We start from the raw sequence: 1,144,333 nt of genomic DNA, 5'->3' as shown, positions 1-1,144,333 counted from the left end.
TATGGGCACCCTGGGATATCAATATTTTAATAAATGTAAGTGAGTGAAATGTTTTGGTTAAAAGAAGATTATTACTAGACTAGATGAGCGAATAAATTTAGTTATAAGCTGTTAATGCTATCTCTCTTTTTTTTAAAGATTCATTTATTTTTTTAAAAGATTTATTCATTTTTATTACAAAGTCAGATATACAGAGAGGAGGAGAGACAGAGAGGAAGATCTTCCATCCAATGATTCACTCCCCAAGTGACCGCAATGGCCGGTGCTGTGCCAACCCGGAGCCAGGACCAAGGAACCTCCTCCAGGTCTCCCACATGGGTGCAGGGTCCCAAAGCATTGGGCCATCCTCGACCGCTTTCCCAGGCCACAAGCAGGGAGCTGGATGGGAAGTGGAGCTGCCGGGATTAGAACTGGCACCCATATGGGATCCTGGCGCGTTCAAGGCGAGGACTTTAGCTGCTAGGCCATGCCACTGGGCCCAAGATTCATTTATTTTTATAGGCAAGGCAGAGATGCAGAGAGGAGGAGACACAGAAAGATTTTCCGCTCACTGGCTCACTCCCCGGGTGACCGTAATGGCCAGAGCTGAGCTGATCTGAAGCCAGGAGCCAGGAACCTCCTACGGATCTCCCACATGGGTGCAAGGTCCCAAGGCCTTGGACTATCTTTGATTACTTTCTCAGGTCACAAGCAGGGAGCTGGATGGGAAGTGGAGCAGCCGGGATCAGAACCAGCAGCCACATGGGATCCTGGTGCATGCAAGGTGAGGAATTTAGATACTGGGCTACAATGCTGGGCCCTGCTATCTCTTTTTCTTTTAAAAATTTATTTTACTTTTTTGAAATGCAGAGTTACATAGAATAAAAGACAGAGAAAGAGCTCTTCTATCTGCTGGTTCACTCCCTGAATGGCTCAGACAGCTAGATCGGGGCTGTCCTGAAGCCAGGGGCCTGGAACACCATCCAGGCCTCCTATGTGAGCTGCAGGGGCATAAGCACTTGGGCCATCTTCTGCTGCTTTCCCAGGTGCATTAGCAAGGAGCTGGATCAGAAGCACATCAGCCAGGTGCTCTGATTTGGGATGACTGCACTATCCGCAACAGCTTAACTGACTGTGCCACAACACTGGCTCCTATCTTATGAGAGGTGTATCTAAAACAAGAACATCTCTCTTATCTTTCCTGCTTCCCCCCACCTACCTCTTCCTTCCCTTTTTTCCCACTGATCTCCCACCACCTCCATCCTACTCCTGCCCCATTGGAATAAACCTCCTAAGATTCCTTGTTGTGTCTTATGTTTTTGGCTCATGAAAGCTTGTGGCTAACTTTGAGCAGCATCCAAGGATGACCATAACCACATCCTTACGATCATGTATCTTTGAACACATTCACTAACTGTGATAAACACCAGAAAGCTGCAGACACAATGATGAGGTGTTGCAGTAACTGATACTCCAGCGGCATTCAGCAAGCCACTATCTAAACTCCACTGGCAACCGGAACTCCATCAGCAACAGGGTGGGAAGGGACATTTACTGGGAGCTCAGGAGCTAAACTCGGACAAAGAACTGCCTGTCCTGCTGGTCTGTTTGGTTTGACCAAGAACAGAGACAGAGCAGCAGGTCCCAGATGGGCAGTGCAGGGAACAAGGTGAATTTCACAACCCAGTCCACCCCCTAGAGCCAAATCTGGTGCCATTTTATATGGTGAGAAAAACTTTAAGACTGCGGGGACAACAGTGCTACACATGTGCTGAGCTGGGAGCAAACTCACTGAGCTCAGTGCATTGCACTGGTGCCCCACAGGAAAATAATACTGACTTTGGCATTGTACAGGTCAAAATGGGTCCATGTGGCCCTCAGACCTAATGGCCAACAGGTTCTGGCAAGATCAGTACCAACAACAACTTAGCTATATAGGACACCTGGTGTCTCCCTAATCTTGGGACCTGCTCCAACTGGAAGTAGGAGAAAGGTTGTACAGACAACGGTGCAGCCTCAGTGCAACATCACAGGAGGTGGAGAGTGGTGAGTCAGGATTTGGGGCTGTGGAGATCATGGTGGAAGTCTAACATAAGAAGAACCCAGACCTGGAACTTGCTGGAGGGAGTGGCACAAGTGACTGCAAAGAAAGTACCAGGTACCAATTGCAATAAGTAAAACTGAACTGTAGACCTGTGGGTGACAGAGCTTAGAAGCCTGTCCCAAGGAGAAGAATCTGATGACCAAGAGCAAAAGAGACAGTGGCACAAAGAATATTACTGAAGACTCCCCTGCAAAGGAGCAAAACCCTTTGCCAACCTCAGAGTTAATTAAGGAAGACATTGAGAAAATGGGGGATACAGAATTCAAAATATTTGTTATAGAGCTTCTTATCAACAATGAGAAGTACATGAAGCAGGCATTCAAGGAATATGTTACACAGGATAACAGCAGTGAATCAAATGAAAGCTGATATATCAGAAATGAAGAATACAGTGGAGCAAACTGATAGCACAGTGGAGAGTCTCCAAAATAGAATGAAGGAGGCAGAAGAGAGAATCTCCGAATTAGAAGATATTTCCTGTCACCAGGAGGAAACAAAGAAAAAACTGGAAGCAGAGCTGAATCAGGCCAAAAATAGTATTCAAGAATTGATACTATTATAAGGCCAAATATAAGAGTTATGGGAGTCCAGAAGGTGCAGAAAGAGAAACTGGGATTAAAGGTGTATTCAATGAAATAATAGGGGAAAATTTCCCTAATCTAGAGAAAGAATTGGGAAACCACCTCCAGGAGGGGTACAGAACTCCCAACAAGCTTAACAAAAAGCGATCTTCACCATGCACATGATCATCAAGCTCTCTTCAACCGAACATAAGGAAAAGATCCTTAAATGTGCTCATGAAAAAAATCAATTGACATATAAAGGATTGCCAATTAACTTACAGTAAACTTCTCACAGAAAACTCTACAGGCCAGAAAAGAAAGGAGTGACATATTTCAGATTCTAAAAGCAAAAAAGTGTCGGCCTGGGATAACGTACTCAGCAAAACTTTCCTTTGTCTTTGAAAATAAAATAAAATTCTCCCAGAGTAAAAAAAGTTAAAAGAATATGCCTCTTCCAGACCTGCCCTACAAATGGTACTTAAAGATATTCTCCACAGAGAAAAGGCAAATGTGAAGAACATCCCAGTAAAATAACAACAGAAGACTAAATCAATGAACAACCCATTGCTAAAATGACAGGACAAAATTACTACCCATTCATATTAACCCTGAATGTAAATGGCTTAAACTCATCAATCAAATGTCATCGATTAGTGAACTGGGTTCAAAAAAACAAAACGAAACAAAACAAAAAACCCAAACCCAAAACCCATCTATTTGTTGTCTACAGGAGACATATCTCACCAACAAAGATCAGCAGAAACTCTATCTCATGGATTTTGATTTTTTTTAAGTTTAATCTCTTCAAATAGATCATACAGTAGTATCATTTTCTTCAAGAAGGTTCTTGATTTTCTTTTTCATTTCTTCAGTGATGCATTAGTCATTCAGCAGCATGTTATTTAACTTCATGGCATTGTTAATTTCTTTTTTCTTCCTGTTGTCGATTTTGTTTTGTGGCTGTTCATTTAAGGGGATATATAGTAAATGTGTAATGGAGACTGTCATATCCAGATGTGAGGATACAATGCAGTATGCATCTCTACTTCCAGACCAAAGATGAACTCTCAATAAAACTGTTTATTATATATATATTTTAAAGATTTATTTATTTATTGGAAAGTCAGATTTACAGAGAGGAGGAGAGACAGAGAGGAAGATCTTCCATCCGATGATTCACTCCCCAAGTGACCGCAATGGCCGGTGCTGTGCCAATCCGAAGCCAGGATCCAGGAACTTCTTCCTGGTATCCCACATGGGTGCAGGGTTCCAAGGCTTTGGGCTGTCCTTGACTGCTTTCCCAGGCCACAAGCAGGGAGCTGGATGGGATGTGGAGCTGCCAGAATTAGAACCGGCGCCCATATGGGATCCTGGCGCGTTCAAGGCGAGGACTTTAGCTGCTAGACTACGCCGCTGGGCCCTGTTTATTATATCTTGACAATAGGAAGCTGGACTCTGCCACTATCCATGCCTGCAATGATGGACATAGGACTATTCATGAAGAACTATAGTATAGTAGTAATATAAGGGAACTCAGTGGGGGCGGGGAGGGAGTTGGGGAGGAGGTGTGGGAAATCCCAGGGCCTATGGAACTGTATCATAAAATAATAATAATAATAATAATAATAATAATGAAGGCTATGAAATAAAATAAAATAAGAACATAACAATGCTAAAAGAGTGGGGGGAAAATCAATCAAACACTAGCCAAAGAAAACTGATGTATCCATGTCAATTTTAGTCAAAAACTTGATGGCAAAAAACATTGTGACAAAAGGATCACTTCATGATGAGAAAATATCTAACTCACTAGAAAGATGGAACAATACTGCATTTACATACACTCCACAACATGGATTCCAAACACATAATGCAAAAGGAAAAACCAAGGAAAGCAAAGCAAAATATAGATAAATTCACAACTCACTGGCAAGTGCTGACGCAGCTCTCCTAGTGACTGAAAGATGAAACAAACGATCAGGAAGGAGTGGGAAACTGAGGTCCCTGAAGGGAAGTGACTCACTGTCCTTCACCCTTCTGCAAATACCTGCCACACCCCAGGTACCTCTCCTGTGCTTAGTCATTTCATCTGTGGAGAGAAAAGCACTCTGATTTGTATGTAGAAGGCTGAGCCTTGGGGAGAAGAAACAATTTGAAGAAGGCACTTTTCTGTAGGAATCTCACATATCAAGCCTCTGTTTTAAACACTATTGTCTATTCTTCTATATGGGTTATCTTTATTATTATTATTATTATTATTATTATTACTGGAAAGTCAGACATATAGAGAGGAAGAGAGACACAGAGGAAAATCTTCCATCCACTGATTCACACCTCAAGTGGTCACAATGGCCAGAGCTGACCCAATCTGAAGCCAGGAGCCCGGAGCCTCTTCTGGGTCTCCCACGCAAGTGCAGAGGCCCAAAGCTTTGGGCCATCCTCTCTATTGCTTTCCCAGGTCACAAGCAGGGAGCTGGATGGAAAGTGGAGTAGCTGAATCATGAACTAGTGCCCATGTGAGATGCTGGTATTGGCAAGCAAAGAATTAGCCTTTTGAGCCGCTGCATTGGCCCCTGGTCCATTTCTTTCTGGTCTAATTTCCTTCTTATGGCTTGGGACAGCAGTGGAGGCTGACCCAAGTCCTTGGACCCTTGCACCCATGTGGGAGACCCATAAGAAGCACCTGGTTCCTTTGACTTGGCCCGGCTCCTACCATTGTCCCTCCTCTCTCTGTAACTCTACTTTTCCAATAAAAAAATAAAATCTTAAAGCAAAAAAGAATAAAGACTTGTAAAGTGACTTTTTTTCTAACTTTTTTTAGAAGATTAATTGATTTGAAAAGCAGAGTGATGAAAAGGGGTAGATAGAAAAATCATCCATTCACTGCTCATTTCCCAAATGGCACAAGAGCCAGAACCGCTCCAGGCCAAAGGCAGTAGTTTGAAACTCCATCTGAATCTCCCAAGAAGGTGGGAGGGACCAAAGCACCTGGCTCATCCTCTTCTGCTTTCCAAGCACATTTACAGGAGGCTGGATCAGAAGCTGAGTAGCCATGACTCAGACTGGTGCTCCGATATAGGATGTCAACATTGCAGGCGGCAGCTTAGCTCACTGGGCCACAACGCTGGCCCCTACAAGGTGACATCTTAATTGCTTAGCTACCCGTCAGCTGCATCTCCTCTCTGCCCAGCCTTGTTCAGGCACCTGTTGTCTTCTGACTGGCTGTATCCTTAGAGAAAATATCCAGCTCTAACTCTGAGAAATAGGTCGCCTTCAGTCTACTGTCATCAAAGTAGTACCAATTCCCCTGCTACATGTTGTTTTAAGCTTGGAGTTCCTACTATGTAATTTCTGCATGCTAAAAAACTGAAGCTCAAGGTCACCAGGTTCAAACAACAGCTTCAAGGTCAAAGCTCATTTCACGGCTCAGCTATTCTGTTTGGATCCTAGCTTTTGCTTCTTTTTGGCCTGATTTTCCCTCACTTCATTGCCAGCTAATCAGTGCAGTTAAAATTTGTCCTTCTATTTAGCATTTGCATTTGTCTTCAGAAGGAGGGTAAATAATTACATCCAGACCATGATTCTATCAGGAGCACTCCACAGAGCAGAGTGGTTGGTCTAGATAAGTGATCCCTGACTCTTTTTGGAACATAAACCTATTGGACACTTTGGTCTCCCCTCGAATTACTTTTGCTACCTTATTTTGTAATGCTTTATTTGTTTTATTGAAAAGTTATATTTACAGACAGAAGGAGAAATAGAGAGAGAGGCATCTTCCATCTGCTGGTTTACTCCCAGATGACTGTAACAGCCAGAGATGAGCAGATCTGAAGCTAGGAGCCAGGAGCCTCTTCCAGGTCTCCCACACGAGTGCAGGGGATCAAGGAGTTTGGTTATCCTTATCCACCGCTGCTTTTCTAGGCCACAGTAGGGAGCTGGAAGGGAACTGGAGCAACTGGGTTATGACCATATGAGTACCAAAACTTGAAAGGAGAGGATTTAACCTGTTGAGCCACAGTGCCAGTGTCTTAAATTTGTTTAAAATTAGCTTACTTAATTTGAAAGGGAAAGAGAAGCCTTCCATCTGGCTAACAGTTTACTCTTCAAGTGTCCATAACAGATGGGGCAGGGCAGGCCAAGGCCAGGAGCAGGAACACCATCCTCCCAGAGGGTGTCAGGGATCCAAGCACTTGGGTGGTCACCTGCTGCTTCCCAGGGTGCGTGTGAAGCAGGAAGCTGGGATTGGAGGTGCAGCTGGAACTTGAATCTGGGCACTCCCATCTCAGTCATTTCACTAAATGCCCGCTCCTCATTTCACCAGCCTTGTGCACTCATTCTTTCATTATCTTTTGACCTCAGGTGCTGGAGCCCTGCTGTCCCTTAGAGAAGGTAGAAATGTCTGGGAATTTGTGCTTCATGTCAATCTGCAGGGTACCTGGTCCATGACCAATACTAGGCTGCTGTAGGGGTCAAAGTTCTAGTTGCTGTATCTGGAGAAGGGACAGCTCTGAGGACAGCTTATGTTCCTGGGCTCCCTTGAGGATTGGCTGAGTATGAGATTTTGCATCAATTGCATCCTTTCCTGATCAATCTCTTTTCTCTATGCTACCTTCCCTGGAACTGTCCTTTAAGGAACTTATCCTGCACCTGCACCTCCGGGGTTGCCCACCAGAGGATTAGCTACTACATGGATTCTGTTGCAAATCTGATGAAAGTGACAGACTCTATCCCAGAAGCATACACAAACAGATATTCAAACTGCGGCATTTCTGGGGCTGGCGATATGGCACAGAGTGTTAAGAAACTGCTTGTGAGCCCGGCGTGATAGCATAGTGGTTAACGTCCTTGTCTTGCATGCCAGGATCCCATATGGTCGCCAGTTCTAATCCTGGCAGGCCCTGCTTTCCATCCAGCTCCCTGCTTGTGGCCTGGGAAAGCAGTCGAGGATGGCCCAAAGCCTTGGGTCCCTGCACCCATGTGGGAGACCTGGAAAAGCTCCTGGCTCCTGGCTCCGGGTCGGCACAGCACTGGCCGTTGCGGTCACTTGGGGAGTGAATCATCGGATGGAAGATCTTCCTCTGTGTCTCTTCCTCTCTGTATATCTGCCTTTCCAATAAAAATAAATAAATAAATCTTAAAAAAAAAAAAAGACACTGCTTGTGACAGCAGCATCCAATATGGGTGCTAGTTTGAGTCCCAGCTGCTCTGCTTCCAATCCAGCTCCCTGAGAACTGGAGAGAAGTGGGGGATGGTTCAACTAGTTGGGCCCTTGCCAACCTTGGACCCGGATGAAGTTCCAGGGTCCTTGCTTTGGCCTGGCGCATTCCCAGCCTTTGCAGCCATTGGGGGAGTGAATGAGCAGATGTAGATTCCTTTCTCTGTAACTCTGCCTTTCAAGTTAATAAACACATCTAAAAAAATTGGATTTATGTTTATGTTCTGAAAGCCTTTCATAGACTCAAGATTGAGAAGTCCAGATAAAATAACCTCTGGGATCCACCACAGCTAATTTGCCATGAGTTGAGAGTTTCTGTGTGGCTTCCTTTGATGGTGTTTGAGTTTAGCTCCAAGGTTCTGAACTGGGATTTTCCAGAGTCTGAGATCCAGGATCCATTTAGTAAATTCCTTTTCTGTGTAAACCAGGCAGTGCTGGGGATAGGCATCTGACTTCATTGTTAAGATGAATCTTGGGGGCCCGGCGTGGTGGCGCCCGGAATCCCATATGGTTGCCAGTTCTATCCCGGCAGCCCCGCTTCCCTTCCAGCTCCCTGTCTGTGGCCCGGGAAAGCAGTCGAGGATGGCCCAAGGCTTTGGGACCCTGCACCCACGTGGGAGACCTGGAAGAGCTCCTGGCTTCGGATCGGCGTAGTATCGGCCGTTGCGGTCACTTGGGGAGTGAATAATCGGACGGAAGATCTTCCTCTCTGTCTCTCCTCTCTGTATATCCGCCTTTCCAATGAGAAAATAATAAAAATAAATCTAAAAAAAAAAAAGATGTTTCTTGGGGCTGGTACTGTGGCACAGTGGGTAAAGCCTGTGACCCTGACATCCTATAGGAGTACCAATTCAACTCCTGACTGCTTAACTTCCAATCCAAGTCCCTGTTAATGTGTCCAGGAAACCAGGGGAAGATGGTGTAAGTACTTGGGTCCCTGGGAGTTGGGGATGTGATTGTAAGCTCCTGGCTTTGGCCTGGCCCGTGCTTGCTGTTGTGGTCATTTAGAGAGTGAACTAGTAGATGGATGCTCTTTCTCTCTGTGTCCTCCTTTCTTTCTGTAAATCTGTCTTTCAAATAAAATAAGCATTAAAAAAAGAAAAAGATATTGTTTAGATACCCACATTCCACATCAGAGAGCTTGCGGTCAACTCCCAGCTCCAGCTTGCACCTCCTGCTCTCCGCCAGTGCAGATGCTCGGAAGGCAGCAGAGACATGGCAGAGCTGCACTGAGTCCCCAGCTCTTGCCTTCTGTTTGGTCTGGTCTCGGTATTGGCCATTGTGAGCTTTGGGAGAGGGAACCAGCAGACAAGAGCTCGCTTCTCCTCTCTCTCTCTTGCTCCCCAAAACAAAAGCAAACAAACAAACAAAAAAACAAACCAAACCAAACAAAAACACTATCCAACCAATCAACCAACCAAGCAAAATCCAGGCATGGTTGGCTTTTGTTGCTTTCAACTGACAATCTTGACAGAGATGTGGCCATGCACTTCCTCTTCTAGCAGTTCCCAAATGCTGCTGCCCTGCCTTTGCTGCTCTTGCTCAGCTGGCCTCATTGCCATTTCTGCCCTGGAGTTCCCTTCTTCTTTGCATCTATCTGTCATTCATTTTTAAAGTACTGTTTATTTAACTTCAAAAACATTCAAGCTTTGTAAACATGCAAAAACAACAACAGAACATGGCAAAGTGTAAGTACAGAAGGTCCTTGCCTTTCCATGGATGGCAGTGGTTCTTGGCTTTGCTGACACTGAAGAGTTCTACAGTTTGTTTAAAAAGCAAACAGTTTAGAAACTACTGCACTTCAATAAAAAAACAAAAAATAAAGCATAAAAATCCCAAAACACTTGAACCCTTCTCATGCCAGCTGCTCTCACCATCCCCTGCCTTTTTCCACAGCTTGAGTGACAGCAGAATGCTACGTCACCATACACAAAAATAAGACAACCGTAAGTGAAATGGGTACCCACTGTCATGTCAACAAATCCAACCTCGCAGCGCACGCCCTGAGCTTGGGCCCTTGCACAGGACCTTTCCCCGTAGTCTCCATACCAGACAAGGAGCATTAGTAGTTTGTCTCCGTTGTTTCGCTCTGTTTACACAGCTATAGACAGGCACAGTTGGTAACTCAGGAGCTAGAGTGCACAACACAGAATTAATACCATCTTGCATATTGAATGAGAATGCCAGGAACATCTGAAATGCCTTGTCACATCAAGAGCAATGTGCACAGAGTAATGAAAACAGGAGCGTGCCTTTTCCTTTTAAAGACCTCTGGAAATATGTACAATGTCACTATGGTTTCAGGGGTGCTCAGGAACTCAAGACACGTTGGGTAAACCACCATTGATTTCTAAAGTACTTTGAGAAACTATAGCAATTAAAGCTGGTATGGTGACTCAACAGGCTAATCTTCTGCCTGCAAGTGCTAGTATTTCATATGGACATGGGTTCATGTCCTGACTGCTCTGCTTTTGATCCAGCTTTCTGATTCTAGCCTGGGAAAGCAGTGGAGGATGGCTCAAGACCTTGGGTCCCTGAACCCCTATAGAAGTGGGCCTTTTGGAGTGAAGGAATAGATGGAAGATATTTGTTTCTCCTTCTCTCTGTAAATCTACCTTTCCCGAAACAAACAAACAAAACAACCTTAAAAGAAAAAAGAAATTATAGTGATCCATATTGGATTTTCATAATTAGACCCAATAAGGGCAACAGACACCTCTCAGAGAAGAGACATGCCGGTCTCAGCGCTCCCTTAAGTTGAGGTATTCATGGAGAGAGAGAACAGAATAGTTTTTTGTTCATCTTCTTCCTCCTTCCCTTCTTCATCTGTCTCTTAGCTTTTTCCAGCCAACCTTGGCAGGACCCTTTGGGCCATCCAGCCTGCCTTTAGGCTTAGAGTCAGCAGCGTCCTTGGTGATGTGCGGCTGCTTGTCACTGTCATCACGTTATCCCACATCTTGCCCAGCTTTTTGACCTCTTCAATGGAGATTCCAGCATTTGTGGATTTGTTCTTGGGGCTGAATTCCAAACGGAACAGGAAGAATCCAGACGGTGGTCTTTCGGAGGCATTCGGGTCCATTTTTTCTGGTCCACAAGCCTTTATTTCCTGCTCAAAATGAACCGTATCCACTTTCACCATTCATCCAATTTATAGTTCTCTCTCCCAGACGTGGTCTTCCACCTCTCGAGCACTTTTTGGAAAACCCTGCAACATTCACAGGGATTTCTGGGAGTGTGTGTGTGTGTGTGTGTGTGTGTGTGTGTGTGTGTGTGTGTGTGTGTTCTTGTCTGCACAAAGAGGGAGCAAGCAGACATCTTACCCTTCAGTGTCTCTGGTCACTGTTAGTCACCCTGACTGTATTGTTCACTAGCCTGGGAAGTGCATGGCAGGATATGTGGCTCAGTGCTCCCTTACATCCCACTGCTGCCTCCTGTCATTTATGTGTGTGTGTTTTAATGATTTATTTGTTTTTATTTGAAAGGCAGATTTTACAGAGAAAGAGGTCTTCGATCAGTTAGTTCACTCCTCAAATGGCTGTGATGGCAAGAGCTGAGCTGACATGAAGCCAGGAGCTTATTCTGAGTTTCTCATCTGGGTGCAGAGGTCCAACCATTTGGACCAATACTGCGCTGTTTTCCTAGGCACATCAGCAGGGAGCTGGATGGGAAGTGGAACAACTGGGACTCCAACCCATACAGGATACTGTTGGTGGCTTAACTGGTACACCACAATCCAGGCCCTAAATTTATCATTTTTAGTAATATCTTCTGCAGGAAGTTTTCCCTAAGAGCTGCTCTCAGATGATGCTCTGAAGGAACTGCCAGAACAGATACTGTATCTCTCACCATAAACTCAGGCATGTGATTGTTACTGTGCTGTCTGTGAGCTCCATGTGAGTCCACACCCTCCTCCCCAGTCCCCACACAGGGAAATCTCTCCAAGCTAGGCACCATGTTCTGTACTTCTCTGCACTCCCAGTCCATAGCTTAGGACCTGGAATGCATGTGATGCTGAAAATACTTGTAGCCTGGGTAAGCAAAATGCAGCTAAAGTGTGATGGAGGCGATCTGTTACCCTCAGAATGTCTGGCTGCACAGCCTGTGCCTTTTCCAGCTCTGAGACTGTGGAGCGAAGGGCAGATTTGTAGAGATTGAAGTTTTCTTCTGGCTTGGTGGTTTCCTCTCCCCTCTGGGCTTGCTGAGGTTGTAGACGTTGTCTCAGAGGCTGCACTCCAGCTAGGGACTTTCCTTGCATTTGCACCTGCTAATGTGTCTTTAGCTGCAAAAAAGTATGTAGGTGGCAGTGGACAGGCCATAGTGCCGGGTCCTGGCATGGCCTTCTCTCTTCCAGACACACCCTCTGCTGTCCTGCCTCCTGCCTGCCTGCCATGCTGCTATATCCTTGAAGCCTATCTCCCTGGGGGGCTCCCTCCTTCACCTTTCCTTCCTCACACAGTGCTGGGAGGGAATCTCAGAAGAATGGAGCCTCGTCCGCAGCTCCCCAGAGGAAGACATCATTTCCTGCTATGGCTGCCACCTTGTGTGGTGTCTCTAGCCCAGGCCCTGTTGGAGAAGCTTGACCCAGGAGATTGAGGCACAGGTCTTCAGGCAGGAGCTGGACTTCCTCCCTGAGGAGGGCTGCTCTCTGCCCCTCCATCCAGGACCGTTCTGGGACAATGAAGCTGGGTACTGCAGGAAGCTTGGCACCTTGAGCCCTGTCCCTGCCCTGGGCTGTGGAGCCATGTGCAGATGCTCTCTCCTTAGGTGGAGGCTGGCAGGTGTCAGCTGTGCCCTGCAGGCCTCCAGGGAGGGATGACATGGAAGCAGGTGACCCCACACTCTGTCGTCTTGTCAGGGGTAGGTAGCAGGTGAGCCACCAATGGAGTGTCTTTTGGGGAGGACCTTATCTGCCCAGAAAATGGGGTAACTGGGCAGTTGTATGGGGACAAGGTTACTTGTGGGCAGGGTTGTATAAGGTTGCTTGTGGCAGCTCTACATCACAGAGCTTAGCTGTGATCACCCCACCTTCCTTCCCACCTCTTGAAGCAATGGAGCTTCAGGCATGGTTGGGGTTGTATTTAGGGGAAATGGGTGGCATGGCACCTGGATCATCAAAGCAATACCAGTATGTATGAAGTCACTTCAGAAAGAGGCCAGCTGTGTGTGTGAGAATCACACAGACAGCTTCAAAAACATCCATGGTCCAGGCCCAGCCCCAGCTGGGCACAGGCTTGGTAAATGCTAACCGGAGGCCCCCAGGGCGTAGCCTTGGAGCCAGCACTGCTGTCCTCCCCCCCGTACAAGCAGCCCTTGGGTTTCCAGAGAAGAAAAAGTCACAGGCTGGGGCTGGGGTCTCAGATGGGCCAGAACAGGTCACCCCTTGCCTTGTGGCCATAGATCCAGAATTCCTGTGGGACCCCAAGATGTCAGAGCTGGCCTGGAAGTTTCCTCTATGTGTCAGGAAGACACATCTGTCACTTCCTTCTGCAGAGCTATGCTGTGGGCGGCCCTATCCCAGCCTTGGTTCCTCTCGCTGGAAAGATGCACCCGTGGGTGAGGAGGCGGAAGCATTTTTGAGGTGAAATATTGTAAAATGGCCAGGAAACTATGAAAAGCCCACTGGCGCCAACAAGGTTCACGTCAGGGCCAGAAAGTACAGAGAAGAGAAGGGACGCTCTGCCGTGGGGCCCCGGGCACAGTGGGGTCAGCCAGGAGCCGCCCACGCCCTGTATCCCAGTCTTCCTCCCTCAGCAGGGTAACAGCAAGCCCCTCCCAGGCCACGGGAAGGACCCAGGGTGGTGACCTCAAAGGGAAAGCCCTGTGGGTGGATTTGGTTTACCCCTACTCCTGAGAGGGTCGTAGGCATATAGTATGGGGCCATTGTGGCTATATGACATCTTCCTGGGGAACATGAGAAGCCAGGCCAGCCCAGGCCACACACAGCTTCAAAACATTCTGGATGCTGGGATGCAAACAGGAGGGAGATAAAGCAAGAAAATAATGTCACTAGCATGGGCCAAATGCTCTGTTGGAGGAATCAACAGTGGTGTGGACTACCCAAGAAGGACGGTTGGCTCAGCTGGGACTGGCAAGGAAGGATGCCTAGAATAGGTGGTAGCTGGACTAATAGTTTAAGTATTTGCATGAAACTGGTGTCGGGGCACACACTCTGGGGACTTAACTATGTATGGGCAAGAGACCCTTTCAGAGACTCAGGCAAATGGGCTGACTCCCCTTTGCCACCGCCCCCATCACATGCATGCCTGTTCCAGGCACACACACAAGGTACTTGAACAGATTTAAGTTTCAAGCATCCATAGGAGCCAGGTCTTGGTGGACGCTTGGGACCCCTGGGGCTGGGTGCTTTCTCTCTTTATGACCAGGCTCAGGTTGAATGAGCAGGCTCTGGCTAAAATGAACTTTTAAGGTAAAGAGCAGAAAGGGGTAGGCCTTCTCCCTTTGTCTGTTGGAGGCTCATGGGTTGAGTGTAGGATTCAAACCTCCCTGGGCGGCAGGGGCAGGGGGAAGTCAACAGGGTGGGGAGGGGTGGTATACTTGACAATGTACTGGACATTCCTGGCAGTTTGTTGGTGTAGACCTCAGGAGACTCATGGCTGAGTCATGAGGTGCCTTGAGGGTGTGGAGTGGGGCTGAAAGTGAAAGCCCAAAGGGCTTTGTGTGCCATCTGGCCATTGTCAGTCCTGTCTGAGGCTCATGAAAGAAAGACATTTTCCCCCACTACTGACATTTGTGCACGGAGAAGGCTTTAAGGTGGTCAGATCAAGGTCACAGAAAACCATTGTGCTAAATATATATTTGTATATAGATGTGTGTGTGTGTGTATGAAGAGTTGGTCAAAGGAAAAAGTACAGTCTTTTCAACAAACAGTAGCAGAACCATTGGACAATTCCATGGCAAAAACCAAAAAACAACAACAAAACCTTGATCCGTACTTCACACTATATACAAAAAGTAGTTCCAAAAGAATTGTTGGGAGCTAGCATCATGGCTCAACAGGGTAATCCTCCACCTTTAAGTGCCAGCATCCTGTAAGAGTGTCAGTTCATGCCCCTGTTGCCTCATTTCTCATATAGTTTCCTACTTATGGCCTGGGAAAACAATGGAGTATGGCCCAAGTACTTGGGATCCTGCACCACCCTGGGAGACCTGGAAGAAGTTCCTGGCTCCTGGCTTTGGATCAGCTCAACTCCAGCCATTGTGGCCTTTTAGGGAGTGAACCAGCAAATGGACGATCTTTCTCTCTCTGTCTTTCCTTCTCCCTGTGAATCTCTCTTTCAAATAAAAATAAATAAGTAAATCTTAAAACCAAGCAAAATGAATCATGGATCTAAAGGTAAATAAAAACTTGCAGAGAATACAGAGAAATTCTTTGCAACTGTGACTTAGGCAGTGAATTTCTCAGTTCCAGCAGCAAAATAGTGTTCAGAAAATAAAAGATTAATGGCAGGCCTGGTGCAGTAGCCTAGCAGCAGAAGTCCTCACCTTGCATGTGCCAGGAACCCACATGGGCACCGGTTTGTATACTGGAGGCCCCACTTCCCATCCAGCTCTCTGCTTGTGGCCTGGGAAAGCAGTCAAGGATGGACCAAGGCCTTGGGACCCTGCGCCCACATGGGAGACCCAGAGAAGGCTCCAGGCTACAAATCGGCTTCAAATTGGCACAGCTCTGGCCATTGCGGTCACTTAGGGAGTGAGTCAATGGGTGGAGAATATTCCTCTCTGTTTCCTCTCCTGTCTGTATATCTGACTTTCAAATAAAAAATAACCTTTAAAAAAAAGATTGATGGACAAAGAAAATCCATAAACTGGGAAAGATATTTCAGAATAAATTTGTGTATAGATGATAAAGGACTCATATGTAGAATACAAGTGTTATGAAGTATACAAAAACTCAATCAGAAGAAAATAAGGAACCATTACACAATGGGCAAAATACTTGAAGAAAAAAATTACTAAATAAGATACATGAATAGGGATGAGCATTTGAAACTGGGGTTGTAATTCCAGCTCTGCTCCCAATTCCATCTTCCCGTTAAGTCCCTCCCTGGGAGGCAGCAAGTGATGGCTCAATTGACGGGGCTCCTGCTACTGACATGGGAGATCCAGATTAAGCTCTCAGCTCCGGTGTAGCTATTGCTGGTGTTTGGGGACTGGACTGGTGGGCAGGGTCTCTGTCTGAATGTCTCTCTGTGTCTCTTTGCCTCTCAAACAAATAAGTAAATAGATTTCTAAGAAAGATGTATGAATGGTAAATAACATGCTCAACATCGCTGGCTGCTAGGGAAATACAAATTAAACCACCGTGAGATCATGCTGCACAGCTAATAGAATGGTTGAAAAAAATCTACTCAGAAACAAAACCTTGCCAAGATCAGGTGTTGATAAGAATGCTGAGAAACTAGACCTCTTGTGCCCACTGGGAATGTCAAATGGTCAGTTACTCTGGAAAAGAGCTTAGCAATTTCTGGAGAAGTTAAACATATACTTGCCACAGAAAAACCACACTTTTAGGCATCCACCCCAAATAAATGAAAACCATGTTTACACAAAAACATGTATGTAAATATTTATAGCTAAAATATAACTGCTAGGGCTGGCATGATAGCTCAGCTGGCTGATCCTCTACTTGTAAATATCCCTTACGGGTGTCAATTCATGTCCTGACTGCTTCACTTCCCATCCAGCTCCCTGCTGTGGTCTGGGAAAGAATAAGAGCATGGCCTAAAGCCTTGGGACCCTGCACCCATGTGGGAGACCTGGAAGAGGCTCCTAGCTCTTAGCTTCAGATAAGCTCAGCTCCAGCTATTGTGGCCATTTGGGGAGTGAACCAGTGGATGGAAGATCTTTCTCTCTGTCTTTCCTCTCAATAAGTCTACTTTTCCAGTAACAATAAAATAAAGTACAACTGCTAAAACTTGGAGGTAAACTTCATATCCTTCCACTGGTAAAAGGTCAAAGAGGGGTGCAAACACAATACAATATCACTGAGCTGTAAAAGTAACACACACAGCAACATGGATGCTTCTGCTAAGAGCAGACTCAAAGGGCTCATACTGTGTGGATCCCAGGAACGCATGTCAATGGTTGCTGGCAGCTGGGCATGCAGAGCACCATTAATCACACAGGATATCTCCAAAGTGAAGTGAATCAAGAAATATTTTATATCTTTTGTGAGGTTTATTTCATTTATTTGAAAAGCAGAGTTACAACGAGAGAGAGTGAAAAGAGAGCTTTCTACCTCTGATTCACTCCCTAAATGGGTGCAACGGCAAGGGGGCTGGGCCAGATGGAAGCCAGGAACCTGGAATACTATCCAGATCTGCCACATGGGTGCAGGGACTCAATCACTCAAGCCATCCTCTGCTGCCTTCCCAGGTGCATTAGCAGGGAGCTGAACTGGAAGTGGAATAGCCAGGGCTCAAATGCTCTATGGTATGCTGGAGTTGGAGGTGCCAGCTTACTTAACCCACTGCACCATAACTGGGGTAACCGCCCTAATATTTTATATTTTCAGTGTGAATGAGCTTACATGAGTCTTTGGGTTTGTCAAACATTTTAGGACTATTCAGTCAGTAGAGAATTATAACTTTAATTTTGCCAATTGGGCTTGGGATTCAGATTACTTCTCCCTCTCTCACTGCCCAACAATTTGCCCTCAAAGCTGTTGCTCTTGTGGGGATGGATAATGTTCTAGTTTCTGAACATAGTGCTTAGTTTGTGGGAACAAAGAGGGAATCCAGTAAGAATGGTCTCTAAGGGTTTCCATGTCTCACTAACCCTCTGTCCTGCACTGTCACCAAGGGCCAGCCCAGCCCTTCTATTTTCCAGCTCGCCTTTCCTGCTATAGGGCTGATAGTAAACTTGGAAAGGAACCAAGTCATACAACCCAGATGTTGTGTGGGAAAACACTCTGCTCCTCACTCTCAGCTTTCTTCAGCTCTAGCCAATAACAGACACATGAAGAACACACAGCTAAGGAGAGCACACACCAGCATCCACCTCCCCTCATCCCCACACAACACTGCCCAGAACTCCCAACATTGTCATGGTCAGAGCTGAAGCCATCCCATACTCAGAGCCGTGGAGGCCCTGTCTAGGGGTCATGGGAAGAGATCTGGGGTTATGGGAAGCCTAGTAGTACAATCTGGCTGATGCACAGTGAGATTGTTGAACATGCTAGCAAACCCCTGGAGAGAGTGGCCAGGAAGACTGGGAGGCAAATCCTCCTTTCACCCTTTTTTTTCATGATTTACTTATTTGATGGGCCCAGCATGGTAGGCTAGTGACTAAGGTCCTCACCTTTCATGCGCTGGGATCCCATATGGGCATCAGTTCATATCCTGGCTGCTTCAATTCCCTTCCAGCTTTCTGCTTGTGGCCTGGGAAAGCAATAGAGGACAGCCTAAAGCCTTGGGACCTTGCACCCATATGGGAGACCCAGAAGAAGCTCCTGGCTACTGGTTTCAGATCAGCTCAGCTCCAGCCATTGCAGCCACTTGGGGAGTAAATGAGTGGATGGAAGATATTCCTCTCTGTCTCTCCTCTCTATAAATCTGACTTTATATATATTAAGATGTGTTTATTTGAAAGTCAGAGTTATAGAAAAAGAGGGAAGAACAGAGGAAAGAGAAAACAGGAGGGAGAGAAAGAAAGAGAGAAAACTCTTCCATCCATGGTTTACGCCCCTGATGACCACAATGGCCAGGGTTGAGCCAAGTCGAAGCCAGGGGAGAGCAGATTCTTAGCGCATGGGCCACAGCACCTCCCCCTCAACATACCCCGGAGAACTCTCCTTCCTCTGCTTAATGTGGTTACCACAGAATGCTCCTCGGACTTAAAACAGGGTTACCTCTGCATCCCTATGGTGTTCATACACAGCACCTTGTTTTCAGCAGGGAACTGGATTCAAAATGGAACAACTGACTTGAACTGGCACCCACAGGGGATGTGGAAATCTCAGGTGGAAGCTTTACCCGCTATGCCATAGTGCCAGACCTAGCTCCTGACTGTTGATATCAAGGTCAATAAACCAGACATTCTAGGAAGAAGGCACTTGGTTTGTGGCTGTGGATTCAGTACAAATGCATTATTATTCACCTCGCAGAATCTATTCTTTTTATTTCTGGTAGCTATATCACAGTTTTCTTTTGAGGAAAAAAAAAATCAGTTCACATGATCCCAATGGGTTCTAATCTACCCTTGGCTCCAGAAATGGGTTGATCAGAGCTTTCCTTCTCCAAGTTTAAAGGGGCTAGGTCAACAATGAGCCAATGAGAACTTTCCCAAGGAAATTTTGCTGAAACAACTGAGAAAGAGACATTCTCTCCATTGGGGACACTAGTCAAGGAGTATGCATGGAGCTAATGGAATGCACTACACAGGAATGGCCTCTGGTTCAGTTACCAGTGACCTGTAACAGAGCACGTTACATCTTAGTGGCTTGCATGACACTAGTTTGTTACACCCCACAGATTCAATCACTTGCAACTGAAAGAGACTTAGTGTGTGTATCAGTTATCTGCTGCAGCATAAAACTGCGCTGACACCATGTGACTCACAATAATGATTAGCTGTTTCTGAATATTCTGTGGTTTGGCTGGGCTATTCCTTGGCTGTTCCCACTTGGGCCCAGTCAACTGGGACAGAGAGGAGAGCAACCTAGACAAAGGGTGCTCCCCCCGCATCAAACTACCCGGAATCTCAGCCCATGAGGGTCACCTTAACCTGCTCTGGAAAGTTCACTTTCCCTGCTCTGGGAAAGAGTTCAGTGTAGGTGTGTTGAAAGAGTTTACCTGCTGTGGACAGCCACAGGAACAGGCCTCCATCTCTCAGTGCTGGTATGAGGCAGGAAGCCCAGCCCAAGCTGGATGAGCCAAAGAATATACAGCAGAGCCTGAAGAGCTCCCTCTGTGCTCCCCAAAACCCTCCTACCTCATCTTCTGCTTCCAGCTGGGCTCTGTCCTAGTGATCAGCAACTCTGAGAAAGTTGTCTAAGTCGCAGCAGCAGCAGCAGATTATCCTAGGCAATCTCACCTAGGGTAGAGAGTGGGGCTGATGGAGCCCCAAGACACAGGCAGCTGCTTACACCACCTGTAAGTTCAGCTGGCCACAGGCTGGGGGACACCCAGACAGGAGGTCAGACACGTACGCACATATATGCGTATATGTGTGAAGGGACCTCAAAAAGTTCATGGAGAATGCGTTAAAAGTTAAGGTTATCTTGGTGCCAAAAAATTTGGAATCCCTGCCTAGGTTTTCTGAAATACACATTTTCTGTTAACTTTTGGAAGATGCTTCAGGTAGGACAAGAGTGTCTGGCAAGTCAGAGGGGTCCACTTGCTGGAGCTCTGGTGTTCCCATGTGTACAGGCAGGTGCCAGGAAGAGGTAAGAAAGAACTGTTCTCACCAGGTGTCTTCCTGTGCCCCCACCACTCCTCTGCCCCTCTTCCCTTCAGAAGTTCACTGAGTGCTTGCCTCAGAGACCCAAGGTGCCCAGCAGTGGCCCAACTCTGGTTGCTGATGTCCAGCTGAGTGGCTAAGGCCGCTTGTGGATCTGTTTGGGGGCTGTGCTAAGACTGGCCATGTGCCAGGGCTAAGGAAGTTTGGGGGCGGGTGGTCAGTGAGAGTCCCAAAATAACTGCCCAGATGTGGAATTCCCTTTGGTTCTTTCCCAGCACCCACTGTACCTCCCGACCACCTCTCTGTCTCTGGACTCTGGCCCCAGGAGCCCCAGGCAGCAGCCCACCTGGCCCCTCACCAGGCTTTGCGGCATCTCCCCATAATGCTATGGATGTGAAATCCTGGCCTCTGAGAACTGCAGGGGATGTGGCAAGGGGAGGGGAGGCCCAGGCTCAGATCTGGTTTCGCTGCTGCTCCCCATGGCTGGCTGCCACACAGCCTGAGCCACCAGCTGTGCTATATAAGGGCCTGAGGCAGGACGGCTGCGGAGGCGAATACTCGGACCCCCAGCTGCCAAGTCCTGTTCCAGACCCGGTGAGCTGCATCTCCTTTCCTCTCAGCCCCTTGCTTGCACTCAGCTTTCTGGCTCTGCTGTTCCTCCTACCTTCCGCTGAGCCCCCCATCCCCTCACTTCTGGCTGATCCATTATCTCCCACAGAGAAGACACCCCTTCTTACTTGCATCTCTTCCATCACCTCCCAGTCTTCTCCCTCCCTCCCCCAAGTGAGGCCAGGAGCACCCAGCACCCCAAATGGTTTCACCGAGGGTCTCTCTACCTGTGGGCACCCAGCTTTGTCCTGCGTTCAGCCAGTCTGCTTTTTCCAGGACTTCTGAAGAGCGTGGGCCGGGAGACCTAGCCATCGTGGAAAATGCCAAGGAAATGGGGGAAGGTGGGGAACTGAGCAACCTCTGTGGGTTGCCAGATGGGAAATGGCTTTTCCACAAGGTACTGTCGGCCATCCTGGCCTCTCAGATGGCCCCGGAGCAGGCTCAGGCTGAATGATATTGCAGGGTCTCAGGAGCTCAGATAAAACTTGAAGGCATTAATTAAGACCTCGGAACCCATTCCTATCTGAGCAGCAGGTGGGGTGGGAAGTGGAGCGGGTTTTCTAACTAGGAGATCTGTTACATAGAATTGCTTTTCTCTTCCCCTGGGACATCCATGTACTTTTGGATTTTTCTTCTGGAGGGGAAGAATCTTCCTTTTCCTACCACGCCCTGAGCTTTGGAGATTGAAGGAACCACTTTGGAATCCCCTGGAATTTGTCTAGCTTTGGATTCGTCCAGAGCTCTGCCGAAACAGAAACATGTTCTGCTGAGTCTGGGCCATGTGTGCCCCTCAGTTCCTCACCCTCATTGCCAGGCCTGTCTTCCTCTGTCCATTCTTGCAGCCCCTCACCCCTAAACTGTACTCACAGTTACTGGGGAGCTCTGGATCCTCAACAGTGCACCCCCTTCCACTCTTCCTCAGCTGGTTCCTAGCTGCATGACTCCCAACCAGGCCCCAAACAAGCAGCCCCGCAATGTGTTCCAGCTGCAACATGCACATCTGGGAATGTGTTCATGGAGGTGCTGTGTCTGAGCCAGTGGGCCCTCTAGACTGCCTCCTCTATCAGGGTGGGGTCTAGGGCTACAAAGAATCAGTATGATCCTTTGTAAGGGTAGAAGGTGAGCCCCACCAAAGGGAGATGGAACAGATGCACCTCAGGGTGCGTCATTTTGAAGCTCTCTCTCTCACTTCTGCTCTCCCCTGTGCCTGATGTTATTGTGGAGTCCTGGAGCCAGGACTCAGGACCAGAACCAAGCTCTGTCTCAGTTAAACTTGGAGTCTGAGGCTCTGCCCCTCCGAAGCCACCCATCATCACAACTTGGGCCAGTGCCACTCCTGAGGACTTCCTTCTGTCCATGCTTCCAACGATCTTTCTTTGACAGGTCAAGTAATAGTTCTGCTTGATGCATAAGAGGTGACAACTCAGAAATGGGGAACCTGAAGCTGTTTTTCTTTGCAGGTCACTGGATCTGAGAACCTGCCCAGGGGACCACATTTCTATGAAGCACTGTCCTTGTCTCCTGTTCTATTCCTGAGAAGACCTGGGGAAAAGATGGCAGGGACCAAGGCCTGGATATTCTCCTTCCTGCTCCTGGAAATCACCTCCGTGCTGGGTACCGGCTAAGTATCTGCCAGCTCCTAGGTCTCCCACTTGCTATAGTGAAGTCGTAGCGGGTCTGGGGTCCAATCATGCATCTACCTTAGCATATAATGATGGCCCTAGGAATTGAGGCCATTTTATGGATTTACTAATAACACACACCCTGCCTGCTTCTCCTAAAAATAAACAAACAAAAACAAAAGCAAAAAAACAGAAACAGTTCCCAATATTAAAACTCACCATGGAAAACCTCTTGAATGACAAGAGTGATGAGCAGGGGAGGAGGCAAGGAAGAGGGTGGATGGCCCTGAACACTAAATTTAGCTCTGACATTCTTGGCAGCCAAAGCTAGAGGGAATCGCAGGGGCTGGCTGGGTTCTCCAAAGCAAGGTTTGGGTGTTGGTCTGTTTTTAGTTTCATGGAAATGTTTCTGGCCTAAAGCTTCGTGTCCTTTGGATCATGCAGCCAAATTTCACAGACTCCTCGCCCACACTCCTGCTGATCTCCTTGCCCTCTGATCTGTCCCTGTTTGGTGTTCCTGAGCTCTGAAAGGGACATCCAGGTAGAGAGACTCAGCCTAGTGCACCTGCTCACCCTCCAGACAAAGCTCTCAGCCCTGCCCTAGACGCCCCCTCCCACCTCCGCTTCCCTGCTGATTTCTAACCACACACTCGGTTAGAGCTTTAATTGCCTGTCCCCATGAGCTTTGTGACCACAGATGCAGAATAGAGGCTGTGTAAGCCACCAGCTGCTCAGCCCCCTGCCTGGCTCTTTCCATTGTGCCAGCTGCTGTGTGTGGAGATGATTAGCATGCAACCAAATGAGAGGCAATCAGATTAGGTTGATGAAAAAGTACTCCCATCATTCCAATCAAGCAGCATAATGAATTGGTTCCTGCCACGAGAGTTCATCTCTCCCAGCTTTCGCAGCTCTCTGCTTTCCCTCCCCCCACCACTTCCATTCTGCAGCTCCCAAGCCAGCCTTGGGTGAGACAGGAGGGGGACCTCCTGCAGCCTGAGGATCTTGTACCCATCCCTAGGTAGACCCAGTCAAGCTAGGGTCAGAAAATTGAGGACACTCTCTCAATGAGGCCATTCCCATCCTTCATGGGAGGGTGGAGTCACAAAGCTGGACTTTGCCAAAGGAAGGGAATTGGTACAGCTCTGTGCACAGCACTGGGCTAAAAGGAGTTACTAACATGTCACTCGGCGTCCACGTCATGTAAGGTGTTGCTCTAAGTGAACTTTGTGAACAGTCCTCCATGGTAGGAACTGTTCTCATCCTCATGGCTGGATAGAAAACACGAGGTCAGCTGGGCTAAGTCACTTGTTCCAGGTCACACGGTTAGGGAGGGATGGGGCTTCTAGAGACCATACTTTCAATCTTCATGTATTTCAGAGAGGTTTTCCTTTGATTTCCTTGAGGCCTCATGGCAATCCCCAGGAAAAGGGAATCAAGAACAGAATGAGGCCCCATTTTGCCAAGAAGGACAGGTCCAGACACGGACATGGGAGCCACAGCCTGAGGGTGCTCAACAGTGCCAGCAACAGTGCCAGTATCTGTGATGGGTTTTCTGGACCAAGTGGAAGGCAATGTTCTTTCTCTGAGCATGTGCCACATACCAGGTCCCTTTACATTCACAATAACTTGTAAATGCATCTTTATGTTACCAGGAAATGAGCTCTGAAGACTAAAAGTCTTTTAAGGTTGTACAGCAGTAAGTGGTGGAGGAAGGATTTGAATCCCAGTAGGAACCTCCCCTGCCGGATGAGGCCCCTGTATCTTTCTTTTCATCCTGGTCCCCACTAATGGTTCAACTTCTTCTCCTTCTGCCCTCAGGGAGGCAGATGATGCTCACCCAGTCTGTGAGAAGAGTCCAGCCTGGGAAGAGGACACCCAGTGTCTTGGCCAAGCCTGCTAACCCTCCAGACAGTGAGTGGTGGGGCAATGAGGAGAGCACAACGAGCAGAATACAGGGTGGGGGATGGGGGAGAAGGTCATTCTTAAGACAATTCAGGGTTTTCTGCAATCCCACTGCAAAAGATTGTGTGTGTGTTTAATTAAAAAAAAAAAAATATATATATATATTTACTAATTGGAGAGATAGTTGTTTTATCCATTGCTTAATTCTTAAATGCCCACAATACCTGAGGTTGGGCAAGGCTCAAATCAGAAGCCTGGAGCTTGAACTGGCAGCCATCCCTTGAGCCTTCCCAGCTGCATCCCTGGATGTGCAGGAAGCTGGGGTGGAGGCGGAGCCCAGGGCACTCCGATACTGGATGAGGGCATCCCAAATGGTGTCTCTTCTGTGGTGCCAAGTGCTTGTCCATTTTTACATGACATTTGGCCTATATATCTGCCCAGGAAGAGAGACCTAGTGTATTAGACATCTCAGAATCATGAAGCTGCCTAATCCATTGCAGGCGTCATACCCAGCTGCCTGGGGCCAGGGCACAGCCTGGCAGGGAGGGAGCAGGGGAGATGAGGATGGCATGGTGACAGTAGCTAGCTGAAGAGTGGTGTGGCCCAATCCATGGAGCAAGCTCACCCTGACAACTGTGCCGGGAAGGGGCATCACTGGGGTACAGGGCGACCCTTGAAGCACAGAGATCAGATCAGACAGGAAGCTACTGACTGGTTCACCCAGGCCCATGAGAACTTGAATAGAAATCTTGGCAGTGGGGATATAGAGAAGCCAGGAGGGGGGAATCCCAGGGTGAGGGGTGTAAGAGGTCCCAGGGATGATGCCCAGGGGCTGAGCAGGAAGTGGCTGGAAGTCGCATGGGGCACTAAGAGATGGCTCCTGCTAATCTGTCTCTGTCACAGGTCCCAGTGGCGAGTGGACCACATGGTTCAACATTGATCATCCAGGTGGGCTGGGCGACTATGAGCGGCTAGATGCCATTCGTTTCTACTACGGTGATCGTGTGTGTGCCCGTCCCTTGAGGCTAGAGGCTCGGACCACTGACTGGATGCCCGCGGGCAGCAATGGCCAGGTGGTCCATGGCAGCCCCCACGAAGGCTTTTGGTGCCTGAACAAGGAACAGCGGCAGGGCCGTAACTGCTCCAATTACACTGTGCGCTTCCTCTGCCCACCAGGTGAGCCTAGGTGGTCCCCAACCATTTCTTCCTATCAGCCATGGCACAGGGAGAGGCCAGAGGCTGCCTCTGGTGGCAGGAACTCAGGACAATGAGTCATGCCATGCTGTTAGTGCTGGAAGTTTTCCCATAGAGTTCCACATTTTTAGGTGTTCTCTGAGCAACCTGTCATGTTGAGTTTGAGTGACACTGTGGTGAAGACCCCTGGCTCTGGAGTCAGGCTGCTTGGGACTAAATCCTATACCTACCATGTGGACCATGTTCCATCCAGAAACTTCCTGACATTCTCTTAGGCTCAGGTTCCTCATGTGCAGAATAAGGAATCACGCATCTCTTTAGAAGTTTTTATAAGGATTAAATGAGATAATTGATGCAAAGGGCTTGATCTGAGCAAATGCTGATGGAATGTTAAGTTTCTACACTGTCCTGATATGACAGATCCACCTGAGTTATCCATATTATTCAGCCTTTACAATTGGCTTCTCAGAAATCTGAAATTTCAATTAAAAATTAATTTATTTTATTTGAAAGGCAGAGTTACACACACATAGACACACAAACACACACAGGGAGAGAGAGAGAGAGAGAGAGAATCTCCCACCTGCTGCTTCACTCCCCAAATGACTGCAACAGCTGGGGCTAGGCCACACCAAAGCCAGAGCTTCATCTGGGTCTCTCACCGAGGTAACAGGGGCCCAACACTTAGGCCATCTTCTGCTGCTTTCCCAGGCACATTAGCAAGGAGCTGGAATTAAAGTGAAGTCTAGTACTGGAACCTGTGTTCTTATGGTATGCTGGCATTGCAGGTGGAGGTTTAATTTGCTGTGTCACGATGCTGGCCTCAGGCATCTCCATCTTGACAAGTTAAATGAAGCTAAGAAAGGTTGAGTAACTTTTTGTGATTGCAGGCTGAGAGTTGCAGAGCTGGGATGTGGGTCCTTTGTGCTTTCAGAGATCATGTTCTTCTCATCCTTTTCTCCCTCCCATACACACTGGATAATACAGACATGGAGTGGGGGCAGGTGAGCTTAGATGGGCACCCTCCCATCTGGGGTCCTGCCCGTCTACACAGCCTGACTTGGTAGGCCAAGTGCCAGTGGTGGTCACACGGAGGGAATACTCAGGCTGGTCTTCTGGATGAGGTCTGGGACGATAGACTGGAGGTGAGCAGGTGAGCAAAGGATGTTAGATGTCCAAGTCCCCACAGATCCTAGGCCCTGACTTCTGCAGGAATATGTGGCAATTCCCCCACAGATGGAGAAGTAATGTGGGGATCGTGTATACACCCTCGGGTAGCAAGCCAAAGTTCATGTGCTTGGCTGCCAGCCCTGTGTAGGCCTCCACTAACCCTTGAGTGCCAGAACTGTGACTCCTGTCTGTTGAAAAAAAGTCATTGCAGCAAATGCAAACATCCATGACATCGATGACCCAACCCCATCAGAAGGAGCCTCAGGATCAGTTTCCTAACAGGGCCCTTGTGGGAGGAAGGTCAGACTGTCTGTGACTGTGTTTTGCAGGGTCCCTGCGCCGGGACTCAGAGAGCATCTGGAGCTCCTGGTCTGCCTGGAGCAAGTGCTCAGCTGCTTGTGGCCAGACTGGCGTGCAGACCCGCACACGTGCCTGCTTGGCAGAGACAATGTCACTGTGCACCGAGGCCACTGAGGAAGGCCGGCTCTGTGTGTCCCAGGCTTGTACAGGTACTGTCCTCTGCTGGCACAGCCTAGATGGATGGGTTAGAAGGCTTGTCAGGGATGGATTTTATCAGTCACTCATTGAATGTTAACTGAGCATCTGTTACATGCTCTGATGGGAATATATGATATAATTTAGGAACACAGCGCAGGGTCAAGTATCAAAGCTTGAGGAAATAGGGAAAGCTTTCTATTTATTTTTAAAACTATTTATCTAACGAAGTGGATGAGAGAGAATCTTCCACCTGCTAGTTTACTCCCGAAATGGCTGTAACAACCAGGGTAGGATCAGGAACTCCATTCAGATCTGCCATTTGAGTAGAAAGGGTTCAAGTACTTGATCCATCTGTCTGTGACATCCCAGACCATTAGCAGAGAGCTGGATAAGAAGCAGAGCCGGTGACACAAGAAGTGTCTTATCCACTGGGCCACAACACCAGTCTCTCCAGGGGCACTTTCTAGAAGGGGTAGCCTGGGTTAAGTCTTGAAGGATGAGTAAGAGGTAGTGATGCAGGTGGAGAAGGAAGAGTAGCAAAGGCATAAAGTGTAAGGGGAAGCACATTTGAACCTGCAGGTCGGACTGTGGTTGCAGAAGAGCTGGGATCTACGTGAGTCCTGCTGATGTGGTCCCTTGTTCTGCAGCATGTGACCTGACCTGCTCCATGGGGAAAGTGAATGCTGACTGCGATGCCTGCATGTGCCAGGACTTCACACTTCATGGAGTTGTCTCCCTCCCTGGCGGTGCCCCAGCCCCAGGGGCTACCGTCTACCTACTGACCAAGAAGCCTAAGTTGCTGACTCAGACCGACAGCAATGGGAGGTTTCGTGTCCCTGGTTTGTGCCCTGATGGTCAAAGTGTCTTGAAGATTACAAAGACCAAGTTTGCTCCCATTATGCTCACAATGCCTAAGACTAGACTGAAAGCAGCTACCGTCAATGCTGAGTTCGTGAGAGCAGGTAACCACATGCTCTGGGGTAGGGCTGGTGAGGAGGGTAAGAGTATCCAATAAGAGGGTCATGGTGCCAAAAGTTGGCTTCCCCACCTTTTCTACAGTAAAACTCCAAATCCTTATGATGGTTGCAAGCCATGATTCCAGATCCCCCACCACCCGAGCCATTACCTCTCTTTTCTCCTTTAATACACTCTCCACACTGGGTTACTCTCCTTCAGCCATCATGTCTTCCCAACTGTCACTCAAACACACTAACTCTCACCCAGGGCCTTTGCACTTATGCCATGGACTCTGCTTTCTATTTTGGTCCATCAGATACCTGCATAATTTGCCCTATCCAATGCATGAGGTCTTCCCTGAGCACCTTGGTGTGAGGTTTGTAGGTCACAGAGAGAAGCACACTATTGGTGGCAGGGGTGGGGGTGGGGAAAGCAAATCGCCAAAAATTTCTGCTGTTGGCAGCAGAACATGACTACTGCATTATCACAAACAGCCAGTCCTGTTCCAGTGGGAGTGCTTGGGAATCTTGGTGGGTACAAAATCCCCTTGGTTCCCTCTTGGGTGTTGCTTGGGAGGCTGAGGATGAAGAGGAGGTAGCCTCCAGTCTGAAACCTGCTTGCTTAGGTATCAGGGCTGGTGGTGGACAGGGTGGAGGTGGGGACAGCCATACGATGTAAAAGCCATCCAAGACCCTGAGGAAGCAAGGCACTCTGAAACCTGTCACACAGAACAAGTAGAACATTCTTCTTTATCTTCTGCTACAGAGACTCCATACATGGTGACAAGTCCCCAGACAAAAGCACGGAGAGCTGGCCAGAGTGTGTCCTTGTGCTGTAAGGCCACGGGGAAGCCCAATCCAGAGAAGTATTTCTGGTACGTCTTCAGCTGGATACCTGGCCCAGCTTCCCTCTCAGAGACCAGAGCTTTCTTGTGTTGGGTCTGGATTTATGAATAGTAATAGTCATACTAGTCAGTAGGATCAAGTTGCAAGTAAGACACCATATGGAGTCTGGCTGGTACTTACAGGTGGAAGCCAATGTGATGGAGGCTGCTCAGACAGTCAGTAAGACCCCTGAAAGCAGGGGTCTCCCAGAGCGTCTCTGGTCTTGGAGTCTTGATTGGTATCTCCCCAGAAAGCAGACCAAGCTTCCTTCACTGTATTTCCCCAATGGTTGTGGGTCCTTCACTCTTTACCAACATTTTACAGCCACTATCATGTTTCTGAGATCAAATTATTGCTCCCACTTTATGGTCCAGCAGGCTGAGGCTCAGGGATCAGAGGGGGTGGTGAAATGATTTGTCCAAGGATCTATTGCCAGTTATGTACTGGGGCTGGGCTTTGAACTTAACCCTTTAAGCCAATTAGTGCTCTCGAATGAGCTGAATCCAAGGTGGCACTGGCAACTATAAGAACATTTCTTGTCAAGCCGCCTGTCCCTGGCTGCTTACTCCTGGCACCATCATTTGAGATGCCCGCTCCCCCATTGCCCATTCAGGCTCTACCTCTTCTTTACTGGCAGGTACCACAACAACACTTTGCTGGATCCCTCCCTCTACAAGCATGAGAGTAAGCTGGTGATGAGGAACCTGCAGCAGGACCAGGCTGGGGAGTACTTCTGTAAGGCTCAGAGCGATGCTGGGGCTGTGAAATCCCGGGTTGCCCAGCTGATGGTCATAGGTAAGTCTGTCTGAGTTCCTAGGGGTCCTGACTCTGCAGTGGGGCTCACAGCCCAATGGACACAATTGAGCAGTAAGAACTTAGGTTTGTCTGCTGTGCATTCCAGCACACATAGGTGGAACCTGATTCTTGCCATCACAGTCATCTTTTGAGGAGGGGGTGAAGTAATATAAATAAAGATGGAAAAATGCAGCTAAAACAGGAGATAAAGTACCATAAACTTTTAACTGCATGAGAGAATGATACCTACCAGAAAGGAGTGCCCATAGATGGCTGTGCTAAGGGGTAGTTTTTCTACTAGGCCTTAAATAATGGTTCTCAGCCAGGGGTGCCTATTAGCACTATTGATTGAGTGGGGTTTTTTTGTTTGTTTGTTTTTAAATATAGATGCCTCCATCTGGCCTCCTGGAGAGCCTGATGTAATTGGCCTGCATGGGATATGGTTTGAGCCTGCATGGTTTAAAATTGCCCACGAGGTTCTGATTTGTAGCCATGGACTGATGTGAGCAAAAGAACAGGAGTGGGGAAAGCAGGGAAGCCTTATAAAGAAAGAGTGACTTGATTGAAATTTAAAGTTGGAGGTAGGGGAAGCTTGAGACTGAAAACCAACTAAGAACTTGTTCTTAGAAAGCAAGGGGATGTGGCCAGGCATGGTAGCCTAGTGGCTAAAGTCCTTGCCTTGCATGCACCAAGATCCCATGTGGGCACCAGTTCGTATCCCAGCTGCTCCACTTCCTTTCCAGCTCCCTGTTTGTGGCCTGGGGAGGCTGTGGGGGATGGCCCAATGCCTTGGCACCCTGCATTCGCATGGGAGACTTGGGGAGGCTCCTGGTTCCTGGCTTCAGATTGATACAGCTCTGGCTGTTGTGGGTACTTGGGGAGTTCACTTGGTTCACTTGGGGAGCTCGCATCCTTTCAAAAATTAGTGTGTAATTAAAGCCATGTAAAATATGCTAGGCTCCGATCATCTTAAACAGGCTCTAAATATCTTCCCACATAAATGGGAAGGCCATGCAGGTGACAGGAAAACTCTTCTGGCAGGACAGTGCCTGGTGTTGTAGGACCTGAACCATCCACGGCCCCAGTCCATACCAGCAGCACCCCTCATTAAAACACCCCCAAATTTTCTCAAGACCATGTCATTGAGAACCACTCTAGTGGTCTTAGCAAACCAGTGTTGTTTCCATAAGTACTCAATAGGCTTAGCAGGAACTGCTCCATCTCCCTTTCTTGAGAGCTCTGTGAGCATCCATAGTCTCTGAAAAGCAGAGAGGTGATTCTAGAGTAGGCGCCCTTTGAGTAGAACATGAACTTACATCTTAGTACACATTCCATTTCCCTCCACAGCGCCTGATGCGGCTCCTTGCAACCCAGTCCCTGAGAGCTATCTAATCAGGCTGCCCCATGACTGCTTCCAGAATGCCACCAACTCCTTCTACTATGACGTGGGCCGCTGCCCAGTCAAGACCTGTGCCGGACAGCAGGATCACGGCCTCAGGTGCCAGGATGCTGTGGAGAACTGCTGTGGCATTTCCAAGACTGAGGAGAGGGAAATCCAATGCAATGGGTACACGCTGCCCACCAAGGTGGCTGCGGAGTGCAGCTGCCAGCGATGCACGGAGACAAGGAGCATTGTGCGGGGCCGCGTCAGTGCAGCGGACACCGGGGAGCCCATGCGCTTTGGCCATGTATACCTGGGGGGCCACCGTGTAAGCATGACTGGCTACAAGGGCACTTTCACACTGCACGTACCTCAGGATACAGAGAGGCTGGTACTCACGTTTGTGGACCGACTGCAGAAGTTTGTCAACACCACCAAAGTGTTGCCCTTTAACAGGAAGGGGAGTGCTGTGTTCCATGAGATTAAGATGCTTCGCCGGAAAGAGCCCATCATCCTGGAAGCCACGGAGACCAACGTCATCCCCCTGGGGGAAGTGGATGGCGAAGATCCCATGGCCGAATTGGAGATCCCATCCAACAGCTTCTTCCAGCAGAACGGGGAGCCCTATGCTGGTAAAGTGAAGGCCAGTGTTACCTTCCTGGATCCACGTGATGTTTCCACAGCCACAGCCGCTCAGAGTGACCTGAACTTTGTCAATGATGAGGGAGATACCTTGCCCCTTCGGACATACGGTATGTTCTCAGTGGACTTCACAGAGGAGGCCACGGCAAAGCCACTTAATGCTGGCAAGGTGAAAGTCCGACTTGACTCGACCCAGGTCAAGATGCCAGAGCATCTGTCTGCCATGAAACTCTGGTCACTCAACCCTGACACGGGGCTATGGGAGGAGGAAGGTGATTTCCTGTTGGAGAGCCCAGGGAGGAACAAAAGGGAGCAGAGAACGTTCTTGGTGGGTAACCTGGAGATCCGGGAGAGGAGGCTGTTTAACCTGGATGTCCCTGAAAGCCGGAGGTGCTTTGTTAAGGTGAGGGCCTATCGGAGTGAGAGGTTCCTGCCCAGCGAGCAGATCCAGGGGGTCGTGGTCTCTGTGATCAACCTGGAGCCAAGAACTGGCTTCTCATCCAACCCTAGGGCTTGGGGCCGCTTCGACAGTGTCATTACAGGCCCCAATGGAGCCTGCCTGCCTGCCTTCTGTGACGACCAGTCCCCTGATGCCTATTCCGCCTACGTCTTGGCCAGTCTGGCTGGGGAGGAATTGGAAGCAGTAGAGTCCTTTCCCAAATTTAATCCAAATGCAATTGGCGTGCCCCAGCCCTACCTCAACAAGCTCAAGTATCGTCGGACAGACCACGAGGACCCACGCGTTAAAAAGACAGCGTTCCAGATCAGCATGGCCAAGCCAAGGCCCAACTCAGCTGAGGAGAGCAATGGGCCCATCTATGCCTTTGAGAATCTTAGGGCCTGTGAGGAGGCACCTCCCAGTGCAGCCCACTTCCGGTTCTACCAGGTTGAGGGAGATCGGTATGACTACAACACGGTCCCCTTCAATGAAGATGACCCCATGGGTTGGACTGAAGATTACTTAGCGTGGTGGCCCAAGCCAATGGAGTTCAGGGCCTGCTACATTAAGGTGAAGATTGTGGGACCGCTGGAGGTGAATGTGCGATCTCGCAACATGGGGGGTACCCACAGACAGACAGTGGGGAAGCTGTACGGGATCCGAGATGTGAAGAGCACTCGAGATAGGGACCAGCCTAATGTCTCATCAGCATGTCTGGAGTTCAAGTGCAGTGGGATGCTCTACGACCAGGACCGCGTGGACCGCACCCTGGTCAAAGTCATCCCCCAGGGCAGCTGCCAGCGAGTCAGCGTGAACTCCATGCTGCACGAGTACCTGGTCAACCACCTACCCTTGGCGGTCAACAACGACAGCAGCGAGTACACTATGCTGGCACCCCTGGACCCGCTAGGCCACAATTATGGTATCTACACAGTCACTGACCAGGATCCCCGCACAGCCAAGGAGATAGCGCTTGGCAGGTGCTTTGATGGCACGTCTGACGGCTCTTCCAGAATCATGAAGAGCAATGTGGGCGTGGCGCTCACCTTTAACTGTGTGGAGAGGCAGGTGGGCCGTCAGAGTGCTTTCCAGTACCTCCAGAGCACCCCAGCCAGGACCCCTGCTGCAGGCACTGGCCGAGGAAGAGTGTCCTTGAGGAGGCAGCAGCGGGCCAGGAGGGGTGGCCAGCGCCAGCCTGAGGGAGCAGCCCCCTGGAGGTTCTCTGGGGCTGCTCAGCAACCCCTGAGCAACTAAATGTTACGGTGCTTCCTACCCCACCTCGTGTGACAGTCGTTCTGACACTGAGGCACAAACTGTCACTTGGTTAATTTAAACACATCTGGTTTGGTACAATTGGCTTGTTTATTTGCTCATGCCTTTGACTTATTCTCCTCATCCCATGATACTGATATGCCCCTACATAGCAAAATAAAGCCTATTTGTGCTATTTATTTTATTTTCATTTTTTTTAAAGAACACAGAAATTGGCCACTGGTAAACCTCTACAGCTTGGCCTGTCTTTTATGTAGTGTCATTAATGCAGAAGTACTTCCTGGTTGTTCTGCATGGTTTTGCCCATCTTTGCAATAAGGCTAATCTGGTGCTGAGGATCAGATAATGAATTGAAAATGTATCTCTCTCTTTTTTTAAGATTTTATTTATTTTTTTACAAAATCAGATATACAGAGGGGAGGAGAAACAGAGAGGAAGATCTTCCATTTGATGATTCACTCCCCAAGTGACCGCAACGGCCTAAGCTGTCCCTGTCCGAAGCCAGGATCCAGGAACTCCCTCCAGGTCTCCCACACGGGTGCAGGGTCCCAAGGCTTTGGGCCGTCCTTGACTGCTTTCCCAGGCCACAAGCAGGGAGCTGGATGGGAAGTGGAGCATCTGGGATTAGAACCGGCACCCATATGGGATCCTGGCGCGTTCAAGGTGAGGACTTTGGCCGCTAGGCCACACCACCAGGCCCGAAAATGTTTCTCTTGCCATTGGTCTGCATGATATAAGCAAGCCCTCTATTCACAGTTCAATCATAAAGAAATAAGTCACAATATTTCTACTCAAAACTTAAATAGCTTTAAAAAAACTTTAAAAAAATCTTAGATAACCTATAGGGTATCTTCAAAGTCAAGGTGTCCAGTGGAGAGGATAACCATAGTTCCCCTACCAAGTTTAGAAAGAACACCCAGCATCTACAATTACACTGGGATGCTGATTTCTTAATGTTTACTTTTATCCTTACTTGAAGTCCAAGGTAAAGATGCCAATAGGTAGACATTCTGTATACTTGGATTCTAAGGCTACAGTCCTGTCTGTGTTTGCCAGTAAAGTGATCCAGGTGCTCAGAGGAGCAGAGGGGGTGTTGGGAAGCAGTCACAAGGTGGTGTGGAGCCAGGTCTCCGAAGTTACAGGGCTGGGCATCTAGGCACACCCCACATCAGTCAAGTTTGTTGTCAAGGATCATAGTTTCCATTTGCAGAGATTCCTGGAGTGGTGAGCATGTTCTGGACTCCTGAGCAAGACTACAATCATGCCCCAGTTTTCCTTCCTTCTTTTTTTCCAATACTGTAGCACTTATACAATTGTTTGGTCCAGGGTCTGGCAAACTGGCCAATATGTCCTCTGGCTTGGGAAGTCTGCCTGCCTTCTCCAGCAGGGCCAGCTGAGCTCTCTCAGAGGTGATGGGTCTTTTTCTTACTCTGCAAAACTCTTCATATGACACCTCGCCTTTCCAGACCCCAACTCTCTGCTGCGTAACAGCCCCCTGTCCCTGGGGGTAAAGACAGCTGGACCAAATGGACAGGGTTTTGCTTTGGGAACAGAGATCTGGTTTAAAACAATCAGAGGACAGGGGGTGGTGCCAGAGGAACCTTGGCAACATCGACAGTCCCATTGGTGGGGTGTGGAGCCGGGTATCATGCATTCACTACCCCCTCCCAGTCACTCCAGCATCTGTTGGGCAGAGACTGAGGGGGTTGGAGGAGAAGAGGGTATTGTTTACAATCAGAACTGAAAGCTTCCTCTGAGCCCCTGGCCAGCCCAGGACAGTTCCTTTTGGCCTCCTCTGGCCAGGGCTGGATTTGTATTCTTGGATCAGCATATGCCTGGCTCCCAGGAATATTCAGTGTGAAATCAATTAAGAATCTCTCTGGCTGAGCACCCCATCCCCATGACTGCTGAGAGAATGAGCAAAGGCAGGGCTGAGACCTAGTGGCCTTTCCGTTGCAACTTGACCCACTTCCAGACTTAACTTTTGTCTCCCTGTTTCCAGAGAACAGTTCTCTTTGACAGCTGGCCCAGGGCACCTGGGACAGGGTTGGGGGAGGTTGGCTACCCCCCCCCCCGTGAGGGGGTCAGGATAGAGTCATCTGCAACACAGACACCCAGCTGCTTCAGAATCCGTCATGCAAGCTGCTACATCCTGACCACCAGCTCTCTCGCACATAGGGCCCCCACCCCAGACCCTTCCGTTGCTGCTCTCATGAATAAACACACTCTAGCAGGCAACAGCTGGCACCTGATTCTTCCTCACTGACCAAATATTCACCGACAGCTAACTTTATGCTGGGTCATGTGTTGCCCACAGACAGGCCTTTATGAAAGAGTAGCAAATATACTACATGTGGTGGCCCCCAGCTTAGAGCAGGTTGTGGCCAGGGGAGATTCCCTAGAGGATAGGGAATCTAATTTGAGGTTGGCAGGATGATGAGGAGCTGGCTTGCTGCTGGTGTGGCAGTCATGAATAAGGGGCCCAAGTCTGTGCAGAACTAGGCAGGCAGATGCCTTCCACTGCTGCAGACAAGTGAAGTGGAGTGCAAGACACCTAGCTCCTCAGTGCCTCACCTCCAAAGCCAGACAGGCTCCTTGCTAGCTGGATGACTTTCTCCTGTGCCCGTTTCCTTGCTAACCAATGAAGGAGTCGACATTTTTTTCTTTTTAACTTATTTTTAATTTTAGATGTTGTTAACATAATTGATCAGAGTGGGATGGATCAGGGTTAGGGAAAAGTGGGTGTGATCCTTGTTTCCAAATTTTCTGTTTCTCCTTCTTGTTTCTGGGGTGATGGAGTGGGGAGGAATAAGGGGAGAAGCCATACCCAGTCTCCCAGCTGCTCCAGTATCCAGGGATGAAGAATGGCCACATGATATCAAGCCAGGGTCCCAATGTGGCATATACTCCAAGGGTTCTATCCAGGTGGTTTCGATAGTTCTGAATTGTTGTCGATCTCGCTGATCCAAGGTTGATGGAACCTGTTCAATGTACATTGGCTGACACAGTTGACCTCAGAGCCTCCATTTGCTCAGATATTTGCTGTCATTGTTTGACTGGGGTAGTTGTCTAATTTGTTGTGTCCTTCTTCCTCTGGGTTGGTATAGATGTCCCCTGAAAGGCTCAATGGGCTGCCACATCTTCCATGTGGATCTGGGCCAGTTGTCCACTATTCCATCTTTTCCACTGAGGAGGACCAGATCTCGCAGGTGGGCAAAGGATCCGTGCCTGGTGACCTGGACCCTGGTGGACTCGCCACCCTCAAGGCTCAAGGACCAGCACTCACCATGCAGGCAGGCTAGGGACCCGGGCCAGGAGACCAGAGTCCCACTGGACCCCCCACCCTTGAGGCTCACAGGCCCAGTACCCACCATGTAGGTAGGCCATGGACCCAGGCCAGGCAACCCAGGCCCTGCTGGACCTCCTGCTCCCAGGGATCCCAGACCCAGCACCCATCTCACAGGTGGGCCAAAGACCCAGGCTAAGCAACCTGCGCCCTGCCAGATGTGCCAACACCTGGGCTCATGACCCAGCACCCTCCTTCCCTGACTGTCATAACTTGCCTCACCTCGGTATCCACCAGCGGGTGCTGCAGCCTGGCTTGATCCAACCAGTAATGTGGATAGGGAGAGGATCTGGGGATGAAGCACCAGCAGGAGACCAGGGATGGTAGATGTCTATGAAGTCTCTATTTCTGCTTCACCTCTCCTTATATACTCTTCCACTCACATCCTAATTTAGCCAGGATATTGGATACAGAGGAGTCCAATCAGTCTAAGTGTTTTTAGCCACAAGCCCAGTTCCTGTTCCTGCCCAGCCCAACGAGGGCTAATCAACTCCTTAGCCTGGAATCCTTGGTTTCTCATAGCAGCATAGCTTACCCCATTCCTCTAAATTCAGCAAGAAAATGGCATCCAATTTACAGCCCTTGTGTGAGTCCCATCTCAAAGCCTGAATCTGATCGGCCCAGTTTGAACTGGGGCTCTGTCGCTAGTTTGATCAACTGTGATCATGGTGGAGCTGAAGTGTAAAGGGAAGGTCCAGTATACAGTCGTGGCCGTTTCAGGAGAGTCTTTATGAGTAGAGGAGCTGCCCTAATAGTTGAATGCTTCAGTGGGTAGTGAGGGGTTACTGAGAATTTAGGATTTTCATTTCCAAATTTACAGAGATTTAAAGTATATCAAATGAGATCTCTAGGACACCCACTCTTTGAAATCTGTTTTGTTTCATGACTTGGTACTTGTTTTTTTTTTTTGTTTGTTTGTTTTGTTTTGTTATTTCCACTTGTTATTACATTACACACACACACACACACACAAAGCTTATTGGGAATAGATGTTGGACACAGAAGGTAACACTTCATTTGAGATGGTAATATTCCTCACTGGAGTACCTGGGTTCAAGTTGCTGCTCAGTTCCTGATTCCAACATCCTAAGTACCTGCTACACAATGGGAGACTAAATTGAGTTACCGGTTCCCAGCTTTAACTTGGCCCAGCCCTGACTGTTATTAACATTTAGGGGGAATGAGCCAGGATGGAGTTTCGTGTTTCTGACTTTGGTTGTGTAGGGAGCTGGCTGTGGAGGCCATTTGAAGAATGAGCCAGCAGCTGGATGATCGCCGTTTCTTTAATGTTCTCCGCCTTTCAAGAAAGTAAAACTTAAAAAAAAAAAAGAGTAAATTTTGAAAAGTATATTGGAGGGCCTGGCGTGATGGCTAAGTGACCTCAAGGACCTTGCCTTTGCATGTGCTAGGATCCCATGTGGGTGCCAGTTTGTGTCTTGGCTACTCCACTTGCCAGCCAGTTTCCTGTCTGTGGCCTGAGAGAGCAGTGGAGGATAGCCCGAAGCCACCTGTGTGGCAGACCTAGAAGAGGCTCCTGGCATCAGATTGGATCAACTCAGCTCTGGGCATTGTGGCCACTTGCAGAGTGAACAAGCAGACAGAGGGTCTTTCTTTCTGTATCTCCTTCTTTTTGAGAATCTGTTTTTCCAATGGAAGTAAAATAAATCTTTTTTTTTAAGTATATTGGGGTAGTTGTTTGGTCTGCCAGTTAAAAATTAGCATCCCATGTCAGTGTCTGGGCTCGATTCCCAGCTCTAACTCCTGACTCCAGATTCCAAAGGCACAGACCCTGACGGCAATTATGATGCTCCAGTAGTTTTGTTCCTGCTGGCCATGTGGGAGACTGGCAGTGAATCCCTAACTTCTGGTTTCAGCTCCCCAGTTATTGAGAGCATTTGGGAAGGTAGCCAGCAGATGGAGTTCTCTATGTCTGCCTCTCAAATAAAGAAAACAACAAGACTTTAAAATTAAGAAGAAAAACATTTTTTTTAAAGATTTATTATTCTTATTACAAACTCAGATATACAGAGAGGAGAGACAGAGAGGAAGATCTTCCACCTGATGACTTACTCCCCAAGTGACCACAGTGGCCCATGCTGCACAGATCCAAAGCCGGGAACCAGGAACCTCTTCCGGGTCTCCCACGTGGGTGCAGAGTCCCAAAGCTTTGGGCCATTCTCATCTGCTTTCCCAGGCTGCAGGCAGGGGGCTGGGTGGGAAGTGGAACTGCCAGGATTAGAACCGGTGCCCATATGGGATCCCAGGGCGTTCAAGGCGAGGACTTTAGCGGCCAGGCCATGGCGCCAGGCCCCCTTTTGTGTTTTTTAAAAGAGGGGTTTCTGGTAAACAGCATTACAGTGGGAATTTAGCTATTTTGTCAGATCTAGCAATCTGTCTTTCAACCATTAACTTCAAGTAAATACATTTGGTGATTATACACATATTTGAAAATGTTTTTACCATTATACTTTGTATTCTCCATTTTTTCTTTTTGTTTCTTCTTGCCAACTTTCAGATTGCATAATATTTTTCTTTTACCAGTTTTTTTTTTCTTGTATTGACTTGGAGGTTTTACATTTTTCCTTTTAGAGTTTTCACTTGAGTTTTATTGTCTTATGTATATTGACAGAATCTAGTTAGGGTTTTAGCTTTTTTAAAAAAAAAAGATTTATTTTTATTATTTTTTTATTGGAAAGTCAGATATACAGAGAGGAGAGACAGAGAGGAAGATCCTCCGTCCGATGATTCACTCCCCAAGTGAGCGCAACGACTGATGCTATGCCGATCCGAAGCCAGGAGACTCTTCCGGGACTCCCACGTGGGTGCAGGGTCCCAAAGCTTTGGGCCGTCCTCGACTGCTTTCCCGGGCCACAAGCAGGGAGCTGGAAGGGAAACGGGGCTGCCGGGATTAGAACTGGCACCCATATGGGATCCCGGGCGTGCAAGGTGAAGGACCTTAACCACTTGCGCCACCGTGCCGGGCCCGGTTTTAGCTTTTTAAAAAGTATTTATTTTTACTGGAAAAGCAGTGGAGGATCCCCAGTCCTTGGGACCCTGAACCTACATGGAGACCTGGAAGAAGCTCCTGGCTTCTGGTTTCGGATCAGCTCAGCTTCAGCTGTAGTGAAGTTGAAGCAACAAATGGGAGATCTTTCCCTCTGTCTCTTCATCTTTCTGTATATCTTCCTTTCTAATAAAAGTAAATCTTCAAATTAATAAATAAATAAAATCATTACTCTGTCTCAATGTTTGCTTCCATTTATTTACGAGTTTACATCTCAGATTTTGACTTTAAGGTTGTTTTTCTGCTTCCTAAAGGCAGTATTTAGAAATTATTTTATGAAAGCTCTATTGTTGACAGAACTGCTAGATTTTGAAAAGTGAGATGGAGAATTGTGCAGTTTGTGTTGTGGCAGACAACAGTAAATAGACCCACAGCTCATGTCAAGGACATGGGTTCAATACTTGTATCTGGACCCTGATTCCAGATTCTACTGGTGTTGACCTGGCGGGTGGATGTGAGCATGGCAGTAACTGTGTTCCTTCCACCAACATGGGCGACCTGGACTGAGTTCCCAGCTCTGGCATGGCTCTTGTTGTGCTGAGATTTTGAGATCCCCAGAAATCACCAGGAGTCTGAAATCAACCCAAGTGCACAAGGATGGTTTATTTAAACTCAGGACATCCGAGCCTGGGTTCTTGGTTGAAAGCAGGCAGCTTTCTGACCGACTGGCCAGCTGGCAGGCTGGGACCAACAGCCCTCACCAGGGTTGTGGCCCCAAACAGCACATTCATAGGGTTTTTATAGCGGCAGTCCACAATAGCTTGAAAAGGGGAAATGCGCAATAGTCTGCAAGGTGAGGGGAAACAGCACACATTCCCTACCTATCTCGGCTGGACGGCCCATGCCTCCAGCAACTAAGGGCAGCACCCACTTGATTACTTGGAGCCACCTGTGAGATAACCAGGCTTAGGTGAGCCTGGATTCATAAGAATTGGGACCCATCAGTACTAAAGGTCACATAGGCCTTATGGCCTGCAAGCTCATACAGTTTCTTAGTAGCAATGAGCCATGAGCAAATGCTTGGGATTTTGAAACTGAGGTTCTTCAGCCCTGCCCAGCCATTATGGACATTTGAGGAATAAACCTATGAGTGATATTGTGCTCTCTTTCTCTCTCTTAAAATAAAATAATAAATTGATATATAATTCACATGACTATTTGAAGTGTATTTTAAAATTCACAATGTTGTGTTTCCCATATCACTTTCTCATTCCAGACATTTTCACCGCAGAAGGTGACCCTACACTCATCAGCAGTCACTGCTTATGCCTCTTGTCCCGAGTCCCTAGCAACTCCTCTGTTTGTACAGATTTGCCTCTTCTGGACGTTTCAGTTTAAGATTTATTTACTTTCGTTGGAAAATCAGGTATACAGAGAGGAGAGACAGAGAGGAATATCTTCCATCCAACGATTCATTCCTCAAGCAGCCGCAGTGACTGGAGCTGCGCAGATCCGATGCCAGGAGCCTGCAGCTTCTTCTAGGTCTCCCATGTGGGTGCAGGATCCCAGGGCTTTGGGCCGTCCTCAACTGATTTCCCAAGCCACAAGCAGGGAGCTGGATGGGAAGTGGGGTTGCCAGGATTAGAACTGGTGCCCAATATGGCATCCCAGTGCATGCAAGGCAAGGACTTTAGCCACTAGGCTACCGCGCCGGGCCCAGCATTCCCTGTTTGTCTTTCTGGAGCTTCATTTCTGTTTTTTCAAAAATATTTTGAGGGGCCTGGCGGCTGTGGCCTAGTGGCCAAAGTCCTCACCTTGAACGCATCGGGATCCCATATGGGCGCCGGTTCTAATTCTGGCAGCTCCACGTCCCATCCAGCTCCCTGCTTGTGGCCTGGGAAAGCAGTCAAGGATGGCCCAAAGACTTGAGACCCTGCACCCGTGTGGGATACCCAGGGGAGGTTCCTGGATCCTGGCTTTGGATTGGCATAGCATCGGCCATTGCAGTCACTTGGGGAGTGAATCATCGGATGGAAGATCTTCCTCTCTGTCTCTCCTCCTCTCTGTATATCTGACTTTCCAATAAATAAATAAATGTTTAAAAAAATATTTTGACATTTTTTTTTATCTGAAAGGCAGATTTACATAATGAGAGACAGGGAGAAAGATCTTCCACCCACTTTTTCACTCCTCAAATGGCCACATAATGGCTGGAGCTGAGCCAGTCTGAAGTCAGGAGCATGGAGCATCTTCTGGATCTTCCACATGGGTTATAGGGACCCAAGGACTTGAGTCATCCTCTACTGATCTCTCAGGCATATTAGCAGGAGCTGGATTGGAAGTGGAACAACCAGGACTAAATTGGCACCCATATGAGATATAAGCATCGCAGATGGAGGCTTAACTTACTATGCCACAGCATGGGCCACGCTTCTTTTCAAAAACGCATGGTTCCCCTGGCATCTGACACTTGCCATACTTGTGTCTTGTAAACCTGAATCTTACTCAGATCATTCTAGGTTTATGTTTAAATGATAGTGCCTCAATAAGAGAGAGAAAAATTGTGCTGTATTTTTCCTCTTTTTACCTGAAAACATAATGGATGTGCATATATTAAATAGCTCCTCATAAATACCCAGGTCACATATCCAGCTGGAATTCCTCACTGAAAGTATGGGTATTTTGTACTGTTTTATTTAATCCATACATTACTGTGAGCAGAATGTTGATTTAACACAAGCTTGAGATCTGCCGAACTTAATTGTGTTTTGTCCTTCTGGTGGGGCCGTGGCAGCTTCATATTTTCACCATTAGCTATTTTAACTCTGGAAGTGCAACTTTAATGCAGTGTATATTTTACCATTTCACTAATACTGGTGTGCTCAATGCACCTGCCATTCCACTGGAACTATCTATTCCATTCATAGTAATTTTCTAAAATATTAATTTATTTTTATTCAAAAGATTTACAGGGAGGAGAGAGAGAATCTTTCATCTGCTGGTTCACTCCCCAAATGGTCACAATAGCCAGAGCTGAGTCAATCTGAAACCAGGAGCCAGGAGCCTCTTCTGGGTCTCCCATATAGATGCAGGGTCCCAAGGCTTTGGGACCATCCTTTGTTGCTTTCCCAGGCCACAAGCAGGGAGCTGGTTCACAAGTGCAGCAATGAGGACATGCATGTTTCCAGAAATGCCCGGTGGGTTCTTGCCTCAGCTTAGTGTAGAAATAAAAAGCCGGGAATCTGTTGCAGAGAGAAAAGTTTATTTGTGAAGGGACCAGGGGAGCAGGGAAGGGGAAAGCACCTCCAGAGTGAAAGCCAGAAGGTGGGATGCTTCTTGAAAGGGAGAGGGAGACACACCAAAGGTTTGAGGAAGGGTCTTGGAATTTTAAGCATTTCCTGACCTCTCCTTGTTGGGCAGGGAACCTACAGGCAAGATGTTCCCCATTGATGGTCTCTCAATTAGTTAGAAAATGGGTGGGCAAAGCTGGTGCTGCCCACCTGAAGATGTGGTCAAGACCTCAGCAGGCCTGGATGGTCTCAATTAATCAGTGCCCATGTAGGATGGCGTTGTTGCAGGTGGAGGATTAGGCTCAATTAGAATTGAGCTAAAGTGCTGGCTCCCATGACATTTTTTGTTATAACTCCACTGATGGGGGGTGGATAATTAGGTCCCCATTCCACTTTCAGACTGTGTATGCTGTTCTCTTAATTTATCCCTGGTGGCCCAACAATCCCAGCAGGCAAAAAATTACAAGCAACTGCTGCGGACACCACCACCTTCTGCAGCCTGGCTTGTATGAACAAGTTATCACGGCTGGAAGCCTTTTCCCCTTATTTTAAACTTATTGCCCAAGTTTACCTAGGTACTATTTCACATCCACAGCCCTGTTGGTGGTTGAGTATCAATAAACATTGCTTGCAAGAAACAAATAATTACTAACGTTACGCAAATAGCACTACTATTATTATTTGGTGCAGTCGTTAGTGCACCACTTGGGGCATCCACATTCTCTATCAGACTGCCTAGGTTCTTCAAGTCCCAGCGTCACTCCTCTTTCCTGTTTCCTGCTGATGCACACCACGGGACAGGTGCACCCCCACTATTCTGGTGATGGAGACCCTGGTTTAGTTCTGGCTCCTCCCTAAAGCCTGGCCCAGCAGTCATTGTTTGGTAGCTTCTGGGATGTGAACCAGAGAATGGAGTATCTCCATCTCTCTCCTTCAGTTACTCTGCCTTTCAAATAAATACTTTAAAAAGGGAGGTGGGGTAGGGAAGGAAGAAGGCCGAAGAGTAGACTTCTGGAACATGGCAGGAGTTAACACAGCTGAAAAGCAACTCAGCTGGTAGCCATACAATCATGCTCTCTTTGGCATCTATGCCCTTAGAGAATATCAGCAAGTATTCTCTGGCTCTTGCTGGAAGATGTGAAAGAAACAGCGCGAGTCCCATCAGTTGAGTTTCTAAAACCATTTCACAACCCCACCCCCGTCCCGGCTCAGACTCCAAGGATTCAGAGGGATGTCACGGTGAGGCACTGCCACCTGCTGTTCATCTGGTAAATGTCAAGGTGAAGAACAAGACAGAAACAAATGCAAAATTCACTGGCCAGCTCCTAGGACAGGACAAGAAGCTGGTGGGAACCTCCTGGCAGTCCTCTCCGTCTTGTCACAATACCAAGATTTGTGAGAAACTACCAGAGGGAGAAAATGATGGTAATTGGAGGTAATTCAAAGAGACCTCAAGAAACAAAGCCAGAGGCTTCCGTCCCCATAGTTGGACCAAATCTTCCATTTCTGTTCATTAGTATTGGCACCTCCTGGTTCCAGCATCCTAATAAGAAAAATAGATCCGGGGTCCTGACACAATAGCATAGTGGTTAAAAGTCCTCACCTTGCATGTGCTGGGATCCCATATGGACGCTGGTTCTAATCTCAGTAGCCTTGCTTCCCATCCAGCTCCCTGCTTGTGGCCTGGGAAAGCAGTAGAGAATGATCCAGAGCCTTGGGATCCTGCACTTGCATGGGAGACCCAGAAGAAGCTCCTGGCTCTTGGTTTTGAATCAGCTCAGCATTGGCCATTGTAGCCACTTAGGGAATGAACCCTTGGATGAAGATCTTCCTGTCTCTTCTCTCTGTATATCTGCCTTTCCAATAAAAATAAATAAATTTTTAAAAAATCATAGAAAACAGAATAAATCTTTAAAGAAAGACTCAATGATTTTCAGCAGAAGATGGCTCACTGAGAATCTTACCAGAATTTCTGGTGAAGGAGGAGGATGAGACTGTGTGTGTGTGTGTGTGTGTGTGATTTTCAAGGAACTGATTAAATGAGACTTTCAGAGGGCTCTAAAACATCTGCATATTTCACAAGAATCACACATGATTCTAGGTTTTAATTGTAAGGCTAGTTTTGAGAAAATAATTTTAACATTCATTTTGTGTCAGATTACATAAACAATAAAATTAACATTCATGTATTTCCTTATATTAAAAGATACCTAAATACAATACGGTTTTAGAAGGGAAATCACATGTAGTTCAAAAAGACAAGTATGCTACATCAGAAGCTATACAACAGTGAGAAGGAAAAATTAACAGCAAAACCAAGTACAAATAAGAATATTTCTCTGAATTGGCATGTTTCATCGAGCATCAAAAACCATCCATCTTTTTGTTGTCTTCTTGTACGCCATTCTATACCGATATTCTGTGCTTCTGATTGTATCCTTGTACTTTATCTCATTTTCAGTGTGACATTCCCCACAAATATAAATCAAAGGCTGCTGCTTGGGAGGCTGAACATCCTTCTGGGGGTCCATTGTTAGTCCCTGTGGAGCACAGTCGAGACTTTCATTTTTTTTTTAAGACTTTTTTTTTTTTTAATTGGGAAAGAGAAGAGACAGAGAGAAAGATCTTTTGTCTGGTGATTCACTCCCCAAGCGTCCACAACGGCTGAAGCTGAGCCAATCCGAAGCCAGGAGCACTTCTGAGTCTCCCATGCAGGTGCAGGGTCCCAAGGCTTTGGGCCGTCCTTGTCTGCTTTCCCAGGCCACAAGCAGGGAGCTGGATGGGAAGCAGGGCTGCCAAATTAGAACCAGCACCCATATGGGATCCCAGCAAATGCAAGACAAGGACTCTAGCCGCTAGGCTAAGGAAAAGGATCCTTTGTCCATTGGTTCACTCTCCCAGTAGCTGCAGTGGCTGGAACTGAGCCAACCTGAAGCCAGGTGCTTCTTCTGTGTCTCCCACACAGGTGCAGGGTCCCAAGGTTTTGAGCCGTCCTCAACTGCTTTCTCAGGCCACAAGCAAGGAGCTGATGGGAGATGGAGCAGCCAGGACACCAATCAATGCACATATGGCATCCAAGCTCTTGGAGGTGGAGTATTAACCAGTTGAGCTGATAAGAAATCCTAAGTGGGCCTCTGGAGCTCCCCACTCTATTCATACCCCAAGTTCTGCTCGACCTCATAGGTACTCGGCCACATCCTGAAACAGGGATTGTTCTAACTTGTGAATTTCAAATCAGGGTAGGGACATCCATAAAATGAAATATGTTCTGGTTGCCAAACAGCCAAGTTAAAAAAAATAATAAAATCAGCGTTACTATCTGAAACATTCCTAACATTGATGTTATTTAAACTTGGGAGGTCTTGTTTCATCCCTGCCCCCACAACTGAAGTTCTCCACTTTGACCCCTAGTATAAGGCTTACATGGTATCAGAAAGAGCCTAGCACACAGCTGAGTGCTTCAATCCATGCTTGTTGGGTGTTGGTCCCATTTTTCCAGGTAGATTCTGACCCACAGAATGTAGTTTCAGAGGGGATTGACTTGAAAATAGTCAATTTGTGTTGCTGTTATGATGAAATTAGGCCTGATGCCAAAGCCACATGACCTTTGTTCACATGGCTGAGGGAAAGTTAACCCGAGTTGTGTACAACTCCCTCTGTTTTGGATTTTCTAGGGCAAAGTCTATACTCTGCTAGTCAGACAACTCCCAGGAATTCTTCCCTAGACATGTGGCAAGTTGTATTTACCAGTGGATAAATTTGTAGGATTCATGTCATTATGGCAAACCGTCATTTGTTCCACTCATGTATAAGATCTTATGAATACATCATTCCAGATTTCTACCAAGCAGAAGGACTGCTGAAAGACAAGCATTTATAATCAAATGTTCACAGAATTTCTACTATGGATTCAGCCCAAACACAAATTGGAAAGGCAGATATATAGATAGGAGGAAAAACAGAGAGGAAGATATTCCATCTGATGATTCACTGCCCAAGTGGCTGCAACAGCCAGAGCTGAGCCTATCGGAAGCCAGGAGCCTGTTCCAGGTCTCCCATGTGGGTGCAGGGTCCCAAAGCTTTGGTCCATCCTTGACTGCTTTCCCAGGCCACAAGCAGGAAGCTGGATGGGAAACAGAGATGCCACTGGGATTAGAACCAGCACCCATATGGGATCCCAGCATGTGCAGGGAGAGGACTTTAGCCGCTAGGAAGCATTATAGAACAATATAGTGATATTTCCATGCCATCATATAGCTGGCAAATATTTTTATTTTGCTTATTTTATGGTCTCCAGAATGGGTGCTCCATAAGAGGACGGACTTCTTGAGGTCGTTGCTGCTTCCTCAGTACTTGGCAAGTAACTGGAACTCAGTAAATATTTGTTGAGTGTATGAATGAGGAGTCTAGTCCTTTGCATAGACAGGCTTCCTGGAGTGTGCTCCAAGCTGAGCCATGACTACACTTTTCATTCAGCTTGCTTTACATCCATCTACAGATTTTAGCAAAGAAACCAGAAGAAAAAAACATGAATGTAATTGAAAAAAGACAGGAGTGAGATAAAAAGAATTAAAATTGGCTTTTAGGTCCTGTGACCTTAGTTCATTTCTAAAAAGAGAGATTTGTTTCTGAATCAATAAATTCCATTATCTTCAAAGAAAAAACCCAATAAAAGATAAATAAAAGATAAAAGTAGGGCTGCTGTGTTTGACCTTGGAGTGGCTTGGGAGAGGAGGTTGGGAGATGTGTTTGTTCCTGCACCCTAACTATGGGTCTATAGTTTCTCAGATTCTAAAGGTATAATTTGAAAATATTGAATAACTTCTCCCCCACTCCGCAAATTCTCCTGATGGAGGCAGATAAGGGAGGCCCTGGTTTTCTTCTGGTTTCTGCCATTTTAAGCTGAGGGAGTCCCAAGAAAAGGCCGAGGGTGGGAGGCTGCAAGAACTACCTGACTCATCTGACTAGGTCTCCAACCAGGTTTACTGCCCTCCTTGAGTCCCTGGAAGCTTAGAAGCCAGTCAAGCTCAGCGAGCAACTTGTCCAGGGCTCAGAGTTGCTAAGGACTTTAAACAAGAGAAACACCCAGCCTGGTCCCAGGCCAAATGGACCAAAGTTCTGATTCATCACCAGACTCCTCCCTTTTCTGCAGCTGGTCTGTCGGCTTGAGGTGACAAGAGGCAAACAGGTCCAGCAAGAAGCGCACGAACTCTAAAGAAAGGACTTTAAAGACTGAGGCGTGATTAAATCTAGAGGACCACTCAAAAGACAGCATTCAGGCACAGCCAAAAACTTTATCGCCACCAGGCTGGAAGGAACAAGCAAAGTTGTCATCACTCAACAGTGGGTGTTTGGTGGACTGTGTGAAAAAAAAATACCACTTCCACGTTACAAGAGGGAAGGAACAGGCTGCCAAGTCATTATAGGCACTCGCAGGAGCCAGTTAAACCACCAGTCCCACCTTTCAGACCAGTCACTGACAATCATGTAGAAACTACAACTCCCGGCATGCATCTCTCCGCGAGTTTCCTTACACCCCAGGTCCCTTCCCCCGCCCCCCCAAAACTTTTCCAGGCTGGGCTAGAGGAACTTCCGGAAAAAACTGCTCGTCCGGCCCTGCAGTCCCGCCACTTGGGGCTAGCCGCTTGCCATAGTGCGCTCATTGGTGCCCAGGTCACCGCCCCCTCGCCCTCGCTCCACGTTGGTGTCTCACGCACGTACAGGCGACGCCTGCCCACGCCCCCAGCCTGGGCCTAGGACGCAGGCGCGCGCACGCTCCCCGGGCCCGGTAGGCGGGGGAGGGAGGGGAGGAGGGAGGGGAGGAGGAGAGGGGGAAGGGAGGAAGAGTAGGTGTCTTTCGGGTGAGACGGTGGTGGAGCATCAAGTGCGCGAGGCTGCCAGGAGGGTGAACTCTACACCGACTCTAGGACCGGAGAGGGGGCGGCTCGGCACCGGGGAAGGGCACGCGGCGAGTAGGAGTCGGGCCGCTGAGCCCCGGCCTAGGCCCCGCGATGTCCAGCTGCGGCGCTTGTACTTGCGGCGCGGTGGCGGCCCGGCTCTTCACCTCCTCGCTCGCCTCGGCGCAGAGAGGTAACCAAGCAGTCCTCCCCGCGCCTGACCCCTTCGGCCCTGGCGGGAGTGAAGCGGCCGACGACGTGAGGGCTGGGGGCGCGACCCCGGGGAGGGCACGAGGCCTGCACCCCTTCCCAGGAGTTGTGAGGGGATGCATGGCGCTTCGTCCGGCACCCTTCTCCTTCGCCCCGGCCGCGACTGGAGAGGCTGTCGGATTTGAAGGCAGAGCCCTGGTGCTGGTTCGGCCGCACACTGACTTTTAGGAACCTGAGGCCACTTGGCAGAAACCTTTCAAGGTGCAAAATGCGACTTTTAAGAAGATTCCTCTTTTCCCCCTTCCCCAGACAGCACTCCGGGAGCCTGGTCCAGGGGCTCCCTGGGGCTGTCACTTTAGGGCCTGGTGGTGGGTGCCCGTCCAGCTGGCCAGTTCTGGTGCTGGCCGCCTGGAGCACCAGGTGTCACTGTCATTGTGAGACACCCCTCGACGTGGAGACCTAAAAGCAGGGTAGGGGGTGCGCAGGATGCCGGCGCCAGGAGAGGCTCGGGGCGCGCCGGACAGCCGCCCGGGACCTTGGGGAAACGCTGGCAGGGATTGTTGTCGAAGCTGTTAGGGCTGTCAACAGTCCGCTAGTTCGTTGGCGTTCCCAACTTGGCATCGAAGACCGTTTTCTTCCTGAGAGGTGGCGCGTGTTTACCGTTCCTCTCTGTTTATCAGGAACTGTGAAAGAGTGGCACTGCAGCCAAGAGATTCCGGAAAAGAAAGCCATTTCTTTTTTCCCTACTCTCTTTCCCCAAACCTAGGAGTTGTTAGGCTGTGAGGCAAAATCCTGTTAGAATCCACCAGCTTGTTAACAAATGTGTTTTTCGGGGGGGGCATGGGGGGTGTACCAGTTTAGGACCGCTGAATTCTAATTTTTAGGTTACTTACTAATCCTTGTCGGTTACTAGATGTATATGCTACCAGTTTGTGTTGACCACACAGGAAGGATTAAAGAGAGTAGATAAATGTAAGGGAGAATGTAAGTGAGTGAGTGAAACCTCGTTGAACTTCAACAAGTAGCAGTACCAGTTTCGGAAAGGTGATCTGCAAAGCCTTGAAGATGACCTGTTTAGTCTATGTATTTGGTATTTATTTGGTGAGGGGTACAAGTGGTGAATACTAACCCTGATGTTTAAGTTCAGTGGTGTAGACAGTGCCCTAGAGGAGGACCAAGTGTGTGTGTGATCTCTTTGGCAAGCAGATGTTCTTCGAGAAAGTTCTTTCTTGCCAAGAGTCCCTGAAAGCTGCATGTGTGAGTCATACGGATAAGCAATTTTTTTCCTTTCAAGCCACCATTGTTTTAAAATTTAAATGTAGCTACACAAATGAATGCCTTATTTAACAGTTACTACTTACTTATTTATTAAATCATTTGTCGGCCAGTTTGCTGGAGATTTTCAGAAATACAGAACCATTGCTTTTCCTATAAAGGAATCAACTAAGCTTCAAATATGACAATTTTCAGTATCATTCTGTAATTACCTTTTTACATTACAATGAAACAGCTAAGTTTTGTACTCAGCACTTTCCTAAGCCTTATTTATGTAAGTGTTTTCTACATGGAAGACTAATGTTACTTGAGCCTACAAGAAGATAAGGATTTAAAGAATGTTAGGGGGGTTGTTTTTAAGATTCTTGGGGAGAGGAAGGAGAAAAGTCAAAATTGAAGATTGGCTAGTTTATTATTTTTGCAAACAGTAGAGTTAAGAATCCCATCAAAATATGTATGATCTAGCAAGAAGTTGTGGGGAAGGTGTACAGTTATGAACAGAGGGGAAATTTTCACTGTTCTGAAATACAGTGCTAGTTTTTAAAACTGTTATTCCTCAAGATTTTAAATATGTATTTGAAAGTTATTTTGTCATGCTGATTCTGGCTCTGTGTTCCTTCTGATCAATTGTAAATTCAATTTAATTTTCCTCACTGTTTTCTTTGACCACGAAACCTACAGTAAAACAGACATTAAAAATGTCCTTTTTCTTCTAACCACATTGCTACTGTTCTCCACCCACTAGTTTACTCCCCAAATACTAGAGTAGGGCCAAGCAGGGAGCCAGGATCCCAGCCCAGGTCTCCTGTGTGGGCAGCAGGGCACTAGCTACTGTAGCCATGACCAGCAGGGTCCTTTCTCATCAGCGGGAAGCTTGTTCTGAGGTGGAAGTCAACTCCAACCACTTCAAAATGGGATTCAGGTATCTTAGGCCACAGCTTAGCATTGGCCAAATACACACTCCTGCTGCATATTTTTAAATGTATTTTGCATATATGAAGTTACTGAATGATAGTACTTGGTCTGAATTTGGCTGGAAGTTTTTAACTCCCTTATTCTCTCGCTGCCTTCAGTTATTGTGTATTCCAATGGTGTCACCTCATAAAGGAAGATGGAAAGATGCGCGGACATGTTGGCACCCATAATTACCACAGCATTATGTAATGTGCTTACCTTAACAGTTTTCAGCTAGATTTTACTTTTTTTTTTTTTTCCCAAAGATGCATTTATTTCAGGGGGAGGTTTAATGGCTCAATTGCTTAATCATCCACCTGCAGGCACTGGGATCCCAGAAGGGCACTGGTTTGTGTCCCAGATGCTCCACTTCCCATCCAGCTCTCTGCTTGTGGCCTGGGAAAGCAGTAGAGGATGGTCTAAAGCCTTAGGACCATGTATTTTTGTTGAAGATTGAAGAAGCTCCTGGCTTCAGATCGGCTCAGCTTTGGCCATTGTGGCCGTTTGTGGAGTGAACCAGTGGATAGAAGATTTTTCTCTTTGTATCTCCTCTCTGTAAATCTGCCTTTCCAAGAAAAATACAGCTTAAACATGAAAGGCAGCGTGATACAAATCTTCATCATTCAGTGATTCACTCTAAATGTTGCAGCAGCTGAAAGCTTGGCCAGCCTGAAGCCAGGGGGCAGGAGCTCCATTTGGGTCTCATGGTGGCAGGAGACCAAAGACTTGAGCCACCATCCAGTACCTTTTAAAGAAAGAAAAGATTTTTTTTTTTATGGGAAAGGCATATTTACAGAGAAAGTAAAGTTGAAAAAGATCTTCCATCCTCTGGGCCACTCTCCCAAACCCACTGTGGCCTGAACTGAGCTGATCTAAAGCCAGAATCAGGAGCTTCTTCCTGGTCTCCCACATGGGTGCAGGGTCCCAAGGCTTTAGGCAATCCTTCACTGATCTCCCAGGCCACTAGAAGAGAGCAGAATCGGAAGTGGAGCAGCTGAGACACGAACCAGTGCCTGTATGGGATGCTGGCACTTGCAGGTGGAGGATTAGCTAGGTGAGCTATTGTGCTGGTCTTGATCCACTGCTTTCTTAGCCTTGTTAACAAGAAGCTGAGTTGGAAGCAGGGCAGTTGGGACTGAAATCAGCACTCGAATAGATGTGGGATGTGGGATGCCAGTGTTGTTGGCAGCAGATTAGCTGATTTACTACATTCTGGCCCCTTTAGTTGCATTTTAATTCTCCCTCTTTTTGATGGTCAGATATAGCATAAATTAAATAAGGCAAAGTAAATAAGCAATGAATCATTTTTATTTGCAGAACATTTCTTAATCAGCATTTCACTTTTCCTGACATGTTCCTCTTCAGACAAGCAGACTAGTCTTAATAAATGCTCATCAAACATTTTAAAACATTTTTGGAATGATGTTGCTTTCATTAAGAAGTATTCAGAATTCATGAAGCCCTTGAAATTACATTTAAAGATCAATAAAAGTAATATCTATTGGGGTACTGGTGTTATTGGTGAGGTTTTGGCAGTTTTTTTTTTCCCCCAATTTGTCAGGTGCTTAAGTGAGCCTTTAATTTGAGTAGCTGATTCATCACTTAAATATTGTCACTGCATTTGATAATGGTTTTAAATTTTTTCCAATAATTTCATTATACTCCTAAAATATAGGTTGGCTTATCTGTTAAGTTGAATCAGTTGTACATGTATACAACATTCTTGGAAGATACTTAGTTCAAGATTGGGTATAGAAAGTTAAATATAGTTAAGTAATTTTCCTGTTCTTAGCCCTAAAATATACTTATTCTAATATTTCTAAGAGCTTTTTGAACCCAGTAGTTACAGATGTTGTCCTAACATAACCAAAGAGATAAACAGGAATGAACTGTCAGGTGGTTATTCTCATTGATAGAGGTAGCATAAGACAAATAATAGGACATAAATAACCTTTTTCAGAACCTTACAGGTGAACAGGTGTTAAACTCCTCAAACTTTGAGAGAACCACACATTGTTATGATGTATTCCAAAGGATAGAAAGAATTTTTTTTTAAGTCATATCTAAAGAGGAAAGGAGACACAGAGGGAAAGATCTTCCATCTATTGGTTTATTCCCCCAAATGGCCACAATGGCCAGAGCTGAGCTGATCTGAAACCAGGAGTTCCATCTGGGTCCCATACATGGGTGTAGGGTCCCAAGGCTTTCTGCCATCTTTTAGTGCTTTTTCAAGCCACAGGCAGGGAGGTAGATGGGGAGTAGAGCAACCGGGACATGAACCAGTGCTCATATAGGATGCCAGCACCCAAAAGTGGAGGATTAACCTGTGGCACTGGCCCCAAGAAATAAATACCTTTAATTATGTAGAATCTTCCAGAGGTTTGGGCTCGGCTTGCTTTTGAGAGGACTTTGCCTCTGATGCTTGCCACTATTTTCTCAGCTAGTTTATGTTACTGCTGTGAAAACTGGCTGTCTTCACCCTCCTGTGTGCTAAAGTTTTGTCTCCAGAGGAATTTTTGACCTGTGTTAATATTTTATGTGTAGGCTGATAGATTTTGCTTTGTTTGCAGGCATTTCTTGCGGTCGCATTCATGTGCCAGTTTTAGGAAGGCTTGGGACCTTTGAGACTCAGATCCTGCGCAGGGCCCCTCTTAGGACCTTCTCTGAAACACCCACGTACTTTGCCTCGAAAGATGGGACAAATAAAGATGGCTCTGGAGATGGAAACAAGGTAAGGCTTTTCACTGGTACTTACATGTGTTAGAGTTCCCTGCTGTGAGCAGTTAAATGAGGTATTGTGTTTATGTTTTTGTAGGAAGTATGAGATGTATAAAATGATCTGAAGAATAGAACAACTTTATTTTATATTTCAGTTTGAACCATAAAATGCTTTTATAAGCATTGCACTTGGTAAGCCCTAATTAAGATTCCCAAAGTAGTAGAGAACTGCCAAAAAATCTAGGTTGTCAGTCAATAAACTTGAGTTAGGAATAGTTATCATTTTCTGCTTTCATACAACTCAGGATAAACTATTTCCTTCTTTAAAAATCTTGGATTTCTGTTACTGCTTTGTGTTGAGCTGCACTCTAGGTGGCAAGTATATGATTGGTAACTATGTTGGGGGTCGATGAATTGTCAATTTTTTGCATTATGAGAATTTAATTGATGCTTGAGTTAATATTATAAGAGACAAAAGGGTAGGAACTTCTATATCCATACATTGTTCTAACAACAACTCTGATGTAGGTGAAATTATTCCTGATTTAGAGAGAAAAAATTTAGTTACAAAACTGTTAAAGAGTTATTACCTGCCATGATAATAACTCCTAATTTAATTTCACCGAAATTAAATGCATGTTTTTTGGTTTTTGTTTTTTTTTTTTACTTAAAATAACTTTTTTCGTAGTACTCAATGAGCCATTGAAAGCAAGCTGTTTATTCCACATGGTGGCATATATCTTGTAAGGGACTACAGACAAATACAACTGTATGTAAGAATTGACGAAAGAATTGATTTGACTTTTGTGGTAAATACGTCTTGATGCTGTTGATAGTAGAGATGTAAACTGCACTAATTTCATTCTAAAAATCATTAAAATTGTAAAAGTACAAATTACATAGTTTACATTTAAGTTACAAATAAAATGGCTGTTTAAATTGACACTTTTTTTTTTTTCTTCTTCCACAAACGTTAGAAATCAGTCAGTGAGGGAAGCAGTAAAAAATCAAGCTCTGGGAATTCTGGGAAAGGCGGCAACCAGCTGCGCTGTCCTAAATGTGGAGACTTGTGCACACATGTGGAGACCTTCGTGTGTAAGTGTTACTTCTAGAGTTCTTCTCTTTTCTACAAATGTTTGATGTATAGAAATATGTATTATAAAAGTCAAAGGTGGTCTTCCTGAGCATACATGATTCCTGTCAAGTGTTCATTAGAAATTGAAAGATCCAAAAACACAAAAAATTAAAAAAAAAAAAAGAAGAAAAAAGAAATTGAAAGTTCCTAGGACTGATAATACTTTTACACTATGGTGTAAGACATAATTTAAGAAAAAATTTTGCTTCCTTGTCTTTGCTTATATGCTTTCTTTCAAATTTGGATTTTTTTGAGTTTTTAAAATTATTTGGAAGGCAGAGAAAGAGAGAAGGAATCTTCAAAAGTTCATACAGCTTATTTTTTTTATAGATTTATTTATTTTTATTACAAAGTCATATATACAGAGAGGAGGAGTGATAGAGAGGAAGATCCTCCGTCCGATGATTCACTCCCCAAGTGAGTGCAACGGCCGGCGCTGTGCCAGTCCGAAGCCAGGAGCCAGGAACTTCTACCAGGTCTCCCACACAGGTGCAGAGTCCCAAAGCATTGGGCTGTCCTCAGCTGTTTTCCCAGGCCACAAGCAGGGGGCTGGATGGGAAGTGGAGCTGCTGGGATTAGAACTGGCACCCATATGGGATCCCGGGTGTTCAAGGCGAGGACTTTAGCCGCTAGGCCACAGCGCCAGGCCCATATCCATGAACTTTAGAAAAACCCTTGTGTGAGTGAGGGGATTGGCATTGAATTCTTTGCTCCTGGCTAACCTCCTACTTCCTAACCATAGCTGGCATTTGGAGAGGGAATCAGTGGATTGGAGTTATCTCTCTGCAAAATTAAAATAATAGTTTTCTATGAATTTCTTAGAGACCCCTCCTCACTTTTAAAATATTTATCTTTATTTTTAATTTTTTAAAGATTTATTTTTATTTTCATTACAAAGTCAGATATACAGAGAAGAGGAAAGACAGAGAGGAAGATCATTCATCCAATGATTTAACCCCAAGTGAGCGCCACAGCTGGTGCTGTGCTGATCTGAAGGCAGGAGCCAGGAGCCTCTTCCAGGTCTCCCATGAGGGTGCAGGGTCCCAAGGCTCTGCTAAATGGTATGCTGGTGCGTGAACGTGGAGAATTAGCCAGTTGCACTGGCTCCACAAGCATGTATTTTATGTAAAGTGATGCAGAAGACTAACAGTAACTTTTTTTTTTTAAAGATTTATTTATTTTTATTGGAAAGGCAGCTTGAAGGAGACAGAGGGAAAGATCTTTCATCTATTGGTTCATGAGCCTATCCAAAGCCATTGCACTGGCTCCACAAGCATGTATTTTATGTAAAGTGATGCAGAAGACTAACAGTAACTTTTTTTTTTTAAAGATTTATTTATTTTTATTGGAAAGGCAGCTTGAAGGAGACAGAGGGAAAGATCTTTCATCTATTGGTTCATGAGCCTATCCAAAGCCAGGAGCCAGGAGCTTCTCTGGGTCTCTTATGTGGGTGCAGGGTTCCAAGGCTTTGGGGCGTTCTCTGCTGCTTTTCTCAGGCCACAAGCAGGAAGCTGAATGGGAAGAAGAGCATCTGGGACACTGGTGCCCAATCCCAGTGTGTGCAAGGAGAGGATTTAGCCAATTGAGCTATTGCATCGGGCCCTACAGTTAACCTTTTTTTTTTTAAAGAGGCTTGCTTATCCTGGTAGTATAAGAAAATTAAATTTTTCCTTTGGTTTTTGAGAGTGAAAAAAATATATTACAATGCTTTTGTGTTTGGTGCCACCCAGACCCTGTCTAGAACAACATTTGTTAGAATCTATTTTCTTGAACTTGAATATATACTGGACGTGTCAGCATGAAATTGTATTGCAAATATAGTGTGAAATAGGCAAATTTAATCAGCCCTTCAGTAGTAAGCAAAGAGGGATGTGATATGTTAGTGTTTAATCTCTTTTCCTTTGACCTAATTTCCTAAGGGAAATATTTTGTTCTTGTGTTCTCAAGCTGGATTTTCCTGTCATACAGCCCAGACTGGATCGGAGAGGCTTCTCTGCTCTTTAATCCTTGCCCTGTTAAACTGGTGCCTCAGTTTAAAATAAACTGTGTTTCTCATTGAAGGGAAAGAATGATTATATATTTGGATATTTGTTAATTGCAGGTTTTTGGAATAGCTTGGTCTTTAGGTAAGCATTTATAGGTGATCAGTAAATAAAAGAAGTGATGGGCTTCTCTTGGAGCTTAAATTTTTGCTATTAGAGTTTACCCAGATAGCATTTTTAATTGGTCTTGTGCTCATCAACTTAGATATTAGACTAATTGTGTTACTGATGAAATTTACTTTTTGATGTGGAATTGTCTTTTTCTTGTTTTCTATTTAGATTGTTTTTGGAAGATGTAGGTTTATGTTCTAGCCTTTCTGGTAATCTGTGAATAGATGTATTTGTAATTTTCCCAAAAAGAAATTCTTATTTTTATATATATTATTTTTCTCTGAAGTTCTGTTTATCTAATTATTTTATACATAAATAATATAAAAATGTATTACTTGATCATCCAGCTTTGTATCTGCTGATTATGTTTCTATGAAATGCTCTATCCTGCTGCTTTCTTAGGTCTCTGGCTACTACTAGTAAGGTTAAGTTTGAGAAAGTTAAAAGGATTTATCCATGCCCATATTCTTCAGCCCCATTAAAAGGAAGAGAGGTGAAAGGGGAAAACAATCATCTTAACATAAGATACTCTGTAATTGATGCTTTAGAATTGAGAAACTGCTCCTGTCTTCACTTTTAACTGGCCTTTTGTTACTTTCTTGAAATTAATTAATTAATTTGAAGGACAGAGTTAGAGGGAGAAGCAGAGAGGTCTTTCTGCTAGTTTTTTTTCCACATGGCCACAACAGCCAGGGTTGAGCCCAGACCAATGCCAAGAACCAAGAAGTCTGCCCAGATCTCCTGTATGGGTGCGGAGGTCCAAGCACTGGTGGTGGATTAACCGTTTGGATCGCAGTATTAACTCCTTCTTGTGTTACTTTTTTAAGACTTATTTATTTTTATTGGAAAATGAGATTTGCAGAGAGAATGAAAAACAAAAAGATCTGTCTGTCGGTTCACTCCCCAAGTGGCCTTCAACGGCCAAAATTGAACTGATCCGAAGCCAGGAGCCAGGAGCTTCTTCTGAGTCTCCCTCGTGGGTACAGCGTCCCAAGGCTTTTGGCCTTCCTCTACTGCTTGCTGGGCTACAAGCAGGAAGCTGGAAGGCAAGTCGAGCAGCTGGAATACTCACCGGAGTCCATATGGTGCATGCAAGGCGACGACTTTAGCCACAGGGCTACCCCTAATGGCCCCTTGTGTTACTTTTATGCATGTTTATGAATTCGATGTCTGAGAATGGTATTTTGTTGGTTATTAGGCACATTAGTAGGAAGTTGAATTGGAAGCAGAATAGCCAGGACTTGATCCTAGGCACTTTGTTACACAGTGCTGGCATTTCAACCCACCACCTAATATCCGCCACTAAAGTAGATCTATCTTTCAGCTTTTGTATATGTTTGAAATTTTTAATGATAAAATATTGGAAAAATAGATTAATGTGCTTACAATCTGCTTTTCCATGTAGTTAGAATAAGACAGTGTTTTATTCAGTATTTTCAAAGTGGATTTTTTTTTTTAAGATTTATTTATTTATTGGAAAGTCATATATACAGAGAGGAGGAGAGACAGAGAGGAAGATTTTCCATCCGATGATTCACTCCCCAAGTGAGCACAACGGCCAGTGCTGTGCCGGTCCGAAGCCAGGATCCAGGAACCTGTTCCGGGTATCCCACACAGGTGCAGGGTCCCAAGTCTTTGGGCCGTCCTCAACTGCTTTCCCAGGCCACAAGCAGGGAGCTGGATGGGAAGTGGAGCTGCCAGAATTAGAATCGGCACCCAATATGGGATCCCGGTGCGTTCAAGGCGAGGACTTTAGCCACTAGGCCACAGCCGCTGGGCCCTCAAAGTGGATTTTGTTTTATTTTTACTAATTTATTTGAAAGCTAGAGTGGTAGAAAGGAAGAGACAGCTTTCATCCATTGGTTCATTCCTAAAATGGTCATAAAAGCAAGTGCTGGACCCGGTTGAAGCCAGGAGTCTGAAACCCTAGCCTGGTCTCTCACGTGCATGGCAGGGGTCTAAGTACTTGGGGCATCTTCCACTGCCTTTCCAGGTGCATTAGCAGGGGGCTGGATCTTAAGCGGATTGAACTGATACTTTGATATAGGATGCTGGTGTTGCAAGTGACAGATTAACTTGCTGCACCACAAAGCCAACGTTTTCTCATAGTGGCCTTTAGAGAAGAAAACCGAAAGAATCTCAAGTATTCTCTTAATGAAGTATATGATGAAATGAAAGAATATCATGGAAATTAACTAAAGGTAGTTACTGAACTCATCTAAAGTTACTGGACACCCTCTACCTTTGTAAAAAGTTGACATGAATGAGGCTTCTTGTGTGGCTCTTGTTTTGTTCAGTGCATAGCTTTCTTTCCTTTACTGTGAGCCTTAAACACTATTGGAATTATTTATTAATATTCCCTACTCTCTTCTGTTTTCTTTTACAGCATCCACCCGTTTTGTCAAGTGTGAAAAATGTCATCATTTTTTTGTTGTGCTATCTGAAGCTGACTCAAAGAAAAGCATAATCAAAGAGCCGGAATCAGCAGCAGAAGCTGTTAAATTGGCATTCCAACAGAAACCACCTCCTCCTCCCAAGAAGGTATTCAGCTAAGCTCAGTGTTATAAGCATTTCATGTTGAAAATATGTGTTAACATTCCGCTAGTTTATACTGAATCCCAATACTAGTATCTAAACAAGTTTTTTAGGTGCCAGTATGCATTGTAGGTGGCTAGATAGCTATTGATATTGCTTTTTGAATGTATTTAAGAAAGGAGTCTATTGCTTTTTCCTCTGTCATCACTATTATATTAACTTTGAAATATAGTTGTATAATTATTAAATTAGTGTAAATGTCAAGTTAATCTGAAATAATATCCTTCAATAGAGCAACTTTTGATTTATTTGTGTTTATTTGGGTCCCTAAATAGTACTGGTCTGAAGTGATGTCCTTTAAATGTGTCTGTGGTAAAGCAGCTGTAAACAAGTAATTTTCTCACAGACAACAGTGTGCCAGGACTGCCCTGTACAGACTGGCTTTTGTAGTGTGGTCTGTTTGGCAGAATCCCAGGCAGAGTATGATTTGATCCTGTGAAACACGGCAGAGGGTGCTATCGGCTGCACTGGATTCATGGGTGGTACTTTTTGAGAACTAGGAGCCCTTGTCTTTTTACTCTTAGATTTTTTTATTTTTTATTTTATTTGAAAAGTAGGGAGACAGGGAGGATAGGAAAGACAAAATGATCTTCCATCCCTTAGTTCACTCCCCGATTATCCGCAACAGCTAGGTCTGAGCCAGGCTAAAGATTAGATCCAGGAACTTAACCTGAGTCTCCCACTTGAGGGGCAGGGACTGAATACTTGAGTCATCATCTGCTGATTCCCAGGATACACATTAACAGGAAGTTGGATTGGAAGCAAGGTGGCTATGGCACCAGCCAGACATTCCACATGCTAACTGCCATGCCACATTCCATCCTTGTGTCTCAGAGTTGTGAACATTTGTGTTATTTATCACCCTCAGTGTATCTTTCTTAGGCTGTGTTTAGATATTGTTGCACTTGTGTCTATTTCCAAATGTACTGTAGCAGATTTTAAAAATCAAGGGTATAATATGTGAGGACTTAAGAAGATTTAAAAGACTTATACATTAAAAGACTATGTGTTATATATTCAACAATAAAAGAATCTCATATAGAAATAAATTGTAAGGGCCAATGCAGTGATGTAGCAGGTTACTTTGTCCTGAGGCACCAGTATCCCATATGGGCATGGTTTGTGCCATGGTTACTCTGCTTTTGCCCCAGCTCTGCTCTGGCCTGGAAAAGCAGGAAAGAGTGAACCAAGTCTTTGGGACCCTGTAACCATGAGGGAGACCCAAAAGAAGCTCCTGCTACCAGATTTGGATCAGCTCAGCTCAGCTGCAGCCACTGTGGCCATTTGGGGAGTGAACCAGAGGATGGGAGACTTGGCTCTGTCTCTCCTCTCTGTTACTCTGCGTTTCAAATAAAAAATAAAATAAGCCTTTAAAAAAAGAAATTATAGAAAATAGAGCTGTAAGCTGTGTATATCCTTAATTTGTGTAGATGTTAGACATCTGAGTCAGTGTTCTGGAAAAATAGAAAGTTTGTTAAGTATACATATATAATATATATATATATATTATATACATTTAATTTTTGAGAATCAGTTCTCTATTGATTGATACCCAAACGCCTACAGTGGGCAGGGCGGGGACAAGGGCTGCATAGGTAGAAAGCCAGGAGCTGGGAACTCAATCCAGGTCTCCCAGAGTGACGGCAGGGACACAACTTTTTGCAGCATCATCAGCTGCCTCCCAAAACCAAGTTAACAGGGAGTTTGGAATCAGAAATGAACTGGGCCTTGAGCTCAGGCTGTCTGATATGGAATATAGACATCTTAACTGGTGTTTTAACCACTATGCCAAATTATTAGTGAGTGATTTTTATTCACTAAAATTTTAAGAAATTTACCTTAGGTTCTAGTTGTTGGCAATACCCCAGTGTAGAACAGAGCTTGATTTTCAATTAAGAATGTTAAGAACATTGTGGTTCTGTGGGTGAAGCCACCACTGCATTCCTCATCAGAGCACCAGTTTGAGCTCTGGCTGCTCCTAGCTGCTCTGCTTCCCATCCAGCTTGTTGCTAACATACCTGGAAAGGCATCTGTGATGGCCTATCTTTGCAGCCCTGCTTTTCAAATAAATTAAAAAAAATTAGCTTGCCAGGTTGATAAAATGTGAGTAGTTTAAAGTTGGTATCTATGAAAAAGATGCTTTGTATTAAGACACAGATAGTGGTACACTATCTTTTGGTTATATAAAAATGGTTTCTGAATGGGGTAGCTTTATAATATACTATCTGTGTAAAGAGTTCATATTTTATTAAAGTGGCTTTTTGTTTTTTAAGTACTTGGGGCATCTGCTGCTTTCCTAGGCACTTTTAGCAGGGAGTTGGAACAGCAATGCAGCAGCCAAGACCCAAACTGTTATTTTTGGGATACAGGAGCCACAGGTGGCAGCTTAATCTGTGCCCTCTTACTGATCTGTGTAAGTGACTTTAATGTTGTGCTGTTTTTAAAATTTAGGATTGAGGCAAATTTTTATCTAGCAGTTAAATGCTAATTAAGACATCCATGTCCTATACTAGAGTACATGGGTTCAATACATAGCTCTGGCTTTTGAATCAAGTTACCTTCTAATAGATTGCCTCTAATAGGAAGCATTGGTGATGGCTCAAGTAATTAAGATTCTGCCACTTGTGAGAGACTTGGGATTTAGTTCCTGGCCCCCAGGTTAGCCTGGCCATAGTGAATATTTAGTAAATGATTGGAGTCTCTGTTATGTCTTTCTACTTCTCAAATTAAAGCAAACAAACAAACAAAAAACAAACCCAAATGGTTAGAATCAATCACATTGTTTATATAGAAACTGGGATAACATTGGTGGAAAGCTGGAGAACAAATGAATTGTGGTTTTGTGCATTTAAGAAATAGGCATCTGAATCCTACATGCCAATACATCATGCCTTTTGTATTTTGGTTTTTTAAGTGGAAGTCTTTGTTCAAATTTAAGGCAGGAGAGGGTGTTTACCCTGATGGTTATGGTACTTGTGTCCCATATCAGAGTACCTGGGTTCAGTTTCCTGGATCTGGTTCAGCTTCTTGCTAAATGATGACCCTGAGAGATAGTGATGATGGCTCAAGTAATTGGGTTCCTGCCATTCACTTAAGAGACAGAGATTGTATTCCTGGCTCCAGTTCAGCCTTGGACATAGAGGCATTTAGGGAGTGAACTAGTGGATGGCAGCTTTCTCTTTTCTCTGCTTTTGGGATACATTTAAAAAAGAATTGGGTGGAGAAGGGCGGTGTAATTCAATGGCTAAATCCTTACCTTGTAAGCACCAGGATCTCATATGGACTTCAGTTCATCTCCTGGCCGCTTTACTTCCCATCTTGCTCCCTGCTTGTAGCCTGGGAAAGCAGTAGAGGATGACCTTGGGACGCCTTAGGACCTTGCACCCACGTGGGAGATGCAGAAGAAGTTCCTGGCTCCTAACTTCAGATAGGCTCAGCTCTGGCTGTTGTGGCCACTTGGGGAGTGAAACAGTGGATGGAACATCTTTCTCTCTCTCCTCCTATCTGTAAATCTGATCTGCCTTTTCAATACAAATAAAAAAAAATTTTTTTAAGATTTGTTTATTTAAAAGGCAGAGTGACAGAAACAGGGAGATATAGAGCGAGAGAGTTCTTCTGTGTATTGCTCACTTCCATAAATGGCCATAACAGCTGGGGTTGGGCCTGGCCAAAGCTAGAGTTCATCTATGTCTCCCACATGGGTGGCAGAGACCCAAGTACTTGGGCCATCATCCACTACTTTTCTAGATGTGATAACAGGAAGCTGGGTCAGAATCAGCAGTCAGGACTTAAATTGGCACTTCAATATGGGATGCAGGTGTCCCAAGAAGTGACTTAATCTGTTGCATCACAACACCTGCTCCTAAATAACAATTAAAAAAAAAAACTTTAAGCAAATATTCCCATTACATAACTTTTTATTGAAACATGTGTCTTTATTGTGGCTCATGGCAAATTATTCACACCTAATCATTTTCCAGATTTATAACTACCTCGACAAGTATGTTGTTGGTCAGTCTTTTGCAAAGAAGGTGCTTTCAGTTGCTGTGTATAATCATTACAAGAGGATATATAATAATATCCCAGCCAATCTGAGACAGCAGGCGGAGGTTGAGAAGCAGACATCCTTAACACCTAGAGGTTAGTGTTTCCAATACGGATCACAATAGAGATTTCCATGCCTAGAAGTTGTCTTTGTAACTCTTTGCTCTAATTTTAAGATTTTTTTTTTCAAAGTACAGGTTGATTCCCATTAGTGGATAATGAAATCATTTCAGTAGGTTCTCCATTGTAGAATTTTTATTTTCTTTTTTAGGTTAATAGATGAATAGAAAATACTGGACTACAATAACTTGTAGTTAAGATTTGTTTCTGAAAATTATACATGGATCTCAAGTCATAAAAATAAAATGTGTTTCTTATTGAGGGTCTCTAAAAAATATTTAAAAGCCAGTGGGTAGAGACTAAGACACTATCTTTGAATTGTAGACTTCACCACAACTAGTTCCCTTGAGCATAGCATTGTAATAATCTAAATGACTCTGAGGTCTTGTCTTTCGGGTTCAGTATATGGAATTTTATTTGCCTAATTTAAGAGATAAGTGGAGGGCCCAGTGTGATGGCTCAGTGGCTAAATACTCGCCTTGCACACACTGGAATCCCATGTGGGTGCAGGCTTGTGTCCCAGCTGTTCCATTTCCCTTCCAGCTCTCTACTTGTGGCCTAGGAAAGTAATAGAGGATGACCTAATTCCCTGGGACCCTGCACCCCTGTGGGAGACCCTAAGAAAGCTCACTGCTCCTGGCTACAGGATGATCAGCTCCAGCCATTGCATCCACTTGGGGAGTGAACCAGCAGATGAAAGATCTTTCTCCTCTATCTCTCCTTCTCTCTGTAAATTTGCCTTTCTAATAAATCTTAAAAAAAAAAGATAAGTGAAGATGATAACTGTTAATATGTATACAGCATATCTCACCTTCTTTTTTTTTTTTTGGACCCCAGCTCCAGAGTGCAAATTTAGGATAAAATTGTGATTCTAATTAAAATTTTAAATGATTAATTTAAAGTGCTATCTTTTTATTGATGATAGTTTTTTTTTTTAATTTATTTATTCTAATTGTAAGTCAGAGTTATAAGAGTAAGAGTAAGAGGGAGAGATAGAGACCTCTTCCATCTGCTGGTTCACTCCCCAAAATGGCTGCAGTGGCCAGAGGTGACCTAGTCCAAAACTGGAAGCCAAGAGCTTCTTCTGGGTCTTTAGGAGGATGCAGGGGCCCACGGTTTTGGGCCATCCTGTGTTGCTTTTCCAGGGCAGGGAGCTGGATGGGAAGTAGAACAACTGGGATTAGAACTGATGCTCATATGGGATGTTGTTACCACAGGCAGAGGACTGGTGTGCTATAACACTGTGCCAGCCCCTACCGATAGGCTTTAATACACCAATATACTATGTAATCTCAAATTATGTAGATACATTATCTGTTTGAAGATTTTATTAAAACATTATGAGAGCCTGGTGCGATAGTCCTGAATGGCCTGAGATTCCATATGGGCGCCGGTTCTGATCTCGGCAGCTCCATTTCCCATCCAGCTTCCCTGCTTGTGACCTGGGAAAGCAGTCGAGGACGGCCCAAAGCCTTGGGACCCTGCACCTGCGTGGGAAACCTAGAGGATGTTCCTGGCTCCTGGCTTCGGATCAGAGCAGCACCGGCCGTTGCAGCTGCTTGGGGAGTGAATCATCGGATGGAAGATCTTCCTCTTTGTCTTTCCTCCCCTCTGTATATCTGCCTTTCCAATAAAATAATAAATAAATCTTTTAAAAATATGAATAGAATAAAACATAATTTTGAAAATTATTTTGCTATGTCTTGCCAGAGAACACTAATTTCTGATATATTCAATGTTTTAGATTCTTATGGTCATCATTGTACAATCTGAGGACGTTCTTCATAATTACAACCTATAGTCTCATCTGAGTACCTTTAGTAGCTGCTAAATATATAACTGAATTTAAAAAATATTTATTTATTTGAAAGGCAGAGTTAGATTGAAGAAAGAAGGGAGGAGGGAGAGGAAAAGAGAGATATCCTGTATCCATTAGTTCACTCTCCAGATAATCTCAGTGGCAGGAGCTGGACTAATCCTGATGCCAGGAGTCAGGGGCTTCTTCCTGATCTCCCATGTGAGTGCAGGGACCCAAGCGCTTGATCCAACCGCTGCTATTTTCTCCTACGCAATAGAAAGGTGCTGGATTAGAAGTGGAGTAGCTGGAACCATTAGCTGGAACTAGAACTGGTATCCACATGGGATGCTGGCAGTGCAGCTGGCAGCTTTACTCTCTGTGCCATAGTGCCAGACCCTGGAACTAATTTCAGTACAGAAATCTGTTAACTTGCTGAATGTACTGCAAAGAAATTATGTGGTAATATCAGTTATTTTATTTTTAGAAAGCTTAAGGCATAACTGGTGGAAGACTTGTATTGTTCTTTTTCGTAAGGCCCAAATAGTCCTGCCTAGTTAGGCAACAAAATTTTTTCTGTTTTTTTCGGTCATTAATATGTAAACTGTTCTAGGTGGTAGGAGAACAAGTGGGTATGTTATTTGTTAATGTGAGGGATTTTATCTCTTACTAAAGACTTATATAATTGTGCTCTTAAAATAGGTATCAATTTTTATTTGAAAATGTGAATATTAGCAACTGGATAATAATCATTAATACTAAAGAGTAAATCCTTTAGAATTATTTGGAAGAGTACTAGGGAGTGGAATACTCATTGTTTTACCAAGCTGAACAAATAGGTAATATTTTCTTGTTGCCGTTTTCATCCTTTCTCAGAGTTAGAAATCCGAAGACGGGAGGATGAATACAGATTTACAAGTAAGTGGCCTTGCCTCAGTTTCTCCTGTAATTGTTCTTTTAGGGATTTACCTCAATGAAGTGTCTCAGTAATAGTAATGTCAGCATGTTAGTGAGAAACATCCAAGTGATTTTATTATAGATATCACAATTTTGAAGGCTTTTCATAATTTGTATAGTTTGTGTATGTTCAGTTATTTCAGGTATTTAAGATTTGATTTTATCTTTTCTGTTATGACACTTTTTTTAAAAAAAGACTTATTTGTCTTTGGGCCTGGCAAGTTGGCTCAATGGCTAAATCCTCACCTTGCGTGCACCGGGAACCTGTATGGGCACCGGTCTGTATCCCAGCTGCTCCACTTACCATCCAGCTTCCTATTTAAGGCCTAGGAAAGCAGTACAGGATGGCCTAAAGTCTTGGGACCCTGCACACATGTGAGAGACCTGGAAGAGGCTCCTGGCTTCAGATGGGCTCAGCTCCGGCTGTTGGCGGCCATTTGGGGAGTGAACCAGTGGACGGAAGATCTTTCCTTCTCTCCTTCTCTCTGTAAATCTGTTGTTTCAACAAAAACAAAATCTTTTTTTCTTAAGTTTATTTTTATTGGAAAGGCAGATGTGCAATGAAAAGGTGATAACAAAGAAAGATCTTCCACATCTTCCACATATATGCTCTACCATTCCAGGTGCATTAGCAGGGAGCTGGATTGGAAGTGGAGCAGCCAGAACTTGAACCAGTATACATGTGGAATGCTGGCACTGTAAGCAGTGGCTTAGCTTGATGTGCCATGGTGCTCATCTGGTGATACTTCTTAAAGCAAAACTTAGGAAATACAAAACACTTTATATAGCTTTTCTTTATAAATATGGACATATGATCAAGAATCATGTTTTTAAATATCTGTAATTTATGAGGCTTGGCACAGTGATATAGCAAGTTGAGCCTCTGCCTTCAGTGCCGGCATCCCATATGGGCACTGGTTTAATTCTTGGCTGTTCTACCTCCCATCCAGCTCCCTGTTAGCCTACCGGGGAAGGCTTTGGATAATGTCCCATGTACCTGGGCTCTGTACCCATATGGGAGACCAGGAAAAAGCTCCAGGCTCCTGGTTTTGACCTGGCACAGGCCTAACCAATGTAACCATTTGGGGAATGATCCATTGGATGGAAGATCTCTCATTGTTTGTCTCTCCTTCTCTCTGTCTTTAACTTTGTTTTTCAAATACATAAGTAAATATTTGTAAAAATTTACTATTTTACATATTTTTTGTCAGACTACAACCAGTTGGCTTATTGTGATAGGAACTTACATGGAGATGGATTATGTTCTAACTATTCTTTGCTACAAATTATTCTCTTTTTTGGTGTTTATAAAACACTGTAGTCTTACAAATTATGAATTAGCTCTCGTTCATTGTTCCAGCCCTGGATTGCCCCTGTAAGCATCAGGTGGTTCCTGGAGGGTTTGGAATGATCTAATACATCAAAGAAGAATAACCATTCTGGTGGCTTACACCTATTCCTCTAGAGGTGAATCTAGAAAAGATTTATTTATTTTCATGGCAGAGCCAGAGAGAGAGAGGAAGAAAGACAGAGATATCCTCAGATGGCTGCAATGGCTGAGACTGGTCCTGGCAGGAGTCAGGAGATTTTTCTAGGTCTCCGACATGTATGCAGGGGCCCAAGTACCTGAGCCACATCCCATTGCTTTTCCAGGCACATTAGCAGAGTGGATTAGAAATGGGGTAGACAGGATTTGAACTGTTTACCCGTATGGCAGCATTGCAGGCAGTGGCTTAATTTAGTGTGCCACAGCACTAGCCCCCAGTGTTTGGTTTTAGATGTAGGATTTCATTGAGGTGCTTTTAGAAACGAATTCCATTGATTCTCTGGTAATTGTTTTGGCCTTATTTCAGAATTGCTGCAGATTGCTGGAATCAGCCCACATGGTAATGCTTTGGGAGCATCAATGCAGCAACAGGTGAATCAACAAATACCTCAGGAAAAACGAGGAGGTGAAGTATTGGATTCTTCTCATGATGACATAAAGCTTGAAAAAAGTAACATTCTGCTGCTTGGACCAACTGGGTCAGGTAAATAGCTTCTTGCAAACATTTATGACTGATTTTAAGCAATAGACTGATTCTATGACCTCTTTCTTGTGATTGAGGAATTCTGAGTTATCAGTCTTTATGATTTTATTTATTTATTTTTAGATGATATTTACAAAGTTGATCATGGTGGGAAGTATCTAGGATTAGGGACAATTGGGTATGATCACTGTTTCCAAACTTTCTATTTCTACTTCCCATTTCTGGGGGAAGGAGGGAGATGAGGGAATAGGCCCTCTCCAGCCTCTCCACTATCCCCGTACCAGAGGATGAGGAAAAGCAACCTGGGGCCCGGCACGGTAGTGTAGTAGTTAAAGTCCTCACCTTGCACGCCTGGGATGCCATATGGTTGCCGGTTCTAATCCCAGCAGCCCTGCTTCCCATCCAGCTCCCTGCTTGTGGCCTGGGAAAGCAGTTGAGGATGGCCCAGAGCCTTGGGACCCTGCACCCATGCAGGAGATCTGGAAGAAGCTCGTGGCTTCTGGCTTCGGATTGGCTCAGCTCCAGCGGTTGCAAACCATCAGATGGGAGTGAACCATCAGATGGGAGATCTTATTCTCTGTCTCTCCTCCTGTCTGTATATCTGCCTTTCCAATAAAAATAAACAAATCTTTAAAAGAAAAGCAACCTGGTATCAACCCAGGGTCACAATGTGGCGCATGCTCCGAGGGTTCTGCCCAGGTGAGTGTGATAGTTCCAAAGTGCTGTGTATCTCGTCATTCTGTGGATGAGGAATTCCTTCCAGTGTCCGCTAACTGCCTACATATTTGCTGGCATCATTTGACTGGGGTAGGTAGTAGTAGTCTATATATTCTATTCTTCATTCTCTGCTATGGTACCAGATGTCCTCTGCAGACCCCAGTGAGCTACCACATCCTCTATGTACACCATGGTCTGCCATCCAATATTCCATCCTTTATACCTAGGAGGACCAGTTCTCATAGGTGGGCTCATGGACCTGGGCCAGAAAACCCAGGCCCCACAAGAACACCCACACCTAGGGCTCATGGCTCTGGCACCCTCAATGCAGGCAAACCCAAGGCCCTGAGCCATGTGACCCAGAACCTGCCAAACCCTCCACCCCTGGGGTTCATGGGTATCTCCACCCACTAAGCAGGCGGGCCCAAGGCCCTGGACCATGCAACTCAGAACCCACCGGATCCCCCACCCCTGGGCTTGTGGACCCGGCACTCACCATGCAGGTGGACCCAGTGACCTGGGTCAAGAGACCCAGTCCTCTCTAGACGCCCCCACCCCTGGGGCTCACAGATCCGGTACCTACCTTAGAGGTGGGTTGCGAATTCCTGACCATATGACCCAGGCCCCGCCAAAATATCTACTCCTAGGGCTCACATACTTGACACTCACCATGTGAGTTGGCCCCAGGACCTGGACCAGCTAATCCAGGTCCCACCAGACCCCCAACTCTTGGGGCTCATGGACCCAGCATATGAGCAGAAGGGCCCCTTCATACTTGGAGCTCACAGATCTGGCACCCACCATCTCCAGACTGGCATGGTTCATCTCACTTCGGCTTCCACCAATGGGTGCTTCAACCCTCTGTCCTGGCCCCAATGTGAACTGACTGGTGATGCGGCCCAACCCAGTCCCTCCTGCACTTCATCCTGATTCTCAAATCTGCCAGTAGATGTTATAAACTGGCCCAGCCTGGCCTGCCTCCGGACATGATCCATATGTATGTCGGTGAGAACTGTAACCTGGCCTTGTTTGTTCTGTTCCTTGCCTTGGTTCTTGCACTTACCTGCAGGGACTGCAACCTGACAAAGGAATTTACCAAACTCCTCTATCTGGTCTCCGCCCAATGGCAGATCTTTAGCATACTGATGGGTCCTTGGCCCAGGTTGACTTTGTCCACGTCTTATTCTGGCTGGAACAGTGTCCTTGCCCAACTGGCTCATACATACTCTTTCCAGTTCTTACTGTTGAGTGTTGCAGCCCAGCTACACCTGGTCCATGCCCAAACACAGTTCTCAAGTTGTTCAGCGGGAGCCTTGACCTAGCCCAGCCTGTTCTACACCTACCCTGACTCTCACGAGTACCAGTGGTTGCTGGAGTCTAGCCCAGTCTGGCGCACTCTAGACCCAGTCCACACCCATGCCAAGGGAGATTGCAGTCATGTCCAGCCTAGCACAATGCCCCAATTCTGACTCTCGTGCTCACGAGTAGGAATTCCAGCCCAGCCGGGGCATCCCATTAGTTCCCCAGCCATAGAGTTTGCAGTTCCACTTTGGTGAGCCCACATACTTCCCCACAGATTCTACTCCCAGACCTGATTCACTCATGTAACCTCACAGTATCTGTCTCCTTTTCTGACACTCTCTGGTGGGTTCCATGTTCTCACCCTTCATGTAGAGTAGCCTTGTCCATGGAAGCCCCAGAGAAGTCATTCCTCCCAGAGAAGTCTTTCCTCACATTTCCTACCTGTGCCATCCCCCAGACTCCAAGTAACTCCACACCCCCAAGTCCCCAGAGTGCACTACTGGGAGAGCTGAGGGCTATGCCCAGCACCATTGGCACATGGACTGCCTGGCTGAGTTCTCCCAGCTGCAGCCAGCCAGACTTGGGATCCACCCACAGCATGATGGCAGTGGGTGGAGCTGAGATCCTGAGCATGCCCAGACCCACTTAAGATCTGCCCACAGCATGATGGCCATGGATGGATCCCAAGCCTCCAGCCTGGCTTGGCCAGAGTTCCCCAGCTGTAACTACACAGTTGGGAGAGTAAACACTCATGCCTCCAGCCCAGACTTACTTGGGATCCACCCACAGCCTTGGGTTAGTCTTCTTGAGTCCATAATCAGGATTCCTGAACAACATGCTAAACAAGAGGCCTGGGCATGGCCCTCAGGCCAATTCCTAACATCTTCACAGGAATAATAAATAATATGCAGTGGGCACAGAATAACAGTGGAAATGAGATGTCACTTTCAACAGCTTTCCATTAAATACGGTTCAAATGTATTTTGTATTTTTGTAGAAAAATTATGTACCAGTAGATTTTTAATAAACTTTTAGTTACTATTTATTTTTGTAGGTAAAACCCTGCTGGCACAAACTCTAGCTAAATGCCTTGATGTTCCTTTTGCCATCTGTGACTGTACAACTTTGACTCAGGCTGGATATGTAGGTGAAGACATTGAATCTGTGATCGCCAAACTCCTCCAAGATGCCAATTATAATGTAGAAAAAGCACAACAAGGTATGTTTATAGCATAGTTTTTCTGTCCCCAGATAGTGTTTTTGGGAAGCAGTGTAAAATTAGGAGATAATTTCTTATTTTAAGTCAGTAACTAAAATTTTTATGATTTAGAAGTTAATATTGCATAGCTTTTAGCAACTGATTATAAAGACCACAAAGTTTGGTTTGCTTTGCTGTTACCAAGATGCCTAGTAGGTTGCAGACAGGGTAATGTTAGGTTGCAGACAGGTCAAGGTAGTAGTATATCCTTAGTCTCATCGTTAGATCAGACTCCTGCTGTTGGGATCAGGGCAGAGGTAGTGTCAGGGGCAAAGGCAGGAAAGTGCAGGATGCATCTAGAAACAGTTTAACCTATTGATCATACATGCTACATTTCTCCTTTCTGTTTTCTGTCCTTATTGACATGAAGAGCTTGACAGCATCTGCTGAAATTCCTTTCAGATAAGAATATAGGTGGGGAAAGGGTGAGCTAACAGTTTGCTCATGGTTTTCTCATGGTTCCACACTCTCAATTTCCCATTATAAAGACCATAAATACATAGTAGGAAGATGATTATTGTCAAAGACATTTAGTTATTGTACTCAAATAGTAGCCTGTTTAATCCCAAATAGTTGCACAAAATAGTAGAGGATGATAAAATAGTAGAGATGATAAAGTAGTAGAGAGATGGCAGTGCATTTTTATCATGAGAAGCCATTGAGTATGTTAAGGATAAAAGATTGAGTAACTTGCTCTCCAACTGTTTAGTCTTTTAAAACTGAGACTATTTTGTGTGTATTTTTTTATGTTAAGTGGAATCTTCTTTGAATTATAGGAATTGTCTTTCTGGATGAAGTAGATAAGATTGGCAGTGTGCCAGGCATTCATCAGTTACGGGATGTAGGTGGAGAAGGCGTTCAGCAAGTAAGCAGTTGAATATTTTGTTCAAGCCCACTAAAAGGAAGGGAACACATCAACCTCCCAAATATTGTACGTTTGGTTTCACGTTCGATTAGATTCTATTGTGTTTCTCTCTCCCACCCCAAACTCCACATATCACTTTCGGTAGTTCAGATCCAGACCTGAAAGAAAGTTGTTGTTGATGATTTTAAGTACCAAATTTTTTTTTCTTGGGAAATTAAACATATTTTGAAGAACTGAAAAGACAGAAGTTTGTTATTTTTATTCCTCAAAGGCTTAGTGGAAAGAACCATTTCTAGAAGACACTTGATGAGATTTCTAAACTATTTCCATGTTTCCTATTCCTTTTACTTAGTAGAAGATAGTTTTATATATGAAGTGGTGTTTAATTTCTCTGAATCATAATTGAGATCATGGTGATTTATTGGCTCCTTTGACCTTTTAATGTTAACTGGTTATGTGAGTGAGGGAAATTGCAGGTTTTTTGCTTTTTTTTTTTTTGACACAGATATAGGTAAAATCACAGTGATTATGCTAGATACTTTTAAAAAAAATATATGTAACAGTATCTCAAAATACAGGTATCCTCAAAGTTTAGCACTAGGAGTGAATAAAATTTCTATTTATTTGAAAGGCAGTTTTTCAACTATTTTCTAATTTAAGTTTCCCACCATGATTTGGAAGGAACTGTTTTATAGTCCAGGTTCTGTCTTTATGTCAATGTTATGTCTTTATCATCAAGAACAACCTCTTAGGTTGATGGTTCTTCAGTTATAATGCATCAGGAGTCGTGTAGCCATTTTGAATGAATTATTCATGTGATGTGCACATTATAGATTTCCATGTTAGCTGTAAAAGTGAGGAGTTTTCATTACTTATGCTCATTGACCATAAACATTAATTTTCCCTATCAAATCCCATTATATAAAATATAATAAAGGATATACTTACATGGTGATGGTATAAATCATTTGTTCTTTATTTAGGGCTTACTAAAACTACTAGAGGGCACAATAGTCAATGTTCCAGAAAAGAATTCCCGAAAGCTGCGTGGAGAAACAGTACAAGTTGATACAACAAACATCCTGTTTGTTGCATCTGGCGCTTTCAATGGTTTAGACAGAATTATCAGCAGGAGGAAAAATGAAAAGGTAAGTTTTCCTGAGGAGTTTCTAGAGGAACTGATAGCATTTAAAGTTAAAATATGTACTTGGTTTTTAACCTGTCTGTCGGTTATAAGGGATTTTTAGAAATTGGATTTTCTTAGCTTTTAAAATTTATGACTAGCACATTGAAGATTCCTAAATATCATCTCTATTGAGCATTTTGTTTTTTAATTTTTACTCACTTTTTTGAAAGGCAGAGTGCCATAGGAGATTTTCCAAACTCCTATTCCTCTCCCAAAGGGCCATAATGGCTGAAATGAGGAGTCCAGAATTCCTCCCAGGTCTCCCATGTGGATTGCAGTGACCCAAGAACATGAGCAGTCTTCTGGTGCCTTTCAAGGTACATTAGCAGGGAGCTGGATTGGAAGCTAAGAGCAGGCAGTTGAACCTGACTCCAGTATGGAATACCAGTGTTACAAGTGGCAGTCCAGCCTGTTGTACCAAAGTGCCATCTACCTCTATTGTTTATAAAATCTAAATAATTCTAACTTACAGGTTAATGTGTATAGCTCTTAATGGTAATTATAATAGAGTGCTTAATAGCGACTTAAGAGATTTGTTGATAATTATTTAAAATGCTTATTGTATAGGTACTACTCTAGTTTATAATATTGCAAAATTAGCTTTAGTTACAAAAGGCTACGATATACATTTTCTTAAATTTTTTTAAAGACCTATTTTTTCTTATTGGAATGTGAGATATACAGAGAGGAGAAGAAACAGAGAGGAAGATCTCCCATCTGATGATTCACTCCCTAAGCAGATAGAAGACTCTCCATATATACAACTCCAGCTTTCAAATAAAAAATTTAAATGAAAAAATTTATTATTTGAGAGTTGGTTATTTAATAAAGATTAGGTTCTCAGTTATGAAAACAGACAGATCTGAATTCAAATCCTGGGTTTAGGGCAGACATTGTGGTGCAGAGTGTGTCACTGCCAATGACAGTGGTATCCCTTAGGAGTGCTGGTTCAAGTCCCAGCTGTTCCACTTGCAGTGCAGCTCCCTGCTTAATACACCTGGGAAAACAGTGAAAGATGGCTCAAGTGCTTGGGCCCCTGCTACTCACTTGAGTGACCTTGATGGAGTTCCATTCCAGGCTGTTTGCTTTGGTTTGGCCCAACCCTGGCCATTGTGACCATTTGGGTATTAAACCAGCAGATGGGATCTAACTACCTCTATCTCTTTCTCCCTCCCCCTTTTTCTCTCCCTTTTCCTGGCTCTCCCTCTTTGTAACACCACTTTTCAATTAATAAATCTCTAAAGAAAAAAAATTTGTCAGCTTCAACATTTATAGTAACAAGACCTTGGACAAGTTATTTATTTGGTCTGTTTTTCCTTTGTGTGAATGATAATAGAACCTTCCTTGTAGAATTGTTGCAAAGATCATGTGAGATAGGCATCTTGATCCATATTAATAATATGTATAATTTCTTTGACAGTATCTTGGATTTGGAACACCATCTAACCTAGGAAAAGGCAGAAGAGCTGCAGCTGCTGCAGACCTTGCTAATCGAAGTGGGGAGTCAAATACTCACCAAGACATTGAAGAAAAAGACCGGCTCTTACGACATGTGGAAGCCAGGGATCTCATTGAATTTGGCATGATTCCTGAGTTTGTGGGACGCTTGCCTGTGGTGGTTCCTTTACACAGCCTAGATGAGAAAACACTTGTACAAATACTAACCGAGCCACGGAATGCTGTTATCCCTCAGTATCAGGCTCTATTCAGCATGGATAAGGTCAGATTTTAATTTTTCATCAATCTGATTTTCTTGCTATTGAAATTCTGTACAAACTGTTGCAGCAGATTAAAAATAAATCCTGCTCATCTGTGATAATCAGCCTATTCCTTACTGAATGTTGAATCTAAAAATGAAGGAAGATACATTGCTACATTAGATCTGTCATAGTTGGCCTCCTTTAAAAAAAATTAAAATCATCATTGTCGAATAAATCTCAAGGATATAGAAAGAAATGTCTTCAAGTCAGACACGTGGGATTGTTCTTTTGTCCTTGATATAATGAATATATTCTAAATTACATTACTGTATAAACTTTCATAGGAGCTTTTCTCAGAAATCTAGGGAAGAACTTGAATTTGACTTGAAGATATCATGGGGTCCGGCATTGTGGTAAAAGCTGCTATCTGCAACGTTAGCATCTGATATGGGTTCTTATTTGTGTCCCAGCTGCTCCACTTTAATTCAGGTCCCTGGTAGTGTGCCTGTGAAAAGCAGTGAAGGTCAGGCCATGTGTTAGGACCTCTGCTACCCACATGGGAGACCCTGATGAAGCTCCTGGCCTTGGCCTGCCTAAACCCTGTCGGGTACAGAGACGTCTGGGAAGTAAACCAGTGGATGAAAATCTCTTTCTGTGTGTGTTTCTGTAATTCTGACTTCTCAGTAAGTGAAGTCTTCAAAAAATATGTATTGTGAGGCCAGCATTGTGATGCTTGGGTTGTTGGACTGCTGCTTATGACATCATTATCCACTATCAGAGCATAAGTTTGAGTCCCAGCTGCTCTGATTTCCATCCAGCTTCCTGGTGATGGGAAGGCAGGGGAGATGGCAGCCCAAGAGCTTGAGCCCCTGACAACATGTGGAAGATAGGGTGGAGTTTCTGGCTGTGGCTGGGCCCAGACCTGGCTATTGCAGCCAAGGGAGTAGTGAATCAGCAGATGGAAAATGTTTGTCTCTCTTCTCTCTGATTCTCTTACAAATAACTTAATAAGGAAAAATAAACACCATAATCATGAGCTTTTCAAAGACCTCACACATACCTTTGTTATATAAAGTTTTACTTTGTTTTTAAAGTTTTACTTTGTTCTGAAAGGCAAAATGACAGGCAGAGAGAGATCTTGCATCTGCTTGTTCACTCCCCAAATGGCCTTAATGGCTGGGGTTAGCAACTGTATCCATGTTTCCCAACTGGCTGGCAGGAACCAAGCAGGCCATCTGCTGCTTTCCCAGGCACGCTAGAGAGTAGTTGGGTTAGAAGCAGTGGCTAAGACATGCTTTGACACAGAATGGATTTTTGAACTCTCTGAAAATAGCAGTCTCTTTTTGACTAACTCAAAGTTAAGCCCTTTTGTCATTTTTGCCTTTGATCCATGTTTGGATCAATTGTTTTCTACTCTGCTCCCAAGTGGATCGTATTTTCATTGAGCTCATTGCCCACCAAATATGTTTTTAAATATTTATTTTACTAGTTGGGCTAATAGTTTTACTCGCTTGCTTCAGATTCTTCAGTGGCCCCGTAGTCTGCGGTGCTTCCTTAGCACCATGTGCATTCAATGGTCTATAAATGTTAGAAGGGCCTGGTGCAAAAGCCTAGTGGCTAGAATCCTCACCTTGCACACACTGGGATCCCATATGGATGCTGATTCGTGTCCCAGCTGCTCCACTTTCCATCCAGCTCCCTGCTTGTAGCCTGAGAAAGCAGTAGAGAATTGTTCAAGGTCTTGGGACCCTGCACCCACATGGGAGACCCTGCGGAAGCTCTTGGCTCCTGGTTTCGGATCAGCTCAGCTCAGCCATTGTAGCCACATGTAGCTTCTGACTTTGAATTAATTTAGTTAACCTTCTGGAACTTGGCTATCTGTGAAGTAAGGGCTTTAGTTTCGTTTGGTTCTAAAATACTGTGATTCTAAGATTAACAAAAGTGGCAGGTAGTGACAGTTAATAGAACAAATGCTGTGTAATTAGGAAATGTTACAATAATTATTTAAATTCTGATTTATCTTTCATGTGTTTTTAGTGTGAACTCAATGTTACTGAGGATGCTTTGAAAGCCATAGCCAGATTGGCACTAGAACGAAAAACAGGTGCACGAGGCCTTCGGTCCATAATGGTAAGTCAAGTTATGCTACAAAAAAGATAGTTTCTCCCGGAGTCCAGCTCCAGCCAAGTTCGGAGCTCGGGAAGGGTGCATGGAGTCGGCGATAAAGAAAGACACAGACACTGTCACTTCATGCGCTCTCGCTGCAGCTCAAGAAGAAGCTGTCCTTTTTATTTACTCAGACACATTGCAAGCCTCTACACAACTAATTGTTCTATTTTTACTTCAAGACTAAGGGGGCATGTACAGACATTTGGTCATTCCGTCTGCGCTTCAGGGCTAAGCAGGTGACCCTAAAGATCATTCTGCAAAATACTGTCTCATTATTCTTCAAAGCAAGCCATTATTCATTCTTCAGCAGTAGCCATGGAGCGACAGCCAGGACTCCAAGGCCAACGCACATGTGATTACCTGTTAATCAGTATTACATTCCTACCACATTTCTATTTCTACAATTTACCCATTATTTAAAGGAAAAATAGGTTACAAGAGAAAAAACATAAAATCCAAGACAGAAGTTTCAAATATTAAATCCTCCTACAACTATAGTTTCTACAACCCCATAAACAATAAAACAACAAGAGCATATTTCCTTAATAAAAGCATCCTTAATTCCTCTAGCTAAAAATTATAAAAGCAGCTAAAATAATTACATTTTCTACGCTCCAAAAAAATTGCAAAGACAGACTAGCCTTTGAGATAACAATAATTATATTTATTGCCATAGCAGTTTCAGCTCTCACTCCCATCATTTGCATTAATATTTAGGATATATATCAAGCCCTGTCCCAGAAGTTGTGCTACATGTCTGGGCCAGATTCTGAGGCAATGGCAAAATTACACAATAAGGTATCCAGAAATGACATGGGCTTAATTGTGCTCCTGTGTGTAAATTGTCAAAGGCCCACTCACCAAGACATTATCAGTGACATTAACTCAAGCTCACATCGGTTACAAAAACTGTCTCACAGGGGCAAACAACAGTGCATCAATAGATTACAGAATTTTTAGTCAGGTGCTTGAGTGTCCATGCAACCAAGGGGCGAAACAGCATCAAGGTGGTCAGAGAGACTTCCGCCAGGCCTTGCCTAACAGCCGGAAGCTCCCCTGGGCCCTGCCAAACAGGGAGCTGTGCTCTTCACACCTTCGTGTCATCCACACCTACTGCACAGACCCCAGCAGTTTCTTGGTCTGAGTTTTGAGAGTATTAAACTTAACCTATTTTTCTTTTGGGAATATATCTAGAAGATTGAGTTTTTCTGTAATAAAAACAGCCGCGAAAGACTCAGTGGTCCGGAATGTATTTTGCTTTCTTTGCTTTTTCCTTTTTCCAAAAGAAACTAAGATGGTCAGAATAAAGCACATGTATATATTATGATTAATGAACAAAGGATTGTGGAAAGGAGAATTTCAGGACATTCTGCATGGGTCTTTTTTAATAAGCCCACAATCATTTTTTAAGCCTATTGAACATTTTTTTCACTTGTTTGTAAGATGTAGATACCATGACATTTTATCCTCAATTTCTTGATGATGGTATGAACTTATTTCTTGTTACAGATCCTAACAACACCCACTCTAATCCCTAGAGTTCTCTCACCTGCCCTCCATGTCTGGCTATATAATGGGCTACTATTTTGTTACATGTTTGCAAGAAAGCACCTATAGCTTTTAAAGATTTCACTGTTAACTCTCACTTCTCTCATCTCAGTAAGACTTGATTAGAACAGTGCCTTTGTCACAGATAAACCTGGAATTATACCCTCTGATAGAGGTCTGGACTTAAGTGTTAAAGACAGATTTATAACCATGAGATTACAAGAGTGGGTGATACAGTTCACATTTTTTAGGGAATTTAATATGCTCGCTCGACTCCCTTCCTTTGGAAGGAATATAATTTAGCCCTTAACTGTAGGTAAAGCTGGGTTCCTATAGTAAATAACTTTTATTTCTGCTACAACATTTGAGAAAAATGCTCATTTGAAGTCGCAGTTTCAAATTGAAGAGTTTAGTAGAGATGATTTAAGGTTGAACTATTTTCAAAGTAAAAATTACCAGTTGACTGTCTCTCTCCATCACGTAATGCCAGATAGGCTTCTGAGTAACAGCTGCATGTCCCTAAATAGGCAGAACTGCAGACAAGTAGCCCTGCCTTAGAGAATGAAAAAATTAAACTAGAAGCTGCTTTAACATAAAGAATATGAAAGCTTCTATGGTGACTTTAACATTGAATTTTGATGTATCATAGACATGCAATTGTATTTCTTCAGTGAGCAATATTCAATGTTTAGCTTATAGAATTTTGTATGCAATTGATCTGTTTTCCATGTGGTTTATTATTTTTTACCTCTCTAGGAAAAACTGTTACTAGAACCGATGTTTGAAGTCCCTAATTCTGATATTGTCTGTGTGGAAGTTGACAAAGAAGTAGTAGAAGGAAAAAAGGAACCAGGATACATTCGGTAAAGTGTATTTTCAAACCAGAACAGATCAAAAATTTAAGATTCTTATTGGTCCTTTGTGTTGTGATTTATTGTTCTTTCATATAGAATAACAGTGCTTATATTGATAAGAAAAGCAGTACTCGGATTTTCTGTAGAAGTTTTCAGTTTATAAAATATTATTTTTGAGTCTTTTAGAGATTTATTTTTTATTTACTTGAAATGCATAGTTACAGAGAAAAAAGGAAAGAGACAGAGAAAGGAGAATCTTTCATCCACTTTTTCATACCCCAATTTGCCATATTGGCCATGACTATGCCAAACCAAAGCAGTAGCCTGTAGCTTCTTCGCAGTTGGTAGGGCTCACGCACTTGAGCCATCTCTGCTGCTTTCCTGAACATGTTAGCAGAGAGCTGGACTGGAAGTGGAGCAGTAGGGACTCAAACCAGCTCCCACATGGGATGCTGCATTGCAGGTGGAGGCTTAACATGGAGTTATCATGATGCTGGCTCCTCATTTTGAAAGTTGATATAATTAACAAATGACCTTTTTTTCATATCTTTCTTAAGACCAAATTTTTTTTTCCATTTTTTAATTATATTTTTGACAATCATTACATAGTTAATTAGGGTAAAAACGTTCAAGGGTTACAGGAAAAGTGGGTAAGACTATCATTTCCACATTGTTTGCTTCACATCTCTGGGGTAAAGGGAGAGATAATGAGAGAAGCCCCACCCAGTTTCCCACCCACCCCAGGTCCCTGATGTGGGACATGCTCTGAGATACTTGCTCAAGTGGTTGTGATAGTTCACCAGTTATTAATTGCTGCCAGTCTTGCCATTCACGATGAGGTTGTTGAAGAATCCACTGATTGACATAGTCCATCATAGAGTCTCCGTTTGCCCAGTTTTTCACTGCCAACATATGGCTGGGGTGTTTGATTGACTTGTTCTGTCCTCTGTCTTTTCATGGTTAGGGCTCTGAGTCTGGCAGTTTGATTGAGGAGCTCCCCAAAGAGACTTTGTCTGAGATGTTCCTAGACCAGATTCCTGTATGTACTAGAAGTATAGGGCCTGGCACAGTCCATTGCCCCGATCAGCTGATGGATGGAACTGCTGGGTCAGCTCCGTTTCCAGCGCTGTCCTCCACGTGAACCGTTGGGTGTTGCAGTCCATCCTGGTTCTGCCCAGGACACACTTGGCCCTCACATAAACCAGTGGGAGCTGCAGCCCCGTCGGAGCAACCCAAAATAACCCCCACTAGGCTCGCCCCCTATCCTAGTTTGCCAGTATGTGCAGCAAACTAGTTCAGTCTGTCTCACATCCCATTCAGCTCTCATACATAATACCAAAATTTTTGTTTCATAATGTTTCTTCTCAGTAGTAACACCAGTTAACAGATTTGATCCACTGCTTGACATTCCCTGCTTTGTTTATGTCGGGGGCCAGCTGCCTTAAGTGCTGGATAAATACCTATGAGCTGTGTGCTCTGCAGGGACACTGCGCTCAGAGGGGGAAAGCAGCCAGTGTGTGAGGGGTGGAGCTTGTTTGAATTCCAGTACATCTGCCTTAACACAAGTAGACAAGGAGCTGAATTTGTCTTGTAAGCTATAGTGTATTGATCTCTAAATTATTCAGCATTTCTTTTCAGTGCTCAGCAAAGGTTAGTCTTCCAGTAAACTCAGTCACCAAGTATGTTAGTTTTACGGTTTAAGTTGATTGGTTTTGAACAACCTTAATTATTTTTCAATTTTTTAGTCATTTTTTTCCATGATATTTTTGTACAGACTTAGTTATTTAGCAGCAGTTTTTTATTTTTATTGTTTAATGGTATTGGTAGGTCATTTTAAATGAATTATGGTGGCTTATGTGTTAATTTTGACTAATTTGAAATAGTTTTGGTCAGAGGTAGTCAGTTTATTTACCATACACATATGCTTAAATGTAAGTTTTCACCTCTAAGTAACCAAAATGTTAAAAGTATTCTTGATGTTTTTTGATTTTGCAGATTTTTTTTTAAGCTAGGGAAACTAATCTATTTTGGGAATAACTCCTCTAATTTTTATCTCTGAAAAACAAACAGACATGGCTTTGTGTTGTAGGGCTCCAACAAAAGAATCCCCTGAAGAGGAGTACGACTCTGGAGTTGAAGAGGAAGGATGGCCTCGCCAAGCAGATGCTGCCAATAGCTAAACCGTCAGACCCTCCTGTATATCCAGCTCTTCCTTCCGTTGTTTAGGGCCGTAACTGTTTCTGCAGTCTGACATTAAAGGCATTGGATCTGTCTTGGATATCATACATGGTCAGAAGCCTTTAGGATAAGAATCAGATCATGTATATTATAGTAACATCACATTGATTTATACAGAGAACATTACGTGGACTCTAATAACACAGTGTTTAGAGATAAAATGTACATTATTTTGGTTCCATTTTTTAAAAAATATGCTTCAACAAAATTCTTTGGAGTTCTTTGAAGCAATGCAGGTATTGCAATAACTATGGATTTTACAATAATGATACTCTACAAATGGAAAAATAAATTCTTTAAAATTAAATATTGGCATACTATTCTTTAGTGTTACCTTTTTCTACTCACATTTACCTCCAGAAAATACAAGAATTTTAGTCATCATAAAGGTCAGATGTTTCCAAATAGTTAAAAATTTCATGGAAAAACACCCTAAGAAGCTATATTTCAGTGATTTTAGCTATAATCTTAGTCTAAACTGCTAATGCATGACACTTACTTCCCAGCTGGCACTTTTTAAAAGGTCATTTTGTTTTTGATCATTTGCCATCTTTGCTCCATATTAGCACTGTAGGTGAGTGGACAAACTGAAACCTGGCTTACATCTTCAGTAAAGAACGACCCATCTAATTCTGTCAATCACAGTGACAGCCAGGTGCTCAGCTAAATGAGTGAGTGTTCTGTTGTACACTCGGGTTTTGTTGTTGTTGTTGTTGTTGTTTGTGGGCTTTTTGTTTTTGTCTAGGTGGGGGTAGGGTGCAGGGCTGGTTTAACTTAATAGAACGTTGACGTCTTTGTTTTGCTATCAGCCAGTGTGAATGTGCTCACACTAAGCAGAAGTTACTAACTTTCATTACTTAGCAAAACTAAAACTGAGAGGGAGATTTTTGAATTTAAAAACATATCACTTAATTCCATAAATATTAATATATTTTAGTATCTTTTAAGCTTTTTTTCTACTATAATGATGCAAGCTTCTGCATTATTCATTCACTTGAATCTCATTTGATACTGTTCAAGTCAGCACACCCTTAAATACTTGTTTTCATGTTTCAGGAGTTCTGAGTTTTCCTTTTTTCTTTATGAGCCTTAAACTATGAATTGACTGTAAATCCTATTGATAAGATATTGCATTTTCTATAATGTAATAAAAGGGATGTGAGGTGCCTGTTTATGGTTGGAAAAACCAGAATTGCATTTTTGTAAGTGTTTAAGCCTGTCGGGTGTAGACTGGAATAGAAAACAGGAGTCCTTAGTGATGGTTCCAGATTCTTCTCAGGAAGTCTTTCAGGTGATAACTTTGCCCGCTCTCTTCTCATACAGCATCATTTTCCTTTTTGTAGAGTGGAAGTTGGGAGTAGTTTTTAAGTATATAACGGTGATTTTCCAGAAATGGGCTGGGAGACGTTTAGTCACAGCTGCTTACACTGAGTTTTGAAAGTTGTTGATCAAGCATAATCAATGTTTTTAACCCAAACACAGCTAAATATAATTACAGTTTGTATTTTGGAACTTAATGTTTTGGCATTTCAATAAAACAAAAGGACGAAATGAAAGCCCAAGTGGTGGTATGTCCATACTCTATAGCAGTGCAGGGGTACTTTCCATTGACTACAATTACAGTCTGGACAGCGCCGTTTTTAAAAGAGCAGGAATGACAAGTGCGTTGCTTCATTCTGCAAATTGGCTAATCCGTGGCTGTCCGGTATCCCTCTGGTCAGTTCTCATTGTAGCTTTGCACGAAGTTTCAGTGAAGATTACATTGAAAATTGGTGAAAATCCTTGCTCCAGTCTTTAACAAGCCCTGCACGGAACCGGCACTCTGCTTTTCAAGCTTACTGCCCTTGGAGGTTAGGCAAGCACAAACCTCAGTGATTTGTACTAGTGGAGGTGAGATAGGTGCCCGGTGTGATGGCACAGAAGATCGTAGCCATGCTGGGTCTGGAAGAACAAGCAGGAAGTTACCAGAGAAGGATAATGAGTATTTAAAAGTTCAGAGATAGGAAACAGCAACTAGAAAGGCTTAAAAAAGAAATAGGAGACAGCTATGACTTCTGTTACTATGTCCCCTCCCCTCTGCATCTAGCTGAAGACCACTTAGCTCTTGTGTTTGACAAACTGTCAGATGGGATTTTTCACCTCCCTCTATAAATCTGCCTGCAGTATATCATCCAGTCTGCCTAGATAAAACTAAAGGGTCCGTCTAACCAAAGCTCAGTCACCATGTATGTGCCTGAGTTCCTCATTCCTTCTGATTTCTTTAGGCCTTTAGCTTTTTTGTTATTGTCTCTACTTACATTATCCTTCCTCCTGGTTCATTCTCAGAGACATCTATTCACTGCCTTTTATTTCCTGTCCTGTATCGAATTGTCAGATTTTTATTCATTTTGTTTGCCTTTCCAGCTACACCTTAATTTCCACTGGTGTGAAGACCAATCCTGTTTTGTTAACGATAACAACACTTAAAAAAAAAAAAAAGAAAAACACTTACTGTGGTGCTTTTTAAAGTTGCTGGCTTATAATTTTTTTTAAAGATTTATTTATTTTTATCAGAAAGTAAGATATACAGAGAGAAGGAGATACAGAAAGATCTTCCATCTACTGGTTCGCTCCCCAAGTGGCCACAGTGGTTAGAGCTGAGAGCTTCTTCCAGGTCTCCCACGCAGGTGCAGGGTCCCGAGGCTTTGGGCCGTCCTGTACTGCTTTCCCAGGCCACAAGCAGGGAGCTGGATGGGAAGTGGAGCAGCAGGATATGACCTGGTGCCCATGTGGGATCCCGACACATGTAAGGCGGGGAACTTTAGCCAAGGCCCAGCTTATAAATGATTAAACACAGGATAATTTATATGCCAGTGTAGATTTTACATTTTTATAGAAGCATTGGGACATTATTAAAAGTTGGTTGCAGCCACTGGGGAGGGAATGATTACATGGGCAATTTTATTAACTTGAGGGACAGATACACAGAAGTTCCATCTGGTGGTTCACTCCTCAAATGCCTGCAATGGTCAATGTTGACCTGAACCAAAGTTAGGAACTCAATCTAGGTCTTTCCATGTCAGTCACAGGAATCCAGCTCACCCACCGCCTCCCAGGCAGGGAGTACATAAGCAGGGAAGTAGAATTGGAAGTGGAGCCATGATTCAATCCCAACTATTCAGATATGGAACATTGGCATCCTTACTGACGGCTAAACAAAACACCTGCCCCTGGATGTACATTTTAGATTGTTGGGAAAACAAGCCCTGCAGAAAATTAACGGAAGGAAACACGACTGAACATTTATCCAGTACTTCTTGATTTCATCAGTTTCCTCTTTTTCAAATCAGTTTTCATCAGTAAACAAGTCCACACCCCTGCCACAGCAGAACTAAAAATTGATCTTACTTTTTCCAGTTTTTTTCTCTTTGTCTCTCTCTCTCTCTGCCTCCCTCCCTTGCTTCTTTCCTTCCTTCCATTTATTTTTATTGGAAAGGCAGATTTACAGAGAGAAGGAGAAACAGAGATAGATCTTGCATCCGCTGGTTCAAGTGGCTACAACCACCGGAGCTGAACCAATTTGAGGCCAGGAGCCTTTTCTGGGTCTCCCACATGGGAGCAGGGTCCTCCCAAGGCATTGGGCCATCTAGCAGGGAACTGGATTGCAGTGGAGCAGCTGGGACACAAACTGGTGCCCATATGGGATCCCAGCACATGCAAGGCAAGGATTTAGCCACTGGGCCACCACACGGGGCCCTCCAGTTCATTTAAAATCTTTGATTCAGAGATGGAAGCTGTTGGGATGTCTGTTCAGCTTAGAGACAGAGACAACTCCCATTCATTTTCTCCCCAAATGCCTGCAGAGGCCAGGGCTGAGCTGGGATTAGAGTGGAGGCTAGGACATTCAAGTCTCCTACATGCATGGCGGGATCCCAGTTACTTGAGCCATCACTGCTGCCTCTCGGGATCTGCATTAGTAGCACACTGTCAGGAGCCAGGGCCTGTATCCAACCCAGTCACTGATGTGTAACACAGGTACCTTGTCCGCTATTTTAACCACTAGGCCAAATGCACAGTCCCAGTTGGTCTTCTAGTTAAGAAACTTTATGCTTGCTTACAAACTTGATTCTAAAGTCTATATGGAAACAAACAAGAAAAATGATAATTCACACTCAGATTGTGCTGCTGCTTCTGTTTTTATGTATATATATATATTTTTTTCTTTTTTTATGAATTACATTGTAATATATGACAGAGTTTTATAGGTACTAGGATTCTCCCCACCCTTCCCCTAGCCCTCCCCCCATGGTGGATTCCTCCACCTTGCTGCATTGCCACAGTTCAAGTTCAGTTGAGATTCTTTCATTGCAAGCATATACCAAGCATAGAGCCCAGCATCTTATTGTCCAGATAAGTTCAGTGGCTTGTTGAGGAGACCTTCCCTGGTCTGAAGGTAGAGCCAGCCAAGTATCATCCCGATTAATTAAAAGCCCCAACATAACATCAGCAACAATTTATAATGTTATGGAATTAATTTACATAGTATTGAGTAACCAATATGTTAACAAAAAAATACAAGTTCTTAACCACATCCTGTGACTACTTTATTGACATTTCAATTTTAGTTTACATACAACCGGGTTCTATACATCTTAAAATTGCTGGATCAGGACTAGAGCAGCTGGTAGATGAACCTGCACCCGCGTGGGAGACCCGGAAGAAGCTCCTGGCTTCGGATCAGCATAGCATCGGCCGTTGCACGCTCACTTGGGGAGTGAATCATCAGACGGAAGATCTTCCTCTCTGTCTCTCCTCTCTGTATAATCTGCCTTTCCAATAAAAAAATAATAAAAATAAATCTTTATTAAAAAAACACATGTATGTAACAGTGTAGAAGTGAACAGGGAAAACAATGGAAAATAAATCCAAATAAATTGAATAATACAGTGGTCTTTCAAGTTAGGAAAAGGTATACTATTCAACGGAACTGTTGACTGGCTAATCATTTGAAAAATACAGTTAAACCTTGCAAAGTAAGCCAGCCACTTAAGTCTTGAGAGAGCCTTGGCAAATGGAGTCAAGCTCTGGTTCTTATGATATGACCCAAAAAGCCGTTGCCCCTGAAGGTAAGCAGCTGCTCCCTTTTTTTTTTTTTTTTTTTAAAGATTTATTTTTTATTATTTTTTCATTGGAAAGGCGGATATACAGAGAGGAGAGACAGAGAGGAAGATCTTCCGTCCGATGATTCACTCCCCAAGTGAGCGCAACGGGCCGATACTATGCCGATCTGAAGCCAGGAGCCTCTTCCGGGTCTCCCACGCGGGTGCAGGTTCCCAAAGCTTTGGGCCGTCCTCGACTGCTTTCCCAGGCCACAGGCAGGGAGCTGGAAGGGAAGCGGGGCTGCCGGGATAGAACCGGCGCCCATATGGGATCCCGGGCGTGCGAGGTGAGGACCTTTAACCACTTGCGCCACCGCGCCGGGCCCGCTGCTCCCTTTTTAAAAATTTAGTGCACTACAGATCAAACCTCATTACTTCTTGGGGCCTAGTGTGGTGGTATATCTGGCCGATCATCTGCCTTTAGCGATGGCATCCCATATGGGTGCAGGTTCATCTACCGGCTGCTCTAGTCCTGATCCAGTTCCCTGCTTATGACCTGGGAAAGCAGGGGAGGATGGCTTAAGTCCTTGGGCCCCTACATCCACGTGGGAAATTTGGAAAAAGCTCCTGATTCCTAATCAGCTCAACTCTGGTCATCGTGGCTATTTGGGGAGTGAATCAGTGAATGAAAGATCCTCTCTTTGTCTCTCCTCTTCAAATAAAAACCTCTGAGAAACTTAATGTAACTTTTTAAAGGATTTATTATTATTTGAAAGGAATAAAGAACTTCAGTCTCCTAATTCACTCCCCAAATGGCTGCTATGGCCAAAGCTGGACCTAATCCAAAAACAGCAGCCAGAAGATTCTTCCAGGTCCCCCACATGGGTGCAGAGGCCCAAGCACTTGGATCATCTTCAGCTGCTTTCCCAGGCGCACTAGCAGGAAACTGGATTGGAAGTGGAGCAGCCAGGACTTAACTGATGCACTTATGCAATGCTGGTGTCACAGGTAGAGGCTTAATGTGCTGTGTCACAACACTGACCCAGAGAGCAAACTTCTAACTCATGTCTTTCTCATCAGCTCCTGTCATGGAAATTATATATAAATAAATGTTTTATGAAAATAAGGAGGCATCCATTATTTAGTTACTTTGCTCAGAGAAACATACTCTGAAATAGATTTAATCATGATGTTTAAGTAACTGGACCGTAGGCAAAAGGAAAAAGAATGTCCATTGGCCAAATCTCAAAAACTAATCAAAAGAGGGTATAGTAAGTGTGATTATAAAGCTTCGAAAAAAACACAAAAGAGAAATTCTTAAGAATCGAAGGCCCAGAGATGAGACTTGATGTGAAAAACACAGTTCTGGGAGAAAAAAAAATCTTAAGTTGAACTTCATCAAAATTAAGAGCACTAGTAGTGGGGGAAGGAAACAAACTTCTTAAGGACCAAAAATACATGGAAATAGACAACAGATGTCAGGGGTTGAGAAAGTGGGGGGAGAAACAGAAGAGGGTATGGTAAAGGTAAATACTGAATCCTCATCAATATTCCCATTGCGATACTGCACTATAGTTCTTCAAGAAGTTACCACCAGCATCAAAGCATGCACATATTTTGAGACAATCCACAATTATCTCTAAATAGTTTATACAACCATGTTGCATGACCTTTTTACCTTCTGTTTCAAGTCAGTGGTTTCCCATTATGTTTAAATTTTCCATAAGTGTCCAAACTAGACATATACTTGCCTGCTGCTGTTGTTGGAGACTATGCTCCCCCCCCCACCCCCCGTATATCTCCTATTTCTCCTTTAGATTGCAGATAAGGCCCAAGTCCTTGGAGCAAACTTCCCAAACGACTTCGATGGAGTCAAATTTCATTGCTGCTTGATCAAGGTGTTACTGTTACGTCCAGATCTCAAAGTTCCCAAAGACTACTAGGAGACTGAGTCCAGTGCAAGCACACAAGGGCAGTTTATTTAAGCTCAAGCCTGGGCACCAGTTGTCACCGACACAGTGGTTCAGGATTGTGAGCCCTGAGGCCGAACAGCACAGTGTTATTACAGCTCATATAGTCCAAGGGGAATTGCAGGTATTCACTTGTGATTGGTTGACATTTAAAAAAATACAAGTTGGCATTCACTCATTGGTGGGTCTGAAGCAAGTGGACCTTATCTCAGGCAGGGGAACTTGGGGAATTTCCTGTTGTTTTCTTATAGGCTATCATCTGCTGACCGGTTATTTGCGATGTTTTACAAATGAAACTTCAACTGACAAAATGGTGCCCCCATCCAAGACTGCAAGACTTATGCCAAGATTCTTCATTCTCCCCTTTTCTTGTGACTAGGGGATCCAGTCATGGCTCCCTCTTGTAGGGGGCAATATTGGGATATTCATACCATCAGTTGTACTCTGTTCTCTGATGAAGGAGACTAATCTATTGAGAATACAGGGGCCAAAAGTAAGCAACAATACCAAGATGAACAAGAGACTAATAGAGTGGAAATCAGGATAGTTAACCAGGGGGAAGTATTAAACCAGATACAAACCATCCTTCTGATGGTTCTCGCTTTCTCTTAGCGAGGCCTTTTCAAACTTTGGCCATAGATTCTTTTATACTCCTGAGTGATCTATATAAAAACAGCATTCTTCACCGAGTGCTGCATACGATCCTCTTTGTTGAAGATAAAGATCTAATCCTCTGTGGTTCTGAAGGACAACTTCTGCTAAGGATGTTAAGGATTCCTGTAGGTGAGATGTTGAGGTCTCTCATCTTTCTATGTCCACAGCAATGGCCTGTTGTAACCCATGACACGTTTGGTTCTGAAGGATCAAAGATGACTCTCCAGTTTCTGCCCCAGTCAAGCCTAATCCTAGGAGAACTGCAAATGTGATGGCTGTGAGGGGCTCTCTTGCTACTTATCATTTAGCTATCTAGTCTCTGAGAAATTTGTTGGTCTGGGTGATAATATATCCTAGGGACTTACTGATTATACTACTACACAGTATTCCTTGTTCTTGGCCAGGACTTGGCCACGAACACATGGGGAAAGCCCAGAGGAGCAGGCCCACTACCCATTTTCAGGGGGAATCAAGTAGTTAAAAGCAGAAATAATGGCACCTGGGGGGAATCCCCAGCGCCTATAAAACTGTACTACATAATACAATGTAAGCAACAATAAAAAAAAAAAAAAAGAAAGAAAGAATGGCACCTGTTTCGTTACAAAGCTGGCCATGGGGTTGGGACAATTGACCTAGGCATAATTCTTGTCCGGCCACAGATTTTAAGGTAAGTTTAACATTGTTTTTCTGTTGTCAGCTGTAGGCACTACTATCAGAAGAACTGTTATATTTCTCTTGTGTTGCTATTCTCTCATAATGGGGGGGAGGGGTCTAACATCATAGCACAACCAGCATGACTGTGTCAAGTTTGGATGGGAAGCATTAAGAACCGCCCAGGTACTCCGCATGAGTTCTCACAGAAAGTTTTGGGGGGCATTGCCAGATGGCATGGGCTTGGAAATTGGAGTCATGTCAGTAACTCCATCTGGCCTTGAGGAGTTGGAGAGTGTGTTAAAATCTAGGCCAGGTGCTATTGTCTGGTTTAGGCCCAAGGCTGAAGTAGGGGTGGCCAATACTGGGAATCTCTGGATGGTGAATAGTCCGCCTTGGTCGGGCCCCTCTTCATAGTATCTGAGGCCCCATACTTTTCCTACAGTCCACTTAGGATCCTTTGGGTCAGTGATGTTTATGTTGATTTGTTCACAGAAACTTCCCCCAGCTTCCGCAACTATTCCTCTATATGGGCGGCAGTTAGGGGGCCACCAATCGACTTTCACATCTTTGTCTTTGGCCTGTGGGTCTAGTTCCCATGAACTGGCCACTGTCTCACATCCCCAGTATGCACAGTAATAATGATTGGTATAATTACAATCACTGGGTCCCTCAGCAGGACACATATAAAACCCGATGGAATTGAGGCAAGGTTCGCGAGGTACAAGCTTACACAAGGTGGTTACAAAATGAGGAGTATCACTTTCCAGTGATCCCACAAATTCTCCTACTTTAGTCCAATCTTCCCACCGGACCAATTCCCACCTGTAAGTCTGATGAAGGTTCAGTGGCTCAGGGGACCCCAAACCCCTGCAAGCAGAAATCATAACAAATGTGAGGCATATGATTAGATGCACTGAAATCTTAGTTTGAGGGGGCTGTTGTCCTTGACGGCCTTCCATTCTGGCAGTTAGTCTTCTTGTGCAGGGAAGGGATCTGCGGGATGGACGTGTGTATTGTGGACCCACGTAGCAATTTCATCGACTTTGAGAGTGGTGGAAGTGGTCAGGATGACAACAAAAGGCCCTTTCCAACAAGGTTCAAGGTTTTTGTGTCTGTGGCGGCAGGCGAACACCCAACGGTCAATAGCCGTGAGGCTCGGGGGGTGGTCCAGTCTCATAAAAAGTCTTCAGTCTCTGCTAGACATGGGCCCACTGTAGAGCTTGGAGAGAGCAGAGGAAATTATGATCATCAAATCTAGTTATTACATCCACTCATAAATTGGGGATCATGGGGATGGTCTTCCAAACATAATTTCAAAGGGGGTTAATCCTAATATATAGGGTGAATTGTGTACCCTAGAAAGGTCATAGGGAAGGAGGGACACCCAGTTACCGCCAGTCTCTATGGTTAATTTCATTAGGGTCTCTTTTAGAGTACTATTCTTTCTTTCTACCTGTCCTGAGCTCTGGAGTCTAAATGCACAATGTAATTTCCAGTTTATCCCAAGAACAGATGTTAAGGATTGAATTACCTTGGATACAAATGCAGGCCCATTATCCGATCCTATCAGTACAGGAAATCCATACCTTGGCAAGATGTCTTCCAATAATTTCTTAGCCACAAGCTGGGCTGTCTCATGTGTAGTGGGGTAGGCCTCCACCCATCCTGAGAAAGTATCTACAAAAACTATTAAATATTTATATCCATATTTGCCAGGCTTGACCTCAGAAGTCTACCTCCCAATATGTCCCTGGCTTATCTCCTTGCAGTCTGGATTGGCTGGGCTCTTAAAAGCATTGGTCAGCTGGCAGGCCTTGGAATTGGCAACAATTTATTCAATTTTTGAGCATGCATCCCTGATTTTAATTTGGGCATGTCTCATCAAATCTTGAATTTTTTGGGTGCCCATGTGAGTGGTGTTATGCATTTTATGAGGAATTGCACTGCCCAATTTCTCTGGAAGAATAATCTTACAGTCCAAAAATCGATACCAATCATTTATGCATTGGACCGTGGGTAGGTTTTCTATCCAATCTATACCTTCCTGGGTACACTTAGGTTTCTCAGGCAAGCAAGTGCTCCCAGAATCTGGTAGACTGAAGACCAGTGTGGAGGAAGTTGTTGGTAAGGCTGCCCGCTTTGCCACCCTGTCAGCCACAGTATTCCCCCTGGCTATGGGGGTGTCAGGTTTTGATGTCTAGGGCAATGCCAGTTGCTAGCCTTAAGCTGTTTTTCTTCTGGGCTCTTCCCATTGTTAAAAACTTTCTCAGCGACTGCCATTAAATCCTGAATATTCTTTTTTTTCTATCCTTTCTACTCTCTGTAGCTTCCGTTTAATGTCTGGATCTGCTTGATTAACAAAAGTCATGACCACAGCTGCTTTGGTCTCTGGAGCCTCAGGGTCCATGGGTGTATACTGTCTGAAGGCCTCCATTATCCTTTCTAAAAACGCAGCTGGGCTCTCCTCTCTGCCCTGTTGTATATCGCCTACCTTGGCCAAATTAGTGGGCTTGCGAGCAGCCACTTTGAGACCCCCCCAACAGAGTCTGGCGAAAGACCAGGAGTCTCTCCTTACCTTCAGCCGTGTTGAAATCCCATGTCAGGTGAGAAAGAGGAAAAGATTCATTAATGACATCTGGTTAGCAGTGGGTTCTCCATTAGGCTGGACCAGTGTTCGAGCCTCTGCCTGGATCCTTTCACACACTCTGGTAGTAAGTAGTTTCTGTAGGAGCTGCTGACAGTCGTCCCAGGTTGGCAAATGGGTAAGCAAAAGAGAATCTAAAAGGTCAATCAATTCCCTAGGATTATCAGAAACTTGGCATTTTCCAATTGTGCAAGTCTCTGGTAGCAAAGGGCCAGCAGTAATGGAGCTAATTCCCTGCCCCATCAGGGGGTCCTAACGGTTTAATCAACCAGTCCTGGAGATGTCCATGCCGATTGCTGTGCCCTGCTCTAGGGGCTCACTGCCAGCCCCTCCACTCTACTGGCCAAATCTGAGTGCTGGGCTGGCTAGAGTAGAGAACTGATAGAGGGGAAGGAAAATCAATTCTTCATCTACCTTGCCCTTGGAGGATCGGGTAAGAGGGCGCTGAGGGTTTGGTTTAACTTTGTCACTTGGTGTTCTCCAACCGCTAGCACAGACTTTGGGAGTTATTTTTGTGGAGGCAAAAATGGCTTTACCGTTACGGGTGGATTCTTAACTAAATCTTCCCAGATGACTATGCAGGCCGCCTGATCAGGGTGTCCCGTTCGGGGGGCGAATAAGATCAGCTTGTACAGTAAACAAATCAAATGTGCCTTCGGTGGCCAGCCTACATTAAACGTGGGCCACGCTGTTGAACAAAAATTAACTTGCCTTTTTAATATCTAAACTCAAATTATGTGCCCTGGCCTTTACTTTCTTAAAATTATTGGTAAAAAAGGAAAAGGGGATTAGTCAATATCTGTCCCATATCGTCGTCAGGCAAGCACACACACTCAAAAACAAACACCAATTTTTCAAGAGAAAAACCAAAATGAAGAAAGGATCCTATTTCAGATCTTCTAATTCTCTCCAATACTCAGAGAGGACCCTATTTCAGGCCTTTAACTTCCCTTGTCAAAGAAGTGGAACCAGGACGGTTCCTGGGACCCCTGACTGATGAGCCCCCAGCGCATCCCCCTTGACCCTTAGTCTTTTAATTCCAAAAGCACAACAAACCAAAAACAAAAGGAAAGACTCACCACTGCTGCCCTTAGGGTTGGAGGTCCTGGAGACCTTGGGGATTCCAGACGAGCCCGTTAGATTCGCTGACCACCAGGGAAAGAATAACTCGGCCGAATTCGTAAAAGGAAGTTAGATGGCCTTTATTCCAAGGAACCGCGGTCACGGGCTTCCCTTCCCCGCGTAGCAGGAACGCGAGGGAGACGGCTACAGAGGAACAAGAGCCAGGGAGACACGTGCAGCACTTTTTCAACTCCCCTTGACACGGAAGCCGAGACGGGGGTCGCCTCGACCTCTATTTGGTGCGGGTGGGTTCGTGTCCCTCTTGGGTGCAACGGTGGTTTCACAGCACAAGCGGCCCGCCAGAATTCCGCCGTCAGTTCCGGGTTGGAAGCAAACTCCGCCCTCCTCCGGTTACCGTGGTAACCAGCATCCGCAAACGTTATGCCCAGATCTCAAAGTTCCCCAGACCAGCAGAGGAGGCCGAGTCCGATGCAAGCGCACGAGGGCAGTTTATTCAGGCGCGAGCCTGGGCCCCAGTCGTCCCCGACGAAGCGATCGGTTCAGGATTGTGAGCCCCGAGGCAGAACGGCGCAGGGTTTTTATTAATCGAAACAAATTCACGTAACTGACAAAATGGCGCCCCATCCAAGATGGAGGGACTTAACTAAGGTTCTTCATTACTAGTCCACAGAAGACGAACAGCTCGGTCTCACTGTGGGGAGCGCTTCTGGAACCACGCTCAATACCGACAGTAATTACAAACCAAAAGCTAGAAGGCGGAACGAAGACCACCCCCTTGCCAGACTTTCCGGGGGAACTCGGCGCGCCGGCGTCGCGCGTCCGAGGACGTCACTTCCGCCCGGAAGACTCACCCTGGAAACAACTCCTGTCACTTGAGCATCTCCGTGGCCAGCATGGCCCTGCCGCCCTTCTTCGCCCCGGGCCGCCCGGGCCCGCCTCCTCCGCAGCAGCCGCCTCCTGCGCCGTTCGGCTGCCCGCCACCGCCGCTGCCTTCCCCGGCTTTCCCGCCGCCTCTGCCCCAGCGGCCCGGCCCTTTTCCGGGAGCCTCTGCCCCTTTCCTCCAGCCTCCCCTGGCTTTGCAGCCCCGGGGTCCCGGGGACATCTCCCGCAGTGGCGGCGGCGGCAGCAGCAGCGGCGGCAGTGGTGCCTTCTACCCGGTGCCACCGCCGCCGCTCCCGCCGCCGCCGTCCCAGTGCCGGCCCTTCGCGGGCACCGAGGCCAGCGAGCGGCCGGGGCCACCGGCAGCAGGTCCGGGGCCGCCCTGGAGCCTGCGCTGGCCCGAGGCGCCGCCGCCGCCCGACGTGCTCGGGGACGTGGTGCTGCAGCGTCTGCGCGACCGGCAGTGGCTCGAGGCGGTGTTCGGGACCCCGCGGCGGACCAGCTGCCCGCTGCCCCAACGCTCGGCCCCCGGCCCCAGCCTCGGCGAAGTGCGCGGGAGGTTGCGCGGGGCTCTGCGCCTGGTGCGGCGGCTGCGGGAGCTGGGGCAAGCCCTGCGCGAGGCCGAAGCCGACGGCTCAGCCTGGGCCCTGCTGCACGTCCAGGCCGCGCCCCTGCGCGCCCAGCTAACCGAGCAGCTGCAACCGCTGACCCAGCCCGCCTACGTGGGTGAGGCGCTGCGGAGGCTGGAGAGGGTGAGGCGCCGCCGGCTGCGGCTTCGCGAGAAGACCCGGGAGCGCGAGGCCGAGCGGGAGGCCGAGGCCGCCCGAGCAGCGGAACGCGAGCAGGAGATTGATCGCTGGAGAGTCAAGTGCGTGCAGGAGGTGGAAGAGAAGAAGCGGGTGAGAGAGCTGCAGACACGCGCGGGGTTAACTGGGTGGTGAAACCTGAAGCAGCCTGAGGCTCAAAAGTTGCTGTTTTTCTTCGGCCTAAACCCTCATTCTTGAACCGTAAAGTAAAAGATAGTCCTCCCGCCTCATTCCACCTTATACATCTGTGTCCCTGATGTGTAGTACATAAAATTTACATAGTCCTGTGAACACAAGGTATGTGATGACACCGTGGTATCTCACCTGTCCCAAGCTCCAACTTCTCCACACTTGCTAGCGTTCAAGACCATGGGTCCGGGACTGTCCCTCGATGACTTGCAGGACAAATAAAATACAGAGAACTTGGGGCTTTACCGCAAGGCACATCCCGTCCTCATGGACCGCTGGGTCACTAATGACTTCCCCAAGTTTACAACTGGTAAATGGTATGTCACCAGGTTCACTGTGAGCATGTGTTTGTATGTTAGAAGACACCAGATCTTGACTCTCACAGCCCTGAGGGATAGGGGGAATTAACCCAGTTTTACAGGTAGGAATCCGAGGCAGAGAGAGGTTCACTTGTCAGCGGTCATGCAACGGGGTTATGACCATTTCTACCCCAGATCCGAGCCCAGGTGGCCTGATTACCAAGTCTGTTGCTCTGAAGACCTTAAACTGGAAATCAGTCAAATAGTTGCTTAGCATATTTCACAACCTTCAAGTGCCTTTGGGGTTCCCAGCTCCCATGCCTCCAGTCTTCACCTTCCGTGGGGTGAGCTCACTGTGAAATGCACCATGGGCAGTGACTGTTCGGCAGGCAGTGAAGGAGGGTCTGTGCTATGCCAGCTGCAGGACAGATGTCAATGTGAATAGGAATGGGACAGAACCCCCTTGAGGGAACATGTCAGTACAGCATGGTGAGGGATGCTGCAGGAGCCCAGGGTGTTTATTGCTTAGGGGAGGCTTTCTAGATAAGGTAATGAAATCTGAGATGATCCTGGAATGGAAGGTCAGAGCCAGATGAAAGCAACAGGTGCAGCTGCAGGCAAGGAGCAAAGTAGCCTGGTTGGAGTTGGCAGTGATTTGCTCAACAGGGCACTTGTTGACTGCAGGCAAGCACTAGGCCATTGTGTCCTTCCAGCTGTCCACTGTATATCAGAGCCTGAGGAATGGCTCAGGGAACTGGGGTGGTTTAACTCGCAGGGGAACCAATTTGGGAAGAATAGAATAGTGGTCTTTAGATGTTTGCAGTGGTGGTCGGGGTACGCTGTAGAGGGAAGTTGGATCAGGCCTAGGAAATGGTTCAGCAGTCTTGAGCCCGGGGACTGCGGGATCATGCCACATCTTACCTACTGGGATGTTCCTGGCCCTGGGTCTCATGGCACCATTCCTCCCACAGGAGCAGGAACTCAAAGCTGCTGCTGATGGCGTCTTATCTGAAGTGAGGAAGAAACAAGCAGACACCAAGAGGATGGTGGATATTCTCCGGGCTTTGGAAAAGCTGAGGAAACTGAGGAAGGAGGCCGCAGCCAGGAAAGGTAACCAGGACTTTGCTTTTTTTTTTTTTTTTTTTAACACTTCTGGCTTCTCACCCAAAATAGTTTTTGGAAGAGTCACTAGGCTTGTTAGCTATAGCTTCAGAACCTTGGGAGCAGAAAGCCTCACAGGCTCTTGAGCCCTGGGAAGCCAAGGTTGAAAACTGAGATGGGCGTGGCAATCCCATGACTCAGTCTTCCTACCCCAGGTATTGCTGGCTACACTTTTCAGAATGGGCTTGTCATGGCTGGGACGTGTCTGCCAAGATGAAAGCTGTCCTGCCCTTATTTGGTGCCCCAAAAGGTGTGTCTTTTGCCTCTGGAGGGAGTGCCAAGCAATCCAAGTACCTTCAGCAAAGGTTGTCCTAGGAATGCCGTCGGTGCCTTCCATTTGTGTGTCTGGATATGTGTTCTTACTGGCCCATTTGTCTACAAAGGCGTTGACCCCGTCTTCACCATTTGAAGATCTCCCTGTGCTTCAAAACCGAACACTGATGCGATAAGTACTGATGTGCCTGCCTTGACCGGGCTGCAGTGACCCCTGACTTCATGTGCACTTGGATTGGACCGGGCTGCCTTACTTAGTAGTTTGTAGGCCAGGGATATTTCAAAGTATACAGATTAGTAGGGACTGTTGTTGCAGATGGTTTCCTTTGTTAAAATGTGAGGGTACCTCAAAATGATAGTGGAAGAAAGGAATTAAGATAAGTTGTATTTTTTTTTAAGATTTATTTTTATCAAAAATAAATCTTTATTTAAATAAATAAATTTTTATCAAAGATATACAGAGAGGAGGAGAGACAGAGGGGAAGATCTTCCATCTTATGGTGGCCGCAACAGCTGGAGCTGAGCCAATCCGAAGCCAGGAGCTTCTTCCGGATCTCCCATATGTATGCAGGGTCCCAAGGCTTTGGGCCGTTATCAACTGCTTTCCCAGGTCACAAGCAGGGAGCTGGATGGGAAGCAGGGCCACAGGGATTAGAACCGGCACCCATATGGGATCCCGGCGCATTCAAGATAAGGACTTTAACCACTATGCTATAGTGTTGGGCCCAAGGTAAGTTTTATTTTATGCAGAAATTGAGATCAATACCTATTTTTAAATAATCATTCTCGTGAACATTTTGAAACCTCTTGTATATGTGAGTTTTTCAATTTTTTGTAGCAAAATTAACTTTCCAAGCTCTTTATTTATTTTCATTTTTGTTTGAGAGGCACAGGGGGAGAATGAGAAAGAAGCATGTGGAAAGAGTTCTTCCATGGCTGGCTCAGTCTTCAAATGCCTGTGACCCACGGGGCTAAGCCAGACTGAAGTCAGAAGGCAGGAACTCAGTCCTGGTCGCCCACCTCGATTTCAGGGTCTCAAGTTACTTCAACAGTCATCTGCTGCCCCCTTGGTTGCACATTAGCAGGAAGCTGAATCAGAAGCAAAGTAGCCAGGACTTGAACCAGGCACCCAGTACAGAATGTGGGCTTCCCAAGCAGCAATTTAATCACTGTGTTACGTACCTTCCCTCACAATAAACTGTGAAATTCATTTAGTGTAGGCATTTTGAAGTACCCTCATAGGAACAAAAACCACAGCTTCCTTAGACCCCAAGTAGGTTGTGTTGGGGTGGGACCCCTGTGCATCCAATGTGACTTGCTCACCGTCTAAGCGGTATGACAGCTTTCAGAGTGGTCAGTTCCCCTCTGGCTCTCGGAGTTAGATGATTCCTTTGTCTCCAGGAGACTTGGGGGTCAGAGGAAAGATAGCATCTGCCGTGTCACCCAACCATTTCTCTTCTTTGCTAGAAAGCAAAGCCTACAAGCTGCTGTTGAATATCTCCCTGCCCCAGATCTCCCATGAGGCGGGGACTCGGTAAACTCTAACCAAGCGAATTAACCAACAAAGTTTTTCAATATCTGCCTTTCTCACTTTGGTCCAGGAAGAAAGAATTATGAGCTATCAGAAGAATAGACCTCTGGGGAGTGAACAGACTCAAATAGGAAATGATTTGCTAACCAGCACTGTGTTCTTACAGTAGAGATGGAGCACTTTTCTAGCGCCTGTCCACACGATGTGCAGACCCCCTCGAGGAAATGCTGGTAGATGAAGCTGGTCCTCTGAGCAGGGCTGCCTCACGGCCTGGGATTCTAACCTGACTTAAACATGTGGTTAATTTTAAGTTTTATTCTAACTTTTTTTTTTATTGGAAATTCAGATTTACAGAGAGGAAAGACAATGATCCTCCATCTGTTGGTTCAGTCCCCAAATAGCCGCAGTGACCAGAGCTGAGCCAATCCAAAGCCAGGAGCTTATTTGAGGTCTCCCACAGGAGGGTGCAGGGTCCCAAGGTTCTGGGCCGTCCTCTACTGCTTTCCCAGGTCACAGGCAAGGAGCTGGATGGGAAGTGGAGGAGACTGGATATAAACCAACACCCATATGGGATTCTGGTGCATGCAAGGAGAGGACTTTAGCCACTAGGCTACGTAGGGCCCTACTCAAAGATCTTAAGACAGAGTTCAGTGCCAGAGCTGAGAGAGGTTGAAAACATCTAAGAGGGAAAGAGACAGGAAAAACTGTTGACTGGACAAAGGTGGATAGTATGGAAGTGAGTTGGAAGCAGTAAATAAATTTAAAAATAATAAAGGGCCAGCACTGTGGTATTGCAAGTAAAGCCACTGCCTGTGGCACTGGTTTGAGTCTTGGCTGTTCCACCAGTCCAGCCCCTTGCTAATGAACCTGGGAAAGCTGTGAAGGATGCCCAGGTGTTTGGACTCCTGCACACATGTGGGAGACCTGGAAGAAGCTCCAGGCTTCAAATCAGCACAGCTCTGGCCATTGTAGAATGAACCAGCAGATGGAAGATCTTCTTGTGTACCTCTGTCTTTCAAATAAAGAAATACATCTTTTAAATATATATTTTTAATTGTATGTAATTAAAATTAGATATATATATATATACAGATATATATATATAATGCGAATAAACAGAGTATGAGGGGCTGGTGCATCGACTCATCTGGCTAATCTTCCAGATTTACACAGAGAATGCAAGACAGTCCACTTCCCAAGTGGCTGCAGTGGCCAGAGCTTAGCTTATCTATGCCAGGAGCTTCTTCTGCTTCCCCTATTTGGGTACCTGGTCCCAAGGCAATCTCCACTAACCCCTAGGCCATAAGCCAGGAAACTAGATGGGAAGTGGAGTCACCAAGACATGATCTGGCACTTACATGGAACACCAGAACTGAAAGTAAAGGATTGGCTGGCTACACTACCATGCCAGCTCCAAAGCTTTTAACATTTAGTCTCTGACCTTTCAAGAAAAATTAAAGAAGCTATGAAATTATTGCAGAACATCATGGTGACAGCTTAAATTTCTCAGTGCATAGGATTTTAACTTGGGAAATATTATTCTGGCAACTTAGTAGATGAATTTGAACTCCACTTCTGATCCAACTCCCTGCTAATGCACCTGGGAAGGTGGCAGAACCCTGCCAACCACATGGAAGAGTAGATGGAGCTCTTGGCTTCTGGTTTCAGCCTGGACCAGCCTGACCCTGTAGCCACATGGGGAGTGAATCAGCAGATGGAAGACCTCTCTCTCTTTCTCTATATAACTCTGCTTTTCAAATAAACACATCTTTAGAATTTTTTTTTAAGTTCTGAGTAAATGGAATTAAGAGATTATAATAGTGAGCACACAACTTCGATCTACTCTAGGATTCTTAAAATTTGTTTCTTATGGAAAATTTTACACATGTGCATAGAACACCTAACTGCCTGTCATCAACTATGATGACTTTATAATGCTAAAAGTATTGCTAGTAATTCTTTAATGTCACCTAGTATCCAGTCTGTAACCATAAGTCCCTGGTTGTGGCATTAGCTGTATTGACTGCACTGATCCCGTAGTTATGTCCGGTTGACAATGATCCCAGTTGTTACTGGAGGAGAGGTTTTCCGGGATGTGAGGTTTTCAGCACTAACAGCAGGTAAACCCAAACAGCTGGTCACTCCATAGTTGGCACAGACCATGAGATCAGTTAGGTGTGCCTTTTTTCTCACCTTTTAAATGTGCTCTCAACAGATAGAATTGAGAGTTGACAGTAAAAGAACCCCATGAACAATGAAGATTAAGACTTCTCATTATCCCAATTGGAAGGTCAAAACCGGTAGAAATAGTAAAAACCAAAAGTTAAGTGGCATGATCCAGAGGGAGGAATTGGAGAAAGTAATCAGGGTACAGTCAGAGCAATTGGAGACTGAAAAAGATGAAACTGAACCTTTGAAGATAGAACTTCGAAAAATCTTCAAATTCTAAGCAAATTTATATTGTAGATTGGAATTTGAGGCTGTTCATTAGTACATGGATTTGGGGACTAGAAAAAGTTGGCATCTAAAATGCTGTTTGAGGGGCAATGTCATGGTAGCATGGGTTAAGCTGCTGCTTGGAATGTATATACCATATTGAAGTGCCTGGTTCAGGCCCTACCTGCTCTGATGCAGCTTCCTGCTAATGTGCCTGGGACGCAACAGAGGATAATTCAGGTACTTGAGTTCCTGCCACCTAGATGGGAAACTGACTCCCAGACGAGACTCCAGCTCACAGAAGTTATTTCTGGCTCAGCCTCTGTCTCTGTGTCTTTCAAATAAATAAGAAATAAGTTTTTAAAAATAAATAGGGCCCAGTGCAATAGCCTGGTGGGTAAAGTCCTTGCCTTGCATGCACCAGGATCCCATATGGGTGCTGGTTTATATCCAGTCTGTTCCATTTCCCTTTCAACTTCCTACTTGTGGCCTGGGAAAGCAGTAGAGGACGACCCAAAGCCTCAGGAGACCTGGAAGAGGCTCCTGGCTCCTGGCTTTGGATCAGCTCAGCTGTGACCATTGTGGCCACTTGGGGACTGAACCAGTGGATTTTTGTGTCTGTCTTTCCTTCTCCCTGCCATATCTGTCTTTCCAATAAAAAATTTAAACAAGAAAGAATGTGTTTTTGTTCTTTTTGCCCAGGAGTGTGCCCGCCAGCCTCAGCAGATGAGGCTTTTGAACATCATCTTCAGCGCCTGAGAAAACTCATCAAGAAACGCTCTGAGCTCTATGAGGCTGAAGAGAGAGCCCTCAGAGTTATGCTGGAGGGAGAGCAAGAAGAAGAGAGGAAAAGAGAATTGGAAAAGAAACAAAGGAAAGAAAAAGAGAAGATTTTGCTTCAAAGACGTGAAATTGAGTCCAAGTTGTTTGGGGATCCGGGTAAGTTTCCCTTGTAGCCAGTGGAGAGAAGGAGACTAGGTTCACAGCTGTTTCATCGTTGGTGATTTCAAATTAGTGCAAAAGAAGTAGCGATAGGTGACACCTTCCGGACTTGAGCTTCTGGGCCCTGTTGTGGAATCAGAGGTACAGAAGAGATACACTGGATCACACCGTGACACTTGTAGGCCCCGTCAGCTCACCTTGAGAAGCAGACCCCAGAGGCGCCTTTTCTGATGATGATGCACTGTGCCTTTTTCCTTCCAGACGAGTTCCCGCTGGCTCACCTGCTGCAGCCTTTCCGACAATATTACCTCCAGGCTGAGCACTCCCTCCCGGCTCTCATCCGGATCAGGTCAGGGCAAGCTCCGCGGTGTCGTCCTCTGAGTTCTCAACTTGATAAAGCATTTGTGTCGGTGGGGTCCACCACTGTATCTTTTTCTTTTAGACTTTTTATTTACTTTTATTGGAAAGTCAGATATACAGAAAGAAAAGGAGAGACAGAGTGGAAGAGCTTCCATCCGATGATGTCCGATGATTCACTTCCTAAGTGGCTGCAACAGCCAGAGCTGAGCTGATCTGAAGCCAGGAGCCCGGAGCTTTTTCCGGGTCTCCCACAAGGGTGCAGGGTCCCAAGGCTTTGGGCCATCCTCAACTGCTTTTCTCGGCCACAAGCAGAGAGTTGGATGGGAGGCGGGGCCTCCTGGATTAGAACTGGTGCCCATATGGGATCCAGGCGCCTACAAGGAGAGGACTTTTACTAGGCCACCATGCCTGGCCCTACTGTGTCTTCTTGCTTATGGGTTTGTGGTTCCAATTTTCAAGAATGCCAGACCCATGTCTTTCTTTAGTCCTCATGTATCACTAGCAGTAATGCTCCTATTTTAACAGTTGAAGGACCTGAAATTCAAGTGGCAACTTGCCATTTTGTGTAGCTATTAATGCTGATTTAAAGCATGGGCTGGCTTTCCCAATTCTCTTCTGGTGCCTAACAGGAAGAAAGAGCCTGTGTTCTTGTTTGTAGAGACTGCTTAAGACCCAGGCGGGCATCGAGCTCCCAATAAGCCAAGGCCTAGAGAGCTAGGAGCCAGGTATCTTACTGAAATCTACAGCTACTGATGAGCTGGGTAAGGTCTTCAGGGTCTCACTTAGTTATGAAATGAAGGCAGTGAGCTAGAATATGGCCCTCAAACTCAGCTGTCTTTTGATAAATCGCCATGTAAGGTAAATGGATTGGCATTGCCAGGAAGCACTTTGTTGTTTTCAGACCTCCCCCAGAACATCTGCCTTGAGGCTTATGGTCTGAAAGTCACCGAACTAGGTGATCTCCGAGATCCCCTCTGAAAATCTGACAGTGTGTCATTCTCCTCCAATCAATGCCTTATTTTATGTGTGTTTCTGGTAAAGACATATAACGAATGCGTATTGTTGACTGATGAACATGGAACTTGTTAATGGCGCTACAACTCATGCCTGATTGAAACTTCCATAACAGTTTCTCCACAAGGCACATCACAGCCTTGTCCTAAGTGCTGAAAATAAGTGCAAATATGACCTTGTTGTGATCTCGGGTGGGACAGATTGCATGTTGATGACTCGGATTTGTTGCCACTGTGTGTGTATGTCTGCAGGTATCTATGAAAGAGCCTGGAGGGGTAATCTTGTGGGCACTAACACATTCCAGTGAGCAGGCAAAGCTGCAGAATCTAGCAATAGTGAGAGTCATGTTTATATTCATATTTGGTTATCCACAGTGCTAGCTAGCGGTTCTTTACATTTTTCTCCAGTTATATGAGTACAGTTAAGGAATAGTGCTCTTTTGCCTAATTCCTAGAAGCCAAGTTCTGTGACAGATTTGTGTATCAGTGATTTGAAAGCTAAGTCCCAGAAACAGAATTAATTGCTAAACACCTTGCTTGGTATGAGCCAGAAATAAACAGTTGTTGTACAATGTTCTTGTTCAGGCACGATTGGGATCAGTACTTGGTGCCGTCCGACCATCCCAAAGGCCACTCTGTTCCCCAAGGATGGGTCCTGCCCCCGCTCCCCAGCAACGACATCTGGGCAACAGCCGTTAAGCTGCCCTAGTCAAGATGCTCCAGGAGTGTGGTCCAGCCCTGGCTCATTCCAGCTCTGGATGCTTACTAAGCTTGCCATCTTCTTATGCCGTAGACTCAGCTGCAACTTCTGAATCCCACGTGGCATGGCCTTACATGAAGTTCAGTTTCCCCTCTGTGCTCTGTCCTTGCCAGAGGTGCCTCTTGAATCAGGAAATGGACATGGTTCTTCAGGAAAGGACCAGGTGAACCAAGGTCATGGCCTCAGCAGTGAGCTTGTCTCACCAAATTTGCCTCTGTTTTGAGGGGCTTGGTTCAGAGGGACTTGTTAATTTACTCGAACTTCCTTGTGTGGTGTTGGGTAAGTACACTCAGTTCACTCCAGCACTGAGCCCACGTGTCTGCCAGGTGGCAGCCCTTCCACCAACCCTGAGCGTGAACAAGAGCTTGATGCAAATCCTCCCACTCCCCAGCAACCATCTCACATCTAGGAGGAAAGGTCCGACATGCTGTGACTTTGGCTTTGCTAATCACAGTGTCGCCGCAGCTCAGGAGGCTACTTGTTAGGAAGATAGCAGTGACTGCAAGGCCAGGCTGCCAGAAGAGGCCTGAAGACTGCTCGTACTGGAGTTGGAATGTGTTTGAATGTGCGATGGCTGCACTGGCCGCATGTGACGATCCTAACGAGAGGTCCGAGGGTTCTAGTTGTTAAGAACTCCCAAGATTAGAAAATGTCTTTCCCCATGGGAATGGGCTGTAACCCTCATAGCTGTGAAATTTTCCTAGGACCTCAGGCTTCCAAAAACATTCCTGTAGTCAAAGCTGGAGAAAAGGCAAGTAAAAATGATAGAGTTTATTTTTTATATTAACAGTTAAATGTGCTTGGAAGTGGTTAATCACATAACACCAGTTTTTGTTTCAGTTTTCACAGTTATTTTGTTATTTATATATATATTTTTAAAAATCTAAATAAACCTCGTTTCATTTTTCACTTTGAGCCTTTGCCACCAATTTGTTGCCTCACAAATCACCTAACATATGCTTCTACCTTGCCAAAATTTTCACTGCAAAATTCAAAAATGTTAAATAGACATTTGCTGTAGGAAAGTGATTCTCAACATACTCAACTTCGTAAGATCCCAATTCTGGATAAGTTAGAAAGGACACTACCAGCCTTGGAAATGGTGCTATGTAGCTTGACGCTCTTAAGTGCAGGTTAGCAATGTGTTTGTCTCTTTTCTGTTGTTCAGTTTGCATTGTTCAGTTTATATATCGTGCATTACAGAGTTAACACATAGGCAGCAGCAACACACGTCCCCACATGCGATTTGCCTCGTGAATGCCCACGTGCCTGTGTGCCTTTGTACTGTTAGTTGCTCACCAGTGAGATGTGGAAATAGAAATGAAGGATGAATTGTGCAATGTATGTTTGGTGTCCGGACAGCCTTCTCACTGAGGATCTGTGATGATGGGGGCAGACAGTGGGGATGTGAGAAACTCAGAAAAACTTAGTGAGAAGGTGGCATTAAACCACAGATAGACAAAAAAAAAAAAAATCCCTCTTTCCTCATTTGGCTCATGCAATTTTTTTTTTAAAGATTTATTTATTTTTATTACAAAGTCAGATATACAGAGAGGAGGAGAGACAGAGAGGAAGATCTTCCGTCCGATGATTCACTCCCCAAGTGAGCACAACGGCTGGTGCTATGCCGATCCGAAGCTGGGAACCAGGAACCTTTTCCGGGTGTCCCGCGCAGGTGCAGGGTCCCAAAGCTTTGGGCTGTCCTCGACCACTTTCCCAGGCCACAATCAGGGAGCTGGATGGGAAGTGGAGCTGCTAGGATTAGAACCGGCGTCCATATGGGATCCCGGGTGTTCAAGGCAAGGACTTTAGCCACTAGGCCACTGCGCTGGGCCCCAGCTCATGCAATGTTTTAATGAAATGAACGTTATTTTTATTGTTTTGGTTTTTGTTTAATGGTCGTCCTCATTTAATACCTATGTATAGTGGTGTTCGCAGCAACCATTGGTCCTAGTACTTATTATTTTTTAAGATTGAATTTATTTTTATTTGAAAGGCAGAGTTAAGAGAGAAGGAAAGACAGAGAGAGAAGTCTTCCATCTGCTGGTCTACTCCCGAAATGGCTACAACAGCCAAGCTGAGCTGATTTGAATCTAGGAGCTGGGGGCCTCCAGGCCTCCCAACTGGATGCAGAGCTCAAGGACTTGGACCATTTTGCACTGCCTTTCCACACATTAGCAGAGAGCTGGATCAAAAGTGGAATAGCCAGGACACAAACTGATATCCATATGGGATACCAATGCCACAGGCAGAAACTTAGCCTATTATGCCACAGTGCTGGCCCCAGAAATTCTCAAATATATTTAAAAGTAGAGAATAGTATGATTATTTTTTCACATACCCATCATCTAACTTGAAATAATTATGCCTTCATGGCCAGCCCTGTTGACCCCCACCATTCACCCTGGATCCTGCCTGGTACGCGTTGCTGCTCACTGATGGGCATTTCTTGTCCTTTTCAGTCAGCAGAACAGGGAGTCATCATTTCTTTGAACCTTTAGCCTCTTTCCAAGTCATGTCTTTTTAAGTGTAAATAAAGTAATAGTCCACATTTTAAACATGAATGAATGAAAATTAGAGATCATATAGAAACTGACAAGGTAACTTGTTTTTTGTTACTTCATCATGCAGGACTATGCATGATGAAATTTATGCAAGAATATTTTATTTCCTGGAAAGGAAGCCCTGAATTTATGAAAAAAATGACAACATTTATTAATCAATTGATTTTTAAATTTGTACTTACTTGGAAACCATCGACTGGTGTACACCCCAGATACCCACAGTGACTGCGGCTGGGCCAGGCCAAGGCCAAAAAATTGAAATCAATTGGTAACCTTCCTTTTTCTTTCTTTTTTTTTTTAAGATTTATTTAAAAAATTTTTTTTACAGATTTATTTTATTTTTGATGGAAAGTCAGATATACAGAGAGGAGGAGTGACAGAGAGGAAGATCTTCCGTCAGATGATTCACTCCCAAAGTGACTGCAACGGCCAGTGCTATGCCGATCCGAAGCCAGGATCCAGGAACCTCTTCCAGGTCTCCCACGTGGTGCAGAGTCCCAAGGCCTTGGGCCGTCCTCGACTGTTTTCCCAGGCCACAAGCAGGGAGCTGGATGGGAGGTGGAGCTACCGGGACATGAACTGGTGCCCATATGGGATCCTGGTGCGTTCAAGGCGAGGACTTTAGCTGCTAGGCCATGCCGCCAGGCCCTAAATATTTATTTATTTATTTATTCATTTATTCATTTATTTATTTATTATTGGAAAGGCGGATATACAGAGAGGAGAGACAGAGAGGAAGATCTTCCATCCGATGATTCACTCCCCAAGTGAGCGCCACGGCCGATACTATGCCGATCCGAAGCCAGGAGCCTCTTCTGGGTCTCCCACGCGGGTGCAGGGTCCCAAAGCTTTGGGCCATCCTCGACTGCTCTCCCGGTGTGGTGAGCCGCTGTGAGCCTTGTACTTGACCTGTACTTGACCTGCCTTTGGCTCAAGTCCAGCGAGGCCTTAAGATGGCGCCTGGCGGGAGAGAGCACGTCAGCAGTAGTGACGTTAGTCACGCACCCCTGGCTGAATTGCGCAGACGCCTGCGCAGGCGCAGTAATACAGCACATGGGCAGGCCCGTGATCGGCGCGTGGACTAAGCCCTTGCCCTATCCGTAAGTCTCTCCAGAGGCATGATCAATACATCATCAGAAGGCTGGCCTATGAACAGCCGGTAGGGCGGAGCTGCCTTCTATAATAGTGAGAGCAAAAGGTGGGTCGGGGCTTCCTCTTTCTCAATCTTGGTGTGCACAATAAAGACTGCTGCGGAAGGCTTCAATCGTGTCTGCTCATCACTGCGGGTCGGTGGTCGGTGGGCGCGACAGTTGGTGCCGAAACCCGGGAATTCTTCGGACCCAGAGGAGCCTCCCGTCCTGGACGGGACGAAGTCAGAACCGCAGCCATAAAAAGTAAGGAGCTCTGAGAGGGAGGCGTTACTGGGCTTGAGAAATTTAACCCTGAGATATGGGAGCACAGACTTCCTTGATTAAGCCTTTACAGGCACTTTTGAAAGCACGTAAATTAAAGGTTAGTGAACGTACACTAGAGGGCTTTATCAAAGAAGTAGACCGTCATGCGCCCTGGTATGTGGTTTCCGGATCACTAACTCCGCGGTCCTGGGAGAAACTCGGTAAAGATTTACAGAGGGCTAAGGAGCGTGACCGTTTGAGTCCGGGAGTTATGCCACTATGGAGATTAATTCGTGCATGCTTAGAAGATGACCGGTGCAAAGAAGCTGTGACTCAGGGTCGAGATTGCCTTCAATTAGCCCAAGATAGCCTCTCAGAAACAGAGCGGGGAGAAAGAATTGGTACCAAAGTTAAAGAAAAAGGTGAGAGTCCAGAGAGAGTTAACTCAGAAGAAAAACGTTCCCTTTACCCAGCAGCGGAACTAGAGAAACTAAAAGTAGCCTCCTCCTCCTCCTCGGATTCTGAGACGTCAGACACCAAGAGAGGAAGTAAACTAGAAAGAAACAGGCAGAGAAGAAAGAAGGGGGAGAGGGTCACGGCGACGCTTTCCCCCCCATCCGTGGCGCCTTTAGTGACCGTCCCTCCGTCTACGGCGCCTTCAGCACCCCCCTGGGTTTTTAATAGCAGCCATTGGTATGCAGCTGCCCATACCGTAGAAAACAGTCGAACCGGTTTGGGTTCCCCAATGGCCGCTATCCTCTGAGAAATGCCAAGCTGCTCAACAATTAGTCCAGGAACAATTACATTTGGGACATTTAGAGCCCTCTGTTTCTCCTTGGAATACTCCTATTTTTGTTATTAAAAAGAAATCAGGAAAGTGGCGTCTTTTGCATGATTTAAGAGCTGTGAATGCACAGATGCAATGTTTTGGTCCCGTTCAACGGGGCCTCCCAGTTTTGTCGTCCCTCCCTAAATATTGGCCGTTATTAGTAATTGATTTAAAGGATTGCTTTTTTTCTATACCATTAGCATTGCAAGATAGGGAGAGGTTTGCTTTTACTATTCCTTCTGTTAATCATGAAGAGCCGGATAAGCGCTATCAATGGAAAGTATTGCCCCAGGGAATGGCTAATAGCCCCACCATGTGCCAACTTTATGTTGCCCAAGTGTTACAGCCGGTACGAGACCGGTTTCCAACAGCTCGTATTGTCCACTATATGGATGATATTCTAATTTGTGCCCAAAACCAAGACCAGTTATTACAAATTTATGTTGATTTGAAGCGGGCTCTACAGAATTATGGCCTTATAGTTTCAGCCGAGAAGGTTCAAATGCAACAGGTAAAAGCCTTCTTAGGATCTTTAATCACAGAAACATATGTCAGGCCTCAAAAGATAAGTCTTAAAATTTCTCATTTGCGAACACTGAATGATTTTCAAAAATTAGCGGGGGATATTAATTGGTTACGACCCTTTCTTAAGATTTCTTCTCAGGAATTAAAGCCCCTGTTCGCCTTACTTGAAGGCGATTCTGATCTTGCCTCCCGACGTACACTTACCCCTGAAGCACAACAGGTCTTAGTGAAAGTTCAAGAGGCCATAGAGAAGGCTCAATTAGTTCGGCTAGATCAAGATCAGCCTTTTGAATTATGTGTGTTAGCTACAGAGGTTTTTCCCACTGCTGTGCTATGGCAACAAGGCCCATTACTTTGGGTCCATTCTCAGGTTTCTCAGATTAAATCTATTCAATGGTATCCATCTGCGGTCGCGTCCATAGTACTTAAAGGGTTAAAGTTAGCTTTGTGTCATTTTGGGCGCTATCCAGACCGCGTAGTAGTTCCCTATACTGTTCAACAGTTACAAATTTTGAGTGCATGCAATAATGAGTGGTCCATTTTAATGTTTATTTATCAGGGAGTTTTTGATAATCATCTTCCAAGACACCCATTATTACAATTTTTACAGCGACATCCTATGGTTTTTCCAGAGAAAACCAGCTCTCATCCTCTCTCTGGTGCTTTGACAGTTTTTACTGACGGCTCCTCAACAGGAGCTGGAGCCCTGGTTGTCGAAGAGAGGGTAATAACTAAGTCCTTTCCAACGGCCTCTCCTCAGAGAGTGGAATGTCACATGGTGCTTTTTGCTTTACAAACCTTTTTAGAGCCTTTAAATATTGTTTCTGATTCCCTATATGTGGTGAATGCGGTGAATGTTTTGGAGGCCGCTGGCTCTATGCTCTATTTCAGGGTCCGGCCCGGTGGCAGATCTTTTTAAACAAATTCAACAGGCCATTTGGCATAGGAACCACCCCTTTTATATAACCCATATTCGAGCCCATTCAGGTCTACCGGGACCACTAACTAGAGGAAATGCTCTTGCAGACGCCGCCACCAGGACTCAGGTTATGATGATGCTCGTGTCTCCACCGTCCTCAGAGGAGAAGGCCCGCCAATTCCATTCACAGTTTCATGTTTCAGCCCAGACCCTTAGACTTCGATTTGGGATTACTAGAAAAGAGGCACGCCAGATTGTTCTTGATTGCCCTGCCTGCTGCGAATTTAGGCCTGTCCCGCATGAAGGGGTTAACCCCAGAGGATTGAGGCCTAATCAACTATGACAGATGGACGTGACTCACATCCCTTCCTTTGGGAAAAATCAATTTGTTCATGTATCTGTTGATTCCTTTTCAGGCATACTTTCTGCATCAGTACTACCTGGGGAAAAGGCTATTCATGTAATTCAACATTGCTTAGAAGCATGGGCCGCGTGGGGTAAACCTGAATGTCTCAAAACCGATAACGGCCCTGCCTATACTTCGGTGAAATTTCACGCCTTTTGCAAACAGATGGGTGTGAAATTAATTACTGGTATCCCATATAATCCACAAGGACAAGGAATAATTGAACGTGCTCATCGCACCATTAAAGAATACATACAAAAACAGAGAACCGCCTGGGACTCATTTGGCCTCACTAGCCATAGCCCTCGGGCCATTTTGGCCCTGGCCCTTTTTACCATTAATTTTTTACAGCTGGATGAGAAAGGCCTGAGCGCCGCCGATCGGCATTCCCTTCCCTCTACTAAAGAACAGTCATGGGTCAAATGGAAGGATGTATTAGAAACTAAATAGAAAGGTCCAGACCCGGTAATAAGACAAGCTCGAGGAGCTATTTGTGTGTTTCCACAGGATGCTCCAGTCCCGATTTGGGTTCCGTCACGATTGACCCGCAGCTGTCCAGGCCCGATTGAAGCAGCGCCTTCGCAAGAGGACGAAGAGGACGCTGCCAAGGATGAGAATCGTGAATCCCTTTCGGGGTAATACCCTGTTAGTGCCAGTTGGGGTGCTGCTTCTATCCAGCTTAGCCATGACTGAGCATCGTTGGGGCATTCTAACTGCCTTTCCACGGCCCCTGCCGGTCACCCATACAGCGGCTGTGTTTCCTCGCTTTTTTACCACAAATGAGACCCTTGATTTGCCATATTTGCCTATAGATTTAGAAGAGGCCAATGTTACAAGCTATAATTTGGATCTGAGTGGCTCCCTGTGTTTTCAGTTTTAGAGTGGCTCTGCCAGCGAGGATTATTCTTGTATTACTTTTCTCCACAGGCAACTACATGAATAGATCAGCCAGAATTAACCTGGACACAGAAGCTAGATCAATGGCTTAGGCAAACTTTGTTGTCCACACAGTCGCCATCTACTGAGGCCGCTCCTTTTGCCAATGCCACCATAATTTTCGGGGCTATGCCACTCCGCCATCTTAATAGAAATCTGACGATTCCATCACAGCCAAAATGGATGCCCCGTTGTTCCACGCCCTATTCATCAAAACTTTTGAAACCATGGACCTCCTGTCAGTCCCCCATGGTTATGTGGGCCAGACGAGGCCAATATACTTTTTCTCCTGCTATGGGTACCTGGCGCAATAACTCCTATAGTGGCCTTAATTATACATATCAAAATCCAGTACAATCTATTTTTGTGAATCCCTGGCATCAGTGGCTTCTTTGTGGAATTAATGGATCTTGTACAGATTTGCAACCATTTTCAATGTTGAGAGGAGGCAAGATAATGCTTGCCAATGTTACCTGGAATTTTACGGAACCTTTTGAGACCTCGTTAAATGTTACCAAAGAATTTAGGACAGAGAGTTTTGTTTCCACTCCAGTTTGTGTGATTCCTCCGTTTTTGTTTCTGCTGTTTAAATCTACGGGCCAACCAGTGTCGTCTTTGAATTGTTCTGAGAAATGATGCAAATTGGCACAATACTGGAATGCCACTGATGGCTGGGATGGAGCTGTTGTGATGCACATCCCGAGATGGCTTCCCTGGCCCGTGGACACCCCCACTGCTCTGACCCTATATCGTCAGAAGAGGGATTTTGGGATAACGGCTGCTCTGATAGCCGCTATTACCGTAGCTCTTGCAGCCTCCGCTACGGCGGCCGTGGCCCTTTCCACCACTGTACAGACAGCCACTGCCTTAAATAACATTTCTGCTGCTACAGCCCAAGCCTTACAAAATCAGGCCCACATTAATAGCCACCTAAAAGGGGGCCTGATGGTCTTGAATCAGAGAGTCGATCTGGTTCAAGACCAGGTCGACACCCTGTGGGAAGTAGCACAATTAGGCTGTCAATGGCGTCTTCCTGGCCTATGTGTGACATCGGTTCCTTTTGTTAATGGCTCACATGCTGCTAATTTGTCCAGACAACTGTCTAGTTATCTTTTAGGAAATTGGACCAAAGAGTTCGACGAGCTTCAACAAGATCTAAGGATCGCGATCGTGCAGATTAATTCCACCAGAGTCGATCCTTCAATAGCACACTCCATGACAGACTGGATCAAGACCATCGCAGCCCCTGTGAAGGAATGGGCGGGAGTGGGGGTTTTGCTCTCACTGTTGTGTGGAGGATTAGCTCTAGCCCTTTTTTGCCTTTGGCGTATGAGAAAGAGGGCTGCGCGAGATCGAGTCATCATCCACCAGGCGCTATTAGCCTTACAAGAGGGCGCGTCTCCTATGGCATGGTTGACCATGCTTTCGAAGGAAGACTAGCACTCAGCTTTAGCACCTCGAGCCCTTGTGGCATTGCACCGAGTTAAGTGGGTGTACTATGTCTCCTTCGAGGCCGGCCCTTGCACACTGTCGGGGTCTCTCCCATTGCACACAGTAGGGCGGCCGGCTGGTTAAACCAATGCTTTTGCCTTTATAATTGACAGCCAATGACGGGTAAGGGGACAGACAATCATCCGGCCTAAGACAGGAGGTCATTGGTGCGCAACAATGATCCTTCCGGACGGGCTTCGGAGTTGTCCTGTCACAACCTAAGACAGGCGTCTCTTATAAAGAAGAAAGGGGGAGATGTGGTGAGCCGCTGTGAGCCTTGTACTTGACCTGTACTTGACCTGCCTTTGGCTCAAGTCCAGCGAGGCCTTAAGATGGCGCCTGGCGGGAGAGAGCACGTCAGCAGTAGTGACGTTAGTCACGCACCCCTGGCTGAATTGCGCAGACGCCTGCGCAGGCGCAGTAATACAGCACATGGGCAGGCCCGTGATCGGCGCGTGGACTAAGCCCTTGCCCTATCCGTAAGTCTCTCCAGAGGCATGATCAATACATCATCAGAAGGCTGGCCTATGAACAGCCGGTAGGGCGGAGCTGCCTTCTATAATAGTGAGAGCAAAAGGTGGGTCGGGGCTTCCTCTTTCTCAATCTTGGTGTGCACAATAAAGACTGCTGCGGAAGGCTTCAATCGTGTCTGCTCATCACTGCGGGTCGGTGGTCGGTGGGCGCGACATCCCGGGCCACAGGCAGGGAGCTGGAAGGGAAGCGGGGCTGCCGGGATAGAACCGGCGCCGATATGGGATCCCGGGCGTTCAAGGCGAGGACCTTAACCATTGCGCCACCGCGCCGGGCCCTAAATATTTTTATTGCAAAGTCAGATTTACACAGAAAAGGAGAGACAGAGAAAGATTCTCCATCCTCTGGTTCAGTCCCTGAGTGGCTGCAACAGCCGAAGCCAGGAACCAGGAGCTTCTGGGCCTCCCACATGGATACAGGATCCCAAGGCTTTGGGCCATTCTCTATTGCTTTCCCAAGCCATGAGCAGGGAGCTGGATGGGAAGTGGAGCAGCTGGAACACGACCCAGTGCCCATATGAAATCCTGGCGCTTGCAAGGTGAGGACATTAGCCACTAGGCTGTCACACCAGACCCAGTTGATAACCTTTCACATGGGGTGGCAGAGACACAAGTGCTTGAGCCATTACCTGATGTTTCCTAGAGAGCATATTTGCAGGAAGCTGGAATCAGGAGGCGCTACAGGCCTCAAGCCCAGGTGCTCTGCTATGGGATACGGGCATCCCAACCTGCAGTTTAATAAGCTAAATGTTGCCTGCCCCCTTTAAAAAAAATTTAATATGTATTTTTTTCAAGAATTAGATAAGTACTGGAAAGATTGGGAGAGGGTGAGAAAAAGATTGGTTATATGTTAGTTCTGTGTATAGTCATTCCAAGTGACTTGAGTTTATCTTGTCAAAGGATTTGTGGCCACAACCCAACCAATTTCATCCCTCTAAAGCCATTCATGTTCCTAGGTGCATGTGACTTTCGTAGCAAGAAGCTTAGCAGGGATTCTACCATCTGTTCTAGCAGTTCACTTGTGTGTGTCCGGCCCCCCTAGGAAAGCTGGGGATTACAGGGTAAGTACAAAGTGAGTCTTGTTCCATTTCAGTAAGTCCTGAATGAAAGCTATGAAATACACGCAGAACAATTCATGTTCGTGAACCCAGACTGAGGCATTTCCAGCTAAATGTTTCAATACTTAGAGAAAATCTGATTATTCCCATACAGTGTTTACTATTGTGTGACTCCACACAGCAAGTCCTACCCTGTGACATCTGCCCACTCGAGAAGAATGTTTCTAATACAGATTCTATTTGCCAGTAGTGCTAAATTCTGAAGCAAAGATCTCAAATTTTTGAGGCAAGCGGTGTTTGAATGAGTTACTTTGCAGAGCAGCATTTTTCTCAGCTTGCTCCTGCTTGCTAAATTCGGAGCACCAGGATTTGAACTGTGTTCTTAGATGATTTTTTTTTTTTTCATTGGAAAGGTGGATATACAGAGAGGAGAGACAGAGAGGAAGATCTTCCATCCGATGATTCACTCCCCAAGTGAGCCGCAACGGGCCGATACTATGCCGATCCGAAGCCAGGAGCCTCTTCCGGGTCTCCCACGCGGGTGCAGGTTCCCAAAGCTTTGGGCTGTCCTCGACTGCTTTCCCAGGCCACAGGCAGGGAGCTGGAAGGGAAGCGGGGCTGCCGGGATTAGAACCGGCGCCCATATGGGATCCCGGGCGTGCAAGGCAAGGACCTTTAACCACTTGCGCCACTGCGCCGGGCCCTAGATGATTTTTTTAAATGCCATGTTTTAGGTGCCCTGTTAGAAATTTGTAAAAGAAACAAATAAGATTCCTGCCTTCTTTGTTTTTGAGTCTCAAGTAGAGAAATGTATACAAATAAAGTAATTAGTTAAAATTGTTATAACAAAGTATAACAATGATGTATAGTTTTTGTTGTCCAAATATTTATTAAATGTTTATTGAGGCTAAGCAGAATACTAAGTATTCTCTATGCATAGATCTATCAGCTTTTTTTTTTCTCCCCCAGACAGACTTCTATAGTACAGTAGGGGGAAATAAAAGGTGATATTTGTATCATGTAGTCATGGTGAAAATTATTCCATTTATATGTTTGTGCTAGGTCACAAAATATACTATGGGACACCATCAAAAACAATCTTAAAAGCTACTGTACTAGGTAAACCTAACCAAAGTTGGGGATCAAAGAAAACTTTTTTAAAAAGATTTATTTATTTTTTTATTGCAAAATCAGATATACAGAGAAGAGGAGAGACAGAAAGATCTTCTGTCCAATGATTCACTCGCCAAGTGACTGTAATGGCCAGTGTTGCTCTGATCCGAAGCCAGGAACTAGGAACTTCCTCCAGGTCTCCCACGTGGGTGCAGGGTCCCAAGGCTTTGGGCCATCCTTGACTGCTTTCCCAGGCCACAAGCAGGGAGCTGGATGGGAAGTAGAGCTGCAGAGATTAGAACCAGCACCCATATGGCATCCCGGCCCATTCAAGGCAAGGACTTTAGCCACTAGGCCACTGCACTGGGCCCCAAAGAAAACTTTTTAAAATATGTATGTATGGGTTTGAAAGAATTATAGAGTGATAGAAACAGAAAGATCTTTCATCCTCTAATTCACTCCATAGATGACTGTAACAATTGGAGCTGGGCCAGGCTGAGGCCAGAAGCTATTAGCTTCATCTAAGTCTCTCCCATGAGTGGCAGGAGTCCAAGTATTTGGATCACCTTCCACTGCACCGCCAGACCATTAGCAAGGAACTGAATCAGAAGTAGAGCAGCTGGGACTCAAACCAGCACCTATACAGGATGCCTGTTGTCACAGGCAACGGCGTTACTGGCTATGCGACAATGCCAGTCCCTAGTCAAGAAAAAACTTTTTTGAAGAAATGGCATTTCTGTTGAACTCTGAAAAAATAATAATAATATGAAACTTTTAATTAATTGTGGAGAGGAAATAAGGACGATGGCTTTCTGAATAGCAAGTGCTACGTTGAAAACGATCATGGCTAAAGTAAGGTGCAAGGAGATGGATCAGAGGCTAGACTTGACAAGGCTTTAGAGAGGCTTCCGTTCCACTTCTGAAAGCAGCTGGGAACACTGAAGAGTTTCAACACAAGACTGACTTTGGTATGTGTTTTGAAATGATAACTTTGGCCTCTGTATGTTATGGAGCAGAGTTACAGTAATAAAGCATGAGAGGCCATATGTGCAAGTGCAAGATATTGTGAGATGGATTCCCACTGGCTGGATCTCAGAGACTTGACCTGATGCGTGGGTAGGTTAGTGGTAGAAAGGAGGAAGACAGCTTCAGGACTGAGTCCTCGCGCCCTTGACTGGATATTGCTGTTTGAGCACTGAGAGGAGGAACCGGGGAAGAGGTGGGTCTAGGACAGAGAGAACCAGGAATTCACTTTGTTGCATTTGAAGTGTGTTTGAGAAATCTTGCAGGCAGCTGTGTGTATGAATTTGGTCTCATCTGAGACCTGGAAAATTGAATTCGTGATTCTTTGAATGGTGATTAGAGCTATGGGTAAGGATGAAGTCATTTAGAAGAGACAGTAGAGAGCTGTCAAAACAATGCTGTCCTTGTGTGGGCCCCACCCAGACCGATTTCTGCAACCTCTACCCACTCGACCCTATGAGCAGGCAGGTACAGCCAGTGACCACAGGGCCACGGACTGGTATTGAGAGGTGCTGGACTACAGTCCTGTCTTTTGCTAAAGCCTACCCAGTCTGGCCTTCCTGCAGTCTCCCCTCCTGGCTCCTCTGGGGATTTTTTTTTTTTCTCACCACCACCTGCATGGAGTCAGCACTCAGCCTGAAGTTCAAAAGCCTCCCAACTTTTACATCTTACTGTCCATTACATCTTATAGTGAAAGCTTTAGTCAGGCAGCTTGTGCATCCAACACTTGTTCCTCCTACCTCTGCTCATTTGTTTAAGGTTTATTCATTTATTTGAAAGGCAGTTATTCAGGGAACGAGAGAGACAGAGAGCTTTCATCCACTGGTTCGCTCCCCTGAATTGCCATAAGGATCAGGTCTGGGCCAGGTCAAAGCCAGAAGCCAAGGGCTTCATCTGGGTCTTCCACAGGAGTACCTGGGGCATCCAGAGTGCCTGCTGATTTCCCAGGCACATTAGTGGGGAGCAGGATCAGAAGTAGGATGCCCAGGACTTGAACCAGTGCCGTATGGAATACTGATGTCACAGACAGCAGCTTAGGCCACTGTGCCACAATGCTGGATTCCCTACCTCTGACTTGATCCAGCTGTTCCCTGGAATCTTGCTCTCCAGCAAACCCTTTCCCCACTCACAGGCTGTTCTCCCAGCCTCCAAGTTCTCAGTGAGGCCCCATCTGTTTTCAAAACACCAGAAGGAGCAGACCATTCTCTTTCCTCTGGGGAACATTATTACTGATCTGTACCTCTCATTTTGTACATAGCAAGGGAACCCCGAATTTAAGAGCTATTTTAAGCAGATCACATCTTACCCTGAAACACTTACCAATTGAGTCACAAAATTGTGTGTGTGCAAAATAGGCTATTGCGAGCTTAAATTCTCTGTGACTTAGTGTTTAATACAGTTTCAAATACATCTTAAAGACTTAAAGTGATTGGCAGAATCCTCAAACTGAAATTTCCCAAGAAGCAAGTGTCAGGCTGAGTATATAGCACCTTCAGGAGGTAGGTGCTGGGTTGAAGGTGGGATAGCAAGCAGTTCACACTCGAATCTAAGTGGAACTGTGACCTTCCCAAATAGCTCAAAATTCGAACAATGGCTGACAATGTAAGTAATGAGCCTGAGGCTATCAAAACTTGGTTAACACACCTCAGTCCTATAACTAAGTCTTAGGCTTCAAAAGTGCTTTGTAAGATTTCACTGAAGGGGCAATTTGTTGACCAGCTGCTGCCAGAGGCTGTATCCTGGGAGCTGCGTCAGAGCCACATCCTGACGTGCTGAGAGACAGGCTGCAGGCGCAGGGTGGAGAAGCCTGCTGAGTCCCACGGGGAAGATGCTGATGGGAGTGGACAGGTGGGGGAGGAGAGGAGGGAATTAAGGGATTTGCCTACTTGCCTTCATTTGACTGCTCTGCACTGAGATGACTCACCCTCCCTCTCTACATGACGTGCTCACAAATGGGGGCTCAGGGACACACGGCGGGAGGTTGACAACACAGTGACCCTAAGAAGCAAGGCTTCTGCATCATCCTGGCAGAACTGACAGCTTGTGTGGAGCCAGAGGTCTTCCTGATGCACACTCCCTTGGTAAGCTCTGCTTGTTTTGCAAAAATGCTGGACTCTGGTCAGGAGTCTAGATTTATATTGTAGGCAGTCATGAGTTTAAATTCTGTGTCACTCCATATTTAACAAGGTTTAAATGCATCAAAAATTCAAATCCTTGGCTGCTGTAAATGCTACATGAGGACAGATACTACGCTTGATCTTAGCCAAAGGCAAGCAGTGATATGTGAATGAGTTTATAGTTCTTCAATTCGAGCTATAGTAAATACTGTTAGTCAATGTTAATAGGCTTTCTTACCAACAGGACATAGGGATTCTGTATTCTCAACACTTGATGACATCAGGCTGTTTGATTTTAATCATTCATAGCTTTGTGTATGTGATACACAAAATCCCACTGATTCATTTAGCATTCTTATGGTGGTTAGCAAAGTTAGACAAGTTGGATGTTTATTGGCTATTTGGATATGCCCTTTTGTGTAGCTTCCATGGAAATTTCTCATTTATTACTGCTTGTGAAAGTTCTGTCAGATATGAATCCTTTATCAGATGGATGTGTGGCAAATACCTCTCCCGGTGTGACTTTTTACTTTTGCTTCCTTAATTGTGTATTGTGATGAATTGAAGTTCTTAACCATTCAAATTCATCAATATTTTCCACTATCAGTAGACTTTTTTGGGCAATTTGTTTAAGCAAGGTTTGTCCATTCCAAGACCATGAATATAGTCTCTTATTTTCAAGCTTTTGTATTTTACTTTTCACATTTAGATCTACAGTCTACTTGGAATTGATTTTTTGTGTATAAATGTTGTGATATCAATATTTATTTAAAATATTTAGTTGATTCAGAGGCTTTTTGAGGTCAATTTTGTCATAAATCAAGGATCCACATGGGTATAAATCTGTTTCTGGACTTTCTGTTCTATTGATCTCATGTCACTACCATACTGTTTGGAATTACTGTTATTTTGAAGGAAGTTTGTCCAAAATCCTGATGGCATAAATCTACCTTTTTACTAATTTAAGGTTCTCATGACTGTTATTGGCCCTTTTCATTTCATTTCATTTTAGATTATCATACCAGTTTTTCCCAGAAGATGTGACATAAATAAAGTGTAAAGAGATAGCTGATTTCTGCACATTGACCTTTTATCCAATGCCTCTGGTAAATTTGCTTACTAATCATAAGACTTTTATTCAAAGATTATTCAGTATTTTCCTCACATAATTATATTACCTACAAGCAATGGTTATTTTTCCATTTATTTCCTTCCCTCTTTCCTTCCTTCTTTCATCCTTCCTTGCTTGCTTGCTTATTTGCTTGCTTCCTTCCTTCCTTTCTTATTGTGGCACAGTGCATTAAGCTGCCTGTTGAAATCCTTATACTTGTATTATTTCCTTGTCTTTTTGCACAAGCTAGTACCTCCAGATGTTGACTCAAAGAAATGCTGGGGCTATTCTTGTCACATTGCCACTCTTGGGGGTATATTTAAATATTTGCCGTTAGGTGGGATATTTGCTACAGATGTTTGGGAGATATTCATTGTTGGGTTGAGGTTATTCTCTTGTTGTCAAAGGTTTGTTGCAATAGATGTTAATTTTATCAAGAATTTTTCCACATCTATGGAGATACAGAATTTTTCACATTTATTCTCATTTAGTGATTTTGAAACGTGAAGCCAATCTATCACTAATGGAATAAACTCAACTTGGTGGTATTGTATAAAGTTTTGCATCTATGGTTCATGAGAGATTGGCTTCTAGTTTTCTTATTGTTTGGTATCAAGGTTATGCTCGAATCAAAACAAGTTACAGGTATTTCATGCTTCTTCTAGGGAAGAGTTTGTGTAACTGATGTAATTTCTCCCTTAAACATTCGGGTTACAACTCTGAATGAAATGTTTTGGAGTTAAGTATTGTGGATCATTCTTTTGAAGAAAAACTAATATGGTTTGGAATATGAAATAGTCAGCCCTGCCCATGTGTATGCTCTTGCTTCCATTTACCTCCTCCTGTTGCAGAACTCATCACCTCGCCTCTTCCTTTCCAGTTGTGTGGGGCTCAGTCAAGCAACCACAGAGGGAAGTGGTGAAGCCGTCTGAGGCCTGTGCCTGGTCCTCAGGACTTGGAAGTCTCTGCCTGTCACCAGGAGGCGTGCCCCAGCCCTGCTAAGCCATCTCCACTCTTCTCAGACAGGATGAATGCCCTCGATGGTGTCCCCTTCAAGGTCCCCAGTGGCTTTGTGACAGACACAGAGCCTGTCCCTGGGCCAGAGCTCAGTGTCCCAGACTGCAGGGAGCTCCTGCTGGGTTCTATGGTAAGTGTGTGTCTCTGCCTGTCTCTCTACTCATCTCTGGGTCTGGGGCTCAGTCCAAAGGAGTCTTCTTCCTGGTTTGTAAGGGGCAGTTTGGGGGAAGGCCTTTAGCCTAGTGGTTAGGAGTGGATGGATTTGCTCTTTGGCTCCTGCTCCTAATTCCAGGCTAATTCAGATCCTGGGAGGCAGTAGTGAGAGCATAAATATTCCCACCCCTATGAGAAAGCCAGACTGAGTTCTTAGCACCTGGCTATAGTTTCCACTCAGTCCCAGCTGTTGGGAGCATTTGGGAAGTAAGACAGTACTTAGCCTCTCTCTGCCTAGCAAATGAATAGACAAATAGTTAAAAATAAGTAAAGGGGGCCAGGCACGATAGTGTAGTGGTTAAAGTCCTTGTCTTGCATGCACCGGGATCCCATATGGATGTCAGTTCTAATCCCAGCGGCCCTGCTTCCCATCCAGCTCCCTGCTTGTGGCCTGGGAAAGCAGTCAAGGACAGCTCAAAGCCTTGGGACCCTGCACCCAAGTGGGAGACCAGGAAGTCTTCAGGCTCCCGGCTTTGGATTGACTCATCTCCAGCCATTGAGGCCACTTGCGCGGAGTGAACCATAAGACAGAAGATCTTCCTGTCTGTCTCACCTCCTCTCTGTATATCCACTTTTCCAATAAAAATAAATAACTCTTAAAAATAAGTAAAGGGCAGCTTGGCTATTGTATAATCCAAGGAGTTTGAGAATAATCCAGCAGAGGAAAAGGCATGCTGGTGGCTGGGCATTGAAGATTACTTGAGCAAGTCTTGCTTTAAATTTTGGGGTAACTGGAGGCTGCCTGTGTGATGTGTATGAGAGTTACTGTCAGAATGCTCCAGTTCCTCTCTTCCCTGTCAGCCTACTGCAGCTGACATTCCATCATTGGAATCACTTGGTCAGGCTAAGATGCAGTTTTCAGAGTCCTCTGTGAAGGGGCAGTTATGTAGGACACACCAAGAGGCAGGGATGCGAACAGCACATATGACCACAGGTGACCTCGGAGTAACTCCATTATGTCCCATGGCTCGCTCTGCTGACAGGTGTGAGTGCTGATATTCCATGTAGCCTCAAGTGTCAACTTCCTGGAGAGTTAAGTTTACTTCAAGATCCGAGCAGGCCAAACTATTGCATTTTTTTTAAAGATGTATTTATTTTTATTGCAAAGTCAGATATACAGAGAGGAGGAGAGACAGAAAGATCTTCCATCCGATGATTCACTCCCCAAGTGAGCACAACGGCCAGTGCTATGCCGATCCGAAGCTGGGAACCAGGAACCTTTTCCGGGTGTCCCATACAGTTGCAGGGTCCCAAGGCTTTGGGCCATTCTCAACTGCTTTCCCAGGCCACAAGCAGGGAGCTGGATGGGGAGTGGAGCTGCTGGGATTAGAACCAGTACCCATATGGAATCCTGGTGCGTTCAAGGCGAGGACTTTAGCCACTAGGCCATGCCGCCAGGCCCCTGTTGCATTTTTAAATGGAACACAGCTATGTCAGGGATAGGTTGCAAAATTCTGTGAATTAAAAAAAAAAAAAATTAAAGCTAAGATTGCCAAGAATTATGAGGCTGGCCTTGTGTGTTCTAGGCCTTTTTGTGTTCCTGCTCCACCACCTGAGGGCACTTCATGGAGAAGTATGGGCATCTGGCTCTACTCTCACTCCTTTTGTATGCAAGGAATGTGGAATCCAGAGAAGGGAAAGGATTATATCCCATTTTAGTGTCAATGATAAGCCAGAAATTCAGGTCCTCAGTCTGGCCAGGTCATGTCAGAGCTAAGAATAGGACTGGAAGCTTTAAAGGCAGAAATGGAAGTGTGTGTGGCAAGGGGTGGGCTGGGGAAGTGAGGCGCAGAGCACACAATCAGAAAAGGAGGCATTTGCAAGGGTCAGGCAGGATCTTGAGTGGTTTGAGGGAACAGATCTGCTGCTACAGATCCCTGGCTACAGTGGGGACAGGGCTGAAGCCAGTAGCTGAGAACTTCATCTGAGTTTCTTATGTGGCTGCAGGATCCCAAGAACTTGGACCATCCTCCGCTGCTTTCCCAGACACATTATAGGAACCAGCACTCATATGGGATGCCAGCATTAATCCTTTATGCTTCAAAATCAGCCCTGTGGTCTACTCCCCAAATAGCCACATCAGCCAGGGCTAGACCAGACTGATGCCAGGAGCCAGGCTCTCCATCTTGGTCTCCCACATGCATGGCAGGGGCCCAAGTATTTAACCATCACATACTTCCTTCTAATTGCAAGAGAAGCCAGAACTTAAACCCAGGTCCTCTGATGTGTGGTGCAGGCATCCCAAATGGCATCTTAGCAACTGCTTCAAATGCCCACCCCTCTTTAATTCTTTTGGAGGACATTTTAGCAGATGAGTATTCCTGTACCATGGCACAGGAAAATAAATTTTCCACTCATGTGAGTGCCAAGCCACACAGCTTCCAAGGGACACAGCAATGTTTCTGACAAAGTCTGCCAGACCGCAAATCACATCCAATCCCTCCACCCTGCTGCCTTCCATGGAGACCTCTCTTCCACAGTGAGCGCCTCAACAAGGCAATTTTGATTTAGTTTTGCTTTAATTTCTTGCCCTTTTTAATTTTTAAAAAAAGATATATTTTGTTTTTATTGCAAAGTCAGATATATAGAGAGGAGGAGAGACAGAGAAGAATATCAGTCTGATGATTCATTCCCCAAGTGATCACAACAGCCAGAGCTGCGCCAATCTGAAGCCAGGAGCCCAGATCCTCTTCCGGGTCTCCCACACAGGTGCAGGGTCCCAAGGCTTTGGGTCATCCTTGACTGCTTTTCCAGGCCACAAGCAGGAAGCTGGATGGGAACTGGGGTTGCCGGGATTAGAACCTGTGCCCACATGGCATCCTGGCACGTTCTAGGCCACCATGCCAGGCCTGTTTTCCTGTCTTTTAAGAGAAAATACATTCATGTGGTTTTAAAATGAGTGGAGATATATTTTATGTATAATACATAGCTATATGATACAATGATATGGAAAAATCATCAGAAGGAATCATCGGACAGAAGATCTTCTCTGTCTCTCCTCTTCTCTGTATATCTGACTTTGCAATAAAAATAAATAAATCTTAAAAAAAAAAGAAAGATCCGAAGACAATATAACCATTAGACGTGACCTTAGTCGTGTTATAATCAAACTTAATTCATAAAAATAGACTCACAATCAGTCCACCTACCCTTAACATTTTTTTTTAAAGATTTATTTATTTTTGTTGGAAAGGCAGATCTACAGAGAGGAGAAACAGCCAGAGCTGAACTGATCTGGAACCAAGAGCCAGGAGCTTCTTCCGGGTCTCCCACTTGGGTGCAGGGTCCCAAGGCTTTGGGCTGTCTTCAACTTCTTTCCCAGGCCACAAGCAGGGAGCTGGATGGGAAGTGGAACAGCTGGAACACAAACCAGTGCCCATATGAAATCCCGTGTTTGCAAAGCGAGGACTTCAGCCACTAGGCTATTGTGTCAGGCCTGCCTCTGACACCTTTTTGTCTGCCCTATTCCCTCTCTGCCCCCTCATTGATAACTTCTATTATTCATTTTTAAAAAGAAAGATACATTTACTTATTTGAAAACAGAGTAATCTAGAAAGGGTGAGAGAGAGTGATTCACTCTGTAACAGACATGGCTGGGCTGAAAGCAAGGAGACCAGAATACCACCTTCCATATAGGCAGCAGGGACCCAAGTACGCAGATGGCCATTATCTGCCACTTTCTTGGAACATTAGCAGGAAGCTGAATCTGAAGTAAAGCAGCTGGGACTGGAGCTAGTGTTTCAGTATCGGATATGGACATAGCAAGTGGTGCTTTAACCCTGTATTCCATAATATCAGTCCCTGTTACTCGTTTTTAAATGTATTCTTCCTGAGAGTCTTTAGGTTTATATGCAAGAAAATACAATTTCCTCCTTGACAATTCCTCTTGGGCTTTTTTTTTTCTTCACTTAATTATATATTTAAGATCTTTCTGTATCAGTTTGTGGGAAACTCCTTCAACAGTGTCTTTATTGCACACCACATGGCTGTGTCACACTGTTGAGCCAGGCCCCCCTGAATGAACAGTTCGGGTGGTTCTCTCACCATTGCAAATAACGCTGGAGGGAATTACAAGCACATGTCCAAGAGTGTTTGATGTAAAGCCAGATTGCTCTCCCCTGAGCTATTGACCTACACTCCAGCCCACATTTTTGGCAAGTCTTTTTTTTTTTTTTTAAGATTTAGTTATTTTTATTGCAAAGTGAGATAGAGAGGAGGAAAGACAGAAAGATCTTCTGTCCGATGATTGACTGAAATGGCCGGTGTTACGCCCATCCAAAGCCAGAAGCCCAGATCCTCTTCTGGGTCTCCCACACAGGTACAGGGTCCCAAGGCTTTGTGTTGTCCTTGACTGCTTTCCCAGGCCACAAGCAGGGAGCTGGATGCGGGACAGGGCTGCTAGGACCAGAACCGGCGCCCATATGTGATCCTGGCGTGTTCAAGGCAAGGACTTCTGCCGCTAGGCCATGACGCTGGGCCCCATAGTTTGGCAAGTCTTTTCCTCCCAGTCTCCCCTGCCCAACTGGAATTGTCCAGGATCAGGCAGGTGACATATTGGCAGAGTTGTAATTTGTCTTTCTCTTACGAGCAGTGAGGGCCAACAGCTGTTCATATGCTTAACAGCCATTTGTGTTTTCTTGTTTGTGGATTACTTTTGCCCATTTTTCTGTTAGGTTTGTGGCCTTTCCTCATCCATTTCTAGGCATTCTCTGTCTGTGATATGAGAGCTGCCCCCCACCCCACCATCACTAAGTTTCTCATTGGTCTTTTAACTTTGTTTACAGGGCATATTGGCCTTGCAAAATTTCTGTGTTTGTGTGGTAGAATTATCTTTTGGACTTTTTAAAAGTTTCATGAGAAAGGGAAAAGGATCATCCATTCACTTGTTCATTTCCATATGAGTTGGGCTGGGGTAAGCTGAAATCAGGGACCTGGAGCTCCATCCAGATCCCTCCCATGGGTGACAGAGACCCGAGTCCTTGACCCATCACCCACTCTCTCCCAGGGTCCCATGACCAGGCAGCTGGAATCCAGAGCAGAGCCAGGACTTGAGGCCAGTCAGTCAGGATGTGACGACTCCGAGCAGTGTCTTAGCTGCCAAGGCACATGTCTGTCCTGGCTTCAGGATTTTGATCTAAGGCAAAAAAAAGGCTTTGTCTGCCCGAGATTGTGAAAAGGAATTCTCTCCTGTTTTTTTAGTACTTTGATAGGTTCATAGCATATATTTGAAGCTTTGATACTTTTGGAATTTTTAATTTAATTGAGAGGGCCCCACATGGTGGCCTAGCAGCTGAAGTCTTTTCCTTGTATGAATTGGATCCCATGTTGGCACTGGTTCTAATCCTGGCAGCCCCACTTCCCATCCAGCTCCCCGCTTGTGGCCTGGAAAAGCAGTAGAGAACGGCCCAAAGCCTTGGGTCCTGCACCTGTGTGGGAGACCCCGAAGAGCTCCTGACTCCTGGCTCCTGTCTTCTGATTGGTACAGCTCCAGCCGTTGTGGTCACTTGGAGAGTGAATCATCGGACGGAAGATCTTTGTCTCTGTCTCTCCTCTCTATATATATCTGACTTTGCAATAATAAATAAATAAATAAATAATTTAAAAAGTCTTCTTAAAAAATTAATTGAGAGACGGACAAAAAAAGGATGGATAGATAGGAAATATTCTCCCATCTTCTGATTCAATATCCAAATGCCCACAGTGGCCAGGCCTGGGCTATGCTGAAGCCAGGTCTCCCAGCATAGCAGGACTCAGTTTCCTGGGCTATCACCACAACCCCCAGGGTCTGCATGAGCAAAGCTGGAATCGGAAGCCAGATACACATATTGAACCCAGGCATTCTGATGTGGAATGTAGTCATCTCAGCCATAAAGCCAAGTGCATACCCCCTTGTTAATTTTAAAGGTAGGTGATGAGGATATTCAGTTGTAGTTCATTTATAAATTATTACATTGGATTTTTTACATGGGTTCCAGTTGAGTTTCTAAAATGGAAGAGGCAGGGAGACTGAGACACAGGGAGCTTCCATTGGCTGGTTCGCTCCTGGAGTAAACCAGGGCTGGAGCCAGGAATGCAATTCAGGTCTGCCATGAGGGTGGCAGGAACCTGATTATCTGAGCTATCACCACTAGTTTCCAAAGTCACGGATGCTGAAGCCAGAGTGGAGAACTGGAAAAGGGACCAGGTACATGGTGCCGGACTAAACTCCTGCTCCCTGGTTCTGTCTTTGGGAGAAAGCAGAGGACAGGGACAAACCAGCCCAGCCACCCACTGTGCCACCATCTGTCCCCATGAAATGCAATGATCCTTATTCATTATCTGGGACTAGGAGTTACACCAGAACCCACTAAGTAGAGTTCAGCTGAGATTAGCCATGACTACATTTCTGGGGACCGCTCAGAGGTGGTGGGGGCTGGGAGAGGGATCCCCCAGCAGGAGGAGGTACGTTTGCGGGGGGGGGGGTGGGCGCAGACACAGATCTCGGGGTAGTGGCAAAGGAGTGGCACTCAGGCAAAAGCCTCCTGGTTGGGAATAGACAGTCTGAGGAAGTTTTTGAACACTCATTGTTCAAGGACACATTGCGGGGGGCGGGGGGGCGGGATTGGGGAGCCAAGGGGCTTGGACATCCTGAAGTCCCGTTGTCTTTCATGGCAGAGTTTTGGTATCCAACTGTTATGGATATCTCTGGACCCCGGTATAGGTTACCTCCCAGGGTGAAGGTGTGCTATGATCAGTGTAGAGGGCAGGGGGGTTGTCTGGTGTCCCTGAAACCAGGAGTTGGAAACAGACCTCATGTTGCCTTCTCTCTGAAAAGCATAACTTCAGCCTGGAAAGGAAGGTCCTCTTTTGGGTGGAAGCCATCATCCCAGGACCCTGCCCGCCCCAGCATGAGGACCCAGGGACAGCATCGGCACCTCCGGCCTGGCTCTTGCTGTTGAGCCCGGAATACCTGCTGGAGCCTGCACCTGCTGCCGGCCAAAGCCAGGAGTGGCCGGAAGTGGAGGAGGAGGAAGAGGTGAAGGAAGAGAATGAAGAAGAGCTCTCCTCCGGCAGTGAGGAGGATCCAGGTCCACACGACCCTCACCAGGATTCGGTGGGCGTGCTGTGCAGCATGTGCTTGGAGCCGGCAGCAGGTATCTGCAGGCGGCTCTCGGAGGGCAGGCTAGCAGCCCGGCCCAGCACATCACTGCCCCGTCCCCGTGGCCACCGTGCTCTGAGCCTCTGCTGCTCGAGCCCCTTGCCACCCCGACCCTCCACGGCCGGCGCTGTGCCTCCGCTGCGCAGCCACAAGCCCACAGCCGCGGTAAGAACTCTGACCCGCTGGGGCTGCCAGCTCTGTCTTGTCTGCTCCTACCTACTCCCTTTGCCTGGACCCTAGGATGTCCCCTGCCCCAAGCCCTCCCAGGCCCTCAGCCCTCTCAGCCCTTCCTCCCGCACCCCTTTTCCCGCTGTGTTTGCTTTGCCTCTGCGGGGGCACTAAGTCCACTAATGGCCAAGACCCACCCCTTGTCCCTCTCCTATACGATGGTGAGTTCCCCAGGCAGGAACCAGGTGGTGTTTCTGTTTCCAGAGAGCCTCGCATTCGATTTGACCCATAGGGGATGCTCAGCAAATGTCCAAGTGAAAAATCTGGGGCTCTCCATGAGGCTGGCTTTGCAGAGGGTTTTATCCCTGCAGTGACTCCCTGTAGTACCCTCGCTGCATCTGCTCCCCCTGCCCCACCCCGGTGGAGAGAGAGAAAGCCAAGCCCAGCAGACAAGAAGGATTGGTCGAAGGGTAATGGGACCAGGCCCTAGCACCATATGGGGAGGGTCAGGTGTTGAAAGAGTAGGGCCAGGATGCTACAAGCTGCACAGGCTTCAGGATGGTGGTGATGACCCAGAGAGAACACCCAGCAGGAGTGAGTGTACAGTAAGGTTGGATAAAGTCGACTTCAGGCCTCCCACCTTATCCCTCCAGAGGCCTTGCACCTGAGGTTTTATCCACTGCTTTGTATCCCTTGCCTCTGAAAGGTCCCCTCTGGGTCAAGAAAGTTTCAGATTGCACACACAGATCTGCACTCAGAGCAGGTGGGCTGGGTCGGGACTGGCAGCCCCACACAGGCTGCAGAGTAAAGCTGAGAGAGTCGACCTGAAAGCCCAGCCTGAGACCTGCTCTCTGATGCGTGACCTTAGGCAAGTCACTAAGCTACTGGTCTTCATGCCCCTGGAGCAGGCCCAGTGACCCTGCACGTGGTGGCTTAGAGCAGACACAGAGGGGGAGCTGAGGGCCTGTGAGGCAGGTGGGCCATGCTCACCTTGGAGACCAGATGCCGATGCCAGGCTTGCTCTTTCTGATCTGTTCCAATAGTGCAGTGGGGCAGGTGGGGCAGGAGGCCAAGGCAGAGAGGAGCTGAGGACACCAGGGTAGACTCAACTCCTGCAACGTGGGTATTTTCCACCAGGAAAGTGAGGGGAGACCCTGGGGTGCAGTGATGGCGGGCACTCATCACCCTCCCAGAAGATGACAATGGGCAGGGAGTCATAGCTCTCCCCATCTCCTCACCCATACACCCACCCTCAGTCGCAGGGACCAGGATGCATCCCAGGCAGGCTGTCCTTGGGAGGAGAGGTAGAGTAGTTTCTTGGGACCAGTACTTCCTCATGAACTATGGGTAGGGGTGATGGCAGCCAAACCAGCTGAAATGCCCTCCTGCCAGACTCCTGGTCCAGGGTCTGTTTGGGGTCTTGCAGGACCATGGTACCCACCTGCTGCCTGCCCTGCCGAGCAGCAGCCCAGCCAATCACAAGAAGCTGGCCAAGAAACACCCCATCTCTATACTGCCCTCACTAAGGAGAGCTTTGAACGGAGGGGTTCAGGTCCCAAACATGTGTTGCTTTCAAGGTTATTACCATCTGGATTTTGGCTCAGACAAGAGGTTGCATTGCAGTTATCGTGATTCTAAGCAACAGGTGGAACTTTAGCATTAACTGAGTTCCTGTAAGTCAGGTCTTTTGCTGATTTGTGTTCTCACACCATCTCACACCTCATAACACCCCTGTGCGTTGGCTTCTTGGAGGAAACTCCGTGGGCAGCTAGGGTCTGCAGTTCTCTAAGCCCTCCACTCTCCCAACGCCGACACTCTAGCAAGGTAATGACACTGTGTGCAGTGACTGTCCTAGCCAGCTGTCACCTCCCATTACAGAAACTGACACGTCTAGCCTACCTGTATTTCAGTCTCTCAGCCCATACACCTGTCTGCCACCTCTTGGGGGGGCACCACAGCCTCTCCACCACCACAGGTCACAACCCGATTCTACGGCTGATCTGCTGTCCGCCCTGAGCCAGGAGGAGCAAGACCTCATTGGGCCAGTGGTCGCCCTGGGATACCCCCTGGGACGGGCCATCGTGGCTCTGCAGAAGACTGGGAGGCAGAGCCTGAGCCAGGTGAGTCAGCTCCAAAGCTGAGGAGCTGTAACCAGGTAGACTTGAACTTGGAAAAGCTTTGCTTCCTTCTCTTTAGAGAACCACAGAACCACAGAATGGTGGTGTGATTTTTGGCGGGGCGGTGGCGGGGGGGACTTTTGAGCAAGTTTCAGACCCTGCTGCCTCTTACCTCCTGTGTCAGATGTTATCAGGGACCTCTCCACTCCTACCCAACCCCACCCCTACCCTGCCATGCCCGTTTGAGGAGCCGCCATCCTCTGCTCCTGGATTGGTCACTGTCCCCAGTTGGTTCAGGGAGCTGCATTTTGGAGCAGTAAATGGCTATACAATATGACTTTCCGTGATGCAAGAGGAGCTTTGTGTTGTCCAATGCAGTAAATAGCCAGCAGGCACGAGAAGGTGCCGAGTGCTGAGCTGGACGTCACAGAGAAGACCTAAGTGGTACTCCCAGCTGGAGGGACAGGTTGGACTCAGGAGTGGAGACTGGAAGGAAGGATTGGGAAGGCTCTTAAGTGACCTGTCTTGGTGGAGGAGAAAGAGTATGAGGCAGGCTAGAGGGAGATAAAGACAGAAAAGGAACTTTGATCCCTGGGTTGACTGCTGGTCAGGTGACCCATTTGGCCAAAGGAAGCACAGAGGGACTACCACCGCCCACCTCCAATCTAGCGGACACTGTAATGGCAAAGCTGCAATTTCTGATAGTGGTTGAGTGCTGGGTTGCAGAGAAAGTCCAGTGAATAATCCTTGGACCAGAGCTGGAACTCAAACTTGCTGTCATGTTCTAGCCTGGAGGGTCTCCCCCCTTCCCTGTGCCTCTTCTGCTGCTTCTACTTTCCTCTGAATATGCCAGCCCCTTCCCTGTGCTGGAGGAAGCCTTCCCATGTGGTGCCTCCCCCAAAGAAGGGCGAGCTGCTAACGGTTACTACACATTTTGCCTGCACCAGCTCCTCAGTCCCGAATATTTCTGGTGAGCTTTTCTGATTTCCATTCAGCTGAGGCCTCCAAGCCCAGGGAGGCCCATGGGGACAGTCGCCAGTTGGTGGCAGCACTGCTGCTCTGAGCATCCCAGGTTCACTTGCAGTTGAAGCATACGTTGAAAGCCTCTCCCAGCCTGCAACTGCCACTGAAAAGCCAGGGCCTTGGCTAAGAATCTGGCCAGGAGAGCTGCGCAGGGCCAGAGCCACTGGCATTGCCATCCTGCCTCAGTCCCTCCAGGCCCTGAGCCTGACTGAGGCCTCAGGCCATTGCTGTGGGCTATCTGGAGTTGACCCAAGGCCAGTACTGAGCTCCTGACTCCTGGTGGGTGGGCTGTAGGAGAACCCATTACATTGGGAACGTTGCATCCTGAGACATCCACTGACCAGCTGCCTGGCCCCTGATGAGCTGGTGACCTTTTTCCCCAGCAGGAAGTTAGAGGCCAGGCCCTGGGGTTGGGGAAGGGCTTAGCATGGCTTCTGTCATCCTGCCACACTAAGTGTCCTCCCACTGTTTTGTGAAGTTCTGCCCTAAAACAAGCAATGCCTATGAGTTCAGATGGCATAAACCCCCACCCGCCCCCACAGAGATGCATGCTGCAGCCAGTCCTCGTCTGAGGTAAGACAGATGACCCAGGGCTGGGGTAGGGTGGAGGAGGACAACTGGTGAGAGACAGTCAGAGAGAAGAAAGGAGGCGCCGCAAGCCTTGTGCATCCTTCATTCCTACCACAAGGCTTGGTTTCTGCTGCGTGGCACATGGAAGGGCTCCTCAGCCAGGCTCTGTGTTTTTGGAAACAGTCATTTCTGGAGGCCCCAGCCTAAAGGGGCCATCATGTCTTCAACTGCCCTGTGGCTCGGAGCATGCCTGGTTGTTCCTGCAGTCCCACAGACCCAAAAGATGACAGGGCAGCTAACTCTTTACAAATGCAGATTCCCAGGCCCTGTTTAGAAGGGCCCTCCCCCACCCGTTATCATAACTGGTCTGCGGAAGGTTCCAGCATACAGCCTGAGCTGGCATGGATCAGAACCAACCATCCCTTGACCCAGTGATTCTCAATTTGACTACACATCAGAGCGCCCTAGGGAGCCATGAAAAGAAGTCCTATTGCCAAGGCCACATCCCAGGACTGTGATGTCAGAGCTTCCAGTTGAGGCCCAGGTACCAGTTGCTCTTTGAAGCTCTTGAGGACAGTGGTAATGAGCATCCTTGAGATCGTGAGCCATTGCAGGGGAGTTGGGGATGAACCACTGTGGACAAGTAGGTGTCGAGCCACAAGGTTAGGACAATATCTGCTTGCTGCCCTTGCCCTCCTCCTGTGTGCTGTAGAGCCAGCTCACGGTGCCCCCTGGCACCCTTGGGGAGGCAAAGCACTAATCCTGGGATGCTGAGTCACCTTCCCTGCCTACACTTCACTGTCCTCACCTGGGAGAGGAGGGCACAGTTGAGTGGTTTTCAAGATATATTCAGAGCAAAGCTGGGGGGTGCCAGGAAGATCTCCAAGCAGATCCCTGGCCTCACATGGGCCCCTCCCCAGTTTCCTCGGAACAGCTCCAAACTGAGCCTGTTTCTGCACTGAAACTGCTTGTGTTGGAAGCTGCGGTGTAGGAGCTAAATTATTTGGAAGACTGATAACCCAAATGGGCAGGTGCTTCCTACTCAGCCCCATCCACACAGACTCCTCGTTCTCCCAGACTAGAGGCTTAAATCCTGCTGTGATTTCCCTGGCACTATGACCCTGGATCTGTTTATCTCCCCAGCAAAGCCAGGTCATGCTTAATTCTTCCATAAACACAGGCATGCCTTCATTGAGTTCCTGCAGCCCACCACTGTGCTTCGGACACGGTGAGGCTGATGCAGCCCCTGCCTCTTGGAGTGGGAAGTTCGTGATTAAGAGATGAGAAGGATGAAGGGAGGTGATTCCCAAGCCATGTGTGTACTGTACCAGGGGAAGCATGGGGCTCCCAGAAGCCCAAGGCCCAGAACAGCTTCCTAGGAACAGGGAAAGGCTGGCTCAGGGCTGAGTTCTGGAACTGGGAGGTGCAGAGGGAGGCTTATCAGCCCCTGGGGAAAGTGATCACAAGCAGGAAGTGACTTGAATAGGGGCTCTTACCCATGGGAGCTTCCTGTGTGGCCCCCAGCACAATAGGGGCTCAAAAAAGACTGGGGTAGGGGTGTACTTTCCCATGACAACGTGGGCCCTCACCAGCGTGCAAGGAACTAACAGATACTGCCATATATGTAGGGTTGTCTGGGGCAAGCTGGAGAGACACTGGGGTGCATAGCCTGGTCAGCTCCCTGCCTGGGTTTTGCATACACTTTGATGGGGACTCACAGCCCTACTCCAGGCCTCCAGTCTCTGCCTGGGATAACTGGACCTACTGTCCACCTGCCCTCAGGTCTTCAGAGGAGGTCTCTGTTCCTCCTGGTTGGCCCTCAGTGCCACACCAATTTAATCAGAGGTTGTTCCGGCCACTTGTCCCTGAGCTCAGGCCTCAGTAAGGCCCTTGGGTACCTGCCACACCCACATTGTCTGTTGCCCCTGGCACCCCTCTTACCATCACCTTGCCCTGTCTGCTCACTTCTGTCCTAGTTTCTCAGCTACCTCAGCGCCTGTGACCGGCTGCTGCGCCAGGGCTACGAGGAGGGCCTGGTGGAGGAGGCCATGGAGATGTTCCAGTTCTCAGAGAGCCAGGTCAGCAGGGACCCTGGGCTCCAGGGAGGAGCGGGCCTGGAGAGGAGGAGCAGGTGTGGGATGGGATGGGGGGCAGAGGAGGAGTGAAATGGAGGAGGATATGGAGGAGCAGTGATGATGGGAGGGGAACCAGTAGAGGGAGGAAAGGGGAGACCCCCCCAGAGGTACCAGTGCCCAGGACCAAGTTCACCTGGCCTGGGGTGGAGGAGGCATGGTGGGCCTGGGCAGAGCCCCTAGTGCCCTTGCTGCTTCCTGTTCTCCAGGCGGGGGAGTTCCTGCGCCTTTGGGAGCAGTTCAGCGACATGGGCTTCCAGCATGACCGCATAAAGGAGGTGCTGCTGGTCCACGGCAACCATCGGGAGCAAGCTCTAGAGGAGCTGGTGGCTTGTGCCCCGTGACTGCGCCAACCTGCTTGCCTGGAACTGCTGAGGCCCCTGTAATGAGGCTAACCCAACTGAGTTATCCAAGTCAAGCTGGACTAACAAAGCAACTGACAACACAAAACCAACTGAGAGAGCGGGGCCCAGCTGTGAACCACCATCTTCTCCACAAGCCTTGTCAAAAGCACCTGCATCTGTCCCCTTCAGCTGTGTGAGGCAGTAACCTTGATCTTCAGGAAATGAAAACAAATAAATGACAAGATGCTCTCCCGAGTCCTGCTGTGGAAAGCTCACGTTCACTGTGGAGGCCTGGCGCCTGGTTTGGATTCTGTTGATGTCTAGCTCCAGGCCTCTGTGGGCTTCAGTCCTTCCAGAAAAAATATGGGGAGACTTGATGAGGTCACAGGTTCTCTTCAGGGGAGACGTTAAGATGACCACTACCTGGGATGAGCACTGTGGCTCCAGGGCTAAGCTGCTACTTAGGATGCTGCCTGTATCTCCAATCCAGTTTCCTGTAAAGTGCACCCTGGGAGGCAGCAAGCAGGTGATGGCTCAAGTGCTCGGGTCCCTGCTTCCCATGTGGGGGACCTAGATGGGGTTCCTGGCTCTGACCCAGCACTAGCTGTGGCAGGCATTTGAGGAGTAAATCAATAGATGGAAAATCTCTCTTCCTCTCTGCTCTACCTTTCAAATGAAAGTAAATAAAACAAGCAAACAGAAAGCACATGCCCACATCCCATATCAGTGAACTTGAATTCAAGTTTTGGCTTCCAATTTCCTATTACTGTGCACTCTAGGGGACAGTGGTAGGCCCCTACCACCTACGTGGGAGACCTGGATTGAGTTCCTGGTCCCTGGCTTCAGCCTTGCCTAGTCCCAACTGTCATGGGTATTTACAGAGTGAGTGGGAAGATGGAAAATCTTTCAACTGCATAAAATAGGATAATAAAATTTAAAAAAATAATAATTGTAAAATGTCAAGAATTTTCCAGACCTGGCTACTGTCCATACCAGCTCCAGTGTGTGGCTGCTCTGCTGTTGAAAGCACAGTTTGGCGGCACCCTTGGGAATCCTTGTTAAGGAGGAAGTTCCCTGGGGACTCTGTACAATGTCATAAGCTCATGGCCAGCGTGTCTCCCTCGGGAAACTGCCTGTCTGGACTCCCCTCTGCTCTGACAATCTAAGATTCTCCATTTCCAGGGATGGGGAGGTTAGGACCAGGTTGTCTTCCATTACCAGCCACCTTGCCTTTAGAAGCGCCCCTCAGGATTGAGCCTGTCCTTGCCCCCGACTCTGGGCAAAGACTTGGAGCAGTGATCACAGACATGGCTGACCCTGAGGCTGAGGCCTGGCAAAAACACAGACTGTCCATTCCTTGGAGCCTCAGCCACAGATTCCTTGCTTGAATGGGATGTGGGTTTCTGCAGGCCCAGGACAAATTTGGGGCTAGAACCTCAGTTTCCTGAGGCCCAGCTAGGCCCTTGGGACTTTCCTCTGAGCGTCGGTGCCTGCCAAGGTGAGATCACATTAAAAATATGGTTGGGCCTTGAAACTTGCCACAAAAAAGCTATTTGAGGAAACAATCAAAATGGCATAAAGTTAGTTATGTGTTGCCAAAAATGAAAGTATGCTTGAAAAAGACTGTTAATGTTAGAGCTCCATTTCTATCACCTCTTAGCCTTCTGGCTAAGGTCAAGTCCATTTCTAAGCTGCATCATTGGGTCTGAAACCATCTACATGTTCTGATAAGATCATCTGGCTTCCAGCTGCCACTCTGTTAAATTCCCTCACCAGAGGCTACTAACAGGTTCCCTACTCATTCTCCCCACCCCTGCCCTTCTTTCTCCTACCATCCCTCTCTCACCTTCCCCAAAATCTCTTCAGCTATAGAAAGCTGTTGCTTAATTTAAAAATGGTACCTCAAGGGGCAAACTGTTAGTTTGTAACATTTTTAGGACCAGCATAATGGCTAAACTGCCTGATCCTCTACCTGCAAACACTGTCATGCCATTGGGGGCCAATCCATGTCCCTGCTGCTCCACTTCCCTCCCAGCTCCCTGCCTATGGCAAGGCAAAGCAGTGGAGGATGGCCCAATGCTGTGAGAACCTGTATTTTCATGGGAGACCCAGAAAAAGCTCCCAGTTCCTGGCCCCTGGCTTTGGATCGGCTCAATTCCAGCCATTGCAGGCATTTGGGAAATAAGCCAGCAGATGGGAAAAAATCTTTTTGTCTCATTCTATCTGTGCATCTGCAAAGTCAGATATTCAGAGAGGAGGAGAGACAGAGAAGAGCTTCCTTCCGATGATTCACTCCCCCAAGTGAGCACAACGGCCGGTGCTATGCCAACCCGAAGCCAGAAGTCAGGAGTTTCTTCCAGGTCTTCCACACAGGTTCAGGGTCCCAAGGCTTTGGGCTGTCCTTGACTGCTTTCCCAGGCCACAAGCAGACACCTGGGTGGGAAGTGGGGTTGCCGGGATTAGAACCAGCGCCTATATGAGATCCCAGTGCTTTCAAGGTGAGGACTTAAGCCCCTGGGCCACAGTGCCGGACCCTGAAAATAAATAAATCTTACTACTACTACTGCTACTACTAATAATAATAATAAAAAAAACTGTATGGTAGTTAGAAACCCAGATGCTAAAGTCAGATCTAGAGCCTTGGCAGATCTGGTTTGCTTTTAGAAGTCACACAGCCTCTCTGAGCTTCAGTTTTTCATCTATAAAAGGTCAATCCTGACACTTGGCAGTGGTGAGAGTGGAGCAGAAGGTGCACAGAAAGCTTGTGGCAAGGTCACTGACAGCTGCTTACCTATCCACGGCAGCACCCTTTGTCCTCCCACAGGCACTACTGCCTGCACTCAGATCCTCCCGATCGCATTGCTATGGACAGCAGACCTCCAGCCTTCACAATCAGACTCGGAAACCTGGAAGAACCTTGTCCCCAGTGACAGCCTCACTGGGCGGAAGCACTTTTTTTTTTCTAAAAAGATTTATTTATTTGAAAGGCAGTGTCACAGACAGAGAGGGAATGAGAGAGAGAGAGAGAGAGAGAGATGTTCCATCTGCGGGTTTACTAACCAAATGGTCACAACAGCCAGGACTGGGCCAGGCCAAAGCCAGGAGCCCGGAATTCCCTTCCAGTCTCTCATGTGGATGACAGGGGCACAAGCACTTAGGCCATCTTTTGATGCTTTCCCAGGCACAAAATAGGAAACTGGATCACAAGTGGAAGAGCAGGGACTCGAACTAGCATTCACATGGGATGCCAGCACAATATCCCTGACTCCCACATGGAAGACTGGGGGGAAATTTTTGGCAACTGGCTTCAGCCTGGCCCAGCCCCAGCTGTTGTGGACATTTAGGGAGTGAACTAACAGATGGAAGAGCTCTGCCTCCTCTTCCAACTCATCTTTCAAATAAACATCAATCAATAAATAAGTGGTTGCTGCTGGACAAACGGCAGTCTGTATGTTAATGCTGAGGGTCAGGTGGCAGTGTTGGTGGCTCCTTGTAAGCCCTGGGAGCAGGGTCTCGGACAAGATGATTCTCTGGAGAGAAGGCTAGGGGAATAGCTGAGCCCAGGCTTTCAGTGTGCAGATGTAAGCAACTTCTGCACATTCTTGGTGTTCCCTGTCCCTCTGTGCTATGAGTTGCACTGCTGATAAGTTGGAGGGAACCTCCCTTTGACAGCAGCGAGAGTTCATCCACCATTTCTGGCTGTCAGCTCCAGGGAAATGTCCCCATTCTAGGGAAATATGCACACTGTCCCCCTAACCAATTGAACTCTTTCTTGCTGGGACCCTCAGGCCCCACCGCAGTAATCAAAGCTGACCAATCACACCAACTAGGTTTTTTTTTCTGCCGTAGGATTTAAAGATTTATTCATTTATTTTATTGCAAGATCAGATATATAATAAGATGAGGAGAGACAGAGAGGAAGATCTTCATCTGATGATTCATTCCCCAAGTGACCGCAATGGCTGGAGCTGAGCTGATCCGAAGCCAGGAGCCAGGAGCTCTTCTGGGTCTCCAATGCAGGTGCAGGCTTCCAAGGCTTTGGCCCGTCCTCAATTGCTTTCCCAGACTAGACACAGGGAGCTGGATGGGAAGTGGAGCTGCCAGGATTAGAACTGGTGCCCAAATGGGATCCTGGCATGCTTAAGGCTAGGACTTCAGCCACTAGACCACAGCAGCGGACCATGCTATAGAATTTAACTGGGCCTTTGCCACAGCTCAGCTTGGCACAGTTGGCCCTGTTCCTCCTCACCTCAGCCAGCTGCTTCTGCTCGTCTTGCCTCCATTTGTATCTGCTTTTGTGGCTGACAGCATGGACCCCCTGGCACCTGCAGCATCGCCAGCTGACCCCTGGGCTCTGATCCTTCTAGACTAGGGACAGCAAAGAGGATACACCCTAAGGTCACAGTCAGGACCCTTCCCCTGGGCTCTTCCAGGCCCCTCCTCCACTCTCAGCTCTTCCTTCCACACGCTGAGTCTCCCCACCAACCCCCAGGCTGGCTTCTTTCTGGCCTATCTTCTCTGGTGATGAGCGAATTCCTTTGTTGATCTGTGCAGGGAACACTCTGCCTTTGAAGTTGACCACAGTTGAATAATGGCCCCTGAGTGCTGGGGTTTTAGGCATAGCCACGGCTAGCAGCTGGAAGGGACAACCTCATAACCCTTTTCTCTTGGACCATCCCTGTGTCTTCATGTAGCATGCGCCACCGGGGTGACATGGGGTCTTGTGGGGTTTGGGAAAGAACATTTCCGTCTAGAGTCCCCCACCCCTGTGTGGAACCTCCAGGTATCCAGCTCTACTTACTCTTAGGTGCTAAGACTAGGGTTTGTTCCTGGACATGACAGGTCACAGGAAGGCTTGGACAACCAAGTATCTCCTAGTCTTACATATACATGCATACATATGCACACACACACACACACACACACACACACACACACATTTCTGTCCTAGCCCCCTTTTGGAGACAGTTCAGGATATGTCCCTCCCTACTGAGGACAAGGGTGATCCCAATTTGGGCGAGAACCAAGTCCTCGAGTCCAGGGCAGGGACCACTCAACACCCTACCCATCTGTGTGAGGAGCCTGCTCAGCTCTGTGCCACCTCCTCGCAGAAGAAAAGCCACAATCCCATGTCCCAGGCACACTGCGGCCCAGGCAATGAGCCCGGCAGCTGCCCAACAACCACTCATGGACAAGTCTTCTACCTGCAGCCTGTGCTGCTTCCCAGACCAGCTGGTGCCAGGTCTGCGGGGCCCACAAGGGGAAAGGGCCTCTGCCCCAAAGCAGGGGGCCCACGGGACTGGGCTGATCTCACAGGAGGCAACGATGACAGTGGCACAGGGGGACCACAGGCAGGCTCTGTCTCAGCTAGGGCCTCTGCCAGCTCCCCCTGTGGCGCCAGGCCCAGCACCATGCTGGTGCACCCAAGCTGGCTCAGCCTCCCAGTCTCCTGGCGGGGGGCCCCTTCCTACCCAGCCTCCTCCTAAACCTCCCCTTATAAGGCCACCCCGGCAGGAGACGTGTGTTCTCTGCCCTCTGGCAGCTACCCACACAACGTCATGTGCTGTTTGATTGCTCAAGATTTTTAACCTAAGGCTGATTTTCTCCTTTTTTTTTTTTCTTCGCATAAAGAAAGTCACCCCAGGTCATGCAGGGACATTCAGTGGATGCCAAGCAAGGGCATGAGGATACCAAGAACCGCAGCCAGACCAGCCCATGGTAGCTTGCATGGTGTGGTCCACCACTGCATGGTGGGGCCCATATACCTCCAGCAGTCAACATCTCTATCAACTCCAACAGGTGCTGGGCACATCACGTCCCATCATGCTTTCTTTTCTTTTTTTTTAATTTAAAGATTTATGCATATACATATGTATATGTATACACACATAATATATGTATATATATAGTATATTATATATATATATACACACACAATAACATATAGATTATTGGAAAGGCAGATATACAGAGAGAAGGAGATACAGAAAGAAAGATCTTCCGCCCGCTGGTTCACCACCCAAGCAGGCACAATAGCCGGAGCTAAGCTGATCCAAAGCCGGAAGCCAGGAGCTTCTTCTGGATCTCCCATGTAGGTGCAGGGTCTCAAGCTTTGGGTCATCCTTGACTGCTTTCCCAGGCCACAAGCAAGGAGCTGGAAGGGAAGTTTGGCCGCTGGGACATAAAACGACATCTGAATGGGCTCCCGGTGCATGCAAGGCAAGGACTTTAGCTGCTAGACTCTTAAGTGACACTCCACGTCCTTGAGAATAACTGCTTCCCCTGATGTGAGTCATCTTAGCCTGTTGCCAGAGTGCCCTGCCTACCCTGGAAAGGAGTAGGCATCTGTCGTCCACCTGCCACTCATCTGCCACCCAGCTATCATGCACCCAGGGCCTGAACCTTGTAATTTCAGACACTTAATTTCTCTAAGGCCCCTATTAAACTTGGCCCTTGTCTGGGACCCCTGAGCTCTTCACCCCCCATTTTCCCATAGATGCTATTCTCCTTGACTTAGCCACAGCTGTGTTTCCCTTGCAGACACCCACAGCTGCCTGCTGGATGCAGTGAGAACTGGCATGAAGGGAACACATCCTGTCCACCCGCCATGACCTCAGAGTGGGAAGCCGGATGAAGCACAGCTCAGCTGAGTCTGTATGCCAGCAGGAGGCCTGAAGTCCCCCCCCTCCCTGAAGAGGGATGCTTTCTGCCCAGGACACTTCCCTGGGGCTCCCGACAATGCTGGTGGAGCTGTTGCCTCCTCCACTATGACGCCTGGACCCAGAATGGACCTTTCACCAGGGCATGGCCACCCTGGTTAGGTGAGATGCCCAGGCGTCTATGCTGAATGAGGAGGAAGACAGGAGTGAGCCCTGGAGTGTGACCAGGGACTGAGACACCTGGGTTGGGGGCTACTGTCCCTGGGCAGGATGGAAGTAAATACCACACTGAGTGATGGAGCAGGCTGAGCGGCAGCCAGGCAAGGAAGACGTGGCTCCTGTCACTAGAACCAGAAGCCCTGCTTTGTCCCATGACCCCCAGGTCAGGAGAGGCAGGTGGCCTAGTGGCAGGACAGATCAGGGCAGGGCAGAGATATTTTGGGGTTTAATGTGGAAGGCAGAAGTGAAAATATCTTGAACACACGGGAGGTGCAGGATAAGCACCCACAGATCCCTTGGTTAATCTGGTGATGGTCATGACTGGCACGGGCAGCAGAGAGCCAGGCCCTACTTAGATGTAGGGCTACAGGTCCGTGTGTACCCACACTTGGGCAGGGCAGGGGCTGTGCACTCCAGGCACCTATGACTAATCCTGTGCTGTTCACAGCTACCCCTCAACTTCCGAAAGTCATTTTGCCCCTCAGTGTCAAGTGGCTTTGGAGGAGCCCCATTGTGCCTGTCAGTCATTTGCTTCATTCCCCAACACTGGGTAGCCAGGCCAAGGCATCAAGATGGATATTTCCATTTCCTATGGCTTTTATTTGCACCTAAGCTGAGCCTGTGCTTGAGGGCAGAAGCTCAGTGAGCTGCAGGTGGGAGGGCACACACAGGGGGTGCCAGAGGAAAGCTGGCCAGGCCAGGAGGTTCGCCTTCACCAGACAAAGGCCCCTGCAAGGGAGTGCAAGGCCACTCCCCAGAACCAGAGGAGGAAGAAAGCTTGGCCCAAGGCAGCCTGCAGGAAGTGTGTGTTTAGAGTCACGCTCCTCAATTCCCAGTTTCTGGAAGAAGCTAGAGTATGGTGACACCATGAGGACAAGGCAGCTAGCTGTCCTGGAACAGGGTGTGTGGAACCAACAGCCCAGGGGGCATCCTGTGTCTGTATAATGACAGGAGGTGGACTAGATGTTCGTCCCTGCCCTTCTTAGTTGCTGGGGTGACAGTGCACAGTCCCTTTTTTGTAACCCCCTCCAACCTCCACCTCCTGCTGGGCCAAAATTACTCCATTCCTCCATCACCAGGCGCAGAGGTGATGGCTGGCCACAGCTGTGTCTCCCGTAGCACAGTTCATTTGCCTGTTCCTGGCAAGTGGCAGCCACTTTGCTTCAAAGCATTGAGGGTGAAGAGGCCCAGCTGCTTGGGGCCAAAGGAAAATAAACAGTCGGGCCCTGTGTGTATTCCACGGCCAAGAGAAGCCATCCTTCATGAGACAATGAGTGTTTCCAACCCCAGCCTCCCCACCTTCCCCGCCTGGAAGGGAGTGCAGTGGCTCCTGGGCTGCAGCCGTCCCCAGACTGCTCTCTTCCCAGGGTGCATCCCAGACGCCATGGCTCATCACCTCCCCGTGGTCCCACCAGAAGTGACAGCCTCGCCTCTGAAACCCCAGGGCCCTTCTCTGGAGCTCTGCCCTGGGTTTCCCCAGGACTGGTTGATCCATGCATTCATTTGTCTGTCAATAGATAAGCATCATTCATTCATTCAATAAATGTTTATTGAAGAGGCCAGCATTGCTATTGGCACACTACATCATAGTGCTAGTTACAAATCTGGCTGCTCTGCACCCAATCCAGCATCCAGCTAATGTGCCTGGAAAGGCAGCAGATGATGGCTCAAGTACCTGGGCCCCTACCACCCAATGGTGGAGATCCGCATGGAGTTCCAGGTTCCTGGCTTCAGTGTGGCTCAGTCCTGGATATTGCAAGCATTTGGGAAGTCAATCAGTGGATGGAAGGTCTCTTTGGCACTCTGTGTTTCAAATAAATGAATTTATTTTTAAAACTGTCTATTAAATTCCTCTTGCATTCTAGACATGGTTCTAGGTGCTAAGGATTCTGCTGTGAAAACAGACAAAAACCTCTGTTATCATGGAGTTCAAATTTTAATGGATGCAATACAACATGGAAGGTGATACCAAATGTTATGGAAGGAAATAAGACAGGCGAGAGGAGTGAGACATACAGCGGAGGGGAAGGTAGATTTTACATATGTCAGGAAAGGCCTCTGAATGGAAGTGGCTTCTGGGCATGGGTCCCCAGGGGAGGGGAGTGATTCACAGACACCAGAGCCAAGCAGAGGGCTGGGGTTCAGAGCCCCTGAGCTGGGACAACTGGCATGTCTATGAACAGCAGTGATGCCTGGGGAATGTGGTCAGAGAGAGTCAGGGAGGAAATGGGCCAGAAGACCCGGAGAGGACTCAGGCTTTCCCTCGAGGAGGCAAGGAGCCCCTGTTGCTGCTGAGTGGAAGAGCAACGCATCAGTCTGACCGACTCGAGTTTCATTCACAGGACCCTGGTGAAGATGGTGAAGGCAGGAAAGTCAGAAACACAGCCCTGCTGGAGTGTGGGGGGCCCTGCTCCCCTTCTGCTGTGCTGGGAGAAGCATGACAGAGCCATCACCGTGAGGACCCTCAGGGCTAGCGTGGCTGGGTTGTGAATGCCTTCCCTCCTGTCCTGGGAGGCAGGGATTGTCTGTGAAAGTGCAAGTCCCTCAGCATCTTACTCTGTCCTTACCACCCAGGTGGCCAGGAGTCTATCCACTACAGCCTAAGAGGATTCGGGATAGTTAGTTCATTTTCCTATGGGTTCCAAGAGGCCTATGAATCCCTCCAACAAGTGAGGATGCAGAGGGCAGGGCAGAGGGAGGGGTCTGACACTGTCCCCACCTTGGACACCAGCCAAGCAGGAACTTGGCATAGAACACAAGCAAATGGTGGTGCCTTCAAAATCAGGTTCTGCCACTTCCTAGCTCTTCCAATTGTGTGATCTTGGGATGGTTTTGATTTTTGCTTTTCCTTAAGAGGAGGAAGGAGGAGTTCTACAATCCTTAAAAGCATAAATAAGCCAACAGCAGGAGAGTTGGCTGGGAGTGCTATGTTATTAGGCATCAAAGCTATTTCAGATCGGGCACTCAGGGTGAAGGAACAAGCACATAGCAGGAGCCAGCAGGCTCTGTCTGAGCAGCCCCAAGGACAGCCAAGCTCCAAGTTCCACCGACTACAAGATCCCGTGCTCAATGTCACGGATCTCTTGGCCATCAGGTACTCAGCACTGGTCAGGAAGGAGAGCCAGGAGGCAAGCCTTTGTGCTGGTAAGAACAAGTTATCCAGGACTCGCAAGTAAAGCAAAAGGAGGCTTCAGTGGCCTTGCAATGTCGTGCTATGGCGGCAGTGGACAGCGAGCAAAGACTTATTTTTCCAAGGGAATGTGCTGTGGCTATACAATCTGCTACCAATTGGGGCCCAGGCTTTGGGAACCTCTGGCCTCACTTGGAGATGTAGGCATAGATATACACATTCCCACATGTGAAGATGAGAAGGGCTTTTTTTTTCCCAGCAAGAGAACCACAAAATGTATGGTGTTATTGTCCAAGAAGACATGAACTGGCTTCACTTTTAACTTGGCCAACTTCGCTATCAGTATGTCCTTCCCAACTAAATAGTCAAATCTCTTTAAAAAAAATATTTATGTTTTTTAATTGGGAAAGTAGGTCAGATTTAAGAAGAGAGACAGAGAAGGATCTTCCATCTGATGGTTCACTCCCCAAATAACTTCAACAGCTAGAAATGAGTCAATAGAAGCCAGGAGCCAGGCGCTTCTTCCAGGTTTCCCACATGGGCACAGGGTCCCAAGGTTTTGAGCCATCCTCTACTGTTTTCCCAGGCCATACGCAGGGATCAGGATAGGAGGTGGAGCAACCAGAACATGAACTGGCACCCATAGGAGATCTCGGCACTTGAAAGGTGAGCAGGTAGCCAATGAGCCATTGCACTGCAGTCCAGTTTCTTGCAGATGCCGTTTTCCATAGGCTTTGTAACTAGCAAGTCATCACTGACACATGCTAAAGTCCTCACCTTGCACACTCCGGGACCCCATGTGGGCGCCGGTTCTAATCCCGGCGGCCCTGCTTTCCATCCAGCTCCCTGCTTGTGGCCTGGGAAAGTAATCGAGGATGGCCTAAAACCTGTTCCGAGGCTCTAGGCTCCTGGTTTTAATGCAGCTCCAGACATTGCAGCTGCTTGGGGAGTGAACCAGCAGATGGAAGATCTTTCTGTCTCTACTTCTCTCCCTAAATCTGACCTGCCTTTCCAATAAAAGTAAATCTTTAAAAAAAATTTACTCTTCAACAGAATCCCATGTGAAAACTCTGCCTTTCAACGGGGGGGGGGGGGTGTCTAGCTCCCAGGGACTGTGGCGGCCTATAGAGGCCAAGGGAAGTGAAAGTAGCATGCCCAGAATCAAGGATGTGAAAACCAGAGTTTATTGCTGGGACTCTTCTGCCTAGGCACCTCCAGAGCTGGAAGAGCTCAATCAAACCTTACAGTTAATTTTCCTTGTTTTATTCTCAGGACACAGGCCAGAAGGGGTAGCCTTGACACCCGTCTCCATGACCAGGAAGTGCCTTGTTTTGATGCTACATTCTCCACTTCTGCTGAGCTCCTGAAGGATGGCGACCACCCAGGACCATGGAAAGGCTGGGAGGTAGGGGGCCAGGGTCAGAGAACCTTACTGGAGGGAGTAGTTGCCCCATCCAGCAGCAGAGGTCTAGATGTGGGGGTTGAGCCCCCACAACTACTTGCAGAATTTCATCACTTTATCCTGCAGGTGGGGAAGTGTTCCTGCTTGGCTACCAGCACAGAAGCTCACTGTTACCACCTGCATACGTGCAAGGCCACACATGTGCACATGCTCCCACAAGCACATACACATTCATGGTGGTCACAGCCAATGGGCCGATGAGCAGTGCGGACGCTGAGGAACTGCATCAGTCTGTGCTGTGCCGAGGTGGGGACAGAGCAGCGTGGGAGCAGAGGCTAGGAGGGGGCAAAGATGAGGCAGCAGTGGGCAATTTCTTGAGTACCCTCAAGCCAGGTAGTCAGTCTACTTCCCTAGCCAAAGGGGAGATGAACAACTCTAGGTGCTCCCCTGAGGCTGCACATTCCTGGAGAAGTTGTGGGGACTCTTCCTCTCACCCTGGGATCTCACTCCGAGCTGACCTTGGATTTGTGCTATTTCAGCTGGCCACAGCCCTCTTGGAGTGTCTCCAGCCATGGCTGCTTTCCCTCCAGACTGGGCTCAGAGACCCTCTTCCACCTGTTCCCCCACTCCCAACACCCCCTGAGCCGTTAGTCTGTGAAGTCACAACCTGTGCTTCTAGAAGCTAAGTAGTTAACCGGGTCCTGCCTGTAGACACCTCATTCCCTAAAGTGACACAGTTTTCCTCTATTGTCCCATTGGCCTGATTTCTTCAGTACCTTCTTTAATAATAGCATAGATGGATTATTTTTAAAAGATTATTTTTATTAGAAAGACAGATTTACAGAGAGAGCAGAAGAGACAGAAATATCTTCCCTACACTGGTTCACTCCCCAAATAGTCTCAACGGTTGGAGCGGAGCCGATCTGAAGCCAAGAGCTTCATCTGCATCTCCTATGTGGTTGCCGGGGTCCAAGGACCTGGGGTCATCCTTTTCTGTTTTCCCAGGCCATGAGCAGGGAGCTGAATCAGAAACGGAACAGCATGGACTAGAACTGGAGCCCATATGTTATGCTGGCACCTGCAGGTGGAGGGTTAGTCTGTTGAGCCACAGTGCTGGCCCCCATAGATGGATTCTTATTATTTTTTAAAGACCTTGCATGTTGTCTTGAACCCTTTTGCATCAAGGAAGTGTGGGCAAACTGTCTTGTCCTGTAACTCTGGAGATCGAGAATCTAAGTCTCACAAAACTTTCTAGCAATAACTCTCTTTGGGCTCAGCACTGTGTCAGGTACACAGCAGATGCCTATTTTTTGCCTGCTGATTGGCAGTTGGGGCAGTTTTGTTTAACCTATGCCTGTTTGTGCTCCATGACCACTCAAGTACCAACCTGGGTTCTTCAAATACCAACACCCCCCTCACTCACTGACACTGAGACCCGTCCCACCCCACCATCCAGCCCCAGGGCCTCTTGTACCATTCACACCAGAAGGCTTGAGAGCCCAGGGTCTCAACAGGGAGCTAAGTTCCTGGAAGTCCCTAAGGCCGCCCTCATACTCTGTCACAGCTCAGGGAGAAATCAGACCAGCTCCTTGTAAAGTCTCCCACCCACCCCACTCCGCACCGCCAGAGGGATACAGAGGGAGGAGGGGGCGATCACAGCTCTGGTGTCGTGGAGGCCACAGGTCCAGCAGCGCCCAGGGGCAGCCTCAGGAGAAAGGTTTGCAAGGAGCCCGGCCGGGGGAAGCCGGCTTTCTCTCGGAGCAGCCGCCAGGTGCCGCCTTCGATTGCATAAAGCACGGTGAAGACTCGGTTCACGGTGTAGACCGTGTCTCCGCGCACCACGGCTGTGAAGAGCGCGCCCTTGCTGTTGACGAACTGGCCGGGCAGCGCAGTCCACTGACCCGTGGCCAAGTTGAGGCAGTCGATGGCACAGTGCAGGAAGTCGTCGGAAGGCCCGTTGCGCACAACGTAGAGGCTGTCGCGGTGGGCCACCATGCAGTGACCATAGCTCTGTGGTCGCCGCAGCTCGGCTACCGGCAGCCAAGTGTCTGCCCGCGCCGTGTACTCCACCACGGCCGTAGTGTCTGCCGGACGCCACAGGCACACGAAAAGGCGGCCGCGCGCCTGGGCGCAGGGCACTCCGGCGGCTGGCTGCGGCAGGTCGGCCACGAAGCTCCAGCAGCGCGCCGCCGGGTCATAGCGCTCCACGGAGCTCATGGCCGTCCTCTGGAACTCGCCGCCGATGGCGTAGAGGCAGCCGTCGAAGCCGGCCAGCGCCGTGTCATAGCGCGGCTGGTGCGGGCTGGGGAACTGGCGCCACGTGCCGCCGTCGGGATCGTAGCAGAAGCCCAGTTCTACCACTTCCTTGCTGGCCCCACGCACACCGCCTACGATGTACAACTTGTTGCCCAGCGTGGCTACACCTGCCAGCAGCGTGCTGGCCTCCAGGGGCAGCGCAGCCAGCGTGCGCCACGCGTCCTCCTCCTCATCTAGGTAGCAGAGCGTCCGCGATGCGTCCTCCAGGAAGCCGGGTGCAGGTGTGTGCGTGCTCACGGCCACATAGCTGCTGGGCCGCAGGGCAGCCACGTAGGCGCGGGCCTCGGGCAGCACCAGCTCGGCCGCCAGCTCGTGCGCGCCGTCGCGAATAAAGAGCGCGGCGCTGTGGAACACGTCGTGCAGGCCAAAGGCAGCGGCCGCATCGCACAGCAACGTGCAGTTGTCCGACGTGATGCTGTGCTCCAAGAAGCGTGCCAGCGCCGGCGCCTGCAGGAACGCGGCGCACTCCACGGCCTGCAGCAGCTCGTCGGGAGCCTCCAGCGCGGGCCTCTGGCCGCGCAGCACCTGCAGCGTTGTGCAGAAGCCGCCAGCGCTCAATACGCCCAGACGCACCTCGGCTGCGCGCGCCTCCCGCATGCCCGAGCGAAAGAGGCCGCGGAAAAAGTCACAGTGCTCTACCAGCAGGGCCTGCTCAGCCTCGAAGAGCTGGCCGCCCACCCAAATCTGCACTGCAGCCTCTGCACCCCGCGGCATGGTGAGCAAGAGGCGGGGGTGGAGGCCAATGCAGACGCTGGGGCCTCCCGGTTTGCGGAAAATGCTTCCCCCGGGGATATAAATATCGTCCCGGCTAAAGATAGTGCAGCTCATGTGATGTGGTCGCCCGCAGGCGGGGTGGCTGCGGGCCCATAGGCCACCTACAGACCTGTGTGTTCAACTGCTTTTCGTAGCTACTGCCACGTTGCAGGGTACTGCGAGGGGCTGCTCACAAGCAGGACCTGTAGAACGCACACCAACACCACCTGTGTGCCCTTGTGTGAGTACCCAAATTCCTCCCGGGACTCGGTCTTTGAAATGGGGCCCACAATAACACCTGTTTCACAGTATTGGGACAACGGCCGTAAAGCATTCCGACTGAAGTGCACAAGGCTTAGGGGATTTGTTAAAGTCATTCAGCTGGGAAATGAGCATTAGCTCTGAGCCGGTGACACCACGGCCAGAGAAGGAGGCAGAAGAGACTTCAGCCCACAGGCCTGGGCTAGCCCTGTCTCTCTGGGTCTCCACTTTCTCCTCTGTCACTTGGAGAAAGCAACATCCCTGCAGGGCGGATGAGTGGCCAATAAAAGCCCTGTAGGTGCCCATTTCCTCCATGCCTGGGGGTGGGGAAAAGCAGAGGGGCTGTTGAGGTGATCAGACCCCCGTGGAAGAGAAGAGGGGCTTCTTGCTGTAATAATAGTTAACTCTTGTATTGCATTAAGTGGAGACATCCCAGTAGTAAGCACTTGGCTACTATAGCTCTTGCCACAGTCTTACTAAGAAGCATCTTTAAAAACTTCTTGAGGAGCAGGCATTCAGTCGGCTAGTTCAGATGCCAGTGTCCCATATGGAAGTGTCTGGGGTTCTGTCGGGCCGCCCCTGACCCCAACCTTGTGCCAATGCAGACCCTGGAGGAAGCACAACTAACTGCTCTCCTGCCTCCTTACATCCTGATGGGAGACCTGAAGTCAGGCCTCAGCTGTTACATATTTTGGGGGAGTGGACAAGCAGATGGAAGTGTGTGCTTTTGTGTGTGTGTCTTTGAAATAAGTAAATTTTAAAAGTTCATGGACAATGCCTATTATGAGAGATCTATGCATAGTTTTCTCCTTTTTTAGTACCAAAACAAACTTTTAATTTCATTTCTACAAACTTTCTGAAGTATCCACATTCCCCCCATCTAATAAACACTCTCCATGGATTGCTTCTAGCAACACCATGCCTAGAATGGCCCCATTTCATAGATAAAGAGACAGACAGAGGCACCCAGAGGTCTAGTCATATGGCCAGAGAGTGGCAGAGCCACCACCTGCAAGCAGCGAGTCTGACCTGGGGCGTGTGCCCCTAACCGCTGTGCTCTGCTGCCTCTTGTGCTGCCAATGCTAGGCAGGCTCTGGTCAGGAGGTCCCAGTTGGAAGCAACATCAAGCACAGATGGTTCAGCACTTCCATGTACAGAGTGGACAACTGAGAGCAAAGAGGCGGCTAACCTAACAGAATGTCTTACAGCTTGAGACTGGGAGCCTCCAGGTCTCGTGCTGACCGCCCCAGGGCACTTTTTAACACTTCCAACTAGCCAGAATTTTCCTGGGTAGCCAACTACTACTTGTCGAATGGGAGGAAGTTTAATGAATCTCTTCTTTCTTCTCTGCTTCCTTACTCTGCAAGTGAGCAAACTGAGGCCCAGATTTGAGTGGGACTGTATTTGCCACTCAAGGAGAAGTTCAGGCACCTGTCCTCACCTACAAGACGACTTCTGGCATGTTCCCCAGCCAGTGACCAAGCAGGAAACAAGAGGAAGGCAGGGAAACTTTCATCCCATTAGGAAACATAGGTGCGAATCTGCAGAGCCACACAGAGGAGCCTGCTCTAGTAGGAAACATCCACCCAGTTTGCTTCCTCAAAGCCAGGCTTGGATGTGGGGACCACAGTGTGAGCCTGGGAAGCCAGCGGCCTGGGGGAGGCAGCCAGAAATACCTGCACTCAACCCCGGGGCAGTACCGGAAGGGGAGGAGGGGGAGGCAGAGTGGGTGAGTGAAAGTCCCCACAAATACTGTCCCAGGCATGGTGCCAGCTGCTCTGCTTGCCCGAAAGGTCCTGAAATGCCCAGGCAGCAGGCGTGTCAGTCCCTCTCTCTGCAATGCCAGCTCCTGACCATACCCTTCCTGGTGACCCAAGTGGTAGCAGGGGAGGGGATATTTGCCTTCACATTTCAGAGGTTAAAAAAAAAAAAAAAAAAGCAAGGCTTGGAAGTCTGATGGACTTGTCCTCACTCATGAACCAGGATGTGAGAATGGATTAAACCCTACCTGTTAACCCCAGGCCCTGCTCTTTGACACCAGCCTACCTGCCCCTCTCTTGCCCTGGCCTTGCCTCAGCTGTTTCCTCTGGGGCTCAGGTAAGGGCAAAGATGCTTAGGAGCTGAATTCCAGGATATGGGGCTACAGCACAAGTGTTGGAAACACAGGTGCCTCCCAAGCAGGGTGTCCCAGACACCTAGCAGCTAGCAGGCACATCCAGATGGAACCATTCCATAGCAAGAGGCACAAAGAATGTAAACCACTCCCCCACTGAAGCTCACTTGCTTATTGGTTCCTGAGCTCTCAGATTTTCCCCAAGTCCAGCCCTGGCCTGAGTTGGCTGGGGCTCGTGCACCGCCCACTTTCCATCTCCAGCAGCTGGGCGGTGGGGAAGGGTCCTCCGGTGGGACTGTGGTTCTGAGGCTAGGCTAAGTACCCCCAGGCCTAGCCGGAGGCTGCCTGCGGTGAGAGCTTCCTCTTCCTGGAGGCTGAGTGTCCCTCTGGGACTTGGAGAAGACAAGGAACTAGCCTGCCTGTGGGCAGCCCACAGAGTTTCCCAGGCCCTGGCCGACCCCACATCAGCCTCCCACTCCGTTCCGGGCTGGGAGTAGGAACCAGGGGAGGAGTCAGCTCAGACTGCAGCTCTCTGGAGCACCACCCCAGCCCAACCACAATGACAGGCAACAGCAGGAATCTGTCAAGTGTAAGAGTAAGACAAGTAAGTAAGTGTAAGAGTCCTAACATTGCCAGGAGAGACCCAGCCCTTGCCCTGGGAGACTGGTTGCTCTTTCCATCCTCAGTGGTGTTCCCACAGGCACTGATAGGCTGGACAGTCACTTGCGCTGCCTGGACCTGAGGAAGAGCACTGGGCTAGGAGTCCAGATGGCTGTGTGTGCTTTGAACGCCGGTACCACACTCACTTGCAAAAGTGAGCCAACCTTGCCAAACCTCGTTTGTTCACTTAGAAGGCTGTGGAGTTAGGTTCTGTTTCGCTTTGACATCTGCACTTCACATTGCAAGCCCACAGACATGATTTCACAATGGCTCTCTAGGGAAGCCATCAACTTAACTAAGACTTTCCAGAAACCTGGCTTCCTGTGGAGTGGCTCCTGGAGCACCTCATTGGCCCTCCATGTCTAGACTTGTACATGTCCCACCTGATCATTCCAGGACAGCTGTTGAGCACCTGCTGCATGCTCCCACTGTAGGGCTCAGTGCTGTGCCTCTGCCCTCATAAGAGCCTTGTGTTGAAGTCAGAAGAACTGAGCACTAGGGCCAGAAGCTCCTGGCTGCTGATTTTGGACCAGCCAGGCCTGGCCATTGTAGCCATTTGAGGAGTGAACCAGAGTAGATCTTTCTTTTGCTCATTCTCTTTATGTGATTCTGCCTTTATTTTTTTTTTTAACTTTTACTTTTCTTTTTAACTATTTAATTAAGTTTATTGGAAAGGCATTTTACAGAGAGAAGGAGAGGCAAAGATCTTTCATCCATTGGTTCATTCCCCAAGTGACCACAATGGCCAGAGCTGAACTGATCCAAAGCCAAGAGCCAGGAACTTCTTTGGGTTTCTCACATGGGTGCAAAGTCCCAAGACTTTGGGCCATCCTCTACTGCTTTCCCAGGCCACAGACAGGGAGCTGGGTGGGAAGTGGAGCATCCGGGGCAAGAATTGGCACCCGTATGTAATCCCAGTAGTTGCAAGGTGAAGATTTAGCCACTGGGCCATCACATCAAGCCCAATTTTCTTTTGAATATTGCCTATTTAATTGAGAGGAATGCACACCCATGGGAGCCTCTGATTAGGGTGAAGAGGGTCAGGTATAACAGAAGATGGTGGGACAGATGTTTGTTTGTTATTCTTGTTTTTCTCCTGTATCTGCAGGAGAGGAGAGGGAGAGAGCCACTCCTTGCTGTCAAACTACATCAGCACCTCGGGTTAGGAGACAGTCAATTGATGATGCCTTAGACACCCTAAAGTGGGAAAGAGTGTTAAAAAGTGTTCTGAGGGTGTTATTTGAGACATTGTTGACTTTGTTGCACCAGGATTGAGAAAATCTTTCCAAGGTCTATTGGTTGACAAAGTCCACCTCAGTGCATCCACAAACCTAGGAACCTATTGCAAAGCTTCGCTACAAAGAGTTGTCCAACCTGCTTTGCTTTCCATCCTCTAACTGCAGTACCAGTAGCCCAGTAGACAGTAGACAGTCCTTGCTGACCTACTTGAGCTGCCTGTCATGTCCCCCTGTGATTTTTCCCTGTAGCTGGGGTCTGAGTCCAGCGCTGCAGTAAAATAAAAAATAAATAATATTTTTAAAAAATTGAGCATGAGGGCCCAAATTCCTCTGTCAGGGTGTGTGGAGTATGTGCCATTCATGTCTGCAGGAGTGGGGGGCGAGCATTTGCTTTTTTGAGTTGTGGGACAATCTGCATGTGAGACAGTTTCATATCTAATCCTTAATAGTATGCCTATTTATTTATTTACTTTTAAAATTTATTTGAAAGGTGGAGAAAAAGAAAGAGGCACAGATCCTACTTCTGTTGGTTGACTCCCCAAATGCCTGCAGCAGCTGAGACTAGGCCAAAGAAACTTCATCTAAGGTAATCCCAGACCTGATTCTTGTGTGTGCCTGCCAATTCAAATAAAAATAAAGAAATTTTAAAATAAATAAATAAATAAAAAGCAGCAGCAGCCTGTGATACTGGCATCTCATACAACTTCCCATCCAGCTCCCTACTGATGGCCTGGGAAAAGCAGCAAAAGAAGGCCCAGATCCTTAGGCCTCTGCCACCCATATGAAAGGCCACGGTTCCACACTCTGGCCTGGTCCAGCTCCAGCTATTGTAGGCTCCTGGAGAGCAAACCACCAGATGACAGAGTCTCTCTGTATCTCCTCTCTATGTAACTCTGACAAATAAATCAATAATTTTTTTTCTTCCAGTCTGGTATCCCTATGTAGGTGGCCAGGATCCAAGCACTTGAGCCATCACCTGCTGCCCCCACCCCTGGGTTATGCATTAGCCGGAAGCAGGACTCAAACATCTGGATACGGGATGTGGGCTGTCCAAGAGGCATCTCACCCACCATGCTGAACACCGGCCTGGCCTGGGTTGGGAAGACGAGGACCCCGAGAACAAGCAGGTGCTGACAACCCCCTGTCCCCATCAGCACACACACCAGGATGTGGCCAGGTCAGATTTCCGCAGCTGAACCTGTGCAGGTCCCCGGCTCGCCCTCCCTCCAGCCGTACTCCAACAAGCTTTGTTCTTCTGCACACTCTGTCCAGACTCTCTTCCCAGGGCCAGCACCAGGAAGTGGCTAAAACTTGGCTCCCACTTTCTCTTAAAGAAAACCAGAGGCTGTTAGCTGTTGTGTGAGGGCTTCTGGCCTGAGGGCGCCATTTAAGCTTATCCCACCCCCGCCACCCCACCCCCCCACCCGGACCCAGAGTTTTCCTAAAACTGTGGTTTTATCATGCTCTCCCAGAAGCACCCACCCTGCTTCCCTTCTTGCTCAGTGGGACGATACTGTCCAGTCCTGACCCTGAACTTCTGCCTGCTGGGCTGAACTTCCTTGGCTTCTCTTGGGGATAAGTGGGTGGGAAAGAGGAGGGAAAGGATGCAAAGAGGGGTTCTGAGGCTCCCGTACCCCTCCCTGCTTGAGCCTGACATGCATTCCAAAAGTAAGGCGTGCTAGGTCCTAGAAGGTGGTGAGGCATGGGGCGAAGGGCTGATGCTGTCTTTCTACCAGGCCCGAGTCACATCATGGACTTTCACGTTTCCTTTTACCTTCTGTCCACATCAATCTTTTTGTACTTATTTGAAAGATAGAGGGGCTGGTGTGATGGCTCAACTGGCTTATTCTATAAGCACTGGCATCCCATATGGGCTATGGTTCATGTCCCAGCTAGCTCCGTGCTACTGGCCTGAGAAAGCAGTGGAAGATGGCCCAAAGCCTTAGGAACTTGTATCCATGTGGGAGATCTGGAAGAAGCTCCTGGCTCCTGGCTTCAGATCAGTTCAACTCTGGCCATTGCTGCCATTTGGGGAGCAAACCAACAGGTGCAAGATCTTTCTGCAAAAATCTATCTTTCCAATAAAAGCAAATAATTTTTTTTTTATAAAAAGATACATAATGATCTGTCTTCCACTGGTTCGGTTTCCACTTGCTTGTGACAACTGGGGCTGAGGCGGGCTAAAATCAGGAGCCCAGAACTCCATCCAGGTTTTCTACATGGGTGGCAGGGACCCAAGTACTTTTTCTGCTACCAACCAGGGTGTTCATTATCAGGGAGCTGGGTCCCAAGCAGCGACAAGACCCACCTGTCCTTCCTGTACACAAGCACACTGATACCTCAAGGAAGGTACCAGATCCTAGGAGACTGGGCAGCAGGAGGGGAGGCCCTTGCCCTGTCTCCGGCACAACTGTGTTCAACCCAAGGGATGTGAGTAGGTGAGTCCTGTCAGGCTTACAGGGAACACTTGTAGGCAAGCGGGGGTTGAGGGTGGGTGGGTTTCAAAATCAACACCCCATCTATACAACAAGCCACAAACATTTGCCACTAAGGGAACTCCCTCAGGAAGAAATGGCAGGCACCCCGCCAGCACGGGTTGGTCTAAAGTGAACCTGCGCTGGCTAGGAAATCCTAGTGAGGGGCCCTCCGCACAGTCCTCCAACAAGCTGAAGTTCTGCAGTGATACCCCACACCAGCGCCCAGAGAGGGCAAGGCAGAATATGAACCCTGGAAGCTTCCTGGAGGAGGAGGCAGGCTTGGTGGGAAAGCAGAGGGGTAAGTTTCCTGCTGGTGGGAAGAGATTGAGTGGATGTTCTTTGGTCAAGTCGGGAACGACTTCCCTCTACCTCCCACCGTTACCGCCCGGGACTCACAGTGTCTGGCTCTTCCCAGAGGGGCTGGAAGAGCCCAGCGTGGTGTGCGAGGCCCAGCCCCGAGGCGGGGACGCTGCTGGCCGGCAGGGCCCGGGAGGAGCATGCCGGCGCCGGGCGGCCCCCGCGGCCCTTACAAGGAGTTCTGCCGGCGGAGCCCCGCGCCGCCCCGCCCGCCGGCCGGCTGCTCCTCCTCCTCCCGCCGCTCGGCCGGGGCAGCGGGGGCGCGGCCGCCTGGGCGCTCGGCTCCTGGGGTCCGCCAGCGCAGGGGATCCCGCGTGCGTTTCTCGGGGGGCTGGGGACGCGGGTCGTTGCCGCCGCGTCGCTATGACCTCCGTGTTCGGGAAGCCCCGCGCGGGTAGCGCGGCGCACAGCGCGCCCCTTGAAGTCAACTTGGCCATCCTGGGGCGCCGAGGGGCCGGCAAGTCCGGTGAGTGGCACGGTCGGGGGTGAGAGGGGACTGAAGTCTGGGCACTGGGGCAGGGGACGGCGGGGATCGGGTCCTCTCCTGCACTTTTCACTAGATGGGTCTCGGGGGAGCCGTGGTTAGCTCCTCTGCCTCAGTTTCTCCATCATTGGGATCTCTTTTCTGCTCCCCCGACTGTCTGCTGCCCCTTGTGCCTGGGACCCCCGCACCTCTCTCCCCTTCTCTGTCCCCTTCACCCCCCAATTCTCTGCTCCTCTCTCCTGCCTCCACCACCTTCACCCCACCCCGCCTCCTGGCACCAACGACCCTGCTGGGAGCCTCTTGGAGCCTTGGAATTATATTCCCTGAGAATCCGGTGCAGGGATGAGAGGTGGGTGGGATGACTGATGAGAGGCCACAAATGTTTGGAATCAACCCCCCACCCAAAGGTGCAGCCCCACTCCTCCCACCTCTTGTCCCCACATCTCTTGGGACTCTGAGCACACCACCTAGCTTTAATCAGATGCTTCAAGGCACCCCCCCCTACACACACACACACACACTCTTTTTGCCATCCTGGATGCAGAGGTGGCTCCAACTTGTCCTTAGTGGATCAGACTCTCAGGGCTTCCAATGCTAAGATGCCTTCTGCCAACACTGACCGCTGCCTTCCCTGCTCCTGGCAGCTGTCACCCAGGGGTGGAGAAGGGACATTGTCCCTATAGGCAGAGAAGCCAGAAACAAGGGTCTGCCCACCCACCTGCCATGCAGGGTCTCTAACAGCTGGCGGACATAGGGGGTTCCTTTGGCTAGGGGTTTCCTGCAGTCCATCCTCCCCACCCCAGGCTGGGGGGAATACTTTGTGCCTCTCCCTGGGAAAGGTTGGAGGGTTCCCTTGTTTCAGAGGAGGGACTCTGCAATCCTGGATTTTCCTACCTAAAAGATTTGCCCCCTTCCCAGTGGAAATCAACTTGCACTTCGTAGCTCTGTGAAGCCAGCGACTACTTTAAATGGAGAAATTTCAGTTCTAAAATATGTATTCCCTGGGTGTTACTTTGCAAACCGACCTTGTTAGGAATCCTAGGAAAGAATTTTAAGGATTTGCCTGACTATGTTGCCTGACACGGAAAGAGTGCCGGGATGGTCAGCTAGCCCTTGCCCTCCTCTGCTCAAACCCTAGACCAAAAAAATCAGAGCATTCCACAGGAAGGACTTTGTTCTAAAGGCCAGCACTCTGCTGGGGCCCCATGGCCAGAGCAGAGGCCTCGGAGAACGCCAAGACTGGAGATGTGGAGCAGGGGGCCCAGGGCATGTTGCCCCGGGACACCGACCTATCTGGCTGGATCCTGCCCCTGCCCCCTCATCAGAATCCCACCAGGCTTGTCCAGGCTGGGTTTTTTTGTTTTGTTTTGTTTATTTGTTTTTGTTTGTTTGTTTGTTTGTTTGTTTTGCTGGACTCTTGCCAGGTTGATCCTAACTGGCTCCCTGAGTCTGGACTGACCCCCAAGTACAAGTTCACAGACACCCCTTAAGTTTATGTCTCACTGATTTTCTTGCCATGAGAAAAACAGAAACCAGTCAAACCAGAGTACACCTATAAGGACTCGGCTCTGCAGTCACCTGACGTCATTGGGGTCCTTCAAACCGACTTCTCAGCCACCCCACTTTATTTCCTCAAAGAGCTGAGCTTGGTGTCAGCTTTGGGAACCTGCAAACTAAGAAAGGCCTGGTAAACATGAGCGGGGCGGGTCCAGGGGCCAGCTGCCTGGGGTGCCCTGGAGAGACTCAGCCAACAGCTCTCTGTTTCTTGCAGCCTTGACAGTGAAGTTTCTGACCAAGAGGTTCATCAGCGAGTATGACCCCAACTTGGGTAAGTAACCACTTCTGGGACCTGCCTGGGCCCTACGTGGGGCACCTCAGGGCTAACCAGAAGGGAGCAGCAACCAGGGGTGACCTTGCCCATGGAGGGAAAAAAAATTTTTTTTAATGTATTTGTTGATAAGTGTATTTGAAAGGTAGAGAGGGAGAGAGATCTTTTATCTGGTGGTTCACTCCCCAAATGCCTGCAACAGTCGATCCAGGATTAAGCCAAGATCTGGAAGCTTGGTCCAAGTTTCCCATGTGGTTGACAGAGACCCAGATGCTTGGGCCGACACCAGGGCATCCATAGGAGCCTGGAATCAGGAACAGAGCCAAGACTTGAGCCCAGGCGCTGACATATAGGAGGCAGGGCTCCTGAGCGGTAATGCTCACTGTGGTACCAAATGCTTGCCCTGGGAAAATGTTTTAAGGGCTGTAAATACCCCTCCACAGGCTGCTCGAGATCACCTGGACGTGGCTCGATTCAGAGAATTGAGAGATGCATGTTGACCCAACACATAAGATGGATGAGATCTGATGGTGAAAATAGGAAAACCAGGCAAAGCTAGACGCCCACCTCCAAATAGGTGGTGTTCTGCATGCAGCCACTCAGCGTTCTTTTCCAGGAATGCTGGGCCAGACATTTGGGGAGGTCTCCAGTGTTGGCTTCTGTGTCCCATGTTTGAGACGTACAGGGGTTTTTTTTTTTTTCTTTTTGTTTTTTTAGCTGTATCATGGTCCTTTGGGAAACACGTGCTTTGGTGCTGATCAGAGCTGAATATAACTCTTAACTGTACCAAATATTGACTGTATAACTCTAATGCCACTCAGCTAACCTCTTTGAGCTATTTGTTAGCACCTGTGAAATGGCTAGAAGAGACTTCAGCCAATGACCATGAGGATGTAAGGAATTATCAGAGGCAGAAGGTTTGGTCACAGTAGACACTCAATGCATGTTGACTTTTCTTTCTCTCAGCTGGCTTCCGGTGTGTGGTGGCTGAAAACCCCTTAGATGAGCCAGATCAGTGTTTATAAAAATTATTCTTAAGCAGCAAGACCTTTTCCTTAAAAACCTCTGCCATGGAACCCTCACATTGAAAGTGAATAGAAGCAAAATTGGATGAGCACCTGTGGCTCATGCTGGAACCCAGCTTGGTTATGAGTAAGACCGAGGAAGGGGCCTCTGAATCAGCTTGCTCTTTGAATAAAAGATGTTGTACCCTTGGGTTCCTTTTTCCCTCAAATTCACAACAACTTTCTCCCAGTGACCCTCCAAGGAAACCCAGGACTCTGACCTGAGTCGGAGGCTGCCCCCACTGTGGCAGGCCCCAGGTGGAATGCCACCAGCACATCTGGAGGAAGGCGCCCCGTCACCTGTGGTGCCTGTTGGTCCCTCAGTTCTACTCAGAGTCAGATGTTGAACACTGTGTTGGGGCAGAGATCCCCAAAGATACTGAGGCTTGTGGTGTAAAAATGCTGCTTCTTGGGCGGGAGTTTAGTCTAGCATTTAAGATGCCCGTTAAGACCACTGTGTCCCACATTAGAATAACTGGGGTGGAGCTTCAGCTCTGTTAACCCTAGATTCCAGCTAATGCTGACTTGGGGAGGTAATGGTGATGACTTGAGGGATTGGGCCCCTGCTACCCATGTGGGAGGTCTAGCTGGAGTTCTGGGTTCCTGGCTTTGACATTGGCCATTGAAAGGTGTTTGGAAAATGAGCCCATGGGTGGGAGTAGGCTCTCTTCTCTCTAAGTGTCTGCTTCTCAAAGAAATAACTGATTTAGAGATAAAAGTAGCAAATCTTACAATGGAAATAGACCCTTAAAAATGCATTTCTTTCCTAAAGTAACAGAATCCCCTTCTCCAAGGCAACCTTAAATGAAATGCCAGGTACGGAGTGGGGAGGTGCCTAGCTAACAGCCCCCAAGTGGTTTGTTCCACACCTGCACCTTGGCTCTGTTCACCACCTGATGAGGCCTCTGGGCCAAGAGTGCACAGCGGTTTGAGGGGAGTCCCTGCGAGGAGCAGAGGCTGCCTCCCCAGATAGCAGGACACAGGATGCAGTAGTGTAAAGTCACAGTGGGTACCAGACTTGGAATGGAGGAGTTAAGGACAGGGGTGAGGTGGGTAGGCAGCTATGGGCTGGAATGTATGGGAAGGGACACGGACAGTGGCATCCAGTGTTGCACGGGCCAGGCGTGCACTGGAAAGGGTCCCTTGGTCCTCAAGTTTGGACCTGGCATCCTCTTGGCATCTCTTGGCTCCAGTTCCTTCTTCCCTGCACCCAGTGTCTCTCCTTGACACAGAGTCCCACCAGCTGAACCCATGCCATAGGTTGAGCTTCCTGATTGAGTCATTTTTGAATGGTGGCCTTGCCATGGAATGGGTGGGTGAGTGTTGTGGGGGAAGAGAACCACCCCTTGGGGGGCTTAGTCACCATGGCTGCTGATCTCTGATTCCACCCTGAGAGGATATGACCTAGGAAGTCCGCTAGACCCTTCCCTTGGATGCTTTGGGAGACTAGGTCATGTCTCAGAGGTTGCATCCCACCATCAGGGAGGGTTCCCCTCCCCACAGCAGTTGCAAGCTTCAGGGGGACTGGGGAAACAGAGCCGTTCATCTTTGTGCTATAAAATTCATTATAAAGACTGAGAGATCCATGCCTGGTCTGTGGGGCTTGGTCTGTGCTGAGCACCTGGGGAGAGGGTGGAGGCTCCCAGAGGATGCTGTCTTCTCGCACAAGGACTGGAAGCATCTCTCCTGGCGTGGCTGGGAGAAACTCCAGCTTTCACCTCTCTTGCCCTCATTCCTCTTAACTAAGGAGACAACATGTTTGAGGCATCACACTGTCAGAGCAGAGCTTCCTTGAAATAAACAAATGAAATGATTTCTTTGTTTACTTCCTTGAAAGTCAGAAAGGTTGTGGGGAAAGAGAGATACAGAGAGAGAGAGAGAGAGGGAGAGCTCTTCCATCTACTGAATTACTCCCCAAATGGCTGTAATAGCTGGGGCTGGGTCAGGCCAAAGTCATTAGCCAGGAACTTGTTCTAGGTCTCCCACATGGATGACAAGGGCCCAAGGATTTGGACTATCTTCCTCTACCTTCCCAGATGCATTAGCAGGGAGTTGGATTAAAAGTAGAGCAACCGGTACTTGAACCCAGCACTCTGATATGAGATGTTTGGTACCTTAAAACATTATTATTACCATAAAGAACATGGGAAGCCACTCTTTTCCCATGCAAGTGCACAGAGTATTAACTAGAAGGAGAAGTAAGGAAGCCCTTCAGCAGTACCGTGAGGTGGGGCCAGTGATGGGAAGCTGGGTCACTATTGTAATGGACAGGATGCCCTTAGCCCCAGACTCTGAAGCTTTGGTGTGGGAGGGGAGGCTGGCCAGGATGATCTCTGTGGCTCCTTCCAGCCTGTTGTCCGTATTCCAATCCCCAGGAGGAATGAGTGCTCCTGCCCTTCCCTCTCCCTCCATGCGGGGGAGTGGAGGAATCGGGAGACCCACTGATCTCACTGGGGCTCCTGCAGAAGGGAGTCCTCAGGGGGTATCAGCCTACCCAGGTGATCCTCTGCCTGGTAGGGTGCTGAGTGGCCTGGGATGGGTTCCCTTGTGCTCTGGGCCTTGCCTTGTTCTCTCGGCCAAGGAACCGATGGCAACAGAAGGGGCCATGGTGCCAGAAGATGTGGCAGGACCCTGGAGCCTGGCTGGCCAGGACCCTGCACCTCTGGAGGGAAGCAAGTATAAGGGAGCTCAGCCAGCCTTGGCAGGGAAACAAAGACAAATCTGAACAAGATGGAGACATCTAGGGGCAGCTCTTCTTGGACCAAATATAGTTCAACATTTGGGGCATACTTTCCATTAGGGTTTTTTTTTTTTTTTTTTGTCTTTGCATAAGAGCAGCTATTTATCCAAGTCCCCAAAGGGACTGGGGATGAGAGCCTGTCTGTGATTCATGCTGGAGGCTAGCGGATCTGGAGGGCATCCAGGGCCTGGCTTGGCGGCTAGTGGCCCTCGGAGGAGAGAGTTTGACTGTGAACTTGGCTGGCTGTGAGGCTGCTCCCATCCCAATGGGTGCTGCTGGGAAGGCAGAGAACATGCCCAGGTTTGCCCAGGAGGTGAGTAACATGGAATAGAGAGAACCTCAGAGAAAAGGCAAGGACCAAGTACCCTCATGCATGTGGGCACATGGCACAGGTGAAAGGTGGCAGCAGGGAGAATGGTTGTCAGGGTGCTGATGAGGTCCTCTTGGCCTGTCTCCTGGCCACCTCCTGCTTTCTCAGGTTGGATATCTTAAGATTTGGAAAAAACAACATAGCCATGGCTCACAAAGTCCAAATAAGGTCCCTCATTTAGCTCATGGTATGCTAGCCAGCTCCATTTCTGGCTTTGCTGATTGTACTGTGATTATATAGGACATCTGCTTTGGAGGAAGCCAAGTAAAAGTGCATAGCAAATCCTTTACTATTTTGCAGCTTCAATGTGTATCTAAAGGTATTCCAGAATAAAAAGTTGTAAAAAAAAAAAAATCATACAGGAGTTTGAAGCTGCCCTGTTGACTAGGAAGCACCAAACACATGGCAGACTTTTCCAGGCCTTGACAGTGGACTTGGCTATATGCCCAGGGCCCACCAGGTCTTCACACAGCCCTGAGAGCTGGACCTTCCAGTGAGTTAATTAATGTAGGAGCAAACATTCAGCACTCACCTGTCACAGGCCCATGTTGCCATCCTATTCGTGTTTTAAAACGAGGAAGTGGCCTCTCATAGCCCAGGCGACTTAGTCAAGCTATGCAGCTGATGAGTCGCTCAGCTGCTTGAATTCCACATCTCTGATATGCTGCACTGTCCCAAGGGCAAGAAGTGCTTGCAAAACCTTGGGGAAACTTGGGGACTGTCTGACTTCCCCTCCCATCATCATGTGGCACGTGCCCTTGGGGGGTGGGAGGTTCTGTGGTCCAGGGAGCAACAGGTGGAAGAGCCCTGGGCTTGGGGAGGCTGGGAGTGCAGCTCCTACACCTCCATGTGGCCCACCCCTGCTGGCATTATGTCCAGACCTGGGTTTGCCTGCTCACATGGGTGCTACCAGAAAAGGCAGAGAGTACCCCATTTCTGCTCAGTGAGGTGACCAGGGGCCAAGGGCCTCTGGGGAAGGCTGAGGGTCAGGTTTACTCAGAGGCCATTGCATAGGAGAGGGCTGGGGATAGAGTGATTGTCCCTGTGGTTCTGTATCCTGGGGCCATGCTGAGTGGCTCTGGTGCTCTGAGTCCTGCAGGTGGAAGGTCCTGCCGCATCCCCCATGAGGGTGAGAGCTGAAACCTCTGACCCAGCTGCCTGTTTGTGTTACAGAGGATACCTACAGCTCGGAGGAGACTGTGGACCACCAACCCATCCACCTGAGGGTCATGGATACTGCAGACCCGGTAACATCACCTGCTCCACACAGATGGCCGAGAGCCAGTGTAGCCCCCTGAGGAGTCCTAACCCAGGCCTGGGGTTGGGGGATGGAATTTGGATTCCCTTTAAGCTGCAATTTGTTGTGTGATCCTGAGGGGACGCTGTGCCCCCTTGGGCCTGAATCCTTCATTTGCCAAAGGAAAAGATTGTCTATGGGGCAGGGGGCTGGGGATATCTGGCGGTTTCTGGATCAGCTCTGAGATCCTGTGGGACGGGCTGATTCATACTTATGCACACGTGGGGACAGGTGTATATACCTGTCCTGGGACAAGCCCCTTCTCCTGAAAGCCTAGCACCCACATCTCCTTGCCATCCCCTGCCAAACGGAGGTGGTGGGCGGGGGCAGTGGCTGTGATTCTCAGAAGTCAAAGAGGGCAGCGTGAACTTGACCTGAAACCAGCAGTATCAGGGACAGCTACCAGGTCTCTGTGGCAGCAATGCCAGGAGCTCTGGCTCTGTGCGCAAGGGGTCAAGGTCTTCAAGGTTCTGGATGGATGGTGGGTGGGGGGGATGACTCATGAGACAAAGTCTCCTTTCATGCCAGTCCAGAGCCACAGTCAAGTGCTCCTTTGAGAAGGGCTCTGTGAGGACAATATACAAAGATCCTGGGGAAGCAAGCAGCTGGCAGACGTGGGAGTGGGAGGGTGGGAGTGCAGCTCAGGTGAAGGCCTTTACCCCCTTCCCTGCCCCTGCGAGGGGCTTCTCTTCTTCACCCAGGACACCCCCAGGAACTGCGAACGCTACCTGAACTGGGCTCATGCCTTCCTGGTGGTGTACAGCGTGGACAGCCGCCAGAGCTTCGAGGGCAGCAGCGGCTACCTGGAGCTGCTGGCCCTGCACGCCAAGGAGACACAGCGTGGCTTCCCCGCCCTGCTGCTGGGCAACAAGCTGGACATGGCCCAGTACCGGTGAGCATGCGATCTCTCAGGGGTCGGGGGACTGCAGGGACTGCCTCCTGCTCCAAACTAGAATGCCCTTGTAGGTAGGAGAGGAACATAGAGAGGAAGGAAAGGGAATTTGAGCTACCTGGGGGGCTGGATCTTGAAAGTCAAGAGCAAGATTACTCTGTGATCTCTCATGGCCTTGTACTTTCTGGCTTGGGTCTCCCTGACCTTCCAGGCCCACTAGGGACTCACTCCTCTCATGTTCAATTCTAATTCCAGAGAGAGGCTCTGATTGGCTCCTTGGGTCTGGTGTCTGTGCGAGTCCAATCAACACTCAAACTCTGCCCCCCAGCTCCCTCCCACCGCTGGCTGTGCTGAGTGAAGGGTTGGACTTGAGGCAGCAGTCACAGACTAGGCCAGAGGGGAGCTCAGAGAAGAGTGGCTGGATCACAGTGCCTGAAAAGATCTGAAACTAGAATGCTGTGAGGTAGGGCTTGCTTCTTCCAGCTGACCTCAGACCTTGCCTTGAAGGCCACTCCACTCCAGCCTGTCCATGCGTTCCAGTGGCCAGCCTGGTCCTCAGACATTTGAGACTGCTGTCTGCCCTTGGCAGACCCTGCAGCCCTGAACCCACTTTCTGGGCAGCCAGTCCACTTGCTTATGGCTTTCCCTGGCCCCTAAAGGCCTCTTGACTGGGATAGCCAAGACTCTTCCTTTGGTGGGATCCTTTATCTAGCAAGGGAGGGTGAGGTGGTCCCGTGAGAAAAGACCACAGGATGGGACCTCCCAAGCCATTGGGTGTGTAGACAAGCCATCTTTCAGCAAATGCGGGGAGCAGAATGGGGTTAAAGCCACGGGAGATGGGCTCTGAGGACATACTGAGCCTGGGTTGTGAGCAAGTCAACCTCAGAGACAGAGAGAAACCACAAACCCCTGTTCTAACCCAAGTCTTTCCAAAAGGGATCACTCCCAAGTGGTGTAGGGACAAATAGCTATGATGATGAGGGCTCAGACGAAACCACAGGAGCTGCCCAGTTGCCAGCTTCCTTCTGGGCAACATCCTGATTCCTGGGGTGGGATTTGAGGATACACACAGTGTATGTTTTAGCCAAGCACAGGCCATGACCTCCATGAGCACCTAGAGCTAAGAAGGCGAAAGGCAAGTGAGAGTAGTGGTTCCTAAGCCACAAGTCCGAGGCTCACTAGGCTGCAGCGAAATTAGGAGCGGGACAGTGTTACTGGCCCACGCACCCACTCTCACAGTGCCGGCATGCTCAGCTGCCTCACTGCTGAAAGATCACCACGTTCCCACCGTGACAGGGCTGCAGATTCAAACTGCTCTAACAGCAGATTGTGAGGTCCCTTTCCCCACATATCTGGCTCCCTCGGATACTCCCACCACCTCCATGCCCGCATCTCATTCCACCTGCATGGAGCAGTAGCCTGGGCAGCTAGCCCAACTCCAGCCTCCTGCACCTTTCCCACCCTTGGTGCCATTGTCCTAACTCACCAGCCGTGCCGTACCCGCCCCTCCCCAAAGAATGGTGGAGGGTGGTGATGAGGAAGATTCAACCAATGGAACTTCAAGACCCTGGCGACCTTCCTCTCCCTTCTAGAAGCTGCCATACCCGCAAGTCAACCTCCTCCTCCTTCTTCTCTTTCCTCTTCCTTCTCCTCCAAGGGCCAGGAACCCCCATATTCAATCCCGCATCCCAGGAGGCGGTGTGGACCTACCTGAAGCAGGTGTTGTTGGCTCCTTCCTCCTCAGTCACCCCACTCTGACCAGTCCATGCTGTTAGCCTGCCCATCCTGGCCCTCCCATGAGCACTCTGCCACCCACAAGCCTGAGGCACACACGATCTGTCACATCCCTGTCTTTCTCTATAGGGCTGATCCCACTAGCCAGGGTAAATCCGCATTGTCAGAGGAGGCATGGGCTAGCAAGGCATTCTTCCTTTAGCCACAGGGGCCTTTTGGAGTCAAGGACCACCTGCTGTGTTCTGCAGGTGCACAAATTGTCTTAATTCAGCCAATCCCAAGAGACAGGTGTCATTGTGCCATTGCTCTAATGAGAAAACTGGGATTCAGAGAGATGACCAGGGTGCCAGGCCACCCAGCTAGTGAGTGGGGAGTCAGGCGCAGGGCAGGATCCGCCAGGAGTGCGGACAGCTTAGCCCTGATGCTCTGCCTCCCCGCTCCACCCCACCCCAGGCAGGTCACCCAGGCGGAGGGCGCAGCCCTGGCCGGCAGGTTCGGATGCCTGTTTTTCGAGGTTTCCGCCTGCCTGGACTTCGAGCATGTGCAGCACGTCTTCCACGAAGCGGTACGGGAGGCAAGGAGGGAGCTGGAGAAGAACGCCCCAGCCCGGCCCCTCTTCATCTCGGAGGAGCGGGCGCTGCTCCCTCACCAGGCCCCGCTCACCGCCCGGCACGGGCTGGCCAGCTGCACGCTCAACACTCTGTCCACCGTCAGCCTGAAGGAGATGCCCGCCGTGGCCCAGGCCAAGCTGGTCACAGTCAAGTCGTCCCGCGCCCAGAGCAAGCGCAAGGCTCCCACCCTGACCCTCCTGAAGGGCTTTAAGATCTTCTGAACACTCCTCTCCAGGAGCTGGTGGGAACCTGCAAGGGACTGCAGGGCCGGGAGGCTGGCTCAGCGCCTGGCCTTTGGACGACAGCTGAGCCAGCCTCCAGCACCCAGCAGAGCCATCAGCAGCGTCCTACCCACAGGTCACTGTGTGAACCGCGGGGACAAACAGAGGCGCTGATCCCTCGCCCTTGGTCAGCGTGGGAACAGCTGCTCCCTCTGAAATTCTGCAGGGAAATAGCCCCTGCTGCAACCCAGAGAGCTGGGGTCAGCCTTGAGCGAAAGGAAGCGAAAGGCAGTGTCCTTCCTGCCGCTATGACCTCCTGCTGCTCCAGCTCCAGCCTGGTGGTTCCTCAGGGGCCCCAGCTCACGGTGGTCGAGACCTTCAGAGCCGCGTGCACTTGGGCTTGGCTCCTGAGCTCGGCCTTGGTGTCATAGCGCCACCGTTTGGACATGAAAGACAGGGCAGCTTGCAGATGGCAGTTTTTCTAAGGAAAATCTGCTTACAGTAACGTAACAGCCACCTGACTGCCGGATGGGTCTTATGTCCAGGGCAGGTGTAGTTCTGGAAGTTTGCCTCCTAGGAGAGAAGGAGGAGACTGTCCGTGGACCCTGAGGAGCTGCAGAAAAGCCTTGTTCTCTCTCCGGTGATGGTGACTCCGCTGTTGTGTGTACACTGAACCTGCCCACTTGTAGGCAGAAACACACCCTACCTGTTTGTGGTCTGACTGGGCAGGATGTAGTGCCCTTGGTCATAGGTTCCAGTGCTCAATACCTACTTTTGTAAGATCGAACCTAAAGCATTTGGGGCCAATACAGCACATTTTTTAATCACGGTTTATGTCCCAGCAGCCTGGCTCTAGGTTTGGGGCCAAGACACACCCCTACACTCTACCCTAGGAGCCCAATGTTGGCAGAAGGCTGCGACAGGCAGGGGAAGCCATAGTTTTCTAACTTTGTTTACTATGAACCTAGTCCACAGGAAATGTCTCATAGATTATGAGCAAATCAGCAGGTGCAGGAGAGAGCTCTGAGGGAAGATTCTGAGCTCAGAGTCTTACTCCTTTCCACCACCACCACCTCAGGAGCCTGCACTGAAAACATTTCTCACGTAGCCTTCCATCCCATTTTATAGATGGAAAGGCTGAGGTCAAAGGTGGGGGATCCTCACCACCTATGCTGAATGCCGACCAGGCTTTCTAACCCGCACAAGGCCAGGTCAGGAGGTTGTGCACTTGTGCGCCAAACCACGGGTGTGTGTGTGTGTGCACACGCGCATGCCACCACCAGTTGAACAAATTATGCAACTCGAACTGTGCACTGCCAGAAACATTTTAATAAAAGATTCTTTTTTTAAATAACAGAATTTTGTGTTAATTCCAGGCTGCTCACAGAAGCACTTGGGTGCTTGGGAAGGCTGTAAGGCCTGGGGAGTTAGGAGCCGCCAAGCTGAATTCACTCCTGATTGGGACCCGGATGTTCTCTGTACGCCCCTCAGCTGGCCGTTTCCACTGAGTCTCGAAGAAAGCCTGGTGGTTCAGTGCTGTCTTTAAATTCCATTTCCCCTGGGGCCCAGTTGAGGTTTTCTGAGAGCAGAGACTCTCTAAGGTTGTTCCTGTTCTTGCCATCTTTAGATTTGACCTCTTTTAAGTACAGGGCTTCCGGAGCTGCTTTTTCCAGCTGCTGCATCTTTCGGTTCCTGGGCAGGGTTGAGGGGAGCAGGGCAGGAGGGAGATCTTGTGGTTGGTGTGGGACCGGGTCTCCCCAGGGAGTTAGAGGGTTTCTTGGGGAGTCCTCCACAATCTGGGAGCCACGAGAGGAGCCACAGGGAGAGCTGGATGTTGCAACCACATGTGCAGTGGCTCATGCTATCCGTAGCACTGCTCTCCCCTGACAGGTGACCGAAGGGGGCTCAGGAAACCAAAGAAGCACAGACACTTAAATGGGACAGACACTTAAGTCTCCTGACTCTGAATCCTGGGTTCTTCTCACCAAACTACAATAATCTCTGGTCCCCAACACTGTCTCCACTACCTGCGATCTGTGTAGGAAACTCCTAACTAGCAATATGGCCTCCCCAGGCCAGCCTGCACACAACCCCAGCTTCGCCTCTCCAACCCTAACCTGCACGCATCACATCAGTGACCCCCACAGCCCACGTCCTCAGCTCGGCACTGCTTCTTGTTCCTCCCACATTGCCTATCCTCTTTCCACATTGGTTTTTCTCGAGGTACCTAGGGTACTCAGCTCAGGAAGAGCTGGCTGCTCAGAGGACCTGCATGGACCACAGAGGGAACAGATCAGTGTCTGCTGTGCCACAGGACAGCCACCTCATCCTTGAATTCACCTGCTGGAGGGGATATCTGCTGAACACTGTGAGGGGCAAGGACCATGTTTTCAACAGCTATACTCCAGCTTGCCAGCCAGGGCTGGATGGGTGGATGCCCAGTTGCTGCATTTTTAAACAGCTTTGGGATTCTGAAGCTGTATATTGCTGCCCCCAAAGAGTGGAGAGCCAAGTTCTTGAACAGCACCTCCCTATATTTCCTTCTGGGAAGGCAGGTCCCCCACCCCACTTACCCATTCGTACCCCGCCGCCAGGCCAGCTCCTTACCTGTTGCCCTGGATGTTTCTTATGAGGAGGAACATGCTTAGCCCCACCACCACCACTGTCAGGGCGAGGATGGAGTAATTCCAAGGGGTTGCTGGGGAGGGACATACAGAACAGGGCCTTGAGTCTGAGCCACTAGCCTCCTTCAGCTGTCCCCTGCTGTGAAGACCCCAAACAAGGTGGAGAGGAGCCCCTGGGCCTTGAGGAACTTCTAGATGGAAAGGGATGTTGGGGGTGGGAGAGGGGAAGACAGGATCTTGGCCCCGGAGAGGTCCTTATCTGACGGGGCAGTGGGGTAACCATGGGAAGAGAAGGCAGGAGTGGGAAGGGACAAGGCGGGTCAAGACAAAAGTCACAATCTTCAGTTTCAGAGCCAGCCACAGGGGTTGGAGAGAGAGGGAGGCTGGGAGGGAGGTGGCCGCTCCAAAGCTGGCTAAATAACTGCCCGAGTGAACGCAGGCGGTCTGGATTTGGCTCCTGAAGACTTGGCCACATCTCCCTGGATTGCAGCAGAGGCTGGCCGTGGGGCTTTGGCCTTGGCTGGCCCCTCTGCCACAAATGTTTGTCCCCCAGCTAATCTAGGAGACTTGCACCTTCACATCCTGCCAGTCTGTTAAAGGACATTTTCTCCCACCATCAGCCCTTGCTTCACACTTCCTCCTCCTCCTCTGGTGGATTTTTCTCCCTTACTTGGGATCACTCCCCATGTACTTCAGTCACTTATTTTGGTGCCTCTTCTCTCCTCTGGGAGGGCAGAAATGGGAGGGGGGGTTGTTGCTTTTTGTTTTGTTTTGTTTTTTGTTTTGAAATTTTATTCCCCCACGCAGAGAACACTGCCTGGTACATAGTAGAAGCTTAATAAGTAGCCACAATAATGATTGGGGGACTGAGTAAATGAGTGAGCATCCCATAGGTAAAAAGTGGCCGCAGTGTGAGCCCCTGCCGCCCAGTCTGTCCCTGCCTTGGGCGGGTGGGGGCGATGGGTATCCAGAGCAGAGGGGTTGTCCAGGGAATGCACTCCATCCCCACCGCAGCCCTCTGCCACTCACCATCTTCCATGCGGAAAAACCAAAGCATTTCAGCCAGCAGCTCCTGGGGCACTGCAGTGCCAGGTGGGGCTGTCAGAGCCACCTCGGTGGGGTCCATGACCTGCCTCCTGCTTGGGACCCCTTTCTGGCTTCTTGACTCAGCTACCCTCCAGGCCTGCAAGCTCCCAGTCCCTGGACAGCCAATCCCGGAAGATCCCTGGAAAGGAAGCCAAGAAGAGCAGGAGCTGCTGTGGCGCCCAGGACTGTGAGCTCCTCTGTTGCACTTAGGCGACGAAGCACAGCCCCAAACCCAGACGCAGTGGGGCCTGGAGAAGCTGACACTGCCTGTCAGAGTAGAAGGGCCTCAAGTCTTTATTTGGGAGTTTGGGGGGACATTGCTCTAGGAATCACCTGCAGAGGTCTCCCCCAGCCTGCTTGGCTTTGCTAAATGTCACACCCTATACCCTCGGGTTTCACGCAGTAGCCAATCACGAACCAGTGCCTCCTCTCACGTGATGGAGGCTGGGTCTCCCTGGCTCCTCGGTGCCGCCCCCAAGAATTCTTTGAGGACCCCCTTTTGTGAGGACTAGTTTCCTGAATTGCTGCCTGTGGCTTCTTAGGGAAGAACCAGAACTCATTTTACTTAGAGAAATCGCTTGCTGAGTCCCTACCTGACTCTCGTCCCCACAAAATGAAGCCAGTTAAGCAACCTGTGTCCCCCAAACCTCAGATCTCGTCGGTGCACACATCGGTGTGTGCGAGTACAGTCATTCTGCTACTGCGTATGACACCACTGGCCAGCCTCCATATTAAGAAAAGAATAAAGAAAGCTAAGGTAGACAGCATGTTCAGTGTAAGCCAGTGGGTCTAATAGTATCCTTTAATTTATCTGAAAATTTACTGAGCTTATAATTTGGGATACCAACCATTAAAATTACCTGTACATTTTAACTTATTGCATATCTCAATTCTGACAAGCCACATTTCAACGGCTGAATGGTCAAACTTGGCCGGTGGTCCTGGTTCATACTTCCTCTGCCCACAGCCAACAGGTGGCCGCAGGTGTCTGCTTTGCCTGGGCTCCTGGTCTAAGGGAGGCAGGACCGGAGAAGTGGCCCGAGTCTCAGACCTGAGGAGCCACCATGCTTCTACCCATCCTGCTTCTACCTCACAGAAGTTAGATGGATTTCTCCTCTTTGAGTCTTTCTAAAAACTAAAGAAGAAATAGTAAAGATTGGGTCCAGCACTGCGGCATAGTGAATAAATTCATTGCCTGCCTTACCAGCTTCTCATATGAGACAGGAGCCAGGAACTCCACCCTGGTCTTCCATGTGGGTACAGGGTCCACATATTTGGGCCATTCTCCACTGCTTTCCCCAGGCCATAAGCAGAGAGCTGGGTCAGAAATGGAGCAATCAGAACACAAACCAACCCATACAGAATGCCAGCATTGCAATACATTACATTAATCCTAGCTACACCGCTTCTGATCCAGCTCCCTGCTGGTGTGCCTAGAAAGAGAACAGAAGATGGCCTGAATGCTTGGTACCCACATGGAAAACTGGGATGGAGTTCCTGGCTCCAGTCCTGAGTAGCATGACCATTTGGGGAGTGAACCAACATGTGGAAGATCTTTCTGTGTTGCTCCTTTTTTTTTTTTCTTTTCTTAGAAGGTTTATTTATTTGTTTAAAGAAGTCATAGGGAAGGAGAGACTTTCAAATATAAAGCCCACATCTGATGACTTTAATCATGAGTTTTAATAAACTTTGCATAAGTACTTAATTTTGAAAAAGCTGTGTCCCAAATCAGACAAGGAGCACAAACGATACCTGAAAAGAAAGTAATAGCTCCATTCACTTATGAAAACAGACCCAAATCTCCTTTGTAAAGTACTAGTTGAGCAAACTCACCAAAAGTATTAAGAAAATGTCACATAATGGTCAAGTCAATTTGAGGCCAGAAATGAAATTTTGACATTAGAACTTACATATACATACATGTAAAAGAAATGACATCAGTGCACATTAATACACTAAAACAGAAAAAGCACATGTAAGATTTCAAAAGCTCCTAATAAATTAGAAGTAGAATGAAACTGCTTAAATATAATGAAGGCAATATATAAAAGCCCTACAGCAGGAGACAGGAGGGTGAAGAGTTACTGCTTACTGGGTATGGAGTTGAAATTTTGCCAGGCAAAAAGAGTTCAGTTGCACCAGAAGGTGAACATGCTCATTACCACAGAGCCGCATACTGGACTAAATTTGTTACGTGAGTTTGTCACAAGTAATTTAAAAAAGTGTCTTGGGGGCAGGTGTTCGGTGCAATGATTAAGTCACCCACAGCCCATGTTGGAAGCCTGGGTGTGAAGCTTCACTCTACTTCTGACCCGGCTGCCTGCTGCTATGCATCTTGGGAGACAGCAAGTGTTGGCTCAAGCAGTTGGATCCCTGTCACTCCCATGGACGACACAGACCAAGTTCTGGGCTTCTGGCATTGGCCCTGCCAGGTCCTGACTATTACAAGTATTTGGGAAGTGAACCAGCAGATGAATTGAAAAAATGACAGAGGGAGGTTAGGTCCACTGCCTGCAACGCTGGCATCTTGTATGGGCACTGGTTTGAGTTCTGGTGCTCCACTTCCCTTTCTGCTCCCTGCTAATGCAGCTGGAAAGGCAGCAGAAGGGGTCTTAGTGCTTGGGACTGAGTACTGGATTCAGCCTGGACCAGCCCTGGTCATTGTGGCCATTTGGGGAGAGAACCAGCAGATGAATAAATGTTCTCTCTCTTCTCTCTCTCTCTTTGTCTCCTTCCCTCCTTCCCTCCCTCTCTCCCTCAACTATTTTAAATGAATAAATCCCTAAAAAAAAAATAATAAGGATTGGGCTAAGATTCTCACAATGCTTAAAGCAAAAGCAAAAATAGTATCTAAAACATACAAAGAGCTCTGTCAAATGACCAAGAGAAAAGATCTCAATAGGTGAGTAGACAGAGGAGATAAATGAGCATTTTAAGAAGCATGAGACCCATGTCCAGTGTGGTAGCCTAGCGGCTTAAGTCCTCGCCTTGCACACACCAGGATCCCATATGGGCATTGGTTCTAATCCTGGCAGCCCTGTTTCCCATCCAGCTCCCTGCTTGTGGCCTAGGAAAGCAGTCAAGGATGGCCCAAAGCCTTGGAACCCTGCACCTGTGTGGAAGCCCCAGAAGAGACTCTGGGCTCTTGGCTTCGGATTGGCTCAGCTCCGGCCGTTGTGGTCACTTGGGGAATGAATTAGCGGATGGGAGATCTTCCTCTCTGTCTCTTCTCCTCTCTGTATATCTGACTTTACAATGAAAATAAATAAATCTTAACAAAGAAAAGAAAAAAGAAACATGAGACCTATAGGTGGACAAAAAGATTAAGCAATGCAACTCCTTGGTCATTGAAAAGATGAAAAGTAAAGCAAAAAACGAGACACCACCTAGTGTTTATTAGATTGGCTTTTTGTTGTTGTTGTTGTTTTCTTTTCTTCTTCTTTTTTTAATTTGGAAGCCAGATAGGCACTGGGTCCCTGCTCAAAATCCCCCCAAAAGTCAGGGGGGTCCCAAGCAATGACTACTGTCTGTGTCCAGTACCCACCCCAGATCGGTCTCCTCCTCTGAGAGTAGATGACTCAGCGCATGGGCCAGCGTCTGCAGCTGCCACCTCCTGGACTGAAAGACGGAGTGCAGGCGGAGGTGGCCGTCTAGAGGCCTGATCTGGCGTCAGATTGAGAGTGCGCGCCCCAGGACGCAGCAGCCCTCTCCTCAGACTACATCCTGAGGAAATCCTCCTGGCGGGTAGTGAGGGAAGCATGCCCCCGCCTTTATGAAAACCCAAACACGGGCACACAACGCAGCACGCATTTCACAAGAACACATCTTCTTTGAAAAGACATACAACAGACGCGAGATGATAGCAGTCTCTGCTGGAGGAGCAGTCAGGGGACCGGACTGGGGGGAAGGAAAGAGAGAGAGAGAGAGAGAGAGAGAGAGAGAGAGAACGAACCAAGAGACGAGTTCTGTCCGGAGCGTAGGGAAAATGTCTTGGGGCATCAGGAGGAACGCGAAAGGTCAAGCGAGAAGGAGGCGCCACGAGTGGGTGGAGGAGGAAGGCATGCTGAGATACAGCCCCAAGGAGACTTTGGCCGCCGGTCTAGGAACATCAGAAAATAACCGCGGAGACAATCCTGAAATTCTGGTTTTGTTTTCATTATGTTTGTTTTTTAAGGCTTTATTTGAAAGGCAGATTGACAGAGAGAGAGGCAGAGACAGAGGTCTCCATCCCCTGATTCACTCTGGGTCTCCTACGTGGAAGGACAGTCACATGAATGCTTCTGCAATGTGTAGATTCCCTATGGATACACACCCACTGCCTTCATGAAAACAGCATCTGTAATTATTTTTTTCACTATATGATTATTTCAGGATCATTGCCTTCATTTCAAATCATGCATACATTGTGATTTTATATGAGAAAACAACTCCAGAGCCAGTGTGATGGCTCAATTGACTAGATCTCCCACCTACAAGTGCTGTCATCCCCTGTGGGTGCTGGTTCATGTCTCAGCTGCTCCACTCTCCATCCAGCTCCCTGCTAACAGCCTGGCAAAGCAGTCAAGGATGGCTCAAAGCCTTGGGACCTTGTACCTACATGGGAGACCCAGAAGAAGCTCCTGGCTCCTGGCTTCAGTTTGGCTCAGCTCAGCTCTAGTCGTTGCGGCCATTTGGGGAGTGAACCAGTGGATGAAAGATCTTTCTATCTTCCCTTCTCTCTGTAAATCTGCTTTTAAAATAAAAATAAATAATTAAAAAGTACAACTCCAATTTGGGTTGTTTACTTGGCAGAGCTAATCAGATAAGTGTACAAAATGTCTGTGGGCTAATATTCACAGTGGAGCATGTATGTGTTTATTTATTTATTTATTTGAAAGGCAGAGAGAGAAATGAGAAATATCTTCCATCTGCTGGCTCACTTCCCAGATGGATGAAACCATCAGGGCTGGATCAAGCGGAAGCCAGGAGATTTTTCCGGGTCTCCCACATGAGTTCAGGGTCCCAAGCACTTGAGCCATCCTCCACTGCTTTGCCAGGCTGTTAGCAGGGAGCTGGAAGTGCAGCAGCTGGGACTCGAATAAGCACAGATATGGGATGCCTGCGTTGCAGGCAGAAGCTTTTACCTGCTATGCCACAATGTCAACTCCAAGTGTGTATCTTCGATACCTACATTATTATAATAAACACCAACCAACCAAATAAACCTAAAATGATGGAGCATGTGTTACGGTGCAGTGTGCTGAGCCACTGCTTAGGACACACACATCCTCTGAGACAGAGTCCTGTCTGCACTGGCTGCCCGGCTTTCTGCTCCTGTGCACCCTGGCAGGCAGCAGGTGATGGCTCCAGGACTTGAGCCACTGCCACCCACATGGGAGAGCAGAACGGAGATCCTGGCTATTGCAGGCAGTGGCGGAGTGGACCAACAGGTGGAAGATGTCACTCTCTGCCTTTCAAATAAAAGTAAAACGTGAAAGAATGACAAGACATCCACAAGCCCAGAGCCGAGAGGCAACCCCGCCTGCTGTGCTAGATGCCACAGACCCAGAGCACACCTGTCTGCCAGGGCACTTAGCCAGTGGGCTTCCGGACGGAGCACCCTATTACCATTTCAGTCTAAGAAAGCTAGAAATCATCATCTCTTTGGCTTTCCTCTGTGTCCTTTTCCTAGTCCAGGATCCCTCCCAGATGCCATTTGCCACCCGGTTGTCACATCTCCTTAAGCTCCCTCTCAGAAATCACCACAGCTTCCTGTGACTCGCACAGGAGCCCTGGAGCCACCCATCCCCCGGGGCCGGTGGTGGACACTCACGCTGGAGCTCGCCTTGATCCGCTGTGGGGAGCAGCACTGATTTCTGGCTGTTCCTCTTCCTCCTCTTCCCGGGAGCACAGTTGGTACACTTGAGCTGTCCTGGGCAGATGTAGCTGTCACCGTGGTCAGTGCCAGCACAGCCCGTGGCAGCCAGATCCTTGTAGTGGTTCTGCCCGCGGTACACGCTCTAACTGGCAGCCTTCTCTGCCTCACTGGGGTCAATGACCTCTTGAATGAGAGACCTCAGAGGGTAAGCAGGCGTCACCCGATTTCACAATCTGCAGGAACCGGGAGCTTAATGCTGTCCCTGTGTGCCAGCCCCCTCTTGCCAGCTCCAGGGCAGGGACTTACAGAGGACATGGGCAATATGGGTCTCCCCACTGCCCTGCCAAGGTATGTGTAGGAGGCTGGAATGCTCTCTCTGACCCTTGGTTTCTCCTTATTATCAATATTTAACCACAGAGTGAGAAAATCAAGGCTGACTTTTATAGCCCATGCTTTCTCATGGTGAAGGTCATGGCTTTGTGTGAATACCTCGCAAGGAGCTGTAAAATAAGCCTTGGCAGGGCAGGGCTGGGCTGGGGGGAGGTTACAGAGCACCAGTAAGCGGACAGGAGGAAGCAGGCTGAGTCAGGCACCTTGATGAGCAGGAAGACGGGAGGTGTTCCCCACCGACCCAACCAGATCAGTGCCATTCAGTTTGGATGTATTTTTACATGCTGACTCCTTGCAGCCTAGAAACCCCTAAAGTTGACTCAGCAAGGGGTGAGGCTCCCATTGGTGAGGATGAATATCAAGCCCACGTTCCTCTGGGAGTTGAGCCTTGGTGACCAGTGTGAATGACAGCACGGTACAGGGAGGGAGAGTTCTAGTAGGCAACCTGGGAGCTGCCTGGAAGTGCAGTTCCTTACCACGCTGTCAAGCATTCATTCGCTCATCCAATATCATCTTATGTGTAGGTGCGGAAAGAGCAGGACAAGTGAGGAGCCTGTCCTCCTTGGGAGGGAAGCAACAGAAAAGCATAAAAGCAATAAATAACCGGGGGATTGGCACAATAGGTGTGGTGTGGCTGGCAATGTTGCAGTCTGCAGTGCTGACATCACTTACAGGCGCAGGTTCATGTCCTGGATGCTGCACTTTCAATCTGACTCTTTGCTAATGCACTGGGGAAACAGCAGAGGATGGTTCAAGGACTTGGGCACCTGCTCCCACCTGGAAGACCCAGAAGCAGCTCCTGGTTCCTGGCTTCAGGGCAGCCCAGCTTTAGCCATTGCAGTTATTTGGGGATTGAAACAGTGGACAAGGTCTGGCACGGTAGCCTAGTGGTTAAAGTCCTCACCTTGCATGCTCCGGGATCCCATATGGGCACCAGTTCATGTCCTGGGGGCCCCGCGTCCTATCCATCTCCCTGCTTGTGGTCTGGGAAAGCAGTAGAGGATGTCCCAAAGCCTTGGGACCCTCCACCCCTGCAGGAGACCTGGAAGAAGCTCCTGGCTTCAGATCAGCTCAGCTCAGACCATTGTGGCCACTTAGGGAGTGAATCAGTGGATGGGAGATCTTCTTCTCTGTCTCTCCTTCTCTCTGTATATCTGACTTTGCAATAAGAATAAGTAAATCTTAAAAAAAAAAAAAAGAAGCAGTGGACAGAAGTTCTTTCTCTCTCTTTTTCTCTGTAACATTGCCTTTCAAATAAACAAATAAAAAACCAAATAACTGCACCTGACAGTCATTTCTGTGAACAGCTGAAACAACATGGTGATTAAGACTGCTGTGTCTCTGAACTAAAACATGAGCAGCGAGGCACCAGCTCTGAGAAGGCCTGAGACAGCAGCTACAACGAGGAGCTAAACGGCAGCCCATACGGTTGAAGCCTAGCAATGAGGGGAGCCGGCATGGAAGACGGGGGTGAGGGGGTGGGAAGCAGAGTAACGTGTGGCTATCTTGCCCTATGTGTCATGCAAAGCCACCGGCAGGTTTGAGGCCAGGAAGTGGCCAGAGACGATGTCTGTCCAAGGTCATTGGCCTGCCGGGTGGAGAGTACAATTTAGGGGAGCACGAGAGGAACAGAAAGATCCCTGGGAGGCTGTGGGCATTCCTCCAGGCAGGCAAGAGACGCGGGTGGCTGGAGCAGGCTGAAGGTGGTGGAGATGTGAGAGAGGCAGTCAGAGCCAGAACACGTTTTGGGGAGCAAGAGAAATGATAGACTTCATGAAAGAGGAATTCAATAGGAATCTTCTCAGCCACAGAAGACATTTGTGAGTTCTCAGGGTAGAATTAACCTTGGCTGGGGATGCTCAACCATGGCCTTGAAAATCTTCAGTGCGTTCTCTCTCTGGCTCTCTCCCAGCTTCTCCTTGGGTGTCCTCTCCCAGAAGCTGGCCCTGGCTGTGGGAAGTCCAAGCTCCCACTCATAGAAGCAGAAAGAAGGGAGTTATCTGGTCATTTGAATATTCCTGGGACAGGATTCTAGTGGACCTATCTTGAATCATGTTACTCACGTTTTGGGTCAATCATGATGGCTGGATGGGACACAGGGTTGCAGTGCTGTGGACATCCCGCGCACAGCCTCTGGGGAGGTAGTGCTGCGATCTGGAGAGCCACTCTCACCTTACCACAGTCCGCCCTGTCTGCCATGGAAGGGAGGTGCTCTGGGACCCTCCATACACAGGATCCTCTCCGCCTCCTCATTCTTGCTGTCCGCCATGGCTCATCCAGTCACCATCGCCCCATGGACATTCTGGGCCAGGTTTCTGCTGCTGAGGAGCAGCCCCAGGTCTGATCCCTGACACCATGGGGCCAGACTGTGCACCACAAGCGCCAATCATCAGGACAGCAGTGCCATGAGGGAAATGTACACAGAGAGAGGAACGCTCACCACCAAGCCTCCCTGCCTCGTTGCTTCAAATCTCACTTCTGGATCAATCGATCCTTCCTTCAGACCCACTTTCCTGACTTCTTCAGTCCCTAATTTCCCTGCCTAGCAAATGGAGAGGAGGACAGCCAGCAGGAGAGAGGAGTGTGAGGGGGCTTTTTATTCCCCACCCTGGTATTTGAGTATCTGCCTCCTCATAATACTTCTGGCTTCAGCTTAAATGCCCTCACCCAAGGGGGTCTCCTATATTATTTAAGAAGTGTGCTTTGGGGCTGGTATTATGGTGCAGTGGGTAAAACTGCTGCTTGGGAAGTCCACATTCCACATTGGAGTACCAGTTTGAGTCTAGGCTATTCTGCTTCCAATCCAGCTTCCTGCTAGTACTCCTGGGAAAGCAGTGAATGATGGCTCAAGTAGTGGCTCCACTGGCCAGATGTGGCTGCTGTGGCCACTTGGGGAGGAAAGCAGTGGGTGGAAGATGTCTCTATCTTATTTTTTGCTTTCTTTTGCTCTCTCTCCCTGTGTATCTCAAACAAGCAAAAACTTTAAAGAGAAATGGAACATTGCCAGAACCACCCATCTTGTTATGTCCCCTCTGGTCACCCTCTCCATAAGATAGTCTGACTTCCACCTGCGCAGTTTAGTTTTGAAAAAGACATCAATGGAAAAGGTGTTAGGGAGTAAGCAGACTTGTTAAAGGGCTGGCCCCTGGGCCTGGGCTAGCCTCTGATCTGTTCTTGGTAAATAAAAGCTTGAAAGGACACACTGTGCTGGTTCCATGTGATCTGTGGCTGCCGCAGCACAATGCAGGAGCGGTGACAATGGGTACATGGATCTCAAAGCCTCTTTGGTCCTTCACAGCAAATGTTTGCTAGTCCCAACCACAAGGTGCAAGGAATCGGGGACCCCCAATGGCCTCTCATGGACCGCCTTCCTGTCTGCTTCTGGAATGCTACGAGAAACACCGGGGCATCTGTTTATTACAGAAACAGAACTTGCGCTGTGACTGATGCTGGGTGACAAGTCATTGGATGGAAGTGAATAACCCAGCGGCAGAACCAGCTACTGGTCCTGCCCGTTCTTGCTGCTGCTCCAGTGTGTGCCCTTGAGCTTGAGACTTAAACTTCCTGTCAAGGCGCACAGGTTCTCAAAGGAGTCAAAAGGGAAAGCATTTTAGAAGTGATCATCTGGAGGGGCCGGTGTGTCATGACAAAGGCCAAGCCCTTCAAACGTGGTGGATTTTCATCTGTGGTCAGCCAGTCTTAGCTCTTCTACCAGATAAGGTTAAAGAGAGGAGAGAAGAGAGAGAGCTCTTTTCTGAAAGAAGTGGGGGTGATGAAAAGTAGAGAATACCCACCGAATGTCTGGGGTCCTGGCCCCTGACTTTAAGCTCTGAGTTCAGGGCTCAAGTAGGGTTCCTCCCTGAGCTTGGGGGCAACCAGCAAGACTCTTCCTGCTTCCCTATCTCCCCCCACCAACTCCACCCCCAGGCAGCAGATGCAGGCAAGCCAGGCAGTCAGCCAGCCAGGACCTCTAGAGAGAGCTGACTGCTCTGCATTTCCAAGACAAGCTGTTCCACCCCTGGGGACAGGCCATCCCTCCTCAGCTGACACCAGGACTGGTGGCCAAAATCATCAGTTTCTTCTAAGGGTTTTGTTATTATTATTATTATTATTATTATTTTTAACAAACTGGAGAGGCAAAAAAAAAAAAAAAGATGGAGAAAGCTTACACCTGCTGATTCACTCTCTAAATGCCCGCAGCAGTTGGGAACTGGGGCACTCGGTGCAGGTACTACTCTGGGTGGCAGGGTCCCAAACGCTTGAATTATCACTGCTGCCTCCCTGGGCGCACATCAGCAGGAAACTGGAACTGGCAAAGCAGCCAGGACTCAAGGTCAGATACTTCAATATGGGGTGCAGGTGTCCCAAAGGATATTTTATTTAGTGTTTATTATGATTACTATTATTTGAAAGGCAGATTTACATGAAAGAGAGAGATCTTACATCCACTAGTTCACTGCCCAAAGGGCTGCAATGGCTGGAGCTAAGCCAATCCAAAGCCAGGAGCCAGGAGTCTGTCTTCATGTGTCTCCCACTCAGGTGCAGGGTCCTAAGGCTTTGGACCATCCCTGCTGCTTCTCCAGGCCAGAAGCAGAGATCACAAGTGGCTCAGCCAGGACATGAACCAGTGCCCATTGGGATGCTGGTGCTTCAAAGCAGAGGATTAGCCCCATTGAGTCACTACAGCCCCCACCCTCCATCCCCCCACATGACATTTTATTTATTTATTTATTGGAAAGGCGGATATACAGAGAGGAGAGACAGAGAGGAAGATCTTCCGTCCGATGATTCACTCCCCAAGTGAGCGCAACGGGTCGATACTATGCCGATCCGAAGCCAGGAGCCTCTTCCGGGTTTCCCACGCGGGTGCAGGTTCCCAAAGTTTTGGGCCGTCCTCGACTGCTTTCCCAGGCCACAAGCAGGGAGCTGGAAGGGAAGCGGGGCTGCCAGGATTAGAACCGGCGCCCATATGGGATCCCAGGCGTGCAAGGCGAGGACCTTTAACCACTTGCGCCACCGCACCGGGCCCCCACATGACATTTTAACTGCTGCAATAAATGCCCAGCATTGGGGGCTTGCTTTTGTGTTAAAACCAGAGCAAGGAAACATAAGATGCTGGGACTAGGTAGGAAATTTTTTGAAAAAAAAAAAAAAAAGTAGGATAAGGGCCCAGCATGATGGCTCAGTGGGAAATCCTCACTTTGCAAGAGTCAGGATCCCATACGGGCACCGGTTGGAGTCCCAGCTATTCCACTTCACACCCAGCTCCCTGCTTGTGGCCTCTGAAAGCAGAGGATGGCCTAAGGCCTTGGGATCCTATGTCCATGTGGGAGACCCAGAAACAGCTGCTAGCTCCTGGCTTCAGATTGGTTCAGTTTCAGCCATTGCAGTCCCTTTGTGAGTGAACCAGTAGATGGAAGATCTTTCTGTGTCTCCTGCTCTCTGTAAATCTGCCTTTTCAATACAAAATAATAATTTTTAAAAAGTAGGGTAAGTAAGTAAAAAGTTATTGGCATTTCATTTCAGTAGGGCCTTGAGGTCTCTATCCTGTAGTAGTTTGGATGCCAGGCGTTCAAAGGGAGTCATTGTCACTCTCAGACACTTTCCAACAGACAGCTATTTTGCTGGAAACATATTAGTGTATTGACTTTGGGTGGGAAGTGATGTGACACAAGGCAAAGCAAGTAGTCTTTGCCAGAACTTTCTGCAGCCATTACCGGCATCGTCCGCCTTCTACCCTCAGCCCTGGAGACTTTTGATGTCATTGACCTTTATGTACAATCCTTAATTCTCTCAGTGTCTTTGACCCTTTGCTCCTGGTTACAGTGTAACTAAATATCTGCTTTAGTCACTCAACAAATCAGAGTCCAACAGTAGAATAAAATCAAAGTCTATGGCCTTTCCCTGCGGCTCTCTGAGCTGTTTGCAGCGTAGTCCTTTTCATAAATGTCACTCCCTGGAGTTTCATTCTCAGGATAAACTGCTCAGTGATGTGTCTGAGGAATGCCCAAGAATCTGGCAAGTCAGCATTGGGTGTTGAACTGTGCACACCTAATCCCAACCCGCACATTCTTGAGGGGTCAGAGTCAGGGGGACAGGACATGAGGCACAGCATTGGCCCCAGTAGTAATCAGGACATGTTGGATAACCCCATCATAACTTGGGAATTACTCCAAATTTCATTACAATCTAACTGTAAGGGGAAAGGCTACACAAGTAGTCTCACATTGGAAATTCATTTTTGATGAATGTTGTTAGCCTAGATTTTTTAAAAAGGTTTGTTTATTTTTATTGGAAAGGCAGATTTACAGAAAGAAGGAGAGACAGAAAACCCTTCCATCTGTTGGTTCACTCCTCAAGTGACTGCAATGTCAGAGCTGAGCCAGGACCTGAAGCCAGGGGCTAGGAGCATCTTCCAAGTCTTCCACGTGGGTGCAGGGTCCCAAGGCTTTGGGCCATCCTCTGTTGCTTTCCCAGGCCACAAGCAGGGAGCTGGATGGCAAGGGAGCAGCCAGGACACCAACCAGCAGCCATATGGGATCCTGGTGGCTGAAGGTGGAGAATTAGCCAGTTGAACCATTGCACTGGTCCCACAGCATTTTTTTTTTTAAACGTAAACCAATACAAGATACTTGCAGTAACATTTTTAAAGATTTATTTATTATTATTGGAAAGGCAGATTTACAGAGAGAAAGAGAGACAGAAAGATCTTCCATCCCCTGGTCTACTCGTCAAGTGGCCCAAAGCTTTGGAACCTTTGCCCATGTGGGTCACCTGGAAGAAGCTCCTGGCTGCAGAGCAGCTCGGCTCTGGATGCAGCCATTCGGGGAGTGAACCTGCAGGTGGAAGAGAGGGTCACCTGTGGCCACCCAGCCCAATGGTCATCCACTGAACCCGCACTGGGCGGTAACGCCTCGGACAGCAGAATTCATTCATTTATGCATGCATGTTTTTTTTTTTTTTTCCAAAAAGGCTGGTGCGCAGCGTCCTCTCGCGGACGGGCCCGGACTGGCACTCCCTGCAGTGGCGGGACCCCGGAAACAGCTTGCCCACAGCTTGCTCACAGCTGCCCCGGCCTCGGTCCTTGCCCCTGGCACGCGGCGCCGAGGCCTGGGTCTGGCCGACCTCCCCAGGTCGTCTGTGGCGCTGCCTCCCAGGCGACAAGCAGGAGTTCTTCCACTCTACAAGATGCGAATTTGTTTCACCAGCTGCAACACAGCGGGAACACGCCTCCGATCAGTCAGGCGGGCGACCCCCTCCCGCCCTGACGTGACTCCGCCCCCAATGGCCTCGGGCCCCGCCCTTCTCTTCCGGCGACTTCAAGCGGCGCAGCGCGCCTGCGCGGGGTGGGCCGTGGCCGGCCGCGGCCATGAGGGTCCTGGCGCGGAGCTGCTGGGGGCCCGGCCTGGCCAGCGGAGTGGCGAGCCGGAGGCCGCGGCCCCCGTGGCGAGCGCTGGCCGGGGTCGGCGGAGAAGACCGCCGGGAAGCTCGTGTCCGCGAGAAGCCGCCCTGGCGGGTGCTGTTCTTCGGCACAGACCACTTCGCCCGCGAGACGCTGCGGGCGCTGCACGCCGCCAGGTACCTGGGCCGGGCTGGCCGGGCTGGCCGGGCGCCGGGTCGGGTCCCCCGGCAGGTGCAGCGCAGGGCCGCGGGGCTGCACCCCGTGCCACCCCGCCCAAGGTCGTCAGCACAGCAGGGTGGGACCTCGCTTTCCTTTCCCTCCTGACTTCCGATCCTCCTCCAAGTTTGGACCCTTTGGGCTTTCGGTTCTGCACGGACGGTCGTGTCTCCTTCGTGTTGTCCACTGTGCGAGGTGGAAAGGACACGGTCGGCACCAGAGCTGTTTTCAAATAAATGAAGGTACACAGCAGACATCTTAGGTACACATTTAGTCGTTGCAGAACTGGTGTGGCGGATAGGGACTGATGTTGGCGGCAGCTTTGCCAGCAGGCCCATCCTGAATTGCATTTCTCCTAGCTCCTCAAAAGGTGTGTTGAATACTATGCAATTGTGGTTATAAAAAAAAGTAAGGTAGTTCTGTTTTTGCTTTTAAGAAGTGTTGTTAAAAACATTTTTATCGGAAAAGCAGATTTACAGAGAAAAGGAAAGACTGAGAGAAAGATCTTCCATCCGCTGGTTTGCTCCCCAAATGGCTGCAATGACCAGAGCTGAGCAAATCCAAAGCTAGGATCCAGGAACATTTTCTGAGTCTCCCACGCAGGTGCAGGGTCCCAAGGACCTGGGCTGTCTTCTTTCTGCTGCTTTCCCAGGCCATGAGGCGGGACATGAACTGTTGCCCATATGGGATAATGGCACCACAGAGAGAATTAGCCTATTGAGGCACTGTACCAGCCCTGTTTTGCCCATTTTTTAAGAAGTCTCCTGGGCCTGGCACGGTAGCCTTAAGGCTGAAGTCCTCTCTGCATGCACCAGGATCCCATATGGGCACCAGTTAGTGTCCCGGCAGCCCTGCTTCCCATCCAGCTCCCTGTTTGTGGCCTGGGAAAGCAGTCGAGGACCGAGGACGGCCCAAAACCTTGGGACCCTGCATTCACATGGGAGACCTGGAAGAGGCTCCGGGCTCCTGGTTACAGATCGGTGGCTGCTTGGGGAATAAATCAATGGACAGAAGATCTTCTCTGTCTCTCCTCCTCTCTGTATATCTGACTTTCTAATGAAAATAAATAAATCTTTTCAAAAAAAAGACTCCTGCAATAATATATGTAGCACTAATAGGTGGAAAGAAAAAAAAGCAAAATAGTATATGTACTATTCTTGTGTAAAATGTCCATGCCATTTGTGTTTCTAGAGTTCTCTAGAATGGTAGCCACTCGCCGCACCTGGCTTTTCAAGTTGGTTAAATAAGCTTCCACTTGTGTGTGTTTTCCATTGGCAATGAGAGAGGGACAGGAAAATTTCCCATCCACTGATTGCATCCTCAAATGCCTACAATGGCTGGGGCTGGGAACTCAATCCAGGCCTCCCACTTGGGTGGCAGCGTCCTAGCTCCTGGGACTGTCACCCTACCCTTGTGCACCTTAGCTGGAAACTGGAGTCAGGAGCCAAAAGTGTCCCTTGAATCCAGGTACTCTTGGCCTAAGATACAAATATCTTAACCACTAGCCCACATGGCCACCTCCATGTTTGTTGTAATCATTTGGTCCCAAATCCTTCATGAGTTCATCCCAAAGATAATTCAATAGTAGTGCGTAAAGTTGGGTCCTTGCCTTCATGCTGTTCCTCTTTTTTTTTTTTTCTCCTGATTTTTCTGACTTAGGGAGAACAAGGAGGAAGGCCTCATCGACAAGCTGGAGGTAGTCACGGTGCCCTCGCCGTCGCCCCGAGGCCTGCCAGTGAAGCAGTTTGCCCTGCAGACTCAGCTGCAGGTGCACGAGTGGCCGGACGTGGGCTCCGGGGACTACGATGTGGGAGTCGTCGCTTCATTTGGCCGACTTTTGAGTGAGGCTCTTATTCTTAAATTTCCCTAGTAAGTTTGCGTTCTGAGGAAATACAGATGGGTGACCTTGGGTTTTGATAAAGGAATCTGGCATTTACCATGTCATAATCTGAACCTGAGTGATCATTTTTTTTTTTAAAATAAAAGTGTGCCTTTGTGGCATGAATTGACGCAAGTTCCTGGTGGCTCTCTGTGGCCTGGTATTTAAATGCCATGGATGGGTTGTCCCTGCTGCCCACCTCCTCTGACTGCAGCTGCCTACCACCTGCTGCCCCCTCCTGGCTCTGCTGGGATGATTCCCTAGACCCCTTCTGTCCGAGGTACCCAAGACTATATTCTTGACCTCTGCCCAGCATCTGCTCCTCCTTCACTCCTTATCTCAAGAAGGGACACTTCATCCTTGCTTCTAGCTGCGTAGGCCCCAAACTCCAAACCCTAGATGCATCCCATGACCCAGCCAGCCCATCAGGAAATAACGATTGGCTCTGCCATCAGGACCTGCCTGGAACCTCTGGTGGTTTTCACTGCTGTCACCCCGACCTGTGTCCCTGCGATGGCCAGCTAACGCGTCTCGGCTTCTGTTCTCAGTCTTTTACCCAGCCCACCGGCAAAGCAGTCCCTCTCAGCCTAAGTTGGTCCCCACCCCTCCTCTTGGAAACCTCTGCTGCTTCATCTCACTTAGAAAAAGGCAAAGACCTTTGTTGTTGGCCTGCATGAACTTGGGGCTCTGGCCACACTTGGGCTGGGCCACATTGGCTACCTGTTCTACCTTAACCTTGCCTCCCACCTGTTATCCCCAGCCTGCTTCTCTGTCCACAGCCCCCTGCACACAGGGGGCTCCTGTGTTACACAGCTGATTTGCTTAGTTGTACTGGTGGAGAGACACTGTTAAACTAAGTACAGATTAGTATTTAAAACACTTAGAGAGGTGTGTTAGGAAAAGCAGCAAAGGTGAGTGGAGCTAGATGGGATTCTAGAAGCTTACTTTAAAAATGCTCTATGTGCACCTCAGACAAAGTTTCTTTGGAGATCTTCCTAATCTAAATGCCGGACTCAGAACCCTTACCAAGAAAAGAGAGAAGACAGAACAGGTCAACCAACCATCTCAGTTATGATGGACTATGTCGATCAATGGATTTTTGAAGACCTCATAGTGCGTGGAGTGGCAAGATTGGCAGCGATTCATAACTGTTGAAATATCAAAACCACTTGAGCAAGATCCTCAGAGCATGCCCTACATCCGGGACCTGGGGAGGGTGGGAAATTGGGTGGGCTTCTCCCTTAAATACCCCCCTTTAAACATGAAGGAAACAATATGGAAAAAATACTAGTCTTATCCACTGTCCTGTAGTCCTTGAACCTTTTTACCCTAATTAACTATGTAAAGATTGTCAAAATTAAAAAAAAATTAAATGCTAAAAAAAAAAAGAATGCTCTATGTGAGCTCAGTGAACTGAGGGTGATCATGTGGCCCTAAGCACGGTCTGCGTTTGTAAGGTGCATTGTAGAGTAAGAACCCCTGGAAGTCATGAGCTGTTGTGGAACAGCTTTTTCTAAGTTTCATTGGTTTCTTAGGATGAAAGAGTAGACCTTGAGCCGACCTTTGACTTTCTCCTTTTGGGTGATCTGGATTAGATTGAAGTGGTCAGTCCTTGGGCCATGTGGGGGAAAAGTCTAATGATGCAAAGCAGCTCGTTAGCTGAGGTGGCGGGGACTCAATGGGGAAGGCAGCTGGCTGACTAACCTCTGCATTTCCTCCCTCAGCGGCATGCTGAACGTGCACCCCAGCTGCCTGCCGAGGTGGCGGGGGCCAGCCCCTATCATCCACACGGTGCTTCACGGAGACGCACTCACCGGAGTCACCATCATGCAGATCAGACCCAAGAGGTACTGGGTGTCTTCTTGGGAATTTGGAGGAGGGAATTTTAAATGTTGATAGCAATCTCAGGAGAAAAGTGGGAGGGGTGCTTACTTCTGCAACTACATACTGCTTCGTGGCTTTTTGTAATGCATCCCCCCTAACCCCCCCCAACCCCTCCCACCCCGGTTTCTGACATAAGCCCCGTGTCTTGTGTTAGCAGGCGAGAGTCCAAGTAGCTGAGTTCCTGACACCCATATAGGCGACCCAGTCCCCTGGCTCCTGGCTTCGATCTGACCCAGCCCCGACTATTGCAAACATTTGAGGAATGAACCAGCAAATGGGAGATATCTCTCTCTCTTTCTCTCTTTCTGTTTTTCTCTCTCTTTCTCTGCCTTTCAGATAAGTAAAATTATATGAAAAGTTTTTTTACATGTGAAAAAGCCCTTGTGAAAATTTTAACTTGTTAATTGAAGTTATATTCACATCTGTATTTTTCTTAAAAATACTGCTTAAGTATGAGATGGTTTTATTTTTTTCTGTTTTGAAAGCCATAAAGGGAGAGAGAAGACACACAGAGAAAGCTCTAATCCACTAGTTCCCTCCCCGAATACCCATAATAGCTGCAGACTCAACACGGGTCTCCCACGTGGGTGAAAGGATCCAGCTTTTTGAGCCAACACCTGCATCTGTGGGAAGCTGGCCTCCAGGGCCAGAGGTAGGACTCAGGGCAAGGCTCTGATGTAATTCCCAAGTGTCTTCATCAGCATCTTAACTACTGGGCCAGATGCCGAACCAAGACAGGAATCTCTGTATTGGTTGTTGGGGATCTCAGTTCTGCTGGCCTTGGGCTCCAAGATTTACTTATTTATATTGGAAAGGCAGATTTACATAAAGCAAGAGAGACAGAGAAAGATCTTCCATTCGTTGGTTCACTCTCCAGATGGCCAAAATGGCCAGAGCTGAGCCCATCCAAAGCCAGGAGCCAGGGTCTCCCGCATAGATGCGGAATCCCAAGGACTTAGGCCATGCTCTGTTGCTTTCCCAGGCCGTAAGCAGGGCGCTAGAAAGTGGAGCAGGCAGGGCCCCTATGGGATGTCAGCAATTAGCCTGTTGAGCCATGGCACTGGCCCTTTGCCTTGGTTTTTAAATGATGGCCCCCAAAATTTGAAGGAATATATTTTGTGTCACTGGGTCATAAATTGTCTAAAACATTTTTTCTGCCATACCTATTGTTTTTTCTGTAAAGATTTATTTTTATTGGAAAGACAAATTTACGTAGAGGAGAGACAGAAAGATCTTCCATTTGCTGGTTGACTCCCCAAGTGGCCATAACAGTCGGAGCTGAGCCAAAGCCAGGTTCTTCCCGGTCTCCCATGTGGGTGCAGGATCCCAAGGCTTTAGGCCGTCCCTCCTGCTTTCCCAGGCCACAAGCAGGGAGCTGGGTGGGAAGCAGAGCATCTGGGACAGGAACCAGCATCTATATGGGATCTGGTATGTTCAAGGCAAGGACTTTAGCCACTAGGCTACTGTGCCTGGCCCAGAAAATATATTTTTTTCTGTGTACAAAGAGAGATTTTAAAAATAATACCTATTGGTAGAATTACTTGTAATTGTAATTAAACCTCTGATTGCAACCCTAGGAAAAAAAGTAATTTGAAATCTAAGTACAGGACATACTTTGCTCCTCTTTGACACATTTCTTGTTGCTAATGGCTAGCATCGCCACTAGTGGGCAGTACTGAACTGTCTTTATGGTGGGTAGACAGATACATCTGTCCTCAGAAACAGTGATCGTGCTATTACCCACATTTTGATTTCTTTGCCAGGTTTGACGTGGGCCCCATTATCAAGCAGGAAACTGTGCCTGTGCCCCCCAAAAGCACTGCGAAGGAGTTAGAAGTGGTGTTGTCAAGACTGGGTGCCAGCATGGTATGGTTCCGCCGCATCCCTCCTCTCTTCAGTTGCTTCATAGACCTCCCCAGAGTTTTGGCAAACAGTTCTAGGACTTAAATTTTAAGCTTCTTAAAAAAAAAAAATCTATGAGGAATGGAGTTTTCATCCCTGACTTCCTAAAACTTCAGCCACTGTCTGGAATTACATGTGCATTTGGGAGAGTTCTGGGCAGGGCAGGTTTCCCATCCGGCAGCTGTCACCTTTGGGGGTGAGGTGTGTTAGGTCACACCTCCGGGGCTCACTGGCTGCCCGTCAGACAGCACCACAGCTGGCTCCTGAGTGACTGTTAGCTTTCCCCTCCTCTCCATGCCTGGGTTCCAGCATTCGCATCTCTGTGTCCTGGAATTCTGCTAATGACCCCACCTTATAGATAATCTTTGTTCTCTCCATGGCTGTGTACAGCACACTGAATCTAACAGTGGGATCTGGACAAATACTTAATGACTAAAATAGTATGTTTCCCTATACACTAACTGATCTTATACACAGCAGAAAAACATTGTCTCAAATATTGTGTATGGCACTTTCTATTCTGACCATTCATCCTGGCAGCGGTCTTACAATAGTGTCCGCTCTTTATTGGGTATTGACTTGTGTGCCAACCCTGTTTATTTTGTTTTTTTGTTTGTTTGTTTGGTCTTCTCAGCTAGCCTTTGAGATGTTATTGCTAGCATCTGTTTCACAGATTTATGACACAGAAAGCCAAAGAGAAATTAAATAACTTTTCACAGTGACACAGCTGGTAGGTTGCAGACCTGGGATTTGAACCCCGAGCCCCAAGACTATATATAGAGTACAGTCTCCATCTGCAAAGCTTCATTGCCTACCTTCCTGCACGGAGGGGCTGTGGGAAGTGAGCAATCGAACCCAGGTCTTCCCAGCCAGGCGGAGCCCAGCATTCTCGGAAGGCATAGCGGTGACTCAAGGCTCACGCAGCAGGCCCAGGGTCTCTTACCTAGAGCCGATTTACTGCCCCCGGAATGTGCCCCACAGCTCTGTTTAAAGTTACAGGGCATCTCATAGTACAGACCTACAATGTATTTCTGCTCCTGTTGTTCGATTCGCCTTAAACGTATCTCGTTTTCCTGTAGCTCCTGTCAGTTCTGAGGACTCTGCCTGAGAGTCTGCAGCAGGGCCGGCAGCAGCCTGCTGAGGGGGTGACACACGGTGAGTGAAGGCCACAGACAGGCTGATGTCTCGGGGATGGGCCAAACAGCCGGGCCTTGGCTGTCCCTTCCCCTGCGTTTTGACTAAAGACAGAGCGCCCACTCGTATGTCCTTTCCCAGGGACTGACTGGTGAGTCATCCTCTCCCTCTTAACGTGTGCCCTGCAGAGCTTTAGACAGGCTAGTGTAGTAAATACCAGTTTCAGCCAAGTCAACAGTTAACAAAATTTGGCCCTGTTCTCTCTCTCTCTCTCTCTCTCTGTTTAGTGTTTGCAGTAAGCTTAACTTTCTCCTTTAGAGGAGATCACAGCCTCTCGCCTCTAAGTACATTAGCATGCATTTCTAAGAAAAATGAATTTCCTAATAGCGTTCAATATCTAGCTCCTATTTAAGTTTTCCTGTCAAAATCTGCTTTAGGGTTTGAAAAAAAGAATGGGGCTTGCACTGTTTAAGAGTTGTTTTATTTCTTCAGCCTCTTTAGCGTAATCCCTCCACTGTTTTTTTCCCTCTGTTGCTGACTTTTTGAAGAATCCAGGCCAGATACTTGGTTAGCTGATACTTTGCCAGTGTGGTTTAGCTTGGGTCTTAATTTCCATGGGTGTTTTAAATTTTTTTTCTTTATAATTTAACCTTGCTTTCAATTTTTCAAGATTTGTTTTTATTTGAAAGGCAGATTTACAGAGAGAAGGAAAGACAGGTGGAGAGAGATCTTCCATCACTTGTTCACTCCCCAGGTGGCTATCCACAGCCAGAGCTGGGCTGTTTGAGACTAGGAGCCAGGAGCTTCATCTGGATCTCCTGCAGAGAAGCAGGACCCCAAGGATTGGGCCACCTGCTGCTGCTATCCCAGGCACATGAGCAGGGAGCTGGACTGAAGGTGGAACAGCTAAAGCACGAACCAGCTGCCATTTCGGATGCCAGCACCACAGCTAGAGAGTGCCTATTTTATCACAGCATGGATCACTAATTTTGCTTCTTGAATAGATAAACTATATGATGATTCAAAAGCTAAAATTGTTTTAAAAGATATATTGAGAGAGCTCTCACCTCTATCCCCTCCGGTCTTAGGGTGACGTAATAGTAGACCACAATACCAGCTTGCACCAAAGCTAGTGAAGCTGAATTTGATCCCTTCGTTGAGATGGCGGTCACCATCTCATCCAGTATAAAGAGACCCGTTTTCTCTTTTGCAATTAGCAGGTAACCCATGAGGTAACACTTTGGCATTGTGCAGATATCCCTGTTTATTTGCTATGCATAAAATAGCTTCAATATTTTAGTTCTATACAGCATTATAATACTGTATTATAATACAGCACAAAAAAAAACCACCGAAAAGATTTAGAATTTCCTTGATGTTTTTTTGGTTGCTTGCTTATTGTTCTTTGGTTTTGGACCTTAAGATCTGTACTACCAAGGTCACACAGTAAGGTTACAATGTTTACAGTTTATAGCCATAATTATTGTTTCCTTGTAGCTCAGTTACCTAGTTTGATACAGAGTTAACTTTGTTTCAGTTTGTTTTCTGTTTTGATGATTGCTGTATTTCCTGATTGATTTTTTACTTTTTGACCGTATAAAGCGCATAAGTGTTTTGAAGTTCAAAGCATTTACAAAAGCCTGGAGGTCCTGCTTCCATCCCTGTCTCATCCAGTCCCACATCCCTGCATGTCATAGGACACCGTTTTTATTAGTTTTGCATTTAGTTTGCTGTGTTCACTTTTTCCAGAATAAGCAAAAATACATATATCTTTATTTTTCCTTTTTTTTTTTTTTTTTTTTTACAAAAGCTACCATACAATTTATTCTTCACCTTTTCCGCTACACTCAACAGTTTGTCTTGAAGGTCATGTCCAGTTCATGGAAAGAGTTTATTATTTCCTTCTTTTTTTTTTTTTTAAAGATTTATTTATTTTTATTGGAAAGGCAGATATACTGAGAGGAGAGACAGAGAGGAAGATCTACCGTCCAATGATTCACTCCCCAAGTGAGCGCAACGGTCGATGCTATGCCGATCCGAAGCCAGGAGCCTTTTCCGGGTCTCCCACGTGGGTGCAGGGTCCCAAAGCTTTGGGCCGTCCTCCACTGCTTTCCCGGGCCACAGGCAGGGAGCTGGAAGGGAAGCGGGGCTGCCGGGATTAGAACCGGCGCCCATATGGGATCCCGGGCGTGCAAGGCGAGGACCTTAACCACTGTGCCACCGCGCCGGGCCCTATTATTTCCTTCTAAAGAAAAAAAAAAAGATTTATTTATTTTATTGGAAAGACAGATCTACAGAGAAAAATATTCTCCACATGTTAGTTCATTCTCCAAATGTCCACAATAGCCGGAGTTGAGCCAATCTAAAGACAGGAACCAGAAGCTTCTTCCAGGTCTCTCTTGTGGTTATAGGATCTCAAGGACCTTGGCCATCCTCTACTGCTTTCCCAGGCCACAGCAGGGAGCTGGGTGGGAAGGGGAGCAGTTAGAACACAAATTGACACCCATACAGGATTTCAGTGCTTGCAAGGGGAGAATTGACTAATTTGAGCCATTGTGCCAGACCCTGTTCTTTCCTTTTTCGTGGTAGCACAGTTCTTAGTGATGTGGATGATATGGATTTGTTTAACAGGGCCTCTATTTCTTTCAAAAAGATTTATTTAATGTGGAAAGAAGAGTGATGGGAAGAGACAGAGATCTTTCATCCACCTGATCACTCCCCAATACCCACAAACTCAAGGCTGAGCCAGGCAGAAACTAGGCGTCAGGAACTGTGTCCCAGACTTGGGCAGCAGGGGCCTGAGTCCTTGGACAGTCATCCACTGCCCTCGAGGCACATTAGCAGGAAGTTGTATCAGAAGTGGAGCAGCAGGACTGGAACCAGCTCTGTTATGGGATGCTGGCACTGCAGGTGGCAGCCTAGCCAGCTGTGCCCCTGCAGGGCCCCACTGATAAGCATTGGGTTGTTTCCTATCTTTTGCTACTTCAGAAAATAATTCTAGAAATAATTTTTTGCATATGCTGTTTCCTAATTTGTAAGTAAGAGCTTGTATCTTTAGAGTAGTTCTAAAGAGTGCTACTCCTGTGGAGGATGTATAGGATCCTTTCCTGTGTTTAAAGACTATTTACATTTCTTTCTCTTCCAGAAGTGTGATATCTTTTGCCCGGTTTTCTGTTGGGTTTTGATCTTCTCAGTTTCTAGGATTAGTTTATATAGTAGAAAAATTAGCCTTCTGTGATACAAATTGAAATTTGAAATCTAACTTTCCTTTTGTCTTATTAAAAAGTATATTTGGGGGCCAGCATTGTGATTCTGTAGGTTAAGCTGCTGCCTGTGATGCCAGCATCCCAAGTGGGTGCCGCTTTGTATCCCAGCTGCTCCATTTCTGATCCGTCTCCCTGGTAATGTGCCTGGGAAAGCAGCAGAGCGTTGGGTCCTTGCCACCTGCTTGAGACCTGGATGGAGTATCAGACTCCTGGCCTTGGCCTGGCCCAGCTCTCCCCATTGTAGCCAGCAGAATGAACCAGCAGATGAAAGATCTCTCTGTCTCTCTAATTCTGCCTTTCAAACAAATGCATATATTCTTTTTAAGAAAGTTGATTTTTATGCTGTACAAAATATCCATCTTTAATTGTTTCTTGGCCTTCAGTCATAGTTAGAAGGGCAATTTCTACTCATGTTTTCTTTTAGTGCTTATTCGGTTTATTTTTATATTATGGAAAGTTTTGAACATATGTGTTCAATGGAAGAATATTAAATTCTCTTGAGTCTCTTACTGAGCATCAGTTTTTATCAGTTCATGGCATTGAACCTGATGGTCATCCTCACTCATGGCTTTGTCTTCTAGCTCCTAAGGTATCTGCTGGCACCAGCTGTGTCAAATGGGAAGAACAAACTTCAGCGCAAGTATTCAGACTTTACCGTGCCATTGGAAACATAGTAAGTTGGAAGATTCAGGTTATAGTTTTATCTTACTGGATTTTATTTGCATTTTATTTGCTTTTTGAATGTGTTTGGGGATGAATCTTGTGAATCAAACCTAGAAAACATCAAGGTTTTTTTTCTTTTACATATTGTCTAAACTTTAATTTTTATAGCAGCCTTTGAGTTCATATCTTCAGTTATATATAACCTCGTTTAATTATCCCATTTCATAGACCAGGGAAATAGAAATGAGGTTACTAACTTAGGAGTACCCAGTCACTAAGTAACAAATGTTAAGTTTCCCAACTCCTAATCCAAAGCTTTTTGCAGTATGTCTTTCTGCCTTTAGCCATTTTTTGGAAAAGATTTATTTCTTTTTCTTTGAAAGTCAGACTTACAGAGAGACAGAGAGGAAGATCTTCCATCCACTGGTTCACTCCCCAAGTGGCTGCACCAGCCGGAGATGAGCCAGGAGCCAGGAGCCTCTTCCAGATCTCCCACATGGGTGCAGGTCCCCCAAGTCTTTGGGCTGTCCTCCACCACCTTCCCAGGCCACAAGCAGGGAGCTGGAAGGGAAGGGAGGCTTCCAGGACACGAACTTGCACCCATATGGGATCCTGGCACATGCAAGGCAAGTACTTTTAGCCACTAGGCTACCGTGTCAGGCCCCTGGGCAATTTTTTATAGTCAGATTCCCAATTAATTGATATCCACATATGACACACAAAATAAACATAATAGCTGGTTAAAATATCAAAGATAAATTCTCGTTTCATTGATAAGTTTGTAGGAATTTTTCATTTTGGTAGCTTATGCTATTGACACTCTGGGTTTACTAAACGTGTTTTTTAATGCATAACTAACTTCTTACACTGATGTTGGGTAAAATAGGAGATTGCTTTGGGATATCCTCACCATACCAGATTCTTTAGTGCAGCCTCATGTTGTTGTTATTTTATTTTTTTTTTAAGATTTATTTACTTTTATTGGAAAGGCGGATATACAAAGAGGAGGAGAGACAGAGAGAAAGATCTTCCGTCCGATGATTCACTCCCCGAGTGACCTCAACAGCCGATAATTGCCAATCCGAAGCCAGGAGCCTCTTCCGGGTCTCCCACACGGGTGCAGGGTCCCAAGTCTTTGGGCCGTCCTCAACTGCTTTCCTAGGCCACAAGCAGGGAGCTGGATTGGAAACAGGGCTGTTGGGATTAGAACCGGCACCCATATGGGATCCCGGTGCGTGCAAGGCGAGGACTTTAACAACTACGCTGTCAGGCCAGGCACATGTTGTTGTTATCCAGTTTTAAAGTTGGATAAGTTGAGGCCTGACACAGATACTCCGTGAACTATTACCAAGTTGTGCTCAAGGTCCCATTGCTAGGTACTGAGTCAGAGTCAGCTTTGAACAAGACGTGTCTGAGAGCAAATGGTGTACTTTTCTGGCGACAGCCAAGTGGCATCAGGAAACAGGGACTTCCGAGGCAGACAGGGTGGGGTTCCCTCTTGTCTCTGCCCCTCTGGGGACTTTGTGACTTGGGGAACTCGGGCAAGGTACTTGACCCCTGAGCTTGAGTCTGTTGGTGGGAAGATAAGGGCTGGGGGAGTATGCCTGAAGCAGCTCCTGTGATATCTGGTGGAGCGCAAGCACGCATTCAGTGACAGCTGCTGTTTGTTATTCATCTTTTCAGAAGCAGAACTGGTGCTGACAGCCTGTTAATGTGTCAGCTAGTACAGTAGGGACTGCAGATAGAGGTGGTGTGGGAAGACAGACGACAAATAAGCCAATGAAGAAGAAAAAAAAGTGAACGTTCTTTGATGAAAATGAAAATAGAATAACACGATAGATAAACTGGAGGTTGTCTTAGGTGTGGGGACAGGCTGATGCTTAAGCTCATGGGATTTGAGCCATGTTGTGTTTGAGACACTTGGAAGACTTCCATGCGGAGATAGTGGGCAGCGTCCTGAGATGCAGTGCAGGCCACAGCTCAGGGGCCTCTCCACATCTCTGTCTTCTGCAGCTCCACTTTCCTGTTGGGCAAGAAGCACTCTGTGCTGTTGGAGACTGGGAGCGCTGCTCTGAGAGACAGGGTGGGGACTGATTCCCAGGGCTGCTCGGCAAGCCCTCCGTGTTCTCTGTATGTTCTCACACCTCTCCCGTGGGGTCACTAGCCGTGTTCTCGGCTGCCAGGATCAAAGGAGATATTTAAGTCCACGCAGGCATAGCAGTACTGATGGTGCACACTGACATTAAGTCCTTGCCATCATCTTCCTTTCTGAATGCTCTGATGAGCACGTGGGATCCCCACTCAAGCACGAGAGCTGCATGTTCTGAATGTGTGTTCTGCATACTTACTATTCTCAGTTAAAAATATGTGGCTTTTTTGGTCCACACCATTCCAGGATCTTTTGAAGGGGTTGGTATGTGGCACAGCAGGTTGAGGTACCAGTTGAGATGCCTATATTCCATATGGAAATGTCCATTCCAGTCCTAGCTGCTCCACTTTCAATCTAGCTTCCTGCTAACGCACTTGGGAAGCTAGTGGCTAATGGCCCAGGTACTTCAGTCACTGCCTCCTGTGTAGGAGACCATGACGGAGTACCTGGCTCCTAGCTTTGGCAGATCCTAGCTTTGGAATGAACCAGAGATGGAAGATCTCCCTCTCTGTGTTTATCTCTCATTCCCTCTGCCTCTTAAAGAACTAAATAAATATATCTTTTAAAAAAAAAGGAAAAAAATTTAAACATGGAAATGAATGACTGACACTAAAATTAAGTCAACAGATTAGGAAAAATATTCATAACACATACATGAGTTAAAAAGCTACTATCTTAAATATAAAAAGATCTTTGCAAATTATTAAGATATGAAAAAGTTGGTAAGATATATGCAAAGGGTGGGCCTGACACGATGGCTCATTGGCTAAATCCTTACCTTGCATGTGCCAGGATCCCATATAGGCACCAGTTCATGTCCCAGCTGCTAAACGTCCCATGCAGCTCCCTGCCTGTAGCCTGGGAAAGCAGTCAAAGATGGCCCAAAGCCTTGGGACCCTGCACTTGCAATGGGTGACCCGGAAGAAGCTCCTTGCTTCAGATTGGCTCAACTCTGGCTGTTGTAACCACTTGAGGAGTGAGCCACTGTTTGTTGAATCTTTCTCCCTGTCCCTCCTTCTCTCTGCAAATCTGCCTTTCCAATAAAAATAAATAACTCTTGGAGATGAGTTGGGGTGCTGACGATGGCAGCGGCAGCGGGGAGGCCACGGCGCGGGCTGGGGCACACAGTCCCACTGAGGATGGCTTCGGCCTGTCCGCTTTGGAGACCAGAGAGCATTGGGATGCTGTCTGAGAGAGAACTACAGACTTTCCGGGAATGTGGGGATACAGGAGAAATCTGCTTTGGAGAAGAGAGCATGACCGACTGCTAAGGTGGATGCAGAAACGGAAGGTTCTATTGGATGCTTCAGTGCTGGATGTTGGAACTGGAAATGGTGTCTTCCTGGTTGAACTTGCAAAATTTGGTTTCAGTAATATTACTGGAATTGATTACTCTCCCTTGGCAGTTCAGCTTTCTATAAATATCCTAGAGAAAGAAGGGTTATCTAACATCAAATTAAAGGTGGAAGACTTTTTGAATCTTTCCACAAAGCTGTCTGGATTTCAAATTTGTATCAACAAAGGGACTTTTGATGCCATAAGCCTTAATCCTGACAATGCAGTTGACAAGAGGAAGCAATTTGTGAACTTGTGAACTCCTTCTCCAGGGTGTTAGAAGCAAAAGGCTTTTTCCTAATAAACTCTGTAATTGGACCAAGGAATAGTTACGTAGTGAATTCAGCGAAGGATTTGAACTTGTTGAAGGACTGCCAACCCCTACCTTCAGCTTTGGTGGCAGATCTGGAAACACTGTAGCTGCGTTGGTTTTCCAAAAATCCTGATCCTTTTCTGAGAACAGATTCAGGTAACTTCTTAAGAAGCAACAAAGCAAAATGAACCCAACAGAACATGCAAGCATTGATAAGGTTTAGTAAGTACCAGTGATGCACATGTTGAATAGATATAATGAATTGGTTAAAAAAAAAGAAGGAAAGAAAGAAAAATTCATGATCATATAAGTCATTGATTTTTAGAGGCCAACAATTTTTGATTTTGTGCTTGAGATGTAAATATTTTCTCTTTGATTTGAAAGCTTTAAGATAGCAAATGAATTTACAGACAGCATGTCTTTTTAATTTTTGTGGTTGGTAAAAGTGAATTGACTGGCTAGTTATGAAAATGTGATCAGACTATTCCAGAGCTGGAATAATATGTACAAGAAACCTGTTAGTATTTACTAGACTGTTTATGAAACATGACAAGACATAGTGTTTTGGTTGAATAGAGGGGTTTTTTTAAGATTGCTTTATAACTAAGAAAACACCCTTGGTCTTCACGTATACAATTAAATAAAATCAAAGAAATATATCAGCTGATAAAGCAAAATAAATAAGTAAATCTTCAAGATATGTGACAAGTTGACTTGCCTCACTAATAGTCAGCAATAGATTCCTTATGTAAGTCTGTAACCCAGACATTCCACCTAAAACCACACACAAAAACTATTTTCCAGAAATGCATAGTGCTCAAAGATACATCTAAAAAACCGATCAGTAACACTTTATAATATCAAGAAATTGAAAAAAAAACTGGAATATGCATCTTAAAAAACTGAAATATATACTGCATATACAGAGTGAAATAGAAAGAAGTAATGAAAAATTGTCTGTGGCCAATGTAAAGTATAAGATCTTTGTAAAACTTTGTTATAGATTTTTGTAATAATATTCAAAATATTGGTTACAGAATATCACTTTCTAAGAGATGGTTTTTAACATCAGTGCTGTAGTGCTTGAATTTTTTATAAATATATATTTAAATTGGAAATATTAATAAAGTGTTTTTAAAACACTGTTTTAAAAATAATGTTTAAGGTCTTATAAACCCTGGAGAAACTGAGAGAGGACCATGCTTATGTTGTGTGTCGTAAGTTTAACGACCAAGTTCCCAGTTCCTCTGTAACTGGGAGAAAAGTCAGACCAGATTAACACAAAATAGCAAGACTTACAGATTGAAAATACTCCATTATGAACCCTTCGTGTATTTTATTTGCAGATTCCGTTGCAGACACTCTGGATGGAAAACACCATTAAACTTCTGGATTTGGTAGAAGTGGACAGTTCGGTCCTTGCTGGTACTAACTGAATAACTAACGTTGAAGATGTTCTCACTGCCATCTATTTAAAATTGTGTTCATTTTATACATTTACTTAAAAAAAAGATACGAATTATTTTTAATTCTGTTCAGTGATGATAATAGTTTACATTCACTTCTCTTGCTCCTTACAAAGTCTATTCACATGAACTGTCGTAATCATCATTGGAACCTAGGAGGCAGGCCGAATTCGCTTCTGTTTAAAGTCTGTGATGTGGTACAGTAATGTGTTCAGGGAGTAAAAACTGACTCGGTTAGTTTCTTTCTGATAAATATCACGATGAAAATGTTCAGGCAGCTCAGTGAGAATCTAGGCCAGGGAACTGCATGGCTCTCTGAATTCTGTGTTCCCAATGTTTTCATTGGAAAGGCGGGTTTGTAGAGAGAAGGAAAGATAGAAAGATCTTCTATCTGCTGGTTCACTCCATAAATGAGCACAATGGGTGGAGCTGAGCTGATCAGAAACCAGGGGCTTCTTCCAGGTCTCCCATGTGGCCACAGGGTCCCGAGGTCTTGGGTCATCTCTACTACTTTGCCAAGTCATAAGCAGAGAGCTGGATGGGAAGTGGAACAGTTGGGACTCAAAGCAGTACCCATAATAAGGTATCCCAGTTCTTGCAGAAGGAGGAGTAACCAGTTAAGTCAATGTGCTGGCCCCGGAAATAATTTTTTTTTTAAAGCATGATTATAAAGTAGGAGATCAGCAAATACATCCTTTCCAGTATGAACACACTGCTTCTCAAAATGTTACCTTTTTCTTTTTTGAGAAAATACCAAGAAATTGCATAATTATTATTTTTCATTCTCTCTCCCCGCGCCCTCATTCTTCAGATCCCAAACTAACAGAACAGACTGTTACTCCAGGTTCCGTTATATACCACAAGCAGTCACAGATGTTGCTGGTTTGTTGCAAGGTACATTTTCCTTTAGTTTGAAATTACCATACTGATTTTTACTGATTTTATCATTTTTTGTAAAGATTTGTTTTTATTGAAAACTCAGATTTACAGAGAGAAGGAGAGATAGAAACATCTTCCATCTGCTGGCTCACTCCCCAAGTTGCCAAAATGGCCCAAACTGAGCTGATCCAAAGCCAGGAGCTTCTTCTGGGTCTCCCATGTAGGTGCAGAGTCCCAAGGCTTTGAGCTGTCCTCTGCTGCTTTCCCAGGCCACATGAAGGGGGATGGAAGAGAAATGCAACAGGCAGGATATGAACTGGCACCTATATGGAATCCCGGTACATGCAAGGCTCCAAGGACTTTAGCTACTAGGCTACCATGCTGGACCCTGAATTTATCATTTGTATCATTATCTAGTTCAGGCTTCACGTAATTGCTGCTTGTCCTTCTGATTGGGCAGTAGACAGCTTACTTTTCTTAAGAAATACTGAAATCCTTAGCAAAGCTTTGTGAGATTCTCTTGCTATTGTGCCAAGGCCTTATTGTCACTTGGTCAGGGAAAGAAGATTGAGGAGGGCCCAGTGCAGTAGCCTAGAGGCTAAAGTCCTTGCCTTAAACACGCTAGGATCCCATATGGGTGCCAGTTCTAATTCTGGTGGCCCCGCTTCCCATCCAGCTTATGGCCTGGGAAAGCAGTGGAGGACGGCCCAAAGCCTTGGGACCCTGCACCCACGTGGGAGAAACCTGGAAGAGGCTCCTGGCTTCGCACTAGTGCAGCACCGGCCGTTGCGGTCACTTGAGGAGTGAATCAGCATGTAGAAGATCTTCCTCTCTGTCTCTCCTCCTCTGTGTATATCTCACTTTCCAATAAAAATAAATTTTTCAAAAATCTTAAAAAAAAAAAGATGGTTAAGGAACTTAAATCCTTTCTTAAAAGAAAATTTGTGTCTGTAAATTTGTTTCAGTAATGCAGTCTAGCTAACAGGCTGTTGTGTTTGGTAACATAAAAGATAGTCACATCCAGTGTCCTGCTGAATGACTACGGGGTAAAAGTCCTCCTGCTTTGGTTGCCCAGCAGTTCTTGGAGAGACATTGAACTGTGTGCAATGACTTGAGCTGTAACAAGACATATTCCTGAAAAATATTCTGCCTCCCCCGACTTGCTGTCTTGTAAATGTTCAAGAAGAGTGATGAGTTGACATGGCCTACACAGACTGTGGATGCAGAGCCCCTTCGCCCATCCGCCCCCAGCAGCCCCTCTTCATCTGCCCAGTGGGTTCTGGAGCATGGCTGGACGCCTCTGTCTGGTGATCGCACACCACGTGCCTGCAGTTTGCCCTCAGAGCTGGGACTGTGGGCACACGTGGGTTTGAGTCTCACCGGGTTGTGCTACTTTCAACAAATCACCCACCCTCTCTGGGCATCAGTTTTGCCTTCAGAGATGAAGAGGAAACTGGTTCTGCCTACCTGTTGATGATGTCACATTGTCCAGTCACAGCAGGGCAGGTGGACATACTCAGAAAGCCATGGAAGAACACCCCGCCAATGGCGCCCCCTTGTTCTGCCCCCGTTAGGTTAGATGGGTTAGGTTAGATGGGTTAGGTTAGATGGGTTTCGCTCTCCCTCTGGTAGTCAGCCTTCAGAGCCAAGGAATGGCGCATGCGACCTACCACAGTGCTTTTTGCAGCTTGGCATGTTGTAACGGTTTGCGTCCAAAATAAATAAGTCATGAGCTAAAGTGTAGTTAGTTTTTTTCAGTTCTGCCACCACTGCCTACTCACTGTTTGTCTCTTGCACTGTTTTAGGATGGCTGGATTGGTGTCCGATCAGTAATGCTTAAAAAAACTCTGACAGCCACTGACTTCTACAATGGATATTTACACCCTTGGTACCAAAAACATTCCCAAGCTCAACCAAGCCAGTGCAGATTTCAGACTCTCAGACTAACAGCTAAGAAGAAGCTGGAGAAAAAAATTGTTGCTATGCAACAGTGTATTAAGTAGGAAGAAGATGGACAGGAACCTATTACGTATTTGTCACTTACAAAAAGCCTTATTTATAAAGAATTGCCTTGATTTCTAAAGATGATACAGTTGGAGAAAGAGAAGATGGACTGCCGCCCTTTCTTCTGTTTGTGTCAAGAAAGTTGAAAGCAACCTTTTCTACTTGTATAACAAGACGTTTAAATAAAATTTGGATTTATGTCAAACTCAAGGAGATTGTATCTGGCCCTAAAAGCAAGGGCAACTGATTGGTATGTATATGGATTTTGAAAGGAGGGGTTAATTTGTTTGTTTGTTTGTTTGTTTGTTTTTAGAGGGGGAGAATGGAGACAGATCAGATTTTACAGAGAATGGGAGAGAAAGAAAAAGATCTTAAATCCTCTGCTTCATTCCCGAGATGGCCAAAGCTGAGCTGATCTGAAGTCAAGAGCCAGGAGCTTCTTCCAGGTCTCCCTCATGGGTGCAGGGTCCCAAGGCTTTGGGTCGGCCTCCACTGCTTTCCCAGGCCACAAGCAGGGAGCTGAATGAAAAATAGAGCAGCCAGGATATGAACTGATAACCATATGGGATCCCAACACTTGGCAAGGGGAGGATTAGCTAATTGAGCCATTGCACTGGGCTCAAAGTAATTTTATTTTTTTATTTTTATTTTTATTATTATTATAAGAAAGACATACAAAGAGGAGCAGAGACAGAGAGGAAGATCTTCCATCCATTGATTCACTCTCCAAGCAGCCACAATATCCAGAGCTGTGCCGATACGAAGCCAAGAGCCCGGAGCCTCCTCCGGGTCTCCCATGCAGGTGCAGGGTCTCAAGGCTTTGGGCTGTCCTCAACCACTTTTCCAGGCCACAAGCAGGGAGCTGGATAGGAAGCAGATCTGCTGGGATTAGAACTGGAGCCCATATGGGATCCTGGTGTGTGCAAGACGAGGACTTTAGCCTTTAGCCTCTAGGCTACCATGCCAGACCCGTGCTTTTGAATATCCTCGTGTACACAGCTAGCTGACTCTTTCTCTGGAGACTCCTGACTGATACACCACCATGATCCAGCTGCTCTCATCCCTCATCTGGGCCTGCAACTTCATCTGCTCCTCTGGGTGGCAGTAGCATCTGAAGGAGCTGCCTTAGAGCCACAGTAGGAAGAAAGTTTGAGGTCAGGAAGCAGATCTGTGTAATTCCAGATGTCAGTTTAGAAATAGAGAAACCGGGACCTGCTGCCTAGTGACAACTCCAGGATTAAGAACCTAAAGAGGACGATGGACTTCATGTGAGGGGAAAAAAGGGGGGTCTTATTCTGGTTTAGAGGACAATAAAAATGTTTGAGCATAAAATTAAATTCAAGAGAACAGCAGCCAGAAGGATGTTTATTGCTTTTATACTTGATCTTTACAGTCTATTTTCATCAAATAGCCTCTAGGCAAAAATACAGTTTTCCATTGACGGGCACTCAGAGAGTCCACAAACCCAGCCTGCACCCCACACCGCCGCTAACTGCAGCCCCAGGCTGCTCTGTGGCCGCCAAGTGACAACCTGCATCTCCTTTGCCAGGCATGTTATGAGGAACAGAAACAGCACAGCTAGCCAGCGCCTGGAACGCAGGTTCTCAATGTCATTAGTGTGGGCTCACACATGTGATGTGCCAGGCTCGGGTCTAAGGACTTTACCCGAACTACCTAATTTTATCTCTGCAATAGCATTATGAAATAGGTACTATTACTGGGTCTCATCTTTCCAGAAGGTTAAGTAACCGCTTCTAGGTTGAGCCAGAATCCACACTCCTGTCATCTGACTCCAAGTGTCTTATTTGCCAACATTTTTGCCCTTGATTAAAGAACATCGGCTATTAGGCCTTGGTGCTCAGAAATGAAGAAATGGAAGGACATGAACTGTTTCGTTTTTGTTTGTTTAAAGATTTTATTTGAAAGGCAGCGTTATAGAGAGGAGAGACAGAGAATCTTTTATCCAACTGTTCATTCCCCAGGTGGCTACAATGGCTGGAGCTGGGTCAGTCCAAAGCCAGGAGCTAGGAGCTTCTTCCAGGTTTCCCATAGCGGTGCAGGAGCCGAAGGCTTCAGGTCATTCTCTGCTGCTCGCCCAGGCCATTAGGGAGCTGGATTGGAAGTGAAACTGCAGAGACTCGAACCAGTGGCCACATGGGATGCCAGCACCATAGTCAAAGGATTAGCCTGCTACATTATGGCAGCCCCTGTGGCACTATGCCAGCCCAAGGACAGGGCATGTTAACTGAGGACCCACTATATCCAGATAGACTGTAGAACTCTACAGAAATAAACGGCTATTTGAGAGGATAAAATAATACAACTCTTTTTTTTTTCCCAAGTTTCAGTTACTGCTGTTCTTCCAGAAGGTCAATTCATCAGGGCAGGTATTCGGCACAGAGCTACTGTGCCGGCTGAGGCTCTCACACCCCATGTTGGAATACCTGAGGTTCATACTGAGTTCTGGCTTCTTGGCACCAGCTTCCCGCTGCTGCAGACTCGGAGACAGCAGAACAGGCTCAAGTCATTGGATTCTGCCACCCACGTGGAGACCTGGATCGAGTTCCCAGCCCCCAGCTTTAGCCAAGCCTATTCCTGGCTACTGCAGGCTTTTGACAGGTAAACTGGGGAGCTCACTATCCTTGATTGCTTACATTGGCAAATGATACACAAGATGGGGTATCTTTGCTTAGGAATTTTTGTTTTTAAAAGGTAGTAATGAGGGCCTGGAGTGATGGCTCAGTAGCTAAATCCTCACCTTACACGCATCATGATCCCATATAGATGCCAGTTCATGTCCTGCCTGCTCCACTTGGATTCAGCTCCTTGCTTGTGGCCTGCACCTGTGTGGGAGACCTGGAGGGGCTCCTGGCTTTGGATCAGCTCATCTCCAGCCGTTAGGGCCATTTGGGGAGTGAACCAGTGCATGGAAGATCTGTCTCCTTTCCACAAATCTGATCTGTCTTTCCAATAAAAATAAGTTTTTTTTAATTTACTTCCATTATTTAAATGGATCTTCTTAAAAAATATCATTGAGAGCAAGAAGAAGGGGAAATATGACCAGAGAAGAGTAGCTCTGGGCAAAGGCTATATGAAGTTTCAACTTGCATCTCGTATTTATAGAGTCCAAAATACCAAAATTGCCAAGAACTTATAGCTCATTTAGTCCAAAGTTGGACTTACATTTTAAAGAAGGAAACAACACGGAGCAGTGTCTTGCCCAAAGACAGAACTCAGGTTTGAGTCCCAGATGACAATAAACTATTAATCACAAGTAATCTATAATCTATTTGATAAAACTTTCGGATATCAAGCCACAGAACAGACACGTTGGCATCTTTCTCAGGCAGTTCCAGTCCCACTCTGCCTGATCTCTGTAATCCCCTGCAGTGTGCACTTGACACGAACTTGATCTGCCTATGGGTAGCAGCATTCATTTCCCGATCCTGGCTCCCAGCGTGATCTCATGTCCAACACTGCAGGGAGTTGTGCTCTGGGAAGCTCCAAAGGATGCTATTCCAAGCATTGGCACTGGTCTAAAAAGTCAAGTGCTTAGGTCCCTTTCACTTTGCTACACTTGCATAGTCCCTGGGGTGAAGAAGGGACATTCCCTCCAGTGGGAGGCCCCCAAGCACAGGGAAGAGCCTGTACCGAAGCCTGGAGGACTGAGGCATCATGGGGTTTGGGACGAGAGGCCTTTGGAGCAGTAGGGAGCACTTTGGTCTCACACAGAGTGGAAAGCCAGACCTGCTCTCAGCTGTGTAACTTGGAATTTGAGCTGCAAGGCAATGGGGAGTTAGTAAAGGATTCACAGCAAGGGGTCACATGGATGTAGCTGCTTTTAGTTTTTGTCAAATACTTGAATACATGCTTACATAAGCTCAAATACTAAATCCAAAGCCAAAGCTTTCCTTTACTGCCCCTGCTTCCTTCCATCCCCACTTCTCCAAGGTGGCCACTACGCTATTTGGCATGGGTCTTTATCCACATTCAGAAAGTACATTTTCTTTTTTAAAGATTTTTTAAAATTTTTATTGGAAAGGCAAATATACAGAGGAGAGACAGAGAGGAAGATCTTCCGTCCGATGATTCATTCCCCAGGCAGCCGCAATGGCGGGGGCTGACCCAATCCAAAGCCAGGAGCCAGGAGCTTCTTCCGGGTCTCCCACGCGGGTGCAGGGTCCCAAAGCCTTGGGCCATCCTCGATTGCTTTCCCAGGCCACAAGCAGGGAGCTGGATGGGAAGCGCAGCTGTGGGGATTAAAACCGGGACCCATATGGGATCCCAGAGTGTGCAAGGAGAGGACCTTAACCACTACGCTATCACGCCAGATCTGAACGTGCATTTTTATTATTCTTATTTTTATTTTGATAATCTTTACATAGTTGATTAGGGCAAAAAGGGTCAAGGGCTACAGCAAAGTGGGTAAGACCATTGTTTCCACATTCTCTTTTTTCCTTCCTATACCTGAGGAAAGGGGAGAGATAAGAGGAGAAACCCCCCCCCAGCCTCCCAACCATCCCAGGGTCTCCGATGTGGGGCATGCTCTGAGAGCACTGCTCAAGTGGTTTTGATAGTTCAACAGTTCTGAATTGCTGCCAATCTCACCATTCCAAGCACGATGAAATCTCCAGACTCCATTGGTTGACATAGTCCACCTTAGAGTCTCCATTTGCCCAGGTTTTCACTGCCAACTCTTGGCTGGGATAGTGGATCGATTTGTTCTGTCCTCCATCCTATGGTACAGGACCAGGTGTCCTCTGCAGGCTCCAATGGACTGCCATATTCTCCATGTGCACCTGGATATGTCGTCCACTGCTCCGTCTAAGCCACTGAGGCAGCTCATCAGCTTTGACACATGCACTCCATGGTCAAACCTTGAAACTTAAGAAGTGCATTGTTTTATTGTATATATGCACAATGATATATCTAGGGTTATGGTGAAGGTGAGTTCTAAAATACTATCCTGTCAAAAGATCAGTAAGAGGGACAGAGCGTGGGTCTGGGCAATTCTGAGAGCCTACTGGCCATCTGTTTACTTGATGTTCACAACCTGTTGCATGAGCATTCCAGTTTCTCGATGAGATCCTCACACAGGGAGTGGTACCGTGGGAACCATGGGGCCCGTGCCAGCCAGGACAGCTGCAAGTGCCTGCAGCCCATCCACCAGGCCTGCCTGCCCTGTCGCCAGTGGGGGTCAACAGTGTGCTGCCTACAGTTGTGCCTTACAGGACAGCTGGAATTCACAGATATTCAATGTTCCTTGTTGGGATTAAGGGGACTGACAATGTGCTTGCCATTTGTTACAGAACAACTGAGTGGGTTCTTTTCTAAGGGAAACAAAACCTTCCATTATGTTCACTTTTGATCTTTTACAAAATAATGAAAGTAGGTAGGTTGTGAACTATAGTTACATAAATTATAGGTTTTTCTATTATCAGCAGTCAAATTAAAAAATCTCACACACTAACAGAACAAGGGCTTCTAATATACACGGGGATACCCTCAAGCTTAGATCTCATTAAAGCTATTGCTAAAGTGAGGTTTAGGGATGTGGGAGAATTGCAGTTTGCTGAATACACACTGCTCGATTCATTCACGCATGAATACACTCAGTATATCCTTAGTGCCCAAGGATGACAGGCCAGATCACTATTACAGAAAACCGGTGAGATGAGTCCAGGTTCATGTCCTGGTCTCTGTGACAGTTTATGAGATCAGACACAAGGGTGAGAGTAGAAGTGAGCTTTCACTTTTAAGTGAGAGAAAGAGAAACTAAATGGTACAATCAGCGTGGCCAAGCTCCTGAGGTCTTGCAGTCTAGGGGGATCTATGTCTTACCGTGTTGCTGCCAAGGAACAAAGGTAGTAGCCCCGTGAAGGCTGGGGGCAGTCTTAGTGGATCCCTTTCTAGCTACTCCCACTGGAGAGCGTGAGCTGGGATCAGGACAGACCAGACTAAGCAGGGCTACAAACCTTTACGCCTCAGGTGGACTAGATCCGGGAAAAGCCAGACTGGGCTGATTATTCCTACTGGTGCAAACAAAATTAGAGTGGGTGAGGGTTGTTTTGGCTTAGCCACAGCATCAGCTGGCAGAAGGTGGCACTGGGGCCTAGTTCTGTCAAGTCAAATCACAGAACTACAGAGAGCACAATCCAGGAGTGGGAGAGGCCTGGGAGGGAAATAGTGGGCTCCTCCCTCTTGGGTTACCACTTCTACAGGAGGGCACGAAAACCAGGACAGGGGCTGGGGTGGAATGGGGTGTGGGACAGACTGGACTAGTCTGCTACACATACTGGCAATCCAGGGTAGGGGGAGGGCCTGGTGGGGTTATTGTGGGTCGCTCCAACTAGGCTGCAGCTCCCACTGGTTTATGAGAGGGCCAAGTATGTGCTGGGCAGAACCAGGCTGGACTGCAACACCCATTGGTTCCAGTGGAAGTTGGGGCTGAAAACAGAACCAACCCAGCAGTTGTAACCACCAGCTGATCAGGGCCATGGACTGTGCCGGGCCCTGTACTTGCTAGTACATTCAAGAATTTTATCTGAGAACACCTCAAAGTTTCTTTGGAGATCTCCCCAATTGAAATGCTGGACTCAGAACCCTAACCAAGAAAAGAGAACACAGAACAGGTCAATCAACCATCTCAGCTATTTGTTGGCAGCGAAATACAGGGCAAACAGAGACTCTATGATGGACTATGTCACTCAGTGGATTCTTCAAAGACCTCATAGTGCTTGGAGTGGCAAGATTGGCAGCGATTCATAACTGTTGAACTATCAAAACCACTTGAGCAAGAACCTCGGAGCATACCCTACATCCGGGACCTGGGGAGGGTGGGAAATTGGGTGGGCCTTCTCCCTTAATATCCCCCTATAAACATGAAGGAAACAACATGGAAATAATAGTCTTACCCACTTTCTTATAGTCCTTGAACCTTTTTACCCTAATTAACTATGTAAAGATTGTCAAAAATATAATAATTTTATATATATATGTAAATATATATATATATATATAAAGAAAAGAAACCCCAGATCCTGTTCTCTAAACTTAGGTCTTGTCATAGTGGACAAGTATTTGTTTTAAGAGGCTTCCCTGCGTGCTGGCAAGGAGCTGTTCGTGGAAGGCACTGGTTTCTCAGCTGCAGGCAGAGGTCCCAGTCCAGCAAGAGAAATGGAAACCAGTGCCCAGCATAAGTTGTCCATGCAGCTTGGGGCTTGCCACTTAGTCTCCTCATTAAACCATTCCAGAATTCTCAGGGAAGTCCCCCACGGTTTTGAAACCTTCTGTGGAAATATGCTGTACACACCAGTGTGAGGCTTACAGTAAATCATCAGTTCCTGTGGCTGGCCATTACCACCAACGAGGGGAGTTGGAAAGGCAGGAGGTGTGTCACCAGGTCTTGGGAAAGGCCAAGGGAGGCTGGCCAAAACCTGGCATGGAACCCAGGTTCCCAAGCCAGAGGACAGAGGTCGTTACTAAGAATGCACTTTAACTGGAGTCTTCCCTGACCTTAATGCCTGGGTAAGGACACAGACCACGGGCCACTAGGGAACAGGGTTTCCCTACAACTTATGAAAGAGGGACATGTTAGGACCTGATGGGAGAATCCCTTAAAAGCTGCCAGCAAGACCAACACGTTTATTCAACCTTGCCGTACACTACTCTGGTGCAAACCTGGAGATGTTTAACAGGAAAGGAGTCGGGCCGCCTGTGAACAATGATTGTAAACTCATCTTTATAAAGCCATCTTTCAAGGAAACTGCTGACGGGACGGCTGGATGAGGAGTTTGCTTCCAGAAATGCTCTCAAACAGGAGCACGAGGCTGGAGGCGTGGCTTGTAAAATAAACAAAACCTGCCAAGCTTGTGCACAGCCCAGTTCCCCAAAATTTGGAACCCAAACAAACGTCCTCAAAGCTTTACGAGAACGCACGCCCATCACACCCTAAGGCAGGGGCCAGGCGCCCCCTTCCTCCCACTTCCTCCCGGATGCCCACGTCACACAGATGACCCAGACCTGACCCAGGGGAAATTCGTGCCTCCACCCCCGCCCGCTGCACCGGTTCCTGGCTGCCCTACATCCTGAAGAACGGAACGCGCCGGCGGCCTCCCACGCCACGCCCCGTCGCCATGGTGACGGCCCGCCCTTCCCCGCGACGTGGCCCCGCCCACCCCGAACCCGGAAGCGGGAGGCCGGCGGAGCCCGGTTCCGGAGGAGGGGACGCGCCGGGCCGAGCTCGCCGGGCCGCACGCCCCGCCCCTGGGAGGCCGGCCTCCCGCGCGCCCCGACAGCCCGCGGCCCCCGGAGGACCTGAGCGCTCCGGCTTCCGGCCCGCGTCCCGGGCCCAGCCGCCTCCACGGCCCGGCCCGCCTCAGGACTGGAACCCAGCACTGCCGAGAGGAGGAGGGCCAGGGACGTGGGGGCGGCCACGGCAGGTGAGGGCGCGCAGGGCCCCGGGCAGGGGGCTGCGGCTTTGGGGGTATGTCGCATGGTGGGTGGCGTGCACTGCTGTTTCGGCCGGATGTGACTGTGTGAGTGTGGTCCTGGGTGGGCCGGTCCATGTGACCACGCACGTGATCGCAAACCCGTGTGTGGGGGACGGGGAAGAGGGAGGTGTCTGTGGGGTGGCCAAGGCTGGGGTGACCATGTCTGTGTGTGGCTGTCACCGGTCGGGGGGCTGTGGAGTGGGGAGGCACGGAGGAGCACAGAAAGCTATGATAGCCACCCGCAAGCCCATCCCGGGGCAATGCCGCTGAGCCCAGGAACATTAGTTTTTTAGGTTTTGTCTTTTCAGTCAACTTTTAGGAACTCTGAAACAAAGGACAGTTATTTTGTCCATTGCACGGCAGCCTGAAAGTGGCATTTGTGTCTTTGTCACTTCTGACAGGAGCCAGGTAGAGGGCGAGTGAGGAGTCACAGGGCCTTCGTCCTGTTCCTGAGGGGGTTACGAGGAAGACACTTCAGCGGCTGCTTTGTCTCCTGTAATGGTCCAGCTCCTGTTGGCTCACAGGGACGGTTTAACAGCTGTGTCTGAATGTCCCAAAGCTTTTAAGGCAAGAGCACCAGAAGTGTGACAGGAGAGATGTCCCAAAGGCAGTGTTTCCTCTCATGGGGCTTGGAGATAATGGAAGAGGCTCCTGAAGAAACGTATAGATCTGAGAAAATAATAGCCATAGCCGGGTGCTGATGAGGTGAGGGATGGAGATGTGTGTAAAAGGCCTCATCCCCCCTGTTAGAACTCTAGTTTGTAACTCTTGTTTTTTCTGGGCTTAGTAAGGACACGTGGCCCACGTATAGAGTAGCAGTAGACTGAGATAAAGGATCAGAAACCTCAGCCTGGTAGGTCTGGTTCTGTGATTTCAACATGTGTCAAGGCAGTGTCGTCGAGCGAAATCCACTGGCCGATGCTGTTGGAATCCTGAAAGACAGGCTCAAACCGAGGATGGGTCAGGGCCAGTGAGGATGGAGTGCCCCAGCACACCTAGAGAAGGGGTTCCCCTCAGTGCAGAGGAAGACTGGCCTCTCTGTGGCCCTTTTCCTGACAGCGAGAACAGCTGCTTTGGTTTTCGTGAGAATTTGGATCATGAGCGATTGCATCCCTGTTGGGTTCACCATCCACATTCTTTCTTGTTTAATCCTGGTCCACCTGGTCACAATCTCAGTTAACCTCCTTGGCCGTGTACACAATGTGTGTCTTGTGACTTGGGGGAAAAAAAAAGAAGTATGGCTGGAATGGGTGAAGGAGAGCCAGAGGAACAGGCCTGCCTTTTCTTCCTGCTCAGCTGCTGCGCACTTGCAACAGTCTGCTGTTTTTTTACTCAGATGGAGCCTTTGGTGTCACCTTTCATGTGCTGCCAAACTAGCGCAAGTGTTAAAGCCATTTGTCACTACAAACATTTAGTCCTAGCTAAGCGCAACCCCTGCATCTAACAAGATTAGTTATGCTGTGCTAGAGGACTGAGGTGGCTGTGAATGTTACTGAGGACTGTTGGCCAGGTACAGCTTTCTACCTATTATTGTGGGAAGGAGGTGTGTGAATAAAGCGGCAGGCCTCTGCATGAATTTATGTGTATCCATGAGGTGGTGTGGGTTGTGCAGTCACTGGCTCTGACACTTGGAATAATCTTGTATCCCTGGTTTCGTGATGAATGACCATCTTTCTGGTTTTAATTTCTAAGATGTAACTTACAAGTCTATTGCAGTTTGCTCCGTAAATTTTTTTATGTGCTGTCCTGTAGAATAGAACCATTCTTTCTAATAATGCGGTACTAAACAGTGAAGTGTTTAGGTGATGTGAGAATGCGACAGGCCTGCCCAAGCAGGAAAGTATCTGGCAGTGACTATCATGGGTTTGTTTTTCATTAAAAGTGATAACCAGCATCGAGGAAGGCAATAGTGAAAGTGGCTTAGATTTTGTCTGTCTGAGAGGCAGAGAGAGAGAGAGAGAGCTCGCATGCACTGGCTAACTTTCCAAATGCCGCCACATGGCTGGGGCTGGGCCAAGGTGAAGTCTGGAGCCACTCAATCCAGATCTCCCACATGGATGGCAGTAACCCAGTTCCTTGAGCCCTTACTGCTGCCCACCACCTCCCCGGATGTTCATTGGTGTGAGCTAGGAAATGAACTTGGGGACTATGATGGGGGGATGTGGGTGTCCTAACCACTAGCCCAAACACCCGCCCCTAGATTTTTTTTTAACATTTAAGATAGCATAAAATGATTTCCTTCATTTCAGTGTGAATAATTACATCTACACACTGACTTTCAGCATAAGACTGACAGTTTCCTGGTGGTTTAAGCAAATTTCCATTTTAACAGTTTTCTGCATGTGCCATGTTAGCTTTGATGAACAGACTGTTATTCTGGTGTCTAGGGTGTAACGTAGCTAGAGTATAAGGCCCGGTGCAGTAGCCTAATGGCTAAAGTCTTCACTTTGCATGTCCCAGGATCCCACATGAGCACCAGTTCATGTCCTGGTGGCCCCACTTCCCATCCAGCTCCCTTCTTGTGGCCTGGGAAAGCAGTCAAGGATGACCCAAAGCCTTGGGACCCTGCACCCACACGGGAGACACAGAAGCAGCTCCAGGCTCCTGGCTTCAGATCAGCTCAGTTCTAGAAGTTGCAGCCACTTGGGCAGTGAATCAGCAGTTGAAGATCTTTCTGTCTCTCCTCCTTTCTGTATATATGACTTTCCAATTAAAAAAATAGAGTATAATATTGGAATGTATGCTGTGTCCTTGGGGTTCACATTAGAAGCTCCCCAAGGTAATAAGAGAGACTGCAGATCTGGGGAGCTCCATGGACTTTAGGATGCCCATGCACCTTGCCATCCCAGATAATGCTCACTAAAGTGACAGCTCTGGTTGCCAAAGCTTGCGCCTGGGGTAGAGGAGATGGTGCAGAAGCAGGCATGTGAAGTCTTCGAAACAGATGAGCAACAGTCCCGCCCTTGGCAGTGAGAGTCTGCAGCAGGGAACTATCATCCCAGGTTCCTCTTCCAACATAACACAGACATTTGAGCAAGACTGAAGGTGCTTAGCCAGCCCGAAGGTCACAGGCACCAAAATTGGGAGGAACTCTAGGATGACCTCATTTGTTTTCCTTAGGGTGTAGCCATTCCCTTGCTTGGCAGACAATGCCTGCTCCATACCAAGCACTGTTCTAGGCTTTTGGGGAGTACCATGGTGAAGTAGAGAAAGCAGACTCAAAGACAGCCATGACTTAGCCCCCAGGTGGCAAAACCTTCTAAAACCTGGAGATGGGCCCAGCATGGTAGCCTAGTAGCTAAAGTCCTGCCTTCCACATGTGCTGGATTCCCATGTGGTCACCGGTGGTTCTAATCCTGGCATCCCCGCTTCCCATCCAGCTCCCTGCTTGTGGTCTGGGAAAGCAGTCGAGGATGATCCAAAGCCTTGGGACCTGCACCCATGTCGGAGACCCAGAAGAAACTCTGGGCTCCTGGCTTTGGATTTGCTCAGCTCAGGCCATTGCGGCCCCTTGGGGTGTGAATCAATGGACAGAAGATCTTCCTCTCTCTCTCTCCTCTCTGTATATCTGGCTTACTAATAATAATTTAAAAAATTTTAAAAAATAGACATAACTAAACTTAAAACAAAAGGCCACACTTCTTTCTTTCATGTGAATGGCAGGTTTGCCTGTGTTCCTGTGTTTTGCATTAAGAGTTTCATATGAGCTTCTGAAGTTGTGTGTGAATTTATTAACACTTACTTTTTCTAATATGGGCTGTTTCCTGTAATCAAACAGGAACATCTTTACTAAAATTCATTTTTTTTAAGATTTATTTATTTTTATTGGAGAATCAGATATACAGAGAAGAGGAGAGAGAAGATCTTCCGTCTGATGGTTCACTCCCCAAGTGGCCGCAACAGCCAGAGCTGAACTGATCCCAAGCCAGGATCCAGGAGCTTCTTCTAGATCTCCCACGTGGGTACAGGGTCCCAAGTCTTTAGGCTGTCCTCAGTGCTTTCCCAGGCCACAGGCAGGGAACTGGATGGAAAGCAGGGCACCAGGACATGAACCCATGTCCATATGAGATTCCAGCAAGTGCAAGGAGAGGACTTCAGCTACTAGGCACCGCGTTGGGCCCTAAAATGTATTCTTAAGATGCTGTCAGTGATAGGGGCTGCTGCTGTAGGGAAGCGTTACTTGATTGGCACAGGCAGATGTCTGCATCCAGCTGCACAGCATTGATGGGCATCTTGGAAAAGTGTTCAAAATTTTCTAGGCAAGGTTCCTCCTCTGGAGGGACTCAAGGGGTGCCTGTCTTGGTTCCCTCTCACCAAATTGCTTTCTGTCATTTTAAGTACATGCCAATAAGGAAAAGTGGCCTTCGTTTGAAAATGGTATAGGTATTGACTAGACCAGACTGTACAGTCAGTTCTGATATGCACATGGATTATTTTATTATTATTATTATTATTATTATTATTATTATTTTTACACTTGGATTCTTGACATGAAACATCACATGCTTTCATTTCAGGATTACCCACCATTTTAGCCAATCATGGGAGAGATTAAAATCTCTCCTGACTATAACTGGTTTAGAAGTACAGTTCCTCTGAAAAAGGTATGTATGGTTTTACTACTTTTTTTATTTGTCAAATATTGTATTGTTTCTGTGTATGACTTAGGTGATATGCTTTCATAATGTTTGAGAGGACAGGTTATTATCAGATATCGTGGCTGTGGGTCCTTTGTTGCATGCAGTGAACTGTGGAGACTCACCCGAGAATAAAAGTGGGTATAACTCCACTCACCGTTTACAACTGCTTTTAGATGTGCAAACAAGCAGGTATTTGTATTCTCTTCTTTGTCACTTAGTGGAAAGCTTAACTCCCATCTACCTGGCACTGTTGTGGGAACCCCCCAGACATTTAGTTCTTTCAACAGTTCCCCAAGGTGGATATTCTGTGCCCACTTCCTAGATGAGAAAAAGCACCGCAGCTCATGGAGTTAAAGGTCACACGTCACACAGCCTGGTAGAATCAGGTGAATCCTGCTTCTAAGCCAGGAGCCCTGGGGCTGTTTCCTGCAGCTGAGGAAATAGTTTCATTGATGGAATGTTCTACAGTGTCAGGTTAATTCAGTTCAAAGGTCCTGATAAGTGGTCACACAGAAACTATGTTTTCTGAAGGACAAAACTATCCTGCAGGGAACTCTGAAGAGTCACAGTGCTCAACACATTTCAATATTTACAGATTCTGTTGGAAGTATCCCCCGCTGAACTCTCCAGAGCGTATTTGTGTGGCTTTCTTCCACATGTGACCATTGATCCCGGAAAGTTTGAGAGAGAGGAATGTCTTACGTGATTTGCTTACAAGAGTCGGTAGTGTGAGATACACTGTCGAAGGTTGTGGAGAGGTTTTTTGAGTCATCGTCACAGTAAGAGAGGAATACAAAAAGCAAAAACGCAAATGGGCAAACTACAAAGGGCAGAAACAGAAGTTTATCATGACTGCGACCTCCGCCAGCCTGAAAGGGAATTGGAAATCTCTCTGGACTTTGCCTAGCTCCACTTGCTCCCGGTGATGCTAGTCACAGTGGTTGGCGTACTGCCAGCCCCAGAGTGATGCCGGAGAGTTCAGAGCCCTGCCAGCGGGGAGCACTCAGGAAAAAAGAACTTGGAGGCTTTGAAATTTTTCAGTAAAAAGTAGGGTAAATCCTGACTTGCATTGGCAAGTGTTCATGCAGAGAATAGTAATAATGGCCAGCACCTAGTGACCCCTGAATGTCTGCTGAGCTCTGTCAGCACTGGCCTCGCATCAGCTCATCCTTGTTCATCTTTTCTGTCTGTTGGCTTAAGGACAGGAAGGTTTCTGGTTACCTTCCTCCCTGTCCTACGTCTTCCACCGAAGCCAGGTGTTCCCTGCACTCCCTCCCTAGCCCTGACTGGGTTGAAGTAACCTGACTGACGGACACCTGCCTGGCCGGCCTCAGTAGTACATGTCCTCCTGCCTCCCGGGCCTGGGCTACGTCAGTTCCTGAAGCATCTCCTAGCTAGTGCCATCTCTACCTAGCTTCTCCCTGGAGCCAAGTCTCCCCTCGCCTCCCCTGTTCGTGCTCTGACCCTGCTGACCCCAGGCAGTCCACAGGGCCAGCACTGCACAGTCACTGCAAACCATCCTCCTTGTGTGTAACACACACACACACACACACACACACACACACACCACCTGAAGTATAGGGAAGAAATGCTGTGTGCAGAGTTTACTGTTTTGTGATAAAAAAAAAAAAATTGACTTATTCTTATTATAGATAGAAAAAAAAGTTAAAACAGAAAAAAACAGGTCTTTGAAGACTATAAAATGATTCTGTGGGATATGATTACATTGAAGAAAAGAGACCAAAGCTGTTTATTTTACCTGCTTACCTGGTGTGACCCTTTTGCCACTTTATATTAAAATTGTCAGTATGAAACTGTGATGTAAAATGACAACATCTGAACCAAATCCTAAAGGGCCTCCATGTTTTCCTTCTCGCTCTCCCTCCAGATTATAGTAGATGATGATGACAGTAAGATTTGGTCACTCTATGATGCGGGTCCTAGAAGCATCAGGTGTCCTCTCATCTTCCTTCCCCCTGTCAGCGGGACTGCCGATGTGTTTTTCCGGCAGATTTTGGCTTTGACCGGATGGGGCTACCGGGTTATAGCTGTAAGTATCATTATTTCAATATTAAAATTGAGATCCATATTTTGTGAATTTTTTCCTTTGCTTTAAATTTTTGATGTTTTATTTAAAAAACATGATTACAGAAGGAGAGAGATCTTTCATCTGCTGGTTCACTTCCTGATGACTACAAAGCCAGGATTGGGCCAGATTGAAGCCAGGAGCCAAAAGCTATTTCCAGTGTCCCACATAGATGGTAGGGACCCAGGGATTTAGGCCATTTTATGTTGCTTTCCCAGGCATATTAGCAGGAAGCTGACTGGGAGGTGGATCAGCCAGGACTTGAACTGACACCCACATGCCCACTTCCCAGATGAGAAAATGGAATGCTGCCGGCTTTGTAGTTGGCAGCTTCCCTGGCCAGAGTGCTGACCCTGCTTTTGTTTTTGATCAGCTGTAGTCATGGGATTTTTTTTTTTTTTTTGTAATTAAGATGAAGCCTTTGCAGAGCAGCTGCTGTGTGCTGTTCCGTCCTGCAGGACAGTCAACAAGGGTCACAACCAACCTAGGAGAGAATGGGGGCAAGAGACAAAAAGAATGGACAGCAAGACAGTATGTCTGATCAAGCTGACACTTTATTATTTTCAATTGAGGCTTTTTATATTTTCAGTAACTAAGGCTCTTGGAGGAAAGGAGAAACTGGGATGTAAGCCATGGTCTCAAGACCGATTGTTCTTGAGCAACCACCATATCAACAATATTGTAGGTAACAAGTAACAAGATGTTGGCAGGTACAGCATAAATCACATTCTGAAACAGCTGCTAGAAATAATTGAATCTAAGTGTGTGATCAGCTTCATAACCTCTTTCCCAAGCATCGAGCCAACCAGGGGTTCTCCACTGGCCTGTAGTTCTATATTCAAAATGGCTTCAGTGTGGCTATAGTACACGGCTCCTGACAGTGTGCACCCAGACATATGGGCACAGAGGCTTGCAGGGGCCAGGCCTGTGTCGGCAGTCTTCTCAGCACCTGCCTCCCACGTGCATTTTCTCCTGACCCTCTCCCCACAGCTCTGAATGATTGGAAGCATTTTTGTCTTTGTTTCTTGGTTCTAGCAGAACCAAGGTCGACTTTGTAGGTTAATTGCCATTTGTGGTTTGTGATGAGAGACATGAATTAGCTCCTATCCTTAACCCTTGGTTAGGAAGTTTTTTGTTTCCAATTCCATAGCTGAGTGTGGTCTAAATTTAGTTTCCCACTGGTCATCCTGGAATCTCCTTTAGGGAAAAAGGTGAACTGGGGGAAGGTGCTGATGTTTAAGATAAATGTCCTTGCTTGTCCCTGCTGTGTGACTTTGTATAGGTTGGTTTCCCATTTCCAAGGAAGGAGAGTCTAGCTGTGGAGCTGCCAAAACCTGACATGTTGACATGTAAACAGTATTCCCTGTGGGGTGTTGCTGCTAGACATTTTATTTACTGTCTAAAGGAGAGAAGTGGGTCAGGGCTCTTCTCTTGAAGAGATTCTACTGGGGTTACCACAAACAGTGGGCCATGCAAAACATCCAGTTTCCCCTCTTTCTGACTCACCAGCTTCTGAGAAATTGGTCTGCCCTGCTGCCTTCCCGCAGGTCTTCTGTGGCTTATGGCCTCTAGTTTCTTTATTCCTCTGTGACTTTGAATCTCTGCAGCATAAGTCTCTTGTCTTCTAGGTTTGCAGGTATTCTTGGACAGCATATTCTAGAAGAGCAGGCTTGTGCCTTTTCTTGTCCCAGGTCTCTGCAACCAGGAAGGGGACGTGCAGCCACCCTCAGGTTTAACTTCCTTCTGCAGAGCACTTTGGCTTGCAGAGAGGGTGTTGCTCACTCCTTGCTAGCACGTCTCAGGAGCTCTGGCTCTCTGCTGGGTATTTCTTCCTTATCCTAGGCTTCTTGATGTGAGCTTTTCTGGTTTCATTCACTGGATGCCCAGGAAAAGGTCAGAATCCAGAGGATCCTGTAAAGTTTGACCTGGGACCCACCCACCCCCGTGGAGTTTTTAAATTCACTAGATATTGGTTATGGATCTTTTCTTATTTAAAGTTGTGTTTGGTATTGTTGTAGAGTCACATGCATTTGTTCAGAATAATACATAGAACTATCTCCTATGTACTTTGCCCAGCTTCTTTAAATGAGAACAAGTTACAAAATTATATACAATGCACAATGAAGCCAACACCGTCTCAGAAAAATTGAGATTATTCAAGTAACACCATCAGGACATTCTCCCCCACTCCCACATTAGGGTCCCTGGGACAAAAATCAGGAGACCATCTCTGTCCCCTGGCGCTGATGTGGTCTTGGTAGCAAGAAGCAGGGCAACCTCTGTCCCGATCCCCCCACCTGTGGTCACAGAAGCATGGGAGAGATTTTTTTTTACTCACCTTCCTGTCTCCATCCCTTCCCATCCCCACCAGACCTGCATGAGTTAGTCCCCTCGCCTATGTAACAAACATTTAGAAATAAATTGAAACTTAAAATTATATATGGTGTAACAACCAGGATATGGATACTATTAAAATCTGCAGCCTTCTTCAGATTTTCCTAGTTTACTTGCATCCAGTTGTGTGTGTACATGTGTATGCACATGCATATGTATACCAAGCTGCATACATTTTACCACCTGTTTAGGGCATGGATATTTTTTAATTAAAGGCTTCATGAAAAACTCATTCCCTGGGGGTATGCATGTGGTGCAGCATAGTAACATATCACCTGTGAGGCTGGCATCTCATATGCTGTCATTTCAAGTCATGGCTGCTCCACTCCTGATCCTGCTCTATGCTGATACACCAAATCAGTGCAAGATCACCCAAGGCCTTAGGCACCTGCCACCATGTGAGAAAGCTGGATGGAGTTCTCGCTTCTGTCTTCAGCCTGGCCCAGCCCCAGCTGTTGTGCCCATTTGGGGAATAAACCAACAGATGGAGTGTGCATGTGTGTGTGTCACTATAGCTCCCTTTCAGGTAAAAAAAAAAAAAAAAAAAAAAAGAGAAAAATCTGTCTAAAAAGAAATAGGCTACGAAAGATCAAGAGCTATACTTCTGTGGGGGCACAGATAAAAGTACAAGAAGTCAAATCAAATGACTAAGTCAGTTAAAGGAAAAACAGCTCTGTTGAATACCTCCTTATAGCTGTGCTTCCAAAGAAAGAGCTCTCTAGTATAGATTTTATTTCTACTTTTCCTGAGCCATAATTCAATATGAAATTGGATTTAAAGGAAAAGCTATTTCTTCACTTGCATGAGTTGTGCTCTATTTACTCTTTTTTTTTTAAGATTTATTTTTATTATTATTTTTTTATTGGAAAGGCAGCTATACAGAGAGGAGAGACAGAGAGGAAGATCTTCTGTCTGATGATTCATTCCCCAAGTGAGCGCAACGGCCGATGCTATGCCGATCCGAAGCCAGGAGCCTCTTCCGGGTCTCCCACGTGGGTGCAGGGTCCCAAAGCTTTGGTCTTTCCTCGACTGCTTTCCTGGGCCACAGGCAGGGAGCTGGAAGGGAAGCGGGGCTGCCGGGATAGAACCGGCGCCCATATGGGATCCTGGGCGTGCAAGGCGAGGACCTTAACCACTTGCGCCACCGCGCCAGGCCCTCTATTTACTCTTGAACCTCAGACTTTTTCAGTTATTTGGAAAGGAAGTTGATACTAATTGAAATTATTATTCACATAATATTGCTAGGGTGTGCTTAACTTTTGGTCTTTTCTTAAATTTTCATCTGTTAGATAAAATGTGAATTATGAAGTTTGGTAGAAAGTGAGAGCTTATTTTAATATACTTGGAGTAAGGAACAGAGCATGAGCAAGTAAGAAATGCTATGTGCAAATCCTAAATTTTTCGTGTATATATGAATTGCATTGCACCTTTGCAGTTTTTACAATAAATTTGAAAACATTATTTCAGCTGCAGTATCCGGTGTATTGGGACCATCTTGAATTTTGTGATGGATTCAGGAAACTTTTGGATCATTTACAGTTGGATAAAGTGAGTACTCTGATATTAATTACTTACATGTGACTTTCAGTGTAGCAATTGTATTGTAAAACCTGTGGTTTGTAATAATTGAAACAGTTCCTTTTACATATTCATATTCAAGATTGATCAACATTTTAGGATCTGCCTAATATTTGTTTGTAATTAGGTTCATCTCTTTGGGGCTTCTTTGGGAGGTTTTTTGGCCCAGAAATTTGCTGAATATACCCACAAGTCTCCCAGAGTCCACTCCCTCATCCTCTGCAATGCCTTCAGTGATACCTCCATCTTTAACCAGACTTGGACCGCAAACAGGTGAGGAACTAAACATCAGGCCACAAATGCTTGTTGTTTCATCCAGTGGAACTTTGAAGATGTGAATTTCTGGGTACAGGAGAGAGGGAGAACTTTTTATCAACATGTGCCTTCTGAAACTTCTCTGGATTTTACAATGAGAAACAACCTCCTTTCAGAAAGAATACTGTGGGAATTCTAAATTCAGTTCTATCTGTTATTCTGAGGGATGGTTTAATACACACTCATCGCCTCTACCGTCTTTGGCTGTAAAACTGATGGGCGGTCTGCCTGTGCAGTTTACAATTTCTTGTGTAAACTGTTGTGTATTACCTGACACAATTTTCCATGCATGTGGCTTTTCCCAGTGTTTCATCATGTGCTGCCATAAATCTTGTACAAATTCTTGTTTCTGCTTTTTACCGGGTTATCTCTTTGAGATACTTTTTCCCAAACTAAAGGTAGAAGCACACTGTCCCTCAACTGTGCCATACGGCATGACGCTTGATGTCCGTCTGTGCTTCAGAAAGGTGCGGGTGCTGTGGGCGCAGCCAGAAGGGCTGCTCTTGCCTTGGCTTTAGCCTTTAAATCAGCTTCATGCATGTCAGCATGTACATTGAAGCTGATCCATTTCTGTGAGCTTCTTATGCTGCCACCAAGGCTCAGCTCCGCCTTTAAAAAGCCCAGTGTTACAATGCATCTGTGCGGGCTGGTTAATTTTAAAATAATGTTATAGGCAGACATTGCTTTCACATTTATACAGCATTGGAGTTTTAATATTTTTTATTTTTTTTAAGATTTATTTTTATTATTTTTTTTTATTGGAAAGGCAGCTATACAGAGAGGAGAGACAGAGAGGAAGATCTTCCGTGCGATGATTCACTCCCCAAGTGAGCGCAATGGCTGATGCTATGCCGATCTGAAGCCAGGAGCCTCTTCTGGGTCTCCCACGCGGGTGCAGGGTCCCAAAGCTTTGGGCCGTCCTCGACTGCTTTCCCAGGCCACAGGCAGGGAGCTGGAAGGGAAGCGGGGCTGCCGGGATAGAACCGGCGCCCATATGGGATCCTGGGCGTGCAAGGCGAGGATCTTAACCACTTGCGCCACCGCGCCGGGCCCAACTTTTATTTTTATTTTTAAGAAATTATTTAATCTAACAATTTGAGAAGCAAATAGAAAAAGACAGAGAAGCACGAATAGAGCTTCCAGTGGCTGATTCACTCCCTAAATGCTCACACAGTCCTGAAGCCAGAGCAAAGAACTGAAACAATCCAGGTCTCCCACATGCGCGGCAGGAGTTCAGCTGTCTGAACCATCACTACCAGCTACCAAAGTCTGCATGGGTAGGAAGCTTGAATTGGGAGGCAGAGCCCGGAATCAAACCCAGGAACTCCAGTGTGGGACATGGAGATTTTAATCAGCATCTTAATCATTAAGGCAAATGCCCACTCCACCCTGGTGTTTTTAGAACTTGTCCTGATGGTATCTTGGTAGTTGATTTTCTTAGCACTCTGCTGCCACATCTTTCTTTTCTTTTTTTTCTTTTCTTTTTTTTTTTTTTTTAAGATTTGTTTATTTTCATTTGAAAGACAGATAGAGAGGAGAGACAGAAAGATCTTCCATCCACTGGTTCACTCCATAAGTGGCCACAACAGCCAAAGCTTACACAATCCAAAGCCAAGAGTCAGGAGCTATTACCAGATCTTCCCTGCGGTTGCAGGATCCCAAGGCTTTGGGCCATCCTCTACTGCTTTCCCAGGCCACAGGCAGGGAAGTGGTGGGGGTGGAAGAGAACTTAACTGGAAGATGGCTCAACAATCTTTTGGAGGGAAGCTATACTTCCAACAAAGCAATTCTAATGAGAATAAGTATCAGAAATTGGTCTCTACCTTTTGCAAATAATTTCCAGCATAATTTAGGGAAATTAGCATTTGCCATCTATAATGCCTCTTAATTTTCAAAATTAGTAGAAGTACCAGTTAAAGATCATATATAGAAATTTATGAAGATGAAAATGCCTTGAATTAGACTCATTGAACACAGTGTTAGGTAGCAAAATTTGGGAGGCATGGTGATTTCCATTTTGGTATTTTGAAATCAAAAGATGTTATCAACCAGAAAGAAGAAATACTTGTTTTGATGCTGAGTTTTCCAAAGGAAATAGTTTAACCATTGAAAATAAGACAGAAAAAAAAAAATCTTAGGATCATGAGAATATCTATCTTGGTAAAGCCTCTGGAAATATTGCTGATAGTTATTCTAAATTCTTAAAATTTAATTACATGTTAACTCTTTGGGAAGCTTGATAAAGTGTAGAAGTGGATGCTGAGCTTCTTGTAGGAAGAACAGAGGTCTTTTCCTCTCTGGAATCCGAGCAGCTAGCTGTGACAGAGTAGCCATGTTGAATCTCTCACATGTTTAATCATAGAAGCTTAAATTATCAGGTCTTTGTTTTACAGCTTTTGGCTGATGCCAGCATTTATGCTCAAAAAAATAGTTCTTGGAAACTTCTCTTCTGGTCCAGTGGACCCTATGATGGCGAACGCAATTGACTTCATGGTGGACAGGGTAAGTGAAGACCACAGCTCACATAAGGTTTCATGGCCACTTAGTTCCTAAAGATCTGTCATCTCATTGAGTAGTGTTGGAGGTCATTGTTAAGCAGTTTTTCTTATTAACTCTTACTTCATCTGAACTGCTGTGGAGGGTTTGGCTGCATTGTTCCATGGGAAGATTTGAACTTGACAGCTTGCCCAAGTGCAGGCACTTAGCCCAATGGTAAAGATGCCATCACCCCACATCCCACAACCCACACTGAGCTATGTAAGTTCAGTATCTGACCCCAGATTCAACTTCCACTTCCTGTGAACGAAGACCCTGGGAGGCAGTGGTGGTGGCTCAAGGATTTGGGAGGCCTGGATTGTGTTCATGGCTCCCCGCTTCAGCCCTGACCCAGCCTACTGTTGCAGACAGTGGATAGTGAACCAGCAGACAGTTACTTACTCTCATGCTCTACCTTTATGTCCCTCAAAGAAGTAAATTAAAAGAGGGAAAGGATTCTGGGGAGGCCATTGAGGTACATTGAGTTAACTGCTGCTTGGGACACCTGCATCCCATATCAGAGTACCTGGTTCAAGCCCTGGCTCCTCCTGCACTTCTGAGGTAGCTTCCTCTTTGTGAACCTGGATAGTAGCAAATGCTGTCTCCAGTGCTGGGGCCACTGCCTGAGAGGCACATAGGGGTGGCAGATACTTTGTGTTTCCTTGTTGGTGACTTTTCCAGCCCCACAATTCATAATATCACTGTAAATATTATCTGCAGATTTAAAGTAAGTATGAGAAATAAAATGACTTCAAGTATATGACATGTGTTTCTTCTTGCAGCTGGAAAGTTTGGGCCAGAGTGAACTGGCTTCCAGACTTACCCTGAATTGTCAAAATTCTTATGTGGAACCTCATAAGATTCGGGACATCCCTGTGACCATCATGGATGTAAGCTCCTTGTAATGGTTGTATGCTTCCGGTGTGAGTCTTCAAGTGCCACACAGGCTTTTGTTGTTGTATCCCTCAGCTCTCCTGGTTTCCGTTATTGCTTGTCCTAAATTTTTCCTGGCTGGAAATCAAAATGTCAGTGGACATAAGGGATAGTTGATCTGTTTTGGGTATCTTTGCTTTCACATCAACAGGATCGCATACAAAACAGAAGGTGCCTACAAGAACAAAGATGTAAAGGATCCATAAATCCTCATTAGCACAAAAGTGTCCTTTTTTACTTTGATGAAATATACATAAGAAAATATAAACAGGGTTTTTTTTTTTAAGAGATTTTTTTTCTTTATTGGAAAGGCAGATATACAGAGCAGAGGAGAGGCAGAGAGGAAGATCTTCCATCTGTCTGATGGTTTATTCCTCAAGTGGCCGCAACAGCTGGTGCTGAGCCAATCCGAAGCCAGGAGCCAGGAGCTCTTCCTGGTCTCCCATGTGGGTGCAGGGTCCCAAAGCTTTGGGCAGTCCTCAACTGCTTTCCCAGACTACAAGCAGGGAGCTGGATGGGAAGCGGGGCTGCTGGGATTAGAACCAGCACCCATATGGGATCCCAGCGTGTGCAAGGCAGGGATTTTAACTACTACACTATCGCGCTGGGCCCAGAGAAGGTCAACAGTTTTTAAGGGCACAGTTCAGTGGCAGTAAGCACATTCAGTGTTGTAAATCATCACCACCATCCATTTTCAGAACTTTCTCAGCATCCCAAATAGAAACTCTATGCCCAGAAACCACTGATTCCTTACTTTCTTCTCCCCTAACCCGTGGCAACCAGCAATCTCCTTCCCATCTCTGTGACTTTGCAGACTCTAAGTACTCATGTAACTAAATTGATATGTTAGTTATCTTTTGTGTCTCACTTATTTTATGTAGTATGATATTTCCATGATTCATCCAAGGCTATCATATGCATCAGAATGTCATTCCTTTCTTTCTTTCTTTCTTTCTTTCTCTCTTTTTTTTTCCATGTAGACTGGGATTTCCCCCCCGTCATTCCTTTTTAAAGCTGGTTAATGTGTCATTTTCCCTATATACTACATCTTGTTTATCCGTTCATCTGTCAACACACATTTGGGCTGTTCCAACTTTACCTCTCCCTCTCTTCCATCACAGTGACTTTCAAATAAATAAGAAATCTTTAACAAAAAGTATGTGTAAATATCTTGTTCATTGAATTAGCCACGTCTGAGGGAGAAGGTAATTCACAGAATTTAGTGCCCCTTTTTCCTTCCCCGAAGGAGGCAGGAGGCACAAGCTACAGCTGATGTCTTTATTGGAGTTTGAAGTGCACTAGGCAGTGGCTCAAGGGTTCAGCGTTGTGTCATCGTTAGCATGGAGTGGTACTTTCCATATTGTGAAAAGAACGTGTTAAAATACCAGCAGGTTTCAGCCTTGGGTTTCTTTTAAAGGTGTTCGACCAGAGTGCACTTTCCACTGAAGCTAAGGAAGAAATGTACAAACTGTATCCTAATGCCCGGAGAGCTCACCTTAAAACCGGAGGCAATTTCCCATACCTGTGCCGAAGTGCCGAGGTGAACCTCTATGTGCAGGTAAGCTCCAGCATGGATTGCAAGCCCTTTGAACCCAAAAGGCAAGGTTTATAACATAAAATTTTATTTTATTTTATTTTGTTAGCAGGGGACAGAGAGCTAAAGAATTCCCCAAAGGAATGAGGCATTAACTTCAGACACAACAATTTAGGGGAAAATTCAGTGGGGTGCATAGGTGGCCCCTGGGTGACTCTGCCCACTATCCCTTTTCTAGAACAGCAAGCGTACATCCTCCTGTAGAGGTAGCCACTGGTAGGCTATGACCTAATCTATGTCCTTACTCATGGTCACAGTGCAGTCAGAGCAGGACACCAGACCCAAGTGGGGGCAGCCTGAGGTCCACGCTGTGCCTTTTGCCCTCTAACTTTAATGCATAAAACCCACTCCCCTGTCTCCACCCATGAGTCATAGCCTATTTCTTCATCTGATGGGTACAGCCACATGCTTGCATAATGACATTTTGGACTGCCTGTCTGATGGGGTCCCATATGATCACATCACATCTCCTAAATACACTAAGATGTTCACGCAGAAATGAGCTTACCTAATGATGTTTCTCAAAACATGTGCCCAGCCTTCTGCTCATGCTGGAATAGCAATTTGGCAAAAGACTTTTTTAAAAAACCCGCATGCCTAAATCCTGTCATCCTCTTGTGGAAATAGACCCTAAGGAAAGAATCCCAAACATGGGAAAGCTTGGTGTGCAGACATCTTCCTCACACCATTAATCCCAGAGCCAGAAGCCTGGAATGACGCAGCTCCCAGCCTTGGATGGGCCATGGGCATCTTCCCATAGGGCAGTGTGCGGCCATATCATAGGAGAGACCCAGCACAGGCCAAACCCTCTGGGAGTAAAGATTGCACCTCATGAAACCTTAAAAATCTCTCTTGACTAGTCTGTATTTGCCAGTTTTTGTCTAGTTAGTGTATGCTCATTAGCTCGTAATTTCCAACATGAAGCATGTGTTCACAGCAGGGGCATCTCCCTCCAGAGCTGTCTGAGGCAGTGTGCACGTTGCTCCGGGAGGCTCACAATGACCACCCTGTGTCCCTGCAGATACACCTGCTGCAGTTCCATGGCACCAAGTACTCAGCCATCGACCCAGCAATGGTCAGTGCCGAGGAGCTGGAGGTACAGAAGGGCAACCTCAGCATCACCCAGGAGGAGCAGTAGCGGTGGTCCTGGCTGTGGGAGACGAGGTGACCCAGCGTACCCCTGCACGATCGGCCTCTGGGTGCAGCCAGCTCACGGTTCTCACTGTGTTCAGAAAGCAGGACTGACTGTCACCACAGGACAGCAGTGCCACTAAGCCAGCACAACTGTTCCCCTTAGGGGTTTTTTGGTTTGTTTGTTTGTTTGTTTGTTGTTTTTGAGCTTTGGAATTTCAGGAAATACTTTTGAAGCCTCCCATTTGAAGAATTGTAATGACTTTGCTACCAAAAGTGAATGTTAATTCCTGGGATTGAGGATTTTGTGGATTTTTGTCGATCCTTTCCTTTTCTTTCTCCATCGTTGCTTTTTCTTGCTTTCTGTGTTGTTTCCAGTAAATACTGCACATCAGAATCTGTCAGAAGGACATTGGGTACTCTCGGGCTTTCTTGGGTATAACCATTGTCAGTATCACGGCTCACACCTCATGGCTTGCTCTCCTACAAATCAACTACTTTTATTTTACAGTTCAGCACATTGTTTTGAGTGTCAGCTATTGTCTTTCTAGACCATTACAGTCATTTGGAATAAAACTTCAATTTCAACCAGTGTCTTTTGTAATCATTGTTGGCACCCAGTTGGCCTGCTCAGATAGGATCTTTGAGAAACAGGTGATGTGGTTTTTGGTGGTTTCATACATTCTGTCACTGCACCAGCCTTGTGCATTAATTTTGAAAGATTCTGCAAAAGCATGGATTACAAATTTCTCTTTTTCTAGGATAAGTTCATCCTTTATTTATTTTTTTTTTAAGATTTATTTTTTTTTCTTGGAAAGGCAAATCACATCTACAGAGAGGAGAGACAGAGAAAAATATCTTGGTTCACTCCGTAAATGGCCACAACAACCAGAGCTGAGCTGATCCCAAGCCAGGAGCCTCTTCCAGGTCTTCCATGCAGGTAGATATAAGATCTCTCTTGCAGTCTCTTTTATTTATTTTATTTTAAGATTTATTTTATTTTTATTAGAAAGGTGGATATACAGAGAGCAAAGACAGAGAGGAAGATCTTCCATCCAGTGATTCATTTCCCAAGTGAGCACAACGGCCGATGCTATGCCGATCCAAAGCCAGGAACCTCTTCCGGGTCTCCCACGTGGATGCAAGGTCCCATGGCTTTGGGCCATCCTCAACTGCCTTCCCAGGCCACAGGCAGGGAGCTGGAAGGGAAGCGGGGCTGCTGGGATTAGAACCGGCGCCCATATGGGATCCCGGGCGTGCAAGGTGAGGCCTTTAGCCACTGTGCCATCGTGCTGGGCCCTTGCAGTTTCTTTTAGATCAACCTTTTATAAAAATAAAATACAAGTGAGTCACATACAGTGAGGTAAAGAATGCTACAGAAACAGAAACAGATTGCCCTTCCAAAAAGGGGCCCTGCTAGGGGCCGGCACCGTGGCATAGGAAGCTAATTGGCTGCCTGCAGGGAGCTGGTTTGTGTCCTGGCTGCTCCACTCCTGATCCAGCTATCTGCTTATGGCCTGGGAAAGCAGTAGAGGATGGCCTAAGCGCTTGGGCTCATACCCCCACAAGGGAGATCCAGAAGAAACTCCTGGCTCCTAGTATCAGATGGGCTCAGCTCCAGCCATTGTGGCCACTTGAGGAGTGAACCAGCAGATGGAAGGTCTCTTTCTCTCTCTGAATCTGTCTATCAAATAAAAGTAAATAAATCTTTAAGTTAAAAAAAGAGGGGCCCTGTTCTGTCCAGCAGTTACCCTGCAGTGTGGGCATCAAAGCCTGGATCGCAGCATGGACTGTGAGTTTCCCACATGCCCTTCACACTCCCTGTCCCTACCTCCCCCCAATTCTTCCTGCCTCTTACTGCAGTCTCTGCCCAGCCTGGCTGTGTCCATGTTTCCCATTCAGGTACTAACCAGTCGCAGCCCTGCTTAGCTTCCAAGATCAGACAAGACTAGACACATTTGGAGTGGTATGACCCTCTCCCCACACCTTCGTTGAGAAAGCAATCTTGTAGCTTAAAAAAAAAAAAAGTGGGATTAACTACAACTGTTTAAAAGGGTTTTTTAAAGATCTATTTCTTTTTATTGCAAAGTCAGATATACAGAGAGGAGGAGACAGAGAGGAAGTGAACCAAATGTGAATCAAAAGTGAATCTTCCATCCGATGATGCACTTCCCAAGCAGGCGCAACAGCAAGAGCTGAGCCAATCCGAAGCCTGGAGCCCAGAGCCTCTTCCAGGTCTCCCACACGGGTGCAGGGTCCCAAGGCTTTGGGCTGTCCTCGACTGCTTTCCCGGGCCACAGGCAGGGAACTGGATGGGAAGCAGAGCTGCTGGAATACGAACCGGTGCCCATAAGGGATCCCTGCATGTGCAAGGCAATGAGTTTAGCTGCTAAGCTACCACGCTGGACCCTACAACTGTTTAAAAGTTAAACACAATTTCCCACCCTCCTTCTCCCCCAAATGCCTGCAACAGCTAGGGCTAGGCCAGGTCAAAGTAGAAAGTTCAGAATCCAACCATCACCTACCTAATACAACAAAGCTAAAATCAGGAACAGAGCCAGTCCTCAAACCCAGGCACTTCAATATTAGATACTAAGCCAGACAGCTGCCCCAAATCCTACACTGTTTGCACCCCATGAGTTATAGCACCAACAGAATGATGTAACACTTGTGGGTGGCCACGCCTCTCTCCCCACCAGTCCCTAAGCCTCTCAGGGCAGGCATCTCATCCCCTCACCACCGCCGCTGACTGCCTGGCCCAGGAGACTCAGATAAACATTTCCCCCCTGTGCTTAGTGATGATGTTTACAGAGCTGACGTGTGACAGCTCATCCGACTTTGAAGTTTGGCTCAAGAATCCCTACATAAGAGAATCAAGTGTTGCCTTTTGAGATGTATATTTCAGTATTTCAGTTTTATTTAAGAACTTGCTTTGTCATCTCAGAAAACAGCACAATTTGTAAACACGCAGTGGTACAGAATACCTTTCCCAAAAGGCAAATAGATGGGTTGTCCTTCAAAGCATTTGGCTCTGAGGCTCACCTGCCACTCAAGGGCAACTGCATGGATCGGAGTGCCTGGTTTGAGGCCTGGTTCACTCCCAATTTCAGTTTCCTGCTAATGCAGACCCTGGGGGGCAGCAGGCAGTGGCTGCTCTTATGCTTGCCATCCACCTGGAAGAGCTGGGTTTTCCAGCTTCTGACTGCTGGCTTTGGCAGTGGCTGCTGCAGGTATTTGGAGAATGAATCAGTGATGGGAGATCTTTGGGGGTGTGTGTGTGTGTGTGTGTGTGTGTGTGTGTGTGTGTTAGCACAGTGAACTACCCGGCACTGTGAGTTTTATGAAATGAAAAGGTTAATTTAGCTCCCAAATTTATTTAGTCCATTGGTCCAGCCTCAAAGGAAGGATCACATGGGGAGGAAAGAGGATACACAGTGGCTAGGTCAGAGCCTGGGTTTTTAATAACCCTTTCCTTGGAGAACTGCCTCCCTAGGACACACCCCCAGGCATCTAAAGACCTTCTGAACCCCACAAATGAGCCAAATTTCCATGCTGTCAACATTAGCTGATGCCTCTGGGATCTAGGGGTACCAGGCCCTATGCACACTACAGCAACTGGTGAGGGTGGCAAGCGGTGGCCACCATGTGGGTAGTAGACCAGGCTTCCTGTCTCCAGACCCCTGGAGATGATCCCTGGGTTTGCTTCCAGTTGTTTCTTTTCCCAAAGGACATGGTAACAAATAGCATCATTTGGGCCCAGCACAGTGGCCTAGCGGCTAAAGTCCTCGCCTTGAATGCACTGGGATCCCGTATGGGTGACAGTTCTAATCCCAGCAGCCCCACTTCCCATCCAGCTCCCTGCTTATGTCCTGGGAAAGCAGTTGAGGACAGCCCAAAGCCTTGAGACCCTGCACCTGCGTAGGAGACCTAGAGGAAGTTACTGGCTCCTGGCTTCGGATCGGCACAGCACTGACCGTTGCAGCTGAAGATCTTCCTTTCTGTCTCTCTTCTTCTCTGTATATCTGCCTTTCCAATAAAAATAAATAAATCTTTTAAAATGTATATATATATAAACCATGTACCAGTGTTAATTTCCTGGTTTAAAAAGTTACCCCCAAATTATGTAAGATGTCAGTATTTGAGGAAGTCGTAGGAGGAACACTCAGAAACTCTTTGTATATTTCTGCAGCTACTTTTATAAAGGGAAGTGATTTTGAGAGTTTTAGAAGTTTTACTGACTGTAATACCAGAGGGAAAAATGAGGGCTATCAAACTGTACAAATAATCTGTAAGAGCTAACAGCTGTGGAGTGAGGCAGCAAAGGCAGGCTGGTGCAGTAGCTCAACAGGCTTGCAGTGCTGGCATCCCTTATGGACGCCGGTTCATATCCCAACTCCTCTACTTTTGATCCAAAAAAGGAAAAAAAAAAAAAATCCAGCGGAGAAGTCAAGGCAATCCATTCTGGAAGGGGTTTTAACAGCACTTGTGTCAAGGAAGAAGGATGGCTGGGTTTGGCACCTGACCCCAGCACCAGATGACGAGTGTGGCCTAGGAGACTTTTTTTTGCACCTTGGGCCATGCTGTACCCTGTGTACATGGCTCACTGCGCTTCCGGGAGGCTGCCGGACACCAGAGGTGAAGGTGCGCCCAGGACTCCTAGGACAACAGCCATGGGGAAGGATGACTTCCCGACCACCACGCAGGCTCTGGACCAAGCCTCGTGACAAACCGAGCATTGGCCATTTGCCTGCTGGACTCCTCCACAGCTGGACTCTGTTAACAGTGGCCACATAAAAGGCCTTACGTGGTGGCCCTCTTCTGTTTGGGCAGTTCCAGGCCTGGAAGTCTGGCTCCTCCAGTCACATGGTCGTGCACCCCCGGGGGCCACTGGGCTCTGCATTTGCTTTCTTCCTGATGCTTTCTGCAAAAAGAAAAGACTCCTGTGACCTCACAGTGTCTCGGCTCTGCCTCCTGGGGTCAGTACCATGCCTTCCTCACCTGCCAGAGTTTGTGCTAACTGAAGATACAGCGATTATATTTAAGAGCATTTTGACACATTAAAAACAAACAAACAAAAGTCCCTAATTCTTCCACCCAGAGATGCTTCCTTGCTCTTCTTCCACCTTGCCTGAGTGTAAGCAGTCAGGAGAGACACAGGGACCAGAGCTTGTTTCTGCTGCATCTTAGCTAACATGTTCTTCCCAACCACCTTCCCGATCCTGTGATTGCCCCACCTAGTGCACCTGCCAACACATATCAGTGTCAGGGTTGTTTATTTTGGGGGGGAAGGGATCATGAGCTGACTTTGCTTTTGATAGAATTAAGTTCTGGAACCTTTAGTTCTGCTTGCCTGATGGTTCCACAAGACACCCTTCCCTACCTGGAAATCAGGTTTTGGGATAGGCCACCAAACAGCTTGTGTTAAGCCAGTCTGGGTTTCTATATCTTAATATTTGATGGGACAAACAATCCCATTCTTACTATAAAGTGGAAAAAAAAAATGTAACTGCCAAGACTGAGATGATAGTGGCGGGTATAGCGTTCCTTTGGGCTAACACTTTAGTTGCACTGATGGGGAACCCCGGGCCCACTGAGAAGGGGAGGTCTGGGAAGACGGCATTGATGGGAGTAGCGATGCACCTTAGTGCCACAGGCCTGCGCAACTGGTTTGGGGCTCTGCCGCATCCCTCCCTGGTCCCATCTAGGGGTGTGTACCTGCCAGGTCTCTCCTGCCAATGGCCACAAGGCCCTCAAACAGCGCTCTGCCCAGGTTCTCGCCGGCGACAGCCACACCGTGCAGCCAGATGAGAAGCATTCGATGGCCATGCTCCTGGTAGCTCCTGGTGCCTGAAGAGGCAGTGAGGAGAGGGGAGGAGGAGTGTAGCCAATCAGGCCGCCCTAACCCCAGCCCTAGGATGAGACTCTCAATCCTGGCTCCTCCTCTCCAGGCCCTTTACTGCTCTGGCTGCACAGTTGGGTTGGTGTCTTGGGCCCCTAGACCTCACCTGATGCCCACAGATGGGCATTTGGAAGACATTGCGGTCAACCAGGATGCATGCTGGGGCACTTACCTTGCTGGTTGCTTTGCACGCAAAGGCCCACTTTAAGCAGCTCCCTGAATATTCCTAGGAAATCTCAGAATCCAGCGCCTCCACCCTGACACCCACAAAAGATTCTACCCTCTCCTGGGGCAGCCTGGGCATTGGGGTTGTCACAGCTGCCCAGGTGCCTCCTGTCTATAGCCAGATTTGGAGGTGGTGGGTGAGGACTATGCGTCATTTAACCCAGGGGATAGCTGTGAGTGTTCGGCCACAGTTCTGCTTGACGTGGCGCCACCTTTAACCCGTTAAGCAGTTCTTTTCGGTGTTTGGAAGACAGAGACAAATGACAGGAGATCTTCCATCCACCGGTTTTCCGTGTTATGATCCACCAGAAACCAGGGCTGGACCAGGCTGAGGCTAGGAGCCCAAAACTCCACCCTGATCTCCTGTGTGGGTGGCAGGAATCCAAGCACTTGAACTATCACCTGCTGTCTCCCAGGCTGCATTAGCAGGAACCTGGATCAGGGCTAAACCAGCACTCCGATATGGGGTGCAAGCATATGAAAGGCAACTTAGCTGCTTTCCACATGCCGGTTCCTGGTCAGTTGTCACTGTTTACTTGTGTCAATCATGTTTCTCTTTATCAAATGAGACACACACACTATTGTAAACAGAAGCCTGTTTTAGGGGCTGGCATTGTAGTGCAGCAGTTAAGCCAGTTGCCTTCATTATCAGAGTGCTGCTCCTGGATGTAGGTTCTGGCCTGGCCTTGGCCATTGCAGCAATTTGGGGAACAATCCTGTAAATGGAATGTCTCTCTGTGTCTTACCCTTTCTCTATGTTGCTTTGCCTTTCAAATAAATAAAATTAATCTTTTAAAAAAGATCAACTTTAAAAGGCCAATGCTGTGGCATAGTGCATTAGGCTGCTACCTGTGGTACCTGGTATCCCATATGAGCACCAGTTTAAACCCTGGCTGCTCCATCTCCTATCCAGCTTCCTGCTAATGCACCTAGGAGGGAAGCAAAGGATGGCCCAGGTGCTTGGGACCTTGTACTCACATGGAAGGGATAGAAGTTTGGTCAATCTCTGTCTGTCTGTCTGTCTGTCTGTCTCTCTCTCTCTCTCTCTCAGAGAGAGCGACAGAAAGAGAATGGAAAGAAAGAGAAAGGAAGAAAAATAAAGATGAAGAAAGAAAGGAAGGGAGGGAGGGAGAGAGGAAGGAAGGAAGGCAGTACTATGTACCTTCCCAACTGATGGTACACACCATGGTGTCTATTTTATCACATTCTTAGCTGTTTCATTGAATTACTTGGTTAATTCCAAATGTTTTTCAGTTTATAAGACTATGTTTCCTAGTTTCACACGCATCTGAAATGAACACTGCTGTCTTCCTTCCTGATATCTATACACCTTATTTTTATTTCCTTTTCATGTCTTAGTGCCAGGGTCAGTGTTTCCAAATAGAGGTTGAGCAGCTTCCACAGCAGGGACTCACTTCTTTCTACCAGGAGTGCTTGAGTTTAGCAGTTTAGATGGAGTAAATGGATCAGGTGGGTTGGTGGGCAGAGTGAAATTCACAGGTTCCCTGGGAGGCAGAGACCCAGCCTGTGCAGTGAGGCGGACAAATGGCAGCTGGAAGCAGTGTGGGGCTGGGCTATGGGTGGCACAGGCTCGGTTCCCAGAATCATACCCCAGACGTCCCCAGCACTCTGCCCGCCGATGTGGGCAGGGCGAGGTGGTACCTGTCCACTGTTGCTCAATGGCAGCCACGTGGGCCTCGGTGAACTCCCAGGAGTACGCCAGCCTCTTCCACTCATGGGGGCGCAGGTGCCTGGAGGCCAGGCGCCACAGAATGGAGCGGAGCTGCCGGGTCTCCTGCCGGTGGTCCTGCTTAAAGGTCAGGCTCTTTGTAGCATGGTCGTGGGAGTCCCTGCAGGAAAGGTGGTCCTGCGGAGATAGATCCCGAGAACAGAAGCTGAGCGGTCACACCCCACCAGGCTCTCCGTGCAGATGTGGGGGTTTTTTTGTTTTTGTTTCTTTTGCAATACTCAAATTCCATGGACTTTTCAAAAGATCCCTTAAATGCTTCATGAAGATTTCAGATTGTTTTGCACCAAAATAAACTTAGCTCTTGGGGACCTGGCACAGTGGTATAGCTGGCAAAGATGCCTGTAGCACTGGCATCCCTTATGGGCACCGGTTCATATCCAGGTTGTTCCATTTCCAAACCAGCTCCCTGCTTGTGGCCTGGAAAAGCAGCAAAGGCCAACCCAAGGCATTGGACCCCTGCACCCTCGTGGGAGGCCCAAAAGAAGCTCCTGGCTCCTGATTTCAGACTGGCTCAGCTCCAGCCAATGTGGCTATCTGGAGAGTGAACTAATAGAAGGGCAATCTATCTTTCCATCTCTCTCTCTGTAGTTCTGCATTTCCAATAAAAATAAAGAAAATCTAGGCAGGGCTTAGTAACCTAATAACTAAAGTTCTTGTCTTGCATGAGCTGGAATCCCATATGGGCACTGGTTCGTATCCCAGCTGCTCCACTTTCCACCCAGCTCCCTGCTTGTGGCCTGGGAAAGCAGTTGAGGGCAGCCTGCACCCACGTGGGGGACGCAGATGAAGCACCTGGATCCTGGCTTCAGATCAGCTTAGCTCTGGCTGTTGCGGCTACTTGGAAAGTGAAACAGCAAATGGAAAATATTTCTCTCTCTTTTTCCTTCTCTCTGTAAATCTGCCTTTCCAATAAAGATAAATAAATCTCTTTTAAAAAAAAGCAACTCTTCCAGTTTCCACAAGCTTTTCCAGGCACCCTCATCTATACAGCCTTCGTTCATTGACCAAAACACTGGTGTACATTATGTGCTTGGATTTTTTTGGTTTAATTTACTGGATTTACTGAGATAATTTTAAAGATCTTGGGAAGCAGTTGAAGCACTTCAAAAAGAAAGTCTATCCCACAAATTTTAGTTTAGAATATCTAAGGTTATTTAATTGACTCAGCTTAAACTTGGGTCCAGGTATTAATGAAAGGCTTCCTTAGAAGTGTTAAAACTTACTAGTGATATAAGCAAAATAAAAGGGTTTGTAAAATAAATGAAAGCATTTAAAGAAAACTAATTTTTGCAATATGCAACTTATATAGTATACTAATTGTGAAAACTGAAGAAAATGCAAAAAAAGATTTGTATCATAACTTTTTTTTTATAGCAAGGACAACAGAGCCTGTCTTAGTTTGTGTTGGGGATACCACAAGTCCCCTGCACTCTGCCATTCTCCTCTTCCAAGCCCACCGCAGAATCACTAATCCATCCCAGCACATTTTCCTCAGAGCTCAGAACACAACGTGTCCGAGTCCCTGGGGATGGCTGTGAGATGGTACCCGCACAGGCATGCATTTATGCACTTGTCAGCCAGGAGCTACAGCCAGGCCCCTCTACACCGGCACTGTCCCCTCTGTCCACTTGTGTGAGTCAGTGTGTCTGGAAGCTCATCCAGCTACTCGTAGTGGTGCCCGAGACCAGCATTAACACCCTCCAGTCAAAACTGGGATTGAAAGCCATCTCCAGCCGGAGCCATGACTGGCCCCTTTCCAACACAGAGAAAGCACGTGTGGGCCTCCATACCTTCTTCCACCTGTAGAAACGATCTGCTTTTATGATCATGTCCACCAAGCTGACATGGTTGCCACGGGCAGCCACAGCCAGGGCAGTCTTCCCCTGCTGTAAGGCAGAGGTGAATAGTAAGTTACAACTGAAAAATAATTTCAAAAATTAAGAAGAATTTTAAAGGCAATGGTAATAATTCCGGCAACTCTTGCATTTATTTAGAAAGCCTTGGACCTGATGAAACTCCTCTTCATCACAGGCAGGGACCACCACTCCTGTGGTCAGAGACAGGCCCACACGTGGTCAGAGGAGGGGATGTGGGCACATCCTGTGACATCTGCCTGTCTCCCACCAGACCCCAGGCCCTTGGCTCCAGCTGTGACACAGGAAGCGGCTCCTCCCATCCAGCCACTGGCCCTGGCCCAGCTCCAAACAGAGAGTCAGTCCCCTCCCACAGGTGCAACCTCAGGCAGCCTCGCCTTCCGCATCCCAGACTGGCCTTGCTGGGTTACATGCACAAGTGCCCATTCCTTCTTGAGCCTGTGACCTCCCAACCTTACCCCAGTCCCCCCGCCCACCCAGGCTCTTCTGAAGCCACCCCAAGAGGTAGCCACACAGAGCACAGTGAGAGCTGCGAGGTCCTCCCAAGTCTGGTCCCATGTAGAGGGTAGGAGGGCAGCAATGAGGCACTTATTCCACTCCTCCCACTCCCCACCAGGTGACTCGCAGTCTTATGGGGAGCACGAAAGAAGGAAAGGCAGCCACGGAACAGGGAGAAGGGGGTTGATGGACCAAGAGGAGAGAGGTGAAGGTAGCAGAAGGGTGGGAAGGCTGCCTGAAAGTGGCTGCTTTTGAACTGCTGTATTTTGAGGCTTGGACAGCCTGAAGGAGAATAAGGAGGAGGTGTTGGTAGCAAAGAGGGAGGCATGGACATCTTGAAAGGCAGATGGGTGGCAAGCACAGGTACCTTATCTGTCAGGTTTAAGTCGACCCCCATGACCAGGAGCAGCTCCGCCGCCTCCTGACAGGCGTGTTCGGCGGCGAGGTGCAGGGGCGTTTGCTGCCTCTGGGGAAAAAGCAAGTGGCCAGGAAGCCAAGCTGGAAAAAATCACCCAGGGACAGCAGGCTCCCAGACAGACCCAGACCAAGGGAAGACGCCCAAGGACAGCTGACTGTAGGGACATGTTTACTCCCGTACTGTGTGGCTCTGGACAAAACCTCTAAAGTACTCAACATGTGAACATGAAAATGATGCCATCTTCAACCTCTGGGACCTAAAACAACAGCCCTTCAACTCTGGGGTCATGCTAGGTGACCAGTGCCCGGCCCTGCCCCCCCCCCGGGAGGGGCCCGAGGTTTCCTGCAGTTACTTACATGGTCAGTGGCATCCAGGTCACTGTGGGCATCAATGAGGAGCTGGACCAGGGCGGGGCGGTTGTGTCTCACAGCCAGGTGCATTGGAGAGGTGCCCCGCTGTGGAAGGGGGCACATTTGTCAGTTAGGGGTCCTCCCCAGCTCTGGGTGGGACTCAGTGCTTGTGGGTTTGGAACCTTCTAGCTTCTCAAACATTCAGCCACCTAATAAGTATCAGGGGTGCTGTTCTCATCACATGGCTAAGAGGGCCCGTGGCTCTGGGCCTCTCCATCCACTGGCATGTAGGGAGCAGGTCAGTGCTTCTGTATGAGATGAAGGATCAGTGCTTACCCAAGGTCTCTCAAGGTTGCAGAATTCTATGCCCACCAGAGGGGGTCTGTGGCCCCATCTAAATGACAACGTGGATTTACTGCCACAGCATCGCACTCTGTAGATGATACAGTATCACAGACTGTGGATCAATGCCAAGCATTGATGGTATAAATTCACATTTGTTGTCAGAAAAACCCTCAGTTATTAATTACAAAAAGGTTATAATAGGGACCAGCAGTGTAGCATAGCAGGTTGAGCCTCCATCGGTGGCACTGGCATCCCAAAAGGGCACCAGTTTACATTCCAGCTGCTCTACTTCTGATCCAGCTACCTGCTGGTGGCTTGGGAGAGCAGTAGAGGACAGCCCAAGTGCTTGGACTCCTGCACCCATGTGGGAGACCTGGAAGAAACTCCTGGCTCCTGGCTTTAGACCAGCCAAGCTCTAGCCATTGTGGCCATTTTGAAGGTGTACCAGCCACAATAATATAGCTCTCTGTCTCTTCCTCTCTGTAAATCTGCCTTTCAAATACAAATAAGTAAATCTGCCTTTCTTCTCTGTCTTTTATGCAGTCATTGCAAATATAGAAGCTATTTTAGTTTCCTAATAAAGCTTCCTATTGAAACTATCTTCAACCTAATGAAGTTATCTCCTCATTGACAAAATGGAGTCCTAAGAAACTATAGACAGATGAGAAGACAGAGGACCAGGGAGGGTGAAGTAGCTCACCCCAAAGTTATTCAGTTTTTAAATGGTGGTACTGCCAGGCCTCAAAGCCAACCAAGGAAACACACACACACACACACACACACACACACACACACACACACACACACACACCAGCTAAGAAGCTACGGTCAGAAACGTGAAAGATTCTCACTTAGACGCAGTGCGCACATGGGGGGGAGAACAGCAGTAAATAGTTCAGGGCAAACTGGGTTTCTAACCCTGATCCCACCGGAACAAGATCTGGCTCCTCTAGTCCTGGCAGTCTCCAAGGGTCCAAAGTGCCCCCTTTCCACCTGCTGTGGCCACAGGTTGGGCCATGATGAGGACTCCCTCCAAACAGGCCCCACACTTACGTGATCTGCCACTTGGGTGCAGCCTCCTGCTCGGATGAGCGCCCTGGCCACGTCCTCGCAGCCCCTGAGGGCCGCATAGTGCAGGCAGCTCAGCTTTTTCTAGAAGAAAAGCAGAGTGACAGCAGCCCTCACAGCACCACTGACAACGCACTTTAGGCTTCATTGTTCCATTTAGGTCTCAACCCACCCTCCACCCCCCACAGGGGCCTCTTATCTCCATGAAACCTTGAGGCTGGCAAATTGAATGACTTGCCCAGGGATGGGGATCAGTAAAAGCTGCTTGTGGGGGGGTCTCTGCTTCTTCCTTACTCCCATCACAAACCCTGGCGGCGGCATAGAGCCAAGTCCATGCAATTCCTTGTCCGGCAAGAACAAGCAGGTGGCAGGCCCTGAGCAGGTGGCTACCTAGAGGAAGACTACAACACCAGCTCCAAATAATCTCTAAAGCAGACCATCTTAATTCCTCTATTTTCGAACAGTTTTATCATGTATTATTATTGTTACCATGTGTATTTTGATTTCTGATTGCACAACATGATTGAAATTTAGAACAGACAATTCCAGATCCTGAAGGAACTGAACCAGCTAAGAGAACAGATTTGGGGCCCAGCACAATAGTTTAGTGGCTAAATCCTCAGCTTGAAATGCCAAGATTCCATATGGGCGCCTGTTCATGTGCCTGGTACTCCACTTACATTCAGCTCCCTGTTTGTGGCCCAAGAAAGCAGTGGAGGCTGGCCCAAAGCCTTGGGACCCTACATCCAGGCAGGAGGACCCGGAAGAAGCTCCTGGCTCCTGGTTTCAGTTCTGGCCATTGCAGCCATTTGGGGAATTAATTAGAGGATGAAGGATCTTCTTCTCTGTCTCTCCTCCTTCACTCTGTAAACCTGCCTTTCCAATAAAAATAAATCTTAAAAAAAAAAAAAAAAATCGGGGCCTGGTGCTGTAGCCGAGCAGCTAAACTCCTCATCTTCTTGCAGGTACCAAGATCCCATATGGGTGCCAGTTCTAATTCCAGCAGCCCCATTTCTCATCCAGCTCCCTGTTTGTGGCCTGGGAAAGCAGTAAAGGATGGCCCAAAGCCTTAGGACCCTGCATCCAGAAGAGACTCAGGGATCCTGGCTTTGGATCAGCTCAGCTCCAGTCGTTGCAGCCACTTGGGGAATGAATCAACAGACAGAAGACCTTCCTCTCTGTATATCTGACTTTCCAATGAAAATAAAATAAAGACTTTTAAAAAGAATAATAAAATCAATTTGTCGCTGATCTAAACACAAAAAGCAAAACAAAACAAGAAACAAAACCACAAACTCCCTGTCTGGAGAGGGGCCATGCAGCTGCCTCTCCTAGTCAGAGAGAATTTTTCAGCGCAGACTTGTGTACAACAGAGAGTGAGGGAAAGAGGTGGCCTGGGCCAGGGTCATGCAGCAGGCTCCAGGACTGAGCTGGGAGGGCTCTAGCCCAGGTGGAGCTCCACAGCAGGGGGCACCCCCAACCATGCTGGGGAGCAATGGGCAAGCAGGCTGCTAAGCCTCAGCTTTGCTGCTGACAAAGTGACAGACCTCTCGGTAGCAGTTTAAATACAGTCTGTCCCCTCGGAAACTCAGGATGCTTAATCCCACTTGTGAGGTCTGCCTAGGACAGCAGCTTAATCCAAACCTGGTACGTAGTGATGAGGCCTTAGGGAGGTGACCAAGAGGAGAAGCAGTCACCGGGTGGAGACCCCCCCCCCGCCCCGTGACAGTCACAGTGGCTTTAAAAGAGAGAAGAGATCAACAGCCAGATGCACTCCTGTCTCCCACCATAGCATACCCTGCACTGCCTCAGGACTCTGCCCCTACCCAGGCAGCTGCAGCCCCCAGACCTCCAACCACAGCTGTAAAGGAAAGAACCTCTCTTCTTAACAACCTGCCCAGTCAGTGATGTCTGTTAGGTTGTCAGCAACAGAAAACCTACTTCTTGGAAGCAGGTGTTTAGCCTTGGGGCTAAGTCCCCGGGGACCCACCACAGGATGCTTGGGTTTGAGTCCTGGCTCCAGCCCCTGATCTCAGCTTCCTTGCTAATGCAGATCCCGGGAGACAATAGTGCTGGTGGACCAAGTTACCTGGGTACCTGCCACGCACACACGCGGAAGCCTGGATTGAGTTCTCAGCTCCTAGCTCTGCCCTCACCACCCACCCAGCTCCAACTGTTGTGGGCATTTGGGGACCCAACTAGTGGATGGAAGCTCCTTTCTCTCTCTCTCTCTCTCTCTCTCTCTCTCTCTCTCTCTCTCTCTCTCTCTCGCATCCCAGAGTACCTGGGGTTGAGCCATGCCTCCGCATCTGATCCAGCTGCCTGCTAACGCTGGGCTTCCGCCTGGTGTAGCCCTAGATGCCGCAGACATTTGGAAAGTAAACCAGCAGATGGAAGATATTCTCCCTCTGTCTCTCTCTGTCCTCTCGCCCCTCCCTTTTCCTGTTTTGCTTTGCCCTAAACATAAATAAAAATAGCCTAGCAAATATTAGAAAGAAAATGACAGGAATGGGAACATGACTGTGGGTACCATGGAGCTGTGCACCTAAATGAGGGGTCTGCAACACCTAAATGAGGGGTCTGCAACATACACCGCAACAAAGCAACTGAAGACAGGAGAGGAGAAAGAAAAAAAAGAAAAGAAAATGAACTAAGATAATCTGTAAGTCTCCATTTTCTTCTTTGTAAAATGGGTGATGTGCTTCTGAGGTAATCGTTATTATCACAGAGGCTTTGTAAGCTCCCAAGAAACCCAAACAACACTCCAAGGTGTTGGCATCGTGACCTAGTTGTGTATACCAGCATCCTACATGGGCGCTCGTTTGAATCTGAACTGCTCCTCTTGCGATCCAGCTGCCCAGCTAATGCACCTGGAAAACCAGCGGGAAATGGCTACCTGGGTGAGGGCGTTGGCGTCGCTGCCGGCGTCGAGGAGGAGCTGTACGCAGTCAGCATGGGCACCTTCCACAGCGGCGTGCAGGGCGGTCAGCCCCTCCTGAAACACAGGGCAAGGGGGTGCAGGTGGCAGTGGGGAAGGGGGGCGACAGGACCAAGCCCTTGGGCACTGCCAGACCCCTGTCCTTGGACGTGCTCGCTACGCCCTCTCAGTAGGAGTTGTTCTCAGCCTCCGTGCTAGTCCAGTGCCTCTGCCGCTGACCACCCTGCTGTGAGCCACAGCAGCTTTCCGGGGACGCACGCTAGGCTCATCACTTCCCGGCATGAGGGAACCACCAGAGCCCGTGCTCCTGCACGCCTGGGGGGCCGGACTCATCTCTGTGCCTTCCACAAGGGACAACTCACCGCGTTCCTCTCCTCCAGATCCAGCCCCAGGTGCACCAGCCGCTGCAGCACCGCCAAGTGGCCGCGGCCGGCAGCCAGGTGAAGCGCTGTGTTTCCCTCCTGCAGGGGAAGGACACGACCTCGCACACAGCCCCGCGCCCCGCTGAGGTCGCCCGCTTACTTTACCGCCCCGGAATCCTAGAGAGGGATTGTCACAAGTATGTGACAAGCTGCTGCTCTGTCAGCAGGGCCAAGGCCATGCAGAACCAAAACTCAAACTAAGTTCTCACTTCCCTTATATTTTCTTTTTTTATTTTTTTTAAAGATTTATTTTTATTATTTTTTTATTGGAAAGGCGGATATACAGAGAGGAGAGACAGAGAGGAAGATCTTCCGTCCATTGATTCACTCCCCAAGTGAGCGCAACGGGTCGATACTATGCCGATCCGAAGCCAGGAGCCTCTTCCGGGTCTCCCACGCGGGTGCAGGGTCCCAAGGCTTTGGGCTGTCCTCGACTGCTTTCCCAGGCCACAGGCAGGGAGCTGGAAGGGAAGCGGGGCTGCCGGGATTAGAACCGGCGCCCATATGGGATCCCGGGCGTGCAAGGCGAGGACCTTTAACCACTTGCGCCACCGCGCCGGGCCCTCCCTTATATTTTCAAAACAGACCCAATACTTGAAGAACTAGGTGGGAGGGGCGGGGCCCTGTGGTGTAGCAGGTATCCCCTATGAGTGCCAGTTCCAGTGCTGGCTGCTCCACTTCTGATCCAGCTCCCCGTTAACGTGCCTGGGAAAGCAGCAGAAGATGGCCCAAATGCTTGAACCCCTGCAGCCTATTGGGAAACCCAGACAGAACTCCTGGCTCCTGCCCAATGCAACTCCAACCATTTTTGAGAGTGAACAAGCAGGGTAAATAAAGCTCCATCCCTCCCCTCCACCCTCACCTCTGTAACTCTGTCTTTCAAATAAATAAATCGATCTTCCAGAAAGAACAACCAGAAACAAGAACATCCTTACTGAGGAAGCAGAGGGCTAGAAAAGGCAGGGACAAGCAATGGCCGCTCACCAGCGTGTAACGGAGTAGGCACTTGGACTTCAACTCAAAATGAGAAATGTCCACCACCCCTTGGTCAAGCTGCACACATATAAGTGGACAGTCACATTCACAAGGGATCAAGAGGAAACTCTTGGGCTTTCTTTATGAGCATTGGAATACCACATGAATGAATAGCAATCCCCCCATCCTTAGCTCCGCCCTGCTCCCTCTGCGTGCCCTCTGCCTGTGTAGGCACGCACACAGCCACTGCTGTGAGCCAGGGGCTATTAAGAAAGGCAGCCATGGTGGGGAGTGGCTGTGTCCAGGGGATCTTCAGGAAGCTGGAGGGCCTGACCCACATTCCTCACTAGCATGCAGTACACTACCCCTCCATCCTTAAGCAGAAAGCAGAGTTCAGGAGGGAGGTGCAAGCTTCAAAACTTCTCTCTCTTGACTTTCTGATGGCAAGACTCGCCTGCATACCACCCACATTTCTCTCCTCTGTGTTTGCTGCTCCCGCTCTCCTTGAGTTGCTAAGGGACGGTCATTTTTGTCCCCTTCCATCAGCCTGTCCTGGTGAGGGGCTGTCCTGGGTGTGTCACTCTTGGCACTCCCAGAACCTTCTCAGTCCATGTTTCCAGAAGGAAGGAGCTAGGGCTGCTCTGAGCTGTGGGGTCCTGTGAGGATGAGTGTGGACGGATTTGTTGCAGCCTTCACAGGGCTCAGTGCCCCTGGAGGGCAAGGAACTCAGGATTCAGCACCAGGAACCAGGGTTGTGCTGGTCCTGCACTCGGCCCTCCCTTTATCGTGTTGTGTGCCCTTAGCCAGAGTACCCCCATCTCTAGGCCTTATCTTCCCCAGCTAAGAGAAGACAGAACTAACGCTTGGTGACCACACTTCCTGGTCTGGCACTTGTGGTGCCTCTGTCTGGGGAGCTCACTGTCACCACCTCAGTCCCCGCCAATGCAAGGGTTAATGAGGGAGGCACTGCCTTGGTTAGAAGCATGGTCTAGAATGTGCTACCACACCTTTCATGATGCAGTCACCTGCAGGGCCATCTCCTCCACTCCCCCACCCTCACCCTTCCTCAGATGAGCAAAACCCTGAGCTTCAACTCTCTACCCTGAGAGTTGACACCCATCCACCTGTTACCATAGCATACAGCATAGCCAGTGGTAGGGATGAGGCTTTTCCCAACACCTCCACCAACAGACAGCCCCTGTCCCCAGAGATAGCCAAGCCATCAGGCCACCAGGCCACCTGACCACGGCTAATCACAGCTTCTTCCTGAGGGCTATGGCACGCATCTCCTGCAGCCAGAAACTGTAACTCAGGGCTCGCCCCGGGTGTAGGCTGCAATATGCCTGCAGGATGGGCAGGAGCCAGGCCCTGCTCCCTGGGCCCTTCCAAGAGTACAGGTAGAGTCAGGTGGGCACAGGTGAGGGGGCAGCACTTGCAAATGGGGTAGGGGCTCTGCAACCTGGCAGGGAGCCCAGAGGCTCACGGGCACTGTACCTTGTCCTTGACGCCTTGGTCACATCCAGAGCCCACGAGGAAGTCCAGAGCCTCCAGTTGCCCGTGCTCAGCAGCCCTGTGAAACGCTGTCCTGCCCAGCTGGCCAGAAAGACAGGAGCCAGGCTTCCTCAGCCTGCCCAAGTGGCTCTGCTTGCCAGCCACTCTGGGCCTGCAGCAGCTTGTCCTCGTGCCTCCCCTGGCCAAATGCACCTACCCTGGAAAGCCCAGATCCTATTTGCCACCCAATGCCTTTTTGTGGGGTCTCTCCCCACTGCCCATTGAGTAAACGACAGATCCCTGGGGCTGCAGCTGCAGGTTCCCCCTCCAGCCTGCCCACCCACGGTTCCAGCCCCCACAGGATTCACACACCGAGGGCCCTTGACGCCCTCTGAAGCTCAGTAGATGCTCCCTCCTCTGTTTGCTCGCACCCCAACACCCCTTTTTTCCCAATGGTACTCCCAAACCAGGTGAGTCAGCAAACACCACCTCTTCCAGGAAGCCAAGAGCAGGCGCTCCCTTCTCCCACCTGTCTGGTCCATGGTCAGGGTTGACAGCCACCTGAACATGTTCTGCCTGAGCCCTGCCCATTCGTGCCCAGCCCTCTTCCGGACCAACAGCTCCCCTGGTTGAGAGTCCAGTGGGTCCCTGTCTTAGAGGGGACCTTCAGGAAAGCAGGAAGCCTGGTGAGCACCAGGGGCCTCAGGGGCCAGCTAACGATGAGGTGGCTCTCACCTTATCTGCCTGGTCCAGGGCCACATCCTCCAGGTCCTCCATCATGTACACCAGCACTGGCACGTGGCCTTTCTGGGCAGCACAGTGCAGTAAGGTCAGGACGTCCTGCAAATAAGCCCAGGCGGCCCCGGTGATATGCGAAGGGAGGCCCCTGTCACACACTGCCTGTCTCCCAGACATAGCCACCCCTCCCCGCGAGGAACAACGCTGCCAACAACAAGTGGGCCCACAGGACAAGCCACTCAGATTTGGTTGTGTGGTCGGGGACCAATGATACCTGCCTCTCTGAGCTTGCATCGTCACAGGGGTCAGGAAGGTAACCCCTGAGCTTGGGGAGAAGAGGGCACTTACAGTAGAAACATCATAAGCTGCAAAATGACTCAAAGACAGACACTGAGGTCATTGATCACCAGCTGTCCCCAGAACATCCCCCACGGAACGGGCAAACAGGTCCCAGACATTACTTCTGATCCAGTCACTAACGAAGAAGCCAGGAACAGAGTGCTCTGTGCGTGTCACTGGCCGGAGCACGCCCTCACTCACTCCCTCCCTCCAACCAACCACACACAACCTGGGGAACAGATACCAGGTTCCCTGAGCTGCTGGTCCTCTTCTGACAGAGCTGTCCCCCTGCTCCAAGATGGGCCACTTCCCCATTCCCAGAGGAGAAAACCAAGGTTTACCCAAGGTGCCAAAACTGGTGAATGGATTTCTGTTCCTTCTACCCCATCACAGCCACCCCTGGGAGCTAGGACAGGCAGGGAGGGCAAGGGTGCCATCCCCCACCCCACCACCACCACATGCATATATCTGCCACCACATTCACACTCCCTGGCCACACTCAGACCTTCTCCCAAACCTCAATGAAAACAGCTGCGAGTCCCAGCATCACAGCACTGGTGTCAGCCTGGGCTTCCAGAAGGTTCTCAGGGGATGGGGTCTAGGGGTCAGGCAGAGGTAGGCAGCGGGCAGAGGGCAGTGGGAGCAGAGATGGAGAGACCTGTGTACCTTCAGGCTGAGAGGCAGAGGCCCCTAGCAAGGGGGGGACAGGGAAGACTCCAGCCAAAGCCTCACCTTGTTCTCACAGTGGACCTTCGCCCCGAAGCTGACCAGGATTTGCACGATCCGCAGGTGACGGAACCAGGCAGACAGGAGGAGTGCGTTCACCCCAAACTAGGGGAGAGGACACAGGGAGGTGAGGAGAACCAGGTGAGGGGGCGTGGCTGTGCACCTGGCCCCGTGTCCACTTGGCATTAGCAACCTTAAGAGCCTCCCAGGCCACAGAGCTCCCAGCTTTAGGAATTTAAAAAACAGGAGGTGTTTTTGTTTTGTTTTGTGGATATATTATTGCAAGCTTTTAGTCCCCTCTAAATGAAACCTAAAAATAAAACAGTTTCCATCTACCCCCATCATCAGTTCATAAGAGATAATTTTATTTTATTTTATTTTATTTTTGAAAGACAAAAAAAGATCTCCTGGGCCCAGCTCGATAGTGTAGCAGTTAAAGTCCTCGCCTCGAACGCACCAGGATCCCATATGGTTGCCGGTTCTAATCCTGGCAGCCCCACTTCCCATCCAGCTCCCTGCTTGTGGCCTGGAAAAGCAGGACGGTTTCAGATTGTCTCAGCCGCTTGGGGAGTGAATCATCGGATGGAAGATCTTCCTCTCTGTCCTCTCTGTCCTTTTCTCTGTATATCCGCCTTTCCAATAAAAAAGATCTCCCGTCTGTTGGTTCATTCCCCAGCAGCTAGAGCTAGAGTCAGGAGCTGGGGAAGAAATCCGAGTCTCACACATGCTGGCCGCGACCCAATTGCCTGAGCTCAGCGTTTGCACTGGCAGGAAGCTGCAGTCAGGACCTGGACCTGAGTTTCAAATTAGCCCATCCACACCCTAGATGTGGGGCAAGGGCTTCCTAACCATTTAAACTAAATGTCCACTACCCCCACCAAAAAAAAAAATTTTTTTTTTTGGCTTGGAAAATCAGAGTTACAGAGAGAAATCTGCTGGTTTACTCCCCAGCTGGCTGCAGCAGCCAGAGCTTGTCTGGTCTGAAACCAGGAGCAAGAAGATTTCTCTGGGTCTCCCACATGCATGCAGGGTCCCAAGCACTTGGGCCATCCTCTGTTGCTTTCCCAAGTCCTAAGCAGTATTGCTGGATGGGAAGTGGAGTAGCCAGGTCATGAACCAGTGCACAAATGGAATCCCAGCGTCAACAGGCAAGGATCAGCCTGTATCTCACACTCCTCAAAAACCCAATCTGGGCCCAGCGCGGTGGCCTAGCAGCTAAACTCCTCGCCTTGAATGCGCCAGGATCCCTTATGGGGGCTGCTTCCCATCCAGCTCCCTGCTTATGGCCTGGGAAAGCAGTCAAGGACAGCCCAAAGCTTTGGGACCCTGCATCCTCGTGGGAGATCAGGAGGAAGTTCCTGGCTCCTGGCTTCAGATTGGCACAGCTCAGACTGTTGCAGTCACTTGGGGAGTGAATCATCAGACAGAAGAGACTCCTCTCTGTCTTGCCTCATCTCTGTGTATCTGACTTTGCAATAAAAGTAAAACCAATCTTTAAAAAAAAAAAAAAAAGAAAGCAGTCTGAGAGATATTCATAATCACAGCTTCAAGAGGAAAATGCGCTCTACTTGCCTTCTGACTTGCTGTGATTAGAGACCTCAGCATCCTGCGCAGGCAGACGACTAGGACTGCACTGACAAGGCCTTGGGGGAGGGGAAGTATCAAACATCATGCCCAATGGGAAATTTACAATGATGTACCCAGACCTGCCGCCCTGCAGTTCCCACGCCAGCAGCCTCTGGGGCAGCCAGAACACCAGCCCCACATGGCACAGCTTCAGTTCTGCATCTGGGGAAGGCACTACGCTTGTGCCCCCAGAGTCTTTCACCCTTCACCCTCCCCCTGGACTCGGTCCCCTGTGGGGATGGGTATGACCCCACAAGGAGCCTTGTGTGTGAGAGGTGCCAAGAAAGGGGTCTTGGGGCGGGGAGGCACCAGAACTCCTCTTCTGGGGAAAGGGGAGCTGGATAGGTTGAGCACCTTGGCCATAGTGGGCATGGAAGTCCAGTGGCAGCTGAGCGAGCAGCAGACTCTAAGCTTCCCAAACAAGGGGCACTGCCCTACAGGAGTCTGGGGGAAGGGAGGTGCTGGTGCAGACACGTGGTAGTGGCAGAGGCTGGGCACAGCACATAGAAAGGTCTAGACAGATTGCAGACAGGGGCGTCTCGCTGCTCCTGACTCTGCTGTCCTGTGTGAGCAAAGCACCCTCCCTCTGCAGGTGGAAGCTCATCCCACACCCCAGTCCTCAGGTTCAGGGAGGCTCTATGGGAATCAGGGACAAGGACTGAGAGCCATGCTAGGTCAATGGCAGGTGGACGACTATTTGCAAACCTTCAAGAGAATGGCCAGCAGGAGCAGAAGCCACGAGAGCCAGCAGGGACCACAAGAATGTAAGCTTATCCTCTTGGAATCTTGCAGAAGGGACTGGCCCTGCCACAGAGGGGTTAGGGTTAGGTTCAGGGTTAGGATACTGGTCTGGGCTGAAGCTATTAAGAGAGCCAGCACTGGAAGGGTGTGCTCACACTGGGCGTGTTCCAGAGGGAAAAGCCCCTGGAGGCTGGGGAGTATGAGGTGTGAAGTGTCAGGAATGGGGCAGGGAGAGCCCTGGGAACAGGATGGGGGGGCACCAGGGACACTTCACTGTCTCACACCAGCATTGATCCCCAGGAGCTGTCCAGGACACAGCCCAGTGGCATATCACTAGACACCTAGCTTCCTCCCCAGTATTTTCCTGCTGAAATGTCTCCCCATTAAGCTTTGAGCATCTCCACCAAAACCCACATTAAAACATAATCTTCTTTGTGAACAAGGAAGAGAGTGCAGACTTAATCTGATTATAGTATTTGGAGGTGGGAATTTTGGGAGATATTAATGATTAAATGAGGCCATAAGGCTTGGGTCCTCATCCAAAGGACTGACTTTATTCATTCTTTTTAGATTTATTTATTTTTATTGAAAAGGGAGATTTACAGAGAGAAGAAAAGACAAAGATCTTCCATCCAGTGTTCACTCCCCAGATAGCTGCAATGGCCAAAGCTGAGCTGATCTGAACTCAGGAGCAAGAAGCTTCTTCCAGGTCTCCCACGCAAGTGCAGGATCCCAAGGCTTTGGGCTGTCCTCTGCTGCTTTCAAAGGCTACCAGCAGCAAGCTGGATGGGAAGTGGAGCAGGTGGGACACAAACTGGCATTCATATGGGATCCCAGTGTGTTCAAAGTAAGGATCTAGCCACTAAGCCATTGTACTGGGCCTGACTGTGGCTTTATAACAGGATACCATGTGCATGGACAGTCCCCACCAGCAAGGAGCTCACACTCACAGCTGCCAGACCTTGAACGTTCCAGCTTCCAAACTGTGGGACCAATAAGCTGCTTTTTCTTACAAATTACCCACCTGTGGTGTTCAGTTAGCTCAGAGGAAAACAGATAAGAGGGCAGGTGCTTGGCCTGATGGAGGCAATGCCAGTTAAGATGTCCACACTAGGCATTGGCACATAGCATATCAGGCTAAGCCTCTGCCTGCAGCACCAGCACTCCCTATGGGCACTGGTTCATTTCCCAGATGCTCCACGATTAATGGCCTGGGGAAGAAGCAGGGGATGGCCCAGGTGCTTGGGCCCCTGTACCTACGTGGTAAACCCGGAAGAAGCCCATCACTTCTGGTTTCAGACCAGCACAGCTCTGGCCATTGTGACCATTAGATGAGTGAACCAGCAGACAGATATCTCTCCCCACATGACTTTGCATTTCAAATAAAATGAATAAATCTTTAAAAAAATATATTCACTTTCCACATTGGGGCACCAGAGTTGGAGTCCTGGCTTCAACTTCCTGCTAATACAGACCCTGAGAGGAAGCGGGGATGGCTCAGGTACTTGGGTCTCTGTCACTTATATGTCTGAGTTCCCCAGCTCCATGCTTCAGCTTGGCCCAATGCCTATTGTTATGAACATTTGCTGATAGAAACTATTTCTCTCTTCAAATTAAAAAATGGGGGCCAGATAAATCCACCATCTGCAATGCTGCCATCCCATATGGGCACCAGTTCATGTCCCAGCTGTTCCATTTCCAATCCAGCTCCCTACCGATGGGCCTGGCAAAGCAACAAAGGATGGCTCAAGTGTTTGGGCTCTGGCACCTATATGAAGTCTTTGCTTTAGTCTGGTCTGGCCTACTCTAGCCATTGCAGATATTCAGAGAATAAAGTAACAGATGGAAGCTCTCTCTGTCTCACCCTCTGTCCGTGTAACTCTGCCTTTCAAATGAATAAATAAATATTTGTAAACAATAATAATAAAGAAAACTGACTGAGATACTTCCTCTACATGCCTATAACTGAAGTCTGCGTGCCCATCTGGTTACATCACAGGATGTATTCATTGCTGTCTGCACGGGGAGTAGGATTCCCCTCCCTGTTCTCCCTAGACCTTCTCTCACAAGGCTCAGGTCCTAGCAGAAGACCTGGTGGAAAAAGAGCCACGCAAGACGTTGCAAGGTTTCACCAACGCATCTGTACTAGGCACCCAAGACAACACTCCCCTCCCTGTTCCACCCTTAGCCTACCTCTAACGAAGGTCCAGGGAGCAGATGGGGTGAGACAGCAAGAGGAGGGGGTGAGGTTGCCCCCCTACAGGGATCCTGACCCCAACTCCTAATCAAGCCCCCTTCCTGGGAGCAGAGAAGCCAGGACAAAAAAAAAAAAGTGTGTTGGCACTGCAGGGAAGTTTCAAGTTTTGTGCTTTTTTAGATTCTAAGTGAATCCTTATGAAAAGTCATTGTTATTGTTGGTCATTGGGCATTCCTCCCAAACTTACAGAAAACCCCATAAGTTTTCCTCTCTCCCTGTCTCTCTCTCCTCTCTCTCTCTCCCTCTGTCTCAGCAGTGAATACCTGCCCTACAACTCAGCATGACTGTCAAACTTCATGCAATTCTTGGCTCAAGTGCTAGCAGTTTCTGCTGGAGCTCTTTGTCCTGGTGACCCTGCTGAGTGGGTTTTCATCCTGCCCTCCTGGCTGTGCCGGTGCAGCTGAAACACACGGACAGACCGAAAATGGGAACACAAAGTGCTCCCACCCACCTGTGCCAGTCTCAGCAACGAGAGCCAGCTCCCAGACCCAGAGGGATCATAACTGACCACCATCCCTGCCCCTGCTCCCCCACCAGACCCTGCCCCAACCCCGGAGACAGACAGACAAGCAGACACACACACCAACATGTCCCTGCGAGGGGCCCCGTACCACATCTGCATCGTCCACCAGCGCTTCATGCTCCAGGAGCAGCCTCACTGCCTGCTCGTGCCCCGTGCCTGCAGCCCAGTGCAGAGCCACTCTGCCCACCTGCCAGGAGAGGCAAGGATCCGGTCACTGCCACCAGGCCTGCCTCGCTGCCCTCCCCACTAGGACAGCTGGTCTGTAGGCCAGAGGGCCTTCTGCAGGCACTGGTGGCCAGCTGGCTGGGGACCCAGCCCCAGTCTAGCTCCCTCTTCTCATCCTACACATGGCAGCTGCAGAAGCAAATGCAGTGCAGACTGGCTCCATCTGTCCCCCACCAAGAGTTCTTGCCCGCTTCCCGCTGCTCTCGGCCGGCCTGCCAACCCCAGGCCCCCAACCACCTCCCTTATTACCCACCCTCACTCCACATTGCTTCTCAGAAAAGCCCTGAATTTTCCACCTCAAAGCCTTTGTGCTTGCTGTTCATTCCTGGAGGTGAGGGGCTGAAGGGTTTGACTGCCCACCACGGTGGAAGTACACTCCCTGGCATGCTGCCCCGAGCTCCTCGGAACAGACCTGGGGGCGGGCAGCCTCCCTTCTCTTGCTCACTCCTGTCCTCTGTCATTGTCAGCCTGCGATTGGCAAGGAAGGGGAGCGCTTGCTCTGAGGTCTCAGGCGAGCGATGGTGCCTTGCTGGACCCAACTGTTCTCCCTTTGTCAGGATTTCTGCCACATTTTTCACTCTGCCTGGGACACTGTTTCCTGCACACTCCATCTGTGCTCCTTACCTGGACACCTGAGCACAGATACCACTCCAGCTTTGGCTTGCTGACCTCCGACCTCTGACCCCTGCTCTCCTGGCTTTAAACTCTCCTTCCTGGGGGCCCTCTGAGATGGGCCATAGTGAGCATGGGAATGGAGGAACACTGAGATCTTACTCTGAGCAATTGGCAGGGACTAGCTCCATATCCCAGACTTCCCTGTACCCTTGGGCCAGACCCCAAACCCCTGCAGGTCTCAGAAACCCTAAGACAAAGGACAGAGCCTGAGTTCCCCTCCCCGGCCACCTGCGCTGGCCCCAGCTCCAGGAGTAGATCCCCCTGCATGGCCACATGGCACTGTGGTGCTGTCATGGTGCCCGGATGCGGAGGAGCCCAGCATGCACGTGGTTTCTGGCCCTGACGTTCACCCTCCTCCCCATCAGCTCCTTCATCCCCCCGACATGGTTCCTATACAAAATGCCAGGCCTGAGCATTTTGTATAGATTATCATGTTTGACTGCCCAATGAAACGGACACTGTGGGCACCAATTTATAGAGGAGGGTGTAAGGTCAGAGAGGGTCAGTAACTGTCCTTACCTCCTGCTGCTGACCCAGCAGGCTAAGGATCTAGCACAAACAGCCTAATTTGCTTTCCTATTTTTTTTTAAGATTTATTTATTTTTGGGCCCGGCGCAGTGGCGCAAGTGGTTAAAGGTCCTCGCCTTGCACGCCCGGGATCCCATATGGGCGCCAGTTCTAATCCCAGCAGCCCCGCTTCCCTTCCAGCTCCCTGCCTGTGGCCCGGGAAAGCAGTCGAGGACGGCCCAAAGCTTTGGGACCCTGCACCCGCGTGGGAGACCCGGAAGAGGCTCCTGGCTTCGGATTGGCATAGTATCGGCCCGTTGCGCTCACTTGGGGAGTGAATCATCGGACGGAAGGTCTTCCTCTCTGTCTCTCCTCTCTGTATATCCGCCTTTCCAATGAAAAAATAATAAAAATAAAAAAGATTTATTTATTTTTATTGGAAAGTCAGATATACATAGAGGAGGAGAGAGAGAGAGGAAGGTCTTCTGTCTGATGATTCACTCCCCAAGTGAGCACAACAGTCGGAGCTGAGCCAATCCGAAGCCAGGAGCTTCTTCCGGGTCTCCCACATAGGTGCAGGGTTCCAAGGTTTTGGGCCGTCCTTGAGTGCTTTCGCAGGCCAGAAGCAGGGAGCTGGATGGGAAGTGGAGCAGCCAGGACAAAAACCAGTGCCCATATGGGATCCCAGCAAACACAAGGGAAGCATTAGCCAATGGAGTCATCACTCCGGGTCCAGGTGGTCTGATTTTCAAGAACTCCTGCAGGAGCAGTGGCAGGTGGACAGGATGCTGATTGAGACCAGGTGAGCAGAGGATGGCACCACCCCAAAGGGCAAGAACGCAGGAGCCAGGGAGCAGCAGGCTGGCACAGCGGCCAGCTGCCACCTGGGACACAGGGCTGCTGCTTCACCACTGCCGTTTGTAGCTGCACACTCCTGTGACAGCCCGCATCCTCCACCCAGCCTCATTGCCCTTGTACTCCCAGGACCACGTCCATCGGCCCCACTGTCCACAGGGTATCTGCTCCTGAAGACTCCCACCTCAATATTGTTGAACTTCCCCCATGCTTGTGTACCTGCTTGCTGGCTATCCACCCCCTTTCCCTTTAAGCTCTTTTGTTCATCACGAGAGCCCCAGAGAAGGGGTGGGAGGAAGGGAGACTGAAAGGGGCCCAAACTCCCCAGGTTAAAGGGAGCCCTGGCTGTGGGGGTCTGAGGTCCTGAGGTTAAAGGGAGCTCTGGCTGTGTAGGTTTGGGGGATTCCAGGTTAGAGGGAGCCCCAGCCATGTAGGTCTGAGGTCCCAGGCACACAGGCATCGTTTGGAGGGGACCTGGGTGTTATTGTCAGGTACACACCTGCTGGAATCTGGGGCTGCTCCTTGCCAGGCCCCTGAGCCTGATGGGCTGTGAGACCCGTGGCCCGTGGGAGGGAGATTGAAAATCTTCTTCCCCAATGTTTCTTTCTCTCTTTTTTTTTAATATTTATTTTATTTTTATTGCAAAGTCAGATATACACAGAGGAGGAGAAACAGAGAGGAAGATCTTCCACCTGATGATTCACTCCCCAAGTGACCACAACGGCTGGTGCTGAGCCAATCCGAAGCCAGGAGCCAGGAGCTCTTCTGGGTCTCCCACTCGGATGCAGGGTCCCAAGGCTTTGGGCCGTCCTCCACTGCTTTCTCAGGTCACAAGCAGGGAGCTGGATGGGAAGTGGAGCTGCTGGGACTAGAACTGGCACCCATATGGGATCCCAGAGCATTCAAGGCAAGGACTTTAGCCGCTAGGCCACAGCGCTAGGTCCCACTGATGTTTCATTTAGAAAACTTTCAGATGTACAAAAGTTGAACCTTCCCACATATTTTGTCACATTTGATTGATCTAAGATACAGAAGTTTTGTTATGCTTTTTTTTTGTTATTTTTTTTATGCTTTACTAGCAGCTCCCTGCTAGTAACCTGGGAAAGCAATAGAACATGGCTCAAAGCCTTAGGACCCTGTACCTGTGTGGGAGACCTAGAAGTTCCTGGCTCCTGGCTTCGGATTGGTTCAGCCCCGGCCGTGTCGGCCGCTTGGGGAGTAAATCAGAGGATGAATCTGTCTGTCTCTCCTCTGTAAATCTGCCTTTCCAATAAAAAAAATAAGTACATCTTTAAAAAAAATGGAGGAGAATCTTAAAATAACTTTTCTAATATCTTGTCTTTTTAATTATGTTCACTACCAAAAGAACTACGCCATGACAAAGGAAAAAGTATCCACAATTCATCTACTGAATGATGTCACTCACTATGTATGTTCCATAACACACAGAAGTTGTGCATAGGGCCTGGCACGATAGCCTAGCGGCTAAAGTCCTCACCTTACACATGTCAGGATCCCATACGCGCTTCAGTTCTAATCCCGGCAGCTCTGCTTCCCATCCAGCTCCCTGCTTGTGACTTGGGAAAGCAGTCAAGGATGGCCCAAAGCTTTGGGACCCTGCACCCACGTGGGAAACCTGGAAGAGGTTACTGGCTTCGGATTGGCTCAGCTTCAGCCATTGAGACTGCTTAGGGAGTGAATCATTGGCTGGAAGATCTTCCTCTCTGTCTCTCCTCCTCTCTGTATATCTGACTTTCTAATAAAAATAAACATCTTTTTAAAAAAGTTGTTCATACACCGAGAAAGGGAAAATGTCTGCTGGTCTTGCACTTGCCCTTGGAAGTCCGTGCCCCACTGGTCTCTCTGTTTATGGCATCTGTTGGGCTGGAGGAGGGATTCCCCAAGGAGCGGCAGGCAACAGAAGGTTCCAGCCCGTTGAGGACAGTGGTGGCCAGCAGGGAGCCCCCTGGAGGGGTGCCAGGAGGGAAGTCATCAGTACAGAGCCTCCCACGCCCACCTGAGAACTGCTCACCCAAAGGCAGAGGAGGCCGCAGCATGAGCACCGGGCTCCCAGCCAGGTCCTCACCGCCCAGCTGTGTGGCCTGGACAAGTCTCTCCTGTTCTCTCCACAAAAGCCCTGGGTGTTCTTATGGGCTCCCTGCCCACTCGAGCAGGCCATCAGGAGGGATGAAGGCCCCATCAGAAGAGGTGACTTTTCAGGAAGGTCCCTGGACACCCCTTCCATCCACAGAGCCTGCACTGCACGCCCTGTCCTGAAGCACTTGTGAACCTGTGATCCCAAGGCCAGGCCTAGCTCTGCCCCTCCATCTGTGTGGTCCCATGCAAATCCCCCCTGGATGGCCCCAGCACATAGTGAGTGGGTGAAGACCTGTGCCATTCCAGCTCATCCTTTTGTTTTGTTGTTGTTGTTTTTTAAGAATTATTTTTATTTTTATTGGAAAGTCAGATTTTCAGAGAGAAGGAGAGACAGAGATCTTCCATCCACTGGTTCACTCCCCAAGTGGCTGCAATGGCCAGAACTGAACTAGTCCGAAGCCAGGAGCTTCTTCTGCATTTCCCACTTTTGGGTGCAAGGACCCAAGGCTTTGGTCCATCCTTGACTGCTTTCCCAGGTCACAAGCAGGGAGCTGGTTGGGAAGTGGAGCAGCTGGAACATGAACTGACACCCATGTAGGATCCCCGGTACATGCAAGGCGAGGATTTAGCCATTAGGCTATCGTGCCAGGCCCCCAGTTCATCATCTTAGGCAAACGCTAGTGGAGTAAAGTGAAGCTCAGAGAGGGTAATACTTCACCCAGGGACACACAGCAAGGCTTGGATTTGTCAGGGCGGTTCTGTGCGTGCCTGTCTTCCAAAATTAATTCAGTGGTGTCCAGGACCCGTGGCCACGGGAGACTCGAGCCACTGGGAGTCCAGGAGGCGACTCTGGCAGGAATGAAAAGTAATTTAAGGCAGGGCCTCGCTCCCCGGCTCCCCTCCAGGAGTGGGCGGAGCCCGCTGGGTTCCAACCCTCCCCCAAACGTTGCAATCCTCGCTGTGGACGCGCGGGGGAGCTAGAGCCAGCGAAGCGCCGCAGTCGGCGTTACCGTAATTCCTCCAGATGTGCGCACGCAGGTTGTTGATCCAAAGGCGGGCTCTGCGCGGACATCGCCAGGGTGGGGCGCCGGGGAGCGGCTGCGGGATGAGGGTTCAAATGTCAGCCCAAGTGGGCTGGACCTGCCGGTGGAGGAGACACGCGTGCCCTCCGAGCTTCTGGCTGCGCTGTCATCCGAAGTTTTCCCCAAACTTGCCAGTGAGAGGACTGGATGTGGACCTTGGAGGGAGCAGAGGGAAGGCGGGAGAGGCCCCTGCTCCCCGCCCCCTGCCCTCCGCGGCGGAGGCGGCGAGGATGTTGGCAAGTGTGGGATTCACTGCAGACTTCATGTGTTACCCTTCCTTCCCTGTCCTCCTCAGACCTCCCAGAGAGCCCGGAAAAATAATAACTTGATCCACACGGACAATTTGGGAATTACTGTGGCTTCTTGCCAGAGGAACGTGCGTCCTCAAAAGCTGCAGGAGAGGTGCAGTGCCTAACCCGAGTTAACCTGGAAAGGCCTGGTTTCCCAGTGGGTCAAGCAGGTGGAGGAGAAGGTGGGCTGAGCTGGAGGTCCGGGATGGTGGGGAGCGAGCTGCAGCGTCTGTTATCTGGATCCCGGAGCTGGGTCCGGGTCAGGATGCAGTGACCCAGGGCACGTGGGTTCCAGACCCCAGGCTTCTGTGAGAAGGTGGCACAGTGTGTGCAGCTTCCTCAGCCAGTGCCCAAGGAACAGCCAGCTCAGCCAATGCAACTCACAGTAGGGGACAAGAAGTTGGGGTTGGGGGGGGGGGTGATTCTGGGTAAGTAAAGCCAATGGCAAGGTGAGGAGGAGTTAAGAGCTGGGAGGTTGGATTTGGGCGAGGCCTTGGTCCTTCAGGCCCATCTGGAAGGTGGCGATGACAGCACTGCCGGATACCAAGGGCCGCTGTGAGAGTCGGATGAGTCACGGTTCCAGGAAGTACTCTGCAACTAGTACAAGCACCAGGAAACCCCCTTTTGGAGAAGTGATCGCTCCAAACCCAAAATGCAGTTCTGGTTACTGCCATCCCTGCCTCCCATACCCCATCTCGTCCAGGCCAGTCCCAGGCAGCCTGCGACCTCTATAAAGCAGACATGGTGGCTGACTCATCTGTGTATTCATTGAAACCCACAGCCTGGGTGATAAGACTTGGCAAAATATTAAAGTTAATCTAAAAACAGAAATAAACCTACAAGAAGAGATAGCAAAGAGTCTATCTAAAAATTTAAGTATCCTTAATGCCAATAGCTCCATTTCTAAGAACCCACACTGCAGGAAGAATACTAACTGAGCAGAGACAAGCGAATGTGCAAGGATGCTGGCATGCTTTTTGTAACTGTGAGTAAGGAACTGGAAGTGACTCAGGGGTCCACCACTAGGGGACAGGGGAAGAAATGTGCTGGGGTCGCACAACACAACGCTGAGCAGTTGTTGAAAAGGAATGATTGGTTCTGTAAGCGCTAAGGTAAGAAGAATTCCTAGGAGGTAGCAAGAGTCCAAAATGGGGCTCCGTCTCTCTTCAAAGCTGTGTTTGTCAGTCTCCCCTCTCTGTCCTACAACGCAAGCCTGGCGGACTAAATACTGAATGTGAGGCCCGGCACAGTAGCCTAAGGGCTAAAGTGCTCTCACTTCGCATGTGCCAGGATGCCATTTGGGCACTGGTTCGTATCCCAGCAGCTCTGCTTCCCATCCAGCTCCCTGCTTGTGGCCTGGGGAAGCAGTGGAGGACGGCTCAAAGCCTTGGGACCCTGCACCAGTGTGGGAGACCCGGAAGAAGCCCCTGACTTCGGATCAGCTCAGCTCCAGCTGTTGCCACCACTTGAGGAGTGAATCAGCAGATGGAAGATCTTTTTCTCTGTCTCTGTTCCTCTCTGTATAGCTGTCTTTCCAATAAAAAGAAGTTAATATTTTTAAAGAGGTATTAAATGTGAGCTAGATAGACATTGAATGATTTCCTTTAGTTGCATTCCTAATGTGGAATAGGTATTGTATACGTATTTTTAAAAATTCTGACTTTTTGTTTTCTGTGTATGAATTAAAAAAATAAACCAATGGAGTTAAAAAAAATGTGGGCTGGGCATTGTGGCCTAGCCAACCTCCACATTCCACATCAGCTCAGTGGTTGGAGTCCCACCTGCTCCACAGTCCTTTGCTGATAATGCCTCTTGGAGCAGCAGATGATGGGCCAAGTATTCCAGTCCCTGTCAGCCATGGGGGGGACTCAGACGGAGTTCCTGGCTCCTGGCTTTGCCCTGGTCCGGCCCCTGCTCTTGGCAGACATTTGGATAGTGAACCAGCAGATGGAAGATCTCTTTTTCTCTAGGTATTCCCCACTGTTACTCTGCCTTTCAAATAAGTAAATAAAATCTTTTTTAAAAAGATATAAAAGTGTGATCCAACCCAATCTAAAACCCAAAACTCTGCATCTTCAAAATACGCACAGCATAGACACATACCATGTGGTTGCAGGAACTTATTTACTTCTTACCACAGCCCTCGGAGGCAGGTACCCGGATTAACACCCCACTTTACAAATAAAGAAATTGTGGTATAGAAGCAGTTAAACAATTTTCTCAAAGTCACACAGATCACAAACAGCAGAGTCCATTCTCATAACCGTTCTTTCACATCCCCGATTTTCACAGGACCACCAGTGGGACAACTGTCTCGGAATGTTGGCCATTGTACCTCGTTAGCATTAACTGGATATACTGGAGTTATTTTAACCCATTTTCCCAACGACAGACATACAGATGATTCCCAGTCTGGTGCTGTTAGAAACAATACAGTAATCCACTTCTGTGCCGGGTTGGTTTGATGCATTCTGCAAGCATCCCAGCAGACTAGATTTATAGACGTGCAATCGCTGGGACAAGGAGTTCATTTCAGTTTGATGGCTGTGCCAGACACCTGTTATATGTACCAAGCCACCCCAGAGTGTTGTGTTTAAAGCTATCATTTTGTTCAGGATTTCAGGAAGGGCTCAGATGGTCGGTTCATTTTCTATTTTCTTCCAAGGTGTCTTTATCACCCACATGATGGGGCCTCCTTCTCCTTATCCTCTGACTCCACGTAATCACATCCACAGCATAAGATTGCTACATGAAAGCCCCATGTGGTAACCTAGTGACTAAAATTCTCACTTTTCTCACTTTGCCCATGCCAGAATCACATATGGCACCGGTTCGGGTCCTGTCTGCTCTACTTCCAGCTCTTTGCTTGTGGACTTGGAAAGCAGTCGAGGACGGCACAAAGTCTTGGGACCCTGTACCTGTGTGGGAGACCCAGAAGAGAATCCTGCCTCCTGGCCTCAGATCGGCTCAGCATCAGCTCAGGTCAGCTTAGTTCTGGCAATTGTGGCCACTTGGGGAATGAACCAGTAGATGGAAGATTTTTCTCTCTGTCTTTCTTTCATTTTGTAAATTTGACTTTCCAATAAAAATATAACAAATCTTAAAAAAAGAAATGTGCCAGATGATATAGGTAACCTGTAGTTGATATCTAAGAGGCAAGAGATAGAACCTACTGGGCAGCTTAAGGATCACACTTGAAACTAGGACAATGTGATTTTCGCTACATTTTATTAGCTAGGTAACACAGTGCAACACAAATTCAAAGGGAGGGTGTACAGACCTCAGCTCTCCACAGAAAAGGCATCAAAGAAGTGGCGGCTCTGGTACCCCTCCACAGCAGCTATTTCCAAACTGACCACGGTCATGTTTCCCGCCACACCCTCACCAACACTGCACACCATGACACATTTTCAGGGGTGTCGCTCTGATAGTTGGAAAGGGTGTTTCTTTGCTGTTTTCTTTTGCATTTCTTTAATTATGAATGCAGAGCATTTTTTTTTCATGCATCTGCTGTCCATTATTGAATTCCCTTTCCTTGTTTCTGTTTATACACTTTGCCCATTTTTTAATGTACTTACCCTTTTTATTTCCATATTGATCTATAAAATGTGTACGTTAAGATTAGCCTTTGTCTGGGCCCAGTACAATAGCCTAGAGGCTAGATGCTTGTCTTTCTTGCACCAGCATCCTATATGGGCATTGCTCATGTCCCAGCTGCTCCACTTCCCATCCAGCTCCCTGCTTGTGGTCTGGGAAAACAGGCCGTGGGATGAAGAGGATGGCCTTGGGACCCTGCACTGGTTTGGGAGACCCAGAAGAAAGTTCCGGCTCCTGGCTTCGGAGCAGCTCAGCTCCGACCATTGCAGCCACTTGGGAAGTAAACCAGCGGACAGAAGATCTTTTTCTCTATCTCTCCTTTTCTCTGTTTATCTGTCTTTCCAATTAAAAAGTAATAATAAAATAAATATTTTTAAGAAGATTAACCTTTGATAACTCATTGCAAGTACTTTTTTTTTTTTTTGCAGTGGGTGGTATGTGGTCATTTGACCTTTTTTTTTAACCTTTTCTTAATTTAGGTTTTTTACTTTTTGTATGTTGGAGTGATCAGTCTTTAAGACATTTGAGTTTTGTATAGTATGTTGTTTTGTTTTATTCATCATTAGCTGGTGGTCTCAAATACTGATTTTTTTCCAGATGAAAATGAATTTATTTTCCAGGGTTCTCACCCCAAATCTTGGTGTTACAATTGACATTGCTTTCAGCTTACAGACTCACAGGAGAAAGTGCACAAGCTGACGACTGGAGGATGAGGCTACGTCTTAGTGTGAGTATTCTCTCTCATAGGACATGGAAGTTTAGAGGGACAAAGCTGTCTCATGGAGAGCCAAGCATTCCGGGCACCTGTGGAGGAAGGAGCCCAAGAATGCACCAGTGGTAGCCCTGGGATCAGGCTGGTTCCAAGCAGCCCCTGCTGCTGCAAACTGGAGCGGCCCATGGAGGCCTGAAACCCTGTCTCCCTCCGCCAGCCTGCAGTTCCTGGGCTTCCGGCTGCACAGCGAGTCCTTGAAGAAAGCACTCTATGGAGCCCCGCGGAGGGGCACAGAAGGAGCTGATTCAGCAGGGAGATTTCACAGAGCCAGGCCCGGTGGCAGAGACCAAGTACATGGATGCCTTTGCCAAGTACATCCCTAAGTCGCAGCCTCGGGCAGAACGTGCTGCAGGAACTGCAGGGTCTGGAGGCTGCAGTGGCCTCAGTCCTGCAGGCTTCCTCCCTTCCCAGCCAGGGCTCTGCTGTCCTACCCCTGCTCCAACACCCCCAGACCACAGGAGCCATCCGCTCCTTCCCCAGGCAGGGGCCTAGTTGAGTCACAAAGGCTTTCTTTAAGGTACCCCAAGCGACTGAGTGGTATTCAGTTATTCAGCAATTATTTCTTTTTAAATTTATTTTTATTTTTTATAAGATTTATACAATTTTTTTTTTTTTTTTTTGGCAAGGCAGATTTACAGAAAGAATGAGAAACACAGAAAAAGATCTTCCATCTGCTGATTCACTCCCCAAGTGGCTGCAATGGCCAGAGCTGAGCCATCCGGAAGCCAGTTGCCAGGAACCTCTTCCAGGTCTCCCACGTAGGTGCAGGGTCCCAAGGCTTTGGGTCATTCTTGATTGCTTTCCCAGGCCACAAGCAGGGAGCTAGATGGAAAACGGAGCTGCCAGGACATGAACCGGCACCATTATGGGATCTTGATGCATTCAAGGCAAGGATTTAACCACTGAGCCATCACGCTGTGTCCAGCAATTATTTATTGAATGCCTACTGCAAGTGCCTAATCATGCCAGTGTTCTAAGTATTTGAGATGTAGGAAAAAACAAAAACATGAAAATTCTTGCCCTCCTGGTGCTTATAGTCAATATAGGTAGCAATCCTGAGGACGCAGAGATGCAGGAGGTGTAAATAGAGCAAGGGAAGAGGACTTTGGGATGGAGGTGGGAAGGCCACAGAACTGCAGGCAGAGAGGTCATCCTTCTGATGCCCTCCCAGCAGGTGGCCCTCTCACAGCTTTCTTCCTGGTTCCTGCTCCCCACCAGCCAAGCTTGGGAATACTGCAGGTGTCCCTTGCTGCGGGACCTGGACACTGCACAGTCTTGCAGGTCTTCTTCCATCCTGGAGATAACCCCAACTGGAGTGCTGTACTCTGCCAGAATGCCAGGAAAAGACAAGCTATTGGAGCAAGCTGGAAGGCAGTAAGGTGGGTCTGCCATCAGGTATCTAAGGGAAGAGCGTCGTGGACAGAGGAAGCGGATATGAAAGGAAATTGGGTTATAGGTGCGGGGTGAAGGGGAGAAGAAAACAGCATCAGCCTGTTTGGGGGCATGCATGTGACCCCGGCTCACCCGCATGCTCTCTCAGTGCCTGATTGCAATGCTGGCTCCTGGATTTCCAACCCAGCTTCCTGCTAACACACACCCTGGGAAGCAGCGGGCAATCATAGCTCAAGTACTGGCGACCCTGCCACCCACAGAGGACATCTAAATTAGTTGTGGGCACCTGGTTTTGACCTGGCCCAACTGTGGGTACCCCAGGCATCTGGGGTGTGAACTAGAGAATGAACAATCTCTGTTTCTCTATCATTCTGCCTTGCAAATAGATGAAAAGTACAAGAAATAAACATTTTGAAAGAAAGCAAGCATGCGGGCCCTGCTGCTGCTCAATGGGCAGGGTGGGTTGTCATTGCAGCCTTTGGGGCACTGGAAAGGGAGGCCCTAGCACATGGCCCGCTTTCACTCACTGACCCATGTCTTTCAGCCTGAGCCCTGTGGTTCAGCCAGATCTGACCGTGACTGGTTTCTTCTTGGGTGGTAGCCCTTAGTGGGGGCCTTGGCAGCTGCACATGAAGACAGAGCCTGCCAGGTGGGGAGAGGACAGTCCCTGCCCCACGGCCCCTCCTGCTGGATATGAGCTCCCAGAACCCCAGTGGGAAGAGCCTTTCTCCACGGCATCCTGTGTGGGAGGGTGGCTCTTTGGCTGTACTCTCACCACCCAAGGACTCCGAGTTTAGGTCAGAAGCTCTTTCCTGGCCAGCCAGGACTGACTTCCATTGAAAGCAGCACTGCCGGGCCCGGCGCGATAGCATAGTGGTTCAAGTCCTTGCCTTGCACACCCGGGATCCCATATGGGCACCGGTTCTGATCCTGGCAGCCCCACTTCCCACCCAGCTTCTTGTTCGTGGCCTGCGAAAGCACTCAAGGACAGCCCAAAGCCTTGGGACCCTGCACCTACGTGGGAGACCTGGAGGATGCTCCTGGCTCCTGGCTTCAGGATTGGCTCAGCTCTGGCCATTACAGCCACTTGGGGAGTGAATCATCAGACAGAGGATATTCCTCTCTGCATATCTGCCTTTCCAATAAAAATAAATATATCTTTAAGGAAAAAAAAAAATAAACAGCACTGCCGCAGAGTGCTTCCCTAGGCTGGCCTGTGCCAGAGTGCTGCCTCCAAGAGCCAGCTTACACTACGGCCTCACCAGGCCCCTGCATCTGACCTTGGCTTTCCTCAGTCTTCCTCACCTCACTTCCTCCAGGTCCATGTCCTCCTTTGACCTCACAGCGTCCCTAGCACACTGGAGCCCTTTATCCATACTTTTCTGAATAAACACACAGCAAGCCTCACACAACACCTGGCTGCAGGCCCAATACAAATCAGCTACATAAATCACCCCTTCCGCCGTGGAAGAAGACACAGGCTCAGGAATGCAACTTGTCCCCGGCCTGGAAACCAGTGCATGCCTGGTTGTCCCTATACTCAGATTCCACCCGAACCCACCCCGTACTTGCCCCACGTTTGCCAGCCTCGTTAGGCATCAGCCCAGGAATGGAGAAGCCAGGGGTGAACACTCTCTCTCAGCGTATCAAATGATCCCCAAGAACCCAGTGTTACCACACCCATCACACACTCAGGCGAGTTGTAAAATTCCAGTTTCCTCCATGTGTTCTGGGATTTAGTTGGGAACTAGGGTTTCCACCATCCTGGGCACACAGATGCCAGCTGCCCCGACCTCCCAGGTGTGTCATCTGTCCACACAGATACATGAGTCCGGACAAGCAGAAGTTTCTCTTTCAGAAACTGAAACCAAAAGTTTCATCTGGAGTTAGCGGGAAAGGCAGGCCCACACAAGGCCAGAGCTTGGCATCCGAGACGCTGAGGGGCAGTTCTGGGCAGATGCAACCATGGTGTTATCAAAACAAGATCCTGCTCTTCCTGCTGACCCAAACCATGTGAGCAAGCAGCAGCAGGGAGCGGAGCAGCTAAGACATGCCATGTCCCACCTCACAGGGCCTGGGTTCAATACCCACAACTGCTTTCTAACTCCAGACCCCAGCAGGCACTGGTGATTCAAGGACTTGGTCCCTGCCGCCCACACGGAAGACCTGGATGGAGTTTCTGGCCTTGACCAGACCAAGTCCCAGCCAGCACAGGCCTTTGAGGAGTGAACAGCACAGAACTGAGCGCTCTCTCACTCATTCTCTTTGCCTCTCAATAGCAGAAGTATAAAAAAAAGGTCTGTTTTTTCTGACAATCCAAAGGCCCCTCTTGTCCTTACAGACCCCATCACAGGTGCCAGGACCTGGGCCAGAAAGCAGAGGAGGAGGGAGTGCCCATTTGAGCCATCAAGCCACCTGCCATGGAATAAGGGCAAAAGCAACGCTTCCTGCTTCTCGGCCTTAGCCCTGCTCAGGGAATGACCAGGGATACCCTCCTTCCTTGAGAATAGAGGGAACCCTGAGGTCTGTACCCAGCTATAACCATTGGCCTCCCAGCACAGCAGGGTCCCTTAGAGACCGTGGTATCCACTCTGTGTGTTACAGTTGGGGAAACTGAGGCTTGGACAGAAAGACTGGCTTGGGGTCCGACCAAGGACCACAGAGGGGGCTCATCAGCCTCTCTTGCTTGCTGGAGTCCGTCCCTCAAAGAAGCCTCCCAAACTCCAGTTCAACTTAGGAAACTGTGTGCCACTGGCCAAGTGGGTTACAGAAAGGACTCAGCTCCTGCTCAGCTCAGCCTCCGGAAGAGGGAACAGCAGGAAGACGCCCCGGGTTTCCTCTGCGCCAGATGGGTCACCCTCTGCTCCCTACCCCCACCCCAGTTCTCCTCCCCATCCTATGACTGTACCTTGGGGAGGTTGCCCAGGGCCTGCACAGCTCTGGGAGACCCCAAAGAGCTCCCTGTGCCCATCCTGCCAGCCACCCTCAGTTACTTGGCACCCCCCAAGCTTGACCAGTCCCAGCCAGCCATGTTGGAGCCACTCCATGTCATGTGACCTAATTTCTCCTCAAGAACGCCAATCCTGTCCATCTGTGAGGGCCCTGCTCACACAGAGCTGTCTTTGGGAAGCCTTCTTTTGCCGTTCCAGTAAAGATCAGAATCTCTCGGCCCAGGACTGAGGAGCCCTGACAGGTTTTCTGTGGAGGCCACGCCATCACATCCCCTCAGCCAGTCCCAGTGTCCTCTGGGTAAAACGGACAGAGATCTTGTCTATCACGGGGGCTACCAGGCTTCAGTCAGCTGGGACAACTGCCCAACATCCAGTGTCGAGCACATGGACATGTCCCCAAGCCCTAAACTGACACCTAAACTCCTGTCGGCCAACACCGTACAGACCCAGAAGGCACCAGTCGCCTTTCCCAGCTATTTAGTATTCCAGTTCTTTCCAGAAGCCTGCTCACCACTCATTAGACAATCAAATGATTGACAGGCCCTAGGACCAATGTCTGACCTAGTTCTTCCTGGTGTGGATTATTCACCCCACCGCCTCCCAGGAGCCACTACAGGAGGAGGTAGTCGTTTTGCGGGCAAGCCCGCTTGCCACACACAGCCTTGCGGCAGCCTGTGCAACCTCACCGCCCCGCTGATGACTCAGGCCTCCGCTCGCCGCCCTTCCCTTTCAGGAAGAGGCCCCGTCATCATCATCGCAGTTGTACCGCGTAAAAATAGCTTCGGCTCGCAGATACACGAGCACAGCCTTGTCCCCTGAAGGGGACAGGAAGGCCACTTCCCCTCGTGCATGGCCTCGGGTCCCTCTCCAAAGGCCAGTCTTCGGGTGGGGTCTTTATCAACCTCTTCCTGGTTGGCTCTGGGGTTCAAGGCTTCTCGCAGCTGTGCAACCAGTTTCTCACTTGTTCTTCACACCACAAGCTCAGGGCAGCTAAGGTCGTCGGACCCACTCTGCAGGTGTGCAAACCGAGATGGAGGTGACTCGACTAAGCCCACGCAGCCAGCATATGTGAGAACCTCCCTGCAGGTCCCTGACTCCTTCCACAGCATGCTCCTGCCCCTCACAGGGCTCCTCCTTGAAAAACGCCATGGCCACGGGCAGGTCAGAAAAGAGTGACAAGAGCACAGATGTGAGGGGCAAGCCACTCGTGTCCCTTAGGAAACATGTCAAGCGCCTACGGTGGCATTGACCCTGGGGATACAGTGGAGAGCGAAAATCAGACCCACTTCCATGAGGAACTTACAGTTTGAGTGGAATGAAAGTTGATGGCTACTGAGCATTTTCTTTGCGGGAGGTGGGTGCCAAACACATTTAGAAAGACTCAGCCATTTTATTCTTACTAACATCCCCACAAGGTAATAGGGTAGGCATTTGTCCTTTGTATTGAAACCACACCCCTTCCCACTCAAGGCAATTTTCCACTCCTTGGGAAAAAAACAGCTTTCACTCAGACCCTCCCTCACCTAGCCTCCCTTGCAACTATGACCAGGCTAAGCCTATCAACACGATCGCAGTGACGGTTCAGGAAAAATTGCCTGTTTCATGTTGGGCCACTATGAGCAAGTCAGTTAACCCCTCTGAGCCCCACTGCTTCAGTGGTGAAAATTAGGGTTCCCAGTCTGGGTATTCTGAGGCTCCAACAAGGGGCCGGGAAGCACGAAGGTGTACAGGTGTCCCTTGTATGCCGAATGGCCCCCATGGCAGATGTGCAGTGTGTCTGTCAATTTGGCCCCTTGGACCAGGAGCAGCTCTTCCAGGCCCTAGAATGATGGCATCAGCCATGAGCCCAATCGATGTCGGCCACTGACCCGCTAGGGTGTGGCTCCAAGAATGCAGGCCCCTCCTGGTCTTCCCCATCACCCAACTCTTCCCTGTCTCAGCTCCATCGCTTCAAAGTTGCCTTCTGCTGTCAACATATAAGCCATGGGTGCAGCCCGATGGCTCAATGGCTAATCCTCCCCTTGCAAGTGGTAAGACCCCATATGAAAGCCAGTTCAAGTCCCAGCTGCTCTAATTCCCAAAGCCTCGGGACCCTGCACATGTAGGAGATCCAGAAGCTCCTGGCTCCTGGCTTCAGACTGGCCCAGCTCCGGCCGTTGTGCCACTGTGACCCTTTGGAAAGTAAATCAGTGGTTGGTAGATCTTTCTCTCTGTCTTTCCTTCTTTCCGTAAATCTTATCTTCCTTTCCAATTAAAATAAATAAATATTTAAAGAAAGAAACAAAGAAAAAAGGAGAGAAAGAAAATGCAAGGCATGCAGATAATGCAAAGTGGGAGCCTCAGACTGGATGGCATCCAGACTACAGACACAGAGTGCAAACAGATGGCTCTCTGTCAGTGCAGTAACTGAGTGCCAAGGTGTGTGTGTGTAGCAGCTGTGGTTGTCAGAACAAAAGTGCCCACACTTCCTGTTAAGAACGAATTAGAGGGGCCCAACAGAGTAGCCTAGTGGCTAAAGTCCTCCCCTTATACACACCAGGATCCTATCTGGGTGCCGGTTCTAATTCTGGCAGCTTCACTTCCTTTCCAGCTCCCTGCTTGTGGCCTGGAAAAGCAGTCAAGGACGGCCCAAAGCCTTAGGACCCTGTACCCATGTAGGAAACCTGGAGGAGGCTCTTGGCTCCTGGCTTTGGATTGACTCAGCTCTGGCCGTTGTAGCCACTTGGGGAGCGAATCAGTGGATGGAAGATCTTTCTGTCTCTCTTCCTCTCTGTATTTGACTTTCCAATAAGAAATAAATAAATCTTTAAACAAACAAAAAGAGTGAATTAGAGGGTCCAGCTTGGTGGCTCAGTGGCTAATTCCTCGCCTCACACACACCAGGATCCCATATGGGCAGTGGTTCATGTCTCAGCTGCTCCGTTTCCATCCAGCTCCCTGCCTGTGGCCTGGGAAAGAAACAGAGGATGGCCCCAATCCTTGGCACCCTGCATCCCTGTTGGAGATCCAGAAGAAGCTCCTGGCTTCGGATTGGCTCAGTTTCGGCCGTTGTGGCCACTTGGGAGGGAACCAGTGGGTGGAAGATCGTTCTCTCTGTCTCTCCTTTTTCTATAAATCTGATTTTCCAAAAATAAATTAATTAATTAATCTTCCAAAAAATGAATTGGAACTTTTTTTTCCACTTACTTGACAGATTTGATTTACTCCCCCAATGCTCTCAACAGCCAGGACAGCAGAGCACACGAAAGCCAGGAACCAGAACAGAAGCTCCATGTGGGTCTCCCACATAGGTAACTGGGACCCAAGTGCTTGGGCCATCACCTGCTGCCTGTCAGGGTGCACATTAATGGGATGGTACTGGAAGCAGAGCTGGCACTCAAACTCAGGCACTTTAGTAGCGGTGTGGCTACAGCATCTTCCAATTTGAACTTTTTTTTGCTAAGAGTCGCAGGAGCAGAGCTTAGGAGACCAAGGTCTTGTCTCATTCTGCTACCAAACCACTACATGACCCCTACCAGTCACCAAGCCTCGCTGGGCCTCAGTTCCCTTTCTGGGAAACCCAGAGGTGGGCGGGGCGGCTTTGTGATCTCTGTCCACACCCACTCCCCCTTGGAGCCCCAGGTCAGCATTCAGGATGAGGGTTCCAGAGGCAGGCACAGCCATAGCCCTGACCCGTGTCCTTGCGCAAACGTTTCCCATGGCTGACTGGAGGAGGGGCAGTGGAGGGGATTTCCCGTGGGGAGGGGCTTGGTGGCAGCCGCTCTCCCACCTCCCACCAGTAGCTTCCTCTCCACCCTCATCCTACCCTCCTGTTTCCCACATCCTCAACCAGAAGAGAAACAAAACTCAGTTGCTCAATAGAAAAGGCAGGAACGCCTCGTTGTTCCACCCACCTCCTCTGCACTCCCGGGAGGAAGTGGGAGAAAGAGCTGGGTTCACAGGCCGTGACTCTTCCTTTCGCAGCGAGAAGACTCATGCCCAGAGATGGTCAAGTGTTCGTTCATTCAAGGGCACACGGTGCAACAGTGAATGATCCTGGCTGTGCCAGGAACCAGCCTGACCCCGACAAACTTCTTCCCGTGGGCAGAGTGCCCGCCAGGAGGGAGGGTCTCAAGTCCTTGGGTCTCTACACCCATGGCTCAATGGCTAAATCTTCATCTTGCAAGTGCTGGGATCCCACACGGGCACCCAGTGCGTGTACCAGCTTCCACTGAGCCATCATGTGGATTCTGTGGGGGATATGTGGGCCCGTCTGGGAGACCTGGAGGAAGCTCCTGGCTCCTGGCTTCAGATCAGCTCAGCTCTGGCCTTTGTGATCTCTTGGGGAGTGAATCATCAGATGGAAGATCTCTATCTCTCGTCTTCTGTGTATATCTGACTTTTCAATAAAAATAAATAAATGTTTAAAAAAGAAATAAAGAAGGGAAGAAAGAAAGAAAGAAAGAAGACAGAAAGAAGGAAAGAATGAAAGAAAGAAAGAAAGAAAGAAAGAAAGAAAGAAAGAAAGAAAGAAAGAAAGAAAGAAAGAAAGAAAGAAAGAAAGAAAGAAAGAAAGAAAGAAAGAAACTGGGCCCAGTGCAATAGCCTAGCTGCTAAAGTCCTCACCTTGCATGTACGAGGATCCCATATGGGTGTCGATTCGTATCTCACCTGCTCTACTTCCTTCCCAGCTCCCTGATTATAGTCTGGGAAAGTATTAGAGTATGGTCCAAAGCCTTGGGACCCTGCACTCATGTAGGAGACCCAGAAGAAACTCCTGGCTTCAGGTCAGCTCAGTTTCGGCTGTTGGGGCTACTTGGAGAGTGAACCAGCAGATAGAAGATCCTCTCTGACTCTCTTTCTCTCTGTAAATCTGAATTTCCAATACAAATAAATTGAAAGTGGAGCAGCTGGGCCCAATAAATAAATCTTTTTTATTTCCTTCCCCCTCACCCTTTTTTTAAAAAATTGTATAAATTCCAGTTCTTACTGTTGGATGCTACAGCCCAGCCAAACCTGATCCATACCCAGACATAGCTCACGCATGGCTCAGCAGGTACAAAGACTTAGTCCAGCCCAGCCCAGCCAACACCCATCCTGGTTCTCGTGAGCTCCAATAGGTGCTAGGGTCTAGCCTAGTCTTGCACATCCCAGGCCCAGTCCACACCCATGCCGAGGGAGACGGCATCCATGTCCAGATCAGACTACAACCCCCATTCTGGCCCCCACACTCACCAGTGGGACCCACAACCCAGCAAGGACATCCCCTTAGCTTTTCAACCAGGCCTGATCCCAGCCACAGACTTCCCATGTGCCAGTGGTTGCTCTGACCCAGTTTGGCATAGCCCCTCCTCTCTCTTGACCTTTGCCTTCAGATGCTGCAACCTGGTACAACCCAGCCAGCCCCCAGTCCTAGCTCTCACTGACAGGTGCCACAACTTGGGCCCTGTTCAGTCTGCTCTCATCCCTGGCTCATGCAAAATCAGTAGGTGTGGCAGTCTAGCCCGACATGACCTGCACTCCATCCTGTTTTCTGCACTTGCCAGTGGGCTATGGTTTGCTTGGCCCTGCCTGGTTTGTCCCCTTCCAAATCCAACTCACACACTTGCCAACAGAGGGAGTTACCTTGTCCAGCCTGCCCAACCCCAAGGTCTGGACCATGTGTTCATCAGTGGGAGTTGTGACCCACTAGGAGAGTTTCCCAGGTTCCCCTGCTCAGGCCACTCCCAGACCTAGATCTCACCCACACCAGCAGGTGCTTGGCCCTTACTCAACATGGCCTGCCCCACCTGTCCCAGCCTTTGTATGAGATGGTGCAGCCCAGCTCACCCTTCACCCTGTTTTAGGGTGCTCATGTGGGTGGTGCAGCCTAGACCTGTCCACTTGTTCCCAGCCCCAGTACCGGTGAGTATCAGTGACTTCCATGGTCACGCCCAGCTCAGCCCATAACCCATCCCAACTCCCAAGCTAACACACAAGTGGGACTTGTAGTTCCTTAGAGTTGGGCCCACATATCTCCCACAGAATTCAATCCTGGACCTGGTTCTCTTGCTTGTTGGTTGATGTCATGGCCGAATCTAATGCGACCCATTCCCTGATCCAACACTCAGTGTCAGGTACTAGGATCTAGCCCTGCCAGACAGGCCCCTAGCCAGAGCTTGTGTGTTCACTGGCATGTGGTGGTCAGCAATGTTCCATGGTAACAAGCCCAACCCAGGACTCCCATATGAGCTGATACATCAGTCTGACCCATAAAGATCTTCAGGTCTCTTCCCTCCAAACCACCAGGTCTCAATCCCCTCACTTACCTCAAGTACAGTACCCTGTTGCTGGGTGTCCCTAAGGACTCAATCCTCACCTACATGTACAGTGGCATTACCCATGGATGTCCCTAGGCAGTAATTCCATATCCCCAAGACCCCAGAGCTCGCCGCCAAGTGGCCAGCGGTTGCAGCCCAGTGCCAGTTGGCACTCTGGCTGCCCACAAACCCAAGACCCTCCCAAACCCAGCAACTGTGGATGGGGAGCCAGAATCCCCAGCAGGAAACCTGGCCTGGCACAGGATCCCCCAGGCACAGCCATGTGGTTAGGGGATCCAGACACCTGTCCACTGCTTAGACGTACCTGGACTCCATCAATGAATAAATCTTAACAACAACAAAAGTAGAGCAGCTGGGATGTGAACTGACACTTCAGTATGGACTACCAGCATCTTAGGCAGCTGCCTTCCTTGCTATGCCACAACACCACAGACCCCAGAGTTGTTTGAAAAGGAGTTGATTTAAAGGAAAATATTAAGATGACAGATGAAAGAGCAAGGAAAACAGATCTGAAAAGTGAAGCTTGAATGGCTAAAGCTTTACTGTTGTTGTTGTTGTTCTTGGTTTATTTATTTATTTGACAGAGAGAGCAAAAGAGATCTTCCTCTGCTCATTCACTCCTCAGATGTCCAAAACCAGGCTATACCAGGCTGAAGCCAGCAGCCAGAAGTTTTATGCAGGTCTCCAGTGTGGGTGCAGGGGCCCAAGCACTTGAGCCACCTTCCACCATCTTCCCATTTGCATTAGAAGGAGCTGCATCAGAAGTAGAGCAGCTGGGACTCGAGCTGCCAATCCGATATGGGATATAAGTATTGCTAGCAGTAACTTAACCGACTGCACCCTAACACCAGTCCCTGCCTGAAGCTTTCCTAACATACTGGAACTTCCTGGTCAGAGACCAAACATATGAGCCTCTTTCTGGCCACCATGGCTGGCAAACACAGAGGGACTCCTGGATGGGCTCTGCCTGCATAATCCTCACACAGCCATAGCTGTGATGGGGGCCGTTTCATTTCTGCTAACCCCAGAGCTGGGAGCTGAACTGCTGGCATCTAGGGTGGAAAGGGGCAGGAAGAGGGAGGACAGACCCGTGGGTGCATGGGCCCAGCTCTGAAGAGGGCCAGAGTCCCACAGCTAGAAAGTAGCTGGCCTGGCTTCCCCTTCCCTTCTCAATTTTGACTTGGTGTTCTGAGTCCTGTTTCCTGTTCTCCATCTGGCTTGGTTTCAGCCTTGCTCATGGAGGAGCCATCAGCAGGAGGAAGCAGCTCCAGTCCTGGGTCTCCAGACTCACCCACAAAGCCAGTTCCATGCACTTGAGCAGTAGGCTTGGCAGCCTGCCCACCTACCAGACCCAGGGGACCAAGGGAGGCCGCAGAGCTCAAACAGGGCAAGGTCAACTCACCCTACAGTCTGGGGTCAGCCTCAGAGTTCAGGCCATCTGTTAAGGAGGTCAAGTGCACACCCACTCCAAGACCTGACACAAGAAGAGTCTCCTGGGGCTGGAGTTTGGCACAGCAGTTCAGAGGCTGCTTAGAATACTTATGTCCCATATCACAAGTGCCTGAGTTCAAATCCCAGCTCCGTTTCTGGCCAATGCATACCCTGAGTGCAGTGGTGGTTCAGGTGTTTGGACCCTTGTCACCTATATGGGAGACCTGGAGAGAGTTCTGGGTTCTTGCCTTTGTCTCTGGCCCAGAACTGGCAGTTGTGGCCATGAACCAGCACATAGAAGCTTAATTTATCTCTCTCTCTCCCTTCTTTCAAATAAAATGAAAATTTAGGGCCTCATGCATTGGCTCAATGACTAAATCCTCACCTTGCAAACTCTGGGACTCCATGTGGGCATGGGTTCATGTCCTGACTGTTTTGTTTCCCATCCAGCTCCCTGCTTGTGGCCTGGGAAAGTAGCAGAGGATGGCCCAAAGCCTTGGGACCTTGCACTCATGTGGGAGACCCAGAAGAAGCTCCTGGCTTCGGATCAGCTCAGCTCCTGCCATTGGGGCCACTTAAGGAGGGAACCAGCAAATGGAAGATCTTTTTCTCTGTCTCTCCTTCTCTCTGTAATTCAGACTTTCAAATAAAAATAAATCTTTTTTTTAAAAAAGGATTAAAATTTAAAAAAATAAAAACAAGCAAAGACCTTCAGGACATCATTCCACCAGTGGAAGCCCTGTTGGGGGCAGGAAACCAAGAAGGGCTCTGACTTCCCTTTGCCACCTGTGCCACTAGCCACTAGTGCCACTAGTCACTTCCCTTTGCCACTAGCCTGTGGCCATGCCTCTCCATCCACACCATCAGTCTCGCACTCTCAAGTTTTCTCCCAGAGCACATTTTTTAAAACTTCACATTACTAAGACAAAGCATCAGTTTTGTTAACTAGAGCAAGCTTGAAAATTGTATTTTAATTTTATTTGAAGGACAAAGTGACAGAGTGAGACAGAGAGATCTTCCTTCTGCTGATTCACTCTGTAAATGGCTACAACAGCTGGGGTTGGGCCAGGCTGAAGCCAGGAGCCCAGAGTTTCTTCTGGATCTCCTATGTGGGTGCAGCGGCTTAAGCACCATCCTCTGCTGATTTCCCAGGCACATTATGTAGGAGCTGGGTCAGAACTGGAGCAGACAGGACATGAACTGGTGCCCATATGAGATGCCGGCATCGCAGATGGACTGTTAAGTTAGACTCTGTGTATGCCTGTTTGGGAGACGGTTCAACTATTAGAAGCCACTCTCTCTTCATGAGGGCACTGTCCGTGAACTAATGACTGCTTTTTAAAGGTGCCCACCTCTGTCACTTTTTCCAGTGAGGCCCTCACTTTGGGATGGGCTTATAACCTAGCTGCTAGGTGAGATGCCATATCCTGCAGGGGAGTACCTGGGTTCCCTACTCAGCTCCAGACTCTAGCTTGCTGATGATGCAGATGTTTGCACACAGTGGCTCCAGTTCAGATGCTTTAGGTTCCTGGCATCCCTGTGGGAGACTCGGCTTGTATTCCTGACTCCTGAATTCAGCTCCTTGCCTGTGGCAAACACTGGGGCAATGAATTTCTCTGTCTCTCAAAGGTATGCATCATTCTTTTTAATCAGCAATTAAAATTCACCTGAGTTTTGGAGGGGATATTCAAATCAGAGCATTAGGCTCACAAAGAAAGTCAAGTATACCAAAATGTACTTGACAATTTTCAAAAAAGAAAAGAAAAAAGATTCATGTAGTAATAATGTTTTTTTCCAGAATTTATGAATAATTTCTTGATAAGTTCAGGTTTTTATATATTTTTTCTATATAGAGACAGACACAGAGGAAGACAGAGATCTTCCATCTGCTGGTTCACTCCCCAGATGGCCACAACAGCTGGAGCTAGGGCAGAACTCAACCAGAGTTGGGTCAGTCCGAAGCCAGGAGCCAAGATAGTCTTCTGGGTCTCCCACATGGCTGGCAAGAGCCCAAACAAAAGAGACATCTTTCATTTCTTTCCCAGGCCATAGGAATCTAGTTTGGAGCAGAGCCGGGACTTGAACCAGCACCCATATGGGATGCTGGTGCCACAGGTAGAGGCTTAACCTACTATACCACGGCACCAGTGCTTGTAATACTGGTTTATAATTAATGCATGAAACATCAAGATCCAGCAACAGTTGCAGTTGTGAAACAGCTATGAGCATAAACCACATTTTGAAATATCTCCAGAAACTGAAACATGATTTTAAAGTGACTACACCATCAAGTTCCTGCTAATACAGTTAAGGCTTGCTGCCAAAATTGGTCATTAAAAAGGAAAGCCAGGCGGAAGTTGGTGAAAATAATAATATATTTCTTTCTCTTCCAAATGTTTAGATTCTTTGAATTCTTTGGGGATTTTAAGATTAGTGATTCCTGATCTGGTTTTCTTTGATAGCACACTGATGTAATCGTATTGAATGCAATTTCCAGAATCTGAGTTTATAAAAGAGAAAAAAAAGGGGGGGGAGGGCGGTGACAGAGAAAGGTCTCTGTGATGGGGTGGGGAGGTATCTGGACCAGGACTGGCTCTTACTGTGGTTTCCATCACGTTCTTCTAGCAACTCCAGGGCCTGCTTGGCACTGGGCCAGGCCTCCTCGTGCCCTCAGTGACCTTGCTGGTGCCCCGCTATGGGGAGTAAGTCACATTCAGTTTGAGGACGTTTTGATCAGGTGGTCCCACAGCCCAGGTCGTTGGAGCCCCAGCCTCCAGGGTACCCAGAGGTCTCCCTCCCCCTAGGCCCTGAGCTGCCTGCAGCATCCAGAGACTCCCCAGAAACCCTTGGCGTCCGCTTCCTCTCCTGACTCATCAGAGGTTGCGCGAGGAACATGGTCACGGTCAGGAGCCTCGTGACTGGGTCAGCCCTGACAAGCTCACAAGATGTGCCGAGTGCCTGGCTGGTGTCTGGGAGGGAGCTGAGGAGGCAAAGCTGGGACGCCCTCAGAGACCAGAAAGCAAACACAGGAGAAATACCCTCCCCCACCCCCAGAGCTCCTCCCTCAGGTGGCCCTCTCCCACAAACCCCCCCCCCCACTCCCCACCCCTCCCAGGCATCTGCTCCAGGCCCATTCCCCTCCTCCAGTCAATGGGTTCCCTCCATCCCCGCCCATCCAGGCAACCCCCAGCAGGCTGGAATCTGGAGTGGAAAGATCTGTATCCAAGTGTGGGCTCTGCTTAGCTTGGAAGTCCTCTGCCTGCCCCGGGCCCTCTCCATGACCTCATCTATTCCGGAGACTCGTTTAAGTCCCTGCCCTGCACAGCTGTTAGCAAGATCCCAAACATGTTCACCCCTGGGAGGTATCATCTCACTCCATAGCTAAAATGTCATCAAAAAGAGAAAATGACCGCGGGCTTAGTGGCTCAGCAAGTTAGCATCACCAGCTGGCAGCTTGTGTCAGAGAACAGGTGTGTGTCCTGGCTGCTCTGTTTCCCACTCAGTCCCCTGCGAATGCATACAGGGCAGTAATACATGATGGCTCAAGTCGTCTACACTGGGAGACTTAGATGCTGAGCTCCAGGCTCTCAGCTTTGGGCTGGCCCAGCCACTGATAATACAGCTGTTTGAGGGAGTGAACCAGCAGACAGATCTTTCTGTCTCTCTGCCTCTCTGTACTTCTGCCTTTCAAATAAGTAAAATAAAATCTTAGGAGGAAAATGGAAAAAAAAAAAAAAAGCAGACACTGGCAGAAAAAGAGGAACTTTTCTACACTGTTGATAGGAACACAAATTAGTATATCCATGATGAAAAACAGCAAGGAGGTTCCTCAAAAAAAAAAAAAAAAAAACTAAAAATAGACCTACCATATAACCCAGCAATCTCAATACTGAGCATGTATCTAAAGAAATGGAGTTCAGTAGCCTGAGAAATACCTGCACTCCCACGTTTACCACAACACCATCGTCACTGCCAAGATGTGAAATCAACCTGGGTATCTATTGCTGGATGAATAGAAAATGAAAATGTAGTAAACACAATGGCAGTCATAAAAATTGCACTCTTGGGCCCGGCGCGATAGTGTAGAGTTAAGGTTCTCACCTTGAGCGCACCGGGATCCCATATGGTGCCGGTTCTAATCCAGGCAGCTCCACTTCCCATCCAGCTCCCTGCTTGTGGCCTGGGAAGGCAGTCGAGGATGGCCCAAAGCCTTGGGACCCTGCACCTTGAAGAAGCTCCTGGCTCCTGGCTTCGAATTGGCTCAGTTCCAGCCATTGCAGCCACTTGGGGAGTGAATCATTAGATGGAAGATCTTCCTCTCAACCTCTCCTCTCTGTATATCTGCCTTTCCAATAAAAATAAAATAAATCTTTTTTTTAAAAAAATGCACTGTTGAAGACCAGCTTGTGGTAAAGCAAGATAATCCTCCTCCTGCAAATGCTGACATCCCATATGGGTGCCAATTCACATCCTGGCTGTTCCATTTCCCTTCCAGCTCCCTGCTCATAGCCTGAGAAAGAGGTGAAGGATGGTCCAAAGCCTTGGGACCCTGCACCCAAGTGGGAGACCCAGAAGAAGCTCCTGGCTCCTGGCTTCAGATCAGCTCAGCTCCAGCCAGTGTAGCCATTTAGGGAGTGAACCAGTAAATTAAAGACCTCTCCTTTTTCCTGTAAAAAAAAAAATCTGCCTTTCAAATAAAAATAAATGAATCTTTTTAAAATGCACTGTTGCATGAAAATATGCGGTCCTCCCATTTGCAGCACCTTGTACAGAACTAGAAGACATCATGACGGCTGATATAAGCCAAGCACAGAGACCAGTCCTGCTTGTTCTCTCTCAATATGGAACCTAAAAATGTTGATAAAATGGGAACAGGAGTTGGGAAAGATTGGGAATCCAGAAGAATTGGTGGATAGGTACGAAAGTCCAGTTGCATGAGAGGATTAAATCATACTGTGCCTTAACGCAGAAAGGATAAGCACAGATAACCAAACACGAGCATGTGTTTTCAAACAGCCAGGAAGCCAGGAGTGATGTAGGACCCATGGTTTACATGTGCTCCAGTTCTCAGGACCCCTCTGTGGTGGCTTGAATGTTGATGTTTCAAGCAGGTGTAGTGATCCATCTACACAGAGGGTCTTACCTCCTGTCACCATCCTTCCCCAAAAACACACTCCTATAGGTAGCATCTCCTCTTGAATCTGGCTGGCAGTTGGAAACCTGCCATGAGTCCAACCTAGAAACCTGCCTGGCAAAGCCTTAGGTTGGTGCAGAATACCCAGAGGGCAGCCAAGGGGATCTCGGAGGAAGAAAGCTGTGGAGGTGGATGTGCCTCTGCAGGCAGGGCCCCCCCCCACCGGAGGTGAGCTTGGGGGCCCAGTGTGTGACCTGCCACATTCCTGCAGGAAGCCTGGATTCCACAGCCTGTTCTACCTCCCCCAGGCTTTATGCCCACACTTCTGTCTGTTGTAAAGCTGCACTAATCCCCAGCTCAGCTGGGTCTTAGGAGGACCTGTGGGTTCCAGATATGCCTGAGATGGGGTGAGGGGTCAGTGCCTGTGCTGCCATCCACCCAAGGAACCTGTCCCGGCCTCCTGTGTGCCTCTGTCACAGGGCTGACCCCTGCAAAGGACACAGTGCCTTCTCCCTGCACTCTCGCAGGACAGGGTCCCTGTGGGCCTTTGCAGGGCAGTAGTTGGTTTGGAGGGGAGGAGGATCATGCACCTGAATGATTATTCCAGAACTCACTCTGTGGCACAGAAGCCCAGGAAAATGTCTTTCTCCCTACAAGGTTGTGACTCTGTGTCTTTCTTTGTGCCACCTTCAAATATTCCTCTTAATTTTTATCTACGAAGTCCCAGAAAACTCCAGCCTCACCAGTGGTGGCCTCAGGTCTGGGACTCTGATCTGGGCCCTGTATCCTTCTTGGAGACCAGCAGTGCCATGCAACTCCAAGCCTTGAAGTTCACTAGCAGTAACCTTGGGCTGGTCCCTTCACCATCACTCTGTGCCTCTGTTTGCCCATTTTTAAATCAGCAATAATAATGCAACCAGAGAGTACTCTTGGCTCCACAAGGACATGCCCAACTGTTTTCTAACATGGTTGTGTCAATTTTTACTCTATGCTATGAGACATATGCAATTTTTACTCAAGCGCTATGAGACATCTCATGATCCGTATCTTTCACCTTGGTATTGTCAAACATTTTAACTTTGCCAGTTAAATGAATGTAAAATGATAGTCACTGTGTGGAGAATTTGCATTTGCCTCAAGGCAGAGGCGGCTGAGCTTGTCCTTAGCCTACCCCGTTCCTATCTTTTTATTATTTTTCTACTGCACTGCTTTTCTTCTTGTTAATTGATTTATACAAGTTTTCTCTGTGCATTTTTCTGTATATTCTTTTAAGAATATTCTTATTTTTATTTGAAAGGCAGAGTTACAGAGAGAAAAGGAAAGATTTAAAAAATAGAGGCAGAGAGAGATTTTCCACACACTTCCCAAGTGGCCTCAATGGCTAGAACTGAGCCTGTCAGAAACCAGGAGCCTAGACCTTCTTCTGGGTCTCCCGCATGGCAGCAGGGACCCAAGGACTTGAGCCGTTCTCCACTGCTTCCCAGGCCATAAGCAGGGAGCTGGATTAAAGTTGAGCCACCTGGACTTGAACTGGCATCAATATGGGATGCTGGTGCTGTAGGCAGGGGCTTAGCCTAATAAACCAAGGTACCAACCCTGGTATTCCCTAGTTTTAATGAGGAATATCAGTACAATATTAACCAGTTTTTCGAGTTATTGATCCATTTATACTTGAATTTTTAAAAATTATTTATTTCAGGGCCTGGCATGGTAGCTGAGTGGCTAAAGTCCTCACCTTGCACACGCTGTGATTCCATATGGACACCGGTTCTAATCCAGACAGCTTCACTTCGCATTCAGCTCCCTGCTTGTGGCCTGCGAAGGCACTCGAGGACGGCCCAAGGCCTTGGAATCCTGGCCCCATGAGGGAAACCTGGAGCAGGTTCCTGGCGCCTGGCTTCAAATTGGCGCAGCACTGGCTGTTGCAGTCACTTGGAGAGTAAATCATCGGACTGAAGATCTTCCTCTCTGTCTCTTCTCCTCTCTGTATATCTGACTTTGCAATAAAAATTAAAAATGAATCTTTAAAAAAATAAATTTTCAGCAATACTGATACACAGAAACATTTCTTTTTTTGTTTATTTAAGTTTAGCTCCCACTTACAAGAGAGAACATGCGATATTTGTGTTTGTGGGTCCAGCTTGTTTCACTCAACATCATGTCCTCCAGTTGCATTCATTTTGCTGCAAATGGTAGAATTCCATTCTTTATAGCTAAATAATATTCTATTGCATATAGAGGCCACATTGTCTTTATCCATTCATCTAATCATGGGCACCTTGGTTGAGTCCAAGTTTTGGCTATTCTGACCAGTGCTGCTGTAACATAGTGTAAAGTATCCCTTTGGTTCAGTGTGTTCAAGTCCTTTGAGCATACCCAGTAGTGAGATGGCTGGATCATATTGTCAGTGTATTTTAGTTTTTTGAGAAATCTCCACACTGTTTTCTGGTGCTGCACTAATTTATGTTCCCAACAAGGTATAAGTGTTTCCCTTTCTCCACATCTTTGCTAGCATTTGAAATTCTCTCTGTATTGGATTTTAGCCATTCTGACTGGGCTAAAGTTATATCTCATTGTAGTTACCCCCCCCCCCATTCTCATTGTTTTCTTCTAGGAATATTATAGTTTGGGTCTTCAATTCAAATTTCTAATTTATTCTGAATTAACCTACATAGTGGATTGTCTTTCCTTTTTTTAAGGTTCGTTTATTTATTGATTTATTATTTGAAAGGCAGAGTTACAGCAAGAGAGACAGAGAGAAAGATCTTCTACTCACTGGTTCACTCCCCAAATGGCCACAAGGGCTAGAGCTGAGCCGATCCAAAGCCAGGAGATTCCTCTGGTTCTCCCATGTGAATACATGGCCCCAAGGCTTTGGGTAATCCTCTACTGCTTTCCTAGGTCACAAGCAGGAAGCTGGAAGGGAAATGTAGCAGCCGGACACGAACTGGTGCCCATATGGGATCCATAACATGCAAGGCAAGGACTTAGGCTAGCAAGCTGGGCTCTGCTCTGCCTTTCAAAACCTGACCCTGATAGGCCCATCTCTTCTCCTGTCTCACCCTATTCCCAACAGATCTTTCTTTACTCAACGCTGAATATTCTGCCAAATCCTGAGAATGCTGCTTAGCTGTATTTCAGGAAGCCTGGCCTGAGAGGGCTCCCCCTCTACCTGACAAAGCATGAACTAGGTCCGTTCTTAGTACCCTACTTCCTGATTCCAGGAATCAACTCGGTAGAGGAAAGAAGGAAAACAGTGTTTCGGCATCTTGGTCTCTTCCCAGCAGTAGTACCAACATTGGGTCTGGGCCCAGTTCCTAAACAGTAAGAAGTGGGAGGTGCCAGAGGATTCAGGCTTCTGTGTGTATGTGTGTGGCTCCAGGGCCAGACCCTTCCCTGCCTCTCTGTATCTAAATTGCAGGTTCCCTAGGCTTCTCTGCTCTTTAGATTTTCTCTGATAAATTACAGAGGGGTGGCTCCAGGGAAGAAATTCTGGAAAGTTCCTGAGAGAGAAGGCCATGATGCAGCCATGACAACAGCAGCCACTGCTTGTCCAGGGACCTTCTGCAGGCCACATTGCCCAGCCTTGTCCACTGTTGCTCAGGCGTGGTCCTCTCCACCACTAATACTCAAGTGGACATGAATCTCCCCTTTCAGTTTATTGTTTTGCTAGAAATATAGACTCAATTCACTCATTCAAGCCAGACCCTGGTTAACAAAGCCCAATGTGGATGAAGGGCCATGTGAGTGAGCAGCAAGTCAGGAGTGGATCTCAAGCCAAGACAGAGGATGGGAAGGCATTCCCCTCCTGCCTCCACCCCACACTCTCCTCTGTAGGGCTGCCTCCACTGGCCCAGGGACTGTCAGGACCAGCCAATTGGCCCCCTGCAGCCCCATCCGGGGCTTTGAAGTAGGTCCCACACGGGTTTAACTCTCTTGCTCTAGACACTCCCTGGCAGGGTGAAGAGAGGACAAGAATTGTCCAGGGGCCCTTCTCTTCATGGGATCCCAAACACCCAAGCACAACTGGCTCTTCTCTGACATCCATATGGATGTGAGAAAGTATCCCAGCTGGCATCAACAGCTACCCTAGAGAGCACTGCTAGGTTGGGGGAGGACAGGGACTCACTGGCCAGAATTTGGTGCAGCCAGTTGGCAAGAGCAGGTAGTGCTGGCAGCTCTTTTCTTCCAACGGGCCAGGCTTCTGCTCAGTGCAGACAAGTGGGCACTGCATGGCCTTGCCCAGCCCATGTCCCTGTGCTGTTCCCTTGCCCTGGGGATGGAAGATGGTGCCAGTCCAAGTCTTTGTTCTCATTGTTACAGCTGCACCCCCAAGGCCTGGGTCTGGCTGGGCACTCAGGAGCCCTGCCAGTCACGTGACCCCTGGCTGCCACCCACTGGCAACCACATCCTTCCCTCCCTCACCTCCCATTCTGCTTGTTTAATAGATGAGGAAACCAAGAAGCAGATCATGGGGACTCAAGGTCAATGCCACCCTTACAAAGCCCTGTTGAAGAACTCAAATAGTTGAAAAGGACTGGAAAATGCCAGGATCCATCTGAACTCACACAGACAACCTGCATCCCAGATCCGCTACATCCAGGAGCTGAGCCCGGCCCAGGAAGAGCAGGTTTGGCTTGGGGAGACCTCCTGTAGCAATCCAGACAGCTTACTGTGGCTTGCAGGCTGCTCCCCTCATCCAGTCCCCAGGAACAGAGCTGTACACAGCAGGTTCAGCCAGCTCAGCCAGACCCATCCCAGAGACTCAGCATGGCCTGCTTCCCTTCAGACCCAGGCCACGGGGCAGGAAGGAAGCGCAGTGGGCAGGGCCAGGTTGCTGACTTGACTGGAAGGCTGCATAGGGAGGAAGCCCGGAGGACCCAGCCCAGCCTCTGGGTAGAGGCAGCCAAGAGGCCCTGGCATCTCTGCAGGCTCAGGGCCCCAAGGGCCTCACCTTGGCCACGCAGCACTGTCTGGCAGCCAAGAGGCTGGAGTGGGACAAGGCCGACCCTAGCCCCTTGTGCTCTTACCAGCAGCCACGGCCAAAGTAAAGCTTTATCTTTAGAGACAGGCATTTGGCACAGTGATTAAGATGTCTGCTTGGGGTGCCCGGGTTCTAATCTTGCTTTGGATCCCCATGCCAGTTTCCTGGTAATGCACACTTTGGAAAGCAATAAGTAGGTCTCCCTACTCCGGTAATGTTTTTGAGTCCTGGCTTTAGCCTGGCCCAGCCACGGTTGTTAGGACCATTTGAGGAGTGAACCAGTAAGTAGGTGGGAGATCGATCTCTCTCTATTTCTCCCTCTCTCTCTATTACTTTGTGTTTTAAATAAGTAAAAGTGCACGAATTGGCAGCTGGTGTTGTGACATAGCAGATAAAGCCACTACCTGTGACACCAGCATCCCATAGAGATGTTGGTTTATGTCCCAACTGCTTCTACTTCCAATTCAGCTCCCTGCTGATGTGCCTGGGAAAGCAGCAGAGGATGGCCCAATCCTTGGAGCCCTACACCCGTGTGGGCGTTCCAGAAAAAGCTCCTGGTTTCAGATTGACTCAGTTCCAGCTGTTTTGGCCATTTAAGGAGTTGAACCAGCAGATGGGACAGCTCACTCTGTCTCTTGCTATTTCTATAACTATGTCTTTCAAGTAAATAAAAATAAATCTTTAAAAAGAAAAAAGAGAGAGACAAAAATGTCTGGGGCTGTTAATAAACATTGGGTATTGACCATCAAAAAAACAAAAACAAAAAAGAGAAAGAGAAAGAAATAAAGAAAATAAACACAAGCATAGTGCCTCTGCTTTTGCGTGAGGCATGAGGGCAAGACCTAGGAAAAATCTTTTTTTTTTTTTTAAGATCTATTATTTATTTGAAAAGCAAAGTTACAGAGAGCAGAGATCTTCCACCCACTGGTTCATTCCCTAAATGGCCACATCAGTCAGGCCTGAGCCAGTCCAAAGCCAGGAGCTACTTCCAGTCTGCTATATGGGTGGCAGGGGCCTGAACATGTGGGTCCTCTTCAGCTAAAGATGAACGGTGGCCTGCGACATGGAATGACAGCTGAAGTTCACATACATGCTAAGCCAACGAAGTCAGTTTCAAAAGGATGCATACCGTGTCACTCCATTGAAGTAAAGCTCAAAATCGGCAAAAGAAACTGATGATGCTAGAATGATATTTATCCCCAGTCACTGGAAATAAAGAGAGAGGAGATTTGGGGAATGTAGAAGAGTTGTTTCTGTCTTCAAACAAAAAAAAAAAAAAAGAAAGAAAGAAAGAAAGAAAATATTTAATCAAAAGGCAGAATGAGAGGGAGAGATCTTGTATCTGCTGGTTTGCTTCGGAGATGTGCATGAACAGTGGCCCTGAAGACTGACACACAGCCTTAAACCCGGCACCACCCTAAATTCCTGCTTCCCTAGGTCTCAACCTCCTTAGGGCCTCACTTGTGTAAATTTTGTGCCCTTTTGGTTTGAACTGCGTTCTCCACCAATCCCTGTACTTTCTGACTCCCCACTCCACTGATCCTCGGAGGCATTTACTCCTGGTGTCCACTTTCAGCTGCTTCTGCCAGTCCCTGACCGCCCTCACCCCATGCCCACCTCTGGGCTATATAGGGGCCTTTCCCCTTGGTTCTCCTCTGCTCCACACTGTCTCTGCACTCTGCTCTGCTCTTTGCTCCCTCACCTCCTTTGTTTTTTCTCTCTCTTCCCCTCTCTGCACTCTTTCTGCTCCTACTTTTCTCTGCCCCATGGCTGCACTTCTTGCTGACATAAAGATCATCTCCTGTGGCTCGTTTGAAGTGCTTGGTGTCCTGGGTTTGTGGAGAAAAAAAGCTAACAGCTGTCATGACCAATGCTGAAGGCCAGGCTGGAGCTTCCTCCTTGTCTCCCACGTAGGTTGCAGGGGTCATTGCTGTTTTGTTCAGGAGCATTAGCAAGGGGCTGGGTTGGAAACGGAGCAGCAGAGAAACTGGCATTGAAGCAGCGGCTGAGGCCTCTAGGCCGCAATGCCAACCCTTGAATACTTTCTCTAAGTCGCCTCATTTCATCCTCCACTCCCCACCCCCACCTGCCAGAAGAGATTTTCTCCCTTTGGAGAGGAACTGAGACTCACAGAGGTTGAATGTCTGTTCCAGGTCACACCGCTTCTACACAGAGCATGAAACCCGCTTTCTCCCCGCCACATCTAGTGCTCCCTTAGGATTTGGACTCTTCTGGCTGCCAATCCCACATGTGGTCTCAGAACTAACCAGGCCCAGGTGTAGAGAAAGTCTTTTGGGCTTTTTATTCAGTGAACAAGTTAGCATTGCCTAAAGATTTACTCATTGCTATTAGAAAGGCAGACTCATAGCAAGAAGGGGAGACAGATCTTCCATCCACTGGTTCACTCCCCCAAAGTGGCCTGCAACAGCTGAAGCTGAGCTGATCCGAAGCCAGGAGCCTCCTCCAGGTCTCCCACACAGGTGCAGGGTCTCAAGTCTTTGTGCCATCCTTGACTGCCTTCCCAGGGCACGAACAGGCAGCTGGATGGGAAGTGGAGCAGCTGGGACATGAACCAGTGGCCATATGGGATCCCAGCACTTGCAATGGGAGAATTAGCCAATTGAGTTATACCCCCCCCACCACCCCCCCGCCCCGCCAAGTCAGGATTAAAGTTCCTTTTTAAAGGAACTTTAAAAGGAAACCAAACAAAACACACACATACACTATCCCCCCCCCCCCCCCAGTCTAAAACAGTTAAAGTCCCCTGTGAGTGTTCCTTCCTCCTCTCTAAAACCAACAGGCGACACTAGACGGGCTCAGAGATCCTGATCAGGCCCATCCACCGCCTGATGATTTCCCTGGTGGATTTCTCAGAGAGTGGGCGGCTGAACTTACTGGGGAGGCCAGTATCCCAGGGACCCAGGCCATTGCCAGTTCAGGACATGATGTCACTGCAGGCTGACCTGCCCCAGCCCCACCCTCTCTGACTTGTCCAAAGGAAGAAAGGGAACACTCCCCTGGACCCTCCAATAACCTGCCCGGCCAGGCGTGGGCTGCAGCCAGGCAGCCAGACCCAGTTGGAGGGATCCTGGCCCCCCTCGTGGCCTCGGTTTATGCATCCTCCCTTCCATGCGGCACCTCCTTTGGCCTCTCAGGCCCTGCCATCCCCTCCTGCTTCTACCAGTGGGACCCTCTGGGAAGCCCAGCTGAACTCTGCCAGAGGAAATGGAGAAGCACAGTGTCATAGGTTCCAGCTGTAGCCGCACAGCCGCTGCCGCTGCAGCCACTGCAGTCACTTCCCTTCCCCCATCCTCCCCGGCTGGCTGGGTCGTGTTGCTGAGTTATCCTTATAAGGGAAGGGCCCCTGCTGAGCCTCTCCCTGAGGCTAGGGCTAGCTGGCAGGGAGCAGGCCAGGGCCTCAGGGAGTCTTCTCAGCACCTGGGTGACAGGCAGGTGGATGTACCCTAGGTCCCCTGAGCTGAACATCCACCTAAAGTCACAGACCCTGCAAATAGCAGGAAGCACTCAGTCACAGCCCCAGCCAGCACTTCAGGGTATCCAAATTCTGACACTAACTTTCAGTCCCCCACCTTGCCCTGCCTGGGGACAATTTGCTTAAGTCTCAGTTTCCCAAGTGAGGCCACTGTGCTGACAATGAGAGATCCATGGGCAGAAAGCCAAGTTCCTTGAGCCTTTCCTATGAGGCAGGCCATGGGCTAAGTGCTCCGGGGCAACCCTATGAGGGAGAGCGGAAATAGTCCATTTCACAGACAGGGAAAAGAGAGGCCCAGTGCACCTGAGGCTATGCAGGTTGTGCATGACTCCAAGTCTAACATCATGTTTCCATTTCCTGCAGGAATATTTTTGAAAGAATTTTTAGGACAGCAGAGAGGAATGTCTGCCCTCCACCCTTCCGGGTCACTCAACCTGACAGCCCCGTTTGTCAGGGGTAGGGAAGACAGCAGACGGGACTTAAAGGAGGCACAAAGCCAGAGGCTCCAGACACATAGGACACAGGATGCCGCCAAGGGCCCAGCCTTGGGTGAGGACAGAGAAAGGGGTCACAGTCAGTCTCTCCCCACCAGGTCCTCTCTGTGGGTCCTGGGGCTGGTCTAAAGACAGCCACTGTGTGGTTTGCAAAACTCTTGTTCTGCAACCACCCACAAGAGTCTAGGCCCCTGAGCTGGTGCAGCCTGGGCTCCAAAGGCAGGCAGAGGGAAAGCGCCTTCTCACCACATCCTTCCTCGGCCCAGTGCTGGCCACCAACACCCTCCCCTTCTCTGCCACTGTTCCCTTCCACTGTTCCACACCTCTCTGTGACCTGCATAGGAGGAGGTGGGAGGGCCAAGGGGGTGATGGGATTCCCCTGAGGACCGCCCCCATCGGGTTCTGGCAGGCCACTGGCATGGGGTCACAGCCGAGCCAGCAGGGGAATTCTGGAGGGAGGCAAGGGTCGCAGCCACAGCTGGTCGGCCCGGGGTCAGGTGCTTCCTGTTATGTTGACCGCCAGGTCTGACCAGCAACTCTTGCAGAGGAGAAGGAAGGGAGTCAGCCCTGAGTGGGAGCACAAGGACACTGGGATTCCATTTCTCCTATGGGTGAGAAGACTGAGGCACCCGAGGTTAAGACTCACCCAGAATCTTAAGATGTGCCCATGAAGCCCTGAGGAACTGCTGAGCTACACGGGGTGGGGGAGGGGAGAGACACAGGCAGGGCCCAGCCTGAATGTAAAACACCAACTGGAATCATCATTTTGGACCCTTTTGGAACTATTACAGGAAGCACCATTTCAGCAAGCACGACCAAAGGACACCTACACTTGGGGAGTGTGTGGCGATTTGCCACGTTTATGCACAGCCCTAAGATGTCTCCCGCGAATCGTTTATGAGTTCCAAGACAAGAAAATAGTACAGACATAGTCAGACATCACCCCAAGTGATCAAAGTGAACATTCCCAGGTGCGCACGCTGTCCCCAGAAGTGATACGGAGAAGCCAGGATTCCCACCTCAGCATGAGAAAACCTCAGGCAACCTTCAGGTGAGGAAGGGCAAGTGGGGCAGTGAGCCCTGTGTCCTCCATACATGTGTCAGGATGGGGATCTGGAGCAGTGGCTTCAAACACCACTTGGGAAACCATATCCCATATTGGAGTGCCTGGTTTGAGTCCCAAGTTACCCAGCTTTCCAGCTAACGTGCACCCCGAGAGGCAGTAAGTGATGGCTCATAGAGCTTGGGTTCTTGCCACTCACATGGGAGACCTGGACTGCATTCCAGGCTCTCAGCTTCAGCCTGGCTTAGTCTACCCTAGCCCTGGCCGTTAGCTTGATTTGGGAAATAAATCAGCAGATGGAAAATTTCTTTTTCTACATCTCAAATAAAATAAAAACAAATAAAAGCAACTTTTAAAAAAGTGTCATGAAAGAGACTGTGCAAAGGTTGCAGACTAGAGACTAAACAAGGATGACAGTTGTGTGGGATTCCTGAGGAGGGTGGGGGGGAGGATGGAATGGGGTCAGATGGCAACACTGGAATAAAAACAATACACGGTTTGTATCGGTGTGAACTGTACTAATATGGCTGAATGCATCACGGTTCTAGGAGAGAACACGCCTTCTTTTTAGGAAATGACACCCTGAAGTATTTAGGGATCAAGGACCATGATAACTAACTTTCCAGTGATTCAGGAAAAAACTATGTGCACATGTAAAGGAGAGGAAATGCCCGGCAGAGCAAACCAATACTGTGTTCTTTGTGCTACTCCAATTCCTGAGACTTCACTCTAAGTTTGCAATTACTTCCAAATAAAACATTTAGAAAAACTGTCGAAAGCACCATTCTCTTTGACCCTGGCCCCAGCCTGTGGAAACAAGCAGAGGGAGGGAACTGGCCATGAAACCCAGCTCAGTCTGGCTGGCTGCATTTAGCCGCCTTACCCTTTGCTTCCTAGAGCTGACCCCCACTCCACAGACAGGCCTGGGGCAGAGGAGTTCCATAAAAAGAGATTTATTGCCAAACTTCAAGACAGGTTTGAGGCAGAAGACACTGGGTACCGCCCTCCTCCCTGGACAGCTCCCCTATAGATTCCTGCTCCTCCTCCCCCGCCCCAGGGCCCAGGCTGCCCAGCTCATAGGAACCAGGCAGTGTCGCCCACTAGTCACCTGACACAGGAGGAAATGCGGCCTCCACGTCCTGGAAGCAGGTGGCCTGGCTAAAGCTTCATCCAGCCTGGCTGCTCCCCATGGGGACAAGGCAATCACGTGACTGTGGGCACTTGATCAGTGCTAGAGACAGTAGAGAAGGGCGCAGACAGTGGAATGGAAACCACTTGGTCCAAGGACGGCTTGCTTCGACCCTGCCAAGGAGGGCCACAGGGTGGATTGTCTGTACCTCTTGATTGCTGCCCAATACCCCCAAGAACAAAGTGACAGATCAGCAACAAAGGCGCAGGCCTGCATGGGTGGGCCCCAGTGGGCACAAATGGTAGCCAGGGGAGGGCAGGCAGGCGGCAGTGGGCAGAAAGACCAGGGCATGGTTGCTGCGACCCTCCCTTCCCTTTCCGTAAACAAAAGTGCACAAGCAGGAATCTCCTGCCGGAAGCTGCTCCCACTCACTCCTCCACCCTGCCTCCACATCCCGAGCAGAATGGCAAGGCCTGGGGAACCAGGCACAGCCCCTCAGACCTACAGGACCTCTGCACCTACAAGCTCTGCCCTCGGACCGGCCGTGACAGCAGAATGAAGATGGGACATGGTCCTGCAGCACAGGTAGAGGGGGGATAATACGGAGCAGGGAGGAGCTGGGGGAGGAGCAGGTATCCAGAAGGACCAGGAAGGAAAGGAGAAAATACCTCTTCTGCCAAGGAGTAGCCCACGTGGTGCGGGAAGGGTGAACGGGATGTGGTTTCCTGCTCCAATGTGCTTATATCATTATGTGAAGAAACTACCAGGATCCTGGACCTGTTCAGGCTGAGGAGGTGCTTTGGGGACTCAAACAAATCCACCTGAGGGCAGACTCCTCGTGGCCACCTACCGGTTTTACTGAGGTTGGGCCACGCTAGGGCTCATTTGCAGGAATGTGCAAGGCTGCTACAAGCTGGGCCCAAGGCACAAATGAGACTAAGGGATGTTTCCGGGTGTGAGAGACTGCAGGGAAAACCCTTGCTTTGCAGAGAAGACCACAGGCTCAGAGAGGGATGAACCAACAAAGCCCAAGGCCGCCGTGGCTTCTCAGAACAGGGCCAGTTTCAAGGAACATCAACTACTGGGGCCGAGGCAAGGAGATGACACGACACCCAGGAACCCCTAACACTGTGCCCAAGGCCTAGGACAGGGCAGCCACACAGAGCTCAAAGGTTGGATGGCCAGAATGAGGCCCCCACCTCAGGTGGTGCCTGGCACCAGCGGCCAGGACAGTAAGAACATGAGGAGTCTCTTCCACCTGGCCTGAGGGCCCCTTGGCAGCCTAAGCAAAAGCCCATTCCCAGCAGGGCTGGGCCCAAATGGATGGAACAGGGCAGTTGGCAGGCCCTAAGGTGCACTTCTCCTGTAGAGGGTCACCAGCTCCTTCCGTTTCTCTTTCAGTCCTGCTGCTGGGGCCTCTTGGCCCAGTGCCCCCAAATCTCGCATCTCTTGCAGGACCTGGGTGGCCTGCCTCAGCTGCTCCACAGCCTGGCTGAGCAAGGCCTCGGCACTCGGGGGCGTCGGCTCGCTGCTCAGCATTTTGTTCAGCAGTTTCTCTGTCTCTTCTGAGGCCACCTTCACCTCCAGCTGGGCCCGGTACAGCCGCTCCCCAGGTTGCCTTGGACGCTGTGGGCCATCCCCGAGCAGGTCGCCGAGAGATGAGCAGCGCAGATGGGACTGAGGTGGTAGGTCCCAGGGGTGCGGTGCCGTGGATGCTGCTGTACCCTTTTGGAGAGTTCCGGTGGTGCCCAGGGCCTGGGAGGGGCTGGTAGGTTCAGGACCATCATCCACACCATTCACAGAGATCTTCTCTGGGCCCAAGGCAGGAGTCCCAGGACTGTGAACTGGCCCAGAAGCTGGGGACCTACTCATGCAGGCTTTCAGTTTCTCCGAAAGATTCTTGGGTGGGGGTGCTGGGGGTTCCCCACGCTCCTTGGGAAGGGCCTCAGAGGTTTCAGAGCAGGGCCCCTGGGCTGTCTGTGCACTCTCTGGGGTGGAGGGCTGCTCGGGGCTAGGGTTCTCCCAGCTCACAGTCAGTTTGTCAGGCAAGACGCTGCTGAGCAGCTGCTTAGGGCCTTCATCTTCAGATTTTGGGGTCTCTGGGTCCTGCTGGCTCTCAGGCTTGAACTCGGTGCTGGCTAAATTGGGGGTGGGGGCTCTCTCTGAGGCAGAAATCTCCACCGCATCCTCGAGGCTGCTGGTCTCGGGTGCTGAGGAAGGCTTGGTGGGAGGCATGGGGGGCCGGGGTTTCTCCCGGGGCTGGGTCGTGCTGACATCATTGCTTGGGGCAAATCCCGTAGGCCTGCTGTCCGGAACATCGAGGTCCAGGCGCAAAAGCCCATCAGAAGCTGCACTGGCGACCTAGGGGTGAGGACAGTGAGTGGGCACCACCTTCCTCAAGGAAGTGTCTCCCAGCCCTCCCATAGGTGTCCCAGCCCCAGCCCCACACCCTCTGCTTCTGCTTCCAAGGCTTAGTGATTAGAAGCTAAAATTATTTCCCCATAAATCCTCTCTTCTCTCCGAAGAATTCTCTGTTTGGGACGCACTGGGCAGGTAGGTGGTGCCAGGGTGTCCTCTCTCAGAGGCCTAGCCTGGTACCTGCCAGCCAGCATGACACCTCTAGTGGCAGGGGATGATCCTCTGCTGGGTCCCTTCTTTGCAGTCATTCTGCCCACCACCATGCCCAGCCAGCTGGTGAGGGACCAGGACTCAGTTATAGGACCCTCAATCACCTACACTCAGTCCCTTCTGCTCAGCCTTCCTGGAGACCCGTCCTATCTGCCAATGTAACTGCTCCCCGACCATCACCAACTGTCAGTGGAGAACATGGCACCAGCAAGCAGCTGCTTCCACCGGGCTCTGTGCAGCCAGCCCTGTGATCATGGAGACCCTCTCTCAGGGAGCCTCGGAGACCCTGCAGCAGAGCTGGGCAGCTGGGCAGCTGGCCTTTCCCCTGGTCTTTGAGATGGCAAGGGTCTTGGGTGGGACCTTGACTCCCCTTTAGGCCCATGTGTTCTGGCCCACACATGCTCTCAAGAACTGGGTACCACCACAGAGCCCCCCCCCCAGCACATGCACACACACATCTTCATACAAATACACACATATATGCACACAAATATATACATGCATAATCATCATGCAGACACTCATACATGCTCATGCTCGCACATACAAACATAAGTACACTCATGCAAGTTTATACAAAGCATACACTCACAAACTCACACATGTGTGTGCACATCACACATGTGTGCGTGTGCGCGCGCGCGCACACACACACACACACACACACACACACACACACACTGCTGTCTCCCTCCAAGGCTGCCATCTCTTGTCAGGCAGTCAGACCTCCCTCTTCTCTGGCTCCCTCAGCCACTCTGTGCAGGCTCCAGGAACAGGTTGCCATATCTCAGAAATATACTCTCCACTGCTCTGGGGTCTTCTTGCCCCATGCCTTCCCCCAGGGCACCCCCAACTCTGGACCCTACCTCAGCCTTAAGCTGACTTCAACTCTTAGAAAACAAGTTGCACTTGCAGTTAACTGCCTTTTCCAAAGCCCTGCACGGGGAATTTGCAGCTGCCAACCTGATTTATGACCTGCAAGTCCTGTACCTGTTTCTCTCTGAAGTGCCCTCTCTCCCTGGCTTCCTCTTCCGGAACTCCCCACTGGCTTCCTTCCAGCGCCCCCACCGCAGCACTTGCTGAGGCTCTTTTCTGGCCTCCAAAATCTCAGTTCTGTCATCAGGCCTCCTGTTCTTACCCCTTGCCCACATGGTCTCCCAAATTCTCTATTCCCAGGGCCTCCCGTTGTCTATTCCATAGACTTGAGAAGCTCCTGATGCATTTAACCAGCTGAGTGACTCCCTGGGGGGACCTCCCTTGCACTGCCTCCTGGGGCAGAGAAGGGCTACTTCTCCCCATTCCTTCATGGTCCTCCCACTAGGGTGGGAGGCCCTTAACCCTGCCACTCCAGCCAGAGCCACAAACTGATCCCTGGAATGCACCAACCCCAGCTCCTATACCACAAACTTCCACAACATCCTATCCTCCACCCACAGCTCCCAAGCAGACTCTCGGGCCACACAGCCTACTGGGCACTCCTTGAGCTGTCTCAGCCTCCCATCATCCCACGCGGGAGTCCCCTCGCTCCCAGTGTGCCCCCTGAAGTCCTCCTGCCCTTCCAGGTCAGCCCAGATGCCCGTGGCTCCATGGTCCCTCCTGCCCTGATAAGTCCTCCTCCATACAGAGATGCAGCACAGCATGGCCTGGAGCGGTCTGTGGGCAGGTCAATCAGCCAGCTGGAAGCTGAGCTCTGAAGGCCAGGGACCAGCCTTCTGGGCCTGCTTCCCTCTGGTACCAGCTCTGGCCAAGGGCAAAGCATCCAACACATGAGAAGGCTATGAGCTCAGGGACAGTGAAACCTGCACCTGCACTTCAAAAACATTATAGAAAATGCCTAATGTGAAAATAAGAGGGGGGAAAAAAAAAGAAAGCATGCATTTCAAAAAATGCTTGCAATAAAATAAGCTTTGATTTTTATTACATTTTCCATGAACTTTTTCATGTATCCTTGAAAAACATTTGTCTCCATCACACTTCCTAACTACCATTTAGAAAAACCCATCTCTGCATGGCCTCAGGAAAAAAAAAGTCGGGGGGTGGGTGGGGGAGGAGTCCCTGAGGCCAGTTGCCACCCTAAACAGCTGGGGTCCCTGGATGAACTAACCTCCCCCTATCCAAGCTGCATGGCCTCACCTCCTTTAGGTGGACTCTGGTTGGTGGCCGGCGCCTCTGGCCTCCTCGCACCCGGTCACGCGTCACATGTTCCAGGGCACAGCTCTTGTCTACTTTCACCTGGAAAGAGAGGGGCCAGGTCAGCACCCCCAGGCTTATGGGGGTAACACTCTGGCATTGAGCTGATACAGAAACAGGGTCATTGCCCCCACTGACTGCTGCAGTCTTCTGCATCCCCGCATGGTGCTCTGGGTCCCTATAGCCGCCCTGGTCACCTCAATTGGCCCACTAGCTTCCAATAGACCTGGGGACACTTTGGGGCTTAGCCATGGAAGGAAGGCAAGGCCATGAGCTTCTTCCTGGGACCTGGCCTCCTCTGCTACCCTTCTGTGTCCCCCTGGGACCATCCCAGGAAAAGGTAGCATCTGGCCCCTTGAACTTGGGCATTTGGTAGAATAAGTAGAAGGGGGCACGTATAACTGGGAATCCCTGGATGCTGAACCCTACAGGACCTATTTCCATGAGGCTATGTATGATCGGGGGTAGGTAGTTCCAGGGAGACACATCATCTGTTCCTCAGAGAAGGAGTAGGACTCTATTTCTGTGCCTTCACCCAATCATGTCACATAGAAGGGGACATAGTGTTAGGAGTCAGTGTCCCTGGATATTCAGAGGGCACTTGCTGGGACACACTGGTTGTCCTTGGGTGTCAGCATTCTACAATGCTGCCCCCGGGGTCCACTTTAGCCCAAACAGCTAAAAGTCTAAGCAATTAAGGACAAAATCCCCCTAGAAGATCCTAATCTCATGAGACACCTGCCTGCCCTGAGCCTCTCTGACCATCACCATGGGCACCAGCACAATGACACCAGCTATGGTGGTATGGCAACACACCTCATCAAAAGCCTTGTTCTTGCCCCGGTTGATCCCTTCATTGAGGGCTTTGATCCAGGATTCCTTCTCCTCCCCACTGGGGGCCTGGAATTTGATGTCGCTGACCTGCAGGAGAACCAGGTAAGGTGGAAAGCAGATGTTTAACAGCACTGGAGATCTTACAAAGCTTCCCCCCCAAGATCCCAAAGTTCAATCAAAATGACACCCATCGTTCCTCCACCCTCCACACCAGGGACTGAAGACAAAGGAGAAAGACCTGGCACAGGGAGACCTCCCTTTGCAGCAGCTCGCAGTGGCTCAGAGTGAACTTGGCCCCACCCTGTAGGAAGGGCCCAGATCCAGGCTCACCCTCACCTCAGGTCAGCTGCCTCCCTTCTGGGAAGTTCCCGGCTGACTGCAGCACAAGGCTGAGTTTAACAACAGAGGTCACAGGCACCAGGAGTGTCCACTGGGGAGGCCCACAGGGACAAGCTCATACCTAGCCCTAAGCAAGGCTGGAAAATAGGCCTGGATGCCTAATGTTCCATCATCCCCTCTCTGGCCTTGATTCACGCACTGGGCTCAGCTGCAATCCACCCCACCTTATATACAAAAATGGGAGGCTATTCGGTCAAGGTAGTCTAAGACAGAGCTTGCGACTCCTGACTCTCCACCCCTCCCACACCCACTCAGCTGGGGCTCTGAGCATGTGTGGGGGCCACCTGCAAGGCAGTCAGAGCAGTGAGGCCTCCACCTTGACCCGCTTAGAGCCAGGAAGATCATTTAAAAAAATAAATAAGCCTCTCACTCTTACAATCACCCTCACAGTGGCAATATTCACAGCAGCTAAATGACCCAAGTGTCCATTTATGGATGAACAGAGAAACAAGATGCAGACTCTCCATGTAACAGAGCCTAAAAAGGTTGGGAAATTCTGACCAATGTTACAACACAGACAAACTGAAAACAGCAGGCTGAGCAAAAAAAAAAAAGAACAAGCACAGAAAAATGAAGACCCTGTGATTCCACCTAGAGGTGGGACCTAGCAGTCAGAACTCACAGACTGGAAGCAGAACTGCTGGCTGCCATGGCCTCAGGGGAGAGGAAACGATGTATCATTTTTCAATGGGTACAGTTTCACTTTTATAAGACAGCAAGATCCGTGGAAATGGATGGTGGTACTAGTTGTACAGCCCTATGAAACAGCACTTAAAGACAATCACCATGGTGAATTTTATGCTACAAACATCTGCCTGTGATTTGTATTATTTATTTAATTCAAAGAGAGACAGACAGGCAGAGTTCCCATCTGCTGGTTTACTTCCAAAATGCCTGCAGCAGCCAAAACTGGGCCAGGCTGAGGCCAGGAGCTTGAACCTCTATGTGGATTTCCCATATGGACAGCAGGGACCCAACCCCTTGAACAATTACTGGCTGCACTCCCGGGGTGCGCATTAGCAAAAGAGCTAAGACTAGAAGCTAGGCAATCCTTGTAGGATGCAGGCACCTTGAACTGGTATCTTAACCACTAGGCCAAATATCTATTCCTGACCACAATTTGTAAAAATTGGGGTGAGGGCTGGTGTTGTGGTATAGCATGAAAAGCTGCCACCTGTAATGCAGGCATCCCATATGGGTGCTGGCTCTTCCACTTCCAATCACTTCCTTGGCTGTTCCACTTCCAATCAAACCCCTGCTAACGTGCCTGGGAAAAAACAATAGAGGACAGCTCAAGTGCTAGAGCTCTTGTCACCCACATGGGAGACCTGGAAGAAGCTTCTGGCTCCTGGCTTTAGCCTGGCCCAGTCTTTGCCATTGTGGTCATCTGGGAAGTGAATCAAGAGATGAAAGATCTCATTCTCTCTCTGTGTATGTGTGTGTGTGTCTCCATCTCTTTTTGTAACTCTTTTGAATAAGTAAATAAAATCTTTAAAATATATACTTAAATCAATAATATGAAGTAAAAATTGGGGAAAACAATAAGGTGTCTAGAGTGCTGCGTGGAGCTGGGCAGAGTGACACTAAGGAACAGGAATCCCAGAAACTTGCCTTTATGAAAACTGGTAAATCCACCTCCTACAAAGCAAGGCTGGGGAAGCACAACCATGCAATCCAGGGCCTAGCACACAGTAGGCACTCAAGAAACAGTCACTGAATGAATGAGCCAATGAATGAATGAACTGGTTCCCAAGTTCCCTGCCCCCCTCTCCTCACTTTCTTTGGGCTGGCTGCCTACTCTCTGACCTCAACATGCCCTAGTTCTTTGTCGGTGGTGGCCAGCCTGCCCAGCCCCCAGGCTGGTGTTAGATGGCGCCTTGCTCCCGCCACTCTCCCGGTTATGTAACACCCCTGGGTCAGCCTGGCCCCCTCAGCATCTTCATTATATAACTTCCTCCTGGCTGCCAGCCTCCTCCTCCAGGGCCCAGGGTCCCACCCACTCCCCCAGGCCGGGCCACAGCCAAGTGTTCATTTGCATGACCAGGGTAAACTCAATCCTGGCTGCAGATCCACAGTGAAGTCAGGAAACTCCAGGGTGCCGTGGCAACTGCCTCTAGGACCAGCCATTGGACCCACTGGGGGCTCTCAGGGAGGGGCCACACCACATCTGGGGGCTACCAAGGCTACCCAGCCATGTGACATGGGTCACAGGGCTGGTCCCTCTGACCCCAGCTGCTGCTCCTGCTCCAGGCTTTTGGCTTGCTGGGGCGCCTGTGTGGGGAAGGAACTGACATCCCAGAGAGCTTGAGAAGTACTGAGCAAGCTCAAGAGGGCAGCTCCCAATGGTCAGATGCACCAGTTCTCCTGTGAAGCCTCAAAGGGACAAAAATAGGATTACTGGATCCAACTGACAAGACCTGTCCCTTCTCCACAAGCCCAGCCCACCTGAGGGCAGTAACTGGGAAGGTGTGGGCTCCCGAACACCTACCCTGCCCTAGAAGACATAGTGTATAGCAAAGAGTCCCGGCAAGAAGAAAGGCAAGGCTGTAAGGGACCCAGCTCTAGTTGAGGGTGCCCTGTCATCCTGGGTTGAAGGAGTCTGACATCCCCATGGATGCTCAGAATAGGAACAACTGGGACATCAACAAGTTGTGTCCCATAGGTCCACAGGCCTCACAGATCCCTTCTAAGAGCTCCAGGGACATAGGCCCTGCGAGGAGCTGAGAGGCTCACAGGACTGGCCACAGAGCGAGCCTGGGAAAGGGAGAAGGACAAGATGCCAGGGAGGAAAAGGGGGGAGGGGAAGGAGACAGGAAAGGGCCAAGCTGGCCAAGACCAGCAGGACAGCAGGGCCCAGCAGCGGCCACCCTGCTTCCTGGCAGCGTCTGCCTGTGACCTCATGGCCAGGGGTGTGGGGATGGAGAGGCAGGGGGAGGAGGCAGGCAAGACACTGGAGTCTTTGTTTATTTGATTAGAAGTGGGGAGGAAAAAAAAGGCAGCCTTAGGAGCAGACAGTCAAGGTCACATGACCTCCACACTGGCCTGCCTCACTGAAGATGGGGAACACCCAGGCCGATGGGAAAGGCAGAGGACAGCAAGAGGCAGTGGGGGACGTGGGTCCCTGGGCCTGGTCCACATCTCCCTTCTGGGCCTCTCTCTTCCTGTGTGAGCTTCTGGGACTGTAACGGACAGACACCCAGCACCAGGGTCAGCTGTTCCACCGGAGGTCCCTACTACCTGCCTCCAGCCTCACTTCCCCACTGGTTGCTCCCAGCATCACCCCAGAGCCAGCCTGGACTCTCAGGAGAGTTAGGGGAAGGGGAGAGTGCTGGCTGACACTGCTGACAAGGAGCTGTTCCACCCTAGGCTGGCTCGGGCCACCTCCCCACCACCAGCTGATTCTCAGAGCGAGGGAAAGAGGTAATCATGCAGCAGCAAGGGCACCACTTACACACCCTGAGAGCCACACGCCCAGCCAGGCCCCGGCACCTGCACAGGCAGTACATACACAAGAGCCAGACCCCTGCGTAGAATCTCTCTCCCAAACACACATTCACACACTCAGCTTGCACTCAGAAAAGAAACAAGTCTCTGGGACCAGTTAGGGGCTCCAAGGCCTAGAAAATCAAATGGGGACCTGCCACAGCAGATCACAAGCAAAGCCTAGACCCCTGTTGGACCCTGGGACACATCCTCCAGCTCCCCATCACTGGCCTGGTACCTTGCTGGTCTCAACACACTGCAGAGCAGGACACAGGGTTCAAAACATTACAGTCTCTGTCATGCCGCCATCTTTTGGGGCCACATACTTACCTGGCGGAGATGGTGGCGCCTTAAAAAAAAAAATTAGGATCTCCAGGGCCCAGGAGCACAGGGACTACAGGACACTGAGGTCCTAGCTGTTAAAGCTGGGGAGAAGCGGAACAGCCTCCAACAGGCCCAGACCAGACCTGTTCCCCAGCCCCCAGCCTCTGTGACTCAGCCCCGCTCTGCTACGCTGCACATGACAGGCAGCGCTTGGGGTGAGGTGTGGCGACAGCTGGCGCGAGGTGCTATAGCCACTGGCCTCCAACCTGAAAGCCTTCTTGACATTTGTGAAGGCAACCGTGTGGTGACACCTACCAGACCCTGACCCAAGAAAGGCTGCACCTACTCATGAAGCCGGGCCTGAGGAAGATTCTCCCAACCTGGCTATGGCCACAAAAGAAAAATGCAAGGAGAGGGAAGTTGGGGTGCGCTTCCTAATGCTGAGCCCAGGGCAAAGGCAAACAGAGGCAGTCCATCCGGAAGGCTTGGGGTGGGAGAGGCCGCATCTTTCTCCTTTGGCCTAGACTCCATCAGACTGTCAGGAGCTGAGGAGGTGGAAACCACACACATATCTTTGTTAGCTTCAGTCCTGAGCCTCCTGCATCTGGGATGTGGGGAAGGCTAAAGGCCCAACTTCCCAAAGGCTATTGTCCAACCACAGCCCCAGAGGGGAGGGCCACATCTGGAAGGGAAAGGAGACAGGAACCCTCTTCTCACTCCCCACCAGCCAGTTCCTGGTGGAGTTTGGCAGAGGGATGTTTCCAAGGCAAAATGAATGAAAGGTCCGCCCTATGGCAACCACCCAGCCTCAGCTGCACTCCAACAGGCAGGTCCAGGGGTGTGACCTGGCTCTGCCTTCTGCGGGTAGGGTCATCTTCGCAAGGGGCCCAAGGCCTACAGAAAGGTCAGGCAGCAGCAGCAGGCACCTGCCTACCTTGTTCCCTGGCGATCGTAGCAGGATGAAGCGGTGCTTCCGCTTGAGAAGGGCACGGAGGTCCTGGCATTTCTCATAGCTGCCCAGCTCCACCGTCTCCACACACTTCTGCTCGTCCTGGGGAACAAGAGACAGGAAGGACTTGAACCAGTCACAACCAGACCCATCCAGACCCTTGAGCCCAGACCTGGATCCCATTTGGTGAGGACCTCTCAGTCAGAGGGAAGACCCCAGACTACCGATCCAGCAGCAAGAGGTTATATTCAGAGGCTGGAAGTGCAGAGTGTCCAGGAGGTACCCAGTGGAGGGCAGCCTGCAAGACTCCAGATGAGGCACCTGGCCTACCCAGTGGTCAGGACAGAACACAGCTTCCTCCCAGCCCTGAACCCTAGGCTCTGCCAAGCAGGGGCCTCTTCTGAAGCTGGCCGGGATGATGGTAGCCCACTGGGTCCTCTTCAGGGGAAATCTACAGGAGCGGGAACAACTTCCTGGCGTGGCTCAGACTTATCCATCCTGGGCAATGGGAGTGCAAGGAAGTGAAAACAGTAACAGCCCTGGAGACTGGTTAGCAGGTGTCCCACAGCAAGCAACCTATTGCTTGGATGGTCTTGATTTCTCCTGGAGAGCCTAGACCCTCAACCTCTACCTCCTTTTCTGGACAGAGAGAATGGGGTTCCTGGTGACGTGATCTGCTCTAGGGGCACAGACCTCAAGACAAGGGCCAGAGCCCAATTGATACTATCACCCACTGACTCCATGTGCTGGGCCCCTGCCCAGCCCATCACAGACACCCTCATCACGGGCTTGAGCACTGACTCCTCCACAGCTTGCTCTGTGCAGCCGTAGTCAGCAGCCAGCAGCACTAACAACAGCTGAGAAACCTGTTAACGACTGCAAATTCTTAGGGACGCAGCCGTAGTGTAGCAAGGTAAAGCCACTGCTTCAGATGACAGCATCCAATATGGGTGCTAGTTTATGTCCCAGCTGCTTCATTTCCAATCCAGCTTCCTGCTAACAGCCTGGGAAAAGCAATGGAAGAAGGAACAAGTGCTTGCATCCCTACCACCCATGTGGGAGACCCAGATGAAGCTCCTGGCTTCTGGCTTCAGCCTGGCCTAAGCCCTGAGCTGTTGCAGCCATTGGGGGGGGGGGTGAACCAGCAAATGGAAGCTCTTTATGTGTCTTTCTGTCTCTCTACAATTCTAACTTCCAAAGAAATAAATCTTAAAGTAATCGGAATCCCTGTGCCCAGCACGGTGGCCTAGCAGCTAAAGTTTTTACATTGAACGTGCCAAGATCCCATATGGGTGCTGGTTCTAATCCCAGCAGTTCCGATTACCATCCAGCTCCCTGCTTGTGGCCTGGGAAAGCAGTCAAGGACAGCTCGAAGCCTTAGGATCCTGCACCCATGGAGGAAGTTCCTGACTCCTGGCTTCAGATTGGCTCAGCACCAGCCATTGTGGTCACTTCGGGAGTGAATCATTAAACAGAATATCTTCCTCTCTGTCTCTCCTCCTCTCTGTATATATCTGACTTTCCAATAAAAATAAATAACTCTTAAAAAAAAAAAACAACTCCAAGACCTGGGCCCGGCATGGTAACCTAGTAGCAAAAGTCCTCACCTTGCATGCACACCACGATTTCATATGGGAGCCAGTTTTAATCCCAGCATCCAGCTCCCTGCTTGAGGCCTGGCAAAGCAGTCAAGGATGAGCCTTGGGACCCTACACCTGCATGGGAGACCTAGAAGAGGCTCCAGGTTCCTGGCTTCTGATCACCTCAGCTCCAACTGTTGCAGCCACTTGGGGAATCAATGGACAGAAGATCTTCCTCGTTCTCTCTCCTCTCTGTATATGTAACTTTCCAATAAATAAAAAAATTCCCCCCCAAAAAAAGCAAGATTTGAGCCCTGCATGTTGGTTCAATGGTTAAATCTTCTCTTTGAAGTGCTATAAATCTGTTCTGCCTCTCCAATAAAAATAAATAAATCTTAAAACAAATAAGGAAAAAAAAAAAAAACAAAAGCCTAGGCAACTTCAACTTCAACACCCATTACATCAGGCTCTCTAGAGTGGGAGGCCGATACTTTGTGGCCAAGGTGGGTAACCCCTGACGGACACTAGCCCCCGGTACAAAGGGCTCCGAAAACCAAAGCAGGCTCAGGTCTCCCATCCAGGTTCAATCACTTATCTTTTCAACCATTTTCACTTGTACGTGTCTTTTTCCAACCTTTAGCCTTCCAGCCCCTCTGGGTTCCTCCATTCAACACAACGGCTAGGAAAACCCATCCGTAGTAGGAAACTTTCCTGCATTCTGTGCCTGGACACTCTAACTTCTTCAGGCCCCCACTGTTCCCTGCTGGGGACAGACAAAAACTTCTAGAACACCTGCAGGATATAGACACCCACCAGGGTGCCAAGGGACACAGCCTGCGGGAAAAGCGCATCTCTCTCCACACACACACACACACACACACACACACACACACACACACACACACACACACAGTGAGAGCATCCAGGGCAGGTAGCTCACCTGCGTCAGGTCCATGGCCTACCCAACTAAACCAGCACTGGCCCCAGGGCACCACAGCCTGCCTAGCTCCCCATAGCTGCAGATCCCGGGTCATCATCTGCCGCCCCCCTAACTCTACCCGAAACGCTGAATCATCCTGGCGCTCCGGTAGTTCAGAGGCTGAGCCGGGGAAACATCTTGGGAACATCACAGTCCAGAACCTTCTCTCACTCACTCCGTACAGCAGAAAGAATTGTGCTAACAGAGGTTGCTCAACTCCGACTCCAGCCAGGCGCCCCACCACTGACAGCTGAGTTCTTGAAATGGCATTTAGGTTTCTCAGGATGACCTCTTTTTGTTTTTTTTGTCTTCTCAAGCCTGATCTGGACACACTGCTGCTTCCCAGCAGCAGCCAGATGTGGTGAGGCAGTCCAGCACACATCGGGCAGAGCCTGGCGAGCTGAAAGCTGATGGCCTGTCACTCAACTCTTGTGGCAGCTGGCACTGGGGGAAGCTGTGACAACCCCCCTTTATTGATAAAAATATCCTCCTCCTGCCACGTTTGCAGCTGTGGCATATCCTAATTTGGCCAGAGCAGCAGGATGAAGCATCTGGGGATAGTCTGTCTCCCCCACCCACATCCCTGGTACTCCTGCCATCGTTTCTCTGACCCCCCCCCCCCCAACTTGACAAGTTCCCCAAATCTAGCAGGAAAGATCAAGGTGCTTCAGAAAGGCAGCTCGGAATCTTTCCAAACTGCCCAATCTTTTTTGGCCTGGGACTACACTGTCCTGGCCAAGATGCCCTGAAGCAGGAGGAAGAGGCTGGCTCCTCCTCCTGCCCCTTTCTCTCCCCGGGACCAGCTCTTCCTCATACATTTCATCTGTCAAAGGCACAGAGTGACACAGTCCCCAAGCCCATAACAAACAGCATCCTCAAGGAGAAGCTACTTTTGTGCCTAAGCCCTCGCCTGGAATGTTACTCTCTCTTAGATGCAATGCAAGTGGGCCTGGTTGTCAAATGCCAAGTCTGCTGACACCAGAAGGCGCTCAAGACCTGATGTGAGAAGAGACCAGTAATATATGGAGGCCCAAGGGTAGAAGTGCCCACTGGGAGTTAGATGTAAATGGACTGAGAACAGGGGAAAGGTCAGTCTGGTGGGACAGGACAGCCTGACAAGTGACTCGGAGCCACCAGGGCAAAGTCCATTCAGGCTAAAATCCTCTGTCGAAGACGGCAGAGAGCATTTGACATATTTGAGCATTTCCACCAAAAACGTATCTTGCTTGGCCTGACTCCCCCGCTTGATGTAAGATGCTGAACAATTACTGGCCGTTGGGAACTTCAGCATCCTCTTGGGTAAGATACAGCATGTCATCCACTCTTGTGTGATCCCTGCCAATGCCTTAAGCAAGGGATGTAAGAGTTGCCAACAAGTGTGAGTCCCAACTGCTGCTCCTAACGCTAGGGCAACACAGAGCAGGCTTCAGCCCTGGACATCAGTCGCAGGGCACCTTGCTCTAGGACAAGAAGTTAACAGAGGATGGGTAGACAACTAATGAGACACAAACCAGATGCACATCTAGTTCAATGGTTTAGTGAACTGCGTTCCCACCCTAGGGCACAGAGATCCACAGGTTAGGCCCTGGTGCAAGGGGCACAGAGCGTACCAAGTGGATCAGGTCTTCAATCCCAGGCTGACTCCTCCTGCTGACCTAGGCTGTCCTCATCTTTGTCCGTTTGCCCCCTTAACATCTCAAACTCACAGCCAAGCAGGTGCTCACCTCATTCTCATAGACCAGCAGCTGGGCCTGGCAGAGAAGCAGGTAGCGGTCTTTCCAGAGCCCCAGGAGGCCTCCGCTGCTCTTCTTGATCCAACCAGCCTTGTCCGCAGTCCGTGTACTCTGAGGCTTCTCGCCCCCATCCTTCGTGCCCTGGAAAACAGTACCAGGACATGCTAGGAGAACTGCTACCACGTGGCTACACGGTTCATGTGCTATACAAGGGATGTGGCCATAGGATAAGCACCTAATGACATCATGGTTTATGAGCGTCCCCACAATCCCCAAGGCAGATTTTGCTAATCCTATGTCAGAAATAATGACAGTACCAACAGCAGCTGTAGTGATAACAGCAGCAGGCACCTTGCACTGAGTCACTGTATGACATTTTTGCACAAGCAGTCTTGTTTTTTAAAAGTTGTATCTATTCAGGAGGCAGAAAGACACACAAACAGATGAACAGAGAGATGGCTCCACGAGCTGCTTCACTCCCCTGAAATGCCTGCCACAGCCAGGGCTGGGCCAGGTTGAGGCCCAGAGTCAAGAATTACAGTACCAATTATCCCACTTGGGTGGCAGGGACACAAGTACTTGAGTCATCACCACTGCCTCCCAGGGTGCACACTAGCAGGAAGTTGCAATCTGGAGCTGGATCTGGAATTCAAACCTAGGCACTAGCTCTGGAATGCGGTAACATAACCAGGGCCTTAACCATCAGGCCAAAAACCACCTTCCATCATCTCATTTAAACTGTTGTAACCACCTCCAAGGTAGCAAGGTTGTCACCCACATGCCATGGCAAAGTGAGATGGCTCAGAATGGAGAACCGATGGGCTGAAGGGACAGAGTCCTGATTCAGCACAGATCTCCACCCCTGCATTTTCCCGCTCCACCCTACGGTCAGCGAGGGGACTGGGCACTTGTAATGTGGTGGAAAAATAAAATCACACAGCCCTTGCCCTCGTGGTGGGGAGAGGGAGGAGGTGAACACACAGACACGTGCACACGTGACCCAGTGGGCAGTGCTGCGGAGGACACAATCAGGGAGCAGAGAGGAGCCCTGCAGACCCTGTCTTGTTCCCATCCAAGACCCACGACCTGCCTGGGTTCCTGGGTAGCAGGTACCTGCCTATCAGATGGTGTCAGTTCATCTCTGGGCCCCCTGCCTTGTTCTTGTATACAGTATTAACACTCAAGAAATAGCTATGAACTGAAAATAAAGACGCACCCAACTGCTTTGTAATCAACTGCTATGGAGTGAACTCGGAGCAGAGAGTGGAAGAGCAACCGCCAAGAGTAAGACAGACTCTAGAAGCTGCCAGAAGGAAATCGGCACTGACTAATTTTGACTGTGCTGTCATTTACATAAAACTCCAAAAAAGGGGGCCTGAAAAAGAGACACACCCCTCCCCAGGGACACTCCAAGGCCACAGCTGCCTCTGGCAGGACAAGCCCAGACCTAGAGGCCAGGGTTTCACCCCTTCATGACATGGCACACCCTGGTGGTAGAGGGTCTAAGCTTTGGAGCCCAACTCAGGCAGAGCAGACGCAAGCCACTTAACCTCGCCAAGCCTCAGTTTCTCCATCTGTGAAATGGAAACACTGACAGAAGTTGTAAAGAATAGAATTTCTTAAAGGCAGAGACTTTTGTTCACTATGGTGCCTATACAGTGCCCAGCACACAGTAATTGCTCAATAAATGTGTTCACTGGTATCCCCTCTGGCTCTCAGGGACCCCCCCTTTCCAGGTTTAATTCCTAATTCAAGGTGAGGCCCTTCTGGACTGCAGCTGGTAGCTTCAGATGTCTGGAAATATGGGACCTCTCCCTAACTTACAGACAGTAAGAGAAATGAGGGTGCAGGAAGTTCTGGATGGTCCTCCTAGATAGAGCGGAAAGAGGAAAATAGAGGCTGATCACCCTGTCCAGGGCAAGAGGGGACACCAGTGCCCTCCAGCAAGCAGCAGGTACCTCCAGCCCATCTCGCATTCAACTGCACCTCCCCTCACAGCTACTGCGACCATATATTAGGTGGCCCCTGTAGCCTGTCACAGGCCAGGGCTTCAAGAGAGGAACTAGGCAAGTGGTGCCCCCACCCCACGTTTCACACATTCACACCCTTCCTATTAGCAGCTGTAGTCGTTGGCCACCGCCTAGGCCTCCAAGCAGAAGGGGAGACTTAGTCTTCCGGAAACAAAGACTGGGGAAATAATGCAATGTGGGTAAGGCACTGTCATTCACGACACTGGCATCCCAAGCATGGGAGACTGCTAGTTCGAGTCCTGGCTCCTCCATTTTTAGTCCAACTTCCTGCTATCTGGCTCCTGGCTCTGGCCTGAGAAAACAAGGCATGAGGAACTGCAAAGGGACAGAGGTGGGGGTGTAGTTGCTGCCAGATCTTCCATCTCTGAACCTTAATCTCAGCCTTTGATTTTCAGGGGGTCCACCCCCACCACCACCATGTGAGTGCAATCTTTCTGAACATCCTTTACCCAGGGACCCCTGCCCACCTCTCCCGTAGCCCACAGACTGGAGAGCTGTAGCCCTGCTTGTAGTCTGTGTGCAACACACCTTCCAAGGCCAGGCCCTTGCACGGATGAGCACTCAACAGGGTGGGACTGAGCAGCACTACACTTTGGGAGGAGAGGGGAAAGAACATGCGAGGGGGTACAGATGGTGTGAACCACAGCCAGGCTATCCTACTGGAGGCCTGGCCAGAGGCCAAGGTCCCACTGGCCTCCAAACTTACCCCCTCAGACCTCCTCCCGCCAGGGGGCCTGGCTGTGTCCCAGAAGTTTTAATAAGGGGCCCACCCCTTGGCAGAGTTCACAGGGGAGGTTTTGTCCTGCTCAGCCCAGTTTCTCGGCCCTCCTGTCCGCTTAGTGCCCAGCGGACTGCTCTTCTTCCTGTTTTGCCTCTTTCCCTCCCAGCCGTCCTCCCTAGGCCTCCCCCTGCCTGCTAGGAGCAGCTCCTAGTGCTCCCCTAGGCACAAGCTTGGCTCCCTTTTGCTCTGCCATGGGGCAGTCTCTGGATCTCTCTCTCTCTCTCTCTCTCTCTCTCTCTCTTTCTCTCTCTCTCTCTCTCTCTCTCTCTCTCTCTCTCTCGTGTGTGTGTGTGTGTGTGTGTGTGTGTGTGTGTGCATGTGTATGTGTGTTTTAAGTCAGGTCCCCATACACAGTGGAGACAGATGGAAAGCCACAGAGCAGAGGACAGAAAAGATCAGCCGCTGTCTCACAAGACTGGCAGCTTTTAACAGTCTTTGCCCGGTGATGCTCCGACCAACTCTCTAAGAACCCAGCGAGTCACAGAGCTGGGAGGCTCAGGCTGTGCCTGGGGGGACACAGAAGGGTTCCACTTAAGGAAGTCTTTAGGAGATGGAGTGGGATCCCCTGCTTGAGAGGACTCCAGCCTGTAGGGGTGCTGGGGGGAAGAGCTCGGGGTTACTCTGGAAAGTCCCTGCAGGCAGCAGAGTTTAGAGCAGAAAGAAAAAGAAAAAAAAAAAAAAAGAGATAGCAAAACTCTACCAAGCCCTTTAGGAAGGGTGTCTCCAGACAGCACAGCCTAGAAAAGGCCAGAGATGAGCTGGGTGCCCTGTGTGTCTTCAACGGGCAAAAGCAAGCAGACAGCCAGGAGCTGACGGAGGCCAAGCCAGAGAGGCCCCGACTACAGGCGGGCAGGGGCAAAGCCACAGGGCGGAGACAGGAAAACCTGGATCTGGGGTTCCCAACCTGGTACCAGTGGCAGCAGTGGGATCCTCCCCCCAACATCTGCAGCTCTCAGATCTGTTGCACACACACACACAGACACACACACGACCCCATGGCTGACCAGCACACTCTCATTGTACAGATGTGCACACCAAGGCCCAGGGAACACAGCACACAGACACTTAGCAGCCAGGTCAGTACCTCTTTCCCAAGCCCCAGCCAGGATGGGGACTACCAGCCCACTGCACACACTGGTGGTCATTGAGACAGAGGATGGTCAGGACGCAAGACAGAAGACGCCCAGAGCAGACATGAGGAATCTAGGTGATGCAGGTGGCCTGGGCTCTTGGGGTACAGCAAGTGATGTTGATCTAAGAGACATTTTAGGGAAACCAAACCAGAGTCCTGGTGTATTCAAGACTGGAGGCATCTGACAGTCAGAGAGGCACAGTGTTAAAGACTCGGGGCCAGAAGGCACAGGGGACTGGGCAGAGCCCAGGAGAACTTCCTATAACTGGAGGGGAGCAGAGCCTGATCAGGAGATGGAGCAATCTCGAGCCACATCCTCCAGGAGCAGGGGAGAGGCCGAGCGAGGAGCAGGAGCCCAGCCCTCACAGCCAGCAGCCCCACCCGGGACAGTGAGCAAGAAACCACAGCAAAAACACACTGGCCTGTCCTTGCCCCCTCCTCCACCCACTCAGTAGGAGAGGGGGCCACAATCACATCATCAAGCCCTCGGGGGAGGAGGCTAAGCCTCGGGTTTTATAGAAGAGGAAACGCAGGCCGGGAGGGGAAGTGACTTATCTACCACCCCACAGAATCGCAAGGCCCAGCCCAGGAGGGAGCCCCTACGACAAACAGCCAGGCTGTTCCTGGACAGTGGCCCAGAAAACAGGGAGGTGGGACCCAGAGACTGCAGCAGCCTGCCCCTTCCCCTGCCCCAGGAGAGAAAGTTTCATCTCCTAACATCCCTCCTCCCCTAGACAGATACATCATCCCCTTGCCTTGGGCTGGGAGGGGAAGCAGCTGGGACCCCCCCCCCACACACACACACACGCACCCACGGGATGAGAAGCAAAGTCACTTCCTGCTAGAGGCTGTGGGCCCCTCTTGATGTATTTATTCACTCCGTGGGCATACATTAAGTACTAGATATTTGGACGATGGTGGCAAGGGGGGCAGGATGAGTTTGCAAGCCAAGAGCCGGGGTCAGAGTGCCCAGCTCCTGCCCAGAACTAGAGTGTCAAGAGCAGGTAGAGGGATGCTCAAGGTATTGCAGGTGCAGCCCCTAGCCTCCCCACCCCAGCATGGGTGGGAGTCTCAGCTAGTGTGAGCTCCCAGGGATGGGATGTTGGGCAGGGGACAGGGTAGGTATAAAAGTGGCATCACCGGCTTCTCAGACACTCTTACCATTAGGCATATCTTTGCTACAGAACTCTACACACAGATACACAAGTCCGCCCCCCACCCACCCAGAATCCGACCTGGCAGGAGCAGGGAGTCAAAACTAACCCAGGCCACAGCCAGTAACTCATCAAAGTGGCTGAAGCCTCAGTCTCCCAGTCAATCCAATGGGAACAATAACAGCTCCGATGCCCACGGTCGCTGAGAGCCAAGACATCATGAAGGAGCAGGCAGTCCGTACCTCGCCCCTGCCTCATCTGCCTACAGAGGAGCAGGGGAGCGGGCAGGAACGAGGAAGGCCTTCCCGGGACCCCAACGCAGCTCCCCGCCCGGCCCTCACCTCCTCCTCCATGGAGAGTCCGCCCAGCTCGGCAGCTCGGCTGCTCACTCCCGGCGCCCCGAGGGCTCTGCTTGTGTTCTTCACGCCCCGCCGGGCGGCGGCTCCCGGCGCTCTGTCCCGCCGGCCGCCCGGGGCCCAAGAAACTTCGGGAGGGCGGGGCCGGGGGCGGGGAGAGGCTTCCGGGGGCCAGGGGCGGAGCCCGGGCAGAAAAGGGGACACCAACTGGGCAGGTTCGAGAATCAGAGGGACCGGGTATGGCTGAGGGCGGGGCAAGGGCGGGACCAGAACTGGGGCGGGGCCTACTCCGGGGCGGGGCCTACGCCGGGCGGGACCGGACCGAGACCCCGAGCCAAGGACAGGGATTGGGGCGGGTCGAGGATGGAGCCTGAGCGGGGGGCGGGCCTGAGGCGTGTGGGCGGAGTCACTCTGGGAGGGGCGTGGTGAGGCGGAGTCTGAGCGGAACGGGACCGGAGCTGTGGGCGGGGCCGCGGCGGGGCGGGGCCGGAGCTGTGGGCGGGGCCGCGCCGGGGCGGGAGCTGTGGGCGGGGCCGCGCCGGGGCGGGGCTTGCTGGGGCGGGGCCGGGCGTGTGTCGGGATAGCGGAGACCGAGCGGAGCTCCACCGGGGCTGGGCGGGGAAGGGAGCCGGGCGGGGAAAGAGCCGGGCGGAGCGGGCTGGGGAGAGAAGGCAGCGCCGGAGGGGACAAGGCTGCGCCTGAGTATTGGCTGCCCACGACGCGGCTAGGGCGGGGGCCGAGGCTTCCGGCCCTGTGTCCGAGGCGCGAGCGCGGGCGGGGCCGGGCGGGGTCGCATGGAAGGCTGCGGTGGAGGAGGCTGCCAGGGGCCGGGGGATGCGGGACCAGCATGGACCCACACATGCTGCCTGCCAGGGGCCGGGGGATGCGGGACCAGCATGGACCCACACATGCGGCCTGCCAGGGGCCGGGGGATGCGGGACCAGCATGGACCCACACATGCGGCCTGCCAGGGGCCGGGGGATGCGGGACCAGCATGGACCCACACATGCGGCCTCCTCACGGCTCTTCCCCGAACCCGGGGCCCTTGGGCGGAGTCCGGCCCCGAACTTAGATCTGTGTCCAGAGGATCGTGTAACGCGAGCTCCTGGGGCTGGCAGTCTGGACCCTGGGTCCTTTGCGGATCGGGGAGGTGGGGGGCTGCCCCTTGGTTCTAGTGGGGGCCTCATGCGCAATGCTCTCCTGCCCTTCTCTGGGCCCAGATCCGAGGGCCGCCTCCCCCACTTCTATCTAGGAGTGACTCATCCTCACCACGCTCCTTGCCTCCTCCTTGGGAGCAGCCGAGACCAGGAGACCCGGAGAGAGATCCCAGCCTTGAGCGCTGTCCCCTCCCTTCTGCTCTCCTGGTCAGCCCTGCTTCATGCCAGGGCTCAGGGAATTAACTTGGTGCAGCATCAGTGGTGACCTGTGACTCTAGCGGCCATAGCTCCAATGTGCTGGTTGAGCAAACCCCACTTCCACTGCGTTTTGCCAATCTCCCAGTCCACTTGCATCCGTGTTTATAAAGGGGGACGGCACAATATCTCACGTGACTAATCCTTCACCTCCAAGAGCCAGCATCTCAAAAGAACGACTGTTCATTTCTCAGCTGCTCCACTTCCCTTCCAGCTCCTTGTTTGTGCCCTGGGAAAGCAGCCGAGGACGGCCCAAAGCCTTGGGACCCTGCACCCACGTGGGAGACCCAGAAGAGTCTCCAGGCTCCTGGCTTCAGATCGACTTAGCTCTGGCCGTTGGGACCCTTTGGGGGAGTGAACCAGTGAATGAAAGATCTTTCTCTTCTCTCTCCGTCTCTCCTTTTCCTCGTAACTCTGATCTGCCTTTCCAATAAAAAGAAATAAATCTTTATATATATATGGTAAGGCTTCACACGTTAGCCTAGCAGCTAAAGCCCTCACCTTGCATATGCCAGAATCCCATATGGGCACCGGTTCTAATCCCAGCGGCCCCATTTCCCATCCATCTCCCTGTGGCCTGGGAGGGCAGGCAAGGACAGCCCAAAGCCTTGGGATCCTGCACTTGGGTGGGAGGCATGGAAGAAGTTCCTTGCTCCTGGCTTTTGATTGGCGCAGCTCTGGCTGTTGCGGTCACTTGGGGAGTGAATTATTGGGTGGAAGATCTTCCTCTCAGTCTCTTCTCTCTGTATATCTGACGTTCCAATAAAAATAAAATAAAATATAAGTATTTTTTTTTCCCTCGCTTTCGTTGTCCTTCAGGTCCTACACCACTAAATGCCTGGGAGATAGGGCTGGGTTCAGGGTCCCTGTCTGCTCTGGGAGAGAAAGGCCTGGAAACAGAGAGGAGTCTGTGTTATCTAAGACGGCTCATGCACAGGGAAGGGTACTGAAACCAAGACAAAGACGTAGGCCGGGGGACATGTGTTCTAGGCAGCAAAGAGAGTGTGAGCAATGGTGTGAGATGTGGAGAAAGCGCTCACACTGGAGAAGCAGAGCTCAGCATGGAGAGACTGGTGGGTTGTGCTGAAGCCACATTCTAACCTCAGGACAATGGGAATTCATGGCAGGCTTTTGGCTCCGGAAGTGGCAAAGTCCATTTGGCACGCACATCATTGAGTCAATCGGCGGCGTTCATTGAGTGCCTCTTCGGCAAGAGTGCTCTCTCCTAGGCCGTCCTGGAGTTGTCCGTTCACTCAGAGCAGCCTGGGAAGGCTCTGGAATCTGTTTCCTGTCCTCGGCGCTTCCCCCTCAGCTCATTTCATCTTCCCCCACTGTAGGTGCTTACCTGTGGTGGTCTCCGCTGCCACCCTCCCTCTACACTTCCAAGGATCTGAGGCTCAAAGAAATAAAAAGGCCAGGTGGAGCCCACTCACTCGGCCAGACTCCAGCGTCCCAGCTTGTCCTACCTGTCTGGTCTTGGCAGCCTGGTGTGACCAGGTCACCAAAAGGCAGACTCTGCCCCCCGAGAACTGACAAGTCAGTAGGGGACTTGGGTGAAGGAAGACAGGTGTGTTGGGAGCTGCCTCCTGGGGTGTGGTGAGGGATACGAGGCTGAACTGAGTGGGGTAGACGGGAAGCAGGGGGCGTTTAGGATAAGGGAACATTTCACAAACTTAGGAACTTGTAGAGTACCCTAACTCATTAGGGGGACTGCACACAGGCTTTGAATGATCAGCTGTGTGGGACACAGGTGCAAGGAACGGTGGAAGTCTAAGATGCCTTGAGTGGAGTCAGGGGACAAGTCAGGAAAAGCCTTGAATGCCAACCTCAAGGACCGGGTCGTCCTCTTGTACGAAGCAAGGGCCCACTGAAGCCTGAGGCAGAGTGACACAGAGATGATTTACTCCTCAAATTCCTACAACAGTTGGAGGCGGGACTGCGCCAGGTCAGAAATCCATCAGGGTCACCCATGTGACAGGTACTTTTTAAAAAAAGATTTATTTATTTTTATTGGCAAGGTAGATATATATAGCAAGGAGGAGAGACAGAGAGGAAGATCTTCCATCCGATGATTCACTTCCCAAGTGAGCTATAATGGCTGGTGCTGAGCTGATTCGAAGCCAGGAACTCTTCCAGGTCTCCGACATGGGTGCAGGGTCCCAAGGCTTTGGGCCGTCCTCCACTGCTTTCCCAGGCCACAAGCAGGGAGCTGGATGGGAAATGGAGCTGCTGGGATTAGAACCGGCATCCATATGGGATCTCTGCTCATTCAAGGCGAACACTTTAGCCTCTAGGCCACTGTGCCGGGCCCGAAGCGAGGTATTTGAGCCATCTTCCACTGCCTTTTCAGAGTATGCATTAGCAGGGAGTTAAATTTAAAACATTCTAACTGGGACGCGGGCGTTACAAACAGTGGCTTGCCCCCCCCCCCCAACTGCACCATAAGGCCTGCCCCAAAAGCTCTGTCTGCTTTGGGGGCCTAGTACAGTAGCCTAGCGGCTAAAGTCCTCACCTTGAACATGCCAACATCCCATATGGACGCCGGTTCTAATCCCGGCAGTTCCCAATCCCATCCAGCTCCCTGCTTGCGGCCTGGGAAAGCAGTCGAGGATGGTCCAAAGCCTTGGGATCCTGCACCCATGTGGGAAGCCAGGCAGAAGCCCCCGGCTCTGGGCATCGGATCGGCTCAGCTCCGACCGTTGCGACCATTTGAGCAGTAAACCAGCGGATGGAACACCTTTCTCTCTGTCTCTCCTTCTCTGTAAATCTGCCTTTTCAATACAAATAAAGTAAGTCTTTTAAAACTATGTAAAACGCTGCAGCGGGTGAAGCCGAGTGGCGTCTCTCTCCGAACCAACCTCAAGGCGGCAGCAGTGAGCAGAGCACCGCGGAGCCGGGAGCGTAAGGCAGGAAGTGCCCCTCCTGCGAGGACTCCGGGCTCCGCCTCTCTCCCCCACCGGCCAATCAGGGCCCAGCTGGCCGCGCCGGCGCGCTGGTGGGAGGAGACCCGGGACCGTCAGCCAGGCCGCGCGGTGCGCTGAGGCTTTGGCTTCCAGTCGCCACAAGAGGCAAGTTGTGGTTCATGAAAAAGGCTGAGTGGACGTACCTGCACTTTCGTAAAGAGTCTGGTAATTGGGGGTGCCCACCGCGATGGCTCAATGGCTAAGTCCTCACCTTGCAAGCGCTAGGATCCCATATGGACGCCAGTTCATGTCCCGGCTGCTCCACTTCCCATCAGCTCCCTGCTTATTGCCTGGGAAAGCAGTACAGGATGACCCAAAACCCTGGACCCTAGACCCACGTGGCAGACCTGGAAGAAGTTCCTGGCCTCTGGCTTCGAATCTGCTCAGCTACTGCCATTGCGACCACTTGGGGAGTGAACCAAAAGGTGAAAGACTTCTTTCTGTTTTTAAGATTACCCTTTTAGGTCTGGCATGGTAGCCTAGCAGCTAAAGTCCTCCCCTTGGGCACGTCGGGATCCGATATGGGCACTGGTTCTAATCCGGGCAGCCCCACTTTCCATTCAGCTCCCTCCTTGTGGCCTGGGAAAGCAGTCAAGGCCCGCTCAAAGCCTTGGGACCTTGTACCTGCATGGGGGAGCTGGACAAACTCCTGGCTCCTGGCATCGGATCAGCTCAGCTCTGGCTTTGTGGCCACATGGGGAGTGAATCATCAGATGGAAGATCTTCTGTGTCTCTCCTCCTCTCTGTATATCTGCCTTTCTAATAAGAATACAAATTTAAAAATAAAATAAAGCTCGTTAACAATAGAAAATAAAATAATAAAATAACCCTTGTAAATACATAGGGCCGCACAGATAACCCAAGATTATCTTACCTCACAATCATTAATGAGACCATATCTGCAAAGCCTTTTAGGCCATTTGATGGCAACAGCCACAAATGCCAGGGATTCGTATATGAAAAAGTTTGCAGGGAAAGGGACCATTAGTCTACCCACCACAATGAGTTTAAGATTTTTTTCCTTAACACCATGGACAAGTCTGAGCTGCGATCCTGGAACTCAGTCTGGGTGTCCTACGTGGGATGGCGTGGAACCAGGTGGTTGAGACAGTAACAGGTACAACTCAGGGTGCAGCTTAGCAGGAAGCAGGGTCAGAAACAGGAGTAGTGAGATGTGGGTGTCCCAAGTGGGGATTTTACACCAGACACCTGCCCCAGGTGGCTTTCAGGAGCTTCACAGAACCGTACCACTCTCAACACAATCATTTTTAGAACAGTTTCTTCTTTTTCCCATCTTACACTGCTCAAGGCTCTAAGACCACTCGCTCAGTCTCACGTCCGTGCGGGCTGGCTGCGGCAGTGACTGTCCAGGGCTGAGAACTCAGGCGCCTTCTGCAGCACTCCCTTCCCCAGCTTGGCAGGTCACATGGCAGCAGTGCCAAGGTAGCCGGGCAGGTGCAGTGGGTGGGCAAGCAGCTGCCTTGCATTCTAGGCTTGTTTTTGGTTGTCCTCAAGCAGTATAAACCTGGATAAAACCCTGTGGAGCCCTGCTGTTCCTCATTTGAATGATGGGGGGCAATTTAGCACACACACACACACACACACACACACACACACACAAAACCCTTTAACATTTTATTTATTTTTATTGGAAAAGCAGATATACAGAGAAAGAGAGACAAAGAAGAAGATCCTCCATCCGATGGTTCACTCCCCTAATGGGTGCAATGACTGGTGCTGCGCAGCTCCGAATCCAGGAGCTCAGATCCTCTTCCGGGTCTCCCACAAGGGTGCTTTCCCAGGCCACAAGCAGGGAGCTGGATGGGAAGTGCAGCTGCTGGGGTTAGAACCGGCACCCATATGGGATCCTGGTGCGTTCAAGGCAGGGACTTTAGCCGCTAGGCCACTGCGCCGGGCACTATATAGGTTCTACACTTGATCTTAGCCAAAAGGCCGAGAAGCGATCACTATATAGGTTCCAATGTTGCCAATACACTTGGTCTTAGTTAGCCAAGAGGCTGAGGAGCTATTAATTTGACTATATAATGTTGATTCTTTTGATCCAAAAAAAATTAATTTTTAAAGATTTATTTTTATTGGAAAGGCGGATATACAGAGAGGAGAGACAGAGAGGAAGGTTTTCCATCCGATGATTCACTCCCCAAGTGAGCGCAACAGCTGATGCTATGCCAATCCGAAGCCAGGAGACTCTTCTGGGTCTCCCATGTGGGTGCAGGGTCCCAAAGCCTTGGGCCGTCCTCGACTGCTCTCCTGGGCCACAGGCAGGGAGCTGGATGGGAAGCGGGGCTGCCGGGATTAGAACCGGCGCCCATATGGGATCCCGGGCGTGCAAGGCGAGGACCTTAACCACTTGCGTCATCGTGCCGGGCCCTGATCCAAAATTTTTTAGAAGAAAAATGAACAGTTATGTGCTGGGAGGACAATGAGACGTTTTGTGTATTGTTCTAAAGCAAAGAATGGGATTATTGCTCATTTCAAATCTAAATCTGCCATCTTTCGCTGCTTTTATGGGATGCTCCTTTGGGATTTGCACATTGAAGGCAGAAGCTTTACCCGCTACTCCACACTGTGGGTTCCATTCCATTTGACTTTTTTATGCTTGGATTTATATTTATTTTTATATAAATGTATATATATTTATTTATCTACATATTTATTTGAAAGTCAGAATTACAGAGAGAATGTTTCAGCTGCTAGCTCACTCTCCAAGTGACCACAATGACCAGAGTGGGGCTGATCTGAGCCAAGAGCTTCTTCCAGATCTTCCAAGTGGATGCAGGAGCCCAAAACCTTGTATCATCTTCTGCTGCTTTCCTGGGTCCATTAGCAGGGGCCAGGGTAAGAAGTGGAGCAGCCAGAACTCATAACGGCTTCCATGTGGGAGACTGGTGTCACAGGCAGCAGCTTTAACTGCTACACAACAGAGCCACTCCCAGATGTCTTTTAAGTTATTTAATTTCTTTTTTTTTTTTAATTTTAACAATCTTTACATGGTTAATTTGTGCATAAAGGGTCAAGGGCTACAGGAAAGTGGGTAAGACTATTATTTCCATATGGTTTCCTTCATATATCTGAGGTAGAGGGGGATATTGAGGGAGAAGCCCCACCCGATTTCCCACCCACCCCAAGTCCCGCATGTGGGGCATGCTCCGAGATACTTGTTGAAGTGGTTTCAATAGGTCACCAGTTTTGAAATTGCTGCCAATCTTGCCTCTCCAAACACGATGAGGTTGTTGAAAAATCCATTAATTGACATTGTCCATCATAGCGTCTCTATTTGCCCAGTATTTTGTTGCTGAGGTGGTTGATTAACTTGTTCCATCTTCTGTCCCTTCATGGTTTGTGTTCTGAGTCTGGCATTTCAATTGGGCAGATCACCAAAGAAACTTCGTATGAGGTGTTCCCAGGCCAGATACTCATATGCACCAGCAAGCACCGGGCCCAGCACAGTCCATCACCCGGTCAGCTGGTAGTTGCAAGTGCTAGGTTGCTTCTGTTTTCAGCCCCACCTTCTACTGGAACCAATGGGTGTTGCAGTCCAGCCTGGTTCTGTACAGCACATACTTGGTCTTCACCTAAACCAGTGGGAGCTGCATCCTGATGAGAGCGGCCCACAATAACCCCCACCAGGCCAACCCCCTACCCTGGTTTGCCAATATGTGTGGCAGACCAGTCCAATCTGACCCACATCCCCCTGGTTGTCGTACATGGCAAATGGCATTGAAGCTTGGATCCATCTACCCAGCTCAACAGTCAAGCCTTCACGGGTGTGCCTCTCTGTCTAGCTACCCCAGCCCCTGTCCTAGTTCTCGTGCCTTCCCGTGGCAGTGGTAACCCAAGAGGGGGGAACCCACTATTTCCCTCCCAAGTCTCTCACTCCCGGATTGTGCACTTTCCAGGTGGTTCTGCAGTTTAACTTGACAGGATTAGCTCCCAGTGCCAGTTTCTGCCAGCTGATGCTACGGCTATGCCCAAACAGCCCTCTCCCATTCTAATTGTAGGTTGCACCCAAGGAACAATCAACCCATCCTGGCTTTTCCCTGGTCTAGTCCACATGAGGCACACAGGTGTTGTAGCCCTGCTTAGTCTGGTCTGCCCCCATCCCAGTTCATGCTCTCCAGTGGGAGTAGCTGTCCAGCAGGGGAACCTCCGCTTATTCCCCCGCTGGCTCTGTCCCCTCCCCTCCTGTTTCTCACGTGTGCTGGATGGGCACTGCAGTCACATCCGGCACAGTCAACCTCATCCTGGCATTCTGTAGTGTGGACTGGTTTTTATCGCAACCAAACCTGGTTCGACCCTTACTCTATTCTGGTGCTCGGATTTGCCAGTGATGATGTTAACTGATTAGCCTGGTCTGCCCCCAATCCATGCCTAATGTTTGCCAGTGGGAAACTTCTTGTGGCCTGCTCTGGGCTGTTTCCATTCATGCTTCTTGCGCTTACCAGTGGGGTCTGTGTCCTGCCAGAGGAGTTGCCCAGGCTCCTCCATCAGAACCTCTCCCAGTGCCGGATTTTGCGCATGCCAGTGGGTCCATGAGCCAGCCCTAGCCCAGTTCCTGACTAGCTTTTGACCCAATCTGGTTCTTGTTGGATATTTCAGCCCAGCCATGGCTCGTCTAGTCCATTCCCACATACGGCTCACACATGGTTCATTAGGGGTTGCGACCTAGCATAATCCGCCCCACTTCTATCCTGGTCCTCCAGGAGCACCAGACAGTACTGGGGTCTGGTCCAGCCTGGTGCGTCCAGTCCCAGTCCACACTTGTGCCAAGGGGGATTTCACTGTTACCGGAGCAGAACACAGCCCCCATTCCAGCCCACGTGCTCCTTGGCGGTAGCCTTAATCCAGTTAGTGTGTCTACTGGACAAGACACATGCCAAAGCTTTAGCATGAACTGGTATTTGGTGGTCAGCATTGCTAAGTGGTACCCCTTCTTTAAAGGAAGAGGAACTGTCATTGGGAAACTTTAGGATGTATTCAACTCCAACTCACAGAAACACATCGGATTCAAAGTGGAGTGACATAAGCAGCAATTCAAACCACCAAAATCCCAGGGCTCCCCTGCTGGGCGGCCAGGAGGCAAAGCCTGGCACCAAGTGGCGCCCTGGCCGCCCAAGCCCGGTTCACCATGTGCCCATGATGGCGGGCATATAGGATCCGGACATGAGACGCCCTGTCCCGGGACCCACCCGCTGCCGAGAAGCAATGGGAGGTGCAAGCTCCCAGGTGCAAGGTCGCGCCCCAGCCCAATCCCGTCCGCCGCCCAATGAGAGCGGCGGGTGGGCCTGCCTAGCCTGGCTCCAGAGACCTCCCCCCTCGGTCGGTGCACTCACCCCAAGGAAGGAAGCAGCCCTGGAACTCCGGCAGGCAGGCCCAAGCCCGGTTCACCATGTGCCCATGATGGCGGGCATATAGGATCCCAAGTTATTTAATTTCTATATACTGAATGTCACTGACATAGTCAATAACATGGAGCCTGTACCATGTTTTTTGGGAGTGTTTAGGCTAAAAACATTTCTTGCATTCAGTCTGTGTACTTAGTTCTAAAATAACTTGTTTTTAATTTCTTGAAAAACAAATTCTGGGCCCAGCGCGGTAACCTAGCGGCTAAAGTTCCCACCTTGCATGCATTGGGGTCCCATATGGGTGCCGGTTCTAATCCAGGCAACCCCACTTCCCGTCCAGCTCCCTGCTTGTGGCCTGGAAAAGCAGTCGAGGACGGCCCAAAGCCTTGGGACCCTGCACCCGTGTGGGAGACCCGGAAGAGTCTCCAGGTTCCTGGCTTTGGATTGGCCTAGCTCCAGCCTTTGTGGCCACTTGGGGAGTGCATCAATGAATGGAAAATCGTCCTCTCTGTATATCTGACTTTCCAATAAAAATAATATAGATCTCTTAAAAATAAAAACAAATAAGTTTTTAGGGCTATATGGTGGTGCACAGAATTAAGCCAGGCCAACTGTGTCCACATCTTATGTGAGCCACGGTTGGAATCCCAGCTGCTCCACTTCCGATCTAGCTCCTTGCTAACGCTCCTGGGAAGGCAGCAAAATGGCCCAAGTGTTTGATCCCCTGCATCTGTGTGGGAGACTCATGTGGAGCTGGCGGATCCTGGCTCCCATCTGGCCCCATTGCAGCCATTTGCAGAGGAGTGAAGTAGTGGATGGAAAATTTCTGTCTCACCCTCTTAAATAAATTAATTTTCTGGGCATCCAGTGCAAGATGATAAGTAAGAATTCCCTGAGGAGAGCCTCTCAGACCCTTTCCTTGAGCCCTTTATGCAGCTGGCACGGGTCTGAGTTCCTCACAAGGGGCTCAGCCTGATCCACCCTTACAAAAGGCAAGCAAGGGAGGAAAGAATGGGGTAAGCCGGCTCAGGAGTGGACAACGGTGCGAGTGGGAATGGGGTGTGCCGGGCCAGACGGAGGCAGCTCTTCCTTGGGGACCAATCCAGGCGCCGGGTGGGCAGCAGCTGGACAGCCAGGGTGGGTGACGGACGCCCTGTCCTCTGCTGCTTCTTGTCTGCCCCAAGCCCCGTCATCCTGTGCGATCGGTAAAGCCCAGGCGGAGACACCCAACTGAAGGCACACCCACCGCCACGCCCCTGACTGTGACTGGCTGGAGCATTTAAAGCCCCGGCCGGTGATAGGGCGATTTTTAAAATCCTTACTATTTGAAAGTTTCGCTCCAGGCTCCTAGTCTACCCGGACGACTTGAATCAGCGTGTTCCTCTGCGTGCCGGCACGAGTGAGTGTCTCCCCCGCGGCAGCCTGGTTCCCCTGGGGGTCCCCCGCTGGGTGGGTCAGCCGGGAGGACACCTCTCCGGGCAAACACGCACCCAAGCCACCCGATCGCCACCTTGGGAGCTAGGGCATCACCCCGGCCTGGACTCCTTCATCCCCCCTGGCTTCTTTTCCACTCTGGTCACGGTGCAGCCGACCTGGCTGTGTTTTAACCAACGAGCGCGCCTGGAGGACAGGCCGAGGGCGCCCAGAACCTGTCAGGCCCTTTCGCATACTCCTAGGTGTATCTGTCTCGTTGGGGGTTGGAGGACGGTGGGAGATTCTGGCGTTCTTGCAGTCGGGCTTGTTCTTGCACACCCCCTTGTAGGTCTCGAAGCTCCCCAGGCCTGGAGGCACCCCACGCTGCTGTTCAGACCCAGCTCTGGATATTGTGCAACCGATTTCATTTCTCAGAACATCTTTTCGGTGAACCCCCAGACCTTTGGCCGTCTCAGGATAGCCTCCGTGACCCAGAGACGCCTTGCTCCCCGTCCCGCACCCTCCTCCCCGAAAACCCCCGCGATCCCCGCGCTCGGGTCTCTCCACAACCCAGCGAAAGGCGGAGGTGATGCTCTCGGACACCCCAACGGTGGCTGCCGGATGCAGCGACGCGGAGCTGCGGTGCCGGGTAGCGGTGGAGGAGCTGAGCCCAGGCGGCCAGCCCCGCAGGCGCCAGGCCCTGCGCACCGCAGAGCTGAGCCTGGGACGTAACGAGCGCCGAGAGCTCATGCTGCGCCTGCAGGCTCCGGGGCCCGCGGGGCGGCCACGCTGCTTCCCACTGCGCGCAGCGCGCCTTTTCACGCGCTTCGCCGCCTCCGGGCGCTCCACGTTGCGGCTGCCGGCTGCCTGCGCCCCGCGCCCGGGCGCCGTGCAGCTGCTGCTGTCGGACTGTCCGCCCGAGCGCCTGCGCCGCTTCCTGCGCACGCTGCGCCTCAAGCTGGCCGCCGCCCCCGGACCCGGACCTCCCTCTGCCCGCGCGCAGCTGCTCGGCCCGCGGCCCCGCGACTTTGTCACCGTCAGTCCGGTGCAGCCGGAGGAGCTGCAGCGCGTGGCGACCTCCCGGGCCCCCAACACCACGCTCGTGAAACAGCCCTCGGAATCGGGCGAAGGCGGGGGGTCCAGCACGGTGAGTGTGTGTACTGCCCTCTGAATGCAAGAATCGCCGTGTGTGTGTGTGTGTGTGTGTGTGTGTGTGTGTGTGTGTGTGTGCGCGCGCGCGTCCCGGGACATCTGGGTGTGACAGGGATGTGGGAATTGAGCCTGCTAGTGGGAAAGAGAGGAAGGAAGGAGATGCAGGCCACGAGAACCTGGAGAATCGTCACTTTGGGATTTCTAGCATGACATCAAGTGGACATTCCCATCTCGGAGTAGGGATGTAGTTCGGCAGCTGGGAGCAGTGTGTGTCCACCCTGCCCCCTCCGACCCACAAAGATAAAGCAGAAAAGAGAAAGGAAGATTGGAAGCATTTGCACCACCTACCTTTCCCCACACCTCGACCCTCCCCATCCTGTGCAGTGGTCCTCAGGGGGCATGCATTCTTGTCAACTATGTAAATAACATCAAAAATTATTCTTCTTATTATTTTAAATGAGGAAGTGAAGGGACCCTGGAAAGACGCAAGAAAAGCAGGAGAGTGCAGGCCAGGGAAGAGAGAGGCCTTAAATAGAAATGAGGGGGTGAGCAGTGCCGGGGCAGCCAGCATCCAATCAGATAGGGCCACAGGGAAAGGAATGACAATATCTCCAATAGGACAGGTGGATTCAGGACCACAAGGGGTGTTGGAGACCAAGCTGATGAGAATATGGGACAAGAAGAGGGCCTGGCTAGGCAGGATTGGGCTTGAGTGGGCTGTTGTTTTGGATGTTATTTACTTATGTGAAAGGCAGACAGGGAGAGACACAAATTTTCCATCTGGTTCACTCCCTAAGGAACTCCAGTCTCCCAAGTGGGTGCAGGAGGCCAAGCACTCGAGCCGTCTTCCATTGCTTTCCCAGGAACATTGGCAGGGAGCTTTAGCAGAAGTAGAGCAGTCAGGACTCCGACCAGCAACCGTGTTGGTGGCTTAACTTGATTTGTCACAGTGTTGGGCCCCCGGCTTGAGTGTTTTGAGGTGACAGGGACAGAGTTAAACTAGAAAGAGAAGTGAGAAGGAAAGTTGGGTGGCAAGGCAAGAAGGGTTAGGGAGCCTGAGGAGGGAGCTGACGGAGGATGCAGATGCGCTCTGTGGGGGATCAGGGCCCAGGGTTGCTACTTCGTGAACCAGAGTAACCCACGAGTTCCAAAAGGACAAAGGGCTAATAGGCCTGCGATCCACACAGGCCCAGAAGGGAGGGGGACTTCAGGAGGGCCCTAATTCAGGCCTGTCTCCCCAGGAAACCCCAAAGTGGCCCCTGCCCGTGAAGAAGCTGCACCTGCCCCCTGCCAAGCCACAGCTTTCCGAAGAGCAGGCCGCCGTGCTGGCCGCGGTGCTCAAAGGCCATAGTATCTTCTTCACCGGGAGTGCAGGTAGTAGCGGGGCCAGGTACTAGAGCGGTGGTGGGCGGGGCCTACTGGAGGGACAGGCAATTCCTGATCTTGCTCCCTGGCACAGGCACAGGGAAGTCGTACCTGCTAAAGCGCATCCTGGGCTCCCTGCCCCCGACAGGCACCGTGGCCACGGCCAGCACCGGGGTGGCGGCCTGCCATATTGGTGGGACCACCCTCCATGCCTTTGCAGGTGAGTGGGGAGACCAAGCCTGGGTGAGAAGCAGGGAGAATGGGAGGCTGGGGTCTCTGTTGCCTGGGCTAAAAAGTATCCCCTGCAGGTATTGGCTCTGGCCAAGCTCCCCTGGACCAGTGTGTGGCCCTGGCCCAGCGGCCGGGGGTGCGGCAGGGCTGGCTGAGCTGCCAACGGCTGGTCATTGATGAGGTCTCCATGGTGGAGGCGGACCTGTTTGACAAGCTGGAGGCTGTGGCCAGGTTAGTCTGTGTGCAGCCAGTGCAGGAAGGCAGGGCAGAGAGGTGGAAGGAGTGGTGGTGGTGGTGGTGCCAGGCGGTGGGTTGGTGGGGGAGGGTCTGGTTCTCGCCCACCCCAGTCCCTAAATCCCTTGGGGCCTCCTGGCAGGGCTGTGCGGAAACAGGACAAGCCATTTGGAGGAATCCAGCTCATCATCTGTGGGGACTTCCTGCAGCTCCCACCAGTGACCAAGGGCTCCCAGGCCCCACGCTTCTGTTTCCAGGTACCACTTGCTCCCCGGGCCTGCCCAGCCCTTCCCCCCATCAGACAGATGCCACTCAAGCCAAATCTGACCCACCCTCCCAATCCTGTCTCCAACAGGCCAAAAGCTGGAGGCGCTGTGTGCCCGTGACCCTGGAGCTGACGGAAGTATGGAGGCAGACGGACCAGGCTTTCATTTCCCTGCTGCAGGCTGTGAGGCTGGGCAGGTGGGCCGCAGGAACAGAGACGAGGCCATGGGACAAGAATACAGGCCTGGGCTGTATTGTCCCTGTTGGGCCCAGGGATCCAGGGAAGGGGATCAGAGAGGAGAGGTGTTCCAGAACAACAAATGGTACAGGCAGAGGCTGGGACCCCGGGCAACCCAGGAGAGGCATGGCCCCCATGGAAGTGATTGGAGAGAACCAGCTCCCTCAGAGTTGGCACAGAGTATGGCTCAGGGAAGCAAAGATGGGCTAATGGACAGTGCGTGTCCCTGGAGGAAGTTTGAGACGGGGTGGGGGGGTGGGGGGGTTGGGAAAGAGAACCCCTGGCCTGCGGCAGTAGGCAGGTGACAAGAGTATGTCCCAAAGTGATGTGAGCTCAGGGCGGCCAGCGTTGCATCCCTATCTGCTCCTGGGCTGGTCTTGCAAATCTTTGGCCTCTGCAGGAGCATACTGGGGTGACCTGTTCCCACTCCCCACCGCAGCCTCAGTCTCTCTGTGTCAAAGACGGATTGGCCAGCCTGGGGCCCAGCTCATCCCATCCCAAGGCCTGACCCATAGCCTGCTGCTTGGGCCCTGCTTCCTCCACTGCCCTCTACCTTCTTCCCTCCCCACTTTCCCTGGTATTCAGGTGGGACCCTATCCTGACAGCCCAGCTCCCACAGGTGCTCCGATGTGGTGACCCGTCAGCTGCGGGCCACAGCCACCCACAAGGTGGGGCGGGATGGGATTGTGGCCACAAGATTGTGCACACACCAGGATGACGTAGCCCTCACCAACGAGAAGCGGCTGCAGGAGCTGCCAGGTGAGCCGCGAGCCGAAGCGGGGCATGCCCATTAGGCAGCCCCAGACGCAACCTCTGTGCCCATGGAGGCTCTTAGGTTCCTAGGAGTCACCGTGGCTCTGAGAGATGCGATGAGCTGATTTGCAGCCCCATCTCTTTGGTGGTTTTGGGAACAGAACCACAAGGCAGTGATGTGGGATCTGTTTCTGCAACTCTTTCCAGGGGAGATGCACAGCTTTGAGGCTCTGGACAGTGACCCCGAACTTGCCCACATCCTGGATGCCCAGTGTCCTGTCAGCCGGCTTCTCCAGCTGAAGCTGGGGGCCCAGGTGGGTAGGAAGCAAGATCTACACCCTGGGATCCTGGGCTTGCGTCCTCTGCCCAGGGCAGCCTGCTGCCCACGGGTCGAGCCATGACCACACCACCCTCCTGGCTTTCTCTTGGCCATTTCTTCCTACCCCTGCACTTTTCCAAGTGTTGCTCTGGTCAAGTCCCTTTCCCTTGGTCACATTCACCTCATCACCCCCCTTCTCTCTCTCTTTTTTTTTTTTTTGAGGATTTATCTTATTTCTTTGAAAGGCAAAGTCACAGAGAGAGGGAGAGATAAAGATCTCTTATCTGCTGGTTCACTCCCTAAATGGCTGAAACTGCAAAGAGCCAGGAGCTTCTTTTGTTATTATGATTTATTTATTTTTATTGGAAAGGTAGATACAAAGAGAAAGATCTTCCATCTGCTGGTTCACTTCTGAAGTGGCCCCAACAGCCAGAGCTAAGCAGACCCAAAGCCAGGAGCTTCCTCCAGATCTACCACACGGGTGCAGGGTCCCAATGCTCTGGGCCGTCCTCCACTGCTTTCCCAGGCCACAAGCAGGGAGCTGGATGGGAAGTGGAGCAGCTGGGACATAAAGCGGCACCTATATACATGGATTCCCAGTGGGTGCAAGGTGAGGACTTTAGTCACTAGGTAACCGCACCAAGCCCCCAGGAGCTTCTTTTGGGTCTCCCCAAAAGAAGAGTGGGTATAGAGGCCAAAGAACTTGGGCCATCTTCCGCTGTTTTCCTAGACCATAGGCAGGGAGCTGGATCAGAGGTGCAGCAGCTGGGACTCAAACCTACACCCATGTGGGATGTGAGTGTTTATCATACTCTGACACAATGACACTTCTCCCCCCACTGCGATCTTTAAAATGGGGCAGGAGGATGAAGTGTTTATAGCTGGGAAGATACTGTTTGGGCTCCCTGCATCCTACATTCAGTTCCTGATTTTAGTCCCCCTGCTGCACTTCCAACTCCAGCTTCTACTTGGGAGGCAACAGGGCTGGGCCAAGTCCTTGGGTCCCCGCCATTCATGTAGGTTACCTAGATGGAGTACCTGGGTCCTGCTTGGGCCCTGACTGTGGGGAATATTTGCAGAATGAACCAGAAGGTGGAAGATCTCTTCATTTTCCCTCTTTTTCTCTCCCCATCTCTCTGTCCCTGTCTCCCCATTTTTCAGATAAACAAAAATTCATGCAGACAGCATAGTGTGGCTGGGGGACAGGGAGAAGGCAGGACTGGATCGCATTCTTTTCAAGTCCCTGTGATTTGTGTCACCCTGTTGATCTGAGCACCTCCTTTTGAGACAAACTGAACCCTTCATTTCCCCGGAAACCAGGGCAGCTTTCCCCAGCCCATGGACAACAGAGCTAAAGACTGGGAACTCAGTACCCTCCACGACAGCCCCCACCTTCAGCCACTGCTGGGTTCCTGCCCAGTCCGCCCCTCCACTCTCCCTGGCAGGTGATGCTGGTGAAGAACTTGGCTGTGTCCCGAGGCCTGGTGAATGGTGCCCGGGGCGTGGTCGTTGGGTTCCAGGATGAAGGGAGAGGTGAGTGATGGTAGAAGGGGATGGTCCTACTGCTGGAGTTTGCAGCAAGACCCTGTGGGGTGCCTAAGGGGAGAAAACAACCAGGAGGGGAAGCCCCAAAGGCCCTAGCCCCCACTTCTCAGCCACAAGCAGCACTGAGACCTCGGCCCTCTTCCTGCCGTTCACAGGGCTGCCCCAGGTGCGGTTCCTGTGCGGAGTCACCGAGGTCATCCGTGCAGACCGCTGGACGGTGCATGCCACTGGGGGCCAGATCCTCAGCCGGAAGCAGCTGCCCCTCCAGCTGGCCTGGGCACTGTCCATCCACAAGAGCCAGGTGAACACCAGTGCTGCAGGCAGGACTGGGCCAGCAGCTGGGGGACAGGGAGGAAGGGACACATCTGAGGGGGAGGGAGCAGGGGAGATGCTGAGGCTTTGGGAGGTTAAGCTTCTGCAGAGCAGGAATCAATTCAGCCTTCCATTAGTAAGTGGCAGAGGCAGGATCTGCACCTACCTGACCACCCCATCCCTCAACTGGGATCCCAGTCTGTCTTCTGCTATTCTCCTCGCACACTCCCTGTGCTTCAAGGCTGTCTGGGCTTAGCAAGGAGATCCAGGGCTGGTTCTGGAGTGCCAAGAACTGTGCACTGACCTGGCCCCGTCTCTGTACCTCTGTCCGCAGGGAATGTCCCTGGACTGTGTGGAGATCTCCCTGGGCCGCGTGTTTGCCCCCGGCCAAGCATACGTGGCCCTCTCCCGGGCCCGCAACTTGCAGGGCCTGCGCGTCCTGGACTTCGACCCCATGGTGGTTCGCTGTGACCCTCGTGTGCTGCACTTCTACGCCACCCTGCGGCGGGGTCAGGGTCTCAGGCCGGTAAGAGTCACCTTTGACTGGCTGAGTGGAGCTGGAACAAAGGGAAGGCCCAGGAGGACCTTGGCCCAGAGCGGGGAGGTGCGGAGAGAGCACAGGGAAGGGAGGATGGGGGGAGGGGACCAGAGCCCTTACTGAATCTCCTGGGGGGCATGCGGCAGCCATTGCATAGTTGACACTGCTGTCCCCCAGACCAGGGCCTTGAGGACAGCGCAGTCTCATGCCTGGGTTTCTCTGGCTCTGTGCAGGAATTCCCAAGTGATGACGAGGCCACTTCTGATCAGGAGAATGCAGACCCAAACCCTGAGCCTCGGCTGCCAAGACGACCAAGTAAAAGGGAAGGAGACAATGACCCCGCCTCCTCCATGAGGTCCTGACAGTGTAAAGGATCCAGCAGTGCCTCAGTTTCTCCCCTAGGCAGTGGGTGAACTGTTGGCAGGGGAAGACGTGAGCCCTTTCTGTGCCAGGTGGGAAATGGGCCTCACACAGCACCAAGCGTCACAGGATGAAGCTCTTCCCAAGGGCTGGACATGGAGCTGCTGAGTCCCAATGGCCACTCACTCCCTTGTGACTGCAGAGGGACAAGCAGAGAAGCTAAGGGCCCAGCAGTAGCCTCAGGGCCGCTCTGATAGGGGTCCCCAGGGGAATTCAGGTTGGGCCCCTGAAGCAAAGAATAGAGGTTGACAGTACCCGCGTAGCTGGGTGCCGCTGCGCACAGCCCAGGACATGGCGTGGTTGCAGCCCAGCCTTCAGACAGTGACTGAATAGGTGCACCTGTGGCTTAAACTGCATGTGGGGGAGAAACGAAGAGGAGAAAAATGGTGTCTGGGAGTATGGACATTGATGTTTTCACACTTATTTATTTAGGACTAATAAATCTGGGATGTGGGCCTGGCGCGGTGGTCTAGTGGCTAAAGTCCTCGCCTTGAACGTGCCAGGATCCCATATGGGTCCCGGTTCTAATCCCGGTGGCTCCACTTCCCATCCAGCTCCCTGCCTGTGGCCTGGGAAAGCAGTGGAGGATGGCCCAAAGCCTTGGGACCCTGCACCCGTGTGAGAGACCTGGAGGAAGCTCCTGGCTTCAGATTGGTGCAGCACCGGCTGTTGCAGCCACTTAGGGAGTGAATCATCGGACGGAAGATCTTCCTTTTTGTCTCTCCTCCTCTCTGTATATCTGACTTTCCAATAAATAAATCTTTAAAAAAAAAAAGCTGGGAACTGAGTAAGAAGCACGCCACCTGCCTGCCTACTCGGCTCCCTGTCCCCTGTGCACCTGCACGCAGGTGTGGAGGCTGTGACGGCAGAAGTCCCAGCTCCCTTATGGGAGGCTCTGGTAGTGTCACTGGCCACTTGGAAAGCTGAGTTGTTTAAGACTAGTGATGAAATGACCAGTAAGTCACTATAGCTAAATGTTCAGACAAGGGCATGCTATAAAATTCACACAGAAGCCCAGGTCAGAGGATGCTGGAAGCTCTCTGGGTTCAGTCTCCCTTGGACTCCAGCTTGGAGGTTCTGACAAGAAGGGTTCATCAGCGAACTCGCCCAAGTTTCTCCCAAAGCTTGCTAGGGTGCCAGGTACTTAGCCTTGGGGTTAAACAGCCTGTGTCCCACACCGAGGTACCCTGGCTCAGGCTCCTGACTCCAGCTTCCTGCTAATGTGCTGTGCTGATGACTCAAGGGAGTGAGTAGGCCCCTAACATCCACATGGAAGGCCTGGCCCAGCGCTGGCTGTTGTAGCCACTTTCAGGAGTGACCCAGTGAATGGAAGATTTGTGTCCCTATCTGTCATTCAAATAAAAAAAAAAAGAATAGGACCCACACAATGGCTCAATTGGCTATTCCTCTATCTTCAAGTGCCATGATCCCATATGGGCGCTGGTTCATGTCCTGGCTACTCCACTTCCAATCCAGTTCTTTGCTTATGACCTGGGGAAGCAGCAGAGAATGGCCCAAAGACTTAGACCCCTACAACCATGTGGGAGACCCCGAAGAATCTCCTGATTCCTGGCTTTAGATCAGATCAGCTCAGCTCTGGCTGTTGTGGCCATCTGAGGAGTGAACCAGCATATGGGAGTTCTGTCTCTTCTCTCTGTAAATCTGTCTTTCCAATAAAGATAAATCTCAAATTTGTTAAAATCAAATCACCAAAGAAAGAAAAAAGGAGAGAGCCTGGTGGAAATTTAAGGCTCCGTGCTTGTGAGTGAAAAGTATTGTGATTCTGGATAATCAGTCTGGGCTCTAGTATGGTGATAATAGGCACAGTAGATGTGTCAGATCGGCAAGAGTCACGGCTGCTTACAGGTGAGATGCCCAGGGTGGAGGAAGTCAGAATAATGCTCACTGCTGGGGGACACGAAATCTGGGTGCTCCAAGCCACAAACCCCTGTCCGCAGAAAGCTACCCGCTGCACGGCGGGTGTGAAGAGCAGTGACAGGCAGAGTGGCAATCTTTCATCTGCTGGTTCACTCCCCAGATGGCAGGAGCAGTGAGGCCCAAGACAAGAGCCAGGACTCAATCCAGGTTTCCCACCTGCGTGACAGGGATCCACCAAGTACGTGAGTCACCTGCCCCTGCCTTTCCAGGCACCTTTGCAGGAAGCTGGATGGGAAGTAGTGGACCCAGCAGGGGCTGGCAGCACTAATGATGGCTGAACCCACTGTACCATGACAGCGGCTGTCTGGGAGGGCTAGTTTCCATGTCTGGGCTTGGGGAGGCTCCATGTGCCCACAGCACAGTCCTTGTCCAGGGTCTGGGTGTGAGCCCCTTGCTTCCTTTACTTTTTATTCCATGTAACACACAGTTTGGGAAACTATGGCTCATCCTGTTTCCTAATAGCTCTGCATCTTGCTGGAATTCTTAGATGGAAAAAGCTGAAACTAAGGATAACTTTGAGCTGGAGAGGATGATGGCAGGAAGCTGTGACACCGTGCAGACCACACCGAGGAGCAGGGAGACTGGGACCCCTGGTGGGAACAGCCCAGCTGTGCCTCATGTACACAGCAAAAATGTTCTTGTCCCAGCCCCCCGACTGCAGCCCTAGAGGGCAGTCATTTTGTTGGTGGTCTCACTGGCAAGAGCCTGAATGTGCCATCCACGTGTCCCAGGGACCAAAGCCTGGAGATGCATTTTTCATCAGCCCCTGAGGCAGGCTGTTATAGACGTCAGGTTCCTGGCGATGACGCAGTTCCTTCTTTTTCTTCCATCTACCTATTCACTTCCTGGATGGCTGTGATGGTCAGGGTTGAGCCGATCCAAACCAGGAGCCAAGAACTTCTTCCAGGTCCCCCATGTGGGTGCAGGGTCCCAAGGCCATTCTCTACTGCTTTCCTAGGCCACAAGTAGAGCAGCCAAAACACGAACTGGTGCCCATACGGAATCCCAGTGTGTGCAAGACAAGGACTTAGTCATGAGGCTACTGCACTGGGCCCTGTTAAGGGGTTTTTAAGCGACAGTCATCCAATCAACTAACAGAGCCCTGGTACTTGATGGGAATCATTCATTCACTCAGCTTACACTGACGCACACTACAAACTATCCAGTCAACTGCAGTGGCATGGGACACAGATACCCAATTAGTTTAAGCAGCATGCACTCTAAGCTATCCAACCAGTAAGAATTGCATCCCACCTAGGAGCGAACAACAGAACCAGGCAAACAGGTCCTTGCGTGTACAGAGACCAAAGCAAGAAAGATCTCATCCTGGGATGAGACATTGCCGTACGGTAAGCACCCTCACTCCTCTTTCGGGACTTTCTAAGAACCCAAGGTGATGGCAAGGGTCAGTTATGGACATATCCTAGAAACGTTTCAGAAGACCTAGCCTTGCTGTCACCATTTTCCATTGTCTGGACTGTCACAGAGCCAGGAGTTTCCTTTGGATCTCCCACATGGCAGCAGGGTCCCAAGGCTTTGGGCCATCCTCTACTGCCTTCCCAGGCCACATTCGGGGAGCTGGGTGGGAAGTGGAACAGCCGGGACATGAACCGGTGCCCATATGGGATACTGATGCTTGGAGAGGGAGGATTAGCCAGTTGAGTCACTGAGCCTGGGCCAAATCTGTTCTCTTTGTAGTGTATATCCTATAATGTAGTATCTGCTTTAATTCCTGATTTCAGTTCCCTCCCCACCCCAAGTCTAACCTCCTGGGAGGCATCAATGATGGGGCAATTAACTGGGCTCCTGTTATCCACGTGGGAAACTCTGAGTGCCCGGCTCCTGGCTCTGGGGTGGAAAAATAGACACTCTGACAAAGGAAACAAGGCAGGGAGCACATAGGTGCCAAAATGGGTTATTTACTCCCATTTCCAGGGCTACTAGTGGCAGAACTGAAACTGAACCCTCCCTGTGTGAGATGAGTGGAAGGAACTCAGAGAGCCTGAGGTGGCAGGACAGGTGGGGTCCGCACTCAGCTGTCATGGGCACGATCCTGTCTTTTCCTGGGTGGTGGTGTATTTCTCTACCCCCACGTGGCCACGGTCACACACCCTAATGCCAGAAGCCGTTTGACCAGTTCCCGAAGCACCACGCACCGTGTACCACCAGGTGGCGCCAAGAGGTCACAGCGTCTGTTCTCGGGGATCCTGGGATCCTTTGTCTGCGGGCCTGGGGCAGGAGTGGGGCTCCTTCGTGGAGCTTCCACTGGGGGCCTTGTGCTTTGCCAGCACATTTCCCACAACCTAGAGAGGAGGCGGGACACAGCGCTCTAATCTCCTGATAGGGGACTTGGCCAAGGCCATACTCCCAGCTGGGTCTGAAATCCAAGTCCCACCTGTAGGGTGGTCCTGGGTGCTTTTAAGAGGTCCTTTTTTATTTATTTGAAAGGGCAGAGTTAACAGAGAGATCTTCCATCTGCTAGTTCATTTCCTAAAATGAATGAAGTAAGGGCTGAGTAAGGCTTAAGCTAGGAGCCAGGAACTCCATCTGGGTCTCCCACATGAGTGGCAAGGGCCCAAGCAACCTGAGCCACTTTGCGATGCAGACTGCTGCACACTAACAGAGAGCTGAATGGGAAACAGGGTAGCCAGGACAGGGTACCAGATGTGGGTATCCTTGGCCACAGCACCTGCCCCCGCTGGCCCACCTACCTATTATCCTGGTGGCTTCCGCCATCCTCTGAAGATCGCTAAGCCTGGCTTACAGAGCAGGGGGTGTTATTTCACGAAAGGCCAATGGCCTAAGATCCCAGCTCCTTAAATGGCAGGGCCCAGATGGGCACCCAGGTGCCTGAGCCTTCTCTTGTCCCTGGAACCCCCCAAACAGGGCCACTTTCATCACCTGCTGAGACATAAAGAGCAGGGCAGGAGGGAAAGGGGGGCCTGGGGAGACCCTGAAGAGGAGGGTGGAGCCCCAAGTGCCAGACAAGCCTTGCAGGGTTAGTATGAATGTGCTGTATAAATATACCAGTTAAATGTGTGTTACAGAAGTATGTGTTATGTATGTGACAGTGAATACCTTACGTAAGTGTGTGCATGTTATATAACTACATATGTATTATACAAGTGTGTTAAATGTGTTGTATAAGTGGGGTGTGAGTGTGTGTAACTTGAGTGTGTATTATGTGTTGAGTGTGTCATCCAAGTGTCTGTGTGAGACGCAGCATCCGTCCCACTCTGGGACTCTGTGCCCCAGTGCCCCCTGCTCCCCTCCCCCGGCTGGTGTTGGGTTCAGTAAGCAGAGCCTAGCTCACCTGGGCAGGTGCTGAGTGAGGAGGGCGTCTGGTTACAGCCAGGGCTGGGAGCACAGGCAGGGGCAACCTGGGGACTAAGGGAGGGGCAGGTATCAGGAGGAAGCTCCATGTCCCCCAGAGACCCTTGCCGGGGGTGACCTGTGGCTGGGCACTTGGACTCCTTGCTCCTCCTCCCTGCTCTTCTTCTTCTTCTTCTTTTGAAAAATTTATTTTATTTTTATTACAAAGTCAGATATACAGAAAGGAGAGACAGAGAGGAAGATCTTCCATCCAATGATTCACTCCCCAAGTAACCGCAACGGCCGATGCTGCGCTGATCTGAAGCCAGGAGCCAGGAGCTTCCTCCAGGTCTCCCACGCAGGTGCAGGGTCCCAAGGCTTTGGGCCATCCTCCACTGCTTTCCCAGGCCACAGGCAGGGAGCTGGATGGGAAGTGGGGCCGCCACTGTTAGAACTGGAGTTCATATGGGACCCTGGTGCGCATGCAAGGTGAGGTCCTTAGCCACTAGGCTATCCTTCTCTTGGACTGCCCCTGGGCAGCTGCGGAGTCCACCTCCTTTGGGCTTCATGCCTTTCTTCCATCCAAAGCGGTCCTGTTCCCCATCCCCCCCAGCCCCGCTCAGACCTCCATGCCTATTTAAGGCAAATCTTCTCATCTCCTGGTGCTGCAGGCTGGCCAGGTCTGATCTAAGGGAAAAGGGAGGGGAGCTCGGAATACCCTCTCAGGCCTTGGAGCCTCCTGGGAAAATCTTTGCCTCCCTCCCCTCACCCCCAGCCCTGGCTAGGATCCTCTTCTCTGAGAGGGAGCTCAATCCAGAACACAGAGAGGGAAGAAAGAGAGGGTGTCACATGACCAACCAGGGCAGTGGGAGGGACAGGGCCAGGGCTAGCCTCTGACTTCACAACTGTCCTTTGGTGGTCAGTGAGGCCGAGAGACTTCCTAAGGCCACCGGATGAGGGCAGCCCTTGGCGTCCATGCCTCACTGCTTCCCTGCCAGGTCCTCTCTCTGGGGACATTGTGGCCCTTATCAGGGGTCAGGCAGCAAAGCCTCCTGCCTCAGCCTGCATGGTTCCCAGAGAGGTCCTCACTCCCCCACCCCCTTCCAGCTCCCCTCCTCCCTGTCCTCCACTGCCATTTCAGCACAGCCAGGCCCCATTGCAGGGCTCACATTCAGTTGGACAGACACGCCGCACAGGTGCCTCCTGCAGTCCAGGGGCTCACTTCCCACCACTGGGAGGAGGCTGGTTACAGATGTGCAATGCAGCCCAGCCTCTCTGTGGTCAGGTTGGCCACTTCCCACCCAGCCCCCTGCTAGTGCCCCTGGGAAGGCAGCGGGGGGGGTGGCCTACATGCTTAGACTCTTACACCCACATGAGTGCCCCAGATAAACTCCTGGCCCCAGCCTGGCCAGGCCCAGCCATTGCAGCTATTTTGGGGAAAACCACAGGATGGAAGATCCTCTCTCTCTCTCTATGCCTTCAAATAAATGAAATAAATCTTTTTAAAATGCTGCCTGGAGAGTACCTCCCCAGCGTCTTATCAGAGTCTCTGGGTTTCAGCTCAGGCTTCACTTCTGATTGTTTCCTGGGAACAGGCAGCAGGAGAGGGAGCAGGCAACGAGGCCCTGCTGCCCATGTGGGAAATGCAGATGGAGTTCTGAGCTTCTGGCCAGCCACTGTCCTTGTCCTGGCTGTTGTAGACATTCTGGAAGTGAACCAGAGGATGAGAGGGCCAGCTTTGTGGCACAGCAAGCTAAGCGTGTACTTACAATGCTTGTATCCTGTATGGGAATGCCGGTTTGAGGTTTTGAGTTTTGGCTGCTCCCCCACCACCCACTTTTTTCTATTTTTTAAAAAGATTTATTATTTTAATTTTTAAAGATTAATTTATTTTTATTGGAAAGGCAGATATACAGAGAGGAGGAGAGACAGAGAGGAAGATATTCCATCCGATGTTTCACTACTGAAGTGGCCACAACGGCTGAGCTGAGCCAATCTGAAGCCAAGAGCCTCTTCCGGGTCTCCCACACGGGTGCAGGGTCCCAAGGCTTTGGGCTGTCCTAAACTGCTTTTCCAGGCCACAAGCAGGGAGCTGGATGGGAAGTGGAGCCACCGGGATTAGAACCAGCACCCATATGGGATCCCAGAGCGTTCAAGGTGAGGACTTGAACTGCTATGCTATTGCACTGGGCCCTTCTTGTTTTTTTTTTTTTTTAAGACTTATTTTGATTGGAAAGGCAGATTTTTATACAAAGAAGGAGAGAAAGACCTTCTATCTGCTGGTTCTCTCTCATGGCCAGAGCCAAGTTGATCTGAAGCCAGAAGCCATTTTCTTCCATGTCTTCCACATGGGTAGCGGAGCCCAAGGTTCTGGGTCATCCTCTGTTGCTTTCCTAGGTCATAGGCAGGGAGCTGGATGGAAAGTGGAGCAGTTGGAACACAAACTGGCTTCCATATAGGTTGCAGGCACTGCAAGGTGGAGGATTAGCCTATTGGGCCAACGCACCAGTCCCTGGCTGCTCCTTTCTTCTCCAGCTTCCTGTTAGCGAGCCTGGGGAGCCGGTGGAGGGTGACCCAGTGCTTGGACCTTACCACCCGCGTGAGAGACCAGCATGGAGTTCCAGGTTCCTGGCTTCAGCTTGACCCAGCCTCAGTCATTGCAGTCCTTTGGGCAAATGAACTAGCAGATGGAAGGTTTTTCTCTGTCTCAATCTCTTTGTGTCTTCAGTAAATGAGATCTTTGTCTTTAAGTTCTGGTTGCTCCACTTCAACTCCAGCTCCCTCCTAGTATGTCTGGGCAAGCAGCAGAGGATGGCCAAGTGCAATGTGGGTCCTGCCACACCTGTGGGAAACAGACGGTGTTCCTGGCTCCTGGCTTCAACGTTGCCCAGTCTTGGTTGAAGCAGCCATTTGGGGAGTGAGTCAGTATACATAAGATCTAGGTTTCTCCCTCACTGTGCTTTTCAAAATAAATAAAATAAATGTTTTAAAATCCCTTTTAAAATAAATACATCTCTCCCTTCCTCTGTCAGAAACGGGTTTGGAATAGGAGTTTCCCGAATGCTTCTTAGTTAGTGTGTGTGGACCTTGATGCTCACAGGCTGCTTCTCACCCTTCAGTTCTGTGCTTAGACGGCTGTCCGTGGCAAGGACCCGACCCAGGGAAGCCGCAGCATGTGGGAAGGATTTCAAAAGAGAAGATGGTGGAGGTGGTGTCTCGCAGCACAACTCAGGTGAGCAGGACAGGCAAGAATCAACCACAACTCTCACTCAACCATAACCCGCCAGAAGTCCAGAACTGCAGTCCTGTGCAACCAGCTCAGCATAAAACAAAAAGCCATCTGGAAGGGTGTGCTGGGTAGTTTCTTTCCATTCTCATGATAAAACTAGAAAGGCAAAAGGGTGGGAGGACACTTTTGTCTTGCTAAACAAACAAAAAAAACACCCTCTGGGCAAGCAGGCTGTAGACTTTTTTTAAAAAAAGATTTATTTTATTTTTATTGTAAAGTCAGATAATACAGAGTGGAGGAGAGACAGAAGGGAAGATCTTCTGTAAGATGATTCACTCCCCAAGTGGCCGCAACAGCTGGTGCTGTGCCGATCTGAAGCCAGGATTTCTTCAGGTCTCCCACGCGGGTGCAGCTGCTGGGATTAGAACCGGCGCCCATATGGGATCCCAGTGTGTTCTAGGTGAGGACTTTAGCCAGGACCCCAACCCAACTCCTTACACCTCCATCTGTCTTGTCTGAGTCCAATGGCAGTTTCCCAGAAGGCTGGACAAGCCTTGAAGGTCACTAAGGGGCCGGGAAGGGGGCAAGCCTTTGAAAGCAACAACAACGTCATGGAAGCTTGGCTCTGACCTCTGCCCGGCATCCGGTTCTAAGGGCTGCGCTGGGCCAGGGCCTGGGCCTGGAACTCATCAGCCCCACCTGTCAACGTTCCCTGCTAGCATGCAGGGGCCTTGGGTTATCACGCAGTGGCTGTGGGCTGAGCCGGACGACATGGCCTCAGGGCAGACGCCCAACTTCCCATCCCTGCTGGGAAGTTCAGGGCAGTGTGCTGCACTCCACTCAGCCAAGACCTATGCCCGCCCCTGCCCTCACTTGACTGGTCACTGCTATATGACAGGCTCTAAGAAGTATGTAGAGTCCTCATTTACTGCTTCCTTTCTTTGATAAATATTTATCAAATGTACAACGTTGTCTGACCCTGAGTGGACTCCAGGGAATCAGATACAAATTTCTGCCTATGTTCTAGCCAAAGAAGCTGCAAAAGAATGCAGAAAAGGGATGGCAAAGAAAAGAGATTCACTTTGCAGAGTAGTCAGAGAAGGCCCGAGCTGAGAGGGTTTTCATGAGGGCATTTGAAGAGGAAAATCTCTTGCACCTGGAAGAGGCAAAAGCCCAAGCTAAACAGGCAGGCCCTCAATAAACACATGTTGAAAAAGTTACAGATGGCCATCAAGATGTGTGCTCGCAGCCAAGATGGCTTAGTTTTATATTGGGAAAAAGAATGCATATACTCCCCGAAGCAGAGGAAGCAACAATTTTCAAGAGACCGAAGATCACACTATGGAAAACAGTGATTGAGGAGACACAGGAAAGGAAAGCCACCGAGTGGCAGAAGGTGCCCGGGTATAGGACAGCTAGGCTGCATGCCCTTGGCAGTGGGAAGCCAAAGGGGCGAGGGCCAAGAGCTGCGAGCTGCCTAGAGAGACACCCTTCATCTCCACAGCCAGGTCCCCTTCACGAGGGCTGGAGGGCTGGAGGGCAGGGTGAAGGGCCACCCTCAGGGACCACAAAGGGCGGTCTGGGCGGGATGTTCCTATCAGAGCAGGATAACCAGCTCCACCTCCTGATTCCTGCTTCTTCCTAAGAATCAGCAGAGAGGGAAGAGAGCACCAGGACTGCACTTCTGCTTTCTGGCTTGGGCCATCCCTCCTCCTACCCAGTCCCCGCCCTCGGCCATTGTGGGCATTTAAGGAGTGAATAAACACAGAGCACTCTTCTGCCCTTTAATGTAAGTAATGTTTTATTTTTGATTTTTTTAAATCCAAACCTTTTCTTTATTATTACCTTTAAAAGATTTTTTTTTTTATTATTATTGTAAAGTCATATATACAGAGAGGAAGATCCCCAAGTGACCGCAACGGCCAGTGCTAAGCTGATCCGAAGCCAGAAGCCAGGAGCTTCTTTCAGGTCTCCCACGTGGGTGCAGGAACCCAAGGCTTAGGGCAGTCCTTGACTGTTCTCCCAGGCCACAAGCAGGGAGCTGGATGGGAAGTGGAGCTGACACGATTAGATCCGGCGTCCATATAGGATCCCAGAGCATTGAAGGCGAGGACTTTAGCTGCTAGGCCACTGCGCCAGGCCCAAGTAAGTAATGTTTTTAAAAACTTTTAAGGAGCTGGGGTTGGTGCTGTGACATAGTGGGTAATACCACTGCCTGAGGCACCCACATCCCAATTGGGAGCCAGTTTGAGTCACAAATGGAACCATTTGTGATTCAGTTCACTGCTAATGCATCTAGGAGGGCAGTGGAAGATGACCCAAGTGTATGGACCCCTGCATCTGAGTGAGAGACCCGGAAGAAGCTCCTGGCTCCTGGCTTCAGATTGGCACAGCTCTGGACACTTGGGGAGTGAATTAGCTGAAGGAAGATCTTCTCATTCTCTCTCCTCCTTCTCTCTCTGTATATGATGTTCCAATAAAAATAAATAAATCTTAAAAAAAAAAAAAGACCCCAATTTTACAGATGAAAAATACACTGGATAAATGGAACAGTAGTGATGGTAGGGACTCAGTGAACTTAGAGACTCAGTAATAGAAAGGATCCAAAATAAAACAAAGAAGAAAAAACTAAAAAACAATCTGATAGAGTTACATGTTCACTAATTTCAGGACATGCCTGAGCCAACTTTATAAAGAGAAAAAGGGTTTATTTAGCACACAGTGTTGGAGGTTCAGTTCAAAGTTCAAGGGGCCACACTGCTTTGGCTTTGGGTGAGGACAATGCGTGGCAGTGGTGTAGGGCGTGAGAGAGGAAGATCATGGGCAGAGAAAGGCTGGGCCCAAACTCTGGCTCCGCTTCTGACCCATGGCTCTGCAAACTGTGAGACAAGAACTTAAATGAGGGGACAGGAAGTCTGTTTCAAGGGAAACACATTGGAAAGCTTTCACAGTACAAACCCACGGACAGGGGCTGGCTCTGTGGCTTAGGGGAGTAAAGCCTGTCTGCTATGCCAGCATCCCACATGGGCACTGGTTCCCGTCCTTGGATGCTCCATTTCTAACCCAGCTCCTTGCTGATCACCTTGGGAAGCAGTAGATGCTGCCAGAATATCACGTCTGTTCTTTTTTTATTTTTTAAAAAAGTAATTTTTAAATTTATTTTTATTTGAAAGGCTGATTCATATCCATTTGGTTCACTCTGTATACCTGACTTTCTACTGACTGGCAATCTGGAGGCACTAGGATTGATGCCAAGGTAGGTATTTCTTTTTTTTTTTTTTGTTTTTTGTTTTGTTTTGTTTTTCAAGGTAGGTATTTCATGCGGTGGTTTCACCTGCTCCACCCCAGAACCGGAGGCTACTGTTATGGGAATGGAAAACACCAGAGCCACTTTGGAAAGCAGTTTGACATTTTGTTTGCTATTTTAATTTTTATTTAAGTATTTGAGAGGCAGATAACTCCCGTCTGCTAGTTTACTATTCCTCAAATGCCTTCCAGGGCTCCAGATGGGGCCTGGCACAGGTGCCTAATTGACATCTTCCATACAGGTGCCAGGAAGCCCACTCCTGAGCCATCATCACTGCCCCTGAAGCCTGCCTTAGCAGGAGGTGGGAACTGGGAGGCAGAGCAAGCTTTGGGACACAGGGGTAGGGGGAGGGGTATGTCTTTAACTACTGGGCCCATTGGTCAGCCCCAGTCTGGCAGGTGTTTGAGACACACACCTGCCAGCATGACTCCATCATTTTGCTGTTAGAAGCCCACAAGATATCAAAGTATAGACAAATAGCCCAAATGGTCATTAACACGTGAACTACACACAAATCACAGTAAGCCTTCCTCATTACTCAGCAGTAGAAAGTACACATTAGTGAACACGTACAACCTGGTTGAATCTCAAAAACAATTATGCTGACTGAAAAACAAAAAGTGTATCTTGTGGTTCTGTTTGAATCAAATTACAGAAAATATGAATTAGAGTGACTCAGTGGCTGAAGACAGGAGGTGGGCGTGTGTGGGGAGAAGGTGCAGATGGGTTGGCACAGCTCAGGGAAGAGCTGGGCCAGAGGAGACCCATGGTTTGTGGACATGAATGGTCTCACAAACATCTACAGACCTCAGAGCTTAACAAGCCCCAGAGTTGATGAACACGTACCTGTGCCTGTGAAATACACAGCGCGCTCTCTCTAGCCGTAAATTCTGCAACTGTAGATCCAACTGATCCTGAAAATTCATGGGGGGAAAGGTTTGCATCTGTAATAAGCATATGCAGACCTGTTTTTCCTTCTTTATGATTCCCTGAATAACAGAATAGCTAGCAATATTTATAGAACACTCACATTGTTATTAGGTACCTAAGCAACATAGAGACGATTGAGGCCTATGGGAGGGAGCGGGTGTCTGGTGCAGGAGTTAAAGCTGACACCTTAGGATAACTTTGTCCTATATCCAAGTGCCTGGCTGTCAAGCTGATGCCAACTTCCTGTTACTGTACACCCTGGGAGGCAGCGGGTGATGGTTCAATTGGGTTCCTGCCATCCATATGGGACAGTTGGTTTCCTGGCTTCCAGCTTTGGCCTGCCTGGCCCATGCTGTGGTGGGCATCTGGGGAGTGAATCCAAGAATCTGCCTCTCAAATAGATTAAAGAGTAGATGTTGGCGCTATGGTGTAGTGTGTTAAGCTGCCATCTGCAATGGGGAGGGATTGTACATGGTTCAAGTCACAGCTGTTCCACTTCTGATCCTTGCTAAAGCTCTGTGCTAATGCACTTGGGAAAGCAGAGGATGATGGCCCAAGGAAAGTTTGGTTCCCTGCACTCAAAAGGGAGACCCAGAAGCTCCTTCCCAGCTCCTGGCTTCTGGCTGGCTCAGCCCTGGTCATTGCAGCTATTTGGGGAATACAACAGTGGATGGAAGGTCTCTGTTCCTCTTCTCTTTGTAATTCTTTCAAATAAATAAATAACTCTTCATAAATAAATAAAATTAAAGCATATGGGAGGGAGGGGAAGATGTGTATGGGTTATATGCAAATACCAAGCCCCTTTAAGTAGGGTACCCCAGTACCTGTCCACCATCACTGGTTGGATATCCAGAGGAACTAGTGTCTGGAGGCCAAGCCCCCAGCAGCTGGGAAGGAGGGGGACAATGTTGGCTCTCCAGTCCCTTTCCCAAGTGGAAGAACTCCTAAAACCCTGGCAATCTCCCAACTAGGTCTCAACTGAAGAGGGTATTTTTGTATGCTAATGGGCTAGCAGGTGGCTGGCCACCCCCAGGTACCTTCAGAAAGGGGTTGCTCATCTGAAAGACAAACAGGGGGATTGCAGCCTGGCCCTAAGGGGGGTGTGCTTGTGAGATACAACACTGGCCCTGAAAAGATTATTTATTTGAAAAAAAAAGACCTCTTATCATTAAAAAAGATCTCCTTCAAAAACTGCAACAGCTGGGGTAGGGCCAGGCCTAAGCCTAGACTGGAAATCCATTATCCTGGGCTTCTAGGTGGGTAGCGAGGAGGATGTAGGTTCCTGAAGCAGCAGCTTAACCTGTTGAGCCTTGGGACTAAACTCACTGTAACCAAATTTGGCCACCAACAGACAATGAGGAACAGCGGGTGGGACAGTGCTAAACCGGGCTCTTTAGTCCAGGTTTCCCCAGAGCCTTTCTCATGCTAATGCCGCAGGACACCACAGCAGACAGGTGGCAAAACAGGAACTGAGCCCCCCTACCCAACCCCGAGCTTACTTTGCACAGCACCCACCAGATCCACCCCCTTCTGGGAAGGTGGCCATTTTGCTCTGGCTACCCTGCCCTAATCTATCTCCAGCTCCAGCTTGCTACTCTCACACATATCCAAAATGACCACCTCCATTTTCTGCCCAGTCCTGACCTCCAGGCCCTGTATTTTTGCCTGTCCCTTGGTGGGGCTCCCACTCCTGTCTGCTCAGTTGCCCCTACCACACCTTCAGTCCAGAACAGCCTTGACCAGCCAGCCCCGGGTTTGGGCCTCGCGGGGTTCTTGGAGAGAGCTGGCAGAGTTGAAGGCTACCCAAGGGCTCTGCTTCCCCCTGGGCACAGTGCTGTGTGCTACAGGTTGCTCCAGTATCTAGTCAGAAGCATGAAAGAGATCTCTCAATGTAGGGTCAAGCACAGAGCAGGTATGGTAGCCCAGCTGACACCAGCCAAGAGTTCGCTCAAGTTCCTCCCCTCACCCTCAGTGGACTCCCCAGGGGAAGGAAGTCGCTCAAGGGCCAATCAGGGCAGGTTTCCCTGGGAAGCCAGGGGTCTGGAGCTCAGCCCACGCGCTCAGGAGGCTAGTGGCTTCCTATCAGCCAGCCCCTTTGGCCCCGGTCCCAGCCTGGAGTCCTGTAATGCAGGAAGTCCCTGGTTCCAGGCCTGTTTCCCAGACCTTTGCCACAGGTCATTCCATGTGTCCCAGAATGCCCAAGGCCTACTTACTGCACTTCAGGGGTGGGTTAGTCTCTCAGGGCAAATACAAAGTCCTCAGTATTTACCATATTTAAAAGACTAACAGGCAATCATCCACTTCCACCTGTTGGTGGTCGATTCACTCCCCTAGTGGCTCCAACAGGCAGAAGCCAGGAGCCAAGAACTTCATCTGGGTCTCCCACATGAATGCCAGAGGGACCTTGAGCTGTCACCTGCTCCTTCCCAGGGTGAGCATTAGCAGGAAGCTGGAATGGGGAGCAGCTGGAGGTGCTCCCTGACATGAGATACGGGTGTCTTAACCATGGTGCCAAAAATCCCACCTGTTCATCATTAGGCATGTGCAAGGTGAGGATTTTAGCCACTGAGCCATCATGCCAGGACTCGAACAGGCATACCTGTGTGTGCCCATAGGCAAAAGTTACCTACAGTGCCACCATACAGGTCCCTCTTCCTCTTCTTACAAGGCCAGAATGTCACCCCAGCAGCCCCACCCTCAAAGACCTCTTCCAAATACCACTAACACACATGGCAAGCTTCCAGCACACTTTTTGCCGGGGTACATTCACACACAGCCCCATCCATGAGACACTGTAGGAGACCAGCTCCCTTGGCTGGTGACTTTAGCCTTGGAAGCTCAGCTGCCCTGTCTGTGAAGGCTGCGTGTGAGCACAGACACTGGCAGTGGGGCAGGACAGGGCAGGGTACATGGCGGGCTCAGAGTCCACCCCGCAACCTTTGGTTAGTGGAGACGCCTTTTGGGATTGGGTGTGTTGTTTTTCAGCCACTGTCCACTTTCAGCTTCTGGCTACTCTGCTCTCCCCGTCCCGCCCTCCCACCCCCAATGTTGGGAAAGAAGGTTAAAGCAATTAGTGTAACACCTTTTTTTCTCAGGGACTTTACTATGGTAGAACTCCAGCTTTTCCATCGTTCAGCACTCACCACTGAGCCCCCTTTGCTGGGAGGGCAACCAAGGCTTCAAAGATGAACAGCTGAGCCTGGCCTAACTGGCTCACAGGCTAATCCTCTATCTGCAGCACCTGTATCTGATAGGAGCACTACTCCTAATCCTGGCTGCTCCACTTCCAATCCAGCTCCCGGCCTGTGGCCTGGGAAAGCACCGGAGGATGGCCCAAGTCCTTGGAACCCTGCACCCATGTGGGAGACCCAGAAGAAGCACCTGGTTCCTGGCTTTAGATTGGCGTAGCTCTGGCTGTGTGGTCCCTTGGGGAGTGAACCAGTGAATGAAGATCTCTCTCCTTTCTGTAACTCTGCCTTCCAAATAAAAAATAATTCTTAAAAAGATGAACAGCAGACACAGTGCTAATCTTCAGTGGCCTCTGCTCAATTTCAGCCATGTGCTGGGAGCAGCTGAAATTCCTCGGGGCGGGGGAGGGGGGCACACACCCCATGTCTCAGGAAGGCCAGGTCTGAAGTCAGGTTCTTTTACACTCTCCCCGCCTTGGTACACGGCAGCTTTGAAGCCCATCAAAGACATTTGCTGAGTCAGAATCTCATTTAACACACCAAGCCTGTAAAGTGTCTGTGGTTTCACACAAAGCCTTTGCAAGGTCACCTGACCTGCAGGTGGTCATGCAAGTTGCCATGGTCACCTGGACACAGACTACCTGGGAAGCACTGTCTTGGATTTGAACCTGGGATCCAGGTTTACAAAGTGGCTCAGAGAGAGGCGAGAGAAGGCAAGAGCTCAGGGACTCCAGGCTGCAACGGCCCAGTCTCTGATCAGGAGCTCGCAACTGGCTCCAGGTGGGATGGTGGTCATCGTAGGCCCCAAGAGCCCACTGCGAGCTCCCACCCAGTGGGTCCCCACCTTACCCACCGTGGCCTAGAGACTAGTATCCTGCTACAGGGCTATATCCAGCTGCCCCACCACTGGGACATCTAATAGTGGCTGGGGGAAGCTGCCCTAATACGTAGGAACCTTGGATAGCAGGGGCAACAGGAAGATGAGGGAGAAAGTGCATTCATAATGGGAGGTAGGATGGGGTGGGGGTCTCCCTTCTGAGATCTGTTCCCCCCACCCCAGGGCAACTCCAACATGTAAGCACCAATTAAAAAAAAATGCCTTTGATCCAGCATGTTGGCTTAATGACTAAATCCTAATCTTGGAAGTGCGGGGATCCCATTGCATGCAGTTGCTCAGGATGTTGCTTTTGATGTTAGCTTCCCATATATCCCAGTGCTGGTTCTGATTCAGGTCTCAGAGGTTTCCCTTCCAATCCAGCCCCCTGCTAGTGCACCTGGAAAGCAGTGGTGGCTGGCCCAAATGCTTGGGTTTCCTGTCACTCATATAGGAGATGGGACCATCTTCCTGGCTCCTAGTTAGCCTAGCCTAGCCCTGGAGCCAGGAGACATTCGGGAAATGAACTAGTAGATAATCGCTTTCTTTCTGTCTTTCTTGTTGTCATTCTGCTTTTCAGATACCTGATACAATCTTAAAAAAGTTTCCTGGCGCAGTAGCCTTGCAGCTAAAGACCTTGCACACACTGGGATCCCACACAGGAGCTGGTTCTACTCCCGGTGGCCCTGCTTCCCATCCAGCTCCCTGCTTGTGGCCTGGGAAAGCCACAAACTGGGAAAGCGGTCAAGGATGGCCCAATATCTTGGGACCCTGTAGGCACGTGGAGGACCCAGAAGAGGCTCCTGGCCCCTGGCTTCGGCTTGGCGCAGCACCAGCCATTGCAGTCACTTTGGGAGTGAACCATCAGATGGAGGATCTTCCTCTGTTTCTCTCCTCCTCTTGTATGTTTAACTTTGCAAAAAAAATTAATAACTATGCCAGACATGGTGGCTTAATGGCTAAAGTCCTCGCCTTGAGTGAGCCGGGATCCCATATGGCACCAGTTCTAATCCAGGCATCGGACAGAAGCTCTTCCTCTCTGTCTCTCCTCCTCTCGGCAGATCTGACTTTGCAAAAAAAAAAAAAAAAAAGGATCATCTACTTCCTGTCATTGCTGCCCCTGGGTCACTGTTCCCTCTGAGCTTCAGCTTTCAGAACTTCAAAAGCTCTTTCCTTGAACAATTCAAATTGACCACAGTCTCGAAAATTGGCCAAGCTGTTCCTCCTGGGACAGGATCTTAAGGAAAGTGGAGTTTCGGATTTATGTAGGGAGACAGCAGGGAGTTCCTTTCAAGCCAAGATAGCAAAACAGCCAAGGAGAAGAATATTCTGGGGCCAAAGCTGGAGACAGTGTGGGAGGGGAGAACGTATTCTAGGGGTGTGTGGATTAGATAAAGCCAGATTGGTCAGTGGGTTCACAAGGTTGCATCTACCTGGAAGCTGAAAGTACCTCAAAAACTCGAGATCTAGTTTAGTGCCTACCAGGGGCTGGCTGGCTGTCCTCACACTAGGTCCAAAACAAGTACCGGCAAGGGGCGTGGGGCACGATGGGAGCCCAGGCTTCTCCAGTCAGACCACCTGCTCAGGGCAGTCCCGCGGTCCACTACAGCAGTAGGTGATAATTAATTTTACTAAATAAATCAATGTGCCCTTAGGAAGAAATCCTGTCCACCCTTCTACTCGATTTACTCACCTGTGAGAAGGCTGGCTGGAAACTCAGCCGCGCCCGCACACTAGGGTGCTGCAGTGGTTGGCGCGCTCGAACCTTACCAAGCAGGTGCTGGACACACGGAGGCTGCGCACTCGTCCAGGGTCTGGGATGCTCACCCGGGTTTTCCGAGGTCGCTGCCACCGCTCGTCGCTCTCAGCGCAGGTGCTAAGACTTAACTTGGCGGGTTAAGTTAGGACAGAAACCAGGCGCCGGGCGGGCGTCGGTCGCGCAGGGTGACGCCGGCGCGGGCGGTTCCTCTCACCTCGGGGTTGTGGCTCTTCGCGGCCAGATGGCGCTTCTAGAGCCGGGGTCCCCGGGAGCAGCCGGAGTAGGGTAGGAGGGCGGCCGGACGCTCTGCCGGCGCTGGCGGTGGCCGCAAGGGGCCCGGGGCAGCCCTCGGCGGTGCGGATTTTAATGGAGAAAACTGAGCCGGGGGCTGCGCCCTCGCTCCCTGAATGCAGGAGTCGTCGCGAAGCTGCTCCCTCTTCCCCCCAAAGACAGACCGGAAAGTCGGGTGTGGGTTAACTTCAGCTGGGAAGGGAGGGTAGGGGTAAGAAGACCCCAAAACAGGGCAGGTGCGAGCGGGCGGACGGAACTTTCTTGGCTGTTCGACGGATCTGCAGCGGGGCAAACACCGTTCAGGGTCGTGAAGACTGGTCTTCCCAGCTAAAGTTTGAGATCCCAAGTTCCACCCTCAGGGCTGGGAGCCTGAGGCCAGAGAAGGGAAGAGATTTCCTCAAGGTCACGACGCAAAACGAGGCTGCAACACCCGGCCGGGGCTAAAGCCCAGGTGTCCGTCCCCTTCCCCTCAGCGCTCCCAGAACCCCGCCCCCCCGCTGGGGGAGGAGAGCGCGGACCCCGACCGGGGTTTGAGGGGTCGCCAAGGAGGACGCGACACCCCAGCCCTGGACCCAGAATACAAAGAGGATCGGTGACTCGGGAGCCTCGACGCGGGCGCCCTGAGCGCGGATGCACGGGCACCCGATTGGGGCAGGGGAGGTCGCCAGACTCTGGGCTTACGCGTCCCGAAGGCCGGACAGCGCGCGGCCCCTTTAAGAAAGTTCTCCGGCAGAGTTCACCGAAGTTTAAAAACTTGTCGTGGGGGATCGCGGCGGGCGAGGAGCGGAGAGGGAGCGAGCGGGCCGAGGGGCACAGGCCCGGCGGGGCCGGCGCGGCGTGCTCCGGCCGGGGCGCAGCCCGCGAGGGGCGCCGGGGATTGGCTGCGCGCTCCCCCGAGGCCGCGCGCGGGGGGCGGGCGCCGGGGAGGGGGCTGGCCGCGCCCCAGCTGAGGCCGGTTCCGGCGCCCGCCCCCCGCCGCCGCCGCGGGCGCACTGGCTGGTCGCAGTGAAAAGGCGGAGGCGGCGGCCGTGCGAGCTCGGCTCGGGTTCCCGGTCCCCTGCCCGCCTCCCGCACCCGCCAAACTTGATGTGACCCACCCCAGCCCGACGCCGCGACCGCCCCTCTCGCACTGCCCGCGCCGCCCGGAGCGCACGCTCCCCGCGCCCTGCCCACCTCCCCGCGGGGCCGAGCGCCGCGTTTCCCTCTTCCCCTCGTCGCCGCCCCCCGCACCATGAGCAACCTGAAGCCGGACGGCGAGCAAGGCACGGGCGCGGGCTCCGGCTCCGCTTTGGAGGAGGAGGTGGGTCTGCGGCTCCGCACTGGCCGGCGAAGCGCACGCCGAGGTGGGCGCGGGGAGGGCGCCGGTCCGGCCCTTGCGCCCAGCGCCTTCCCGCCACTGCCCTGGGCCCGGGGAGGAACTGCAGCGTCCGGCCGAGTGCGGCCTGGGCTGCCCCGCCGGCGGGCATTGTCTCTCCGCCCTCCGGGGCTCGCGGTGGGTCGTCCGTCCGGGGCGGAGGGCGCGAGCGGCGCCAGCTGCCCGGGCCGGAGGTTCGTTTCCCCGTGTGGCCCGGTACCCCCGCCTCGCCTCAAGGGGGGCTGAATGGGGCTATCCCGGCGCCGGGCCGCACCCTCACTCCCTTACCCTCTCCACTCTGACCTCTCCCCGTGACCTTGGAGGCCGGGGCTGGCCGCCCGGCACCTCAAGCTGTAGTCGCGGGAGGCGGGCGGGTTTTCTTGGCAGCCCCAGAACCTGGCCTTTGGCGTCGGTGAGCTGGTTAATTTAATAGAAGTTGGGGTAGCGGATGGCCAGAGACCCTCGGTTCCGCATTCTGGGTAACCTACCTAACCAGGACCCCAGACCGGTCCCATGCGTGTCTGTCGGGGTGTGGGGGCGGGAGAGGCGACACTGTCTCGTCCACCAGCCGTGTGCTAAAAAGATGGGAATGTGAGGTTGCTTTGGTGGAGTAGCCCGCGGCGGTGTGGTGGGTGGGACGTGTGTGTGACATCAGGTGGAAGATAAAACCGCGGAGTTATCCATGAATTGGGGACCTGGACCTGGAGTGGGGGTGGAGCGGAGGTGGGAGGGCTGGGGACCTCAGAGAAACGACCTGGTGGGCATGTACTGGCTGGGGGTCGGGGTGGAGGGCTCTTGTCTGTGCTGTGTCACTTCAGGGCTGAAGGATCCTTCCTGCCCCGCCCATAGCACGATCTCGCCCAGGAAACCACAGTGGGTTATCCACGCTGAGTCCCTTCCCCTAGGTCGGGGGGCGGATGGGAAAAGGCCACAGAGTCCCTCACTGGACCTAGCTTTGCCATCACCATGCGCAGGCATTGGAAGTGGCGATTGGCTGCCACTGGGGCTGGGAGCTGCCTGCAGTGGTCCAGCTGTGGTGTGGTGCGGTCCAGCTCATGATGGGGGGCAGGGAAGAGAAGCTGCCTCCTTCCCCAGCCCCAGGGCAGCAGAGTGCCTCCTCTGCGCTACAGTGGCTCTGGCCCTTGTGTGCGGCTCCTGTTTGTTGGGGAAGGCCTGGGCCTGCTTGTTCACAAGCATCTTGGTTCTGCTTGGTTGTTCAGTATCTCCCTCTGAGGGTGGGGGACTGGGTTTTTGCTGTGGTGGTGGTAGGGAAAGGGCAGTGTCTCCTGGGAAGTTGGCTGCCCCCAGAACCCCACTGTGTGGCTCCAGCAGGATTTTGTCCACCTGCCGGGCTGGGTCTGGCCTGGCCTCAGACTGCACAGCTGTGTAAGGGAGGAAGGATGAGCCCTGTGGACCAGCTGAAGTCTTGCAAACAAGCCTGGGTGGTTTTGGTCTCCAAGTGCCTTTTCTGGGAAGGAGGGAGGGAGGGAGAGAGAGATCTTCAAAAAGTGGGGAGCTGCAAAGCCAGGGATCTGCATGGGCCGTTGACAGGGCTTGTGCACCCCGGCTGTTGTCTTGCTTGGTAAAAGTTCAGTATGTCTGATCAGAGCAAAGAATAGTCCCCTCCCCTTCTGGGACCCCCCCCCCCCGGGGGCTGAGGGTGGGACTCCTTCCTTGACTGTGCGTGCCCCCTGGGAAGTCAGGGACACTGCACTAACTGCTGATTCACTTGTGGTGGCCCTTCCCAGTGAACTGTGAGAGGTCAGCTAGAGCAAGCTGAAGAAACAAGACAGCCAGTAACTGGCCTACAACCTCAGTTCTGGGTCCAGCACATTGGCTCGGCTGGCTAATCCTCGGCCTCCAAGCACCAGCATCCCATATGGGCACTGGTTCAAGTGGCCCAGCTGCTCTACTTCCCATCCAGCTCCCTGCTTGTGGCTTGGGAAAGCAGCGGAAGATGGCCCCCAAAGCGTTGGGACCCTGCACCCGTGCGACAGACCCAGAAGAAGCTCCTGGCTTCGGATCCACTCAGCTCCAGCTGTCGTGGCCACTTGGGGAGTGAACCAGGAGATGCATGCATATCTGTTTTTCTCTCTGTCTCTTTACAATAATAAGTAAATGTTTAACACACATCCCCGAGCCCCTCAGTTCCTACAGGTGCAAGATGTCTGGTTTAACGGGTGTTTCTGCATGTTCACTGTTTTATGCATAGTAAAGAAGCTTGATGCAGCTGCTGGTTTTTTTTTTTTTCCTTAAGATTTATATTTATTGGAAAGCCACACATACAGAGAGGAAGATCAAAGGAGGAGAGACAGAAAGTAAGATCATCCGATGATTCCCTGAGTGACCACAGCAACCTGAGCTGAGCCAATCCGAAGCCAGGAGCTTCTTCCAGGTCTCCCACGTGGGTGCAGGGTCACAAGGCTTTGGTCTGTCCTCTGCTGCATTCCCAAGGCCACAGGCAGGGAGCTGGATGGGAAGTGGGGGCCTCCGGGATTAGAACTGGTGCCCATGTAGGATCCCAGTGTGCGCAAGCCAAGGTCTTTAACTGCTAGGCTACTGCGCCAGGACCTTTTTTTTTTAAAGGTTTATTTATTTGAAGGACAGTCACAGAGAGGAGAGACAGATTGAGAAGGCCTTACCATTCATTGGTTTACTCCCTAGATGACCACAGCAGCCAGGAGCCAGGAGCTTCTTATGGGTCTCCCATGCGGGTGCAGGGTCCCAAGGCTTTGGGCCATCCTTGACTACTCTCCCAGGCCACAGGCAGGGATGCTGGGATTAGAACCGGCTCCCATACAGGATCCCAGAGCATTCTAGGTGAAGGCTTTAGCTCCTAGACCACTGCACCAGGCCCTGAAAATATTTTTAAAAAAGGTTTTAGGGCCTGGTGATAGCCTCATGGCTACAATGCTTGTCTTGCATGTACCAGGGTCCCATATGGGTGCCAGTTTGTATCCTGGCTGATCTACTTCCCTTCCACCTCCCTGCTTGTGACCTGGGAAAGCAGTCTAGGACAGCCCAAAGCCTTGGGACCCTGCACCCATGTGGGAGACCCGGAAGAAATTCCTAGCTTCATATCACCTCAGCTCTGGCTGTTGCGGAGTACCAGCAGATGGAAGATATTCCTCTCTGTCTATCTGACTTTGCAATAAAAATAAATAAATGTTAAAAAAAAAAGTGAAAACTATAGGTGGACAGATACATTATTGGAAATTCAGATATACAGAGAGGAGGAGAGACAGAGAGGAAGATCTTCCATCCGATGATTCAGAGTGACCACAACGGCCGGTGCTGTGCTGATCCAAAGCCAGGAGCCAGGAACTTCCTCCAGGTCTCCCACACGGGTCTAGACAGAGAGGAAGATCTTCTGTCCAATGATTCACTCCTCAAGTGACTTCAACAGTCAGTGCTGTGCCAATCCAAAGCCAGGAGTCAAGAATTTTCAGGTCTCCCATGCAGGTACAGGGTCCCAAGGCTTTGGGCCATCCTCCATTGCTTTCCCACACCATAAGCAGGGAGCTGGATGGGAAGCGGGTCTGCTGGGATTAGAACCAGCACCCATATGGGATCCAAGCACGTTCTAGGCGAGGACTTTAGCCACTAGGCTGCCGGGCTGGGCCCTCCTTCACCGTGTTAACTTGTTGAGTCTACACAACAGCAGTATGAACTGGTGAATTTATCATAGTTTTATCAATGTGGGAACTGAAATAAGATAGGTTAAGAAGCCTTTACAGGAGCTGTTAAGTTGGGTACTTGGTATTCGAACCTCCTGTTTGCTCCTGACAACACTGTACCTGCTGTTCTGTTTTAGGCTTTGGTGGCGGGTTGTGGAGGGAAGTGAAGGTTCTGAGGGCTGAGCAAAACCCCGGAGAATGACTCCAGGTTCTTTCCCCCTGGGCGGACAGCTGCCCCAAGGGGTTTATGACACATAGGCCCAGCCTATTTTACCCTCCGCTCTCTTGCAGACCCCCTTGCTGCCTATGCCTAGGCTGGCTGTTTGCGCAGGACCCTCTCCAGATACTGCTGTGGGCGCCCTGGTGGCCCTCTTCCTGGGTCTCCTGTCCCCAGGGTCCCTGGCAGGTGTTTGAAGTAGAGCTGGGCTTTGGGCTGGTCTGTCCCATCTGAGTGCTACAGGGCTGAGCTCCAGTACCAGGTGTTAACGCCAGCCACTCACCAGCCATCCTCACTCTGCTATTGGTATAGGGCAGCAGTGGGACTCGGTGCTGTGTCATCCCCTCGCTGAGGCTGCCCTGAGGGGTCTGGGCCCTCCTGGGGCAACGGCCATTTGTCACCTGTGCTGCTGTGAGGTGGAAGCTGTGGACAGCTGGCAAGGCTCCACATGCTCTGGCACGCTGCTGGCCACCAGCAAGGCCCCTTGCTTCTCCATGCCACCCTGGTCCTGTGCGATGCCCCAAGGCTAGAGGGGCCTTGCGTCTCCCGTGTAGGGAGGATGTTTGGCGCTTGTGGTAGATGGCAGCAGGAGTGGGAGGGGTGGAAGGTGCCAGCTGGGCAGAGACTCGTGTATTTATTTGAAAAGGCAGAGCGCAGAGGAGACAGAGCTTCCATCAGCTGGTATTCTCCAAATACCTAGAGTTGCTAGGGCTGCAACAGGCTGAAGCCAGAAGCCAGGAACTTTGAACTTGGGTTCTGTAAGATGATAATACTTGAGGTGTCTGCTGCCTTCCAAGGAGTGCACAGGCAGGAAGCTGGATTGGAAGAGGAGTGAGGACTCCAACCCAGGCATTCCCATGTGGGATGTGGGGCACCCCAAGCAGTGGTTTAACGTGCTCTGCCTTAATGTCTGTCCGCTACTGCCAACACCATCTTTGAAAATACATACTTTTGGAGCTGGCTGCTCAAGCTGCCAGCTGTGATGATAACATCCATATGGGTGCTGGTTCAAGCTCCCAAGTATCCAGCTTCTGATTCAGCTCTGGGCTAATGGCCTGGGAAAAGTGGCAGAAGGCACAAGGACTTGGGCCTCTGCCATCCACAAGGGAGACCCTGCTAAAGATTCTGGCTTCACGTGAGCCAGCTCTGGCTGTTGTAGCCACCTGTGGAGTGAACCAGCACATGGAAGATTCTCTGTGTGTGTCTCTGCCTCCGTGATTGTAAGAAAATATAATGCATATACATAAAATATATTCATTAGAGCACTGCCATCCCTTTTCACTCCCCAGATGCCTTCCACAGCTGTTCATCACCACTGCCTTCTCAGATCTGCAGGCAGCTGCAGTCAGGAGCTAGACCTGGGCCTGTAACCCAGCTCCTCCCGTGTAGGGTGACGGTGTCTTCACTTTTAACCCAAGTCTGCCTCTGTTCCCCCATCCCCCACCTTGCAGGCCTCATGTGGGCTGTGGTGTTGGTGCCTAGGGTATTTAGTCACGGGCTCTTGCACATATGGGTGCCTTTATTTGAGGGTGGGTTTGGGGGCGGTGGGGTCCTAAACTGTCAGACCTGAGTCTGCTTTGTAGGAAAGATTCTTATTTGAAAGAGTGATACAGAAGCCTTCTGTCTGCTGGTTCGCTTCCCAAATGCCCATGACAGCTAAGGGTGGTATAGAAGCCCAGCTCTGCATGAGGGGGAAGTTGGATGGGAAGCCCCAACTGCCTGGGTCCCTCCCTGACTCTCCCCTGCAAGATATAGGCATTGCAAACAGCAGCAAGGTCACACGTGCCCCCAAGAGAGGGCTTTGGGAGCCTTGGGTGTGCCAGAGGCCCTGTACCCCCTTAGCTTCTGTGCTGACTGCCATCTGTTCTAGATATATAGCTGTGGCTGTCCCCAGGAGGTTGAGCTGGACAGATCCTAACATGCTAACATGTGCTGACAGGGGATCACCCAGTCCAGGAGCAGTGTCAGGAACCATCTTTCCTATCAGGCTTCCTTGGCCTCTGGCTGGTGATGGACAGGTGCAGTGGACTTGGCGCTGTGTGCTCACACTGGCATGACATGTGGTTGAAGGGGTTAGACACATTGATTTTGGAGCTGGAGGGGTGGTGTGTGGGATTCTGGGTAGCCCAATGCTTTGACTCTTTTTAAATTTTGATGATGTTTACATAGTTGATCAGAGTAGGAAGGACTGAGGGATAGGGAAAAGTGGGTGTGATCATTGTTTTCAAATTTTCTATTTCTTTTGTTTCTGGAGGGAGGGAGGAAATAGGGGAAGAAGTCATCCCCAGCCCCCCCGTCGGCCCCCCGTCGGCCCCCCGTCGGCCCCCGTCGGCCCCCGTCGTCCCCAGTACCTGGGGATGGGGAACATCAATCCAGGGTCCCGATGTGGCACACGCTCCGAGGGTTCTGCCCAGGTGCTTTTTTTAAAAGATTTATTTTATTTTCATTACAAAGTCAGATAGAGAGGAAGAGAGACAGAGAGGAAGATCTTCTGTCCGATGATTCACTCCCCAAGTGAGCGCAATGGCTGATGCTAGGCCGATCTGAAGCCAGGAGCCAGGAACTTCTGGGTCTCCCACGCGTGTGCAGGGTCCCAAGGCTTTGGGCCGTCCTCGACTGCTCTTCCAGGCCACAAGCAGGGAGCATCCAGGACATGAGGCAGTGCCTGTATGAAATCCCAGCACATGCAAGGCAAGGATTTGACCACTGAGCCGTCACACTGGGCCCCGGTGCCTTGATTCTAGTCCCTGTTTGGGATAGTGTATGGCAGTGGTGACACCTGCAGCCCTTGTGGGGCACATGGGCAGTTATGATGTGAACTGACCAAGCAGTGCCCAGAGGAGAGAGCAGGGGTAGACCGGGCAGGCCTCTGTGTGGGGGCTCAGTCTGGAGCCAAGTGGAAAGCAGGGCAGCTTGCTCCTGCCAGTGAGCTGTGTTCAGTGAGTCTTTGTACATAGCAGACAGACTCTGACTGGTCCTGGGGCTGTGAGGTCTGAGGCCTTCCTACTTTATGCATGCCCAACCCCCTTTTGCGTCCCTTTAGAAAGCTTCCTACCATTCCAGCAAGGTCCCCCTTAGCTGTTGTGCCTCCCTCTCCCCCATCCTGCCCCATTCAGAACTCCGAGACCTATTTCAGAAAATAGGGGAAGAACTGCCCACTTCCAGGCAGCTGGGGCTTAACCCCTAGCATTGCTGCCAGCCAGCCAGGCAGGCACCTGAAAATGGGTCCCTGCACCTGTTCTACCTGTTCCATCAAAGGACTGTCAGGCTTACCGGCCTGTGGTTGGTGTAAAAGTGTAACAGCTACAAAGTGAGGCCTGTGATGGGGGCTCCCGGCCAAGCCCTCAGACCTGCCATATGAGGCTGGAGTTAGCAGAGGCAGGACTAACACTAGAGCAATCCCCCTCCATACCCCCACAGGTCAGGCTGTGTTGAGGCTGAGAAGCTCTGGGGAAAGTTTCCTCTGGGTGGGGGGCTGCGTGGAAGGTGCTCTGAGCAGTTGCAGGACGCAAGCGCCACAGGTGCCAAGAGCACCAGGGGCTCTGGACGAGTCTGGGTTCACATCTTTGGGCTGCTTCTGTGCTGCCTGCTCTCTTCTCGGTACCCTGCTCAGCTCCTTATAAGTCCCGGGTCTGTAAGCCCTGTCGCTACATTCCATCCACCTCGCGTCAAGTGGCCCCGCTCCGTGGACCTGCTCTCCCTTGGGAGGGGTGAGAATAGCCTGCAGTGCCAAGCCAAAACCGGGGATCCGGCTGGACAAAGCCCAGGCCCGGCCACCACCCAGAGAAAGGAAGAAAACGTGACCCGACAACACAGTGGCTCAAGGGGCCTCCTGTGTTGCCCCAGCAGACACCCTCTCCTCCCTGCAGCCCAGCTCCCCCAGCCCCGGTTTTCTGGTTTTCTGCTCTTTTTGTCCCATCGCTTCTCCGTCGCTTGTTCCCCTCTTCTATCACCTCTCGGGAGCGGAAGGCAGCACTGGTGCTTGGAACAGATGGAGAGCGGTGACCAGGTCCTTCTAGGGCCTTTGGTCACCTTCCACCGTTCCATTCCAGGAAGAGACTATCCTGGAGCCACCCAAGGCTGGGCCATCCTCCCTGACAGCAGGTGCCTTCAGAGCCTGTGGCTCAGTCTGGGCCCAGTGTCTTGGTTGTTAGTGAGAGGGGAGGGGAGGGCATATGATAACTCGGTGCACATGTTCCCCTTGTCCCCACAATTTGAGGGCTAAAGCTCCCTGGTTCATTCTGCAGATATCCATGATGGCTGGGTCTGGGTTGGGCCAAACTGAGAACCCTGGAGTGCAGTCTGGGTCTCTCTTGTCCCAACTGCCAAAGCCATCAGCTGTTGTGTTGAACCCAGGGCATTCAGGTGGGGGACACCCCAGACAGGTGACTCAGCCACAAGTCAGCACCTGGCCCGGTCTGAGTGCCAAGAGGCCCTTCCGTATCTTACTGTCAAGAAGGCCGTAAATTCATGGGAAGTAGACAACAGTCCGTGGACGGCCTGGAGTGGTGGGAGTTGGCGTCATCTGTGTTTGCTTTGGTGGTTAGGGTTGACCCCAGCCTTGTCACATGGGACTTTCCCATCCGCAGCCCTAGGACAGCACCGCATGCTGTTGTCAGAGGCTGTTTCTGGACTTGACCCTGCCTGGGGCCTGAGTAGAGGGGTGGGGGTGACGGTCTGCAAAGAAATGAAGCCTTGTGATGTGAGCCTGTGGGACCCTGTAGCTGTGAGGGCCGATGCTCAACGACTGTGAGCAGTTTAGTGCACTCTGGGGCCCTGGTTTCCTCATCTAAAAATAAGATTTTTTTCTTCCAGTTGTCATGCTCTGTATTTGGGTTGCTGCTGAGGCCTGGGCCTTGGGGATGGGTGTGGGAGGGGCTTAGAAAGAGCTTGTTTTTCCCTGTTTGGAATCCATCCTTTCCCTTCCCCCTCCCCCACCCGCAGTTTCCATGCAAAGCACCCCAGGAGAGCTCACTGAGCAGTGAGTGGGTGGGGACTGAAACCAGGACATTGCCTGACCTATTCAGTAGAGCAAGTGGCAGACACGTGCCCTTTTCCACACTGACTGTTTTAAAGACTTAACTGTTTTTTATTTTGAAGAGTTAGAAGTGAGATTGTCTACCTGATTGGTTCACTCGGTTGGGCCCGAGCCAAAGCCAGGAACCTGGAGCATCATCTGGGTTTGCCACGTGAGTGCAGGGATGCAAGCACTTGGACCATCTTCCGTTGCTCTCCTAGGCCCATTAGCAGGGGCTGGATCGAAGCGGAGCAGCTGGGATGACACTGGCTCCAGTTCCTCTCGGGGCACTTACATCTGTCCAGCTTCTTGCTAATGCACCTAGGAGGCAGTGACTGGTGAGGACTGAAATACTGGTGTTCCTGCCACCCACATGGGATCCCAGATGAAGTGCAAAGTTTCTGGTTTTGGCCTGGCCTAGCCCTGGCTGTGGCGGGTGGTGAACCAGAAGAGGGGGGCATCTGTTAACTCTGCCTTTCAAAGTAAAATACGGCTTGGGGAGGTAACGCTCCGTGTCCGCCTGCCCCTCTGTTGGCAGAGGAGGCTCTGCACCTGGTGAATACCCGAGCCCAGCCACATCCCTGCCCTAGCATGGTCACTGGAGAGGGAGGGGCCGTAACTATAGCCATGGCCCATTGTTAGCCCCGATCTGGTGCACACCCTTTGGGAAGCCTGTTCTCGGCTCTTTGCCTCTGTGTGCAGGGCCAACCCTCCTCTTCCCTGTCCAGGTCCTTTATTGCAGTCCCCTCTCCCAGTAAAATGCATCCTGGGTCTGCCCCTGGGAGAGAGAAGCGCATAGCTGCTACTGAGGGCCCTGAATGACTGCCCTGCCCGTGGGTGTCCAGGGCCGAAAGAGGTATCCGCCTGGTCCAGCCTTCCTGTCCATGCACTGTCACCAAGCTCCTGAATCCGCAGTCTTTTTGCAAAACATTGTTGAAGAAACATAGGCCCAACATTCAAGCTCCCTGCTTCTGTCCTGGGGATCCTGCCCCCCACCCCGCCCCGGCAGCCCAGGGGTGGATAACATGATGGTGACATCCCTGATGAATCTGTTTTGGGGCCTGGGGAGTCTCCCCAAGGCTGGGGGAGCTGCCACTTCCTGTACCACCTGGCTGTTACCTTCTCCCCTTCCTGGGTGACTCTTAGGTGATCTTTGGGACTCTGGCCCTGATTGGGCCCCTGCCGGAGTCTTGATGGAGGGGATGAGAAGAGATGGGGAGCCTGCAGGGAGAGAGCCCAGGCCCTTCCTCTCTGAGAGTGGCAAGGTCATTAACAATGGACCACAAAGACCGGGGGTGGGGGGTGGTGGTGGCTCAGGAAGTGTGCCAGCCTGTGATAACCCCAGGGGTGGATCTAGCAGATGCGATGGAACCGCTCCCTCCCCAGGGACTTGAAAGACCATGGGGCTTGGCTGTGGGCACCCCTAGAGCTGCCTGTGCCGGATGTGGTTGTGTCCATTCTCGTGGGCATGCCTGGGCTGGGCTGGGCCCTGCGAACCCGGGTTTGCCTCTCCCCATCTGGTTGTGGCCTTGGTCCATGTGGAACCTGGGACCTCCACAGGTTCCTCTGGGGGAACTGTCCTGCAGCACCTGTCGTCTTTCCCCGAACACTGAGGCCTTGCTGCCCTTCCCCCATGGCTCCCTCGGACTGCAGACATAGAATCTTGAGTGCAAGGACGTGACTGCCCCAGCCCGCCATGAAGATGACCATTTGAGAAGGGCTGTACTTGTCCATCACAGTCTAGACCAGCAGGAAGAGTCCCTTGGGTTTTGTGGGTGCTTCTGGGAAGGAGAGGGGCCTGTGGCCTATGTTGTGCTTTGGGTAAAGCTGCTGGCTGCGCTGCCAACATCCCATGTGAGTACCAAATCGAGTCCCAGCTGCCCCACTTCTGATCCAACTCCCTTTTAACGGCCTGGGAAGGCAGCAGGGGATGGCTCAGCTGTTTGGGCCCCTGCCACCGACACAGGAGACCCAGATGAAGCTCCTGGCTCCAACACGACCCAGCCGTAGCCTTTGCGGCCATCTGGAAGTAAAGCAGCAAATGGAAGATTTCTCTCTCACTCCCTTTCTCTAATTTTGCCTTTCAAATAAATAATTAGATCTTTATAAATAAATAATTAAGTAAGGACCCAAGTGAAGGAATTTCAGGAGGGCATAAGCCACCCTTTACTTTTAAGCATTTTTATGTTAGATTCTTTTTATTATTTATTTTCAAGTTACAAAGACGGAAGCACACTAAGAAATCTTTCATCAGCTGGTTCGCTCCCGAAATGACTGCAACAGCTGAGGCTGGGCCAGGCTGGAGCTGAAGCTCAACGCTGAATCCAGGAAGCCAACTACCTGGTACCTGCTGCAGGATGTGCCTCGGCAGGAAGCTGAACTGGAAGCAGAGTTGGGACCCGAAGCCAGGCCCTCATATGGGATGCAGGCGCTCCAAGCCGTGTCTGATTTTAAGATTAGTTTAGTTGAAAGACAGGAAAGGGAAAGATGAAGCTTTTACTTGCCATTCTTCAAATAGCTGCAGCGGCTGGAACTAGGCAAGGCTGAAGCCAAGGGCTCCACCCGGAGTCTCCAGGTGAATTGTAAGGGCTCAGGGAATTGGACTATCTTCTCCTGTTGTCCCAGGTGTTAGCAGGGAGCTGGCTTTGACGTGGAGCAGCCAGGACTCAAACCAGTACTCCTAGGGAGTGCCGATAATCATAGGTGGCAGTTCAACCTACTGTGCCACAAGGCCAGGCCTTTGAGGAGTCGGCCCCTGCCACTCACTCGCTCTCGGTTCTGAGCTCCAGTTTCTCCCTCTAAAACAGAGTAAGCCAGGTAGGGCAGCTACCATCTCCATCATGACCTGAAGATTCCCTTTGTTGCCTTGAGTTGCTTCGCCCACAACTCCCAGTGGGTCCCTTGAGCCTCTCGCACATGTAGGGCGTAGAGCAGGGCGAGCTCTCCGGCTGGGGGACGGGTAGTGCTGCGTTGTGTAGACAAATGGCTCTGAAATACACAGTGATGGCCCAGTCCGAGCCAACTCTGGGCTGAGTGAAGCCCGTTCTTGCTTGTGTTAGGCTGAGCCACATCCGGAAGGACTGAGGTACACGGGGCCAGGCGAGGTCAGGTCTCCAGTGTCGGGGGTTAGTGGCTTGGCTTTGTGGAGTCCAGGAGAGAGATGGCTCAGTGTTGTTGTGGGACTTGGGAAGGCAGGAAGGGCGAGGACTGGGGACCCTGGAGGATGTGTGCGCCTCAGGTGCACAGTGAGGAAGGGCTGTGGATGGGAGGGGGCGGATCTAGAGTTGAATGGTGGGAAAGGCTGGCCTTGGTGATAGTGGATAGGGCTGGGGGGTGGGCGCTAACCCTCTCCACCAGCTGCCCAGCTTGCGGACAGGACACCCCCTCCCTCTGCTTTACCAGCTGGCTTTGTTTCTGGCCTTGCTGTCACCCTACACAGGTGCTGGGGCACTGACAGCAGAGTCAGGGTCTTATTCTGCTGCTTGGTAAACCAAGCTGCATGGGCCTGAAGGGCAAGTCTCTCTGGGCCTCAGTTTTCCTCCCTGTACAATGGGAGCGGGTAGGAGGACATCATTTGAGTGACTTGACCCAAGTCAGACCTAAGCATTCAGTTTAGACCTTGCCAGTGACTTGGCCTTCTGGGAGGTGGGACCTGTCCCCCAGTCAGTGTTGGCTATGACCCCCCCAACCTCAGGGGTGGGATGGGAGGACCTAAGAGACAGAAACTGGAGGGAAGGTCTGAGTATATCCCAGGGAAATGTTGGAAGTGGGAATTGAGCTGGAGTTGTGGCCCCCACCCCACACCATCTTGTGCTGGGAAACTTGCTATTTCAAGGGGACCTCTGAGGAACTTTGGCTGGAGAGGAGCCACTGGAGGGAGCATTTAAAATTAGTCCTGCTGAGTGAGACCATGGCCTCCAGGGAAAATGGGGGCAGAGATTGCTGTGAATGGCTCTTGGCTGACCCAAGCCATGTCCCACTGTCCGGGATGGGGGACATTGCTGATCAGGTCTGTCTGGCAGGGCCTTGAGTGCTGTTGCTGAGAGGTGGCTAGCCCCTTGGGCTCCCCTGGAGCCAAGTGCTCAGGCCTCTTGGCCTTTGCTGGCCTACAGTAGCGGGTCCCTTCTCTGCCAGGCTGGATGCGTGGAGAGAAGGTGAAGATGCTGGGGCCCTGGCAGTGCTGCATGCCTTGGGCAGGTCCCCCAGTCTCGGAGTAAGGAGAGGGGGAGATGGAAGGCCCTGCCGTGTGAGGGCAGAAGGGCTGCAGCATCTGGGTGTGGGGATGGCCTGTGTAACCCATCCCGGGGTCCTCCAGTGCTTCTGGGGGAGCCGTGTCAGGGGTGTAGGTTGTTGCCCTTGTGGGAGATCCACCAGATGGAGCCCCACACTCCTGGCTTCAGTCCGGCCATTGCAGACATCTGGGAAGTAAACCAGTGGATGGGAAATAACTGTCGTTTCATCTCCTCCTCTCTCCTGCCTTTCAGATAAAACAAAAGAAAATAAATAGCAGTGGTAAAGTTAGTAACAGTTCTCACAGACCACCCTTTAGTTCAGAAAGTCAAGTTCAGCTAGAGTCGGGGTGGGCAGCTTGTGTTGAGACCTGGCATTGCTGCCATGTGGCGGGCAAGGCTCTCACAGTGATCATCTGCTAAGATCCTACGCGTATTTTGAGACCTGGCATAATTGCCCTGTTTCATGTTCTGGCTGCCCCGCTTCCCATCCAGCTCCCTGCTTGTGGCCTGGGAAAGCAGTTGAGGGCAGCCTACAGCCTTGGGACCCTGCACCCGTGTAGGAGACCCAGAAGACGCTCCTGGCTTCTGATTGGCGCAGCTCTGGCTGTTGCGGCTACTTGGGGAATAAACCAGCAGATAGAAGATCTTCCTTTCCATCTCCTCTCTGTAAATCTGACTTTCAGGAAAAAAAAAAAACAAAATTAAAAAAACAAAAGCCAGGAGCTGCTTCAGGTCTCCTATATGAGTGCAGGGTTCCCAGGTTTGGGACATCCTCTGAGCCAGAGTGAGCAGGGTGTACAGATGAGGTTTGACACGTCGTGCTGTGACACCTGGGTTGATTGGTCTCTGTCCAGCTGAGTCCCAGGAAGTGTCGCATTTCTCTTCAGGCTCCCCATGTGCAACACACTCCCCGTGCTCCCTGGCCCTCACAGCCACCCCGTCTCTGTCCCCAGGTTCGAACACTGTTCGTCAGTGGCCTCCCTGTGGACGTTAAGCCCAGAGAACTCTACCTGCTCTTCCGGCCGTTCAAGGTGAGTCAGCACCTAGCTGTCCATGGCGCAGAGGCCCGAGACCGGGGAGAAGCAGCAGCAGTGAATGCATGAATGAATGAATGAAGGAAGGAGTTATGTGGATTGGGCAGGGGAGGGACCTAGGAGACTCAGGAATTGTTTAAATAAATTTAATCATTCATTCATTTGACTAGTGTGATAGAGACCCAGCTGCTGGTACACTTTTCCACGTGGCTGTAGCAGCCAGGACTGAGCCAGGCTAAAAGCCATCTGGGTCTCCCATGTGGTGGCAGGGGCCCCAGGCCCATCTTCTACTGCTTTCCCAGGTCTATTATTAGCAGGAGGTTGGGTCAGAAGTAGACCAACTATGGTTTGAACTGGTGTTCTGTTGTGGCATACCAGCAACACAGGCAGCAACTTAACTTGCCACAGCGCACGGCCCTGAGAATCAGAGTGATGGCGGGCGAGCTGCATGTCCTGGTTCTGCTCACTGCCGTGGTTCCTGCCTTCACTGGCCCAGCTCTTCTGCTCCTGCCTCCTCATCCGTAAAGTGGAAGCAGTAGGGAGCTGTAACTGCCGCTGCTGTGTAAGGAATCTTGGAGATTGTGGCTTTTTCAGTGTGCAGATGAGAAAACCTAATAGGTAAAAGTATGAGCTCCTAGATTGCAAGTTAGTGCAGCAAGAGGGAATTTCTGCCAGATGTGACAGCGAATATGTCAGGCCACCCACCCCTGGTGCTAGGCCCCGTGGCCAGGATCCCAGGAGCAATGGGGACTGGGCTCACGGGGGTGACGCAGGGGTGGTGGCTGGCCAGGCTGTGCTACATCAGCACCACATACGGGTACCAGCCTGTCCCCAATAATGGCTGCTTCTCCCCACAGGGGTACGAAGGCTCCCTGATCAAGCTCACCTCCAGACAGGTAACCACTTCTCTCCTCTCAGCCTAGTTCAACTGGCACACCAGGTGGGGGGGTGCTAGCGCATGCCCATCTTGTGGTCTCTGGCCATGGAGACCGTCTTGACTTATATCGTCTGTTTCTGTCTCTGGCCGACGGGAGAGGCAGCCTGTCCTGGTCCCTCTGTTCCTCACCATCTGTCTGGGTTGGTCCTTGGAAGCACATCCTTAATGCATGAGTGCCACCCTCCCCCTTTTTACCTGGGGAAGACCCCCGAGTTACTGGGAGGGTAACGTTGAGCATGGAGGCAGAGAGCACCACTCTCCTCCTTTGCCAGGGTGGCACCGGGACGGGAGTTGTTGGTGCATGTCAGCCTCCTGCCACTCTAGCTGAGCGTGGGCATTTCCTGGTCTTCTCCCCACTACTGGACAAGACGGGGGCTGTGTGTGGGAGGGAGCGACTGTGACACCAGGAGAGGTGCCAGGGTCTTCTCTCTTCTTCCTGCTAGCCTGTTGGCTTTGTGATCTTTGACAGTCGGGCAGGAGCAGAAGTGGCCAAGAACGCACTGAACGTGAGTAGGTGGAGAGGGCGAGTCTTGGAACCCACAGCCCCCGGGTTCTTTGCAGCCTTCCTCCGCCCTGTGCCCTGCGGAGATGCCCTCTTGGCTTGGAACCCCCATGTCTCCTGCCGTGCCCCAACCCCTCCCAGCAGTGTGGCTCCTGGACACTCAGTGCGCCCTCTCTTTCCCATCCAGGGTGTTCGCTTTGATCCTGAGAACCCACATACCCTGAGACTAGAGTTTGCCAAAGCAAACACCAAGATGGCCAAAAGCAAGCTCCTGGCAACACCCAATCCCAGCAGCATCCATCCTGCCCTCGGCGCACACCTCATCGCGCGGGACCCCTGTGAGTGGTGCCCTTGGCCGGCAGGCCTGGGTGTGGGGCTGTGTCCAGCACCAGTCAGGAGGCTGCTCGCGTGAGAGCCGGCTTCTGACACCTCGTGGCCATCTCCTCCCCTTAAGTCTGGGTTCACGTGGGCTGAGGCTCATGCTGGCGCTCACCAGGGCACCGCAGGCAAACAGTTTCTCTCCTTGGGGTTTAGAGTCCCCGGTGGGAGTGGGACAACTTCTGGCCCAAGTATTGTTTGGAAGGGGGTTGGTTAGGCGGGGAGGCTGCCATGCTGACGACGGAGGCTGTTGTCTCCTGTTGTAGATGACCTGATGGGGGCCGCTCTGATCCCTGCATCCCCAGAGGCCTGGGCCCCTTACCCTCTCTACACCACAGAGCTGACCCCAGCCATCTCACACACTGCGTTCACCTACCCAGCTGCCACCGCTGCTGCAGCCGCCGCCCTGCACGCCCAGGTGAGCCCCGACTCGGCGTCAGAGGAGGAGGAGGGCTGTGTGCTGACCACAGGACACGGGTGATCTGCACTCTTCCAGGCTGATTTCTGCGCCTGGACTTGAGCTCTCATTGGGTTGTTGGGGGCAGAAGTGGAGGTGGTGGCAGGGAGAAAGGGCCTCGTGGGGCCTACTTGTATTTGGCCTGTGCTGGACAGACAGCCCGAGGCATTGTCAGAGTGTGGGCCCAGAACCCGAGCTCCTGCCCCATCTCCCCTCCTCATGTCTCTGCTCCCATTCACTGAGCTCAAGATTTCCTTGCCTTGGGAACTGGGGTGGGGATGCTGGGGTGAGGGCTGGGTGAGTGCGCAGGAGGGCCAGGACCACCCCGAGGCGTTAGCAGAACTCGCCAAGTGCCTACTCTTGTTTTCTTCCAGCCCCTATGCCCTGCACGGCTGCCCAGCCTGTGGCAGGAAGCAGGGAGCAGGAACAGCCTGAGGAGAGCTGAGGGGAGCTCAGAACCAGGCAGGAGGTTCTCAGTGGGCAGGCAGATGGTCAGATCCTGGCCCTTGGCAGGGCAGGGCATCCTGAGCCCACCTGTGCCCCTGCTCAGCCGAGGGCCCGAGAGCTGATCCCGGTGACAAGGCCTGGGGCGCCATCCGAGGGCGGAGTCCACATCACATCACAGATCCTGAAGGAGCTTAGGGATGGGGCTCACCCAGGTGGTGAAGGTCGGATGGGGGAGTCATTCATGCCTAGCAGACTCTTGGCCACTGTGGCTGAGTCCTGGTGAGAGAGGTGTCTGCCATTTTTCCTCCTGTGACTCCTCTAGCCCCCTGGTGGCTTTTCCAGAGCCTGGGCTGAAAGTGGCTGAATATGGGTGTGGGCTCTGTTCTGAGCCTGGGGGCAAGGAGGTGACTGGGGCAGCAGCCTGCAGACATGCGCAGGTGAGGCTGTTCCTCCTCTCCTTGCCCCAGGCACCTGCCCTCTGCCTCAGTGTGGAACCTGCGAGGGTTGGGAGTGTGCTGGGCCACCTCGCCAATTCCTGATCCTCTCAATCAAGTCTCTGTCTTTCAGGGCCACTGCAATAGGCCTGTGTGGCTTGGGCACAGTGGGGCTAGGCACCCATAATCGAGGACTTTCCATTCCCAGTCTGGGTCTTATTTCTGCTTTTCTGCTTTTTTTTTTTTTTTTTTTTTAATTTGAAAGGTAGAGGGACAGAGAAAGAGAATGGTCTTCCTTTTGCTGGATACACCAAGTGGCCCCAGAAGCCACACCAAAGCCAGAACTCCATCAAGATCTCCCACGTGGGTGCACGGCCCCTTCACTGCTTTCCCAGGGGTTGGGATTGAAGCATCTGGGATTTGAACCAGCACCCAAATGGGATCCTGCTATCACACCTGGTGGCTTTGCCTGCTACATCCTAGTGCGGGGCCCTCATTGTCCATTTTAACCTGAGGAGATGGAGGGCCTTAAGCGTTTCCTGTTCCACTTTGAACTGGCTCTGGCACGTACCCGTCACGTTATGGTGGCGTGCACTCCCATGCTTCTCCTTTCGTAACTGTGAAATGGAGACTGTAGTAGCGTAGACTTCGTGATTCTGCTGTGTGAAATGAACAGCATGTGGTGCCCGGCAAGGGCGTCTAAGCCCTAGGCATTCAGGAGGAAAGTGGGCAGGGTTTTGTTTATGTTTTTTGTTGTCTGATCATCTCATTTCTCCAGACAAAACCTTACTTTGATAGTTTCTAGATCTGGTAGGTGGCTAAGTGGAGGTGCTAGTATATCTGCACCGGTGCATGCTTTACCAGTAGTGTTGTTGGTAGTTCATCTTTTTCATACTTGGGACTGGAGCGTTCCTCTTTCTTGGTAGGTTCCTGGCTGGTGCCTAGCTGTGTCGCTGTGTCAGGCCCTCCATGGTGAATTTTGGATTCATACAGTGTGGGGTGCTGGTGGACTCTCCTGTAGGTGGCGCCCTTAGTCACACTTATCAGGGTACCTGTCTTGTTTTTATTATTTAAAAAAAATTGGGGCTTAGCGCAATAGTGTAGCGGTTCAACTCCTCACCTTGAACACACTGGGATCCCATATGGGCGCCGGTTCTAATCCCGGCAGCTCCACTTCCCATCCAGCTCCCTGCTTGTGGCCTGGGAAAGCAGTCAAGAATGGCCCAGAGCATTGGGACCCTGCACCCAGTGTGGGAGACCCAGAAAGAAGTTCCTGGCTCCTGGCTTCGGATTGGTGCAGCTCCAGCCATTGCAGCCGCTTGGAGAGTGAATCATCAGATGGAAGATCTTCCTCTCTGTCTCTCTGCCTCTCTGAACATCTGCCTTTCCAATAAATAAACCTTTAAAAAAAAATCGTTTTTGGGCCCGGCACGATAGCATAGTGTTTAAAGTCCTTGCTTTGCATGTGCCGGGATCCCATATGGGCGCCGGTTCTAATCCTGGCAGCTCCACTTCCCATTCAGCTCCCTGCTTGTGGCCTGGGAAAGCAGTCGAGGACGGTCCAAAGCCTTGGGACCCTGCACCCACGTGGGAGACCTGGAAGATGCTCCAGGCTCCTGGCTTCGGATCGGCTCAGCCCCAGCCATTGCGGCCACTTGGGGAGTAAATCATCTTAAAGAAAACATTTTTTTAAGATTTATTTATTTTTATTGCAAAGTCGGATATACAGAGAGGGGACGTTGGTGGCTGTGTGTTGGGACTCCCCTGAGGGGCAGGGACCGTGCAGCTGCCTGCTGACTCTCAGCTTCTCTTGCAGGTGCGCTGGTACCCTTCCTCTGACCCGGCCCAGCAAGGATGGAAGTATCGCCAGTTCTGTTAACGCCTCCGTAAGTGCTGGCTGCAGAGCCCCCCTCCCGACCCTTCCCTGCTCACTGGGGGCTTTGCCCGGTGTTGCTCTGCTCCTCCCGCTCCGACCCCTGCCGTGCACCTCCACTCATGGCCATCCCCTCCCGCCCCTCCAGGTCTCGGCACCGGGGAGCTGGTTCTGGGCACCCGTGTGGGGGGCCCGCACAGGTGCCATGAGCCCCCGCGCGCCCCGGGCGGCCGGCGCAGAGCCGCTGCGTGCCTCCAGAGACTGTGAATCTTGAGCCTGCCTCAGTGGACTGCCTCCTGGTTGCTGCCCCTCCTCTTCCTCAGCCTTGCCCTGCCCCTCCGGGCCTCCCAGGAGGGTGAGGAGGCCTCTCTAGGCCCCAGCCACCCTCCCCCTAGAGGAAAACACGGTGTTTTGGTTTTGCATGTTTTCTGGCACGGAATTCGACACTTTACCACGTGTGTCTGTGATGTCTGCCAGCGCACACTTTGCTCTCCCACTGCGTTGCCACAGCAACTGGCCCTGGCCACCAATGGGTCATCATGCGCAGTCCCCCCCACCCATCCACCCCACTCCCCATTCCACCTCCCACTTCCCAGTCCAGCAGTCCCCAGCACCCCCACGAGTCTCCAGCAGTCACCGTCATGTCTCGCCGGGTCCTCTGTGCCCCCTTGCTCAGCCGGGCCAAAGACGATCAGACGTCCCCCTTCCTTGTGTGCCCACCTTGTCCACCTCCCCACCGCCACTCCTCACTCTCCAGACCTCAAGACCAACCAGAACATGAGAAGTATTTTTGTACCCTGCGTAACAAAATATTTATGCCTCGTAAAGGACGTTTCGTGTGTGTGCCATGAATTATGGAAGAGCCCGAGCTCGCCCATCAGAGGGGTTTTGAGTTTGGAGCTGTGAAGAAGGGAAAAGGTTTACGTTCTGTGGCCACGTGCCTTTTCTGTCAGGCGCCAGGCTAAGGACGAAAGGCAGGACACCTGCACCATGTGGTTCTGTTTTTTTTTTTTTTCTTTTCTTTTCTTTCTTTTTTTTTTTTGTGAACCTGTCCAAGCATCCCGGAGCTGCGGCTGCGCCTCGGGAGCCGGGGCGGTGAGGATAGATTCTGTGAGAATGTGAAACTGGATAATATACGAAACAGAATAAAAGTCTCCAAAGCCACTGCACTCTGCCCTGCGCTTCCTCCTGGCATGGAGTGTGGGCTCCCCAAGGGTCGGGGGAACACCAGAGATGGTAACCTTAAAGGGGGCTAGGTAGGTAGGCCACAGAGCCTGCCCTCCTTGGCTTTATAACGCACCTCCTTTCCGCACCCGGGCGAGCACCCAAAGGTGTCCTTGGGACGCTCTTGGCTTTCACACTTGGAGGCCTCTGGCCTTCCCGGGCCATCTAGGAGAGGAGTGGGGTCGGGGCCGCCTTGGGAGGCCAAGCTGGATGGGGAGGGGGCTTGCCCCTGAAAGGATTAAGTGAAGTCGCCAGGCTGGGGGATGAACTCTGATTCCTGGGCTGGTGTTGCCAGGTGAGGGGTGAGGGCAAGGGGCCAGACACCTGCAGCCCTCGCAGTCAGAGGGAGGGGCAGCTGCTGGGAACCCCACAGCCAGGCCCAGGGCCCAGCTGCCACCTGACCTACTTCCTTGCCTCTGGAAGCACTAGGCTATCCTGAGGTGATGAATTATTTAGCTGAGGCGCTTGTGCCTTTCTGAGTGCTGCTCCCTGCACTTACCCCTGCCCGCTGGCTTCCCTTGGGGCCCTCCTGCACACACCAGAGAACAGATCCTAGGCCTGGGAGCAGGGCAAGGGGAAGGCCTTACAGCCACTCCAGCCATGGTGGAGGCTTTGCTGGGGTGGGGATGGGGACCTGCAGAAAAACCTTGGTGGATGCCCCTGTTTGCCTTGAACTTGAGTTGGGCCCTGCAGGAAGACCAGGGTCAAAAGCAGCTGGGCCCTCCTGACTTCCCTCCCCAGTAAGGCCCTTAGCAGAAGACGCATCATCCTGGTCTCCGGCTGCAGTGGGAAAGCTGCATCCCTTCCTGAGAAGGTCTCAGGTATCTGGGAGGAACCAGGGGTCTTTCCAGCAGCCTCAGCATCTGCAAGGTGGAAGGGGTGCAACCCAGCACCATCCCTCAGGTCCTGGGGAGCCCCTAGTGCCCTGTGCCAGCTACAGCAGCTACACCTGCGGCAGATGCATTGCCGCTGTACCCAGACTAAGCCAGCATCTTCCAGGGACAAGCCAGCAAGATCAGCAGGAGAGCGACCTCTAGGTCCCAGGAGGGTGGAGCCCAGACATCATTCTGGCTACCTTCCTGCCCTGCCCCGTGGCACCTGTTCCCCAAGCTCCCAGGTGGGCCTTTTTGGTCCTGAGGATAGAGAAAGACCTCAGCCGTCACACTCTCAGCTTTGTTTCCTGATGCTCTGTCCAATTTTCCTACTGGTGCCCAACTCACCCATGCTGGAGCCATGCACACAGGATGCCCCAGCCGTCCAGGTCTTGCCCTATGGCTCTTGAAGCCAGGACCACGACCTGGGTCTGCTGACCACTACCACCATCTCTCCCCTGGCTTTCTGTTGGCTCCTCTTGGGCCAGCTGGATATGACTTGGCCCTGAGATGCTGGGTCCTGCTCTCAGGTTAAGGGATGAGCTACATGGCTGGTTTTCCTGGCGTCAACCCCATCATATGTGATTCTCCAGCTTTTGAAGCCAGAAGGTCGGGTTGTTGAGCCTACGGGATCCAGGCGACTCACAGTGCACTCAAGAACCAAAACAGCACCCCAAGTCTCTGCAGACCTCTGCAGGTGTGTGAAAGGGCAGGAAGGTGGGGGCTGGTCCCCAGGGGTGGAGCCCTGGGCTCTCCTCATACAAGGGCAAGGCCACCCTCACTGTGTGCCTGCTGCCTGTCAGAGCCTGTGCCAAGGTGACAGGAAAGGCAGAGATTCTGTGTCTGTCCCCCTTCCCGACTGAGCAATTCTTATTTTTTTGTTGTTGTTGTTGGAAGGGCAGATCTACAGAGAGCAAAACCCCCCAAAACGATGAATCCGGGGTGATTCAAGTTGATTCTACTCAGAAACTCAGCATTATGGAATGAATCTGAGAAGGGGAGCCCCATAGTGCCACATCTCTCATCTTGGAAATGGCCCTGGGGAGGCTACTTAGGACCGGTCACCTCCTGGGAGTCCAAGTTCAGAGGTTAGTGTTGGGCTGTGATGGGCTGAGCCGAAGGGAAAGGACTCACAGACTTAGCCATCCTGCTTCTCTCTTCTGGTTGTTCATCTTTTCAGCACCTGTTAGCTGTGCACCTGCTCTCCACCCTGGCATGTGTTGGGTGCCAGGGACAGGGGAAGGCTTAGTTAGGTTCTGTTGTTAGGGGATGAAGGGGAAGGTTTGGGTTGTGGAGCTGCTCAAGTCTGTAGCAGCCAGGAACGTGGAAAAGTTGAAAGTTGGCAATGCCATGTGCCTCAGTTTCCCTTTATTCCTTCTGCCTGCTGTCCTACTGGCCACTGTCCCCAGGAGTGTGGACCCCTACTGTGTGCTGCATGGGTACCTGACAGGGTAGGTGATGAGGGGGAGATACCCTCATTTCCCTACACAAGGTGACCCCAGAGCAGGACAGTGTGGTAGCAGTAGTGTCATATTCTAGGTGTCTCAACACGGGCCCAGGTCTTCATTTCTGGAACCTACAATGGTGCCCTAAGGACCAGCCTGTGTCTTGAGTGGAGCACCCAGGGGCCCTGGGCCATAGTCAGCCTAGGCTGGCTCTGACCCTGTGCACTGGCTTGTGCTGGGTCTGTCCTGTCCACAGCACTGCATGAATTGTGCGAAAATCCCACGATGGCAGGTTTGTAGCTGTGTGACCTGGTGGGGTCTCTGCTCACTGGCACGCACCACTTCACAGGGACAGAATGGGCCAAGTGGGAGCTTGGGCGCCCTCTTGTGGCTGAAGACGGCTTCGAGCCTCTTAGGTGCTAGGAGGTGGGTTGAGTCTGGACAGAGATGGGATAGAACAGTCAATGGCAAACAGGGATGGAACACCTGCTGAATGTGGGATTCGCATGTAGCAAGCCTCCCCCACTACCAGGGATGTAGGAAGTGTTGGCTCAGCCCTGGGAGGCAAAGGGATTTGCCCAGGGACCTGTGTACAGACTGAGCATCCAGCTCGAGGTCCTAGGTCATACCCCTGGATGTCCAGTGCTTGTGGTCCTAGAATGGCAGTGAACTTGGCCCAGTGTGATAGCCTAGTGGCTAAATCCTCACCTTGCAACCATTGGGATCCCATATAGGCTTAAGTTTGTGTTCCAGCTGCTCCCACCCAGCTCCCCACATGTGGCCTAGAAAAACAGTAGAGGATGGCCCAAGGCCTTGGGATGCTGCACCCACGTGAGAGACCTGGGGAAGGCTCCCAGCTCTTGGCCTTACATAGGCTCAGCTCCAGTGGTTGCAGCCACTTAGGCAGTGAATGAATGACTGGAAGATCTTTCTGTCTCTTCTCTCTGTATATCTGCCTTTCCAATAAAAATAAATAAATCTTTAAAAAGGGCAGTGAGCCGAGTAACCACAGGGCTCACATTTCCAATTTCTCACAGCTGGCATGGGAACTCCTCTCTGGACTTCCCCCTCTCGGCATGCTGGCCCTGAGTGTCACTGTCTTAGCACTGCCAAGCTCTGATGTCATCTGCGTGCACCTTGCTGGTTCCTGGGCACCTGGGGTGCCTGATATGGGTTGGCCCTGGGGTTATGTATTGAAAAGACACAGCTATGGAGAGAGAAGGAGAGAACTTTTCATCTTGCTTTCCAAATGACCACAGTGGCCAGCACTGGGCCAGGCTGAAGCTAGGAGTCAGGAACTTCTTGGAGGGCTCCCATGTGGCCCAGTGCTTAGGCCATTCCCTACTGTTCTCCCAGGTGCATTAGCAGGGAGCTGGCTTGGAAGTGGAGCAGCCAGAACTCAAAACTAGGGTCCCTGTGGGAAGGCGTTGGCTCAGGCAGTGGCTTTACCTGTTGCATCACGGTGCTGACCCTTGGGGGTTTTTTTGCACCAAAATCGTTATTTTCCACAAAAAGGGCGAAGTACTCTGTATTTATGCCCTTCTCGCCCCATGGTTCCTTTTTCTACAGGCAGAAAGACTGATCTGAACATCTTCCCCTTCCCACGTGAATCATCTCCAGGATGAACCAGACTGTGCTTCCTTAGGCTGCAGTATTGCCCCTGGCCACCAGGGGGCAGGGCCAGGCACCGAAAGCACTTACTTTTGGCCTGGGGCGGAGAGGAGGCGGGAATCTTTGTTTTGCACACTGGGGGCGTGGTGTGGCTTTACCCTCCGCCGTGGCCCATTGGGTGCCCTTGAATCAGGTATAACTCACACTGGATTGCGTGCCCTTTCCTGGCCTTGTCCCTGGGTCTCCAGCCTCTAACGCCGCACTCCAGTGGTCACTGATGTCCCAGCAGCTCTTCCCTGCGTGCATGCTGCCCATCTCCATGTTCACAGTGGAACCTCGGGCACGCTGACGCCTGCTATAGGCGGAGGAGCTGGACCTGTTTTTCCTTTTTTCATCTCGGTTGTAGTGAGTGCCAGCCTGATATCTCAGCTTTACAGACGGAAACACAGAAAAAAACGACCGACTGTGCCATCAACCAGAAACTGAATCTGCACTGCGTGACCTTGCTGGGCAGTGCGGAGGATGTAAGACGGGCAGCTGTGGTTCCCACGCTCCAAGGGACAGCAGCAGTTAGGATAACACACATAGGGAAGGGTCACTCACCCCAGCAGTTCCCAAACAGAGAGGGAGCCACATTCGCAGCAGTGGGAACTTTGGAGACTGGCTCCTGCAGGGACCTCCAAGCAGGGGCCCCCTTGGGGTGCAAAAGCCTTTTCTGAGGTCGGGTGTGTGGGGCTATGTTTAAGCAATCAAATTCCAGGAGCTCACTTTTTTTCCCCCCATAAATAGTTTTGAATAAGATTTATTTATTTCATAGACAAATTGACAGAGCTGGAGAGAGGGGGGGATCTTTGATCTACTCGTTCATTCCCCCAAACGCCTGGCACAGGCAGGAGCCAGGAGCTCCATCTGGGTCTCCCTTGGTTGGTGGCACCATGATACCTTCCTCTTCCTCCTGGTCATGTCCCTGCTGTTGGAAGTTAGGTGTGATTGGCTTGGCAGTGAAGCATGGCCCCCGGGTGTCTAGACCAGACAGATAAAGAGATTACCAGCCAGAGTACGCTTGTCCATCTTTGGTTGCTGTCTTGCCTGCTCATTGCCATGGTGACCACCATGGTGCCATTGCCAGGGACTTTTCAGATGGCAGAGTCTGGACCCTGGGGTGCCATTGCCAGGGACCCTGGGGTGCCTATGGCATGTAGGATGCCCAGCTGACCTGCAGCAGACAGCTGGCGCGAGTAGGGGGTAGGAGGGTTGTGTTGGCTTGAGTAGTGGAGCTGTGGCAGTGTTGATTACTGTGGCGTGTTTTAGCCTGTACTTTACAATGACAAGACCATCTTCAGTCTGTCTCTGGCATGCTGGCTTGAGGGGGTGAAGACTCCAGGGTCTGTTCAACAGAGGGATTTCAACATTTAGGAATCCAAGAACTCTGAATGACCGGGTCATAAATCCCTTTTGTGAAAGCTTTAAGGCTGAAGGCGGTGGGGAACAAGCCGGTGGCTGTCCGTGCTCAGCGGTCAGCTGGCCTGCGCACCAGGCTCCTGAGCGTGAGCTAGATGGGGAACAGTGAGACAGAGCTGAGGTTGGCCTCTGGTGTGGCTTGTTCTAGGAAGGGAACACCTCTGTCTTTTATTTACTTGAAAGGCAAGTTACAGAGAGAAAAGGAAAGAGCGAAATCCTCCATCCACTGGTTCACTCCCCAAATGGCTGTAATGTCCTGAATTGAGCCAATCTAAATCCAGGAGCCAGCAACTGCTTTTGGGTCTCCTACGCTGATACAGGGACCCAAGGAGTTCAGTCATTCTCCAGTACTTTCCCAGGCCCTTAACAGGGAGCTGGATGGGAAGTGGAGTAGCCAGGATTGGAATTAGCGCCCATATGGGGTGCTGGTGCTTGCTGCGCTATTGTGCCAACCCCAGCAGCTGTTTCAGTAGGAATTGTTATGCTTGAATCAGTATCAGCATTTGTAATAGGTTTTAATCAGCAGGGAACTAATGATTATAACAAGGCACTATAAAGAAATTTTGTTTATTTTGAAAAAATATGCTCTCTGGCCTGGCACAATGGTTCAGTAGCTAAATTCTTGCTTGAATGCGCCGGGATCCTGTATGGATGCCAGCTCGCATCCCAATTGACCCACGTCCTATCAGTTTCTTGTTTGTGGCCTGGGAACGCAGCAGAAGCTGACCCAAAGCCTTGGGACCCTGTACTTCCATGGGAGACCTGGAAGAAGCTCCTGGCTCCTGGCTTCAGATCAGTTCAGCTCTGACATGTGTGGCCACTTGGGGAGTGAACCAGTGAATGGAAAATTTGTCTCCTTCTCTGTAAATCAGATTCATGTTTCCAATAAAAATAAATATTCTTAAGAAACTTATGGATTACTGAAAATTTTGAAGAGAATTCAAGATTTTAATTTAAAAATGAGCTTTATTAAGGGATATATGTAATTTAAAATGTATAGAGTGTGTAAGAGCTAAATAATTTGAAGATTATAGCTTTTTAAAAAAGATTTACTTGAAAGGCAGAGTTGGAGTAATTTTCCATCTGCTGGTTATTTCCCAAATGGGAAGCAGGTGGCATGAAACACCTTGCCCCGGCAGGTGGTGGGGTGCAGGAGGTCAGGGGGACCGAACCACATCTTTCTTGGCTTGCAGGTGCACCTGGCTTAGCAGAAGTACTAAGAATGTTCCTCTTGGGTCCTTTTGTGTCTCCTCTTCTGATTAAGAGCAGGGCATAAAACACTCCACGTGCATCATGTCCCCTTGGTGAGCCACAGAGCTGGCACTGCCCTTTGGAGTGGGGGTCATGAGGGTGGTGCACACTGGGGCAGCGTGGGCAGTGGCTCCTCATTCCTTTTGCCCACCATTCTGGAGCACAGGCCTCCTGGGTAGCTCTTACTTTCTGGCCTTGTTTCCAGAGACTGGAAATTGGGGTTTGGCCATGGAAGTCCTGAGGATTGGCACAAAAGTTTCTTTGGTGCTAGTTTGGACCAGCGAGGTGTGTGTGTGCGTGCGTGTGCCTGTGTCCACACACGCTGCCTCCTGCCCAGGGGCTGCTGGCTGCAGTCTGTTCTGGAGCAGGAGGAGCGCTGAACCACTGGGTGAACTCTGCATGCTCTTTGGCTCCGAGATCTAAGTGGCTGCAAGTGATTCTGGGCTTTTTAAATAGAGGCTGTGGGAATGGCTGACTTCACTGCCCACGTCTGGTTCCCACGTGTTTGCCAGCGTCTTGTTGGTAAGAAGTAGAGCCTTGCCTGGAAGTTGGGAGCTTAGCCGAAGGTTCTAGAATCATCCCTTTAAATCGAAGGAAGTCAGCCAAGTCAGATGGACTAGGCCTCTCCGGGGAATTGCCTGCTGCTTTCTCAGGCATGGAGGCGGTTCTTCACCCTCTCCCAGGCCACGGCTGGACCTGGGGACTGTCCCCGAGGGCTGGGTCCTGTGACTGAAGCCAAGCAAGGCAGCCAGACACAAATGGAAACGCGCATGCTGGGGTGTGTGCGCGCGTGTGCGGTACCTCGCACACCCTGTCCCTATTCTGTCCCTGGGATTCCCAAGACCTTTTCCCACGTAGCCCTGGGTCCCCCCGCCCTTCTGCTTGTACTCCTGGCCCTGCCGGTCTCTGGCCCTCACAGCACCCCTTTTAATGCTTCCAGAGAAGGAAATGGCTGAACAATGTGGCGGATCAGAGAGTGGGCACTGAGCCCGGAGCCCTGGGCCTCCACAGGCCGTGAGGGCTGTGTGGCCCCCAAGGTGGCCTTCCCCAGGTCTTTGGTCCTTCCCAGGGCCCCTTGCCCTAGCTGGCGGTTTCCTGCCCCTTCCGGGGGTCACAGGCTGTGGCCTCCTTCCCCCTCTCCGCTACCCCTCAGCCTCACCCCACAATCCCTGTGCACCCCAGGGAAGTGTGCCCTGGGCTGTGGGGCCAACGCAAAGGAGCTGGCAGGGATGGCCCGTCCTCCCCTGCTTCCCGGGGCGGGGCGGTCGGTGGGAACCACTGCCTCTGTTTTTCCTGTCGTTCTAAAATAATGTGCCGGCTGGAACCGGAACCCTCCACCCCAGGCCAAGCTGCTTTGTACGCCTCACCTTCCGCCAGGCACTTCCTGCCCCTGGGAGCCCGGGCCAGCGTGCTTCCCACGTTTCTTTTTCTTTTTTTTTTTTTTGCCACCTCTACAAGGGGCACTGCCCCCTTCCTCCGCTCCCACGGATTCTGTCCCAGGTGTGGCATTGAGCTCCCAGCTCGGCCATGCGAGGTGGCTCACCGGCTAGGTGACGGCAGGCATGGGAAGCCCGCTGGACTCAGCTCCGCCATCCGCAGCTCCGCCATCCGCAGAGACACACTGTGGCTGGTGTGTGAGGCCCTGGCCGAGATGCTGCAAGGGAAGCCCCCACCCCAACCCGCATTGCCTGGAGTCTGGATTTGAACCTTCACTCCATTCCATCCCATCTTCCTGTTAAGGCACACCTTGGAGAAACGCAGGTGATGGTTCAAGTGACAGGGTCCCCATTATCTACCTGGGAGCCCCAGATTAATTTCTTTGTTTTGGGCAAACATGGGGCTAGAACCAGCAGATGGGTGAACTCTGTCACTCGGATATAAATACGTAAAAGTCACAGAGATAGTTGTAAAAAATAGACAGTTCTCGCTGATTCTCCAAATGTTTTTTAAAGATTTATTTATTTGATTGAAAGGCAGAGTAATGGAGGTAGGGAGAGAGAGAGAAATCTTTCATTCATGGGTTCAACTCTCCAAGAGGCCGATGATACAACATCTGTGTTGAGACCAGGACCAAGGCCGGAGTCAGGAACTGCCTCTGGCTGGCTCCCGCGGGTGGCAGCGGCCTGAGCACTTGGGCCATCGGCTGCTGCCTTCGCATGTGCATTAAAGGGAGCTGGATCGGAAGCAGAGTACCTGGAACTCCAATTGGTCTCCAGCCTGGGATGCCAGCCTTGCAGGAGCAGCTGTTGGTACAACGTCGGCCTCCTCCTCCTCGTTTCTCTCCATTTATTCAGATTTCAGATGAGGAACGGGTACCAAGAGTCCCACAGGATGCAGGAGGAAGCCTGGAGCTCTGGCTCCTGGTGGTGCCATCCGGCAGTGCATCCCCTGGGGCTCAGTGATGCTCTGGCTGAAGCCTGTGCAGGCCCTGGGGCTCAGCATCCCCACCCCCTTTCCTGGGCCTTTCACAATCATCTTATTTTTTATCTCCTTTCTCAGTGTTTCTGGCTCAGTTTTCACCTTGAAAAAGAGGCATTGGAGTTGTCTTTGTTCTCAGCTAAAAGCTGATGCTAATTTTTCTAACCCTTTCCTGCCCTCACAAGCTGAGCTGCCCACTTCAGTGCCAATTAAACCACCTCCTTTAGCTTTCTGGTTGTTGTGTACATGTAAGTCACAAGTCACACCTCTCCAAGCTGCCCCACCCCCCGGGGGAATATTTGTAAGCAGATGCTGACTGTATTCAGATGCTGGTCACTGAGTCTCTTGGGGCAGGTGCTGTGGTGTGGACACCGGTACCCTCCCAATAGAGTGCCTGGCATCAAATCCCGCTTCGCCTCCCAACCAGTGTGCTCATGCCACACGTTGGCAGGCAGCAGGGTATGGCCCAAGGCCTTGGGTCCCTGCCACCCGTGTGGGAGATTCACATGGAATTCTGAATCTTGGCTTCAGCCCAGTGTAGCCTAAGTTGTTGTGGGCATTTGGGGAGAGAACCAGAGGATGAGGAGTCTTTCCATCATTCTGCCTTTCAAATAGATTAAAATGTTTTTTTTTAAGATTTATTTTTATTGGAAAATCAAATATACACAGAGGAGGAGACAAAGGAAGATCTTCATCTGTGGTTCACTGCCTAAGTGGCTGCAACAGCCAGAACCGAGCCGATCAGGAGCCAGGAGCCTTTTCCGGGTCTCCAACGTGAGTTCAGGGTCCCAAGGCTTTGGGCCGTCCTCTACTGCTTTCCCAGGCCACAGGCAGGGAGCTGCTGGGACATGAACCAGCACCCATATGGGATCCCGGTGTGTGCAAGGCGAGGACTTTTGCTACTAGGCTACTGCACCAGACCCCCAAAAGAATTTTTTTTTTTTTAAAGATTTATTTATTTTTATTGGAAAGGCAGATGTACACAAGCAGGGAACTGGATGGGAAGTGGAGCGGCCGGGATTAGAACCAGCTCCCCTATGGGATCCCAGAGCGTTCAAGTCAAGGACCTTAACCATTATGCTATTGCGCCAGGCCCCCAAAAATAAACCTTAAGAAAAAAAAGTATGACTCAGTAACCAACTCAGGGTAAGTGACTATCCAGATTTTCATCCCCATTTGGTCTTTTTGTGTGTGTGTGTGTGTGTATAGCTAATCACAGGTAGCTCATTTCCATCTATAAATCCATCTATAAATATTGCAGTATGTGTCATTGAACAGTAATGATACATTTTTAAAATTTCATTTTATGTTTAAGATATTTTATTTGAAAAGGAGAATTACAAAGAGAAGGAAAGACAATTTTTTTTAATAATTATAGTTCTCACTTTATAAGCTGTATTGCAGATCTATTCATTTGAGACTTTTTTTTTTTTTTTAGAGATTTAAGAGAAAGATCTTCCATCGCTGGTTCAATCCCCAAGCAGCAACAATGGCCAGAGCTGAGCAAGTCTGAAGCCAAGAGCCTCCTTCAGGCTGCCCGTGCTGGTGCAGGGTCTCAAGGCTTTGGGCCATCCTCTACTGCTTTCTCAGGCCACAAGCAGGGAGCTGGAAGGGAAGTGGAGCAGCCAGGATCCGAACTGATGCCAACATAGGATGCTGGTGCATGCAAGGTGAGTACTTTATCCACCAGGCTACTGTGCTGGGCCCTAGAGAATTTTTTATCTACTGCTTTACTCCCCCAAATGACCACAGAGGAGATCTAAACAGATCCTAGGCCAGAATCCAGGAGCTTCTGGATGTCCCAAGGGGGTACAGGGTCCCAACAACCTGGACCACCCTCCTCTGCTTTCCTGGGCCACAAGCAGAGAGCTGGATTAGAAGTAGGACTGTCAGGAAGGATGTGAGCTGGTGTCCATATCAGATGCTGGCACCCCTCTTGGAGGTATAGCCAACAATACCTCAGCATTAGTCCCCCAAAATATTTGAGAGACGGAGAGAGACAAAACCAGAAAGAGGGAGCAAGCTCCAACTACTGGTTCGCCCCACACAAGCCTGTGACAGTGGAAGCGGAAGCCCAAGTGCAATCCAGATGTTCCACCAGGTGGCAGGGGTGAGACCGCCGCTGCTTCCTCCCAAGTCGCACGTTTGCAGGAGGCTTGATCTGGGAGAAATGTCCGCTGGTTCCAGGCACTTTGACATAGGATGTTAACTTCCTGAATGCTGGGTCAGCCAAATGCCTGTACCCCAGAAATTCCATTTAAAATAATACCGTTATTGTGGTAATATCATTATTGCTTTGCTTCCAATCCAGCTTCCTGTTAGTGTGAACCCTGGGCGGCTTAAGCAGTGGTTCCCTGCCCTGATGTGGGAGACCTGTACCGGGTTAGGGCTCCTGGCTTTGGCCTGGTCCCATCCCAGCTGTTGTGAGTATTAAGCTCAATCTCTTTGTCTCTGTTGTAACTGTCTTTCAAAGAAACTTTAATAAGTTTTCTACATTTGGGTTTAGCTGACTGCGTCTCTGGCATTTCACCAGTTTCATCTGCGTTTTCTCCCCATAAGCTGTAGCACCGTGAAGGTTTGCTGAGTTCGGGCTCCGGGTTTTGGCGGGAACGTGGCACAGGTGGAATGCGCCTCAAGTGAGGCAGAGCTGTGTGACCTTCACGCATCTCTGCGCTGGGGAACACAAACGGCTGCTGGGGCTCGCTGCCCAGCTCCCGACCTCAGTTTTGCCATTAGCAGGGAGCTGGATCAGAAGTGGAGCAGGGGCCTGCTCCATGGCCTAGTGGCTAAACCCTCACCTTGCATACCTGGAATCCCATATGGATGCCAGTTCGGACCCTGGCAGCTCCACTTCCCATCCAGCTCCCTGTCTGTGGCGTGAGAAGGCAGTCGAGGCTGGCCCAAAGCCTTGGGACCCTGCACCCGCGTGGGAGATGTGGAAGAAGTTCCTGGCTTCAGCTCAGCTCTGGCCATTGTGGCCTCTTGGGGAGTGAGCCAGTGGATGGAAGATCTTTCTCTCTCTGTCTCCTTTTCTCTGTGTCTCCGTCTTTCCAGTAAAAATAAATCTTTTAAAAAATGGAGCAGTCAGAACATGGACTGATGCCTATATGGGATATTGGCGTAGCGCGTGAAGGTTTAGCCTGTAGTCTTGATACCCCCTGGAAAGTGACTTTGTACACAGAAACCAGTGTGGCTGCATTTGCATTTGTGGACCATCTTCTGGACCCTGGACTCAGTGCTTTCACAAACTATTTGAATTAATTCACCCCGGAGTCTTTGACAGTGGAGCCTTGGCCCCTGCTTTTAACAGGAGGCAAGACAGGCCCTTCAGAGCCCTGTGACTAGAACAAGGTCAAGCTCAGGTTTGTGTGATTCATGTGGTACCATTGAGATTTTGTTTCTTTTTCTTTTTAAGGTTTATTTTTATCCAAGAGGCCAATTTACAGCCGGAAAAGGAAGACGTGGAGGGCTCCCACCTACTTGTTCACTCCCCAAATGGCCACAGGGCTGGAGCGGAGCCAAACTGAAGCCAGGCGCTTTTTCCATGTCTCCCAGGTGGGTGCGGGATCCCAGGGAGTGAAGCCATCTTTCATGGCTTTTCCAGGTCACAGGAGCGGGGCTGGTTGGGAAATGTAGCAGCCAGACATGAACCGGCACCCATATGCGATTCCAGCATCACACACTTATCCTATAAGCCACCATACTGGCCCCTCCGTACAGCTTTCCTGCACAAGATTCTATAGATAATGAGCCTCTGGGTAGGGTGCGTGTTTACCCTTCCGATGTCTATTTACCTCATATCAAATACACTCCTCCTGCTTCACCATTTTTGTTCCCTCAAGCTGTCATCCCCTCCCCTACCCTTGTAAGAGCTGTTCCTAGGTTTACCGCCCTGGAACCCTAGTGATAGCCTCTTCTGTTGTTGAAGGCATCTTCCCAAAGGCTAGGGATGTGCCAAGCTGAAGCCAGGAGCCAGGAACTCCATCTGGGTCTTTTGTGGGGTACGTGGATTTGCTTTCCCAGACACAGCAGCTGGGAGCTCTATACTAAATGGAGCAGCTGGTGCTCGAACTGTTGCTGCAGAATGGGATGCTGGTGTCACAGGCATTGGCTTAACCTGCGGCACCACGGCACTGGCCTGCAGTTTGGGTACAGGTGTATCACAGGAACAGGCGTATGTGTCCACCACCATGGACTAGTTCCATCCGTACAAGGATCCCTCCGTGTTGCCCTTTCATCACCACATCCTCCCTGCCCCAGTACCTGCTAATCTAACCTGTATTTCAGAACTATCCTGTAAGTAGAGTCATATAAGAGTTCCAATCGGTGGGACTTTCTGCAGACGCCTCCACGTTGTTGCACACACCAATAGTCTGTTCTCTTTCTTTTCTTTTAAGATTTTTTTGTTTGTTTATTTACATTGGAAAGACAGATTTACAAGAGACAGAGAGGAAATCTATCTTCTGGTTCACTTCCCAGATGGCTACAGTGACCAGAGCCGTGTTTATCTGAAGCTAGGAGCCTCCTCGGGGTCTCCCACATGGGCTCAGGGAGCCAAGGCTTTGGCCATCCTCTGCTGTTTTCCCAGGCCACAAGCAGGGAGCTGGATGGGAAGAGGAGCAGCCAGGGGATGAACCAGTTCCGGTATGGGATGCCCGTGCTTGGAGGCGGAGGACTAGCCAGTTGATCTGATACCAGCCCCAGTTTGTTTTCTTTCATCGCTCAGGGGTACATAGTGTGGCTGGGTAACCATTCTCCTGTTGGAGGACTTGAGCTCCTAGTTTGCGGTCGTTCAGATAAAGCTTTCACGAGCACACAGGCATTTATGGGAACAGAAGTCTTGGTTTCTGTGGCACACTTAGGAGAACAGTTTCTGGGTCATCTCTTTGTTGCATGTTTAGTTTTCTAAGAAACCGCCAAACTTTTCCAGAGGGAACTATGTTATTATCTTTCAAAGCCTGGTGAGCTTGTTTGTATGAGTAAGGGAAAACTTAGATCACAGGGGTCAGGGCCTAAAGAGCAGGGTGGTGAGGGGCTCCCTGGCTCCGGTGGAGGAATTGGCTGGGGTTTGCTGGCGCCAGCTCACATCTCAGACCCCAGAAGCAATGAGATCCAGGAGGGGGAGATGCAGATGGGGTTGTGGAAGGAATACGAGGGTTCGCCTTTGTTTCTGTTTCCTCAGGACCATCAAAGGCCAGACCATCAGCTAGGATGGAAGGGGTACAGGCTGTCCAGAGAGACCAATGTTAAAGGTCTTGTTAAGAGAATGGGAATGTAGGGTCTGGCATGGTGGTCTAGCAGCTAAAGTTCTTGCCTTGAACATGCCAGCATCCCATACGGGCACTGGTTCTAATTCTGGCAGCTCCACTTCTCATCTAGCTCCCTGCTTGTGGCCTGGGAAAGCAGTCTAGGACGGCCCAAAGCCTTGGGACCTTGCACCCGCGTGGGAGACCTGAAGGAAGTTCCTGGCTGCTGGCTTCGGATTGGCTCAGTTCTGGCTGTTGTGCTCACTTGGGAAGTGAACCATCGGACAGAAGATCTTTTTTGGCCGCAATAGCCAGAACTTAGCTGACCCGAAGCCAGGAGCCAGGAATTTATTCCAAGTCTCCCACATGGATGTGGGGTTCCAAGGCTTTGGGCCATCCTTTGCTGCTTCCAAGGCCATAATCTGGGAGCTGGAAGGGAAGTGGAACAGCTGGGACGCAAACCAGCACCCTTTGAGATGCCAGTGCTTGAAGGTGGAGTGCAGGATCAGCCAATTGAACTATTGAACTTGGCAGGGTGTTTTAAAATTTGTATTACTTAATTAGGAAGAGAAATCAAGATCTTCCTTCTAATCACTGAATTACTCCCCAGATGCTCTCAGTGGGTGGGACTGGAGTTGGCTGAAGACAGGAGTATTAGCAAAGGAGTGAGTGACAAGGACTCAGGCCTGGAGCCATTGTGTGCTGTCGGTCAGGGTGTGCACCTGCTGGAAGCTGAACTAGAGGCCGTAAGGAGACTTGATGCCAAGCTCTCAGGTTCAACCTTCATCTTGCAGTGCTGGCATCCCTTATGGGCACCGGCTTGTGTCCTGGCTGCTCTACTTCTGATCCGTCTTCTTGCTTGTGGACTGGGAAAGCAGCAGAGGATGGCTCAAGTGCTTGGGCTTCTGCACATGCGTGGGAGACTCAGAAGAAGTTCCTGGCTTTGAGCCAGCTCAGCTTGAGCTGTTGGAGCCATTTGGGGAGTGAACCAGCAGATGGAAGCTCTCTCTCTGTCACTCTGTGCTTGAAAAAACAAAATCCAAAGAGTACATCTCTGAGGTTCAGTGTTCTTCATCTGAAATATAGGTTGGGGCTGCGTGAAAACTGTTGCTTTAGTACAATGCCCAACAAGTGGTTGCTGTGACTTAGAAAGTTCTCAGCATTGCTAATTGATGGAAAGAGAGCTATCGCAGCTGTCTTGGAGGATTGCCCTTGTTTTCTGGGGCTCCAAGATGGGTTCGGTCAGGGCTGGCTTTGTCCTGTTGTGTTGTAGAATGCTCCTGGCTTTTTTTTTTTTTTTTAAGAAGATTTACTTTTATTGCAAAGTTAGACATACAGAGAGAAGAAGAGACAGAAAGGAAGATCATCCATCCGATGATTCACTCCCCAAGTGACTGCAACAGTCAGAGTTGTGCCGATCTGAAGTCAGGAGCCTGGAGCTTCTTCCAGGTCTCCCATCCCAGGCCACAAGCAGGGAGCTGGATGGGAAGCGGAGCCGCCGGGATTAGAACCGGCGTCCATATAGGATCCCGGCGAGTTCAAGGTGAGGACTTTAGCCGCTAGGCCACTGTGCCGGGCCCTACTCCTGGCTTTGAACTTGAAAGAGGAGCCAGGAATAGTTAAGGGTAGAAGAGAAGCTGGAGAATCTTTTAAAAGTTTTTTTTTTTTTTTTAAATTGATTTGAAAGGCAGAGAAAGATACACATAAACATAGGCATGCATCCTTCTCACCTCCACATCGCCCTGGGAGAAATCTTGCCATTAATTCCCCAGCAACAGTTGGGGTTAAGGCTGGAAATCAGGAGGCTGGAACTCAGTGTGGGTCTCCCCGCTGGGGAAGGAGGAGTGGGCAGTCAAGTTCGTGAGCCATCACTGCTGCCTCCCAGGATGTGTTAGCAGGGAGATGGATTAGAAGCTGAGCCGCAGGACACAGCAAACCCAACGCTGAGCTGGGATGTGGGCCGCTGGTGCTGTGTCAATGTCGATGGTCCCTCCCAAGCTAGGGGGAAATTATTATGATGATTATTATTCTGCAAAAGCTTTTATTTGGCAGCTCTGACCCTCCCTGAAGCAGTGTCCTGAGAAGGTCCGGAATGAGAGGCCGCAGTGACTGGCCCTCTGGAGCTGCCCTGCTTCCCTGGGGCCTTCGCTGGGGCCTCCGACAGAACTGCCACTCACTTCCTATTGTGACAGTTTCTCTGTGTGTGGCTCCCTCTGACGGGACTGAATGCTCACACGTGCCCCAAGCACATAGTGGGTCTTTGCTCAGTTAACTCTTGTGAAGTAAACGAGTGGATGTGGCTTGAGGGGGCGGTGGATTGCCGATCCGGGATAATGTGCTCTCTCCCCACGGCAGCCTGGAGTGACTACACAGGGAATGGAGGTTGTAGGATCCAAGTGCGGGACCTGAGAGGTCGGGGCGCTCGGCACCGTGAATTTTTAGCACTCATCTGTACTAGGGGCCAGCAGAGGTAGCAAATGGAAAGGATTGGGAAATCGGACCCTTGCGTGAGGGGTGGCAGCACCCTCCACCGGGACTGTGAAGAAGTCGATGAGGTGACACCCACACAGATAGCCACCTGAGCCGCGAGCCTTGGGGTGACCACTGGCCTGGGATATGTCTGCGAGACGCAGAGACCTGGCCGAGGTAACCGAGATCTGTGGGCCTGGATTCGGGATAGGGCTGAGAGGCGTGGGGTCCTCTCAGATTTCCGATTTAGTCTTGTTCCATCAGACACTCCTCCAAGAAGCCACAAACGGCGTAGCCCTGCTCGGGGACGAGCACTAGGCTATAGTCAATCCTCAGAAAACTCTCCATGAAACATAACGCCTGTTTTGAGCCTCGCTATGGCCAGCACCGACGTGAGCACGGCCTCTAGCACGGCCGCCCCACAAAGGCTGCCCTTCATCCCCACACCCCCGCCCCCACCCGACCCCGCCGGCCTCCTCCCGGTGCGCCTGCGCGGACGCGGGGCGGGGCTTGGCCCTTTGTTGTGGGCCCCAGTTTCCCAGGACACCGCGCGGCTCTTGGGTGGGGCTATGCAGATGAGGCCCTCGGGGGCGGGGCGGTTGCGGCGGCTGCGGCGGCCGGGGAGGGTCAGTTGGAGGCAGGCACTCGCTGAGGCAGGAGGAGGGCGCTCGGCCCGCGGCCTGACAGGGACTTAGCCTGCAGAGATCGGCCCCGCGCGCGCGACCCACACCCACCCACTCATCCACCTACCCACTCCCTGCGCCGCCTCCTCCCACCCTGAGCAGAGCCGCCGAGGATGATAAACACCCAGGACAGGTAACGGCCCGGCCCTGGCTCCCCGCCCCCACCCTCCACCCCCTGTGGCTACAGCGGGCCTCCCCCGACGTCCAGCCGGCCCTGGCCGCCATCCTGGGGGGCCCGTCCCGCCCGCGGCACGGGTCCCCTTTCCCCACTTGAGCCAGCTCAGTCCGAACGTCAACCCCGCCACCGGGCCTCCTTCCGTCCTTTACCCCCCTCCCTCCAGCAGGGCCCATTCCCCCCCTTCTTGGCCTTCCCTGTCCCCTAAAGCCCCCTCCCACCCAAGACCGAACTCGACCTTCCATTCGGTCCCCCCCCCCCCCAGCTTCAACCCCGCCGAACGGAGGCTCGCTCATTTCCCCAAATTGGGCTTCCTCCCGCGTCCAGATCCCCCAAATTCTTATTTTTCCCAGATCTTTCTTCATCTCCCTGGCCGTGCATCCCCTCCTGAGCAGCGCTCCCCAGGCTGGCTGCCCCCTCCCCCCGCAGCCTGCATCCCCCAGCTCTCCCCTCCCCCACTCTCCTGGGCCCTAATGCTCTTTCCAGCCAGGCCAGGCCCTCGCCTCGTCCTTCCCCCGCCGGCACCCCTCTCCCATTTTCCCTGGCTCCCGACGTCATTCCGTCATTTCTTTATTTCTTTCTCAAACTTTGGACTTGATTCTTGTCCTCCTCCACATGTCCCCCCACCTCCAAAACTTCCTCAGATCTGGAACTCATCTTTCCCCTCCCCTTCTCATCTTGACTGACACCCCCTCCCCACCTTGGGGTCTTCAGGTGAAGTCCGCATCCCCCTCCCCAGCGAAGGCCCGGGGGCTGTCCTGCCTTTGCACATCAGGCCCTCTGGTTTGGGCCTTTGCTGGTTTCCTCTCCCGAACCCTGGCAGCTCTCCTGGGGAGAGCGAGGCACTGGGGAGAGCGAGGCAGCCCCGCTCTCCCGGCCTGCTCCAGGCAGGCTTCATGGCCCCGTGTGTGGTCCTTCCTGCCCAACTGTATCACACACACCCCTCAGGGCGCCCCCAGACACTCTTGGTGAATTGTCCCATCCTCTCCTGGTCTCCACTCTCTCACGTCTCAGACATCACAGTAGTTCTCATTTGCTTGGCTTCATTCCTTCGTCCCCCCCAGACTGGCATCTGCCCCCTCCCAGTTCTGAGCTGAAGATCTTGAGGTCCCCCCTCCCAGAGAATGCTGTCCCTCCACGCGGCCCTTGCACTTCACTTGGGTCCTCTGATTTGCCTGCAGATCCGTTTGCTGTAAATCTTAGATTGTGTTGTGCTTTATCCAAAAAACAGCCTCGAGTTTCTCTAAGCCACTCGGCCTTTCTTCCAGCTTCTTGGCCAGTGCTCCTTTCTCACTGTACTGGGCTTTAACTTTGTGTTTCCCGCTGGTTTAATTGCACACCCTTCCACATCGCTGCTGGCTTCTCAGCTTTTTTTCCAACTCCTCCCCCCCACCTGTGTTTCCTCGCTCTGGCTGCACACCCATTTGAACCTGGGCAGCCCCTTTGCAGATAGAGCGAGCCAGGTGGAAACGTGAGCATTTCTTCTCGAAGCTCCCGGGGTAACTTGGCTCTGCAGCCAGGACTGACACCCTGGGCTCTCTGGTCCACAGGCCCCAGTCTGTCCCCTCCTTTTCCTCTGGTGAAGACAGTTCTGTGCTGACAAGGGCCTCATCTCCAGCATGGGTATCTTAACCCTTTGCTCTTAGGTACCACGTGCAAGTCATCCAACTTGCTGGACTCTGCCTGTAGTTCACTCTGTTCTTGGCCATTAGCCATTTTTTTTTTTCTTTCAATTCTCAGATTCCTGTGTTGTCCCTCTGCTTCCATTTCTTGCCAACACACAGAAAGCAAGTTTACCCATTTTCAGGGCTAGTGTCCATTCTGGTCCATCGACTTTTTCCTTCGGTTTCATTCTGCCCTTAAGTTTCCCTTTTCTGTAGTTCTTCATTTCCACCCACCCTTGCCTGCCCACTTTTATACACTGTCTTTGCTGATTGGGTCCCTCTGGCGCTGAGGAGGTGGAGGTGGGTGTGTGCTTGGATGGGCAGGGATGCTGAAGGTGCCCCTCATGGGGCAGGAGACTGGGAGTGTTGAGGATATAGGGCAGGGGTGGAGGAAAGCTGAGAAGGCCAGAGCAAAATCCACTCAAGGTGGGAGGGTATTCTGTGGGGTGACTGTCTGCAATGGGGGCTTGGAGAACGGGGTTGCGGTCCTTCCCAGAGCCCTCTGGGCCAAGCAGGTCCAGAGTAGGTGCGTGATGGACTCTTTGCAGGCCCAGTGTTGGAAACAACATTGTAAAGGTCTACACTGATGGTGAGGTTGAGCTCTAGTTCTGGCTGCATGCGGGTTGGGTTAGTATGCAGATTTCCTGCCAGCTTCCTAAGGTGGCAAAACAGGCTTGCTGGTCTCCAGGGCCCTCTTGCTTAGTGCCCTGGTAATTTGAGGGGCTTGGCTGTGTCAAAGTCAGGTGGCCGGAGGAGCCAGCCGGGCTGCCAGGGCCCCAGGCAGGAGCCGGCAGGAGGCCCTGGATTAGGCTCCTCACTTTAGCCAGGGGGTGGGGTGGTGTGTGCAGGGTGTCTGTTTCCACAGCGTGTTTCCCAGCCTTCCAGGGGCAGCCTGCTCCTAACTTTCTGAAAGGAATCCCAGTGGAGCCCTGACTAGGGATTCTGATAAGAGCCGGATGTTCTTCTCAGTGTTCTTGGTGTTTAGTATCCGCCGCCAAGCGGGGAGCTGTGCTCCCATTGGGTGGGGGATGGGACTTGCAGCTTCCCCGGCTGCAGTGAGAAACTTGGGAGGCGGAGGCTGGGTTTCCTGGAAGCCATACTCAGCCCAAAGTTTGAAAACAGTGTGTTTTGCAAACAAGGCTCTTCCCTTTTAGTTATTGGGGCTCTAATCAACTGAACTGAACTGTCAAACTCCCTGCTGGTGTGGCCAGGGAGAGGAAGACACCACTACAAACACACTAGCTAGGTCTTTCTTTTTTTTCTTAATGAGATTTTCATCCATGGAATTCAAATTCCATAGCCTTTTTCTACCTGGATTTGTGGGGGTGGGGAGGACAGCCTTGGGTTCACCTTGTGACAGTACGGGATTTAGAGAAGAGCTAGCTCTGGTCCATGGCCACAGTGTAATTGAACAGGATGCTGATGGACTTTGAGGAGAAGCGTTGGGCCCTACAGGTGGGTGTGTTTTGTGACTTGGGGATGTGGTTAGGGTCCAGGTGCACAGCGGAGCCCTCCACCAAATGGTTTCCTGGGAGGTGGCATTTCTGTCTGTCCTGGAGGTTTTGGTAATGATTGGCACTATGGCTTGTGGAGCACGAGGTGGGGAGAGCTGGTTTTCTTGAGATGGAGACAGAGAGAGATTCCTACTATAGTCAGGAATTACCCCAAAATGGAGACATGCCTCAGCAAGCAGTGTGGACTAATAGAAATTTCTAATCCTGCCAAAAAAAATTCAAATTTAACCTCAGAACTGCTGAGAAATGCAAGAAAAGGGTTGAGGAGTGAGGTAGAGAGGAATGTTACAAATGTACATTTCTAAAAAATTTAAATGAGTAATGTACCACTTTGTGACTATGGAGTGTCCATTGCAGCCGGCGCCCCGATTTGCAGGGCTGTGCAGCAGATCTGACTGCCGCAGAGCAGAAAGGGCCTAGGTGAGCGGCATTCCTTCCTGGAGGTGAGCGAAACAGGTTGTTTCCTGTTGGGCAGCAGCCGGAACACAAACTGCTCTGTGGAAGATGAGCCTTCAGAACATGTCTGAGGTCTTTAACGGGCATAAACAGTGATGTAATTCTATCTTGGGAAAAGAGGTGGAACTGTATGGTGAGCTTACTTTATAAGCCAGATTGAGTTATTTCAAAAGTAAGATGTCAAGCCACCACTGGGCGCGTTCAGTGGCTGTGGCTTTGACAGCACACGCGCCGTGGCAGCCGTGGGCACACTCTGTGCCTCAGGGACACAGGTCTTTTAGCTACCATTGAAAGTGTGTATCTTGGGAGAATCAACCAAAAATCAGTTTCGCTTTCAGTCTGTGATTCAGAATGGTGATGTCATTTTTTCCTATAATGGTGCTTAGCAATTAGACTCCCTTTGAAACACAAAATAGCGCCAGTGACAAAAATGACTTAGGCCTGGCATGTGCCAGGGCGCCTTTCTCAGATGGAAGGGGACTTGGCACTGAAAATTAGCCTCTACAGCCACACTAGACTGGAGGTGGCCACCACCTCCCACCTCTCTTCCTTTTTCTTTTCACTTTGTGTGATGGTGGCCCCCAGGTGGTCCCCCTGTGCGCAGGCATTAGTCATGACTGACGCCGTTCTCCGTGCGAGGGCAGGGAGAGGGACACCCAGGTGTTGTGTGGAGTCGGGCCCGAGGCATGGATAGGGCAGAAGAGGTTGAAACAGGCAGATGAATACAGAATACTGGGAATGTGGTTTTCGTATCTTTGTATTTGATACCAAAAAGACAGGTGATACCAAGGCCGTCTGACCCTTCCTGGCAGGTGTTGGAAACCAGAGAGAAAGGGTGTGGGCTTGAATGAGCCGAGGAGGCGCTGATTTAAGGGAAACATGATCAAAAGTCTATCAAAGCGAATTGGAAGTCAGCTATTTTGTTAGATGTAGTTAAATGGAAGTTGGGCACGGACGTGCTTTTATATTAAATCCCTACTCTAGTAGGCTGCGCCCTGCTTTAAGCAAAAGAACAAAAAACTTAAAAACTAACAAAGTCAGCTGAAAGTGATCCTACAATAGAACTTCTTTTTATTAAGAAATTTATGGTTAATTCTTTTAAAGTTTTATTTATTTGAAAGGCAAAGCAATAGTGAGATCTTCCATCTTCTGGTTCACGCCCCAGGTGTGCGGCAGGGTCTGTCACTTGAGCTGTGAGCTGCTGCCCCGCTTGTGTGCACTGGAAGGCAGCTGGATTAAGTGGAACAGGCAGAGTTTAAACTGGGTACTCCCATAATGGGCATTTTAGCTATTGTACCACAATACCTGTCTTTTCCATTCTCTTATTTATTTTATTTTTTAAAGACTTATTTTTTTTGGAAAGGCAGATATACAAAGTGGAGAAGAGACAGAAACATCTTCTATTTGCTGGTTCATTTCCCAAGTGGCCTCACTGAGGCTGAGCCAATCCGAAGCCAGGAGCCTCTCCTCCGGTCTCCCATGTGGGTGCAGGGTCCCAAGGCCTTGGGCTGTCCTCGGCTGCTTCAACTGCTTTCCCAGGCCACAAGCAGGGAGCTGATTGGGAAGTAGAGCAGCCATGGTACAAACCGGTTCCCATATGTGATCCCGTCACATGTAAGGCAAGGATTTAGCCACTGGGCTACCGCACCAGGCCCCTTCCCATAAATAGGAGACATTTGAAGATAGGATTTGAATGACAAACATTTGCTACAGGGCTGGCATTGTGGTGCAGTGGATTAAACTGGTTACTGTTTATCTGATGTTCCGTCATATGAGAGTGCTGTTTTGAATCCTGTCTGTTGCCGTCCAGTTCCTTGCTAATGCTCCTTGGAAAAGCAACAGAAGATGGCCCAGGTGCTTGGGCCCCGTCGCACAACATGGGAGACCTGAATGAAATTCTAAGTTCCAGGCTTTGGGCCCTGTCCAGCCCTGGCTCATAGGGCCATTTGTGGAGGAATGAACCAGCAGATGGAAATTCTTTCTTGATCTGTTTGCCTTTCAGATACATTTAAACTCTTTTTTTTCGCACCAGAATTTCCCAGGAATAGACCTGTCAATGCACTCCCTGTCCGTAGCCACTGTGTGGAATGACAACCTGCTAGGGGCGGTTCAGACAGCCGCTTCCTGTCTCTAGGACAGCAGCGTGTGCTGTGCTGGGAGCACTCGCAGATCCGGGGGTGCTCCCTGAAACAGCAGAGAGATGACAGGTGCTAACGGATCTGCACACTCACTCTGCATGCTGAATTCCTGACACCCTGATCTCCAGTGTGGTAAATTTTTTTCTTCTCCCAAAGCAGGTCCAGCCCAGCTGGATGTTCAGGTTCAGTGTGATACATTTGATTCTCCTTAATCAGCCTGAGCTTTTTTAGTTTCTGGATTGGGGCTGAGTTAGGCAGAGTTAGGGAGAGGAGGGAGAGAGATCTTGCATCCGCTGGTCCATTCTTGAAATGTTTGCAACAGCTGGAGCTGAGCAGATTTGAAGCCAGAAGCTTCCTCTGAGTTGCCCATTAGGATGAAGGGTCTTAATGACTTGGACAATCTTCTACTTGCCCAGGCCATAAGCAGAGAGCTGGACTGGAGGTGGAGCAGCCCAGACATGATATGGGAGGGCGGCACCCACAGGCGGAGGCTTAGCCTACCAGGACAGCTCGCCCCCCAAATCATCCTTTTGATAGTGGTGATTAACCATGCCTGCCCATCCACCCCCACTGACCAGGATATGTGCTGAGTGTGAGACCAAATGTGATGTGGATCTTGTGATGAGATGACTGGTACTTAGAAACCAGTGTCTCCTGGGCTTACATTCGCGTAGATTTCACTACTTCTAATGAGGCTGGTGGCATACCTTGCCACAATACCATCTGATCATTAACCACTGGCATTAGAGGAGGCCATTCAGTCCTGGGCAAGTCCGTGCCCTTTAGTTTAACTACTACACACATACCCATCTCCCTTTCGTTCTTCAGAAATGACAGGTGTTTTGAAAAAGGCAGTTTGGTCATTCACAGCAAGTAATAACAGGTGGTTTATAATGAATGAAGATAATTATTGAGATCTACTCTCTATTAAGCTTATTGCAAGCCCCAGCTGTTTCTCTTAGGGAACTGGAACTGGCTCCTGAAACACTCCGCTGGCATGGCACCTTCCCTCCCCCAGCCACTTGCTCACTTGCTGCCTTTCGCAGACCTCACGAGGCAGGGGTAGAGTGTCACCAGGATCCTCGTGTCTGAGAGTAGGGAAGTGGTTTGTTACCCTGGCATCTTTTTGCATGCATTTGAAGAGAGATATCAGGAAGCCAGAAATACTGCAAGTTTATAGATTAGTGCTAGACACAGAGCATGCTCCATGGGTTATTTCTAGGAAGACAAAGAGATTCTGTGTCTTATATTTTAAAAAAAAAAAAAAAACAAAAACCAGCATCTCACTTCATCCTGCTCAGTCCAGTGGTTTGACCCCAGTGCTTCTGCTGTTTGCTGGTGAAAACTAGCCAAGATGCAAGGTGGTGGCTGGAACACATGGCAGAGGCTGAGTAATTCAGTCACCTAAAGACCATCTGAAGAATAATTCCCTTGGAAGTAGGTGTCTGTCACCAGAATTCTAGAATTCTGCTGGGTCTCAGTGATGTAGTTGTTTTATGAACCCAAGCGGTTCTCATAGTAGGAAAGGCAGCGTCCCTTCCATCTGTCCTCATCTGTCTTGCCCAGTTATTGGGAGAAAATAACTCCTGTCTGTGACAGCAGTCTGTGGCATAGTCCTCTGTCTTGCCCTTGCTGGTAGCAGGTGTGGACAAGGCCTGCGGGCCTTTGGAGGAGGTGAGTTTGGTTATTAGATGTCATGTGGCTCCAGGCCCATGGCCACTTCCCTGGAAACCTAGGGCCCAAGACACTTCCAAGTGTACTCTCATGCTTCCTGTTGAATCCTTGAGGGAAAACCCAGAAGCTGAGCAGTGCTGCGTTTGGGCTTCTGGGTGAGAGGGTCTGAGCAGACTACCCCTTTGGTTATCACACCATTGTCCATGTAAGGGGCAGGTTCAGTTCTGTTGCTGTCCACTTAGAAGAGCTTCTGACTCTTCATTTTATATAAAGCAGACGACAGGGTGAAGAGTAGTTGTCTCATATGGTTTTACAGTTGGTTTTCAGGGGGAGAGAAAAGGCCTTATTTGCTGATTTCTGTGGTTTAAATACCCACATCCTTCTCAGCAGATTTAGGCTACCAACATAAAATACTCGGCACAGAGATGCGAAAGGGACATGCGCAGTTATCGGCTGACTCCAGCACACCCCTGCTGCATCCCCTCTATGTCTGTAAGGCCTGCAGCTGCCAGGAAACAGACACAGAACAGAGAGGACCAGAGATGGGCAGGAGTTCACAGCCAAGTGAGATTTATTATCAAAGAGAAAAATACACTGAGGGTGACCGACTGCCTGTGTAGATGGAGTGACTACATGGCAGGGGCCCAGTCTTCCAGCAGGCTGGGTTTTTTTTATAGTTTGGGGCCTTTGAGGGGTATTCCTAGGTATGGGGGAATTCCAAGAAAATGGAGGAATGAGCCAGGACCCAAGACATTTCAACTTTTAGTAGGTTTTGTTCCCTGGGGACAAGCAAATGCAGAGACTGGGGTGGGGGCAGGTTAGAATGGCCTTTGGAAATGCTGTGTAAGTTAAGCTGCTGGTGGCAGATTCCCTGTTTGGTATCCCAGGGCATAAGGCACAAACTTGTGTTCTTGCCCCCTTCAGTTATTGTCTGTTGTCCAGGGTACAGCCTGTATAACTCCTGTTGGCAGCTCTCCTCGCCGCCACCTTCCCCACAGACCTATTCTGACCACATCAGTGTTTCCTGAATTCCCACGCTCAGATTGGGATGGGACCAGCAAAAATTGGCACACTGGGGACCAACCCAGATGCTGTGCCATTGTGCACCTCTGCTCTGGCAGTCAAATCTTTGCTCTTTTTTTTTCCCCTTTAAAAAATTTTTTTTTATTGAAAAAGTATATTTAGAGAGAAGGAGAGATAAAGATCTTTCATCTGTTGGTTCATTCTCCATGTGATCACAACAGCTGGAGCTGAGCCAATCCAAAGCCAGGAGTCAGGAGCTTCTTCTGGGTCGCCCATGCAAGTGCAGGGTCCCAAGACTTTGGGCCATCCTCTACTGCTTTCCCAGGCCACAGCAGGGAGCTGGATGGGAAGTGGAGCAACCAGGATACGAACCTGTGTCCATATGGGATGCTGGCATGTGCAAGGGGAGGACTTTCGCTATACTAGTCTGCTGTGCCGGGCCAAAATCCCTGCTTTTAGTTCTTAGTCAGGCATCTGGGCAAATCCTTCCTCATTCCCATTCCTTTGTTGAGATGGGGGCTGGAGGCCAGTCCTGGGAAGGAATGCTGAGGAACACAGGACTTCAGGGACACAGGACCCTGCCACCTGACTTCCTGAGGCCCCATGTGCTCCTCTTGGGCCTGCTGTGAATGGGGGGATTCTGCCACGTGGGCTGTTGAGGCTTTAATGGAATAGGGAGAGAGACAACTCAAGCAGGCACGCTGGGACCTGGGTCCTCCCAAGGTGTGCCCACCCAGCGCCAGGTGTTTTTCCAGATGTCTGCTAGCCACTTCTCTGGTCAGTCACATGCTGCTGGACTTCCATGGCCCCCCAGGATCCATTACACCTCTGTGTCGGTGGGTTCCCTTGATACGGGCAATAGAAGCTAAAGCTGAGGAGACAAGCGTTCTGCTAGAACACCTGTTTAGGGAGAGTGAAGATAGGGATTGGGCTGGGTGTAAAGTAGAATCTTCAAGTGTTGCTGCTGACACTCGCCCTCTTTCTCTCTTGCAGTAGTATTTTGCCTTTGAGTAACTGTCCCCAGCTCCAGTGCTGCAGGCACATTGTTCCAGGGCCTCTGTGGTGCTCCTGATGCCCCTCACCCACTGTCGAAGATCCCCGGTGGGCGAGGGGGTGGCAGGGATCCTTCTCTCTCAGCTCTAATATATAAGGTAAGGAGGACCCTGCGACCCAGGGCCCCCTGGGGCTGTGCTCAAGGCCTGGTGTTGGGGAGGGACCTGGAGGGAGTCTGAATCAAGGCTGCTAAATGGCTCTTCAGAGGACGGGAGCAACACCTCTTGCTACCTGCTCACTGATGTGGTTGGAGCCCACAGTTGGTTTCAGGTTTCCTTAAGCCTAGGATGGAAGGTTAGCCAGCAAGCTAAAACTGGAGCCCTGGAGACTGCAGTGGGCTCCACCTTCCACCAGGGACAGGCCTGGGTTATTGAGACTCCAGCCACACACATTTTCTCATTTGTGCTTCATGGGGAAGAAAAAGGCGTTTTGGGAAAAGCATGGGCTTCCGAGTCGGTGCCGGGCAGGGGGGCTAGTGATGGACCCTCAACTCTGCAGCTGACCCGTGGAGCCTTGAGCCAGCTGCTTATGGCAGGGGCCTTGCTGTCTGGTTTTTAAAATGGAGCTAATGCTCCAGGGCTCGGCATGGGGCTGGTGGGGTGGACAGCCCCTGCATCAGCAGAGCTTAGTATCCTGCTAACCTGAGATTGGCCCGAGAGGCCGCCTCGTGCCACTTCAGTTAGGGAGCGGGTGGTGGTGGTGGCTGGAAGCAGCAGGGGGACTGATCTGCTGTCTTGCTTCCCTTTCCAGGACGAGAAGCTCACTGTGACCCAGGACCTCCCTGTGAACGATGGAAAGCCTCACATCGTCCACTTCCGGTATGAGGTCACCGAAGTGAAAGTCTCTTCCTGGGATGCAGTCCTGTCCAGCCAGAGTCTGTTTGTCGAGATCCCAGATGGATTATTAGCTGATGGGAGCAAAGAAGGGTAAGGAGCACACGTGGAAGGAGAGGCCGCTGCAGAGGAGGGTCTGGGCTGATTGGGGATTTGGAGGGGACTCGCTCTCAGCAGCAGACTGCCCAGGCGGCCAGCAGTGTGGAACACATAGGTTAGAGTCACAGCACAACACTGTCACAGTAACCAGAATCCTGACACTGCATCATCCTGTAGTGCCCAATTTCCAGCAGAAACCAGGTTTCTGTTGGGCCCTGCAGTGGTGCAGCTCCAAAGCCGAGAGAGAGAGGGATGGCCAACGGATCAGGCAGGACCCTTTGGGCAGCCCTGTGTGTGTGTGTGTGTGTGTGTGTGTGTGTGTGTGTGTAGTTCTCTGCAGTGGCCCTGTGTGTGTGTGTGTGTGTGTGTGTGTGTGTGTGTAGTTCTCTGCAGTGGCCCTGTGTGTGTGTGTGTGTGTGTAGTTCTCTGCACTGGCCCCAAGCTCAGGAGCATGCAGGTCCAGGGTGTCCCTCTCTGTGGCAGGTGATCTTGGAGGATCAGTTTCTATGCTCCGCACTATCTTTGAGCTGTATTACTTCAGATAGTGTTGGAACACTCAGTATATTTTACAGAGTGAAGTGTTGCCCAGTACTAGAATGAAAACAATGCCAAGTAAGAGTGTTAAACGGAGACAGTGTTATTTTTAGACGAAGAACCTAAGATTCCTTGTCAGCAGTGGATTCCATCTTCCCCTAACTCCTGGGGTCTCCCCAGAACATCTGATACTGCTGGCTGTTAGCCCCAGAACAGCCTGGGTTTTTTTTTGCCTCCAGGGGTTAGGGTGGGAGTGGGCCCAGGGGTAGGGCCAGGGAGGTGATGGCTGAGTAGTTTGTGCTCCCCACAGATTGTTAGCACTGCTCGAGTTTGCTGAAGAGAAGATGAAAGTGAACTATGTCTTCATCTGCTTCAGGAAGGGCCGTGAAGACAGAGGTGAGGAGCACTGGGGGCTGGGGAGGATGGGGCGGGCTGTGGTGCAGCTACACGGGATGGTACAGGCCACCTCCAGCTTCCTGGGGCCTTCATCAGGGCTGGTTCCATTCTGTTCTCATCGGAACCCTTTTTTATCTTCTTTCCTCTGCAGCTCCACTCCTGAAGACCTTTAGCTTCTTGGGCTTTGAGATTGTACGTCCAGGCCATCCCTGTGTCCCCTCTCGGCCAGATGTGATGTTCATGGTTTACCCTCTGGACCAGAACTTGTCCGAAGAGGACTAGTGGGGATGCTTTGCCCAAGAGCACCAGTGGGGGATGAGGGGGTAGTTAGGCAGCCCTGGGGCAGAGCGGAGGCCTCCCCACTGTTGGGCAGGACGCTGAGGGGCTCGGGGTGAGGGCTGCCGCCTGTGTCCTCGGGATTGACGCGTTGAAGTTGTTTCCCATAAAGAACAGTATAAACATATTATTCACATGTAATCACCAATAGTAAATGAAGATGTTTATGAACTGGCATTAGAAGCTTTTTAACTGCGCTGTGTGTGCTCTATCTAGCCTAGGGGAGGACTTTGCCTAGCTGGGGAGGGAGTGCCAGGGGCCAGACCTGGAGGGTCGCTGGCCAGGACTGGCAGCCTCAGGTGCCCCTCCTGCTGTTATGGTGGTGTTTGGTTTTTAAGACTTACTTGTTTTCTTTCTTTGCTTTTTGTTGCCCCAGGGGCTCCTGAGTGTAGGCTTTCCCTGCCCCTGGGCAGTATCCCGGAGCTGTTTCCTGACCTGCCTGGGCTTCTCTGTGCAGTTTGTCTGGCCTGGAGCAAGTGGGTCTGACCACCCCTTCTTTTCAGCTTAGTGTTATTCTGGCATTTGGTTAAGCCGGCTTAATCTGTTCCATGTTATCAGTGCATTTGAAATAGAGGCGTTGAAGTTCACCTCCCCAACCAGGGTTTTTTTTAGATGTCTGGGACTTATAAAACACTAGCCAAACTCCAGTTCTTACATCACCACCACAAGTTCTTGCTCCTGTGCCAGGGTCACGACGAGCAGAACAGAGGAAGAGGAGCAACTCAGGGCCTGGGGATTGTGGGGGGGAACATGTTGCTAGGGCCTGACTGCCTCTGGCTGGCTGAGCGCCATGCCGGCTGCCTCCCCAGTTGGGCTGTGAGTAGTGCCTGCGACCTGGGCTTGCAGAAGTGGGCCACCCTTTACTGTTTTCACCCAACAGCTTGTTCTAAGGGGAGAGGAAGGGGGAGAGCTCTAGTTTGGGCCGGGGTGGGGGTGTCAGGGAGGCCAGTGTGTTGTGTTAACTGTGTCAATAAACTGATTTAAAGTTGTGGTGGTTCTGTTCTTTATTACTCCCAAATTGGGACCAACTTCCTCTCACTAATGTTTTTCAAGTCCAGAGCCTAGCTTATTAGGATGTGGGCCCTCACTCAGCCCTGAGGAAAACACGGGAGCCTGGCAATGCAGAAGAACTTTCAGGTTACAATCCCTGGGGCTGCTTTACACTAAGACCAAGAGGGGTTGCTAGGAGTCTGGGATACATCGCCAGAGCCCCAGGAGAGACAGTGTGTACAAACAGCTTTCTTTGGACCAGAGACTAGCCAGCAGTGAAAGCATTCTTACCTGTTGCATCTAGAGGGTTCGGCCATCCAGGAGCTCCCATCTTCTGTTTTTTTTTTTTTTTTTCCTTTTGGAGCCAGTGTCCCTGTGACATCAGCCTGAAGACTCACCTCTCTCTGGCACTAGCTAGTATTTTCCCTTTTCCAAGTGAAGGGCATATTTTTCTACCTCTTACAGCTTTCCGGACATTGCCTGTTGGCTTTTGATCTGTCTCCAGGTCTTTGGCCTACTGTCACGTGTTTTCTCATGGCGTTTGTCTTTACCGTGGTGAAAGATGTGAGTGCAACACCCTGACTCCATGGATACCTGTGGGCTAAAGATACGCAGGTGAACTTGCACGGTCTGGCCACTGGCTTCAAAGTAGTTTAGGATGGCTCAAATGCCGGGGTTTTTGCATCCGTGTGGGACATCCCAGGGAAGCTCCCGATTTCCACTTGACCCAATTGACTGGCAATTGTCATCTAGGGAGTGAATCGGCAAAAAGATTTCTTTCACTGTCTCCCCTTCCCTCTCTAACTCTGAAGTAATACATATATCTTAAACAAAACTCAATCCTTTCTCCCCAAACCCTGAGTGGATGAGAAACATGCCTGAGGCTCTGCTGCCATCTGCTGGTGGTTCCTCTTCAGTAGAGCAGGAGTTGAATGAGACGCTGCGTCCCCAGTCTTCCCTCTCCAAAACCTTTCTCTGTTGAAGGCCGGCCGGCAGGAAGGCATACCCAAATACCCAGAGGCTGCACTCCAACTAAAAAGCAACTCAATATTTTATGGGGCAGAGGGGTGGAGCTGGACAGGAGAGGTACGTGAAAGGCAAACTAAATCTAAAATTTAAGAACAGGGACATTAAAAACTTTATTCAATAAATACAGCAAATAATTTAAAAATATACTTCAATTCCAAAGCCAATTAAGAAAAGGAGTAGTGAGAAAGGGAAACACAGACAAGGAAAGGAGAGGCTGAACAATGGTCGGGCTTTTCAGAATGTACTGCCCTTTGAAATTCTGGTAATTCTGATCAAATGCTCTTGACCCATTAACCCTTAGCCCTTGTTTTCATGGGGTCACTCCAGTAGCCTACCAACTCCAAATGCTCAATCCCCCCGGGCACTCGGGAGGCTGTTTCCTGCTCATCCTCATCTGCCAGGCAGGTTTCAATAGTGCAAACTCTTGGGCAGAGAGCTCCCAGCTGCATAGTTTCACAGGTGTGTCCAAAGCCAGGGCCTCTGGGAGATGGGTCCCAGAGCTGCCAAGGGTCCTAAGCCACTTTGGTGAATGGGATCTAAAGGTGAGGAGAGGTCAGGTCACAGGGTCAAGCTCCTGGACTAAGCCAGAAAACTGGTGGGCAGGAAAGGGCTACAGGGCAGTAGTCGGGCCTCGCTGTTAGCCAGGGGGGTAAGCGAGGACGTGTGTGGAGCGAGCCCGGGGAAGTCTGGGAGCTTGGGAGGAAGAAGAGTTGGGGAGAAGGAGGTGGCAGCTCAGCAGCAAACTTCAGGAGAAATAACCAGCAGCCCTCACAGATTTTTGATTGTCTCTTAAAAAGATTTATTTTCTCTTCTTGCCTGAATGTACAAAGGCAAAAAGAGTACAGTTTGTATATATATATATTTATATATATATATAAAAAAACAAGGAACTTGGTAATGTACACTTTACAGAAGGGAAGAATCAGGAAGACTGAAATGAAATCCAACAGAGCAACACCAATGGAACAAAAGCTATGAACAACACTGCCCCTCCAGCCCGGGCCTCCAGCTCGCCCCAACCTGCTCCCAGTGGGAGGGCTGAGCACCAAGGCAAGCGGGTGGGCTGGGGCAGGAGGGGCTGGGGACAGGGTCTGGGAGGGGCTTGATCCCAGGGGGCCCACCCAGGGGGTCATTGGAAAGCTTGCTGGGATGCCCTGGTAATAAAACAATACAGCCCCAGAATTAGGGGGCCAGCTAGCTGCCCAGTTAACTTGGGGGCATCAGAGTAGACATGTGGGTGGTGAAAAGGGTATGTGGGTTAGTAAGTGACAAGGGTGGCCTCAATGCCCATGTGTAAGAATTCTCTAGCCCTTCTGCACCCTTATCTCCTAACTCCCTAGATAAGTCCTCCCTCCCCTTTACTCTGGAACCTGGAGAGAAGAGACTGAAGAAATCACTACTGGATTTCACAGGGTCACCTCTTACCCTTCTCTGTGGGTCTTTTAATCTTGAGGTGTTTGGAGAGAAGGGGGAAGGGACATTTCATAACTATACATTGCCATGTGCGAGGCAGGGGAAGGGGACCAGAGGAACTGGCGCACCTTCAGTGAGGGCCAAGTTGCCATGAATCCGGAAAAGCGCCGATCCGGGCCTTGGCAATCTCACCTGGGGGTGAGGCTACTTTTCCTTAGCCGCTTCTCCCTGGGGAGCCCGGGGAGCAGCAGGTGTGGCTTGGAGAGAGGCTGGGTCTGGTGGTCTGGGCCCTTAGCAGCAAATCTGTGCAGAGCTGGCTCATGGGGCAGGGAGCCCTGGTGAATGCCCCATGACTCTGGTGACTGGGTAGGTGTAAGGTGCCACAGAGAGAGCCTGGGAGAGTATGGCCAATCTCAGAAATCATCTAGGATCCCCGGAGTGCTGCGATCCCAGGGAAAGGCAGGGATCAGGGGCTGGAAGGCAGTGCCAACTCTGCCGCTGTGGCTTCTGCCTGCCCTATTGCGAGACTTAGACATAAGGATCAAAGAGCCAGATGGTTTTTAAAGGGGAAAAAAAAGATAAAAGCTGTCCCTTCTGCAGAACCCAAGGCTGCCCTTGCTAATACAGAAGTTCCTCCTCTCTGTGTTACAGAATGAAGTGGAAAGGGCAGGAAGGTGGGACTACCCCTGCCCAGCAAGAAAGACCATTTCCTCCAACAGTTTCTTTCTTTACAGTATGTACAGAGCACACCTTAGACCAGTGCCACAGATAATACAAAACACACAGCATTATCTAAAAACAAACGGCAACATAGCTGGGCCTTTGTCTCCGCCCCGGAGCAGCCTGGGGTTCACTGGACCGAATTCAGCTACCCTCTCGGCGGGGGCTGACTCAGGTGAGGTGAGGTGAAGGTGTCCACACCTGCCACTTCCTTGGATGAAAGGAAGTCACTGCTCAGCACTGCCCACGGGGGGCAGCAGGCAGAGGGGCCGATGGCATGTCGGGGGAGAGGTCTAAAACAATGGGTTGTCTGGGAGGATTCAGAACATGACTCAAACGAGAACAAGGACCCGGAAGCCTAGGGTAAGGGCTGTGGGCAAGAGGGGTTCCCCTTGGAAAAAACGTCCCTAGGCTTCTCTATGAGTAGGGTCAGGGGTCTTAGGAGCCACCCTCTCCTGGGCATTGTGCTTACTGTCCCCCAGCACACTGTTCTCCAGAATGAAGGGGAGTCGAGCTCCTCGTCACTTTTGGCTGTCTGCTCATGAAAACACCCTTCAGCTTGGGCTCGGGTCTGTGGTCATTCTTGGTCTGTCTTAATCAGAGGGTCAGGAAGACAAGAGGAGAAAAAAGGGCCGAGTCCTCTAACGTGCAAGAGGAGCAAGGGCTGCTCATCCTGGGGAGGAAGCGACTCCAGGACACAGGCGACAAGCTGGGACTGGGATACTGTGTTTTGGAGGGCGGAGAACTGCTTGCCACCCCAAGCTCAGTATGCCACGCCATGCCACACCACGCTACGAGCAGTGCTTGGAGGATGCGTTCCCAGACCTAAGGAATAGATAACCTCCTAGGGCCAGTGGCCCTTATACCAAACACGTGTGTTAAAACACAGCTTATATCGGCACATATAGAGGTTACAGACTGGGCTATATAAAACGTATTTATGGACAGGAATTGGATTACATATGTGTATATATATGTATCTGCGGCCCTAAATGAGGAAGACACTCAGAGGGTGGAATGGACAGGACATCACCAAGGACCACTGTGGGCAGGCAGGGCCTGTCTCCTGGGCCTTGCCCTCCAGTGACCAAGCAGACTGAGGTTCCCCGTGCTGGCGGGGAGGAAAGACTAGTTTACCTGCCTGAGTCTTAAGGGCTGAGCAACAGAAAAGAAGAGGTGAGAGCAGTGTGGGTATCTCCCTGGAAGAGGCATCCAGGGATGAAGAGAAAGGAGAAAGGGGCCATGAGTTGGGGTAAGAAGCAGCAGGACCGGGGGTGGGGGGGTGGGGGGGGTGCAGGTTCCGTTTCACAGCCTCCACGCTCCAGTGCCATGCTGCGGCCGGAGCCCCTGCCCTCTGCCTGACAGGGAGAGGCAGCCCGAGGCCAGGGTGGGCGAGGGCCCCGGTTGGCCTTCCCAGGCCAGGCTCTGAGCGCTTCTGTGTGCTCATGTGAGAGGGAGATTTCTCCAGGTTCAAAGACCTTGTTTTCACAATAGGGAAAACAATCCCCCCATTTCTTTCCTGAGATTCTAATTCCTCCACTTGCTGCCAATGCCCAGGGCCCACACCCCTGGGGAGCTGCAGGAACTGGGGATGGTGGTGATGACGGGGAGTGGGGTATGGCTGCTGTGCTGTCTTCAGCCCTTACCCAGTGCTTGCAGGACCCTCCTTGGGCTGGGGCCAGGGAGCACTGCCCTGGCAGCAGACCAGGGGCTAGGGGAACAGAGCAGTGACTTTCTCTGGGCTGAGGCCGTGCTCCCCTGGCTGCTCCCTGTGCCATCATCTCCACGGAGGCCACGACAGTCTTGGTTGTGGCCCAGAGAATAAATATTTTCGCTAAGTACCAGCTTGCCAGCTCCCGAGGAAGAGAGTCATGGAGTCCAGGGGTCTCCCTTCAGGCATGGTGGAAACGGCAAACAGGATGATCCACGCCATCTAACTGATGTCTAAGTGGCACCTCCAGCACCTCCTGGGGTGAGCCAGTCCGGGCCGTAAAGCCGATTTTTTCCGGGCACTGGGTGTCCTACAAGAGAGACACGCATAGATAGCCAGGCACTTGGCCTGCTGCCGCAGCAACCACAAGGTGGTGCTCTATGAGAAAGGAACCGCAGGGGAGGCCAGTGCTGGACACAGATGTGCCCCGGGAGACTCTCGGTTTAAGAGGCTTGGCCAGGGTTGCTGTTTTCAGATCACAGACCCCACACTGCTCTCCCTCACTGACTTCACAGGGATGCTGTGACCCAGGGAGCAACTCTCTGCTCTGTGTTGCCCCACAGGAACAAAAGCTACTTACCATTCTCACCTCCTGGGGGGCGGGTAGAGGGAGGGAGCGGAGCCTTGCTGGCTGGCAACAATGGCTGTGGAAGAGAGCCCTGGGTGGGCAGGAGAACGTGTTAGTGCACACTCACAGAAGCTTGCCACTCTTAGCACTTGCCACCCATCCCCCCCAGCCCCTGCCCCAGGGGGCCCTGGGAGCCAGGCATGGGTAGGAGTTTCTCCTTAATCCCCACCTCTGCTGAGATGCAGGGTGCTGACACAAATGTTGGGACTTGGACATTTACAGAGGCTGAGGATAGATGACAAGGCTGGATTTTTTTGTTGTTGTTCTAATTTTTCTGGCTGTGGGAACACCTGCTCTTTATTCTGAAGATCAAAGCGAATGTTAGGAAGGCCTTTTAGAGACCTGAAGCTCCAAAGGAAGAAATAAACATAACAGAGTTTACTGACTGATCACAGGAGATTAAGACACTGGGCTGGGCCATTAGACACTCAAACAACTAAAATTTTTGCAGGGAGAGCTGGTGGAGATATTCCTGGGGCCAGGGAGGGACATGGGGGACAAAGCTAGGAGGTAGGCAGACTGGCTTACCTGCTGCATAGGGGAGGTTGTACTGTGCTGGGAGCAGCGAGTACCCCAAGTGGTGGTGGTGGTGGTGTGTGGACATCAGGCGCTGGGAAGGAGAAGTGCGGGGCCGGTCGACGCTGCGTTCACCCCCGCCTGCTCCCCCGACGCTGCTACAGCTGCTACCGCCCCCAACCACCCCACAGCCTCCCCGATCTCTCTCCTGAGAAGTTTTATCACTTATCTGGAAAGGAAAGCAGACACACAAAAGCACTGCAGTGAGTGAGACACACCCACCCCACAGCGAGATGCCTGCATCTTGCATTATGATGCTAACATTAAGAACATGAATGAATCTAGGCGCCGCCCTGTTGGGTCCTCCTCGGCCAGCTAAGCTGCACTGTGCTCTGAATGTCAACTTGCCCACCTTCTCCCAGACCTCAGCTCTGCTCTTACTGCGCTCTGCCTACCAGCCAGCGTGCCCATACCTGTGCTTCCCTTACCGTGGGAGACTTGCTCTTGTAGTGACTGGCATGCTGCTGCAGGATGTCCAGGGCTTTGGACTCAGAGCTGGCTTTACAGCTGACACTGGGGCTGGCCCGTGCCTTCTCAGCATCTTCGCCACCTGAAACCTTGCTGCCGTATGGGGAGAAAGAGTAGCTGGAAGGCAAATAAGAACCTGGAGAAGGAGAAACAAAGTGGTCACAGGACAGGTGAGGTGGGCAGTTGGCTGTGTGAGCGTGGTTAGGCGGGTGTTGGCATTCCTGGCTTAGGCTAACTGGGCTGAGGGGAGTGGTTCGTGCTTTTGTCACTGAGAGCTGCAGGGAGGTTCTCTGAGGGCTGTTGGGAACTCGCCCCACTTCCCCATTCCTGCAGCCAGCTATCCCAGATCCCCTAGGAACCTGGAAACAGTCTCAGGTGATCTGTCTTGGAGAGGGGTCACAACGATGTGGGAAGATCAGAGAATTGGGAGCCAGATGGCCTCACGATTACCTCTGAGACACAGAAGCTGGGAAACCTTTGGCCATTTTGAGCTTCCACTTCTCCATCATCAAAGTAAAAGTACCAATATTTATTTTACAAGGTGATGAGGACAATTAAAGAAGACAGTGCACAAATCACCCAGGACAGTGTCTGAGACACAGCAAGCACTCCCACAACAAACGGGGCAGTGATTTTTCTACAGACGGGGCAAGTAACAACAGAGAAAGTGGTATCTTGAGGGTTAGGCCATTTCCCATGTCACTCTACTCAGAGTCTGCCTTACAATGATGTCACCATCAAGGCTGCTGCGAGGCATGGGTTCAGGAAATGTCTCGCCACCCTCAAAGCAGCTTACATACTTCCCCCTCCAAAGGCAGTAGCAGCAGGAAGAGCGACTCTCTCTCCTAAGGAAACTCTGGCTGGGCTCCCCTCGTCGCCTCATATGTTGTGCCCCCTCTCTGCCTGGTTTCTGATCCTGCAGCTGAACGGGATGTTGCACTGGTCTGACTTTTATCTGTTCCCCACGTCTTCCCTGCTACACACTGTGAGCTCCTTGCATGAAGGGAGCAGATCTTCCCTGCCTCTGCTGTATTGCACACAGTGCCTAGCAGAGTGCAAAACGCACAAGGCCTGGGAGGGGCAGCGCTTTACCTTCAGTTACCAATCACAATGCATTATACAAGCAGCTTGAATGAGGGAGAGAGAGGTGGTCCCACACACAGACTAGGGGGCACTGAAGGAGCTATGGGCTCAAGCAGACCAATCCACACATGGACATGAACAAACAGGGCTGTCCTCAGCGCAAGCCCTTGAGGGCTGAGCAAAGACCTCTGGCTTTAAACTCTGCGCTTTGTCTCCCTTCCCAGTGAACAGAACGGCAGCTGGCCCTGGGGTGCTGTACCTGGGTAGTTCTGCATCATCACAGCAGGCATGCCCCGGTAGCTGGGGTGGTTGGGGTCATAGGACTGGCTGTAGGAGTAGCCGTGCATGTAGGGAATGTAGGACTGGTGCTGGGTGAGGGGGGAGGACACAGGCACATGGACACTTGGCCGGGGCTCCTTGCTCCCAAGGCGGGACTCCTCAGACGTGGGCAGCTTGCAGTCACTACTTGTGCTTTCCTTCCCATCCTCCTTGGGGACAGAGTCCTTACTCCGACTCCTTTCCTCCTTCAACTTGCGGTCCCGCTCCTCCTTCCACCGTTCATCCTCTGACTTGATGTCGGAGTACTTGGCAGGATAGACATACGTCCACATCCGGGGCTCTGCCTCCTACAGCAATCACAGAGTGAGGACTGAGCGATGCACAGATAACCCAGGGATGCATTTCCAGCCCAAAGCCCCAGCAGAAACACCACAGTGGGTACTGCCCAGGGGCAGAAAAGGATCTTGTCTCTATTGATCTTTGGCTACAATCTACCTCTGGCCCTTAATAAATAAATATCTAATAAATAAATAAAAAGAAAAGCTTATTTGGAAGGAAAAAAGGTTCTGCCATGGCATTGTGGCATAGGAGATAAAGCTGTCACCTCCAATGCTGGCATCCCATATGGGTGCTGGTTCATGTCCCGGCTGCTTCACTTCTGATCCACCTAGCTTCCTGTTAATGCTCTGGGAAAGCAGCGAAAGATGGCCCAGTGCTTGGGCCCTCCCCCACACACAGGAGACCAGCAAGAGGCTTCAGGTTCTTGGCTTTGGCCTGGCTCAGCTTTGGCTGTTGTGACTACATGGGGAATAAACCTGTGTGTGGAAGATCTCTTCAAATAAGTCTTAAGCAAAGCAAAACTTCGCTCTCCTCTCCAAGGGATGCTGGGAGAGAGAAGGGAAATCCCAGTGCTTGGGCCCTCCCCCACACACAGGAGACCAGCAAGAGAGAGAAGGGAAATCCACCAGGATGTTATGTTCATGGGCTAGGACAAATATGCTGGGGCAGTGACTCCTGGGACGAGGCGCCTGGCCCTTCCCAAGGCTTGGTAAGTTCATTACTGTAGAGCAAGCTCAGGGGGTAGAAAGCTGTCCCCGAAGTCAGAGGGAGGTGTAACTGCAGCCCCAGAGAACAAAAGCCATTCTAAGTCTCATTAACAGAGCACGACATGAGTCTCTCAAGTTCTTAGTTCTAACTCTATCAGCAAAATCCTTTCTGAGGGCAGGCACTGTGGTGTAGTGGACTAGGCCTTTGCCTGCAGCACCAGCATCCCACATGGATGCTGCACCTTGCTGCTAAAATACCCTGGATGGCAGTGGGGAATGGCCCATGTGTTTAGGCACCTGCACTGACTTGGGAGACCTGGAAGAAGCTCCTGGCTTCTGGCTTCAGCCTGACCCCACCCTGGTATTTGCATCCGTCTGGGTAATGAACCAGCAGATGGGAGATTCTTTGTTTCTCTTGCTCTCTAACCATTTTTTCAAATAAAGGATAAGTCTTAAAAAAAAATCCACAAACATTAAAATGGGTTACAAAAATCCAGAATAACTAAACTTGTGCCCCTCACTTGCTTCATCTGAGCTCTGTGGAAGTCCCACCTAAGCACAGCCCTGGCTGGGAAGGAGGCAGGAAGCTTAGCCAAGAGCAGCTCTGCTTCCTCCCAGGGCCACGGTTACCTGTCGGTACCAGAGTATCGGATCCACCTCGGCCTGTCGGCCACAGTCAACACCTGGCTTAGCCTCGGAGGCCTCCTTGCCGAGGTGGCTGGCCTCGCTCAGCTTCCCTTTGAGGCTGTCGGGGGCCTGGCTGGGGAGTTTTGCAGAGTCGTCCATCTTGGGGATGATGACTGACTTGGCAGGGTCGGCGCCCGGCTCCTTGGCCTTGGTGGGCCCCGACTTGACCAGGTCTGTCAGGCTGGGGGCCTTGGTGAGAGTCGGTGGGACTGATGGCTTTGGCTTCCACTCCTCCTTGAGGGACGCCTCCCGCTCCTTGAGACCCAGCTCAGCCTTCTTGTCCAGCCCCCGCTGCTGTGGTGGTGGTGGCGGCTGCTCCAGGCTCTGTCGTTTCTGCTGCTCTTCGTACTGCTGTCGGTAGGCGCTGTTGGTGCTCAGCAGGTGTGCGTGGTAGCTCTGGTCGCTGTAGCCGTAGGGGGGCACGTAGGCATACTGGTTGTAGTAGAGCGACTGCATGTACATGTTGGGCCGCTGCTGGATGACTGAGGGCTGCTGGCCAGAGGCGCTCAGCTCTGCCTTTTTCTCCTCGCACACGTCATTCTTCACCTTGCCCTCTAGGCTCTCGGGTTCTTCATCCTTTTTGGCCTTCAAAGTCTGGCTCTCCACTCCGGCCTGGCTGCTGGTGTTCAAAGCCCCAGGGCTGGACTGGGCGTAGCTTGGAGAGTAGTAACTCTCAAAGCCTTGGTAATAGGGAGACTCTTTGCTCTGTGGCTGAGGGGGGAAGAGAGTTTTCTTGGCCCCTTCCTTAACCAACTGCTCAGAGTCCTTTGACTTGACACTGTCCACCTTGCCCTCCCCGTCCTCCCCTGCGTCAGAGATGTCTGAGTACGCGGGGCTGTTGGTTTTGACAGAGCTGGCTTCAGCTCCATTCTGTGTTACCACGTGTAAGGGTGTGAGGGGCTGGGTGGGGGTCGTGCTCTCCAGGCGGCTGCCACCCCCGATGGAGGGGCTGGGAGCATTGTCCGTGAAGCTGTAGATCTTGTCAGCTTCTGCCTTGATGCTGGCCAGGCGGCTCTGGTGGGGGTCAGAGGAGCCATTTAGGAGGCCCTCCATTTTCATCCCGTCTCCAGAGGATTCCCGGAAGGGGCTTTTGCCATCTTCTGCTCGGCACACCTTCCCAGGGGTCAGAGGACTTTCAAGGTCCTTGGAGGAGTCCTTCTTTTTTTTGTCTTTCTTTTTCTTGTCCTTGGCCGGGGTCAAGGCAGGGTTCACTGTGAATGGTTCTCCCATGACAGTGGGCTTGGGCTGGATGGGCTTGAGTTGGGGGCTGTTGGGCATGGCATGCACCACGGTTGTGGCCAGGCCTGCTGAGGAGCCTGGGCTGGCGGCCGTGAAGGTGGCCGTCTGCAGGGTGTAGATGGGCTGTGGTGGGAGGGCAGGGGCGATGGGCCGGGCTGATTTCAAGCTCTTGGAAGGAACCTTCTCTGGCTTCAAACCAGAGGGTTTTTTGCATTTTTCTTTGTCTACACACTTCCTCTCCAAAGAGTCAAAGGCATCATTGCTTGTTTCATCCATCACCGAGGGCCCGTCATCAGAGCCGTCATTGGATAAAGCCCCAAGGTCCGTATCCCCTTCCCCGCTCAACTTTTTCTTACAGAGACCTTTTGTGCTGAATTTGCTTGAAGGAGAAGGGCTATGGGGCTCCACGAGCCGGACTTTGGGGGTGGCTGAGCGGGCAGGGGACAAGGAGCCTTTCTGAGAGCTGGCAGCACCGTTGCAGCCAGTGAGGTCTGCATGGAGGCCTGGCTCCTCCCCATACTCGCTGTCTCCATCTGCTTCCGGCTTGCTGTCGTCATCTGTGTGGGCATGAGCCTGGTGGTACTTAAGCCCATTGATGTGCTTATACTTCTTGTTGCAGTTGGGGTGGGGACAGTCAATCAGAACAGGGGAGGGACAGTTTCTGTCCAGAACAGTGGGTTCTACTTTGGTCCCAGGAAGGGGCCCAGAGGCTGAGCCCATGGAATTAGTACGGACACGCTTGCTCCCTTTGGAGTCCTCTGAGCTTGAATTCAGTTCCATGTCTGAAAGGGGCTTATTTTTGCGCTTATTTGCTGAGGAAGGGCTGGCTTTGACATCCTCGGAGGCGCTGGTAGCAGTGGGGCGGTGCTCTGAAGAATTCTGGCTGCCCCGACGGCCTTTGCTGTTGGCTCCAGCCCGGGTTTTGCTGCTGCTGCTGGTCCCTTTGCTGTCCGAAGTGGCGGTCGTCTCGTTGACAGGCGTGTTGCTGTTGGGACGCATGCGTTTGCCTCTACCCCGCCCATTGCGCATTTCCAAGTCACTGGTGGGGGAGTCACAAAACCTTGGCAAAGGACAAGCACAACAGGGATTAGTAAGAAGAGGAAATACCTTCCAATCAGTTTAGTTGTAGCCTCTAGATGACCCCTCCAGATGGCAACTATCATTTTCCATGAACACGGCTTATTAAAAGACTTTGACTGTGTGGGGACGGCATGAAGTGGTGAGCTCCTAGGAGGCTGTGTGCTAGGTGTCAGTTATTTCCAGATACACAACTCAAGTCATGCGGAGCTCGTTCTAGAAGACACAGAGCAGTCATGCCTGTGTTTTTTATATACAGCCCCAGTCATGGTTCCAGAAAGGACATTATTAACTAACCAGGAAATTGAGGCCAGCCAAGCTAAATGATTTGCCCAAGGTCACAGTGTTGATTAATGACAGCACATGACCAAAATCTAGCTCAACACGTTTTACTCTGCACAATTTACTACAAAGGGAGATAGGTAGAACACAGCACCCATACTTAAGGGGCCCCTAGATGAGTCCTGAGCAAGACAGGGACACTAGTACGGGAGCTCTTTGCATGTCTGGAGGTCTGCCCCTAGGGGTCATGCCTCACTGGCTCCAGAGTCACTTTTCCTGGAGCTCAAATTACTATTCAGGATTAACCCATGCTAAAGGTGGTTCCCTTGTAGATCTGACTCTCTTGTCCCAGGGGCAACTGGAACTCCTGGGGCAACTTTTTTTAAAGGGATGGGAGCCATAGCCATGGTAGAAAAACGGTAAATTTCATCAAATATCTCCTTTGAGCCCCTCATGGAATTTAGTATTTCCCTGTTACTACCTGGGCATTCCAGTTCTGATATCTCTGGATTCTCAGATTGTCAAACAGAAGTGAATTTTTCAGAAATCCAAGGATAGAATGAAAAGAACTGGTCTTAGTTCATCTGTTTTCGACTCTTAGCAGGATTCCTGCTTGTGAATGTACTGAACATAGTCTCAAAATACTCCAAGTTTCAAGAAACCAAGTTCACAATCTGTTAAAACCAGGAGGCATTACCATAATCATACCTTGAAAGAGCAAGTGGTGTGGAATCAAGGACTTTACACTGTTTTTCCTTGGGATCTTTCTGCTTTTATTGGATTCATGGGAATAATGAGCAGTTAAGGGGTTCTTGCTGATCTATGTAAGCATGTACGCATACATGTATGTATCTCCTTCTGAGAGGCAGACAGACAGCAGCTCCTATCTGCTGGTTCACTCCCCAGATGTTGCAATGGTGAAGGCTTGAGGTCTGAGATCCAGGAACCAAACCCAGGTTTCCCACATATATGGGAGAGATCCAGCTATCAGAACCATTGATCCTGCCTTACAGGGTTGGCAGAAGAAGGTGGAATCCTGGGACTTGAACCCAGGCACTATGCTATGAGATACAGTTGTTTCAATTGGAGTTTTAGTTGCTAGGTCAAACACCTGCCCCAAGGTAAAAGGCTTAAAAATGTTTCTAAAATGGGGGTTATTCTACAACATAGTATTGAGTACTTTGATTCCCAACTGTTCTGCTTCTAATCTAACTCCTTGCTGATGTAATGGCTTAAAAGATGGCTCAAGTACTTGGCCCCCTGTCACTGACATGGGAAAATCCGATGGAGTCCCTGGTTCCTGGCTTCAGCTGGGACCAGCCCTGGGCCTTGCAGCCTTTGGGCAGTAAACCAGTAGATGAAAAATCAATATCTTTCCCTCTCTGTAACCGCCGTACCAACAAACAATATCTTTTCTAAAAAAATTAATTCTCTTAAAAAAAAAGATTTATTTATTTATTTGAAAGTCAGACTACAGAGTCAGACATCTTCCATCTGCTGGTTCACTCTTCAAATGTTGCAATAACCAGGGATGGGACAGGCCAAATGCGGAAAGCCAGTAGCATAAACCTGGTCTCCCAATTGGGTGCAGGGGTCTAAGTGCTTGGACCATGTTCTGCTGTGACTCCACATGCACTAGCAGGCAGCTGGACTGGAGAAGTAGCTGGATTCCAGCTGGTGCCCAGTTGGGATGTTGGCATCACAGGCGGTACCTCAACCCAATACACTACAATACCCCTCCCCCATCAATAATTTTTTGAAAAATTTCCTAAAATGGTAACTCCTGAGTTTATTAGTAAAGTACAGGTTAGGCCACTACCAGCATTTCATATGGATGATGGTTTATGCCCTGGTTGCTCAACCTCTGATTCAGCTCCCTGGCTAATGTACTTGGGAAAGCAGCAGAGGATGGCCAAAGTGTTTGGGACCCTGTACCCACGTGGGAGACCCAGAAGAAGCTCCAAACTCCTAGCTCCTAGCTTGGGATTGGCCAAGCTCCAGCCACTGTAGTCATCCAGGGAGTGAACCAGCAGATGGAAGATGTCTCCTTTGTCTTTCCTTTCAAATAAATAAACCAAAATAAATAAATAAATAAAATGTTGGGGCCTGGCATATTAACATAGGAAGCCAAACTTCCATCTGCAGAGCTCGCATCTCATATGAGCACTGGTTTGTTTTTTAGCTGTTTTATTTCCCATCTAGCTACTGCTGGTGACAGTGGAAGCAGTGGAAGACTGCCCAATGCCTTGGGATCCTGCACCTGCATGGGAAACCCGGAAGAAGCTTCTGGCTCCTGGCTTTTAGACTGGCTCAGCTCCAGTCATTGCAGTCTTTTGGGGAGTGAACCAGCAGATAGAAGATTTCTGTCTTTGCCTGCTTTCTCTCTATATATGATTCTGACTCCCAAGTAACTAAATTTTCAAAAAGAATGTTAACTGGACCTGGTGCAGTAGCCTAGTGGCTAACGCCCTCACCTGGCATGTGTCAGGATCCCATGGGTACCGGTTCTAAGCCTGGGTGCTCTACTTCTTGTCCGGCTCCCTGCTTATGGCCTAAAACGTTGGGATTCTGCATCTATGTGGGAGACCCATAGGAAGCTCCTGGCTCCTGGCTTCAGATTGGCTCAGTTGTGGCCATTTTGGGAGTGAGCCAGTGGACAGAAGATCTTTTTGTCTCTCCTCTCAGTGAATCTGACTTTTCAATAAAAATGAATAATCTTTTTTTTTACATTTTATTTTAATTTTAATATACAGTTCCATATTCCCTTATCCCCTCCCAATTCCTTCCCCCTACCTAGTTCCTCTATATCATTACTAACATATAGTTCTTCATACTCAGTCATATGTCCATCATTGCAGGCATGGACAATGGCAGAGAGTCCAGCAGCCTATTGTCAAGATATAGTAAATAGTTTCATTGTCCGGAAGCAGAAATGCATACTACACTGCATCCTCACATCTGGATGTTAGTCTGCATTTCACAGCTACTGTACATTCCCTTAAATGAAAAGTCATGATACAAAATCAATAATAGAAAGAAAAATAGAAATTTACAATACCATGAAGTTAAATGACATGTTACTAGATATGACAGTCTCCATTTCACAGCTACTATACATTCCCTTAAATGAAGAGCCACAAAACAAAATCAGTATCAGGGAGAAAAAAGAAATTAACAACACCAAAAAGTTAAATAACTTGCTATTAAATGACTAACGTGTAGCTGAAGAAATGAAAATCAAGAACCTTCTTGAAGAAACTGATGCCACTGCATGAGCTACGAGTCACTGAATGATTTAGTCAGAAGAAAGTGTTTTGAAGAGATGAAACCAACAGAGAACAACAAAATCCATGTGATATAGTGGTACTTTGGTCCTGTCATTTTAGGAATGGGTTGTTCATTGTTTTAGTCTCCTGTTGTCATTTTACTGGGATGTTCTTCCCATTTACCTTTGGTTTTGGTAGGCGCTATTCCTCTTCTGACAAGAGAATATCTTGAAGTATCATTTGTAAGGCAGGTTTGAAAGAAGCAAATTCTTTTAACTTTCTTTACTCTGGAAGAATTTTATTTCATTTTCAAAGACGAAAGAAAGCTTTGCGGGGTATGTTATTCTAGGCCGATAATTTTTTTCTTTTAGACTCTGGAATATGTTACTCCATTCTTTTCTGGCCTGTAGAGTTTCCTGTGAGAGATCTTCTGTGAGTTTAATTGGCATTCCCTTATATGTCAATTGATTTTTTTCATGTGCACATTTAAAGATCTTTTCCTTATGTTCAATTGAAGAGAGCTTGATAATCATATGTCGTGGTGAAGACCGCTTTTGATCAAGCCTGTTGGGAGTTCTGTGCCCCTCCTGGATCTTGTTTCCTAATTCTTTCTCCAGATTAGGGAAAATTTCCCTTATTATTTCATTAAATACATTTGCAAACTCGGCTTCTCTTTCTGCACCTTCCGGGACTCCCATAACTCTTATATTTGGCCTCTTACTAGTGTCTTTCAATTCTTGAATACTTTTTCTTGGCCAGATCCAGCTCTACTTCCAGCTTTTTGTTTGCTTCCCCCTGGTGACAGGAAATATCTTCCAATTCTGGGATTCTTTTGCTTGCTTCATTCTATTTTGGAGACTCTCCACTGTACTTTTCATTTGCTCTACTGTGTTCTTAATTTCTGATAAACCAGCCTTGATTTGCTTTCTTGCTTCCTTAAATTCTTTGAACTCTTGCATGAGCTTCTCAGTTTTGATCAGAATCTTTAAAATGAGTCTTATGGATTTTGTGTCCCCTATTTTCTCGATGTCTCCCTCAGTTAACTCTGAGGTTGGCAAAGGGTTTTGCTCCTTTGCAGACGAGTTTTTGGTAATATTCATTGTGCCTTTGTCTCTTCTTTTGCTCTTGATCATTGTACTTCTGGTTAGCAGAGTCTTCTTCTGGCAGGTTTCTAAGCTGTGTCACCCACAGGTCTACAATGCAATTTTACTTACTGCAGTTGGTACACAACTTTTTGCTTGCAGCCAATTGTGCCACAACCTCCAGTGAGTTCCAGGTCTGGGTTCTTATGTCAGATTTCCACCATGGCCTCCACAGCCCCAGCTCCTGGCTCACCACTCTCCACCTCCTATGATACCGTGCTGAGGCTGCTCCGTTGTCTCTGCAACCTTTCTCCCACTTCTGGTTACAGCAGGTCCCAGGATTAGAGAGACACCAGGTAGCCAATATAATTAGGTTGTTGGTGGTGCTGATCTTGTTGGAACTTGTTTGCCATTAGGCCTGGGTGCCACACAGACCTAGTTTGACCTGTATGATGCCACAGTCAGTATTATTTTCTTGTGGGACCGGTGCAATACACGGACCTCAGTGAGTTCTCGTGAGCTCAACACATGCACATTTCACTGTTGTCCCCTGCAATCCCAAAGCTATTGCCTCAGTGCACAAAATGGCGCCTGACATACCACCACTACTGTTATTAATCTGCTGGCCGTCAGATCTGAGGGCTACCCAGACCTGCCCCTGGTGGAACCCATGGAATTCCATGTCGTTGCAGTTCACTGAGTCAGAAATGAGCTCACTCTTGCTTAGCACATACTCAGTCTTTCCCTTGTCCTTTCTTCTTTACGCAAAATGGCGCCCAATTCAGCTCTAGGGGGCTGATGGGGCTATGAAATCCTCCCTGTTCTCACATCGCCTGTCTGGGATCTGCTGCTCTGTCTCTGCTCCTGGTCAAATCAAACAGACCAGCAGGACAGTTCTTTGTCTGGGTTTACCTCCCAAGCTCCCAGTGAAAGTCCCTTCCCACTTGGTTGCTGGTGGAGTTCTGGTTGCTGGTGGAGTTCAGATCACTGTTAGCTGAATGCTGCTGGAGAATCAGTCACTGCAACACCACACTGATGTGCCCGCTGCTTTCCTGTGCCTGTCAGTCTCCAGGAACCCCTCTGCTGTTGTTCTGTCCTTTCCTATTTCCTGGAATGTGTCCTCTGTGCTTCACCCCGATTAAATGTTTTCCGTCTGCTTAAATGTGTCCTTACCCTATTCCGCGATCTTGATTCTCCAAAAATGAATAATCTTTAAAAAAAAAAAGTTAGCTACCATTTTGAATGTATAGATATTTTAAAAGATTTATTTATTTTTATTAGAAAGGCAGATTTACAGAGAGAAAGAGACAGAAAGATCTTCCATCCTCTGGTTCATTCCCCAAGTGGCTGCAATGACTAAAGCTGAGCCAATCCGAGCAAGGAGCCAGGAGCTTCTTCCAGGTCTTCTATGTGGGTACAGGGCCCCAAGATTTTTGGCTGTCCTCAACTGCTTTCCCAGGCCACAAGAAAAGAGATGGATGGGAAGTACAGCAGCCATGACACAATCCAGTGCCCATGTAAGATCCCAATGCTTGCAAGGTAAGGATTTAGCCATTGAGCCACATCATCAGGCCCTGAATATGATTTTTCCCCCATGGGTACACCTATTCCATTAACAAGAATGGAATTCTACCATTAGCAACCAAATTGTCCCAAATAGCAACCATTATGATCAGTAAAATAAGTCAATCCCCAAAGCACAAATATATGTTCTCTGGCAATCTTATATATGCAAAACACAAGATCAATAGCCCTTTCAAATTCAATACTATTTTTTGCTACATCTCATGGGTTTTGATATTTTTAATTTCTTCAAAAAATTTTTTTTTCTTGTTAATTTCTTCACTGACTCATAGGTCATACCACAGTATTGTTTACTTCAAGAAGGTTTTTTATTTTCTTTCTAATTTCTTGGGCGACACATTGATCATTCAGTAGCATGTACAGTAACTTCATGTTGCTGTAAGTCTTCTATTTTTCTTCCTGTTGGTGATTTTGTTTTATGGCTTTTCATTTGAGGGGATGTATAGTAACTGTGTAATAGAGATTATCATACCAGATGTAAAGATACAATGCAGCATGCATCTCTACTTCCAAATCATAGATGGACTCCCAATGAAACTGTTAAATAGATCTTGACAATAGGATGTTGGACTCTCTGCCATTGTCCATTCCTACAATGTCAGGATATACTTAAATAGCAGACTGATGGACTTATGACTCTTTATGAAGGACTGTACTATTGTAATAATATAAGGAAAATCAGAGGGGGTGAAGAGACTCAAGGAGAAGGGAAGGGATATCCCTGAACCTATGGAACTGTATCATAAAATAATAATTAAATTTTAAAAATATTTATTTTATTTTTATTGGAAAGGCATATTTACAGAGAGAAGGAGAGACAGACAGAAAGATTTTCCATCTGCTGGATTACTCCCCAAGTGGCCAAAATGACCAGAATTGAGTTGATGCAAAGTCAAGAGCCAGGAGTCTCCTCCACATCTCCCAGATGGTTGCAGGGTCCCAAAGTATTGGACCATTGTCTACTGCCTTCCCTGCCACAAATAGGGAATAGGATGCGAAGTGGAGCAGCTGGGACACGAACTGGCACCTATATGGGATTCCAGAGGCGTGCAAGGCAAAGATTTAACCACTGAACCATCATGTCAGGCTCAAGAACATAATTTTTAAAAGAAACTTATGCATGTGGAAATTGCATTAAATGGTGAGTTCCTAGGATACCAGTTTTATGCTGATGGCAAATTATTCCCTAATATTTGGGTTCCCCAAACCCTAACAAACTGTGTATTAGCATTAGTAAAAGCTGTAAGGTCCCTCTGATTGAATGTCCATTTTAAGGTCAAACTACAACTTGAAGAGGTCCTTATGAAGCCTATCTGGTCTAGTAAAATTTGTAAAATTGAAAATGTTCCTAAATTTAATGTTCTGAGAAATAACTACTACCACTATCAATATGGACCAAACACTTGTTCACCTGTAGTTGAGACTTTATGATCTTGGTCTGAAGGTTACATCAGCAAGAAGCCAGAATTTAACAGTTTCAGATAAAGCATTAAATAGGATTTCCTCCCTGTTCTCTAACTCACACCATACTCCACACTCCCAACACTTTAGTCTATAATTTACATGGTATTCTTCCTATTACATGAATACCAGCCTTCCCTTGTCTCTGTACTGTAACATCCTTTCAAAGCTGGATGTATAACCCTGGTAGGAAGCTGATACAAGGTTTCACTGATTGGAGCAGGTCATTCTAACATAAACTGAGCAGCTAAGTGCTCACCTTGGGGGTGCCCAGTCATGCCGTGTGCAGTCCAGAAGCGTACCCACGTAGGTCTTGTTCCTCCACGTCACATTCACGACCAACATCCCTGAAAAACATGATGACATTGATATAAGCAAGACAAAATTTGTTGGCCACTGAGAAGAGTATCCTATGTTTGATTTTTTAAATTTTCATCACAAAGTCAGATATACAGAGAGGAGGAGAGACAGAGAAAGATCTTTTTTTTTTCATTTTTTTAAATTATATTTTTGACAATCTTTACATAGCTAATTAGGGTAAAAAGGTTCAAGGGCTATAGGAAAGTGGGTAAGATTATTATTTCCATATTATTTTATTATTTATTATTATTTTATTATTTATTATTTTATTATTTCCATATTATTATTATTAATATTTCCATTATTATTTCCATATTGTTTCCTTCATGTATCTAAGGTAAAAAGGGATATTGAGGGAGAAACCCCACCCAGTTTCCCACCCACCCCAGGTCCTGGATGTGGGGCATGCTCTGAGATCCTTGCTTAAGTGGTTTTGATAGTTCACCAGTTATGAATTGCTGCCAGTCTCGCCACTCCAAGCACTATAGGTCATTGAAGAATCCACTGACTGACATAGTCCATCATAGAGTCTCTGTTTGTCCAGTATTTTGCTGCCAACATATAGCTGAGATGGTTGATTGACCTGTTCTGTCTTGTGTCTTTTCTTGGTTAGGGTTCTGAGTCTGGCATTTCGATTGGGGAGACCCCCAAAGAAACTTTATCTGAGGTGTTCTCAAACCAGATTCTTGTATGTACTAGCAAGTACAGGGCCCGGCACAGTCCATCGCCCCCATCAGCTGGTAGTTGCAATTGCTGGGTTGGTTCTGTTTTCAGCCCCGACTTCCACTGGAACCAATGGGTGTTGCAGTCTAGCCTGGTTCTGCCCAAAACACACTCGGCACTCACATAAACCAGTGGAGCTGTAGCCTAGCTAGAGTGACTCACAATAACCCCCACACATGCTTTAGGCCATCCTTGACTGCTTTCCCAGGCCACAAGCAGGGAGCTGGATGGGAAGTGGGACTGCGGGATTAGAACCAGCGCCCATAAGGGATCCTGGTGAGTTCAAGGTGAGGTCTTTAGCCTAGCCACTAGGCCACACTGCTGGGCCCTCCAAAGGTAACATTTTTATAAAACTGGAGAACAACATCATAACTATGAAATGAACATTGAATCAGTAAAGGTAATAATGTTTCTACCATCTCTTACCTTACCCGGCATTAGCCCCTGGCAGCCTTTCTCCAATTTTGTGATCTCAAGAATGGGATCTAATGCCCGGCGGCGTGGCCTAGCAGCTAAAGTCCTTGCCTTAAACATGCCAGGATCCCATATGGGTGCCGGTTCTAATCCCGGCAGCTCCACTTCCCATCCAGCTCCCTGCTGTGGCCTAGGAAAGCAGTCAAGGATGGCCCAAGGCTTTGGGATCCTGCACCCATGTGGGAGAACCGGAAAGAAGTTCCTGGCTCCTGGCTTCGGAATGACTCCACTCCAGCCGTTGCGCTCACTTGGGGAGTGAATCAATGGACGGAAGATCCTCCTCTCTGTGTCTCCTCCTCTATGTATATCCGTCTTTCCAATAAATAAATAAATCTTAAAAAAAAAAAAAGAATGGGATCTAGATAGGATAATACAATATATGACCTGTTAGGATTGGCTATTTGTCAATCTGTAATTATCAGGAGAATCATTCAATTTAAAGTATGTATCAATAATTCATTCATTTATATTTATGAGCAATATCCTACGGATGTGCCATAGTTTATTTTACCATTCACCTGTTGAAGGTATCTGGGTTGTTTATTATGAATGAACGTACCACATACACTCAGATGTATGCATGTCTTTGTGTAAACATAAGTTTTCATCTCTTTGGGATAGATGCCTCATTGTGCAATTGCTGGGTCCTATTGTTGCCACAAGTTCAGTTTTTAAAAAAATTCTTTTCCAGAGCAGTCATACCCTCCCCCTCCTTTTAAAAAGACTTATTTATTTTTATTACAAAGTCAGATATACAGAGAGGAGGAGAAACAGAAAATAAGATCTTCGTCCGATGATTCACTCCCCAAGTGAGCACAACTGCTGGTGCTGTGCTGATGATGTTGCTTATCTTTTCCTGAACGTATTTGTCTTATGTACAGCCTCCAGTGAAATATCTGTTCATGTCTTTTGTGCATTTTCTGATTTGCTTTTTACTGCTGAGGTTTAAGAGTTCTTTAAATATCACAGATAATAGACCTTTGTTAGGTATTTTCTCATACTTCATCTATATCATCTTAACAGGGTTTGCCGCAGAACATCTAAAATTGAGATGAAATCTAATTAACCAATTTATGATGTTACAGATGATATTTTTGGTGTCAATTTTAAGAATTCTGTGTAGTTAGGGGCCTAGTGCAGTAACCTAGTCCTCACCTTGCATGCACTGGGATCCCACAGGGGCGTCGGTTCGTGTTCTGGTGGCCTTGCTTCCCATCCAGCTCCCTGCTTGTGGCCTGGGAAAGCAGGTGAGGACGGCCCAAAGCCTTGGGATTCTGCACCTGTGTGGGAGAGCCAGAGGAAGCTCCTGGCTCCTGGGTTTAGATCAGCTCATTTCTGGCCATTGTGGCTATTTGGGGAGTGAATCAGCAGACAGGAAATCCTCTTTGTCCCTCTTCCTCTCTGTACATCTGATCTTCCAATAAAAATAAATCTTTTTTTTTATTTCTAAAGAATTTTGTGTAGACCTAGACACTAAAGATTTTTTTTGCATTTTTTGACTGAAAAGGTTTCTGTTTCTGTTTTCTGAAAAGGAGTCTGATCCCATTTTAAGTCAATTTTTATGAGACTTGATGTTCACTTGTTCCAAAGGATTATAGCAAGAATTCAAATGAAGAGCTGCTTCTGCACATTTTTAAAAAGATTTATTTATTTTTATTGCAAAGTCAGGGATATATATACAGAGGAGGAAGGACAGAAAAAAGATCTTCAGTCCAATGATTCATGCCCCAAGAGACCGCAGCAGCCGGTGCTGAGCCGATCCAAAGCCAGGAGCCAGGAACTTTCTACAGGTCTCTCACACAGGTGCAGGGTCCCAAGGTTTTGGGCCGTCCTTGACTGCTTTCCCAGACCACAAGCAGGGAGCTGGATGGGAAGTGGGGCGGCTGGGATTAGAACCGGCGCCCATATGGGATGCTAGCATGTTCAAGGCGAGGACTTTAGCAGCTAGGTCACCGTGCCAGGTCTTGCTTTTGCACATTTGCCCAAATTCAACTGGGTACATTTATGTGAATCTACTTCTCAGCTTTGTTCTACTTCATCATCTATGTGCCTGCCCCATTAGAAAGTTACAATCTTGACTACTATAGCTACATAAAGTCAAATTAACTGAGGGGTCTTGAGTTTTCTCATTTACTCTGCATTTTCAAAACCTCTTTTAGCATTTCAGTCCTTTGTTTTTTCATATAAATTTTAGAATAATCTTGTCTATATGTATAAAATATCACACTGAAATGTTGATAGGAATTCCATTAAGCCGCTATATGAATTTGAGGAAAACTGACATCTTCACTTTGTTGAGTCTTACAATTTGTGAAAAAACTGGGGTTAGGGGTGGGCTTGGTGGGGATAATCAGGAATGCCCTGATTAAGCCATGGCATCTATCAGTGTGCATGAAGACTGGGCCTGTGGTGGGCTGACTGGGCTGAGCTGCAGCATCTATCGGGCTGGAATTGAACAGGCAGCTGCCATCTACCAACCAGTATGTATCTTGACTGGCTGGCACACACAGGAGTCTGAGGTCACCCAAGGTGAGGTTTCTTGGAGGACTCCCCAACTAGATTGCTAAACTCAAACCCCTCAGTATCACAAAGTATGTGGTATGACCTTGGAGTGTGTATATTGGGACTGGGCCCCCTCAGTTGCTGATGCCTGTGCAGTAGACAGCACGTCCAGATGTACATGGAGGACATGACAGCCAGCTCACCTAGGTCAGCAGGGGACATGAAGTGCTCCATCAGAGGATGGAAAACTGAACAAGTTGGACAACTCCCCAGGCCAAGCTTTGCAACATATTCCTGGATCAGCCAATAGAACTTGGAAAAATTTTTCAACCCTGGTGCAACAAACTGACAACATCCCAGAAATATTAAAATCACTTTAGTAACACCCTCAGAACACTTCCTCACACATGTCTCCAAGGTGTCATCAAAAAACCATCCTCTCTATCCCTGGATGCTAATGTAGTTTGACAGCAAGAAATGGTATCCTCCCTGTACCCCTCTTTGGGCACAAGAGAAAAAAAAATTATCCCACCCATCTTCCTCCATACCTTGACCCTACCCACCCTAATCAGATACCCACATGAGCATGCATCATTTTGAACTATGTAAATAATATAAAAAGTAACATTAAATTAAAACATAAAATATAAATGTCAATAGCTATTGTAGAAGACAAACTAATTACATATTTTGTTAATCTAGCTGAACTAATTCATTCTGAGTTTTTAAAATAGATTTATTTAGGGCCAGCACAGTGGCTCAACAGGCTAATCTTCCTCTTGTAAGCACTAGCATTCCATGTGGGTGCCAGTTCTTGTCCTGCCTATTCTTCTGATCCAGCTTCCTATTGCACAGGGAGAGCAGTAGAGGATGATCCAAGTCCTTGGACCCTTGCACCCATGTGGCAGACCCAAAGAAGTTGTGGCTCCTGGCTCTGGATGAGCTCAGCTTCAGATGTTGTGGCCATTTGGGAAGTAAACCAGTGGATACAAGCTCTTTGCTTCTCTCTTTCTGTAGATTTGTCTTTCAAATAAAAATAAGTAAATCTTTAAAAAATCAGATTCATTGGGAATATAGATAATCATAAAATCTGAAAATAAGAACAATTATTTTTTGGAAGACAGAAAAACAGAAAGGAAAAAGATATTCCATCCCCTAGTTCACTCCCCAAATGCCTGCAATAGTTGGGGGCTTGGCCAGGCTGAAGCCCGGGACCAGACACTCCAGTCATGTCTCTTGTGTTGGTGGCAGGGACCTGACTAGTTGGGCCATCATCTGCTGCCTCCCAAGGACAGGAAGCTGCATGAGAAGCAAAGTAAGTAGGACTCAAGCCAATCACTTTGATGGAGGATGGACATTCAAGTGAGGTCCCACAAATGGTGTCCTAATCACCCTAATAGTTATGCCAAATTAACTTGGAAAAGCCTTCTTTCATAAGGCTGGTTTTGGATTGACTTTTCACTTCCCTGGCTCCAAGATCTAATCTCCTTAAGGGGGCATTCTTTAGTCTCACTTGGTCAGCAAGCCCACAACTACAGTTTTACTTGGCGACTTTTCTTTCCTAGTTTCGGTCTATGGAGATGATTATTTTGGTTTTAGCCTAGCATATTCTTCAATTTTCTCCTTTTTTTTTTGTTAAAGATTTATTTTTATTATTTTGTTATTGGAAAGGCGGATATACAGAGAGGAGAGACAGAGAGGAAGATCTTCCATCCGATGATTCACTCCCCAAGTGAGCGCAACGGGTCGATACTACGCCGATCCGAAGCCAGGAGCCTCCTCCGGGTCTCCCACGCGGGTGCAGGTTCCCAAAGCCTTGGGCCGTCCTCGACTGCTTTCCCAGGCCACAAGCAGGGAGCTGGAAGGGAAGCGGGGCTGCCGGGATTAGAACCGGCGCCCATATGGGATCCCGGGCGTGCAAGGCGAGGACCTTTAACCACTTGCGCCACCGCCCCGGGCCCTCTCCTTTTTTTTTAAACATTACTTTTTGCTATTTCTTTTGGAACAGGGGAATGTCAAAAGTTTGAGCCCCACTGTCATCTTGATTGAAAATTCCAAGCACATTAAAACAAATGTTGAAGATTTTTGTTTTCATTGGGAAAGCAGGTTTACAGAGAAAAGGAGGGAGGGAGGGAGGGAGGAGAGGAGAGAGAGAGAGAGAGAGAATGAATGAATGATCTTCCATCTGCTGGTTCACTTCCCAAGTGACTCAATGGCTAAAGTTGAGCTGATCCAAAGCCATGTGAGTACAGGGTCTCAAGGACTTGGGCCATCCTCTGCTGCTTTCCCAGGCCATAAGCAGGTGGCTGGATAGGAAGTACAGCAGCTGGAACATGAACTGGTGCCCATAAGGGATTTAGTTCTGGCAGGTGGAGGATTAGCCAGTTGAGCCATTGCATCAGCCCATCCAAGACACATTTTCTATATACTGTATCAAGATTATAAGTCTATAGGCTGGTTGCTGATAGCCTGCAACTCTGTTATCCCATACTGGAATGCCAATTTGAGTTCCTTCTGCTTCATTTCCAAATCAGATCCCTGCTAATGAGCCTGGGAACACAGTATAAAATGGCCCAAGAGCTGGGTTCTCTGTACGCATATGGGAGACCCAGATGGAGTGCAAGGATTCTGGTTTAGGTCTGCCCCAGTCCTAACTATTGTGACCATGTGAAACAAGGAGCAAAAGATCTGTCTCTCCCTTTACCTCTACTCTACCTTTCAAATAAACAAATAGAAAAAGGGCTGGCATTGTAGGGAAATGGGTTATGCCACCACTTGGAACGCAGCATTGTAAACTGAGTGTGAGGTTGGGTCCCTCTAGCTGCTAATGTGCTTGGGAAGGGAGAATATGGCCCAGATGCTCGGACCTCTGTCACCCAAGTGAGGGCTCGGGATGGTGTTCCAACTTCCTGCTTCAGCCTGGTCCATCCCTTGCTGTTTCAACTCCTTTAAAGGAGTGAACCAGTGGATGAAGAACTCTTTACTCCTGCTTCTGTCCCTCTTTTTGTTGCTCTGCTTTCAAATACGTAAATAATAACCATGACAATTTTAAAAATAAAAAGAAACAATAAGATTGTTAAGACAACTGGCTCTTGGTAGGCTTTCAACAAACCAACATAAAGGGTGTACTTACATGAAACTACATGAAATTCTTGGGCATAGCTTTAAATAAGACAGATTCAGTCCTTAATTCTCTTTGGCAATAGAACTTAGGACGATATATCATACAATAAAATCAGGGGGATAGAGAGCAGGATTACCCTACCAGAAAGTCTCATTTGAATGAAATCAGATCAGGAAAAACCTTTGGTTTAGTCAGTTTGATTACGCTTCAAACATTTATGGATCTATTATATGCTACATATTTCTCATATTATACTATCTTGGGCCCGGCGCGGTTATTTTTCTTCAGATTCATTTATTATTTATATTGGGAAGGTGGATTTACAAGAGGAGAGACAGAAAGGTCTTTCATTTATGGTCCACTCTCCAAGTGGCCACAATGGCTGGAGCTGAGCTGATCTGAAGCCAGGAGCATCTCTCAGGTCTCTCATTGTGGGTGCAGGGTCCCAAGGCTTTGGGCCATCCTTGACTGCTTTCCCGGGCCACAAGCAGGGAGCTGGATGGGAAGCAGAGCAGTGGAAACATAAGCCAGTACTCATATGGGATCCCAATGCATGCAAGGCAAGGATTTAATCACTGAGCCATCATGCTGGGCCCCAAATACTTACTGACTAATCATTTTCTGAACAAGGTAGGTTACAAAGAGGAAGCACAATCCTCCCAATAATTCTGTCATTGGAAGACTGTTAAAACTACTTTGCAAATGAGGCCATGAAAGTTCATAAATGGTAAGTAATTTACTGAAGGTCTCATAATTAGAGTTCACATCTTTCAGACTGTAAGGCGTGACATAGCTATCTCTAATGGATTCTCTAGCTCTTTCATTCCGTTTCCCTAGAATGTCCTTTTACCTTCACCTTAGATAAAAGGCATATAAAGAATTGCAGGGGAGCATCCAGATGGGAGAAAGGGCAGAATTTGTACCCTTTTCCAGGGTGCTAGCAATCTTAAGGAAATGGCATTATCTCCTAAGACATAATTAGACTAAATTTTTTTCTGGCTACTAGCTCAAGGATTTCAAGTAAATGTCTCCCTCCAGTTAAGGCTACTTCAATTCTTGCAGTATCAATGGGACTTGTTGTTACTGTATTTTCAATATGAAGAAGGGTGCTGGGTTGCCTACATCCCATACTGTGATGCCTACAACTTTGCTTCTGAGCCAGCTTTCTTGTACTGCACACTCTGGGAGCCTTGTCACTCTGTAGAAGATCTGGGGGGAACTCTAGACTCCGACCAGGCCCAGCGCTGTCTAATGTGGGCATTTCAGGACTGCAACCGGTGGATGGAAGATCTTGAGCCCTTACCTGTTACCTCCCATACCTGCTGGACTCAGGATCCAGCAGAGCTGGGGACAGAACCCAGGCACTCTGATGGGGCTATACTGAATGTCTGTTCCTTGCTTTGTCAATTTAAGTAGCCTAAGACTCCATTTATTTGCAGACAAGGTAGGACTTAGGAGATAGGCACCTCATTTATCAGAGGAGATCAGAGAGAGCAGACATACACTCTGAAGATGAATGTTACTCCTATTCTTGAAACAGCTGGGTAGGAACACATGTTTATAAATCTGGCTTCTTCTGGTGTAATCTGCAAACCTTAGCAACAGTGAATGAGGAAAAAGAAGACAGCTCAGAGTGCTGGAAATGTGAAAGGGAAAGGGAAAGAGTCTAATATGGAAAGACAAAATGGAGGATTGTTTAAATGTCAAAGGGAACACATTTTGCTGAAGTGTAACATGCTTCCTACAAAGGTTCTGAGTTAAGACAGCTGGGAGAATAAGAGGATAGGGAGGCAAAGCAGAACATATTACTTAACAGACCTAGTTTCTCTACTAGGGACTAGCTTTAGGGCAGCAAATAGGTTGAAGATAAAAAATAAATAAATAAAACAAGGGCCCGGAGCAGTAGCCTTGTGGCTAAAAATCTTTGCCTTGCATGCACCAGGATCCCATATGGTGCTGGTTCTAATCCCGGCAGTCCCACTTCCCATCAAGCTCCCTGCTTGTGGCCTGGGAAATCAGTCGAGGACAGCCCAAAGCCTTGGGACCCTGTACCTGCGTGGGAGACCTGGAAGAGGCTCCTGGCTTCAGATTGGCTCAGCTCCAGCTGTTGTGGCCACCTGGGGAGTGAATCATCGACTGGAAGATCTTCCTCTCTGTCTGTCCTTTCTGTAATTCTGACTTTCCAATAAAAATAAAATAAATCTTAAAAAAAAATTATAGCAGGAATGACTAGTGCTTTGTGTTTCACTAGCTGGTTACCTGCATGTTCATCAAGTTCTAAGCACGTAATTTCATTAATCATCATGAGGTTTTGGAGTGCTGACTAGTCTTTTTACAGGCGACCAGTTTGGAAGTGAGGTCTGCAAGTATGGTTTACAAACTTGTATGGGAAGTATTCACAGGCGGCTACAATGCAGACACAAACCCAGTTCTAAAGCAGTACTGCTTTGCTGCAGAGGACATCGGAAACCTTAATCCTTCCTGTATTCAGACTGATCCAGGTCTAAGAGCCCCTCGTTACTGTCTCTGTTAGTACCTAACTGTGTAGCTGATCACGACCTCCTGGAATAATTCTTTCACTTGGCTTCCAGGACACAACATCTGCCTGTTTTTCTCCCTGATCCTAGCTATTTGTGAGGGTCTTTTGTAGTCACTACATGTGTGCTTGAGACAAACTTACATCGCTAGCCTCAATCATTCTCCCCAATTAGAGGTGCACATATCTAATTGCAAATTTGACATTGCCATTCTATGTCTGAACAAGAGACCTCAGACTTCCAGTGTATGCACCAGGATCCCATATAGATGCTGGTTCCTGTCCTGGCCGTCCCTCTTCCCATCCAGCTTCCTGCCTGTGACCTGGGAAAACAGTCGAGGACAAACCAAAACCTTGGGAGCCTGCACCCAGGTGGGAGACCTGGAAAAAGCTACTGGCTTTGGATCAGCTTAGCTCTGGCTATTGTCGCCACTTGGGGAGTGAATCAAATGATGGAAGATCTTCCTCTCTGTCTCTTCTCCTTTCTGTAAATCTGCCTTTCCAACAAAAATAAGTAAATCTTTAAAGCAAAACAAAAAAAAACTTGTTGGCTCAACCTTCAAAAGGCATCTAGATTTTGACTGTATCTCCACTTCTACCACTCCACAGGCTCATGGACTACCTCAATATACATCCTAATTTGTTTTTAGACTTAATCTTTCTCTGACCTAAATATAACACAGAAGCTAGAGAGAAAGTACTAAAAACTAAAACATTTTCTTTTTTTAAAGATAAAACATTTATTTATTTTTATTGGAAAGGCAGCTTTATACAGAGAAGGGGAGAAAGAGAGAGCTTTTATACCCACTGGTTCACTTCCCAAGAGGCTGCAATGGCTAAAGTTGAGCTGATCCAAAGCCAGGAGCTAGGAGCTCCTTCCAGGTTTTCCATGCAGGGTCCCAAGGCTTCTGGCCATCCTCTACTGCTTTCTCAGGCCCCAAATAGGGAGCTGGAAGGGAAGCAGAGCTTTCAGGACACGAACTGGCATTCACATTGGATGTGGGTGCTTGTAGGCAGAAGTTGAGCCATCGCACTGGGACCTATTTCACTAGTTTTTTTTTTTTTTAAGTTTGTAGCGTTAGCCTAGCAGCTAAAGTACTTGCCTTGCACACGTCATATGGGCACTGGTTCTAAACCTGGCAGCCCTGCTTCCTATCCCAGGGACCACAAGCTCCCTGCTTGTGGCCTGGGAAAGCAGTCAAGGATAGCCCAAAGCCTTGGGGCCCTGCACCTGTGTGGGAGACCTAGAAGAAGCTCTTGATTCCTGGCTTTGGATTGGCTCAGCTCCAGCTGTTGTGGCCACTTGGGGAATGAATCAATGTATGGAAGATCTTCCTCTCTATATATCTGACTTTGCAATAAAAATAAAATAAATCTTAAAAAGAAAAACATTTCTTTTAATCAAGAGTACAGCCATTATTAAAGTTTTAAGGAGGAATACCAGTGGCAAGATAACCACTGCTCTGAAATCCTCTCTTACTTTCTCCAGGGGGTAGTGTGTTTATTCAACTCAGAGTCTCAGGGTGCCTGACTGTGGTAGTTACAAATACATCTATAAATGCTTTCACACGCTTGCCTGATTCCCATGGGCTGCTATTAGCAACTTGATTCTAACAAACAGAACATGGTAGAAATGATGAGACTAGGTGACAAAAGACAGTGGCATTATTGTAGAGTCCTCCTTGGCTTTTCCTGTGAATGAACCTGCTGCCACGCTGTGAGTACACTTAAGCAGTCCCAGAGAGGTCTCCATGGCCAGGAATTGCGGCTTCTTGCCAATAACGATGTATGAACCCATACTGCAGATGATTTTCTTGCCCCAAACAAGCTTTTAGATGAATGCAGCTATAGCCAACTGATGGCAACCACATGGGAGATCCTGAGACAGACCACCACTTATGAATTTCTCACCTACAGTCACTGTGTACAAGGGTACTTTCAGAAAATCTGTTTTAGGATAAATTGTTCCTTAACAGCTGATCAAATGGAACAGTGTCTGTCTTGTGTGGATGAAGATTCATTTAACTTATTTACTATTACTTGTCAGACTTTTATTACTGTTGTAATAAACACTGAGATTTAAAAAAAAAAAAAGAAAGAAAAGGTATGAAGATCCATAGTTCCTGGGCTGGGAGCTAGTATTTGTTAAAAGTTACTTTGGGGACAGAAGGAGGGAAGACAGTGTCTGGAGCGATAGCCTAGTGGCTAAATCCTTACCTTGCAAGCACCAGGATTCCCTACGTGCACTAGTTCATCTCCCAGCTGCTCCACTTCCCATCCAGCTCCCTGCTTGTAGCCTGGGAAAACTAGAGGATGGCCCAAAACCTTGGGACCCTGCAGCTGCATGGGGAACCCGGAAATGGTACCACACTCCAGCTGTTGAGGCCATTAGGGCAGTGAGCTAGAGGAAGGAAGATCTTTCTGTCTGTTCTCTCTGTAAATCTGCCTTTCCAATAAAAATAAATAAATCTTAATGAAAAAATGGGTGGGGATGAGTGCTGTGGCTCAGATGGTTAAGTTGCCACTTGGATTGTATGTTGTGGGATAGCCTGAAGTATGAGATGTCAGAGAAAGAATAGAGGATGTTGTAAATCCTACAAGGACCTGGGATGAACATCATACCTAACAGTAACTCCCTGAGATGATAAGCTGAGGCTGTGTGTCAGAGAACAGCTTGTGTTGAGAAGTTGGTTTCATAATTGATGCTAGATAAGCACTTTTGGGGGCAGTGGCTAAGATGATGCTTGGGATGGAATCCCAAGTGAAACGCCTGTGTGACTCCTGGTTGACTCCAGTTCCAGCTTCCGGCTAATGTAGATCCTGGGAGGAAGCAGGTGATAGTTCCAATATTTAGGTCCTTGTCACACGGAAGATCTGGATTGAGCTTTGGGTTCCTGGCTTTGGCCTGGCTTAGCTGTTGCAGGAACTTGGGGGAATAACCCAAGGGCTAGAAAGATCTCCCAATGTCTCTGCACTGTGTCTTTCAAATAAATAAAAGGCAAATATTTGTTGACTGTCATAATTGGTGGGTTAGCGTAGTAAAATAAGTTACAGAAAATAGGATAAAAACTTCTACTTAGGCTGTTGTTGTGGAGCACTGGGTTAAGTTGTCCCTTGCTACACTTGAATCCTAGATTTTCCACTTTAGATGCAACTCTCTGCTAACACACCTAGGAAAGCAGTGGAAAATGCCCCAAGCACTTGGACCACCCCCCCATGGGAAACCCAGGTGGAGTTCCGGGTTCCGGCTTTGACCTGATCCAACCCTAGGCCACTGCAGCCATTTGGAGAGTTAACCAGTAGATGAAAGCTCTTCTCTTCTCTCTTTGCCCTCTTCCACTCTCCCCTGTATTTCTTTATAATAATAATAGTAATAATTTTTAAATAATTTATTTTTTCAATTACTGCTTGAATGTATCAAAACCCATATTGATTAATGAATTCTGGGTTGCAAAAGAGGATTTATTTTTGCATATGTGTGTCAGTGTTCGCAAGTTAAACAAAAACATGAATTAAATGCAATTAAAAATACTTCTGGTTTTGTGTTAGGCTGCTTCATTTACTATCTTCCAACAGCTGCTATTCAGACATGCTGTTTTCTGAATCTGGTAAGAACAGAGAGGTTCTTGTTTTTAGTTTAGTTTTGTTATTCAATTATTTACCCAATTTTAGAGAATTATGCTGTAGCTGACCACTTCGACCCATTCTATTCTTATTTACTTGAAAGCCAGAGAGGGGGAGAGATGGGCAGAGATATCTCAGCATTGTTTCTTTTTTTTTTTTTTAAAGATTTATTTTTTTAATTATTTTTTCATTGGAAAGGCGGATATACAGAGAGGAGAAACAGAGAGGAAGATCTTCCGTCTGATGATTCACTCCCCAAGTGACCGCAACGGGCCGATACTTCGGAGCCTCTTCCGGGTCTCCCACGCGGGTGCAGGTTCCCAAAGCTTTGGGCCGTCCTCGACTGCTTTCCCAGGCCACAGGCAGAGAACTGGAAGGGAAACGGGGCTGCCGGGATTAGAACCGGCGCCCATATGGGATCCCGGGCGTGCAAGGCGAGGACCTTTAACCACTTGCGCCACCGCGCCGGGCCCTCAGCATTGTTTCATTAGTCAAATATCTGAAATAGCCAAGAGCTGACCAGGCTGAAGCCAGGAGCACAGAACTCAACCTGGGTCTTCCACATGAATGGCAGGTACACAAGGACTTGAGCCATCGCCTGCTGTCTCGCAGGGTGTGCTTAAAGCAGCAAGTTGGAATTAGAAATGGAACCAGGGACCATATACAGGTATTTTGTAAGGGTTGGGGACATTCTAAGCAATATGTAAGATTTATTTGTTTGAAAAGCAGAATGACAGAGATGAAGAGACACAGAGGACTTCCATTGCCTGATTCACTCTCCAAATGGCCACAAGAACCAGGACTGAGCCAAACTGAAGCCCGGAGCCTGAGACTCCATCCAGCTCTCCCACATGTATGGCAAGGGTCCAAGCACTCAGGTCATCATCTGCTGCTCTGCCAGGTGCATCAGCAGGGCAGTCAGGACTCACACTGGTGCTCTGAGATAGCATGCCAGTACTGCAAGATGCAGCTGAGTCCCTTGTACCACAATAATGTCACCCTCAAAACAGCAGCTAAATGCTCTCCTCCTGAGAGCCATTCTATGTTTGATGTGTACATTTTTGTTCACATTTTTCTTATATTTATTATGTGTATTATTTTGATTTAACATATTTTAATTTACTTAGTATTGTGTTAAAGATACCACTCTTTAATATTTCTCAGGAGCTACCTGTATGGCTATAGGATATTTAACCCATTAAAGTTGGCTGTAATGTCTATACCTATTTCTGAGTTTCTATTAGTAGGTAAGGGTATAAAGATACATAAAATTAGTCCCAATTCATTTATATGTATCTTACAGTCCAAAGGGATAAATACATAAAATGAAAACATGCTATTAGGCAGCAAATAAAAATAGTTTGGTTGAATGGCCAAGTGAATGAAATTTTGACATATCATATCATGACATATTTAGTGAAAAAAAACAAAAACATAGGAAGGGTGAAGTCTGGATTTAAATAAATAATTGAGGGGCTAGTGTGGTGGCTAGAAAGCTAATCCTATCCCTTCAAGTGCCAGGATACCACATGGATGCCAGTTCATGTCCCAGCTGCTCCATTTCCCATCCAGATCCTTGCTTGTGGGCTGGGAAAGCAGTGGAGGATGGTCCAAAGCCTTGGGACCCTGCATAGCACACCCTGAAGAAGCTCCTGGCCTCTGATCAGCTCAGCTTAGCTCTAGCTGCTGTGGCCATTTGGGGAGTAAACTAATACAAAAAAAGGTCTTCTCTCTATCTCACCTTTTCTCTCTGTAAAATCTGCCCTTCAAGTGAAAATAAATACACCTTTAAAAAATAAACTATTGACAATAGCGAAACAGCATTTATATATTTCTAGACTTTCCTCTAGATGGTGCTGAAACAACCATATTGTCCTTTGTAACTCAAGTTTCCTTGAACAAGAGTAAGAGGTAATTTATGACTCATTAGCAAATTGATAGCTGTGCTATCAACTTTATAGCCCTCTGGCTACAAGTGTAGGCAAGTGTGAAATTCTGGACACTGTCAAGAAATTGAAATCATAGAAAATGTAATCCTCGTAGCTTATCATTCAATCTACAAAGAGTCACTAAACCAGGGATGATGTATCTGTATGTGTTTGCAGGTGAGAGAGTGGGGAATTTATTGGCTCTTTACAATTTAAAATGAAGGGAACGAAACTTGAACATAAAGCAAGTACAAGGTTTGGCGTGATGGTTCAGTGGCTAAATACTCACTTGGTAGATGCTGGGATCCCACATGGGTTCTGGAATCCCATATTTGTGTCTCAGCTGCTCCATTTCCCATTCAGCTCCCTGCTTGTGGCCTGGGAAATCAGTAGAAAATGGCCCAAAGCCTTGGGACCCTGCATGCGAATGGGAGACCAGGAAGCTCCACTGTGGCTATTTGGTTAGTGAAACATCAGATGAACGTCGCTCTCCCTCTCTGTGACTTTCAAATAAATAATATCAAAACTAAAAACTTAAAAGAGACTAATAATATGTTTTAAAACATGTTTAGGGACTGGTGTTCTGACTCAGTATGTTAAGTCCCTACATGAAACTTATTACATCATGGGTTCAAGTCCTGCTGATCTAGCTTCCTGCTAATTCACCTAGGAAAGCAGATGATTCAAGTACTTGAATCCTGCTGCCCATATGGGAGACCGAATGGAGTGAAAAGCGCATCATTTTTTGGCCTTGCCTGGTTATTGCAGCTATCTGATTTCTTTCTCTCTATCCTGTCTTTTTTTTTTTTTTTAATTAAATTTCTGTTAGACAAACTTTATTTATTTTTTATTATATTTTTGACAATCTTCACATAGTTAATTGGGGTAAAAAGGTTCAAGGGCTATAGGAAAGTGGGTAAGACTATTATTTCCACATTGTTTCCTTCATGACAAACTTTATTTAAAAAATATTTATTTTTAGGGTCTGGCTCTGTGGTTTGACAGTCCAATCCTCTACCTGCAAGCACCAGCATCCTTTTTGGGTACCAATTCCTGTCTCGGCTGTTCCATTTCTGATCCAACTCCTTGCTGATGGCTTGGAAGGCAGAAGAGGATGGCTCAAATCCTTGGGCCCCTGTACCCATGCGCAATACCTGAAAGCAGCTCTTGGCTTTGGGTTAGCTCAGCTCTGGCCACTGCAGCATTTGAGAAGTGAACCTGTGGCTGGAAGATCTCTCTTTCTCTCTGTTTCTCTCTGTCCTTTTCTCTATATATTTTCCTTTAAAATTTTTTTTTAAAGTCTAAAATTAAATACTTATTTCTAAGGACATTTATTCATTTATTTAGGATTAATTTGATAATTTGAAAGGCAGAATTACAAAGAGAGGGAGAAAGACACAGAGAATTCTTTCATCCTCTGATTCACACTCCAAATGACTGCGATGGCTGGAGCTGGGCAGGGTGAAGCCAGGAGTTTCATGCAGATCTCCCCTGCCTAAGCACTTATGCCATCTTCTGTTGCTTTTCTCAGATCAGTAGCAGGGAGCTGAATGGGACGTGATACAGCCTGGACATGAAGTGGATGCCACAGTGTAGGTATCAGCTTTACTCCCTATGCCACAGCACTGAGCTCTGGGCATACTCCATAAGCCTTGTTCTCCAAAAAGGTACAGAACTGGAGGGCCTATCCAGGAAGAGCCCTACTGTACACTCTGTACAGACTTACATGATACAGTAAAATGATTTGAAAGTATAAAATGGGCTCTAAGGCTTCATTTAAAAAAAAATATTATTTGTTTGTTTATTTATTTATTATTTTTAAAGGCAAAGTGCTAATTTTCTCCCCAAATGGTCAGAACAGCCAAGGTTGGGCCAGGCCAAAATCGAGACCAAGAACTCCATGTGGGTTTACCACATGGGTGGTAGGGGCCCAAGTACTCAGACCACCTTCCTCTGTCTTCTCAGGTCCATTAGCAGGGTACTGGATCAGAAGTGAAACAGCTGGGACTTGAACCAGCACTCCAAAATGGGTGCCAGTTTCACAAGTGGTAGCTTAACCAGTTGTGCCAGAATGTTGGCCTCTATGAGTTGTTTTGTTTTTAAACTTCTGAATAACTGAACTTTTGATACATAGACAGTTGAGGATAGTGGTGACCAGTCGTTAAGATCAGAGAGGAAATATGTACCATATAAACAGAAACCAAACACCTTTGACTTCCTTCCCAAGAGGGGAGTGCTCTGCACAAAATTACAGCATTAGGATAGGGAGAACACCTGTGAGAAACTTCTACCAGGTCCTCTCCATTGGCCATCATTGCCAGAACAACTTCCAAACCTGCAGGTTACCTTATGTCTTGTTGTCTCAAGGGTGCTTCTTGCTTGCAAAGTACTTGAGAGTACACTCTTTCTCCTCCAATGCTAGAGGATCAACTGGCTGAGGAATCCCTATATTAAATAGGAACTGAGTGATGGCTTGCTGCTCCTATACAATCCCATACAGAAGCAGGCACCTATAGAGATGGTCTGCCTTCTTAGTAACAAACAAGCAGATTGCAGAAGAGCTGCTCTAGTTGCCAACTACCTTTTACCCCAAGTGATCTTTTCAGGAGTGGTACATGAAATCTGCTGATTGTATAATTAATAAGCCTCTTATGATACACTAGTTGGTGGTATTATTTGCACATATTTAAGGATGCCTTGGCTATAAAACTTTCTGAAAATGAGCTCCCATATACAAAGTAAATGAGAAAAATCACCCTACAAGTTTCAGGGAGCAAAGCTCCCTATTTGGCATAATACAGCCAAAATGTGACAGGGTGCAATTTCTTTTAATTCTCCCTATTTCAGAAGTAAGCAGTAGTGTTAGACAAGGTGAAGATGTGTTTTGACATAATAATGAAATCTTTTTGTGTGTCATTTATTCCATTATTTTTGTGTTTAGATAGCCTTTTCTGTTTTAGACATCAGGATATGGGGGTTGGCATTGTAGCACAGTGGGGGTAGGTAGGATGCCACATTGTGACAGGGATGCAAATTCAAGTTCTGACTGCTCCACTTCTTCAGCTTCCTGCTAAAGCGCCTGGGAAGGCAGCTGAAGCAAGCCCAGGAATTTGCGCCACTGCCACCCATGTGGGAAGCCCAGAGGAGTTTCAGGTTCCTGGCTTTTTTTGCATGGGCCAGCACTGTCCATTGTGTAGCCACTGAGGAGTGACAAATGGCCAGAAGGTCGATCTCTTTTTCTCTATCATTCTGCCTTTCAAATAAACACATTAAAAAAAAGAAGAAATCAACATATTCACTTGTATACTAACACCTTTCCTTTCAATAAATCTTAATGATATTTGTGCATATATGTATACCTGTTTATACCTATTTTTAGACACTTTTAGGTGGGCTTCTAAATTAATTTTCCTTCCTCACGGAGAGGGTTTTCCCAACATCTGTTATTGAAATCCTTACCACATTTATTGGTCTGTCTATGAATTAGAACATGCTCCTGGATTGCTTAGAAGATTCTACTAGGTTAGTACCAAGTGGTAATTCAACAGCTTTACACTGGTTTTCAACAATTAGCCCTTTACTCTCAAACATGCATAATAAACACCAAATAAGTATTCCATTTTACAATATGTTAGTTTTTCCCATTCTTGGCTAAAGGTGTAAACTCTACACAAAATTCTTCTCAATGTTCTATGATTTCTTCAGTATTTTTGATGCTTTATTCAAGGTACATTCATTTGCTTTCGTTTCTATACTTCATTTACAGGATCAGAGTAACCACAAAGTCCTAACCCATCATATATATTTTACCTAATTAGGTATACATTTAAAAATAAATGTCTAGGGCCCGGCACGATAGCGTAGTGGTTCAAGTCCTGGCGTTGCATGCGCTGGGATCCTATGTGGGCACTGGTTCTAATCCTGGTGGCCCCGCGTCCCCTCCAGCTCCCTGCTTGAGGCCTGAGAAAGCAGCAGAGAATGGCCCAAAGCCTTGGGACCCTGCAACTGTGTGGAGACCCGGAAGGAAGTTCCTCACATCGGATTGGCTCAGCTCCAGCCTTTGCGGCCGCTTGGGGAATAAACCATTGGATCTTCCTCTCTGTCTCTCCTCCTCTCTGCATATCCATCTGCCTTTCCAATAAAAATAAATAAATCTTAAAAAAAAAAGTCTAGGGCCCGGCGCAATGGCGCAGTGGTTAAGGTCCTTGCCTTGCACACCCAGGATCCCATACTGGTGCCAGTTCTAATCCAAGATGCCCCACTTCCCATCCAGCTCCCTGACTGTGGCCCAGGAAAGCAGTCGAGGACAGCCCAAAGCTTTGGGACCCTGCACCCGTGTGGGAGACCCGGAAGAGGCTCCTGGCTTCACATTGGCTCAGCTCCAGCTGTTGTGGCCGCCTGGGGAGTGAATCATGGGACGGAAGATCTTCCTCTCTGTATATTCGCCTTTCCAATAAAAATAAAATAATTCTTTTAAAAAAAAGTCTAAATTTGTCCAACCAAAGGTGGAGTGGGTTTCACATTCTTTTCTTTTTTTAAGGTATTTAGTTTTATTGGAAAGGCAAATTTATAGAGAGAAGGAGAGATAAAGATATTCCATCTGTTAATTCACTCCCCAGGTCGCAGCAATAGCTGGGGCTGAGCTGATTTGAAGCTTCTTCTGAGTCTCCCATGCAGGTGCAGGGTCCCAAGGCTTTGGGCCATCCTCCACTGCTTTCTAGGCCACAAGCAGGGAGCTGGAAGGGAAATGCAGCAGCCGGGACATGAATCAGTGCCCATATGGGATCCCGATGCATGCAAGGCAAGAATTTAGGCACTAGGCTACTGAACTGGGCACAGTGGTTCACATTCTGGATTTTTATTTATGTCCTTCCAGACAAATAAGAAGTTGCTGTAGGTTTTGCAATTCTTCCTCCTGCACTTATGAGATGACCTGTTAGAGGCAGTCCAGACTATAATTACTTTCAAAAGCTGAATTTGACTCAATTAACTCCAATAAAATCCCACCAAGTCATGAAAGAAGTCTCCTAATTCCTAATTATACAAAAAGATGCTCAGCACCAGATAAATGAGTCCAAAAAATTTTTGAGTGATGGTAGTAAAAATAAATTTCTGATAACAGCTACCATTTTAAAAAAAGAATTTATTTTTTGTTTATTGGAAAGGCAGTATCACAGACTGAAAGGATGAGACAGAGAGAGAGATCTCTGAATCTTCCATCAGTGGTTTGTTCCTCAAATGGTCACAATGGTTGGGGCTAGACAAAAGGCAGGAGTCTGAACTCCATCTGAATCTCCCATTTTGGTACAGGGACCCAGGCATGTGGGACATCTGCTGCTTTTCCAGGCACATTCTCAAGGAACAGGATTGGAAACGGAACAGCTGGGATCTGAACCTGTGTTCATAGGGGACACTAGCACTGCAGGTAGCAGATTAATGTACCGTGTGACACAACAGCAGCCCCAGCAGTTACCACTTATTGCACTGTAGAATTTTCTATATATTAGCTCATATTTAATCCTCTGAATAACTTCCAAATAGTATTATCATTCCCAATTTACAGATGAGGAAACAGAAGCTCGGAGTAATTTGTTTCCATGATATAGGCTAAATAGGGTGCAGAGCAGAACTGAATTTTAAGCAGTCTGACTCTGAACTGTAGCCTAATTATGCTGCCTCTCAAGAGCAGAATGCTTGGTTCTTAGGAGCTCACATTTCCAGGTGTAAAACACAAAGTGGTCTATGTATTACACGTCAGAATAAAACTGTGGACTAGGTGAAAGACATCAACACCTGTAGGTTTATTTTTGGATGAGGAGTGGATTATTGATTTTATGTTTGACTTTTCTTTACCAGAAGAGGAACAGAGCAGTAAAAAAAAAAAAATCTTCATGCAAAAATAGCAGGCAGGAAGAAAGCAAAATTGTAAAAGTAAGCAAACTGCAGCAAGAAGATATAAAGAGGAAAAGGATTAGAACAGAAACTCAAAACTCCAACATTACAAGGATTTTTTTTTTTTAAAGATTTCTTTCTTTTAATTGGAAAGGCAGATATACAGAAAGAAGACACAGAGACAGAAAGATCTTCCATCCTCTGGTTCACTCCACAAGTGGCTGCAGTGGATAGAGCTGAGCCAATCCAAAGCCAGGAGCCAGGAGCTTCTTCTGGGTCTCCCACTCAGGTGCAGGGTCCTAAGGCTTTGGGACATCCTCTATTGATTTCTCTGGCAACAAACTGGATGGGAAGTGGAGCAGCCAGGGCATGAACCGGTGCCCATGTGGAATTCCAGAGCATGCAAGGAGAGGATTTTGTCACTAGGCTATTGCAATAGGTCTGCTAAGTTATTATTATGAAACATAATAATATTCCCTTGGTGTGTGAGGTACCTTATTGTTGATAGAAGAAAAAAAGTTCAGTTCTTGAATAGGTGGAAAGTTTCAGAAGTATATTGAAAAAAAAAAGAGATATATTTATTTTTATTTGAAAGGCAGAGTTACAGAGAAAGAACAAGAGAAAGAGAGACGGAGTTAGTTCTTCCATCTGTTGGCTCACTGTCCAAATGGCCACATTGCCTGGAGCTGGGGTCGTCTGAAATCATGTTCCAGGAATTTCTTCTGAGTGTCCCACATGGGTGCAGGGGCCTAAACACTTGGGCCCGCCTCTGCTGCCTTTCCAGGCCATTAGCATGGAGCTAGATTTAAAGAGAGCCACAGGGAGAAGTGCATTTTTTTTAAATCGTAAAAAAAGAGAGGATATAATAATTGAGTCAGGATATGTGGAGTACCGTGTTTCAAATGTAACAAGATACCACTTAATATTATGGAGAAACTATCAGAGCATACTCCTCTAAACAGAGGTTATAAAATACATAGAGAGGGGTGCCAATTTGTCAAAAACAAAACAAGGGCCATTTGGCACAGTGGGTTAAGCTGCTGCTGCTACTTCACCCTGGCTGACATCCCATATCAGAGTGTCAGTTCAAATACTGGCTACTCTGTCTGAGCCAGCTTCCTGCTAACAAACCTAGGAAGTCAGTGCCAGCATGTGCTGTGGTCTAGTCTGAGATGGCTGGCCTTCATACTCAGCATTCACAGGTGCTACAGCCTGGGTCAGCCTGGGTCAGCCTGGGTCAGCCTGGGTCAGCCTGGGTCAGCCTGGCCTACCTGCAGCCCTCATAACAATTGACAGGTGTTGCAGTCCAACCCAGTCTGGCTTGTACCTGTCCTGGTTCTTGGTCATGACAGTGTATGGCTGGGTCCAACTCACCCAACTCGCCCAACCTGCCCCACACAGAGCTCACACATATGGTGAAGGGTGATGCAGTCCAGTCTGGCCTGGCCTGCTTCCAGTCCTGGGTCTTACACTCACCAATGGGAGATGCAGCCTAGCATGGAAGTTTCCCAATTTTTTCTTCCAGGCCCACTCCCAGCCTTGGATCTCACATGTGCTGATGGGTGCTGTGCCCCAACCTGACTAGCCTGTATCCGGCTCTCACCAGTAGGTGCTACAGCCTAGCCCAGCCTAGCCCAGCCTGGCTCACCTCCAGACCTGGCGCTCATGTGGACCAGTTGATGCTCTTGGAATAGCCTTTAGAAATGAAGAGACTAGGGAAAATTATGATCTTTTGTGGTTGGAATACTGGTTAACATTTTCATCCTAAATTGGGTATAGGTTCACGGTTATTACGTGAAAATCATTCTCTTTTTACAGGTTTGTCATGAGGTAATATCTGGAACTTTGGTAAAAAGTACCATGTCAGGAAAAACCTTGGTCCCAAATTTACCTATTACAATGAAAATTATTAGAAAATCCTTTTTCGGGCCCGGCACCGTGGCCTAGCGGCTAAAGTTCTTGCCTTGAGCGCGCCAGGATCCCATATGGGTGCTGGTTCTAATCCCGGCAGCTCCACTTCCCATCTAGCTCCCTGCTTGTGGCCTGGGAAGGAAGTCGAGGACGTTCCAAAGCTTTGGGACCCTGCACCCTTGTGGGAGACCTGGAAGAGGCCACTCCCCAAATGGCCATAACAGCTGGAGTTGAGCCAATTCAAAGCCAGGATCCAGGAGCTTCTTCTGGATTTCCTATATGGATGCAGGGTCCAAAGGCTTTGGGCCATCCTCTACAGTGTTCCCAGGCCATAAACAGGGAGCAGGATGGAAAATGGAACAGCTTGGACATGAACTGGTGCCCATATGGAATCCTGGTACTTAAAAGGTAAGGATTTAGTACTGAGCCACTGCACCAGGACCCATGCTATAAATTCTTATAACCTACCAAACCTCATGTAAGGCAGAACCCTGAATCAGTTTAACTGCATCTCCAGGCCTTTATCTTACTTGTCCTAGCAGTCCATTCAGCTCCAAATCATGGATCTGACTGCAGGGAAAGCTCAAATTATACATGAGTCTTCCAAAGCCAAAAACTGAAAGGCAGAAGCACATTATTCCTATAGAGAGGACACTTCCAAAGAGACCCTGCATTGACCAGGAGTCCTTTATTTACATGCCAAGTGAGAGTTTAACTCCATGAGGTGTTCCAACGGAACAGTGTGGAACGCTGGGGGCTCATGCAGCTACGCTGCGGGCTGCACAATGCAAGCACCTCGGAATCTTCCAAAGAAAAAACTGGTACCTGGTTTCTATCTATAGACATTCTGATTTAATTTAATTGGGAGAAACCCAAACACAAGGATCTTAGATCATTCAGGGCTTTATGGGCCAAAGAAAGCACAAGGCAATGAATACCCATTATCTGCGAACAATTTTCATACAGCCATGGTACTCTGTCTACACAGAATTTAAAGAAGAAATACAATAAACCAGTTGAAATAATTTGCAAGCAAATCCCATCCTGAGGAATGGTGGGAGTAGATCTGGTACTGTTAAAACTAGGCAAGGAGGGCCCAGCGTGGTGGCACAGTGGTTAAGGTCCTCGCTTTGTACGCCCAGGATCCCATGTGGGCGCCGGTTCTACCCCGGCAGCCCCGCTTCCCTTCCAGCTCCCTGCCTGTGGCCCAGGAAGGCAGTCGAGGACGGCCCAAAGCTTTGGGACCCTGCACCCGTGTGGGAGACCCGGAAGAGGCTCCTGGCTTCGGATTGGCTCAGCTCCAGCTGTTGTGGCCGCCTGGGGAGTGAATCATGGGACGGAAGATCTTCCTCTCTGTCTCTCCTCTCTGTATATCTGCCTTTCCAATAAAAAAAATAATAAAAATAAATCTTTAAAAAAAAGCACTCCACCTGCAGCCAGTGGGGACAGGGTGGCTGTGTAAGATCACTGAAGATCTGACACAGTTCCGCCTCCCCTCTACAAGTTCTTGCACCATGGAAACTTGGTATAGTGCAACAAGGGCTGGCTCACCACACCCTGAAATCACACATCCTCCCTTTCCTTTTGCTGAGGTAGCCACAGTCTGGAGCCATGACTGCAGGAGGCAGCTTGGGAGGTCATCAGGTCTAGCTGGAGTCCTTAACTGAAAACCATTAGGAACAGAAAGGATCGTATCACCTCACTGGGGCCACTTAGCAAAATTTCTGCCCAGGAATCACCCCCACAGTTTCAACACTTTATGACATAGCAGGAAGAACTAGTCTAAGAACATGGTTAGGGTTGGCTTACATGACGCAGTTTTCCTTACAGCATTTTTCAGCCAGAGGCTAAGAGGTACTGCCAACTGCCAAAACCTATTTTTCCTTTTGATTTCCTCCACTTGGCAGGTTATGGGCTTAAGAGAGGAGAAATGAACCACCTCCTTGGGTCTTAGTGCCAAGGAAGGGAAATAGGTAATGGAGAGAGAGGAACTCAGTACCAGTTGAGGTCAGGGGGCAGATGCTTTTCTGGCTTTGGAAAGCAATGCCTCATTATCACACTGTTCTAGATAGTCTTCCTCATGTGAGCTTATGACAAACATCACTCTTAATTTCCATCAGCCCCTGCTATGAGTTAAATTGTATCACTTTCCCCCACCCCCGAAAAGATATCGTTGAAGTCGCAACACTCACAAACTCAGAATGTCACCTTATTTGGACTCTGAGCTTTTACAGCAGTAGTAGAGTTATTTCAGACTTCGAGCCTCCAGAACTGTGAGAAAATACATTTTAGATTTTGGGGAAAGTGTCTGGTGTCGCAGCGAAGGCAATGCTTGGAATATCCCCATCCCCTAGCAAAGTGCTTGCTTTGAATTCTGGCTCCTTCACTGGACAGCAGCAGACCTTGGGTCCCTGTCACTCACACGGGACATTTTGACCTAGAACTCGCTTTTATGGGCATTTGGGGACACAAATTAGCTTATTAAAGATCTCTCTTCTCTCTTACAAATAAAACAAAATTTTAAAGTGTTTTCTTTCATTTTCAACTTAATTTTTTGTAACAATAAACCTGCTCTAGCTGAAGCTGCTGATTCAGGATGGGAAGAAGAGTGTGAATTTAATGTAGCATTAAGAAGCTGTGTATACTTCAAGTATCTTAGCTCAAATTCTAGTTCTGGGGACTGCCATTATGGCAGAGTGTCCAAAGCTGCCACCTGCAATCCAGAATCACATATGGGCACTGCTTTGAGTTCCAGCTGCTCCACTTCTGATGCAGTTACCTTCTAATGGCCTGGAAAAGCAATGGAAGATGGTCCACGTGCTTGGGTCCCTGATACCCATATAGGAAACCAAGAAGAAGTTCCTGGGTTTGCCCTGGTCAGCACTGGTTATTGTGGCTATGTGGGGAGTAAACCAGCAGATGGAAGACTGCTTTCTCTGACTTACAAAATGAATAAATATATTTTTTTTAAATGAGATGCTATTGGTCTTACTTTTTAAAGAATTTTGTTTTTATTGTAAAGTCAGATATATATAGAGAGGAAGATCTTCCGTCTGTTGATTCACTACCCAAGCAGCTGCAATGACCAGAGCTGAGCCAATTCGAAGCCAGGAACCAGGAGCCTCTTCCAGGTCTCCCACACTGGTGCAGGGTTCCAGGAGCTTTGGACCATCTTCTACTATCTTCATAGGCCACAAGCAGGGAGCTGGATGGGAAGCAGGGCTGCCCATATGGAATCCTGGAGCTTACAAAGTGAGGATGTTAGCCCCCTCCCCTTTAAAAAAAAATTTATTTATTTTTATTGGAAAAGCAGATATACAGAGAAGAGGAGAGACAGAGAGGAAGCTTTTCTATCCATTAATTTACTCCCCAAGCAGCAGCAATGGCTGGAGCTGTGCTGAACCAAAGCCAGGAGCCCGGATCCTCTTTCACATCTCCCACGCAGGTGAAGGGTCCCAAGGCTTTGGGCCATCCTTGACTGCTTTCCCGGCCACAAGCAGGGAGCTGGATGGGAAGAGGGGCAGCCATGATTAGAACCAGTGCCCATATTGGATATCGGTGCATACAAGGTGAGGACTTTAGCTGCTAGGCTACCACACTAAGCCCTAAATAAATCTCTCTCTCTTTTAAGATTTATTTTTTTTTTTATTGTAAAGTCTGATATACAGAGAGGAGGAGAGACAGAGGAAGATCTTCTGTTCAATGATTATTCACTCCCCAAGTGACCACAACGGCTGGTGCTGCGCCAATCTGAAGCCAGGAGCCCAGATCCTCTTTTGCAGCAAAATTCCATACAGACACTGGTTCTAATCCAAGATGCCCTGCTTCCCATCAAGCTCCCTGTTTGTAGCCTGGGAAAGCAGTCGAGGATGGCCCAAGGCCTTGGGACCCTGCACCCACGTGGGAGACTTGGAAGAAATTTCTGGATCCTGGCTTCATTTAGGTGCAGCACCGGCTGTTGCGGCCACTTGGAGAGTGAATCATCGGATGGAAGAACTTTCTGTCTCTTCTCTCTATATATCTGACTTTGCAATAAAAATAAATAAATCTTTAAAAAACAAAAAAAAACCCTTTAGGTCTTATGCAAACGGATCTGAAGATTCATAAGCATAATCCTAATAAAAATTGTGGCAGTTTTTTTTTCCAGAAAAATTCACAAGCTGGTCCTAAAATTTATAGGGAATATACAATAAAGTAAAAACATTTATATGGACAAGAATATCCAATGCATTCTTTTTGTTGCTGTTGTTGTTGTTAAAGATTTATTTATTTATTTACTTTTAATTGGAAATTCAGATTTACAGAGAGAAGGAAAAACAGAGAGGAAGATCTTCCATCCACTGGTTCACTTCCCAAGTGCCTGCAATGGCTGGCCGGTGTGAGCCAATCGGAAGCCAGGAATCAGGAGTTTCTTCTGGGTCTCCCGCACAGATGCAGGTCCCAAAGCTTTGGGATGTTCTCGACTGCTTTCCCAGGCCACAAACAGGGAGCTAAATGAGAAGCAGGGCTAAATGGGAAGCTGGTATATGAATCAGTGCCCATATGGGATCCTGGTGTGTGCAAGACAAGTACTATAGCCACTAGGCTACCATGCTGGGCCTCCAAGGGATTCTTAAAGAAGTATAACAAATCTGGAAGGTTTATACTATTAGATAATAAGACTTAAAAATCTATAGTTAGTAAGATGGGGTATTAATGGCTCAAGAATAGGCAAATGGACAGGTGTTGTGGCGCAGCAGGCTGAGAGCACCTTGGTAGTATCTGTGTCTCATACTGGAGAGCCTAGTTTGTGTTCCAGCTATCCCATGCAGCCAATCCAGCTTCCTGCTAATGCACTTGAGAATCAACAAACGATAGCTAAATACCTCAGTTGCTGCCACCGATTTGGAAGACCTGGTTGGAGTTCCTGGTTGCTGGGTTCAACCCTGATCTAGCCCTGGCTGTTATGGGCATTTGGGGAGTGAACTAGTGCACAGAAGATCTTTTTCTCTGTCACTCAGCCTTTCAAATAGACAAATAAATTCTAAAGAAAAAAAAAATTATTCTAGGGACTATTGTGTCATCATTCTGGGTGACTGCTGATTGTAGTCCTGGCAGCTCCACTTACTGTCTGGTTTCCTGTTTATGTGTTGGAAAAGCAGAGGAAGATGATTCAAGGCCTTGGACTCCTGCCATCCGCCTGGGAGACCCAGATGAAGTTTCTGGCTTCTGGTTTTGCCCTGATTCAACCCTGGTTATTGTGGCCATTCTTGAGGGGAGTAAAGTAGTAGATGGGAAAAAAAAATTGTAGATAGAAGATCACTGTCTCTTTCTGTAATTTTGCCTTTCAAACAAATAAATAAAGTTCTTTAAAACATATTTAAAAAAAATAGGCAAATGGATGAGCAGAACATAAAAAAGTGCAGAAGCAAACCCACATACATTGCTGAAGCAATGTATGTGCCACAACGCTGGCCCCATCGGCAGCATTTCTGAAACAGCCTCAAAGTACAAATAACACAAATGCCAATCAACAACTAAACAAATAAATAGAATACATAAATAGGATGTCATAAAATAATAAAAATAAACAAAGCTCCATGACATGGAACAACACGGCTAAATCATTAGGCATGATGTTGAGCCAGTCAACACAAAAAGTATACACTGTAATGATTCTACTTACATAAAGTTGAAAATGGGTAATACTAATCTATACTGTTAGCAATCTGGTTTGATCAACCTTGAGTGGGTGCTTAGCTAAGGGGAAAAAAGGAATAAAAGGGCCTTGGGATTTTGGTAATCTTTGTTTATGTGCTAGTTCCCACATGCTGTTGGTTTACTTATTTTTTTTTTTAAAGATTTATTTATTTTTATTGGAAAGGCAGATATACACAGAGGAGGAGAGACAGAGAGGAAGATTTTTCATCCGATGATTTACTCCCCAAGTGGCTGCAACGGCTGGTGCTGCGCCGATCCAAAACCAGGAGCCAGGAACTTCTTTCTGGGTCTCCCATGTGGGTTCAGGGTCTCAAGGCTTTGGGTCATCCTCGACTGCTTTCCCAGGCCACAGGCAGGGAGCCGGATGGGAAGTGGAGCTGCCGGGATTAGAATTGGCGCCCATATGGGATCCCAGGCGTGTTCAAGGTGAGGACTTTAGCCACTAGGCCACAGCGCTGGGCCCTGTTGATTTTCTTTGAAAATGATCTGCACACTTATGACTCATGTATATGTTCCCATTATTGTTCAGTGAGACTTATTACTACAATACAAAAGAAAACCTCTGAGTTTGTGACTCCTGTAGATTAGTGGCAGAAGGGACAACAGAGCAGGCAGTGTGAAGATCAGCTGAGATGCTAGCCAGCCTGGCCAGTGTCAGGGCAGATCCATCTAGGACCTCCTGTAACAGCCCCTGGTGGGCAGGAGAGGGCTCCCCTTTCTTTATCATTTATCACTTCTTTCTCCATGCTGATACCAGTAGATTCTACATAATTCTAAGGAGTAAGTTAAAGGCTGGTAAATGGTAATATAGAGAGAGTTTCAAATAAATGGAATGATCTGGGAAATTTTTCAAAATGTGGAACTACAGAGAAGGCAAGATCTTCAATGAATTAGTCCAGGGTTAAATGTTTCATTTGATTATGAGTTCAATGGAGGTAGGTAGGAAATTAATGACAGTAGTCTTCTTGGCTTTTTTTAAAAGAAATCCTAAAGGGAAAACAGAGTACAACTTGGGGGAGGGGGCGCCACTCAGTTTCTCACTGCAGCTCTTTTGTCATATAGCTTGTTGCTATGGAGAAGGCTGTGAAGGCAGCAACTAAGGGAAATAAAGGATCTGGCAGGAGTAAGCCTAAGGATGGTGGATTAAACAAAAATTTCTTGAGCAATTAGCAAGTCGCAAGGCCTATAAATGACACACTTTCTGTGTTGTTTCTAACCCCTACCCCCCTGAAAGTACATGGGTTTGGTTTGCCACTATAATTTACCTCAAATACAGAGAAGCTTGAATGGGTCTAACAAAGCCGATGTCTGCCCGACAAAACACCAGGCGCTTCAGCAATGCTGCCGCACACCAGGAGGAATTAGCTCCCTACCCATCCCTATTCTGGGGAAATGATCTCTAGCTACTGGAATTATAAAGTTGATGTCCTAAGATTTCTTTGTTCTGTAAGGCCTGAGGGAGATGGGATAATGGCATCTCAAAAGAGGTAGAGACCAGCCCCTTGCTTCCTTCGGTAGTAGTCAGCGAGAGTGAGAAAAAAAGAGAGAGAGAGAAACAGACAGTTAGTTTTCACTGACAGCATTAGGAGGCGGCAGCAACTCTAGTGTTGGCCACCTGGGAGCAAAGTTCTGCCTTGAACTGGCCTGAAAGTACTGCTGTGAAAGAAAAGGCTAGATGCCAAGTCTGTTAATAGCTTCTGCCCATCACTGTTACAGCGGCTTTATCAACCAGGGCAGGGCCAGGACCTGTTTTTAGCAGTGTAAGCACTGAGACCATAGGGTTCAATCACATCTTCCAGTAGATCTTATCACCAACTAACAAAAACAATCTCCTCTTTGGTCCCATACAATGATCACAGAATGATTTGCAAATGGGGAAACGAAAGCCAGACCAGTTTAAATGATCTTCACAGGGCATGAAAATACCAAGGCTTTCAAACTCAGTCTTTTCCTCTTGGAATCATACTTCAAAACTAATTAAGTTCGAGTAATGATTAGTTCTGGGTTATGTCAGAACTACATCTATTTTCTGAGTATCACTCATTTGTGTTTTATACTTAAGTATCAAGAACTAAAGGCTGGTATTAATAGCAAATGGGCCTGTGTTTGAGACCATTCAAGAGGATTTTGCTACTTAAGTATTCAGACTCTCCTTTTGAAACAACCTTTACCTATCTGGCAAGCTCCCAGCACTTCAGTCTGCACTGCCTTTCCTGGTGGGGGAGGGAAGGGAGGGGAGAGAAGGGGAGAGTGCACAAAAAAGGGGACTTCTCTCCTGGAGATTAGTCCACTTTGCAATTTACAAAAACCAAACTCACACATGCCTGGGACTGAATTTTTTTCCTTAGGGCTACAGGATTTAAATATGTGACAGTGGACAGATAATACATTCCACAAGGGCATATAAACACTTCACTGCCCTAAAGCATCCCCGGGGAGTAAGCTGCTAGGTGGCAATAGTGTGTTAGCTTGTTTTCAGTGGGGGGAGGCTGGGAGAAAGTAAGTATTGATTTCCCTAATGTTTCCTTTGTGTGGCTGCTGTTGCCATGTGGTGGTCTGTTGCTACGATTTGTGGTGCCAGACAATGGCTGCTAGGCTCTTTAGGACTGTGCTATTGGCAGAGCTATTTCTGTGGGAGTCGGGCTAGTATGTAATTGGCCAAGCAGCAGAGAGTGCTTGGTCACTGTGCACCCTCTCTCTCCAGGTGAGTGCTGCCTGGGGCAGACTGAGGTGAAAGGGCATTAATTATAGACCATGAGAAAGAAAAACTAGTAGCTAAGTAACACCTTACTGCTCCAGTGCAAAATCTAAAATTATACATTTCGTGGTTCACACACATATTATCCCTACATCAGAATCACACAGAATAAAACAAGGGTAACTGCCAAGGTTACCATTTCCATGAAAGAAGATTAATGGACAGTCCCTTCCCTTTAGAGAGAAGGATAAAGACCCACAGTCGGCATCTGCAATCAGATGAGGATGAAGAATCACTGGGGCAGGTTCTCAGCGAAGCTACCACAGGCAAACTAACTTCCTGCTAAGCAAAACCACTGCCTATTACTCTGATAATGAGAAAACTGCAACCCACAGACCAAAGCACAGTGTTCAACCACAGCGTTTGAAGCAGGGCCAAATGTTCTCCAGGGTAACAGCGGCTAAAGTACACAGCCATCACCCTGGGTCTGTACAGATGTCAGTTACTTACCCCCCTCCCTCTTCATCCTCCCACAGAATCACCCTTCTTTCCACCTCCAAGTAGGCACACATACACACTACTCAAGTCATCACAGATGGGTATGTAAATTAAATCAAGTTAAAAAAAAGTCAGTTCCTCAGTTCTATTCGTCACATCTCAGGTGCTCAATAATACACACTACCATTTTGGCATTTTGGCAGGCTACCATTTTGAAGAAAGCACCTCCATCACAAAAGGTTCTAAAGAGGAGTACAGATCTAATGCAAGCCCTTCTTTTTATAAATCAGAAATCTAAGGACAGGAGGCATTAAAAGTTATTCAGCATCAAGTGGAGCTAAAGATACAATGTTTTCTGGAACCCAACTCTAGTTCAGATATTTGTATCATGCTACTACATATGTATGGTGGTTTTATTCTTTGAAACAGCTATTTTTCAAACAATCGCAGATATTCCTAGATGGTAGAACAGAAATGCATACTCCAAGGTAGAGACAGGGCTGTACAGCACTCCTATGTTTGCTCTCACTCAGGATGGAAACAAGAGCCTTTCCCAACCAGACCATGTACACACCCAAGTCTATATTACTCTCCCTCCACAAATTGTTCCAGCGGGCTCCAAACCAAGGAGGAGTAGAGAACATCCACACCCTAGCCACAAAAGATCCCCTACGGTCACTTAGAGACAAACACATGCAGACAGATGCCCAGAATAGCCTAGTTCCACAGATACAGGACTCTCCTGGAGAACCAGGAGCCAGCAGCACCAAGTTTTGAGCAGTTTACATGCAAAAGAACCAACTGCACCTGTGCAGAACATGAAGCTGGGTATAAACTTAAGGGCCACGTATCAAGAAGATTGAGCCAGAGTCGAGTCTGAGATACCACAGCCATACCTCCTCTCCAACCCTACAAAAACCCCTACTAACTCTAAAAACACCTGAAGGTTCTTTTTTTTTTTAAAAAAATAATCTCAAAAGATGTGTTTTGTTTTTTAATTTTTAAAGAAAGTATGAATGCAAAATCTCATACTACTTATAATCAATACATACAGCAAAGCACACAGGTTATAAAATTATCATTTTTACTTATATGTCTTGAGCCTTGGGTTCAAGGCACAATTTCATTAATCAAATATTTACTGATTTTTTTCATGTAAAAATTGGAACTTGTTCTTAGAAAAATAAGATGATGTGTAAAATACAATTTCTCAGGATTAGTCTAATAAAGAAGAAAAGACAGAGAATTCCTATGTGGAAACAAGTAAGTACAGGCTTAAAAGTTATGAAACTGGGGCCTGGTGTGGTAAGCCTAGTGGCTAAAGTTCTCACCTTGCAAGTGCCAGAATCCCATTACGGTGTCGGCTGATGTCCCAGTTGCTCCACTTTCTATCCTACTTCCTGTTTGTGGCCTGGGAAAGCAGTTAAGCATGACTCAAATCCTTGGGACCCTGCACTGTGTGGGAGACCTGGAAGGAGCTCCTGGCTTCAGATTGGCTCAGCTCTGGCCGTTGTGGCCACCTGGGGAGTGAATCAGTGGACAGAAGATCGTTGTCTCTGCCTCTCCTCAGTGCATATCTACCTTTCCAACAAAAATAAATAAAACTTAAAAAAAAAAAAAAAAACTAAACTAAAAAGATTATGAAACTGTAGTCCTAAAGGGAGCAAGAAAAAAAAAAGTATGAATATGTAATAGCTGAAGATGTCTGGAATTTGAAAAAGGGTTATCAGATTTCCGGAAGTTAAACAGAAGAAATCCAAAGAAACCTATGCTAGATGTATTATACATTATAATCAAACTGCTGAAAACAGCAAAAATTTTGATAGCAACCAAAGGAAAAATGGTGTTCTGCATTGGAACAATGATTCAAGCGACTGTTCTCACTAGAAACCAGAAACTAAAGCAAAAAGCATTTTGAAGGTGTTGAAAGAAACACACACCCAAAATTTAATAACCAGAAAAAATATCCTTTAGGAATGAAGGTTTTCTTTATAGGGGTGGGCTTGGTGGTATAGCACATTAGGTTGCTGCTTGTGATACCAGTATTCCACATCAGAATGCTGGATTGTGTTACTCTATTTCCAGTCTAGTTCCTGCTAATGTACCTGGGAAGGCAGCAGAGAATGACCCAAGTCCCTGTGTTCCTGCCACTGACATGGGAAACCAGAATGAAGTCCCTTGTTCCTGACTTCAGCCTGGCCCCAGATCTGGATATTCAGTTACTTGGGGAGAAAGTCAGTGGATGGAAGCACTCTGTCCCTGTCTCTCTCTACCTTATAAATAAATAAAGGATGCACTTGAGGGAAACAACAGATGGACTTTTGGAGCATCACAAAGGAAAAGCAATACAAAAGTTAAATATCTGGGATGGGTCCAGCATGGTGGCCTAGCCACTAAAGTCCTCACCTTGAACACGTTGGGATCCCATATGGTCCCTGGTTCTAATTCCAGTGGCCCCACTTCCCATTCAGCTCCCTGCTTGTGGCCTAGCGGGGCAGTCTATGACGGCCGAAAACCTTGGGACCCTACAGTCAAGTGAGAGACCCGGAAGAGCTCCTGGCTCCTGGCTTTGGATTGGCGCAGTATTGGCCGATGCGCTCACTTGGGGAGTGAATCATCGATGGAAGATCTTTCTCTCTGTCTCTCTGTCTCTCCTTCTCTCTGTGTATCTGACTTTGCAATAAAAATTAATAAATCTTAAAAAAACAATATCTTGGGTAAATGTAATGAAGTAGTCCCTTAAAGTCTTTACATAAATCTGACGGTTGAAAGGGTTAATCAACATTTTTTCCTGATGGGAGCAGGTATAGTCGTCCAGGCATTTAGTCTAGTAATAGAGATACCAATTGAGACACCTGTGTCACTCTGTCTGCAACTGGAATGCCTGCATTCACTGCTGGGTTCTAGCTCCTGTGTTTACCTTTTTGTTAATGTGTACCCCGAGAGGCAGTGGCAATGGTTCAGCAATTGCTTTCCTGTCACCATCTGGAGAGACTCTCTTTGTATTGCAAATAAATAAAAACTTAAAAAAAAATTATTTTTGTGCTGGAGTTTTCAAAGTATTGGATAAAATATACAAGGCCAATTATTAGCAAATTGTTTTTAGTAGACTAGATGGATAAACGTTTTTTGCTTATAGGCCACATGGTCTCTTTTACAACTACTCATCTATGCTACTAAAGCACAAAAGTGGCTGAAATACACAAAACAAGTGTGGCTGTGTTCCAAGGAAACTTTACTCAGGAGTAGTGAAATTTGAATTCTAAATAATTTTCATGCCTCACAAATATTTTTGTTTTCATTTGTTCAACTACTACAATCATTACTATTTTTAAAGATGTATTTATTTTGGTTTAGTCAGAATCACTGAGGGAGAGAAGAGACAGAGATGTTTGCCCGCTGGTTCACAGATGGCTGCCACAGCAAAGCTGGGCTTGTCTAAAGACAGAAGCCAGGAGCTTCCTCCATGTCTCCCATATGTGTGCAGGGGCCCAAAGACCTTAGCCATTCTCCACTGATTTCCCAGGCCATTAAAAAACAAAAAACAAAAACCAAGAAAACAGGGTAGTTGAACCACAAGTGGAGCAATTAGAATTTAAACCAGTGTCCATATTGGATGTAGGCACCACTTGATTTAAGGGAAGCTTAGTCCACTATGCCATGGTGCCACCTCACTTCCCCCACTGCTAATTTTAAGTCAACTTAATCCCATGAGAAACTGCTTTAAAAACTATACAGAAGATGAAGGGTGAGTGATAACTAGGGAAGTTTTGAATACCTTAAACAGGTAGGATGACAATACATTGAAGAGAAATAAGAAGGAAAGAGGAACAGATTTTTCAGGAAAAAGATGGCTTTTCTTTCTTAGCCAATTTGAATTTCAGAAATCAGCTTAGCCTCTGGTGATGTTCAAATTAGCCGTTTAGAATGGTGTTACGCAAAGGGTCATATGATAGATGAAGTTTTAGATATTGTTCAAACAAAGGAGACAGCTGAAGTCATAAACATATATAGAGAGCAATTTAAAAAGGAGGCTGCTGAAGGGAACAGCTTTTGGAGTTATGATACATGAAGGCAATACAGAACAGAAGACTCTGCTCACTGCTTCTTTATCCTCAGTAAGAGCCCTTATTTTGTAGGGGAAGCAATGTGACCAATTAAAAAGCTAAATTACCTTGCCTTTCTTGCAGATGGGGTAACAAGTGAAATGTAAGAAAAAGCTCTTCAAAAGAGAAAGCCTTGGGCCCGGCGCGGTGGCGCAAGTGGTTAAAGGTCCTCGCCTTGCACGCCCAGGATCCCATATGGGCGCCGGTTCTAATCCCGGCAGCCCTGCTTCCCTTCCAGCTCCCTGCCTGTGGCCTGGGAAAGCAGTCGAGGACAGCCCAAGGCTTTGGGAACCTGCACCCGCGTGGGAGACCCGGAAGAGGCTCCTGGCTTCGGATCGGCATGGTATCGGCCCGTTGCGCTCACTTGGGGAGTGAATCATCGGATGGAAGATCTTCCTCTCTGTCTCTCCTCTCTGTATATCCGCCTTTCCAATGAAAAAATAATAAAAATAAATCTAAAAAAAAAAAAGAGAAAGCCTTGGACCCAGCACAGTGGCCTAGCACCTAAAGTCATTACCTTGAACTTGCCAGGATCCCATATGGGTGCCGGTTCTAATCCTGGCAGTCCCGCTTCTCATCCAGCTCCCTGCTTGTGGCCCGGGAAAGCAGTCGAGGATGGCCCAAGGCCTTGGGACCCTGCACCTATGTGTGGGAGACCTGGAAGAAGTTCCTGGCTCCTGGTTTTGGATTGGCACAGCACTGGCCATTGCAGTCACTTTGGGGAGTGAATTATCGGGCAGAAGATATTTCTCTGTCTCTCCTCTCTGTATATATCTGACTTTGCAATAAAAACAAATAAATCTTTTAAAAAATGAACAAAAGAGAAAACCTCTATCCTCTTTCTCTGTAATTCTGTCTTTCAAATAAATAAACTTATTAGAAAAAAAAAGGGAGGGGGCTGGGAGAGGAAGCTGCTGTTAAGTAGTAGCACCTTAAATCGTAGTCTGTGACACTGGCTTTCTATATGTGCATCGATTTAAGTCCTGGCTTTTCCATTTCTGAGCCTGTTCTCTGCTGATGCATCTGGGAAAGCAGTGGAAGACAGTCCCAGAGCTTGGGCCACTGCCACTCAAATGGGAGACCAGATAAAGCTCTTGGCTCCTGGCTTTGGCCCAGCTCTGGCTATTGAGGCTATTTGGGAGAGTGACCACACACAAGGAAGCGCTTTCTCCTTTGCTCTCTAACTTTGCCTTTTAAATAAATCAAATAAATCTTAAATGAAAGAGACACAGCCGCGTTGTGATTGCTGTGACCATTTCAACAGTGAGCCAGCAGATAAAAGATCTCTTTATCTCTGTATTTCCCTTTCTAATCCTGCCTTAAAAAAAAAAAAAAAAGCCCAGCACTTTAACCTGTGCTTGAAGTCCTTGCCTCGTGTGAGTCAGGATCCCATACAGGCGCCAGTTTTAATCCCAGGGCCCTGATTCCCATCCAGCTCCCTGTCTCTGTCTCTTCTCCTTTCTGAATATCCGAAAGGATGGATAGGAGGATAGACAGAGAGGAAGATCTTCCATCTGATGGTTCACTCGCCAAGCAACGGCCGGAGCTGGGCCAATCTGAAGCTATCATGCCGGGCCCAAAAATAAATCTTAAAAAAAAAAAAGAAAAGAAAAGAAAAGAAGAGTGACAGATGCTTCGTTTCCTTTTTCCATCATTCTTTTTTCAAGTCGAGAAAGTGAACATAATGGCTGCAAACTAAGTAGCTGTTTTGTAATAAAGAAGTAACTTTAAGGAGAGCAGTATATATTTGAAAAACAGAGTTGCATAGAGAGAGAGGGAAAAAGAGAAAGACCTTACATCTGCTGGTTCATTCCTGAAATGTTCACAACAGCCAGAGCTGGGCCCAAACCAGGAGTGTTGTCTGGATCTGCCTTGTGGGTACAGGATAAGAGCTTCCACTGCTTTCCCAAGTGTTTCACCTAGGAGAGCTGGAACTCTAACCAGTGCCCAGATGGGATGCCTGCTAAATGGGGCAGCTTCATGCGCTTTGCCATAGTGTCGGTCCCAGAAGCCTAGTACACCGAAACCATCATATCAACCATAAAGTACTTATTTCTCCCCAGAGTTTCTTATATTAAATCATTACTGTAATTAATTTTTTTTTAAGTTTCAATTTTGGTTTATTTACTTGAATGAGAAACAGAGAGGGGTAGAGACACACAGAGAGATCTTTCACCTGCCGATTCACTCCGTAGATGGCTGTAATAACTAGGGCTGATCCAGGCTGAAGCCAGGGATTTGGTGCTTCCGCTGGGTCCCCTAGGTAGGTAGAAGGAGCCCAAACACTTGGGCTATCTTTTGCTTCAGCTTTTCCTAGGTCATAAACACAAGGCTAGATGGAAAGGGGAGCAGCTAAAACTTGAACTGTGCCCAAATGGGATGCTGACATCGGGGGCAGCAGTTTTACCAGCTATGCCACAAAACCAGCCCCAAATGCTATTCTAAATTCAATGTTCGGCCCAGCGGCGTGGCCTAGCGGCTAAAGTCCTTGTCTTGAATGTGCCAAAACTCATATGGGCACTGGTTCTAGTTCAGGCAGCTCCACTTCCCAACCAGCTTCCTGCTTGTAGCCTGGGAATGAAATTGAGGATGGCCCAAAGCTTTGGGACCCTGTACCCGCGTGGGAGACCTGGAAGAAGTTCCTGGATCCTGGCCTCAGATCGGCGCAGCACCGGCCATTGTGGTCACTTGGGGAGTGAACCATCGGATGGAAGATCTTCCTCTCTGTCTCTCCTCCTCTTTTTATATATCTGACTTTGCAATAAAAATAAAACAAATCTTTAAGAAAAAAAAAAAGGTTTGTTAATATGAAAAGCAGAATTACCCCTAGCTGTAGGTTGCCTTGTACCTAGTTTAACTGTTACAGTGCTAGGAGAAAAGGAGTCAGTAGCTGGCAGGCATTCTGAACATGGCTAACATCAAACTTGTCTTAACTATACCAGCAACCAGCATGGTTGCTAAGTGCAGAAGGTAAGACATGCCAGTCTGGAACACACCACCCCAGCCTCTAGGCTGAGGCCTGCAGACTCCTCAGGAAAGACAATCTGGGAAGGTTTAGAGTGAAGGCCACTGAGGGCATTTCACAGGGAGGAGTGACTTTGGGGAATTCTGTGGACTGGGCCATTGCACTTGCAGGTAGGTGAGGGAGCTGAGATGGTGTGGTTTAGAGAGGGAAAACTGCAGGGCACATCAGGGTCAGGCCAAGGCATCTGACCATGTGGGAGACCTGGGCTGAGCTGGGCATTGCCCACAGCCTGCGGGCACATGTGGAGCTGGAAAGCATGCCTGGCTGGGCTAGGCCACAGTATCCAGCTGCAAGTGTCAGACAGCTGTTGGGCCACAGCAGACTGGTCTGCAGCATCCACTAGAATGTGAAATAACTAGATTTGGAGGGACTTGTTGGTTCACGTCTGTGTGACTGCAGCGCTGGTAGGTTGTGTGGAGAGGGGGTGGTGATGGGCCAAAGCCAGGCTGGACCACAGAACTTACCTGACAGGAATCCATCTGATACTTGAGGGAACCGGGGCTGGGAGGAGGCTAGGCGGGGTCAAACTGCAGCACCCACTAGCACATGCAAGGTTGGGACTGAGAGCAGACTGCAACAAGCAGGGCCACTGTACCCATCAGTATGTGTAGGATCTGGGACTGGGAGAAAGCCTGGTAGGTGGACTTGAGAAACTCCCATACTAGGCCACAGCTTCCACTGGGGAGCACAAGAGACTGGGTTGGGAGAGGGATAGGTCACAACACTGGCTGGCATGCATCAGAGCCAGGACAGGGTTTTGGCAATGCACAGTTGGTGTAGGCTGCAAAACCTACCAGCAAGCGCAAGACCTAGGGCTGGGAGGGGAATGCAGGGATTCTCCTGCTGGGCTACAACCCCCACTGGTGAATGTGAAAGCTGGAGCTGTGGTTGGACATGGCTGGACAAGGCTGCACCAGCCAGTGGCTTGCATGTGGGCTGGGTCTTAGAGTGGGCCAAACTGGGCTGGGTTCTAGTACTTGCTGGTGCTTGTGAGACTCAGAATGGGTGTTAGACAGGCCAGGCTAGGCTGTGGCACCTGCCAGGTCACACAGAAGCTGGGTTTTGGGGTGGGCTAGACTGGGTTAGGCTGAGCACCCGTTGGTGAGAACCAAAATGAGTGCAAGTCAGTTGGGCTGGCCGTAGTACCCACAGATGAGCATGAGGACTGGGGCCCAGCCATGTCAGTCTGGGCAGCAGCACTCACTGGCACACATGAGATACATTTCTTTGAGTGGGCCTGATGGGACAATTTGGGGAACTCCTCTGCTAGGCCATATGTGCCACTGGTGAGCACAAGAGCCAGAGCTGGAGGCAGACAAGGTCAGGCTAGGTTGCAGCATCCATTAGCACACATGTAGGCCAGGTCTGGGGGAGGTTTGGGCTGGGCTGGGCTGGGCTACAGGACACACTGGCATGACAAAGAGCCATGAAGGTATGCCGGCCAGCTCAGGTTGGACTGTAACACCCACCAATTCAAGTGAGGGCTGGTGCTGGGAGTGACTGAGGCTAAGTTGTTGTATTTACTATGAGTGCTGGATTGGGGGCAGGCCAAGCTGACTCAGACGATAGCACCTGCTAGTAAATGAGACTAGTGATGGGCCTTCTCAGACTGCGCTACAGCAGAGGCTGACACACACAAAACATAGTGCTGGGAATAGGCCTAGTAGGGAAAGGTCTGGGACTCCCCTGCTGGGCCAAGAATTCCACGGGTGAGTATGAGAGCTGGGACTGGGGGCAGGCCAGGCTGAAGTAGACCAACTGAGTTAGCCCACAGCACCAGCTGGTAAATGTCAGGACTGTGTGAATGTCCAGCTGGACTGCAGTACACTCAGAAAGCATAGGATATGGGGCTAGGATTATAACTGGCAGGAAAACTGTGGGCGCTCTCTTGCTAGGACGTACTCTGATGAATCCAAGAACTACAGCTGGGGAGGGCCAGCCTGGACAAGGAGGTGGCATCTGTCAGCATAACTTGAGAGCCAGGTCTGGGCATGGGACAGGCTGAGCTAGCCACAGTACCGACAGGTGTGCACAAGAGCCATATTTATTTATTTTTATTGGAAAGGCAGATATACAAGAGAGGAGGAAAGGCAGAGAGGAAGATTTTCCGTCCACTGGTTCACTCCCCAAGTGGCTGCAATGGCTGGAGCTGAGCCAATCCAAAGCTAGAAGCCAGGAGCTCTTCCGGGTCTCCCATGTGGGTGCAGGATCCCAAGGATTTGGGCCGTCCTGGACTGCTTTCTCAGGCCACAAGCAGGGAGCTGGATGGGAATCAGGGCCACCGGGATTAGAACCGGCACCCATATGGGATCCCAGTGCATGCAAGGCGAGGACTTTAACCACTACGCTATTGTGCTAGACCCGAACTTATTCATTTTCAAGTTGCCATAGTCAATTACTACTACATTCATGTTGACTCCATGGTTTAAGTCATGGATCTTTATAATGTAAGAGTGGATATGCTAACTGGTCACTTAGTTCAACTCTACTTAAGAGAGGAAGTAACTAAGGCCCAGAGGAATTAAGGGATTTGGCCAAGACCACAATGACAGTGGCAGAAACACAGAAATCTTCTGAATTTCTTTTTATTGCTCCTTTCAGTATACCACAATTTCCTCCATAAAGCACATTTGCCAAAGTAAACTATATTACTGTTGTTGGCCTTTGGCTTAGTACTGCTGTCCAAAAGAGAAACTACAGCATCTTTTGGAGTTCCTTGCTTTTCTTAAAAATAACATGGATACCAGTAAGTCATTTTCCCTCAGTAAAAGCATGTGGCCTGCTTTAAGGCTTCTTACACATGGGGTTGCAACCCTGGGTTAAGCTGAAGCCTTCTAAATCTCGAACAGACTTTGCTAGAGCTATTTGGATTTGAAATGAAGTCAGATAATGAAATCAGGTAAAATGAGACTCTTGTATAAACACTGAGAATAAATCCCCCCTAAAAAACAAAACAAACAAAATCCCACAAGGAAAACATTCCAAGTTGTACTTGAGTCTTAACAGTCCCAAGGAGAAACCTAGTCAAGAAGGATCTTTGCAGTGCCGGCTGAATTATAAGTAGCCTAAAACAAGATGGAATCTATAGAATTTCAAAATGCCTCCAAGCAAGCTTTAAAGTGATGAGAGATAGGGAGAAAGGAGGAAAGCAGCAATACGTTAGGACGGAAAGGCAAAGAAACCAAGAATAATTGACTCCATGACCCTCACATAGCTGTTTCTGAGTCCCTCTACAGGGACTGTGAATCTTCCAATCCTATCAGATACCAGGCATTCATGGCTTCTTTCCAATCTGGGAGCTTTTCTATTTGAACATAGTAGTTTTCTGGGCAAAGAGATAGAAGTATAAAAAGCCTAGAGACTTGGAAGAATATTTAAGTATGTGCACTGTACTTATGGATTATTAACTTGAGGAAAGATTCAATACTTTATATCCTATAGATCTAGAATGATTTTTAAAAGAAATTTCATTGCCTCAGATGAAAAAGAATGTGAACCAACTCTGATTCTAATTCAGATCTTTGCCAAATGATAGCTCAGGTGAAGGGGGTGGCCTGAAAGAAGAAACAAAGAAAGAGGCAGAAGAAGGAAATGAAGAGGTATTAAATCTTAAAACATCGTGAGAAAATTTGTGATCAAAAGTAGAACTAAAAATCTTACAGATAGATCAGAATGATCTCAGACTTGATGAAAGCAGTGTAAGTTTGAGTAGTTTTTGGCAAATATTTTGACATGATTCCTAACTTCAAAGCAGCACTTCGGTATCTGATAGACAGGCTCACATTAAGAGAGACTTAGAAATGACAATGGTGTGGATATGAGTATTCATTTATTTAAACATATTTTGGCCTGGTGCAAAATCTTGGCAAAATCTTCACCTTGCAAGCACCAGGATCCCATATGGGTACAAGTTCATGTCCCGGCCAATCCACCTTCCATTCAGCTCCCTGCTTACGGCCTGAGAAAGTGGCAGAGGGCAGCCCAAAGCCTTGGGACCCTGCATCAGTGTGGGAGACCTGGAAGAAGCTCCTGGCTCCTGGCTTTGGATTGGCTCAGTTCAGTTCCAGCCATTGTGGCCATGTGGGGAGTGAAACAGTGGATGAACATCATTCTCTCTGTCTCTGCTTCTCTCTGTAAATCTGATCATCCTTTCCAATAAAAATAAACAAATAAACATTCTTTCTGAGAACCTACCATAGGGGCTAGGTGATAAACGCTAAAGATATAATAGTGAACAAAACAGTTCCTAGTTTATAGGGCTTCTTAGAACAGTGGAAGAGAAAGATATCAATAAGAAAAAAATCATACAATCATAAACAAAATTACAATCTATAGTAAATGCTGTGAAATAGTGTATGTGAAGAGTGCATAATATGGGAAATTGGTATTGGACTGCCAATGACAAACCGAGGACCAAAGAGCCTTTCAAACAAATGATTTGCCAAAATAAACAAATAAGTAAAATGAATTTGTGTTAACATGCTCTTGGCAGGAAAGGAAATTAGGTATTCGCTGTCCTTCGGAAACTTAAGGGTGAGCCTCACTGCTGAGACGTTTTTGTCAGGTTCATATAATTGAAACTCGTTTTGGGAGAAAAGTCAGCATTGCCAAGATGAACAGAATGGACTGACAGGAAACTGGTGCACTCTGTCTTCAGTATGGTGACACCAAGGGCCCCGAGGATTGCTTGGTGGTAGAAATGGGGCCCAGATATTTTGTCATTCTTGCAAAATCTGTAGCTGTTTAAATGCTTGGCCATAGGCAGATGACATTTAAAAATATTTTTTATTTCTTTACTAACTTTGATTTTATTTGAAAGTCAGAGAGACAGAAACAGCGACACAGAAAAATCTTCCACCTGTTGATTCTATTCCTATATTCCAGCACAATTGAGGCTGGGTTCGGCTGAAGCCAAAAACCTGAAGTTTAATGTGGGTCTCTTAGGTAGGAAGCAGGGGCCCAAGTGTATCACACATCACCTGCTGCCTCCCAGGCATGCATTAGCAAGAAGCTGGAATTGAAAGCAGAGATGGACTTGAAACCACACACTCTAACATGGGATGCAGGCATCTCAAGTGGCATCTCAATTGTTACATCAAACTTCTGCCTCAACATACAAAGAATTAATCTACATTTTATAGGTAGGTAGGCAAGGAGGAGGACAGAGAAAGAGACTCCCATCTGCTGCTTTATTCCTCAAGAGCCCGTAATAGCTGAATTTGGGGGAGGCCGAACCAAGGAGCAGGGAATGCTACTCAGGTATCTCATGTGAGTGGCAGGAAGCAAATTTGAATCATCACCTCCAATGTTCTAGAGAATACATTAATCCGACCCTGGAATAGGGAATAGAACTGGGAAGCTAATCTACTTTAATATGGAATATGGCCATCCAAAGTGATGTTTTAACCATGTGACAAACACTTGCCCTGATATATATTTTTAAAGATTTATTGATTTTTTTGAAGTCACATTTACAGAGAGAAGAGAAACAAAGAGAAAGACCTTCCATCTGCAGGTTTACTTCCTAAGCGGCCACAATGGCACAGCTGTGTCAATCTGAAGCCAGGAGCCAGGAGCCTCTTCTAGATCTCCCATGCAGGTGTGGGGTCCCAGGTTTTGGGCCATCCTCAACTGCTTTCCCAAGCCACAAGCATGGAGCTGGAAGGGAAGTGGAGCAACTGGGATATGAGCTGGCACCCATATGGGATACTGGCGCATGTAAGGCAAGGATTTTAGCCACTAGGCTATCATGCCAGGCCCCTGCCCTGAGATTTTAAAACTCAGATAACCATTCTGTGATTTTCGTATTGCACAAGAGATCTTCAAAATGTTTATGGCACACAAATATTAAGAGGGAAAAAACTACATGGATTTAAAAATTTCTTATAGAAAAATAAACATCTTTTAATGCCATTTTCCTTGAAAAAAATTTTAATTGGAAAATCAGATATACAGAGAGGAGGAAAGACAGAAAGATCTTCTGTCTGCTGATTCACTCCCTAAGTGGCCGCAATGAGCAGGGCAGATCCAATCCAAAGCCAGAAGCCAGGAGCCTCTTCCAGGTGTCCCACGTCAATGCTTTCCCAGGCCCTAAGCAAGCCACAAGGCTACTGTGCTGGGCCCTCCTTGAACTTTTTGAAGCACTCTCATATTACATACCCACTAAATTTCTTTTTAAAACAGATTTATTCATTCATTTATTTAAAATGCAGAGTGACAGAGAAAGGAGAAACAGGGAGCAAGAAATCTTCTATCTGTTGCTTTATTCCTCAAATGGCTACAACAGTCAAGGGTAGTCTAGGTCAAAGCCAGAAGGCAGGAGATCCAGTTGATTCTCCTACATAGAGAATCATCTGCTGCCTTCCAAGAAGTTAGGATTGGGAATGGAGCAGCTGAGACATGAACACGTGTCCAGAGTGGTGAGAGGTGGTTCAACTTGATGCAACACTACACTGTCCTTGACTCAACCGTTTGAATCAAAATTTCTTGCTACGTTAGTGACATCAGTTTCTAACATAATTTCTTTGCCTGTATTATGGTCTCAGGTATACAATAAAATCTTCTCAGCAGCATCACTTCAAAAGGTGAAGAGTTACTATCTTCCCAATGTGACAGCCAAGAACACAGGGTTCTTAACTTGTCACATATCAGCACCTACTGCATGGTGGAATTTAAATCATGAACATAACTATTACCTATATAGAGATATACATATACGTACACATAGGGAAACAGACTTGTATTAGGGTACAAGGATGAAATGCCTCATTGTCCACAGGCCAACTGACAACACAGCTTTGTGATGTCAGAGATGATTAGCTGTGCCCCTCTAGACCTCTAAAATCCTGGCTGAGCATGCTTTAACAGTCTGATTATGATAAAGACACACGAAGAGACTGAGGCTCAGCCTTTCTAACCATAACATAATCTATGCATATGATAAGAACTTGGATGATTCCTTTTTAAAAACCTGTCTTTTGAGAGAGAGAAAGAAAAAGAGGTTTCCTATTGTTGGCTTAGTCCTTGGATGCCTACAATGGGCAGAGCTAAAGCTGGGAACTAAGCCAGGCCTTCCAGTGGGTGGTAGTGACAGGTCTATTTGAGACCTCAATGCTGCCTCTTACAGTCTGCAGTCCTAGGAAGAAGGAGCCAGGAGCCAGAACTGGGTATAAAACCCAAGCACTCAGGCCCAGTGCAGTGGTGCAAGTGGTTAAAGGTCCTCGCCTTGCACGCCCGGGATCCCATATGGGTGCCGGTTCTAATCCCGGCAGCCCCGCTTCCCTTCCAGCTCCCTGCCTGTGGCCTGGGAAAGTGGTCGAGGACGGCCCAAAGCTTTGGGAACCTGCACCCGCGTGGAAGACCCGGAAGAAGCTCCTGGCTTCGGATCGGCATAGTATCGGCCCGTTGCGCTCACTTGGGGAGTGAATCATCGGACGGAAGATCTTTTTCTTTGTCTCTCCTCTCTATATATCTGCCTTTCCAATGAAAAAATAATAAAAATAAATCTTTAAAAAAAAAAACCCAAGCACTCTGATGTGAGACACAGGCACCTTCACTGCCAGGCTAAACACCCAACCTGGACTGAATGGTTAAAATCACATTATTGCCAGATATCACCAAGGGATCTGAAATATCTGGTAAAGAATCTCTGTACTTAAATTCTGTGCCTTTTTTTCCCCCTCTCCATGTTTATTAATTTTTAAAACAGAAGAGATTCTGCTTTTAGAGGCAAACAGAATATGCAAGAAGTTTGGATGTTAGCCTTGGGCAGCAGCAGCCTACAGTGAGCCAGCTGCTCAGTGGATGCCTGAAAACAAGACCATGCAAACATTTCCGTGTTGACTAGGCCTATAAAATCTGTACCAAGTGACAGATGCATGAAGTGGTGTAGGTGGCTGGGCAATGCGGCAAGCAGTGGGAGGAAGGAGCAGGCTACCCTTCCAGGTGTTAGAAAAGGCAAGAGCAGCATAATGAGCCAACATGAAGTCAATTTAAGAGTGTTCTCAGGCCCGGCTCAGTAGCCTAGCGGTTAAAGTCCTTGCCTTGCACGCACCAGGATCCCATATGGGTACCAGTTCTTATCCTGGCAGCCCCGCTTCCCATCCAGCTCCCTCCTTGTGGCCTGAGAAAGCAGCTGAGGATGACCTAAGGCCTTGAGATCCTGCACCCACATGGGAGACCTGGAAGAAGCTCCTGGCTCCTGGCTTCTGATAGGCTCAGCTTTGGCCGTTGCAGCTGCTAGTGGAGTGAATCAACGGGTGGAAGAACTTCCTCTCTGTCTCTGCTCCTCTCTGTATATTTGATTTCCCAATAAAAATAAAATCAATCTTAAAAAAAAACAAAACAGTAAAATGGCAATAGCTGACACTCATCCGAAAACTATTATTCCTTTCCAAACTAAAAAAAAAAGGTTTCTGTTCTCCATTTCCTCGGTTCCCTTAGCTACCTTTTTTTAAATTTTTTGACCATGTACCCACATTTTATCTATAGTCTAAGTTTCCCATTAAAAAATGAGAGCAGAAATATGGAGAATGTGGACACAGTTGGAATTAATCTGGATAGTGCCTATTAAATGACTCAAATTAGAAGCAACAATGTTAAATAATTATAAATGGGAGAAAATGAACCTAAAAAAACCCTGGCATTGGTAACCTCTAGAAGGTTTTGCTGTTGTCTGCTGTGTGGGTATCCCCATCAGCTTGTAAATCCCTGAGATGCTTCACAAATACTTGGCAGTATTTACAACAGTAAGCTCCTTTCAGTTACTCAGCACAAGCAGGTTGAAAAGGAATGGAAAGCCATACAAAGTACTTACCATCTTCCGTTTCTTGCCACACTATGCCTTCAAGGTTGACACTGGTTCCAGGTTCGCAGGGGCCCAAGCACTCGGGCTCTGTGGCTAGAGCCACATCACATGTATTGACTCCAACTGATCGGGTACGAACCATGATCTGCTCACAGGGAGATGATATGTCATTATTGACAACTGGCACCAAAAGGTGGAGTGGTAGCACCGCTGGTGTGGAGACAGGGGACTCCATCTGTGAGGGAACGGAAAGAAGTAGCTAAGTTGCAGGAAGAACATTTAGAGGAAATACTTTTTCCGTATTTAAATTTTATATTCCTTCCTGTCGGAGTACCAAGAAATCTAAATATAAGACCTTTGTCTTTCAAGTTCTAGCTCATGATCCTGCTACAGATCTAGTGGTTTCATTGAGAGCACCCTATGATAGGAGAAGTTGCAAATCAGAGCCAGATTTCATTAGTAATAGAACATAGACTGACAAGACATTTAAGATGGGAATACATGGGCCCAGCACAGTGGCCTATTGGCTAAAGTCCTTGCCTTGAATGCACCGGAATGCCATATGGGCGCCGGTTCTAATCCCGACAGCCCCACTTCCCATCAGCTCCCTCCTTGTGGCCTGGGAAAGCAGTTGAGGACGGCCCAAGGCTAGGGACCCTGCACCCGCACGGGAGGCCTGGAAGAATTTCCTGGCTCCTGGCTTCGGATTGGCTCAGCACCAGCCGTTGCGGTCACTTGGGGAGTGAACCATCGTACGGAACTTCCTCTCTGTTTCTCCTCTTCTCTGTATACCTGATTTTGCAATAAAAATATTTTTTTTTTAAAAAAGGTGGGAACACCGATGTGGAAGATCTTTCCTCACCTGACATTGCAGGCACTAGCTCAACCCATTCACAGTAGGGTCCCAAATAAATCTTTTTTTTTTCTCCCCTAATTATTACTAACAAAAAGGCTTAGCTTCTAAGGCATGTCCTACGACCACCACCGTGTTTCTTACCAATTTAACATTCAAGGAATGGTACATTAGTCAGGATAAAAATCCATGAAAATATGTGGGATACAGAGGGAGAAATATTTAGGTTTAGAAATACCACAATTCCAAAGACTCATCCCTAGGAGCTTCAATAACTCTTTAGCTAGAAAGAAATTTACTTAAAAGCTAGTTAAACATCATCTGGAAATAGCTTGTCGGGGGTTTCTAACATTCAGATTTTAAAAGTGAGTAGGACAGACTTAACAAAAACAGAATGTTAGTATGACCCTAATATCAAGTTATCTATAACAGAAAAGCCAATTCGCAACAACCCACAATATTCTGAAGATTTAAGATTATGCACACATATACAGAAAGTCAAACACCAGTCATCTACCTCTAACTTAGCTCCTGTGAACAGTGTAACTACTTAAATTCCAAGAAGAACCTAGAGGTAATATAAAACTCATAATATAGACTTATGATAGCAACTCATTAAATTAGGATTTATCAAGTTGACAAAGTGCCAACTATTGAACAAACTTATAGTGCCCAAATCCTAATTGAGCATATACAAAGGCAGTTAAGATACACACTAACCAATTTCCTCAAAAGATTATGACACTGATTAGCAGATACAGAAATGAGAGTCATGAATTAGTAGCTGTTTCTCCTTGTAAAAGACTTTTCAGCCCAGCTGAAAAATAGTCCTTGAATAGAGACATTCAGAAAGACAATCATACCTTCCTACTCTAAGCTGCTGGACAGTTCTGCAATACAACTGTGGTTTTGGGATAATTTACTGCATGACCACAACTCTATCTACAATCCATCTTCCTCCCTCCAAAAGACAAACACACACACACACACACACACACACACACACACACACACACTCAGTCATTCTGGCCTTGAAAAGTAGTCCAGAAGCCAAAGTCTGGATAGTGCATCTCTGCAGTTGGCTCTGACTTCTTGGCTTAGAAAGACACCGCTATTTGCAGATCATCACTGTCACAGATCACAGGATACTCACACACTGGGTTGATTAAGAGTAGGTAAAACATCCTCACTCATTCACTCTGCACTTCCCTAATAATTTTTTCATCAAATGAAATGGAAATTTGTGTACTGGGACTTCTACATTTATGGTTAATGACAAAGAAAATGTTTTGGTGTTATGAAAATTAGGCATTTACAATTCAATTCAACAATTAATCCTTGCAGTGAGGTAGGTCCTGGAAAGGCCCTTTAAAATGTCTATAACTGGATCTAAAGGTAAGAAACAATACAGAGAAAGTAAACTGGAACCTTACTCCTACTACTCTGTAGTGCTAGAATCTCGCTCTAATCCTCAGGCTCTTCAGGAATGTTATATAAGAGGGCAGATGTTTGTGCAATGGTTAGAAGGCTGCTTGGGATACCCACAGTCTGGGTTCTATTCCTGACTCCAGTTTCCTGCTAGTGTGCACTCTGGGAAGCAAAGGTGACAGGTCAAAGACCAGAGTTTGTGCCACACATATGGATACCATATTAAGTTCTGTGTTCTTGGATGTCACCTGACTCAACCCTAGCTCTTGCAGGCTTTTGTAGAATGAACCAGCAGAAAGATCTGACTCTCTTTTTTGTCACTCTTCCTTTCATGTAAATAAACCCTTTTTAAAATTTATCCATTTTTATTTGAAAATCAGAAAGACACAGAAAAAAAGAGATCTTCCATTTGCTGGTTCACTCCCCAAATGGCTGCTATGGCTGAGACTGGGTCAGGCTGAAGCCAGGGGCTAGGGTGTAACGGCCCAAACACTTGGGCCAATCTCCGCTGCTTTCCCAGTCATTAGCAGGGAACAGAATCAGAAGTGGAGCAGCTGGGACTTGAACTGGTACCCATAAAGGTAGAAAGGAAGAAACATCAGCCAAATTGAGCACGAATAACAGAAATGACTGATTACATGAGGAATTTAATGATAAATGTATATTCATCAAACTACCCTTATAGACCAGAGGAATACTAAGTAGAGGCCAGAATTTCTGTTGGTTTGAGGATAACTTTATCTCATTACTTAATTAATTAAAAGAGGTGTTTGGAGACAGAGAGAAGTGAAGAAATCCACCTTTGGTTTGGAAGTATTCAGTTTCCTTCCACTTTGCAACAGAAATCTAGGGAGGGATCAAAGAGCAGGACAAGAATGTTTAATTACAGCACCAGCTCTACTAATTATCATTTGGTCTCATCTATAATCTACATTAAGTCATAGTGCATAATAAGCAGTTCTGTGATATCGAGCTAATAACCTAGTTGGCTTTATAGGATTTTCATATTCTAGTATTCACTGGGATAAACATGCCAGGAGAGAATAAACATCAGGACAGGACGCATTTTGCCCTCTTTCTCATAGAACAAGCTCACAGTGGCATGGACTGTCAGAAGACCGTTGCCAAAGGGGAAACTAAGGAACAGGAATAGAGAAAAGCTAATGTTGGGGGTAGGTGTTTGCATGAGTCGTCAAGAGGCTGCTAAGACCTCCTGCATCCTAAATCAGAGTGCTTGATTGTTTCCAATTCCAGCTTCCTGCTAATGGGCACACTGGAAAGAAGTGTGTGATGGCAAGTACTTGTGTCCCTGCCCCACACCTGCGAGACTCAGATTAAGTTCTTGGCTTCCAAATTTGGCCTGGCCCAACCCCAGTTGCTACATGACTTTGGGGAATGAACTAGTGAATGAGAGATTTCAATCAAATTAAATCCTTTTAAAAAGGGGGGAGGAGGGAGCAAGCACACAATGGCTCAACTGTCTAATCTTCTACCTATAAGCAGTGGCATCTTATATTGTTTCACTGCTTCTCCACTTTCCATTCAGCTCCCTGCTTATGGCCTGAGAAGGCAGTGGATGATGGCCAAAAGCCTTGAGGCACTGTGCCTGTGTGGGAGACCCAGAAGAAACTCCTGGCACCTGGCTTCAGGCTCCTGGTTTTGGATCAGCTTAGTTCTGGTCTTTGTGGCCATTTGGGGAGTCAAACAGAGGATGGAAGATCTTTCTGTTTCTCCTCTCTATGAAATCTGCCTTTCCAATGAAAATAAATCAATCTTTAAAAACATCAAGTTGGGCCAAGTTTCAGTTGCTATTTTACTCCTCCATACTGAGAGCCAAACAAATAACAGAAGCCTCAAAAAAAGACTTAAGAGAATTACAAAAGGAAATCTCTGAAGCTTCTAACAGTTCATATCTTTTCAATTCACTTTTAGATATCAGTGTAATAACACTCATTAAGGATCTGAGTGCATACAGACAGGGGAAACAACGTGAAGAGGAGGGAAGAAAAACGAGGGGCCAGAAACAATCACATACTGACTTTAATGCCTTCCACAAAGGACAGGCAACCATTGAGAAAAGGGTTCAAGGCTGTGACATAATTTCTGAGGTAGAAAATTCATTGAGGAAATATTTGATTTTCTTTTTAATATCTATTTATTTTTATTGGAAAGGCAAATTTACAGAAAAGAGAGACAGAAAGATCTTCCCTCTGTGGGTTCACTCCCCAAGTGGCCGCAATGCCCGGAGCTGAGCTGTTCTGAAACCACATGCCAGGAGCTTCTTCTAGGTCTCCCATGTGGGCATAGGGTCCCAAGCTTTCAAGTCATTCTCTACTGCTTTCCCAGGCCACAAGCAAGGAGCTAGATGGGGAGTAGAACAGCCAGGACACGGACTGGTGCCCATATGGGATCCCGGGCATACAAGATGAAGATTTAGCCACAGAGCCATCACACCAGACCCTAAGGAAATATTTGGGACAACTTCTTTGTTCTCCCTTTCACAACAAGTCTGATAGGTTTACTTCATTGTCAGAAAGCAAAAAGTTAGTTTTACTGATAACTACAATTGCTCTCAGAAGCTCTTTCACTAAATAAATAAGTAAATAAATAAGAAAGATTTTAATGCAAGAATGAGAAGATAACCAGGAATAATGGTTGAAGGAATGCCCAGAATTATCAGATGATTGTGCAGAAAGCTGAGTGTCATCAAGTACTAAAAACATTTAAATTTTAAAAAGGCATCTTTCTTTTTAATTAATTAATTAATTAATTATTTTTAAATGGCATCTTTCTTAAGTAATCCATAGTGCCTGCAGGATTTAGTATTGGTAGTACAAAAAGTTACACAGAAGAAAAGTAGAGAATGATTAAAACACATACTTACTCATTAATGGACAAACATATGAAAACTTTCCCTGGACAACATTAATTTGCTCACATTATTTTGTTGCTTAAGGAAAAAAAAAAAAGGTATAATCTCAGGCCCGGTGCAGTAGCCTAGTGGCTAAAGTTCTCACCTTACACATGCCGGGATCCCATATTGGCACCAGTTCTAACCCTGGCAGCCTGGCTCCCCAACCAACTCGCCGCTTGTGGCTTGGGAAAGCAGTAGAGGAAGGCCCAAAGCCTTGGGACCCTGCACCCTCGTGGGAGATCCAGAAGAAGCTTCTGGCTTCTGATTGGCACAGCTCCTTCCATTGTGGCCACTTGGGGGATTGAATCAACGGACGGAAGATCTTTCTCTCTGTCTCCCCTCCTCTCCATATATCTGACTTTGCAATAAAAATAAATATATCTTCTGTTTTTTAAAAAAGAATAATGTAAAAATTCAACTTGCTTATCATGTTCTTTATTTTGGTCTCTCAAACTAAGATATGTAGAAAAAAGCCCTGAATTACTTCAACCACTTTATATCTACTAGAATTTTGAACAAAAGCAACTTACTTACTTGTTTTCATAATCGAAAATTAGTTTTACTTAAGTCTGAAAAAGTCAGCAGCTGCTTGTTATGAGAAGCTAACAGGTAAAAATCATATAAAGACAGAATGAAGAGAAGATTCTAAAGCTCGTCAGAATGGAACACAGTATCTTAGATAAATCCCAAAAGCAAAACCAAGAACTATTAGAAAAGGAAATTCAGCTTTTACTTTACTCTTTTTTTTTTTTTAAAAAAAGATTTATTTATTTGAAAGGAAGAGAGAGATCTTACATCTGCTCTTTCATTCCTCAGTTGGTTCCAATGGTTGGGCCAGGCAGAAGCTAGAAGCTTCACCCAAGTCTGCAGTGGGCAGGGGGGACCCAAACACTTGCATCATCTTTTGCTGCTTTTCCCAGGCCATTAGCAGCATGGAGCTGGATCAAAGTGGAGCAGCTGGGACACAAACTGGTGCCCATTCAGGACATAACACTGTCCCTGTTAGTGGCTTTATGTGCTATGCAAACCTTCGTTTACAAACCCTTTTTGGACTCTATCTTTTTAAAAGAAAGAACAAATACAGAGGTTTCTGGTCTGTTGAACTTCCAGACTTCATTTGGGTTATTTTGAAAAACAATTCAATTGTAACTGATTAACTTCCAATATGTCTAATTCCAGAAGGCAAGATTGAAAAAGGAAAAAACAAACAAAACCCTAGCAGCTGGTACTATAATCGCACATAAGTAACTATTATAAGTTACTCTTCCATTATTCACATTTAAGACTTTCTTAGGTGTTTAGTTTTAAATCACCAGCACCCGATCGAGGCCAGCAGTGAAGGCCATTGCACTGGGAAATCCAAGTGCAGCAAACACATAATTGAGACCACAGACTTGCCATGGGGAATTCTCTTGCAGCGATCTCTATATAATCTGAAGCCCATACCCTTGATCTCTTCTGGTAAAGATAAGGAAAAAGAAAATCCTAATATCCAAGATTGTCCAGTGTGTGGAATGGCTAAATTACAACTGCAACTTAACAAAAGGGAAAAAAATATCAGAAGCAAAAGCAATGCATAACATGGATCATCTGGCATTTGTGACAAGTGTTTGCTGAATAAAGCTTCTCTTCTTTTAAGTTTTCCCAGTCTACTACCCTCTGTCTGCTTGAAATTCACATTTTTTTGGTCAGAAAAGCAATTTAGCCTTGCAGCTGACAAGTGATGACAAGGACCTAAGTGCTACCTCTGAAGCAGACCGCTTTTATCACAGAAGCTCATGATCTCTTCCATTCCAAGGGAAGTACTAAGATTTGCTTCCCAAGAACAAGGAATTTGAGAAAACTTCATTCTTTGGCTGCTATTACTTCCTCTCCTAAACATACCACTTTAACCTCCTTTCACATACTCATCTTCTAATATGTCAGAGTGGGAGTGTGTCATTTTTCTCTTATTAATCCATGTTAGCTTAAGTCACTGCTTGAGATGCTGGTATTCCATATTATAATGTTAAGAGTCCTACCTGCTCCATTTCCTATCCTCCTTCCTGGCTAACGTGCCCAGGAAGGTAGTGGACCACTGCCCTTGTACTTGGGCCCCTGCCACTCATTTGTGAGACTAGGATGGAGTTCCTGGCTCTTGGCTTTGGCCTAGCCCAGACCTGGCTGTTGCCACCATTTAGGAAGTGACCCACAAGTGGAAGTGATCTATCTTTATCTCATTCTACTTTGCCTTTCAAATAAATAAGGGAATAAATAAGGCAAAACAGGCTTACTTAATTGATACCATGTCTGGACCAAATGGAACTGAAGAATCTGAACCCCAGTCACATTGATAGTTTAATAAAAAGTCCAAGTTGAGATGCCATACAAGCTTCCAATGGGTGGGCTCGCACATTCCTCCCAAATTCAAACTCAAAATGGGATGCTTAACGCTGCACTTCTTTTTTTCCTTTTTAAAGATTCATTTATTTTTATTAAAGGTAGATATACACAGAGGAAGATCTTTCATACAATGGTTCACTCCCCAAGTGATGCTAACGGCTGGTGCTGAGCCAATCTGGAGCCAGGAGCCTCTTCCGGGTCTCCCACGTGGGTGCAGGGTCCCAAAGCTTTGGGCCGTCCTCGACTGCTTTCCCGGGCCACAGGCAGGGAGCTGGGAGGGAAGCGGGGCTGCCGGGATTAGAACTGGCACCCATATGGGATCCTGGGCGTGCAAGGTGAGGACCCTAGCCACTGTGCCACCGCGCCGGGCCCCATTTGTGTTTTTTAAAGAGCATATTTGTTTCTAATAGAATACTCTCAAGAGCCTGGCACGATAGCTCAACTGGCTAATCCTCTCCCTGCAAGTGCTGAGATCTGATATGGATGTTAGTTCAAATTCTGGCTGCTCCATTTCCCCTTCCAGCTTTCTGCTTGTGGCCTGGGAATGCAGATGAGGATTGCCCAAGGCCTTGGAGACCCTGCACCCTCGTGGGAGATCTGGAAGAAGCTCCTGGCTCCTGGCTTCGGAATGACTCCGCTCCAGCTGTTGCGCTCACTTGGAGAGTGAATCAACGGATGGAAGATCTTCCTCTCTATCTCTCCTCCTCTATGTATATCTGCCTTTCCAATAAAAATACATAAATCTTAAAAAAAATAAGTAAATCTTTTAAAAAGTTCCCTGAGCATTTCATTAAAAAAAAAGTCTGATCAAGCAGTAGCATAGTGTCACAGTGTAGAAGGACCTTAAAGGTCATCTAACCAAGCTCAAGGATTAGTCATACAATAGGTAAGTCTCATGTTACATCTATTTGAACTACACCAGCATCTACCTGTGTAGGTAGAGAAAATTATTTTATTTGTGTGACTGAAAAAAAATTAAATTCTGCAACATATTTCGAGTGCCTAACAGCGTGTCTGCAATATTCTAGCAATTTTACATGATGGCCACTCTTGAAAGTACATATGAGCTTTTATATTGACTACATTGTCCAAGATTTTTTTCTCCCCTCTCTTTTAAAAAAGGTTTTTTATTTGATTTTCAAAATTTGATTTTATATAGAGAGAAGGAACGACAGAAAGAGAGAGAGGTCTTCCATCCACAGATTCACTCCTTTAAAGGACTCAACAGCAAGAGCTGAACTAATACAAAGTTGAGAGCCAGTAGCTTCTTCTGGGTCTCCCAAGTGGGTACAGAGACCCAAGAACTTGAGTCATCATTCTTTATTGCGTTCTCAGGCTATTTGCAGAAAGCTGGATAGAAAATGATGTAGCTGGAACACAAACCAGTGCCTAGTTGGATGCTACATCAGAACGCAGTGCTGGCCCCATTGCTTTCTATCCAAATTTTTAATCAATGAAATTTCTGTACATGTATAGTTTATGACTTTTAACTAATATAGTAGCAAACTATATGCAGTGACAGGAGTCTCTGCCATCGTTTGTTAGGGAGAAAAATCGTAACATAAATATTTGTTTGCTGAAATATAGTTTCCCTTTATTATTTTATATGAATGACAATATACAATTTACACTGTTCCACACCTCATTTGTTCAAGTGACAAAAATAAAAGCAACCATTTTAAACTTAAAATGTTCATCTTTCTAAAGACAGCTTGGTTGAAATCCCAAGTATATTATTTAATTGCTATGGGACCAAAGATATATTATGCAAGCTTTCTGAGTTTCGGTTTGTTGCTATATAAAATGAAAACATCAAAAGTACTTAGGTTTTGGGGCTGGCATTGTGGCATATCGGCTAATCCTCCCTCTGCAGTGCCAGGATCTCATGTGGGCACTCATGTCCCAGCTGTTATACTTAGGTTCCAGTTCCCTGCTTATGGCCTGAGAAAGCAGCAGAAGATGGCCCAAAGTTCCTCAAGTTCTATGTCCCTGTGCCCATGTGGGAGACCTGAAGGAAGCTCCTTGCTTCAGTTCAGTGCTGGTCAGCATGGCCCTTTGGGGAGTGTACCAGTAGACAGGAGATTTATCTTTGTCTCACTGTAAATCTGCCTTTCAATTAAAAAAAGTCTTCCTTTCAAATGAAAATAAATATTTTTTAAAAAGTACTTTCATTTTATAAGATACATTGTGGCAATTAACTGAATATAAAGTGTTCAGTATACAATGCCCTCTTACACTCAGTAAAAGCTCAATAAATATTAGCCAATAATAGAAATAATATCTAGTTAATTTAATTCCATCTTTCCATTATCTTGTGATATTTTCCACCTCCATTCATTCAGTGGTTCAGCAGTTCCTTTCTAGTGGTTCACGGCAGTACAATCTTCTTGTAGAACAATCAATTTCCTGTGGGAAGCTGAACCCCCTGACCTCACTGCACTTCAGGAGTACGCCCAGATAGCCCATAACTTAACCGAATAGGTTCTCCAGAGGTTAAAGAGATTCTCTTCCCGTGGTATGTTAAACTAGAAGACTAATTTTATCTGGAGCTGCCAGGGACTACTTTGTCTTATACAGGAAGAAGGTCTGCCTAAGAACAAAGCCAATTCAAGGAAAAGCAGAACAGAAAGATGAGTGGAAAGAATTCTAGCAATACGATGTGATTCCATGGCCTGCCTCTAATAAACTCCAATCCTGGGAATCCACACAGTTTTTATTTGCTTAAACTACCTCAAGCTAGATTTCTCTTATAACTGGTAAAATCCTAACCACTATGTAGCCAACAAATTTAAATGCATACCTTTCATATGAGGCTGTAATAAAAATGTTGAACAAGACTGAACCAAAGGCTGAGTATCTTGTAGTTACATCACCTTCATCCCAGCTAAGAAACATCTAGTAATCTATTCTCTTTAAATATGGCTCTTCAGCCAGCTATAAAAACCAGCCAACTGTGTCACCACCCAGTCCACATTTCATCAACATGTCACCAAGGATATCAGAAAAGACTTTTTAAAATAACCCTGATGAAATCAAGGCACTCTCATTCACCCACCTAACAACTCTATCGGGAGGAGAAAGAGGAAGGCGAGAAAGTCATTTAGCATGCCTTGCTTTAGAACTTCATTTGGTTCCTAATAAGCATTCATTCATTTCTTCATTCAGCAAAGTTAAATGCCTATTTCGGTCTTGACACTAGACTGTACGTGATGAATATAATAAAGGAAGTAAAAGGGGAAGAATCATTTATGTCTATTTTGGAGACAAGTGACATGTCAGCTGAACCTCAGAGACTACAACTAACAGGATAAGGGGAAAATTTTTTTTCTTTTGGTCCAGAGTTAATACCAAATATATGGTCAAAGGAGTCACAACAGTTTGGTATGGGGGGCTGGAGAGTGACAGGAGGTGACATGTCATGGGAAAGAAGTCACTGTGGAGTTGTAAGCAGGATGGTGACATGATCCAGCAGGCTTTTCCAACTTTCACTTTAGGTTTGAGAGAGATTAACCCATGTAAGATACGATGATGCCTTGATTGAAGTAAGATATAGTTGTAAAGGAAGGAAAGGAATGATTTAGGGGAAGCATTTATAGTACTCAATGCTGGACCCAATGTCAAGAAGGTAAGAAAAGCCTCAGTTGACTCCGGTTTCTGGTGTCATTATCTCAGACAGGAGATATAAAAAAACAGCGGCAGGCCTGGCGTGGTAGTCTAGTGGCTAAAGTCCTTGCCTTGCACGCGCCAGGATCCCATATGAGTGCTGGTTTATGTTCCAGCTGTTCCATTTCCCTTCCAGCTCCCTGCTTGTGGCCTGGGAAAACAATAGAAGATGACCCAAAGCCTTGGGACCCTGCATCCGCGTGGGAGACTTGGAAGAAATCTGTCTCTCCCCCTATGCTACAGCACTAGCCCCACTCAAGAGGATTTAAGACCTATGCAGCAATTTTGTTTTGTGAGACATCAATAAAGGTAAAAGGAAATAATCACTAAAGGAATCAGATCACCAGGAGCAGACTCACTCCATAAGTATTTACTGAGCACCTAATACATGGCAGGCATGGTGATAGCTACTGAAGATACAGCTACGGACAAAACAAACAAACAAAACCCCACAAAAACCGAATCAAAACAAAAAGTCCACAATGGGAGTGTTGTGGCACTCTGGTTTAAACTATTTCTTAGGATATCTATATTCCAAACTGGAGTGCCGGCTGAGTCCCAGCTACTCTGCTTCCCATACCGTTTCTTGCTAATGAACTTGGAAAGACAGTGGATAATGGCCCAAGTTCTTGAGTTCCTGACACCTACCTGGGAGATCCAGTTGTACTTCTAGGCTCCTAGTTTTGACCTGACCCAGTCTTGGCTGTTACAGGTATCTGGAGTGTAAATCAGCAGATGGAACATATATATCGGCTTCAAACAAATGTATCTTAAAAATGTCAGCCCCAGGACCCGGTGTGATGGCCTAGTGGCTAAGGAGCCCGCCTTGCATGCACTGGGATCCCATGTGGGCAAAGGCTCATGTTTCAGCTGCTCCATTTGCCATCCAGCTCCCTGCTTGTGGCCTGGGAAAGCAACAGAAGATGGTTCAAAGCCTTGGGATCCTGCACCTGCAAGGGATGCCCAGAAGAAGCTCCTGGCTCCTGGCTTCTGGTCGATTCAGCTCTAGCCTTTGCAGTTACTTGGGGAATGAATCAACAGACAGATCTTTCTCTCTGCATTGCCTTCTTTCAGCACATCTGCATTTCCAATAAAAATCAATAATCCTTTTAAAAAAATGCCAGCCTCGGTGTCTGAAGCATAAATTTGAGTGAATGGTGTTTCATTAATGGAATAAAAAGATTAAAGTAGGCTTTAGATTTGGTTTGGGGAAGGGAGGCTACAGAGAAAACATGGTTGTGATTAGGTGCCTTAAAAATCTTTTAAGGATCAAGATTATGGCGTAGCAGGCCAGGCTGCCGGGGTATCCTACGTAGGGGCTGCTTCATGTTCCAGCTGTTCTGCTCCTGACTCAGTTCTCTTGTAATAGCCTGGGAAAGCTATCCCAAGTGTTTAGGCTCCTGCTACTCACGTCACAGACTCGGATGAGGCTCCTGGCTTTGGCCTTGCACAGCCACTGGCTACTGCAGCCACCTGGAGAATGTACCAGCAGGTAAAGAGTCTCTTTCACTCACTCTTGACTTCTCAATAAATAAATCTTTAAAAATAAAATCAATTCTTTTAGTTGTCATTTTTTAGTTATCCAGTTGTCATCATCATAGGAAAAGCTAGGTAGAAATACATTAGGTAAAGAAGTAAATAGTTTCCTGATAAATAATGTGAAGAGGCATCTGAGTATTTTAAAGAACTAGAGAAAAATGTATAAATAAGCATAAAATAGAATTTTCCTTTTATTTTACTGGCAAAGACGAAAGGGTTAGGGTTAGAGTATACAAAAAAAAAAAGCAGGCATTCTCAAGTATTTCGTGGTGCCCTCTAGAGAGGACAGTTTGGCAGTAAGTATTACAATACAAAACGTACATGTTCTTTTGTCTTAAAGTTCAATTTCTCAGATTTATACCAAGACGACAATAGGATAAGTACACACTCATCGTATACAGTTTGCTTCAATACTGTTCTTAATAGCTAAAGAAAAGAAACACAGCATGTGTTATGTTAGCCTGTCAAACTGATTTATACGTAAGTATCTTACACAATGTGCAGCTTGAAATATAAAATTAGAGGTTAATATCCAAAAAGATGTTCTAGCAGTTACTTCTTGTTAGTGAGATTCACGATGATTTTAGTCTCTCACATTTTTGGCATTTGGTTTTTCATTAGATTGCAACTGTAATTATTCTAGTTAAAAAGCTATTTTTATTTTTCAAGAAAAAAGTTTATTACAAGAAGGAACCAACATTGATAGGAAATGGACAGGCAGAGGAAGAATGCATAGTGTATACAGCAGTAGGCAGGAGGCAGGGGAGTAAGGACGTGACGTCAGAACCTCCTCTGCAGGGGTCAGCTGGACAAGACTGCCTCAGACAGCTGGGTGGTTCCTAAGAGCTGGTGCTTGGGCAATATCAGTGACCTTCAAACAGAATACATTCATAGCCCAAGAACAGCTTGTATTCATTCAATTCTAGCATCTAGAACCAAAGGGTATCTTTCACGCATATGCAAATAAGAAGCATCTTTGTTGGAAAAAAAATCACAATAATCTCAAATCCCTCTCTGTGGCAACCAGAATTCTACCTGGAACAGGGCCAGAAAAAGCCATGTTTCCTGCACTTCTGAGAAAACTGTGGCTGCTGCTTATCAAATTAAAATGCAAAGCAGCTCACTCCAGTGTCACTGGGAACTGTCAGAAAGGGATTATGGCTCCCACCCCAAGGATGCAGGTCAGCTAAACAATACCCATCTTCCTGTGCAGAGAAGGAGGGAGAAGGAGGAGGAAGATTAGGCCTGTTTCCAAATAGCAGTCCCGCCTGCTTGTTACCGTGGTAACCTCCTTTCCCTGAGCTGCTCTCATTTGTCTCTTTCTGCCTGACCTTCATGTTGCTCTGACAGTAACTGAGGAGGAGAAGGTGCCTGCCTGCCAGCTAAGCACTCAAGCTCAGGGCCCTGAGCAAGAAAAAGAGGCACTCCAAGCTCCTCTCATTCTTGACTCTCCAACTGTGACCTCAGCGCGATTAGAGTCCTGAAAGAGATTTCTGCCAGCCCTTGTCACACCACCCTTCCTCCCCTGCTCTCAGGGCCATCTCACTTCTCAGACACACCCTTTCAGCAGGCACAATCTGAGTCACAGTCAAGTGGGCAGGTGAGAAGTCACAGAGAAAAGAAAACAACAACAAGGCATGACAAGCTGAGGAATAGAGATAATAAAATATTAAACTGCCTGACACGGCTCTCAGCATTGCTGTTACGCACAGATTTGGTTTCCTCTTTCTGTGGCACATAGAGGTGTGAGGGCAATTAAGGTACTTGTTGGAAGAGGGTTGGGGGAAGGGCCAAACAGCTAACAGCTTTTTACTGTTTTTCAGGCCCTGGACACATTAAATTCAACCATTTCGCAATCATTTAGCCAATTATTATATACCCTCTACATGTAGCTCCTGCATTTTGTTTTTCAAGTTCTGCATTACACACCTACATCCCTACCTGGGGTCTTCAGGGATGGCAATGCTGAGGAGGTTGGATTTACACTGAGACCCAGCAGATGAGAAGGAGCCATTTACATAAAGGGACAGGGTGTTTGCACTCAGAGTATGGAATAGCGTAGGCATACCCCTAAGGCAGGAGAAAGCCCGGCATATATTTGGGATCTGTATTTCATTTCATATTACTAGACACACCTCATGGAAAATAAGTCTGCTGATTCTAAAAATTTAGGAGGGCCAGGGAATGGGAAACATTAAAACATCTAGCCAATATCTCCAGAGTTCAATGACTGAGCTATGGAATCAATCAGGAAGCTGCTGTGCTCTGCAAATAGCTCACTTCTACTCCAAAAAGACACTTCACAGAGGAGTAGGGCTGACTTCCATTAGCAGGCATCCGCAAACCTCCACACACAGACTTTATCCCAAACCCACTTAAAATGATTTATACTGCAGTACTGAGCTTATAGAGCAGCTGGCAGAGGCAGGTCAGCCCCAGATGCCCAACATTTAGTTACAAAACCTTAGGCAGGTTACTTCTCCAAAGAACTTGGTCCCAAAAGGACAAATATATACGTTCCCTCTGATACAAGACAGCTTTCACGCAAAGTACAAAGCAAACAGACATACAGGTAAACACATACATAAACTCTCATGGATGAACTGTGTAACAGCGACTAGTATACTGGGAAGTAAGGACGTTGCAGGACGCATTTATCTGTACTCTCAAACAGAAGTAGGACTCCCAAAGAAACACTTAAACATACCTTGGCAGTATGATACTATATGTTCTACCTTGGCTTATATGCCTACAATGCCAAGAAACACTTAAATAGCAGAAAGTGAAACATGTAACTGTTACTAACAGATTTAATTACTGTGGACCCAGCGCGATAGCCTAGTGGTTAAAGTCCTCGTCCTGAACACTCCAGGATCCCATACGAGTGCCAGTTCTAATCTCAACAGTTCCACTTCCCACCCTGCTTGTGGCCTGAGAAAGCAGTCAAGGATGGCACAAGGCCTTGGGAGCCTGCACCTGTGTGGGAGACCCAGAAGAGCTCCTGGCTCCTGGCTTCGGATTGGGTCAGCTCCAGCCGTTTCAGCCACTTGGGGAGTGAACCATTGGACGGAAGATCATCCTCTCTGTCTCTCCTCCTCTGAGTTTGTCTGCCTTTCCAATAAAAATAACTAAATCTTCCAAAAAAAAGGATTAAACTACTGTTATAATAGTGGGATTGAGGAGGGGGGAATGATAGGAGGGGAAAATAGGAAAGGAAAAATTCCTGTATCTACAAAACTATTAATAGATAAAGAAAAAGAAATTAACTTGGGGCCCAGTATAGTAGTGTACCAGGCTAATCCCCTGCCTGAGGTGCCAGCATCCCTCATTTAGGTGCTAGCTTTGGTGATTTTAGTATATGTGCTGCCAAAGCGAACACAGCTTTTGTGATCCAGCTGCCCCGCTTCTGATACAACTCCCCCACTAATAAATTCCTTAAATTTATTCTGACTGGAGCAATTTGGAGATTAAAAGCCAATGCTCCTAAAAATCTTTATATATTATAAAGTTACAGAGTGAGAAAGGGAGAAACAAGGAAACAGAGTGAGACAAAAAAAGATTCTTCATTTGCTGGTTCACTCCACAATGGCTGCAACAGCTGGAGCTCGGTCAAGCTGAAGTCAGGGGATTCTTCTGGGTATTCCACACGGGTAAAGGGACCCAAGACCTTGAAGCATTTTCTTTTTTTTAAAAAAGTTTTACTATTATTATTATTTTTTTTTTTTATTGCAAAGTCAGACATAGAGGAGGAGAGACAGAGAGGAAGATCTTTCGTCCCATGATTCACTCGCCAAGTGACCGCCAACAGCCGGTGCTGCACTGGTCCAAAGCCAACAGCCAGGAACCTCCTCCAGGTCTCCCTCACAGGTGCAGGGTCCCAAGGCTTTGGGCCGTCCTCGACTGCTTTCCCAGGCAACAAGCAGGGAGCTGGATGGGAAGCGGAGCTGCCGGGATTAGAACCGGTGCCCATTTAGGATCCTGGTGAGTACAAGGCAAGGACTTAAGCCAGTAGGCCATTGTGCCGGGTCCTAAGAGCATTTCCAGGTGCTTTCCAAGGCATATCAGTAGGGGAGTAATTTATCCGTTATGCCCCAGTACTGGCCCCATTTTTTCTTTTTAATCTTCTACTGTTTTTTAACCTTTCTCTCTTATTTGAAAGGCAGAGACACAGAGAGACAAAGATGGATAAAGATCTTGCACTTTGTGGTTTACTTCCTAGATATCCTGAAAAGCTGGGGCTAGCCCAGCTGGGAGCCAACAGCCCACAACTTCAACAGAGTAATCCACCTGACTGACAAAGACCCAAGCAACAGCTGCCAACTTGGGTGCACATTAGCAGGAATGCAGGGTGAGAAGTTCAGTAGCTGTGAATTGAAAGAGTCCAAATGGGATGTGGGAATCCTAAGCTGCAATTAAAATATCGCACCATGTAGCCACAAACAGCCATTTCGGGCCTTTTTTTTTTTTTTTAAAGATTTATTTATTTATTGGAAAGTCAGATATACAGAGAGGAGGAGAGACAGAGAGGAAGATCTTCCGTCCGATGATTCACTCCCCAAGTGAGCACGACAGCCGATGCTATGCTGATCCGAAGCCAGGAGCCAGGAACTTCTTCCAGGTCTCCCACATGGGTGCAGGGTCCCAAGGCCTTGGGCCGTCCTCGACTGCTTTCCCAGGCCACAAGCAGGGAGCTTGATGGGAAGTGGAGCTGCCGGGATTAGAACCGGCGCCCATATGAGATCCGGGCGCCTTCAAGGCGAGGACTTAGGCTGCTAGGCCATGCCGCCGGGCCCCATTTCAGGCTTTTTTTTTTTTTTAAATAAGATTTATTTATTCTTACTGGAAAGGCAGAAATAGAGAGAGGAAACACAGAGAAAGATCTCCCATTTGCTGGTTCACTATCCCAAGTGGGTCCAATGGCTGGAGCAGAGCCAATCATAAGCTAGGAGTTTCTTCCAGGTCTCCAATGCAGGTGCAGGGTCCCAAGGCTTTGGGCTGTCTTCAACTGCTTTCCCAGGCCACAAGCAGGGAGCTGAAAGGACAGTGGAGCAGCCAGAACATGAACTGGTGCCCACAATGGGATCCTAGAGGACTTTACCCACTAGGCTATCAGGCCAGGAACCTGTTTCAGGTTTTAATTGAAAAAACCTACAGTGCATGGCTGGGTGTTAGCTAGCGGGTAAGAAGCCTACAATCTCCAATCAGTGTCCCTGGATTGCATTCTTGGTTCTTAGCCTCAGCCCCTGCTAGGGAGTGAACTAGCAGATGAGAACTCTGCTTCTGTCCCTCAAGTAACCAACCAGCCAAGCACAGTATTAAGTTTTGGTTTTGTCTGCCCATGTTTATTCTTTTATGTAGAGAACTGCAGTTCCAGTCCATGGATTCCTAGTGACATGCACAGTAAACACAGCCTTTTCAGCTAGGAATGGGGGTTCTGCATCAGACTTATTCCTCCTGATTATTCTAAAACAAGACATTAATTTTTTGAGAGCAGAGCTTTGCTGAGTGTTCATGATATACAACTCTTCAAATGTTCCCTATTCATCAAAGTATTGCATTTCTGCATCTTCTTCAAACATAATATTTGAATGATAGTTAAGGAATTCTACTATAAAAGTATTAACATTTTCCTCAAGAATAACTGGTTTTCAGATTACAATAGGTCAAATTATCAGAATTTCATTGAATATTTTTGTGCTACCTAGCTATTATTTGTTTGAAAATGAAAAGTAACACAGAAAGAGGGAAAGACAGACAGACACAGATTTCCCATCAGCTGGTTCACTCTTCAAATGTACACAATAGCCAGAGGTTGGCCAGCTCAAACCCAGTGGCCTAGAACTCAAAGGAGGCTTCCCACATGGGTGGCAGGAACGCAAGTCCTGGGCCATCATCTGCTGCCCTTGAAGATGCATTACAGCAAGATGGATCACAAGTTGGAGTGGCTGGGACAGAAACTGGCATTCCAAATTGGATGCAGGTATCCCAAGCGGACAACTTAAGACACTGTGCCATTCCTATCCCACACTAGCCATAATATGTAAACATAACATAAATGTTTGAATAGAATTCTTTTAAATAAACCATAATTTATTTGGTTCATGTAATTTTAACTTCATTAAACCCTGTGGAGGGATAAAGCTCCATAGAGGTGGACTGTTACAGGAAGGAATAGAGAAGGGTTTTGGTTTAGGAATCGATGAGATGATGGGGAAAAGATCTCTTCTAAAAGAAGTAAAAGTAGAAGATGAGTAGGAGGAGACAATCAGAAAGAACACTGCAAGGACAAAGCCAACTTTAGTTCAGACAGGTCTTACAACTGCTTGCATAACTTCAGGGAAGTTATTTAACTGCATTAAGCTACAGCTTTCTCATTAGTAAAATGAAAATTGCACAAGTATATATTTCATAGAGCTGGTCCAAGAATTAAATGAAATATGTAAAAAGCATTTAGTATTGTTGCTGTCATATGGTCTAATAGATGTTAAATGCTGCTGCAACAGGCTTGATTATTTACATGGGCCTCCAGAGAGGCTGCACACACTAACCTGTATCTCAAAGATCAGAAGGTTCTGGATTCTGGGGCTGGTGTTATAGTGCAGTGCGTTAAGCCACTGACTGTGACAAAAGCATATGAGGGTCAGTTCAAAAAAGTCCTGCATCCTAACAGAAAGCCCTTTTGAAAAAATCATAGGTCAACAACTTGATACTACAGTATTAGTTGTAAAAATGAAATTAGAGTTTTCCTTTTTTTCTGGCTTTTCACGACCTTGTTTGGTGGAGACGGTATGTGAGCAACAGAAACAGGATGAGCTTGCACCATATTTGTTCTACTCTACTTTGGGTTCTACCAGAAGAGCTAAAATAGTGCTTGTCAATGTTCATCTGAGCAGACTGAGAACAGATCCAGGACAAAGCCCCAAGTTAACATTCTGCTATGCACTGAGGTAGCTGAAACATTGTCTTTGTTACAGATAAGATTGGCCAGTAGGTGACAAGTTGGTACTAATCTTGTAATTATCTAAAGAGTTAGAAAGAAAACAATCTTCACTGTAATGAGGCATTTTCCTAATCACTTGTCTGAGAAGGAATCTCTGGAAAAACAAATCAGTGGGATAGCTTCGTGTGGCCTGGGAATGCAGCTGAGAACGGCCCAAAGCTTTGAGACCCTGCACTGCGTGGGAGACCAGAAGCTCCTGGCTCCTGGCATCAGATTTGGCTCAGCTCCAGCCTTTGCGGCCGCTTGGGAAATGAACCATAAGACAAAAGATCTTCCTGTCTCTCTTCCTCTTTGTATATCTGCCTTTCATATTAAAAAATAATAATAATAGAAAAAAGATATAGGAGATCTCTCTCAATCTGTCCCTTCCCAACTCTACAACCAGCAGACTTTAATTCTATAAAGGAAGCTTTCCTGGCTTCCGTTAAACAGTTTCCCTTCTTCCCCCTAGCATTCTCAAGATCTGTAACATTAGCTGTGGCCACTGAAACCTCTTGGCTTCAATGCCTTACAAGATTAGTGAAAATGTAGGCCTGTATTCTCTAACTGGTGTAAATTCAAATGGTCTGACTGTCTGGGGCAGCTATCTTCAATATCACTGTTATCTTTAACTCTCTTACAAGTGTATTCATCAAGGAGAAAATCTCCACACTCAAACAAACATCTTCAGCACAAAAATAATACATTGCTAATCAGGAGCCCCTTAAAAATAATACGAATGAGATGACAGCAGGAGCTAAAGCCAACAGCTCTGGACTTAGCATGACGAGTTTGAAGAATCACAATCGTTGAGCTCTACAGAGGTATGTGTATTGCTGAGATAGTTCAGTTGCATTTATCCCTCAGGCAATGAGGTATCTTCTTTCAGTCCATGTAATATTAAACTGGCCCGTTTTAGTATGATTTTCACATTTCCTCATTCTGGATTTGTTTTTCTCCCTCCTACTTCATGGGTTTTGTTAACCTTGCTGCAAGAGATTCTATGGATTTCTAGCTACAAAGCTGCATTGGTCTGGGTGAGTAAAAGAGTGAAAAAGCGAGCAGACATATGCACAAATCAGAAGAAAATGAATGGTCACAACTACAACAACAGGGCGGGGGTGGGGAGAGTGGAGAAACTAATATAAAACAGATATTACTTATAAATTTCTACCAGTTGAGGTGACATAAACACATGCTTTTAAATGTCATTGTTGTTAATTCTACCCACTGTAAAGGCAAACTCCTAGTAAATTTTCACTATGATAATAACGGACCTAATACAGATATATTTTATTCTTTCAAGTTGATGTTTTTCCTAACTATAAATAAAAGAATTTTTAATCTCCCACAGAAAAGCAAGAAAAAAAAGAATTTATATTCCAAGATCTCATTTCAATATATATAGTATTGCAAGCCAGGCAGCAAAATATCAAGTTATTTTATTATCATCCTAACAAGATCAGATTCTCCATTCAGAGAGAAAGCCTGTACATAGACATTCATGAGGGATATTCTCATAAGTACCCTGTCCTTAATGCACGCCCTCAGAAGTTATACTTTGTGTCTTAGAAACATTAACAGAAAACCTAGGAATGTCCATACTCTCATATTTGTATTCCTTTTTTGGATTAGTTTCTTGAAGAATGAGAGTAAGAGAAAGCAAAGATAGACTGACAGATGAACATACTGTCCTTAATCAAAGTTTTGGTCGTATTTAAGATAGCATTATGCAGCCATCATACTGGCAAACTTTTGAAAGTTGATAATAACACGTAGTGTTGAAGCAAAGTTGGTAGAAGAAGTTTAAACTGGGATAAGCACTTTCACAAATGCATGCAGCAAAGGAAAACACATGCACGCCCTTCACTCTAGCAACTCTGCTCCAGGTTTGCACTGTACAAAAATATTACACATGTGTACCAGGAGACACAAAGAGCAATATTCACATCATTAATATCTCTAAAAAGAAACAAAATGTCCATCAACAGATTGACCAAAACATAATTCCATATACTCGAAGAGTGGAACACTAAGAACTGTGAAAATAAATGAACTATACAATACATATCAATATGAAAAGTAAAACACGGGGTCCGGCACAGTGGCCTAGCGGCCAAAGTCCTAGCCTTTAACGCCCCAGGATCCCATAGGGGCGCCGGTTCTAATCCCAGCAGTTCCACTTCCCATTCAGCTCCCTATGGCCTGGAAAAGCAGTCGACGACAGCCCAAAGCCTTGGGACTCTGCACCATTGTGGGAGACCTGGAAGAAGTTCCTGGATGTTGGATTCGGATTGGCACAGCACCGGCTGTTGGCGGTCACTTGGGGAGTGAACCATCAGACGGAAGACCTTCATCTCTGTCTCTCCTCCTCTCTGTATATCTGACTTTGCAATAAAAAAATGAAATAAATCTCTCTAAAAAAAAAAAAAAGAACATAAAACAATCATATCCCCCTACAAAAAGACATGGTATTGAGACTATTTAAATAAAGATAAAAATCAGACAAAAATAAGAAAAATAGAAATGTAGACAAATAGAAAAATGTGGACAGATGAAATGAATGATTAATATAAAACATCAGTGAAAGGAAGGTTGTGAGTTAAGGAGGAAGGAAAGAGAAAGAATGGAAAGTGGTCAGCGCAATGGCTCAACAGCCCAATCCTCACACTGCAAGTGACAGGATCCCCTAAGGGCACTGGTTCTTATCCCAGCTGCTCCACTTCCCACCCTGCTCCCTGCTTATGGCCTGGGAAAGCAGTAGAGGACAGCATAAAGTCTTGGGTCCCTGCACCAGCAAGGGAGACCTGGAAGTTCCTGGCTCCTGGCTCTAGATCAGCTCAGCTCTGACCGTTGTGGCCATTTGGGGAGTTAACCAGTGGGTGGAAGAGCTTTCTGGCTCTGCTCTCCATAACTCTGAACTGTCTTTGCAACAAAAATAAATCCACAAAAAGAAAAAGAAAAAATGGACTTGGTAGTGTGGCCTGGTGGCTAAAGTCCTCGCCTTGAACGCCCCGGGATCCCATATGGGTGCCGGTTCTAATCCCGGCAGCTCCACTTCCCTTCCAGCTCCCTGCCAGTGGCCTGGGAAAGCAGTCGAGGATGGCCCAAGGCTTTGGGACCCTGCACCTGTGTGGGAGACACGGAAGAGGTTCCTGGCTCCTGGCTTCGGATCGGCATAGCATCGGCTGTCGTGCTCACCTGGGGAGTGAATCATCGGATGGAAGATCTTCCTCTCTGTCTTTTCTCCTCCTCTCTGTATATCTGACTTTGTAATAAAAATAAATAAAAATCTAAAAGAAAAGAAAAGAAAAGAAAAAGAAAAAAGGAAGGATGGAAGAAAGAAAGAAAAGAAAACCAAGAGAAAGACAAATATACTTTGAGGCACAATATTCTTTTTTTTTTTTTTTGATTTTGATTTTTATTATTTTGTTTATTGGAAAGGCGGATATACAGAGAGGAGAGACAGAGAGGAAGATCTTCCGTCCAATGATTCACTTCCCAAGTGAGCGCAACGGGCCGATACTATGCCGATCCGAAGCCAGGAGCCTCTTCCGGGTCTCCCACATGGGTGCAGGGTCCCAAAGCTTTGGGCCGTCCTCCACTGCTTTCCCAGGCCACAGGCAGGGAGCTGGAAGGGAAGCGGGGCTGACGGGATTAGAACCGGCGCCCATACGGGATCCCGGGCGTGCAAGGCGAGGACCTTTAACCACTTGCGCCACCGCGCCGGGCCCGAGGCACAATATTCTTTAATGTCTACTGCTAACACATGGCTACCATGATCAAAAACATGCTAAATTTTCTGACAATCTCTTTAGGGATTTTACCATTCATATTAGTTTACAGAAAATTAAATTAGGGACCACATCCACAAACTCGCAGCGACTCAGTTTCCTCTGAAGCATATATCTAATGGAAAATAGCTATTTGTTATGTCTCCATTCTACAATAAACTAGAACTGTCATGTCACTTTTAATACTCCACCCAATGATCTAGCACATGATCATGTTAAGCAAACAACAAATATATTTAAATGAATAAAAGAATATGTTTTGAAAAATCTAAGCTGAAACAGCTTTTAGTTATCCACAGGGTAGGCACTCCATGTACAAAGGGAGAAGATAAGATAGGACACCCCACATTACACCCCAAATTGAAATTATATCAAATGGCAAGCAGGAAGATTAACTTAGTCCTTCAACCAGCTCTGAAAGAAGTAGTAATTATTTTAGTCTTTGGCATCCAGCAGGTTAAATTTTATCATTTCTTGTTCTGTAGAATAGTCTCTCCTAAAATATTGAATAGCAAAGTAGTTTTCTTTTGGATTTTTCTGTAGAAAGCAACAGCAGAAATCAGTCAGAGGAAAAAGAGCTGCATCAACAAAAATCACTATTCTGGAGAAGCAAGAGCCACATTTTACCACATCATAGCTATCTCTCCATCTATAATATGAGAAAGGTTAAAACTACAGATAACTAGTGAATAGCATAAACATCAAGTCTTATAACCTTCAGAACTACTTTGCTTCCCTAAAGACTCCTGTTGTCTTTCATTCTGTCCCAACACTGTCCATTCATGATAATGAGGTAACTATGATTACTCTAAAGTATTCGTTTTAAGCTTGCAGTAGAAAATACTGCTAACACCTTTTATCAGCTCATAATAAATACACATTTAGTTCTCTCTCCTTTCCCTCCCTTAAACCAACCTAAAAATTAAAAAAAAAAAAAACAAAGACAGTTGTGGTTGTGGTTGAATTAGGTAGGATATGAAGAAAACGATTAGCATCCTTCAACATGAATTCTTCATCAGTCATCTTTCTATGAAACTAACTTACTTCTTAGAATTTTTTTTTAACTTCTTGGAAATTTAAATTACTGGCAATTTGTATTCATAGGGCATATTTCCTTTTGTGTATTATCTCAGTTAAAAATATACCTTTAAGAATTCCTGGAGCCTTGGCATGACAACCTAGTGGCTAAAGTACCCAAGTCCCAGGATCCCATATGCATGCTGGTTCTAATCCTGGCAGCCCTGCTTCCCACCTAGCTCCCTGCCTGTGGTCTGGGAAATCAGTCAAGGATGGCCCAATGTCTTGGGACCAGCAGGATCTTAACTTCTTTGCTAAACACTTGCTTGTTCCTTTTTCTTGATTGTCTTTTTTTATATCTCTATCCTCAGATTTCCTAACGGACTTTGTTTCTAATTTCTTGCAGCAATATTTCAAATTCCAACAATTCCCTTCTGATACTGTGATTTTTTTTAAAAAAAATATTTGTCTATTTTTATTGGGAAGGCAGATATACAGAGAAGCTGAGAGACAGAGAGGAAGATCTTCCATCCACTGGTTCACTTCCCAAGTGGCCACATCAGAAAGAGCTGTGCCAATCCAAAGCTAGGAGCTTCTTCTGGGTCTCCCTTCAGGGCGCAGGGTCCCAAAGCCTTGGGCTGTTCTCAGCTGCTTTCTCAGGCCAACATGCAGGGAGCTGGATGGGAGGCAGGATTGCCAGGATTCGAACTGGTGCCCGTATGGGATCCCAGCATGTTCAAGGCGAGGACTTTAGGTGCTAGGTTAATGTCCTGGGCTCCCTGATACTGTGATTTTTAAAAATAATCTTTTGTCCATGTTTGTAGGTACATCATCTAATTTCGGTTTTATTCCTGCTTCTTGCATGATCTCTGTTTACTGTCTCTTTGTTTAGTAGACTTACATTAGAAAACTTATCTTGTCATCCTTGACTGTCCACTTATATTAAAGGTGTGACTCTGCAGTCCCTTCTTAAAAGCTCTTCTCATCGGTGCAGCTTGTCAACTGGTAGCAGTAACTGTAGGGATGAGTGACTATTTAGGTCACCCACCTGTCAGAATCTGTAGGTCTTTTGTCTTGGGCAAGTCATTTTTTCCTCAGAAGAATCAATCTTCTGTTTGTTTTGTTTTTGTCTGCTTTCTTGGAGTTTGTTGCTGTCAGTGCTGCACTTCATCCCTGCTCCTCGCTGTATATCCTCTGAATACAGAGCCTGTCTGTGCAACATATTCAGATGCCAGGATCATGGGGTAAGGGTGGCTAGGATGGCAGTGGCAGGTTTCATTGGGTAGTAGAGATGATTTAGTGCTCTGAATTTTCCTGCTTTGAGCCTACATTCTTTTAAAGTCTCTGCTGTCATTAACTGCTGAGATCTTTTGGATTGGAAAGTTTACAGTTCCTGCACCTCTACCAATCTCTTATAGACTTATGTTTCAGCAGGTCTTGGTCTGCTGGTCAATCCGTTTCTCTCCGTTCCACCTACAAAAATGTTTTCTTTATATCTCCTGTCTGCTGTTGTTACATCTTTTACTCTCTTTACCCTACAGAACTATGCTTATTTTTCTCTTCATTCAGTTTTATTTTGATGACATTTTGGAAGACAGGAGGGAAAGGTGTAAGTAGAACAAATCACCTTCAATTGTACCCCACTTAAAGGGGAGTAACCTGCTGAGGAAATTTGAAGTGAAGGCTTGAAATCCAACCTGAGGTTGGCTCACAAAACCTTCAGCACAATTAGTCTGGAGGCAGGCCTTATTCTGGTAGTAGTCAGAGGCCCAGAATATATTTATAACTATTTTCATTAGGTAGTATCTTGAATCTGACATTCTGACATTCTGACATTCTGATTCGATTCTTATTCTTCTGAATTCTGTAGCAAGTGATGAATGGTTTCTAATTGGTTAAACTACCCACTTTTGAGGCTAAAATTCCCACACATCCTCCACTGAGTACATAAATTAGTTTTGTTTTTAAATCTTTGCAGCTAGTTTCCCATCATAGTTACCTCACACCCAGTGGAGTATTCAGTAACCTTAATTGGTGTTTCTTTACTTTCGGCCTCATTGAAACCTTTGCCAATCTTACTCAGTAAATTCAAGTATGACTGAATTACTTCATCATTCTAAATGCTAATGTCTTATCTAATAAACAATGGTTTTTGGCAAAATAAAGTAAATTTAAGGAATTCTTAAAAAAAAAAAAAAAAAAAGATTAGGGTGCAGCATGATAACCTACTGCCTAAAGTTCTTGCCTTGTACATGCCTGGATCCCATATGGGCACCAGTTTGTGTCTCGGCAGCTCCACTTCCCATCCAGCTCCCTGCTTGTGGCCTGGGAAAGCAATCAAGGACGGCCCAAAGCCTTGGGACTCTGCACCCGCATGGGAGACCTAGAAGAATTTCCTGGTTCCTGGCTTCGGATTGGTGCAGCACTGGCTGTTGCGCTCACTTGGGGAGTGAATCATACAACGGAAGATCTTCCTCTTGGGCCCGGTGCCATGGCCTGGCGGCTGAAGTCCTCGTTTTGAATACACCAGGGTTCCATATGGGCACTGGTTCTAATCCCAGTGACCCCACTTCCCAGCCAGCTCCCTCCCTGCTTGTGGCCTGGAAAAGCAGTCAAGGACGGCCCAAAGCCTTGGGACCCTGCATCCGTGTGGGAGACCTGGAGGAAGTTCTTGGCTCTTGGCTTCGGATCAGCACAGCACTGCCCATTGTGGTCACTTGGAGAATGAATCATCGGACAGAAGATCTTCATCTCTGTCTCTCCTTTTCTGTGTATATCTGATTTTGTAATAAAAATAAATAAATCTTAAAAAAAACACAGATCTTCCTCTGTCTCTCCTCTGTATACTTCATTTTCCAATAAAAATAAATATTAAAAAAAAAAGTTAAGATGCTGGTTACGATACCTGTGTTCCTGGTATCAGAGTGCCTGGATTTACTGAACCTAGCTCCTGACTTCAGCAGACCCTGTGAGACTGCAACGATGACCCATCTGGGAAGTGAATTAGCAGATAGAAGATTCATTTATTCTCTCTCTCTCTCTAATTCTGCCTTTCATGTAAAGTAAATAAAATTGTAAAATAGCAGAAGAAACCACTGAAAGATTTGAAAGTGTCTCTGCAAAGCAAGAAGCTAGAGTGAGGAGGAATAGGGCATTGGACTCAATTTGCAATTTTAACTTGTCAAAGTATATTCAGATACTTTAATAAGTAGTCTGAGACAGAATGCTAAATTAAACATATTTTCAAAATGTAATCTGCATGTAAAACCCTTTCTCAACAGTATGTAAAACCCTTTGGAAAGTCATCTAAATAAATGACTTTAAAACTAAACATTCAGATATCCCATCACTAAATCTAATTAAATTAATATGAGCAACTTGTAAGTTTAATGAGTATAGTTTTCCCCTAAGTAAATACAATATGACTAATAAAACCAAAATAAAATGAATGTGATTAAGCTGATTTCTGGAACTTCAGTATTCTATTCCAAATTGTTTTCTTAGAAAAAACAATTACTACCCAAATAATAAATAAAAAGGTTAAATTGTTTCTATTTGTAGAAGACAATCTTTTTTCTTTTCTTAATATTTATTTCAATACTTGAACAGAAGAGCATTAAGGAGAGTAAGAGAGCCTTCCATATGCTTGCTCACTCCTCAAATGCCAGCAACCCCCACGGAGAGGCTAAGTTAAAGCAAAGACCTGGAACTCCATTTGGATCTCCATTTCCATGGCGCATTAGCAGGAAGCTTGATCAGAAGTTTGAACTGAAACTCAAACTGGCATTCTAATATGGGATTTGGACATTTCAAGCGGTAACTAACCTACTGTGCCATCCCTGAATCATGATGTTATACACAGAAACTCCTAAAGACCAACTGGAGCAGCATTTCAAGTAGTGATTAAAATGTCTGCATCCCACATTGGCATGCCTGGCTGTGACTCCCAGCTTCAGCGTCTGACTCCACCTTCCTGCCCATGCCTGGCCTGAGAAAGCAGCACTGGTGTCTGAACTAATTGGGTTCCCGTCACCCACGTGGAAGACCTGTCTTATATTCCTGATTCCTAGCTCCAGCAGAATCCAGTCATGGAGCAATTGTGGGCATTTGCCTCCCGTGGGCTGTCATTATGGTGCAGTGAGCTAAACTGCCACCTGTTCCTCCAGCATTCCATACTGAACTGCCAGTTTGAATCCTGGCTGTTCCTCTTCCAATTCTGCTCTCTGTTTATGAGCCTGGGAAGACAGTATAGTATCACTCACTACTTGGGCCCCAGGTACCCATGTGGGAGACCTGAACAGAATGTCAACATTCTGTCTTTGGCCAGGACCGGCCCCAATTGTTTTGGCTATTTGGGGAGCACACCAATAGAGGGAAGATTTCAGTCTCTCTCTCTCCTTCTAATAAATAAATATATAAATCTTTTTTGTAAACAATAGCATTTTTATAAAATAACAACAAATAAAGAAAATACTGTGAAACACTGATGAAAGAAATGACAGTGTAAACATGTCTACATTGACAGAAGTAATCAATATATTCAGTGTAAGCCCTATCACAATCACAATGAAATTTTCCACACATACAAAATAAAATTCCAAAATTCACAGGGAACCCCAAAAGATCTCAAATAGGAAAAGCAATCTTGAACAAAAAGAACAAAGCTGGGAGGCTTACACTGTGTGATCTTCGAATGCACTCCAGAGTTACCGAAATCAAAAATTAGGAGAAGCTAATAACAAACCAATGCACCTTCAGTGCAATGATGAATAGAAATGGTGAGAGAGGAGATCCTTATTTTGATCGTATGTTATGACAAAAGCTTTGCCTTTTTCACCACTGGACATGATTTCATGATAGATTAACATTTATCAGACAGGGCTTCCCTTCCTCTCCAGTTTTCTCAGCAGGCTGAGCAAATGGGACAAGTAAGGCACACTTACCTTGGTGTAAAATTTAAGCAGACACCAAAAAATTCAGTAATCATTATAAATAATATCTCCATGTACGATTTTTTTTAACAAAATTAATGCAGAAATAAATCTACAATAAGCAATATTATTTTCAGTGTGATTCTGCATGGCACTATTTGGAAGGCATGGGGATGAATGATGAGCAGGCACAGAAGGCAGGAAGAAGAATATTCACAAAGGCTTCCAGATAAGAATGTCTTGAGTGTTTTAGAACTCTTTAAGGAAACTAGTGTGACAGGATAAGACTGAGAGAGGTTGAGAAGAGAGTAAATGAGGACAGAATGCAAATAGGCACTAGATGATGTGACTGGAAGGACTTTGAATTTTTCTGAATGACACCGGAAGCCACAACAGTTTTAAGCAGAGTGGTAAAATAATCTGACATGCTTTAAAAAGATCACTCTGGCTGCTGTACTGAGAAAAGGCTACAGGGGACTAACGACAGGGAGACCAATAAGGAGCTATTAGAATAATCCAAGAGGCTAAATAATGGTTTAGACTATGCTGGTAGCAGTGGAGATGCTGAGAAGATGTTGCACAGAAAATATGTTAAACACAAAGCCAGTAGGATTTGATGGTAAACTGGATATGGAAAGAGAGAGAATGAGGACTCAAGGATGACTCCTGACTCAAACAATTAGAAAAATGGATTGAAGGAGGATTAGGTTTGGTGGGGGAGGGAAGGTCAGCAGTCTGGTTTTGGACATAATAAGTTTGCAATGCTTACCAGATACCTAAGTGGAAATGTCAAGTAGGCAGATGAATATATTAGACAGTAAATTTGAAGTTGTCAGCATATAAATGAGAGCAGAAAAGATAACAAAGATGGTTATGACAGAATAAGTAGTGTGAGAACTGAGCCCTAGGGCGTTTCAGTGTTTGGTGGCGGGAGCACGGGAGAACACAGATGCTCTGTCTTGCCATGGAAAACCCTTCACCTCATTATGATGCAGCAAGAAGACCCTTAACAGATGCCATTGCAATGTTCTTAAGACCTTCCATCCCCTTGAACTGTGAGCTAACTCAAATCTGATACATAAATTCAAGAGAAAGGAAGGAAGGAAGATAAGAAGGAAGGAGAGAAAGAAAAAAGGAAGGAAAGAAAAAAGGCAGGCAGGCAGGCAGCCAAGGAGGTGGAATTGAAAGGTGCAGGGAAAAAAATCAGGAGAATGTGGAATTCCGGAAGTGAAGAAAATATATAGTGGAAACAGTAATCAAATTTGCTGAAAGACCAAATAAACAGAACTGAGAACTACTAAAGAAGTGAGAGACAATTGGGGAAAATGTGGGAGAATCACACATCTGATAAAGGATTTACATTCCAAATCCAACAGTGAAAAACAAACCAACCTATTTAAAAATAGACAAAGGTTCTGAGCAGGTATTTTCCCAAAGGCATACAAATAGCCAATAAGCACTTGAAAAGATGATACTAACCATTAGTTGTTAAGAAAATGCAAATCCAATTGCCACCTCAAAGCCATAAAAATGGACAATAAATGTTGTTATGGACTTGGAAAAACTGGAATTCTTGTACACTGCTGGTGGGAATGTAAAATAGAATATCAGCAGGAAGCTAGATCAGAAGTGGAGGAATCAGGACACAAATCAGGCACTTCATACTGGATGCTGTGGAATGTGCATCCTAAGTGCATCTTAGAACATAAAACTGACAATATTTTAAATTGAGCCCTTTTTTGGTAGCATTTTCCTCTCATGCCCACAATTATTACTTAACAGTCAAACACATATACAGTTTGAAGAGTAAGACTCCTACAAAGTTTATTAAGAAAAATGAAAGCTCTCACCTCTGTCGCCACCCCACTTGTATTCCACAGAGGCAGAACGTTTGCCCATCTGATTATGCTAGAATTGATCTCTAGGTTTCTAAATTATATGCTAGTGTTATTAGCTCTTGATTTTCTAGTTTGGGGAATTATTTATTGATTTTCCACTTTGGAAGATGATGATTTAGATCTCTTTTTCTCCTATTATACTGTAATACACCTGATCCTTTCTACCTCTGCTCACACACTTTATAATGACATTGTAATTTTGAACAGTTCATTATTACAAGCCCGTGTAAGCCTGTTCTCATCTGAGTCATGTAGTAAACTGTATTTCCTTTTCCTTCCTTACAACAACTATTTTTCCTGTAAAGTTGTATTACTGTTCCTACTCACTTGCTTAGGTTTCTACATTTTACCAACAGTTTCCTCCCCAAAGTTTTTAGATGAAAAGATTCAGATGCATCCAGTATTCTTTCACTTTTGTAAAGTCTACCTTGGAGATTTTTGACCTTTTCCAACCCATACTGACTACCAGTTGTTTTCTTGAAATCTCCACTCAGTGTTTGAGGACTCCCTTAGTCATTCTTATCTATTGGATTTCTTGTTTCCTCTCCCAAAGTGTTACTCGTTCCTGGTTCATATCCTCATTTTGTAGGGAATATTTTCCAGTAGTTCCCTAGAATGCTATGTGGGAGGTAAATTCTTTGAGCCACTGCCACATTTTTTTGTAGCTTCATTCTATGAAACACCTTCTAACACTGACTTGTACTTTCTTTTTAATCTCTAGAACAAAATCTGACAATGAATTCTGAATTGATGTAGCAGCTGAAGGCACACAACTAGAGAGTTTATCAGATTTTACAATATATTTATATAAGTCTAGAGTCAATATTAGTGTTTAAAGAACACCCTTGGGGTGGTGGTGGGGTGGCAAGGTAAAGTCACTTCCTGGAATGTTAGAACCCAATATGGGAGCAGGTTCAAGTTCTGGCTGCTCCACTTCAGATCCTGTTTCCTGCTAATGTATCTGGGAAAGGAGTGGAAGATAGCCTAATGTACTTTGGCCCTGCCACCCACTGAGAGACCCAAGAGAACTTCCTGTATCCTGGCTTTGGATCAGCACTGTCCATGGCAGCCATTTGGGGAGTAAACCAAAGAAAGAAAGACCTTTCTCTCTCTAGTTCTTTCAAATAAGTAAAAAAATCTTTATCAGAAGTCATCAAAACAAATCCAAACCCTAAGCAAGGGCTACTGTCTTACGCTAAACCAGCTCCTTGGATAATTTTTTTATATTTATTATTTCCTCAGTTGGCTTAAAACAGCTTGCCTAGTTGGAATTTAAGTCCCAAACCTTGGCAAGTCATTTCTTAACATTACATTTTTATTTGATATACAGTTAGAAGAAAAGAAAGAGAGAGATGGAGGGAGAGGAGGAGACAGAAAAAGGACAAGGAGAAGGGGAGAGGGAAGAGAAGAAGAGGAAAGCCGGGGGAGAGAGAGAGAGAGGCAGAGACAGACACAGAGAGAGAATGAGGTATCTTTCATCCATCGGTTCAGTCCCTAAATGGCTATAGTGACTAGAGCTGGCCCAGGCCATAACCAGGGATCTGGAGCTTCTTCTACATTTCCCACTCAGGTATAAGATCCAAGTACTTAAGGTGCTGCTACCTCAGGTGCATTAGCAGGGAGCTGGATTAGAACTGCAGCACCAATACTGGGTCTTAGCTTCACAGCCAGAGCTTTATCTGCTAGTTCACAAGAGTACAGATCCTGTTTCCTTTCTAACAAAACTATTGATGCCAAAGGAAGGAGTATGCTTTGTGAAATGGAATTAACTCGAAACAGTGCTTTGCTATCCATACTCTCCAGTGCATCACAGTGAGGCAAGGGAAACCTCAAGTGGCAAGGACCCTAACCTTTGCCATTGCAATTTTTTTTTTTCTGTTCAGAGTGATCAGTTTTGAGGGATGCTACATCACTTCATCTATAGGCTTCCAATGAGTGGATGATATTAGAAGTTTTGTAAAGGGCCAGGCAGTGTGGCCTAGCAGCTAAAGTCCTCACCTTGAACACGCCAGGATCCCATATAGGCGCCGGTTCTAATCCTGGCAGCCCCACTTCCCATCCAGCTCCCTGCTTGTGGCCTTGGAAAACAGTGGAGGACAGCCCAATGCTTTGGAATCCTGCACCCGTGCGGGAGACCTGAAGGAGGTTCCTGGCTCCGGGCTCCAGATCAGCACAGCACCAGCCGTTGTGGTCACTTGGGGAGTGAATCATTGGACGGAAGATATTCCTCTCTGTCTCTCCTCCTCTTTGTATATCTGACTTTGTAATAAAAATAAATAAATCTTAAAAAAAGAAGTTCTGTAAAAATATTTCAATCAGTGGAAAAGGATTGGCAGGGACCTAGAAAGATTACTTATTGAATGGTTCTTAATGATGTGATCCTCAGTAGAGGGAAAATCTTTCATTTCTGGAAGTGTGCATCACTTCCTAACACATTTCCATTACTTTATTCTGCCCTCCTGAAATCCAGAAACAGAATTCTCTGAAACTTTGTCCTTCATCACATACTGTACTTGGAGATATTGTTACTGCTCCACATATCCTGACAGTTCTCTTTGGTAGCTCAGCAGTTGTAAGGATTGTTATAAAAAAAACTTTTTTTATGCTGGTTTACTACCTAGATGGTTGCAGTGGCTGCAGCTAGGATAGTCTGAAGCCAGGCGCTTCTTCCTGTACATGGGTACAAGGGCCCAAGCACTTGGGTCATCCTCCACTGCTTTCCTAGGTACATTAGCAGGAATCAGGATCGGAACAGGAGCAGCCAGGACTCTAAATGACACACATGTGGGATGCTAATGCTGTAGCTGGAGGCTTAGCCTTCACTTAGCCATGGTGCCAGTCCCTAAAAAGTCACCTTTCTATACCTCAAATTTTACCTTGCTAAAATTTCAGAATTTTCTTTTTGTAAATACATATGCATATTATAAACACATACATCTGTACTTCCTATGATTTTCTTAGTTTATTTAATCAGCACCAGAGAAGAACACTGAATAAGGAAATATAGTATCAAAAGAAAAACAAAGATGTTAACCTCTCTGAAAAAAACAAAAGTTCTGTATGACCATTATTCCCAATCTGTACCCAAAGTATTGGCATTGCCTAAAATCTTAGATGCAAAATGCTTGCTTGCTTGCTTTCCTTTCTTTCTTTCTTATTTATTTATTTTTCTTCCAAATTCAGATATACAGAGAGGAGGAGAGACAGAAAGAGCTTTCATCCCATCATTCATCCCCCAAGTGGCTGTAACAGCTAGAGCTGAGTCGATGTGAAGCCAGGAGCCAGGAGCCTCTTCCACGTCTCCCATGTGGGTGCAGTGTCCCAAGGCTTTGGGCCATCTTCCTCTGCCTTCCCAGGCCACAAGCAGGGAGCTGGAGTGGAAGCAGGGCTGCTGGGAATAGAACTGGTGCCCATATGGGATCCTGGCAAGGTGAGGACTTTAGCCACTAGTCTACTGCACCCGGCCCAAAATGCTTTCTCTCACAGGTAATCTTTGTTCTCTTCCATTTTCTACATCCAATTTGTGGGAGTCAATATTCAATACACTGCTGTTCAAAGGTAAAATCTCTTCTTTCCTTGCAATAAAAATCAGTTGATAGGGAACAGTCTAATTTTCTTTTTAGTTTCCTGAAGTCTTATTGCTCAGCATTACCTTAATTTAGCATTCTCTCTCTCTCTCTTTTTTTAAAAGATTTATTTATCTTTATTGGCAAGGCAGATATACAGAGAGGAGAAGAGACAGAGAGGAAGAGCTTCCATCCGATGATTCACTCCCCAGGCGGCCGCAATGGCTGGAGCTGAGCTAATCTGAAGTCAGGAACTCTTCCAGGTCTCACACGCGGGTGCAGGATCCTAAAGCTTTAGGCTGTCCTCGACTGCTTTTCCTAACCCACAAGCAGGGAGCTGGATGGGAAGCTGAGTGGCTGGGATTAGAAATGTTGCCCACATGGGATCCCTGTGTGTTTGAGGTGAGGACATGAACCACTATGCTATCGCGCCAGGCCATAATTTGGCATTCTCAAACAGAATTGTCAAACCTCAGTATTAGGAAAAGGGATCAGTCTACGGCCATACCACCCTGAACGTGACTGATCTCATCTGATCTTGGAAGCTAAGCAGGGCTGGGCCTGGTTAGTACTTGGATGGGAAGAAAAGGGATCAGAGCAGGGATTTAAAAAAACGGCTCAGGAAAATCTGCTTTAATTTTACATAACTACATAAAGATATCTAAAATATTAACAAGCACTTGAAGGATCAATATACAACATGGCCTCCATATCTGTAATAACTACAATTTTTTCGGATTAATACCAACAGCAAATCAATTTACTAAATACTACTAAAAATATAAGACAATAGAAAGATACTTCTATTTTATAAATAATAACCACACCACAGTAGTAAGGAGTACGCTTAGTACCCAGATCTTATTTACGTATTTAAGTGACTTGAAAGGCAGGGTGATGGAGAGGCTGGAGGGGAGACAAGAAAGATCTTTCATCTACTGGTTCATTACTTAAATGATCACAATAACCAAGGTTGGGCCGTGATAAAGTTAGAAGCCTACACACATGAGTCATCATCCACTGCTTCTTAGGATGCGTTAACTTCTGTATCAGAAGCAGAGCTGCTGGGACTGACATTGGCACTCTGATATGGGAAGCAGGTGTTGCAAGCAGCAGTTTAACCTGATACCAGCCTCCAAGATCATATTTTTCAATACCTTTCTGTAATACAAGGAACCAGGGCTCCAAGCAGAGAAATGGCTGATAACAGGACCAGGACAGGAACTGTATCAGATGAGTCTCCAGCACCTTATACCGCTAGGGATTAAGCAAGTATCCAAACAACAACATTAGCATACATGTACACACTGGCAATGTACATTAAGGGTGTGTAGAAAAGGGAAATTGGGTTAATATAAATGAGCTATGGAATTCTTAACACATAAATACTCGTTCACTGATTGTAACAAATTATACCAATAGGTAATGCTAACAACAGAGAAAATTGGGTGTGAGATATACATAGATACACATAGAACCACACTATCTTCTCAACTTTCTTGTAAATCTAAAAGCAAAGTCTACCTTAAAGAAACAAACAAAAGATAATAAACCCCAGCCCCAGATCAGAATGGGGTTTCAGCAAAACAGGGTAGTACTGCACACTTCCTCCTACTTAAATAAAAAAATTTGGAGCCCAAACGAACATCAACTGCCTGATCATAAAAGTAAAGTCATTTATTTCAAAGTAAGTATACATTTGTGTATCAGAATCAAGTATCCTAACATAATCTGACAAAAGAATTGTGGGATAGTTCAATGTAAATATTTAGATTTGGATTTGGCATGATGGCTCAGTTGGCTAAGTTGGAAGTACTGGGATCTCATATAGGTGCTGGTTTGTGTCTCAGATGTTCTACTTCCAAACCAGTTCCCTGATTGTGGCCTGAGAAAGCAGAGGAGGATGGCCCAAAGACTTGGGACCCTGCACCTGGATGGGAGATCCAGCAGAAGCTCCTGGCTCCTTATCCCCAGCTGTTGAGGCCATGCGGGGAATAAACCAGTGTATGAAAGATCTTTCTCTCTCTCCTCTCAGTAACTCGATCTGCCTTTTTGATAAAAATAAATCCTTAAAGAAAATTTCAGGTTAATTCTACTAGTCTAGCTTCGCTTTAAACTAATTAAAAACCAAGAAAAAAAATCTTTGAAGTCTGTCACGTCCTAAGACTATCCATCAGAAATTAAGGCACCAAGTATGGTGAGTCCTGGTTGGTTGGCATTATCCCTCGGCCAGAACTCTTCAGAGTGGAGTCCTGGGCCTGGCCACCTTAGCACTCACTCAGGATTTGCATGCTTCAGTCCAGCCTGCTATCAATCAGATCATTTCCATAGAAATTGCTGGGTTTGGATTTGATGCTCCTGAGTTTCAAAATTGCAATTTCCTTCTTATCCTTTCTTACTTAAAAAACAAAAAGATACTTTTCTTATCACTAACAAAAGCAATTCAGGAGGTTTCATTTCTACATACTGCTTTGCCAAATACAAGCCCTATTAATGAACAGCACAAGGGACCAAATCTTGGCTTGGTAAAATGATTAGAGTGTCAGGAGAAATTCAACTCTACAAGCTGCTGCTTTTAGAAAAATGTAACTACAGCCACAGGTCCCCCTTTCCTCTTGCTTCAAAATCAGATGTTCACCCATCCCTAGCAGCAAGATGAAGACCTTAGAGAGAGGACCCTGACAGCAAACCACAGAGGCTGCAGACACATCTCATTTTAATTGCATCAGCAACTGCTAAGCAATTAATGAAAGAAAGAGGGAGGGAGCATCAGGGCACTGCAGAAAGGGACTTGAGCAATCATGTGGAAATGCTTCATCTTCACTCCAAAGAGAGCAAGTTATTTATGGCAGCTGCACAAAGCATCAGATCCTTGCATCTGAACTCCCAGGCCACTTCAGGCAGCAACAAAGCTGCATACTCTAAATTTCCTTGTGCTTACAATGTTATATACACTATATTCTTTCCTGTAGCCAACAATGAAGGTGAGGGAGGGGGAAAAGCCAACTGAGTAAGTGAGTGATTTAGCTATTAAGTCCCTCGGGCAGATTCTGTGCTTTGCCCAATCCTGGGCTATGAGCATCAGTAAACAGCAAGCAGTAACAGCAGTGATTCATCAGAGGCCTGCATGAACCAGGCCAAGGGCATGGGGGGACAGAACTCCATCAATGGAGCCCTGCAGGTTCCTCCTTTTTCAAACAGTATCCTTATCCTATCATGCAAGAGAAAGGCAATCAGATGAAAACTGCCAACAAAAACCTCTTTGAGAGAAAGTGAATTCTCAAATGTGGCCGTGGGTGCCAAGAAAACATCAGCATGAAAGAGAAACAAAAGCTCAAACAAAAATTTATTGCCAAGAGTCCAGCTGTCATCTCCTTGGTGAAAAGGAACCCTAAATCACAATTATCAGAGAAGGTTGCTGTTTCCTTTCGGGAGAGAGGGGAGAGTACCAGTAAGTGAAAAATGAGATGATCGTGACTAATTCATACAGGAAATTCTTAAACAGAATAATGTTTCAGTGCTTTTATTTTCCCCTAAATTCACCATTCAGTCACAAAGACCTAAGCTACTAGATTTCTTTAATAATGCTGATAAAAACCCTACCCCTGGGATGGCATAATGACTAAAGTCCTTGCCTTGCATGCACTGGGATCCCATATGGGTGCTGGTTCGTGTACTGGTTGCTCCACTTTCCATCCAGCTCCCTGATTGTGGCCTGGGAAAGCAGTCGAGGATGGCCCAAAGCCTTGGGACACTGAACCTGCATTGGAGACCTAGAACAAGCTCCTGGCTCCTGGCTTTGGACTGGTCAGCTCCAGCTGTTGCAATCACTTAGGGAGTGAATCAGCAGACAGATCATTCTCTTTGTATCTCCTTTTCTCTGTAAATCTGACTTTCCAAGCTCCTGGCTCCTGGTTTTGGACTGGCTCAGCTCAGGTCATTGCAACCATGTGGGGAACGAACCAGAGGATGGAAGATCTTTCTCTCTCCTTCTTTCTGGGAATCTGACTTTCCAAGAAAAATAAATAGATCTTAAAAAAAAAAAAGATGAAGAAGAAGGAAAGAAAAAAGTATCAGAGAAATACCCATTGAGGATCATTCTGTAAAGTACCTGATTATTACTTTCAAAAGTTTCAAGGTGATGAAAAACAAAGGCTGGGAAATTTTCACAAGTCACAATGGGCTCTGGATCAGATAAATTGTTTAAATCCTTTAAAAAGAAAAAAAAAAAGTCCACCCCTACTGAATCTGGATTTGGGACTGAAAAAATATATGATCAATTAATACAAAGTTCATCTCAAAGCAACCCACATATTGCTTGCTTTCTAAAACATAGCAAACCGTCCCCGTCGCCTCTCGGCAGCGGGTGGGTCCCGGGACAGGGCGTCTCATGCCCGGATCCCATATGCCCACCATCATGGGCACATGGTGAGCCGGGCTTGGGCGGCCAGGGCACCATTTGGTGCCAGGCTTTGTTTGCTGGCTGCCCGGCAGGGGAGCTCTGGGATTTTGGTGGTTTGAATTGCTGCTTATGTGGCTCCACGTTGAACCCGATGTGTTTTGGCGAGGTGAATACATCCTAAAGTTTCCCAATGACAGTTCCTCTTCCTTTAAAGAATGCATTACCACTTAGCAATGCTCACCACCAAATACCAGTTCCTGCTAAAGCTTTGGCACGGGTCTTGTCCAGTAGACACACTAACTGGATTAAGGCTACCGCCAAGGAGCACGTGGGCTGAAATGGGGGCTGCGTTCTGATCAGGTAACAGTGAAATCCCCCTTGGCACAAGTGTGGACAGGGACTGGACGCACCAGGCTGGACCAGACCCCAGCACTGTCTGGTGCTCCTGGAGGACCAGGATAGAAGTGGGACGGATTAGGCTAGGTCACAACCCCTACTGAACCATGTGTAAGCCGTATGTGGGAATGGACTAGACGAGCCATGGCTGGGCTGAAATATCCAACAACAAGAACCAGCTTGGGTCGAAAGCTAGTCAGGAACTGGGCTAGGGCTGGCTCATGGACCCACTGGCATGCGCAAAATCCGGCACTGGGAGAGGTTCTGATGGAGGAGCCTGGGCAACTCCTCTGGCAGGACACAGACCACACTGGTAAGCGCAAGAAGCATGAATGGAAACAGCCCAGAGCAGGCCACAAGAAGTTTCCCACTGGCATACATTAGGCATGGATTGGGGACAGACCAGGCTAATCAGTTAACATCAACACTGGCAAATCCGAGCACCAGAACAGAGCGTGGGTCGAGCCAGGTTTGGTTGCGATAAAAACCAGTCCACACTACAGAATTCCAGGATGAGGTTGACTGTGCTGGATGTGACTGCAGTGCCCATCCAGCACACGTGAGAAACAGGAAGGGAGGGGGCAGAGCCAGCGGGGGAATAAGGGGTGGTTCCCCTGCTGGACAGCTACTCCCACTGGAGAGCATGAACTGGGATGGGGGCAGACCAGACTAAGCAGGGCTACAACACCTGTGTGCCTCATGAGGACTAGACCAGGGAAAAGCAAGGATGGGTTGATTGTTCCTATGGGTGCAACCTACAATTAGAATGGGAGAGGGCTGTTTGGGCATAGCCGTAGCATCAGCTGGCAGAAACTGGCACTGGGGGCTAATCCTGTCAAGTTAAACTGCAGAACCACCTGGAAAGTGCACAATCCGGGAGTGAAAGACCTGGGAGGGAAGTAGTGTGTTCCCCCCTCTTGGGTTACCACTGCCACGGGAGGGCACGAGAATTAGGATGGGGGCTGGGGTAGCTAGACAGAGAGGCACTCAACCACACCCATGAAGGCTTGACTGTTGAGCTGGTTAGATGGATCCAAGCTTCAAAGCCATTTGCCATGTACGAGAACCAGGGGGGGTGTGGGTCAGATTGGACTGGTCTGCCACACATATTGGCAAACCAGGGTAGGGGGTTGGCCTGGTGGGGGTTATTGTGGGCCGCTCTCATCAGGATGCAGCTCCCACTGGTTTCGGTGAAGACCGAGTATGTGCTGTGCAGAACCAGGCTGGACTGCAACACCCATTGGTTCCAGTAGAAGGCGGGGCTGAAAACAGAACCAACCCAGCAATTGCAACTACCAGTTGACCGGATGATGGACTATGCTGGGCCCTGTGCTTGCTGGTGCATGCAAGTATCTGGCCTGGGAACACCTCAGGCGAAGTTTCTTTGGTGATCTCCCCAATTGAAATGCCAGACCCAGAACCCAAACATGAAGGGACAGAAGATGGAACAAGTTAATCAACCACCTCAGCTATAGGTTGGCAACAAAATACCGAGCAAATAGAGACGCTATGACGGACAATGTCAATTAATGGATTTTTCAACAACCTCATCGTGTTTGGAGAGGCAAGATTGGCAGCAATTTCAAAACTGGTGACCTATTGAAACCACTTCAACGAGTATCTCGGAGTATGCCCCACATGCGGGACTTGGGGTGGGTGGGAAACCAGGTGGCGCTTCTCCCTCAATATCCCCCTCTACCTCAGGTATATGAAGGAAACAATTTGGAAATAATAGTCTTACCCACTTTCCTGTAGCCCTTGACCCTTCGCCCAAATTAACCATGTAACGATTGTTAAAATAAAAAAAAATTTTTTTAAATATTCTTTTTTTAAACCATGCCTCACATAGAAAAAACAAAAAACAAAAAACAAAAACATAGCGAACCAACATATGCAAGCAAAATGAAAAGCCAAATAGACAATGATGAAGCAATAAGCAGGATGTAGATCTCCAAATTCAAGTCCAAAAAAAATTTCTTGAAAGTTAAACAACTTGGTCTATGACTCATTCTACAACAGAATTATTTCTATAACTTACTAAAATATGCAAAGAAACCATGGTTCAATGAAAAACAATCCGTGGGACTTCACAGCTGACTGCGACTGAGGAAAAAGAAAAAATCAAACTCCTCAGCAATCTTTACCAGACCTAGTTTTGCCTAGCTTGTCATCTCATAGCTGCTATTGCCTCTCATTTGAATTTATTTCATCATTCAACAAATATTTATTCAGTGCCTGCTACATGTTGGCACAGTACTAGGTACTCTGGATGCAGCTGGGGTTGCCACGTAATGGTTGCTCAATTATGTCTTGTATAATTGGCTAAGGAGGCAAGAGCAGGCTGCAATCCAGGTCATGCTCTGCTAGCTAAACTGCATGGCCAGATGTGGAGCCGCAGCCCTTTGGAAAGCAACCCTAACTTACAGGGCTGCCCTGAAGATTAATTACAACTACCCCAATAATATGTAATAGCAAAAATGATGATAGCATTTGCTTTTTATATAGCTCATACCACATACCAGGCATTATTTATATGTTCTACATGTTTTAACCCATTAAATCCAGTCATTTAAAACCCTAAGAACTGTCTTCAGCACTTAGTAAATGTTTCCTGTCATTCTTACCATCAGTTATTTTGAGATCTCTACACCCTCTTTGCCTTTCTGTCCCACTGAAGATGTGTATTGAAAACTTCCTTGTTTGCTCTTATAGAATAAACCCTATGCAGAAGGAATTTATGTATCAACATTAGCACTCCGAGCAGTCATCTCCCATTCCTGGCATTAGCATGGACTTTGAATAAGACACGACAGCCCTTACGAATCTCACGCAGAAAGGTCACTGAAGGGCAAGTAATTCAGTAAAGCAGTATGGCACTGAGATTCCAAATGCCCTGGATTCAGTGACTCACAGAAGGCACAGGTTATTCAGGTCAGTCTTATTTTACAAAGTATAAAAATGAGGTTCAGAGAGAGGGAGTTATGTATCAACTTTCCATACATAGTTCAATCATTACAGATCTGGAACCAGAATTTCCCATCTCCCAACCGTATGCTTTTCCCATTACTCCACAGAACTAGCTGTTCCAAGTGGTCATTGCAAAATAAAGAAAATGAATTAATTCAGCATGGAGGTCTCTCCCCAGTCTAACATCCTAGTTCTAGAAAGGGGGGGAAGAGGGACGGAGGGGGAAGAAAGAGATACAGTCCAAAACAAACTTACAATTTGGAAAGTCATAGGAATGCTAAGCAGATTTAAATTTGAAAAGCAATCCAGTGGGGCAGCGGGCTAATCCTCCACCTGCTATCACTGGCATCCCATATGGGTACTATTTGTGTTCCAGCTGTTTCATTTACAATTCAGTTCTCTGTTTATGGCCTGGGAAAACAGTGAAGGATGGCCCAAGTCCATGGGCCCCTTCACAGGCATGAGAAGCTAAGAAGCTCCTGGCTCCAGCTGTTGCAGCCATTTGGGAAGTAAACCAGAGGATGAAAAATCTCTTTTTCCTTCTACAATCTGACTTTTACGTAAAAATGAACTTTTTTTTAAAGAAAAGCAATGGGGTTTATTTCAGAGGAGTTAAGTATTTGCATAGTGGTACAGTGCAATACAGGCATCTTGTTTCAGTGCATGTTGGAATACTTTCTGCTCCTCTGCTTCTCATCCAGCTCTCTGCTAATGCACCTTGGAAAGCAGTGAAAGATGTGCTTGGTCCCCTATCTCCTGTCGGAGACCTACATGCAGCTCTAGGCTCCTGGATATGGACTGTAGCAGCTCTGGCCAACGCAGCCACTTGAGGAAGATATCTCTGTCTCTCCATCAAATAAATAAGTAAAATTTTAATTTGTACAGTAGCTGATACTATAAAATTGCACAGAAATAAGTTCTCCATTTAGGAGGAAGGTTCACTGGTGAAAAATCATAAAATTTAAACATAGGGGCCAGTTTCCTGGCTACTGGTTCACTCCCTAAGTGGCTGCAACAGCTGGAGCCAATCCAAAGCTGAAGCTGAGCTGAACCGAAAACAGGAGCCAGGAGCTTCCTCTGGGTCTCCCACATGGGTACAAGACTCCAAGAATTTGGGTCATCCTCATTAGCCTTCCCAGGCCACAAGCAGGGAGCTGGACTGGAATTGGGGCAGCTGGGACATGAACTGGCCCCACACGGAATCCCAGCACATGCAAGGCAAGGGCTTTAGCCACTAGGCTACCATGTTGGGCCAATTAGGTATGAATTTTTAAGGCCAACTTTTAGTATTGATTCTGCCCATGGACTGAGAAATAAAGAAGAATTAAATTTTAGTTCTGCCATTGTTTCTAGGTATCAGAAAAATCACTTTTCCTCTTGAGAATGTGATTCCTTGGTTCCTTCCCACATCTGGAAAATGGGAGTTAGGCTAATAATGTCTAAGATCTTTTTCAATATTAATAATCTAGGATTTGAGGCCAAGCACAGAACAGAATAATCTATCATTTTAGGATCAGCAACAGTGTTCTTAATCTGTGTCTCTAACAAGGTCCATCAGATGGTTTGATTATATCGCTCAAAATACGCAAGTTGGAAACTTGGCCTCATTGCTGAGGTGGGACCTGTGGTAAATGATTGGTATAGTCCCATGAACGGTTCGCTGAATTACTACGACAATGGCTTTGTCATAGAAGTGAGCCCTTTCTAGCACACTTTGTCTGTCTCGGGTGATGTCCTGAACATCTAACCCTGCAGGAGGTCCCTACCAGCAAGAAGGCCTTCTCCAATACAGCCCCTCAAGCCTGGACTTCCCACTCTTTAAAAGCATGAGCTGGATAAGCTTTTCTTTTTTAGAAATCACCCAGTCCTGCAGTAGACAGTTATAGCAAAAGTGAGCTAAGATGAAAAACGGAACTAAGACATTTAGTTTGCTTCTATTTTCAAATAAGGATGAAAAGAGAGGGGAAGGAAATAGCTTGAATTACAAATTACTTTGCCTAAACATTAATGAATTATAACTAATAAACACAACAATTAACGTATCAGTGGATGCCTTGTTTGAGAGCTATTTAATCATGAAAACAATGCTTGGTACTTCTTGAATATTAAAGTCTCACAAATTTATTGAGGCACTAGTGTTGTGGCATAGTGTGGTAAGCTGTTGCCTGCTATGCCAACATCCCATAACTGCACCCTGTTGAGTCCTAGCTGCTGCACTTCTAATCCAGCTTCCTGTTAATGCTCTCGAAAAAGAAGGGAAAGGGGCCCAATATTTGTGCTCCTGTACCTACACAGGAAACCCAGATGAAGTTTCTAGTTCCTGGCTTGTGCCTGGCCCAGGTTTGGCTGCTGTGGTCATTTGAGAAATGAATCAGCAAAGAGAAAATCTCAGTCTCTCAATCTCTCTCTTTCCTTCAAATATACCAATAAAATTATTTTAAAAGACACTGAATGTATATGAATGGGTGAATAACTAGTTCAGTTATATTTTCTCCTTATCTCCTGCAGGTAGGCAGTCTAACAAAAGAGAACTTTGCTTAGAGGTAAATGTACCTCTTACACCTTCAGCACCAAAAAATCAGTTCAACATACTGTACACAGAAATGCTGACTAACTTAAAGATGCAGGCTATGGTCTCAATAAGATTTGTCCCCACCAAACCTCACACTGAGGTTTCTAATTCCTCAATGTGGCAGTATTGGGAGGTAGGGTCTACTGGGGTGAACATACGGGTCACAGACACAGCTCTCATATGCAGATTACTGCTTCTTTAGAGAAAAGTTCTGGCTCCCATGGAACAGGATTAGAGACCTAGAATTGTGCTGTAAAGCATTACTCTCCTCTTATGCTAATGACTGTTGGTCATACATGTTTCTGCATGTGTTCCTGCCAGGTTACATAGCATGATACCATTACCAGATACTTGGACCCAAACTTGGACTTCAACTTCAAGAACTGTGAGCTAAATACATTTCTTTCGTGTATAGCAACAAAACACAAATAAGACAGTGTGACTGCTGTAATAAATTCCCACAAACTGGGTGGATACAAACAGAAATTTATTCTCATAGCTATGGAAAGAAAGAATGCTAAAATCAGATTTACTGAGCTGAAGATCAACTGTCAAAAGGGTCATGCTTACTCTGGTGTTTTTAGGAGAGGATCAATTCCTTGGTTCTTCCTGCTTTTGGTGGCCACAAGCATTTCTTGAGTTGTGGCTATTTCACTCTAATCATTTGAGTCCAGTGTCTTCAAACCTCTCTATCTTTACATCATTTTTCTCCAATGTATATTTAAAACTCCTGACTTTTTGTTGTGATAATGTATTTGATAGTATTTAGAGCCGACTTAGATAATAGAAAATAATCTCCAGTTCAAGAATCCTAACTGAATCACATCTACAAAGATGCTTTTCACATACAGCATAGAATTCATAGGTTCCAGTGATTGAAACATAATTATCTTTTGACACACCATTTTTCAACCCATCACAGAAGAACATGAAAAGTGGAAACAAAATGTTAGTTAGATCTAAAGAAAGAAGTTTTAAATGGTCTAAGAGGGAAGAAATATGATTTGGAAGAAATGCTAATGTGACATGAAAAGAAAAGTATACAAGAGAAAGAAAGGGGGCCCAGCACCATGGCCTAGCAGCTAAAGTGGGTAATCATTTTACTTCAAAATTGTTCAGAAGGTCTAGCTCCTGCTAATCTGTATCCTGGAAAGCACCAGATCTATGTCACTGGCACTCACATGGGAGATTCAGATTAAGTTTGGGGTTCCTGGCCTGGATCTGGCCCGACCCTGATTCTTGTGGGTATTTTGGGGGTGAACCAACAGATGGAAGATTTCTTCTTCTCTCTTGTTCTTGCAAACATAAATAAACATACATAAACACATAATACATTTTTAAAAGACATGAAGTTTTTCTTTTAAATTGCTCATAGGAGTGAGAACTTGACATAAAGGTTAAAACGCTGTGTCCCATATCAGAGTAACTGGGCTTGATAGCTCGTTCTCACTCCGACTCCAGCTTCCTGCTAACACAGAGCTTTGGAGGTAACGGTGCTGACTCAAACAACTGAGTTCTTGCTTCCTACATAGGAGACTGGGATTCACTATCCAACTTCTGGCTTCAGCCAAGCCATTCCTGTCTACGGTGGGAGTGAACAATGGAAGAGTTCTCTTTCCCCATGCATGTTACATAATTAAAAAATTTTAAGACAGTTCATAATAAAAGATTAGGAAGAGGAAATTATCCGGCCACAATATAATCAATTCACCATGCTTACAAAACTGTCTTCTTGATTTATTTTTTGAGATGAAATTCCAGGCTCTTTCAGGAGATACCAGCTCTTACTAGTCCCATGAAAGTGTATAAAATGAAATCCTGCTGCTAAGATATTTGAAGTCTGCTTATAAATATTTTCTCTCAACTCTACAGCCAGTCCCTTTTCAGCTCTTTAGTTCCTGGATAGGTGAAACACACACATGCTCCACAGAGTTTCTGACATTTCACTCCTTCTGGGAGCTCAGATTTCTGCCAGTTTACCAGCGCAGGCTTCTGTGCTATTAGCAGTTGAAGGCTGACTGCCGTGAAGCAGGCCTCACCTCTTAGTGCTCTGAGAGACAGCAGCCATGACCTGGACGGCAAAGGTGGCCCAGCAGAACAGAGTTACAAGCTAAGATGCAGTAAAATTTCTCTCCATTAGTCCATTATTCTCAGGAGAGCTCAGAACCAGTGAGCTGTGATTAGGTCAACCCAAGGTGAACTGGGAAGTACATGACACTGTCTCATCACTCCCTCTGTTTGCTGCTGAGCATCCTCCAGACATAAACCTCCCCCAACCCCACTTAAGTGTGCCTAGGACAGATGCTTATCTCTAGTTCCTTACACCAGGTTTCCACTAGCTCTGTAGATCCTGGGAGCAGTGATGATGAACCCAGTGACTGGGTTCCTCCAACACATGTGGGAAACCTAAGTGTCAGGCTTCAGCCCTGGACTTTGTGGTCATTTGGATAACAAACCAGAATATGGGTGAACTGTTTCCCATTTAACTCTTTCTCTCTCTCTCATTCTCTACCTCTGAATGAAACAAAATGAAACACAGGGCCAGTGAAACACTCTTTTTCTTTTTTTAAACATTTATTTTTATTTTATTTATTTTATTTTATTTTACAGAGAGGGGAAGATCTTCCATCCGATGATTCACTCCCCAAGTGACCACCAACAGCTGGTGCTATGTCAATCCGAAGCCAGGAGCCAGGAACTTCCTCCAGGTCTCCCACATGGGTGCAGGGTTCCAAGGCATTGGGCCATCCTTGACTGCTTTCCCAGGCCACAAGCAGGGAGCTGGATGGGAAGTGGGGCTGCCGGGATTAGAACTGGCGCCCATATGGTGTCCCAGTGCATTCAAGGCGAGGACTTTAGCCGCTAGGCTATCATGCCAGGCCCAACACTCTTCTTTTTAATGCTGGTATCCCATATGAAGAGAATGGCTCTGGTCCCGGCTACTTTACTTCTGATTCAGCTCCCTGTTAATGTGCCTTGGAAAGCAGCAGATGATGGTTCATGTGTATTGGCCCCTGTCATTCATTTGAGAGACTCAGACAGAATTCCTAGTCCCCAGCTTCAGTCTGCCCAAGCTCTGACTATTTTGGTATTTTGGAGAAGGAAGCAATGGATAGAAGAGCTCTCTATCTTTCTCTCTTTCTTCTTCCTCCTCTCTTTTATCTCTCATTTTAAATAAATAAACAAACAAATCTTTAAAAACAAAATAATATTTAAAGAGGAAAAACTGCCCATTTTAAAAAAGAAAAATTATTAGAATTTCTGTCTCTTGCAATTTCTTTAAACTATACCATATTCACCTCTTCTGAAACATAGTTCTTTTACACATATTTTAAGGTTATCCACCTACACTGTAGCCTCGTGGCTGCCTTGTAAGCACCAGCATCCCATATAGGCCCTGGTTTGTGTCCCAGTGCTCCACTTCCCATCCAGCTCCCTGCATGTGGCCTGGGAAAGCATTAAAGTGTCCAAGACCTTGGGACCCCACACTGGGAAACCCAGAGGAATCTCCTGGCTTCTGGCTTCATATTGGTTTAGTTCTGGCTATTACAGCCACTTGTAGAGTGAACCAGGCAGATGGAAGATCTTTTTCTGTCTCTCCTTCTCTCTGTAAATTTGCCTTTCCAATAAAAGTAAATCTTTTTAAAAAAAGTTCCTATAAAATCAAGTCTGTCATCCTTTCAGTTCAAATACAGCCACTGACTAATCATCCTGAGTCCTTTTTCCATGGCTTCTACAGGAGGCACATTCAGAACACCTTAACTGGGGTGGGTATTGCTGGCACAGGGGGTTCAGCAGTCACCTGTAACACTGGTATCCAGGCCTGGAGAGTCCATATTTAAGTTTCATCTGCTGGTGAACCAGCAGATCAAGGATCTTTATTACTTTCAAATAAAATGAAGATTAAAAAATTTTTAAATTTAAACATTTTAAATTTGTAATTATCATGTACTAACTTTATCACAGTAAAGGAATAAGCACTGAAGACAAGCAAAATAACATTAATGAACAATATGTCTACCAATGGATCCATGGTGTTATTGTTACTTATTGTATTCTAAGTGATTAAAAGGAGGAAGCTTTAGTTTGATATGCTCTTATACATAGTCAATTTAATTAACCCTACATCATACAAAGTGAAGCCACATCAAAATGGGTTCTTTTTCTTCACCTTCCTGAGAGAAACACAGACCATAGTTTCTCTTGTGTGTATGACCCTATCCGCGCAAAAATATCCATGGGGACTCAATTTCAAAACAAAGTAATCTGGTTTTTATTTCAAGTGGTATAATGAAGTCAAAATAAATTCTGTTTCCTCTCAATCTCCAAATCTTAAACTCCACTTTGGAAGGCTCACCCAACTTAAACAAGATCAGAAAACAGTATCACATCCAGTACATACAGAGTTCCTGTTTGATTATTCTGTGATAATGTGAATTATATTGCAAGAACAGCCTTTCTGACTGCAATGATTCTCATTTCTCTGAGCTACTGGAATAATTACCGTATCATTTGTCTGACTGTTACACTGTTTTGTATAGTTAGTTATCTTCTTATATTTTTATGTAAGTATAGATACCCATCTTCTTTTTTTTAAGACTTCAGCAGTGACCTCATCACTTATTTTGCATAGTGTTCTCTGTCTCTCTACACACACACACACACACACACACACACACACACACACGAAGCTGTTTTTAATGATTAAAAAATCTGCTGGCTCCTGCTTTTGAATTTTATACTCCAGTACAGTTTAATTATGACAATCATGAAATTATTGCAAATAAACAAAGACTGCAAAATTTCCTTCCCATTTGTCTAGCACAATTAGTTAGAATTCAGAAGTTTAATATAATTATACACACTTATCTCAAGCAGAAACTCAAAAGCATTCGTGCCAGCTGGATATAGAAAGATGAGTAACATAGGAACTCAGTATGGGTGCCCTATTAGTTTCTCTGTCACACGAAATGATACAGGTAGCCAGAACCAAGTGATAAATCAACTTTTGTCCTGTTTTAGTGTGCTCTTGGGGATGCTAAATTTCTAAGCCAAAGTTGTTTCAAATGTAAAATGAGACTTTTCCCACGTACTTCTGATGGTACTTAAATGGTAACTGTAGTCACTAATTACAATACCTTTAAAAGAACCAAAATTTTGCCATTTATTTAGAGACCTATTCCTCAATATCCCTGATACTATGCCAAACTGAGAAACAGGCTATTTAACAAAATAAAAAGTAGGCCTAGAGGAATAAAAGGATGCAGCTGAAAATAGTAGGCTTTATATTAAGATCTACTAGTTTGGAGATTTGTAAATTCAAAGATAATTTAGGGGGGTGGGATTGCTGCATAGCAAGTTAAGCTGCTGCTTGGGATGCCTGCATCATCTATTAGTATCTGGTTAATCCGTGCTTAAAATACAGCTCCATGGTAATGCTAAGACAATGGAGGATGGTCCAAGTCCTTGGGGACTCCTGCCATTAGCCTGATCTGGCCTAGCCCTAGCTGTTGAAGACACTGGAAAAACTAGTGGAATACTGATTTTACTCCTCAAATTAATCAACCAATCAATGTATATTTTAAAATGTACTTTGGATTTGAGACAATATATTATAAAACACAGTATTAAATTAATACAGGCATTGGGTCTACTCTTATCTCACTAAAAGGAATAAAAACTGCAGCTCTCAAGGTAGTTTAACAAAGTTGCATGTATTAAGCCTGTTCTGAAAAATAACTGAAATCACTTTCATCCTCACAATACCCAAACACAACAATATTTCATTCCAGGTTCTCAGAGAACAGGAAACAGTGTTAACACTTGTTCTGTTGTCTAGAATAGGTTTTTGAACAGGTGGCAGGAGCCCAAGTGCTTGATCCATCTTTTGTTGCCTTTGGAGATGCATTAGTAAGCAACTGGATTAGAAGCACAGCCAGGACTGGAACTGGCATTTAGATACATACGGGATGCTGACATTGCAAGTAGCAGCTTAACCTATTGTGTCAACCTATTGTGGAAGATATCAGCCTATAATACAGCCCAGCGCGAAGGCCTAATGGCTAAAGTCCTAGCCTCGAAGGCGCCAGGGTCCCACATGGGTGCCGGTTCTAATCCCAGTGGCTCCACTTTCCTGAAGCTCTCTGCTTGTGCTCAAGCCCTTGGGATCCTGCACCCATGTGGGAGACCTGGAGGAAGTTCCTGGCTCCTTGCTTTAGATCAGTACAGCACCAGCCATTGTGGTCACTTGGTGAGTGAATCATATGACGGAAGATCTTCCTCTCCGTCTCTCCTCCTCTGTGTATGTCTGCCTTTCCGATAAAAATAAATAAATCGCTTCTCGGCCTTTTGGCTAAGATCAAGTGTAATAAATCTTTAAAAAAAAAGCCTATGATACAACAGGGGAGACTGGATGTAGAGTATAAGGGAACTCTATCTTGAGATAAAGGTTTTTTTTTTTTTTAAATGACACAGTAGATAACTGGGCAATGAAACTTAAATTAATGAAGAACAATCAGGGAAGAGCCAGGAATATGGCCTCGCAAAGACTTTTCTCTAAAAGAGAAAGAAGAGGGAGATGTTTTCAGGAAGTAGTAAATCCTATTATAAAAACAAAACAAAGTAACAAGTTAGATTACAAGTCACTGGGAGTATCCTTTCCGATAAACAAGTCAAGGAGCTGGCCATGTGGTATAACAGGTGATACAGTGTTTCACCACCTACAATGCCAGCAACCCACATCAAGCACTGGCTACAGTTCCAGATATTCTATTTCCTACTGAGCTCCCTGCTACTGTATCTGAGAAGACAATGACAGATAAACTAAGTGGTCCCTGCCACCAATGTGGGAGACCTGAAGTTCCAGGCTCCTGCCGTTGGCTTGCCTCCGTTTCAGCCATTTAGGCCTAACTTTGGGAGTGAACCAGTAGATGGAAAATTTTCTCTCTCCACTTCCCCTACCTGCCTCACTCTACCCTTCAAACAAACGAACAATAAATCTTTCAAAAAATTAAACAGGGACTGGGGTGATGGCTCAATTGGGTAATCCTTTGGCTGTGGGTGCTGGCGTCTCATGTAATCGTTGGTTTTTGTCCTAACTGCTCCACTTCCCATCCAGCTCCCTGATTGTGGCCTGGGAAAGCAGTGGAGGATGGCCCAAAGCCTTGGGATCCTGTACCTGTTGTGAGACCTGGAAAAATCTCTGGCCTCAGATCAGCTCAGCTCCGGAGGCTGAGGTAAGTTGGGGAATGGATCAGTGGATGGAAGACCTTTCTCTTTCTGTCTCTCCTTCTCTCTATAAATCTGCCTTTCCAATAAACAATTTAAAAAAAAATTAAAAAGAAATAAGTCCGAAAAAAGTGATAGCTAAAGCTGCCAGGTACTAGAGCAGAACAATTAAGGTGAAGAATCAGCAAGTGCAAAAATTTTGAGACAAAGCTGTGATATCAAATAGGAGGTAACTTTGGGTCCTTGGTGAAGAACTGAGACTTTACAGCCATACCACCCTGAATGCACCCGATCTCGTCTGATCTCAGAGGCTAAACAGGGTCGGGCCTGGTTAGTACTTGGATGGGAGAATTGAGACTCTATTTTAATTTAGTGAGACTTGAGAAGACACATAGGCAGAATTAGACACTGAGCTTGCTCAAAATCTAAAAATGATGTTTCCCTGCCAAAGACCATACAATGTCAAAAAATCTTTCAGAGTCCATGAAAATGTATACAGGAAATTTTGCACTTAAAATAGATACCTGGGGATGGCATGGTAGTGTAGCAAGCTAATCCTCCACTGCGGCACTGGAATCTCATATAGATGCATGTATGAGTCCTGTTTCACTTCTGATCCAACTCCTTGCTAATAGCCTGGAAATGAAACACAGGATGGCCCAAAGCCTTGGGTCCAGGCACCCACATTGGAGATCCAAAGGAAACACCCAATTCCAACTTTGGACCAGCTCAGCTCTGACCTTATGGCCATTTTTGGGGAGGCGGGTTATCCAGTAGACAAATCTCTCTTGCTGTCTCTCCTTCTCTCTCAGGTAAAAAAAAATCAATAATCTTAAAAAAATTCAACAAGTAATTTCAAGTAAAAAATATAAACATAAACATACCCTATGGACTTCAGTTATCTCCAACCTATTTCTGTAGTTTTTGTTGCCCTAGTCAGATGGGAAGTTCTGCCAAGTTCCTGTTCACAACTGTCATCCATATATTGCTTTTGCCAAATATCCGACTTACAGGAAATTTTTTTTTTAAATCTCTGCTCTTTTTCTGCATCTCTGCCAAAAAACAAGCTCATATAAATGAATGTACACAGATGGGCAGAAAACTTAAGAGACAACCCTGTTGAAAGAGAGGTGCTTGGGCTTTCTATGTTAAAAGCTAAATAATGAGCACGAGAGAGTATTCCATTTTCAGGAATAGAAAATAAGGAATTCCTTTCATAAGAGATGAATATGAACAAGAAATGAACTGTACAATACTTGATGTATTGTAACATGCCAAAGAAACCTCTGTTCAAATCACCCCATCTCTCCCAAAAAACACCAGGGAGACAACAACAAGTGAACAAAAGTATGTCGTTATTCCAGATCTAGGACATTCATTTAGTGCAAAATGTGGCTACCACAGCTCTATCTTCTATTCTCTTTCTGGGCCTCCCATGTGGGTAGCAGGAATTCAAGCCCTTAGGCTATCCTCTGCTGCCTCCCAGGAACATTAGCAGGGAGCTGGACTGGAAACTGAGTAGCTGCAACACACTCTGATGGGGGATATGGGCATTCCAAGTGGTGGTTTAAACTGGTATACCACAATGCCTGGCTCCTTTATTTGTTGTTTGAACTTTAACTCAGTTTATTTTGTTTTGTGTTATATCATACTATAAATATCATTCATTTTGCTTATATCCCAAAGGGGGTTAGCATAAACATATGAGTTATATGTAAATGTATATAGACTAAATTGGAAATGGTTAGACAAATTTATTTGTTGAATATTTGTTGGGTATTTCAAAAAGTCTGTGGAAATGGAATTAAAAACTAAGCTTATTTTGGTGAAAAAGATTTTGAAATCCATAACAGCTTTTCTTCAAAATCTACATTTCCTTGCAAAGGTTTTCCCCCACCCCCATTGTCTTTTTAAGTTTCATTTACTTGAAAGAGCAAGAGAAAGAGAGAAAAAATGAGAGATTTTCCATTCTACTAAACAGCTGTTCCAGCCAGGATTGGGCCAGGCTGAAGCCAGAAGCCAAGAACTCCATATAAACCCACATGGGCAGGAGGGTCTGGTTACCCAGACTACCATCTCCTCCCTACCCAGAAGCTTTAGTGGAAGCTAGATTGAAAGAGGAGCAGCCAAGCTATGAACTGCCAGCATCATGAGCAGAAACCCAATCTACTGCACCACGATGCCAGCCTCCTATAAGAATTCTGAATTATTCTCATATATATGTTACACAAAACAGACATGGTTTATAGGACCAGAGAGCTTCCATCTTTAGATGTAGTCCAAGTCATTACTATAATATTAACATAACTATTATGTGCACAGCTTTCCTACCAAGCACTGAGAGTCTCTAGGAAGTCACATCACTTTTTAGTTCCCTCAAACAAAAATGACATGACCTGGCACACGGCGGGTGATAAATAACTGTCAGCACTGTGAAGATGTCATACAAAAGGCTTCTCAGGTCCAGACTCACCAGAGGCCTCTTTTTTTTCTTACTAACTTCATCTTCACCCCTTCTTTGAGCAGCTTCCAACAGCTACTTTTAATTGTTCAGGTTTTCCCCCATCACATCTCTTGTTTTCTAACCAAGACAGTCAGCCTTTGACAAACTTCTTCTCCCCTCTTTATCTCCTTGATAATTGCAATTAAAGCAGAATAAGCATCTCTTTCATCTAAAAGGAAAAATTTACAAATTTGAGGCCTCGTGTTCAAATGGTTCACAATGTTAGAGAATGACCTGAGAATCGTCTATCTTCTCTGGCTATTTCTTCATATTATAGCCAAGGCTAAAGTGGTGAATTTAGCAGCAAATGTGGGGGCAGAAGGGATCCACACGCTAAATAGGTCACTTAATGTGAGAGCTCAATTTCAGAGCAGGGGATGGACAGTACAATAATCAGTAAAATCATGACTTATTGGGTCAAGCTCCAGATGAAAGGCTTGCTGAGTAAATGACAGGTTAGAAAAAAGTGCAGATTTTAGAGTTGCAAAGTTATACAAAGAAAACAGCAAAATTAAATCCTTTGAAATAAATATTGATAATCTGTATCAAAAAGCAAATATCAATTTAAGTCTTTTTAAATTGTATGTTAGACAACAAATATTTATTGATTAAGTAAATGCCAGGCAAACAACTAGGCAATGATATTACAAGATGGTAAGAGAAGTATAGGAGTCTATGGGGACACAAAAGAATATCTAACTCAGCTTTGGTTAGAAAAGACTTCTCAGGGGCCTGGCTTGGTAGCCTAGTGGCTGAAGTCCTTGCCTTGCATGTGTTGGGGTCCCCCATGGGTGCCAGTTCATATCCCAGTTGCTCTATTTCCCTTCTAGCTCCTTGCTTGTGGCTTGCAAAGCACTGAAAGATGGCCCAAAGCATTTGGCCCCTGCACTTGCGTGGGAGACCCAGAAAAAGCTCCTGGTTCCTGATTGGCTCAGCTCCAGCTGTTGCGGCCACTTGGGAAGTGAACCAACATAGATATTTATCTCTCCACATACATATATAAATATATCTATATAGATATACAAAGCTTTTTTAATCATCAGTTTACAAGTGTTCCATATACTGAAAAATTAATTCTCCTAAGCACCATATAAAGCAGGAACTATTATCATCACATTATACAGAAAACTGAAGTATTGAGAGATTGCTAAAGTCACACAGCTAAGAAGGGGCAACAGCCAGGATTTATAATTAGGCATTTAGAGGCCTCCCTTAATCAAGAGTGAGGAGGGGAGATGGGAAGAGATGGTAAAGGAAGAATAAGCAACGGCATAATAAATAGAGAAATACAGGCACAGAGCTCTGGGAAAGCAGGCAAGCATTCAGCCTAACAGTAGAAATGCTGTCTAAGGGAGCAGGCATTGTCATACAGCAGGTTAAGCCACATTTAGAAATCATTTTTTTTAAAGATTTATTTTATTTTTATTGGAAAATCAGATACACAGGAGGAGAGACAGAAAGGAAGATTTTTTTTCTATTTTAAGAATTTTTTTTTTATTACAAAGTCAGATATACAGAGAGGAGGAGAAACAGGGAGGAAGATCTTCCATTGGATGATTCACTCCCCAAGTGACCACAACGGCTGGAGCTGCGCGGATCCGAAACTGGGAACCAGGAATCTCTTCCAGTTCTTCCACACACAGGTGCAGGGTCCCAAAGCACTGGGCCATCCTTGACTGCTTTCCCGGGCCACAAGCAGGAAGCTGAATGGGAAGCAGAGCTGCCGGGATTAGAACTGGCGCCCACATGGGATCCCGGCGTGTTCAAGGTGAGTACTTTAGCCGCTAGGCTACGGCGCCGGACCCAGGAAGATCTTCCAATGACCGATCCAAAGCCAGGAGCCAGGAGCCAGGAGCTGAGACTCAAGGCTTTGGGCTGCCCTCCACTGCTTCCCCAGGCCAGAAGCAGGGAACTGGATGGGAAGCAGGGCTGCCAGAGTTAAAACCGGCACCCATACGGGATTCCGGCGCATGCAAAGTGACGGCTTTAGCTGCCTGGCTACTGCACCAGGCCCAAAGGGATACCCATATATGAACCTAGTTTGAGCCCTGTTTCTGCTTCTGATTCAGTTTCTGGTTAATACTTGGAAGTAATTCCAGGCTCTTGGTCAGCATCATTCATGTCTGGCTGTTGTTGACATTTTGGGAATAAGCCACCAGATGAAAGATTTCAGTTTCTGCCTCTGTTGCTACGTCTTTCAAACAACAAAAATCACAGCCTCTCCCACCCCCCAAAAAAAGATTCTGGTTAATGCCCAGGTATCCCACAAAAGTAAATGTGTTTCATTTACATCTCTGACTCCAACTTCCTGCACTGGTGGTGGCCCAAGTGCCCGGGTTCCTGCAACTATGTGAACAGTGCATAATTGAGTTCCCAACACCCACAAACATAAACTTTATTTGTGACTGTGTGGGCTGTCATAGGCACTTGAGGAGTGAACTATCAGATGACAGCACACTGTCTCTTTGTGCCAACTGTCACTCTGTCTCTCATATAAAGTAAATAAAACATTGGGGGGCCTGGCACGGTAGCCTAGTGGCACTACAGTCCTCACCTTGCATGCCCAGGATCACATATGGGCACCAATTCATGTCCTGGTACTCCACTTCTCATCCAGCTCCCTGCTTGTAGCCAGGGAAAACAGATGAGGACAGCCCAAGGCCTTGGGACCCTGCAGCTGCGTGGGAGACCTGGAAGAAGCTTCTGGCTCCTGGCTTCTGATTGGCTCTGCATTGACTGTTGCAGCCACTTGGGGAGTGAGCCAGAAGATGGAAGACTTTTCTCTCTGTCTTGCCTTTACTCTGTATATGTGACTTTCCAATAACAATAAATAAAAATTTTTAAAAATAAAGAAAAAAAAAGAAAGAAAAGCAAGCAAGCAAACGTTGGGGCCAGCATTGTGGTTTATCAGATTAAGCCTTTGCTTGAGAGTCAGCATCCCATGTGGGAACCAATTTGAGTCCTGGCTGTTCTACTTCCAATGCAGATCCCAAGTACTTGGGCCCCTTCCATTCATGAATCACATGAAAGACTTAGATAGAGCTCTTGCTCCTGGTTGCAATCTGGCCCAGTTGTGGCCATTGCGGCCATTTGGTGAATGAGCCAGCAGATGGGAGTTCTTTCTCTGTCTCTCTCCTCCCCTCTCTGTAACTCTGCCTTTCAAATAAATAAATTCCTAAACAAAAGCAAAACAGCATTAGTAGTTGAGACTGTTTAAATATTTTATTCTAGGCTCTGACTCCCAATTCTAGCTTCATGCTAATGCAAATCCTGGAAGGCAGCGGGTGATGGTTCAAGTAATTGGGCTTCTACCAGCACATGCGGAACTAGATCGAGCTCCCTGCTCTCAGTTTTAGCCCTGCCCAGTACTGGCTGTTGCAGTTTTTGGAAAGTGAATCAGCACAGGGACTTTTCTCTGTATTTGTTTATAAAATAAATCAAAATACATAAACATGGGTAGCAGGAACCCAACTACTTCTGACTGATAGCCCAATTTTATAATTCTTTAGAACAGAGGACACACATTCTAAACTATCAAAAGCCTAGGACAAAACAGCCATGTTTACCATCTACCTTATCACTTCTTCATGTGACTAATATAAATATAGTCATCCATTTCATACACATTGATTTCACTTCAATTATGTCATTGTATGTATGCAAAAATTTTTTCAAATATCTAGAAAAACCAAACAAGTCTCAAATATCTAGGTTATGTGAACCCTATCATCACCGCCTAAGTGCAGTATCAATACTATGCCACCTACATGGTAGGCCCAGACACAGTCTCAGGTCCATGCCATTACGGCCATTTTGGGATTAAGTCAGAGGATGGAAAATTTCCTTTTGATGAAAATTTTCCGTGAGCTTTTGAAGCACACTTACACAACTACACACACATAAAATAAACCATATTTCCATATATACTAGGTGTGAATAAATTATAATTTTTAAATAACATTTAAAGCAGCATTAAAAATATGGAAAATTAAAACCACAATGAGATTCCACTTCTAGAACAAGATAGAACAAAATAACATATATAACAAAATAACATATATAACACACGTTGGCTAGGACTTGCAGTCACCATTGTGGTGTAGTAGATTAAGCTACCCTGTATCCCATATTACAGTACAGGCTGAAGTTCTTGCTACTCCACATCTGATCCAACTTCCTGGCAATGCATCTGGGAGGGCAGTGAAAATGGCCCAAGTACTTGGGCCTCAGCCATCAGTGTGAGAGACCAGGACGAAGGTTCTTGTCTCCTGTCTTCTGACTGGCTGAGACCTGTAAACCATCTGGGGAGTGAACAGGCAAGCAGAAAATGTCTGCCACTCTGCCTTTCTAACCAATCAATTAATCTTCACTTGTAAAAGCTCAACACTCAAAATAATTACACTTTCTATCCATCTATAAACAACTACACAATGAAACATGCAGAGCAATAAAAAGAAAACCGTTATATGCAGTAACATGGACCATTTTCAAGGATGTTATACTGAGAAGAAGCTAGACACAAAGTATACACTATGATTTTTTTAAAGATCTATTTATTATTGGAAAGGCAGATTTACAGAGGAAAAAATCTTTCATCTGCTGGCTCAGATTAGTGGCTGATTACAATGGGGATGGGCAGAAGGCTGACTGCAAAGGGACACAAAAAACTTTCTGGGGAAATTAAAATATTCTGCGTCTTGGTTCAAGTGGTGGCTAAACAGGTTACATCCATTTGTCAAGTCATTAGTCAGTGTACTTAAACTCTGTGAATGCTGGGGGGACGGGGGGAAGGTATTCAGCATGGTGCTATGACAACCTGTGCCTGAGTGTCTGTGCTGGATTCCTGGCCCTAGTCCAAGTCCAGGCCATTACAAGGGCCTCTGTGGGAGTCAACCAGTGGACGGTGGTTCTGTCCAACTCTGTTGTCCTTTATATTTCTCGTTAAAAATTTTTTATAACTTCATTAAATGGATATATATGCAATAAATGGATGTTTTAAAACTCTTATGAACTCCATGAACTCTTCAAAAGGTTCATGGAAGATGGAATTTAAAGGCAGCAGATATTTGGTTTAGTGGTTAAGGTACTGGTTTAAATCAGTATCCTATTCTGGAGCACCTAGGCTCAATACCGAATTCCAGCCCGAGACTCCAGCTACCTGCCAATACAGCCAATGGGAGGAAGCAATGATGATTCAAGTAACTGGGTTCCTTGCACTCACATTAGAGACCCAGAGAGAGTTCCCATCCCTGGGTTTCCACCCAGGACCAATCCTGAACTCTGTGCCAAATGGTGGGTCAGTCAGGAGATAAAAGCTCTCTATTTCTGCTTTGGGGAAAAATATTAGATATTAAATTAATTATTACATTAATATTAAAGATATATGTCTCAGTGGTTAGGTTGCTACATAAAATGCGAATATCCTGCATTGGAATGCATGGACGTCCTAACTTGCTGCCAATGCACACTCAGGCAAGCAGCAGAGATGGTTTGGCTCGGACCAACGGGTGCATTGCAGAAGTGAGCTAGCAGACAAAAGTACTTGGTCTCTGAGGCTGGTATTGTACAGATTAAGACACCACTTGCGACATCAGTATCCCATTTGGATGCTAACTTGAGTTCTAGTTGCTCCACTTGGGTTTCAGCTCCTTACTAATGTGCCTTGGAAGACAAGAGAAAGGTCCAGGTGCAAGTGCTTGGATCCCTGCCATTAGTATAGGTGACCCAGATGTAACTGCAGGCTCCAGACTTCAACCAAATCAGCCCAGCCAGGGCTGTTGTAGCCATTCAAGAGGTAAACTAGTAGATGGAAGAGGTCTTTCTCAGTATATTTGCTTTCAAATAAATAATCTTTTAACAAGTACTCTGTCTCCAAAGCAATTTTTAAAAATGTAACTCGGGCACAAAATTTTAAAATTTCATGCACATGCACAGTTTTAAAATGATATTTTCTGTGAACTTTTTGAAGAACCCCTCATATTAAAAGAGCCACCTTTTTCTACACGAAAATAAAATTATTTTTTTTAAACGAAAATAAACTTATTTTCACTATCTTTTATCAAGACCAGAGGAGTAAAGGGCTGAAGGTACAACTAGGAGAGACACCAAAACAGGAATATTTCTAGTCTCATTTAATCTTAGTAAGTGGCCAGTCTTAATCTCTTTCACCTGCTAATAAGAATGTCCAGCACCAGAGTTTTCTGTAATTGTTCCACCTTTATGAGCCACCTTAAAATACACAGAATATGTACAACTTGATGGACTGATAGCGCAGGAGAAAAGCACTAACTAACCATCCAGAGACCAAATGCCCTTTAACAGCCAAAGCACCTGCCTTGTATTCCCAACTCGTGGCTTTTATGCCAGACTGGTAAGAACAGGTTTGTTTGCTAACAGCTTAGAGGATTTAGAAGAAGGGATTAGTCCTGATTTTGCTGTTAAAAGAATTCTGAACAAAGTCTGACAGTGACCTCTAGTCTTGGAAAGGGATTTCAGATGAGGCTAAAGGAGAAATCAGGTTTTCATTATAAGCTAAAAAGAATGCTACTTGCGATTTCAATGCAAAAGAAAACACAGATTGAGAAGAACCCACCTAAGCATAATTTTTCTCACTGACACTTAGAGCCAAAAAACTACCTTCATCATATTCAGCATGAATTTAGTTACTGAAAAACTGGTCACATATAAAGCACATGAAACTCTATTACAACAGGCCCCAAAGTCCTTTCACGATCTTTGCTACCTGCAGCCAGAGCTGGATGCATTATAATCTACCACCCAGGATTCACAAGAGCTTGACTCCGGAATTAGGAGCAGAGCCTCATTAGAGGTTGCAGGCATCTGAAACCAAGCATCTTACTGTGAGGCCAAATGTTGTCCCCGGACCTCCTAGAAGATAAAAGAGGAATCTTCATCCACAGGTCTTTTGATTTCTGGATCCATGAAAACTGGTGTGGATAGTGCACTCAACATTACCAAGATATGAAATACCAAGACAATCAGGTACAGGCAAAAAAGATATGAACTGTTTTACATATGCAAGTTGACAATCCTGATCCCAGAGCAAAAGCTCCATTTCTTGATGAGAGAAAATAACAGAAAGATAACATCAGAAAGAAGTCTGAAAAAAAGCATCTAGATCTGAAGAGGTTCTTTTCTATTTCCTACCCATTAAGTAACTACCTATGAAATAAATCCAGGGGCTGGCACTGTGGCATAATGGGTTAAACCACTGTCTGCAATGCCAACATTCCATATGGGCACTGGTTCAAATCTCAGCTGCTCTGCTCCTGATCCCGCTCCCTGTTCATGTGCCTGGGAGAGCAGCATAGCATGGCACTTGGGCCCCTACATCCACCTGGGAGACCTGGTTAAAACTCTTGGCTTCTGGCTTTGCCCTGGCCTGGTTTCAGACTTCGTTGTTATTTAGAGGGAGTGAACCAGCAGATGGAAAACTCTCCCACCATCCTCTCTGTAACTTTGCATTAATAATAATAATAATAATAATAATGTGGTTAGTTTAAAAACAATCCAAACCAATTCAGCCAAAATTGTGTTTTTAGTTTTGCCCACGTGGATCATAAATATTGTAATAAAGATACAAAGCTTGAAAAAGATTGGTTTTAAATTATGTCCTACACCTCTCTAAGCACAGAAAAATATACTGGGAAGCAAGTTCTGGGTTCTATTTTTAAAAAAGAAAAGAGCCCCAGAAGAAAATTTTCAGTTAAATAAATAGCAAGACCCATAAGACAGAGCAAGAGAAGGTATTTCACCTGGATAAAAATTATTTTTCTATTGTCAGTTACATAGCCCGAGCACAATTCATTTACAAATATTTCAATCAGTTGGACATTCTTTCAGGGAAACGTAAACTCTTTTCTGCTTTTCCATGTAGTCTATTTGGTATGGAAGAGGAACAGGGCTAAAATGGACTTCATTTGGTTGATTGGTGGTTATGAATCAATCTATCTATCCTTCTATCTTACAAAGAGAGAGGGAGACAGGCGAGATTTCTCATCCACTGCTTCACTTTCCAGATGGCTGCAATGGCTGGGGCTGTGCTGGCGCTGAAGCCAGGAGCCAGGCAGTTCATCTGAGTCTCCCACATGAGTGCAGCAGCCTATCCACTCAAGTCATCTCTTGTTAAGTCACAGCTTAGGGTGCCTATATCTCATGCTATAATGCTTGCGTTTAATTCCATCTCCAACTTCAGCTTCCCGCTAAGGTGCATCCTGGGCAGTGGCTTGGCTGGCCCAGGAGGAAGTCCCAGTAACCAGGAATGTCACTCAGGTGTCTCAACTGGATGGCAGGAACCTGAGTACTGTTGCCTCCCAGGTGTAGTCACAGGAAGCTGGATTGCAAGCATGGATTATCTGACTCCAACCAACACTCTGATGTGGGATGCTGGCTGGTATCAAGTAGGCAACTGAAGCTAAACCACAGCTTCAGACACTGGGTCTCCTGTTTGACCAGCCTCTTTTCTCTCCTCTACTTTCAAACCTTTACAACTTTTTTTTTTTAAAGAAGTATTTATGTTTATTGGAAAGGTAGATGTACAGAGAGAAGAGACAGAGAGGAAGATCCTCCATCCAATGATTCACTCCCCAAGTGACCGCAACAGACGGTGCTGTGCTGATCCGAAGCCAGGAGCCAGGAACTTCCTTCCAGGTCTCCCATATGAATGCAGGGTCCCAATGCTCTGGGCCGACCTCGACTGCTTTCCCAGGCCACAAGCAGGGAGATGGATGGGAAGTGGAGCTGCCAGGATTAGAACTGGCGCCCACATGGCATCCTGGCGCATTCAAGACAAGGACCTTAACCACTACACTACTGTGCCGGGCCCCGAACCTTCACAACGTTTTACCTACTTGTTTTTGTTTTTGTTTCTCCCTGCAAGAATATATGGTTTGGGGGAAAAAAGATGAGGGAGGAAATGGAAAGAAGAAAACTCACTCTTAATATATTATGAGATATAGAACATAATGTAGAAAGGTAACATCATAATCCATCTGGCAATGAAAAATCCTCACTAAAAACACAATTGGAAAAATTATACTCTTCGGCCACTGCCTATAAGATATTTGTTAAAACAGTATATGATGAGTCAAATTTACTAATATACTATATACTGAACCAATCTATGAACTAAAGCAAAGCCTCTAACATTCAAGTAAAGAACTACTTTTGATTTCTCAAAATGCCAGGATAGTAACTGTAAATATCTGACTTACAGATAACACAGTCTCAATGTACTGTTTGAATATGTCACCACTAGAGACATTTCTAAAGGAAATCCAGCCCATTTGAAAAAAAAAATGCAATGCAAAAACAACCTAACTAGAACACTATCCTAGAACATGCATTTCCAATAAAAGGTCAAAAATAAAATTATTACTACAGTTTGTGTTCTGCCAAAAGGTCTCACACAATATAGAAACATCCTTCTTGCAGTTTTTTTAAAGGCTTACTTAGGCACCAGTGCTGTAGCACAGCAAGGTAAGCAGCTGCCTACAGCGTTGGCATCCCTGATAATATGACAGGAAAATTAGCAGAAGATGGCCAAGTGCTTGGGTTCCTGCACTCACGTAGGACACCTGGGTGAAGCGCCCGGCTTTAGCCTGCCCAGCCTCAGAAGTTGTATCCATTTGTAGAATAAACTAGTAAATGAAGATGTTTCTGTCCTTTTCTCTCTTTGCAACTGATTTCCAAATAATACATATATATAGTTTTAAAAGATTTATTTTATTTTTTTATTGCACAGTCAGATATACAGAGGAGGAGAGACAGAGAGGAAGATCTTCCGTTCATTGATTTACTTCCCCAACAACTGCAACAGCTGGAGTTGTGCCAATCCGAAGCTAGGAGCCAGGAACTTCCTCCAGGTCTCCCACGTGGGTACAGAAACCCTAGGCTTCAGGCCGACCTTGACTGCTCTCCCAGGACACAAGCAGGGAGCTGGATGGGAAGTGGGGAATGATTAGAACCAGCGCCCATATGGGATCCCGGCTCGCTCAACGCAAGGATTTAGTCACTAGGCCACCATGCCAGGTCCCCAAATAATATTTTTTAATTCTTTTAAAGAGGATTATTTATTTATATGAAAGGCAGATAGATTACAGAGAGATGGACTGACAGAGAGAGAGAAAAGGGGCGGGGGGGAGAGAGAGAGAGAGAGAGAGAGAGAGAGAGAGAAAATCTTCCACCTGGTATTTCATTCCCCCAACAGCCACAACAGCCAGGAACCTGGAACTCCATGTGGGACTCCCATGAGTGTGGCAGTTGCCCAAGAACTTGGGTAATTTTTATCTTTTTCAATTTGCATTAGCAGGGAGCTGGATGAGAAGCAGAGAAGTCAGGACTCAAACTGCCACTCATACAGGACACTGTCACCAGCAGTGGCTTAAATCGCTGTGTCACAATACCAGGACCTGGAAACACTACTCCTTCTAACCAAATTATATAAATCTTTTTTCTATAAACTGATTCTAAATACTGTAGCTGCTGATTTCCTTTTTCTTTATATCATTTACAATCTGTGCTGTATAAGCTATTCCATTTCTGTGTAACGGTTCTATTATTTCATGAGCCTAGTCTCCAAGATAACAGTGGTTATTAAAGATAACTGCTTAAATAACACTTTGGTTCCTATTTTCAAAATTCAGAAACATAATCATTCAGGCTGCCAAGGTGCTTACAGAAATCAACCCTGGCTGAATTATGCTAGTAGGTGATTCACAGGATTATCAGAAAGTCTCAGAAACAAGAAAAAACAAGTCAGAAGCTTCTCAAAAACCATGTCATACAATCAGTCTGCTGAAGATACTGATGCCTCCACTGCTGAACTGCCGAGATTGGATGACAGTGTCCCTGCCACCACTATAAACAATGCTCCACTGTCCAAGGCATCAGGGATTGACTCAGTGTCAGGGATGATAAAGGTGGTGAATTTGGCAAAGATGGGAAAGGAAGCAGCTGGTACTTAGATTTTTTGTGGTGTGGAATTCCCACAAAGGGCAGAGAGGGCAGGTCATTGGAAGAAGGAAATAGAGGAAGAAAAAAAGATGTATGTTAATTACTTGTATTCAATCATTTCATTTTCAAAAACATTCAAGATACATCTATGTAAAATGCTACACTACAACTAAAATAACAAGATCCTAGGAGAATTGAAAAATCCCATTTAATCAAACAACACAGGTGGGCCCAACTGGCACAGTAGATCAGCACACAGATTCCAACACCAGCACTCCCTACTAGAATTCTGTACTTCATACCCATCTTCCTGTTAAAGTACATGGGAGGCATGAGTAGTTTCAATAAACATTTAAAAAGAAAAGGAAAGCTGCTTTCATACAAGTTTCATTTACCATTTGAAAAGATACCCTCATCAGACACTGAAGATATACACAGAACCTTAGAATCTAGTAACAAAAGTAGGTATAAAAGAAACTGAACACAATGAAACATTACAGTTAACGAAATGCTCCCACTGGGATTCAAAGAAAAGACTCCAGGGTGGGAATACAGTGGGTTGCTGAGATGGAAAGATATAAAGTTAGAAAAGTTTTGTTTTTTTTTTTTAAGATTTATTTTTATTATTTTTTCATTGGAAAGGCGGATATACAGAGAGGAGAGACAGAGAGGAAGATCTTCCGTCCGATGATTCACTCCCCAAGTGAGCGCAACGGGCCGATGCTATGCCGATCTGAAGCCAGGAGCCTCTTCCGGGTCTCCCACACGGGTGCAGGGTCCCCAGGCTTTGGGCTGTCCTCGACTGCTTTCCCAGGCCACAGGCAGGGAGCTGGAAGGGAAGCAGGGCTGCCGGGATTAGAACCGGCGCCCATATGGGATCCCGGGCGTGCAAGGCGAGGACCTTTAACCACTTGCGCCACCGCGCCGGGCCCTAGAAAAGTTTTTTTAACTTATATTTTAAATACATTTGAGAGAGAGAGAGAGAGAAAGAGAGACAGAGAGATAGCTCCTATATGCTGAATCACTTTCCCAGTGCCCTCAATAGTTAAGACAGAGCCTGGGGCCCAGCGCAATAGCTCAGTGGCTAAATCCTCACCTTGCAAGCACTGGGATCGCATATGCACAGCCGTTTGTGTCCCAGCTGTTCTACTTCCCATCCAGCTCCATCCTTGTAGCTTGGAAAAGCAGTGAAAGATGGCCCAGGACCTTCGGACCTTAGGACCCAGCACACACCTGGGAGACCCAGAGAAAGCATCTGTCCTCTAGTTTCTAACTGGCTTTCTGAGAAAAATAAATAAATATTAAACAAACAAACAAACAAACAAACAGAAAGGGTCTGGTATAAACCAGAACCTGAGAACTCAATCCATGACACCCATGTGGACCCAATTACTTGAGACATCACCAAGGCCTTCTAAGGGTGGACTCAAAGTACAGCCATACCCTATTCAGGCATTCAAAGCTATATCTTCTGAGCCTCTCCTTTTAAGCTTCCACAATGACAAATTAAACAGGCCAAAAACCAAATTATAGTGTCACTTTATTAAAAGAGAGCACTGGTTCTATCATCCAAAACATTGTTTAAAAATAGGCGTGAAGGGCCCGGCGCGGTGGCGCAAGTGGTTAAAGGTCCTCGCCTTGCACGCCCGGGATCCCATATGGGCGCCGGTTCTAATCCCGGAAGCCCCGCTTCCCTTCCAGCTCCCTGCCTGTGGCCCGGGAAAGCAGTGGAGGACGGCCCAAAGCTTTGGGAACCTGCACCCGCGTGGGAGACCCGGAAGAGGCTCCTGGCTTCGGATCGGCATAGTATCGACCCATTGCGCTCACTTGGGGAGTGAATCATCGGATGGAAGATCTTCCTCTCCGTTTCTCCTCCTCTCTGTATATCTGACTTTCCAATAAATAAATAAATCTTTAAAAAAAATAAGGGTAAAAATACACAAGTACATACCAAGTACAAAAGGAAATTCCAAACAAGTTGGATCCACTGGGCTTATTTTATTTTTCGAAGCAAATACAAAATACATATGTGGCACAATTTATATATGAGAAAAAAGTCATAATATTTTCCCATTTCTGGATCCTCACACTTGGAATCATCTCACCAAGAAATGTAATTCTACTTCTAGAGTCTGTGATACTCATCTGACTTGGCTTTGGTCAACAGAAAGTAACACAAAGTTAAGTTCATGCTTTGCTTTGATTTGGAATGCCTTAATACCTCCAATACTTTGTCTTAGAAGGGGAAATGAGCAGGTCAGTAACTCTGAGATAGCCTGCCAAAGGATGGCAGACCAGTTGTCAACCAGGGTACGTCAAGTATGGTACATATCCGCAGAACCAAGTAGTTTTGCCCAGCCTGAATTGCTGACCTTTAAAATCATAAGATAAATAAATAACATTACAAGACATAAGCAGCATGCTTTACTACACAGAAAAGCCAACTGTGGTGTGGCACATTTGCAAAGAAGCAAGTTTCTATTTAAAAAAAAAAAAGTCAATTACCCACAGAGAACTTATAAATAAGAATTTTAAGATTTTATCAAGGGCCCAGCACGGTGGCCTAGCGGCTGAAGTCCTCACCTTGCACGCACCAGGATCCCATATGGATATCAGTTCTAATCCCAGCAGCTCACTCCCCATCCAGCTCCTTGCTTGTGGCCTGGGAAAGTAGTAGAGGATGACCCAAAGCCTTGGGACCCTGTACCTGAGTGGGAGACCCCAAAGAAGCTCTAGGCTCCTGGCTTCAGATCGACACAGCACCAGCCACTGCGGTCACTTGGGGAGTGACTCAATGGATGAAAGATCTTCCTCTGTCTCTCTTCTTCTCTGTATATCTGACTTTCCAATAAAAAAAAATAATAACATAAATCTTAAAAAAAAAAAAAAGATTTTCTCAAGAACACATTTTGGAAAATGTTCTTAGCATCTGCATTTTTATTTAAAGGTAAGGTATATTTTGAAATGTATTAATGCTCAAAAATTTGCTAATAGGGGCAAGCTTGTTTGTTAAATCTTCATCATGCACACATCAGGATCTCATATGGGCACTGTGGTGTTTTTTTTTTTTTAATGGAATCCCAGTGCATGCAGTTTAGCCACTAGGCTACTGTGCTGGGCCCGGGTACTGGTTTGTGTTCTAGAAGCTCCACTTCCCATCGAGCTCCTGTTTGTGGCCTGGGTGAGTAGAGGATGGCCCAAAGCATTGCGATCTGAATCCACCAGAAGACACAGAGGAAGCTTTGAATCAGCTTAGCTCTAGCTGTTGCAGCCACTTGGGGAATGAATCAGCAAACTAAAGATCTTTCTCTGTGTCTCCTTCCCTCTGTAAATCTGTCCTTCCAATACAAAATAAATCTTTAAAAAAAGAAAATTTGCTAACAGCAGAATGGCTAAATAAATTGTGGTATACTCTCACAATGAGAGTGAAGAAAGTACAATTACTTACAACTGTATGTATGACTCTCATATGCTCAGATAAAATATAAAATACTATTACTATAAAACACACACAAAACTAAGTCTGGACACTGACTGGAAGAGGGGACATGAAAGCTTCCAGGGACTAGAAATCTTCTGTTTCTTGACTTGAGTGACAAAGGTGAGTTCAAATTTGTTAGCTATACACTTACAACTACGTACTGCCTGCATGATTACTTAGACATTTCTGGAAGCATGTACTCTATAAAAGTTACAATGATCAGCCCCATTCATTCATATTACTACATTCCCACAATGCTAATAAAATCTTCAAATACATACAAAAATATAAATGTAAAATACATTTAATGCTTTGACTATGCCCACTGCTTTTTCAGCTCAATAATACTTCATAATTTATACTTTTCCTTTTTAGACTCTTAATCTACCTTCCTTCCTAGGGTGAACATTTTCACCTATGAAACCAAACAATTCATGGGGGAAAATATTCAGAAATCAGGAACAAGTATGGTTTAAAAGTATGGGCAAATGACAACTCCTGTATCTTTAACTGGAATCAAAGAATCTGTACCTGTATTTGCTATTTTCTTGAAACAGTCATTTGATGTACGCAGGCTGAGTATGTGATGGATTTTAAGTAGCTCATCTGAATACAATCACACTAATTTTTCCTTTATTAATGAGTAATATAAAATACGCTTCAAAATCTACGCAGAGGGGACTGACGCAGTAGCCTAATGGCTAAAGTTCTCATGTTGCATGCACCAGGATCCCATATGGGCACCAGTTTGTGTCCGGCTAGTCCACTTCCCATCCAGCTCCCTGCTTGTGGCCTGGAAAGGCAGTAGAAGACAGCCCAAAGCCTTGGGATCCTGTACCAATGTGGGACACCCAGAAGAAGCTCCTTGAACTGGCTTCAAATCAGCTCAGCTCTGGCCAATGCGGTCACTTGGAGAGTGAACCAGCAGACAGATCTTTCTCTCTGTCCTTCTCTGTAAGTCTGCCTTCCAATAAAAATAAATTAAAAAAAAAAATCTACCTAGATGGCCTGGTGGCGTGGCCTAGCGGCTTAAGTCCTCACCTTGAACGCCCTGGATCCCATATGGGCGCCAGTTCTAATCCCAGCTGCTCCACTTCCCATCCAGCTCCCTGCTTGTGGCCTGGGAAAGCAGGTGAGGACAGCCCAAAGCTTTGGGACCCTGCACCCATGTGGGAGACCCGCAAGAGGTTCCCGGTTCCCGGCTTCGGATAGGCGCAGCACCGGCCATTGCGCTCACTTGGGGAGTGAATCACTGGATGGAAGATCTATCTCTCCTCCTCTGTGTATATCTCACTTTGTAATAAAAATTTAAAAAAAATACAAACCTGGACAAGCTTTAAAAAAAAAAATCTACCTAGAATTCTCAGGCAAATCATAAAAAACCTGAGGAGATAAAAGAAGACAATGATGGAAAAACAAGCTGAGCATACTGTCTTAGAAAAACCAGCATTTCCTTCTACAGCAGGGGATATCTTGGAAGGCTCTCCCTTAGGAAAATACCAGTGGCCATATACAAAAGAACTAACTGCATTTTCACATTTGATTTCCATATATTCACTCTAGCAATATTCTGAGCTTTATTACTAACTTTCCAAAGGTTGTCATTTTGAAAACATGTATTCATCTACTTACTTATTTACTTATTTATTTATTTACTTAAGAGGAGGGGGGCAGAGACAAAGTTTTCACCCATTGGTTCACTCCTCATATGGGATTAACAGGTGGGGTTTGGGCTGGGCCAGGTCAAAGCCAGGAGACAGGAACTCTACCCAGGTCTCCTATGAGAGTGGCAGGAAAAGTACGTCAGCCATCATCTACTGCTTCCCAGGTGCATTAACAGGAAGCTGGATCAGAAGCACAACAACTAGGGACTTGAACCTAGCACTCCAACATGAAACATGGGAGAGCTAAGCAATGGCTAAACGAGCTATGCCAAAACGCCCACCTGCAAAGATGACCACTCACTGAGTTTCTCTGCTTTATTCCTTCAAATGCTTCTTGTATTTTGGAGTTCGGAAATGTGAGACAGCTCTGAGAAGACCTGCTTAAGCCACAAGAGAGTACAAAAGACCTATATGGCACTTAATGATGTAGTCTGTTGAATTATGCCTTCCTATGCTATTTTAGACAAGCCAATGTCATCACACTCAGAAGTCCCACTAACTCTCTCCATTTGTGTATTGGAATTGGAAGGGAACAGAAAACAACTTTTTAATGTGTTAAGCCTAGAATGTCTAAACAAGACCTTAGACTTGGGTAAATAAAGAGAACTATGTTCTTAGGTGGTAAACCAATATTAATAGTTACTGCATATACTAAAAGAACATATCTCGCTCAAATTAAACTTATAGAATCAATATAATTTCCAACAACAACTTAGCTGAATTTGGGAAGGAATATTAAAAAAAATAAATTTTTTAAAAAGTTCATTTTTCTAGGAAACATGAAGACAACTTTGCCTTCTTAAAATAGCCTAATTTTTCTAAAAAATTTATTTTATTTTTATTGCAAAGTCAGAGGAGAGGAGATAGAGAGGAACATCTTCCGTCTGATGATTCACTCCCCAAGTGACTGCAACGGCCGGTGCTGCACCAATCTGAAGTCAGGATCCAAGAACTTCCTCCAGGTCTCCACACGGGTGCAGGATCCCAAGGCTTTGGGCCGTCCTCGACTACTTTCCCAGGCCACAAGCAGGGAGCTGAATGGGAAGTGGAGCAGCCGGGATTAGAACTGGTGCCCATGTGGGATCACGACGTGTTCAAGGCAAGGACTTTAGCTGTTAGGCCACTGTACTGGGCTCCAATAGCCTAATTTTAACATAGTACTTTCTTTGTTCCAGACTTAGAGTTTTACATATATTAATGAATTTAATCTTTACAATAATTTATTATATATTCATATACATATACAGTAGTTTAATCCTCATTTTTCAGATCAGAGGTTTGGAGAATTTAAATAACTTGCACTAAAAATCACCTGCCCAGCAAATTCTGGGAACAAAACAATCTGACCCAAAGTTAAGCTCTTAACGATCTATGCTGTCTATCTCCTAGACATTAATTACAATGTCTCACAGGGCCATAACATCATTAAAATCTGTGGTATGATGTAATAGGTGAATTAACTGAAAAAAAAGGGCCCCAAATTATCCAAATATGAGATTTTAAAATTTGATAAAGATGGTATCTCAAATCAATAAAAAAAAGTTTGAGAACATTCAGTAAATGATAAGAGAAGTGATCACACTAGATTCTGTTTGTTGAAAAAGGTGATTGATTTCTCTAGTACACCAACATAAATTCCAGATGGTTTAAATAACTAAATGTAAAATTAAGAAATTTAAAATAAAGAAAGACATCACAAGATAATATTTTTTTAAACATTTATTTTTATCATTTTTTTATTGGAAAGGCGGATATACAGAGAGGAGAGACAGAGAGGAAGATCTTCCATCCAATGAATCACTCCCCAAGTGAGCACAACGGCCGATACTATGCCAATCTGAAGCCAGGAGCCTCTTTCGGGTCTCCCATGTGGGTGCAGGGTCCCCAGGCTTTGGGCCGTCCTCGACTGCTTTCCCAGGCCACAGGCAGGGAGCTGGAAGGGAAGCGGGGCTGCTGGGATTAGAACCGGCGCCCATATGGGATCCCGGGTGTGCAAGGTGAGGACCTTAACCACATGCGCCACCACACTGGGCCCCACAAGTTAATATTTTTATAATCTCATGAGAAGAGGCCCTATTAAAATTAGGTATGATATGCAGAAATTTAAAAAAAAGAAAGGCGAGAACCTGCACCCGCATGGGAGACCCGGAAGAGGCTCCTGGCTTCGGATCGGCATAGTATCGGCCCGTTGCGCTCACTTGGGGAGTGAATCATCGGACGGAAGATCTTCCTCTCTGTCTCTCCTCTCTGTATATCCGCCTTTCCAATAAAAAAAAATAATAATAAAAATAAATCTTTAAAAAAAAAAGAAAGGCTGCAGTGGGAACTCAGTCTACTGGTAAGGATGCTTGGTCCCATATATGACGCAGATTGACTGCTGGCCCCAGTCCCCACTTCCAGCTTCCCTAGAACACAGCTCCTAGAAGGCAGCAGTATGGCCCAAGTAATGGGGTTCGTGCCATACTTGAAGGAAACTGGAACTGCATTTTTTCACCATAGCTCTGGCCAGTGCTTAGCCCCAGCCTCAGTCATTCCAGGCCTTTGGGAAGTAACCAGCAGATGGAATCTCTCTCTTGTCTCTGCCTCACAGACAGAAAGCTACGACCACACACATATCAGAATGGCTTTAAAAAAAAAAAAACTCCACAGTAACATTAAATACTGGCAAGGACACCTAGTAATTGCATTACTGGTAGGAATGTAAAATGGTACAGCAGGTGCTGTGGTACAGCACATTAAGCCACATCTAGAAGGCCCACATCCCATACTAGAGTTCTTGTTTCACCCAGCCCTTCTAATTCAGTTCTGGCTTCCTGCTAAAAGCATCCTGGAGGTAGCAAATGGTGGCCCAAGTGCTCAGTGCCCTCCCACTCATCCTAGTCCAGGCTGTTGCCACATTTGGCAGCCTCTAACATAAAAGAGACCAAGGACTGGCATTTTGGGGTACTGAGCTAAACTGCTGTCTATAATGCCAACATCCCATATGCACACTGTTCCGTGCCCCAACCCCTCCACTTCAAACCCTATCCCTGCTATCGTGCCTGGGAAAACAGCAAAGGACAGCTCAAGGACTAGGGACCCTGCAATCACACAGAAGACAAGGGCAGATTTCCTGACCTGACTTTGGCCTTTCCCTTGCCACCTCCCTCCACCATTGTAGCCATCTGGGGAGTGAACCAATGCATGTAAGATTTCTTTCTCTCTCTCACCCTCTCTCTAACACTGCCTTTCAAATAAATAAAATAAATCTTTAAAAAGAGAGAGAGAGAGATTAGAGCTGGTATTTCATAAATGAGCCAACTGTGGCACTTATGAGCTGAAATGAAATGAGCACCTAGAACACCGCACAGTTCACCTACATGTTTAATAAATATTTACTGGACAAGGTACTACATTGGGCACAAATAAACTCTCTGCTCTGGTAGGCTACAATCCAGACGTGAGTCAGACAACAAACAATAAGCATAACAAACTGCACATTGAACAAACAGAAGATGAGTGCCTTAAGCGGGGATAAAGGCAATGCAGAGGTAGTTTTTAGTTGTAATTTCAATGGCATTTGAATAAACCCTTGAAAAGGATGTAAGATTGGCCATGCTGCTAGTAGCCAAAACTAGTGAAATAAGTATTCAACATAAAGCTCTGATCTATACAGGCAGCAAATCTATCACCATGATTATATCACAAAGTGCTAAATAACAAAACAAAATCAGACCTTAAAGTAATGAAAAGTATTCACTTCTGCACGATCTAATCCTATGTTCCACAACAGAGCAGCCCACGTATGACAAGTGGAGCAGTATACTTAACAAATTAATTTTTTTAATCCATAATTTTGAGGCAAATGGGAAAAAGCAATTTTGTTTCCAATGATATTGTGTGCTTATGTCTCTTTTCCTCCCCCTTCTTTCTGATCTAAATCTCTTGCAAGGTATTTCTCAGACAAAAAGCAGTTGACAAACAACTAATTCCCATAAGATGGATGCTGATAATAGATCAAAGTGTTAGCACTCTCCAGGGTTATGTAGACTTTAATAGGAAACTCAAAACCTTCAAATCCCAAATGAATTGTAACCAAGTTAGCAGCAAGAAATAATTGTTTTGAGGAACACCACTCACATTTCCTGAAATCACACTAAATAGGGTTGGTGTGGTGGTGTGATGGGTTAAATACTCAACTATAATGAGAGCATCCCATATAACCCAAGCCGCTGAGCCCATGCACCCATGTAGAAGACACAAATGAAGATCCTGGCTCATAGTTGTTTTTTTTTTTTTTTTGAAGATTTATTTATTGAAAAGTCAGATATACAGAGAGGAGAAGAGACAGAGAGGAAGATCTTTCGTCTGATGATTCACTCCCCAAGTGAGCAGTAGGTGCTGCGCCAATCTGGAGCTAGGAGCCAGGAACTTCTTCGAGGTCTCCCATGTGGATGCAGGGTCCCAAAGTTTTGGGCCATCCTCAACTGCTTTCCCAGGCCACAAACATGGAGCTGGATAGGAAGTGGAGCTGCCAGGATTAGAACCAGGGACCATATAGGATCCTGGCGCGTTCAAGGCGAGGACTTTGGCCGCTAGGCCATGCCGCCGGGCCCAGGCTCATGGTTTTTGACTAACTCAGCCTGCTGCAGCCATTTGGGGAATAAACCAGTGATAAGAAATTCTTTCTTTTGCCTCTGTCTTTAAAAAAGCTCACACTAAATAATTCCAAACTTAAATAAATATCTGCTTAATTTAAGAATTCTTTTAATTAATTTATTTATCTTTGGAAATGCAGTCCTACAAAGAGAAGGAGAGATAAAGAGAAAGATCTTCCATCTGGCTGTTCACGCCACAAGTCGTCACAATGGCTGGAACTGAGCTAATCAGAAACCAGGAGCCAGGAGCTTCTTTTGGGTCTCCCATGTGGGTGTGGGGTCTCAAGGCTTTGGGGTCTAAAGGCTTTGGGCCATCCTCTGCCTTCCCAGGCCACAAACAAGGAGCTGCATGAGAAGTAGAGCAGATAAGATATGAATAAGCACCCATATGGGATCCTGGGCATGCACAGCAAGGATTTAGCCACTAAGCTATTGAGCCAGGTCCAATTTTGTTTATTGGAAAGGCAGGTGTATAGGGAGAAGAAAAGACAGAGAAAAAGATCTTCAATCGCTGGTTCACTCCCCAAGTGGCCACAATGGCTGAAACTGAGCCAATCCGAAGCCAGGAGCCAGGAGCTTCTTCTGGGTCTCCCATGTAGATGCAGGGTCCTACAGCTTAGGATCATCCTCCAGTGCTTTCCCAGGCCACATGCAGGGAGATATACATAGAGTGGAACAGCTTAGACATAAACTGGCACCTATATGGGTCTGGCACTTGAAAATAAAGATGGCCAGTTGAGCAATTTTCTTGCTGATGATCTATTATATTGTTGATCAAGATTCAAACATGCTCCCTCACCCCCTACCCAACACAAAATTTATTTGAAAGGCAGAGGTACAGAAAGAAAAGAGAGATCAACAGCCAGAGCTGGGCTGGACAGAAACCAGGAAACTCAGCCAGGCTCCCTGGTTGGTACAGGGGCCCAAGCACTTGAGTCATCCTCAGTTTTCCCAGGCACATAAGCAGGAAACTGGGTAGAAAGTAGAGCAGCTGAGACTCAAATGTGCACCTTTGTGGGGACTGGCTTTGCTCACCACACCCAGGACCATCCTTGAAAACATGGTTCTTGTCCCTAACATATGCTAGTAGATGAATACCATGTTCAAAATAGATGCTTTGGGAACTGGAATTTGGAGCAGGGGATTAAGCTGCCACCTACAAAGTCAGCATTCCATATGAGCACTGGCCAGATCCCTGATTCTCCGTTCCTAATCCGGCTCCCTGGTAATGAGTCTGCATAAGCAGTGGAAGATACATGACCCAGACACTTAGGCCCTGTCCCCATGAGAGAGACCAGGATAAAGTTCGGGGATGTTGGTCTAGCCTCACCTGCTGTGGTCATTTAGAGAGTGAACCAGCAGATGGAAATCTTTCTCTTGCTTTTTCCCCCCCTTCTCTGAAACTCAGCCTCTCAGATAAATCTATCTTAAAAAATAAAAATAATAAAAAGAAAGAAACAAAGAAAAGAAAGAAGGAAAGAAAGAAAAAGATGGACAAACAGGAATTTCGTTTACTGAATGCCATGCATTGGGCACTAAGCCAACCACTTCTGTATTTCATAAGTAATACATCAAATGCTATAATTAGCCTAGTACTTGGCAAATTATATAAGCTCAATATATTTTGGCCATGATTATTATAATTATTAGCCTCAAAACTGTATTTAATCTTCACTTCCATGAAATAGTTACTAGGTTTAGTTTACAGATGAGGAAAGTAAGGCTCACAAAACCTGAGCAACATGCTTAAGGTCACAGAGCTACAAACAGCCAGGGTTCAAATCATTTGGATTCTAAGTTTTGTGCTACTAACCTGCATATCACATTGAATTTGTTCAAAACAGTAATATAAACGCTTAATTTCATTTGGAAGACAAAGGAATTGGTTAACAAGAATATACTACAAAGAAGAATTAACACTTAAGCTAAATCTTCACAGCAAGTGGGAAACAAAGGAGAAAAGAATAAAATTTGGTTCAGGTAAAATATAATGAGGGTCAGAATCATGAAAAGAGTAACAAGCTTCAAGAAGAGGAGGAATAAGGCTAAGCATGGTAGCCTAATGGCTAAAGCCCTCACCTTGCATGCACTGGGATCCCATATGGGCACTGGTTTGGATCCATATTGCTACACTTCCCTTCCAGCTCCCTGCTTGTGGCCTGGGAAAGCAGTAGAGAACAGCCCAAAGACTTGGAACCCTGCACTGCATGGCAAACCCAGAAGAAGTTCCTGGCTCCTGGCTTTGGATCAGCTCAGCTATGGTCATTGTGGCCACTTGGGGAGTGAACCAGTAAATGGAAGATCTTTCTGTCTCTCTTCCCTGTAAATCTGACTTTCCAATAAATAAATAAGTCTTTAAAAAATAAAAAACGAGGAGGATTAACAAGAGGTGTATGAAGACAGACTCTCCAGAAGCATTTGTGATAAGCTAGATGTGAGCAGTGAGAAATAAATGTCAAAGATCACTTAGAACATTCTAGTCTGGGTGACTGGGAAGTATTCCTGTTATTGAAATTGACAAGTAAGTCCTAGAAAAAGCCACAGAAAACAGAGATGGACTTCAGGGACAAAAAAAGTTGTTTTTTCTTTTGCCCTTTCTGAGTTTGAAAAAATTTTGTTTGTTTTAAGGTGAAATTAATGAAAGAAGTCAGGGTAGTTATTTTCCCTCACCCCCAAGACTAATTTCTTTTAAAAGGCAGTTATAGAGCCCGGTGGGATGGCCTAGCAGCCAAAGTCCTCACCTTGAACACGCCAGGATCCCATGTGGGTCCCGGTTCTAATCCCAGCAGCCCTGATTCTCATCCAGCTCCCTGCTTGTAGCCTGGGAAAGCAGTTGAGGATGGCCCAAAGCCTTGAGACTCTGCACCCATGTGGGAGACCTAGAGAAAGTTCCTGGCTCCTAGCTCCAGATCAGTGTAGCACCGGCCGTTGGCGGTCACTTGGGGAGTGAATCATCAGATGGAAGATCTTTCTGTCTCTCCTCCTCTCTGTGTATCTGACTTTCCAATAAAAATAAAATAAATCTTTTTTTTTTTTAAAGGCAGTTAGAGGGTCCAGCTCAATAGTGTAGTAGTTAAAGTCCTTGCCTTGCACACACCCAGGATCCCATATAGGTGCCAGTTCTAAACCTGGTGGCCCCGCTTCCCATCCAGCTCCCTGCTTGTGGTCTGGGAAAGCAGTAGAAGACAGCCCAAAGCCTTGGGATCCTGTACCTGCATGGGAGATCCAGAAAAACCTCCTGGCCCCTGGCTTTGGTTTGGATCAGCTCCAGCCATTGTGGTCACTTGGGGAGTGAACTATCAGACGGAAGATCTTCCTCTCTGTCTCTCCTTCTCTCTGTATATCTGACTTTCCAATAAAAATAAATAAGTCTTTAAAAAACAAAAAGGCAGTTATACAGACAGTGAGTGCAAATGGCTGCAACCAGGAGCTTTCTTTGGGTTTCCAACTGTGGCCCATGTGATTTAAATTGCTGTTCCACAAGGCCACCTCCAGGGACATATATTTGGAACTCACTACTTTAATAACAGTAGTTTCAAATAATAGGCATATAGGAATCAGACACATGGTAGCACTGGTACAATATTATATGAGAGCAGTCTAAACACTGAGACCACACTGACCTTCAAAATTAACACTTCCAAACAGTTTCATCTTTACAGATAACAAAACAAACAACAAAAACAAACCAAAAACTAGCTAAATCCTTGCCTTGCACACACCAGGATCCATTATGGGAAAGCTCAAACCCTTGGGACCCTGCACCCTTGTGGGAGACCCAGAAAAAGCTCCTGGCTCCTGGCTTCGGATCGGCTCAGCTCCGGCCATTGTAGCCACTTGGGGAGTGAACCAGCAAATGGATGATCTTTCTCTCTGCCTCTCCTCTCTGTAAAACTGCCTTTCCAATAAAAACAAATAAGACTAAAACAAAACAAAATAAAAACACATGATTAAAATACATAGCAAACAGAATGTTAATATACATTTAACAAACAGGACCAGTGCAGTGGCACAGAATGTTATTTCTTCACAAACAGTGCCAGCATCAGTTTGAGCAGCAATTTGAGTCCTGCTTTCAATCCAGCTCCGTACTTATATCCTGGAAAAGCAGTAGCAGATTGCCCAAGTGCTTGAGCCTCTGCATCTACATGGGAAATCCAGAAGCTAACTGGCTCCCAGCTTCGGACTGGCCCATCATTGGCTATTGCGGCCATGTGGGAAGTGAACCAGCAGATGGATGATTTCTCTGTCCTTCCTTCTATGTAACTCTGCTTTTCCAATAAAATATATCTTACAGAAAACAAATAAACAAAAAAAACAGTTAGTAAACAGGCAAGACTAGGTCATGGCATGTGCCTGGGGTTGCACCTATCAGTAAGAGGCAGAATGAGTGCAGGCCAGGAGGCTCAGCATGCAGCAACCACTGGTTAGTGTCAAGACTGGTTGCCATGTCACTGAGGGTAGCAGCATCTGCCCGCACACATGACATCCATTGCTGGAAGATGAGCAGGTAGGGTAACTTGAGGAACTACCTTGCTTGGCTGCAGTTCCCCCTGGTAAGCAGGAGAACTGGGGCTAGGAGCAGGCTAGACCAGGTTTGGCTGCAGCACCTGCTGGCATATGTGTAAGCTGCATCTGGAGGTACATTGGGCAGAGCTAGTCAACAGTACACAAAGGAATGAGTGAAAAGCCAGGACAGGGTACAGGACAGGCCAGATTGGACCACAGCACCCACCAGTTCACATGAGGGCCAGGGTAGGCCAGTTTAGGCTAGGATGCTGAATCCACCTGCAACAGCTAGAACTGACTAGGGGCAGGTTGGGCTGAGCCAGGCTGTGGCACCTGCTGCTGAATGCTGAGTCTGGAAGTGGTGAACCATATCAGACTGGGGCACAGTACATGTTGCCACGGGCAAGACCCAGGGCTAGGAGCAGACCTAGTAGACAAACTTTGGGGATTCCCTTTCTGAGCTGCTGCTTCCACTGGTGAGCATCAGAGCTGGCACTGGGGGTGAGCCAGTCTGAGAAAGCTAGGTCGGGCAAGACTGTTGAACCTGCTGACATGTTGTCTATCTGTAATGCTTTCATGTAAAAATAAATGAATCAAAATTATAATTATTAAATGAAATGAAAATACTAAGTACTTTGATTTGTTTATTACACACTTTGAATATTACAGAATCATCACACTGGGGTAGGCATTTCGTGCCATGGTTAAGGCACCACTTGGAATATAGCATTCTATACTGGAGGCCTTGGTTTTTGAGTTCCTACTGTACTTCTGATTTCAACTTTCTACTGCTGTGCATCCGGGAGGCAGCAGATGATGGCTAAAGTGTTGGTTCCAGTCACCAAGTAGGAAATCTGGACTGAGTTCTATACTCCAGTCCTTCTAGTTTTCACCTAATCCAGTTCCAGCTGATGTAGACGCAGTAAACCATCAGATGGAAGTTTTGTTCTATCTTCGAAATTTTAAAAAATGAAAAAAATTAATTTATATGAAAGGCAGAGTTACAGAGACACACACTGAGATGGGTGATCTTTCATCTGCTGGTTCGGTCCACAAATAGTGTCAAGGGCCAGGACTGCGCCAGGTTGAAGCAAAGAGCTTCACTGGTGGGTGTAGGGTCCTAAGTACTTAGGTCATCTTATGCTGCTTTCCCAGGGGGCATTAGTAGGGGGGTACATCAGAAGTGAAGCAGCAGGACAGTGTTTCACCTGCTGTGCCATAGTGCTGGCCTCCCACAAAATTTTTAAAATGCAATCCAGCCATTGTGGCTGCTTGGGGAGTGAATCAAAGGATGGAAGATCTTCCTGTCTGTCTCTCCGACTTTCCAATAAACCCTTGTATATCTGACTTTTAAATAAACCCTGATTTGCAAACTAGAGTTTTCAGTGTAGTGAGGTACGTAGCTTGTTCAGGGTCACAAGCTTGGAAGCCACTCCCCCACCATCACCTAGTTGTTCCCTCCTACTCATCTGTAATGCTCATCTGTCATCACCTGGCACCTCAGAGAGGGTGGTATTGCATTGTTGTGTAACCATTCCCCTTACAGGCCCCCATAAAGGCTCATGATAAGGAGGGGTTCTCTCTTGGTCATGTGCTTCCATCACTCTGACTCTTGGCCTCCCCAGTACCTCTGAGGTCAGGTAGCCCCTGAGCATGGCATCTGTCTGTATTCCTCACCCTCTCTTTACTGCTTGGGCAGGTCAATGAAGACAGCAATGTTAAGATGCTTTGCATTTCTAATTTGTATACTATCGGGAGTTCCAGGAGAGGTGAGGCCTAGCAGTAGTGAAATGTGGGCAGAGAAGCCAGGGAAAAGTGAATGTCTGCAGCTTTGAAAGTGTGTCCAGGTGATTCGTTGCATGTCTCTTAGGATAACTCATATTGTTGGGGAAGCTGGGACATATGTCTTCAGTTTAACAGATGGACTTCAGGGTAACAACCATTTGTTCCTCTTGGGGTTACGATTGACTGGATTGTGATATGGACTTGTGATTTGCTATTTTAGTGGTCCCTGTTATCCCAAGCTTGGTTAATAAAATCAAGACTCCTTAATAAACCTTAGACATGTCTGGCATGATCTCATGAGTTCTGAAGAACTCTCTATTTCTTATTTCAACAATGTACTTGTTCAGCTTGAATCAACTAAAGCCTCACTGTCCCTAACAGCAGCTAGGGTTCCTTCTTCTAGGGGAGGGAATGTGTGAGGAGTCAGATGGGATAGTAGGCAGTTAGGGCTTTTGGTACCTGGTGAAATTACTTTTTAAAAATATAAAATTGTATTTCTTCCCATTTCTTCCCTTGAGGGAGGAAAAAAAGGGGCAGAATTAACATATCAATTCCCCATCTCAGAGTTGTTGTCCTAACAAAAGCCAGGAGAGTTTGTCCACCTAATCTTCTCAGAGTCACTGTCAAAGAGATGGGGCCAGAGTATTCAGCTTGTCATCAGAATGGGAGGAGGAAGTTAATCAGCCCCACCCTTCTGATGTGCTTCAGCTCTGGAGCAGGTGATTTACATTCCTGCTAATTGTGAATGAGACTTTTTTTCTTTTTGTCTTTTCAGTGACTCCCCTGAAATGGTGCATAAAAGAGCATTTTTACCATTACGGTGGGTTTTTTTCCTCAAGGCATGGGACTCTCTCCTGCCCACTCTGGCAGGAGCCCTTTGTCCCTAAATCCTGCTTTGTAAAAAAAAAAAAAAAAACTGTGTCTTTAAAAGACACATCACCTTTTGTACCCATAAACATGTACAATTACAATGTATATTTAAAAGGTACAACAAAATGGTCAAAGATTTTAATATAGAAGCCAAAAGCATAAGGCTTATGGAAAAAAGCACAGGTATAAATCTTCATGACCGTGGATCAGGTGACAGTTTGCCAAAGATGACACTAAAACCACAAAGAAACCAGAGAAAAAAATAAGTTCAACAACACCTAAATTAAAATCTTTGTTATGGGGCCAATGTTATAACTTAGTAGACTAAGTTTCTGCCTGTAGCAGCAGCAACCCATGCAGGTGCCAGTTCGTGATAGAGCTACTCCACTTTTGATCCAGATACAGATCAGAAGTTAATGTCCTGGCTAATGAGCCTGGAAAAGCAGCAGATGATGGCCCAAACACCCTGCATCCATGTAGAAGACCCAGAAGTAGCTTCTAGTTTCAGATTAGCTTAGCTCTGGCTGCTGTGGCAATGTGGGCAGTGAACCCTCTGATGCAAGATTTCTTTTTTCCTTGCTTTGTAACCCAGCCTTTCAAATAGAAACAAAATTTCAAAACAAAATTTGTGGGCCTGGTGCGGTAGCCTAATGACCTAAAGTCCTTGCCTTACATGTGCAGAGGTCCCATCTGGGTACCAGCTCATATCCTGGATGCTCCAATTCCCTTCCAGCACCCTGTTTGTGGTCTGAGAAAGTAACAGAGGACAACCCAAGGCCTAAGGACCCTGCACCTGCATGGGAGACCAAGAAGAAGCTCCTGGCTCCTGGATTCAGATCAAGTCTGGCCATCGCAGCCACTTGAGGAGTGAACCAGAGAATGGAATATCTTCCTCTTGTTGTGGAATAGGCAGCTAGTTCAGGGTCACAAGCTTGGAAGTCACTTCCTCACCACCACCTTTCCGCTCACCTATCATCATCTAGAGCCTGAGTGGGGGCAGTATTCCACTGTTGTCTAACCACTCCCCTCACAAGCTCTCATAAAGGCTCATGATAAGGAAGGGCTTGGCTCTCTTGGTCTTGTGCTTCTGAACTCTGGCATTTCAACTTTTGGCCTCCCCAGTACCTGCTTGCTCTCTAGCTTCCCATCCACAGACTGCAAGGACAAGTAGCCCCTGAGTATGGACCCTGCATATCTGTATTCCTCACCTGTTTGCTGCTTGGGCAGAACAGTGAAGATGTTAGTGCTAAGATGCTTTGTATTTCTAATTTGTGTACTTTGAAGGGTTCCAGGAGAGGAGAGGCCCAGCAGTAATGATATGTGGGCAGAGAAGCTAGCAAAAGGTGAATGTCTGCAACTTTGGAAGTATGCCCAGGTTGTTTGCTGTATGTCTCTTAGGATAACTTATATTCCTGGGGAAGCTGGGACATAACTCTTCAGTTTAATGGATGGACTTCAGGGTAATGACCATTTGTTCCTCTTGGGGTTTCGATTATATGGACTTGTGATTTGCTATTTCTCAAATTTGGTTACTAAAGACTTCTTAATAACTCCTAGACTTGGACCCAGCACGATGGCGCAGTGGTTAAGGTCCTCGCCTTGCATTGCCCGGGATCCCATATGGGCGCCAGTTCTAATCCCGGCAGCCCCGCTTCCCATCCAGCTCCCTGCCTGTGGCCTGGGAAAGCAGTCGAGGACGGCCCAAAGCTTTGGGACCCTGCACCCGCGTGGGAGACCCGGAAGAGGCTCCTGGCTTCAGATCGGCATAGCATTGGCCGTTACGCTCACTTGGGGAGTTGAATCATCGGACGGAAGATCTTCCTCTCTGTCTCTCCTCCTCTGTATATCTGCCTTTCCAATAAAAAAATATATAAATTTTTTAAAAAATAATAATAACTCCTAAACTTGTCTGGTGTGACCTCGCTTGCACCCCACAACACTGTCTCTCCTCCTCTCTGTACATCTGACTTTCCAATAAAAAGAAAAAAAATTTTTTTTAAATTGTTTAAAAAAACACTATCAAAAAAGGGAAAAGATAACCCACAGAAATAGTCACCTACTGACTAGTAGTCAAATGTTGAAATTCTTGCAACTCAACAATGAAAATATCAAAATACAATGAATCAGAAGGGCATCTCTCCAAAGAAGACATACAAATGACCAACAGGCAATGAAAAGATATTGAAGTATTCCTTATTAGGAAAGTACAAATAAAAAAATCACAGTAAAAACACTCCATACCCACTACTTAGATGGCTATCATAAAAAAGAACAGTAACAACTGTTGGAAAATGGGAATCCTTGCACATCCCTGAAGGAAATATAGAATGGCATAATCATGTATATTTCAGGACATATTTGGCTGTTCCTCAAGAAGTTAAACATAGTTAACCTCTATTGACCCAGCAATTCCACTCCTAAGTATATAACCCAACAATAACTTGTACCTGAATGTTTGTAAAAGCATTATTCATAACAGTCAAAACATGGAAACAATCCAAATATCCATCAACTGATTAACAGATAAACAAACATGCTTTATCCACATGATGGAAAATTACCTATCAATAAAAGAATGAGGTGTTGACATACGTTACCACATGTTTGAACCTTGAAAGTTTTATGCTAAGCAAGAGACCCCATACAAGACTGCACAGTGTATAATTCTAAGAAATTTTGAAAGGGATGGGTATTAAGATGACCTGAGTCAAACTGCCTGGCTTTGACATTCAACATGGGCTTCTGACTCCAACTTCTGGTCAATGCAGACCCTGGGTTGCAGTATTGATAGCTCAAGTGGCTGGGTTCCCATCTCCCAGCTTCAACTTCTTCTGACCCACACCATGGCAGGCATATAGAGAATGAATCAATAGACTGGGGTGTTCTCATTTGCCTTTTTTTTTGTTGTTATATAGTTCTATAGACTCAAGGATTTCCCCCCACCTTCTCCATAGTCCCTTCACTTGCCACTCAAAAATACAAAAAATTAAGAAAAAATTTCCAGTAGATTGCCAGGGAGTAGGATAACTGTTAGAATTGCCTTCTGGGGCCTGGCAGCATGGCCTAGTGGCTAAAGCCCTCGCCTTGGGCACGCCAGGATCCCATATGGGTGCCAGTTCTATCCTGGTGGCCCCACTTCCCATCCAGCTCCCTGCTTGTGGGCTGGGAGGGCAGTTGAGGACGACCCAGAGCTTTGGGTTCCTGCACCTGTGTGGGAGACCTGGAAGAGGTTCTAGGTTCCCGGCTTCGGATTGGCACAGTACTGGCCATCACGCTCACTTGGGGAGTAAATCATCGGACGGAAGATCTTCCTCTCTGTCTCTCCTCCTCTCTGTATATCATCTCTCCTCCTCTCTGTATATCTGACCTTGTAATAAAAATAAATCTTAACAAAAAAAAAAAAAGAAGAAGAATGGCAGGGGGCAGGAGGAGCCAGATTGGGCCACAACATCAGCCAGTTCACATTAGGACTGGGACAGCAATCAGGCTGGACTGGGATAGGTTCCAACACCCGCCAGCAGGAGCTGGAACAGGGGGAGACTAGACTAGGCCAGGCAGCACAATAAGACCGCTCAGGTGAGGCAAGTCGTGCCAGCCTGGACCAAGCGAGGGCCAAGTATGTGAATCCCTGGGACAGGGGATCTGACAGGGCTTGGGTAAATTGGCTCAGGCCATGGGGCCCACATATGTGGTGGGTTCCTGAGCCATGGCAGATTGGGGAATTGGTGAAGTGTGGGTCACCTGGCCCAGATCCTGGGACCTGCCTGTAGGTGGATGTTGGTTTCATGAACCCCGGGGTGGGGACTTGGGTCTCCTGGACCAGGTTTCAGGGATCACATACTAGGTTGTTGTCAGGGATGGTGGATCTGGTGGGGCTTGGGTCTCCTGGCCTGGGTATCAGGGGCCTCCTATTAGGTGGGTGCCAGGTTTGTGAGCCCCAGAGCAGTGGGATTTGGTGATGTTTGGGGCACCTGGCCCAACCACTTGGACTCGCCTACAAAGACATGCCCTACTTAATGAAAAAGGTGGAGTAGTGGACACAGGCCCTATTGTAAAAGGAGAATGAGGCAGCACATTTGGTGCTGTAGTAGAAGAAAAGAACTAACTGGACAGCAACCCCAAACAAACGAAGACAGTAAAAAATTTCAGTGAATGGAGCCAATGGACATTGGGAGGATGACATCAACCTTGGATAGGTGAAATTGGCAGCATCTCAGACAGAACCCTCAGAATATGTACACACTGAGTTGATATGTACACACCGAGTTCCTCATCCCTGGGTACTGGGATGTGTGGAAAGTCATGAGTGATTTTCCTCTTTGTTTCTCCCCTTATTCCAGAACAACAAGAAGAAGTAGCAAATTTGGAAGCAATGAGTTCACCCAATTTTTCTTAAATCTTGATCTTTCTCAACCTGATCAACCATGTGATCATTATTTTAAATATATATAATATATATTTTATATGTATATATATATTTAAAAAGTAAATAAAAAAGAATTGCCTTCTGGGTTGATAAAAATATTCTGGAGTCAAAATGGTGATTGTTATACAGTTTTATGAATATAGCTTAAAACAATTAATTATGTATTTTTAAAAAGGAAATGTGAGTTCTATCTAAATGTTCAAAATAATTCTATTAGGAAAATGCCCCATATAATCTGCACAGACTATATTTTCCAAAAAGTTTTGCATCTATCTGTCATTAATGGGTTCTGGAAGAAGAGTTTTTTCTACTTTTTGATAATAACCAAGAACACACAGAACATTAAAGCCAAGTGATAAACATAAATAAAGCTAAGATTCCACCTAGAGCTTAAGCTACCAGACACCAATTCTTACTCTTCCAATCATATGAAAGTTAAGTTAATAACATGCAAGATTTTCAAAGATTTTCCTAGATTTCCTTAAATTATTATGCCAGGCTCTTGAACAAAGCCTATGTAGTTAATTCTGATTTGATTGCTTCAAACCATAGTGCTAACAGTAGTTCCAAAGAGCAAACGCAGAGCTGCTAACATAATTAATTGGAAACTCCCTCTTCCCATTTATACAGTGACTGACAAATGAAAACAATATATGACAGTCCATCACAATACAGAGAATATAAAGTATACCCTGAAAGCATCTCTCCTTTTGTGTTCAAAAGATCATAACAGCATACACATGAAGATCTCTTTTAGAAATTACTATACCTAATAATATAAATGTCAGAGTACTTTATACACTGTATACTGTCTGAAAGTACTGTAATCCTACCATATTTTAATCATAAAAAGGAGAGCAAGCATCTGGCGCAGGTGTTGAAACATGCTTTAGGACACCCACATCCCACATCAGAACACCTGGGTTTCAGCTCCTTGCTTTGGCTTCCATCTCATTTTCTGCTAGGGAGAGCCATGGGATGTAGCAATGCCTGGATTACTGCTGCCCACATGAGAGACCTGGATTGAATTCACATCTCCCACTGTCGCCTGTCTGTCCCCTGGCAGACAGCCCCCTCGCTGCCACTGCAAGCATTTGAGCAGGTAGGTCAGTATATAAAATGTTCACTTACTTTACTGTAAGTTTAAAATGATAATAAGTAAATAAAAGCAAAATATGATCCTATACTGGGCCAAAATTCTTCTTTTCTTACCATATAACTATTAAACGTAAGTGTAAATATTCATGTGGACATCTAATAAGTAGAAACTCTACGGTGGGCAACATATAAACTCATATAGGAAATAATACCAACAAGACAAGGAGATTTGCCTCAATGCAATTTCCTTACATAAATGTTACTGCAGGAGAAAAGAATAAGTACCATGGATCAGATTGCCCTAAGAGTCCATGAAAGGCCCCAGCTATAGGTAACTGCTTGGGTTGACCTTCACAAGTATTATACTGCCGGGAGAAAAGCAGCTAACAGTTGGCATGCATTCTGGGCATGGTTAATGCAAATTTGGTTAACTATAACAGCTTTTTTTTTTAAAGATATGTGGGGCAGACACCAACACACTAGCAGAAGTGGTCTAAGGACTACACCCAAGCATGCATGGGACCCAGACAGGAGGGAAAGGCCCCGGAATGGCAGGACACAACACCTGGCTTGGGGATCTATATGCCCACAGGCATGGAGAGCTGAGGATTGTTCAGAGAAGGAAATCTCGGGGGAGGACTGTGGAGAGAAAATGTGACAGGTGAGGAGAGGCTGGGGCAGTTCCACAAACCAGGCTACTGAACTTAGTGGTAAACGAGAAGGCTGAGACCTTGCGGCTTAGAGGAGGAAAACTGAGGACTTTGCAGGACCAGACCAATACACCTGCCCAAATGGGAGTCCTGAGCTGGACTTTTTGGTATCAACTAACATTTACCAGTGTACTTAAATGCCATGCCTGGGGGTGGGATGGGAGGCCTGCCTGGCAGTGTCACCACAGGGAATGGACCACAACCGGCTGGGCCATGACACTAACCAGCATGCAAGAAAACCAGGTGTGGGAAATCAGATTCTGTGGGGGATCATGTGCTCACCCCTGTGGAACTGCAATATCTGATGGTTTGCTTGAGGGCTGGGAGTGGTGACAGGCTGAGCTTTACATGACCATGGAGCTCAACAATAATACTCAGGTACTGGGTCTGAGAACAGGCTGGGCAGGGCCAGGATGCAGCACCCACAGACACACCCAAGAATTGAGTATGAGGCAGAATGGGTCACGATATCCATTAGCCAACGCTGGGGGCAAAATATGCTGTGCCAGGTAAGGGCCTAACACTCACTGGCATATGTGAGATCTGGAGGTGGACCTGGTGGGGGAACTTGGGGAACTCCCTTGGTGGCCCATAGCTCCTGCTTATGATCACGTGAATTGGCTGGGTGTTTGTCAGGCTGGGCTGATCTGTTTCACTTGTTGGCAGGTGTGTGGGTTGGCTGTGGGTGGGTGGGGATGGACCAAGCAGAGGTAGGCCAAAGTGTAGTACAATGGCATGTGTGGGAGCCAGGATGGGGTGTGGGCCATGCTAGGTAAGGCTAGGCTATCACACCTATTGGTTGGCATAAAAGGCAGGGATGGGGGCAGATTGGGCAGGACTATGCTACAGCACCCACCAGTGAAAATTGGGATTGAGGGCAGGCCAGGCCAGGCCAGGCTGCAGCAACCACCAGCAGGCTAGATTGGACCATAACACCAGCCAGTCTTCCTTAGGGCTGCTACTGGGGACTGGCTGGGGTGGGCTGGGCTAGACCGTATCACCTACCAGCATGAGCTGGGACTGGGACTCGGGGCACACAAGGCTAAGCCAGGATGCAGAACCTGTCATTGAATGCCAAGGTGAGACAAGAAATGCCGGTCTGGTCTACAGCATCTACCACCACACGTAAAACCCAGAACGGGTGGCAAACCTGGTAAGGGTGCTGTGACCACTGCTCCTGCTGGACCACAGCTCCTGCTGGTGAGCATGAGAGCTGGGATTGGGGCAGACAACGCTGGGCAGAGGTACTAAATCCACTGGTCTGCATGAGAGCTGGTTAAGGGGAAGGGTCAGGCTGAGCTAAGCAACCATATCCACTGGTATATGCATGAACTAGAGTATGTGCAGCCTTGTCAGGCTTTACCGCAACATTAGCTGGCAGGTGCTGAGATTAAGGGCAAGTCCTGTCAGGCTAGACTGCAAAACCACCTGGAAAGTGCAAGGTCGGGGGCTGAAAGTAGGCCTAGTAGGAAAATTGTGGGCAACCCTCTGATAGGTTGCAGCTCCCCGGGGTAAGCATGGGAACCAGGGATAGGGGCAGACCAGGGTGAACAGACAAGCAGTGGCACTGGCCAACATGAGTATGAGCTGGATACTCATGAGTGTGGTATGAGTTTGGTTGGTCAGGCTGAGTTAGACTCCAACGTCCACTGAAAGTGAAGCAGCTAGGACTTGAAAAGATGCCCACATAGGATATAGGCACTGTGTGTGGCAGCTTACTCTGCCACAGGTAAAAAGCAAATTATTGTGTTGATAAACAGATACCTCTTTCCAAAGAAGAAATAGCAGGTCAACATTAAGTCTTTAGAAATAAACAAACCACTCTCTTACACACTCACTAGCTACCACCAGTTTAAAAACAAACACAGACTTGTAAAGACAATCACAGGTGAGATTTTAAAAGTTGAATGAGACAAGTTATAAAAACTTAAATACAGAAGATGAGTTTCATACTCCAGGGTGCGATCTCATCAAATGTAATAAAATCTGGCCAAGTAGGGCCAAACTAGGTCAGTTCTATAATGGGAAAATTAGAGATGCTTAAAGGAACACAGTTGAGATTCATGAGGTATAGATCATGCCCAAGCCAGTCCAGAACCAATAATTTCACCCAGTTTTACATTAAAGGAATTCCTCTGTTAAGAAAAAGAATGTTTGAATGAAGTATATATTTTTTTCCTTTTATCTTTTTACATATTTCAAATTTTTCAAAATAAAGCACTTACACTTTTATGGTAGCTAAAATCTTAAAAAATTAGTAGCAGGTTTCAATGCCTAAACGCTGAAAATTTATTAATAGAAATTTATCGAAAAAAACAAAACTCAATGGATGCGACAGGTTGCTATAAACTTACAAGGTCAAGGAATTCCCACTTGCCAGGCAGACAGTTTGCCCTGAAGGCATCAGAGATAACAATGCTTGTACTTTGCCCCAGTCTTCTCTCTGACAAAACAGGCTTTTGTCTAAAGTCACCAGATGCCCCAGCACCAGTTAGCCAAGTGCCAGGGGTCCAGAGCCTAGATAACACAGCTGGAGCTCAGTACTCCTATTCAGGGATTAAGAAATCCTCTGAGCCCACAACTCCATTGAGCAAACTTTGACAAGTGCCAATGCCAGTAATGAATAATGAGAGGACAGGGGTCCAGAGGCATATCTGAACCTCTTTCCCACACTCTTGCTCCGCCCCACCCCTTTCCTTTTCCCCCAGATGACTAACCTTGTTGCCAACTCCAGGTCTTATCAGGCTCCTTGATTCAGCCAATGGGGCATTCTACTCCCTTTAAAAACCATGCTGGCCATGGTCAGATCTTATTAAAGCTCAAACACTTCCAAATACCTTAAAGATTCTGTGCATAGGATCTTCTCACAAAGGTTATGAGCTGTGATACTGTCTGGGTAAATCCCTTCTGGCCTTGGTCTTGGCAGACCAGAATATTAATTTGGAAAGTACTCAATAGGCAGACATTTCCTTTACCTTGAAGTGTTAATACTAGAGAGAGAAGGTAGAGCAAAAGTAAAACAAAGAAAAAAAAATTCCTCTCACTCGGGGCAATGCCCAGACCCCAAGGACCAGGTCCAAGCTCCTTCCTTATTCCATTCCCAGACACACAACAGTTCAAGCCAAGAACAATCCTCAAAACTCAGAGAGCTTTCCACATATTTCTCTTATAAGCTAACTCTGGAGCCAGGATGACAGAGTTTGTTGGCACATGCCAGTTCTTGTTTAGGAACTGGTTACCACCTCAAAGGCTGCCTGGCCCAAGGCCTGCCCTCTCTTTACAGGATCGTTCAAACTTCAAAACCGGATCCTTTCTTGGATTCCTCTCAAGACATTAAGGCGGGTTATTTAACATCTTGCTTCCAGCTTGATCCCTATCCAAGAACTTCGCAAGACTACATTGTCAGGGAGCAATTAACAGCATCTACTGTGGAAGGACTTCACAGCCACACAACTGAAAGATTTCCCATTAGAGGTAAAAGCAAACCCTTTCAGAAGTCACTTTAGCAACCATTAAAAAACACTAAGTCAGCTCTGCCATTGTCCATAGCTACAATGTGGGGATATACTTAAATAGCAGAATGATGGACTTAGGGCTGTTTTTGAAGGACTATATTATTGTAATAATATAAGGGAAATCAGTGGGGGGTGAGTGGGAAGAATTTGTGGAGGGAGTGGTAGAAATCCCAGAGCCTATGGAACTTATCATTTAAAAAAAAAAAAAAGAGTTGGGGCTGACAACAATGGCTCAACTGGCTAATCCTCTACCTGCAAGGCACCAGCATCCCACATGGGCACTTGTTTGCATCCTGACTGCTCCACTTCCCATCCAGCTCCCTGTTTGTTGCTTGGGAAAGCAGTGGAGGACAGCCAAAAACCTTGGGACCTTATATCCAATGTGGGAAGACTCGGAAAAAGCTCCTGGCTCCTAGCTTCAGACCGGCTTAGCTCTAGCCAGTGTGACCATTTAGGGAGTGAACTGCAGATGGAAGATCCCTCTCTGTAAATCTGCCCTTCAAATAAAAATAAATAAATCTTTAAAAAAGAAAGAAAAGGAAAAAAAAAACCTCATAAATACCAGGTGGTTCTCTTTGCTGTCATTCTATAGGGCACCTAGAGCATCCTAAATGCTACAACAAAAATTGCCTCGGTTGAATTGCATGTACTTCGGGCCTGGAGTTGAATAGACATCAGAAAGTCACATTCTCAAGGTTTTTTTTCTGCTGGCTTTCACCCTACCATGAACCACTTTCACCTCTTAAATCCACCTCACTTTTTAGGGATTCAGAGAATGACAAACCAGACTTCATGTCTACTGCCTTTGGTTTTCTATCTTCTGCAGAAATAGAACATTCACAACAGAAAACTACATACATCATACACATGAAATTCCACACTTTTATAAACTTAGCATAAAAACAGCACTCACTCACACAAAGAAACAGGATGTTAGCAGATAGCTTTCAAGCAACTTTGCCCTTCAGCAGATATCTGGCAATGTCCGGATATTTTGGTGGTCTCAATGTTGAGGGAATGATACCAACATCTAGTGTATAAAGATACAGATGCTGCTGCACATCTGACCACAAGCAATTAGCCAGCCCCAAATAACAGTGCCATTGTTGAAAAACCCAAATTGCAATAGCCCAGAACTCCCTCTGTTATTTCTTCTTTTATTAGTAAAACACAAGATGTTTTTACTCTGGTAGAAAAGCTGCTGTTACATTCTGCCATGAAGAGGTGGTATATAGAAAATGTGATGACAGATGAAAACTCACCTGCCTGGAAAAACAAGAGGGGCTGCCAGGAGAAAGGCAAACAGAACAAACACACCTGAAATACAACTACTAAATCAGCATATTCTGTACATTTACTTTTGGGTGTTTTAATTCATATAAAATCTAAGAAGAAATATACAGAGGTAATTTACAGAAGCTCCCACACACAGGATGGGAACAATGCAGGGAAAGGTGAGTAGCAACTATCATTATATCCTTCAAAACTTATGGATGTAATTTGAGGGCTGGAGTTGTGGCCTAGCAACTTACTCTGTTGCCTCTAATGCATTAAGGATATCAGTTTAAGTCCTAGTTGCTCCACTTTCGATCTAGATCCATGCTAATGCACCCGAGAGGGACAGCAGAGAATGGCCCGGGCACTTGGGTCCCTGCATTCAAGGCTCCCTGGGTGAAGGCTCCAGGGAGTAAACCAGCACATGAATGATTCCTCTGGCTTTCCTGCTCTCTGTATCTCTGCCTCTCAAATAAATAAATATTTTTTTTCAAAGAGCCAAAACCTGTATGCACTATATATATATAACTCATTCCCTTTACATACTGTGCAAGTTGAGTGATGTGGAGGCTAGGCAGAGAAAAGCAGAAAAGAGAGGAGGTTGATATAAAAAGCAGATTACTTTTAATATCCACAAGTAGCCTTGAAAGGGAACTTTTCCTTAAAATATGCCTCAATCCAGTAAAACTTAGCTTTCCTACAGCAACATTCAAGTTCTACAAGCTCTTGAAGTAGACTTAAAATCGTTGAAGGGCAGGCTTCAGGCTTAGCAGTTAAGATACCAGCAGAGAGAACCCCTCATTTCCAGGACCTGATATGACTCCTGATAACCCTGTTAATGTGCACACTGAGAGACAGAGAGCACAGCTCAAGTAACTGGGTTCTCACTTAGGAGATTAAGGCTAAATTCCCTGCTCCTGGCTTCAGCCTGGGCCAGACTCATTGTGGGTTTGGGGGAGTAACTTGAGTATCAGAGCATGTGTTCTACCTCAAGGGGGGTGGGGAAAGGCAAATTTTAAGCTCACGTAATTGGGTTTCTGCTACAAATGTGAGAGACCTGGATGGGTTTCTGCTTCTAAGCTTTGGTCTCAGCCTGGTCCTGACCACTGTGTCAGCAGACAGGCGCATTCTCTTTATTCTTTCTATGCCTCTCAGAGAAATAAGATCTTACTCTAGATTTGAGAGGCAGAGAAACAGGGAAGAGAGTCAGATTTCACTCCCCAAATGCCTGCAATGGTTGGGGTCCAAATGAGAGGGTTTAAAATTGATTTTGTTAGTCCTTTCTCTCTTACTCTAGGTTATTAAGTAGGAAAGACGGTAAAACTGTGACCAAGAAATAAAAACAAAGAAGTGCCAGTGCGTAAAGCCACTGCCTGTAACAACTGCACTCCATAGGAGCACAGGTTCATGCCCAAGCTGTTTCACTTTTTCTTTTTTTTTTTTAAGATTTATTTTTATCGCAAAGTCAGATATAAAGAGAGGAGGAGAGACAGACAAAAAGATCTTCCATCTGATGATTCACTCCCCAAGTGACCACAACAGTCAGTGCTGCACTGATCTGAAGCCAGAATCAACAGGAACTCTTCCAGGTCTCCCACGTGGGTGCAGGGTCCCCAGGCTTTGGGCTGTCCTCGACTGCTTTCCCAGGCCACAAGCAGGGAGCTGGATGAGAAGCAAGGCTGCCAGAATTAGAACCGGTGCCCATATGGGATCCCGGTGCTTTCAAGGTGAGGATTTTAGCTACTAGGCCACCACGCAGTCAAATATACAGAGAGGAGGAGAGACAGAAGCGAAGATCTTCCATCTGCTGATTCATTCCCCAAATGGCTGCAAGGACAAAGCTGAACCAATTCGAATCCAGGAGCTGCTTCTGGGTCTCCCACAGGATGAAAGGTCCCAAGACCCTGGGCCATCCTCTACTGCTTTCCCAGGTCACAAGTAGGGAACTGGAATGGAAGCAGGACCACCACAAAATTAACCAGCACACATATGGGATCCCAGCATGTACAAGGCAAGGATTTTAGCCATCAGGCTACCGCATCGGGCCTGGCTTAGCATCTTCCCATACTTTTGTTCCCTACATGTCACCTTCATTTGCTATCTAAGCAAAAACTAGAGACAGCCCTACCTAACAATCCACCCTGCTACAGGAGGACATATACCTGTTTAGTTCTAACTGGTTAGTTAGAGAATGAGAACATAACAGCATTTTAAGTCATTAAACTATTAAGTTTTCTCTGTTCTATCCCTCCTGCTTATTACAAAGAGCTCCATTTCACAAAGGCTGGGGGAAAAAAATGTGTTCTCACATTTGGAAGCACAGACTTTCCGTTTCTGGCCAGCTTTGCCCTGGCCAGTCGTCTTCTCCAATGATGCTGTACTGGTCTATATCCAAGGTCATTTTTATTCAGCTCTTTAACATGAAAAAGTCTTTGGGCCCAGTGCGGTGGCCTAGCAGCTAAAATCCTTGCCTTGCAAGCACCAGGTTCCCGTATGTGCATTCTATTCCCAGCAGCCTCACTTCCATTCAGCTTCCTTCTTGTGGCCTGGGAAAGCAGGCGAGGATAGCCCAAAGTCTTGGGATCCTGAACCTTCATGGGATACCTAGAGGAAGTTCCTGGCTCCTGGCTTCGGGCCAGTGCAGCACTGGCTGTTGTGGTCACTTGGGGAATGAATCATCAGATGGAAGATCTTCCTCTCTGTCTCTCCTCCTCTCTGTATATCTGACTTTGCAATAAAGATAAATAAATCTTAAAAAAAAAAAGGGCACCAAATAAACTAAGGAATACTATTCATAGCAGTATCATTGTGAAGCAGCTAACAGCAAGTTTCAACTATTTTCACTGTTAGAACTAGCACAATGATTTTCTTGATTTTGACAGTGCTGTTCCCAGGTTATAACTAGCTTTCCCTAGTAAAATCTGTTTTGTTTCACATATCTGTTGTTCCTTTTCTTTTTTTTTTTTTTTAAAGAAACATGTAAAACTTATTGCTTATTTTCACTTTATTTGAAAGGAAGAGAAAGAGACACTAAAACAAGGACCCAGGAACTGAATTCCAAGTTTTTCACATGGGCAGCAGAGACCTGGGTACTTGAGCCATTGTATACTGCTTTCCACTGGCTTCCCAATTAAGGGTCAGCAGAAGCTGGAATTGCAAATAGAGCAGGAACTTGACCCCTGTCACTCCAGGATGGGAGATGGAAGTCCTAAGCAGCACCTTATTTTGTTTTTAATAACACCTTTTTTAAGAGTTATTTTTATTTGAAAGGCAGTTACAGAAATAGGAGAGACACATCATCAATCCACTGGTTTGCTGACCAAATGGCTGCAACAACCAGAGTTGGGCCAGTCTGAAGCCAGGAGCCTCCTCTCAGCCTCCACACATATGAATGGCCCAAACACTTGGGTCATCTGCTGCTGCCACAGCAAGCAGCTGGATAATAAGTGGGACAGTTGGGACTTGAGCTGATGTCAAGACGGGATGCTGGCACCACAGGAGGAGGCCTAACTTTTTTTTCAGTTGAGAAAGGAGGACCTTGTCCTAAATCCACATAACAAGATAATCCCGCCTGGTTAAGTTAGGACCAAGAAAAAATATCAAAGTGAGCGTCAGAAATAACATCAAATAAAAACAGGAAAAAGAAGCATGGTTTAGATTCTTACTGAATCTAGTGGGAAAAAAAAACAAAACTTTTATACAGCAGGGTCTAGTTCCAAGTTCCTGACTTTTGCCTGGTCCAGTTATTACAGACATTTGAGGACTGACCCAGCAGCCTTTCAGAGAACTAAAAAAAAAAAAAAATTAGCTGATAGGGGGAATATGCAGGACTTCCCTGCTGGACCGCCACTCCCACTGGAGAGCATGAGTAGAAATGAAGCAGACTACAACACCTGTGGGCCTCATGTGAGCTGGATCAGGGAAAAGCAAGGCAGGATTGACTGCTCCACCTGGTGCAAGCATAGATCAGAGTGGGTGAGGGTTAGTTGGACTTTACTGAAGCATCAGCTGGCACAGGATGGCACTGAGGGCTAATTCTGCCAAGTGAAACTGCAGAACTGCCTGGAGAGTGGATCGAGTAGTGGGAGTGGCCTGTAGGGAAATACTAGGCAGCCCTGTCTTGGGTTACCACTCCTACTGGAGAGCATGAAAACCAGGACAGGGGCAGGGATGGCTAGACAGAATGGTGCCCGCCAGCATGTCTGTGGGCTATATAGTGGGGCTGGTTGGGTTGAACTAGGTTTTAATGTCCACTGACATGTATGAGAGCTGAATGTGATGTGGGACAGACTGGACCAGTCTGCTGAACATAGTAGCAAGCATGGGAACCAGGGCAGGGGGCAGGTCTGGTGGGGGTTATTGTGGGTCGCTCCGACTAGGCTGCAGCCCCCACTGGTTTGTGTAAGGGCCGAGAGCGTGGTGGGCAGGATCAGACTTGACTACAACATCCATTGGTTTGGGTAGAAGACAGGGCTGGAAACAGAACTGACCCAGCAATTGCAACGACCAGCATGTTCATAAGCTGATTGGGGTGACAGACTGTGCAGGACCCCGTGCTGACAACCACACACAAGAATCAGGTCTGGGATCACATCAGAAGTTTCTTTGGAGATCCCTCCAACTGAACTGTGGATCTCTGAACCCCAACCATGAAGAGACTATGTCAGCCAGTGGATTCTGAATAGATTTCATTGTGATTGGAATGGCGAGATTGGCAGCAATCAGAACTGTTGAACTATCAAAACTGCATGAGCAGGACCCTCGGTGCATGCCCCACTTCGGGGACCTGGGCTGGGTATCAGACTGGGTGGGGCTTTTCCCTTTATCTCTTCCCTTACCCCAGAAACAGAAAAAAAAAAAAGAATATTAATGTGAAAACAATGGTCTTACCCACTTTCCAGTAGCCCTTGACCCTTTGTGCCCTAATTAACTATGTAAAGTTTACCAAAGTAAAATAATTGAAAAAAATAATAATAATAAATCAACTCCTTTAAAAACAGCCTAGACGTCTGTGGTGTTGTGGCATAGCAAGGTAAGCAGCTGCCTAAGATGTTGGTATTCTATATTGAAGTGTCAGTTCACGTCCCTGTTCCTGCTGCTCCACTTTTTTCTTTTTTTTTCAAAGGTTTACTTATTGATGGAGTCCAGGTACATCTGAGCAGCAGGCAGGTGTCTGGATCCCCCAGGCACGTGGTTCACCTAATGACTTACCTATGACTGCTTATCTAATCTGTGTGATACTCACATGTGCCTCTCAAAAGCATGTGCTATCTCATGAGGTTTAGAATAATTCTAACATTTATAAATATAAATTTCTTAAATATAATTCCAATTCTTAACATGAGTCATCCCTTACATAGCGACCTCAAATGAAGAAAGGATAGTGTGTTTCAAGGCTGGAGAAAAATTGGCTGTGTGATTTGAAGCTCCCAATACAGCAGTATCTTAATTGTGCAGGGTAGTTTCTTGGGGCTGGCGTGGTGGCCTTACCAGCCAACCCTCTTCTTGTGGTGCTGGCACCCAATATGGGTGCAAGTTCTAGTCCCAGCTACTTTTCTTCTGATCCAGCTCACTGCTAATGGCCTAGGAAAGTAGCAGAGGACGGTCCTTGTACCAACATGGGAGACCTGAAAGAAGCTCCTGGCTCCAAACTCTGACCACTGTAGCCACTTGGAGAGTGAACCACCATGTGGAAGAGCTGTGTCTCTTTCTCTCTAACTCTTTCAAGTACATTTTTTACTTGAAATAAACATTTAATTGAAATTTATTTTTTAAATAAATATAAAACTGAAAGGTAATGTCTGACCTAGTGCCTCATATTACCTTCATTTAAAAACAATCACATTCTCTTCATTTCAATTCTCACATCCTGACTTCAGATCATGATCTTTATAAGAGGATAGAAAAGGACAAGGGCCACAGCAAACAACTCAGCCTGTGTCTGAAACCATCTTGTTTGATTTCAAATGCCTATATCTTCAATCCAAGCACATATGTACAAGCAAAATGAAAATGCCTTATGGCATATTTTATCTAAAACAGATATTCTACCAGATGTTTAGGAATCTGCATAGTGACAGAATTAAGATCTAGTCTAATATGGTATGTACAAATGTGCAGTCATTTTGTATGATGACTTTTTCTCTACATTTGCCAATTTTTGCTCTTCCTACTCAGTGGTGTATGCTTTTGAGATATTCTACAGTCTACAAAAAGATCCATTTTAAGTGCAAATTAATATAAAATATGAGAACAAGAGTCATATTTGTACCAAAAAATTATACTAAAAATTATACTTCAAATTTCATTATATTAGAATTTAAAGCTATATAATCATAATTTTGGCCGAGCTGATAGTTCATATTATATCCAGCTATGTATCTCTGGTAACAGTTTAGCATTCCAATTACTCTCCCATAAACATGAGACTTCAGATTCCAGCAGGGAAATATTTTATGACCTGATCCATTTTGTAAAATGTTGGTCTATTATTTCTTATGGGAGAGAAAAAGAGATGACAGACATACACATTCACACATATACAGGAAGTCAGGGAAACAGAACTCCCATTTACTTGTATACTACCAAACGCCCAATGAAGCTGGGGCTGAGGCTGGGGTCGGAGCCAGAAACAGGCACTGGGAATGAGGCAGTCTAGAGCTCCCACATGGGTGGAACTGAGCCATCACTGATGATTCTCAGGGTCTGCACTGCTAAGCTGGAGTCAGGAGTCATAGCCAGGAAATGAACCCAGGCATTTTGCTGTGTGATATAGACATAACTAGTAGGGTATGCTCACTTCCCCTAAAATAATTTCTTTTTACTTCAAAGATAATGTGATTACTGGAGAAAAAATGAACTAAGAGATTTCTACTATTACTGTAGGGTAATGCTTTTTTTTTCCTAAAATAAGTATGCTTAATTTGGGTAACATCCAGAAGTAGACTTGGGAATAAAGCCCCGTTCCCTTTTTTTGTATAGATAAACTGCTTTATCTTGTTATATCATGAATTCCCAGAAAATTAGGAACACTCAGTAGCTAATATAAGCAGAAAAATGCATTCATAAACCAGCTGAAAGCAAAGTGGAACAGCCAGTACACGAACCAGCATTCATATGGGATCCCGTCGCGTGCAAGATTAGGCCTTTAGCCAGTAGTCTGCCACATAGGGCTCGCCCTTAAAAATTTTAAAACACGAATATAGTTTCTACATCATAAAGGATTACTACTGTCAGAGAAATTCAGTAATTATTCCTTCAAATTTACTTGAAATTGAGAAGATTCACTGTAGTTGTATTCCTAAATTAATGACTCCAGCATAAGCATCCTGTAGATTGAGCAAGGAAGCAGATTAATCTTGAGTATGCCATATGAGATACTTACAAATCACATTTCATCCATGGGCAAGGCATAGCTCAGGATGGGCAAAAACCAGACAACTTCAAAAGTCTGCTGGCTAAGGTAGCAATGAGCATTCCAAGTGGCAGTCTTTACCCACAGCAATAATTTTTAACCAAGAGGAATATTACAACTACATGTTGAATTAAGAGGTACTGAAAGAGAGAAAGAAAAATCTCCCATTTGCTGCTTCACTCCTCAAATGCCCATAGTAGTTGGAACCAACGTAAAGCCAGGACAAAGCCAGAAGCCAGGAATTCAACCCCAATATCCCTGTAGGAGATTAGCCCAACTAAGTTCCTAATTGCTTGGGCTATCACCTGCTGCCACCAAGCATGCATACTGATAGGCAGATGGAAACAAGTTAGGATTTGAACTCAGGGACACCAATGTGAAATGCAGCTATCTCAAGGAGCATCTTAACTGCTATTTTTAAAAAAGATTTATTTATTTTTATTGCGAAGTCAGATTTACAGAGAGGAGAAACAGAAAGATCTTATATCTGCTGATTCACTCCACAAGCAGCTGTATCAGCTGGAGCTGAGCTGCTCTGAAGCCAGGAGTCAGAAGCTGCTTCTTCTGGGTCTCCCACGCAGGTGCAGGGTTCCAAAGCTGTGGGCTGTCATCGACTGCTTTCTCAGGCCACAGGTAAAGAGCTGGATGGGAAGTGGAGCAGCCAGGGTAGGAATCAGCACTCATATGGTATCCCAGCACATGCAAGGTGAGGACTTCAGCCACTAGGCTACTGTGCCAGGCCCAAGTACTATGTTAAATGTCTACTCACAACAGATAAGCTTAGAAGAAAGAAGAGAAGAGAAGAGAAGAGAAGAGAAGAGAAGAGAAGAGAAGAGAAGAGAAGAGAAGAGAAGAGAAAAGCAAAACAAAGCAAAGCTACTTGGGATGCCCAGTCTCACAGATTTTACCAAAGTTGGGCACTGGTGCTTTGTCAAAGCTTAGGAAATAATTCTTCCTTCACATGATCTTAACCAAAAGACTGAGAACTGAGGGAAAGTGATTCTTAAAAGCATCTCAAGCTGAAAAGTCTCAGTGCCAAGAAAGGCACTGGATGCTAATGTGTCTACTGCTACTTGTCCTGGTGTGAGTCTGATGACTATAGGCCTTTCTAGAGCAATCTTTGCACCTTTCACTATTGTTTGACTCAGTGCAGCGCCAAGTATCTGACTTTTAAAGCAATGCACCAGGCCTGGCGCAGTGGCCTAGTGGCTAAAGTTCTTGCCTAGAACTCACCAGAATCTCATATGGTCACCAGTTCTAATCCCAGCAGCCTCACTTCCCATCCAGTTAGGAAGCGTGAGGCCTGGGAAAGCAGTGGAGGATGGCTCAAAGCCTTGGAATCCTGCACCCTGCAGGAGACCTGGAGGAAGTTTCTAGCTCCTGGCTTCGGACTGGCACAGTACCGTCTGTTGTGGTCACTTGGGGAGTGATTCATCAGATGGAAGATCTTCCTCTCTGTCTTTCCTCCTCTCTGTATAACTGACTTTGCAATAAAAATGAATAAATCTTTTTAAAAAATGCATCAAGCACAGCTCAATAACCTAGTGGTAGTCTTGCATGCGCCCAATTGGGGATCCCATTTGGGTGCTGGTTCCTACCCTGGCTACTCCACCTCCCATTCAACTCTTTGCCTGTGGACTGGAAAAGCCACGGAGGATGGCCCAAAGCCTTTGGACCCTGCACCCACGTGGGAGACCCGGAAGAGGCTCCTGGCTTCAGATTGGCTAACCTCCAGCCATTGAGTCCACTTGGGGTGGGCAGAAAATCTTTCTCTGTAAATCTGAGTTTCCAATAAAAATAAATATATCAGAGAAAGAGAGAGAGAGAGAGAGAGAGAAAGGGAGGGAGGGAGGGAGAGAGAGGAACGAAGGAAGGGAGGGAGGGAGGGAGAGGGAGAGAAAGAGAGAGAGAGAGAGAAAGGAAAGAAAGAAAGAAAGAAAGAAAGAAAGAAAGAAAGAAAGAAAGAAAGAAAGAAAGAAAGAAAGAAAGAAAGAAAGAAAGAAAGAAAGAAAGAGAGAGAAAGAGAGAAAGAAAGAGAGAAAGAAAAAGAGAAAGAGAGAGAGAGAAATATAGGTAGGTAGGTAAGTAGGTAGGTAGGTAGGTATCAACCAGGAACAAAGTAATAATTTTAAGTTGGGTGAATTCCATTATCTCTGCATAATTTCTTACAATGAAAAAACCATTACTAAACAGAGTCGCAGAAAGGATTTAATGCCCAGGTCTGAAAATATTTTCTAGTATTTGATACTATGGCTACAACTCAGAGGTCTCAATTTTTCAGGCACAGGCACACAGTCAAACTGCATCCCCCCAATAGACAATAAACTTTTATTTGAAAATTGGTCACCTCCAAAAAAATCTAAGAACTGTCTTTTTTCTTCCAGCAGCTAGTGACAAATTCACACACACTATCTAATCCTCATTCTTCTGACAGTTCAGGTTACAGTTGCTAATCCCTTCAAAACACTAAATCCTCCCCTCTACAAGGATTAGCAAAGAAGGGAAGAAGAAAAAAACCCTTTCTAAAGTAAAACAATCATGTTATCTTCATTTCAATTCTTAGGAAAATAATTCTGAAGGAGATGGTTAAATACTGTAGAAACTGACTTTAATAGAAAACAGTTAAGCAAAGCTTGTGGTTCTTTAACCTGAGAACAGTCTTCTACCAAATGGAGTCCATCAAACGCTCCCAAACTAGCTAATCAATCAAACACTGAGACTGCAAACTTCAATGGCTCCAAAGGCTCTGAATCAATCTCTCAAGCATTTCTGGAAATCAGTAGAAGCCAGAATATTAGCTATCATAAATTTATTATATTCCAAAGTGTCTGGTGGCTTATCATCTTCAGAATCTCTACGGACATACTCCTCCTTCATCTCACAATGCCCTTGTACCTCCCAGCTAAGAACAACAGCACCAGTAACTGCTGACATTTACTGAGTACTAACGATATGCTGGGCACTGTGCTGACTGTTTAACCTTCGTTATCTTACTTAGTCTTCACAATAACCCTATGAGTCTGTACTATTATTTATTTACACATTGTAGAGAAGAAAAGTTAACCTCAGGAAGGTTAACTAATTTAATGCCACTTCTGTTCTCAAAGTTCAAACCCTGAGGTTCCCTTTTGCTTGTCCACAAAGACAAAAGATTTATTCAAATACCACTCAAAGAAAAACAATCATACCTTCTGTCTAGGGTTATTTTTTAGAAGTTTTTGGTAAATTTCACTTTCACGGGCCGGCACCGTGGCCTACCAGCTAAAGTCCTCGCCTTGAACGCCCAGGATCCCATATGGGCACTGGTCTAGCTGCTCCGCTTCCCATCCAGCTTCCTGCTTGTGGCCTGGGAAAGCAGTGGAGGATGGCCCAAAGCTTTGGGACCCTGCACCCATGTGGAGACCTGGAGGAAGTTCCTAGATCCCAGCTTTGGACTGGTGCAGCACCGGCCGTTGAGCTCACTTGGGGAGTGAATCATCGGATGGAAGATCTTCCTCTCTGTCTCTCCTCCTCTCTGTATATCTGACTTTGTAATAAAAAAATAAATAAATCTTTAAAAAAAAAATTCACTTTCATGGTAAAAAGGCACAGGTACAAACATGTGCCTGTTACATTCTTTAACCTTTGCAAACCTCAGTGTGTATAGTGATAAAAGCACTTCGGTTGAAATCCTCATTTCTAGGTCTCAAACCCCCCAGATTTTTTAATTCTGAAGCCCAGGATGAGCTCTGAGATGAGCATTCTAAACAAGTTCTCAAAAACTGCTCTTGTTGCCGCAATAGGACCCACTGCTTTATAAGAAGGGAAGAAAGACAGCAATCCTTTCTTGCTTTAGCTATCACTTCAGAAAACACTTTCAACATGAAAGACAGTTTAAAAACACCTCCAGGGTCTGAAAGCTAAGCAATTTTCCCCTCCCCAACTCCACTACTCTATTTCACAAAGGGTCCAATGGCACCAGTAATACAAATAGAGTGGAGATCTAAGGAAAATTATGAACAAAATATTACAAATTTTATCCCCCAAACCTCTATATTTTGTTTCCTTGGCCAGAAAAGGTTTTCCTTTGGGCTTCCCCGTGAAAGAGATAGGTGAAAAGAAAATAATAGATTGTTTTGTAATATTAATCCCACCCAAATATAGACTCTTAGAATAAATTTTTCCATCTACATAAAAATATCAAAATGCTCTAAATTTCTCCAATCTCTCTTTTGTTATCCTAGGCTCCATCTCAAAAGAGCTACTTCTCTTACTCAAGACTCACCCAAAATCTACATTTTCCTAGGCAGCTTAAATATCGACTATGTCAAATATCATCTAGGATGAATTACTTCAGGGAATAGGATTTGTTTTAAAAAAAAGTCTCCTCGGCCAGCCCAGGGAAGCTTCTTGTGTGGGTGCTCTCAACCATGACTAAACTGCACCGAGAGAAATATATTTTAAAATATTAATATGGTCTGGCACCTTCCTGATGCTAATGCATCCAGGCCCATCCCAACGGCACAACTGGGAAATTAACTGAAGAGAAAAGCAATCTTCCCTCTGCTCTTTACTTCCACATGCTCCTCCTCCACATCTTTGCCATGCACAGTCTCATTCTATACATATACAGAGACAGAACATGTTCACACACACAAATAACTCTGCAGGAACCAAAAATCAAAGCCTAACCCCATGGTTTTCAAGTGAGCAAGTCCAATTTCCTTCTTTGTAGCTCTTGACACATGCTGGCTGGGAGCCGTCTGGATTTTTTTCTGCCTTGTTCCCGCACCAGAAGGCTCTGCACTGCAGGTCAGGGGATGATAAGGAAATGAACAGTGTAATTTCCAAGGCCTCTGAACACAGCCCTGTCAGCAGCTCTGGAGGCGGGTTACTCAAGCATGGCTTGAAGAGTGAAAACCACAGAGAGGAGGGCTCAGCCAGCCAGCAGTGGCAGGATCTCAGCTGTGTATGTTACTGCCACCTCCAGCCTTAAGCCCAAGCCCTGCTGCCTCCCTGGATAAGCTCTGCTGGTGAAAGCTCTTATACCCAAATGGCAAAAACACAAGTTCACGCTGGGAGAGGAAGATTAAAGACCAGGACTTCGTTTTCCATGCACTCTTGTGTAGATACAAAAACACTTAGTGCTCTTCCAGCATCCACAAGATTGCAAATACTGGCAAACCCCAGATAACATCCATCCAACATACCCAGCCTCACACCAGGGATGCGGCCAGGAAGAAAAATTCAATTCATATTAAATCTGAAATCCAACAGCCCCTTCAATATCCCCTGAAACCAATTCCTAGTCTTTTCTCCCCCCTCCAACTTAAGTATTGGGGAGGCATCACCCGCATGCAAATTTCCCACCCCAGCTTTGGAATGACTTCTGAGCACAATAATGAAAGTCTTAGCCAACCTGTTCATCTACTGATATTGGGCTTCCTGCATGCTGTTATATCAGTTCATAATTGCCTAGGGCAGAATGAAACATATTTCAACTCAAATCATTCTCTTCTAATATTTATTTGATGATTCCTATATGCATGGCACTTACAAGTAATTTAATCCCACAATAACCTTGCATATGTACTATTGTCATCATTCTACAGATGAGAAAAACAAGGCGAAGCAGTTAAGTAACTTGGTCAACACCATTCAGTTAACAAATGGCAGAGCTGGGATGCGAATCCAGACAGTCTGGATCCAGAATGTATATCCTTAATCAATAAATCATCCATAAGAACTGATGTGACATTTAAGCCCAGAAGGCTGGTGTTTTAACTTAGAAGTGGCCTCTCAAAGCCTACTTTATAAAAGAAATTAACTTTAATGAATATATCAACTAAAGAGACTTCTGAAGTACAGATTTTCTGAGCCTTTATCCCAAAAAACTTACTTAGGAGATCTAGGGTAGAGCCCAAGGACCCTTACTCTTGATATTCAGATGACATGATGATTTTATGGAACGTATTTTCAGAAGCTGCTATGGCCTATAAATGCAAGAGTTCCTTAAAAAGCAGGGATGGTTTCTATTTTACTTACCAATGTGTAAACCCAGCATCAAGTACAATACTGAAATCTAAAAAGCTTTCATTGAAAGCATTAAATAGAGAAGGTAGGAAGTGGAGGGAAAAGGTCAAAACACCCATATTCTATAACAGAGTGCCTGGATTTGAGTTCCAGCTCTGTTCACCAATCCAGCTTCCTACTAATATATACGCTGGGCAATATTTACCAAGCAACTGGGATTCTACTACGTGGCAGACCCAAATTTAGCTCTGAATTCTGGCTTCAAAGCCAAAGCCTGGCTATCGCAGGGTAGTAAATTAGTAGATGGGCAATCCTTCTCTGTCTCTGCTTTTCAAATAAATAATAATGAAAGAAGTAAATGGGAGCAGGTACAAGTGCCACAATGGTTAAACTGCAATATGTAGTTGGGATCCCAGAACCAAATTCCTGACTCCTGGCTTCAGCCTGGGCCAACCTTGGCTGATGCAGAAATCTGGAGAGTAAACTGAATGGGGGATGGGAGATCTTTTTTGATCTCTCTTCTCTCAAATAATAAAATATCATTTATTGTATGAATTTTAACATATTTTATTGCATATATATTCTTTTCAAATGAACAAAATAAAATAGTAAAAAGAGTGTATTACTAAAAGGGGAAAAAAAATCCCAGAGTAACAGCATGTTGTTAAGAACTGAATGTCCAGGCCCATTGTGGTACACAGGGCCAGGCAGCTAACTGTAGCATCATCATCTCCTCAGCAGGCCCAGATGCTCCACTTCTGCTCCACGTTCCAGCATTATAACGCACAGAGGAAAACAATGGATGCAGGCCTTAGTACTCAGGTCCCTGCCACCCATTCATATGGGAGACTCAGGTGGACATTTATTCTATTGGCTTCAGCCTAGCCTGGCCTCAGCTAGATAGAAGAACTCTTTCTGTCTCTCTCTCCAGAACTTCACCTTTAGAATAAAGATAAGTATTAAAAAAAAAAATTGGACATCCAGAAACCTGATTTCTGAACTTGGCTTTGCAACTATCTATAAGATTCTGAGAAAGACACATGATCTTCTTGGTCTTAAATTTCTGCCATTGAAAAAATGAGGAAATGGGCCCGGCGCAATAGCGTAGTGGTTAAAGTCCTCACCTTGCATGCCCGGGATCCCATATGGGCACCAGTTGTAATCCCAGTGGCCCTGCTTCCCATCCAGCTTCCTGCTTGTGGCCTGGGAAAGCAGTTGAGGATGGCCCAAAGCTCTGAGACTCTGCACCCACATGGGAGACCCAGAAGAGCTCCTGGTTCCTGGCTTCAGGTTGGCTCAGTTTCAGCCATTACGGTCACTTGGGGAGTAAACCATCAGATGGAAGATCTTCCTCTCTGTATATCTGACTTTCCAAGAAAAATCAATAAATCTTTTTTTTAAAAATGAGGAAATTAGACAAATCTTTTTCTGGACCTTCTTTGGATTGCAGTACACAGCAGGAAAATAGAACTGCTGAATTAAAAAATAGTTTAAGTTTTCAATTAGAGAACGTGACTCCGTCCCATATAAATATCAACTTGTGTTATTTTTTCCATAAAGGAAAATGCTTGAGGATATTTGGCTTTAGAAAGCAAGACTGACTTCTGTGTCACCAATAGCTGAGAAAGGACAGCATGAAGAAAAAGAGCCTTGGATGTGAAGGAATAAAAGAGAACTAACCTTGGTTGGGCAATGAGAAATTGCAACACAAGAAAAATGAGCTGGAAGGCATAAAGTAGGACACGAACACATAACCAAGGGCAAAGGAAGATGCTCTGAGGACACATGACATGATAACACACATGATCAGAAGGCCAGAAAGCAAAGAATACATTCAATTGTTCTCTTTGTATTCTAAACTAAAGCAGAAGTAGTAAACATAGGGAGCATTCTGAAAGGAATAGAGCTGACACAAACATGGCAAAGGCTGAATGCCCCTAACTTGCAAGATCAAAACAACAGCTAAAGAGAAACCAGGAACTTCTGGTTGCAAATTCCTAGATTCTTGGACCATTAGAGCCTACTGGTCACCATCCATGACTTGGAAAAGAGAAAAAGAGAATCTCCCCTTAAACAGCTGGTCATAGGCTGTGACAGAGTCAGCACAGATGGATCACTGCCATCTGTGATTTGTAAATTCCTCTTTTCTTGCCTGTCAGAGTGGCGACACAAGCACTAAACTCAGGACACTCAGACGGACGCACTCCCTCCCTTTCCATCCTTAACTTAACAACCTATCAATCAAACCAAAGGCAAGGGAACAGACAGGAGCCGGAAAGCTCTGTCTTGTTTATTCCTCAACGTGCCCTCCCCCATCTCTTCAGCGGCAGGAAGCATAAGGCAGGAGTGTTCTGCTACAACTCTGGGGCAGCTGCGTTTGCTAAGAGCCATCTCTAGTCTCTCCTACAACTCTGGGAAACAACACAGGGCATCCTGCCAGAGATGCAGAGGAATAAAAGTGGGATCCCACGGACAGAAATTCATATCTTTGGCTCCTTGGCTTATAGAAAATTCCATCAGCCACAGCCTGAGGTGTGTACCTAGCAGAGAGAGAAGGCCATAAAGCAGATTACATGAATACTCCAATCGCTTTCATTAGCTGATACTCTACATGTAAGAATCCTGCCCGGAACCACAGACACCATGGTCTTCTGCCCTATTTCCAAAGGAGTGAGTGGGGGGAATGACTCCAGTTAAGATACTTTCAAACTTTATGAGTTTTCCCTTTACATGACAGTTCCCAGCTTAGAGTAATGCAATTCCTAGATCATATCAAAACATCTGTTTTGCTGTTTTGGTTTTGCTGGTTGTCCTTACACAGAAGGAACATTCCAAACCAGTTAGGCCATAGGCAAGCCAGTATCTCAGAAACAAAATCTCAAAAGGTTTTCAAAGACTTTGCCTATAAATCATAGTACCAATTGTCAAACACTGTCTGAACACCTATTACCCCAACTCTTTTGGTTCTTGTTTCTTAGTATCTGCTCCACTAACAGGCTCCTGACTCTTTAATTTGCATGTTCCCCTCCTTCACTTCCAGAATGCTCTCTCCCTAAAGAGTGTTTTCATCTCCTAGCAACTTCCAAACACTTAAATAGTTATTTATTTCACTGGCCAAAGGCAGTATGGTAAGTCACCCCAAGAACTAGACTTTCCAAAAGGGTTGAGGGCACAGGAGAAGGAACTGAAAAAGCAGGCTCTTTGGAACATCATACTGCACAGCACATTCTCTGCTGCTAAAAGTTCTTAGCAATTCATCACTCTTTCAAAAACTGAAGCACACTCATTCTGTTCTCACTCAACTGCCCTATTCTCTGTCTCCCTAGGAAGCAAGTCTCACAGCAAAATCCTATTATTAGGGGGCAAGATTCCTTGGCTCTAAGGTATATTCTTAGCTAAATACACTACATCTTTCAGTCCAATTATAATCTGAAGGGAAATCACCCAACAAGTCCCTGCACCCATCTGAGTGGAAACGGCTTTCATTTGTTTCTCTGTTGGAGACAATCGTGAACATTTAGACTTAAATCCAACATGAGGCCAAGCAATATTAATCCTTTCACTCACCAGCTACTAGGCTTGGAGGGTTGCAACATGAGGGAAGTACTCTAAACAGAAAAGAAAATGAAGGCCACCCTCAGAAGCGTTTTTCAGAATAGGAAGAATAATTATGGGCACAGATATATGACACAATTCCTGCAGCCAGATGTAGGGAACAGTCTAATAGGCGTGGAACAGAAGCAAGGACTTCTAGGACTCCTAGGCCTCTTTAAAACAGTATTATCCATCTGTACCCCAGAGAAAATGGCAAATCACAGCCAGCACAGGATGAACCATGCCAGTACCAGCTGGAACTTGACTCTGCTGAGGTGGACTATAGCATCTGCCACCTAAACACAGGCTGCCTCTCTGGCAGCTGCTACTGGGAAATGGGAATGAGCCACTGTGTTATTAGTGAAAGAAATTCACAGCTCTGTTACTAGGAGAAGCCTAGATATTACTAAAAGCTACAGAAGTGCCAGAGGCTACCACTAAAATCCAGGCACTAAGAGGATATCCCCACCCAAACATACACATCCAGTCTTTATTTATTATTAACACTTATACATGGAAATTGGTATTCCCTGCTGCAGCTGATGTAATTATGAAGAAATCAATTTAGGCTGCATCTGCTGGGATCAGCTGAAAGTATAGGGCAGGCAGAGCACAGAGTAGAAAATCAAGAGCCGATGAATAGCTCATCATCAGGACAGTAGCCTTGTAGGAAACTGTAAACTTAAAGTTTAAGAAAACATGAGCTGACCATAAAAGCACATCTATTTGTTCCAGGCCTGTTAGCTCTATTTCCTGAGGCATCACCTACCGTGTTCCCAGAGCAGGGGACTCAGCAATGTCCCCGTAGGGGGACTACAGGTACCCATCCTTCCAAGTTGAGCAGAAGGTAAAGTACTATTACATTATTTGGCAGCAATAGAACCATGAGAGAACTCTGATTCCCAACAGCTGCAGAAGATATCTGCCAAAGTGCTGCAACTTTAGTGGTCAAAGAATCTCTTTCTAGGCGAAATCTTCATAGCCAAAACATAATTCCTAAAGTCTGTTTCAGCACCTCACAGTACAGGTATGACCTACTGCTCCTTGCTTACCTGTGGCCCTTTGTTCCTAGTAATCACCAAGAGAATATTTAAGATATACCCCATGAATCTTAATTAACCTCTTTTACCAGAGAACCAGCAGCACCATTTATCCCATTAACAACAACGTACAACCTATACATTTAACCAAAAGCTTAATAAGTTTATCAACCATTGACTGTGATGACAAAATGCCAATCAAACTGTGAATCGCATAAAGATTTCATGCCAGCTTCTAGCAATACATGCCTGAGGTGGGACAAAGACAAAATGGGAGTACCTCAATTCAGAATTCAAAAAATACCTTCTCCCAAGTAGCTGCCCCCAACAACAGATATTCTTTTCCAAAATGTCCAGGCCTGCTGCAAATGAGTCAGCAGGGAATCCTCTAATTTGGAACAAAACCACATTATCATTACCAGCTGCTCTGACCTTGTAATTGGTCATTACCCACAAACTAATGAGCCTCCCACAGAGTACACACAGCATTTGGTGGTTAGTCCAAAGCAGTTCTGACTAGCAATGGGCAGCCAGATCTGGCCACCTCTTACCTTTTCAGACTTCACTTTCTTTAGCGGGCGACACTCATTCTCCCCTTCCTCTGGCTCCGGTTTAGCTCCCAAAGGATTGAGCGCTGCCCCAGGCTCAATAGCTATACTCCCAAGTGGCTCCACAGCGCCTGTGTCCACCCCTGCACTTCCATCATACTGACCAACCCGTCCTCCTAATGGAACGGGCTGCAGGACCCCAGGATCCTTTTCTGAACAAGTCCCCACTCCTTCGCTTCTCTCCTTCTTGCTCTTAGACGAACTGTTCTCCTTCTCCTTTTTGGAGCCAGCTACACTGCGAGATGCCTTAGTCGCCTTCTCTGAGCCCTTGGGAGCAATGGCAGCAACCAAGCCTCCTGCATTGGCACCGTCTGCTGAGCGCCCCTGCACCTCTTTCTTGCTAGCTGCCCCCTCACTTGGAGTGAACAAGGAAGTCCCTGGAGTGGGTTTGCTAGTGTCTTTGCCACTCTTATTCCTTTTGGATTTTGATTTGCCTTCCTTCCCTTGAGGGCCTGGCACTGGGGTCACAAACTTGATGTTGTCTGGTAGTGTGGCCACAGCATTGGGAGCTGGTATCCCCACCTCCTTTGAGCCTGACATTTCCAGTTTCTGCTGGTCCTTTTCCAGATCGGCGTCCAGGTCAATGATGAGATTCCCTACTCCAATGTCCCATTCATCCCCACTGTCGTATGTCTCAACCGGGTTTGCATCCACTCCTTTCCCTCCGGAGGCTCCACTGCTCAAGGACATCTTAGAGTCAACGTCCCACCTCAAGATTCAAGGCTCTTCCTTGCCCCCAGCTTTCCTATTTTCAGCTTCAGCTATGTTCTCAGACCTGCCACATTGGTCAGTACATGCCCAGTGGACAACATCATTGCTGGAAAAAGAAAATTTAAAAAACTGTTAAAGGAAACAATACAGGCAAGGACACAGCCTGAAACAAACTCCCACACAACACAGACCCTTCCTATGCAGCTATCACATCACAATGGACAAGACAAACAGGTTCAATTATATCTCTAAACAAGCCACATTGGACCTAGGGAAATGTTAAATTCCCACTCCATCACCAACAGGGGGAGGGAGGAGGACATGGAGGGGGGAGGGAAACAATTTTTCCAACAGCCCAGATATTCTGTGGTTAAGTCTTAACTATGAGTACTCTACAGTTAGCTTCCCCTTCTAGAGACTAATTTCTACTACCATTGCCAGCTGGCAACCCTCTCATATTGGAACAGGCCTTGGTGTTTCACAGGTTCAAGTTCTAGCACAATTTCACTCAACCCCTCTTTCTCTTTGCTTCTTGATTATCAGAAACTCAGAACATAATCTAGCAAAAGGTTTTAAAGTCTTCAAACAAGGGTCTGACCTTATTAAAGAGTAAAGTCTTCCTAGCCATTCTACTATGGGATGGGGGAGGGCAGTCCTGTTATGGTTAAAGAAGAGTGAGAGAGAAAAGCAAACAGAATTGAGAGAAATGTAGCTTTGGGAGAAGGGGCAAAGCCTGCAACCAAAGAAGACAGCTCTGAGACAGGACTCAAGCAACCAGTTCGAGTCATAAAAACTTAGCTAAGTCAGCCTTATCAAACTCCAGGCTTCAAATTATGTCTGGCCTTTTGCCTCTTTCCACTTGAATATGAACATAGAAAAGGAAAAGAATGTTTACCAAAAACCCTAACACCTGGATGTGGGGGTAACTACCTACTCTTTTCAGCTTGTTTTTATTTAATTAATTCATCAGTGAAGGCAGAGTGAAAGAGCAAGAAAGCAAGGGCACAGTCCCGTCTCCTGCACTTATATAAGATTAATGGCACTGTATTGATGACTATCAGTGCCTCACAAAAACAGAGATTAACTTAAAAAGGAGAAAGAGAGGAGGGTATTAAAGGGCAATTTATATTAGCCCACTGTCTCCTGACTCAGAAGGCCCACGGGCTTTAGCATCTAGAAAAGTAGGCAGTCTACATCCACCAATCAGGGATTTCTTATGAAAATGTTAAATTTCATCCTTGCTTATCCCTCTATCCATCATCTTTCTACATCCATTTAGAGAATAACCCTTAAGGTAACTGGGTGGACAACCAAGCAGTGGTGTCACAATGTATCCTGCAAAGTGGATATCTAACAGGTAAACGCTACAGCTAGGACAGTGCTAACACAGTACTTTTTCACCTGCAACCAGAGTGCAGGGGCAAGAAAAGATGTCATCCTAGGAGAAAAGAGCTGTACCAGATGAATGTTTGCTAGCAATGTGATATTTGAGAGGTATGCACATTAATCGGCCATTTAGCTGGAGACCTGAAAGTAAAATACATCCATTTCCCAAGTAGAAAGCTTCCTATCAACTACACCAACCACTGTTTATTAGCAGATGTCAAGTCACACAGATACTTCATAAATGATTAGCAAAAAGTATGTGCAGGGGAAAAATGAACCCCCAAAAATGTCATCCACAAAGGAAACATAATCCTAAAGAGGCAGAGATGGTACCTTTGAAAATGATCTAGGATTTGGAAGAAATTTCAAGTAAACTGTTTGGAATTCTCAACACTACACAAGAAGATTTGGCCTCCAAGAAAGAATAGTGTAGTAGGTGTTTATTCACTTGAAATTTATTTCTTGTCCACCATGTGCCAGACAGTAAATTAGGTGCTGGAACTATAACAGCAAATAAAACAGCAAATAAGGCTGTGGAACATGGAGTTGAGAGGGCATTTTGGGCAAAGGGAATGAAAACTGAATCTCCACTATAGAGAATTATTACAGCACAATTCTTCTCCACATTATAATTTATCACCTATGCAGTCTTGCAATTGTAGCTAGGCTTAGAGCATAACCCACTTTAACCTAAGGCTAAACAACAACCTTCAGGGCCCCACTGTCAGCAGCACATAATTCAGTCATCAGAATAATACCAAGTTATTTATCCTTAAAAATACAAGACATTCCTTAGATTCAAAAGACTTTCCTCTAGAAAATAAGATGATAACTAAAGAGACTCTTTGGAGAAATAAAGGAAAACATTGAAACATATTAAAAGAGACAGCTTCTGATGCAGTGGGTTAAGTTGCTGCTTGAACCACCAGCATCACACATGGGAGTGCCAGTTCAAGTCCTGACTACTTAGTGCCTCTGATCTAGCTTACTTTAAAAAAAAAATTCTTTATTTTTATGGCAAAATCAGATATACACAGAGGAGACACAGAGAGAAAGATCTTCCCAAGTGGCCGCAAGAGCTGGAACCAGGAGCCTCTTCCAGGTCTCCCACGCGAGTGCAGGGTCCCAAAGCTTTGACCCATCTTCTACTGCTTTCCCGGGCCACAAGCAGGGAGCTGGATGGGAAGCGGGGCTGCCAGGATTAGAACCCAGCACCCATATGGGATCCCAGAACATTCAAGATGAGGACTTTAGCCACTAGACCACCACAGTGAGCCCTGATCTAGCTTCCTCTGCATGAGCCTGGAAGACAGCAGGTGATGGCTGAAGTACCTGAGCTCCTGTCATTCATGTGGGAAACCTGGATGGAGTTCAGGTTCCTTGGCTTCTGACTTCAGCTTGGCCTAATATTGGCTGCTACTGCCATTTAGGGAGTAAAGCAACCAGCAAATTAAAAATTTAATTAAAAACAGAACTTTTGTTCTGTTACTCTACCTTCCAAATAAATATATAAATTATAATATCAACGAAATAACAATTTTAGTGCTCCACCACTACTACACTGCCAAAATATGCCAATAACGAAGACACAGCATTAAAAAAGTAACAGGCTGAAACAAAGAGATAGATCCTTTAAAACAGCAAAAGCATATAACAGTTTCAAAAAACAGAAAATGCAGAGATAACAAAAATGCCGCATCAATTAAAAATCAGACATAAATCCAAAAAGCACAAGATTTTAACTGTGGGGCCCGGCGCGGTGGCGCAAGTGGTTAAAGGTCCTCGCCTTGCACGCCCAGGATCCCATATGGGCGCCGGTTCTAATCCCGGCAGCCCCGCTTCCCTTCCAGCTCCCTGCCTGTGGCCCGGGAAAGCAGTCAAGGACGGCCCAAAGCTTTGGGACCCTGCACCCGCGTGGGAGACCCGGAAGAGGCTCCTGGCTTCGGATCGGCATAGTATCGGCCCGTTGCGCTCACTTGGGGAGTGAATCATCGGACGGAAGATCTTCCTCTCTGTCTCTCCTCTCTGTATATCCACCTTTCCAATAAAAGAAAAAAAAATAATAAAAAAAAAAAAAAGAATTTAACTGTGAAAAATGAATCAGTGAAGTACAAGAAAATGGAAGATCTTTTTCCAAAATGCAAAGAAAAAGGAAAGTGAAAAGAAAATAATGAAATAAAGAGAAAGTACTGAATACCATTAGAACAAATAGAAGGTAACCTATCATAGACATACTAAATGAATAACATCTTAAGCTGAGTAAAGATCTTACATGCAAATGCAAAGATTCACTAAATTTTCGGCAAAACAATTTTTTTTAAGATTTATATTTTATTAGAAAGACAGATTTACAGAGAGGAGAGACAGATCTTCAATCTTCTGGTTGACTCCCCAAGTGACCACAATAGCCAGAGCTGAGCTGATCCAAAACCAGAAACTTCTTCCGGGTCTCCCACGTGGGTAAAGGGCCCCAAGGCTTTGGGCTGTCCTCTATTGCTTTCCCAGGCCACAAGCAGGGAGCTGGATGGGAAGCGGGGCAGCCAGAACATGAACTGGCACTCATATAGGATCCCAGTAGGTAGAAGATTAGCCAATTGAGCCATCACACCAGGCCTTCAGCAAAATAACTAAAAAAGCCAAATTTTCCCAAGCTCTGTCAACATTTTTAAATTAGAGGACAAAAACTGAGCCAACTTCAGATGACTCTGTAATATTTTTTTAAAGTTTCTTTCTTTTTCTTTTTTTTAAAGACTTAACAGAGAGTAGGAGAGACAGAAAAAGAGGTCTTCCATCTGCTGGCTCACTCCACAAATGGCCATAATGGCCAGAAATGAGCTGATCTATAACCAGAAGGCACGAGCTTCTTCTAGGTCTCCTACATGGGTCCAGAGTCCCAAGGACTTGAGTCATTCTCTGCTGCTTTCCCAGATCATAAGCAGAAAGCTGGATGAGGAGAATATCAGCCAGGACATGAACTGGTACCCATATGAGATGCCAATATGAGGGCACAAAATTTGCCTACTAGTTGCCATGGTGCCAGCCCCTGCTCTGCACTATAAATTGGTAACAGAATCAAATTCTATAGAATTCTGAAGAAAGATGTTTATAGTCAAGAGTCTTATACTGAGCCTAGTCATTATTGATAAAAATATTACTTTTAGTTATCTAAGAATAATACATATCCATCTTACTTTTTAAGAACTGTCTAAAGTGGGCCTGGCAATGTGGCCTAGCAGCTTAAGTCCTCGCCTTGAATGCCCCGGGATCCCATATGGGCGCCGGTTATAATCCCGGCAGCTCCCTGTTTGTGGCCTGGGAAAGCAGTTGAGGATGGCCCAAAGCCTTGGGACCCTGCACCCGTGTGGGATACCTGGAAGAAGTTCCTGGATCCTGGCTTTGAATCAGCACAGCATCGGCCGTTGCGCACACTTGGGGAGTGAATCATCAGACGGAAGATCTTCCTCTCTGTCTCTCCTCCTCTCTGTATATCTGACTTTCCAATAAATAAATAAATCTTAAAAAAAAAAAAAGAACTGTCTAAAGTAAAAAATAAAAATAGTTCAATGTAGCATAAACTTAGGTAGTTTTATAAATGCAAATACTAAGTAAATTTTGTAATCTGGAAACCTAAGATATACAAAATGTTCCTGAAAAAAATGTGAGGCAAATCACGGCTTTATAATAATACTGTAGCTTAACAGTTCATGTTTGACACCAAGGAAAAAAAAAAAAGAAAAGACCTAAATTATAAAAACACCACTTGCTCAAATTCTTTGTTGCAATTTTACAGAGGATAACAAATTGTTGTTTTGGTTTCTCTGGTTGGTTTTTTCTAGTAAGCACATAATATTTCTGCCATGTTTTTAAAGTTTCTTCTGAAAAGGGAGCTGGAGATGAAGCAACTGATGGTTTGTATTCATTTCTACATCTTAAGTGAGCTATTCATTGGACAAATGAAATAATACTATACAATAAAAAACTGGAAGGCCAATTCCTGAGAAGGAAGGTCTTAGAAACAAGGATTCCTTAGTCTGGAAAGGAGAACACTGAAGGGAGTCAGGCTGGTCAGACTCAAATACATGGTTGTTGCAGTGTGGCAAAGAGAAAGCTATTCTTTAATGGTGAGAACAGAAATGAGATCCGTGAGTAGAAATTACAGAAAGACAGATGTTTAACTCAGGAAAAAATTAAATTACGTAAGGTTCCCAGCAATGACCCACCATATTTAAGGAGGCCACGCCATTACCACTGAAAGTGAGCAGAAAAAGCATAATCACCTGTCAAGCAACTACATAAGATTAGCCTGCATGTGACAGGATTACTCGACATATCCAGGGCCTTTTTCTCATCTACAATTCCATTAATGTACCATCAAAAAGTCTCTCCTCTCTATAAATCTGCCTTCCCAATAAAATGTCAAAAAGTTTCTAAGTTCTTTAAACAAAAGCAATAAAAAACAAAACCAATACAAACATAAAATAAATAAAAAGTTCTCTCCCTGCCAGAAAACTAACCATGCAAACAAGCATCCTGAAGATCAATCTTTCATAGCTCTAATGTTGTTTTAGAAAGCCCCTATCCTATTTTGGATAGGGAAAGGGTTTTCACAAGTACTACTTTCTACCAGGTGACTTGTCAAAAAATCAACTTTCTGAAGTCTGCAGGTTTCACAGTCACTTTGATGGTACATTTCCAAAGACACGTTTGTAGAACTGCCAAGGAATCTTTAATCAGCCTGGCTGCAACAGCCAAACCACTTCCCATCTGCTTCCTTAAGCATCCCTGGCCTTATATAGCTAATAATCAACTCTCTGACAGTTCACTGCAGAGATGTTGAAGCCCAGGAGGTAGGGTAATGAACAAGCTAACTGGAAATGAAAAAGCGTTGACCTCTTGCTTCCGTGGCAGACAGACTGCAGACCATGGGAACCCATATCCTAGATACCACCAAGCACCTACAACCACCCACAGCTCTCTGAGCACTTTCTTCTCCTGCCTGCCTAATCATGCTCCACTTGTCTATTTAAGACCTCAAATCCCAGACATGGGAATCATTTATGCATCATGATTTGTCAATATTATTTGTGTCTTGTTGCTATACCTAATTACCTAGTAACTCCTGAATACAGGTAAGAGACCAAGATAGGCTGTGATAAGCAGTCTATTACTACATAGCCTGTACCCACCTAAAGTAGTCACGCTAAAGAAACCAGCCCATCACAATAGAGGTTCAGATTCCAGTTCCTGCTTGAAGCCCAAATCCATCCCTTAGTCTTCCAGCCCAAAGTACAGCACAGTCATAAATCATGCAATTTAGGTCAGTACTTGCTTTTCTGAGGGCACATGCCACAAAATTCTACCTTTTTCCCTCGGAAACGAGCAAGACTTTCAAGAAGGCTAAGAATGAAAACAAGTTTTCATGTGAGGTCTCTACCCCTGCCCAGAAGGCAAAACCAGCATCTGGATCCTACATATGTTCAAATATAACAAGAAAAACAGTATTCCTTTCTCCACCTAGAGCTCTGTGACCACAGTAGGACTTCAAGGAGAGAAGATTCAGTCTAAGCACAAATCGTTCAGTTCTGTTCTACTGTAAATGATCTCTCCTCTATTAAGCCAATCTTCTTACAGATGTTGGCCTGACCAAGTGTTCTCAATGTGCTTGGAAACTTGGGTCTTATGTATTGATATCAGGACAATCTGTCTTCCAAAAGCTGTAGACATGTCAAAGTAAAACAAATGCTATAATATGGTATAGTTTAAGAGAAAAAAAAAAGCACCAGACTTAAAAACAGGAGGTGTGATTTCTAGATTCAAATGTTCCCTGACACTGGCCAAGTTGCTTCATTAAATATTATTTTTCTCATTGTAAAATGGAGACAGAATTTACCATGTTCTAAGCATATTATAAGGATACAAACCTGGAAAATATAATTAAAAATTAAGAGATTCACAATTCTGATAAGGGTCTGACATCATTTATCATTTTATCAGTCATTTAAAATAAAGAAAAATGGGCTCTGGCTCTATGGTTCAGTGGCTAAATCCTGCCCTTGCAAGCACCAGGATCCCATATGGGCGCTGGTTCTTCTCCTATCTGCCCCACATCCCATCAGCTCCCTGCTTGTGGCCTGGAAGAGCAGTAAAGGATGGGCCAAAGCCTTGGAACCCCGTATCCATGTGGGAGACCCAGCAGTTGTTCCTGGCACTGGCTTCAAATAGGTTCAGCGCCACCTTTTACAGCCACTCAGGGAGTGCATCAGTGAATGGAAGATTTTTCTCTCTCCTTCTCTCTATAAATCTGCCTTTCCATTAAAAATAAATAAATCTTTCAAAATAAAATAAAAATGTCTTTTTAAAAATGTTTATGGGAATGGGTACTGTGGCTCTGTGTATTAAGCTGCTGCTTGGGATTCCTGCAGTCATATCAGAGTGCTAATTTGAGGCCTACTATTGCACTTCTGATCAGCCTCCTGCAAATGCACTTTTGGGAGTCACTGAATGACAATTCAAGTGTCTGGGCCCCTGCCATCCACACCAGGACCCAGATGGAATTTCTGGCCCTGGCTATGGCGGGTCCTATCCTTGGCTGTTGCAGGCATGTGATGCGTAAACCTCAAAGCTCATGGTTTTAACATTTAAACTCTCTCTTTTACTAACTGTTCCAACTTAGTAGGTTGCTGACCACACTGAATGGCCAGAACTTCAAATCCAAAGCACACTGCGTTTAATGCCCCAGGAAACTGTCAATAAGCCATTAGGTTAGGACAAAATTGCTATCTTCCCTGAATTCCAGATGTGCCTTAATAAAATCACTTCATCCTCAGGCAACCTCAGGTGAGGATAGTCTAACAGAAAACCATCCTCAGCAACTCTGAGCTCAGTCAGCTGGAAGAACAGGCATCTTCCTCTCCACCTGCCATGGGAGCGCACTAATCAACTGAATTTCCACCTAGGACTCTACTGAGAAACAATCAACTTCCCTTGGGCCTCTGCCCTAATTTATTACACTAATTACTGTAACAAAGGAGCTGTGTCATCTCCTCAAGTACAGCAGCTCTCAGCCTATATCTCCAATGGAGATTAGATAAAGCACAAACTAACAGTGCCAATTTGAGAAGGCAGATCCAATTCAACAGAGCTCATCTGACCATGTGTCACCTAAGGACAAAGTAGCATCTCTTAGTCCCTGGGTCTTTATATGCTGCAGCTCATAAATAGTTTTATGGTCCTCACAGGCTGCTACGCTAAGACAAAGGTTATGACCTGATTCATTTCACCCAAATGACTGACACTTCCCAGAGGACACAGCTGTTCACCATGGCTTTAGGTTTAGATTGTTGGGGTTTGACAGTACTGTTATGCTAGTATGAATCTCACAACAGGCTAAATGCATACTGAGTACGTAAATAATTCAATCCTAACTCCGTAGGGATTCATTTGGTGAAATTGATCCACAAAGAAAAACACTGACACCCAGACCTACGTGTTAAGCAAGCCAAGAAGCAAAAGGCAAAGATTATCTAAAGTAAATATTAAAAGAGATGCAGTCCACCCCTTACTCTCATAACTGGAAAACTGCTTGGTCCTTAATGTTGCTTCTTATCCCAAAGGTAAACTTGTCGGTGATAAAGAGAAATTAAGGACAAATTCCGGGGCTGGGGGAAGGGAGAGGGATTACTGGAGACAGCTAATACTTCAGAGATCTCAAAGAGGGGCTAATGTTGTGACACAGTATTAAGTCACTGCTTAGGACGCACAGATCCCACTTCAGAGTACCTGATGAGTCCCAGCTACTGTGCTTCTTTATCCAGTTTTGTACTGATGCACCTGGAAAGACAACAGATGATCTCTCTCCTTTCTCATTCACTCTCTCCTTGTCACTTTGCCTTTCAAGCATATAAATCTGAAAGAGAGAGAGAGACAGAGGAAAAGAAAGAAAGAAAGAAAGAAAGAAAGAAAGAAAGAAAGAAAGAAAGAAAGAAAGAAAGAAAGAAAGAAAGAAAGAGGGAAGGAAGGAAGGAAGGAAGAAAAGAGAGAGAAAGACAGACAGACCAAGTGTCTGGTTCCTAAGACCATGTCCAACAAATGTCAAATTTTGGTCAGAAAATGACTAGATTAACACTGGCTTTTTAAATCAGTAGAATCATAATAGGGCCCAGCTAGCATTTCACCTCTCCATTCTTCAGGCTGATTCATCAAATGTTAAAAAGTATCTTAATTATCGAAAGTCTTCAAATCTACTAGGTCACAAAGTGGATTCCTCTCTCTAGGATATAGAATACACATCTATTAAGTCTAGAGGGATGATAAAAATCAAAACACTTCCCACATTTTTTTTTTTAATTGGAAAATCAGACATACAAAGAGGAGGAGAGACAGAGAGGAAGATCTTCCGTCTGATGAGTCATTCCCATGTGACGGCAATGGCTGGCACTGCGCTGATCTGAAGCCAGGAGCCAGGAATTTCCTCCAGGTCTCCCACACAGATCCAGGTTCCCAAAGCCTTGGGCCATCCTCAACTGCTTTCCCAGGCCACAACCAAGCAGCTGGATGGAAGCGGGACTGCCGGGATTAGAACCCATATGGGATCCTGGCATGTTCAAGGCGAGGACTTTAGCTGCTAGGCCACCATGCTGGGCCCACATTTCTTAAAATGTCTGTTTCTGAGTACTCTAGTAGCCTTCCAACAGTTTTGTCTATGCACACTGTTCCCCAAAACAGGACTAGTCCACAAACCAGGTGTTCTAAACCAAATCCTGGGAACACTTACATATAGATGCTCCTGAACTTACATGGGGCTATGTCCTAAGAAACACTACATGAGCTGAGAACAATTTAAGTTGAGGGATGGCACTGTGGCACAGCAAGAAAAGCTGCTGCCTGTAAGGATGGCATGCTATACAGGCACCTGTTTGAGTCCTGGCTTCTCCATTTCTGTTCTATCTTCCTTTGAATGAACCTGGGAAAGCAGCAGAAGACAGTTAAAGTCCTTAGGCCTTTCTACCCAAGTGAGAGACCTGTATGCAGGTTCTGGTTCCTGTCTGGCCTAGCCCTAGCTATTATTTACTGCACTTTCAATCCAGTTTCCTGACAATGCACCTGTGAAGCCCAGCCTCAGCTGTTCTGGCCATTTGGTACGTGACTCAGCTGATGAAAGTTCTGTTATTCTTTCAAAGAATTAATGAACCTTAAAAAATGATAACGAAAGCTGCAGTACCCTTTGACTTTTAGCACAAAATTCATAAAAAAAACAATTTTTTTCTAAATGATCCGTTACTTTAATACAATAAAGCTTTACATAATTAAAAAAAAAAAGTTAAAGACATACTCCCTCAAGATATCTCCAGATTCCACTAATAAGGTATTATAAAATGTATCAGTTCAGTAATTCGTTTTTGCGGGAAATGGAAGAAGTAGGCAGTAGGAGTGCAGCAGAAACTGTTACAAAAAGAAAAACAGTGTGGTGAAGGTTCTTTATCTTGACCACAGAGGTGGGGGAGGTAGAATGAACACACAAAAGTAACAAAATTGCACAAAACTAGAGGGGGAGGAAATCAGGTTTCAGATAGCCACGGGGAGCTTCAGCCTGAGCTTTGGGCTGGCCCAACTCTGGCTATTGGCATTTGAAAAGTAAGCCAGCATGTGGAAGAGTTTTTTTTTTTTTTATTCCTGCCACTCTTTCAAAACCAACCAATAAATAAAACCAGGGAAATATAACAAAAGGGATGAACTATATCTATATCAGTGCTGTATCATACTTTAACAAGACAATATCACTGGGCAAAACTACGGAAAGAGAGCTCTCTGCATTACTGCTACAACTTGAGACTACAATAACCTAACAGTTTAATTTAAAAGTCACAAATACCTTGTTTACCCTTTTGATGTTTAATTTGTATGACTTCTAGGGTTAACACATTTATTTACTATTTTTAAGGTTAGCCCAATAATGAAGCTAAATTCACTTCCTTTTGAAAAGTGCTGTTTGTAACTGGACCAAGTCTGTAGCTTCTTTTCATCACTTGGCAGGGTCTGATAATACTCCTTTTGTTTTTATAAGCTGAATTTTCTTCTTGACATGTCCTCATTAAAGCCTTCCTATCCTTTTGTTACAAGAAGCTCCAAGATGCATGCTTGGGAATCAACAGAATATACAGTGTCACAAATATAAACCTTGGCTTTACACAGGGAAGTTTATTTTTATCTTTGTTTATGTGGTTCCTGATTCGCTTTCTAATGATGCCCTGGGTTTCTCTGGCAGCACACACAGCTAATTTTTCTAGGAACAGTTTAGCAAGATTCCTAGTTTCCTTGGAGAACTGCAACTGTTAGAAGTTATTCATCCTAAGAAAGCAGTTTTGACTTTCTGTTTTTTTTTTTTTTTTAATATTTATTTGAAAGGAAGAATGCAGGTTGGGGACGGGGGTACACATACTCATGAGGAGACAGAAACAGTGTCACCTTTCATCTGCTAGTTCACTTCCCAAATGGTTGTAACAGCTAGAACTGGGCCAGGCTGAAGTCAGGAACCAGGAACTCCACCCCGCTAGATATACAACAGCCTTAGGCAAGACACCATACCTATTTGAGCCTGTCACTTCACCTGTAAATATCTGTAATAATTAGCATACCATGTATAATGTAATGCTATCTGTAGAAACTGGAACAGCAATCTGAAATCAAACTCAATATAATTTTCTACACTATTTACTTTAACAAAAACAATAAAAGATTATAAATAACCTCATTTTAGTTAAAGCCTACCTTACAGAAAAACTAGCAACTTTCAGAGCTTAGCTCTCAAATAAAATTTTTAAATACTTACTTTTATCAGTTTGAAAGGTAGAATGACACACAGAGAGAGAAAGAGAAGAGAAAACAGCTCACTGTCCAAATGCCTACAGGAGTGAGGCTGAGCCAAGCCAAAGTTAGCAGCCAGGAACCCCATCTAAGTCTCCCACATAAGTGACAGAAGCCCAAGAACTGCAACCATACTCTTCTGCCTCCTAAGATGCATTAGCAGGAGCTAGATTAAGAGCAGAGGTGCCATGACTTGAGCTGGCACTACGATATATGAAATGTGAGTATCCCAAGTGGTGGCTTATCTGTTAAGCCACAACAGTCACCCTAGTTTCAGAACTGAAAAGTTAACTGCAGACACAGGTAAGTGTTTACCGTCAGAAAGTACTTTTTCTGGTTGACAAATAATTTTTACCACTCTGTGACTGAAGTTTTAAAATAGGTATCTGAGGGCTGACATCCCATATATGTAGTATTGGCTGCTCCACTTCTGATCCAGCTTCCTGCTAATGGCCTAGGCAAGTAAGAGAATGGGTGGCAGTGACCCAAGAACTTGAGGTATTTTCTGCTCCCTCCCATGGTGAATCCAAGCAGGATGAAAACCAAAGCCCTAACTCAAATCCAGGTCTTATAAGAAGGGATTCAGGCCTCCCAACAGCATCTTAACTACTGTGCCAAATCCCTGATCCACAGAAAAATACTTTTTAAAAACAAGTACAGGGCCTGGCGCGGTGGCGCAGTGGTTAAAGTCCTTGCCTTGCACACCCGGGATCCCATATGGGCACCGGTTCTAATCCCGGCAGCCCCGCTTCCCATCCAGCTCCCTGCCTGTGGCCCAGGAAAGCAGTCAAGGATGGCCCAAAGCTTTGGGACCCTGCACCCACGTGGGAGATCCGGAAGAGGCTTCTGGCTTCAGATTGGCTCAGCTCCAGCCGCTGCGGCCACTTGGCGAGTGAATCATCGGACGGAAAATCTTCTCTCTGTCTCTCCTCTCTGTATATCTACCTTTCCAATTAAAATAAAATAAATCTTAAGAAAAAAAAAAAAACAAGTACACATCTGAGGCCCAATGTTGTTGCAGCACACTGAGACACTGCCTGCAATGCTGGCATCCCATACTGGTACTGGTTCAAGTCCTGCCTACTCCAATTCCAATCATATTCCTGCCGATGCATCTAGGAAAACAGCAGAATGTTGCATTCATTCGTGAAATATATCAACAGATGGAAGACCTTCTCTCACTATCTCTCTCTTTCAGTAAAATCGCTTTTCAGTTGAAAATGAATAAATCTTAAAAAAAAAAAAAAGACTACATTTTTATAAAGTGTCAAATGGGTCTTCTTACGAACGGCAACTGTACAATCTGGTAATGCAAATGACTAAAAATAAAGTGAACCAGTCCCAATATACTGTGTACCTCAGCTACCTCAAATAGTATACAGCAGACACCACGCAGCGCATGATGTCCACAAGTTGCACTTTTTATAATTCAAGAGTATAAACAAGACAATCCACCTTTTATATATCAGGTAGGAATTTTAGCTCCCAACCAGTTACCACAATGAAGTCTAGGCTAAGGAACTTCTACTTCCAATAGCTTCAGGTAAGGAATAAAGAGACACGAAAACCAATGAAGTTGCAGATGGGTAGAAGAGGGCAGGCAAGGAAAATAATTCACAATGCACAACTCACACAAGAGAGCCTCTGAACATAAGACATCTGCATTTTAGGCTGCTGAATTAGGTCCTGAGACTTCTAAGACATAGCTAACGTGCTGAGAAGAACCAAAGTACCATAACCTGAAAACTCATCATATAATCGGGAGTATAGCACATACTCTTTGAAAGCTTATTTTATTTTTATAGGAGAAGCAGAAAGAGCAAGCTCCCATCTGCCACTTCACCCCTCAAAGGTCAATATTCAAGCTTGGAAGCGAGGAACTCAATCCAGATCTGCCATGTGGGTAACAGGAATCCAGTGCTCTAAGCCATCACTGTCACCACTGCCTCCCAAGGTGCACGTGCAGAAAGCTGTAGTCAGGAACTAGGGACTGAACCCAGGATTGAGGGGGTCACAACTGTTGTGCTAAATGCCCACCCCAGAAAGTGTTTTTAAAGTCTCCCCCAAGAGAATTGCCAAAGCCTACATTGAAAGAGGAATTTCATAACAATGGGTTTCTTTCTTTGAAGAAGAGGCTGGATCAGCTACTTCAAAAGTCCAACTTACATATTCCTCCAGGTGTACCCAAGGCCCCGTTAATTGGAAGGTAAATCCTACCAGCTCAGAAAGTAGTTATAAGGCCTCCAGCAGTTCTGTCCCCTGGTGTCTTCTAGACAGGACCGACTGCAAGTCCCACCCTGATTAGCTTCCAGGAATGCCAGCCAGAAGAGCAGCCAGGAGAAAAGAACATGACAGGAGAGATCACATGAAAAAGTGCTATAACACAGATTCTAGGAAAAGAGATCTAGAGGAATAGGCTGGTATGGGGCACAGCAGGTAACCACCCGTGTCTGAGTCAGAGTGCCTCATTTGAGTCCCTTACCCCCTTTAGACCCAGCTTCTCACTAATGCACACCCCGGGAGGCAGGTGATGGTCAAGTACTTGGGTCCATGTCACTCGAATGAGAGACTGGATTAAGTTCCAGGCACTCGGGTCTGGCTTGTCTCCACGTGGCTGCTACAAACACTGGAGGAATGAATCAGTAGATGGAAATTCTGTTTATCTGCCTTTCAAATAAAATGCAAATAGGGCCTGGAGTGGTAGCCTAGTGGCTAAAGTCCTTGCCTTGCTTTTGCTGAGATCCCATATGGGTGCCAGTTCATGTCCCAGCTGCTCCATTTCTCATCTAGCTCTCTGAAAGTAGTGAAAGGTGGCCTAAAGCCTTGGGACCCTGACTGCATCCATGTGGGAAACCCAGAAGAGGCTCCAAGTTCCTGGCTTCAGATCAGTGCAGCTCCAGCCATTGCAGCCACTTGAGGAATGAATAATTGAATGGAAGATCTCTATCCTTCCTCCTCTCTGTATATCTGACTTTACAATAAAAATAAATAAATCTTTTTAAAAATGCAAATAGGGCCCAGCACAGTGGCCTAGTGGCTAAAATCCTCTCCTTGAACATGCTGGGATCCCATATGAGCACCGGTTCTAATCCCAGTGGTCTTTCTTCCCATCCAGCTCCCTGTCTGTGGCCTGGGAAAGCAGCTGAGGACAACCCAAAGTCTTGGGATTGTGTACCCAAGTGGGAGACTCTGAAGAAGCTCCTGGCTCCTGGCTTCAGATCGGTGCAGCACCGGCCAAGGCAGTCACTTGGGGAGTGAATCATTGGATGGAAGATTTTCCTCTCTGTCTCTCCTCCTCTCGGTGTAACTGACTTTGTAATAAAATAAATCTTTTGGAGAAAAAAAGCAAATAAATAAATAAGAGGCACAGAGGAAGATAAAATCATTCCGGAGATAGGTAGAAAGAAGTGGAGTAGCAAGGCTTCAGGACAAAGAGAAAATTCTTTGCTCACCTGAAGGAAAGGTTGAATTTAGGAGCTGGATGCCATGGGGGAAAGGATGGGCATTACAAAAGAAGAAAAAACTCAAGCAGAGTCTGAAAACGAAAAGTAAGTTGGAGGAATGGCTATTACCTTTGAAATACGGCTAAGGAAAGTCAGATTTGGTACACATTAAACAGTATCTTCAAGCTATCCTTCATAGAAAACAGCAGCCATTAAAGGTTTTTCAGCAAGAAATAAGATGATCAAATTAAAACTTAAATCTGTTGAGCTTCTTCATTGTGTGCCCTCCTGGAATGGCCATAACAGCCATGGTTGGTCCAGGGGAAAGTCAGAAACCAGTTTTTCCTGGTCTCTGACATGGGTGGTCGTGTTTAAGCACTTCAGCCATCTTGTACTGCTTTCCTAAGAACATTACCAGGGATCAGAAGTTTAGTATCTGCAACACGAACCAGCACCCATATGAAATAGCAGCATCCCAGATGGCAGCTAACTTGCTATGCCACAATGTTTCTCCCTCCTTGACTTTTAAATAAACCAAATAAAATATTTTAAAAACATAGTAGTTTACCATAAGATTACAGAGATCACAGAAGATGAAAATCTGAACTAGGCCAAATGAAACAGTAAGATGGAACAACCAGATAATCAATTTGGTCAGACAAGATGCTATGGAAGAGAAAAAGAAAATATCAATCTAAAGTTTTGAGCCAAGGAAACTGAAAAAACAGCAATGATCAGAGGAGAAAAGGATAGACAGGCTTAAGAAGTTATGGACTAGAACTACATTTGAAAGTAGATGCCAAGTAGAAAAAAATTTTCCTCTTTCCTGTATACCTTTCAGATTAATATACCCCATAAATTTCATAAGTCCATTTCTCTCCGTATTGTTCAATTCCGATGCCATTCTTCAGGACATGGATCTAGAACACAGACAATGCTGAGTTCAAGGCAAGTTTCACAATTTGTACATAAAGTTTAATAAGACTCTTGACATCTACTTCTGCTGCTATGAATGAAAGTTCATTCCAACCAGCCTCAGAGTGCCACTCCTAGGAATGAAGTTAGCAACATTACTGATAACATACCAAAAACCTACTGACTGTACGTTACACAGAGGATAGAGCAGGCGCTGTTGCCTTCCTTCGCAAATACTTAACTACGGTCTAAGAAACTACAGGTGGCCCCAGCATATCATGTGGTACCCCTGCACAGTATGGCACACACGTGTAATGCGGACTAACGGCCAGGATCCAGGATTTCAGGCTGTGGTCTGATTTCCAATGGTTGCCTCACACTTGCTCTGGCCCCTTTCCAATCCACTATGCTTTCCTCATGGTGTACTTGACACGTATTTTTTTTAAACCCACCTATGAAAACTGCTTATATTTTAATATAATTTTTTTTCTGAAATTTCACATTCAAGTGGAACACTTCCCAAAATAACCTTCAGATTACCTGAAAATTGACAATGTGCTGCAGATGGCTGGGAGTAAAGCAAAGCACTCTCAGGACTTTTTGTGATCCAAAACAAATAACAGTTCCACCCACCAAATTTTTCTGTTCCAGACCAATGGATATTTGAAGTACAAATTTAGAAATAGTGAATGCTACTTCCAATGTTCAAAGGTGGATTAAGAACATGATTCTGCCAAATTAACAAAAGACTGAAAGATCATTATCTTTCAACCATTTAGGTCTAGCTAAGAAAAAAAAGGGGGGGAGATAACTGAAAAAAAAAAAATTAGCTGCTATTTAGAGAGGTTCCAGATCCAAGAGTTACCTGCCAATGCTTCACAAAAATCCTAATCTTGGGAATTAACAACTTGATTACACAATTTCATTCTCTTAAAACTAATCGAAACTAAAGATTTTCAAACATTAATCTCAAAGTTCCCACAGATAACCACCAATTTGAACCTCTCAATCCATTTTATGGTATATTTCAGGTACATCTTTTGTTAGTCATATTTCAGCAAATATCACCAATTTACATTTTCAGCATTACAACTAATATTATGGGTAGGTATGGCAGAGCTATCATCCTTCATCCAAGCGCAGGCTCAAGTACCAACCACTCCACACTTCAGATCCAATTTCCTGCTAATGTCCTTCAAGTACTAGGGTTACTGCCACCCACATGGTGGGATGGAGCCCCCGGCTCTAGGCTTCAGCCTGGCAAAGCCCTAGCTCTTATGAATACTTGGAGAATAAGCCAACAGATGGAAGATACTTCTATGTCTCTTCTCTTTCCATCACTATGTCTTTCAAAAGGAAGAAAAGAGAGAGAAAGAAAAAAGAGAGGGAGAAAGAAAAAGAGAAACAAACACAGAGAAAAGAAGGAAGAAGGGAAGGAGAGAGATAAAGAAAAAAGAAAGAAAAGGGCCTAATATGATGGTTCAATGGCTATTCTCACCAGAATCCCATATGGGCACCAGTGGGTGTTCCATCTGCTCCACTTCCCATCCAGTTCCCTGCTTGTGGCCTGGGAAGTCTATAGAGGATGACCCAAAGCCTTGGGACCCTGCACCCACATGGGAGAATAAGAAGCTCCTGGCTCCTGGCTTCGGATCAGCTTATCTCTGGCCATTATGGCTATTTCTGAACCAATGGATAGAAGATCTCTCTCTCTCTTCTCTATAGATCTGATCTGCCTTTCCAATAAAAGTAAATAAATCTTTTAAGAATAATAAAATAAACATAAATAAAAATAAATGAATCTTGAAAACTGAACAAATAAAATAGCATTTTATTTCTCAAACAAAACTTGGTGGGCCATTCATATCAACTCCCAAGATATTACTATGAACTCAGGTTTACACTGACAGACCAAAAATGAGCCCCCCATAATTAGTCATACATGGCTTAAAGTTAAAAGATTATTAAATCTACTCACCAACAGTTACTTCTTACTGATTCCATGTATGCTTTCTCTTTTAAAAGTGATGGTTTCTTTTTTGAAGCTTTCTGATTCCTATTCCTATGCCTTCACTTACACTAGAAAAGCAGGTGTTGTTGAGCCAGAAGGACAAGGGTACAAAAAGACAACAAGACAAAAAGACAAACCTAATAAAAAGTACAGCTTTCTAAACATCAAAGAGAGAGAATCAAGTCACAGGGAATTAAAGCCACACTCATTAGCCCTTCTGAATACTGTCTATATTTTCGACAAGGCAATAAAAAACCGCTAACTTACATTATTAGCCACTTCTGCGCTATTGCTCCATTTTACTCTTCATATCATGAAATTCTGCAGCTACATGAAACCTTATAGATCATCTTAACTAATGTGCTCATTTTACAGATGAGGACGCTAAAAATAGAGGACTGACTTTCACAAAGGCACATGGTTAGTTAGAGGACAAATAATAATCAGAACCTGAGTTTTATGACTACTGATTATAGGCTTTTTTCCTCTATGCTTTGAAAAACTTCATTACTGAAGAAAACTAGGAGAGAAGGGCAGGGAGAGGGGGCAGGATGTGGCACAGTGGGTCAAGCTACAGCCTGCAATGCTGGCATTCCATATTGGAGTGCTGATGCCAGTCCTACATGACTATGTTGCTTTTGATCCAGCTACCAGCTAATGCCTGGTACGACAATGGAGGATGGCACAAGAACTTGAACACCTGCCACTCATGTGGCTAATCAGGATATATTTCCTGGCTCCTGGACTTCAGCCTGGCCCAGCCCCAGCCATTGCAACCATTTGGGGAACGAACCAGCAGATGGAAGATCTGTCTTTCCCTCTCCCTCTGCTCCTTTGTCTTTCAAATATATATTCTCTAAAAATAAAGAGAACACTAGTGAGTAAATAAGTCCATTCAAAAGTACAATCATAACCATAAAGAGAAGAAAGTATTACAACAGGAAATAGCCCAAATAAAATAAACAGCAACAGCATTTGCTGATACAGCATAGGGGTTTCTTAAGGGCACAACTAAACTGGCAGCTATTTTTACATGAATTTTACTAATTTCCACCGGTTAGAATGTGTGTTCTATGCTTCCAACCACAAGTGGTTCCTTAACAGGAAGCTACCCTGACCCTGTAGCAAAGGCCTGAGAAGTGATAATTATGGCATACAAAACTGATAGCATAGATAACAAAGGTGATGCCAACAATGAAGAAGAAAGGCCTGAAATCGAAGGGGTGGAGATATTGCTGGGAAGGAGCAATTCTAAAAACAGAATAAGAATAAAAAACCAAGAGAGAAGTTGGTCAGGCACGCTAATGACCAGAGTGCACACTAGAAAGAAGGCAGTTTCAGAGCTAGCCTGGCATCAGACAGCTCTCACCAGCCAAAGAAAGAAGGGAAAAAATGCTCACAGAGACAAGAGAAAAATCCCAGGTTTGCCCCTGAGTGATGGACTAGATATGACCTAATAGGTATTTGCCATCTCTTATTTCTGGGACTCTGATCCAAGAACAAACAGCAAGAGAACCATGAAAAATCAGCCCTGTTGGATCTGGAGTTCTGCCTTGACAAGATATAAAGCTCATTCATAGATCTGACTGTGCTCATGAGACTGCAGTTCAACTCCTGCTGCTAGAGCAAAGGGAGGAGGGAAGGAAGATAGAAAGGGGCAGAGGGAAGGAGGTAGAGGATCTGGGTTGTGACTCTAACAGCTACAGTAATTAGAGTGTTTCCAGGCTGCCAGAGAAGTCTTTCGAGCAGAGAACTGGGATGAGAGATGATGGCGACAGAAGCATGTGGAAGCAAATACTAAAACGCTGGAATAGGACACAGCTCCAGCTGTGAAGGCTTTGAACGAGAAAGTCAACAGGTTTTGCATTGTTTCTCAGAAATGACTACTATACAGCCACCTGCTATCACTAGGGTTCCACTTCAAGCTGGGTGACAAGCCAGGCTTAAGCATATTCTTGCAAATGTCCTCATCTACGCGGTTGTCTGCGGATGCTAACCTCAGCCACAGTGGGCCTCACTTTCCCTCAAATCACTCCCCACGCCCCTCCCTTGCCTTCCACCTCTTCCTCTCCCACAAATAGGTCAGTGCTTACACTCCATTTGGGTTGTGAAAGAGGGACTTCTCAACTCCAAAATAGTTAATACAACTTATTTTCCTTTCATCAACTTGTTAATGAGTACTCTGAATTCCAACAGAGAGTGTGTGTGTGTGTGTGTGTGTGTGTGTGTGTGTAGGCCTAAAACAGAAAATGACTGGAAGGCACTAAAAAGGTCAGAAAGCAAACACCAAGTTACTTGCCTACGGTGGTGGCAAGAATGTGTGAACAAAATACAAAAGCATGTTAACAAGAGATGAGAATAATCTTTCAGAAAAGGATAGGGATTTTCAGAAAACATCAAAATATAAAATTTCTCCCAAGCTATAGGAAATCCTACTCTGTTTTTAAGATAAAGACTTGCCACAGATATTCCTTTAACATCATGCGGCCTTCTGATATCAATATTAATGCCAATCTGGAGGCCAAAAGTCACAAAAGTGCTGGGAGAAACTAAAGTTAAATTTACATTCACAAAATAAAAACACATGCAAATTCCTTATGTAAGACATGTTAGGTAGACCTAACACAAAAAGTCAATTACATCCTTTGCATAAAACCTGCTGGGTTTCCTCCCAGTGAGCCAAATCTTTTTTACCACAATGAAAGCGAAGAATTTTCTGTTTCTCATTTCCTTCTAATAAACAAGTACTAGAAACACTGAATTACCACTCTTTCTTTCCCATTCACAGGGCATAAAGCCAGAACTCCCAGAAATACAATAGGACCACGTCTAGGGGCATGCTACTCAGCAACCTGAAAGAAACAAGAGACAGAAGAATCTCTTGCCTCCTTTCCATTATCATCTCACAAACAAATCAACAACAGGCATTAAGAAATGTGAAACAAAGTGCAATTTCACACAGATGAACTGAACCTAACCCACCAAAGACCAAGTATTTTCTTGTCACTGTGGCATGCGATTCTTCAACCACCTGCTCAATAATCCCTCTTCAGCTGCACAGCTGCTGCCAATTCCACATGCCCAGCTAGGCAGGTGCTTTGGTGAATTACCTGTTCCCTAGTGAAAAGAGTCCTTCACTGACACTTAGTGGACCCAGAACCTGCCAAACTGCATCACCTCCCTATCTTCATTTTGTCTGTCCAGGCCAACTTTCACCAGAGAGGGCTCATGAAGGCATCTTTACCACATGTCGTGATTTTATATTCTGTATTTTCTGTTGTGCTTTGTTCTTTGAAAGACACTGATTTTAAAAAAAATCAATGGATGTGAGAATTAAGCTAACTGAAAAGAAAACTTGCCACACAATATAAGGCTATCTTACCTCAGAGTGGCCCTATCTGCCCGGTAGTATTCCCTTTCATCCCAATTTTTCTACAATGGAAATAACAATTGCTTAGCTACATGGGGGGGGCGGGTGGAGACATGAGTAACATGAGTAGACATACCAAGTTTGTTGGGCAAAGCAGTAACTAAAGAGAGGAAACAGAATGGGAATTTTTTTAGAACACCTCGCACTCCCGTACTGTCTCTATGGCTAAGCTCAGGCAGTAGTATTGGGAGTCAAATAAATAAGGAGTGGCACATTCACTTGACAGAGCAATCAGTAAACCTCTCAACAAATTATCCTGTTCCAGTCATTTAGTTGCTATATGCTAATTGCAACATAATTACTACCAGGAGCCAAAATTATGCTTCCATACCCTCACACAATATAAGCACTAATCTGTCCAGCTATCTAGACCTCTCATAAGGAAATATTTTCTCCCAAGAAGCTAGGAGAAGAGGGGAAAAAGCCAAATGGCTCTCTTAAAAGATGATCACAATCAGAAGATTCACATAAGATTCCTTGTGGTGAGGGTTCAACTCCGAAACCACCGAACCTAATCAGGACAAATTTCATCGGAGGCTTCTGCCTTCACTGTCACCTGACAGCAGGCAGACATAACTGCCAAAGGCCTAGGAGGAAAAAGCTTGGGACTCACTTTAGCTGAGGCTTCCTCCGTAAAGCCTTCAGATACTTCTGCCATCCACAGCAACAAAGGTGGGAACAACCTGTTCCCTCCGATCCAAAGCCTGATACCCTGGAGGAAGGCTACCATTTTAAGAAACTCACTGAAAGAAAAGGATGAGAGGCAGCAGAGCCAGACCCCTGGCCCCAGAAAGCCCCTTACCAAAACCAGAGGCTCAAGTTCCTATTCAGTAACGTTCTATGGGAAATGACTGGCTATTGTGTACAGTGTATTGTACACAATCCCACTCTCACAACTGAGTTTTATTTCTAATCTCTTTTCAAAGAAGTGTTTTCTTGAATATTTTAAATAGCAACCTCTTTTTAACCTCAAATATATATATATATGTATACATACATATATTTTTTAGCACATGGTAGAGTATCTAAATGCTATTTGGGTGATCCAATGAGATACCTTCAAGGACAGATTTTGTTCATGTGTTTTCATTCTTCCCTCATTAATAAGCCCCAAGACCTAAATGACTTTTTAATGTGCCTCTCTTTTAGCAAATTTCTCCCTAATACAGAGGCAGATATGGAATTTCTGCACAAGTAAACTCTCTCCTCTCAATGAGAATGAAACAAAATATTAAAAGGAAAGTTGTTTTGTTCCCATAGCCCTGGTCCAGATAGGCAAATGTTGTGGCTTTTTGGTTGTGCAATTATTATTGACCAGGAAGTCACCATTACAAAAAAAAAAAAGTCCTTAGTCTCTACCTATCTTAACCCTGCACGGGTTTCTGGTGGTGGTCCCTAATCAACAAACAGCAATCATGGCATCAGTGTCCCGTCTCCATACAAAGACCGCAACCCGGTGGCTTAGGAAGACTCAGAGGAGAAATCTCCCCCTTGGAGGCTTCTCCCTGAAAGGTTGGACACAAACCACCTAACTTAGTGCAGGCTAGCCACAGAGCCAGGCACAACATGGCTGGCACCCCCTATTCTTCTGGGGGGCGGGGGGAGAATGTGTGCCAATGAGCCCTGCATTGTTCCTCACTCAAAAGGGAAGAGCCTTTCTGTCTGGCCTCCTCCGATGGCAAAAGCCCCAGTCTGGAAAAGCAAGAAAATGGCACTGAGGAGCCTGGGAGATGGAGCCTATCCAAAGCTCTCAGACAAGACTTGAACCTATGACCTTCACTGTGTACACAATAGGCGGGTGAGAGGGACCGGTTTATCTCTGCTGCAGCAGTTCTCAGCCCTGGGGTAGCACTCCCGATAAAATGACACGACTATTGTGTGTGGCAGCAGAACAGTCATCTCTTCACAACAGCCCTAAACCAGCACTCCCTCCCCCAAGACAAAGCAGCAGGGGTGAAATTAACTCAAGGCTGCTAGTGCAAAGCCTAATACCGAAAAAAGAGAGAGGCCTGTGGGGGACTAGGGACTCTCCTCAACCCCTGGGGGCTCTAAGGACACTTGGCTGGAAACAGGCTTGTTCTCCCTGCCCTCCCCCCGCCCCAACCCCGTCTCTCCCACTCTCAAGGAGGTAGGAATTGAATCATCTGTGATTTGTTCCGAAATATTCCCCCTGAAGGGCTCTGATCTCTCCACCCTGTGTGAGCCTAATTCCTAGAAGCTGAACCGACTGTTTGCTGCTGCCTGTTTCACAAACACACATTAATTGGTCAGATGTGTCTCCTCCTCCTCCTCAACCCCAGAGGGAGGAAAGGAGAATCTGAGCAAAGCACAAGAGATGATCCAACCGTAATTACACATAAAGGGAAAAGAGGGCAGCGTAGGTTTTCCAAACAGGACAGGGTCACCAACCCTCCCCGGAGCGGGGTTTGGGGTGGGGGGTGAGGGCGTACAAGGGGAGCAGTTAAAAGTCCAGGCCCAGCGATCCCTCCATCTTGAAGCAAAGGGCAGGAGGAGTAAATGTGACCTGAAGACTGGGACACACACCCACAACCTACTTACTGCACGCTCCCAGCCACCTTGCTGCCCGCCGCCCCCGCCCCCACGGGCCTGGGCCGCGCACCCTGGTCCGTCCCGCTCCCAACCCTCCACTCGGGAACCCCCCTCAACTCCCTGCCTAGCCCCCCAGTCGCCCTGGCCCTCTCACCAGACCCACACTCCCCTCAGAAACTCTGGCCTGTCCCCCTAACCTGGCCAGCCCCTAATCCCCCTACAGGACACCCCTGAGCCTCCGCCTGAACCGGTCCCGGCCACGCTTTGAACTTCACCCCCCCGCGCCCCTCGACGCCCCCTCCCCCCCACACGCAACGACCCCTCCGTCCCCCCGCCACCCGGGCACCCCGCACACACACCTTCCCCTCGCTCCGCCCCGACCTCCCCCCAGCCCCCACTTCCTCCGTCAGGCGCCACTGCCCCCCGGCTCCCCTCGGCTCCCTCCACAGCCCCGGGCCCCCGTCGGCGCCGCCGCCGCCTCGTTCCTCCTCCCCCAGCCCCCGCTCCACACAAAGCTCAGGACTCACCGCGCGGCCGGTCCCGGGAGCCGCCACCTCCGCCCGCCCGGGCCCCGGGCCGTACAGCCGCCGCTGCTACGGGGCCCAGGCCGCCATCCGTTCCCGCGGCCCCTCCCCCCACCCCGCCCCGGCTCCGGCTCTCCGCCCCCTCCCCGCGCCGCTCCGCCCCGCCGGTGCCGCCGCGTCCGGGGCCGCGGGTCCCTCAGCCGCCGCCGCCGCCGCCGCCGCCGCCGCGATCCGGGACAACCAGGGCCGCCCGGAAGTCCCGGACACTGGATCGCCGAGGCCCTCGGATCCGGATCGCCTGCCGGGCTTGGAGTCGGGAGCCGGTGAGCGCCAAAAGAAACCCGGAACCTGGATAAAGGACCCAAATCCTGGGTCTCGGAATGCGCGGTCGCTTGGAGCCTGGATTAGAGGAGAGATTTAGCTCCAGGAATGCTGGAAAACCCGGCGAGCTGGTTAAAACGGAGATAAACTCGGAGGGACCTGGATTGGAGCGCTCAGCCCTCGTGGAAAGGAGAAGGCTCGCAGACGTCTCTGGGACAAGTAGTGTACCTTCACTGCAAGAGCCACTGACTCAGGAAAGGGCCGCGCCGGGTCTGAACGGAGACATCCACCAAAGAACAGAAGAGCAACCACAGCCCTTGATGCTTTTCGTCCATTTTACCCTCTGGTTCAGCCAAGCACCAACCCCCTATTTTTAATCCTTTGTTCTTTTTTGTTGTTGTTGCTGTTAGGGTGACGACTTTTCCTCTATAAAGTACCAGTTTCTAGTCCTCCTACGTCCCCTTACACCTCACCAATCCTAGATCACTAACTTGTGTTGCTTTTTATTATCCGCAGGTTTTATTCTGCCTTTTCTGACGATGGAAGGGTTTCATCTTATCTGTCATTCCTATGTGCCCTCATACTGTCTAGTACACAGGCTTCGGTCCATGTTTAAGGAAACTCACTCACTGGCCTGTCACTTGTGAAACTTATGTTTTTCACGTGTTATCTTAATTCTCAAGGCTCCCCAGTTTTTAGCCCTTGTTATGCCCTTCCTATGCCCTTGACTATTTATTTAGCTTTGAAATTATCATTCCTTTCTTCTCTTATCCTGAGGCATCCTTCCACATTGCTTCTCAAGATAGGATGTGACTCGGAGAGATCACAACATCTCTACTCCCCAATTCCATCAAGAAGCAAGGAGAGTGGGAGGTTTGACAAGTAAACTTGAACAGTGGACACTAGCCCATTTGCTTTGGGAAAAAAATATTCCTTGGGCCCATTCATATCCTTTCATGTCCTTACTGTTCCACTTCCCATTCAATCCCCTACTTGTGGCCTGGAACACCAGTCGAGGGCACCCCAAAGCTTTGGGACCCTGCACCCATGTGGGAGACCCGAAAGATGCCTCTGGCTCCTGGCTTCAGATTAGCTCTAGCCATTACGGCCATTTGGGGAGTGAACCAGTGGATGGAAGATTTTTCTGTCTCCCCTTCTCTCTGTAAATCTGCCTTTCAAATAAAAATAAATAAATCTTAAAAAAAAAACTTAAGTTTTGACTTTCTGTTTCTTCAGTCCAAAGGCGACAAACGATGGTCCATGGATCACTCAGACTCATTGCCTGTTTTGGTATATCCCATGAGCTAAAAATTTTTCGCATTTTTAAATGGTGAAATAATAATAAAAATAACCAAAATATTTTTGTGATGTCAAAATAATAGAAAGTTGTGTATTCAGTGTTTGAAGTCTTACTGGTTCTAACAGTGCTCCTGGAGGTACAGGATTGCTGATGGATGCATATGTACTATAATAACAGATCTGAATAGCAGTAAATATTAAGACTGTGTGACCTGGAAAGGTTGAAATATTTCCCATCTGGCTCTTTACAGAGAATTTGCTGACCCCTTTCTCCAAATAAGCACTGTCCAACAGAACTTTCTGTGGTGATGGAAATATTCCATATCTATGCTGTCCAATTCAAAAACCACTAGTCACATGTGGCTGAGCTCTCAAAATATGGCTAACAGTGCCTGGAGAATTGAATCCTAGACTTTATTGAACTGCAACCTAAATAACCACAAGTAGCTAGTGGCTATTTGTACTAATATAGCTGTAGTCTTAAATGACTGTACTGATATCTTTGGCTTTTCATGCCAAGAACTCATGCTCTTTCTGTGACATACCTATTTCTGATTCTCAGTATCCCATCCCCACTTCCTGCTCTGCAAACCCTATTTTTTTTCTGGGTCCATTTCCCAGGTTTCACCCCATGGATTAAGCCATGTTATGTGTACACACATAAATGGACATTTACACAAGTTTCTTTGTGTCAGAGGATGGCACTGTGGCTGTCCTTTCTTCTCTGTATGAGAGAAGTGGGAGAGCTCTCCACATGCTAGAGCCCTTGTAGTTGCTGAGCCTGTGTTATGGATCACCTCCCTCTAAACACATTCACAGAAGCAGAAAACAGCACATGTGTACTTACTGTTTGAATGGGGGGGGGGCAGGGGGAGTCACTCATCACTGACTTTCTTTCCTCCCCCAGGCCTAACAAACTAAAGTTCACTGATTTCACTAGTTTAATAGATGCTTTCTTTTAACTGCTTTATTTTTTCCACCTAGCAGGCCAAGTGAACAGCCTCCATACTATCTCATCTTGGCAAGGAGTTCTACCAAAGGCATTAAAAAAAATTAAATCCAGATAAATGGGCTTTAGTAGAGACAGCAGTTAAAACTGATAAGGATTACAGGTTGTAACTCCTAAAAGCCATAGCTTTGTGATTATTTGTAAAAGTAATTTTTAAAATCTAAAATTTTCACACCTGCATTCTGTATGGAAAAACTGGGTATGTGAACTTCCGGATTAAAAGCAATAGAGGACACTCCTAGCTTTCTTTCTCCAAATTAGCTATAGCAAACAAACAGAAGCCTTACTCATTCCCAAACATTGGACTCTCTAGTTAGATATGCCCTATCTCTGAGAATGAGTCCTGCCTGGAAAAACATAACTACATAAAGCTGATTCTGCTAGGTATTAGACAAATTGATAGCAACTGAGCCCAATCATCCAAAAGAGAGCACAGAAATTTGAAACTTCCCCCAGGTGAGAGCAAGCTGTTGGAAACTCTAAAAGGCTATTCTTGGGTAAGTTGGCACATAGGCTGCTAAGAATTTCCACGAGGCTTTAAGTGAAGTGAGTTGGTCAGCAAGTGAGGGCCATCTACCCCTAAATTTAACCCACACTTCCTCCCCGGTGTCTCCACAAATAAATGAGAGACCTTCCATTGCTGCTACCATGTGAACTAAAGACAGCTTGCAAGCCTACAAGGGAAAGAAGAAGTCTCCAAGTGCCTCTGTCATTGACTCATGTAGCTCTAGTTGTGTTTCATTGGTGCTGAAGTGGGTGCTTGTAAACTTCTGGTAAACTTTCTTATCACACCGCACAAAATGGTTGCAGAACCTGATCTGTGCAGCTCCTGGTGTTGTTCTTTCGGCATGTACACACAATCTAGTCAGGTGGAAAAATCAATCCAGACTCTTCTGTGCACAGGCCATTGTTCAAATAAAGGCAGAGAGGAAAAAAATTTTTTTCGTCCTGGGATTTTCACTTCTTACCTTTCAGTTTTATTTTGCTATTGAGAGAACCACACAACTCTAGCATAGAATTCAAGGTAACCTAGCTTGGTAAACTAGCAACTGCACAGTGACCCCAAAAGACTCTTCATGAAGGGTCTGCAAGGGGGGCAGAATAAGACTCACCTCTCTGCACCCCACATCCCACCACCGACCTTCCTGCCCTGCAAAGAAATGCCATCAGCTGTCCTTTCCATTTTTCCCACAAAGGTTAAGCAGAGCAGATTGCATGACTGCAACACCAGAACAAGAATCAGGTGGATTTTCCCTGGGAATCCAGAGTGATCCGGCCCTGGAGAACCAATGCCTACAGCTATGCAACAAGCAGGGTTCACAGTTGAGTGAACATCAATGCATAATGAGTGGAGGCATTTCCATGCAAATAAACGCTGAATATGAAGGATTAAAGAAAGGGGAAATTAATCTTTTTCATAACAGGGCACTTTCTCCCCCCCCCCCCCCAGCTCTCTTTTTAAGTCATGTACACAACTGCTGGAGAGAATCCAACTTCCCCGGTGTGGTGGGGGTGTTTCATAAAAAGCAGAACCTACACACTGAAGACCGTGCATTTCCTTAGGCTGCCAGCAGCTGAGATTCTGATAGCTCTTCAGGACGGCTGTGGAAACAAAGTGCTCGACTGAGGGTCAGACTGACTAGTAAAATACATTGTGTGGTTGTTTTTTGGATTGGTAAAAATTTCATTACAAACCAACCTCTTATTTTCCAAAGCGCTTAAATTCCTGGGATGTGTAGCATTTAAAGGGTTTGGCTTTAGCATTTGGGGTATTTCGATTCATTTACAGCAGAAGGAATATTATTTTTCTGCTTCTTTCTAACTGTCCTTGTCTGAGTAATGCTTTTCCAAGTGTCTCCGTCTCCACCCCGTCTATTCCTTCCACATCCCGGCTGCTCCCAATAAAGAGTAACGTGCAAGTGCTTCTTCAAGTTATCGCTTCCAAAACAAAATCAACTGTAGATCATTCCTTGGATTTTCCCTTTGCACTCTAATTGCTCATTTTCAAGACAATGGGCTACAGCAGAAAACTTGTTAAAGATGTGTCCTGACACAGCTTTGTATGAAACATGGAATTTTAGGTCCAGCATGGTAGCCTAGCAGCTAAAGCCCTCTCCTTGCATGCACCAGGATCCCACATGCGTGCCAGTTCTAATAGCAGCTCCCTGTCTGTGGCCTGGGAAAGCAATAGAGGAAGCCAAAAACCTTGGGACTCTGTACCTGCATGGAAGACCCAAAAGAGGCTCCTGGCTTGGAATCGGCTGAGCTCCGGCAGTTGCAGCTGCATACGGAGTGAATCATCAGATGGAAGATCTTCCTCTCTGTCTCTCTTCCTCTCTATATATCTCACTTTCCAATAAAAATAAATAAATCTTAAAAAAGAATAAAAAGAAACATGGAGTCCCTCAAACATTTTAGAGTCTACCAGACTCCTACTTTTGGAAAAGAAACTTTGACACTCAAGGGGTCCCTCAAAGTCTCACAAGAACTATGTTCAACTTGCTCCTTCTCTTTTGATATTGCTCAGAGAAACATGTCGAACACCTAGAGTCTTTAAAATAGGTTTTTATAAATAATGTATTCAAAGATTTTGACCCACTACATAAAGTAAGAATCTCATTCTTTAAGAAAAATATACAGATTTTGGTAAGATTTTCAATTTGGAAAGAGTCAAGCCTAATGCCAACCAAGCCTTTAGCTTTCCACTGCTTGGTTTCCAAAGGGCTAGTAGATAGTAATTTCAGTACACAAAACTCCACTGTGGTGTAGAGTTCCTTTTGTCTTGGGTCAGACAGCTTTATTCTGCTTCATTAACCCCTTCTTTGCTCCTTGATGGATCTTGGAATCCAGCTTCCCTGTAAGAGAGAAAAAGAAGTCTCATTATTTATTTTTTATATTTGCAATGCAAATCATGCATGGCCTCCCAGGTCTTCTGGTTACTGTGTTCCTGTCACATCCAATTATCTTGCTTCAGGATTCAGACCCTTGCAAACTTCAAACTTTCATTTCTAAGAATGAAATGGAATGAATGAAATGTTTCCAGCAAGTGGAAACATTGTAGAGGGATGGATGCAGGGACACATACAAAATATCTAGTCAGTTAATATTTTCAAGCTTGCAGCTATTAGAAGAGAAACATGTTTTCCAGACTGTCTGGTGCTAAGGCAAATTTTTAAAGAATACACACTAATGAAGGCATTTCACACAGTGGGAAACCCATCCCTCTGACCTGTTAACTGGCTAAGCATAATGCATGACCCTTCAGCACAGTGAGAAAAGCAGTTCAACTCACCCCTGGGCTGCCTCAGACTTAATAGGGGGAGTGACCTGAAACAGTGGAGTAGAAGCCACGTGAATGCTTTACTGACAAAGGGCCCCTATCACCAGCTAAAAAGGGTAAAGGTCATAGGCTCCATGAGTATTCCAAGTGTTAAACTTAGAAAACAAGCACCCTTCCCATCCTAGGTGACCCTAATGAGAAGTATTTTACTGATGCGGTCTCTGACCTCTGACCCCTCAGATCCAGTAGGTCAGGGGTAGCAGTATTAAGGAACCGTCCGTCCCATGAAGAGATTCTGCTAGGGTTCCTGTCTGTCTGGCCTAAGAACACAGTTTGCACTTCGTTTTCTCTCACAAAGTCTCATCAGTAGTGATGCTGAATATAGAAACACAGATCAGTTCAGCTGCAACATTGAAAAAAAAAAAAACAAAGTAGAAACATAAGAAGCTTCTGCCTCTCATCTGCCACCACTTTAATTTGCTGCAACTATCAGGTGTAAAGGAAAGTGCACTAAACTAGAAGTCAGGAGATCTTAGTCCACCCTGAGAGCTTTGTAGGATCTGCAGCAGGCCACTCGATAGTATCTCTGCACTTCAAAGTTCTCACTTGCCCACTAAGATAAGGATAGGTGTCCTGACCACTGAGTGTGGGAAACATAAACTCTGCCTAATGAGCTTCCCTGTTTTCTTAACCAACCTCCACCTCTTCCCTCTCCCGGCCCGCCAAGTGTCCCCAGGGCTACACCTGCTTCTAAAATAACATCGCATCCTTTTCTGGGTTGATACTCTGAATACCACCTACCTATGACAGTCACAATGTTGATTTTAATTTGGGTTTTAAAGCACAGGGCATTCCCAGGGATTGGGGAGTCCTTTCATCCTCTACGAGGCTGCCTGGCTGGAAACCTGAACCTGTACCAGCAAACTGGCAAAGAGCCTTGTTATAAGGCAAGTCTGCCTTTGTATCCCTCACGCTACCAAAATGACTGCCAAATGGTAGGTGTTCAATAAATGCATCCATTAAATAAGTTAAACAAAGACAGTAGCTACTACCTCTATATTACAGAGACTACTAAGTAACAAGAAACAGCAGGTATAAGACAAACCCAAGAGTACACATTGTTAATGTGGTAGTCCTCTGAGGTACAAATACGCATGGAGTTTCATTCAGCTTTGTAGGAAAACCTAGAATAGAATTTAGAATTCCATCTACTACTTAAGGCCATCCAATACTCTATATTGAATAAACCGAAAGACTGCACACCTACTTTTAATCCTGAAACAACTTAGCCATATGCCATTTAGGATGCTACCTAGTCATTCCTGTCTTCATTTTTTCTTTCAGCTCTAAAGGCAAAATGGAACACACAGTACTGAAGGTCCCTCCAAGCTACACAATAATATGTCAAAAAAAATGAAATGTAAATTGGAATAAATTATTTCTGAAGCAATCCAATAACGTGTTAAGAGCTGGGAAGACTTGAGTACAGCACAACTTCTGTAAGCCTGTTTGCTCAACTGTAAAATGAAAAGAAGAAAAATCCCTATGAGCTCAAAGAGTCGTTGAAAAGATTATAGCTCACATTAAGTGTTTTCTGGGTATGAAGAACTGTGCATTAAGTGTTTGACATACACAAAAGTCACTTAATCAAACAGCTAATTAAAACAACATAGTCCTTTGATATCCTCAGAAGATTGGGCCCAGGATATTATCTATGATGTACTTTATTTTCAAATTAATTAAATAATCTGAAAGGCAAAAAGAGAGAAAGAGAGCAATCTTCTATCCATTGGTTCATTCCCTAAATGCCCACAGCAGCTGGGGCTGGGCCAGGGTGAAATCAGGAAACCTAAAAACTCAAATAGTGTCTCCCACATGAGTGACAGAGACCCACTTATACCATCTGAGCATGTGTATTAGCAGGAAGCTGCAGTCAGAAGTAGAGCCAAGGGGATGTCACTATTGCTCAACAGATTCACCCTCTACCCTGTGACACTGGCATCCCATATGGGTACCACTTTGTGTCCCAGTTGATTCCCTTCCAATCTTTCTCTCTGCTTATGGCCTGGGAAAGCAGAGAAGGATGGTCCAAGTCCTTGAGCCTCTGCATCCATGTGAGAGACCTGGAAGGGGCTCCTGACTCTTGGCTTTGGATCAGCTTTCTCTCCTTTTCTCTGTAAATCTGCCTTTCAAATAAAAATAAATACATCTTTATGAAAAAAAAAAGAGAGAGAGAGGGGCCTAGAAGGAGATGCAGGCATTCCAAGTAACATTTTAACTGCTGTGCCACATGCTTGCTCCCTCCAATACATAATATATACTTATAATTCTTAGGTTACTTATAACCATCCTACTTCTAATACATAATGAATTGCACATGCTATGTAAATAGCTGTTAGAGAACAATGACATGAGAAAAAAGTCTATGCATGCTTAGCACAGATAATTTTCCCCTCAATTATTTTATTTCACTGCTTACATCCATGAATACGGACCCGTGAATAGGAAGGGTTGACTGTAGATGTTAAAAGATTTCACAAATTCAAACTCTGCATAAAGAATGCTCATAATATTTCTGCTGGAGTTTGAAAGCTGTGTTTCTTAGTTATGGTCTCAGTTTTACCTTTGCCATATGACTCTAGGTAACACTTTTAACCATATTTTAGATTCATCATATTAAAACAAGAGACAGCAGCTTGTTCACACACCCAAAGTTTCACTGTATCAGAACATCCTAAGCTTTTTTTTTCTTTTAAAGATTTATTTATTTTTATTGGAAAAGCAGATTTACAGAGAGGAGAGACAAAAAGAAAGATCTTCCATCTACTGTTCGCTTCCCAAGCGTCTGTAATGGCCAGAGTTGAGCTGATCCAAAGTCAGGAGACAGGGGCTTCTTCTGGGTCTCCCACACGGGTGCAGGGTCCCAAGGCTTTGGGCCATCCTCGACTACTTTCTCAGGCCACAACAAGGGAACTGGGTGGAAACTGGAGCATCTGGGACATGAACTAGTGCCCATACAGGATCCCCACACATGAAAGGTGAAGATTTTAGCCACTAGGCTACCATGCCCGGCTCCAGGATACAACACAGTTTTTTTTTCCTAAAAGATTTATTTGTGCCCAGTGTGATAGCCTAGCGGCTAAAGTCCTCGCCTTGCATGCCCAGGATCCCATATGGGTGCTGGTTTGTGTGTTCCCAGCAGCTCCACTTCACATCCAGCTCCCTGCTTGTGGCCTGGGAAAGCAGTCGAGGATGGCCTTAAACCTTGGGACCCTGCACTCACATGGGAGACCCAGAAGAGGCTCTGGGCTCCTGGTTTCAGGTAGGCTCAGCTCCAACCACTGTGGCTGCATGAGGAGTGAATCAATGGATGGAAGTTCTTCCTCTCTCTCTCTCTCCTCCTCTCTGTATATCTGCCATTCCAATATTAGATCTCCCAAATGAGTGCAGGGTCCCAAGGTTTTGGATCATCCTCAACTTCTTTCCCAAGCCAAAAGCAGGGAGCTAGATGGAAAATGGGGCCACCAGGACATGAACTAGCACCCATATGGGATCCCGGGTGTCCAAGGTGAGGACGTTAGCCACTAGGCTACGGCACCGAGCCCAACAAGTTTTTTAAAAGTCCTGCTAGGAGCCAACACTATGCTATAGCAAGCTAAGCCTCAGCCTGTGGTGCAGGCATCCTGTATTCTACTTCTGATCCAGTTCCCTGCTTGTGTTCTGGGAAAGCAGCAAAATACGGCCCCAGGCTCCTGCACCCATTCATCTACTGCAGCCCCTTGGGCAGTGAACCAGCAGATGGAAGACCTCTACGTGTGTCTCCCTGTGTCTATAACTCTGCCTTTCACATGAACAAATCTTTCAAACAAACAAAAAACAGTCTGATTATGAAAGCCCTCAACTTGGTTCAGTTCAGGTTAAGATCAAACCATCAAAACAAAGCACTCAATGGTAGGCAAACTAATCTCTAGCTTCAAGGACAAAATAATCAAATGAAAACCAGGGAGATATGAGAGGAATCAGGATTTCTAGGATATTCTCAGAGACTTTGAAATTCTTTTTTTTTTTTAAAGATTTATTTTTATTATTTTTTCATTGGAAAGGCGGATATACAGAGAGGAGAGACAGAGAGGAAGATCTTCCGTCCAATGATTCTCTCCCCAAGTGAGCGCAACGGCCGATGCTATGTCGATCCGAAGCCAGGAGACTCTTCTGGGTCTCCCACGTGGGTGCAGGGTCCCAAAGCTTTGGGCTGTCCTCAACTGCTTTCCCGGGCCACAGGCAGGGAGCTGGAAGGGAAGCAGGGCTGCCGGGATTAGAACCGGCCCCCTATGGGATCCCAGGCGTGCAAGGCGAGGACCTTAACCACGGTGCCACCGCACCGGGCCCAGACTTTGAAATTCTTTTATGCCCAAGGTCAGCTAAGCAAACCAGTCTTGTGCCACCAAATCCGTGAGCTCTTTACATTCAACATGAACCAGAGCACCTGCCAATAGGGGCAACTCTTGATTCAGCTGTGGGTGAAGCAAGGGACTTGGTCTTCCTGTAGGAAGAAGCGGCCATCCCAGGTGCTCTGGGATCACAAGAATTCTGAGTTCTAGTTAAGCCTGGTCCCTTTATTTTAAAAACTGGATTTTAAAAATGTATTTTAAAGGTTTATTTATTTGAAATGTAGAATTAGAGAGAAAAAGTGGAAGGGAGGGGAAAAGAGAAATTGATCTTCCATCTGCTGGTTTAATTCTCAAATGACCACAACCACCAGGACTTAGCCAACCTGGCTTCAGGCCAAGCATCCGGCCATCTTCCACTGCTTTCACAGAGGCACTACCAGGGCACTGAAGCAAAAGCAGAGGAGCCAGGACTTGAACTGATGTTCACAGAGCACGGAGGAAACCGCTTAACTCACTGAGCCACAGTGCTGGCCCAAGCCTGGTCTTTTAAGACTTGGAATCTAGACAAGGAAGCATAAATAACATACAATACACCCAGTGATAGACTGATAATGCTTAGTTTCTCTATCTCCACAATATTTTTACACTTGGCATCTAAAGAATTTCAGTGACAAACCATATTCTCAGTCACAGTGCCTAAAAGAAAATCAAATGCATGTGTAGCAGATGGGCAAGAAGTTAAAAGCGGAAAAAAGAATTTGTCATCAATTGGTATGGCTCTCATAAGGATGCTCACATGCTTTTCAAGATACAAGGCCGTATTTGCATGCATTTATGGAGCATGCAGCTAAAGCAAAAATAAAGTCCTTTATCTTTTGAGTCACCTCTATATTTCACTATATTTAACTGTTTTGCACTTTCTAATTTGAGCAGTGATACTTCCAAGTAATATCATTGTTCTTTTCTGAATTATTTCAATTTGGGGGGACACAATTACCCAAAGGTCAAACAATTCAAATTATAGTTCCAAAGCCATAAAACCAAAATATATACATTTAATATAAAGCATACATACATACACGTGATACAACACACAATGGGTAGTAGTCTGAAAGCTGATTTGCAAGTCAAAAGTTTGGAACATGGAATGGCTCTAAGCCATAGTGCTATGAGTACTTATTAATACTATGAAACTTAATCCCTTCACAGGACAATGTATCTAAGGGAAAATGTGATAAGTTTCCAAATTATTTCCCTTTATGGAGCGGGGATTAAAGACTTCTAGTTCTAAACCAAGAGCGGCATCCCCAAGGGCCTAAGGAAAGGGAGTTCTGAGAAAGGAAGCTTTTCACATATGGTAATGAGAAATGAAGCATGGAGGAATAAGGAATTACAGCAAATAGAAACTGTACATTTCTCTAAAACTCTTCCTGAGGGCCTGGCTTGGTAACCTGGTGGATAATTCCTTACCTTGTAATCACCAGAATCCCATTGGGTGCTGGTTCATGTGCCAAATGGTCCACTTCCCATCCAGCTCCAAGCTTGCTTATGGCCTGAGAAAGCAGTGAGGATGGTCCAAAGCCTTGGGACCCGGCACCCACGTGGGAGACCTGGAGGAAGCTCTGGGCTCCTGGCTTCAGACTGGCTCAGCTCTGGCCATTGTAGTCACTTGGAGAGTAAGCTAATGGATGGAAGATCTTTCTGTTTCCTTCTGTCAGTAAATCTGCCTATCCAATAAATAAATAAATAAATCCTTTTTTAAAAAAAAAAAAAACTTCTTCTTGAAAGATTTATTCATTTTTATTGCAAAGTCAGATACACAGAGAGGAGAAGAGACAGAGAAAAAGATCTTCCATCGAATGAGTCACTCTCCAAGTGACTGTAACGGCTGGAGCTGCACCGATTCGAAGCCAGGAGCCAGGAACTTCCTCCAGGTCTCCCACGCAGGTGCAGGGTCCCAAGGCTTTGGACCATCCTCAACTGCTTTCCCAGGCCACAAGCTTGGAGTTGGATGTGAAGTGGAGCAGCCGGGATTAGAACCGGTGCCCATATAGGATCCTGGTGCATGCAAGGCAGGTTTAGCTGCTATGCCACCACACTGGGCCCAATAAATAAATCTTTAAAAAAATAAAAATCTGGGCTCAGCGTGGTAGCCTGGTGGCTAAAGACCTTGCCTTGCATACGCCAAAATCCCATATGGATGCTGGTTCATGTTCTGGCAGCCCCAGTTCCCATCCAGCTCCTTGCTTATGGCCTGGGAATGCAGTCGAGGATGGCCCAAGGTCATGGGACCCTGCACGATGCGGGAGACCCAGCACAAGATCCTGTCTCCTGGCTTCGGATTGGCTCGGTTCCTGCCATTACAGCCTCTTGAGAAGTGAAACATTGGACAGAAGATCTTGCTATTGGTCTCTCCTCCTCTCTGTGTATCTGACTTAGCAATAAAAATAAATAAATCTTTTTTTTTTTTTTAAAGATTGAAAAATCAAGACAGAGGAAGAAGCTAAGAAACGAGAACTGGGACTGAAGATCAAGTAATAGTGGGTGTGTGAAAACAGACAGACTACTTTTTCTCCTGCCACCAAGATGGCTGTCAGTACTCAGTGTAAGGTAAGAAAGGCGGAGGAGGGAACAAACACCACATCCTAACAGTACATAGACAGTAGATAGTAAAGAAAAAGAATTTCCAGGACCACCAGTCCATCAACTGGAGTAGTCTGAAGGACACAATATGTGTAAGTGAAGGGCAACTGTGTTCAGGTTTTCTTATTTGTAGAAATCTCAGGAACATATGTGTCATCAATCATATGTCTGGATTTTGTAGTATAATTTACAGTCAAGGTTTTTATTTTTGTGATGGAAAGCACTGTTATAGTATAGTCAGGTGACCCACAGTATCTATATTGGGGCTAGCATTGTGGCATCACAGGTTAAACTGCCAGCTGTAATTAGCATCCCTATGGGCACAGTTGAGTTTCAGCTGTGCTTCATCTGCTCCAGCTCCAGCTCCTTGTTGATATGCCTGGGAAAGCAGTGGATCCGGCCTTTGTGGCCATTTGGGGAATGAACCAGTGTACAAAAGATCTCTCTCTCTCTCTCCCTCTCTGTAACTCTTTCAAATAACTAACTAAATCTTTTTAAATGTTTAAAAAGCATCAGTGTCAGCTGAGAGCAAGAGCCCAGTAACCTATGTCTTAACAGCTTCCTAGATTGTTTTAACTTTACACTTGATCTTAGCCAAAAGACCGAGAAGCGACGCTAGTTTTAATTTTTACTAAGGTTTGATTGATTTTCTTCAGAGAGCAGACTTATAAAACAGCTAATTGGTCCCCGGTAGTGGTGTGAGGTAGAGATGTGTACAATGCATGCCCTAAAATCATTCAGTTCACACAATGGAAAAGCAGCCACACAGAGCACAAAGGCTAGCCTGACACAAGCAGATGGGAGTGCTGATGGTGCTTTTCAAATGAGGCTAGGCAGGGAGGATACAGCATAATAGAAGAAGCCACTAAACTGAGGAAGAGAAGTTGGGAGTTGAAGAAGAGTTGGAAGGAAAAGAGTAGAGTCAAGTCAACAAAACATTTCCTGAAAAGTGAATATACTATAATCACAAACACCTAGGATAAAGATAAAGAAAACATTAAGAGGTTTCAAAAAGAAGAAAAGCAAGAAGGCTAGGCCAGCACTCAAGGAACAAATGATAATGGAAGATTTGGAAAGCAGTGCCTTCAAAACAGAAACTAAACACTTAAAATGTCAAGTCATATTCTTGGATTGAATACTTAAGAACAAAGGCTAAATGAGAATGTTAACCCGGTTCCAGCTGACTCCTTCCTTTAACGAACAGTATTGTGGAACAGAATACATCTCTTGGCTGACAAACAGCATTTTAACGTCATGGGGTCCTACAATGACCTTTAGAGTGATTCACTAGCATGCCAGTTATTGTGGATCAAGACACACCTTGGAAAGACTACAACTGAGCTAACACAACATTAAAGTCAGTGATATGTGGGGCATTGTACTGGGGCAGTGGGTTAAGTTTCTGTCTGTGATATCAGCATATGAATACTGGTTTGAAACTCAGCAATTCTATTTCTGATCCTGCTCCTTGCTAATGTGCCTGGGAAAGCAACAAAAGAGGGTCCAAGGGGCCAGTGCAGTGGTATATCAGGCTAATCCTTTGTGATGGTGGCGACATCCTATATGGAAATGTTGGTTCATATCCTGGCTGCTCTACTTCCAATCTAGTTTCCTGCTCATGGCCTGGGAAAGCAACAGAAGATGGCAAAATCCTTGAGTTCTGGCACCCATGTTAGAGACCCATAAGAAGCTCTGACTTCAGAACAGCCCAGCTCTGCCCACTGTGGCTCTTTGGGGAGTGAACCAGCAGATAGAGTATTTCTCTCTTCTCTCTGGAAGCCTGCCTTTTCAAACAAATACATCTTTTAAAAAAATGATTTATTGGGGCCCGGCACGGTGGCGCAGTGGTTAAGGTCCTCGCCTTGCACGCCCGGGATCCCATATGGGCACCGGTTCTAATCCCGGCAGCCCCGCTTCCCTTCCAGCTCCCTGCCTGTGGCCCGGGAAAGCAGTCGAGGACAGCCCAAAGCTTTGGGACCCTGCACCTGCGTGGGAGACCCGGAAGAGGCTCCTGGCTTCGGATCGGCATAGTATCAGCCATTGCGCTCACTTGGGGAGTGAATCATTGGACGGAAGATCTTCCTCTCTGTCTCTCCTCTCTGTATATCCACCTTTCCAATAAAAAATAATAATAATAAAAAAAAGATTTATTTTCATTAAAAAGATAGATTTACAGAGAGAGAAAAGGAGAGACAGAGGGAAAGGTTTTACATCTGCTGGTTCACTTTACAAATGGCCACAATGGCTAAGCCAATCCAAAGCCAAAAGACAGGAACAGCATCCAGGTTTCCCACACAGGTGCAGGGTCCCAAAGACTTGGGCCATCCTCCACTGCTTTCCCAGACCATAAACATGAAGTTGGATGGCAAGTAGAATAACTAGGGTACAAACTGGTACCCATGAGACCCTGATGCTTGCAAGTGAAGCATTAAGACCAACCCACAAATAAACAAATCTTTAAAAAAAATGGCCCAAGATACTTGTGATCTTGCCATCCACGTGAGTGATTTGGAAGGAGTTCCAGCTCCTAGCTTGTGCCTGACCTTACTCTTGCCATTGTAGCCATCTGGAGAGTGAACTACAACATGAAAGATCAGAAAAAAAAATGGTTCTTTCTTCTTTTTTGCTCTTTTTAAATTTTACTTCTTCTTAAAATTATTATTACTAGTATTATCATCTTATATAATCCATAGGCCTTGGAATTTCCCATATTAACTCCCCAAGTCTGTTCCCCTCCCCTCATTGAATTCCCCCATATTATTACTATAGTATAGTTCTTCATGAACAGTCATATGTCCATCATTGTGGGCATGGACAATGGCAGAGTCCAGCATCTCATTGTCCAGATATAGTTAACAGTTTCATTAGGAGTCCATCTTAGATCTGGAAGTAGAGATGCATACTGCACTGTATCCTCACATCTGAATAAGACAGTCTCCATTACACAGCTAGTATGCATCTCCTTAAATGAAAAGCCACAATATGAAATCAACAACAGGAAGAAAAATAGAAATTTACAATGCCATAAAGTTAAATAACATGCTACTGGATGTGATGGTCTGCATTACACAGTTATTGTACATCTCCTTAAATGAAAAGCCATAAAACAAAATCAACAAAAGGAAGAAAAAAGAAATTAAAAACACCAAGAAATTAAATAACATGCTACTGAATGACTAATGTGTCATTGAAGAAATAAAAAAAAAAATCAAGAATCTTCTTGAAGAAAATTATGCTAGTATATGATCTATGAATCAGTGAAAAATTTAATAAGAAAGGGTTTTGAAGAGATGAAACTAAAAAAAAAATCAAAATCCATGAGATACAGTTTCTGCTGATCTCTGTTGATGAGATATGTCTCCTGCAGGCAACAAATAGATGGTTTTTGTCTCTTCTAAACGTGCCCTACAAATGACACTTAAAGACATTCTCTTGACAGAGAAGAGGAATAGCACCCACCAAAACCAAAGGCAAATGTGAAGAACATCCCAGTAAAATAATAGAAGACTAAACCAATCAACAACCTATTGCGAAAATGACAGGACTTTTTTTTTACCACCCATTTAACATTAGCCCTGAATGTAAACGGCTTAAACTCCTCAATCAAATGTCATTGATTAGTTGTCTGAAATTTAAAAAAAAACACAATCTCACTCTTTCTTTGTAACTTTTCCTTTCAAATATATAAATTCTTTTTACAAAAGTTATGAATAAATTACTAATCCCTCAACATTAGGGATGCCATAGAATAGAATGAAAAAAAATAGCTTTTTAAAAGATTATTTATTTGAAAGAGCTTCAGAGAGGAAAAAACAGAGAGAAAAAGATGTTTCATTCACTGGTTCAATTCCCAAATGACCAGGACAGCCAAGGCTGGGCAAGGCTTTAGTCAGATGCTTAGAACTTCAACTGGTGTCAAACCTGGGTGGCAGGGGCCCAAGCACTCGGGTCATCAGCTGCTGCTTTTTCGAGGCACATTAGCAGGGGGCTGAATTAGAACAGTGGTGACTCAAACAGGCCCATATAGAATGAGATGTCACAGATAGCACCTTAATCAGCTGTGCCACAATGCTGGCTTCTAGTAGGTTTTTTAGAAATTAGACAAATGAGATGAGACAAAAAGAAAAAAAAAGAAGTTAAGACAATCAAAGACCCTTACTTACAGATTTTTGGATTGCCTTTAATAGGAAACTTCACAACCATTTCCTGGGGATTTTTGCAGATGAAAACAAATGGAGAATCAGATTCTTGACTCATGTCTGGAAACTGAAAAATAAAAATAGAAAGCTCAAGCTAGTTAAGACAAACTTTTGAATTTCAGAGAGATCAAAGGATGTCCCAGATCCCACCTCAACATTCAGATACCTGTACTCTCCATTTCACAAGTACAGAAGATTATGTTCAACAAGATTACACCCCATCACTCTGCAAGCCTGTGTCCAATATTTGGTCTAATGCCTACCTTCCCTAACTTCTTTTTTTTTTTTAATTTATTTTATTTTTATTGGAAAGGCGGATATACAGAGAGGAGAGACAGAGAGGAAGATCTTCCGTCCGATGATTCACTCCCCAAGTGAGCACAACAGCTGATGCTATGCCAATCCGAAGCCAGGAGCCTCTTCCAGGTCTCCCATGCGGATGCAGGGTCCCAAAGCTTTGGGCCGTCCTTGACTGCTTTCCCAGGCCACAGGCAGGGAGCTGGAAGGGAAGCGGGGCTGCCGGGATTAGAACCGGTGCCCATATGGGATCCCGGGTGTGCAAGGCAAGGACCTTAACCACTGCGCCACCGTGCCGGGCCCCCTCCCTAACTTCTATAGGGGAAATATCTGCATTAAGATGGGAGCACTGGGCCTGGCGCAATAGGGTAGTGGCTAAAGTCCTTGCCTTGTACATGCCAGGATCCCATGCGGGTGCTGGTTCTAATCCTGGCAGCCCAGTTTCCCATCCAGCTCCCTGCTTGTGGCCAGGGAAAGCAGTTGAGGATGCCCCAAAGCCTTGGGACCCTGCACCCATGTGGGAGACATCAAAGAGGTTCCTAGTTCCTGGCTCCTGGCTTCAGATCGATGTAGCACTGGCCGTTGCGGTCACTTGGGGTGTGAATCAACAGACAGAAGATCTTCCTCTCTGTCTCTCCTCCTCTGTGTATATCTGACTTTGAAATAAAAATAAATAAATCTTAAAAAAAAAAATGGGAGCAGTGACATCCTTCCATAAGAATCAGAGCTGCATTCTTTCAACAGTGACTGAGTTCTGGGGTCTCCTACAGGAACATTACACAGCCCACAGATTCAGTCCAGGGGAAGCACTGGAAGACTTGAGAAAGATAAAACATTTGTGGAAGCTTTGCCAGAAACAGTACACAGAGCCCTTCTTTCACTGAAGGGAAGGAAGATGATTCATTCGGAAAGGTATGAACACGCAAAAGCTGTTGGGTTGGAGACATTCCAGGCCTACTCAGGGTGAAAAGGTAACTAACTGGTGGAGCCATTCTGCAAATTATTTAGAGGCCTCCACAGCATTGCTTAGTCCAAAGCAAATTTGCATGAATACCAAACACGTTTATTTCTTCTACAAAAACAGACACAAACCTAAAGGAAGTCTAAACTGGCTGTGCAAACCCAGCTGCAGGAACACTCAGAGGTTGGCAGAGCATGCTCTCTAGGAGCCCTGACTGATGCAGAGTTTCATTATTTCTTATCTTGGGATGTCTTGTATTGGGCATGTCTGACAATTGTGATCCAGAGACCTCTGGGTCAAACTTCATTACCACAGGAGGCTTTCTCCTAGTAACTACCATCCAAAGTACAAAATTCTTTTCCATTTTTATTCATCTGCTAAGATGTGCCTTGTCAAGATTAAAAGTAGGCTCTAAAGTAGGAATGGAAATTTCAGAGGAAAAATGGAAGACAATTTCTCTGTAACTAGTAGAAGCACAAACAGCCACATTTCTTTACTAACCACTCTGTACTAAATGATGCTGTCAGTGAAAGGGTCCTATCCATACAGCATGGCTTTTGGTGTGGGACAGGTACGGCGTGTACTTTGACAAAATAAAAACTCTATGTCACATATTAGCCACAATCATATTCACAGGCAAGCTAAAATGTTCACAGTGGGTAAAAAAGAACAAGTGTAGGAGAAAAACTCTTTTCTTTCACAGCCACAGGGATCTTCAGCACTCTAACAAGCAGAGCCCAGCTGTTTTTGGCTGAATATTAGAAGGAAGTCAGCCCTACATAGGAACTGTGTTGAAGAGCTCTAGCTTGAAGAAGACCAAAGGCTCCCATCCAGGTCTTTAAACCTAAGGTCAAAGTAATGGCAAGAACAGCTGCTCTTAGAATTTTGTTTCTCTAGGGCTTACAGAGTGTCAAGGCAAAGGACAATACTACTAGGACTCCACAGCTCTGCTTTTTCAAACTTGCAAGACATTTCAGCCAATCTCTCCTCTTTCTTCCACATCAATAATTCTTTCCTCTCTACCGGATCAATACCATTCACATACACACATACACATTGTAACATGTGCCATGAAACTGAACTCCTCTTCAAGACCCAAGTCCTGGGCCTAGTTCTGTGGCCTAGTGGCAAAAATCCTCGCCTTGAACACTTCTGGGATCCCATATGGGCACCAGTTCTAATCCCGGCAGCTCCACTTCCCATCCAGCTCCCTGTTTGTGGCCTGGGAAAGCAGACGAGAATGGCCCAAAGCCTTGGAATCCTGCACCCATGTGGGAGACCTGGAGGAAGTTCCTGGCTGGCTTTGGATCGGCACAGCACCAGATGTTGCAGTCACTTGGAGAGTGAATCATCGGACAGAAGACCTTCCTCTCTGTCTCTCCTCTTCTCTGTATATCTGACTTTGTAATAAAAGTAAATAAGTCTTAAAATCAAAAAGACCCAAATCCTGCTCAGCTACAACCCTAATCTTAGAGCATCTTTACAACAAAATTCATCAAAGATTATCTCTATTCCTTGCCTTTATTCCTCTCTCTCTCTCTTTTCCCTTAAATTCACTACAGACAGGCTTTCACTCCATCACTTCACCAAAATTATTCTTGTAACGGTCACTTCTGACTTCCACATTAACAGCTAGAAAGACCTGCATTGCCAGGTTCACTCTACAAATACAATAGCTGGGGCCGTACCAGATCCAGTCTATTTCCCTTATCACCCAGTCAATAAAGCTTTCCTTCGAGCAACTAAAACAACCTTGTTATTGCACTAGGACTTGAAATTTTAAGCGTTTGTCAACTTAAAAATTTCTTTTTTCTTGTTCATTTTCTATCTACTTGAAAAACAGAAAAGACATCAAAAGAAACAGACAGATACAGGTCTTCCAGCCCCTGGTTTACTCCCTAAATGCTGGTAATAGTCAGGATTGGGTAAGGCCAATATCAGGAACCTAAAATGTAATTTGTGTCTCTCACATAGATGATAGGGACATCATGTGCTATCGCCCTGGGTACACATAGGCAGGGAGTTGGTTTGAAAAAGCACTAGCAGCTCTCAAATTCTGGTTCCTCAACATGAAAGGCAGGTATTTCAAGTGGTTTCTTAATCACTAATCAAAAGCTAACCCCAAATCAGGGCGGGCAAGGCTGAAGTCAAGCACCAGACCTCCATCTGAGTGTTCCATGTGGGTGAAAGGAACTCAAGTACTTGCCATCATTCATTGCCTTCCCAGGCAAACAGGAGAAGGCTGGATCAGAAGAGTAGCTGGGATTCAAATCAGTGCTGCCATAGGGAACACAGGTATCCAAAGTGGCTCCTTAACCCACTGAACCACAGCACCTGCCTTTGAAACTTAGGGCCTTTTGCCTCTCTGATCAAACGTACCTTTCTTGTAAGCCCTTCTCTAGTAAATGTGTGATGTAGTCCTTAGTGTCCAAGCCCCAATCACAGGAATTCTTGCTTTTTATTTTACTTTATTTTTTTGGTGGTACAGAGACGCTGCCTCGTTGAATTTAATGATGAAAGACAATACATTTCCCCAGAACGTAAGCCTAAACTTCAGCCCTTGTGGTATGCTCTTTCCCTCTGTTTCTTGTAATCCCAATCAAGTATAGTAGTAGTTCTGGGAAAGGGAATACTCACACAGCACTTGGATCTGGAAGTGAGTTAGGCAGGTTGGCTTTTATCTTTGTTGTGAGGCATGATAAATCCAAGAAGCCTACTGCAGAATTTCATTTGTCCTTTTCTGCTTTTCCCCAGCACTTAACACTCACATACTGTGCAAATACATGATAGAGTGCTTTTAGTTAAGCTTTTTTTTAAAATTGTGTTTTAAAAAGAGACAGAACGAGAGAGAGCTATTCCATCTGCTAGTTCACACCCCACATGGCCACAGCTAGAACTGAGCTGATACGAAGCCAGCAGTCAGGAGTTTCCTTCAGGTCTCCCCACATGGGTGCAGGGGCTCAAGGATTTGAGACATCCTCTGCCAATTTCCTAGGTCATAAGCAGGGGACTGGATCAGAAGTGGAGCAGCCAGGATTTGAACCAGGGCCCATATAGAATGCCAGAGCCATAGACAGAAGCCCAGTCTAGAATACCATAGCACTAGCCCCTAGAATGATTTTTCATAAATGCAAGGCTATGTTAGATGCTTGCCAAGACACAAATTTTACATTCAGCTTGAGGGATAAAATGCTGGAAATGAGGAATTGCCTTTGTGACTCGGCAGTTAAGCCACATATGAGTGCCAGTTCAAGTTCTGGCTGCTGCACTTCTTTATTAATTTTTTTAATATGTTTTAATTATTTTTATTGCAAAGTCAGATATATGTAGAGAGGAGGAGAGACAGAGAGGAACATCTTCCGTCTGATGATTCACTCCCCAAGTGACCACAATGACCGGCGCTGAGCCAATCTAAAGCCAGGAACCAGGAGCTCTTCCGGGTCTCCCACACAGGTGCAGGGTCCCAAGGCTTTGGGCTGCCCTCCTCTGCTTTCCCAACCCACAAGCAGGGAGCTGCATGGGAAGTGAGATTGCTGCAATTAGAAGCAGCACCCATATAGGATCCCGGCACGTTCAAGGTGAGGACTTTAGCCACTAGGCCACCACACTGGGCCACTGCTATGCTTTTTTCTTACTAAATTGGGAGCCAGCACAGTTGTACAGGCTAATCAACTGCACATGACACCAGCATCCCATATGAGTACCAGTTTGTGTCCCAGCTGTTCCACTTCCCATCCAGCTACCTGCTTATGGCCTGGGAAAACAGCTGAGGATGGCCCAAGTCCTTGGGCCCCTGTACCCATGTGGGAGAACCTGAAGAAGTTCCTGGCTTCTTCAACTATTACAGCCATTCAGCAAGTGACTGGCACTCTAATATGAAATACTGGCTTCACTAGCATCACAGGCTGAGGTTTAACTCACTAAAGCACAATTCTGGTGCCCTGTGCAGTGTCTTAATTACGAGGCCAAATTCCCACACATTCCCACTCTTGACCTAAAATACACAAGTCCTCACTACTTGGGGGCATTCTGGGATCATTTAATTCTCTTGAGCAACAAAAGGGAAGGTTTTGTTTATTATTATTATTAGTAGTAGTAGTAGTAGTAGTAGTATTGAAAGTCAGAGAAATATAGGCACAGAGAAGTCTCCCATCCATTGATTTATCCCCCGAATGCCTGCAACAACAAGGGCAGGGCCAGGCTGAACTAAATCTGGGTCTTCCACATGGGTGGCAGGAACCCAAGCACTTGAGCCATCACCTGCTGTCTCCCAGACTGCACACTGCAGAAAGCTAGAATTAGGAGCAGAGCCAGAAATGAAATCCAAGACACTCAGATGTGGGATGCAGGCATCCCAAATGATGTCTTAACTGCTGGGCCAAACATTCACCCCAGTTGTTTTTAAATCAGATGTACTACATTGTAAGTAGTTTTTTTTAAAAAAAAAAAAATATGTACTTGAAATGCTTTTCCCCTAAGAACTTGTCTTCCCTTTTTCTTTTAAGATTAGTGTGGCCAGTGTGGCAAATTTAAAAAATCCCAACAGGCCCTTAGCCCTCCTGAGTAATGGCAGGGGATCAACTGGGACAGGGTAGGCATGATAGAGAAAAGGCTGTGTGGGCTCAACCGAGGGGGAAAGTGGATGGAGAGCTATCTCATTCAAGCCTCTCTCATATTCCCCTGGAAGGAGCCCATGCCATTTGCCAGCGTTTTATCTGCCAGGAGCAGATGTATGCTCTCAGAAACAGCAGGGAGGATGTTGACTGCAACAATGCATCAAGGCTGTGGTTTGTAACCTCAATAGTAAGGCAGTTAAAACTTTTTTTTTTTCAACAAAGACATTTTGATTGCCAAATCCATAACCATTAGCAGCTGTGGTTGTGAACACTCCTCTAGACCTACAAATTTTCAAACAAAAAGTTGAGTTGGTGGCTTTTGCTTCTTTTTGTCTGTGTTGTGTTTCTGCTATTTATATCCCTGCCTTCAACAGAAAATCTGATTTGTCTGCAATCTCTGAGGTCATTGATTATTCTATTTCTTCTGAGTCTTTTCCTCTCCTGCTCGTTTACTGACCCTTTCGTTCATCTGATCTTCAGTTTTTATAACATCCCATATGCTATCTTCAAGGAATTATGATGAAACAATTCTGCTGGATGTCTATAGCCAGTCACTGACATCAGTAACAGAACTGCAGTTTTCCAGAAGGGAAGAGCATATTACTTGTTCCTTCTGTAAGAGTGTTCAAGCAACATAGATCTTCAAGAAGATGTCAAACATCAATTTGTTAGATGATGACTGTCAGCCGCCTGCTAGTGGAATAATATCAGCAAGTTGTCCATGGTTGTAACAAAAGCTTTATTGGAAAATCGGCTCCTGGGCCCCCTTCACGCAGAGCAGAGGGAAGGAAGAAGCGAAAAGGTATTGAGGAGTATTATACTCCTCTAGAAGCATGGGCTGGCCTAGGGGCTGTCTATGCCCTAATTAGGTAAGGAATGTCCGTTCAGGTGTGTCATTGGTCGGCTGGAATCCCATCAGACCGTCAGACTGGTGACAAAACTGGCTCCTGTGGCCCCTCCTGTGGCTGAAACCTGGGAGACATTTTTGCTGGGTCTGGAGCAGGCCCAGCCCCTGGCTTCCAGTGCCCTGGGTAGCCATCACAATTCATATGTGAAAACCATTGGCTTCTATTACCAATGAATTGTCTATGAGTCTGGGAGATGGGAAATTAGAAAATGAAGAAATAATAGTCACAGTCAAATCAAGCATTGGCCTTGAAAATGCAAAATCCATAAATTCTCTTAAAATATAAGAAATTAAAAAAAAGAAAAGCCTACTTTATTTACTGTGAAAACCTGCCAATTCACAGACTTCAAGGTGTTCCTATGGGATCCAGCAAAGAGGAAAATGGTATGTCACTAACAGCTAGCCTAACCCTGAGCAGTTCTTAAATTCCCTGCACTTTTGAGATAGGGGATGCATTTTGAGAATTCTAGTTAAGGGAAGGACCAGTTTTTTGGTTACAAAAGTCTGTCTTTAGAATTGTTTGCAATCATGAATATTAAGTTTAAGGAGTAACTATGTGACAGGGTGTACATATGTTATTATTTTTTTAAGATTTTTTTTAATTGGAAAGTCAGATTTAGAGAGAAAGAGAAACAGAAAGATATTGTGTCTGCTGATTCACTCCCCAAGTGGCTGTGACAGCTGGAGCTGAGCCAGTCCAAAGCCAGGAGCCAGGAGCTTGTTCTAGGTCTCCCATGCGGGTGCAGGGTCCCAAGGCTTTGGGCTTTCCTCCACTGCTTTCCCAGGCCACATGCAGGGAGCTGGATGGGAAGTGGAGCAGCTGAGACATGAACCAGCACCCATATGGGATCCTGAGGTGCACACTGTAGCCACTAGGTTACCGTGCCAGGCTGTATATGTGTTATTTTAATCCAAGGGATATTATCTTTTCTGTTATATTTACCCTGAAGGCAGATGGAGACTATCAGCAGTAAGATGGGACCAGGAGACCAGTGCTAGGTAGTATCTTCCACGAAGACCCATCCGCTTGTTTATGCCTCACTCCTTATTCTTTTCATTTGGCGTGTATATGGATTCTCTATGTAGCATGGAGTTGCAAATCCCTGTCTTTGATACAGGGCTCCTGACTTGTATTGGATATAGGTATGTCAGAGTTTAGCCATTCCACTTGGGGCCAACCACTTGACATGATCTGCATTCAACTTCAGCCAGATATATACAGCAGTCATCTGGTCAAGATATCATGACTCATATGTTACCCTGCCGTGAGAAAACTTCTCTTTTGCAGAGTAGGAACTGAGGAGCTGGTCATTCTGTGAATACCCTGGCTTTCTTGGAAGGAAATGTAAACGAGAACTATTTATCAGAGAACACAGTTTCTTGCAGGCAAGCCTCCTGTGGATCTGTTGTGCTTGTGGCTCATTTTTTTTTTCTTTTTTTTTAATCAGACTCATTTCCTTCTCTCTTTCTGAGTATTATCACTTCAATCTTCTTGGAGTCAGTTTTGAACTAACTAGATTTCAGAGCCAGATTTCACGTCCTATCTGGTTCTCTGAAGTTCAAACTGAGAAAATCTATTGCAAATATATGTTCTTTATCAATGAGTTCCTTCTTTATGGTTGGCTTTAGCTGTTAGTCCCCTGGAGACAGGTGTAAGACTGATAGTTCATCTGTAAAGAGTGACATGCTTTGGGAGTTATTGATTACTTCAGTACCAAGATCATTAAGAGCTAAGTGGAGGCAAGCAGAGATGTTGAAAATGCCCGGTTGGCTCTGATCAATAGTGGTTGCCAAAAACTACTAAACTTTCTTTCTTTCTTTTTTTTTTTGGTTGTCTAAAAATGGGAAAAAATGTTTTCTACATGACCAGGGAACAATTTCTCTCTGGAGAGGAAAGAAAATGGCTGTTTAGTAGCTAATTACCTGTTATGTTAGAGAGCTATGAAACTTACGAGGCATGAAAGATGGGTAGGCCATCCCATCCTCCTCCAGCTGAAGCTGGGTGCCAGGAGCCTTGACAGGCAGCAATGCATCTTCCTAAGGAAACCCTGACCACGTTTAGATGCTTGTTTGATGGTAGAACCTACACTCTGTAACCTGTCTGTTGTACTAGCACAATAACAGTAAACCAGATGTAGTATAAAGAGTTTACCCACATTCTTCACCCCCCTCATGATACTCTTCACAGAAAAAGAAGAAGAGGAAGAAGAAGGGGAGGAGGAGTTTATTTGAAATGCAAAGCTGCAGAGAGAGGGTGAGGGGAAAGTGAGGTGGGAAAGAGAAAGAAAGAGATGGATTTTCTATCCACTGGTTCATTTCCCGGATGACTACGATAGATGGAACTGGGCCAGAGCATAACCAAGGAGCCTGAAATGTCAGCTGGGTCTCCCTTTGGGCCTTCCACTACTTTCCCAGGCACAGTAGCAGGGAACTGGATCTGAAGTGCAGTAGCTGGGACTAGAACCAGCAGCTATATGGGATGCTAGCACTGCAGATGGAGGTCTTAACTTACCATATTACAGCACTGACTCCCCATGTACTCTCTCTAGCTGAGCTGCAATTTACACTTTAAAAAAAAAAAAAAAAAAGATGTATTTAATTTTCACTTGAAAGAGTTCCAGAGAGAATAACAGAGAAAAAGATCTCCATTTGCTTTCTTTAATGGGTCTGGGAAAGCAGCAGGAGGTGGCTCAAGTAGTTGGCCCTTGTCACTAATGTGGAGGTCAGGTGGAGTTCCTGGCTGCTGGTTTCAGTGGGGCACAGACTTGGACATTGTGTCCATTCTGGGAGTGAACCAGCAGATACAAGTTCTCTCTCTCCCTTTCCTCTCCCTCACTGATTCTGCTTTTCAAATAAATAAACCTAAAAACAAACAAACAATAAACAAAACATTGGAGGAACCAGCATTGTAGACAAGTATATTAGGTCACTGCCTGGAAACAGTGATAGAATCTCTCTTCCTCTGTAACTCTAGCTTTCAAATAAATAACTAAATCTTAAAAAAAAAAATTATATGTATCACATGCAAGGCACACATCTCAAATCAGAGTGCCTGTGTTCAAGTCCTGACTGTAGCTGCGATCCCAACTTTGTGCTAATGTGCACCCTAAAAAGCAGCAGGTGATACTTTAAGAAGCTGGGTTTTTGCCATTCACATTTAGGGCTCAAAACGAGTTCTAGGCTCCCGAGTCCAGCCTGTCTAGCCCTAGCTGCTGAGGGCATTTGGGGAATAAACCAGTGGATGGAAATGTATCTCTCTGCCTTTCAAATAAGTATAATTAATTAATTAACTTAAAAGAGAAGTCAAAACGGTCAGTTCTGAAGCAAGCTACTGAGATTCTATTGGAAAAGAAAAAGGAATAGACTGGAGAGGAAAAACATGATCCAAAATCACAAAGGAAGTTAGCCTGAGCTGAAATAAAAATGATCAGATCTGGGCCCAGCACTTTTGCCTAGTGGCTAAAGATGGAAGATCTTTCTCTCTGTTTTTTCTCCTCTCCATATATCTGACTGTCCAATAAAAATAAATAAATCTTTAAAAAAATCAGATCTACACAGGTTTCCAAACACAATGTGTCAGTCAGGCAGTAAAGAAGCACGAATGAAAATGCTGAAGGAAGACAAAGGGTTAGGAACCTGGATGTTTTGCTCTCAGTGAGCTGACCTATGAGGATATAGGAAAACCAAACATATCTTGACTAATGCAAACAACCCATGATATCAGTTCTGCAGTATGTGAACTGGCAAAATGTAGGGGTGGGAATGGGGGTGAGAACTCAAATTCAAAAAGCTTTGGGACCTGATTTGTAATACTGCAACAAGGTGGAGGAATCCACCATGGGGGGAGGGAAGGGGAAAGGGTTGGGGGAATCCCAGAGCCTATGAAACTATGTCATATAATACAATGTAATTAATAATAATAATAATAATAAAAGAAAAAAAAACTGAAAAAAAAGCTTTGGGAGAGGGCCAGGAATGCAGTGTAACTAGTAAAGCCACCACTTGCAATGTCAGCATCCCATATGGGCAAGGGCTCATATACTGGCAGCTGCACTTCTCATCCAAATTCCTGCTTGGGAAAAGCAGCAGAAGATGGCTCAAGTGCTAAGGACCGTGGCACCCATGCGGAAGACCTGAAAAAAGCTTCTGGCTCCTGATTTTAGCCTGGCCCAGCCCTGATCTTTATAGTCTTTTGGGATTGAACTACCAAATGAAATATTTCTGTTTTTCCCTCTCTCTGTGTAATTCTTTCAAATAAATAAATAAGTCTTTACAAAAAAGTTCTACATGTTATATTCACATCAGAGAATCATAATGAACAACAGCCATTTTAATGATCCTGAGACGTTCTATAATAAGCAAACATTTCTTTAACCCAAAGACTCTTCCCAAATGCAAGTTTCAGGGAATATACATAGCATTTGATAGTATGGGAGATGTTAGTCCATGGCTATTATGTATAAAATTATTTCTTCAGAAACAAAGAATGTGGCTGGTATAACAGACCTAGATGACAACATTTCCGACATGCTGGAATTCCAGCTATAGGCAAATTTCCAATTGTGGTCTAGACATGTTCCAAGAAGTAGTCATGTAGCAACACTAAGACCTTTAATAATGATAATACTCCAATGAATAAATAAAATCAAAATAGGGCTATTTTCCAATCTGACTTTACTCATACTCTGGCCAAAACAAAATCCTGACCAGGCAGTGGCACTGTGGTGCAAGGTGTTAAGCTGCCCTGCAACTTCAGAGAAAGAGACCTTCCATTCCCTGATTCACTCCTCAAATGTCTGCAAACAGCCAAGTCTATTCTATCACAGCCAGGAGCCTGAAACCCCATCCAAATACCCCATGCAGGTGGAAAGAATACAAGTACCTGGGGACATAATCTGACACTTTCCCAGCATGTTGTAGTAGCAGGAAGCTAGATCAGAAGTAGGACAGTCAGGACTTGAACTGGTACTTTGATACAGGATGCAGGCATCCCAAGCAGCAGTATAACCAGTTGATGTATTTAAATGTCATATAGGAGGGAAGTTGATAAGGAGAGCTGCCAGGACCTCCAGCTGGCAACATATGGGAAGAGTCTGGCACTTCCCGAGACGTAAGACAGCAAGAAACTCAAGGAGGAACAGCCTGCTGACCTGAAAGAGAAGTAGCCTCAGAAAGCCAAAAAGGATTGGTTTTGTTCATTGGATTTCTGTTTCTGCAACCCTGCTTTCCTGCCTCTCTCTATACACATTTGTTGCCGAGAGAAACTGGCTGTCTAGAGACTGAAATCATTTGGGTTTGCATCAGGTGGTGGCTTGCTTGATCAATCAACGAGAAAGTAAAGCAAGGTCCTTTGTCAAAAAACACCATACACACTGCTCAATGATCCTACATTCTCCATGAGAATGCAAACATTCCAAGAAGAAAACAATGCTATGTTCTACTATGCTGTGAGGGACTTGACTATCCAAAAAAGCCTAAAGCAATATAAGGCATTTTCATAATTATTGCTTCAAGATTGAAAGAGAAAAGAAAAGACATTGAAAAATATGAACAAAGAGCCCATAGAAGGATAGTATAGGCACAAATGTTTAGGGGAAAAGGACCAGCATGTGTATGTTTTGCCCACATTTGAATCATGTACTAAGAGCAGAACAAAAGAGTAGCAGTCGAAATTCGCAGCAATATGCATGTGTTACATCACACACATGCAGTAATCAAGGAAAGCTGAAGTGGCAATTCAAAAGAAAAGACAGAAATCTACAAAAATAACAACTGTTAGCTAAAATCTCCGAGAAAAAGGATAGAACTGTGACATAATATGTAAAGCCGTGGCGTGTAGTTCTGGCATTCCACAGGGCACTGGGTTGAGTCCCAGCTGTTCCATTTCTGATCTGGCTCCCTGTAAGGATGGCCCAAGTACTCAGGAGCCTGACCCCAGGGGGAGATATGGAGGAGGCTCTTGGCTCCTGCCTTCCAACAGGCCCAGTTAGGGCTATCTGTGGCCATCTGGGGAGTAAACAAGCAGATGGAAGATTGCTCCTCCCATTCTCCTATGCCACTCTGCCATTCAAATAAAAACAAATATATCTTCTTAAAAAGCATATGATTAAAAAACAAGGGCAAAGAAAAAATGAACTGGATAGGAATAATGGAAAAAAAAAAGGATTGGGGTGGGTATTTGGTATAGTAGTTAAGAGGCAAGTGTGTAATGTCTGGGTTGGAGCTTTGGTTCTGCTTCCATACTTCTGCTGATGCACATCCCGGGAGGCAGTGGTAAAAGTCAGAATGCTTGGGTCCCTGCCACCCACTTGGGAGACCTAGATTGAGTTCTGAGCTCCTGGCTAGCCCTCGCCAGTACCGCCACCAGCACTGGAGAAGTGAATTGCCTTTCAGATAAATATACATTAAAAAGCAGACATTAGTAACAGTAATAAAAAGCAAAGATGTATGAAAAAATGAATTCATCACAAAAATTCAGCTGACCCACATTTTCTTAAGCTTAGTGGCACAAATTTAATTGGCCAAAGTAATTTCAAAGAACAGGAAACAAAGACCACAATTCAGAAATACTCAAATAGCGTCAGTCTTATAGCGCCCTCTACTGTCTGCAACAACTTTAGTTGTGTCAATTCAATTTTTTTAGTGTTCAAAATAAAAAAGCATACATAAACAATGGGAGAGTCCAGCATCCTACTGTCAAGATATAGCTAACAGTTTTCATTGGGAATCTATTTCAGATATGGAAGCAGAAATGCATTCTGCACTGTATCCTCACATTTGGCTATGATAGACTCCATTACACACTTACATACATCCCCTTAAATAAAAAGATACAAAACAAAACCAGGAAGAAAAATAGAAATTTACAATGCCACGAAATTAAATAACATGCTACTGAATGACTGATGTATCACTGAAGAAATGAAAATCAAGAACCTTCTTAAAGAAAATGATGCTACTGAATAACCATATAGGGGGGAAATATGTGAGAAGGGGGGTTGGGGAAGGGTTAAGAGCCTACATAACTATGGATCCAGTGTGGTAGCCTAGTGGCTGAAGTTCTCACCTTGAAAGTGCCTGGATACCATATGGGTGTCAGTTCTAATCGTGGAAGCCCCTCTTCCCATCCAGCTCCCCTACTTGTGCCCTAGGAAGTGAATTGGATGGAAGATCCTCCTCTCTGTCTCTCCTCCTCTCTATATATCTGACTTTGTGATAAAAATAAATATCTCTTAAAAAAAAAAAAGAAAGAGCCTATGTAACTGTATAGCAAAATAACAATCATAAAACAAAAAGTAAAAAAATGAATACATTGATTTATTTGTATATTTACACACACATCTTAAATCTGGCACAGTCAAGGAAATCAGAGTTTAAATGTACTTTTCTTAGATTTTCATTTTTTTTATTTGAAAGACAGGTATACAAAGAGGAGGAGAGACAGAGAGGAAGATCTTCCATTCAATGTTTCACTCTCCAAGTGGCCACAATGGCCAGAGCTGAGCCAATCCAAAGACAGGAGCTAGGAGCCTCTTCCAGGTCTCCCACACGCGTGCAGGGTCCCAAGCCTTTGGGCCGTCCTCGACTGCTTTCCCAGGCCACAGGCAGGGAGCTGGATGGGAAGCAGGGCTGCTGGGATACGAACTGGTGCCCCTATGAGATCCCAATGTGTGCAAGGCGAGGACTTTAGCCGCTAGACCACTGCACCAGGCCACAGACATACTTACTTTTAATGAGTTCAATAGCCTACACCAAATGTTCAGAATAAAAAGTAACATAACCTGTAAATCCCATTACCTAATCAAAACAATCTGACGTGGGGAGAGGAGCAGACAGGAGGCTCCCCAGCATGGTGCTGGCATCCCACATGGGGACCAGTTTGAGTCCTGGCTGCTCCACTTCCAATCCTGCTCCCTGCTTATGACCCAGGAAAGCAGCAGAGGACGGCCCAGGGCCTTGGGCCCTACATCCACATGAAAGATATGAAAGAAGTTCCTGGCCCCCAACTTCCAATAAGCCCAGTTCTGACCATTGCAACCATTTCAAGAATGAACCAATGGATAAAAGATCTCTCTCTGTCTCTCACTGTTTCTCCTTTTCACTCTGTAACTTTGACTTTCAAGTAGATAAATTAAAAAAAAAAAAAAATGGGGCCTGGCACGGTAGCCTAGTGGCTAAAGTCTTCACCTTGCACGTGCCAGGATCCCATATGGATGCTGGTCTTAATCCAGGTTACCCCACTTCAAAGGATTACCAAAGGTTTCTTCAGTAAAAGCACAAAAACCTTGTGTAAGAAGTAAAGATCCTGTGTTAGCTGGATTGCTCCAAGAGCTTTTTAAGCAGAAACATAGATGTACCACTTCCCCACACACTGGAAGCCAAGGTTATCTCTAAGATTTTCTCCTTCTGTGTTAATCCTGGTGTTTTTTTGTTTGTTTTTAAATCTATTTTCTTTTTTTTCACAAAGAGAAGAGACAGAAAGAGATTTTCCATATACTTGTACACTGTCCAATGGCCAAAAGTGGCCAGAGCTGTTAACCCAAGGGCCAGGAGACTCATCCAGGTCTCCCACATGTACGCAAAGGGTCCAAGGACTTGAGCCATTCTCCACTGTTTTTCCAGACCATAAGCAGAAAGCTAGAACAGAAGTGGAGTAGCTGGGACTCAAACCAGCCCCATGTCCCAAACATTTTTATGAAGGAGATTTTATGTATTTAATTAGAAAAGCACAGTTAGAGAGAGAGAGAAACAGAGGGACAGAGAGAGAGTGATCGCCCCAGCTAAAGCCAGGAGCTTTATCTGGGTCTCCCAGCTGGTATAGAGGCCCAGGGACTTTTTATCATCTTAGCTGTTTTCCTCAGTGTATTTATCAGGGAGCTGAACTGGAGGTAGAGCAGCCCAGACCTGAAACAGCGCCCATATGGGATGCTGGTGTCGCAGGCAGTCCACTTTCCTCCATGCTACAAAGCTGACCTGTGCTACAATTATTTCAACACTCAGTATTTCCTTCTTTTTTTAAAAAAAAAAGATTTATTTTTATTATTTTTTTTTATTGGAAAGGCGGATATACAGAGAGGAGAGACAGAGAGGAAGATCTTCCGTCCGATGATTCATTCCCCAAGTGAGCGCAACGGCCGATGCTATGCCGATCCGAAGCCAGGAGACTCTTCCGGGTCTCCCACGTGGGTGCAGAGTCCCAAAGCTTTTGGGCCGTCCTCGACTGCTTTCCCGGGCCACAGGCAGGGAGCTGGAAGGGAAGCAGGGCTGCTGGGATAGAACCGGCGCCCATATGGGATCCCGGGCGTGCAAGGCGAGGACCTTAACCACTGCGCCACCGTGCCGGGCCCTCAGTATTTCCTTCTTAAAAGACCCCCCTCAGGGCTAATGCAATGGCTTGACTGGCTAATCCTCCACCTTGCAAGCCCAGCATCCTGTATGGGTACTGGTTCATGTACTGGATGCTCCACTTTCCATACAGCTCCCTGCCTATGGCCTGGGAAAGTAGCAAGGCCCAGAGCCTTGGGACCCTGAACCCACATGGCAGACCCAAAAGAAGCTCCTGGCTTCAAATTATTTCAGCTTTGGTCATTGACCCCACCTGGGGAGTGAACCAGTGGGTGGAAGATTTTTCTGTCCGATCTCTGTACTTCTGCCTTTCCAATGAAAATAAGTAAATATATTTTTAAAAAGAAAAAGACTCTCCTCATAAATGTAAATTCAATTTCAACCACTACATTAGCTTTAGGATCTTCTGTATTAAAAGTTTTATAAAACAGTCATGGTGGGAAAACAAACATGTACTTATTCAAAAGCAGTACAGGTGTTCTTACCTGCTCCTTGAAATCCTTCTGGGATAAGCAGTCAGTCAAGTCCACACAGCCCAGAAGACATCCTGACGGATAGTCATTTGGAAACTCCACATCTAAATCAAGAAAATAACAAAGGGATTGGATCATTTCCTTCTTTGTGACCCTAAAACTAAGAAATACGTTTCAATTCTAAACAAGTATCTCTTTTCATTATTTATTTGTAAGCATGAGGAAAACAATGAGGTGTTTATCTGATACAAATATTTGTATTTAGGAAAAAAAAATCTAATGAGCAGCTGGCTTGGTCCATTATCCACATGCTAAGCTAGGGAATTTTTACTTAAGCAAACTATCCCCTTACTCCAGCAAATTTCAAGGACCCCCAAGTTGATTCTAAACAAATTCCAACTGGATCAGATTGGAATTTCCTGATGATGAATACTGGAAATCAAAAAAGGCAGCTACAGGTAACAAGGGACAAACTATAAAAATGTGATTAAAAACCTTAAGAATGAATATCAGAACACAAACCTAAAATAAGCCAAATGAGAAATGTGCCTTTTAAGAAGCATATACTTTAGAGCCTTAATACTTGGTTTCTTAGATATGTTGAAAGTTGATTCTGTAATTATGCTTTCATTCTACTTTCAAATCTACTCTGTGAGCTGGATAAAATAAAAGAAGCAGGATTCTCAAGGGTCAGAGGGATTCAAATTCACAGTGCTTGAAGTAACTCCCAAAATACTTGGCTTCAGGCAGTAAACTTTGATCTGCCCAAATCCCATAGTAACTCATAATAAAAAGAATCTTCAAGATGAGGGCAACATGGGTAAAGCCAAACCTGCAGCACCTGTATCCGATATGAGTGCAGGTTTGAGTTCCAGCTGCTCTGCTTTTTTCTTTTTTTTTTTTTTTAAGATTTATTTTATTGTTATTGCAAAGTCATATATTCAAAGTAGGAGAGAGAGAGAGAAACATCTTCCATCCGATGATTCACTCCCCAACTGACCACAACGGCCAGAGCTGAGCCGATCCGAAGCCAGGAGCCAGGAGCTTCCTCTGGGTCTACCACAAGGGTGCAGGGTCCCAAGGCTTTGGGCCATCCTCATCTGCTTTCCCAGGACAGGCAGGGAGCTGGATGGGAAGCAGGGCTGCTGGGATTGGAATTGGCACCCATATGGGATCCTGGTGCGTTCAAGGCAAGGACTTTAGCTGCTAGGCCACTGCGTTGGGTCACTGCTCTGCTTTTGATCTAGCTCCGTAATGCTCCTGGGAAAGCAGGGGAGGATGGGCCAAGTACTTCAGCCCTGATCCACGTGGGAGACCCAGAAGAAATCTCTTGGCTTGTGGCTTTAAACAGGCCCAGCCCTGGCAATTATGGCTATTTGGGGAGTGACCCAGAGGATGGAATCTCTCTCTGTCTCTTTCTCTTTCTCTCTCTCTCTCTCTCTATGCCTCTCCCTGTCTACCTCTGTAAATAAAATATATATTTTTAAAATTATTATCTGTGGTTGTACTTCCCAATCCAAATACTCCAGAGTTTAAGCAGTCATTTAACCTTCATGTTAAAACAGAGAAGATTTTCTCAAGTAATATTGATACTAGATTTTTGATGTTAGATACTGACATTTCTATTTCCAATGTTTGGATAAACTGTCTATTATTTTGACACTAAAAAACAAATACAAGCTTTAGAACTTCGTTTCAGGGGATGATGTTGTGGCATAGTGGGTAAGGTCAACACGTATGACACCGACATTCCATATGGATGCCTGGCAGTTTGTGTCCTGGCTGCTCCATTTCTGTCCCAGCTCTCTGTTAATGCACCTAGAGAAGCTGTGGAAGATGCCTCAACTGTTTGGACCCCTGCTAAGTATATGGAGACCTGGATGATGCTCCTGGCTCCTGGGTTGGTCGGCCCAGCCCTGGCATTGTAGCCATCTGAACAGTGAACCAGTGCATGCAAGATTCTCTGTCTCTTGGGCCCGGCGCGGTGGCGCAGTGGTTAAGGTCCTCACCTTGCACACCCGGGATCCCATATGGGCGCCGGTTCTATCCCAGCAGCCCTGCCTCCCTTCCAGCTCCCTGCCTGTGGCACGGGAAAGTAGTCGAGGACGGCCCAATACTTTGGGAACCTGCACCCGTGTGGGAGACCCGGAAGAGGCTCCTGGCTTCGGATTGGCATAGTATCGGCCATCGCGCTCACTTGGGGAGTGAATCATCGGACGGAAGATCTTCCTCTCTGTATATCCGCCTTTCCAATAAAAATAATAAAAATAAATCTTTTAAAAAAAAGATTCTCTGTCTCTCTTCCTCTTTCCTTTTCTTTCTTTCTTTACTTACTTACTTATATTGGAAAGGCAGATTTACAGAGAGAAGAACAGACAGAACTTCCATCCTCTGGTTCACTCCCTAAGCCGTAACAACTGGAGTTGAGACAATCTGAAGCTAGGAGCTAGAAGCTCCTTCCGGGTCTCTCACCTTGGTGCAGAGTCCAAAGGCTTTGGGCCGTCCTCTGCTGCTTTCCCAGTCCATAGGCAGGGAGCTGGATGGGAAGTGGAGCAGCCAGGACATAAACCGGTACCCATATAGGATCCATACACTTGCAAGGTGAGGATTTGGCTACTGAGTCACAGGGCCAGGCACCTCACTCTCTTTTTGTAACTCTTTTAAAATAAATAAATCTTGTTTAAAAAAAAATTTTTTAAAGTCTCTTCTAAGCAATAAAAAGCCACAAGAAAAAGAAAGTGAAACATGATTATTGATAACTTCTCTCCACAAAGTAAGATGGGAAGGAGACTATAAGCCTGTTACCTTCTTTTTTTTTTCTATCTTTTTAAGATTTTATTTATTTTTATTGGAAAGTCAGATTTACAGAGAGAAGGAGAGACAGAAAAAGATCTTCCATCCATTGGTTCACACCCCAAGTAGCTGCAATGGCTGGAGCCAATCTGAAGCCAGGAGCCCCCATTGTGGGTACAGGGTCCCAAGGCTTTAGGTCATCCTCTACTGCTTTCCTAGGCCACAAGCAGGGAGCTGGATGGGAAGTGAAGCAGCCAGAATATGAACTGGTGCCCATATGGGATCCTAGGCTACTGTGCCAGACCGGGACTATTACCTTTCCCACGAAGAAGACGATACGTAGCCTGGAGTTCTGACACTTCTTGAGGGGAAGGTCTTTTGCCTGTGGCTGCTATCCAAAGTCGTCCTCTGTGGGGGGTGTACCAGGATCTTCCCTCTACCCTTCAAGAAAATGCAAATTTAGTATGAAGGATTTAAATTCTAGTGTGCTGGAAGATTCCATAACATACAATAAATGTATGATCCTGCACTAAAAGGGATACTTTTGTGAAAAACACTCTCACATAACCCTTCACCTCAGGAGGAGTCTTGTTCTCCAATTTCTCACACTGTTGCAACAAAAACAATTCATGCCTCTCATCTCTGATGTTTATTTAACTAATCCTTTCATTCAGACTTGGGGACATCAACAACCTGGGGACTGCTACATGACAGGTCTTTATTTCCAAAGCATACCAGCTCTCACAGAAACAGAAGGCCTTGTACTTGCTGGAAATCAAGGCTAACATTTTATTCAAAGATCTGTTGATGTGTTTTCCAACCTGACAGGAAGCTCCTCACTCACACGTATTTTTCCAAGAACAATACTTTTGCAATTATTATTTACTAGAATTTAATTAAACAGAAATGCTTACCATCAGCCTTCAATTGCAATCACATACCCATTCACATTTCTAATTATTTATATTATGTTCCTTTTGGATAATTAATCAACTTGCTGATTAGTTTGAACTAATTTCTAAACAGAATAACAGAACACATTTAGAGTTTAATTACTTGATCACTTTCCAAGAGTTACAAAAAGATGTTTCTCTTTCACCTCCCACTAAATTAAATAAAAGTACCTTGTATTATACCTCTCTTATCTTACTCTTATAATGGGAGTTAAGGTTGTACATTTTCATATCCTTAATTTTTAACATACAATGAATTACAAAAGTGCCAGGCACATGGGAGGAGCTCAATACAGTAAATGACTGATACATCTCTCTCTCTCTCTAATCCTGTGAGGACCTCAGGGGTCTCAGGGGTGTATGGCTGGTAGACCACCCTAGCAAGTAGGCAGGGATGTGGCATGGTGCATTTAACAGTGAATCACTGGGGACAGTTTGGATAGACATGTGTCCGTTTATAGGCAATTAAGCACAATGTTACACAGGGTGAGGCAGGGAAGACAAATTTTGGGGTAGTAACAGTAATTCTATAGGCCATGAGTATATATGATATATTACAAGTCTAGTCAATTAGTCTTAAGGTCACGTACATAGCTGGGAGGCACTGTGCAGCCCACCTACATCCTGAAGTTGTTTATAACAAAATTGGTTTTTGATAAGGGTAGGTCAGGGAGGAGGTGACCCAGTTATCAGAAAGGGTAGACTTGGAAGGGAGGTATGCCAGGAGCTCTGGCCTTCTGTTAACCACTTCAGGCCAAAGCTGGGGGGCCTCTAGGTGTGCACTAAGTTTATGGGGTCTTTAGGGAAGCATCAAGGTCTGGGGACTTGTAGACGTGTGCCAAGTCCCAGGGGTCTCTAGGCGTACTCCGAAGCCATGAGATCTCTAGGCATCTGCCGAGGCCCCTCCCAGGACCCCTGGCCTGGGCACCGTTCACCCACACAAACCATATCACCTGAAGTGTTACTGTGATAACAGCCCTGCCAATAGGGCAGACCACCCACTTCACTGCTGTGGGATTAGTCATGTATGCTGGATGCTCATCCTGTTCTTTTTTGTGAAAAAATTCCAAGTAACAGGGAGATCCAAAATAGGCAGAGAAACGTAAACATTCTGAATCCTCAGCAGAAGGCAAGCTGTTTAGATCTCTACTTTGAAAACGGAAGACACCTACGTTAGAGTGCTGAATGAGAACAGACATCTGAAGGCTTCGCTGCTCTGAAGCAGCAGCAGCTCCCGTGCACTGCTAGTTTCCATGTGCACTGACTGCAGAGGCAGAGGGACAGAGGGTGAGGAAGAGACAAGACAGATCTGCCTTTCACTGCACCACTCCCCCGTGGTTATAACCAGCAGGGGTAGGCACGTTGAAGTCATGTGCCTGAAACTCCATCAGGGTCCCCCACATGGGTGGTAGGAACCCAAGTATTTGAAGTTTGCTCTGCTGCCTCCACCACACACCAGCAGGAAGCTAATTTGATTTTTTTTAAAAGATTTATTTATTTATTGGAAAGTCAGATATATACAGAGGAGGAGAGATAGAGAGGGTTAGATCTTCCGTCCGATGATTCACTCCCCAAGTGAGCGCAATGGCCGATGCTATGCCTGTCCGAAGCCAGGAACCAGGAACTTCTTCCAGGTCTCCCACATGGGTGCAGGTTCCCAAAGCTTTGGGCCGTCCTCGACTGCTTTCCCAGGCCACAGGCAGGGAGCTGGGTGGAAAGTGGAGCTGCCGGGATTAGAACCAGCGTCCATATGGGATCCTGGCATGTTCAAGGCAAGGACTTTACTTGCTAGGTCATGCTGCCGGGGCCCGAGGAAGCTAATTTGAAACACAGAGCAGCTGGAGCTCAAACTAAGCACCCCAGGATGGGAAGATGACATCACAAAGGACAGCTTAAAACGCTGGGCCACAAAGCCCACTCCATACTAGTTCTAACAGTACTATAACTAAAGGCCAAAGCAAGAAAGCCTCACCTCCAAGAAGAGTGTGGTGTGCCTTATACAATGGGAAAGTGAAGGGTCACAGAGAGTCAATCAGGTGAAAATGACTGTTCCTAAATCTGATTTTTTTTCAGGAAAGTGAGCAAAATAACAACAGGTGACACAGGGTGAACAGAACACTGGGAAAACCTGGGCTCTAGTTCCATCTGCCATGAAACAATTCATAATTCAGAGTCATCTACTTGCTCTTGGCCAGCTTCTCTGACCTTGTTTGTAATAATACTGGTTCCACCTGCTGTATGGGAATGCATCTCATTTTAAACTCTACCTATCTCTTCCAGAAGCCAGAAACTTTTCCAGATTTGCCACGTAGTTACTTCTCCCACTACTTTCCCAGGCCATGCAGAAGGGAACTGAACTGGAAGTGCAGCAACTGGGTCTTGAACAGCACCTGTTATGGTATGCTGGGACCATGGCAGAGCATTAGCCTGCCCAATAAGAGTTTTTTTTTTAAGATTTATTTATTTTTATTACAAAATCAGGTATACAGAGAGGAGGAGACACAGAGAGGAACATCATCCGTCTGTTGATTCACTCCACAAGGGACCACAATGGCTGGAGCTATGCCGATCTAAAGCCAGGAGCCAGGAACTTCCTCCAGGTCTCCCACGTGGGTGCAGGATCCCAAGGCCTTGGGCTGTCCTCAACTGCTTTCCCAGGTCACAAACAGGGAGCTGGATGGGAAGTGGAGCTGCCAGGATTAGAACCAGCGCCCATATGGGATCCTGGCACATTCAAGGTAAGGACTTTAGCCACTAGGCCACAGTGTCAGGCCCCAGAAGTGTTTTTTTAATAAACTTCCTTACAAAGCTGAAAATAAAAAGCATACTCTCTTTGTTATGACTTGAGTTCTAACATTTCTTTGTTAAGTTTACTTTATACACCAATGACTAAAAAGGTATTATATTACAGTTTTAATTTATAAATTAAAAATTTCATAGTTAAAAAAAAATACCAACTTGGACCCGGCACAATAGCCTAGTGACTAAAATCCTTGCCTTGCAAGCGCCAGGATCTCAACTGGGCACTGGTTCATGTCCTGGGTGCTTCATTTCCCTTCCAGCTCCCAAAGCCTTGGGACCCTACACTCATGTGGGTGACTTAGAGAAAGCTCCTGGCTCCTGGCTTCAGATCAGTGCAGCACCAGCCATTGCAGCCACTTGGGGAGTAAACCAGCAGACGGAAGATTTTTGTCTCTCCTTGACTCTAGGTCTGACTTTCCAATAAAAATAATAAATAAATCTTTAGAAAAAAAAACAACTCAATAACATGGATTGACTCACATAAATCATCATTAATACCAATTTATAATACTAAGTCCAGTTTGTGTCACTCTAAGCTCTTATACTGCAATAGGTGCTGTGGCATAGCCAGTAAAGCTGCCATCTGCAGTGCCAACATTCCATAGTCACTTGTTTTGAGTCCCAGATGCTCTTCACTTCCAATCCAGCTCCCTGCTGGAGTGTATAGGAAAGCAATGGAACATGGGCCAAATGTGTGGGCCTTTGTACCCGCATGGGAGGCCAGGAAAAACCTCCTAGCTCCAGACCAGCCCAGTTCTGGCCATTGCTGCTATTTCAAGAGTGAATCAGCAGATTAAGATCTCCCTCTCTCTTCATTTCTCTCTCTCTCAGTGACTCACTCTGTCTTTCAAATAAATAAATGAATTCTAAAAATATATTTTAAAATTCTTATACTATAAAGATTCATTTCTGATTTTTACCTTTTAATCCCCCTCACGAGCAAAGAGGCCCATGGCTGATGCATAGAAAGGCACCAGCCGCCATCAAAGCCTTCCTGGAATTCTTCATCTTGAATGCGCAGCTGGTGTGGATGTAAGCTGGACTCTACTCCCAATCCTGCTGAACGGAAAGCCTTCTTCTGGGAGCCTGCACATGTATGGTCAACCCACTAAACAGGGGAAAAAAAAACACACAGTTCTATCTGAGACGAGAAAACCTTGCAGTAAAGAACCAAAATGAGATGCCTGCTTATAGTAAGAAAATCCTATTGGGAACGTTTTATACAAATGTATCCATCTTTGCAAACCACAAGACCAAAACAAGTGAAATGGATCCCATCTCAAGGGCACCCAGAGTGGTGGAGCTGGTGGTTCAGCAGATCAGGTGGTTGCTTGTGTCGCTTGCATCCCATAAGGGAATATCGGAGTGGATGCTGGCTACTCTACTTTCGTTCCTTTTCTACTTCTTTCTTTCTTTCTTCCTTTCTTTCTTTCTTTTAACATTTATTTATTCCTATTGGTAAGTCAGATAGATAGAGAGGAGGAGAAATTCACTGAATCACTCCCCAAGTGGCCGTAAAGCCAGAGCTGAGCTGATCCGAAGCAGGAGCCCAGAGCTTCTTCCATGTGGGTGCAGGTTCCCATGGCTTTGGGCCGTCCTCGACTGCTTTCCCGGGCAAAAATCAGGGAGGTGGATGGGAAGTGGGGCCACTGGGACATGAATCAGTGCCCATAAGGGATCCTGGCGCGTGCAAGGCGAGGACTTTAGCCACTAGGTTACTGTGCCAGGCCCACTACTATGCTTGCAATTCAACACAAATGTCAGACCAAAAGAGCTTAATTATTTCCACTGTATGCTTATTTACTTATTTTTTAAAATTTATTTGATGGGCTGGCGCCATGGCTCAACAGGCTAATCTCCACCTTCAAGGGCCAGAAGCCCATGTGGGCACTGGTTTGTGTCTCAGATGCTCCACTTTATATCCAATTCCCTGCTTGTGCCCTAGGAAGGCAATAGAGGACGGCCTAAGTGCTTGGACCCTGCAACAACGGTAGGAGACCTTGAAGAGGCTCCTAATTCCCGGCCCCTGGCGTCACAAAAGCTCAGCTCCAGCCTTTGCAGCCAGTTAGGGAATGAATCAACCGATGGAAGTACTTCCCTGTCTTCCCTTTCTATATAAATCTGCCTTTCAAGTAAAAAGAAGTAAATCCTTTAAGGAATTATTTGGGGGGCTGGTGAGGTAGCCTAGTGGCCATGGTACTTGCCTTGAATGTGCCAGAATCCCATACAGGCGATGGTGCATATCCCAGCTGCTCCACTTCCCATCCAGCTCCCTGCTTGTGGCCTGGGAAAGTAGTGGAAGACGGCCCAAAGCCTTGGGACCCTGTGCGCGTGTGGGAGACCCAGAGCAAGCTCCTGGTTTCAGATTGGCTCAGCTCTGGCTGTTCTAGCCACTTGGGGAATAAACTAGCTGATGAAGATCTTTTTCTCTGTTTCTCCTCTCTGTAAATTTGACTTTCCGATAGAAAATAAGTAAGTCTTTTAAAAAAATTATTTGGGAGAAAAAGAGAGGGAGAAACACTAAAAAAGATGCATCTGCTGGTTCACTTCTCACATGTCTGCAATAGGCTGGGTCAGGCCAAAGCCAGAGCCAGGAATTCATCTGGTCTCCCACCTGGGCACAGGGACCCACGTGCTTGAGGGATCTTCTGTTACTTTCCCAGGCTCATTAACAGGGATCTGTATTAGAAGTAGAGCAGTGACCTGGCATGGTGGCCTAGTGGCTGAAGTCCTCGCTTTGCAAACACGGGATTTCATATGGGCACCGGTTCTAATCCCGGCAGCTCAACTTTCCATCCAGCTCCCTGCTTGTGGTCTGGGAAAGCAGTGGAGGACGGCACAAAGCCTTGGGACCCTTCACCAACATGGGAGACCTGGAAGAGGCTCCTGGCTCTGGCTTCGGATGGGCTCAGCTCCAGCCATTGCTGCTGCTTTGGGAGTAAATCAACGGACAGAAGATCTTGCTTTCAGTCTCTCCTCCTCTCTGTATATCTGACTTTCCAATAAAAATGATAATAAATCTGGGCCCAGCACGGTGGCGCAAGTGGTTAAAGGTCCTCGCCTTGCACGCCCGGGATCCCATATGGGTGCCGGTTCTATCCTGGCAGCCCCGCTTCCCTTCCAGCTCCCTGCCTGTGGCCCGGGAAAGCAGTCGAGGACGGCCCAAAGCTTTGGGAGAGAAGAGGCCCAGAGACCCAGAAGAGGCTCCTGGCTTCGGATCGGCATAGCATCGGCCGTTGCGGCTCACTTGGGGAGTGAATCATCGGACGGAGGATCTTCCTCTCTGTCTCTCCTCTCTGTATATCCGCCTTTCCAATGAAAAAATAATAAAAATAAATCTTTAAAAAAATGATAATAGGGCCCGGTGCGGTGGCACAGTGGTTAAGGTCCTCGCCTTGCACGCCCGGGATCCCATATGGGCGCCGGTTCTAATCCCGGCAGCCCCGCTTCCCTTCCAGCTCCCTGCCTGTGGCCTGGGAAAGCAGTCGAGGACGGCCCAAAGCTTTGGGAACCTGCACCCGTGTGGGAGACCCGGAAGAGGCTCCTGGCTTCGGATTGGCATAGTATCAGCCCGTTGCGCTCACTTGGGGAGTGAATCATCGGACGGAAGATCTTCCTCTCTGTCTCTCCTCTCTGTATATCCGCCTTTCCAATGAAAAAATAATAAAAATAAAAATCTTTAAAAAAAAAAATGATAATAAATCTTAAAAAAAAAAAAAAAAAAGAAAGAAATCGAGCAGTCAATACTGAACCGGCACTCCAGTATGAGATCTGGTGTCAGAAGTGGTAGTTTAACCCACTCTGCCACAATGCTCACCCCATTTCATACTTATTAATGATGTATATTGGATTCTGGATAACTCTCCCACGTAATTCTATCAGCCAAAAGATAGTTTGATATTTTACCCATAATTCTCAATGTGTTTGGGTCAGAATCACACATTGATAGCCTGACAAAGCTAAGCAAGTGCCAACAGGGGAGACAGTCATGACTTTTGGGTACATAAAGTATTCTCTTAGCTGAAAGTGAATAATACTTGGACCCTGAAAAAGAGGATGGAGTACTACCAAAACAAGGTCCCATCAGGTAAGGGGCATGGAGAATTACAGGGTACAGGTAATTAAGGAGAATGAAGAGTCTTGGCAATAATTTAGTGACACAATGATGATGAAGGTAGATGTTTACTCCAGAGCCTAAAGACTCAGTGTTCCACAATTAAAAATGAAATAAAACAGAATAAGATAAAATAAAATAAAAGCAATCATAATACTAAATTTTAAAAAACATAATGATTTATAGAAAAAATCCTGCTAGACGTCTGGAGGTGTTAGGCAACCATTTAACTACAGAAGGGTCACTTTCCTCAAATAAAAGAATGAGGTGGGATGAAATGAATTTTTCAAGAATCATCCTGTGGAAAATACTGATTTGCATCAACTGAGTCATATGCTTAAAAAAAACCAAAACCAAACAAACAAAAAACATCTATTGAATGAAAGCAATACACTGTGGAGATACACAGAATATGACAAAGGCATGGTTTCTGCTTTTAAGCAACTTAAAATTTTACTGGAAGACATGCAAAACTGTCTAAGGCACAACCCAAAACTCAGTAAATGAATGGAGAGAAGTTTAATGTAAGAATATTGAAGAAAAATTAATGGTGAGGGAAACAGGCGCTTCCATGAAAAGGTTGGTATTTGAACACTCCTGAAGTGCCAATTCTTTATCCTATCTCTACTACAGCTCTGGTCCTAATCCCACATCCTAGTCTCCTTACTAAATCAATTCATCATTTTCTTTCAGTAATATTATAGAACCTGCCAATCATTCTCATCTGTATCTTCAGTCTTAAAAAAAAAGGATTTATTCAATTGATTTGAAAGGTGGGGAGTTGGCCCAGCACGACAGGCTAGTGGCTAAATTCTTGCCTTGCATCCACTGGGATCCCATATGGAGACCTGTTTATGTCTCAGCTGCTTCACTTCCCATCCAGCTCCCTGCTTACAGCCTGGGAAAGCAATAGAGGCCCCTGCACCCATGTAGTAGATCTGGAAGAAGATCTGGTAGATCTTGGCTCCTGACTTCCAATCAGCTCAACTCCAGCCAGTACAGCCATGACGGGGAAAGAACCAGCAGGCAGAAGATCTTTCTCCCTTATCTCTGTAAACCTGCCTTTCCAATAAAAATAAATAAATTTTCCTATCTCCTATCTTCCTATTATTATTTTTTTAAAGATTTATTTTTATTATTTTTTTATTGGAAAGGCGGATATACAGAGAGGAGAGACAGAGAGGAAGATCTTCCATCCGATGATTCACTCCCCAAGTGAGCGCAACGGCCAATACTATGCCGATCCGAAGCCAGGATCCTCTTCTGGGTCTCCCACACGGGTGCAGGGTCCCAAAGCTTTGGGCCGTCCTCGACTGCTTTCCCGGGCCACAGGTGGGGAGCTGGAAGGGAAGCGGGGCTGCCAGGATAGAACCGGCACCCATATGGGATCCCGGGCGTGCAAGGCGAGGACCTTTAACCACTGCGCCACCACACCAGGCCCATATCTTCCTATTATTATAATACTAATTGATACCCTTAACATTTCCTCATTGTGCACTTGCAATAAACTTCTAAGTTTCCTTTTCTAATCTTACCTTCCTTCCAGTCCATTCTATACCTAGACATAGATGTCATACCAATCTTCTATTAACCTAAAATTCCTTAAGGACCCTTCTTTGCCTCCTATGATAAAATCCAACTCTTTAGAACGAGACAAAAGAGCCTTCATGATCAGGTGTGTCTCCTACTCTCCTGTTTGAGTAGCATCTCCCTAAAATGTATGTGCACCTCCATCTAGGAATAGGCTCCTTACAGATATAATCATTATGCTGAGGTCACTCTGGATTATGGTGAGCCCTAAATCCTAAGTGGTGAGCATGCCAGAGGAGAAGACACAACAGAAACAAAGGGCAGAGGCCTGAGCAGCCTGAGAGATGGGACCAGTGTAGCTCCCAGATAACATACACCTGGGCCCAGCAGAAATTGAAAGAGGGAAAGAAGCATCCTTCTGCAAAGCCTTCACAGGGAATGCAGCCCTGCCAGGATCTTGATTTGGAATTCTATTATCCAGTTTTAACAAAATAGGTTTCTGATGTCTTAATTCACCCAGTTTGTGCCACTCTGTTATGCCAGCCCTACAAAATGACTATAACTACCATTCATAACTATACTTTATTACTTATGAATCTCCCAAACTCATAATGCAATCAAATTACTAAGCTTTTGCACATGTTGTACCTTCTGTCTGGAATTTTCTTCCAGATTTCTGTTGGGAAATTCCCAGGCATCCCTTAAGTCTACTTTCAAACATTATTTTTTTTATAACTCTTTTAGCAGATTCATGAATACTTTCCTAAAGTATTACTGTATCCATGACATGTATCTATTATAATAACTAACTTAAAAACCTATAATAAGGTGATGCGGCATGGCCTAGCAAGTAAAGTCCTCGCCTTGAATGCACTGGAATCCCATATAGGCACCGGTTCTAATCCTGGCAGCTCCACTTCCCATCCAGCTCTCTGCTTGTGGCCTGGGAAAGCAGATGAGGACGGCCCAAAGCCTTGGGACCCTGCACCTGCGTCGGAGACCCAGAAGAGGCTCCTGGCTCCCAGCTTCGGATGGGCTCAGCTCTAGCAGTTGCGGCCGCTTGGAGAGTGAACCATCGGATGGAAGATCTTTCTCTGTCTCTTCTCCTCTTTGTAAATCTGCCTTTCCAATAAAAATAAATACATATTTACCAAAAAAAAAAAAAACCAAAAAACCAAAAACAAAACTTCCTATGTAGACCCATGCAGTGACTCAACTGGCTAATCCTCCACCTTCAGGAGCTGGGATCCCATATGGGTGGCAGTTTATGTCCTAGAAGGTCCACTTCCCATCCATCTCCCAGCTTGTGGCCTGGGAAGGCAGTCAAGGATGGCTGCACCCACATGGGAGATGCAGAAGAAACTCCTGGCTCTTGGTTCTTTGCTTTGGATCATCTCAGCTCTGGCCACTGCAGCCACTTGGGGAGTGAACCAGTGGATGGAAGATCTATCTCTGTCTCTTCTTCTCCATAAATCTGACTTTCCAATACAAATAAATAAATCTTTAAAAAAAATCTTCCTAATTAAACATTTAATTCTTTAGACATATTATCCTAACTACCTTATTCTATTTCTCATGATAATTGTCTTATAAATCCCATCTAGGGAGCCTGTATTCACTGTTGCGTACACACACATACATCTCCCATATTTTTAGGTACATATACCCTTTTTCCTACAATTCATTCTACCTATAATTATTTTCCACCATCCACATTCATTGTCTTAAATATTAATTTTGAATTAACGCCAACTTCTATACAAAAACCACTTCAGTTCCCTTCAACTGGAAGTAATCTCTCCTTCTTCCATCTGGATTTCCACAGTTCGTTCTTTATACTCTATTAATACTAAAGCTGCCTATGTATTTTGTTTAAAAGGTGCATTTTATCTGCTTGAATAACAGAGTGACAGAGAGAAAAGGAGAGACAGAGAGAGATTTTCCATTGGTTGGCTCACTCTCCCACATGGCTATAATAACTCGAACTTGGTTAAGGCCAAAGTCAGATACCTGGAACTCCATCCAGGTTCCTACAGGAGTGGCAGTGGACCAACAACTTGAACTGTACTAAGCTGCTTTCCCAGGCACATTAGTAAGGAGGGTGATTGGAAGTGGACCAACCAGCATTCAAACTAGGGCTCATATGGGATGCTGATGCCACAAGTGGCAGCTTAACTAACTGGTTGTTCCATGATACTGACCTGCTTAAATATTAAAACTAATGGTGAGAATCTTTTCCCCTACTAGTCTGTATGCTCTTTAAGGATAGACTCGCCGTTTGATCATTTATAACCATGCATGGCCAGTATGTTTGATAACAAATGACTGACAATAATGAATGAATGAAGAAATTAACTTAAAATGGTACTCTATGGGACTATTCATATTCACAAAAGACAGAATGATGGGATCACTGTCTACATTTCTATGGTATTTAACAAAACCTCCTTTAGGAGATATTTAGGAGACAAGAGAGCTTTCACAAATATTACAATCAAAAGTGGAAACAGGTTGGGAGTTGTGTTCAAAGAGTAGATTTGGTACCTAAAGCCTATGAAACAAACACATTTGAAGAAGAAGTATCTGGGGCCAGATTTCTCTTCTTATTCACAAGAGCAAGGTTCCACTAACCTGGGGAGGGGACTGGCGCAGGTTGGGGTTCACCAAAACTGCCACAGGATCTTCAGAAGATCTATCCAATCTGCTCAGCGACTGGTTCAAAGTTCCATTGGCAATGGCCTGTATTGCCTCATCTAATCTGTGGTAACAAACCAAAAGGATGCAATAATTGGTAATGTTCTATACTTAGATTATCCTTACTTACCACCAACCTAAAGTCCTTCAAGGTAGAAAAATTGAAACTGAAAATAAAGCCAAGGATGATACTCCTTGCTTCCCACTCCAACTTCTTTCTCTTCATACCAAGAACTCTAAAGAATATGAGTTAGTAAAAGTTGCACATCAAGAAAACAGGCAGGCCACAAAACAATCTATTTAATAAGATCATTAAAATGTCAATATTGGAAAGATTGCCTAGAAATACTCTGATACACAGTAGAGTATTCTAAGCAGCTACACTGCACAGTTATTTCTTTATCTCTATGTGGGAGTACCTTTCCATTCTACCAAACTGATCTGAATTCTATTCCTGCTTCAAAGGCTCAAAAGTTCTACAGAGGCTCCCTACTGGTCCAGCATAGAAATGCTTTGGCTAAGCCATCATCAGATACAACCCATGTTATTACCCTATTCTGGTGTTAGATTTTGCTATTTGGCTATAAACGTAGAAAGGGATGTGACAGTTTTCACCTAAACACTGTGAAATCCTACTGGTTTTTAAGAGGCCCTACAGGAACTCTACTTACTCAATTCTATTGCTTTACATTATTTACTGCCATTTCATTAGCCGCTTGAATGCTTGACAAACATTTGAGGATGATTATGACAATTCAGAGGCACAACACAATGAAAAGCTTCAACCAATAGAAAAAGCTGAATTTCATCTTGAATTCATCCAAATATAGTTTATTAGCGACCTTTTACATGGTGTACAGCTTAAAAGGTTTGGAAGATAGAGTTCAGGAACTCTCATCTTAAGGGGCGTCTGCAAGCTTCATAGATGATGACTCACACATGAAAGGCTGTAATTAATACGAAGCACAATCCACTGGTGCTTACTTTCCTATCATTCTATGTGCTGTATCAAACTGGTTCAAGAGAAAGAGAGGTAAAGACTAGAGACAGGATATTCAAACTGAGGGAAAAATGGAAACAAAGGCACAGAGCCACTCCCCACCCCAGAAAGTCCCAGATTTTGAGGGCTTGAGGGATGACCCAACTTTGTAATGATGAGGAGACAGTAGGATTTGAAGGAAACAGATCTGAGAAGCAGTTCAGTGGTAGATACCTACAGAATTTTAGAATCTATAAAAGTAATGATACAAAGAACAAATCAATACATTTCTAGAATGCTTAAGCATAAGCATATAACCAAAGAAAGGAAATAATTTGTGAATTAAAATTACAATGAATATCATTTTGATATGGTAGCTGGGATGGGTGATATATTTTTTTAAAGATTTATGTGTTTTTATTGTAAAAGCAGATCTACAGAGAAGACAGAGAGAAAGATCTTCCATGTGCTGGTTCACTTCCCAAGTGACCACAATGGCCGGAGCAAAGCAGATCCAAAGCTAGGAGCCAGAAGCTTGGTCCAGGTCTCCCAATGGGTGCAGGGTCCCAATGCTCTGGGCTGTCCTCCACTGCTTTTCCAGGCCACAAGCAGGGAGCTGGAGGGGAAGTGGAGCAGCCGGTACATGAACTGATGTCCATATTGGACCTTGACACTTGAGAGGGAGAATTAATGAACTGAACCACAAATCTATTCACAGAAAAGAAACTTTTGGGGCCAGCATGGTGGCATGGTCAGCTAATCCTCTTCTGTGGCACTGGCATCCCAAAATAACACCAGGTCTAGCCCTGGCTATTTTACTTCGAATTCAGCAATCTGCTGATGGCAGAAGATGGCCCAAAGCTAGGCTTTGTTTTTATTGTTTATGCTAACATGTGTTATTTTACAGCAGTTTTAAATCAGTAACAAAATTGAAAGGAACATATACAGATTTCCTAGAGAGCCTGAGTCCTCAAATCCACAAATTCTCTTGTTATCAACATTCCACAAAACTCTGATACATTTATTATAGCTGAAGTGCCTGCCCTGACACATCACCACTTCCCAAGAGCCCGTTTACATGAGGACTCACTCTTGCTGCTGTACATTTTTTAAGTTTGGATGAATTCATATAGACATAAATCTACAATTATAGTTTCATAAAAAATAGTTCCACTGCCTTTAAAAACCTCTGTGCTCCACCCACTTACTCTTTCCACTCTTTTTTTTTAAGATTTATTTATTTATTGGAAAGTCAGATATACAGAGAGGAGGAGAAACAAAGAGGAAGATCTTCCATCTGATGATTCACTCCCCAAGTGACCGCAATGGCTGATGCTATGCCGATCCAAAGCCAGGAGCCAGGATCTTCTTCCAGGTACCCATGCGGGTGCAGGGTCCCAAAGTTTTGGGCCATCCTCATCTGCTTTCCCAGGCCACAAGCAGGGAGCTGGATGGGAAGTGGAGCTGCCGGGATTAGAACCGGTTCCCATATGGGATTCTGGTGCATTCAAGGCGAGGACTTTACTTGCTAGACCATGCCGCCGGGCCCTCTTTCCACTCTTCTAACCATGGCAACCATTGCATAGTTGGAATCATATAGTATGTAGGCTGTATCATTTATTGAAAAAAATTAACATATATATACATACATATTTTATTTACATGAAGGAGAATCAATGATAGAGAGCGAGATCGGCCTTCTAAAGACTAGCTCATTTCCAAGATGGCCTTAACAGCCAAAGCTAGAGAAGGCCAAAACCTGGAACCAGGAGTATCTTCTGTTGTTTCCCACATGTTGAAGGGGACCAAGGACTTTTGATGCCTTCCACTGCTTTCCCAGGTACATCAGCTGGTAACTGGATGGGAAATGGAGCAGTTGGGACTTGAATCAGTGCCCATATGAGGTGCTGGCATTGGAAGCAGCAGTTAGTTTGTTATACTACAACACCAGCCTCTGAAATTGCTGTTGTTGCTTTAAGATTTATTTATTAATTTGAACGAGTTACAGAGACAGAGGCAGAGAGACCATCCATCTGCTGCCTTACTTCCTAGATGGCCACAAAGGCCAGCACTGGCACTGGGTCAGGCCAAAGCCAAAGCATCATCTGGGTATATCATGTGCATGTAGGTACCCAAACACTTGGAACATTCTCTATTGCTTTTCCCAAACAATTAGCAGAGAACTAAATTGGAAGTGGAAGAGCTAGGACAGAAACCAGTGCCAACATGGGACGCTGCCATCACAGGTGCAACTTAACCTCCTATGCCACAATGGTGGTTCCAAATTTAACTCTTTACTCAAACTTATTATGATAATATGGTTTCAGATAGAAATATAGCCTAGTCTTTTTAAAAAATTTTTTAAAAGATTTATTTATTTTTATTACAAAGTCAGATATACAGGGAGGAGGAGACACAGAGAGACAGATCTTCTATTCAATGATTCACTCCCCAAGTGACTGCAATGGCCAGTGCTGCGCCATTCCAAAGTCAGGAATCAGAAAATTCCTTCCAGGACTCTCACGGGTACAGGGTCCCAATGCTCTGGGCCGTCCTCGACTGCTTTCCCAGGCCACAAGCAGGGAGCTGGATGGGAAGTGGAGCTGCTGGGATTAGAATCGGCGCCCATATGGGATCTCGGCATGTCCAAAGCGAGGACCTTAACTGCTACACTATCACGCCAGGCTCTTTTTTTCCAACTTGATAGTCAATCACTCCAACATCATGTTTTTAATGCTTTCCTTACTGCTTCAAAATGTTGATTTTAGGGGTCAGCAAAATGGTACAGTAAGTTAAGCCACTGTTTGTATCCCATATGAGTGTGGGTTTAAGTCCTAGCTACTTTGCTTGACCTAGCTCCCTGCTAATGCGTCTGGAAAGACAGTTTCAGATGCTCCAAATCCTTAAGCCCCTGCTACCCATATGAGAAATGCAGATAGAATTCAAGGTTCCTGGCTTCAGCTTAGGCCGAACAGAGCTACTATGGCCATTTCAGGAATAAACTAGCTCATGGAAAAACTCTCTGCCTCTCAATGATCCTGCCCTTCAAATCAATCAACTTTTAATTAACTTAATCAACTATATGTATATAAAAGTACAATGTAATTACACCAGTCCCCTTCTAAACTTTGTTTTACTGATTTATTCCTATGTCCAAACAGCACCTTATTTTAAAAAGTTTTTAGAGTTCAGAATTACAGCAAAGTGAATTAAGCTGTTGCTTGCCACACTTGCATCAAATACGTGCATAGGTTCCTGTCATGGCTGCTCCATTTCCAAGCTAGTTTCCTGCTACTGTCCTGAAAAAAGCAGTGAAAGTTGGCCCAAATACTTGCAAACCTGTCACCCACATGGGAGACCCAGATGGAATTCCAGGCTCCTGGCCTTGGCCTGGCTCAGGTCTGGCCATTGTGGCAATTTGGAGAATGAACCAGCATATAGTTCTCTTTTTCTCTCTCTTAGTCACGCTGCTTTTCAAATAAATAAACCTTTTTAAAAAGTTTTTTTAAGAAGTAACAATAAGGGTCCAGCATGATAGCCTAGTAGCTAAAGTCCTCGCCTTGCCTTCACCGGGATCCCATATGGGCACCAGTTCATATCCCAGCTGCTCCATTTCCCTTCCAGCTCCCTGCTCATGGCATGGGGAAGCAGTAGAGGATGGTCCAAAGCTTGGCACTCTGCTCCCTCATAAAAGATCTAAAAGAACCTCCTAGTTCCTGGCTTTGGATCACGTCAGCTCTGGCCACTGCAGCCACATGAGGAGTAAACCAAAGGATGGAAGACCTTCCTCTCCAGCTCTCCTTCTCTCTGTAAATCTGACTTTCCAATAAAAATAAATGAATCTTAAAAAAATAACAATAGGGCCTGGTGAGGTGGCCTAGCAGCTAAAGGCCTCACCTTGAACGCGCCAGGATCCCATATGGACACCAGTTTTAATCCCGGCAGCTCCACTTCCCATCCAGCTCCTTGCCTGTGGCCTGGGAAAGCAGTCGAGGATGGCCCAAAGCTTTGGGACCCTGCACCCGTGTGGGAGACCTGTAGGAAGTTCCTGGCTCCTGGCTTCAGATAGGCATAGCATCGGCCGTTGCGCTCACTTGGGGAGTGAATCATCGGACAGAAGATGTTCCTCTCTGTCTCTCCTCCTCTCTATATATGTGACTTTGTAATAAAAAGAAATAAATCTTTAAAAAAAAAAGTAACAATAACCAGCTACTAAGAAAAAGAATCTCTTCACTGTTCATCTTCAAAATTTTCTTAGCTACTCCTGCACGTTTTCTATTCCAAATAAACACATTATTTTCTAAATCATCAACATAACAGGTCCATTAACGGAAAGACATCCTTTACAGTCAACCTGCTCCGTCTTTCAGTGCTCCTGGTTCTGCCTCCTTACCTGCTATGATACTCTGCTAGTGGATTTCCGTCTTCCAGGATCTTCCGGCCGGCGAAGTCAATGGTGATCTTCTTGGAGAGTCGAGAGGCATGTCGTAGCTCTCTCAGCTCTTCCTCGCGCTTCTGCAGGGCTTCCCGTTCAACTTTGGACAACCACTGGTTAGAATCGCTTGCAAAGTAATCTGATTCATCATCAATGACTTGGGTCCTTCGAATGCTAAAAAGAAAAAAGAAAGAAGGAAAAAAAAACACACGGCAATAATTAGGTGTGCTGAAAAATAAGGACTGATTGTTAGGAAATTCTTTCACTGCTCTTCCGTTGTTCTGGATGTTACTGTTTCAAATATCAGTGCCTAAGGATGCTGCAAAATCAGGTTAGGATGCTAGCTGGGATATTTAAATTCCACATTAGAGCACCTGAGCTGGAGCCCCAGTTCAGCTCCCAATTCTAACTTCCTATTAACGTGCACCGTGAAGGACAACAGGGGATGGCATAAGGGATCAGGTCCCTCCAGTCCTGCGGAAGGCCTGGACTGAGCTCCTGGCTCCCAGCTTCAGACCGGCCCAGCCTCAACAGTTATGAGTATTTGGGCGAATAACCCAGCAGATGGGAATTCTTTCTTTCTCTTCCTCTCAAATTAAATAAAAACTAAAAGAAAAACAGGATCCGATGGAGCTCTGCCTGGCTTTCAGTTTCCATATATATTTAAACTCTACTGTATGCTCAGTTCCACTCCTAAAACTAATCTCATCATCAAGCAGGGAAAGACATATTCACCAAAATTCACTGCCTCTCTCCCTGTCCTAACAGTCAGCCTTCACCTCCGAATAACTGGGCTTCCACTTGGTTGTGCAGCATCTATGTTCTTGCTTTGACAACTTATTCAATACCCTAGCCCTTGTGTAACTGGGATCCAGTCTATTCTTGCTAAATCCATTTGTTTACTGGGTTCTATGTTGAAATCTCAGACAAATGGTTTCATTATTTAGCCTTAGGACAGTATAAAATTCTGGAACTATATCTGTTTTACCTCCCAACTGGGGTTAAGTTCCAGTAAAACTTTTCTGATGACCTCTCATTCTACAGATATTGAACCTGGGGTTCACAGAAATTGATTACTCCAAATTCACAAATTCAGTTAAACCAGAATTTCTTGAATTGAGTCAATGATTGAGTTACAAATTAGTGATACGCGTAAGCATAAGGGAAATACTGAAGTTAGATTCATATACTGATTTCAGTTTTTCAGAGCCCACATGTAGTTATAAAAACATCTTCTTAAGAAGTAGACTTAGAGGTGTTGGCGTTATGATGTAGTAAACTAAGCTCTTACATGTGGTGCTGAAATTGCACATGGGCTCTGGCTCATGTCCTGGTTTCTCCATTTCCACTCCAGATTCCCGCTTGTGGCCTGGGAAGGCAGTGGAGGATGGCTCAAGTTTTTGGGGTCCTGCACTCACATGGGAGACTAAAGAAAGCTCCTGGCTTTGGACTGGCTCAACTCCAGCCACTGAGGATATTTGGGGAGAAGACCAGCAGATGGAATATCTCTCTCTCTCTCTCTCACTCTCTGACTCTGTCTTTCCAATGTAAATAAAATAAATCTTAAAAAAAAAAAATGACTTCAAGTAGGAAGCTGAAGAGCCCAGAAAGAAATCAGTCCTAACTTAATAAGAAATGTTTCAAACCTAGATAATGAAATTAGTGCTCTGGACCACAGCAACAAAGCAGCAACATCAATTAGGGGAAACTCTTTTTGAAGTTTGTAATTAGGAAGAAATGCACTATATTTCTTTTTTTTTTTTCTTTATTGGAAAGGCAGATCAAATTTACTGAGACAGAGAGGAAGATCCTCCATATGCTAGTTCACTCCCTGAAAAGGCTAGTTCACTCCCCGCAAGGGTTGGAGCTGAGCCAATCAGAATCCAGGGACCAGAAGCTTCTTCCAGGTCTCCCATGTGAACGCAGGGCCAAGGCATTCGGACACCTCCTATTGCCCTCTGCCTGTGTCCTGGGAAAGCAATGGAGGATGGCCAAAGCCCTTGGGACCCTGCACCCATATGGGAGACCCCAGGAAGCTCCTGGCTTCAAATTAGCTCAGTTCTTTTCACTGCAGATATTTGGGAAGTGATCCAATAGAGGAAAGACCTCTCTCCATCTCTCTTTCTCTCTCTGTAGAATCTGCCTTCCAAGTAAACATAAATAAATACATAAATAAATTAAGTTAAAAAAAAAAAACCCAAACATAAGAAATGGGCCTGCTGGAAAATCTTTCACATATTTCCTTCAGTGTTAAATATCAAAATAACGTTTTAATGGCCTAAATTTGTGGACTAGTTTTAGCATTTGCTATCCCAATTCTGTCATACCTAGTTCGGTCAAACTCTAACAGTTTGTCCTTATGCTTGATGGCTTTCTCCAGACCAGACTTAAGGCGCGATTCCTGATGAGGAAGAATGTCTTGGGTAGAGATGTCTATCTTTCCCGAGTGGTCGGCCCCTGAAATTCAACAATGAAATCAAAGGTGTCAGCTGCAGTAACTGGTTACATTAACATGCTGCAAAGAATAAAATATCTAAATGTTCAGACCTAAAGCATTCATTTTTATGCATAAGAACAACGCCTTAAGTAAAAGACATCAAGTGGTGCTTGGTACACAATAGGTTCTCAATAAATGGTAGTGTCTTTTTCTTCCCTTACAGGCATTTAGATTGCGGCTGGTTTTATGGACAGTGTATTAAGCTGCTGCTTGGGAGGCTGGCATCACTTATGAGTACCAAACAGCATGCCAGCTGCTTGGCTTCTGATCCAGCTTCTGATAATGTACCTGAGAAAGCACAGGAAGATGGGCCAAAGGCCATCCGTGTGGGAAAGCAGGATGGAGTTTCAGGCTTCACCCTGGTTAGACACTGGCAACTGTAGCCTTCCTGGCAGTGAGAGTGGAAAGAAAACCTTTTTCTCAGTGTGTGTGTGTGTGTGTGTGTGTGTGTGTGTGTGTGTGTGTATGTAACTCTGATTCTCAAAGCAAATAATTTTATTCTTCTTCTTTGTAAAGATTTGTTTATTTATCCAGCACTGCAGCCTAGTGGCTAAACTCCTCGCCTTGCAACAGCCAGGATCCCTTATGGGCACCAATTCATGTCCTGGCTGTTCATGTCCTTCCCATCTAGCTCCCTTCTTGTGGCCTGGGGAAACAGTCAAGAATGATCCAAAGCCTTGGGACCCTGTACCCACGTGGGAGACCTGGAAGAGGCTCCTGGCTTCAGAGTGACTCAGCTCTGGCTGTTGTGGACACTTGGGGAGTGGACCACCAGATGAAAGATCTTTCTCTTTGCATCTCCTTCTCTATGTAAATATGCCTTTACAATAAGAACACATAAATCTTTTTAAAAATTATTTACTGATTGATTGATTGATTTGAAAGACAGAATAGTAGAGAGAGGGAGAGACAGAAAAAGATCTTTCATTTGCTCATTCTCCAAATGGTCACAATGGCCAAAGTTGAGCAGATCCAAAGTCAGGAGCCAGGAGCTTCTTCCAGATTTCCCACAAGGGTGGAAGGTCACAAGGACTTGGGCTGTCCTTGACTGCTTTTCTAGGCTACTAGATGAGAACTGAATAGGAAGTGGAGCAGCCAGTACATGAATCAACATGCATACAGGATCCCAGCCAGCACTGGCAGGTGGAGAATTAGCCAACTAAGCCATTGCACTGGCCCACGTAGAGTCTTTCTTTCTTTTCCTTTTTAAAGATCTATTTATTTATTTTTACTGAAAAGGAGATTTACAGAGGGATGACAACAGCCAAAGCCAGAGGCCAGGGGGATGCAGGGTCCTAAGGCTTTGGTCATCATCTGTTGCTTTATGAGGCCATTCACAGGGAACTGCAATGGAAGTGGAACAACTGGGACATGAACTGGCACCCCTGAGATGCAGGTGCTTGCAGCTTGAGCATTAGCCAGCTGAGCCATCATTCTTTAGCTTAATTTTTTATTTTCAGTCTGTTCTACTTTGGAAAGCATTTTTCTACTTTAAAATGAGCCCTAGTGAATACTAGACTTCACTGTTCCTACTCCTGCTAGAAGCTGTATTAACTGAGCTACTGCATATAATTATTTTTTAAAAAGATTTATTTATTTTTGTTGGAAAGGCAGATATACACAGAGGAGGAGAGACAGAGAGGAAGATCTTCCATCTGATGACTCACTCCCCAAGTGGCCACAAAGGCCGGTGCTGCACTGATCCAAAGCCAGGAACCAGGAACCTCCTCCAGGTATCCCACATGGGTGCAGGGTCCCAAGACTTTGGGCCGTCCCCAACTGCCCTCCCAGGCCACAAGCAGGGAGCTGGCTGGGAAGTGGAGCTGCTGGGATTAGAACTGGCACCCATATGGGATCCTGGAGCATTCAAGGTAAGGACTTTAGCCACTAAGCCATTGCGCCAAGCCCTGCATATAATTCTTAAACTGGGTTCATCTCATCTGCAATACTGCATTTTTATGACCTTTCATAAGGTGATTTTGTAGTGCAGGTAAAAGCTACTCCCCAGAATGTGTGGCCTTGGGTCTGCATTAAACACAGAATAGAGGGAACAGCACCATAGCACAGTGTGTAAAGTCACACCTGAGATGCAAGAATCCTGTATGGTTGCCAATTCCAGTCCTGGTTGCTCCACTTCTGATCCAGTAGTGGAAGATGGGCCAAGTTTTTGGGCTCCTGCACCTATGTGGGAGACTTGAAAAAAGTTCCTGACTCCTGGCTTCAGCCTGACCCAGCATGGGCCATTACAATTATCTAGGGGAGTGAAGTAGCAGATAGAAGATCTCTCTCTGACTCTTCATCTCTCTCTGTAACTCTTTCAAACACATAAGTAAATATTAAAAGAATTTTAAAAGCATAAATAATATCTATTCATGCCTAAAAATAGAACAACAAATGCATACAGAATAATACTGAGTAAATTGCAGCTTAACCACTAGGATACAGAAAAGAAACACAATAAAAAATACAACAGAGAATACCCATCAGAAGCCTAGCGCTCACCTGCCATGAGCTTCTTTCGTAGTTTCTGGCTCTTGTTTGAGTCACGCTGTAAGATATCCTGTTCTTCATGAGTACACACCTATAGTAACAAGAACAAGACCCATTATATTGATTTCTTAATTGACTCTAAAGAGTAATCTCAAATTCCAAGCAGTCGTCACAATCAAATAATGAGACTCTTGGTTGCTTTTTTTTTTTAATCCACAGAAATACACCAAAATATCTACATCCAACTGAGTTTTTCCCCAACTTGCTATTTCTCTCTTAATGAGCCATATAAAAAAACTCACTTTATTGCAAGTGTTTCTGAAAAAAACTTGCTGTTTTTTTTTAAGAAAAGACTAAACTATTTTCAAAAGGAAATACTTGCAACTGATGAGAATAAATAAAAATACAATGGAGAAAAAAAAGCCTCATGAAATCCAATGGGTTGCAAAATGATAAGCAAATGTAAATTTCTGTTTAGACTTACATGGGACGGAACTGACCAGGCAACCACAATCACCAGTGTGTGTAGCTGGTACAGGTGACGTACTAAACAAGACCCTACACTGGCTGGCACATACAAGACTCAGGTCTGGGGTCACCCCAGGTGAGGTTTCTTTGGGGAATCCCCAACTGGACCACTCGACTCAAAACTCACAGTGAGGGTCCAGCACAGTGGCCTAGCAGCTAAAGTCCTCACCTTGAATGCCCTGGATCCCATATGGGCGCCGGTTATAATCCCAGCAGCTCCACTTCCCATCCAGCTCCCTGCCTGTGGCCTGGGAGGGCAGCTGGGGACGGCCCAAAGTCTTGGGACCCTGCACCCGTGTGGGATACCTGGAGGAGGTTCCTGGTTCCTGGCTTTGGATCAGCACAGCACCGGCCTTTGCGCTCACTTGGGGAGTGAATTACCGGATAGAAGATCTTCCTCTCTGTCTCTCCTTCTCTCTGTATATCTGCCTTTCCAATAAAAATAATTAAATCTTAAAAAAAAAAAAACTCACAGGGAGAATCATAGGATTTGTAGTCCGACCTTAGAATGTACAAATTGCGTTCTTTGGGCCTCTTTGCTTGTTGATGCCTATATGCAGTAAATGGCATGCCAAGAGCATAAAGGGTACATAATGGCCAGCTCATTTGGGCCTGCAGAGAACGTCAAGTGCCATGTCAGAAGATGGAGTGCCATATTAGAAGATGGAGAACAAGATAGATTGGACAACTCTCCTGGCCAAGCATTGGCAGCAAGTGTCTGGGTGAGTGTATGCACTGGGCTGGAATCTGTCAGCCTAAGGACTTTGGAAGGAATTACTCAACCTTGGAGCAATGAAAGCAACAGTGTCTTAGAACTATCAAAACTACCCAAACAACATCCTCAGAACATTCTTCTCCACATCAGTGTTTCTAAGATGATATCAAGTGGACATCATCATCCTGGATACTAATATACTTTAGCAGCTGGGAGCAACACCCCCCCCCAAGACTCCATTCCACATAGGAGAAAAGGGAAGCTTATTCTCTGAGCACATGGAAAAATTAAGAGCGCCTCACAGAAGAGGAGAAAAGAAAGCATTATAAAATGGATGCCTTCACCAACAGCAAATGGCATGGCTTCTGCAAGCCAGTTCAACTGGTTGGATGAGCTAGACAGGTCATTAGAGCTTTGTGGGAGTCATGACGGCTACATTCTTGAAGTGCTTCTCTGGGACAAAGAAGAGTTACAGCAGAGTGATGTTCTGGCAACACAGGTTATAATCACCTGAGGATTACACCATAGTAGCTCTGCTCCCCAAGGGCTAAGAACCACATCTGAAGACCTGATCAACAATTGCTGACATTTCAGGCCCAGGGCTTCTCTGATACAGGACTGGACTCCCTTGACAATGTACATTCTCAAAACCTCTTCACAACAGGCTTCAGTACTAGCATATCATCTCAGGTTTTGAATGATCAAATCCCTGTTACTAGAGTTTACTGGACAACTTAAGGAAGTAATTTACTAACAGAAAGATAAATGTATGGCCCTGTGTTAGCACAAAGCATAGTAAAATATAAACAACACAACTTACCAGAGAGCCACAGAAAAGGCAGGGGCCAGAACCCTCTTGCTCACAGACAATGCGTCCACAGACCAGACAGTTGTTGATGAGTTTGTGCTTTTGGCCCAGGCAGTCACAAGGGTGGCGACCAGGAAGCAGGACAGCGAGCTTGTCCTGTCCCTCTCTTGTATATAAATTGACAAACTTTGTCTTCTTCTTTACAGAATTGCTAGTCTCTTGTGCCTAATTGTACAAAGAAGAATCTCAATGTATATGAAAGAAATATAAATATGCACAAGAATATTCATTGAGATACCATTCATAACAAAATATTATGCACACAAATGTATAATGTATGGATTGATACAGGGATTAACTAAATGGAATATTACACAGGAGTTTAGAGAAACAAACCAAACCCATTAACTTTAACAACTATCAAAAACATTCAAAAAAACCTTTCCAGGCCCAGTGCAACGGCCTAGTGGTTGAATCTCGCCTTGCATCTGCCAGGGTCCCATGTGCTCCAGCTGTTCCACTTCCCATCTAGCTTCCTGCTTGTGGCCTGGGAATACAGTCAAGGATGCCCAAAAGCCTTGGGACCCTGCACCCATGCGGGAGACCCAGAAGAAGTTCCTGGCTCCTGGCTTTGGATCGGCTCAGTTCTGGTAATTGTGACCACTTGGGGAGTGGACAAATGGACTGAAGATCTTTCTCTCTGTATATCTGCCTTTCTAATAAAAAAAAAAAATCCTTAAAAAAAAGTTTCTAAAATTTTTGGAAATAATGCTGCATACTACTTACAATTTTTTAAAATGTAGGTTTTCCTGTTCTTGAAGATTTTTAATTCATTTTTATGGCTATTTCAGTTACAATAAGTTATTTACACAAATATTGTACTAGGAAGCCCTCAAAAAATCACTTAGTTTAACGCATTCCATTTTCATTACAAATACAAACAATGAGGGTAGAGAGAACAGGTAACAAGAGAGAAATGTAAATGACTACTATTGGTTATGCAGGTTCTTCGGATGAAAATATTAAAAAAATAGTTGTAAATTTTTTAAATTTATGTTTTATTTACTTGAGAGGCAACGAAACACGATGAGAGATCTTCCATTCTCTGGTTCACTCTAAAAGCCTATAGCAGCTGGGGACAGGCCAAGCTGAAGCCAGCCACCAGGAACACAACATAGTTTTCCCACATGCGTAGCAGGGACCCAGCAGCTTCAGCCTTTACCAGCTGCCACAAAAAGTATGAATTAACAGAAAATTGGAATTTAAAATAAACCCAGGACTCCACCCCAAGCACTCCAATTGGGATGCAGGCATCCCAAGCAGCATCTTAACTACTGTACCAAATGCCTGTCCCATTCTTTACAAATCTTGCAAGTTTAATAGACACTGATTTTTTTTTAACTAAACTATTAAGATTCACAACAAATTGTAAGTCATCTACAGGATAATAGATCTGTGAGCTGGTTTCTCACCCTATTGACTCTATTAACCCTATTAACCCTATTGACTCCTTGTGGTGAGGCAGGCTGTCCTGTACATGACAGGATATTTAGCACTGTGCCTGGCTCCCCTCAACTGCCGATAGAACAGCTGTCTACTACATGTCCCCCCTCACTCTGTGACAACCAAAAAGCACTCAGACATGATATCTTAGAGGTACTGGGAATCACTAGATATAGAAAACAAAGAATTTTAACTCATAAGTATCATTTTCTTTTTTTTATGGAAAAAATATGTAATTATACAATAATGTCATCAACTAACAAAGTACTGGCTTAGTAACACATAGACAGCTGCTATAATCATTTATTATGCTTTTCTTTTTTTCTATTACTCTTTTCTGGAAAAGTTATTTAAGAATTATCATGTGACCTAACATTTCATTTATGTGTTTATATCTAAAAGGATCTCAAAGAGACACTTACACAACTATGTTCTTAACACCAACATTTGCTATAGCCAAGACATGGAAGCAACCCAAATGTCCGCCTGGGAAAAAGTGGGTAAACCAAATGTGGCATATGCATACACTGAACATCACTTGAGCTTAAAAGGGAAGGTGCTAAAAATATTGATGAACCTTAAGAATAGTGTGTTAAATGAACTCCAAGAGCCAGTCACAGAAAGATGAAAATGGTGCAATTGCACTTACATGAGATAACTAAAGTAGTGAAACCTATGGAAACAGAAAAATAGGACAATGGCTAAAATGAGAAGCTGTTTTACAGGAAGAGGGTTTCAGTTCTGCAAGATGAAACAGTTCTGGAAATATATCCCCAAAACTTATTGAGTTGTGTATCTTTTAAGTTCACTGTTATTTATTTGAAAGGCAGAGTAATAGAAAAAGAGTTTCCATCCACTGGCTCACTTCCCAAATGCCTGCGAAGCCCCCAGTGAGAGCCAACCTGGGAACCCAGATTTCTATTCAGTTCTCCCACAAGGGTGGCAAGAACATCATCACTTGAGTTATCTCCACTGCCTCCCATAGTCTGCACTAGCGAAGAATGCCAGGAGCTAGAAGGAGGTATCAAACACAGGTGAGGAGCCTGGAACTCAGAGTGGGTCGCCCACGTGGGTGGCAAAAACCCAAGTCCTTGAGTCATCACCTGCTACTGCTCAGGGTGCACATGAGCAGGAAGCTGAAATGGAAAGCAAGAACTGGGACTTGAACCCATACACTCATATATGGGATGTGGGCATCCCAAAGTATAGCTTTAACAAGTGCACCAAATACCTGCCACTAATGTTTAGTTGATTTCTATTGAAGTAACCAAATGTCCTGGTTTGCAGGGACTTATGGAAAAGGAAGTAGGGATACCAGAATGTAAGATATTCAGTGCTATTAACTGAAAATGATCCAAACTAACAAGAACAAATAGAGATCAATCATCTTTTTACATTTATTGCTCTTTGTTTGTCTGCTTCCCTTGTGATGGTGTATGTTCATTTCATTCCTATTTATAAAACCTTCTTTCTCCTTTTCTTTTCTTTTTAAAAGCTTTCTTCCTTGGACTGACATCGTGGTATAGTTGTTAAAGCCACCACCTGCAACACTGGTATCCTAAATGGATGCCAATTCATGTCCCTGTTAATAGCCTGGGTACAGTGGCCTGCCATCCACAAAGGAGACCCGGAAAAAGCTCCTGGCTCTGGCCTAGCTCAGTCCTGGCTATTGTGGCTGTTTGGGGAGTGAATCAATGAATAAAAACTTCTCTAACTCTTTCAAATATGTGAATTTTTAAAAAAATCTTTCTTTCTTCCTTTGAAAGGCAGAGCAATATCAACTATGTAAAGATTATCAAAATAAAATAATAATTAAAAAAAAAAGAAAGGCAGAGCAATGGGTGGGGAGTGGGGCTAGGGAGCAGAGACAGAGAGACATACTGGAACCATAAGAAAATCCAGGCAAACTGGTTAACTACTAGTGTTAAAGATTGCATGCTGTTGTGCCAGACACAATGGCTCTTCTTGCACACATGGGGATCCCATATAGGTGCTGGTACATGTCTTGGCTGCTCCACTTCCCATCCAGGCCCTTCCTGTGGCTTGGGAAAGCAGTCAAGGTTGGCCCAAAGCCTTAGGACCTTGTACCCACGTGGAAGACCCTAAAATTCCTGGCTCCTAGCTCCAGGCTCCTGGCTTTGGATCAGCTCAGTCCAGCCATTGAGGCCAACTGGGGAGTGAGTCAGCAGATGGAGGATCTTTCTGTCTCTCCATCTCTCTGCAAATCTGCCTTTTGAATAAAAATACATACATCTTTAAAAATGCATGTTGTTATGCCCTTGTGCTTATGTCTCCATGGTAACCAGGTATTCCCAGTGTTGGATATTTTCTGCTGGTCAGCAGGCCCAGGAAGCTCGATATATTTTCTGCTGGGTAAATTCTTGGCTTATAGCCACTACTCTGTAACCCTGAACAAATGGAGGAAGCCAATGTGGGCTGCTGCTGCTGCTGCTGCTGCAGTTGCCTGAGTAAAGAATGACCCTTCTGCCTATCGCTCCGTGCTTTTCAGTTCCTGACTCCGCTTGTCTAAATGTCCCCATGGTCCAACAATGGGTTCATTCTCCAGATAGCTACAACAGCCAGGGCTGGGCCAAGTCAGAAATCTGGAACTCCATCTGGGTCTCCCACATGAGCATCACGGTCATCTTCCACCACTTTCTCAGGTGTAGCAGCAAGGACTTGGATCGTATATAGGATGGTAGGTGGCGCAAACAGCAGCTTAATGTGCTGCCCCACACCACTAGCTCCAATTTTCTTTTTTCTTTTTTTTTTTTTTTATTGTTGTTTACCTTGTATTATGTGGTACAGTTTTATAGGCGCTGGGGATTCCCCCCCCCCAATTTTCTTTTAACATTATTTGCAGTTTTCTGTGTTTTTGCACAATGATTATATTCAGAATTTTTGGTCACTATTCTGCCATTTTAGCTATTAACTATTCCTTTGGAATATTTATCAAATTACCATGTTTATAAATATTTCTGGTTACCCTGGGGGGTTACTGTGAAAAACAGAAGAGAATATGGCCAAGCTGTGAAAGCTGAGGAGGAACCCAGCTCAAAATAGGGGAAAAAATGCAACAGCTGGAACTGTCCATTCTTTCAATGTAAGCCCATCAAAAAAAAAGTGATGCTGAAATCTAGGGCACTTGGTTAAATATTTTCCATTTGGGGTTGGCTTTGTGCTGTAGCAGGGAAAGCCACCACCTGAGTCACTGGCATCCCATGGGGGGGTGCCTGTTCAAGTGCCAACTGCTCTACTACATATTCAACTCCATGCAGGTTGCCTGGGAAAAGCAATGGAAGATGATCCAAATATCTGGGCCCTTGCCAACCACATGGGAGATGCAGATCAAGCTCCTGGCCCTTGCCTTGGCTTGGCCTAGTCATTTTCAGGCAACCGCAGAATGAACCAGAGGATGGAAACTCTCTCTCCCTGCCTCTCTCTTTCTCTGTAATAAGGACTTTCAAACAAACAAACAAAAAAAAAAAAAAAAAAGAAAAGAATAAAACAGTCCAACATGGTGGCCTAGCAGCTAAAGTCCTCACCTTGTATGCACTGGGATCCCATATGGGCACCAGTTCTAATCCCAGCAGCCCCACTTCCCATCCAGCTCCCTGCTTGTGGCCTGGGAAAGCAGTAGAAGACAGCCCAAAGCCTTGGGACCCTGCACCCATGTGGGAGACCTGGAAGAGGTTCCTGGCTCCTGGCTTTGGATCGGCTCAGCACTGGCCATTGCAGTCAATTGGGAAGCGAATCATCAGATGGAAGATCTTCCTCTCTGTCTCTCCTCCTCTCTCTATATATCTGACTTTGCAATAAAAATAAATCTTTAAAAAAAAAAAAAAAGCAAGCAAGCAAACTGAGGAAAAATTGTCAGCTGTTAAATAAATAAGTAAATCTTTTTCATTTCATTTCTCTCTCAACCTCATCTCTAAGCAAAAATTTCCTTCTAATACTTATATAATCAGGCAGCCAAAAACAATCTACCCCACAGGAAGCAGTGAGTCATTGCTATCATTTTCTTCCCCTAAAATTCATGCATTTGTTGAAGGCTTGCCATTCTACAGTAATTTGTACATTTTTCTCTCTGAAATGCATTAGTCACTTCCGCTTTCCCTAGCTTAGAGAAAGCCTGATTCCATAAATACTTACCTTGGCCAAGTCAAACGGTGTTTTGACCTCTACGGTCGTTTCAGGCTCAGCAAATGCAGGAACTTCCTGTTTGTTTCTCCCTTTCCGCCGACCTCGCTTAAGCTGGTCTCCAGGTCTTTGACTATCTAAAATTTCTTTTTAAAAAAAGTACACACACATACACAGATTAACAGCAGGACTCACTGCTGAACTTCAGATATATACTTAATATTTAAAGCAAGATATGAAATTAGGGGCCGGCACTGTAGCTCAACATGCTAATCTTCCACCATGTGATGCCGGTATCCCATAAGGATGCTGGTTCATGTCCTGGCTGCTCCACCTCCCATCCAGCTTCCTGCTGATGGCCTGGGAAAGCCAAAGATGGCCCAAGTCCTTGGGTCTCTTCTCTACATGAGAGACCCAGAAGAAAATCCTGGCCCCTGGCTTCAGATTGGCTGTTGTGGAAATTTGGGGACTAAACCAGCAGACAGAGATTCTTCTCTGCCTTTCCTTCTGTATGGAAATCTGCCTTTCGAATAAAAAAATAAAGAAAACTTTTTAAAGAAAAAGATACAAAGTTAGGTAGATTTTTAATTAATTATCTATTTCTTTAAAGTCAAAAATAATTTAAACCATTGTAGGAAAGTGGGAAAAGCTGCCACCTGCAATGCCAGAATCCCATTTGGGCACTGGTTCATGTTCCAGCTGCTTTACATATAATCAGGCTCTCTGCTAATGGCCTGGGAAAAGCAACAAAAAACATTATAAATGTTTGAGCCCCTGTCACTCATGTGGGATATCTAGATGAAGTTCCTGACTCCTGGCTTTGGCTTGGCACAACCATTGCCACCGCATCCATCTGGGGTATACATGTACAAATAGGAGATTTCTCTGTATTTCCTTCTCTATCCATAGTTATGACTAAAAAATACTTAGAAAACAATGATTATGGAGCTGACACTGTGGCAACAGCAGGCAGAGCTGTTACCTGTAGCACTAGCATTTCCTATGGGCTGCTCCTGGCAGCAGTCCTGGTTGCTTCTGATCCAGCTCCTTGCTGATATGCGTGGGAAAGCAGCAGATGATGGCCCAAGTGCTTGGACACCTGCACCCACATGGGAGCCTTGAAAGAAACTTCTGGTCCCTAGCAACAGCCTGTCTGAGCCGCAGTCACCGCAGTCATTTGGGGAGTGAAACAGCAAAGAGACGATCTCTCTGTCTCTCCCTCTGTGACTCTGTCTTCCAAATAAATAAATAAATAAATAAATTTTAAAACAAAATCTGACATTTTAGATTATATAACAATAGGTCACTTACCTTGGTGTTCATCTTTGGCACTGCTCAGTCACTTCTTTTTTTTAGATTAAATTTCATTTTTTACAGATTTATTATTATTATTATTTTATTGGAAAGTCAGATATAGAGGAGGAAAGACAGAGAGGAAGATCTTCTGTCCAATGATTCACTCCTCAAGTGACCTCAACAGTCAGTGCTGTGCCAATCCAAAGCCAGGAGTCAACAATTTCCAGGTCTCCCATGCGGATGCAGGGTCCCAAGGTTTTGGGCCATCCTCCACTGCTTTCCCAGGCCACAAGCAGCGAGCTGGATGGGAAGCGGTGCTCCTGGGATTACAACTGGGATCCCGGCACGTACAAGGTAAGGATTTTAGCCACTAGGCCACCGCGCCAGGCGATTTTATTTTTAATTTTATGATATAATTCCATAAGCTCCATTTATCTTACTCCTTCCCAAATTTCTTCTCCCACCACTGATTTCCGTTATATTATTACAATAGTATAAGCTCTCATAAGTCCATAATTCTACCAAATGTATCCTGACATTGCAGGTACAGACAATGGCAGACAGGGCAGCATACTAATGTCAAGACTTACTTAACAGTTTCATTGGGAATCCAACTTTGGTTTGGAAGTAGAGATGTATACTGCATTGAATCTTCATAACTCAATATGATAGTCTCTATTACACAGTTACTATACATTCCCTTAAATGAACAGTCATACAACAAAATCAACAACAGGAATAGTTTAAAAATTTATAACACCATGAAGTTAAATAACATGCTACTGAACGGGAATGCATTGATAAGGATTGAAAACAAAAAAGCATCCCAGAGAAAACGATGCTACTGCATGACCTATGAGTCATTGGAAAATTTAATAATAGAAAACAAAATATTTTGAAAAATGAAAATAAAAACAAAAATATCAAAAACAATGAATTGCAGCTAAAACAGCGTTGAAAAGCTATTGATCCTGCATTTTGCATGAAGCTTGCTGCTGAGTCACTTCTTTTTTTTTTTTTTAAAGATTTATTTTTTTATTTTTATTGGAAAGGCGGATATACAGAGAGGAGGAATGATAGAGAGGAAGATCTTCCGTCCGATGATTCACTCCCCAAGTGAGTGCAACGGCCGATGCTATGCCGATCCAAAGCCAGGAGCCTCTTCCGGGTCTCCCACGTGGATGCAGGGTCCCAAAGCCTTGGGCCGTCCCTGACTGCTTTCCCGGGATTAGAACCAGCGCCCATATGGGATCCCGGGGCGTGCAAGGCGAGGACCTTAACCAATGCGCCTTCGCGCCGGGCCCTGCTGAGTCACTTCTAACAGATATACCTACTTTAATTTATCAACATTTAATTTTCATCTAGGTATACACATAACTGAAGAACATTTCTTTAATTTAAGAATATATAGTGTACATTATTTTGAAGCCACATTTGTATTTGCAAACAGGAATCCTAATGTTATTTTCTAAGATGAAATGGTCTGAATTAGAATAATATTTATTATAAATGGAACAGTGCTGAAATGAAAAAATATATATGCAATTTTACTTAAGTTAGCTGTTGGAAAAAAATAGACTGGAAGAAAATAAATTCTTCAAACTTGCTCATCTGGGGCTGGTACCATGGTATAGGAGTTTAAGCCACCACCTGTGATGCTAGCATCCTTTGTGGGTACCAGTTTATATCCCAGCTACTCCACTTCTGATTCAGTTCCCTGCTTGTGACCTGGGAAAGCAGCAGAGGATGGTTCAAGCCTTGGGCCCCTGTACCCATGTGAAGGGCTTAGAAGAAATTCCTGGCTTTGGAACAACCCAGTCCCAGCCTTTGTAGCCATGTGGGGAGTAAATGAGCATATAGAAGGAAGATCACTCTCAGTCTCTTTTTCTCTTTGTAACTCTGCCTTTCAAATAAAAATCTCTAAAAATAAAACATAAAACAAGACACATGCTCATTTACCAGTAATGGTTCAACTGCCAATTACATTAACTTACCATCTTTTTTAAGGCACTGCTGCATAGGATCAGCAATCAGCTCCTGGTCATTCTTCTGCCATCGGGTTATAAGTTCTTCTATGAACTGACCTTTGGGGCCCTCGTTTCCCTGTAGGAGATCAGTTACATATTCTCGTATCTCTTCAGCACTCTCAATTGACAAAACATACCTCGAGAGAGAAAGATAAAGTTGCTGAAACAAGACTAATTTATAGCATATTTTCAATAATCTTAACAGAGACCAAGGTAGTAAAAGTACTTGGTTATCACTTTTTTTGCCGACAGCATTCTGCAAGCATGTTGAACATTCCTGAAGTGCACCACACCTTCTGCAAGAGGCGTGGCCAGCACCAGCTCCACAAAGGAACACGGTATAAGAAGAGTGAAGACTCCCTCTAAGCCCAGGGAAGATGGTGTTACGAAAAGAAGCAGAGAGACTATGGCAGGCAGACTAAGCCAATTTTCTGGGAAAAAAAGCTAAAACTACAAAGAAGGTTATGCTGAAGTTGGAGTGTGCAGAGCCCAACTGCAGATCCAAGAGAACATTGGCTACTAAAAGATGGCAACATTCTGAACTGGGAGGAGATAAGTAAAGTGCCAGTGACCTAGTTCTAATCTTCATCCTCTGCTTTGTTATGAAGACAATAAAATCTTAAGGTTATTATTATTATTTTTAAAAAATTTATTTATTTTTATTACAAAGTCAGATATACACAGAGAAGGAGAGATAGAAAGATCTTCCGTCTGACGATTCACTCCCCAAATGAACGCAATGGCCGGTGCTGGGCCGATCCAAAGCCAGGAGCCAGGAACCTCCTCCAGGTCTCCCACACAGGTGCAGGAACCCAAAGCATTGGGCCGTCCTCGACTGCTTTCCCAGGCCACAAGCAGGGAGCTGGATGGGAAGTGGAGCTGCTGGGATTAGAACTAGCACCCATATGGGATCCCGGCGCGTTCAAGGCGAGGACTTTAGCTGCTACACCATGCCGCTGGGCCCAGGTTATAATTATTTTTTAAATTACTTAGATATCTATTATATAGCTAAGGATTGTGCTTGATGCAAAGAACGCAGATCTGATTAGAGCAAACCCGCCACGTCAAGCAGGTCAAATCTAACCAGCAGTATTTAATCAGTAACTGTCCTTCTGTATATCTAGAATTCAGTCTTATGAAGAACTGGGAATAACTACACATTTGCCATGATATCTTACTGCAAAGCAACACAAATTACTTAATCTCTATATTGAAAATCCCACGGCCCGGAGCGATAGCGTAGCAGCTAAAGTCCTTGCCTTGAAAGCACCAGGATCCCATACACGTGCCGGTTCTAATCCTGGCAGCCCTGCTTCCCATCCAGCTTCCCATCCTGCTTGTGGTCTGGGAAAGCAGTCGAGGACAGCCCAGAGCACTGGGACCCTGTACCCGTGTGAGACACCTGGAAGAAGTTTCTGGTTCCTGGTTTTAGATCCGCGTAACACTGGCTGTTGCGGTCACTTGGGAAGTGAACCATCAGATGGAAGATCTTCCTCTCTTCCTCTGCTCCTCTCTGTATATCTGACTTTGTTATAAAAATAAAATAAACCTTAAAAAAAGAAAGAAAAAATCCCAATTTTCTCTTAGTTCATAATTCAACATTATTAAAAACTGGGATAGGTATCTGGCACAGCAGTTAAGATGCAGCTTGGAATGCCTGGATGCTGTATCAGGATGCCGGTTAATTCACATCGTAGGTCATGGCTTAAATACAGAATCCGTGCCACACGAGTGCGAGTCTTGGCTCCTGGCTTTGGCCTGGCCCAGCTTCAGTAGGCATTTTGGGAATGAAGCAGTGGATGGAAAAATCTGTCTCGGCCACTGTGTCTTTCAAATAAAAGTAAATTTTAAAAAACATTCTTAAACATTGTAAATCAGGGCCCACCGTGATAGTGTAGAGGTTAAAGTCCTCGCCTTGCATGCCTGGGATCCCATATGGTTGCTGGTTCTATTCTGGGCGGCCCTACTTCCCATCCAGCTCCCTGCTTGTGGACTGGGAAAGCAGTTGAGGACAGCCCAAAACCTTGGGACCCTGCATCCAAGTAGGAAACCTGGAAGAGCTCCTGGCTTCGGATTAGCTCAGCCCAGCTTGGGGAGTGAACCATCGAACGGAAGATCTTCCTCTCTGTCTCTCCGCTTCTCAGTATATCCACCTTTCAATAGAAATAAATAAATCTTGGGCCCAGCGTGGTGGCGCAAGTGGTTAAGTCCTCGCCTTGCACTCCCGGGATCCCATATGGGTGCCGGTTCTAATCCCGGCAGCCCCGCTTCCCTTCCAGCTCCCTGCCTGTGGCCCAGGAAAGCAGTTGAGGACGGCCCAAGGCTTTGGGACCCTGCACCCGCGTGGGAGACCGGAAGAGGCTCCTGGCTTCGGATTGGCATAGCATCGGCCATTGCGCTCACTTGGGGAGTGAATCATCGGACGGAAGATCTTCCTCTCTGTCTCTCCTCTCTGTATATCCGCCTTTCCAATAAAAAAATAATAAAAATAAATCTTAAAAAAAAAAAAGAAAGAAATCTTTAAAAAAAAAAAAGAGTGTAAATCAAGGTTATTATCAAATAAATAGATGCATTTTAAGGAAATACTATAAAGGGCTCATTAAAATGAAATGAGGTAAAAGTCCAAGTTAGTCCAACTAATTTTTAGTCAACCTGTATCAAGTGTTTTTAAAGTAATCTAAGAGTTCTAATCTATGAATCTACATAAAATGAGACATAAAAACTACATGTAAAAAGTTAACTACAAAAATAAATAAATAAATAAAAGTTAACTCCAAGTGCTGGTGCCGTGACTCATCAGGTGCCAGTGGCTCTACTGCCAGGTGCTCTATTCCCCATTTCATGTGCCACCTGCTCCAGCTATTTTTTTTTAAAGATTTATTTTATTTTTATTGGAAAGTTAGATATACAGAAAGGAAGATATTCTATCCGATGATTGTCTCCCCAAGTGGCTGCAACAGCTGGAACTGAGCCAATCTGAAGCTGGGAGCCAGGAACCTCTTCCAGGTCTCCCTCACGGATGCAGGGTCCCAAAGCTTTGGATCATTCTTGTCTGCTTTCCCAGGCCACAAGCAGGGAGCTGGATCGGAAGTGGGGCTGCTGAGATTAGAATCAACACCCACATGGGACCCTGGCAAGGTGAGAACTTTAGTCGCCAAGCAATCACGCCAGGCCCAGATGCTCCAGTTCTAATGCAGCTTTCGGCTCATGCCTAGGAAAGCAGTAGATAATTAAAATAAATAAATCTTAAATTAATCTAAAATTAAAATAAATAAATCTTATTTAACCACTAAAAGTGAAATTTTCTAGTAATCACTGACCTGAAGATATGTTCCTATTATAGTGATAAGTCAAATAGTATAGTATAGTGTAGATGTGGATTGCCATAAAGGAAATCTACAAGCTACCACTTATTTTAAGGGACTTCTTTTTTTAAAGATTTATTTATTTTTATTGAAAAGTCAGATATATAGAGAGGAAGATCTTCTGTCTGATGATTCACTCCCCAAGTGACCGCAATAGCCAGAGCTAATTTCTTAACCACTAGACCAAATGCCTGTGCTAAAGGGTTCATTTTTATTCAGTATAAGCTAAAGAAATTTCACCCTGGTTCTAAGCTGTAAGCAATGTGGAAGTATAGAATAGAGCATAATCTTGACTAAGAAAAATTTAAGGGGTAAGTGTTTTGATGCAATGAATTAAGTCATTGTTTATGACACTGGCATCCTATATTTGGAGCAGAGTTGGAGCCTAGCTGTTCTGCTCTCAATCCAGCTCCCTGCTAATGCTCCCCGGGAAGTAATGAGAAGACAGCTCAAGCACTCAGGCCTCAGCACCCATGTGACAGACCAGGATGCAATCTGTGGCTACTGCTCCAGCTTGACCAAGAGCTGGTTAATCCATCCCTTTGCCAGGACCAGAGCCATGGCAGAGCAGGTTAAGTGCCCACCTGCAGTACTGCCATCCCATTCGGACACAGGTTCAGGTTCAGCCTGCTCCAGTACCAATGCAGGCCCCTACTAATGCCTTGCAAAAGCAACAAATGATGGTTTCAATGCATGGGCCCCTGTATGCAGGTAGCAAACCTGGAGGAAGATCCTGGCTTGGGACCAGCTCAGCTCCAGGCACTGTGGGCATCTGGGAAGTGAATCAGGGTTTGGAACATTTCTCCCTCTTTTTCTACCTTTGCCTTTCAAATAAAATAAATAAAATAATTACATATAGTAGAAAGAGTAGTTTCTGGGTTCTGGTATTACAGTAATTTTGTTCTAGTTTATTTCTACTTTCTATAGTAAATAAGTCTTATTAAAGAAAATTAATGAAAACAATGATAAATTAAAATATAGATCCTCAGAGTATTAAAAGATGTTTAGAAATCATAATCCAGACACAATAGTATGGGACACAAGGAAAAATATAATTATATATCCTTTCCTTTTAACTTTTTTATTTTTATATTAAATATTTATTTATTTTTATTACAAAGTCAGATATATAGAGAGGAGCAGGAGAGAGAGAGGAAGATCCTCCGTCCAGTGGTTTACTCCCCAAGTGAGCGCAATGGCTGGGGCTGAGCTGATCCGAAGCCAGGAGCCAGGAACCTCCTCCAGGTCTCCCACACAGGTGCAGGGTCCTAAGGCTTTGGGCCGTCCTTGACTGCTTTCCCAGGCCACAAGCAGGGAGCTTGATGGGAAGTGGAGCTGCTGGGATTAGAACCGGGACCCACATGGGATCCCTGCGCGTTTAAGGCTAGGCCATGCCGCCAGGCCCTACTTTTAACTTTTCAATTTATTTATCAAAAGGTAAAGAAATATGGGAAGAGATCTCCTATTTTCTAGTTCTATTACACAGTTTAAAATACATGCACACTCATAAAAAAAAAAAAAGCTCTCTTCTCCCTTTCCCTGCCAATAAGTATATTTCCATCCCAACTCAAAAACTCACCCCCGACTTCCCCAAAAAATTTCCAAAACCATAAAATAGGTTTCAGCATGAAGGAAGGAGGAATCGGGTGAAGCAACACTTGCAAGTTTCCCTAATTAAATCCCGTGTTTGTCCCTCGGCAGTAACATCTGCACTTTCACTTGTAACTATACTTTCATTCTCAGGGCCAAAATCAGTCAATCTTCGCAGCTTCTCCAGGCTTGAAGGACCACCTCTATGCCACGGACCCACCACGCCTTCCACCCTTTTCTCCTCACCACTGAGCTAAACACCACACAACCTCACTGTCCCACCCAGCACCTGGCCGCTAGCATCAGGTCTACTCTCTCCACTTCCCAACAGTCTCAAAACATTCGAGATACACGCTGTATTCATGATTACTTTGGAGAGAACGTTCCTATATTGCTATAAGAGCAACAGAAAGCAGGAGTCAGGAGCGGACCACGCCACCTCTAGAAGCATCCCAGGTCCTGCTGGACACAACTCAGACCGCGCCAACCAACACTTCAGAGTCGAGGACTTCTGGAAAGACAGCTTTCTCTCTACAATCTGTAGAGAACAAGATCCCGCCACAATCTTAGAGAAACAAATGATTAGGAATTTGGCGGCGTTTTCCTAGGGGAGGGAAGAAAAAGAAGCCCGCCGGCAAATGGTGGCGCCTGACATGCTGAGAAACCGAATTACAAAGGCGGAGGCCAAACAGGCGCCTACAACAGGTCGACGGGAGTGTTCCCCGACCCCGCCTTTTACACCAATTCCTTCTCTTCCGTCAACTTCTCAGTCCGTTCAGCCAAGTGCACCTTCCAGCCCTCCGACCCTCCTCGGCCCCGAACCGCTCTCACTGCATGATTTCCTCGCTGACATCCAGGCCGAAAGTTTTCCGCAACTGCTCGGTGCACCAGCGAACCAGCGGCTCTCCGGACGCCGCCCCGGCCACCGCCATCTTCCCCCGGCCGGAACCAGCTGAGCTGCAAAAAGCCCGTGCGTCCTGCGCCGGACTAGTTCCCTTTGCAACACCGACCGACTCGCGCGGGTTCCGCCAGCCTGCACAGCCCCACCGGTGCACCTGTCTGCTCCCTCAGCCCTGAGCTCACACCCACGCGCGAGGATTCACTGCGGCCTTAGGTGGGGGGCTGGAAGAAGGCCACTGCATCGTCGTCAGTGCAAACAGCTATTAAAAGCTACAACTAGACAAATTTTAAATACAGTATTCCCAAACCTAAAGGCCCCCCTTCCTCTCTCTCCTCTCTTTTTCTCTCTAATATTCCCAGTATAACCAAAAACACCAAATAGGCACAGAAGGAAGCAACATGAACAGGTGTTGGAATTTCGATTTCACCTAAATTCCCAACCACAATATGGGAATACGAGGACTCCATATTGTGTAAACCAAATTTACCAGGGGCTCGAGTTTTCTGTTGCATGGCTGGCTTTTCAAACATGAACAAATAAAACTGTTGATTTCCTTAAAACTAATTGTATCAGTGATTATATTAAATTGGATGCAGTTTCACCATGATAATGGTAATATTATATTGGCATAGCCACAATCCCATATATGAATTAAATTTGGATTATATTTATTCCTCAAATTTTGGCTTTTTAAAGATGGAATGTGGGGCCCGGCGCGGTGGCGCAGTGGTTAACGTCCTCTCCTTGCCGGGACGTTATGGGTGCCTAACCGGGATCCCATATGGGTGCCGGTTCTAATCCCAGCAGCCCCACTTCCCTTCCAGCTCCCTGCCTGTGGCCCGGGAAAGCAGTCGAGGACGGCCCAAAGCTTTGGGACCCTGCACCCGCGTGGGAGACCCGGAAGAGGCTCCTGGCTTCGGATCGGCATAGCATCAGCCGTTGCGCTCACTTGGGGAGCGAATCATCGCACGGAAGATCTTCCTCTCTGTCTCTCCTCTCTGTATACCTGCCTTACCAATAAAAATAAATCTTTTTAAAAAATTTTTTAACAAAGATTTATTTTTATTTGGAAGGAGAGGTAGAGAGAGGTTTTCTATCTGATCATTAGCAGTGCCCCAAATGACCACAACAGCCAGAACTGAGCTGATCCAAAGCTGTGTAAAAATAAATCTTAAAAAAAAAAAATGGAATGTGGTACTTACAGGTGGAGGAATAGTCTGTGGAGCTACCATGCAGCATCTTAGGATACCACTGACCAGCTCCTGTGGTCTTGCGTTCTGTTAGCCCTGGGGAGCACCCACCACCTCACATCCACGGTTCCAGGAACAGACCACCAACAACAGGTGTGAAACGGCACTTCTGCTTGCCCTAGTCATGGGATCACTGTAGACTTTCTTTCTGGGAGCCTGCCCCCCTGCGGGCTCTCCAACCTGGGGCCCAGACGTCCTGGGCAATGTCCCAGTAATCCACTGGTGAAGTCCATGCAGCCTTGAAGACTACAAGATGTGCGCAGCTCCTATCACATACTGCTGACGATGGGGCATTCATTCATGTGCTTGCCACACTCAGTACAGGTTACCACATGGACAAACCGCAGGGACGCACACTCAGTGAGTGCCTGAATGCATTCAGATCTTATAAGGCTCTCCTCTAGGTTTGACAGCCCCACACACCAGGTGCGGGATTCATTTCTGACCTTGGTACAGCCAGGCCACCCTCTCCATCAGCCCCAAACCACTCCACTTCTCACAACAGCAGTCCTGGTGGTTGACCCCAGGCCCCAGCCAGAATCTTTCAGCCCCAGCACTGTCCGGCCTTGGGTGTCCTCTAGGTGGCGCCGGTGAGACAGAGCGGCCCTGGCCTGGGACAAAGCTTTCCTCTGGGTCAAGGGACTGGATCTCATCCTCAGCAGATGCCATGGCTGTGCTCTCCAGAGGAGAGGTTCCTCTTGTTCCTGTGGCACGTGACCGTTGACCTGCTGGTGTTCCTGCACCTGAGCTGGGGCCACAGAGGGGCCTATGCAGGAAAAGGAGCGTGAGGCCCTGGCCAAGGTGGGAGGTACTGTGCACAAGCTGTGTGGCTGGCTCAGGGAGGCCTGCTGCTCAGGTGAGTCTATGGACTAGACAACGCTGCAGGCTGCTGGCCAAGCACCAAGAACACCAGCTCTTCTTTCTCCCGGCAATCAGCATGGGAATTTCATGGAAACTGAGACAGTTCACCAGTCCTCTTCACTTTTATCTTCAAGAGCTCCTCTCGCTGGAAGGCTGTGGCTCCAAATTACTCACAGAGGTGTCCGAGGTGGAATGCATTGCCCATTAACTCCCACAGGTCTGGCAGACCATTTCCAATAGTCCAAGCACATCTGCTTCCTGGCCAAGGCTGTGAAGTAGCCTCCCAGTCCTGGCAGCCTGGATCTGAGCCTGTTGTGGAAAGGAAGAAGCCAGACCCAGGTTTGGAATAGGATTGCCTCTGCCTCTCTGAGAAGCTGGTACCTCCTTAGGCTGTCCATCTAGATGGAAGAAGTAGCAGCAGGTTGCCCATATGACAAAATCAGCCATTTCAGCCATCTGTAGAGCACATACCTGGCCATCTACAGCAGGGACTGCGGGCCTCACAGTCGTGGTGCAGACCCAAGGGCTGAGTGATATTGAAGCTGTAGGAATAATGGTTGTAATATCATCAGGGTGGCCTTAGGAATTCAGTACAATCACAAAATAGCAGTTTTGTACAGAGACAGGAGAGTTCTACCTGCTAGGTCACTCCCCAAATGGCTGCCAAGGCTAGGGCGGAGCTAATTTGAATCAAGAGCCAGGAGCCTCTTTGAGGTATCCCACATGAGTGCAATGTCCAAACAATCTGAGCCATCTTCTGCCACTTTCCCAGGCCACAAGCTGGCAGCTGGATCAGATGTGGAGCAACCCATCATAGACTGGGACTAGAGGGACTAGAGCTATAACCCAGAGGGCAGCAGCCACTGGGATGCTCACCCTGCAAGGCAGAGGATTAGCCTGGGAGCCACCATGCTGGCCTGGGATTGGGTATTAGTGACCTTTCACTTCAATTCCCAGCCCATGATGTCCCTCTAGTGTGAGCCAGTCTTGTCAAGGGTGCATTTCCTGATACACAGCTGGCTTTTCTACGCCTACACTCATGAAGCACCCATCATTTTCTTTAGGGACTTGGGCTCAGTGATTATAGTAAAATGGGTACTGGCTCATTTTTTTAATGCTGATATTTTCATCGGCATAATGAAAATCCTTTTAAGTGCTTTGATTCAAATGTGGTTTTGATTGGCTTTGTTGTCACTGATTTGCCTTTTGTTTTTGCATTATTATTATTATTATTATCATTTTATGATACAGTTTCATAGGTCCTAAGATTTCTCTTACTCTCTACCAGTGTTCCCACAACCACCCCCCCAAGTTCCCCTATATGTTGCTACATTTCTTCATAAACAATCACATGACTATTGTGGGCATGGACAATGGCAGAGAGTTCAGCATCCTATTATCAAGATGTAGTTATCAGTTTCACTGACATTCTATCTTTGATCTGGAAGTAGAGATACATACTGCATTGTATCCTCACATCTGGATATAATAGTCTCCATTGCACAATTACTATACATCCCCCTGAAATGAAAAGCCACATTTCTTTATCTGAAGGACAGAATCTTTTTTTTTTTTTCTGTAAAGTCCTCTGTTCCTTAGTTTCCATCCTTCTCCCCCAGATGACTGAAAGAGGGGCTTATCATGTCACACAGGCAGAGCCAGTTGCAGCAGCTTCCCACATGATTACATCTGTTGTTTCGGTTGCACATGGCTATCTGAGGCAGGGACCTGCAGGCTTCAGGGTGGTGGTGTCTCCAGGCTGAGAAGCATCAAAGCACTAGGAAAGTTCCTTGTAAATTCCTCATGGAGTTCCCAGAAGGTTGATTACAAAACCAAAAAAAAAAAAAAAAAAGAAAGAAAAGAAAAAGAAACTAACACTTTTCCAGAAAGGGGAAAGAGAGAGGCATATCTTTCTGCTGGTTGACTCTAAATGGCTGCCAAGGCTAGGGCTGAGCTAATTTGAACCAAAGCCAGGAGCCTCTTCCAGGTCTCCCACACAAATCCAGGGTCCAAAGAACCTGAGCCATCCTCTGCCACTTTCCCAGGCCACAAGCTGGCAGCTGGATCAGATGTGGAGCAACCCATCATAGACTGGGACTAGAGGGACTAGAGCTATAACCCAGAGGGCAGCAGCCACTGGGATGCTCACCCTGCAAGGCAGAGGATTAGCTTGTCAGTGATCGTGTTCGCCTGGGATTGGGCTTTAATTACTTTTTACTTCAGTTCACATCCAAAGATATCTTTCTGGTGTGAGGCAAACTAGTCAAGGGTGCATGTTTCTTTCAGGCTAGATTGAGGAACCACCTGGAAAGTGCAAGGTCCAGGGCTGGGAGTAGGCCTAGTAGGGAAATTGTGGGCACCCCTTAGATGGGCTATAGCTCCCACTTGTAAGCATGGCCACCAGGGCTCGGGGCAGGCCTGGCTGGACTGGTAGTGGCACCTGCCATCATGAGTATGAGATAAATAGTGGAATTGGTCAGGCTGAGCTAGGCCCAAAACGCACTGATGTCTAGAAGAGCCAAATAGGATGCAGGATGGATTGGACCCACATATTGCACACACTGGCAGACACAGGGACTTGGGGTGGGCCTAGTGGGAGGTATTGGGGGTTGCTCTAATTACGCTTCAGTTCCTGTTCATATGTAAGAGGGCGTAGTGTGTGGAGGGCTGGGTTGGCTTGGCTGTAGCATCCATTGGTTAGCATATGTGATGAGGCTGGGGACAGAATTGAGCACCAGTGTGTGTGTGAGTGAAGGACTGAACTGGACCCCACACTGGCTGGCACACACAGGAGGCAGGTCTGGGGTATCCTCCGTGAAGTTTCTGTGGGGACCTCCCAACTGGGCTACTGGACTCAAAATTTCAGTCATAGGGAAAAGCACAGGATCTGTGGTCTGACCATGGACTAGCTTTCCTCTGTTGCTAAAACCTGTGCAGCAGATGACATGCCCAGATACACACAGGGGCATGACAACAAGCTCATTGAGGATATCTAGTACCATGGAGCGCAGAACAAATTGAACAGATCTCCCAGGCAAGCTTGGACAGTGAGTATCTCGGCTAGTGGAGACTCTAAGATGGACTATGTCAGCTAATGGACCTTGGAAGGATTTCCTCTGCCTTGGAGCAATGAAATCAACAGCATCTCAGAAATGTCAAAATCACTTGAGCAGTGCCCCTGGAACCTGCTCCATATCTGGGAAGAGATTGGGGGGCACAGGCACTATCTCTCTCCCTGGGTACTGATGTGGTTGGGCTGTTGTGAGCGGCTCTCTCTGGTTCTCTTCTCACTTTTCCCAGATAACATGAAGAAAAAAGGAGGTAGAAATAATGGTCTCACCCATTTCCCCCATTCCTTGACACTCTCCACCCTAGTTAATGGTGCACATAGGCATGCATCATTTTTAACTTTGGAAACATCATCAAAAGGAAAATAAATTATTATTGGAAAAAACACTTTTCTTTGCTCACTCACAAAAATCAGCAGCATTTAGTGTTAGTTTTCATGTATCCAAATAACAACCTGATATTATACATTTTTTTAAAAGATTTATTTATTGATTTATTTGTTTATTATTACAAAGTCAGATATACAGAGAGGAGGAGAGAGAGGAAGATCTTCCATCCGATGATTCACTCCCCAAGTGACCACAACAGCTGGTGCTGAGCCGATCTGAAGCCAGGAGCCAGGAGCTTCCTCCAGGTCTCCCATGCAGGTGCAGGGTCCCAAAGCTTTGTGCCATCCTCTACTGCTTTCCCAGGCCACAAGTAGGGAGCTGGATGGGAAGCAGAGCTGCTGGGATTAGAACCGGCACCCATATGGGATCCTGGCACGTTCAAGGCGAGGATTTTAGCCACTAGGCCATGCCGCTGGGCCCCATGTTATACATTTTTAAAGAAAGATTTATTTATGTGTATTTAAAGGTCTGTTTTTCTTTTTCTGGAAATTCCTGTGTTAATTAGTTACCATCACAACCCCAGATTGCTGAAACAGAGACTCATCATGTTTTTTTTTTTTATAAAGACTTAATTTATTTTTACAGAAAAGACAGATTTACAAAGAGAATGAGAGACAAAAAGAGAAGGATCTCCCATTACCCAGGTCACTCCCAAATGACTACCAGCAACATTTAATAGTAGCTATCTTGTTTCCACATAATTGACCTGATGCTGTATAATGTCTTAGACATTTCTCTATGTTTATTTGAAAGACAGTCTTTTTTTTTTTTTCCTGTAAAGTCCTCCGTTCCTCGGGTTCCATCCCCTCCCCACTTGACGGAAAGAGGGACTCATCATGTCACACAGGCAGGGCCAGTTGCAGCAGTTTCCCTCATGATAAAATCTGTTATTTCGGCCACCTGTCCATTCCACACGTAGCGATCTCAGGCAGGGACCTGCCTGCTTTACTGCAGTGGTGGTGGTGTCTCCAGGGCTTAGAAGCAATGGGGATTTGGGTGGCGATTGTGACATTCTCACAGGTGGCCCTAAGGTGTCTACCCCTTCCAAATGGCAGATTTTTTTTTTTTTAACAGAAAGAGACAGAGAAGATCTTCTATCTATTTGGGGAGCAGCCCCTAAATGGCCGCAATGGCAAGAGCTAAGGTGACATGAAGCCAGGAGCTTCTTCTGTGTCACTTACATTGGTGCAGGGTCAAGGATCGGGCTGTGCTTTATTGCTTTCCCAGGCACATTAAGAGGGATTTTGATAAGTAGTGGAGCAACTGGGACTTGAATCTTATGGATGTCCATATGGAATGCTGGCACTGCAGGCGGAGGCTTAACTTAGTATACCATAGTGCCAACTCTCCAAATTAAAAATATATAATTTGTTTCTTTCCTTGACTTCGAAATATTTTGTTTTCCAGATAGTTAAGATTAGCGGGTATGTATGTATGCATGTAGCATCGATTTGATAAAGTCATCTATGTTACAGGCCCTTTTTTCACTAAATCCTGCACTGGAGGGATATGCTGTATTTTATCTGACAAACTGAAATCTTCTGGTGCAATTATAGTTCATCTGTATCCATTTTATCCCAAAACTAAAATATTAACTTCTTGAAGACAAAGAGTATGTCTTTTTTTTTAAGTGTTCAAATTATTTATTTATCTTAAAGATAAAAAAATAAAGAAAGCAAGGGAGATAGATCCTCTATCCACTGGCTCATCCCCAAAAGACCACAAGGGCTGAGGCTGGACCAGGCCAGAGCCATGACTTAAGAGCCCCATTCTAATCTCCCATATGGGCCCCAAAAGGTTGGGCCATCTTCCACTGCTTTCCCAGATATACCAGCCAGGAGGTAGATTGGAAGTGGAGCAATCGACTCAAAGCATCAGCGCCTATGTTGGATGCCAGCACTGCCGATAGTGGTTTAACTCATTATCCCACAGTACAGGCCTGAGATTATCTCAAATGTTTTGCACAGTAGGGGTCAGTGATGTGCTACATCGGGTTAAGCTGCCATTTGAAGTGTCAGCATCCCACAATGAAGTGCTGACTGTCAGGCTGCTCTGCTTTTCCATCTGGTTCCCTAGCAAAACTGGAATATGATCTAAGCACTTGGGCTGTGCCACTTATGTAGGAGACTGGAACGGGATTTCTAGTTTCCAGCTTCAGCCTGGCCCAGCCAGCCCTTAGCCACTGTGACCATTATGATCACTGTGAGAGTGAACCAGCAGATCTCTCGTCTTTCTCTCTCTCGTCTTTCTCTCTCTCTCTCTCTCTCTCTCTCAGTTTTCTGCCTTTCATGTAAATGCGTCTTTTAAAAAATTTTTTTTCTTTTTTTTTTAAAAAAGATTTATTTTTATTATTTTTTCATTGGAAAGGCGGATATACAGAGATGAGAGACAGAGAGGAAGATCCTCCGTCCGATGATTCACTCCCCAAGTGAGCGCAACGGGCCGATACTATGCCGATCCGAAGCCAGGAGCCCCTTCCGGGTCTCCCACGCGGGTGCAGGTTCCCAAAGCTTTGGGCCATCCTCGACTGCTTTCCCAGGCCACAGGCAGGGAGCTGGAAGGGAAGCGGGGCTGCTGGGATTAGAACCGGCGCCCATATGGGATCCCGGGCGTGCAAGGCGAGGACCTTTAACCACTTGCGCCAGCGCGCCGGGCCCTAAAAAAATTTTTTTAACAAGATTTATTTTTGTTGGACAGTCAGATATACAGAGAAGGAGAGACAGAGAGGAAGATCTTCCGTCCAATGATTCACTTCCCAAGCGGCTGCAATGGCCAGAGCTGAGCCAATCTGAAGTCAGGAGCCTCTTCTGGGTCTTCCTCAGGGGTGCAGGGTCGCAAAGCTTTGGGCTGTTCTAGACTGCTTTCTCAGGCCAACATGCAGGGAGCTGGATGGGAAGTATAGCCACCAGGATTACAACTGGCGGCCATATGGGATCCCAGCGTGTGTAAGGTAAGGACTTTAGTCACTAGGAAAATTGCACCGGGCCTAGTGAAAAATTTTTTTTAAAGATTTATTTTTTAGTTTTGTTGGAAAGGTGGATATACAGAGAGGAGAAGACAGAGAGGAAGATCTTCCGTCCGATGATTCACTCCCCAGGCAGCCTCAACGGCTGGAGCTGAGCCGAACCGAAGCCAGGAGCCTCGTCTGGGTGTCCCACGCGGGTGCAGGGTCCCAAGGCTTTAGGCAGTCCTCAACTGCTTTCCCAGGCCACAGGCAGGGAGCTGGATAGGAAGCAGGACTGCTGGGATTAAAACCGGTGCCCATATGGGATCCCAGGCATGCAAAGCGAGGACCTTAACCACTACACCACCGTGCCGGGCCCTGAAATTTTTTTTTTTTAAATAAAATACGCATCCTTTTCTCATAAGGCATCCATCAATAATCATAACAGATCGGTATTGTGGTGTAGCACATGAAATCACCACCTGAGATGCTAGTATCTCATTAGGCACCAATTCAAGTCCTAGATTTTCCATTTCCCCTCCAGCTCCCTGATAATGGCCTGGAAAACAGCAGAGGATGGCCCAATTCCTTGAGCCCCTGCATTCATGTGGGAGGCCAAGAATAAATTCCTATCTCCTGGCTTCAGACTGGCTTAGCCGTGGCTACTGCAGCCACTGGGGAGTGAACTAGCAAATGGGAGGTATCTACTTCTCCTTCTGTCTCTGATGTAGCTCTGACTTTCAATTAAACATAAATACATTTTCAAAAATAACTGCAATCTGTAGTTTGTAATGTCATTTAGGATATTTTTCAATTTTTTAAAAGATTTATTTATTTATTGGAAAGTCAGATATACAGAGAGGAGAGACAGAGAGGAAGATCTTCCATCTGATGATTCACTCCCCAAGTGAGCACAACAGCCAATGCTATGCCGATCCGAAGCCAGGAGCCAGGAACTTCTTCCAGGTCTCCCACACGGGTGCAGGGTCCCAAAGCTTTGTGCCGTCCTCGACTGCCTTCCCAGGCCACAAGCAGGGAGCTGGATGGGAAGTGGGACTGCTGGGATTAGAATCGGCGCCCATATGGGATCCTGGCACATTCAAGGAGAGGATTTTAGCAGCTAGGCCACGGCGCCAGGCTCATGTTTTTCAAAATTTTACCAGTTTATTTATTTAAAAGGCAGAGTGGCAGAGCAGAATGAGTGTTTTTCCATCTGCTGCTTTAGTTGCCAGATGCCAGCACCAGTCAGGGTTGGGCTGGGCCAGGCAGAAGCCAAGAGCCCAAAACTTCATTGTGTCTCCCATGTGTCAGGGACCTAAGTACTTTAACCATTACCTGCTGTACATTAGTGAAGTACTGCAGAAGTGATGCTGGAAGCTGAGCAGGGGTCAGAACCTCAACATTCCAATAAGAGACATGGGTGTCCCAAGTGGCATCCTAACTCCTGTGTAAAATGCCTGCCACACGTGATGATTTATTATTCAAGACTGATTTATTTGAGAGGCAGAGCTCTAAACAGAGAGGGAGAAATCTTTTGTGTTCTGGCCCATTTACAAATGAGCACCATAGCTGGGGCTGGGCCCGGCTGAAGCCAGGAGCCTCTAACTCTATGCAGGTCTCCCACGGCAGTCGCAGGGGCCCAGGCACTTGGGTTATCTTTTGCTGCTTTCTCAGGTGCAGTTAGCAAGAGGCTAAGATCATTGGTATAGCAGCCAAGTCTGTGGCATAATGGGTAAAGTTACAATGCAATGCCAGCATCCTAAAAGACGCACCCATTCACGTCCTAGCTGCTTTCAGTTCCTGTCCAGCTTCCTGCTAATCTACCTGTGAAAACACTGGGAGGATGGCCAAGGGTTTGGGTCCTGGCACCCTCTGGGAGACCTGGATGAAGCTTCTTTCTGGGTGTTGCACAGCTCTGATCACTGAAGTCATCTGGGGAGTGAACTAGCGGGGCATCCAAAACTCAAACCCATGCTAATAAGGGATGCCAGTGTTATGGAAATGGCTTAATCTGCTGTACCACAATGCCAGCTCATGTCTATTTTAAAAACTACTAAACAGAGAAAGAAAACACATTCATGTTAAAAGACTTAAAGATCTTTTCTGGTATAAGTTTAGGTGGAAATTCTAGTCAAATCTACTACAAGCTTTCTTAAAGTCTTAGTCTTTCAATATTTTGAGGCTCAAATCATAACTTGAATTCTAAAGGAGAAAAAAGTGAATATTTCAATTAAATTTTCTCTGTGTACTCTTTCCTTCCTTTCTTTTCTTTTCTTTCTCTCTCTCTCTCTCTTTCTACTTTTCCATAACGCACACCACTGACTGCCATCATTCGGATACAAAACACAACATACTAATAAAAACACAATTACAGCAACATGAGAGCACCTCAAAAATTCATATCAAATGGAATTAAATTGTAAGTTTTGTCGCAAAAATAATTTTGAAATTCATGCACAGTTTCTTAAAAATAAGATTTCTATCAACTTCTTTGAAGACCTGCTCTTTGCAGGTTGTCCCTACATAAAAAGGCATATTTGCGATTCTTTGTGGAAATTTAGTTGGTATGTACAAGGAAGAAGAACAAACAAATTGGTAAGGCTCTGAAGTTCTAATCTCTGCTGGCATCTGGGACAGGAGTTCAAATCAAAGGATTCCGAGTCAGGTAAATGGGTCTGTAACTGCAAAGGACACTCATGGAATTTAGCAATCACAGGGCTTAGAGAACAAAGGAACACCCTGGGGCTTGGGGATCTGGTATGAATCTGGCTCTAACTTTAGACTCTTAGGTTAAGGAGGGGGAAAAAAAAATCCCTAAGCAACTGCCAATATATTTCCCTCAGTTAGATTGGGTCTAGAACCCTAACTTCTACACTAAATAGTTAATGACTCCATTAAAATTCAAAGTGTGCGTGTTGTGTGTGTGTGCGGAACTCAAAGATCTGATCGCCTCTAGGATTGTCTTTCAATTGAGCAGTTAACCGAATACATCCAGGGCTAGTTTATCTGATCTCGTTTTATTCATACTATTCAGAAAGTGAATACAGGGAATACTGAAGCAATAATAAAAGCATTGAAACAGAAAACACTTATGTTCCTCCATTCTAGAGTTGTGCTCACTCGGTTTAAGCTCATCCTGTGCCCTTTACACAGAGTTTTTTTTTTTTTTTTTAAGGAGCTGTTCAGAGATCATAACAGACTTGGGGAAGACGTTTCATTATTTTTTCTATGTGTGCATAAATGTCACCTATTTTTCTTAAGTTTCCTATTGTGTAAAAACAAAAGTCTTTATTAAGTCAACTATATTAACTCCCTTTCCCCCAGGCCATAGAAGTATTTTAATACGGACGCTGAGATCAGCGTTCACGTGGAATGGGTAGGTGGGTGGGGCGGTTAAATCACTCAAAAACCCTTCTATTTTGTAGGAAAAGTTTGCTTAATTTCAACCTTTCCAGGGAGAAAACAGGTTGAAATTTAAGTTCATCATATGGTAACTTTTGAAAAAATAAGTTGTAATTTTCTGTTTTTGCTTGTTTGCATTTTTACTAATGTCACTTTTTCTAATACGGCCCACATTTTTTCTTGCGAATTCTCAGCACTCACCCCTGGGTACCCGCTCTGGAGAGCGCCCTGGCACCGCCCACCTGGCGCGGGTACGAATCACAAACCTCAGCGACTTGATGGACGGGTGGGTGTCCCGTCCAGCCTTTCCTCCCTTGCGTGGGTCCTTGGCAATTGGTCCGGGGAGAACGGCGCAGAACCAATGGGCGCGGTGGCTCGCCAGAGGGCTTGGAGCGCGCGGGAAAGAGAGCCATATAAACGGAGGCGGGAGCCCGCTGCTACGCGTCTCTGTCCACTGGCACCCGAGCAGCTAGGAGGACTTTCGGCCGACCGACTGGTGCTTCTTAGATTCATCTCCTCGGGTTCCAACAACATGGTACGAACTAAAGCCGATAGCGTCCCGAGCACCTACAGAAAAGGTACGGTGGCGGTGACTAGGGGGCGCGGTGTCCAGGAGGGCAGCCGTGCCCCTGGCAGCCCTTGGCGAAGCGGGAGATGGCCGCTTCCTCGGCCCACGCGCGGGGTCCTCAGGCTGGCCCCGTGCGCCTTGGTGGCCCCTTGACCTTGGTGGAGAAGCGGTGGGAACTGCAAAGGATCGGGGAGTGACCATTGCCTGCACGCGGGGTGCTCTTCTCCGAGCCTTGGGGGGTCCTGGGACAGAGGTGGGGGCGGTTGCGTTGAGAAAGTGGCCTGGAGACTGGCGGCAGGGGAGGGGGGCATGGAAGAACCTTCGCGAGCCTCTCTCTTACGAGCCTTCTTTGCTGCTGCTTCTTTGCAGTGGTGGCTTCTCGAGCCCCCCGAAAGGTGCTTGGCGCCTACAACTCTGCCACCAGCTCTGCATCCCCGTCGACTAGAAGAGGTAAGGACCCTGCCAGATGCTGGTGTTAGGGGAGGGCAGCGGGCCGGCCACCACGGTCCTGCCTGGCCGGAGATTTTCCTAGAGATAGGCCTTACGTTCCCTAATCCACTGAGAGATGGGCGTTTTGGCGGGCAGGAGTGGGGGAGTGGGGTGCGGTTTTCTAGAAGAGAATCTCAAGCCTTGGGGTCAGGGACCCCAGGGCTTGTTTTCGAAGTTACTTTCTTTTTACCTTTTTGCTTAATGTGGAGAGCCGGCTGGGGGTTGAAGCACCGCTCTCCAGCCTTAGGACCACGACTAGCAGTGCTCTGGGTGCTGGCTTCCTAGTGTAAACAGGAGGGCAATCCCTTCCCGCCTCCATCCCGTTTCTCTCTCTCTTTGGGCGTGTGGGGGCCAAATGTTGTCTAACTTAGTGGCTCCTGATGTTGCCTTTGGGAAAACAGGAGTGGAGTCTCCGAGGGGAGTCACTTCATGCTGTTTCTTGTGTGGGAAGGATGTGAAAGTATCTGCCATCTGGCGCTTTCATTCCTTTCAGGAAGAACTTGGATAGGCAAGAAGGCTCATTTTAAAAGGTTCCGTTAAAAAACATAAGGGGAAGTGCTGTTTAGGACTTCATAAAGTCTTCACACCAACTCCTGTTTCCCCCTATTCCAACCATTTTGGTGGAAAATATTTCAGTCACTTTACGTGAAAAGAAATAGTACGTAAAACTTTGAAGAGTAGATGAATTTAGATTATCTTATGCTCTGTACCGCTAGAATGAATTCCTTAAGGGCCACATTCCATTGTGAGCATCACAATGGCTGAATCATCACAGCCATTTGGCCCTTAATAACAGTCCCTTAATAAACTATGTGTTAGGGCCAGGCATGGTAGCCTAGTGGCTAATGTCCTCACTTTGCACATGCCGGGATCCTGGGATCCCATATGGGCCCCGGTCTAGTCCCAGCGGCCCTGCTTCCCATCCAGCTCCCTGCCTGTGGCCTGGGAAAGCAGTCGAGGACGGCCCAAAGCCTTGGGACCCTGTACCCACATGAGAGACCCGGAGCAGAGTCCGGGCTCCTGGCTTCAGATTGGCTCAGCCCTTGCCGTTGTGGCCCCTTGGGGAGTGAATCAATGGACAGAAGATCATCCTCTCTGTATATCTGACTTTACAATAAAAAGAAATCTTGAAAAACATGTGTTAGGGGCTGGCACTGTGACGTAGCACATTAGTCATCTACCTGTGTCCTATATAGGTGCTGGTTTGTGTAGGCTGCTCCACTTCCAATCCAGCTTCCTGAATATGGCCCCAAGTCCTTGGGTCCCTGCACCCACAAGGGAGACTAGGAAGAAGCTCCTGACTCCTAACTTTGGATTGACGCACCTTTGGCCATTGTGGCCATCTGAGGAGTGAGCCAAAGAATGTAAAACTCTCCTTTCTGTGTAGTCTGCCTCTCAGGTTAAAAAAAAAAGAAATCTTAAAAAAAATGTGTTTGAAATGTGTTGAAAAAATGTGTGTGAATGTATCCTTTAAGCTATTTTAAAATCTCTACTTTTAATTCTGGTGACTATGAAATTGGTAACTTCTTATTTAACAGAAGATGAAGTTTATGTGTTGTGTGCATGTGTGAATTTAGCTAAGTCAGCAGGGCTGGGTGTGAAACTACTGTTGCTCTATATTTTCTAGCAGCATGTGAAAGCATTCCCAAAGGGACACTTTGGAAAAATTATTACTTTTTTTTTTTTTTACAGTTTCAGAAATTAACTTATTTGAGCAGCAGAGAGACAAAGAGGTCTTACCTGCTGGGTCATTCCGCGAATGCCTCCTTTATTTGTAAGACACTGAAACTGGGAGCCAGAGCCAGGCTTCTAGCACAGCCACTCCTTTGTAGGCCATGGGTGTCTAAACTTTCAGGGCCAAAGGCCTCCTAACATCCTTTTTTCAAAAAGAGTCCATTTCTACTTTTAAAAAGTTCCAGGGGCCAGGTCCGGTGCAATGGCTTAGTGGCTAAATCCTCACCTTTCAAGCACCGCCATTCCATATCGACGCCAGTTCATGTTCCAGCTGCTCTACTTCATATCCAGCTCTGCTGGTCTGAAGCGGGGAGCCTGGAGTTTCTTCCAAGTCTCCCATAGGGTGCAGAGACCCAAGAATTTGGGCCATTCTCCTCTGCTTTCTCAGGCCTTTAAGAGGGAGCTATATTGGAAGTAGAACAGCTAGGACTTGAACCAGTGCGCATATGAATGTTGGCAGCAGAGCTATAGTATTAGTCTGTTATGCCACCATACAACTGTCTTTTTTTCTTCCTCTGTAATTCTGCTTTTTAAAGAAAAAATACTTTTAAGAAAATTATAACAAACATAACTTCAATCTATATGAAAACCACCGTTGTAAACTTTAACTCGTAGAGTTTGACCAACAAAAAAAGAAATGTAGTCACAATAATTTGCTCCTGTTGGTGTTCTGCACTGTTTTTTTTTTTTTTTTGAAAAAGAGATTTATTGGGCCCAGCGTGATGGCGCAGTGGTTAAGGTCCTTGCCTTGCATGCGCCGGGATCCCATGTGGGCGCCGGTTCTGGTCCCGGCAGCCCCGCTTCCCATCCAGCTCCCTGCCTGTGACCCTGGGAAAGCAGTCAAGGACGGCCCAAAGCCTTGGGACCCTGCACCCGTGTGGGAGACCCGGAAGAAGCGCCTGGCTTTGGATTGGCTCAGCTCCAGCTGTCACGGCCGCCTGGGGAGTCAATCATTGGAGGGAAGATCTTCCTCTCTGTCACTCCTCCTCTCTGTATATCTGCCTTTCCAATAATAAAAAATAAAAATAAAAAAAAAAAGAAAAAGAGATTTATTTATTTGAAAGTCAGAGACACAGAGGGAGAAATATACAGAGAGACAAAGAGGTTATCCATCTGCTGGCTCACTCCACAGAGAGTCTCAATACTCAAGGTTATGCCAGGCTTTAAACCAGGAGCGTCATCCGGGTCTCCCATGTCCATAACAAGGGCCTAAACCAACCAGGAGTTTCATCTGGGTCTCCCATGTCGGTAACAGGGGCCCAAACACTCGGGCCTGCTTCTCTGCTGCTTTTCCCAAGCCATTAGCAAGGAGCTGGGCCAGAAGTGAAGCAGCCAGGATGCAAACTGGCTCCCACATGGGTACTGGTGTTGCAGGTGGTGGATTTATCTGCTATGCCACACTGCCAGTCTCTCCTGTGGATCGTTACTTCATAAGGAGGCCAGTGCTGTGATATAGCCAGCCGGTTAAGCTGATATTGGCATCCTAGTTGGATTATTGGTTTGAGTCCCTGCTGCTCTGCTTTGGGTGCACTTCCCAGGTAATATACCTGGAAAACAGCAGATGGCCCACGTGCTTGGGCCCCTGCCATCCCCATGTGATTCCAGAATGCAGTTCCTGGCTCCTGGCTCTGGCCTGGTCCCACCAAGCCTGTGGTGGCCATTTGGGGAGTGAATCAGCAGACAGAATCTCTCTCTTGCTCTTTACTGCTCTGCCTTTCAAATAAATAAATCTTTTTTTCTTCAATTTTTGTTCTGTGTTATTATTTAAAGAGAACCAAGAGTTGGACTTCTCTTATGAATTGAGCAGGAGCCAAGTGCTTTGCAAAGTGGAACCCATTTTTCTAGAAGCTTTTACATTGCCTATTATGTGCTTTAAATGACTTTTTTAAAAAAGATTTATTTTGGGCCTGGCGCGGTGGCGCAAGTGGTTAAAGGTCCTCGCCTTGCACGCCCGGGATCCGGGATATTTTTATTATTTTTTTATTGGAAAGGCGGATATACAGAGAGGAGAGACAGAGAGGAAGATCTTCCGTCCGATGATTCACTCCCCAAGCGGCCGCAGTGGCTGGAGCTGAGCCAATCCGAAGCCAGGAACTCCTTTCGGGTCTCCCACGCAGGTGCAGGGTCCCAAGGCTTTGGGCCGTCCTCAACTGCTTTCCCAGGCCACAAGCAGGGAGCTGGATGGGAAGCGGGGCTGCCGGGATTAGAACTGGCGCCTGTATGGGATCCCAGGCGTGCAAGGCAAGGACCTTAACCACTATGCCACCGCGCCGGGCCCTTTAAAAGACTTTTTAAAGCAAAATTTTGATAGTTTATACTGAATGATGCTACCTTATATTATGAAAAACTATTATCACATTTTAGCATGGTAGTATAGGAGCAGACTTTGAAATAGTTCTATGAACAAAATATGAAGTTTTTTTCGAGATTTATTTATTCTGATTGGAAAGGCAGATCAGATTTATGGAGTGGAAGACAAAAATCTTCCATCCACTGTATACTTCCCTTATGGGTACAGGGTCCCAAGTCTTTGGGCCATCCTCTACAGCTTTCCCAGGCTGTAAGCAGTGAGCTGCTGGGCCCAAGAATATTTTCTAGTTGTCAACATTCTCTTGGGGTTGACACTGTGTGGTAAGTTAAGGCACACCCTACAAAGCTGGCATTCTATGTGAGGGAACCAGTTCAGATTCTGACTGCTCTACTTCCTATTCAGCTTTGCTGTAATGGGCTTGGAAGGGCAATGGAAGATGGCCCAAATACCTAAGTCTCTGTTGCCCATGTGGGAGACGCAGATGGGAGTCCTGGCCTATCTCTGGCCTAGCCCAGCCCTGGCTGCTGTGGCCCTTTGGGGAGTAAAGCAGTAGATGGAAGCTCTCTGTTACTTTGCCTTTCAAATCAAGCAATCATTTTTTTAAAAATTCCTATTGCTTTTTATAGGATAACTATCAAACTGAAAGTACTAATTGAATATAGCTTTACTGTGTTACATTTCCTAACTCTATCCTTAAGATAATCTCAATGTCTTTGACAAGCTGATGCTAAAGAAAGAATAAAAGCTTTTAAGGAATGGGAAGTGTATTCTTGGTTTTTATTTAATTCTGCTTTTATATTTTGCAGCTGAAAATAAGTATGCAGGAGGGAATCCGGTGTGTGTGCGCCCAACTCCCAAGTGGCAAAAAGGAATTGGAGAATTCTTCAGGCTGTCTTCCCAAGAAGCTGACAAAGAGAATCTGGCTCCCGAAGAGGCTGGAAGCAGTGGGATAGGAGTGGCAAACAGAAAGTAAGTTTTCATGTGTTGACTTATAACGAAACTATCTTTTGAAAATAAAGGGTAAGTAATACCAAGTAACTTTAGTTTTCCTTTAAAGCCAGTAAGAAGATGTAAACCAAAAATTTTTGAACTATTTTTTTTTATTTGAAAGTTATAGGGTGACAGATGGGCAGGGAGAGATCTCATTTCGGCTGGTTTGCTCTCTAAACACCCTCAAAAATTGGCTCACCAAAGCCAAGAGTTGGTAACCCAATCTGGATCTCCTGTTTGAGTGGCAGGAACCCAGCTACTTGAATCATCAACTACTGCTTCCTAGGGCACATGCTAGCAGGAATCAGAGCTGGGAGTAACAGGGGAGGGTCAAGTAACACTGCTGCCACCATGCCAAAACCTGTCTCCAAAGCAAGTGTTTTCTGTAAGTTTGTCCTCTTTCTTACATTACTTCATTCCCAAATTTCAAATGTTAGTAAAATGCATTATATTTCACTCATTCCAGTAACTCAGAGAGGATACATTCCTATTGAGATAGTAAATGCTATATGATTTACCATTAACTTAATGCCTTCATTCTTTTATTGTCTGTTTTTCTCCCTTAGTATTTTTTCAAAAACAATTCCATGTTGGTTAATATAGTTTGAATTCCAATTATCTATTTCTCATTGCTAGCCTCAAAAAGTAACTACTTCAACTTATGTAAAAAAATATTGTGCAAATTTACTGTGAAACCACCAACAAAGCATTGCCCAACAGCAGCGTAAAGTTTACAGCCATCCTCTTTCTAGTCTCCCTTGACCTTCCACATCTCTGCTAAGAATCTCATGCCAAGAAACAATTACAGCTCTCCAAATCATAGTCCAAACCCAATCTAAATGGCACCTAGATGTCTAATGTGGCAGGGGAGAAAAAAAAAATCAGGTCTTTATCACATTTACAGATTCTACTCCTTATTTTATTAACACAGAAAATCTTGATGGTCACAAGCTGAATTAGTTTAAAAAGAGCATCTGAAAGATTTAACTAGATAATGAATGAATTTCACATGGCAGATTGAGGACAACATCAAAAATTAGTTAATTTCAATAAACGTGGCTTAAGAAATATGGACAATTTAACTTAAAATCAATAATTTCATGTTGATCTAGAGAGAAAAAAAGGATTGGCTATGGAATGGATATTCAATTTTTTATTCTGGGTCACTATTAGCTGTTAGATAGCTAATAGAAAATATTATTCTGATGTACATTAGAAGGAACTACCAGGTATCTGTCCTTTGTGTATTGTATCAGCAGTCTTAATTTAATGCTGAAATACTAGCATACACTCTAGTATTTCATTGTGGAGCTTTCACTGTTCTCTTGGGAACTGAACTGCTCTGGTGCTTTGTATTTGACACTCTGACTTGATATGTAGTAACTGACATGTATCAGGGCAGTGATGGACTGGAATCTAGTCCTAATCCAAGCATGAGTAATTCCTGCATATACATGTACAAATGACATGATAGCCATTTCTCTTCACACATTTCCATGCAATAAGTGAAGTTCATGCATCTACTACCATACTTAACTTGATTCAAAAGATTACACATGCATTAACTTCAACTAATCTTAAAATGCAGCTTTCTGTTTTTGCATGTTGACTACTTTTCAAAATTCAAAATTAATTTGTTTAGAAGGCACATGTGATACAGTTTGAAATTAAGAGGCAAAGAAGTTGGCAAAATAACATAAATCTGGTATTTGGAAGGTGAATATTTGAAACTCACCTGCTTTAAATTTACAACTCTTGTACTTTTTGTTTAAAGACAAAAAGTTGGCGATCAAAACAGCTACATTTGAATCATTTTTTTGTATCAGCTAATATTTTAAGATAAAACCTAGTCCTATGGTTCCAGAATGGTCTTGATTTTTTGGAAAGCAAAACTTTTACAACTGCCTGTATATGTGGAAACCTTGTTTTTAGAAAGCATTTATTTATTTTCATCTACTTGAAAGGCAGAGTGATACAGGAGTGGGGGAGTGATCGGGCTGGTGTGTGGCACTGCAATTTAAGCTGCCACTTGTGAGGCCTGATGCCATATCGGAGTGTCTAGTGGAAGTGCTTGCTTTATGACATTGGATCCAGCTTCCTCGGAGTGCACACTCTGAGGCAGCAGTGCATATGCTTAGGCCTCTGCCACCATGTGAGGCAGTCAGATGAAGTTCCAGACTTTGGTTTCGGCCTGGCCCTGACTATCGCAGGCATTTGGGGAATGAGTTAGCAAATGGGAGATGTCTCTCTCCATCTTTCCCTTCTAATTACAAATACACACATAAAATTTTAGACTGAGAGATACAACATGTTAAAAGTTGTTAATTGTTGTTCATAAAAGGTCACTGCATCACTGGTTAGTGTCTAATACCTATGTTTCAGCTTTTTAGCAGTAAATCTTTGCCTTTGTTTTTACTGTTAGGATTTCAGGTTTCAGGAACAATCACAACCAAAGGGACACATTTTTAAATTGAGGCTTTTATTTTTGAATAGGCTTGCTTTCATGAGTGTTTTGTAATAGTTCCTGCTCATTGTCTGGGATCATTCTTCCTCGTTCTTTCAAATATGAACAAACTAACAGTCAAGTTCTGCATGACGTGGGCATTGTAGTACCATGTGTTAAGCCACTGCTTGGGAAGTCCATTGCCCATTGTTACAGGGTGTGTTCAACTCATTGCTACTCCCACTCCAGTAATGCTTTCTGTTGCTGTGTGCTGTGAGAGGCAGGAGGAAGACAGTCTCTGTTCCCCCCTCTCTCTTTCACTCATTGCATTTCAAGTAGTTGAAAATAAACACTTTTGAAAAGATTTTGCATAAAACATGTTTTAATTTTCTTGAAGTATTTACGATTTACATTAGGGAAATAAGGTAGTTGGCAGTAAAGCTAAATGTGTCTCTAACGCTGATCATCACAGGATAAAACCTACATTATAAAGCTTTCCATCATGAGAGGTTATTAGAGGGCACTTGAGAAAGCATGGAACAAAACAATAGGGTAACTACAGTTCACGATAATGTATTATATATCCTAGGAAGAACTAAAACAGAGGAGCTGGTAGGCTCCCAGCATAAAGAAAACAAAAGGAAACAGGATTGCTAATTACCTGATTTGAACAGTATATTTTATATACATGTGTTGAAATACTGCACAATGTCTATGAAAATGTACAGCTATTATAAAAGTTCATGGAAAATGGAGTTAAAATATTTGCTGCAAAAAATGAAAATATTTTATGAAGGTCTCTTCTTAAAGCTTTGTTTGGAAGGCAAAATAACAGAGATGAGGAGAGAAGAGGAGAGGGAAGGAGATGGAGAGAGGAAGAGAGAGATGTTGAGAAACTTCTATTTGTTGGTGCACTCCTCAAATAGCTGTAACCAGGGCTAGGCCAGGTTGAAGCCAGGAGCCACAGACTCTGTGCTGGTCTCCCGCAGGTAACTCAGGTTATCGATCCATCCTTTGCTGCCACCTTGGCATTTTAGCAGGGAGTTGGATGAAAAGCACAGTAGTGGGAGCTTGAACTGATAACTCAGTGGGGGATACCTGTGCCCCAAGAAGCAGCTTAGCTTGCCATACCACAGTGGCCACCCTTATGAGGGGTCTTCAGAATGTTCATAGAAAGTGATTATTATGAAAACTATGCATGGATTTAAAAATATTTTTGTATCAAAAGAAACTTATCCTTATACTTCATTTTTTTCATGAATTTTTTGAGAGGCAGAGAAAGTGATAGTCAACTTCCATCTGCTAGTTCACTCCTCAAATGCCCATAATCACTATGGCTGTGCAGAATAACTTTACATAATAGAGTTTTACTTTTGTTTTAGAACTCTTCTTAGATTTGTGTTTGTCTAGGAGAATTATAATTATCCATTTGTTGAAATAGTAAATGTGTTTATCAGGACTTACACCATAAACTCTATATTCTGGAATGTGGCTACAAGTATGGTCTTGTTAAGAATATTACTTAGGCTTGTTATGTCTAAAGTAAACCAAGTCCTTGCAAAAAGGGAAATTGAGGTCATTGTAGTATTAATTGGTTAAATTGATTTCCAAGAAATACAATGAGATCTCTCTACAATAGCACATGAGTCAATGATAATTTTATATCCCATCAGAATACCTTGGTTTTAGCTTTCTTTTTTCATACATAGCTCAATGACCATTCAATTTATTCATCTAATTTAAAAGCTAAATATTTCAGAGTACAATTCACAAATCTTTGTCAGTTCTAAAAATTATGATTTATGACTAAGTTTTAAATTGATCTTTTCTATAGAAAAATTGTTGTAATGAGTACCAGCTAGCTTTGAGGTAATGTAAAATGTTTTCCAAATGCTGCAGTTGTCAGAAAAGGCACTGCAGTATGGTTGTCAGGCTGCTGCATGGGACACCACATCATGTATCACAGTGCCTGGCATAGAATCCTGCCCCTGGCTCTAGATCCAGTTTTGCTACTATGATTCAAATACTTGAGTCTGCTACCCATAAAACAGACATGGATGGAGTCCTTGGCTCCTGGCTTTGACTTGGCCCAGCTCTGGCTGTTGCAGGCATTTGGGAAGTAAGCCAGGAGATGGAAGATGTCTTTCTTTCTCCTTCCCTCTGTTGCTTTGCCTTTCAAATAGATAAAAATACGAATAAACATTTTTCAAAAGTTATAACAGGTTAACAAACAATTTTGGAGTTTTCCTAATTAGGTAATATATTCATATTTGAAAAGCATATACAGTTAAATATGACAATCTGCAATATGCTTCATATGTTCAAATAGATTGGTTAATTTTTTGGCTTTTATTATAAAGTTCTTTTTGGAGGATTACAAGAATTTATCAATATACTTAACATGTTGAAAGATGCTGTAGAAATAGAGTTTCCGTGGGGCTCAGCTTAGTGGAATAACAGGCTAATCCTCTGCCTGCAGCACTGGCGTCCCATATGGGTGGCAGTTTGACTCCCAGCTGCTCTACTTCCCATCCAGTTCCCTGATTATGACTCGGGAAAGCAGTGGAGGATGGCTCAAAGCCTTGGGACCCTGCAGTCATATGAGAGACCCAGAAGAAGCTCCTGGTTTTGGATCAGTTCAGCTCTGGCTGTTGTAATTATTTGTGGAATGAACCAGCAGATTGAAGGTCTCTGTCTCCTCTGTCTGTAAATCTGCCTTTCCAACGAAAACACATTTTTTTTTTATAAGAAAAAAGTGACAACATATTCTCAAGAAAACCCACTGATGCAGCATATCAACAGGCAAAATAGTTTTAAAAATATTACTCTAAATTTTGAGATTTGTAGGTGTTTGTCAATTAATAGACTTTAATTTCTTTTTTACTTGACCAGACTCAATTGCACTATTAATATATAGATTTGTAATTAATTTTGTTTCTCTCTTTTTGCTAAGGTTTATTTATTTGAAAGTCATATTCTGTAGCATTGAACAAAGAGGGAGAAATGAGAGATCTTCCATGTGCTGGTCCACTGCCCAGATGGCCCCAATGGCCAAGGATAGGCCAGGCTGAAGCCAGGAGCCAGGGGCTTCTTCCAGGTCTCCCATGTGGGGGAAGCAGGGATCCAAGCACTTGAGGGCATCTTCTGCAGCTTTTCCCAGGCCTTTAGTGGGGGCTGTATCGGAAGTGGAGTGGGCAGGACATGACCTAGTGCCCATGAGATGCTGGTATTTCAGGCAGTAGCTTTACTCCCTATGCCACAAGGCTAGCCCTGGTTTTTTTTTTTTTTTAAAGCAGCTGACATTTGAATGATTATTTTCCCACAGATCACGTCCTGTGCAACCCGATGACACAGACGACGAACAAGAATAGAACTTCCTCATTCATCTTTGAATAATTTGTCCTGTTTACTCCACTATTCTGAGATGTAAATCTGCGTAGATGTGTTTCTTCCAATTAGCTTTTTTGAATAGGCATTTTATTTTTAAAATGAGGCTAAAATTTAATTGTTCAAAAGCAAATAGTCCTGAAATTGGAAAATTTGCAAGGTTATCTTTACTGAATTTTATATTCAATAGTATTTTGCTCTTCTGCTTATTATTAAACATGTTCTTGTTAAAATTAAATCATCACATTATGTTCAAATTGTTAATTGGCTGTACTTAGACTTGCTTAGACCTTTGTACTGATGTCACTGGATTACTGAATTGGTGCTATATTGTATTCCTTTTATTTGTGCTAAAAAACAAAGTTAGATTTGTGTACACTTAAAAAAACAGTATTAATTAAATGTGATCTTTATCATTTTTCAGAATGGGGGCAAAATATGGAATGTTAAAAAATTTTGGACGGATATCTTCTCCATAAAAAAATTTAAGGACAGTTTGATCCTGACAGTGTAAACGGTTGCTAGCCAACAAGATGAAATACTAGAAGAGAATCGGGAGGATGGTTCCATAGACTACACTAATAGGATTTTTCTTAGGACATGCAATTTATTTGGTGCTATAGAATATTATCCTTAAGGCCTGTATTTTCAAAGTTGGAAAGTGATAAAACTTGAAATGCAAATTATGCTATAATAACTTTGAGCTATGTCTAAAGCTCTTCCGAATTATTACCTTTTCCAGGACAACTAATGATATAATTAGAGAATTGGGTATAATATTATTAGGTAACAGTCTATTGTCAAAATTAACTGATGTAACTGGAATATTTTTCTGAAATTTACAATAAATGATGCTTATTCAAAATACTATCCATTAGTGTACTTCCTAAGATTTTGTCCTACCAGATGTTTCTATTTTATTCCTTTAAATACAGATAGCTCACTGACCTGATTTTATTAACTTCCAAATTGTCTGTGTTCTGATAATTGTACATGACATTTTTTTTTTTTTTGCTTTGACTTTTAGAGGCAGATGCTAAACAGAATGCTGATGAACTGGAGACAGAATGTTTTATCCCAAGTACTGCAGCTGTATTTTTAAGGAGAAGCATCACTCAAGGCTATTAAAGTAAACTTTTAGTGGGTCTGCAACTTGATTTGCTATTTTTCACTAATGAACGAAAGTTTATAGTGGTATGCCCAGGGAGGTCCATTTTGATGCATAATTGTTTCTAAAAAGTTCTGATGCTAAAGAACCTACACATTTCATGTGTATAGTATTTGATATTTCATTTTAGTTTGGCACAGGTCCTACTTAAACTTTTCCTTTTCAAGGTTTTTTTTTTTTTTTTTTAATTTAGGGAGCAAATCAGTGGATGGGAGCTTTGTTTCTTTGCTAACAAATAAGTTAAAAAAAATGTTTGTAGTTCTTTAAGATATATACGAGAGCCAGCTAGTGTACTGCCTGCTCTGCTTCCTATGCAGTTTCCTGTTGCTGTACCTAGGAAGGTGGAGGAGGATCGCCCAAGCACTTGGAGTCCCTGCCCCCCACATGGGAAATTTGGATGGCTTTCCTGACTCCTGTCTTTGGCCTGACCAGACTGAGATGTGGCCATTTGGAGAGTAAACCTGTGATGGGAGCTCTCTCTATCGACCTTTATTGCTTTGCCTCTCCAAAAAAAAAGTTTTTACTCATAATAAAGCCTAAACTGTGTATGTATATACATATATTTACACACATATCTACAAAATCCTACTGTATTGCCTTGGAGTAACCCACTTTTGGAAAAATTACAGGATCAGATGGGTCCACCCAACACTGTTAAAACGGTTCCTTCTATCTCTGAGAACAGTAGGTATATAGAGGTGGCAGAGAGATTTCCATTCAATTAAAACTGGGAGGCAGGGATCAGCATTGTGGTACAACTTAAGCTACTAACTGCGGTGCTGGCATCTCCTATGATTCCTTTTGATTTCCAGCTGTTCCACTTTGGATCTAGTTCTCTGCTACTGCTCTGGGAAAGCTGCAGAAGTTGGCTCAAGTGCTTGCACACCTGCATCCATGGGAGACCTATAAGAAGCTCCCAGCTCCTGGATTCTGCCTGGCCTAGTGCTGGCTGTTGTGGCCAATTGGGGAATAAGCAAAAGTACAGAACATTTTTTTTCTCTTTCTGCCTCTTCCTCATTCTATAATTGCTTTTCAAATAAATAAATAAGCCTTAAAGCACATACACAACTGGGAGACATTGTAATAAGTCATCTAATTTGTTTGTCTTCAGATTTACTCATTTTTATTGGGAAGGCTTTTTTTTTAAAGCTTTATTTATTTTTTTGGAAAGGCAGATATACACAGAGGAGGAGAGACAGAGAGGAAGATCTTCCATCTGATGATTCACTTCCCAAGTGACTGCAATGGCAGATGCTGCACTGATCCGAAGCCAGGAGCCAGGACCGTTCTCCAGGTCTCCCACGCGGGTGCAGGATCCCAAGGCTTTGGGCTGTCCTCCACGCTTTCCCAGGCCACAAGCAAGGAGCTGGGATGGGAAGTGGGGTTGCCGGTATTAGAACTGGCATCCATATGGGATCTCATGTGTGCAATGCAAGGACTTTAGCCACTAGGCTACCATGCCAGGCCCATGAATTTGAATTTTTTTTAAACTCAATTTCTCCTATTTTTGGTTTCTTGAAATAACAGAGCAAGTTATTCCTGCCACATGACAACTCTTATTTAAAGGTAACTATTATATCTATAATCCTTCTTAAGGCTTAACATTTCATTGCTTCTGATCATATATATATTCAAAGTCTCTGAGCACTTTTGAATATAAGAGGTACTTCAATGGTAAATTAGGCCAAATTGTTCCTACTGCTTGTGTTAGACTATTTTTGATATGTTTTTGTATTTGAAAATGCCAGTGGAGCTTGATATTTTAAAACTCAGAATAATTATTTCAATATTAATGAATATTAAAATATTAAATAGTAGGCACAGCATTGGGTTTCCTTAAATAAATGTTAGAGTAATTATGTTTTAAAGATGTATTTGTTTATTTGAAAGGTAGACTGACAGATATCTTTCATCTGCTGGTTCACTCCTCAAAAGGCTGTGACTGCCAGATTTGGGCCAGGATCCAGACTCTACATGGGACTTCTGTTATTAGGAGGGCCCCAAGACCTTGGGCCATCTTCCACTGCTTCCTAGGTACATTCCCAAGAAACAAGATGGGAAGTGTACTAGTCAGAATTGTAAATGTCATTCTGATATGGGCTGATGGCATTATAGGCTCTGTCTTAATTCACTGCACCACCATGCAGGTCTATACGTGTTTCTCAAGTGATTATTTTATGTATTTATAATCTAGAGGCACTGGGGTTGTGCTGCAGAAGTTAAGTCACTGCCTGCAAAGCCAGCATCCCATATGGACACCGGATAGAAACCTGGCTTCTGCCCCTCAGATCTAGCAGCCTATGCACCTGGGGAAGAAGCAGAAGATGGCCCAAGAACTTGGGTCCCTGCCAACTACATGAGACACCTAGATGGAGTTCTTGCTTTTGGCTTCATCCTAGTCCGGCTCCAGTGTTTTGGCCATTTGGGGTGTGAACCAGCAGATGTAAGATCTATGTTTCTCTGCCTTTCAAATAAGCCTTAAAAAAAAAAAACCCAAAAAACTAGAAACCTTAAGGAAACTTCAAGAAAAGACTGAGGTCTTACATTAACCTGTAGGATAAAGGCACAGCACTAACCTAGGAAGGCTATTTGGGATATAGCATATTACACATTGGCCTAACGTGCAGTGCCACAACACTGACACTCAATGAAGGCTTTCTCATGAGTACTGGAAACCAACAGACCTGATGTTTAAGTTACCAGTACCAACCATTTCCTGTCCTAGCTGAGGTGGACAACAGTCCAAAACCTACCATGAAGAAGTTATCATGGCTAATAAAACCGGAGTCTGAAGTTTCAAGTATTCCAATCCAGTGATATGGAAAAGAAAATAATCCAGGAACTATTCTGAAGCGTTACTGCTTTCAAACAAGCTCATTTCAGGACAGGAAAGCCTAGTGAAAATCTTATTTTCTCTGAATGTTCAATTGTTTTCTCTGAGTATTTAATTATCATAATAATATGGGTGACTTTTATGGATGATTATTTTGCTTTTTAACCTTGCCAAGTTTCCCTAATATTTTCTTTTTTAAAAGATGCAATTGGGCCTGGTGTGATAGCATAATGGTTAAGGTCCTCACCTTGATCGTGCCAGAATCCCATACGGGCGCTGGTTCTAATCCTGGCAGCTCCACTTCCCATCCAGCTCCCTGCTTGTGGCCTGGGAAAGCAGTCAAGGACGGTCCAAAGCCTTGGGACCCTGCACCCATGTGGGAGACCTGGAAAGAAGTTCCTGGCTCCTGGCTCCGGATCGATGCAGCACTGGCCGTTGCGGCTACTTGGGGAGTGAATCATCGGACAGAAGATGTTCCTCTCTGTTTCTGCTCCTCTGCACATCTGCCTTTCCAATAAAATAAATAAATTTTTAAAACAAATAAACAAAAATGTAATTATTTTTATTGGAAAGGCAGATTTAGAGAGAGATCTTCCATCCTTTGGTTCACTCCCCAAGTGGCTGCAATGGCTGGAGGGAGCTGAGCTGAACTGAGCCCAGGTGGAGTAGCTGGGACAAAAACCAGTACCCATATGGGAAGACAGCTGGTGCTTGTAGGTGGAGGAAAAGTCAACTGAGCTAACCTCCTAGCCCCAGCTTTTCCTAATGTTTTCAAACCCAAACACAAGAAAAAAATGACATTTCTTTTGGATACTTTTCTTGCCTAAAGAGTAGATCTGAATGTCAAGAGTGGCAGATGTTTTCCACTTTCTGAAGCTTGATTCCTGGTTGCCTTTGGACTTTTTCTTTGTTTACCGTTTTAGGGATTACATCGATTAAAAAAAAAATTCTTTTCCACTTAGCTAGGCTATTTCCAAACCACACACAAATGTGCACAACCCTCACCAAAAACAAAACAAAACAAACCAAAAAACAAAAAGCCAGGTGAAGACAAAAAAATGTTCTCACCATTTCAGCTTCAGAGACTGCTGCAGGAGATCCTAGTGCACGGAAAAGCTTGCACAACACGACAGGAGATTTTACAAATCTAGTTGAAACACAACTGGAAAACCCACCAGAGGGTAATGCGTGCTGAACTGTCAGAAAAGGAACTCCTTGGAGAGCCTGGAAAGAGCCGCCTGAGGAGCCCCCTCCTCCGGGGCTGCTGGGTTATACGGCAGCACGCAGCAGGTGCGAGCGAGTGGTGGGAGGCGGTGGGAAAGCGGGACTGGCGGCGTGCTGCCGGGCCACCAAGAGTCCACTCGGTCCCCAGCCCAGGAGCAGCAGCTCAGAGTGTCGCCAAAGCAAAAAACTACTCTCCCTCTTAACCAATCTCCTGTTGGTCCCGAAGAACTGACGGTGGATGTGTGTGTGTGAGAGGGGGTGCCTTCGAAGGCACTTCCGCTTAGCAACCCCACGCGGTTGCTAAGGAGTGGCCGCACGGGGCTGACCCGGAAGTGGTGGTGTCAATCTCTCCACGCCTGCTCCAGAGTCATCCTATCAGGAGCGGCAGGGTGCGCTGCGGGCTCCCGGTCGAGGGGCGGGGCCGGCGCTAGTGGTTCCGGTTCGGCCCCCGCCGCCCCTAGGGCTCCTCGCCTTCCCCCTCCCCTCCGCCTCCTCGCCTCCCGCCCGCCGGCTCCTGGGAAAGCCGAGCCGCCGCAGCGGGTGGCAGAGACCGGCTCTGGGCGCCTCCGGGAGGAGACCGCGCCCGCCCCCACGGAGCCCCGGAGCGCGGCCGCACCAGGTACCCGCTCCGGCTTCGACGGGAGCCGGGCAGCTCGAGTCGGACGGTGTTTGTTCGTGTGTGAGGAGGTTGTTGTGTGTGTGTGTGTGTGTGTGTGTGTGTGTGTGTGGGGTGGAGGGGTCCGGGCGGGGTTCTGGCCGGCGTGTGTGTGTGTCTGTGGAAGGTTGCGGGGGTGGAATGGAAGAACTGTGGGGAGCCCCGAGGGCGGAGAGTTTGGGGTGGCCGGGCACAGGCGCCCCTTCGGAGGCAGAAGTCTTTGGCCGGTTGCGGACCCTGGAGTTTGGCACCTGGAGGGCTCACTGTGGAAAAGGGGGTGGGGGAGCATCCCCCAGGGCCGAGCGGCGTGGCTGGGAAGGGGGCAGGTCCATCCTTCCAGGAGTCTTTTATTGCCCATCCCTGCTGGGACAGATTGCGGGCTCTGAGGGTTGGTGGAGGGGGCTCCCAGACGGCTGGGCACCGCGGGGAGCCGCCCTTGGCAGAGCTAGGGCAGAAGAGTGGGTAATGAGACCTCCCTCCACCCAACTTCCGTGCGCTTCCCCCACTTCTTCCTTTACTGCTCCCTCGCCCCAACGTCCTAGAGGAGCTGTGCGTCCCCCCTCAACTCCCCCCCCAAAGTGGGAAGGCATCACGGTGTAAAATAGAGTGTGGAACTGGATGTGTTGCCTTTAAAATGCTAACTTCACATGGTGGAAAAGTGCCGGTAAGGCAATACCCGACTGTTTCTCCAAGCTCGGTGTGAAATCTGGTGTAAGTTGTCTTAGCCGAGTGCAATTCTGTCAGCACCCAACTATAGGCTAGTGAGGCGTAGCTTGCCTTGTAGGTCGGTGTGTGTGTGTGTGTGTGTGTGTGTGTGTGTAAGTAAGTAAGTAAGTAAGTAAAAGACTGGAGAAACCGTTTAGATCTAGAGGTCTAGGTAAGACATGTTGAGGCAAGCCTTTTCCAGCCTCTTTTACCTGCCACTAAAGCTGCCCTAGTTTAAATGAAGCAGAAAGATCCTCTCGTGCGTCGCTGACTGGATTACAGGTGTGGTAGGGATAGCTCGGAATAGACGTGAGCTTTCAGAGACCAGAGTTCATGCTATTGAGCCCGTGCCATAATCTTTTAAGGAGATCATTGTGGTTAGGTGGAAGTGTTGGCTTTAAGGTAGATAAGTCAGATTGAAGCCGTACTGTGCCGCTTGCGTGCTAGCTGTTGACCTTGGGTAAGTCGTACATCCTGGTAGAACTTCGGTTTCTTCATATGAAATGAGCTAAATTTCTTACCAGGCAAAGAGGGGGAGTCATGTAGTTAAGTAACAGCCCATTTTAAACAGAAACAGCTTTGAATGGCAGGAATGAATGGTCATTAATCGTAGAGTTGAGGTAGCTCAGTTTTGTGGAAAGAGGTTTGAAATAGGAAGGAAACTGGGTAATAATAGTGCAATGCATGCATGCGGCTAGACTTTCAGGGGCTTCTAGAAATTGGGAGCAGTCTTAATTTAAATCATCAGTATTTACTTAAAAGTTAATAATAGTTAGGGTTAGGTCCTATTTATTGAAGTGACCAAAGTATATTTCTTACGTTTTTCTCAGATTCACCATGTTGGTGTACAGAGTATGAGTTGACATGAAAAACATTTAAAAGGAATGCTTATTTATCCCTGTCTCCCCGCCCACATATAAATCGTAATGTCATATATTTGGTTAAGATAATTTAGATTGGGATATAAATTACAAAGTATAGAATCAGTAGCCTGATTTCTCTTAATTAGACAAAACTTACAGAATGCTTGTATGTAATGTCCTGGAGAATAAATGGAAGAACACTTGGGGCAGGCACAATGTCTGCACTGGCTTATCCTCCAGTTCGAAACACTGGCCTCCCATATAGGTGCTGGTTTGTGTCCTGGTTATGCCACTTCCCATCTAGTTCCCTGCTCCTGGCCTGGAAGAACAGCCTAGGATGGCCCAAAGCCTTGGGACCCTGTACCCGCGTAGGAGACCTGGAGGAAGCTCCTGGCTCCTGGTTGCCTCAGGTCTGGCTGTTGTGGCCATTTGGGGAGTGAACCAGCAACTGGAAGATCTTTTTATCTTTCCTTCTTTCTGTAAGTCTGCCTTTCCAATAGAAATGTCATTTTTTAAAATAAAAAATACTTTTCTACCTTTAAATTGTTCTTGGAATATGGAAATTAATGCAAGACACATGAAGTCTTTATTCATTTTTTGTGTTTAAAATAATCTTTAACCTATTAGATATCAGATTTTTAGCTGTTGGTTTCCTTTCTTTCCTACAGTTTGCAGTTAGTATTTTTTTTAAGACTTATTTACTTATTTGAAAATCAGAATTTTTAGGCACGGTAGCCTAGGGGCTGAGGTTCTCTCCTTGCGTGCACCAGATTCCCATATGGGCGCCAATTCATGTCCCAGCAGTCCTTTTTCCCACCCACCTCCCTGCTTATGGCCTGGGAAAACAGTGGAGGGTGGCGAAAAGCCTTGGGACCCCGCACCCGTGTGGGAGACCTGGAAGAAGCTCCTGACTTTGGATCGGCACAGCTCTGGTAGTTGTGGCCACTTGGGGAATGAATTATCGGATGGAAGATGTTTCTCTTTGTCTCTCCTCTTCTCTATGTATCTGACTTTCCAATGAAAATAAATCTTTAAACAAACAAACAAACCAGAAAATCAAGATTATTAGAGAGAGGGAGAGAGAAATCTCTTCCATCCTCTGGTCCATTATTCAAATAGCCACAACTGCTTTGGCTCCAGGTTTCGGGTTTCATGCCGAAACCTGGAGCCTGGAGCTCCTGTGTATGTGAATGCAAGAATCTAAGAACTTGGGCCATCACCCACTGCTTTCTGCAGGCTCTTTAGAGAGGAGCTGGATCAGAAGTGGAGCAGCCAGGAGTCAAACTCGGTCTCCATGTGGGTGCCAGTAACTCAAGTACTCGAACCATCTTCTGCTGCTTCTAGGCATATTAGCAAGGAGCTGGGTCAGAGGCAGTGTCATTGAGACTTGAAGTGCCATATGCCCATGAGGGATGTGGGCTTCCTAAGTGGTGGTATCAGAAGTTTTTCTTTTTCTCTGTCCTTTTATAAAACTGTATAATAATTCATTTAGGTAATAGAGTTCGAATTTGTTTTTTCGCATGCAACAAATAAGACTGTCAGGTTTCTGAGACTACTCAGTAACCTCTTCTCCTTGAAATATGTGACCATCCAGGGATCCTTGCAGTTGTCAGTTATGGAATTTGCTTGACAGGAGCTCTAAAAATGAGCAGACCTTCCTTTAATATTTGTGCCTATGATGGCTTGAGATTTTTGGAAAAACTGAGAAGGTTTATATATGTACCATATATTCAAATCATATAATGAACAATGTAGTTTTTTGTTTGAGGGGTGCTATCAAATCAAGAATGAAAAAAAAATTAACCATAGAAATGGTAAATGATGTTCTGACAGTGGTCTTTACTGAAAGCAAAGAAGTATTCTTGCAGCATTTGTTTTTATTTTAAAATATATGTTTTATGTAGGTACGATTTAGTCTCTAATGAGAATAAATATTAACTATCATTAAAAATGGCTGATATCATAGATGCTTGATGAAAATTTCTTCAATTGCTTTAGATAACTGGAAATAGATTTCCCATGAAGACTTCTGAATTTATGAAAGGGTAGTTTTTCTCTTTTGAACGTCTGACTTGTCTCTACTCATTTCTGCCTAAATATAGAACCTTTGAGAAACTTAAAGAAAATAGTGAATTTCCTTCACAATTACCATTTTAAATTTTGTAGGTTACTTACTTGGAGAGCTAAATTTGATTTTGACATTATTGGGATTGTGTTCACAATGGACTCAGGAAAAAATTTAGATGCCATCTGTTTTAGATTCCTTCTTTCCTCGCCCCTTGCATGTTTTGTGGCTTTGAATTTATCAGATTATTTTTCAGAGATAAAATTCCTCCATTGACTTAAATATAACATCATCTCTATTAGTGAACATAAGTTCTGTCTTGCTATACAAAGGATGGCTGAGGTTGATTTAAGGTAATTGTTACATTAGTTCAAACTTTAGAATAGTTGGAGATTTACAGAGTAAGTGAACAGATAGCACAGAGTTCCATATCTCATCCTCCCCAACTGTTCCCCTGTTATTAATGTCTTGCATTTGGTACATTTGTTACAGTTAATGAACTGGTATTGATAATTTAGCATCATCTCTGTCATTGACTTTAGGATGCACCTGTAAGTTTTGTGATTGTTGACAAGTAGATAGTACTACACTTTGAAATCATTGAGTTATTTCACTGTCCTAAACACCGCATGTGCTTTGCTCCAGTATCCCAATCAGTGGTAGCCATTGACCTTACCATTGCCTCTATAGTTTTGCCTTTTCTAAAATGTTGCTTAGTTGAAATCATGGGATTTTGTTTGTTTTAGTTTTAGTTTTTGCTTTTTGTTTAACTTTATGCAGATTGTTTGGCACAGCAGATTAAGGTGCTGCTTACAGTGTTGGTGTCTCATATTGTAGTGTTGATTCAAATCCCGACTGTTCTGCTTTCTATCCAGCTCTCCACTGATGTGTCTGAGAAAGCAGTGATGGTGACCCATCTGCTTGGGCTGTTGTCACCTGTGAGGGAGATCAACCTGGCCCAGCTCCCACTGTTTGATGAGTGATCTAACAGACAGAAGATTGCTCTCTCCCTGTCACTCTGCAGAGAAGAGAAAGGTCTTATCTGCTGGTTCACTCTTCACATGCCCACAGCATCCAGGGCTGGGCCAGTCCAAAGCCAGATCCCGGAACTCCAGCTGTCTTTTATGTGGGTGATAGGATCTTAGGCATTTGGGCTGTTATCCACTGCCTCCCAGACACATTAGCAGTAAGCTGGATTAGCAGCTGAGTGACCAGGACTTGAACAACTGCTAGGTCATGGCTTGTGGGATCCTGTATGGGAGCTGAACCTGTTGCACCATAAGGTCTACCCCTCATGTACAGCTTTTTAAAAACAGGTTTCTTTTGTTTAGCTGTATGCATGACTTTGTTCCCCTTCCTTTCCCTCCCTTCCATTCTCTTCTTTTCTCCTCTTTCCTCCCCTCCTCCTCCTGGTTTGATAGTTTGTTTCTTTTTATTTCTGAGTAATTTTGTGCTGTTTGCCTGTTGCTTCACATGTTGAAGTTGAAGGACATCTCCATTAACTCTCAGTTTTGGCAGTTATGGATAAAGCTGCTGTCCACATGCTTGTACAGGTTTTTCTGTGGACATTTAAGCATTCCTTGGGGTAACTGATAGGGGGTATGATTGCTGGATCATAAGGTAACACTGTTATAGAAAAAGAAATGATCAGACTGTCTTCCAAAGTGCCATGCCATTTTACTTTCCGTTTGCAGTGGTTACAGTTCCATCCTTTCAGAGTATCAGCATTTGTTGTTTTATTTTCTTATTTGTTTTGTTTTTGTTGTAACCATTATCAAATAGAGGTGGGTGAGATTTCTATGTTGTTTTAATTTGCAATTCCATAATAGCATGATTTTGAGCATATTCATATATTTATAGTCTTTTTTGGTAAGGTATTTGATCACATCTCTTGCCTATATTAATGTTGGGTAATTTTATTTTCTGTGTTTTCTGTAATTTTTTTGTGTGTTTTAAGTGATTATTGTATATTTTTGGATGCAAATCCTTTTTTTAAATTTCTTTTTTAAAAAGATTTATTTTTATTGGGAAGGCAGATATACAGATAGAAGGAAATACAGAGAGAAACATCTTCTTGTTCACTAGTTCACTTCCCAAGTGGCCATGATGGCCGGAGCTGAGCTGATCCGAAGCCAGGGGCTTCTTCCAGGTCTCCTAAGCAGGTACAGGGTCCCAAGGCCTTGGGCCATCCTTGACTGCTTTCCCAGGCCACAAGCAGGGAGCTGGATGGGAAGTGGAGCAGCCAGGGTATGAACTGGTGCACCCATATGTAATCCCAGAGAGTGCAAGGCGAGGACTTGAGCTGCTAGGCTACTGGCTGGGCCAAGGATGCAGATTCTTTATTGCATATGTTTTTTTCTGATTTTCTTTTCAGTTGATGGTCTGTTTATGTTCTTCCTTTCTTCCTCTGTTTTTCATTTTTGCTATTTAAAAGGCAGAAAGAAATCTTCAATTGCTTATTCACTCCCCAGATGCCCGTGATGTGGGGCTGGGACAGGCTAAATCTAGGAGCCTAAAACTCAAGCAGGGTCTCCCAATTGGTTGGCAGGAATTCAAAGACTTGAACCATCCGCTGCAGCCTTCCATGCAGCCTTCCAGGCTGCACATCAGCAGGAAGCTGGATAAGAAGAGGAGGAGCCAAGTGTTGAGTACCGATAAGTATGACTTATATCCCAAATGGTGGCTTAACTGCTGCTCCAAACACCTGGTACCTTCCAGTTGTTCTATTAAAATATTTTCTGTTGTAAAAGTGTTAGTAATGCTTTTGGTCCATCCCCCCCACCCCTTTTTAAGGCTTATTCTTTTATTCATTGAATGGCAGACTTGGAGAAGAATAAGCAACAGGCTTATTCTTGCATCAACAGCCTCATTCCTCAGGTGGCTACAACTGCTGGAGTTGTTGGGCTGGTCCAAAGCCAGGAGTCAGGAGCTTCCTCTGGGTCTTCCATGTGAATGTAAGGTCCTAAGGACTTGGGCCATCTTCCACTGCTTTCTCAGGCCCATTAACAAGAAACAGGATCAGAAGAGGAGCAGCCAGGACTCAAACTGGCACCCATGTGGGATGCTGTCCTTGCAGACAGTGCCTTCATGGACTGTACCACAACACTGATCCCATTGTTGGCTTTCTTTCTTTCTTTCTTTCCTTTTTTTTTTTTTTTAAGATTTATTTATTTTTATTGGAAAGGTGAATATTCAGACAGGAGGAGAGACAGAGAGGAAAATCTTTCGTCTGATGATTCACTCCCCAAGCTGCCGCAACGGCTGGAGCTGAGCCAATCTGAATCCAGGAGGCAGGAGCTCGTCTCTGGGTCTCCCACGCAGGTGCAGGATCCCAAGGTTTTGGCCCTTCCTTGACTGCTTTCCCAGGCCACAAGCAGGGAGATGGATGGGAAGTGGAGCTGCCGAAATTAGAACTGGCGCCCATATGGGATCTCGAGTGAGTGCAAAGCGAGGACTTTAACCACTGTGCTATTGCACCGGGCCCCCATTGTTGGCTTTCTAAGATATTAAACTGAATGAAATATATTGAGAAAGGTTCTTAAATGAAATTTGCCTAGCATTGTTCAAAGTCAGGTTTTCCTTTACAAAATGAAGGATACTAAGTTAGCTGTTAACTGGCAAGTACTTAATTTGTTTAATCTGAGTAGAGAATTAGGAAGTATGAGCTAAATGTAATATCAGCCTTTATGCTAGTTGGAGTTAATAAAGTGGCTTGTTAGGAGATCTGAATTCAGAATTTTTAAATTGTTAAAGTTAAGGACCTTCGTCCTGTACATTTTATTTTGCACCGTTTTAGTTGTACAAATGTCTTGACTGCTCTTCCTCATGTTAGCTTCTCCCTATTGCATTTGTTTTTGAAGATTAAGCAAGAGATTGAGCTGGAAAAGACTGGAAAAGATATTGAATAAGGAAAGATACCAGGGGACTGTGTTGCCTGCCTGAGTATCTCCAATTCGGCTCTACTCTGAGAATCTTGATCTTAAAAGTAGTAGAATATAGGCCCTGTATGATGGCTTAGTGACTAAATTCCTTGCCTTGCATCTGCCAAGATCCCATATGGGTACTAGTTCATGTCCCAGCTACTCCACTTCCCTTCCAGCTCCCTGCTTGTGGCTTGGGAAAGAGGTAGAGGATGGCCCAAAACCTTGGGACTCTGCATCCATGTGGGAGACCTGAAGAAGCTCCAGGTTCCTGGCTTTGGATCTTGGCTCAGCTCTGGCCGTTTTGGCCACCTGGGGAGTGAACCTAAAGGTGGAAGATATTTCTCTCTGCAAATCTGACTGTCCAAGAAGAATAAATAAATCTTTTAAAAAATGTAGAATGTTTTTGAGACATTCTTTGTCATGCAGTCTAAGCACTAATTCTTGGCTAGTTGGCTTTTTCTAATCGTCTTCTACTTTTAGGACACCTTCTGTTTTCCAGAGCATTTTAGTAACCTCTATTATTATCATGACATGAGAGTCCTCTGTTTATGGAGAAGGACTATCATGGAAGAAGATTCAAGGATTTGTCTGTTAAAGCACTTTTCCCAGAGATGGAGGCTCTCCAAATGAATCAGTGGACAAGCTTACATGTAATGGGATCCATCTGGTTACAGCTGGAGTTGCTTGAATTTGGTAGATTTTAATGTCATGGAATTAAAAACATGGAGATAGACCTTGTCATAGCTTTTTTTCAGCTGCGACCACTTAAGTGCAAACAGGCTAAATGACTTGCTTAAGATCGTAGAGCTGGTTAATGAATCAGATTGGAGTCCAGGCCTCCTGACTCCCTGTACAGTCTAATTTCTGATGTAACTACCCTGAAATCTTCATTTTAGTTAATGAAAATGTTACAGTTTTGTAAGAAGAAAATTTTCTAGGAAATTAAACTACTATGATTATTTCTTAGAATTCAAGTACTTGGTTGAATTCCTGGTTAAAATCTGAAGCAGGTACCAGGTGTCACTGGATTTTAGTCATGAGCAAATTTGTTATGTTTCACATTCTAGGCAGAAATTGGCCAACTTAAAGATGAGTTTATTATAATCTATATTTAGTGAGCACACATTTGGCTGCATTAAAATGAATCTTAATGTATTTTTTTTTTTTGCACAGTGGAAATAGTCTGTTAATATTTAATGCCACAAAGCAACAATGGAATTCTGCTTTCATGTGGTGGTGTAGTATTTATAAAGCTAGAGTGGAGTGTTATGTAAAAACTAAAAGTACAGATTAATTTAATATGCATCTGGTGAATTCAGGGCTTGAAGGATGCACATCTGTTGAGAAAACAAATCATAGAACTATTCAGAGCTTCAGCATCTTTAAATGTGTGTGCTTTGATTCTCTTTAACTGTTTTGAAACAATCTTTAATGGATTTAGAAAGGGCCATTTGCTCTAAGGAAGCAACTGTAAAGCCATTTATGATGCTATTAATCACTTTATTATTCTCCATTACTTTGATACATTAGTATTTTTCTTTTCATTTCATTTATTGAGAAAGGAAGGGGTTAAGTGACTCAACATAACAAAAATGAGTTTGCTACAGAGCTATGTTTATAAAGGAGGGAGTATTTCTGAATGGGCTAGAAAAGAAATAATATTAAAGCTGTGAATATTAATTTGAATCAGTCAATGAAGAAATAATGAGAGTTCCTTTTGTGCATTCATCATCATATTAGTAATGTAAGAATATAGAAACTGAAGATATAGTCTTGATGATCAAGTTGGAGCACCAAGACTTGAAAGTTAGAGAGTCATACAGTAGGTACAGGCCTGATGATATACCTCATGAGTGCTATAGAAATTATTACTATTATTATTTTGAAGATTTATTTATTTTTATTGAAAAGGCAGATATACAGAGACAAGGAGAGACAGTGAGGAAGATCTTCCATCGCTGATTCACTCCCCAAGTGCCCGCAACAGCCAGAGCTGAGCTGATCTGAAACCAGGAGCCAGGAGCTTCTTCTAGGTCTCTGATATGAATGCAGGGTCCCAAGGCTTTGGGCCATCCTCAACTGCTTTCCCAGGCCACAGGCAGAGAACTGGAAGGGAAGTGGAGCTGCCAGAATTAGAACTGGCGCCCATATGGGATCCTGACGCATGCAAGGCAAGGACTTCAAGCCACTAGGCTACTATGCCAGGCCTAGAAATTATTTTAAAAAGTATTCGAGAGAAAGTAAGCATACAAGTACATGTGTAACAACTCTTCTGATTGAGCTCTCAAAACCAACCAGAGATTTCCCATGTGAGTGACAGGAACTATCACCACTGCTTTCCAGGGTATGCATTGGTAGAGTCAGTAGCTAAAGTGTGAAATTAATGTATAATGTAAGATGCAGGTGCCTTTTAAAAAAATATTCATTTGAAAGAGAGAGATATCGTTAGTTGCTGGTTTACTGCCCAGATGGCCACAACAAATAGGACTGGGAGAGGCTGAAACCAGGAACTGGAAACTCCATCTTAGTCTGACACGTAAGTATCAGGAGCCCAAGTACTTGGGCCATCTTTCACTACTCTTTCCAGGCAGTCAGCAGGAAGCTAGATCATAAGTGGAGCACCCAGAATTGAATCCAGCGTAACTGGGGATGCTGGCACTGCAGACGATGACTTAACTCATTCTCTTCAGTAACACGAGTGCACAGGTGTCCAGGCTAGTATGTGTCTAGGCTGAATATTTGTTCCATATGCGAATATAGAGGGTAAAAAACAGTGACTACTTTGTAATTCTGATGGGAATGAAGTTAAAGTAGTGGTTCTGATTAGAATTATTTTGCTTACTAGAATCTTAATAGAATCAGTGTTTGCTGGTTAGACTCGTTTTGCGGGGAGTTGGTGTTGTCCACCTGTAGGTCAGCTGTCTGCCTGTGATGCTGGCATCCCTTGTGGGTGCTGGTTTGTGTCTTGGCTGCTCCACTTTTAATCCAGTTGCTTATTATTGGGAAAAGCAATGGAAGATGGCCCACGTGTTTTGATCCCTACCACCCATGTGGGAGACCCAAATGCAGCTCAGTGCTGGCTGTTGCTGCCATCTGGGAAGTAAACCTTAGGAGATGAAAGGTCTCTGCTTCTTTCTCTGTACGTCTGGTATAACCAAATAAACAAACAAAATTTGAAAAAAAAAAAAGCATTTGGGGCAACTTATCCCAGGATCAGTTAAATCACAATCTTGGGTATGAAGGTAGTCATAGTTTTAAAAGCTTTCTCAGGTGTTGATAATGTGTAGACACTTCACAAACTGGGATCAGAACCATGGGCTTAAAAGGATGGTTATGATTTGAATAGGCAAGGAGGTGTGTTAAGGCAGGGAGAATTGTGCTTCACTTAAGGAAAGGTTAATGCACTCAAAAGTATACAAGTTAGGGAGTGGGAAAGGATCAAGGCTGGAAAGTAGAGGTGCATAAGGCAGTGCTTCTTCAAGTATGGCTGCTGAACAAGCAACATTGGACTCACCTGGAAAGTGCTTACAGACAATTTCTCTTTGAAAACTGGGAATGGGCTCCGGCAATCCGTTTTAACCAGCATAGATGATAACACTGTTGTATACTGGCGTTTGAAAACTGCTGTTAATCAAGGAAAAAGTCTTGATATGATAATAAATGGGAATCTAGTGAAGTTTGTTACTTTGGAATATAACAGGATTTAATTGTGTGTATTTGAGATCAGTCTAGTGTTGAGCACAATCTTTCTGGGTGCTAAGAATGAATAAGAAGGCCAGTAGTGGAGGTAAAGACAGTCTTGTGGGTACAATCTAATAGCAGGAAGAGTGTTCTGGGATAGTATCAGTATTTATAATAGTAACCTTAGTGATGGCAATTCAGTGTGTGTAACAAGTGTGTGTTAAATCCTTTGAACATGTTATTTCCTCTAATTCTCACACACAATCACTTAGGTGTGGCTGTTCTAATTTTAGGGATCAGGCAATCAGGCAAAGAAAGGAAGGTTACTTTTGAAGCTCTCACTGCTTACATGTGATGAAGCCAAGATGTCAACTTCAAGTCTGTGCCTCTAAAACTCTGTTGAAGAAGAAGCAACTAATAATGGCTAGAGGCCAGAAGATACAGGGGAAGACTGAGTCAGAAAAGTTTTCAGCCCAGATGATAGAGAATAAGAGGGTATCATTTTTTTTTTAAAGATTTATTTTTTTAATTATTTTTTCATTGGAAAGGCGGATATACAGAGAGGAGAGACAGAGAGAAAGATCTTCCGTCTGATGATTCACTCCCCAAGTGAGCGCAACGGGCCGATGCTATGCCGATCCGAAGCCAGGAGCCTCTTCTGGGTCTCCCACGCGGGTGCAGGGTCCCAAAGCTTTGGGCCGTCCTCGACTGCTTTCCCAGGCCACAGGCAGGGAGCTGGAAGGGAAGCGGGGCTGCTGGGATTAGAACCGGCGCCCATATGGGATCCCGGGCGTGCAAGGCGAGGACCTTTAACCACTTGCGCCACCGCGCCGGGCCCAGAGGGTATCATTTTTAAAAGGCAAAAAATGCACATCATGCATAAATAAAGACACTTTCAAAAAATTTTCTTGTAAAAGTTGCTGGGGGTAGGGTAGGGACATGCATGGTGACTCTACAGGTTAACCCAGTTCCCCCTGGAGTGCCAACATCCCATATGGGTGCCAGTTCAAGTTTGGCTGCTCCACTTCCTATCCAGCTCCCTGCTTTTATGTCCTAGAAAAGCAGTGGAGGATGGTTCAAGTCTTTGGGCTGCTGCATCCATATGGGAGACCAGGAGGAGACTTTTGGCTTCAGATCAACTCATCATTGGCTGTTATGGCCATTTGGGGAATGAACCAGCAGATGGAAGACGTCTCTCTGTCTCTCCTCTCTGTGTGAATCTACTTTTCCTATAAATATAAATCAATCTTAAAAATCAAAATGACCAGGTCCAGCACAATAGCCTAGCAAGTTAAAGTCCTTGCCTTGTACTTTCTGGGATCACATGTGGGTGCAGGTTCATGTCCCAGTGTCCCTGCTTCCCATCCAGCTTCCTGCTTGTGGCCTGGGAAAGCAGAGTACGGCACAAAGCTTTGGGACCCTGCACCTGCATGGGAGACCTGGAGGAAGCGCCTGGTTCTTGGCTTTGGATCGGCTCAGCTCTGGCAGTTGTCGCCATTTGGGGAATGAATCAGCAGACAGAAGATCTTTCTGTCTCTCCTCTCTGTATATCTGCCTTTCCAATAAAAGTAAGTAAATCTTTAAAAAAAAAAAAAAGACCATGGGAGTAACTAATGGATGCTTTTCCTTTCTTTCTTTTTTTAATAAAGCTCTTTTAAAAATTACATCTGTGTGTGTGTATGCGATGTGCAAGAGAGAGATAGCTATTTGTTCAGTTCTCAGATGCCTGTGACAGTCAGGGCTGGATCAGGCCAAAGCCTGAAGAGGGAATTCAGTCTAGTTCTTCCACATGGGTTGCAGGCTTACAAGTATCTGACCCATCACTGCTGTTCTCAGAGTGCACACAGCTTGGGTAATTGTTTTCATAAGATGTTGACAGGGGCCTGAGTTGTAGCATAGTGTTTTCAGCTACCACCTGCAGTGCCAACATCCCACAGAGATGCTAGTTTGAGTCCTGGCTATTCCCTTTTGATCCAGTTCCATACCAGAGTACCTGGGAATGCAGTGAAAGACAGTCTAAGAACCAAATGAAGCTCCCAGTTCCTGCCTTCCTCCTGGCCTGGCCCCGGCCATTGAGGCCATTTGGGGAGTGATCCAGCAAATAGAAGACTTCTCTTTCTCTCTCTGTCCCCCTTTCTCTCTATAACTCTACCTTTCAAATAATTCAATTAATCTCTTTCTCTTTTAAACAAAAAGGATGTTAACAGTTAAGTTCTATACCAATCTTATTTTTATCTTTATATATTCATGTTTCCTATGCATGGCATTGTATATATTACTTTCTTTGTTTCACTTACCATGTGTTCTAGTTTCATCAATGTGGTAGTATGTATCAGTACTTCATTTCTTTTTTGTTTGGAATTTTTCAAGATTTGTTTATTATTTTATTGGAAATGCAGATATACAGAGAGGAGGAGAGACAGAGAGGAAGATCTTCTGTTGGATGGTTCACTCCCCAAGGAAGCTCAACAGCCAGAGCTGAGCCAATCCGAAGCCAGGGGCCAGGAGCTCTTCCAGGTCTCCCATGCAGGTACAGGGTTCTAAGGCTTTGGGCTGTCCTCAACTGCTTTCTCAGGCCACAAGCAGGGAGCTGGATGGGAAGTGGAGCTGCTGGGATTAGAACCAGCGTGCATATGGGATCCTGGCACCTCATTCAAGGTGAGGACCTTAACCATTACGCTATTGCGCCGGGGCCTGTGTATGTTTTTCCAAAATAAAGATTTATTGAAAAACATTGTGACAAAGAGATGAATAGATTCACCCAAATGGCTGCCATGGCTTTCTGAGCTATGTTCCCTGCTGAAGCCAGGATCCTGGAACTCCATTTCTGTCTCCCGTGTGGGTTTAAGATCTCAAGTACTTAGGTGTGTTCCTTTGCTTTCCTTGGTGCATTGGCAGGTATCTGAATCAGAAGTGGTGCAGCTAAGATTAGAAGTGACACTGGTGGTGTGGGCTGCCAGCATTGTAGATGGCAATTTGGCTGAACTACAACATTGGTTCTTCTCTCTTGTGTTTGGTTTACCTTTATCTGCTTGAATGACAGAGCTTCAGAGAGACAGACCAATTCTCTGTTTGCTTATTAACTTCCCAAGTGCCTGCAGTAGCCCACATTGCCAGGCTGAAGCCTGGTTGGCCATGTAGGTAGCAAAGGCCCAAACGTTTGAGCGCTTTGCTCCCAAATACATCCACAAGAAGCTGGATCAGTAGATGTAGCAGTACTTGAACCAGTGCGTGGATTTGGAATGTAGGGAATCATGTACTTGGGTAGTCCTTTGCTAAGCTGGATTGGAAGTGGAACAGTGAGTGGTATATTAGAACCTGCACTGTGATATGGGATACTGGAGTTCTAGAAGGCACCACTACGTTGGCTAAGAAGCTGTAGAATTGTTCTCTGTGGCTACCACTGTGGTGGTGTAGGCAGAGCGTCCATCTGCAGTGCTGGTATCCCTTATTGACACCAGTTTGTGTCCTGGCTGCTCTACTTCCCATCTAGTTCCTTGTTATAGCCTGTGAAAGCAGTGGAGGATGGCCCAAGTTCTTAGGCCCATACACATATCTGGGAGACCCAGAAAATACTCCTGACTCCTAGCTTCAGACTAGTTTACCTCTGGCCATTGTGGTCATTTTGGTAGTGAGCCAGCAAATGAAAGCTCTCTTTGGAATAATAAAATGACTCTTCAAAAAGAAGTTATAAAAAAGAGAACTGTTTCCTGCCTTGACTACATCATTTCATTTTCCTCCCAGCAGTGTATTTAGGGTTCTTACTGATTTTTTTTTAAGGCTTATTTATTTGAGAGGCAAAGTTTCAGACAGAGGGACAGAGAGAGCTTCATTTACTGGTTGACTCTCCAAATGGTTGCAAAAGTCCAGGGCTGAACCAGGCTGGAACCTGGGGCTTCTCCCACATCTCCCACCTGAATGTAGGAGCTCAAGTACTTGAGTCGTCCTCTGCTGCTTTTCCTGGCACTTGCAGGGAGCTGGATTAGAAGTAGAGCAGTCAGGACCCTCACCTACATGGAATGCAAGGTGGTGGCCCACTGCTCTGTACCACAGTGCATGCCCTGCGGATTCTGATTATTATCACCAGCTTATCTTTGATAAAATCTTATTGAAAGTCCTCTGCCCATTTTTTTATTATAAAGAATTTTCACTTTATAATTGATCAATGTTCACATTTTTGCAAGTTTGTTTTTTAGGTTTTCTTTATTTAAAAGGCATCATGACAGAGAGGGAGAAACATAAATCTTTGTTGATTCCATTTACAAATGTCTGCAATACCCGGGGCTGTGGCCGGCAGAAGCTGGGAGCCACTAACCCCATCTTGATCTCCTGTGTGTGGCAGGGACTCAAGTGCTTGGGACAGCATCTCTTGCCTCCCAGGCAGGTGATCAGAAAGCTGACTTAGAAGCAGAGACAAAACTGTATCCTAGATACTCCAATATGACCTGTGGGTATCCCAGGCAGTGGCTTAACCCATGTAGTATGACACTTACTCCTGGATTTCATAGTTTTTGCAAGATTTTTGTTAATCTGAAAAGATAGAGATCTGCCCTTGGTGGGTTCACTCCTCAAACCTACAACTGCCAGGGCTGCTGCACAAAGCTGAAGTCAGAAGCTGGGAGCCCAGTGTGAGTCTGCCAGTTGGGTGACAGGGACCTAGTTATTTGAGTCATGACTTCTGTTTCCCAGCATGTGTATCAGCAGGAGGTTGGAGTTGGAAAAGAGCCGGGTATTGAACCAGCATATTCCAACGTGGATTGTGGGTGCCCTCAGCATAATCATACCATTATGCCAAACACTCACTGCAGGTCTTACATTTTACAAGGATATTCATTAAATGTGTTCTACCATATTTATTTATTTATTTTTAACTTTTTCCATTTTTAAATTATATTTTTGGCACTGTTTACATAGTTAATTAGGGTAAAAAGGTTCAAGGGCTACAGGAAAATGGGTAAGACTATTATTTCCACGTTGTTTGCTTCATGTATCTGAGATAAAGGGGGTTTTAAGGGAGAAACCCAGCCCAATTTCCCACCCACCCCAGGTCCCTGATGTGGGGCATGCTCTGAGGGTCTTGCTCAAGTGGTTTTGATAGTTCAACAGTTACGAATTGCTGCCAGTCTCGCCATTCTAAGCATGATGAGGTCGCTGAAGAATCCACTGATTGACATAGTCCATCTTAGAGTCTCCGTCTGCCCAGTTTTTCACTGCCAACATATGGCCGAGGTGGTTGACTGACTTGTTCTGTCTTCTGTCTTTTCATGGTTAGGGTTCCAAGTTGGCAGTTTGATTGGGGAGATCCCAAGAGAAACTTTGTCTGAGGTGTTCCCAGACCAGATCCTTGTGTGCACTAGCAAGTACAGGACCTGGCACAGTTCATCGCCACAATCAGCTGGTGGTTGCAGTTGCTGGGTTGGTTCTGTTTCCAGCGCTGTCTTCCACTGGAACCAATGGGTGTTGCAGTCCAGCCTGGTTCTGCCCAGCACATACTTGGCCCTCACATAAACCAGTGGGAGCTGCAGCCTAGTCGGAATGACCCACAATAACCCCCACCAGGCCCGCCCCCTACCCTGGTTTGCCAGTATGTGCAGCAGATTAGTCCAGTCTGTCCCACATCTCATTCAACTCTCATACATGTGAATGGGCATTGAAACCTAGTTCCATCTAACCAGCTCCACTATCCAGCCCACACAGATGTTGTTGGGTGTCTTTCTTTCTAGCCACCCCAGCCCCTGTACTAGTTTTCGTGCCCTCCCGTGCGAGTGCTAACCCAAGAGGGAGGAGCCCACTATTTCCCTTCTAGGCCACTCCTACTCCCGAATTATGCACTCTCCAGGTGGTTCTGTAGTTTGACTTGAGAGAATTAGCCCCCAGTTCCAGCTTCTGCCAGCTGATGCTGCTACTAAATCCAACCAACCCTTACCCACTCTGATTTTGTTTGTACCAGTAGGAACAATCAGCCCAGCCTGGCTTTTCCCTGATATAGTCCACATAAGGCGCACAGGTGTTGCAGCCCTGTCTAGTCTGGTCTGCACCCATCCCAGCTCATGCTCTCCAGTGGGAGTAGCTGTCCAGCAGGGAACACCCCCATATTCCCCTGCCGGCTCCACCCCCTCCCTTCCTGATTCTCACGTGTGCTGGTTGGGCACTGCGGTCACATCTAGTACGGGTAACCTCACCCTGACATCCCATAATGTGCACTGGTTTTTGTTGTGACCGAACCTGGCTAGACCCACACTCTGTTCTGTTGCTCGGATTTGCCAGTGGGTGATGTGATCTGATTCAACCTGGTCTGCCCCCCGACCCATGCCAAATGTATGCCAATGGGAAACTTTCCATGGCCTATTCTGGGCTGTTTCCTTTCATGCCTCTTGTGCTTACCTGCCAGGTCTGTGTCCTGCCAGAGGAGTTGCCCAGGCTCCTCCATCAGAACCTCCCCCAGTGCCAGATTTTGCACATACCGGGGGTACATGAGCCAGCACTACTCAGTTCACCTCCTGTCCTAGCAGGAACAGTGGCTTTTCCTGACTGGTCTTCAACCCAATCTGGTTCTTAGTGTTGGATGTTTCAGCCCAGCCACGCCTCATCCATACCCTCATATGACTCACACATGGCTCAGTGGGGGCTGAGATTAGCCTAGTCCATTACACAATTATCCTGGTCCTCCAGAGCACCAGATGGTGTTGGAGTCTGGCCCGGCTTGGTGCATCCAATCCCAGTCCACACTTGTGCTAAGTGAGACTACAACCGAATCCTGATCAGAACGCAGCCCCCATTGCAGCCTGGTGCTTCTTGGTGGGAACCTCAATCCAGCTAGAGTGTCCCCTTAGCTCCCCATCTGGGCCTGTTCCCAGCCCTAGATTAAACGCATGCCAGTGGTTGTTCTGACTCAGTTTGGCACACCCCCTCGCTTGTTCCAGCCCTTGCCTTAGACACTGTGTCTTAGCGCCCTGGCTCACACAGACCAGTAGGTGCAAGAGCCTAGGTCGGCATGACCTGTGCTCTATCCTGATTTCTAATTTTGCTTGTGGGCTAAGCTTTGCTCAGTCCTGCCCAGTGCACCCTGTTCCATTACCAATCCACATGTTAGCCAGCCATTGGAGCTACTTTGCCCAGTTTGTCTGACCCCCAGGTCTGGAGCATGTGTTCACCAGTGGGAGGTATGACCTGCCAGGGGAGTTTCCCAAGTTCCTCCACTTAATCCACTCCTGGACCCAGTTCTCATACATGCCATTGGGTTTTAGGCCAATGTCTGGCATAGTCTGGCCTTCCAGTTGGTTTGTATGAGTTGGTGAATGTTGCAGCCTGGCCCACCCCACACCCTATTCAGGATGCACATTTGGGTGCTGCTGCCTTAACCAGTCCCTACTGTTGTGGGTTCTTTTAACTGTGAGTGATGGCAGGCTTCTTGGTCACACCTAGTTTAGTCCCTCACCCCTTGAACTCTTGAGCTATTCAGTGGGGCTAGTATTTCCACAGGGTTTGGCCCACACATCCCCCACTGAATCTATCTCTGGATATGGTTCTCTCATGTGCTACTTAATGTCATGGCCCTGCCTAATATGACCCATTTCCTTATCCATGGTCGTGTCAGGTTATAGGATATGGTCCCAGAGACAAGCCCCGAGCCTTTGCTTTTGCATGGAATGGTGTTCAGTGGTCAGCATTGTTCAGTGGTTACAAGTTCTACACAGGATTTAAAGGAGTTTGGTATATCAGTCTTATCGATAAAGATCATCTGGTCCCTCTTCTCCAACCTACTGGGTCTCATTACCTTACCTTCAAAGGAAAAGTTACTCTGGCGTTGGGAGTCTTTAGGATTGATTGACATCCCTGACATACATTAGGCTTAACATGGAGATACCTAAGCAGCAATTCAAAGCCCCAAAACCCCAGAGCTGGCTGCCGGGCAGCCAGCAGGCGGAGCCTGGCGCAGAATGGTGCACTAGCCGCCCAAGGACAGGTCACCGTGTGGACCTGGAATCAGGGCTCTGAGCGTGGAGATGATCCTGGCCTGAAAACCAGCAGCAGCCAACAGGCTGCTGAAAGTTTAAATCCCCAGGTCCCAAGTTCACCCCCTCCCCAATCCCATCCCCTACGCCATTATGGTGGTAGTTGGGCAAATGTGTTCTACCATATTTATATGTAAGAGTGACAAAGAGCTGTCTTCCAATTGCTGGCTCATTCCCCAAATGCCTGAAGTGGCTGGTGCTGGGCCGGGCCGAAGCCAGGACCCAGCAACTCCATCCAGATTTCCCAGAAGCATTAGCAGGGAGCTGGGTTAAGAATTGAGCTGCCAAGTCAGTGCTCTGATATGGTTTGCATTGCGGTGGCTTAACCCTCTGCCTCACCACAGTGGTCCCACACAACCATATTTCCTATGTGATTACTGCACTGATTGACAGAATGGGTCCTTCTTCTCACATGTTAGCTTTTATTATTGTAAAATGTGCCATTTCAACCATCTTATGTATATAATTCCATGATAGTAAGCACACTTGCACTGTTGTTCAGTCATTGCCACCGTCTGTTCCCAGAACTAGTTCACATTCTCCCACTTAAGTCAGATGCATATGCATACACACACTTTTTGAGAATCTCTATTCATTTACTTGGTATGAAAACCCAGAAATGAGCTTTTTGGATCTTAGGTTAATTCTGTGTTTAATTTTTGAGGACTCCATACCATTTTCCAAAGTGTTAATTACTATTTTAAATTTCCATCAGCAGTGCACAAAGGTTCCAGTTTTGTACATCCTCAGTGATGCTTAGTTCTCAGTGTTTTGATTATAGCTATTAAAGTGGGTGCGAAGTGGGATCTCTATATTTTTGATTTGTTTCTTTTTTTTTAAGATTTATTTTATTTTTATTGGAAAGGTGAATATTCAGACAGGAGGAGAGACAGAGAGGAAGAACTTCCGTCCGATGATTCACCCCCCCGGCGGCCGCAACAGCTGGAGCTGAGCCAATCCAAAGCCAGGAGCCTCTTCTGGGTCTCCCACGCGGGTGCAGGGTCCCAAAGCTTTGGACCATCCTCGACTGCTTTCCTGGGCCACAAGCAGGGAGCTGGAAGGGAAGCGGGGCTGCCAGGATTAGAACCAATGACCATATGGGATCCCAGGCATGCAAAGCGAGGACTTGAACCACTACGCCATCACGCCAGGCCCGATTTGTTTATTTCTTAATCACTGGAGTGATGTTGAACATATTTTCATGTGCTTACTGGTCATTTGTGTATCTCTTGGACTTTATGATTTTAGCTCCCTGAATTTAGATCTTTGATTTATTTGCAGTTAATTTTACAGTGTGAGGTAAAGAGCCACCTTCTTCCTTTTTCTTTCTTTCTTTCTTTCTTTCTTTTTTTTAACATATATTTTTCCACTTATCTCCTTGCCATTTGTTGGCTAGACTAACCCCACTAATTAGTGATGTTACTGTTGTTGAGAATCAGTTGACCAAAGACATAGGGATTACTTCTGGATGCAGAGTTGTATTTTACTGATTTGCCTTTTTGTTTTTTTTTTAAGATTTATGTATTTGAGTGACATTGGAAGAGAGAGAGAATACAAATATCATCTTTCTTCTGCTAGTTCACTGCACAAATGGCTGCAACAGCCAGGGCTGGTAGGCCAAGGGGAGCTGCAGCCAGCTCTCCCGTGTGGGTGGTAGGGACTCCAGCACTTGAGCCTTCAATTTGCTGCTTCCCTAGTGCACTAGCATGGCACTTCTAACTGGATTTTCTGTTACTTATGTACTCAAATAAGTAAGAGGATGTCAGCTATAACTAGAAGAAAAATTGATCAATAGAAATAAACTTAGACATGCTGAAATGATAGAATGAGTACATCAGGATTTGTAAGCAGTTGTTAAGTTTAGGATTTAAACAATAAATGTCAGAATATAGGAAAGTGAAGAATACGAGGGCACTATGAAAGGCTAGTGGGAAATGAAGGTAAAGTATGCGTAGTTTTTTTTAACAGTATACTTTCAATGAATATTTAAAAGTTTTTTCTTTTCAAGATTTATGTTTTACTTGAAAGTCAAGAGTTATAGAAACAAAGGGGAAGAGATAGGTCTTTCATCCACTGGTTCAGTCCCCAAATGGTGCAATGGCTGGACCTGAGCCAGTCTGAAGCCAGGAGCCAGGAGCTTCTTCCAGGTTCCCCTGGTGTGGGTGCAGCAGCCCAAGAAGTTGGACCATCCTGTGTGCTTTTTTCTAGACCATTAGGAAGAAGCTGGATCAGAAGTGGAGCGGTCGGGAGTCAAACCAGTGCCCATAAGGATGCTGGCACTGCAGTTGGAGTCTTAATTTAGAATGCCACAATGCCACCCCCAGGTTGTTACTGTATAAATTAGGAATTTTTGTTTTTTCAGTAGACAGATTGAGCAGTCTGCCGAGTTTGCAGAATTGAAGGCATAAGTCCATTATTTTCTTCTAACCTTTATTTAGTATGGTAAATCCTGTCTTTTTGTTAACTGGTTTTATTAGTTTTAGATCATAAACTTTACCCCATGTAGTAATTTTTTTTTAAAGATTTATTTATTACAAAGTCAGATATACAGAGAGGAGGAGTGATAGAGAGGAAGATCTTCTGTCCGATGATTCACTCCCCAAGTGAGCGCAACAGCCGATGCTGTGCCAATCCAAAGCCAGGAGCCAGGAACTTCCAGGTATTCCACATGGGTACAGGGTCCCAAAGCTTTGTGCCGTCCTCGACTGCTTTCTCAGGCCACAAGCAGGGAGCTGGATGGGAAGTGGAGCTGCCAGGATTAGAACCGGTTCCCATATGGGATCCGGGGGCGTTCAAGGCGAGGAGTTTAGCTGCTAGGCCATGCCACTGGGCCCATTTTTTAAAAGGATGTATTTATTTATTTTATTACAAAGTCAGATATACCAGAGAGGAGGAGAGACAGAGAGGAAGATAAAAGGGGAACATAATTTCAATTTAGTATTGATTTGTCAAGTGAAGACTATTTTATTGCTTTGTTTATGTAATATGAAAAATCAGTAAGTTTCAAAAACGGACATATAACAAAGTCAGAACTAATATTAAAGCAAGATGTGATTAGAGATAACATGATTAAAGCAAGATATGTATTATAAAAGTATTTGAAAATGTTTCAACACAAATTGTAATTTATTTTCAAAAATACTTTAAAAACGTTTTTGTATATTCTTTTCCAAAATTTTATTTAAGAGCAGAGAGAGAGGTCATATTTACTTATTTACTCTTCAGATGCCCGCAACAATTGGGGCAGGACTGAATTGAGGGCAGTAGCCAGAGATGCAGTCCAGTTGTTTCACGTGGGTGGCAGGGGCCTAGTTGTCTGAGCCATTTGCACTGCCACTTAAGATCTGTGTTGGTGAGAGACTGGACCTAGGAGTCAGAACTAGGAGTCAAGCCCAAGTACTTCAATGTGAGCTGCAGGTGTTGTAAAGGCTAAGTTAAACGGCTGCTACCAGCCTTTACCTTTTGGTGTTGAACCATATGTACACTTGTAATCATTCATAGGCAGTGCTGTGCTGTATCCTTGAAGGTTTTTAACTTCTTGTTGTTAAGACAGCACTGACAGCATAAGCCTCTTTATGCACTCAGCTATGATTAAACCAAGGTTACATCCTTTGTATTAAAACCAACTCCTCCCAGTTAGTAAATACACTTTAAATCTATCTAACTTGCCACACTTACCAGTACGATATCAGGGCCGTTGGGATTTATCTGTATGTGGAACAGGTTAGGACAAAGAATTCTTTTTCTTTGGGTAAAAAATCTTTAAGTTTCAATTCTTTCTTTTTTCTTTTCTGAAATTTTTTTTACTTATGCTTGAATATTCACAGCAATTTAAGAATGAGAGGATTAAGAAATATTGGCTTGGGTTGCTGGCTTTTCAGTAATTAGAACTCAGAATTTTTAGACCTTGGTTTGGTTGTTGGTTTAGTCCTAGTTCAGTCCTTTTATATGGTATATTCATCCTTTTCACCTTTAGATTTCTTGTATTGGTTGTTTTTGGTACTTAATTAAAGCACTGGGTTGATTTTTCAGGATTGCCATGTATCTTATTTGGGAATGTTGGAGCAATGACTATACTTCATATTGAACTAAGATTACACTAATTCTCTACATAATTATAAAATCCTGTGTCCCAGGATGACCAGTTAGAATCTATCTTTGATTGTAGGACTGTTGTGATTACATCTGATTGACATGAGAACAGTCTTTAGTATTCTCAGGAAGAAAAATACTTTGCCATAGAAGTTTGGTGGAAGCAGATCACTATGAAACATAGAGAATTTCCAGAAAGTCACTGAATTTGTAACTATAAGGCATGTCATTGTTTTATAACATGGTAAATCCAGTGTAACTTAATTGTAATATTGTAAGGAAGTGTAAGAGACAGAGAAACATTTTATGTATGCACAGCTGAGAGCTAGAGTATAGGCTAGGAAGTCTGTATGCTAAAAGTTTGATCCCTGAAATGCATTCACTTTTCTCAAAGGTGCATTTCTGAAGTTTTCAGGAGCACTAGAAGTTTACGTAATTTTACTAACAGATTCAGTTAAGGCAAATATATGATTCAGTTAAAGCTCAGAGTAAATTAAAGGAGACAGATTTTAAAACAGAAGGAAAGTTCAGCATAGCCCAGCTAGCAACAGTAACAAAAAGTGTTTTTTTATGAAAAGGAAAACAAAAAGGTAGGCTTGGTTGTATTTGACTTTACCTACTGCAGCAGGGCTTGAGGATACCATGTTTTTATGGAACAATCCAGTGTTTGCTTTGTCATCCAGAAAAGTTGAATCGTATTTGCTTTCAGAGTCCATCTCAATTTCCATTTTTTATTTAATTGAGTTGGTATAGTGGTTAAATCATTTTATTTTTTATTTATCTAAAGGCAGAGTGACAGATATTTTATCCACTGGTACAATTCTCCAGGTGGTCTTAACAACCAGATCTAAGTCAGTCAGTCAAAAGCCAAGCCCTCCATCCTGGAGCCCACCCACATGGATCACGGGTCGGGGAGCCAAGCACCCACACCATCCTCTACTGCTTTTCTAGGGAAATTAGCAGCAAGGTGGATTGGAAGCGGAATAACCATGACTCAGAAGTAGCACTTTGAAAAGGGATGCCAGTATTGCAGGCAGTAGCTTAACCCTCTGTGCCATGATGCCAGTCTCTGGGTGGATTATTTTTATACTTAAATTGTAAAGTTGATATTTTACTCTACAATTATAGTATGTTTAAAACTGGTTTTAGAGTTTTAAGATACTAAATTTTCATCTACAAGACATAATTTTTTAATGAGTAAGGCTAGAGGAATTGTTATAGATGAAGTAGCTTCGAAAAGTAAGTATTTTGGTACAGAAAATTTGCAATCCTTACATAGTCTTTTTTCTTTTTTAAAAAATTATTTTTGTAAAATTTTTGTAAAGATTTATTTATTTGAAAGAGAGATATCTTCTACCCACTTTTTCACTCCCTAGCAGACTCCAGCATCTGGGGCTGGGTAAAGGCCCAAGCTGGGAGTTTCTTCTGGGTCTCCCATATGGGTAGCGGGGGCCCAGGTGCTTAGACCATTTGGCGCTGTTTTTCTGAGGCCATTAGCAGGGAGCTGGATAAGAAGTGTACTGCTGGCATTACATGTGGTGGTTTTAAGTGCTGTATGTGCCATAGTGCTAGCCTCCAAAAATTTAGTTGAAAGGCACAGAACCAGAAACATGGATTTTCTTTCTGCTGATTTATTTCCCAAGTGATTGCAGCAGCTGGGGCCAAGCCAGAGCCAAGCCAGAGCCAAGCCAGGAGCTCTGGGACTCAATCCACATCATAATACACTAGTAGTAGAGACTTGAGTACTTGCTATTACCTGCTGCTGTCTGCAGTACAGGAGGGAGCTGAGATATGAAGGAGAGCTGGGAGTGAAACCCAGGCACTCCAGTAAGGTGTGCAGGCATCATAAACAGCATCTTAACCTTTGGGCCAAATATCTACTGTATAGTTGGTTCGTAATCAGCATTCCTCATATGCTGTTTGAAGGGTCCTTGTATATGCACATATACAGTTTGGCATACTTATGGATATATTTTGAAAATACTTGGTTAGATGAATTGAGATTACTATAGGCAACAGAAGATTAATGGGTGTGATATAGTAACAGCCTATTGAGGGGATTATAGATTAGTTAGGTAGCAGCAATATTGGAGAAGAGAAAACAAGATTAGTCTGAAGCTCAATATGTTGATACTTTTAATCTTGAAATATTCATTAACTGCTACCTTTGTATATTGTTAGTATGATCCATTTTTCGTAGGCATTTCATGTATTTCAGATATTGTGCTTTAGTTTAAAGACTGAAGGTTTTCAAACTGTTTTCTTGTTTGAAAGGCAGAGAGACACAAAGAGATATCTTCCACCCATTGGTTCACTCCTCCAGTGCCCACAACACAACAGCTGGGACTGTGAGAGAAGAATTAGGTATTTAATCTGAGTCTCCCATATGGCTGATAGGGTCCCAAGAACTTGAGCCACCACCTACTGTTTCCCAAGATATGCCTCAGCAGGAAGCTGGTTTAGAAGTGGAACAGGGACTTAAACCAAACCTAGGGACTGTAGTTTGGGACCTGCATGTCCGAATCAGCACTGTACCAAATGTTCATTCTAATAGTGGAGATTTTTGTGTAACTGATGATTAAAGTTGTTTATGACTTTGTTGTAGGAGGAAAAACAGCAAGTAAAAATCAGTTATCTTTTGAGTAACAGTGGTTTTCTTTTTCTAGAGTTACAGAGCATTGATTTACACAGAGGCTTTTAGGCAGCCAAATGCACAAAATTCTGTTAGTTTGACTACAGTGTCTCAATCGTTGAATTTGGCTCAGGCTCTTGGGAATCCTGTGGGTGTGTTAGGATTTTTGTTTCATTATGTTTGACTTCTGAACAAGCTACTAGAGGAGGGTTGGTTTTGATTAGTGTTTCAAAGGCTGTGCTAAAATGTGGTTTGGGTTTTTCATTTGGTTCTCTTTCCCTCCCCCTCTCTCTGCTTCTCTGTGGTGAACCAACCATTTCTTCTTCCGTTGTACCTTTTTCGTATTTAAATAAGAAACATCCCCTTTTCTCAGTGCTTTTAGTCCTTCATAGTGAAACTGAAACGTGTCTCTTATTTTTGAGTAAAGGCATTGAATACAGAGTTTACAGTACTTTTATAGTACTTTACCCTTAAGGTCATGGGGGACTCTACTTCTCCTAAATATTATCTTTGTAGTTTTTCACTGAGTTTGCAATTGAACTATTTCCCAGTAAAGAGTTTACACACACACACACACACACATGCATACATACACACATATTTTTAAGACAAAACTGGTGTTTTTCCACCCTTTGTTAAAGAGTTTTTTTTTTTTTTAACTTGAAATTCAGAGTTATAGAAAGGGAAGGAGGGAGGGAAGAGAAGGAAGGAAGGTGAGAGGAAGGGAAAGAGAAGGAGAGAGAGAGAATGAATCTTTAATTTATTGGTTCATTCCCCAGATGTCTGCAACAGAGCCAGAGCTTCATCTGGGTCTCCATGGGTGTACAAGGGACCCACATGTTGCAGCACCTTCTGCTGCTTTCCTCAGGCCATTAGCACAGAGCAGGATTGGAAGTGGAGCAGCCAGGACATGAACCAGCTCCCATATGTGATGCCAGTATCTCAGGTGGTAGCTTACTTAGTCCTATACCTAAGTGCTTAATCCATCGTCTGCTGCCTCCTTGCAGTGCATACTAACAGGAAACTGGGTTGGGGACAGGAACCAGGCACACCAATATGAGATGTAGGCTTGTTAACTCCTCTGCCAAATGCCTGCCCCAGATATTTTTTATTTTCCAACTTATTTTACTTACTGGACAAAGTTCCTATCCGCTTGCTAAGTCTCCAGATGCCCAGGAGCCAGGAACTCAATTGAGGTCTCTTTCATGGGTTGTGGGAACCAGGACCACTGGAGCCGTCACCTGCTGTCTCCCAGGATGTGTACTGACAGGGAACTAGGCTTGGGAGTGTAATCAGGACTTGAATTCAGGCATGCTAATATAGGATATGGATGTTGCAACCACATATTTAGCCCCAAAGACTTTTCATTAAATGATTCTAGTGCCAGCTAAAGCAGACATTTCTTTTTGTTAGTCTTTTGGATATTTTTCCAGTTTATGGTTATATACAACTGTTGCTATTACTCACAAGCCTTGATAGGTTCTTATAAATATAGAATTGAGTTATAGAAGGAAAGGAGACATATCTGCCTATGTATAATAGCAAAAAAATTGGCAAAGCCAGGGTAAAACAAATGCCAGTTATTTTCAGGGTTCTGTTAAGTTGGTGTGGAAACATAAGAACAGGATAAACTTCTTGACTGATACTAGGAGGAGAGGTCCCTTTACAGATTATGTGATGTCTTTTATTTTACTAGGTTAGCTTACCTGTTTACTTCTTCTACACACTGCTTTCAAGTGGTTTGCAGGAAGAACAGGAATGAGGGGAGCAACCACTGTTTCTGGGTAGCTCCACATCTCTAATCAGATTTGTTGTTTTATATGGTGGTCATTCTTGTTTAAATAATAATACTCAATCAGTGAATTTAAGTGTTACTATGTTCCTGCCCCTTCTGATCATCCCTTTACCATTTGAGTCTTTCTGCAAGTCAGTGTGTTTTGTCCACCCTTGAGCTTATGAAACCAATCTAACTTCCTCTTCAGAGAAGCCACTTTTAACAAAACAGAATCATTTACCTATTAGTAAATTCAAACCATTTTTTTTATTAGCAGATTGTAATATTGGGGCTGCCTTGGTTTTGATCACAGAGTATACTTCTGGTTAAATTCTGCTAGCCACAAAGAACAGGATGTCTGTTGCTTTGAAATAAAAGTCATGACATGACAGATTTTACACTGACTGCTTCTTCAGTTTGAATGCCCATAGAAATTTACCAACATCCTGAAACAATTACATGAGAGAATGGCTGATAAGGTGGAGTTAAATAGTCCATTTATGAATAATATTCAACAAAAGGTGGAAGAGGAAAACTAGCCAGTTTAAAATTGGATGGCATTCATCTTTTTGCATAGGTAGTGTAATGAAAGTAAAAGAAAAATTAAAATGAATTTCTTCACCTTAAATATTAAGTCACTTTTATTTTTTACTGTAATTTTGTTTGTATAAATAACCTTTTTATTGTTTGGTTATTTTATAAATATATTAAAAATTTTAAACTTTTAATCATTTCAAAGGTAGAGATTGAGGGAGGAAGCAAACTCCCATTCATTGGTTCGCTCCTAAACTGCCTATAACATTTGGGATTGACCTGGGCCAGGCAGAAATCTGGAGCTGGGTCCTGAATCCAGATCTCATGGAGTGATGGGAACCCATCTACCACCTGTTGGTTCTGCTTCCCAGAGTATGTTAGCCAGAAGCTGTAATCAGAAGAGTCAAAACTCTAACTTACACACTGATTTGAGATGCAAGTGTCTCGAGCTGCTTCACCAGAAGCTCAGCCTCATAAATATGTTTGAAAAGCAAGCCCTCCCCCCTGGTTGAATGTATTTGCTTATCTGAAAGGCAAAGTTAGAAAGGAGAAGTAGAGAGCTTCCATCTGCTGGTTCACTCTCTAAATGGCCCAAATGGCCACAACAACTTTGGTGGGTGGAGCTGAAGTCAAAGCCAGGTGGTTCATCTGAGTCTCACACTTGGATGGCAGAGAGACCAAGTACTTGGGCCATTCTTCTGCTACTTTCCCAAGATCATTGACAGAGAGTTGGATTGAAAGTGAAGCAATCAGGACATAAACTTGTGCTCATATGGTATGGCAGATGGCGACTTAACACCCTGTACCACAGTGCCCAACCTCCCCCCGCCCCATAAATGCATCTCTTATATTGTATAAAGCCATATTCTAAATATAGCAAATGTTGAGAAAGTTTAGGGAGCTTCGAAATAAATGAGGAAATACTGGAATGAAGTAGTTATTTTATCATGAAAACCCTTTGGAAAGGAACTTTCAAGGGACAAATTTTAAGTGAAATTTTGTTGTGGGGGGTGGGTTGGTGTGATGACTTAGTTGGATAAGTGTTGGCACCGCATATGGGTCCCTCTAGTGGCTGCTCCACTTTCAATCCAGCTCCCTATTTATTGCCTGGAAAAGCTCTGGAGGGTGGTCCAAAGCCTTGGTACTCTGTACCCAAGCATGGGAGCGTGGAAGATCTGGAAGAACTCCTGGCTTCAGATTGCCATTGTGGTCATTTGAGAAGTGAACCAGCAGGTGAAAGGTTGTCTGTCTCTCTGTAAATCTGCATTTTAATAAAAATTAATTAAAAATAAAGAAGTGAAATATTCATATGCTGATGCAGTGGTATAGCATGTTTAGCAGTACCTTCATCCCTTGTGGACCTCTGTCAAGTTCCAGCTGCTCCACTTCCAATCCAGCTCCCTGCCAGTGTGCCTGGGAAAGCAGTTCCTTACATGGGTTTGATAGCAAATCCTGGTTTCTCACTACAGCTTTCCCCTAATGCAGAGCTTGTGAGGCAGCAGTGATGACTTACCCAGGAATTGGGATCTTGCTACCCCTGTAGGACACTTTAATTCAGTTCTTGGCTTTTGTCTTCAATCCAGCCCATTCATTGCCATTGTGAGAATGGATTGATAGGGCCTGGGTCCCTGGCACCCACATAGTAGACCCAGAATAAGCTCCTGGTCCTAGCTTTGACCTAGCCCAATCTCAGACATTTTGACAATTTGCGGAATGAATCAGTGGATGTGGAAGATCTTTCTCTGTCTCTTATTTAAAAAAAAAAAAAAAACATGACTTAGGTGGAAAAAAAAAAAAGTAGAAACAAAAGCCCAAGATCAGGGAAGTATGCAAGCACCGAATCATTAGTGCCTTAAAGGTTCCTGTTGGTTCCAGATAACTAACCTTGTCGGGTTTTTTTTTTTTGTTTTTTGTTTTGTTGCATTTTTATTCATTTGAAAGATGAAGAGAGAGAAAGAAGATGGCACTTGGACTCGGTGCTTTCCCAGGAGCAATAGTAGGGGGATATGGACCAAAGGCAGAGCAGCCAGGACTTGATTCAGCACTCTGATATGGATGTCTGCATTGCAAATAACCACTGTACCCCAGCTTGTCACTTTTGATTATATACAGAAAGGTTTCAGGAGAAAACAAATAGGAGTCATGCAATGTAAAGCTCCTCCTTAAGATCAGTATCGTCAAGATGCTTATGGCACCTCTACGCTCCACTGAAAAAGGTGAAACCCTGGGGATGGAAAATAAAAATCAGCACAGCGAAGATAGAGAATGTAAGCAGCTCAGCCAAGATCATGGATGAAGGGATAAAGAAGTTTGCCTTTAATAATTACAGTTAGAAACAAGCTGTGTGGGTGTTTGGGATCCCCACTCTGTGTGATTGCAGTTTTTTTGTTCAAGTTTAAAAATTTTGTTTATTTTAAAATTATTTATATAAAGTGAGCAGATTTCATGTGTTTGCAATACAAATTTAGGGACATGCCCTTCCTCCCATCCCCACCTGCTCCCATTTGCACCCTCCCCCTCCTTTTTCTCTCTCTCTAGGTTTTCATAGGGGCATACTTTCAGCTTACTTCACAGTCACAGGGTTAACACCCCGTTAGATGAATAATTCAACAAGTAACAGATAGAAAAAAGCCACTGTTCCTTAGAATTATAGACAAAAGCTGTAAATAATAATCAACTCTCAGAATGTCAGTTTCACACATAGATTACATTTTTTGTACTCTTTCTTTTACTTACCACAAATTGGGAAAAACATGATATTTTCCTTTGCAATTGCCTTTTTTCGCTAAGCATAATGGTTTCCAGTTACATCCATTTTGTTGCAAGAGACAGGATTTCATTGTTTTTACTGAACAGTATTGCATAGTGTGTGTGTGTGTGTGTGTGTACACACACACATTTTCTTTATTGAATCATCAGTTGATTGACATCTGGATTGATCCGTATCTTAGCTTTTGTCAGCTGAGCTGCTATAAACACAGGAGTAGGATAAGTTGCTTTTGTGCTGATTTCGTTTTGTTTGGGTAAATCCACAGGACGGGGGAGGCTGGGTCATGTTTCAGATTTCTGAAAAAAAAAAACTCCATACTGTCTTCCATAGTAGCTAAAGTTTACATTCCCACCAGCAGTGGATTAGGGTATCTTTTTCCACCACATCCTTGCCAACATTTATTGCTATTGGTATGATAGCCATCCTGACTGGAGTTTGGTGAAGATTTACTGTGTTTTTATTTCCATTTCCCTAATGGCTAGTGATCCTGAGCATTTTTTTTCATGTCTGTTAGCCATTTGTATTTTATCCTTTGAAAATTTCCTGTTAATTCCTTTGCATTTCTTAACTCAAATTCTTGTTTTGTTTTGAATTTATTTATAAAAGATTTATTATTTATTTTTATTGGAAAGCAAGATTTACAGAGTGAAGGAGAGACAGAAAGTTCTTTCGTCTGCTGGTTCACTCAGGTGGCCACAACGGCCAGAGCTGAGCTAATCCAAAGCCAGTCATCAGTCATCAGCATTCAAATTTTCCCTTTATCAGTCTAGAGTTTAGCAGTCTAGGGAGAATTGTGTTTCGTTTTTCGTCATCAAGGTCTTTGTACTACTGTGTTTCTGTTCTACCATATTTAGCATATGGTTAACCTTATGGTCCAAGATGGTTGCTTGAAGCTCCAGCTTTCACAGATTTCTTGTAAGAGGAAGGATGGGAGTGGGTGGAGCACATGCAGGCTATTATGCCATCTGTTTCAAGTGGTTTCATGGAAGTTCCACTTAGCAACTTCATTGACCCTTAGCTGCCAGGCAGTTAGGAAATGTAATGTAACACAACACATTGTTGCCAGAAATAAAACTGAATTTTGCCTACTGAGAATAGAGGAGAGACTGTATAATGGGGATGCCACCAGCACTCTCTCATCATGTAATATTCAAAGGTTCAGTGTACCAGCAAAAAAATCAGCATTCTAAGGTTATTTGTACCAGATAGCAAAGGTTATATATGTTACATGTAAATACAACTACAAGGCAAAATTTATAAAATCATCATGATGGAATGTTTACATTAAAATAACACCATAAGTTTGAGCTACTAGGTGACTATATAACATTGTACCCTACTTTTTCTTTTAAATTAGACACAGAGAACTTCCATCCACTGGTTAACTCTCCAAGTGGATGCAGTGGCTGGGACTTGATTAGTCTGAAGCCAGGAAGCCAAGAGCTTCTACATGGTCTGAAATATAAGTACTTCAGCCCAAGGACTTGGGCCATTCTCCACACCTTTCCCAGGCCATTAGTTGGGAACAGATTCAGAAGTGGGGTAGGTAGGACTCAAACAGGAACCCATGTGGAATGCCAATACCACAGGCATAGGTCTGGCCAACTACACCATGCTGCTGTCTAAAGGTTTGTTATTTTTTTTGTTTTCTGGAAAATCAGTGCCATAGGGCTAGCACAAAGGCTCAGCTGGTTGGCCTGCCACCTCCAGGTACCCATATCCCATATAGGTTCTGAATCAGGGCTGCTTCACTTCAGGTGCAGCTTCCTGCTTGTTACTCTTTCAAATGCATAAATAAGATGTCTGGGAAGGCAGTGGTGGGTGTCCAAGGTCCTTGGAACCCTGCATATCTATGTGGGGGACCTGGAGGAGGCTCCTGGCTTCTGGCTTCAGATCTGCTTAGCTTTGGGCATTTGGGACGTGAGTCAGTGAGTTGAGGATCTTTCTGTTTCGCCTTCTCTCTGTAGGTTTCCCTTTCCAATGAAAATGAATCAATCTTTGAAAAAATGAAGTCATTTGTATTGCCACTGTTACAGATTGTGTAAGATATAATTATTCAATAGCCTTAAAAAGTACCCTTAAAAATTCTCAGTAAATTTCAAAGATTTTGTATTTGATAGGCCACCTTTTCTAACAATGCAAGCTAAATCAGATTCAGTTTTATACAAGGTGACTTTTGTGTATGTTGTGGAAAGAATTTAATGTTTGTTGATACTACTTGAAAGGCAGAGTCAGAGTTGGGGGTGGGGAAGAGCTCTTGAGTTGGCTGGTTCACTCTGAACATCCTCGACACTGCTGGGGCTGGGCCAGGTGGAAGTGAGCGGCCAGAAAGGCCATCCTGACCTCCCCTGTCGATGACACAGACTTAGTACCAGATTCTTGCTGCATCATTGCTCATATCAGCCAGAAGCATCCAGATATGAGATGGAGGCATCCCATGTGGTAGCTTAACCAGTTGTCCCACAATACCTACCCCAAAATGCTTGAGAGCTATTTATTTCATTAGTTTTTTTTTTTTTAAGATTAATTAATTTTTATTGGAAAGTCAAATTTACAGAGAGAAGGAGAGACAGAGAAAAAGATCTTCCATTTCCTGGTTTACTCACTAGGTGGCTGCAGTAGCTGGAACTGAGCTGATCTGAAGCCAGGAGCCAGGAGCTTCCTCCAGGTCTCCCACAAGGGTACAGGGTTCCAAGGGTCCCAAGACTTCAGACCATCCTCTACTGCTTTTCCAGGCCACAAGCATGGAGCAGGATGGGAAGTAGGGCAGCCAGGGTATGAACTGGTGCCCGCATGGGATCCTGGCGCATGCAGGGTTAGCTATCGCAACAGACTCGTGTTTGGAAATGTAAAAATTAGCTTCTAAGTAATCCCAAGTTGCAAAAGAAATCATACTGGGCCCGGCGGCATGGCTTAGTGGCTAAAGTCCTTGCCTTGAATGTGCCAGAATCCCATATGGGCGCCAGTTCTAATCCAGCAGCTCCACTTCCCATCCAGCTTCCTGCTTGTGGCCTGTGAGGGCAGTTGAGGACGGCCCAAAACCTTGGGACCCTGCTCCTGCGTGGGAGACCCGGAAGAAGTTCCTGGCTCCTGGCTACGGATCAGCATAGCTTTGGCTCTTGCACTCACTTGGGGAGTGAATCATCGGACGGAAGATCTTCCTCTCTGTCTCTCCTCCTCTCGGTATATCTGGTTTTGTAATAAAAGTAAAATAAATCTTTAAAAAAGAAAAGAAATCATACGGGGGATTTAATAATTAAGAATGAATGAACATGAAAATCTAATACCTCAGTTTCTGGTTGTATTTCACATAATCAAGTTTCATAATTTCTCTGTTAGAGCTTGAAGAGCATACATTCTCTAATTGTCAAGGGCAGTAAGAGTTGAGCAGAGCCTAAAAAGTTAGGAACTATTGGGACTGCTCCTGGTTTATTATTAGCTTTAACGGCCTCATGTAGTTTGACTTCTGATAGTTGTCAGCAGGTACCCTCCTTCCTTTGCTTTAACCTTCCTGACATGACAGGTCTCTAATTATACTGGCTCAGTGGTTTTAAGGTTTAAGGTTCTTCGCATTATCTACAGGGTTTGTAAAACCCAGTTTGCAAGGTCTTAATCCCAGAATTTCTGGTTGAACTGATTTGAAGAGGGACCTTGAAATGTCCATTTTGGACAAATCTCCAAGTGATATTCAGGCAGCTGTCCTAGGGACTACACTTTGAGAACCACAGCGTTAGAGATCACATCCACTTGACTACATTTACATCTTTGTAATTGCTACTTATTTTTCCTGTAATCCTTTTTCCTCTCTTTTATTTAAGGTTCCCCTCCCCACTCCCATCCTTATAATTTAAATCCCTGCTCTTGGAAATACTGTTTTTAAAGACATATTTATGCACTTGAAAGAGTAACAAAAACGGAGCCACAGAAAGCAAGGAAATCTTATGTCTACTGATTCACACCCCAAATGGCTCCAATAAACAGGTCCAGGCCATACTGAAGGAGCCAGTAGCTCTATTCAGGTCTCCAACAAGGGTGGTGGGGGCCCAAACACTTGGGCTCGTCATACACTGTCTTCCCAGGCACATTAGCAGAAAGCTAGGTTGGAAGTAGAGCAGCTGGAATTTAAACAGGTGCTCCTACATGGGATGCCATCATTGAAAGTGATGGCTTAACATGTTGTGCTACTACACTGATCCTTCTTGCAGATATTTTTAACTACTAAATTGGTAGATGTCCCTTGTTTGTACTTACTTATATTCCCAAATATGTCTTGCACTTCCGAAAGAGCCCTAAATCGGGTACCATTTCACATCCATAAGGTTGGGCAGTATTAATACACAAATGTTGATGAGTATGTGGAGAAATTGGAAGTCCCTGTATTAGGTATAGAATGGTATAGGAATTGGTATGTGGCACTGGAGTCCATCTTCTTGCTGGTGTAGACTCTGGGAAGCAGCAGTGATGGCCTTCTGCCAACTCCCCGAGAGGCCTAGATTGAGTTTCTGTCTCCCGATTAGACGGCTCTCCCATTGTAGGCATTTGGGAACTAAACCAGCAGGAGGGAGCTTGCTCTTTCTCTGTATCTATCTGTCTCTGACTATCACATTAAATAGACTGGTGTAGCTGCTGTGGAAAATAATTGGGTAGTTACTTTCTTCTTAAACAGATCTTAGATCACTGTTTATTTTTTTAAAATAAATCTTTGAAACGGGTAGGGCACTATAGAATGGTGTGTTGGACCTCTGCCTGCACTACTGATGTCCCATGTGGGTGCCAGTTTGAATCTCGGCTGTTTCACTTTCAATCCAGATCCCTGCTAGTATGTCTTGGAAGCAGTGAAAGATGGCTCAAGTCCATGGGCCCTTGTGTCCATGTGGGAGGTGCAGAGGAGGCTCTGGGCTCCTGTCTTTGAATTTGCCTGGCTCCAGTTGTTGTGGTGGTTCAGAGGGTGAAACAGTGGGTGGAAAAATCTCATTCTCTGTGGATCTACCTTTCAAATAAAAACAAATAACTAAAGTTTAAAAATCTGTTTATTTGAAAAGTAGAATGACAAAAAGAAAAGCAGAAAGAAAGATCTTTTATCCTCTGGCTCACTATCCAAGTGCTTGCAAGTTGGGTCTAGATCTGGCTGAAGGCAGGAACTTGGAACTGCATCCTGATTTCCTACATAAGTGGCAGGAACCCAGGTAATTGAATCATTTTCTGTTGCTTTCCCAGGCACATTGGTAGGAAGTACCAGAACTCAAATTGGCATCCGTCATGGTGTTGCAGGCATTAACTTAACCTGCTCTGCCACAACACTGTTTGCATTTGATAGTTTTTTTTTGGCGGGGGAGGGGGCGGGGGTTTGTTTGTCTGTTTGTTTCTTTCTTTCTTTCTCTCTTTCTTTTTGGATTTCTGGATTTCTTTCTTTCTTTCTTCCAAGATTTATTTATTTTCATTGGAAAGTCAGATATACAGAGAAGAGGAGAGACAGAAGAAGAACCTCTGCCTGCTGATTTACTCCCCAAGTGGCAACAACGGCCAGAGCTGAGCCAATCAAGCCAGGAGCCTCCTCCAGTTCTCCCATGCAGGTGCAGGATCCCAAGGCTTTGGGTTATCTTCGACTGCCACAAGCAGGGAGCTGGATGGAAAGTGGGGCTGCCGTGATTAGAACCAGCACCCATATGGGATCCTGGTGCATGCAGGGTGAGGACTTTAGCTACTAAGCTAAAGTACCAGGCCCATTGGGTTGTTTTTTAAAGGTTAAATATTGACTGTGACAGACAGTAGACCTGGTGATTAATATACCTGGGTATTCTCATCTGAGTGCCAAGGTTTGATTCCTGGTGTTGGCTCCTGATTTGTGCTTCCTGCTAGTGCAGACCCCGAAAGGCAGCAGCAAGTGATGGCTCAGATAACACCTGTGAGTTAACCTGGATTAAATTTTCTGGTTCCAGCAATAGCCAAGCTCCAACCTTTACAGGGATATGGGGAGTGTAATTGCAGATAGGAGCCTAATCTTGTCTGTCTACCATCTGTATCAAAGGGGAAAAAGTGAAAAAAGAGAATTTTATTCAGAAGGCTTGCACCTTCTAAGAATTATTTGCAGGCCTGGTACAGTAGCCTAGTGGGTAAAGTAAAAGTCCTCACCTTGCACATGCTGGGATCCCATATGATCACCGGTTCTAATCCTGGTGGCCCTGCTTCCCATCCAGCTCCCTGCTTGTGGTCTGGGAAAGCAGTCAAGGATGGCCCAAAGCCTTGGGACCCTGCACCCACATGGGAGACCTGGAAGAGCTCCTAGCTCCTGACTTCGGATTGGCTCAGTTTCGGTCATTGCAGCTGCTTGCAGAGTGAACCAGTAGAAGGAAGATCTTTCTCTGTTTCTCCTCATCTCTATATATCTGACTTTCCAATTTAAAAAATTATTTACAATATAAATCTCCTTGCTAGTTAGGATTCCAATTGGCTATACTTTTTATTTTAATATTTATTTGTTTTTATTGGAAAGGTAAATTTACAAAGTGAGAAAGATCTCCTATCTGCTGGTTCACTCCCCAAGTTGCTAGTTCCCAACTCCCCAGATTACCTGAACTGATCAGGAGCCAGGAACCAGGAGCTTCTTCTGGGTCTCCCACACAGGTGCAGGGTTCCAAGGGCCATCCTTGACTGCTTTCCCAGGCCACAAGCAGGGAGCTGGAAGGGAAGTGGGGCAGCTGACATAGGAACCGTCACCCATATGGGATCCCAGTATATGCAAGGTGAGGAACCACTAGGCTACCGTGCTTGACCCCCATTGATTATACTTGTTTTGTAGTTCATTATAGTTTTATCTGCTTGAGTTGTTTTTACTTATTTGGAGGTGGAGAGGCAAACAGTCATCTCCCATTTACTAATTCATTCCCCAAATGCCTGCCAACGGGTAAGGCTGGATTCTGCTGAAGCCAGGAACTGCAACCAGGTAAAGATCTTCCATGTGGGTGGCAGGGAGTCATCAGCTGCTGCCTTCCAGAACAGTGTCAGTAGGAAGCTGGAATCAGGAGCAGAGTCAGATCTTAAATCTAGACAGATTGATGTGTGATGTAGTCTTAAGCTGCGTCTCAATTACTGTGCCAAATGCTTGCCTCCGTGTCAGTTATTTTTAATCATATCCATTTTCATCTTAAAATTATTTTCAAGGTGTATCAATTAAGTGTGTTTAGTGACATGAGCATTAAGTGTGGTAGGTAGCATTTATGCTGATGGTAGTTGACTTCTCAGGCTTAAAACAGGAGTGGTGAACATCTGGTCCACAGACGCCATAAATGCAGTGAAGTCATTTGGTCTGGCCCTGACAAGGAAACGACAGACAGAACTTAAAATGCAGTAACTCCATGGCCGTAGGCAGGCAGGCAGACAGGCTTGCTTGCTTGTTTATTTTTATTCGAAAGGCAGATTTTGAGGAAGAGGCAGGGAGAATCTCTCAGCTGGTTCACTTCTCAAGTGCCCATAATGGCCAAGGCTCTGCTTGAAGCCAGAAACCAGGACTTCATCTGGGTCTCTCATGTGGATGTCAGAAGCCCAAACTCTTGGTGCTTTCCCAGGCAAATTAACAGGGAGCTGAATTAGAAGTGGGACAGTCAGGAATGGGCATGTGTGTAGGAAGGTGGCATCACAGGCAATGGCTAAACCCCCCCTGCTATGCCACAACCACAACCCTGTGCAGGCCAGTTTTTAAGTTAATTTTGTATGGCCTGCAAATGATGTTATTAATACCCAAATTATTCGGAAAAGGTTTACCATCCCTGGCTTAAAGCATATGAAAGAAGAAAAAGAATATGTAAGAGTATCAGGAATGAGATTTGCATTTATTATAGTTTTGTTTTATATATATATAATATATATTAATTAGAATAAGGAGTGAAGTGAGGGAGTGAGATCTATTTAATTGAAGGTATTTGTTTAAGTAAATTTCAACTAATTGACATTGGTTCCATGAAGCATGAGCTTATTCTGTTTTAGGACAGGAATTATTATCAACACTAGACCTGTGTAAGAAACCCAAGTTTTGTTTGCTCTTTCCAGGTGCAGTAACAGGAACCTGGGTTTGAAGTGAAGGTAGGACTCAGTCTTAGGCAGTTGTTATAGGATGAATTATGTTATGTGCAAATTAAATCAATGAATCTATTTATTGAAAGGCATAAGTATAATTCCATGGGCAAATTTTGCCCAAAATAGGGACTATCCAGGTAATGAAGAACATTCACCATGGGAAATAGGAGAAACTAAAGTTTTCTGAAGTGGGGAAAAGGTTTCCTAGCAAAAAAAAAAAAAATTTGTGAATGAATTTCAAAATTCCTTCACACTTAATGGGCATCGAGGTGAGGCCAATTAGCTCCTGCTTTTCTTGCCAGTATCCCATATCAGAGTGCAGATTTGAATTCCAGCTGCTCTGCTTCTGATCCAGTTCCTTGGTGTAGTATACCTGGGAAGTAGTGGGTGATGCCCAAGTCCTTGAGTTCCTGTCATTCAGGTGGGAAACCTGGATGGAATTCCTGACTCTAGCCTGGCTCAGCCCTAGCTGTTACAGCCATTTGTCATTCTCTTTCTGGTTCTGCCTTTCAAATAAAGAAGTTACTCTTAAAGAAAAAAAGAAAGAAAGAAAGGAAATCCTACATATATTTGTTTTTTTGTGATTTCAGGAGGACAGTTGTGAGGCCAGTGCACTTTTGACTCAATGGGGATAAATGGGTAAGTGTGTGGGAAAGCAGGATCCTTTGGTAAGTGTGGCAGAAAAGCTAGTGAACAAAAGCTTTAGACTTCTCTGACTGGATTTGTGTGACCTAGTCTGAATATCTCTGAACCTCAATTTCCTCTATGAAAAGAAGAGTTGACTCCACTGAATAGGTCACACAGCACTCAGTCAATTATTTCAAAAAGGTAAAAACCTTTTATAAACCTAAACCTCTTTGAGTATAAATCTCATCCCCCTGCTTAAATGGCTTCTCATTGCAACATGAAAGACCAGTAAAAGCCAGAATGAAGGACTCCACGTTGTTTTCTGTAATCTCCCACCAAGCTGGTCTTCTTTTACCAGAGCCTTTCCTTGTAGGCTGCTGTTTGCTCTGTCTGTAGGCTCTGTCCCCAACACTTGGCAAGGTTGGCTCCTCAACTTGGACGGTACTGTTTAAATGTGGCTTCTAATAAGACCTTATCACCTTCTTTCTGAAATTCTCCCTTTTGATCTCTCATGATTCTTATTTCTGCAGATCTTTGATTTGTATCATCTCAGTTCACAGTTCTTTTGTTCATGTTTGCTTGGAAAGCCCCCTCTAGACTCAGTGAATACAGGAACTGCAGGTGAATACTTCAGTAAGCTTATGGAAAATGGAATTATAGAAAATAAGTATGTCTTGTACAAAAAATTGAGATCCATATGTAGCTATTCATAATGTGTTTTCCATGAACCTTTTGGAGACCATGCATATTCATGGGTTTTAAGTTTTTTGCACCGATATAAACATCTTTTAATTCCATTTTTCATAAACTTTCTGAATCTCCCTTTGTGTATGTTCAGAGTTCCTGTTGTATCACCAATGAGTTTTTTGCTTTTCTACATACAGATACTAACTAAAGATTTTGTGTATTGAATTAAGATCACTGTAGGTGCTTGTGTTTTTCTAACATGGGGAAATTACATTCCTTCAGCAATTACTGTCATTCTGTTGAGTTTGCAAAAGGTTCATTATGGATGTGTGTAGGAAAAAAACTCTGTGAATTTTAAAAATTTAATATGTTTTATATTTTCATTTCATTTGAAAGGCAGAGACAGTTTCATTCATTGGTTTGCTCATCAAATGCCCCAACAGAATGGGCTGTACCAGGCTGAAACCAGGAGCCATGAGCTCAGTCTGTCTCCCACATGGATTGCAGTGACCCCTAGCACTTGAGCTGGCTGCCTTCCAATGTAGCATTAGCAAGAAGCAAGGATTAGGAGCAGAGCCAAGACTTGAACCCAGACACTCCATTATGGAAAGAGGGCATTCTAAGCAAAAAGCAGAATTAGAGAGAAAGATCTTTTTGATCTGCTGATTCACTCCCCAAATGGCCACAGTGGCCATCTCTGGGCCAAGCCAAAGCCAGGAGCCAGTAGCTTCATGGGGTCGGACTTTGACCATCTTCCACTACTTTCGCAGGTATGTTAGCAGAGATGTGAGTCAGAAATGGAGCAGCCCATATAGAATGTAAACATTGCAGACTATGACTGAACCCATTAGATCACAGTGCTGACCTCAGCATCTTACATTTAATGTAGTTATCATTTGAATGGGAGATTGTGATTATATTGCATGATATTACACACGCATACACACACACACACAGAGTTTAAGAGAGAGTGTATAAGCAAGCGAGCTCCCATCTATTTGTTCGTTCCATAGATGGCTGTAATTGCTGGTGCCAAATCAGGCCAAAGCTAAGAACTTGTACTCCATCTGGATCTCCATGTGGGTGACAGAGTTCAGAGGACTTAGTTCATCCTCTAACTGGTTTTCCAGGCACATTACCAGAGAGCTAGATTGGAAGTGAAGCAACAAAGAAATGAACTTGCATCTATATGGATTGCTTGCATGGCAGGTGGCCTCTTAACTCCCCTATACCTCAACGATAACCTCTTAGTAGACTTTTTTTTTCAAATGAAAATTTACTCAAAAGACAGAAATTCAGAGAGAACAAGTGATCTTTCAAATACAGTTTCAGTTGCCAATAATGATAATGTAGTCTGCAACTCTGCTGTCTCCCATGGGGTGGCAGGGCCAAAGCACTTGGCTATTTCCTGCTATCCCAGGCTGTCAGCATAGAGCTGCATTGAAAGTGAAGCTAGCAGGATTAGAATGAGTGCTTTGATTTGGAGTACTGCCATTGCAGGTGGCAGTTTAGCTAGCGGTACCACAAAGCCCACCCCATTTTGAGCAAAATTCTTGAGATTCCTTGTAAAGGGCCCATTTATGTAAAAACGATATTTTCAAATACCTGTCTACCTTGCTGCTTTTTTTCCCAGAAAAAAACTGTAAAAGCAATAACATTTATTTTTGAAAGGCAGAATGACAGAAAGGATTTTCCATCTGCTGCTTCGCTCTCCCAGTGCCTACAGTAGCCAGGGTTGGATCAGGCCAAAGCCATGAGCCCAGATCTCCACTTGAGTCTCCCATGTGGGTGACAGTGATTCAGTCAATTGAGTCTTTACCTGCTGCATTATCTGGAAACTGAGTTAGAAGTGGAGTAGCTGGGAATTCAGTCAGTCTCTCATCTATGGGATGCTAGTGTCTCAAGCTGCATTTTAACCCATAGAATCGGACTGCTTAGTCTTTCTCTCCCCCTCTCCCCCCTTTTTTTTGATTTTTTTTTTTAAATTGGAAAGTCAGATATACTGAGAGGAGGAGAGACAGAAAGGAAGAGCTTCATCCTATGTTTCAAACCCCAAGTGGCCACAATGGCCAGAGTTGTGCCATACTGAAGCCAGGAGCCAGGAGGTTCTTCCTGGTCTCCCACGCAGGAGCAGGGTTCCAAGGCTTTGGGCTGTCCTCAACTGCTTTCTCAGGCCACAAGCAGGGAGCTGGATGGGAAGTGGGGCCTCCGGGACATGAACCGCCACCCATATGGGATCCCAGTGCGTGCAAGACGAGAACTTTAGCCACTAGGCTACCACACTAGGCCCCTGGTCTTTCTGTTTCTAAAAACAATTATTTAAATTCTCATGTCTTATGATTAAAATTTTACTACCTTTCTTTTTGGACAGGAAGTTCTATTTAATTGGAAAAAGCAACTAAGTATTGAAGCTGAAAATGAAATTATGCATTTCTTTTTTTCAAGATATATTTTGTTTACTGAAAATGCAGAATTAGAGCAAGACAGAGAGAGCCAGGCGCTTCTTCCACATCTCCTGTGTGGGTGCAGGAGAAATGCAGATTTCTTACCTTAGTCTTTCACTTCACTGACTTTGTGCCTTATTTTATGTAGACTGTTCCTGTATTGGCTGGAAAAATGCCTAATCACTGAGCATTGATCATTTCAGAGAATATGCTAGATGAGAATACTTAAAATTGGGTTTAAAACAAAATGAGGCCTGGTGGTTGTGATGCCACTTGGGACTTCAACCTTCATCCAAGTGCCTGGATTTGATTCCCTTCTCCAGCTCCTGATTCTAGTTTTCTGCCAGTGTAGACCCTGGCTTACAGCAGGTGATGACTTGAGTAATTGAGTTCCTGCCACTTGGAAAACCTGGGTTGAGTTCCTGGCTCTTAGGTATTAGCTCTGACCCAATCCTGGGTGCTGTGGTCATTTGGAGTGGACTGATGGGTTGAAATTCTGTGCACTTGCCTTACTCCCATCCCATAATCCATTTTTGTATCTCTGCCTCTCTAACAGTAATTAAAAATAAAGGAACCAGTCTCTTTGTCATTAGTTTTTATTAGAAAAAAGTTCATTTAGTTATCTGTTTAATTTTTTAAGAAAATATTTTATTTGAAAGGTAGAGTTACATAGAGAGGGGAAAAGATACAGAGAAAGAGAAATTCCATCTGCTAGTTCACTCCCCAGGTAACTGTGATGAGATGTGGCGGAGCCTCTCCAGGTCTACCTCATGGGTGACAGGAGTCCCAAGCACTTGGGTCAACTGCTGCTCTTTTTTTTAAATTTCCCCAGGTATTAGCAGGGAGCTGGATCAGAAGCAGAGCCACTGGGACATGCTCTGGTTCTGTGGGCCCCAGGACCGGAGCCAGTGTACTGATGAATGAGAAGATTACATATTTAAAATAGCAGTGTTAGTAGTGACACTTTTATCTATCATTCTTCAGCATAATGAGGTGTAGGCACAAAGAAGGTCAGTAGTTAGATTTATGCAGGATAGATGCTTTGGCAGAACAATCATAGATTGAAATCCAAGCAGTTAGAGAAACAAGTGAAGAATGTGAGAAGAAAGTGAAGAATGATGAGGTTGCTTCAGAATTGAGGTCCTTGGAAATTGATGGCACACCATCACAGAATGTGGATTGGCACAGTGGTGAGGGTGTTACTTGGGGTGCCAACCTCACCTCAGTGGTTGCTTTAGCACATGGTGCAGCATTGCACTTTCTGTTCTTGGACTGTGACCACCTCTGCTAGACTCTTCACTCCTTCCAGGATCTCACCAGGCTGCATTGGGCCCTTACTACCTTTCCCACTTTACTTTATTTAATGGTTATTACAATTACAATAAAATCGGTCCCATTTAAATAAAACATCTTAAATTTTATTTTCTATTTTTAATATTGTTTGAGAAAGATTTAGGTAAAACAATAATCTGAGGATGTTGCATATGGTTGGAAATAAGAGAAGGAGTGTATGAAGAAAAACGGTTTTGCAGTGTAAGAAACCTAGAAACTGCTGACCTCATTGCATCACTCTCATTTTTTTTTTTCATTAAATAACATACATTATATATGCACATATATGGCTTCCTGAATTTAGAGAAATGTTCTTTATTGAGGATTAGCATTGTGGAAGTCTGATATCATTATACAGTTTTAATAATTTTTAAAAACCAGAAAAGATGAAAATAAGCAGTTTATTATAACTAATCACATGAACAAATTTTATTATGGGATTATGGGCCCACCTGTGCAATCAGCTCATAACTTAGTGCTTATTGCTATACTACTGCATAATTAGACATTTTGTCTATTGTGTATCAATGATAATAGCCAAGCAGTTGTTCTAATTAAATTACTTAAAGCTTTCTGATAGAATACTTAGGAAAGTAAACGTAAGTATGTGTTTAGAATGTTAAAATGGTGATAACTGTACTTTTCTTAAAGATACTCAAATTAAGCATCTAAGTGATGTCATTGTAAACTGTCATGTTTGTCTCAGTCCTTAGTTGAGGCGCTAGAGAATTCTGTTGGGGTGAATGTATTATCTTAAAGATACTGTATTTCTTGCCTTTATTTCATGATGGGGTTCTTCTGCAGTGGATCTCCTTCAGGTACTCTGTCATGACACACTCACTCCTTAGCAGAAACTACAGCAGAATTTTAGTCTGGCGTTACTTACTACCAGTGTTTTGGGAGGTGCCTCATAAAGGTTGTACATATCATGGCCTGTATTGTGGCATTGTTTGCAATATCAGCATCCTGTGTCCAGCTCCTTGTTAGTGCTCTTGAGAAAGCATCTTTAGGTGGTCCGTGTATTTGGGCCCCTGCCACCCATGTGGGAGATTCTACCCTAATTGAGTTCCAGGTTCCTGGCTTTGACCTGGCCCAGCTAAAGCTGATCTGGCCATCTGAGGAGTGAACCAGCAGATGGAGGATCTTTGTCACTCACTCTCACTCTGCTTTTCAAAGGGGGAAAAAAAAGTAATCTGTGTTTATTAGTAACATTTTGGATTGTTTAATTGCTGCCTGTGCTTGGTAACTGCTGAGAACAGATAAGAGGGAGGACCAGTAGCCTCATTTTTTTTTTTTTTAATTCTAGCTAGCTTTAAAAAGGAGAAATTCCTTTTTTTTTTTTTTTTTAAGATTTTCGTTTATTTTATTGGAAAGGCAGATTTGCAGATAGAAGGAGAGACAAAGAGAGAAAGATCTTCCATCCACTGGTTCACTACAAAATGGCTGCAACCATTGGAGCAGAGCCAATCCAAAGCCAGGAGCTTCTGTTCGGCCTCCCACATGGGTGCAGGGTCTCTTGATGCCCTGGGCCATCCTCTACTGCTTTCCCAGGCCACAAGCAGGGAGCTGACAACCACATGGGAACCCAGCACTTTTAAAGGCATGTAATTTTAGCCAACCCATAAATAAATATTTTTTTTCTTTTCTTTTTTTATATATTTTTTTATTGATTAAAGGAGAAATTCTTATTTAATATCATTCTTAGTGCATTAAATTTTGCATTAATCCCATCATGTGCTGTTAGTCGTTAACGAGAGAATCAACAAAGAGTGTTCTTTTGGGTCATATCTGCATTACTAGAACAAAACATTTTATATTGAAGACTTGTGTATTCCTTTAGCTTCTGTGGTCTGCATCCTACTGAGCTTATGGTAACACATGAATAACTAATCCAGATGGCTCAACTGTTGGAGGATGTAAAACCAAAAGCCAATTCAGGAAGCTATCTGCTTGGCTCATCTTTGGATAGAATCCATTCTAATTAGTGGTGACTTTTCTCCGTTTGTTCTGAAATTTAATTTTAACTGCATGTTTTCTTGATTTTTACCTAGGTTGCAAAATGTCATCCTATGCTTGAGATCTACAGACTACATGTCCTACAAGAAATAACCAATGGTTTTTCATCTACTGGAGATATATTAGAAACATAAATATGGTGCCAAAAGAACTCCTTATGTTTCCCTGACTACGATTTATTTGGAGATGCATTTGTATTGAAGAGAGGTATACACCGTAAGGCTACTTGTTGTACAGAGACTTGTGTAGGATCATGGACCATCCTAGTAGGGAAAAGGATGAGAGACAACGGACAACTAAACCCATGGCACAAAGGAGTGCACACTGCTCCCGACCGGCGGGCTCGTCAGCATCCTCTGGGGTTCTTATGGTGGGACCCAACTTCAGGGTTGGCAAGAAGATAGGGTGTGGGAACTTCGGAGAGCTCAGATTGGGTAAGAACTCGGTTACATCAGCGTCTTTCATCTGCAGTCATGACCATACTAGCTGTGATAAGATTTGATGTGTTTCAAGAGAAGCAGAAATTTCTTTTGCAATGGACCTGTTACTGTAAGACCTGTGTGTAGTAGATTTTTAAATTTTTTATGGATTTTGAGATTTTATGATGTAGGCAGATCTGCATGCAGGTATCAGTAAAATTGAGATTCTTACTTGGTAGGTCTGAGGTTGAGCTCTCAACTGTATATTTTTAACAAACTTCCAGATCATGCAGATGCTAGTGGTTTTTCTGCTGACTTTAAGAAGGAACTGAGGCCTTGCGTTAATTCCAGTCTTACCTTTGAAAAGAGAAGAGTAAATCTTTACTCAGTAATGACCAGATTTAGTGTGAGGATATACATTATTTTTGATAGCATATCCACCAGCTATTGCTCACATTCCTTGCTAGATTTCCCATCCTCAGAGTTAGAACTCTTGGGGGAAATTATGCAATTTTATTTTTCAGGCAAGGAAATGTATTTTCTATTTTAAGTATGACTGTATGGGTGAAAATAATGTCAAAATTGACTAAAGTTTAAAGATGTGAAACTGAGAAGGTACATTGATATTTGTATCGTTTTTAATGGACCTCCCTTCATGAGTGGGGAAGAGAAAATGAAAGGCCTGGTAAATAGAGATCAGCATGGAAAATGTGAGATGATCTCCTTTTTGGTTCAGGTGTTTTCTTTTACTTCAAAGCTATTGAAACTGAATTATTGTGAAGACTCCTGTAAGAAACTCTGACCCTTGGGGGAAAGGGAACATGAGCTGATGGTTGGTTGTTATCTCTGCTGCTTCTGATGACCCTGCAAAAGAAAGTGGAAAAGGTTTTACCTTCGATTTTACCTCCAGTCATTGGTGCCTTGACAGAATTTCACTACAACAGCCAGAGATCACTGTGTACAAAATTGAATTTAGATGTGTTAAGAATGAATTTATTTTTACCAGAATAATGCTGGCAATTTGGGATTTCAGGACCTATCTAGGATAATAAAAGGGTCTTTATATTTAGAGATTGTTCATGTTCAGGTTAGCAAAGCCAGCAGATGCTACTGAGAATAGGAGTAAGATGTGTAATTCACATGGCTTGACTTCCTAGCAACTACTGAGTTGCTTTAGCAACTGGTTTCGCAAATATTCATTTATGTAATGGCTTGACTTTGTCTTAAAATCACAGTACTACTTGCATTAAATAGATTGACATAAATAACCACAAAATTAATGCTGTGATTTCTAATGCATGCAAATTTATGCATTCTCATAACATCAGAACATTTTTTTCTTATTTCTGTGAAAGTGAAGCAAAATCTTGGTCAGTGAAAACCATATATGCAATTATTTGATTCAGAAGTTTTTGTTTATATGGAAATAGAAAAAATGCAATTTTAAAAGGTTAGATTTTTAGCTCATGTTTCCAGGGTAACATTGTTCTATTACCTCTAATGAATCTAGAATAATTTTGATATTTTTCATTTTGACTTTTTCTTAATAACCAGTGGAAAGACTTTGTCTTTGTTTTCATTTGTTTTATGCTTATATGCTTACCAGATTTTTATTAGCCATGGAACCATATTGTTGTTACCTTGTATTTAGTAAGAGTTTTTATCAGCAGAAACACAGGGGGTACTTTGCAGAATCATATGGGTTCTTCCTATTCTCTTGATCTAGTGTTAGTAAGTAGAAGATATTGCAAAGACAAGAAGATATAAACTAGGAAATTGCAGATTCAAGGCAGGTACAGGTAGGCCTCTGCCATGACTACGGCCTATGAAATCCTTGCTTCTCCAAATTGATTTCCTTTTCCAACCTATTAGCCCTGAATCTCTTAAGAGTCAGGTGCATTCCACTTGCAGTTTCTTATGCTTGCAGAATTCTGTTATTAAAATTCTGCATACCTAGTTGTTCCTCATCCTCAGGCTTCAGCTTATTTGTTGCCTTCTCAGAGACACGATTTCTCTCTGACTTCTGTAAAGCAACGTTTCTCTGCTCTCCTGCATTCTGTTTCTTTCAGTTGCCTTGTTGTTTTGATCATCTGAAATTAGCTATCATATTTGTTTTCCTGTAAATTACTTCACCTTATTTGACTATAAGCTACTTGGAAGGTAGGGTACTTTATGAATGTATACTGTTTTGTTTACTGTTATTTGGTTTATGACATGGCCTAATAGGTGGGATAATAGCAAGAGGGAAAAAAAATCACATGCGCTCATTTGAACTTCAGCTATTGGAGAATAGTAAGCAGGTCATAGTCTTAATGGTCAGGTCAACCTGTGGATTCTAGACAGGGAATTTAAAAAAAAAGGAGTCATAAGTAGTATGTTTTGGTTCTCTGCCAATCCATTATCTGTTGAGCAACTACTGATGGAATAGTTTCTGTCTGCTAAACTTTAGGAAGATGCACAGAATAAGATGTAGTTTCAGTCCCTAAGAATACTACAGCCTAATGGTGGAGAGAAAGACAGCACTATGATGCAAAGTGATAGAATTATAATAGTATAAAAACTACATTACCAGAGATGATTAATAAATGTTTTACACACATGGTATCATTTGATAATGAGACAGGAGTTCCACTGGTAGGCTCAGGAAAGACAAGCTCTCCAGTTGCAGGATGCATTAGCACTAGGTGTTGTGAAAGTGTTCAGCATATTGTTAGAACAGCAGCTGGTTACTCATGACTGAATCACAGGATGTAAAGGAGAGCACCAGATGAAACTACTAGGTAAGCTGACACCGATTGTAGAGGGTTTGCATGTCATTAAAGCATTTGGATTTGATTCTGTAGGCAGTGAGGTGGGATCATCAAGGGTTTTATAACACAGTGACATGGTCTTCTAGAAACATAATTTGAATAGTTGTAAGATTAAATCATATAAAAAATCTTGTTTTGTAGATTCTTCTCTTAGTTGTGATACTGAAACACATTATATATTCCCTTGTCTAACCCAAGATATGAATAACAGATAGTATAAATCTTCATAGTTTCAGCTCCTTTCACTGCGTATGGTATATAATGGATCCTCAAGTATTTGAAATTTCATAACAGGCAATACTCATTGATTTTGCTGACTTAATGATACTGCATGAATGAGGAATATTTTAATGGAGATAGGAAATGTAGAACTGGAGCAGGTGGTCAGAAATGCAGACAAGAAATTTTGTGAATATATTGAATTTCAGGCATGTGTAGACTAAAGTCAGGGATTAAGAAATGAGCACCATATGGTTGGTCATGGGTGAAGAGTTGATGCTGTGTGGAGCACATGTAACTGGGAGAAGCAGGGATGCTGGGAGAGCAGAAATTTGAAGAGCTAGGGAGGGAAAGCTGGAAAGGGCTAAAGCTGTTGTCTTTCACTTTATTTCTGAAATATTTTCTTTCAAAAATAAACATAGTTTATAATCAGCAAAAATCAATACAGCAGTTTTAGAAAGTGCTTGTTGCCAGGAAAAAGTTTTAAAATTCTATTTTAGAAATGTCTCTAGAGATAGTCATTAATGATGGCTTAATTTTTCAGAATTAAAAAATGTTTATTAGTTTTACAAGTGCAATTAAGCTGTGCTATCAGCTTTTATTGATTACTGGAGCATGAACATCTTGCTTCAGCTAAATATAGATGCTTTTTTGTTTTTTGGGATTTTTTGGTTTCAGAAATTTATTTGGAGAGTTCTGTTACTGTGGCACAGGGGGTTAAGTTGCACCTTGTAGTACAAGCATTCCATATGGGCACCAGTTAATGTTCTAGCTGCTCCAATTCTGATCCAACTCCCTGCTAATGTGCAAGCAAAAGCAGCAAAAAATGGCCCCTGCATCCATGTGGGAGACTGGAAGAAGCTCTGGCTCCTGGCTTTATTCTGGTGCAGTCCCATCTCAGTGTGACCATCTGGGGAGTGAACCATAAGATGAAGGATCTCTCCCTCTGGCTCCTCTCTCATTCTCTCTGTAATTCTTCCTTTTAAGTAAAGAAGTAAATCTAATTAAAAAAATGATTTTGGGGCCCGGCGCGGTGGCACAAGTGGTTAAGTCCTCACCTTGCACACCCAGGATCCCATATGGGCGCCGGTTCTATCCCAGCAGCCTGTGGCCCGGGAAAGCAGTCGAGGATGGTCCAAAGCCTTGGGACCCTGCACCCATGTGGGAGACCTGGAAGAGAATCTGGGCTCCTGGCTTCTGATTGGCTCAGCTCCGACCATTGTAGTCACTTGGGGAGTGAATCATCGGACAGATCTTCCTCCCTGTTGCTCCTCCTCTCTGTATATCTGATTTTACAATAAAAATATATAAATCTTTTTTTAAAAAAATGATTTTGAGAGGCAGAGGAAGAGAGCCCCCATCGACTAGTTTACTCCTGAAACTCCCATAGTGACCAGGGTGGCAGGGTACCTAAGCCAGGAGTCAAGCAAAGGTCTCTCACGGGGGTGACAGGAACCTAGTTACTTGAGTTATCACTACTATCTTCCAGATTCTATATTCATGGAAAGTTAGAATCAGGAGCTAGTGCCTGGAATCAAACACAACTGTGAAATGTGTGTGAGTGTGTAAAGAATTTGCTAATGAGGGAAAGTCGGAATCAATGTTTACTTGATATCATTAATCATAAGGAGAAAATAAAATTGATGGCCCACTTTTATAGCAAAAGATAAAGTTCTTATCACTACCAGCCATAGTAGCTTTCCAAAGTCCATCTGATGCCAGGTTAATCCAGTTTTGTCTTGAGTTGGAGATACCAGGCAAAAGAGTGTTATACGTTTTTTAAGAATTATTTTGAATCACTACAATCTGTAACATCAGCAGTGTGGTACAGAGAGTAAAGCTGCTGCTAGTGATGCTGGCATCCCATATAGCACATTGCTGGTTTCAGTTCCAGCTGTTGTGCTTCTCATTCAGTTCACCTGGTAAAGTGCTGGGAAAGCAGCAGAGGATGGCCTAAGTGTTAGGGGCCCTGACATCCATGCAAGACAGCTGACAACTGGCCTGTTCCATTCCCAGTCAACGAACTAGTTTGGGCATGGACCAGCAGATGGAAGATCTCTGTGTCTCCTTCTTGGTCACTCTACTTTTCACATAAATCTGTTTTTTACAAAAAAAAGTTGAGAAAATTAGAAAATAAATTTTTGGCTGAGGGGAAGCAACTAGCTTGCCACAGTATTAGAACTCGAGCCCAAATCTGGAACAGGGCATGTTTCTATTGTAGACCGTGTAAGTAGTACCACTTAGCCACCTGGGCAGTTGGAATACTATATGGTATGGGAAAAAAGGCAAAGGAAGTTAATAAATTAATACATGTCTGATTCTGAAGATACTCAATGACATTTTAATGGCATTTTAATTTAATATTATTATCTCCTGCCAGGGAAAAGATTAATAAGTTACACCTAATAATTTTTTTCTTAGCCTCCAGTACCTAATTTGTATAGTATACTATTCCCAGTTGAAATATTAAGTAATATTCCAAGGAGTGAGAAGGAAAAACACCAATTGCAAGGTATTTATTTTGAAATGTAGAATAAAAAATGAACATTATAAACACTGTACTCAAATAATAGGCTAAGGGTAAATTTTCATAATTAGCCCTTTATTAATTTTGGGAAATTAGATTGTACTTTTGTTTTTATGACTGACATTTAGGCCCTGATGACACAAAAATAATAAATGAGATAAGAACTACATGTCACGGAGCTCAGAATTTGAGGGAATCAGTTTCTAAATTAACAGTACTGCAGCACAAAGTGTATAGAAGACATAGAGTGGTAGGTTAGGAGAGGATGACACATCTGTTGGAATTTACCAAAACAAAAAGCCTGCACAAAGACACTTGGAATTTTTCAAAATTTATTTATTACTTTTTGTATTATTTTCATTATACAGTTTTATAATATGCAGTTTCCTCCCTTTCCTTCTTCTGCCTTTGCCCCTCCCAATTGTCCCCTGTATTTTACAATAATAGAATCCTTTAGCTGCAGTCACAGGACACTTGGAGTTTTTAAGGTTTGAGTTCGATAGTAGGGAACAAAGCAGAGGCCAAGACGATGAGAATGGGAGGCATAGAACGTTCTAAGAGGAATGCGCACCATACATAGACCTGGAGGTGTGAAACACATTGCCACATCAGTGCACCTGGGAGTGCATGTGGTTAAGATGTTCAGCCTGGAAAACAGGTGCTGGGAAGTGAAGAACACACAAAGCCTGTTCTTTGGACCACGGTACAAACTCTGAACTTTATTCTGTGGCCATGAAAAAACGTGGAAGCAAATACATGTCATCTTTTGATTTCCATACCTTCCCAACCTTGGTGAAGATAAATTAACCAGATTGGTCTTAACTTTCCCCTCCCTGCAAAAGGTAGTTGCTCTGTACTTTCGGCAAACATGGAACACTCTGTCTTTATCCAGTGGTGCTCACATCTAAATGATAGTAGTGGGAGTTCCTCCATTTTGGAGTCTAAGTGCAAAAAGCTGGACTAGTATATACTTTGTAAGTAATTCAGAGGGTTTTTGTAAAAAGGCTCTTTGAAGTAACAAATTCGCAGTATTACAGTAGAGATACTGAGAATCTCTTTTTCTTTATGCCACTTTTTGCTTCTACTAGTCTATTAATTTCTTCATGGCTGTTTAATAGATGATGTTTAGATTGTTTGGACTTGTACTTCCAAAATATAAAGAAGTTTAGAATAATTCCACTTCATGAAACTTTTTAAATTTTGCTCTTGATTGTTTTGGGGATTGTTTTGGTAGAGTGTTGTAAACATGCAAAAAAAAAAAATCACAGCTAAGTTTTTGTGCAGTTATATACATGTTTGTGCATTAAAGTGCGCTTTGCTATAAACAGAATTGGGATTCTACCGGGTTTTTTTTCTTCCCTTTTTTTCTATTTTTCTCTGTAGACAAAAATACCAATTGTTGGCTCACTCCACCAGTGTCCAATTGGAGCAGGGCTGAAAGTTGTAACTGGGAACCCAGTCCAGGTCACTTGAACCATCAGTGCTTACCTCCCAGGATTCATACCAGCAGGCACCTGATGTTGAAAGCTGGAGCAAGGCAGTGCATCCACTTCCCCGAGACCTGTCCTAATTGGAATCTCAACCATTAGGCTAAACACTCATTCCAGCAATTCTGCTTTTTTGTTTATTAAATTGCTAAGTGAATTTCATGGTTATAGTACTAGTGGCTTTGTTCTTTCTCTTCAAGTAAGTATTTCCAGTTGTTAACCATGCAGTTGGGCTTTCGGTTATATCTAGTTTTTATTGTTTTTCATATAAATAAGTAACAAACATTTTCATAGTCACACTATTATCAGATATACATCTTTTAGTTTTTTGGTACTGGGAAGAAGTTACAAATCAGTGACGTAGAAATATTTTTTTTACAGCTTTAAAGTACTCATTGCTTATGGCAGGCATTGAACACAGTGGTACAGGCACTTCTGGGGCTGTCATATTTCTTTCCAGAGTGCCTCAGTTGAATTCCCAGCTCCACTTGGATTGCAGCTTCCCACTAGTAGACACCATGGGAGGCAGCAGGTGATAACCCAACTACTTGAGTTCCTACCATCAGGGAGATCTGGATTGAGTGCCTGATTCCTGGTTTTGGTTTAGTCCAGCCCTGGCTATTATGGGCATTTGGGGAATGAACCAGTGGATAGGAGATCAGTGTCTCTTTCTCAAAGAAATAAAAATGAAGAACAATTCAAAATAGAAAAAAGTCTAGAAGTCAGCAAAAAAAAAAGGTAAAGTGGCTATTTTTCCAAGTAAAGTAAATATTGACATTTAAAAGTAGTCAAGGGGCCCGGCGCGGTGGCGCAAGTGGTTAAGTCCTCGCCTAGCACGCCCGGGATCCCATATGGGCGCCGGTTCTAATCCCGGCAGCCCCGCTTCCCTTCCTTCCAGCTCCCTGCCTGTGGCCTGGGAAAGCAGTCGAGGACAGCCCAAAGCTTTGGGAACCTGCACCCGCGTGGGAGACCCAGACGAGGCTCCTGGCTTCGGACTGGCATAGCATAGGCCGTTGTGCTCACTTGGGGAGTGAATCATCGGATGGAAGATCTTCCTCTCTGTCTCTCCTCTCTGTATATCCGCCTTTCCAATAAAAAAAAATAATAAAAATAAATCTTTAAAAGTAGTCAAGGCTAGGATGAGAGATGGTCTAGTGATTAGGGTTTCTGGGATGCCTGTGTTCACAGGAGAGTGCGAGCATTCATTGCCCACCTCTGACTGCAGCTGCCTGTTAACACTGACCCTGAGAAATGTCACTGATGGCTCAGTTGTTTGGTTTTCTGCCACCCACGTGCAGCTGGATTGAGTTTCAGGTAGATAGTCTGGCCCAACTCAGCTCCAGCTGTTTTGCAGAGATATGGGCAGTAAACCAGTAGATAGGAGCACTTTCTCCATCTCAAGTGAATAAATATATTAAAAATAAGTGAATCAGTCACTCAATACTAAAGTTAGAATTTATGAAAATTTATGTAAGATGTAAGTTAACATGAACTGGCACACATATCAGGATACTGTTGTTGCAGGCAGCAGTTTAAACCCCTTACATTAACACACCAACCCCTTTAACTTATCTTAATTAGCCCCAGATTTCTGGAGCGAGCAAACCTGAAGACTAGGAAATCCAGAACAGTAAAACTAAAAATCACTTAGCAACCAAAGCAGATATTTTAGAATCTGTGTATCAGAAACTTTTCTGTACTTCACATCTTCAGTGTTTCCCTTAAAGCTTCTCTGTTCTGATTTTGCTTATGACATTATTTCAGAAATTTTGTGGAAAGTGGAAGTAAAAGAAAGCTTTTTGAAATCCATGGGTAACTTTTTCATAATGCATGTTTTAAGAATTTCTGAAGTCTTGTATTTTTATACATAAACAAATTCATGTGTGATCATCTGGAGAGAAATTCACATGGCAGAACATGCATGAAGAATAGCCCTTTGAATTTCATTAGCTCGTAAGTATGTCAGTTAAGCGAAGAGAATGATTATTGTTTATATTGAGAAGATGCAGCTCAAAAAAAAATCAAAATCACTGTTCTCTTTATGTTTAATTTTTGTTTATTTTTGCTTATTTGAAAGGCAGAGTGAGTTACCATCCCATCTGCTGTCATAATCTCCAGATGCCCATAACAGCAGGGGCTGCACCATGGATGCCAGAGACTCAAATACCAGGGATCAATACCTGGGACCTAGCAGGGTACACTTCAGCAGGAAGTAGAGAAGGGATCCACCCTCAGCACCCAAATACGTAGTGTCAGCATCCCAAGTAGTGTCCCAACTGCTGCATCAAGCCTCAACTCCCATTCTTCCTCTTCTGAAATGTGCACCTCATTTTATTGTAAACAGTTTAACCTTTCAGCTTGAGGAGGTGTTATATTTGAAAACTTTAATGACATAAAGCACGGTTTATTGGTTTTGAATTTTTAAAAATACAGTTATTTGAAAGTTAGAGAGGTCTTATATCTTCTGATTCACTCCGCAGAAATGAGACATTTACCATTAATTTTTGAATCCATTATTAAGTCTACGGCCATACCACCCTGAATGCACCCAGTATCGTCTGAATCCATTATTGCTTGTAAGTTAAGCCTCAGTAAAATAGAAGAATGGAATCTGAGACAGAATGACCAAGAAAGGAATACCATTGTGCAAGAGTGTTGAAATTTTTTTCTGATATTAATAACATGTATGAGAGACCTTTGTACAACTTGCCAATCTTCTTGGACAAGACATGGCTCTAAACAAAGCTGAAAATTATGTGCCAGACTATGAAAATGTTCAAGCAATAAAGCAGGACTGTTTTTTCTTTTAAGTAGGAAATGTAGGTTAATGTTGCTATTCATGTGAATACTTTCATTAAAATATAGAGAAATAGAATGTGAGTATCTGTGAGATCTGTAGTTTTCTTATGTCCTGTGGCTTTTCCAGTGTACACACTGTTTGTCTAATTTTATATATAAGTATTCTTTTGCTGCTGTTAAAATCACATTAATATCTATATTGCCTTCTGGAATGAAGTATACTTTTTTTGGAGATTTATTTATTTTTACTGGGAAGGCATATTTACAGAAAAGAGGAGAGACAGAAAGATCTTCCATCTGCTGATTCACTTCCAATGTAACCACAGTGGTTGGAGCTGAGCCGATCTGAAGCTAGGAGCTTCTTCTGGGTCTCCCATGTGGGTGCAGGGTCCCAACCTTTGGAAATCCTTCACTGCTTTCCCAGGCCACAGGAAGCTGGACAGGAAATGGAGAAGTGGGGACACAAACTGGTGCCCATATGGAATCCTGGAACATATACCAAGGATATAACCAATGGAGCATTTGCACCTGGCCCAAAGTTGTACAATGTTCTCTAATTTTTTGTTGGAAAGGCAAATATACAGGGAGAAGGAAAGACAGAAAGGTCTTCTATCTGCTGGCTCACTTCTCAAGAGGCTGCAACAGCCAGAGTCAAACTGGTTCAAAACCAGGAGGCAGGAACCTCTTCCGAGTGTCCCACATGGGTGCAGGGTACGAAGGGTTTGTGGCATCTCTTCTGCTTTCCCAGGCCACAAACTGGGAGCTGAGCAGGAAGTGGAGCAGCTGGGATGTGAACGAGTGTTCATACGGGATCCTGGTTGATGCAAGGTTGTAGCCACTAGGCACTAGGCACAGCCTGGGCCAGGCACAGGCATGTATTTTTATTGGCAAGAAAATGTATTTGACTATTTTACCTGATGATCAAGTTCAAGTAATTTATAGTCATGATTTTTCTCTGAAGTTGATTGCCTAATTTGAACCCTGTCCATGATTCTATTGTTTTAAAGACACTATTTATTTATTTCAAAAGCATAATTACACACAGAGACAGAGATTGCCTACCCACCAGTTTACTCCTCAGATAACCTCAGCAACTGGGGCAGGGCTAGACTAAAGCCAGCAGTCTGGAATTACATCTGAGTCTTCCGTGTATCAGGGTTCCAGGCACTTGATCTCTCTTCTGTTGTTTTCCCAAGCATATTAGCAGTATGCTAGATGGATAGTGAAATACTAGGGCTTAAAATGGTGCCCATAAGGACTTCTAGCATCATAAGCAATGCTTTAACCTGCTATGCCACAAGGCTGGCCCCTGTGATTGTTATTTTTCTTTAAGATTTAGTTGTTTTAGTTGTTTAGAGGGCATAATTTCAGAGGGAGAGAGAGTGAGACATCTTCCATTCATTGATTCACTTCCTAAGTGACCACATAATCAAGGCTGTGCCAGACTGAAGCGAGGAGCTTAGAGCTTCCTTTTGGTCTCCTCTAAGTGGGTGTAGGAATACACTTGGACCATCTTCTGTTTTCCTGGACTCTTAGCAGGGAGCTGGAGTCAAAGTGAACCTGTTGGAACTGAAGTCAGCACCCATATAGGATGCCAGCCTTTAATATGTTATGCCACAGCACAGGCACCTCTGATGTTTTTTAAAAATCTTTTATTTATTATTATCATCATCATCATCATCATTGTATGATACAGTTCCATAGGCCCCTGGGATTTCCCTTATCCCCTCCCAAATTCCCCCTCCACACCGAGTTCCCCTGTATTATTACTATAGTATAGTTCTTCATACACAGTCATATGTCCATTATTGTGGGCATGGACAGTGGCAAAGAATCCTTTATCCTATTATCATATAATAAATTTTCATTTGGAGTCCATCTTTGTCTGGAAGTAGAGATTCATGCTGCGTTGTATCCAAACATCTGGATATGTTAGTCTCCATTTCACAGTTGCTATACATCCCCTTAAATGAAAAGCCACAATACAAAATCAACAACAGGAAGAAAAAAGAAATTAACAACACCATGAAGTTAAAAAACATGCTATTCAGTGACTAATGTGTTGCTGAAGAAATGTAAAGAAAGGAAAATAAACTTCTTGAAGAAAATGATGCTGCTATATGATCTATGTTTTTAATGTCATCTACTTGGCTTTTCAAAGGACCCTTTGAGCCTTCTACCTGGTGGCTGGAATAGTACTGATTCTGTCACCTCCATTTTCATGGATTCTTATGTAGTCTTTAAATTTCTGATCTTCAATTAGCAAACAGTTCATCTCTTCTGAAATGAAGTACTTCAAATTTTTTAAAACCATAATGAAATATTTATTATTAAAATGATAGGACATTTTGAATTTGTTTTTAAATAATTCCATCTCTAAAATGGACTGAAATTACAGTGGGACAGTGGAAGGGAGGAGAATCATATCCTTGAAGATTTGTATAACAAACATGTCAAAGGTAAAGATGATTATTATTCTGCTGAAGAGTACCATGTGTTCTGGAATGATTTATTTGAGGTTTTTCCCCCCATCATTATAATGTGCAAAGTTTTATACATTTTCTTTAAAAATACTGTAGGTGCATTCTCATGAAACTGAGATCTGAATCTTTCTTTGGCCTTAATTATGAATGACTTCCACCTCGCATTCCTTTATCTCTTGCCCTCTTCTACACTCCACACAAACTGCTTTACACATTGGCAGTTGCTTGAAGCACCATCATTTTTCTTACTAACAGATTATCAAATAATTATGCTTAATACTGTGAGAAAATCAGGAAAGCTAGTCACTATCCTAAGCATTTCATTTCAAAAGGAAATCATTTAAACTGGGTGCTATTGCTGTGGTGTTTCCAAGTAGAGTCACTGCCTACAAAGCTGTCATTCCAAAGGGGTGCCAGTTCAAGTCCAAGCTGTTCCGTTTCTGATCCATCTTGTTAATGTCCTGGGGAAAGCAGTGAAAGATGGCTCAAGTAGGTAGACCCTGCCCCTTTGTGGTAGACATTGATGGAGTGCTGGGCTTTGGACTGGCCTCGTCCTGTTCATGGTAGCCATTTGTAGAGTGAAACAGCCAGCTAATGGAAGATTGCTTTTTCTGTTTTTCCTCTCAGAGTGGTTGGTTTCTCCCAAATATTAAAAAAAAAAAAAGAATGTATTGATAAAGATGTTCTGGTTTTTATTTTTTTAGATAATTACTTGTAAATTTGAATGGCAGTATGATTAAGAGGAGAGAGAAAAAGATGTCAGGATATTCCATCTGCTGGTTCGTTTCCCAATACCCTCAACAGCTGGGACTAGGTTGGGGGAAGCCTTGAGCAGGAATTGCATCAGGTCTCCCACATGAGTAGGCAGGAAACCAAGTACTTCAGCCCTGCCTGATTCTCTGCCTTCCCAGATGCATTGACAGGAAGCTGGATTGGAAGCAGAAGAGCCAGGACTCAACCATTTGGTCTCCAATACAGATGGTGGGCCTCCTAAGCAGCAGCCTCACTCTCTGGGCACCCCAGTGTCCACCCTGTTGCTAACATTCTTAAAAATATAGAAGTATGTTTATTTTATTTATACTTCACTAATGGAACATCCTTGCAGCTTATTTTTAAAATTAGCACTTTTTTGGTTAATGATAAATATAAACAATGATATCACCAGTGGTTGTAAGCAAGCCTTAAGAATTATTTTTGTGGTCCCAGCATGCTAGCGTAGCAGCCAAAGTCTTTGCCTTGCACACACTGGTTCTAATCCTGGTGGCCCTGCTTGCCATGCAGCTCCCTGCTTGTGGCCTGGAAAAACGTCAAAGATGGCCCCAAGCCTTGGGACTAGGCACCCTCATGGGAGACAGAAGGTCTTCCTTTCTGTCTCTACTCCTCTGTATATCTGACTTTCCAAAAAAAAATTATATATACGTAAGAATTATTTTGTGGGCCAGGCACAATGGCTCAATGACTAATCCTCCCCCTTCAAGCACTGTGATCCCATATGGGCGCAGGTTCGTGTCCTGGCCACTCCACTTCCCATTTAGCTTTCTGCTTGTGGCCTTGGCACCTGCTGTTGTGGCCATTTGGGGAGTGAACCAGTAAATGGAAAACCTTTCTGTCTCCTTTTCTCTAATCTCTCTTACCAATATTAATTAATTAATGGCTACTTACTGTTAGTGATCCTTCCTGCTGTTAACAGCTAACCATATTAGAAATGTTTCTGCATGCTGTACTTATAAATCAGTAGTTTGAAGTTATCAGTGAAAGTGAAGAAAATCCTCTGTGTTTTATCTTTAAAGTTGCAGTTGTCTTTTCACCCCTAATTATCTCGCACTAAGTGAGATTTCTTTGGGTGGAGGATGCAACAGTCCAGCTTGTCCATCCTGCCCTAAGTACACAGAATAGCTAAGTTAAATAAAATGCAGTTAGTACTTTTAATTACTAATCCTCTCAAGTTCATTTGGCTGGAATTTTTGTGAGTTGAAGATAGTGTTTTGGTTTTTCAAAGATTTATTTGAAAATCAGACTGAGTTAGAAAAGAGGCAGAAATGGAGAGATCTTCATCCACTACAATGGTAGGAACTGGGCCAATCCGAAACTAGGAGCAAAGAGCTTCTCCAGGGTCTCCCACAGGGGTGCAGGATCTCAAGCACTTGGGTCATCCTCTGCTGCTTTCCCAGACAGATGAACAGGAAGTTGGAATGGAAACAAAACAGCAGGACCTCACCAGTGCCTATATGGGATGCTGGCTATGCCACAACATGTGCCCCCAGGCAGTGTTTTATAACTGCTATATTTTAACTCTAGGGCAGGCAAATGTAATAACCAAAGATGAAGTTAGCCTTGGGAGGGACCATGATGCTGTGTGAATGAAAACTGGTGTCTGGTTCTTTGAAAAAAAAAATCTCATGTCTGATGAGGTTTATGGTAAATATTGCTTCTGTAGGAGACCTCATGCAACAGGAAGTCTTCATTCAGAGGGACTTACCGACAGCATCATGTGCGGGACTGCTGCTTCAGAAGGGCTGAGTTTAAATATAAAGATCCCAAAAGCTACTATGTAAAGCCGTATCTTTTCCAGTAACAATCAAGTAATCCTCTAGCCAGGAAGGGAGTTTATGCTGTGGATTTTGTGTAACAGATACTAAAAGCTTTGAGTACTTGGGATTGTGCCAGCTCATCAATAGTCTTTTTCTGTCCATTAAGCTGCCTGTGACTCCCTAGTTATTATATATGTGCGTGTGTGTGCGAGAGAGAAGCAGTTATTCATTTTAAATGGGTAAGATTTTGACCTTCAATTTTTGTAATTAAATTCTTCCAGAGAAAAAAATTTAAGTATTATCTATCACTGAGGTTAGTGGCTAAATGACTGGCTAGACTAATACATGGTTGCATTTGGTGTTAGCCTGTTCAGCCTTAATGATACATTTGCCCTTGGCAGAGAAATTCATTTGAACAATGTAATTCAGGAGAATTGAGTTACCTTCGGAACTTCTCAAGTAAAAAGGTACGGGAGTTATGTATATTCAGGCCTTTGGATATCCTTAGTGAACTTAAGGAGACACAAGCAAGCTAGCAGCTTGTGATATATCAATCACCATGTTTGGTGAAATTAGGCTGTCTTATTTATTATGCTTCTGTGATAGTATTTTATATAAATGTAAGTATTGAAGCTATAAGGCATTTTGTAATTTATCAGATTTAGAGAGAACTTGAAGAGGAAGGCCTTATGAAACAGTGAATGATCATTGCCTATTCTCCTGCCTCTTTGAAAAAAGGTTTATTGTTTTTTTCATTCACTCATTTGTTGGAGTTGCGGAGAATAAGAAACAGATCTTTTGTGTGTTGATTTATTCACTTAAGTGAGCTTGGAAGTCAGCCCTGGGTCAAGCTGGATCCAGGAGCCAGGAACTCTGTTTGGGTCTCCCACATGACACCCAGAGGCCGATCCTTTTAGCCCATCATCTGCTTCCTTTTCTGGTACATTAACAAGAAGCAGAGACTTGAACACAAGGTGCATCTTGGCACCTTCTGTTTTCTGCTAATGAAGAGCATAAATTTTGACAGTTTCATTTCCCTCATCTCTCAAGTTTTTAAGTGTTCCAAAGATATTCTTTTTCTTCAGGATGTTTTAAGATTTGCTTATTCGTCTGAAAGGGTTTAAGAGAGGGAGATAGAAAAGAGTGGTCTTTCATCTGCTGGTTTCACTTCTCAAATGGATGTAAGGGCCAGATCAAAGCTTGGCGCCCTGGGATCTTCTGGGCTCAAGTACTTGGGGCATCTTCTGATGCTTTCCCACGCTGTTTGCAGGGAGCTGGATTGAAAATGGAGCAGCTGACATATGAACTGCTGCCTGTATAAGATGCCAGCCTCCCAATCAGCAGCTTTACCTGCATTGCCACAATACCAGCTGGAGGATGTAGGCATCTTAATGTCTTCCTAACCACTAGGTTAAGTACCCCCATTCATAACTTTTTTCTTTTCTTTTTTTTTTAATGTCAAAAGAAAAAGGATAGACAGAGGAAAGATCTAATGCTGGTTTATTCCCTAAAGGATTGTGGTGGCAGGAACTGAACCAGTCTGAAGCCAGGAGCCAGGAGCCTCTTCTGGGCCTCCCACTTGGGCACATGGGCACATGTCCCCAAGGCTTTGAGCCGTTGTCCACTGCTTTCCCAGGCCACAAGCATGGAACTGGATGGGAAGTAGAGCAGCAGAATATAAACCAATGTCACCCATATGGGATCTCAGTGCTTGCAAGAAGATAGGCAGTGGAGCCATTGTGAAGCCCTCCCCCCACCCAGTCTTTTCGTAAAGCTCCCTTCCTCCCGCCTTCCCTTCCTCCTTCTCTCTTTCTCTTGTCTTCCTTTCTTTCTTCCCTCTCCTGCTTGCCTGTCTTCATCCATCCCTTCCTCCCTCCCTCCATCCGTTCCTCCCTTCCTTCCTTCCTTCCTTCCATCCTCTTCTCTCTTTCTTGCTACCTACCTATGTATGTATTTATTTATAAGGCAGGTTTTACAGAGAAAAAAGTTTCTAACCACTGATTCACTCACCAAACAGCCTGAATGCCTGGGGCTAGGCCAGGCTGAAACCAGGAACCTGAAACTTCATCCTGGTCTCCCAAGTAAGTAGCAAGAGCCTAAGCCCTTGGGCTGTGCTTCTCTGCTTCCCAGACATATTATGCAAAAAACTCGGTCAAAAGTCGAGCAGCTGATGACATCAGAAGCGGTAACTTAGCTGGCTATGCTACTAGGCTAGCTGCCCTGTTTAAATGTAATTTTATTTTATTTTTAAAATTTTTTAAACAATTGTTAGAAATGAGCCATTTAAAAAAATTATTTTCATTGCAAAGTCAGGTATTTAGAGAGGAGGAGAGACAGGAAGATCTTCTGTCCGATGGTTCACTCCCCAGGTGGCTGTAACGGTTGGAGCTGAGCCAGTCCGAAGCCAGGAGCCAGAAGCTTCCTCCAGGTCTCCCACGCGGGTGCAGGGTCCCAAAGCTTTGGGCCGTCCTCGACTGCTTTCCCAGGCCACAAGCAGGAATTTGGATGGGAAGTGAGGCTGCCGAAATTAGAACTGGCGCCCACATGGGATCCTAGGCATTCAAGGCGAGGACTTTAACCACTATGCTATTGCGCCAGGCCCTACATGTAATTTTAAATAGATTGTTTTGAAATTGAATACAGTTAATTTATAGTGTAGGAGAAGGTGCTTATTACCTTGTACTTCCTTCAAGAAAAAAAGTTATTCATCTTACTACTTTGCAGATGTTTGGCATCCATGAGGTCCTCCCTGCTTTTTTTTCATAAAGATAGATTTATTTATTTGAAATGGTTACAGAGCAGTCTGGTGTAATGGGTTAAGCTGCCACCAAAAATGCTGACATTGCATATGGGCATTGGCTCGAGTCAAGGCTGCTCAAGAAGATGACCCAAGTGGCCTCCTAAACCCACAAGGGAAATCTAGAAGAAGCTCCTCGTTTCTGAATTCGACCTCGTCCAGTCCCGGCTATTGAAGCCATTCAAAGAGTGAACCAATGGATCTGTCTCCCTCTCTCTGACTCCATTTCAAATAAGTAAAATATATTTTTAACATTTATTTTTATTTGAAGGACAAATTTACAGATAGAAGGTGGAACAGAAAGGTCTTCCATCACTTACTTACTTGCCCATAGGGTCATGATAGTCAGAGGTGAGCTAATCTGAAGCTAAGAGCCAGGAGCCTTTTTCAGGTCTGTGATGTGGGTGCAAAGTTGCAAGGCTTTGGGCCATCCTCTGCTGCTTACGCGGGCCATAAGCAGAGAGCTGGATTGAAAGTGGATTGACTGGGAAATGAATCAGCATTCATATGGGACGCTGGCACCCCAGGTGGAAGATTAGACTTTTGAGCCATGGCACTAGCTCAAAGTAAAAAAAAAGCTCCCCGTGCAGTAGTTTAGTGGTAAAATCCTTGCCTTGCAACCAGCAGGTTTCCATATGGGCACCAGTTTGTATCCTGGCTGCTCCACTTGCCATCCAGTTCCCTGATTGCAGCCTAGGAAAACGGTTGAGGATCACCCAAAGCCTTGGGACCCTACACCCATGTAGGAAGCCCAGAAGAAGCTCCTGGCTCATTTCTTTGCATTGGTTTAGCTCTAGCTGTTGTGGTCACTTGGGGAGTAAACCAACAGATGGAAATCTTTCTGTCTGTATTTCTTTCTCTTTGTAAATCTGCCTTGCCAATAAAAGCTAAATAAATAATTTAAATCTTTTTTAAAAAACAAGTTATGGAGAGAGAAAGAAAGACAGAGACATTTCCCATAGATTTCATTCCCTAGATGGCTGCCATAACCAGGGCTGACCTAGACTGCAGCCAGGAACCAGTGTTGGTCCAGGTTAAGGCAAGAACTAGTAGCTTTTCATGGGTCTCCCACATAGGTATCAGGGGCCCAAACACTTGGGCCATGATCTATTACTTTTCCTAGGCCATTGGCAAGGAGCTTGATCAAAAGTGGTGCATCCAGGACATGATTGACACCCATGTTGGGCTGCTGATATCTTAGGCAGTGGCTTTACCTGCTATACTACACTACTGGACCAGTGAGTCCTTTTTATTACATTACTTGCAGACAAATTATTCCTAAGTCAGTATACTCTTGCGGTCAGTTCTGTGACATAGCAAGTAAAGCTGCCACCTGAGGTACTGGCATCCCACCCATATGTGTATTGGTTTGCTGCTATTCTTCCCATCCAGCCCCCTGCTAATGTATCCGAAGAAGCAGCAGAGAAAGGCCCAGGTGCTTGGGCCCCTGCACCCACATAGAAACCCTGAAGAATCTCCTGGATCCTGGCATGTTTGAAAAAAAATCATTAGTGTACTCTTTGGCATATCCTTAGCAACCTGCTAGCAGTATGTGATTCCCAGCTTCACTCCTACTTCAGCAGGTTTGCTGATGTACACCCAGCTTTGCAACAGATAGTTCCAGGGAGTTGGGTCCATGCCGCCCTCCTCCATGGAGGCCTAGATTGAGTTGCCATGTTCTGCCTGCCATTTGTGGGCATCTGGGTTGTGAACTAGTAAATAGAAACTTTGTATCTTTTTCTTAGTCTCCTTACTTCCTCAAATAAGTATTTTCCAAGTATAGGTATTTAGTTACATTGCAAAGGGCCATTTGTTCCCAAATGAAATGCTTTGTTTTTCTTCATTATAAGAATGTGTGTTACATAAAATTTTAAAATGTTAGTCATTTTAGTATTTTAAGATTTAGTATTTAGTATTTTAGTATTTAGTATTTTAAGTATCTTTATATCCTTTCCATGAATCAGATACATATATGTATATACATATATATTCATATGCATGGAGATAGATAACATTAACTTGTGTATATTAATTAAAAAGTACTCATACATGCTAATAACTGTTTATTGGTTAGGGTTTTGAGTGTCACAACATGATCTTAAGTATGATATGATATCCGGAAAACTTAGATAAAACTCCTCTTCAAAATATTTATAGTTCAGATGAATAAGACAGAGCAAAAATGTAGCAAGCAATATAAAGTTCAGTGCAGAAGCTATGCTTTATAGTGTATACTAAGCACTCACAGAGAATTAAAAAGTTTTTGTCTCCAGGGTCTCTAGGAGTGGGGAGGTGAGTTAAGCTGGCAGTGTTTATTATGGCTGCATTAAGTGATAACTGTTTGCTATCATCCTTATCACCATTCCAGGTTCTTAGCCTAGACATCTTGAATATTGATCCCCTCTGCAGAAGTGGGGAAGTTGAGGGGAAAAATAATCTCAGGAAGAACTTTAAATGTCCAAGTGCTTTCAGGTGAACATCTGCTTACTCCCTGCAATACGCAAAACACAGCTGGAGTTCTGGTGAATAAACATGAGAGGGGCTGGTATGGTGGCATTGCCAATTAAGCTGCTGACTGCAGCAGGCATCTCATATGAGTACCAGTTTATGTCCCTGCTGTTCAATTTCTGGTCAGACACTCTGTTAATGGCCTGGGAAAGCAGCAAGAGATGGCACCCATGTGGGAGACCCAGAAAAAGTTCTGGGTTCCTGGCTTTTGCCTAATCTAGCCCAGGCAGCAGGTGAAAAAGCTCTCCCTCTGTCTTTACCTCCCTTACCCCCTTTCTTTCACTTTATTTTAATAAATGAATGAATGGTTAAAACAACTTTGAGAATCACCTACTTATATTTCAAAGGCAGATTTCTGTAGATGGAGGAAGAGAGACAAAGGAATCTACCATCTACCGGTTCACTCCTCAAATGGCCTCAGTGGCCAGAGCTGAGCTGATCCAAACCTGGAAGCCAAGAGTGTCTTCCCAGACCCCGACATGGGTACAGAGACCTAAGACCTTGGATCATCATCCTCTGCTGCTTTGCCAAACCATAAGTAAGAGCTGGGTGGGAGTAGGAACAGCAAACATACAAACTGGTACCCATATGGATGCCAACACTTGCAGGCTGAGGATTAGCTTGCTATGCCACTGCATTGGCTGCAATGATCAGCTACTTATAGATAATAAATGAGTTCTCTAAAAGGAGGTATTGGGCAGTAATTCATTTTATTTTACAGTACTTTAAATACCTTTAAATTTGACAAAAGCAACCTGTAAATTTCTGTTTGTTACTTAGGAAAAGGAGATTTGTGATGATTATGCAAAGAGTTAAAAGCTATCTGTGCGGTTCTGGTGGTATTTGTTTGGCTCAAGGCTTAATATTTAGGAAATATTAAGTAAGAACATGTAGTTGTATATGTGAGAGAAAGGGAGAGAGGTTGGGGAGAGAGATTTGTTCTCTTTTACTCAAAAGAATTCTCATGTGTAGCTTAAATATCTAAGTTCTCAAGCTGTTTCTGGTCATATCATCCTGGATCTCATTATCTCTGCTTAGTTTTCACTTGTAAGTCACATGTCATATATGTGAACAGCATTGGGAATGTGACCTTTCTCATGAACCCTGTAAGCTGAGATTTTGCTTTGCCTTCCCCAGAGTAAATGTCACTGAAACATACACATTCTGCTCTCTCTCCTTAGGTAAAAATCTTTACACCAATGAATATGTAGCAATCAAACTGGTGAGTAGATTTATGTTTACAATAATTATAATTCTTGTGCTTTCACTGTTCATATCTTTCTACAGGAAATACTTGTAAGCATTCACAAAAATACTGATGCTGTTTTTTTTCCTTGCTTGTGATCCTACATAGTCACTTTCCTTTAATTGTGGTGTTACAATGATGAATCACTGTATACTATACAACAAAATATAATTAAGCAATGTTAACTATAGTGTTACCAATGATGAATCAAAAATTAGTCAATTAAAAATTGATGGAAGAACTAGTAATTCTGTGAACTTGTACTTTTCATACTGTTGGATTTTTTTTCTTACAAATTTATTTTGTCTTTGGTGTTCTTAGTTGAGAGGGATGTATGTCCATATGGGCTACCAATTAAGGATTAGGATAGGGAGGGTCAAGGTATGAGCAAAAGTAGGAGAGACAGCTGCTTCCAAAATTTTTTTCTTCCTGTGTCGCGGAGGCGGAGGGAGAAGGGGAGAGAGCTACTCCCAGCAGACCAGCCACATCAGTACCTGGGGATGGAGGTGGCCTCTTGATGTTATCCTGATGTGGAGCAAGTTCCGAGAACACTGCTGAAGTGGTTTTAATGTTGTTGATTTCATTGCTCCAAAGTGATGAAATCCTTCCAAGGTCCATTGGCTGACATAATCCACCTTAGTCTCCACTCGCCCAGATACTCTGTCCAAGCTTGCCTGGGAGATCTGTCCAGTTTGTTCTGTCATGGGTGTGTGGTACTTGATGTCCTCTGCAGGCCTCAATGAACTGGTTGTCGTGTCACCCTTGTGCATCTGGGTGTACAATCCACAGCAACTGAAGAGGCCCAATTCTGACACATGGCATTCCACTATCAACTCAGGCCGTATGGTTTTTCTCATTGTTGGAGTTCTGAATCCAGCAATCCAGTTTGTGGGGACCCCAAAGAAACTCTTCACCAGTGTTATCTCCAGACATGACTGCTGTGTGTGCCAGGCAGTATGAGGTCCAGCTCCGTGTATCATCCACATCAGACTACACACACACACACACACACACACACACACACACACACACACACACTCAAACTCACACTCACACTCACACTCACACTCTGGTGGTTGTAGTGGTCTGTTCTGTCCCCACATCAGACCACACACATACACACACACTCTCACACTCTGGTGGTTGTAGTGGCCCATTCTGTGCCCAGCCCATCTTGTATAGAAACCAATGGATGCTGCATTCCAGTCCAACTCTGCTCCACCACACGCTTGGCCCTAACGCACACCAGTGGAAACTGCAGCCTAACTGGAGCCCTCCCCGCCCCAATAACTCCTACTAGGCTTGTACCCTGCACAGTACTGTTTTGAAAAGATAAAAACATGTGAAAATTATTTTTTAAAGGTTTAAAGGTTTATTTATTTTTACTGGAAAGAGAGATATACAGAGAGGAGGAGAGACTGATGATTCACTCCCCAACTGACCGCAGCAGCTGGAGCTGAATCCAGGAATTCAGTCCAAAGCCAGGAGCCTCTTCCGGGTCTCCCACGTGGGTGCAGGGTCCCAAGGCTTTGGGCTGTCCTTGACTGCTTTCCCAGGCCATAAGCAGGGAGTTGGATGGGAAGTGGAGCTGCTGAGATTAGAACCAATGACCATATGGGATCCCAGTGTGTCATGGCGAGGATTTTAACCACTATTGTGCCGTGCCCCATGTAGAAATTATTACTGGACATGAATGATCCACTTTTTAAATGTAAAGAGTATATTAACATACTTAATAGAAAAAACAAGTTTGATTATGCAATAAATATGGTCTTTAAAAGCTGTCAGGAGTTCAGTTGATAATATCAGTACTAGTCTTTTTAAAAAGATTTATTTTTATTGGAAAGGCAGATATACAGAGAGAAGGAGATACAGACAGAAGGATCTTCCATCTACTGGTTCACTCCCCAAGTAGCCACAACAACTGGAGCTGATCCAATCTGTAGCCAGGAACCAGGAACCAGGAGCTTGTTCTGGGTCTCACATGGGTGCAAGGTCCCAAGGCTTTGGGTCATCCTCTCCTGCTTTCCCAGGCCACAAACAAGGAGCTGGGAGGGAAGTGGAGCAGCCTGGGCATGAGCTGGTGTCCATATGGGATCCCAGCAGATGCAAGGCAGTAGCCACTAGGCTACTGTGCTAGGCTCAATATCAGCACCAGTCTTAAAAATAGTCATTGAAAATAGCATCCAATTTAAAAAGCTAATTTTGCTATTGTTGGGGGATTAATAATTTCAGGAAATTGACTTACATTTAAGATTGATCTGAAACCATCTTTGGTTCTGTATATGAAACTGTAAATGTTTGTCTTCCGAGGGCCCAGAGGCAAAGTCCTCGCCTAGAACGCGCTTGGGTCCTATATGGGCACCAGTTCTTTTTTTTTTTTAAAGATTTATTTTTATTATTTTTTCATTGGAAAGGCGGATATACAGAGAGGAGAGACAGAGAGGAAGATCTTCCGTCCAATGATTCACTCCCCAAGTGAGCGCAACGGGCCGACACTATGCCGATCCGAAGCCAGGAGCCTCTTCCGGGTCTCCCACGCGGGTGCAGGGTCCCAAAGCTTTGGGCCGTCCTCGACTGCTTTCCCAGGCCACAGGCAGGGAGCTGGAAGGGAAGCGGGGCTGCTGGGATTAGAACCGGCGCCCATATGGGATCCCGGGCGTGCAAGGAGAGGACCTTTAACCACTATGCCAGCGCGCCGGGCCCTGGGCACCAGTTCTAATCCCAGCAGCTCCACTTCCGATCCAATTCCCTGCTTGTGGCCTGGGAAAGCAGTCGAGGATGGCCCAATGCTTTGGGATCCTGCACCTGCGTGGGAGACCTGGAGGAAGTTCCTGGCTCCTGGCTTCGGATCGGCACAGCACTGGCCAATGCGCTCACTTAGGGAGTGGATCATTGGACGGAAGATCTTCCTCTGGTCTCTCCTCCTCTTGGTATATCTGACTTTGTAATAAAAACAAAATAAATCTTTTTTAAAAAAAAAATGTTTATCTTCCGAGTAAATTTCCCTGCACTTAAACGTAGCTTTGGGTTTCAGTGGTTGAAAATCAGAAACATTCATGGTTGAAGGAAATATCTGGAGATAACTGAATGCTGTGATTCTCTAAGGAATTTTTACCACATCCACATCTGACCTGGGGTTGGTCTCTTCCTGTCAGTTGTGAGAGAGTAAGGATCATTTTATGAAGAACTGATATTCATCAGGATAATTTCTCTACAAAGGCAGACAAGAGCCAGATTGGTTTGTTTGACTTGGATTGTTTGAGACATGGGAGCAGGAAAAGAGGTGACGTATGCAACAGTGTATGTCACTTGTTTCCGGTTGACTATCCAGCCATTAACCTTATTTATTTATAGGAATTTGGTTACTGTGTTAAAATGTTCTCTAGTATATCTTTGACCATATGTGCCGGTGGCAGAAAATAGTTGTTAGACTACTTTAGAATTTTGCCTCACTACTGTATATTGTCAATTTTTACACTTGATCTTAGCCAAAAGGCCGAGTAGCGATATATTGTCGATTTTTAAAGCTGATTTTGAGACTTTCTTTTAAGGGACAGTTCTTTGATCTAGATTCATTCAACCAGGTTCATAGTAGTTAACCTGTATAGATAAGCTCACATAGCAAGATGCTGACATAATCAGGCATGACATTTTAATTTTGCTTTTATTTAAGTATTATTCTGGGTTGGTGTTAGCGTATTGTAGCAGGTTAAGCCTCCACTTAGAACACTAGCATCTTGTACTGGAGTGCTAATTTATGTCCAGCTGCCTGTTTTCTAATACAGTTCCTGCTCATGTGCCTAGGAAGCACATATGATGGCCCAAGTACTTTTGCCCTTAACCACCCACATGGGAAGCCAGGCTGGAGTTCTGCACTCCTGGCTCCATCAGGAAGTAGCCCCAGTTGCTGTAACCATCTGCAGAGTGAATCAGTGGATGGAAGATCTCTTTCTCATTGTTCTGTCTCCCTGCCAGTCAATTATTAGTTTTAAAACTCACACTTGTATTGCTTTATATGGCCAATAATTAAAATTAAAAATATAATTCGTAATATTTAATATGGTGTGTCACAGTCCTGCCATTTCTCTTTCAAATCTTTTTAATGTTTTAGAAAATAATTATGTTGCCTGTGAGTCTCCTGGTGCTGGGCTTTTTCTCCAGGGGACGTAGGAGGAAGCACTAATTGAACTCCTTCCATTCTAGCAACAAAATTTGCCTGGGGCGTGGTTCTCCTACAAGGTAACCATCTGCTGACAGTTTAGGATTTCAGGCAGGCATGTGTGTTGCAGAAAAACGGTGATTCTTGGCAAATGACCAGCCCTCTGTGGACATGCCAGCATCTGGCACAGTGAGACAAGGAAGCCCTGCATCTGCTCTTTCAGTTCTACTTTGTCTGGCTCATCACTGTGAATTCTTGTGTCTTAAATTTCTAAAAATAGCCCAAAATATACACACACATAGAAAGTAAGCAAAATATTAATAATGAGCCCTTCTTGTTCATGTTGCGTAGCTATCTGCAATTCTTTTGAACAGATGTTTTCTAACGGTTGCAATAAAAAAAGAAATTCCTCATACTGCTCGTCTAGTGAATTCAAGTGTTTTCAAGGCTTTCATTCATTGTGCTTTCACAAAATCTCTTTGAACCTCATTTAACCATGCATGAAAGGTGCAAGGTTCTTACATCTTGGTTAAAAAGCCCCTCATATTTAAATGTGTGAGTAGGTTGTATGCTTACTTCCCACCCTGTTTCTTAGTTTAAGACAAATGGTGTGATATAGCAGGGCAAGCCATTGCTTGCAGTGCTGGCATCCCATGTGGGTGTCAGTTCCAGTCCCAGCTGCTCTACTTCTAATCTAGCTCCATGCTAATGTGCCTGAGAAAGCAGCAGAGAACAGCCCAAGTGCTTGGGCTCCTGCCTCCAGGTGGGGTACCTGGATGAAGTTCCTGACTCCAGGCTTCAGCTCTTGAGCCATCTGAGGAGTAAACCAATGGCTGGAAGATAATTCATTCTCTCTCCTTCTCCCTCTCCCTCTTCCTTTCCCTCTCTCTTTCCCTTCCTTGTTCCCTCCCTTCCTCCCTCTCTCTGTCAGTAATTCCAAATAAGTAAAATCTTCCAAAACGTTAAAAGGAATATTACATTTGAGGAAGAATATCCTCCTATGGTTTCTTAAAATCTAGACAGAACAATCCCCTTTTTAGTGATTTTTATCAGCCTGTAATTTCATGTTGATTTGTCATCACTGTTTCTCTTTGGTTTCTTGTGAGTTGTTAGTGATTTTACTAAAGGATAAATTCTGTGACTGGATGTTCTTGTGGTAATGCAATTTAGAATCTGTAGTGTGATTAACCTTAAGTACTTTTCTTTTGAGTACAGGAATCTTGGCAAACTACAAATCCAACTCTAATAATTGCTGATTTTATATTCCGAGAAGGATATAAGTTCTTTCCTAATAGCATTCCCTTAGGATATAAAATACCCTATCTGCCTGCATTGACTTAAATAAAATCTTAGAAGCAAAGTTTTCTTTAACAAGGAAACTTCTAGGTTCGGTGAATTATGGATTCTGCTCTCTATGGAGAGTTTCAAGTGAATTCAGGAAAGAGCCTGTTAAGATGATCAAAGAATGAAAAAAAAATAGGACCAATGAGGAAAGATTAAAGGAATTGAAATTACTTCACAAAAGTCAAAGAAATCACTCAAGAGTTTTATTTTATTTATAGTAATTTGAAGATAGCTGTTACAGTATTCAGTTTATGTAGAGTCTATTTTTACCTCATTATTGAGGATATAAGAGAAGTAGACTTAAGTTTCAGTGATGAGATATAAACTCAATGTAAGCCTTCCAAGCTGTGAAACTTACTCAATACCACATGAATTATCAAGGGGAGGCTGTGGAATTTCCTTTTTTGGAATCTCTCTCAGAAATAGGACAGATAAGCACTGAATGGAATAAGGGACAATCTTTGCAAAAAATGATGCTGGGGAGACAATATATCCACACACAATAAAGGATATCATCTACAAAAATAAATGGATCATAGACCTAAAGACAAGGTCTAAAATAATCAGCACAGGACATTGGGCAAAGCATTATGACATTGAATTTAGCAATAATTTCTGGGGTATGATACCAAAAACCACTGCCACCAAAAGAGGAAACTACTTAAGGCATATTTCAAAAAATAAAATTTTGGAATATACCAGAACACAGCAACAGTGAAAAAACAACTTCTGGAATGGGAGAAAAAAAATTTTAAATAATATTTTGTGATAAAGGTGATATCCAGAATTTACCGTTTTCATCATTTTTGTTTTATATTTCATTGGTTAATAAATATAGTAGCATTGTTGTGTAACCGTCACCATCATTGTATCTATTAAACATTAACTCTCTCCCCTTTGTTCAGCCTCTGACAACTACCATTTTTCTTTCTTTCTGTGCAGTATATATGGAATCAGGTAATATTTATCCATTGTCACTGGCTTATTTTCTAGCATAATTTATCTCCATGTTGTAGCATTTGTCAGAATATCCTTTCTAAGTCTGAACAGTCTATTGCTTTTTGGTCAAATTTGGTTCTTTCATTCTTGGATTCTTGGGTTACTTCCACCTTTCAGCTGTTTGGGTAATGCTCTATGAACATGAGTATACAGATGTCTCCCTGAATTCCTGCTTTAATCTGTATATCCACCCAGAAATGGAATTGATCAGAGTGAATCTGTAGGATTTTTTAAAGACGTGTTTATTTGAAAGGCAGAGCAATTGGGAAGGAGGCACAGATCTGTCTCCTCCCCAGATGGGGGGCTAGGCCAGGCTAAAGCCAGGAGCTATAAATTCAGTCTGTTTTCCATGGCTGGCAGGAACCCGAGTACTTGGACCATCATTTGTTGGCACTCATGCACATCAGCAGGAAGCTGGGTCAGAAAAGTAGGAAGTGTCACTTTACCTTTGCACTCTGGTATGGGCTAACATATCCCAGGGAGCAGTTAATCTACTGTGCCTCAGTGCCCATCCCTGTGTTTAATAGTTTTTGAAAGATCACCATACTGTTTTCCACAGCAACTGAACTATTTTACATTCTCACCAGCAACATACAAGGGTTCTAATTCTTTCATATCCGCAACAACTCTTGTTATTTTATGTCTTTTTGTAATAATTGTTTTAACAAGTATGTGGAGGCTGCTGTTGCTATTTTGTGAGGGAGAGAGAAGTAAGAGATTGTACATACTGGTTCACTCCCCAAATGCCTGGGCTGGACCCAGCAGAATTTGAAATCTGAGAACTCAGTGCATGTCTCACCTTTTAGACAGGGATCCCGTGACTTGAGTCATCAGTATCCATCATTGTAGTCTCAGGGTCTGCATCAGCAGGAAGCTGAATCAAGAGTCAGGGATAGAAATTGAATCCAAGCACTCTGATGTGGAATGTGGGCATCCTAACTGCTGGGATAAATGCCCCCTAAAGATGTTGAGTTTTTAAAGAGGCCTTCATAAGCTTGTGGTGATTTTTTGCCTATAATTTGTATACAAAGATAACAGAAAGCCTTATCTTTTTAGGGTAATGTTTGATTATGTTGTTAGCTGTAGGTCCAGTACATTTGTCAGTTCAGAATAATTAGCTCATTCTTGGAGTTTGGTATAAGCAAAGAGTGATTGGCTCTTTTTTCTTTGCTATCTTTAGAAAACTGCGTTTTTAAAATCATTAGTGATTGAACTTGTATACTTAAATTATGTTTATGTTCTTTGATTTTCATAAGGAAGTATGTATAAACATGTTCCTAACCACACTGTTCATAATTTTGAAAACTGAAATCAGACTTAAGTGAATACATACATACACACTCATACATACATGAAAGAGAATACCTCAGTCATTAAAAGTAGTATTGTACACCTTTATTTACTGCCAATAAAAGATATCATTACTTTTTTAAAATTGAAGTTCATCACTGAACAGAAAATACAGTATGATATCATTTATGTGAAATTATGTTTTTGAGTCTCTAATTATAAATACATGGGCAAATCAATAGATTGAAGGATAAATGGTTACCTTTACACTGGTAAGTTCTCAGACTTTTTTTATCTTCCCAATATTTTGTGTTTGAATTTTTTCTAAGCAGGTATTACTTTTCTAAAATCAAAAGATTTTTCCCACCAAATATTAATAATGAAATAAGCAGGAAATATGTGTTGACATTTTTAAAAGGGTTTGACACCCTGGCTTCAGGGCAAGTATATTTCAGGGGAATATTTTTTTAAGATTTTTTTTATATTTTATTGGAAAGGCAGACATACAGAAAGAAGGAGATAACAGAAAGATCTTCCACTTGCTGGTTCACTCCCCAAGTGACCACAATGGTCAGAGCTGAGCTGATCTGGAGCCAGGAGCCAGGAGTTTCTTCCAGGTCTCCCATGCAAGTGCAAGGTCCCAAAGGTTTTGGCTGTCTGCTGCTTTCCTAGGCCACAAGCAAGGAACTGGATGGTAAGTGGAGCAGTCAGGGTATGGCAGATGCACGGCGAGGTTTAGCCACTAAGCTATCACACTGGGCCCTTTGGGACTATATTTCTTGGGAGAGAGCTGTTCCTGAATGATGGCTCATGGAGGGCCTATATCTATGGAAGAGATTGCATGTAATTCAGCTTCATGTTAGCTTTATTTTTCAGGACAAATCTTGAGAAGATAAGACTATCATATGGGGCCTGGAACAGGTAGCCTAGTGGCTAAAGTCCTCACTTTGCATGCCTGGGATCCCATATGGGTGCCAGTTCATATCCTGGCTGCTCAATTGGCCCTCCAGCTCCCTGCTTGTGGCCCGGAAAAGCAATAGAGGATGGACCAAAGCTTTGAGACCCTGTACCTCCTAGCTTTGGATTGGCTCAGTTCTGGCTGTTGCAACCACTTGGAGAATGAAAGATCTTTCTCTGTTGCTCCTTCTCTCTGTAAATCTGACTTCCAATAAAAATAAATTTCTGAAAAAAGACTATTAATATTAACCTCTAAAATATTAAATGATCTTAGCCATCATTTACTGTGAAAATTTAAGAGTGAGAGAAATTTCATTTGTCTAGATCTGATCACAGTTTTCTTTTGGGTTTCAGGAACCAATAAAATCACGTGCTCCACAGCTTCATTTAGAGTACAGGTTTTACAAACAGCTTGGCAGTACTGGTGAGTCAAGTTTTTTTTTCTTTCTCTGTTTACTTAAGTGCGGTAGCTCAGGTGGAAACCTTAAAATACGTGAATTTTTAAGTTTCTGGTTTCTGGGTTGGTAAATTCACATAATCAACCAAAAAGCTGCTGTTCCTGGAGGAATAGTTGAGTTATTGGGGTTCTGTGATGCTGTGATTGTGGTCACAGAGCAAATTTCGGATGCTTTGTCCTGCCTCAAATACAAATGGTATGTGAGTTTTCTCTTTTCTTTCCTACCAAAAGAAAGGAGGAAAGGTTGGTAATTTGCAGACATGTATGTTTTAGCACTTTGAAACGCATTGTGAAATGCCACAATTGTGTCATTTTATCCACTGTTCTTATTAATTTGCAAGAGATATCAATATTACTATAATAACTTAGCACCTTTGGGGATTTTTATGATGTAAGTTTATGAATCTTTTCTTAAGAATTTCCTGTTTTTTAACCCAAGAACTCTCTCATTTCTGAAATGCTTTCCTGGGCTTCTAAAAAAGTATTTTGACTTAGCAAATGTTACCACTGCTAATAGGTTGCATCTGAAGGATATCTCTGTTGGAAGAAGTAAGCAGCCCTGTGTTTTGTGTTTCCTTAAGTGTGACAGTTTTATGTGAGTGAGTGATTGAAGCATAGTTTCCATCTCAGATGCCATCAGTGAAAGTACTATCAAAAGAATTTGACTTTTACTTCCTTAAGTACATGGAATCATATAAGAATCATTGAGCATTGGTCAGGTCATATTCTCAACTAACCAAGCTGTATCATAACTTAGAAGCCTATTACAGGCATTTGTCTTTTATTGAATTCATCGTGAGTTCTTCCTCATGGTAGCTTCTTGTTCTGTATTGGTTGATTGATGATATCTTTAAATGTGGATATTCTCGACAAAAGATTTAAAGCTGACAACTGAGTCCACAGGATGTACACATAACTTGAAGCTTAACTTCGTTTATGCCCCAGAACTTTATACATTTTGTTGTTCCATTTATCTTGTTTCAGTTTCCATAAATTTTAGCGTGATGACTGTTGAAACATGTTTATGATACATATTTGTATGTGGCTCGCAAATGAAACACAGGTGAAAACCTGTTTAATCCAGCACAATTTAGAATTTTGAATGATCCTGGAGGAAGTGACTGGGCCAAATGAAAAGATTTCTGTCATCCCTGCTAAATAGGACCTCCAAGTCAGGCTAATTTTTTTCAATTGGGAGCCAAAATAATCCCATTAACTTGTTATATGGGATTGAAATTTTATTGCTGAATTCATATTTTCCCCAAATATGGAACATTGCAATTTCCTGAAATTTGAGCATTCTCTGTCTACTGAAAATGGAGAGTAAATGGGGGCAGCATTGGAGGAAAAAGGATTATAAAAAGTGCCTTTCACTTGAGGCAACAAGGACGAACTGGAGATTCTGAGACTGTCCCTGCCCTCAGTGGGAGTAGGATGGCTGTTTGCAAGGACTATACCTATGACACTTCTATTTTTTTTTTTCAATCTTAGGTATGGTGTTTATTCACTTGCGTACTGTACAAATACTAGAATTTCCTTTTGCAGCAGAAAATATAAAAGTAATCTTTATGGGAATTCATTTGTCACTGTAAATTTTTCTAAATTTCTGCAAATAACTCCAAAATTAAGGCAAATGAATAAATAGGAACTATGGCGAGGCTGTGGAACAGCAGGAAGTTGAGCCAATCCTCAGAGACCTACCCACCCAGACTCTTAGCAAGAGTTAGCTGCCCTTTGTTATTAGCACCCTCAGCTGCTAGCTCTCAGTGCTCAGGGCTCAGCAGAAGGGGACCAATGCATGTAAAAAAGGACGTGTGCATTCAGTGAGCCAGAAGCAGCAAAGAAAGGTTGGAGTGGTACTGGCAGGTATCCAGCTTCACCCATGTTTCCCTCCTTTTAAGAGCGAGGCTTACAGGATCCAGACAGAGGGACTGGATATGCTGCCTTGATGGGAGGAGGCAGTCAGGTCTGTGCCATTGTATAGCAATGAACCTGGGTTGGAGAAGTCTCCAGAAAAAGAAAAGGCATCTGACTCTATTGTGGTAGGACAGAGAGCACAATACAAGTGCCACGCACTGCTATTTTGGTGATGTTGCACTTTTTTTTCTAATTTATTTTTGTTGGAAAGTCAGATATACAGAGAGGAGGAGAGACAGAGAGAAAAATATCTTCCGGCCGATGATTCACTCCCCAAGCAGCTGCAATGGCTAGAGCTGAGTTGATCTGAAGCCAGGAGCCTGGAGCCTCGAGCCTCTTCCTGATCTCCCACACAGGTGCAGGGTCCCAAAGCTTTGGGCCATCCTTGACTGCTTTCCCTGGCCACAAGCAGGGAGCTTGATGAGAAGCGGGGCTGCTGGGATTAGAACCGGCGCCCATATGGGATCCCAGTGGGTTCAAGGCAAGGACTTTAACTGTTACACTATCACACACCAGGCCCTAATGTTGCTCTTAACTTAGTTTCCTAAAGCACTGACACTGGCATAGAGTGGGTTACTGTCATAGTCTGGCCACAATATTTTTTTCAATTTAACTTTTCCTTTGCCTTTAATTTTTCACAAACAACAGCTAAAAAATAAAGTCTGTTTAAGATGTGTAACATTAATTTTTTAGAAAGATTTATTTGAAAGCCAGTGTTACACAGAGAGACACAGATGTTTCATCCATTGTCTCCTCATATGACTGCAACAGTCAGGAGTCCAGAGCTTCATTCACGTCTCCCAGATAGGTACAGCATCTTCCAATGCTTTCTCAGGTGCGTTAATAGGGAGATAAATCAAAAGTGGAGCAGCTGGGACTTGAATAGATACCCACATGAGATGCCAACATTGCATGCAATGGCTTAACCTGCTGCGTTACAGCAGCAGACCCACAGCATGAATTTTTAAGGTCCATTGTGAAGTGACAGCCGCATTTTTTTTTAATGTTTTTTTTTTGTCCACTTGAAAGGGAGAGCAAGAGCAAAAGATTTTTTATCCAAGGGCTCACTTCCTCATATACATACAGGGCTCGACCAGACCAAAGCCAGGAATGTGGAACTCCATCCTGGTTTCCTGTAAAGATGAAAGGGGCCCAGATACTTAAGGTGTCATCTACTGTCCTCTAGGATTTGTTAGCAGGAAGTGGATTGGCAATGCTGGCCCCATACTTGGGCTTTTTAACAGCTATTTCACATACTTGCCTTTTACAATTTTATGAAATTATAGTCAAGTGAAACTACAAATCTTTTTTTAAAATTATTATTGTTTTGTATTGAAAGGCAGAGAAAAAAAGATCTTCCATCCATTGGTTCACTCCACAAATATGTGCAGTAGTTGGGACTGTACCAGTCCAAAGTCGAAGTATGAAACTCAGTCTATATCTCCCACATATGGGTGGCAGCAGCTCTAGTACTTGAATACCTGTTGCCGTCTCAGGCTTGCGTTGCAGGAAGGTGAAATTGGAAACAGCCAGGGCTCAAATGCAAGTGCTCAGACCTGCCACATACCAAGTAAAGTCTTAACCTTTGCAATAAATTGCTACCCCCATATCTTTTTTTATATAAGTTGACATTGATCAAGACCTTTTGCATTTTGTGGTTATATAATTAATTTTGAGCAGCCAGACTTCTGCAATGTCATTTTGTTTTGACCTTTCGAAATTGGATTTTAGGATTTTTTTCTATCCTAATTTTGTTGTCCTATTGATAATTATATATTGATTATGTTTTAATGTTGTAATTGTGTGTTTGTCCTTTATCTCAATAAAATTATAATAAGCTCCTTGGAAGTAAGGCTGTACGTTTTTTCCTTTTGTATATTTAGTTTTCTTCCAGGGCCCAACATAGTTCTGTAACATAGCAAGCAGTCAATAAATGAGTGATAGCAGAAAAAAGTTAAAAAAGTTTGATAAGCTTGCCTTTTTGGTTTTTACTAATTTGAAATATTTCTTGAGGATGACTCCAGAAAAAAATTTATTTTGAAATTAGATCATATATTTGACAAGAAATTAGAGAAGGACTGACCACAGCTCACTGTAGTGTGAGCATGAACACTTGAATATGTTGTTTACAAGCTCCACTCTTCCTTTGTTCCCCCAGAAGAAGTTCCCAGCCTTAGAAGAGAGTCATCAGTTTTGGCAGTTTTGGTTGCCTGTGCCCATGTTGGAATACCCAGATTCACGTCCCAGCTCCCATCCGATTCCAGTTTACTGATAATGGGCATGCTACGAGGCAGCGGGTGATGAATGGCTCAATTAATTAATTCCCTGTCACACTTTTGGCAGGCATGAGTTGAGTACCCAGCTCTTGGCTTTGTACTGGCCCAACCTTGCTTTTGGAGGCATTTTCTTTTAAATTATTATTTTCCATGGATTGCTTTTGTAGGTATGGAGATTCCCCCTTGTTCTTCCCTTTTCTTTCCCTCCCCCCCCCCCACCATTTCCCCTATATTATTAGAGTAGTAGAGTTCTGTAGTAATAATTATAAGTTTAACATTCTGCTATTTAACTACATCTTGGAATTGCAGATATAGACAAAGATAGAAAATCTAGTATCATATTATCAAGGTAACCGTTTCACTAGAGTCTTTCTTTCATGTAGGAGGAAAGATACCTACTGTGACATATATTCTCTTCCTGGTATAGTAGTCTTCATTATACAGTTCGTGTATGAGTATATGTGTATATACTGTTCATATCTATGTTTTGTATTTTGCATGAAGATTGCCTTTTATCAGAGAGAACATATATTTGTCATTTTGATGTTGGTTTATCTCATTAAGTATAATGATCTCTAAAACTGGGACCATTTTGTTGCAAATGGTACAGGATTTCATTCTTCTTAATGGCTATGTAGTATTCCTTGGAGTAGATGTACCACCATTTCTTTATCCATTCCTCTTTCAATGGACATCTGGATTGTTTCTGTGTCCTCAGTATGGTAGGTTGTGCTGCTGTAAATGTAGAACAATTTTCATTTGTCTGAGCACTCTCCATCCATTGTGGCTGCACTGGCCTACATCCCACCATCAGTGAAGTAAGGTACCTTTTCCCTCACATCCGTGTCAGCAGCTGTTGTTAGGTTTTTGAATGTAGGCCGTTCTCACTGGAGTTAGGTAAAACCTCAGTGCGGTTTTTATTTTCATTTCCGTAATAGCAAGAGAGGCTGAGCACCTTTTTTAATGTCTATTAGCCACTTTAATTTGTTCTTTTGAAAAATGCCTGCTTATTTCCTTTGCCCATTTCTTAATAGGATTGTTTGTTTTGCTGTTGTTGAGTTTCTGAAGCTCTTTGTAAATCCTAGATAAGTTGTGTAGCGTACAAAGCTTTTCTCCCATTCTGTTGTTTGCCTCTTCGCTTGTTGAGCATTTTCTTTGCTGTACGGATCTTAGTTTGATGTAGTCCTGTTTCTTTATTTTGGCTCTGACTGCCTGTTGCAGGAATTTTTGTGGAGTGCAACATCAGATGGAAGATCTCTGGTGTTTGAATAAGTAAGCGAGATAAATTTCTAAAATCAGTAAATAAATAGAAAGAAAAGAGTTTCAATACCTGATATCTTACTATAAAAATTGATAAGGGAGAATAGCAAGGAGCCTGGAAACTGAGAAGAAACAGCTTAATCTTCCTGTTAGCTGTTTTTTCCTTTTTGTGGAGAAAGGGAAGGAGAGACTGAGAAGACCTCAGTGGACTGGTTCACTCCCCTAGAGGCTGCAGCGGCCAGAGCTGAGCTGATCTGAAGCCAAGAGTTTCCTTACTATCTCGCACATGGGTGCAGAGGCCCAAGGATTTAGGTCATCTTCCATTGGGTTACCAACCTATTAACTCTAAAAGGATATTGTGAAAGTAACTAATAGGCATATCGATATTTTTATCATTCTAGCTTAGCTACATTTCATTTGATTGCTTTTTCTTTCCCTATGTAGACATGTTTCATAGTTTATTTCCGTTTACAGGGAACAACATCTGCATTTTTACTTACCACATTTAAAGTTAAGACTTAAAACATTCTGTATTTATTTTATTTATTTGGAAGACTTAATGCTGCATATTTTTTCATGTTTCTCTTCCTTGGCTTCTTAGAACATAATTGTAAGCACCCATTTCATGTCGCCAAACATTTAGATTGTTTTAAAAATGTTTTCTTCTGTTAGTTTCTAATAATTTGATATTGTAACTTAAAACTTTTCTTTTTATATGTTCTGTCATCTAGTCTATATGTTTGATGATAATGATTTTTAAATGTTTTAACAGCTATAGAATTAGAGATGTACTTTGATGCTTCTAAGTAACTGTTGATAGAAAATGGCAAGGTACATTTTGGCTTTATATGACAGTTTGAAGAGTGTGAAATATCCTAAATATGTGACAGAATGGAACTAAGTAAAACACATGATGAGTTTATGCTCTGGTTTTAAATAGAAGTTAGCTCTATATGGAAGAAGGCAGTAGTATATATTTTTAGAAACACATACACACATACACACTCCCATCCTATTTGTAATCACTGTAAAGAATTATTTATTCTTTTCCTTACTTAATGAGAAGTCCAGAGTTTTAAATTTTTCTCCTTAGACTAATCCTCAGTTTTTTCATATTTTTGCTATCATTCCTTATATCACTGTATTTTGATTTTCTGAGGCACAGAGGGCTTTGCCGTTCACTGCAGTTGTGCTCGTTTCAGATGTCAGTTCCATAGACTGCTCTGAGTACACGAGATTAGAAGTCAGGGATTGAAAGATTTAACTCTGGGTCCCCTGGAGTCTACTTGTCCACCTAGTAGCTTCCTTCAGTGTTGGTTTGGTTCAGTAGCTCAGCTTATTCGGAAGAGAGCATGGTTTAAGCATAGTAAACAAAGACCACAGCTTTGTATTCAACAGAGAAAACCAACTTTCGTATTTTCTTGTCATTTCCTTCGATCATCAGAGTATGTTAATTGTATTGTACTCAACATCAGCAAGTTTCTTATCAATTTCCCTTTATAGGGATTTTTTAGGTTTCCCTGAAATCATAGGATCTTTTACTTAGGAAGGTACATACATTGTCAATATAAAAATTGCCCAATCCACAAATATTTGATCTGGCATACCTCCCACTCTTGCTTGCAATCTACAATACGAAACTAGAACTGGGTGGGTGACAGATTTTGGGAAAGGTTGCACAAGAGTTAGTGACCTAAACAGACTCATATTAGGACATTATAGAGATGAAAATCTGTAGCTGGATGTTGGCTTGTCACATGATAAGAGCTTTGTATATGTTTGGTAATGAAATTTTGAAAAAAGAAACTGGGCCTAGTGCAGTAGCCTAGTGGCTAAAGTCCTCGCCTTGAACGTGCCAGGATCCCATATGGCTGCTGGTTCATGTCCTGGTAGTCCCGCTTCCCATCCAGCTCCATGCCTGTGGCCTGGGAAAGCAGTAGAGGATGGCCCAAAGCCTTGGGACCCTGCCACCCGCATAGGAGACCTGGAAAAAACTCCCAGCACCTGGCTTCAGATCAACTCAGGTCTGGCCGTTGTGGCCACTTTTGGAGTGAATCATTGGATGGAAGATCTTCCTCTCTGTCTCTCTTCTTCTCTATATATCTGATTTTCCAATAAAAATAAATATCCTTTAAAAAGTGAGTAAACCAGAGCCAAGCATTCAATGGAAGTGGAGGGAGAGAAGGGGGAAAGAATGAGTCAGCAAGAGCAGGAATAAATGAGAAAGGAGTGGCAGGAGAACAGTACTCCAGATACAAAAATTAGAGTACAAGTAGGTGAGATATGATAGAGTTCTCTGATTTAGCCTAAAACTGTAAAATTACCTTTATTGGTATTCTTCAGGTTAGGCTGTTTCCTAGGAACCATGGTTTTGAACAATAGCTGTAACAGTTTAGTCCAAGTACTAGTGTGGATTGTAATAGATTCCCTGTACTTCAGTGGGCGTTTGGAAAGATTTCACTGTAATAGAAACAAACCACAGTGCTCTTTGCTTCCGGAGCCGGAATGATCCTAAAGGAATTGTGAAGCTCATCATGCTCTTGTTGAACACTTTTGTTCCTCTTGTACCCAGCAACCTGCCTGGGAGCAGCACTCAAGGGCTCTGGAAATCAGCATCATGTAAGTGATCTAAGCCAGGCTTCTATGTCCTGGCTTTCCAGCAGCAATTCTAATCTGCTAATGGTTATTCTGCTTTAGCTTAGCAAACAAACAAATAATACTAACCCTCAGAGAAATGGCAGCAAAGTCTTTATTGAAGCTTCAAAACCAGAAAAGCCTCATGGAAGTCCTCTTGGTCAGAGAGTGTAAGTGAACTTGTTTAATACCCAGTGAACACTTTTTATGATTGTGTCATTTTTGAACACAGAAGTTTACTAATGCTGTAGGCAAACCCAAACCAGCAGTGTGTGGTTTTTTGTTGTTGTTGTTGTTGTTTTAAGATTTATTAATTTTTATTGGAAAGACAGATAAGCAGAGAGGAGAGATAGAGAGGAAGATCTTCCATCCAATGATTTACTCCTCAAGCAGCTGCAACGGCTGGAACTGAAGCCAGCCACGTGGGTGCAGGGTCCCAAGGCTTTGGGCCATCCTCAACTGCTTTCCCAGGCCACAGGCAGGGAGCTGGATGGGAAGCTGGGCTGCCAGGATTAGAACCGGCGCCCATAAGGGATCCCGGCACATTCAAGGCGAGGATCTTAACCATTACGCATCGTGCCAGGCCCTGTCTCAGATACTTTTAAAAAATTGTACCACCACTGAGAGTGAAGCAGTTGTTACCTCCAGAATGGCTATAGATTTTCTAGTTTTGTAAACTTTTCCCCCAAATTAATTAACATAGTTGTGTTGAATGCATATTTCATATATATACACAACTGAGAAATTTAGAGCTACCAGATGCAAGATGTTTTCACCCTCTTAAACCTTTACTACATGAATAAAAAGTATTGGAGCAGGCCTTTGACAGCTTAATTTACCACTTCAGAGGCTGGCATCCCACACTGGTATACTGAATTTCAGTCCTGGCTGCTCTACGTTCAGTACAACTTTCGGCTTAATGTACACCTTGGGAGAGAGTAGGTGGTAATTGAATTTCCTGAGTCCCTGCCACCTGCATGGGAGACATTTATGAAGTTTTTGTAGATTCCTGGCTTCAGTTTAACCCAGCCATGGTTCTTGCAGTCATTTCAGAATTGTCAGCCAGTGAATTGAAGATCACTGTGTCTCTCTCTCTGCATTTCCAATAAAATGCAACATTTCTTTTCTAAAAATAAGTATATTGGGCCCAGTGTGGTAGTCTAGCGGCTAAGTCCTCACCTTGAATGCACCAGGATCCCATATGGGTGCCGGTTCTAATCCCGGCAGCCCTGCTTCCCTTCCAGCTCCCTGCTTGTGGCCTGGGAAAGCAGTCAAGGACAGCCCAAAGCCTTGGGACGCTGCACCCGCATGGGAGACCTGGAAGAGGCTTCTGGCTCCTAGCTTCAGATTGGTGTTAACTCTGGCCATTGTGGCCGCTTGGGGAGTGAATCAGCAGACGGAAAATCTTCCTTTCTGTCTCTTGTACTCTCTGTAAATGTGACTTTACAATAAAAATAAATAAGTGTTTTTTAAAAAAATAAGTATTAAAAGAGCTAATCTGCCTTTTATAGTTGCAAAGCTGTGAGGTGTTTGGTTGATAGCAGAGAGTTTGAATCTAGGCAACTATTAAATTAACAATAATGTGGTTCTATACCAGTAGAGGAGCAACGGTAGATCTCAAAGAATATAAGGAAGTTTAGGCCCAGTGCCATGGCCTAGTGAACGCGCCAGGATCCCATATGGGCGCTGGTTCTAATCTCAGCAGCCCCACTTCCCATTCAGTTCCCTGCTTGTGGCCTGGGAAAGCAGTCGAGGATGGCCCAGTGCTTTGGGATCCTGCACCCACGTGGGAGACCTGGAAGAATTTTCTGGCTCCTGGCTTCGGATCGGCACAGCACTGGCCGTTGTGCTCACCTGGGGAGTGGATCATTGAACGGAAGATCTTCATCTCTGTCTTTCCTCCTTTCTGTATTTCTGACTTCCCAATAAAAATAAAATAAATCTTAAAAAAAATAAATACTGATATTAATGGCTTCCAAGTTAAATCCGTTTGAAAGGTAATTTAGTTTTTTTTTTTTTTTTAAAAAGAATGAGGGCCCAGCAATGAGGTCCTCGCCTTGCACGCCCGGGATCCAATGTGGGCGCCGGTTCTAATCCCGGCAGCCCCGCTTCCCTTCCAGCTCCCTGCCTGTGGCCCGGGAAAGCAGTTGAGGACGGCCCAAAGCGTTGGGACCCTGCACCCGCATGGGATACCAGGAAGAGGCTCCTGGCTTCAGATCGGCTTAGCATCGACTGTGGCGCTCACTTGGGAAGTGAATCATCGGACGGAAGATCTTCCTCTCTGTCTCTCTCCTCTCTGTATATCTGCCTTTCCAATTTAAAAAATAATAAAAAATAAATCTTTAAAAAAAAAAAGGAATGAAATGCTAATTGTTAGGGAATGATATGTTCCAATTATAGAAGCTTCAAGGTGATCTGTTTCAGTTGTCAGCTTAATGTATGTTCAAAAATATCTCTACTTTCTGTAAGTAGAACATTAAGGAATCTTTTAGATAACAGCTTGGGTGATAAGGAAGCCATTATCTTGTATTTAACTTAAATGACAAACTGAAACAAACTCTATTATCCATAGAGTTGTAACCTCACATCCTGTTTCGTTGCATATGGCCTGCAGAGTTTTCTAGAACTCAGGAGAAATATGCAAGATAATATTTGTAGTGTATCCGACTTTTGGTTTACAAGATGTTTTACCTGTAGTTAAGGGAAATACAGTGAAATGTGTTAGAAATTTAGTAGAAAATTATGCCGTATTACCAAAAAAGTACTTAGGAAACAGTTTCTGATGTAGCATAGATTGAAGAACCCAGCTTATATCTGCCTTGCCCAATTCTCCCACCCCATTCTCATTCTATCATAATTATTTGGAGAAAGTACCTTGTTTTCCACATGTTTAATTTGTGTTGTTGCATTTAAAGCTGCGTCGTTGCCACCATTCTTATCCAAGAGTTGTATGACCTAATTTTGATTAAAAATTGCTTAAGCAGAGGAATTGTAATGGCTCTTGTAAAGTGACAGTGAAACTGATATATTTTCCATTTAAATGCAGTCCAGATGTTAAATGTTACTATATGGCAGTCTCTGACGGAGGGCAGACTTTGGTACCTTCTGTATTGCCCAGTTTGTGGGCAGTCCTGCAAAAGTAAGCAGAGAATGGAACTGAAGTGGGTATCGTTTGTGCAGGTAGTTTTAGAAGTTATCATACTCAGTAGTATGTTTTCTGTAATCCCTAGGAAACTTTAGGATTGAGTTCCTAGCCTCCTGGCTGTGGTGCTGCCTCCCAAATGAATTTTTAAAATTAATCAGAACTTGGGCCCGGCGCGCTGGCGCAAGTGGTTAAAGGTCCTCTCCTTGCACGCCCGGGATCCCATATGGGTGCCGGTTCTAATCCCAGCAGCCCCGCTTCCCTTCCAGCTCCCTGCCTGTGGCCTGGGAAAGCAGTCGAGGACGGCCCAAAGCTTTGGGAACCTGCACCTGCGTGGGAGACCCAGAAGAGGCTCCTGGCTTTGGATCGGCATAGTATCGGCCCGTTGCTCTCACTTGGGGAGTGAATCATCGGACGGAAGATCTTCCTCTCTGTCTCTCCTCTCTGTATATCCGCCTTTCCAATAAAAAAATAATAAAAATAAATCTTTAAAAAAAATTAATCAGAACTTTATTGAGAACTGGTACACTTTGAGAGAGCGACAGCAAAGAGAGAGGAAAGAAAAAACCTTACTATATAACCACCCCACCCAGTAATTTCTGCCTCTGTCTTATTGGTCAGTCCTATCTTCAGGAGAGGCTAAGGTTATAATTGATCAAGTTGTGCTTTGCAGTAGCTAGAAGCTCTGTTATTAAGGAAGAGGGAAGGAATGGCAGTAAGGCTGGCAGCTGACAAGCTGCCACAATCCACTCTAAAGAATATAATATGTTATGGAAATAAAATTGTAATGACATCAAAAACTTTTGTTGGATATAAGTTTAAAAGATCCCTAAATTCCATTAACCGTGTATTGAATTAACAAAGGCAGTGAGTCTCTGGGGTAGAGTGTTCTGCTTTGAATTTCTCAGCAGGACTCATTGGCAGCAGCTGTTATGTTCTGAATATTTAAAATAAACTGAAAGATTAGTTCTTCAAGCTAACAGAATAAAGATGCTTCAAATCCTGTTTATTCTTGGAGGAGATTCAAAACAACCACAAAGACCATTCAGTGAATAGTGGAGCTAGTTAGAAGCATATTTAGCTGACAAAAGCTAGGAACAGGCACAGGGAAAGAGTATGTTCAAGGACATGTTAAACAAGGTAGACAGTACAATTCACAAAACAAATAGAAAACAGCATAGCACTGAATCACATTAACTCGCAAATTCTCTCCTGGAGAGAAAGCTGAGCTAGATATGCATCACCTCTGCCTGTGCCATCTGTACAAATGGGAAACAGGGAGAGAATGTTGGAGGCAGAAGCAAACAAGAAACTACAGCATGTACAGCTGTAGACTATAGTATAAACATGTGAGGTAGAAATTGTTCTGTGAATTTTAAATCTTGGGGAAACCCAGCCTTGTGTTCCTACCCACCTTTTCCATTCATAATTATTTGTCAGCAGCCAAATGCTAAGTGTCTATTGACTTTGTCATAACTGATAGAAAACTACAAAGACTGTTTAAAAAGAGAGCCAGTGGTGCTGGCCTGGAGCACGTCTGCACATTTGTTGACCTCATGCCTTCGGTCAGAGTTCTGCTATGGGGCCGCAGTTGTGCAGAGCGCCGTTTGGTTTTGGCAGTAAGCATGAGCAGTGCTAATGAAATCAGCAAAGATCTGTTTAGCCTGGCCTTTGAGATCATTGAGCCATCCTTGGAATTTTTTATGGTATTGCACTTTTGGGCATCCTTTGGGAGGAATAATTCTTAGCCTTTCCTACTCATTATTAGTTCCCCTTGAAGCTACTGCGCCCAGTTTAAGTTTTCTAACAGGAATTGTAAAAAAAAATTGGAAATCTCACAAATTGTACTTCCATTATATTCCAATGCTAATGAAGTTGTCTCATTTTGTGTTTTGTGTCTCCTACTTTTTACTCCCCGCTCCTCTGCTCTCAGGTGAGGGTCTCCCACAGGTTTATTACTTTGGACCATGCGGGAAGTACAATGCCATGGTGCTGGAGCTGCTTGGCCCTAGCTTGGAGGACTTGTTTGACCTCTGTGACCGAACATTTACTTTGAAGACGGTGTTGATGATAGCCATCCAGTTGGTGAGTTGGTATTTCTGTTCTGGGAAAGGAAGAAGCTGTTCTCCTTGCCATATCAGAGTCTTTGGGTGATTCACTGGTCCTAATGACTCCTAATAAAATAGTACTCAGGTGCTTGGTAGCATTCTTAGGAAGCTGGCTAGGGCAAAAAGGGCTAACTTGGAAACTCACTTCTTATCTGCAGCTTGTTCTATTTTAAGATTTGTACCTTGTTGCAATACTTTGCCCTTAATTTATGCAGAAGCATGTAACAGATTAGGGAGAAAGGATGATTAGATAGTTACAGCTAAGTCTTCAGGTTTTTTTGATATTTCTATAGGTTTTAAGGATGTAACTGTAAAGTTTGGTTTATCTTCCCTCTCCTCACTGTTAACATCCAAAAAACAGTTGAGGACATAATTCACTGCATTAATGCTCAGTCTTGAAAGTTGTATAACCAGGACTTTGCCTTAGTTCTCTGGCCTCCAGTTCTCAAAAAAGGCTGCAGAGGCAGCGTCTTGGTATTACACACCAGTGCCATCTAATGCAGGAGCAGGACACTTCTTTAAAATATTTGTCATGGGCCTGGCAGCGTGGCCTAACGGCTAAAGTCCTCACCTTGAACACGCCAGGATCCCATATGGGTGCCGGTTCTAATCCCAGCAGCCCCACTTCCCTTCCAGTTCCCTGCTTGTGGCCTGGGAAAGCAGTCAAGGACAACACAAAGCCTTGGGACCCTGCACTTGTGTGGGAGACCTGGAGAAAGTTCCTGGCTCCTGGCTTTGGATCAATGCAGCACCAGCCGTTGTGGTTCTTTGGGGAGTGAATCATCCAACAGAAGATATTTTTCTGTCTCTTCTGCTTTCTGTATATATCTGCCTTTCCAATAAAAATAAGTAATTCTTTAAAAAAAAAAAAAAAGAAAGAAAGAAAAGGCTTTGCCAGGCCCTCAGGGAAGAGTTGCAAATGAATCATTATTTGTTTGAAACAGTTTGAAACTCTCCAGAAAAAAAGTTTGTAGCTGTTACAAAATTGACTTTGACTTTTGAGTCCAAAACCAAATGTCTGAACCTCTCTCTATGCCAAGTTAGATAACAAAGCTTTGTAGATAATATTTAATGAAATTTGAAATTTCATGTATAAAAACTGCAGTCTTTTGTTGAGGTGTGCCTTCCTCAAATCCTGTTACCTTGTCAACACATGTCTTTTCTGACTTGGGGGGAAAAAACCATGTGCTGTCCTGTCTCTGCTAGCTACATGGTGTCAGTCCAGTGCTAACTTCTCTGGATCTCACTTTGCTCGTTTCCACAACAGTGAGAGCTGGCAAGCTGTGGACACCTGTCTCAGAGGTAGTGTTGCCAGCCTCCTGCGACTGCTCCTCTCCCGAGTGCTTATTTTCTGAAGTAGCATAAAATTAACTAATTTATTCACCATTTGCAAATTGTGACATTAGGAGATAAAATTGTCATTTCAGGGGAACTATACTGTCTCTTTTTTCCTAGTTTTGGCATTTGTTACATTATGTATTTATACCAGAAAATATTTTTTTACTCACAAATTAGCGGTAACTCTGGAGGTAAAGGAGAAATGAGTTTTATTGTTATTTTGGTAATTAAAACTGTGCTGATTGAGAAAATGATTTTGATGTATTTTTGCAACATACTTCTTAACATTTCCATCCTTGTTTCATTTCTTAGCTTTCTCGAATGGAATATGTGCACTCGAAGAATCTCATCTACCGAGATGTCAAACCAGAGAATTTCTTAATTGGCCGACAAGGCAATAAGAAAGAGCATGTTATACACATTATAGACTTTGGACTGGCCAAGGAATATATTGACCCTGAAACCAAAAAACACATACCTTACAGGGAGCACAAAAGCTTAACTGGAACTGCAAGATACATGTCTATCAACACGCATCTTGGCAAAGGTGTGTTCATTTTCTGCTGCATGAATGGGACAGGTCAATAGAACAGCTTTTTGTTCAGTAACACTTATCCCCATTGTTCATTACAAGTTGTGGCTCTTATTCCTTCATAAGGTAAGTGATTTTTGTATTTGACCAATTGACATGGTAAGGTAATGACTTTCCAGAGTACCTTCCTGACTACTTAATTCTTTTTTTTTTTAAAGATTTATTTTTACTATTTTTTATTGGAAAGGCGGATATACAGAGAGGAGAGACAGAGAGGAAGATCTTCCATCCGGTGACTCACTCCCCAAGTGAGCGCAACGGGCCGATACTATGCCGATCCGAAGCCAGGAGCCTCTTCCGGGTCTCCCACGCGGGTGCAGGGTCCCAAAGCTTTGGGCTGTCCTCAACTGCCTTCCCAGGCCACAGGCAGGGAGCTGGAAGGGAAGCGGGGCTGCCGGGACTAGAACCGGCGCCCACATGGGATCCCGGGCGTGCAAGGCGAGGACTTAACCACTTGCGCCACCGCGCCGGGCCCCTGACTACTTAATTCTTTACACTGAGTTTCCAAATGCCGCTTCAGCAATGTCTGACTACTTGGTTTATTGTAAAAAGATGATGGCACTTCAGTGCGTTTAGTAATGAGTTTGGTGAGTCTGTGTGTGTGTGACTCTGTACATGACACTCATAACCAGGAAAATCAGGCTGGCGTCTGCGCTGAGACAGAGAGCATCACTGAAACATGGACAGGGTTTCTGTTCATTGTGCATTATCCTGTGCTAAATTCTTCACCGAAGACAGCTGTCTTATTCAACAAAAATATCCTTACATTATTATGAACCTTGAATTTGATTCTGGATAAACAATCTGCACAAAAATTGCTGAACTATCTAATCATGTCAGAAGATAGTACTGGTTAGAAGAACTACTCCAAGGAAGAATATCTGTGAGAGAAGCCACAGCAGCAGTGGGCCCCTTGGCAGCTTTTCTAGAAAGCTCCCTGTTTTTCTGTTGTACAAAAATGATTCCCAAGCCTGGTACAGTAACCTAGTGGCTAAATTCCTCACCTTGCACACACCAGGATCCCATATGGGCACCGGTTCGTATCCTGGCTGCTCCACTTCCCTGCTTGTGGCCTGGGAAAGCAGTCGAGGACGGCCCAAAGCCCTGGGACCCTGCACTCACTGACTTTGAATTGGCTCAGCACTGACCATTGTGGCTACTTGGGGAGTGAACCAGCACATGGAAGACCTCTCTCTCTGTCTCGTTTCTCTGTATATCTGACCTTCCAATAAAAATAAATAAATCTTTTTTTAAAAATTCTAAGGTGATGAAAAATATACATTTGAAAACCAATGTCCTGCAGAATAGGCTTTGTAAACTGAATATTTTTAGGTTCTGCAATCTTATAGACATAGTTAATTATGTGAAGTTTTTACGTATTAATGAATTGTGTGCTGCTAGGTATTTCAAAGACTTACGCAGTATCTACCAAGTTGCCTCATTAAGTGAACTGTGAATATTTAGATAGGGATTTTGGTGATTATGGAGACTGAACTTGATATCATGAAGCTTTGTGACACGGCGTAGATTGAACTCATGAATGCGGTCAGGAGCGTTCAGTAACCTGGAAATCCTCATTTAACTAAATGTGGCCCTTAAGTATTAGACCAGAGTGTGCTTGCTTCGGCAGCACATATACTAAAAATTAGACCAGAAGATCCTCTGTCCTTGTTAATACTGCTTTTGACAAATTACATAATCTTTTTGCAACTTATCTGTAAAATGAGGGTAATGCTTCACAACAATACTTCGAAGAGTGAATGGCTGGAGATATGTGTTTCTACAGCACCATGCCTGGCTTCAGAATGTCGTGTACCCATCCTTTTTTACTGGAAAACAGACTGTGCCTTTCTTAGTACAGTGTTTGGTTTAACTGAAAGCTCTTTAAGTTGTTCCAAGGCCTGGTTCGTAGACTCAGCAGTTTGTGTATTGGTCTTATTTCTCTTGACAGGAAGAGTAAGAACAGAAATGGATGGGTATGTGTTAATGTTTACTCAAGAGAGTTTAATAGAAAAGGGGAATGGTAGACCTTTGACCCAGCAATTAAGTCACTGGTTAAGATACAACTGTCCCATATTTTGGAGTACCTGAGTTAAGATATGTGTGTGGTGGTACAAGTAATTAAGTTCCTATCACATGTGGGAGCCCTGATTGAGTCCCCGGCTCCAACTTCTGACTCATGAGAGCACTGAGGGGTTAAACCAGCCGAGGAGAGTCCTCTTGCTCTCTCACATTCTCTTCCTTTCAGCTCTCCTGCCTTCTTCCTTTTCTAGCTCACTCTTTGCCTTTCAGATAGTTTAAAAGAAAAAAAAAAAAAAAAGAGGGCCTGCTGCAATAGTGTAGCAGCTAGAGTCCTCACCTTGAATGCATCAGGATCCCATATGGGCACCGGTTCTAACCCCGGAGGCCCCGCTTCCCTCTAGCTCCCTGCTGTGGCCTGGGAAAGCAGTCAAGGACAGCCCTAAGCCTTGGGACCCTGCAGCCGTTGGGAGACCTGGAAGAAGCTCCTAGCTCCTGGCTCCTAGCTTCAGATTGACTCAGCTCCAACCAGAGCAGCCGCTTGGGAAGTGAACCAATGGACGGAAGATCTTCCTCTGTCTCTCCTCCTCTCTGTGTATCTGACTTTCCAATTTAAAAAAAAAAAAAAAAGAGAGAGAAAGAAAAAATGTATATCCAGGATATAATTCCTGGATCTTTGACTTAATAACTGAATGGCTTTGATCCAGCAGCCCTTCTCTCTCAGTCTCATTTATCGTAGAAGCTGAATACATCAATAGTGCCTGTAACAGAGGTTTGGTGGAATGATACATGCTCAGAGTTTAGCACTGAGCCTGCATGTAATGGGATAGCTCCACCCGGAAGTTGCCTTTATTTTTTAAGTAAGAGTAGGTATCAGGCAGCTGCTGTATACTTCCCTGGTGCTGCTGGAACTTGATTTGCAGACTTGAACTTCCTGAGTTCCTGAAGTTTTTTGGCTCAGATACAACCTGTCACTGCATTTTATTTTTCCACATTAGAGATGATTGTCATCATTTCTTTAAACTGTCCCAAGTCTCAGACCACAGAGGTTTCCTCTTAGGAACTTGAATGCTGTTGATCATAAATCTATGTTTCTTCTATGTTGTAATGAAGGAAAAAAATACTGGGAATTTGGAGACAGTTGCCCATTAATTTTATGAAGGAGGAAACTGAGGAAGAACCTCTTAAGCCTGACCCTTGATATCACATTAGCCACCCTTCCATTGATCAAGTATTACTTAATGATTGAAATCAGGCAAAAACACTAGGCTACTATGTCCCTTTCCTTCAGCAAACGATAATTAGTCTTCAATCAGGAATGTAAATGTGTAAATCAAGCACGTCTTTCTCATTGGTTTAAAGCAAGTTTTATGGTGCTGAACAATTTATATCCTCCTGGTCTTGCTGGTATTGAAACCTTTTGGAAATGGAAATACCCTCTGTGAAGAAGTAAAGGTGTAGAAATAATGATTGAACAAGCCTTAAGTATCCAAAGTATAGAAATCATGCATGGTCTGGTTTTCACTGATTTTTTTTTCTTTGTTGTTGAAAGGGCTCGTATGGCTAAAATTATCATAGATTTTTCTGGAATATTAGACTGAAAATATTTTTTTCAAATTATTCAGATAGCTAGTCTATTTTCATATGAGCAAATTGAAGACAGCCATGCTTAATTTCACCTAGCTCTATTAATGGAGTAGGTGAGCAAGACCTAGATTGTTGCCTTAGCATTGTTTTTCCTCTTACCAGTATTCCATAATTCCAATTTATGGTTCTAAGGATTTTAAGAGTTACTTCTATTTAAGAGTTACTACTTATTCCAATGAGATTTTAAAAAAGTAATCTTACTTTATCTTGCCTTTACTGTGAAATCTTTTGTGTAGGTTTTGAGTAATACTGAAAATGTGGAGCGTTTCGCCCCCTAGTGCTCAGCTAGCTAAAATGCAACCATGTGTCAGCTCCCTTTGAGCAGGAGCCTCTTTGTTGTTCCACAAAGTGGACAGGAAGATGGTGAGGTGATGAGTAGGTGTGATACAACCATGAGATTTTCCCACTTGCCCTACTCTAGGGGAGGCCTCACATCACCCTGCTGTTTTTGCTAGTTTTCTCTGGTGCTCCCTTATATTCCATGAACAAACTTTTTTTGTCCATTTGCTTTTTATTTTCATTATATAATATATATATACATATATATATTTTTTTTTTTGCAAACTCAGACAAGCCACTTATGCAGAATTCTCTAATGCTCTTGCTGTGTTTTCTTTTCTTTCTCTTAAGATCATTTCAGCTGAGGTATGCACGTCCTCAGGTTTTCTCAGTCAGGATGCTTCTCCTTCCCATTAGTGATCGTCTTTCTAAGACCACCCCCTCCCCCCCAGCCACCCATTTAGAAAGCTGCTTTTTCTCTCTCACTCTGTGGAGAACTATTAACACTTTTTCATGCAAATGTCTTGTAACTCAAAATGGCACCTTGTGGTTTTGTATCTTAACTAAGTGGCTTTCTCTGCTTCCCTGGCTTTCTTGGGTCTTACCTTCTGTACAAAGGAAATGCCAACAGGTTGAAGGGACAGCCTCTTAGTCTTGCTTCTGTAATTCCGTTCTTCCTCGCTCCCTTCCCCTTCCTTCCCTTATAGTATTTTTGACATATAAGTGCACATATTTATGGGTGTAGTGTGATATGTGTGTTCACTTAGATCAGTGTAATTGACATATTCATCAACTCATACATTTACCATTTCTTTGTCTTAAGGATGTTGTAAATTCTTCCTGCTGGGTGTTTTGAAATACACAGTTGTTTTCAGTCATTGTTTCACTGTGTGATGTCTTTTGATAAAGCCCTAAGCTTGAATCTGGAGGGGAGGGACACACAAATGTCAGAGCTGAACCATTATTGGCAGATTAGAAATAGATGAATGGACTGCTTACAGTCAGTCTGACAAGTGGAGAATTCATGGAGTGTTGTCAGAGATGAAATTGAAATTTCTATTAATTCTGCATTTGATAATTCTTTCCCATTTTCATCTCAACAGGAAAAAGAAGACTGAGCAATTTGTTTTAGATAAGTTCTCAGAATGCAGGGACTCTTCTCTCTATAGAAGGCACCTTAGTGATAAATTTTAAGTTTCTTAAGGTAGTTATGGGGTATGATGCAAAAGAAATGGTAACCAAGAGATTAAGCATTGATATTTGCTTATATGAAACTGGATTTTTAAGTGTTAACTTTTATGATGAGTCAAAAGTACTGAAGTATGTATACTAGGTATTCTATAACTTGTACCTTTGCAAGTCCAGCCAAAGTCGATGTTTTAACAGCATTAGCTGCTTTTAATCTGCTATTCATGTTCCCTGGTGGTAACCAAAGGGTAATTGTAGCAATTGTAGCTCATGTACCGGCAGTAGCATTTTACTGAAATCATTCATTTTTAGGAGGGTAATAGCATTGAGTGTGAAGGGGTGATTATTAGTTCCTTAATAATTTGGGATGGGTTTTAATTTAGGCCTTGTTCTTTTCACTGGATACTTGCTTACCCGCAGCATACCTAGAGCAAGGAAGTACACATTGTGTTTTGGTTTTGATCTAACATACTCTGCCTGGCTTAGACATGCAGAGAATTAGTAAGCAGAGCCTTTCCAGAGCAGAAGGGCTTCTGAAGGGATTACTGATTTTGAACTCCTTTCTGCTGTAATAACTGCCAACACAACATGTGATCTGTCTTCCCTTTTAGAGCAAAGCCGTCGCGATGATTTGGAAGCTCTAGGCCATATGTTCATGTATTTCCTTCGAGGCAGCCTGCCCTGGCAAGGACTCAAGGTATCCTTGAAAGTGCTTGGTGGGGGATTTTGCTTCAGCGCTCAGTTGTTAATGAAGGAACTGCCTGTTTGATGTCTCTTAAGAACCGCAGGTAGACAGGAGGGAAAATTGGCTACAGAGATGAGAATAGAGGGTCCGGGCCATTCGTCTGTAATATAAATGCTCACCCAGCCCATAAGAGCTCTGTTTTGTTCACATTTCTCTTCTTCCCTTTCTCAGTCCTTCCTTTTTGTTCTTAGATCTTCCTCTTTTCCCTTCCTTCCCATTGTCACAGTAAAGCTTTTTGTTATGTCCATATTCCTGCCCCCATTACCATTCTAGAACAAGAGGAGTGTTCCCAGTATGTTATGAAATTCTGGGACAAATTGATTACAGTAGCTGCAACACATTTTACTGGAAAGGTCAACAAGGAGTTCCCTTAGAGGGGAACTGGAAAATATTCATCCTTTGTAGGCTAAGGGCCTGCCTGAGCTAAAAATCGAAGTCCAGCTGCAACATTGCTGATGAAGTATACTGATGAATCAGTGCCTTTTCAGACAAAAGCCTTTCTTACCTAGGTGTCAGTACAGTGGCTACAAGCAAAGCCTAAGTGTTTATCAGCATAAATATTAAAATTACTTTGTACCCCTAGCTGTTAGACGCAGAAATGGCAAACCTTTCACCTACCTTAAGTCCATTAAATGGTTAAATGTGAGACATATTTAAGTTCTAACTCAGTATGGAAAGAATTGAAATCTCTAATATGGGCTGCTCCCATTCCCTTCCCTCCAGGAGGACCGCATGACTCATTTTGCTTTTTCCTAAGTCCTTGTTTCAAAGTAAGGCATCTAACTGGTCCCTTTGAGGAGATTTTACTTCACCCTTCAGTTCCTCTATTCATATCTAACCCCTGCCATTTTCTTCTCAAGGATACTGACAGCTTTCGGATAGAGGATCACGTCCTACTTGCTTATTGTATAGCCAAGCAAGTGTTCAGTAATAATTGCTTGAAATTTCCCTGTGATCCATAAATCTTCATAATGGTAGTTGTAGTTCTAAATTTCTTCTACTTACTTTGGAAGATTCTTGGTTCAATCTAAATGTGGCATGATGCATAGAGCCAGATGAGACTCCTTCATCCTACTGTTGGGCCAAGGCCCAGAAGCCCTCTGTCTATAGGCCTGAGGCTTGGACAATACTTGGAGCCACTGGCTTAGACCTGCTTGTGTAGCCATGCCCTTGCTCTGTATCTCCTTTCTCCACCTGGAAGCACATTTAGGAAAGCCATTTCTTCTGTTTTTCTCCACAAGTTTCCAGTATATGTGTAGTGGAACCATTTACCTTTTTCTCTCATGTGGATTAACAGTACTTAAAATCTTATTTTGAAGTTAAATCACTATTTGAACTTTAGTGGTCTTGAGAGAGTACTAAGTTTCTATAATTTTGAAAGTATTGCTACAAAATGGTTTTATTTTCTCACCTTAGCCACTCATCTCATCACATTCGATGGTGTTTATCTGAGACTACTAACTATGTTTGAAAGTAGAACCACCAGGACCCAAGCACATGTTTGTACACCTCTAGATGAATCTTTTCTACTACACCTTTTGTTTGCTAGTGTTGGAGAGAGAATCAAGACTAACAAATCCTGACAAGTTGAGTGAACAACCATTGTGTCTGAAAACATGTTAAACCTGCATACATTGCACCTCTTTCCAATTACCTTTCCTTACTCTCTACAGGCTGATACATTAAAAGAGAGGTATCAAAAAATCGGCGACACCAAAAGGAACACTCCTATTGAAGCTCTGTGTGAGAACTTTCCAGGTAGGGTGCTAAAAGGGCACGCCAGCCCTTGTGACTGAAGTTTTGAAGTACTTGGGAGTCATGACTTGGCATGCCTTTAAAAGAGTGTTGCCCAGCTAATTTACATTTCCTCTTATTGTTCTAACCATAGTAGGTTTGTTTTTTCCATTTATTTGGTTCATAAAGAAAACACCAATATTGAGTGTTCCGTACGGATAGCACTGGAGTGGCCCAGAGCTGCCCACGGGGAAGCCTGCAGGCAGTGAGCACGGTCTTCCACCCCTTTCCCAACAGAGGAGATGGCGACCTATCTTCGATACGTCAGACGGTTAGACTTCTTTGAAAAACCTGACTATGAATATTTACGGACCCTCTTCACAGACCTGTTTGAAAGGAAAGGCTACACCTTTGACTACGCCTATGATTGGGTTGGGAGGCCTATTGTGAGTATCCTCTTTGTACCTCTTTACTTCTTTCCTCAAACAAACACTGCCCTACCACTTTTGCCGCTTAAATCTTCAGAAGTAGAAAACATTCATTTGATCATGAACTTTACTTTTCTAACCTTTATCGCAGGGATGAAACTCTTTTTCCTTCAAGGGCTGCCTCATTCCCACACCTTACAAAACTATCAACTTAAAAATTACCCTGCTATAGATAATATTGAATTTTGAGTCCCACCTGCAGTTCCTTTGTCAGGGCCAGACCAGATGATGCTGCAGGCCTTACACAGCTCACAAGCTGGATGTTCTGACTTTGCTTCCCAGGCTGATGCCAAGTTAACCTCGCAAGAGTTAGAAAGCATAAATTACGCATTTCTTAAATTACTACTTGTGTATCCTAAACTGCCGGGATTTAAGCCTTTTTTTTATAAGTTTAAGTTGAATGAGAAGTTGCTATTGCATCACTAATAGGATGCCTTGATCTTTTGGGAGTGGAAGCCAGTGCCACAGGAAACTGTTAGATTTGCTCTTCTGTCCAGAGGTGCACAGGGCAGGAGTGTAAGCAAACAGATGTCGCTGTAGGATAGTTTTTATTCTCCAGAGCCTATTGAGACCAGGCTGACTCCCTTTTATAGAGGAGCAAACTGAAAATGTAAGACAACCTGAGTGACTTTTGGTAGCTGAAATTCTACTGTTAGGGTGACAGAGGCATCGAGTTGGGCCTGTTTTATCCATTTGACTGTTTGCTCATTTTCCAGCCTACTCCAGTAGGGTCAGTTCATGTAGATTCTGGTGCATCCGCAATAACTCGAGAAAGCCACACACACAGGGATCGGCCATCGCAACAGCAGCCTCTTCGAAATCAGGTATGTGTTGGTCCTTCATTATTCCAAACATTCTGCTTCTTAGCCGATGTTAGATCTTAAATTCTCATTTTTCTATGTCAATGTAGATACTGGAGTTAAAGACAAGCCTTAACATTTCTCAGTGATATGCTATGATGTTATTCTGTTTGATGTCATAGCCCTGGTGGCATGTGCAGTAGTGCTGAGATGTGGCCAGGTGCTTTGCATAAAGCATTCATTGTAGAGAATCTGCCCAGGCCATTGGCTGATGAGTGGGCACTAGCAGTGATTCAGGATCTTAGAAATGTGCAACAGGACCTACTAACTGGCCATACAGTATATACTAAGTAGCCCACCTTGGGTCTCCTCTGCAGTTGTTTGTAACACTTGCTGATTAAGGGTGGGTTTTCAACTTGCAGCTAACCTGAACATGAACTGTCACCTTCATACCACTCTTGGTTTAACCTAGTAAATTCCAGAGAAGGCTGTGTCATCTGTCCCTCCCTGTTCACTGGTTGGGAGAGTAGTGGTTTCGTGGTCTCAGCTTAAAGACCAAGGAGCCAAACATGAAAAAATTATCGATATATTTGACTTCATCTTTAAAAAGGACTGAGGAGAAAATATGATAAATATGTTTTTTATCTTGTTATTATATACAAGTATTGCTCAGAGAGAGCCCTGGAGATAAATAAGCAAAGTATAACAAACAGATGGAATGTATGCGCATGTGTGTGTATCTTTAAATCACCAGATAACAAATTAGCTTGTTCTCTGTCAGCCTCACCTCACCTTTTAATATCAGAAATTTTACAAGAAATAAAAAAGAGCATACTCATCTCACAGAAAGCACAGGTGCCAGTGCATAGGTTAAAATTAAAATTAGTATGTAGGGGGCATGGTACAGTAGCCTAGCAGCTGAAGTCCTCACCTTGAATGCACCAGTATCCCATATGGGCGCCGGTTCTAATCCAGCTCCCTGCTGGTAGCCTGGGAAAGCAGTCAAGGATAACACAAAGCCTTGGGACCTTGCACCCGTGTGGGAGACCCAGAGGAAGCTCCTGTCTCCTGGCTTCAGATCAGCTCAGCTCTGGCCATTGTGACTACTTGGGGAGTAAGTCAGCAGATGAAAGATCTTCCTCTCTGTCTGTCTCACTGTAAATCTGACTTTCCAATAAAATAAATAAATAAATAAAAATTAGTATGTGGTTGTACACACACAAAGTACGTGTATATGTGTAGAATGAAGTATGTATATATACCGCTTATCCTAAGTGTACACTCTTAGCAGAATATCTGGCTTGGTAGGTAACAAAAGAAAGTTAGGAATAGCAAAGAGAAAATGGATAAATAAAAAAATGGGAAATGGAGCAATCAGGACACGAACCAGTACCCATATGGGATCCCAGTGCATGTAAGGTGAGGACTTTAGCCACTAAGCTACCCTTCTGGGCACAAAAAAATGGATTTTTAAATTTCAGTTTAGTTATCTAAAACTTATGACTTTGTTTGTTTTGCTTTGTTTTGTTTTTTAGTTTTTAAACAGTTGCAGAGAGGGAAAGACAAAAATCTTTCATCTGCTGGTTCACTTTGCAGGTAGTGGCAATAGCCAGCACTGGACCAGGTCACAGGCAGGAGCTTGGAGCTTCACCCAGGTTTTCCACTTCCTTGAAGCAAGGGCCCAAAACTTTGGACTATCTTCCTCTGCTTTTCCCTTGCCTTTACCAGATAGCCAGATTGCAGAGCAGCAGGGACACAAACCATCACCCATATGGGACGCTGGTGTCACAGAGAGCAGCTTTACCCACTAAACCATAATGCCAGCCCCTTTGACTAACTTCTGAGTTGTTCTCCTCCTCCTGCCTATTTTTATTTTAAGATTTATTTATTTTGGGCCCAGCGCAATAGCATAGCAGCTAAAGTCCTCGCCTTGCATGCCCAGAATCCCATTTGAGCACGGTTTCTAATCCCGGCAGCCCCGCTTCCCATCCAGCTCCCTGCTTGTGGCCTGGGAAAGCAGTTGAGGACGGCCCAAAGCCTTGGGACTCTGTGTCTGCATGGGAGACCTGCTTTTCCAATAAAAATAAATAAATCCTTAAAAAAGATTTATTTATTTTTATTAGAAACTCAGATATACAGAGAGGAGGAGAGACAGAGAGGAAGATCATCCATCTGATGATTCATTCCCCAAGCGGCCGCAAAGGCTGGAACTGAGCCAATCTGAAGCCAGGAGCCAGGGTCTTTTCTCTGGGTCTCCCACATAATGGATTGCTGAGATTTTACCCTGGATTTTCGGGAGGCAGGTGGGACTTGTTTACAGTTTAAAATACTTGCTGTGTAATTTACATGAAGATATCTGGCACATAGAGGATGTTGTTCAGGGAGTTAAGGCTTAGTGATAATTCATCAAGAGTGTCCTTGTTCAGGGTAGATCTGCTGGTCAACTGTGTAGTGATGAGTCTAGCTTTCAGGCTTGGCTTAGTCTCATGCCAGATTTTAGCTTGTCGCAAGACTTTGGTCAAAGAATATTTAAACTGTTTGGAGTCACAACCTTCTCAACTTTAAGACTTACGTTGTTTTGTTCACTGTTTTTTCTCCATCGTACCTAAATTAATACGTAGAATAGTCGACACTTCATAAAGTTTGTGAGTGACTGCATCTCTCAAATGAAGAATGTAGATGAAATGAAAGGTTTTAAGCTTTTCTTGCTACTTGTGTTCTATTCCACAAAGAGCCATTCTGCCTCTTTTGGCAGCCGGAGTAGGTCTGGGTTGTCTGCTTAAGGGGAGGAATGTAAGAAAACACAGCAGTCTTTTGCTGCAAAGAAAGCCCTTGTGATAATAATAGCTCTATCTCAGTGGGAATCTATTGCATTATGTTCTGGGAGAATTTTGTTTTGCTGATCTACACTATAAGCATATTGAGTTGAGTACTGTTCTACTTATAGATGCAGTAATGGATGCCAAATATGGTTCCCAAAGAAGTATATTTAAATTTACATTATATTTGTCTTTTATTTTATTTTTAATTTTTATTTGAAAGGCAGAAATCTTCCATCTGCCAGTCCACTCCTCAGAAACAGTATTCAGTCATCGCCTGCTGCCTCCGAGGGTGTGGAGAAGCAGAAAACTGATCAGAAGCTGAGAACCTGGCACTTGACCCAGGCCCTCTGACACCGAGTGTGGGCAGCCTAAGTAGCAACTGAAGTGCTACGCCAAATGTCCCTCACAACCGAAATGCCTTACAAAGCTTATTTGTAAACACCAGATGGTTAATGATTTTTTGAGCATTGATTTAGCCTAACTAGAGCACTAAGTAAATTGTACATTTGGGTAGAGTAAGTATTCCTAAAAGCACTGTGCATTCAGGAAGATCCCAGTTGGGTTCATTTTTTTTTTTTCTCTCTCTCTCAACATTTTACTCTTGCTGTTTGTTCCTTCCAATTCCTAAATAGGGCAGACCTTGTCTTGCTGATACTTAGCAGCAAGGGTGTAGAGTTTAGTAGTTTTGCCTAGTCCCACCTAGTAATAAGAATTGCCATACATTAATCAAATTCAATCAGAAAGTAAGTACTGTTGATATCTACAGATGTGCTGTTAGGGTATGACATACTATACCGACGAAAGTTTTACTGGGTAAGCTTGTAAATTGCACTAAATATAGAATATTGTATTGATTAGCATATCCATGCAATAATATTCTTCCTGGTGTTTCAGAATTTTACATCCAAGCTGGTGCCAGTTCTGCACAAACATAAGCTACCCTGGGTCAGCACCGTTTTCTCCCACTGACTCTTTCCTTGGACAGGTCCTGCTGGAGTTGGAGAGTCATTAGTGGCAGCAGAGGCCTTTAAACACTACCAGAGATGGGATCCTACCTCTGATACTGAACACAAATTATTACTCACTCTGTCTTATGTTTTTGTAAGCACAACATGTTTAAGAGGAAAAACTTATTCCTTGTTATTTCTTATTTATTATTACTATATTAGTACCAAGTACCATATATTATATTTTTACTGTGTAAACTCTCTAGTTGGACTAGGAAGGAAAATATAGACCCAAGATCAGTAAAGTTGATCCCTCATTTTCCAAAGGAATTTTGGCATTTAAACTAGCTCAGCCACTTACAAACATATAGAAATAAAGAAAATTTTAAAAGGTTTAGGTCGTTTAATTCTAAAGAATCTTTGCTTCTAAAAACAAAAAAGAGGGGGGTTCGATTTATTTGTATCTAGACTCTAAGAGAATAAGTTGAAGAACTGTGTAGCTTTAGAAAAAAGTTGCTTGGTTTAGTGCTGATTCTTACTAAATGAAGCTTGTTATGAACATAAGCTTTCCATGGAGGACATGAGGCAAAATTGCTAAGTAGTTAAGATAGTAAAAGATGTTCAGAAAGTGAAAACTTCAGAAAATTTTATAAAAGGCCCAGTAGCCAAAAATAAAAACTGGTTAATGCTCTGTTTTCTTTTATGGAGTATTGGTTAGTTCTCACCAAGGCTTGGATCTCGCTAGTTGAAAGGACAGATGAGTAAACCTCCTTTTGACTTAATGAATACTTCCCTGTCACCTGCTACTGTGTATCAGGAGCACAGGCAGAGAGATTGGGGGCCCACCCTGGCCTTCCCCACTTAGAACTCAGTGCAGGGTAGGGCCATCTCTGCTTGTCCCTGGGGCCTTAACTCAGAGAAACATGGAAATGAGCCAACTTTGCAGCTGAACACTTTGCTTAACTTCTGTCCTGTCACACTGTCAGTGCTGCCTACCTCTGCTCTAAATGTTCTGCTCTACAATAAAAGTTTTCTTCTGTCTGTGAACATTCCTCATTTTATAATTCAGTGCATATCCATGTTCTGAGCTGTCACCTTGTAGGAAGAGATTTGGTGAATCTGGGAGTAATCCTAACCCCTCTGAGAGGGTCGTTCTCCATTCTGAGTAAGAATAAGGTGGGGTTATGAAGAGAGGATGATTTCTATTTTTTTTTTTTAGGATTTATTTTATTTTTATTGGAAAGTCAGATATACAGAGAGGACAAGAGTCAGAGAGAAAGGTCTTCCATCCGATGATTCACTCCCCAAGTGAGCGCAACGGCCAGTGCTATGTTAATCCGAAACCAGGATCCAGGAACTTCTTCTAGGTCTCCAACATGGGTGCAGAGTCCCAAGGCTTTGGGCTGTCCTCGACTGCTTTCCCAGGCCACAAGCAGGGAGCTGGATGGGGGGTGGAGCTGCCAGGATTAGAACTGGCACCCATATGGGATCCCGGGCACATTTAAGGTGAGGACTTTAGCCACTAGGCCACGCTGCCGGGCCCAATTTCTATGTTTTTTTTTTTTAAGGGTGTCACTGAATTGATATTTGGGTCTCTGTGGACCTACATAGTACTGATCTTGACTCTGCTACTTTCCAGGTTTTGTGTTTTATTTTTTTCAAGATATATTTCTTTACTTGAAAGGCTAAGTGAGAGGGAGAGACAGAGACTCACAGCCCACATACCTGCAGCAGCCTTACTCGGCCAGGTCATTGCCAAGAGCTTCATCCAGGTCTCCCACATGGGTGATAGGAGCCCAAGTACTTGAGCCGTCATCTGCTGCCACCCACGTGCTTTAGCAGAAAGCTGACTATGAAGTGGAATTTGAATCTGGCACCTCCGTAGGGAATATGGGAACCCCAAGCGGTTTTTAAACATTCTTCATACTTGATTAGGCTTATAGAATATAAGAAGTCACAGTTTGCACAAATGATTGATTCTATAGAATAACCACCATCTGGCATGGAAAAATTGGTTCTTTTTTTCATGAGCTTAATAAAAGGAATTTTTCAGTTTTGTTGAAGTATATACTTTAATGCTTTGTCAGCGTAATTTTCACTCTCTACCTGTCCAAGTCTAATACTTCAAAAATAATTTCTTGGGGCCAGTCTTATGGTGTAGCTAGTAGAGCTGCTTCCTGTGACACTGGCATCCCATATGGCGCCTGTGTGTGTCCTGACTGCTCCACTTCCAATCCAACTCCTGTTAATGACATGGGGAAAGCAGTGGAAAATGGCCTGCGTGTTTGAGCCCTTGCACCCATGTAAGAGACCCAGATCAAATTCCTGGCTGTGGTCATCTAGGGAGTAGGATGGAAGATTCTTTCCCTGTCTTCTCTTTTGTAGCTCTGACTTTCAAATAAACAAGTAAATCTTTAAAAATATATATAATTTCTTAAGATACATCTTATACCATTCTTCCTGTCCCATTTTTCCCTCCATCTTATCCTCGTCATATTAATAAAAAAAAAAAGAGGAATTTTTGTCTTGGAATTGTGATGGGACAGTGTAATCTAATGTATTCATTATTGACTTTTTGGTACTGTTCAGTGTCTCTTTGTACTCACTTTTTACTACGTGAAGAGAGTGAATGAAGCCAAGTAGAGTGACAGGCCAGAACAGGTAGTTTTGCTTTTTCATAGCTGCTTTTGGAATATTTATCAGAGCCATGATGAAGTAGAAGTGAGTGAAATTCTTTTATAAGTATAATAAAAATCGAACTTAATTAACTTTCTGTGAAGAATAGAATTTGATTATTCATTTCTACAAGAGGAAAATGTTTGCCTTTCTTGTGCTCTAGCAGTAGTTTTGTATTTAGTAAGAATTTAAGGACCCAGCACAGTGGCCTAGTGGTTAAATCCTTATCTTGCATGCATGAGGATCGGTAGTGGGCACTGGCTCATGTCCCAGCTGCTTCACTTCCCATCCAGCCCCCTTCTTGTGGCCTGGAAAAGGAGAGGAGGATGGCCCCAAGGCTTTGGGACCGTGCACTCACGTGGGAGACCCAGAAGAGTGTCTGGGCTCCTGGCTTCAGATCAGCTCAGCTCCAGCCTTTGCAGCCACTTGGGGAGTGAACCAGCAGACGGAGAATCTTTCTCTCTCTCCCTCCTTCTCTATAAATCTGAATTTCCAATAAAAATAAATAAATCTTTAAAAATTTTTGAGAGCATTTTTAAGCAATAGACAAGGATGGCACCTGAGATGTTATCAGACTGTTTTTCTTGCTTGCTGTTAGTGTTAATCTGCTGCCTGTCCCTTCACTAATTGCTGTCAAATGACTGTTGAGAGACATTTGCTTGCATTCCTGTAGACACAAGTGGTGATTTTCAGTTTTTCACCAGTCTTCTGCGTTTTTTCTTAAGTAGTTCTTTTAATCCTGTGCTGAATTACTGCTTACTTGTTTCCACATTCACCTACTGTGTAAATATAAAAAAAGTTTCAGTGCAGATGATGAATCACACATGACTTTAAAAGCATTTCCCTAGGGAATTCTTTGTCCTTGAGATTCCTGCTGCTGCCTTTGAGGACTCACACACTGGGCACCTCTGTCTGTCACGTAGTGCACACAGATGGACTTTGCTGGCTGACCCTTTTGTCTGTTGCCTTGGTTGTCCTTTAGATGTGTGTGTGTGTGTGTGTGAGTGATCTTTAAGGATGAAGGATTTGCACATTGGTCTAACCATCTGTGCTGATTGTGCCCATTCAGAACCCCTGAGTCAAGAGGCGCCAGTGGCTCCCGGAGCAGAGCACCAAACCCCTGAGTCACAGTGTCACCTAGAAATCTTTCAGGGGTGGCTACTAGCAGACTACTGTTGTTGTCAACATTTCTTGGTTGGATCCAACTCCTAGGCACTCAATTCCTTCCTTTACGTGGCAAACAGTCCTTTCTTCTACATCATCATATGGGTTATAGTTAAAGCCTTTAAATTCTGAAAAAGAATAACCATAGGGTTTGGCTTTTATAGATACATTAATATATGATATATATAAAAATAAATGTATATATATGCACACACACACATGTATATTTACTGGAAGACTGGCAGAAAGAAGGAGAAACCATGAGAGCGTTTATGGTTCACTCCCCACGTGGCTACAACAGCAAGGTGACTGGCCAGGCAGAAGCCAAGAATCTGAAACTCCGCTGGGGTCTCCCACATGTGTGGCCGTGGATATAGGCTGTTGGGCCATCTTCTGCTGCTTTCCCAGGCATGTGAACCAGAAGCTGGAACAGTGGGGCTTGAACTGCCAGTGCTAACGGACAGCTTAATCTGGTGCACCATAACACCAGCCTCAAGTTTAGCATTTTAATGAAATGTAGTTTCCAAAGTAATAAGCCAACAGTCCATTCACCTCTGACACTTAGTTTTGCTGTTTTCAGCAAATACAGAAGACATTGGAGGGTACTGGTAATGGTTAGTATGTCTTTCCTGTGTCATATTGAAACATTTGTAAAGTACTCTAGATACATTTTTCTTTCCTTAAAAGATAAATAGCACATTTCCTTAAACATAGATATGGAGTGTGACTTTTAAATCTGTTAAAATATTTTACTATTTTCATGTAAGAAAAATATTTAGTCAGAAATAATATAAATAAGTGCCTACCCTTGTGATTCAGACAATAGCATCCAACCAGAGTTCTGATGTATATTTCATTAAAAATGGAAATAATACTTTGCCAGCCTGCCCAGGGCTTTCTTAACTTTAGAATCATATGAACATATAATAAACACACATTTTCAAAGACTTTAATTTTATCTTCCTTTAAAAATTATAAAAATAGAAAACATGTATGAGAAGTAATTGCATCAAATGTATATTGTAAACTGAAATGTATCCTGAAAGGCATGTAAATGGATGATTTTTTATGAACTCAAATTTTGGAAGAACTGGCAAAACTATATAATAATTTAGAGGCTTAAATGTCTACTTAACATAGTAACATGACAGAAAAGGAAGACCTAGAAAGAACGGAAGAGGCTGTCTCTGGTAGATACTAGTTACAGATGTTATTTGTAATATTTGAAGAGATTTATTCTTACATCTCTAGTCGTCTGAGTAAATGAGACTGAAACTTCTAAAGATGTGTACACTAAATTTGAATAATGGTATGATTATGTTATTTTACATGACTGGTTTTGGAAAACGAAACATCTCAACCTCGGTTGGCAGAAGCAGTTAGGGGGAGGGATTATTAGGGGAAGCTTTGATTCACTCTCATATGACCAGCGCATAAAAAACTTATTTTCCGGCCCTGGCGCAATAGCGTAATTATTAAGGTCCCCACTTTGCACGCCTGGGATCCCATATGGGCACCAGTTCTAATCCTGGCAGTTCCACTTCCCATCCAGCTCCCTGCTAGTGACCTTGGGAAGCAGTTGAAAACGCCTCAAAGCCTTGGGACCCTGCACCCGTGTGGGAGACCGTAAGGAAGCTCCTGGCTCTTGACTTCGGATTGGCTCAGCTCCGGCCTTTGCGGCCACTTGGGGAATGAATCATCGGATGGAAGATCTTCCTCTCTATCTCTCCTCTCTGTCTCTCCTCCTCTCTGTATATCTGACTTTCCAATAAAAAGAAATAAATCTTAATAATAATAGAAAAAACATTTTCCAAGATTATAAGGCAAGCAAGTTTATACAGCTGCCTTCTGTGAGAATCAGTCCCTGAGGAACACCAGAAAACACGGCCAAGATCCTTTACAGTGCTCTTACCTTGTTTAGTTTATTTGTGTGACTTGATGCTGTTTATAAGGATGAATAAATTGTAGCTTCTGCAGCAAGCTGATTTTTGTTGGAAATGCTTTTGAAGTGACACATGAGTAAACTGTAAGCAAGCCACTCATCAATGAGAAGACTGAGGGGAGAATGAACATGGATTCAGAAAGCCTCACTTCCTCCTCTTCTCTGTTACAGAAGGCAGCATTTATAGTTGAGATTTATAGGTCCTTACTGGTTGTCATGCTGAACAGCAACCTCACATCCAACCCCTGCTGCTGTTTATATCTGTAGCAATTCAAATTTGATTTACAAGTCCCTCTGCTGCCTCTCCACATCCTCAGTTTTCATTTTTGTGGAGCCTTAGGACTGTTAGAGCTGAGCGTGATAATGTTAACACCTCCTAGCCATCTGGCATAGAAGAGGCACCTAAACAGGATCTTCAAAACAAAAAAGTCACATATGAGCAAAATCAGAATAATACAGAAACAAAAACAGGAGCTTGAATGACAGCAAAGGTGAAAACAAATCAAAGAGGCTTTTGTTTTTGTTTGTTTAGTTTATTTGAAAGGCACAGTTCTCCAGAGAGAGAGAAACACAAACAGGGAGAGCTTTTCCATCTATTGGTTCCCCGCCCCAAATTGCCAAGATGTTAAAGGTTGAACTGGGTTGAAGCCAAGGACTTGGGGCATGTCTTGCTGCTTTCTCGGGCACGTTAATAGCTGGATGGAAGCAGAGCAGCCAGAACTCCAGCTGTTGTCGAATGATGTTGGCATCGCAGGTAGTATTTTAATCTACTGCACCACACCACCTAATCCCAGACAGGTTTTAAATTAAAAGCCAGCATGGCTTTTGCTGAGAGAAAATTTGCCTTTCACTTTCTAGGGAAAAATAATTCATAGTAATTATGTCAGTCAGTAAGTTCACTGTAATTCTAAACTAAAAGCAGTTATGAGGAAACGCAAAATAAGACTGGTAACCTTATTTTTTATCTCCTTTTTATATTTTTAATGTATGTTGAACCTGCCTTGGAAGAGATACTTTGTTCATTATTTTAGATCGGAAAGCTTATTCTAGGTGTTGGTCTTTTATCTGTGTAGAAAGTCTTCTGAAGATTAATGTTAAGAATAGGCTCTCGATTTAGGGGAAAATATACTATCTGGATTATTCATACAGGAGTTTCCAATATTGACTGTTGTGTACTCAGTTAATCAGTGAAAGGATTTGTAAGTAGGATTGCTCCTTTGTCCAAGATCTGAACATTCTGAATTTAATCTATTTAGTGGCTACTGGAGATTTACAAATACAGAAGCTAAAAGTGGATTGTAGCTTTTTGTTTTTGTTTTCCCTTTTGATGATTCTTGCTTTTCTGTGTCTGGTTGAAGATGATGTGCTATAGACTCAATTGTTGGCTCTTTACACTAAAATGATTGGCTCTTGGCTTTTTCTCAGTGCTTTGCAGCGGTTGCTAATTTAAAATCCCAGAGCCCACAGGACACAGATGTTCTTGATTTTGTTATTGCTTGCTGTTGCTTCACCGTTCCTTCCCTGTCTTGCTGTCATGCTTCCTAATGCCTGAGCAGACTGCATCGTCAGAGCGCCGAGGAGAGTGGGAAGTCCAGCCCAGCCGGCAGACCAATACCTCATACCTGACGTCTCACTTGGCTGCAGACCGCCATGGGGGATCGGTGCAGGTACTTAACTGCCTTTATTGCCTTTTCCTGGCCTTCCTAGCATGGCTCATAGAGTGTTGACTTGCTTCTGAAATTTGAGTTCCTTATAATGGAAATTTGTAACAAAGGTGAGCTGTTTTCTGTAGTTAAGTGAGTATCTGCATGTGTCAGTACTGGTTTCGGTACAGGTGGACTTGGGAGTGGGTCATTTGTTGAGTTGGTTGCTTGTTGTTTACCATTGACTAAGAAATATCTATTTGGTTAACCTAGTCCTGCCTCCTTGACCCACTCATTATAAACCTTAAAAATTAAACAAATAATTTTTGGATAAAGAACTACAGGCATGGTTCATGTCACGATGGTACTAGGGTACTTTAAAAAATCCATGGCAAAATGGAATTCAAAGTTAAGTTTCAAAGTTCAGGTTTAGCCCAGCAGTTAAGGTACCTGGTCCTGCATCCCACATCAGAGAACCTAAGTTCAGTACTCGGCTCAGGCTCATGACTGCAGCTTCCTAGTGCAGACCCAGGAAGGCAGCGGTGACGGCTTATGTCATGGAGAGCGTGGCAGTCTAATGGGAGACTTGCATTGCGTTCTCAGCTGCTTACTTTGGGCCCCAGCTGTTACAGGCATTTGAAAAATGAACCAGCAAACCAGCAGATGGAAATTCTTTGTGTTTATTTCTCTCCCTCTCTGTCTGCTTCTCAAATAAATAAATCTTTAAAAATATAAAAAGATACTCATTTTGGTACAAAATGTTTTGAAACTCATGCCTAGTGTGTTTTATCTACACATTTTTTGTGAGCTTTCTGAAGACCCTTGAGATGTGCCTTTTCGTATCATGAGGTGAGATATTACTGAGTGTAAGTCAGTTGTTCCTAAGTGACACTGAAGAAGTTGGCTTATTGCTTCTTTGTTTCAGCCTGGAATAAACATGGCCTAGAAAATTATATCTGGGATATTTTCAATCTCTTTTCTCTATTTAGAATTAAGACCATCTTGTAGCTCTTAGTTTATAATATATAGCTGTTCTAGTAATCTTAATCTGAATTTCTCATGCTGTTAAGTGATACCCCAAGTTGAGGCACATGGTGAACCCAGAGCTTCCAGACATAAACTGTGACCCAGGGATAGACAGGCCCTATGTGTTGAGAAATGCCTCTTGACAGGCAGTGTTCTCATCAGGAGCAAGTCCCTGAAAGGGCTTGTGACTAACGGAAGTTTTGGAGACAGCTTTGGTCCTGTAAGTCCTGAAGAATTTAAACATTCACCTACTTTCAACCCCTCCTAAAACACATTAAAATAATTATTTTTTAAAGACATAATTCCATATCACGGTTGATAGAAATAGGAGAGAAGGCAACACCAACAGCATTGTTGGGAACTGGAAAGCAGAACAGCAGTTATATGACTTAAGAGTCCCAAAGCACTGGAGTACTGAACCGGGAAAGGGAAGTACCAAGAACTAAACGTACTTTATTTATATTGGGGATTTCCCAGTAGACTCAGGAATTTGCTACCTGTGAGTGGAGGAGCAAGAGAGGACATGAACCGAAACAAGGAGGACTAGCTGACTGGTTAGGAAGCCATGGGAGCTGACACAGCAGGCACAGCACTCTAATCCTACAAAAGAAGCTCCTGCTTTCGCAGCTCAGCTGTGGCCATAACAGTCATGTGAGGTGTGAACAGACAGGTGGAAGACCTCCTAGCTCTGTCTCTCCTTTTCTGTCTGTAAAATCTGCCTTTCAAATGGAAATAAATAAATAATTATAGACATAGATACAAATCTTTTAAAAAAGAAAAGTCTAGGTAGGCCCTTGGATCTTTTTATTTCCCCAGCAGAGATGAAAGGTTTCTTCTCAGGAGAACATAAAATAGGGAGTGTGTGGAATAGAGTGTACAAAGTACCATTAGGGGCAGGTGCAGTTCTCAGAAAAGGAGGGGTAAGTGAGCGTGTACACACTGCTTGTCAACCTGCTCTCCCAGGTAATGCTACAGAGTCCTGATACAGCCAGTTCTTTTGCCTACCTGGTGAGAGATGGAAGGAGAGCTTGCCAAGGGTTTGGGAAGTCTGACCAACCTGGAAGAAAACATCTAAGGTTACTGAGAAAAGGATTTCATCAATGAAATGGCCCAGCCAGATCACCCTATGATGCTGTCCATGGCTGACAAGTTCCCATTGAACTGTGCAGTCCCATACTTTTAAATGCAAGCTATTTCTGGATTATCTTCAATCTCTTTGCTCTCTTTAGAATTAAGACCATCTTGTATCTCTTAGTTTGTGATATGTAGCAGTTCTACTAATGTTACTCTAAATATTTCTCATAGTATTAAGTGATACCCCCAAGTTGAGGCACACAGACTTCTGAGGAAAGCCTTTAATAGGAAAGAAAGTAAAGTACATAAGTAAACTGTGTTTTTAAAGTAGTAGTTTAAAAAGCAATTGGAGCTGTACCCCGCACAATGCCTCAACAGGCTAATCCCCTGCCTGTCAGCGCAAGGATTCTGTATGAGTGCTGCTTCCTGCCCCAGCTGCTCCACTTTCCATCCAGCTCCCTGCTAATGGCCTGGAAAGGCAGCAAAAAATAGCCTAAAGCCTTGAAAAAGACCCAGAAGAAGCTTCTGGCTTCTGGTTTCAGATTGGCTTTGTTCCAGCTGTTCTAACCATTTGGGAATGAACCAGTAGATGAAAAATCTTTTTTTAAAACATGTTTAAAACAAGAAGATTTATTTTTTTATTGGAATGGCAAATTTACAGAGAGAAAGATCTTCCATCCACTGATTCACTCCCCAAGTGGCCACAACGGCCAGTGCTATGCCAATCCAAAGCCAGAAGCCAGGAGCTTCTTCTGGGTCTCCCACGTGGGTGCTGGATCCCAAGGCTTTGGGTCACACTCAGCTGCTTTCCCAGGCCACAAGCAGGGAGCTGGATGGGAAGTGGAGCAGCCAGGATTAGAACCGGCGAACATATGGGATCCCAGCAAGGTGAGGAGTTTAGCAAAGGCTACCACACTGTGCCCAAAAATAAGTAATCTTTAAAAATAAATAAAAACATTGAGTGTTGGCATTGTGGTGGGACAGGTGTAACTGCTACTGACATCGGCAGCATCGCATATGGGATGCTATTTTGGGCTCCAGTTAGTTTCACTTCTAATATTTGCACTCCTTCTGCCCCCATGACAGACGGCATGGAGCTCCTGGTTCCTGGCTTCAGCCTGGCTCAAAGAGCAGCCATATGGAAAGTGAAATGGTGAATGGGAGATAGCTCTCTGTTCTCCCCTTCTTTCTGTGATTCCCACTTTGAAATAAGTAAAAAAGTATGTACTTTTAAAATGTGAACATTCAGGGCCTGGCATAGTAACCTAGCAGCTAACGTCCTTGCCTTGCACACTCCAGGATCCCATATGGGCACTGGTTCCCATCCAGTTCCCTGCTTGTGCCCTGGGAAAGCAGTCGAGGACAGCCCAAAGCCTTGGGACCGTGCACTCACAAGGGAGACCCTGAAGAGTCTCTGGGATCCTGGTTTCAGATCGGCACAGCTCCAGCCATTGTGGTCACTTGGGGAGTGAATCATCGGACAGAAGATCTTCCTCTCTGTATATCTGACTTTACCATAAATATAAATTTAAAAACCTTTTAAAAATACATTAATTTATCTGAAAGGTAGAGATACAGGGAGGAAGAAACAGAAAAAGAAGTGTTATATCCACCGGTCACTCTGCAAATGCTGGTGGCAGTGCTGGGCTAGGCCAAAGCCTGGAGCCACGAACTGCATCCAGGTTTCCCACATGGATGACAAGGGCCCAAGCACCTGGACCATCCTTCCTCTGCCTTCCCAGGTGGGTTACCAAGGAGCTTAACTGGAGTAGAGCTGCCTAGCAGCACAGGTGGTCGCTTAACTTGCTGCACCACAACTCCAGCCCTGGAATTTTTTTTTTTTTTTTTGAGATTTACTTTATTTGGACCTAATACAATAACCGAATGAAGAAATTCTTGCCTTGCAACTGCTGGGATCCCATTTGGACACAAATTCATATTCTAGCTGCTCTACTTCACTTCCATGTCCCTGCTGGTGGCCTGGGAAAGCAGTAAAGGATAGCCCAAAATCTTAGGACCCTGCACCCACATGGGAGACCTGGAAGAAGCTTTAGGCTCCTGGCTTCAGATTGGCTCAGCTCTGGCCGTTGCAGCCACTTGGTAGTGAACCAGCAGACAGAAAATCTTTCTGTACCTTCTCCTCTCTGTAAATCTGCCTTTCCAATAAAAACAAAATAAACCTTTAAAAAAATTTTTACTTGGGCCCTGCGCCATTCCTAGCAGCTAAAGTCCTCACTTTGAACATGCAATGATCCCATATGGGTGCTGGTTTGTGTTCCAGCATCCCTGTTTCCCATCCAGCTCCCTGCTTGTGGCCTGGGAAAGCAGTCGAGGACAGCCCAAAGCCTTGGGACCCTGCACCCACGTGGGAGACCTGGAAGGGGCTCCTGGCTTTGGATTGACACAGTACTGGCTGTTGCGATCTCTTGGGGAGTGAATCGTCAGATGAAAGATATTTCTCCCTGCCTCTCCTTCTCTCTCTCTCTCTCTCTCTCTCTCTCTCTCTCTCTCTCTCTATATATATATATATATCTGACTTTGCAATAAAAATAAATAGATCTTTTTTTGTTTGGTTGTTTTTTTTTTATATTTTGACAATCTTTACATAGTTAATTGGCGTAAAAAGATTCAAGGGCTATAGGAAAGTGGGTAAGACTATTACTTCCATATTGTTTGAATAAATCTTTAAAAATATTTTTCACTTCATGTATGAAAGGCAGCATTGCAGAGAGAGCCACTGGTTTACTTCCCAAATGGCCACAACAACTGGGGCTGGGCCAGGCCAAATTACGAGCTGCAGACGAGAACTATGTCTGCTTTCCCCGGTGCATTAGCAGGGAGCTGGATCAGAAATGGAACAGTTGAGACCATCTGGCAACAGGCGGCAGATTAACTCCTTGTGCCACAATGCCAGCCTCATGTGGAATTTTTTTTTTACCATCCATAACGTAAATAGTAAGAATTGATCTGCTCAAAGTTACAGTATAATATAATGGAAGAATGGACATGTTGTGCTTCAGGTTAAGCCACATTTAAATATCAATATCTCTTTATATTTGTAGTTATTTTTACATTTTCCAATCTCTTTTGTTTGTATCACTGTATTTAACTGCTGTAGTAATGATGAAGTAGGTAGAACCATCAGTCATTGGCCCTGTCTTAAGGAATTGGAAAATAGGGTTCCAAAAGAGTATTGGAGGTAGAGCTAGACCTCGAGTCCTTCTGTCACTTAGTCTGGTGTTTGTCCCACTCTACATCTGGGCAGCAGTTCAGAGATTAAGACACTTTACCTGCTACTTGAAACAGCAGAGCATATGCTGCAAAGGTCTGCATTCATAGCCATTTGTCCCCAAGCATGTTTTGATGGGTTGGTTATTTTAAGCTTTATTTACTTATTTGGTTTTTTTAAATATTTATTTATTATTTTGATTGGAAAGGTGAATATACAGAGAGGAGAGACAGAGAGGAAAATCTTTCATCGGATGATTCACTCCCCAAGTGGCCACTACGGCTGGAGCTGAGCCAATCCTAAGCCAGAAGCCTCTTCAGGATCTCATGTGGGTGCAGGGTCCCAAGGCTTTGGGCTGTCCTTGACTGCTTTCCCAGGTCACAGGCAGGGAGCTGGATGGGAAGCGGGGCCTCTGGGATTGGAACCGGCCACCATGTGGGATTCTGGCATGTTCAAGGCAAGGACCTTAACCACCACGCTATCACGCCGGGCCCTATTTACTTTTTTGAAAGGCAGAGTTAAAGAGAGGTGTAAGACAGAGATCATCCATCCACTGTTTTACTTCCCAAATGGCCGTAGTGGCTGGAGCTGAGCTAGTCTGAAAGCAAGAGCTGGATGCTTCTTACAGGTCCTTCATGTGTGGCAGGACCCAAGCAATTAATGGGGAACTGTATCAGAAATGGAACAGCCAGGATTGAAACCAACACCCATAGGGGATGTTGGAAGTACAAATGGCAGCTTTACCCAGTACACCATTGTGTGTTCCCCTTCCTCCCCCTCCCTCCCCCACCTCCAGCTTGTTTCAACTGCAGTCCTGTTTGAACAATTAGTGTAAGGTTCCCATTGATACCTTTCTAATGTATAGAATGTGATGTGCCTCATTTTTCTTAAATTGTCCATAGCAAATCCTTGTTTGGCAACTAGCAATTCACAGAGGGGAGAAATAAGAAACTATGAGACATGTGAAATACTAAGAGCAGGCGTTAAGACCAGGAGTCCAGAGTGAGAATTCTTACTGATGTTTTATTCATATTAAAAAATATATCAATTAAAAAATTTTTTGGACACAGCACCATAGCCTAGCGGCTAATGTCCTTGGCTGCACGTGTAGGGATTCCATATGAGCGCCAGTTCTAATCCTGGCAGTCACGTTTCCCATCCAGCTCCCTGCTTGTGACCTGGGAAAGCAGTCAAGGACAGCCCAAAGCTTTGGGACCCTCCACCCACGTGGGAGACCCAGAGGAAATTCCAGGCTTTGGATCAGTGCAGCACCAGCCGTTGTGCTCATTTGGGGAGTGAATCATCGGACGGAGGATCTTCCTCTCTGTCTCTCCTCCTCTGACTTTCCAATGAATAAATACATCTTTTTTTTAAAAAAAAAAAAGTGTTCTTTTCTATTTATTTGAAAGTTAGAGAAAAAAGGATGGGGAAGGGAGAGACTTTCCATCTGCTGATTCACTCCCCAAATGGCCAAAACAGCCTGGGGTGGCCCAGGAGCTTCATTTGGTGCTTCCACACGGCTGGTCCAAGCACTCAAGCCATCCTCCACTGATTTCCCAAGGACATTTGTAGGGAGCTGGATTGGAATTGGAACATTCAGGACTCAAACTGCTGCCCGTGTAGGGTACTGGCTCTGACCTATGCGCCACATCACCAGCACCAAGACGTTTTCTTTACCATATTGGCCAGTTTTGAGGTCATTAAGTAACATGATTCCTGCTGTGACCCTTGTGCTCCAAGAATAAGCTAAAAATGTACTCATCTGCAGCCAGCATATGTCTGTACAAAGCAAATGTATGACTGAAGAAATAAGCAGGCTATTATTAGAATTAGAAGCTGTGACTCTTTCGTATGAAACATCGAATGTTTTGCTATTGCTGGTTTTCTCCCAACTTTTCACTTTGAAATTTTCAAATCTAAAGAAAAGTTAAAAGAAAATCAAACCTCTGTATATCCATAACCCAGAATAACAAATAAGATTTAAAATTTTTGCCACATTTGCTTTAATTTTCCTCTGCGTGCACCAATATGAGAGAATGGGGAGGCTGTGTGTGTATAGTGTGTCCTTATTTGACAATTACAGTTTATCCCCAGATCATTGCAGGTTATCACAGAATACTTAAGTTTATGTCTCCAGAGAACAAGGACACACTCATGTGACCAGTGATACCATTGTCATATCAGAGAAAATCAATATTCCTCAATGCCACGTTTATCCAAATTCCAATTGTTCCTAAAACTAATTTTATAGGTCCAAGATCTAATCATAGTTCATATATTTTGTTGGTTGGTATTAGCTTTTCAGTCTAATAGTGTCTTTTAATCACTTTTAATCTTTAACAAGTCATCCCGTGTTTTTAAAAAAAAAAATTAAGCTTCAGATGAAATTTCTGGGAGTGGGAATAAAGGAATGCTGTGTCGTATAATCAGGGGAAAGTAGTCAGATTGCCCACTGTTCAAGAGACAGTAAAGTTTATCAGTTAGTAGAGGTTTAGGTCTCCCTCGTGCAAATCCAAATTACCAGGAAAACTTTTTTACTAATTGTGCATATTGTAATTTTTAAAAATCATGTGTTATTAATAATGATTTTAGATTTGAAAATTATAATCGATATAGATTAATAGTAATTTTCACCTGATCTTTTCCAAAGGCAACTTATTCTTTCTTCTTCTTCTTCTGTGATTATTCAGCACGTTTTCACAGATTAACTGTTGGTAAGGGTAGAGGCAGATTACAGTAAATACTTACAGAAGAAGAATAACCATAGGGAAGCATTTATGAGCCATCCCTGTGTATCGTGGCAGTAGGCCAAGCACTGTCTGGCTAACTTCACAATAACTGCAATGGATAAGCCACATTGTTTTCCCTTCTTAGAAAGTTCAGGCAAGATCTTGCTCATAGACACACGGCAAGTAAGTGGTGAAGCTGTGATGAAGTTTCTTATTTGCTGTGCTGAGCTTGCCCATGATTGTTTTCCAGGTACTATACAGCCCCTGTCACACGTTTTCTTGTATAGTTCTTACATCCTGTAAGAATCGGTCTCAAATAGATGAAGTTACTTAATCAAGGGCATATGATATCTGAACCATTTATCCTATTTTGTGGTTCTCTCCCATGTTTCAGCCAAGATCTTTAACAGCAGAGTGGTTTGTCCAGCGGGGTCCCTTTTCCCACTCCCCAGCACCCACATAAACAGGAATCATGTGCTGGAAATGCAACCAAGTGGCAGAAGCAGCTGCACAGCAAGAGAAGCCTGATCGGGTCCACATTAACCAGATGACAGGAGTGAGAGCCTTCACTTACAGTTCGGGGACCATCAGTGAGAAGTGGGATGACAGTGAACCTGAAATAAAGGTCGTTGAAATGAGACTGCCTTTCCAGGGGGAAGTGTTTCCTTACAGTCTTCATCCTCAAGAGAGAGGATGTGACAGTCTTGTTTATTGACTTCAAACCAGTGATCAAAGCCATGAAGAAGTTTTTGAAGGAAAGTGTTATTGCTTATAATTTCTGGTGCCTACTTTTGGTTTCTTTTGTAGAATTTTTGTTTTCCATTTTATTTGAAAGGCATGCATAGATCTTCCATTCAGTGGTTCATCTCCTAAAACTTGCAGCAGCCAGGGCTGGGTAAGGCCAAAGCCAGGAAGGCAGAACTCAGTCTGGGTTGCCCAGGCTGGTGGCAGGGATCCACATACTTGCCATCATCTGCTGCCTCCCAGGGTACACATTAGTAGGAAGCTGGATTAGAACCAGAGTGGCCAGTACTCAGACCAGGCACTCCAGTGTGGAATGCAGGCATCCTAAGTAGTCATTTAGCCACAACACCAAATGTTTGCCCCCTAGAGTTATTTTTTATAAACGCCAGCTATTTAATCATAGCTCTTAACCTTCTTAAATATAACTGAGACCAGTACAATTTACCCATCCTGTTGAAAGGATCAAAGCAATTTTACCTTAAAAGTCTGATATGCAGTTACTTTAATAAACTGTTATGTGCAGTTTTGCAATATGAAATAATGTGTATGTTTAGCACATATTTTTCTCATGGAAGTCCACAGACCCTAAGTCATTCCTCAGTAATTTTATCTATAAAAACAGAGTAATGTGATTGATTTATAAATGGCTAGGTGAAGATTAAGTTACGCATGGAGGTAGAGTAGGCACTTGGTGTGGAAGTTATTAGCATAATATAATGACAGAGAATTTTGTGTCCTTGCATGATATGGGTCTGAGTACCTTCGCTAAACCAGGACAGTTGGCCCTTAGCCCAGGAAAACAAGCATTCCAGCTACGGCCTGGCTGGTGCCCAAGCTTAAGCCCACATCTCCCAAAATGACTCTCAGGTCCTTGCAGGAGACTCATATTGCCATTGTGCCTGTCACATTCTGTCCTTCTGTTTCAGGTGGTTAGTTCAACCAATGGAGAGCTGAATGTCGATGACCCCACAGGAGCCCACTCCAACGCGCCAATCACAGCTCATGCCGAGGTGGAGGTAGTGGAAGAAGCTAAGTACGTTCATCTTTCAAAGGGGCTCTTGTGTCATGCGATGAATATCTTTTCTGTCTCTCCCTCTATGTGTGCTGCTCATTTTGGACTGAATTCCTCCCGCTTGTGTCCACAGCTTCCTTCCTTTGACCATTTTGGTTTTTGCATGGTACCCTTAAGGCTGCTGCTGCTCTTCTTTAGCCATGATTTTCTGGGAAGAGTTGCGTTTTCCTAGTCCACATGGGGCAAAAGACATGATCCAAAACAATCATGTTACAAGGGCTGCAACATACATGAGTCTTTTGGGGGCCCTGGAGCTTCTTACTCGCTACAGAATGATGAATATCTGGTTTTAAACCACAGGGCATGCTGAGTAACGATAGAGTACTGGTTGTTAGCTAACAACTAAAAGGGTACAATGCTGGAACAAGGGTTTCAGAGCCGTTTTACCCTCTTCCAAGCGGTTGTAGACTCAGACTTAATAAGTCAGGCAAGAAAACCAGTATGCACCTGTTAAGAAAGCCTTGGGAAGGCAAGGAAGTCACACTGATCCCAAGAGTGAGGAGGCTCCTCAAGCCCTTGTGTGCTTCTCTTGCATGTGTGTGTCTTGCCCCACCCACACCATCAGCCTCTGGAGCTTTCTGCATGGTCTGTGTTTAAACTCTTAGAATCTGGGGTGGAAGGTGAAATAACTTCCGATTCTGCAAAAGCAGCATTTCTACCACTTCTTTATCCTCCATCCCAAAATCAGTACCAAGAAGACATCAGGTAGGGGGAGAGAGCTACACCCTGAGTCTGTAACTGCTTTCAGCCATGATACAGATGACCTTTCTTGCCAAGTTCATTCACAGTATCTTTTCCTCTGAAGCAGGCAACATATTCCTAGTGATCTCATGCATGAAATGGTAGTCTGAGGTGTAGTCACCTTAAAGTATCAATCAATGGGAGACCTACCAAGACCTGTATTCTTCTTACTTTTAGGTGCATCTTGCAAAGTTGTCTCATTGCCCACTCCCCACTCTCCTGTCCATCTGTATTTGATGAGCTCATCTTGCCCTTTCCTTCAAAAACTAGAGCTTGAAGATTTCTATCCAGTGGATAAAAAGCAGCTGGAGGTGACTTGGAATCACTCGTGTCTAGCCTCCACTAAGTGTGGGCAAATTCAGATTCTCTTCTCTCAGCTTCTTGAAGGCAGGGAGGAGCCATACAGGGTGGAGGGATGGAGAGAAAGGTACTCTTCCATTCTCAGGGGCTTTGGAGACTTCACAACTTTTTTGTTTCCCTGACAAAACTGCATTCCCCTAAATAGAATGCATGCTGTTCTCACCCTCAAGCTTTCAACCTTGACTGCACATTAGAGTTACCTGGGATGTTAGAAAACCTATCTGCCTGCACCTAGCCCTAGAAATTCTTATTTAATTTGTGGAGGTTGTGGTCTGAGCCTCAGGAATTGTGGAAGCTTGGGTAATTATAAAATACAGCCACAACTCAGAACTGCTGCACTAGATGTGGTCTTATCTAAACATCTTCTTTGCTTAAAAGATGGCCCATATCCTTTCCCACCCTCTGTGGCTGTTACTTTGAAGGCTAAAGTTTAGCTCTGATTTTAATAGTTGTGTTTTTAATAGTAAGATTGCATGGGCATCAGTCTCACAATATGCCCTGTACAGATCTATTTATTTTTTTAACCCATTCCTCCTCTTTTTGTCTTGGTAAATGTGTACACTAATTGTGTATGTGAGTGTGGTGTTTGTGTCCTTTGTGTCAGATGGGGATGGGAGTATCCATGGAAAGATTTTAGTTAGGTGTATTTTGTTCTGGTACTATCTAAACTCTGGAATGTAAAGAGTTTGAAGTCTTCCCATGTAGCACAGAGGAACACTATGCCTCTTTACCATCAGCTCCAGGTATGGACCCTCTCACAGTGGTGGACACTAGTAGGAGCAGCTGTATTTGACCAAATCTCATCCCAGAGCCCACAGCCATGGGCGTTTTGTGGGTATTTTCTCTCACAATTGATGGATTACCAGTACATTTTGCACAAGGAAATATCGGGACCCAGCCTCGTGTTTTCTTCTTGACTTTTGCGTGTATGGGAACAGGTTCAGGGTAATCATGTGTCCGCTTGCCGGATCATTTCCATGGAAAGAAGCCGCAGCTAGAGAAACAGGAAATAACCTAAGCAACACCCCATTATGCACTACCCTGTTTGTGGGTTTGTGGAAATGGCAGGATATGTTGGATCTCAAATCAGGTCCTGCAGAAACATGTGAAAACTTCAGTTCCAATCTTTGATTGTAGGGTCCTCACACAACTTGTTTTGAATGGCGATGGGAAGAAATCACAGGGTCTTGGTTTTCATTCTCTGTGCAGAATTAACTAACTTCCTTTTTCTCTACCTGCAGGACACATGTCCTTGTTTAACTATGCTTGGAAGTGTGTTGAGAGCAGGAGGTTCTTGTTTGATTTTTGTTAATTCATGCAGGATGTTTTATTATCCAGAGTTTAGCTGTTGCTTAACAGACATGGACCTTGTTTCTCCTGAGAGTTAACTTGAGTAGGCAGTTAAACCTTAACCACAGCAGTGACCCACTCCCCTGATTCATCTAATAAGATGCAAAGGGTTTAAACCTTTCTCCTTCTCTAGAGGAAGATCTGTTGGCTAGCTTCCTTGACCAGGCATATTGGACTTGGAGAAAGGCAAGGGGTTTCTTTATCCCTCAGAGTGGTTGGAAGGTCAGGTTACTGCTGCCGGATAAGACTTTGTGTGGGCGCAAAGAATGGCTCAGCCATGATGCCTACTGATTTTTGAGAGGCAGCGTCATTTGTTCCTTCCTTTATTGCTTTCCTGGAAACTCCTCAGGAGGCGCTCCCTGGGACTCTCCCGACTCTGTTTTGCTCTACTCCTGAGTTCCAACTTGCACCTTGATGCTTCGGTCAGTCCTTCCCCTCCACACTGTGGAACCCAAAGACCTGCACCTCCCTCTTCACCTCCCTTGGCAGAAGAAGAAACTAAACACAGACACATCCTGCATGTTTGCATGGCACACAGGGAGTCGCTTCCATCTCACCTCTGTGGACTAATATCTCTCTCTTTCTCTTCCTTCCTTTCTGTGTTTTTCTCTTTACACACTCTGTAGCTGCCTGAAAATGCTCAACCTGTGGTGAGTCCCTCTCTCCAGTCCACATGCCAGGGGAGCCGACCAGACTAGGCTGGGATTGGCAAAGCCAAACAAAAATGTCTTAGCTACATTGAATGGCTTCCATATAGGTTCTTATGCCATAGTTACCCAAATGGAAGAACTAGATCCACAAGGTGGGGACGGGGCTGACCTGTACCTATGAATTAATCTATCCCTTCTCTCCTTTCAATTTCATTTGAATTCATCTCATCGCTGCCTCCTGCCAAAACAATATTCCACAACATGCAAAATTTTCTCCCAAATCATTGTGACCAGATGTTGTCAGAGGGTTAGAGGCAGGGCGAAAAAGTCAGGGTTAGTGTGTCAGTTGTTTTCTCACAGCCGTGAGTGTGGTATGGTTACCAGATAAGCTCCCATTCTGCAATGTGGTCTCTGAGCTGGGAACTGGCTGCTGTGGGAAAATCTGACCTTTTGATTCAACTGATTCTTCCATCTGTAGAGCAAGACCGAAAAAAAACAAGAAGAGCTTTTGGGGGGAGAGATGGACATTTTGTTGTTTTGGGGGTTGTTTTGTTTGTTTGTTGTTTAGTGTCTTTTTATTTATGCTTATAAGGGAGGATAGTGGGCCAGGGGCTAACCTCAGCTGGTTAAGAGTTTGGAACCTGCCTTTTCCACTCCTTGAAAAGGCTCGTGGAATTCATTTTGGACACAACTTGAGATTTGTGAAGGGGAGAAGCCTTAAAGAATCCATCTATGTTAAAGAATATTTTTGCTGTAAATCAGGGCCCCCTTCCTAGCCTTCTTTCTAGACATTACCTATAACCTTCTAAGTGTCTGTCCCTGAACTTGGGACTGAGGCATCCTGGGGTTGTACCTCTCGCACGTTGTCTGCACACATAGGGTCTAGATTCTGCATGGTGACAGCAGCCTGCTATCCTCTATCACTACCTGTTTCTGTTTGTCTTCAGTGACTGGGTTGGGCACTTGGTTTTTCAGGCCTAACAGCCTAAGCCAAATTGCCTATAACAAGTTCCTGAAGGGTTGTATTAAATATAACACTGAGTTTTATGGAGGTAGGTTTTGTAGCCTTAGGTATCAAAGAGCATATTTGGCCTATTCATTTTGCAAATGTATGTCTGTTGTAATCTGACATTGTCATAGTCCATCTTTCCTGTGAGATGTCAGTCACAGAATCCCAACCACAGATACTTGAAAGCCTGTAACAAACTCATCTAACTCTTCCTGAAACTCTCCAGAGTCCCAATGCCTGCCTCAAAGAGCTTAATGTCATCAAGCTGGAGATAGGTGAAAGAATTAGGAGTGCTCCAGGACGCTGCTACTTTTACTTCTTCATTTTTAGAATTTACTCATTTCTGTTTTTCGAAGGCAGAGTGTCAGAAAAAGAGCAAAATCTTTCTATTGATTCATTTCCAAAACAGTCACAATAGCCAGGGTTGGACCAAGTTGGAGCCAAGTGTCTATCAATATGACTCCCACATGGGCGACAGGGATCTAAGCACCTGGGCCATCATCCATTACATTGGCAGGAGGGTATGTCAGAAACAGAGCAGCCAGGACTAGAACCAGCATTCTGTTACAGGATATTGGCCTTACAGGTTGTGGCTTAACACACTGCACTAGAGCATCGTCTGTGGACAACAATCTTCTGTTGTCCACAGGAGCTGAGGGATGGAAGAGGTCACTGTGGATAGGAATGATCAAGGAAGACCTCATAGATACTGCTGCACTTGAGTCAAGTGTTGAGCAAAGGAAGAAGGTACAAACATGGCAAAGAAGAGGAACATGGCAAGGAATTAGCTGAAGGGAAAGAGCAGGGTCAGAGTAACAGGTGTGAAAAAGGGTGATCAGTGGCTGGCAGTGTGGTGTAGCAAGTAGAGCCACTGTCATGCCAGCATCCCATATGTACACTAATTTGAGTCCCTGATGTGCTATTTCCAATCCAGCTCCCTGCTAATGTGCCTGGGAAAGCAGTGGAGGGTGGCTGAAGTGTTTGGGGACCAGCACCCATGAGGGAGACCTAGAAGAAGCTCCTGGCTCCTGGCTTTGGACCTATTCAGCCCTAGCTGTAGTAGCCAGGATGGGTGTGAACCAGAAAATGGAAAATCTCACTCTCTCTCGCTCTACCTTTCAAATAAATTAATAAATCTTACGGAAAAGAAGAACTGAAGGGAACCTGAGACCAAGGGGACGGGGGTCACAACTGTCTGCGTTCCCTTCTGAGAGCAACACATCTTGTGGAGTTAATCATGAGCTTTGTCCAGAGGCTCACCCCGTCTGACAGAGCCTCTTCGCAGTCACACAGAAACCAGGGCTGAAGTGCAGATGGTGGGGCCTGTTTTCTCGAGGGTAAAGTTACTGAGTTATTACAAAGCTTCTGATACTGCTGAAGCTTCATAGTAACTAACCAGAAGTTAGTCCAGGGCTCTGGATTTAAAGTAGTCCAGGTCCTCCCATCCCATATCACAGCCTCCTGCAGTCTGGTGAAGTCAGGGTGGTACGGCAGGCTACAGTGTGACTGACTGCCACAGTGTGCCTCAGAGGAGGTGACAGAGGTCACGATCCACTTTGCAAGGATTCTGAACAGTGCTTGAAACTTTGATGCTTGAAACTTTGATTGCTTTTTCTGAGATAGTCTAAAACCTCACCTTAACATCCTACCATAAGCCTAAGAATACAAGTTAGTGTTAAAGTTAGCCTCTGGGTGTGTGCTTACCGTGGGACAGGTAAGTCTCTGAAAATGGAAAATGTTGGTGCTCCCATGAGACTTCGTTTGCCTCTGGTAGTGCTAATTTCAGGACATTCACCGTGAGAATGCCCATTTATGAAGCATTTTTTCTTCTTAATTCTTAGTTCTTCCCAGAGTTTCCACAGAAGACTGTAGTAGACAAATCAAAAGTGTTCTTTATTTTAAAACTATTCAGTTTCCAAATACATATGACATTTTTGGTTAGTGATTGTCCTGACACTCATTAGTTAATAGTATTTCACAGATGTCATTGATTGTATCAGAGTTTTTTTTTAGGCTTATTTATTTTATTCAAAAGGCAGAATTAGAGGAAGAGATGGAGATCTTCCATCTGCAAATTCACTTCCCAAATGACTGCAACAGCCTGGACTGAGGCAGGTTGGAACCAGGAGCTTCACCTGGATCTCCTACGTGGGTGGTGGGGGCCCAGATGCTGCTTTCCCAAGGGCATTAGTAGAAAGCTGGATCGAAAGTGGTGTGCCAGGCCTGGTGCAGTAGCCTAGTGGCTAAGGTCCTTACCTTGCACATGCCTGGATCCTATATGGGTGCCAGTTCTAATCCCGGCAGGCTTTCCATCCAGCTCCCTGCTTGTGACCTGGGAAAGCAGTCGAGGATGACCCAAAGCTTTGGGACCCTGCACCCACATGGGAGACCCAGAAGAGGCTCCGGACTCCTGGCTTTGGATCGGTGCAGCTCTGGCTGTTACAGCTTCTTGGGGAGTGAATCAGTGGACAGGAGACCTTCTTGTCTGTATATCTGATTTTCCAATAAAAATAAAATAAGTTTTTAAAACAAAAAGTGGGCAGTACTAAGAAATTAAATGGGCACCCATCTCGGATGGTGGTGCCACAGGCTGTGGCTTAGGCCACTATGCCACAACAGTGGCCAATGCCTGAGGAAATTATAGAACCCCCCCTTTTTTTTAAGATTTATTTGTTTTTATTACAAAGTCAGATATACAGAGAGGAGGAAAGATAGAGAGGAAGATCTTCCATCTGATGATTCACTCCCCAAGTGAGCACAACGGCCGTGCTGCACTGATCAGGAGCCAGGAACTTCCTCCAGGTCTCCCACGCGGGTGCAGGGTCCCAAGGCTATGGGCCATCTTCAACTGCTTTCCCAGGCCACAAGCAGGAAGCTGGATGGGAAGTGGAGCTGCCAGGATTAGAACTGGTGCATATATGGGATCCCGTGGCATTCAAGGCGAGGACTTCAGCCATTAGGCCACGGCACCGGGCTGTGTAGGACCCTCTTAAGAAGCTATTCGTGTTTGCAGACTTTCATGTTTGAGTCATTCAGATATGAATAAAGCCTATCATTGTATGTGTAAATGTTGATTTCTGCAATCTAAGAAGCTTTGCCCACGTTTTTGTTGTGGTTGATGCTCTTAAAAAAATTTCTTTTATTTTGCTTGATAATAACAAGGCACCATCTTTTGGTTCTCAGTCTACCCACCTCCCTGCCCCCCCAGTGCCTGCAGTAGCTGGCACTGGACCAAGCCAAAGTCAGGTATTGGATACTTAATCCAGATCTCCCATGTGGGTCGCAGGGACCCAGTTGCTTCATCCGTCACCTGCTGCCTACCAGGGTGTATATTAGCAGGACACTGGAAATGTGAGTGGAGCCGGGACTCAAATCCAAGCACGGTTATGCAGGTTGCAGGCATCCTATTGAGTCTTAACTGCTGGGCCTTGTCCAAGTTTTTAATAACCAGGCCACTGGATGCAGAAGTACCAAAGGGACTAACTGAAAAAGAGAGGAATCTTAGCAGTAGTGGAAAACTTAGGGGTAGGAACAGTAAACTCTGGTTCTTCATTGCCATACAAATGTTCTTGGCATTAACCCTTGAAAGTATGGAAGAGGCCCAGTGATGATTCTCTCAGAAAAGCTTTTCTTTTGAGGATCCACCAAATCAGAGTGATTTTCCCCTCTTCCCTCCCCTCCATCATCTGGCATTTTGGACTCATTCACTTCCTTCTGCCCTTCATGTTCTCCTTCACCATATATCACCTCCCTGGAAAGGTCATACCTTTTGCACCGCCTTGCACCAGCCCTCATCACCTGCTGACTGCTCGACCAAGAGTGATGCTTCCTAATCCAAAAACAAGAGGAATATCCAGAACTGTGGCTGTTCCCCAGAGGGCAGCACATGCAGGGTTCCAAAAGGGAGTAGGCCCCAATCCCCACCCTCCTCTGGCACAGAGCCAGTGCTCTCAGGAAACTAAGCTGGGAGAACTCTGCAGCCATATCAGTTCCTGGACTGTGGCCTGGTTCCTTCCATATGAGGGGAAAGCATGCCCATCTCAGTCTGGAGGTGTGGACACAGTCTCTGCCGCCTCCAAGCAGTCGCTGAGGTTAGGGAGGGGGCGGAGAGAGGAGAGACCCTGAAAGCCTGCATTGGTGGGAGACTGAGATCTTCCCTGAGTTGCAGACATCATGTTTTCCATGGGATTTGTTTGCTTTAACTTAACCATCCTCTCTGCTGACCACTGAATGATAAGAAATAATTCTGCCCTCAGAAGAAAGGCATGGACAATGCAGGTTATTCTTACCCAGCCCTGAGGATCCCATCTGAGGTCTGGGATCTGGGTTGGGTATTAGGCTACGTAAGAACCTTTCTCTATCCTACTCCTAGAAATGCCTGTTTCAGCTTTGCCCAGCCTGCAATATTTTACTGATTAGGTTGAGTGGCTGCAGTCTGGCAGTCAAGCAGCTGTTACCTTTGGTTTCCCTGGCAGAGGCTGCCCACCGCCTCAGAGTGTGCACTGTGGATGGGTGGACTTGTGGGCGGGTGCCAGCAGCAGGGAGCAAAGGGCAGGCAAGACATCTGCTGGGAGCTGCTGCAGGCCTCTAGTGTTGACTAACTGCATTCCTTGTGCTCCAGGTGCTGCTGTTTCTTTAAGAGGAAAAGGAAGAAGACTGCTCAGCGCCACAAGTGACCAGTGCCTCCCAGGAGTCCTCAGGCCCTGGGGACTCTGACTCTATTGAACCTGCAGCTCCTGCCATTTCTCATTGGAAGGGACTCCTCTGTGAGGGAGGGTAGAGATCCAAACCAAAAAGAAGAAAGCAGATGCCCCCAGCAGGAGCCCATGGGGGGCCCAGTGGGTCAAGGGTTGTCCCACCTGCTGCCGAAGGCTCTGAGCAGGTCCCAGAGCTGCTGCTCCTCCATGGCTTGCCCTTGGGGCCACCTGGTCGACCCTCCTTCCCATTGTTTACAGTGAAGGTGTCATTCACAAAAACTCAAGGACTACTGTTCTCTTCCCTCCTCTTAGTTTACTCCTGGGTCTTGCCCCTACCCTTAGCCCTCTCCAGCATAAAAGCTATGGAGCTAAAGGCTTTGCCTGTGGAAGCGCAAAAGGCTGGGGTGAATGAAGGCCCAGAAAGTAAGAGGAAGAAGCAGACCTGGGCTGGGGAGGACATTCTCCATCCCCAAATGTGTCTGGCAGTACGGCTTCCTCTTCCCCATGGCCTGCCAGCCTCCAGCAGGCTCAGGCTTCGCCTCCCTCCCTCCTGTGAAGTTACACTGTAGGACGCCAGCTGTAAGAAATCCTGAGTCTACTGTCCCTTGTTGGCGTTCTTAGCTTTCTTGACAAAGCAGATGCTTTCCTCCAGGTGGTAGCAGGACAATGCAGATTGTTCTGAAGCAAAGGAAAGAAAACTGACTTTATTGCACTTTTAGTTGTTTGAGGGTATTTTTTTTTTAAACAAACAAACAAAAAAAAATGGGGCAGATGCATATTGTGTCTGGTTATATTGGGGGTTTTACTTTTTTCTTGTTTGAGGGGGATGGGGTCAGCCAAGCCATTGACAGAGAACATGGGTTCAGAGGACATTCTCACTGGAAAGTCTGCTCTGCAGCACACAGACAAGAAGAAGCCAAACTCTATGCCATCCTGAGTCGACACTCGGGCTGGCAAGGAAACATACTTGAATTTTCATTCATCTTTTCAACTGCTGAAGAATGTCCCCACCAGAGCCTCTTGACCTAAAGAGCCTACAGTTTGAACCCGTGGCTCTGCAGGCCATGGGATAAGCGGGCTGAGCCGGGCTGTGACCTGGCAACAGCTCCTTCCAGAGAATGGAATGCTTAACAGCAGCAGCTCAACAACGGTGAACAACAACAAAATCCCAAATGTCTGTGTCCTCCACTGCCAGGGACTTCCAACTAGATAGCCATGTGACTTTCTGGTGACTTGAGAGGCAAAATTTGTGATAATATAGCCACTACCATATTGCCACTAGTGGACAAAAAGGACATTAAGCCTGCCTTCCAACTGCCAGAGAAGCCTCAGGGTGTGGCATACTAGGGCCGGAAAGAGAAAGCTGGTGTGTCCTCTGTGCCCCAGTAGCTGAGTTGTAGCATGTGGGCTGGCCTGCCTTTATAGAACCCAGGCCCCCAAAGACGACCTCCCAGCTGGTAGCAGGCTGAGGACTCAATAACTGGGGCGGCAGTGAACAGATGGGTAAGATTGATTGGTGCTGGAAAATTCCAGGGAAAAGGAAACAAAAATGAAACATTGGAAATTACCTTCTCACTTGGACCTAGTGAGTCCTTGGGGATAAGGTGGCCATGCATGTTTTCCCCAGTACAACCTCCATGTCCCACTGTTGTGTGTTCACCCGATGTACCACCATGCTTTGTCACTCACGGTTTGAAAAAGTGGTGCATAGAGTTACTCTTCTCATATTCATTTTCATTTTCTGGTGACTTAGCCAAATAGTGACATGCCAGATGTGGCAGAGAGAAAAACTCATTACCATCAGGGAACCAGACATCTGGGAGTACAGAGTTAATCGTAAAGTGCAGTGACGAATGACTTAGTCTGGTGGCTCATGGTGTACATAAATCTTTAGACCTATGACTTGAGGTGTAGGGCTGTCTTAAAAAAAAAAAAAAACTGGAGGTTTTGGTAGTACTTTCTGGTGATTGGCATTTCCTAACAAGTCCTTGACATAACTTGCAGAAATAGTATCATTTGCATCATTTCCCTGACTTCCAACCTACTTAGTCTGCATCACATAAGGATTGTAGTCTGTCAGTTTTTCAGGAGACGTGTTTCTGTTAATGAGACAGAATAGAATAGCAAGAATGTTGGGTTTGCCTCCTTTCCTTTACCTAGTGGTTGGAGTGCCACCACTGACGTCTGGCACATGTAGGTAACTCCAGGTATTTGTATAGAAACTTGAACTTCTTCATACCTGTGTAGAAGATGGTTTTTCTCTAAAGGAGGTCAGGGGCAAACTGTGATGCAGCCAGAAACATCCTGCCATTCAGTGCCCCACTAAGTGCCTCTCCTATTCCACTTTTACAAAACCACAAAGGCAGTTACCAGTTTTTGTCTTATAACTTAACATTCTTTGATGAATTTGATCCCAAGCATGTGGGGAGAGGGTCCTTGCTACTGCACTTTTTTCACCCTCCAGTCCCCACAAATCTATTATGAGGGATTTGGTGTTCATAACATAGGTGAAGAGTTGCAAGTCCCCACAGCATATAAGGAACGATGGTCCTGCAGGTGACACTCCATGGTGGGTAGACCCAGACTAGGGAGGTGCTCTGATGTCATCCTTAAAATTAAGCAAAGAGCAAATCTCCAAAGTTGAGAGTACTCCAACAGTGACATCAGGGCTGTTGCATTGCTGTGTACACATTGGTTCTGTCCCCAAGATCTCTGCAGACTGTTCCACAAGAGCAGACAGAGCATCCCAACAGTGTGTGTGCGTGACTGTTATCTGGGGTCTGTCATGAAAGGAAGTTACCAGTCAAGTAATGAGGTGAGCTGCAGTCGAAAATCCATTTCACTTTAGATTGTGTGAGCCATACTGCACAGCAGGACTATATCTCTTAACTTCCGATGTACATCAGTGGAAATGGACACTGGTAGTGCATGTTCAAGTGTTGCTTTTCAGTGTCAGCAATCCCTTTCTATTCCAGAAATAGAGAACAATGGCAGTGTTTTCTCTGTGGTTGCTGAAGGTCATAGCCTTAACTTGTCTTATGCAAAGGGTGTAGTTGGTTGCCCCATCCCACTGGGCTAGGACATCCAGCGCTCCTTGGCAGGCTAGGAAACATCTCCTCACAGCATCTTGATCTTGTGATACATCTTGCCCAAGCCTGCTTGCCTTCTACAGCCCAGCCACTGTTTTAACATTTCTGTATCTAAACCAGTTTTTCTGCCCGTTGAGTTGGCCCTGACAACTTTGACTCCAGTTTCAGAACCATGTTGTGGGTAGAGTTTCTTAGATCAGGAACCTTCAGCTCCCTTGTATCCAACATTGCCTTTGCTGGCCACTGCCACCATTCCCACCCTTGGCACCAAGTGACATGAGTTCCAGAAGCCCTCAGGGAGCCAGATAATTAGGTGCCCCATCTGGATTAACCCTGTGCCTGTCAGGCACTTCCTCTGTGGTTCTTGCTTCTGCAGTCCCAGTCGGTCAGTGGCTCCAGTCTTCCTCAGAATGGGTTGGTAGGAATCAAACAGTGTTGGATTTGGATTTGGGCCTGGCTTGGACTTTTTGAAGGGGTTGGTAGTTTTGTTTCTGAGTAAGAAGAGAGGTAACCATAGCCCTTCTGTGGGTTTATAGACTTTGGACAATGTTTTAGCCACAAATCTTGGAGGTCTTTGGTGCAGTAAGCAGTCTTTAAAGATAGGTGTTTCCTAACTCCTTTTACAGGTGACTAAGTGCAAAAGAATAGGTTTTTCATTGTAGTTGAAATAGTAACTAGATTCCCTGCATATAGGTAATAGTAGTTTACATACTTTCTTAAAAAGCAACCAGGAAAACCCACTCCAGTATTTGTAAATCAGCTTATAAAGGAAGACGTGAACATGTACTCCATGTATTTCTAGCTTGATTACCAAACAAGGTTTATTATAAAGAAAGCTTAGTTGTGTGGACAGAATTTCTTGGATTGCTTTTCTTTTATTCCTCACAATCACTTTTCTGGTGCCATTACCCACCACCTGGCAGTGCAGTGCAGGCGCTGCAGTCACCAGAGGAGAGCTGTCCCGACCAGCCCCCAAAGCTCTCTTTCAGGGTGGGTGAGACATCTTCCATGTTCCTCTCCATGAGCTCCGGACTAAATCCCAAGTCAACCTGTGCGCCAAACGGTTTTTTTAAAGTTGTGTTCATCGGTTAGGAGTGTCTCAGGAATGATGAGCCATTTCTGGGTGGGAATAAATTCACAGATGGAGGTGTGTGACTCTGTGTGTGTGTGTGTGTGTGCTCATCTGTGTGTGCATTCCACTTCCATTAAGACTTAACAGCCCAGGCTGCTGGGAACCGGATGTTCCTGAGTATTCTGAGGTGAACAGGTGACAAATAAACTTCTTGACTTAGTATCTCATCATGCTGGCTCTGGGAGTGAGCCCATTTATCAAGAAGAGAAGAATAACAGCAGAAAAGAGAGATGAAACCAAAAATATGAAACCCCACCCACCCACCCATGGAAAATAATGTCGATTCAGTAATTCTCATTGGGTATATTACATGCTCTAATTTATTATTATTTGTTTCTTTAATCCTTGCCCATTGTATTCTTAAAAAATGTTGGGATGTTGATTGCAATTTTTAAAAACTAGATAATGTACAAATCAGCTGTGGAAATCAGTTAATTGCTGTATGGATGTGTCTTATTCTTGTTAAATGCCTTTTTTTACCTTTATTATTTTTTTTTAGGTATGTAATGTTTCATAAATCCTGGCACTGGTCGCAAAGCTCAGCTGTGAAAATGAAACGTGTAGTATTTTTAAATATGAATGTCAATTTCAAGTGTATTTGAAATGGTTCCTCCAGGAGAGATTTGTACAACCATTAGGAAAAACTCCTCTGCCACGAGGAAGTAGCCTTGTAAGAAGATTGTGGAAAGTGGGTCCTGATATGTTATCTCAGTGTAGCCCATTTCCCAGGGCACCATGGAAAACACAAAATGTGATCTTTAAGTATACCTCTTCTCCAATTTGGAGAGGAAAAGACTCAGTTTGCACCCTTTTTGTATGTAAAATAAAATGTCTTTCTTGGCTTTTACTCAATGGTTGGTTATTTGTTATTGATCTCTTACAGTTCATTAGTAACAGTCTGGCAAGGAGCAAGCATTTCCCACAGCTCAGCTTCTGATCCAGCTTCCTGTCCATGCGCTTCCTGGGAGATAGCTGACATGACTCAAGTGCTTGGCTTCTGCCAGAGACAGACAGAGCCTGTCCAGGCTGCCCCAGCTGCTGTAGGCTCTTGAGCAATGAGCCAGTGGATAGAAGATGTGTCTCGAACTCTGTACCTGCCAAGTAAACTACAACTTCTTAAATGTTGGAGTATTTGAAAAGTTAAAAACAAAACAAAAAAAAAACTCATGGGCTGCCTAGCTTTGATAGGATTCAAGGCTCCCTTGAACAAAATAATGCCTGATGCTTTGGCATTCTTGATTCATGCATTTGGATTGAACATTGCCTTATAAGTGGTTTGCAAATCATTATTCTGAGGCAGGTATTGTGGTGCACTCCCCATCAGACTGAATGTTTAAATCCCAGCTTTGGTGTTTCTGACCCAACTCTTTTTTTTTTTTTTGAAAGATTTATTTATTTCTGTTACAAAGTTAGATATACAGAGAGGAAGATTTTCATCTGATGACTCACTCCCCAAGTGAGCACAACGGCCGGTGCTGTGCTGTTCTGAAGCCTGGAGCCAGGAGCTTCTTCCAGGGCTCTTATGCGGGTACAGGGTCCCAAAGGCTTTGGGCCGTCCTCGACTGCTTTCCCAGGCCACAAGCAGGGAGCTGGATGGGAAGAAGAGCGTGGGGACCAGAACCAGCACCCACATGGGATCCTGGTGCATTCAAGGTGAGGACTTCAGCCGCTAGGCAACCAAGCCAGGCCCTGATCCAACTTCTTAATGATGGGTTCTCACCACTCATGGTGGAGATCTTGGTGGCATTCCTGGCTCTTGGCTCTGGTCCCTACTATTTGCAGACATTTATAGAATGAAGCACCAAAGATAAATGATCTTTGTCCTCCCTCTGTAATTCTGCATTTCAAGTAAATCCTCACAAAAATTCTAAGATGTCTGCATTCTATGTCATTGGTCAATACCCAGCTCCAACTCCTATCCCACAGTTTCCTACTAACAGACCCTGGGCACTGGCCCTGTGGCTCCAGTGTTTGGGTCCCTGTCACCTGCCGGGGAGACTCCAGTCCAGGCTGTCCCTGGAGCCAGGCGATTGTGAGCATTTGGAGACCGAAGCAGCAGGTAAGGGAATGTTGTCACCTGCTCATGAGTTTTCTCACTCTTACTTCCCTGCCTCTCTGTCTCTTCTACTTAATGACTTTTAGGTAACTGGTAGTCAAGTAGGAGTAGAAAACATTTAAGATCACGAGAGAAAAGTTCCACGTGGAAAAGTTCCATAGTTCCATCAACTGTTTTGAAAATGGGACAGGCTACTTGGAAGCCATTTCTTTTTTTTTTTTTTTTCAGATTTTTTTTTTATTGGAAAGATTTGCAGAGAAAAGAGAGAGAAAGGTCTTAGTCCACTATTCCACTCCCCAAGTAGCCATAATCAGGCCAGAGCTGGGCTGATCAGGAGCCTGGAGCTTCCTCCAGCTCTCCCACGTGTGTGCAGAGGCCCCAAGGCTTTGGGCCGCTCTCCACTGCTTTCCCAGACCACAAGTAGGAACTGGGGCCCCCAGGACACAAACCGGTGCCCATATGGGATCCCAGTGTGTGGAAGGTAAGCATTTAGCCACTGAAGGATTTAGCAAGCTGAGCCCCTGAAGCCATTTTAGTATTAGTGCCTCCTGTGCAGGAGGCTACACTGATCAAGTTTAATCAAGTTTTCTCAGTTGTGACCAGTGATCCAAGAGGCATGACAGCATAATCGGCTGGGAAGGTGGATCTGGAGGATTGTGTTTGTCCGTGTAATGACTTCACCTTAGAAGACTCTGCCTGGTTGAGGTGGTCTGGATTAGAGGTGCAAGCCAAGATAGGGAAGTTGCAACCATCGTTTGTGTTTGCTGTAAATCAACCAACTGTGTGGAAGCTCTGCAACGTGAACTGTAGTGACATGCGTCTAAGAAAGGAGAAGCTGGAAGCAGACAGCAGTGCTGGGGAGGAGGGCACGTCCTTTAGAGGCCAAATTGCATAGGGAGGAAATGGGAATGCAGGCTGTGGCCATCTGGGATGGCTAGAGTTAATATCACAAGTCCAAACTTTACGAGGTAAATACATCGCCCTCGTTCTGAATAATGTAACCTCGCTTTGTCAAACTGTAACAATGTTATGTGTAGGAAAACCTGGAGTAGTCTCCGCAGGGGGCAGCCAACACCCTCTGGAGCCTAAAGAGACAGTTTTCCCACCTCAGTGTTAAGGGAGCTATGCCAACCAATCCGGAGCACTTAGTCCCACCCACAACAGTACTGAGAGTGCTTGCAAAACAAACAAAAAACGCCTTGTATTTGCAAAAATGGGTTAAGGGGAAAAAACGAAGCTAGCTGTGGATCACAAATTATTACCTCTCAGCAGTAAATTACAAGAGGCTTCCAGAAGAGAAAGAGAGGTGGGGTTTGCAGCAAGATTGCAAGTAGAAGGCGCTGGGTGGGACTACCATGAGGAAGCTTAGGCGTGCCCTTCTAGCAGGCACCACCAGTAACCCCACTCCGATGGTGACCACGTTTTGACCGCCCCGACGTAGCGGTCGGCGTCCTCTGCCCCCCGTGCAGCCGCGCGCAGCCCTCCACTTCGCCCGTGCGAAAGCAGCCCAGGGCGGCCGCCCAGGCCGCTAGGCAGGCCGGGCCTGGTAGTCTCGGGTTCCCCGGTCCCTCGGCGCTGACCGCGGGGACTCCGCCTTCCGCTGACCGCCTTCCTGTGGGTGGGAAGGGGCGCCCAGACACCCAATGAGGCAGCCATAACGTGGCAGCCACCCACGAGGCCGCGTCTCCGCCCGGCCGGCCTGCGCGCCGGGCCCCGCCCCCTCGGGGGCCCTACTACCCGGCGCCGAGCCGGAGGGGGGAAACGGCGCCCGCCTCCCGCCAGCAGCCCCGGAGGCGGCGCCGGCACCCCCCGCCCCGCCCCGCGCGATGGCGGCGCCGGCGTCCACACCGCCGCGGCCCCGCCTCCTTCCGGTGCTGGCTGCCCGGGCCGCGCTCGCTCCTGCCGGTGGATGCTGCGCCTGTCGGAGCGCAACATGAAGGTGCTGTTCGCCGCCGCCCTCGTCGCGGGCTCCGTCTTCTTCCTGCTGCTGCCAGGGCCCTCGGTGGCCGATGAGAAGAAGAAAGGCCCCAAAGTCACCGTCAAGGTCTGCGCTCCCCCCGCTCCCCGGCCGGGCCCGCCCTCTGCCGCCTTGGCCTTCCGCGGCTGGCGGTCGGCCAGGGATGTCCGAGGCGTGGACGGTCCCGGTGGGTGCGCCTCTCTGCGCCCCCGGCTGGAGCTCCCCCAGGACCCCCGGGCGTCCTGTCCGTCTCCATCCGGCCGCTCCCCTGACCCACCCGGGGAGTGAGCCGGAGGCCGGGATGCCCAGCCGGGGCCGGGATGCCCAGCCGGGGCCGGCAGCCTCCGAGCGATTTGCAGATACCCTGCGGTGCGGACAGCATTTCCAAGTAAACAGTCCCGTGAATGTAGCTTAAACGTGGAAGGTGGCTTGGCCCTGGTCTTGAATGGGCTTTTTCAAAGGGTCATTTCTCAATTCTGTGTCTGCTAAAATGGCAAACGCTGTTATCCTGTAGTCTTTTAAGGAGAGTTTTCCAGGGGAAGAAAAAAAAAAAGCCCTTCCCCTTCCCCCCCAGAACAGATTCGGATGGATTCTTGCTGCTCTAAAAATAGGGCTCTCCCTCCCTCCCGGTCCCCCTCCCTTGGCAAAGAATAACTTTGTTCTTTTCCCACCAGGTATACTTCGACCTACGAATTGGGGACGAAGATGTAGGCCGGGTGGTCTTTGGCCTTTTTGGAAAGACCGTTCCAAAGACGGTGGATAATTTTGTGGCCTTAGCTACGGGAGAGGTGAGTGAGTGGGGCCGGGGCTGTGGGCTCGGATGCAGTCAGCAGTTGGGATGGCAGCAGAGGCACCCTCGCCCAGGCGTTACCCAGGAACCCCAGGGTTGTCAGGGCTTAAGTGTAAGGGGCCCAGAGCTTTCCAAAAGGGGGTCATCATCCACTAAGATAACAGCTGGCTTTAAGGTACCAACAGTGTCTGTGTTAAACAGTTTGCATGCTAACTTCCCATCTGACCAACTTCCCATCTGACCAGCAGGCGGGTTTTTTGTTCTTTTTTTTTTTTTTTTTTTTTTGAGTTTTAATTACATTTGGGAAGCAGAGAGCAGAATAGTCTACCTGCTGGTTCACTCTCCAAATGCCCGCAACAGTTGGGGCTGGGCCAGGTAGAAGCCGGGGGCCCTGAACCCTGTCTGGGTCTCCCCCTGGGTGGCAGAGGTGGTTTTCTGGCATCCCTCCCTCTGTCTAGAAGACACGAGAAGGGACAGGTATTAAGTGAGCCAGTGTTGCAGACAACGTGGGAATCGTGTAGAGGTGGGGAGGGAGCATGTGGAAGCCCAGGTGTTTTGGGGACTGCTTCCCAGGTGGCACCCCAAGCTCGTAGGGTGCCCTGTGGCAGCGTCTCCTGGGCCATGTGCATGAGTTGTAGGCTGGGTCCTGTGTGCCACACCACCTTACCCGCTCACCCTTTTCTCTAGAAAGGATTTGGCTACAAAAACAGCAAATTCCATCGTGTGATCAAGGACTTCATGATCCAGGGTGGAGACTTCACCAGGGGAGATGGCACAGGAGGTAACCCCCGGTCCTTGGGGCATCTGTCCCTGCAGCTTGCAAGGTGGCGGGGCTGGGTTATGTGGAGTAGATGTGGCCTTGTCCCCCTGCTCTGGGGGCAGGTCTGTCTCCTGCATGGAGAGCAGGGGCATCTTCCTGGTGGTGGGAACCCAGTACCAAGCGGCAGGAGCAGACAGACCTGCTGCGGCACACCTACAGCCAGCCTGGTGACATCTCCCCCGGACTCCAGGAGTGCAGTGCAGATGCCCAGGGCGGCCAGTCTCCATGAGGCACACAAAGCCTGTACTGGCACCCAGACCACACTGTGGCTGTTGAGGGGCTCCCTGCAGCAGTGGGTGATGGTGCCCAGGGTGTGAGGGCACGCGGACCAGCCGCCCACTTGCCCACACCACACCTGCAGGCTCACAGGTGTCCATGGGCCGGTGTGTAGAACAGTGTACCTCAGCGTGCAGCTGGCGAGCACAAAGGGAACAAGCCCGAAAGCCAGGTACCCCGCAGGAGATTGCACCCACGGTTCAGGTCACAGTGGACAGAGGGCATAAGGCACACATGACAGAAGGCTGGTGGTGTCTCCAGGGGAGTGGTGGGCGCTGAGCCGTCAGCCACTTCCAAGGTGCTGACACACAGGGGAGTCCAGGCTTGCTGGCCCGGAAACAGCCTGGTGAGTGTGCAGGAATCCTTGACCAGGATCTTAGAGGGGCCGGGATGTAGGGGTGAGTCTTGTTCTCTCTAGGGCAGAAGCTTGGCCCAAGGTGTGGGGGAAGTGGGAAGAAGCCAGGACCATAGGGCTTGGTCCAGGAAGTGTGAGGGAATGGCCTGGTCCCAGAGGGGCAGAAGGGGAGGCAGAGCCTCAGCAAGGCGACTTGGGCCTGAACCCCAGGGGAGCAGATTTAGAGAATAGCCAAAGAGGCAGTGGGGAGAGACCGTTCTTCCATTTGCTGCTTCACTCCCCAGATGCCTGCCAGAGCTGGGGCTGGACTAGGCCAAAGCCAGGAGCTGGGACTTGCACCCAGGCCTTCCACATGGATGGCAGGGACCCAAACACTGGGGCTACCTTCTGCTGCTTTCCCAGGCCACTAGCAGGGAGCTGGACCAGACAGATTGGAAGCAGAGCAGCCAGGACTAAAACCAGTGCTCTGACATAGGATGTGGGTGTTACAAGTGACAGGTTAGCGTGCTGTACCACAGCACCTGCTACCAATAAGGAGGGGCATTGCCAGCCAGCAGTCACCGTGTGACGCTGGCAGTTTCATCTCTCCTGGGAAAAGGGTGAGAGGTGCACACCAGCTGAGACACCCAGCCCCTCCAGCCAGGGTCCGGTCTGTCCGAGTTTTCAGCCTTCCACCTGCCGCTCACTCAGGAACGGCTCCCTGGTTCCGCCCTGTGGGCCTGCAAGAGGAACATGGGTGCCATGGGGGTATAAGTAAAGTGGCAAGGTGTTAGTGAAACAGTGAACATGGCTTTATTGCTGCATTTCTCGGTCCCTCTTGAACACTGTCGTGCAGTGTAAATCTTTGCATCCCAAGGGGAGCCAGAACCAGTATTTCTGCAGCCAAGCAGCAGTCCACTGCCTGCTCCCTTTGCCATTTGCCCTGGCCCTGCAGACACCTCACACACACTCCCAGCCACTTGCCATTTGTGTTCCCTCTGTGATGAGAGACCCGTCAGGCCCCACCTGCTGTGCCTGTTGTGCCCTTGAGAAGACCAGCAGGTCAGCTATAGCAGTCTTCTTTCTGGCGGGTTCCTTCCCTCACTGGCCTGCTCCACAGCTTCTGTCCGGCTGTCCTCTGCTTATAGCCGAGGGAAGCTGACAATACAAAGCCCATCCTCTGGGAAAGCTTCCTTAGCCACATGCACGCTGTTTGTGCAGCAGCCTTGGGCCCCACTTGGTCCGGCTCTGAGGCCAGAGGTGGGAGTGGATGCTTTAGATCTGTGCTCAGTCCAGATTGACAGGCCTAGCCCCCAAGGCCTCACCCCAGCCCAGCTTCCCTGACCACCTCCCCACTCCAGGAAAGAGCATCTATGGAGAGCGCTTCCCGGATGAGAACTTCAAGCTGAAGCACTATGGGCCTGGCTGGGTGAGCATGGCCAATGCTGGCAAAGACACCAACGGCTCCCAGTTCTTCATCACCACAGTCAAGACAGCCTGGCTGGACGGCAAGCACGTCGTGTTCGGCAAAGTTCTAGAGGGCATGGTGAGTGGCTGGAGCTGGCGGCCAACCTGGGTGGTCTGTTCCAGGACAGGACATGAACCCTGGGGGAGGGGGACTCCCTGTATTCCTCCCGTTTGCAAAAGCACCTGAGCCACAGATATCAGACCCAGCCTTCTATCTCCACACCTCCAAGGTGGCCCTAGAGCCTTCCACCTCCTGCCTTCCTCGGTGCCCAGCCAGGAGGCCCCATTGAAGCTGGTAGCACCCCCCTGCAGCCCACCCCTCATCACGTCTGGCTTGGCCTTGCCATGCTTGTAAGCCATCTGAGGTCTGCGTGCTGCAGCCCAGCCGCTGACCCGCATCCCTAGGAGGTTACCCTGACCCGCCCTGCCGTCCCGTGTGCCCGGCAGGATGTGGTGCGGAAGGTGGAGAGCACCAAGACAGACAGCCGGGACAAGCCCCTGAAGGACGTGATCATCGCCGACTGTGGCAAGATCGAGGTCGAGAAGCCTTTCGCCATCGCCAAGGAGTAGGCCCGGGAGACCGCTTCCCTCTGAGCGACCACCTGTGGGGCCTGTTGCCCTTGAGGGGCGTGGCTCCATGCTGCACGGCCCTGGTGCTGGCATCTGATGGAGCAGACCTGCTGCCCCCACATTCCTCAGGCCCACTTTTGTAACAAACTCCTACCAACACTGACCAATTAAAAAGGGGCTTTTTTTGTATTCCGTGTGTGGGCTGGGTTCTTGGGCCTGCAGTGCCTGCCCAGGTCTGCAGTGAGTGCCTGGCCCCTGCCACGACCTTTTGTCAAGCTGTTCCAGCAAAGGCTTCAAATCTACTGCCTGCTGTGCCTCAGTCTGGGAGCTGCTTGCCACCTACTTCTAGCCTGCCTTGTCAGAGCCCACCTTGCAGTCGTCAACAGCCCCTGCTCCTTGCCCTGGGCACAGGAGTTGGCTTGAGCGTTCTGGGCAAAGCCCCAGGCTCAGGCCAGAGGAGGATGAGCACTTCGGGCCCAGGCACACGACCGTGCCAGCAGGCAGCTGCTCAAGGTGTGGGCGGCAGAGCAGCGGCGGTTTCCGGCAGGGTTGAGGCAGAGCTGATGCTGAAGCCGTAGAGTCCCTGGAGAACTCCACTCACCACGACGTCAGCCAGAGGTGCTGCTGGAGGAGGGAGGGCAGCTGCAGGCTGAGAAGCCCAGGCAGGCAGCCCACACACGAATGTGGCATCCCAGGTCCCATTCTGTTCACATTACTGGCTTGGGAAGAGCCAAGTTAGAGTGGAATGGAGATCAGGTGAACCAAGCGGGATTTAGAGGGGACAGCCAGGAGAAGCACACCCGCACTTGGGCCTTAAGGGTGGACCAGCTCCTCACCTGGGGAAGGGGCACAGACATAGGGGTCCTTCTGGAAGCTGACAACCGGCCGGTGGTGCAGCTGTGAGCTGGGAGGAAATAGGGTTTTGAGCCACAAGGGAGTGGGAAGGGCAGGGCCAAGTGTCACGAAGGGTGGGGAGTTGGGGGTGGAGACCCTCAGAAACAAAAAGGAAAAGGTGAGGGGGCCCTGGGCTCAGGAGGCCCCAACAGGGTAAAACCCAGCCCGAGAGATGGGCGGCACGAGCCAGAGGCAGCAGGCGCGCCTCCCTGCATTGGCCACCAGGGGGAGCAGGAGCCAGGCGCAGCCCAGGGCTGGGACTTGCCTGCTGTCTCCAGGCAGGAACTCCCCCAGGGTGCTGAAAAGAAGAAAGACTTGGTAAGCAGACTTCACCTCCCCGGGGATGCTGCTTCTATTTGTTAACCAGCTAGGCTCCAGAGGTGCCTGGGGTTAGCCAAGGTTGGCTTGAAAAACAGCTCCTTCTAGGGTCGGTGCCCAAGGGTCGAGAACACAGGATCAGGCCGCACCACTCCACCTGCTGGCTGCCCCAGCCCCTGTGCCCCCACCCATCCCATGCTCCCCAACACACACAACATTGGCTCTCCATACCCCCAGCTGCCAGCCTTGGGGTCCGTGGGGAAGTGCCGAAGCCTCAGGAACTCCAGTAAGTCCTTGGGCACCTCCTGGTTCAGATACAAGACGCCCTAAAGAGGACAACGCAAGCAGCTGCTGCCATGCAGGGCCCAGAGTAGCTCGAGGTGGGAAGGGGGGCCCGACAGAAGGACGGATTCCAAGTCAGTGGAGTAGCCACACGGGCTGTACCCCGCAAAAAGCCATGGGGCCTGTAAGCCTGCTGTACTGCTGTTGGAAAGTACCCCAATCCACTTCCCATAACTAGGGAACACAAGACCTCACTGGGGGAGAGGGAGGGTGCGCAATGACGTAGCAGTGACCACCTCCTGCCTGGGGGCCACCACCAGTCCTTGCCGCCCGTCAGGGGTATTCTGCTCCCGGATCCCGCAGATTTCCACACCTCTGCTCAGATCATGAGCAAACCACCCTGCCTACCTGGATGTAGGCTTCCAGGCCCTGCCGGCGCTGTTCCAGGCCTCGGGTCCTCCAGTTGGGCAGCCGTTTGGAGGGAAAGTCGGGCACTCTGTACAGTTTCTTGATCTGCCAGAGGTTACCGGGGTGCCATCCCACCACACTTCCTATGGAGCCCCCTCCTCGGGCCAGAAGCCCTCCCCACTCCTTCCTGCAACCCCCCAAGCTGGGCGAGCCAGGACGAGAGGCTCTCCAGACAACTGCCCGAGGACTGGCGGGGCGCCCAGGGGCAAGGTCACTGGGAGCTGGGATCTGCACCCGGCGCCCGCCCGTGCCCTGCCGCCAGGGAGACTGCCCGCGGGTACGCGCTCTCCAAGGGTTGAAGCAGCAGCCGCTGTGGGGTGGCCAAGGCTGGACCCAGAGCCGCCCCCCATCTCCATCCCAGTCTCCCAGGGGCTGGGGCGCGTACTGGGCAGGGGGGTAGGGGTGGGGGTGCCGCCTCACCCGCTTATGCAGCGCGTGGAACTCGCTGTAGCGCCGAAGCACGGTGTGCCTGCGCCCGCGCCACAGTACCTCCACTCGGAACACCTGCCGTGGGGTCGGGGAGCGCGCACTTGAAGGGACTTCCAGGGGGCTCTCCCGCCCTGCCCACACCTGGCCGCCCCGCCCCTAGACCACAGTCCGCCGGGCGGGCGAACCCAAGCAGCCATCCTCAACCCAGTCCCGCGCACGCCGCCGCCGCAGCCCTCGGCAGGGAGCCGCACGCGTCGACGGCACGACCGGGGAGGAAGCACCATTCCCAAGGCTGCTCTGGCAGGACACCAGCGGCGGGTCCCTCGGGCCGCTCCCCACCCCCGGAGGCGCGCCGCTCACCATGTGGGCTTTTTCGGGGCTCTGCCGTGGCCCCTCGGCCTCGGGCCCCACCGACGGGATGTGAACCTGCAGCATCTCCGCGTCCCGACTCGGCAGCCGCGGGCAGCGCGCCGACCCCCGGCGCGGACGCCCCGCCTCTCGAGGCGCAGGCCCGGCCCCCGGGCGTGCCTCGCTGGGCGCCGGAGATTAGGCGGGTGCGTGGACGCCGCCCCGGGTGGACCGCGCGTGGAGCGGCTCGCTGGGGTGAGGCGGCGCTCGCCAGACCCTCCCCGGGTGCCCACAGGCTTCCAGGGACGCGCGCGTCGCCGGTTCTTTGTGGCGGGCCGAGACCTGGGAGAGGAGGCGGGACCCAGACCTCGGCCACCTGCTCTGGGGCCAACCAGGGACGCTCCTGGCTTGCCCCAGCCCCTTCCCCGCCTTCGCAGCCGCACCGCCAGGGACCCAGGCCTGGGACTCCCGCCGGAGCCACGCCGCGACAAGGTTCTTCCGATGCCATCCTCATCCACTCTGGAACTGCGTGCGTCTTGGCTTACCTGCAAAACTAGGGGTAATGGACACCTACTTCAGAAGGTCGTGGGAAATGGAATGGATATTCATTTTGATGCCAAAAAAAAAAAAAAAAAACCCACGGTAATCCATGATTACTCTTTTTGCAGTATGCGTTTTGCATGAGCTCTTCTCATAGCGTGGATTTTAAGTTTCTTTGCACTATCGGGAGACTGAAGGTGATTAAGTCCTAAGTCAGTGCCCAGTGGCAACTGCTCGTGAGCTTGGTGGGAACTGAGAAAGCAGTGCCCGTCTGAAGGGCCGGGCAAACCACGTTAGTGCTGGAGGGGCTGGGAGGACAAGGGGGGTCCCCACCACCACCACCACCACGCATCTCCCCTCTGTGCCCCCTCCCCCGCGGCCCCTTGCGCACGTGCAGCATTTTCAGGAAGCTGAACTCTTCCCAGCTCCTGGTGCGGTCCTCTGGGAGGGAAGCGGCTCACAGCGAGGGGAAGTGCTGCGCTTTCATTTCCTTGGGGGAGCTCCAGGGTCCCCCTGATGTGAGGACCCATCCCTCCTGGGTGACAGCCTCTCCCCCAGCTCCTGCCGTTCCAGGATCCTCAGCCGTCTTGGTGCCCCTCTGTCTCCAGGCCTCCCATGGCTCCTCGCCTCCCCCTCCCACAGGGGCTCTAGTCTCCGGCCTTGGCACAAACCACCAAGATTCCTACTTGTGAGCTGCCGCTGTGGTACCGCAGGCTAAGCCACTGCCAGCATCCCCTGTGAGTCTTGGTTCAAATCTTGGCTGCTCTGTTTACAATCCAGCTCCCTGCTTATGGCCTGGGAAAGCAGCAAAAAATGACCCAAATCCTTGAACCCCTGCACCCAATGTGGAAGACCCAGAAGTTCCTGTCTTTGGGCTGGCCCAGCCCTGGGTTTGCAGATGAAAGATCTCTGTCGAAGTCTGTCTGTAACTCTGCCTTTCAGATAAATAAGTAAATCTTCAACAACAACAGAAACTTTTTAAAAAAGATTTATTTTTTTTTATTACAAAGTCAGATATACAGAGAGGAGAAGAGATAGAGAGAAAGATCTTCTGTCCGATGATTCACTCCCCAAGTGAGCGCAACGGCCGGTGCTGTGCTGATCCAAAGCCAGGAGCCAGGAACTTCCTCCAGGTCTCCCACGTGGGTGCAGGATCCCTCCTTGACTGCTTTCCGAGGCCACAAGCAGGGAGCTGGATGGGAAGTGGAGCTGCCAGGATTAGAACCGGAGCCCATACAGGATCCCGGTGTATTCAAGGTGAGGACTTAAGCTGCTAGGCCACGCTGCTGGGCCCCAAAAACTTTTTTTTTTTTAAGATTTATTTTTATTATTATTTTTTTTTTATTGGAAAGGCGGATATACAGAGAGGAGAGACAGAGAGGAAGATCTTCCATCCGATGATTCACTCCCCAAGTGAGCGCAACGGGCCGATACTATGCCGATCCGAAGCCAGGAGCCTCTTCTGGGTCTCCCACATGGGTGCAGGGTCCCAAAGCTTTGGGCCGTCCTCGACTGCTTTCCCAGGCCACAGGCAGGGAGCTGGAAGGGAAGAGGGGCTGCCGGGATTAGAACCGGCGCCCATATGGGATCCCGGGCGTGCAAGGCGAGGACCTTTAACCACTTGCGTCACCGCGCTGGCCCCCAAAAACTTTTTAAAAAAAAACCTTGCAGTGACTTCCCATAGAGGAAAAGTTACTCTGGGAATGCCACAACACACAAAGCCTGCTTCTCCCACTCCACCCTCTCCCTCCAGCTCCGATCAAAGCTCTTGGCTGCCTGCCCTCTATCTCCTCCCTCTTCCTCACCCTTCACCAGGCAACCTCGCCCTCCCATTCTCAGCTGCTTTCCCGCGTTGCCTGCATTCAGTACCGCCTGTGGCCACTGTCTGCCTGCTTCCATGTCTCCCTGGCGCCAAGCACTTAGCGGGCCCGTGTAGTGGGGAGGCACATGGACCTTTCCTCGGCTGTCACAGACCTCTTAGCCATCGTTGAACAAAAGATTAACAAGAGGGCATTCCATATGGGCTCCGGTTCTAATCCCGGCAGCTTCACTTCCCATCCAGCTCCCTGCTTGTGCCCTGGGAAAGCAGTCGAGGACGGCCCAAAGCCTTGGGACCCTGTACCCATGTGGGAGACCTGGAAGAGGCTCCAGGCTCTTGACTTCGGATCAGTTCAGCTCTGGCTGTTGTGACCACTTGGGGAGTGAACCGGTGGATGGAAGATCAATCTCTCTGTAGCTCTGCCTTTCCAATAAAAATAAAGAAATCTTTTTATAAAGGTTGATGAGACATGCCTGATAGAACTGGAATGTAATGTGACTCAGGGCTATTCAGAAATCTAGACGCAGAGAGTTGGGGCCATTTGGCTCCTGGTCGCACCACCCAGGGCTGTGACCTAGTGATGCTGGGCCAGCCAGGCCTGCCTGTCCTCGTGGGCCTGAGACAGCACCCCCAGGATGAGGCTGAGTCTTCAGGGGAAGAAAGGGCGGAGGGGTGTCGGTCTGAGTTTTAAGGCTTACTTTGAAGGGCAAGGCTTTTCTCTCCCTCTTTGGACTCCACTTGATTCACTCACTTCATCTTCAGGTGTCCGTAAGACCCCCCCCCTCCATTAGTTGATTGGCATGCCTAATTACAGGTGAGGTTCCAAGCCGCTGATTTACTGCGGGAGGAGGTGTCCGCGGAGTCGGCGCGCTAAGGCGGAGAATTTTCCAAGGAAAAGCGAAGACACTGGGCGCCAGGTAAGTCCCCGGAGCGGCGGTTGGAGGCAGAGAGCCGCCCCCACGGACCCCAAGCAGCGGACGCCCTGGCTGGTGTGTCCCTCGGTGGCGGGTTGGCCCACGGGCCCGTGGAATTGTTGCAGTCGCCGTGTCCACGCACGGGGTCCCGGCTGCGGAGCTCCCCGGTGAGCCCCGAGGGGGAGAGCGTGGCGCGCGTCCGGCTTCTCCCGCGGGCCCGGCCGCTCCGGCGCGGTGGGCTGGCCGGCTGCCGCCGCCGGGACACAAAGCCCCCTTTCACCGGCCGGGCTTCTGCGCGCCGCCGCGGCCGCTCGGAGGTGGGACAGCCTCGCTGAGAAAACAAACAGCCGGGGGCGGCGGGCCGGCGGGCCGGCGGGCGCCGCGGCGCACACAGGCCGATTCATCCCGGCTGGCCTCCCCAGCTCCGATCACCTGCGGGACCTGGCGGCCGCCCCCTCCCTGGGGCCCCGGTGCCAGCGCAGTAAATATCAAGCTTCCTAACTGGTGCCCAGGAAATATTAAACCGCCGATGTGCTGCTTTGGTAGGAAAAAAACAAGTGGGGGTAATATAACATCACAGGGCGCATCCTCATGTAGGTATTGTTAGTAATTTTGAAAAGGGGGGAGGGGTGAACCTGCCGTGATGGCTCAATGGCAAAATCCTCACCTTGCAAGCGCCGGGATCCCGCGGGGACGCCGGTTCCCATGCTGAGCTGCTCTACTTCCCATCCAGCTCCTAGCTTTGGACGGCTGCAGCTGCTGCCTTTGAGGTCCTTTGGCGAGTCAATGGAAGCTCTTTCTCCTTCTCTCCTTAAATCTGCATTTCCAATAAAAATGAATAGATCGGGGTGGGGGAGTATTCCTTTCAGTAAGGAGCTTTCAAGATGATTCACTGCCTGCCATCAACGGTTGCTGATTCCATGTTGCACATCAGAGGGGCACAGGAATAAAACTGGAAGCAGAGGTTGAACAGCAGCTGTCTGGTTTACCATCATTGCCTCCAGGGTTCTTGCTGGTTACTTTTGAACAAGTACGTTCTGGGGCTGGCAGTGTGGCACGTGGTATGGACTGCTGTGCACCACCTGGGTGTCCCACATGGGTACCAGTTCAAGTCCTGGCTGCTCCCTTTGGGTCCAGCTCCCTGCTTAAGCATCTGGGAAAGCAGCAGGAGATGGCCCAAGTGTTTGGGCCTCTGCCGTCCACATGGGAGGGAGGAGAAACGGAAGCAGGTGCAGGAATGGCCTGGTTAGCAAGACCCCTCTCACCAGCAGCTGTGGTTCCCAAGGCACAGGCAGCAGTGTCACTCCGAGGAGCCACCTGTCCCCTGCCTGGGTCTGCTTCCGATGACACCTGCAGCCAGGGCTGGAGTGGGGTGTGGGGCAGCAGGCTGAGCCATCCCTGCCCTTCCGGCTTTCTGCTTTGCCAGGCTGCTTTTTCCGGTGGCAGCTCCTGACACTGCTGTTGGTCACCCCTGAGGAGTCTCAAGTCCTAGGGGTTGGCTGGGAGGAGAGCTGTGAGTCAGGAACTTGGGCTAGGGGGACGGGCAGAGGCTGTGGGCAGGGTGCTGGCCAGGGCTGTTCAGGTGTCACCTTTCCTGGCTCTGCTGCTGGCCAGCTGCTCACCACACTGCTCTGTCTTCCAGCTGCTGCCTGTCCTGCCCTGCTGGCTGGCCTGCCCGTGCCGCGCCTGTGAACATCCCAGCTCCTGGGGAAGGACAGGTGGGTGATGATGCCTGGGGCCTACTGTGTTAGTGTTCATGGAGACGACTTGTTGCATGGATGTTAAGGTTGCTTGTTGTTATTTATTTTGCAATTTTATTTATATCCCACGATAGTTTTATGTATAGGGGCTTATTTCCTCTCCCATCCCACCCTCCCGTTTCCTTGCCCACCATTTTGCTCCCTGATATCACAGTAGTTTAGTCTCTTGTAACAGTTAAACTTTCTTATATTTAAATGTATCATGATATGATTAAATACAGATAGAGGTAGAAATCTAGCCTTGTACTATAAAGGTATGTATTTAAATGTTTCATTGGGAGCCCTTCTTTTATGTGGGAATAGAGACGTGCACTGGAGTGTGTCTTCACTTCCTGCAATGCTAGTCTGCAATACACAGCTCATCTATGAGAATAGGTGTATGCATCTGAGAATGTATTTGTTTACCTGTATCTGTTTTGTGTAAAGGCTGCCTTACAGCAGAGAGAATATGATACTTGTCTCTTTGGAACTAGCTTATTTCACTGAACATAATGGTGTTTAGATGGGACCATTTTGTTGCAAATGGTGGGATTTTATTCTTTTTTATGGCCGAGTGGCACTCCATAGACTAGATGTACCAGTTTCTTTATTCCTGTATTGATGGGCGGCAGCGGGGGATGGCCTAAGTCCCTGGACCCATGTACCCATGTAGGAGACCCGGAAAGAAGCTTCTGGCTTCAGAACAGCTGAACCAGAGGATGCAAGATGTCTCTCTCCCTCCTCCCTAACCCTCTCCCTCTGCTCCTCTCTGTAAATGTGCCTTTCATCTAAAAGCCATTTTTTTTTTCAAAAAAAGAAAAAATATTTGCTCATGTCTTATGCATTTCTTTTCTTTTATTTATTTATTTATTTATTTATTCTTTTATTTTTTTTTATTTTTTTATTATTTTTTTATTGGAAAGGCGGATATACAGAGAGGAGATACAGAGAGGAAGATCTTCCGTCCGATGATTCACTCCCCAAGTGAGCCGCAACGGCCGATCCGAAGCCAGGAGCCTCTTCCGGGTCTCCCACGTGGGTGCAGGGTCCCAAAGCTTTGGGCCGTCCTCAACTGCTTTCCCGGGCCACAGGCAGGGAGCTGGAAGGGAAGTGGGGCTGCCGGGATTAGAACCGGCGCCCATATGGGATCCCGGGCGTGCAAGGCGAGGACTTAACCACTTGCGCCACCGCGCTGGGCCCTGCTCATGTCTTATGCATTTCTTAACAGTATTGTTTGCTTTGCTGTAGTTGAGTCTCTGAAGCTCTTGGTAGATCTTGATGTTAGTCCCCTGTCTGCTGGGTATTGGTCCCCGATTCTGTTGGTTGCTGCCTCACTTGTTTATTCTCAGTGTTCAAGGAAACAACTTGTTGTGTTGGTGTCTAGGTTGCTTTTATATTTATTTTTATTTATTTTTGCAATTTCACTTATTTAGCAAAGCTGACATTTTCTGCCTGCTGGTGTTTTTGTGAAACTCCCGCTGCCGCCGGGCCTGGGCTGGGGCAGAAGCCTGGAACTCCAGCTGGGTCTCCCACGTGTGCCGAGATGACCAGCACTAGGCCATCTTTCTCTGACCTCCCAGGTGCACTGGCCAAACAGCAGGAACTTGACGTGGTGTCCTGATGCGGGATGCTGGTGTCACAGTGCTGGCCCCGTTAGGCTGCTCTTGTGCAAACTGTGTGGATGGTGTTGCATGGAGTTTAGACAGGCTGAGTTAGATGGTCTGGGTTCAAGTCTTTTTTATTCTTTAAAGACTTATTCATTTTTATTGGAAAATCAGATATACGGAGAGGAGGAGAGACAGAGAGGAAGATCTTCCATCCGATGATTCACTCCCCAAGCAGCCGCAACAGCTGCGGCTGAGCCAATCCAAAGCCAGGAGCCAGGAGCCTCTTCTGTGTTTCCCTCATAGCTGCAGGGTCCCAAGGCTTTGGGCCGTCCTTGACTGCTTTCCCAGGCCACAAGCAGGGAGCTGGATGGGAAGTGGAGCCGCTGGGATTAGAAATGGCGCCCATATGGAATCCCAGTGCGTTTGAGGTGAGGACTTTAGCAGCTAGGCTACCATGCCAGACCCTGGGTTTAAGTCTTAACTCTGGGTGTGAACTTGGGCAGGTTGGCTTTAGTTCTCTGAACATACCTCAGCCTCTTTCATTCATTCAAAAGGCAGAGTGACAGAGATACTTCCAATCATTGGATCCCTCCCCAATTGGCTGCAGCACTGCGGCTGGTCTGCACCAAAGCCAGGAGCCTGGAACACCATCTGGGACTCACACGTGGGTGCAGGGGCCCACACGCGTGGGCCAACATGCTGCTTTCCCAGGCCACAAGCAGGGAGCTTGGATTGGAAGTGGAGCAGCCAAAAACTGAACCATAGCTCCAAAATGGATTGCCACCAGGCACTGCAGATGGCAGCTCAACCAGCTGCGCCCCCGTGCTGCCCGAGCCTCAGTCTCTTCATGGAGGTAGTGCTACCCACCCAGCAGGGGCTGGAGGGCTGAGGGGTCTAAAATCCTGAGCACAGCACCCACCAGTCAACTCTAGTTAACAACGAGGTCCTGAGTGAGAAGGCGCTGGCCACCAGGTGCTGCTCCCTTCTGGGGAGATCTGCCAGTTGGGCCCCCTGGGTGTCACAGCTGCCACTCATAGTGGAAGGGGAAGTGGAGGGCTCTGCAGCCCAGGGCGGACAGTCATTTAGAAAGAGCTGTCCTGCCCCTGCAGGGAAAGGGCCCCGCTTCACCTGGACAGGGCCTTCCATGGGGTTTTCCTGGGCCCAGACACAGAGCATCCTAAAGCGGATAAGCAGCCTGCTTCCTCTGTTCAGCCAGGGATGGGAAGTGGGGGCCTGCTCATCACAGCCAAGGGGGCATTCCCATGACACAGGAAGGGCTTATCTGGGGCGGGCTTGGTGGAGGCAGGTGGCTGTCAGTAAGGGCACGGAACCCCCAACCTGCCAACCCCAGTGAGGTGCACAGAGCCCCAAGTGAGGCCACATTTCAGAAACTCCTGAAAAACTCCAGGCTGTGGCCTGAGTGGGCATGTTGGAGCCAAGGCTGCAGAGAAGGTTGTCTGAGAACTGACCAGCATGGAGAGGAGACGGTCCAGTAGGTGCAAGCGAGCTGGGACTAGAACGTGGTGTGGGGAGGGATGGGCAGTGGACCTGAGAAGACTCGTGGGGCAATTTAAACGTGAAGCAGGCCACAAGGGATGCAGGCGTTTTCTCCACAGTGGAAATAATTTCATTTGGTTTTTCTGATCATAATGTTCCGACAGAGAAATTTCAAGCAATGTGAAATGGGTTAAAAAATTAAAACTCATGCAGAATTCCAGCTGTAACAACAACATGGTTAATGGTTCAACTGACATCACTCCCATATAACAAATTGGGCTAGACATGGAACGCGCCATCAGTGTCTGTAACCTGCTTTACGAGCCCCAAATACGATTTCCCCTTGCCACTGAATATCACTGTATGGCATCTTTTTTCTTTTTGGCAAAGGTGAAATGACCCAATGCACACTTTATTGAATTTTTCTGGGGCAACTTATACCAATTTTCTGCAAAGCAAACAGGCTGGTAAAAGTTATAAGTTAACGAAACAATAGCATACAAGCCACTCCAATGATAGATCACAAGGGATTTGAAAAACAATCACCAGGTCTCAGGCAACGCAATATGTAAACATGAGTTACAAGAACCAATACCAGTAAATAAACAGAACTAGCCAGAAACGGAATTTACCAGAACTTTCTTTGTACTCATATGTTCAAGCCACCATCACTAAAGAGAGAAGTCATAGTGAAAACGCCTCGTACCTATCCAGGCACGCTTTGTCAACAAGGTGACCTGCAGCCTCGGCAGGAAGTTTGCTTCCTGCATAATTCTCAGTCTATCAAGAATTGTATGGCATCTTTTTAAAATATATATATATTTAAGATTTATTTATCTTTATTGGAAAATCAGATTCACAGAGAAAGATCTTCCATCCATTGATTCACTCCCCAAATGGTCACAATGGCCAGAACTAAGCTGTTCTGACGCCAAGAGCCTAGAGCCTCTTCTGAGTCTCCTATGTGAATGCAGGGTCCCAAGGCTTTGGGCCGCCCCTAACTGCCCTCCCAGGCCACAGACAGAGAGTTGAATGGGAAGTGGATCAGCCAGGACACGAACTGGGACTCATTTAGGATCCTGGTGCATTGCATGCAAGGTGAGGACTTTAGCCACTAGGCTACCACATTGAGCCCAGATTTATTTACTTTTATTTGAAAAGCAGAGTTACAGAGAGGAGAGACAAAGATCTTCCATATGGCCGCAACAGCCAGAGCTGAGCCAATCCAAAGCCAGGAGTCAAAACCTTCTTCTGGGTCTTCCACGTGGGTACAGGGTCTCAAGGCTTTGGGCCGTCCTCGACTGCTTTCCCAGGCCACACCAGGGAGCTGGATGGGAAGTGGAGCTGCCAGGATTAGAACCAGTGCTCATGTTGGATCCCAGCGCGTTCAAGGCGAGGACTTTAGGCCGCTAGGCCACGTGCTGCCGGGCCCAAGTGGTTTGATTTTGCAACTGCTAACAATAGCACATTGGGCCTCTTAGGAAAGTTATCTGAAGGGACTTGGTTTCTGGGCGTGTCTGGAAGGATCCTTAGGCTGTGCTGATATGCCGGCAGGTGCCTTCTTCCTTGTTCCTGCTCCTGTCTGCAGCGTGCTTGTGTCGGACAGGTGTGGGTCTGAGGTGGAGGACGGGGTGGCACTGGGTGGTACAGGCTCAAAGCCAGCGTTCGCCGAGCCTCGATAAGGCCATGCAGACAGGAGACGGGAAAGCGAGCGTGCTTGGTGTCGGGTTTTGGGGACAGGCAAGGAACTGGTGCTGCTGTGGTCCAGGCCAGGGAGATCAGAGGGACCCAGGCTCCACTTTGGGGCAGCCATGTCACCTGCTGGGCTGCAATTCCTCAGTGGGCATCTGTTAGGATTTTTTCTTATTATTTATTTACTTGAAAGACAGGGAGCTGGATTAGAAGTTGAGCAACAGGGACTCCAACCAGCGCCCATATGGAATGCTGGTGCCATAGGTGGTAGCTTTACCTACTATACCACAGTACCTGTCCCAACACAATTTTTTTAAAAAATATTTATTTTTATTTGAAAGGCAGATTTACACAGAGACAGAAAGAAAGATCTTCCATCTGCTGGTTCATTGTTCATCCCCAAGTGGCCATAAGGGCCGGGGTGAACCGATCTAAAGCCAGGATCCAGGAACTTCCTCCAAAGTCTGTAAAATGGATGCATGGGCCCAGGGACTTGGGCCGTACTCTACTATTTTCCCAGACCACAAGAAGGGCGCTGAATCAGAAGTGGGGCAGCGGGACACAAACTCACATCCATAGGGGATGCTGACACTTATAGGTGGAGGATTAATCTGTTGAGCCACCGTGTCAGCCCCCCAAAATATTTATTTTAAAGGCAGAGTTGGAGGTCTTCTGTCCACTGGTTTACCCCCCAAATGCCCTCAGTAGCACAACAAGACTGCCAAGAATCAGCAATCCATCTGTGTCTCCCACATAGGTACTTGTGTGATCACTTGCTGCCTTTTCAGGTGCATCAGCAGGGAATGTGATAGGAAACGGAGCAGCTGGGACTTGAACTCATATAGAATGTGGGCATTACGGTGGCGCCACAACATGGGCCCCTTGACATCTGTTTTAAGCTCAAATCTCTGGCCAAGGGTCAGGGAGTTATAAATCCAGCTGACCTCAGGATTTATAGTTTGTGGAAGACACTAAAAGTCACACAACGGGCACCATAAGACGTTGGCAGGTGACGTACGTCATTCTCACCCGTGTTTCCAGCTCTCCGCTCAGGGCTGGCTCTGCCCACTGAGCAGAGTCTCCAAGACACGGTGTAGGTCCTGGCGCAAGGGCAGCCGCAGTGCCAGCACTGAATACCAAGAGCTCAAGATTCTAGGAGGGATACTTGAGGGGACGTGCGGGGCCCTTGGGTTAGCCAGCCCTCTTGGCTCACATAGGTAAATAAGCCACTCCCCTCCGAGTTTAACCTCCCTTGCCCAAAGGCCCAGCAGGGCGAGGCTCCACCTTTCCACGCCCTGGCCTGCACTTTGTCCCTGGTAGGAGACTCCTGGTTACTCCTTCACCAGCTCCACCCCCTCCCCCCCAATAATTTCCCCACCCAGAGGAGCCTCTTACACCCACAGGACTCACTGTCCTCACTGCTTCCCTCCCATTTGCTCCTAACTGGTTTCTGGTTTCCTGTGCCAGGGACACTGCTCTCCACTCAGTACCCCAGCCAGACACAGACACATGGCCAGTTAGTGCAGGGCAGGGGCCCTTGCTCAGGTCACACTGATTCATCTCCACCTGTCAAGCCGCCCCACCATGCTGACCCCTCATTTCTGCCAAGCATGGGGTCAACTTGGCTGCTCTGGAGGCTGCAGGTTCAAGCTGACAGTGGCCGGGCGTTGTTCCCTGCAGGAGCGCCCCCTGCTGGGGCAGCTGTCTGCTGCCCTCACAGTGCCTCCCTCTGGTCTCAGGCAGAGGGCAGGAGCCCCAGCTGTGGGGCAGGCACCCTCTCCCTCTTTCCAGCCCACTCCAAGCACCCGGCTCTACTGGCGTGTCCCTGCTGAGTGGCCTGCTAGATACTTCGATGACCACACCTGCAAGTTTATGAAACTTGTGAGACAGTTCTTTGGAAAAGCTAGAATCACCCCATGGGGTTTCTGGGCTTGAGGTGTCCATGTAAGTCCACCACTCCTAGAGTCTGTCATGTGTGAACCTCTTGGGATTTCTCTGCCCACGTCTGTTTCCTGGCTCTGTCTGCTGAGGCCCTAGAAGCAACAGGCACCCTTGGCACCTGGACCTTGGTCTCTAAGTATCATGTGCCATAAACAAGGAATCAAGAGTCCTTGGGGAAGATGCAGATGGTGGGACTGGGACAGGGAGTGATTCAAGGCAAACCTGGAAGAAAGGGCTCAGAGAACAAAGGGGACAAGGTAAAAAACACATACACACACACCTGCAGGAAGGGTGGAGCTGTCTGAGTTTCCATGCATCTGTGTTAATGAACAGGCGGACAGATGAGTGTGGGCAAGGCCCCAGCCCTAGTAACGACTGACTTGAGTGAGCCCACTCATCCATCCGTGCCTCTTTCTTTGACCCCTAAGTGAATCTCCCCCCCCATGATGACTTGTTAACTACAGAGGGAGGAACAGCGAATGTGAAATGGAGGTGGAACCTGGCCAATGTCGGCCTCACCCAGGGACTGGAAACACTACTGGGACCAGAGCAAGCCCCAGGCTCAAGGCGCTGGGGACCAACCCTGTCGCTCTGCAGCCCCCGGCGGCCCACCCACAGGGAGCACCCCCCTGAGCAGGCACGTGCTTTTGGGATGCAGATGCAGCAGGCTGAGAGAGGCTGTCAGGAGACATGTGGTCCCAGGTCACACTGAAGTGTGACACACGGTCCTGCCCAGAGGGAGAGAGACCCCACCAGTGTCAGTAGGGGACAGGTGTCAAAGGTATCTCTTGTCACATCAGTGGTAACACCTGCAGGTTCTGCTCACGGCTCTTCATTTGCGGCGTGATGGGGTACACTATTGACGGTGTACTCTCAAGTGACTCAGTTACCTGCCGTGCCAGGCCCATTTCAGGAAAGGCCAGAGTTCTCTGAGCTGTTCCAGCAACTTTTTGCTATCAGTCTGAAGTCATATTCAGAGTTCTAAAATTGCACACCAACAAGCAAGGAACACCAGAACCCAGTGAGGGCTGAATGAGAACTATGATGCGGCCTCCCCCTGACATGACAGCCTCTCCCTGAAAGAGGTTTGTGAAGATAACCATGTGGAAAAAATGTCACACACAGTGTTGAAGGATAAAAGCAGGGCAGAAAATAGTGTGTGCCGTCCTACCCCGTGGCAGGGCACGTGTGAGGAGGAGTGGCAGGCTCAGCGGTGATAATGTGGGGGTGGGGGTGGAGAGTACCTTCTGCCCCCAGCTCTGGCCTTGCTCTGCTACCCCAGGCTGCCCTGCCCTTAACCTGGGCCACCCACCTTAGCCACCAGACAGAGCAGGTCCCAGACTGTGAGGCGGGGGGTGGCCACTGGCTGGCTGGGCCAAACAGGGGAGCCGTGAGCTCAGCTAGGGCCTGGCTGCAGCTGCCAGGTTGCCTGGCAGTGATGGAGCTATGACTTGGGGCAGCCCAGGGCCACACAGCAGAGCAGCACCTGAAGGCCCTCCCAGTTTGTGCTTGTGACACACGGGGCTCTGCTGTGCGTCCTCTTCCTGGGCGGCTCCTGTGCCCGGGGGAAGCACCGGGCCCTTATCAGTCCTTTGCACCCGAGTGCCGCCTGGCTGCTGAGGACGATGGCATGGGTGGTGATGGGGATCACAAGACCTGCTGCCAGGCGCCAGATTCTGGCCTCCGGCAGCTTAGGGACACAGGGCAAGCAGACAAAGGCCACCCCCTGGTGGGAGCTGGGCCCTGCCCCTGCGCCTGGAGTGCTGACCCAGCCCCGCCTCCTGCTATGCCCCAGCACGAAGCACAGAGCACCGGTGTGGCCCATGACCCGGCTTTAAAATATTTTATTACATAATCTTTTCATGGCACCATCAGGAGTAACAGAAAACGTTATTCCCAGTTCCTAAGCCACATCCTGAAAAATATACATTTGTATTTATATATTTATATCAATATTCCACCCCATCCCGTATTTCCACCACCTACTGTAGGTCTTTTGCTTAAAGCAGGAAACTATTCTCTTAGGTAAGAAAATATATATAGAAGCTAAATGAAATTATGGTTAGAGTAAACAGGGGAGGGAAGGAAGGTGTGGTTGAAGGGTGAGCAGAGGGGAAAGTCCGGTCTGAACAGGATGCATCACTGGGGGCCATCGCGGTGGAGGAGGACAGTGTAGAAAAAGGCAGCATCACGCAGGTGGCTCTGGGGTCCTTGGTCCCTTAGGAGATAGCCTTGGCTTCAGGAAGGAAGGCTTCCCAGTACTTTGCCAGCTGCAAAGAAGTGGGGGAAAGTAAGGGAGTGCCCCCTCTAGTGGCAGAGCCTGAGAGAGGAGCAAGCCCAGGGCTGCGGCCCTGAGCCACCCACAGGTGGAGCTGGGCACAGGTGGACGGGGCTGGGCAGGGAGGAGTTGGGCACAGGTGGACGGTGGCCTGGCGCAAGCTTTGGTTCCTGAGTCCCAAGTGCAAGGGCAGTGGTCTCTGAAGTAGTCTTGGCCTGCCCTGGATGTAGTACCCCCAAGGGGGCCACCACTTTGCCTGGTTCTGTTATCCCTTTCAGATGGGCCACTTACTCCACAAGCCTGCTGTGGCCTTGGCCACCAGAGCCACAGGGAAAGGAGTGATGAGGTGGTTCTTAAACCGCCCTCCCTCCCCAGCATGAGAGCAGCCCTGCTAGGCCCCCGCTTATTAAAGCAAGTCGCAGCCTGCCTGGGCTCCCATCAGTGCGGCCCCACACAGGCAGGCCATGGAGGACAAAGGTCAAGTGCAGCCTACCTGCTGCTGTGAGTACAGGAGTGTCTCCAGGTACTTGATCACGTGGTTTTTGAAGTCCTTGGATTTCTCTTTCTAGGGGAGACAGGATTCTACTCTGACCACGCAGACAGTTGCTCCTTCCCCATTTGACGCGCTGGTGGTGTTTATTGCTGACCAAGGCCAAACACAGCCTTAGGGGACAGAGCCAGCTGCTGCCCAAGCCGCCAGGTCCAGCCAAACAGCCTCCGCTTAGGCGTCCTCAGGGGTGGGAGGCCCACAGGAGACCGGGGCGGGCAGCCTCTGCTTTGTGCCTTCTCAGTCTAGCTGGGTAGACAGCTAGGGTGGGTTGGGAACCACTGTGCGCACACGTGTGGAAATGTACACTCAGGACATGCATGCACACACACGCCAGCCCAGGCCTGTTCCCCAGAATCACCGTGTCCCCGTCTTCCTACCCTCTGGGCTGGACAAAAAGCAACAGTCCTAGCACAACATGGGCCTAGGATTGGGAGAGCAAGCCCAGGCTCTCCCAGCTCACCTCAAAACGGATCACTTCTTTCCGGACCACTGCTGAGATCCTCTCAAAGTCCCTTTCGTACTGAGTCACGCGTGACTCCCACTGGGGAGAGAGGAGACAGGCTCACTAAAGCTCCCTGGGGTGGCTGTGGTGCCGTGTCTGACGTGCTCACCCCGACCCCTGCCTCGTGGAGCAGCAGGCACCTGGGGGTTCAGCATGTAAACTGAGGCAGAGCAGAGCAGAAAGCCAGGTAACGCTAGCTGCGAAGGAGGTGCCCTGCGCCCCCAGGGCCAAGCCTGCTCTTCCAGCAACCCAGGATTCCGGCTGTATCCACATTTGGGGCTCACAGGAGGGGAAGCCCCCAGCACATCATGAGTTCTGAAGGGCTTGCCTGAATCACCCAGGCAGGACCCCCAACCACAGCAGGAAGGGACGGGGCTGGGCTCACCTCGGTGATCTCCTCCTTGGCCTGCTGCAGCTTGTCTGGCTTGTTGGCCCACAGCAGTCGGGCCTCTGCCTCCCGCTTCTTCTGCAGTGTGGCCTGAGCGTCCTGCCAGCGCTGCCACGTCCTCATGCGATGGTCAAAGGCAGCCTAGAGGTTGGGGGAGAGGAACAATCAGCTCTTTGGGAGCAGCCTGGCCCAGCCGCAGGGGCAGCTCTCCCAGCAGCCACACCTGGGTCAGGCTCTGCATCTCGGAGTTCATATCTGGCTAGGAAGTATAAAGACCTGCAGCACAGGCTTGGGGTGGGACCCCTTTCCCGGCTTCCAGGGGGCCAGCACCAGGCTGCCACATGGAGCTCCCCAGGGCCCAATGGCTGGGACTACGGTCAGGAGTGGGAAGCCTGATGCCAGGCTCCATACCATGCTGCCATGTGCCAGGAGGTGAGAGGATGGTGGCAAAGGACCCCAGGGCCCCGGGCCTCAGGGAATTTTCATTTAGCAGAAAAGGCCAAGATGACAGTACCAAGTACAGGTATGCAAAGCACTAGAAAAACCAGCGGGCAACTCGGCCATCAAACTAGGGCCTAGCTTCCTCTAAGATGTGTCTGTGAACTCCAACCTTTAAATTGGGGCAGATGGGTCTGTTGTGGCACAGCTAGGCTACCAGTTGCGACTCTGGCGTCCTGGTGCTGATTTGAGTCCTGGCTACTCTGTTCTCTGCCTAGCTCCCTGCTCATGTGCCTGGGAAGCCAGCAGGGAGTTTCTGGCTCTTAGCTTTGGCCTTGTCTAGCTCTTGCTGTTGTGGCCTTTGGGGAGTATAACAGTGGATGGAAGATCCACTTTGTCTCTCTACTTCTCTGTCTTTGAAATAATTTAAAATCAACCAACCAACCCAAAGTGGGGCAGGTGTTTGGCATGGTGGTTAAGATACCAGTTAAGGTATCTGTCCCATGTCAGAGTGCCCAGGCCCGACACCCGGCCCTGGCTCCTGACCCCAGTTTCCGGCCAGTGCAAATGCCGAGAGGCAGCAGCAGGTGAGGGCCCAAGGCACTGGGTCCCTGCTATTCACTTAGGAAACTCGATTGCGTTCTCTGCTCCTGGCTTTGGCCTCGCCCAGTCCCAGCTGTGCAGGAGCAGATCTGCCTCGCAGAGAGAACAGAAACCAAACCTGACTCCTCAGCTGCACACAGGGGGATCTTAACAAATCCTGGAAGTACCCTGGGGACACTGCTTTCACCCCTACCATATACACACCTGCTCAAAACTATCCAGGCCTCCAGGAAGCTCCTCAGAGTCCCCTTGCCAGTCTTTTTCCTTTCCAAAGGACACTTGCTGGCTTGAGCTGAGGCCGGCCTGCCTTCCCTGCACAAGTTCCCTTTGCAGGCCTCCTCAGGACTTCAGTGAATGCTCTGTAAAGTCACCTTCCCCAGCACTGCCCCTGCTGTTCCCTTGCAGTTTCTTAATATCTCAAGTCAAAGGGCTAGGTAAAGAGTGGTTTCCTATCCAAACAAGTGGTTGGACCAGTTCTAAGAAGCCCACAGCAGGTCACTTTCCAGGCTCTCGTCACTGGGAGGCCAGCGGCAATCCACACAGCCTTGAGAGGGGTCCTGGCACACTCAGCTCTTACTCGGCACGTGGGGAGAGGCTCTGCTCTGGCTGCTGAGGTGGGAGTGAGGTGGCCAACCTCCGTTCCCGTGCTCACCCATCCTGATCTCATGCCACAACTGAGGGAGACCCAGATCTGGCAGCATGGGTGCCAGGCTCTCTCCTGGTTTCCTGCTCTCCTGAGGGAGACCGCTAATGCCTCCAGTTGGGCCTCCTGAAGTACTCGGAGAATGTCCTGGTCGCCAGAACCAGGGCAGTCTGCAGTGCTGTCACCTGAGTGCAAGGCACAGAAGGGGAAGGCTCTGGTGATGAGTCCTCTCGGTCCCTTGGTCACACTCCCTGGACACAACACCCAGCTGGACCCGTATAGTCACATGACTGTCCACAGGGGCGGACAGGTAGAAACCACTAAGAACTCGTACTGGGGCAAGGCCACTATGGACCGCTAGAGGGACAAAACCCAAGGGCTGGGGAAGCTCTGGCACCAGGAGAGCAGGTGGCAGCAGCTGGGCCAGCAGGAAGGTACCCAGAGAACACTGATGGCTGCAGCCACGCGGGAGCCTCCTTGGACATTCAGGCATGGCTACTTCTCCCACTGCACCCGGGAAGCTGGCTGTGGGTTGCCACGTGCTTCAGAGTGTCCGACGGACTGGCTGGCTCCCATGGTGCCTTCTCTTTGCAGTGAAAGAAGGGCTGATGGGATGTGACTTCCCGGGCAAGGGAGGAGCCAGGACAAGGAAGGCCAAGTCCACTGGAGGGGAGGGAGGAGCCAGCAAACAAGCTTACACGGACGACGGCCAGGAGGCGGATGTAATCACTGAGGAGCTCGGCCAGGAGGAAGAAGTCACTGTTGGCCTGTTCCTGGTGGAGCTGCTCGATCTTTTCCTCCACCTCTGCCAGCTGGGAGAGCGCCCGCGACAGCGCCGTGTTGTCCTCGGAGCTCCCGAGCATGGCCAGGCTCTTGGCGAACTGGGCTGTGTTCAGAGCTAGCTCTGCAAGGGACGGAAAGACAACAGAGGTCCTGAGGGCTCACAGAGTAGAGGGACCAGTTAGCTGGCCTTGCACGGCACGGCTCAGTCTCCGCACATCCGACAACCGCAGGCTTGGCTGCTCAGTCACTCAAAGCAAAGGGAATGTGGCCTAGCCCTAGGAGCAGGAGTGGCCCCTGGGATCCCAAGAGGCACTGGATGAGGCCAACCTGGAAGAAGCAGCTGCAATATTCCTGGAGAACCAGGGACAGGCATGCCTCTGATGGTATGTGGATGCTGGGGGCCAGCAGCAGGTCTGCCCAGTGAGCATGCGTGCAGTACAGTCCTGGGCGCCCTGAGGCAGGGCCTGCTTTCTGTAAGCGGCCGACAGCAAGAACTTCAGGCTCTGCAGGCCACATGTGGTCTCTGCTGCTCCGCCACCTCCACTCCTACTGCACCCTTTCAAAATGGGAAACTGTTCTTAGCTCATGGTGACAGTTGGGCCCCAGGGCCAGGTCACAATTCAGCAACTCTTAGACTGGTCTTCTGCCTGTTTCGTTTAAGGCAGAGAAGGAAAGTATACATGCGTGAAAATACCCACTAACTCAGCATATCTCACTGCAGAACGCTAACAGGATGAGCACAGGAGCCGGAGCTGGCCGTGAGCCTTTGTGCACTGTTGCTCTGCCCAGGCAGCTCACGCATGTGTGTTCACCACCACTCAGCTACCACTCACATTTGAGTGACAGATATCCACATTCCAGAGCCAGCTGTCGCTGGACAGCTGCCCTGCATCCCTCCTGGGCAGGTGACGGGGCCAGCCTGTGCTGGCTGAATCATGTTTCCTGCCAGCAGAGGTGAACCTATTATTTTGATCAGAACATCAAGGACCAGGTAGGCGGAGAACTCAAGTGTGGATGGCTGAGAGGTTCAGGAACGCCATGCCCTCCCCTCTCCGACTCACTGGAGCCAGCCACCTCCCCCGGCGCCACTGAGAGTTCAGAGGTCATTACCTTTCCTGTGGTTGACTAGGGTTTCTACAACAGCATGCAGTTTCCGTAAGCGCTGCTCCTCACACTCTATCTCCTGGAGCTTCTCCTCAAACCACTGAAACACACAAGCCCAGGGCTTTTAGTGGCGCTCAAGTGGTTGGGTGCAGATCGTCTTTCCTCCAGGTTCCCCCACCTCCCAAAAAGGGACTGGATGGGCTTTAGTAATTGTCTGGAGTGGCCGCACTCCTTGGGACTTCTCATCTAAACCTTGGCCACGGATCGGGGAGCCTGGGGGTGGGAGGTAGGCAGGGAATGGGGCTACTCACGAAGTCGGACTCGTTCATCTTGATGGTCATCTTGCTGACCGCATCTGTGGCTCTGTTAAACATCTTGAGGAGGCCAGCCCCACTCAAGGTCTGTGTACCCAAGGCACGTGGCAGCTACAAGACCAAAGGCGGGCGTGGCAGGTTACCTGTTGCCCCTAGTTTAGGTTCTGAAGAATTAGTGTTTCTGTTGGATACATGCCCCAAACTTGCCCGACACACTATCTGAACTGTGGATGGAATAATATATGCAGGAAGAAAAATCAGACTACCATGCTAATAAAAAAAAAAAAAAGAAATAACAAAATGCTTGCCCTTGATACGTGCACGGAGGGAATGTTCCAGGAGCAGGTGACCCTGCACTGAGATTGTCTACCCACTGAGATATGAGTTGCTCAAATACCAAGCATGCTTTTGTGAAAAGTCAAAATTTCCTTTGAATTAGCATGTTTGCACACAAATGGATTTAAAAAAAAATAAGTGTTGGAAGGCTTTGAAGCTGTGCTGAAGCTCCAGTCAGATTTCCCTCAGCGAACAAATGTCCGAGGATGGGAGCTGTATTGATGCCAACTGAGACGACTTTTGGGGATGACCTAGTTAAGCCAAGCATGCCGGATATTCAGCAGTCACTTGCTGGTCTCGTCTTATTCTGCTTCCCCCAGGCGTGGAAGGGATGCCAAGGAACATGGAGTGTGGGCAGTGTACCACGCTCAGACACTGAGCTCTGTGACAGCAGCTCTCCCCCTGGGACCACACTGACCCCCGAGGGAACCTCCAGCCCTGGCTGCACATAGTTTCCAACATGACCACTGGGGAGAGGGTGTTACTGACACCCTGGTGTCAGTGAGAGGACACCAGGAATGGTGCATCACACAGCACGGGGCAGATCCCAGGCACAATGATCCCACCGCAGGGTCCGTGGTGCTCTGACAGACAAACTGCTCCAGGGGTCTAAAGCATGAATTTAGGAATGCCTAAGGGAGGAATTAAAAGGCTTAAACCAACTGGTTGTGAATTTTTTAAAAAATTATTTAAGAGTGAGGTATCTCAGGCCTGGCGCAATAGCATAGTGGTTGAAGTCCTCGCCTTGAATGTGCCAGGATCCCATATGGGTGCTGGTTCTAATCCCGGAGATCCTGCTTCCCATCCAACTCCCTGCCTGTGGCCTGGGAAAGCAGTCGAGGACAGACCAAAGCCTTGGGACCCTGCACCCACGTGGGAGACATGGAAGAGGCTCCTGGCTCTTGCCTTCGGATTGGCTCAGCTCCAGCCATTGTGGCCACTTGGGGAATGAATCATCGGATGGAAGATGATCTTCTCTGTCTCTCCTCCTCTCTGTATATCTGCCTTTCCAATTAAAAAAAAAAAAAAAAAAAGAAAAAAGAGTGTGAGGTATCTCATCAACTGGTTTGCTCCCTAAATGCCTACAATCAGCCAGAGTTGGGCACGGCCAAAGCCAGCAGCCAGAAACTCGATCCAGCTCTCCCACCCGGGTGCCAAGGACTCAACTACTCAGAGTGCCTCTGTTGCCTTCCCAGGTAGACGCTAGCAGGAGGCCGCACTGCGGGGCAGACGGGGACATTCAGACAGTGGCTGTAGTTAACTGTCTCAAGCAGAAGCAGCATCTTTTAACTGCTTGGCCAAACACCACCTTGACGGAATTTTTAATTAAAATCTACCATTTTGATTTAAAAAAAATCCCATACATTTAGTACCATCTTCTTAATTACAATAACACATGTCAATACAAATTAATAAAAATTTTAGGATAAAACAATGGTAGTCCTATGGCTGTCACTTCCTTAGTTTTCTTTTCGATGACATAAAGCATTGTTTAACACCAGCATTTCTTATGATCCTTAATGACTTACGTGTTTCCACAACTGTGTTTATGTACTCTCATTTCTCTTTGTAAAATGCTTTTAATGTATGCAACTGTGGACGCATGTTTCTGTAAGAATAAAGTATTTGTTGTACTGATGTATCTTTTCCTAATTCTTCAATTGGTGGCAATTGGGCAGTCTCCAATTTTTCATAATCATGAATAGCCTATGCAAAGGCTTTAAAAAATAAGACTGTCCAGTTGAGTCAACACTTTTGCTCCATGACAGTTCTGTAGTTTGTGGTAACTGGCTCTTGGCACAGAAATATGCATTCAATTTGAGCCAAGTGGTAACCTCATGAAAGACATGCCAAGGACTTCCCTAAACACATCCCTGCTGATCCAGGAAGACAGAAGAACTGGGCAGCTGCTGGGCCTTGGTATTCACTTGCTTTGGAGACCAGACAGAGCTGCTTCTACTTAAAAGGCTGAAAAAGACTTGTCACTCATGGGGGCTCACACGAAGCAAGTTTAACTAGGCATATCACATGTTCAAATACTTGCTGAAAGAACTAGTCTCACTAGGGTAGGAGAGAGCAGGTATAAATTATAACATTGAGTTTATACAATACTAACCTCTTCTTTTTCCAAAAATTCCCTGACATCAGGATCCTGTAACATGGTAGGATGGTTCACAATCCTCTGAAGGTACCTAAAGGGTAGGCAGTTATCTGGTTATTCCATCTGGCCTCAGAAGGTTCTATGTGTCAGAGCTGGCACTGTGGCATAGCAAGTAAAACTGCTGTCTACAGTGCTGCTCCCATGTGGGCAATGGTTTGAGTCCCAGTTGCTCCACTTTTCTATCCAGCTTCCTGCTAATGTGCCCAAGAAGGCAGTGGAAGATGGTCCAAGTGCTTAGGCCCCTACACCTATGTGGGAGACCAAGAGGAAGCTCCAGGCTCCTGGTTTCAGCCTGGCACAGTCCTAGACTTTGAAACCATTTGGGAAGTGAACCAGCAGGTGGAAGATCTCTGTCTGTCCTTTTTTTTCTCTCCATAACTCAGGCTTTGAAATAAATAAATAGAGCTAAAAAAGAAAAAAAAAAAAGAAAGAAAGAAAAAAAAGAAAAGAAAAGAAAAAGAAGGTTCTGGGTGCTGTAAAGTACCGGCAGGAGTACCATGTTTTTTGTTCTCTGAGTAGGCACTTAAATAGGTCTCCATAAATAGCCCACATTTTGTACATTTTCAAAAAGGGACAGAAAGCCAACTGGTCAGAAAGACTCCCGAGTCATATTTGATTATGCAAGAAAGGGAATATGGATTGTCTGCTCATGATGGGCATAAAAACAAGAAAATCATCTATCCCTGAGGCAGGAAGATAGGAGATATAGAAAGGGCTAGAGCTAATATGGGGCTGTGATTTTTTTTTCCAGAGATCAAATGAAATCGGGTGCGTTCAAGGTGGTATGGCCGTAGACTTTTTTTTTTTGTTAATGTGACAGGCACAGAGATCTTTCTGCTGGTTCACTCTCCAGATGGCCACCACAACCAGAGCTGGGTTGGTTCAGAGCCAGGAGCTTCTCTGGGTCCTACATGGGTGCAGGGGCCCAAGGATTTGGTCATTTTCTACTGCTTTCCTAGGCCACAAGCAGGAAGATGGTCCAGAAGTGGAACAAGTAGGACTTGAACCAACACTAATATGAAATGCTGGTGTCACAGGTAGTAGCTTTACCTGCTATGTCACAATGTCCGCCCTCTTTAGTTTCAATTATTTATTTGAGAGGCAGAGAGAATGAGAGTGAGTGTGAGCTCCTATCTGCTGGTTCACTATCCAAACATAATGGCCAGGACTGGGCCAGGCCAGAGTTGGAAACCAGAAACTCAACCCAAGTCTCCCATGTGAGTGGATGGGAACTCAATTACTTGAGCCGTCATCATTGCCTCCCTGGCTCTGTATTAACAGGAAGCTGCAGTCAAGAGCCAGCACAAGGCATCAAGTCCAGGTACCCCAACAGGAGATGCAGATGTCTTCAGAAGTGTCTTAGCGGCCAGGCTAAACACCCACCCCAAGGGGTGGATCTGTAATTCTGTCAACCCGAGCAATGCTGGCTGGCTCACGTGCTATGTGGGAGAGCCGTAGGAGGGCACTCACCGTTCCAAGGCGGCCCTTCTTTTTTCCAAAAATTCTGCCGATGAAGAATCTTCCTTTCCCACTTTCACTTTTGTCATGCCTAGGATAGAATTGGAAAAGAAAAATAACTGTAGATCATCATCAAAACAATAAATCTGTAAAAAAAAAAAAAAAAATCAGGAGGAGGAGGAAAGGCAGGTGAGGGGTCACATTGCAAAACACAACCTAAGGCTGTTTCTCCATCCTGGGTGGGCAGGAAGTACTGGTTCTTCTCATTAGAGTCTTTTTAGATCAGGGTCCAAAATTTAAAGCCTGGGACTTGCCCAGTGTATATTTGCTAAAAACAGAGGCCAGAGGACTGAGTGTGGGGTAACAAACAGCCACTGACAGTAAGGGAAGGGTCCCCCAGCCCTAATCCCATTTAAAATGTCTCAATTTGGAAGGAACAGCAATCATTTAAGGCTCCTGGAATTGAAAAAGAAACAAAAACAAAAACAAGGGTGAGGGGCAGCTGTAGTGTGGCACAGCAGGTTGATTAAGCTGCCACCTGGGATGCCCAACATCCCTTATAGGAGTGCCTGTCTTGCATGCTGGCACCTCTGCTTCTGACCCAGCTCCTTGCTGATACACATGCGAAGGCAGCAGATAATGGCCCAAGTCCTTGGTTTCCTGCCACCCATGAGAGTCTTGGATGGAGTTCCCTGCTCCAGGATTTGGTGAATAAACCAGTGAATAGATCTCTGGTCTCTCCCCACCCTGACACGCTACCTTTCAAATAAATGCATCTTAGATGACAAAACAAAGAAAATAGGTCCTTTATCACACTCGGGGAAGGGATCATGTCCAGTGAGTCCACATCTCTAGGTCTCAACTGTGAGAAAACACCAGAAATGTCTCTTCTCCAACCAGACTCTGTCCGGTTATATGGGCTAATAGTGAGCAGTCAGTATATTGCAGAAAGACCTCAGAGGGAGAACTGCAAAGCAGAACTGCAGACCACAGCTTACCTATCAGGCTCTTCTCTGGTGGAGGAGGCACAATGACGCCATTCTGAGAGTGTTTCTCTGACAGCTTTTCATAAAGACCCAGAAAGTCACTAAATCTTCTTTTCACTGAAAACTGTTTACTTCTGAATATTGGTAAGCTGGTCTTGGGAGCAGAGGGAAAAAAAAAAAAAAGCAAGATGACTTCATTCCAAGTAGGAGGATGAGCATCACTGAGTGTCCCTAAAGCCATCCAGATGCCACTCAAGGACCCACTGCCCGGATCCCTGATCTTTTGGTCACCTGGAAAATCACTCCTACAGCAGAGGCTCTTAAATTTTTCTGAGCTATCAGCCCCTGTGGCAGTCTAGAAGCCCAAGGAGCAGGTCTCAGAATTATGATTTTAAATATATTGTATTAAAGACAGCCAATTTAATTTAAATGTAGTTTAATTCCTAGGTTAAAAAATAAAACAGCAACAACAAAAGAAACCTTTGCCCTAAAGAAACAAATGTGGGGCCTGACACTGTAGACATCCTATGTTATATGGTATTGATCTGAGACCAGACGGCTCCACCTCTGATCCATCTCCTTGCCAATGTGTCTAAGAAAGCAGCAGAGGATGGCCCAAGCACTTGGACCCCTGGTGCACTGGACTCCTGGTTTTGGACCAGTCCAGCTCAGGCTGTTGTGGCCATTCGTAAGTGAACCAGCAGATGGAAGATCTCTGTCTCTCCCTCCCTTTGTGTCCTCTGTCTTTCAAATAAACAAATCTTAAAAAAAAAAAAAAAGCTGAATCCTAGTATAAAGTTGACTTATTTGTGTATGTGAGCTGCTGGAATTGAACCAGGTAAACCAAAGCCAAGATAGACGAACGCGTGCTTCTAGGAGGGGAAGTGAGGGGTCAGGAGAGTGGTCTAGTGGTCTCACCTTATGCACTGACTGACCCTAAAAGCGTCATCGGGCTGGAGCTCACAGGACACAGGAAGGAAGGACTTCTATAGCTAAAAAGGGGTGGCCTACATCATCACAGGAGGTCCTTGGACACTCACCAGATAGGCCAAAAAAAAAAAAAAAAAAAAAAACCCAAAAATCATTTATTTATTTGAAAGGCAGTTATAGAAGCAGGGAGGGTGGAGGAAGGAATGGGGAGGAGAGGGCAGAGGCAGATCTTCCATTTACTAGTTCACTCCCCAAGCAGCCACTGGGCTAGTGTCACAGGTGGCAGCTAACCTGCTGCTGGCCCCAGACAAACTGTGAGGGTGGCCTCCCCAGCTGCTGGCTGGAAAGAGAGTCAATAAGAACTTTTACATACTACCAGTGGGAAAATAAAATTCAGTTTGCATTCCTGGTGTTCACCAAAGTGCCTATGACCTGGAAGCTACTGTTGTTTTTAACTTTTCCATGTATGTGCTGACACTGTTTAATAACAGTGCACAGTTATGAAAGCTCAAGATACGTTCTTATCAAAAAAAAAAAAAAAATCAACCAAAGGAAAAGAGTGAAAATACTCTGGTGTACTCACACATGGACTGACCACAGCCTTGCTCAGTGGGGCTGAGCATGCCAAGCTGGTGCTACATAAAAGCATGTTTTTTTTTTTTTTTTAGGAAACTTCAAAGCTATGAAAAACAATGTACTATTTACAGACATATGTAAAGATTCTTCAAAAAAGAACCATGATACGGCTCAGAAGAGTGGCTGTACCTAAAGCACCAGGCAGGGGATGCAACAGGGAAAAACAATACAGGTGGACCTCTGGGGCTCATCTGTAGACTGTGAGCATTGCAATTATATCACACACAAAAAGGCCAGACCTGCGGGCCAAAGAGGACAGAAGGCAACAGCGGCTCTGCATGCCAAAGCTCAGCAGGCGAGGAGACAGACTCCCTTAGCTGGAGCAATCTGCCAAACTAGCTCCAAATCACACAGAACTTCCAAGGGCTGGGGCTTTCGGAGACACGACATGTGTCTTAATGAAATGTGTTTCCCTGCTGGAGAAGCTGTTTGGAGTGCCCAGGAGAGATTCCTGAGCACAGGTGGGCATCGGCAGGGCACTTGGGCTCACCTGTGTTGTAACTTTGTAGGCAACGTAGGCATTCATCCCGTCCCCTGTGGGAAAGCAAAGCGGGAGAACATTACCCCTTAAACCAAATCAGTATGAACTTGGGTAACATTTAACCAGGGTTCCTAAGCCACAGGTGGCCTGGAGAAGGAAGGACATGGAGTTGCTTCATCTCTCAGCTCCATTTGCAATCCTAGGATCTGGCTCCTACTTGATTAGGCCCCCACGGCTGTCGGCTGGGCCTCCATCTGAGTTAGACAAGAGTCAGCCCCCTGTTCCAGGGCCAGGCTTCCACTGATGCCCTCCACAAAGCAGCAGTGGGTACTGACAATCCATCAGTTGTTACCATGCCAATATTTGGGCTAGCTACACACATCTGTCTAAAACCAAACAATCCTCTTGCTGTATAACGCAGGAGGAGAAGGAAGCGACTGATGTAAAAGGAAACAAGTAGTTCTACCCTGGCCCAGCTCTGGGCTTGGTTTGCTCTTTCAGAAATACCACCCTGGACCTGCTGCGGGGGTTGGGGATACGGACCTCTCTGATCCATCCTGTTCACCCAGGGCCCAGGGCCTGGCAGGAAGACATTTTGGCAGCCTGACGTCAGCCAAATCTCCCTTTCCTGAAGGGAATTATTTTTGTGAAAAAGCCTTTGTTACATCACTTGGGATGTGAGCAACTGTTTTTCTCTGTGGTCATGTCCTGACCTAGAGCACTTGAGGCAATAGAGGCACCATTGACTCCCTGAGGACTGAAAAGACATATGCTGGAACCCTGACAGCGCCGGCTGCGGGGCTGGGCCATGGTGCTTTGGGGTGGTTCTGTTCTTGGATGGATTCCTCTCCCACAAAGCAGGCAAACCTTGGGCAGCAGTCACTTCTGAGCTTATGCTGCCAAGCTGGTTTTGCGGTGAGGGGCCGGGGGAGGCTGGACCAGCAGGGTGAGACTGCAGCCTGGCTTCAGGCTGGAGACACCTGCCTTCCTAGCACACACAAAGATATTGCCAACTACGCAGGAAGAGGGGGCTTGCCTGCTCTACCTCTTTATGTGCAAAACAAATCATAAGCACCACTTTTGAAACTCCCTCATACCTTTAGTTGTCTTAACCACTTACACCTTATTGCTTAATATGAAGGACATTTGCCACTGACAAAAGAAAAAATATTAGAAGTAGAATCATGAAAAATCCTATTTGTAGAACTGAATTCTGGTCAAATGCCAGAAAGGTCAGTGCAGAAACTTAGTGTCCACAGCAAGGGGAAGTCTGAGCGGACATACGTGACAGAGATCAGCAAAGCAATGCTCTCATCTCTCTGCCTACGTCAGCAACACATGTGTGAAGACACACTACATGTACATCCGGAGTCGACAAGGCCTGGTGTGATAGCCCTAAAATCTGGATTTACTTCCCAAAGAATTCTAAAGTTGAAGACGGCAAATGCAAGTTGCCAAGGTTCTGAAAACAATATCCTGGTAGAAGCAGGAGTCCAAGTTGTTTAGACGTATGTGGGAAAGAGAAGTACATGTTTAATCCATAGCCCACACAAACAGAGCACATTGTCAGAATGACTGAAATCATTGTACTGAGCTGCTTCCTTGGCACCAACCCAAGTTAGAATGCAGACCACAGGCGAGGAGACAGAAGTGTATCAACAAGACTGGTGTTTGAATAAATTTGGTCTCTGGGGTGTTTAAATTACTCTGATATAGTATGAACTAGGCCACTCCAAAGAGACTTTGAAGTCTCAACTTCTAAAACTCAAAATGTGACCTGTTTTAGAAAAAGGGCGTTCACAGATACTGTCATCAAGTGAATGAGGACATTTGGGTGTGCCGTACCCCATATGACCAGTGTTCTAACAAAACAAAGCAAAACAAAAAAAAAGGGTGTGGGGTCCAGCACCGTGGGCAAGCGGCTGAAGTCCTTGCATTGAGCATGCCAGGATCCCATATGGATACCAGTTCTACTCCCAGCAGCTCCACTTCCTATCCAGCTCCCTGCTTGTGGCCTGGGAAAGCAGCAGAAGGAAGCCCAAAGACTGGGGACCCTGCACCCATGGGGGTGTCCTGGAAGAGCTCCTGGTTTTGGATTGGCACAGCTCCAGCCATTGTGGTCACTTGGGAAGTGAATCATCGGATGGACAGAAGCTCTTCCTCTCTGTCTCTCCCCCTCTCTATATATCTGACTTTGCATTTAAAAAAAAAAAAAAAAGGTGGGACAGAAGGGGAGATGATGTATGTTTGTAGACACTTAGGGAGGAGGTCAAGGGAAGACGAAACCCTAGGCGGAAATGAAGCATTCACACGTCAATGCAGGCTCGAGGCTCTCAGAAGGCAGGGGGTCTTGGCACATGCTTTCCCACGCCTCCAAGGCTGCAGGGCCCTGCTGACACTTGACCCCAGACAGCCAGGGAAGGCATTTGGTGGTTTGATGCCAGCCAGGTCAATGGGCTTTGCAACAACTGTCCTAGGAAACTAACATATTTCTTCTCTTGGCTCAAATGCCACAACTTACTGTTAAAACAGTAACCTGTCATATTCCACCAGGAACACATAGCAGTGAATAACCAGAATAGTCATAAATATTAGACATAATCCTAGATAGGTAAAACAAGGGTTTAGTGCCCTAAAAGGAAGAAAACTAACTCCCCCCCCCCCCCCAGTACTCAGTTTCTTCTATGGTTAAATGAAGGAGTTGTAGAGGACACCCATACATACCAGTGTAAAAGTCCATGTCAAGTAAAAATCAACAGTTTACTGAAAGCCATTTTGACGTAAAGACTAATTAAAACTTTACAAATTCACATTCCTAGTGCTGATAAATGAAGTTAGGAATTGCATTTTTCCTCTTAATGATTACAACTGTCCTTGTAACCATGTAGATTCCACTCCTATTTAGGTAAAAAGGAGCTACCGCACATTTCTGTAAAGGAACCACGCTTGGAGGGAGGCAGAGTTAAGACCTACTGTTTCCGCTTCACTAACATCCCTGTCTTGCTTGTGGCACAGAAGGCGAGCCAAAGAAGTCAAGTCTGGCCAAAGTTAAGTATTGCATGCTTTCTAAAAACCAAATTTCTGTGTGGCCACGATTCAACCTGGGTCCTTTAATCTTTCATTTATGAAAGAGAAATGCAGACTTCCCATCTCATTTGGAAAGAGTGCATGTTAAATGATAAACAAGTTTGAGGGTGAAAATAGGTTCAGAGTCCTAATGTTTTAGAGCATATTCTTAAGCAATTTATTGTCTCAAAGAGGGAATGAAATGGTCTTGACAACTCCAAGGCAGAAGACAACATGTGAGTTTATGTATCTTGTTTTTAAGATTTACTTATTTGGAACCTGGTGTGATAGCCTTGTGGCTAAATCCTTGCCTAGCATGTGCCAGGATCCCAAATGGGCTCCACTTCCTATCCAGCTCCCTGCTTGTGGCCTGGGGAAGTAGTCAATGATGACCCAAAGCCTTGGGACCCTGAACCTATGTGGGAGACCTAGAGGAAGCTCCTGGCTTCAGATTGGCCACTTGGGGAGTGAACCAATGGATAGAAGATCTTTCTGTCTCTCTTCTCTGTAAATCTGACTTTCCAATTAAAATAATAATAATAATAAATCTTTAATAGAAAAAAAGGATTTACTTATTTACTTATTTGAAAGGTAGAGTGACACAGAGAGGGAGACAGATCTTCACCTGCTGGTTTACTCCCCAAATGCCTGCAACAGCTGGAAGTTCGCCAGGTCATAGCCAGGAGCCAGGGACCCCATCTAGGAACCCTATCTAGGTCTCCTACTTGTGGCAGAGACTCAAGTATTTTAGCCATACCTACCTGCTTCTCATCAGCAGGAAGCTAGATCAGAAGCGAAGTAGCAGGACTTATGAACCATACTTGGACACTCTGATATTGGATGTGGGTGTGTTAAGTATTGGCCTAACCTGCACTACAACTACAGCCCCAGTGTCTGTGTTTCTGAAAAGGGATTCTAGGGAAGGGCATATGGGGTGCCACTTAGGACATCTTCACACCTTATCACAGTGCCAGCCTGTACTTCTGGCTCCTGCTTCCTACGAACGTGTACCGTAGGAGGCAGCAGGTGATGGCCTCATAGTTGGATCCCTGTCATACCTGGGAGATTCAGTTGAGTTCATGGCTCCTGGCTTTGGCATAGGCAACATGCATAGGGAGGACTTCAAAATGTACACACACACACACACACACACACACACACACACACACACACACACACACACAAAGGACAAACTTGTTTTGGTACAAAATATTTTGAAAGTCATGCATAATTTCTTCCTAACATACATTTTCCATGAGACCCTTGTGTTTCTATAGAAAACACACTGATGAAACGCTTTGCACTGGCCTGTGCTGGAGGTCACCATCCCCAAATGAGCCACCTGTGCTTTCCACAGTGACATCCTAGCACTACCAGGAGGCCGGCACACACTCACCTATCTTCTCGGGATCCGTGATACCGACTGTCAAATCAAACTGGTCCTCCTGTTCTTCTTCCTCTAGCTTTATAAAGAAAAGGCAAATTATGAGAATTTGATACAAAAAAGGGAATCCTATATTCACTTTACAGGTGGTGATGTAATGACAGATGCATCCTTTTATGCCTTTCTGTTCAGCTCTGTCCATTCCCAACAATTCCAATGATTTAACTCCTACCAATTTATTTTGGGTAGCAGCTCACAGGTCTTTGTTACAACTACACCTTTAATACCTTATTTTCATGACAATGAATAGTTATGAGATTTAACAGACTTGTCTCCTCTAGACAAAGGAAGGAATGAGAGAGCATATCCTTAAAAGAGAAGCCTTAATCACTGACAGTTACCATTAGAGACCACTTAAAGACCGAGCTGTTCCCTGGGTAAGCGCTTGCTCTACCCAACAGCAAGCCCATACTAGATTCTGGCTGTCCATTAACCAAGCAGATCTCCTTAAAGAGTCACAAATATTTTCTTAAGGTTGACACTCAGTCAAGTTCCACACTTTCAGCAAATAATCCTGTAAAATTCAAAAACAACAAGATATAGATTCTCACCTCCTCATAGCTTGGTTGGGGCTTAGGAGAATTCATGGCTTCCTGAGGGGGAGGTGAGATGAGCATCTTGGCTGGCCCCTTCTTCTGATTATTCTGTGTGCTGTCCAGGGATAGCTCCACTGTGGCATCTAACAGTTGATATTTTAAAACGAAGGTCAATAACAGGCCTTTGAAGGCTAAACAATAATTCTGAAGGCAAAGAAACTTATAAAAACAATAGCAAGCACTTTCAAGTTATGAAATTTTCACCTGGGCCAAGGGGAAGATGGCGAGGAAAGTATTCTAGCACAAGCTTGGGAGAGTAACCTTTGGCTCTTACTTTCCAAATAAAACTACTTGGTTACCTTCTACTGAGAATTTTTTTTAAAAAGATGTATTATTATTATTATTATTATTATTATTTAGAAAGTCAGTTTTACAGAGAGAAGGAGAAACAGAAGGATTTTGCATTAACTGGTTCACTCCTCAAGTGACTGCAATGGCTGGAGCTGAGCCGATCTGAAGTTAGGGGCCAGGAGCTTCTTCTGGGTCTCCCATGCGGGTGCAGGGTCCCAAGGCTTTGGGTCTTCCTCTATTGCTTTCTTAGGCCATAATCAAGGAGTTGGATGGGAAATGGAGCAACCAGGACACAATCCGGCGCCCATACGAGATGCTGGTATAATCAAGATGAGGGTTTAGCTACTGAACTATTATGCCAGGCCCTCTACTGAGAATTTAGTTAAGAACTAGGAATCAAGTAAAAGGACAACCTTTTTAGTAGCCAGAATGAGCATGCCAATTAATTTTACTCTTAGCAATATTTCTTTTGACCCTTATGCAAACCCTATTTATTACTGTTATTCTTTTGTGAAAAAGAATAAGTTTAATCATTTTTTTCCCCCTAAGATTTACTGTTAGACTGGCATATGACGTAGCGAGTAAAGCCAGCACCTACCATGCTGGCATTCCCTACAGGTATTGGTTAGAGTCCTGGCTGCTCTACTTCCAATCCAGCTCCCTGCTAACGCACTTGGGAAAGTAGCAGAAGATGGTCCCCTGTGTTTGGAGCCCTGTGCCCATATGGGAGACACAGAAGAAGCTCCTCTCTCCTGGCTTCAGTCTGGCCCAGTCTTGGCTGTTGTGGCCTTTAGGGGTGTGAACCAAAATATAAATATAAATATTTGTCTTATTTATTTAGAAGATAGCATTAGAGAGAGAGAGACCTTCAATCTCCTAATTTACTTCCCTGATGGCTGGAGGCTGAGCCAAAGTCAGGAAACCAGAACTCCACCTGCGTCTTTCCAAGTGAGTGGCAGGGCCTCAGACACTCCAGCTGAGCAGGGAGCTGGATTGGAAGTGGTGTAGCCAAGGAGCAGAACCAGTGCTCCCACAGGATGCGGTGTCACCTTCCAGTAATACTTAGAAAAAGGACACTATTTTGCCACCCCTAAGAATAGCACTATTATTTTAGCACAGTTTAAGAATTATTCATAATTACATGGCCTGGCATGGTGGCCTAGTGGCTAAATTCCTCGCCTTGAGTGTGCCAGGATCCCATATGAGCACTGGTTCTAATCTCAGCAGCTCCACTTCCTATCCAGCTCCCTGCCTGTGGCCTGGGAGATCAGTCGAGGATAGCCCAAAGCCTTGGGACCCTGCACCCACATGGGAGATCTGGAGGAAGTTCCTGGCTCCTGGCTTCAGTTCAGTGCTGCTCCAGCCATTGCAGCCGCTTGGGGAGTGAATCATCGGACGGAAGATCTTCCTCTCTGTCTTTCCTCCTTTCTATATCTGCCTTTCCAATAAAAAAAAAAAATCTTAAAAAAAAAAAGATTTATTTATTTTTATTGGAAAGGCAGATTTATAAAGAGAAGGAGAGACAGAGAGAAAGATCTTTCATCTGCTGGTTTACTCCCCAAATGGTCACACTGCCTCAGCTACAAAGCCAAAAGCCAGGAGCTTCTTCTGGGCCTCCCATACAGGGAGCTGCAGGGTCCCAAGGCTTTGGACCATCTGGGAAAAAAGCGATGCCCACATAGGATCCCAGTGTTCCAGAGTTTGGCGATTTAATTTTAGTCTTAGGGAATTCAATGAAAGCTGTTTTCCCTTTTTAAATTTTCATTTGAGGCTAAAATAAGACCAAAGATGGAATCTGAAACAATCAAGTTCTGGATCAATGTTCTATGCATTAAAGGTGAAAGATGTCTGCAAAGCCTGCGCACTGTTAGCAACGAACCTGACCGCCGTTAGAGAAGAGTAGGCTATTGTGGTGTCTGGACCAAGCAGTGAGCTAATGTATATACAGGCTAGTCCCTCCTACAGCTCCTATAAAATAAGTAAGTTAACAATCGCATCTGGAAATGAAACAGGAGGTACTGCTCTTTGAAAACCTTTTGCTTATTAGACTAAAAGTCTTGAGAAGGTCCGTGCGTTTTCTATTTTCAGAAAATGTTCATTTGAAAGGCAGAGAGAAGGAGAAACGGAGACAGACTTCTTCCATCCATAGGTTCACTCTTTGAACGGCCACAGTGCCTAGGGCTGGACCAAGGTGAAGCTGGGAGCCCAGAATTCCAGTTGAGGGTCCCATATCGTGGCAGTACATGGGCAGGCAGGCATTGGCTACTGAGGAAACTGGTAGAGGCATGGCTAACGTGTCCGTCATCTTGCACACATTTACAAACATAAAATGGGAATGACTCTTGCCACACTAAGATTTCAACCCTCACAAAAAAGGATCTTATAAATGTTCAGGTTTCAAAGGTAGAAAGTTTACTTTCTTTCCAACATGCTATATAATTAAAGAAACATTCATATAATTTGCTCTCCAGGAATTATAGCTAAAAGGTCATCACGATTAGAAATGAACAGGTGTGTAGTTAAGGCTTCAGCACTATGACGAGGTAGAAAATTTTTAAGTCTCTCCATTCCTTGTTCTAAGGTCTTCTTTTTCCATGTTTTGGACATTTCCTGTCAGACTGAGCCCTGCAGAGTCCTTCTGTCATTCCCATTTCAAACTCAACTTTTTTTTCTTAAGGTTTATTTATTTTTATTACAAAGTCAGATATACAGAGGAGGAGATACAGAGAGGAAGATCTTCCGTCCGATGATTCATTCCCCAAGTGGCTGCAATGGCTGGAGCAGCACTGAACTGAAGCCAGGAGCCAGGAACTTCCTCCAGATCTCCCATGTGGGTGCAGGGTCCCAAGGCTTTGGGCTATCCTCCACTGCTTTCTCGGGCCACAGGCAGGGAGCTGGATAGGAAGCAGAGCTGCCGGGATTAGAACCGGCGTCCACATAGGATCCCGGTGTGTTCAAGGTGAGGACTTTAGCTGTTAGGCCACCATGCCGGGCCCATGATTGCCTTCTAAAAAACCTCTAGTTTTTGCTAAATGTCACTCATTTTTAAGAAAAGAACCGATGAGGTCAGTCTTCCTATCAATATTGCTTGGTCCACATCATTTCCCTCTTGCAAAACTGCCAATGTTCCTAAATTACTATTAGGATAAAAATTTAAACTCTAATTATTTTTGATGTCTAAAGTCTTTCCAAACCTGATCCCAAACTACACTTTCTAGTTTTTTAGTCCATGCTTCTCTAAGAATGTTTTGTTTTGGTCTGACATATTTATCAACTACCTCAAAAATAGTTCACATGTCCTGTCTGACCATCAGGACCCTTTTTCCTTTCCTCCTATATGAATTCTGATTGATCCAGGAAGGCTTCCACTAACACCACAGATCGGAGCTTTTCAGTGTTGACATTTTGGGCTGAGAAATTCCATTGTGAGGGACTGTGCCGTGTATTCAATGTGTTTAGCAGCACTCAGAGGCTTTGGGCAGCACTCCCAGGTGTGACAATGGGAAATGTCTCCAACCAGCGGCAGGTGTCTTTTAAGGGAAGGGACGCATGCTCTGTTGAGAGCAAGGCAACTGCCTAAAACCAAGAAGCACCCATTCTCAAATGTTAACAGAGCCAAAGCTGAGAAACCCTGCTCTCTGAGGGTTTTTCAATCTGTAGGTCATGGCTTATTGGAGAGTGAGAATTCAATTAAATCAGTTACAGACAGCACTAAATAAAGGGAAATATTAGAAAATTTCAGATTGTATTGGAAGTTGTAAGGGCAGGTTACTTACAACCTTTCTTGAAGTTTTGGATTATGATACTTCTTACTGTTCTTCATAAAAGCTTAAAGCTACTGCTTTAATCAGCAGGCACCTGCGACAGTGTTTTCATTCCTCTGCCCACATTTCTATCATTGACAAACTGTCCAACTCACATACATTCCTAAATAACTGTTATGCTATGTCTCACTTCTGAAACCTCCAACAGCCAGTGTTTTATGCTTTGGAATTCTCCATAGTATCTTCATTTGTTTTTGACTTTCACTCAAAAGTTAACAAAGGCATGTAAAGCGTCCCTGGTGTAAATTTTGCATTCGTACTTGCCTGCAAAGAGATCTTGTGGTTCTTGGTCTTGTTCCTCGTGAAGCCCATTTTCTTTGGAGCCATTGTTGATGGGAAGAATGGATGCAATTCTCTTTGGAGACTGTGGCTTATTCTAAAAACAATGAGGTATTTTGAGTAAAACAATACCGTTAAAACCAAACCCAACCTGGGTAGACAGCAACTGTTAACGCCTCCCTCTGCCTTAGGGAAAAGCAGGATCTTTGGTTAGCTGATTCAGTACATAGCAGATCACTGTTAGTAATACAAGTGCTGTCCCAGGGATCTGAGAGCTAATGCAAGCTCCCACGTTCTGAGATTATGAATATCTTAACACCGCAACCTTGCTGAAATGTCCTGTCCCAAATGACAAGTTACCAACACGGGTTTGTGTACACACAGATAGTTTTCAAAAGAACCTGTCCAAATGCATTTCTCCTTTGTAGTTGATGACCTTTGTTCTTTCAAATGCTGATGAGGCACATCCTCATGGCCACTCGGGTCCAGAACTCAAGCTCTGACCCAGACTTCCTTTGTGGAGTTAGCTAAACTGTTGGCTGAGGCCTTACTGCTGAGTCTTACTAAGCCACCTGACTCTGGGTTAGCACATGAACACTTGCACGCTGTGTGTCAATCGACCTTATCTTTTTTATTGTGAACTAAAGCAGACACACATTTCAACTGCACCCTGTCTCAGGCGGGGAGAACAAAAACCAGTCATGCCTGGCCAGTGGGCACACAGTGAAACCCAGTCAATCCATGACCTTGATTAAAAGCTCAGTGATTAGCCACAAACAAGGGTGGGGTGAGTCCCCAGCCTGGGACCAGAGTGAACAAAGCCAGATTGTGCAGAACATGAAGAGAAGCTGGGAAGCTGGCTTCAAAAGCCTTGGTGCAAATTGTAGGGTTTTGAAGTCAGGCCCTACGGCCAAATCAGCTACGAGACCTGATTTAAGGAAGCTTTTATGAAACATTTCCTTAATAAATCTGAGGGAGTTTGTTCCTTGAAGACAGAGCTTTTTGACTCAATACAACAAAAAGAAATGACAGATCTATTTGGGTACACTGGCTTTGTCACGCAAACATCTATATCCAATATCGTGTCCTCCCTGCAAGAAACTTACCAATACTTAGACAAAAGTGTGCTTCAAAAATTATGTCAGAAACAAAGAATAAAGAAAAATAAAAGAAATAACGAATAAAGAAAAAAAAAAACAAAACAAAATTATGTGGGAAAATGACATCAATAGATAAATTCACTGAGGGCTAGGCATCGTGGTGCAGTGGATTAACTCACTGCTTGGGATGCTGATATCCTATATCAAGGGTACTGGTTCAAGTCCAGATTATTTGGATCCAGCTTCCTACTAATGCATCTGGGAAGCAGCACATTATGGCCCACGGCTTGGGCTCCTGGCATCAGCTGGCCTTGGACTGGCACCTGCAGGCATTTGGGGAGTGAACCAGCAGATGGAAGAACTCACGCTCTCGGTCTCTGTCACTCTGCTTTGCAAGTGGATAAGAATAAATAAATACCAAAAAGAAATACTTATACTTGGTATAAAGTAATTTTGAAAGGCTGACACTGTGACAGAGTGTGTAAAAGCTGCCACCTGCAGTGCTGGTATCCCATACAGGTATCTGTTCAAGTTCCAGCTCCTCTACTTCCAATCCAGCTCTGTGCTGGGAAAGGAGCAGAGAATGGCACAAGTACTTGGGTGTCTGTGCCCAGATGGGACGTCTGGTTGAAGCTCCTGACTCCTGTCTTTGGAACAGCCCAGCTCTAAGAGTTGCAGCTATTTTGGGAGTGAATCAGCAGATGGAAGAGCTTTCTCGCTCAGTAGCTCTGCCTTTCAGACAATACATTTTTTAAAATAGTAATTTTAAATTCTATGCATAGTTTTTAATAATGCACATTTTCCACAAGTTTATTTATTTACACTTTTAAAAAGGATTGTATCTCATTTGCTTGAAAGACAGAGTAGCAGAGAGAGGGACAGAGATTCTTCACCCACTGGTTCACTCGCCAGACGGCCACGATAGCCAGGACTGAGGCACATTGGGGTCAGTGTGAGCAGCTTCTTCCAGGTCTCCCGACTCCTGGCTGAGGCCACTTGTGTGGTGTCTGTCTCTCTTGCCCTCTCTGACTCTCTAATTAATAAATAAATCCTTTTTAGGATATATTAAGTTGCAGCCCAGCGTGGTAGCCTAGTGGCTAAAGTTCACACCTTGCACACGCTGGGATCCCATATGGAGGCCGGTACTAATCCCAGCAGCCCTGCTTCCCATCCAGCTCCCTGCTTGTGGCCTGGGAAAGCAGTGGAGGATGGCTCAAAGCTTTGGGATCCTGCATCCATGTGGGAGACCTGGAGGAATTTCCAGGCTCCTGGCTTTGGACTGGTGCAGTTCTGGCCAATGTGGCCACTTGGGAAGTGAATCATTGGATGAAAGATCTTCCTTTCTGTCTCTCCTCCTCTCTAAATATCTGACTTTGCAATAAAAATAAATCTTTAAAAAGTATTTTTAAAATTGTTTAAATTTTTAAAATTTATTAAAAATTTTTTAAAGATTTATTTATTTTTATTGGAAATTTTAGATTTATAGAGAGAAGGAGAGATAGAGATGGAAAAAAGAGAGAAAGACCTTCCATCTACTGGTTTGCTCCCCAAGTGGCCGCAATGGCCAGAACTGAGCCCGTCTGAAGCCAGAAGCCTCTTTAGGGTCTCCCACATGGGTGCAGGGGCTCACGGCTTTGGGCTGTCCTCAACTGCTTTCCCAGACCACAAGCAGGGAGCTGGAAAGAAAGTGGAGCAGCCGGGACATGAACTGGCATCCATATGCGATCCCAGAAAATGCAACATGAGGATTTAACCACTAGGCTACTGCGCCAGGCCCAATAAATAAAGCTTTTTAAAAGGTTAATTTAAAAGGGCATTATACTATTATTGATATTAGCTAATTTTGAACCAACAATTAAAATCTTAGCAATAACTTATTTTAGGCGAAGGTACAAACATGTTGATTACACTGAGTGGCAAAACCAATACTAACAATAGGCCTTGCTTTTTATAATATGACTTTTATTTCATTGGAAGATTTATTGATAGATTTGAAAGGCAGAGTGACTCAGGAGAGGAAAGGGAGATCTTTCATCTGTTGGTATACTCCCCAGATGTCTGCAGCAGCCATGGCTGGCCCAGGAAAAGCTGGAGCCAGCAACTCTGTGTAGGTCTCCCATATGGGTGGCAGGGATCCAGGGACTAAGGGCCATCCTTTGCTGCCTTGTCAGGATTATTGGCAGGAAACTGGATTGGAAACAGAGCAGCAGAAACTCAAACCAGCACTGTTTTGCAGGCAGCAGCTTAGTTCTTTGGGCCATAATGCCTGCTCCTTAATTCATATTTTAAAAATCTCTGAGGTGTCTAAGTCACACAGCTATCAATTTGAAAGAGGTGAACTTTCTAGGCATCAGATAGGACTATTTTCTGTGATGAAAAGACGATGTTTATGATGTGGGAGACAAGACAAAAGAAGTGCCTACTTCCCTTACTCTCTCTATAATGAATGCATTCTTTCGTGTATAACGGAATCCTAGAGTATCCAATAACTGCCTACACTTCTTGGCTGTTATCAAGCTTATGATAAGTTTGTTCAGCAGCTTAAGCGTTTCTGTTTATAACAGCGTACAGACAAATAGTAATTCTCAGAAACACGAAACAAGAGAACACTTCTGTTGAGAGCAAACAGATACACAAGCCTCAAACCACAAGGCTCAGTGAAGGCCTGACGGGGACGGCAGCCACTCTGAGCTGACACAGCCATTTGGTACTAAAAAAGTCTTACTGGAATTCCAGTTAACTTCCTCCAAGGATGACAGCTGTGAGTCTTCTCCTGTGGCTTACATGTTTATAGTTCCATTCGGAACCTGCACATTACATTCAAGGGACCCCAAATGGTTAGGCATTGCTAGAACTCTTGACCATATTTAGAGGTCAAATTCAAAGCAAACTAAGTTAATGCTACTTGTAAAGGACCAGAATACTAAATTTTTGAGGCAAAATTAGTAAACTTTAGTAAGAGGCTGTGTGATCACACTAACTGTACAAGGCAAAGACAACTAGGAATAAAATCAACCACAGAAGCCACACCCAAATGAGCAAGGGTGGCCTCGCAGTCCTTCCGCCATGACAAGCTCCTCTTCTAGAGTGAAATGAGCAAGGTGACATGGTGTATTAGCTTTCCATTGCTACTGCACAGATTTTCGAATTTAGTGGTTTAAACAACTGCACATTCCTACAGAAGTCCGTTCTCTTGCTGGCTTTTTTTTAACTTTTTAAAAAAAATATTTATTTTTATTGCAAAGTCAGATATATAGAGAGGAGGAGAGACAGAGAGGAAGATCTTCCATCTGATGATTCACTCCTTAAGCGGCCGCAACAGCTGGAACTGAGCCAATCCAAAGCCAGGAGCCCAGAACCTCTTCCAGGTCTTCCATGTGGGTACAGGGACCCAAGGCTTTGGGCTGTCAGAACTGCTCTTCCCAAGCCACAAGCAGGGAGCTGGGTGGGAAGTGGAACAGCTGGGACACGAACTGGCACCCACATGGGCTCCCAGTGCTTGCAAGGTGAGGATTTGGGTATTGAACCATCACACTGAGCTCCAAATCCTACGAGCACTGAATGTCTATTCGAAGCCCAGATGTTTGTGGTACATTCATGCCACATTTGAAACAGTTTTGGGAGAGGAGCAGCTGCCTGTGGTAGACAGGATAATGCTTTCTTCTTCTCCTCAATGGAATCCATGTCCTAATCCCAGAACCAAGTTTGCACTGGGTTCTGTACAAACGCTAAGCCTGGATCCATGCAAATGGAGAAGTTCTGAGTTAGAGAATAAAAGGACTAATTAGAAAATGGGGCACTGTGCCCACACCTGACCACCAAATGAGTTATGCAAAAGCAAGAGCAGGGACCGTGGAGACCTCAGTCTATGAGGGCATACCACGATCTACCAAAACCCGGAAACCCAGCTACATTTTACTGAATTCTGATGTTACTTCTGTTGGCTTGGGCTGCCAACCAACAGGGCTGCCAACCAGGGCTCAGACAACTGCAGGAGAGGCCAGAGAATTACCAAGTAGGTTATATTCTATGTTGGAAAAGTGAACCCACTTCAAATTTGCTCTGAAAGCAGAATGCAGCCCCAGCTGTCCATTTGACTAAGCAAAAGAACAAGCCAGAAAAAGTTGAGCAACAGGCTTTTCCTGGAGATGAGACACTAACGGCTACTTGCTCTAGCATTTACCAACTAGCCATGATTTATTTATGTCAAATGTTACTTAAGAGTGCTGAGGAGCTCCAAGGACCAAGAGTGAAAAATTTTTTTTTCTCCCTTCCTTCCCGACATAACCAGCTACAAATGGCCATCACCTGAGCTGCCTGAACATCTGCGGAAGTCAAGACGCAGTGCCTCCACACAAAAAACAACCATCACCTCCACCACCACCACCAACAAAAAAACCCTGTAAGCCTTATCTTCCCTCTCATAGACCTAACCTCTAATGTGAAATTAAGTTGGACTCTTATTGGTTGTCTTTAAAAGTCTTCTCTCAGAATTGGCATTACAGCACAGTAAGTTAAACTACCCCTATATGTCACTAGTATTCCATAGTGGAGTGCTGGTTCAAGTGCTGGCTGCTCCACTTTCACTCCAGCTTCATACTATGGCACCTAAGAAAGTAGCAGCAGCAGAAGATGGCCCAAGTGCTTGGGTCTTCCCACTCCTGTGGAATCCAGGATAGAGTATTGGGTTCCGGGCTTCAACCTAGCCGAGTCCTGGCCACTGCAGTCATTTGCAGGAATAAACCAGCAGATGGAGATTTTCTGTCTCTCCCTCTCTGTCACTGAACCTTTTCAGTAAGGAAATAAATGTTCAAAGAAGTCTTTTCCCTTCTTGCAAAAGTGCTTTACAGACACTTTTAGTAACATTTCCTACATAATTCTAAAAGCTAGGTTAATTGCTAAAAGAATTCAACTATCGGGCCCGGCGCGGTGGCGCAGTGGTTAAGGTCCTCGCCTTGCACACCCGGGATCCTATATGGGCGCCGGTTCTATCTCGGCAGCCCCGCTTCCCTTCCAGCTCCCTGCCTGTGGCCCGGGAAAGCAGTTGAGGACGGCCCAAAGCTTTGGGACCCTGCACCCGTGTGGGAGACCCGGCAGAGGCTCCTGGCTTCGGATGGGCATAGCATCGGCCGTTGGGCTCACTTGGGGAGTGAATCATCGGATGGAAGATCTTCCTCTCTGTATATCTGATTTTGCAATAAAAATAAATAAATCTTTAAATAAAAATAAAAACATTCAGAATGATGATTAAATCAGATTGGTATTTCATCTCCTAAACAGTTACAGAAATGTTATCAACAAATAATAAAACACGTGGTTTTTAAAATTATAATTAAAAACAAAAAAGAAATGATTTTTTTTTTGCTTTGAATGTTATATTGATTAGATTCAGGAGATTTATGGCTGGATTTTGAAAACACATGTCCTTTACATTTAAAAGCTAATACATAACTTCCAAGAATGTTTATTTACCATGCTAATTTTCTTTTTTTTAAAAAAAGATTTATTTTTTAAAATTTTTATTGGAAAGGCGGATATACAGAGAGGAGAGACAGAGAGGAAGATCTTTCGTCCAATGATTCACTCCCCAAGTGAGCGCAATGGCCGATGCTATGCACCGATCCGAAGCCAGGAGCCTCTTCTGGGTCTCCCACGCAGGTGCAGGGTCCCAAAGCATTGGGCCATCCTCGACTGCTTTCCCAGGCCACAAGCAGGAAGCTGGACGGGAAGTGGGGCTGCCGAGATTAGAACCGGCGCCCATATGGGATCCCGGGCATGCAAGGTGAGGACCTTAACCACTTGCGCCATCGTGCCGGGCCCACCATGCTAATTTTCAAGTTTTATTTATTCATTTGTAAGGCAGAGTGACATAAAGAGAGGGAGAGAGAGAAAGCAGTATCTTCCATCTGCTGATTCAGTCACCAAATACCCAGGACTGGGCCAGGCAGAAGAGTTTAGAATTCCACTCAGGTCTTCCAGGTAGGTGGCAGACTCAGACACTTGGTCCATTATTTGCTGCCTACATTAGCAGGAAGCTGGATGGAAGGCAGCGAAGCCCTGGACTTAAACCAGGGCTCCCACATGAGATGAGAGCATCCCAAATAGAGGTATAACCTACTGTGCCATGATGCCTGCCAATAATCCATCCCTTACATTTATATTAGCTCTGAAGACTATAAAATAACTGTCCTTAAGAGCTAATTGCTATCCAAGCCTTTTAAATACCAGTAAAAGTTATATTGTTCATTAAAGACCAGTAAACATAATTAAATGATGCTTGAGTAGTCAAAGACAAGTAATTCAACATATAACGTTTCCAGTTCTCTATTATTCCTCTTTATCCTCTTTCATTTCCTCAATTTTTTTTAAGGTTCATTTATCTTTTTGCAAGAGTTATAGAGCAAGAAGAGAGAGAGGAGACAAAGAGATCATCCATTGGTTGCTCCCCAAATGGCTACCACTGGCTAGGGCTAGGCCAAGCTGAAGCCAGGAGCCTCATCTGAGTCTTCCACTTGGGTGGCAGGGACCCAAGCACTTGGGGACATCTTCCGTTGCCTTTTCCAGATCACTGGCAGGGAGCTGGATTGCAAGTGAAGCAAACAGGAAATTAGCTCTTCTATCAGCTGATTTCCTCCACGGCTGCTATTGTGACCCAGTGGAGTATGCTGGTTAAAATCCTCGTTGCTTCACTTCCCATCAAGCTCCCTGCTAATGCACCTGGGAAATTAGCAGAGGCTAGCCCACTTGGCCGGGCCTCTGCACCCATGTGGAAGACCTGGAAGAAGTTCTTGGCTGCTGGCTCCAGCCTGATCCAACCCTGGCAGTTGTGGTATTTGCAGAATGAACCAGAGGACGGAAGATTTCTCTTCTTCTCTCTCTACCTTTCAAATAAAATTAATCTTTTAAAAAAAAAGTGACTTCAGATTTCTTTTAAAAAATTCTTTTTGATTCTAATCTTTCCCATTCAGTTAGCTGGTCTATAAATTCCTGAGACGTTTCTGTCACAAGCTGTTCTTTCTATGTTCAATCAGATCACATTTGTATTACTGTTTTAGCAAAGCCATTGGGCTGAGGAAGTGAGCAGATGGGATAACAGCAGCAGCTGTTATATATCAAAGTCCAAGAAATCGCACACATACTACACATTCGTTGTAGATTTTACATACTTCAGCTTCCCAATTCTTCACTATCCCTCTCTTTGTCTCTGAAATGCAACAGAACACAACATGAAAACAAAAACATCATTAGGTGCCCAGTTTGATGGCATTTAGCTAACCAAATCTATCATATGACAAGTTTTGATAAATTCCATTATCCACCTGTTTGGGTGATGAACTCTTTAATCCATTATTGAGCTTCGTAGGCTTTTGATGCTTAGAGTAATTACAGTTTACAATACACTCATCTGCAAGTACAGCTCAAGCCAACAAAACAGCAAGGAATTATTCTGGGTGTTTCACTGTGTCCTCCCCAAAATGATGGAGGTCCCTCAGCATCTGTGGCTCTGGATCCCCGCGTCCCAACTGTCCAACAGGTCCAAGTCCCTGAGGGGTAGAATCTGTATGTAACCTGACCACACCCTTCCGCCCACATGAAGTATCTCAGGAATCCTTCTGATAACTTATTGCAACCAAAACACCAAGTAATAGTGATTGCACTACATTGTTTGATAAGGAACAAAGTCTTGACACATTCTGTGCCATCACAGTTTTGTCTCCATTTTATATTTGTGGTTGTTTGAATGTATAGATGCAGAACCTAAGGTTCTGTTAGCACATTTCACAGTGGAGGGAACTAGTTGGTTCAAGGTCAAGCTAGAAAGTATAGCCTACATTTATTTAATCTTGAGAATCAGGGCTCCAATATGTTGATTCATTCTCCAAATTTTAAGCTGGGACCTGGGAACTCAAGAGAACTTAGTTTCTCACATGTGTGACTTGATGATGAGTGGAGTTATAAGTGCTGCCTCTTAAGGTTCTGCATTAACAGGAAGCTGGAGTCAGGAGCTAGAGGTCAGGCAATCTGATATGATACTGCATCTTAACCACCAGGCTGCATGGCCACTCGGATCCTAGATTGTAATTAGACTTTTAACTGCTACACTCATAACTGCTATATTCTTTGACGATATTCCTTAAACTACAAGGTGTTCTCTCTTCTCCTTCCGGCTCCCCCCACCTTCCTCCCCTTCCCCGGGCCCTGCTCTCCCACCACCTCTGTCCAGTTCCTGCCCCACTCGAATAAATCTCCTAAAGTTAAAAAAAAAAAAAAAGGTGTTGTAATCCCTTATTGTCTCTGACTTACCATGAAAGCATTTGTTCAGATACCAATACAGTTGGCATCTAATGGCTATTTAACATTGGGCACAGTTTAAATAGTAATCTCAAAGGGTCTTGACCCTCTAAAGATGATTATTAGGGTAGACGGCTCAAAGACTAGCAAACACCTGGGCCTTGTGTGATGGTTCAGTGGCTAAATCCTCACCTTGCACGCACTACAGTCCCATTTGGGCACTGGTTTGTGTCCTGGATGTCCCACTTCCCATCCAGCTCCCTGCTTGTGGCCCGGGAAAGCAGAAGAGGATGGTTCAAAGCCTTGGGACACTGCACCTATATGGGAGACCCAGAGGAAGCTCCTGGCTTTGGATCAGCACAGCTCTGGTTGTTGCAGCTACTTGGGGATGGAAGATCTTTCTCTCCTTCTTTCTATAAATCTACCTTTCAGATAAATAAATCTTAAGGACAAAAAAGTCAACTAGCAGGTAAGTGATATTTTAGTTTCCTTAGCAATTCAGTTTTCCTGGATCAAACATAAATAGAAGTAACTGTGCTTTCTTGGTACAATAAGATCGTGTGTTAACTGGAAATTAGGCAAGGAATTTTCACAATCTTACTGCAGAGAGGCCTCACACCTCCAGAAAGTAACTAACCTGGTGGGAAAAAATCACCAGACTCCTGAACTTCTTTAGAGAACTCTTAGAATAAAACAACTCTGTGCCCTTCCATGTTCCTGTTTGGAAGACAAATCAAGGTCTGCCCATGTATCCAGTCACTTCCAGTGCCACAGTTTCTATTTCAGACACTGGGTCTGAATATCTGTCATCCCAGCAGTTAGCAACAGTAGCTGTTGGGCCATGATTTATGAGAGAATCACTAAAGCAACAGACTCAAGATTTATTTTCAAAGGGATCCACAAGACTAATCTAAGTGAGCCCTGAGAGTCGTTTGTCAGACAACGTCATTTGACAGTCTGTTGTGACATTAGCACCAGCAAGCACTGCATGTGCGGGGATTATGACTGAATGACTGAATACAGTACGGAGCAAATTCTAATGACCGATGTGGAAAATTTCAAACAAACAAACAAACAAAAAGTAATCCTCTGTCAACACAAATGAACGGAACTTTTTCAGACACATGCCGCCTAAAACATTTAAAGCTACTTTACTTAGTTACATTACCGAGTTACATACCAGAGAAGCATGACCTGAGACTGATTAATTCACAGACCCAGCACTCAGGTTGACAGGCTGGGATAAACTGGATGTACTAAATGGTGTAAGTCCAGGTATTCTCAATCAGTCAAAAAATCTCTCCATGGCTCCACGGCCCATGTAGAAAGATGAACTTTTTCCCAGTGCCTGACTTCTGCTAGAAACGTGGATTTCCACTTTGGGAAACACCACCTCCCTCTCGCATTTGCAGAGGTGTCTGAAGGCATCCCTTCAAAGTGGAACAAAGCTTTCTGCTCTGTGGAATGAGATAGCTGGCAGCACCCCCCCCCCCCCGCCCCGCCGCCACCCACTGCTGGTAAGAATTCTCCTAGCAATTGGGGGAGTCCGCTCAACTCTGGCTAACTAAAGACCCGGAAATGGCCCTTGGTAATTGATTACTTCCAAGTTAGGGGTTTACCCAGAAGATCTATGGACTGGACACTACTCCCCAACCCCAACCCTGACCCCTCCTCTCCGGGCCCGGCCAGTCACGCCAGCAAAACACAGGGCTGCAAACCACCCCCTCATCTGGACCCACCAAGTCAGCCAGGGCCCGCAGAACAGCCCCGCAGATCCGTGGAGGGTGGGGGGTGTTAACCCACCAACAGAGCCAGAGGACGGCCTCGGCGCCTCTGCACTGTTAGGGGCCCGCGGCTGGGGAGGCCACCACACCCCCTCACGCCTCGTCCGGGAGTCAGGCAGCCAGGCCCTATGACTCGGCGCTCATCCAAGACCACCCCACGTCCCATACCCCCTCCAAGCCCCGAGCCCGCAGGAGGACACAGAGCAGCGGCCCACACCCGCCCGGCCTCCTACACCCCATTGCTGTCGCCTCACTCTTCCCTGGCTGGGCTCCCCTGCTCCCCGCGCCGGCTGAAGCAACCCCCTGACAGGGATGCGAACTCACAGCCGTAGCGGCACCGGTGAAAATGTCTTCCCCCTCGGTGTCGCTGTCCCCAGCTTCGGGTTCTGACCCTCCGGCGACCCCTTCGGACTCTGATTCCAGGCCGGGGAAGGGTGGAGGGAGTCTCTCAGAGGCGCTACAGCCACCACCGCCCGACGCCATCTTCCTCTACCCGCGGCGGAAGCCGCAACAACAACTTTATAGAGCAGATAGCGCCGCGAGCAAAGCGTTTCCAGGGGCGGGGGCCGCCCGCGGAGCTCCAGGGCCACCACGGACCCTGCGGGGCCGGCCGAGCGGGGGGCGTGGGGGACGGGCGGGTCCCCGGGGCGGAGCGAGCCCGGCCCCCCTCGACCGCTGCCCGGCGAATCCGAGCCCGGGACCCAGGGGTGCTCGGGCGAGGCGGACCCGGGGGTGGGCAGAAGAGCAGGAATTAAGTTTCTGAGGCTCTCAGTGCTCTGTGATAGCTTTATCTAACCGACTTCTAAAGATTGCGTTTGAATAAAGGAGTCTTTGTGACTGAAAAAAACCAAAAAAACAAAAAACCTCCACTTGCCACCTGCCCAGGCCAAGCAGGCTGCCCCTATCAAGAGATCCAAGGAATTTTGGGCACTGAGATCTCTGAACAGACAGCAGGAAAGTGTCACCGTTTATTCTTTTTGCACTGCAGTTAACTCATTTGAGAACTAGATACGGATCAGCTACTACTGTGTGCCTGGCATCTTGCACTGGAGATCTAGAAATAGAAAGGCTCTTGGCCTGCCTACTGAGGTGCTTACAAGTCAGGCATTCAAATCAATAATTCAACACCCTAGGGTGCTGCGGGAGCACAGTGAACAAGATCTCTTCAGTTGTGCCTAGGGAAGTCCCAAAGTCTGAGGACTGGCCGCTGGACCCCGCTGTACTAAACTAGGTTGGAAAGAAGTTAGGTTGATTACCTGCTGTACAAGTCGTGGGACAGGCTGCAGGGAAACAACCACTTTCGGGTTAGAATTTTCCCAGGGTTTAAACTAGTGACCGATTGCCAGTCTAAAGTCGACCTCAGGGGCTGGCTTTGGGGCTCAGCAGAAGACAGCTTAGGCCTATGATGCCACCAGCATCCCTCTGGGCACTGGTTGGAATCCTGGCTGCTTGGCCTTCCTGCTAATACACCTCGGGAAATCAGCGGAAATTGCTCTAAATCTTTGAGTTCCAGCACCCACAAGAGAGACCCAGAGGAAGCTCCGGCTTCTGGCTTGGACCTGGCCTAACCCCAGCTATTGCAGTCATTTGGGGGCGTGAACCAGCAGATGGAAGATCTCTGTTTCACTCTCTCCTCTTTCTCTTAAGCCGATTTAAAAAAGATTTACTATGTGTGTGTTTTAAAGTCTAAATCAACCAGATAAACAAGATGGAAGTTTTCTTTGTTTGTTTGTTTGTTTGTTTAATTTAGGGGAGGGCCTGGGACGATGGCCTAGCCGCTAAGGGCCTCGCCTCATAAGTACCGGGATCCCATATGGGCACCGGTTCTAATCCTGGCAGCTCCACTTTCCATCCAGCTCCCTGCTTGTGACCTGGGAAACCAGTGGAGGACGGCCCAAAACCTTGGGACCCTGCACTTGCATGGGAGACCCAGAAGAGGCTCTGGTCTCCTGGCTTCAGATCAGCTTGGCTCCAGCATTGCAGCCGCTTGGGGAATGAATCAATGGATGGAAGCTATCCATTTCTGTCTCTCCTCCTCTCTGTATATCTGAGTTTCCAATACAAATAATCTCTTAAGAAAAAAAAACAAGCTTAGGGGATAGAATACTTTTGTAAGATAATCTTGCCTTTCTTCACTAGCAAAAGATTTACTTTGTGTCCACTTGCAGATTCCCCAATATTGGAGCTGGCCTCCTTGAAGGCATGTGGGCTGCTTGAGGACAGGGGCCGTGTCCCATGTTGGTGTCTACAGAATACCATGAAATACCCAACTGACACTTGATATTTACCCGGAGGAGAGATGGATGATGTGACACAGTGGCATCCATCACAACACGTTAAGACCAAGGGGTTTGGGATATTCTTTTGAGGATGGCCAACTCTATCATGTTACCTTTTGGGATTAAGGAAAGTTGGCTCATTCTAAATCGTCCTAGGAGGCGATGAGCAAAAATATTCAGCCCCCAGTGAGTTCTACTGGCCTGAGTCCCTAGGAGAGGAGAAAACCAAGAGATCCCACCATGTCGAACTTTTTACTGGCCTTCTCACACCTCTTCAGCTGACAGAAACCTTCAGCAAGTGTCTGTAAATAGTTTCCGTGATAGAAACTTCCACCCGTACTGGAAACCAAACTCCCGGTCACTCTACCTCTTCAGGATTCATCTTTAGCTTTTTTTTTTTTTTGCTGGCCGAGTCAGACCTTGAGCGGTGTGTGGAGAGACCGTTACACGCCCCCTCTCCTCGGAGAAAACTACCAGTCCCAGAATACAGTTCGCTTGTCTTCCTGGAGAAAACATCCCATGCATCCCCTCACTCACGCACGCCGCGACGAGTGGTAAACCGAGCAAAGCATGCTGGGTTTTGTAGTCCCCGCGGCGCCTTTCCCTAAGTCTTTCGCGCTACTCTGGCCGGGCCCCGCCTCTCCCCAGCTCCTTTTTTTTAGTGTTGGCCTTTTCGAAGACCAGGAAGTTGCTAAATCCTGAGACCGGCTGCTGAGAGACGGTGGCTCGGGTGGGACAGCCGCCAGGGATGGCGGAACGTGAGGATGGAGCGGGTGTCTGGGCTGTTTTCCTGGACGCTGAAGAGAGTCCTGTGGCTCTCAGGCTTCTCTGAGAGCGGAGCTGCCCGGCAGCCCCGGATCATGGAAGAGAAAGCGTTAGAGGTTTATGGTAATTAATTTTACTTAGTGCCGCTTATGGCGCTCTCAGTGCAAGGTCGGAGGGTGGAGGTGGGGTCGGGAGGACAGGGCCTCACCTGAGGGTTTTGGGAGTGAGACCCGGATTTTCTTTGGCTGTCGGTGGTGGCTAAGGCAGCGTTTTTTTTTTTTTGGGGGGGGGTCACTGAGTCACGCGGGAGTGTGGATTCTTCTAGGACCTCGGCTCTTCGTAAACCCACGGCACACGGAACCTGAGGGTTGCCTGTCCCACGCCCTTGCAGCCTTCCCAAGACTCGTGGGCAGAGCAGCATTCCACGGTGCTTGGCTCGCAAGCAGATCTGGCCTGGGATTGTACTGCTTGCTGCTCCTGCCTTTGCTGGCTGCTGGTCGTGTGGTCTTCCCGCTTCTGCAGAGGGCACTGCCGGGCTATGGCCGACTTGGGTACCGGGCCAAGGTCACAGCCGCTTTCTTCTGCGGCAAAGTCAGTAGGCAGAGGTCTCTGAGGGGAGGACATGGTGAGGTCTCCGTTTTAAAGTTGTTTTGCCCAGTCATAGGGAAATGCAAAACCCACGTATGAGGGGAAACTCAGAAAATTCATGGAAAAGGAGCCGTGTTTTAATTCCCTTTGCCACGAACTGTTTTTGTTTTATTTAAATATTTATTTATTTGAAAGGCAGAGCTAGAGACAGAGGGAGGAGATCTTTTATCCACTGGTTTACTTTGCTAGGGTCAGAGCTGTTTGAAGCCAGGAGCCAGAAGCTTCTTCCCGGTCTCCCATGTGGGTGCGGGAGCCCAACTTCTCTTTTTGGGCTAACTTGTGCACTTTTCTCAGGTGCATTAACAGGGAGATGGATTGGAAGCAGAGCAGTCTGGACTCAGCCAGTGACCTTATGGGATGCATGTGCTGCCGCAGCTCAACCCTCCATGAAATTTAAAGTCTTCTGTGTATACACATATACGTTGTTTTTTTTTCTCTACAGTAAATGTTCACTGTGGGACCATCTTAGGTGTACATGTGAGGAAAGTCTAGTCACACTTTCAGTAAGAAAGGGGCAAAGACTAAGTCTAGCTCTTCCAATTCTGAACTTGAGGAATTTTCCACCATTTTACAAGTGCCATGTGGCTTTTCCCCTGGAATTGTATATTTTAAAAAAAACTAACAAAAATGGATGTAAGCATTGAAAGATCCACCTGTAAGAATATGGATAACGTTTCGGTGAGGTTTTACAGGTTAGAAGGAAGCTAGGAATGGGAAAGACCTTTGGGGCTAATTTGAATTCTTTTTCTTGCTTACTTTATCCTGGCCAGCTAGTGAGGAGTGTAATGGAGACATTCGTGTCCTGCCAGGCCTCCTCCATGGCATCCACCGATGGCAGGGCCTTGGAGAGTGTGATCCTAATCCTTTAAACCAACATTGAGGGAGAGCTAGCTATGCAGAAGCACAGAGACTTGAGGAAAGACTGCAGAAGTTCGGGTCCAATGCGTTGTCCTAGCAGCTAAAGTCCTCCCCTGCACACACTGGGATCCCATACGGGTGCCAGTTCTAATCCCGGCGGCCTTGCTTCCCATCCAGCTCTCTGCCTGTGGCCTGGGAAGGCATTCAAGGACAGCCCTGGAAGAGGCTCCGGGCTCCTGGATTTGAATCGATCGGCTCAGCTCAGCTCTGGTCGTTGTGGCTGCTTGGGGAATGAATCAACTCATGGAAAATGTTCCTCTCTGTCTCTCCTCTCTATATACCTGACTTTGCAGTAAAAATAAGTACATCTTTAAAAAAATCACAACAATATTTTTTTTAAAAAGCCTACAGAAGTTCAAAGGACAGATGCTGATTTCTGGGGATGAGGGAGGATTCTAGGACAACTTTACAGGAGGGCCGACAGCCAGGGGCCTGAGAGAATTGTGTGGGTTTAGAGGGTCTGCCCACCAAGCTGAGGAAGCCAGAGCCAAAGTGTGGGGCTGAGAAGTGGGAGGTGGGTGGGACCGGAGGATAGGGCTGGAGGCAGAGATGAGGTTGAATTTTGTTTTCAGTCAGTGGGTTGGAATTGGTTGCTGGAGAAAATCTTAGAAGGAATAGTGTGGAGGGCAACCTTGCTTGCTTTTTAAAGAAATCTGTCTAAAGCTCTGGAATCACAGGAAACTATGGAATTCACTTTTAAGAACATGATACACTGCATACAAATGAGTGCACTGGGTGGAAGCCTAGGAGAAGAGGCAAAACATTCTTGTTCATGAAACCCCTTTGCCTGAGTCCCGTAGCTCTAGGAAAGTTCTGTGTTTATTCCATTCTGTTTCTTATCAAGTGATAAGCCTAGGAGATAAATGGGAAGATAAATGGGAAGAAGGTAGACATTCCTTTGTTTTGCTGAACTGCATTTGTGATTGCAAGGGAGCTTATAAATAATAGAACGGAACCAAGCTGGGAACATCCTCTGTGCAGTTCTGCTTTTTTTCTACCTCTCTGTTCCTCTTTATTGTTCTCTTCAACTTTTTTTTCAAGATTAGCTTTTTTTTTTTTAAGTTTTATTTATTTTTATTGGAAAGGCGGATATACAGAGGGGAGACAGAAAGATCTTCTGTCCGATGGTTCACTCCCCAAATGAGCGCAATGACTGGAGCTGAGCCAATCTGAAGCCAGGAGACAGGAGTTCTTCTGGGTCTCCCATGAGGGTGCAGGGTCCCAAGGCTTTGGGCCGTCCTCGACTGCTTTCCCAGGCCACAAGCAGGAAGCTGGATGGAAAGCAGTGCCGCCAGGATTAGAACTGGCATCCATATGGGATCCTGGCGCATGCAAAGCAAAACTTAACCACTATGCTATCATGCCGGGCCCATAAAGATTAGTTTATTTTTATTAGGCAGATTTACAGTAGGAAAGATCTTCCATCCCTTGGTTCACTCCACAGATGGTTGCAGTGGCCAGAGCTGAGCTGATCTGAAGTCAGGAGCCAGGAGCCTCAAGCCTCCTCTGGGTCTCCCATGAGGGTGTAGGGTCCCAAGGCTTTGTACCATCCTACACTGATGCAAACAGGAGCTGAAAGGGAAGTCGACCAGCCAGGACGCAAACCCCATATGAGCCAAATAGAATCCGGCTCTACAAGGTGGAGGAGTAGCCACTGAGCTATTGCACTGAGCCTGTTCTCTTCTTTGCAGCCTCTCAGTGAGAAGGAAAACTTGTCTCTTCAAGGCCAGCCCCGGTCCCCACCTTCGTGATCCTGTCATGTGCTTATTTTCCTAGCCTCCCTCCTCCCCACTGTATGTTTTCAGTCTGTTTCATTCTTCCTTTTGTGCTATAAAGCGTACTCAAGTTTCCCTAATCCTTCTCTTTGTTCTAGCTTTCTTATTAAGCTACTGGTCTTTCTCTGCTCTTCCCAACCAAAACTGTAGGAATACATTTTCAGTTCTCACTTGCTTTACTTTTTGCAAGCTTATCTGGGGCCCTCGCTTCACTTCTTGGTGGCCTCCTGGTTGACCAATGGATGCCTTGCTTCAGCTCTCACTGCCTGTTCCCTGCTCTGATTCTTGCTGCCCTTTCTCATTCTAAACCTTACTTTATGTGCTTCACATAAGGCTCTCTCCTAGGGTCTCTTCCTTTTCACACCAGTAATTTCTCAAACAGGACAATGCATAAAAATCATCTGAAGAACTTTCTTAAAAAAAAAAATGTTTCTTTTCATGTACTTGAAAAATAGAACAAGGGAATGTGACAGCAAGTGAGCGTCCATCCACTGTTCCATTAATAAAATATGGCAGCAGTTAGGCAGGGGCTGAAGCCGGAAACCAGGAACTCCATCCTGATCTCCCACTTGGGTGGCAGTGTCCCAGACACTTGAGCCGTCATCTGTTGTCTCCCAGGGTGTGCCAGCAGGAAGCTGGGTCGGAGTGGAGAGGTGGGCACTTGAACCCACACTCTGATATGGGATGTGGGTATCTCGAGCTGCAGCGTAACTTCCTGCGCCACAGCACCCATTCCAACCTGAGGAATTTTTGTAACTCTTGAATGCTCAGGCCGTACTCCAAGCCAATTAAATCAGAAACTCTGGGGATGCGGCTCAGACATCAAGTTGCTCAGTTATATAAGGTTCCTGGTCATTCCAGTGTTCAGCCAACGTCCTATTCCTTTGCCCAGTATTCGCCTGTAAATCTTCCTTGTTTCTTAGATGTAAAATATGACTCATCTTCCTTCTTGTCTTCTACATCCAAATGATTGTCACGTTCTGTTGATTCTGCCTCTGAAATGAACTTCCTCCTGTTGCTCTTAATGTTGTCATGTGCTGCCTGTTTTAGCCCCAGATTTTTCAGCTCTGTTCATTCCTTCTTCCTTCCTTCCTTTTTAAATATTTATTTATTTTTATTGGAAAGTCAGATATACAGAGAGGAAGATCTTCCATCAAATGTTTCACTCCCCAAGTGATTGCACCGTTAGGTGCTGCGCCGATCCGAAGCCTGGAGCCTGGAGTTCTGGGTCTCCCACATGGGTGCAGAGTCCCAAGGCTTTGGGGCTGTCCTCGACTGCTTTCCCAGGCCACAAGCAGGGAGCTGGATGGGAAGCGGGCTGCCGGGAATAGAACCGGCACCCATATGGGATCCCGGTGCTTTCAAGGTGAGGACTTTAGCCATTAGGCCACAGCGCCAGATCCCATATTTATTTAATATTTTTTAAAGACTTATTTATTTTTATTGCAAAGTCAGATATAAAGAGAGGAGGAGAGACAAAGAGGAAGAACTTCCGTCCAATGATTTACTCCCCAAGTGAGTGCTATGGCTGATAATGTGCTAAACAGAAGCCCGGAGCCAGAAACTTCCTCCAGGTCTCCCACACAGGTGCAGGGTCTCAAGGCTTTGGGCCATGCTTGACTGCTTTCCCAGGCCACAGGCAGGGAGCTGGATGGCAAGTCAGTCTGCTGCGATTAGAACTGACGCCCAAATGGGATCCCGGTGCGTTCAAGGCGAGGACTTCAGCTGCTTGTCCACGCCGCCAGGCCCTATTTATTTATTATTTGAAAGACAGATTTTACAGAGAGAAAAGGAGTGATAGAGAGAGGTTTCCCATTGTTGGTTCACGCCCCAAATGGTCACAATAGCTAGAGCTGAGTTGAGTTGGTGAGAATCCAGGAGCCAGGAGCTTCTTCCAGGTCTCCCATGTGCATGAATGGCTTTGGGACATTCTCTGTTGGTTTTCCAGATCATAAGCAGGGAGCTGGATGGGAAGTGAAGCAGCTAGGACTCGAACTGGCAGCCGAATGGGATACCAACACTACAGGGAGAAAGGTTAGCTTGTTAGGCCACTATTTTGGCCCCTGAAAGGCCTTTGATAGTCCCACCCACATCTTTTGTTCTATTCTTCCTCACTTATGTCAGGTTCCAGGGATCTTAAATTTCTTGTGATTCACTTTGCGTTTCATATATTCATGTATACTATTCAGAATTTTTGTTCAACCAGAATTTTAATTCCATTTTCCATGAACTTATTGAAGAGCCCTCATATTGAAACATTACCTATTTTAATTTTTAAAAAAATTTGTTTTTATTTGAAAAATAGAAACAAAAACAGAAACAGCTCTTGTATCCACTGATTCACTCCACATGGCTACAATAGCTCAGTGCTGGTTCAGGCCAGAGCCAGGAGGCAGGAACCAGAGGCAGGTCTTTCGCATGGTTGGTTGGATCCAGTTACTTGAGCCCGGACCTGCTGCCTCCCATGGTATGCAGTAGCAGGAAGCTGTAGTAGAAGTGCAGCTAGGGTTTGAAGCCCGGCGTGCTGCAAAGGTGTATAGGACAGAAGTGGCAGCTGCTGCATAGAACACCTGCCCTGAAATGTGTCCCTTTTTGGAAAGTTTGCTGCAGGTTTCGCACGCTTGATATCGCATGCTTCAACACCAAATGTCTCTTCCCCCTGGGCTTCCTTGACACTTTCCACATTCCCTTTATGTTTTCTCTGCAGCATGGAGCCCAAGAAACTGGGAATGTTCTGGCATGACGAGAAAATCATTTTTTCAGAAAGAAGCCAGTCATGGGCGTTTCTATCAGATATCTGGGAGTTGGCTGTAGTATTTTCGTTAAACAAACAAACAAAAATCAGTGCTTATATGATCAGTACTACATGTTTCTTATTGGGAAGTACGCATGCCTTCATAGAGTACTTTGTTTTCCATGATTCTTTAGATTTGATTCGAACTATCCGGGACCCAGAAAAGCCCAATACTTTGGAAGAACTGGAAGTGGTGACGGAAAGCTGCGTGGAGGTTCAGGAGATCAATGAAGACGACTACCTGGTTGTCATCAGGTTCACACCGACAGTACCTCATTGCTCTTTGGCAACTCTTATTGGTAAGGGTCTCTCTGTACACACACACACACACACACACACACACACACACACACACACACACACACACACACACACACACACGATTCTGTATGTATGGACAGAGTCTTCATTTTCCAAATGTGGAATCTGAAGTTCAGAGATTTTAGGTGTCTATCCTTGATCACATTGGCCAGAAAATGGCTCAAGCCCCTGACTCTTTTTTATTTTTTTAAAGATGTATTTATTTTTGTTGCAAAGTCAGATTTACAGAGAAAAGGAGAGACAGAGAGGAAGAACTTCGTGCAATGATTCACTCCCCAAGTGAGCGCTACGGCCGGTGCTGCGCTGATCCGAAGCCCGGAGCCAGGAACTTTTTCCAGGTCTCCCACGCAGGTGCAGGAAGTGGTGCTGCCGGGATTAGAACTGGTACTCATATGGAATCCTGGCACACGCAAGGCAAGCACTTTAGGCACTAGGCTACTGTTCCAGGCCTAGAAAGTATGTCTTAAAAAATGCTTTGACATGTTGTGGTCCTGGTGCAATGACTCAGTGACTAAATCCTCACCTTGCAAGCGCCAGGATCCCATATGAGCCCTGGTTCACATCCTGGCTGCTCTACTTCCCATCTAGTCCCTTTCTTATGGCCTGGGAGAGCAGTAGAGGATAGCCCAAAGCTTGGGACCCTGCAGCCATGTGGGAGACCCTCAAGAACCTCCTGGTTCCTGACTTTAGATTAGTGTAGCTCCAGGCACTGCAGTTATTTTGGGGAGTGAAGCAGTGGATGGAAGATCTTTCTCTTCGTCTCTCCTTCTCTCTGTTAATCTGATCTGTCTTTCCAATAAAAATAAATCTAACAAAAAAACCTAGTTTGACATATGAGTCCTTAAAGGGTCCAAGAAACTAGAGAAAAATTTTGAAAAGATTTATTCATTTATTTGAGAGGTAGAGTGGCAGAGAGGGAGACAGTAGAGAGAGAGAAAGCTCTACGATTTGCTGGTTCACTCCCCAAATAGCTCCAACAACCACATTTGGAGAGGGCCGAAGCCGTGGGTCAGGAACTCCACTGTAGTCTGCTACATGGGTGATAGGATCCCATGTACTTGGGCCTTCTTCCACATCTTCCCAGGTCCTTCATCAGGGAGCTAGATCAAAAGTAGAGCAACACGCAAATTTGCATTCTGATGTGGGAAGCCCACGTTGTTGTAAGCAGGAGTTTAACTTGCTGTACTACAATACTTGCTCCAGTAAATTTATTTATTTTTTAAAATCTCACTTACCTAAGTTATAAAAGTAGCAAGTTTACTGGGTAAATGTAAAACTCTACAAAGCGTATTGGGGGACATAAAACTCCTCTGTCATGAAAGAGCATGTATTTGGGCTAAAATTGCAGCTCTGGCAGCTCTACCTGATACTGTGATGAAGAGTAGCATGTATCTTGGTATATATGACAAATCCGTGTTGAAAAGTCTGTATTCTTTGATTCAGGGATTAAGGAAGTAATTCCACACAAGAATGTGGCAGACTTACTTAGCCTTTCCATGCCTCAGCTTCCTTAGCTGTAAAATGGGGACAATGAAGGTTATTGCCAGAGCTGTAAGAGTAAAGTCATCAAAGACTTGAAATGTGAAGAACGCTTTTATTTCTAGTTTAATATTAACCTCCATTTAGTGAATGGTTTAATTCCAGATTATTTTGGTGGGTATTGCAAAAGTTAGTGGGAAATGCATATTATCTTTAGAACTTGGGGACAAGTGTTTGAGACTATGCTTGTTGGAGTGCTGGGCATGAAATCCAGGCTCCTCCTCCAATTCCAGCTTCTTACTAAGGAGCCCCTTGGGAGGAAGCAGGTGATGACTCAAGTGCTTGGGTCCCTGTGCTCACTGGGGAGACCCGGGTTGAGTTCTTGGCTCCTGGCTTTTGCCTAGACCTGCCCTGGCTATTATCTTTCTCTCTGCCTTTCAAATCAAATGAAAATGAATAATAAATAAAAATTAACCAAAGCCTTATGGATAGACTTCAAAATTTTTTGCACTAAAATAAACTTCACATTGAATTAATTTTTTCCCTGATCGTTTTGAAGTTTCCTCTTGCAATTACATACAATCATCCTGATTGCAGTTATAGACAGACTGGATTCATGGGGACAGAGACTAAGCAGGGCTGAGAGTAGGTTCAGGTTGATATTTCAGAACTGTTCATTTCGTGAAGTCTCATCGCTTTGGTCCATTGATAAGGGATTAAGACCGTTGGCCTTTCGGAGGGGAGTGTAATAGTCTGTCACAGCCTTTGTGTTTGATCCATCCAGTGGGGAGATGCTGAGAACAGCCCACTTTGGGGCCCATTTGCTGAGCGGTGCGTCTGAGGAGCGGGCAGTCCTCCCAGGGAAAGGAAAGGCTCCTGAGTAAAACCCCACCCTGGCTGCCTAGCCAGCCGTCTTCTCAGCCTTGTCCTGGGAAGGAATGCCAAAAGACAAGACTATGAAGGCATGTAACTCGGAGTTGCCAGGGAACTGATTACTAACCATTTGTTCTGACTTAGGCCCCCCATGAATGGCTGTGTTCCAATGGATAGGGTGTAGGATTTGGACTGGGAGGTGTCCACCTGTGCCGCTGTATGATGTTGGATAAACCACTTAGATTGTTATGCTGGCTGTGAAATGAAAATTTTAAAATAGTGATTGCTAGCACCCATTGGGCACTTATTATGTGTTATGCAGTGTTTTAAGTACAATGTACTACAATGTATTAATTCTCCGTAGGCCTTCTCTGCTCCCATTTGTGGTAGTACTGTTACTATACTCTTTGTACAAATACAGAAACTGAAGGTCAGAGAGGTTGAGGTGGTAGCTTGCCCAGGGTCACACAGCTAGGAACCCAAAATGTCTCAGTTATGCTATACCATGTCTCTTGAGGATAATTCTAAAGAAAGTGTTTTGTGAATAGTAAGCAGTTATTTACTGGTAAAATGCCTGGCAATAGTGACCAAACACATAAAGATGTTCAGATGGTGTGCAAATCATAAGTTAAGGAGACAGATTTTGTTCTAAAATTTTTTTTCAAGATTAATTTTTATTGGAAAGACATTTACAAAGAGGAGAAAGAGAGACAGGAAGATCTTCTGTCTGCTGGTTCATTCCATAAGCAGCCACAACAGCTGGAGCCAGGAGCCAGGACCTTCTTCCAGGTCTCCCATGCAGGTACAAGGTCCCAAGGCCTTGAGCCATCCTCTACTGCTTTCCTAGGCCATATGCAGAGAGCTGGATGAGAAGTGAAACAGGTGGGGTTAGAACTAACACCCATATGGGATCCTGGAGCATGCAAGGCAAGGATTTAGCCACTAAGCCATCTTGCTGCGCCCATGAGACAGATTTGGAGTAAAGAGAGAGGAACCCTCCTGGATATACTCAAGGCAGCTCTTATTCCTCTGAAGGAAATGATAAATTTTCTGTAATGTCCCCTAATAGTTTTACAGGACTACTGTGTTTTTAGACTCTGAGCTAAGCAGTCTCATTGGGTCATCAAATTGTTTTCTGTATTCTGTGATTTTTAAAAATATTTTGTTTGAAAGCTTAATGGTTCTCAGGAAATCAAAAACAAATTGATTTTATCCCTCCGCAAAAAATGTAGTCTAACACCTAGTTGGCTGTGTTGGTTTGGGGTTTTGTTAATGTCTTTTTTTTTTTTTAAAAGGGTTGTTTGAAAGGCACAGATAGAGAGACAGAGAGACAATGGGAGATCTTCAGTCTCTCCCAAAGGGCTGCAGTTCGGGGCAGGGCAAACCTGGTGTCAAGAGCTTAGACTGTCATCCGTAAGTGGGTGGTGGGACTCAAGCACCTGGGCCATCTTCTGCTGCCTTTGCAGGAACATTAGCATAAAGGTGGATGGGGAGTGGAGCAGCTGGGATCCTGGTGTTTACAGGTGGAAGATTAGCTAGTTGAGCCATTGCGCTGGTCCTAATATTTAATTTTTAATAAAATAAAAACATTTAGAAATTGTCTTCAGCATAACAAGCCATTATGCATTAGTTGGGAGAGGAATTAAATTGCTCCAAATAGAAGCCTGAAAAGTCAGAGATTCATATTGTGTCTTTATTTATTTATTTATTTTTTTCGGAAATTTTGACTGAAACACTCTTCATAGTGAGAGTGGTTTCATTTATCTTCTGTTGTCCAGAATATGGATTTGATTTGAAAGCTTTTTCCTCTAATTCAAGATGCGGAGTAAGTGGAACATTGGCACCAAGGATCTGTTCCAAGTCCAGTTTTAAATTCTGTGACAAGTCTCAACTGCAAACAGCAATTATTGAGCTGTGACTTAGCTGAGGCGATAAACTGAACAGAAGCTGAGCTTGGGGAAGTAATTAGTGTCTTGCAGGCATAAAAGAATCCACATTGGGAAGTTTCATGGTACATTATACATTAGAGAAGCAGAGACGTGGACAGAAGTGAGGTGGCTACTACTTGTTGGATTACGCCGTTAGTGTCCACATAGCTAGGGCTGGACCAGGGCTGAAGCCAGGAGTCAGGAACTCCATCCAGGTCTCCCACATAGATGGGAGAGAGCCAGCTATTCGAGCGGTCCTGGTGCTTCCAAGGAGTCACATTAGCTGTTAGCTGGAATCAGAAGCTGGAACCAGGATTGAACCCAGAGATTCTGAACTGTAGCGTGGTGTCTCCGCTGGTTATCCTAACTGCCAGGCCGAAGGTGCCGCATATGGCCTTGTACCTTTTTCTTTTCTTTTTTTTTTTTTTTAGAAGAGATAATTTTGAGTCTACGGCCATACCACCCTGAACGCACCCGATCTCGTCTGATCTTGGAAGCTAAGCAGGGTTGGGCCTGGTTAGTACTTGGAAGGGAGAAGAGATAATTTTGATATGATGGATATTATTCATATTTATCTGAGCAGCAGAAATAGCTTTCATCTGCTTTCCTCCCAAAGTGCCTGCAGCAGGTAGAGCTGGTCCAAACTGAAAATCAGGAGTCAGAAACTCAACCTGGGTCCCTTAGGTGGACGACAAGGCCTTTACTGCTTGCGCCAGCACTTACTATCTCCCCTGGACTCCCAGCAGGAAGTTACCATCAGAAGTGGAGCCAGGGCCCAGAGTGAAGACTCAATTGGCTAAACCTCCTTGCAAGTGCCAGGATCCCATATGAGCAGCAGTTCATGTTCCGGATACTCCCCTTCCAGCTCCCTGCTTGTGGCTTGGGAGGCCAGTGGAGGCTGACAAGCTTTGGGACCCTGTGCCTGCATTGGAGACCCAGAAGATGCTCCTGGTTCCTGGCTTCAGATTGGCTCACCTCTGGCTGCAGGTACTTGGACAGAAGATCTTTCTGTCTCTTGTTCTCTCTGTAAATCTAAAGATTTGTTAGTTATTTTTATTGCAAAGGCAGATTTATAGAGAAGAGAGACAGAGACAAAGATCTCTTCCATCTACTGGTTCACTTCTCAGGTGGCCACAATAGCCAGAGCTGAGCTGATCTAAAGCCAGGAGCCAGGAACTTCTTCGAGGTCTCCCACACGGGTGCAGGGTCCCAAGGCTTTGGGCTGTCCTGAGCTGCTTTCTTAGGCCACAAGCAGGGAGCTGGAAAGGCAGTAGAACAGCTAGGACAGGAACTGGTGCCCATACAGGACACCAGCAGTTGCAAGGTGAGGATTTTCCTCACTAGGCTATTGCACCAGGCCCAAAATAAATCAATTTTTAAAAGAAAAAAAAATAATAAAGAAGTTGAGCTAGTACTTGAACCCAGACTCTAAATATATGGCTCAGGCTTCCTAGCTAGAGTTTTAATTGTAGACTGAATGTTTGGCTCTTACCACACAGCCTTTTAAAAATTAGTCTTTTGAGCCTGGCATGGTGGCCTAGCAGCTGAGGTCCTTATCTTAAACTCATCGGGATCCATATGGGCACCAGTTCTAATCCTGGCAGCACTGCTTCCCATCTGGCTCCCTGCTTGTGGCCTGGGAAAACAGTTGAGGACGGCTCAAAGCCTTGGGACTCTGCACCCATTTGGGAGACCTAGAAGAGGCTCCAGGCTCCTGGCTTCGGATCGGCTCAACTCTGGCTATTGCAGTCACTTGGGAAGTGAATCAGCGGACGTTAGATCTTCCTCTCTAGCTTTCCTCGTCTCTGTATATCTGACTTTCCAACAAAAATAAATAAATGTGAGTGTAACTGGGTTTTGCATGTCTGTATGTTCTGGCCTATAGCAGAAAATCGTGATAGCTGAGTGACTTATCTGACCCTCACTTGAAGGCCAGCTGATGTAGAGATGAGGTACAGCCTTTGCTTTACAGCCATGCTAAATTCCAGTCCCATCTGTGCCAGTTCACCGGCTTAGTAATCTTAGCCAGGCTACATTTGACCTTGCATTTATAGTTTGAAAAACATGATTAGTAATGCCTAGCTCGCTGGAGTATCATGGGGAGTGCGTAAGACTCCCTGTCACAGGATCAGGCTCAAAGGAAACCTACAGTGGGCTGTTGCCAAGCTGTTTTCAGCTGCCCTGTTGAATGGGGCACCTACACTACACTATGCTTTTCTAGAAACTGATAAGATACAATGCAGAATTAACTGGAGAGGTTTTTCTTTTTCTTCCTCAGGGCTATGCCTAAGAGTAAAACTTCAGAGATGTTTGCCATTTAAACATAAGGTAAGGAAAGTGTTGTTTGTGTTTAGAATGGTTTTGTGAATTTGTTAACTGTAGTATCACCTATTTCAAGTATACGATTCAGGAGGCTGGCATTGTTATGTCAGGATGCCAGTTCAAGTCTTAGCTGTTCTGGTTCTGATCCAGCTCCCTGCCAATGCTCCTGGGAAAGCAGTTGATCATGGCCCAAGTACTGGGACCCCTGCAACTGAGCTAGGAGGCGCAGATGGATTTCCAAGCTCCTGGCTTTAGCCTGACCCCCTTGGTAGTTCTGGCCATTTGGAATGTGAAGCAGCAGTTAAACTTTTCAAGTGAAGAAACTTAAGGGCCCAGTGCTGTGGTCTAGTGGCTAAAGTCCTCTCCTTGAACACACTGGGATCTCATATGGGTGCCGGTTCTAATCCCGGCAGCTCCACCTTCCATCCAGCTCCCTGCTTGTGGCCTGGGAAAGCAGTCAGGGAGGGCCCAAAGCTTTGGGACCCTGCACCCATGTGGGAGACCCAGAGGAGGTTCCTGGATCCTGGCTTCGGATCGGCGTAGCACTGGCCGTTGCGCTCACTTGGGGAGTGAATCAGTGGACGGAAGATCTTCCTCTCTGTCTCTCCTCCTCTCTGTATATCTGACTTTGTAATAAAAATAAATAAATATTTTTTTTTAAATAAATAATTTATTTATTTTTATTTGGAAAAAAAGTTACTGAGAGAAGTAGAGACAAAGATCTTCCATCCATTAGGTCACTCCCCATAAGGCTTCAATGGCTGGGTTCGATGGTTTGAAGCTGGGATCCAGGAGCTTCTTCTGGATCTCCCACTTTTGGGTGTAGGGGCCCAAGCATTTGTATCATTTTCTTTTTTTTCTTTTTTTTTTTTTTTTTGATTTAAATTTTTTTTTTATTAATAAAATTTATTTTGACATTCTTTACATAGTTAGTTAGAGTAAGAAGGTTCAAGGGCTACAGGAAAGTGGATAATACTAGTATGTTTTCCATATTGTTACCTTCATGTTTAAAGGGGGGTATTAAGGGAGAAGGCCCACCCAATTTCCCACCCTCCCCAGGTCCCGGATGTAGGGCATGCTCTGAGGTTCTTGCTCAAGTGGTTTTGATATTGCCAGTTATGAATCGCTGTCAATCTTGCCACTCCAAGCACTATGAGGTCTTTGAAAAATCCACTGATTGACATAGTCCATCATAGCTGAGATGGTTGGTTGACCCGTTCTGTCTTCTCTCTTTTCTTCGTTAGGGTTCTGAGTCCAGCATTTAGATTAGGAAGATCTCCAAAGAAACTTCTTGTATGTGCTAACAAGTACAGGGCCTGGCACCATCCATCGCTCCAATCAGCTGGTGGTTGTAATTGCTGGGTTGGTTCTGTTTTCACTCCCGACTTCCACTGGAACCAATGGGTGTTGCAGTCCAGCCTGGTTCTGCCCAGCACATACTTGGCCCTCACATAAACCAGTGGGAGCTGCAGCCTAGTTGGAGCGACCCACAATAACCCCCCACCAGGCCCGCCCCCTACCCTGGTTTGCCAGTAAGTGTAGCAGTAGTCCAGTCTGTCCCACACCCCATTCCACCCCAGCCGCTGTCTTAGTTTTATGTCCTCCTGTGGAAGTGGTAACCCAAGAGGGATGAGCCCACTATTTCCCTCCCAGGCATCTCCCACTCCCAGATTCCAGTTGATGCTGCCCAATCAAACCTCGCCCACTTTAATTTTGTTTGCACCAGTAGGAATAATCCGCCGAGCCTGGCTTTTCCCTGATCTAGTCCACATGAGGCGCACAGGTGTGGTAGCTCTGCCTAGTCTGGTCTGCCCCCATCCCAGCCCATGCTCTCCTGCGGAAGTAGCTGTCCTGCAAAGGAACCCTCCCTTATTCCCCTGCTGGCTCTGCCCACTTCCTTTCTTGTTCTCAGGCTGGTTGGACACTGCGGTCCCTTCCGGTACAGGCAACCTCACCTCGGCATTCCATATTGTGCACTAGTCTTTGTTGCGACCAAACCTGGTTCGACCCACACTGGTACCTGGATTTGCCAGTGGATGACGTGGACAGATTCAGCCTGGTCTTGCCCCCACGTCTGCCAATTGTATACCAGTGGGTAGCTTTCCATGGCCTTTTCTGGGCTGTTTCCTATCATGTTTCTTGCGCTGACCTGCCGGGTCTGTGTCCTGCCAGAGGAGTTGCCCAGGCTCCTCCATCAGAACCTCTCCCAATGCCAGGTTTCACGCTTACCAGTGGGTCCATGAGCCAACCCTGCTCAGTCCACCTCCTGTCATAGCAGGAACTGTGGCTTTTCCTGACTGGCCTTCCACCCAATCTGGTTCTTGCTGTTGGATGTTCCAGCCCAGCCATGGTTTGTCCATACCCACGTATGGCTCACACATGGCTCAGTAGGGGTTTGAGACCTTGCCTAGTCCATCGCACATCTGCCCTGGTCCTCCAGAACACCAGGGGGAGTCGGGGTCCGGCCCGGTTCGGTGCATCCAATCCCAGTCCACACTTGTGCCAAGGGAGACTACAACTGTATCCAGATCAGAACGCAGCCCCCTTCCAGGCCACGCATCTCTTGGTGGGAACCTCAGCCCAGCTAGGGTTGTCCCCTTTGCTCCCCAACCGGGTCTGTTCCCAGCTTTAGATCACTCGCATGCCAGTGGTTGCTCTGACTCAGCTTGGCACAGCTCCTTACCTGTCCCGACCTCTGCCTTAGACACTGTGGCTTCACGACCATGGCTCCCGCAGACCAGTAGGTACAAGAGCCTAGCTTGGAATGACCTTTGCTCCCTCCTGGTTTCTAGTTTTACTTGTGGGCTAAGGTTTGCTCAGTCGTACCAGATCTACTCTGTTCCCTACCAGTTGACACATTAGCCAGCTGTTGGAGCTACTTTTGCAGGACAAGCCCCAAGCCCAGGCTTCTGCATGGACAGGTATTTGGTGCTCAGCATTATTAGTGATTACAAGTTTTACAAAGGAAGAGTTACTGCCTGTTTCAGGTCCGAGAATCACAACGGGTTCAACCTGGAGCTAATTAAGCAGCGACTCAAAGAACCAAATCCCCAGAGCTCACCAGCCGGGCGGCCAGCAGGCGGAGCCTGGCACCAATGGCGCACCAATGAGGGCGGTGGGTGGGTCCCGGACCTGCCCAGTCCCAGAGGCCTTCCCCCTCGGTCTACTCACCCCGAAGGAAGCAGCCCCCGGAACCCAGCAGGCCCGGGAACGGCTCACCATGTGCCCATGGTGGCCGTCCGGGATCCAGGCATGAGACGCCCCGTCCTGAGACCCACCAAAAATAAATAAATCTTAAACACACACACACACACAAGATGTGGGTGTCCCATGTGGCAGCTGAACTGCTGTGCCAAACATCCACTTAAAAAAAAAAGAAGAAACTTAAAATAGAAAAAGTATATAATTCAGAGTTTTCTAGTAGTTCAGATCCTTTACCTAAGTTGAGTTGACTTTTTATTCCTGACTTGTAAGGATTCTTTGAAGATTTATTTATTTTTAATTTTTAATTTTTGGAAAGGCAGATATACAGAAAGGAGAGAAAGATCTTCCGTCTACTGATTTCACTCCCCAGGTGGCCGCAAAGGCTGGAGCTAAGCCGATTTGAAGCCAGGAGCCAGAAGCTTCTTCCATGACTCCTGCATGGATGCAGGCTCCCAAGGCTTTGGTCCATCCTACTGCTTTTTTTTTTTAAATTTGTTTATTTTTGTTGCAAAGTCAGATATACAGAGAGGAGGAGATACAGAGAGGAAGATCCTCCATCTGATGATTCACTCCCCAAGTGACTGCTACAGCTGGTGCTGCACCAATCCAAAGCCAGGAGCCAGGAACTTTCTCCAGGTCTTTCACATGGGTGCAGGGTCCCAAGGCTTTGGACTGTCCCCAACTGTCTTCCCAGGCCACAAGCAGGGAGCTGGATGGGAAGCAGGGCCTCTAGGACCAGAACCGGCGCCCATATGGGATCCTAGCGCATTCAAGGCAAAGACTTTACCTGCTAGGCCATGGTGCCAGGCCCCATCCTACTTCTTTCCTAGGCCACAAGCAGGGAGCTGGATGGGGAGTGGAGCAGCTGGGACCCAAACCAGCACCCATTTGGTATCCTAGCATTTGCAATGGGAGGATTAGCCAATTGAGCCACCTCAATGGATCCTACTTTTTCAGTTTATTAAAAATATTTTTCAAAAAGGCAAAGCGACAGAGACCTTCCAGTCTACTGGTTTACTTCCAAATGAGCAAGAGGTGGGGCTGGGGTAAGGCAAAGGTGAAAGTCAGGAACTTCATTCTGATCTCCCATGTGGGTGGCAAGGTCTGCTGCTTTCCCAGGTGCAATAGCAACGAGCTGAATCGGACTTGACCTGGCACTCCCGTCTGAGATGTCAGCATACAAGCTTAGCCTTCAGTGCCGCAGTGCCATCGTCTTTTGATGATTTTTCTTTTTTTATTTTTTTAAAGATTTATTATTTTTTTAAGAAAGTCAAATTTACAGAGAGATGGAGAGACAAAGTTTTTTAATTTTTAATTTAATTTTTTTTTAAAGATTTATTTTATTTATTGGAAAGTCAGATATACAGAGAGGAGGAGAGACAGAGAGGAAGATCTTCTGTCCGATGATTGACTCCCCAAGTGAGCGCAACGGCCAGTGCTACGCCGATCCAAAGCCAGGAGCCAGGAACTTCTTCCGGGTATCCCACACGGGTGCAGGGTCCCAAAGCTTTGGGCCCTCCCTGACTGCTTTCCCAGGCCACAAGCAGGGAGCTGGAAGGGAAGTGGAGCTGCTGGGATTAGAACCGGCGTCCATATGGGATCCCGGTGTGTTCAAGGAGAGGACTTTAGCTGCTAGGCCACGCTGCTGGGCCCAATTTAATTTTATTTTTTTAAAGATTTATTTATTGTTATCGGAAATTCAGATATACAGAGAGGAAGAGAAACAGAGAGGAAGATCATCTGACTGATGATTCACTCCCTAAGCAGACTCAATGTATGCAGCAGAGCTGATCTAAAGCCAGGAGCCTGGAGCTTCTTCTGGGTCTCCCATTTGGTTGCAGGATTCCAAGGCTTTGGGCCATCTTCCACTGCTTTCCCAGGCCACAGGCAGTGAGCTAGAAGGGAAGTGCAGTCAGGACATGAACCGATGTCCATATGGCATCCTGGTGTGTGCCAGGTAAGGGGTTTAGCCACTGAGCGATTGCGCCTTGTCCCTGAAGCCTGCATGAGTGCCACTGTGTTCACGTGTGTTCCTGAAAGCAGTTAGGGGAATTGCCCCCAGCCAGGTTTTCACAAGTGACCTAAATTAAACAAACAAAAAAACCCTACTGTTTGTGTTTCTTTATCTAGAGAAGATTGTGAAATTCATCCCCAAATCTTTGATACTAGAAACAGAATCCAGGCTGTCATTCCAGGATTCTTAGAATGCGCTAATGTTTTTGTTTTTCCTCTTTTTCCTTCCCAGTTGGAGATCTACATTTCTGAAGGAACTCACTCAACAGAAGAAGACAGTAAGTAGTAGTCTTGAGACATTTTTTTAAAATGTATTTATTCGAAAAGCATTATCAGAGAGAAAGACATAGAGAAGAGCGAGGGATCTTCCATCTGCTGGTTCATTGCCCACCTGGCTGCAGTGGACATGACAGAGCTAGGCCTAAGCCACGGAACTGAGACTCTGTCCCTGTCTCATGAGAGTGGCTGCAGGGGCCCCGGCACTTGGGCCGTCCATCCTCCACTGCTTTCCCAGGTGCTTTAAATGGGGAGCTGATTCAGAAACTGAGCAACCAGGACTAGAACCAGGGCCTGTATGGTATACCAGCATTATAGAGGCAGTAGCCCTACCCACAGCATGAACATTTTAAACACATTATTACTATTATTGAAATACAGCCTTAGACAGTAGCTTATCCTGAATACCAAGTTATACTTCCAGATAGGTATCTTTTAAAGGAAGGGACACAATCAGTTATTAGTTGCTAGATCGCAGTTGGGGAAACTAAAGCACACTAAGGAAGTCATTGTTTTCCGTGGACCCTTAGTGAGCTAGAACCCGTGGGTGTTGACTGGCCTCCACATCTGTCACAGATACCCAGTGCTAGGGGCCATGTCTTGTAAGCTCTGAGAAAGGCTTGCTTCTGTCCTGGGGTGGCACGCTGGAGCTGTAAAACTGACACTGAAATTGGAAGTCAGCACATAAAGGTTTAGGTGGGGAAGTGCTGTCTCGGGAAAGTGTATAAGAATGGGAATGGGGAACCTTTTCTCTTTTTTAAAAAGATTTATTTGTTTTTATTGGAAAGGCAGATATACAGAAGAGAGACAGAGAGAAAGATCTCCCATCTGATGATTCATTCCCCACGTGGCTGCAATGGCCAAAGCTGAGCCAATCCAAAGCCAGGAGCCAGGAGCTTCTTCTGGGTCTCCCACGCAGTGCAGGGTCCCAAGGCTTTGAGCTGTCCTCAGTTGCTCTCCCAGGCCACAAGCAGGGAACTGTATGGGAAGCTGGGCTGCTGGGATTAGAATCGGCGCCCAAATGGGATCCCGGCGTGTTCAAGGTGAGGTCTTTAGCCGCTCGGCTACAGCGCCGTGCTTGGGAACCTTTTTTGTGCAGTGGATCTTTGACCGATAGAAAAATCAATCAGTAATTACTTAAAAATAGTAGAGGTAAGGTTTGGAAAAGCAAAAGACAAAATGTTTTAGGTAGTTTAATGTGTTTCATTAAAAAGAACTTTATGGGACTGATGTTGTGGCTTAGCCAGTAAAGCTGCTGCCTGTGAACACTGGAACCCCAGATGGGCCCTGGTTGAACCCTTTGCTGTTTTGCCTCTGCTCCAACTCTGTGCTGATGGCCAGGGAAAGCAGTGGAGGATGGTCCAGGTGTCTCTCCTGCCATCACATGGGAGACATGGATAAAGTTCCTGAGGCTGGCCTAGCCTTGGCTGTTGCACCTTCAGAGGAACAAATCAGTGGAAAGTATCTCTCTCCCTGTTTTTATCTCTTACACTCTCTCCTTTTTTCTCTGTAACTTTGACTTCCAAATAAATAAGTAAATTGTTAAAAGAATTTTTATTTACAAATTAGCACTAATAATGAGAAGTACTTTTAGCTTTCCTGACTGGGTAAATTGAGAAGGTGGAAACGACAGCGGACGGGAGCGGAAGAGGTGGCAGTGGAGTGAGAACCATGGTAAGGGAGCTTCAGCGAGGATGACAGCGACTCAGCAAAGGGGACTGCAGCTGGGGAGGGATACACAGAAGCGTGTGCCCGGACGAGCGAGCCAGAGGGGGGCACCTGCTGTATTTGGAGCAACAGCCTGGCCACAAAACTTTTCAGGGCCGTCACAGAAACTCTGAAAGCCATGTCCTGTTTTCACAGTTGCAGATACAACATTATGTCATTCAATAGATCACTATGTACTTCAGATATATTATTCTATATCCATTGCAGATAGATCATCATATACTTCAAGTAGATCATATAACTTTATGTGCTAAGTTTATTCATAAGCTGAGACATCTGAGTTGAGGTATCCTAAATCCACTCTGGTTCTAGTTTGGAGTCTCCTCTAAACTCCTCTATTCTAGAGTGTGATAGTGACAATGACATTGAACCTAGTGATTCTGGTTTTTTACTTGTAAACACTTACTCCATGTCTTCTATGCTTAGGCACAGTTCCTCTGAGACACACACCTGTCCATGTGGAGCCTGCTGTGCAGGAGGAAGAACCAGAATGAACTGAAATGGTTTACATAGTGTGTGTGTGTGTGTGTGTGTGTGTGTGTGTGTGTTTAAGACTTGTTTTATTTTTATTGCAAAGTCAGATATACAGAGAGGAAGATCTTCCATCTGATAATTCACTCCCCAAGTGACTGCAACAACTGGAGGTGAGCGTATCCAAAGCTAGGAGCCAGGAGCCAGGAGCCAGCAGCCAGGAGCCAGGAGCCTTGAGCCTTTTCCAGGTCTCCCACGTGTGTTCAGGGTCCCAAAGTTTTGTGCTGTTCTCAACTGCTTTCCCAGGCCACAAGCAGGGAGCTGGACAGGAAGTGAGGCCGCTGGGAATAGAACTAGAGCTCATATGGGATCCCAGCGCGTGCAAGGCAAGGACTTTAGCCACTAAGCTACCACGCCGAACCCATGCATGTGTTTCTATGTAAGAATTACAATATCCCAGAAAAGTCAGATTTTAGTAAAAAGTACAGACATCTGATGTTTTTAAAAAAGAATTATTTATTGAAAGGTAAAGTGACAGAGACAGGGAGTTGCATAGAGAATGAGATCTTCCATCTGCTGCTGGTTCACTTCCCAGATGACTGATTGTAGCAGCTGGGCTGGGCCAGGCCAGGCTGAACCCAGGAGCCTGGCACTCCATCCAGGTCTCACACATTGAGGGGCAGAGGCCCAGGTGTTTGTGCCATATTTCCCTGCTTTCTCAAGTGCATTAGCAAGGAGCTGAATTGGAAATAGCAGCCAGGACTTGAATAGGCAGGACATGCTCCCATTATAGACCGTAACTCCGTATCACTGACCCCAACATCTCTCTTTTGAACTTTTCCGTTAAGAATGCCATTAATATGACCCTGTGTGGTTGCCTAGTGGCTTAAGTCCCAGCCTTGTGCATGCCGAGATCTCATATGGGCCTGGGGTTCTAATTCCGGTGGCCCTGCTTTCCATCCAGTTTTCCATCCAGCTTCCCATTTGTGTCCTAGGAAAGCAGTTGAGGATGGCCCAAAGCTTTGGGACCCTGCCCCCACATGGGAGACCAGGAAGAAGCTCCTGACTTCTGATCAGCTGAGCTCCAGCTATTGCAGCCACTTGAGAGTGAATCAGTGGATAGAAAAATCTTCCTCTCTGTCTTTCCTCCCCTCCATATATGTGACTTTCTAATAAAATAAATAAACAAATCTTAAAAAAAAAAAAAGAAAGAATACTATTAGCAGGGTCAAGCGTGATGGCTCAGTTGCTAAATCTTTGCCTTGCATGTGCTGGGATCTCATACGGGTGCAATTAGTGTCCTGGCTGTTCCACTTCCCACCCAGCTCCCTGCTTGTGGCCTGGGAAAGCAATCGAGGATGGTCCAAAGCCTTGGGACCCTGCACCTGCATGGGAGACCCAGAGAAGGCTTTTCTCTTGGCTCTGGTTTGGCTTAGATCCATCCAGCTGTTTTGACTACTTCGGGAGTGAACCAGTGGATTGAAGATCTTTCTTTTCTCTTGCTCTAGTTCTCTGTAAATCTGCATTTCCAATAAAAGAAAAAAGAAGCCATTAACAAATTACAACAAAACAGATCAATACTTTCATTATATGTAATGCATGCAAGATGATGTGTTCGCTGTCTTGCTGCACAGAGCCTGTAATAACACGCATGGACTACCGTGTTGGTGAGATAGCCAAAGGTTATTAATGGCATCAGGCTTTTATAGACTGAGGCTCACATAGGATAAGGGAGAAGGTATTGAGGAACTTAAAGCCTTTCTACAGAACCCATCAATTGTTTCCGCACTCTTGTTTGAAACTATTTTTTGTTTTGTACATACAATCAAGTGTCCTCATTCAAATGATATCCAGTCAGTTGTTGTCATACAAATGATAACCTATTAATTGTCATCCTGCGAATCACAGTGTCCTTCTACGGTCATGTTAAAAAATAAAAGACCTGGTGGGTTGATAGTAAAGAATATAACCAAAAATCCACACTAGGAGAACTAATAAATAAACATGGGAAATGTTCCAGCACTATTAATTAGGGAAATGCAAATCGCATTATTGTGGAAACATTTTTCTGTTTTGTGTTTATGTGTATGTATTTGCTTTGTTGGCAAACTGATAGTTTGTGTATTGTTTTGGCCAAGTAAATTGGTAAATATTTTTGGAAAAATGATTCAGTGATAACATATAAAATATTCATATTCTTTGACCTCATTCTTTTTTTTTTTTTCTAAGGTGATTTGTTTATTGGAAAGTAGAGGCACAGTGACAAAGACTGAGGGAAAGGAAGAGAAAATCTTCCCTTTTCTGATTTATTCCCAAATGCCTGCAGTAGCCAGGGCTAGGTCAAGCCAGATTCAGGAGCCAGGAATTTCATCCTGGTCTCCCACATGGCTGGCACGACCCAAGTGCTTGGGCCACCTTGTGCTGCTTTCCCAGATGCATTAGTAGGAAGCTAGATTAGAAGCTGAGCAGGTAGGACACTCCTCAGTGCAATGCTGGCGTCACAAGCAGCAGCTTAATCCCCTGAGCCAGGATACCAACCCCTGCAGCTTAGTCTTCATAGTCACTTTTTTTTTTTTCATGTTAAGAATAACTGCAATATTTTTTTTTCTGTGCAGATAGAAAAGTATTTGCGAAGGGACTAGCAGGGAAGGGGAAAGCACCTCCAGAGAGAAAGCCGGGAGGTGGGGTGCCTTTCAAAAGAGGAGGGAGAGAGACACCCAGCTCTACATTTAAAAAAAAAAAAAAAATGGCTCGAGTAGCGACATAGCAGATGCCAGCATCCTCTATCAGCACTGCTTCTCGTCATGGCTGCTTCCTCTCAGATTCAGATTCAGATCCCTGTTAATGGCCTGGAAAAGCAGTGGTGTGGGGCGGGGGAGCTCAAGTCCTTGGGTCCTTGTATGCACTTGGGGGACCCAGAAAAAGCTCCTGGCTTCAGATCAGCCCAACTTGGGCCATTGTGGTCATTTGAGGAGTGAACCAGCAACAGAAGAGCTCTGTCTCCCCCTCTTTCTGTTTTTGTAACTTTTTCAAGTAAAATAAATGGGTTTTTAAAAAATGACTAAAAAGGAAAAATAGCCATTTCAGAGATGTATGTACTTGGAATATAAGGTTTATGTACGTGAACAGTGATGGGAAAGAAATTAAAATAGTTCTAGCAGAGTAGCAGGATCATAGGAAATATTTTTTCCCTGCAGTTGGCTATCCAAAGTTTAAAAACCACATTATGAGTAATAAACAGCTTTAACGTCTTAAGGAGTTAAATTCTTTGTCCTGTGGGGCTAGTGCTATGGCACAGCCTCCTGTAGCACCAGCATCACGTGTGAATGCTGGTTCAAGTCCTGACAGCTCCACTTCTAGTTCAGCTCCCTGCTGAAAATGGTGGAAGACAGTCTAAGTCCCTGGACCTCTGCACCTGAATGGTGGACCTAAAAGAAGCTCTTTGCTTCATCTTGGCCCAACCTTAGCCTCTTGGGGTGGGAACCAGCAGTTTGGAAGATACCTTTCTCTCTGCCTTTCAACTAAATAAATGAAGCTTTTTTTTTTTTTTTTTTTAATTCTCTGTTCTGTAAAAATATTATCTGTTGTGATGTACTGACAAAGCTCTGTTACCTTCTGTGTTTTACAGTCAACAAGCAGATCAATGACAAAGAGCGGGTGGCTGCTGCAATGGAGAACCCCAACCTACGGGAAATAGTGGAACAGTGTGTCCTGGAGCCTGACTAATTGCTCTCTTAAAGGCCACCAAATCGTAATTATTTGCTATATTTGTTTAAACTCTTTGTAAAATAGAAAAGACTCATGTTTAATACAAAGGTGATTTGTACCTCAAAATCTTTTTTAAAAGATTATTTCCAAGTAACATTTAATTACAAGGTAGGACTTGATTTGCTCAGCGGATAACATTCTCAGGATTTGTAACACTTAATGTGATCAGACAGAAAAATATTTTCTAGCTCTTATGTGTAACATGAGTTGCTATTTTTCTGGTGCCCGTTCTGATACAGCTACTTTTCATGTCAAATATCTACCGTGCCCAAATGTATCCTATTTAAATCATTGGTCTATAAAATAAATTTTTAAAAGATGATTTTTGTAATGACTCAGCTTCAAATGTGTTTTTCAAAGTGTAAATTCAAGTGTAATGATTGACTTCAAAAAGAACTTCCCACTGCTTTATTTTTGCTGATTATTATGTAAAATCAGATCTATGAACTAAAAGTGCCTGGAAGATCAGATCCTTCAGTGAGTCCTGTTATAAAAGAGGAACAAAAATGTGTGTTAGATGACAGACTTGAGGGTTTTTTTTTTTTTTTTTGATTGCTGTTATTTTTATTTGAAACTCAGAGTTACAAAGAGAAGGGGAGAGATAGAGATCTTCCATCTACCAGTCAGCTCACCAAATTTTTATTTTTTGAAAGATTTATTTTGTATATGTGCTACCAAAGATAGAATTATTTTGAAAGTCAGTCGTATATCTATATATATAGATATATATGACTGTATATATAAAATATATGATTTATTTTGAAAGTCAGAGTCATATATATGACTGTGATATATATATATTTATAGATATATATTTATTTTGAAAGAGTCATTTATGACTCTGATATATACATGTGTGTATATATATATATATATATATAGAGAGAGAGAGAGAGAGAGAGAGAGAGAGAGAGCAAGCATGTGCTTTTTCTTCCACTGGTTCATTCCCCAGATAGCTGCAACAGCTGGGACCTTGGGCTAGCTTCTGCCATTTTCCCAGACCTTTAGTAATCAGGACATGAACTGCTATCCATGTGGGATGCTAGCATTGCAGGCAACGTCTTTACTCCTATGCAATAACACTGCGCCTGACACATAATGTGTGTGTGTTTTTATTTTAAGATTTATGTATTTTTATTGGACAGGCAGATTTACAGAGAGGAGAGACAGAAAGATCTTCCATCCATGGTTTATTCCCAAAGTGGCTGCAACGGCTGGAGCTGAGCTAATCCAAAGCCAGGAGCCAGGAGCCTGGAGCCTCTTCCAGGTCTCCCATGCGGGTGCAGGGTCCCAAGCTGTTGGGCCGTCCTCGACTGCTTTCCCAGGCCACAAGCAGGGAGCTGGAAGAGAAGTGGAGCTGCTGGAATACGAACTGATGCCAACATGGGATGCTAGTGCATGAAAGGTGAGGATTTTAGCCCCTAGGTTATCGCGCTGGGCCCAGTTTTTTTTTGTAAGATTTATTTATTTTCATTGGAAAGGCATGCTTACAGAGGGAAAGAGATAGAAAGAAAGATCTTCTGTCTGCTGGATTACTTCACAAATGACTATATGGCTAGAACCAAGCCAATGTGAAGCCATGAAACTCCTCCTGGTCCTCCCATATGGGTGCAGGGTCCCAAGGTTTTCCTCAGTTGCTTTCCTAGTTCACAAACAGGGAGCTGGATGGGAAGTGGGGCAACTGGGTCATGAATTGGTGCCCATGTGGGATTCTGCCTCTTGGAGATGGAAGATTTAGCTAGTTGAGCCCAAGCATTGGCCCCCCAACACATAATTTTGAGAATCAAAGAAGTTTTTATTTGGTGCTGTGGCATAGTGGTAAAGCTGACTACTCTGCTTCTGATTCTGCTTCCTGCTAATGTGCCTGGGAAAGCAGCAATGGATAGCCCAAGTGCTTGTGTTCCTGTCATAGAAGTGGGAGACCCAGAAGTTCTGGCTCCTGGCTTTAACTTGAGCTAGCCTCAGCTGTTGCAGCTATTTGGGTAGTGAACAGGGTAATGGAAGATATCTTCTTCCCTCTCTCTGTGTAACTACCTTTCAAAAAACATTAAAAATTTTTGTTCTACCAATCTAAATTTACTTTCTCTTCATTTATGGCTTTATTAGTTTGTTTTAAGGATTAATGGCTCCATGATTTGGCATGCAGCCTTTAAGATGGTTCTAGTGCCCTAGTTTCCTTCCTTGGAAGGAAGTGTGACTGCTGAGGCTAGATCATGGAAAGAGTTGGCTGCTTTCCCGTTGGTGTCAGGTTTTGGAGGACTCCATGCGAGCAGGGAGGGATTGAACCTTGTGGTGTTTTGACTGGAACCTCAAGAGAGACCCTGAGCTAGAGCTGCTTCACCAGTCCATTCCCAAATTCCTGCCCCAAAGAAGCTATGAGAGATAATAATTATCCACTGTTTAGGCCCCTAAGTTTTGGGGTAATTTGTTAATGAAACAGGCTGTAATTGAGGTAGAAGGTACCACTGTGCTCTGACCAGTGTTTTGGCAGAAGAATGGGAGGTGAAAACTGCTGTGGTCGAACTTCAGGGAACAGAGTTTGGGAATGTGTCTCTGTGGTTGGGAGACTCCGGCCTGAGCTAGAGAATGGAAGTGGCTGGAGGTGACTGCTGCCCTGCAAGTCTAGAGGGTGAGAGAAAGAAAAAGCTCTTTCCTTGGATGGCGCAGCCCTGGGGTAAAGCGTAAGAGAGTGTGTCTCATGGATCTGCTGGAGTTCACCTTTGCCATGGTCAAATCCATCTTTGGGCCTGGGAGACCTTGGCAGGAGAAGGTGTCTGGACATGATTTATTCCTGCCTGGCTCCCCAGATGGAGATTAGAGTCACTGAGAAGCCAGTGTGGATATGCAGCTGCCAGGGTCAAGAGGCTCAGCAGGAACTGCTGGTAACCCCATGAAAGAGCTACTTCTAACGACCAGGCAGACCCAGAGAGCACAGAGCCAACTAGCTAAAGAACTGCCTTCCCTGTCCTAGCTTCCAGGGCCATGGCGGGAGAGTTGAAGAGCATGCAAAGCATCCCATTCCATTTCTTCCCTGTAGGTGTCAAGTTTGAAGCAAGCTCAAGCTAGCAGAAGATGTAATTCCAAGTTTAAAGTGGTATTTTGATTTGAGAGGCAGAGAGACAGAGCTTTCATCTGCTGGTTCTTTCTCCAGATGCCTGCAGCGGGTGTGGCAGGAACCTGACTTGTGGAGCCATTACTGCTACCTCTCAAGGATGTGTGCGTTAGCAGGCAGCTGGAACCGGGAGTCTGAGCCAGCAACTGAACACAGGGGGGACACAGGCATCTTCCAAACTAGGCTAACCACCCTCCATGCGCGTGGTGTTGGCTATGAGCTGTGACCAGATAGATCAGAGTGTCAGAAAAACCAGTCTAAGCAAAATCAGGTCTTCATTCATGGGCACAGGAAGAAGTGGAACAAAAATAAAACTAGTTCTTACCCCACACGCTGGTTATAGGGGTTTTCCAGTGGTGACGACCTCTCCACGTGAACATGCCTGTCACCAAGGATCTCTTGCAGCCCTCTCCGGGGGAGAAGAGGAGACACAAGAAGAAACATCTGGTGCAGAGCCCCAGTTCCTACTTCATGGTTTTCAGGTGCCCAGGATGCTACAGAATCACCACGGTTTTTAGCCACAAGCAAATGGTTGTTTTTGTGTGTCCGCTGCTCGACTGCCCTTTGCCAGCCCATGGGAGGCAAAGCAAGGCTTACAGAAGGATGTTCCTTCCCAAGGAAGCAGCACTAAGAGCATCCTGAATCAAGATGAGTGGAAGACCTTCTCAATAAACACAGTTTGGATAATTAAAAAAAATAATAATAAATAAATAAAATAATCGTCCTGGTTTCTGCTAAGGCTCAGTTTGCTTCCTCCCTGCATCCTGTTACCTGGCAGTAAGCAAAACACAAGGTTTATGGTACTGCCACTCTCAGTTCATCTTCTGCTGTCACTTGTTCCCATCAGCTCCTCTTTTACTTCTAGCTCTTTAGAATTCTGTCACGCAGCTTTTAAACGCAGACCCGGAAATAATGAACTGTCCCTGATTGGAAGCATCACTGTGATCCCTTCTTTCAAAATTACAAATCCACCAGGAGGATGTTGCTAGAACCGAAGTTTCCGGCTTCACTGTGATCCAGGAACAGTACAGGTGGTTAAGTATACTTGATGCTTTTGCAGCTCTATTTTCTCCCACCCAGTGTACACTCATGTGAACACAGAGGCTGTTTGACCAGCTGTGTCTAGAAGATATGATGGGCATCTTTTGAACAGGCTTTGCGGATTATGGATGGTCCAGGGTCAGACTTAACACTGCTGGAGTTCAGAAAACAGTACCCCACAGAGTAGCACTGTACATGCTGAGTACCTTGGACTCAAGATCGGATGCAAATTTGACTTTGGCCTGCTCTAATGTCTCCCACTCTTCCTTTTTCCCCAAAGAGCGTCATAGAAGCCAGAATTATTCTTCCCCAGAGTGATCATAGAACCTGGAACTTTCTTCCTCCCGAGCAATCCTAACTCGGGATTAGTCAGCACACCTAGACGCTTTTATGTTGAAGCTGGCCTACCGTGTCTGATAGTACAGGTCATAAAATTCATCCTGGGGTCTGGCACAGTAGGCTACTGGCTAAAGTCCTTGCCTTGCAACTGTGGGGATCCCATATAAGTGCCAGTTCGTGCCTCAGCTGCTCCACTTCCCGTCAGCTCCCTGCATGTGGCCTGGGGAGGTAGCAGAAGATGGCCCAAAGCCTTGGAACGCTGTACCCTCATGGGAGGCCTGGAAGAAGTTCCTGGCACCTGGCTTTGGATCAGCTCAACTCCGGCCGTTTTGGCTATGAGTGGAGTGAACCAGTGGATGGAAGATCTTTGTCTCTCCTCTCTGTAAATTTGACTTTCCAACAAAAATAAATAAATCTTTGATCCTGGAGGAGAGCTGCCCACCTGCAGAGCAGGTGATGCTAGCAGAAAGGCCGGAGGAACCTGAATGGAGAGGCCTTGCAGGGGTTGTCTGAGCCCTAGCCCACACCTCAATTCATTACCCTCAGGCCATAGCCTTTTGTCCAATCCTATTTCTCTTGTCTGCCCATTCCTCATCCCAATTAACAATATCAATAGTCCTCTCTAGATCTTTGGTTCTTCCTTTCTGAGAACTCTCAAGTCCATGGAACACTTTGACTAAGTAAATCTGGTATGATAGTCTTGCTAATCTGTCTTGTTCTAGGAGTGTTAGCTGTGATGATATGTGAGCAAGGAAAGACACCACATGTCTTGCACCCCTACAGTTTTGGGTGTCCAGTGTCGGGTAGCTGTGACACCTGACTTGCTCCGGAGCCTGCACAGAATGCCCCAGGTCCTGAACTTTCCTTATTCCTGGGGCCCACCGCGGACCTGGGAGACTCAGGCAGCTGTCTGTAGGACTTGTGACCTCAGGAGCCCCTGCATCTCCATGCTCTCATCGCCTGCGGCAGGTAAGTCCCAGTGGCAAGTAAGTCAGAGAACCCTAGTCCTGTCTTGCGTCCATCCGTGGACTTACTCATTGGCTCTCTGATCCACAGATATTTAGCCCCAGGTACTGTCCAAAGTACCAAGAACACAGAGGTGACCCTGCGGTTCTGTCCACTTGGACTTCACACTTGGTGACCTCTGTCTTCTCCCTCTCCGCTCTGGACAATGAGAGATGCAGACTCAGGCCTGTCCACCGCCTGAGCTAGTAGTCCCTAGCTGTCAAGGACAAAAATAGTACCGTGCTTTAGGGACTGCCTGGTGAGGATCTGCAGCTGGAAATGTGTCACTGCTGTAGGAGGCCACCATCCTCCTGCTGGTCCCTAAGTTCCTGGAAGTTGGGTGTAACTTCTGTCACCACCACTATCAGAATGATTTTTCCTCTATCTGTGTGCTCACGCGTGCGCATGTGTGTGTGTGACCCCTTCTGCTGGCTCTATCTCCTGAGCCTAGGTCCCATGCCTACGTCCTGGCTGCCATTAATGGGGGAGAAAAGAGAACCTGGCCTCCACGTGGGAAAGAAAAACTCTTATCTTCCGGCAAAACTTGAAAGACTTGGAAACATCCCAAATATAGAAAGAGGCTTCAGATGACTAATACTCGAAAATGAACCTTGTGAATCATAGCAACATCTAGAAATGGAAACGGGTCCCTGCCTTCGCAAGATATATTATCTAGGTTGACAGCTGTTTTGGAAAAGGGCCAGACAGGAAATACTTGAGGGTTTTCAAACCAAATACTTAGTTGCAACTATTCAATCTCATCCACATGGCACATGTTTGGATACGAATTTGAATTTCATGTGCCACAAGCTATAATTTCTTTAAACCATTAAAAAATACTAAGTCCATTCTTTCAATGTCTTCCTCAGTTAACTCTGAGATTGGTAGAGGCTTTTGTTCCTTTACTGGGGAGTCTTCAGTAACATTCATTGTGCCTCTGTCTCTTTTAATTTTTGACATTGCAATTCTGTTTGGTGGATTTTTCTCCTTAGTGCAGATTTCTTTTCTTTCTTTTTTTTTTTTTGATGGAGAAATTTAAAAGTTTATTACTGATGTCACCATACTGCTAACAAAATAAGAAAAGGTAAGCTTATCTAACTGTAAACTGTTACTATCTATCTATAATTAAGTACATGCATGTCTACAAATACATATAATATATATAATATATACTATATAATAAAAATTATATATCATATACTATACATCATATATAATACATATTATAATATATAATATACAATATAGAACATAATATCACATCTATCATATATCATATTACATATATATTATATTACATCTTATATATAACATATCATATATCTTATATATCAGGATATAGAATATATTATTCAATAATATATTACATAGATATTGCACATAATATATCATATATATTATATAATCATTGTATATTATGTAATGTATAACACATAATATATAGTATAGATTATAATATATGATATATACTATATATTATAATCTTACATAGTTGAGTAGGGTACAAAGGGTCAAGGGCTATAGGAAAGTGGGTAAGACCATTGTTTCCACACTAATATAATTTTTCCCCCTGTATCTGGGGTCAGGGGAGAAACAAAGGGAGAAGCCCCACCCAGCATCCCACCCATCCCAGTCCCCGATGTGGGGCATGCTCTGAGGGTCTTGCTCATGCAGTTTTGATAGTTCAACAGTTCTGAATTGCTGCCAATCTCGCCATTCCAAGCATGATGAATCTCTTCAGAATCTACTGGCTGACAGTCTCTTCATGGTTGGGATTATGAGATCAGCAGTTCAGTTTGGAGGGATCTCCAAAGAAACTTCATCTGACGTGATCCCAGACCTGATTCTTGTGTGTGCTTGCCAGTACAGGGTCCAGCACAATCTGTCACCCCAGTCAGCTTATGCACATGCTGGTGGTTGCATTTGCTGGGTCAGTTCTGTTTCCAGCCCTGTCTTTCACACAAACCAATGGGTGTTGCAAATCAAGTCTGATCCTGCCCACCACGCACTCGGTCCTCATGCAAACCAGTGGGAGCTGCAGCCTAGTTGGGGCAACTTCCCATAACCCCACCAGGCCGGCTCCCTAACCTGGTTGCCATGCTTGTCAGTATGTACCGCAGACTTGTTCAGTCTGTCCCACATCCCATTTAACTCTTGTACATGTCAATGGGCATTGAAGCCTAGTTCAACCCAACCAACCTTACTATCCAGCCCACACACATACTGGCTGGTGCCTGTCTGTCTAGCCATCCCTGTCCCTGTCCTGGTTTTCATGCTGTCCAGTGGGAGTGGTAATCCAAGAGGGAGGTGCCCACTATTTCCCTCCTAGGCCACTCCCACCCCCACATCATGCACTCTCCAGGTAGTTCTGGAGTTTAACTTGACAGATTTAGCCCCCAGTGCCAGCCTCTGCCATCTGATGGTGCAGCAAAGCCCAATCAACCCTCACTCACTCTGATTTTTGCTTGCATCAGTTGGAACAGTCAGCCCAACCTGATCTAGCTTTTCCCTGATCTAGCTCGCATGAGGCCCACAGGTGTTGTAGCCCTGCCTGGTCTGGTCTGCCCCCATCCTAACTCATGCTCTCCAGTAAGAGTGGTTGTCCAGCAGGGGAGCCCACATTCCCCCTGCCATCTTAGCCCCCTCCCTCCCTGGTTCTCTTGTGTGCAGTTTGGGTGCTGTGGGCCACATCTGGTACAGCTCATCTCACCTTGGCATTCTGTAATGTGCATTGGTTTGTGTCAGCAACTGAACCTGGCCCGACCCACACACTGTTTTGGTGCTTGCATTTGCCAGCGGGTGATGTGAACTGGTTCAGCCTGGTCTGCCCCTAACCTATGCCAAATGTATGCTGGTCAGTATCTTTCTCTGGCCTGGTCTGTAGGGACTCACCTGTAGGGACTGCGTCCCAACAGAGGAGTTTTCCAACCCCTCCATCAGAACCTCTCCCTATGCCAAATCTTGTGCATACTGGTGGGTCCATGGGCAGCCCCCCTTGCTGGCCTTTATTCCATTCTGGTTCTTACTGTTGGATGTTTCAGCCCAGCCAAGGCTTGTCCATATCCAGACACTGCTCACACATGGCTCGGTAGGGACAGAGACCTAGCCTAGTCTGTCCTACATCTACCCAGGTTCTCCAGAGCACCAGATGGTGCTGGTGTCTAGTCCAGCTAGGTATAACCAGCCCCAGTTCACACTTGTGCCAAGGGAAATTGCAGCCATATCCAGAGCAGAATGCTTAGTGCAGATTTCTAAGATGTATTACCTACAGGCCTGGCTCTGCAAGGGCTGATCTGTGCTTGACGCTGGATCCTTGGTTGTCGCCGGAGTCCAGATCACAGCTTATGGGAGGCTGGTGGGTTTTCTGTTCTCTGTAACACCGCTCGGCCATCATCACTTCTTCCCTGTGTGCAGAGGTTCCCCAGGTACCTCCCTGTTGACTTCCTGACCCCTATCTTTTTCTCTAATCTGCTCTCTGTTCTTTGCCCTGTTATCCCATATATGTGCTCATTGGAGTCCTGGCTGCTCCATTTCTGATCCAGCTCCTTCTTGGGGCTTGAGGGAACCTCCTAGGGTGACTCAAGTCCTTGGGCCTCTGCATTCATGTGGGGGACCTAGAGGATGCTCTGGGCTTCTGCTTTAGCCTGGCCCATCTGGGGAGTGAACCAATTGATGGAAGATCCCTCTTTTCAATCTTTCTCTCTCTCTCTGCCCTTCCTTTTCTCTCTGTAAATCTGCCTTTCAAATAAAAATAAAGAAAGAAAATATTAGAGTGAACCGGCATTTTGTATAGGGCAGGAATGAGCTCAGTCTGTGAATTTGCTTGGGGCGGACGTGCCAGGAAAAGGAGAGCCTATTGGCATCACATGGGCCCTTGACCCTCACACATAACGCAGTCAAGGGCAACAGTCTGGTGTCAAGCCACCACCTTGTTCTAACCCTGGACTCAGTCACTTACCTAATAGCTGTGTAAACGTGGCCAAGTTACCTAACCACCCTGTACCTTAGTTCTCTCACCTATAAAGCAGGGATGATAAAAATGGCCTATGGATAGTATGGTGATGTTAATAGACCCAATAAAGGGAATTCTTTACAAAAGAATTACGTGCTGGGCGAAACATGATAGTGTAGCAGCTAAAGTCCTTGCCTTACATGCGCCCCGGGATCCCACATGGGCACTGGTTTGTATCTTTGACTGCTGCACTTCCCATCCAGCTCCCTGCTTGTGGCCTGGGAAAGCAGTCAAGGATGGCCCAGAGCCCTGGGACCCTGCACCTGTCTGGAAGACCTTGAAGAAACTCCTGGCTCCTGGCTTCATATCAGCGCAGCTCTAGCCATTGCAGTCGCTTGGAGAGTGAACCAGTAAACAGAGGATCTTTTTCTCTGTCTCTCCTCCTCTCTCTGTATATCTCACTTTGTAATAAAAATAAATAAATCTTTAAAAAATAATTAAGTGCTGAGTACCATGGCTGGAGCCTGGTAAACCCTTCATCATTTGTTAAATTAGGGATGAGGGCCGCTGGGTGCTGAGTCATTGGATGGCGGTGTTTCTCTGTGTCCACAGAGTGCAGATACCTGAGGGAAGCACTAGATGGCAGCAAAACACAATCCTTGGAGACAGGAGTCCCAACTTTGCATCTGCTGCTTGGATGTTCCCAGTTTCTGCAGAGGGACCTGCCCAGGAACGCCTAGGGCACATTTCCCCCCTCTGCCTTCTCTTGCCCCCCAGCCTCAGCATGCGGCACCCACTCGCAGCAGAGACCACGCTGGATTCTGCAGTCTGAGCCTCTGTTCTGACGGCAGTCATTAGTCTTGCAGGCTTGCTTGGGTGTGGATTTACTTTGCCAAAGATTATTATTTTGAGGCTTTGCTATGTACTGAATTTGCTGAATAGCCCTCTGAAAAACTGCACCAATTGAAGTTCCACCAACAGTGTGTATGTGGGGGTGGGTCCCTGCCCTACTGGATATTATTACTTGAAAAAATTTGTACAAGGTAGAGGATGAAAAATGATATCTTTTACATTTGTAACTGCTGGCTAAGATCAAAGACTGAAAAACACTGCTATTGGGAATTTCAGTATCTTCTTATACCCCTTTGCTTAATTTTCTATTGCAGTGTTTACAATGTTCAGTTGAAAGAAAAATTGGGTTTAGGTTGAAAACCAGAGTATGAGAGAGATCTTTACTGTCTCATTTCTCAAATGTCCATGACAGCCTGGCTTATCCGGGCTTCTCACCTGAGCTGTTTTCTTTGTCTTTCCAGCACCTTAGTGGAACAGGATCAGAAGCCGAACCCTGAGACTGACATCGGCTCTCCTGCAGGGGGCGCCAAGTTCACCAGCAGCTCCAGGCGCCAGAACTCCCGACCCAAAAAGCAAATTATGTAATATGGAGACTCACATTTTCTGTGAGTATATTATAAGGGTGCTTCAATTACTTTTTAAATGCATTAAAAAAAAAACCTCATGCGTGGCTTTCAAAATGTTTTGCACCAAAATGAACATCTTTTACTTGCATTTTTCTTTTTTTAGTTTCTATTAATATAAAGTATTTCATGTATTTCATAGGTACAGGTTTTTTAACAGATGTATATATTTTCATTGGAAAGGCAGATATACAAAGAGGAGAGACAGAAAGGAAGATCTTTTGTCTGATGATTCACTCCCCAAGTAAGTGCAACGGCTGGAGCTGTGCCGATCCGAAGCCAGGAGCCAGGAACCTCCTCCAGGTCTCCCACATGGGTGCAGGGTCCCAAGCTGTTGGGCCATCCTCGACTGCCTTCCCAGGCCAAAAGCAGGAAGCTGGATGGGAAGTGGAGCTGTCAGGATTAGAACTGGTGTCCATATGGGATCCCGGCGAGTTCAAGGAGAGGACTTTAGCCACTAGGCCACAGAACTAGGCCCCTTAGGTACAGTTCTAAGACCACAATCATACTTTACTATCTCTCCCTCCTTCAGTCCCCCTTCTTCCCTCCATTTTTCTTTAATGTTTGCAAAAGCGTAATTTCCATCTACTCTATAACCATGGGCTTTGTATAATCATCTGTTTTAAAGGATTTATTTTATTTGAAGGGCCGAGTGATGGGGGCAGGGCTGTGGTGGGAAGCAGGGAGAGAGAGAATTTCACCCACTGGTTCACTTCGAGTGGTCAGAGCATCCAGGGAGGGAGCCTGGCCACGCCCAGAGCCTGGATCTATCCAGGTCTCCCACATGGATGGCACGGTGTAAGCACCTGGGCCATCTTCTGCTGTTTTCCCAGGCACGTTATCAGGGGGCTGGATCAAAAGCGGGACAGCTGGGACTGGAGCTGGCACCCATATGCATTGCTGGTGTCGTAGACAGTAGCTTAACCCATGGGGTCACAGGGCAAACCCTCTTGAAATGTTTAACAGTGTATCGTGGGGCAGACATTTGACCCAGCTCTCAAGATGCTGCGTCCCATACTGAAGTGCCTGGGCTCGATTCTTGGCTCTGATTTGGCCGACGCAGACCCTGGAGAGCAGCAGTGATGGCCCAAGGAATTGCATTTCTGCCAGCTGTGGAGGAGACCTGGCTGGGGTTCCTGGCACCTGGCTTCTTCTCCAGTGCAGCCCTAGCTGTTACAGGCATCCGGGGCGTGCAGCATCTGTGCGCTTTCTCTGTCACACTCTGTCTCTCAAATTGGAAAGTAACATGTGGGAATGCTTTATTAAGACAGTAGTTTGGGGCCCGGCATGATAGCATAGCAGCTAAAGTCCTTGCCTGACACATGCCAGGATCCCATATGGGCACCGGTTCTAATCCTGGCAGCTCCACTTCCCAACCAGCTCCCTGCTTGTGGCCTGGGAAAGCAGTCAAGGACGGCCCAAAGCTTTGGGACCCTGCGCCCATGTGGGAGACCTGGAAGAGCTCCTGGTTCCTGGCTTCGGATTGACTCAGCTACAGCCATTGTGGCTGCTTGGGGAGTGAATCATCGGACAGAAGATCTTCCTCTCTGTCTCTCCTTTTCTCTGTATATCTGGCTTTCCAATAAAAACAAATAAATCTTTAAAAAAAAAAAAAGACAGTAGTTTGTGTTGCAAGGTTTAAACCTGCTCTCTCCTTCTGCCTTCATTGATCCTTTGTTTTTTATTTGATTGCCATGAAGAATTTACGATTGTGTCAGTTTTTATGTATCCTGTTTTTTTCTACAGGGGAATATTTTCTATGATTTCCTTTAATGCTGTCATGATTTCATTTTTTAAAAAGATTTATTTTTACTAGAAAGTCAGATATACAGAAAGGAGGAAAAACAGAGAGGAAGATCTTTCTTCCGATGATTCATTCCCCAAGTGGCCACGATGGCCAGAATTGAGCCGATCCGAAGCTGGGAACCAGGAGCTTCTTCCAGGTCTCCCAAGCAGGTGCAGGATCCCAAGGATTTGGGCCGTCCTTGACTGCTTTCCCAGGCCACAAACAGGGAGCTGGACAGGAAGTGCAGCTGCTGAAATTAGAACTAGAGTTCATATGGGATCCTGGAGTGTGTAAGGCAAGGACTCTAGCCACTAGGCTACCGTGCCAGGCACAATGATTTCATTTTGTAACATTTCAATCTTTGAGCTGTTTGGAATTTATCCTGATAGAAAGGGGAAGAAGGGGCCAATTCCATTTTTGTCCAAATGGCTGATTACTGTCTTAACACTAACTTTTGAATGGCCCATCTTTTTTTTTTTTTTTAGATTTATTTATTTTTATTGGAAAGGCAAATATACAGAGAGGAGAGACAGAGACGAAGATCTTCTGTCTGATGGCTCACTCCCCAAGTGGCCACAATGGCTGGAGCTGAGCTAATCCGAAGCCAGGAGCCTCTTCCGGGCCTCCGAAGTGGGTGCAGGGTCCCAAAGCTTCGGGTTGTCCTTGGCTGCTTTCCCAGGCCACAGGCAGGGAGCTGGATGGGAGTGGGGCACCGGGATTAGAACCGGCGCCCATATGGGATCCTGGCATGTTCAAGGCGAGGACTTTAACTGCTACACTATTGCACCAGGGCCTGAATAGCTCATCCTGTCTACAATCATTATTTGCAAATTATTCTCTAAGAATGATGTAATCATAGCATTCTTTTCATAATGACCCATGTACAACTTAATATCTGGCAATAGGTAAATTGTGAAATAATTTCTACTACATTCTTTTAATAAGTATTCATGTTTTCAAATACTCTCTACAAGGAAGAGTTGTCAAGTGAAAATTAAAAGGGGAGACTGGCATTGTGCCACAGTGAGTTAAGCCTACAATGTATAATGTCAGCACGTCATATTGGAGTGCCAGTTTGAGTTCCAGCTGCTCTGCTTCTGATCTAGCTCCCTGCTGAGGTACCAGGGAAAGCGAAGAAAAATGGCTCACATCCTTGGGCCCCTGCCACCGACACGGGAGAGCAGGGTGGAGTTTCATAGTCCTGGCTTCAGCCTGGCCCAGCCCTGGCTGCTGCAGCCATTGTCGGGGGAGAATCAGCAGACAAAAGATCCTCTCTCTCTCTTTTCCTTTGCTGTTTTGCCTTCCAAATAAGTAAAGAAAATTTTTAATTGAGAGAAAAGCAAAATACAATATAAGGCTAACAATCCAAAGTATAAACAAAAGAACCCCTTTTCTCTGTATAAAATAGCTATAAGAATATAAAATAGAAATTTAAGAATAGTTACTTGTGTTGTATTATTTTTTTAAAAGATTTATTTTATTTGAGAAGCAGAGTGTCAGAGGAAGAGGGAAAGCCAGAGAGAGGGAGAGTGATCTTTCATTCGTTGATTTGCTCTCCAGATGGCTGCAAAGGCCAGGCCTGGGCCTGGTCAGAGCCAGGAGCCTCTTCCGGGTCTCCCATGTGGGTGCAGGAGCCCACGCACCTGGTGTATCGTGTGCTGCTTTCCCAGGTCATTAACAGGGAGATGAGTCGGAAGTACAGCAGCAAGAACTCAAACCTGCGCATAAATCGGATGCCGCTGGCGTCAGTGGCGTTATCTGCTGTAACAGCGCCAATCTGATCTGGAATTATTTTAGGCTCGCTGTGGCACCGCTTCGCCGCAGGTTCCAGCCTTTGGCGTTTCACATGAGGGATGTCACAGGTCAGAGGGCAGGAGATGCAATTTGTAATCTTGGCTCAGCCCTAGACAAGTGTGACCTTGGGTAAGTCACTTCCTGTCTTTGAGACTCTTTCTACAAAACAAAGGTGTCAGACAGTGTCTGGAAGTTCTTTCTGGTTTTTAACTTTCTACTAGTAGAAGCTGTGAGGAATTCCAGCTCTGCTAGAGCTCCGAGGATGCATCAGCTACTAGAGGAACGTGTAGTATGGAGGTTGGTTTGTGTTTGCTAAGCTATAGATTCATGAGGAATTAAAAAAAATGATTATGATCTTTCATCAAATCTTGTTAGCTTGCTACCCCTTCCCCCTTTTTCTCTTGTTCTGGCTAAGCTGCTGAAGCTAAGCTGGGTTGTGTGGATGTCGTCTCCTTGCGGCGGGGTGGTGTGTTAGCTCTTGTTCCTTGGCCACGGTCAGGTGAAGTTCATTTAGATAAGTCAGAATGGGAAAGGACTGTGTGCGGGGCTGGTCTGCCTTGCAGAGTGGACCTCACCAAGCTGTGCAGCCTGGGGGCACCTTCCCAAGGAAATGCATGCTTACCAACAGAGGGCACACAGCAGTTAACCTGCTCCTCACACCCTACTCTGTGGACTGGGAGGCTGAGCCAGATGTGTGCGCAGCATGAAAGAATTGGGACCAACTGGGTGATGAGAGATGAAGGGAGGCTTGGCGCCTGGGGGAGCATTTGCTGATCATCAGCAGTGTGATTTAGGAAAACTGTATCTCTGTTGATGAAAGTGAGCTTAGAATAAAATGTGAACTTTTCTAGGTCCTTCATTTATTTGTTTATTTTTGAAACTGAAAGAAGAGACTAAGTAGATTGACACAAGCTGAGACATTCCTCTTATTTGGGTGCTAATTTAGATATCCCCAAAAGGGCATTTGTGGTAAGGGCTGGGCCCCAAGGAGGCCCCGCTGGGGAGAGATTTTTAGAGACAGGCTAGTGGGTGGTTCTTAGTCGTGGATGGTGCATGACGTCAGGAGGTAGTTTTCCTAGGAGCGTGGGTGATGTTAGCCTAAACAGGACCAGGCCTCTCTCCCTGCTTCCTGGTTCACCAAGTGGTCATTCCTGCACCTGCCCTGCCAAGGCCAGCCTCCAGCGTCACCAAAAGGCTGAACCAGCATGGCCACCGCATCTTGGACTGTGGACTCCTGAAAATGTAAGCCAAAGGCAGGTGTTTTGATTTGATGAAAACCTGACTAGAGCCGACATAACAATCAGACATGGCTTTGCTTCTTTGGTCATTGTCAATTTCTGAAAGATATTAGCAAGCACAACATGTCTTCACTTGGTAATGTTGAATGTTCTTGGTTTTTTTTTTTTTTTTTTCCTGCTTAGCAAGATTTAGCAGAAGAACATGGTGCCCTTGAACAAGTGCTGGTTTTGAGCACAAATGAGGCTGAGGAGTCCCTGGTGAGCTCTAGAAACCTTGGCACTCGTTAACACGGCTGTAAGCTTAACGAGCAGTATGAAGCATTAAGCACGATATTTACTCTCTCATTTGTGGGCTGAAGAGGCCTCCGTGGCATAAACTTAATATCCTCAGAGCAGCCTCTGTTGTAGGTGTTTTTATTTATTAATCTAGTTTTCTTTCATCATAGAAGTGTTACAGAAAAATAGCAAAACACCCCCAAAGTGTTTGAAGAGTGTAAAATGTCTGCCCACCCTGGGGTTACTCTCTGCTGTGGTCTGACTGTGTGTCTGTTTCCACATTCATCACCTCCAAGGTGATAGAACTAGGACAGAGAACCTTGGAAAGGGACCAAGCCATTAGTGTGGCACAGGCCTTATAAAACGGCCCAGGAAGGGGCAGGGTGCAACAGCAGTATCACTACTTGGGATGCTCAGAGCTTGTCTCAGAGGGCCTGGGTTCGGCTCTGTTTCAAATAGTTTCCTTTTTTTTAAGATTTATTTTATTTTTATTGCAAAGTCAGATATATATAGAGAAGAGGAGAGACAGAGAGGAAGATCTTTCATCCGATGATTCACTCCTAAGCAGTGCAATGGCTGGAGTTGTGCTGATATGAAGCCAGGAGCCAGGAGTTTCTTCCAGGTCTTCCAGACAGGTGCAGGGTCCCAAGGCTTTGGGCCGTCCTCGATTGCTTTCCAAGGCCACAAGTAGGGAGCTGGATGGGAAGTGGGGCTGCTGGGATTAGAACCGGCACCCATGTGGGATCCCGGTGCGTTCAAGGTGAGAACTTTAGCAGCTAGGCCACGGTGCTGGGCCCACAGTTTCCTTCTAATGTGTGTCCTGGTGGAGTGGGCATGATAGCTCATGATAGCTCAAGACCTTGGGTCCCTGCCATCCACGAGGGAGACACAGATGGAGTTCCAGGCTCCTGTGTTTGTCTGTGGTAGCCAATTTTTGCTAGCTGGGCCAGCAGATGGAAGATCTTTGTCTGTCATATCTCTCAAATGAAATGAAAATAAGTGCATTAAAAAAAAAAGTACAATTTTAAAAAATGGGGCACAAGAGAGCTGCCTGACCCCTCCACCATGAGAGGACACACAGGAAAGATGCCATCAGGAGCCATAACGTGGGCCCTCACCACCCCCAGGCCTGCCATGGTCTTGATGTTAGATATCCCAGTCCAGGAGCTGTGAGAAAGTCATGTCTGTTGTTCACCAGCTGTACAGTCTGTGGGGTGTGTAGGGAACATACAGTTTGGGGACCACAAACTGCCACACACAGTTTTTCTGCATGTGTGCCACACCAAGGGGCATTCTGCTTGGAGATGGAGCTGCCGTTTCCTTTGCCTCTTCCTGCCCCATCCAACATGGAGGACCTGTTACCTCTGCTGTCCTCTCCCCAAGGCGGTCCTCTCCCCAAGGCTGCCCTCGTTAGGGGCTTCCCTGGGCCAGTCTGGAGTTCATCTCAGGCTTTGCTGCAAATCCCAGATATCCTCTGTTAGGTGCAAGAGTGGAGAAGGAACATAGGGTCCTGCTGTGCACTTCATGCATTGTCCCGCAGACCCCCCTCTCCTTCCTCAGTTGATTTCTGCTCTTCCTAACAGTGCAGTTTTGAGCACAGCATAATTAGGGCTCTGCAGTTAAGCTGCTTGGATTTGGTGCATGTTAACTATGTAAGCCTCCACAGATTTCATCTATAAAACAGGGATTGTAATAAAGTCATGATTTGCCTGCAGTAGGAGTTCAGTTATTAGGGCCTGGTATGGTAACCTAGTGACTAAAATCCTCACCTTGCACATGCTAGGATCCCATATGGGTGCAGTTCTAATTCCTGGCAGCACTGGTTGTAATCCTGGAAGCCCCACTTCCATTCCAACTCCCTGCTTGTGGCCTGGGAAAGCAGTTGAGGATGGCCCAATGTCTTGGGACCCTGCACTCAATGTGGGAGACCCAGAAGCGGCTCTGGGCTCCTGGCTTCGCATTGGCACAGCTCCAGCTGTTGTGGGCACTAAGGGAGTGAATCATCAGACGGAATGTCTTCCTCTCTGTCTCTTCTTCTCTCTGTAAATCTACCTTTCCAATAAAAATAAAATCGTTTAAAAAAGGTTCAGTTATTAGTAAAGACTATTACTGTTGTGATTTAAAGGAAAAAAAATATTATTTTAGTTATTTGAAAGGCAGAGTTAGAGAGAGAGAGAGAGATCTTTCCATCTGTCGATTCACTCCCCAGATGACTACAGTGATCAGGACTGGGCCAGGCCAACGCCAGGAGATGCAACTTCATCTGACTACAAGGGCTTAAGTGGTCAGTCCATGTTCTCCTGATTTCCCAGGAGGATTAACAGGGAGCTGGACAGGAAGCTGAGCAGGTGGAACTTGAACATGGAAGGCCGGCATTACAAGCAATAGCTTAACTTGCTGTGCTGGTCACTCTACTGTGCTTGGTTTGTTTTTAGTTAATATTTTTACTTGTTTGAGAGAAATATATATATTTTAAAGATTTGTTTTATTTTTATTGGAAAGTCAGACATACAGAGAGGCGGAGAGACAGGGAGGAAGATCTTCTATCCAATGATTCACTCCTGAAGCGACCACAATGGCTGGAACTGAGCCAATCCAAAACCAAGAGCCAGGAGCCTCTTCTGGGTCTCCAATGTGGGTGCAGGGTCCCAAAGCTTTGGGCCATCTTCAACTGCTTTCCCAGGCCACAACAGGGAGCTGGATGGAAAGTGGAACAGCCAGGATTAGAACTCGTACCCATAGTATTCTGACGCGTGCAAGGCAAGGACTTTAGCCACTGGGTTACCAGTTACCACACTGGGCCCAAGGAGAGCTATCTTGTAGTACTGATTTCCTTCCCCAAATGCGTATAATGATCGTGGCTATTGATTCACTTCTAAAATAGTGTAACAGCCATGCCTGGGCCAGGCTGAAACCACAAGCCAAGAATGCATCCATGTCTCCCGCATCGGTGTTGGGGACCCCGCTACCTGAGCTATCACATGCTGTCTGTAATGGAAGGAAGTGAGCACTGGGAGCTGGAATGGGGAGGGAGCCCAGGCAGTCTGATAAGCTCCGAGGGAGTTGGACTGTGAGCTCAAATGCCCACCTTCTGCTGTGATTTTATCTCCCTGTTTTCTTTCTATATGATTTTACATTTTCTCCACCCCCCCTTTTTAAAAAAATTTAAATCAAAGAGGCATTTATCTTTCTGAGGTCAAAAGCTTTATAGGTCTTACAAAAACCAAGTGCTCCACCCCATCCTGGCTCCAAAGCCAGCAGTTTCAACAGTCACACCTTCTTCTGTTATTCAAATCCTATTTCCAAAACAACATTAATAGAAAGTTTTTTCACGATGATTCAGTTTTGAGTATCTACCAACTTCTTGGTCTTCAAGATGAGGATTTAGTGTTCATTCCCTTCTGTGTACTGAGGGAACATGAAAAATGGTATCTCTCACATCACTGTCATGTGTAAACATTATTCACAGCTCATAGCTCAGCTATACTGTGTTATGATGTCATTTCCTTTCTTGTGTGTTTTTGTTTGTTGTAGGATTGCCCTAACAATCATTTTATTATGTATTGATTTAATTCTCTATGCACCTGTAATGAATTCACTCCTGAACTCTACTCTCAAGGTTAAAAAAGACTGCCTAACTCTCTGCGAAGGCCCAGATAGTATGTATTTTCAGCTTCTTAGATCATGTGGCCTGTATTGTAATAAGACAGCAGCCGCAGGCAATATATAAAGAAGTGAGCGTGGCTGGATCTCAACAAAACTTTACTTACAAAAGCCAAAAACAGCTGATTGCTTGGCGGTATTGCCCTGGCAGCCCTCTCTTCCCTGCTGCAGACTAGTCTTGGCTGCTACAGGCCATCAACTCCTCCCATCTCTCCTGTGGTGGAAACTGTGTATCAGGGTGGGACACTCAGGGTGGGACAGCAGGTGCTTGCTCATTTTATATTGATTTGAAAAGCAAAGTTACAGAGAGAGAGAGGGTGAGATCTTCCAATTGCTTGTTCATTCCCCCAAATGGCTGCAATGGCCAGAGCTGGGCCAGGCAGAGGCCAGGAGTCAGGAGCTTCTTCTGAGTCTCTCATGTGGATGTAGGGCTCACGCACTTGGGCCATCTTCTGTTGCTGGATCCAAAGTGGGACAGATAGGACTTGATCTGGTTGCTCATATATCATGCTAGTGTCTCAGGCAGAGGCTTCATATGCTGCACCCGAAAGAAGGTATTTGAAGTTGGTCTCTTGAGTGTTTTTTTTTTTTAAAGAGTTATTTATTTTTATTGGAAAGGCAGATATACAGAGAGGAGGAGAGGAAGATCTTCCGTCCAATGGTTCACTCCCAAGTGGCCACAATAGTTGGAGCTGAGCCAATCCAAAACCAGGAGTCTGGAGCCTCTTCCCAGTCTCCCATGTGGGCGCAGGGTCCCAAAGCTTTAGGCCGTCCTCGACTGCTTTCCCAGGCCACAAGCAGGGAGCTGGAAGTGGGGCCACCGGAATTAGAACCAGCATCGATATAGGATCCTAGCACGTTCAAAGCGAGGACTTTAACTGCTGTGCTATCGTGCAGAGCCCCTCTTTAGTGTTGAGAACATTCTTGTTCTTCCCAGTATCTGTCAGGCTTGTGCTGATTTAGCACAAAGGGATTTACTGGAAGCCCAGAGGTACTTGGAGCAGCAGGATCCAAAGGGACTGCCAAGGGTGGAGTGACTGTCTTTCCAGCATGCCTGGATTGTTGCCAATCCTCCCTCCCCTCCAAGGACGTCTTGGCATTACTCACTTGGGATTCAAGTGCAGGGCAGAAGTATGTGATTGACCTGGCCAAAATCTCATGGATCAGGAGAGGGTATTTTCTTCTCCGAATACTGGTGGTACATTGCATCCACTTATGTGTTACCACAGCCACATGAACTATCTCCTTCCAAATAGGAAGGGGGGCTGGTAATTGCACAGCCAAAATAAATGCAAGTACCTACAATATTCTTGATTGTTAGGTTTCTTTTTTTTTTTTTTTACCTAAATAGTAAAAATAATAATAATGTTGGTCCAGGAAAAGATATTCAGCTTGGGGACTAAAGGAGTTAATTAGGAAACAACATGATGCTTGACTCATGATAAATTCTCCAGAAATGTTTATTGGAAGCAAGGGACTAATGCAGTGGTTAAGATGCCATTTGGAATGCCTGTATCCCATATCAGAGTTACCTGGGTTCAAGTCTCAGTTCGGCTTCTAATCCAGATGCCTGCTAATGCATACCCTCTGCGGCATCAGATAATGGCTCAAGTCCTTGAGTCCCTGCCATCCCCATGACAGACCTAAGTTGAGTTCCTGGCTCCTGGCTTTGGCCTGGCCCAGCCTGAATGTTGCAAGCATTTGAGGGAGTGAACAAGCAGATGGAAGGTCTCTCTTTGTTTTTCAAACAAATTTTTAAAATAAATTAAAATGTTGGTTTCAGTCTGGGTTGAGATCCAAAAATATTCTATGTGGATGGAGTGATGGACACCCAAGTTTTAGGGTCTAGGAGAATCTGAGGAAGGAGAAGTTTGTGGAGACTGGGGTCCCTCAGCCTTCAGGAAGCAGGTCTGCAGGGGCTGGAGCAGGCAGAGGTTGCTATAGATGACTGGACTTGGCCTTGTGTGCATTTACTTCTCTGGATACCACTGTTCATAACTGGGTCAGGATCTGGCTTAGTGGGATGGGTCACCATGTAGACCAGGGAGGGCAGTGCAGGGACACCCTCTCAGGGGCAGGGTCAGCCCACCCAGAGGTCAGGGGTCAAGCAGCCATGTGGAAGGAGCTGCCCTCAGAGCAGCGAGGCATTGTCCTGTAATTTCTCAGCTGGGAAGGAGACAGGAAATGCAGATCTCCCCTTCCTTCTATGGATCTGGTCAGTGTGGGAAGGGGTGCAGGAGCAAGGGGCCATTAGCAAATACAGGCAAGGTGAAATCCCATTTGGAACTCAGCAGATAACATCCTGCACTGTGACCAGGAGACTGGGAAGGGTTCCTTTCTGCATAAAGGCCTTATGGGTTCAGCCCAGGCACTCTGCGCCCAGCCCTGGGCTCCTGCCTGGCCCCAACATGCAGTCTTTGGGGATGTGTTCCCCAAAGACTGGACACCCGAGTTGCTAAAGGCCAGGAGTGAAGGCTTCCCTCCTCTCAGAGCCCAGCTCAGGATGTGCGCACCAGAACAGGATGGAAGAAGGAATGAGGCTGGAACTGGGCGAGCCTTGGGTAGAGTCAGGAGAAAAGAAGGAGTTGGAGCGGCAGAGGCAGGAGTGACTTGGCTGGAGAGAGAGCACAGAGCTACCCAGTCTTGAAGAGGGGACATGTTTGTCCTAGGAGGGAAGCTGGCACTTGTACCCCCCCCCCCTCAAACCAACCCCCACTCCATCCCATGCTTTCTGAAACATCTGGCCCAGTGTTTTTTCAGTCTATACTTCACATCTGCCTTAGGAGGAAAAGATAATTATTCCCATTCTATAGTGGAGACCCAAAGATAGGAAGTGATTTACCTAGAAATACCTGGCAGGAATACAAATAGACGTGTTGGTTCCTTAGAGTAAGGCAAGTATGTGGGTAAAGTTTGTAACCTTCAAGGTGGGCATAATTGGGGGCCTTGGGCCAGACGCCGTGGCCTAGCAGCTGAAGTCCTCACCTTGAATGCGCCAGGATCCCACATGAGTGCCAGTTCTAATCCCAGCAGCTCCACTTCCCATCCAGCTCCCTGCTTGTGGCCTGGGAAAGCAATGGAGGACGGCCCAAAGCCTTGGGACCCTGTACTTGTGTGGCAGACCTGGAGGAGGTTCCTAGATTCTGGCTTCAGATTGGCATAGCGCCAGCCGTTGCGCTCACTTGGGGAATGAATCATCGGACAGATCTTCTTCTCTGTCTCTTCTCCTCTATGTGTAACTGACTTTCCAATAAAAAAAAAATAAATCTTTTAAAAAAATAAATAATTGGGGGCCCTGATCAATCAACATGTTATGTAATTGCTCAGTAGAAGACAATGGCAGGCCTTTTGTGGTAGCCTAGTAGCTAAAGTCCTCACCTTGTATGTGCTGGGATCCCATATGGGCATAAGTTTGTGTCCCAGCTGCTCCATTTCCCAGCCTTGTGGCCTGGGAAAACAGTCAAGGACGGCCCAAAGCCATGGGACCCTGCACCTGCATGAGAGACCCAGAAGAAGCTCCTGGCTCCTGGCTTTGGATCAGCTGAACTCTGGCTGTTGCAGTCACTTAGGGAGTGAGTCAGTGGACAGAAGAACTTTCTATCTTTCCTTTTCTCTGTAAATCTGACTTTCCAGTAAAAATAAATAAATAAATCTTTAAAAAAATAAAAACAAGGCAATGGCATGTGCCTGGGTCCTAAACCCACAGTGTGATCCCTGTGGTAAGGCAGGTGATGTCATATCCCCCAGTCCTTTAACATCGGCTGTTTGCACTTCCTGCATCCTCCCATCTCCACCCCATTCTATTGTCCTTCCACGCGACATGTTTCGCCCTCTAGCCCACTCAAGTCTTCCTCTTCTCTTATAGCTCCTCCCAGAGTAGACCTGAGTCTCACCAGCACCTGGCCTCCACATCTCCCTTTCCTGGTGCCCAGCTCCAGGAGCTGCCAATGAACATTTGGCCGAATGAACAAGTGTGTGCACCTGCGCCCAGGAAATCCCCATCCTCCAGGGCCTCCGATCCCCAGTTTCTTCCTCCTTTCTCCCTGCCCCTCTTTGTGGAGGAGTCAAAGATCCTGTTGAAGCCAGAAAGTCTAGACACTCAAGAAGCTGCAGGAGTCAGGGGGGCCTCCTTTGGGGGAATCAGGAAGGACTGCCAGGCCTGCTCCACGCCCTGACCCTGCCTGCTTGGGTGTGGGAGAGCAGAGGGCACAGGGCAGGATAAGCAGGGCTTGGGAAAGGGCTAAGAAGCCAGGCCAGCAGGCCACCCATGGGAGGAGGCTGCCTGCCTGTGTGCCTTCCAGCCAGGGGCCTGGCCAGTGTGGGAAGGATCTGCTGGGCTGACCTGACACAGCCGAAGACCTGTGTCAGCGCTCACCCCTGCCGTCTCAGAGCCTGCCTGTTTGAAACTGTATTTGCTACTTGTGAAAAATCTGTTCTGGGCCAGGCTGGGGTGCAAAGGTGAACAGCACCCATTTCCTCCCTAAGGAAGTTCACGCCTGACAATGGAGTAATAAACTCAGCTGATCCTCAGGGCGCAGCTTGCTAAGTGCCACACACTGAACCACAGCTTTTACACATATTGATAACAACCTGAGTGCTCACAGTAACCCAAACATTACGGATAGGGTGGTGGGGTTCATGACGCACAGCAAGATCAAGTGTCCCGCCCTAGGCCACACAGTAAATTATGTCTGGGAGCCACACTTAGGCTGTCTGGCCTCTGTTCCCAGATTATGCCCTCACACTAGGCATCTTTAAAAAGTTTTAAAATTTATTTTTAACATTTATTCAATAGGCATGTACATCCATGTTTGTGCACGCAGACACACACACACACACACAGATCTCTCATCTTGTGTTTCATCCCTCCAAACACCCACAGACAAGGGTGGGCCAGGTTGAAACCAGGAGGTGAGAACTCCAAGTGTCCCACATAGGTGGCAGGTACTCAATTATCTGAGCCATCACCAGCTGCCCCCCAGGGTGTGTGTAAGCAGGAAGCTGCTGGGAAGTGGGGTGGGGGACTTGAACCCATGCTTTCTGATATGGGCAGTGGACTTCCCATTTGGTGAATTAACCACTGCACTAACTGCCAGCCCCATGCTATACATCTAAGCCAACCCTGGGGGCCTATTGGCCGTGGCCATCTCAGACATCCTCTTAATCTTCTCCCTAGCTCCTTGTCAGGAAGCTGTCAGGATGTAGATATCACCAGTACCAATGCCTTTTGATAGGCATTTGCAGTTGGGTGAGTTGATGGAAGATGCCTTTGTTGCCCTGCATGTCTGTGACAAGAACAAAGCCAGCCTCAGCCCATGCACTGGAATCACTTTGGGGGAGTTTTGACAACTGCTGGTGTACAGGCCACACCTCCAGGAGTTTTGATGTGATTTAATTCAGGGTGCAGTGGGAGCCTGGGGAATTTTAGAACAACCCTATGGTGATTTTTGATATGTAGCCAGGGATGAAATCCCCCACATTAACACTGATTTAGAAATCATAAGTTTTCATGAAAAGCAGGCAGAAAGGACCAGAACTTAGGAGGTGAGTGGGCAAGATTGACATCACAGCTCAGCCACTTAAAAGTCAGGGAGATGTGGGCAAGTCCGCTTCCTCTCAGCTCAGCTGTCAGAGGGAGGAGTAACAGCATCTGTCCCAAAGTAGAGCACTGGGAAGGTGCATCCTGGAAGAAATGTGACTAGTGGCAGTGATTATGACTTCTTCCACCCACCATGTGGCTTTGAGCATCTAGCCTGGCACATGCATGTCCTGGGGGAACCATAGATGACAAGGCAGCTTAGGTTTACAGTGCAGTAATTAAATTTACCAAACTTTTATTGGGTTGGGATGTCAAACACTGTATGGGCTCCAAGACAAACAAGACATTGTCCTTACCATTGAGGGGAAGAGAAGTGGACAGTAATGGTTACTGCATTGGAGGGGGGAGAAAGAAGGGAGAAGTACAGATCAAGAGTTGCTGGAGTCCAGAAGAAAGGCATTTGGAGGGCAGACCAGGCAAACTTCCATGGTAGACATGAGGCTTTCAAGGGCCCTGAGAATGGATAGGGTTTGTAGGAAGTGCCAAGAGTTGTAGTGGTGGTAACAGCTCAAACAAAAGCGTGGTGGTGAGAGCGGGCAGTTGTGCAACCTGCACATGCACACAGAGAGGGAAGAAAGAGGATATGTGTACAGGTGGCAGCTGGGAATGCCGGGGGATGCTCCTTGGCCAGCTTAGTCACCATGCTGAGCAGGGAAACCAAGTGGTCTCGAGTTCTTTTAAAGTTTTTTTTTTTTTGAAAGGCAGGTATACAGAGAGAAGGAGATACAGAAAAATCTTTTGTCTGCTGATTCTCTCCCCAAGTGGCTGCAACAGTTGGAGCTGAGCCAGTCTAAAGCCAGGAGTTGGGAACTTCTTCCGGGTCTCCCATGTGGGTGCAGCTGTCTGACTTTGGCATACTGATGTTGCTTCTCTGGGCTTCAGATGCTTCGAAGAAGAAATGACCAAGTTGGATGGGTGCACTGGCAATAATCCTTTCAACTCTTAATCCAGGTCAGAGAGAGCTTGGTGAGGGGCTTTTTCAAAGGGGGAGGTCAGGTGAGGGAGAGCCTTTCTCACTTTACCTGTGAGCTAAGCCCCATAGTTGGAGGTGCCCAAGCAGGGCCTGGAGGCAGGCAGAAAGGATTGGAGCTAAGGCTCCCCGGAATGGAGATCTGCTCTGATCTGTTAACCTGTCTGGCTGGGAGGAAGCAGGCAGTCTATTTCCTCTTGCACGCAAGGTGTGCGGGTCTTGGCATCGGCGCTTGTCGCTCCCTCTCCCAGGAGGTGCCCATAGGGGACCAGGCTGGTAGTGATGGGCACTCACCCTGGGGCGCTGTCCGCAAGGGGCTCCCAGCAGGGGGCGCCCCGAGCCCCGTCCCGGGCCCGCGGGCGCGCCTCCAGCCGGCGCCTGGGACGGGGCCGGCCGCTCCGCCCCCTGGTTCCCTGGCGGCTTCGGGCGCCGGGCGCCAGCGGGAGGAAAGTGTGCAGCCGAGCGCCGCGCACCTCCACACGCACCCAGTGCCCGCAGCGGACGCTGCAGCGCAACCTCCCACCGTGAGTAGTGTGTGTGTGGGTTCGACGGGCGGGACGCGGTGCCTGGTCCGGCTACAGTGGCTCCAGGACCGGCACTGACGGGGCACAGTGCTCGGGGTGATCTCTTGTGTGTGGATCCTGGGCCTGAGGCCCCCATGGGTGGCCGACCATGACCGTGAACGCCACACGCGGGACCCTCCCCCGAACGTGGGATCTGCCCCCCCGCTGCCCTCCGGTGTACTTGGAAACTTGATGCTTTTGACGGGGAGATGGGGAAGGGCGGTGGGCAGAGAGGTCTGGCACCACAGAGACATACACTGAGGTTGGCCCCCTCGAGGGGGCAGAGGTCCTCCCGGCAGTGGCGTGTCTCTCCCACCTCCTGTTCACCGCCAGTGCCAGGAGCTGATGCCAGGCAGGTGTTCAGTCACAGCATGCTTTCTGTGTGGCCACACGGAAGCTGTGGTTCCTGCCCGCAGGAGCCAGGGCTCAGAGAGGTGGGTGCAGAGTAAAGGTGGGCATGGGGGCGGCCAGCAGGCCTGCTGCTGGCTCCGGACAGTGTTGCTTACAGCTGACCCTGGTTTGGAGCAGGCCCTAACTTTCAGCTGTCTCCACAAAGTAGAAATGAGTAACTCGCACTGGGCACTGGAGGAGAGGCCGGGAGATGGTACCCCTGGGGAGAGAGGGACACTTAGCTGCTAGTCCCGGACACCTGCACTCTGCAATCCAGTGCCTTTGTGGGAAGTATGCTGATTGAGTCCTGAAGACTAAGGGGCACCGGCACCTTGTCCTGCTCACAGTTTACCTTCCTGGCATTAAGTTACTCCTATCCCAAGACATGTTTTCAGCATATCCACAGTGGCCCCACTGAGCAGCTTCGTAGGGTGCTGGGTCAGGGATGTCTGGGCTGTGCAGTGGTTTGGCAGGTGTCCTGAGGGCACAGATGGAGCCCTGAACTGTCCCTGGCCAGCTCCTTAGGCCAGGAGGTTAGCCAGCAGGCTGTCCTGTCTAGTGGCACTTTCCCAGAAGAGGTCTTCTTCAGAACAGCTCAGCAGGGTGGGGCTTCCTCATGGGGTGGGGGAATGCTGGGTGGGGGTCTGCAGTGCCCAGAGGGGTTCTGTGATGCTGGGATTCCCTCTCCCGACTCCCCTCCTATTGGCACCTGCTCCATGTTACAGGAGGTGTGGCCCCTGGATCTGCTTCTCTTCCTTGGGTTCAATTGGCCCAATGGAGCTGGGGCCACAGCAGAGAGAGGGCATTGTGTGTGGAGTGAGGGAGGGAGCTAGTTCCTCCAGAGGGTCTCCAGCCTGAACACATCCTCCAGGCCGTTCCCCCAGGAGTCTTAACCCTCCTTTTGTAAAATGGTTGGGTTAAACCCACTCTATGTTTTTTCTTTCTTTCTCTCCTTTTCTTTTCTTTTATTTCTCCTTCCTCCCTCCCTCCCTTCCTTCCTTCCTTCCTTCCTTCCTTCCTTCCTTCCTTCCTTCCTTCCTTCCTTCCTTCCATTTATTAATTTGTTTGAAAAACAGGTTTTCTTTTAAAATAAAGATAGAATTTAAAAAAGATATTTATTCTTATTTGAAAGCCAGATTTATATAGAGAGGAAGAGACAAAGAGAGATCTGCCCAGTGGTTCACTCCCTGAAATGGCCACAATGGCCAAAGCTGGGATCCTAGAGCTTTTTCTGAGTCTCCCACATGGGTGGCAGGGGCCAAGAGCACTTGGACCATCCCCTGCTGCTTTCCCAGCTGCATTAACAGGGAGCTGGATCACAAGTGGAGCAGTCAGAACTTGAGAACTGGCACTTAATGGGATGCTGATATCACAGATGAAAGCTTAACTTACTGTGCCATGGCACGGCACTTGCCTGTGGAATTTCTACTTTTTAACACTTATTTTTTTGGGGGGGTTGCTACAAGCTAATCCTCTGCCTACCAGGACTGGCATCACATATGGGTGTCAGTTCACATCCCAGCTGCTCCAGTTCTGATCTAGCTTCCTGCTTGTATGCTGGGAAGGAAGCAGAGGATGGCCTAAGCCCTTGGGGCTCTGAACCGATGTGAGAGACCTGGAAGAAACTTCTAGCTCCTGGCTTCAGACCAGCCCAGCTCTGGCCATTGCAGTCATTTGAGGAATGAACCAATGGATGGCAGACTTGAAATCTTGAAGTCTTGACTTAAAATAAAATGCAAAAAAAAAAAAAAAAAGCAAGAGGGACACTCCCTAGGGAATTTAACATGGTTGTGTGTTGTAGGGAGGGAGGTGGGTGGCTTTGGAGGAAGGATCGCAGGGTCTCACAGAGGAGTAGCATTTAGGCCTGGAGGGAAGGGGGCACTTTTGCTGGGGAACTGAGACTGCTTGGAGTCCAGCCTGAGTCTGGGTTACACAGGTGGTGCTCCTCTTATTGTGTGGAGGATCTTAGCCATTCCTGGAGCTACTCTCAAGGTTTCTGTCACCTGAGCTGTTTTCTTTTTTCTTTCTTTCTTTCTTTTTAAAAAAAGATTTTATTTATTTTTATTGGAAAGTCAGATTGACAGAGAGGAGGAGAGACAGAGCGAAAGATCTTCCATCTACTGGTTCACTTGGCAATTGGCCACAACGGCTGGAGCTGAGCCAATATGAAGCCAGGAACTTCTTCTGGGTCTTCTGCACAGGTGCAGGGTGCCAAGGCCTTGGGCAGTTCTCATCTGTTTTCCCAGGCCACAAGCAGGGACGGAGCTGGAAGGGAAGTGGAGCAGCCAGGATACAAACTGGCGACCCTGGCACATGTAAAATGAGAATTTCAGCCACTAGGCTACCGCACCAGGCTCCTGAGCTGTTTTGTTAAAGGCTTTCCCCTCGCCAATGATTTATTTATTTGTTTGGAAAGCTGAGTGACAGAAAGAGCAATATTTCACCTGCAGATTCACTTCCCAAAAACCTACAATAGCCAAGGAATGGTCAGCCTGAAACCAGGAGCTTAGAACTCAGTCTGAGTCTCTCATGTTATTGGCAGGAACCCAAGTATTTGGTCCATTGTTTGCTGCCTCCCAGGCTCATTAGCAGGAAGGTGGATTGGATGTGGAGCTGCAGGGACTAGAACCAGGCACTTCGATATGGGATGTGGGCCTCCTAAGAGGTAGCTTAACCTACAGTGGCACAGGGCTTGCTCCATGTTTTCTAGAGTTTTCTGCTTGCATTGAGCTGTGTGAAAGTATTCATCCAACACTTCCCCCTCCCAGGACCTGACCCAAATGGTTTGCTTGGAAGGATTTTTTTTTCTTTAGCAGAAAGAGGCTGGCAGGCAGCTGTGCCACCGTCCTCTGGGCTAATCTTAGGAGATGTGCCAAGATGATGCGAGTGAAGATGCACCTACTTCTGGGTTCTGGTCTAGCCAGACTTGCCAGGGGAACCCCAAAAGCCTTATCTCTTAGTAAGGAAGCAGAAAACTGGCCATCACAACAGCTTTGGGAAGTGGCACAAACAGATCATGGCCTGGGCTGCATCTAACTCGCTGCTGATCTCTCTGCCTCGTCTGGTAGTTTACCTCCCTGTCACAATAGACCACATGTAGACACGTGCAGCTGCTGGGGGAGGAAGTGGTGTCCCTGTTTACGGAGGAGGGAAACAAAACCCAGAGAGGGCACCAGCATCCTGTAAGCCACCAGGATAACATAGACCGAAGCTAGTTCCTAGCTGGGGCCGCTGGCTCCTCTCACCCATTGGCCTGCACATGGTACAGACGAAGCAGGGAGAAAGGCATGTGCTAGACCACAGTGCCAATGGGCAGGGAGAGTGAGGTGGGAATGCCAGGCCACCTCTGCCAGGGACCTCCTAGGAGGGAGAGGGCAGTGGCATGTTGATGGAACTGTTGATGGAACTGTGGTTTGCAAGGGCACAGGTGAGAAAGGAGGGTGAGTGAGAGCTGGAACAGCCCTGACCACTTGGCATCACTGACACCTGCCCTTGAAGTAAGAAATGGTGAAATAGTCTCAGGGGGGATTTTGGAGTCTGGGAGTGGCTTGTATCTGATTGGCATGTAGGTGAGAAGTCACCCAGGCCAGGCAGAAAGAGCTCTGCAATGCCTTTGCCGAGAAAGACTTCCTGTGTGCACAGGCAGCTGGCTTTATCTTTGTGATTTGCGGGCTGTACTCTGGGTGCTTTCCAGTCTGGCATGTGGCTGTTGTGGGAGCAGATGAGCTTCCCCAGCAAGGGGGACCCCAGGCACACGTGCAGTCTCTTTGGATGCAGTGCCAACTGCTCCCCAAGCTTTAGAGCTGCCCAGTGACTCTCACTACTATGCCCTGGGCAGCCAGGGGAGCTCCATTTGACAGATGAGGACACTGAGGTCCCGATGACATGAGGTGAGATCACAGTGCTGGTTGTGGGCCAAGCTGCAACCAGCGCCTCAGGCTCCTGGCTCCTGGCTCCTTGAGCTTGTTGTAATTTGTCATGCCATTTCCCGCCCACTGTCTCCATGGGATGATGACAGTGAGAGTCTACACATCAGTTCAGACTCGCAGTTGGGTGGCACACCTCCCCAGGGAGCTGAGGTCATGCTAATCCCTTGCCTTTCAATACAGCATTTTACCATTTTTGGAAGGATTTCCTGTCTTGATTAGTATACCATTAGCTCCATTTTGTAGATGAAGAGGCTAAGTCTGTGGCAGCTGAAATGGGTCACCCAAGGCAAGCTGGAACCCAGGAGTTCTGACTCAAACATTAGTGAGCTTTCTCCTTGCATCAGAGCTTCCTCTTCTCTTTTATTTGTACTTTTACTTGAGAGGCAGAGAGAGAAAGAGAGAAAGAGAGAGAGGTTCCATCCTGAAATGCCTGCAACAGCAGCTAGGCTAGACCAGGCCAAAGGTGGAAGCTGGGACCTTAGTCCAGATCTCCTGCAGGGGAGGCAGGGACCTGACTGTTGAGCCATCGTCTGCTGTCTCCTAGGGTCTGCACTGGTCAGAAGCCGGAGACAGGAACCAGATCTGGTATTGGATCTAAATTTTCTATTTTTTTTTCTGAAAATTATTTTTATTGGAAAAGCAGATCTACAGAAAGAAGGAAAGACAGAAAATCTCCCATCCACTGCTTTACTCCCCAAGTGGCCACAGCAGCCAGAGCTGAGCTGATCTGAAGCCATAAACCAGGATCTTCCTCCAGGTTTCCTATCTGGGTACAGGATCCCAAGGCTTTGGGCCATCCTGTACTGTTTTCTTAGGCCGCAAGCAGGGAGCTGAATGGGTAGTGGGATAGTCAAGACACAAACTGGCATCCATATGGGATCCCAGCAGTGCTTGCAGGTAGAGCATTAGCCAACTTAGCCATTGTACTGGTGCCTCAACTTAACTTTTCTGATTCAGGCGTTGTGACTGCTAGGCCACGTGCCCATCCTATGAAATGAGAAGGAGATGCAGTTGGCTATGGATGTGTTCCTCTGTCTTTACAAGTGGGAATACATCTAGGTCACATAACAAGTTAGCTACGGGTGACAAGAGGTCTTTGAGGAACCAGGGCTGGGGACTGCTGGTCAGTTACTCTCTCCCCTGCAACCTATTAGCTTTAGGCCTCACACTTCCTATATTTGTGGTCATTTGCATGGCTGTGCTAATCTCAGGTGTCCTCCCATTTCAGGGGTGTCTGGTCCAGGCCTCAATGAGGAGCCCAAACATGGAGACGTTCAAGCAGCAGAAGGTGGAGGACTTTTACGACATAGGAGAGGAGCTGGGGAGGTAAGAGACTTTGAGAAGTGGAGGGGACATGTGATGGAGCCCGGGGGATGGGCTGGTTCTACTGGGATCACCAAGCCAGCATTGCAAGCCTTGGGCTTGTCACAGGATGAGTTGGACATTCTAGAAAACCAGCTGTGGTTCATGCTTCTTCCTAGATGACCCTGCAAATAGTCATCTCTCTGGAATGATGGACTTGCCTTGAAAGGTTCTAGAGCTGTTGAGATATGTGTTGTTTATGATAGCACTTCAAGATACTTCTTGTTTTGCAGGTTCCTTTTCATACAAAGCCCTGCCCAGGCTCCACTGGGGTACCTGACTTGGTGGTGTTGGTCTTGCTTCTCACTGGGCTTCTCTGCAGTGCCTAGAATTTTGTTTCCAAAGCTCCGAGGCTGATGGGGAGGTGAAGTAACCCTCCTGAAAGTGGATTTGTGTTGAGCAATTAGCCGTACGAGCCCGGGATCTGAGTTACTTGGGGCCATTCCAAGGTTTGCCAAACAGCATGCAGATAGAGAGCCTCTCAGCTCTGCAAGGGCTATGAAACCACTTCAGAAAGTCGGTGGAAAACAGAATGACAGCTGAAGTTTTTTTGATGCAAAAAGTTTTTGGGGTCTGTGCATGGTCTCTTAAGTGAAAAAATCTATTATGAATTTTAAAATTTTTACCAAAATAAATTTGTTTTTTCTCAAAAAAAAAAGTATGTATTTGAAAGGCACAGTTACAGAGTGAAAAAGGGAGAGATTGAGAGAGAGGTTTCTGATTTGCTGGCTCACTTCCCAAATGCCTTGCAACAGCTGGGCTATAAAGATGAGGAGGACATAGCCTTTGTCCTCTTTGGGCTCTGACCTGGCAGTGAGGGGAGCTGCATGGAAACAGCACTAGAGGTAGGTTGGGTGTGTGAAGGAGCTGAGAATATGAGTGAGTGTTGTGGCGCAAATGCCCACATTCTGTGGTGTCTGGCTCACGTCTTGGCTGCTCTACATTTCTACCCAGCTTCCTGCTTACCCCCTACGCACCTCCCCGCCCCCGGCAGGCAGCACCTGATGGCTCAGTACTTGGCTTTCTGCCACTCAGATGGGAGACCCAGATGGCATTCCTGACTCCTCATTTTGGTCTGGCCCAGCCTGTAGCTATTATGGGCAATTTGGGGTGTGAACAAGCAGATGGAAAATGGCTCCCTCTTCTTTTGTTCTCCCTCTTTGTCACTTTGCCTTTCAAATAATAATTAGTTAAGGAAGGAAGTGGAAGCAGTTTCCTGGATAATTCCTGTCATATTCTTTTGTGATCTGTCTCTTCCCATTCTGTATATCAAGAACCTAAGCTCTGGGGGAGCCCCCACCCCTGCTACTTCTCAGACTGCAAAGACTCCATGTGGCTGCCAGCCTGGGGAGCTCCTGGGATCATCCCAGGAGGAGCTCCTCTTTCTCACCCCCAGTGCTGACTGGGCTGTTGGTAGGTAAGAGGCTTAGAGGAATGGGCATCAGATGAGCTAGAGGCATCTTTAGAGGTCCTCCCTTCCAGGCTCCACATTTGACAGTGGAACCGGGTTCAGAGAGAAGAAGGAGCTCTCCTGGGGCCACAGAATAGCCTGGAACTACAGCTGCCCTCAGGCGCCCACCTTACTCTCCTGTTTTCCTTTATCTCTTTATGTAGGAGTCCTTGGTCATCTACAGGGATCACCCTGTAATCTCCCAGGGTATGCCCCAAACCCTGAATAATACAGAGCCTTGCCATTGAATGCCCTTTCCATCCTAACCAAGCACTTGGCCTGTGATTGTAGCTTTCATAGTTTGCAAGTGCAGCAACAAAGCACGTTTCTTTCTCCTTATTCACAATTGTGTGGATAGAAGATTAGCTTGTGTCATGGATCAAGCCAGGCTGAGCCTAAGATTTAAGATTCTCTTTGCTTGAGTCAAGAACTTTTCCCTTTCCATCTTACAGAATCTCTTTGGAATATCTGAATTGCTGTCATGACTCTTGTATGTTGGGGCCATTATTGAGTAAAATCATGGTAACTTGAAGACAAACACTGATACTGGTAACTGAGTGATTAAGGAGAGAGTAGCCTATACTGTGTGGATCCACTGGCCAAAGGGGTGATTCACATCCAAAATGGGACAGAGTAGGATCCTGAGACATTGCATCATGGGACTGGGAATGAGGTACTTATTAAAGCCCATGAGGTGATTATTTAGGTAATGTTCCATTCAATGAAGTGTGCACTACAATTGTGCTCAAGTAGCTGGAAGTGTGGAAAGTGGCCATCTAGGGCAGTCCTCCTAGCCCTCCTCTTGCAGTTCATGATCTATTGGTAGAGAAAGGCACTATGCACAGGAATGTCAATGGGTACATTGTTCTAAGGTGTGTGAAGGACTGTGAGTAAGAGAGAACAGGAGTCCCCAAGAAAAGTGGGACTGAGTTTAAGACTGAGTGATCAGGGCCTGGTGGTGTGGCCTAGCGGCTAAAGTCCTTGCCTTGAACGCCCCGGGATCCCATATGGGTGCCGGTTCTAATCCTGGCAGCGCCACTTCCCATCCAGCTTCCTGCTTGTGGCCTGGGAAAGCAGTCGAGGACAGCCTAAAGCTTTGGGACCCTGCACCCGTGTGGGAGACCTGGAAGAAGTTCCTGGATCCTGGCTTTGGATCGGCATTAACATCAGCCGTTGCACTCACTTGGGGAGTGAATCACTGGATGGAAGATCTTCCTCTCTGTCTCTCCTCCTCTCTGTATATCTGACTTTCCAATAAATAAATAAATCTTAAAAAAAAAAGAAAAGACTAAGTGATCAGACAAGGCTGCTCTAGGACATGGCCTTGGATTTGAGAGCTGAGGGGTTAATATGCAGGCAAAGGAATCAGCGCAGACAGGTCCTGAGGCAGGGAGGAGCCTGGGGCTGGAGCTGCTGCCAGGAGGCCAGAGTGGCCCTGGCAGGTGAACCTGGGCAGCAGAGCTGGGACAAGTAAAATGTAGTGGGGGCCAGATCTAGCTGGCAAAATCTCTGCCATTATGGAGAGGCTTGGCTTTTAGGGCTGCATTGGTCAGGATCTGGGTCCTTTTTCTTGCTGTGGAACCTCAGGACAACTTACTCAACTCCTCCAAGTCAGCTTTATTTCATTTAAAAAAAAAGATTTATTGTAGCTATTTGATTTGAAAGGTAAAGTTACAGAGAAAGAGAAAGGAGTGAGGGAGAGAGAAATCTTCCAATCACTGGTTTACTCCCAAATGGCAGCAATGGCCAGGGCCAAAGCCAGGAGCTTCCTCTAGGTCTCCCATGTGGATTCAGGGGCCCAAAACACTTGGGCCATCCTCCTCTGCTTTCCGAGGTACATTGGCAGGGAGCCAGATCAGAAGCATAGCTGTGGGGACTCAAACCAGTACCTGTATGGGATGCTAGTGTTGCAGGTGGTGATTAAACCCATTTTTACCACAACACTGGTCCCAGTCTCCATTTTATTGTCTGCAAAATGGGGACACGAGTCATACCTACCTCTTGGTTGTAGGGGCGTCCCTCAGAGGACTGGGCACAGGGCTAAGTTCAAGCAAGAGCCTCTGGCTTTCCAGAGATGACGGACTGTAGCTTTGCAGTAAGTTTGGACCAGCAAGGCCCTGTCTTCCAAGCTGGGTACCACCAGCCCAAAGCCCGGCAGAAGTCCTCCTGATTTCTGGGAGAGCTGTCTATAAACTTGCTTCCTGGAGTAGTTCAAGGGTCTTGCTGGCTTTAACTCATTATCTGTCTAGCCCTGTGTAAAAATGAAGATTAATGACGGCCCGTTATATGGAATGATGACTGAAGCCCACATACCATATTGAGCAAAGGAAGTCAGACTCAAAAGGAGTAGCTATGTGACTCCATTAGTGTCAAGGTCAAAACCAGGAAATTGAATTGATGGTGCCAGAAGTTACAATAGTGTTTATCCTTGGTCACAGGGCTGAAGCCCAGAGCCCCATTCCTTCCTCCCACATGGGTATAGGAGATCAAGGAATTGGGTCATCCTCTGCTGATTTCCCAGGTGTATTAGTGGGGAGCTGGATCTGAAGTGGAAAAGCTGAAACTCAACTGGCACCCATTTGGGATGCTAGCATTGCAGGCAACGGTTTAAACCATTGTGCCACAATGCCTCCCCTCCTATAAACTTTCAAGAGACTCCTCCCCCTACTCCACTGCCCCAGAAATAGATTTCAAACTCTTTTCTTTACACCACAATAAATTTATCATTTTAGAATTTTATTTGAAAGACTTTTAAACTATTTATTTTATTCTTATATAAAAGGCAGATTGACAGAAAGAGAGACAGAAAGATCTTCCATTCACTGGTTCACTTCCCAAATAGCTACAGTGGCTGGATCTGACTGATCCAATCTGAAGCCAGGAGCCAGGATGATCTTCTGGGTCGCCCACACGGGTGCTGGGGTCCAAGGCTGTTTTCCTATGCCATAAACAGGGAGCTGGATGGGAACAGCCTCCTAAACTTATTTTTTGATTCATTTTTTCCCCCATGAATTTTTGAAGCTCCCTTGTATATGAGGATTTAGCCAGAATCACCTGACCTTGAAAATCTCTTTTCACTTTTGTAAAGCAGATTGAATATCTTTTCACAATAATGTAATAGATCTGAGAGTCATTTTTAGTGAAAAAGTTTTTTTTTAATATAAAAATGTAAGATGTCCACATAAGGCATGAAACATCAGCCGTCTTAGCCCCGTGGCTATTTCTGTCTGTGAGTCTTACCTTCTAATCATCCCAAGGGTGTTTCTCACACCCACACGTCCCCTCCTCTCCTGTATCCACACACTTGATGCCTTTGCATTCCCCCAAGGGCTGAGTTGCTGGGGCGCAGTGAGGATGAGATGAGGCCTATCTCAGGCTCATTTACCCTGGGGTGGCAGCCCTTGGAAAGCAGGTGTGCATCTGTGCTGCTGAGTTGACCATCACTGTGATGACACTGTGACCAAGGCCACACTGTCCCCTGGTTTCGAATCGGCTCACCTCTGGCTGTTGCAGCCGTTTGAGGGAATGAACTAGAGAATGGAAGATCTTTTTTTTTCACTGTATCTTCTCTCTATACATTTACCTTTCCAATAAAAATAAAAGAAATCTTTGGGGAAAAAAAGTCCAGATCAAATGCTAGCTTCCTGGACAAGCCTGCCGTGACCCACCCTTCTCCACCCACCCCTCCTGCTTGTAGACCCTCATATTTATTAAGTGTCAACGATCCTGAAAAACTTACCACAGTTTGTATCCACCCACCTGCCCTGCTGCAGAGGTGCAGCTACCTTCTGAACTATCTGGAATCTGCGTTGAGTTAAATATGAGGCAGAAGATCTCAGCCAAGTCTCCAGTTTCCATAGGCCTGGAAGCTGTGACTGCCCAGGATTTCCTAAGCACAAAGTGAGGAACAAAAGCACAAACATGACTTCCAGGGGTGGACATTTGTATGCCAGTTAAGATGGCGTATGGGATGCCTGCATTGGTCTCAGGGTGCCTGGGTTTCTGCCCCAGCTGCATTCCTGATTTCAGCTTCCTGCTCATGCGCACCCTGGAAGTGTTCAGGTACCTTCATAGGTCCTTGCAGCTCATGTGGGAGACCATATTGACTGTCCAGCTCCTCGCTTCAGCCTGACCCAGTCCTGTCTTCTGGAGCATTTGAGTACTGAACCAGTGAACAGGAGCTCTCTCTCTCTCTCTCTCTCTCTCTCTTTCTCTCTTTCTCTCTCTCTGTGCCTTTCCAGCCCCCTCCACACTGAGGGTCTAGGAAGTGGTCATTGTCATCACCTCTGACCTTGCCCATCCCAAATCAGACTTCAGAGATGGGAGTGTTGGCTGCCCATGCCCCCACTCCCATTCTGCCCTCCAATCCCTGTCCCCCGCCCCCACAAGCCCTTGGCACGTGTCCTGAAGGATGGAGGGAGCTGTGAGCCACACAGATGCAAAACAACCCGGGATAGTACGGTTCTGTCACTCGTGCTGGGCTCTGTGATGGCAGTGACGTTGACGGTCTTAAGTCTCAGGCACTTACTGTGCGTTAGGCACCATGATGGGTGGAGGAGATTTGGGACTTAGTTGGAGATCTCAGGGCACTCCCCTCAAAGCCAAATGAAGTGAGAAGGTAGATAGGCCATATGCCCATAGAGGGACCCCCAAGTCTGTGGGGGAGTTTGGGATGAACGGGACAGCTCCTCAAGACCTAGTCCTGGAGATAGGCAGTAACTTACTTGGGCAAAGGGCTGTGACAGGAATGAGTAGCTGCGGGACTAAGCTCAGATACTAGAGCCTGGAGAGAGGCTGGAGGGATGGGGCTGCCCCGAGACAGCCACCCATGGAGGGCCCTGGGTGACAGAAGTCGTGGCTGAGGGAGGGAGGCGCTTTCATCACCCTTTGTTAAGAAAACAAAGCACAAAGCCACTCAGACAAAGTGGCTGCATTACACATGCTCAGGGGGCAGCGCAGCACTCGGGGCCAACCGCTTGCCTTTCCCATGAGTGTGGATCTCTTTGAGCCCATCATGAAAACTGGCAGAGCAGAGGAAGGGACTCCTGTGGAGGTAATGGGAGGTTTTGTAGAGTTGCAGCTATCGTATCTACCTCCTTTTCCATGTGTTAATTGCCAGAACATAAATTGCATATTGTTATTTAAGAGCTAGAGAGTAACCATCCACTAGTGCATATTTCAAAGGTCTGCAAATGGCCAAGACTGGGCAGGACTGGAGCTGGGAGCCTGCAACTCCACCTTGGTCTCCCATAGGAGTGGTTCAGCAGCTTGGCTCAGTGCCTGCTTTATTCCAGCAGAGAGCTTCAGTTGGGCAAGAAAGGTGGACATTCTGATATGGGATTCAGGCATCTTAAATGCTAGGCCAAAATGTGTAGGTGTGTTTAAGATTTATTTATTTAAGGGCCTGGCATGATAGCCTAGTTGCTAAATCCTCATATTGCATCCACCAGGATCCCCATATGGGGACCAGCTACTCTACTTCCCATCCAGCTCCTTACTTGTGGCCTGGGAAAGCAGTCGAGGACAGCCCAAAGCCTTGGGACCCTGCAACCACGTGGGAGACCCAGAAGAAGCTCCTGGCTTCAGATAGGCTTAGCTCCAGCTGTTGTAGCCACTTGGGGAGTAAACCAGTATATGGAAGATCTTTCTGTCTTCTCTCTGTAAATCTGCCTTTCTAGTAAAAATCAATAAAAAATTAAAAGCAAGTTTATTTATTTGAAAGGCAAATGACACAGAAAAAAAGGTATCATCTATCCATTGGCTCACTCCCTGACTGTCTATCAGTCAAGTCTGGGCCAAGTCAAAGTCAGGAGCCGGGAGCTTCATCCACATTTCCGACATGCATGGTATGGACCTAAGTCCTTGGGTCATCTTGTACTACCTTCTCAGGAACATTAGGAACAAGCTGGGTCAGAAGTGGAGTGACTGGGACTTGACCTAGAAATTCGATGGGGGATGCTGACGATGCAAGCAGCAGCTTTACTTGCTTAACTACAATATATCTTTTTTTTTTTTTTTTTTTTACTGAATTTCTTTCCTTTATGCCTTTCCATGATGCAGAGTTCATATGCTTATATTTTTTATGTTGACATCATTGTAATAAAGAAGTTGTAAGAATAACAGAGTCCCCATATACCTTTGATCCAGATAACTGATTTTTTAAAAAAAAGATTTATTTATTTTTATTTTGAAGATAGATTTACAGAGAGAAGGAGAGACAGAGAAAGATCTTCCACCTACTGATTCACTCCCCAAATTGCAACAATGGCTGGAGCTGAACTAATTCAAAGCCAGGAGCCAGGAGCCTCCTCTAGGTCTCCCATATGGGTGCAAGGGTCTCAGGGCTTAGGCTGTCCTCTGCTGCTTTCCCAGGCCACAAGCAGGGAGCTGGATGGGAAGTGGAGCAGCTGGCACACAAACTGGCACCCATATGTGATGCCGTTGCCAGAGGGTGGAGGACTAGGCTGTTGAGCCACCATACTGGCCCCGAGATACAGTGACTGTCCTCTCAGTCCCCTCTGTGTCTCCTCACCCATGTATCACCTGTCTCTGTACCTATTGTTGTTTTCAAAGCATTGAGGATGGCTTGCAGGCATGCTTCCTCATCCCTCGTTTTGTCTTCGTGTATAGTATTCCCTAAAAATGTGGACATTCGTGCACATAATCCCAGTGCAGCGTGCAACGTTTGCTACTGGTATGCTTTCTTCTCAGCTGTCTTGCTTTTGTCTCACTTAGCTGGTATTCCCACCCAGGGGGCTTGGCTGCAGTTTCCCCGACTACTGGGAAGAGCCAAGGCAGGATCTTATGTTACACCTTGGTGTCACTGCTTTTAGTCTGTTTTCATTTCCAACAGTTCCTCAGCCTCTGCTTGACTTCCTCAACACTGACATTTGGGAGAATACTGGCCTTTATAAAAATAAATGCACATGGGGCTGGCATGGTGGTGTAGTGCGTAAAACTGCCGTTGTTTAGGAAACCAGCATCCTCTGTGAGCACTGGTTCTAATCCCAGCAGCCCCACTTCCCATCCAGCTTCCTGCTTGTGGCCTGGGAAAGCAACAGAGGACAGTCCAAAGCCTTGAGACCCTGCACCCACACAGTAAGCTAGGTGACTCTCCTTGCTTTGCTTGGCCTAGTGCCGGCCGTTGTAGCCTTTTAGAGAATGAATCAGCCAAGATCTCTCTTTTTCCTCCTTTCTCTTATAACTCCAGCTTTCAGATAAGTTAATCTTGTAAAAAAGTACGTGCATTCCATATACATTTTCATAATATTCGACTATGTTGATATGTCCAATTTACTTCATCTTCCCCTGTTGTTTCTGCTAAAAATAATTGTTTTCCTGTAATTGTATCTGTTGAATTTCCCACCTTTGTATTGTTGTGTTGTCCCAGTGATGGTGTGCCAGAGGTTATTACTGATGCTTCTCAGCTGAAAGTGGAAATATAGAGCCAGTTTACCATTCACTGACATGTGTTTATTTCCTCATGGCTTTGCCAACACTCTGTCATTGTTGCTTATGTGTTTTTGGTCATCTAAACATTAGTATTTTTATTGTGTACAAATTTTCTTTGAGATTTATTTTTAAAAAAATTTTATTGGAACATCAGATATACAGAGAGAAGGAGAAACAGAGAGGAAGATCTTCTGTCCACTGGTTCACTCCCTAGGTGGCTGCAATGGCCAGAGCTGAGCCAACCCGAAGCCAGGAGCCAGGAGCTTCTTCTGGGTCTCTGTGTGGGTACAGGTTCCTAAGGCCTTGGGCCATCCTTGACTGCTTTCCCAGGCCACAGGCAGGGAGTTGGATGGGAAGCAGGACCTCTGGGATTAGAACCAACACTTATATGGGATCCCAGCGTGTACAAGGCAAGTACTTTAGCCACTAGGCTATCGCGCTGGACCCATTGTGTGGAAATTTAAAGTGGAATATACTGGCAGTTTCCAGGACCTTCCCTAAAACTGATAGTTGCTCCCTTTGGAGCTTCCCTTCTGTAAGTTGGCTTCCTACCCTGAAAAGATTTAGAACCTAAGAATGTCAATCTGCAAGTTCTGTTCTACTGTCTAGGGGTTCTACTGTCCCAGGGGCTGGCATTGTGGCATAGCACATTAAACTACCATTTGTAATGCCATCATCCCATATGGGCACTGGTTTGAGTCCTATGGGTTCAGCTTCTGATCCAGCTCCTTGCTAATACACCTTTGGAAATGCCCCAGAAAAACGGCCCATGTGCTTGGGCCTCTGCCAGCCATGTAAGATCTGGAAGAAGTTTTTGGCTTTAGCTAGGCCCAGGCATGGCCGTTGTGGCCATTTTGGAGTGAACTAGCAGGTGGACCCTCTCTCTCTTTCTATCTCTTCCGCTTTCTCTATAACTTTGCCTTTCAAACAACATACTCTTTTAATTATTATTTTTAAAAGCATGTTCTCCATTCCTGCACAGACATTTAGAGGTGTAGCCTTACATTCACCCAGCTACAATTGTTGACATTATCCTCAAAGGCCCCATAACCTCTTTTTTTTTTTTTCCTTTTGTGATTTAGTTATTTCAAAGGCAGAATGGCAGAGAAAGAGAGGGAAAGAAGAGGTATCTTCCATCTGCTGGTTACAGAGCTCTGCAGCCGCACTGCCTGATTCCCATTCATTCTAAAGTTCCTGCTTATCCAGCACTGGGCCAAGCTGGACCAGGTGGCAGGAGCTCAAGCACCTGGGCATCCTCTGCTGCCTCCTCAGGTGCACTTGCTGGGAACTGGATCAGAAGTAGAGCAGCCTGATCTTGAACCAGGCTCCAGAATTGCAAGCAGGGGCTTAACTAGCTGCCCCACAACTCTGGCCCCACCACTCATTCTGAGATGGGAGCAGAATTGACTGGCTTTTCTCATGTAACTCATTTGATGTAAGATTCTACGTGGTATAGGCAAGACAGTGGGAAGCCTTGGCCTGGTTTGACAGCTAAGGAAACAGAGGCCCAAGGACTCAGTCCCTCCCTCCCAGAAGCAGGCACTCTAGAACAAATGGGAATCAGGCAGTGTGGCTATAGAGCTCTATAAACAGAGGCTGAGGTGACAATATTTACAGCAGTTGATTTATATGAAAGACACAGACACACACACAGCCAATAAGATAGCGTCCATTTGGGTTCACTCTCCAAGTGCCCTCTACAGCTTGTGCTGGACCAGGCTGCAGCCAGGAGCCTGGAACTGCATCTGACTCTCTCAGCTGGCTGGGAGGAAACTGGGCACCTGAGCTAGCACCTGCTACCTCCTTGGGTGCATGCTGGCAGGAAGCCAGAGTCAGAAGCAGAGCTTGGATTTGCACTGAGGCCCTGCAGTGAGGATTGCAGGCATCCCTGGTGGCATCTCAGCTGCCATACCAAACACCTACTCCTCCACCGAGCAGAGATCTTGAAAAGATTTCTTGGAAGAAGAGATGGTATAGCCCATCTCCACACCAAATGGTTCTACCTATTTCCTGGGTGACCTTGAAATCCTGATGTTCCAGCTGAACCAAGATATAGGATCTTTCCTGGGGTCCATGCATTTCTCCGAGAAGGCTGCTCCCTTGCCAGCCAGAAGGCACTGCCAAGCCCTGAGGTCCTCCACTTCCACCTTTCCCAGTTGCTATTGCTGCTGCTTGCTGGATAGGTCCTTGTGTCTAACAATGGAACCATCCCTCTCCAACACAGAAATATGTCCCTCTAACTCGGGTGTCAAACCTGGATCCCATGACTGTGTGATCCTGGGCAAATCACTTCACCTGTCTGGGCCTCAATTTCCTCATCTGTAAAATGGACAATGTGCTATCTCACCTTGTGATGCCAAGGTTTGAACCTCTGAAAGGTTAACAGGAGATTGTGATGAAAATGGATCCTGGGCAATATATCTGCTTCACAGAGAGGTTTAAAACAAGCAAACAGACCCAGGGATCAACAGATAGACATACATGCTGGGCATTCATATGTTGATGTCTGGCGTGAGGCACTGACGTGTGTTTTTGGTGGTGCCCCAGTTTGTGTGTAATGTACACCCGGATCCGATATCAGTTCTTCAAAATGGTCCTTGAGACATACATAGTGGGCTCATTCATTTAATTCAGCATCCCTTTCTTGCTTAAATAGTTCTCTTTCTGTTCACACCCTAAGGTGCCTGTCCTATGGGCTAGTTGGTGGCCCCCCCGTTAGAGTAGAGATGGTTCTCCAGCTTGAAAGTGACTCTGTCATAGGCTGGTAGCTACCCTATGTGATGGTAGGACTGGGAAACTCCACCCGTTAGGGGATGTCATAATTAGCCAAAGCCAGTGACCTGTCCTCTTGCTGGGTGCTGAGGCATAGGGTAGAGAGGTGTGGAGTGGCCACGGAAGATTTGGTGATCCTATAAGCTAATTCCGGTGTGCCTTCTGGCTGGAGCTCCCTTTCTTACATCACAGAGTCCTTCCAGTGGCCTCCTTTCGCTCCAGGAGCCAGGTGGCATGTTGTCCCTGTGCTTATCTGGGCTCACTCATGCCTTGATACTGGCTCAGGTTCTGCTTCCTCCTGGAAGCCTGCCCTGACTGTTTTAGGAAAGACTGGCTGCACCTGCTCTAAATGACCACAACACAGTGAGGATACCCCATGGTCACTTTGCCTGTGAGACCTCCCACCCTCGCTCACTGCACCTTGACGACAGGTGTCTACCCTAACATGGCTGCCAGTTCTGTGTGCTTTCTGAGCTTAGTGTCTAGAGGAGGCCAAATTTTCTTTATTCCCAGTACCTTCTGCAGTCGTGGGAGCAGGGTAGGTGCACGTGTAATGTATGCATGACTTCTGGTTTAATTTGGCTCCTGGAGTCTCCATTCTGCCTTTGTGACCTTAAGTTCTTCTCCTCTGGTCTCTACGATTTTGGTTTTTTTGTTTTGTACAATTAAGGGGTGGGACTAATGATCTCGGCTCAAAAATGTCACAATTCTGTACAATACCCCCTACCTCGTGTCGGCTAGGGAAGGCTGCAGAGGCCAAAAGCAAGCAAAAAGCAAAACCAAATCCTGAATGTGTCACAGTGTCAATAGCTGTGAGAATAGGGGACAGCCAAAAGGACTTGCAAATATGTAGGATTCTGGTTCAGGACAGGGAGCTACTCCCAGGACTTGGCCTAACCAGGGAATTTTTTGTTTGTTTATTTGTTTGTTTGGTAGGGGAGGAGGGGTGGAGGGTGAGAAGCTAAAGGGAGCATTGCAAGATCGGTGAGATGTGGCTGACCCAGCAGGGAGGGCTTGAGTTCCACACAGGACAAACAAAGGCAAAGGCAAGGTGAGGCTGGGGAAGGGTGGGTGATGGGTTCTAGTAGGGAGGCAGAAGTGAGCCCAGTGTAGCAAGCAGAGGATAGACAGAAGTCTAAGGAAGCCCCTGAGATTCATTTATTTGGGGAGGGGAAGGGCAGAAGGAAGCAGAGATGAGGCTTCCATTTGCTGGCTTACTCCTCCAAAGCCTCCAGTGTCCAAGGTTGGCACAGGACTGAAGCCAGGAGCTAAGAACCTAAATCCATGCTTCCCATGTGGATGTCAGGAGCACAGTGACTTGAACCATCATCTACTGCCTCCTACGGTCTACATTGTGCATCAGCAGGAAGCTGGAGTCCAGGTACTGAGCTCAAAGCCTCAGTTACACGGTTGTATGAGTGTCATAAACCTTAGCTAGGAACCTGCTCTATCATTAAAGTTTTAATAGTATTAGTTATGGTGGGAACACTATGATTGATCTATTTTTTCCACTTAAACTTTTTTGTATATAAGTATTTAATGTATCTGATGCAATATGGGAGAAATTGTTTTTAAAGTGTAAGCGTTTTATTTTCAGTAGTTTGAGCCTGAGAAAGTTCATGGGACTGGATAGAGAACAGAGCACAGGAGGGTATCTGTTAAGGAGTGGGTTGCTGTAGGTAATGTGGAGGACCTGGAAGTGGTGGCCAGTGTCATGTTGTTGTGGGTTAAGCCACAGTCTGCAATGTTGGCATCTCAAATGGGAGTTTGTGTTCCATGAAAGATCTAAATGGAATTCCAGGATAAAGTTTTCTGATGTCTGGCTTTAGTTTGGCCCCGTCCTGGCATTTGGGTAGTGAACTAGTGGACACAAGATTCTCTTCTTTCCTCTCTCTCTCTCTCTCTCTCTCCTTTTCAAATAAATTAAACAAATCTTTAGAAAAGTGGGAAGGGGGATGAGGGAGGCTTTATTGTCTTATGTCCTTCCAAGAGGAAACTCTGGGCAAGCTTTGCGGAAGGACTGGTAAATTAGGATGGCAGCACAAAGTGGGAGCTGCAGAGGTCTACACGCTGGTGATTGTGGTGGCGCTCCCATCTCTTCTGCCAGAAAAATTCTGACACAAACAGCCCAAGGGGTTTGGAAAGAGTCATTTGTCATCACAGCATTTGGATGGTTATCGTAAAACTCCCATGCCTTCAAGTGTATGTTTCTATTGTGTTTTCCATCCTTTTTTGTTGCTACCTCAAATTTCTCTGTTGGCTAAGGGATTCTGGGCCACGTCTTCCTTCTACAGCTTTGTATGTGGAGCTGGGACTAAGTGGCTGGCAGATTAAAGTGAAGAATGGAACTTACCTAGACCTATTGTTTTGCTTGCGGTACCGCCCAGACTGACCTTCCAGTTTTTCCTAGTCTTATTCTGACTACTGTTAACCCATTCCCCTACCCCCCGCCTCAAAGATTTATTTTACTTATTTGAAAGGCAGAGTTACAGAGGGAGAGATAGATAGATATAGAGAGAGCTTCCATCTGCTAGTTCACATCCCCAAAGGCTGCAAGGATCAGGACTGGGCCAAGCTGAAGCCAGGTGCCAGGAGCTTCATCCGGGTCGCCCACGTGAATACAGTGGCCCAGATAGTTGGGCCATCTTCCAAGCAGCAGCACTTTCACTGATGCCCTGCTCACACGACTGTCTTTGTTTCCTTGCCTGGAGGGGGCAAGCCAAGTGTACAGAGCTGCTTCACATTCTAGCAGATGTGCATTATGCTTATGTGCCAGAATCGTTCCCCATCCCAGCGTCTTCATTTGTCCCCAGTGTGCTTCTGGTTCCACAGGAAGATCCTAAGCTTGGTTCTGTGAAGCGAGCTGGAGGCCTTTGGCCATGGGGAGAAGGTGCCTTGTGGTTGGCACCTGCTGCCACCTGAGGAAGAGGAGGAAGGGAAGTCATGTTAGCACGGAAGTTTCCAATCAAGGTTGTGGCTTTCTTGGAACCGTTTCAGTTTTAGAGGAGTAGAAGCACTTGTGTGTGGCCTCAGCAATAGACTTGGAGTCAAAAACTTGCTTCCAGTCCCATTCTGTTGATTGTTCTGTTGTGTGTACTTGAGCAAGGTGCTTGCCCTTTCTGGGTCCTGGGATATTTTTGGTGGCAGAAGTGGGACCTAAATAAATATCTCCTCATCCCAGGTCTTTTGCTCTTTCCATTACTCTACAGAAACATTGCAGGCATTTGATGTCATCCCAAGTCACTTCTCCATCCGCTTTCGACTCAGAAAGCTCTGTCTTTTGGAAGTCTGCAGTCAGAGGACTACCCCAAACAAGCGGTTCTACCTTCCCTTTCTATAGATACTTTTTCCTATAAGCCTCAGATTTCCTTGGAACATCAAGAAAATTGATAACTACAAACCCTTCTCAGGAGAAGGGGCAGAGTGGTGCTGCTTTGGTGAAGCCAGTAATAATGACCAACTTCTCATAGTTAGTACTTAGTAAGACATCGGCATTTGAACAAATGGGTGAATGGATGCCAATAAGAGATGCACGAGCAGATGATTCCATGGTAGTAGTGTCTTAATCATTAGTAGAAGAAGTCAGGCCACTCTGAGGAAGGCTGCTCTGAAATGGACCATTTCAGAGGAGCCCTGGCCCTCTGTGTTCTTTCAACCCCCAGGAGTTCTCCAGGTGAATGGTCTCAAAGGAACAGCACGAGAGAGAGAGAGCGAGTGCATGCCCTGGTGTGGGACCAAAGGGGTCAAGATATGCTTAGATACAGTCTAGTCCATCACTAGGGCCTTGGTTTGCCCATCTTTGACATTTCAGTGCCTTCCAGCATGTTCTAATTTCCTGAAACTTTGTTGGTGGCATGGAACATCCTTGCTGGACCAGAGGCTGCCTGGTCTGTGAGAGCTGTGTTACTGGGGCCCTTGGTGCTGTGGCCTGTGGCCCAGAAAAACCTATGGGTGCCACTGAGACTGCCGCTGCCTCCTGTGGACAAGGTGGCCTGGGACTGCGTCTGGGCCCAGTGCCTGTGTTAGCAACCCGGCTGGTAAATATTGACTCTGTGGCATGAAAGTGGAAAGCAGAGACGACGACATTAACTCACTCGGGGGTAGAAGTTCACCAACCTCTGATAAGACATGATTGTGCAATGTGTTGGTGTCTAACACGTCAGTTGTTTAGGGGTGGGATGGATGGAATCCAGGAGAAGAAAACTGTCCCTGGGCAGTCATTGGCTGCTTTCCTTTTGCACCAGCTGACTGGCTGATATGTTCTCTGGTCAATGTGTGAACACATCATGCACACAAAGGCATGTATAAAAACATCTGGACTAACACACAGAGAAACATTTACTGTGGCCTTCTTCCTGTACAGTGGATAGCCAAAAGGGAGAGAGGAGAATGAGAGAGAGTGAGAGAGAGAGAGAGAGAGAGAGAGAGATCCTCCATTCACTGTTAACTCCCAAAATGACAGCTAGCATCTCACTGCTAACTTCCTAAATAACAGCCAGGGTCTCCCACATGGTGGCAGGGGCACAAACACCTGAGCCATCCTCTGCTGCTTTTTTCAGGCACATTAGCAGGGAGCTGAATCTGAAGTAGAGCAGCCAGGAGATGCATCAGGGCCCATATGGGATATTGCCATTGCAGGTGGCAGCTTAATCCCATGTGCTATAACACTGGCCCTGGGTTGGGTGTTATGCTTAGTGGTTAAGATACTGGTAAACATGCAGTCCCACCCTGGAGTATCTGGGTTCTTTTCCCAGCACCAGTTCCCATTCCAGCTTCCTGCTGATGCAGACCCTGGGAGACAGCCGTGCTGACTCAAGTAACTGGGCTCCTGCCACCCACATGGGATGTGTGGATTTCACACCCCACTCCTGAATTTGTGGCCCTGGCCCACCCCAGCCCCTGTAGGCATTTGATGAGTGAACTAGTAGATGGAAGATTCTGTCTCTGTTTTTCAAACTAATTAACTAATTAATTAAAATAAAGAGGCTTGCAGAGCAATGTAATTAAAAGATTTTTTCCCGAAAAACATCCTTTGAAATCCTTGCATAGGTTTTTTCAATAACATTTTCCACGAACTGTTTTTTTTTAAATATTTATTTATTCTTATTGAGAAGGCAGATTTAAAGAGAGAAAAAGAGTTAGAAAGGTTTTCCATTTGTTGGTTCACTCCCTAGATGGCCATAATAGCTGGAGTTGAGTTGATCCAAAGCCAAGAACCAGTAGTCTGGAGCCTGTTCCATATCTCATATGTTGGTGCAGAAGCCCAAGGACTTGAGCCTTCCCCTACTGCTTTCCCAAGTTATAAGCAGGGAGCTGAATAGAAAGTGGAGCGGCTGGGACTAGAACTGGCACCCATATGGAATGCCCGCATTACAAGTTGGAAGATTAGCCTTTTGAGCCACCATGTAGGCCCTTTCCATGAACTTTCTAAAGATCCCTTATATTTGTTACTAACCTTACACCAGTTTGTGCCAAAGGCATTAATGACCTTTTAGGGAAAAGGAGACTGGGGTCAGGCAAGCATGTAGAGAGCGAAATAGCATAGATCAGTGCTCTTCCTGTCTGTTTGTCTCTTTTGAAGTGCCCAAGCCAGGCAGCTGCCAACCGTGGATCTGAATCTGACTGTGAAGCATTTGCTCATTCAGCCATGTGGGCCACCTCCCCAGTGGCCCAGGGTTTTGTGTAAAGCAAGCCTGGTGCTAGTGAAGAAGTTAGCACTACCTGCATCCAGCACCAAGCCTTTGCAGAAACAGGCTGCTCCAGGTGTAAAAGACAAACACGGAGCCACAGCCAGGGTCCTGGCTGTGTCAGCCCTGAGCCCGGGACTGGATATGACTGCCCACCCCAGCCCTGGCTCAGCCCCACCGGCGCACTTGACCTGGGTTGTGGGACCATGAGAACCATGGGACAGGTGGCCTCCTTGAGGGGTCCTGATGGCTTATCTGGGAGGGCTTCCTATCTGCTGACTGCTAGAGACTATTGTTGGGGAGCAAGGGGTTGGAGTGTTAAGGCTTATGCATAGGGATGACAGCACTGTTTACATTTTTAAAAATCATCTGTTTGTCACCAGTGCAGTGACATATCAAACTAATCCTCACACCCAAAGTGTGAATTTCAGCAAAATGCTATATTGGAGATGGGATTGGAGCCCAGGTTCACTGATTGCAGTGAACCCAACCACTGCCTCTAGCGACCTGGTTTAGGAAAACAGCTGCTCAGAGCTTCCTAAGGTGGGTGGCTGGATTGGCAGAGTTGATTTCTGCATGTGGGGCAGCGGTTGTCTCTCTTGGACTCCCAGACCCTGTCCTTGCAAGTCCCTGGACCTGACCAGGGGCTCCTCTCCCCTCCCATATCCACTGCCAATCTCTCTCTGCTAACCATGCTTTCTTAGGGGAAAGGATGTGTGCTTTGGGGGAGGGGCTGGCTTGTGACATTTGATGTTTTGTTTTGTGTTTTTCCCAAGAAACTGGTGTTTTGGCCTGAGCAGCTATGTTGATTGAAGTACAGCAAGTAGCTGTGATGAACATGGCTTGTCTTAGAATATTCTTGAGTTGTGGCTAGGATGTTTGGGTTTCCTGGCAAAAGCATATGGAATTTTATTTTTATTTTCTCTTTTAGGTTTTTGCTAGTTGATGGAGAAGTTGTAAAAGCTGAAAGGAGCAGTGGAATTTATTCTCTCCTTCTTTTGACCCCCAAACCTGTGTTGCTGTGAAGTTCACACACGTGTGTGGGTATGTGTGTTTGTGTGTGTGTGCACATGCATATGTGTGCAGGGACATAATATTGGTCACTGCCTTGAATAGCTGCATCCATGGAGATCTTGACCAGGCACGTCCACAGTCATTTCTCATATGGAAGAGAAAACTGAGGTTCAGAGACAAGGGTAACCGGTCCCAAGGCTAGGATGAGGCAACCTCAGAGCTGAGCTAAACTTTTTAAACTCCAGACTTGGAAGAGCAGAGAGGTTAGCACCCAGTTGAAGGCCTGGTGGACCTACTTTGTAGTCCTGGCATGTAACTCTCTGGGCATAAGCAGATATATACCTCACTCTTTTTAAAAAAGTTTTAAAAAAATATGTGGGGTCAGTGTTGTGGCATAGTGAGTAAAGCCACTATTTGCAAAGTTGGCAAGTGCCACGTTGTGTCTAGGCTGCACCATTTCTGATCCCTGGGAAAAAGCAGCAGGACAAGGACCAAGTGACAAGTCCCTGCCATTCATGTGGGAGACCACATGGGTTGAAGCTTCTGGCTCTTAGCTTCAGTCCTGATCATCGTGGCCAGATGAGGAATAAACCAGCAGATGGATAATATCTCTTTGTAATTCTGACTTCCAAATAAATAAAATAAATCCTAAAAAAGCAAAATGCTTTTTTATTTGAAAGGCAGAGAGACTGATAGACACAGGCCTTATATCTGTAGGTTCATTTCTCAAATGCCAAGAGCCAGGAACTCAAGCTAGATCTCCCAAGTGAGAGGCAAGGACCCAAATATTTGTGGATTTTTAAAAAAGATTTATTTATTTTTATTGGAAAGTCAGATATACAGAGAGGAGGAGAGACAGAGAGAAAGATCTTCCGTCCGATGATTCACTCCCCAAGTGGCTGCAATGGCCTGAGCTGAGGTGATCTGAAGCCAGGAGCCAGGAGCCTCTTTTGGGTCTCCCACATGGGTGCAGGGTCCCAAGGCTTTGGGCCATCCTTGACTGCTTTCCCAGGCCACAAGCAGGGTGCTGGATGGGAAGCAGGGCCACTGGGATTAAAACCAGTGCCCATATGGGCTCCTGGCATGTGCAAGGCAAGGATTTTAGTCTCTAGGCTACCGTGCCAGGCCCAACGACCCCAATATTTGAACCAACATCTTGCTGCCTTCCAGGGTACATGTTATCAGGAAGCTAGATGGAAAGTAAAGCTAGTACTTGAACCCAGAACTCTGATATGGGATGTGGGAGTTCCAAGTGGCATCCTAATGGCTTTGTCAAATGCCCATCCCTGTTCTTTATCCTTATGACACTTGTTATTGATGTTAGAGTCTCCATAAGTAATACAGGATAATCTCATCTCAAGGTCCTAAGTTAATATCTGTGAAGATCCTTTTCCCATTTAGAATGAGGAGCTATCCTTTTGGGAGCCACTGTTTATCCCATTGTAAGTTCCCACCCCTATTTATTCTTGGAGTTCCCTAGAACTTTAAGGTCAGTGCTCTCATTGCAGGTTGGTCCCATGCCCATAACAGCTGCTTGTCCTGCCCCCAGCAGTGTTCTGAGCCTTACGGTTAAGTGGGTCAAGACAAGCAATGGGAAGGTTTCCTGTGGAGCATGCACAGAGCCCTGGGATTAACTGCTTTGGAGCTCCAGAGTGGTAATTCCCTCCTGGAACATTCTGCCCTTGTCCTGTGTGCCACAGGCAGGCGAGCGGGTGTCCTTGGCATGGGCAGGGCCCCATGGGTCAGGCAGGCTGTTTGTTCTCTTGCCAGCGTGTGGCTGGCACAGGGCCCTGACCACACAGTACTCTTTCCTGTTGCCTGATTCTCATTCCCCATCGTGCGGAAGTTCACTGTGTTGTCTTGTGTTTCCATCTCACCATCCCTCCCTCCCCACCATGTCTTAGGAGTCTCACAACTCCCTGTCCCTTGGGTGGCATGTGGTAGGTACCTGGTAATTTGCCTCTCCAGACTCAGCTATGTTTTGCATTACATAAAATCAAATGGTTTTAGCTTTTCTAACAGGATCTCGGGTCTTGTGTTTCCCTTGGGAGCTAAGATTCCCATGGTATCTTGTGGCATGTTGTATTTATTCAAGACGTGTGGATGCCCTCTTGGCTAGTCATCTGGCAGAAAAAAGTATCCCTATCTCTTCCTAAACTGTCATGTGACTGAACCAATTGTCGACTTTTTGCATTTTCATTTCTTGCCTTGGGCTGTTAGATTCTCTTCAAAGGCCCCTTTTGTGCTGTATGTTGATTGTCAACCTGGACTCCCCACCTAACAGCTGTTTGGACTCTGAAGGTGCATGTCCAGTCCTGGATACAATGTGAATGTTCTCCCTGTGGCCGAGGAATGGTTGCATGTGAGGGTCCCTCACTCACAGCACCAGCAGTGCTGACTCCGTAGGCACAAATCTGCAGGAAGGGCTGAATTTTTCTTCACACAGCTGTCTTAATATTTTTTTTTAAAGATTTATTTTTATTATTATTTATTGGAAAGGCGGATATACAGAGAGGAGAGACAGAGAGGAAGATCTTCCGTCCGATGATTCACTCCCCAAGTGAGTGCAACGGGCCGATACTATGCCGATCCGAAGCCAGGAGCCTCTTCCGGGTCTCCCACGTGGGTGCAGGTTCCCAAAGCTTTGGGCTGTCCTCGACTGCTTTCCCAGGCCACAGGCAGGGAGCTGGAAGGGAAGCGGGGCTGCCGGGATTAGAACCGGCGCCCATATGGGATCCCGGGCGTGCAAGGCGAGGACCTTTAACCGCTTGCGCCACCGCGCCGGGCCCCACACAGCTGTCTTGATGATAACTCCACTTCCCAAAGGCCAGGTTCCCTGGTGGTGGGCAGAGGCCATCTTGGAACCTGGCTGGAGGAGGACCAGGTGAACGAACACTCATTGAGCCTCATCAAGGACGTGGGCAGCAGAGCCTCCTCCTGGCCCAGAACCCTAGCTGGAAGGTGTTTCTTTCTGGTACACCAGTGGGCCACACCCAGAAGAGGCCAGGGCGGCTCCCATTCGCTGAGAAAGGTGACTCATGAGTCCTGAGATGGGAGATTTTTATCTGTTCACAATGGCATCGTGATTTATTTATGCGAACTTGGGCCACTTACAGGGGCTGGCCCCTTGTTGTCTGTGGCTCCCTTAGGGCTGATGTGTACAGCCAAGTGTTTTCCCAGAGCGTTCTCCCAGTCGCCCCTCCCAGAAAACCGCTAACTCTGGGCACTTACAGCTTGTGCTCCCCAAGGCTGTGGTCGTGTTAGAAGGAATGCATTCCTCTCTGGGTGGGGGCTGCTTTTCTGTCCAGGGCTGGTCGATCTACGGTGGCATTGAGGTCCTGGCCAGCCTTCTAGATTGTTCACTTGAATCCTTACCCTGTCTCCCAGCTCAAGTGATGTTTTATTAAGGTATCTGCTTCCAGAGGCAGACATGCAAGGAAATCAAAGCCAACTGAGGGGAGGGCTCTTGCTTGGTGTCACTTTGCTGCTTGGTCATTGTGTCTTAAGGGGCGCCTAGTGTGGTTTAAGGTGTAGTCCCTTAAGATAGCTCAGATTTTCTCAGTGTTTTCCTACTCGCAGCCTCCTGGCCCCAATTGCTTCTCAGCCACCAAAAACCATGTCTTGGCTCTGACTGGGAGGTGCTGGCAGCAATCCCCCAACCCCAGCTTTGTATCCCCTATCTTACCTTGCAGAGCCCTGGAAAGGTGGATTGTCTAGGGGCCTGGGAGGGCAGGGGTTTCAGGTCTGCCTACAGGGACTAGGCTGGAAGGGGCTGTCTTGGTTTTGTTCCCTGTGTTCCTTTTTGTCTGACGTAATGATCCTATCTCAGACATGTAACCTGTTTGTCTGATGATGTTGCAGGGCAAACATTTTTGTCTGTCATCCCTTCTATAAATGGTTTTCCGCTGTGCAGTGTTCCAAATGAAATTTTTGCCAAGATCCTGCTTAACTTTGGCTGTTGATAAGGAAGGTGGATTAAACAGAAATCAAATAGTCCCTTTCAAGTGGGCTTTCACTATCCCCCTGAAAATCTCTAGGACCAGTTCTCAGAAGTGACTATTAAGTTTTTTTTTTCCAGAAAGTATGTGTGCATATACAAGCTGTATTTGTTTATTTTTACTTTTTATTTATTTAATTGAGAGGCAGACACAGAGATCTCCTGTCTGCTAGTTCACTCCCCAAATGCCCAACCACTGTGGCTGGGCTGGGGCTGGGGCAGGCTGAAGCCGGGAACCAGGAACTCAATCCAGGTCTCCCATGTTGCTTTGAGCCATCACCACTGTCCCCCAGAGTGTGTGTTAGCAGAAGTTGGAGTCTGGAGCAGAATGCATATTGAACCCGGGCACGCTGATAGGGATGTAGACTTCCTAACTAGTGTTTAAACCACTAAGCCAAGCACCTATACTTGCAACCTGGCTTTTAATCTTGTGAATTTTTCAGGTGTGTGTGTGTGTGTGTGTGTGTGTGTGTGTGTCTTCGGGAGGGGGGGGAGAGAAATAATGTTTAATAGCTGCATAGGCTTGTTATTAATGGACCATAATTAATTTAACCAGTGCCTTGTTGATAGGTATTTAAGTTGTTACTGACATTAGCATCTTTTCACCCACCTGCTGTCTACCAGATATGGTTTTAGACACTGTGGGCTCAATGGTAAACAAGACAAACTTTCGTGTCACCCTTGTATAATTGTCAGGTAAGTTGGTAAGTTCTGGAAAGTAGAATTGTTACCAGACTGACTTGTTGGACTTGCTGAGTGGGTACGGTATATAAGCCCCTCACTTTCTTGGATGTATGATCAGTCAGTGGATGTCTGAGATTTTTTCCCTCCTCTTACCCTTGGCCATAGCCTTGTTACCCAGCCTCCCATGGGGTGAAGGTCTCCATGTTCTGAGATCTCTAGAAATCTGCTCCAGCTGGGATAGGTGGCCACCATAATGTGTTTGGTAGTGATCTCAAGGTTCCCTAGGGCCCAGCTTTGTGGTGTGTCCCTGTAACTTTACAAAGAAGTCAGGGTGGCTGGTTTGTCTTTGACACCCACACTGGAGGGGCCAAGGTCAGTTGGGGCAAGAAGGGACTCCCAAATGGGAAAAATCTGATGGGGGGAATCCCAGCCTATACAAAATTGTACCTCATAATTCAAAATTCAAAATAAAACTATTTTACAAAAAAAGAAGGGACTCCTACCCATGAGGGTAGCTGGTGGCTAAGTTGGCTTGACGACATGCCATGGTGGGGCTATGTTTCCTGGAATATCTTCGCCATTTAGATGAAAGCTTCTGCAGACTGGAAGAGCTGTGAAGTGTTGAGTCTGCCAGGACTTTTCATTTCATGAATTCTCTTAGAGCTGCTATGTGCAAGCGTGCTGTCTCCTGGCCCATAGAGCTGTCCACGCTTACTGGCAAAATAATTAAAAAGACGTGAAACAGCCAATGAGTTAGATGGTCCTGCTCTCATGTTTCAGGTGCTTGGTCATCACCAGGGTCTAGCAACTCCTGCCATGGAGGGCCCAGCCCTAGAACAATTCCACTGGCTTTGGGCATGGGTAAAACCATAACATTATTTCTTCTTTACACCTGCATGTTAATGGGAGGGACTTTTGAGGTCATCCTTTTTATTTTCTTGAAACTTTATTTATTTTTATTGGAAAGACAGATTTACAGACAGAAGAAGAGATAGAGAAAGATCTTCCATCCACTGGTTCACTCCTTGATTGGACACAATGGCCTACACTGAGCTGATCTAAAGCCAGGAGCTGGGAGCTTCCTCCTGGTCTCCCTTGTGAGTGAAAGGTTTCAAGGCTTTGGCCCATTCTCCTCTGCTTTCCCAGGCCACAAGCAGGGAGCTGGGCAGGAAGTGAAACAGCTGGGACATGAACCGGTGCCCATATGGGATGCTGGCACTTGCAGTCAGAGGATTACTCAATTAAGCCATTGTGTCACCCCCTTTGAGGTTATCTTTTTTTTTTTTTTAAGATTTATTTATTTTATTGGGAAGGCAGATGTACAGAGAGGAGGAGAGACAAAGAGGAAGATCCTCCGTCCGATGATTCACTCCCCAAGTGACCGCAACAGCCGGTGCTGCGCTGATCCAAAGCCAGGAGCCCAGAACCTCTTTCCAGGTCTCCCATGTGGGTGCAGGGTCCCAAGGCCCTGGGCCATCCTCGACTGCTTTCCCAGGCCACAAGCAGGGAGCTGGATGGGAATTGGAACTACCGGGATAAGAACTGGCGCCCATATGGGATCCCAGAGTGTTCAAGGTGAGGACCTTAACCATTATGCCATCTTGCTGGGCCCTGAGGTTATCTTTATTTGATACATTTTAGAAAAATCCTGCCTGCAGCCATGCAGCTGGGGGTGTAAGACCCCTTCAGAGCCAGCACTCTGTTTGTGGTGTGTTTTCTGGGGACCTCTCTGCATACCCTTGCTTTGTCCACTTGCTCATCCAGAGGGTTGTGAATGGGAGCCTGCTGTGAGCAGAGCTCTCTGTCAAATGGCTCTGGGTCTGTGTTCTTGCTGTGTGCCCAGCAATGAAAGGCCAAGGAGTGGGGATTCTCTACCCTGCTTGCAGGCTGCCCCTTGATGGGATCAGGACAAGCATTGGAATCCGGTATATGAGCTCATAGGAAGCTGGGCTGCCTCTCAGCACCCAAGCCCGTTAGAGCTGGCGCAGGAGACGTGTGGATTGTCTGCCCAGATGGGATCACAGTGGAGATGCTGGCAGACAGACCCAAGGCTTTCAAAACTGGGGGTGGATGAACAATTTAGAGATCAGGACAATTAAAATGCACACTGGGAAAGTCAAGATGATTGTGAAGGCAGGTAGGGCTTACCTGGTGAGGTAGTCTGGCATTAAGAGAGTGATGCGAAACTGGTGAGAGATGATCAGGAAAAGGGCTTAGAAAATGCCCAAATTTGCTTTCTAGATTCTGTCACAATCTCTCACTCCTGAAAGCTGTCCTTAGGAAAATTGACAGAGTTCCAGGTAGTTGACTAGTATCTCTATTAGAATTAGGATTAGTAGTAAACAGAAGGCATGAGTTAAAAATTATACTCATAGACCATCTTTAGAGGTGGAAGAACTCCCTTCTGGTATACCTGGATGTCTCTGTTGTATTTTACACTACTGGTTCTCAAATGTTAGTCTACCCTGGGACTAGCCCTTGCTTTTCAAGTTCTGTAGGTCTGAAGTGGGGAACTTGCATTTCTGACAAGTTCCCAGATGATCCTGGCATTGCTGGTGAGGAAGCCATACTTCATACTATCAGGCGGCGAAGAGAATTCAGTGTACATGTCAGAGGCACATATTTCTTACGAATGTATTTATATGAGAGGCAGGTAGACAGAGGAAGAGGTGTCCCACTCATTGATTTATGTCCCCAGTGCTCACAATGAGGAAGGATGGGATAGATCCAACGCTGGGCACTGGAGACTCAGTCCAAGTCTCCCAAGTGGATAACAGGGACCAAAGGACTTTGGTCATCATTGTTGCCTCCTACCTTTCTGTGTATGAGCAGGGAGGCAGGAACTGAAGTCAGGACTTAATCTTGGGCATTGTGATGGGCAACATTGGCATCTTTACTGGCATCTTAATGGCCAGTTTTAAATTATTAGCCCCTACCCCCATGCCTCAATCACACTGTCTGGAGCAAGCCTCTAGATCACCTGGGAACCAATTTCGTCCTTACTAATCATGACTGAGATTTTCAGTGCCAACCACCACTCCGTCTTGAGCTCCTACTGTATGCTTTTCTTACAGTGGGTGTGGTGGATCACAGAGATGAAGTGAAAGACACTGCCCTGCCCTTAAGCAGATTAAGTCTAGCTTGAGGGTGGGGGAGAAACAAACAGAAGAAAAGCACAGGACTCATTAAGTGTGCTCAACTACAAGAGCTGACACATCAGAGGTGAGGAGTATGGGAGGGGGGAGGGAATTGGTGTGGTCTGGGAGGACTTCCAGGAGGAGCTGAAACTTGGGCTAGGCTTTAGGAAAGCAGAAAGGATAGGGAAAAGAAAAAAAAAAAGTTCAGGGATGGGAATGAGTGCATTGGGCTGTGCCTGCTGGGAAGCCAGAACACAATTGGGCAAGTGGAATGGGACCAGGCGATGAGAGGATGCTGGGGCCCAGCCAGGCAACTCAGCATGCATGGGAAAGCAACACACGTCTTGATCAGAGGAGAATGTGACGACCTTGGCTTTTGGGGAGGATGATCTGGGGGATGCGCGGGTTGGACTGGGAGAGTGGGTGGGACTAAGGCTAGCAGCACCTGTGGCCTGCAGGTGGTCCCGAGTGTATGGCTCTGTGAAAGGTCTGCTCTAGAGGGTGATAATAGAAGTCATGCCCAATTCAAGTCAGTAAATGTGCACTGCAGACCTATAGTGTGGCCAGCCTGGTAGGGAGAGGGTGCCTGGGGGAGCAAAGATGAGTCATTATAGGCTCTGCCTGAAGACTTTACTGTGTGAGGAAGAGGAATCTGTTGAGAGAGACTGCAGTAAAATGGGCTGTGTGCCCTGATGGAGGTGCTGGTGGGAGAGGAAGATAGAGGGGGATCCTGTGTCTAGGAACACAGAGATTTCTAATGGGGCCTGGCGCAGTGGCCTAGCAGCTAAAGTCCTTGCCTTGAACATGCCGGTGTCTCATAGGACGCCAGCAGCTCCACTTCCCATCCAGCTCCCTGGTGTGGCCTGGGAAAGCAGTTGAGGACGGCCCAAAGCCTTGGGACCCTGTACCCATGTGGGAAACCTGGAGGAAGTTCCTGGCTCCTGGCTTTGGATTGGCACAGCACCGGCTGTTGCGCTCACTTGCGGAGTGAATCATTGGATAGAAGATCTTTCTTTCTGTCTTTTCTCCTCTCTGTATATCTGACTTTGCAACAAAAATAAATAAATCTTAAAAAAAAAATATTTCTAATGAAAAGATCAGTGGTGGCTGAAAAACCTGTGGCTGACTTGCTTGGGATCATGTTGTTAGAGGAGAAGTCATACATTTACAGCCTGGAAAGGGGATGCTTCCTGTTGCTGCCGTGTTGACTGAGAGGGCATCAGTGACCCTGCAGCCCATAGGCACGCTGGCCTCTGTCTTGAGTTCACGCTTGATTGGATAATGACAGTGTGCTGCTTTGCTGGTTAGGGGTCTGGGTCCAAGTATTCTTTCTCTTCCCTTTCCTCCTGTTCCAACAGCAAAGGAAGTTTTGAAAGGGAAAGTTTCAACCCTTCATCATCCTTGCCCCGTGTTGTATCTGTGTTCTTGACTATTTATTTAAAGCAAGACCACAATGGAATCAAGCCATATGTCTCATTTGTGTGTGCTTGTTTATTGTTTTATGGACATGTCTCTCCTGCTATTCAGTTATTGCTGAAATGTTTGCATAATTGACATCTCATTGTAACAGTTCCTTAATGAAGCACATTTGCTTCCCTCCAGCATTCTTGAGTGTGTGGAACAAGGTTCTTTGTTTTAAAGTCTCCCTCATTAGGCTAAATTCCCCAAGAATACTGCACTTGAACTCATACAACCTGATGTCTGGTTTCAGATCTGTGGCTCATTAGTTCTGTGACCTTAACTGTGAGCAACAACTTCCTGGTCTACAGGAGGAGGATAATACTGACTGTGTGAGGTACTGATATGGCTTCAGGCCAATATTTGTAGAAGTACTTTATAAAAACAAACCTGAATATTAAGGTACATTTGATATCACCTGGGTAAATGCATGAATATTTTTATAGTTTTTTAGAAAGTTGGATATAACTCATGTCGTATAATTCAGCTATTTATATTATGTAAGGGCACTTTGAAAAAATCATGAAAAATTATAAGTGTATTGGAGCAGGTACATTGTGGTGCACTGGGCTAAGTCAATGCTTGGGACATCTGCATCCATATTAAGGTGCCTGGGATCAAGTCCTAGCTTACTTCTGATCCAGCTTCCTGCCAAGGCATGTCTTGGGAGGCAACAGATGATGGCCCCAGTGCTTTGGTCCCTGCTGCCTATGCAGGAGACTTGGGTGAAATTCCTGGCCTGGACCAAGCCTGGCTGTTGTGTGCCTTTGGGAAGTTAATCGACAGATGAAAGATTCTCTTTTTTTTTTTTTCTCTCTTCTATCTCTTGAATTACTTTTTAAATAAAAATAACAAAGGACTAATTTACTTTGGTCACCCCTGCCAAGCTTTTTCATAATACACATATTCCATTTCGTAAACTCTTGCATACTTCAGTAACTTAGTGTATTTAGAGTTATGTGGCAATTAACATGATCGATTTAGGATCGTTCACCATTCCCCCCAAAAAACTTAAGCCTGTTGGCAAATCACTCCCCACTTGCCCCAACTCTTGACCCTTTGGCAATTGTTAATCTCTGTCTCTATGGATTTGCTTTTTCTATACATTTTATAGTTACAAATAAAATCATCATATGTATAATTAAAATATATTGTAATTATCCAGTACAATCCTTTGTGACTTCTTTCCCTTAGTATATTTCCTTCAGCTCCCCCTACCCCCCCTTTAATTTATTTTCTTTAGAAAGGCAGCATTACAGAGAGAGAAGGAGAGACAAAGAGACTTCCATCTGCTGGTTTACTCCCCAAATGACTGCAGTGGCCAGAGCTGGGATGATTTGAAACCAGGAGTCAGCAGCCAGGAGCTTCATTGGGATCTCCCACATGGGTTCAGGGACCCAAGAACTTGGACAGGCTCTGTTGTCTTTCCCAGGCTATAAGCACGGAACTGGATAGGAAGTGGAACAACTGATAAATTGTCCATATGGGATACTAGTGCTGCAGGTGAAGGTTTATACTGCTATGCTACTGCACCAGTCCCAATATTTTCCTTTTTTGAAAGATTTTATTTCAAAGTCAGAATTGTGGAGAGTAGGAGAGGCAGAGAGATCTTTCATCTGCTAGCTCACTCCCTAGAAGGCTGCTGTTGCAGGGTTGGCCCAGGTCAGGCCAAAGTTCAGGAGCCAGGAATTTTGTCCTGGTCTCCCATGTGGGTGGCAGGGACCCAAATAGTTGGATCATCTGCTGCTGCTTTCCCCACAAAGATGGATTGGAAGTGGAGCATCCAGTATGTGAGCCAATACCCATAGTGGATGTTGGAGTCGCCAGCAGTAGTTTTACCTGCTATACCACAATGCTGGCCCCTATCATAATATTTCCAAGGCTGATCCATGGTGTAGCATGTATTGACTTCATTCATTTTACTCTCCAAATAATATTCCACTTATGGATAGAACACACAATGCTTGCATGTTCACTCTGATGGATGTTTGAGCTCTTTAGGCCTAGGTATGTTGTACTAAATGGTATCTTTTAAAAACTGCTGCATGCCCCACACTGATTGATGAACCAAAAGTAGAAGGACTTTCTGTGACTCTGCAATATTTAATATTAAAATTAAGTCCCTATTAGAAGTACCATGGGGCCCGGCGCGGTGGCGCAAGTGGTTAAGGTCCTCACCTTGCACACCCGGGATCCCATATGGGCGCCGGTTCTAATCCCGGCAGCCCCGCTTCCCTTCCAGCTCCCTGCCTGTGGCCTGGGAAAGCAGTCGAGGACAGCCCAAAGCTTTGGGAACCTGCACCCATATGGGAGACCCGGAAGAGGCTCCTGGCTTCGGATCGGCATAGCATCGGCCATTGCGCTCACTTGGGGAGTGAATCATCAGACGGAGGATCTTCCTCTATGTCTCTCCTCTCTGTATATCTGCCTTTCCAATAAAAACATAATAAAAATAAATCTTCAAAAAAAAAAAAAAAGTACCATGGAACTATCCAAGGGGAGAATGGAAAATCCCAACGCAGAGTTAATGTGTATCAGCCAGAGGGGGACCTCTGACTTCCTTGCTGGTGCTAACCTTCTCGAGCTGGGAAACTGGAGGAAGAGCTTTGGAAGACATGGAGGGCTGCCAGCCAGCCACAGAAAGTAACAATTGCAGGCTATGTTAGGAGAAAGTATCTTAGAGGTAGACCAGTTGCCCTGAATGTGTAGAGGGAGAACTAAGGAATATTTCTATCTGCTAATTTGTGGGGAGTGGGGGGTGGGGGTTATGTGAGGATGGCTCTGTGGTCATATCTTTTGGCTTGCCCCCTGCCTCATAGCTAGTAGATGGTGCCCTGGGTGAGCTGTGAGTTTCCCTACCTTTCAGGGGTTTCCCAGAGTCAGGCTGCTGGGGGGTAGCAGGGCAGCAGTCTCCACGTCCTCCTTGGCTACCTGCTGGATTGATATAATCTGCCCTTGGCCCTGTTGCCTTGCAGCCACCTTCCCTGTGTGGCTGTCAGGTTGGCATTGGCTGAAGCTTGAGGCAGGGTGGTGAGGAAAAGGGACAGGGCTGCTGGCCAGAAGACATGGCTGGTCCTGGATCTGTCACTGCCTGCCTGGAAGGGTGGGAGCTGGGTACATTCCTGCCCTTGCTGGCCCTTGGTTTCTTTCCCTGCAAGGTGAGGGTGATGGTGAGCTGTTTACTTTATGTCCAGGTACCATGAAGGCTGCAAAGTTAGAACACTTGCTGTGGTTAGTTCTGTCCTGCTCTGACTAGGGTGGGAAGTTTGTTGCTTCTCTTGGGAGTCCTTCCATAGGTAATGAGTTTATCTGTCCTAAGCTGGGACTTGCCAAGATCTGATGTTGACTGTACAGACTAGGCCGTGGGAGGAGCAGAAAAGGTAATGCCTTCTTATGCGTCCTGCCCTGACTGCTACTGCTGGCTGGCTCTTTGGCTCTGGGCTGTTTTGGTAAACTGACCAAAGCTACATGGCAGGGCCTACATTGTGGTGTACTCTTTAAACCTTCATATGCATTTCATGTGGTTGAAGTCCTGGTTGCTCCACTTCTGATACAGCTCCCTACTAATGGCCTGAGAAATCAGTGGAAGATGGTCCAAGTCCTTGGGTCCCTACACCCATGTGGAGACCCAGAAGAGGCTCCTGGTTCTTGGTTTTGGCCTGGTTCAGCCCTGGCCATTGAAGCCATTTGGGAAGTGAACCAACAGATGGAAGATTTCTCTGTCTCTCCCCCTCTCTCTGTAACTATCTATCAAATAAGTAATTTTTTTTTTTAAAGGCTAGCTGTCTCAGAGATCTGGGATCTATCAGGAGCAGATGTGCTGTGGTAATAGAGGGCCCAATCTGGCTGGGAGAAATGGAAGGAGCAGTGTGATGGGTAGGACCACTCCATGGAGTTGGTATTGAAGCCCTCAGGATAACGGGGTGCAAGGAGGGTGCACAGGGAGAGTTGTACCAGACAGGCTGTTTTTGTCCATGTTGTAATTTTGCATTGGTCGGGTCTGATTCTACTCCTGGGTTTACTGTTTGTATTCACTGCCTGTCCTCACCTTGGACGTCTGTCTTCTGGTATGTGCACAGACGGTTACAAGCTGTTCCCTGTGGTGGAAGTACTCTTGGCCATCCTTCCATCTTCTGGATGACGCAGACATCTCTTTCCACATCTACTCTTGTACATGCCTGTCTTCCCTGACTTGCCTTGGTTGGCCTTTGGGATTAGGTCAAGGGGGAAGAAGCTTCTCCTCTTGTTTCTCGTGTGTTTGGTTCTATATGTGCTCACCCCTGTTCAAACACAGAGCCTGAGAGTGAAGTGGTGCCTGAATTTGGCTGCTACTCTCTAGTAAAGTCTAGATAGGATGATTGTTTTCCCCTCTCAGCTAAGTGGACTTAAGTGGCTCCCCTGACATCCCTGGACAGGCCCTGAAGGGCTGGGTGTTGGACTTGCTCAGAAGTCAGGTCTTTGTCTTGTCAGACTCGAGGCCAGAGGGAGGCATCAGCTGTCCCAGCTCAGCCTTTGGGCACAGTGATTGCCTGGGAAATGTGGGCTGCTCCGATACTAGTGTTGCTTGCTTGCTTATGTGCTGGGTAGATTAAGCAACGGAATGTTTTTGAAAGCTATCAGAATCCTCACCTGCAAGGAGCTATGGCAGTGTGAGAAATTAACATTTCAAAGGAAAGAAAAAGAGAAGTCATCACTGATTTTGGCACTAAAGCCAAGAGTGAGGTCAGAGAACAACCTGTGGCTGCCTCAGGGGGAGAGTCTGACTCTGAGTCCTGGAGTTCTGTGTCTCAGGCAGTCCTGCACGTGTACAGGGCCTCTGTGTGCAGGTCCTACAACCTGGGAGAAAGCCCCTTGCCAAGCCAAGCCTTTCACCCTACCAGGGGATGGTCCTAAGGATAGCTAAGGCGGGAGGAGCCATCAGAATAATCACCAGGCTCTACAGCCTAGCAGAGACGCCCACATCCACCTCTTGCAAATGGTGCAAATCTTTAGAAGTCCACATCCGACCGAGGGGCTCAGACCCTTCAGGATAGTCTTTAAATCTAAACAGAGTCACACCTTCAAGGCAAAGGCCTCCTGGGAGACCAGTACTGTAAATGACAGTGATGAATCTCCTTCTTCTGAATTAATGGATCTAGACCTAGGGCATCAGAAACCACTAGTGTTATGAAGAGAAAGACGACTTGATGTGCCTGCTGATGGAAACTCACAGCATCAGCGATGGAGGAGTCTGATGAATATTCCACTTAGTCATTCGTCTGCTCCTTAATTAAGCTAAGATAGTTATGGACCATGATGTGCAAATTGCTGTGATAGATACAGGGAAGATGTAGGGGCAGATAGAAGAAACTGGAAAATCTTGAAAGCTTTCTATCTTCATATAATGTTTTATCAAAAGACATTTGCAGGATGATTTATGAGTAGAGTATAGAAAGCTGATTTCATGTTTCCAGCAAGAAGACCAGAAAAAAAAAAAAATTCTGGGGCTGGTCTTGTGGTGCGAAGAGGGTAAAATTGTTGCCAGTAATGCTAGTATCCCATATAGGCACCAGATTGTGTACCAACTGTTCCACTTGCCATCTGGTTCCCTGCTAGTGGCCTAGGAAAGCAGAGGAAGATGGCCCAGGATCTTGGGACCCTATCATGCATATGGGAGATGCAGATGAAGTTCCTGGCTCTGACCGGGCCCAGTCAAGGCCATTGCTGCCATCTGGGGAATGGATAGGTAGATGGAAAATTTCTCTCTGTGTGTTTCTCCCTCTCTCTCCCTGTAACTCTCCCTTCCAGATAGGTAAATATATATTTTAAAAGATTCATCTATTTTTTTTTTCAATTTGAAAGGCAGATTTCGAGAGAGAAGGAAATACAGAGAGAAAGCTCTTCCACCCACTGGTTCACTCCCTAAAGCCAGGAGCTGCCCTGCCCTACCCCCCAAATGTAGGCACAGGGTCCCAAGGCCCTAGACTATCCTCCACCCCTTTCCTAGGCCACAAGCAAGGAGCTAGATGGGAAGTGAGCAGCCAAAATACCAAATGGCACCCACATGGGATCCTAGCAGTTGCAAGATGAGAATTTAGCCACTAGGCCATCTTGGCTGGACTAGTAAATATTTTTTTTAAAAAAGCAAACAAACACACAAAATAATTTCTGAAGGGTGAGCGTTATTTGACCTAACCTGTGTTCAGAGTCCTTCAATAGAACTGGGCTGGGGTCTGGCCCTTGGGACAAACCACAGAATGTGAGAGCAACAAGGAGGTCTGTGAAGGCTGCTGCAAGCCCTCACACTGCCCTACCGCGTTCCTTCCCACTGCCACCAGGAGGAACAGACTGTTGTCTTCCCAGGCTGTGTGTGTGCATGCTTGCTCTGGAGTTTGGAGGGTGTGTTCTGAGTATATGTTCCTGCCTTGGTGGGGAAGAGGGGGAGGGAGGAAGGAGAGATCACACCATCATATATGGTAATGTGTAGGGGGCACTTCCTTTCTCCATGTTGGACAGTGATCTAAAGATAGCAGAACGAGCCTGTTTCTGCCACCAGCATGTCAGGGTGCAGCACCAACAGAACCCAGTTCAGACTGGAGTGTTTCTGGTGGAGATGGTTCCAGAGTGTTGGCTCAGGAGGGAGGAGGAAGCAATCAGAGTCCCACTCCCTTGCTACTGCATTCATGCCACAGCCTTTGTGTCACCCATTCCCGGCTAACTAGGCTCTTGGGTGCCCTCAGGCTGCAGCTCCGCAGGACTCCCAGTGCAGAGCCCATCTCATTCTGTGTGTTCCCCAAGTACTACCTTTTCCCCTGACATCAGATCACCCCTGGTTTCCCGAAGCATACCTGAATTCTGCCAGAACAGTGACCTATCCTGAGTGCATTTGCCTTAGGGACCATGTGACTGCGGATCCACTGGGTCTTCCAGAGCCACGCCACACTGGATTCTTCCCTGCTTCTCTCCTCCCAGCCAGCGCCTAAGCCACAGAGAAACCTGAGGTGTAGAGGTGGTCTCTTTTGCTGTAGGTGGTGATGTCTAAGGGACCTGCTGGTGGGGGGGAGCTGTGACAAAATCCAGATGTGGCTGGTGCAGGTGTGTCTGATCAGGGAGAAGGGGTCTCTGTGTGTTCCCAAGGTCCCCAGCAGGAGGCGAGGATGTCAGGGGAAGTTTGCAGTGTGATGTGGTTTTCACACTAATCCCACAGTGCAGATGTAGGGGCAAGTGTGTGTGTGTGTGTGTGTGTGTGTGTGTGTGTGTGTGTGTGTGTGTGTAGGTGGGCGGGGGACATGCCAGACAGACAGGTGTCAAACAAATGTTTTGTGTTGTGCTCTTTACAAATTTTATTTTTGCTTTGATCTTTTTTGTATATTAAACTTTTGTTTAAAGATTTATTTATTTATGTGAAAGAGAAAGAGGGAGAGACAAAGATGTTTTATTCACTGGTTTGTTCCCCTGAGGGTTGGAACTGCTGGGGTAGGCAAGCAGGAGCTTCATCCAGGTCTTCCATGTGGGTAGCAGGGGGCCAAGCAATTAGGTCATCTTCCACTGATTTTTCCAGTTTATTAGAAGGGAGCTGGATGGGAATAACAGCAGCTAGGACATCAGCTGGTGCCTCTATGGGATTCTGGTGCCATAAGCAGCAGCTTTACCTGTTGTGCTATCAAACTAGCCCTATGCATTAAATTTTTACATAAGGTTTGTAAGGGGAAGAGGACTCTCAATGAAACTGTTAAGTATACCTTGACAACTTAATACTAGATTTTTTTCCACTGCTTATACTTACAATGGTATGATACATGAAAATAGCAGAATGTTGGAATTGGGATTGTGCGTGAAGGATTATATTGTTGTAATAATTTGGTGGAATATGGTAAGGAGTGGGGAGGGAGGAAAGGAAGGGAAAAGGTGGAAGCCCTATACCTACAAAACTGCATCATGGAAAATAATAGTAACAACTTTAAAAACACACTTAAAATATCTACACCAAAAAAAAAAAAAAGACTTATAAGGGGACTTCAAACTATAGGAAAACAAAATTAAAAGAATTAATTTTGTTGTATACTTTTTCTTAACATATTTCTTTGATCTCCTCCTCTGCATGGATTTTAATTTCTTTTTGACTCTAAAATAAACTTCTCTTTTAATTACACTTTCTGTGAACTTTTGACATCCTCTGGCATTTGAAAAAAGCTTTTTTAAATACAAGGAGGATTATAAGTGGTTGCCTCTGGTGAGTAGAGCTTGGCAGAAGAAGAATGAGGCTGGAGGATCTGGTTTCCATCAGAAAGCCTTCTGTGCAGTTTCATTTTGCTTTAGTGGTGTTCTTGCATATTACTTTGCTAAACACATAAATTAAAGGGACCAGTGTTGTGGTGTGATGAGTTAAGCCACTACTTGCCACACCAGTATTCTGTATCATAGTGCTGCCTCCAGTCTTGGTTACTCTGCCTCTCGTCCAGCTCCCTGCTTGGGAAGACAGCAAATCATGGTTCAAGTGCTTGGTCTTCTGCACACCCACATGGCAGACCCAGCTGGAGTTCTTGGCTTCTGGCTTCAGTCTGACCCAGCCATTGCTGCTGTAGCATATATGGGGCGAATTAGTGGATGGAAGACCGATCACTCTCTTCCTTTCTTTTTCACTCTGCTTTTCAAATATATATATTATTTAAAAAAATATATATGAAAGAAAACAGACCTCTGTTGCTGCAGGCAGCTGGACACCTTTGCTGCCACAAAAGGAAGCAGGAACAGGTATGGAGAGACCTGGGGTCTCTGGTGTTTGGCCGTGAACTTCTCTGCAGCTCTGGGCAGGCTGCTGAATGTTTCTTAGACTGCAGCATGGGCAAAGGATAGGTCTTTCCCCTCCTTTACAGTTTGGCAGGAACAGCTGGGAGGACAAAGCTGTCCTCCCAGAGCTAGGATAGCCTAAGGATTAAAAAGAAACTTTGCGAGATTGTTCTGCTCCTGAGAGTAGATACCTGGAATACCTGGTTTAGCAAAGACAAAAGGAAGTGAGGGTGGGACAGGGTTGCAACCCTCTTCCCACATTTGGTGGCCACTGCATCATCCTCAACTTTGTCTACCTAATGCCTTCCTGCAAGGCTGATTTGCTCACCTTGGACTCACTGCACACTTTGAGATACTGACATTTCTAGCACTGGGTGGGATCCAGGTGAGCCAACAGGTGACAACTGTCCAGGTTGGCAGACAACAGCAGGAAGAACGTGCAGCCATCCAGCACAGAGCATCATGGTTATGGCCATGGCAATCTCAGCTGCTCCTGCCAGGATTTCCTATCGATGCCCTGGGGTCTTTTTGGGTGGTAAGACCCCACTAGGCTGAGAGGGAGAACACTTCTTTCCTTCGTGCCTTGGGCTGACCAGACTGGGCCAGAAGACCTGGATCTGTAGGAAATGGGATGAGAGTAGGCGACCCAAAGGGGACAATCTGTCCCATAGCTGTTCTGGGCCCTAAAGTGTTGAGATGTAACCTGGCTTCCTCCAGTGCTCTGGAGGGAAGCCAGGGCCTACCAGCTGTCAAGATAAGACAAAAATGTGCCTGGCTGGCTGGCTGGCCTGGGCTGCGTGTGAGTCAGGGACTGCCCAGTCGGCCTCTGGGAGGCAATTTTGTTTGTTCCTGAGATATTGAGCAGTGCAGGGCAGCCTGCAACCGTGGGTGCAAGTGTCCATTCTGAACCATGATGCTTGTTGTCCTGTTGCTTCATCCTTCCATCAGAAACTGTTCTACGACCACTCAGGATGTGCCAGGCTCTAGAATAAGCATTCTCATATTTCTCAAATAAATTTTCTCTATCAGTCTGTAAGATAAATGGATTAATTTCATCTTATAGGCAAGGAAAGTGAGGTTGAGAAAGCTAAAAATAAAATCATAGGTGTTGGCATTTGCCTGGTATTGCATGCTATTCCCTACACTTGATCCTCACCCTGCAGTGTCTATGGTCCTTGTCTTGGTGACAGAGCCTAAATGATCCTGGGGTCCTTCCCACCCCATGCTCTGAAAGTGCTGCTGGCTCACTCTGCCCGCCCTGAAATTCCGGTGTGGGTCATGAAATGAAGACATGGACCCCTAGAGACAGCTCATGGGGGAGGCTTGATGGCTGGGTTAAGTGTGCAGTGGCCTCCTAGATGCCCATCTGGGCAGATGGAGGAAAGGGAAATCGAGTTGGAGGTGGTGTGTAGCTTTTCTGGGTCCTGACAATTGGACTTGAAGACAGGCTGTGGGGCAGTGTGCCAAAGCCTTAACAACTTAGTGCAGAGTTAGAGGATCGGGCAGGAGCGGCAGCCCCGAAGGCGCCTGGTTGCTGCTAATTGGAGGTGGTGTTGACAGAGGCGATGACACAGCTGAGTTCTGAGCTGGCCCAGCAGAGATTCTGGCTTTGCTGGGGAGCTGGAGCTGGCTGGGAGGAGACCAAGGAGGGAAAGAAAAGCTTCCAAGAGGGCTTGGGCTGGATTCTTCCACCCCTCCCTGCCCGCCAGGTCTCTGGGCACTCAGAGGCTGAACTAAATCCCTTTGAGGGTGTGGATGAGGGAATGGGCCACCTGCAAGCCTGGAGGCAGAAGGAGGTGGAGGTGGGTCTGTTCTATTCTGGTGGAAAATGCTTCCTTGTGGTCACTTTGGCTGTTGGGAGCAATGATGGTTGTAGTGGGCAGTTTCACTCTTCTCCTGAGCTTGTGTTCTGGGTCCATGGATGCTGCAGTGAGGTAGCCCTGCTCCACCTGTAACTCCTGATGATGAATGACAAGATAACTCACCATGAGAGACACAGAGATCCCTAGAATCAGAAAACACAGCTGAAAGGAAGATGCAACACCACCACATGCACGCTAAAACAGTTTTGATTTAGTTAAGCCCAAAAAGGACCTGGATAAGTGCATTATTAGCAGACTTCCCAGGCTGTTCTGATACACCCCCAAAGTTTGAGAACTATAGGTGCAAAGGAAGGAGGATGGAAGTGCAGCCCTGGCCCAGGCTGCTGCTGTCATCATTGAGCACCAACACAGCAAAGAGGAAGTGGGGTGGACTGTGGAAGGTTCATGGTCGGCAATGAGGAAGAGGATGAGCTTCTCAGAGTCAACAAATGTTTTTGTGACAGTCATTTTAGGAAGCAGAGCATCCTGGGAGCCCTGTTGCAAAGGGTACCACATGACCTCATGGATAATGAAGGATGGGGAGGAGAGAGGCTTTTCATTCTAAAGGAGTTTGCTGTGCTGGTTGCCCTGTTAGATGAGGTACACCCTGGGGGAATACAAGACCCCATGCAGCAGAGCACATCCACCCTGGCTGCTGTTCTATCCAGCCCTTGAAGTTAGCTGGGAAGAGGAACATTGTCAGTAGCAGGAGCACAGTGTCTTTGAAGAAAGGACAGGGGGCAAGGGGCTAGGGACGCTGGTAGACGCTCCAGTCCTAGGCAGTAGGGTCAACACTCCTGGTGGGAGTGTTTGGGTGACTCAGGCTGTTAGGAGTCTCCTAAGGAGAGGATCACTCCTTCTGAGCATCCCCAGGGCAGGAAGGGACAGGCAGGAGAGAGAGGTGAAGATCAAACTGGCTGCCCCCATCAGATGCCGACAAGAGCCCCAAGCACCTGTCTAGACAACAGACCCATCATGACTCAGCCATGAGAAAGCTAGTCCGGGGAGACATGTGGAACACACTCAACAAGGGGTTAACATCCTAAACATGTGAAGAGCTTTATTTATAAATGGAAAAACTAGCAAAGCATCTATAACCCTTAACACAAGAGATGTGTTCTTACTGATAATCAACTCCCACTAAATTTCATTTCAGTTGAATATCATCTTCTGAGTTTCAAAGAAGGCAATGTTGGAAAAAAAGACCAAAAAAAGGCACCAAGCCAGTGTTTAGTGAGATGTAGGGGAAGCCTGGCTGGGGACAGCCAAGTGGGCTGAGGTTGTTGCCATTGGCACAGTTGGTCAGTCTTTTAGGATGATTAGTTAGGCATTAAAAACCTTATAACTAAGCATATCTCTGATTAGAGATTTTACTTTTTTGTATGTTTCTTAAGTAATACAGGGATATATATAGTTTATATATTAGACTTATTTATAGTTATATTATTCATGATATAAAATTTTCGATTGGCATTTGTGATTTAATGATATTCAAAGCTGTTTGACCTAATGGTTAACTCAGAGCTGGGACACCTGCGTCCCACCTTGGAGTACCAGGGTTCCACACTTGGCAGCAGCTCCTTCGTGCTAATGCAGGCCCTGGGAGGCAGCAGTGACGGCTCAAGTGGTTGTGTTCCCACCATCTGTAGCAGACCTGGACTGCATTCCTGGTTCCCAGCTTCAGCCTGTCCCAGTTACCACTGTTGTGGGCATTAGGGGAGTACACCAGTAGATGGGAGCTTACTCACATCTCTCAAAGAAAAAATACATTTATTTTTAAATTACAAATGCAAGCCCAACGTTGAGAATCTGCTTTACAAATCACAGTTTATCTGAAGAACTGCCCCTCATGCAGCTGCTAAAAAACTGGGTATTGAGAGACTTTTTAATTATGTGGGAAATGTTTATGCTTTATTAGTAAGTGGAGGATTTAAATAAAAGGCTGTAAAATAGTAAAAGCAGTGTATATCTCCCTTATATATATTTTTTTAAAAAGTGAGCAGAGATGGGCCTGTGGCCTCATGGTTCGTTCAGTTGCTTGCAGGCCACATTGGAATGCTTGCTTAGACTCTAGCTTCCTGCTATTGTAGACCCTTGGAGGCGGCAGTGAGGGCTCAAGGACTTGGGCTTCTGCCACCCACACGGAAGCCCTGGCTTGCTGTCTGGACTCCTGGCTTTGACCCCAACCAGGACCATCGGAGGCATTTAGGGAATGAATCAGAGTTCTGGAGCTTGCTCTTTCTCCTCTTGCTTCTCAACAACAACAACAAAAACAATTTAAACACAAAACAAAATGATTATGGAATGCACTGAAAATAATCTAAGAGAGCAAACTGGCAAGGTTGTGACAGGTATCAGGAAGGTGGGAGGAAACAAAACTTTTTAGCTTCCTCTTTGCACTGTTCTATTTTCTTTCTTTTTAAAAGCAGTGAGCATGCTTCTTTCAAATGAAAACCAATCGATCAAGAATGTTTTGGTTTTGAAGTGAATCTTCCAAGGCTGTGTTCCTGCTATGCTGGCGGGAGGGGCGGGGGGAAATATTGCAGGTGACAAGGTTGCCCCACCCTTCCTTGCCTCTTCAGTGTGGGTCAGCATTTCTATAAACCCTGGCTGAGCACTGGGGCTGAGCTGGGCCCTGCAATGGTGATCAAGGTGACAGTTCTTCCTCTCCAGGTTCCTCTAGGCTGCAGGGTATTTGACTCTAAGATGACTCCCCAGGTTATTTGTCCTTGAAATACGTCTGTGGTGCTGCGTGTTTGGCATTTTGTTGGCTGTGAAGATGGTGTGGGACCTTACTGGCTGCCCAAGATCTGCTCTCCTTAACTGAAGTTCTGGTCACCCTCTGTCTCTGGAAATCGAATTGGCAGCACATAACCAATACATCTCAAGAGCCTGCAGTTATTCTAATAGCAAGGGACCAGGTGGTATACAGTGGGAAATCCAGAAATTGCTCTGTGGATCTCTGGGTTGTGTCTCATGCTGATCCACACATGTGACGTACTCATCTGTGATGGACAGTCCCAGCAAGGAAAGTCCAGTTAGGTCACAGAGACCCAGAAGAAAGTACACTGTTCCTCCTCTGCTGTCATGTTCAATATGTTTCTATGGCCAAATGTGGAAGGCTACAGAAAAAAAAAATGCTTTTTGTGGTTCTCTTATGCAACTGTCCACAACATCTCTGACACCCTGTCACCACCAACAGATGTGGCAGTTTTTCTTTTATCTCAGCAGCGATGGATCAGTTCTGCAGTAGATACTGACTTGTCTGATTGTCACTTCAATGTTGATGCTGTCTGTCTGGGGTTAGAGTCACATTTCACAGGTTGAGGGCTCAGTCCCACCTTCAGGACCAATTCCAAGTCACAGGTTGTCATCAATACCTCTGACCTATCAATTCTGGCGATAAATTGGTCTGACTAATTTGTTAGAGTAGCTCACAAGGACTCAAGAAAACATGTTACCTGTTGTAAAAGATCTTACCAAGGAGACTGATGAAGAAACACACAGGGGAAAGGAGCTTCCCACCAGAAAGGTGCACAGAGCAGCCACCCAGCAGGAATCCACACATGTTCTGCTGTCTGGAAGCTCTCCAAACCTAAACCCTTAGGGGTTTTATGGAGGCTTCATTACATAGGCGAGGCTGATTAGATCATTGGGAAATAGTGATTGGTTGAACTGAGGTTGAAAGGTGGGAAGGTTCCAATGCTGTAACCCAGCCTTAGTCTCCTCTATTCTGTTCCCGTTCTGAAGCTACCCAGAGGCTGCCAGCCACCAGTCAGCTCATTAGCACAGGGAAAGACCCTTATGACCAGGGGGCATCTCAAAGATTTTAGGAGTTACATGTCAGGAAATGGGGAAGGAGCCAAAGTAGGTATTTCGTCATATTACTACTGTGATTACTGTCTCAAAGGAGAAGGAGTTTGGAAGCTAGTGATGGAGCCAGGACTGCTAATCACTGCTCTGGCACAGACTCACTATGTGTGGTCTTCCTGCCCCATATCCCTGAGTGTTTGTGAGAGGCAGTCCTGGGCACTGCTGAGGAATGATCAGGAAGCCCATATCAGGATAAAAGTTTCACAGAAGTCAAAAAGCAAGAGAGCATCCATTCCAAGTTGAGTATGTCAGTGAGAATTACAGCAAGAGTCCCTCAACATGAAAACTCAGGCGTGTAGAGGAGGAAGATGGGCAAGGAATAATTGGTTATGATTTGTGTATATGCACACACATGTATACACAAAACACATTTCTCTGCAGAGCCAGTGGTTCAGTGTGAATTTTAGGAAAGCAGAAATATCGTCTATCTTCATGTGATTTTTTTTCCCACCTGTCCAATGTGCGCCTAAACCTGCCACTACTATACCTTTTCTTGGTCAAATATACAGTGTGCATTGGGAACATGTCATTTTGTACAGAAGTCACCCTTTGGTGATGCTTTGTCACCATATGTGAATTATGTGAAGGATCACAGGAAGTGGGACCAGGCAGAGACAGAGTTCATGAAACTCTGGATGCTAAAGGGGAAGAAGGGGTTCTAGAAGATAAGATGTTTATTTTACCATTTGATAAGGGTGATCCTGTACCCCACAGTAAGAGCAGAACCTCCACCTGGGTTTTCCCATGTCCTCCCTGTGCTCCTTTCCTTGTACCTGTTTGAGGTCTTAGCCTTCATAGCTCTTCTCTCTAAGGCTTTACCCAATCTGGTCCTGGCTGTTGTCTCTAACAGTGAACAAGAACTTCAGGCTGTTTTCGTTCTTTCACGAATCAAATGGACATCTAATGGTCAGGAACTCGAGTGGTGGGCTGGACCCCACTGGGCACTGTCAGCCACTTGAGCTTGTTTTCCCCTTCCTGTCATTCCCACAGGGGAGATAGGAAAGGGTAAGTTCAGATTCCTGGTATATTTCTGCAAGAAAAGTAGCTCCTTAATAGGCAGGAAGTGGGACAGAGAAGGGGGGAGGTGGGGCCACCACTGAATAGCTTGGATATGTTTTCCTGCCTCTTCAATTGTTGCAGATATTTCTTTCACATTCATCTTGTACTTAATTTTCTTTGTGTTTCTCTGATCTCTGTTATAGACTGGAAATTCTTCCAATTGTGAGATTTTTCTTACCATTTAGGACAGTGATAAGTAAACAAGAGAATGTTTGCAGCTGTTTAGCACAGTTGCCCCTTCGGATCCTACATTGGAGCCCAGGATGTAGTCCTGGTTCTAATCTAGCCTCCTGCTAAAGTGAATCCTGCAAGGCAGCAGGTGATGGTTCAAGTATTTGGGTCCTATGTCCCTGTGTGGGAGACCCAAACTGAATTCTGGACTCGTAGCTTCAATCTGACCTCTCCCCACCCCCCGCCTTGGCTATTGTATTTGGTAACTGACAGCAGCTGGAGGAGCTCTCTCCATCTTTGTTTTTATGCCTTTCAAGTAAAATGAAAATGAACAAATGAACTTTTTTAAGGAAGTGAGGTATGGAGGTATAGACTAGGGAAGGGATAAGCGGACTTGTATGAATGGATGGATGGGATGAGTGGACATATATTGAGCAAACAGATGGGCAGGTGACTGAATGGTAGCCTTCCAGCCCAACACTGCTACAGTAGCTTACATCAGGTCAGTGTCCATAATCAAGACTCTATAGACTACTTAGGGAAGTAGCAGAACACTGTGCTGTTGTTACTGTAAGCATCTGTGTATTGCCAAGTCCAATTTACATGAAGCCTGATTTATTAAGCTTACATTAATTTGACAGTAGCATTCAGTGTGCCTCTACTTAGAATAGTTGCCAAAGAGGATTCTTCCCCAGCCTGACTTGGCTTTGCACAGCAATTCCTTCCTTTTCTCTGTGTGTTAAGTATTTTTCTAACAACAACAACAGCAAAAAAAAAAAAAAAAAGCCAGAGGAAGGAAGTTAGTCTGCAGGCAAAGGAATTAGATGAGCAAACCTGTGAAAGCAGTGGCCGGGCCGCAGGCCAGCACAGAGCAGCCACCTGTGATTCTGTGAACAGGGGCCATTTATAGGTCAGGCTTCAGCTCTCTGGAGACTTCTGGTTCCTGATGCTTATCCTCCATGTGTTCTGTACTGTTGACCCTGAATTTGACGTAGAATAACTTCTTCAAAGACCAGATGATCATTTTCAGAATGTGTATTCTGTTTTTATTTTTTAAATTGAAAAAAATTTTAATTTATTTAAAAGTCAGAGGGAGAGAGAGAGAATCCTTCATTTGCTGGTTCACTTCCCAGATAGCCTCAGTGATGTGAGTTGGGCCAAGCCAAAGGAAGCTTCTTCTGGGTCTCTGATGTAGATGGGAAGGTCCAAACATTTGAGCCATCTTCTGCTGCTTTCCCAGATGCATTAGCAGGAAACTGGATCAGAAGTAGAGCAGTGGGGCTCAAACCAGTGGCCATATAGGATGCTGGTGTGGCAGGCAATAGTTTTACGTGTAGTGTCACAACATTGACTCCTTTTTTTCTTAGTTATAATTTCAAATGCCTTTGGAATCATCCAAGGGCCTATTTTCCCTGCTAGAGAACTATACTTCTCAAATTGTATTCCCAGGAGTTTTTGGGGTTCCAGAACACTCCCTCCGTTTTTCAAGGACATGGGTTGTGGTGGATAGGTGGCTTTAGAAGGCCTCTCCTCAGACAGAAATGCTGCTTCACATATGTTGTTGTTGTTGTTTTCTGCTTTTTAACTTAACAGATTTCTGTGCAAGGTTTCTCGGAGAGAAGTTTCCACACCTCAAATTTCAAAGCCATTATCAAGAGATTTATCAGTGGCAAGGTGGTCAGGGTTATTCAGTGCTGGGCTTGGCTCACTGGCTGGGAGAAAAAGTCCTCTTGAATGGCCCTGCGCCCTCTTCTGTTTCCAGGTTCTGGCCAATGTCGCCGCTGCTCAGGACCCTACACCTGCTGCAGGTTCTGCTGCTTCCTGCCTGTTTCTCACCTCTTCCCTAGCCTGCCCAGTTCCTGACATGCTGCCTACCTGGCTTTTGGTAAATCTTTGTCTCTTACCGTCATCTTTGTGGCCTGAAATGCTGACTCCTCTTCCTGCTCTTGCTTCTGACCATATTATGTGTTAATTTTTTTAAACTCAACTTTGTCTTCCTGGATGTCTGGTCCCTTCTTTGCTATGACTGTGGGTGACCATGTCCTGCAGAGCTATTTACCGCCTTAGATCCTGACTCTCCCTGGGGACCCTTCCTTTTCATTGCTGTGGTACCCTACCCTCAGCCTCCTACCCCAAAACTATCTTTAAACTGGGATCAGAGGATAGAGCTGAGTCAAGTTCGAGAGTATGTGGTGATGGGAATCTGGAGGCTAAGGATCAGTGAGGGTGACCCAGTGGATAGAAAGAGAAAAAAAAATCACATTTGTGGAAACCATGTGATTTCCATGGGGTTCTCACACTCTTGCCTTGTTTCCAACCTGGTATGGTGAGACTGGGGCAGCCTGGTGTCTGCTTCACACAGGGGCCTGAGGCTCAGCCCCCTTGTTCTTACTGCAGGTGGCGGATCTGGAATCAGCACTTGACTTTACAATCTGAGTTTAGGTGACACCAACTCTGTGCACATGCTCATTGGGGGCCCAGAAGCAGGTTAGGTGCTCCAGCCCTGGGAAGAAGATCTTGTTTGTAGGAGGCTGGAGCCTGGCTGTGTTAGGAAGGCAGGGGAACCCCGGCAGAGGAGCAGAAAGAGGGAGCTCAGAGACACCATCCCCAGACAGACTGTGGCTTTGGCATCGAAGACTGGACCTTTTACATCAGGCTAATCTGCTTCTGCCTTTGAGCCCTAGTAGCTAAAGGGTTGCATCTGCGGCAGTGGCCTTGGCTGGAGATGTCTAAGTATTATCTCTTGCCCTCTGGCCCCAGAAAAGGCAGGGTAATTCCAGAGGAATTGAGGCTAATTGTCCTGCAGGGTGGGGAGAGGAACTGTGCTGACCACATGCGGAAGCAGTAGAAGGAACCCCATCTCCGCATCCCTCTGCCTGGAACACTTCCTGCCTGATTCCCTCTTGATCTACATGACATCGCGTGCCTGGGTGGGGTCCTTGTGTTCTGTGCAACTCTGTGCTCTGCATCGGTTGGCCTGGGCTGGGCTAGCTGGTGACATGCACACCTGTGGGCAGACAGAGACTGGAAATGAGAGGCAACCCCACCCTTCACACAGACTTTTCCAGCCTCCAGCAAGGGTCCTTGGTCATCAACAGGACAGGTTTGATCAGCCAGGGCTAGGGCCAGGTGCAATGAGGGTAGTCTGCCCTGGTCCAGGCCAGGAGGATGTCACTTTGTGAAAATTGAAAAGCAGGAGTTAAAAACTGTAAGAAGCAAGTTTGCTTTTTATTAGCACTGTGTGCTGGGGGTTCCAGTGCTATAGGACTGCTCCATTCTGCCCCGCACTGGTTGACTTAGTAGAGCAAGTTGATTGCCTCTGGATTTGTGTCCCAGCCCTGCTGCTTGTCCTCGCTTCCCATGCTGTTAGGAGTTAGCTAATGGATCAGATCAGGAATAACCCCACATCTGGCTGTGCCCTGGAATCATCAGGGTGGCTCCAAACTTTCCCTGATTCCCTGCCACATGCCTCAGACTGTCAGAATCCATGACTTCTGTCTCTTGGTGCTTCTTGCTAGGCCTTCCCACAAGCCATTCCTTGGTCTTGACTCTCAACCCACAGCACAACTACTTCTAACTTTGACTTGTTTTCTAGCAGGGAGTCATTTTTTCCATTTTACATATGGGGAGACTAATGCCCAGAGCAGTCTAGGCTTGCCCCAGCTGATGGCAAATGTCCTTGAGACCAGGCCTGTTTCTCCTTGGAGCCTGTCAGTTCCAGTTGTGCTGTCCACAGGATGAAACTTGGGGGTGAGGGGTATGAGTGTTCTCCACTCTTGTAAGCACCTGAGGTCAGGTAGAATCTGGCTAGGGACCTTGGCCTTCATGGGGGCTCCTCCTGTGCTGGCTGAGTGAAGGCTAGGTGAGTAGTGTTGCCTGGTACTTGGCTCCTTTGAGAAAGAGGAAGAACAACCGTGCCCACCTCTCTCACAAGGGGAAAGTTCAGGCAGAGAAGCAAACACTTGGAGTTATGAGAGCAGGAGGAATTTTTCAAATGCCTGTTTCCCATTAAGACCATGGACTGGCTATATCAGCATGGCCCAATCAACTCAGCAGGACTTTGCAAGAGCCCTCCTGCCCCTTCTTGATCCTGATCCAAGCAGCAGAGGGCAGGGCTGGGATCTGGGCCACTGGGGTGCCAGGCCCATCCCAGCTACCTGTGTGCTGTGGGAATGGAATCTCACCACTTCAAACCTTTCAACTCCACCTTCCCCAGCTGCCAAGTGCACACTCAGGCAGCCATCAAGACACTTGCCAGGCTCTGCCACCAGTCCTCTATGCTGTTGGAGGGAGAGGAGAGGGGTGTGGCTCTCCTGGCACTGAGACCCATGGCCACCTGTGGCTGGAGACTTTGTCAAGGGTTTGCTGGCACCTGTGAAGGGACATGGTGTCCTCAAGGCCTGAAGTATCTCTAAGTGGCCACTTGTGTCAGAGGTCATACTGCATGTGTTCACTTTGGCTTGAGAGGCTTCACTTCAGGCAACTTGCATCAGCCCCTTGTGTGTGGACAGCTCCAAGTCAGTAAGTCAGTATTTTCAGTCTTTTTTTTTTTTTTTTAAAGATTTATTTATTATTGGAAAGGCGGATCAGATTTATGGAGAGAAAGAAAGGAGAAAGATCTTCCATCCGCTAGTTCACTCTAAAATGGCTTCAATGACCAGGACTGAGTTGATCCAAAGCCAGGAGCCAAGAACTTCTTCTGGGTCTCCCATGTAGATGCAGAGTCTCAAGGCTTTGGACCAACCTCTACTGCTTTCCCAGGCTATAAACAGGGAGGTAGATAGGGAAAGTGGAGGAACTGGGACATGAACTGATATCCATATGGGATTCCAGTGCTTCCAAGTTGAGGTTTAAGCCAATTGAGCTATAGAACTGGGCCCTATTTTCAGCCTTAGTAGCTGAGATGTGAGGGCCAGCGCCACCCAGACTTCCCTTGCCCAGCGCAGACTCCAGGGAACAGCAATCTCCCCAGAGGTTCATCTGGAGCTGCCATCTGTCCCTCTGGTCGCTACCCCTTTACTGCCCAGCCCAGAGTAGATGCTCGGACCCATCTGGGTGCATAGAGGAGAAGAGAGACCTTAGTTTAGGTTTGGTGATATCTCAAAAAGAGCTGTTATGAAATGTTGTGTCACCAAATCTAGGTAGTATCTTCAGCAATTTGTGGAAAAGACATCTTAGGGAAAAACTCTGTGTGGATTTCAATTATTGCTGCCAGGAAACTCATCTTTGAGCTCCATTTCCATGAGCCTTTTAAGTGTCCTCATATTCTTTGCTCCACTTGACTTTCTTATTGCAGTCACTCAAGTCCTTTGGAACTGTCTCACTAAGGATTATTCTGATAACAACATGGTGGTGAGGCAGGGCTGTTTGTTGAGATGGGGGCAGATGCTCAGAGTACTGACTGGTAAATCATTTTTACCCCAGGTTGCTCAAAGTACATCCTTATCCTGGACTCTGGTGGACCATTAAGAGGGCTTTACACTGAACCATAGCATTCTGAATTATCCAAGAAGTAGAAATTTGGGCGTAGGAGGCGGGATTAAATGGAAGACAAGGTGTAAATGGTGGAAAGGGCGTGGAAGGATTCCCAGGAGAGGTGGCTGCTGGCCATCTCCAGGGGGCTTACGTCTGTCCTGCCAATTGCCTGAACTGTGATGGAGAAGCACTTGGGGAACTAACTGCCAGTCCTGCGGGTAGGCAGACCTTGGAACACCCAAGGGTGCTGGCTCAGGGCTCTATGGATATCTGCACTGAAGGGTTCCCAAGGCCCAGCCCTGGGTGCCAGTGCCCAGTCTTGACTCCTCTTAACTCTCCTGGAGGTTTGTGGACAGTGGACTGGGCTGGCTTTGAGGCCTGGGTTTGCTGTTAACTCTATGATGACCTCAGACACATCATTTGGCCTCCCCTTGGTCATCAGTTGTCTAGTTTTATAGCCCCAGGCTCACACTAGTGCTCTTGCTGGATGATCTGAAATGACCAACTTTGCAAGGCTGCTTCCACTATAAGCCATGCTGACCCAGGCTGCTGCTGGATATGGCACGGTCATCTGGGAGATACTCAACTTCAGGTCTGGCTAAGGCTTTGTCAGCACAAGGCTGTGTCATCCTGACCAAGCCCATCTCCTTCTAGGGCCCTCACAAAGGCTTCAAGGCAAGGAGAGGAGATCCAGCACCTGGCCCATCCCAGTCACTGTTCATCAGTCATAGGCAGATGCTGGAAGGTGATGTGATTCAGAGGACCTTGCATTGGCCTTCTCCCCAATGGCCGCTGTGATGTTCTCACTGTGTGTGTCTGTGTGTCCACAGTGGTCAATTTGCCATCGTGAAGAAGTGCCGTGAGAAAAGCACAGGCCTAGAGTATGCAGCCAAGTTCATCAAGAAGCGGCAGAGCCGGGCCAGCCGGCGGGGCGTGTGCCGGGAAGAGATCGAGCGGGAAGTGAGCATCCTGCGGCAGGTGCTGCATCCCAACATCATCACTCTACATGATGTCTACGAGAATCGCACTGATGTTGTGCTCATCCTTGAGCTGTGAGTGGGGTGCTGAGGGCCCACGGTGGGCACTGGGGATGGGGAGGGCTGGCAGGATAGGGGAGGGTGAGTCCCATGCCTGGGGAGGGTAGCAGCAAGCAGACCCAAGCTCAGCTGAGAGAGAAAGAGAGAGAGTGAGAAAGAGAGAGAGAGAAAGGAGGAGAAGAGGGGAGAGGAGAGGAGAGGAGAGGAGAGGAGAGGAGAGGAGAGGAGAGGAGAGGAGAGGAGAGGAGAGGAGAGGAGAGGAGAGGAGAATGTCAGATGATAGTTTCCCTCTGCCTTGGAGGCTCCCATTCGCTTTGTGGACCTGGGCCAAGGGAGAGAGGGGCTTACTGAACTGCAGCGGGGCAGGGGGCAGTGGTGTGAGTAAGGCTTCCACTGTATCCTGGGGGCAAAGAGACACGGAGCCCTCTGCCTTTATCATCTCGTTCTGACCGTACGAGACCAGGCTGAGGGAGGCATATGGGACACTTGGCACTTATGTCCTATATCAGAGCTTCTGGGTTCAAGTCCCCATTCCTCTTCAGTAGTCTCAGCATGAGGCTGAGTCCCTCAGTATTCTCATCTGTAGAATGGGGCTAAGAAGAGCAGCAGCACCATTAAGAGGATTGACTAACCCGAGAAGAGCTCTTCACAGTGAAGAGCAGAGAAAGACTTAGTCACTTCTCAGTGCTAGCAAGATGCTACCCAGAGATTCGGGGGAGGGGTGACCTCTGATGTTTGAGGTCATTCTGAATTGACATCTGTCCTAGGCTTGACAGGGTGCAGCCTGGAGTAGCAAACAGAAATCTGTGTACTCCTGTGTATGACTCCTCACAATGTCCACACCAGGATTCCAGTGTGTAAGACTGTCTGTCCTCTCCCCTCCTCCCATTGCACCCCCTATCATGTCCTCCATGTCCCTCCCATGAACCTCTTGAGCCACTGAGCTAGTTTGCGCCTGCATCTGTCCAACCCAGCCAGTGAGTCCCCCAGGTGCGGCCAGCCCTAGGTGTGGCCTGTTCTGAGGCTGAGGATTGGCAGTGACAAAGCCCCCACTTTGACGGAAGGGCCACACCCCTTCTTTGAAGTCTAGTATTTTAAAGAAGAAGCCAGGTGAAAAAAAATATATGTAGCTTTATGGAAACTAAAAGAAATGACATTAATAATGCAAAACCCAAACACAGCAATCTCATTTTTCCATGGGTCCTCCCATCTTTATCTATTTTATACAACCATGGTCCAACTCCTTGCTTTCCTTCTTCTCCCTGGGTAATATAATTCCATAAACAGCCTTTTTACTTTTGCCTGAGTGGTTTGTCTACCACTATGTTCCTGCTGTTGAACATTTGGTTTGCATGACCTAGTCTTTCACCATTCCAGAGTCCACTGAAGATCCACTTTCATCCCACCAGTTTCTCCTTCTCTTTGTAATTTTTTTACCTAAATTTCCAGGAGTGACTAGGTGAAGGGATGCTGGTTTGAGGACTCTTGATACTTTCAAAGACTAGGGTCGGTTAACCAGTACCACCTGTAGCATAGGTGTGTTTCTGTTTGCCATCATTTGTGCCAGTCTTGGGTCATTGACTTAAAACATGTCTCATTATTTATCGATCTTTATAGCTATATCCTGACCATGTGCTGCCACTTTAATTACTGGCAAGACTGCCTGCTTCTCCTGTTTGTGGTTGCTCAGGAGTGGAGTCTGGGCTGTGCAGAAGATGTGTGCACACTTCTCAGGAGTGGAACTGTACCTTCCTTAACATCTGTCCTCATCCTGGGGCTCCTGGCTTGTGGATTCTGTCTGTTCACGGTTTCTTTTTCTTTTGTTGAAAAAAGCATTTATCTTATTTATGTGAAAGGTTGTGCACCAGAAGATCTTCCATCAACTGGTTCACTCCCCAAATGGCTGCCATAGCCAGATCTGGACCAGACCAAAGGTAGGAGCCAGGAACTTCATCTGGGTCTGCGACATGGATGGCAGGGGTCCCAGCACTTGGCCCATCCTCCACTGCTTTCCTGGGTGCATTAGCCTCGGGGGAAGTGGAGCAGCTAGAACTCAAACCTTCATTCCCATACAGGATGCTGGCATTACAAATGATGGCTTAATGCATTGTGCCGATGCTGGTCATGTTCAGTTTCTGTCTCCTTTTTCCCATCCAAGCCAGCTCACTGTCCTCAGATACTAAGGGTATATGAGATTAAAAAATACCCCAGCAAGACTCCGCTTCAACAGACACCTGTGGTCAGGGTCTGAGGGTAGAGGGCTCTTTCAGGACAGGTGTCAATAAATAGACTTTTGTGTTCAGATTTGGTGACTCTTGTTGGGTTGACCAGAAGTCTTTGGCCTCTTGGTCCTCACTATGCCCTAATCTGTTGGTGGGTAGCCCAGACTTGAACCCGGGTGTTCATGGATACCTACTCAACTATTCAGCTTCAGGTTTTATGGCAGAGTATACAATGAGGCCTGCCTCTCCAGCCCAGCTGTTGTTCTGCTTTCTGCTGGGCAGTCTCAGGAGCACATGCCAAGCCCTGAATGAAGTCCCTCTCAGCTGTTCTTGTCTCATCTGTGACCTCCTTGGAAGCAGCTGCCTCTGGCAGTGACTGTTAAAGGGATGGGCAGGATTGAGTTGTTCAGATAAGTTGACTCCTATATAGTAGAAAGAATGTGTTCAAAATCCCAATAGAGTTGTCAGTGCTGTGGTACGGTGAGTTAAGCCGCCACCTGCAGTGCCAGCATCCCAAAGGGGTGCCAACTTGACTCCTGATCACTTTATTCCCAATCCAGCTCCCTGCCAATGTTTCTTGGAAGGCAGTGAAGGATGGTCTAAATGCTTGGGTCCCTGCTACCCTCCTGGGATACCTGGATGAAGTTCCTGGCTCCTGGCTTTGGCCTGTCCCAGCCCTGGCCATTGCAGCCACTTGGGGAGTAAATCAGCAGACAGAAAATCGCTCTCTGCATCTGCTTGCAAGTGAACAACAACAAAAGTTTCTTTAAAATGAGTTTATTGGATCCTCTCAAAAACAAAACAAAAAACCTAAACAAAATCAAAAGCTCAGTAGATCGACTTGTGCTATGTGTGGACATCGCCCTGAATTGTGCGTGTCTGTCCTGCATGTTGCAGGCCCCTGACTGCTTTGGGCCCATGAAAGTAAGACCCTGGAAGGTGGCAGAGCAGGAGGATGTAGGGCATCAGCTGCATCCTCCCTGCCATCAACCAGATCGTGGGCGCCTTCATTCCCAGGGAGTCCCAGCAGGAAGACCTGACTGGAAGGATAGCAGAAGCCACACTCAAGAGTCATTTGGAGGTGGTACTCCTGGGACCCTCTGGGAAGAGAGGAAGCTGCACTCTCAGGTTGGGCTTTTTCACCTGTAAGCCAAAGAGACTGGGGAAGTGAGAGGGTAGGAGACAGGATGATCCTAGCCTTGGGTTTTTGCACTGGGAAGGTCTTGGAGGGAAGCGTGTTGTGGGAAAAAACAAACAAAACCCAGCCTCCTCCGCTCAGCTTTATAAAGAGGTACTCATCTTTGGTGCGGATGTCCTGGGACTGATGGACAGGATTCTGAGCTTTCTGGGTCTGTGCAGGAACGTAAGCCAGGCCGCAGTGGCTGGCCCTTTTGTCCAGGTCTCCCATAGGCCCGTGGCCCCAGGTGATAGAATGCATCTCCAGTGATAACATATATTTTACTTACAGTAGGAATGATAGGCTTGTTCTTTTAGTTATAGGATTTGCCCTGGCTCAGGGAGGAGCAGGGCTGGGTTCTGGGTGCTGTAGCAGGAGGCCCTGTGGGTTAGGAAATTCATGAAGGATTCTGTACTGGTCTATTGCACTGCCAAGGTTTTGCTGTCTGTGATGTAGAGTATTCTGGATCATATTGATGTTCTGAACCCTTTATCTCTTCCCTGTGTTATTCTGGTCCACACTGACTTCTACTAAATGTGTTTTTCATACTACATACTATGGGAGTTAAAATTGGAAAGAGAGACAGATGACAAAGTACAGGGCAATGAGGCTATGGTGACTGCAGCTAAGAAGGACTTGCCAGAGTGACTTTGAGTGCTCCTCTTTGTGTGAACAACTCAGGCTTTGCAGCTTGGAAGGAGCAGGGCAGAAGGACATGTCATGGCCTGGCTGGAGATCTGGGTTGCAAGCCTAGCTCTGCTGCTCCCTGGCTGTGTGACGTCAGGCAAGCCATTTGCTCTCTTGGCACCTGCTATTTTATCTGACCAATGGGAACTTCTGTCTCTTCTTTGGGGTAGTTGTGAGTGAGTGTTTTTGGGAAAGCACCTTGCACAGCTGGCAAACCTGAACCCTAAGTCAAGCCCTTGTCCACCTCTGCCACCCCAGCAAGGGCAGATGCCTGGCCTTGTCATCAGAGCCTTTATCAAGGGCCTCAGAGCACTCATCCAGCATTGATATCAAGATCCCTCCCACTCCCAGCTCCACCTGCAAGGTGCTGTGAGAAGGTTTCTCTCTCCAACTTCACAGGAAGAAAACCTGAACTCCCACACACTCCACCTCAAGGTAAAAGCTGAGTCTTTGTTTCTGAAGAATTGAGGCCACTGTCCTGGCCCTTTGACCCCAACTACAGAGTCTACTCAAGGTCACTCCTTCCATAGTGTCGGGTGCTCCAGGTTCCAAGCCCTGCCTTTGGTAGAGGCAGCCGTGGGTCTGGGGCATGGGATTCACTCACCCAGCAGACAGAGAACAGGCTGTGCAGCAGCCACTTCAGGCCACATCTGGCTGTCGCAAAGGTTCTCAGGACCCTCCAAGATATCTCATCTCACTTTCTACACCCTTTCCTCTCCTGCTTCTCGCTTTTATTGCCCTTCTCTTTGATTTGTTGAAGAAACTAAGTTAACTTGTTGTGTTGTATATCATACCAGTCTGGATTTAACTTATTCCTTCCTCTTGGAGGTATGTTTTTAAGGCTTATTTATTTGAAGGGGGAAGGAGAGATGGAGGGAGAGAGGAAGGGAAGGAAGGAGGGAAGGAGGAAGGGAGGAAAAGAGAGGGAAGGAGAGAGGAAGGGAGGGAGAGAGGAAGGGAAGGCAAGAGAAAAGAGAAAGGTTCCATCTGTTGCTGGTTTATTCCCCAAAAAGCTGCAATAGGACTGGACCATCCTAAAGCCAAGAATAGGAACTCAATCCTGATCTCCCACATGAGTGACAGGACCCATCACTTGGGCCATCTTCTGTTGCCTTCCCAGGCACATTAGCAGGATACTAGATTGAAAGCAGAGAAGCTGAGATTTGAATCAGTGGGATGTTGTAAGTAGTGGGTTAATGTACTGCTCCACAACACCGACCCCTTATAGTTTTATTTAACTTGTTCCTCCATCCCCTATATTTCCTGCAAACTAGGAGCTAGATTTAGAGAATTCCTCCGTATTGGTCCTGAACAACAGAAATGTAATTTGTATTACATACATAAAAACAATGTGAATTAGTTAAAATAAATGCAAGTTAACTTTAACAATAATTTAATCAAAATAGGCAAAGTATTATTTAACATGTCATCAATATAAAAAGTATTCAGATAATTTACTTTCATTTTTGCACACTAAGCCTTCACAGACTGGTATGCATTTTGCATTGCAGCCCATCTTAACTTGTATGCAATGCCATGATGAGAGCAAAATACAATCTTACCAAACCCATGAAGTAATATTTGTTTAATGAAAAATTATTTTTTAGCACTTCAGTCTTTAAACTTAAATTAATTAAAACTAAAATGTAAAAACATTTCCCTTTGGCAGAGAGAAAGCACTCCTGTCTGCTGATTTTCTTTCTCTGAATGGCTGCAACAGCCAGGGATGAGTTGAGCCAAAGCTGGGATTTGGATATTCCATCTGGGTCTCCCACACGGGCAGTAGGAACTACTTAAGTCATTGCAACTGCCACCTACATTAACAGGATCTACATTAGCAGGAAGCTGGAATCAGGAAGTAGACATCAGGATTAGATCTAGATTCACAGATATGGGACACAGGCATCCTATCTGGTATAATAATTATTAGGCTAAATGTACACCCAAAAACAATATATAAAATTCAGTTTCTGGGGTCCAGCATTATGGTTCAGCAGGTTAAGTTGCTGCTTGTGATGCTGACATTGCATATCAGAGTGCCAATAGGAGTCCTTGCTGCTCTGCTTCTGATCCAGCTCCCTGCTAATGCCCTCGGAAAGCAGTGAAAGATGGCCCAAATGCTTGGACCTCTGCCACCCATGTGGGAGAAAAGGATGGAGCCTCAGGGGCCCGGCTTTAGCCTGGCACAGCCCTGGGTTTTGTAGCCATTTGGGGGAGTGAACCAGCAGATAGAAGAGCTGTCTGTCATTCTCTCTGTGTCACTCCAATTTTAAAATAACTAAATCTTTTAAAAATAAAATTCAATTCTCAGTGCACTAAGCCATTTTTTTCAAGTACCCAGAAGCCACTTTGGCTCATTGCCACTATGTGGGCAGCCTATGTATGGGACATGCCCCTCACTGTGGGAAGTTCTGGTGACAGGCTTAGGCTGATTCAGGTCCAGCTTTTTAGGTCACGATACTTGGCTGTTGCTGCTGAGTCGTCATGTCTGATTGTTCGTCTCATAATGCTCAGGTTCTGAGTGTGTCTGGGTGTGTTCCTGGACATTTTTGAACAAAGGCAAAAGCAGGTTGTGATGCTCTATATTTAGGGTGGACCGGGGGTCAGGGAGCGAGTCCCCAAAGTGGAATAGAATCATGTGGCCATGTAAAAGTCTTCAAAGTATGAGCCAGGGCCTAAGATCACTCTGTCCAAATTTGAATGCTAGCTGTACTGCTTACTGACTGCATGATTGTGGGCAAATTGTTTAACTTCTTTGAGACGCTGTTTCCTTAACCATGAAACAGGAAAATAATAGTTCTTAGCCCCTAGACTATTGCATGGTTAAATAATATCATGTGCATAAAGCATGTAATGGAGTAAGCATTCAATGAATATGCATGATGATAACTATTACTCACATGTCATTATTTATTGTAAATGTTACCCATTTCAAAACCTCGCTGCTGGAGAATATGATTGGATAAGGGCAAGCTCTCCAGATTATCTTGGGGTCCTGGGTGCACTGGCCCAGTCTCTCCCTGGGCTCCTCTCTCCCAGCTTCATGCTGGCTGCCTATCCCAGTATCTGTGATAGAATCAATAAGCCCGGCTGTGTTGCCGGATTCAGCAAGCCAAAGTCCATGGTAGAGACCGCTTTTGCCCTGTTTGTCTATATTCCTGTCATAGCAAACATAGCATATCAGAATGTAGGATGTGAAAAAAGTAGTAGCTGAACATGATATTCTAGAGCCTTCAGAGATTAGTATAACTAATGGAGCCACTTTTTATGAAATCAGAAAAAGGAGACTTGAGAGGCCATCTTGCCCAATCTGCCCATTGTGCATGTGAGAAAATTTGGACCTAACTAGAGAAGGGGAATGTGTTGACTTGGTCAGTGACAACACTGGAATGGAATCTAAGTTTTCAGTTTCAATTTGCCCCACTGTGTTGTCTGTCTGAATCCATTTAGGACTAGAGCATTCTATCCGTGTGTCCTCTCTGCTTCTTCTAGAACTTATGTCCTTTTCAAATATGAAGAGAATTTATTCCAACTGAGTAGATCCAACATTCTGAACTCACTCGTGCATCAACTCTGAGGCTGAAAGTGCAGTGTCTTGTCTACAGGGTCTCTAAATCACTTTTGGGTCAAAGTCAAGATCGGACTCGTACCAAGGCAGCATGTTCTACAGCTGTGACCCTGTGCCATCTGATGTGGATGCATCTCTAGGGTGCAGTGGTGGCACAGGCAAAGGAGAGAGATGTTCTCATTCTATTTCTTAAAGATTTATTTATTTTTATTGCAAAGCCAGATATACAGAGAGGAGGAGAGATAGAGAGGAAGATCTTCCATCCGATGGTTCACTCCCCAAGCGGCCGCAATGGCTGGAGCTGAGCCATTCCAAAGCCAGGAGCCTGGAGCTTCTTCCAGGTCTCCCACGCGGCTGCAGGGTCCCAAAGCTTTGGGCCATACTCAACTGCTTTCCCAGGCCACAAGCAGGGAGCTGGTTGGGAAGTGGAGCTGCCGGGATTAGAACCAGCACCCATATGGGATTCCGGTGCAAGGCAAGGACCTTAACCACTATGCTATCATGCCGGACCCAGATGTTTCCATTCTAAAAGGGACAACTAGACCAGAAAACAGCAGTGACGGGTCCCATGCCAGTCTAACACTCTGCCCCCTCAGCCCACTGGGACAGCATGTGTTCCTTGCCACTGTGTGGCTCAGTTCCTGTGGCTTTGCTGGGTTAAGACAGCCCCGCCGTGGCTGTCTGTGGATTGGAGTTCCTAGTTGGTGGTTCTCCTGGATGGAATGCAAGTGCAGAAGCTCTGCTGGTCTGGAGACTTGAGGGCAGCCTCACCCCACAGCCCCACTGGGTGCTGTCCTAATGGGTGCTCTTCATGTTGGCTTCTTCCCCAAGGCAGTTCTCTGCGCAGGGCTCCCCAGCTCTCTGGGACATCCTGGTGCAAGCAGCCATGCCTCCACAGTTTTACTTGACACAGAGCACGCCACACCAGGGCATTCTGGGAGTTGCACCTGCAGTGAATGAGGAATGTGGCAACAGGATCTGAGGAGCCGAGTCCATAGAACAGGTGCCTGGGCAGGTGAGGCCCTTCCTTTGATGTTGTTCTAGTTCCTGGACCCTGGTAGCATGTACCTGTGGGAGGAGCAGCAGCTACCTTCAGCCCAGGTCCTTCAAAATGACTTCCTGGGTCATCATTCTGTTGTCTTGGACAATGGGTCCCAGTTTCTGGTGGTGACTCGTTTTCATTGTCCTGCTGACAAGTCCCTCCCTTCCTGAAATCACCTAATTCCCTGGAAATGGTTGATTCATAGCAATCTCCTTATCAAATGATACTTAGCCACACCTTTGATCTCTATCCAACCCATGATCTTATTTTTGCTAAGAGGCTGAGAATTGCTTTCTCTCTCAAAGGCTAGACTCTGTCCCCGTGAGCTCAGAGGGCGGAGTGCTGAGCCAGAGGTTAAGGTTAGTCTCAGGTCTTCACATCCAGACTGGCTTGGGGCTTGTCGCTGCTGTCTCCTTTCCCACCTCTCACTTTTCGAAGGGAATCTTTATCCTACACCTGTCCCACCGTTGTCTCCTGGAAGTACTTCACATTTTACTTCTCTTTGGATGAACATTTTTTGTCCCTTAAGTCATTTTGCTCTTTTTGAATATTACTCCGATCAACAGGAACCAGAAACCAAGCCATTCCTTCAACATCTTCCCTAGAAATTTCCTCTGCCAAATATCCCATTGCATTACTTACCAGGTCCTAACTCCCACAAGACACAGTCCAAGTTCTCTGCTGCTTTCTAACAAAGGTGGCCCTTTCTCCCGCTGTCTACAATGTGTTCCTCATTTCCACCAGAATGGCCTCTGTCACCATATTTTTGCCAATGTTCTATTTATAACCACTTAGGTTTCTCACTAAAAAAAAAAAATTGAAAATCTGGGTCCAGCATTGTGGTACAGTAGGTTAAGCCATTATAGCACCAACAGTCCATTTTAGAGTGCCAGTCTGAGTCTTGGCTGTTCCACTATCAATCCATTTCCCTACTTATGTGCCTGTGCAGGCAGCAGAAAATGACCACCACATGAGAGATCTGGCTTGAGCTCTTGGCTTTGTCCTGGGCAAACCCTGACCATTGCGGTCATTTGGTGAGTGAACTATTAGGTTAGGAAGGTGATTGAGAGAGAGAGAGACTTTTAGTTCAGGCAGGTTTTTTTGTTGTTGTTGTTGTTCTATTTTTATTTTGGATTTTTGAATTTTGTGGTATAATTTTGTATAGACTAGAACTCCTCCCCAAACTTCCACCCTGTCGACAGATTTTCCCCATGTTGCTATAATAGTATAGTCCTTCATAAGGAGTCCTAATTCCTTCAGTCTCTTATTAAAGTGTGCAGAGTTTTATTATCAAGGGAGAGAGCCTGATGGACTGCTCCCTGACAGGAGACAGCCCAAGACTACTTCCACATGGCGGGATGACCACGTGAAGAAAATGGCCACCCAGTATATATAGCACTGGGCTTTTACACATCGTAGGCACGGGGGTTGAAAGAAGTTAGTTGGGCCCAGCGGTGTGGCCTAGTAGCTAAAATCCTCACCTTGAACACACCGGGATCTCATATGGGTACCGGTTCTAATCCCGGCAGCTCCACTTCAAGCAGTTGAGGACGGCCCAAAGCTTTAGGATCCTGCAGCCGCATTCCTGGTTCCTGGCTTCAGATTGGCGCAGCACCAGCCATTGCGGCCACTTGGGGAGTGAATCATTGGATGGAAGATCTTCCTCTCTGTCTCTCCTCCTCTCTTTATATCTGACTTTGTAATAAAAATAAATAAATCCTTAAAAAAAAAAGAAAAAGAAAGAAGTTAGTTGCAGTTCAGGTTACACATGTGTGTGACTGTGTAGCAAGTGACCCACAGGGTACTCATCTCGGGCTGAGACAAGGCCTGAGTGGTTCCAGTAGGGCATTCCAGACATTCCCGAGGAAATAAGGCCCAGGATTATCCATTGTGACCCATCCCTATGGCAAGGAAATAGCAGAGCACCAAGAGGCCCATTCAACCACTGCTGCTGTCTGGATGCATCCCCAAGATGCAGTCAAGGGGGATGCTGCCCTCCCGTGTGCCTGGAGGAGGGCAGATTCAACACGCACCCCCATAGCAGCCTGGCCTCCTGCTGTGCAGAGCTGACTGGGCCTGGTCCTCCCCCACTGATGTCTTGCAGAGTGTCTGGAGGAGAGCTCTTTGATTTCCTGGCCCAGAAGGAGTCGCTGAGTGAGGAGGAGGCCACCAGCTTCATTAAGCAGATCCTGGACGGGGTGCACTACCTGCACACAAAGAAAATTGCTCACTTTGATCTCAAGGTCAGTAAAGGGAAGCGGGGGACCAGAACCAGAGCCTAAGGGAGCCAGGAGAAGCCTGGAGCCCACTTGGCTCTCCTTGTCTTACCCTTGCAAACCCCCTGAGCTCCTGGCAGAGAAGTGATCCCAGGGAGAGTCCTTTGTTGCAACAGGCTTTCTGCACATATAGGCTGCTCCTTGCTTAAGCCAGGGGCACCTGATGTCTTCCCTGGAACAGGTGGGGCGTAATTTTTAAACAAATGGACCAGTAGACTGGAGACTTGGGACCTGACACATTTCATACCCTGGAGTATCTCAGGAGTCACAAACTGAGTCCAGGCTGAGCACAATCAGAAGGGCTAGTTAAAGTCGGAGGGCTGTCCAGAACTCCCCTAAGGCCCAGCCCCTCTTGACCAGAGCTGGCAGCCCAGCTGAGACTCCTGGCTGTCTTCGCTGACTCTGACCCACACTACAGCAGAAAACTGCTTGCCGGGCCACTGATCATTTGCGGTAACTGATAGTTAGGGTCAAGAAAGTTCATTGTGACCACATGGGATGTCATAAAGCAAGAGTGTGGGCAACGATAGAAAGAGCAGTTCCCTTAGTCACTGAGCTCAACCTCAGCCTGAGGAGCCTTTGCAAGACCCGGGATGCACAAAGCCCCCCCGCTTGGGTCTGTGACAAGTTTACATGGAAAGATACATTCACTTTTCTCTCCAGAAATGCCTGTGGTTTTTCAAGCACTGTGCTTGGTGCCTGAGGGTTGCTGTAGGTACAAAATCAACGGTGGTTCTATCTGGGTTTAGTTCCTCTTTCCAAAAGGAAACTTGGTGCAGAAGATAGAAAAGAAAGATTGGCAGCTCTTAGTTTTGTGATGATGGAAGCATGGGGTGGGGAAGCGGGGAGCAGGGAAGCCCCCAAAGAGGGGACATCTAAGTGAGATTGGCTCTCAGGGCTTGCTAGAAGAGGTGGTATAGGAGTTGAATCCTGAACGACCTGCAGGAGTTAGCAGAGGAAGAGAGGACACGCAGCAGTGTGTATGATTACTAAAACGATGCTGCTTTCAGGGGAAGTGCAAGCAGAGAGAAGGTGTCTGGGACAGGTTGCGGACACCAGGGGAGGAAGCTGCGCCAGGGATCTGCTCTAGGCCTGAGAACCACAGGCTGCGAGTGCACAGGGAGGTGAGAGAAGCAGGTGTGGGCATCAGGACACTCCCTCTGGCTGGGAGGATGGACAGAATGGGGCTAGCCTGGAGGCAGGACACTCAGCTGAAAGGCCGGCCTAGGCAGGATGGAGGGCTGGTCAAGGCTCCGATACAGCAGTCAGTTGGAGTGCCAGTTAGTGCCCACATGGGTGTGGAGGTGAAAAGAAGGCAGAACCCATATGGACACCTACCTTCTGGCCTGTGGGTCTGGGTTAGAGTGGGCATGGTGGGCCTCACAGTAGCTGTGCCAGGGTACAAACTCCATGAATATGATGGCATCCTCCCCACACCTCTCACTCTGTCTGGTGGAGCGATTCTGCTGTGTGATTCCTTAGCATGGCCCGTCTCCCATGCACAGGGTCATGACATCCTAGATCTTTTCTAACACAAGATATCTTTTTTAAAATTTTGCTTCTTTTTATTATCATTTTATGGTACGGTTCCATAGGTCCTGGAATTTCCCTTATGCCTTCCCCAATTCCCTCCCCACCTCAGTGAGTCCCTATATCATTACTATAGTATAGTTCTTCATGCACAGTCATATGTCCATCATTGTGGGCATGGACAATGGCAGAGTCCAGCATCCTGTTATCAAGATATCTTGCCAAGTTCTGCCCCAGGAGTCCCAGGGTAAAACCTGCCTAGGTTGCACCCAGTTCTCCCTCCTAGTGATATGATGGGTGCTTGTATTCTCAGGTCTTCCCTGGCTCTAGGGACCAGCCTTGAACGGCCTCCTTGTCTCTGTTGGGGCTGGTAGAGGTAGGGGGAGCTGCTTCATGATACATCTATGATGGCTTGCTGTGGAGAGGGGAGGATTGGCCTGCCCTCAGCTGGATTGGGGGTTGAGCCCCGCTCCAACCTATTCCAGGTTATGTTGGGTCTCTGATGTTTCAGTTTTGATGCTGATCTGCCTGGCAGAGCAGTTGTAAGAGCTTTAGAGACATTTGGTGCTGAATATGGCATGGGTGCTCTAATCATAGCTATTTCCCTTTGCAGAAGGCAGGAACATTCAGCTCTAGGCACGATGAGCTGGGTGTCCATAGCCTAAGGGAACAAGTCCAGCCAGTGTGGTCCTCAATTGGCAGCCAGATGGGAATGGTCGGTGATCTGCACATCTTCCTTGACCTGGAGACAGTGTGAGCGGCAGACAGGAGTTGTCTTCCACTCATGGTCACATGACTGCAGTTTCCTGACTCTCCCAGCTGTGTGTTCCCTGGCCCACTCCCAGCTGGGCAACTTCAGGAAGGGAGAGGGAACCGGAACTTAGAAGAATGACCTCATGGTGAAGGAGACACTTCCTGGAGCCTGAGTGGGGGCAGGTGTGCCCCTGGCTACAACCTCCTGCCAGCTGGAAGAGATCTTGCAGAAGGTCTAGCTGGCACCTTAAAGGAGGCCTCTGTCCTCTGTGCAACCCCCTCTTCACCCATATTCATGATCTGCATAATTGTGGGGCCGGCCTGGGGTGTGACAGTTATACTGCCACCTGCAATGCCTGTGTCCCATATTGGAATGCCTGGGTTTAAATCTCAGCTAATATGCACTCTGTCGGGCAACAGAGATGGCTTAAGCGCTTGAGTTCCTGCCACTCATGTGGGACTTGAATTGGCTTCCAGGCTCCCGGTTGCAGCCTGACCTAGCACCTGCTTTTGGGGGCATTTGAGGAGTGAAATAACACATGGGAGACCTCTTTTAGTCTATCTTTCTTTGCCTTTTAAATCAATTAAAACAAAGTAATTTTTTAAAAAAAGATGATAAACTCTCCATTTCCTTCCTGGCTTTGGTTCTCCTTGAGGGCTCTCTGTACCTCCTCTCCCACCTGTATTCTGTTCCCTTCTCACCCAGTGAGTCAGGTCAGCCATGCTGCCCCTGGGATGTGGCCACTGTGTCATCTCTGCGCCCTTGCCCATAACCTGTTCTCCATTTCCACTTTCTAGCCTGAAAGTGATAGATGCGAGTCAGCTATCTGGCCTGCCTTGGACTATGAACCACCTGTGTGGAGGATATTCTTTAATGACCGCCTCTTAAATCCTTCCCCCAACCCTTGTTGTGATGGAGATACTCAGACTCCTTCACTGTTGGACACTTTCTTAGCCTTGGTGTAGAGCGGTAGAACTGGGCAGGGTCACCAAAGAGGAGCAGTCTTAAGTAAGACAGGTCATGGCTTGCTCTTGCCCAGTAGACTGGGCATTGTACATACGTTAAACATTGTAGGATAAACATTGGCCTGGCCTGCAGGAGTTTCTTGCCCTGACTTCTCCCTGTCTCAGGCTTCAGCCATCCTCCCTCCTACAAAGGGCTGGCCCCAGGGCCACAAGACGCCAGCTCTGTGCTCTGGCCTCTTCCCATCCTGGTTCAGGATGCTGCTGCTGGTCTTCCTCACTTCCGCCCACGGACTTCCTGCTCACCCTCAGAGGCCGTTTCCTCCGGAAAGCCTCAGCCATCCTTACCACTTCCCAACAGCGTAGCTATGACTGGATTTCACCTTTTTGCTTCTGTTGCTCTTTGTACAGACTTCTGCTGCTGCGAACATTTGTCACCACAAATCCCTGTCTGCTGCACATTGTTAATAGAATGGGTGTGTGAATGAGTGAATGAATGAATGAGTGCCTGGGTGGGAGTCCAGTGCATGTGTGATACTCAAGGACTTTTATTTCACCTGGAGATTGAAAATGAGGTGGCAGGCAGATTTCAAGTCACTGATGTAAGCATTTATTGAAGGTCTGTTGTATACCAGAGGGTAGCAGATCAAGCAACAAAGGACATGATTGACTGCCTTCAGGGACTTCCAGGGGGCTTGCAGGGTATGCTGCCTGGAATCAGAGCTCGCCAGTTGTCACCAACAAATACCCACCTTTTTCCCAGCCTGAGCTCCCTGCTGCAGCAGAGTGGGGACTGTCCTGGCGTGTGCTGGGAAGCCACTGCAGGGAGGCCCCAGGATGTAGGTGAGGTGGTGAGGATGGGTGGTGCTGCCCAGTGATTACCTGCATGGAAGCAACACTGAGCTGAGTGCCCCTCAACCGAGTAGCACCCACCTGCAAATCACAAGGAAATGGGGCTCAGTACCTCAGAGGAACTGCATCCGGGTACACAATCCCAGTACAAACCAAGGCCACCTAGAGGGTATTCCATGTGGCTTTGGGTTTATTTTGGACTGGGGCGTTTTCTCCTTTGGCGTGTGTCTGGCTCTCCTTTCTCCAACATTTACCTTTATCTTTGCTCCAGGCTGATCCAACTTGAGAACTAAGAAATGAAAGGGAGGTCTTAAGCCTGATGGGATATTATTGATTTTGTTATGTAAAAAATTGTATTCTTTTTAAAATCATTTATTTTGATTTGAAAGATAGATTTACAGAGAGAGGAGAGAAAAAGAGAAATCTTTCATCCTTTGGTTTACTCCCCAGATGGCCATGATGGCTAGAGCTGAGCTGAGCCAATCCAAAGCCAGGGGCCAGGAGCTTCCTCTGGGCCTCCCATGTGGGTACAGGCCCAAAGACTTGGGCCATCCTCTGCTGCTTTCCCAGGCCATAAGCAGGGAACTGGAACAGAAGTACAGCAGCCTGGACTCAAACTGGTGCCCATATGGAATGCTAACAGCGCAGGTAGAGAATTAGCCTACTATGCCACTATGCTTGCCCCCCACATCTGTTTTCTCGTAGGTAGTAGGTAATATGGCTTTATTTTGCGTACAAAGCAGTTGAGAGTCAGAGAGGCTAAGTAACTTGCCCAGATTCACATGGGTGATGGGACTTGAATTTAGCCAGAGATGAAGCCCTGTCAACAGAGTTGGGAATCACCAGATTTCCTTTCACAAGATGCTAACACTCCAGATTCCTTACTTCTTTAGGTCCTACCTTTGGTAAAAGTAACATGTGTAATTGGTTTTATTTGAAAGGTTGAAGCGAGGAGCATGCCACCCTATCAGTTTCTCCTATCCAGGTAGCAGGGCCCCAGGTACTTGCTGCCTCCCAGGACATGCATGTTAGCTGGAAGCTGGGATCAGAAGCATAGCTAAGATTGCAAACCCAGGTCCGCAATATTGCCTACGGGTGTTCCAAGCAGGGCCTTTACTACTGCACCAAATGCCCTCTTCCTGTAACACTGCTTGTCATCAGCTCCATCCAGCCAACTGATTCTCGGGGAGCACATTCTTTGGTTCTTACCTTGTATAAATGGCTACCCCAGAGTCACAGCTACCGGATGGAGGTAGTTTTCCCTACAATACTGGTAACACTTTTGTTCACATTAACAAGGAGGGCAACAATGACAGCCCATGAACATCTCTCATGCTTTTTTTGCTGGATTGGATTGTGGCTACTAGAAGTATATTTCCTCCATCTTCTCTGTTGTTCACAAGATGTAAGCTACAAACATAACACTCTTCAGTTTAATCTGTGTTAAGCGATCTCCTCCATCACTCTCTTAAGTGTCAAGAAAACAGCAAATCCAGCCCTGATTGATGCTATTTGCTAATACCCAGGGTATAGCTGGGTCTGCCATGGCCCCAACATGACGCCACATGTTGGAGCTGGGCAGAGATGTGCTGGCGCACCTTCTGCAGTATTGACACCTGATGATGCAGCTCCGAAAGGTGACAGTGACAGAAAGAGCACAGAAAACACAGGGTTGTAGTTTTGCAAAAAAAAAAAAAGTGTTTTCAGTATTTATACTTTTTGACACAATGTGTTTCAATTTATATAATGCAATTCTTGCTTATGTGAAAGGCACACACTCACACACACACACACACACACACTTGTAGAGACAGAGATCTCAGAGATCTTCCACTGGTTCACTGCCTCTTCCCACCTCCCCCTCTCCCTCCCACCCCGAGTACCTGCAATAACAGGAGCCAGGACTGGACCAGGGCTGCTCCTTGTTATGAAGAGCAGCTCTGATTCACAACTAGTCCCAGAATTCCTGCACATGGAGTAATTCCTGCAAATCTGCTCCCAGGACCCCTGGCTCTGTGAGGCTCCATGGACAGAAAGCCTCCTGTCCACAGTGTGGCGCTGTCCTCAGGCTGAAATTTGGGGTGGTAGCAGCTGTCATGATGGTGGCAGCCAAAGCTAATGAGCAGTTACTGGAAGCCTGCTGTGCTCCACTTGCCCTGCGTGTATTTAACAGCTCAGATACATTGAGGGGCTGGCACAATGACTCAGCAGGCTAATCCTCCACCTTCAAGTACCAGCATCCCATAGCATGCAGTTTGTGTCCCAGCTGCTCCACTTCCCTGCTTATGGCCTGGAAAAGCACTGGAGGATGGTTCAAATCCTTGGGATCTTGCACCCAAGTAGGAGACCTGGAAGAGGTTCCTAGCTCCTGGCTTCAGATCATCTTAGCTCTGGTCACTGTGACCTTTTCGGGAGTGACCCAGTGGATGGAAGATCTTTCCTCCTTTCTGTAAATCTGCTTTTCCAATGAAAATAAATAGTCAACAACAACAACAGCTCAGACACATGAGAACCCCACAAAGAAGACTCGGGTTATGCCATTGGTACAGAAAGGGGAGGGTATCTCTTCTGAATCCCTAATCCTATTCGTGGTTCTGATTTGCAAATAAGGGGCCGAAGACTGGGAGAAGTTGGTCATGTCCTAAGATCTCACAGCTGGCCTGGGGCAGGAATAGACCTCAGACCCTGGGCTGTGGATGCTAGGACACAAGGGTCCCACTTCCTGGCAGAATTTGCTTTCCAGGACCTGTGCTGGTGATGGAACTTAGACACTCTTGGTGTTTTCCTGGGTTCCCAGACATTCCAGTTGGTGAGGAGCACGGCCTGGTCTCAGGGGTTGGGGGAGTGGGTGGGAGGAGAGTGCTCAGGAGGTCACAAGTCAGGCCCAGGTTCCTTGCTGGCTAGAAGGAGCTCCAGCCATCCTGTCCTCACCCAGCAGTGTCCTGAGTCCAAGGAAGGAGGTGGGACTTATCATGGGACACAGACAAGAGGGCTTGTGCATTGACCAGCCCTGGCATTGAAGGCTGTTGGTCTTGCAATGGTCTTGAAAGTGTCCTTGCCCAAAGGCAGGGCAGTGAAGGTCAGGGCCAGGCCATGACCTTCCCAAGGGGAGGAGGCCTTGAGTGGGTGGCCATAGGCTGTGGTTGAACAAAATGCAAGTGTAGCTGAATTCAGGCTGCTCCCTAATCTGCAGTTGTGGGTTTTCTGGGAAGAACCTGGAGCTAGAGCAGCCAATAGATGTGACTTCCCAGCTGGATTGGAAATGACCACATGGCCAGCAGAGCCTGGGGTGCTCCTAAGGCCTCCCTTCCTCCTCTCCCCAGCATTGTCTAGAGCAGAGGTGGGACACCTTTATTCTGCCAAGAATCATTTGGATATTTATAATATCACTCACTGGACATCCAAAATGATCAACTTCAGAATCAGCCTGCTGAATGGATGGGTTGAATTTTAAGTCGCACCTGTCGTTTCCCAGGCTTTAAATAGCCCATGGATTGAATGTTCCTCATCCTTGGTCTAGAGGAAGGGAGGCAACCACTTGGTCTAGAGCTTGGGAGCTGGTGTCAGCCTGTGCTTGACCCTGAGCTGCTCTCTCCTGCTGTCTGAGTATGGTGGGCCAGCACTCGCCCTCTAGTGCCCTAGGTTTTGTCCTACTGTCTGCCTGACTGGATGCTGGGAGGAACACAGGAGAGCCCACCTTCAGGAGGAGTTCCATGCAGAGAACTTAGCTGTAGCAGGAGCTGCATGTGGTGATGGCAGCACGGCTGGGGGCCTGCAGGGACAAAGAGGGCTGGTCTGGTCTTCAAGTTTTCTCTTCCCTTCCCTCCTTCTTTCTTTCTTTCTTTACTTTTTTTTTTTTTAAGATTTATTTATTTTCATTGTAGGGCCAACAGATTTATGGAGAGAAGGAGAGACAGAGAAAAAGATCTTCCATTTGCTGGTTCACTCCCCAAATGGCCTCAATGACCAGAGCTGAGCCATCCAAAGCCAGGAGCTAGGAGCTTCTTCTGGGTTTCCCATGTGGGTACAGGGTCCCAAGGCTTTGGACCATTCTCTACTGCTTTCCCAGGTCACAAGCAGGGAGCTGGAAGGGAAGTAGAGCAGCTAGGACATGAATTGGTACCCATATGGGATCCTGACATTTGCAAAGTGAGGATTTAACCACTGAGCCATTGCTCCAGGCCCTCAAGTGACACCTTATAGAGGGCTTGTATATGTGTGTGTGGCGGGGAGCAGGGATGCAGGTTGAAGATGAGCAGGCAGAGGATGAAGGGTCTCACTGTGATAGGCAGGGCAACCTGAAGCAAGCCAACCCAGGGAGGACCCCTCTGGTGACCCCCCTTGAGGGACATTTGTTATTATTCCTAACTCAGAGGTGAGAGGCCTGGGGAAGAGGGAAGTTTAAGTAACCCGGCCGGAGTTAGACTGCTGACCAGGATTCAAACCCCGACCCTTGCTGCTCCTAGGATATGCGCAGGTGCAAATGGACTGCTCCTTTGCTTGTTTATCCAGGAGGTAATGACTGAATATCCAGCATGAAGCCAGCCACCTGAGGGAACTGGAGTTAGAAACTGGAGGCTAGGGCCCATGCTTGGCCAGGGCCTGTGCTAAGCCAGGGACTTTGTAAAGTGGCAAGGGTGGTGGGAGGAGGGATGTGTAAGGGGTGAATGCAGTGTTGTTGGCCAGACCCTTGGGTGGGAGGAATTACTGTGTGTGCCAGGGAGACGTGCTTGCAGGAGACTTCACAGGGTTGAAGCAGAAGGAGCTTGTGGGCAGGGGCCTTGCAGGAGAAAACTGCAGCTTGGGGCAGGGGAGTGGCTGGTGGGGCATGGGGTGTGGCAGAGGTGAGCAGAGTTGGCAGGGGAGGAGGATGGCCTTGCCTTTTTGAGACTGGGCAGGAGCCACAGAGGAGGCTTGTGGGTGGGACTGGCTACCTGTGGTTTGGCCTGTACTATGCCAGGAGTGTCTTAGAATCCCAGTGGGGCCTGGCAGCAAGCAGCCTTGTGTCCCACAGCTGCTGTGCACTGTCTGAGGACTTCGGGCATGCTTGATGGGGCTGGCAAAGGCAGGTTCATCTACAGGCACCTTTCTGTCTCCATAGCAGCAGCCTGGGTCATGCCTTTGGTCTATTGAGCTATTCTGCCTTGGCCAGCTGCAGGTGGGCCACACATGGACATCAGCTGGGGAGTCTGTTGGTCAGCTTGGACTCTACTCCCTTGCTCAGGGACACATGAGGAGGACCCTTGCAACCCTTCACTGCCAGTCTGGGTTGGAATGGGGTTGGGGGTGGGGGAGTCTCTAGCTGAAAGCAGGTGGCTTATCAGGGACAGGGTCTGCCTCCAGGGGTGACTAACTCTTCCAGCTGCCTCCTAGAAAGCTTGAGCAGACACAACCACTGCTCTCAGGCTGGCCTCTACCCCTGGAGCAGACCGTCTGAATCCTTAGAACAGCCTATACCTTGGTAAATGTCATTCCCATTTTATTAATAGGAAAACTCCAATAGATCCTACAACTTTGCCAGGCTTTGTATACTGTAAGTGGCAGAGCTGGAATTTGAACTCAGACCTGCCTGACTCCAGACCCATGTCTTTTTTAAAAATATCCATTATTTGAAAGGCAGATTTCAAATATCCATTATTTGAAAGGCAGATTTACAGAGAAAGGAGGAGAGACAGAGAGAGAGAGGAATCTTCAGTCTGCTGGTTTGCTTTTTCAGTGGTTTCAACAACTGGAGCTGGACCAGTCAGAAGCCAGGAGCTTCTGGGTCTCCCATGTAGGTGCAGGGTTCAGGCACTGAGCCTTCTGCTGCTGCTTTCCTAGGTGCATTAGTAGGGGGCCGGATTGGAGGTGGAGCAGCTGAACAGGTGGTGGCTTTACTTACTATGCCACAGCACTGGCCCTGGCCATTGTTTTTTGTACTTGGGGCTGCTTTATCCTGCCCAGGCTCCTGGGTATGTGGTGCTAGGCATGTGGGGCTCATGTCTTCCCCCTCTCACCACAGACGACTGGCTGCCGAATGGCACTAGGGTAGGCGCCTGCTGTCAGATACAGAGCACAGAGGGGCTCACAGGCCTCTCCTATGGGTGCCTGCCAAGCAGGCTGAGCTGATGGATCTGTTTGGACAGGCAGGGGCTGTTGCGCCCACGGGGACAGCTCCATAGACACTGGGCTGGGCAGCACCTTCTGCAATGCGATCTCTTCCTCCAGCCGTGCTTTCAAAGTGATGTCAGGGGTGTGGGTGAGGTGTTTTGTGCAAGCCAGTCTCGCTGGGGAGTGTGGTAGAAGCGGGGGCAGAGGGACAGGAGCATGCTACCCTTGAGGGCATCTGGCCAAGGCCCAGCACAAACAGCTTGTCCTTCCTTTTTCCTTCCTGACCCCAGGCTGGCCTAGCCTTTGCATGTCCTGCCTCAGGGCAGTGGAGAATTGCCCCACTAGTGTGGGAGGTGGTGCCACCTTGGAATTACTGAGCCTCAAGCTTCAAGGAGCCTTGGGTGGCATCCAGTGCTTAGCTCAGTGCTGGAGGAGGGGAGGAGTAGAGCCTAGGAGACAGGAAGTGACTTTGCTTAAGTTCACACACCCTTGGGGGTGTTGCAATTTCCCCATCTTCAAGGGGAAGCAGAGATGCTTAGCCCAAGCCTTGGGGGACCACCACTTTGCTGGCCTCCTGCAGCCTGTCTGATGCTCCCTGCTTGCCAACCTCACATGTAAGGTGTTGTGCTCTCTGGCGCCCCTAGTGGCAGTGGTGAATTTTCTGTTAATTTTCACAAATTTTCCCCAAGTACAGCATCCAAGGCACCAAGGAGGAACCTTGAACTTCCTAGGGGCAAAAGGCCAGTAGCAGCTAGCAAAGTGGCTCACAGATGAGAAACAAGCTCCAGTTTAGGGTGGCCAGCATGCTTGTTAGCATTGAGGGGAGGCAAGGAAAAAGTGAGGGAGCTGAAAGGGGACAGGGCTGTGGGAGAACAGGCTATGTGAGGATGGTGAAGGTTGGAAAGGTTTTCCTGGCTTAAAGAATGGCCTGAGTGAAGGTTGGAGATGAGATGGTGCCTTGGGGGATGGCAATGCCCACCCTGGGAGGCATGGGGCAGGTGCAAGCAAGCAGTGAGTGGTAAGTCTGGAAAGATAGCAGCAGGTAGCCTGGGACAGCAGGTGCAGAGGGACTATAACAATGCCTCAACTATCAGGAAAGCTGGGCTTTCCCTGGTGTTCAGTGGGAACAGCCAGGGTGTTTAACCAGGCTAAGGTGGTCAGTGAGAAAACAGCCAACAGAACCGGTGGACAAGGGAAAGGTAGCAGAAGTCATCATCAGGAGGGAATTCAGACCCGCATGAAGGGGCAGGTTCACTCCTGGTGGAGATAGGTAGATAAGAGCCACAGAGCCGAGAAGGAAAATCTTCAAGGACAGGTGGGTTAAGCCCACCTGGAATCTCTGGGCAGAGACCAAGCAGAAGGTGTGCAGATGGAGCCAAGAGCGTGAGCAGAAGTGTGAGGGGGAAGTTGTTCAGCATGCTCACAGGCACCAGTCCTTGGTTTCCTTGAACAGGAGTGATTAAGAGCTGCCTGGAGAGACCATTTACATTCCACATTCCACACAGTTCACCCAGTTATGCAAACACCACTACAACCATCCATAGAACGATCTTGGAATCAACTTGAGCCCATTTCCACCAAGTATCCACTGCAATCACTCCCCACATCCCCAGTCTTGGGCCACTCCTAACCCAGTCTGAATTTCTATAGGCCAGCCTGTTCTAAATGGAATCATGTAACATGTGGTTTTTTTTACTGGCTCAACACGATGTTTTCAAGATTCATTAATGTTATCGCATTGTCTGAGTCATTCTTTGGTTCCTATAATGAAATATCTGAGGCAGGCTACCTTTATAAGGAGAAAAGGGTTAATGTTAGCTCATAGTTCCAGAAGCTGAAGTCCAAGATCCAGTGGTCCCTGTTGGGTTGACCCCTAGGTTCTTACTGTTCTTGCTGGTGGATTTGCAAGGTGGTACAAGAGCAAGACATGGCCAGAGGTTGGAAGCAAGCATGTCTGAATCACTGTGGTCTTGTACAAAGCCACCAGGATTTAGTCACGGGGCCTGTAAGCTCCCTAACTTATTAACTGTCTACTCTCTTCATACTGTTAACTTAAGATTAAGGTTTAAGGTCCTAACCAAATGTCAGGGGCCAAACCAGTAGCAATCATGTGAATACTTCATGCCTTCTGTCTTTTGTCTACACTGAATGCTAAGCCCATATGAAGATCATGATGTGCCGCCTGGGTCTCTCCTGTTTCATGGAGCCATTCTGCAGTCAACAGCCCCATCGGCTGTGAGCATCTGGGTCCTGTGTATTCAGGACAATGCATTTTGAATGGAGTCCAGATGAAGCCAGGGCACTTGCTCACCCACCATGTGGTCTCAGAGAGTGGGAGTGGGAGAGAGGTGAAGCGTATGTAGCATCCTGGTCTAGCCATTCTTAGGACCCAGCATTTGTGAGAGCTAAAGCAGGGCTGCCCTCAACAGCTCCAGTTCTTAGCAGCTGCCTACCAGAAGGAAAGGTTCTGTTTCCGCCCTATTGTTCCTAGAGATCAGCTCTGTTTGTTCCTGAGTTCCCCTGAGGGCCAGGAGCCATTAAACTGAGCATAGAGAAGCTTGAGCTGCCCAGCAAGCCCAGAGAGGAGGGGAAGAAGCTTGCTGATCCAGAGAAAAAAAGGAGGCCCAGAAAAGACCCAGTTGAATGAGCAGGGCTGAGCCAGGATGTCCTTGTCCTATCAAGCCGTGGCAGAGGTGGGAGCTGTGCTTGCAGGAAATGTTGCTAGGGTCTCATGGGCTCCATTAGACAGATGGGGATATCAAGGCATGCCATTAAAGGGTTCCCCCGTTTAGAGCCAGAGCCAACATGAGCCAAGATGAAAGCTGCAGGCTCTAGCAGCAGGTCTAGCAAGACCCTGCCTGGCACTTGAACTCAGGCCTGTTTCTGAGTTCACAGAAGACCGCGGACACGAAAGCAAGAGTTTGTGCTGTTTTCATATCCGAAAAAAGAACACCAACCCCGAAGTGGAAACACAGCAGAGCAGAGCTGTAATTACCGTCTTTTCTCCCTTCCTTTGTTTTTGTTTTTGTTCTCCAGCCAGAAAACATTATGTTGTTAGACAAGAATATCCCCATTCCACACATCAAGCTGATCGACTTTGGCCTGGCCCATGAAATAGAAGACGGAGTGGAATTCAAGAACATTTTCGGGACGCCGGAATTTGTTGGTGAGTTTTAGGCCTGTTCGACTCCTTGTTGAGAATTTGGTGATGATAAGTGTTGAAAAACCAGGCGCAAACCCTGTGGTCAGGGCTGGACCCTCTGCACCTATCAAGAAGGGAAGCAAGTGTCTCTTTTTGGATTAATTTTTCATTTTATTTTAGCACTTCTTACAACAGTGAAGGGGTTGCAGACCCATGTAGGGTTCCGATTAGGGTGGAGAGGGTTGGGATGTTGGTGGGGGGAAGGTGGGTAAGATAAGGTTTCAGCTTCCCTCCTGTATCCGTGGGGGCAGGATGGGGGAAGGGTTGGAAGTACACAGCTCCTTGATATCACACAGCATCAGCACCCAGGGACAGAGATGGTCATTTGATGTTGCCTTTGAGGCCTTGATATGGGGTGTTACCTGAGTGGTCTTGATTATTCTGAATTGTCAGATTTGTTATACCAGAGGGAAGGGATTCTTTCTAAGGCCTATTGGCTCTCCTTGTCTACCTCAGTGTGCCCACAGACCCTTAGGTGCCTGTTGTAGAGCCTGGCCTGGAATGTCGTTTTTGTCTTTGAAGAGGTACTTGAAGTCCTCTGTTAACTTAGGTGAGCTGGCTGGCTTGTGTTTTGTGTGAGTCTGGGTATGCTCTCCATTGTTGTATCAACGGTCAGCAACTGAGGTGACACCCAGGTCTGCAACATGTGCTCTGGGGTTGCACCATGTATCCTTGTGATTTTCCCTGTGGTCAAGGATCAAGCACAGCAATGTAGTTGGGGAACCCCTTAAGAAACCTCACCTGAGGGGTCCTCAGATTATCCTCTAGTGCATGCCAGTGGGTGCAGGATTGGACCAGTGGGTGCAGCTGCCTAGCCAGTCCCCTAGTCCGGGCTCTCACTCAATCCAGTGAGTGTTGCGGCCTAGCCCAGATCAGCCTGCCCCTAGGTGGATGCTCTAGCCCAGCCAGGGCTATTGAAAAACCCCTTCATGGCCCACCACAAGGACTAATTTTCACATATGTGTGAAGGGGGCCTAATCCAACTCAGTGCAACCCAGCCCCAGTTCTTGAGTGCACTGTTGGGTACTGCACCTTAGTCAGAGCAACCTCCAGAAACTCCTACTATGCCTACCTCCCAGCCTTGACACTCATCAGTGGTTACTGTGGTTGCTACCACCTGGCCCGGCCCTGCCTGGCTGTATCCCTGGCTTTCCTATGCTCTGATGGGTACTGCAGCCTACCGGAAAGAACCCCCAAAGAACACCTACCAGACCCAGCCCCAAACATAAGCACTGGCAGGTACTGTGACCTAGCCTGGCCCAGCTCTTATGCAGATGGGTGAGTGCTTTAGCCTTACCCAGGAACACCTGCAGATTTCCCCTTTTGATTCATCTCATCTTAACTCCCTCAATTACCTGTGAGTACAGTGGCCTGGTCTATGGAAGTTCCCAGAAATAATTTTATGCATATCAAAGAAGCCCTCAGTGGGCCCACATCTGACCTATCCCCTGTTCCTTGGCCCCTTACAATGCATGCACCCCCTCTAGGAATGCATGGCAGTGGGATGGACCTGGCCAGTGTGCCCCTGGGGTGGTACCGTGAACACTTTACCTCTCTCCCTCCAGATCTTGAAAATAAAGTGTAATAGAAAACTATGCTGGCACATTGGTATAGTTAACACAGAGTTGGCATTAACCAGGCCCAGAATGCCAACCAGTTGTTGGCTGCTTTTCTCCCAGTAATGTAATACTTGCCTGGGTATGAGGCAATCTAGGCAGTTGCCTACAGTTGGACGGAAATGGCTCTTTAAAAAATATTTTTGTACGTATGTATACATGTATGCATTTGAAAGGCAGAGTTAAAGGCAGAGACAAAAATGTCTTCTATCTGCTGGTTCACTTCCAAATTACTGCAGTGACTGGGGCTGGGTCAGGCTAAAGCCAAGAGCCTGGAACTTCATCCAGGTCTCCCATGTGGGTTGGCAGGGGTCCAAGCACTTGGACCATCCTCTGCTTCTTTTCTAGCCCACTAGCAGGGAGCTGGATCAGAAGCAGAGCAGCCAGGAGGACTTGAACTGTGGATCTAAATAGGATGTCAGTGCTGTAGGTGATGGCAACTTAACCCACAGCACCATAGTGATGGCCTGAGGAGCTGTCCGTGTGCAGGCTCTGAGCCCCAAGCAGGGCAGACATGGCCAAGTGGAGCCAGCACCTCTTCCCAAAGCTGGCCCTAGCATCTGCCCTTAGCAGAGTTTAGTGTGAAGATTTGAACTCACCCTATCCCCGTACAATCACACAAACCCACCCTTCTCTGAACGAGCTTGATTTCTTGCACAGAAACAGGAAATCATCTGCTGCTGCCGGATCTGCCCACCTGCCTTTCCTGGGTGCCTAGCTGTTGTTTCCCTAGGTGCTTGGTTCCCACAGGGCCTGGCTGCTCCCTCCAGGTCTTTCACCCTAAACTCAAGTCCCCATCCACCTGTCCTGCACCCTAGAAGCTTTTCACTGATGCTCATGACTAAGGTTGGGATGTTGAGGAAATGGTCCTCCAGAGGGGAGAGGACCGAGAGCCCTGATGGATTTGCAGGTTGTGCTAGCTCTGCAGTCACTGTGGACTGTGCTACCCCAACCCTACACACCCTCGAGCATGGAGCTCTGGTCATAGGCCAGGCATCATGCCTTGTGCTCTATAGACACAACTGATAATACTCAACGAGGAGCTGGCACCGTGGTGCAGTGCATTCAACTACTGCCTGCAATGCTGGTATCCCACATCAGAGCACCGGTTCAAATCCTGTATCCTTCACTCCCAATTCACCTCCCTCGGTAGTTGATGGTATAAGTAGTTAGTCCCTGCCACCCACATGGGAGACCCAGATGGAGTTCCGGTCTCCTGGTTTGATCTAGCCTAGCCCTGGCTACCATGACCATTTGGGGAATGAATCAACAGATGGGAATTTTCCTTCACCTCCCTCCCATCTTCCCTCCCAAATAGCTTTTTTTTTTTGAATGTACATGTTGAAATAAATCTAATGCTTTAAAAAAGAAAAAAATATTTGCAGACACATAGAATGAAAAGCTAACTTGATTGTATGGTGCAGAAAATTTTCAAATTTGCACATAGGTTTTTCACAATATGCATTTTCCATTAACTACTTTTAAAATTTGTTTTTTGAAAAACGAAGTGTCTATCCACTGTTCCCTTCCCAAAGGCCCACAGTGACAGCTAGGCTGGAGCCAGGAACCAAGAACTCTAGGCTTCCAACATGTGTGGCAGGGACCCAAGTGCTTGAGCACTTGCTGCCTCCCATTAGTAGGAAGCTGGAATCAGGTCAGAGCCCATGCCTCCCAGTGTGGGATGTGGGTTTCTAACATTAGGCCAAACACCTGTTGCAGGTGCTGTGGTTTCAATATCATCCTAGATAAGTGGTTGTGGGCTTTCTCACTCCCCACTCCCATGAAGGGTTGAATAGGTCTGTTTGTTCCTCCTCTCCAGCTACCACCCTTTCTCTCTCACCTCCAGTTGTTCACCCCTGCTGGAATCTCCACCTCCTGTTGTTAGGCCTGGAAATGCTGCAGTGCCTTAATGTTTTAGCACTCACTCCGCAGGGCGTCTCTGCGCAGCAATGACTGGTCCTTTTCTCTCCCTAGCCATGCCCCTCTCCTGGCCTCCTCTCCTCCCCTGGTCACCGCATCATTAACCCAGCTCCTATTTCCATCTGGCCAGTCCCTTACAGCCAGCTGCCCAGGACACCTCATTGTCATCATATTAGTGGTCTGCAGCACCATCCCCTCACCCCTCTGAGGGGAGGCAGCCTCCAAGGCAGGTGGATGACCCTCTCTGCCTGCTTTTTTTCCCTCTCAGTCTGGCTTCAGAGCAGCACTCATCAGCCCCATTTCTCTTTCTTACACCTGCCTCTTGGGTATCCTAGTGGACTTTTCCTCTCTTCTCTGTCAAAGCATGCAAATGGAAGGCTTCTTTCTACCAGGACAGCAGGTAGTTCCTGTCCTGGCTCTCCCAGAAGCACTCACCAAATGTCTGAGACTGGGGATTCTGTTCACAAATAGAGCATTACTATTTAAAGTTCTAGAGGCTCGCAAGTCCAAGATCAATGTGCCAATGGATGGTCTGGTGTCTGGTGAGAGTCTATCCTCTGCTTTATACAGAGATGGTGACTGCTTGCTGAGTCCTCGCATGGCTAGGCAAGGTCTGGGCTTTCTTGGAACTCTCTTGTAGGAAATCCCCTTCTGTGTGGGGTCATGTTGTTGAGCTGTAACCTGTAATGCCACTATCCCCTCTGGGTGCCTGTTCAGTTCCTGCTTATTCCACTTCCAATCCAGCTCCCTGATAATGCACCTGACAAAGCAGAGGAAGATGACCCAAGTACGTTAACACCTGCCTCTCATGTGGGAGACCTGATGGAGTTCAGGCTACTGGCTTCATCCCAGTTCAGCCCAGCCATTGACCATTGGAGAATGAACCAGCATATGGAAGATATTCTTTCTCTCTCTCTCTCTCTATATATATATATATGTGTGTGTGTGTGTGTATGTGTGTATATATATGTATGTATATATGTCTTTCTCTTCAATCCCATCTACCTGCATCTCTGCCTTTCAAATAAATTTTAAAATATCTATAACAAAAAAGAGCAATTCCCTCACTGAGGATTCTGTCCTCATGACATAATCACCTCTAGGCTGTTGCCCATAATATAGTTACATTAGGAATTAGGGTTTACCCCAAGAACATGGCAGATGGGAAGCACCAATGTTCAGGTCCAGGGAAGCCCTTTCTGCAGGATTCTTGGGTCCTCACTGGGGACTCAATATGAAGACATTTGCCACCAAAGACTCCTACATTTCTATAGCTGTTCACTCTCTTAAACCCTTCTTAAGTTTCTCACATTACTTTTTTTTTTTTTTTAGCTCCAGAAATTGTGAACTATGAACCTCTTGGCCTGGAAGCTGACATGTGGTGAGTCCAACTGGCTTCCTGCATGCCTAGGACTCCTGGCAAGGGCAGGGGGCCTTGGACCCTGCCTGAGGTGACAGCCCCGGACAGTGAATGTTTCACTCCCCATAAGCACCTGTCAGAGCCTCTGCTTGCTTCAGCTGTACTGGGCCTATATCTGGGTATACCTGTAGGCGGAGAGGTTCAGAGGGGGCCAAGTCAACAGTGAGGGGTAGGGCAGGGAGAGGCAGGGCCTGCCCCAGCTAGGAGAAGGAGCAGTTACGACGGTTCAGTCCATCAGCCTGGAGAGCCTGGTACATTCTGAACACTGTATGGCTTGGGGATGCCGCAGTAATTGAGTCTGCTGCTGTGGGAATCCTTCCATCTGGCCAAGTGCCTTCATCAGCGGTGTTCAGATGTCCAGCCATGCATGGGTCAGTTGGCAAGGTGCTTGTCACTGTCCTCATCTTCCAAGGAGAAAGAGGTTTATAGCCTGTGAGTGTAGGAATCTGCTCTTGAACTTGGCTCCAAATGCATCCCAAGCTGCCACTGAATGGTAGGGTGGAGAGGGGTGTGGGCCTCTGTCCCTCCTGAGACCCACATGGGGTGTCATCCTTGGCTGATCTGGAGTGGGGTGGGGGCGGGGGTCAAAGGGGCCTGATCTGACCGCTGTTTGTTCCGCAGGAGCATCGGCGTCATCACCTACATCCTGTGAGTGTTGCTGATCCTCGTGCCATACCCCTGCTTAGCTCTGTGGGAACCAGGAGGCACAAGGGCGGGCCAAGCAGATGGACACTTGCCCAAAGCTGGATGTATCCAGCCCACAGTGCAAGCCTGAGGAAGAGCTCCCCGAGCTGTATCTCACATGTCTGTCCCTGTGGTTGGGATGGACCAATAGTCCTGGAGAGCAGCCCCCAGCTTTCACACAGGGACCACGCCCTGCCCAGCCTCCCACACTTGGTATGAGCTTTCAGGCAGCAGCCTCAGATAGCCCCAAGGCTGCCACGCCCACTGGATCCTGCCTTCTCTTCCTCATTCCATTCCGCTCCCCCACTCGCTCACATGCGTTTACCTTCCTTTCTTTCCTGTCCCTGAGTGTTTGGTTGTTGCAGCAAAGATTGCCTGCCCAGGTCCTTGGTGTCCTGGCAGTGACTGAGGCTGGAATCTGAGGCCAGCTGTCCTTTTCCACCTCTGTGGCCTTGGGTACATTCTTAACTTCTGGACCTGCTTTTGACCATCAGAAAAATGAGCACAGACCTCCCTCCAGGGCCATGGTGAGGAGCCCAGAGAAGCCACACAGGCACATTTCCTAGCCCCAGCTCCAGTACCTCCGACCATTAGTAGGAGACCATCCGGTACTTCCCTCCCAGCACTTGCGGGAAGTGCCATTTTTCTGGCATACTGGGGTAGGGGTTGGCCTGCAGACAGCAGAACCCGGTGGCCACTGCTCCCCCTACAACAGCTGAGAGCCGATTCCCACCTCACTGCCACCTCTTACAATCTGGCCCTGATGCCGTGCCTGCCCCCGAGGTGTGGCTGAGGCTCTACGCCCAGAGCTTCTAGTGCTCGCCAGGCCCCAGGCACTGCCTGTCTCTGAAGTCCTGATTTCCAGGAGGGGGCATGCCTTCCAAATCTTTTATTAATACCCGCACCCGACTCTGACTTTGGTGTTTACAAACCTTGATTTTTGGGGACCTATGGTCTTCAGATTGAACTGTTGAGGAATTCCAGCACATAGGGTACATGGTCTTCGTGTGGCTCCTTTGAACTCAGCCTGCTCACTGGAGGGCATTATGCCACAGACTGACATGAGGAGAACTTTCCCTGCAGGCTAGAGGCTTCCTGTCTCAGAGAGATGCCACATGGCTCACCCTCCCCACTCGCATTCATCCAGAGCATGATATTGACAGGTGCCTGGCGCTGGGCCACTGCCTTCTCGCCACAGCATCACTCAGCCGAGAGCCTTGCACCATGAGCCAAAGCAGGTGTGCTAGCTCACGACTCTTCATCTTGTAAAGCTGCCGGGGCCCTCTGGTGGCTCGAGACTTCACCTCGTGCGCCTCCTCTCCCAAAGACCCCACCTCCAGGTACCATTAGAGCACAGATTTGAAAGTTCAGTCTCCAACATGTAAACCATCCAACCATCACAGGCTCTGAAGAGCTGTGGGTTTGCTAGGTGCTGCCAAAGGTTGAGGAAGAGAAAACAGGAGAGACAGAGAACTGGACTGTCGGGAATGAAAGTTTTCCCACAGTTAAGGGGTAAGGTAGATGATGTGTGGGCTGAGAAAATGCGATAAAAGGCACAGAGAACAGGTGTAGCGTGACTGCAATATCCTGAGCATGAGCTGGGGACCAACTTCCGGGGCCTGGCCTAAGTCTAAATGTGATCTGATAGAACGTACAGGGTCATAGAAAGTTCTTTTGATTCTAAACATGACGATGATCATAGCCATTGATTCCGTAGCCTTTAATATGAGCTAGAATCACATAAGGCACTTGATATACCTTTGTTCTTCACAACTGTTATGTGGGGGGGGGGAAGTATTTTTCTACTTTACAGATGGGAAAACCACAGCCCAGAGAGGTTGAGTAATTTGCCCAGGGTTACACAGCTAAGAGTGGCAAAACTGGGATTCAGGTCCAGGATTAAAATCTCACAATCTAAATATCAAAATAGTGACCATTAGGACTCAGGACTAGGGATGACACATTATAGGATTTAGCCAATGGAGCCAGTGGGCGTTTTGGCCAAGTTAGATGTGGCCAGGTGGTAGGAGGAAGAAGCCAAGGTGCCAACCATGTTTCTAGCTGGAGTACGTTTGTGAAATCAAGTCATGAATCCAGCCAGGGAGCACAAAGAAGGGACGCGGGCACAGAGAGGCCAGGGAGAGGCAGCCCAGGGTTAGTTGGAGTGCAAGCCAGGGGTGGCGTTCCATGGGACACGTCCTTGATCATGGTGGGTGCTGGGAGCCCATCTGCATGTATGTCCCCCAGGCTGTTGCTGGAAGTTCCTCCCCACTTCTCCTCTCTTCCCTGGCAGCTGCCTCCTTCCTCAAAACACCAGAAACGCAAATGCCAGCTCTTCCACAGAGCTGTCCTGGCCCCTTCCCTGGGATTCCCCTGCCGCTCCGGCCTTTATCTGACTTCCTGTCTGTTTTCCCAGATGCTATGAAAATCTGTTTCTTGGCATCCCTTGAAGACAGAATTTTTTCCTTTTTAAAGTCTTATTCACTTGAAAGGCAGAGTGAAAGAGGACACACACACACACATAGAATGAGAGATCTTCCATTCACTGATTGACTCCCGAAATGCCTCGCAGCAGCCAGGTCTGGGCCAGGACAGAGCCAGGAGTCAGGAGCCAGGGGCTCCATATGGGTCTCCCACAAGGGTGGCAGGGCCATCCTTTGCTGCTTTCCCAAGTGCATTAGCAAGGAACTGGCTTGGAAGTAGAGCAGCTGGGACTCAAACTGGTATTCTGATATGGCACACTGATGTTGCAGTCATCAGCTTAATGCACTGTGCCACAACCCTGGCCTCAAAGACAGTTTTTGCTCTATCAAATCCTTAACAGGAGCTCTGTAGAAATGTTCTGAATTGGGCATGGTTAGAAAGGCTGCTGGTTGGATATCTAGTGAGGCCCAGTCCCTTCCCCTGCCAGCAGGACCGATCAGGATGCCCCAAGCCCATCACTCGCATCCCACGTGTTCCCATTATCATACTGTTCCCTCTGTGTGCACAGCCTGAGTGGAGCCTCCCCCTTCCTGGGTGATACAAAGCAGGAGACACTGTCAAACATCACGGCCGTGAGCTACGACTTCGACGAGGAATTCTTCAGCCAGACCAGCGAGCTGGCCAAGGACTTCATTCGGAAGCTTCTGGTGAAAGAGACCCGGTAGGGAGACAGAGAGAGGCGTTGGGTTCTTGGGGCATGTCCCTCTTCTGTCATCTCTCTCAAGACTGTGTCAGCCCGCCCTTGCTTTGCTGCACCTGTTACTTAAATGGGTCAGGTGCACAGACAGGTGGGGGCTGGCTGAGACCGGTCGCTCAGCTGTCTGCTGGAGTCTTCCTGCAAGTGATTGTGTGTTTGCGTGTGTGTGCACGTGCATGTACCCATGCGCAAGGACTTGGAAGTCAGCCTGGGTTTCTTATGAGCTCATGGCTTTGTGCAGCTGGTCCCACAGCACCTGGAACTCAGATTTGGAGAGACAAAATGGCAGGACTTCTAAGCCACTTGAGGCAGGCTCAACCCAGAGTGCAGAGTCGACCTGCAAACTCTGTGCCTCCTGCAAGCACCTGGGGGAGCTCCACAGCCATGGAGTCAAGGAGAGTCACATGACTGGGTGCTGGGTATCCAGTAGGGCCCAGCTGGTATGCAGAAAAGGACCACAAACCTTGCAGCCATGTCCTCCTGGTCCCACAGCCTGCAGACAGTGAGCCAGGGTGGAGTCTGCAGCTGAGCAGGGACTCTGCCCTCCCCAGGGTGCTCCTGCCAGGTTACAGAGCAGCCGTGGACAGAGGAGGGATGGGAAGGCTAACAGAAAAACAGATCTGGGGCTCCACAGTGGAGAGCTGGCTTTTGGAACATTCTGGAAACAACAGGACATCTGTAGCTCTCATATAGATTTTAAAAGATTTATTTTCTTTCTTTGAAAGGCAGAGTAAGAGATTCCACATGCTGGTTCATTCCATAAATGGCCCACAATGACTAGGGCTGGGCCAGGCTGAAGCCAGGAGCCGGGAGCTTCTTCCAGGTCTCCCACATGGCTGCAAGGACCCAAGCACTTGGGCCATCTTCGCTGCCTTTCCAGACACATTAGCGGGGCCTGGATGGGAAATGGAGCAGCCAGGACTACAACTGGCACCCATATGAGATACTAGCATCACAGGTGACAACTTTACTTGCTCCACCACAACACCGGCCCCAGCGTTAGGCCTTTCAACTTTGGGATCAAAGCGGGTGAAGTGGGAAGGTTTAGGTAGTAAGACACCGTATTGCAGAGTCTGCCCAGACTCTGCCTAGAGAGCAGGGAGGGTAGCCAATCCTCATCCAGCCTGGCCTGCCAGCAGAAGTCAAAGAGTGCCAGAGGTGGGTCTGGAAGGAGGGGGCCATGGAGGCTGTTGCTGTCCACTCTGGCCTTGAGGATCACCACTGTCTTCTTGCCCTCACTACAGGCAGCGGCTCACAATCCAAGAGGCACTCTCGCATCCCTGGATCACGGTAAGGATGGCACAGTGAGTTCAAGTGAGCCACAGGGCTCTGATCTGCTTCTAGGGCTGGCCAAAGCAGTTGGATGCAGAAACACTGACCTTGGGGCACAGGCAGAAGTTGGTCTGGGGGTCCGCAGGGCCTGAGCCTATCCAGCTGGGTTTGCACAGCTCTCAGATCATTTGGGCAATGAAATCCTCAGAAAATGTGGTCGGAGTTTGTTTTCCTGGGGGACCTAAATTTGTCATCGTCACTTCTCAAGGCGAAAGTCAGGACTCCACAGTGGTAGAGAAGCCAGTGATGGTTTGAACACAACACTTTGTCCAGGACTCCTTCTTTCTGACTTCTGGGGTTCTGAGTGATAGCTGCCATTTAGGGCAGCAGCAGGCTTTGGGACTTGGACTCTGAGACAGAAGTCCAGTAGGACAGAGGCAGCCAGGTTGGGTTTATAGGGGGCACCTCTGTCCCCTCTCCAGGAGGGAAGAACTGACAGGTGCACCATGTGTCATTAGCCTTATGAATGCTGTTTCTTCAGAGAGTCTTGTGCTTGGGGAGTGTAGATTCAGCCACTAGGTTCCTGGCCCGTGGTCCTGCTGGCTGCCTTGCTCTACACAGACACACACACACACGCCCTAAGGCAAGCATCCTACTTGGTGTCACTGTGAAGTCAGAAAGCCAGGAGGATGATTGAGTGTGTAGATCAGAAGGGGTTAGAGGCTTTTGCATAGTACAGTTAAGGAGGCTGCTGTGTTCTGGGAGGAGATCAGGTTCATCGGTTGATTGAAGGATGGGGCCTGCAGGTGCAGCTGAGCTCAGAGTGCAGAGTTTGGCGTGCTTGTGCTGCCTCTTGCTCAGTGCTTTGAGTCTGGCTGGGGTGTGAGGAGTCCCCCACCCCATCTCCTCCCTTGGTCAGCTATGGCCTTGTGTACTCCAGCCCTCTGGGGAGCGTTCCCGTAGAATTCTGGTTGTAGCTGCCTGTCTGCATGAGCACCCCTTAAATACGCAGAATGTGGACACCCCCTCTAACAGCCATGGAACCCTCTTTCCGGCAGTGAGTATGCACAAAGCACCCCCCACCTGACTTCCTTGAGATCTACGGGGGTGCTCCACTCACTGATTCTCCCCATGGCCTGGCATGTGCAGTGAATGGCAAAGAGCCTGCGTGTGTGCCTTCCAGCTGCGCTGTGGGGGTGTGCGCCACATTAACTGTCTGCTTCTCTATCTGAACACTCGTTAGTTGGGAGGAGAAGCCAGCACCCCCGAACAGCGCAAGACACAGCCCCCCCAGCTGAAGACCAAGCACCTGCGAGAGTACACGCTCAAATGCCATTCAAGCATGCCCCCCAACAACACCTACGTCAACTTTGAGCGTTTTGCCCACGTGGTGGAGGACGTGGCACGGGCAGATCAGGGATGCCATGCCCTGGCAGGGGCCCATGCTACCCTCCAGGATGACGTGGAGGCATTGATCTCCATCTACAATGAGAAGGAGGCTTGGTACCGGGAAGAGAATGAGAGAGCCCGGCATGACCTCTCCCAGCTCAGGTACGAGTTCCGCAAGGTGCAGTCCTTAAAGAAGCTCCTGCGAGAAGACCTCAGAGCCACAAGCTGCAGCCTCGGTGGGGTGGCCAGGAAGCTGGACCATGTGCAAGAGCAGTTTGAGACCCTGAGGCGGGAGCTTTCTGCAGACCTGCAGTGGATACAGGAAGTGGTGAGCAGCTTCCAGCCTGAGAGTGGATGCACAGACAACCTTGGCTCCATGCTACGCGGGGGAACAGGTGGAACTTTGTCGTAGCTGCTCAGCAAAGCCTGTGGGGACCAGGTACTGGGCAGCGTGCAGCTCTGAGCCCCAGGTCCAATGAGCAATGCCCCCCCCTCCGCCCCTGGCTGATATGTGGAAGTGTGGTCTTCCCTGCCTGCTGACCTCCAACCCACTGCACCGACCCCAGGATCATGGAGATGCTGGTTCATGGTTTTCTCTGTACGACCCTACAACCACTCTTCATTTCTCTGGAGGACAGCCACGCTGTGAACCCTCTTGGAGACTTGGACATCCTGCAGAGTCGCCTTCTACAGGTGGAGGATACTTAGTGGTTGATGAGGAGTTTATTCACTTCTTGCTTCCCACCTACATATCTCCCGGAGGGCAGATCTTGGGCTGTGTCTGAGTTAGCCAAGGAGAGCTAAGCCAGCATGGCAATTTCAAGTGCTTAGCAAAAAACATAATATTCTCTTTTACTTGCAGTAACTTTTAACTTTTCTTTTTTTTTTTTAAGATGTATTTATTTTTTTTGCAAAGTGACTGCAGTGGCCAGTGATGAGCCGATCCAAAGCCAGGAGCCAGGAACTTCTTCCAGGTCTTCCATGCAGGTGCAGGGTCCCAAGGCTTTGGGCCATCCTCGACTGCTTACCCAGGCCACAGACAGGGAGCTGGATAGGAAGTGGAGCTGCCGGGATTAGAACCAGCACCCATATGGGATCCCTGTGTGTTCAAGGCTTTAGCCACTAGGCCACTACGCCGGCCCAACTTTTAACTTTTCAATTTCTTAGGGTTATGACCTCACCTGATGCTTTGAAGAATTCTGGGAGGCAAGAGGATGGCTGGTGTCATTGTTATTATTATTATTATTTCTATATAACTGACAAAGAACTTGACTCAGATTCTGAGTCATTAGAATCCTTCACAATAAATAGAATCGATTAAACAGTAACCCAGGATACCTACCCCTAAGTTGAGGTATGTGGGAAGAAAAAATGAGACTTTGATGCAAATATAACCTTCATTTTTAAATAAGTATTTACTTTTTGGGGATGACGCAATGGCATAGCAGGCTACTCTTCTATCTATCTATGGCACCAGCATGCCACATGGGTGTTGCCTCATGTTCTCGTTGCTCCATTTCTGACTCAGGTCCCTGTTAATGGCATGGGAAAGCAACAGAGATGGCCCCTGGACTTAGACCCCTGCACCCACATGGCAGACCCACATGGTCACTGTAGCCATTCGGGGAGTGAACCAGCAAGGTCACTGGTGTCTGTAATTTTGACTTTCAAGTAAAACAATTAAATATTTTAAAATATACTTAATTATCTGAAAGCAAATCAAGCACTACAGAGATAGAGGGAAAGAGAGGGAGAGACATCTCCCATTTGTTGGGTCACAGATGGCTGAAATGGCCAGGGTGGAGCTAGCCTGAAGCCAGGAGCCAGGAGCTTCATCTAGTCTTCTTCTACTACTTTTCCCAGGTGTATTAGCAGGAAGCTGGATTGGAAGTGGGACAGCAAGGAAACAACCTAACGTCCATCTGGGATACTGACATCACAGGTGGTAGCTTTACTCACTATGCCTCAGCACCAGGCCGAGTTAATATGAACATTCAGAGCCTAGAGGTCCAGTAAGCAACCGCATGTGTTTGTAGCTCTATGTGTTCTTCTGCCAGGTGTTGGTGGAGTGCATACATCTGCAGGTGACTGTCTCAGAAGTTAGTCACTGTTCCCATCCAGAGCTCTGCTTATCTGAGTACCGGAGGGAAGAGGCATCTTCCTCTGCTCTGCCCTCTCCACTCTTCTCTGCTGAGAGTAAAGATCAACATGTGCTTAGCAAAGAGGTCTTTTTCCTTTCTTTTTTAAAAAAAGATTTATTTACTGTTATTGAAAAGGCAGATTTACAGAAAGAAGGAAAGACAGAGAGAAAGATCTTCCATGTGCTGGTCCACTCCCTAAGTGGCTACAATTGCCAGAGCTGAGCCAATCCAAAAGTAGGAGCCAGGAGCTTCTTCCAAGTCTCCCATGTGGGTGCAGAATCCCAAGGCCTTGGGCCATCCTTGACTGCTTTTCCAGGCCACAAGCAGGGAGCTGGATGGGAAGTGGAGTAGCCAGGACATGAACCGGTACACATATGGGATCCTGGCACTTGCAAGGTGAAGATTTAGCCATTGAGCCATTGACCCAGTGAACTTGGCTGCTAGAGACTGAGTGTGGAGGAAGGCCCAGAGAGCTATGCTGGAAGCCCAGGCATGGAAGGACAGATTGTGCGATTGCAAAGTCTGTCCACAACCTCATACCACACCTCTTGTCAGATAGGCAGGATAAGTGTTATTCCCAATATAGAAAGAAGAAAGCAGAGAGAGGCTGGGGTTTGTCCATGATCACATCAGTGGGGGCAGAGGTGGCAGTTTGTGGTGACAGCTTTGTGCCTCTGTTTCCCCTTATGCCCCAGGTTTGCCAACCACTCTGGAGATGGGTGGTATATAGGTGCATCTATCTCCTGGCAAGTTCTTGGCACCCACCCAAGTCTACACTCTCAGCATGAGTCTGGAGAACAGCGTTGAGTAAAACCATTACTGCTTCCAGCCTTTGTGGATTTCTGGATCCAGTGAAGAACTGGAATACACATTAGGACACATGCAAATGGAGAACTTGCAACTGGGATGTGTGTGAAACAGAAATAGCCTGTGGTGGGGGTTTCATCGAGGCTGGGGAGGCATTGCTGGAGTGAGTGGCTCTGGAGCTGAGATCAACCAAACAGTCCAAGGGCGAGAAACGTGTTCACAGTGGAAGTCTCTGGCAAGAGAGGGGCATGGAAGGCTGGAAACACAAGGATGGAGAAAGCTGGAGGGGGAGAAGACAACAGTGTGCCGTGGGGGTCTGCAGAGAAGGTGGGACCTGCAGGGTGTGGGCCGTGTGCAAGAGCTCCGCCTTTCTCCCTGGAGTCGTGGGCAGCCATTGCTGGACTCTGGACAGGTCAACAGTCTGGGTGTGCAATGCAACATGCCCTGGGAGCAACAGCAGGGACAGACAATGACTTAAGGCAATACAGAAGACTTCCATCTGAGGAAACCAGTCTCCTTTTCTATTAGTATGCTGGGTTGTGTCAGGTATCTCGTGAAATATTCCTTGTAACAGAAATATTTTTATCCATCGGACATGCTCCGTTAAGAATGAAAACAGTCCGAGATGGAGAATCTGATGAAGGATCCCACAGCCACTGCCATCTTAAGCTGTGGCACCCTCAGAGAGGGCAAATGAGAAATCAGGCAGCTGTGCAGAGAGCAGGGAGCTGTGTTCTTAGCCTTGGCACCAGCTGGGGACAAAAAGCCTTTCTGCGTGCCAGAGGCCAGCTGCCAGCGCTCCTGCAGATGTGCTCCCTGCATCAGTGTGTTGTTGTAGGGCCAGTCAGGCTGACAGCCTGGGGCTGGGTGGTCCCGGAGAGCTAGCCCTGGCTACACAGACCCTTCCCGGAGCACCTACCTTCCCTCCAGACCAGCTGTGAAGAGGCAATGCCATTAGTAGGGATGCTGCCTGATTTTGAACATTTAGAAATAGGCATCATGGAATCTGTGAGAGATGGCAAAGCAGCCCCTTTCCTAAGCTCCATCTGAGAGAACTGGAGCCACCGACCTGTCTGCAGTCCCTCCAAGAACTTACCTGCACCATCTCGGGATGTCGTGTGTGTCTGGTGTCAGATGCTGCCAATATTAAAAGTCCCTTTGATTCAACACTGCCAGGTTTCCTAAGGAGAGGAAGTCAGCGACAGAGCCATGCAGGCCAAGCTTTCCCACAAAGGGCAAAATAAAGATGCTATGAAAGAGTGCCATGTTGGTAGTGACTTGCATTAGGGAGATTAGAAAGCAGGAGAGAGAAGAAGTTGTGTTGATAGAGTAGGCTTACAACTACACACCCATCCATGCTGGGTATGCCCCAAATAACTGTTGGGACAGGGCTTGATGCTCAGACCCTGGGCTGGCTCCGAGGCAGGTCTGCCAAGACTGATTGTCTTCCCAGAGGTGACATGGTCTTCTCTGCATGTTCCTAGCCAGTTGCTGGCAGATGCCGTCTCCTCTGGGTGTGGGTAAGCAGCCTTACTTCCGGACTGAGGGCTTTGAGAGGTCAATTAAAGTGAACTGAGAAATTTCTCAAGCCCTTTGGGAGCCTCAGAGCCATCCGGGACCTTCCTGTGAGCCCCTTGCTGCTTCAGCTCCAGGTGCTGAGGCTGTAGGGAGCCTGGAGCAGGGCCTGTGGGTCACAAGGGGAGGAGTCCCTTGCTCTGCGCTCCTCCCACCCACCACTGGCTTTCAACAGTGGCATCAAGGCTACAGTGCCTGGGGCGAGGGCAGTGGACCAGAATGCTGATACTGGCAGGGTGGGACAGCTTGTCTCTGAGCCCCTGTGCCACCATTTGGGATTTTTTAGTAGCTAGCCAGACTGTGTTTCAGGTGAACTTCCAGGCTCTGGTTAGACACACACAGAGGGCTTGTGGGAAGAGCTGGGGGAAGAGTAAGGATGGAAACCCTGTGGGGGCTGATCAGTCAGCCCTGGGGGAGGCCTGTGCCCTTTAGGGTGAGATTTCCCAACTGGGTCAGCCAGGGCTTGCAAATGGATGATTCTGCAGATGCAGGAGTCTGGAAGGACAAGGGAGGGGAAGGATGGAGCAGAACAGTAGCACCGCCTCCTCCACACACAGCCTCCCTTGCAGGTCATCCTGCAGGTGATGTCTTCCCACCTCTCTCCATCACTGCCCAAATGCAAGGTGGCTGTGTGCCCAGCCAGCTCCCCAGCTGTGCTTCTGTAGATGTCTGGGGGAACTGCAGGCTCCTTCTCCTCTGAGGAATTCTAGATCCCTAGAGAAGATTCTTGGCCCTGGCTGGTTAGGAGATTTCCACAGTGGGCAGATTCAAGTTAGAAAAAGGGGTTGGTTCTGGGGAACAAACATGCATGGTGCTGTTTGGGGGGGTGGGGTTGGGGACCACTAGAGAGGAGGAGAAGGCTGTGGTTGAGTGATATAACATCAACTAAACTTTCTAGAAAATAGGAGAAGGTAACTTCTGACTGACATGTGGCCGGAAGGGCATTGGAGAGCAGGGCTGTCTCAGGGAAGTTTCCCCAACACTGGCACAGGCCCTGTCCCCCACCTGTGTCGTCATTATGGAGCTGCTGAGTGGCACTTGGAAGCCCAGATTGGGGTCAGGAACTTGGAGCTATTTGTTGACTGGAGATAGTCTGGAGAAAAGTCACAGGGCTTTAAAAGGGGAAAGTTTTATGTTTTAATTTTTTTAAGATTTATTTTATTATTTAAAAGACAGAGCTAGAGAAAGAAAGGAAGAATGAGAAAAGCAGATAGATATTTCAACTGCTAATTCAGTCTCCAAATGGCCATAATAGCCAGGACTGGACCAAGCTAAAGCCAGGAGGCGGGACCTCCATTTGGGTCTTCCATATGGGCATCCCAGGGACTTAGCCCATCTTCTGCTGATTTACTCAGCATATTATCAGGGAGTTGAATTCGAGGTAGAGCAGCCTAGGTTTAACCCAGCACCACATGAAATGCTGGTGTTGCAGGTGCAGCTTAACCAACTATACTGCAATGCCAGCCCTTTATGCACAAAAATGTGGAGGAAATTGTGTGTAGCTATTATCCCCACAGCAACAGGAATCAAGTCATGGCCTCTTCCTTTCCTTCGTCTTGCCACCCATACCCAGGCGCTTTTTTTCTGGGGTGCTTAGGATTTTGAAAGACAGAGGTCTCATTGCTGGCTCTTTCCCTGAAAGCCCACAATAACCAGGCAGATGTCTGGTGCTAGGAACTCGATCTAGGTGTCTCCTGCATGGGTGGCAGGGACCCAAGGACTGAGTCGTTGTCTGCTGCCTCCCAAGGTGAGCATGGATCAGAAACAGAGCCAGGACTTGAACTCTGAAGTGGGCTGTGGCAGCTCAAGCAACCCTTTAACCTACTGAGCCAAACCAGTTACTCCCAGTGTGGGTGATGTCAAGCAAACCCCTGATTTCTCTAATTCATAAATAGTTCAGCATGAATCTCTGATGACTCTTTTTAATAGATCCACGGAGCCATTAATACACCTAACAAAATCAGCATCAGGGCCTGGCAAAATGGCTCAGTGGCTAAAATCCTCACCTTATATGCACTGGGATCCCATATGAGTGCCAGTTCTAATCCCGGTGACCCTGCTTCCCATCCAGTTCCCTGCTTGTGGTCTGGGAAAGCAGTCGAGGACGGCCCAAAGCCTTGGGACCCTGCACTTGTGTGGGAGACCTGGAAGAAGTTCCTGGCTCCTGACTTTAGATCAGCTCAGCTCTGGCCATTGCAGCCATGGGAAGTAAATCAGTAGACAGGGCTCTTTCTCTCTGTCTGTCCTTCTGTCTATAAATCTGCCTTTCCAAGAAAAAAAAATCTTTACTTATTCCTCCTACTCATCTGGATACCAGTTACAGAGGCACCCGCCCACCCCCTCCTGCCAAGCTCTTCTCAGGAGGCTCTCAGATAGTTGCTTTGGTGCAACCAGAATCCAAACACCATCCACACATGGCCCTAACTTGCCATGTCCAGCTCTCAAGCCTTTTGGATTTTTGTCACAGGACTTGGGGAGGGGAGGAGCTTTGGGGAGATCTGGATCTGAAAACGTCAGTGTATTGATGAGCTCAAGAAGTGTTAAAACAGAGAGAGCATCCATGCTCACACCTATCTCAGAGTAGTAAGACAGGTCAGGGAGGGGACGGACATGGGACAGTCCTACCTCCTTCATTGGGTGCACCCTGGGTAGGGTAACATGTAGGTACTCAGCCCTTCTGCAGCCCTCCCACCTGCTGAGGGAGAAGTAGAAACTCAGGGTCCTGCAAGTCTCAGGGGCTCTTTGCCTGGAGAAGCAGGTGGCTGAGGCAGCAGGGCCCGGGCCCAGCAGCCTGGGGCAGGAAGGAGGTGCAGGTCCTCCTGCTTTCCATAGACTCGCAGGCAGGAGGGGCAGCACAGAGCAAATCTGCAGGCTGCTGGCAGGTTCCCAAGGGGGCCTGGCATTCAGAGAAAACCATCTCTTGCAAAGCCAGAATTCTGTTCTGCCTTCCTGGTGCTGCTATTTGCTGTCATTGCTCAGATCATTTGCATCTGCAGCACCAAATGTGGTGTCAGCCACAGCTTTTGATCTTCTTACTTCTTTTTCTGACAAGAAAAGGAAGAGTGTCCAAGAGCCCCAAGGCATCCCAGAGGGACCATCGGGCCAGGAAGGTAGGCACTGTTGTGGGTCTGTGGATTAGAGAGGGCAAGAAAAGGCGGGCACAGCTCCCTCTGTACCTCACGTCCCTGATTTTCCTGCAAGGGTGTGTGCCAATTTCTTCTTTTTTTTAAAAAATTATTTATTTCCATTGGAAAGGCAGATATACAGAGAGGAGGAGAGACAGAGAGGGAGATCTTCCATCCGATGGTTCACTCGCCAAGTGGCCGCAACGGCTGGAGCTGAGCCAATCCGAATCCAGGAGCCCGGAACTTCTTCCAGGTCTCCCACGTGGGTGCAGGGTCCCAAAGCCTTGGGCCGTCCTCAACTGCTTTCCCAGGCCACAAGCAGGGAGCTGGATGGGAAATGGGGCTACCGAGATTAGAACCGGCACCCATATGGGATCCCGGCATGTGCAAGGTGAGAACTTTAACCACTATGCTATCGCACTGGTCCCCTGCCTTCTTTCCGATAAAGAGATTGCACTGTTCCAACTTTCCAGGCTGAGACACAGTAGCAGTGTAGGGAGCTCTTAGCAAGGGCGGGGGGGTTGTCGCTGAGGCAGCCTCCTCCATGGGGGCCCTGCTGTTGTATGCCATCTGTAGATATGCCCTAGACATGAGCAATTGTGTATCTCCTACCCATGACCTTGGAATTAGCCCCCCACCTGACATATCAATAGGGTCGTTTGTTCAGCAGTGGCCCTGCTGGGCCTGGGGCCTTGCTAACAGTATTCATCTTGCCTGTGTGTTGGCTTTCAAGCTGTGGGCTTGAGCCTTTTCTTTTTTTTTTTTTCTTTTTTTTAAAGATTTATTTTTATTATTTTTTTCATTGGAAAGGCAGATATACAGAGAGGAGAGACAGAGAGGAAGATCTTCCGTCCGATGATTCACTCCCCAAGTGAGTGCAACAGCTGATACTATGCCTATCCGAAGCCAGGAGCCTCTTTGGGTCTCCCACGCAGGTGCAGGGTCCCAAAGCTTTGGGCCGTCCTTGACTGCTTTCCTGGGCCACAGGCAGGGAGCTGGAAGGGAAGCGGGGCTGCCAGGATAGAACCGGCGCCCATATGGGATCCCGGGCGTGCAAGGCGAGGACCTTAACCACTGCGCCACTGCACCGGGCCCGAGCCTTTTCTTTTTAATATGTTTACTTTAAAAATATATATATATGTTTACTTTTACTTGAAAGGCAAATTCACATTGAGAAGGGACAGAAAGCTCTTTCATCCACTGGTTTACTTCTCAAATGGCTGCAACAGCCAGAGCTGAGCTGATTCAAAGCCAGGAACCTCCTCCAGGTCTCCCACATGAGTACAGGGTCCTAAGAACTGGAGCCATCCTCCACTGCTTTCCCACAGGCACTAGCAGAGGGCTGGAGTAGCCAGGACTCAAACTGGCACCCACATGGGATGCTGGTGCCACAGGAGGGATGATTAGCCTCTTGTGCCATGGTAACAGCCCCTTGAGCCTTTTCTATCCTGAGTGGTTTTTCTATCATGAGTGGACAATTCTGCTAATCCTGCCCCATTCAGCTAGTTCTGTGAGAGGCAGGTGCCCCTGCAGGGATTGGGCTCCAAGGTCATTCACATGCCAGTGAATCGCAGCCACTGCAGTAGAGTCAGAGGTAGGATTGTTTTAAGGGCTGGGATGGCAGGGTGCTAAGCATCCTGGGAAAGAGATACCAGCAGTCGAGAGGTCTGAAGAGGTAGAGGGAATTACCAAAACTCAAAACTACAGGGGTGGGCATTTGGCCTAACAGTTAAAGCGCTGGCTAGGATGCCCGTGTGCCGTGTTAGGGTCCCTGGGATTCACTCTGACTACAGCTTCCTGCCAGCGCAGACCCGGGTGGCAGTGGTGATGGCCCATGTGGCTGGGTTCCTGCCACCCTCATGGAAGAAGAGAGCTGGGTTCACAGCTCCCGGCTTCTGTCCAGCTCAGTCCTGGCCATTGTAGCCATTTGGAGATAAAGCAGTAGACGGGAGATCTCTCTGTCTCTCAGATTAATTAATAAATACGTTTCTAAATGTTTATTTCATCTACTCGGGAAGGCAGAATGACAGAGAAACAGAGATAGAAACGGAGACAAAAAGATTCTTCACCTGCTGGTTCAATGCCCCAAATGGCTGCTGCAACCATGGCTGGATCAGGCCAAAGCCAAGAGCCTGGAATTTCAGCTGAGTCTCCTACATGAGTGGCAGGGGCTCAGTTATGAGTCAGCATCTGATGCCTTCCAGGGTGTGTTAGCAGGGAGTTGGACTGCACTCTGATGCAGGTGGCTTAACGCACTAAGCTACAACATCTATCCCTAAGTTAGTGCATTTTTTAAATTATAAAAGTTAAATGTAAAATAAGCCATCAGGTAAACTTGTGCAGCGTGGAAGTTGGACCTGGGCATAGCAGTGGCAGTGCTGTCATATACAGAGAGGTCAAGGAAGGCACTCTAGGAGGTGATAGCCAAGTAAAGGGCTGAGCCAGGTGACACAAGGAGTGTAAGTGGGGAGAAGGCGAAGGCCTGAGAGCTTGAAGTACAAAGTGCAAGCAGACCAGTGTAGTGGGAGTCAGGTGGAGAGGAAGGAATTGGGGAGGGGAGGAAATTGGCCTTGGGGGTGGGGAGAATGTAAGGATCTCCTTGAGCTTGCTAGGTTGGGTGTAGAGTGCAAGCAAGCCATGGAAGGCTGGAGAGGGAGGAGTTGCCCTCTGCCTGCTTTCATGTTTTCTTCCAGGTGGTACCTAGATCCACAGCTGGGTTTGCGGGTGCAGTGGGATGGGAGCTGAGAGGGAGAGCTGGACATGGCCTAATGATTCCCATCAGGCCCTCAGTCTGTTTCCTTTTCCTCTCTCTCTTCTGTCTTCCTCCTCTTTACTCCTGTGTTCAGTTTTGTTTTTAAGATTTATTAATTTGAAAGGCAGAGCAATAAAGAAAGAGAGAAAGCACACTTCCATAAGTTGCTTCTCCTCTACATTGCTTCTTAGAAGTTGTCTTGCAGGAAGTCGCACCTGAGGTTGGCTGTGAAACTCTGGAAGACCTTTCAGGGCATGACCTACGGGAGCCATAGACAAGAACTCCCTCAGGAGGATGCCTAGTTCAGAGCAGTGTGGCCAGCTGTGTGCACTGGTCGCCTGCTGGTGTCCGGTGCCATGGTGAAAATGGACAGCAATGGCAGGGTGCTCTGGCTATAGTTAGGAGACCAGGCTGGCACTGGGTAATCAGTGCATTGCCTCACACAGCATTCCCTGTGAGGCTGGAGGAGGTGCTGCCACAAGGAGGCTCAGAGCAGAGGAAAACCTTGACTGCCCGGGACCACAGGTCATGCAAGTAGTTCATTTTCTAGAGATAGCAGTGTCCTTGGAGAATGGACAGATGCTAGGGACTCACCTCTGGAAAAACAAGGCGTCTATGCATGCATACACCACAGTGGTTCTTATTGAGGTATAACTTGTCATTTTGAAGTATGTGATTCGGTGGCTTTTAGCCATGTCACAATGTTCCATGGTTTTCATCACCAACTCCAAAACACGTTCATCACCCCAGATGTGGTCTGTGCCTCTGTGTACCAGCTTATTCTGGGCATCTTATAGAAATGGATTTATACACCAGGTGGCATTTTGTGTGTGGTTTCATTCATTAGCATGATACTTTAGTGGCTCAGGGCTCATCTGGGTTGCAGCTGACCCCAGAACTGCATGGGAATCTACAAGAATGTCCCAGAAAGCTGTGCCATTGTCCAGAGCAACCCCACTTTGTTCATCTGCTAGAGTACATTTACGCTGCTTCCTCCTTGGGACTGTTAGGAATAACACTGCTCTGAAACTTCATGTGCAACTGCACATACTGAATTTGGAAGCCATTTTGGGAACCCCTGACACCCACATCTTGATTTTAGAAAGGCTTGTTCTACATCAAGGGGAAACTTAAGAGGGAGTAGAAAAGACTGGAAGATAAACAATGATTTGTTACTGTTTATTAAGGGGTACTGGGTTTGTCACTTTGTAGACACACACTGATTTACAACTTAACTGTTCTGTCACATGTTGTTATTATCCCCACATCACAGATGGGAAAGCAGAGGCTCAGAGGGGCCTGCCAAGCTCTGTGGGGGCATCAGGATTTAAGCTGAGTTTTGATGTCCAGACTGCAAAAGCAACTGCTCATCCTGTCTCTGATTAACCTTCCTCAAAGCCCTATTCCCTTCCATTTAAAAAAAAAATGTACTTTGGGCCCAATGTGGATGGTTTAATGGCTAAATCCATATTTTTGTGTCCTAGCTGCTCTACTTTCCATCCAGCTCCCTGCTTGTGGCCTGGAAAAGCAACAGAGGATGGCCCAGGTCCTTGGGACCGTGCACCCATTTGGGAGGCCCAGAAGAGGTTGATGGCTCCTGGCTTTGGATCAGCTTAGCTCAGGCCATTGTGGCCACTGTGAAGTGAACCAGTAGATAGAAGATCTTTCTCTTTGTCTCATCTTCTCTCCATTAATCTGATATGCCTTTCCAAAAATAAATAAATACATAAATCTTAACAAAAAAAAATGTACTACTTTGAGAGTACAGAGAGGACAGAGACAGACAGGCTGAGCTAGCAACCCAGCAGTTCACTCCCCTAAACACCTGCATAAGTCAGTGCAGGTTGCCCGTGTGGATGACAGGAAACCAGTTGCTTGAGCCATCACCTGCTACCTCTGACAGTCTGCACTGAGTCAGAACCAGACCTAAGAATCAAACCAGAGACATAGGTGTCTAAGCCTCTAGGCTAATGTACTTGATAATGGAGCACTGGTTCCCTGTCTGCCTGCAAGGTGAGCCCATTGCTAGTCCCAGCTGCGCAGTGGACGCACCAGGTGCCAGGAAATGAGGCTCTTGTAAGAGCATGGTTAGCTTCCTCCAGCTCAGTGTGGAGGTTGCAGTTCACGGTCACCTGTCATGTAGTTAATGATTACTAGAGGAGAGGAACTTGAATCCTGCCAACAGCGACTATGAAACCGTAACATATTTTTTTAAATGTGTAAGAAGGAGGAAATGCTAAATAGCCCGACTTCCTCATCACACACTGTGTATCTGTGTCAAAGTATCACATTGTATCACAGAAATAGTACAATGAAAACAATTTTAAAGGATTTATGTTATTGCAAGTCAGTTACAGAGAAGGAGACACATACACACCCATAGCGAGAACACCAGAAAATCGTCCATCTGCTGTAAACTCCCCAGATGGCTACAACAGCCATACTCAGAGTTGGGCCAGGCCAAAGCCAGACAGCAGGAAGTTTATCTGGGTCTTCCACATGAGTGTCAGGAGCCTAAACACTTGGACCATCTTCTGTTGTTTTCCCAGGTTGATGAACAGGGAGCTGCGTCCAGGCAGGACTCAAACCAACACACATATGGGATATATGGCATACTGGCATCGCAACATATGGGGTGCTGGCATTATAGGTGGTAGTTTAACTCAGCGTGCAACAACATGGGCCCCTAAAATATTTTTCTAAAACAATATACATCTTAAAAATTTTTTTAACATTGAAGATACAATTACCTATGGCAACCACCAAATTGGTTGCATGGCCCACAATAAATACACTAAATTGCCCCCCTCCCACAATGGCCTGTGCTTGGAGCCTCTACCTGCTGCTTTTCCCCTTGGGAGGGGCAGCTGAACCCCCATGTATGTTTGGCTCAGGCTGAGGGGCGCCTCTGAACAGACGCCACCCTTAAGAGCTCTGGCCCTACCGTTGGCTGGTTTTGCTGTGGCTGTTTGCCCTGCCAGGCCAGAAGGTGCCAGATTCTGTCGGGAGGGAGGCAGTTGCTGCCAGGGGAAACCAGTGTCAGCCATCCCACCCTGCTTGTCTCTCAGCCCGTGGACAACCAGCAGGCCATGGTGCGCAGGGAGTCAGTGGTCAACCTGGAGAACTTCAAGAAGCAGTATGTGCGCAGGCGCTGGAAGGTATGTGGGGGCTTAGGGGAGTGGGTTGCAGCTGGGGGCAGGGGGCGGCGTCTCGCCTTGTCACTCACCCACCTGTTCCTCCTCTCTGGCTGCCTCAGCTTTCCTTCAGCATTGTCTCCTTGTGCAACCACCTGACCCGCTCCCTGCTGAAGAAGGTGCACCTGAGGCCAGACGAGGACCTGGTAGGTCCATGCGGGGGTCCCCATTCCTCGGGCAGGATCCAATTTGGAGGGGGGACATGGGGTAGGTGGGAGTTAACTGTTTCCAGCTTGCTCTTCTGGTCCTGGCTGATTGCCCTGAAGCCAATCACGAGGGAGTGCCCCACTGGGCAGCAAGGCCTGGGGGCACTTGAGTCTTCTCCACCATCCCCTGTTAGGACCTTTCCCTGGGTCCAGGGGACACTGGAGCACGAGTGCTGGGCAATCCCAAGTGACATTCCAAACATCTGCTTTGGTGTCACAGAAGCTTTATACTCCGTTTTCAGTTTTTCCACTTCTGCTTTGCTGTACTTCGCCACATCCCAATAATACTGATATGGAGACAACTTCAAATGTGAGAGTCCCTTGTTGGCAGTTCTTCCTGCAGGCAGTCCCTGACTTGTGATGGTGGTGGCATGTAATGTTTTTCAGCTTCACTGTGGTACAAAATTATTCCTATCTGACGATTTTGCTTTTTCACTTCAGTGCACCATTCGATAAATTATACAAGATGTGCAACCCTTTATGATAAATAGGCTTTGGGTTGGGTGATTCTGCCCGCTCGTAGGAAAAATGAAAATGTTCTGAGCATGTTTAAGGTAGGCAGGGCTAAGTCTCGCAGAATGAATGCATTACATGTGTTTTTTTACTTAACACTAGTCTCAGCTTACACCAGCTTAATGGGCCCTAAGCCATCAGTAGCCAAGGAACATCTGTGATGAGAGGCTTATCATAGAACATAGCATGAAGATTATGATCTCAGGATTCAAATCTGCCATTTGCTAGCTGTGTGACCTTCTGGAGGTTATTTAACCTCTCTGTGCCAAGCCATCATCATTTGTAAAGTGAGGTTCTTAATGATTCCTGAGAATTGTAAGAAAACCTGGTGTGCAGGTGCTCAGTAAGTGTTAGCCATTGTCTGTGTAGTTTATGTAGTTGACAGTCCCCTGGACCGTCCCTCTGCACTGTTCACTGAGCCTCTGCATAGTGTCAGTCACACCGGAGTGACTTCCCAGGAAGGGGCAGGGAGGCAGCGTCCTGAGACGGATGGGCCAGTGTCCTGGGCAGCATGCAGATGCATGACCCTCTAGCCATCCCCTTCTCCACATATCTTGGGGTCCTCTGCCTGCAGCCTGAGCTCTTGTTTCTCTTTTTCTCTTGCCCAGACTTGAGGAGTTACAGCTGCCAAGATCTGAAACCACTGTGTAGCTTTGGCTGAGCTGTGGCCCTTCTCTGGCTGCTTTTGTCATCTGTTAGCAAAGGGATGGACCTCTCCGTCTGCAAATCTCTCCTAGCGACATGCGCACTTGCCCCACTGATTCTAATGATTTGGCTCTGCCTCATGCTCAGAAGTCGCTGGGCAACAGACTACAGCCAGACCTGGTCCAAGATGTACTGGACTAAAGTTGGTCTTGACTTAGGATTTCCAGCTGGCTCAGGCTGGGGGCATGGAGGGAACACTTGGCAGGTGGCAGGCACAGCATCCAGGCTGAGCCTCTGCCAGGCCTGCCCCGTGGACTACAGTCCTTGGGGAGGGAAGACCAGAGAGTGATGGAAAAGAATGTGCATGTTTTACCTAACTTATGTCTTTGTGCAAACATTAAAAAATACGACTTTTTCATTCAAGCACTTAGCTTCCTCAACTCAGTGGTTCACAGGAACAGGTGATACACAGTTTTGCTAAGAGGACTTTCCTTTAAAAAAAAAAAAAGAGGAAAAATAACAATGATAGATGCTGCTATTTAGAAGGCATTGACATTGGACCTCTAACAGATTGTTTCTGGTTTGGGTAGTTTGTTATTTTCATTATTTTGTTTGATAACAGCTTTTTAGTGACTCCCTTAAGACTTCTTGCATTTGTACTTTTAAAAATAATTTTCATAATTAGGTTGGATAGCTGTGCCCTAAGTGAACAGACACATGCCCCTCCAAGTGACTGCTGCGCTCTGATGTTGCCATGGACAAGCTGGCAGGTTCTACTTGATGCTTCCCTCCTTTCACACAAATAGAGGTCAGAAGTGATTTCATTGCAAAAACAGCACATAGGGCTCACTCGAAGGACAGCCTAAGCCTGTCAGAGAAGAAGGGAGAGGTGGCTGTCAGGGTGTGGCACACGTAAGCACATGCATGCATACATGTACACGGGCATACATGTGTTCTCTCCAGGGGGAGCTCAGGAGACCTGGTAGCCCAAGGACCACCTAGCCAAGCAGTGTGGGTGATGTGGTAGCTGAACGGCACCAGATGGAATTGCCATGTTATAATTTAGGTTGTCCTGGTGCTTGGCATCCCTTCCATGTCCTGCATGCCTCCTTCCCCGTCCACCCCCTTTCACCACAGGAAGGCTCAAGACACTCAACCAATCAATCAACGGGTCTTGTCTTCTTTCTCATCCTTTCCTACCTCCGCCCCAGCCCAGATCTGTGGAAGCTGACCAGTGTCCCACCAGCACCTAACGCCTCCTGGGTGTGCAGGCCCCTGGCCCCAGGGGAGGCAGGTTGCTCTCCCTCCCCACCTCAGTCCCATTCCTGGCAACTCATGACCCTTCCCTCTCCTCCCACCCACTCCAGAGGAACTGCGAGAGTGACACTGAGGAGGACGTGGCACGGAGGAAGGCCCTCCACCCCCGGAGGAGAAGCAGTACTTCCTGACTGGCCCCTGCCTGCCAGGCAGGGCCCGCCCAGCGCGGACTTGGGGACCCCGCACGGTTCCCAAGCAGTCTGCATCCCAGAGCTCTCCGCAAGAGACGTGGACCCGCAGCACTCGGAGGCATTGGTAGGGGGTGCCGGGAGAGCCCAGAGCAGCGGCTGACTCCTGCGCAGGCGCAGCAGCGAGCATCCCCATCGCCACGCCTTGTCAGTACCACAAGCTTGCCACTGTCTGCCAAGCTGGGGACATCGATGTCATCATGGTGGGGTGCAGGTCAGACTCAGGTGGCTTTCCCCATGGGTGAGGGGTTCAGGACCAGTGGGGTCAAAACTAGAAAGACAGACATCCCTGCTCCCCACGGGAGCAGGGTGGGTAGGTGAACCTTGGCATGTGCGGGGACCAGTCCCGTGGCCCCCAGGAAGCCATGTGGATGGAGTTGGGTTGTCAGAGTGACCAACACACGGAACCTTCTAAAGCGGCTTGTTGCCTGCTCACTGTGCTGTCATGGCTTTCATTTTTATTAAACTGTTGGTTTACCTGGTGTTTAGCTCCTTGTAGGCTTAACTTGCCTGGTTTCCATTAGTCCAAGTGCCAATGGCTATGAGGGTGTGCCCAGGACTGGGGTGCTGATTGGTCACCCTGGAACTATCCCCTGTGAACTGCAGGGACCATGCCTTCTGTAGCCTGGGAGTATCCAGCCTGACCCCAGCATGGAGCAGGACTGTGGCCCCTCCCTGACTCTTGCCACCATACCTGTTTTAGGGCCTGGGCTGTGGTACCCAGAATTCAAGCTGGAGTCTAACCTCTGAACCACAGAGTATCATTGCTTGGAAATAAAACTTTTTTAAAAAGAAAAGAAAAAAAAAAAAGATTTATCTGAAAGGCAGAGAGAGAGAAAGAGAGAGGTCATCCATCTGTTGATTCACTCCCCAGATGGCCATAATGGCCCTGGCTGAGCTAGGCCAAGGCCAGGAGCCAGGGTCTCTCATGTGGGTGCAGGGACCCAGGCATGTTGGCTGTCTACTGCTGCTTTTCCAGGCTGTTAAGAGAAGCTGGATCAGAAGTAGAGCAGCTGGGAGTTTCCCATAGGGGAAATTGTAACCAGCAGCCCAACTGCTACACAACAGTGCTAGCCCCTGGAGCTAATCTTTATGGAGAGAATTAAACTGAGGTCACTGGAAGAACCCAGTTTGATTGGTATCAGTGTTAGGAAGGACACAGGGAGACAATGGCCACATACAAGCTGAGAAGAGGAACCTCGGAAGATACCTGGGTCTTGGATGTCTGGAGCTTGTGACTGTGAACAAATGAAGGTCTCCAAGCCACCCTGTCTATGGACACCTCATTCCGGCAGTCCTAGCAGGAGAACGCATCTGTCAGCTGAGACCACAAGAGAGGCCTGGTGAATGATGTGATAGGCCCCTCTTCCACAGCAGCCAGAGGAGTAATAAAGGGGCCACTGGGCCCTTAACTGGGTATGGGTTAGAGAGCCTCAATAGCCCAGGAGTATGGGCCCTGCTTTTTAGGACAGAACTACAGAGTCGCCGATCCAAATTACAGACCCATGGATGTGAAAGAAGGCAGGGTAATGAAGCCCTGGAGAGCAGAAGTTATGTGGGAAGAAGAGAGGAAGGGACAGGACTTTAGGGGAGAGAGTGGAGGAAGTGAGCCAGGTAGGGGAGAGAAGAAAAGAATGAGTGGCAAGATGAAAAGGAAGATGGCTGGTCTGTTGGTCAGCAGTGCATTTCAAGTGATGGTGGACCATGCTGCCTTCCTCCAGGGGCAAGAGCACCACAGTCCCAAAAACAGGCCAGCATGGATATTGTAGCACAGTGGGTTAAGCTTTGGCTTGGGACACTTGCATCCCACATCAGAGTGCAGGTTCAAGTGCCAGCTGTTCTGTTTCCCAGACAACTCCTTGTTAACATACCTGGGAGGCAGCAGATGATGGCTCAGGGGCTTGGGCACTTGCTCCCCATATGGGAAACCCAGGTGTGGTTCTTGGCTCCTAGCCTCAACCTGCACCAGCTCTATCCATTTTGGGGGACATCTGGAGTAGCTTATGGAAGATTGCATTCTTTCTCTGCTGCAATTTCTTTCTAACCTTCTTTCTCCTTGCTTACTGCCACCTTTCTGTGTCACAATGCCTTTCAAGTAGAAGAAAATAAACATTTCTAGCAAGCAGAAAATGAACAGATGTGCTGTCTGGTTTGGGAAAAGTTTCCAGTGAGAGACGGGATATGCCTGCATCCTGATTGGAGGAAACTGTGGCTAACCCCCAAGTCTCAGGCTTACCTCCAGCTGGGAGGTTGGAAACAGCCCCAATTACAGTCAGGACCCTGGACCAGAAGGGGGTATCAATCAGCAGGGAATGTTCTGGAACATTCTAGAGGACCCACCCCGACACACACACACACACACACACACACGGGAGGTGAGCAGTGAAGGGCTGTGACCAAGCCGGGGTTGTATTTCCAATCACAATGGAGTCAGAGGGAGTAGAGGCTTTGTGATCTTGCCGAGCCTGGCCACTGAACGGAAGGCTGCAGGGAGGAAGTGGCTGCTTCTGTTTCTCACAGCACATTTGTGTTGTGTCCGAAAAAGGTCCAGACAGCCTGATTCCAGGGCAGGGATCGTTTCTGAACTGTGGTGGTTCTTTCTGGGCAGGGGTGGACCGTTGGTTTTGCCTGTTTTTCAACATGCTCTCAGCTGTCCATCACTGCAGCACAATGGCCACATCACCGTGTGGGGGTTCCATTCTAGAGTGCTTGGATTCAAGCCCCAGTTCTGATTCCAGCTTCCTGCTAATGAGCATCCTTGGAAGGATCAAACGCTGGTTCAAAGTACTTGGGTCTCTGTTGCCTGTGTGGGAGACCTGGCTTTGCCTCTGTCCAGCCTCAGCTGCTGTGGGCGTTTGGGGAGTGAGCCTGTGTCTCTGCCTTTCAAACAAAACAGAAATAGATAATTTAAAAAGAAAGAAAGTGAAGCAACTCTGTTTAGCATTGTTTTAGATGTTTCCAGTTCAGCTCCCTGCTAATGCACCTGGGAAGCAGCAGATGAGGGCCCAAGTCCTGGGGTCCCTGCAGCCACATGGGAGACCTGGATAGAGCCTCTGGCTCCTGGCCATGGCCTGGGCCCTGTGCTAAGGGAGTGCTGGGAAGGGATTGCTAGGAAGGCTCTGTCATGTCCACAGGCTGTGCTTCCTGGCTGGCTGTTTGCAAAATGAGACCATTTAGCTCACCAGTGTCTAGCAGCACCTGATGGCTTTCCCAGAATCCCTTGGTAAACCCAGGACCAGGTGGAAGGCAGAAGGAGGCCTCTGAGGATATGTATCTTTTGAGGATGACTTAGAGGCTCAGCAGCCTGAAGGTAGGTGCCTGTGCCACCCCCAATACCTGTGGCCCCTCTGCTGGCAAGTGCAAGGATGAACAGGAAACTGACCCCCAAAGGCTGTTGTGTTGGCCACAGGGTGCTTGGAAGCAAATGTAACATCTTGGCTAATGATAGCCGCTCAACTCAAATGCAATTCTTCCCAGAGATCCAGGAATGCCTTACTGTGGAGCATCTGCCTGTGTGTGTATATGCTTAGAATGCTGCATTAATATTTCACAAGTCCACAGATAAATATATTGGCCTGCTGCTGCTGCTGCTATTTAAGGTCATTCTTCCCAGCTTTCCTGACCGCAGAGCTAAACCTGCATTTGCCTTTTCCACTGGTACATGTGTTTGCTTAAAACCTCACAGTGGAAGCAAATGCAGGCTGCCCGGGCAGGGGTGAAGCACACCATCTCTGTGAGAGGAGTGTCAGGCTTCTGCTCCCCTCTCCAAGCCAGTGCGCAAGCAAAGAGCCGTGGGGCACCCTGGGGTGCGGATGGGAGTTTTATCAGGCACCAGCTGGTGGAAATTTCCTCCCAGGAGATCCACGGCTGGATATCACCCTGATGTTGTTCTGAGCACTTTTTGCTGCACTATAAAGTAATAAGACCTCCGTTGCAGTCTGGGGGAGGATCCCACTCTTGGTGAACCTTAATAGGCTTAGGGATTAGAATCCTTAAAGAGATGTGAACAATGGTGATTGGCATTTCAAAAGGCAGGAACACAGCTGGGGAGTTCCCCTCCGCTGTTTCCCACTTCCATCAGCTTTTTCTTTCCTGCTGTGTCCAGGAACATACGGCTCAATGTATGGCTCAAACATGAGTTTTATATGTGTGTGTATATATATATATATATATTTTTTTTTAATTTTAGGAGAGAGCAAACACATGCACTCCCATCTGCTGGTTTATTCCTCACTTGTCCACAACAGCTGAGGCTAGCTCATTCTGATGCTGGGAGCCAAAAGAAACTCCAGCCAGGTCTCCCACTGGGTTGGCAGACCCCAGGTCTTTGAGTCCTCACCTGCTCCTGCCTCCCAGGGTCTCCTTTAGCAAGAAGCTGGAATCAAGAGCTTGAGCTGGACTGCAACCCTAGCACTCTGATGTATAACATGGGCGTCTTAACCACTAGGTCAACCTGCCCTAAAACTTGCATTTCAAAAGCAATAAAATGAGGGCCAGTATTGTGACTCAGCAGGTTAAGCGGTGGCCTGCAATGCCAGCATTCTACATCAGCACTGGTTTGAGTCCCACCTGTTCCACTGCTGGTCTAATTTCCTGCTAATGTGCCAGTGAAGGTATCAGAAAAGGACCTGAGTCCTTGGGTTCCTGCACATGTGTAGGAGACCTGGACGGAGTTCCTGGCTCCAGGCTTTGGCTTGGCCCAGCTTTTGCCTTGGTGGCTATTTGAGGAGTTAAGCAAGAGGTAGAAGAATTCTCTCGGTCTCTCTTTGCTTCTCTCTTTGCTTCTCTCTCCCTGCCCCCACTCTATAACTTTACCTTTTAATTAAATAAATGAATCTTGGGGGGGGGGGAAGCAAGGAAATTATTCCACTCAAAACTCAAAGCGAAGCTGCTATTGGGACAGCTGCAGTGGGAGGAGCGGCCGGGGTTAGGGGTGGTTGTTGGCAATGTTTGTTATTTTGTCTTCTAGGTTACGTGCTAGTTTTCTGTGCTTTTGTGTGGATCAGATACCACATTTTAAAACTCAAGTAGAGAATGAGGGGAGAAAATTCCACCCAGCGGCCATCTGTTGCCCGGTGGTCTCTGCTGAGGACAGGGACTCGGCAGCTACAGGGTAGAATCCCTGAGTGTGTTTCCTTCTTGAGATGTGATCAGTGGTGGGCTTTCATTCATGTTCTTTCACAAGCACCTTGACCAAGGTTACCATACTCTGCTTAGAGAATAGCTGGACTAGGATTATTATCCCCATTTAAAGAAAAAGAGTGGAGTCTCCCCCCTCCCATACTTGGCCCTCCCAGACATCATTCCTGAGGTCTGGGGACAACTTCCAAGGTGAAGTTGGCTGAGTCCTTCAGCTTGTCTCTGTGCATTTAAACCCAGTTGAAAAATCATCTGGGCCACAGCCCTACTCCCTGGGTTTGCTCTTGAGTTTCTTTGTCTTATTTATTTTTAGAATATTGTACTTATTTTCATTTTATTTAAAAGAGAAATAGAGAGCTTCCATCTGTTGGTTCACTCCTCAAATGTCTGCAGCAGCCAGGGCTGGAGCAGACTGAAGCCAGGAGCTCAGAACTCCATCTGGGCCTTACAACTGGATGGCAGGGAGGTGAGGGTCCACCTGCTGCCCTCCCAGGGTGTGCATCAGCAGGAAGCTGGTTCACAAGTGGAGGAGATGGGACTCCAACCAGACACCCTGATTTGGCAGGCAGGCATCCCAAGCAGTGAATTAACTTTTGGGACAGACACCCACCCCTCCTTGTCCTGTTTTAATACTAGTGAGCCAAGGAGATCGTGTATCTTCCCTCAATTTCCTTTTCCAGCTTTGTTTTGTTTTATTTTGTTGAGAGAGCATGCAAGCAAGCACACCCTCATATACCTTCACTCCCCAACGTCAGTAGCCCTTGCGGCTAAGTTGGGACTGAAGCCCAACTGGAAACTCAATCCGGAGTTTCTTGTCGCGCCAGTGGGTAATAGTAACCCGAATACCGCATTATCACACTGCATCATCGCTGCTGCCTCCCAGGCTGTGCATTAGCAGGGAGCTAGACTCAGGAGTTGGAGCTAGGGGATTGAGCCCAGGTGCTCTTAGAAAAGATGCAGGTGCTGTAGCTGGCATCTTTACCACTAGGCTAAATGCCCACTGACCTCTTCTAGTTCTTGACAGTCCTTATAATTGTGTCACCACTCAGAGCCGTGACGTCTGGGGTAAGCCCTGCTCCTGCAGCTGTTGGGCCTTGATGTCTGTCAGCCCTCCTGGCTGAGGATTTCTCGTGTGTTGAAATAAAGCTAACAGCATCAGTGGGACTTGTCCCCAGTGCCTTGTTTACATCAATTTTGTCAAGGAGCTTTGCCAAAGTGGAAGGACCCAGATGTGTGATTTCCCTAATTACATTCATTTGCATTCTGAGACCATCAGCAGGAAGAGAGAGCCTGAGAAACGGGGAGGGTGGCCATGGTGGAAATCTGAAGGCAGAGCTTCCCTCCCACTGTTCCTGGTCCAGTGATGGAGCCTTGGGAGGAAGAAGCAGAAGAATGTAATATGGAATGTACCTCCACATTCCAGTGCATCACAGGGAGGAGCGTGAATGCCCCCAGCCCAAGATCACGTGAAGGTTTGCACCTGCTCTCCCTGGACAGAGGCAGCCTGGGGATGGGGACTGACTGCGGGCACAGGAGTGGCCCTTGGGTGAGCAGCAGACTGCCCAGCTGGACCACACCGATCTTCCCCAGGATACCCAGTTCTTGGTAACTGGGCTCTACCCAGAGATGCTACTTTCAATGAGAGGAGGAAACCAGCAGAAGATGGCCCGAGCATCTGCTACACTGTGGGAGACCTGGCTGAGTCCCTGGCCCAGCCCGGACCTTTACAGCCATTCTGGGAGTGAACCAGCAAATGGAAGAGCACTCTTTTCCTCTGTCTCCATCATTCTGCCTCTCAAAAAAATAAAGATAACTCCTTTTTAAAAAATACATGGTGGTTTGTGTCTTTAGCTAAAAAGCCCATCTGTTGGTTCTCCACTTTCTTCTGTTTCTCTCTTGAATCCATCATCATAAGTAGGCTCTGAAGTATCCACCTGACCTGGTCCCTGCCTGCCTGTCCTTTCAGTTCCTGGGCCTTTGCCCTGTTGTTTCCCCCTGGCCACCTGTTCCCGGAGCTCCCAGTGGTCCTATAAGGAGCTGCCTCCTCCCAGCTGTCCACTGGTGGTGCTGGGCACGTACCCACCTTTGGCACCTCCTCTTCTACCCCAAACCACACCCACTACTCCCTTTCAGGAGTTCAGGTTTTCTAATACTTTACACCTCCACATCAATGACATATTCCCCACCCCACCTCTTTCATATCATCTTTATCATGCTGCTTCGTTTTCATCAAATACTCTACTGGTTTGCCAAGAATGGCTTAACAAAGTGCCCCAGACAGGAGGCTTTGACCAGAACGTGAAGCCTCCTCTTTGACCAGGAGTCAGAAGTCAGAAGGGAAGGCTTGTGGCTGCCACCTTCCCCGATGTCTCCATGTGCGATTCCCTCTGTGTCTCCGTTGTCTCTCCTTCTTCCCTGGACAGAGTTATATTGAGTTAGATTCCATCATATGACCCCATTTCACCCCCATGACCCTTGCAAAGGTCCTATCTTCAAATGCAGCCAGATTTCAACATGTTGCTGGTCAGGGCTTCAATATGCAAGTTCAGCCAGAGGCAGATGCCAGCTCCACTCCTAACAGAGACTCAGAAATCTTGAGCTTTGATGCCCTCCAGCTCTGCAGTTGTGATGTTTGGCTCTTTTTCTCTGCTGTTTTCTCTGTGATGCCCACAGGCGCTTCACATGTGCTATGGAGTCCTGGGTTGATCTAGAGTAGCAAGGACAACAGGGCCTCCAGCAAGAAGCTAAAGCAGAGCCTTGGACCCTGACCTAGGCCACCAGTCTTTCCTGGCATGTCCATCCCATGTGGCAGTCTTTCCATCAGCCCTCGGTAGTGTTGTAGGCTGACCCTGTGTCAGAATTTGCATGAAGTCCATGGTGGACAGGGCCCTTACTATTTAATGGAGGTGGGGGATAAGCAAAGAGAATTAGCTAGAAAGAAATAAGAGCTAAAGAGAGGCTGAGCAGCAGGTTTGAAGGAGGCATAGAAAAGCTGCTTCCTCCAGCTGGGGAAATTCAGGGGACAGCATACACAAGCCAGTGTTGCACCTGGCCTTGAAGCTCCTGCCGAGAGAAGGACAGAGTGGTTATGAGGTGGCATTCTAAATGTGTGGCCTACACTTTCCTGTGGCTGGCCTGTGGAAAACCACCAGATATAGGAAGGAGAATACTGCCCTGCAGGGTGAGTCAGCAGGTCACAGTCTTCCGTCTGGCCCCCATGACCTTCTAGGAGGACCCAGGGTGTGGTTGGCCATCTGTTGGGGTTGGAAGAGGCACTGAAGATCAGGCACATTGGACAGACTTGGTGCCCTTTGAGGGGCACGTGTGTGTGTGTGTCTACATCTGTGTGTCTGTGTCTAGCTGTATTTGGGTGTTTATCTGTGTTTCTGGGTATGCATAAGGATCTGTTGTATGCAGAATCTAGAATTCTGTGCATATAGTTAAAATGTTTTTGCATATATTTAGTTGTGTCAGTGTTTCTGCTTGTATGCCTCTGGGTATCTGGCTCTGTGTGTGTATATGTGTGTGTGTGTTGTGTGTGTAAATAAAGGTAATTCTGGTTATAGGTACATCTGGCTGTGTGTGTCTGGCTGTCCATATCTGTGTGTGTGTTTCTGTCGTCTGTGTGTCCGTGTGTGTGTTTCAGGCATCTGAGTGTATCTGGATGTCTGGGCATCATCAAAAAGAGAAAGATCCAGCAGGCGCAGACTTTGCAGGAGCTCTGTGTCTTCAGGCCCCAGGGCTGGCCCCCACCCTCCCAGGACACAGGACACAGTGCAGAGCGGCTGATGTGCTGAGTCACAGGATGTGGCTGTGAGTGTTCACAGGTGGCCAGATTGCCTTTCACACCGAGGTGGGGAAATTTCCAGTGGCCTGGCAGACCCTGCACTCTTTCCCCAGGGCCAGACCTCAGCCACCCCTGGGGGAAGGAGCAGGAACTAACAAGCTGCTGAGGCCCAGCAGTGGGCAGGAGGGAACTGACCCGTGGGAGCTCCCAGCCACAGTGTCCCTGGCGCCTGGCTTTCTCAGACAGTGAAGCTGCAGGCTTTGTAACTGACGGGCCACTTCCTGGTGGGGGAAGAGACCAGGACAGATGTCATTTGGAGTTCAAAATGGCCTCACCAGTCTCCTACATTGGGGCTGAGCCTGGAAGGACCCACTCTGGATTCTGGAAAATCTCCCTGCCCTCACCAAGCCCACCTGCCAATAAATAAACAAACACAAAGCAACCTGGCTTTCAGACTTGGTGGATGTAAACAGCCAAATGTCCCTCCAGGGAGGGCAGGGGTAACGTGTTGGCCTGCTGCTGTGCACTTGTAGGATGTGAGAGTTGGAGCAGGGCATGTGCAAATACACACCTGCTGAGCGCTCACTTGCACCTAGCACGTTGCTGATGGTTTACAGGCCACAGCTGTGAAAGCTCAGCAGTAGCAGTGCCGCTTCCCCAGCTTCAGGGCTGTTCCTTCTGCAGGGCCAGACAGAGGTGGGCAGGGAACTGGCCTGGAGCAAGAAGGGGTTGGTCTCCTTGGATCATTTCTTGCAGTCCAACAGTGGAGGTCACTGGCAAAATGTCACCTGCGGTAAGCGTCACCTAGGCTGTTGGGGAGCTGGAAAGTGGGGTGGTGAACTTGGGTGGGATGGACCAGTCTTTGGCCTTGCAGCAACTTGGGAGACTACACAGCTACTGGCCTCACCCACTGAAGATGTCCTGGGGTCCAGGGAGCTCTCAGTCTCCAGGCAGAACGCACATGGTGGCCGTCACCCACTATTCAAGTGGCGGCACATACTTTGACAGGCAGAGCTCAAGTATGTCCAGCGGACCAAAGATCCGTCCATCATCCTGGCTTTGTCCACTTCATAAAAAAGTAGACAGAGACATAAAGAGCCATCCATGTCCTCGAGGCATCCCTCATGGGAACCAAATCTGGAGCAGAAAGAAGAGATCCTTTGTTCACTAAAAATGTTCATTTTCTACTTTGAGAGCAGCGAGAAACAGAGATCTTCCCCCAAAGTGTCCTCACCAAAGCCAGGAGCCAGTAACTCCATCCGGGTTTTCTCCCACATGAGTGTCTAAGACACGAGTACTTGAGCCATTCACTGTTGCCTCCCAGGATAAGCATTGGCAAAAAACTGGATGGGAAGTTGAGGAGCTGGGGTTTGAACAGGGGGCTCTGGGTATAAGATGGTAGACATGTTAAGCAGCTGCCAGTGCACCCAACGCCTGCCCCAGGAGTTTTTCATTGTGCCTGATGGGAGACAAAGATGGGAGAGGGGCGAGGGCCACGCAGCTCCTGGCCGCATGCAGTAGCCTGTTGGGGTAAAGCCGTGGAGCACAAGGGGCTTAAACCCAGGCTTGGGGGTCTTATTCAGGGAGCTCAAGGGAGGTCTCTGGCAGGGCTGTGGTTCCCACAGGGAGATCCTGGCACCCTGGGGAATGTACTACCCAGGCCGCCTGAATCAGGAATGCAGGGTTGGTGTAGCTTTGCCCGGCCCTACAGGTGACTCTCATGTTCTGCTTTAGCAAATCATCCTTGAGAGCTGAGGCAGCTGGATGGGGGTGGGAGCAGGCTGAAGAAGGGAGGGCAGTTAGGGTCTATTGGAGTTACCTGAGTGAGGCCAGCGGCAGGGTGGGCGCAGCCAGCCGGGTATGCTTTTCAGGTTCATGGACACGGATGGACAAGGGCCAGGGGCTCGGCTCTCCCAGGCCTCAGACGCTGTACCTCCTGAAGACAGGTGGTGAGTGATGTCATAAGCACTGTCCCCTTCTGCAGCTACCCACACCCCGGCTCACAGTGAGTGACTCTGGGTGCTGAACCTCAGTAGCAGTGGGGGAGGGGTGGCTAACATGACGCATCCCTCTTGTCACCCATTTCTTGTGCCCCTGGACCCAGTGAGAGCCCCATTTCACCCTGTCTCCTGGTATGGGAAAGAACAGAGAGGGAGAATGGGCCCTGAGCTGGTGGCAAGAGTGCAAGCGAGGTCGGCTCCTCACGGCCCGTTGCTGGCCTGGCGCCTTGGTGGCATGAAATATAACACGGCTGATGGCTTGCATATCCTGCTGATGCTGCTGGAGGCTGAAAATACACAGAGCTTGGCTCTGGGCACCCAAGCAGATCATCTGGCCCAGGAGTCAGGGTGGGGGAGCAGTTGGGGTGGCTGGGCTGGGCTGGCCGCTTTAGCCGATGGTTGGTGGGGTGCTCCAGCCTCCCATATTTTCTATGGGTTGAGCTTTTTTGAAACAAGGACCTGGCTTTTCTTTCTTACTGCACTGCCCACTGGTCTCCCTCCTCCTGGCCACCTATCCAGCTCCGGGTGGAACAACTACCATGCATCCCTGAGTTGTGAACACCAGACATGGAAGTTGTTCCCTAAAATAGAAGACTAGGGTGCTCCTGAAAAGGCCAGCCTTGTGGCTTGTTGGTCCCTATACACTCCCATGGGCCTAGGAGAGAAGTCAGGGGAGGGAGCAGAATATTTGGGTGGCCTCGGACCCAGAGCCTTAGAGGATGGGGCAGAACCAGCTTCCTCCAAAACTGGCAAAAGAATGGAAGCCATTGTCAAGAGCAGGGGAGTGGCCCTTGGGAAGCAGGCCCAACACTGCCCAGGCTCTCCCCAGTGGCCATAGGGTTTAGATCCCAGCTGCAGCACCTTCTCTGTTGGGTAACCTTTTATTTTTAAATTTTTATTTGAAAGAGGGGGGAGAGACAGACATAGATTCACTGCCCAAATACCTCCAAGAGCCAGTTGGGCCAAAGTTGGGGCCCTGGAAATTTAAACTTGACCTCCACCCTGGAGCTTGCACGCTGCCTCCTGGGAAGCTGGACTCAGGAGCAGAGCTGGGAGTTGAACCAAGGCACTCTGATGGTAACAGAGGGCATCGTAAGGTTCATCTTAACCCCTGCATCAGACACCTGTCCTCGGGGTGACTGTTGCCCAGGAGCTGAGCCCCAATTTCCTCTGGTGCAAACAAGGGGCCAATGGAGCATTCTGGAAGAGTTGATGGCTGCAGCGTTCTCAGTTTATTGCATGTAGAACACAGTGAGGCTTCTCCAGCCCTGCTTCTTAGTGATGGCTTCCAGAAGCGGTCCAAACAGCCGTGTCGGCAAGGAAGTCGAGCAAAAGGGGAGGCACCCTACAGCTCTCATCTGTCAGCCTCTCTGGTGACCGCCAAGAGAGAAGGGGTCACGGCCACCGCTCACAGCCCTTCCCCGCCTTGGGCTGGCCGTGTGGCCCTCACAGCCTGCACACTATCGAGCTGGGGTTCACAGGAAGCCTTACTGTTGACCACAAAGTGCATTCTACCTTCCACGTACCCTTTAAACCAGAGCATCACGCCCCACCATGACCATCCGAGAACAGAACAGGCAGCTGCAGCCACTGCCCTCTTCCTGCCCGCCTGTGGCTTGGCTGTGTGGGTGGCATGGGAGCAGCCCTCACCACAGCAGCTCCCCTCCCATGTGTCTGCCGTGAGCAAGGGGCTTGTGCCCATGATCTTCGGTCCTGATACCAATCCAGGGAAAGAGCTCTTGTCCCCATTTTACAGAGCAGAAAAACTGAGGCTCAGCCTGGACAGATGACCTTTCTATTACTGTATAGCTAGTGAACTGATGGGAGTGTTCGGGTTCAAATCTAATTCTCATTGGGTCTGAAGTCTCTGGAATTCAGAACAGGGTCATCCATTAACTAACATGGAACTGAGGCCAGCGCCTCCCCCGGCTGGCCCCCATTCTCTTCTCCTGGGCATCGGGTGACTCTTTGGTGTGGGTTCAAGGGCAGACGGTGCCACAGGTGAGCTCCCTGCTCCCCAGCTCCTCCAGTGAGGCTCCTTCTGTCCAGGTGACCCTCCGCCCCACAGCCTTGGATCACCAGTCCCTGCTACCCCCAGGAGGGCTATTTCTTGCCCTCCTAGCATCCCTTCACACAGCCTCCAACAAAATATTCTCCAACATCTTAGCCCCTAAGTTCTAGCACCTGCAAGGAGATCTTGAAGAGGTTAATTCAAAGGGAGGGAGGAGACGTAGATCAAGCTTCTAGCTGAATTTTATTGCGAGCTTCTGGGAGCAGTGTCGCCCCCTACAAGAGCATGGTGTCAAGTCCGAGTTCCCCCCACCCAGCTCCTGCACATCTGTCTGACTCCTGCCCACCCCGTTCACACTGCCAGGTCTGCAACGAATTCCTTGGTAGGTAAAGACGGAGCAAGAGGGTGGAAGGAGAGAAGGAGAGGGTTTCGAAATACCAGCACAGCATACAGATGTCTTCCTTCTGTCTCTTTCTGCAGCTTGAGCCCTCCCAGGCCACAGGGGGCTCCCTGGAGCCAGACAACTCTGGGCTGTGATGTGAAGGTAAGATAACAAAAGAGAAGAGAATTTGTGTTGCTTAAGTTGCAGTCACGTGACGTTGTTCTAGGTTTGTGTACAGATTTGGTTGGCTTATTTCTGTCCCCGTTTTGAAAATGGAGAAACTGAGGATTTGAGATGCTCAGTTGCAGGAAATAACAAGACTCATAGCAAGAAGCAGGACTAGAGCTCAGGTCTAACTAAAATTTCTGTTCCAGTAGGCTACCTCTTGGGGGAGGGATAGAGTGGGGGGCTCCAGGGGCTGCACCCCATCTTGCCAGCACTCACCAAGGTATCTTTGAAGATTAACCATGTGCCCGCTGGGGCCAACCCCACATAGCCGGTGGGCACATGATCTCTGTCCTCTGGGTTTGCTAGATGTCCTAGCAGTCTGTGCACAGGGGTACTTGGAGTCCTAGCTGACTATGACCACCAGATGGCGCTGCAAGGACTGGGACCTTGACTGGAAATGGTTCCCAGAAGGATTCCACTCAGAAGCTCAGAAGTTCCTGAGGGAACTGTTTAATAATAATAATAATAGTAATAATAATAATAATGATGCAGTTCCAACCCCTGAAAGTCTGGCTTGATATTCTGGATTGGATTCTGGGGATCCGTCATTATTTCAAAATTGTGGCAATTTTTGAAATGGCATTCACAAAGTTCCAAAATCTTACAAAACTATATAGGGACTGGCGTTGTGGAACAATGAAGTAAGCTGTGCCACCTGCCATGCCGGCATCCCGTGTGGGTGCTGGTTCACAGCCCAGATGCTCCGCTTCTGTCTCAGCTCCCTGATAGTGCACCTGGGAAAGCAGAGGAAGACAGTCCAAGTGCTTAGGCCCCTGCCACCCAAGTGAGAGACTAGGGTGGAATTCCAAGCTTCTGGCTTCCAACTGGCCCAGTCCAGCCACTGCAAACATCTGGGGAGTGAACCAGCAAGTAGAATATCTCTTTCTTCCTCTGTTTCTCAGTAAGCCTTTTAAAATAAATAAACCTTTTTTTTTTTAAAGATTTATTTTTATTATTTTTTTTTATTGGAAAAGCAGATATACAGAGAGGAGAGACAGAGAGGAAGATCTTCCATCCGATGATTCACTCCCCAAGTGAGCGCAACAGGCCGATACTATGCCAATCTGAAGCCAGGAGCCTCTTCTGGGTCTCCCACGCGGGTGCAGGGTCCCAAAGCTTTGGGCCGTCCTCTGCTGCTTTCCTAAGCCATAAGCGAGGAGCTGGAAGGGAAGCAGGGCTGCCGGGATTAGAACCGGCGCCCATATGGGATCCCGGGTGTGCAAGGCGAGGACCTTTAACCACTTGCGCCACCGCGCCGGGCCCAATAAATAAACCTTTAAAAAAAAAAAAGTTGGATTGTTCCTTTAAGAAAAGGAAAATTCTCCTGCAATTCACCTGTAAATTTCTTCCGATTGCCTCAGAAATTGACTGCCATTAGTAGCTACTTCTGAATCCTTTAGAGGTTACACATATGCACATGATATGAAATTATCCGCATGTGGTTACATATCCCAGTGTGTAATCTACATAATCCATAATGTCTGAAGATCTGCCTGCATTTTCTTTAAGCTGATTTTACATTGTTCTATTCAATTTCAGAGTAAGATGTTTAACCCTACAGCTTATATGCAGGAAAAGCTGTGTTGCTGACTTTAGTAACATATGACTAGTTACCCTTGGCAGCCACGAAGTGACTGACGCTTCTGATCATTTACAAACAAGATATGAAATCTGTACAGTCACTAAAAGATGCAAGATGAGCAGGATTTTGCTGAAGTGACAAAATACAAATAAGGCTTAGTGGTCTATCAAAATGCAGGTAAAACAAAAACGTTAGTAAGCAGCAGTGCTTGATTTCATGGTCGATCCTTCCCTTAGACATTCGCTTGGCTTTCCGCTGGGGTGTGTTTTAAAGTCAGTCCCTGGCATTGTGAGCGCTTGGGGAGTAAACTAGTAAATGAGAGGTCACTCTTTTTGTGTTTGCTTTTCAAGTAAACAAAAATGACTTAAAAGATTTTTTTTTACAATTCTTCCTCAGTTTTTGTTTCTATTATATGTTAGTCCACAGCGTGAATGTAACATAGCTTACCAGTTGTATATGATGAAGATATACAAATAATGCAATAATGAATAGCCTTATACATAGGTCTTTTCTGACATGAATAACATCTGAATACATGTTCTAAGTAATGGAACTGTTAGATTAATTGGCATGCTTGCTTTTGCATTTTTATAATTATAGTAAACACACACTCAAAAAAGGTTGTATCCATTTCTGTATCTAGCAGAAAAGGAGGACAGTTCCCCTCGCTCATCAGTTTTACTGAAACAGCACATCAATCAGCAATCTTTGCTAATGTACTAATGTGAAAGGTGGTATCTCAGTGTTTATCTTAAAACAACTGGCAGGATTCTGCATTTTATCTTTTCTTTTTTTAAAGGCTTATCCTATTTATTTGAAAGGCAGAATGGCAGAGATCTGTTTGCTGATTCACTCCCTAAATGGCCAAGAATGGGCCAGGTCAAAACCAGGAGCCAGAGTGCCATCTAAGTCTCCCATGAGGGTGAGGAGGCCGAAGCACCTGAGCCATCTCCCACTGTTTTCCAAAATATGTTAACAGAAAGCTGCATTGGAAGTGGGGCAACTGAGGGCCCGACTGGGCTGCTGGCACTGCAGGCAGTGGCATAACACACAGCATTACAATGCCAGCCTTGGATTCCATGTATTTTAGAGCATTTATACATCTTTTTATATTTGGAAAATTTATGTAAAAGAAATGTTTAAAAATGTCTACTTGCTTTCGTCTCCTTGAAAGAATAACAGACAGAACTTCCATCTGCTGCTTCACTCTCCAAATGTCTGCAGCAGCCAAGACTGAGCCAGATCCCAGAATTCCATTCAGGTCTCCCCCGTGAGAGGCAGGAACTCCGTTACTGGTCCATTATTCCCTGCCTCCCAGGATTCATTATCAGGGAATGGGATCAGAAGCAGAGGATCTAGGACTCAGACACTCTTCTGTAGGACGCTGGTATTCCAACCGGAGGCTTAACCCACTGCACCACAATGCCTGTCCCTATTATTTTTTAAATGTTCTGCATCACCTTAGGCAAGACTCAAAAATGCAAAAAACCTTGCAGGAACAATATAGATATATCTAATTACATTCAAATTGCAGATTTCTAGATAATAAATGAGGCCATAAAAAGGTTAAATATGTAAGAGTAAAAAAAAAAAAATAGGTGTTAGTTTTTAGACTTAAGTTCTTACATGCAGCTAATGCCTTATGCATAGGTAATTTCCGAAGCCAAGTCCTCTTTTCAATGTAAGTTTGCTGCAAGCCAAAAATGCCAGACACAGCAAGTTGCTTAGGAGGACTGTTATTCCATCAGGGAGGGACAGGAACAGGGAGGAGGGTGGGGAGGATGGAGGGGGAGAGAATAAGAAGGGACACATCTCCTGTCATGGTGGCAGAATGAGGTGCTGCAAGGGCAGGAGAGGGGGACAAAATGGAGGAGACCAGGGGAGAGCCAGGAAAAAAAAGGGAAGGGGCATACTTGGATGCTCATTTTATACAAACCAGGTGAGCCTGGAAGGTGTGTGGGGCGTGGGGAATCGGTTGGGAGGGGCTGCGGCTGAGCCCCAAGGGATTGGTGACTGAGATTCTCTGAGCCACAGATGATTGGTAGGTGGGCGGGGAGGTGGGAGGGATCTGGAGAGATTGATGGGTGGCGTTCTCAGGTAAGACACGGTGAGATAACATCTTAGTGGTGGGCAACCAGAATGGAGTGCATTTTGTGAACTCTGGGAAAAAGGAAGCAGATACAAAACGGCTGAGGCCTTCAGGTCTGATGTTCCCTTCACCCCTCACAATAGGTGCTTGCAACATGCATCCCCACAGAACTTGAAGATGAGCATTCAAAGGAAGGGAAAAAAGCAGAATTCTGATTGGTCCCCATTCCTCACCCCTATTTAGGTACTTTATACCAAGCTACTAACCCCACCTCTGCAAGGCAGGCCCCCAAGATAGCATGCATGTATGTATGTGGCAGAGTCTGACTACTGGTGCCCCCTCAGCCCTCGGCCTGTGCTTGCCTTCACATGCTCCAGGGCGGATTATCCTGATTCTTCCCATGGGTCTTGCTTCCTGCTTTGAAGGAGAGACAGCACAGTGAGTTCTTCCCTGTTGACAGGCTGCCTCGGTGCTCTGAAGGGATCATTCACAGACCTGCAGGAAGTGGCCATTGCAGTGTGCTGGGAGGAGGAGGGGCCTGCCCTAAATGCAGTTCCCTTCTTGCTGGGTCAGCCCTGGGGACAAACTGGAAAAATGTCCTTGCTGGAGACTGGAGAGGGGGGCAGTGACCTATAGAGGGACCGCTGACTTCCCCAGGGCTGGCCTGAGGAAGAGGCCAGCTCCCGGTCCCCTCCAGCACAGAGCTCTCCAAAGGGGCCTCTTGTTTGCTTAGCCTGCACACATGATCTCACTGGAGGGGGGGGGGGGCAGTGTTTTCTTTGAGACAGAAAGAAGTACTGGATAAACAAGTTTTGAAAGCTAAGAATGAAAACCAAGAATAAAAAAAATTAAATGATATTCCATCAGTGCAAAACTCCAGAATTCTCAACAGGCATTGAAGGGCTCTGTTGTTGGCACTGATCTTGGATTTTGTGTGAAGGGGTATTAGAGAGGAAGGTGGCTCCCTGGAGGGGCTTCCACTTGGGGCATCATGTGGCCAGGGGTGGTGGGGTCAAAGGAAGCCCTTCTGGGACCTGCCCTAGGCCATGTGGTGTTCAGGATGCTCTGCAGCATCTGTTCTGAGGCCCCATCCTTCCCTCCTCCCCCCACTGCACCTGCTCCAACCCTAGAGCAGGTCTGGCCCCCGCTGTGTGGAGGGAGAGCTGCCTATAGCTTTCCCAGGCCTCCTGTCCTTAGGCCTGACCCTAGGAGGAGGTGCTGACCCTCCAGGCCTGAAAGGAAGGAAGTCCTCCAAAGAAAGGAAACGGAGAGCAGGGATCAAAAAGAGACAGGAAAACAGCTATGTGTCCCTGGGGGAACCACAGCGGCTTCTTCAGCCTCATGGGGGTGGGGACAGGCTGAGGACAAAGACCAACTCCCTTGCATACATAGGTTCATTCCTTCCACATGGGTGAACCTTGCAAATGTGGTACTAAGCAGAAAAAGACCTGATGGACTGCGTGCGATGTGATCCTTTTTTTTTTTGTCCTGAAATGTCCACAATAGACATACAGATGGAAGGGAGTACAGGAATTGAGGAATGAGGAGTGATAGCAAAGGGGGTTTCTCTCTGTGGTCTTGAAAATGGTCTAACATTGACCGTGATGGTGGTTACACACATCACTGAACATGCTTAAAACCCGTTGACTTCTACCCTTTAGATGAGTGAATTATATGGTGGTGTGCTGGATTTTGAGATCCCTAGAAAATCATTGAGTCTGAAGTCAGTGTTAACACTTACACAGCAGTTTATTCAGGTTAACCTAGGTCTCCCAGCGACCCCCAGCCCGGCAGAGCTGGGCAGGGGAGGGGCAGCTGCAGCTGAGGTTGCAGGAGCAGCAGGGCAGAAAAAAAGAGCAAGGTTGAACAGCACCGGGTTCTTATACATTTCAGGACAATTCCATATAACTATACAATCATGATTGGCCATTTAACTGTTAGCTTTAAAAAAGAACAAGTTGGCAGGCTTCTATAGGTGGGTTTGAAGCAAGCAACTTTCAAAAAGTACAAACTGCTGAGCTATAGGGCAGTGGGTCTTATCAAACACCAGGTACCTCCTTCCTGGGGAGTGGTCTGCTTATGTGACCTGCCAGGTGTCCTGTCGGGTGTCACTAGGCTGTCAGGCCTGGAGTTCACACAGCCCCCAGCCAAGCAAGTAAGGCAGCAATCACAAAAGCAGAAAACACCTTGGTTCTTCAATGGCAAATATGTTATATCTCAATAATGTTACCAGAAATGCCCAGTGGGTTCTTTCCTCAGCTTAGTATAGAAATAAAAAAGCCAGAAATCTGTTGCAGACAGAAAAGTTTATTTGCAAAGGGACCAGGTGAGCAGGGAAGGGAGGGGGAAGGGAAAAGCACCTCCTAAGAGAAAGCAAAGGGGTGGGGTGCTTCTTGAAAGGGGGAGGGAGAGACACCAAAGGTTTGAGGAAGGGTTTGGGGGTTTTAAGCATTCTCTGACCCCTCCTTGTTGGGTGGGAACTTACAGGTAAGATGTTCCCCATTGGTGGTCTCTTAATCAGTTAGGAAATGGTGCCGCCCACGTGAAGGTGTGGCCAAGACATCAGCAGGCCTGCATGGTCTCAAATAAAGCCGTTAGAAAGAGTGATTTGTAAATGCTGACTTACAGAAATATCCCTTATATGTGTCTCTGAATGTGAATTGTCTATGCTTAATCCCTGCCTCATCTTAACATATTGAAGTCTAATTGTTGTGGGGTTTTCAACCCAGAATATGGCAGCAACCTCGATTCTTGTCTCGCAGGAAAGAATTTTCAAGTGGTTACAGTTTAGTTTTAAAGCAAGATTTATTAGAAAAGCTGAGAAAAGAGGCTCCCATCCTAGTGATGGGAGGGGGCTTCAAGAGAGAAAGAACCCTAGACCTCCTGCCCACTATGGCAGGAAGAAAGAAGCAGGAACCCAAGTTAATGGTGGGAATAGTGTCTTTTAAAAGTTCACCTCAAAGGAGTTTCTCCATAAACAAGGGAAAATTCCTGGTTTCCATGGTACCAAGCCTTGGGACAAAAGGCCCAAAAAGGTGTTACTGGTGAACCTCCTCAGTCTTTGTAATGATAGAGACCAGTCTGACACTGCCCCCTTGGCAAATGGCAAGAGAAGGAATTAGGCTGGCGCTTTAGGTGGAGAACTGATGTTAATGTCACCCTTGTCTCTTGGGGAAGCATGTCCTTGATATGTTAAATATGCACTTGTCTCTTGGGAGGAACATGCTCTGGTGACTCCAAGACATGGTGGAGAAAATACCATTTCATATTTGCGGAAGAATGACTCGGGGACCAGAATACCCTAACTGCCTACTACCCAGTCTTACTCCTCTCTCAGAATTCAATTTTATTTCACTGTAAAAGATAACTTTAAAATATCTTTAGCTTCTGTCTGCTCAGACAACTCATCTGTTTGTGTATAGAAAATGTTAAATAAAACTCGCACCAAAACAGCAGAACTACTGAGACCAGAATGATGATAAAACCAGGCCTTATTAGGGTCTGCTCCCGGGCAAGGTTCACGGGTCCACAAGGGAGAGGGCCAGGGAAGCCATGCCCACTCTGAGGCGCTCCTTGCTTAAGCAGAAAATGAGGAATATATTACAGATAAATGGCTTCTGTTGGCAATGCCCTCGTCACCACATACCCCGAGCCGAGTGGAGGGACTAGGGTTATGAGACAGACAAGACAGACAACACACTGAGACTTATTCTTGTGAAGTGAAGGCTTTTATTCAAAGTTGAACTCTCTTATATAGTCTGCTTGGCCCCTCCCAGGATCTTCCCAATGGTTAAGCAACACCTAAGCTCCCCCAAGGACGTGCAAATAGGGGAAGCAGGAAGGAGGGAAATTGCAGTCAAGCCCGGGGCTAAATGTATCAGGCCATGATTGCCCTTCCTGTTACACCTTTGAGAAACAAGCTGAGCTGTGGAGTTAACCCTTGGGAGACCGGGGCCTACAAGCTTCCTGAAGAAAAATGTCAATTCCAGGGTGGGACTTGTGATGCAATGGTTAAGCCATAACTTGGGATGTAGGCATCCCACACAGGAGCGCGAATTCAAGTCCCAGTTGTTCTGCTCTGATTCTGCATTCTCATCAAGCATCCTGGAAAGTAGCATGTGATGGCTCCATCCCTGCCGTGCACTTGGGAGACCAGGACAAGGTTTCAGGCTCCTACCTTTGGCCTGATCCAGCCCTGAGTGTTGCAGACATTCATGAGTGAACTGAACCAGCAGGTGGAAACTCTTCCTGGCAGTGTCTCTTTCTCTTTTGGTTGAAATGTAAATAGAGAGGATTCTTTAGAGTAGCTAGAACAGGCCCTGCTGGGGGAAGCAGAGGAGGAGTAGAGAATCTAGCGGAGTGGGGGAGAGGTGGAAAAAGGAATGTTTTCCCAAGAGGAAATGGGGCTTCCTGTTCTCCATGCCCCTGCTCAAGCCATGAGCATCATGACAGAAGCGCTTTAAGTCCAGAAGGTAGAGGAAAACCCTTCTCATGGACTGCTGGGGGACCACACTGGCCTCTGGTGAGAGTGGAGAGGCAGCCCTTCCTGTGGCCACAGGGAGGCGCCTGAGTGTGATGGACAGCTGGCCTCAGAGCAGATTCATCCAATGTTCCTTCACCCACCATCCTCCATCTGACAGACACCAAGTACAGACACAACAAGGACTTCAGCCACAAGACTATCACACCAGGCCTGAACACTCGGGTTTTAAAATCACTGAACTATACAGCATTAGTTCCCAAGAGCCACAAGTGGGAAGAATCCAAAAGTCCATCAATAGGTAAATGGTTGAAAGTGATGTATTCAGAGTGGGTGTAGTGGTTAAAAGCCTCCTTGGGACACCTGCAACCTATTATGTAGTACTTTCTAGGTTCAATCCAGACTCAGCTTCCCCTTCCAACTTCTTGCTAATGTTCACCCTGTGAGGTAGCTGTGGATGACTCAAGTAATTGTGTCCCTGACACTTACGTGGGAGACCTGAGTGAAGTTCCCAGCTCCAGGCTTCAGCCTGCTTCACACACAGCCTTTGAGAGTATCTGAAAAGTGAACTAGCACCCTCTAAAATTTCTATCTTTCCAATTCATTGTCTTTTTAAAAAGTTGAGTCTTTATTTAAAAGCTTATTATGAGTGCCTCAATGGAATATTTTTCAACAAAAAGGAGTGACATTTTGGCACATGCAATGACAGACGAATCTTCAAAATATTGCGAAGTAAAAAGGAGCCAGCCACAGAAAGGCATTTACATGCACACGTGCACATGTACACACACATGTGCCCATAACCCAAAATCCTACCTTGGATTCTTCTATGCCTGCTGGAAATTCTAGATTACAATGTTCAGGGAGTAGGATGATCTTACTCCTGGGTTGGCCGAATCAGAAGGAGAGAGAGAGTGTTGATTGAGTCCATACTGCTTCTAAGCATTCTGTTACATTATATCACTCAACCCTCCAACAACCACCCGAAGTATGTTTTACTGTCCCTGCTTTCTGAATGAATAATTAACCTGAGGTGGAGCAAGTTTGAATGCCTGTTCAGGATGGGTTTGTTCTCCATGTAAACTAATTTTAAAAACATTTCTTAGAGTATACTTTCATGTACTTGATATACAAAATGACAAAGATTGGTCTTCCATCTGTTGGTTCATTCCCCAATGCCATGATAACCAGGGCTGGGGCCAGGTAGAGGTTGAGAATGAGACACTCAATCCAGGTCTCCCACGTTGGTGATGGGAGAAACTGTGCTATTGTAGGGAAACTGTTGTAGGGGATTCAACATGAACATGGCAGCAACTTCATTTCTTGTCTCATATGAAAGAAAAATGTTCATGTGAACAAACTCATTTGCAAAATATGAATTATTTAGGAAAGAAAGAGAGCTCCTGTCTTAGTGACAGGAGGGGGACTCCAAGGTAGGAAAGACCCAAGGAAATGGTGGAAATGGGGTCTTTTATGCACCATCTCAGGGAGGGGGTTCACATAAATCACCCCAAGGGCAAAAAGAAAAAACATTATTCATGATGGGCAGTAATGTCCACCGCCTACCCCTGAAACACAAAGTGATACTGGTAGCTTCCTTCCCCTGTCCTGAAGATAAACTGACATCCTGAAAGTAAACTAAGGTGCCACTCCTTTGACATGTCCAAAGTGAGCCAGTCTCCATGCTCTAAGATTGATAGTTGATTCTTTCCCTTTGTTCTCTCCCTGGAGGGAGAACCTGCTTCAGGGAGGATATAGGATAGGAGGAAGCCCTGTTCCTTTACATTTTAAAAGAGTTTTACCAGAGGAAAACAATTAACATTTTAAAGTTTATCTCACCAGGGATCCTAACTGCCTACTGTCCTACCCTCACACAGTATGGGAGCCATTCCCATTACCTTACTTGGCACATGTTAGCAGGAAGCTGGAATCAGAATCAGAGCTGGGGTTCAGAGTGTTGTGGGGAGCACGGTGCTAAGCCAGGTTCATCCCAGGCTCTTATCTCAGCCCGAGAGAGAAAGTCAAAGCATGGACACATAGAGGTTGCAGGAAGAAGAGAAATCTACCCACTGGAGTTTTCAGTGGCTGGAACTGGGCCAACCTGAAGTTAGAAACCAAGGAGTTCTTCCACGTCCACCACATAGGAACAAATGTCCAAGCACTTGAACTGTCTTTCTTCTTAGGACATCAGCAGGCAGCAAGTGGAACAGCTGGGACTCAAACTGGTGCCCATAAGGGTTCTGGCACCACAGGTGGAAGCTTAGCATACAATGAGGTGGTGCTGGCCCTGTTTATGTATTTCTATTTTTAAGATAACTTTTTTAAAAAAGATATTTTTATTGGAAAGGCAGAGTTCTAGAAAGAAGGAAGGGCAGAGAAAGATCTTCCTTCCATTGATTCACTCCCCAAATGGCTGCAATAGCTAGAGCTATGCCAATCCAAAGCCAGGAGCTAAGAGCTTCTTCTGGGTCTCCCTTGTGGACACAGAGTCAAGGCTTTGGGGTGTCCTTGACTGTTTTCTCAGGATACAAGCAGGGAGCTGAAGGGAAAGTAGAGGAGCTAGGACACAAAATGGCACCCATATGGGTTCCTAACTCATGCAAGGTGAGGATTTAGCCACTGGTGCCAGGCCCTGTTTGTTATGGGATGTTCTGAACAATCATAGGCAAATGAGGAACAGAATCAACACATATATATTCATCACCTACCTTATTAATCATCTCAGTGTGATAATTGCTTTGGGTTCTTTTTTCTTCCATTAAAAAAAAAAAAAAAAAACAGATATGGTGGAGCCAGCACCATGGTTCAATAGACTAATCCTCCATCTTCAAGTGTCAGAATCCCAGATGGGTGCTAGTTTGTTCCTGGCTGTTACACTTCTGATCCAGCTCCCTGCTTATGGCCTAGGAAAGCAAGGCAGAATGACTCAAAGCCTTGGGACCCTGTATCTGCATAGGAGACTTGGAAGAAGTTTCTGGCTGCTGGCTTCAGATTGGCTCAACTCTGGCTATTGTGGCCATTTGAGGAATGAGCCAACAGACAGAAAATCTTTCTCTCTGTCTCACCTCTCTGTAAATCTGCCTTTCCAATAATAATAACAATAAATTAAAGATACATTAAGACCACCTGTAGATTGTATCACAAACTTCCTTATCCTCTCATCTTCTTTATAGGATGAATTTAATGTCTAGCATTCCCATGCATACATTTATACTTCTGCTGATATTATTTGCCTGGACATAAAGACTAGATAGTACTGTTTTACAGGTGTCTAACTTTGTTTTTTTTTAAACATTCTATCATTCTGCATACTTCTGTGATTTGTCTTTTTATTCAACGTTACACTTGGGGGCCAACTAATGTTCACAGTGTATTTTTTTTTAAGATTTATTTATTTATTGAAAAGTCAGATATACAGAGAGGAAGATCTTCTGTCTGATGATTCACTCCCCAAGTGAGCGCAAAGGCCGATGCTATGCCGATCCGAAGCCAGGATCCAGGAGACTCTTCCGGGTCTCCCACATGGGTGCAGGGTCCCAAAGCTTTGGGCCATCCTCGACTGACTGCTCTCCCAGGCCACAAGCAGGGAGCTGGATGGGAATTGGAGTTGCTGGGATTAGAACCGGCGCCCATATAGGATTCTGGCGTGTTCAAGGCGAGGACTTTAGCTGCTAGGCCACGCCGCTGGGCCCCACAGTGTATTTCTAATCAATGAATTTTAGCGCTATAGGCATTGCATTCTCAGAACTTAGCCACAGTACAACCTTTGCTGTCTTGATGGAAATTCTTACATGACAGACACTGCCACACTGTTCATTCTGGTTCAGATCTCTCTGGGCCTGTGTGTAACTCTCTAGGATGGATGCTCAGAAGTGGAATCTATGAGCCTAAGAGTGGAAACATACTCAACTTGTTAGCTGTTACTCGGCTGCTCTCCCAACCAGTCGCGTCTGTTTAAGCTCACACCAAGCAGCATCGATTCCTAGTGGGAATCGGTACAACTGCAATCCCATTGGTCCCTGATATACTTTGCTGTCATAGCAATTATTGGCCCTAACCAGTATCCTGCCAGACCTTTATCTGCCTTTTCTTTTTCAACTCAACCAACCTATGTTAGGCACCTGAGGCTGGACTTCCTGCCAAGGTCAAGACACAGCAGGTGATGCTGGCTTCCAGCATGCATTGCCTGAGTTCAAGTTCCGGTTCTGCTTCTGTCTAGCTTCCTGCTAATGCTTACCCTGGGAGGCAGTGGGTGATACCTTAAATATTTCGGTTCTGTGACCCATATGGGAGACATGGACTGGATTTCAGGCTTGTGGCTTCAGCTTGACCCATTCCTGGTTCTTGTAGGCATTTAGGAAGTGAACTGGTGGAGAGAAGATCTTTCTCTGCTTTTGTCTTTCTGTCTCTCTGCCTTTCAGGAAGAAAAATCAATATCTATGTTTATACTTTAAAGTATACTTTTAAGGATAAGAATCTTAAAAAATGAGGGGTTGGCAGTGTTGTGGCTTAGTGGGTTAAGTCGTCTAAAATGCCAGCAATCCCTATGGGTGCTGGTTCAATTCCTGGCTACTCCATTTCCAATCTAGCTTCCTAACACACCTGGGAAGGCAGTAGAGGTTGGCCCCAATATTTGGTCCCCTGAATTTGTGTGGGAGACTTAGAAGAAACTCCTGACTTCTGGTGTTAGCTCTATTTAATAATACATATACACACTTTCCCATGTCAACACATACTCTTTCCTAACACAGTTGTTTGTTTTTTAATTTATTTGAGAGGCTTGAGGTAATGTAAGACAGGTAAAGATACAGAAATATATAGAGAAAACAAGAGCTCCTACCTGCTGGTTACAACAGAAGGGACCTGGCTGGGCCAAAGCTGACAGCTGGGAACTTAACCTGAGAACTCCACCCTAGGGGTGGTGGGCCTCCAGCCACTTGAACCATCATCACTGCCACCCAGGGTGTGTGGAAGTCAAGAACCAGAGTCGGGAATCAAGCCCAGGCCCTCCAATATGGAATGTGAACATCTTAACCAGCATCTGGTATTGCCACTAGGTTAATCACCCTTGCCTGACACAATTTCTAATAATGCAAAACAAGTTATGATTTGTAACAACCATAATGATAGGGCTGGCACCTGCAATGCCAGCACCCCATACAGGTACCAGTTCAAGTCCTAGCTGTTCCACTTCCTACCCAGCTCCCTGCTAACATGGTTGGAAAAGTAGCAGAGGATGATGGCCTGAGTCCTTGGACCCTTGCACCCATATAGCAGACTGAGATGCAGCTCCTGGCTCCTGGTCCTTGCCTAGCCCAAATCTGGCCACTGCAACCATCTGGGGAGTGAACCCGTGGATGGAAGGTCTCTCTGTACCTGATTTTCAAGTAAATAAATACATCTTCATGTGAAAAAAAACCCATAATGATATTTCTCATACTCGGTTCAACATTGAGATGATTCCAATTTTTCACTGTTACAACTGCCAACACCATGAATATCCTATTTATCTTGAATTTCTTTTTGGAGTTCTTCCTAGGATACATCCCTCAGTAGACTCTTGGGTAAAAACAAAGAAAGAATTTTTGCAAGTATTTTTGCTGAATAGCTCTTATAAAGTATGTTCCAATTCATACCTCATCTAGGAGTGTCCATGTATCTGTTCTTTGCATTCATGCCTACCCTGGACTTTCACAAATTTCTTCATCTTTAAAATGAGATTTTTAAAAAGAATATTTTGATAATGAATGCCTTTGAGTTCATACATGTGCATTTGCAATTTGTAAATTTGTGAATTACTTTTGTTCTTGTTGCCACTGTCTATTTGAATATTCACCTTCTATGTGGCTTGGAGAACTTTCTATTAATAAGAATATTGTCTCCTTACATGATATTCATTTCAAATATCCTTCCAGTTACCACTTGCCTTTCAGGCTTGTTTCTGATGCATTTTTCCTATTGATATAAGTAATGAAGATTTTGTGTATCCATAACTATTGGTTGGTAAGGGAAAGGGGCAGTCCTGTCTACTTGGCCTTGGTGCCTGACAAATTTGCATTTATATGATCTGGACAATTCACCTGTTACCCCAGCGTCACCACTGTGATTTCTCTGCCTTCCCTAGGCAGGGAACATTCTTTGAGCTATAGGGCAGGGCTCCTAGCATGGGCCAGTCTATCCATCCCTAGAGCATAGCTAAGTAAAGAGCTCTCTCTCCAATTGTGTTGGGTCCCCGGCCCCAAGTTCAAGTCCCCCTCAGCAAAGATGACTCAGTGGCTGATGGTAGTGGTGAGGTCAGCCCCAGTTGCTCAGAGCAAGTCCATTCACAGGATCAGTCTGTTTCCGAGTCCTGCTCCAGGCTCCAGCCTTGGCTCAGAGCTCTGCCTGAAGCTGCTTCTCAGGCCTGGCTTCTGGGGTAGCTGTACCTAAGCCATCTTCCCTCTGTCTGCTGCCTGCTGCCCCATGAGGAAGGAAATCAGGGAGGAGATAAAGTCGGTAACAGAGCAGACATTAAGCACAGTGACTGTTTATACTCACTGACGCTGGAAAAGAAAAGGTACTGTGCCTTTCATGCTTATCCACACCAGTCTAAAAGTACAGTAAACAAGCACTTACTACATGCCACATATTTTTACTCATCCATGATCTCAACAACTTGTCCCTTACTTTAGGAGGTAGGTTATCTGAATGAACAAGTCATGTAATGAGTAGAAGCTAGGTGTGAAGCTACCACCTGTGTTAGTCTCCTAGGTTAGTCAACACTCACCACAAGATTTTAGGGTTCTTTAGTTTCTGGGAAAATACTTGGAAGAACTCATTTATACTAGAGTTCAAATGGCTGATAGAGGTTAACAATGTCATCTTCCCCAGGATGGGGAATCCAAGCCCGGAGCAGATATCTAACCACCAGTTTTACACACAGCAGTTTATGGCCTAGGCTAGCCTAGCTTATCGAAGGTAGTTTAATTGAGCTATTTCTTTTTTGGGCAATTTCCCCTAAAGCTAAGGCATTTAACTCTCTCTGGAAAGTTTCCAAGAACTTTCTGTAATTCCCTGCCTTATTGGCTGCAGGCCAGAATAGAGGTTCAGGCAAGGATATGGCCACCCTAGGACTTCTGAGTCTGCCTCTCCTATGCCCAGCTGGTCTGGGGTTTGCACAGGTTCTTTGCTCCTGTGGGGAGGGGAGAGGACAGGGGAAGACTCTTCACCAGACTGCTAGCAGTGGGTGTGACCTAAGGGTGCCCAATTCCCCAATGCCAGGCCATGGAGCTAACTGTAAGGTGAGGGAATGGAAGCCAAGAGGCTCTTCCATAAGCTCCGTGGGCTCCCAGGGACTGTGCGGTGGCACTCAGCCTTCTGCAGGTGTTCAGACCTGATAAGAGAGGGGGGGATTTAGATTCCAAGAGCCTGGGTTTGAATACCAACCACCTCTCTGAATCCTGGATGGCAAAAGTCAATCTCTGAACCTTGGCAGCCTCAGCTTCAAATGGAAACACTGCCTTAATCATGAGCTGTTAGTGTAATTTTAAAAATTTCTCTGCACACCCCTCCTAGTGTCATAAAATGAAATGTAACAACAACAACAACAAAAATCAAGAGCTGTTGTGAGGCCTGAATGAAGCAGTCTAGTAACTCAGGCTGCGACTTGAATGACTTCTGGTGCTGGCCCAGGAAAGTGCTGAGAAGGTCAGGTGCAAAAAGCAATGGGATCAACCATCTGTCTCCATAGAGGAGGGGGGAAGCAGAGATATGGACACACAGATGTGACCAGCTGGCCATCTCTGGCCTGATACACAGTCGGCATGCACCGTGATTAGAACACCTCTCAGATGTCTGCCTCCTATACTGGAGTGCCTGGATTGGAGTCCTGACTCCACTCCTCCCAACTTCAGCTTCCTGGCAATGTGCACCCTCGGATATAGCAGGTGACAGCTCATGTACCTGCATGAGAGATCTGGACTGAGATCTCAGCTCCTGGCTTCGACTGACCCAGTCCCAGCTGGTGTGGGTCTTTGGCAGGTGAATCAGTGGATAGGATGGGAAGTACCTCTCTGTCCCTCTGTCCCTGTCTCTTTGCCTTTCAAATGATGAAAACAAATTTTGTAAAAACAAAAGAACAGCTGAGGAGTCCCTTTCCTCATCCCTGAGGATTGGCTTCTCCACTTGCCACTTCCTTTCCTCCCAGCCCCAAACCCGTCCAGCTACCACCAAGAGTCAGAGGGCAGCACTGCCAAGGTACTTGGGTTCCTAATTGCAAAAATCTCCCTGCTTTTCTTGCTTCAGGAGATGTGCCTCTGAGAGCCTGCAGATAGCTGTGAGTAGGGTCTACATCTAAATGCACATTTGAAAAAAATCTATAGCTAGCAAGTGACTGTGAGTCTGTACCCTGAGAACTCAACAGCTTCATGTATATGGTGGCTCAACAAAAATACACCAGTGCGAGTGGACAGGTTGAACATCATTTATCTGAAGTGCTTGGCTGCAGAACTGCTTTTGATTTCAGATCCTTCCAGCCTTTGGAATATCTGTATCTACATAAGGAAATAGCTTGGCATGGGCCCCAAATCTAAATATAAAAGAGTGGCTGAAAGTCATTGTATACAGTAGTTTTGGTGCACCTATATTTGGATGCAAACCATTATATGAGGTCAAGTATGGAATTTTCCATGTGTGTATCATGCCAGTTTTTTAAAATTCATATTTATATACATATATTTATAGAGAAATTTATGACATTTTTATACTTTAGTGCATTTTTCAATGAACATACATTATATTTACAATCAGACTGTTTTAGGGTTTTTGACCCCGAATACGGCAGCAACCTTGATTCTTGCCTAGCAAAGGAAGAATTTTTCATGCAGACACAGTTTAGTTTTAAAGCAAAATTTATTAGAAAAGCTGAGAAAGGAGGCTCCTGTTCTAGTGACAGGAGAGGGCTTCAAGATAGAAAGAGCTCTTACCCATTACCATAGTGGCAGGAAGAAAAGTAAAAAGACCCCTGTTAATGGTGGGGAAAGTACCTTTTAAAGTTTTACATAAACAGAGGAGAATTTCTAGTCACCTTGGTATTTGGCTTTGGGGCAAAAGGCCAGACAGGTGTCAGACATATTACTTTCTTGGTCCCCTTTTCAATGATAAGGAGACCAGCCTGAGGCTCTCCCACATAATGGTTGGAGATAATGGCTGATACATCATGAGGGAAATTGATATGCTAATGTCACCCATGTCCCTTGGAAGAAATGTGCTCTGGTGAATCTGAGATATTTTGATCTTTGAGATCTTTGAGAAGAAAATGGCTCAGGGACCCAGAATGCCCTAACTGCCTACTACCTGATCTAACTCCTTTACACAAGACTACAAGTATTGAACGACACATTTTCCTCAGTTTAGGAAGTGTATCAATCTTGCCTTTTTTTTTTTAAAATACTGAAGTCTATATTGTGATAGACAAGGTATAAACAGCTTCAGTGTCTTGTGCCCTAGTTGTTCATTTTGATGCTGTGATCTCTTAAACACTATTGAGAATCCCCGAAGAACCCTTCTGAGCAGGCAGGGTTTGGCCTGATGGCTAAGTTGCCAAATAGGAGGCCCACATCCCATTTTGGGGCACCTGGCATTGGTGATGTGTCTTGGGCTCCTGATCCCAAGTTGCTGCCAGCATAGGCCCTGGGAAGCAGCAAGTGATGGCCCAAGTGATTGGGTTCCTGACATTGCAGGCATTTGAAGAATAGACCAGTAGGTTGGGCTCGCTCTGGCTCGCGCTCTCTCTCTCTCTCTGTCTAATTTATAGATTCCATGCTTCTTTGTCCTATGCCAGGAGTTGGGGGATTGTACTGAAGAAATCATAATGGCAGCCCTCAAGTGGTGGGGCAGGTGCAGTAAGTAAAGATATGTCACTCAATGGGTGGCATGGGGCAAGGAAGGAACTACACACAGAAGGGAGAATGTAGAGTGGGGCTTTGCCCCTGGGCACTGGTACCTCCCAGGCTTGGGTTCCCACTCCTGTTATTGTCGTCTGAAGTTTTGCTGGGCCTGAAGGCCCCCAAGTCTGCTGTTTCAGGTGTGGGGAATAGTTCTCTAAGGAGGACAGCTCTCTAAGGAGGAGCCCACTGCTTGCTGACTGTGAGGGCAGAGCTGTGAAGGTCTGGGTCCCTGGCAAGTGTTCTGGGGAGAAACATCCAGGGAGCCATCTGTTGGTACATCCTCCAGGGCTGCCCTGGGCGTGGTGGGAGTGCTGGCCTAAGAGCTATTCCCGACTGCCCTGGGGAAGAGAAAACCTGCTGTGCTCAGGCCTCCAGGACAGGTAACCTTGGCCAACCTTGGCAACCACAATCCTGAGGGAGGGAGGCTATGCCTGGCAGGTCGGGATCCCCTTGGGCCTCAACCCGGAGCAGTCGGAGCAGTCTCAGTTTAGAAGCAAGGAGACGATCAGGTGTGACAGAGAAGACAGTGATGGAGTTTGGGAAGGCAGGGAGGTTAAAATCTTATCTGATACCTGTGGGGGGAGGATCCTGAGGAGTGCAAAAAGCCACATTGCCCCCATAAGGTGAATTTGAATGTGTAGACAGCCCCTGGGTGACAGTCCCTGGTTCCATCAGTTTGCTATCTCCCGGTACAGGCACCTTTAACAGTTGGAGCCGAGTAGTGAAATTCTCAGGTTCAAGATGAACTTTTGTGCTTCTAATTTTGCCAGGTTTTGGAATTAGCTATTTGTATCCCAGTGACCTAGCAAGTCATAATAGCAGGTCTCAGACACTGTGTGCAACATCTTTCACACTTCTGAAGAAAGTATTTTCTGAGGTCTGGAGAGGCTCCAGAACTTGTCCAAAGTCACATAACTGACTGTAATTGCATTCTGGTCTTCTCAGGTTCCTGAGCTGTTCTCCTTCTCCGTCCTGGAAAGGGGTTGGACCAGAGGGCAGGAGAAGGGAAGGAAGCCACGCCCCTCACCCCAGGGGGCCTGCTGACAAGGCCAAGGCAGCCCTGGGCCTAACCTATCACTTTCTGGTTTACTGAAGTGCCTCAAGGCTAGAATCCTCCCTGGAGGGTGAGGACCAGCTCTGTCTGCCCTGCCCCGCCAGGATCCTTAGGCTGGGAGTGAGGGGTGGGGAAGTGGGGGGAATGTGAACTCTCCTGACAGTTCAATACCCCTTTCATGTCCATCACATCACCATCCTCACCATAATCAGTGTTGTTGTGGCAGAAGGGAGGGTCCAATGGGCACACAATCCCATGAGCATCTGACAGACAAGAAAACAGAGGCTGTGTTACTACCCAGAGAAAAATCTTCCACACTGTCCCCTTCCCGCACCCCCTGCTCCTGACTTTGAGTCCTTTGTTTAGGTTGAATAACCATGGCCACCAATCTGGTCATGCCATGCTACTTTCTCCAGCCCTATGAAGCCTCCTATGACAATGTCTGGAGCTGGGAATGCAGCTTTTAGCTTCAGATGTTCCCAGGTTCCTGCCACAAGCTCCCAGGCTGGCTTCTCTGTGAGAATTGTAGCTACCCTCTGTTTCACTCCTGCCAACCTAAATGTCCAGATGAAATGGAACACATGTGGGCATCAAAGAGTACTTTCTAGACATGTGTTCCAGCCTGCCTCCATCCCAACGCCCAAATCCCCCAGGGTGTCTGCTGGGGGGAGGTTGCTGGCAGGGCCTTGGGAATAAGGAGCCCAGAGGAGCCAAACACTTGCCATGTCCCCCCAGCTAAGAGAAATGTGTCTTCGCTCTTGTTGAGGAAGGAGCTGATCTAGCTGGGTGCCAGAAATGCTAACGAGGCCTTGGAGAGCGCCTGCCTGGTGGGGAAGAGCCTTCAGCTTGGAGTTACACTGGGCCCTGTGTATGGCAGAGGTGAGACCTTGGAGGTTGCCTCTTGAAGCCTGCTGGTAGGGTTGTTGGGAGCGGCTGTGAGGCAATGCTGCAACTGATTCGGCCTTAGAAAAATGTTCATGTTGTACCGGCATGAACAGCAGGTCACAAAAAAGGTACATGCTGGAGGCCCCCATTACTGTGAAATAAGAATGAACCAAGAGTTAATTTTTTTTTTTTTCACAAACCCAAGACATCAGACACAGCAAGTGAACCACACTGAGGTCTTTATTTCAGCAAGGGAAGTGGCGAGGGGTAGGGAGAAAGTGAAAGCAGAGCAGAAAGGCAAATAGATGGGGAGCCTGAGAAGAGAGAGGGAAAGAGACAAAAAGTGGAGCGGAGCAGGAGTAGAGCAGAGGCAGCACAAGCAGAGAGCGAACAGGAGGAAAAGAGAGAACAAAAGAGAGAGGCATCTTTACAGACTTGAGGTGGGTATGGGGAGTGCCAGGTCAGGGACTGGCAGATGCAGCTGTAAGTGGATGCCAGGAATACATGCCTCAGGGGATTGGTGGAGTGCACAGTTGAAACCTGAAGGTCACTACACTTAGGCAAGTGGGCCTTTAGGAGGTTGAGATCTAGGAGGTTTACGGTAGTGCTGGATTACCAGGTATTCAAGGGGACTGAAATCTAACGGATTTAAGGCAGTACCGGGTCAACAGGCATTCAAGGTGGCACTGAGTCCACGATGATGGGATCAGTCTTGGGGTCCCTGCTTGAGTTATTCGTTACAGTGCACTTATTATAGGATTATAGGTGGTTCCATTTTGCCCTTATTTCTTATCTATGTTTTCCATTTTTTTCTATAGTGAGCATATCAGCTATCGTTACCATGATGCTGTGTAATAGTCTATCTCAAACAACTAATGACAGCACAAGGATTTATTCTCAAGTTCACAGTTCTGCAGGGCCAGCTGCAGCTCAGGTGATCCAGCTGGGCACAGTGGGCTAAGGTCTGCTTCACAGTCTTACTTCTGGGGCCCTGGATGTAGGGGGTGGACAAAAGCAGCCAGAGCTTGCTCCTCCTCCTTGCAGATCATCAGAGCCCAAGGGGCAAGCCAAGTTGTACAGCTATTTAGGCTTGCCTCACTTTAATAATATCATTGGCTAAAGCAAGTCACATGAACCAAGCCAACATCAATAGGGCAGGGAAATAAAAGGAGGGGGGGGGAGGGGTTTCAAAAAGTTGGTGAAAGAGCAGGTAAATGACCTAGCTGGTAAGGAACCCTAAGTTCCACATCCTAGTGCCTTGGTTTAACTCCTGTCTCTAGTTCGGTTTGACTTCCTGTCTTCTAGTTCTAGAGATTCCTGCTTCTAACTTCTTGCTGATGTAGATGCCCCAAGGCAGTGGTCACAGCTGGATTCCTGCTATCCAAGCAGGAGACTTCAATTCCTAGTTTTATTAAGGTTGCTAGGTAGATTTTAGCTTGTGTTTGTAAGAGGGGCTGAAGAGAATGAGAATTTTTTTTAAAGGAAAATACATTATGTGTAGTATGGCCAGGAAACCAGCCCTGAATGCCAATCAGCGATTACCTGTAGCCATTGCTCTACCCCTGTTTCATGGGGCACAGCTCTCCCTGGGGGTAGCTCTGGGGAACTCCCCCTGCCTGGCACCAAAGGGGCTGTTAGGTTCCATTAACATCATAATGATAAGGTCCTGGGAGGATTTACACATCTGCAAAGCCCCGACCCACAATTTTCCTTTTCAAAGGCACCGGAGACCCAAACGCACTTCCATGAAAGCCTCTCTCCTCATCAGGTTCAGGGCAGACTTGGTGTTCAGTTCTTTCCTGAAACACCTACCTATTCTATCAGGTGTCTTTTTCCTCGTTAAACTTGGCTACCTCACTTACGGCTCTCTCGCATCTGAATCCTTCCTTGTGCAACAAGAATCTCTGAACAGCCATCTCTGCTAATAGCATCACCCCTTGGCCATCTGAGGCATTTGGGAAGTGAACCAGTGGATGGAGACTCTCCTCTCTTCACTCCTCCCCTCTCCTCTCCTCTCCTCCTCTCTCTTCCCCTCCCCTCTTGCTCATCCTCTCTCTCTCTCTCTCTCTCTCTCTCTCTCTCTCTCTCTCACACACACACACACACACACACACACACACACACACACAGAGTTTCACAAGGAAGGCAGCAAACAAGCACAGTATCATGGGCAGTAACTGCCAAAGGCCAGACTAACATATTCCCATCCAGATCTGTATGAACTCACTGACCACTACCTTTGTCTTGGCTTAGGTCAGTTTATCTGGTCCTTTGTTCTAAACACACTTGTGAGGCACCTACGAAGGGCTGGCCCTTTTCTAGCCACAGGCTGAAATTGGTAAACAAAGTTTATGTCAGTAAACAGGGAAGTCTTGTCCAAAAGGGCTCACATTCTGGAGGGTAGTGAAGTGGGTGTTGAGTATGGGGTGGGAAATAAATGCTAATGGGTCAGATAATACCAATTCTTGTGGGTTCTAGAAAGTCAAAGTAGGGAGCAGCAGGAGAAGGGGTGACTACTTTGGACGGTTGAGTGAGGGAAGGTTTCCCCAAGAGATGCTACTGGAAGTTGTTGGACGGTACCACTTAGAAACTGGCGTTTCCGCTTCAGTCTCATCGCTTGTCATGTTTAGGTTGTCTATCTGTTACTGATTTGATCTTTATAGCACATATGAATCAAGGAGTTTATCCATTTCTTCAAAGTTTTACAGTTTTATTAGCATATATTTCTTCATAGTCATTTCTTACAATCCTTTATATTTCAGTGGTATCAGTGGTAATGTATTCTTTTCCATCTCTAATTTTATTTATTTAAGCTTTTTCTGTTAGTTTGGTTAGATTTTTGTCCATTTTGTTTATCTTCTCAAAAAAAAAAAACTTAGTCCCAGTTGCTTCACTTTCAGTCCAACTCCAGCTGCTCCACTTCTGATCCAGCTCCCTGCTGATGGCCTGGGCAAATAGCTAAGGATGTCCCAGAAGCTTGGGACCCTACACCCCTATGGGAAACCCAGAGGAAGCTCCTGGCTCCAGACTTTAGATTGGCCCAGCTCCAGCCAATTGTGCCTATTTGGGAAGTGAACCAGTATAGGGAGATCTCTTTTTCTCTTTTCCTCTCTATAACTCTGCCTTTCCAATAAAAATAAATAATTTTTTAAAGCAGCTTTTTTTTGTTTTGTTGGTCTTTTGTATTTTTTTGTTTAGTTTATTTCTTCTCCATTTCTTTCCTCCTGCTGGTTTGGGGTTTGGTTTGTGGTTTTTTTTTTTTTTTAAGATTTAGTTTTTTATTGGAAAGTCAGATATACAGAGAGGAAGATCTTCCATCCAATGATTCACTCCCCAAATGACAGCGGTGCCAGGTGCTGAGCCAATCCGAAGCCAGGAGCCAGGATCTTCTGGGTCTCTCACGCAGGTGAAGGATCCCAAGGCTTTGAGCTGTCCTCTACTGCTTTCCCAGGCTACAAACAGAGAGCTGGATGGGAAGTGGGACTACTGGGACACGAACCGGTGCCCATATGGGATCCCAGTGCATACATGGTGAGGACTTTAGCTGCTAGGCCACCACGCTGGACCCTTGTTTGTATTTTTCTAAATCTTCAAGATGAATCATTAGATCGCTGAGACATTTCTCTTTCTTTCTTTTTTTTTTTTTTCACATAAGCACTTAATTTTATAAACTTCCCTCAACACTGTTTTTGCTACATCCCACAGTTTTTTTTTTTTCAAAAGATTATTTTATTTTTATTGGAAAACCAGATTTGCAGAGAGAAGGAGAGACAGAGAGAAAGTTCTTCTGTCATCTGGTTTATTTCTCAAGTGGTGGCAATGGCTGGAGCCGAGTGATCCTAAGCCTGGGATCCTTTTCCGGGTCTCCCACACGGGTGCAGGGTCCCAAGGCTTTGTGCCGTCCTCGACTGCTTTCCCAGGCCACAAGCAGGGAGCTGGATGGGAAGTGGAACAGCTGGAACATGAAGTGGTGCCCATATGGGATGCTGGCATTTCCAGGTGGAGGATTAGCCAATTCAGCCATCGTGCTAGGCCCTCCCACAGGTTTTGATATGTTGTGTATTCATTTTCATGTATTTTAAGAAGGTTTTTATTTCATTTATAATTTTTTCAAGGGCTCATTGATCATTCAATAGCATGTTGTTTAATTTCCGAGCATCCGTGAGTTTTCTATTGCTCTTGTTGATTTCTAACTGTATTCATTTTTGTTCTGAGAGGATACGTGGTGTAATTTCAATTCTTCAGTTCTTCTAAGTTTGCTGAGACTTGATTTTTGACCTAGTATGTGGTTTATCTTTAAAAATGTTCTGTGTCTTGCGAGCAAAGAAGGAAAAAAGCTACCTATAAGAAGAAACAAGCTTATTAGAGCAAGTCACACATGGGATCCTGGCCTAGGGCAGCAGGTCGTCTGGGCTCAGTCACAGAAAGACAGGAAGGCTTATTCCACACCAAACAGTAGAAGAGGCAAGGTGTATGCAATTTACCAGTTGCAAGAGAGCTGGGGTTAGAACTCGAATCACAATGTTCCTGTATTATTCTTTAGGAAAGGCACGTTAGGCATAAGGTTAGGCTGTTTTATTTTATATATGGCGTACTTACTCTGTATTCAACCCAGAAAGTGTCTACTGATCGTGTTCCTGAACTGGGGAGAGCATGGAGGGGCTAGCTGTTGCTGTCTAGCATCTTTCTTGTCATCTAGTGCAGAGAAAACATTACATGAGTGAAGACCATTGGCTATCAAAGTTCTATGTAGGGTAACTACAGGAGACTGCGTGAGGAGGTGAAACTTGAGCAGGGCTTCCAGGGCTGCCTGGAAAGGATTTAGGACAGGAAGATAAGAGCTGGGATAGCATGGGGCGTTTGTGTTTTAGAACAAAAACTCTATCTCTGATCAATCATTATTTGGGCCTGAGGGTCCCTCCTTTCTGCTTTGTCAGAATTCTGGGGAAAGTCAGCTACCATTTCTCCTATGCTGTGGCTAGGTTCCTCAGCAGCCCATAATCTGCCTGCATGGTCAAGGGCTCACCTGGCTGGTGTCAAATTGGACAGTTCTGCTGAGCAGGTGTTTGTGAGACTGGATAGACAAGGGCCTCAGGACATCTGCATGCAATGCTGCTCCAGTCCAGGTACCCTCCGTCCATTAACTCAGTAATTTTTAAAAATAATCACATTTGTTTACTCTGCCCAGAGCCTCAGTTTGGCGATCAAGGCCACTTGGAGTTCATTTGCTTTGAAGTATGGGCCTAGTGGTCTGTATATGTTTCTGACAGCAGAAAGGATCCAATAACATTCCTTAGTGACTTCATGGCTAACAGTATATTCTGCTTTTCCAAAAGTTGCCATTAGAAAACCTGAACTCGTGGAACAACTCCATTAAAGACAACCACCCCTTTTTGCCCCCATAATGCTGAATTACACAGGACCCACTCTGTGTAATTGGAGTCTGGGGGTGGGGAGGCAGAGGCATCAGTCATAGAGTTGGGATTCTTTTAGACAAGCAGTCGTTGGAGTCCTTGAATAGAAAACCCTGTGCAGTTGGTGGGAGGAGTCTGTCTGCATAGCCTTGCAGGGAAATTGGCTCCCATTCCTATCTGGGGGTGTCTATACCATCTGCTGGGTTACTTCCTATTTCCTTTATGTGTAGGGTGAAGGGACTGTGCAGAGCTCAGGAGATTGTACATTGTCACTGCAGAGGAAATTGTTCAGCCCCGAGGCAAAATGAAAACCGCAACTGAAGAGCTGGTGGGAAACAGGCTTGAAGATTCGCTTGGAGGGCAGTACATCACACAGACTTTGTTCCATACTAGAGTCCTCAGGAAATGCAAGAAGCAGCCATTGGGTATACAGAATTCTCTGTGATTCCAGAGGCAGCTAGCCAGTCCTTCCTTCTGGAAGGAAGCGAGTGAGCCGTAGGAGGGAGAAGGGCACAGAGCCCTGTCACAGGCATGTTGGAAGAGAACCAAGCAGCCAGCTCCATGTTAAGTCCTGGTTGCTTCTAACCAGGTCATGGCAGGTGGCACATGATGCAGAGGAGTGAGTGGGAGGCTTTGGAACCTTGCCCAGCCGGCTATGATTGGCTGTGTGGCTCTGCTAGCCCAGATCATCTGAGACAGGTACCAAGATGGGATGAGTCCACGGAGAGAGGAGTATTAATCAGATACCTGTGTGCAGAAGAAGGGAAGAGGGAGCTAATGAAGCTGGGAGACCATCAAATCTTTCCACAGGTCAGCACCATGTGAAGGGGAGGGGAGAAGGAAGGAGAGGAGGTTAAATTGAAGCATCTTACACTACAGTGCAGTTCCAACAAAGATAGCAAGGCCAATAGTGTGTGTGTGTGTGTGTGTGTGTGTGTGTGTAGGCGAGTATGCTTGAGCTAAAGCTTTCCTTCAGAAGTCCCCTAATTTCCAGACCTGTATTAGTAGCTTCACAGAGAGCAGTATATGGGAAGCAGATTTAAGCCTAAGCTCCCTGCATGAGTGCCCACTTGCTCTCCCTCTCCCCCTGCCCTAGCTCCATGGCGTGAATCAGCTTTTATTCCTGCTGGTCCCTCTCCCCACCATGTCCTGCTCTTCCTCCCAGGGAATGCCATCCTCCCAGTTCCAGCTCGGTTATCTTGTCTCTGTGCAGACTCCCTGGACCCATTGTTCTTGCCACTGGTCCAGTTCCCAGTGACATGAAGATGATACTATCACAGCTAATCTGAGTATAATAATAAGAATTAAAATGAGATAGCAAGAAAAGCGCCTGGTAGAGGGCTTTGTACGTCAGCCCGTGTCATAGAAAATGATAGGCATGTGTCCAGCAGACACTGGTGAGTAAGTAATACTGTTTGGTGACACGGGGAAAGGACTGCTCTCAGAGAGCCTAAACCAACCTAAATTCTCTCTCTGAACATCCGTTTTCTCCTCTGCACAACCAGGCATGGTCTCCAAGGCCCTCCTAGCTGTGCCACTCTGACTCAGAGAAACTAGCTCTGACTGCTGGACTCTGCAGGCACGGGCCGGGTCCTGCTCCCTTCCTCAGGGCTGGCTTCCCAGGCTGGACAGCTCCTGTGGTGTTTCTCAGCACCTGGACAGCACCTCCGTCCCAGACAGCAGAGGCCCCCAGTAGCGCCCCAGCTAGGGCTACTGAGTGGGGCATGGACAAGGAGGCAGGCTGCACAGCTGAGGAGGCCAATACGGCAGCTAGGTGGCAAGAGGGGATGGGGTAGGCTCTAGGCTGTTGGGGAAGAAGTTCAGATGGTGTGGCTTTCAGGGTGTGGAGTCAACATCACTAAAATCATTTAAATCCTGATGTCTTCATTGGCCCTAACAGAGGATATAGAATTCCTGTGCAAAAGAAAAAATTTCCACTATGAATGTTTAGAACCTCATTAGCAATCAAGTGCTGTACCCCCCCCCCCCATGGAGCAGTTTTGTTCCATCCCAGGCTTCAGGGATTATTTTAAAAGTCCTTCAGTGCGTCTTTGATGCTGGAGCTAGTCATTAGTTCTTGGGTTTTAAAGGCTTGGCATTTCCACTGTGAGTCATAATTGTTCATTGACATGCCTCACTTTATTACCTAATGCCATTTTATAGCCCCACAAGGAAACACACAAGGCAGGATTTTTCCAAAGCTGTACTTCTTTAAACAGTTCCTCTGTTGCACATTTTTGCCCAGGAAATTTCTGCATTTGTTTCTTCGGTGTCCTCTGCACACTGGGCCCTGAGCTCTCACTTTCAGACCTGTCCTTTCATTTAACCCTCATAACCATCTCAGGGAGTCCAATCCTGTTATTTTGTTTTCCCAAATGAGGAAAATGTGGCCCGGAGAGGCTGATGACTTGTTCAGCACCACACACTGCAGGATTTCTGTTTATGTCCTTTAATTTCTTGTCTTATCACACCGACTTCCTCTTTTCAGCTTCTCTTCCCCATGGTCTCTGTGCCTGTCCCGCTAGTTTGAAGCAAAGGATCTTGGGGAGAGTTAGGATTTGGTAGGTGAAGCCATGAAAGAATACTGTTCAGGTTCAGTTACCTTTTATTTGTTCAGATCAAAAGAGGGACCTAAAAAAAAGTCATGATCACATGTTACCTGGCAGGACTGCTGCACGCGCAATACCAGTGCACTCCCACCTTCAAGGGGGAGGGATAAGGGGCACAAATGAGATGGATGTGGTGTTGCAGTTAAGCTGTTGCTCAGGATGGTAGCATCCTATATCAGAGTATCTGGTTCAACTTCTGAGTTACTTTCTTCCTATCCAGCTTCTTGCTAATATGCACCCTGGGAGGCAGCAGGTGATGGCTTAAGTCTTTGGGTCTCTGCCGCCTATGTGGGAATCTGGGATTCAGTTCTGGCATCCTGACTTTGATTTGCCTCAGCCTTGACTATTGAAGGCATTTGGAGACTGAACCAGTGAGTGGCATCTTTCTGCCTCTCTGTCCTTTTCTCTCTCCTCTCTGCCACTCTACTTTTCAAATAAATGAATCTTTTTAAAAAATGGACAAATAACTAGTACCCAAACAGAGGGCAACTGGTCTTATAGGAATTCTCTACTTAGAAATAAAATCTGAATATGAAGCGGGAAAAGAGGGGATAAAATCATCAATTCAAAAAACCCTATTCCCCCATTAACTTAATAAATGTTAGATCTAAATGTTTTACCTAATGCCATGCAAGGGTATAACAGCCTTGGGAAGGATTGTGAAGTGGAGAAATAGAGACACCAGTGTTGGCACCTGACAAACACTGGACAATTTCTCAAGCAAGGAGCTTGATCTCTTCTGGCCTTCTCATCTTTATCTGGAGAAACAGGGAGATGCTCTGTAACACTTGGCATGGTATGAGCACATTAAATGAGATAATGTATGCAAAGCCCTCAGTTCCTGCATGGGACAGCTGCTTGAAAATGATTTCAAGCCTATGAGTAATATTTGGATCAGAAAGTGCAGAATAGAAGAGGCCCAACATTTGGGTCAAAGTAGGATTTGAAGCTTCATGTGAGATAGACACATTTTTTTGCAAAGGCACATCCTTCCCTGCAATGTGCTGATGAGACTCCCACGAGCCATCCTAGATTAGTCTAGATTGGAAGTGAGATGAGCTCTCACTTGAGGCTGTAATAGGCTGACCATGTGCCAATGACAAATGATGATTGCAAGTGAGGATTACCTTTATGCAAGTTGCATAAATGAAGAATTCTTTGCATGCTCTAGAGAAAAAAAGAGCAGCTATTTTTCGACCTCTTGATAGGTGCTGTAGGCTGAAAAAGACCCATGCAGTAAGGGAGACAACATGTGGAAAGAAAGAAGCCCCACACAGAGGCATACGACCCCTAGGTTCAGGCCCTTTGCCTACCTTCTAGCAAGTTTAGAGACACTGAGCAAGCTACCACAGGTCCTGTTTTGTTAATGGGAACACTTGTCATAGAGCCTTCCTTGTCTATGTCATAGAATCGTTGTTAGAAGCCAGAAGCCATAAATTCCTAAAAAAATTAATCATATAGTTACCTACTGATCTGGAATTCTACTTCTAAACGTGCTCCCAGAGAATTGAAAGCAAGGCCTTGCAAATATATCTGTATCCATTACTTAAAATAACTCAAAGGGGGAAACAACCCAACTATCTATCCTGGATAAATACATAAGCAAAATAGGGGAGGTGAATATTAATACAATGGGATACCCTTCAGCTCTTTTTAAGCTGAAATGAAATTCTGACAACACTGCCACAAGGTGGGTGAACCCTGACATTATTACATTAAGTGAAATAAGTCCAACATAAAAAGACTAATATTGTATGTCCCACTTTTAGGTGGTATTCCACTTACAGGCAGACAGGAAGTGGAGTAGTGATAACCTCTGAGGCAGGAATGAGTGGTTATTTATGGGTACATATTCTCTAGAATGATGAGGAATATCTGGAGATGGGTAGTGTGATTGTAGCATATGATGTGAACAAACCTAAGGTCCCTGAACTGCACACTCACAAACTGCTAAAATGGTAAACTTTTATATCATATGTATTTTACTCCAATTAAAACACATGTTTTTAATAAAGACTTATCGAAATCCGTCCTTCCTTTTCTAAAGATTTATTTGCTTTTATTGGAAAAGCATATTTACAGAAAGGAGAGACAGAAAGATTAAAAAAAAATATTTTTAGGGCCCAGCGGTGTGGCCTAGTGGCTAAAGTCCTCGCCTTCAATGTGCCGGGATCCCATATGGACGCTGGTTCTAATCCCGGTGGTCCCGCTTCCTGTCCGGCTCCCTGCCTGTGGCCTGGGAAAGCAGTCGAGGATGGCCCAAAGCCTTGGGACCCTGCACCCACTTGGGAGACCCAGAGGAGGTTCCTGGATCCTGGCTTCGGATCAGCATAGCATCGGCCGTTGTGCTCACTTGGGGAGTGAATCATTGGACAGAAGATCTTCCTCTCTGTCTCTCCTCCTCTCTGTATATCTGACTTTCCAATAAATAAATAAATAAATAAATTAATTAATTAAAAAAATTTTTAAGACGTATTACAAAGTCAGGGGTGTAGGGTCCCAAGGCTTTGGGGCCATCCTCGACTGCTTTCCCAGGCCACAAGCAGGGAGCTGGATGGGAAGTGGAGCTGCCGGGGTTAGAACCGGCGCCCATATGGGATCCCGGCACTTTCAAGGGGAGGATTTTCACCATTGTGCTATTGTGCCAGGCCCAAGACAGAAAGATTATTCCATCTGCTGGTTCATTCCCTCAAATGACTGCAATAGTTGGAGCTGAGTTAATCTGAAGCCAGGAGCCAGGATGCTCCTCTGGATCTCTCATGCTGGTACAGGGTCCCAAGGCTTTGGGCCATCCTCCATTGCCTTCCCAGACCACAAGCAGGGAGCTGGATGGGAAATGAAGCAACCAGGATGTGAACTTGTGCCCATATGGGCTCCTAGCACTTGCAGTAAGACTAGCCTGTTGAACTAATATGCTGGTCTCAATGTCAATATTTCCTACAGGGGTGTTGTTTGGATTGCTAGTTGCTCTACTTCTTATCCAGCTCCCTACTAATGTGCCAGGTAGAGTAGCAGAAGATGGCCCTAACTATTTGGGTCTCCTGCCATTCATGTGGCTAACTGGGATGAACTAAGCTCCTGGCTTCAGCCTGTTTCTGACCCCATCCTTGTAGCCATTTGGGGAGTAACCAGAGGGTGGCTAAGATTTGCAGGTGGATTTAACAACCAGATGAGAGCTGAGAACCCAGGATCGCAGAGACTGATAGCCTTGCTGCTTGAAATCTAGTCCCCTTTCATTACAGCATAAACTGTTTGAAATGCTAATAAATAGCAAAAGATTAACCTTGGCAATAAGTAGGCATAATTTCTAATAACACATACACAAAGCCAAAACAAAAAAACACTTTGCAACCAATAGCTATTTTTAGGCAATTCAGTACATGGCGATTAATTTTTGACTGCTTCACTGATATTTTATTTGCATACCATACCATGCACTCATGTAAATTGTATAATTCAGCATCTTTGGAATATTACATTATTAATCTTTAAAATTGTGATAAAATATTTATCACATGCTTCTTACAATTTTAGCTATTTAAAAAAAAAAAGCTGTTTATTTTTATTTGAAAAGCAGGGTTATAGAGAAAGAGAGACAACAAGCGAGTGTGCAATCTTCTATCCTCTGGTTCATTCCCTTAATGGCCCCAATGACCAGAGCTGGGCTGATCCAAAGCTGGAACCTGGAACTTCCTCTGGGACTACCCCACAAGTACAGGGGCCTAAACACTGGTCCATCCTTCACATTAACAGGGAGCTGGATTTGAACTGGAGCAGCCAGGACTTGAACTATGGGATCTTGGCACCACAACCTGCTATGGTGGCACCGACCCTAAAAGTGTGTAATACAAGGGCATTCATTAAGGTCACAGTATTTTATTTTCTGTGAAGTTGTTTTATTTGTGAATATGGAAACTGAGACTTAGGCAGATGAGCTTACATATTTTTATTCAACCAGGACGTGGCCAAGTTGGTTTTTTAAAACAGGAATTCTGTATTTGTTTAAAAGGCAGGAAGGTACAGGGAGAGAGAGAGAGAGACACACAGAGATCTTCCATCAGCTGGTTCACTTCCCGAACGCCCATGATAGGTAGGGCTAGGCCAGGCTGAAGCCAGGAGCCGGGAGGGAGCTCAAGTCCTTGAGCCACCATCATCTGCTGCCTCCCAGACACGCTAGCAGGAAACTGGATCAGAGTGGCAAAGTAGCTGGGACTTGAACCAGACATTCCAGTGTGAAATGTGGGCATCCTAAACAGACACTTAGCTTGCAATGCCACAATGCCCACCTCCAAGTAAGTTTTTTTTTTTTTTTTTAAGATTTGTTTATTTTTATTGCAAAGCCAGATATACAGAGAGGAGAGACAGAGAGGAAGATCTTCCGTCCAATGATTCACTCCCCAAATGACCACAATGGCCGGTGCTGTGCCAATCTGAAACCTGGAACCAGGAACTTCTTCTGGGTCTCCCATGTGGGTGCAGGGTCCCAAATCTTTAGGCCATCCTCGACTGCTTTCCCTGGCCACAAGCAGGGAGCCAGACAAGAAGTGGAGCTGCCGGGATTAGAACCAGTGCCCATATGGGATTCTGGCGTGTTCAAGGGGAGGACCCCAGCTGCTAGGCCAATGCACCAGGCCCCAAATGAGTTTTAAACCTAAACCTTTCAGCCTTAAAAGTTGAGCCTTTCCCAGCGCACACTGTTAACATAAGAACTTTCAAACCTGGTCAGAGGCTTTTATCATAGAATTTCCAAGCCTGTGTCTGCCTGCCTGATGCACAGCAAGCGCATCGGGGTGATGGAAGAAAGTTCTTTATTGTGCAGTGTGCTGAGCAAGGAGCCAGACAACTGTTGCTCAAGTCCCAGACTCCCCTAGGGATCCAGGGTAGTAAGTTAAAGTTGGAACTGAGCCAGGCATCACCAGCTCCCATGCAGGTCTCTGGTTGGTCCACGGGGCCTGTGGACTTTCCTTGGATTAATCAGTTATAGGAGATCATGTTATATTCTGAAGGAGCTGTGACAGCCAATGAGCTCCAGCCCATCTGGGGTCTGCAAGCAGATTGGTTATTAGTTTGGTCAGGGCTTGAAATTCCAGTGAAACATCTCAAACTAAAGCCTGGAGTTAGCATGTCCATGATGGAGATGATAAAGGTGATTGTTGAATTCTGAGTCTTGCCATCCTGAGTTGAGGGTGTGCTTGACCCTTGCACCAACTCCCTGGATAGAGTGAGTTAATCTTTAATAAGGAGTTGGCTTGAGATCACGAGCATGAACACTGAGTTGCTGTCAGCGAAGGCTGGGAGATGGGGGCCTGATAAAGTCCACATCAGAGGCCTTAAGATCAGGGTCATAGTTTCGGGGGTGCCTTCTCTGAGGCAGAAAGGTCCCTTGCAGATAAGCAGGCCTGTAAGATGGGCTTGTCGCTGCCCAAACAAGCCAGGGAAAAGGAATCTTTGGTCTCTTGTGGCCCCTCGCTCATGTTCCCTACTCAAATCCACGGTTACTGTCCACTGGACCTTGTCTCCTCATTTTCTTTGAGAGTACAAATGGGCCCCTCTCCTGCCCTGAGCCAAACTGTTGGAAAGAAGTCCCACGACTCTGCCTCTGCTTCCTTGTTTCTTGTTCTTCCTCAGTCCACCAAGATCTGGTTCCGTCACTCCTCTGCTACTGTCCCTGCTCCATCCCATCAATGACAGTAAGTGGCTGCAGGGAGCAAATCCTAAAATGGATCCCTCTCTTAGCAGCTATGCTGGCCAGGCTGCTTGGTCTGTACTTCTGCTCAACCAGCTACAGTAGGAGCTCCAACAAACCTCTCTGAAGGTTTGGTTAATTTGTTAGCAACTCAGGGGGAACATGGTACTGCTTTTCTATAAAGGGTATCACAAAGGAATTCAGTGGAGAGATGCGTAGGGCAAGTTACATGAGAGAGATCAGGGGATTCCCCTGCCTGTTGCAGTGCTCCCCACTCCCTGTAATGTCTGAACCCTGCCCTTGAGACTTCATGACAGGCTTGGTTCATTGAAACACTGGCCATGAGTGACTGACTTAACTATTAGACCTCACTGCTTCCCAGAGGTCAGGGAGCTTAAGAAAGAGCTGGAAGTCCCAACCCTCTAACCCTGCCTTCCTTGGTCTAGTGAATCAGCCCTCATCCCAAAGCCATGTTGGGGCTGCCACCCCCAGTCGGCTTGCTAGCACAGGAAAAACAAAATATGACTTTCATGATTCCAGGGATTTTAGGAGTTGCACACCAGGATACAGAGATCAAATATGTTTCACAATAATACACCACTTTGTGTTTATTTTTAAGCTTATATTCCAAGTGCTGGAACTGTGTCTGGCTATGGGATGCACAATAAATATCTATCAGTTGACGTATTTTGTTCTGTCTTTACACACCAAAATCATCCCCAAGACTTGTGCACGGCAACTTTAAAACGTTCTTTGGTATATACCTTCCTTCTCCAGCACTGTAGCTGCTGTAGTCACATCCCTCTTGTGCAGTGGCCTTGAACTGATCTCTGCTTCTGACGCCCCATTCTAGGATACCAGGTCAGTGGGTTTGTTCTGAAACCTCAATTGGATCTTGTTATCACCTGTTTAAATCCCTTCAAATAGTTCTTGTTGATATCAGGATGTAGTTCCTGGCTTGCCAGAGAATAAAGGTCTTCTCTACCATCACAGAAGATCAAGGGTCAGAGTCCATCATCGGCCCAGCCACAACTTTAGCTGTTAGCAGGGTAGTATAGGGCTCTTCAATATCAGGGAGCTCTGCCAATTCCTTACAAAGCTGGCCTGGGTTACTCAGCCCCCACCTCACCCCTAGCCTCCTACCGTACATTCTCTCCCCTGTTCATGCTGCTCTATGGAGTCCACCGAAAAGACTTACCTGGAGGTTGTCCCAGTATTTCTGCAGAGCTTTTTTTTTTTTTTTTTAAAGATTTATTTTTATTATTTTTTATTGGAAAGGCGGATAGACAGAGAGGAGAGACAGAGAGGAAGATCCTCCATCCAATGATTCACTCCCCAAGTGAGCGCAACGGCCGATGCTATGCACCGATCCGAAGCCAGGAGCCAGGAACCTCCTCTGGGTCTCCCACGCGGGTGCAGGGTCCCAAAGCTTTGGGCCATCCTCGACTGCTTTCCCGGACCACAGGCAGGGAGCTGGAAGGGAAGCGGGGCTGCCGGGATCAGAACCGGCGCCCATATGGGATCCCGGGCGTGCCAGGCGAGGACCTTAACCACTTGCGCCACCGCGCCAGGCCCTATTTCTGCAGAGCTTTAAGAAAGAAGAATGGGAGAGAGATGCAGCCACCAGGATGACACTTCCCCGTCTTAGCTCAGGTCCTTCTTTCCCATCATGCAGAGTCTGCACTCTGAGCTCTCTGTGACTCCCACTGAGTGTCACAGCTGGGAACCCTGGGCTTCCATAAAAGGCAGAAGCCTTTGTTAAAATAACCGTGATGGAACCCAGTGCAACAGCTATGGTGAAATCCTCATTTTGCAAGTGCCAGGATTTTATATAGACACTAGTTCTTGTCCTGGCTGCTCTACTTCCCGTCCAGTTCCCTGCTTGTGCCCTGAGAAAGCAGTCAGGTATGGCCCAAAGCCTTGGGACCCTGCGCCCACATGAGAGACCTGGAAGAAGCTCCTGGCTCCCAGCTTTGGATTGGCACAGCTCTGGCCATTGCAGCCATTTGGGGAGTGAACCAATGGATAGAAAATCTTTCTCTGTCCTTCCTTCTTTCTGTAACTCTGCCTTTCCAATAAAAATAAGTAAAGTAAAAAAAAAAAAAGCGTTAGGGAGTGAGAGCCACATCCCTCCTTGCATAGAGAAAAATACTTCTGGCTTCAGCTGCCTTCCTGGGCATGGAGCCTATTGGTGAGCGTGGAGTTAGATGAAGGGGAGACTTGGGTTGCAGAGATATTCTGGGAGTAGGACTTGGAGGGATTTAGGCTGCAAAGGGATTCTCCTGGAGTGCTTTGAACTCAGCCCTCAGATTCTAGGGACATCCTAGCACAGGAAAACCTTGAGACCTTGTGGGGAGATGCACTCATTTTAGCTGCCTGTGCACCCAGGGCCTCACTGACTATAGGCAGGGTCACTTCTTGGGAGAGGGACTGAGAATGATGTGCTCCACAGCTGTAGTCAGGATTGGTGCTGTTTATTCTACTAAGCCACCAAAAATACAGGAAATCAAAATTATTCCTGGGGGACCATGATGGTGTGCAGTGGGTTAAGTTGCCACATCCCATATTGGAGAACATGTTTCCATACCCTAGACATTCTCATTACTGATCTAGCTCCTTGCCAAAGCAACTGGAAATGCAGTAGATGAAGAGCCTACTTGGGTCCCTCCCACTTCTGTGGTAGATGGCAAGTGGAGCTCCTGGCTCCTGGCTTTACTCTGCACAAGCCATTTATGGTGAATTAGTTACAGAGATTTCCCTCTGTCTGTCTCACTCTGTCTTTGTTTTTCTGTCTTTTTTTTTAATTAATTAATTAATTTATTTATTTTTTTATTGTTGCTTACATTGTATTATGTAGTACAGTTTTATAGGCGCTGGGGATTCCCCCCACCCCTCCCATACCCCTCCCCCCATGGTGGATTCCTCCACCTTGTTGCATAACCATAGTTCAAGTTCAGTTGAGATTCATTGCTTGCAAACACATGCCTAGCATGAAGTTCAGCGTCTTATTGTCCAGATAAGTTCAGTGGCCTCTTGGGGAGACCTTCTATGGTCTGAAGATAGGTCTAACAGAGTAAAGATCCGGTCAGTTAAAAGCCCCAACAAGGCCTCAATATCAATATACAACATTATGGAATTAATTGACATAGTATTGGGTAAACAATATGTTAAAAATAATGCAAGTTCCATTCTTCGAAACCTCTGGGTTGAGACAGTATCAATGACAGGTTCAAAAAATAACAAACAACCATACAAAAATTACAGGTTAAATCAAGGCAAACATGTGGTATCTAATCTTTTGGGATTCACTCATTTCCCTTAGCATTATAGTTTCCAGTTGTGCCCATTTAGCCACAAAGAACTGCATTTTGTTTTTTTTAATAGCTGAGTAGTATTCCATGGAGTAGATGAACCAAAGCTTTCTTATCCAATCTTCTGCTGATGGGCATTTCGGTTGCTTCCATGTTTTTGCAATTACTGATTGTGCTGCAATGAACATAGGGATGCATGTTGGTTTGTCGTAAATCAGGTGTTTTGGATATATTCCTAGGAGTGCTATTGCTGGGTCATATGGTATGCAGATTTTGAGTTGTTTGAGTGTTCTCCAGACTGATTTCCATAGAGGCTGTACCAATTTGCAGCTCCACCAGCAGAGGAGTAGGGTTCCCTTTTCCCCGCATCCTCGCCAGCAAGCGTCGTTGGTGTTCTTGTTTATGTGGGCCAATCTTGCTGGTGTTAGGTGGTACCTCATCGATGTTTTAATTTGGATTTCCCTTATTGCTAGGGAGCTGGAACATTTTTTCATATGTTTGTTTGCCATTTGGACTTGTTCCTTTGTGAAATGTTTGCCCATTTCCCGTGCCCATTTCTTGAGTGGCTTGTTCGTTTTGGTTTTTTGGTTGTTTTGAAGTTCTTTGTATATCCTGGAAATTAGCCCCCTATCGCCTATATCGTGTGCAAAGATCTTCTCCCACTCTGTGGGTTGCTTTTTTACTTTGTTGATTGTTTCCCTTGCTGTACAGAAGCTTCTTAGTTTGATGAGGTCCCATTTGTTTATTCTGTTCTCAACTGCTATTGCTTTTGGTGTCCTTCTTAGAAAGTCGGAACCTACTCCTAGGTCTTGCAGGGTATTTCCTACATTTTCCTGCAAGAGTTTGAAGGTTTCTGGATGTAGGTTTAGGTCTTTTATCCATGTAGATTGGATCTTGGTGTATGGTGATAGATGTGGGTCTATCTTTTTGTTTCTACAGGCTATCAGCCAGTTGTCCCAACAACATTTACTAAAGAGGCCTTCCCACTTGCTTGAGTTGTCATTGGTCTTTTTGTCAAAGATTAATTGGCTGTATTTGTGTGGGTTCCCTTTTGGTGCTTCTATTCTATTCCATTGATCTTCCCTTCTGTCTTTGTGCCAGTACCAGGCTGTTTTGATAACCACTGCTCTATAGTATGTCCAGAGGTCCGGGATTGTGATTCCCCCTGCTAACTTCTTATTCTTCAGGATGGTTCTAGCTATTCGTGGTTTTTTGTGTTTCCAGATGAACTCTTGAATCATTGTATCCAGTTCCGTGAAGAATGTTTTGGGCAATTTGATTGGAATTGCATTGAAAATGTATATTGCTTGTGGTAGTATAGACATTTTAATGATATTGATTTTGCCTATCCAGGAGCACGGGATGTTATTCCATCTTTTGAGGTTTTGTTCAATTTCCTTTTTAAATAGTTTGTAGTTTTCTTCGAATAGGTCTCCTACGCTTTTGGTTAAATTTATTCCCAAATACTTCATACTTCTCTCTGCTATTTTGAATGGTATCCTGTTGGTTAGATCTTCTTCCATCTTGGTGTTATTTGCGTACACTATGGCTGTTGATTTTCGTTCGTTAATTTTGTACCCCGCCACTCTGCCAAACTCTCGTATAAGTTCTAGCAGTTTCTGTATTGAGTCTCCTGGTTTTTCTATGTATAGGATTATGTCATCTGCATATAGTGAAAGCTTGACTTCTTCGTTTCCTATACGTATGCCTTTGATTTCTTTTTCTTGTCTTATGGCCTCTGCAAGTACCTCTAGGACTATGTTGAATAGCAGTGGTGATAGCGGGCACCCTTGTCTTGTTCCAGATCGCAGTGGGAAGGGTTCTAGCTTTTCTCCATTCAGTATGATACTGGCATTGGGTTTTTCATAAATTGCTTTGATTATGTTGTGGATTTTCCCATCTATGCCTACTTTGGCTAGAGTTTTTAGCATGAAGAGGTGTTGGATTTTGTCGAAAGCTTTTTCTGCATCTATTGAAACTATTATGTGGTTCTTGTTTTGCAGTTTTTGGATATGGTTTATAACATTTATGGATTTCCGAATGTTGAACCATCCCTGCATTCCAGGGATGAATCCTACTTGATCCGGATGAATGATCTGTCTGATGATTTTTTGAATTCTATTGGCTAGGATTTTGTTGAGAATTTTAGCATCAATGTTCATCAGAGAAATAGGTCTGTAGTTTTCCTTCTCTGATGGTTCTCTGTCCGGTTTTGGGATTAAGGTGATGTTAGCTTCATAGAATGAGTTTGGGAGGGTTGCTTCCTCCTCTATTGTTTTGAAGAGCTTGTAGAGGATTGGGGTTAGTTCTGTTCGGAATGTTTTGTAGAATTCTGTAGTGAAGCCGTCTGGGCCTGGGCTTTTTTTCGTTGGGAGATCTTTGATGACTGTTTCAATCTCTACCTCGGTTATGGGTTTATTTAATTCTGCAGTTGCCTCCGGACTGAGTTTTGGTAAGTGGTGGGAGTCCAAGAACTTTTCTATTTCTTGGTGGTCCTCAAATTTGTGGGAGTACAGTTCTTTGTAGTAATTTCTAATTATTTTCTTAATGATTGCAGTGTCTGTTGTTATGTTGCCTTTTTCATCTTTAATGCTATTGATTCTCACTTTCTCTTGTTTTTTTTTTGGTCAATCGGGCCAGTGGAGTGTCTATTTTGTTTATTTTCTCAAAAAACCAACTTTTTGATTTGTTGATTTTATGTATAGTTTTTTTGATTTCTATTTGGTTTATCTCCTCCCTTGTTTTGATGATTTCTTGTTTCCTATTGTGCGTGGGACTCTTCTGCTGCTGTTTTTCCAGATCCTGGAGGTGTGAGGTTAGTTCCTGTATTTGGCGTCTTTCTTGGGCCTTGACATGTGCTCCGATTGCGATGAATCTACCTCGTAGCACTGCTTTGGCGGTGTCCCACAAGTTTTGGAATGTTGTATCAGAGTTTTCATTGGTTTCCATAAATTTTTTGATCTCATCTTTAATTTCTTCTCTGACCCATTGTTCGTTTAATAGCATATTGTTCAATTTCCAAGAGTGCCTATACTTCCTGGGGAGTTTTGAGTTGTTGATTTCCAGTTTCATCCCATGGTGGTCTGAGAGGGTACATGGTATGATACTAATGTTTTGGAAGTTGTTTAGATTCGCTTTATGTCCTATCATGTGGTCGATTCTGGAGAAGGTGCCATGCACTGCTGAGAAGAATGTATAGTCTGTGGCCTTAGGATAAAAAGTTCTATATATGTCTACTAAGTCCAGTTGTTCTATTGTTTGTGTGAGCTCTGTTGTTTCTTTGTTGAGTTTTTGTTTCGTAGACCGGTCCATTGTTGTTAGAGGTGTGTTGAGATCGCCTACAAGAATTGTGCGGGTGTCTATGTCTTCCCTTAAGTCTGTAAGTAATTGCTTTACGTAAGTAGGTGCATTAAGATTCGGTGCATAAACATTAATGATGGTGATTGCTTCTTGATGGATCATTCCTTTCACCAGTATAAAATGGCCTTCCCTGTCTCTTTTGATGTTAGTTAGAATGAAATCTATCTCGTCTGAAATTAGGATAGCTACCCCAGCTTTTTTTTCTCGTCTATTGGCGTGAAATATCTTTTTCCATCCCTTCACTTTCAGTTTCTTTGCATCCTTTCTGGTTAGATGCGTTTCTTGTAGGCAACAGATGGTTGGGTCTTGTTTGATGATCCATTCTATTAATCTCTGTCGTTTGATTGGTGAATTTAGACCATTTGTGTTGAGAGTTAAAATTGAGAGGTTGCAATTTTGCCCTGCCATGTGATTGTGTTGTGTGTGTGTTGTTGCCTAAGTAATTGTCTTGTTTGTGCGGCCTTTAGTTTGGAGACCTTCTTATTTGCCAACTTTGTTTGTGATTTGCCTCCTTTTTGTCCGGGACTAGCGCATTTCTAAGGAGACTTTGCAGAGCTGGTTTTGTGTAGACATATTCTTCTAGTTTTTCTTTGCTATTGAAGTATCTGATTTCGTTCTCATATACAAATGAGATCTTTGCTGGGTAGATTATTTTTGGTTGACAGTTGTTTTGTTTCAGGACTTGGAAGATCTTTGTCCATTCTCTCCTTGCTTGTAGGGTCTCTTCGGAGAAGTCAGCAGTGATTCTGATGGGTTTTCCCCTGTATGTGATCTTTTCTCTACTTCGTACTTGTCTCAGGATTCCTTCTTTGTCTTCATTGGAGTAGAACTTGAGCACCGTGTGTCTGGGTGAAGATCTCTTTGGATCATGTCTGTTGGGAGTTCTCTGTCCATCCTGTATGCGGGGTGGATTCGTGTTCCAGGTGTTTTGGAAGTTTTCCTGTATAATTTCATCGAGCACTGCTTGCATCCCAGATTCTCTTTCTACTCCCTCGGGGAGGCCGATGATCCGAATATTCAATTTTCTAAGGTAATCCTTCATCTCTTGCATCATTTTATTAGTTTTGCTGAGGTTTGTCTCCAGCTGTTTAATTCGCTGGGCACTTTCATTTTGTGTGTCTTCTGTTTCAGAGATCCTTTCCTCTGCCGCATTTATTCTGTTGATGAGGCTTTCAATCTTATTATCTTGGGCATCCAGTTTGGTTTTGATTTGTTGTATTTCGGTGATTATGCGGTTCTGGAGGTCTTCCAGCTTTGTGTCCACGTCTCTGAGAAATTTTAGCATTATTTTCATCAATTCCTTTGCTGGTAACACTTCCATGTCTTCATCTCGTATCGCCGATATTGATAATGGCTTTTGGCCCTTGTTTGGTGGGGTGCTGGCTCTTTCATCTGGAGCACAACTCTTTCTGGTGGTTTTTTCCCATTGCGTTGGTGTATTCTGGTGAGGCAAATGGACCCGTGTGTTGAGGGGCTGTCAGGTGCTTTCCTGTAGAGATTGGAGCCTGCAGGCGTGGTGTTGCCGGGCGTGGTAATTTTCAAGGCACCGTTGGTGCGTTCTCAGGGCCCGGGGCTGTAGAGCACCACCTTGGGGGCCCAGTGGATTCCAGGCACACTCTGGGCACCTCTTCTACAGGTGTGACACCCCAGGGCGTGGAGGGATGGAGGCGCTCTCTGGGTGTGCCCCCTGTCACGGGAATCCACAGGGCGTAGAAGGTTTTATGTGCTTTCTCCCTGCGTTCTCCGTGTCAGGGACTGCAGGGTTTTTCAGAGCCCACCTGGTGCGTCTCCCGCACACGGGACTGTGGGTGAGGCACTTTCCAGGCGTGGCTCTTGTGCAGTGAATCCACCACTCGTGGTGTGTGGGTGTTCAGAGCCCCTGCTCCCGTGTGGCTCCCCCACACAGGCCCTTAGCGGAGGAGTGGCCCAGGCGCCCTGTTATAATGACTTCACGGCAGGTTTGCACCGTGTCAGTTTGGTGCAGGAGTTTTCAGAGCTCTCCTGGTGGGTCGCCCACACTCAGAACTGCAGGGTGGGAGGCGAGAAGTGAGCAGTTCACTCTATGGGAGTGGTACCTGCGTGTCAGGGACACACAGCGCTACACTTCCCAAATCTCAGAGCTCTCCTGACACCTGACACCTGCGCTGCGGAGGTGCTGCTGCTGCAGGCGGGGCTGCCAAGCCCGCTCGGTGCGGCGTTTAGAGTCCTCCTGGTGGTTTCGCGCACTCACCAGGCAGGATGTGGGGGACTCCAGACCCTCGCCAGCTGCCTCTGCGCACCGAGACGCACTGGCCCCCGGGGCCCCCTCAGCCACCAACACCACTGTGCGTAGTTCCACACAGACCCAACAGTTTCGGCCGCCTGCTCCGCGTTCTCAGAGGCTGGAACCTCAGCAGGGGGCGAGAAATGCGGAGGCTGCCACGTCAACCCCCAGCTCACCAAACGTCCGGCCGCTGCAGTCTGCCTCCACCGCTGCTGAAGGCCTCCCGCCGGTGACGATCCCCCTGATCTCCCCGCCTCCGAGCTGGCCGCGTCTCCCGTCAGGCCATTTTCAAAAGTGACTCAGCAGGTCTGGAGTGGGATGTCGGTTTCTCTGCCTTTGCCCTGCTCCGTTCTCGTTGTTCTTCCGAGTTGTGTGGATCTTTTTGGCTCCACACTGTCCCAGGGAACTTCACGGACCTCTCCCTGCGGTTCCCTGCTGTTCCTCTTTGCTGCTTCTGTAGCTTTCTATCCTTCTCTCACTGGACGCTCCCTCACAGCCTTCCTCCTACGTCAGCCATCTTCTTCTCCCGTTTTTCTGTCTTTTAAACAGAAAATAAAATAAATGAAAGTAGATGGGGCCATCACGATGGCTCAATTGACTAATCATCTGCCTACAAATGCCAGAATCCCATACTGGCATCAATTTATGTCCTGGCTGCTCCACCTCCCATTCAGCTTCTTGCTTAAGGCCTGGGAAAGCAGTGGAGGATGATCCAATGCCTTGGGACCCTGCATCCACATGGGAAACCTGGCAGAAGCTCCTGGTTCCTGACTTTGGATTGGCTCAGCTCCAGCTATTGCAGCCATTTGGGGAATTAATCAGTGGGTGGATGATCTTTCTCTCCTCCTCTCTGTAAATCTGCCTTTCCAATAAAACAAACAAGTCTTTTTTTTTTTAATAAAAAATAAAAGTAAGTAAATCAGAATAAGTAAAAAAAATCTTAGGGTTCTTATTTCTAACTTCATGTGTCTTTGGACAAAAGGGTTGAATTAGTTCACTGTCTAATTCCATTATGACTGAGGAGTGTTGACACTTTGCTTGGTCCCAAATGCCACAACTAGGAATAAGAGTACCTGGGAACAGATAGGAGGCACAGGGTGAGTCCAGTGACATTTGACAAGGCTTTGAAGCGCTCTCTGTCCTGGAGCTATAGCACCGGTAGGGAGCACAAACAGGTCAACTTGCTCCCTGATCACAGGTGGGGGCGAATCCGCTGTGACCTTTGGGGATATACTGCACCTGATCCCTTCAACATGTTTCCTTTCAGGCTTGATGATTCCACCTCTGAGAAGTTTTTCTAAAGCAATGATCCACAAATCAGGAAGAGCTGTCTGCATATGTTCATTGTTTCATGATGTTTAAGAGGGAAAGGTCAGCCTAGAGATCTAACAGTATGTGATTGGTTAATAAAACAATAGAAAACCCACTCAAAAAATAGTATGCAGCCACTGATAATGCAAATTGCATTATCACAATTGTGAACTCACAATTGTGAGGTTAGTAAGTCTTGTTTTTTTTTTTTCCTGCTTTTGTTTGTTTACTCAAGGTTCTTGTCATGTGCCAAACATGCTAAGTGCTGGCACAAATGAAGTGCGCAAAATGATGGAGTTTATTTAAAAGGTGATAAAGTGAGCACATACACACGTTGCCAAGCACAGAGAAATGTCCATCATGAGTAGGCGGTGTGGACCAGAGGATTTGCCTGGAAGGAGGAGAGGTGAGGGAGGGGTGACAGAAAGAATGCCTGGTAGCCCCTGCAGTCATGCTTTGCCCCAGGCGCGAGTCCCCTTCCAGTTGTTCTCATATATGAGCTGAGTGGACATGAAGCCCCCTGGAAGTTACATGGCACCTCCACAAGTTCCACATGGGGCTCAAGATCCAGATTTTCATGGAATTCTCACTTCGGTCCTGGATGAAATAGATGCATTCTGGAAAAGGGTTGTTTTTTGTTGTTGTTGTTGTCATTTTGTTTTGTTTTGTTTTTGAAAGTAGGATAGCATGATGCATGGGGGCTTGTCACTTCTAGCTCAGCAATCCTAGACTAACTTCCTGCCTGTTCATCCAACTCAGCTGCATCAGAAAAGCTTATGGTATACATAAAAAAAAACATATCAGTTACAACATGGTATGGTGAAATCTGAAACACTTTTATTACTTATTCTCATTTTATTTGATACACAGAGCGATACAAAGATTTCCCATCTACTGATTCACTCCCCAAATACTCATAGTGCCTGGGCTGTGCCTAACTCTAGGAACGTAATCTGGGTCTCCCACATGGATGATAGGGACCCACGTACTTCAGTCACACCTCTCTTCCTCCTAAGGTACACACTGGCAGGAAGCTGGAATTGGGAGCAGACCTGGGGCTCATACGCAGGCACTCTGATATGGCAGGTCAACAGCTCAAGCAATGTTTCCACTACTGTGTCAAACCCTACCACACAGAAGGATATAATTTTAACTATGCAGAAAACTACAATGAAAAACTTGGAATGAGGAAAGAAAACTTTTTTTACATTTATCCATCATGATAGCAATAACTTGGAATAAAATAAAAAATAAATAAATAAAAGTTGAAAAATGTTAGTGATTACATTAGAGCAATGGAAGAATTTTAAGTAGCTTTTCAATACATATTCTGAGTTTTAATGTTGTATTTATATAGGTACAATGTATGGTAGACAGAATTCTGACTGCTCAAAAATTTCCATGTCCTAGTCCCAACTATGTTACTTACCTTACAGAGGGGACTTGGCCATTGGGTTTATGTGGAGGAATTTGAGATGATAAACCTGGTTTATCCAGGTGGGCCCAGCATAATCCCGAGGGTGCTGATAAGAGGTGGACAGGCAGGTAGAGGGTCAGAGGGTGCTGGCTTTGGAGAGAAAAGGAGCTGTGAGCTAAGAAATGCAGGCAGCCTCTAGAAGCTGAAAAGCAAGTGAGACTTTCCCCAGGGTTTCCACAAGGTACTTTCCCTGCCAGCACCTTGGCTTTAACCAGAGAGATCCATTCCAGACTTTTGACACCCCGAAATATAAGATAATACATCTTGTATTTTTTTTAATTTTAAAAGAATAATTTCTATTTGAAAGGTAGAGTTAGAGAAGGAAGGAGAGACAGAGATTTTCCATCTACTGGTTTACTCCCTAAATGGCTACAGTGGCCAGAGCTAGGCTAATCCAAAGCTAGCAGCAAGGAGCCAGGAATTTCTTCTGAATCGCCCACATGGGTGAAGGGGCCCAAGGACTTGAGCCATCCTCCACTGCTTCCCCACCCAGGCTACAGACAGACAGTTGGATCTGAAGTGGAGCAGGGGCTGGTGCAGTGGCTCATCTTCAAGTCCCAGCATCCCATTCAGGTACTGGTTTGTGTCCCAGCTGCTCTGGTTGCTCCACTTCCCATCCATCTCCGTACTTGTGGCCTGGGAAAGCAATGGAGAGTGGCCCAAAGCCTTGGGGTTCTGCACCTGCATGGGAGACCCAGAAAAAGCTCCTGGCTCCTGACTTCAGATTGGTTTAGTTCTGGCCATTGTGGCCATTTGGAAAGTGAACCAATGGATGGAAAATCTCTCTCTCCTTCCCAGTAAAGAAAAAATCTTTAAAGAAAGGAAAGGAAAGGAATGGAACAACTAGGAGGTGAACCCTGTGGCATGCAAGGCAGCACAATCGGAGGCTTAGCCCATGGCGCCAGCATTGTAGCTGTCCTGCAGCGAACAACTTGGTACGCAGAAACGATAATAAGACGCGTGGATTACTGACTAGTGGTCAATAGCCGAAGTTTACTAACAGCATCAGACTTTTACTTATTTTTTTTTAAAGGATGAATGCATCTTTTTAAAGATTTATTTGTCTTTATTACAAAGTCAGATATACAGAGAGGAGGAGAGACAGAGAAGATGATCTTCCATCCGATGATTCACTCCCCAAGTGACCGCAACCAGGAACCTCTTCCGGGTCTCCCACACAGGTGCAGGGTCCCAAAGCTTTGGGCCGTCCTTGACTGCCTTGCCAGGCCACAAGCAGGGAGCTGGATGGGAAGTGGAGCTGCTGGGATTAGAACTGGCGCCCACATGGGATCCCGGCGCGTTCAAGGCGAGGACCTTAGCCGCTAGGCCACGGTTCTGGGCCCAGCATCATACTTTTAAAGGAAGGTAGTCATGTAGGCATCCAGGGAGGAGGGGCTTGAGCCATATCACTTCTCCATATTTTCCACTGTAAATATTGAGAAGGAGAAAGCCCTATTTTTGCTATTACTTCATAATCATAAAGAATCCAGTTTGCTCCCTGGCTGCTTCAGGGGAGATTCAACTGGCTATGTCTCCCACAATAGCAAAGATTCTGAATGTCCTTCTACTCAGCGTGCACCGTTTTCACCACTGTGGCAATTCGTTACAGCAGTAAGAGGAGCTGACAATTGCATATAATGTAATTGAAATGAGCAACACAGAGCCAATATAATTTTAAAAAGTGCTAGCTATTACAACAACGTGTTTCCAAGTATAATGGATTCATACATGTTTTCCCTGACCTTTTTTCCTTTAGATAAAGAGGAGGATTGGTTTACATTGCTGACTCTGCAGGCAGTAGTCCTAAGTTTACATCTCAGCCCCTTATGTGTTGAGGATGTGTAAAAGCTTCTCTGATCCCCAAATCCACACGCAAGTAGACCTAAAGAGGCTTCTTTTCTTTCTTAAATTATTTTTTTATAAGATTTATTTATTTTTATTACAAAGTCAGATATACAGAGAGGAGGAGAGACAGAGAAGATGATCTTCCATCCGATGATTGACTCCCCAAGTGATCACAATGGCCAGTACTATGCCAATGTGAAGCCAGGAGCCAGGAACCTCTTCCAGGTCTCCCACACGGGTGCAGGGTCCCAAGGTATTGGGCCATCCTTGACTGCTTTCCCAGGCCACAAGCAGGGAGCTGGATGGGAAGTGGAGCTGCTGGGATTAGAACCGGCGCCCACATGGGATCTCGGGGCTTTCAAGGGGAGGACTTTAGCTGCTAGGCTATGGCACCAGACCCAAATGAATTCCTTGAATTGGTAAAACTAATGTGACATCACAAAAAGGAGAAAAGATTTACAAGAAAATGCCCACAATTTCATCACCTAAATCACAAAAAAGTTCCTTTGTGCCTATCTTTCCAAGTCTTTTGTGTATATACACATAGTTTTCTTTACAGCTTAGAGTATTTCTGTACATTAGATTTCCAGAAGAGGGGCTGCTGAGTCAAGAGTGAGGACAGTGATTCAATCTGGCAAATCAACTTCTAGCAGGGTTCTGCCCGCCTACAGGGAGTGCTGCAGCTGTTGAACTCAATAGGTGGAGCTGTGCCATCAGGCCTTGCGAGCTGTGGTAGTTTAAAAGAATATTGCATGGGCCCATGTTGTGGCACAGTGGGTTAGGCTGCCACTTGTAACACCAGCATCCATATCAGAGCACCAGTTCAAGTTCAGCGACACTGCTTCTAAGCCAGCTCCCAGCCAGTATACCTGGGAAAGCATGAGAAAGTAGTCCAATACTTGGAACCCTGCACCCATGTGGGAGATCCAGGTGACATTCCTGCTTCTTGTCTTTGACCTGGCCAGCCCTGATCATAGTGACCATTTGAGGAAGAAAACAACAGATGGATGATATCGTTTTTTCTCCCTCTCTTTTTTTCCTTCTTTCTCTGTCACTCTGACTTTTAAATAAATAAATCTTTGAAAAATAACCAAGAAAAAAGATGCAAACTTCATTCCTTAAAGAAGTACCTGTTAGAATGGTGAGATATCATTTTTCATCCTTCAGATTGGTAGACCTTCGCAGGGTTGACAGTCTGACAACATGCATGTGTCACCTTGGGGTGCTGGGGCCCAGAAAACAATCCTCCGAAGACCGCTGCTCTGCCCAGCTGAGGGACCAGAGTCCCTCCCTACCTCTGCTTCTCCTGGCCTGGCCCACCACAGCTGCGGCTTCCTGCTGGGCTCCCTTTCTTGCCTGAAACCCTCACCTGCCTTGTCTGTTCTCTGTCCGGGATCACTCTGGATTCTCCCAGCCTACTGGCCTCAACCACAAATCGTTTACTCTTCCTCTTACTATTGTCTACATCGCCTGTTTTGCCCCCTCCCCAAATAATGTTGAGCTCTTGGATAAGCACACTCCTCTGGTTTTAGACCCTGTGCTGTGACGACCTCTCCTTTGGTACATTGACACAACTTATACTTCTTCTCCTGTTTAGGCTTTGTGAATTTATTCCTCCTTCAGAAGGTAAGGGAGAACTTTCTTTTGTCCTGGCAAAGGGAAAAGATAACCTACCCTCACCCAATAGAAACAGGAATCGTTGCAGGAAAGAAATCTAGCCACATGAATTAAACTTTAAAATCTACCTAACTTTTTGATCTCCTTCTTGTGAATACCTGTTGTGGAAAGAAAGTATCAGGTCTGTTTCCTGTCGGTGTCAGTTTCTCTTTCCTTACAGGTTACAGCTCCCTCCTGTCTGATCTTATCTCCTGAGTTGCCATCCTCATGCTTGTCTTAAGGAACTAAACAATGGATAGGGACTATGACAGAGACAGCTGTCTCCTGTGGTGTTTATTTTCCATCCCTTTAACGCCTGCAACAACCTAGATGGACACTACATAACCCAGCCTCCTTCACTGGCGAGTAATTTCTAGCATCAATGGAAGCAATATCTATAACTGCTAAGTATGGAACAATCAGAATTTTTCACCTGAAAATTTTGACTTAACGGATATCATTTTTTTTCTCTTCTTTGCGCGCTCTTTCTCTCTCTCTATATATATATTCAGATATATATCTCTATATCTCTCTTTCCAGATAGTTAGATACGTATCTATCTATCTGAAGAGAGAAAACAAGTGCTCTTCCATCTGCTGCTTCACACTTCCAGTGCCTACAATGGCCGTTGCTGGGCCAGGCCTAAGCCAGGCGCTCAGAACTTAATCCAGGTCTACCATGTGGGTAGCAGGGACCTAAGCATCTGAACTGTTACCTTCTGCTTCCCAAGATGTGCATTAGCAGGAATATGGAGTGTGGAGCAGAGCTGGGACTTCAACCCAGGCCCTCTGATGTGGATTAAGGCATCCCTTGTGACATCCTAACAGCTACAACAAACATCTGCCCTTGCTGAGTTTTTGAATTGAATAGATACAGAATTGGGAGTCTCAAGAAGGCTGCTTTTTGCTTTGGGAACAGAGAATCAGGGAGACGTGGTTTGTTGAGAAAGGAGAATGGAACAAATGTGAAATGAAAAATGTAGAGAGCAGGAATCCCATGAAGTCCCAGGGTACTCAGGGCAGCTCTCCAGTCCTGCCTCCCTTTCCTCATGGGCAAAGTTGTGTATCCTGGACACGGGCACTGAAATCCTTGGAGTGCTAGAATAAGTGCTGGAAGAAGGCGGCAGCTAAAAGAAAGGCAAGCAAAATCTCTGTGGTGCAGAGAGATGTTCAACGCAATCTCCCTCTGAACAGAACACTGGGCACATTTGTTGGGTTAAGATGACTATGCATTAAAACAACAGAAGACAGATTAAGAGAAGGAAAAAAATCCTTTTATTCACCCGTGTAGGCACAGAAATCCCATGAAACATGAGGCAGAAAATTTTCAGATATCAAAATTTAGGAAGCACTCTGAGCTACAGACAGGTTAGAGGCTGAAAGCTCCCGGTGAGTGAGGCCACACAAGCCATGAAGGGGGCAGGGAAGAAATGTGTGGTGAATAAAAGCTATCCTGTTATACAGATAAAAGGCCTTGGGTAATAACATTGTCTGGAACAGCCTTCTTCTGGCTCCAATGACTTTCTACTAATGTACATTTCCTTTTCAGATGCAAATTTCTCTTACCAAAAGGGCAGCCCTTTCCAGCAACTCTTATAATATCTCTAATTTCTGAGAATAACCTTCTGCCCCAAATATGCCAGAGAAGTTTATTTTGGGTGGCATTTCTTGTCTTCTATAGTTATGCTTCGATGTGGTGGCTCCTAAATGTGTGTATGTGCATATGTGTGTGTACATGAAGATCTGTGTGGTACAACTTGGGGAATTCTCACAAACCTACCTGTCCCTAAACATCTTTATCCTGAACCATTCCTCTCCTTTGGTTTCCAGAATTTCCAGAATTTCAGGCTTTTTAAAAAAGCACTGTCCAGTACTCTCAATAATGTGGGGTATGTTTGCAGGAAAAGTAGGTGGAAACAGGTGAGCTGGAATTGCAATTTCTGCCAGCCATCTACCCCTTAGTTGTCAATCCAATGCACCCACTTTTCCATGGTGCATGTGTGTGTCTAATGGAGCGCCAGCAAGGAAGCAATGCTATAATGACCATGTGGATACACACCCGTGGAGGTGCCGTGAGGCTCCTCAAAACCCTCACAGGCACTCAACTTCACCCAAACCCCACTCTGTTTGTGTACTCCATTAGGGTACTGTCCCCTACCTCATACAAGGCTCTGACACATCTGGAAGAAGCCCTTTATCTTGGCTTCTGGTTCCTTCTCTGGCTTCTTCCCATGCTATCTCCTCATAGACACATGAGGTTGCCCACACTCACAGGCTCTCACTTTTACGTAAGTCCTGCTCTCACTGGTGGGTATTCCTAATGCCTCTGCTGTGAATTTTTTTTATCTCTGTAGGGACAAGAACTTGGAATTTAACAATTGGGATACATTTCCCCATAACACTACAACCTGGGGAACTCTCAGAGACCTACTCAACCCTGAACAGCTTTTGGCCTGGTCCATTCTCCTCTTCCAGGCTCAAAAATTTCTATACTTTGATTTATTTATTAACATTGCTTAATATCTTCCAGAAGTCCAATTGGGATTTTTTTTTTTTTTACCAGAGCTATGGGCCCATTTTGATAAGATCGTTGTTAAAGTAAGTCTGCTTCCTCAGGGAACCAGGAGATGATGTCTAAGATGCCAAGGGTTATGAAGATGAAATAACAGGGGAAAGAGAAAATAAGAAGTACTGATTATTTCACCACTGTTCTCTGATTTTGGTGGTACCATGAAACCGGGCTGCCCTATTAAGAAAAATTTAGTTATTTCTTTAAAAGATAGAGTTATAGAATGGGGAAGAGAAAGAAGGAAGAAAGGGAGGGCGAGAAAGAGAATCTTCTATTCACTGGTTCACTCTGCAAATGGTCTCAGTGGCTGTGACAGGACAAGGCAGAAGCCAGAAACCTGAAATGCCCATGTAAGTGCCAAGGACCCAAACAGCTGGGCCATTTTCTTCTCTTTTCCCAGACACATTAGTTGGGAGATGGATTAGAAGTGGAGTGACTGAGACTTGCACTGGAGCTCATATGGGATACAGGTGTTGAAGGTGATGCACCACAACTCTGGCCTCTGTCTCCTTGCCTCTGTATTGTCCTTTTTGGCACCTCTGAAATTCAAAAGCCCTGTGCTGCCCTCTGTGTGATGAGGTGCAGCTGGTTACTTACCACTTGATGGGTACCACTTGCTTGACAGGTTAATTGACAGTGGACAGCACAGAAACAGTTTCTGCACCCACCACCTCCTACCACCTCTCACACTATTTGAGTTAATTGAAGGCAAGAAACCAGCTTCAGAGGCTCCTTGCATGCACCCCACACCTCCTGCCTGTCCACCCAGTCAGGACAAATGACAGCATGGAAATGACTCCAGATGTTCCCTGCACCTGGACCCTCCTGCCTCTTCTTGAGCTAGGTTAGGCTAATTAACTACAGGAAAACTTTGGGCTCTGGTAGCTCCCTTCCTGCCTCTTGCCAACTAGTTAATTCAATGGAAGCTTTGTTCTATATGGTTCTCAATCTGATTGGAGAATGAGAGCTTAAAATCCCCTGACTTTGATGGCTCAGAGCAGTGGCTCCTAGAGTGTAATGAGAGCTGCTGTCACCAAGCTTGGGAAATAAAGACTCCTCCTAATATCCTACACTTGATCTTAGCCAAAAGTCCGAGAAGTGATCCTCCTAATATTCTACACTCAGGTCTGGTATGATATCTCTTGCACTCTGCAATGCTTCCCCTTTCCCCAACCCCAGACAGTTCCTTCCTTGTCCTATGTTATGACAATAGGTTCTGGGCATAAAGATCACATCTTTTGAAGATTCCTGTTTTCTTAGGAGAGTAACTAAGGGACTTAGGCCAGCAGGCATAAAATGTCCAATTGTTAATTTAGGATGACTCCAGTCAAGTCTGGAACCAAGAGTCTACCTCTCTCTGAATAGAATTATCTGGGACATGGTCATTAGAAACTATTTGGAGCAACAGGTGCCAAGTTTTGTTACAGAATGGATTTTAAAGGAAGATGAGCTGTACATAGGTCATTCTCCACCAAACAAAACTTGCCAAGCAATCTCCCTCCATTCTCTTCTTCACCCTTACATTGCCATTCATTCCTTTTCAGGACTGCTCAAGGAGTCAGGTTTAATCATCCTCCTTTGCTGGCCAACAATAAAGTCTTTACCTCTTCAAAAGCCTCGAGTCAGGGATTTGTTGTTGTTGTTCTTTCATTTATTTTTTTAACACGCATGCCTAGGTTATTTATCCCTAGAAGACTTTGTATTCTGGGCTTTGAAGCGAGACAGACCTGTGTTTGAACCCGAGCTTTGCTACTTTTCTGTGACCTATACAAAGTCACTTTTGAACTCTCAGCCATGTTTTCCTTATCTGCAGCAAAACAGAGGAGAACTACATTATGGAAGTTGGAGAGAGGGATATCTAGGAGATATTTATGTAAAAAAAAAAACTCAGCCCAGAGCCCAAGCTCTTGGTTTTTGTCTGAGATGTGCTATTTCTGATCTTATACTTTTAAAAGGCCCAGATGGACTCTTTGGCGGACGTTCTAAACTGTAAGAAAAAGGAACCCACAGCCTAGCCCACTCTCATTTATCTGACATTTCACATTCACATTTCTCAATTTCCTACTTTCTGTTTTGTAGTAGTATTACTCTTCCTCATTAGTTTGTGTCTGTAAGCCACAATCTGACTACCCCCTTATGTCAGTGGTAAGGCATCCTAAAGTTCTTCCTTTCCTTTTATTGCCTGTATTTTCTCAAAGCTTCTAGTGCCTGAGGTAGTTAAGGAAATGCAGGGAGTTTCCTTTTCCTGGGCAACAGATAATTAAAAATAATGATATATTGGGGGCTGGCCAAATGCCAGGCAATGGGGCTGTGCATTTGACATGAGTGCTTTAATCTTTACAACAGCCCTGTGAGTGGGGATCACTCCCTAAGATTTATAGAGCCTCACAGGTTTGTTTTAGGGATTAAATGAAGTGTTTTGACATCAGGATTATCTTGGCGCATCATGATTTAATGGCTGTCATTCTTACTACTACTTTTTTTTTTTTGCAATGAGGAAATAGAAGTTCAGGTTGCTGATGAGACTCATCGGGATCACCCAGTGGGAAGGCTGAAGAAGGAAGCCAGGTCTTATGGTCTTTAGGACAATGTGAGAAATTGGTTATGATGCACAATCTCCTGGTTTGAAATGACGAAACAGTGGGGTGGGCATTTAGCACAACAGTTAACACTTTGCTTGGGAAATCTATGGCCCATATTGGAATATCTGAGTTTAAGTCCTGGTTCCACTCCTGAGTTCAGTTTCCTTCTAGTGTGCATGCACCTGTGAAGGAAGCTAGTGATAGATCAAGTGCTTGGGTCCTTGCCACCCACCTGGGAGACCTGGATTGGGTCCTGGGTTCTTGGCTATATCCTTGAATAGTTCTGGGCTGTTGCAGACACTTGGAGAATAGCCAGTAGATGGAAGATCTCTCTCTTTCTCTCTCTCCATCTGTGTCTATTTCCTTTCAAATAAATAAATTTTAGAATTTAAAAATTAGGGCCCAATTGATGGCTCAATTGGCTAACCCTCCCCTTGAAAGCACCAGGATCCTAAATGGGTACCAGTTTGTGCCCTAGCTGTTCCACTTCTTTCCAGCTCCCTACTTATCACCTGGGAAAGCAGTAGAGGATGGCCCAAAGCCTTGGGACTCTGTGGAAGAGCCAAGAAAAGCTCCTGGCTCTTGAATTCCACTCTGCTCCACTCTGACCATTGTGGCCATTTAGGGAATAAACCAATGAATGGAAGATCCTTCTCTATCTCACTTCCTCTCTGTAGATTTACCTTTCCAATAAAAAAATTAAAACTTAAAAAAATAAATTATAGAATAAACAAATCAAAATAGTGTCCTACAAATTCTAAGCCCATTTTAATCTGGTAATCTAGCAAATAATACCATAATTTTGGACCAACACTTTTCTCCCCTTGTTGATATCCCTCTCATACAGATGTCAACTTCAATCCATAATACCCAAAGCACGGCCTCATCAGAATTGATTACCTTTTAGATCCATCTGAGAAGTACTCCTGGAATGATGTAGTGTGGGACCAAATTCTTCCTAACCCTCCTGTGGACTCCCTGGGAGTGGCCTAAGGCTGGGTGCTGATGCAACTCTGACCAATCAGCACTTTGCTCCCTAGGATTCCCACCTCTTTTCAGTTGGAGAAACTTATTTGAAGGGATGAGAGAGCAAGAGCATGCACAAGAGATCAATCTTTCATCCACTGGTTTACTCTCTAAATACGACAGCAAGGGCTGCCCTAGCTGAAACAGGAGCCAGCTGTCATGTGAGTGACAGAGATCCAAGTTCTTGAGCCATCATCCTCCATCTCCCAGGGTACACACTGACAAGAAGTTAGATCACCAGCAGCGGTGGGACTCTATCCCAAGCACTCTGACTCAGGATGTGAGGGCTCCTAAAGCAACAGCCCTACCTGCTGCACCACAGCACCTGCTCATGAGAATTCCCAGCCCCTCCAGGATAGAGTTTGTTTCTTGTGCTGGAAGTGGAACGATGTCAAACTTGGGGTTTCTACTCATATAGTGGATGATCTTTCTCTGTTCTGAGTGAAGCCACAGCCAATGTAGCAAGGCAAGTAAAGAAGTCAGAGGAGGGAAAAAAGTCAGAGGGGCCTGATGGTGTTGAAGCTGTTGGTTCCACGTTGTTTCTGAGAGTGCGGCTCATGGCTCTGAACCTTGGTGTTGGTTCTTAGTTTTATTTTGGATTCTTTGAGCTAATTCGTCTTCATTTTTGCCTAGGCCTGGTCAGTCTGAGTTTCTATCACTTCCAATTAAGAGTCCTGTATAATACAAGCATCCTCAAGCAGCAGCTAAAACAGGCTGCCTGTTGGTCTTGAGCACGTGTCTGCACTTGCAATTGCTCATGCCTAGAAATATTCCCATTCCTGCTTGTTCCAAGCTAGCTAATTTTCAAGATCTCTTTTCTCATGTATTGTCTCTAATTAAACTTGCTAGAATCTGACTGCCCCCTTCTAAACTCCTCTATTGTTTAGGAGATGGGAAAGGGTTACCTCTCCTGTTGCATTGAAACTTCCTAACTGTAATGTCTAAGTCAAGTTCAAATTTTAAAAATCTACAGTAAACGAAAGTTTGGCTCAAAGTGAGCTTTGTTGGAAATGTTCCTGGGTAAGGTTCACCAGTCCAGAATCGGGGCTTTTATACCCAAGTCAAAACAGAAATGGGGTGGAATCTACCAGAGGAAAGAATTTTCCTTATATGGTAATGTGAGTGCTGATAGGTTCCCTCTGCCCTAGCTGTGCCCATACACTACTTTTGGGCCACGCGGGGGCTTCTGGGTATTGTAATCCCTTGCCCTGACTGCATCAGCCATTCCCCCTTCCCATCTGCCTTCCTCCTGAGGGCCGCCCCTCCCCCACCTCCACTAGGTCTTACTTTAGAGTTTGAGAGATCACACTGTATGCAAGTGTAAGATGTTAGGAGGAGTCTTTATTTCCCAAGCTTGGTGACAGCAACTGCCTCCAGGTACTTCGCTGAGCCATCAAAGTCAGGGGATTTTAAGCTCTCATCCTCCAATCAGATTGAGAGCCATATAGAACAAAGCTTCCATTGAATTAACTAGTTGGCAGGAGGCAGGAAGGGAGCTACCAGAGCCCAAAGTTTTCCTGTAGTTAATTAGCCTAACCTAGCTCAAGAAGAAGCAGGAGGGTCCAGGTGCAGGGAACATCTGGAGTCATTTCCATGCTGTCATTTGTCCTGACTGGGTGGACAGGCAGGAGGTGTGGGGTGCATGCAAGGAGCCTCTGAAACTGGTTTCTTGCCTTCAATTAACTCAAATAGTGTGAGAGGTGGTAGGAGGTGGTGGGTGCAGAAACTGTTTCTGTGCTGTCCACTGTCAATTAACCTGTCAAGCAAGTGGTACCCATCAAGTGGTAACCAGCTGCACCTCATCACAACTTGTATTAAACTTATTATGGATATTTCCTTTCTATTATTTTCTTTCCAGAATCTAATTTGCCTTGGTGTCCTTTTTTCACTGTGTTGTGGCAGCGTCTGCTGAAGAGCGCATTCCACAAATGTTAGTTCTCCTTTCTTTCCCTTCTCAATATACACACATTGTTTCTACATCATTTTCCTTTTTTTTTTAAACAAAGTTAAGATTTATTTTTATTGGAAAGGCAGATATACAGAGAGAAATATCTTCCATCTTCTGATTCACTCCACAAGTGGCTACAACAGGAGGAAGCTGAGCCAGTGTGAAGCCAGGTGCCAGGTTCCAGGAGCTTCTTCTGGGTCTCCCACATGGATGCAAGGTCCAAGGGTTTGGGTCATCTACTGCTTTCCCAGGTGATAAGTAGGGAGCTGGATGGGAAGTGGAACAACTGAGACACCAGCTGGTACCCATGTGGGATCCTGGCATAGGCAAGGTGAGGATTTTAGCCACTGAGCCATCATATTGGGCCCTGATAGCTTAATTTTCTTTTTCCAGCACCAATATCCCATTCCCTGTTGCCGAGTAAAAAAGTGTTCATCTGTGTCTGCCTCGGGCAGTTGTGCTTTGATGAAACAAACTATTATATATAGAATTTAGCTGAAGTTGGTAAGTGGATTTTAAATGTAAGATAGAGATAGGAAAGGAAGATTTTAATATTGTTGAGATGGTGAGTTGTCTTGGTGCACATGACATTTTCTGTAGGATTCTGATAGGAATGCTACATGAAGTTTGCATTTATTGGACCAAGCACAGTAGGTTAGTGGCTAACGTTCTCGTCTTGCATGTGCCAGGATCCCATGTTGACACCAGTTTGTGTCCTGACTGCTTCACTTCCCATCCAGCTCTCTGCTTGTGGCCTGGAAAAGCAGTACAGGACGGCCCAAAACCTTGGGACCCTGCACCTATGTGAGAGATCTGGAGGAAACTCCTAGCTTTGGATCTTTAAAAAAAAATTGTGTTTGTTTATTTAATTGGAAAGGTAGTTTACAGAGAGAGAGACAGAGAGAAAGATCTTCTGTCTGCTGGTTTACTCCCCAGTTGGCTGTAATAGCTGGAGTTAAGCAGATCTGAAGCCGGGAACCAGGAGCTTCTTCTGGGTCTCTCACATGAGTGCAGGATTCCAAGGCTTTGGGCTGTCCTCTTCTGCTTTCTCAGGCTATAGGCAGGGAGCTGGAAGGGAAGTTGAGCAGCCAGAATAAGGACTGGCACTCATATGG

At 46.7% G+C, this 1,144,333-nt stretch overlaps 24 protein-coding genes, 2 long non-coding RNA genes, 1 other non-coding gene and 2 pseudogenes across 46 annotated transcripts; 18 read left to right on the top strand and 11 right to left on the bottom strand.

Moving 5' to 3' along the window:
* Nucleotides 1–22,443: 22,443 nt before the first annotated feature.
* Nucleotides 22,444–33,628, top strand: LOC121149240 (cartilage intermediate layer protein). The gene is made up of 8 exons (XM_040969739.1): nt 22,444–22,504; nt 24,331–24,427; nt 25,325–25,590; nt 27,108–27,287; nt 27,924–28,238; nt 28,999–29,107; nt 29,755–29,912; nt 31,260–33,628. Exons 1-8 carry the CDS (start codon nt 22,444–22,446, stop codon nt 33,626–33,628), a joined length of 3,555 nt encoding a protein of 1,184 aa, XP_040825673.1.
* Nucleotides 33,629–45,640: 12,012 nt separating this feature from the next.
* On the bottom strand, nt 45,641–45,817 carry LOC121149347 (DNA-directed RNA polymerases I, II, and III subunit RPABC4-like). Its single transcript, XM_040969908.1, has one exon. The coding sequence runs from the start codon at nt 45,815–45,817 to the stop codon at nt 45,641–45,643; it is 177 nt and encodes a 58-aa protein (XP_040825842.1).
* Nucleotides 45,818–49,131: 3,314 nt separating this feature from the next.
* Nucleotides 49,132–83,362, top strand: CLPX (caseinolytic mitochondrial matrix peptidase chaperone subunit X). 2 transcript variants are annotated; one of them, XM_040968725.1, is made up of 14 exons: nt 49,132–49,376; nt 54,193–54,353; nt 55,318–55,435; nt 60,015–60,169; nt 64,204–64,363; nt 67,059–67,100; nt 68,993–69,169; nt 72,243–72,407; nt 73,223–73,311; nt 74,295–74,459; nt 75,918–76,217; nt 78,235–78,327; nt 80,671–80,777; nt 82,858–83,362. In XM_040968725.1, the coding sequence occupies exons 1-14, from the start codon at nt 49,298–49,300 to the stop codon at nt 82,946–82,948; spliced, it is 1,902 nt and encodes a 633-aa protein (XP_040824659.1). In that variant the 5' UTR covers nt 49,132–49,297; the 3' UTR covers nt 82,949–83,362. The 2 variants fall into 2 exon arrangements, with proteins under 2 accessions (XP_040824659.1, XP_040824660.1); XM_040968726.1 differs by lacking the exon at nt 67,059–67,100.
* Nucleotides 83,363–90,036: 6,674 nt separating this feature from the next.
* LOC121148532 lies at nt 90,037–95,670 on the bottom strand. The gene is made up of 3 exons (XR_005882564.1): nt 95,086–95,670; nt 91,299–92,581; nt 90,037–91,207 (listed from the first exon to the last, which is right to left on the bottom strand). It is a non-coding gene; the product is annotated as an uncharacterized LOC121148532 (long non-coding RNA).
* An 18-nt stretch (nt 95,671–95,688) lies between these two features.
* Nucleotides 95,689–106,488, top strand: PDCD7 (programmed cell death 7). The gene is made up of 5 exons (XM_040968596.1): nt 95,689–96,867; nt 98,234–98,372; nt 103,366–103,602; nt 103,867–103,954; nt 105,564–106,488. The coding sequence occupies exons 1-5, from the start codon at nt 95,983–95,985 to the stop codon at nt 105,685–105,687; spliced, it is 1,473 nt and encodes a 490-aa protein (XP_040824530.1). The 5' UTR covers nt 95,689–95,982; the 3' UTR covers nt 105,688–106,488.
* Nucleotides 106,489–116,320: 9,832 nt separating this feature from the next.
* Nucleotides 116,321–136,773, top strand: UBAP1L (ubiquitin associated protein 1 like). Its single transcript, XM_040969696.1, has 6 exons — nt 116,321–116,393; nt 122,635–122,901; nt 129,799–130,287; nt 132,201–132,410; nt 135,977–136,078; nt 136,342–136,773. The coding sequence occupies exons 2-6, from the start codon at nt 122,782–122,784 to the stop codon at nt 136,474–136,476; spliced, it is 1,056 nt and encodes a 351-aa protein (XP_040825630.1). The 5' UTR covers nt 116,321–116,393; nt 122,635–122,781; the 3' UTR covers nt 136,477–136,773.
* Nucleotides 136,774–149,537: 12,764 nt separating this feature from the next.
* On the bottom strand, nt 149,538–150,960 carry KBTBD13 (kelch repeat and BTB domain containing 13). Its single transcript, XM_040970034.1, has one exon. The coding sequence runs from the start codon at nt 150,914–150,916 to the stop codon at nt 149,540–149,542; it is 1,377 nt and encodes a 458-aa protein (XP_040825968.1). The 5' UTR covers nt 150,917–150,960; the 3' UTR covers nt 149,538–149,539.
* A 7,464-nt stretch (nt 150,961–158,424) lies between these two features.
* Nucleotides 158,425–169,421, top strand: RASL12 (RAS like family 12). Of its 2 annotated transcripts, XM_040969740.1 has the most exons (5): nt 158,425–158,527; nt 160,317–160,373; nt 165,721–165,794; nt 166,546–166,736; nt 168,924–169,421. In XM_040969740.1, the coding sequence occupies exons 1-5, from the start codon at nt 158,425–158,427 to the stop codon at nt 169,300–169,302; spliced, it is 804 nt and encodes a 267-aa protein (XP_040825674.1). In that variant the 3' UTR covers nt 169,303–169,421. The 2 variants fall into 2 exon arrangements, with proteins under 2 accessions (XP_040825674.1, XP_040825675.1); XM_040969741.1 differs by lacking the exon at nt 160,317–160,373.
* A 1,368-nt stretch (nt 169,422–170,789) lies between these two features.
* On the bottom strand, nt 170,790–173,052 carry SLC51B (solute carrier family 51 subunit beta). The gene is made up of 3 exons (XM_040968454.1): nt 172,956–173,052; nt 171,910–172,000; nt 170,790–170,994 (listed from the first exon to the last, which is right to left on the bottom strand). Exons 1-3 carry the CDS (start codon nt 173,050–173,052, stop codon nt 170,790–170,792), a joined length of 393 nt encoding a protein of 130 aa, XP_040824388.1.
* Nucleotides 173,053–186,628: 13,576 nt separating this feature from the next.
* Nucleotides 186,629–205,806, top strand: MTFMT (mitochondrial methionyl-tRNA formyltransferase). Its single transcript, XM_040969450.1, has 9 exons — nt 186,629–186,837; nt 188,537–188,746; nt 190,481–190,603; nt 192,404–192,506; nt 193,622–193,697; nt 197,524–197,615; nt 202,749–202,827; nt 203,680–203,762; nt 205,553–205,806. Exons 1-9 carry the CDS (start codon nt 186,629–186,631, stop codon nt 205,748–205,750), a joined length of 1,173 nt encoding a protein of 390 aa, XP_040825384.1. The 3' UTR covers nt 205,751–205,806.
* On the top strand, nt 200,818–201,669 carry LOC121149029 (annotated as a pseudogene).
* Nucleotides 205,807–214,051: 8,245 nt separating the features above from the next.
* Nucleotides 214,052–232,037, top strand: SPG21 (SPG21 abhydrolase domain containing, maspardin). 3 transcript variants are annotated; one of them, XM_040968944.1, is made up of 9 exons: nt 214,053–214,192; nt 218,761–218,847; nt 220,772–220,933; nt 224,831–224,911; nt 225,069–225,214; nt 227,650–227,758; nt 228,574–228,681; nt 230,142–230,282; nt 231,340–232,037. In XM_040968944.1, the coding sequence occupies exons 2-9, from the start codon at nt 218,785–218,787 to the stop codon at nt 231,454–231,456; spliced, it is 927 nt and encodes a 308-aa protein (XP_040824878.1). In that variant the 5' UTR covers nt 214,053–214,192; nt 218,761–218,784; the 3' UTR covers nt 231,457–232,037. The 3 variants fall into 3 exon arrangements, with proteins under 3 accessions (XP_040824880.1, XP_040824878.1, XP_040824879.1); XM_040968945.1 differs by lacking the exon at nt 214,053–214,192 and adding an exon at nt 215,580–215,753; XM_040968946.1 differs by lacking the exon at nt 220,772–220,933 and having other exon boundaries at nt 214,052–214,192.
* A 4,262-nt stretch (nt 232,038–236,299) lies between these two features.
* On the bottom strand, nt 236,300–257,926 carry ANKDD1A (ankyrin repeat and death domain containing 1A). Its single transcript, XM_040969287.1, has 14 exons — nt 257,879–257,926; nt 256,741–256,839; nt 251,512–251,610; nt 250,438–250,542; nt 249,706–249,804; nt 247,177–247,275; nt 246,773–246,871; nt 243,862–243,960; nt 242,470–242,568; nt 242,063–242,161; nt 241,114–241,209; nt 239,236–239,440; nt 237,165–237,296; nt 236,300–236,370 (listed from the first exon to the last, which is right to left on the bottom strand). Exons 1-14 carry the CDS (start codon nt 257,924–257,926, stop codon nt 236,309–236,311), a joined length of 1,440 nt encoding a protein of 479 aa, XP_040825221.1. The 3' UTR covers nt 236,300–236,308.
* Nucleotides 257,927–294,930: 37,004 nt separating this feature from the next.
* PLEKHO2 (pleckstrin homology domain containing O2) lies at nt 294,931–315,771 on the bottom strand. 2 transcript variants are annotated; one of them, XM_040970172.1, is made up of 6 exons: nt 315,660–315,770; nt 310,213–310,362; nt 305,915–306,031; nt 300,757–300,861; nt 299,884–299,982; nt 294,931–297,483 (listed from the first exon to the last, which is right to left on the bottom strand). In XM_040970172.1, exons 1-6 carry the CDS (start codon nt 315,669–315,671, stop codon nt 296,470–296,472), a joined length of 1,497 nt encoding a protein of 498 aa, XP_040826106.1. In that variant the 5' UTR covers nt 315,672–315,770; the 3' UTR covers nt 294,931–296,469. The 2 variants fall into 2 exon arrangements, with proteins under 2 accessions (XP_040826106.1, XP_040826107.1); XM_040970173.1 differs by lacking the exon at nt 310,213–310,362 and having other exon boundaries at nt 315,660–315,771.
* An 11,790-nt stretch (nt 315,772–327,561) lies between these two features.
* PIF1 (PIF1 5'-to-3' DNA helicase) lies at nt 327,562–334,671 on the top strand. The gene is made up of 12 exons (XM_040969282.1): nt 327,562–327,975; nt 329,222–329,354; nt 329,440–329,565; nt 329,654–329,807; nt 329,953–330,067; nt 330,166–330,272; nt 330,932–331,071; nt 331,273–331,379; nt 332,830–332,917; nt 333,085–333,230; nt 333,576–333,767; nt 334,013–334,671. Exons 1-12 carry the CDS (start codon nt 327,577–327,579, stop codon nt 334,139–334,141), a joined length of 1,836 nt encoding a protein of 611 aa, XP_040825216.1. The 5' UTR covers nt 327,562–327,576; the 3' UTR covers nt 334,142–334,671.
* Nucleotides 334,672–354,058: 19,387 nt separating this feature from the next.
* Nucleotides 354,059–374,079, top strand: RBPMS2 (RNA binding protein, mRNA processing factor 2). Its single transcript, XM_040968924.1, has 8 exons — nt 354,059–354,327; nt 368,478–368,555; nt 369,416–369,454; nt 369,939–370,001; nt 370,185–370,335; nt 370,642–370,793; nt 373,530–373,599; nt 373,735–374,079. Exons 1-7 carry the CDS (start codon nt 354,259–354,261, stop codon nt 373,590–373,592), a joined length of 615 nt encoding a protein of 204 aa, XP_040824858.1. The 5' UTR covers nt 354,059–354,258; the 3' UTR covers nt 373,593–373,599; nt 373,735–374,079.
* An 18,133-nt stretch (nt 374,080–392,212) lies between these two features.
* On the top strand, nt 392,213–404,383 carry OAZ2 (ornithine decarboxylase antizyme 2). The gene is given in 6 exon segments (XM_040969706.1): nt 392,213–392,399; nt 401,904–401,979; nt 401,981–402,061; nt 402,714–402,889; nt 403,740–403,825; nt 403,977–404,383. Coding segments are annotated over 6 exon segments (570 nt in total). The 5' UTR covers nt 392,213–392,379; the 3' UTR covers nt 404,108–404,383.
* A 1,894-nt stretch (nt 404,384–406,277) lies between these two features.
* On the bottom strand, nt 406,278–611,267 carry ZNF609 (zinc finger protein 609). The gene is made up of 10 exons (XM_040969705.1): nt 611,169–611,267; nt 585,276–586,149; nt 472,699–472,924; nt 425,042–425,129; nt 414,735–417,090; nt 413,039–413,405; nt 411,657–411,832; nt 411,181–411,397; nt 410,605–410,683; nt 406,278–410,334 (listed from the first exon to the last, which is right to left on the bottom strand). The coding sequence occupies exons 2-9, from the start codon at nt 586,020–586,022 to the stop codon at nt 410,610–410,612; spliced, it is 4,251 nt and encodes a 1,416-aa protein (XP_040825639.1). The 5' UTR covers nt 586,023–586,149; nt 611,169–611,267; the 3' UTR covers nt 406,278–410,334; nt 410,605–410,609.
* Nucleotides 437,899–438,022, bottom strand: LOC121149689. The gene has a single exon (XR_005882825.1). It is a non-coding gene; the product is annotated as a small nucleolar RNA SNORA40 (small nucleolar RNA).
* Nucleotides 611,268–616,363: 5,096 nt separating the features above from the next.
* On the bottom strand, nt 616,364–687,204 carry TRIP4 (thyroid hormone receptor interactor 4). The gene is made up of 13 exons (XM_040968979.1): nt 686,997–687,204; nt 681,178–681,347; nt 677,900–678,033; nt 672,257–672,469; nt 670,206–670,284; nt 667,534–667,663; nt 665,165–665,380; nt 659,730–659,856; nt 652,375–652,562; nt 648,016–648,140; nt 644,919–645,010; nt 628,272–628,374; nt 616,364–616,649 (listed from the first exon to the last, which is right to left on the bottom strand). Exons 1-13 carry the CDS (start codon nt 687,095–687,097, stop codon nt 616,582–616,584), a joined length of 1,746 nt encoding a protein of 581 aa, XP_040824913.1. The 5' UTR covers nt 687,098–687,204; the 3' UTR covers nt 616,364–616,581.
* A 12,172-nt stretch (nt 687,205–699,376) lies between these two features.
* Nucleotides 699,377–712,052, top strand: PCLAF (PCNA clamp associated factor). 2 transcript variants are annotated; one of them, XM_040968652.1, is made up of 4 exons: nt 699,377–699,559; nt 699,919–699,999; nt 704,890–705,052; nt 710,842–711,770. In XM_040968652.1, exons 1-4 carry the CDS (start codon nt 699,514–699,516, stop codon nt 710,885–710,887), a joined length of 336 nt encoding a protein of 111 aa, XP_040824586.1. In that variant the 5' UTR covers nt 699,377–699,513; the 3' UTR covers nt 710,888–711,770. The 2 variants fall into 2 exon arrangements, with proteins under 2 accessions (XP_040824586.1, XP_040824587.1); XM_040968653.1 differs by lacking the exon at nt 710,842–711,770 and adding an exon at nt 711,931–712,052 and having other exon boundaries at nt 699,391–699,559.
* A 4,553-nt stretch (nt 712,053–716,605) lies between these two features.
* Nucleotides 716,606–853,161, top strand: CSNK1G1 (casein kinase 1 gamma 1). 4 transcript variants are annotated; one of them, XM_040969422.1, is made up of 16 exons: nt 716,608–716,747; nt 756,501–756,549; nt 763,052–763,450; nt 784,778–784,818; nt 793,949–794,018; nt 807,214–807,365; nt 809,039–809,273; nt 815,063–815,148; nt 816,870–816,954; nt 817,228–817,376; nt 818,135–818,242; nt 826,665–826,673; nt 829,341–829,436; nt 839,141–839,247; nt 842,364–842,387; nt 848,018–853,161. In XM_040969422.1, the coding sequence occupies exons 3-16, from the start codon at nt 763,270–763,272 to the stop codon at nt 848,070–848,072; spliced, it is 1,398 nt and encodes a 465-aa protein (XP_040825356.1). In that variant the 5' UTR covers nt 716,608–716,747; nt 756,501–756,549; nt 763,052–763,269; the 3' UTR covers nt 848,073–853,161. The 4 variants fall into 4 exon arrangements, with proteins under 4 accessions (XP_040825354.1, XP_040825356.1, XP_040825355.1 ...); XM_040969421.1 differs by lacking the exons at nt 826,665–826,673; nt 842,364–842,387 and having other exon boundaries at nt 716,609–716,747; nt 829,326–829,436; XM_040969420.1 differs by lacking the exons at nt 826,665–826,673; nt 842,364–842,387; nt 848,018–853,161 and having other exon boundaries at nt 716,606–716,747; nt 829,326–829,436; nt 839,141–840,150.
* A 2,947-nt stretch (nt 853,162–856,108) lies between these two features.
* Nucleotides 856,109–860,773, top strand: PPIB (peptidylprolyl isomerase B). Its single transcript, XM_040969228.1, has 5 exons — nt 856,109–856,414; nt 857,002–857,115; nt 857,805–857,898; nt 859,909–860,093; nt 860,462–860,773. Exons 1-5 carry the CDS (start codon nt 856,280–856,282, stop codon nt 860,582–860,584), a joined length of 651 nt encoding a protein of 216 aa, XP_040825162.1. The 5' UTR covers nt 856,109–856,279; the 3' UTR covers nt 860,585–860,773.
* SNX22 (sorting nexin 22) lies at nt 860,749–863,412 on the bottom strand. 5 transcript variants are annotated; one of them, XM_040969229.1, is made up of 7 exons: nt 863,336–863,412; nt 862,967–863,050; nt 862,487–862,591; nt 862,028–862,122; nt 861,744–861,776; nt 861,421–861,488; nt 860,749–861,208 (listed from the first exon to the last, which is right to left on the bottom strand). In XM_040969229.1, exons 1-7 carry the CDS (start codon nt 863,408–863,410, stop codon nt 861,093–861,095), a joined length of 576 nt encoding a protein of 191 aa, XP_040825163.1. In that variant the 5' UTR covers nt 863,411–863,412; the 3' UTR covers nt 860,749–861,092. The 5 variants fall into 5 exon arrangements, with proteins under 5 accessions (XP_040825163.1, XP_040825164.1, XP_040825165.1 ...); XM_040969230.1 differs by having other exon boundaries at nt 860,749–861,205; XM_040969233.1 differs by lacking the exon at nt 860,749–861,208 and adding an exon at nt 861,229–861,299.
* A 185-nt stretch (nt 863,413–863,597) lies between these two features.
* Nucleotides 863,598–904,726, top strand: LOC121148611. Its single transcript, XR_005882576.1, has 4 exons — nt 863,598–863,882; nt 866,497–866,599; nt 868,239–868,314; nt 904,555–904,726. It is a non-coding gene; the product is annotated as an uncharacterized LOC121148611 (long non-coding RNA).
* On the bottom strand, nt 876,906–910,910 carry SNX1 (sorting nexin 1). Of its 2 annotated transcripts, XM_040968768.1 has the most exons (15): nt 910,664–910,909; nt 899,149–899,260; nt 894,725–894,852; nt 894,126–894,192; nt 889,673–889,716; nt 887,629–887,770; nt 886,643–886,721; nt 885,128–885,203; nt 882,673–882,786; nt 882,368–882,461; nt 881,173–881,378; nt 878,788–878,931; nt 878,361–878,441; nt 877,844–877,915; nt 876,906–877,342 (listed from the first exon to the last, which is right to left on the bottom strand). In XM_040968768.1, the coding sequence occupies exons 1-15, from the start codon at nt 910,820–910,822 to the stop codon at nt 877,292–877,294; spliced, it is 1,569 nt and encodes a 522-aa protein (XP_040824702.1). In that variant the 5' UTR covers nt 910,823–910,909; the 3' UTR covers nt 876,906–877,291. The 2 variants fall into 2 exon arrangements, with proteins under 2 accessions (XP_040824702.1, XP_040824703.1); XM_040968769.1 differs by lacking the exons at nt 894,126–894,192; nt 894,725–894,852 and having other exon boundaries at nt 910,664–910,910.
* Nucleotides 910,911–913,222: 2,312 nt separating this feature from the next.
* On the top strand, nt 913,223–938,213 carry CIAO2A (cytosolic iron-sulfur assembly component 2A). 5 transcript variants are annotated; one of them, XM_040969445.1, is made up of 6 exons: nt 913,233–913,506; nt 919,653–919,817; nt 926,398–926,447; nt 931,891–931,936; nt 934,089–934,176; nt 937,762–937,944. In XM_040969445.1, the coding sequence occupies exons 1-5, from the start codon at nt 913,383–913,385 to the stop codon at nt 934,154–934,156; spliced, it is 453 nt and encodes a 150-aa protein (XP_040825379.1). In that variant the 5' UTR covers nt 913,233–913,382; the 3' UTR covers nt 934,157–934,176; nt 937,762–937,944. The 5 variants fall into 5 exon arrangements, with proteins under 5 accessions (XP_040825376.1, XP_040825379.1, XP_040825381.1 ...); XM_040969443.1 differs by lacking the exon at nt 934,089–934,176 and having other exon boundaries at nt 913,244–913,506; nt 937,762–938,213; XM_040969447.1 differs by lacking the exons at nt 926,398–926,447; nt 937,762–937,944 and having other exon boundaries at nt 913,234–913,506; nt 934,089–934,174.
* Nucleotides 938,214–939,923: 1,710 nt separating this feature from the next.
* LOC121148671 lies at nt 939,924–941,822 on the top strand (annotated as a pseudogene).
* Nucleotides 941,823–948,624: 6,802 nt separating this feature from the next.
* Nucleotides 948,625–1,072,630, top strand: DAPK2 (death associated protein kinase 2). Of its 2 annotated transcripts, XM_040968587.1 has the most exons (12): nt 948,625–948,807; nt 970,262–970,359; nt 1,020,086–1,020,307; nt 1,031,093–1,031,231; nt 1,044,489–1,044,618; nt 1,049,523–1,049,571; nt 1,050,232–1,050,258; nt 1,053,287–1,053,439; nt 1,054,720–1,054,765; nt 1,069,605–1,069,694; nt 1,069,793–1,069,876; nt 1,072,462–1,072,630. In XM_040968587.1, the coding sequence occupies exons 2-12, from the start codon at nt 970,283–970,285 to the stop codon at nt 1,072,540–1,072,542; spliced, it is 1,098 nt and encodes a 365-aa protein (XP_040824521.1). In that variant the 5' UTR covers nt 948,625–948,807; nt 970,262–970,282; the 3' UTR covers nt 1,072,543–1,072,630. The 2 variants fall into 2 exon arrangements, with proteins under 2 accessions (XP_040824521.1, XP_040824522.1); XM_040968588.1 differs by lacking the exons at nt 948,625–948,807; nt 970,262–970,359; nt 1,031,093–1,031,231 and having other exon boundaries at nt 1,020,225–1,020,307.
* The last annotated feature ends 71,703 nt before the right edge of the window (nt 1,072,631–1,144,333 follow it).

Source organism: Ochotona curzoniae, unplaced genomic scaffold (assembly GCF_017591425.1).
Source record: "Ochotona curzoniae isolate NIBS_2020 unplaced genomic scaffold, NIBS_Ocur_1.0 scaffold_4701, whole genome shotgun sequence".
Lineage (NCBI taxonomy): Eukaryota > Metazoa > Chordata > Mammalia > Lagomorpha > Ochotonidae > Ochotona > Ochotona curzoniae.
Note: the sequence above shows the minus strand (reverse complement) of the source record. Positions and strands in the feature narration are given on the sequence as shown.

Coding starts and splice junctions, on each gene's coding strand:
- CIAO2A (XM_040969442.1), top strand. CDS start 913,383: ATGGAGCGGGTGTCTGGGCTGTTTTCCTGGACGCTGAAGAGAGTCCTG. Junction 913,507..919,652: donor GAAAGCGTTAGAGGTTTATG/GTAATTAATTTT, acceptor ATGATTCTTTAG/ATTTGATTCGAACTATCCGG. Junction 919,818..923,909: donor CTCTTTGGCAACTCTTATTG/GTAAGGGTCTCT, acceptor TATTTTTTTCGG/AAATTTTGACTGAAACACTC.
- DAPK2 (XM_040968587.1), top strand. CDS start 970,283: ATGAGGAGCCCAAACATGGAGACGTTCAAGCAGCAGAAGGTGGAGGAC. Junction 1,044,619..1,049,522: donor CGGGACGCCGGAATTTGTTG/GTGAGTTTTAGG, acceptor TTTTTTTTTTAG/CTCCAGAAATTGTGAACTAT. Junction 1,053,440..1,054,719: donor CTTCTGGTGAAAGAGACCCG/GTAGGGAGACAG, acceptor CCCTCACTACAG/GCAGCGGCTCACAATCCAAG.
- PPIB (XM_040969228.1), top strand. CDS start 856,280: ATGCTGCGCCTGTCGGAGCGCAACATGAAGGTGCTGTTCGCCGCCGCC. Junction 857,116..857,804: donor TGGCCTTAGCTACGGGAGAG/GTGAGTGAGTGG, acceptor CCTTTTCTCTAG/AAAGGATTTGGCTACAAAAA. Junction 857,899..859,908: donor CAGGGGAGATGGCACAGGAG/GTAACCCCCGGT, acceptor TCCCCACTCCAG/GAAAGAGCATCTATGGAGAG.
- UBAP1L (XM_040969696.1), top strand. CDS start 122,782: ATGAATGCCCTCGATGGTGTCCCCTTCAAGGTCCCCAGTGGCTTTGTG. Junction 130,288..132,200: donor GCCACAAGCCCACAGCCGCG/GTAAGAACTCTG, acceptor CCTGTATTTCAG/TCTCTCAGCCCATACACCTG. Junction 136,079..136,341: donor TCCAGTTCTCAGAGAGCCAG/GTCAGCAGGGAC, acceptor CCTGTTCTCCAG/GCGGGGGAGTTCCTGCGCCT.
- PIF1 (XM_040969282.1), top strand. CDS start 327,577: ATGCTGCGCCTGCAGGCTCCGGGGCCCGCGGGGCGGCCACGCTGCTTC. Junction 331,380..332,829: donor AGCTGAAGCTGGGGGCCCAG/GTGGGTAGGAAG, acceptor TCTCCCTGGCAG/GTGATGCTGGTGAAGAACTT. Junction 332,918..333,084: donor GTTCCAGGATGAAGGGAGAG/GTGAGTGATGGT, acceptor TGCCGTTCACAG/GGCTGCCCCAGGTGCGGTTC.
- ANKDD1A (XM_040969287.1), bottom strand. CDS start 257,926: ATGAAGGAGCTGATGGGGAGGAGGGTGAACGTCAGGGCCAGAAACCAC. Junction 250,543..251,511: donor AGGTCCACTGTGAGAACAAG/GTGAGGCTTTGG, acceptor GCTTATTTGCAG/GACGTCCTGACCTTACTGCA. Junction 249,805..250,437: donor CCCTGGACCAGGCAGATAAG/GTGAGAGCCACC, acceptor CTTTCTGGCCAG/CTGGGCAGGACAGCGTTTCA.
- SLC51B (XM_040968454.1), bottom strand. CDS start 173,052: ATGGACCCCACCGAGGTGGCTCTGACAGCCCCACCTGGCACTGCAGTG. Junction 172,001..172,955: donor GTTTTTCCGCATGGAAGATG/GTGAGTGGCAGA, acceptor GTCCCTCCCCAG/CAACCCCTTGGAATTACTCC. Junction 170,995..171,909: donor AGAAACATCCAGGGCAACAG/GTAAGGAGCTGG, acceptor AACCCTGCCCAG/GAACCGAAAGATGCAGCAGC.
- PDCD7 (XM_040968596.1), top strand. CDS start 95,983: ATGGCCCTGCCGCCCTTCTTCGCCCCGGGCCGCCCGGGCCCGCCTCCT. Junction 96,868..98,233: donor AGGTGGAAGAGAAGAAGCGG/GTGAGAGAGCTG, acceptor TTCCTCCCACAG/GAGCAGGAACTCAAAGCTGC. Junction 103,955..105,563: donor CCGGCTCTCATCCGGATCAG/GTCAGGGCAAGC, acceptor GTTCTTGTTCAG/GCACGATTGGGATCAGTACT.
- LOC121149347 (XM_040969908.1), bottom strand. CDS start 45,817: ATGGACCCCCAGAAGGATGTTCAGCCTCCCAAGCAGCAGCCTTTGATT.
- PLEKHO2 (XM_040970172.1), bottom strand. Junction 306,032..310,212: donor TGCTGGTCTATGAGAATGAG/GTGAGCACCTGC, acceptor CTTGTTCCCCAG/GACGAGCAGAAGTGTGTGGA. Junction 299,983..300,756: donor AGAACAAGGCTTTTGATGAG/GTGTGTTGCCAT, acceptor CTCTCTTTCCAG/GTGAAAGTAGACAAGAGCTG.
- RASL12 (XM_040969740.1), top strand. CDS start 158,425: ATGACCTCCGTGTTCGGGAAGCCCCGCGCGGGTAGCGCGGCGCACAGC. Junction 165,795..166,545: donor TCATGGATACTGCAGACCCG/GTAACATCACCT, acceptor TTCTTCACCCAG/GACACCCCCAGGAACTGCGA. Junction 166,737..168,923: donor CTGGACATGGCCCAGTACCG/GTGAGCATGCGA, acceptor ACCCCACCCCAG/GCAGGTCACCCAGGCGGAGG.
- CSNK1G1 (XM_040969420.1), top strand. CDS start 763,270: ATGGACCATCCTAGTAGGGAAAAGGATGAGAGACAACGGACAACTAAA. Junction 809,274..815,062: donor CAACACGCATCTTGGCAAAG/GTGTGTTCATTT, acceptor CTTCCCTTTTAG/AGCAAAGCCGTCGCGATGAT. Junction 815,149..816,869: donor TGCCCTGGCAAGGACTCAAG/GTATCCTTGAAA, acceptor TACTCTCTACAG/GCTGATACATTAAAAGAGAG.
- TRIP4 (XM_040968979.1), bottom strand. CDS start 687,097: ATGGCGGTGGCCGGGGCGGCGTCCGGAGAGCCGCTGGTTCGCTGGTGC. Junction 672,470..677,899: donor CACCGTTTGACTTGGCCAAG/GTAAGTATTTAT, acceptor TTGTACAATTAG/GCACAAGAGACTAGCAATTC. Junction 645,011..648,015: donor TCGTCTTCTTCGTGGGAAAG/GTAATAGTCCCG, acceptor TTCTTGATTTAG/ATGTGGAGTTTCCAAATGAC.
- SNX1 (XM_040968768.1), bottom strand. CDS start 910,822: ATGGCGTCGGGCGGTGGTGGCTGTAGCGCCTCTGAGAGACTCCCTCCA. Junction 886,722..887,628: donor ACCAGAGAAGAGCCTGATAG/GTAAGCTGTGGT, acceptor ATTCTATCCTAG/GCATGACAAAAGTGAAAGTG. Junction 877,916..878,360: donor AAGAAGTGATCCGTTTTGAG/GTGAGCTGGGAG, acceptor TGTCTCCCCTAG/AAAGAGAAATCCAAGGACTT.
- LOC121149240 (XM_040969739.1), top strand. CDS start 22,444: ATGGCAGGGACCAAGGCCTGGATATTCTCCTTCCTGCTCCTGGAAATC. Junction 22,505..24,330: donor GGAAATCACCTCCGTGCTGG/GTACCGGCTAAG, acceptor TTCTGCCCTCAG/GGAGGCAGATGATGCTCACC. Junction 29,913..31,259: donor TGCCCAGCTGATGGTCATAG/GTAAGTCTGTCT, acceptor TTCCCTCCACAG/CGCCTGATGCGGCTCCTTGC.
- SPG21 (XM_040968944.1), top strand. CDS start 218,785: ATGGGAGAGATTAAAATCTCTCCTGACTATAACTGGTTTAGAAGTACA. Junction 218,848..220,771: donor GTACAGTTCCTCTGAAAAAG/GTATGTATGGTT, acceptor CTCTCCCTCCAG/ATTATAGTAGATGATGATGA. Junction 225,215..227,649: donor CAGACTTGGACCGCAAACAG/GTGAGGAACTAA, acceptor TTTGTTTTACAG/CTTTTGGCTGATGCCAGCAT.
- KBTBD13 (XM_040970034.1), bottom strand. CDS start 150,916: ATGCCGCGGGGTGCAGAGGCTGCAGTGCAGATTTGGGTGGGCGGCCAG.
- ZNF609 (XM_040969705.1), bottom strand. CDS start 586,022: ATGTCCTTGAGCAGTGGAGCCTCCGGAGGGAAAGGAGTGGATGCAAAC. Junction 472,925..585,275: donor AGAAAGTGAAGTCTGAAAAG/GTAAGAGGTGGC, acceptor GTTCCCTCACAG/ATGGAGTCCCCTGTCTCCAC. Junction 417,091..425,041: donor CATGACTGGGCACCCCCAAG/GTGAGCACTTAG, acceptor TCCTTTGCCAAG/GTTTTGTGACTCCCCCACCA.
- RBPMS2 (XM_040968924.1), top strand. CDS start 354,259: ATGAGCAACCTGAAGCCGGACGGCGAGCAAGGCACGGGCGCGGGCTCC. Junction 354,328..368,477: donor GCTCCGCTTTGGAGGAGGAG/GTGGGTCTGCGG, acceptor CTCTGTCCCCAG/GTTCGAACACTGTTCGTCAG. Junction 370,794..373,529: donor CCGCCGCCCTGCACGCCCAG/GTGAGCCCCGAC, acceptor CTTCTCTTGCAG/GTGCGCTGGTACCCTTCCTC.
- MTFMT (XM_040969450.1), top strand. CDS start 186,629: ATGAGGGTCCTGGCGCGGAGCTGCTGGGGGCCCGGCCTGGCCAGCGGA. Junction 186,838..188,536: donor CGGGCGCTGCACGCCGCCAG/GTACCTGGGCCG, acceptor TTTCTGACTTAG/GGAGAACAAGGAGGAAGGCC. Junction 193,698..197,523: donor TGCTGAGGGGGTGACACACG/GTGAGTGAAGGC, acceptor TTTGTCTTCTAG/CTCCTAAGGTATCTGCTGGC.
- CLPX (XM_040968725.1), top strand. CDS start 49,298: ATGTCCAGCTGCGGCGCTTGTACTTGCGGCGCGGTGGCGGCCCGGCTC. Junction 74,460..75,917: donor GCAGGAGGAAAAATGAAAAG/GTAAGTTTTCCT, acceptor TTTCTTTGACAG/TATCTTGGATTTGGAACACC. Junction 78,328..80,670: donor GAGGCCTTCGGTCCATAATG/GTAAGTCAAGTT, acceptor TTACCTCTCTAG/GAAAAACTGTTACTAGAACC.
- SNX22 (XM_040969229.1), bottom strand. CDS start 863,410: ATGCTGCAGGTTCACATCCCGTCGGTGGGGCCCGAGGCCGAGGGGCCA. Junction 862,592..862,966: donor TCCACGCGCTGCATAAGCGG/GTGAGGCGGCAC, acceptor AACCTCTGGCAG/ATCAAGAAACTGTACAGAGT. Junction 861,489..861,743: donor TTCCTGCCTGGAGACAGCAG/GCAAGTCCCAGC, acceptor ATTTCCTCCCAG/CTCACAGCTGCACCACCGGC.
- PCLAF (XM_040968652.1), top strand. CDS start 699,514: ATGGTACGAACTAAAGCCGATAGCGTCCCGAGCACCTACAGAAAAG. Junction 699,560..699,918: donor CCCGAGCACCTACAGAAAAG/GTACGGTGGCGG, acceptor GCTTCTTTGCAG/TGGTGGCTTCTCGAGCCCCC. Junction 705,053..710,841: donor ATAGGAGTGGCAAACAGAAA/GTAAGTTTTCAT, acceptor ATTTTCCCACAG/ATCACGTCCTGTGCAACCCG.